General features: G+C 43.5%; 11 protein-coding genes, 5 long non-coding RNA genes, 3 other non-coding genes and 8 pseudogenes across 91 annotated transcripts in view, besides 117 other annotated features; 14 read left to right on the top strand and 13 right to left on the bottom strand.

Annotated features, from left to right (window-relative positions):
* Nucleotides 11421-12300: an enhancer, noted in NCBI's record as "H3K27ac-H3K4me1 hESC enhancer chr12:112272338-112273217 (GRCh37/hg19 assembly coordinates)". NCBI's record gives its function as "activates a minimal SCP1, AML or CMV promoter by ChIP-STARR-seq in naive H9 embryonic stem cells {active_cell/tissue: H9 hESC(naive)}" and the evidence as "EXISTENCE:reporter gene assay evidence [ECO:0000049][PMID:30033119]".
* On the bottom strand, nucleotides 16654-19892 carry MAPKAPK5-AS1 (MAPKAPK5 antisense RNA 1). Of its 5 annotated transcripts, none has more exons than NR_152607.1 (3): nucleotides 18571-18817; nucleotides 17220-17364; nucleotides 16654-16890 (listed from the first exon to the last, which is right to left on the bottom strand). It is a non-coding gene; the product is annotated as an MAPKAPK5 antisense RNA 1 (long non-coding RNA). The 5 variants fall into 5 exon arrangements; NR_152606.1 differs by having other exon boundaries at nucleotides 18214-18817; NR_015404.2 differs by having other exon boundaries at nucleotides 16654-17364; nucleotides 18214-19892.
* Nucleotides 18691-18970: an enhancer, noted in NCBI's record as "active region_7040". NCBI's record gives its function as "activates an Ori minimal core promoter by ATAC-STARR-seq in GM12878 lymphoblastoid cells {active_cell/tissue: GM12878}" and the evidence as "EXISTENCE:reporter gene assay evidence [ECO:0000049][PMID:35858748]".
* Nucleotides 19001-19180: a silencer, noted in NCBI's record as "silent region_4876". NCBI's record gives its function as "represses an Ori minimal core promoter by ATAC-STARR-seq in GM12878 lymphoblastoid cells {active_cell/tissue: GM12878}" and the evidence as "EXISTENCE:reporter gene assay evidence [ECO:0000049][PMID:35858748]".
* MAPKAPK5 (MAPK activated protein kinase 5) lies at nucleotides 19115-79109 on the top strand. Of its 11 annotated transcripts, none has more exons than NM_001371479.1 (16): nucleotides 19115-19656; nucleotides 42137-42210; nucleotides 43043-43118; nucleotides 44459-44556; nucleotides 45640-45748; nucleotides 47158-47247; nucleotides 47972-48067; nucleotides 57334-57414; nucleotides 60468-60655; nucleotides 62803-62923; nucleotides 65375-65505; nucleotides 65772-65893; nucleotides 66927-67031; nucleotides 69854-69909; nucleotides 70401-70472; nucleotides 78435-79109. In NM_001371479.1, exons 1-15 carry the CDS (start codon nucleotides 19621-19623, stop codon nucleotides 70455-70457), a joined length of 1440 nt encoding a protein of 479 aa, NP_001358408.1. In that variant the 5' UTR covers nucleotides 19115-19620; the 3' UTR covers nucleotides 70458-70472; nucleotides 78435-79109. The 11 variants fall into 11 exon arrangements, with proteins under 11 accessions (NP_001358408.1, NP_001358409.1, NP_620777.1 ...); NM_001371480.1 differs by having other exon boundaries at nucleotides 65772-65887; nucleotides 73090-79109; NM_139078.3 differs by having other exon boundaries at nucleotides 69854-79109.
* Nucleotides 19261-19610: a silencer, noted in NCBI's record as "silent region_4877". NCBI's record gives its function as "represses an Ori minimal core promoter by ATAC-STARR-seq in GM12878 lymphoblastoid cells {active_cell/tissue: GM12878}" and the evidence as "EXISTENCE:reporter gene assay evidence [ECO:0000049][PMID:35858748]".
* Nucleotides 19701-19800: an enhancer, noted in NCBI's record as "active region_7041". NCBI's record gives its function as "activates an Ori minimal core promoter by ATAC-STARR-seq in GM12878 lymphoblastoid cells {active_cell/tissue: GM12878}" and the evidence as "EXISTENCE:reporter gene assay evidence [ECO:0000049][PMID:35858748]".
* Nucleotides 21292-21460: a silencer, noted in NCBI's record as "fragment chr12:112282209-112282377 (GRCh37/hg19 assembly coordinates)". NCBI's record gives its function as "represses an EF-1alpha promoter that drives an FKBP-Casp9 reporter gene in an ReSE screen in K562 erythroleukemia cells {active_cell/tissue: K562}" and the evidence as "EXISTENCE:reporter gene assay evidence [ECO:0000049][PMID:32094911]".
* Nucleotides 31175-31332: a silencer, noted in NCBI's record as "fragment chr12:112292092-112292249 (GRCh37/hg19 assembly coordinates)". NCBI's record gives its function as "represses an EF-1alpha promoter that drives an FKBP-Casp9 reporter gene in an ReSE screen in HepG2 liver carcinoma cells {active_cell/tissue: HepG2}" and the evidence as "EXISTENCE:reporter gene assay evidence [ECO:0000049][PMID:32094911]".
* RPS2P41 (ribosomal protein S2 pseudogene 41) lies at nucleotides 56567-57140 on the bottom strand (annotated as a pseudogene).
* ADAM1A (ADAM metallopeptidase domain 1A (pseudogene)) lies at nucleotides 75950-78789 on the top strand (annotated as a pseudogene).
* ADAM1B (ADAM metallopeptidase domain 1B (pseudogene)) lies at nucleotides 104081-105821 on the top strand (annotated as a pseudogene).
* Nucleotides 108169-190106, bottom strand: TMEM116 (transmembrane protein 116). 5 transcript variants are annotated; one of them, NM_001294314.2, is made up of 13 exons: nucleotides 189889-190052; nucleotides 182144-182190; nucleotides 180687-180750; nucleotides 168645-168776; nucleotides 155623-155674; nucleotides 142482-142646; nucleotides 120152-120256; nucleotides 115048-115097; nucleotides 114047-114130; nucleotides 113579-113717; nucleotides 110773-110917; nucleotides 109473-109546; nucleotides 108185-108714 (listed from the first exon to the last, which is right to left on the bottom strand). In NM_001294314.2, exons 7-13 carry the CDS (start codon nucleotides 120188-120190, stop codon nucleotides 108508-108510), a joined length of 738 nt encoding a protein of 245 aa, NP_001281243.1. In that variant the 5' UTR covers nucleotides 120191-120256; nucleotides 142482-142646; nucleotides 155623-155674; nucleotides 168645-168776; nucleotides 180687-180750; nucleotides 182144-182190; nucleotides 189889-190052; the 3' UTR covers nucleotides 108185-108507. The 5 variants fall into 5 exon arrangements, 4 of the variants coding, with proteins under 4 accessions (NP_001281243.1, NP_001180460.1, NP_612350.1 ...); NM_001193531.2 differs by lacking the exons at nucleotides 142482-142646; nucleotides 155623-155674; NM_138341.3 differs by lacking the exons at nucleotides 142482-142646; nucleotides 155623-155674; nucleotides 180687-180750.
* Nucleotides 130419-130619: a silencer, noted in NCBI's record as "peak1957 fragment used in MPRA reporter construct". NCBI's record gives its function as "represses an SCP1 promoter by STARR-seq MPRAs in K562 erythroleukemia cells {active_cell/tissue: K562}" and the evidence as "EXISTENCE:reporter gene assay evidence [ECO:0000049][PMID:32103011]".
* Nucleotides 131879-132079: a silencer, noted in NCBI's record as "peak1958 fragment used in MPRA reporter construct". NCBI's record gives its function as "represses an SCP1 promoter by STARR-seq MPRAs in K562 erythroleukemia cells {active_cell/tissue: K562}" and the evidence as "EXISTENCE:reporter gene assay evidence [ECO:0000049][PMID:32103011]".
* Nucleotides 168852-169146: a silencer, noted in NCBI's record as "tiled region #5697; HepG2 Repressive non-DNase unmatched - State 23:Low". NCBI's record gives its function as "represses a minimal TATA promoter and a strong SV40 promoter by Sharpr-MPRA in HepG2 cells {active_cell/tissue: HepG2}" and the evidence as "EXISTENCE:reporter gene assay evidence [ECO:0000049][PMID:27701403]".
* SLC25A3P2 (solute carrier family 25 member 3 pseudogene 2) lies at nucleotides 169825-171127 on the top strand (annotated as a pseudogene).
* Nucleotides 176120-177955, bottom strand: LOC724085 (immediate early response 3 interacting protein 1 pseudogene; annotated as a pseudogene).
* Nucleotides 188010-188523: an enhancer, noted in NCBI's record as "H3K4me1 hESC enhancer chr12:112448927-112449440 (GRCh37/hg19 assembly coordinates)". NCBI's record gives its function as "activates a minimal SCP1, AML or CMV promoter by ChIP-STARR-seq in primed H9 embryonic stem cells {active_cell/tissue: H9 hESC(primed)}" and the evidence as "EXISTENCE:reporter gene assay evidence [ECO:0000049][PMID:30033119]".
* Nucleotides 189028-189916: an enhancer, noted in NCBI's record as "H3K27ac hESC enhancer chr12:112449945-112450833 (GRCh37/hg19 assembly coordinates)". NCBI's record gives its function as "activates a minimal SCP1, AML or CMV promoter by ChIP-STARR-seq in primed H9 embryonic stem cells {active_cell/tissue: H9 hESC(primed)}" and the evidence as "EXISTENCE:reporter gene assay evidence [ECO:0000049][PMID:30033119]".
* Nucleotides 189028-189976: a biological region, named in NCBI's record as "H3K27ac hESC enhancer GRCh37_chr12:112449945-112450833".
* Nucleotides 189787-189976: an enhancer, noted in NCBI's record as "active region_7042". NCBI's record gives its function as "activates an Ori minimal core promoter by ATAC-STARR-seq in GM12878 lymphoblastoid cells {active_cell/tissue: GM12878}" and the evidence as "EXISTENCE:reporter gene assay evidence [ECO:0000049][PMID:35858748]".
* Nucleotides 190137-190216: a silencer, noted in NCBI's record as "silent region_4878". NCBI's record gives its function as "represses an Ori minimal core promoter by ATAC-STARR-seq in GM12878 lymphoblastoid cells {active_cell/tissue: GM12878}" and the evidence as "EXISTENCE:reporter gene assay evidence [ECO:0000049][PMID:35858748]".
* Nucleotides 190313-200336, top strand: ERP29 (endoplasmic reticulum protein 29). 2 transcript variants are annotated; one of them, NM_006817.4, is made up of 3 exons: nucleotides 190313-190496; nucleotides 196643-196781; nucleotides 199037-200336. In NM_006817.4, the coding sequence occupies exons 1-3, from the start codon at nucleotides 190353-190355 to the stop codon at nucleotides 199537-199539; spliced, it is 786 nt and encodes a 261-aa protein (NP_006808.1). In that variant the 5' UTR covers nucleotides 190313-190352; the 3' UTR covers nucleotides 199540-200336. The 2 variants fall into 2 exon arrangements, with proteins under 2 accessions (NP_006808.1, NP_001029197.1); NM_001034025.2 differs by lacking the exon at nucleotides 196643-196781.
* Nucleotides 190557-190646: a silencer, noted in NCBI's record as "silent region_4879". NCBI's record gives its function as "represses an Ori minimal core promoter by ATAC-STARR-seq in GM12878 lymphoblastoid cells {active_cell/tissue: GM12878}" and the evidence as "EXISTENCE:reporter gene assay evidence [ECO:0000049][PMID:35858748]".
* Nucleotides 191647-191786: an enhancer, noted in NCBI's record as "active region_7043". NCBI's record gives its function as "activates an Ori minimal core promoter by ATAC-STARR-seq in GM12878 lymphoblastoid cells {active_cell/tissue: GM12878}" and the evidence as "EXISTENCE:reporter gene assay evidence [ECO:0000049][PMID:35858748]".
* Nucleotides 195686-199037, bottom strand: LOC124903021 (uncharacterized). Its single transcript, XR_007063464.1, has 2 exons — nucleotides 197463-199037; nucleotides 195686-196802 (listed from the first exon to the last, which is right to left on the bottom strand). It is a non-coding gene; the product is annotated as an uncharacterized LOC124903021 (long non-coding RNA).
* Nucleotides 203576-285670, bottom strand: NAA25 (N-alpha-acetyltransferase 25, NatB auxiliary subunit). 6 transcript variants are annotated; one of them, NM_024953.4, is made up of 24 exons: nucleotides 285603-285670; nucleotides 269938-270023; nucleotides 267613-267751; nucleotides 264570-264688; nucleotides 257947-258021; nucleotides 255521-255628; nucleotides 255075-255153; nucleotides 252565-252676; nucleotides 251562-251651; nucleotides 248782-248951; nucleotides 245767-245879; nucleotides 238068-238275; nucleotides 237157-237246; nucleotides 231275-231455; nucleotides 230445-230544; nucleotides 225179-225330; nucleotides 224552-224677; nucleotides 220512-220755; nucleotides 219975-220098; nucleotides 218926-218991; nucleotides 217368-217465; nucleotides 216116-216226; nucleotides 210120-210266; nucleotides 203576-206540 (listed from the first exon to the last, which is right to left on the bottom strand). In NM_024953.4, the coding sequence occupies exons 1-24, from the start codon at nucleotides 285658-285660 to the stop codon at nucleotides 206418-206420; spliced, it is 2919 nt and encodes a 972-aa protein (NP_079229.2). In that variant the 5' UTR covers nucleotides 285661-285670; the 3' UTR covers nucleotides 203576-206417. The 6 variants fall into 6 exon arrangements, 3 of the variants coding, with proteins under 3 accessions (NP_079229.2, XP_006719669.1, XP_047285513.1); XM_006719606.3 differs by lacking the exon at nucleotides 285603-285670 and adding an exon at nucleotides 274128-274257; XM_047429557.1 differs by lacking the exons at nucleotides 264570-264688; nucleotides 269938-270023; nucleotides 285603-285670 and having other exon boundaries at nucleotides 267613-267701.
* Nucleotides 210090-210591: an enhancer, noted in NCBI's record as "NANOG hESC enhancer chr12:112471007-112471508 (GRCh37/hg19 assembly coordinates)". NCBI's record gives its function as "activates a minimal SCP1, AML or CMV promoter by ChIP-STARR-seq in primed H9 embryonic stem cells {active_cell/tissue: H9 hESC(primed)}" and the evidence as "EXISTENCE:reporter gene assay evidence [ECO:0000049][PMID:30033119]".
* Nucleotides 214486-214602, bottom strand: MIR3657 (microRNA 3657). Its single transcript, NR_037430.1, has one exon. It is a non-coding gene; the product is annotated as a microRNA 3657 (primary transcript).
* LOC124903022 (uncharacterized) lies at nucleotides 221540-233797 on the top strand. Its single transcript, XR_007063465.1, has 2 exons — nucleotides 221540-223498; nucleotides 233557-233797. It is a non-coding gene; the product is annotated as an uncharacterized LOC124903022 (long non-coding RNA).
* Nucleotides 279519-280019: an enhancer, noted in NCBI's record as "H3K4me1 hESC enhancer chr12:112540436-112540936 (GRCh37/hg19 assembly coordinates)". NCBI's record gives its function as "activates a minimal SCP1, AML or CMV promoter by ChIP-STARR-seq in naive H9 embryonic stem cells {active_cell/tissue: H9 hESC(naive)}" and the evidence as "EXISTENCE:reporter gene assay evidence [ECO:0000049][PMID:30033119]".
* Nucleotides 283338-283839: an enhancer, noted in NCBI's record as "H3K4me1 hESC enhancer chr12:112544255-112544756 (GRCh37/hg19 assembly coordinates)". NCBI's record gives its function as "activates a minimal SCP1, AML or CMV promoter by ChIP-STARR-seq in primed H9 embryonic stem cells {active_cell/tissue: H9 hESC(primed)}" and the evidence as "EXISTENCE:reporter gene assay evidence [ECO:0000049][PMID:30033119]".
* Nucleotides 285440-285519: a silencer, noted in NCBI's record as "silent region_4880". NCBI's record gives its function as "represses an Ori minimal core promoter by ATAC-STARR-seq in GM12878 lymphoblastoid cells {active_cell/tissue: GM12878}" and the evidence as "EXISTENCE:reporter gene assay evidence [ECO:0000049][PMID:35858748]".
* Nucleotides 285540-285619: a silencer, noted in NCBI's record as "silent region_4881". NCBI's record gives its function as "represses an Ori minimal core promoter by ATAC-STARR-seq in GM12878 lymphoblastoid cells {active_cell/tissue: GM12878}" and the evidence as "EXISTENCE:reporter gene assay evidence [ECO:0000049][PMID:35858748]".
* Nucleotides 302172-302466: an enhancer, noted in NCBI's record as "tiled region #5940; HepG2 Activating DNase unmatched - State 1:Tss, and K562 Activating DNase unmatched - State 1:Tss". NCBI's record gives its function as "activates a minimal TATA promoter and a strong SV40 promoter by Sharpr-MPRA in HepG2 and K562 cells {active_cell/tissue: HepG2 | K562}" and the evidence as "EXISTENCE:reporter gene assay evidence [ECO:0000049][PMID:27701403]".
* Nucleotides 302172-302493: a biological region, named in NCBI's record as "Sharpr-MPRA regulatory region 5940".
* Nucleotides 302444-302493: an enhancer, noted in NCBI's record as "active region_7044". NCBI's record gives its function as "activates an Ori minimal core promoter by ATAC-STARR-seq in GM12878 lymphoblastoid cells {active_cell/tissue: GM12878}" and the evidence as "EXISTENCE:reporter gene assay evidence [ECO:0000049][PMID:35858748]".
* Nucleotides 302447-330491, top strand: TRAFD1 (TRAF-type zinc finger domain containing 1). Of its 2 annotated transcripts, none has more exons than NM_001143906.2 (12): nucleotides 302447-303036; nucleotides 307398-307456; nucleotides 311625-311760; nucleotides 311900-311953; nucleotides 317706-318111; nucleotides 318976-319182; nucleotides 322473-322549; nucleotides 324961-325191; nucleotides 326638-326758; nucleotides 328688-329027; nucleotides 329314-329386; nucleotides 329622-330491. In NM_001143906.2, exons 2-12 carry the CDS (start codon nucleotides 307410-307412, stop codon nucleotides 329676-329678), a joined length of 1749 nt encoding a protein of 582 aa, NP_001137378.1. In that variant the 5' UTR covers nucleotides 302447-303036; nucleotides 307398-307409; the 3' UTR covers nucleotides 329679-330491. The 2 variants fall into 2 exon arrangements, with proteins under 2 accessions (NP_001137378.1, NP_006691.1); NM_006700.3 differs by having other exon boundaries at nucleotides 302447-302505.
* Nucleotides 302904-302973: an enhancer, noted in NCBI's record as "active region_7045". NCBI's record gives its function as "activates an Ori minimal core promoter by ATAC-STARR-seq in GM12878 lymphoblastoid cells {active_cell/tissue: GM12878}" and the evidence as "EXISTENCE:reporter gene assay evidence [ECO:0000049][PMID:35858748]".
* Nucleotides 307601-307650: an enhancer, noted in NCBI's record as "active region_7046". NCBI's record gives its function as "activates an Ori minimal core promoter by ATAC-STARR-seq in GM12878 lymphoblastoid cells {active_cell/tissue: GM12878}" and the evidence as "EXISTENCE:reporter gene assay evidence [ECO:0000049][PMID:35858748]".
* Nucleotides 330492-337081: 6590 nt separating the features above from the next.
* Nucleotides 337082-559318, bottom strand: HECTD4 (HECT domain E3 ubiquitin protein ligase 4). 2 transcript variants are annotated; one of them, NM_001388303.1, is made up of 76 exons: nucleotides 558839-559318; nucleotides 496112-496629; nucleotides 491344-491433; nucleotides 489904-490034; nucleotides 486448-486556; nucleotides 485640-485778; nucleotides 482951-483121; nucleotides 459997-460189; nucleotides 456115-456273; nucleotides 451734-451847; nucleotides 450542-450682; nucleotides 447114-447346; nucleotides 446591-446736; nucleotides 443799-443869; nucleotides 442765-442870; nucleotides 442062-442182; nucleotides 440971-441099; nucleotides 438192-438316; nucleotides 435999-436152; nucleotides 435383-435483; nucleotides 433207-433405; nucleotides 430930-431049; nucleotides 429311-429415; nucleotides 427858-428021; nucleotides 427031-427264; nucleotides 425207-425399; nucleotides 424954-425058; nucleotides 424349-424437; nucleotides 423788-423963; nucleotides 420761-420896; nucleotides 420507-420648; nucleotides 420240-420406; nucleotides 416768-416914; nucleotides 415939-416123; nucleotides 413832-413985; nucleotides 412391-412671; nucleotides 411964-412153; nucleotides 409891-409972; nucleotides 408400-408602; nucleotides 407574-407709; nucleotides 406585-406767; nucleotides 405534-405698; nucleotides 404976-405145; nucleotides 403530-403645; nucleotides 396273-396376; nucleotides 393921-394082; nucleotides 393660-393808; nucleotides 393179-393258; nucleotides 389374-389537; nucleotides 386902-387139; nucleotides 385381-385517; nucleotides 384761-384887; nucleotides 381373-381510; nucleotides 380523-380659; nucleotides 377525-377685; nucleotides 371772-371953; nucleotides 370356-370561; nucleotides 369948-370078; nucleotides 369447-369652; nucleotides 367673-367852; nucleotides 361074-362380; nucleotides 359946-360153; nucleotides 356061-356284; nucleotides 355818-355969; nucleotides 353483-353589; nucleotides 352623-352746; nucleotides 349558-349748; nucleotides 348004-348150; nucleotides 347220-347339; nucleotides 346390-346545; nucleotides 344701-344804; nucleotides 344204-344425; nucleotides 340996-341162; nucleotides 340429-340624; nucleotides 339929-340151; nucleotides 337082-339410 (listed from the first exon to the last, which is right to left on the bottom strand). In NM_001388303.1, the coding sequence occupies exons 1-76, from the start codon at nucleotides 559013-559015 to the stop codon at nucleotides 339274-339276; spliced, it is 13257 nt and encodes a 4418-aa protein (NP_001375232.1). In that variant the 5' UTR covers nucleotides 559016-559318; the 3' UTR covers nucleotides 337082-339273. The 2 variants fall into 2 exon arrangements, with proteins under 2 accessions (NP_001375232.1, NP_001103132.4); NM_001109662.4 differs by having other exon boundaries at nucleotides 429311-429445.
* Nucleotides 340145-340208, bottom strand: MIR6861 (microRNA 6861). The gene has a single exon (NR_106921.1). It is a non-coding gene; the product is annotated as a microRNA 6861 (primary transcript).
* Nucleotides 342835-343441: an enhancer, noted in NCBI's record as "H3K27ac-H3K4me1 hESC enhancer chr12:112603752-112604358 (GRCh37/hg19 assembly coordinates)". NCBI's record gives its function as "activates a minimal SCP1, AML or CMV promoter by ChIP-STARR-seq in naive and primed H9 embryonic stem cells {active_cell/tissue: H9 hESC(naive and primed)}" and the evidence as "EXISTENCE:reporter gene assay evidence [ECO:0000049][PMID:30033119]".
* Nucleotides 355902-356403: an enhancer, noted in NCBI's record as "H3K4me1 hESC enhancer chr12:112616819-112617320 (GRCh37/hg19 assembly coordinates)". NCBI's record gives its function as "activates a minimal SCP1, AML or CMV promoter by ChIP-STARR-seq in naive H9 embryonic stem cells {active_cell/tissue: H9 hESC(naive)}" and the evidence as "EXISTENCE:reporter gene assay evidence [ECO:0000049][PMID:30033119]".
* Nucleotides 356404-356903: an enhancer, noted in NCBI's record as "H3K4me1 hESC enhancer chr12:112617321-112617820 (GRCh37/hg19 assembly coordinates)". NCBI's record gives its function as "activates a minimal SCP1, AML or CMV promoter by ChIP-STARR-seq in naive H9 embryonic stem cells {active_cell/tissue: H9 hESC(naive)}" and the evidence as "EXISTENCE:reporter gene assay evidence [ECO:0000049][PMID:30033119]".
* Nucleotides 360132-360426: a silencer, noted in NCBI's record as "tiled region #5198; K562 Repressive DNase matched - State 9:DNaseU". NCBI's record gives its function as "represses a minimal TATA promoter and a strong SV40 promoter by Sharpr-MPRA in K562 cells {active_cell/tissue: K562}" and the evidence as "EXISTENCE:reporter gene assay evidence [ECO:0000049][PMID:27701403]".
* Nucleotides 360881-361449: an enhancer, noted in NCBI's record as "NANOG-H3K27ac-H3K4me1 hESC enhancer chr12:112621798-112622366 (GRCh37/hg19 assembly coordinates)". NCBI's record gives its function as "activates a minimal SCP1, AML or CMV promoter by ChIP-STARR-seq in primed H9 embryonic stem cells {active_cell/tissue: H9 hESC(primed)}" and the evidence as "EXISTENCE:reporter gene assay evidence [ECO:0000049][PMID:30033119]".
* Nucleotides 361450-362019: an enhancer, noted in NCBI's record as "H3K27ac-H3K4me1 hESC enhancer chr12:112622367-112622936 (GRCh37/hg19 assembly coordinates)". NCBI's record gives its function as "activates a minimal SCP1, AML or CMV promoter by ChIP-STARR-seq in primed H9 embryonic stem cells {active_cell/tissue: H9 hESC(primed)}" and the evidence as "EXISTENCE:reporter gene assay evidence [ECO:0000049][PMID:30033119]".
* Nucleotides 369574-370073: an enhancer, noted in NCBI's record as "H3K4me1 hESC enhancer chr12:112630491-112630990 (GRCh37/hg19 assembly coordinates)". NCBI's record gives its function as "activates a minimal SCP1, AML or CMV promoter by ChIP-STARR-seq in primed H9 embryonic stem cells {active_cell/tissue: H9 hESC(primed)}" and the evidence as "EXISTENCE:reporter gene assay evidence [ECO:0000049][PMID:30033119]".
* Nucleotides 399159-399208: a silencer, noted in NCBI's record as "silent region_4882". NCBI's record gives its function as "represses an Ori minimal core promoter by ATAC-STARR-seq in GM12878 lymphoblastoid cells {active_cell/tissue: GM12878}" and the evidence as "EXISTENCE:reporter gene assay evidence [ECO:0000049][PMID:35858748]".
* RN7SKP71 (RN7SK pseudogene 71) lies at nucleotides 443964-444202 on the top strand (annotated as a pseudogene).
* RPL7AP60 (ribosomal protein L7a pseudogene 60) lies at nucleotides 478699-479572 on the bottom strand (annotated as a pseudogene).
* Nucleotides 480036-480085: an enhancer, noted in NCBI's record as "active region_7047". NCBI's record gives its function as "activates an Ori minimal core promoter by ATAC-STARR-seq in GM12878 lymphoblastoid cells {active_cell/tissue: GM12878}" and the evidence as "EXISTENCE:reporter gene assay evidence [ECO:0000049][PMID:35858748]".
* Nucleotides 480246-480505: an enhancer, noted in NCBI's record as "active region_7048". NCBI's record gives its function as "activates an Ori minimal core promoter by ATAC-STARR-seq in GM12878 lymphoblastoid cells {active_cell/tissue: GM12878}" and the evidence as "EXISTENCE:reporter gene assay evidence [ECO:0000049][PMID:35858748]".
* Nucleotides 499276-499983, top strand: LOC100421482 (DnaJ (Hsp40) homolog, subfamily C, member 2 pseudogene; annotated as a pseudogene).
* Nucleotides 557276-557776: an enhancer, noted in NCBI's record as "H3K4me1 hESC enhancer chr12:112818193-112818693 (GRCh37/hg19 assembly coordinates)". NCBI's record gives its function as "activates a minimal SCP1, AML or CMV promoter by ChIP-STARR-seq in primed H9 embryonic stem cells {active_cell/tissue: H9 hESC(primed)}" and the evidence as "EXISTENCE:reporter gene assay evidence [ECO:0000049][PMID:30033119]".
* Nucleotides 558469-558958: a silencer, noted in NCBI's record as "silent region_4883". NCBI's record gives its function as "represses an Ori minimal core promoter by ATAC-STARR-seq in GM12878 lymphoblastoid cells {active_cell/tissue: GM12878}" and the evidence as "EXISTENCE:reporter gene assay evidence [ECO:0000049][PMID:35858748]".
* Nucleotides 558962-559461: an enhancer, noted in NCBI's record as "H3K27ac hESC enhancer chr12:112819879-112820378 (GRCh37/hg19 assembly coordinates)". NCBI's record gives its function as "activates a minimal SCP1, AML or CMV promoter by ChIP-STARR-seq in naive H9 embryonic stem cells {active_cell/tissue: H9 hESC(naive)}" and the evidence as "EXISTENCE:reporter gene assay evidence [ECO:0000049][PMID:30033119]".
* Nucleotides 558962-559638: a biological region, named in NCBI's record as "H3K27ac hESC enhancer GRCh37_chr12:112819879-112820378".
* Nucleotides 558969-559238: a silencer, noted in NCBI's record as "silent region_4884". NCBI's record gives its function as "represses an Ori minimal core promoter by ATAC-STARR-seq in GM12878 lymphoblastoid cells {active_cell/tissue: GM12878}" and the evidence as "EXISTENCE:reporter gene assay evidence [ECO:0000049][PMID:35858748]".
* Nucleotides 559349-559638: a silencer, noted in NCBI's record as "silent region_4885". NCBI's record gives its function as "represses an Ori minimal core promoter by ATAC-STARR-seq in GM12878 lymphoblastoid cells {active_cell/tissue: GM12878}" and the evidence as "EXISTENCE:reporter gene assay evidence [ECO:0000049][PMID:35858748]".
* Nucleotides 582068-595722, bottom strand: RPL6 (ribosomal protein L6). Of its 11 annotated transcripts, XM_047429302.1 has the most exons (10): nucleotides 595615-595722; nucleotides 591914-592015; nucleotides 588188-588329; nucleotides 587207-587292; nucleotides 585307-585543; nucleotides 585127-585225; nucleotides 583634-583777; nucleotides 583181-583229; nucleotides 582740-582924; nucleotides 582068-582263 (listed from the first exon to the last, which is right to left on the bottom strand). In XM_047429302.1, exons 5-10 carry the CDS (start codon nucleotides 585541-585543, stop codon nucleotides 582111-582113), a joined length of 867 nt encoding a protein of 288 aa, XP_047285258.1. In that variant the 5' UTR covers nucleotides 587207-587292; nucleotides 588188-588329; nucleotides 591914-592015; nucleotides 595615-595722; the 3' UTR covers nucleotides 582068-582110. The 11 variants fall into 11 exon arrangements, with proteins under 11 accessions (XP_047285258.1, XP_047285259.1, XP_047285260.1 ...); XM_047429303.1 differs by lacking the exon at nucleotides 591914-592015 and having other exon boundaries at nucleotides 587207-587288; NM_001320141.2 differs by lacking the exon at nucleotides 591914-592015 and having other exon boundaries at nucleotides 582076-582263.
* Nucleotides 586123-586302: an enhancer, noted in NCBI's record as "active region_7049". NCBI's record gives its function as "activates an Ori minimal core promoter by ATAC-STARR-seq in GM12878 lymphoblastoid cells {active_cell/tissue: GM12878}" and the evidence as "EXISTENCE:reporter gene assay evidence [ECO:0000049][PMID:35858748]".
* Nucleotides 594391-595039: an enhancer, noted in NCBI's record as "H3K27ac-H3K4me1 hESC enhancer chr12:112855308-112855956 (GRCh37/hg19 assembly coordinates)". NCBI's record gives its function as "activates a minimal SCP1, AML or CMV promoter by ChIP-STARR-seq in primed H9 embryonic stem cells {active_cell/tissue: H9 hESC(primed)}" and the evidence as "EXISTENCE:reporter gene assay evidence [ECO:0000049][PMID:30033119]".
* Nucleotides 595040-595687: an enhancer, noted in NCBI's record as "H3K27ac-H3K4me1 hESC enhancer chr12:112855957-112856604 (GRCh37/hg19 assembly coordinates)". NCBI's record gives its function as "activates a minimal SCP1, AML or CMV promoter by ChIP-STARR-seq in naive H9 embryonic stem cells {active_cell/tissue: H9 hESC(naive)}" and the evidence as "EXISTENCE:reporter gene assay evidence [ECO:0000049][PMID:30033119]".
* Nucleotides 595040-595721: a biological region, named in NCBI's record as "H3K27ac-H3K4me1 hESC enhancer GRCh37_chr12:112855957-112856604".
* Nucleotides 595462-595721: an enhancer, noted in NCBI's record as "active region_7050". NCBI's record gives its function as "activates an Ori minimal core promoter by ATAC-STARR-seq in GM12878 lymphoblastoid cells {active_cell/tissue: GM12878}" and the evidence as "EXISTENCE:reporter gene assay evidence [ECO:0000049][PMID:35858748]".
* Nucleotides 595688-596335: an enhancer, noted in NCBI's record as "H3K27ac hESC enhancer chr12:112856605-112857252 (GRCh37/hg19 assembly coordinates)". NCBI's record gives its function as "activates a minimal SCP1, AML or CMV promoter by ChIP-STARR-seq in naive H9 embryonic stem cells {active_cell/tissue: H9 hESC(naive)}" and the evidence as "EXISTENCE:reporter gene assay evidence [ECO:0000049][PMID:30033119]".
* Nucleotides 595688-596341: a biological region, named in NCBI's record as "H3K27ac hESC enhancer GRCh37_chr12:112856605-112857252".
* Nucleotides 595709-596060: a silencer, noted in NCBI's record as "fragment chr12:112856626-112856977 (GRCh37/hg19 assembly coordinates)". NCBI's record gives its function as "represses an EF-1alpha promoter that drives an FKBP-Casp9 reporter gene in an ReSE screen in HepG2 liver carcinoma cells {active_cell/tissue: HepG2}" and the evidence as "EXISTENCE:reporter gene assay evidence [ECO:0000049][PMID:32094911]".
* Nucleotides 595772-596341: a silencer, noted in NCBI's record as "silent region_4886". NCBI's record gives its function as "represses an Ori minimal core promoter by ATAC-STARR-seq in GM12878 lymphoblastoid cells {active_cell/tissue: GM12878}" and the evidence as "EXISTENCE:reporter gene assay evidence [ECO:0000049][PMID:35858748]".
* Nucleotides 595834-686805, top strand: PTPN11 (protein tyrosine phosphatase non-receptor type 11). 5 transcript variants are annotated; one of them, NM_001330437.2, is made up of 16 exons: nucleotides 595834-596012; nucleotides 623163-623285; nucleotides 627205-627399; nucleotides 630082-630274; nucleotides 631451-631567; nucleotides 632837-632950; nucleotides 649831-649927; nucleotides 654538-654617; nucleotides 654744-654902; nucleotides 658961-659092; nucleotides 663350-663516; nucleotides 665330-665397; nucleotides 665911-666062; nucleotides 679031-679143; nucleotides 681582-681683; nucleotides 682712-686805. In NM_001330437.2, the coding sequence occupies exons 1-15, from the start codon at nucleotides 595999-596001 to the stop codon at nucleotides 681649-681651; spliced, it is 1794 nt and encodes a 597-aa protein (NP_001317366.1). In that variant the 5' UTR covers nucleotides 595834-595998; the 3' UTR covers nucleotides 681652-681683; nucleotides 682712-686805. The 5 variants fall into 5 exon arrangements, with proteins under 5 accessions (NP_001317366.1, NP_002825.3, XP_011536915.1 ...); NM_002834.5 differs by having other exon boundaries at nucleotides 663362-663516; XM_011538613.3 differs by having other exon boundaries at nucleotides 627208-627399.
* Nucleotides 615580-615783: a silencer, noted in NCBI's record as "fragment chr12:112876497-112876700 (GRCh37/hg19 assembly coordinates)". NCBI's record gives its function as "represses an EF-1alpha promoter that drives an FKBP-Casp9 reporter gene in an ReSE screen in K562 erythroleukemia cells {active_cell/tissue: K562}" and the evidence as "EXISTENCE:reporter gene assay evidence [ECO:0000049][PMID:32094911]".
* Nucleotides 634637-647132, bottom strand: LOC124903023 (uncharacterized). Its single transcript, XR_007063466.1, has 3 exons — nucleotides 647008-647132; nucleotides 645527-645623; nucleotides 634637-634791 (listed from the first exon to the last, which is right to left on the bottom strand). It is a non-coding gene; the product is annotated as an uncharacterized LOC124903023 (long non-coding RNA).
* LOC124903024 (uncharacterized) lies at nucleotides 666071-668311 on the top strand. Its single transcript, XR_007063467.1, has 2 exons — nucleotides 666071-666875; nucleotides 667905-668311. It is a non-coding gene; the product is annotated as an uncharacterized LOC124903024 (long non-coding RNA).
* Nucleotides 693767-694267: an enhancer, noted in NCBI's record as "H3K4me1 hESC enhancer chr12:112954684-112955184 (GRCh37/hg19 assembly coordinates)". NCBI's record gives its function as "activates a minimal SCP1, AML or CMV promoter by ChIP-STARR-seq in naive H9 embryonic stem cells {active_cell/tissue: H9 hESC(naive)}" and the evidence as "EXISTENCE:reporter gene assay evidence [ECO:0000049][PMID:30033119]".
* RPH3A (rabphilin 3A) lies at nucleotides 752123-1075768 on the top strand. Of its 10 annotated transcripts, none has more exons than NR_145127.2 (23): nucleotides 968635-968899; nucleotides 969030-969150; nucleotides 1005188-1005276; nucleotides 1013378-1013389; nucleotides 1024583-1024729; nucleotides 1042301-1042430; nucleotides 1043644-1043727; nucleotides 1045317-1045482; nucleotides 1046646-1046684; nucleotides 1046780-1046926; nucleotides 1051672-1051844; nucleotides 1051971-1052057; nucleotides 1052566-1052628; nucleotides 1053529-1053753; nucleotides 1056006-1056085; nucleotides 1058659-1058733; nucleotides 1060180-1060289; nucleotides 1064684-1064810; nucleotides 1066911-1066967; nucleotides 1067736-1067890; nucleotides 1071465-1071546; nucleotides 1072664-1072760; nucleotides 1073537-1075768. NR_145127.2 is itself a non-coding variant. In NM_001347952.2 (22 exons), exons 3-22 carry the CDS (start codon nucleotides 1005206-1005208, stop codon nucleotides 1073665-1073667), a joined length of 2085 nt encoding a protein of 694 aa, NP_001334881.1. In that variant the 5' UTR covers nucleotides 752123-752206; nucleotides 969030-969150; nucleotides 1005188-1005205; the 3' UTR covers nucleotides 1073668-1075768. The 10 variants fall into 10 exon arrangements, 8 of the variants coding, with proteins under 8 accessions (NP_001334881.1, NP_001334882.1, XP_047284496.1 ...); NR_145126.2 differs by lacking the exon at nucleotides 1051672-1051844 and adding an exon at nucleotides 1069166-1069272; NM_001347952.2 differs by lacking the exons at nucleotides 968635-968899; nucleotides 1051672-1051844 and adding an exon at nucleotides 752123-752206.
* Nucleotides 755032-755551: an enhancer, noted in NCBI's record as "OCT4-NANOG-H3K27ac hESC enhancer chr12:113015949-113016468 (GRCh37/hg19 assembly coordinates)". NCBI's record gives its function as "activates a minimal SCP1, AML or CMV promoter by ChIP-STARR-seq in naive and primed H9 embryonic stem cells {active_cell/tissue: H9 hESC(naive and primed)}" and the evidence as "EXISTENCE:reporter gene assay evidence [ECO:0000049][PMID:30033119]".
* Nucleotides 757449-757973: an enhancer, noted in NCBI's record as "H3K4me1 hESC enhancer chr12:113018366-113018890 (GRCh37/hg19 assembly coordinates)". NCBI's record gives its function as "activates a minimal SCP1, AML or CMV promoter by ChIP-STARR-seq in naive H9 embryonic stem cells {active_cell/tissue: H9 hESC(naive)}" and the evidence as "EXISTENCE:reporter gene assay evidence [ECO:0000049][PMID:30033119]".
* Nucleotides 779068-779796: an enhancer, noted in NCBI's record as "OCT4-NANOG-H3K27ac hESC enhancer chr12:113039985-113040713 (GRCh37/hg19 assembly coordinates)". NCBI's record gives its function as "activates a minimal SCP1, AML or CMV promoter by ChIP-STARR-seq in primed H9 embryonic stem cells {active_cell/tissue: H9 hESC(primed)}" and the evidence as "EXISTENCE:reporter gene assay evidence [ECO:0000049][PMID:30033119]".
* Nucleotides 794189-794689: an enhancer, noted in NCBI's record as "H3K27ac hESC enhancer chr12:113055106-113055606 (GRCh37/hg19 assembly coordinates)". NCBI's record gives its function as "activates a minimal SCP1, AML or CMV promoter by ChIP-STARR-seq in naive H9 embryonic stem cells {active_cell/tissue: H9 hESC(naive)}" and the evidence as "EXISTENCE:reporter gene assay evidence [ECO:0000049][PMID:30033119]".
* Nucleotides 818705-819225: an enhancer, noted in NCBI's record as "NANOG hESC enhancer chr12:113079622-113080142 (GRCh37/hg19 assembly coordinates)". NCBI's record gives its function as "activates a minimal SCP1, AML or CMV promoter by ChIP-STARR-seq in naive H9 embryonic stem cells {active_cell/tissue: H9 hESC(naive)}" and the evidence as "EXISTENCE:reporter gene assay evidence [ECO:0000049][PMID:30033119]".
* On the bottom strand, nucleotides 871921-872063 carry MIR1302-1 (microRNA 1302-1). The gene has a single exon (NR_031631.1). It is a non-coding gene; the product is annotated as a microRNA 1302-1 (primary transcript).
* Nucleotides 887051-887551: an enhancer, noted in NCBI's record as "H3K4me1 hESC enhancer chr12:113147969-113148469 (GRCh37/hg19 assembly coordinates)". NCBI's record gives its function as "activates a minimal SCP1, AML or CMV promoter by ChIP-STARR-seq in naive H9 embryonic stem cells {active_cell/tissue: H9 hESC(naive)}" and the evidence as "EXISTENCE:reporter gene assay evidence [ECO:0000049][PMID:30033119]".
* Nucleotides 924744-925244: an enhancer, noted in NCBI's record as "NANOG-H3K4me1 hESC enhancer chr12:113185662-113186162 (GRCh37/hg19 assembly coordinates)". NCBI's record gives its function as "activates a minimal SCP1, AML or CMV promoter by ChIP-STARR-seq in primed H9 embryonic stem cells {active_cell/tissue: H9 hESC(primed)}" and the evidence as "EXISTENCE:reporter gene assay evidence [ECO:0000049][PMID:30033119]".
* Nucleotides 968727-969268: an enhancer, noted in NCBI's record as "H3K4me1 hESC enhancer chr12:113229645-113230186 (GRCh37/hg19 assembly coordinates)". NCBI's record gives its function as "activates a minimal SCP1, AML or CMV promoter by ChIP-STARR-seq in primed H9 embryonic stem cells {active_cell/tissue: H9 hESC(primed)}" and the evidence as "EXISTENCE:reporter gene assay evidence [ECO:0000049][PMID:30033119]".
* Nucleotides 1045448-1045646: a silencer, noted in NCBI's record as "fragment chr12:113306366-113306564 (GRCh37/hg19 assembly coordinates)". NCBI's record gives its function as "represses an EF-1alpha promoter that drives an FKBP-Casp9 reporter gene in an ReSE screen in HepG2 liver carcinoma cells {active_cell/tissue: HepG2}" and the evidence as "EXISTENCE:reporter gene assay evidence [ECO:0000049][PMID:32094911]".
* Nucleotides 1079431-1079490: an enhancer, noted in NCBI's record as "active region_7051". NCBI's record gives its function as "activates an Ori minimal core promoter by ATAC-STARR-seq in GM12878 lymphoblastoid cells {active_cell/tissue: GM12878}" and the evidence as "EXISTENCE:reporter gene assay evidence [ECO:0000049][PMID:35858748]".
* Nucleotides 1083690-1084129: an enhancer, noted in NCBI's record as "active region_7052". NCBI's record gives its function as "activates an Ori minimal core promoter by ATAC-STARR-seq in GM12878 lymphoblastoid cells {active_cell/tissue: GM12878}" and the evidence as "EXISTENCE:reporter gene assay evidence [ECO:0000049][PMID:35858748]".
* Nucleotides 1083849-1110106, top strand: OAS1 (2'-5'-oligoadenylate synthetase 1). Of its 23 annotated transcripts, NR_175991.1 has the most exons (7): nucleotides 1083849-1084106; nucleotides 1085423-1085711; nucleotides 1087938-1088122; nucleotides 1093396-1093625; nucleotides 1094434-1094587; nucleotides 1096276-1096502; nucleotides 1108765-1110106. NR_175991.1 is itself a non-coding variant. In NM_001320151.2 (6 exons), the coding sequence occupies exons 1-6, from the start codon at nucleotides 1083927-1083929 to the stop codon at nucleotides 1108807-1108809; spliced, it is 1083 nt and encodes a 360-aa protein (NP_001307080.1). In that variant the 5' UTR covers nucleotides 1083849-1083926; the 3' UTR covers nucleotides 1108810-1110106. The 23 variants fall into 23 exon arrangements, 14 of the variants coding, with proteins under 14 accessions (NP_001307080.1, NP_001392954.1, NP_001392951.1 ...); NR_175993.1 differs by lacking the exon at nucleotides 1108765-1110106 and having other exon boundaries at nucleotides 1087938-1088145; nucleotides 1095484-1096790; NR_175992.1 differs by lacking the exon at nucleotides 1108765-1110106 and having other exon boundaries at nucleotides 1087938-1088145; nucleotides 1096276-1096790.
* Nucleotides 1089793-1089962: an enhancer, noted in NCBI's record as "experimental_24142 CRE fragment used in MPRA reporter constructs". NCBI's record gives its function as "activates a minimal promoter by MPRAs in K562 erythroleukemia cells, with activity observed for both the introgressed and non-introgressed 12:113350796 variant alleles {active_cell/tissue: K562}" and the evidence as "EXISTENCE:reporter gene assay evidence [ECO:0000049][PMID:34662402]".
* Nucleotides 1097788-1097957: an enhancer, noted in NCBI's record as "experimental_24146 CRE fragment used in MPRA reporter constructs". NCBI's record gives its function as "activates a minimal promoter by MPRAs in K562 erythroleukemia cells, with activity observed for both the introgressed and non-introgressed 12:113358791 variant alleles {active_cell/tissue: K562}" and the evidence as "EXISTENCE:reporter gene assay evidence [ECO:0000049][PMID:34662402]".
* Nucleotides 1097788-1097960: a biological region, named in NCBI's record as "Neanderthal introgressed variant-containing enhancers experimental_24146 and experimental_24152".
* Nucleotides 1097791-1097960: an enhancer, noted in NCBI's record as "experimental_24152 CRE fragment used in MPRA reporter constructs". NCBI's record gives its function as "activates a minimal promoter by MPRAs in K562 erythroleukemia cells, with activity observed for the introgressed 12:113358794 variant allele {active_cell/tissue: K562}" and the evidence as "EXISTENCE:reporter gene assay evidence [ECO:0000049][PMID:34662402]".
* Nucleotides 1098315-1098484: an enhancer, noted in NCBI's record as "experimental_24159 CRE fragment used in MPRA reporter constructs". NCBI's record gives its function as "activates a minimal promoter by MPRAs in K562 erythroleukemia cells, with activity observed for the introgressed 12:113359318 variant allele {active_cell/tissue: K562}" and the evidence as "EXISTENCE:reporter gene assay evidence [ECO:0000049][PMID:34662402]".
* Nucleotides 1098700-1098869: an enhancer, noted in NCBI's record as "experimental_24163 CRE fragment used in MPRA reporter constructs". NCBI's record gives its function as "activates a minimal promoter by MPRAs in K562 erythroleukemia cells, with activity observed for both the introgressed and non-introgressed 12:113359703 variant alleles {active_cell/tissue: K562}" and the evidence as "EXISTENCE:reporter gene assay evidence [ECO:0000049][PMID:34662402]".
* Nucleotides 1099299-1099468: an enhancer, noted in NCBI's record as "experimental_24171 CRE fragment used in MPRA reporter constructs". NCBI's record gives its function as "activates a minimal promoter by MPRAs in K562 erythroleukemia cells, with activity observed for both the introgressed and non-introgressed 12:113360302 variant alleles {active_cell/tissue: K562}" and the evidence as "EXISTENCE:reporter gene assay evidence [ECO:0000049][PMID:34662402]".
* Nucleotides 1099299-1099634: a biological region, named in NCBI's record as "Neanderthal introgressed variant-containing enhancers experimental_24171 and experimental_24176".
* Nucleotides 1099465-1099634: an enhancer, noted in NCBI's record as "experimental_24176 CRE fragment used in MPRA reporter constructs". NCBI's record gives its function as "activates a minimal promoter by MPRAs in K562 erythroleukemia cells, with activity observed for both the introgressed and non-introgressed 12:113360468 variant alleles {active_cell/tissue: K562}" and the evidence as "EXISTENCE:reporter gene assay evidence [ECO:0000049][PMID:34662402]".
* Nucleotides 1101971-1102140: an enhancer, noted in NCBI's record as "experimental_24215 CRE fragment used in MPRA reporter constructs". NCBI's record gives its function as "activates a minimal promoter by MPRAs in K562 erythroleukemia cells, with activity observed for both the introgressed and non-introgressed 12:113362974 variant alleles {active_cell/tissue: K562}" and the evidence as "EXISTENCE:reporter gene assay evidence [ECO:0000049][PMID:34662402]".
* Nucleotides 1101971-1102275: a biological region, named in NCBI's record as "Neanderthal introgressed variant-containing enhancers experimental_24215 and experimental_24231".
* Nucleotides 1102106-1102275: an enhancer, noted in NCBI's record as "experimental_24231 CRE fragment used in MPRA reporter constructs". NCBI's record gives its function as "activates a minimal promoter by MPRAs in K562 erythroleukemia cells, with activity observed for the non-introgressed 12:113363109 variant allele {active_cell/tissue: K562}" and the evidence as "EXISTENCE:reporter gene assay evidence [ECO:0000049][PMID:34662402]".
* Nucleotides 1102919-1103088: an enhancer, noted in NCBI's record as "experimental_24264 CRE fragment used in MPRA reporter constructs". NCBI's record gives its function as "activates a minimal promoter by MPRAs in K562 erythroleukemia cells, with activity observed for both the introgressed and non-introgressed 12:113363922 variant alleles {active_cell/tissue: K562}" and the evidence as "EXISTENCE:reporter gene assay evidence [ECO:0000049][PMID:34662402]".
* Nucleotides 1102919-1103138: a biological region, named in NCBI's record as "Neanderthal introgressed variant-containing enhancers experimental_24264 and experimental_24270".
* Nucleotides 1102969-1103138: an enhancer, noted in NCBI's record as "experimental_24270 CRE fragment used in MPRA reporter constructs". NCBI's record gives its function as "activates a minimal promoter by MPRAs in K562 erythroleukemia cells, with activity observed for the introgressed 12:113363972 variant allele {active_cell/tissue: K562}" and the evidence as "EXISTENCE:reporter gene assay evidence [ECO:0000049][PMID:34662402]".
* Nucleotides 1103329-1103498: an enhancer, noted in NCBI's record as "experimental_24275 CRE fragment used in MPRA reporter constructs". NCBI's record gives its function as "activates a minimal promoter by MPRAs in K562 erythroleukemia cells, with activity observed for both the introgressed and non-introgressed 12:113364332 variant alleles {active_cell/tissue: K562}" and the evidence as "EXISTENCE:reporter gene assay evidence [ECO:0000049][PMID:34662402]".
* Nucleotides 1103329-1103685: a biological region, named in NCBI's record as "Sharpr-MPRA regulatory region 3381".
* Nucleotides 1103372-1103541: an enhancer, noted in NCBI's record as "experimental_24278 CRE fragment used in MPRA reporter constructs". NCBI's record gives its function as "activates a minimal promoter by MPRAs in K562 erythroleukemia cells, with activity observed for both the introgressed and non-introgressed 12:113364375 or rs61478890 variant alleles {active_cell/tissue: K562}" and the evidence as "EXISTENCE:reporter gene assay evidence [ECO:0000049][PMID:34662402]".
* Nucleotides 1103379-1103548: an enhancer, noted in NCBI's record as "experimental_24281 CRE fragment used in MPRA reporter constructs". NCBI's record gives its function as "activates a minimal promoter by MPRAs in K562 erythroleukemia cells, with activity observed for both the introgressed and non-introgressed 12:113364382 variant alleles {active_cell/tissue: K562}" and the evidence as "EXISTENCE:reporter gene assay evidence [ECO:0000049][PMID:34662402]".
* Nucleotides 1103391-1103685: an enhancer, noted in NCBI's record as "tiled region #3381; HepG2 Activating DNase matched - State 9:DNaseU". NCBI's record gives its function as "activates a minimal TATA promoter and a strong SV40 promoter by Sharpr-MPRA in HepG2 cells {active_cell/tissue: HepG2}" and the evidence as "EXISTENCE:reporter gene assay evidence [ECO:0000049][PMID:27701403]".
* Nucleotide 1103457: a transcriptional cis regulatory region, noted in NCBI's record as "Neanderthal adaptively introgressed variant 12:113364375 (GRCh37/hg19 assembly coordinates) or rs61478890 in the experimental_24278 CRE". NCBI's record gives its function as "modulates activity of the experimental_24278 enhancer by MPRAs in K562 erythroleukemia cells {active_cell/tissue: K562}" and the evidence as "EXISTENCE:reporter gene assay evidence [ECO:0000049][PMID:34662402]".
* Nucleotides 1103501-1103670: an enhancer, noted in NCBI's record as "experimental_24287 CRE fragment used in MPRA reporter constructs". NCBI's record gives its function as "activates a minimal promoter by MPRAs in K562 erythroleukemia cells, with activity observed for both the introgressed and non-introgressed 12:113364504 variant alleles {active_cell/tissue: K562}" and the evidence as "EXISTENCE:reporter gene assay evidence [ECO:0000049][PMID:34662402]".
* Nucleotides 1103777-1103946: an enhancer, noted in NCBI's record as "experimental_24293 CRE fragment used in MPRA reporter constructs". NCBI's record gives its function as "activates a minimal promoter by MPRAs in K562 erythroleukemia cells, with activity observed for both the introgressed and non-introgressed 12:113364780 variant alleles {active_cell/tissue: K562}" and the evidence as "EXISTENCE:reporter gene assay evidence [ECO:0000049][PMID:34662402]".
* Nucleotides 1103777-1104039: a biological region, named in NCBI's record as "Neanderthal introgressed variant-containing enhancers experimental_24293 and experimental_24295".
* Nucleotides 1103870-1104039: an enhancer, noted in NCBI's record as "experimental_24295 CRE fragment used in MPRA reporter constructs". NCBI's record gives its function as "activates a minimal promoter by MPRAs in K562 erythroleukemia cells, with activity observed for the introgressed 12:113364873 variant allele {active_cell/tissue: K562}" and the evidence as "EXISTENCE:reporter gene assay evidence [ECO:0000049][PMID:34662402]".
* Nucleotides 1104145-1104314: an enhancer, noted in NCBI's record as "experimental_24298 CRE fragment used in MPRA reporter constructs". NCBI's record gives its function as "activates a minimal promoter by MPRAs in K562 erythroleukemia cells, with activity observed for the introgressed 12:113365148 variant allele {active_cell/tissue: K562}" and the evidence as "EXISTENCE:reporter gene assay evidence [ECO:0000049][PMID:34662402]".
* Nucleotides 1104145-1104367: a biological region, named in NCBI's record as "Neanderthal introgressed variant-containing enhancers experimental_24298, experimental_24301 and experimental_24306".
* Nucleotides 1104158-1104327: an enhancer, noted in NCBI's record as "experimental_24301 CRE fragment used in MPRA reporter constructs". NCBI's record gives its function as "activates a minimal promoter by MPRAs in K562 erythroleukemia cells, with activity observed for both the introgressed and non-introgressed 12:113365161 variant alleles {active_cell/tissue: K562}" and the evidence as "EXISTENCE:reporter gene assay evidence [ECO:0000049][PMID:34662402]".
* Nucleotides 1104198-1104367: an enhancer, noted in NCBI's record as "experimental_24306 CRE fragment used in MPRA reporter constructs". NCBI's record gives its function as "activates a minimal promoter by MPRAs in K562 erythroleukemia cells, with activity observed for both the introgressed and non-introgressed 12:113365201 variant alleles {active_cell/tissue: K562}" and the evidence as "EXISTENCE:reporter gene assay evidence [ECO:0000049][PMID:34662402]".
* Nucleotides 1104664-1104833: an enhancer, noted in NCBI's record as "experimental_24317/24320 CRE fragment used in MPRA reporter constructs". NCBI's record gives its function as "activates a minimal promoter by MPRAs in K562 erythroleukemia cells, with activity observed for the introgressed 12:113365667 variant allele {active_cell/tissue: K562}" and the evidence as "EXISTENCE:reporter gene assay evidence [ECO:0000049][PMID:34662402]".
* Nucleotides 1104664-1104994: a biological region, named in NCBI's record as "Neanderthal introgressed variant-containing enhancers experimental_24317/24320 and experimental_24338".
* Nucleotides 1104825-1104994: an enhancer, noted in NCBI's record as "experimental_24338 CRE fragment used in MPRA reporter constructs". NCBI's record gives its function as "activates a minimal promoter by MPRAs in K562 erythroleukemia cells, with activity observed for both the introgressed and non-introgressed 12:113365828 or rs7316586 variant alleles {active_cell/tissue: K562}" and the evidence as "EXISTENCE:reporter gene assay evidence [ECO:0000049][PMID:34662402]".
* Nucleotide 1104910: a transcriptional cis regulatory region, noted in NCBI's record as "Neanderthal adaptively introgressed variant 12:113365828 (GRCh37/hg19 assembly coordinates) or rs7316586 in the experimental_24338 CRE". NCBI's record gives its function as "modulates activity of the experimental_24338 enhancer by MPRAs in K562 erythroleukemia cells {active_cell/tissue: K562}" and the evidence as "EXISTENCE:reporter gene assay evidence [ECO:0000049][PMID:34662402]".
* Nucleotides 1106322-1106491: an enhancer, noted in NCBI's record as "experimental_24357 CRE fragment used in MPRA reporter constructs". NCBI's record gives its function as "activates a minimal promoter by MPRAs in K562 erythroleukemia cells, with activity observed for the introgressed 12:113367325 variant allele {active_cell/tissue: K562}" and the evidence as "EXISTENCE:reporter gene assay evidence [ECO:0000049][PMID:34662402]".
* Nucleotides 1106322-1106498: a biological region, named in NCBI's record as "Neanderthal introgressed variant-containing enhancers experimental_24357 and experimental_24368".
* Nucleotides 1106329-1106498: an enhancer, noted in NCBI's record as "experimental_24368 CRE fragment used in MPRA reporter constructs". NCBI's record gives its function as "activates a minimal promoter by MPRAs in K562 erythroleukemia cells, with activity observed for both the introgressed and non-introgressed 12:113367332 variant alleles {active_cell/tissue: K562}" and the evidence as "EXISTENCE:reporter gene assay evidence [ECO:0000049][PMID:34662402]".
* Nucleotides 1107246-1107415: an enhancer, noted in NCBI's record as "experimental_24404 CRE fragment used in MPRA reporter constructs". NCBI's record gives its function as "activates a minimal promoter by MPRAs in K562 erythroleukemia cells, with activity observed for the introgressed 12:113368249 variant allele {active_cell/tissue: K562}" and the evidence as "EXISTENCE:reporter gene assay evidence [ECO:0000049][PMID:34662402]".
* Nucleotides 1110111-1110280: an enhancer, noted in NCBI's record as "experimental_24448 CRE fragment used in MPRA reporter constructs". NCBI's record gives its function as "activates a minimal promoter by MPRAs in K562 erythroleukemia cells, with activity observed for both the introgressed and non-introgressed 12:113371114 variant alleles {active_cell/tissue: K562}" and the evidence as "EXISTENCE:reporter gene assay evidence [ECO:0000049][PMID:34662402]".
* Nucleotides 1110520-1110689: an enhancer, noted in NCBI's record as "experimental_24456 CRE fragment used in MPRA reporter constructs". NCBI's record gives its function as "activates a minimal promoter by MPRAs in K562 erythroleukemia cells, with activity observed for both the introgressed and non-introgressed 12:113371523 variant alleles {active_cell/tissue: K562}" and the evidence as "EXISTENCE:reporter gene assay evidence [ECO:0000049][PMID:34662402]".
* Nucleotides 1110520-1110812: a biological region, named in NCBI's record as "Neanderthal introgressed variant-containing enhancers experimental_24456 and experimental_24461".
* Nucleotides 1110643-1110812: an enhancer, noted in NCBI's record as "experimental_24461 CRE fragment used in MPRA reporter constructs". NCBI's record gives its function as "activates a minimal promoter by MPRAs in K562 erythroleukemia cells, with activity observed for the introgressed 12:113371646 variant allele {active_cell/tissue: K562}" and the evidence as "EXISTENCE:reporter gene assay evidence [ECO:0000049][PMID:34662402]".
* Nucleotides 1110970-1111139: an enhancer, noted in NCBI's record as "experimental_24463 CRE fragment used in MPRA reporter constructs". NCBI's record gives its function as "activates a minimal promoter by MPRAs in K562 erythroleukemia cells, with activity observed for the introgressed 12:113371973 variant allele {active_cell/tissue: K562}" and the evidence as "EXISTENCE:reporter gene assay evidence [ECO:0000049][PMID:34662402]".
* Nucleotides 1113014-1113183: an enhancer, noted in NCBI's record as "experimental_24487 CRE fragment used in MPRA reporter constructs". NCBI's record gives its function as "activates a minimal promoter by MPRAs in K562 erythroleukemia cells, with activity observed for the introgressed 12:113374017 variant allele {active_cell/tissue: K562}" and the evidence as "EXISTENCE:reporter gene assay evidence [ECO:0000049][PMID:34662402]".
* Nucleotides 1114980-1115149: an enhancer, noted in NCBI's record as "experimental_24497 CRE fragment used in MPRA reporter constructs". NCBI's record gives its function as "activates a minimal promoter by MPRAs in K562 erythroleukemia cells, with activity observed for both the introgressed and non-introgressed 12:113375983 variant alleles {active_cell/tissue: K562}" and the evidence as "EXISTENCE:reporter gene assay evidence [ECO:0000049][PMID:34662402]".
* Nucleotides 1114980-1115353: a biological region, named in NCBI's record as "ATAC-STARR-seq lymphoblastoid active region 7053".
* Nucleotides 1115044-1115353: an enhancer, noted in NCBI's record as "active region_7053". NCBI's record gives its function as "activates an Ori minimal core promoter by ATAC-STARR-seq in GM12878 lymphoblastoid cells {active_cell/tissue: GM12878}" and the evidence as "EXISTENCE:reporter gene assay evidence [ECO:0000049][PMID:35858748]".
* Nucleotides 1115317-1115486: an enhancer, noted in NCBI's record as "experimental_24505 CRE fragment used in MPRA reporter constructs". NCBI's record gives its function as "activates a minimal promoter by MPRAs in K562 erythroleukemia cells, with activity observed for both the introgressed and non-introgressed 12:113376320 variant alleles {active_cell/tissue: K562}" and the evidence as "EXISTENCE:reporter gene assay evidence [ECO:0000049][PMID:34662402]".
* Nucleotides 1115361-1138582, top strand: part of OAS3 (2'-5'-oligoadenylate synthetase 3) — a 34778-nt gene continuing 11556 nt past the window's right edge. For both annotated transcript variants that reach the window (NM_006187.4, NM_001410984.1), the window contains exons 1-8: nucleotides 1115361-1115594; nucleotides 1118457-1118739; nucleotides 1121363-1121538; nucleotides 1123630-1123868; nucleotides 1124833-1124986; nucleotides 1125748-1126092; nucleotides 1127580-1127862; nucleotides 1137958-1138133. In NM_006187.4, coding sequence (NP_006178.2) covers nucleotides 1115418-1115594; nucleotides 1118457-1118739; nucleotides 1121363-1121538; nucleotides 1123630-1123868; nucleotides 1124833-1124986; nucleotides 1125748-1126092; nucleotides 1127580-1127862; nucleotides 1137958-1138133 — 1833 coding nt within the window. In that variant the 5' untranslated portion in view covers nucleotides 1115361-1115417. The remainder of the gene's footprint in view (nucleotides 1115595-1118456; nucleotides 1118740-1121362; nucleotides 1121539-1123629; nucleotides 1123869-1124832; nucleotides 1124987-1125747; nucleotides 1126093-1127579; nucleotides 1127863-1137957; nucleotides 1138134-1138582) is intronic.
* Nucleotides 1115574-1115663: a silencer, noted in NCBI's record as "silent region_4887". NCBI's record gives its function as "represses an Ori minimal core promoter by ATAC-STARR-seq in GM12878 lymphoblastoid cells {active_cell/tissue: GM12878}" and the evidence as "EXISTENCE:reporter gene assay evidence [ECO:0000049][PMID:35858748]".
* Nucleotides 1115910-1116079: an enhancer, noted in NCBI's record as "experimental_24515 CRE fragment used in MPRA reporter constructs". NCBI's record gives its function as "activates a minimal promoter by MPRAs in K562 erythroleukemia cells, with activity observed for both the introgressed and non-introgressed 12:113376913 variant alleles {active_cell/tissue: K562}" and the evidence as "EXISTENCE:reporter gene assay evidence [ECO:0000049][PMID:34662402]".
* Nucleotides 1117078-1117247: an enhancer, noted in NCBI's record as "experimental_24520 CRE fragment used in MPRA reporter constructs". NCBI's record gives its function as "activates a minimal promoter by MPRAs in K562 erythroleukemia cells, with activity observed for the introgressed 12:113378081 variant allele {active_cell/tissue: K562}" and the evidence as "EXISTENCE:reporter gene assay evidence [ECO:0000049][PMID:34662402]".
* Nucleotides 1125947-1126116: an enhancer, noted in NCBI's record as "experimental_24535 CRE fragment used in MPRA reporter constructs". NCBI's record gives its function as "activates a minimal promoter by MPRAs in K562 erythroleukemia cells, with activity observed for the introgressed 12:113386950 variant allele {active_cell/tissue: K562}" and the evidence as "EXISTENCE:reporter gene assay evidence [ECO:0000049][PMID:34662402]".
* Nucleotides 1127057-1127257: a silencer, noted in NCBI's record as "peak1965 fragment used in MPRA reporter construct". NCBI's record gives its function as "represses an SCP1 promoter by STARR-seq MPRAs in K562 erythroleukemia cells {active_cell/tissue: K562}" and the evidence as "EXISTENCE:reporter gene assay evidence [ECO:0000049][PMID:32103011]".

Here is a 1138582-nt window from a genome sequence, read left to right on the forward strand (position 1 = left end):
GTGACATTAAAACTACTTGAATTTCTCCTTCATAATCAGAGTCAGCTACTCCTGGGACTACAGTAATGCCTTGCAAGTTAAGGCAGCTTTTGCCTAAAATTAGTCTATGTATCCTGCTGGTAAAGGTCCCCAAATGCCAATGGGAACTTTGATAGGTTTGTCTCCACCAATTAATGTAATTCTTTCTCTGACTGGAAGATCTAATCCTGCACTTCCTGGTGTTCCTGGGGTGAGGGAATCAATGTTCCTCCTGGGACCCACCCCTGAAGTGGGGTTGTGGTCTGAACTGGGAATGCCCTCATTGTTTGAGGGGCCCGGGTCCAGGCCCCCTTCTCGTTTCCTGACAGGTGGTTGCAGTTTTGATGAAATTTTGAGCGGCATTGAATAGCCCAGTGATTTCCTTTGTTACAGTGAGGACAGAGTCCTGGCGTTTTTTTCCGCTGGGCCAGGGGGGTGGAGGGCACCACATTATAAGGTCCTTTCTGCCCTGAGATCAGGCAGCATTCCTTTTTAAAATGTCCAGTTTTTCCACAATTATAACATTTTCCCACTTTAGGGTTTGACCGTTGGCTCCTTTTAGATTTGTCAACTACTAAATTAGCCATTGCTTGAGCTAAAATTGCAGAGCAATGAAGCTCAGTTTCTACATCCTGACAAGTTCTGAGAAAATTTCCCAAGTTTTGTACACCTCACAGGTGCCAGTGCACGTTTACAATCTGCGTTTGCATTCTCAAAAGCTAAAGTTAAGGTTAGCATTTCTGTGGCAGCGGTATGAGGAATTTGATGCTTCACTGCCTCTTGTAATCTTGCAAGAAATTGCACATAGGGTTCCTGTGACCCTTGCATGAGATGTAAAAAGGATTGTACTGGGACTCTCTCTTCTGGAATTGTGGCCCAGGCGTGTTTAGCAGCCTGTGCACACTGCTGATAAGCAGGATCTGGGAGTGCCATTTGACATTCCAGGTCTGAATAAAGGGCCATTACCTAACAGCATACCCTCTGTAATGTCTCCGTGTCCAGAAGCATGATTCTGTCTAGCCTGGTCTGCACACATTTCTTGCCAATTTAAATTCCAAGTCAGGTATGCAGTAGCAGACAAACAAGTGCAAGCCAAATGTTTTACATCAAAGGGTAGAAGGCGCATAGCACCAAATACAGATTCTAGCAATCCTAAGGTGAATGGGCTCTGTATCCCATTATTAATTACACTTAATTTTTCATTCCTTCAACAACGTAAACTCTAGTGGGGTGTGTTCATGAATAAACTGCTGTGGATTGTTTGGATCAGGCCTTATGGAAATAGGAAAAGTGCAGGCAGCAGAGCATAAAATTCTTTGTATTGAGGTCTCTATTTCGGCTACTGAAGGAGGCGGTACAGATGTTTCTGCAACTGGAGGGGGCGGTATAGGCCAATTTTTATCCTCCCTCTCCTGTTTTTTATTTTCAATTGGTGCTGTGGGTGGGACAACAGATTCTTTCAGATTTTTAGACTCAGAACATGACTCCTGCTGTCCAGCAGAATAAAAAGGATATAATGGCAGAAGGACAGTATGAACTAAACTCCTAGTGGAGAAAGCAGAAGAATCAACTTTAAGACCTTTTTGATGAGCCTGTTTTAATCCTTCTCCTGCTCTGTGCCAATTTTCTACATCAGGAGTGCCTGCCTGTGGAAACCATGGGTTATGCGTAATAACCTCCTGCAGCATCTTAGTTAATGTCTGAGAATTAACCTGAGCACCAGATTGTTTCAACAAAACTTTAAGCAACTGCACGTTTTTTTTTTCAACAGACAAATTCTGCCCCATGTTACCTGATTCAGAAAAATTCCCATTCCCAGTACTTCTTTTTTTTTTTTTTTTTTTTTGAGATGGTGTCTCGCTCTGTCACCCAGGCTGGAGTGCAGTGGTGCGATCTCGGCTCACTGCAAGCTCCACCTCCCAGGTTCACACCATTCTCCTGCCTCAGCCTCCCGAGTAGCTGGGACTACAGGCGCCCGCCACCACGCCCAGCTATTTTTTTGTATTTTTTAGTAAAGACGGGGTTTCACCGTGTTAGCCAGGATGGTCTCGATCTCCTGACCTCGTGATCTGCCCACCTCGGCCTCCCAAAGTGCTGGGACCCAGTACTTCTTTAAGAGAGCACTGACCTTATATTGCTCCCAGTACCTCGTTAGGGCACTGACCTTATATCTGCTGCCAGTGGACTCATCCCAGTGTCCCCATTCGTCTTGTCAATTTCAGCTTCTCTGCTTCAGCAGACCTTCTTCGTTCATGTCCTCAGAGTCCCTGTTCTGGGGTGCCACTTTGATGCGTGAATGGACCTTGGTGGACTGAACAAAGGGGGACGAATGCGAGAATAAAGATAAAGACAAAAAAGCATATTTGGAAGACATGGTCGGGGGCTCCTTGCTTCTAGTGAACAAGGGCCCTGAGCTTTAGAGCCCTTTGTATTTATTGGGTAAAGGAGATAGGGAGAAGGGTGGGGGGTGGTTGGTGGTCAGCAGCTTGATTTACAGCAGGCTTGCAAGACTGCATTATTTGAACAGTAGGCTCTGGATGTCCCAGTAGATAACCTCAAGGCATACAGTGCCGGGGAGTGATTGCCCTCAGCAAACCTTCTGGTGGCTGGAGCAGAAGCAAGTTTGCTCACATTCTGCATTCATGATAAACAGTTTGCTGTTTGATCATATAGCCTCAGTGGAATGCTGAGTTGGTCACGACCCACGGGCATTCAGCTCTCTATGAAAAGGAGCCTGGCATCTCTCTTGCTCCCTCCTGCCATCGGATATGCCAGCTCCCCCTTTGCCTTCTGACAGGCTTTCTAAGCTTCCTGAGGCTTCACCGGAAACAGAACAGATGCTAGTGCTGTGCTTGTACAGCCTGCAGAACCATGAGCCAAATCAATCTCGTTTCTTTATAAATTACTCTGCTTCACAGCTGGGCATGGTGGCTCACATCTGTAATCCCAGCACTTTGGGAGGCCGAGGTAGGTGGATTACTGAGGTCAAGAGTTCGAGACCAGCCTGACCAACATGGTGTAACCCCATCTCTAATAAAAATACAAAAATTAGCCAGGCATGGTAGGGCATGCCTGTAATCCCAGCTACCCAGGAGGCTGAGGCATGAGAATTGCTTGAACCCAGGAAGCAGAGGTTGCAGTGGGCCAAGATCGTGCCACTGCATTCCAGCCTAGGCAACAGAGCCAGACCCTGTCTCAAAAAAATAAAAATAAAAAATTACCCAGCTTCAGGTATTCTTTTATAGCAATGCAAAACAGACTAACACACTGTCTTTTTTTCTCAGCTGTAAAGTGAGAATAATCATTGTGAAATGAGATATTAAAATTCTTTGGAATCATGCCTCCTCAGCAGCTTTACAAGGCTACCATGTGGAGTTGTTCAGTGGGTATAGAGTTTCAGTTTTGCAACATGAAAAAGTTCTTGAGACTGGCTGCACAACAGTGTGGATATACTTAACGTTACTGAATTGTACTCTTAGAAATCGTTAGGATGAAGCTGGGCACGGTGGCTTATGCCTGTAATCCCAGTACTTTGGGAGGCAGAGGAGGGTGGATCATCTGAGGTCAGGAGTTTGAGACCAGCCTGGTCAACATGGTGAAATCCCGTCTCTACTAAAAATACAAAAAATTACTTGGGCATGGTGGTGGGTGCCTGTAATCCCAGCTACTCAGGAGGCTGAGGCAGGAGAATCGCTTGAACCCAGGAGGCGGAGGTTGCAGTGAGCCGAGATTGCACCATTGCACGCCAGCCTAGGTGACAGAGCAAGACTCCATCTCAAAGAAAAAAGAAATGGTTAGGCTGGTACATTTTATGCTATGCATTGTTTCTCAGAATAACAAAATTTTTAAGGAAATGACCACCACGTGAGATACCTAAAAAGCTGTCCCAGGAGAGGGATGATATTTATTCTGTGAGCTCTGAGAGGGGAGACAGGAGCCAGTTAGCAACCACTGAGTACTCCAGCCGGCCCACAAAGCCCCAGCATGGATGCTGCACCTGAGTGAGGCTGGCCTTGGAGACCTCTGGGCCCCTTCCAGCTCAGAGGTCTGAAGGATTTGAGCTGAGTCAGGTCAGCAGATGCTAGAACTTTCCATTCACAGACTGTCCAGTTTTGCTATATTTGAGGAACAGAAACAGGTCAGAAAGCAGGGCATGCTCTCATACTACTAGGAAAACATAATGTGATGCAACCTTTATTATTATCATTTATAGTATTATTTTTAAATTTTGTTATTTATTTATTATTTTATTTATTTTTTTTTGAGATGGATTTTCCCTCTTGTTGCCCCAGCTGGAGTGCACTTGCACAATCTCGGCTCACTGCAACCTCTGCCTCCCAGTTTCAAATGATTCTCCTGCCTCAGCCTCCTGAGTAGCTGGGACTACAGGCGTGTACCACCATGCCCAGCTAATTTTTGTATTTTTAGTAGAGACCGGGTTTCTGCATGTTGGCCAGGCTGGTCTCAAACTCCTGACCTCAGGTGATCCGCCCGCCTCAGCCTCCCAAAGTGCTGGGATTACAAGTGTGAGCCACCGTGCCCAATCTTTTTATTTATTTTATTGAGATAAGGTCTTGCTGTGTTACTCAGGCTGGTCTTGAACTCCTGGCCTTCCAGAGTGCCAAGATTACAGGTGTGAGCCAAGGTGCCCAGAAGGCACAACCTTTCTGGCAGGCATTCACAACTAAGAACTTAATCCAAGAGCACAATTGGCCAAGCGTGTGACGTTAGAGAAGAGCACTGTTGTTGTGAACTTCAACCAATGAAGATGGCCTGAGAAAAACCTGTGACAGCTTGGCAGAATTCAGAAGGATGAGACATCACTCCAACTGAGCCACGAAAATATGGTCTGGAGGCAGGGAACATAAGCCCAATTCACACTTCAGCTATGACAGAAAATATCCTCTCCATTTACATAGGGCGTACACCGAGTAAATGACTTTGTAACTTTACTTCATTCTCTTCTTTTACATAGGGTGTACACTGAGTAAATGACCTTGTAACTTTACTTCATCCTCTTTATTTACATATGGCGTACACCAAGTAAATGACTTTGTAGCTCTACTTCATCCTCTTCATTTATGTAGGACATATACCAAGGAACTGATGGAAACTTCTAGAGGGTATTTAAACCCCAAAACATTCTGTAATGGGGCCCTTGAGCCCCTATGCTCAGCCTGCTACCACACTGTGGAGTATACTTTCATTTTCAATAATTTTCTTCATTTCTTTCCTTGCTTTGTGCGTTTTGTCCAATTTTTTGTTCAAGACACCAAGAACCTGGACACCCTCCACCGGTGACACAACCATCAGGCAATAGGGGTACACCTGGGAAGGACAAGGGACAGTTAGTGCAGTGAGGAATGGGAGGCAGGGCCGAGTCTCTCTGAGCTGGGAGGCTGCTCCTTCTGGCCTCTCCAAAGCCTCACTGCTTCCATTTCCCGAGGCAGATAAGGACTGCCTCAGCCTGGGACAAAACGACCTCTCTGTGTCCACAGCCACCCACAATTGGCATAATGTTCCAGTCTCACTTCCCAGGAGCCTCTGAAGGGCCCAGCTTGGGTCAGATGGCCATTCCTGGGCCAGTCAGCTATGGCCAGGGGATGGGGTCACATGGCACCCACATGAAGCAAGGCCTATCCCTTAAGTAGGGGCTGTTGAGTGACAGGAACCGTGGAGGTGTTGACAGCCGCTCCTCAAAGTATGGTCCTAGACTGAGCAGCAGCACTTACATCACTCGGCAGCTTCTTAGCAATACAGAATCTCAGGCCCCACCCCACACCTAAGGAATCAGAATCTGCTTATTTATTTATTTATTTTGATGATAGGTGCATGCCACCACACTTGGCTAATTTTTGTATTTTTAGTGGAGTCAGGGTTTCTCCATGTTGGCCAAGCTGATCTCAAACTCCTGACCTCAAGTGATCCACCCGCCTCAGCCTGCCAAAGTGCTGGAATTACAGGCGTGAGCCACCGCACCCAGCCTGTAGCCCACATATTGATCCTGTCTGTTCTTTTTTTCTTTTTATTATTATTATTATTATTATACTTTAAGTTTTAGGGTACATGTGCACAATGTGCAGGTTAGTTACATATGTATACATGTGCCATGCTGGTGTGCTGCACCCATTAACTCATCATTTAGCATCAGGTATATCTCCTAATGCTATCCCTCCCCCCTCCCCCACCCCACAACAGTCCCCAGAGTGTGATGTTCCCCTTCCTGTGTCCATGTGTTCTCATTGTTCAATTCCCATCTATGAGTGAGAACATGCGGTGTTTGGTTTTTTGTCCTTGCGATAGTTTACTGAGAATGATGATTTCCAATTTCATCCATGTCCCTACAAAGGACATGAACTCATCATTTTTTATGGCTGCATAGTATTCCATGGTGTATATGTGCCACATTTTCTTAATCCAGTCTATCATTGTTGGACATTTGGGTTGGTTCCAAGTCTTTGCTATTGTGAATAGTGCCACAATAAACATACTTGTGCATGTGTCTTTATAGCAGCATGATTTATAGTCCTTTGCGTATATACCCAGTAATGGGATGGCTGGGTCAAATGGTATTTCTAGTTCTAGATCCCTGAGGAATCGCCACACTGACTTCCACAATGCTTGAACTAGTTTACAGTCCCATCAACAGTGTAAACATGTTCCTGTTTCTCCACATCCTCTCCAGCACCTGTTGTTTCCTGACTTTTTAATGATTGACATTTTAACTGGTGTGAGATGGTATCTCGTTGTGGTTTTGATTTGCATTTCTCTGATGGCCAGTGATGATGAGCATTTTTTCATGTGTCTGTTGGCTGCATAAATGTCTTCTTTTGAGAAGTGTCTGTTCATATCCTTTGCCCACTTTTTGATGGGATTGTTTGTTTTTTTCTTGTAAATTTGTTTGAGTTCATTGTAGATTCTGGATATTAGTCTTTTGTCAGATGAGTAGGTTGCGAAAATTTTCTCCCATTTTGTAGGTTGCCTGTTCACTCTGATGGTAGTTTCTTTTGCTGTGCAGAAGCTCTTTAGTTTAATTAGATCCCATTTGTCAATTTTGGCTTTTGTTGCCATTGCTTTTGGTGTTTTAGACATGAAGTCCTTGCCCATGCCTATGTCCTGAATGGTAATGCCTAGGTTTTCTTCTAGGGTTTTTATGGTTTTAGGTCTAATGTTTAAGTCTTTAACCCATCATGAATTAATTTTTGTATAAGGTGTAAGGAAGGGATCCAGTTTCAGCTTTCTACATATGGCTAGCCAGTTTTCCCAGCACCATTTATTAAATAGGAAATCCTTTCCCCATTGCTTGTTTTTCTCAGGTTTGTCAAAGATCAGATAGTTGTAGATCTGTGGCATTATTTCTGAGAGCTTTGTCCTGTTCCATTGATCTATATCTCTGTTTTGGTACCAGTACCATGCTGTTTTGGTTACTGTAGCCTTGTAGTATAGTTTGAAGTCAGGTAGCGTGATGCCTCCAGCTTTGTTCTTTTGGCTTAGGATTGACTTGGCAATGCGGGCTCTTTTTTGGTTCCATATGAATTTTAAAGTAGTTTTTTCCAATTCTGTGAAGAAAGTCATTGGTAGCTTGATGGGGATGGCATTGAATCTATAAATTACCTTGGGCAGTATGGCCATTTTCACAATATTGATTCTTCCTATCCATGAGCATGGAATGTTCTTCCATTTGTTTGTATCCTCTTTTATTTCATTGAGCAGTGGTTTGTAGTTCTCTTTGAAGAGGTCCTTCACATCCCTTGTAAGTTGGATTCCTAAGTATTTTATTCTCTTTGAAGCAATTGTGAATGGGAGTTCACTCATGATTTGGCTCTCTGTTTGTCTGTTACTGGTGTATAACAATGCTTGTGATTTTTGTACATTGATTTTGTATCTTGAGACTTTGCTGAACTTGCTTATCAGCTTAAGGAGATTTTGGGCTGAGACAATGGGGTTTTCTAGATATACAATCATGTCGTCTGCAAACAGGGACAATTTGACTTCCTCTTTTCCTAATTGAATACCCTTTATTTCCTTCTCCTGCCTAATTGCCTTGGCCAGAACTTCCAACACTATGTTGAATAGGAGTGGTGAGAGAGGGCATCCCTGTCTTTTGCCAGTTTTCAAGGGGAATGCTTCCAGTTTTTGCCCATTCAGTATGATATTGGCTGTGGGTTTGTCATAGATAGCTCTTATTATTTTGAGATATGTCCCATCAATACCTAATTTATTGAGAGTTTTTAGCATGAAGGGTTGTTGAATTTTGTCAAAGGCCTTTTCTGCATCTATTGAGATAATCATGTGGTTTTTGTCTTTAGTTCTGTTTATCTGCTGGATTACATTTATTGATTTGCATATATTGAACCAGCCTTGCATCCCAGGGATGAAGCCCACTTGATCATGGTGGATAAGCTTTTTGATGTGCTGCTGGATTTGGTTTGCCAGTATTTTATTGAGGATTTTTGCATCAATGTTCATCAAGGATATTGGTCTAAAATTCTCTTTTTTGGTTGTGTCTCTGCCCGGCTTTGGTATCAGGATGATGCTGGCCTCACAAAATGAGTTAGGGAGGATTCCCTCTTTTTCTATTGATTGGAATAGTTTCAGAAGGAATGGTATTAGTTCCTCCTTGTACCTCTGGTAGAATTCGGCTGTGAATCCATCTGGTCCTGGACTCTTTTTGGTTGGTAAGCTATTGATTATTGCCACAATTTCAGCTCCTGTTATTGGTCTATTCAGAGATTCAACTTCTTCCTGGTTTAGTCTTGGGAGAGTGTATGTGTCGAGGAATGTATCCATTTCTTCTAGATTTTCTAGTTTATTTGCGTAGAGGTGTTTGTAGTATTCTCTGATGGTAGTTTGTATTTCTGTGGGATCGGTGGTGATATCCCCTTTATCATTTTTTATTGCGTCTATTTGATTCTTCTCTCTTTTTTTCTTTATTAGTCTTGCTAGCGGTCTATCAATTTTGTTGATCCTTTCAAAAAACCAGCTCCTGGATTCATTAATTTTTTGAAGGGTTTTTGTGTCTCTATTTCCTTCAGTTCTGCTCTGATTTTAGTTATTTCTTGCCTTCTGCTAGCTTTTGAATGTGTTTGCTCTTGCTTTTCTAGTTCTTTTAATTGTGATGTTAGGGTGTCAATTTTGGATCTTTCTTGCTTTCTCTCGTGGGCATTTAGTGCTATAAATTTCCCTCTACACACTGCTTTGAATGTGTCCCAGAGATTCTGGTATGTTGTGTCTTTGTTCTTGTTGGTTTCAAAGAACATTTTTATTTCTGCCTTCATTTCGTTATGTACTCAGTAGTCATTCAGGAGCAGGTTGTTCAGTTTCCATGTAGTTGAGCGGTTTTGAGTGAGTTTCTTAATCCTGAATTCTAGTTTGATTGCACTGTGGTCTGAGAGACAGTTTGTTATAATTTCTGTTCTTTTACATTTGCTGAGGGGAGCTTTACTTCCAACTATATGGTCAATTTTGGAATAGGTGTGGCGTGGTGCTGAAAAAAATGTATATTCTGTTGATTTGGGGTGGAGAGTTCTGTAGATGTCTATTAGGTCCGCTTGGTGCAGAGCTGAGTTCAATTCCTGGGTATCCTTGTTAACTTTCTGTCTTGTTGATCTGTCTAATGTTGACAGTGGGTGTTAAAGTCTCCCATTATTATTGCTTGGGAGTCTAAGTCTCTTTGTAGGTCACTCAGGACTTGCTTTATGAATCTGGGTGCTCCTGTATTGGGTGCATATATATTTAGGATAGTTAGCTCTTCTTGTTGAATTGATCCCTTTACCATTATGTAATGGCCTTCTTTGTCTCTTTTGATCTTTGTTGGTTTAAAGTCTGTTTTATCAGAGACTAGGATTGCAACCCCTGCCTTTTTTTGTTTTCCATTTGTTTGGTAGATCTTTCTCCATCCTTTTATTTTGACCCTATATGTGTCTCTGCACATGAGATGGGTTTCCTGAATACAGCACACTGATGGGTCTTGACTCTTTATCAAACTTGCCAGTCTGTGTCTTTTAATTGGAGCATTTAGTCCATTTACATTTAAAGTTAATATTGTTATGTGTGAATTTGATCCTGTCATTATGATGTTAGCTGGTTATTTTGCTCGTTAGTTGATGCAGTTTCTTCCTAGTCTCGATGGTCTTTACATTTTGGCATGATTTTGCAGTGGCTGGTACAAGTTTTTCCTTTCCATGTTTAGTGCTTCCTTCGGGAGCTCTTTTAGGGCAGGCCTGGTGGTGATGAAATCTCTCAGCATTTGCTTGTCTGTAAAGGATTTTATTTCTCCTTCGCTTATGAAGCTTAGTTTGGCTGGATATGAAATTCTGGGTTGAAAATTCTTTTCTTTAAGAATGTTGAATATTGGCCCCCACTCTCTTCTGGCTTGTAGAGTTTCTGCCAAGAGATCCGCTGTTAGTCTGATGGGCTTCCCTTTGTGGGTAACCCGACCTTTCTCTCTGGCTGCCCTTAACATTTTTTCCTTCATTTCAACTTTGGTGAATCTGACAATTATGTGTCTTGGAGTTGCTCTTCTCGAGGAGTATCTTTGTGGTGTTCTCTGTATTTCCTGAATCTGAATGTTGGCCTGCCTTGCTAGATTGGGGAAGTTCTCCTGGATAATATCCTGCAGAGTGTTTTCCAACTTGGTTCCATTCTCCCTGTCAATTTCAGGTACACCAATCAGACGCAGATTTGGTCTTTTCACATAGTCCCATATTTCTTGGAGGCTTTGTTCATTTCTTTTTATTCTTTTTTCTCTAAACTTCCCTTCTCGCTTCGTTTCATTCATTTCATCTTCCATCACTGATACCCTTTCTTCCAGTTGATCACATCGGCTCCTGAGGCTTCTGCATTCTTCACGTAGTTCTCAAGCCTTGGCTTTCAGCTCCATCAGCTCCTTTAAGCACTTCTCTTTATTGGTTATTCTAGTTATACATTCGTCCAAAATTTTTTCAAAGTTTTCAACTTCTTTGCCTTTGGTTTGAATTTCCTCCTGTAGCTCGGAGTAGTTTGATCATCTGAAGCCTTCTTCTCTCAACTCGTCAAAGTCATTCTCCATCCAGCTTTGTTCTGTTGCTGGTGAGGAACTGCGTTCCTTTGGAGGAGGAGAGGTGCTCTGCTTTTTAGAGTTTCCAGTTTTTCTGCTCTGTTTTTTCCCCATCTTTGTGGTTTTATCTACTTTTGGTCTTTGATGATGGTGATGTACAGATGGGTTTTTGGTATGGATGTCCTTTCTGTTTGTTAGTTTTCCTTCTAACAGACAGGACCCTCAGCTGCAGGTCTGTTGGAGTTTGCTAGAGGTCCACTCCAGACCCTGTTTGCCTGGGTATCAGCAGCGGTGTCTGCAGAACCGTGGATTTTCGTGATCCGTGAATGCTGTTGTCTGATCGTTCCTCTGGAAGTTTTGTCTCAGAGGAGTACCCGGCCGTGTGAGGTGTCAGTCTGCCCCTACTGGGGGGTGCCTCCCAGTTAGGCTGCTTGGGGGTCAGGGGTCAGGGACCCACTTGAGGAGGCAGTCTGCCCCTTCTCAGATCTCCAGCTGCGTGCTGGGAGAACCACTGCTCTCCTCAAAGCTGTCAGACAGGGACATTTAAGTCTGCAGAGGTTACTGCTGTCTTTTTGTCTGTGCCCTGCCCCCAGAGGTGGAGCCTACCGAGGCAGGCAGGCCTCCTTGAGCTGTGGTGGGCTCCACCCAGTTCGAGCTTCCTGGCTGCTTTGTTTACCTAAGTAAGCCTGGGCAATGGCGGGCACCCCTCCCCCAGCCTCCCTGCTGCCTTGCAGTTTGATCTCGGACTGCTGTGCTAGCAATCAGCGAGACTCCTTGGGCATAGGACCCTCCGAGCCAGGTGCGGGGTACAATCTCCTGGTGCGCCGTTTCCTAAGCCCGTCGGAAAAGCGCAATATTCGGGTGGGAGTGGCCCGATTTTCCAGGCGCTGTCTGTCACCCCTTTCCTTGACCAGGAAAGGGAACTCCCTGACCCCTTGTGCTTCCTGAGTGAGGCAATGCCTCACCCTGCTTCGGCTGGCGCATGGTGCACTACACCCACTGTCCTGCGCCCACTGTCTGGCACTCCCTAGTGAGATGAACCCAGTATCTCAGATGGAAATGCAGAAATCACTCGTCTTCTGCGGTGCTCATGCTGGGAGCTGTAGACCGGAGCTGTTCCTATTCGGCCATCTTGGCTCCTCCTCCCCATCTGTTCTTTTTTTCTTGAGACAGAGTCTTGCCCTGTCACCCAGGCTGGAGTGCAATGGTGTGATCTCAGCTCACTGCAACCTCTGCCTCCCGGGTTCAAGCAATTCTCCTGCCTCAGCCTCCCGAGTAGCTGGGATTACAGGCACGCACTACTGAGAGGTGACAGTGTGCTGGCAGCCCTTGCAGCCCTCGCTCACTCTTGGCGCCTCCTCTGCCTGGGCTCTCACTTTGGTGGCACTTGAGGAGCCCTTCAGCCCACCACTGCACTGTGGGAGCCCCTTTCTGGGCTGGCCAAAGCCGGAGCTGGCTCCCTCAGCTTTCAGGGAGGTGTGGAGGGAGAGGCGCGAGCAGGAACCCGGGCTGCGCGCGGGGTTTGCGGGCCAGCTGGAGTTCCAGGTGGGCGTGGGCTTGGCAGTCCCCACACTTGGAGTGGCCGGCCAGCCCTGCCGGCCCCGGCAATGAGGGGCTTAGCACACGGGCCAGTGGCTGCAGAGGGTGTGTTGGGTCCCCCAGCAGTGCCGGCCCACCAGTGCTGTACTCGATTTCTCGCCGGGCCTTAGCTGCCTCCCGTCGGGGCAGGGCTCTGGACCTGCAGCCCCCCATGCCTGAACCTCCCCCCACTCCCTGGGCTCCTGTGTGGCCCGAGCCTCCCCGACGAGCACCACCCCCTGCTCCACGGCACCCAGTCCCATCAACCACCCAAGGGCTGAGGTGTGCGGGCGCACGGCACTGGACTGGCAAGCAGCTCCACCTGCGGCCCGGGTGCAGGATCCACTGGGTGAAGCCAGCTGGGCTCCTGACTGGTGGGGACTTGGAGAACCTTTATGTCTAGCTAGGGGATTGTAAATACACCAATTGGCACTCTGTATCTAGCTCAAGGTTTGTAAACACACCAATCAGCACCCTGTGTCTAGCTCAGGGTTTGTGAATGCACCAATCGACACTCTGTATCTAGCTGCTCTGGTGGGGACTTGGAGAACCTTTGTGTGGACACTTTGTATCTAGCTAATCTAGTGGAGAGGTGGAGAACCTTTGTGTCTAGCTCAGGGATTGTAAACGCACCAATCAACACCCTGTCAAAACAGACCACCACTCAGCTCTCTGTAAAATGGATCAATCAGCAGGATGTGGGTGGAGCCAGATAAGAGAATAAAAGCAGGCTGCCGGAGCCAGCAGTGGCAACCTGCTTGGGTCCCCTTCCACACTGTGGAAGCTTTGTTCTTTTGCTCTTTGCAATAAATCTTGTTGCTGCTCACTCTTTGGGTCCACACTGCCTTTATGAGCTGTAACACTCACCGCGAAGGTCTGCAGCTTCACTCCTGAAGCCAGAGAGACCACAAACCCACCAGAAGGAAGAAACTCGGAACACATCCGAACATCAGAAGGAACAAACTCCGGACACGCCACCTTTAAGAACTGTAACACTCACCGCGAGGGTCCACAGCTTCATTCTTGAAGTCAGTGAGACCAAGAACCCACCAATTCCGGACACACTACCATGCCTGAGTAATCGTATTTTTAGTAGAGACGGGGTTTCACCATATTGGCCAGGCCAGTCCTGACCTCGTGATCCACCCATCTTGGCCTCCCAAAGTGCTGGGATTACAGGCGTGAGCCACGGTGCCCAACCTTATTTATTTTTAATTTTTTAATTTTAAAAAATTTTTTGGAGACAGTCTTGCTCTGTCGCCCAGACTGGAGTGCAGTGGTGTGATCTTGGCTCACTGCAACCTCTGCTTCCCGGGTTCAAGCGATTCTCCTGCCTCAGCCTCCTGAGTAGCTGGGATTACAGGCAGGCGCCATCACGCCCGGCTAATTTTTGTACTTTTAGTAGAGATGGGGTTTCACCATATTGGTCAGACTAGTCTTAAACTCCTGGCCTCAAGTGATCCACCCACCTCGGCCTCCCAAAGTGCTGGGATTACAGGCGTGAACCACTGTGCCCGGCCAAATTTAGTACTTTAAAAAACATTTAAAAGTCTGTTTCTGTGGGTCGGGAGTTTGGGTATGGCTTGGCTGGGTGCGCCTGGCATAGTCTCTCACGGGGCCACGATCAAGTTGTGGGCTGGGGATGCCATCAGCTAAAGGCTCAATTTGGTGAGTATCCTTTCTAAGCTCATGTATGTGTGGGTAGTCCTTAGGTACTCACTGGCAGCTGGTAAGAGATGTTAGTTCCTCGCCATGTCTGTAATGGACTGAATAGTATATTGCCCCAAAATTCATGTTTGCACAGAAGCTCAGAATGTGACCTTATTTGGAAATAGGGTCTTTGCAGATGTAATTAAGATGAGATCGTGCTGGATGATGTTGGGCCCTAAATCCAACGACTGTTTTATTAAGAGGAGAGGACACAGAGAGACACACAGGGAAGGCCATGTGAAGACAGAGGAAGAGCCTGGAGTGATACAGCCAAAGAATGCCAAGGACTGTCTGGAGCCACCAGAAGGAAGGAGTCTTCCCTGTAGCCTTCAGAGGGAACATGGCTTTGTTGACACTTTTTTTTTTTTTTTTTTGAGACAGTCTCACACTGTCGCCCAGGCTGGAGTGCAGTGGCGTGATCTTGACTCACTGCAAGCTGTGCCTCTCGGGTTCACGCCATTCTCCTGCCTCAGCCTCCTGAGTCGCTGGGACTACAGGAGTCCGCCACCCGACCTGGCTATTTTTCTGTATTTTTAGTAGAGATGGGGGGTTTCACCGTGTTAGCTGAGACGGTCTAGATCTCCTGACCTCATGATCTGCCCAACTCGGCCTCCCAAAGTGCTGGGATTACAGGCATGAGCCACCGTGCCCCACCACTTTTTTTTTTGAGATAGAGTCTCGATCTGTTGCCCAGACTGGAGTTCACAGGTGCGGTCTCCGTTCACTGCAACCTCTCTGCCTCCCGGGTTCAGGTGATTCTCCTGGCTCAGCCTCCAGAGTAGCTGGGATTACAGGTGCCTGCCACCACCACTGGCTAATTTTTTTATTTTTATTTTTAGTAGAGACAGGGTTTCACCATGTTGGCCAGGCTGGTCTCGAACTCCTGACCTCAAGTGATCTGCCCGCTTTGGCCTCCCAAAGTGCTGGGAGTACAGGAGTGAGCCACAGTACTCGGCCTCTGCTGACACATTCATTACAGACTTCTAGCATCTGGAGCTGTGAGGATAAACTTCTGTTGTTTTAAGCCACCCAATTTGTGATACTTTGTTACAGCAGCCTTAGGAACCAAGTGAGCTGGCTTCCCTAAGAGCAGATAAGTAAAAGAGTCAGAGAGGGCCCCAATGGAAGCCAGAGTTTTTCTGCTACCTAATCTTGAACATGACATCTGTTCACTGAAAGCAAACCACTTGATCCAGACCACATGCAGGGCGAGAGGACTACATAAGATCATAAATACCAAGATGTGAGCATCACTGGAGGCTGTGAACCAGGGCTGCCACACCAGCAAAAAACAGAGGAATTTCATTGGAAGAAACCGCTTTCTTCAGGGTTCTGCCTTCTCCATTCATTGATTCCTTCGACAAATAAATTTATTAAGTACCTACAATGGACTGGGTATTAGGGACATATGACCAATAAGACAAATAAGATTCTTTCCCTTGTTGAGATTATTTAGTTACAGGATAATAGGAACATCTGATTTAGATTAGGAAAGGAGGGTATGGGCAAGGCATGCCTTTCTGAAAAAACATTATCAAGAATTGGCCAGGTGTGGTGGCTCACGCCTGTAATCCCAGCACTCTAGGAGGCTGACGTGGGCGGATCACCTAAGGTCAGGAGTTCGAGACCAGCCTGGCCAACATGGTGAAACCCTGTCTCTACTAAAAATACAAAAATTAGCCGGGCGTGGTGGCGGGTGCCTGTAATCCCAGCAACTCGGGAGGCTGAGGCAGAAGAATCACTTGAACTCAGGAGGCGGCGGTTGCAGTGAGCCGAGATCGCACCACTGCACTCCAGCCTGGGGGACACAGTGAGCCTCCGCCTCAAAGAAGAATAAAGTTGAAGAATGAGTAGAAACCAGGCTGTGTGTGTATGTGTGTGTGTTATGAGGGAAGCATGAGTTTCTAGGTAGTGGGAAAGCACGTGCAAATAAGTCGGTAAGTTGAACAGCTAGACTAAAAGCTGCTTGAGAGCAGGGACCTTGTCTCTTCATTGCTGCATCTCTATTATACGACATCATCTCTGCATCTCTATTACAAGACATAGAGCCTGGCAGAGAGAAATTCTTACTGGATGAAATGAATGAATAAATCCAAGGCATCTTCTATAGGTTAGTGCAAAAATGACTGCAGTTTTTGCCATTATTTTTAAATGGCAAAAACCACAATTACTTTTGCACGAATATTTCCTGTTACAGATGTCAACTGAAGTCATTTAAAAATTTTCTCCCAAAGTTCATCGCGGGATCATTGCTCTTATTCATATTAGGTAGCATAGGCAAAGCTGCTAGAACAAAAGACTCAAAGTAAGTAAACGGTCAACACAAGTTTATTTATTCTCACATAACAATACTGAGTGGATATTTAGGTCAGTAAGGCACAGTTCTCCTCCACTTAGGAATCTCCCATCTTCAGGCCTTGCCTTCTCCAGAGCCTGGTCACCATCTGCTTCCAGTTGGCAGAAGGAGTAACAGCACAGGGGAGCACCTGTTGGAGGTCTGTATGGGCCAGGCCTGGAAACTGCACACCTCTTCTGGTCACTTTCCGCTGGGGAGAGCATAGGCACAGAGCCACACTTAAATTTTACTTTGAGGAATGCAGTGTAGGTGTATGTCCGACAAAGAAAACAATAATTCGGTAGACAAATAAGTCTCCACTCCAATATTCAATTACTTACTTAACTTATGCTCTGGTATGTCTCAAATTAACCTAGATAGAAATGAACTCTGAATCTTCCACTTCCATCAAGTTTTTCACTCACTCAATGGCATCATTATCCATCCAGTTGCTTAAGCATACATTTGAAAGTTATCCTTGGTCTGTTTCTTATCCTTCCCTTCCACATCTAATCCTTCAGGAAGTCCTGACAATGTTACCTCCAAAATATGTCTTAAATCCATCTTCTCAGCCAGGCACGGTGGCTCACGCCTGTAATCCCAGTACTTTGGGAGGCCAAGGGAGGTGAATCACTTGAACTCAGGGGTTGGAGAGCAGCCGGGGCAATGTGGAGAGACCCAATCTCTACAAAAAAAATACGAAAAATTAGCCAGGCATGGTGGCATGCGCCTATAGTCCCAGCTACTCAGGATGCTGAGGTGGGAGGATCGCCTGAGCCCAGGAGGTCTAGGTTGCAGTGAGCTGTGATCACGCCACTGCACTCTAGACAGTGGGACCGTTTAAAAAAAAAAATCCATCTTCTCTACACCTTTACCGCCACCTCCTTAGTTCAGACAGTGTAATAATCTCTCATCTGCATTATTCTCCAATAGCCTCCTAATAGCTCTGTTTCCATTCTTGCTTTCCTATATTCTATTCTCTACAAAGCAGAGTGATCTTTTAAAACAAATTTGTTCACATCACTCTTTACTTTAAAACCTTACAATAGCTTAGAATAAAATCCAAAGTCCTGATTATGACCCCCAAAGGCCACATATGATGCAGCCCCTGCCCACATCTCCAACCTCATCCTTTTTATACTTTTTTTTTTCTTTTTTTGAAATAGAGACGGGGTTTCGCCATGTTGGCCAGGCCGGTCTCGAACTCCTGACTTCAAGTGATCCGCCCGCCTTGGCCTCCCGAAGTGCTGGGATTACAGGCGTGACCCACCGCGCCCAGCCTCCAACCTCACCCTTTATCAGTCTCCTCCTACTCGATCTACTCCAGCTACAATGACCTTCTTGCTGATTCTTGAACATATTTAGCTTATTTCCACCTTAAAATTTCTACCCATCTGCCCAGAAATCTTTCCTTGGATTTCCAATAGCCAGCCCTTTCTCATTCCTCAGGGGTCTCAGCTTAAATGTTACCTCCTGAGATTCCTTCCTTAATCATCTAATACGAAGAAGTCCCCACATCCAGTTATTCTCTTACCTCAGCATCCTGTTTATGTTCTTCTTAGCATCAGACTCGGGCTTTTTCCTGTTTATTACCTACTTCGTTTTCCTGAAAGATCCATGTGCCGGTACCATGTGTTGTTCCTACTGTTTCTCCAATGTCTAGTAGATTTGGCACATACTGATGTGCAATTAATACGTGAATGAAGAACCATTGACAGACGATTAGTCAAAAGCTCTTGCAAAGCCCTTTGATAGGTTATCGGTGGAGAGTAGGGAGCACAAACCTGGGGTCCCATTCTAGCTTGACCACTTCTCGGCTGTGCACAAACTAGTCTAGCTCTCCTGAGCCTCAGTTACCTATTTTGCAAATTAGGGATGGGAACATCCATACCTCACGACGCCAAACGGCTACCTTGTAAAGACGAAAGGAGGAAATGCAGGAAATAACTCCACGTAAGGTTAATGCTCCGTAAACAGAGCTGCTACTGCTATTATATATTCTATACAATCCTGCGCCCTTAACGGCAGGACCCTTTCAGTGCTTCAGTCCTGTCTTCTCTCTCCTGGGTTGACCTCCACAGATCCTCTCAGAAGAGCGTTTTCCAGGCGTGAATCTCCGCAGAGTGGAGATAAAGGCTGAGGCCCCAACGCACGCGCACTCACGCGAGTCCGGGCCTATGACGTCATTAGCGCAGCGCCATCGCCGCGGAAGGCCCAGGGGCCTGTCCTGTATGCGGCGTGTCTTAGGGAGGCCCAGGCGGACGCCTGCAAGTCGGGTGCGCGGTTCGGGGGCGGCTCGGAAACCCCAGCGGAAGGCAGCAAGGGGCGCGTGGGGCCGTGGAGTCACGAAGCTGGGCGGCAGGAGGGGCGGCCTGGAGCTCCCGCGGGGCACAGCGCGTGCGTGAGGGCGGCCGGCGGGGCTGCCCGGCGCGGGTGTCCCGGCGATGTGTGGCGCTGAGGCGGCGGCGGGAGCAGCGGCGCCGAGCTCTGCTTCGGCTTCGGCTTCGGCTTCGCGGCGGTGCAGGCGGCGGAGGCGGAGGCGCAGGCTCTTCTTTAGGACCTGGCGAGCCCAGGTCTAAGCGGCGGCCCCGCGAGGCCCTTGCACGGCGCCCCGGGTCGAGGCCCTCCCCGCCTCGCCCTACCCCAGGAGCCTGCCTCCCCAGCTGGGGATGAGGCTAGGAGGCGGCCGCGTGGGGCCCAGCACAAAGACCTGTCCCCAGGGGCCGCCGCCTCCGCCGCTGCTGCTGCCGCCAGCCTAGAGCCGCCCGCCGAAGCAGAGCCGGCGCCGGGGTCCTCATCCCCACCGGTCCCGAGGGGCGGCTGCTGCCCGTCGCCACGAGGCCCAGGGGCCCGAGTGCCGAGCCCTTTGCTCCCTCGGCCGCGCGGGGACAGGGCTGCTGAGCAGCCTCCGCCTCTCCCGGCTGTGGGGGCCCCACTGAGTATGTCGGAGGAGAGCGACATGGACAAAGCCATCAAGGTAAGGGGGAGGTGCCCCCTCTTCCCCCGCGTTGTCCTGTGGCGTTCTTCTCGGCTCTAGCCTCAAAAAGCAGGGAGATTTTGCAGTGAGAGGTTCCATCGACTACCGGGTTTCGGCCTCCCCCGGATTCCGTGGATCGCGCTTTACAGCCCTGGGGCCAAGGGTTATGGGTGTGGGTGTAGGTGTGTGTCCGACTCCCGCCAGCTTCCCTGGTGAGTGTGATTTGTGCTCAGCTGGAACAGAGGTGAGTGGCCTGGAGACACTATTAAGTGTCAATGAATGGGACGAAGAGAGCCCTACTACTACTACTACACGTTTCGATCACTCCCCAAGGCCGCCAGCATTTGCTTCCGGATGGTCTACAGAACTTGGAGAGTTGGAATTTATCCATCCCTCCCGATTTGTTTGAAATCAGCCTTCTGGAAATCTGCAGTTGGAAAAAGGTGGTTCGCCGTACAAAACCTGTCCTTTGGGGAATAGGTTGTCCTCACTTTTCCGTGTATTCTCCCCTTTTTCTTTTTCCTCTTCTTTCTCCTAGGAAGCATTGAGTTTACTTAGGAAAAGTTAACAGTTCCTGTGACTTAACTGCACTTAAACCAAAAGAAAAGCAAATGTGTGTTCGAAAATTACACAAATAAAATAAGTTTTCTAAAACCTGTTTTTAACTTTTTTTTTTTTTAAAGGCACATTTTGCCCACTCAGGGCCAGTTATCTGTCTTGACAGCTGTAGCTAAGAAATTAGTCTTATGAAAATTAAACATTGACGCTTAAAGTTTGATGTATTATTTACTTATTTGTAGTGTTAAGTCAGCCCAGTGCATTGAATAATTTCATTTTATCTTGAAGGACAGGCATCTATTGGCAGCTTGGGGTTATTTTCCCCTTCAAGACAGTTACTAGTAATGATTAAGAATTTACATTTCTACCAATTCTTTAGGTGGTGTATATAGTTTCTCAAAATCATCAAGTCATTCCAAAGAAACTTAACCCTTTAAAGGAGGCATCAACATATAACATATACATTAAGGAAGACCAGGTTTTTTGTCTGTTTGTTTGTTTTTGAGACGGAGTCTCACTCTGTCGCCCAGGCTGGAGTGCAGTGGCCCGATCTTGGCTCACTGCAAGTTCCGCCTCCTGGGTTCACGCCATTCTCCTGCCTCAGCCTCCCGAGTAGCTGGGATTACAGGCGCCCACCCACCACGCCCTGCTAATTTTTTCTTTTGTTTGTATTTTTAGTAGAGACGGGGTTTCACCGTAATAGCCAGGATGGGCTCGATCTCCTGACCTCGTGATCTGCCCGCCTTGGCCTCCCAAAATGGTGGGATTACAGGCGTGAGCCACCGTGCCTGGCCCAAGGAAGACGAGGTTTTAAATCATAAAGATTCTAAAAGACTGCCTTGACATATCCTTCTTTTGTTTTGGGTTTTGTTTTTTTTTTTGAGTCGGAGTCTGGCTTTGTCATCCAGGCTGGAGTGCAGTGGGATGCTCTTGGCTCACTGCAACCTCCACCTCCCAGGTTCAAGTGATTCTCCTGCCTCAGCCTCCCCAGTAGCTGGGACTACAGGCACGTGCCACCACACCCAGCTAATTTTTTTGTATTTTTAGTAGAGGTGGGGTTTCACTGTGTTAGCCAGGATGGTCTCCATCTCCTGACGTCATGATTTGCCCGCCTCGGCCTCCCAAAGTTCTGAGATAACAGGTGTGAGCCACCGCGCCCAGCCTTGGTTTGGGTTTTATTGGCACAGAGGCATGATATGCCGCCTGAAGTTATTTAATTGGGTTGTGAATCAAAGCGTATGTGGCCAGTTTTTAAACATTGTCTCCTGTGTGCCAGATGGTGTCCTAGACACAAATGGTACAAGCCAGACTCCTAGATGTCCCTACTGTCATGTAGCTTATATTCTAGAGGGTGGGGTTACTGCTAGGTGGTTTTAATTAAGTGTGGAAAGGGTGAGGAGTACTGTGTTAAATAGGGTAGTCCGAGGAGGTGACACTGTAGAGTTCTGATGGAAATGCGAGAGCAAGCCACCACTGTCTCAGGGAAGAGTATAACAGGCAGTGGGAATAGCAAGGACAGACCTTGAGGTAGAAGCAGGTGTAGTGTGATGTAGGAAGAGCAAGGTGGCTGGAATGCAGTGGGTCAGTGGAGATGATGTAGAGCAGCAATGGGAAGCAAGGCACTTAGGGCCTTGTAGGCCATCGTAAGAACTTTGGGTTTGACCCTGATTAAAAGGGGAACTATAGGAGAGTTTTGAACAGAAGAGAGACATAGTTCCAGGAGATAAGTATACAAATAGGGCAGCAATGTCACTTAGTGGTTGTTATAGCTTCTCTAGGTAGACTCAGTTGAAATCTCACCCTATGTTTTTTTTTGATACAGAGTCTCACTCTGTCACCCAGGCTGGAGTGCAGTGGTGTGATCTCGGCTCACTGCAGCCGCCTCCTCCCAGGTTCAAGCAATTCTTGTGCCTTGGCCCTCCGAGTAGCTGGGACTACAGGCGCACACCACCACGCCCGGCTATTTTTGTTGTTATTGCTATTTTGTTGTTATTGTTGTTATATTGCTAGAAAAGATGGGGTTTCACCATGTTGGCCAGGCTGGTCTCGAACTCCTGACCTCAGGTTATCTGTCCGCCTTGGCCTCCCAAAGTGTTGGGACTACAGGCATGAGCTACCACGCCCAGCCCAGCGTTTCTATTTTATTAGCCGTGTGTCTGAGTACGACATCACTTCACTTCTGTCTCGTTAGTTTCCTCATCTGTAGATGGGATAAAAGCACTCCCAGCTTATAGGGTTTTTTGTTGGTTTGTTTGTTAGTTTTTGAGGATTAAATGAGCAGATATACCCAAATGTGCTTATAATAATACCTAGGCCAGGCACGGTGGCTCACACCTGTAATCCCAGCACTTTGGGAAGCCTAGGCGGGCGGATCACCTGAGGTCAGGAGTTGGAGACCACTCTGGCCAACATGGCGAGACCCCCGTCTCTACTAAAAATACAAAAATTAGCCGAGTGTGGTGGCACACATCTGTAATCCCAGCTACTCAGAAGGCTGAGGCAGGAGAATCGCTTGAACCTGGGGGGCAGAGGTTGCAGTGAGCTGAGATCATGCCACTGCACTCCAGCCTGGGCGACAGAGTTAGACTCCTTCTCAAAAAAATAATAATACCTAACAGCAAGAGCTCAATGAATATTAGCTCATAGCAACTTAAGGGTGCTTTAGAAAGAGTTGTTTTTTTCACTTGACTCTTGCCCAGCCCAATTTTCTTAAAATTTTTTTAGCTTTTCTTCACTCAGAAGTACTCAATAGGTCATGGTGAATCTACGCTAATTTGGGCATTTCCAGCCAATACCTATTGGTGGACTTGAAAATCAGTACTGATTAGGATGTACTGCTTTGGAAGCAAGCCAGCATTACATCAAATAAAAAACATTTGGTCTGTGGCATTGTGTTGTATTCATTGTTTTGCTTTTTGGGGGGTGTTCAGCAGATGGTGAGCACTGAGACAAACCTGTAGTGTTCAGCTGGAAAGCTATTTTCCTGGCCTCCAGCCACAACACTTTAACTCTTGCTGCCAGACTACCTGAGAGTGGGTTGATTGGACTTTAAGATCTCATCCTCCCTTATCCACGGTTTTGCTTTCCACAATTTTAGTTACATATGGTCAACTGCAGTCTGAAAATATTAAGTGGAAAATTCCAGAAATCAATAATTCATAAGTTTCTTTTTCTTTTTTTTTTTTTTTGAGACGGTCTTGCTCTGATGCCCAGGCTGGAGTGCAGTGGCGTGATCTTGGCTCACTGCAGCCTCTGCCTCCTGGGTTCAAGCAATTCTTCTGCCTCAGCCTCCCGAGTAGTAGCTGGGATTACAGGTGTGCACCACCATGCCTGGCTAATTTTTGTATTTTTAGTAGAGACGGGGTTTCACCATGTTGGCCAGGCTGATCTCGAACTCCTGACCTCATGATCCACCCTCCTCGGCCTCCCAAAGTGCTAGAGTTACAGGTGTGAGTCACCATGCCTGGCTCTCATAAGTTTCAAATTAAGCACTATTCTTTGTAGTGTAATGAAATCTCTTGCCATATTGCCTGGGACATGAATCATCCCAGCATGTTCACACTGTATATGCTTCCTATCCTGTAGTTACTTAGTAGTCATCTTGGTTATCAGAACAAACAGTATGTATAGGGCTCACTACTATCCAAGATTTCAGGCATCCACTGGAGGTCTTGGAACATATCCTCCCTTATCTGTGGGGACTACTGTACTCTTAAAAACTTTAGGATAAGGGGCTGGGCGTGGTGGCTTACGCTTGTAATCCCAACACTTTGGGAGGCTGAGGTGGGTAGATCATTTGAGGTCAGGAGTTTGAGACCAGCCTGGCCAACATTGTGAAACCCCCATCTCTACTAAAAAAAACAAAAAAAAATTAGCTGGGTGTGGTGGCAGGTGTCTGTAGTCCCAGCTACTCGGGAGGCTGAGGCAGGAGAATCACTTGAACACGGGAGGTGGAAGTTGTAGTGAGCTGAGATTGCTCCACTGTACTCCAGCCTGGGCGACAGGGTGAGACTCTGCAAAAAAAAAAAAAAAAATTTAGGATAAGGTCAAATGGCTGTAAGTGGAGGCTCTATCTTCTATTCCCTGTATCTTCTATTACCTGTATCTCTAGTCCCATAGCCCCATGACTTTGCTACACCCAAGGCACTTAGCTAAATCTGGAGAGTGGGCATTTTGGGATTAGGGATTCTTACATATTGTTTTCTATTATGTATAGCGAGTCGTTAATATTTGATGGAGTTTGTGAAAATCCATTTCCTTAGTTTTTAAAATTAAAAAAAATTGTATAGTTTGTACATCATAAAAATACCCCCAATATAAATGTACAGTTCAGTACATTCAGTGTAAATGTTCAGTAATTTTTAGTAAATTTATAGAGGCATGCAGCCATCATCACACTCTGGTGTATAATATTTCCATCCCTGCTAGAAAGTTCCTTCTGCCTGGTTGCAGTCAGCCCTGTTCCCATTCCTCGCCCCTTACGGCCACTGATTTGCTTTGTCACTATAGTTTTTGCCTTCTCCAGAAATTATTTCCTTAATAGCTTACCAATTTTATGTGTTTGATTTCTTAGCAAATTTCTCAGGTTCATCCACGTTAGTGCATGCTTTAGCAGTTCATTCTTTTTATTGAGCAGTAGTCTTTATTGCTTATCCATTCTCAGTTATAGGACATTTAGATTATTTCTAGTTTTTAGCTGTTGTGAATAAAGTGATAAAACTGTACAAGTTTTGTGTGAATATATGTATTCATTTCTTCAGTGTAGATAGCTAGATGTGGAATAACTGGGCAGTATAGTAAATTTATGTTTAACTTTTTAAGAAACCACCGAACTGTTTTCCAAAGTGGTTGTACCATTATACATTCCCACTGGCAGTGTTTGAAAGTCCTGTTTTTTTCTACCATCTTCACAAATATTAGGTATTTTCAGTCTTCCTATTTTAGTCCTTCTGGTGGGTGTGTAGTGGTATTATGCTTTTAATTTGCATTTCCCTAACGACTAATGCTGTTGGACATCTTTTTGTGTGCAGATTTGACATTCATGTTTCTTTTCTGGTGAAGGGTCTGTTCCAATCTTTTGCCCCATTTTTTTTTTTTTTTTTTTGAGATGGAGTCTTGCTCAGTCGCCCAGGCTGGAGCACAGTGGCACGATCTCGGCTCACTGCAACCACCGTCTCCCGGGTTCAAGTGATTCTCCCGTCTCAGCCTCCCGAGTAGCTGGGATTACAGGCACCTGCCATCATGCCCAGCTAATTTTTGTATTTTAGTAGAGATGGGGTTTCACCATGTTGGCCAGGCTGGTCTTGAACTCCTGACCTCAGGTGATTGCCCACCTTGGCCTCCAAAATGCTAGGATTATAGGCATGAGCCACTGTGCTCGGCCTCTTTTTGCCCGTTTTAGAATTGCTTTTTTTTGTTTTGAGATGGAGTCTCGCTTTGTCACTCAGGCTGGAATGCAGTGGTACGACCTTGGCTCACTGCAACCTCTTCCTCCGGGGTTCAAGCGATTCTCCTGCCTCAGCCTCCTAAGTAGCTGGGATTACAGGCATGCGCCACCATGCCCAGCTAATTTTTTGTATTTGTATTTTTATTTTTTTATTTATTTTTTGTATTTTTAGTAGAGATGAGGTCTTCACCATGTTGACCAGGTGGTCTCGTACTTCTGACCTCAAGTGATCCGCCTGCCTTGGCCTCCCAAAGTGCTGGGATTACAGATGTGAACCACCATGCCCAGCCTAAAATTGATTTCTTTGCCTTATTGAGTTATAGGATTATTTATTTATTTTTTTATTAATTTTTTTAGAGATGGGGTCTCACAATGTTGCCCAGGCTGGTCTTGAACTCCTGGGCTCAAGCGATCTGCCTGCCTCAGCCTCCTGAAGTGCTAGGATTACTGCACCTGGCCAAGAGTTCTTTTTTTTTTCTTTCTTTTTTTTTTTTCTGAGACAAAGTCTTGCTGCTCTTGTTGCCTAGGCTGGAGTGCAATGGCACGATCTTGGCTCACTGCAACCTCCACCTCCCGGGTTCAAGTGATTCTCCTGCCTCAGCCTCCCAAGTAGCTGGGATTATGGGCATCCACCACCATGCCTAGCTAATTTTTGTATTTTTAGTAGAGACTAAAAATTTTAGTTTTGCCATGTTGGCCAGGCTTGTCTTAAACTCCTGACCTTGTGATCTGCCTGCCTCGGCCTCCCAAAGTGCTGGGATTGCAGGCGTCAGCCACCGCACCTGGCCTAGAGTTCTTTATAAACTGAATAAAAGTCATTTATCAGCTATGTGATTGGCAAATATTTTCTCCCAGTCTGTGGCTTATCTTTTCATTTTATAATGGTGTCTTTTGAAGAGCAAAAGGTTTTAAATTTTATGAAGTCCAGTTTAGCACATTTTTTTCTTTTTCTTTTATTTTGTTAGGACAGTCTCACTCCATCACCCAGGCTGGAGTGTAGTGATGCGATCACAGTTCGCTGCAGCCATGTCCTTCTAGGCTTAAGTGATTCTCCCTCCTCAGCCTCCTGAGTAGCTGGGACCACAGGTGTCTACCACCATGTTTGGCTAATTAAAATAACTTTTTTTTTTGTAGAGACACGGGTCCCACTGTGTAGCCCAGGCTGGTCTCCAGCTCTTGAGCTCAAGCAGTCGTCACACTTTGGCCTTCCAAAGTGCTAGAATTATAGGCATGAACCACCACGACTGGTTGTGAAATATCCTTTTTTTTTTCATAGATGGAGACTTGCTCTGTTGACCAGGCTGGAGTGTAGTGGCGTGATCTTGGCTCACTGCAACCTCTGCCTCCCAGGTTCAAGCAGTTCTCCTGCCTTAGCCTCCCAAGTAGCTGGGATTACAGGTGGGTGCCACCATGCCCGCCTAATTTTTGTCTTTTTAATAGAGACGGGGTTTCACCATGTTGGCCAGGCTGGTCTCGAACTCCTGACCTTGTGATCTGCCTGCATCGGCCTCCCAAAGTGCTGGGATTACAGGCATGAGCAACTGTGCCTGGCCAAAATACCTTTTTATTTCATATTGAAGATGCAGCTTTTACGTGGGTGCGAGAGTGCTATAAGAAAGGCATAACTATAGACTCTAATATTTTTCGAGAAAAAGTCATTGTGTCTTAAAAGGAAGGTAAAGGATCTAAAGTTGGAGAATTTAATGCCAGCAAAGGATGGTTTGATAACTGTAGAGAGGTTTGGCTTAAAAAAATGTCAGGGTAACAGGAGAAGCAGCTTCTGCTGACCAAGAGGCGGCAAACAAGTTCCCAGATGCCATTAAGAAAATCATTGAGGAGAAAGGATATCTGCTTGAATGGGTTTTTAATGCAGACAAAAATGCCCTGTTCTGGGGAAAACAATGCCACAAAGGACATTTATGAGTAAGGAAGAGCAGTGAGTGCCAGGATTTAAGGCAGGAAGAGCTAGGTTAACTGCCGTTTTGTGTAAACACAGTCAAGTTTATGATCAGGACTACCCTGGTCTATAAAGCTGCTAACCTCTGAGCCTTCAAGGGAGAAGATAAAACACCAGCTGCCAGTCTGTTTTTACCAAAAGAAAGCCTGGATAATGAGAACCCATTTTCTTTTTTTTTTTTTTTTTTGAGAGGAGTCTCGCTCTGTGGCCCAGGCTGGAGTGCAGTGGCACGATCGCGGCTCACTGCAAGCTCTGCCTCCTGGGTTCACACCATTCTCCTGCCTCAGCCTCCCGAGTAGCTGGGATTATAGTTGCCTGCCACCACGCCCAGCTAATTTTTGTATTTTAGTAGAGACAGGGTTTCAGCATGTTGGCCAGGCTGGTCTTGAACTCCTAACCTCAAGTGATCCGCCTGCCTCGGCCTCCCAAAGTGCTGGGATTACAGGCATGAGCCACCGTGCCCGGCCAGGACTGCCTTTTAAAGTTTTTTTGACACAATGCCCCTGGCCACTGAGAATCCCATGAGTTCAACACTAGGCTTTGAAGTGGTCTACTTGTCCACAAACAGTGTCTCTAATCCAGCCTGTAGATCAGGAGGTCTCAAGGACTTTTTGAGAAAGAGTCTGGCTCTGTTGTCCAGGTTGGAGTGCAGTGGGGTGATCTCAGCTCACTTCAACCTCTGCCTCCCAGGTTCAAGCAATTCTCATGCCTCAGCCTCTCGAGAAGCTGGAATTACAGGCATGCTCCACAATGCCTGGCTAATTTTTGTATTTTTAGGAGAGATGAGGTTTCACCATTTTGCCCAGGTTGGTCTCGAACTCCTGGCCTCAAGTGATCTGCCTGCCTCAGCCTCCCAAAGTGCTGGGATTACAGGCTTCAGCTGCCGCACCTGGTCCAGGACTTTCAAGACTCATTACATGGGATACTCTGGAAAAGATTGTTAACACCAAGGAAGAGAATCCTGATAGAATGTAGTGAAAGTCTAGAGGGATTACACCACTGAAGATGCCATTGTTATGGAAAAAGCTGTGGAAGCCATCAGGCCTGAAACAATAAATTCCTGGTGGAGAAAACTCTGTCCAGATGTGCGTGACTTCATAGGATTTATGACAGAGCTGGTTAAGGAAATCATGAAAGAGATTGTGGATATGGCAAAAAAGGTGAAGGGTGAAGAGTTTTAAGGTACAGATCTTGGAGAAATTCAAGAGCTAATAGACACCACACCTGAGGAATTAATAGAAGATGACTTGATGGAGATGAGTGCTTCTGTGCCAGACAGTAAGGAATAAGATGTACAAGAAACAGGGGCAGGAAAAAATTGACATTAGACAATTTGCCAGAAGGGTTCCAATTATTCAAGACTTCCTTTAGCTTTGTTTATGGAATATGGAATGGAACCTTCTGTGATACTGGCACTGAAGTGAAAGCAAATGGTGGAAGAAGGATTAGTATTGTATAGAAATGTTTTTAGAGAAATGGAAAAGCAAAAAAGTCAGACAGAAATGAGGATGTATTTTTGTAATGTTACACCAGATGTGCCTGCCTCTCCTGCCTTCCTTTCCATGCCCTTCACCTCTTCTACCTCTGCTGCCCCAAGACAGCAAGACCAACCAACTCCTTTTCTTTCTTTCCCTCAGTCTACTCATCCTGAAGATGGGTGAAGACCTTTATGATGATGCACCTCCACTTAATGAATAGCAAATATGTTTTCTCTTATGATTTTCTTAATAACATTTTTTCTCTATCTTACTCTATTGTAACAATATAGTATGTAATACATAAAATATGTGTTAATTGACTTTCTGTTGTCAGTATGGTTAACAGGCTATTAGTAGTTAAATTTTGGGGGAGTCAGAAGTTATGTGCAGATTTTTGACTGCCCAGGGTGTCAGTGCCCTTAACCTTCACGTTGTTCAAGGGTCAAGTATATTATCTTATCTATTAACGTAGTAGAGCTTTCCATTTCTTTAGGGCTTCTTCAGTTTCTCTAAGCAGTGTTTTCTAGTTTCCAGTGTATAAATCTATAAATCTTGCCTTTTGATAAATTTATTCTTTTTTTTTGAGACAGAGTCTCACTCTGTCTCGCAGGCTTAAGTGCAGTAGTGCAATCTCGGCTGACGGCAACCTCTGCCTCCCAGGTTCAAGCAATTCTCCTGCCTCAGCCTCCTGAGTAGCTGGGATTACAGGCTTGCTTCACCATGCCTGGCTAATTTTTGTATTTTCAATAGAGACAGGGTTTCACCATGTTGGCCAGGCTGATCTTGAACTCCTGGCCTCAGGCAATCCACCTGCCTTGGCCTCCCAAAGTGTTGGGATTACAGGCATGAGCCACTGTGTCCAGCCTGATAAATGTATTCCTGTTTTCTTCTTCACGCCTGTAATCCCAGCACTTTGGGAGGCTGAGGTGGGCGGATCACGAGGTCAGGGGATCGAGTCCATCCTGGCTAACACAGTGAAACCCCCTCTCTACTAAAAAAAAAAAATACAAAAAACTAGCCAGGCGTGGTGGCAAGCGCCTGTAGTCCCTGCTGCTTGGGAGGCTGAGGCAGAAGAATGGCGCGAACCTGGGAGGTGGAGCTTATGGTGAGCCAAGATGGCGCCACTGCACTCCAGCCTGGGTGACAGAGCGAAACTTCGTCTCAAAAAAAAAAAGAATGGAATTGTTTTCTTCATTTCATTTTTGGATTGTTTGTCACTAGTGTATGGAAATACAGTTGATTTCTGTATGTTGATTTTGTATTTTGTATCCTTAGTACATTTGCATACTAGTTCTTATAGATCCCTTAGGATTTTCTACATATAAAACAAAATTTTTTTGTTTTGAGATGGAGTCTCTCTCTGTTGCCCAGGCTGGAGTGCAGTGGTGTGATCTTAGCTTACTGCAACCTCCGCCTCCCGGGTTCAGGCAATTCTCCTATCTCAGCCTCCTGAGTAGCTGGGATGACAGGTGCCTGCCACCACACCTGGCTAATTTTTATCTGTTTAGTAGAGATGGGGTTTCATCTTGTTGGTCAGGCTGGTCTCGAACTCCTGACCTCAGGTGATCCACCCGCCTTGGCCTCCCAAAGTGCTGGGATTACAGGCTTAAGCCACTACGCCCGGCCTGGCTGACAGTTTTATCAGGAATGGGTGTTGAGTTTTTGTTAAATATTTTCCCTTCATCTATTGAGTTAATTATGTGGTTTTTGTTCTTTATTCTTAATATAGTATATGGTAATATTACGTTATTTTCAGATATTAAGCCAATCTTGCATTCCTGGTATAAACCCCACTCAGACCCACTTAGTCTGGTGTAGAATCATTCTTACATGTTGCTAGTTTCAGTTTGTTAATATTTTGTTGAGGATTGTTTAATCTATATTCATGATAGATACTTTCTTGTGATGCCTTTTTCGAGTTTTGGTATGAATGTAATGCTAGCTTTATAGAACAAGTTAGAAAGTATACCCTCCTCTATGGGATCATTACTATGAACATAGTAAAGATTTTCTTTTCTTTTTCTTTTTCTTTTTCTTTTTTTTTTTTGAGATGGAGTCTCATTCTGTTGCCAGGCTGGAGTGGAGTGCAGTGGCATGATCTCAGCTCACTGCAACCTCCGCCTCCCTGGTTCAACTGATTATTTTGTCTCAGCCTCCCAAGTAGCTGGGACTTGAGGCGTGCGCCACCACGCCCAGCTAATTTTTGTATTTTTAGTGGAGATGGGGTTTCACCATGTTGGCCAGATGGTCTTGATCTCTTGACCTCGTGATCCACCTGCCTCGGCCTCCCAAAGTGCTGGGATTACAGGCATGAGCCACCGTGCTCGGCCAGTAATGATTTTCAATATGAAATAAAAGGGTATTTTACAGCCAGGTGTGGTGGCTCACATCTGTAATCCCAGTACTTTGGGAGGCCAAAGTTTGGAATACATTATTTCGTTAAATATGTGGTTCTCAGTGGAATGGGCAGGGATTTTACCTCTTGGGAGACATTTGGTAACATCTGGAGACATTTTTGGTTATCACAGTTGGTAGCGGGTGCTTCTGGCACCTAGTGGGTAGACGGCAGGAATGCTGCTGAACATCCTAAAAGGCCAAGGCAACCCCACAACAGAGAACTATCTGGCTCAAAATGTCAGTGGTGCTGAGGTTGAGAAACCCAACAAATGTGTAGTATTTACCACTGAAACCAATGTGCCTAGACTTTGTTTCATGGGAAGATACTCAGTTATTAATTCAGTTTTTTTTACTTGTTACAGGTCTATTCAGGTTTTCTTTTTCTTCTTGAGTGAGTTTTGGTAATTTCTTTCTAGAAATTTGTCCATTTTATCTAGTGCTTTAATTTGTTGGCATAAAGTCGTTCATGGTTTTCCCTTTTAATACTTTGATTTCTGTAAAGTCAATTGTGATGTTCCCTCTTTCCTTTCTAATATTAATAATTTGTGTCCTGCCCTTTTTGTATTGGTCAATTCAGCTAAAGGTTTGTTAACTTTGTTGATCTTTTCAAATAATCAACTTTTGGTTTTCATTGATTTTCTCTATTTTTCTGTATTCTGTTTTATAGCTCTCTGCTCAAATCTTTATTATTTTCTTCTTTCTGCTTGCTTTGAGTATAGTCTGCTCTTTTTCTACATTTTAAAGGTAGAAGGTTAGGTTAGTGATTGTGATCTTTTCTAAGGTAGGCATTTACAGCTATAAATTTCTGTTTCAGCACCACTTCAACTTCATCTCATTATTTTTGGCAAATTGTGTTTGCATTTTCATTGAGATAAAATATTTTCTAATATCTCATGTTAAATCTTCTTTGACCTCCTGGTTATTTATAAGTGTGTTGTTTAGGCCAGGTGCAGTGGCTCACGCCTGTAATCCTCGCACTTTGGGAGGCCAAGGCAGGCGGATCACGAGGTCAGGAGTTCGAGACCAGCCTGGCCAATATGGTGAACCCCCATCTCTACTAAAATTACAAAAATTAGCTGGGCATGGTGGTGTGCACCTGTAGTCCCAGCTACTTGGGAAGCTGAGGCAGAAGAATCGCTTGAACCTGGGAGGCAGAGATTGCAGTGAGCCAAGATTGCGCCACTGTACTCCAGCCTGGTGACAAAGTGAGACTCCATCTCAAGAAAAAAAAATGCGTTGTTTAATTTCTTTTTTTTTTTTTTTTCTTGAGATGGAGTTTCGCTCTTGTTGCCCAGGCTGGAGTGCAATGGCGTGATCTTGGTTCACCGCAACCTCTGCCTCCCAGGTTCAAGCGATTATCCTGCCTCAGCCTCCCGAGTAGCTGGGATTACAGGCATACACCACCATGCCTGGCTAATTTTGTACTTTTAGTAGAGACTGGGTTTCTCCATGTTGATCAGGCTGGTCTCGAACTCCTGACCTCAGGCGATCTGCCCACCTTGGCCTCCCAAAGTGCTGGGATTACAGGCGTGAGCCACTGTGTCCAGTCGTGTTGTTTAATTTCTGAATATGTATGGATTTCCCAACTTTCCCTTCTGTTCATTTCTGGCTTAATTCCATGGTGGTTGGAGAACTTCATATAATTTATTTTCAATTCATTTAGTTTTTTTTATGATCTAGAATATGGCCTATCATAAGCCATTTCAGATTAAGACTAACTTTAAATTAATACTAATAGTTTCAGTAAAATATAGAAAATGCTCCAGTTTAGCTCCATTGTCTCCCTCTTCTTTTTTTTTCTTTCTTTTTTTTTTTTTTGAGACGGAGTCTCACTCTGTCTACCCAGGCTGGTGTGCAGTAGCATGATCTCGGCTCACTGCAACCTCCACCTCCTGGGTTCAAGTGATTCTCCCATCCCAGCGTCCTGAGTAGCTGGAATTACAAGTGTGCACCACCATGCCTGTCTAATTTTTGTATTTTTAGTAGAGATGGGGTTTCACCATTTTGGCCAGGCTGGTCTCAAACTCCTGACCTCAGGTGATCCACCTGCCTTGGCCTCCCAAAATGCCAGGGTTACAGGTGTGAGCCACTGTGCTCAGCCTTCTCCCTCTTCTTTTGTGTTACTGTTGTCTATGTATTATATATGTATATATTACAAACCAGAAAATACAGTGTTGTAGTTATTTGTTTATGCAGTTAAATCTTATGTGTTTTAAATAAGAGAGAAAGGAATAAAATATATTTACAGCCTTTTATGTTAACCTACAGTATATTTACCATTTTTGTTATTCTTCATTTTTTCCCTCTTGATCCAAGTTACTATCTGATGTAAATTCTCTGTTGATTTTCTGGATATGTATTTTTGAAATGCTTTTATGAGGATTATAATATGCATCTTTAATTTATCACAGTCCACTTTGGGTTAAAATTGACTAAAGTCTGGTAATATACAGCACCTTTGCTCCAAGGTAGCTCTATTTCCTCCTTTCTCCCTTGTGTTCTTATTGTCATGTATATCTTTATATGTTATAACCTATCTTATGTATATTTATGAAATTAAGAGAAGAAAATAATTTTTTCCATGTTTACCTGTTCTAGTACTTTCTGTTCCTTCTTGTGGATCCAAGTTTTCTTTTTTCTTTTTTTTTTTTTTGAGATGGAGCCTCGCTCCCGTTGCTTAGGCTAGAGTGCAGTGGTATGATCTCGGCTCACTGCAACCTCCACCTCCCGGGTTCAAGCAATTCTCCTTCCTCACCCTCCGTAGTAGCTGGGAATACAGGTGTGTGCCACCATGCCTGGCTATTTTGGGGTTTTATTTTGTATTTTTAGTAGAGACGAGGTTTCGCCATGTTGGCCAGGCTGGTCTTGAACTCCTGACCTCAGGTGATCCCTCCCATCTTGGCCTACCAAAGTGCTAGGATTACAGACGTGAGCCACCGTGCCCGGCCTGATCCAAGTTCTCATACAGTAGCATTGCCATTCTCTCCAAAGGACTTCCTTTGGTAGTTCTTGTAGGCCAAGTCTACTAGCAGTGAATTCTTTCAGTGTTTATTTATTTGATAATGCCTTTATTTCACTGTTAATTTTTGAGGGATAGTTTTGTTCAATATAGAATTTATGCTTGACAGTTGTTTTTTCAGTACTTTCATTATGTGATTCTACTGTCTTCTGGCTTGCATTGTTTCTGATGAAAAGTCAGCCATTATTTATATTGCTGTCCATGATTTGTCATTTTTTCCCTTCGTACTTACATTATTTTCTCTTTCTCTTTCAGTGTTTTTTTTTGTGTGTGTGTGTTTGTGTGTGTGTGTGAGACAGGGTCTTGCTCTGTTGCCTAGGCTGGAGTGCAGTGGCATGATCTCAGCTTACTGCAACCTCAATCTCCTGGGCTCAAGCAACCCTCCTACCTCAGCCTACCCAGTAGCTGGGACCACAGGCACAGGCATGCACCACTACACCAGGCTAAATTTTGTATTTTTTGTAGAGACGGAGTTTTGCCATGTTGCCCAGGCTGGTCTTGAACTCCTGACTTCAAGTGATCCTCACCCTGCAGCCTCCCAAAGTGCTGGGATTACAGGCGTGAGCAACTGCACCTGGTCTTGTCTTTCAGTGTTTTGACTGTGGTATGTCTAGGTGTGGTTCTTTTTGTGTTTATCTTATTTAGAGTTTGTTGAGCTTCTTGGAGGCCATAGGTTATTACTGTTCATCAAGTTGGGGAAGGTTTTGCCTATTATTTCTTCAAATATTCCCACCTCCCCCATCTTCACCCCTCTTTGGCTCTCCCATTACACATATGTTGGAACGCTTGACATTATTCTACAGGTCTCATTTTTCTTTAATCTTTTTTCTGTCTATTCTTTGGATTTGATCATTTCTTTCTATGTATTTTCATGTTCACTAATTATTCTGTCACCTGAAAATCTGTTGAGCACCTCTTTTTTTTTTTTTTTTTTTCCAAAACGGAGTCTTGCTCTGTCACCCAGGCTGGAGTGCAGTGGTGCGATCGCAGCTCACTGCAACCTCCGCCTCCTGGGTTCAAGCAATTCTCCTGCCCCAGCCTCCTGAGTAGCTGGGATTACAGCACCTGCCACTGTGCCTGGCTAATTTTTGTATTTTTAGTAGAGACGGGGTTTCACTGTGTTGGCCGGGCTGGTCTCGAGCTCCTGACCTCATGATCCGCCCGCCTTGGCCTCCTAAAGTGCTGGGATTACAGGCGTGAGCCACCGTGCTCAGCCTGTTGAGCACCTCTGATCAGTTTTTCATGCCAGTCATTATAATTTTTAACTCTAGAATTTCCATGTGGTTCCTCTTCATTTTTTCTGTTTCTCGGCTGAAAATCTCTATTTATCATTATTTTTTACTTCGTCATCAGTTTTCTTTAATTCTTTGGACGTTTAAAATAGTTGCTTTTAAGTGCAACTACTTGCTCAATCTAGTATCTGCATCCAATCAGAGATGGATGCTATTGATTTCTCTTTTTCCTGAGCTTAGGTGACACTTTCCTGGTTTTTACAAGTCTAGTAATTTTGGTTGAAAACTGGACATTTAGATAATATAGCAACTCTGGATTCTGAGTTTTCCCCCCTGTGGCTTGTTATATTTACAGTTAATTGCTTAGAATTAAACCAGAATCTATTTTTCCTTTGGTGTGCTAATGTCTCTGCTTAGTTTTAAATTATTATTAGTTTTTTCGAGACGGAGTCTCACTCTGTCACCAGGCTGGAGTGCAGTGGCATGATCTCAGCTCATTGCAACCTCCGCTTCCCAGGTTCAAGCGATTCTCCTGCCTCAGCCTCCCGAGTAGCTGGGATTACAGGCACCCGCCACCACGCCCAGCTAATTTTTGTATTCTCAGTAGAGATGGGGTTTCAAGCTGGTCTCAAACTCTTGACCTCGTGATCCTCCTGCCTTGGCCTCCCAAGTGCTGGGATTATAGGCGTGAGCCACTGTGCCCGGTCAATTTTAAAATTTTTATTTTCAGCTGGGCTCAGTGTCCTACGCCTGTTATCCCAGCACTTCTTTTTTTCTTTTCTTTTCTTTGCTTTTCTTTTTTTTTTTTTTGAGACTGAGTTTCGCTCTTGTTGCCCAGGCTAGAGTGCAATGGCATGATCTCAGCTCACTGCAGCCTCTGCCTCCCTGGTTCAAGCGATTCTCCTGGGTTAGCCTCCTGAGTAGCTGAGATTACAGGTGCCCACCACCATGCCCGGCTAATTTTGTAATTTTAGTAGAGACGGGGTTTCATCATGTTGGTCAGGCTGGTCTCGAACTCCTGACCTCAGGTGATCCACCCGCCTCAGCCTCCCAAAGTGCTGGGATTACAGGCGTGAGCCACCGTGCCCAGCGAATCCCAGCTACTTGGGAGGCTGAGGCAGGAGAATTGCTTAAACCTGGGAGGTGGAAGTTGTAGTGAGCCGAGATTGCGCCATCGCACTCCAGCCTGGGCAACAAGAGTGAAACTCCGTCTCAAAAGAAAATAAAATATTTTCATTTTTTCTTCCCAGCCTGGCTTTTGGTGGGTTGTCCCTGTATCTGTTTAACTTAGTTGTCAGCCAGTGATTTGGGCAGAGGTTCTCAAATACTTTCAGCCCCTGAGGCTTTTACCCTATCCTGATCAACTTACAGTCAAATGCTCTACTGCTGAGCTATACCCCCCTGATCAATGTGTATGTGGGTTTGGAGAAACTCTAAAAAATTGCTGCTGGCTCTAAAGTCTCCTTTGGTTTTCAGTTTTTCCTGGTTCTCTTAGGTATAATTTCCCAGTCAGTGATGGTCATGTGAAGAGCTTAACTCAGACTTTCTATGGCTCTGTTTCAGGATTTTCCCATTAAATCTCTGGATGTTCTGCCCATCTAACAAAGACAACTGCCAAAGCTGTTCATTTCCATCCACATTCACCACTTTTAGCTGGTAGATCCATGAATTTTCTTCCTCACCCCAAATTGAGTCCACCCCCTAGAGCAGCAGAACTGCTGATTTTCATAGCTGGCCCCATGTTGGGAAAACTAGCATTGTCACCAGCTGACTATGCTGTAAGCAGTGGGGATAGAGGAGTAGAAGGATGGCAGGATCCTAGGCTAGAAAGCTTACTATTTTTACCTGAACCTCTAGCAGATTTTCAAGAATCTGTACTTCTCAGTTTGTTTGATTTACACTGTATTGAAATAGTTCTTTCTGACAATTTTAATTTTTAACTTTTCCATTGTGGCGAGGAATTGCCTACCACTTCATGCTGTGAATACAAGAATTTCTATGCCTGTAATCCCAGCACAGGCATGGAAATTCTTGTATTCACAGCATGAAGTGGTAGGCAAGTGAGGCCGAGGCAGGCAGATCACTTGAGGTCAGGAGTTCGAGACCAGCCTGGCCAACACGGTGAAACCCTGTCTCCACTAAAAGTACAAAAATTAGCTGGGTGCAGTGGTGGGCACCTGTAATACCAGCTACTCAGGAGGCTGAGGCAGGAAAAGCTTGAACCCAGGAGGTGGAGGTTGGCGTGAGCCGAGATCGCGCCACTGCACACCAGCCTGGGCAACAAGAGCGAGACTCCGTCTAAAAAAAAAAATAATTTCCATTTTTTCTTAGTTTTTGAGCTTCAGAGAATGACTAGGGTCTGCCTTACTAGAGATAAAGGTAAGAATAGAGGACTAATGCCCAGGCCACTTCTCAAACAAGTAGTATTAGAATCCCCTTTGTGTCAGGTAGTTTTTTTGTTTTTTTTGTTGTTGTTGTTTTGTTTGTTTTTTGAGATGGAGTCTCACTCTGTCACAGGCTGGAGTGCAGTGGCGTGATCTCGGCTCACTGCAACCTCCGCCTCCCAGGCTCAAGCGATTCTCCTGCCTCAACCTCCCAAGTAGCTGGGATTACAGGCGCCGCCACCACACCCGGCTAATTTTTTTATTTTTAGTAGAGATGGGGTTTCACCATGTTGGTCAGGCTGGTCTCGAACTCCTGACCTCATGATCTGCCTGCTTCAGCCTCCCAAAGTGCTGGGATTATGGGCATGAGCCACCATGCCCGGCCTGCATCAGGTAGCTTTAAAAAAATCTTCTCAGGCGATTGTGATGTGCAGTTATTGTTGAGATCCAGCAGTTTAGAACAGTGTTTAGAAAAGCAAGCTTTCTCTGTAAAGGGTGATATAGGAAATATTTTAGGTTTTGCGGTCCCTGTGGTCTCTGTTCCAACCCCTCAACTCTGTTGTTGTAGTGTGAAAGCAGCCAAAGACAGTATGAAAGCGAGTAGATATGGCTATATTCCAATACACTTTATTTGCAAAAACAGGCAATGGCTGAATTTGCTGACCCCTTGTCTTGGAGAATTCTCAAAAATGATTTTATTCCAAGTGTTTGTATCCTTGTTAATTTAAGGTAGTGTGTATATTTCTTAGCACAACCCAGCCTTTGCATTTGTCATTGATGTCTTTGAAGAATTAGTCCATAATTTCCTTCAGTAGAAGTGTTTTAATTGACCATGCCTTCCTACCTTCTCCTTTGTCATTAAAATATGTGAGAAAATGTGCCAGCCGTGGGCAATCTAGTTGAAAGGTGTGTGTTAACTTTTTTGGCCCAGTTGGGCTCAGTGAAGCCTTAGCTGGCTAGTGTTTATGGCACCATCAACAAAGATGGAAGAATTAAGCCTGGGAAAAAGGACAGGAGGTATAAAAAATGGGGTCCAGAAATTCAGCTGTAGGAGAGCCTGGTAGTGGTTCTCCTACCTTCTGCAAAGTTCAGTGTCAAAACTCCAATCAGAGTCTCTACAAGTTGAACTTTCTTGGCTGTCCATCAGGTAGAGTACTAACTTAGTAAGTACAGTGGAGGGCCGGGTGCAGTGGCTCATGCTTGTAATCCCAGCACTTTGGGAGGCCAAGGTGGGCGGATCACCTGAGGTCAGGAGTTCAAGACCAGCCTGGCCAACACAGTGAAACCCCATCTCTACTAAAAATACAAAAATTAGTTGGGTGTGGTGGTGCGCAACTGTAATCCCAGCTACTTGGTAGGCTGAGGCAGGAGAATCGCTTGAACTCGGGAGGCAGTGAGGCCAGATCACGCCATTGTGCTCCAGCCTGGGCGACAGAGCAATACTCTGTCTCAAAAAATAAAAAAATAAGTACAATGGAGAATTTGGTCAGACAACTTATTTTTACATCCGAGGGGTTGGGCATATGAACTCTGATTATAATGAATAGTTCAGTAGAACAAATCTTATTTTCCATAGAGTCTACTGTGAGTGTATGATTCCATTAGTTGAGTGGAACAGTTTTTACCACGATGCTTAAATTCTGCTTCAACTCCCTCCTTCCCACTACTCTATTCCCCTGGGTCTCGTCAGATACTCCTAAGTCAAACAGGTCATGTAGCAGATAAGTGAAGGAAGTAGGCAGGTTAAGTGGGTAGGTTTGAGTTCTGTTGAGGAGGTGGTGAGTGAAGATGGAGCCTAGGACCTCTCTGATTGGGCAGTACTTGTTCCTAATCTTTATGCTGGGGCCTGGGCAGTTACCCTTAATAGATGGAAAGGTGCTTAGGGTAGGGGATGGTAGAGGACGCCAGAGCCATAGATTATAGCCTAGATAGTGCCCATAACTCACTGTGTGACCTTGACAAGCTCCATAATCCTGACGCACAGTTTTTCAGAAGGGAGTTTGTATAGCGATCTTTTGGGTCCTCCTAACTCAATATCCCTTCATCACAAGGCTTTAGTCTGCCTTTCTAGGGATTAATTCCTTTCTAGTCATTCATTCCATAGTTATTTACTGTATGCTGAGAACCTTTACCAAGAATTGGACACAGAAAGGGGTGGAGATGAAGACTTTCCAAGCCTGGCACATTCACTGGATAGAGGCCTTGTTTTCATACCTGAACTTAGCCTGGTATACTAGCTGCTCAGTGAGTGTGTATTACGTAAGCAAATATCCTATTCCTGTATACTAGCGAGCGGGATTCTTGTGCTACATAGTCTATCAGATTTTCATTGCAACAAAACAACGTGAAAGTCTTATGGATTTTGATTTTTTTTTTTTTTTTTGAGATGGAGTTTTGCTCTTGTCGCCCATGCTGGAGTGCAATGGCGTGATCTTGGCCCACAGCAACTTCTGCCTCCTGGGTTCAAGCCACTCTTCTGCCTCAGCTTCCTGAGTAGCTGGGATTACAGGCATGCGCCACCATGCCTGGCTAATTTTGTATTTTTAGTAGAGATGGGGATTCTCCATGTTGGTCAGGCTGGTCTTGAACTCCCACCTCAGGTGATCCTCCCACCTCGGCCTCCCAAAGTGCTGGGATTACAGGCATGAGCCACTGTGCCCGGCAGGATTTTGATTTCTTAAGGTCTGCAGTTGGTTTCCTATTTTACCTGTGGAAGCCTGCAAAAATGAATTTTAGACTATCACAATTTAAATATGTGACTTTCTTGCCTGTAACCCCAGCTATTTGGGAGGCTGAGGCAGGAGGATTGCTTGAAGTCAGGAGTTTGAAACCAACCTGGGCAACATAGCAAGACCCTGTCTCTAAAAAAAGAAAAAAGAAAAAAATTAGCCAGATGCTGTGGTGTGTGCCTGTTTTCCTAGTTACTTGGGAGGCTGAGGTGGTAGGATCATTTGAGCCCAAGAGTTCAAGGCTGCAGTGAGAAATGATCACACCACTGCACTCCAGCCTGGGTGACCCTCGGTCTTCTCGGCTCACTGCAGTCTCCACCTCCTGGGTTCAAGCAATTCTCCTGCCTCAGCCTCCCGAGTAGCTGGGACTATAGGCACGCGCCACCACGCCCAGCTAATTTTCGTAGTTTTTAGTAGACACGGGGTTTCACCATGTTGGCCAGGATGGTCTTGATACCTTGACCTCATGATCTGCCTGCCTTGGCCTCCTAAAGTGCTGGGATTACAGGTGTGAGCCCGGCCGAGACCCTGTCTCTTATAATAAATAAGTGAGTGAATGAATTAATTAATTAAATTCTTTTTTATCTAAAAGCATATGGCAACAGAGGCTAACATGCAATAGTTAGCCAAGAATTCCATTACAACTTTCATTAAACTGTAGAGGCTCTATCCTAAACTGTTGAAAGTTATTTATATCAGAAATATACTTACATAATGAAATTGACAGAATATATCTGTACACAAAATGGTGGTGTTGGAAATTAGATGTTTACTATGATATTGATTAGTTACTATTTTTTTTGAACTTTTAAGTCTCAGTTTATTCAGTTATTCCAATAATGTAATCAACTTGTTCAGGGATATAGGCCTCTACAGCTTGGCAGCATATATCTGACTAGTCTTTCTAGAATCTCATAAAATATACTTGACCATTGTAGCAAAGAGGCATTTAGTAATTGATGCATTTTGAAAGAGTATCTTCCTCTCAGAACCCCCCAAAAGCATTGATTGTCTATGGAAATGTACCTTATAGATGAGCTGAATAATTTCCTTTTATCGTGAAGTCTTTGCTTTCTTGTTGGAAAATTGGGAAACAATGTCTGAGTCATTGTCATTTAGACAAAATGTCATAAAGCCCTGTAGAACACAAAGTTCTGCTTATCAGATTCTCTTAGAAGATGAGCTGTTGAGTGACAGGTCTTCTGTTGTCCCATCTCTGCTTATTCAGTTTGTTAACTGAGGAATCATTCTCTGTCCTCTCCCTTTTTTTATATTAATAGGAAACTTCCATTTTAGAAGAATACAGTATCAATTGGACTCAGAAGCTGGGAGCTGGAATTAGTGGTCCAGTTAGGTAAGAGATCCATATGAGAAACTATGGCAAATTGTTGGCATGTGCAAACTCTGAGAAGGGCCATTTGAAATACATCTTGAATTAGACACATCAGGTGTGCCAGATTTGAGGAATAGGCTGAATTTAACAAGTACAGGTTTTTATGTTAGGCTTTTTCTCATGTATTTAGGAATTAGTTAAGAGTGACTGAGTCGCATGGTCTTTTTATAGAGTCATTTAAGATGTCGAGACTGGCCAGGCGCGGTGGCTCATGCCTGTTATCCCAGAACTTTGGGAGGCTGAGGCAGGCGGATCATGAGGTCAGGAGATGGAGACCATCCTGGCCAACATGGTGAAACCCCGTCTCTCCTAAAGATACAAAAATTAGCCAGGTGTGGTGGTGGGTGCCTGTAATCCCAGCTACTCGGGAGGCTGAGGCAGGAGAATCACTTGAACCAGGGAGGCAGAGATTGCAGTGAGCTGAGATCATGCCACTGCACTCCAGCCTGGCCACAGAGCGAGATTCTGTCTCAAAAAAAAAAAAAAAAAAAAAAAAGGGTGTCGAGACTGTGGGGCCACTGTGAGAGTCACCTATAGCCAGCTGAGGCCATTATTTTTTCATTGACCCACAGCCCCAAAAGCATGGCTTAGAAGCTGAGGCCTGAGCATTGGCTGCTGGGCAGAGGGGTGAGATGCTTCTTTCCCCCACCTGCTACCCTTGGGGGCAAGTTTGTTCTGGATGCACCTGGCCATATCCTTGATGAGAAGTACAAATCTCAAAGAAAAAGCTTGTTAAATTAATTTTCATTCTAACATATATGATCTCTGATTGATTTTTTTTCTCCAAATCTAGAGTCTGTGTAAAGAAATCTACTCAAGAACGGTTTGCGCTGAAAATTCTTCTTGATCGTCCAAAAGCTAGAAATGAGGTATGCTTTATTGCCTCGACTTAATTAAATAGTTGAAGTGCCTAAGAATTGTTCTTTTGCAAGTAAGGCAGCTTCCTAGAGAGAATACAGTGATGCATAAAAAGTTTTATGTCCAAACTTTACCTCTCTTCCCCATTCATGCTATCTTAGTAAAGTAGTCCTAGATCTGTCAATATCAAAGGCCATTGAGTCATTTCCTTTCAGCCACCTCTTGTTCTTTTAAAATTAATGTGATTCTTGTACCCTCATGTATTCAGATTTACCTCAGTTTTGCTTATTGAAGAAGGTACTTAAAGGTGGAGATAAAATAGCACAAGGAAGAGTCAGGTGAATGGTGTATAAAAGTGATGCTACAGGAGGACTCTGAGGATGTTTCTAGTTTGTTTCTTCTTTTTGAGACAGAGTTTCACTCTTGTTGCCCAGGCTGGAGTGCGATGGCGCAATCTCGGCTTACGGCAACCTCCGCCTCCCGGGTTCAAGTGATTCTCCTGCCTCAGCCTCCCGAATAGCTGGGATTACAGGCATGCGCCACCACGCATCTTGTATTTTTAGTAGAGACAGGGTTTCTCCATGTTGATCAGGTTGGCCTTGAACTCCTGACCTCAGGTGATCCATCCGCCTCGGCCTCTCAAAGTGCTGGGATTACAGGCGTGAGCCACTGTGCCCGGCCTTTAGTTTTTAAAAATATACATTGGGTTTGTTTTTGTTTCTGTTTGAAACCGAGTCTTGCTCTGTCACCCAGGCTGGAATGCAGTGGCACGATCATGGCTCACTGCAGCCTTGACCTCCTTAAGCTCAAGTGATCCTTCTACCTCAGCCTCCTGAGTAGCTGGGACCACAGGCATTTGCCACCATGCCTGGCTAATTTTGTTTGTATTTTTTGTAGACATGGGGTTTTGCATGTTGCCCAGGCTGGTCTCAAACTCCTGGGCTCAAGTGATCCACTTTGGCCTCCCAAAGTGTTGGGATTACAGGTGTGAGCCACTGCCCCTGGTTATACATTGGTTTTAAACTATCTGGATATGGTAATGACATTCTAATAACATGTGCAATGAAGGACTTCTTTTGCATAAAGAAATGCAAATAATTTCTAAAATGAAATGAATTGTTTGCCAGATTTTCATTTGCAAATAAATGGAACAGTAGGAAGTAAATCTGTTGGTGAGTTTTTATTCATGGAAAAAGCATTAAGGAGATAATCTTTGAAAACACTGGGTTTTTACATCATTCTAAGTGATAAAGTTTTTATTGTAATTAGCTTGTACCTAGTATGGTCAGTTTTTGGAGAGAAAATGTTGGTATCCCCTACCTATTGATACATTTCCTCTGTTCTCTTTAAGGTACGTCTGCACATGATGTGTGCCACACACCCAAACATAGTTCAGATTATTGAAGTGTTTGCTAACAGTGTCCAGTTTCCCCATGAGTCCAGCCCTAGGTAAGACTACACAGTGTCATCATCAAATGCCCACATGTAGGCCAATGTGTAGTGGAGCTGTCCTCTCTTTTATGTGCTCCCTCCCCTTCCCTCTCCTTCTTCCTCCTACCCTCGCTTCCTCTGCCCTTCCTTCTCCCCCTCCATCTCCCTTTTTGTAATTTGGAAAATGTCAAGCATTTGTAAAAGCAGACAGAATTATGTAATGAATCCTCAAGTTCTCATGATCCATCCTCAACAGTAATCCTCTTGTGGCCAGTCTAATTTCATCTATGCCCCTACCACTCTTCACATCCCCTGATGATTCTGATTACTTTCTCATTTCAAGAAAGCATTTAATGTAGAATTTAAACAGATTCTATTTCAAATCAGTGAAAGGGGCCCAAATATTATTCTAGGCAGAGTCTTAGAGGCTGATAAAACAAAAAGCCTTTATTATTGCTTAGTCTAACTTTCCTTTTAAAGAAAGAAATCAACATTATTCTTTTAGTTACCAAATGTTTGGCAAGCATATTGGGTGGCATTCTAAGTCTCTTTGTTAAAATTCAAAATTAAATAAGGTATGGTTTTTTTGGGGAAGACTGAGATGTAAACCCATCATCATAGCAGTGCAATAGGCACTAAGGACAGGCATCCCTAAAATATTCTAAGCTTACAAAGGAGAGGAGCTGCTAACTATAGTCTGGGAGGAGAGGTGTCTCACAAAGGCTGTGTGGAAGCTAGGACTTGAAGGAAGGGTAGGAATTTTCCAGATGGAAAAAGAAGATAGAATTTTAAAAACAAATGGGAAATCAAACAAATGGGAAAAAAACGCTTATTTTTCACAACTGTGCTCTGTTGGTGAAAGCATTTGGATGGAAGCTGGAAGCATATATGAAAGAATGGTAGCCAAAAATCACATTAAAATTTTTTTTTTCAGAACATGAGAATTTTTGCTCTTAGTAACTGTGTTACCCTGGACTTAGGAAGTTGTTACACACTTTGTAGATGCAGTATCTTTAGGTCAGCTTCTTAATGTTTCAGGGTTTTTTGTTTCTTTTTCTTTTTTTTTTTTTTAACTTAACAAAATCAAATGCTTTCAAACAGGGCCCGACTCTTAATTGTAATGGAGATGATGGAAGGGGGAGAGCTATTTCACAGAATCAGCCAGCACCGGCACTTTACAGAGAAGCAAGCCAGCCAAGTAACAAAGCAGGCAAGTTAACCCCAGGTACCAATCAAACTGCCACCAAAGTTGGTTAACAAGCACAATTTCATTGGGGGGAAGAAAAGAAAACTTAAAGAAAAGCTCTATTTGACTTCTCATTGCCTGCTTTGTTATGTAATCAGAAAAGATGTTTTGACAGGAGAAATGTGACCCCTTTTATACTTGGGGGTGGGGGTACTGTGTTCTTAATTGGTTGTCAACTGTTTCCTGAGGCTGCTGTGAGATTTCAATAAACTCTGGAAGGAAGGCATCTTAACTGCTTTGTAGACTGCAGTTATCTTTAGGCATGTAGCTACCAAGTACTGTTATTGGACTTTGCAATAAAATGCTGCTGATACCACCTGAAAGATTGTATGGTATAAAAATGTATTTTAAGAGAATTGTACATAAGATGCTTCCTGCATGTGAGCCACCTTTCTGTGATTTCTTCAGATTTAATAATATCCTAAGATCTTTGTAATTCTGAATTATTCCTGGTTATATTCTATGTTGACATCACATTTTATTGCTGTAGAAATGATTTATGTCACAAACAATACTAGGAATCCAGCTGATAATCACTTCTTGCAGAGGTGAAAAGCTAAACCCTCAAGGCTTATCTTCATACCAGGCAAGCAAAGCAAAGAGAATTAGGAAGCACAGCCCAATTGCTTCTTAATAAAAAGTTCTTCCAAGTTTCCCATGAACCTTAAGCAATTTTGGATGCCTCCTTTCTGGTAGGGAGGAACTGATACTTGGATTGCTGAGAAAATGCCATATGGAGAGTTAAAGAACAAGTAAAATCTGTTCTTTCTGTTTGATTTTTAAAATTATACCTTTAATTTTTTCAAATATTAGGATTAAAGGATGAGCTCTGATAATCTTCTATAAAATAAAACCCCTTCAAATCCACATAAACAGGCAACATTTTCAACAAGCATGATGAGCAAAATGAGTTTCCAGTATGAATTGGAAAAACCCAGTCAGCTGATTTCTTGACCCTCAGCTCCCTGGAGAGTGCCATTCTTGTCTGAGCCCTGCTGTGGGAACTGCGCCTGCTGACCATTGCTCAGCTTAGGTGTTTCTTCTGCAGTGTCTGTCATACCTCAGATGAATGAAAGTGGGAGCATTTCATTTTTCCCATTTCTTACAGGATTTACCCATCAGTTTATTCTGACAAAGAATTGCTGTACCATCATATTTTTCTTTCTGTCTGACAAAATACAAGTTGCAGTTAAACTAAGCTTAATCCATTCTGTTTCTTGGTATTCCAAGTTTTTCTTAATTTCTGCTTTAAAATTGAAAGTGAACGCAGTCTTAATGAAGGCTTGTTTTTTGACATCCTGAGTTCTCTACGCCAGGTGTATTAAAGAGTGGTCTTTTCTAAGAAGCGACTGTTTCATTGTGTCTTTTTTCAGATAGCTTTGGCTCTGCGGCACTGTCACTTGTTAAACATTGCGCACAGAGACCTCAAGCCTGAAAATCTGCTTTTTAAGGATAACTCTTTGGTGAGAAGACTGTTTTTCTGCATTTTAGTGCTGCAACTCTTAACATAGTTCAGGAGTGGGTGTGTTTGGAGCGCTCTGAATTCATGGTGAAAAAGCTTTAAGCCAAAGTGCTTCAAACAGCTTATTTCTTCAACTCGTTCCCTTGCTAGAGGCTCAGAGAAGCTGTACTACTGTACTCCCGGCATTGATAATTTTGGATGATACTGATATGTATTTGTGGGACTTAATGATTTTGGATATTATTTGGAGGACCTTTGGGAAGGGGCAGGAATCTGTATGCTGTTATATATTATCTCGTTTCATTTGCTGTTTTCCCTTTCAGCTCTGTCCCCTGCCCCATGTCTCACCAGATAAGTTGCTCTGTCTATCATGAAGCTTATGGCAGATATTAAAAGTGAAGTAGCATCCCAGATTGATGAGAGGTGATGGGCTTATAGAGTGAAGGGTCCCTAGGCCAAGACCTTGACGTTAGTGCTGCCCTTACAAGTTCTAAAGCAAAAATAGCTGTGTGAGTGGGTAGGAATTCCTTACTTCTGCATTACTAAGGACAGTTCCTCAGTGTGAATCATTGTCTCCAGACCTGGGGACATGTTATTTTCATAAGTTCGCATCTCAGCTGGAAAGAAACTTGTTAGATCTCAGGGTAACATGTCTTACACCTGGATTTTCCTTTAATGTTTACTGAGCACTCTGGAGCAGTGACTCCTTTTTTTTTTAATTTCAGGATGCCCCAGTGAAGTTGTGTGACTTTGGATTTGCCAAGATTGACCAAGGTGACTTGATGACACCCCAGTTCACCCCTTATTATGTAGCACCCCAGGTAAGCATGTGCGGTTTCTGTCCTAAGATCTGTCACCAAGCTGCCCATCAACTCGTGTTCCTTCTATTCTACAGCACAAGTAGGCATATATTACAGATGGGAGGGGGAGAACTTAGCTTTAGAAACCTACAGATTGCTTTATTTGGTGTAGATCTTTTATTCTTTTAAAATCAACTTTAGCCAGGTGCGGTGGCTCACGCCTTTAATCCCAGCACTTTGGGAGGCTGAGGCGGGTGGATTACAAGTTCAGGAGATGGAGACCATCCTGGATAACACGGTGAAACCCTGTCTCTACTAAAAAAAATATAAAAAATTAGCCGAGTGTGGTGGCGCACACCTGTAATTCGTGCTACTCAGGAGGCTGAGGCAGGAGAATCGCTTGAACCTGGGAAGTGGAGGTTGCAAGGAGCCGAGATGGCACCACTGCACTCTAGCTTGGGCGACAGAGCGAGACTCCGTCTCAAAAAAAAATAAATAAAATAAAATAAACTTTATTGAGGTATGATTTAGAAGTATGATTTACATACAGTAAAATACCTCCACTTCAAGGAGAGTTTGATGAGTTGTGACAAATATATACCCCATATGGCGACCACCACATTGAAGATGTGGAACACGCCCCTCACTTCACAAGCTGCCTGTGCCACTTTGCAGTCAGTCCCCTCCCAACTTAACCCCTGGCCCTAGGCAACCACTGACATGCTTTCTGTCATTATTGGTTAGTTTTGCCTGTTGAAGAATTTCAGAAAAATGTAATCGTGGACTTTGTATGCTTCATTTCTTTTGCTTAGCATGTTTTTGAGATTTGTCCATGTTCCTGCATTTATCACTCGTTAATTCCTTTTCATTGCCAAGTAGTATTTCATTATATACCTAAGCTGCATTTGTTTTTTCCATTCACTGACAGGATTTTGGGTTGTTTCTCATTTTTGGCTATTATGAAGAAAGCTGCTAGGAACACTTCTTTTACAGTTTTTGGGGGACATGTTCCCCCATGCCCATATCTTTTTTCCAAAATGGCTATACCATTTTATGCGTCTACCAGCAACGTATAGAGTTCCAGTCATTTCACATTTTTACTAACGCCTCATGCTTGTTGCTTGTCAGCATTTGTCATCTTAGTCATTCTGGTAGCGGGCAGAGTATTACTTCATTATAGTTTTAATCACGACATTGTCCTGATGGCCACTATTTTGGAGCACTTTTTGTACATGTGTATTGGCCATTCTGTTGTAAGTATGGGCATTCATCTTTTGCCATTTTGTTATTGTTGGTTTCTTGTTAAAGAATTGAGGTATAAGAATTTTAAAATATTCTGGACACAGGTTCTTTGCCATATGTATGTTGTATTCTTACTGCTGCTGTAACATATTGTCACAAACTTAGTAGATAAAAACAACAGAAATGTATTATCTTATACTTCTGGAAATGAGAAGTCTGAAATGGTACTCAGTGCTATAATCAAGGTGTCAGCAGGGCTGTGTTCCTTCTGGAGGCATTTCTTGCCTTTTCCAGCTTCTAGAGGCTGCCTACATTATTTGGCTTGTAGCCTCTTCCTTCATCATCAGAGCCAGTAGCATAGCATCTTCCAATGAGTGTCTCTCTCTATGACTTTGACCCTCTTGCCTGCCTCTTATAAGGACCCTACTGATCACATTGGCCTTACCTAGATAACTCCCCATTTTAAGATTCTTAACTTAATTGTTCTGCAATACAAGGTAAAATAATCCCAGGGATTATAACATGGACATCTTGGGGGGCCATTATTCTGCCTTCCATATATATATCATGAATATTCATCTCAGTCTGTGACTTGCCTTTTAATTTTCTTAATGGCCTTTGAATAGCAGAAGTTTTGAATTTTAATGAAGTCTGTTTCACCATTTTTTTTTTAATGCTTAGTACTTTTTGTTCCTAAGATCCACAAGCATAAATATTTTCTCTGATGTTTTCTTATAAGAGGTTATAGCTTTAGCTTTTACATTTGGGTCTGTAATTCATCTGAGTTTGTGTGTGTATGAAATGAGAGACCAGGTTCTTTTTTTCCCCCTTAAGGGTGTCAAGTTGTTGCAGCATCATTGGTAAAATGTTTTTTACAAATCATCATTTGTAAAAGGATTTGTAAAAGGATTGCATCATTGAATTGCAGTTTTTTGTTTGTTTGTTTGTTTGTTTTTGAGACGGAGTTTCATTCTTTTTGCCCAGCCTGGAGTGGTGCAATGGCGCGATCTCGACTCACTGCAACCTCTGCCTCCCGGGTTCAAGGAATTCTCCTGCCTCAGCCTCCTAAGTAGCTGGGATTACAGGAGCCCGCCACCATGTCCGGCTAATTTTTTGTATTTTTAGTAGAGACGGGGTTTCACCATGTTGGCCAGGATGGTCTTGATCTCTTGACCTCGTGATCCGCCTGCTTCGGCCTCCCAAAGTGCTGGGATTACAGGCATGAGCCACTGCGCCTGGCCTGAATTGCAGTTTTGTTGAAAACCAGCTGGCCATATATCTGTTGGTCTTTTCTGGATTCTATTCTGTTTGTTTAATATATGTATGTGTCTATAGCAAGAGCATCTGCATTATTGTAGCTTTATATTATATCTTGACTTCAGATTCATTCTTTTTCAAAATTGTTTTGGCTATTCTAGATCCTTTGCATTTCTCTACATTTTAGAATTCACTTCTGTATAACAGAAAAGCCTCCTGGGATTTGACTGGGGTGGTATTTAATCTATAGGTGAATTTGGAGAGAACTGATATCTTAACAATATAAGTCTCCCAATCGATGAACAAGGTATATATCTCTCCATTTGTTTAGGTCTTTAATTTTCCTAAAAAATGTTTATGCTTCTTAATGTTACAGGTCTTGCACATATTTTCTTAAATTTATCCTTAAATTTTGTTTTTGGATGCTGTTGGAAATGATATTGTAAAACATTTCAGCTGGGCGTGGTGGTTCACGCCTGTTATACCAGCACTTTGGGAGGCTGAGGCAGGCGGATCACCTGAGGTCGGGAGTTCGAGACCAGCCTGGCTGCCATGGTGAAACCCCATCTTTACTAAAAATACAAAAATTTGCTGGGCGTAGTAGCCGGTGCCTGTAATCTCAGCTACTTGGGAGGCTGAGGCAGGAGAATCTCTTGAACCTGGGAGGTGGAGGCTGCAGTTAGTCGAGATCATGCCATTGCACTCCAGCCTGGGTGACTAGAGTGAAACTGCGTCTCAAAAAAAAAAAAATTCATTTTCTAATTTTAACTAGTTTATAGAAATACTAGTGTTTTTTGTTTGTTTGTTTTGGGTTTTTTTTTTTTTTTTTGAGATGGAATTGCACTCTTTGTTGCCCAGGCTGGAGTGCAGTGGCGCAATCTCAGCTCACTGCAACCTCTGCCTCCTGGGTTCAAGCAATTCTCCTGTCTCAGCCTCTGGGATGACAGGCGCCCGCCACCACACCTGGCTAATTTTTATATTTTTAGTAGAGACAGGGTTTCACCATGTTGGCCAGGCTGGTCTCGAACTCCTGACCTCAGGTAATCCACCCACTTTGGCTTCCCAAAGTGTTGGGATTACAGGTGTGAGCCACTGCCCCCAGCCATACTAGTGACTTTTTTTTTTTTTTTTTTTGAGATGGAGGCTTGCTCTGTTGCCCAGGCTGGAGTGCAGTGGCGCAATCTCGGCTCACTGCAATCTCCGCCTCCCAGGTTCAAGCGATTCTCCTTCCTCAGCCTCCCGAGTAGCTGGGACTACAGGCGCCCGCCACCACGCCCGGCTAATTTTTTTTCATATTTTTAGTAGAGACGGGGTTTCACCTTGTTAGCCAGGATGGTCTCAATCTCCTGACCTCATGATCTGCCTACCTTGGCCTCCCAAAGTGCTGAGATTACAGGCGTGAGCCACTGCACCCGGCCCATACTAGTGATTTTTGTATATTGACTTTGTGTCTTGGGACCTTCCTAAATTCATTTATTAAATCTAGTAAATTTTTTGTAGATTTATTAGGATTTTCTTTTTTTTCTTTTTCTTTTTTGAGAGCCTAAAAGTGGGCATGCCTCTTCTGTTGCTCGGCCTTTAGTGTTGGGTTTGAGGGTTAAATCAGTCTACTCAAAAGTTGAGCTGAGTGTGAGTTTTGTTGTTGCTATCGTTGTCTTCAGTGCCTCAGTGGCATGGGATTCCTGTTTTGTTACCTTATGGTTAGGTGGGATCTGAAATGCCATTTTTTTTAAAATTTAAAAAAAATTTTTTTAAAATATTCCACTTCTACCCTCAGTCTTGGCCTTGCTAGTGCACCTGTACCTCAGAGGGGATCTCTCTTTACAGTCTTGGCCCCCCCTTAGCAATAGATTGCTGTCAGTTACTGCTTGGTCCCTGCAAGCCTGCAGAAAGGGAGATGGCAATGGGGGACCGAGAGGTATCTGTTTCTCTGCTGTTGGGCAGGACCTGTGTTCTTGAGTCTCATGAATATCTGGTGGAAGTCTGTGCAGAAGAGTATGGGAGCAGGCATGAGTCTTCCTTGTTTGTATGGCTCCTAGAGGGTCTGTACTCTTATCCTAGCCCACATTTTGCCTTTAGCAGTTTGTTAAAAACCTCGCTGAATTCTTTTTACCCAAATGGCATGTGATATCACTTCCTCCTGCGCTCTGCCATAGGTGAGCCAGCTTTCACTCCCCATCTCTCCTTGGAAGGGCCTGACTTAAAGATTTCCGAATAATTGGTTAACCTGAGACCTGATCTTTGATGGGTTCAAAAAAAGTGATGGGCCGGGCGCAGTGGCTTACCCCTGTAATCCCAGCAGTTTGGGAGGCTGAGGGGGGTGGATCACTTGAGGTCAGGGGTTCAAGACTAGCCTGGTGAACATGGTGAAACCCCGTCTCTACTAAAAAGACAAAATATTAGTCGGGTGTGGTGGCAGCCACCTGTAATCCCAGCTTCTCGGGAGGCTGAGGCAGGAGAATTGCTTGAACCTAGGAGGTGGAGGTTGCAGTGAACAAAGATTGAGCCATTGCACTCCAGCCTGGTGACAGAGCGAGACTCCATCTCAAAAAAAAAAAAAAAAAAAAAGGATGATTTTATAATTTATCTTTGACACTTTCCAGCTTTCTATATCCTAGCAGAAACAGAAATCCCAACAATTTGGGTGGAAGGAGGGTGAGGATCAAAAAACTACCTATGTGGTATTATGCTTATATAAAACCTGGGTGATGAAATAATCTGTATACCAAACCCCTGTGAAGACACTGCAGTTCACCTATATAATTAACATGCATAAAGCACATGTACCCCTGAACCCAAAATAAAAGTTAAAAAAAAAAAGTCCCAACAATTTGATTATGTATGCATTCTTGTTCCTTTGTTTTTCCTGCCAGGGATCTCTTGAGCTCCTGGGATCTGTTGGTTTATGGTGTTTATCAAATAAACACCATATCAAATAAAAATTAGGAAATTTTTCAGACATCATCTCTTCAACGATTTTTCTACTCCTCTACTTGTTTTCTGAGACTTCCAATCAATGACATATATATTAGACTGTACAGGGAACTGGAGTTCTGATCTTTTGTATTTTCATCCTTTTTTCCTTTTCTTTCATCCTTTTTTTTCTTTCTGCTTTCCCTTCCCTTCTTCCCTTCTGATATATACTCAATAGTGGCACTGCTGGATGATAAGGTATTTCTAGTTTTAATTTTTTTAGGAAGCTTCCCACTGTTTTCCATAGTGGTCATACTAATACACATTCTTACAGTGTACAAAGGCTCCCTTTTTTCCACATCATTGTTAACACTTGTTATCTTTTATCTTTTTTAATAGCCACTGTAAAAGGTGTGAGGTAATAATTTCATTGTGGTTTTAATTTTAATTTTAATTTTTTTTTTTGAGATGGAGTCTTGCTCCTGGCACAAGTTGGAGTGCAGTAGCACGATCTCGGCTCACTGCAACCTCCACCTCCCGGGTTCAAGCGATTCTACTTCCTCAGCCTCCCGAGTAGCTGGGATTAAAGGCATGTGCCACCACGCCCGGCTAATTTTTTGTATTTTTAGTAGAGACAGGGTTTCGCCATGTTGTTCAGGTTGGTCTTGAACTCCTAACCTCAGGTGATCCACTCGCCTTGACCTCCCAAAGTGCTGGGATTACAGGTGTGAGCCACCATGCCCAGCCTGTTTTTTTTTTCTTTAATATTTCTGGCCTACAAATGACTCCATTTGCTTATTTTTTTAATGCAGTGTATGAAAGTTTCAGGTCTTCTGCATTTTCACCTGCATTTGGTATGGTCAGTCTTTTTTATTTTGGCCATTTTAGTGTATATGTAGTGGTATTTCTTTGTAGTTTTAATTTGCATTCCCTAATGAGTAATGATGTCTGCCATCTTTTCTTTTGTGTACACATTTGTGTATGCACCTGCCTTCTGTATATTTTCTTCGGGAAGTGTCTGTTCAGACCTTTTCTGTATTTACAAAATTGGGTTGTTTATTTTCTTATTACTGAATTTGAGAGTTCTTTGTATATTTCAGATATGAATTCCTTTCTTTTTTTTGTTGGAGACAGGGTCTTGCTCTGCCACCCAGGCTGGAATGCAGTGGCACAATCATGACTCACTGTAGCCTCAACCTCCTGGGCTCAAGCGATCCTCCCACCTCAGCCTCCTTAGGAGCTGGGACCATAGGCATACGCCACCACATCTGGCTAATTAAGAAATTTTTGGTTTTTTTTTTTAAGAGATGGGGCCTCACCACATTGTCCAGGCTGGTCTCGAACTTCTGGGCTCAAGTGATCCTCCTGCCTCAGCCTCCTAACTTGCTGGGATTACAGGCATGATCTACCACGTCCAGCTGACTCTGACTCTTTTTTTTTTTTTTTTTAAACTCTCCCAGGTTGTCAAGAGATGGATACGAATCTTTTATTAGATCTGTGCTTTGCAAAGATTTTCTCCCAGTCTGTGGCTTATCTTTTCATTCTTTAACAGTGTCTTTTGAGGAGCAGAAAATTCTAATTTTCATGAATGCCAGTTTATCAGAAAACTTTTTTAAGGCCTGTGCTTTTGGTTTCCTATGTTGAAAATCTTTGTCTCACCCAAGATCAGTCTCCTATGTTTTCTTCTAGAAGTTTTATATAGTGTTAGGTTTTACATTTAGGTCTGTGATCCATGTTGAGTCAATTTTTATATAATGCATGAGGTATGGATCCAAGTTCACTTATTAGCATTTGGATGTCCAGTTGTTCTAGCACCATTTGTTGTTCTATTTATTTATTATTTATTTATTTATTTATTTATTTATTTTGAGACGGAGTCTCACTCTGTTGCCAAGTTGGAGTGCAGTGGCGGATCTCAGCTCACTGCAACCTCCGCCTCCAGGGTTCAAGCCATTCTCCTGCCTCAGCCTCCCGAGTAGCAGGGATTACAGGCACCTGCCACTACGCCCGGATAATTTTTTGTATTTTTAGTAGAGACGGGGTTTCACCATGTTAGCCAGGATAGTCTCGATCTCCTGACCTCGTGATCCTCCTGCCTCGGCCTCCCAAAGTGCTGGGATTACAGACGTGAGCCACCATGCCCCGCCTTAATTTTTATCTTTTAAGCCCCACCCTCAGAAGCAACCGTTCATGAAAAAGGCTGTCTTTTCTCTGCGGCATTGCTTTTGAGCCTTTGTCAAAAATCATGGAGCATATATGTGTGAATTTATTTTTGGACTCTTTATTCTATTCCATTGATCTCTTTATCTATCTTTACCCCAATACCACACTGTCTTGATTACTGTAGCTTTATAATAATTCTTGAAATCAGGTAGCGTTGGCCCTCCACCTTTGTTCTTCATTTTCAAAGTTGTTTTTGCTATTCTGACTTCCTTGCATTTCCATGTGAACTTTACAGTCAGCTGTTGATTTCTATAAAAAAGCCTACTGGGAGTTTTGACTGGGGTTGTTTTAGAGCTATCATTCAATGTGGAAGTGCTGAGATTTTAGTGATATTGAGTCTTCTGACCTATGAGCAAGCTGTATCACTCCATTCATGTTTGTCTCATAATTTTGCTCAGCAATATTATGTAGTCAGTTTATAGGTCTCTCACATATTTGTGAGATTTATTCTTAATGCTTGATATTTTTTCTGCTGTTGTGAATGGTGTTTTATTTTCGGGTTTAATTAACTCACTTTGTTGTTCTTGTGTAAAAGCTCTATATGGTGGTCGTGGTTAGAGCCCAGGTCCTCTGCATGGAGACTTTAGAGTAGGTTTTTTTTTTTTTTTTTTTGAGATGGGATTTTGCTCTTGTTGCCCAGGCTAGAGTGCAGTGGCTCAATCTTGGCTCACCACAACCTCCACCTCCCGGGTTCAAGTGATTCTTCTGCCTCAGCCTCCCATGTAGTTGGGATTACAGGCGCCCACCACCATGCCCGTCTAATTTTTGTATTTTTAGTAGAGATGGGGTTTCACCATGTTGGCCAGGCTGGTCTCGAACTCCTGACCTCATGATCTGCCTGCCTTGGCTTCCCAAAGTGCTGGGATTACAGGTGTGAGCCACCGCACCCAGCCTAGTGTAGTTTTTTATAAGATGGTCAGTGAATTTCTATTAGGTGAGATAGCTGCAGGTCTTAGAGGTGGCACTGAAGATGGCCTTTGCAAAGTTGCCCAAGATGGCACTGCAGCCCCTGGCTAAGTGGTAGCAGTTGTATCCCATCCGCCCCAGCTTCATGGGCACAGGGGCTGAGACAGTATCAAGTAGGTCGGGGTGTGGGATGAAGTCCCCTTGCACAGAACCTCAGCATCCTGTGACTTTTCAAGGAACAGTGTGGGGCTGCTAATGTTGTGACCCCCTCTGGAGTTCCTCCTCATGGGACATTAGAGAGGTTGGCCAGGATAATGGTCTCACGGTGGCAGTGGCTACCTCCTTGGAGCACTTAACACCTAGACTGACATGACTGTCATAGTCCCTGATGGTAACAGATGGCTTGAAGCTCATCTGCTGGACAGATCTGCTTTCGCATAGGCATAAGGGCTATCCCCAGGAAAAAGTCAGTGATCTCAGATTCCTTGATGGGCAGGAAGAAGAGAGGAATCTCCTCTAGGAACTTCATCTTCATGTCCTTGACCTGAGTATTTCCCTGGCTGATGGATAAATTACTGGTTGTAAGAAAAAAACGTTTTTGGAAGTGTAGTGTTTATGTGGAGTTTTTTTTCGATGGCTGATTGCCAGTTGTTTACCTCCTTCAGTCTCATAGTAGCCTGTCTCAAGGCAGGTTATCGGTGGTGTGATTTTCATTAAATGGTCCCCTTTGGTCTGACTCTTGACAGGTACTGGAGGCGCAAAGAAGGCATCAGAAGGAGAAATCTGGCATCATACCTACCTCACCGACGCCCTACACTTACAACAAGGTACAGGAAGAGATATTTCTCTTCATTTGACAGATGCAGCCCCTCTCCTTTAGTGAGGTGTTTGTGGCCCTCTGGGAGTGTGGCCAATTCCTTTCTCACCCCTTAATATTCCTGCCCCAAAGAAGCAGCCAGACTCGCAGAAAAGTATTTGGAATTCAAGTTTTTGTTTGATGAAATATCAGATAAGGTTCAGCCAGACTCGCAGAAAAGTATTTGGAATTCAAGTTTTTGTTTAATGAAATATCAAATAAAGTTTGTACCCAATTAGCTTTTGCAGTGGTAATTAGGGACCGTGATCATCAGTCAGGTTATTTTTTTGACTGTCCATATGGTCCACTGGCCACACTGAAAACATATGGTTGGCTTGTGTTTTTGAGGTGGAGGCCATTTCTGAGACACAGACGCTAGAGAACACTTTGTGGTCATTTATGGCACCATTCTTTGTTACCCCATAAAACACCCAGCTTAGAACAGTATCTGATACACATAGCAAGGGCTCCTAAGTGTTACTTGGTAATATTACGGTTCTTAATCTGTAGCCCACATTTTTTTTGTTGTTTTTTTGAGACAGAGTCTCGCTCTGTCGCCCAGGCTGGAGTACAGTGGTGTGATCTCAGCTCACTGCAACCTCCACCTCCTGTGCTCAAACGATTCTCCTGCCTCAGTCTCCCAGGTAGCTGAGATGATGGGTGCATGCCACCACACTCAGCTAATTTTTGTATTTTTAGTAGAGTCGGGGTTTCTCCATGTTGGCCAAGCTGATCTCAAACTCCTGACCTCAAGTGATCCGCCCGCCTCGGCCTCCCAAAGTGCTGGGATTACAGGCGTGAGCCACCGCACCCAGCCTGTAGCCCACATATTGATCCTGTCTGTTCCTTTTTTTTTTTTTTTTTTTGAGACAGAGTCTTACCCTGTCGCCCAGGCTGGAGTGCAGTGGCACAATCTCGGCTCACTGCAACCTCCGCCTCCCGGGTTCAAGCAATTCTCTTGCCTCAGCCTCCCAAGTAGCTGGGATTACAGGCGCCTGCCACCACGCCTGGCTAATGTTTTGTATTTTTAGGAGAGATGAGGATTCACCATGTTGGCCAGGTTGGTCCTGAATTCCTGACCTCAGGTGATCCACTCGCCTCGGCCTCACAAAGAGCTGGGATTACAGGCGTGAGCCACCGTGCCCAGCCGATCCTATCTGTTCTAAAGCACAAGAGGTTTAGGGCCTCTAGAAATAGGCCCTGGAGTCACTGAGTAAGTAGATCAGAAAAAAGATGCTACTTGGGGACTTGAGGCTAGATATAGATGACAGAAGGGGCTGAGAATGGTAAAAAGGCAGTAGGCTGGGACACTTGCTGTGGCTCCACTACTCTTAATCTGTGTAACATTGGTGAGGTCACTTGGTTTCACTCTTGACAGAGGACCTGAGAGATGACATGATCTCTGCAGTATTAGTTCCCTTTCTGGAAAGTGAGGGATTGAAGGTCCCTTTCCACCCCTGTAATTTTATTCTGTGATTCTGTTCTACAGCATGGGCTGTGTCATCCACAAATATCTACTAGTATAATGTGAAAACATGGGCAGGCCTGGCGCAGTGGCTCACGCCTGTAATCCCAGCACTTTGGGAGGCCGAGGTGGGCGGATCACGAGGTCAGGAGATCGAGACCATCCTGGCCACTGTGGTGAAACCCCGTCTCTACTAAAAATACAAAAAATTAGCCGGGTGTGGTGGCGGGCGCCTGTAGTCCCAGCTGCTTGGGAGACTGAGGCATGAGAATCGCTTGAACCCAGGAGGCAGTGGTTGCAGTGAGCTGAGATCGCGCCACTGCACTCCAACCTGGCGACAGAGTGAGACTCCGTCTCAAAAAAAGAAAATACAGGCGAGAGTACCTGAGACACCCCATTATTCAGCCTTTATGCAGAGCACCGCACAGCTGTGGTGTGAGGGGGAGTGTGGGGCCCCAGTGGCAGGCTCACGGGGCTGCCATCTTAGGCAGGCACCTCTTTTATCTCGCTGTTCAAGAAAGGCTTGAATTGAAGCCTCTGCAAACCCAGTTTTCAAAGCAAATGGAGCTGCATTTAACTAAAATAGGAGTCCTTTATGCAGTGATATAGGCCATGGAGTCACCTTACTACCTGCAGACATGGTAGTTGGTAGCAGTTTTCTTTTTTTCACAGTATCTTCCCCCAGAATGGTGTAAGAGCTTGCAAATGGACCTAGTGAGTCCTTCATGGTCAAAGGAATGCATTTAGACCTTCTGTTCTTCCCTCCAGTCCTCTCCATGATCTGTGTCAAACTGCTTTGGGCCTTTATGAAGTGGCCTGTGCTGTACTGTAGGTGAGCCTACCTGTCTCTTAGTTGCTTTGTTTCTACATAGAGGTTTCACAACCAGCTGGTTTATATTTATTTCTTTTCTGGCTGGGGCAAAGCATCCTATACCTGTACACAGGGATCAGATAGGTGCTTGGGCCTAAAGAGTGAGAATGAAAGTACCTGTACATTTTATCCCAGACTGGCTTTGTATGATGGGATGCATGTATGTAGTATTGGCAGCTTATTGAAAATATGGAGAGAGGCCAGGTGTGGTGAGTCACGCCTGTAATCCCAGCACTTTGGGAGGCCAAGGCGGGCAGATCACGAGGTCAGGAGTTCGAGACCAACCTGACCAACATGGTGAAAGCCTATCTCTACTAAAAAAAAAATACAAAAATTAGCCAGGCGGCATGGTGGCACATGCCTGTAATCCCAGCTACTCAGGAGGCTGAGGCAGGAGGAATTGCTTGAACCTGGGAGGCGGAGGTTGCAGTGAGCTGAGATTACGCCACTGCACTCCAGCCTGGGCAACAGAGCAAGACTCTGTCTCAAAGAAAAAAAAAGAAAGAAAGAAAATATGGAGATAAAGACTAGTTCTCCTAAGACTTCCTTCAGCTTTCCTAGTCTCTGTTAAGTGACTCTAGTTTATATCAGCCTATATATTGCAGGGGCTATTCCTGAGCCTGTCATGGGGTGTTTATTTGGGGGCTCTGCTTCTGCTGTGAGTGACCATTTTCTTTTTTGCTTTCAGAGCTGTGACTTGTGGTCCCTAGGGGTGATTATCTATGTGATGCTGTGCGGATACCCTCCTTTTTACTCCAAACACCACAGCCGGACTATCCCAAAGGATATGCGAAGAAAGATCATGACAGGCAGTTTTGAGTTCCCAGAGGAAGAGTGGAGTCAGATCTCAGAGATGGCCAAAGATGTTGTGAGGAAGTGAGTTCACGGGCTGCTGGGCATGGAGGCCAAGGAGGCCTCCAGGTGGTGGAGCACAAGGGAATGTGGGTAGAGAAAAGTCACTGGTTTCCTAGGCAGGCTCCTCCCCGTTTTAATATCACAGAAATCTCTCTGGAGCCTGAGGTGACTGTTCTCAGTGTCCACACCTTGGTGCGAATGAAGCTTTCCTCCCTCCTGTTGCATCCCTAGACTTTGTCCCCAGGGTGTGAACCCAGGTCCCTCCATAGGCAGTCTCTGCACATTAATTCAAGACCCTAAATTATAGACCTGGTGTGCTGTCCTTCTTACCTGTGAGCTGGCATGTCATTTGGGACAGATACAATGCCAGGAGGTGAACTAGGTGCCGAGATGACAAACAGCATCCTTGGATGCTGTGGTTATGTGGGTTTGTCAGGCCTGGACCCCACCCTCCACCTTCGCGCTGCCAGTTGGTTGCTTTGAGATGGAGTCTCGCTCTGTTGCCCAGGGTGGAGTGCAGTGGTACAATCTTGGCTCACTGCAACCTCCACCTCCTGGGTTCAAGTGATTCTCCTGCCTCAGCCTCGGCAGTAGCTGGGATTACAGGAGCCCGCTAACACGCCCAGCTCATTTTTGTATTTTAAGTAGAGATGGGGTTTGACCATGTTGGCCAGGCTGGTCTCAAACTACTGATCTCAAGCGATCTGCCCGCCTCGGCCTTCCCAAGTGCTGGGATTACAGGCGTGAGCCACCGCACCCAGCTGCTCTGGCATATCTTAAGATGGGAAGATTTAGTCAGAATTAGGGCTAGTGAGTGGATGAGGGAGAGTTGATATTCAGAGTCTTTTGGTAGCTGTAGGACTAGGTAAGAAGTCAGGCCTAAATTAGAATATGTTTGTTTTTTCTGCCCACCTGTGTGGGAGGCTGGGTGCCCATGGACTTAGGCACTGCCCCTGTCTTCCCACTGCTGGGTCTTCACTGAGCAGTGTCTCCCTTGTTGGTCTCAGTTTCTTCCTCTATAATGGGATGAAGGTACATGTTTAGGGGCAACACCTGGGAGCTGTCTCCCAACAGTACAGCCATTTCTCCGTGGAAATTACTCCCTTTCAAAAGTAAGCTTGTCCTGTTGATTAGAAGGTGGGGGTTGGGGGCAGGTTCTGTGTGCTATAAAGAGGGACTGTTTTCTAAAATAGACAAGTACAAGTTTTTAGGAACGTGGGTGCAATGATTAAATCACCATCTGTCTTGACATGCTATTTCCTTGCTGTATTCCCAGCTATTTGACCAAAACCTCAATGTCCTGTAAGTAGTTCTTTGCCAGTTTTCTATAGAATACATTTCCTGTCCCTAGAGCAACACTGATTATCTTTTTGGTTTTGGGATCTTCCAGATAATCCTTTCTTTAGAATCTGAAGCCATCTGTTCAGAATGATCCAGAAGAAGGTGGCAGACAAGCTGAAGGAGCAGTTAGGCATGTTGTCCTGACATTTGTAATGAGAGATGGAGTTGGAAGGAGGGAACGGGCTGAGATGAGCTAGGAACCACATCAGTGGGAATGAACAAGATGGAAAGAAGCATGATCTGAAGGCAGACAGCACAGAAGCAACACCCTGGGCTTAGAAGGAAATGCCATCCCTGTCTCAGAGACTCTAGGTTTTTAGCTTTTGAATGTCTGTGGAATAATGGGCTCATGTCCTGCCATATGGTGACATCTAGGAGTTTTATATTGGGTAGCAACCTGCTTTTCCAGAACCTCATGACCCTTCAACTAATTCTGCAGCCACTATCAGCCAAAAAGAGCACTCTGAGTTCCTTTTGGAAGTTAAAGCCCATTGTCCTAGAAACCTCAGTATGGAGATTCAAGGTCTGAGGAACTATAAGCCATATGTAGGATTACCTTATTAAACCCTAGAACTCAAAAGTATCACTGGATTAAGCCCTTTTCTACCATTTTAATCTCACTTTTTCCAGTATACAAAGGACTGCCTCAAGCCATAGTACCCCTACAAGTGGTTGGAGACTAGAATCCCATCTGTGCTCTGCAGGTGGAAAGCCCAGGCTTGCAGAAGTCAGAAGTAACCAGAACTGTTTAGAGCCAGGTCCAGGAACTTCCTATGGCCTTTTGGTAGCAACTGTGCATGGCAGCCCTGTTGGCGTTTTCTCCACAGGCTCCTGAAGGTCAAACCGGAGGAGAGACTCACCATCGAGGGAGTGCTGGACCACCCCTGGCTCAATTCCACCGAGGCCCTGGATAATGTGCTGCCTTCTGCTCAGCTGATGATGGACAAGGTTTTGAATGATGTTTACTTTGTTGGCTGAAAAGACTGTGTTGGGAAGGAATGCTGGGGCTTGGCTCAGTGAGGGGTTAGAGGCAAAACAGTGCAGAGTACACGATCCTTCCCAGAGAAACATCTCTGGTTTCCTGAGAGTCAGGATCCAAAATAAGGAATTTCTTTCGGTAAAAGACCAAATCAAGGCCTGGTGAATATAAACTAAGGGAGCACTCAAAGGAATAGCCTCCATATTTCTGCTACAGGGCTGCGGGCACAGAACAGTTTAAGATACCCTCCCTTTCCCCAAGGGGTTTAAATAAGACTGGCTGGGAAGGCAAGGCCAATAAACATGAAACAAAGAGGGAACATTTCAAATATCAGAGCTTTGCATGTTAACTTTCCTGTGAATGCTGTGGGAATTCAGAAAAAGAGCACATCTTTGAAGGGATGTAATTTTCCCAAAGAGAAGGCAGAACCCCTCACATGTATTAACTGTCTTCTGTGTTGCAGCATCTGAGTTCTTTCTCATGTTCGGACATGCGCTGTCCTTGAAGAATTTGAGTAGACAGTGTAAACGCCCATGCGTGGCGAACAGCATAAGCAAAAAAACACATGCAAATACATCATCGGGAAAAATAATTTGGCCTCACTAATGGGAAGTTAATGAGATGGGTGTGGCAGGGCCAGGCTTTGCAAGTGGACAGAGGGGTTTAAGTCTTAGTGGGATGCAGCTGAGAGGCCATAGTAGCTTTTTGAGAAGAGATTTGCCACTAGGAAGGTATTTAGAGATAGTCAGACTTGGCGACTTGCAGACTTGCCAGCCTAATACTTCTGCAGTAATCTAGAAGTCGGAGGTGGCTGTGGGAGCAGAGAAGTAGAGGTGAATGAACAGGCTAAATATTTTTGAAGAAAAATTTCTACAGTTTTTCGTGATAGACTAGATATAAGGGGACAGTTGTGGCATATCTGGTGATAACATTGACAGATTAGGAAGGAGGCTGGTTTGGGTGAGAGGGAGTCTTTTAGGTTTTAGATATTGTTTGAGATGGCAGAGGAACATTCAAATGAATGAGATTTATAGGGTGGGACCATAGTGTGGCTGTGAGCTCAAAGCGGTGACACAGACTTGAGTGTTAACAGCTTTGAAGGGGTAGGGTGGAAGTGTTAGACGTCTCTTTCTAAGTTTAGCTGGAGCATGGAAGAAAAAGGAGAACTGGAAAGTACAGTTCTCTGCCTTCTCTTTGATTTGTGGGTGGTTGTCTTCCTGTTGTCCAGAAATGGTTTGGTCATTCAAAAATCCAAAGGGATTACTTAGATCCTGGTTGTCAGCACATAGAGGTTACTCAAGATCTTAAAAATGAGGAGATAAGGCCAGGCATGGTGGCTTACGCCTGTAATCCCAGCAGTTTTGAGAGGCTGAGGCAGGCAGATCACTTGAGGTCAAGAGTTCCAGACTAGCCTGGCCAACATGAGGAAACCCCATCTCTACTGAAAATACAAAAATTAGCTGGGCGTGGTGGCATGCGCCTGTAATCCCAGCTACTCTGGAGGTTGAGGCAGGAGAATTGCTTGAACCTGGCAGCGGCAGAGGTTGCAGTGAGTCAAGACTGCACCACTGCACTCCAGCCTGGGAGACAGAGCAAGACTCTCTCAAAAAAATTCTTGTTGTGAAAATTCAGGTGGTACAGCCGTGTTAAAAAGTAAAAGTTCCCTTTCATTCCCTGCCACAGTCACACCCCTCAGAGGTGAGGTAATCTATGGCTTGATGTATACTTCCTGATCGTTTTCTGGGATACACACACACACACACACACACACACACACACACACACACATTCTGTCCTTCTTTTAAAGTACAAAAATGGAAAAAAAAATACAAAAATGGGATCATATTCCTATGAAGCCTTCTGATGATTTCGTCTGCCCGTAGTGAGATTATACACTGTTCATAAAAGCACAAACTTCCAGAGTTCCAGACTCCATGACAGCTATTTCTCACTGTAAATTACTTGACTGGTTGTGGCCTCGGTCATGTGGCCTCAGCCTTGGCCATGTGAGATGGTCAGGGCTCTGAGCTGTCAGGGCTGAGGTGAATCAATACCGTCTGTAAGGCTTCTTGGGCAGCAGCCTGCCAGCCTTTCCGCTGATGTCCATATGTGCCTCTTTACACTTCCCCTCAGTAGTGGCTTTGAGTGGGGTTCCTGCTGGTATTTCTTACTCGCATTTCTGTCCCCCCACCAGGGAAGAAGGGCTAGTTGTTGTGTGACCTTTGGTTGGCCTGGTGTTTCCTGGTTCCTGTTGATCCATGGGGAAAAGTCCTTTGCCTTATCAAAATATTTATATTCCTTCAGCATAAGAGTGAAATTACCTTCTTAGTACTTTGAGCTTTTCCTTTCCACTTTCTTAGACTGGCTTTTTAGGTGCCCAGCAATGAATATGAAAAACTGACGGCAGTGTTTGCATTCAGGCAGTGGTTGCAGGAATCCAGCAGGCTCACGCGGAACAGTTGGCCAACATGAGAATCCAGGATCTGAAAGTCAGCCTCAAACCCCTGCACTCAGTGAACAACCCCATTCTGCGGAAGAGGAAGTTACTTGGGTAACTGAGCTTATTTCTTCGATTCTTCTTCATGGCTGGAATGGCTGAGTACTGGGTTCTGAAATTTAAGAAATTTAACTTGCTCAGCTAGGGGTCTTTAGCCTCTGAAGAGGGTGGAGAGGATAAGTTCTTTAAATAGTATCAGGAGTTGGACACTATTGTTATTTTTCTGATACATCTGTTGCCTTATGTTTAGAGGTAATATCTGTCCAGAGTTGGTTTTTGGGGTCTCACGTTGTCATTACCCCTCCCTCAAACTCTTAAAGCACCAAGCCAAAGGACAGTGTCTATATCCACGACCATGAGAATGGAGCCGAGGATTCCAATGTTGCCTTGGAAAAACTCCGAGATGTGATTGCTCAGTGTATTCTCCCCCAGGCTGGTAAAGGTCACACCATTTACTAATCCTCTGTGTGTCTGTGAGTGTGTGTGTGCAGGGGTGGGTGGGTGTATGCATGCACATGGCAAAAGGAATGGTTTAATTTTGGGTTGTCTGTTTCATCTTGTGTTATAAGAAAAGTACATTATATAAGGTAGTCTATGCCCACTAAAAAGATTGGACAGTGGGAGCTTAGAAATGCAGTTAAGTTCTGCCCCTCCTTTGTTTCTGTGGAATTTCTAGTTTAGACTTAATTGGCAGTGTCAGGTGCAAGCATGCAATTTTGTGTTTTCTTAGTTTGACAACAAGGGCACAGGTTGGGGGATGGAGAATGGAAAATGTGGGTAGGGTCTGAATCTCATTGCAGGCTGTTAACCATTTCCAGAGCCTTTAGAGTGCAAGGCTGCCATTAGCTCATAAATAAGAGAATACCTCCTTAGTTCAGAAGTGGCTCCTGCTGCTACTCATGTCATGGGCAGAGTGACTTACACGTGGGTCCTTTGGAGTGAGAGCTTTCTTTCGTTATGTTCTCTCTCCACTCATCGGCGGGTGAGGGGCTATTCTCAGCAGATAAATGAGATGCTTCACGTACTAGGCCAGAAAACAGTTGGGTTGACCTATCTATCTCCCTAGATTCCTTGGGTTTTAAGAGAACTCATGTAGTGTACCTCAGATAGCTTTCTAAAGTAAGAAATGAGCTTAGGGGAGAGAAAGTAGCCCACTCTCCCACTTTTTGGTCTTTGGTTGACCAGGTGTCTTTTGTTCAGCAATAGAGTCTGCCACAGCCTATTTCCCATCCCCTGGTGCTAAGACTCTGGGGCCATCAGTGGATTTGTATAAAGATGTCAGAGTAAAAAAGAGTCCACATACCAGATGCGGTCTACATAATGTAGGGACTAGCAGTAAAGCCCTTGTCTGGTGAAGTTTTGCACATTCAGTCAACATTTTTCAACCAGTTGGACATCACGTCCCTCCATCTCTCACACTAAAACCCCATGATGCTGCAGGAAAAATGCAAATTCCTCTTCATCCTTACCAATAGGAGAGAATGAAGATGAGAAACTGAATGAAGTAATGCAGGAGGCTTGGAAGTATAACCGGGAATGCAAACTCCTAAGAGATACTCTGCAGAGCTTCAGCTGGAATGGTAGGAGCCTTCATCAACTCCCTTCCCCAGGAATGCAGACAAGTGATTATGTTTAGAACATATAGGATCTCTTTGGGGCCTGAGCTGCGGCTGTTTTGAAGTGAAGTGAGGCTGGCTGGAGAGTGAGTGGAGCATTGTGGAATGGGGGTTAGCTCTACATTAACTGCCCAGGCATACCTGGATATCTGGCCCTTTCACTTATTTTCCGGAGTTCAAGTGAATTGTGTATTGCAGATTCAACACTAGAAAGCCCCCATCACACACCACTTGGGTAAAAAAAACCCCCAAATTTCAGAACTCCTCTCAGATACCAGGACTATTCACCAGGTCATTAAGAAGCAACAGATGCTGAAGGGGAGAAAGAGGACAAAGTGCCAGCGAGTCCACCCTGCTGATCCCGCTGATCTGCTTGGCTTAGAGAAGAGCTGTTTCACGAAAGAGGAGAAAGTTTGCCAAATCTACTGCTGGTTAAGTTTTTTTCCCGAAGCAAATAAGGTAGAGATGAATTTCTTGAACTGCCTTGTTTTTCTTGAGGCGGAGTTTCACTCTGTCCCTCAGGCTGGAGTGCAGTGGCGCAATCTTTGCTCATTGCAACCTCTGCCTTCCGGGTTCAAGTGATTCTCCTGCCTCAGCCTCCCAAATAGCTGGGACTACAGGCAAGTGCCACCATGCCCAGCTAATTTTTGTATTTTTAGTAGAGATGGGGTTTCACCATGTTGGCCAGGCTGGTCTTGAACTCCTGGCCTCAAGTGATCCACCTGCCTCAGCCTCCCAAAGTGCTGGGATTACAGGCGTGAGCCTCTGTGCCTGGCTTGAAACTGATTTTAATATTGTCTTTCCAGTTGAGCAAACTGTACTAGACTTATGCTCCAGGATGCTCAGGGAAGGGAGCAAACTGAAGATTTCAATGCCTCACTTGTTTCCGCGTTTTTTTGTTGTTGTTGTTTTTTGTTTTGTTTTGTTTTTTGAGATGGAGTCTCCCTCTGTTGCCCAGGCTGGAATGGAGTGGTGCGATCTTGACTTACTGCAACCTCCCCGTCCTGGGCTCATGCGATTCTCCCACCCCAGCCTCCCAAGGAACTGGGACTACAGGCACGTACCACCATGCCCAGCTAATTTTTGTATTTTTTTTTTTTTAGTGGAGACGGGGTTTCACCATGTTGGCCAGGCTCGTCTCGAACTCCTGACCTCAAGTGATCCACCCACCTTGGCCTCCCAAAGTGCTGGGATTACAGGTGTGAGCCACTGCACCTGGCCTGCCTTCTTGTTTCTTAGACATGCCATAAGAAATCTAAAGTGCTAGCCTGGCCATTCCCATTCTTGGAGGAGATTCACTTCCCTGGGATTTTTTTAAAGAAAAATTTGAGGGCCAGGCACGATGGGTCACGCATGTAATCCCAACACTTTGGGAGGCCAAGGCGGGCGGATCATGAGGTCAGGAGATCAAGACCATCCTGGCTAACACGGTGAAACCCCACCTCTACTAAAAATACAAAAAAAAAAAAAAAAAAAATTAGCCGGGCATGGTGGCATGCGCCTGTAGTTCCAGCTACTCAGGAGGCTGAGGCAGGAGAATCGCTTGAACCTGGGAGGCGGAGGTTGCAGTGAGCTGAGATCACACCACTGCACTCCAGCCTGGGCAACAGAGAGAGACTCCGTCTTTAAAAAAAAAAAAGGGAAAAAAAAACTTGAAATATGTCATTTTAGAAAAGTGATCACATATGAAATAACAGACTTAAGTGAATTTTCACAAAGTGAACACTCCTCTGTAACCAGCACCTAGATCATGTAGTAGAACATGCATCCTCTTCCAGTCACTCCCTCCCTCCATTCAAAGGTAATCACAGTCCTGATTTCTAGCACTGTAGCCTAAGTTTGCCTGGTTTTGTATTCTTTGTGAATGGAGTCAGATAAGTCTGTGTTCTTTTATGTCTGGCTTCTTTTAGTCAATTAAATTTTAGTCATTATATTTGTGACATCCATCCATGTTGTGTGTAGCAGCAGATCATTCATTTTCACTGTATGAATGTGTGCTATATTTCTCCATTCTACTGTTGAATGGACTTTAGGATTATTTCCAGATTTGGGGAATTAAGAAAAGGGCTGTGGTGAATACTCTTGCGAATGTCTTTTGATGAGCTCATTTATCTTACGTGTATAGGATTAGAATTGCTGGTTCATGGAGGTCTTCATCTGTCTGGCTTTAGTGGGTACTGCTACCAGTTTTTCAAAGTGAATTTATGAACTCCCACTAGCAGTGTTTGGGGGTTCTGGTTACTTCACGTCCACACCAACTCTTGCTATTGTCTTTTTAAAAAATCTTCGTTATCCTGGTTAGTTTGTAGGTGGTATTGCAATGTGGTTTTAGTTTGCATTACCCTTAAATGTACCCTTAAAACGTACTGATATACATTTTAAATGTTTATGGGCCAGTTAGATTTCCTCTTTTGTGAAGTACCTATTCAAGTCTTTTGCCCATTTTTTTTCACTGAGTTGTGTTTTTCTTATAGATGTATAGGAATTCTTTATATATTCTGGATATGAGTCTTTTGTCAGCTGTATGTATTACAAAGATCTTGTCTCTCTTTGTGGTTTGCTTGTGTGTTGTGAGCTTTGGATTTTTACTGCCAGGTTAGTGGAACTGTACAATTGCTACCTGAAAAATGGGGGATCTGAACTGCTTTTGATCAGTGGTGGGGGTGGTTCCCCCACTGGTGAGGGTGAATTTGATACTGGTAAGGTGGACCTTATTGGGTCTCTGTCAAGAGTCTGCCACCTCTCAAAGAATTTGAGGACTGACCTTGTTCTTTTTTTGCTTTCAGGTCGTGGATTCACAGATAAAGTAGATCGACTAAAACTGGCAGAAATTGTGAAGCAGGTGATAGAAGAGCAAACCACGTCCCACGAATCCCAATAATGACAGCTTCAGACTTTGTTTTTTTAACAATTTGAAAAATTATTCTTTAATGTATAAAGTAATTTTATGTAAATTAATAAATCATAATTTCATTTCCACATTGATTAAAGCTGCTGTATAGATTTAGGGTGCAGGACTTAATAATAGTATAGTTATTGTTTGTTTTTAAGAAAAGCTCAGTTCTAGAGACATACTATTACTTTAGGACTGTGTAGTTGTATATTTGTAAGATGACAGATGATGCTGTCAAGCAATATTGTTTTATTTGTAATAAAATATACAAAAATCACTTGCCAGCAGTAGAAAAAGGACCGACTATACCGACCTTTCTGATTAGTAAACAGTTGAATCAAGGACTCTGGATTCTGGTTTCAATTGCCCTGTGTGTTTATTTTCCACACCATTGCTAGATTAGCTCTACTGCCAAGACATTTTTGTGGCTGTCATTGCAGACTGCTTGCTGGAACTCACAGGAGGCACACTTGAGCTTGGGGAGCCAACTTCCATGATGGAAGAAGAGGGAGGTGAGCCCTCATTTCTCCTGCCCCCTAATTCCCAAGAGAAAAGCAGGAACATTTCCTTTTTGTCATATCTGTTAAAAGGGTACTGGTGTGTTTCTTAAATCTAACAGGGTTTTCTTTTGGGTTTATTCTTTTTTTTTTTTTTTTTTTGAGACAGAGTCTTGCTGTTGTAGTGGAGGCTGGAGTACAGTGGCACTATCTCCGCTCACTGCAACCTCCGCCTCCCAGGTTCCAGTGATCCTCCCACATCAGCCTCCCAAGTAGCTGGGATTACAGGTGCCCGCCACCACGCCTGGCTAATTTTTGTATTTTTAGTAGAGACAGGGTTTCACCACGTTGGCCAGGCTGGTCTTGAACTCCTGACCTCAGGTGATACGTCTGCCTTGGCCTCCCAAAGTGCTGGGATTACAGGCGTGAGCCACTGTGCCCGGCCTTGGGTTTATTCTTTCTTTATATGTTTGTTTGTTTGTTTGTTTTGAGATGGAGTCTTGCTCTTATCACCCAGGGTGGAGTGCAGTGGCACGATCTCGGCTCACTGCAACCTCTGTCTCCCAGGTTCAAGTGATTCTCCTGCCTCAGCCTCCCAAGTAGTTGGGATTACAGGCACCCGCCACCATGCCCGGCTAATTTTTGTATTTTTAGTAGAGACAGGGTTTCACCATGTTGGCCAGGCTGGTCTCGAACTCCTGACCATCCACCTCAGCCTCTCAAAGTACTGGGATTACAGGCATGAGCCACCAAGCCTGGCCTATTCTTTATATGTTTAACCGGAGCTTCCCTTTCCCCTTCCAGGAGGTCCTGCTTTGTCCTTTCCCCTTCCCTGCAGCCTTCACCAGCTCCATTACTCCTTATTTCTGTTCCCTGTTCCTCTGGTCCTGTTTTTGGAATAACTTGTCCGAGAAATTTACATATAATTAATTGAAGTGGGACTATTGGATTATCATGTAAGATGATCCAGTTTTGGTTTTTTTTTTTATAAGGCTGCCCTGTTTCTCTGTAATATGTCTGTCTGGGTTTTGTGTTGGCATCCTCTGGGCTGCATTTATCTTGTTTATTACCCTTCATTTTCAGGAAGCATGGTTTTGGCCCCGAGAGCAGCTGTTTGAAGGAAAAATAAGGCTAGGTCCTTTTTTAGTTTTCTGTTGTGAGTATGGGTTTCCATAACAAACCAATTTTCGTGTATATGTGTGTGTGTGTGTGTGTGTGTGTGAAGCAGTTTTTGGTGGGTACTTACGTTGGTACATAGAAAAGCTGGCAGGTAGACTCCAGCTCGCAGAGCAGAGGGAGAGGATAGTCATCTGTTATTCAATTTTTTCTCATCTCATTCTCTTCGATCAAAATTGATCTCACCAGCAACTTATTTTCTAACTCCTCCACTGTGCTGAGTAATTCCTCCACCCTGAATCTTCAGGGTGACATTTGGTTAGTATGCCCTGTATGTGTGTGACTGCCTGTGGGAATAGATGATAAAAAACAAGTGTCTTAAGAATTACCTTATTACATTGCTTCCTTTTTTTTTTTTTTTTTTTTTTGAGATGGATTCTTGCTCTGTCGCCCAGGCTGGAGTGCAGTGGCGCGATCTTGGCTCACTGCAAGCTCTGCCTCCCAGGTTCACACCATTCTCCTACCTCAGCCTCCTGAGTAGCTGGGACTATACAGGTGCCCGCCACCGCGCCCGGCTAATTTCTTTTTGTATTTTTAGTAGAGACAGGGTTTCACCGTGTTAGCCAGGATGGTCTTGATCTCCTGACCTCGTGATCCGCCCACCTCAGCCTCCAAAAGTGCTGGGATTACAGGTGTGAGCCACTGCACCCAGCCTACATTGGTTCCTTTTTATCTTGGAGAATTTAATTGAAAGATATTTTTTGAGATAAAGTTCACTAATCTTAGGTGACTGATAACTGTTATAAATGGATTTCCTGTAAGGAGAATATGTCTCCCCCCCACCCCCCACCCTGCTGCCACCAAGACAGAGTCTCGCTCTGTCCCCCAGGCTGGAGTGCAGTGGCTTGCTCTTGGCTCACTGCAACCTCTGCCTCCCAGGTTCAAGCGATTCTCGTGCCTCAGACTTCCAAGTAGCTGGGACTACAGGCACACACCACCACGCCCAGCTAATTTTTGTGTTTTTAGTAGAGACGGGGTTTCATCATATTGGCCAGGCTGGTCTCAAACTCCTGACCTCGTGATCCGCCCACCTCGGCCTCCCAAAGTGCTGGGATTACAGGCGTGAGCCACCGTGCGCGACCTGAATACTTTTCATGATGGCAAAATCTCACCGGCAACAGAAGAAAAACCAATGTTTTTAAATTTACTGACCAGAAAACTTGACTGAGAGTTGAATTAAGTGCCTGTTGTTGTGTTTTTCAGTGAAATGCAAATCTTACAGATCACTTCTTACAGTTAGGAATACTGCACTTGTTTGTGTAATATTAGAACAACTGTAGTTTTCCTATCTTAGGGCAGAGGTTCAGTATTCCATGGGGAGAAAAAAACAGTAATTATCTTTGTTACTCTTCTTCTTTAGAGGAATATTCTAGCATATCCATTATATCCATAACTTCTTAAATTTGTGACTTGGGTGTCTTCTAAAAAGGCTCAGGATGATTATTTTTTCCTTCAGTGTATGCTGAATTTTAGGTGCGATGGAAAAGGTATCCAAAGTGATACTCCCTTTGACTCTGAGCATCAGTTGCCCGTGTTTCAGTCACTTCAAGCTGAATTCATGCCCTCAATGTAAGTGCTGTGTCCAGACACATCCAAATGAGCACCAAGCTGGAAGTTTGTGAACACTCTGGAGGATGCCCCAGCTGTTGTAATGCAACAGCATACCTTGAAAAAAAACAGTAGCTCCCAAGGGACTCAGCATGGCTTGGTCTTCGAAGTGGAGTTTTGTTTGTGTATTCCTAGTCCAGCAGTAAATTCTGCTTTAACATAACTGTCAGGTTTGCTACTCGAAATTTGCACATAACTGGAAGTGAAACGATATCTTTCTCATATTTTTTGGCCTAACAAACACCTATACCTGTGGAAACATAACACTGTAAATATAATTCTTATAAAGCAGCAGGTTATGCTCTCCTGTTTGCCTACATGATTTATTAACCTTCTGCTTACTAAAGCCATTACTGGTCAATCAGATACTTTTAGACTTTACCACAGTTATAAAAGTCAGCTTGATGTAGTAAAAAAACTTGTCTCTCTCTGACTAATATGTATGAATATAGGAGAATCCCAGTCTGAATTTACTGTTTGAAACATAGATGAGGCTCAGCGTGGTGGCTCATGCCTTTAGTAATCCCAGCACTTTGGGAAGCTGAGGCGGGCAGATCACCTTAGGTCAAGAGTTCAAGACCAGCTTGGCCAACATGGTGAAATGCCGTCTCTACTAAAAATACAAAAATTAGCCAGGCATGGTGGCACATGCCTGTAATCCCAGCTGCTCGGGAGGCTGAGGCAGGAGAATTGCTTGAACCTGGGAGGCAGAGGTTGCAGTGAGTGGAGATCGCACCATTGCACTCCAGCCTGGGTGACAGAGCAAAACTCCGTCTCAGAAATAAAAAAGAGACGTGATCCTGCTATGTTGCCCAAGTTAGACTCAAGCTCCTGGGCTCAAGCAATCCTCCTGCCTCAGCCTTCTAAGTAGCTGGGACTACAGGAGCAAACCACTGTGCCTGGCAGGAATTACTCTTTAAAAAGAGTTTATGTTGCTTGTATTCATTTGAGAAAAAATGAGTTGAAGAAATGGTAATTGTTGGTCAAAGAAGCCAAAAGATTTAAATAAGGTCTTGTGTGTGGGTATGTGTATGTGCATGTATTTATTGAAGAAAATAAGTTTCAATTTGAGAATTAGAAAATTGGATATTTCATTTTAATTATTTATTTAAAGAGTAGAGTGTTCTTCCATTATTGAATCTTCTTTTATCCCACCAAATGGCTTAACCTAATTTGCGCTGCCTATTTTGGTTAAGAAACAGGGAAACACCCTAAAATCTGTGATAATTTTCAAAATACAATTTTAAGAAGCTTTGCGCTTACATAAATCACAAGAAATACAGCTGGAAATCATTTCACTTTTCTTGCTGTAAATTTTTTTAGTGGGTTTGTGACAGTATAAATTTTCTTGCTAGATGCTAATGATACATTGTATTATCTGTATTAGGAATTAAATATTTAATAGGAATAGTGAATAAATTGATCTGCTCTCATGCTGTTATCTAAGATCTTATGCTACCATTACATTCCTTTCTGTAGTCGTATCTCATATTTGAAAGGTCTCATGTTGTAAATATTTGACTTGCTGTAAAATTATACAAGATAAAAAATGTAGAGTTTTATTTTTCTTCATCTAGAATGCACAGAATAACTGCGTAAGGAATGGGTGCATAGGGCTTCTTTTCCTTTTAAATTTGTACTGCTAAATACACCAAGGAAATTGACATCAAAACCAAATTCAAGGACTTCCACAGACATTTCAGGTCAATTTTAGTTCCAAACCGAAGAAATCTTTTAAAAGTTCTTATATAGCCCAGTTTTCTTTTCTTGATGAAATGTTAACTAGACACCTGGTTAGTCAGCTTTTATTTTGACCCCACAGTTTTTTTTTTGAGACGGATTCTCACTCTGTTGCCCAGGTTGGAGTGCAATGGTGTGATCTCGGCTTACTGCAACCTACGCCTCCTGGGTTCAAGCGATTCTCCTGCCTCACCTTCCTGAGTAGCTGAGATTACAGGCGCCTGCCACCACGCCCCGCTAATTTTTGCATTTTTAGTAGGGACAGGGTTTCACCATGCTGGCCAGGCTGGTCTCGAACTCCCGACCTCAGGTGATCCGCCTGCCTCGGCCTCCCAAAGTGCTGGGATTACAGGGGTGAGCCACCGTGCCCGGGCCCCACACTTTGTTTTTATGTTAGGGCAGTTGGAGGAACTGAACTTTGATCCTGATCCTTTATATACTCCCATGGTGAAACTTGAGCCCATTTTACTTAACACAATATATCCGTGCATTAGGAAAACTTGGTAGAGAAGATTATATGCAGATATAAAATATCTAAACTCATTTGTTATGAACCAACGATAATGAGGGAAAACTTGGACATCCACATACAGATTTTCTTGAATTAAAGAAAAAAACCAGACACTGACAAAGGAGAGCTGAACTGATAAATGGTACCCTGAAAACTGCAGAAATGAGGGAAAGAGGCAGTGGGCCACAAAGAACTTTGTCCTTTTCAGAGATCCCCAGAGAAGCCCTGCCCCCTTCCCCCCACCCCCTGACAGAATGTTGTGTTTCAAAGAATGAGCAGATTAATGGATATCAAGTTGTGTGGCCTGAGCTGAGGATAAAGAATAATTTGCCTGAGGAGTTACAGTACTGGCTGGATCACTACAGGCCTTCTACTTGGAATATCTTCCCATGAAAGTAAAAGGAATATAACTAAGGAAGATTAAAGTTGTTGCTGTTGGAAGGAAGACATACTAAAGAAACTGCCGAAGGCCAGGAGAGAAGCAGGAAGAGAAACACGGCTTGAAGTTCTGTAAGAATCAGAGTTGGGCAAGAACTGCCAATAAGGGAGCCAGCGTAGATCTGAGTACTAAACACCTGAGCCTCCGAGGGTTTGTGTGCGAGGGAGAGCTCTGCTGATGGACATAGGCCCAGAATCATTAACTGATTTATTTGGGCCATGTCACTGGTGGCATTATTAAAAGACTCTGCCAACATCCTGCTTTATGGAAAAACCAAGTGGCCTTGGAAGAGGCTAAGATAAAGTTTCAAACTTGGGCTCCACAGAAGTGGAACTTAAGGCTGGGGCTAGTACCAGGACCTTCATGTATCAGGTTAGAGATTTTGATGCTTTTGGTGATTTTTGTGCCAAGCATGTACTGTCACCTGGGATCAATCTATTACTCTTTCTATGAAATAATTATTCCAAAGAGGCTGACAGTCCAGGGAGGAGATAGCCCAGTGGAAGGACTGTCCTACTTGTTACTTATGCAAGGCCAGAAGCACCTGGTTCATCTGAAGGTGAAGAGAAACCATTTTGTGAATAACTTTCCAGTCTACAGTTACCACAATGGCCTCCTGGGGCAAGAATCGCCTTTCATCTCACATGACTGCCACTATGAAGGCTACATAGAAGGAGTGTCAGGTTCTTTTGTTTCTGTCAACATCTGTGCAGGTCTCAGGGGCACATCCTCCTGATTAAGGAGGAAAAATCTTACAGCATTGAGCCCATGGACTCTTCAAGACGGTTTGAACATGTGTTATACACCATGGCACATCAAGCGTGAGTCTCCTGTGGTGTCTACTAGCTGGCAACAAGGGAGCAGGAAGCCTCATGATCTACAGGCACTGTCCTACTTGTGGTCACACAAAAAGTACGTGGAGATGTTTGTCGTGGTCAACAACCAGCGGTTCCAGATGTGGGGCAGTAACGTCAATGAGACGGTCCAGACAGTAGTGGATGTCATTGCTCTGGCCAACAGCTTCACTAGGGGAATAAACACAGAGGTGGTGCTGGCTGGAATGGAGATTTGGACCGAGGGGGACCTAATAGATGTCACAGTGGACTTGCAAATCACACTCAGGAATTTCAATCACTGGAGACAAGAGATGCTCTTCCATCGTGCAAAACACGATGTTGCCCACATGATCGTTGGGCATCACCCTGGACAGAATATGGGCCAGGCCTTTCTCAGTGGTGCCTGCTCAAGCGGTTTTGCGGCAGCTGTTGAATCCTTCCATCATGAAGATGTGCTGTTGTTTGCAGCCCTGATGGCCCATGAGCTCGGGCACAACCTGGGTATTCAGCACGACCACTCGGCCTGCTTTTGTAAAGATAAGCACTTTTGCCTCATGCATGAAAATATCACAAAAGAAAGTGGCTTCAGCAGCTGCAGCTCTGACTACTTCTACCAGTTCCTTCGAGAACACAAAGGGGCCTGCCTATTTAACAAGCCACGGCCCAGGGGCCGCAAGCGTAGGGATTCTGCCTGTGGAAATGGTGTGGTGGAGGACACGGAGCAGTGTGACTGTGGTTCTCTATGTCAGCATCATGCATGCTGTGATGAAAACTGTATACTGAAGGCGAAAGCAGAGTGCAGTGATGGTCCATGTTGTCATAAGTGTAAATTTCACCGTAAGGGATATCCTTGCTGTCCTTCTAGTCGTTCCTGTGATCTCCCAGAATTTTGCAATGGTACATCTGCATTATGCCCCAACAACAGGCATAAGCAAGATGGCTCAAAATGTCATACAATTTACGAGTGCCTTAAAGTTCATTGTATGGACCCTAATAATCAGTGCTTACAATTATATGGATATGGTGCAAAATCAGCCTCACAAGAGTGTTACAATTCAATGAACAGCAAAGGGGACCAATTTGGAAACTGTGGCATTTCTACCAGTCCTGGGTCACAATATGTTCGGTGTTCAGATGGTAATATATTTTGTGGGAAACTTATATGTTCAGGTATTACAGGCTTACCAAAAATCAATCTCCAACATACAATGATTCAGGTCCCTCAGGGAGATGGCTCATGTTGGAGCATGGATGCCTATATGAGTACTGACATTCCTGATGAAGGAGATGTGCACAATGGCACTTACTGTGCACCAAACAAAGTCTGCCTGAATTCCGCCTGCACAGATAAAACCCCAGTGATTTCTGCCTGCAACCCAGAAAAAACGTGTAATGGGAAGGGAGTTTGTAATGATTTAGGGCACTGCCACTGTAATGAAGGGCATGCCCCCCCTGACTGTGTTACTGCAGGAAGTGGAGGTAGTGTGGACAGTGGCCCTCCTGGTAAGCTAGGTGGGACACCTTCAGGAGAAGGTGAAAATCACAATATGACTCATTCCAGACGTGAAGAACATGCTGTAGACATGATGATATTATCATTCATTATACTTTTTATAATATTATTATTAAGTACAATTATTTGATCTGCTTGCTTAAAAAATCACCAGAGGCTGCCCCGGCAGAAGCTCCTCCAGCAGTGGCTCCACCACCGGCCCCAGAAATAAAGCCAGAAGCAGCAGAAGTGGCCACAGAAGAAAAAGAAGAGAAGGAGGAAGAAAAAGAAGAGGAGGAGGAGGAAGAAGAGGAGGAAGAATCAGATTCCTAAGGTTAGAAATAGGGAGATGAAGCCAAGTATATCAAACTCCTCAAGTACTGAGTGGGAATGAGATGTTTGGTGAAGTAGAAATAGATAGCTTTAGTGGCTCTGACTCAGATATACTGATGTAGAAGGAAGGATTCTTTCACTTTTATTATTTATTTTGGTAATTAAATTTACATTAATTTAATATGTTAAATATTTTAGTACCTTTTGCTTTTTCACATTTCATTTGAACCATTAACATGCATCTTTGGACATCAATGTCCTTGTCTTTTTGGCCCAATTGTTTTAGTCACCAGAAACTTTTTCAGGACATGCTATCTTCTATTTGTTTGACATACAGAATCATATGTACCTGAATTTATTACTAACTCTGGGATTTTCATTTTAAGTAACAACTACCTATTATGTGAGGACAGTTGTTTATGTGATTGGTTGTTCTAACTTGCCCTATAAATGTGCATTCATCAAAGGAGAAGTTTTTAAATCCAAAAACAAATAAAACCCGATTCATATTAGACAACTCTTCAGGTTCCACATGGTATAGTTACTGAGTCCACTTTATTCTGGGGCACTGTGGGAGGGACTATATCAAAGTAGAAGACCCTGATTGCCCGTAGGTTAAGAGGTCAGCATTGAGGTCACCTGCTTTCCAAATCTGGCAGATGTTTAATATGATATATGTATATTTGATTTATTACTTCCCAATATTTCTAGATGCTTCCTATAGCCATCCTCCCTTTTTACCTAAAATACTTTTTTTCTTCGAGGCCAGTTTTGTTTTGTTTTTTTTTTTTTTTTTTGAGATGGAGTCTTGCTCTGTCACCCAGGCTGGAGTGCAGTGGTGCGATCTCAGCTCACTGCAACCTCCGCCTCCCAGGTTAAGTGATTCTCCTGCCTTAGCCGCCAGAATAGCTGGGATTACAGGTGCATGCCATCACACCCGGCTTATTTTTGTATTTTTAGTAGAGACGGGGTTTCTCCATGTTGGCCAGGCTGGTCTCAAACTCCTGATCTACCTGCCTCAGACTCCCAAATTGAGGCCAACTTTCATAGCTCTTCTGTTTTACTAATTTTCCTGGGATGAACTTCATACCCCTCAGATAACTCGTGGCTGATGAACATCACTTAGAGTTAGGAAAACTGTGTTTACATTAATTCTATAATAGTATACTGGCATCTACCACAGTGCTGAGTATATGTATGAAATTAAACTATTTTTGGCCAGGCACGGTGGCTCACACCTGTAATCCCAGCACTTTGGGAGGCTGAGGAGGGCGGATCACCTGAGGTCAGGAGTTTGAGAACAGTCTGGACAACGTAGTGAAACCCCGTCTCTACTAAAAATACAAAAATTACCCGGGAGTAGTAGCATGTGCCTGTAGTTCCAGCTACTCTGGAGGCTTGAAGCAGGTGAACTGCTTGAAACTGGGAGGTTGAGGCTACAGTGAGCCAAGATCACACCACTGTACTCCAGCCTGGGTGACAAAGCGAGACTCTGTCTCAAAAAAAAAAACAAAAACTAAAAATAAATATTTTTTCCTCTAGTTTTCATTTTTAAAAAATTTATTTATATTAATAACTTGTTGATTGAATATCAGAAGGAACTTCTCCAGTACAGGTAATAGAGTTCTGGAGGTGGCAATTACTTCTCTGAGAAGAGAGCACAAAGCAAATATAATGTTAACATTAGGCCAGGCTTGGTGGCTCATGCCTGTAATCCCCACACTTTGGGAGGCCAAGTTGAAAGGATCACTTTTGGCCAGGAATTCAAGATCAGCCTGAGCAACATAGTAAGACCCTGTCTCTCCAAAAAAAAAAAAAAAAAAAAAAATTAGCTGGGCATAGTGGTGTGCAGCTATAATCCCAGCTACTCAGGAGGCTAAGCCAGGAGGATTGCTGAGTCCAGGAGTTTGAGGTTGCAGTGAGCTATGATACCACCACAGTACTCTAGCCTGGGCGACAGAGCAAGACCCTGTCTCAGATAAATAAAAACCATTCATTCTGTTCTAGGCACTGTGTTAAAGCAATACTTTACATTCATTGCCTTAATTTAATCCTCCCAACTTCCCAATAAAACCTCCATCTTGTACATGAGGAAACAGAGACTGAAGAGTTTGCTCTAGAGCTAGCTAGTAAGTGGTGGGACCTGCATCCCTCCCCAGAAATGAGTGAATCTACTGCCTCATGAACCTTTTCCTTCCATTAAAAAAAAAAAAAAAAAACTGAAGGGAAAGACATGTCCTTAATTGCCCAGAACAGAGGTGCTTCTTCAGTGACTCTAATGAAACCAAAGCCTTACAAATGGATGCTGATATCTGTCATGAATCTACTACATTGTGTAGTTATTATGGATGAAAATGTCTTTTCCCCTACTACATCCTGACAGAATGGAGTGGCAAGTTGGCATCATTATTTAGTTTTGTAGGCCCAGCTCACTACAGATGCTCAATAAATGTTGACCAAGTGAATAATTTAATCAAATCCAACTGTCACAACTGTGGCAATATTTGTACCTTGAGCAGGATTTTTTTTTTTTTTTTTTAAAGATGGTGTCTAGGCAGGGTGGATGGTGGAATAGAAGGCTCCACCAATCATCCCACCGCAGCAAGGACACCAACTTAACAACTATCTACACACAAAAAAGCACATTCATAAGAACTAAAAATCAGAAAGGATAACTGGACCAAACACAGCTGATCCTGCCAACAGAGGGAGCATTTAAACCAGCTCTAGCCAGAGGGAAATGATAGATCCCAGCATTGGAACTTGAGTTCCTGCAAGCCTCACCACCATGGGCTAAAGTGTTCTGGGGCCCCAAAGAAACTTGAAAGGCAGTGTAGGACACAGGGACTGCAAAACCTAGGTGAGTCCTAGTGCTGAATTGGCCCTGAGACAGTGGACTGAGTGAGAGGGTGGTGGGGACATGACCTACTTTGAAACCAGCTGGGGTGGCTAAGGGCATCACCCCTCCCCCTTCACCCCAGGCTGCACAGCTCACAGCTGTGAGAGACTCCCATTCCCTCCACCTGAGGAGAGGAGAGGGAAAAGTGCAGAGGTCTTTGTCTTATATCTTAAGATACCAGCTCAGCCACAGCAAGATAAGGCACTGGTCAGAGTTCTGGGGCCCACTTTCCAGGTCCTAACTTCTGGATGATAATACTAGACACACCCTGGGCCAGAAGAGAACCTGCTGCCTTGAAGGGAAGGACTAAGTTCTGGCAGCATTCATCACCTACTAACTGAAGAGCCCTTGGGCCCTGAATAACCAGCAACAATACCCAGGCACTACAACGAGGGCTTTGGGCGAGAGTCTGAGACTTGCTGGCTTCAGGTGAGACTAAGCACATTACCAGCTGTGGTGGTTATGGGGCAAGACTCCTTCCACTTGAGAAAAGCAGAGGGAAGAGTAAATGGGACTTTCTCTTACACCTTAGGTACCAGCTCGGCCACAGGTGAGTAGAGTATCAAGTGGGCTAGAGTCCCCGATTCCAGGACTTAGCCTTGGATGGCATTTCTGGACCTGCCCTGGGCCAGAGGGGAGCCTAATTTCCTGAAGGGTGAGCCCTGGGCCAGACAGCATTCACCACAAGCTGACTGAAGAGCCCTTGGGTCTTAAGGGAACTTTGGCAGTAGTCTGGCAGTACATCCCATGGGCCCATGGTGGCGGTGGCCACAGGGTAAGGCTCCTCTGCCTTTGGAAAGGGAAAGGAAGAGTGAGAAGGTCTGCATCTAGTGGTTTGAGTGCCAGCTCAGCCACAGTACAACAGAACATCAGGTAGACTTCTAAGGTTTTTGAATCTAGTCTCTGGGTCCTCTGGACCCACCCAGGGCCCGGGGAAACTCGCCACCCTGAAGGGAAGGACACAAGCCTGGCTGGCCTTGCCACCTGCTGATTGTAGAGCCCCAAGGCCTTGAATAAATATAGGCGGTAGTCAGGGAGTGGTTACAGCAGACCTTGGGCAAGACCCAGTACTGTGCTGGCTTCAGGTCTGACCCAGTGCAGTCATAGTGGTGGTAGCCTCAGGGGTGTTTGTGTCACTGCACCCCCAGTGGTGGCTCAGAACAGAGATAGACTCTGTATGTCTGAGAGAAATTAAGGGAAGAGAACAAGAGTCTCTGGCTGGCAATCCAGATTATCCTAGATCTTGTCTAAGACCATCAAGGCAGTATCTCTATGAATCTGCAAGAACCACAGCATTACTGGGCTTGGGGTGCCCTCTAAAGCAGATACAGCTTAGATAAGTCCTTACAAATATCTGGAAAGCCTTCCCAAGAAGGATAGGTATAAACAAGCCCAGACTGCGAAGACTACAATAAATACCTAATTCTTCAATGCCCAGACACAGACAAACATCTATAAGTATCAAGACAATCCAAGAAAACATGACCTCATCAAATGAACTAAACAAGGTACCAGGGACCCATCCTGGAGAAACAGCTATCTGACCTTTCAGACAGAGAATTCAAAATAGCTGTGTTGGAGGAAATTCAAAGAAACTCAAGATAATACAGAGAAGGAATTCAGAATTCTATCAGATAAATTTAACAAAGAGATTGAAATAATTAAAAAGAATCAAGCAGAAATTCTGGAGCTAAAAATGCAATAGGCATATTGAAGAATGCATCAGAGGCTTTCAGTAACAGAATTGATCAATCAGAAGAAAGAATTAGTGAGCCTGAAGAAGGCTATTTGAAAATAAACAGCCAAAGGAGCAAAAAGAAAAAGAAAAAAGGAAGCATGCTTACAGGATCTAGCAAATAGTCTCAAAAGGGCAAATCTGATTAATTGGCCTTAAAGAGGAGGTAGAGAAAGAGATAGGGGTAGAACGTTTATTCAAAGGGATAATAACAGACAACTTCCCAAACCTAGAGAAAGGTATCAATATCCAAGTAAAGAAGGTTGTAGACCACCAAGCAGATTTAACCCAAAGAAGACTACCTCAAGGGATTTAATAATCAAACTCCCAAAAATCAAGGATAAAGGATCCTAAAAGCAGAAAGAGAAAACAAGCAAATCAGCCAGGCTTCCTCAGCCCCATGGACTGCTGGGGCTGGGGCTGGGAAAATCAATTTTTTTTTTAATAAAAAAAGAAAGAAAACAAACAAATAACGTACAGTGGAGCTCCAATATTTCTGGTCACAGACTTCTCAGTGGAAACCTTACAGGTCAGAAGAGAGTGGCATGACGTATTTAAAGTTCTGAAGGAAAAAGCTTTTACCCTAGAATAGTATATCTAGTGAAAATATCCTTCAAACATGAAGGAGAAATACTTTCCCAAACAAAAGCTGAGGGATTTCATCAACATCAGACCTGCCCTACAAGCAATGCTTTCAAGGGAGCACTTCAATCAGAAAGAAAAGAATATTAATGAGCAATAAGTAATCACCCTGAAGGTACAAAACTCACTGGTAATAGTAAATACACAGAAAAACACATAATATTATAACACTGTAACTGTGGTGTTTAAACTACTCTTATTTTAAGTAGAAAGAATAAATAATATACCAATCAAAAATAATAACAACAACTTAGCAAGACATACATAGCATAGTAAAATATAAACGGAAACAACCAAAAGTTAAAAAGCACAGGTATGAAGTTAAGGTGTAGAGTTCTTACTAGTTTTCTTTTTGCTTGTTTTTTTATACAAATAGTGTTGTTATCAGTTTAAAATAATGGGTTATAATATAGTGTTTGCAAGCCTCATGGTAACCTCAAGCCAAAAAAAACATATAATAGATACACAAAAAATAAAAAGCAAGAAACTAAATTGTTATTATTATTATTATTTGAGACAGAGTCTCACTCTGTTGCCCAGGCTGGAGTGCAGTGGTGCGATCTTGGCTCACTGCAACCTCTGCCTCCCAGGTTCAAGGAATTCACCTCCCTCAGCCTCCTAAGTAGCTGGGATTACAGGTGCCCACCACCACGTCCAGCTAATTTTTGCATTTCTAGTAGAGACAGGGTTTCTCCATGTTGGCTAGGCCAGTCTTGAACTCCTGACCTCAGGTGATCCGCCTGCCTCGGCCTCCCAAAATGCTGGGATTATGGCCATGAGCCACCACACCTGGCCACAAGAAACTATATCATCAGAGAAAAGCACCTTTACAAAAAAAAGAAGACAGGAAGGAAAGAAAGAAGGAAAAGAAGACCACAAAACAACCAGAAAATAAATAACAAAGTGGAAGGAGTAAGTGCTTATTTATCAATAATAACACTGAATGTAAATGGACTAAACTCTCTAATCAAAAGACATGGGGTGGCTCAATGGGTAAAAATGCAAGACTCACTGATTTTTTGCCTACAAGAAAAACACTTCACCTATAAAGACACAGACTGAAAACAAAGAGATGGAAAAAGGGCCAGGTGCAGTGGCTCATGCCCATAATCCCAGCACTTTGGGAGGCCGAGGTGGGCAGATCACCTGAGGTCAGGAGTTTGAGACCAGCCTGACCAACATGGAGAAACCCCTTGTCTACTAAAAATACAAAATATTAGCTGGGCGTAGTGGCGCATGCCTGTAATCCCAGCTACTTGGGAGGCTGAGGCAACAGAATCACTTGAACCCAGAAGGCGGAGGTTGCGGTGAGCCAAGATTGCATCATTGCACTCCAGCCTGGGCAACAAGAGTGAAACTCTGTCTCAAAAAAAAAAAAAAAAAAAAAAAGAATAGCCTGGGACCCAATGGCTTCACTGCTTAATTCTACCAAACATTTAAAGAAGAACCAATACCAATCCTACTCAAACTATAGAAGAGGAAGGGATATTTCCAAACTCATTCTACAAGGCCAAGGCCAATATTATCCTGATTCCAAAAACCAGACAAATACACATCACCAAAAAGAAAGAGAGAAAGAGAGAAAGGAAGGAAGGAAGGAAGGAAGGAAGGAAGGAAGGAAGGAAACTAACTACAGGCATTGGTCTCTGATGAATATCTGATAAAAATCTTCAACAAATTACTAGCAAATCTAATTCAAGAATACATTAAGAAGATTATTCATCATGACCAAGTGGGATTTATCCCTGGGATGCAAGGATGGTTCAACATATGCAAATCAATTAATGTAATACATCATATCAACAGAATGAAGGACAAAATCCATACGGTCATTTCAGTAGATGCTGAAAAAGCATTTGATAAAGTTCAGCATACCTTCGTGATAAGAACCCTTATAAAAAAACTAGGTATAGAAGGAACATACCTCAACATAATAAAAGCCATATACCACAGACCTACAGCTAGTATCATACTGAATGAGGAAAAACTGAAACCCTTTCCTCTAAGATATGGAATATGACAAAGATGCCCCCTTTCACCAATGTTATTCAATATAGTGCTGGAAGTCCTAGCTAAAGCAATCAGACAAGAGAAAGAAATAAAAGGCATCCAAACTGGAAAGGAAGAAGTCAAATTAAACTTGTTTGCAGATGATATGATCTTGTATGTGGAAAAACCTCAAGGTTCCACAAAAAAACTATTAAAACTGATAAATTCAGTAAAGTTGTAGGATAAAAAATCAACATAAAAAATCAGAAGCATTTCTGTATGCAACAGTGAACAATCTGAAAAAGAAATAAAAAAGTAATCCCATTTATAATAGCCACAAATAAAATTACATACTTAGGAATTAACGTAACCAAAGAAGTGAAAGATCTCTGTAATGAAAACTGTAAAACACTGATGAAAGAAATTGAAGAGGATACCAAAAAAGTGGAAAGATATTCCATGTTCATGGATTGGAAGAATCAACATTGTTAAAATGTCCATACTACCCAAAGCAATCTACAGATTTCATGCAATCCCTATCAAAATATCAATGACATTCTTCATAGAAATAGAAAAAACAATACTAAAATTTATATGGAACCATAAAAGACCCAGAATAGCCAAAGCTATACTAAGCAAAAGGAACAAATCTGGAGGAATCACATTACCTGACTTCAAATTATACTGCAGAGCTATAGCAACCAAACCAGCATGGTACTGGCATAAAAACAGACACATTGACCAATGGAACAGAATAGAGAACCCAGAAACAAATCCACACACTGAGTGAACTCATTTTTGACAAAGGTGCCAAGAACAGGAAAAGACAGTCTCTTCAATAGATGGTGCTGGGAAAACTGGATATCCATATGCAGAAGACTGAAATTAGACCCCTATCTCTTGCTATATACAAAAATCAAATCAAAATGGATTAACACTTAAATCTAAGACATTAAACTATGAAACAACTACAAGAAAACATGGGGAAAAATCTCCAGGACATTGCTCTGGGCAAAAACTTCTTGGGTAATACCCTACAAACACAGGCAACCAAAGTAAAAATGGACAAATGGGCTCACATCAAGTGAAAAGGCTTCTGCATAGCAAAGGAAACAATCAACAAAGTGAAGAGACAACCCACAGAATATAAGAAAACATCTGCAAACTATCCATCTAACAAAGCATTAATAACCAGAGTATATAAGAAACTCAAGCCGGGTGCAGTGGCTCACACCTGTAATCCCAGCACTTTGGGAGGCCGAGGCGGGCGGATCACGAGGTCAGGAGATCGAGACCATCCTGGCTAACACGGTGAAACCCTGTCTCTACTAAAAATACAAAAATTTAGCCAGGCGTGGTGACGGGCGCCTGTAGTCTCAGCTACTCAGGAGGCTGAGGCAGAAGAATGGCGTGAACTGGCAGGCGGAGTTTGCAGTGAGCCGAGATTGTGCCACTGCACTCCAGCCTGGGTGACAGAGCAAGACTCCATCTCAAAAAAAAGAAACTCAAACAACTCCATAGGAAAAAATCTAATCTGATCAAATAGGCAAAAGATTTGAATAGACATTTCTCAAAAAAAGACACACAAATGGCAAACATGCATATGAAAAGGTGACTGTTCACTAATCATCAGAGAAATGCAAATCAAAACTACAATGTGATATCATCTCACCCCAGTTAAAATGGCTTATATCCAAAAGACAGGTAATAACAAATGCTGGCGAGGATGTGGAGAAAAGGGAGCCCTTCTACACTTTTGGTGGGAATGTAAATTAGTACAACCACTATGGAACTAAAACTAGAGCTACCATATGACTCAGCAATCTCACTGCTGGGTAAGGAAAGAAATCAGTATATTGAAGAGATATCTGCTGCACTCCCATATTTGTAGCAACACTGTTCACAACAGCCAAGATTTGGAGGCAACCTAAGTGTCCATCAACAGACAAATAGATAAAGAAAATGTGGGCTGGGTGCGGTGGCTCATGCCTGTAATCCCAGCACTTTGGGAGACTGAGGTGGGTGAACTGCTTGAGCACATGAGTTTGAGACCAGCCTGGGAAACATGGCAAAACCGTGTCTCTATAAAAAATACAAAAAATTAGCCAGGAGTGGTGGCATATACCTATAGTCCTAGCTACTCTGGAGGCTGAGGTGGGAGAATCACCTGGGCCCCAGAAGTTGAGGCTGCAGTACATGTACACAACAGAGTATTATTCGGCCATAAAAAGGAATGAGATCCTATCATTTGCAATAACATGGATGGAACTGGAGATCATTATGTTAAGTAAAATAAGCCAGGCACAGAAGACAAACATCATATGTTCTCACTTATTTGTGGGATCTAAAAGTTAAAACAACTGAACTCATGGAGATAGAAAATAGAAGGATGGCTACCAGAGGCTGGGAAGGGTAGTTGAGGGTAGGGGGAGGTAGGGATGGTTAATGGGTACAAAAAAAAATAAAGAATGAATAAGGCCTACTATTTGATAGCACAACAGGGTGACTATAGTCAGTAATAATTTAATTGTACATTTTAAAATAACTAAACGAGTATAACTGGATTGTTTATAACACTAAGGATAAATGCTTGAGGGGACAGATACCCCGTTCTCCATAATGAGATTATTATGCATTACACGCCTGTATAAAACCATCTTATGTACCCCATAAATATATATACCTACTATGTACCCACAAAAATTAGAATTAAAAAAATTAATAAACTGCTTTGGAGAAAATTTTCTTAAAAAAGAGAGATGAGGTCTCATTCTACTGCCCAGGCTGGAGTGCAATGGCACAATCATAGCCCTGAAATTCCTGGGCTCAAGCAACCCTCCTACTTCAGCCTCTTGTGCTAAGTATTTTTATTTTTATTTTTAGAGATGGAGGTCTCTGTTACCCAGACTAGTCTTGAACTCCTGGCCTCAGGTGATTCTTCCACCTTGGCCTCCCAAAGTGCTGGGGTTACAAGCATTAGCCACTGTGCCCAGCCAGGTAGGATGCTTTTTGCCAGTCCATAGCCACTGCACAATCCAAAATCTTGTTCAGATACAATATTGTTAATTTTATAAAGCTCATTAAGTAAATTTTGAATGTTCATAAACCCCAAACTCCAGCCAAATAAGGCTGAACCCCTTTAGGATAGACTGTGGCAGGGAAGGATGAGTTTTAATGGAGGCAGGAATGAATGAGCAGGTACATGGAACTTGGGATCTTAAATGTCTGGGTTCAAGAGTCAGAGTTCCCTTAAGCATGAGTGAGAATAGTCTGTTCTGCATGGTGTGTTTGTGCCTCTAGGAAGTATAGCCTTTCTCCTGGTTCCTCTCCCCAGTGTGTTGGGGAATTATGAGGAATGTTTACGTGTTGTCATTGGTAGTCACTTGTGACCCAGCCAGGTGCTGCCCCAAGAGACTCTGGTGTTGACTGGTGACTTCTTGCCATCCTTTATCTGCCTTCTCTGGACCGCTTTTGTCTTCTCTGTGCTGCCTCAGGCCAGTGGAGAACCAGGTCCTTCTTTTACTTACCCAAAGCACCGCCAAGTTCAGGCTCTAGTTTTATCTAGACTTGAGTTAAACAAAGGGAATGACGATATGGGAAAGAAAATACATTTGGATGTTACAGATATGTGTGTTCCTGGAGCCCAGGGGCCAAGCCCCTCCCTGGGGGACTTGGATTGGTGATCTCTCTCCTTGGCCCCAACCTGACATCTTTTCTTGTCCTTTTAGGAATGTCTGATGGAAATTCCTCCTAACCTGGGGTCATACTCCATTTCATTCTCTGGGCTCAGTGAGAGGGAAAATTTTTTTTTTAAGTAATTTACTGAAAACCCAGATCACACCATCATAAATTCAGATAGGTGCAATTCTGCCCACAATGAAGGCAAAGTGTTACACTAATTTGAAAACAGTTTAGCCTCTTATTCCCCCAAACTTCATTCTTGAATTTTGTCATTTTTTGTGGGCAAGCTGTGGGAAAGGGGCACAAAAGTATCACTGAAGTATTTTTTCAAAAAAGAAAAAAGGCAGTCTTCCTCTACTAATGAGAATGCAAAATGTTGAACAACTGTAAAATGTTTTCACCCTGCTTTTAGACATAAAGCTTTAAAAAACTGTGAGGTCTTTTATCACTTCCCCATTGTATATGTAATATGGCTCCAGATAATTACTCTGCCACGGGGAGAAAATCTTCCATAACTCTCCCCTATATATATGTATACTCCACCACCTTATCTTGTTATGTCATGGTGGTGGGAGTATTTATACCACAGAAACAGGCAAATGATACAAATCTGGGCTTCAGGCTAGGCGTGGTGGCACACCCCTGTAATCCCAGTATTTTGGGAGGCTGAGGGGCAGATCGCTTGAATCCAGGAGTTCAAGCTCAGCTTCGATAACATGGTAAAATATAATATAAAAATATAAAAATATAAAAATTACCCAGGCATGGTGGCTTGCGCCTGTAGTCTCAGCTACTCGGGAAGCTGAGGTGGGAGAATCAGTGAGCCCAGGCCAAGTCAAGGCTATAGTGAGCTGTGATGGTGCCACTGCACTCCAGCCTGGGTTACAGAGTGTGACCCTGTCTCAAAAAAAAAAAAAAAAAAAAAAAAAGACCCAACAAACTAATCTGACCTCAGTTCATTTGTTTATTTTCCTATTGACTTCATTCTTTAAATTTAAACATTTACTTTTAAGAAATATTTATATGCTAGGAACTAAATGGTTAAAGATAAAAAACACAGATTCTGGATGTAGAGAAATTAGAACCCACATGCACTGCTGGTGTGAATGTAAAATGGTGCAGCCACTTTGAATCAAAGCTTGGTAGTTTCTTAAAATGCTAAATAAATGCAGAGTTATCCTATGACCTAGCACTTCCACTCATATATGCATAATATACCCAAGAAATACAAAAACATATCCATACAAAAACTTGTACATGAGTATTTATAGCATGTTACTTATACATTAAATGAAAACAATCCAAATGTCTATCATTAACTAAAATGTAGTATATCCATATAATGGACCACTATTCAGCAATAAAAAAGGAATGAGCTGAGCTGGGCACAATCGCTCACGCCTGTAATCCCAGCATTTTGATAGGTCAAGGTGGGAGAACTGCTTGAAGCCAGGAGTTCCAGACCAGCCTGGGCAACATAGTGATACTCTGTCTCTAAAAAAAAATTTAAACTTAACAGTTTGTGGTGGCATGCACCTGTGGTCCCAGCTACTCAGGAGGCTGAGGCAGGAGAATCTCCATTTTTTTTTTTTTTTTTTGAGATGGAGTCTTGCTCTGTCGCCTAGGCTGGATGGAGTGCAATGACAAGATCTCAGCTCATTGCAACCTCTGCCTCCCAGGTTCAAGGGATTCTCCTGCCTCAGCCTCCCAAATAGCTGGGATTACAGATGTGCACCACCACGCCCAGCTAATTTTTGTATTTTTAGTAGAGACGGGGTTTCACCATGTTGGCCAGGCTGGTCTGGAACTCCTGAGGTCAAGTGATCCACCTGCCTTGGCCTCCCAAAGTGCTGGGATTACAGGCATGAGCCACTGTGCCCGACCAGGAGAATCTCTTGAGCCCAGGAGTTTGAGGCTGCAGTGAGCCATGACTGCACCACTGCACTCCAGCCTGGGCGACAGAGTGAAACCCCAACAATTTTTTTTTTTTTTTTTGAGACAGTCTTGCTCTGTCACCCAGGCTGGAGTGCAGTGGTATGATCTCAGCTCACTGCAAGCTCCGCCTCCCGGGTTCACAACATTCTCCTGCCTCAGCCTCCCTGGTAGCTGGGACTACAGGTGCCCGCCACCACGTCTGGCTAATTTTGTTTTTGTATTTTTAGTAGAGATGGGGTTTCACCGTGTTAGCCAGGATGGTCTCGATCTCCTGACCTTGTGATCTGCCTGCCTTGGCCTCCCAAAGTGGTAGAATTACAGGCGTGAGCCACCACGCCCGGCCAACCCTAACTCTTAAAAAAAAAAAAAAAAAGGAATGAAATACTAACACCTGCTACAATGTGGATGAACTTTAAGAATATCATGCTAAATTGGCCAGGCACGGTGGCTCATGCCTGTAATCCCAGCACTTTGGGAGGCTGAGGTGGGCAGACCATGAGGTCAGGAGATCGAGACCATCCTGGCTAACATGACGAAACCCCGTCTCTACTAAAAATACAAAAAATTAGCTGGGTGTGGTGGCAGGCGCCTGTAGTCCCAGCTACTCCTGAGGCTGAGGCAGGAGAATGGTGTGAACTCGGGAGGCGGGGCTTGCAGTGAGCTGAGATAGCGCCACTGCACTCCAGCCTGGGTGACAGAGCGAGACTCCGTCTCAAAAAAAAAAAAAAAGATTATGCTAAATTTAAAAAGTGCAAAAACTCTATTTAAGGGTTTCCTGTGTTCCATTGATCTATGTGTGTATCTCATCAGCAATACCGCATACTATTGAAACAGAAAAGAGTGATTTCTCCAAGTTATTATTTTCCAAAATTGTTTTAGCTAGTCTTGTTCCTTTGTCTTTTAGAAAATTTATATTGTAAAATATAAATTTTAAAATTTTCTTGTCTGTATCTACAAAGAATCTTGTTCGGATTGTGATATGAATTGGGTTAAGTCTATGTATCAGTTTGAGGAGAACTGGTATCTTTATTACGTTGTGTCTTCCAATTTGTAAACATAGCAAATCTCTATTTATTTACATCTTTGATTTCTTTCATCAGTGTCTTGTGGTTTTCATTTAATAGGTCCTGTACATATTTTGTTAAATTTACATCTAAATATTTCATTTTTTGAGTGATTTTAAATTGTATTTTTATTTTGATTAAATTGTTCATTGCTAGTATACAGAAATATAATTGATTTTTATATGTTGCTACTGTATCCTGCAAGGGGGAAGATTCAGTCTTTCACCATTAAGTAAAACATTAACTATAGGCTTTTTGTAGATGTTCTTATTACATTGAGGTAGTTTTCACTCTCTACCTAGTTTTCTGGGAGTTTTTATCATGAATGGATGTAAAGCTTAGCCAAATGCTTTTTTCTGCACCAATTGATATGATCATGGGATTTTTCTTATTTAGCCTGCTAACATGGTGAATTCAATGTTTGATTTTCAAACATAAACCAATCCTGCATCCCTGGAAAAAACAAAACTTGGTCATGGTGTATAATTCTTTTTTTCACATTGCTGAATTTTATTTGCTAATATTTGGTTAAATTTTTTTTGCATCTATATTCATGAAGGATATTGGTCTGTAGTTTTCTTTTTTTGTACTGTCTTTCTCTGGTTTTGGTATCAGGGTGATGCTGGCCTCATAAAATGAATCGGATAGGGTTCCCTTTCCTTCTCTTTTATTTTTCTAGAAGAGATTGTGTAGAATTAGTGTTAATTTATTTTTAAAGGTTTGTTATAATTCTCCAGTGAAACCATCTGGGCCTGATTATTTTTCTTGGGAGATGTGAAGTTATAAATTCAATTTTCTTTTTTCTTTCTTTTTTTTTTGAGATGGAGTTTTCCCAGGCTGGAGTGCAATGGCATGATGTCGGCTCACCGCAACCTCCACCTCCTGGGTTCAAGCGATTCTCCTGCCTCAGCCTCCCAAGTAGCTGGGATTACAGGCACGTGCCACCATGCCTGGCTAATTTTGTATTTTTAGTAGAGACAGGGTTTCTCCATGTTGGTCAGGCTGGTCTCAAACTCCCAACCTCAGGTGATCCGCCCGCCTCAGCCTCCCAAAGTGCTGGGATCACAGGCATGAGCTACCGTGCCTGGCGAAATTCAATTTTCTTAATAGCTATAAAGATATTCAACTTATCTAGTTCACATTGGGTGAGATGTAGTAGTTTGTGCTTTTTGAGAAATTGGTCCATTTATCTAAGGTATCAAATGTACGTCTGTAAAGCTGTTTGTAGTGGTTCCTCATTATTCTTTTGGCATCTGTTAGGTCTGTAGTGATATATTATTTCATTCTTGATTGCCATATTGTTTTAAAACAAGAATTTAGGCTGGGCCCAGTGGCTCACGCCTGTAATCCCAGCACTTTGGGAGGCTGAGGCGGGCGGATCATGAGATCAGGAGATTGAGAACATCCTGGCTAACACAGTGAAACCCCATCTCTACTAAAAATACAAAAAATTAGCTGGGCATGGTGGCACGTGCCTGTAGTCCCAGCTACTTGGGAGGCTGAAGGAGAATCACTTGAACCAGGGAGGCAGAGGTTGCAGTGAGCCAAGATCGGGAGGCTGAAGGAGAATCACTTGAACCAGGGAGGCAGAAGTTGCAGTGAGCCAAGATCGCACCACTGCACTCCAGCCTGGGCGACAGAGCAAGACTCCACTTCAAAAAAAAAAAAAAAAAAAAAAAAAAAAAAAAAGAAGAAGAAGAAAACAAGAATTTATGACTTAAATTTTCTTTTTTGGGTGTACCTCTTAATAACTACATATCCTCTTTTCCCCTTTAATGATTTTATTTTATTTCATTTCATTTTATTTTATTATTTTTTGAGATGGAGTCTCGCTCTGTCGCCCAGGCTGGAGTGCAATGGCGCGATCTCAGCTCGCTGCAACCTCTGTCTGCCTCCTGGGTTCATGCCATTCTCCTGCCTCAGCCTCCTGAGTAGCTGGGACTCCAGGTGCCTGCCACCACGCCCAGCTAATTTTTTGTATTTTTAGTAGAGGCGGGGTTTCACCATGTTAGCCAGGATGGTCTTGATCTCCTGAACTCGTGATCCGCCCACCTCAGCCTCCCAAAGTGCTGGGATTAGAGGTGTGAGCCACTGCCTGTAAAATTAATGATTTTAATCTTGAATTTTACTTTGTTTTGAACATTGCAATCCCTGCTTTCTTCTTATTTGTTTTTGCCTGGAATATTTGTGCTCAACCTTTTAATTATATTTTCATGGTAGAAAAAGGTAAGAGGAATGGCAAATAAATTTTTTTTTTTTTTGAGATGGAGTATTGCTCTGTCACCCAGGCTGGAGTACAGTGGTGTCATCTCAGCTCACTACAACCTCCACCTTCCAGGTTAAAGTGATTCTTGTTCCTCAGCCTCCCAAGTAGCTGGGACTACAGGCGCATGCCACCAGGCCCAGCTAATTTTTGTACTTTTAGTAGAGATGGGGTTTCACCATGTTGGCCAGGCTGGTCTCGAACTCCTGATCTCAAGTGATCTGCCTGCCTGGGCCTCCCAAAGTGCTGGAATTACAGGCATGAGCCACTGTGCCTGGCCACAAGTAAATTATTTTGATGGAGCACTTAACTGCTATAACTTACTATTTATATTGACATAATGATAGAGGTTTATTCATGATTATTAGCAACAGGAAAGTAACCACTAGAGTAACTGAGTATTGACAAGCAAAGTAAAACTTTACAAAGTAACATAGGAATAAGAAAAGGAATAAAGGAAATCTATCCAAGCCAGTGAAAGACAGGGAAAAAAAGGGAAGCAATAGAAAGTATAATAAATATTATATAATTTTCAGAATAGCATTCTGAATTGGATGACAATGTATTTTCTCCTCTTATTAATAATTTTCTTCTCAGTAATTTCTTCTTACTGAAAGCTCTTCTAACTAAATAGAGACAGTGAGGCTGAAGTTTATTGTCCCAGGAAGAAAGGAATCAAATAATAAGAATAAAGAGTCAAATTTTTGGTTTTGAGTTCCAAAATGGGCTCTCAAAATCTTTGGCAGGGCTGAACATGGTGGCTCACACCTGTAATCCCAGCACTTTGAGAGGCCAAGGCAGGAGGACTGCTGGAGCCCAGGAGTTCGAGACCAGCCTAGGCTAAATACTGAGGTCCTATCTCTACCAAAACAAACAAACAAACAAACAAACAAACAAAAAACTAGCCCAGCATGTGGCTACTTGGGAAGCTGAATCCTTGGCAGAAAAAAATAGCCTTAGGATCAAAGTATTTTTTATTTATTAAGAGTGGATGGCCGGGGATGGTGGCTCACACCTGTAATCCCAGAACTTTGGGAGGCTGAGGAGGGTGGATCATTTGAGATCAGGAGTTTGAGACCAGCCTGGCCAAATGGTGAAACCCTGTCTCTACTAAAAACAGAAAAATTAGCTGGGCGTGGTGATGCATGCCTATAATCCCAGCTACTTGGGAGGCTGAGGCAGGAGAATTGCTTGAACCTGGGAGGTGGAGGTTGCAGTAAGCCAAGATCACACCACTGCAATCCAGCTTGGGTGACAGAGCAAGATTCTGTTTCCAAAAACAAAACAAAACAAAACAAAACAAAACAGGAGTTGTGCTTTTGAGCCCGAGGTGTGCCTATCAAGTGAGCCCAGGAATTCAAGACCAGCCTAGCCAGCACGATGAAAACCTGTCTGTACTAAAAATACAAAAATTAGCTGGGGGTGGTGGTGTGCACCTGTAGTCCCAACTATTTGGGCAGCTGAGGCATGAGGATTGCTTGAACCTGGGAGGCGGACGTTGCAGTGGGCTGAGATTGCGCCACGGCACTCCAGCCTAGGCAAGAGTAAGACTCTGTCAAAAAAATAAAAAATAAAATAAATAAAAAAGTCTGGGTGCAGTGGCTCACGCCTATAATCCCAGCACTTTGGGAGGCTGAGATGGGCGGATCATGAGGTCAGGAGATCAAGACCATCTTGGCTAACACGGTGAAATCCCATCTCTACTGAAAATACAAAAAAATTGGCCGGGTATGGTGGTGGGCACCTGTAGTCCCAGCTACTTGGGAGGCTGAGGCAGGGCGAATGGCGTGAACCTGGGAGGCCGAGCTTGCAGTGAGCCGAGATTGTGCCACTGCACTCCAGCCTGGGCAACAGAACGAGACTCCATCTAAAAAAAAAAAAAAAAAAAAAAAAAAAAAAAAAAAAAAAGGTGAGGGTGGGGGTGCTTTTTTGAGAAGCTAGGAGAGTCATGTTCCTAGAAGTCAAGACCTGGATTCCTTAAGAGAATAGGGCTTATACTATAAGGCACAGAGGAAAAAAGACCAGTTTATTCATTATTTAAAAAAAAAAAAGAAATAAAAATCCTCTCTGGGTAAAGGAAGGAGGAAGAACCTTGGAGAATATTCAGATAGGACAGTGAGGTAATTTTGACATTGGTGTAAAGGCTTGCTCCCTTAGAGTTAAAACCCTGTTAGAAGAGCTATAAAAATTCCAAGATAGATTTGGGAATTGGATATAGAAGTGGTTTATGTTGAAAGCAGTGGATAATTTATTAAAAAGTTATACCCAGCCAGGAGTGGTGGCTCACTCCTGTAGTCCTAGCACTTTGGGAGGCTGAGGCAGGCGGATCTCTTGAGCCCAGGAGTTTAAGCCAGCCTGGGCAACTTGGTGAAACCTCATCACCACACACAAAAAAACAAAAAATGTTATATCTACTCCTACCTCCACTAAGAAGACATGGAAGGTAGCTGAGAATTGAAGATATTTATGGAACACTTCATTCACCAAAAGCAGAATACACATTCTTCTCAAGCTCATATGATACATTCCCTAAGACCACATTCTGGGCCATAAAACATAGTTTAGCAAAATTTTAAAAATAGAAATCAAACAAAGTATGCTCCTGGACCACAATGAAATTATTTTTGAAAAAATATATAGAGTATTTATTAACTGTACACTTAAAAATAGTAAAGATGGTAAATCAGATCTATATTTTTATTTCAATTTAAAAAATAAAAAATAGATTTCTTAAAAATGTAATTATACTAGAAGTCAGTAAGAGAGATAGCTGGAAAATCCTAAAATATCTAGAGATGAAACAACACACTTCTAAGTAACACATGGGTCAGCCGGGCATGGTGGCTCATGCCTGTAATCCCAGCACTTTGGGAGGCCAAAGGGATGGATTGCTTGAGCCCAGAAGTTCAAGACAAGCCTGGGCAACACAGGGAGACCCCATCTCTTCAAAAAATTAAAAATTAGCTGATGGTGTGCACCTGTGGTCCCAGCTACTCGAGAGGCTGAGGCAGCAGGATCACTCCAGCCTGAGCAACAGCGTAAGACCATCTCAAAAATAATAAATAAATAAATAACATATGGGTCAAAGCAGTCTCAAGAGAAATTTTAAAATATTTTGAACTAAATTAAAATGAAATGCAACTTGTCAAAATTTTGTGGGATGCAGTGAAAGCAATACTTCAATGAAATTTATAGCACTTAATGAATATATTAGGAAAGAACATCTAAAATCAATAATCTTAGCTTCAATTTAGGAAACGAGAGAAAGAAAAGCAATGTAAGCCTAAAGCAAACAGAAGAAAAGAGATACAAAAATAAAAACTGAAATAAATAAAACTGAAAATAAGAAATCTATTGAGAAAAGGAATGAAACCAATGTGTTTCTTTGGGAAAAATCAATATAATTGATAAACCTCTAGGCAAAGTAACCAAGAAAAAACTAGAAAAGACATAAATTGCTAATATCAGAAATGAAAGAGGGGCCCATCACTACTGATCCCATAAACATTAAAAGAATAATAAATATTAGGAATACTTCCATGCTCACAAATTTGATAAGAGATGAAATGGACCAATTCCTAGAAGGACACAATCTGTTAAAGCCCATACGAAAAGAAACACATCATCTTAGTGTAGCCTGTATCTATTTAAAAATTGAATCAATAATTAGTAACTTTTCAAAGAGGAAAGCACCAGGCCTAGATGGGGGATCACTGGTAAATTCCACCAAACATTTAAGAAAGAAGCGATACTGGCTGGGCGCAGTGGCTCACACCTGTAATCTTAGCACTTTGGGAAGCTGAGGCAGGTGGCTCACAAGATCAGGAGTTCAAGACCAGCCTGGCCAAGATGGTGAAACCCTGTCTCTACTAAAAATACAAAAATTAGCTGGGCGCCATGGCAGGCGCCTGTAATCCCAGCTACTTGGTAGGCTGAGGCAGGAGAATTGCTTGAACCTGGGCGGCAGAGGTTGCAGTGAATCTACATCACGCCACTGCACTCCAGTCTGAGCAACAGAGTGAGACTCCATCTCAAAAAAAAAAAAAAAAAGAAAAGAAAAAAGGGAAAAAGAAAGAAGCAATACCAATTAGTTACAATCTCTTCCAGAAAACAGTAGCTGAGAGAACATTTCCTAAATCATTCTATGAAGCCAGCATTACCCTAATACTAAAACCAGATGAAGACAATCAAAGCAAAACGACAGACCGTATCTTTTATGAACACAGATGAAAAAATTGTCAACAAAATATTAGCAAATTGAACCAATGTGTATAAAGAATTATACACCACAACCAAGTGCGATTTATTGCAGGTATACAAGGCTGGTTCAGCATTCAAAAATCAATTAAAATAATCCATTATGTCAATGGACTAAAGAAGAAAAATCATATAATAATACCAGTAGATGCAGAAAAAGAATTTGACAAAATCGACACATATTCATAATAAAGCCTCTCAGCAAACTAGGAATAGAGGGGAGCTTGATTTAAAAAAAAAATCAACTTGATAAAAAAATCTACCTACAAAAAACCTATAGCTAACATTATACTTAATGGTGAGAAACTGCATGCATTCCTACTAAGATTGGGAATAAGGTAAGTAAGGATGACCCTTTCAACACTTCTATTCAACTTCGTACTGGAAGTCCTAGTTAACACCATAAAACAATAAAAAGGAAATAAAAGGCAAACAGGTTGAGATTGAAGAAACAAAACTGTCTTTGCCTACAGATGACACAATTATCTATGTAGAAAAATCCCAAAGAATAGGCAAAAACAAAAAACGAACCACCCTTCTGGAACTAAGATGTGATTACAGCAAGGTTACAGGTTACAAAGTTAATATAAAAAATCAATCACTTTCCTACATGCTAGCAATAAACAAGTGGAATTTGAAATTGTAACCATAATGCCATTTACATTAGAACCTCCAAAGGGAGAAGTACTTAGATATAAGTCTAATGAAATATGTGCAAGACCTATATGAGGAAAACTGCAAAACCCTGCTGAAAGAAATCAAAGGAGGTCTAAATACATGGAGACATATTTCCTGTTTATGGATAGGAAGACTCAATATTGTTAACATGTTAGTTCTTCCCAACTTGATCTACAGATTCAAGACAATCCCAATCTAAAGCCCAGCAAATTATTTTGCGAATACAAACTGAATCTAAAGTTTACATGGAAATCACAAACCAACACAATACTGAAGAAGCACAAAGTTGAAGGACTGACACAATCTGACTTCAAAATTTACTATAAGGTTATAGTAATTAAGACAGTGTGATCTTGGTGTAAGAGTGGACAAATGGATCAATAAAATAGAATAGAGAATCCAGGAACAGACTCACAAAAATACAGTCAATCAACTGATTGCTGACAAAGGAGCAAAGGAAATTCAATGGAGAAAATATAGCCTTTTCAACAAATGGTGCTGCAACAATTAGACATCCACATTACAAAAAAAAAAAAAAAAAGGAATCTAGACACAGAACTTACTCCTTACATAAAAATTAACTCGGAATTAATCATATACTAAAATGTAAAACGCAAAGCTGTACAACTTCCAGGCTGTAGTACAGTGGTGCCATTTTGGCTCACTACAACAACCTCTGCCTCCCAGGCTCAAGCGATCCTCCCACCTCAGCCTCCTGAGTAGCTGGGACCACAAGTGCTCACCACCACACCCAGCTAATTTTTTTGTATTTTTGGTAGAGATGGGCTTTTGCCATGTTGCCCAGGCTGGTCTTGAACTCCTGAGCGCAAGCAATACACCTGCCTCAGCTTCCCAAAGTGCAGGGATTACAGGCGTGAGCCATGGTGCCCGGCCAATGATGACTTCTTAGAGACAATACCAAAAAAGCATGATCCATGAAAGAAAAAAATGATAAGTTGGACTTCAATAACATTTTAAAAATCTGCTCTGTCAAAGACACTGTTAAGAGAATGAAAGGACAAGCAATAGACTGAGAGAAAATATTTCAAAAATACATATATGATAAAAGATTTGTACCTAAATATACAAAGAACTCTTAAAACTCAAAAAGAAAATAATCCAATTTAAAAAGGGGCAAAAGATCTGACCAGACACCTTACCAAAGATATGCAGATGGCAAATAAGCACATAAAAAGATTCTCAATATCATATGACATTAGGGAATTGCAAAACGAGGCCAGGTGCAGTGGCTCACATCTGTAATCCCAGCACTTTGGGAGGCCGAGGCGGGCAGATCAGGAGGTCATGAGATTGAGATCATCCTGGCTAACATGGCGAAACCACGTCTCTACTAAAAATACAAAAAATTAGCCAGGCATGGTAGCACATGACTGTAGTCCCAGCTACTCGGGAGGCTGAGGCAGGAGAATCACTTGAACCAGGGAGGCAGAGGTTGCAGTGAGCCAAGATTGTGCACTGCACTCCAGCCTGGGTGACAGAGCGAGACTCTGTCTCAAAAAACAAACAGACGAACAACAACAAAAAAACCCCAATAAAAACACAAAACACTGACAATACCAAAAGCTAGCTAGAATGTGGAGCATCAGGAACTGTAATCCACTGAACAATGGTATAGCCACTTTGGAAGATAGTTTGGCAGTTTCTTACAATGTTACATATGGGCTTACCATATGATCCAGCAATCATGCACCTAGGTATTTACTCAAAAACTTATGTACACACAAAACCTGTATACAAATGCTGATAGCAGCTTTATTCATAATGGCCAAACACAGGAAAATGTCCTTCAATTGGCAAGATTTGCCTTCATAAGTGAGTGAATAAACATACTGTGGTACATCCAGAGTGAAATATAATTCAGTGATGAAAAGAAATGATCTATAAGGTCACAAAAAGACATAGAGGAATCTTACATGGATATTGTAAAGTAAAAGAACAGTCTGAAAAGGTTACATACTGTATGCTAAATATATGTCACTTGGAAAACACAAAACTATAGAGAAAGCAAAAAGATCAGTGGTTGCCAGGGGTTTGGAGAGAAAGAGGGAGAGATAAATAGGTGGAACACAAGGGATTTTTAGGGCAGTGAAACTGTTCTGTACAACATGGCAATGGTGGCTACATGACATTATACATTTGTCAAAACTCATACAACTATATAACACAAAAAATGAGCCCTAATGTAAACTATGGACTTTAGTTTATAATAATGTATCAGTATTGGCTCATCAATTGTAACAAACATACCATACTAATTAAAGATGCTAATGGAGAAATCCTGTGTGGAGGTAGACGAGGTACATGGGAACACTGTAATATCAGCTGAATTTATCTTTTCTTTTTTTTTTTTCGAGACAGAGTATCACTCTGTCTCAAAGAGCAACATGGTGAAACCCCATCTGATGCCCTAGATATGAGTACATCTGAGAGATTTATTCCCTAGACCCTGGAACATTTAAAACAACTTGGCGCTCTAATCTCTTTTTCCTTTCCATGCTACTTATGTATTACAGGAAAGGTCTACTCATACTTCCTTCCAGGACTTGCTGGGTTTTTTTTTTTTTTTCCAAGCCGATCCCTGGTGTTTTATACTCAGGATCTCATAGCTGATTCCCCTTATGCTAATGGACATATATCATATCAAATAGGGAAGTGCCCATATCTCAGATACAGAGGGAATTTTAGAGCAAGGATCAAAATCAGTCTATTTAAATGAGGTAAATGTCCATGCAGAAGAGATTCTTAGGACAACAAAGTGGTAGGTCAAAGACCATGCCCACAAACTCTTTCGGAGGCAGAAAAGGTTTGGGGGTTTGAAATGGGCTGTGTGGTACAGAGTAGAGAATGGTGCAAGAGGCACTGGACAGCAGAGGCCTGTGACCTATCCAGAGACCCACAAAGGCCTGCTCTGGAACCTTTAGTTTCAATGAGCCAAAAGAATAACACATGCCAGGAGAGGTGGTAGAAGCTGTTTCATGGGCACTACAACTGACAGGAAAAGGTTATTTTTTTTTCCTTTTCTTGAGGCCTGATCCTGGGTCATGGAACTTGCTGGACCTCTGAAATCTTCCTCTCCTTGGTATATTCTTCCATGAAAACAGCAGAAGGCAGGGCATGGTGGTTCACGCCTGTAATCCCTACACTTTGGGAGGCCGAGGCGGGCAGATCATCTGAGGTCAGGAGTTCAAGACCAGCCTGGCCAACATGGCGAAACCCCGTCTCTACTAAAAATACAAAAATTAGCCGGGCGTGGTAGCGGGTGCCTGAAATACCAGCTATTCAAGAGGCTGAGGCAGGGGGAATTGCTGGAACCCAGGAGGCGGAGGTTGCAATGAGCTGAGATTGCGCCATTGCTCTCCAGCCTGGGCGACAGAGCGAGACTCCGTCTCAAAAAACAAACAAACAAAAACAACAGCAGGAGTTCAGCTAAGGAACACTAAAATGTTGAGGCAGGTTGCAAAGTAAGGACACTCATGAAGAGAGAGAGGAGTAGGAATAAACATGATCAAAAGGCAGGTGTCATCATGTAATAGTCAGGTGGGAACAGCTATCCTTCTGGCAGGCAGCATAGCTTTGAGCTTTAACCAAACAACTACATCACTGACAAAGGTCTGGGTCTAGGAAAAACAACTGAGATACAGAGGTTCAGGATTATTGGCTGTTTCACTTGGGCCATGACAATGACATCCCTAATTAATTACTTTGCCTCCCTCTTGATCCTTCTTCTGTGAAATCAAGCGGTCATAGGTAAGGTTTGGAATGATTTGCATTTTATCTTATTTTATTTATTTAGAAACAGGGTCTCACTCTGGCACCCAGGCCATGCAGGCTGGAATGCAATAGTACAATCATAGCTCACTGTAACCTCAAACTCCTATGCTCCAGTGATCCTCCTGCGTCAGCCTCCTTGAGTAGCTAGGACTACAGGTACATGCCACCACGCCTGGCTAATTTTTTAAATTTTTGTAGAGACAGGGTCTTGTTATGTTTCCCAAGCTGGTCTCAAACTCCTGGCCTCAAGTAATCTATCCACCTCAGCCTCCTGAAGTGCTGGAATTGTAGGTGTGAGTCACCACACCTAGCCTTGGAAATATTTTTCATCCAGGAATCCCTACATGGGGTTTTGAGAATGGGGGAAATATCTTTATTATAAAATAGTCATCCTAGAAACTTGATGATATTCAGAGGACTAGAAGAAAAAGGAGAAAAGGTGGCCTATGTCTTAATATGAGAAAATGGAATATTATTAAATTTGAAGCAAAATTAAGGATTGTTAATAAAAAACTTCCCTATCTGTACACATTAAAATGGGAAATAGAGCTTGGGCATGCCTTTTATACAGGATCACTGTTACTATAATGTAGAGTCAACAGTGACCTAGATTCTTTGGTGACTATCAGCACTTAAAAGGACCTTTTAAGAACTGGACTTCGGGTCGGGTGCAGTGGCTCATGCCTGTAATCCCAGCACTTTGGGAGGCCGAGGCGGGTAGATCACCTGAGGTCAGGAGTTCAAGACCAGCCTGACCAACATACCTCAAACAAATTTGAACATATGGTTTACAGCATATCTTGAAATCAGGATTCAGAGCAGAATAGAGCCCAGACCACATGCCCCATATATGGTTGTTTCCCAAATATGTAGAAATGTTTATTGTGGTTGACAATAAGTGGTTACAAATGTGGAATAATATAATGTGACCAACATTACACAGATGGTAACAGATGTTCACACGCTGGCCAAGTGATACAATAAGGAGCTAAATAATACTTACTGGTTAGATATATGGACTAGTTGGAGATACGGACAGAGAGAAGGCTAGTGCAAATGCCCCTGAATCTGCAGAAAATGTTTCAAAATTTTAACTGCGGAGAGACCAGCTGGCACCCCTTCAGAAAGGTGAAACATGTTGTTGCTCATATTTGGACCATTGGTCAAAATCCTGGAAAGTACCAGGGCTATGCATTTCTCAGTTGTATCTGTAGAGCTAAGAATACAATGAGTGTTGAATCTTTCTTTCATGAAGATATACCCCACTTTGCAGCTCTCATAGCTCATGAGCTTGGCCACAGCTTGGATATGAAACATGACTATATGGCCTACAAGTGTCATGGCCAGAACCTTTGTATTATGCATAAATTTATTACTATAGATATGGGCTTCAGCAACTGAAGCTTCCACTGATTCCATTAGTTTTTGCATAGGCACAGAGAAGACTGTTTAATAAACTTGAGCACCAAATCTCCTTTGGAAAGCCATATTGTGGGGACAAGATAGTGATGAAGGAGAAGAATGCAAGTGTGGCATTCTTTGATTGTGAAAGAATCCCTCTCATTGATTGTGAAAGGGATCACTGTTGTCTGCCCTCACAATAGCTGAAGAAGGGTTCAGATTGTGCATTTGGATTCTGTAGCAGACACTGCAAATTTCCAAGAGCAACCACACCCTGCTGCCTCAGTGGAGGTGAATATGACCTCTGAGAGTACTTTAATGGCACCTCCGAGTGGTGCCACACAGATATATACAAGGAAGATGGTATCCCTTGCAAAGAACAAGGTTATTGTTACCAGGGCCAGTGCAGAAGCCTAGAGAATCAGTGCATTAAAATCTCTGGAAAGGGCAAATGAGCTGCTTGGAAAAATTATCATTACCAAGGGGGATAGGTTTGGAAACTGGCAGTGAGTCTAAAGGATTGTTTAAAGTCTTCAGGAACTACAAGGCCAAATATGTAAGATGTGAGAGACTGCTATGTGAAAACATCTAAAGATCCCATAAACTGAAAAACATCAAACACCCATTTTCCCATGCAGGACATGTAGTGTTGGAGTATAAACAGGGCTGACGAGGGGGAGGTAAAAGATAGTCCATATGGTCCACAAAAGATCTGTATCAATCATTCCTGCTTAGATACCACTGTACTCCACTATGACTGCAACCTGGACAAGTGTCATGGGAGGGTTGTTTGCAACAATTTTAAGAACTAGCACTTGTCTACAACTATGCCCCTCCTACATGAGAATTTAAGGGTTAGGAGGTAGTCTAACAGTGGCCCAGCTCCACATATCCCCTCTGACTCTCAGTATGACAAAAAGCTGATAATCCTAATTCAAGTCTTATCTAGCCGCTTATTATTTCTCATTCCTACTATCTTTTTGTTTGCTTACATCCACGCATGATCTAAGAAATTGTCATACATCACTGGAACAGCAAGATAAACAAACCTGAAAAATATTTGATAATTACCTTCTTTCTGGTAATAAGGCCAAATATGAAGTGATACTGAAAGGACCTTTTAAGAAATGGACTTCTGGCCAGGTGTGGTGGCTTACGCCTGTAATCCCAGCACTTTGGGAGGCCGAGGTGGGTGGATCACCTGAGGTCAGGAGTTCAAGACCAGTCTGACCAACATGGTGAAACCTCGTCTCCACTAAAAATACAAAAATTAGCTGAGCATGCTGGCATGTGCCTGTAATCTCAGCTACGCGGGAGGCTGAGGCAGGAGAATCGCTTGAACCTGGGAGGTAGAGGTTGCAGTGAGCCGAGATCATGACATTACACTCCAGCCTGGGCAACAAGAGTGAAACTCTGTATCAAAAAGAAAGAAGAGGAAAGAAAGAAAGAAAGAAGGAAGGAAGGAAGGAAGGAAGGAAGGAAGGAAGGAAGGAAGGAAGGAAGGAAGGAAGGAAGGAAAGAAAGAAAAGAAAGGAAAGAAAGGAAAGAAAGAAAGGAAAGAAAGGAAAGAAAGAAAGGAAAGAAAGGAAAGAAAGAAGGAAGGAAGGAAGGAAGGAAGGAAGGAAGGAAAGAAAGAGAAAGAAAGAAATGGACTTCTGGTGGGGCGCAGTGGCTCATGCCTGTAATCCCAGCACTTTGGGAGGCCAAGGCGGGTGGATCACCTGAGGTCAGGAGTTCGAGACTAGCCTGACCAACATGATAAAACCCCGTCTCTACTGAAAAACTACACAAATTAGCCAGGTGTGGTGGTGGGCTCCTGTAATCCCAGCTACTTGGGAGGCTGAGGCAGGAGAATCGCTTGAACCCGGGACGGGGAGGTTGCAGTGAGCCGAGATCATGCCAACACACTCTTCCCTGGGCGACAGAGCAAGACTGTCTCAAAAAAAAAAAAAAAAGAACTGGACTTCTTGGTTCTGGTGTCCCTCAGGGACTATGGATATAGGAACTCTTTCTTGCTTCCATCTATTTTTCTATATGCTGACTGCTTATTAGTTTTTAAATTAAAAGAAGTTAACGCAGCTTTCTAGGTGAGGCAGTCTTTTTTTGTTCTGTGCTATCATGAAATCAGGTCTCAGGATTTTGGGGACAATGAGAAGCTTCAATATATGATCTTGACAGAATAAGGCCAGGTTACCCTCCATAACTTCCATGAAGCTCATGGTCTAAAACCGAAAGAGCTATCATTGAGCTCCCTGACATTTCTATAGAGAGCTCTTTTGGAAAAATCTCTGTAACTTACTTTTCAGAACATCCTGTCTAATCTTCCGTTATAATCCTCTCAATCAATTTCTCTAATCTTAAAGATTTTGCCTTGGACATACCAAGATAATGTATCAAGTGAGAATAAGGCTGCTTTTGTGATCATCAGATTATTAGGTCTAGATGTTTTGATTAATTATCATTCCAGTCACCTTGTCCATTTGGCTTTCCCTTTGTTTTGGCATCATAGTATATGATGCTCTGGCCTCAGATTGGCCTTGTTCATAACTTAGCTGGAGAGACCAAATATCACTGTTACATGATTCAAGAGGAATTAACAGATTAGATAGATATTCCCACCCCTGAATGAAGCTCTGCAGTCCGAGAATCTTTTCTTTCCCAAAAGATTTAAATTTTACTTATAAGTCACTAATTTGCTTGTTCACTCATTTATCCTATAAACATATATTTAACACTTACTATTAGGCTGAACTATGTGAAATTGATGACATTAGACCATTTTCACCTATAAAAATGGCAAGTTGTTCATACTGTTCAATCTAACTTTATACTTTGATAAATGAACACAATGAAACCAACCTTGTACTTCTGCTTGTAAATGCAAGTTAACAGTTATTGATTACTAGAGGTTTTTTTTAGTCTCTATTTCTCTTAAATCTTATTGTCCCTGTGACTTCAAAAGATTAGTCTTAGTATTCTAGAGTGGGGTGATCCCTATTGTTCAAGTCCTAGAACAGAACTGAACATATGAGACTAAGATGTGGTGTGTCTAAAGGTCCCACTGTCACTTTTTTGATAGTAGTTCTCCTTGTTTCCTATGAGTTTCCAAAACTCTTCATAGAATGGAAACCCAGGATTTTCTGTGTTCAACTTTAGAGACAGTAATAGCAATGGCAAGACCTGAGCAAGTTGTTGCATGCCCCCTGCCCCCACTTCCCCTGCAACCATGGAGTAGACAGCTTTGAAATGACACATATAAATAATAATCTAGAATTTATTTTTTCTAGAAGAGACTTAGACAAATCCAATATCCATCAAGGTAACACGAGTCTATCTCTGAGATGGAAAGTGTCTTCCTCTCCCTGAATAGAGACTTTAAGGATCACTAGTGAATCTGGGAATAACTGGAGAGATACTCCCAATTCATCTAGAATGACTACTAACAATGGCACTATATTTCCTTTGAGTTCTGCAGTTTAGGGCATAGTTAGAAAAGATTTAAGATGTCCTTTCCCAACATTCTTTCCAATCCATTAGCGTAGAATAACTCCAGTTCCTGGATGTTCCAGTATTGTAGTTTCAAAAAATGGTAGAAGTACTGGCAGGAAAAGTCAGGGTGGATTCCAGTGAATTTAAGCCCCTGCTATAGAATCTCTTCTGTGAGCATAATAATGGTGTCTGGGTATCTGCATCACGCCGAGCCTCCTGCTTTAGTTGGTGGAATTTGTGCTGCGTCCAGCCATATACTCCACAGTTGAGTAGACCCTGAGATGTTGCCGTTAGAGCCTGGAGGAGATGAAGGGGTGATGCAGCCCATGCTTCAGGTTTTCAGGGATCCAGGGAATAATTCTCACTCCCCTTATTCATAAAGCATTGTTATATTTTCTCTATCTCAAACATGAAGATCTGACATCAGTTTTTTATATTTTTCTAGTTCATCCTGAACTCACTGTCTACACTACACTGTTACGGATGACTGAGAGTTGGTCATACTTCTTAGTATATACATAGGGACAATGAAATAGCTTCAGTGCCCCCCCTTATTGCCTCATTTTCCAGGGTACCCTTGAGAAAACTGTCTCATCGGAATAGTCAGATAGCCCAAAAATCTTCTTAAATCCAATAAAGAAAAAAAAGAGAGATGATCATTCCATCCCCTCCTCACCATTCACCAAGAATAGCTCATTTATCCCATTCAGTTTACTCTGGATGGGAGAGAACCATGTCACTATCAATGTTTCATAAGAACATACCTGGCAGATCTTGTTTATTTTTGCTGCCCATTCCTTAAAAACACATCAGTAAAATGAAGTTGACCAGAGATATATACGCTCTGGAATGCATGGAGGTACTTTTACAACATTATCTACCTCGACTTTGAGAAAATTTTCACATTCTTCATAACTGAGTGTAAATAATACATTTTCTCTTTTGCAATGTAGAAGTACCCGGAGGGAAAAAATCATCCTTACCGAGTAAAGGTAGTATAAGAAAATAGGATAAGCGGGTGTAAGAACAGAGATACTGAATGTTGAAGGTGTTACCTGGAGAACATAAAGGGCCATGTGAAGCTTGGTGTCCTGTGGCTTAGTCAGCTTTATGATCATTAGAATGACAGCTGTGAATACACAAAGTGTAAACCTTCTTGTCAGCCCTGACTGTCTGAAGTATCAGGTTCCTCCACACACGTCTGAGCATTATCAGAATGGAAACAATAGGCATAATAAAATCCATCAGTGACGTTAACTTGTTATGCAAACCAATGAGTCTTAGGCCTCCAACTTCTAGTCTTTACTGATGAAACTTTGTAGATTATTAGTGTAGTAATGGTAGCAGGATATACTACAGGAAGGTAATAATTTATACTTCCTATCAATTCAGATTTTCCCAAGCTCTTTCATAAAAATTATCCAATCTGGGCGGGCGCAGTGGCTCATGCCTACAATCCCAGCACTTTGGGAGGCCAAGGTGGGCAGATCACCTGAGGTCAGGAGGTTGAGACCAGCCTGGCCAACATGGCGAAACCCTGTCTCTATTAAAAATACAAAAATTAGCTGGGCATGGTGGCATGCGCCTGTAATCCCAGCTACTCGGGAGGCTGAGGCAGGAGAATTGCTTGAACCTGGGAGGCAGAGGTTGTAGTGAGCTGAGATTGCACCACTGCACTCCAGCCTGGGCAACAGAGTGAGACTCTGTCTCAAAAAAAAAAAAAAAAATTATCTAACCTGATCCTCACTATAACCTTATGTAGTAGGAAGGGCAGGTGTTAATATCTCCAAGTCTGTCACAATGTTTTCTCCTCTTATATCATGGTGCATCTCATGTCTAATTATCTCAATTTCTAAAACATAAGAAGCAAAAGGAGTTAAGGAGGGTAGTAAAAACTGGAAATATGGGTAGGGCCCATACAAATTTTATAAACTGAATAGGAATTTGCAGCCATCCTTCTTTTTTTTTTTTTTTTTGAGATGGAGTCTCGCCCTGTCACCCAGGCTGGAGTGCAGTGGTGCAATCTTGGCTCACTGCAAGCTCCACCTCCCAGGTTCACACCATTCTCCTGCCTCAGCCTCCCAAGTAGCTGGGACTATAGGCGCCTACCACCACGCCCGGCTAATTTTTTTTTTTTTTGTATTTTTAGTAGAGACGGGGTTTCACTGTGTTAGCCAGGATGGTCTCGATCTCCTGACCTCGTGATCCACCTGCCTCAGCCTCCCAAAGTGCTGGGATTACAGGTGTGAGCCACTGTGCCCGACCTCAGCCATCCTTCTTAGTGAGACCACTTTGCTTGATCAGAACCTAATAACTGCCCTCTTCACTGCCCATCTCTTCTTGTTAAGTACCTACCTGGGCCCCAGCAGCAAAAGAAGGCCACTGGGTAGAAGCGCACCCGTTGGTCCACAATGTGAATCACTGCCCACTGTTCACTCCCCAGAAAGCCAGTTGACTTCACAAACTTCTTATACAATGTCTGGGCTCGGATAAGTAAGACCTAAATATGAGTACAGCAGTGAGCAGTTTGCTTAAAGCTTAGTAAAATGCCCCAGGTCTATCCTCCTATCATTTTAAAAAGATTATTCTCTTAGAATCTCACAACAGGAACGACCCCATTCTCTTGTCTTTACTTTCTGAGATCAGGCTTTTTTTTAAGAGAAAATTACCTTCAGAGTGAACTTTTACTAGGCTAGGGAAATGGACAGGTAACTAGCCAAACTTGTGTATCACGTTTAACACATGAACCTTACATCAACCTCTGGGCATTTCCCCCCACTGAGGCTAATCACAGTTTACCCAGGAAGTTAAAAGTAAGCTCTAACTAGTTCCTCTTAAAACACTTTATTAGAGATTTTGTTAGAAAGTGTTCTATGCTTAACACTTCAGCACCATGGCTGAGCTTAAATTCTCAACTCTAAGCAACAGAAGTTTTAGAAAGTCACTTTGCACCCGGTGCGGTGGCTCACGCCTATAATCCCAACACTTTGGGAGGCTGAGGCAGGCAGATCACGAGGTCAGGAGTTCAAGACAGCCTGACCAGCATGGTGAAACCTGTGTCTACTAAAAATACAAAAATTAGCCAGTCGTGGTGGCATGTGCCTTTAATTCCAGCTACTCAGGAGGCTGAGGCAGGAGAATTGCTTGAACCTGGGAGGCAGAGGTTGTAGTGAGCTGAGATGCGCCATTGCACTCCAGCCTGGGCAACAGACCGAGACACCGTCTCAAAAAAAAAAAAGAAAGAAAGAAAGTCACTTCTTGCCTTTAGATGGAAAACAAATTGCTTTTTCCCTATTGTCAGCTGTCTGAATAAGGTTTAGCTCATGAAACAAATATAAATCAGTTCAAAAGTCCAATGTGTTTTTTTGCAAAAATTAAATTAGATAACACTCTTGGTAACAAATCTGAATCTTTTCCCTAATCCAGATCTACTCTCTAAATTAATAACCTCATTACTTAATCAAGTTCAGCCATGTACATAGTCTCTTTTCCCTACATAAGCATCAAAAGGAGACTTGAGTTTGAGAAAACTTAACGTCTAAAAGAATCAGTTCACCATCTGTTGATTTATTTATTTTTTTAGAGATGGAGTCTTGCTCTGTTGCCCGGGCTGGAGTGCAGTGGCACGATCTCAGCTCACTGCAACCTCCGCCTCCCGGGTTCAAGCAATTCTCCTGCCTCAGCCTCCCAAGCAGCTGGGACTACAGGTGCATGCCGCCATGCCCGGCTAATTTTTTTTGTATTTTAGTAGAGATAGGGTTTCACTGTGTTGCCCAGGCTGGTCTCAAACTCCTGAGCTCAGGCAATCTGCCTGTCTCGGCCTCCCAAAGTGCTAGGATTACAGGCATGAGCCACCATGCCCGGCCGCCATCTGCTGATTTTTAAAGAATCTAGAATGCTAATTCTGAATATACACTGAAACCTGGGCTATTCTAAAGAAGCAATCAGGAATCCTCAGGGTGCCAGGATTTGGGACCTGTCTCTCTTGTTAGTCAGTTCCAAACGTAAACCATCAAACCCATTTTAATATGAACTAGTTATTGTGTACTCTTTACAACCTGTTGATTTGAACTGAGCCATCTCGTGTGTGTGTGTGTGTGTGTGTGTGTGTGTGTGTGTGTGTGTGTGTGTTTTGAGACAGAGTATCCTCTGTTGCCCAGGCTGGAGGGGCACGATCTCAGCTTACTGTGACCTCTGTCTCCTGGGTTCAAGCGATTCTCATGCCTCTGCCTCCTGAGTAGCTGGGACTATATGCACATGCCACCATGCCTGGCTAATTTTTGTATTTTTAGTAGAGACGGGGTTTAGCCATGTTGGCCAGACTAGTTTCGAATTCCTGGCCTCAAGTGATCTACCCGCCTTGGCCTCTCAAAGTGCTGGGATTACAGGTATGAGCCATTGTGCCCAGGCAAACCAAGCCATCTCTATAACTTATGTTTGAATTGCCAAAGGAAATTCCCCATAACTGTATCTAGTTCACAGGTGCTAGTGGGACACATTTGATCTGCAGGTAGATACCTTGTAATTCTTGAACTGAAATATAAAAAGAGGAGAAAATGATACTGAAAAATAGATATGGGAAATACAAAGGCATATTTGCTCATTTACTGCTTTTGTATGAGGCAGTTATGTAACTTACTATCCCCTGGCTAATTATTCTAATTGTATATCATCCTGATGATATCAAATGAGTATCTGAAAACTTCATGAGCCACTTAGCACTTTAGCCCCAGTTAGACATAGCATAAATGCAAATTTATGGCCAAATGTAGAATTTAAAAAAGAAAATTATTTTATTATTTGGAAAATTAAATCAAAGCATATGTTCTATGTTTCAGAGTGTCATCCTAACTATGTAAAGGATATATTTGGCACATATGAGTTTTCTGGCCATAGGGGATTGATGAAGCCTATACTAGTTGTAGAGTGAGCATAATTTTCACCTAATAAATACAAGCTCTTTTCTCTCTCTTATCATTTGATTTGGGGAAGTGCAAAAGTCTGAGGCAGTAATTATATTGTCAAGATCTCCTAGCTACTTTCTTAGTTCTAGGACCACAAGAAGTGCCTCTCTGCCCCATCTTTCCCAGGTCCTGGGAATACTGGCCCATCCCCTTCATTTCCTCATCTCTCCACAAAGGAAGGTAGGGTGGTACCATACCATAATGGTAAGGAGGCTGAGTACAAAGCTGCCCAGGAAAATGGCGATACCATAAAAATAAAGTGTGCTACAGACAGATGTGTTGGCAGAAGGTGGAAGTTCAGCCATGGCTGATGGTGGTGAGTGCATCAAGATACACCTAGGAAGAAAATCAATAAACAGGAGTACTACTACAGATGTAAGAAAAGAGCTGCTCAACAAGACTTAATAAGCATGTTATTTTACTTATCATTTTGCTAACTCTTGCTCATAAAACCTTGTCTCTCCCCCACAGACACATTATCTTGTAGTCATTTTGTGTTACACTTTTACTTATATATTTTCAGCCTTTACTACATCTTGTTCCTTAGCCCATTTCTAATATTAGCACTTTGGTCAGAATTATGTGGAAAGTCTTTTTCCAGCTCTATTTATAGAAACAAATAGGTGTAGTCTGCCATGAAAATTATACATTTAGTTCTTACTTACTTGTGGCTCTGACTGAAGTTTTGGAAACATTCACTAGTATTTCCCAGACAGAATACAGGTGTCATCAATAGCAGAGGTATCAGGCTGGGAGGGAAAAAAAGTATCACCCTAATATCCACTCTTTTTCATGCCCTTCCTCCTTTGAAGAATATTCTCCTGCTCTTCCCTCAACTCTATCATCCCACCAATCTCCACAAATAACACATTTAATTTCTTCAAGAAAAATACCTCAAATACCTTAGGTATTCCTTCTTTTCCAGTTCCTAGGGAAGTACAATGCAGTAGGGAATTAATTTTATACCTAGGCTAATGAACGCTACCATAGTTTCACAGAGAATCTCTGGTAGCTGTATGGTCAGATAAAAATGCAAGTGAGTCAGAGTGAAAGGAAAATCTACTAAGGAGTTCTGTGTGCAGTCTGTTTTACTTTCTATGGTGACCAGGGATAATCTCATTCTCATCAGCCCCTTCTTGGGAGCTTTTCCAAAGTGTAGCTTTAAATAGCCAGCTATTTATCCTGCTAAATATAGCCAGCTCCCTGTAAGAGGAAAAGATCCAGGAACAAAAGTCACAAAGTCTAAAACCAACTCTGATATGGCCACCACTTTAGGTGAGATCCAAACCCTTTCTGGACTCTGTAATCCTAAGAGTCTTACCCAATGTTATAAAGTAGATGATATCCTGAAGGCCATCTATTACAACTCTTTATGATACAGGAAAAGGAATAAGTGATCCAAAGACTCAAAGAAATTTGTTCAAGGTTAGTTACATAGAGTTGATGGTAGATTTGGAGCTAAAACCCAAATCTATAACATCAAGCTACTTCCCTATTCAATGTGGAAAAATGGAAGCAATGAACACGTATTTGTTGTTTCTAAGTTAGGCTCTGTGAGGACTTAGGACTGACAATGGAAATAAAGGGCACTGTCCTATTTGTTCCCACCTGAACACCAGAATAATGAGAGTCTACACCTCGCTAAGAAGTAAAGAAAAAATTTTACCTTGAGAAAACAAAGGCCATTTGACAAACTCGACAAGTATAATCTATCACCTGTGAAAAGAATAAATGTGAGAAATGTCTTAAGACATTGTCAATCATATAATAATAAATACCAGATCATCAGTTAACACTCAATAGAACAAAAAGATTTCCAAAAGCCAGTTTGCTTCTGTCAAGCAATATTTGCTATAAAATTCATCAAATAGATAGTTCCTTATTAGCACTGTATATAATAGAATTTTATCTCTATTACTATATTCTAAAAAGTACAACAACAACAACAACAAAGCCACAAAGAAAGCCTGCAGGAAGTAGCCTAATATGGACTTTGGGCACTCAAACAAATTCTTTTAAAAAGAAAGGCATATATGAAATCATATAGTAACCCTCTATCTTCTAATAACAGTTCAGCTCTTTTCTCTTAGACCCAGAGATGTGTGGACTTCTTCAGACTTTATGAGTGGAATGAAACCCTTCTTATAAGACGACCAGTAAAAAGTGTAATAGTCCAGGATTAGTATAATAGGGCAGGGTCAAATATGCCCTTTGGATATAAGACTGTTAGACACTACACGATAGAACATTTTCAAAATCTTGACTTGTGTTAGACACTGTAAAACAACTTACAGAATAGTTTTTCCTACCCTCTAGGACCTTATGATGTAAGACTTTGAACAGAACATCTTAAAGAAATAATAGAATTAAAAATAAGCTTTTTTCTAATTTAAGATAGAAAACATATATTTGGAATGGCATTGTTAGGGATCAATAAGCATTAAGTGAGTAATTAATCAATAATCAGATATTGGTAATTAATTTGCCCCAAACAGTTTGGAGCAGGAATAGGACAGCTAGCATTGACTTTAGGAAAATAAATAAAATTGTTTTTTGTGACCCCTCCCACTCACTTCCCTTCTTCACTTTTTATTCTTTCCTCTGTCAGGTGGTTATCCAGTGTTTAACTCCTATTTTTACCTGGGTACCAATGAATCTCTGATAAAAAGCTTATTGCTGGCTGGGTGCAGTGGCTCATGCCTGTAATCCTAGCACCATGGGAGGCCGAGACAGGTGGATCACGAGGTCAAGTGATTGAGACCATCTGGGCCAACATAGTGAAACCCTGTCTCTACTAAAAATACAAAAATTAGCTGGGTGTGGTGCCATGCACCTGTAGTCCCAGCTACTCAGGAGGCTGAGGCAAGAGAATTGCTTGAACCCGGGAGGTGGAGGTTGCAGTGACCAGAGATCATGCCACTGCACTCCAGCCTGGTGACAGAATGAGAATCCGTCTCAAAAAAAAAAAAAAAAAAAAAGTTTATGGCAGAAGTCTTGCTAGAGTATTTCAAAGAGAACTCAGGCCTAACACAGTGGCTCACATCTGTAATCCCAGCACTTTGGGAGGCCAAGGCAGAAGGATCACTTGAGCCCAGGAGTTCGAGACTAGCCTAGGCAACATAGTATGACCTCCTACTCCGCCCATCTCTACAAAACTACAATTAAAAAAAAAAAAAAGAAAAAATTAGCCAGGCATGGTGGCACACATCTGCGGTCCCAGCAACTTGGGAGGCTGAGACGGGAGGATCACTTGGGCCCAGGAGATTGAGGCAGCAGTGAACTGTGATCATATTACTGCACTCCAGCGTGAGTGACAGAGTGAAACCTTGTATCAAAAAAATAAAAAGAAAAGAAAACCCAAAGAAGAAAAAGTATCTTCAAAGCTCTGTGTGTGTGTGTGTGTGTGTGTGTGTGTGTGTGTGTGTGTGTGTGTGTGTGTGTATGGAGCTACTACAACAGCAGACTAATAGGTAGTGGAGTTAATATCTTAGGCTATGGTTGGGCATGGTGGCTTATGTCTGTAGTCCCAGCACTTTGGGAGGCTGATGTGGGTGGATCACCTGAGGTCAGGAGTTCAAGACCAGCCTGGCCAACATGGCAAAACCCTGTCTCTACTAAAAATACAAAAATTAGCCGGGTGTGGTGGCATGCACCTGTAGTCCCAGCTCCTCAGGAGGCTGAAGCAGGAGGATCGCTTGAACCTGGGAGGCGGAGGTTGCAGTGAGTCAAGATTGCACCACTGCACTCCAGCCTGGGCAACAGAGTGAGACTCTGTCTCAAAAAATATATATATATATGTATGTATATTTTCCCTTCTTCATATATATATATCTATACATATAAAATACTTTTTCCTCTTTGGGTTTTCTTTTCTTTTTATTTTTTTGAGACAGGGTTTCACTCTGTTACTCAGGCTGGAGTGCAGTGGTATGATCACAGCTCATTGTGGCCTCAATCTCCTGCCCCCCACATATATATATATACATACACACACACACACACACATATATATACACACATATATATGTGTATATATATATATATATATATACACACACACATATATATGTGTGTATATATATATATATATCTTCGGCTAAAGCTTTTCTTCTTGAAACCAGTGATAGAGTATGGGTTATAAAGAGAAGTACAGTATATGCATTTGTATGCATAGAAAGCAGTAGGATACCATATTTGAGAGCTAATCTTATGTCCTTCCCATTTTTCTTTCAAATATTTTTTTGTTCTGCTGCCAGGAGCTTAAGCCTCAGAAAATTATTGCCCCATGTTTTCTCCATTCTTGGCTTCTGGTCTAATCATGGCAACTTCTTTAGGGAATGACTTGTGGCTGAATAAGTCTCACAAGCTACAGTTAGTCTACTGGCTTTTGAGTGAATGAATGAATAAATAAAAACTTGAAATGCTATCCCTGTAAGGCTGCTGGACTTTTTAGACATTCATTTACCTAAAGGGAAAGATACTGAATAATTATTTCTTTACAGTATCTTTCAGTTACAGAATACTAAAGGATATATAGCCACGGGTCCTTACTAACTTGTAGGGAGCTAAGAAACTAAGCGAGTTTAAAATATGGAAGAGTAGGCCGGGCGCGTTGGCTCATGCCTGTAATCCCAGCACTTTGGGGGGCTGAGGAAGGCAAATCACGAGGTCAGAAGATCGAGACCATCCTGGCCAACATGGTGAAACCCCATCTCTACTATAAATACAAAAATTAGCTGGGTGTGGTGGCATGTGCCTGTAATCCTAGCTACTTGGGGGGCTGAGACAGAAGAATCGCTTGAACCAGGGAGTCGGAGGCTGCAGTGAGCCGAGCTTGTGCCACTGCACTTCAGCCTGGCGACAGAGCGAGATTCCATCTCAAAAAAAAAAAAAAAAGAGTAATTATTAGTATGGAATACCCAGAGGTAAACTAAAGAAAAGGTGCCAGAGTATAATCCTGTGTTGCACAATATAGTAGCTGCATGTGGCTAATTAAATTAAAATTAATTAAAATTAAATAAAATTTAAAATTCAATTCCTCAATCACACTAGCCACATTATAAGTTTTCGGTATCCACATATAGCTAGTAGCTACTGAACTAGACTGTGAATTAAATATTTTTATTATTGAAAAAAGTTGAACAGCTCTTATATAGACAATGATATCTTGTTCAGGATACTGCTTAAGGGCCTCTTCATGTTACTTTTTCAGTTATTTCCTCAGTGTCCTTTCTCCTTAAAGCAAGAAAGAGTAAGAGACAGAAATTTTAAAAGCATTCTCTGCCCCTACCCTTCTTCAAACATGAACGTCTAGAACAACATAAAAAAGTAAGAAGAGTACCTCCTTAAGAAGTCAATCAGATGAAGAGTTCATAGAATCATAGCATCTTGGGGGTGGAAGGGACATTAAAGATCACATAGACTAACATTTCATTTTATTTTATTTTTATTTTTATTTTTTTAGACAGAGTTTTGCTCTCGTTGCCCAGGCTGGAGTGCAATGGTGCAATCTTGGCTCACCGCAACCTCTGCCTCCTGGGTTCAAGCAATTCTCCTGCCTCAGCCTCCCAAATAGCTGGGATTACAGGCATGCGCCACCATGCCTGGCTAATTTTGTATTTTTAGTAGAGACGGGGTTTCTCCATATTAGTCAGGCTGGTCTCAAACTCCTGACCTCAGGTGATCCACCCATCTTGGCTTCCCAGAGTGCTAGGATTACAGGTGTGAGCCACCACGCCCGGCTAACACTTCATTTTGTTTGCTTGTTTTTGTTTTTGTTTTGTTTTGTTTTTTTGAGACGGAGTCTCTCTCTGTCGCCCAGGCTGGAGTGCAGTGTGGCATGATCTCGGCTCACTGCAAGCTCCGCCTCCCGGGTTCATGCCATTCTCCTGCCTCAGCCTCCTGAGTAGCTGGGACTACAGGCGCCCGCCACCACGTCTGGCTAATTTTTTGTATTTTTAGTAGAGATGGAGTTTCACCGTGTTAGCCCGAATGGTGTCAATCTCCTGACCTCGTGATCTGCCCGCCTTGGCCTCCCTAAGTGCTGAGATTATAGGCATAAGCCACTGCGCCCGGCCAACACTTCATTTTACAATGAAAAATTGGAGGTGCAAGAAAGGGAGATGATATGTCTAAGGTCACAACAGGAGATAAATAACAGAACTGGGTCTCGCAGGGTTGGCATGGAGTCAAGAAGAATTTCCCTTGCTGAGTCAAACCAGGCAGGAATGCCAGCACTGTAAATAATACTCCTATAATCAAACCTGTATGTGTATGTGTGTGTGTGTGGGTGTGTGTGTGGGTGTGTGTATGTGTGTGTGAGAGAGAGAAGGGAGAAGAGGAAGTGATGTCAAAAGAATGGAAACAGTGGGAACACGTTTTTTCTTCAATTAACCTCCATAAATGCACCTAGCTAGTGCTAAATGCTTACACCGTTTATCAGGGATATACAGGGATTGTTTTTACACACTTTTTTTTTTTTGAGACAGGGTCTGTCTCTGTCACCCAGGCTGGGGTACAGTGGCTCAAGTGATCCTCCCACTTCAGCCCCCGGAGTAGCTAGGACTCCAGGCATGTGCTACAATGCCCGGCTAATTTTTTTGGTATTTTTTGTAGAGATGGGCTTTCACCACTTGCCCAGACTGGCCTCGAATTCCTGGGCATAAGCAATCTGCCCCCCTCAGCCTCCCTAACTGCTGGGATTACAGGTAGGAGTCACCACACCCGGCCTAGCATACTATTATTAACTATCAGCCCTGAATAAAACTTACCAGTGGAGATGTGCTCTGTCCACTCTGGGTGTGTTTCATCCTCAGCTCTGTGTACAAATACCAGATGTAATTGACGGTGTAGAGAAATGAGGAAATGTAGAATATCTAGGTTAAAATCAAAACAACCCATCATAACTATCTCACTCTGACACTGTGAAGTTCTTTCAACATACTTCATTATTTTCTATTATGAGAATCCTACCTACTAGTCTATTAGTAATGTACCATCTAGTGTCCATACCAGGCAAAACCATACCAAGTCTGAAATTCTTTTTTGTGTGTGTATGTGACAGAGTTTTCGCTATTGTTGCCTAAGCTGGAGTGCAATGGCACAATCTCGGCTCACTGCAACCTCTGCCTCCCAGGTTCAAGCGATTCTCCTGCCTCAGCCTCCCGAGTAGCTGGGATTACAGACACGTGCCACTACGCCCCGCTAATTTTATTGTATTTTTGGTAGAGATCGGGTTTCACCATGTTGGCCAGGCTGGTCTCGAACTCCTGACCTCAGGTGATCCACCTGCCTTGGCCTCCCTAAGTGCTGGGATTACAGGTGTGAGCAATCGCACCTGGCCCCAAGTCTGAAACTCTAACAGGCCTACCTAAAACATGCCCTGCTTCCTTATTTTATCCTTTGGACTGTTCAAAAGAACCACAGCATTATCCACCTCTACCTGCCCCACAGTCCCACTTTTACGAAGATATCATATAATCTTTTTCTATTTTATTTTTTAATTGAAAAGGCAATAAGGATTTCTACTTCTAGTAATGACAGGCTAAGCTATTTGAATCAACTTTCCATTCAAAAGAACTAAACATGCTGAATAAGATATTTTTTAAAAAATCCTTAAAAGAACCTAAGAACTGAGATGATATCAAGGAACTAGTAGGATAAAATCTAAGAGAAGGAATTTCTACTTCCAGCTTTGATGAGATAACAGGAATAGAATTTACCCTCCAGCCTTAAACAACTAAAAATTGAATAAAATATATGAAAATATCCAGTTTTCAAACAGTAGGCAACAAGCAGAAGAGAACAGCAATCCCTGAAAAAAGAAAAGCAAGGCGAGTCCATCAAGTACCCCAGCTCACCAGCTGGTAAGAGCGAGTATAGGAGGGCTGGGCACAGTGGCTCACCCTGTAATCTCAGCACTTTGTGAGGCCGTGGTGGGCAGATCATGAGGTTGAGATCGAGATTATCCTGGCCAACATGGTGAAACCCCATCTCTACTATAAATACAAAAATTAGAGTGAGTACAGGAGGGGGAATCCAAACAGACCACTGTCTTGGTGAGCTGAGCGACAGAATTCAGTTTGGGAGGCCAAGGCAGCTAAAATTTGTGAAGTACAGTATCAGAGCAGAGGAAGCTATATGGTAAGACAATGCTCAGGAGAGCTGCAGAGGTCACCCCAAGTCTTTGGTTAAGTATTAATCAATGTATATGGAAGAGAAAACCATGAAAACCAGAGAAAGAATCCTCAGAAAAGAGTAGGTGGGACAATCCCTAAAGCTCACACAGGGCCAGGAATAGTTTGTTTGCTTTCTCATCAATCAGAGTGGAAGAATACACAGGGCATAATCATAAGAAGAGTATTGCTTCTGTAATGGGACCAAATTAGCTGTACATAAAAGGCTGCCCTCACAAGGCTTAAAAGCAAGCCTAATTAGTGGGGGTGGTGGTGTATGCCTGTAATCCCAGCTACCCTGGAGCCTGAGGCAGGCAAATCACTTGAGCCCTGGAGATGGAGGTTGCACTGAGACAAGATCGCGCCACTGCACTCCAGCCTGGACGACAGAGTGAGACTCCATCTAAAAAAAAAAAAAAAAAAAAAAGCAAGCCTTTAAAAAACAGGCAAACCTTGAAAAGGTCAGGAGTTCGAGACCAGCCTGGCCAATATGGTGAAACCCCCATCTCTACTAAAAATACAAAAATTAGCCAGGCATGGTGGTGTGTGCCTGTAGTCCCAGCTACTTGGGAGGCTGAGGCAGGAGAATCGCTTGAACCCAGGAGGTGAAGGTTGCAGTAAGCCGAGATCGAGCCATTGCACTCCAGCCTGGGCAACAGAGCTAGACTCCATCTCAAAAAAAAAAAAAAAAAAAAAAAAAAGAAGAAGAAATAGGTAATTTCATTTACGCCCAGTAGAGGGAACCAGGATGTCATTGTATCTGTTAGATTTTTTTTCAGCCCTCATAGCAGATACATAAGCATTCTAAATTTGACCCTTCTTGAAGTTTTCAGGTTTAAAATTTTGTAACACCTTAAGTGATATTGTTAAAAACCTCAAGAACTGTAATTAATGTTAACATTCTTCAATAGCAAAGATAAATGATTATTAATTTATCATCTTAACTACTTTGTATTATTTTGAGAGACTCAGGACTCATCTTTATTTTGTTAAACTCCCAGAGACACAAATATTCATTGAATGACTACCTTGCATAAAGAAGAATCTATGATAGGGAAGACAAATGAGAACCTTCTGCTTAATCTCATACAGATAGTCCCTAACTTTATAATTGTACAACTTATAATTTTTCAACTTTATTATGGTATAAAAGAGATATGCATTCAGTAGAAACTGTACTTCTTTATGTACCCATACACCCATTCTGTTTTTCACTTTCAGGACAGTATTCAATAAATTAAATGAGATATTCAACACTTTATTATAAAATAGGCTTTGTGTTTTGCCCAACTGTAGGCTAATGTAAGTGTTCTGAGCATGTTTAAGTTAGGCTAGGCAAAGCTATGATGTTTTAATTCCACAATCTGTTTCTTTAAATTTTCAACCATCTCCTAAACTGAAGCTTTATGTTTAGAACAATGTTTTCCTCTAGTATAACTTGATTCTGTACTCCTGGATTTTCTTGATTTGTCAAAATTGTTCCATGTAACCAGACAATTTCACATGCTTTTACTTTTTCTAAAATCCATACATTCCCCTTGCCAAGACCAGCTTGGTCATGGAGACCCTAACCCAGTGGTGCTAGAGGAATTAAAGACACACACACAGAAATATAGTGTGGAGCGGGATCAGGGGGCTGACAGCCTTCAGAGCTGAGAGCCCTGAACAGAGTTTGACTCACATATTTATTGACAGCAAGTCAGTAATAAGCATTAGTTCTATAGATTATAGATTAACTAAAAGTATTCCTTACAGGAAACAAACGGATGGGCCAAAACAAAGAGATGGGCTCTGGCTAGTTATCTGCAGCAGGAACATGTCCTTAAGGCGCAGATCGCTCAGGATATTGTTTGTGGTTTAGGAACACCTTTAAGTGGTTTTCCACCCTGGGTGGGCCAGGTGTTCCTTGCCCTCATTCCAGTAAACCCACAACCTTCAGCGTGGGCGTCATGGCCATCACAAACATGTCACAGTGCTGCAGAGATTTTGTTTATGGCCAGTTTGGGATTTGGGGGCCTGTTCCCAACACCCCTGCTTAAGATACTAGTTTTCTTGTTTACTTCTCCTATAAAACTGTGTACACTCTCATAATCTTGAACACATACTCTTCCAGTATCTGATTAAAACCCATTTATGCCTAGTGTTCCATTATTGGAATGCTAAGCATGTAGAAGTTACATCCTACTGCTCAAGGTCATCCCCAAGGTCTGATTTTTCACACGTCTGCAATTCAAAAAAGCTGCAACCTCCAGCATAAATGGGTTAAAGTCAAGTACCTTTTCATCAGATTTGACTCCCAGGTCATCTAAATGAACTTTCCATAAAAAGAAAAAAAAATCATATTACAGGTTTTTCTTTAAATTCTTGATAACTGGCCTAAAAAAACCAAAGATTTTACATTTAATCAAAATAATTTCCTGTGTTTCATATTGTTATATTGGGTTTTTAATTAAAGTGTTAAAAAATTTATATCCACATAAATTTCTGTACTTGCTTTTAAAGACTTTTTTTTTTTTTTTTGCTTTTAAAGACTTTTGATGGTCACTCTGGTTAAATAAATGATTATTATTTCATAGTGACATGTGATCCTGTTTTGAGCAAGTGTTTTAAACCTTTTAACATCTTTGACAGGCTTCCCCAGAATCAGACTCTAAATTAAGTCTTTTTTGACTTCAAACTAACTTTGGGTTATTCCATTTGGCCTCAGAACTTCTCAAAAGTTTATAAAAGAGAAATATTAAACAAAATCAGGCTTACTTGAGATGTCAAATTATATGGAAAACATTGTCAAAAGGTAAGTGATGTTAGATCTACTTTCAGTTACTTTTATGGGTATGTTATTGATATAAATGTTCCAAAATTGTACAAAACTCTTAAAATCTAATATGGTATCAGTCATAATTCTGATTACTATTTTATACCACAAAAATAACCACATTTAATTGTGAATGTCTGGTTATGGTAAACTTTCACCAGATTTTACATGGTTATTCAAAGGTTGTGTCATCCTCAGTTATTGTTTTCATTCTTCCCTACAGGTATCTGCAATCAGATTCATGAAAAAGACTCTAACAAGTACTCTTAAATACAAATTTCTAATAACTTCAATATTAATGGACTAAATACAAATTTTCCAAAACTCCAATGCAAAAATTAATAAATCTGCAAAACTGCTAATCAAGATAAAACCAAAAAATTAGTTACATGAGATTAAATAACATAAAAGTAATGTTTTTATGACTTTTATTTAAAAGTTTATTTGGAATTAAAGTATTTGGCTGGCTAAAACAAATACATTTTTTAAAACCTTGTTGTTTTTTGTTTCCTGTTGGGACTCAGGAAAAAGAAAAAACACTGTTGGTTCTTTACTTAAATGTTTTGTTTTCCAAATTTTAAAAACTGGTCGGGCCAAGGATCACTCATCTGGTTTGGGAGATCCAGCCTAGCAGGTACAAGGTAAAAAACATGCTTTTCTCAGAGGTTAATTTACATATAAGCACTGAGTTCAGCTAGAAGCCTTGAAACTTATATTCCTCCCTGCTCAGCCACCTTGCTGCTCCTGTTGAGGGAGGGCTACCGTGCCCATCCAGGAAAGAAATAGTTCAAGTCTTCTGAGAAACGTAGGAGTTCAGAGTAAGGTGAGATGAGAAGACAGAATCACAGATAGAATTTGAATAGGTTAGGGGGAAGAGGGTTGGGCATTCTAAACAAAGGGCTAGAATAGGAAAAGGGGCAGAGACAGGAATAAGGATGTCTAGTTTCCCACAGGAACTTAGTGCTTCATACAGTGCCAATCAATAGTAGGTCCTCAGTAAATATTTTGATCAATAGTAGGTAGTCAGTAAATATTTTGTTGGATGGCTAAAAGATATTCAGGCCACCTGCATACCTAGAGCATCTCAAACTTGGTACATAAAACAAGTGGCAGTATCTTGGGGAATAATCAAAGCACCAAAACAAAAATGGCAACAATTTTACCAGATTTACTAGTAGGTAAACTAAAACTTTTAAAAATTTAAAACAAATATACTCATGCATATATTTATTTTAATTTTATACATCATATGGGATTATATGGCAGGGGGGCTTTGTAAATTGCAAAGTTCCAATAAATTCTTTTTAAAAAATGGCTGGGCATGGTAGCTCACACCTGTGATTCCAATACTTTGGTAGTCCTAGCCAAGAGGATCACTTGAGGCTAGGAGTTTGAGACCAGCCTGGACAACATAGCAAGACCTCATCTCTACAAAAAATAAAATAAAATAAAATTAGCTGGGCATGGTGGTGCACACCTGCAGTCCCAGCTACTCAGAGCTACTCAGGAGGCTGAGGTGGTGGGGTGGCGGGGGTGGCGGGGGTTGCTTGAGCTTAGGAGTTAGAGGCTGCAGTGAACTATGATTGCGCCACTGTGCTCCAACCTGGGCAATAGGGCAAGGCCCTCTCCCCCAACCCCCACCCCCAAAAAAGAAAGAAAACAAAAACAAAAACAAAATCTTTTTCTCTTAAGCTATCTACAGTTTACACTAATTTGATAAAATATGCTTTTATAAAGAAAAGTAAAATCATTTACTTTTTCTCCCTACTTGATCCCTTCAAAACTAAAAAACTACCCATAAGTATTCTTATTCTTATAACAATATAGTTGATTCCACAAGTTCAATAAAAATATGCTATTTTTATAATGGAATACAATTTAAAACATTGCTTATATATATTAGCAAGGTTTTGACTAGAATGTCATATTTAAATTGTTTATAGATACTATGGACAAAGTCTAAAGTCTGCCTTCATTTGGCTTCCTAGACTTAAGAACTTTTTAAATCTGAAATTACAGTGTGGTCAGTTGCTATTCCTGCTGCACTTATATTAATGATCAGGTAATATTTGATAAAACTAAACTATTTTACAAACAATTTAGTCTTACTCTATTATCTTTGGTAAAAATCGCAATTATGGTAAAGAAAAAACTTATGTTTCTAAGAAAATCTGTAATACACCTGTTATTAGACTGTGGCCCTGAGGAATTGTTTTCAAGTTTTTATTATGTACCTATAGAATGGACTAGATCCTAAAATCTTCTAGGTACCTCCAATCCAACCTTCTTCCATAAAATTACTAAAACCAGGAAATGCTGTTCCTAAAACCCTGTAAACTAAAACCAAATAGGTCAGGGTGATGGCTCATGCCTGTAATCCCAGCACTTTGGAAGACCGAGGCGGGTGGATCACCTGAGGTCAGGAGTTCAAGATCAGCCTGGTCAACATGGTGAGACCCCGTCTCTACTAAAAGTATAAAAATTAGCTGGGCATGGTAGTGCACACCTGTAGTCCCTGCTACTCAAGAGGCTGAGGCAGGAGAATCACTTGAACCTGGAAGGCAGAGGTTTCAGTGAGCCAAGATCGCACCACTGCAATCCAGCCTGGGTGACAACAGTGAGACTCCCTCTCAAAAACAAAACAAAACAAAACAAAACAAAAAAAACAACCAAAAAAACCTTAAACTAAAGAAATTTTAAGAGATGGGTCTTGTGCCCGGGGTATGGGCAACACAGAAAGTTCACTGGACTGCCCAATGCCATAACCAGAGACATTAAAAACTACAAACCAAGATGAGAAATTGATGCCTTTATGCTGTGGACATCTTTCCCCAGAAACAATGGAATAAGACTCCCCATCATAATGAGACTCTTGCCTCTTAATTTTTCCTTGCTTATGCCTACCTCTTTCACTTGGCAGAACATTGGTGTAATTAAAATTTCACAATCAGTAGCCACTGCAGATAACTTGACAAGATCTGATCTTAAAAAAAAAAAAAAAAAAAATCCTTTAGAACAGGATAGAGAGCCCAGAAATAAGGCTGCACATCTACAACTATCTGATCTTCGACGAAGCTGACAAAAACAAGCAATGGGGAAAGGACTCCCTATTCAATAAATGGTGCTGGGATAACTGGCTAGCCATATGCAGAAGATTGAAACTGTACCCTTTCCTTACACCATATATAAAAATTAACTCAAGATGGATTAAAGACTTAAATGTAAAACCCAAAACTATAAAAATCCTGGAAGACAACCTAAGTAATACCATTCTGAACATGGAAACAGACAAAGATTTCATGACAAAGACATCAAAAGCAATTGCAAAAAATGCAAAAATTGCCAAATGGGATCTAATTAAACTAAAGAGCTTCTGCACAGCAAGAGAAATTACCAACAGAGTAAACAGACAACCTACAGAAAGAAAGAAAATTCTTGCAAACTATGCATCTGACAAAGGTCTAATATCTAGCATTTATAAGGAACTTAAAAATCAACTTATAAGAAAAAAGCCTCATTAAAAAGTGCACAAAGGACATGAACAGATACTTTTCAAAAGAAGACATACATGCAGCCAACAAGCATATGAAAAAAAGCTCAACATCACTGATCACTAGACAAACGCAAATCAAAATCACAATGAGATACTATCTCACACCAGTCAGAATGGTGTGGTTACACCACAGATGCTGGTGAGGTTGTAGAGAAAAGGAAATGCTTATACACTGTTGGTAGGAGTGTAAATTAGTTCAACCATTGTGGAAAACAGTGTGGTGATTCCTCAAAGACCTAAAGACAGAAATACCATTCGACTCAGCAATCCCATTACTGGGTATGTGCCCAAAGGAATATAAATCATTTTATCATAAAGACACATGCACACATACGTTTGCTGCAGCACTATTCACAATAGCAAAGACATAGAATCAACCTAAATGTCCATCAATGGTAGACTGGATAAAGTAAATGTGGTACATATATATCATGGAATACCATACAGTCATAAAAAAGGACAAGATCATGTCCTTTTCAGGAACATTGATGGAGCTAGTGGCCATGATCCTTAGCAAACTAACATAGAAACAGGAAACCAAATACCACATGTTCTCATAAGTGGGAGCTAAATGATGGGAATACATGGACACATAGAGGGAAACAACACACACTGGGGCTTATCAGAGAATGGAGGGTGGAAGGAGGGAGAGGATCAGGAAAAATAACTAATGGGTACTAGGCTTAAAACCTGGGTGATGAATGAATCTGTACAACAAACCCCCATGACACAAGTTTACCTATATAACAAACCTGCCCATGTACCCCTGAACTTAAAATAAGAGTTAAAAAAAAAGGAAAAAAAAATCATTTAGCCTACCTAGTAGGTGATGTTAGCAACATCCCAATACAACTTTTTGTTCAGCTTGCACTAAGTTTTCAAACTGACTTAGTGGCTGGGCACGGTGGCTTGGCCGGGTGCGGTGGCTCATGCCTGTAATCCCAGCACTTTTGAGAGGCTGAGGTGGGCGGACCATGAGGTCAGGAGATCGAGACCATGTTGGCCAACATGGTGAAACCCCATTTCTACTAAAAATACAAAAATTAGCTGGGTGTGGTGGCATGCGCCTGTAATCCCAGCTACTTGGGACGCTGAGGCAGGAGAATCACTTGAACCTGGAAGATGGAGATTGCAGTGAGCCAAGATTGAGCCACTGCACTCCAGCCTGGTGACAGAGCGAGATTCCATCTCAAAACAAAACAAAACAAAAAAAACACACACACAACTGACTTGCTGACTTGGCTCTCTCTGCTTCAAATCAACCCAGTCATAAAATGCTAAGTAATAAGATTGCTATCTACTAGCTGAACAACAACAATAACAAAAAGTCTAAGATATTACTAATACTACATGGTGTGGATAGATAAATTCCTCTGGAAAAGCTGAGACCCATATACACATAATTTAAAAGCAGGCCACATAAATACAAGAGGTCTGTGATGGTTAATACTGAGTGTCAACTTGATTGGATTGAATGATGCAAAGTATTGTTCCTGGGTGTGTCTGTGAGGGTGTTGCCAAAGGAGATTAACATTTGAGTCAGTGGACTGTGAAAGGCACACCCACCCTTAATCTGGGTGGGCACAATCTAATCAGCTGCCAGTGTAGCCAGAATGAAAAACAGGCAGAAGAACCTGAAAAGACTAGCCTGGCTTAGCCTCCCAGCCTACATCTTTCTCCCGTACTGGATGCTTCCTCTTCTTGAATGTCAGACTCCAAGTTCTTCAGCTTTGGGACTCAGACTGGCTTCCTTGCTCCTCAGCTTGCAGACAGCCTATTGTGGGACTTTGTGATCATGTGAGTTAATACTCCTTAATAAACTCCCCTTTATATATACATCTATCCTATTAGTTCTGTCCCTCTAGAGAACCCTAATACAAGGTCTCACCTAATTCCCCATGGTCATTTGATTTATTCAACTGGTTGCCTTTAATCCTAGGTTCATGGCTCAAAACTATTATGTGAAATGAGATTATCATATTACTATGAACTTTACTTTGTATTTTTTTAACTTTGTACCTATTACTTCCCAAATTTCTACAAAAGTACAACTCCTAACAAAATAATGCTGGCCCAACACTTTGTGATGATAACAACACTTACAAAATAGCAAAATTAAACTTAACAATAGACTCCACCTGGTAGACTTACCCTGTGAGCCACTCCCTCCAAACTTCCCTTGTTGCTCAAATGTGACTAAAAGAGTTTGACACTAACTCCTAGTCACCAATGACTCCCTTCGACATGGGACCAGACCAACAACCTGAGACAAATCCATCCTGACACCAAGAAACAATCAAACATAATTTTCAATCAAACAACCAGGATGACTGATCAGCAATGCTTTCAGAAAAAGATCTTGATCAAAGGGGAGAAATGCGAAAATTGTCAGAATCAAAATGGAGTCACTCGGGTCAAATCCCTGACAAATGGAGCCAGGGAAGGCCAAGAACGGAGGTTCTCATGCACATATGCCTGATAATAAGAACCATCACAAAAGATCCTGCAAAAATCACAACATTGCACATAGGCCACTTCAACCTTACACACACAAAAAGTACTTATGCAAGGATATCTGCCTAACAACTGCCGTCTAACCTTGGACTGATGCCACGCTTGTTAATCCTTGTATCCAAAGATAACAATTACGTAATCCTCCTTATTTTTCCTTTAAAAATCCTTGTTTTCCTTTACCTCCCTGAATATGCCCATCATATTCCCATTGCAGTGCTTACTTCTGAATAAATTCTATTTCTTTTAGAGAGTCTCTCTCTCTGTTATTTAGGCTGACAACCTCAATAGCTTACTTAGTTCACTCTTCTACAAGAACACATTTAAAACTATCACAAACATGTGGTTGTCTAATTCTCTGTAAAATGATCTTGACTAGATGGCAGCTCAAGATTATCATAGAAAATAGTTTCCAATAAAGCATAAAAATACTATCATATTTTCATTTAATTACACATCAGTATTAACCCTAGTTTAATGTTTAAAAAACCAAAAATAAAAAATAATTACACGCCAATAAAGCTGAAAAAATCTATTTTTTGCTATTGATTAGCAAAAATTTAATCTCCTTTGATATCTAAACCATTAGAAGATCCTAAAAAATCACAATAATAATGTTACATAAACCCATAGCCACTGTAAAATTTAGGCCTTAGAGTTAGGCAAACTAAGTCCAAAAGGTCACTGAGGGAGTGAGACTACATTAACAAGCAAAGATCATAAAATTTAATTCTATATGGGAGAATATGTTTTCTATTGCCAGGCAGATGCAGACCCTGTTTTCTATTGCCAGGCAGATGCAGAAAGTAATCGATCAGTAAGGATGTGCAGGAATGAAAGGATTGCAAGTGAATCCTCTGTTTGAGGAAGTAGGGAGAGATTCTATATTACCTTGAAAAATAAACAGAACAATAATAGTTTATACTAATCAAGGGCACTTTACATTTGTTATCTAATTTCTTCTTCACAACAACTCTTAAGAACCTTGTCATTATTCTTATTTTACAAGATAAAACTAAGACTTAGAGAAGTTCACTTGCTTAAAAAGTCACAGAGCTAACAGCTGTGAAAGCTGTTGGCAGCTGTTGAACCCAGGTCCGATCGACTGCAAACTACAGCTTTAATTCTAAGCCTTAAACTTCATGTCATTTGCAACCCAAACTGGTGTCTCTAACATATCTGACTAGCACATTCTTCCAGGAAATAAAACGGTTCACTAAGAAAATATAGCTGATGGCACTTCAACTTGTATCAAAGTATACAGAAGAATAGCCAAGATTAAATGGAAAGGCTGACTGGGACAGTGTCTGGCATTGTTTTTTCTGTATCTTGTTTTTCCATAGCAGTTTTCCTGGTAAACATAGATCAGTCAGGGTGGTGGGAAAAATTGTAGAAAGATGCAAACCTTCTTGGAAGGCCAGAAGTTTTCACAAAAGCTTTGGAAAAAGATTTGGCTGAAGGTAGCCAGATTCTCTTATCCAGTGCCTGAAAGTTTAGGTTAGATAACAAGGAGATGTAAAGAAACTGATCTAGATAAGTTAGTTTACATAGGCCTCGGAACCTGGCTTTTAATCATCTGCCCACAAATATGTTGACTCAAGGCCTTTGTCATTAAATCTACACTGAATAAATGCCCGCAGCACTGGCTTGTCAGGGCTGCAGCTGCTGACTCTTTACAGTACCCTCCTTGGTGTCTGTGGGTGGCCCAGTCCCGTAGCCCACTCTTTCACTAGATCCCTGTGTCTGAGTGCATTTGTTCATCCACTGTTCGGCCAGGGTCTGCGGGTTGGACCTGGCAGGTAAACAGAAATCTTAGTGCAACAACCCTCTCAGATGCTTTTGGAGAAAGCATGGAATTTGTTCCTGATCCAAAAATTCTACAGGACAATCATATATATCCAAATTAATCCTCTCAGTGCAGAGCTAGTCATCTAAGGGAATAAAAAAATCTGAGGTTTGACCATGGATCAGATTCCATCTTTCAGAGGCAGATGCTGTAGTGCAGACAAAGCCTTCTGATCCAAATGTTATCCTGGCATTGCAACATCTTTTTACTGGTTGGCTGAGTTCACAAAAGAAATAGTACTTGGAAAACAGCACATCTCAGCCTATTAATCAAAAACTGAAATTACAGTCATGCACTGCATAACAACATTTCGGTCAACAGCAGACCGCATATAAGACAGTGGCCGCATAAGATTATAATACTGTATTTTTTACCATACCTTTTCTATGTTTAGATATGCAAATGCTTACCATTGTGTTACAATGGCCTATAGTATTCAATACAGTAACATGTTGTTTAGGTTTATAGCCTAGGAGCTGTAGGCTATACCATATAGCTTAGGTGTATAGTAGGCTATATCATCTAGGTTTGTGTAAATGCACTCTATGATGTTCACACAATGATGAAATTGCCTAATGATGCATTTTCAGAATGTATTGCTGTCGTTAAACGATGCATGACTGTATTTCTGATGGCTTAGTTCAAAAATTCACTTTGCTTCTCAGGTAAGTTCCAGAATTAAAAACTAGCTATGGGCAAATGATTGATTTCTTCTGTTCCAGTTCAGTGAAGTGGCATAAGCGTGCTCCAGCTGTACTGATCCAGTTTGCTCTGATCAGCTATGGGTTTCCTATAAAACTCTTTTCATTATGTGAATCAAACAGGAACTCAATAACTGCAGCCACATAATAAGGTTATAATATAAGAAGTGAACAAATCTCATTCTAATTTGTATCCCATGTCTACCCCAGTGGAAGATGGAAAGCTCAAAACAAAAATATTCGTGTGTCCTGAAGATTTAGCATCCTAAACCTGGAAAGCACATTAAAAAGCCATTTAATGTAATAATTTCCAAATGCCAGTTCAGAAATTAATGCTGATCCCTGACATTGCTCTAAGAACCAACAAACAGAAGAATAGCATCAACATCAAAAAATAGGACCCCTCCCTCTCCCTCTCCCCTTTGCATGGTCCTCGTCTCCCCTTTGCACGGTCTCCCTCTAATGCCGAGCCGAGGCTGGACTATACTGCCGCCATCTCGGCTCACTGCAGCCTCCCTGCCTGATTCTCCTGCCTCAGCCTGCCGAGTGCCTGGGACTGCAGGTGCGCGCCGCCACACCTGACTGGTTTTCGTATTTTTTGGTGGAGACGGGGTTTCGCCGTGTTGGCTGGGCTGGTCTCCAGCTCCTGACCGCGAGTGGTCTGCCAGCCTCGGCCTCCTGAAGTGCTGGGATTGCAGACGGAGTCTCGCTCACTCAGTGCTCAATGTTGCCCAGGCTGGAGTGAGTGGCGTGATCTCGGATCGCTACAACCTCCACCTCCCAGCCACCTGCCTTGGCCTCCCAAAGTCCCAAGATTGCAGCCTCTGCCTGGCCGCCACCCCGTATAGGAAGTGAGGAGCGTCTCTGCCTGGCCGCCCATCGTCTGTGATGTGAGGAGCCCCTCTGCCTGGCCGCCCAGTCCGGGAAGTGAGGAGCGCCTCTTCCCGGCCACCACCCCGTCTAGGAAGTGAGGAGCGTCTCTGCCTGGCCACCCATCGTCTGGGATGTGAGGAGCCCCTCTGCCCGGCCGCCCAGTCTGGGAAGTGAGGAGTGCCTCTTCCTGGCCGTCATCCCGTCTAGGAAGTGAGGAGTGTCTCTGCCTGGCCGCCCATCATCTGGGATGTGGGGAGCACCTCTGCCCCGCCGCCCCATCTGAGATGTGAAGAGTGCCTCTGCCCGGCCATGATCCCGTCTGGGAACTGAGGAGTGTCTCTGCCCCGCCGCCACCCCGTCTGGGAGGTGAGGAGCATCTCTGACTGGCCGCCCTGTCTGAGAAGTGAGGAGCCCCTCCGCCCGGCAGCCGCCCCATCTGGGAAGTGGGGAGCCCCTCCGCCCGGCAGCCACCCCGTCTGGGAAGTGAGGAGCGTCTACGCCCGGCAGCCGCCCCGTCCAGGAGGTGGGGGGCAGCGCCCCCCTGGCCAGCCGCCCCGTCCGGGAGGTGGGGGGCAGCCCCCGCCCAGCCAGCCGCCCCGTCTGGGAGGTGGGGGCCAGCCCCCGCCCGGCCAGCCGCCCCGTCCGGGAGGTGGGGGGCCCCTCTGCCCGGCTGCCCCGTCTGGGAAGTGAGGAGCCCCTCTGCCTGGCCGCCGTCCCGTCTGGGAGGTGGGGGGGCCCCTCTGCCTGGCAGCCCCGTCTGGGAAGGGAGGAGCCCCTCTGCCCGGCCACCACCCCGTCTGGGAGGTGTACCCAACAGCTCATTGAGAACGGGCCATGATGACAATGGCGGTTTTGTTGAATAGAAAAGGGGGAAATGTGGGGAAAAGAAAGAGAGATCAGATTGTTATTGTGTCTGTGTAGAAAGAAGTAGACATAGGAGACTCCATTTTGTTCTGTACTAGGAAAAATTCTTCTGCCTTGGGATGCTGTTAATCTATAACCTTACCCCCAACCCCGTGCTCTCTGAAACATGTGCTGTGTCCACTAAGGGTTAAATGGATTAAGGGCGGTGCAAGATGTGCTTTGTTAAACAGATGCTTGAAGGCAGCATGCTCGTTAAGAGTCATCACCACTCCCTAATCTCAACTACCCAGGGACACAAACACTGCGGAAGGCGGCAGGGCCCTCTGCCTAGGAAAACCAGAGACCTTTGTTCACAAGTTTATCTGCTGACCTTCCCTCCACTATTGTCCTATGACCCTGCCAAATCCCCCTCTCCGAGAAACACCCACGAATGATCAATAAATACTAAAAAAAAAAAAAAAAAAAAAAAAAAAAAAATAGGAGGCCCACTCAGAGACCCCATCCGAAGGTCACCAACATCAAAGACCAAAGGTAGATAAATTCCACAAAGATGGGAAGAAACCAGCACAAAAAGGCTGAAAATTCCAAAAACCAAAACACCTCTTCTCCTCCAAAGGATCACAACTCCTTGCCAGCAAGGGAACAAAACTGGATGGAGAATGAGTTTGATGAATTGACAGAAGTAGGCTTCAGAAGGTGGGTAATAACAAACTCCTCTGAGTTAAAGGAGCACATTCTAACCCAATGCAAGGAAGCTAAGAACCTTGAAAAAAGGTTAGACAAATTGCTAACTAGAATAACCAGTTTAGAGAAGAACATAAATGACCTGATAGAGCTGAAAAACACAGCACAAGAACTTCGTGAAACATACACAAGTATCAATAGCCAAATCAATCAAGTGGAAGAAAGGATATCAGAGATTGAAGATCAACTGAATGAAATAAAGTGAGAAGACAAGATTGGAGAAAAAAGAATGAAAAAGAATGAACAAAGCCTCCAAGAAATATGGGACTACGTGAAAAGACCAAATCTACGTTTGATTGGTGTACCTGAAAGTGATGGGGAAAATGGAACCAAGATGGAAAATACTCTTCAGGATATTATCCAGGAGAACTTCCCCAACCTAGCAAGACAGGCCAACATTCAAATTCAGGAAATACAGATACCACCACAAAGATACTCCTCGAGAAGAGCAACCCCAAGACACAAAATCATCAGATTCACCAAGGTTGAAATGAAAGAAAAAATGTTAAGGGCAGCCAGAGAGAAAGGTCAGGTTACCCACAAAGGGAAGCCCATCAGACTAACAGTAGATCTCTCTGCAGAAACCCTACAAGCTAGAAGAGAGTGGAGGCCAATATTCAACATTCTTAAAGAAAAGAATTTTCAACCCAGAATTTCATATCCAGCCAAATTAAGCTTCATAAGTGAAGGATAAATAAAATCCTTTACAGACAAGCAAATTCTGAGAGATTTTGTCACCACCAGGCCTGCCTTACAAGAGCTCTTGAAGGAAGCACTAAACATGGAAAGGAACAACTGGTACCAGCCACTGCAAAAACATACCAAATTGTAGACCATCGACACTACGAAGAAACTGCTTCAACTAATGGGTAAAATAACCAGCTAGCATCATAATGACAGGATCAAATTCACACATGACAATATTAACCTTAAATGCAAATGGGCTAAATGCCCCAATTAAAAGACACAGACCGGCAAATTGGATAAAGAGTCAAGACCCATTGGTGTACTGTATTCAGGAGACCCATCTCACGTGCAGAGACACACATAGGCTCAAAATAAAGGGATGAAGGAATATTTACCAAGCAAATGCAAAGCCAAAAAAAATAAAGCAGGGGTTGCAATCCTAGTCTCTGATAAAACAGACTTTAAACCAAACCAACAAAGATCAAAAGAGATAAAGAAGGGCATTACATAATGGTAAAGGGATCAATGCAACAAGAAGAGCTAACTATCCTAAATATATATGCACCCAATACAGGAGCACCCAGACTCATAAAACAAGTTCTTAGGGACCTACAAAGAGATTTAGACTGCCACACAATAATGTGAGACTTTAATACCCCACTGTCGATATTAGATCAACGAGACAGAAAATTAACAAGGATATTCAGGACTTGAACTCAGCTCTAGACCAAGCGGACCTAATAGACATCTACAGAACTCTCTGCCCTAAATCAACAGAATATACATTCTTCTCAGCACCACATTGCATTTATTCTAAAATTGACCATATAATTGGAAATAAAACACTCCTCCACAAATGCAAAAGAACGGAAATCGTAACAAATAGTCTCTCAGACAACAGTGCAATCAAATTAGAACTCAGGATTAAGAAACTCACTCAGAATCGGCCGGGCACAGTGGCTCATGCCTGTAATCCCAACACTTTGGGAGGCTGAGGCGGGTAGATCACAAGGTCAGGAGATCGAGACCACCCTGGCTGACATGGTGAAAACTCCATCTCTACTAAAAATACAAAAAAAATTAGCTGGGGGTGGTGGCGGGCCCCTGTAGTACCAGCTACTTGGAAGGCTGAGGCAGGAGAATGACGTGAACCCGGGAGGCAGAGCTTGCAGTGAGCCGAGATTGCACCACTGTACTCCAGCCTGGGCGACAGAGCAAGACTCCGTCTCAAAAAAAAAAAAAAAAAAAAAAAAAAAGAAACTCACTCAAACCACACAACTACATGGAAACTGAACAACCTGCTCCTGAATGACTACTGGGTAAATAACGAAATTAAGGAAGCAATACGTAAGTTCTTTGAAACCAATGAGAACAAAGACACAACATACCAGAATCTTTGGGACACAGCCAAAGCAGTGTTTAGAGGGAAATTTATAGCACTAAATGCCCACAGGAGGAAGCAAGAAAAATTTAAATCAACACCCTAATATCACAATGAAAAGAACTAGAGAAGCAAGAGCAAACAAATTCAAAAGCTAGCAGAACACAAGAAATAACTAAGATCAGAGCAAAACTGACGGAGATAGAGACAGGAAAAACCCTTCAAAAAAATCAATGAATCCAGGACCTGATTTTTTGAAAAGATTAATAAAATAGATAGACCACTAGCCAGACTAACAAAGAAGAAGAGAAGAATCAAATAGACACAGTAAAAAATGATAAAGGGGATGTCACCACTGATCCCACAGAAATACAAACTACCATCAGAGAATACTATAAACACCTCTATGCAAATAAACTAGAAAACCTAGAAGAAATGGATAAATTCTTGGACACATACAACTTCCCAAGACTAAACCAGGAAGAAGGTGAATCCCTGAATAGACCAATAACAAGTTCTGAAATTTAGGCAGTAATTAATAGCCTACCAACCAGAAAAAGTCCAGGACCAGACAGATTCACAGACAAATTCTACCAGAGGTACAAAGGGGAGCTGGTACCATTTCTTCCGAAACTATTTCAAACAACAGAAAAAGAGAGAATCCTCCCTAACTCATTTTATGAGGCCAGCATCATCCTGATACCAAAAACCTGGCAGAGACACAACAAAAAAAGAAAAATTCAGGACAATATCCCTGATGAACATCGATGCGAAAATCCTCAACAAAATATGTCAAACTGAATCCAGCAGCACATTAAAAAGATTATCCACCATGATCAAGTTGGCTTCATCCCTGGGATGCAAGGCTGGATCAACAAATGCAAATCAATAAACGTAACCCATCACATAAACAGAACCAATGGCAAACACCACATGATTAATAGATGCAGAAAAGGACTTTGACAAAATTCTACATCCCTTCATGCTAAAAACTCTCAATAAACTATGTATTGATGGAACATATCTCAAAATAATAAGAGCTATTTATGACAAACCCACAGCCAATATCATACTGAATGGGCAAAAACTGGAAGCATTCCCTTTGAAAACTGGCACAAGACAAGGATGCCCTCTCTCACCACTCCTATTCAACATAGTATTGGAAGTTCTGGTCAGGGCAATCAGGCAAGAGAAAGAAATAAAGCATATTCAAATAGGAAAAGAGGAGGTCTAATTGTCTCTGTTTGCAGATGACATGATTGTATATTTAGAAAACCCCATTGTCTCAGCCCAAAATCTCCTTAAGCTGATAAGCAACTTAAGCAAAGTCTCAGGATACAAAATCAATGTGCAAAAATCACAAGCATTCCTATACACCAACAGCAGACAGAGAGCCAAAGCATGAGTGAACTCCCATTCACAATTGCTACAAAAGGAATTAAATACCTAGGAATACAACTTCCAAGGGATGTGAAGGACCTCTTCAAGAAGAACTACAAACTGCTGCTGAAGGAAATAAGAGAGGACACAAATAAATGGAAAAACATTCCATGTTCATGGATAGGAAGAATCAATATCATGAAAATGGCCATACTGCCCAAAGTAATTATAGATTCAATGCTATCCCCATCAAGCTACCACTGACTTTCTTCACAAAATTAGAAAAAACTACTTTAAATTTCATATGGAACCAAAAAAGGCCCACATAGCCAAGACAATCCTAAACAAAAAGAACAAAGCTGGAGGCATCATGCCACCTGACTTCAAACTATACTACAAAGCTACAGTAACAAAAACAGCATGGTACTGGTACCAAAACAGATATATAGATCAATGGAACAGAACAGAGGCCTCAGAAATAACACCACACATCTACAACCATCTGATCTTTGACAAACCTGACAAAAACAAGCAATGGGGAAAGGATTGCCTATTTAATAAATGGCGTTGGAAAAACTGGCTAGCCATGTGCAGAAAACTGAAACTGGACCCGTTCCTTACACCTTATACAAAAATTAACTCAAGATGGATTAAAGACTTAAACATAAGACTTAAAACCATAAAAACCCTAGAAGAAAACCTAGGCAATACCATTCAGGACATAGGCATGGGCAAAGACATCATGACTAAAACACCAAAATCAATGGCAACAAAAGCCAAAATTGACAAATGGGATCTAATTAAACTAAAGAGCTTCTGCACAGCAAAAGAAACTATCATCAAAGTGAACAGGCAGCCTATAGAATGGGAGAAAATTTTTGCAATCTATCCATCTGACAAAGGGCTAATATCCACGATCTACAAAGAACTTAAACAAATTTATAAGAACAAAACAACTCCATCAAAAAGTGGGCAAAGGATATGAACAGACACTTCTCAAAAGAAGACATTATGCAGCCAACAAACATATGAAAAAAAGCTCATCATCACTGGTCATTAGAGAAATGCAAATCAAAACCACAATGAGATACCATCTCACCCCAGTTAGAATGGGGATCATTAAAAAGTCAGGAAACAACAGATACTGGAGAGGATGTGGAGAAATAGGAACAGAAATAGAAATGCTTTTACACTGTTGGTGGGAGTGTAAATTAGTTCAACCATTGTGGAAGACGGTGTGGCAATTCCTCAAGGACCTAGAACCAGAAATACCATTTGACCCAGCAATCCCATTACTGGGTATATACCCAAAGGATTAGAAATCATTCTACTATAAAGACATATGCCCATGTATGTTTATTGTGGCACTATTCACAATAGCAAAGCCTTGGAACCAACCCAAATGCCCGTCAATGATAGACTGGATAAAGAAAATGTGGCTCATATACACTATGGAACACTATGCAGCTATAAAAAGGGATGAGTTTATGTCCTTTGCAGGGACATGGATGAAGCTGGAAACCATCATTCCCAGCAACTAACACAAGAACAGAAAACCAAACACCACATGTTCTCACTCATAAGTGGGACAATGAGAACACATGGACACAGGGAGGGGAACATCACACACCAGGGCCTGTCAGGGGGTTGGGGGCTAGGGGAGGGATAGCATTAGGAGAAATACCTAATGGAGATGATGGGTAGATGGGTGCAGCAAACCACCATGGCACATGTATACCTATGTAACAAACCTGCACGTCCTGCACACATACGCCAGAACTTAAAGTATTTTTTTTAAAAAAAGAAATGCTGAGGAAAATAGAGGCAATGAAATTAGTTTTTCATATGATTAAATTTACTAATTTAAAGAACCACCAATTCTTCTGATATTATTTTTTTGCCAAGTTTTTTGTCTCAAATGTTATTTCTTTTATGAAAGTAGATGGTAGTTATGGTAGTTGTTTTTAAATGTTCTTCAGTTAGCAAAATATAAACTCGGCAACATTAAAACAACTCCCGTTTTTTTTTTCTTTTTAGTTTTTCTCATTTCTAAAATTCTGAAGTCTGGGACCCACTGAACTACTTCTCTACTATATCACCTGAATTTCAGGTTAAAAAAAAAAAAAAAAAGTAAAGGCTGGGTGCGGTGGCTCATGCCTGTAATCCCAGCACTTTGGGAGGCTGAGGTGGGCGGATCACAAGGTCAAGAGATCAAGACCATCCTGGCCAACATGGTGAAACCCCATCTCTACTAACAATACAAAAATTAGCTGGGCTTGGTAGTGGCGCATGCCTGTAGTCCCAGCTACTTGGGAGGCTGAGGCAGGAGAATCACTTGAACCCGGGAGATGGAGGTTGCAGTGAGCTGAGATCACACCAATGCACTCCAGCCTGGCAACAGACAGAGACTCCATCTCAAAAAAAAAAAAAAAAAGTAAATCAGTTTCACACAGATGACATTATGAACATTTGTGATAAGGAAACACCAAAGTGACTCTAAGAATTTATTCTCATCAACAATCCTCAAGGTTTCTACACGAACCAAATTTTTTTTCCTGCTACTTCTTAAGCCCATTCTCTTAAGTCTGCTCCAGTGAAAATGATTAATTAATAACTGCTAACCGTATTCCAAAGTGTGGCAACAGTTTACAATAAGGACAAAGATTTATTTTCTTTTCTTTTGAGGCAGGGTCTTGCTATGTTACCCAGGCTGAAGTGTAGTAGTGTGATCGCAACTCACTGTAGCCGCGACCTCCTAGGTGCAAGTGATCCTCTCACTTCAGCCTCCTGAGTAGCTGGGACCACAGGTGCGCACCACCATGCCCAGCTAATTTAAAAAAAATTTTTTTGTAGAGACAGGGCTCTCAATATGTCACCCAGGCTGGTCTCAAACTCCTGGACTCAAGCGATCCTCCCACCTCAGCCTCTCAAAGTGCTGAGATTACAGGCATGAAGCCACCATGCCCAGGTAAAGAGCAAAGAGTTTTTCTAAAAGGTTTTTTCTGTTCAAAGACTGGAACTAGAAATCTAGATTCAGAAACCTGAATATATTGTTTGTTTAAATCAGGTGACTGGTTTTCTTTCTTTACTGTGACTCTCCAAAAGTCTAGGACCTCTTCATCGGCTTGTATAAATAAGGGAAGGCCCCAGCTCCTCCTACCCCCATTTTTTTTTCCTCAAGAGCCAGCTAGAGAGTAATTTTGAAAAGCAGAGATATTTTATCTAAACTGATCAAATTATAGAAGTAGGAGAAAGGAAAGAAAGGTGAACTTTTACTTTTCAGTTGTATATCCCTCTTTGATATTTTAACTTACATAGTGAACAACACACCAAATTTTTTAATACAGAAAAAATAAAAATCATCCATTTATAAGGAGAGTACATATTTCTGTCTTGGTCTCCAGATCTTTAAAGAGTATTAAACTAGCTACCAGAATGCTCCATTAACATGGAAAGAGAGGAAAGAGTCAGGTTTGGGTTTTTCATTGGAATAACAAAATAAGCAATTACAACATCTAATTCCCAGCTCTAAAGTGGAAGGAAATAGGAAGTATTTTTAAACAGTTCTTACCAACTGGGTGCAAAGGTGAAAATTAGGCCATAAAGATACATTTAAGGAGGCCAGGTGCAGTGGCTCACACCTGTAATCCCAGCACTTTGGGAGGCCCAAGCGGTGAATCACTTGAGGTCAGGCATTCAGGACCAGCCTGGCAAACATGGCGAAACCCCGTCTCCCCTAAAAAAAAAAATACAAAAATTAGCCTTAGCCAGGCATGGTGGCGTATGCCTGTAGTCCCAGGTACTCTGGAGGCTGAGGCAGGAAACTCACTTGAACTTGGGAGGCGGAGGTTGCAATGAGCTGAGATCATGCCACTGCACTCCAGCCTGGGTGAAGGAGTGAGACTTTGTCTCAATAAATAAATAAATAAACAACAACAAAAAATTAAGATAAAGATCCATTTAAAACATTCTCATCCTCATTTGTTTAAGAAGAAATTTGAGGCCAGGCACGGTGGCTCATGCCTGTAATCCCAGCACTTTGGGAGGCTGAGGCGGCTGATCACCTGAGGTCAGGAGTTTGAGACCAGTCTGGCCAACGTGGCAAAACCCTATCTCCACTAAAAGTACAAAAATTAGCCAGGTGTGATGGTGTGCACCTGCAATCCCAGCTACTTGGGAGGCTGAGGCAGAAGAATTGCTTGAACCTAGAAGGCAGAGGTTGCAGTGAGCAGAGATTGCACCACTGCACTCCAGCCTGGGCAACAGAGCAAGACTCCATCTCAAAAAAAAACAAAGAAGAAATTTAGCTGTGGTACCAGACTTAAGGTGATCTCGTCAACTACTTAAAAACTACTATAGGAAATTCTGATTCTGTAAAACTGATGCCTGAGTGTACTGTCAACTTAGATAGGTCAACAGTAATAGGAAAATCAGAAAATTAATACAGTCTAGACAAGAAAATGTTTTCCTAAGGTTTGTGGAAAATTATATTTAAGCCAAACTTGGAATAGTTTCAGGATTTGGAACTACTCAGTTTTTAAAAGAGAATTGCCAGTTTCTTAGCATCATAACTCGTAAAAGAGGTGTTAGACCACATAAAATGGGGCTATGGTTTGGTACTGACCCAGATCTCCTAACCTGTTGTTCAGGGCACTTCTTACTATTTCTCTTCTGATGGCTTATACAGTTGGAGTATATTTTCTCTTCTCATAGCCTCTCTTGGGCTTGCAAACTAAGAGTGCTCCAGCTGTACTGAGCCATTTCTCCTCCATGACCAGCTCTAAGTTTCCTACATCTAGTCAAAAGATCTAGGACATTTCCAAACCAATTTTGGGAGAAAGAGGCTCTAATGCCTTAACAGACCAGCTTGGTCAGCCTATCTTGTCAGACAGAAGCTTATTCCTAATCAAACAGATCTCTCCATAGGAAACTGTCTGAAGCCTTTCCAAACTATGCAATAAACTGGATCCACTTTCAAGACTAGGAAGAAACAATCACTATTGGTATAGTGCTTAGTTTAATGATCTTGATTCCCTTGCTCAGAGAAATCCATAAAAACACCATACACTCATAGAGAACCTTTAATTTTACAAAACATGTGTGCAGACATCTTATTTAACACTTTAAATCTGATGTAGATTAGAATGGCAATGATTTTCATTTTTAGAAAAAAAATTGATAAATATAAAAACAACTTCCTCGAAATCATACAGATTCTTAATAACAAAACTAAAATGAGAATCTAGGTCTCCTAAGTCTAGCTGTAGTACTTTCTTTACCATTGCTCTCCTAAAGTTGAATAAATGGACAAGTTGCACTATTTCATTTGAATTGTGGACCTCAATTTAAAGAAGGGAGCCAAGTAAAATAGTGTATTTTTTTCCTCCAACCTGGCAGGCTTATCAGAAGAAAAGACAATAAGGAATACTGAAACTTTTACTTAAGTCTGGAAGCACCTGGATTTTTTTTTCTAAAGAATAATTTAGATATATATTATAAGTTATTTAAATAATATGATCTCTGAGGCCTCCCAATTTCCCTGAATATCCAAAAGTTGAAATATTTTTAGCATATTATCTGTCCCTGAGTTTTAGTATAAAATTTGCACCTAACAACTATAATAATAAACACTTGATATCACAGTAATGACACAATGATACAAGCCCTAATGATCCCTACATAGGTGGGGAAAAAAATACACTTTAAAAAAACAAACTGGGACTTCCACTTCTGGCCAAGATGGAGTGACAGAACTGTATTTACTCTCCTAGCAAGCAAACGAAAATTAGATAAAACATCTGAAACAATGGTTTTCAAGACACCAGACATCAGACAACAAAGGGCAATAATCTCAGGGAGAAGAGAAATGAATAAAGTGAACTCTTTAACTGCCCTATCTTACCTCCTAGAAAAAGTTTTTATGCCACAGCACAGGAAATGGAAACTGAGGGAGGCCTTGTGAACTCCCTGCATTGAGGAGACAGAACTGAGAGTCCAAGGAGACCAAGGTAGCTAGAATTCATTGGAAAGGGTGCTGAAGAAAAACAAACAAACAAACAAAAGGCTTCACAGAGAACCTCATAGATTTGCAGAGGATTTGCAAGATCTACTGACTGGCGCATGTGTCTAAATAAACGTCTCAAAGCTGAAGAAAGAACCATTGAAAAGATTAGATAGAACAGTATCTAGAGTCCACATGGTGCCAACAATAGTGCCTGTTCTCACCACCAAGACTAGAAAAACTGATAATTCAACAAGGTATATGGGGTAGAGTACTCAGGAAGGTCTTGCCTCATTAGTGAGAAATAATTATCCTGAGAATGAGCATCATTCCATACCCACCTAACAAATTATAAAAGCAAGACCTGAATGATTCAAACTATTTCCAAGTAATTTAACTGCATCCAAGAATACAATTCAAGAATAGTTATGGTAATACAGAAATATCTAGCACCCAAGAAGATAAAATTTGAAATGTCTGGCATTCAGTAGAAGATTACCAGTCATACAAAGAAAAAGGAAAACATGACCTATACTAAGGAGAATACTAAATCAACTGAAACCTACCCAGGACTGAAACAGATATTAGAACTAGAAGTAAAGGACAATAAAATAGTCATCATAACTACATTCTATCTTTTCAGTAAGTTGAGACATTGGAGAAATATTTTTTAAAAACATCTATATTAGGCCAAGTGCAATGGCTCATGCCTGTAATCCCAGCTTTGGGAGGCTGAGGCAGGTGGATCACCTGAGGTCAGGAGTTCTAGACTAGCCTGACCAATATGGTGAAACCCCGTCTCTACTAAAAATTCAAAAATTAGCCGGGGGTGGTGGCGGGCACCTGTAATCGCAGCTACTCAGGAGACTGAGACAGGAGAATCGCTTCAACTCGGGAGGCGGAGGTTGCAGTGAGCCCACGTCGTGTCACTGCACTCCAACCTGGGCAACAGAGCGAGACTCTATCTCAAAAAAAAAAAAAAAAAAAAAGAAAAGAAAAGAAAAAAAAGAAAATGGCCAGGCGCGGTGGCTCACGCCTGTAATCCCAGCACTTTGGGAGGCCACGGCGGGTGGATCACCTGGGGTCGGGAGCTCAAGACCAGCCTGACCAACGTGGAGAAATCCCGTCTCTACTAAAAATATAAAATTAGCCGGGCACGGTGGTGCATGCCTGTAATCCCAGCTACTCGGGAGGCTGAGGCAGGAGAATCGTTTGAACCTGGGAGGTGGAGGTTGTGGTGAGCTAAGATTGCACCATTGCACTCCAGGCTGGGCAACAAGAGCGACGCTCCATCTCAAAAAAAAAAAAAAAAAATCTACATTAAACTGCTAGAGGCAAAAACTACAGTGCAACTATAATGGATGAGTTTTTTTGTTTATTTATTTTTTTTTTTTGAGATACACTCTGTTGCCCAGGCTGGAGCGCAGTGGAGCGATCTTGGCTCACAACCATCTCCGTCTCCTGGGTTCCAGTGATTCTCCTGCCTCAGCCTCCCGAATAGGTGGGACTACCTGGGCACACCACAGGTGTGCACCATCATACCCGGCTAATTTTTCTGTTGTTTTTTTTTTGAAATGGAGTCTCGCTCTTTCGCCCAGGCGGGACTGCAATGGTGCTATCTTGGCTCACTGCAAGCTCCGCCTCCCGGGTTCACGCCATTCTCCTGCCTCAGCCTCCCGAGTAGCTGGGACTACAAGTGCCCGCCACTGCGCCCGGCTAAATTTTTTTGTATTTTAGTAGAGACGGGGTTTCTCCATGTTGGCTAGGCTGGTCTCAAACTGCTGACCTCAAGTGATCCACCCACCTCAGCCTCTCAAAGTGCGGGGATTACAGGTGTGAGCCACTGCGCCTGGCCTGAGATTTTTTTTAAATCTCTAAATGAGATTAAGGACAGATAAGACATTGCAGAAGAAAAATTAATGAACTTCAAAGTGTAGCAATAGAAAATATCCAAATGGTAGGCTGGATGTGGTGGCTCATGCCTGTAATCCTAGCACTTTGGGAGGCCAGGGCAGGCAGATCACTTGAGGTCAGGAGTTCAAGACCAGCCTGGCCAACATGGTGAAACCCCATCTCTATAAAAATAGAAAAATTAGCTGGGCTTGTAATCCTAGATACTTGGGAGGTGCCTGTAATCCTAGATACTTGGGAGGCTGAGGCATAAGAATCACTTGAACCTGGGAGGCAGAAGTTGCAGTAAGCCAAGATCATGCCATGCCACTACCCTACACCCTGGGTGACAGAGCATGACTCCATCTCCAAAAAAAAAAAAAGAAAGAAAAGAAAATCTCCAAAATGGAAAACATGGGGGAAAAAAGCATGCAAAACTGCAAAGACTATTGGTGAACTGTGAGAAATCCTAATACCTGGGTAATAAAAGGCCTGAAAGCAGTTTAGGTGGTAGGAATGAGAAAAATATTTCTTCAAATATTTGAAGAAATAGTGGCCCCAAGCTTTCCAAATCTTATGAAGACAATAAACCAATAGATTCAAAAACCCAATGAATCAAAAGAACAAGAAATATAAAGAAAATAGCATTAAGGCACTTCATAATCAAATGGGTTTTTTTTTTTTTTTTTTGAGACGGAGTCTCGCTCTGTCACCCAGGCTGGAGTGCAATGGCGTGATCTCAGCTCACTGCAACCTCTGCCTTCTGGGTTTACACCATTCTCCTGCCTCAGCCTCCTGAGTAGCTGGGACTACAGGCACCTGCCACCATGCCCAGCTAATTTTTTTGTATTTTTTAGTGGAGATGGGGTTTCACCGTGTTAGCCAGGATGGTCTCAATCTGCTGACCTCGTGATCCGCCCGCCCACCTTGGCCTCCCAAAGTGCTGGGATTACAGGCGTGAGCCACCATGCCCAGCCCAAATGGTTCATTTTTTAAGAAAAAAACATAAAAGCAACCAGAGAGAAAAACAACATGTTACGTACAGAGGAATAACGATAAGAATAATATCAGATTTCTTGTTGAAAACAATGCAAGCAAAAAGTGCAGTAACATGTTTAAAATACTGAACTTCTGTCAACCTCGAATTCTATACCTAGCAAATATACTTTCAAAAACAAAGGTGCAGTAAAAACATTTTCAGACACATGAAACCAGACTCACCCTACAAGAAATGTTAAAGGGTGACATTTAGGCAGATGAAATATAATATTGATTGGAAATCAGGGATCTACACAAAAAAATGAAGAGCACCAGAAATGGTAAATATAAAGTATGTTTTTTTCTTACTACTTAAATACCATTAATAATAAACTATTTAGGCAAAAATAATAACAATGGATTGTGGGTTTTAAAACATGGAAAAGAAAAATGCATGACAACAATAGCATAAAGATTGGGAGAAGAGAAATGAAAGTACACTATTGTAAGATTCTTATCCTATATGTGAAGTGGCATAATATCACTTAAAGTTTAACTGCAATGTTAAAATGTACGCTGTAAACCCTGTAACACAACCAGTAACTTAAAAAAAAAAAAACTAAAAAATTTTAGTTAATAAGCCAACAAAAAAGACAATATGTAATAACAAAATGTAGTAGATTAATCCAAAAAAGGCAGAATTGAAGGAAAAGGGAACAAAAAACAGATGTAACAAATAGAAAACAAACAGCAAAATGTTAGATTCAAGTGTAATTATATAATCAAATTAAATGTAAGGTATTAAAGATTGTCAGACTGGAATAGTAAGACCTAACTAAATATTTACCACAAGAAGTGTACTTTATACATAAAACACAAACAAATTAAAATTAAAAAAATAGGTGGGCTCAGTGGCTCATGCCTGTAATCCCAGCACTTTGAAAGGCTCACTTGTGTAAGGATTGCTTGAGGCCAAGAATCTGAGACAAGCTTGGGCAACACAGTGAAACCCCATCTCTACAAAAAAAATATTTTAATTAGCCAGGTATGGTGGTTTTTGTAGTCCTACCAACTTAAGGAAGCTGAGGTTGGAGGATTGCTTGAGCCCAGGAGTTTGAGGTCATGTGAGCTATTATCATGCCACTACACTCCAGCCTAGGTGACAGAATGACACCCTATCTGTGAAAAAAAAAAAAAAAAAAAACCCACCAAAAACAAAAAAACAAAACCCAACTCTTCCTCTGAAGCAGGCTAGAGAAAAAATAAAGATATTAAAATATATACCATGGCAATAGTAATCAAAAGAAAGCTGAAATGGCTATATAAGTAACAGAAAATGTAGACTTCAAAATGAAGAAGGCCATTTCATAATAATGGTGTCACTTAATCAAGAGGTCATAAAAATACTAACTGTTTATGTACCTAATAAAAGAGATTCAAAATACATGAAGCAAAATAGAACTACAAAGAGAAATATACAAATCCACAATTATAGTCAGATATCAATACTCCTCACTCACTAATGAATAAAATAAATAGAAAATTAGCAAAGATTTAGTAAACTTAAACAATACTATCAACCAACTTGACAGAATTGATATTTATAGAATATTCCAGCCAACAACAGCAGAATGTAATTTTTCTTTCAAATGCATACAGAACATCTACCAAGATGGAACATATTCTAGACCATAAAATAAGTCTTGCCGGGTGTGGTGGCTCATGCCTATAATCCCAGCACTTTGGGAAGCCAAGACGGGCAAATCACTTGAGATCAGGAGTTCAAGACCACCCTAGCCAAAATGGTGAAACCCCGTCTCTACTAAAAATACAAAAATTAGCCAGGTGTGGTGGCGTGTGCCTATAATCCCAGCTACTCGGGAGGCTGAGGTAGAATTGCTGCAACCCAGGAGGAGGAGGTTGCAGTGAGCTGAGATCGCTCCATTGCACTGTAGCCTGGGTGACAAGAGCAAGACTCTGTCTCAAAAAGAAACAAAACAAAAAAAACACGCCAAGGCAGATGGATCACGAAGTCAGGAGATCGAGTTCATCCTGGCCAACATGGTGAAACCCCATCTCTACTAAAAATACAAAAATTAGCCAGGCGTGGTGGCACGCTCCTGTAGTCCCAGCTACTCAGGAGGCTGAGGCAGGAGAATTGCTTGAACCCAGGAGGTGGAGGCTGCAGTGAGCTGAGATTGCACCACTGCACTCCAGTCTGGCCGATAGGGTGGGACTCTGTCTCAAAAAAACAAAAAATAAATTAAAAAACAAGTCAATAATTTCAAAAGCACTCAAATCACACAATGAAATTAAATTACATTATCAATAACAGCATGATCCACAGAAAATCCCCAAATATTTGGAAACTAAATTATACACTTCTAAATAACTAAACAATTCATGGATTAAAGATCAAAAGAACAATTAGAAAGTATTTTAACTGAAGAAAAATTTTAAAACAACATATTAGAATTTACGGGATATACCAGCTACCATGGCACATGCCCATATTCCAGCTACTCAGCAGGATCACTTGAGTCCAGGAGTGTGAGTCCAGCCTAGGCAACATAAACAAGACTCCATCTCTAAAAATATACGTAAGTAAAGAGAATTTACGAGATGCTACTAAAGCAGTAATTAGGTAGCAATTTGTAGCATTAAATGCTTATATTAGAAATATCTCAAATCAATGACATCAACTTCCATTTTAAGAAAGAGCAAATTAAACCCATAGTAAAAATACAGGAAATAATGAAGATCAAAGCGGAAATCAAGGCCAGAAGTGGTGGCTCCCACCTGTAATCCCAGCACTTTGGGAGGCCGAGGCTGGAGATCACTTGAGTCCAGGAGTTTGAGACCAGCCTGGCCAACATATAAAATTAGCCAGGTGTGGTGGCACACACCTGCAATCCCAGCTACTTGGGTGGCTGAGGCAGGAGAATCACTTGAACCCAGGAGGTGGAGGTTGCAGATCGTGGCCTGCACTCCAAGCTGGGCAACAAAAGCGAGACTTTGTCAAAAAAACCCAAAAAAACAAAAAAACAAAAAATCCTACAGTATATAAAAATAATACATCACAACTAAGTGGGGTTTATCTCAGGCCTACAGAGTTGTTTCAACATTCAAAAGTAAATCAATTTAAATCATCCTATTAAAATACTAAAAAAATAAAAACCAGTGATCATCTAAATAGGTACAGAAAATAGCATTTGGAAAAATATAACATCCATTCTCAATTTTAAAAACAGAGAAAAAAAAAAACTCTCACCAAACTAGAAAAATTTCCTCAACTTGATTAAGGATATTTATGAAAAATCTATGGCTAGCATTACACTTAAGGTGAAAGATGGAATGCTTTCCTTCTAAAATCAGGAAAAAGACAGGACTGTCCACTTTCACCACTTTTATTCAACATTGTACTGGAGGTTCTAGTCACTGCAATCAGGCAGGGGAAAGAAAGAAATAGGCCAGGAGCAGTGGCTCATGCCTGTAATTCTAACACTTTGGGAGGCCGGGGTGGGCGGATCATTTGAGGTTTGAGGTCAGGAGTTCGAGACCAGCCTGGCCAACATGGTAAAACCCTGTCTCTACTAAAAATACAAAAAAACAAAAATTAGCTGGGCGTGGTGGTGCACGCCTATAATCCCACCTACTAGGGAGGCTGAGGTGGGAGAATCACTTGAACCTAGAAGAAGGCTGCAGTGAGCCGAGATCGCACCGCTGCACTCCAGCCTAGGCGACAGAGTGAGACTCTGTCGCAAAAAAAAAAAAAAGAAAAGAAAAGAAATAAAAGGCATCCAGAACTGGAAAGGAAAAAGTAACATTTTTATTTGTAGACAACATGATCATCCATGTAGAAAAGCCAATGATGTCTACAAAAGAGCTATTCAAACTAATGAATGACTTTAGCAAGGTTGCAGGATACAAGACCAATATATAAAAATGTATTTTATTTCTATATAATAATAAACAATTGGAATTTGAAATTTAAAAAATGTTATTTCAATAGCATAAAAAATATCAAATTCTTAGAGATAAATATGACAAAGGATGTGAAAGACCTATATACTTGAAAACTACAAAATATTGCAGAGAGATACTGAAGAAGACCTAAGCAATTTGCCAAACATACCTTGTTCATGGGTCAGAAGACTAAATATTGTAAAGATGTCACATCTCTCCAAATTGATATACAGATTCAATAAAATCCCAATTAAAATCTCAGCAGACATTTCTGTAGGAACTGACAAGCGATATCTGTTTTTTTGAGACAGAGTCTTGCTCTCCTACCCAGGCTGGAGTGCAGTGGCACGATCAGGGTTCACTGTAGCCTCAACCTCCTGGGCTTATGCAATCCTCCCACCTCAGTCAGCCTCTTGAGTAGCTGGGACCACAGGCATGTGCCTGCAAGCCCAGCTTATATATACAAACATTTTTTTTTGTAGAGACAGGGTCTCCCTAGGTTATTCAGTCTGATCTTGAACTCGTGGGCTCAAGCAGTCCTCCTGCCTCAGCCTCCCAAAGTACTGGGATTACAGGCATGAGCCACAGCCCCTGGCTAACAAGCATATTCTAGAATTCATATGAAAAAGGTAAAGAACATAGAAGAGCCAAATCAACTCTGATAAGAAGAACACAATTGGAGAGCTAATACTGCCTAATTTCAAGAAACGGTTTACAGCTAAAATAATCAAAATACCATGTTAGGGACTTCTGGTTTCAGTTCCAATGAGCAAAGAGCTTAGAAGTCACCACTCCTATCCTTATAGCAAGAAAAAAGCCAAATAGACTTGCCTTCCAGAGAAACTACTTCATCAGAGCCTTATCTGACATGGGGGAAGGACAATTAGTCAACTTCGGCCCCTCTAGCCTTCTTGTCTGATGTAAAGGGATACTTTAAAAAAAAAACACTGAGAAAAAGTTCTGAAGGTCACAGCCCAAGAGCTCAGGCCCACAAAAATAAATGCTTAAGATTTAATTATAAGATTATAGAATGCTTCCCCTCTCCAACACCTTACCATCACGTCAAAGGGGCTTCAGTGTAATTATAACTGAGAGAGGTTCAAACCATCAACTCCATTTAAGAAGTTTTTTTGTTTTGTTTTGTTTTTGTTTTTGTTTTTGAGATGGAGTCTTGCTCTGTCACCTAGGCTGGAGTGCTGGAGTGCAGTGGTGCGATCTTGGCTCACTGCAACCTCCGCCTCCTGGGTTCAAGGGATTCTCCTGTCTCAGCCTCCTGAGTAGCTGGGATTACAGGCGCACACCACAATGCCCAGCTAATTTTGTACTTTTAGTAGAGATAGGGTTTCACCATGTTGGTCAGGATGGTCTCGAACTCCTGACCTTGTAATCTGCCCGAGAAACCCACAGACAATGGGGTAAGGGAGGGAACCCAGTAAATTGTAGGAAACTGAGGCCTCTGGCACCAAAAGCTATAGCATACATTAAATACAGCCCAGCTCCTGGTCATATAAACATAAAACCTGAGGCAGGAGAATCGCTTGAAACCGGAAGGCGGAGGTTGCAGTGAGCCGAGATTGCGCCACTGCACTCTAGCCTGGGCAACAAGAGCAAAATTGTCTTAAACAAAACAAAGCAAAACAAAACAAAACATAAAACCTTACATTAAAAATCTAATTACCTCAGTTCCTATTACCTAATACCTCACAACTTTCAACAAAAAATTACAGGGCACGTAAAGGCAAGAAAAACAAACACAGTCTGACAAGACAAGCATTAGACCAGTTTCAGCTATGAATCAGATTTTGAAATTATTAGATAGGGAATCTAAAACAATAACAATTAATATGTTAAGGGCTCTGATGGAAAAAACAGACAACATGTAAGAACAGATAGTTAATGTAAAAATGGAAACTCTTAAAAAGAATCAAAAGGAAACATTAAACGTCAAAAATACTGTAATAGACATAAAGAAAGGGCACATCAATTAACTGAATACAGCCATGAATGTAATCATCAGTAAGCTTTATAATATGTAAATAGAAACTTCCCAAAATAAAATGCAAAGAAAAAAAGAATTAGGAACAGAATGTCAAAAGGAACAGAACAACAGTGGAACAGTTATAAAAGGTGTAACATAGGTATAATGGAATTACCAGAGGGAGAAGAAAGAGCAAAAGAAACATAAGAAATATCTGAAGTAATAATGACTCAGGATTTTTCAAAATTAATGACAGACACCAAATCACATATGCAGGAAGCTTACAGAACATCAAGCAAGATAAAAACCAAAAAATCTGCACCTAGAAATATCATATTCAAACTGCAGAAAACCAAAGACAAAGAGAAAAATCTAGAAAGAAACCAGTTTTAAAACCACTTTTTTTAGAGAAACAGGGATAAGAATTATACTGTACTTCTTGTCAAACTACATAAACAAGAAGAAAGTACAGTGAAATATTTAAACTGTTGAAAGAAAGAACCACTAACCTAGAATTCTGTTTCCAGTATCCAGTAAAATTATTCTATAAAAATGAAGGAGAGACAGTTGCACATTGTTAATGTGCTAAATGCCACTGAATTGTACACTTTAAAACGGTTAGTTTTATGTTATGTGAATTTCACCCTAATAAAATAAGTGAAGGAGAAATTCAGACAAACAAAAACTATCACCAAGTAGACCTATTTTCCTAGAAAAGTTAAAGAAGTTCTTCAGAAAGAATGAAAATTGTGTATGTCAGTAAATTCGGATCTACATAAAGAAAAAAAATCAGAGAAGGAATAAATAAAGCTCAAATAAAATATTTCATTTTTCTTAGCTGACATAATAGTAATAATAGAAAAAATGTATTGAGTGATTATATCATAAGGGTAAGTAAAATAAACAACAGCAATATTATAAGAGACAGGAAAGAACAACTAGGAATACTCTGTTACAAGGTACCTGCACTACCCATGAAACAATATAGTATTATTTGAAAGTAAACTTAGATTAGTAAATGTGTAAGACAAACTCTTGGGGAGTAACTAAAAACTATACTTAAAAATTAAGTATAATTGATATGCTAAGAAAAGAGAGAAGACAGAATAATTTTTAAAATGCTCAAAACCAGAAAAAGAAAAAAAGAGGAAGATAAAGAACAGATACAACAAATAGGAAACAGATATTAATCCAACTATATCAATAATTGCTTTCAATATGATCTAAATAAACCCATAAAAACATAGTGACTGTTAGAGTAGATTAAAAAAAAAAAAAAGGCCCAGCTAGCGCGGTGGCTCACGCCTGTAATCCCAGCACTTTGGGAGGCCGAGGTGGGCAGATCACGAGGTCAGGAGTTCGAGACCAGCCTGACCAACATGGTAAAACCCTGTCTCTACTAAAAATACAAAAAGTTAGCCAGGCATGGTGGTGCATGCCTGTAATCCCAGCTACTCAGGAGGCTGAGGCAGGAGAATCGCTTGAACCTGGGAGGCGGAGGTTGCAGTGAGCCAAGATCACAGCACTGCACTTCTGGGCGACAGAGTGAGACTTCATTTCAAAAAAAAGAAAAAAAAAGGCCCATCTATATGTTGTCTACAAAAAACTCACTTTAATATAAAGTCACAGATAAAGAGGATGTACAGAGATATACCACATGTTATGGACTGAATGTTTGTGTCCCTCAAAATTCATATGTTGAAATCCTAACCCCAAAGGTGAGGCATTTAGAAGGTGGGGCCTTTGGGAGGCAATTAGCTCCTAAGGGTGGAGGCTTCACAAATGAGATTAGTGCCCTTATAAAAAGACATGAGAGGGCTTGCTCTCTGTCTCTTGTCTCCACTATGTTTGGATACAACAAGAAAATAGCCATCTGCAAACCAGGAAGTGGGCTCTTACCAGACACCAGATCTGCTGATTATCTTAATCTTGGACCTTCCAGCCTCCAGAACTGTAAGAAATAAATGCCTGTTGTTTAAGTCACACATTGTATGGTAATTTGTTATAGCTGCCTGAACTAAGACACCATGCAGACACTAATATAGTCAACTCATCTTTGATAAAGGATCAAAAGCAATTCACTGGAAAAAGTGTAGTCTTTTCACCAAAAAGTGTTAGACTTATAGACATCCATATGCAAAAATAAGACCTTATACCTGTCACAAAACTTAACTCAAGATGGATCACAGATCTAAATGTAAAACACAAAAGTTCTATAAAATGTCTAGAAGATAACATAGGAGAAAATCTAGATGACCTTGGGTCACCTAGATCCATGATCCATGAAAGAAAAAATGGATGAGTGGAACTTCATTGGAAAATAGGTATTCAAATGAATACATGTACACATGTTCATAGAAGCACTATTTACACTAGCCAAAAGGTGAAAACAACCCTCACGTTTATGAATGGATGAATAAATTGTGTATACATATTATATATATATATACACAATAGAATATTATTTATACAAGGGAATGAAGTACTGATATATCCTACAATGTGGATGAAACTTCAAAACATTGTGCTAAGTGAAAGAAGCCAGACACAAAATGTTACACATATCGTATGATTCCATTTATAGTAAATACCTAGAATATAGAAACAGAAGGAAAACAGAAAGCAGACTGGTGGGGGATGAAGAGTAATCTCTTAATGGGTACAGGGTTTCCTTTTAGTGTATTGAAAATGTTTTGGAACTACATAAAGCTGGTGGTTGAACAACACTGTGAATATGCTAAATGCTGCTCAATTGTTCACTTAAAAAGCTGTTACATAAATTTTGCCTCATTCAAAAAAATTTTGAAATCTGTTCTGCAGAAGACTCTGTTAAAAGAATGAAGAGACAAGCCACAGACTGGAAGAAAACATTTCCAAAATACATTGACTGAGGAACTGTATCCACAATACACAAATAACTCATAAACTCAACAATAAGAAAACAAAATATTTGGATATGTCACCAAAGAAGACAGGTAGCAAATGAGCATATAAAAAAATGTTCAACATTATATGTCATTAGAGAGCTGAAAATTACAACAAGACACCAATACATACCTACTAGAATGGCAAAAATCCAAAACACTGAAACCAAGTGCTGTTGAGGATGCCAAGCAGTAGAAACTCTCATTTATTGCTGGTGGGAATGAAAGCGGGTACAGCCACTTTGGAAGACAGTCTGGCAATTTCTTACAAAGCCAAACATAGGCTTACTATATAATCCAGCAATCATCCTCCTAGTTATTTCCTCAGTTGAACTGAAAACTTATGTCCACACAAAAACCTGCATACTAATGTTTATAGAAGCATTATTTATAATTGCCCCAAACTAGAAGCAACCAAGATGTCCTATAATGATGAAAGAATTTTAAAAAACTGTGATAAACCCATACAACAAATAAAAAGAAATGAGCTATTAAGACACTAAAAGACCTGGAAGAACCTTAAATACATATTGCTAAGTGAAAAGAAGTCAATCTGACAAGATTATATACTGTATGATTCCCATTATATGACATTCTAAAAAGGCAAAACTATAGAAACCATAAAAATATCAATGAGTTGCCAAGGAAAGGAAGAGTGTGCGAAAGATGAATATATGAATAAAAAATTTTAGGACCGTGAAACTATTCTGGATGATACTATAATGGTGGACACATGACAGTATGAATTTATCAAAAGCCACGGAACTGCACAACACAAAGACTGAAACTTAGAGTAAACTACTGACTTTAGTGAATAATAATGTACCAATATGGGTTCATTAATTGTAATAAATGTACCACACTAAGGCAAAATGATTATAGGGGAAACTTTGGGAACTAGGGGAGGGTATGGTAGGTACCAGGGAACTCTGTAGTATTTGCCCGATTTTTCTGTAAATCTAAAACTGTTCTAAAAATAAAGTCTATTTTTAAAACTAGCACGATATTTACATAGAGATAAAAAATATATCAGCCTGGCGCAGTGGCTCATGCCTGTAATCTCAGCACTTTGGAAGGCTGAGGTGGGCAGATTGCATGAGCTCAGGGGTTCGAGACCAGCCTGGGCAACATGGTGAAACCTCCTCTCCACAAAAAATACAAAAATTAACTGGGCGTGGTAGTGTGTGCCTGTAGTTCCAGCTACTCTGGAGGCTGCAGTGGTAGGATCACTTGAGCCCAGCAGGTTGAGGCTGCAGTGAGCAGTCGTTGTGCCACTGCTGGGTAACAGAGCGAGACACTGTCTCAAAAAAAAAAAAAAAGAAACTTATCAAATTGTATACTTTAAATGTTTGCCATTATACCTCAATTAAGCTGTTTAAAAAATAAACAAATAGAGTAACATCACAGAAAGTGATGGAGTACAGAACTCCAAAAATCTATCCTTCCACTAACGCAACAATTAAGCTGGATAAAAACCAGTCAAAACCAACTTTTTTTGAGCTCTAGAATCTAATCAAAAATTTACAAAACCCAGGGGAATGCTTAGTGAAGGAAGGCATGGTAAATTTTGGTAAGAGAGTGTTATGGCATTTTAATTTACCTGCCTTACCACCCCCAACTCCCTAATTCGATGACAACTTTGGGGACAGCAGTCTGCATTCCTGTTGCAGGTTGTTAGTGCCACAGGGATCAATATGGACCTTATTCTCAAATAATTGCAGCTACGTGTTTTGGTGTGTCTGGTCCTTCCCTGCAGGATCAACATAGGGGCTTGCTTTTATTTCATCCACTTGGAATTTTCTCAGAGCAGGAGTGGCCTCAAAGACAGCATATGTCAAAAGTACTTAGAGGCAAATACATTAGCCACAGCCTTCTGGGGCAAGGGACAACAGAAAGGTCAAACAGCAGAGAGAACCAAAAGCCTGGGAAAGAGGCTGGGGAAGGAAATACATGGGGAAATAAGAACTCTGAAAGAAATCCTGTATTCAGTATTCATAATAGCCAAGATATGCAATCAACCTAAGTGTCCATCAATAGATGAATGGATAAAGAAAATATGTTATATATACATAATGGAATACTATTCAGCCTTTAAAAGGAAGAAAATCTTGTCATTTGTAACAACAGGATAAACTTGGAGTATATTATCCTAACTGAAATAAGCCAGGCACAGAAAGACAAATACTGCATAATTTCACTTATGTGTGAAATTATAAAAAGTTGAATTCATAAAAGTAGATAGTAGAATGGTGATTACCAAGAACTAGGAGGTGGGGAGGAAGCATACTGGGGATACATTGGTCAAAGTATATAAAATTTCAGTTAGATAGGAGAAAAAAGTTCAGGACATCTATTGTACAACATGGTGACTACAGTTAATAATATTATATACTTGAAAATTGCCAACAGAGTAGATTTTAGATGTTCTCACCACAAAAAAATGTTAAGTATGTGAGGTAATGGATATGTTGACTAGCATGATTTAGCCATTCCAAAATATATACATATATTAAAACATTATGTTTTACATCATAAATGCATACCTTTTTTTTTTTTTTGAGACCGAGTCTTGCTCTGTTGCCCAGACTGGAGTGCAGTGGTGTGATCTCGGCTCACTGAAACCTCTGCCTCCCAGGTTCAAGCAATTCTCCTGCCTCAGCCTCCTGAGTAGCTGAAACTACAGGCGCATGCCACTACGCCCAGCTAATTTTTTGTATTTTAGTAGAGATGGGGTTTTACCGTGTTGTCCAGGCTGGTTGCGGACTCCTGAGCTCAGGCAATCTGCCCTCGTTGGCCTCCCAAAGTGCTGGGATTACAGGTATGAGCCACCGTGCCTGGCCAATGCATACAATTTTTATTTGTCAATATAGAAAATCAATCAATCAATCAATCAATCAGGAAAGTACATGCAGATACTGGGGAATCTAGAAGGCCACATGCATGTCCAGAGCAGGACACATACTCAGAAAAAAATCTACATTTGCAACTCCTATGGACATTCAGGCTTCATGCAAGTAGGAAGCAAAGGCTAAGAAAGAGGTGTAAATGACATAGCTAAGCACTGAAACAATGCTCCAATACAGAACCAATCTGCAAAGACCATGAAAGGTTTTTCTTTGTTTGTTTTTGTATGAGGAATCTAAGGAAATTTCTGGCCAATCACAAGCTCACCACTAAGGTAATGGAAAGATACTTCAGTGACTACATTAGGCAAAGAATACAGTCTTTAAAAATAATAGTTTAGGCTGGGCACAGTGACTCATGCCTGTAATCCCACTTTGGGATTACACTTTGGGAGGCTGAGGTGGGAAGACCACTTGAGCACAGGAGTTCAAGACTAGCCTGGGCAACATAGCGAGACCTTGTCTATCTCTCTAAAAAAAAAAATTAGCTGGGGCCAGGCACGGTGGCTCATGCCTGTAATCCCAGCACTGAGAGGCTAAGGCAGGCAGATCACCTGGGGTCAGGAGTCTGAGACCAGCCTGACCAATATGGTGAAACCCCATCTCTACTAAAAATACAAAAATTAGCTGGGCATGGTGGCGTATGCCTGTAATCCCAGCCACTTGGGAGGCTGAGGCAGGAGAATCGCTTGAGCCTGGGAGGCGGAGGCGGAGGTTGCAGTGAGCTGAGATCATGCCACTGCACTCCAGCCTGGGCAACAGAGCAAGACTCTATCTAAAAAAAAAACACAAAAAAATTAGCTGGGCATGGTGGCATGCACTACGCGGGGGTCTGAGGTGGGAGGATTGCTTGAGCCCAGGATGTTGAAGCTGCAATGAGCTGTGACTGAACCACTGCACTCCAGCCTGGGAGACAGAGCAAGACCCTGTCTCAAACAATAATAATAGTAATAATAATAATAGTTTAGAAATAGAAAATTGGAACAGACCTATAACTAGTAAGGAGATTTAATCAGTAATCAAAAAATTTCCCCAAACACAAAGCCTAGAACCAAATGGCTTTACTGGTAAATTCTATCAAACACTTAGAGAATAACTACCACCAAAACCTGTCAAGTTATTCCAAAAAGTCGAATAGGATGCAATGCTTCCCAACTCATTCTATGAGGCCAGCAAAACCCTGATACCAAAGCCAGACAATGACACTACAAGAAAAGAACAGACCAATATCCCTGATGAATACTGTTGCAAAAATCCTCAACAAAATAGTAGCAAACAAAATTCAACCGCACATTAAAATGATTATACACCATGATGAAATAGGAGCTGTTCCTGGAATGCAACGATGGTTCAACATACAAAAATCAATTAATATATCACATTAATAGAATTAAGGAAAAAACTATCGTCTATATGACTATTTCAATTAATGCAGAAAAGCATTTGACAAAATTCAATACCTTTTCATGATTAAAAAAAAGCCCACCCAAAAAAACTCCCAAACTAGGAACAGAAGAAAACTATCTCAGCAAAATAAAGGCCAGTACATATACACACTGGAGTACTATTCAGCCATAAAAAAAATGAGATCTGTCATTTGCAACAACATAGATGGAACTGGAGATCATTATATTAAGTGAAAGAAGCCAGGCACAGAAAGGCAACCATCGTATATTTGCAGTTATTTGTGGAATCTAAAAATCAAAACAATTGAACTCATGGACATAAAGAGTAGGAGGATGGTACCAGAAGCTGGGAGGGGTAGTGGAAAAGTAGGAAGGAGGTGGAGATGGTCAATGGGTACAAAAAATATATATAGTAATGGGTACAAAAAATATATATAGTTAAAAAGAATAAATAAGACCTACTATTTGATAGCACAAGGTGACTATAGTCAACAATAACTTAATTGTACATTTTAAAAGAACTAAAACAGTATAACTATTGCTTATAACACAAAGGAAAAAGGGTGACTATAGTGAACAATAACTTAATTGTACATTTTAAAAGAATTAAAACAGTATAACTGTATTGCTTATAGCACAAAGGAAAAACGGTTGAAGGGATGGATAATCCCATTCTCCATGATGTGATTATTTTACATTGCATGCCTGTATCAAAACATTTCATGTACCCCCATAAATATATATACCTACTATGTACCCACAAAATTAAAAAAAAAATTTTAAATGTTACCAATTTATAGTCTTCCTCCACCAAAGGTATATAACAATTCCCATTTTATTATACATTTACCAATATTAAATCATTTCATAAACGAAAAAGCAAAAACAAAATAAAAAAACATAATAAAGTCCATATATGAAAAGCCCAGAATCTTTTACTCATACTCAATGATGAAAGACAAAGTCATCATACTCAATGATGAAAGACAAAGTCATCATACTCAATGATGAAAGACAAAGCTTTTCTTCTAAGTTCAGAACAAGGTGAGGATGCCTGCTTTTACCACTTCTATTCAACATAGTTTTGGAAGTCCTAGCTAGAGCAATTAAGCAAGAAGAAATAAAAGATAATGAAATCGAAAAGGAAGATATAAAATCATTTTTGTTTGCAGATAACACGATCTTATATGTAGAAAACTCTAAAGATTACACACACACACACACACACACACGCAACTGTTCAAACAAATAATAGAATTCAGCCAAGTAGCCAGATACAAAATCAACATGCAAAAATCAGCTGCACTTCTATGTATTAACAATGAACAATCCAAAAAAGAAATTATGAAAATAATTCCATTTACAATATCATTAAACACAATAAAATACTTAGGAATAAACTTAACCAAGGACGGAAAAGACTTGTATACTAAAAAGTATAAAACATTGCTAAAAGAAATTAGAGAAGACACCAATAAATGGAAAGATACCCATGTTCATGGATTGGAAGACTTACTATTATAGTTTTTTGTTTTTTTGAGACAAGGTCTCGCTCTGTCACCCAGGCTGGTGTCATGGCGGAATCATGGCCCACGGCAGCCTCAACCTCCTGGGCTCAAGCAATTCTCCCATCCCAGCCTCCAGAGCCTCCAGAGTAGCTGGAATTATAGGCGCACACCACCACACCCAGCTAATTTTTGTATTTTTTGTAGAGACGAGGTCTCGCCATGTTGCCCAGGCTGGTCTCAAACTCCTGGGCTCATGCGATCTGCCTGCCTCAGCTTCCCAAAGCGCTGGGATTGTAGGCATGAGCCACCACACCTGGCTGAAACAATTACTGTTGTTAAGATGTTCAATACTACCCTAAGTGACCTACAGATTCAATGCAATCCCTATCAAAATCCCAACAACTTTTTTTTTTTGCAGAAATAAAATATACCATACTAAAATTCATATGGAATCTCAAGGGACCCTGAATAGCTAAAACAATCTTGAAAAAGAAGAGGTAAGGCATGATGGCTCACGCCTGTATTCCCAGCACTTTGGGAGGTTGAGGTAGGAGGATCACTTGAGCCCAGAGGTTTGAGACCAGCCTGAGCAACACGGCAAGATCCTCTCTCTACAAAAAAAAATTTAAAAATTAGCCAGCTGTGGTGATGTGCACCTGTGGTCCTAGCTACTCAGAAGGCTGAGACAGGAGTATTACTTAAGCCCAGAAGGTTGAGGCTGCAGTGAGCCACGATCATGCCACTGCACTTCAGACTGGGCGACAGAGCAAGACCCTGTCTCAAAAAGAAAAAAGAATAAAAAGTTGGAAGACTCACACTTTCCAGTTTCATATAGACCGAATGGATCAGAATTAAAAGCCCAGAAATAAATCCTACATATATAATCAAATGATTTTTACAAGGGTGCCAAGATCATTTAATGGGGAAAGGACATTCTTTTCAACAAATGGGGCCAGGCATGGTGGCTCACGCCTGTAATCCCAGCACTATGGAAGTCTAAGGCGGGAGGACTGCTTGAGCCCAGGAGTTCAAGACTAGTGTGAGCAACATAGGAGACCCCATCTCTACCAAAAATACAAAAATTATCCAGGTGTGGTGGCATGCACCTGTAGTCCCAACTACTTGGGAGGCTGAGGTGGGAGGATTAATTGAGCCCAGAAGGTCGAGGCTACAGTGAGCCATGATCATATCACTGCACTCCAGCCTGGGTAACAGAGCAAGACTCTGTCTCAAATAAATAAATAAATGGTACCAGGAAAACTGAACATCCACAAGCACAAGAATGAAGTTGGACCCTTACTTTACACCACATATGAAAATCTACAAATAGATCAAAGACTTAAATGTAAGACTAAAACTATAAAACTCTTAAAAGAAAATATAGCGTAAAAGCTTCATAATGTTGGATTTGAAAATGATTTCTTGGGTAAGACATCAAAAACACAAGCAACAAAAGAAAAAATGAATTGTAACAAAATTTATAAAACTTATGTGCATCAAAGGACACAATTAACAGAATAAAAAGGCAGCCTACAGAATGGGAGACAATATTTGCACATTGTATGTCTGACAGGCGGTTAAATATAAAGAACTCTTACAGCTCAGTAACAAAAAAGCAAGCAATCTGATTAAAAAATGGGGAAGGGGCTGGGCATGGCGGCTCACACCTGTAATCCCAGCACTTTGGTAGGCTGAGGCAGGCGGATTGCTTGAAGTCAGGAGTTCAAGACCAGCCTGGCCAACATGGTGAAACCTCATCTCTACTAAAACTACAAAAATTAGCCAGGTATGGTGGCGCACACCTGTAATCCCAACTACTCAGGAGTCTGAGGCAGGAGAATCACTAGAACCCGGGAGGTGGAGGTTGCAGTGAGCCGAGATAGCGCCACTGCACTCCAGCCTGGGTGAGAAAGTGAGACTTTGTCCCCCCTCAAAAAAAAAAAAAAAGGGGGAAAGGACTTGAAGAGACATTTCTTCAGAAGATATATAAATGGCCAATAAGCACATGAAAAGCTGCCCAACATTACTAATGATTAGAGAAATGCAAATCAAAAGCACAATGAGATACCACTTTATACCCATTAGGATGGCTATTACTTAAAAAACAAAAAAACAGCAACAAATGTTGGCATGAATGTGGAAACCAGGGCACTGTGCACTGTGCACTGCTGTTATGGAAAACATGGTGTTTCCTCAAAAAATCAAACACAGAATTTCCATCTGATCCAGTAATTCTACTCCTGAGTATATGTACAAAAGAACTGAAAGTAGGGGATCAAACGTATTTGTACATCAATGTTAATAGTAGCGTTATTCACAACATCTAAAAGGTGGAAGCAACCCAAGTGGCCATTGACAGACAAATGGATAAACCAAATGTGGTCTATCCATACAATACAATGGAATATTACTCAGCCTTAAAAACGAAGGAAATTCTGACACATGCTACAACAAGATAAACCTTAAAGACATGCTAAGTGAAATAAGCCGGACACAAAAGGACAAATATTATATGATTCCACTGATACGAGGTACCTAGAGTAGTTGAATTCATAGAGACAGAAAGTAGAACAGTGGTTACCAGGAGCTGGTACTAGGGAGAAATGGGCAGTTATTGTTTAATGGTACACAGCTTGAGATGATGAAAAAGTTCTGGAGATGGACTGTGGTTATAGTTGTATAACAAGGTGAATGTTTAATATCACTGAAGTGTATACTTAAAAGAAGTAAGATTGTAAATTTTATGTTACATTTTTATCATACTTAAAAATTTTTTAATAGTAAATTTTACGTTATGTATAGTTTACCACAATCTTAAAAAACAAAACAAACAAGGCCGGGCACGGTGGCTCACACCTGAAATCCCAGCACTTTGGGAGGGTGAGGCGGGTGGATCACGAGGTCAGGAGATTGAGACTATCCTGGCTAACATGGTGAAACCCCATCTCCAGTAAAATACAAAAAAAAAAAAATTAGCCGGGCATAGTGGCGCATGCCTGTAGTCCCAGCTACTCAGGAGGCTGAGGCAGGGGAATCGCTTGAACCTGGGAGGCAGAGGTTGCAGTGAGCCGAGACTGTGCCACTGCACTCCAGCCTGGTGACAGAGTGAGACTCCATCTCAAAAAACGAACAGGCCGGGCGCGGTGGCTCACGCCTGAAATCCCAGCACTTTGGGAGGCCGAGGTGGGTGGATCACAGGGTCAGGAGTTCAAGACCAGCCTGGCCAACATAGTGAAACCCCGTCTCTACTAAAAAATACAAAAAATAAGCCAGGTGTGGTGGCGGGCGCCTGTAATCCCAGCTACTCGGGAGGCTGAGGCAGGAGAATCACTTGAACCTGGGAGGTGGAGGTTGCAGTGAGCCAAGATTATGCCATTGCACTCCAGCCTGGGCAATAGTGTGAGACTCTGTCTCAAAAACAAAAACAAAACAAAAACAAAAACAAAAACAAAAAACAAACTAGTGTTTTTAAGCCCTCTCCAGCTCATCCCTGATTACAAGAATCCTAGGAAAAATATAAAAAACAACCACTTGAAGACTCTGAAAAGTAAACAAAAACTGGTAGATTGTGGAAAGAAGTCAAACTTGGAGAAGTAAACCAAACAGAAGAAGTGAGTTTCCCAAACTTTTTCCTCTCTTTTCTCTTAGTTTTGCTCAAGCATGTACCTCAGTCATGATGCTGCTCAATGAAGGCACCTACTCTAATAGAAATCTATTTTAGGCAACAGAGATCAGAAAAGGGCCCCCTTTAGGCAGGAAAGTATGGAGGGAATTCTAGAAGAAAGGCAGCCAGGAAAAGGGACGCTTTAATTCTGTGTATTAATCCAAACAAGTCTCAGCCTAACCTGTCTACTATGCGTGTGCATGACAGTCTCAAACCAGCGTAGCCAAGGCTTATAGAACTAAATTGAGATTTGAACCATTGTCCACAGATGATGAGACCAAATTTACATTCTAAACCTAATCAGGTTGCCTGCTAGATAAAATATTAACAATCTCTAGAGAGTTACAAAAGGACCCAGAGTCTATGCAACATAGTATTCATGACATTTAAGTTGCAATCCTAAATTACCTGACATACAAAGAACAGGAAAATGTGACCCACTCTCATGGGAAAAGATAATCAACAGACACCAGCCTAGAAATGAGCCAGACATTGGAAATATCCAACAAAGATTTTTAAAAGCAGCTATTATACTACATAGCTCAAAGAGGTAAAGGAAAACGTATCTGAAATGATTTGGAGGGTGATGGAAACAGGAATGCTTGTTATCTTGATTGTAGTGATGATTTCACAGGGGAATACATATGTAAAAACTGATCAAGCTGTACACCATAAATATGTATAGTTTACTATAGATACAGCTCAATAAAGTTGTAAAAAAATAAAGTAACAGGCCGGGTGCAGTGGTTCACGCCTGTAATCCCAGCACTTTGGGAGGCCAAGACGGGCAGATCACGAGGTCAGGAGATCGAGACCATCCTGGTTAACATGGTGAAACCCCGTCTCTACTAAAAATACAAAAAATTAGCCAGGCGTGGTGGCAGGCGCCTGTAGTCCCAGCTACTTGAGAGGCTGAGGCAGGAGAATGGTGTGAACCCGGGAGGTGGAGCTTGCAGTGAGCCAAGATCATGCCACTGCACTCCAGCATCAGCGACAGAGCGAGACTCCGCCTCAAAAAAAAAAAAAAAGGTAACATTAACCACATCTGTACCAAGCACAAAGTAAATATTATTAATGAACATTTTACAGATTAGGAGATTGAAGTTCAGAAAGATTAGGTACTGGCGAAACATTACAAAGTTAATCAGGTCCAGGATTCTAATACAGACTTTTCTGATCAAAGACTATAATTACCTGAATAAACAATACAGCCTTAATTCTATTTAATTCATGAGGTTATTAGCAGGACTGAGCAAAGTATGACTCTAAAACATTTTAAACTCATATGAGATCGGTAACATTAGTGCACAGATTTTATACCACCAATTACATATTATTAATTTCTTACTAAATTGACAGAAATTTCCCCTCTAGTAACAAATTCCAAAGGAAATATCTAGCAGTGAGCATAGGCTGCATTTAAACCTTTACTTTTTTCACACTGCGTGTCTCAGAAATATAGAAGCAGTATTACATACTGATGGCACTATGTGGATTAATCCATTGGTAAAATTCATAAAAGATATACAATCCATATATGATTATCTGTAGTATTTTCAAAATCCAGTGTTTATTTTACTCCTGTAACACAAAACCATCCAATCATTTCAAATGATGTTATAGAAAAGTATTTAATTACCTGGAAATACGGTCACAATATGATAAATAATAAAAACAGGTTATAAAAAGTATTCATTGGCTGGGCACGGTGGCTCACACCTGTAATCCCAGCACTTTGGGAGGCTGAGACTGGCAGATCATGAGGTCAAGAGATCGAGACCATCCTGGCCAACATGGTGAAACCCCATCTCTACTAAAAGTACAAAAATTAGCTGGGCCTGGTGGCACGCGCCTGTAGTCCCAGCTACTCAGGAGGCTGAGGCAAGAGAATTGCTTGAACCTAGGAGGCGGAGGTTGCAGTGAGCCAAGATCGCGCCACTGCACTCCAGTCTGGCGACAGAGCGAGACTCTGTCTCAAAAAAAAAAAAAAAAAAAAAACGGCTGGGTGCGGTGGCTCATGCCTGTAATCCTAGCACTTTGAGAGGCCGAGGCGGGTGGATCATGAGGTCAGGAGATCGAGGCCATCCTGGCTAACACGGTGAAACCCCGTCTCTACTAAAAATACAAAAAAAATTAGTCGGGCGCGGTGGTGGGCGCCTGTAGTCCCAGCTACTCGGGAGGCTGAGGCAGGAGAATGGCATGAACCTGGGAGGCAGAGCTTGCAGTGAGCCGAGATCGCACCACTGTACTCCAGCCTGGTGACAGACCAAGTCTCTGTCTCAGAAAAAAAAAAAAAAAAATTAAAGAGTAAAGATAACATTATTTTTTTGCTTCTCTGAATTTTCAAAATATTCTATAATATAGTGTTTTTAATATGAAAAAAGATAAAAGCTATTGTTTCAAAATGTAACAATAAACAAATACGTCTCCACTTCCCAAGGTGAATCATCTTTGTTTCTATCTAGATCTGAGTGTGCCTTTCTTGCAAGGTGCAGTGACAGTCTTGTAGCACTCACCTGTCCAACTGCTTGTAGGTTATAGCAGATGATGTCCTTATTTGCTACTGAAGCTCCATAGAGAAGTGTCTCCGTGAGCCAGCAAAGTCCCAGGAGCAGGTCACAGAAGCTCAGATAAAAAAGTGGTCTTATCTGTCAAAGTAATAAAATCCTCATTTCATATGTGATGTAGCTAGGAGAATGTTAACAATGTAACAGTTCTTACATTTTATGTTTCTAGTAGGAAACTGACATCATTTTTCTGGGGCCTCTGCCATTGGTTGATTGTGGGCAATGCAAGGGAAGACTACAGATAGGAAGGAATCTATAACCACTATAACCACAGTTATCCCAACTGTTCTGGAATCAGAGTACTCATGGATAGATTAGTACTGAACCTTCTTACTCACAGGGACACTCCTTTCTTAGGTATAGGGTTAAAAAAAGAGTGGAAAGATGAGAAATTTTGTGGTGGAGATGTACCACAAGGAGACAATTGAGAGTGCTTTAGTGGCACAGGCAACATCTTCTACTTTTTTTTTTTTTTTTTGGAGACAGAGTTTCGCTCTGTCGCCCAGGCTAGAGTGCAGTGGCACGATCTCGGCTCATTGCAAGCTCTGCCTCCTGGGTTCACACCATTCTCCTGCCTCAGCCTCTCAAGTAGCTGGGACTACAGGCGCCCAGCACCACGCCTGGCTAATTTTTTGTATTTTTAGTAGAGATGGGGTTTCACCGTGTTAGCCAGGACGGTCTCGATCTCCTGACCTTGTGATCCACCCTCCTCGGCCTCCCAAAGTGCTGGGATCACAGGCATGAGCCAAACATCTTCTAAATATAAGAAATGAGGTATTCTGCTAAGTGTTTAGGGATGTGGCTGAGGACTTAAAGAAAATGAAAACGTTTACAGTAATAAAAAGTCAGGGTAAAAAGTCAGTAATACTGAAAAATGTCAGAATGAACTGTATGTGTTGCCTTTCGGTTTCTGACCACACTGGTGAAATTTGTCTCTTCTTATTCTTCTCCTTTTGGCATCCCCATTCCCACTTATCTAAAAATAGTTTTGGTCCTATGGAGAAAATTATAAACCATTTATTGAGGGACTCCTAAAGATTAAATGCAATCTCAATGAAATCTCAACCTATTTTCCTGTGGAACTTGACAAGCTGACTCTGAATCTGATGTGGAAGTACAAAATATCACCCTGTGAGCCACAATCCAAGGGAGTAACAGTGGGGTGTTTGCCATCTTAGGGAGAAGCTCTCATCCATGGCACACCTGGCATGGGTGAACTCCTTCAATGTGCCACACCTGCAGCTGGTGGACGATGGCCTCACGGACCTCCACAGCGGTCCCACAAGACCCGCAAGGCCCCCCCACTGCTCTCTTAACCTGGCAGCTGCTGCCTTATAAAAGTACAGTTGTGAATTTGACTCCACGAAGTATTATGCATTGTGTGGCTCTCGTGGGGTCTTAGGTTGTGGTCTGACACACACTGCGGTCATTCCCCTGGGTTTAGTGAAATGCTGTATGCAGGTGGACCCCCAAAAGTAGAAGGGCATATTTAATGGATTCTCAGTTACACTTAAGGAGGATGGTGTTCATTCTTTGGCTAAAGGACAGGCTCTGACTTTCATTGGCCACTCCATGCAGGTGTTCTGCAAGTTTGGCTTTTATGAAGTCTTTAAAGTCTTGTATAGCAACATACTCCCAGAGCATGTTATCTCTGGTGCACATCACTGTATTTGGCTGCCTCTGCCAGTGCTGAATTCTTTGCTGTAATTGCCCTATGGAAGCTGCTAAGGTTCAAATTCAAACCCAACCAGGTTAGACCAAGACTTTGAGGGATGCAGCTCCCAAGATGTATAAGGAAGAAGGCCTAAAAACATTCTACAAAGGGGTTGCTCCTCTCTGGATGAGACAGATAGCATATGCCATGATGAAGTTTGCCTGCTTTTAAGGTACTGTTGAAGCATTGTACAAGTTTGTGGTTCGGAAGCCCTGTGGTGAATGTTCAAAGACAGAGGAGCTGGTTGTAACATTTGTAGCAGGTTACATACCTGGAGTGTTTTGTGCAATTGTTTCTCACCCTGATGATTCTGTGGTATCTGTGTTGAATAAAGAAAAAGGTAGCAGTGCTTCTCAAGTCCTCCAGAGACTTGGATTTAAAGGTGTATGGAAGGGAATGTTTGTCTGTATCATTATGACTGGTACTCTGACTGCACTACAGTAGTTTATCTATGATTCTGTGAAGGTCTACTTCAGCCTCCCTTGCCCTCCCCCAAGATGCCAGAATCTCTGAAGAAGCAGCTTGGGTTAACTCAGTGACAGATCAAAGCAAATGTGGACTGAAACTGCTTGTTGATCAGTGTTGAAGAACGTACAAAAGGAACTTTCATATATTTGACAGTGTAGGAAATTGTCTATTCCTGATATAATTACTAGAGTACTTTCACTTAAGTCAAGAGTTTCAAATTTACTATTGAAATAAACCCAACTCTTCAGGAAAAAAAGAAAGAAATATAAAATATTAAGATAACCAAGACACTCTTGAAAAAAAAAGAAGAACTTGCCCCACCTCATCTTAAGACTTATCGTGGGATCTGGCCAGCAGCCCGCAATGCAACGGGGCTCTTTCTTTGTTCCCAGGTGGATCGGCAGGTCGAGAAATAAAAGACACACACAAAATAGTGAAAGCTGGGTCCAGGGCGTCACCGCCTTCTGGTCCTGTGATGCCGCCAATGCACTGGATATACTGGCATTTATTATTAAGTTTAGTGAGGGCGGGGGTAGGTTAGTGAGGGATTTAGGGGGTCATTTGATTATGAGGTGAGATGATCACATGGGGATGAAGTAATTCTTTAATGTAACATCGGTATGCATAAGTACAGTATACAGAGATAAGAATTTACAACATAGTGTGTGTGTCAGCAATTTCTAACAGAGCCTTAAAACAGAAACACAGTCTATCCATAACCTATGTTTAGTAAGATACTAATCAGCAGTAATATTTGCAGCAAAAGCTGGTTGCAAACAATCAACAGAAACAGGATGTGAAACAACCGGTTAGACCACAAATTCTCAGAAGGGAGTATGCCTTAACCCTAAAGAGACCCAGAAAAGCCGTGGCAAGATAAGGGCGTTTATAACCCTATCTTATCCATATGAACAAGCGCCCCTCATGTGTCTATTTATAGGCTCTCCACAAGGGTTGCATTGCATTCCCAGAGCTATGAACATCTGCTTTTCTGGGATAGTAATCTTGGTGATGTGAAACCTCCCTGACTGCACGTCCGTTTATAGGCTCTCTGCAGGGAGAAGCACATCACGCACTGTTGGCTCATTCTGGCAGCCAAACCTTGCATTGTCTTTACAAAATCCTGCATGCAATTTTGTATTTACAATAATCAGGAGCATTTCATCTTTTATTCCATAGCAATAGTTTCAGGAGGTCTCCCTACAAAAACTAACATAGACCTAGAGTGAAGATACTGTGGTACTAGTACAGGGATGGACAAATAGGTGAATAAAATGAAAATAGCCCAAATTAAACCCAGCAATATATATATAGATCTCTGATGTATGACATAAGTGGCTTTTTCAATCAGTGGAAAAGAGACAGTCTTTTCAAAATATGAAGCTAGAACAATTGGGTATCCATACAGGAAAAAAAAATGAAATTAGGCCCCTACTTTGTATCTCACACTACACTCAAAAAATCAGTTCTAGGACGGGCATGGTGGCTCACGTCTGTAATCTCTGCACTTTGGGAGGTGGGCAGATCACCTGAGGTCAGGAGCTCAAAACCAGCCTGGCCAACATAGTGAAACCCCATCTCTACTAAAAATACAAAAATTAGCTGGGCATGGTGGCGGGCGCCTGTAATTCCAGCTACTCAGGAGGCTGAGGCAGGAGAATCATTTGAACCCAGGAGGCGGAGGTTGCAGTGAGCCGAGATCATGCCACTGCACTCCAGCCTGAGCGACAGAGTGAGACTCCATCTAATCAGTTCTAGGTCAGGCTCAGTGACTATATGACTATAATCCTAACATTTTGGGAGGCCGAGGCAGGAGGACTGCTTGAGCCCAGGAGTTCAAGACCAGACTGGGAAACATGGTGAGACTCCATCTCTACAAATAAAATAAAAAATAAAAAAATTAGCTGGGCATGGTGACACACACTTGTGGTCTCAGCTACTTGGGAGTCTGAGGCAGGAGGATCACTTGAGCCCAGGAGGTCAAGGCTGCAGTGAGCCATGATTGCATCACTGCACTTCAGCCAGGGAAACAGAACAAGACCCTGTCTCAAAAAAAAAAAAAAAAAAAAAAATCTATTCCAAGTAGTTTAAAGACCTAAATGTGAAAGGACAAAAACTGTAAACCTTTTTTTTACATTCTATAGGAGAATGTCTTCAATTTTTGTTTAGGGAAAATTTTCCTAAACAAAACACAAAAAGTACTAAAAGAAATAATGAAAAAAATCAACCACATTAAAATGAAAAATTGAGTCTGTGTCAAGACACCATAAAGAAAGTAAAAAGACATACCACAAAATAGAAGATATTTGTAACACATATAACTGACAAAGGATCCAAACTGTGTTTTAAAAAAATTACTAAGTAGTAAGAAAAACTCAACAGAAAAACAGGCAAAAATATTTAACAAAAGAGGAAATCCAAATGGCCATAAACATATGCAAATATGCCCTACTTTATTAGTAATAAAGGAAATGAAAAATTAAAACCACAATAAGAAAATAATTACACACCCATGGCAAAAATTTTAAGTCTGATAACAGCAAGTATTAACGGGAACAAAAAGCAACAGGACACTTTATACACTGCTGGCACAACCAGTTGGAAAAGAGTTTGACATTAATTTAGGGGCAGTGGAAATCCTATGACAATTCTGATATTGGGCAAATATACTAGATAAGCTTATGCATTTGCGCACCAGAAAACATGTACAAGAATGCTTATAGCAGCATAATGTACAAGAATGCTTATACAATAATGCTTATGTACAAGAAAACATGTACAAGAATGCTTATAGCAGCATAAGCAGGTAAATAAATTTTAGTATATTCATACTACAGAATACCAGACATCAATGAAAATGAAATGAACTCATGCTCTATACAACGTGGATACATCTCACAAATAATATTGAGGGATAAAAGCAATTCATAAAACAATACGTACAAAAATACATATAGCATTATTCCAATTATATCAAGTTCAAAAACAAGCAAAACCAAATTGTTTAAACATACATACATTTCTGGTAAACCGTACATAAGAGTAAAAAAATGCTTATCACAAAAATCTGGATACTGATTATCTCTAGAGGTGAGAGGGAGAGCTGTGATTGGGAAGAACCTCAATAGGTATATGTCTGGAAGTACAGGTAATGTTCCATTTCTTGTCACTAGTGTTTGTTTATAATCATTCTTTAAATAGTACATACATGTTTCATGCATTCTAGTTCATGTCTGGTATATCTCACAATAAAAAAATACATTTACAAATTTTAAAGTCCTGGCCAAGCACTGTGGCTCAAGCCTGTAATGCCAGCACTTTGTGAGGCTGAGGCGGGAAGACTGAATGAAGCCAGGAGTTCCAGGCCAGCCTTGGCAACATAACAAGACCCCTGTCTCTACAAAATTAAAAATTAAAAAAAATAGCTGGCTATAGTGGCGTGCACCTGTAGTCCCAGCTATTCAGGAAGCTGAGGTGGCAGGATTGCTTGGGCCTAGCAGTTTGAGGCTACAGTAGGCTATGATCCTGTACTATGGCCTGAGTGGCACAGCAAAATCCTGTTATCTAAAAAAAAACAAAAACAAACAAACAAAAAAAACAAACAGAACAGATATTACCTAATATGAGAACTAATCTCCCCACATGTACAAAACAGAATTTTTCTCATCTCTTTCTCCCAAGCCCACCTATACAAGAGGATTTTTCTCATATATTTCTCCCAAACCAGAAAAAGAGGTAAGATGCTAATTAATATCTTGTTAATAGGGTTAGATGGTCAAGTTGCCTTGGCTAACAGAAACATAAAAAAGTGAAATAATATGTAATAAAACATTTAAAAGTATAAAGTATTTAATAAATATCAGCTATTATGTTAACCACATATGGCCTTTTCTCTGGGTAAGCTTGCTAAAATTCCAGTTGGATGGCACAGTCATAGATTCTACTGGCTTATGACCTATCATAAGTTTATAACTGTTAAGAGATTTAAAAATGTGAAATGGTGAAGTCAAGAAATATATAAAGAAAAATCTCTAAATTTAAAATGTTTTATTTGGGAAGCAAGAATTGCATTTCAGGGCATACACACAGACTGCGTGGTCTTGGACATGTCTGAAGAACAAAGAGATGACTGGGAGTTTTATTAGAAGGGAAATAGTACATGTTGTTTTGAAAGCAAGCTCACTGGCACCAAAGAAAGTTTTGGGAGTCGGCAAACTCTGATTAGTGAGTGACCGTGGTATGTAAAACTAGTCCTAAGAGACAGGGCAAGTCATTTTGGCAACTACAAGATCAAACTGGTCTCAGGGTTACATTGGACTATTTTAGTAGCTGGGCTTGTGAAAATATTAATTATTGGAGCAGGTGCTATGTGCTCTGAGAGCTTGTTCCCCTTGGCTTCTCGACTCCAATTTAGTTGGGTATGACAAGAATGATCCAATATGTATAATCAACTTTCACATAAATAATCCCTGGAGAAGAAAAGCAGCCATGCAGCTTTTGTGAGCAATAACATTCTGATCATTAATTCAAGAAATAGCCCTATGAGGCTGGGCGCAGTGGCTCATGCCTGTAATCCCCAGCACTTTGGGAGGCCGAGGCGAGCAGATCACCTGAGGTCAGGAGTTTGAGACCAGCCTGACCAATATGGTGAAACCCTGTCTCTACTAAAAATACAAAAAAATTAGCCAGGCATGGTGGCATATGCCTGTAGTCCCAGCTACTTGGGAGGCTGAGGCAGAAGAATCACTTGAATCCAGGAGATGGAGGTTGCAGTGAGCTGAGATCACACCACTGCACTCCAGCCTGAATGACAAAGCGAGACTCTCAGGAAAGGCAAAGGGGGAAAGGGGGAAAGGAAAGGAAAGGACCCTATGTATAGGGAGATGTTAAAACATATCAGAAGTCTTTGGCAGGGCAAAGGAGGACAAAACGAGGTGAGGTTTGCTTGCACTCAATTCTAATAACAGGAGATAAAGTTCAATCAATTATACAACAAAAATTAACTGAGTACCTATTATTGAAATCAAGAAAAATTCTACCCCTCCTATGTATAACAAGGCATTATTTTGAAGGAAATACAAAGAAATGTATAATATAGGTCATGCTCTTAAGAAAAATACAACCAGCCTAGTGCCTGGTAATAAAGAAAACCCAAAAAAGCATAAGATATGATCCTAAACATGAAAGCAAAAACTCTTAAAAAAAAACCCACATATATATACATTTGTATTTGTCCTTTTTTTTTACTTAGAAATTCAACTTTATTTACAAATGTTCTTCTATTTACAAAGAGGCCATTCTAGCTCTTTAAAAATATTGTAACTTGGCCGGGCGCGGTGACTCACGCCTGTAATCCCAGCACTTTGGGAGGCCAAGGCGGGTGGATCACGAGGTCAGGAGTTCAACACCAGCTTGACCAACATGGTGAAACCCCATTTCTACTAAAAATACAAAAATTAGCTGGGCATGCTGGCGCATGCCTGTAATCCCAGCTACTCGGGAGGCTGAGCCAGAATTGCTTGAACCGAGACCCTGGTGACAGAGGTTGCAGTGAGCTGAGACTGCACCACTGCACTCCAGCTTGGGCTACAGAGCGAGACTCCATCTCAAAAAAAAAATAAAATAAATTATATATACATATATATACACATGTATATAGTAACTAATAATTTTCACAAAAACCATTTACATTGTTTCAAACTTTCTGTTTAAAACTGTACTATGAGATGAGCAAACAATCCCACAAGATGATTTGAGACATAAAAAAATAAATAAAAGACAACCTATCCAGCATGAATGTCCTATTGACAAACACAATGAAGAATTAAGAATCACAACCCACAGTGTGCCACTTCACCAAGAAATGGAACTGTAAAGATTTTGGGGGAGGTAAATGCTTCACAACAGTCTTCTTGTGTAGTATAGTTTAATTGTGACTGTTTAGGACTGCTCTTGCAGGCTAATATTTATGCTGCTTTTTTTTGTTTAAAGTCATCACTGTAGAAAGGGTAGACTTTTGTAGATTTTTCTAACAATGAAAATATGTAGACACTGGTCTGGTCTCATCATTTAGTCCAATTAATAAAATAATAAATGCATTAAAAAAGTAAAACAAAATCATCATGTGACTAACACAATTCTCCTTGATATATCAGAGAGTATTACTCCTCAATAGTGTCTATAAATTTGAATTATTCATAGATGAAACAATATACAAACAAAATAATTAACCAAGGAGTTCAAAATAAAATCACTCAAATTACCTATTTATCATTTTATGTGTAGCAATTACTTTTTTAAAATCCTTTAAATTTTATCTAGAGATAAGCATTCACATCATGGCTAAGTCCCAAAGAACTTCAAAACTTTTTAAAAAAATTCATCCCTCAGAAATGAGAGATAGAAAAATAACTTTAAAAACAGAAACAACAGTCTTATGCACTCTTTTAACAATCTCAGCACAGAGCGAGCTACTATTAACAGTAAGCAAATATTCCAGTCCTGGAGAGTTACTGCCTCTCATGATCTGATTTTTTTTTCTTTTTTTTTTTTTTGAAATAGGGTCTCACTTTGTCACACAGGCTGGAGTGCAGTGGCCCGATCTTGGCTTACTGCAGTCTTACTTACTTACTTCCTGAGCCTCCCAGGCTCAAGTGATCCTCCCATCTCAGCCTTTATTCCAATAATGACCTAAATAATAACTTCTGCTAGCATCTCTTCTGAGTCTCCATTTCCTCTCCTGATATTCATCCAAATAATAAAAGTAACACAATTGCAATTGAGTTTACTATTATCAATGGCATTCTCATCACAGTTGTTACAGATTGAATACGGTTCATTAGCTGAGATTTAATTCCTGGCTCCTCCCCGAATCCACCAATTCTCTGGTCTATTCTCCAGCCAATGTTCTTGAGGAATTTCTCTTTGTGCAGCATGGCGATGGCACTGACACAGAGCAGGGCTGCCTGCAGCAGTCAGTACAAGGTAAAGGCCATGACCATCCAAGCTCCCGTGAGGTCCAACTGATTCCTCTCTGCTGCCACAAGGGACTTGGCGCCACCACGGCTGGTGCTTTCCTCTCTATCTGTCTTTAATTTAAACCACGGGCAGAATAACCAAGAGCTCTCCCTACTCAAGAGCATCTCTATTTTGTTTTAATTATAAATAGTAAGAAAAAAGAGTCACGTCCTAAGCCAAATTAGACCTTAACACCTTATATCTTTATAAAGTCCCAACCCACTGTTATGCCAGAAAGTCACCTTGGACAGTAGTTTTCAAACAAGAACAATTTTGCCCCAATCCCACCCTCACAGGGACATTCAGCAATTTTTTTATTTTTAAGAGATGGGGTCCTGTTCTGTCACCCAGGCTGGAGTGCAGTGATATGATCATAGCTCACTGCAGCCTTGAACTCCTGTGCTCAAGCAATCCCCACCTCAGCCTCCTGGGTAGCTAGAACTATAGGCACCTGCCACTACACCTGGACCATTTGGCATTGTTTGAAGAAATTTTTGGTTGTCACAACTAAAGAACAGAGGGTTTACTACTAGTATCCAGCTGGTAAAGGCTGCCAAACGTCCTAATGTACAGGACTACAAATAATTATCTAGCCCCAAATCTCAATAAAGCTGAGGTTGAGAAACCCTGCTTTCAGAGATAAAGCTTAGCTCTCTCTGTGTGTAAGTCATACTTTATTAACTTAATCACATCTGAACTCAAATTCCAGCAAAGGAAATAAACATTAGGAAAATCTGAATCACAAGATGTTTGACTTAAAATTACTTTGGCAGGCAATGACAATACAGTAGCAAGACTTTTACTTTCCAGTTTGACTTACACAGTCACAATCTACCACTGAAACTTCAAAATCCATTTTCATTGGACATTATATTTTGGTGGTTTAAAAGTGTATGGTGGAGAGGCTCTGGAACAAGACAAGGCTGCATTCAAATTCCAGCTCCAACACTTACTAGCTGTAAGAACTTAGGAAAGTCCCCTAACCTTACCAGGATTCAGTTTCCTTGTCTGCAATATCAGACTAATAATATCCATCTCAAAGTTTTTTAAGGATTAAATGAAAAATACACTGAAAGCACTGAGCAAATCTATCTAGAATAAATACTAAAAATTTTGTTTAGTTTGGAGAGCAATTATAATTAAGAGTATTGACTTTTAAAAATCCTTGCTCTTGGCCAGGCATGGTGGCTCACACCTATAATCCCAGCACTTTGGGAGGTCCAGGCAGGTGGATCAGGAGATCAGGAGTTCAAGATCAACCAGGCCAAGATGGTGAAACCCTGGCTGAGGCAGGAGAATTGCTTGAACCCAGGAGGCAAAGGTTGCAGTGAGCCGAGATTGCACCATCACACTCCAGCCTGGGCAACAAGAGCGAAACTCTGTCTCAAAAAAAAAAAAAAAAAAAAAATTAGCTGGATGCGGTGGCAGTTACCTGTAATCCCAGCTACTTGGGAGGCTGAGGCAGGAGAATCACTTGAACCTGGGCGGCAGACATTGTAGTGAGCCAAGATCGTGCCACTGCACTCCAGCCTCGGCGACACAGTGAGACTCCATCTCAAAAAAAAAAAAAAGAAAAAAAGAAAAAAGCAAAAAACCCCTGCTCTTCTATTTACTGTGTAACTTGAACAAATTATTTCCTGACTTTGAACCACAATTTCCTCTTTTGTGAAATGGGCCTAATACTATCCCTCTTATAGATTGATGAGGACCAATGAGATAAAGTATGTAAAGCACTCAGCATAGTTGGAAAATAGTAAGTGTTCAACATACAGAAGTTATTTTTATTATTAAAGTGGGCCCAATAAAACCCAATGGCATTTTCCACATATAAAAGCTCTCCCATACATGTCCTGACCTATGCTTTGTCTAATTTTGTGCTATTTGGTCTGGTTAAAGAATAGTTGTTATATTTCTCTTAAGATCTGTTTACTAAGCTAGAAAATACATCACTCTCCCTAGTACTCTGTTAATCAGGAAGGTTTTTAATTTGATCTTTTTGGTATGAATAGTTTAAATGTATTTTTACTCTGTTTTCACCATAAAATTGCAATTGCCTAGAAGGCCAGAGAAGCAAAATAAGTATGTTTCATATAGCAAAGTTTTTAAACTATCTCCTAGTCCCAGTAGCAATTTTACTAAAGTATCAAAATCAGAGAACTCACCTCTAGGCAAGCTCCTGCTATGCTTAGAGTGAATATTGGATTCAGACAACATTCTGTTTCCTTAGCCTTAGCAATTAATGCATACCAAAGAAATCCACATTTAATAGTTAATCTCAGGGCTGGGCGCGGTGGCTCACGCCTGTAATCCCAGCACTTTGGGAGGCCAAGGCAGGCGGATCATGAGATCAGGAGATCGAGACCATCCTGGCTAACACGGTGAAACCCTGTCTCTACCAAAAATACAAAAAATTAGCCGGACGTGGTGGCGGGTGCCTGTAGTCCCAGCTACTCGGGAGGCTGAGGCAGGAGAATGGCGTGAACTCGGGAGGTGGAGCTTGCAGTGAGCCGAGATCGCACCACTGCACTCCAGCCTGGGTGACAGAGCAAGACTCCGTCTCAAAAAAAAAAAAAAAATAGTTAATCTCTCAGAATTCAAAGTTATAGCTAAAATAATTACCTAGAAGAAAAGGGAGCCCTACTGACCATGCCAAAAATATCTCATTGTATCATCATGACAAATTTAAAAGTAATTCATAGAATTATTTCACCACTTACAGGTAACATCTGTTATTTGTTTCAGAGACTAGGTCAATAAAAAGTTCAAATCCAACACAAAGAGAAATCACTCACCTCTGGAGATTTCTGTATATTATGGAATACAGCATAGGCAATAAGTGAACTTGAACCTATAACACTGAGAAATTTAGAAGATGATTGATCATTAAAGCAGGACAATGGAGTGCCATCGTTTTTGTTATTAATTTTGGGTTTTTTTTACAGTTTTATTGGCATAATTGATATAAAATAAACTGCATTAAAAAAATTTTTAGACACAGGGTCTTGCTATGTCAGCCAGGCTGGAGTGCAGTGGTGTCATTATAGCTCAACGTAACCTTGAACTCCTGGGCCCTGGTGATCCTCCTGTCTCAGCCTCCTGAGTAGCTAGGACTATAGGTGTGAATCACCACAACTGGCTAATTATTTTATTTTTTGTAGTGATAGGGTCTTGCTATGTTGCCCAGGCTAGTCTCAAACTCCTGGCCTCATGTGATCTTCCCACTTTGGCCTTTCAAGCACTGAGATTACAGGTGTGAGCCACCATGCCCAGCCCTGCACATATTTTTTTTTTTTTAGAGGCAGGGTCTCCTTCTGTCACCCAGGCTAGAGTACAGTCGTACAATCATAGCTCACTGCAGCCTCCAACTCCTGGGCTAAAGTGATCCTCCCACCTTAGCCTCCTGAGTAGCTGGAACTACGGGCATCTGCTACCATGCCCAGCTAATGTTTTAAAATTTTTTGTAGAGACAGGGTCTCGCTATGTTGCCCAGGCTGGTCTCAAACTCCTGGGCTCAGGCCATCCTCCTGCCTTGGCCTCCCAAAATGCTGGGATTACAGGCATGGGCCACCATATCCAGCCAATATTTTTAAACAAATATAGAATGCTTCACAAATTTGCACATTCTCCTTATCCAGAGGCCATGCCAATCTTTTTTTTTTTTAATTTTTTTTGAGATAGGGTCTTGCTCTGTCAACCAGGCTGGAATGCAGTGGCACAATCACAGCTCCTCCTGAGTAGCTGGAACTACAGACACATACCACCATGTCCAGCTATTTTTATGGGGTTTTTTTGTTTGTTTTGTTTTGTTTTATTTTGCTTTTTTGTAGGGACAGGGTTTCACCATGTTGCCCAGGATGGTCTCAAACTCCTGAGCTCAAGCGATCTGCCCACCTCAGCCTCCCAAAGTGTTGGGATTACAGGTATGAGCTCAGCCCTGCCAATTTTCTCTTTGTCATTCCAATTTTTAGTATAGGTGCTGCTTAAGTAAGCACTTTGCTATTGATTTTGCAACTGATCCTGCTGACCAGGTTGTCCACTGATGTTCAGATGTTATCCTTTAATCAATTTTTTGTTGTTATTGTTGTTAATGTTGTCACTTTATTAGTAAGAAAATATCAAGATGATAAAGAATATCATTTCTCTTTAACTAAAGAGTAAAAGCAAATCCCCAAGGGGGAAATGTGGAAAACTACAGAATTGACGAACTTTGCTTATACTAGTTTAGTTATATGAGATTAAATAAACATACCTCAGAGTAGCCATGACAAATTGTATCCACTGTATTGCAGGAAGAACCTAAGCAAAACAAGGAAAACGGAATAAAATTAAACCTTTTACATTGAATATTCAACCTAAGTTCATTATTAACTATCTGTACAGCATGAATTTTTCTTCAAAGCCTAATCTCAAAACATACTATAAGCCTGAGAATGAGTTAAAAGGCTGAACAGGCCCCTGGAAAGACAAGGTGCTCCTTTTTTCCTCTCTTATTTCTATTTCACTGGGAAATAGTATGATTTTTTAAAAAATAGAGATGTGGATTGAAAAATGACTAAATGAAAAAGGGAAACTAGCCAGGCACTGAGGCTCATACCTGTAATCCCGACACTTTGAGAGGCTGAGGTAAGACGATCACTTGAGGCCAGGAGTTTAAGAAAAAAGAAACCTGGGAGAGAAAACTAATAAAAGGAAGAACAAAATGTAGAGTGGGTAGAAAAAGTTAAATGTTGAGAGAGAATACAGAGATGTGTGGAAAGAATAGGTAACAGAAGAGACAAATACTAGAGTTCACTGATAGGTAGAAAGAGGAAAGATAGACTAGTAAAACAGAGAAACTGAAGAAAAGTTAGTAGTATGAAAAGAGATTGTGAGTGAAAAATGCAGAACAGGAAAGAAGAAAGGGAAAATACAAAGGAAGACAGGGAGAGCTTCTGACCTTACCAAGTCCCAACTGTCCTCCAGAATGCTAGCGTCTAGTGGAAAGGTCATAGGGACTTCAGTCCCAGCTACCCTTGAGCAGCCGATCCTTCCTAGTCAGGTTCTGAATCCTGAAGCAGTGAACAGGTGGCTCCACCCCTATCCCAGCTGGGCTCCTCCTATACTGAATCCTGCTCTGTACCTTGAGGGCAAGGAGAGAGGTAGTGACAAGCGGAGGAGAAAGCCAAGCAGAAAGAACAAAAACAGAAAGACCAGGTAACAGGGAAACAAAGTGGTAAGTGGCATTAGGAATTAAAAGGAGCAAGAGGCAGGAGTAATAAAAAGCAGACAGATACAGAAGGGGCAGGATTGAGAAAAAAAGATGAGTCATAGTGAAAAGATAAATAGAGCTGCAATAGAGAAATGGAACTAAAAAAAGGGGTGGGCGGAGAAATAAATGGGATAGAAAGGAGGTCTCCCTAAAATTTGCCCTTGTTTAGAGACAGAAGCCTGTGATGGAAAAGAGAGATTGCATATTCACTCAGTTAATAAAGTTTTAGTAATACTAGTGAAAAGCTGAGGTGGTTATTAATGTTTGTCATAAATTACATTATTCATTAATACACTGATGCTTAAATATCAACTTTGTGCAAAGCAGTGTGTTATGGAAGATATAAAAAGAAATAAGATATAGACCCAGCCTTCTGACAGCTTATAATATAGTAGGAAAAATGGCCTGAATACCAAAAATTCAAATGATTTGCGCACAGCAAGAATATACCTACACAGAGTAGCATTCAAAGAAGATTTGGAAGAACTGATAAAATTTGGACAGACTGGAGGAAAAAAGAGAGCAGAAGGAAGACCATTCATTTATGTAATTTATCTTTCATCTAGCCATAATTTCATATAGTCTACAAATCCTTATTGATAACAAATTAAATCACTTGCGTCGCTAGAGTAATTTAAATACATGACTAATTTATTCATATCAGGTTAAAATTACAGTCCAAAACAAAACAAAACAAAAAACAGCCAGATGCAATGTCATGCACCTGTGGTCCTGGCTACTTGGGAGGTGGAGGCAGAAGGGTCTCTTGAGGCCAGGAGTTTGAGGCTGCAGTGTGCTATGACTGTTCCTGTGAATAGCCATTGCACTCCATCCTGGGCAGCATAGCAAAACACCATTTCTAAAACAAAATAAAACACGGCCAGTGTGCTGGCCCACGCCTGTAATCCCAGCACTTTGGGAGGCCAAGTCAGGTGGATCACTTGAGGTCAGGAATTTGAGACCAGCCTGGCCAACATGGCAAAACCTTTCTCTACTAAAAATACAAATATAAGCCAGGCGGGGTGGCATGCGCCTGTAATCCCAGCTACTCGGGAGGCTGATGCATGAGAATCACTTGAACCCAGGAGGCGGAGGTTGCAATGAGCTGAGATCATGACACTGCACTCCAGCCTGGATGACAGAGCGAGACTCCATCTCAAAACAAATAAATAAATAAAAATAAAACAAAACAGAAACCAAACCAACCAAACAAAAAGATTATAGTCTATAGCGGAAGACCAGACATTGTTAAATAGAGGTTAAGTTCTAATCACTTTGCTTAAATTGTTAGGTAAATAAATAAAAATACCAGGAAATTTCTAGATCAGAAATCCCCAGCATAACGTCTTAAGAAGTATTTTAAGGCCTCTACTCATACATCTTACCTAATAAAGGTGAGGAGACTACTGACAGTTTCACCAAGTAATAAGAAAATGCTTTTAGACAAAGGACTGTTGTTTCAGTCAAGAACAAATCTCATGTTGCTCAGAGAACAGCCATGCCAAATTAGTCTGCTGCTCTTGCTAGGATAATCAATGATGAATAACTTTTCTCTTTGGTGTTCTCTTCTAAAACATCTATACCATCTACCAACATTTGGGAATTTACTTTTCAGTTTTTCTATCAAAATTAATCCCCTGCTTGCTGTATATTCAGCACTTTGTCCCTTTGAAGTATCTTTGGAAACATAATCTTGCCATCTTCCTTTTCTAAAAGGGCTAGTCCAAGCTCAAATGATGAAGTAGGTGATATTTATTTTCAGTTTTCCTTTATCTCTTTTTAGCAAAAAGCTCCTTGCATGCCTGTGGTCCCAGCTACTCAGCAGGCTGCGGCAGGAGGATCTCTTGAGGCTGAGGTCCAGGCTGCAGTGAGCTGTGTTTGCATCACTGCACTCACGCTCCAGCCTGAGCGACAGAGTGAAACCCTGTGTTAAAAAGAAAAAAAAGGCTGGGCGCGGTGGCTCACACCTGTAATCCCAACACTTTCGGAGGCCGAGGCGTGTGGATCACAAGGTCAGGAGTTGGAGACCAGCCTGGCCAAGATGGTGAAACCCCGCCTCTACTAAAAATACAAAAATTAGCTGGGTATGGTGGCGGGCGCCTGTAATCCCAGCTACTCGGGAGGCTGAGACAGAGAATTGCTTGAACCCGGGAGGCGGAAGTTGTAGTGAGCCAAGATCATGCCACTGCACTCCAGCCTGGATGACAGAGCAAGACTCCACCTCAAAAAAAAAAAAACCTCCTTAGCAAGTTCAAACCTATCCCAGTTCTTAACTTATTGGGCTACTGTATATTATATATCAATTCAAGTTAACACATATTCATAAAATTGCTATCATGAGCAAGTTACTCAAAGTCAGGAAAGACACTTGCCTTTGTAAAATATTTTTATTTAACCAAAAAGTTTTCTAAAAATAACATTTAAAGATTTCTAAGGCCAGGCACGGTGGAGTACGCCTGTAATCCCAGCACTTTGGGAGGCCAAGGTGGGTGGATCACCTGAGGTCAGGAACTTGAGACTAGCCTGACCAACATGGTGAAATCCTCTCTCTACTAAATACAAATAAATACATAGCCAGGCATGGTGGTGGGTGCCTGTAATGCCAGCTATTCAGGAGGCTGAGGCAGGAGAATTGCTTGAACCCAGGAGGTGGAGGTTGCAGTGAGCCAAGATCGCACCATTGCACTCCAGCCTGGGCAACAAGAGCGAAACTCCATTTCAAAAAAAAAAAAAAAAGATTTCTAGTAATAACAGTTACCAATTATGAAGTGCTTTTGAATTGTATCTTAGTAAAATTACTGCCAATAAAATGAAGTTTGGAACAAAAGCAAGGAAGGAAATGCCCAGTGCTAGAATTCACGGTGTAATGATTAATGGATGTTTCTGTCTGACTAAAAAGGATAATACTCACAATATAAAGTATAAAACAAACATTGTAAGAAGGAACTGAAGATAAAGATTGTAAGAGAGCACCTGACTACTCTAAATAAATCCACCACTCCTGGCCTGAACAAATTACCCTCCAGAATTTTGATAAAACTTGCCAGTTAACCCAATAAACCATTTGAGAAAAATTTGAGAGTTCATGTAAAAATGGGAAACTTGCTAGAAACCTGGTAATAACTAAATTAAAGGCAAAAAGATGTGAAATCTGCAAACCAAACCATATGTCAAGGATCTTAGTATTGATCCCAAATAAGATTCTAGAATGAATTGTCCAAAAGATGTGTTTGCAAACAATTAGAAAAAAAGTAACTGCTAAATCAGCATGGGTTTACTTAAAAAAAAAAAAAAAAAAAATGCTGGGTGCAGTGGGTCACGCCTGTAATCCCAGCACTTTGGGAGGCCAAGGCAGGTGGATCATTTGAGGTCAGGAGTTCAAGATGAGCCTGGCCAACATGGTGAAACCCCATCTCTACTAAAAATACAAAAAAAAAAAAATTAGCCAGGTGTGGTGGCAGACGTCTGTAATCCCAGCTACTCAGGAGGCTGAGGTAGGAAAATCACTTGAACGCAGGAGGTGGAGGTTGCAGTGAGCTGAGATCAGGCCTCTGAACTCCAGCCTGAGTGACCAAGTGACTCTGTCTCAAAAAAAAAAAAAACAAAACAAAACCTACTTCTAAACTAACCATGACTAGAAAGTCACTGCTGATCAATTCTACTAACTAGGTATAACCGAAGTTATTTATACTGAGAAGTGAATAATTTTAGAAGTTTAAATGTTTTATAAAGAAATTTTAAAACTCTTAATAGCTCCATATAGACTACAGAACAGAAAATTCTTAGTTTGACTTCAAGACTCCCTCCTATCTGAGCTTAAAACTGTTTTACTATCTCCTGTTTGGAGAACTCCCTTCAACCAAGCCAGTCATTCTCCCAAAGCATCATGTTCATTCCCGTATCTGCTCCTTTTCCACTTGTTCTCTATCTAAAATGTTCCTCCTTCCAAGGCTTAACTCTATTTCCACCAGTTACATAAAGCCTTGTTTCACCACCTCAGTTCATAGTTTTCCCTTCTTCTAATTTCTATCACTTGTCTTGTAGCTCATAGTGTTACGGGGTCTTTGGGGTGTCCATTTTCTGGCCAGAAACCTCTGTGGCCACAGTGCCTTTACCCGAGTTCTTGTCCTGCATCCAGGAAAAGAATGAGGTACGTGGACAATGAAGGGTGAACAAGACAAAGATGAACTTTATTGAGTGTTACAACAGCTCAGAGACCTCCAGTGGGTATTTCCTCTCTGTAGGCAGGTTGTCCATCAGGTATTCAGTTCTCAGTAGAGAGGAGGCCCTGGAGAGGATGGCTCCTCTCTGCAACTGATCGTCCTAATGTCTGCAGCTCTCAGAAGAGAGGAGGCCCTGGAGAGGGTGGCTCTTCTCTGCCCACAGGTTGTCTCTGCAGCTGTCAGCAGGGAGGGTAGGTCCTTTTTGCAACTGGCTGTTCCATCATCTCCAACTATCAGCAGAGAGGGTAGCTCCTCTCTTAGGCTTGTTGACCCATAGGTCTCTGCCCTCTTGGTCCTCTGGCAGTCCTCTGCCCTACTCTGGCTGAACCCAGGGTTTTTATGGACCTCCGAGGGGAGGAAGTACATGCCGATTGGTCCATGGGCAGGCCAGAAGATGCACCACGAGTCCCTACTCCAGTCTGCAGGACTGGCAGCCTGGACCCCTGTCTTCAGGCCCTCCCTGACCTGAAGGTGGGGTCTTACTGGGGACTCACCCACTTCTACCCTGGAATCAATCTGCCTCCCATTGCCATTCTTGGCCCCAAGCCCGCTCTGAGATTGGAGCAGGCCCCGGGAGTAGAGAGAGTCCAGGCGGTGGGAACAGACACTCCTGAGCCTGCAGGGATTGCAGTAGGGTGTCTTGCTGGTCCCCCAAGGGTGCAGGCTGCAGAGATGCCCAGGTCCTGCACCTGGGAGGGCAGCCACAATGGCACCAGGGGCTCCTGCCTCAACTCAGAAGGGGCGGGGCTCCCACAGGCTCCATGGAGTGTGCAGCCCCAGTCACACCTCCCTGCTGCAGCTGGCTGCCATCAATAGGGCAAACTCAAAATTTTTCTTAACTTCCCCAGACACATTCACACATACACACACACAAACACACACACACTTTCTTTCAAAATTTATATCCAATCAAACTGGTTGTCCATGATTGGATCCTGTTATCACTGTTGACTATTTATACACATACATTTTGGAAACATACAATGGTTAATTATAGCAGTAAGTCCCTTACAATGCATTGTATATGTTCTCTTACATGCATTTGTTCATCAAATCTTGTGAATTCTACCCTTTAAAAGTTTGTCAATTCCATCCATACTTCTTCAGCCCTATTATGTCCTACTGCATGACCTTAACCTCTTCCAACTAGACTATTGCCATACCCCATTAATTGGCTTTAGTCCCGTCTTCTCAATTCCAATCCATTTCCTTCATTCCTGAGTAATGTTGTTTTTGTTTTGAGACAGTCTTCTCTGTTGCCCAGACTGGAGTGCAGTGGCAGCAATCAGGGCTGACTGCAGCCTCGACCCCTCAGGTCCAAGTGATCCTGCTGCCTCAGCCTCCCAAGTACCTGGGACCACAGGCATGCACTACCACACATGGCTAATTTTTCTACTTATTGTAGAGACGAGGTTTCATTACGTTGCCCAGGCTGACCTGGGTGCTGTTTCTACACACAAATCTAACCTCACTCTCCTAGTTAAAACTTCTGGTGACTCCAAACCCTTTAGCTTGGTGAGACCCTTTCGAATCCGCCCCATGGAAGCTCAGTAATAATCAATCAAAATAAAAAAGAGCGGCAGCAGCTGTTGCGCCAGTTCGCCTTTACATAGATTCATCTCAACCAGTTCCCCAACATGCCTGTGCATAATTTTCCCATTGTTAGAAATGCCCTGTTTCTCTTTGCCTCATGCACGCCCCCTCTTATTTCAAGGTCCAGCTCAAAAGTCACCTCCTGTCTACAACTTCCTCTGATGCTCCTGAGCAGGGATGGCTGAATCTCTGTCTCTTTACAATAAGAAAATACGGTCTTTTTTTTTCTTTTTGAGACTGAGTCTCGCTCTGTCACCTAGGCTGAAGTGCAATGGCGAAATCTCGGCTCACCCCAACTTCCGCCTCCTGGGTTCATGCAATTCTCCTGCCTCAGCCTCTTGAGTAGCTGGGATTACAGGCACGCACCACCACACTCGCCTGATTTTTAGTAGAAACGGGGTTTCACCATGTTGGCCAGGCTGGTCTCGAACTCCTGACCTCAGGTAATCCACCTGCCTCGGCCTCCCAAAGTGCTGGGATTACAGACGTGAGTCAACGCGCCCAGCCGGAATAATATTTTACAGCAATTACACTGCACTGTTTAGATCATTATTCCTATGCCGCCTCCTCCCCCAACAAAGTGCGTGCCTTCAGCACACAACGGTCTTGTTTCTGCTTATTCCGTAGCCCCGCAGGCAAAGCCAGAGTCTGGCACAAGCCAGGGACCGAGTGACTACCTGCGGAACAGAATGATTAGAATTGCGTCTGGGGTTCCTGGAGGGTGGGCCTTGGCTGGGCGGATCCCAGGAGCCTGGCGTCTCCCAGGGGAGGCGCTCACCTCAGATCGGGCCTAAGAGGGCCCTGCTTGCCACACTGACCGCCAAGCCTGGCCAAAAAGCTCAGGGAAGCCGCGGAGCCACTGCCCGCCTGGGTCAGGGTGGTGACGGAGCCTGACTGAGAATAACGGCTGAACTTGACTAATAGACTGACCGAGGGTTGGAGCGGGTCCCAACCAACTGCCTGACGGCCCAAAGGCAGGAAGAAACGATGGTAGGCCTTGTCATCTTCGAAGGAGAGGAAGGACAGCAAACGAATTGCTATAGCGTCCCCATGCGCACTTGGCGCTTCTCCTCAAGCGGAGCAGGAACGGAACTGGGCGGACCCGCCGGAAGACTCGGCGAGTGCGCGCGCGCAGGAGCCCATTTTCCCGCCCGCAACGTGGCCCCGCCCTTTTACCCAGGCCCTACGCGAGCTTCGCCGAGTACGCGTGCGCAGCAGCTTCCCCTCCCTCGCCCCGCCCCTCACGTGGCCCCACCCTCTCACCCTAGACAGATGGGAGCCTCCTGGGGTGTCCACGTGAGCGCGCGTGAGTCCGCCCCCCCAGTCACGTGACCGCTGACTCGGGGCGTTCTCCACTATCGCTTACCTACCTCCCTCTGCAGGAACCCGGCGATATGGCTGCCGCTGTGCCCCGCGCCGCATTTCTCTCCCCGCTGCTTCCCCTTCTCCTGGGCTTCCTGCTCCTCTCCGCTCCGCATGGCGGCAGCGGCCTGCACACCAAGGGCGCCCTTCCCCTGGATACGGTCACTTTCTACAAGGTAACCGGGGCGGGGGACGTCGCGCGCAGGTGCCGCCGGGGCGCCCGGAAGAGCGCGCGCCCGTGGGGAGACGCTGGATTCCGGGAGCTGACGGGAGGTGGTCTGTAGCAACGGTCCCAGAGCTTCCCGGCGTCCTACAGGCCTAGTGGACTCTGAGCGGAGAATGTTATGACCACCGGGCATGCACGCTTCAGGGCCCCGGCGCACCCTTGCTTTTGCAGCATTTATACTTGCATCCACCCTTGCAAAGATGCAGCCGAGGGAACTGGGTGCCCCTTCCCTTCACCTGTGGGGAGAGGGCGGTGCCTGGCGAGATCCAACCCTCGAGTCCCAAGTGGGAGAACCGGAGGGCGGTGCGAGGTCGACGCCACCGGGCTCCCGGCTGTGGAAGCTGGGAGGGGTTGGCGGGGGGAAATGCAGGCGCGTTAGCCTGCGTGTCCGCGCCCCTCTTCCCAGGGTTGGATTGCAGCCTGCTTTGCAGTGTGCAAACAATGATCAGATATCATACATCTTGAATAGTGCAAGCGTGAAGAATAAGCTTCAGTTCAGCCACCCTGTAAAGCAGGGGTCCCCAACCACCAGGCCCGTCGGTGGCCTGTTAGAAACCGGGCCGCACAGCAGGAGGTGAGCGGCAGGCGAGCTAGCACTACAGCCTGAGCTCCGCCTCCTGTTACATCAGCTGCGGCATTACATTCTCATAGGAGCACGACCTTTATTGTGAACTACGCATGTGAGGGATCCAGGTTGTGTGCTTCTTATCAGAATCTAATGCCTGATGATCTGAGGCGAAACAGGTTCATGTCGAAACCACCCAACCCCGTGGAAAAGTTGTCTTCCATGAAACCAGTTCTTGGTGCCAAAAAGGTTGGGGATAGCTGTTGTAGGAAACATCTTGGGGTTGGCAACAAAATCAGTAAAATTGGGTCAAGGCATGGAAGAATTTGCCACTACCTCCGCCTTTCCCCCCTTCCATTTTTGCAGAATTAGGGATCCTGGCCTGAGTAAATGGACGGTTGGAAATGGTGGCTGAATGCAACACCGCAGTCCCAGTCCCCTCCTCTTGCACCTGTCTTCACCCACGAGCAGCTTTTAACTTCCTCTAGGAGATGGGCAAGCTTAGTGTTGCGAGAGAGCCAGTCATTTCATTTTCAGGTTTTGTACTCATTGTGGGGAAGTGAAACCAAGAAGTAGTTGTCTCCAGTGGTTGAAGTCTCCTATTTTCAAGCGTTCCCTGTCGTGGATTTGGCACTTGCAGCTCATTCAAGGCAAAGTTTCAAGAATTTAAAAGTGTAGGCCGGGCTTAGTGGCTCACGCCTGTAATCCCAGCACTTTGGGAGGCTGAGGCGGGTAGATCACCTGAGGTCAGGAGTTTGAGACCAGCCTGACCAACAAGGTGAAACCCCGTCCCTACTAAAAATACAAAAATTAGCTGGGCGTGGTGGTGGACACCTGTAGTCCCAGCTCCTCGGGAGGCTTAGACAGGAGAATTGCTTGAACCCAGGAGGCGGAGGTTGCGGTGAGCCAAGATCACGCCACTGCACTCCAGCCTGGGCGACAGAGCAAATACTCCGTCTCAAAAAAAAAAAAAAAAGTGTGGGCTGGGTGCGGTGGCTCATGCTTGTAATCCCGGCACTTTGGGAGGCTGAGGCAGGTAGATCACCTGAGGTCAGGAGTTGGAGACCAGCCTGGCCAACATGGTGAAACCCTGTCTCTACTAAAAATACAAAAATTAGCTGGGCGTGGTGGCGGGTGCCTGTAATCCCAGCTACTCGGGAGGCTGAGGCAGGAGAATTGCTTGAACCTGGGAGGTGGAGGTTGCAGTAAGCCGTCATCATGCCATGACACTCCAGCCTGGGCAACAAGAGCAAAACTCTGTCTCAAAAAAAAAAAAAATGGTGTAGGTGTGGCTGATTGGTTGTCAGGCATGCTCAGACACACCCTACAGCACCCTATGCTTTGGGGGCCTTTACTGGCAAAATGACACCCCTACCCCACCCTGCTCCATGGGAATCAGATAATATCACAGAACAAGTGTGACCCAAAGGGAAACTTTGCGCCATAAAGCTAACAGTGTTTTCTACTATTACCACCCTAGTCTAGGTCAACATTACAATAGCCTCTTCTCTGGTCTCCCTGCTTCCACTCTTGAGTCTCCACACAGTAGCCTAAGTTCTATATGACCTGACTCCTGGCTTCCCTCTCATCTCCCAACCATTCTCCTACTGTCTTTTGAATATTCCTTGCTCTTTACTGCCTTAGGATATGTTGCACTAGTTGTTCCTTGTGACTGGAATATTCTCTGCCCAAACTTTGAAAGGCTAGTTAGTTACTTCTCATCATTCGGGCTTAGGTTAAGTGTTTCCTCCTTAGAGTTCTTCCTTGATTTATCTTCCCCCCAGTCTAAAGTGCCAGTCACATTAATCTGTTTTATTTCTCCATACAGCACTCATCACTGATTTTTTAAAAATCTATTTTGCCATCTTTCTCTCTCACTGGAATATTATGTGCTCATGAAGAAGCTCCTTGTCTATTTTGTTCCTGATCGTCTGCGCTGCATAACAGATTACCTGTCTCATAGAAGGTGCACAATAACTATTTTGTTGCGTGAATGAACAAACGTTTTCTCCAGTCTCTTTTCAAATCTTCTCTTCCATCACGACTGAACCAAAAGGAAATGTACTAGTGTTCTGTCTGGCAGCCTTGTTCCATGCTTTGCCTTTCAGTGATTTCCAGTATCTTTTTTGTTGTTGTTTCTTTCCCTTCACCATCACTAGAATGTTAGTTTCATGAGCTAAGAGATGCCATTTTGTTCCCTGCTGTGTTCACTTAGTATGGTGCCTGGCAGGCCTTTAGTAACTTTTTACTCAATGAACGAATGAATGAATAATGAACTTATCTATACTTTAAAGAAGTGAGTTGCCTGATTATAGGTAATGGTAGAGCTGATTCCCACTAGCCCATTGGACACCAAGGGCTGGTAGGAAGTAGATGAGGAAAATAGACTTCTAAAGCTATCATTAAGAGATAACAGACCACTTCGGGAGGCCGAGGCAGGTGGATCACAAGTTCAGGAGATCGAGGTCATCCTGGCTAACACGGTGAAACCCTGTCTCTACTAAAAATACAAAAAAATTAGCCGGACGTGGTGGCGGGCACCTGTAGTCCCAGCTACTTGGGAGGCTGAGGCAGGAGAATGGCGTGAACACGGGAGGCGGAGCTGCAGAGAGCTGAGATGGCACCACTGCACTCCAGCCCGGGCAACAGAGCGAGACCCTGCCTCAAAAAAAAAATAAAAAATAACAGACTAAGATAACAAGAGAAAATTCTTTATGCAAATGTTTGCCATTCAAAACCATTCTGCCTTACCCTTGAAACTAAGAATGGTGAAAGTAGAAGGTGGAGATCTCTGAATTCTATTTTAATGTTAGACCACTGTATAATTATTAATATTATTCCATAATACAAGTGCAGGCCCTTGAAAGTAGGTATCCCGTGTTTTGCTTTTTAAACATTCTCCCCTTCCCCAACATGTAGCATCTGCTACAAAGCCTGTCAGAGTATTGTTCATTCATCAGATATTTTCAGAACATCTGCCACATTCCAGGCACTGTTGAGCACTAGGGATACAGCAGAAAACAGGTCAGACAAGGTCCTTATTCTCATAAATGTATTCTAGTGGAAAGGATGGAAAACAAGCAAATAAGGATTTCAGAGAGTGAGTAATGCACTGAAGAAAATACAGCAGGGTAATGATAGCAGGGTATGATGAAAATGAAGCCATATTAGATGGTCTGATTGGAGGAGTCCCCAGTAGCAGGGGACATTTGAACTGAGCCTTGAACGATAAAGAGATAACCATGAAAAGAACTGGGGAAAGGACATTCCAGCCAGCAGAGAGCAAATGAAAAAGCTCTTGAGTGGGAATAAGTTTCATGTGCTGAAGTGAAATAAGGCCAGTTGGGCCAGAGGGATGTGATCTTATTTGTATTTTAAGTCTTTCCTGCTTTTAGGCCCCCAGAGCTCAGGCTTTTTGGCATTTAAAGATGACTTGTTCTGGTGTCTTCTCCTCCCTCCTTTGTGTCCCTAAACAGTGTTAAATATTTTTAAAAACCAAGAGGACATCAGTACACTGTAAAGGACAAAGACTAACAAGAACATTGTATCTTTTTTTTTCTTTTTTTTTTTTTTTTTTGAGGTGGAGTTTCATTCTTTTCGCCCAGGCTGGAGTGCAGTGGCGCGATCTCGGCTCACCGCAACCTCCGCCTCCCAGGTTCAAGCAATTCTCCTGCCTCAGCCTCCCGAGTAGATGGGATTACAGGCGCCCACCACAACGCCCAGCTAATTTTTGTATTTTTAGTAGAGATAGGGTTTCACCACGTTGGCCAGGCTGGTCTTCAACTCCTGACCTCAGGTGATCCACCCATCTCAGCCTCCCAGAGTGCTGGGATTACAGGCATGAACCACTGTGCCCAGTCCAGAACATTGTATCTTTGCCTTCAGCCAGAATTATGTCAGCTTGACATAATTTTTTTTTTCTTTTTAGAGAGAGAGAGAGAGATGGGGTCTCACTCTGTTACACAGGTTGGATTGCAGTGGTGCAATCATAGCTCACTATAACCTCTAACTCCTAGGCACAAGTGATTTTCCACCTCAGCCTCCTGAGTAGTTTAGCTGGGAATACAGGTGTGTGCCACCATGACTGGCTAATTTTTTTTTTTTAAGCCAGCTATGTTGCCCAGGCTGGTCTTGAACTTCTAGCCTCACGTGATCCTCCCACTTCAGCCCCGCAAAGTGTTGAGATTACAGGTGTGAGCCACCATGCTCAGCCTTGACATGATTATTTACAGTGATTGCCTGTGATGAAAAAACTTGATAGGGATCACTTGGATTAGGAAAACAAAAAGTTGATGGAAGTGAGGAAGGCAGTGTTACCCTAAGGTGGCTTGTTAGATAAAACTTGTGCATTGGGAGAAACCATCAAAAGAAGTCCTTGGCTTCTTCAGTAAGTTAAATGTAGACTTAGCATATGACCACCACAGTTCCACTTGTATATATACCCAAAAGAGTGGAATACAGGTGTTCAAACAAAATGTGTTATGTGAATGTTCATAGCAGCACTATTGACAGTAGCCAAAAGGTGGAAACAACCCAAACATTCAGCTGATGAGTGAATAAACAAAAATGTGGTCTATCGTACAGTGTAATATTTATTTGGCCATAAAAAGTAACAGTGTGCCAATACATGGTACAACATGGACAAACCTTGAAAACATGCTAAGTGAAAAAAGCCAGACACAAAAGGGCACATATTGTACATTTCCATCAGAATAGACAAATCTATAGAGACAGAAAATAGATGAGTGGTTGCTGGGGCTGGGAGGAGGAAGACTGGGGAGTGACTGCGTAATGAGTATAGGGTTTCCTTTTGGGATGATGAAAATGTTCTGGCACTAGATAGTAACCTCTATGGTTGCACATTCTTAATGCACTGAATCATGCAGAATGTACACTTTTAAATGGTTACAATGGCAAATATTATGTGAATTTTACTGCAATTAAAAGTCTTGGCCCTGACAGTTTAAAACCCAGAGATCTAGCCAGAGGGAAGTGTAGTCTAGGGAGAAGACATTGTCCCAAGCCTGGCCTCTCACTAGCTTATCTGCCCTGAAATTGCTGGGTTCAAACTCTGGCCTATCTAGCCAAAGCGTCCTCCATGATGCCAACTCCTTTGTAGGTAGGTTTGTTTATTTTTGTCAGATTTCTTGTTCAGGGTTTACTGCGAAAGGCCTCCTGGGATGATGAGCATGACAGGGGCTGATGTAGTATGCAGAGGGTCTCCTTCACCTAACTGAAAGGAACCCTGAAGGAGAAGGCCTTAGTATGTCTGCAGCCTTGTTTATTCTGGACAGGGTTGTGTATATCTTTGATTAGTGTGAACAGGTACTAATGGGGTGCCCTGCATGTTGCTGGCACTCACTAAATTGTTAAATGAGTCAGTGGGTGAATGAATAAATATTAGTTTGTGAGAGCTTGCCTCCCTTGTGGGCTTGTTTCCACTCTATTTCTTAAACAGGGGCCCCTTGGGAAGGGGAATTAGCCCCAAAAGTCCCTGGAACACCCACTTGCTCAGCTCTATACGCCCTCAGGTCATTCCCAAAAGCAAGTTCGTCTTGGTGAAGTTCGACACCCAGTACCCCTACGGTGAGAAGCAGGATGAGTTCAAGCGTCTTGCTGAAAACTCGGCTTCCAGCGATGATCTCTTGGTGGCAGAGGTGGGGATCTCAGGTATGGACAAGTCCAGGACGGCTGGGGGGGCAGAGAGGGAGGAAGCTAGAAATCGTTTCCCTACTTGGAACAGGAATACCCAGCATCTTTCCTTCTGAGCCACTCTCAAGGAGTGTAAGTAAACAGGTTCATGGTCTCTAAAGGAATCTGCTGCCCACAGTAGGCTTAACCTGAGCAGATTTTGGGACCATGGAATCTAAGCTCAGCTGTACAGGTGCCTGAAGGGAAGGGAACCCCTCTTCCTTCACATTCCACCCCTCTCTGACATTAAACTGTGAGAACTTTGAGCTCTCCTTGCAGGGAACACTGGGCAGAGGGGGTGCTATGTCCCCTAGGGGACAGCATAGTCAGTTCTTCTGTCTTCATTTCAGTTTATGTACCAAAACTGTTAGGTTTTGGTGTTAGCTCAAATGCACTGATGCCACCACTAATCCAAGGGCACCTCCCAACCACAGCGACAGCTTTAATAGTCACCAGCATTTAGTGGCTGACAGGGTAAAGATCTGCACCCCCATTGCATTTTAAATCTTCACTTGAACTCTGCCTGAGAAGCAAGATGTATTATCTCCATGTTATACTTCAGGAAAAAAAAAACTGAAGCTCAAAGATTAAAGGACTGTGGGTGATAGAGTGGCTCATCCAGAGCTCCACCTAAGTGTTTAGTCCCAGGCAGGGGCTTACTTATTTCACTTCCCTCCCAGCTTGGATGCCTCCATTCCGTAGTAAGCTGGGAACTTAGTAGAGCGTCTGGTCCTGGGTAGAGATAGCTGGCACACCTCTCCAGGACAGTCAGTCAGATTTGACTCAACTTCAGGTAACTCCCTTGGTGCTTTTATTAGAATAATAATAATAGTTAACATTTATCAGATGTTTACTGCGTGCCAGGCCGCTGTGCTGAGTGTTTTACATGTGTTTCATCTTTGCAAGAGCTCTGTGAAGGAAGTCCCATGTGGTACTATTACCTCCATTTTTTCAAATGAAGAAATGGATGCTTAGAGTAACTTGCTCAAGATTGTGGAATTGTTAAGTGGCAGAACTAGGTTTGGAACCCTAGGCATCCAGTACTACCACTACTAGTAGTTGGTCTTAGCCGTTTCTCGGCAAAGTGTAAGAAACCAGTTGTCACAGCATCAGTCCTTGGGGCTGCTACTGCTCGTTAGGAAGGATGTTGCAGATACTAACAGCAGCTACCACATATTAAGCATATAACCCTGCCAAGTATCACGCACATATTCCCTCATCCGGTCCTCCCAACAGCCCCCATGTGGCAGGGACTGTGTTCCTTCCCTACCACATGCTCCCCTTTCTCACCCAGCTCCAGCCAGACTGGTCTTTGTAATCCTGAAATTTCCTGAGCTTAGCCCTGCCTCAGAGCTTTTGCACTTGCAGTCCTTTCTGCCTGAGACACTCTTCCCAAATCTTCACGTAGCTTGCTCCAGGACATTCAGGTCCTTTAGCTGATGTCACCTTCACAGGGAGGCCTGCCTTGACCACCTGAAGTGGGCTTTCTTACCCACTTTGTCACATCGCGCTGTTTTGTTTTCCCTGTGGCATTCATCACCTGTGTTTATGTGTTTGTTATGTCTCTTCTCTCCCTTAGAAGAATATGAGCTTAATAGTCTTTTTTTTTTTTTTTTTTTTTTTTTTGAGACAAAGTCTCACTCTGTTGCCCAAGCTGGAGTGCGGTGGTGGGATCTCGGATCACTGCAACCTCCACCTCCTGGGTTCAAGCGATTCTTCTGCCTCAGCCTCTTGAGTAGCTGGGACTACAGGCACGCGCCACCATGCCCTGCTAATTTTTTTGTTATTTTTAGCAGAGACAGCGGTTTCACTATGTTGGCCAGGCTGGTCTTGAACTCCTGACCTCGTGATCTGTCCGCCTCGGCCTCCCAAAGTGCTGGGATTACAGGCATGAGCCACCGCACCCGTCCGAGCTTAATACTCTTAATCACAAGTAGACCCCCAGCACCTAGAACAGCATCTGACACATAGTGGGCATATAATAAATATTCAGAAGAATCTCCATTTTTTCAGATGAAGAACAGTTCAGAGAGTTTAAATGATTTGCCTAGTGCTGCATGGCTAGGAAGTGGCAGAGGAGGAATTCAAACACAGGTCTGTATGGTTGCTCCTCACTTTGAACCATTACACGGCCAAGAAAATTCTTCTTTCCCTCAGTTCAGCTAGGTCCCATAGCAATTTTCTGCCCTGAGTTCCTTATGGTCTTGCTTTTTGTGTCTGGTTTCTGCTCACAGATTATGGTGACAAGCTGAACATGGAGCTGAGTGAGAAATACAAGCTGGACAAAGAGAGCTACCCAGTCTTCTACCTCTTCCGGGATGGGGACTTTGAGAACCCAGTCCCATACACTGGGGCAGTTAAGGTTGGAGCCATCCAGCGCTGGCTGAAGGGGCAAGGGGTCTACCTAGGTATGCCTGGTTGCCTGCCTGTATACGACGCCCTGGCCGGGGAGTTCATCAGGGCCTCTGGTGTGGAGGCCCGCCAGGCCCTCTTGAAGCAGGGGCAAGATAACCTCTCAAGTGTGAAGGAGACTCAGAAGAAGTGGGCCGAGCAATACCTGAAGATCATGGGGAAGATCTTAGACCAAGGGGAGGACTTCCCAGCATCAGAGATGACACGGATCGCCAGGCTGATTGAGAAGAACAAGATGAGTGACGGGAAGAAGGAGGAGCTCCAGAAGAGCTTAAACATCCTGACTGCCTTCCAGAAGAAGGGGGCCGAGAAAGAGGAGCTGTAAAAAGGCTGTCTGTGATTTTCCAGGGTTTGGTGGGGGTAGGGAGGGGAGAGTTAACCTGCTGGCTGTGAGTCCCTTGTGGAATATAAGGGGGTAGTGGGAAAAGTGGTACTAACCCACGATTCTGAGCCCTGAGTATGCCTGGACATTGATGCTAACATGACCATGCTTGGGATGTCTCTAGCTGGTCTGGGGATAGCTGGAGCACTTACTCAGGTGGCTGGTGAAATGACACCTCAGAAGGAATGAGTGCTATAGAGAGGAGAGAGGAGTGTACTGCCCAGGTCTTTGACAGATGTAATTCTCATTCAATTAAAGTTTCAGTGTTTTGGTTAAGTGGACCTGAAGCCATTCTTTTTTCTTTTCAAATTATACTTTCGTCTATGACCTGCTTTCCTCTTTGAATCTAAGCTGGTATAGACTCCACTTTCCCAGGGTAACAAACTATCCTCATAACACTGTGGAAACTGGCATACCTTTGTTATTTTCCAGTGATATTCAGACTGACATGGATTGACTGTCAATGGTAAAGTTTGTCTATTTTCCAGTCCTTAAAACTCAATAGCAGTATTGATGAATATATTGAACCAACATTGATGGACCATGGTGTAATTATTTTCCATGCTTTGTGAGGTACACATAGCAAATTCTTAGTTTTACTGATATATTCTGTGACTTGGATTTACACAGCTAAATGATATAGTCCGATTTCAAAATTAAAAAATATTTTCCATCTAAATCACTATCACTAAATAAATACTAACTTCTAGAAAGCAGAATAAAGAGCACTTGTGCCAACATTCACATCTTTTCTTCAGACTCAGAAGCAGTTATCTGCAAAAGTGAGCTTCACGACAGCTCTACTTTCATATTTAACCATTTGAAAATGTCATGAGACCACAGCTCCTGAAATATATCTAATTGCACCCACACAAAGAATGGAGTTGGCAAATAAGACCTTGAATTATTTTCCTCCATTTTATCCAGGTTGGTATATATTTAGTTCCTGGAAACAAAAAATAGAGGAAATTCCATATGTTGAATTGGATGGGACAAAAAATTGTGGTAGCTTAGGCTAACAGTTCAAACCAAGGAGGTAAAAAGTGTTTAAACCTAAACACCCACCTGCTGACAGCTTATGTACTCTACATATAATGAAAGAATATAATAATATTTACTATAATAATTTCTACATTTTTACTTCAGTTCTCACTGAAACTTCTGGAAGATCTTTTTGGATACTTCTAACTGGTAAATTTGCTTTGGCTGTTCTAGTGTGCTCCGTGTAAACGGGATCACTTCCAAAGAGCAAAGTATTCACTGTTTTATGGAAATTAGAATGAGACAACAAATGGCAGGTAGGGAAAGGACTCTAATATTAAATGCATCCAGAGTCCCTGAATGAAGACTAATCTTGATTTTCAATTGTAAGAAGCAGGAAGGTGACAGTACCTCCATGGGCACGGCACTGGATGGGTTCTGGCTGGATATGGTTATTTACAACCCCAGGGCCTTGAGTTGAAGAAACCTGAGCTATTGGGCGGAACTACATTATCATATGTCAGAGGCCCTTTGTTACCCAATAGTTGTTTTCATTAAAGGTGAGCCCTCTTTCTAGAGTCTTAAGTGATTTGCATATGTCACATAAAATACAGTCTTCCCTGACCCAAGTCAAATGGATTCCTTTACCTCTTAGAATTTACTAATATTGTGGCTCAAGTGCTGCTATTCAGATTCTAATGAAGACTATGGACTGGATTCCCAGAATCAATCAAATACTTATAGTTATTTTTTTAAGAGATGGGCATCTTGCTTTGTTGCGCAGGCTAGACTTGAATTCCTGGGCTAAAGCGATCCTCCCGCCTCAGCCTCCTGAGTAGCTGGGGAGTACAGGTGCATGCCGCTGCACCTTGTTAAGTATTTCAATTTTAAGGGAATTTCCTGATAACCTGAAGCAAAGCAGACACTGGATCCAACATGAATTGTGTTTAAGGAACTTGCAAGTTATCTCAAATGGTGCGAAGGGTAATTTACAAATAGTTCTTGGTAATTGGCACCACAAAAAATGTTGGAGTTGGAATATATTAGCAGAGATTATACATAGGGAACTAATCTGGGAATATGAACACGGCCAACAAGACTTAAGAAGGTGAGGGAGATGGTGAGGGGGATCTGGATTTTAGCTCATTTCCTCAATGCTTAAGGGAGTTTGAATCGTTTGCAGGAGAGTTCGATAATTTCAATATTAAACAGTAGTCTTACCTGCAACAACTACTTTTCTCATTTGTAAAATAGTCCAGTATCTGGGCCGGTGCGGTGGCTCATGCCTGTGATCCCACACTTTGGGAGGCCGAGGCGGGCAGATCACTTGAGGTCAGGAGTTTGAGACCAGCCTGGCCAACATGGTGAAACCCCGTCTCTACTAAAAATACAAAAATTAGCCGGCCGTGGTGGCAGATGCCTGTAATCCCAGCTACTCAGGAGGCTGAGGCAGGAGAATCGCTGGAACTCGGGAGGCGGAGGTTGCAGTGAGCCAGGATCGCGCCATTGCACTCCAGCCTGGGGGACAAGAGAGAAACTGTCTCAAAAAAAAAAAAAAAAAAAAAAAAATAGTATCTGAGGCCTAAATTAACTGGGCTATATGGAAGCTGGAGGTTGCAGAAAAGCTCTGCACTCCTGAAGCATAAACTGCCATAGGAACCCCACAAATAATTTGTATAAGCATTTGGTTCATGGTAGCTTACCCTCCAGTCATACTGTAAAATACATGTCTGCACCAAGACAGGAACAGCATCTAAAAAAACAGGGCACATAAAAAAGCATAAACCTGAGCCCATCTCTCAAGAAAATTAAGAATGGCAGTGAGGTATACCCAAGTACCTATCTTTTGCTAAAGAAAAACCTTGGGAGGCTGAGGTGGGCAGATCACGAGGTCAGGAGTTCGAGACCATCCTGGCCAACATGGTGAAACCCCGTCTCTACTAAAAATACAAAAATTAGCTGGGTGTGGTGCCACACGCCTGTAATCCCAGCTACTCGGGAGGCTGAGGCAGGAGAATCACTTGAACCCAGGAGGCCGAGACTGGTGAACCAAGATCGTGCCACTGCACTCCAGCCTGGCGACAGAGCGAGACTCCGTCTCAAAAAAATAAAAGAAAAACCTTGGGATGGAGTTAATTCATAACTGAAGAAACAGGCAAAAACTGACTCTTTGGGGCTCATACAAGACAATATCACAGGACAGAAAGTAAAAAAGAGCTAAGTTCCTACTTTCACTGTGTTGTCAATGTACCTGAATAAGTTCCGAATCCCAGCTTGTGGGTTCGAGTACCCTTGGATAAATCATGTCATCAGCCTGCCTGAAATCCTCTGGTAACTTCCCACTAAATTTAGAATAAAATCTCATTCCTTCCCCGGACTACTAAGTCCTGATGGCTCTCATCCCTACTCAACTTTCTATCTCAATCCTACCCCTTTCATTAAGTCCCAGCCACTTGAACATTTTTTCACTTCCTGGAACCGGCTCAGCAGTTTCCTGCCTTGGGGCATTTGCATGTGTGTTACTTTTTTCCTGACAGTTCATCATTCAGATCAGAGGTCACCACTTAGGAGGTCCTCCTGTGACCCATTCTGAAGTGACCCTCTAGACACACTCAATTCACATACTGTGATTTACATTATTAAGCAGGATGTAATTACAAACTAATATTTTTATTGCCTCTTCCCCACCTCACAGCCACTAACTAGGATATATGTTACTCACTTACTAACTAGGACACAGGGTCTCACCAGAGCCTAAAGTGGAATCTGCTATATGCTAATTTAAGTGTTCAATACATATATGTTGAATTAATAACTGCAAGTACAGAAGGTACTAACTTTTGAGTCAAAAGGACTAGCTGACTTCAAATAAAAATTCTAAATTCTCAAATATTAAAAATATGTTGGGATATAGCCCTAAATTCACAACTGAGATGAATTACACCATTCAGAAGGTTGTGGCTTCTAAGAATCTGAACAAAAAGGAACCAGGCAGAAATGCCAACTTAAAATGAAAATGTTTATATAAATTAACCCATCCAGTTTAAAGTAGATTTGCTATGCTTCACTTACTTAAGGAAGAATATATACTTCCTATATTAATAAATCACATCAAATAAGTAGGAAGTTTCAATAACAAGCCTGTAGATACATTGAAACCCCTTTTTATATTAAAAGTTAAAATGAAAGACAAATCCAGATTGAACATAGTGATTGCAAAATATAATGCAATTTTCAACAATTAAAATTATGAAAATATACAAAATTGATGGGCAACACAACTAGGCATTTGTACATTTTCCATTATGTGGAGAACACTACAAGTTTCTCTACCTTTTATCTACATCAGATAAATGATTTAAACCAAATGTTTGCTTTGGAGAGTCTTAACTTAGGATCTCAGTAGTATAAAAAGCAATAATTTTTCAGTCTGTAAACAGTAGTCGTGATTTTTCTCCTTTCCTTTTTTAAATATCAGTTTACCACACAAAAACAAACAAAACAAAAAAACCCATACAAATCAAAAACAGCAGCAGCAGCAATGGGTTATTTGGGAATTCTCTTCAAATACCAATGGCATACGATTGCTGGGAGAGGGTGCTTTTTACTCATGTAAGAATATATATATATATATATTTTTTTAACTGTACACAATTTATAGTACATGAGGGTTTCCAAAAGAACAGATTGATAAGAGATATTGGCCATTTCTGCATAATTTCATTCTTTTTACAATTATCTCAAAATGTGAAAGCTGGATCTAATTGAAATGCTACATTTAGTAGGAAAATCAGCAAATAACAAAGGAAGCATAACCTCAACATAACATTATTTGTCATTAAAGCCAGTAGAGGTCCCAGATATCTTTAGGCAAGAGACTGGTTAGGAAGACCACTAGAGTCACACACTGTCCCTGAGGACCAAGGCTAGCCCACTGAACATACATATGCTAGATTGATCATGGTCAGTCGATAGACTTTTTCAAAGAGCATTTCTACAGTACAGTACTTTTTTGGATATTCAGAGAGACATCATTTCAAGAACACACGCCATACACATGTACCCCACCCTCCCCAGCAGACACACACAAAGTTCCATCTTAAACAGGCCATAGTTTTATGAAAGAATATGTTGTCATTACATGAAATTCAGAATTAACCACAATTTTCCATTCATCTTGTTCAAGACAGTTCTTCCTTTTGGGATAGGGTATATGACCAGCTGTTGCTACTCATATCAAAAATAAATTTTTGAAATTAGTTGATGGACTAGGATTTCCAACAAGCCTTATTTTGAACAGGTAATGTAGTAATTGTTTAAAATTTCCTTGGAAGTTTAAGCACTGTATCAAATTATGAATCTAAGAAAGTCAAAATGAAGGGACAAAATGCAATTACTTTGCGTACACAGATATTCCCAGCTCTCTTGGTTGCTTTTAAAAGAAAAAAGTACCACATTTCACTGGAGCAGTGCAGGTTGGAAAGCACCTTTAAGGTCTTCAAGACCAATCCTCCATTGGATGCTTAATTTCCTCATCAAATTCATTTCTTTGCTCTTACAGAATTAAACTTGAACTATATTTAGGTAACAGACCAAAAACAGAAGCAGGGATTTAAACAGAAAAATATTATCAAAGAAACTGCATAAATTGTAGGACATTTTCAAGAGCAATTTTTACCTCTTCTATCAGACCAACCACTGATAGAAGAAGCTAGAGTCTTGGGGACATCCAGGTGAACAAAGTAAACACCATCCTGTTATAATTCTCTAAGTTTGAAGAAAGTAGTCCAAACCTCAAACCCACTGAATAACATTTCTTTTGCCAGCCTAAAACTTAAAGCCTAAGGCTAAATCCATAATATTACATTCCTTCCTTCCCAAACCCCCCACACTTAAAACATTAAAGTATTAAATCTTAATTTTCAAGTCATATATATATGTGTATATATATATATGTATATATATGACTCACAAAACCAATGAAATAAGTATCATACTTGCCTGCATAAATTATGTGCACCTCTCTTCTTTGAAACAGTCATTCCTATCTTTCCCAAATGTATGAAAGACAGAAAGCTAGTCCTCAGCGGGCTTAATAAGTGGTCTGCACTGCTTTCCCCTCTAAACAGCTATAAATTAACAGAGCCTTCCTTGCCTTCTTACCTGAGATTTTTAACTCTCACAGAAGCTAGGATGGGGATGTCTTAACTATCAGACAAAAACTAGCCAAAAACTAAGTGCCTGTGGTCATCCAAGTGGTGCCCTTCTATTGCGGGTGCATATGCCAGATCTCATCTAAGGTCCTTTGTGTACCTGCCTTGGGTTCTGTGGGAGCCAAGTAGCTGAGAAAGCCTCAAAACAAACTTACTGCTGTGAAAAGGGGGTCTGTTCCCAGGCATGGTCTCCCCTCCACTTCTTGTGGCTCAAGGACCAGACCAAAAACTCTCAATGTTATTTATAATGGAAGGGCTATTCAGTTGCTATGAGGTTGATGCTTTATGCTTAATTTCTATTGCTGTTTTTATAGACCCCCCGCTCCCCTGAAAAGATGTTTCTGGTGATGGGAAGAAGAAAAGTAGGGTTCTCTTGTTGCTGCCATATGCATATGAACATGTATAAAAAGTGGTCAAACCCAGATGAGGGTCCCGCTTCTGGTTTATATACAATAATTTAATCAGTTGTATATATTTAACACCTAAAAAAATTCACGATCAAAGTCCTTCATGCATTTTATGAGGAAGTTCTGGATTAAAATCATGGTCAACCAGATGTTGCTTTTGCCTGGGAAGATGGTGTCATATTCTGTTGCAGAGTCATCAGTGCCCATGATAGATACTTCCTTAAATTTTTAGTTTCTTTGTGGTCTCAAGTCTTTTTTTCAGCAGCTCCCCCATTTCCAGAAGTGAGTGCAGATAACTGCTCTGCACCTTCCCTTGCACAGTCTTTGAAAATTTTCTCTCTTCCTATAAAGGAGGAGACAAGAATAATTAGTCTTGTTTAAAAACCATCCCCCCAGATTCTAGTTCTCAGATAAAAGTTAAAGCTGCCATTACCTTTGGTCTCATTGCAAGCTCCATCAGAACACAGTGGGTCATTTTCAATTGCATAAAATGCAAAGAAGGCAAAAGGTCATCACGAATGGGTATTTTTCGATGTGATTCTTCATGGAAACCCTATTGCTTTAGCATCATTACTCTTTCAAGTACCCTTTGTTGTAAGTTATATAAGGTAGAAAAACTGGGCCAGGCACGGTGGCTCACGCCTGTAATTCCAACACTTTGGGATGCCCAGGCAGGTGGATCACTTGAGCCCAGGAGTTTGAAACCAGCCTGGTCAACATGGTGAAACCCCATCTCTACTAAAAATACAAAACTTAGCCAGGCATGGTGTCACACACCTGTAATCCCAGCTACTTGGGAAGCTGAGGCACGAGAATTGCTTGAACTCTAGAGGTAGAGGTAGTAGTGAGCTGAGATCGTGCCACTACACACCAGCCTGGGCGACAGAGTAAAGCTGTCTCAAAAAAAAAAAAAAAAAAAAAAAAAAATTAGAAGAAAAACTGAGATTTCTGATCACTACTTTTTAATCAATAAAAACAGAAAATTATGACTAGTTTGGACATAAAATCCCTACTATTTTGTTATAACCTGTGCAAAGTGGAAATTTTGAGATTTCTGATTGTTTTCATCAGAAAAAAGTAGAAATTTATTACTAATTTGTACATCATCATAGCCACTTTTAATAATGGCCTCAACTTTACCAACTCCATCATTTCCAGTTACAATATTAACAAGTCTCCTCCATATTGACAAAGCCCCTGAGTTCAAGAGACCAACTATATATTCTTCAATATGAGTTATTATTTGCTGGCAAATGTTTGCTGTAGTAGAGATCACAAAAAACAAAAGGGAAGGGGTGAGTTCTCACAGAGAAAGGAGGTTGGCTGAAGACTGATTAGGTTTACATGAAGTTGAGTGCTGCAGAGCCTAGAACTGTAGAAGAAACCGGGAACATACTTTCTGACCCAACAATACTAGTACTTCAGACCTAATTTTCCTTAGAAATACAAATGTGCATAGAAAGGTGTGCACAAATACATTTCACTCGGTAACATATGTAAAAGCAAATATAAAGAAACAACCTAAAATGTCCAACAGCAGTGGTGCATTTATATTCTGCAGCTGTTTAATGAACAAGATTGATCCACAGGCATTAGCTTGAACAGATCTCTTGAATATAAAACTGAATTTAAAATTTTTTTTTTTTTTTAAAAGAGGCAGGACTCACTAAGTGACCCAGGCTGGTCTTGAACTCCTGAGCTCAAATAATCCTCCAGCCTTGGGCCTCCCAAAGTGCTGAGATTACAGCCATGAGCCACTACACCTGGCCGAGTTTACATTTTTTAAAGTACAAAATAATACAATAATACTGTATATTTTCTCTATGAATATAAATACACACAAAAAGGTCCTAACACACAGCCAGTTTCACTGGGATACCCCATAGGAAGGAAGAAAGGGAATCAGGACTAGAGGTCACAGTCCAGAGGCCTTATTCACAGTGTTTCAAATTTAGAAAGGGAGGAAAGAAAGCAGAGGAGCCTAATGGAAACTGAATTGAAGAGATTTTTACCTTTAAAAGACAATTAGCCAAAACTATATGCATCAGGTATTTGGTAGTGCTCAGTAACTATATGAAACATGACTTTAACAACATAAGGCCGATTATTGCTTTGTTTAATCCTTGCCATAATCCTATGAAGTAGGCATTATTATCATTTCCATTTACAGATAAAGAGATTGAAGCCTAGAGAGGTTAGGTAACTTTCCCAAGGTCAAAAGACAAGAACAGAAGCTAGGGCTTGAAAAATCCAGAGAGTATGGCCAAGTTAAGGATAACCTCTAGAACTCTGAAAACAAGAACTCTTGCTCATCATTCCAGGATGCAGACAGATCTTTTAACATAAACAACCACTTGATAGTCACAACAGGGCTATTGTGCCTATCACCTTCATATCTAACAGTACTTCCCGTATACCATAAGCTCTGGCCCTGCCAACTGTGTCACACTGCGCCACAGAATTCACTTTCCTGCCCCTGTGCTTTTATCTGTGCCTCCTTCTGCTTGGGATCCTTTTCCTACATTTCTTTCTACCTGGTGAAAACCAATTAATCTTCCTCAAATGTCCCCACTCTTCATTAAAGAAAGCAGACATGTTCATTTTGAAAGGAGGTACTTTTTCACTCACTAGGTTCAATATGAACATGTCTGCTTTTTTTTTTCTTTTTTTTGAGACGGAGTCTCATTCTGTCACCCAGGCTGGAGTGCAGTGGCGCAATCTCGGCTCACTGCAAGCTCTGCCTCTGGGGTTCACAACATTCCCCTGCCTCAGCCTCCCGAGTAGCTGGGACTAGAGGCGCCCACCACCACGCCCGGCTAATTTTTTTGTATTTTTTTAGTAGAGACAGCGTTTCACCGTGTTAGCCAGGATGGTCTCCATCTCCTGACTTCGTGATCTGCCTCCCTCCGCCTCCCAAAGTGCTGGGATTACAGGCGTGAGCCACTGTGCCCAGCCCATGTCTGCTTTTTTTAATCAATCTTTGGTAATGTGAACTGCTCTGAGCCCTTTCCCACAGTAAGCACTCTGTTCAAAGTCTAACGTTTTTAAGCTTTACAAAAGAGGGGCTTACAATCTCTTAAGGCTGGTGTGCTAAGGAAAATTCTATTCATTCCCTTCCCTATGAAGGTCTGGGGCTATGATGATGGCTGCCCTCAGGTTACTGGATAAATTCCCTCATCAGCAGTTTAGCTCAGCAGTTTAGCTCAGACAAACTCCCGGAGGGAAGCATTTTCTTAAGATCAGTTTCATCACTGGACCAACAGGCTAGAAACAGACGACTCCACCACTGTCCTTCTTGCCCCTACCAAAATCCTAAACCTACTCCAGGCCGGTGAATTAACATTTACAAAAAAGAATCGTCATTTTAAGGGCAAAGGCTTTATAAGGATTTTGCTAACTAATAGAATTTGAAAAGACCTAAAATAATATCAGAAGACATTTGATGGTGGTACCTTTGATTCCATACTTGGTTTCATTCCCTTTTTGGTTGGCTTGCTCTAGCCTAATTATTACTGACATAATTACTTCTCATGTCCAGCATTTCTCCTTTCTCAGGTGATAACTGGGTGGCAAGGAAGACAGCTAACTCAGCAGCAGGTAAATTCTATTCAAGAAGATTGTCCCTGGATTTCAAAATATGGCTGGTTCCATGTTGCTCAAAATGCTGGCATTAGTTTTCATAGTAAAAGAACAACCCCAAAAATGCATAGAAAGGAGGACGTATGGGGAGAAATGAAGAGGGGAAAAAACCTACCACCAACAACACAACAAGAAACTACTGCCAAGCACCTTCTAGTCACAAGTCTTATAAAGAGGAAATGATAAATTGAACTTTAACTTGTCCTTGTGATAAAGATGAGAGAGAGAGACAGAGTGTTTGTGTGTGTGTAGAAAACATTGCCGATTGCCTACAATCTCTTACCGGTGAGAGAGAAGTGTCTTCTAAAATAAGTTCTTCAAGTTTAAGTGCAATTAGATGTGTTTCAAGCCCTTTAATATGATCCACAACATTGGAAATTAAAGTCTGAAGCCCAGTAACATAGTCTTGGAAACTGGTAAAGACAGGTGGCTGGGAAAAAGATTAAAAAAGAGTTGAAACATTATCAAACATATTACCCATATCTACATCACAAAAGCTACTGAAAGATGTGAGGGAATTTAAATAGTGGCATTTCAAACCAGTGGTTTCAAGTGAATGAATGGTACTAAAATAACCAGCTAGACATTTGGAGATACAAAATAACACAGTAATATTAAAATAAATTTCCGATAGATTAAATACTTAAATAAAAAAAAATCCATCAAAGCACTGGAAGAAAATTAGGTAACAACTTCTGCAATCATGACACTGACAGCTGAAAAACCCTTTCTAAACATCACACAAAGCTAAAAACCATTAAAAAGATTATCCTTGTTTTTAAAAATATTACTACATTGACAAAAAAAAAATCACTCAAGTTAAAAGACAAATAACAAACTGAAAAAAAAACTGCATCACCTATGACAGGGGATTAGTAACATTATTATGTTAAGAACCCAGTAGCTCAACACATATAAATAGGAAAAATATTACTACCACAATAAGAAACTTGGACAAAGAATAGAAGACATATCAAAGAAATCCAAGAAACATGTGATACAACTAAAAAACCTAGCCAATCAATTAATAAAGCTAGCTTTTCACTCAAGAAGTATTCTTGGACAGTTCAATATCAATAAAATTTTAAAAATCAGTATTAGAAAAAGGAGATACCAATATTCACCTACCAGATGGTTAAAGATACATACTCAACACTGTTGGGGATGAGTACAAATGTATATATGCATATACATTTATTAACTGTATAAATGTATATATACAGTTAATTTCAGATCTAAGAGCTATCCTAAAGAAACTATATTATAGGCCAGGTGTGGTGGCTCATGCCTGTAATGCCAGCACTTTGGGAGGCTGAGGCGGGTGGATCACTTGAGGTCAGGAGTTCAAGACCAGACTGGCCAACATGGTAAAACCCCATCTCTACTAAAAATATGGCCAGGCGCAGTGGCTCACGCCTGTAATCCCAGCACTTTGGGAGGCTGAGGCAGGCGGATCACTTGAGGTCAGGAGTTCAAGACCAGCCTGGCCAACATGGTGAAATCCCATCTCTACTAAAAATACAAAAATTAGCCGTGCATGGTGGCAGGCGCCTGTAATCCCAGCTACTCCGGAGGCTGAGGCAGGAGAATTGTTTGAACCTGGGAGGCGTAAGTTGCAGTGAGCCGAGACCGCGCCACTGGACTCCAGCCTGGGTAACAGAGCGAGACTCCGTCTCAAAAACAACAACAACAACAACAACAACAACAACAAAATTAGCTGGGCGTGGTGGCACACGCCTGTAGTCCCAGCTACTCGGAAGCCTGAGGGAGAAGAATCGCTTGAACTCAGGAGGCGGCGGCTGCAGTGAGCTGAGATCCGCCGCCACTGCACTCCAGCCTGGGCGACAGTGAGACTCTGTCTCAAAAAAAAAAAAAAAAAGAAAAGAAAAGAAATTATATTATAAATGTATCTTTGTGAATCTGTCTGTATCAATAGCAGCATATTTATAATATTCAAAAATTAGAACCAACAATTCATCAATATAATTATAGCATATTAATATAACAGTACAATATATAACCATTAAAAGTAATGAGATATATCTATATTTACTGACATGAAAAAATGTCCAAGATACCCTGTTATATGAAAACAAAAAGGCAAGTTACAGAACCTTCTGGATAGCAGGTTTGTTTACCACGAAAATTTTCCCAGTGGTTATTACTGACTGGTAAGTATATGAATGATCTTCACTTTATTCACACCTTTATGGGTTACTCTGATATCAGAAAAACCATTCTCATTTTTAGAAACCAGAAAGACAACAAAAAACACTACAAAAGACAATTCCCAAAAAGCTATCTGACATGTTCTAGGGCTGAAAGCTTTCATTAGAAGGAGAGCAACAAAGCCAATCTGACCTATACTTTCAAACTTTGCCCTCCTTTTTTTTTTCCTTTTTGTCTTGCTATGTTGCCCAGCCTGGTCTTGAACTCCTGGGCTCAAGCTATTCTCTCACCTCTGCCTCCTTAAGTGCTGGGATTACAAGCATGAACGACCAGTGCCCAGCCTCGAACTTTGTACTCTTGATCAGTTAAATCATCTTTGTCTCTGTTCTTGTTCTTGTTTAATTCTCCTGAATAGAGTGAAGGAGAGTAGCACCCTCATTCATATCTAAATACCCTTTGTTTGTGAATGAATAGTAACACTCAGCAGAGCATCCAATCTAAAGAACTCCTGGATTTAACTGAATTGTTCAGAAAGTCAATTTACAACTGAAACATCAACTTTCTTTTTTTTTTTTTTTTGAGACAGGGTCTTGCTTTGTCATCCAGCCTTGTACAGTGGTGCGATCACAGCTCACGGCAGCCTCAATTTCCCAGGCTCTGGTGATCCTCCTGCTTCAGCCTCCTGAGTAGCTAAGACTGACTACGGGCATGTGCCACCATGCCCAACTAATTTTTAAAAATTTTTTTGTTAAGACAGGGTCTCATTATGCTGCCCAGACTGGTCTCAAAACTCCCGGGCTCAAGCAATCTCCCCACCTTGGCCTCCCCAAATGCTGGGATTATAGGTGTGAACCGCAGCACCCAGCCAACATTTTCAAATGATAATGATTATTATAATGCTATAGCAAACAAAAGACCCCCATTGATAGTAACAGCATAAACTCAAACCTTAATAAAACAGCACATCATGAGCTGTAATGAGCACTAAATTATTTTCCTGTGAAATGGAAAAAAATGTTACTGTTTTTCACATTCAAAAATTAAATCAATAAAGATGGGGAGAGCCCTAAAACTGAATACAAATGGAAATAAACTTTATATGATATTAATAAAAAGTAATCTCAGTTTTTAATTCCAGTTTACAGAGTATCTTAACTGTCTATACTCACTGGAACGTATTCTAAGGACAAAAAGAATTGCAAAACATTTGAACTTTAATGAGTTTGTTATTGGAACTAGTAGTGGAACTGACGTATGAATTCCCAAAACTATTTAGTATTTACTGTGAAACAACAAATAAATATATTGATGATATTTGGATGCAGGGTTCTCACTCTGAGAAAAGGAAGCTACAAAAAGGGAATGAGGGAAAGAGTGGAAAGAACTCTTGAAACTGAGAGTATCACTAAAATGCTGGCTTGAAAGTATCACTAAAAATTCTTTATGTAGGCCAGGCATGGTGACTCATGCCTGTAATCCCAGCACTTTGAGAGGCCGAGGCAGGTGGATCACCTGAGGTCAGGAGTTAGAGACCAGCCTGGGCAACATGGCAAAACCTCATCTCTACTAAAAATACAAAAACTAACTGGGAGAGCGGCATCTGCCTGTAATCCCACCTACTCAGGAGGCCGAGGGAGGAGAATCGCTTGAAACTGGAAAGTGGAGGTTGTAGTGATTGCGCCATTGCACTCCAGCCTGGGCAACAGAGCAAGACTCCATCTCAAAAAAAAAAAAAAAAGTACGTAAAACTGTGTGTGCGTGTGTGTGTGTGTGTGCACGCGCGTGTGCATAAAAACGCTGTCTAGTTCTCGTCATAGAAATAAACTAGAAGCAGTGAACCCCAATAGCAATGAGCACACTAACACCTAGATCTTGGTTTTGAAATTCATTCCCCAGAAAGGAACCAGTGCTCTTGAAAAAATGTCTGATTTCAGTTCACTGAAAAAATACCAAGTATGTGGAGCATTTATGCTGTTCCAGAAAGCGCCCTAAAACTGATGAGGACATGTTAAAGGACAGAAACCAGCTTAAAGGAGCTAGCCAAATTTGGCATAATTTGAGCATCCAAATGAAAATTATGATAATGGCTTATAATAAAGTGAACTTTTTAAAAAAGAGTCCATGGTGATACTCAGATAGCGATATTTTAAAAAATACATATATATATATATATATATATATATATATATATATATATATATATTCAAATTGGAATATATTCAAATATGTATGAATGGGTTGGGACATCTCTTATTTTACAAAATAATAGCAGCTGATAAATGATAAAAGACAGAATTTTTAAAAATCATCATTTGGGACACGTCAATGTAATAACTAATTCAGGCGCTGAACTAACAATGAATGCTAAAACCAGTGGGTGAAGGGCCATTGGGAAATAGGATATTCATAGACTCAAGCATTATCCTATAGCTTACTTATTACAGAGGGAAAAAGGCACCTTTATAAAGAAATCTGGTAGATATGTCCTTAATCATATATGAAATCTGAAATCACCAATAATGGGACACAACAACATTAATCACATTAGTGTCCCATTATTGGTGATTTCAGATTTCATTATTTAATTATGGGACACAACAACATTAGTGACTCCTGATTTAACTCACTAAAAAGGACAACATGTCTATATTTAACTTCAATATAAGCAATCAGCTTACATTTAGCAATCAGCTAAATCCAGATTGTGGGACATTCTACCAAAAAGCAAGCTAGTGTCTTCAACAATAAAAACAAAGTAAAAGGTTAAGGAAGCGTTCTAGATTAAAGAAGGGTAAACACACATGACAACTAAAGGTCATGTCAGATCCCTGACGGCATTCTAGTATTTTGAAAAAGGTATAAAAGACATAATTGAGATAAGTGGAAAACTTTGAATACTGATTTTTTTTTCCTGAGACGGAGTCTCGCTCTGTCATCCAGACTGGAGTGCAGTGGTGCTATCTTGGCTCACTGCAACCTCTGCCTCTCGGGTTCAAGCAATTCTCATACCTCAGTCTCCCAGGTAGCTGGGATTACAGATGCTCACCACCATGCCCGACTAATTTTTGTATTTTTAGTAGAGATGGGGTTTCACCATGTTGGTCAGGCTGATCTTGAACTCCTGACCTCAAGTGATCTGCCCGTCTCGGCCTCCCAAAGTGCTGGGATTACAGGTGTGAGCCACCACATCCGGCCTGAATATGGACTTTATTAGATAATATCATTGTATCAATGCTAAATTTCTTGAGTTTGAAATTTTCTTGAGTATTATGGTTTTGCAGAGACCTGTCCTTGTTCTATCCTGATGTGTTACATGTCACAAGTCTGTACTTTCCTTTTACATGGTTCAACAAATGAGAGATAAAACAAATGAGATAAATGGTTAAAAATTGATAATCCAGGTAAAGATCTTTATGGGTGTCATATTAATCTTTCAATTTTTCTGTAGGTGTATAATTTAATTTTTTTTAAGTTAGGGGAGAAAAACAACGCATATGCAGGGATGTCCAATCTTCTGGCTTCCCTGGGCCACACTGGAAGAAGAATTGTCTTGGGCCACACATAAAATACACTAATGTTGGCCAGGTGCAGTGGCTCACGCCTGTAATCTCAGCACTTTGGGAGGCCGAGGTGGGCAGATCACTTAAGGTCAGGAGTTTGAGACCAGCCTGGCCAACAGGGAGAAATCCCGTCTGTACTAAAATACAAAAATTAGCCGGGTGTGGTGGCAGGCGCCTGTAATCCCAGCTACTCGGGAAGCTGAGGCAGGAGAATCACTCGAACCCAGGGGGCAGAGGTTGCAGTGAGCCAAGATAGTGCCACTGAACTCCAGCCTGGGCTATAGAGTGAGATTCCATCTCAAACAAAAACAAAACAAAACAAAAAAAACACTAACAATAGCTGATGAGCTTTAAAAAAAAACTCAAAAAATCTCATAACGTTTTAAGAAAGTTTACGGGTTTGCGACGCATTCAAAGTCATCGTGGGCCATGGGTTGGAGAAGCTTGGCATATAGGATCCTAAGGACTCAACATGGAGGAAAACAGTGAAAAGAAAAAGTAGCATGTGGTCAGATTGTTCCTTGTATATCACTTGTGTTACTGTTATTACCATGATGATGCTGGTTTCTTTTTTCTTCTTTTTCTTTTTCTGTAAATTTAGTTTGTATGGTCGTAGGACACTCTCACAGTAACTGGATACCCAAAGGATAACAGAAATAGTCTGAAAGGAAAAATTGCAAATTCACCAATAAGGATTACACTAAAAATATCTATCAGGAAATTAGAGGCAATGGATTCAACAAATTCTAACGCAGTTCTTCTATGTAAATCCCTTCAATTTCTCATGTGAATCTCCACTCTACTTTCTGCAATCACTCTACTGATCCAGGCCTTCATCATCTCCTGCTCAGAATACTACAATGGCCTAACTCTTCAGCATTTCTTCTGGCTCTCCTAGCTCAAAATCCATCCTCCACTTCACTCCAATTTTCTGTCACTTCCCTGAAGAAGTGGGGACTGATTTAACATCCTTTTCACTCAGAGAAGAGTCCAAATTCCTAGGCATGGAATCCAAAGGTTCTTTACAATATGCCTCTCCCGTCACATCTCTCCAAGCAGGTAAGATACCACCTTACCTGCAAATCTTAACTTACATATGTATGGCAAAATCTACCCAGTTGATCAGTACATATCCTGCACTGTATCAAATTAGCTGTTTATATGTCTTCTCCTATACTACAGTGTGTGCATGTACATATATGTCCGCTTATTACTCATTCACTTAATAAAAATCTCTTAGGCACTTACAGTTTGCCAATCACCAGAACAGTGTACACTCCCCACACAGAGTAGTAAGGGGAGAACAGTCAACAAATATGTGACAGAAATAAAAGAAAAGATAATAGATTATGAGTGTTTGCAATCTTCCTTCTCTTCCCTCTGGCAAAAAAAGAGGAGGGAGTTTTGCTGTATCAGTTGCTGGACACTATCACAATGCATAATATCTTAGCAATTAATAAATGACAACAAATAAAAGAAGCTGGAGGAATTAAACTACATAATAAAGAGTGAGTCAGAAAGGAGAATGAAAACAGCTAGATTTGAGGTGAATCTGGGGAAGTTTAGAGATGAGTACAGCAAATTTCAAGAAGTTTTACCTAAGTATTATGAATGAAATCATCTTAGAATTCTTGGAAGAAATTGGTTTAGAAAATGATTTAAATTGCTTTTCAATTAACAAAAACAGGGATGGAGGGTTAAGTTACAGGTATAAGGTGCCTATTACCTGTTCACTGTTGAAAAATGAATCCTGTAGACCATTAAGAACAACAATGTCTTTTAGGAAGAGAACAAAAACTTACCTCAACAAAGAAAACTAGATTTTCTAAAAGAGTAGGATGTGTTTTCAAGTTACCATCTTTAACTTCTAAGAGGTCACCTTTACATTTACTGAAGACATCTGAAAACAAAAAACATTTTAGTTTTATTCAGCTTTTGTTTCAATGCTATTTTAAGGAACACAACACACAAATAAAGAATAAGCAAATAAAAATTTAATTTAGAAAGCTATTTGTTTTTCATTTTCCATAATGAACCAAACTCCAAAGGATAGACTATCCATTGTAAGTTCTTTAAAAAGCCATGCTGTTGCTCTATAGTCTTCAAAATATAAAAGGTAGCCTTAAAAATTATACATTCTAGTGTCTAAACACCAGCGAAGCCTTTTCAGATAGGCCATCAGCACAATAAGACTAAGACTCTAAGTGAATGATTCAGAGGACTTATGCCATTATGGACTGAAAGACCAAAAAAGTACATTGTAGAAATGCATCTTCATAACAGATAATAAATTTTATTATCATAATCTTAATCATTTTCAGACATTCTTCACCTGGACAATAAAATATAAGACCGAGCCACGCTTGGTGGTGCACGCCAGTAGTCCCAGCTACTCAGGAGGCTGAGGTAGAAGGATTGCTTCAGCCAAGGAGTTAGAGTCCATCCTGAGCAACACAACAAGACCTCATTTCTTGGGGGGAAAAAAAAAATCATTTAGGGTCCTAAAAAGACACTTTTTTTTTTTTTTGAGATGGAGTCTCGCTCTGTCGCCCAGGCTGAAGTGTAGTGGCGCTATCTCAGCTCACTGCAAGCTCCAACTCCCAGGTTCATGCCATTCTCCTGCCTCAGCCTCCCGAGTAGCTGGGACTACAGGAGCCCGCCACCACACCCGGCTAATTTTTTTGTATTTTTAGTAGAGACGGGGTTTCACCGTGTTAGCCAGGATGGTCTCAATCTCCTGACCTCGTGATCTGCCTGCCTCAGCCTCCCAAAGTGCTGGGATTACAGGCCGTGAGTCACCATGCCCGGCCAGAAAGACTCTTATAGATACAAGATGCATATATGTGCCCTTTAACAATTCTATTAAATTATTGGGAATTTAACAATTTAATAATTCTATTAAATTCTTGGGAATTTAATCCCAAGGAAGGACTCAAATAATACCCTAACAATTTGTCCCAAGATATTCATTTCAGCATCAGTAGAAGAAATAACTCATATACATAATATGTCACCAATTGCGATAACATAAAAAATGTTAATACAATACTATAGAATATTACGCAGTCTTGAAAATAAATGGGGTATATATAACTGACATGGAAAGGTATCCAAAATAACAAAAAAATTAAAGTCAAAAAAGCATGGATTACACCATTTCCTATGTTTAAAGATTACTTTTTATCTGTATTTTCATTCACACACATATGTGTTTAGGTGGCATCTAGGAGTATTGACTCCAAAGTGTTAAAACTACTTACTTATCTCTGGGTGATTGGGCTTGGGAATAGGGGAAAGAACTTCGAAGCTATTGCCATACAACCAGATACAAATACAGGAATCTACAGTAGGAAAACTTACCTTTTAACTGGTCTAGTAAAGACTTAAAACTATTTTCTATTCGTTCCTGAATCTCCATTGTATCCTCTAAAATTGAAAAACAAAAAATGAAAAACTTTCAATTCTATTTTTAGTAAGATAAAGAAGCAAGATAAATACCTGCAAGAAGTTCATGGGCAAGGACATTTTCTTCTCTCTACAGACCCTTATGCATTTTTCATTATTTTGAGACAAAAAGAAAATGATAATGAAAGGAAAAGGAAGAATAAAAAGAAAGGCACTAATTACCTTTTTGCCAGAGGTACTACCTAAAATTCCTTAAGAGAGCTTAAAATCTATGTGCTTCAAACACTCTGAATGGTAGGATCTACTAACCTTATGATTTAAAAAATAAATAAATAAAAGGAAAAGGTCTATGGAGTATTTGTGATTTTCACTAGGAGCTTACAAAAGAAATCTCTTCTCTACAAAGTTTAGTGCTTCTTATTTTTATTTTTTTTTTTTTTTGAGACAAAGTCTCGCTCTATCATCCAGGCTGGAGTGCAGTGGTGCCATCTCGGCTCACTGCAACCTCTGCTTCCCTGGTTCAAGCGATTCTCCTGCCTCAACCTCTGGAGTAGATAAGACTACAGGCGCCCGCCACCTTGCCTCGCTAATTTCTGTATTTTTAGTAGACACGGGCTTTTGCCATGTTGGCCAGGCTGGTCTCGAACTCCTGACCTCAGGTGATCCGCCTGCCTTGGCCACCCAAAGTGCTGGGATTACAGGCGTGAGCCACTGCGCCCAGCCTACTGCTTCATTTTTAAAATCCAACAGCCTTTCAACAAATGAAGAATTTCTTCAACTTTTGGACCTAACAAGTGATTTTAAATATGGAATGGACTTAAGCTTCTAAAACATTACTTTGTAACCTACGACTGTACCCTCTCATACACTACACCACACATTTGCAGAACAGCTTCCAGCTTCCATGTACTCTAAAATTTTCCAGATGTGAGGTTATAGACATTTTATTACGTGTACTACATTTTCTATGACAAAGACCCTATAAACACACAGTGTACACTTACCTAAACCACTGGTATCCAGCTCATAAATATCATTGACAAGATAAAAAGAGCTTATCTGGCACTGAGAACAGCCAGAATTAAAGAATCCACCCATTCTGGTAGGTACAGGACCAAGGAAAGGATACTGGAAAAAAGGGAGAAAAATAATGCTCTTTTAAATCCATCTAAATGCATACAAAATAAGAAAATCAGGTAACTAGTAGATAAAAACCTGTCTCAGCGGTTCAGCTAAAAGCCACTAATCAGCAAACTAATAACTGAATCATTACAGTAAAAACAGAACATTTATATTAATTTGTTGCTAGCTATTAAAAACTTAACACCACAAAAAGTTATTTTGCTTTCTCCCTCACTAGTCTGGATATTGAGGAAGCCTCTGCAATTCCCTCTGAGTCTAAAATATTCCTCTTTCTCCTGCAGAAGCCATAAACTGGGACAAAACAATTCCTTACTACTCACCCACCCCAAACTCCTGTTTATAAAACAGTCATAAATATAATTATTGCAACTTTGATGGTAAATATGTATTGATGGTACCTGAATATCCTTCTCAATAAATCGCTTTCCTGTCTCCAGGGTTGCCTCCAGCTGTTGAAGGAGCAAACGAAGAATATCAATCCGGGAGGATACCCCATTCTCGGCAGTCTTCTCCGAGTTCTTTGGCTCCACAGGGTGGTTGAGACTTGGAAGTCCACTTATCAGCCTCAATGTTAAGGATCGGATTCTTAACCACAAGGTCTCCTCCTCTAAGGAAAGTTTCTTATGTTCTTCAGAAACGTCCCTTAAACAGAAACATCCCCAAATTATCTAACTTATTCAATATTCAATCCATTGCTTTCAATTTTTTTTTTTTTTTTTGAGACAGAGTCTTGATCTGTCGCCCAGGCTGGAGTGCAGTGGCACTATCTCTGCTCACTGCAAGCTCTGCCTCCCAGGTTCATGCCATTCTCCTGCCTCAGCCTCCCAAGTAGCTGGGCCTACAGGCGCCTGCCACCACGCCCGGCTAATTTTTTTTTTGTATTTTTAGTAGAGACGGGTTTTCACCGTGTTAGCCAGGATGGTCTTGATCTCCTGACCTCGTGATCTGCCTGCCTTGGCCTCCCAAAATGCTGGGATTACAGGCGTCAGCTACCGCGCCTGGCCTCAAATCATTTAAAGTTAACTTTCACCAGTTAAGATGCCTTTGAAGGGTTCCAGCTTTCATTTACTAGCTGAATGACCTAAGACAAGCCAAAATGTTCTCAAACCCCATTTCACTATCAATAAAATGGGAATGATAACCTATTTAACAGGTCATTTTTGGCTGGGCACGGTGCCTCACACCTGTTATCCCAGCACTTTGGAAGGCCGAGGTGGGCAGATCACGAGGTCAGGAGATCGAGATCATCCTGACTAATACGGTGAAACCCCGTCTCTACTAAAAATACAAAAAATTAGCCGGGCGTGGTGGTGGGCGCCTGTAGTCCCAGCTACTCAGGAGGCTGAGACAGGAGAATGGCATGAACCAGGGAGGCGGAGCTTGCAGTGAGCCAAGATTGCACCACTGCACTCCAGCCTGGGCGACAGAGCAAGACTCCATCTCAAAACAAAACAAAACAAAACAAAACAAAAAAAACAGGTCATTTTCCTTATAAGTGACACTTTGTTCTCTGATTATAAAAATAATACATGAGGACAGGTGTGGTGGCTCACACCTGTAATCCCAGCACTTTGGGAAGCTGAGGTGAGAGACTGCTTGAGGCCAGGAGTTGGAGAACAGCCTGGTAAACATAGCAAGACCCAGTCTCTAAAAAAAAAAAAAAAAAAATACAAAAAATTGGCTGGACGTGGTGGCACACACCTGTAGTCCCAGCTACTAGGGAGGCTGAGATTGGAGGATTGCTTGAGCCCAGGAGTTCAAGGCTGCAGTGAGATATGGTCACGCCACTGTACTCCAGCCTGGGTAAGATCCTGTCTCTAATAAAAATAATACACAACATAAAAAATGCAAATGATAGAAAAATGTAAAACGTAGAAAAGGTGCCCTGATAACCAATACTCACAGTATTATCAAGTTTGGTATAGATCTTTTTAGACTTTTGTAATGTGGATGTATAAAAGTCTAACTAAAAATAGCGGGTGTGGCCCGGTGCAGTGGCTAACGCCTGTAATCCCAGCACTTCGGGAGGCCGAGGCAGGCAGATCATGAGGTCAGGAGATCGAGACCATCCTGGCTAACACAGTAAAATCCCATCTCTATTAAAAATACAAAAAAAATTAGCCGGCCGTGGTGGCACACGCCTGTAGTCCCAGCTGAGGCTAAGGCAGGAGAATTGCTTGAACCCGGGAGGCGGAGGTTGCAGTGAGCCGAGATTGCGCCACCGCACTCCAGCCTGGACGACAGAGTGAGACTCCATCACAAAAAAAAAAAAAAAAAAAAAATAGGGGCTGGTTGCGATAGCTCACACCTATAATCACAGCACTTTGAGTGGCCCAGATGGGGGGATCAACAGAGGTCATGAGTTTGAGATCAGCCTGGCCAACATGGCAAAACCCCATCTCTACTAAAAATACAAAAATTAGCCGGGCGTGGTGGCAGGGACCTGTAATCCCAGCTACTTGGGAGGCTGAGGCAGGAGAATCCCTTGAACCCAGGAGGTGGGGGTTGCAGTGAGCCGAGATCATGCGACTGCACTCTAGCCTGGGCGACAGAGACAGACTAGGTCTCAAAAATAAAAAGTAACTAAAAATAATACTTACACAACTTAACAATTTTAAACAAATTGGTTACAGTATGCAACAGAGGCTCCATCTAAAAAAAAAAGTAACTAAAAATAGTATGTATGCAACTTAAGTTTAAACAAATTGGTTACAGTAATTACATTATTTTGCAAACTTCATCTTTTTATGACAGTATGTGTAGAAAAGAGTTAACATAGCAGGCCTGCAGCTATTATCGTTAGAAAGGCCTACTTGCAAGGTTGGCCCTTGGCTGATGTCTGGGAACTTTGCACTCCAACTGTTCCCTAAAATGGTAAGAGTGACTCGCTGTGCCTAGATTGTTTATATAAACCATGTTGTTTATGGTGAATACCTGCTTTCTTTCCACTCAGGATAGACAGAGTGTACCCACATAACAATGAAACCTTAAGCACCAAGTCTCTACTGGGTTTCCCTGAGCAGGAACATTCCACCTGTGTTACTGCATTTTTCCCTGCTGGAGAAAGGAGCATACTCAGTGTTTCCCCTCAGAGGAGGGAGAAAGCACTGGAAGTCTGAGTTCTCCCGACTGTGCCTGTTCCTTTTTCCCTTCCGGATTCTGTCATGTGTCCTTTCACTGTAATAAACCTTAGCCGTTGAGTGCAACTATATGCTCAGCCCTGTGAATCCTTCTGGGACTCAACAATCCTAAATCACTGAATGTGGCCTTGGCAACCCACAAATCACAGAATTTTCAGAACTACCTCATATACACTTCTTAGCATGTTTCTGCATTTATTTCCTTAGGTTCTACTTTCCTAGAAGCAGATCTGCCAAATTAAATGGTATGTGGCATTTTAAATCTTGATACATATCACTACAACTCCCTATAGGAAGACTGTATAAAATTTATCCCTGTGTAAATGCATAATAAGTATTTACCACACAGCCTTGCTGACCACAAGTATTCATCTTTTTTGCTAGAAACAAAATCTTTATTGCTGTAAGATGTGTTTCTTTGCCCAATTTCTTATTTTCTTATTGACTTATTAAGAGTTCTCTCTATATATGAAGGATACTTGTATGAAGAAATTTACTACAAACCTTTAGAACTTAACAAATTTATTATTTCTATTTACAGAAGTTAAATCCTTTATGTTTCCAGATTTGGTATAATACTAGGAAAGGCTTTCCTCACCTATTTAAAAATATTTTCTATATTTTCTTCTAGAATTTCTAAGGAATCTAGAATTTAGCATACAGTCTTTAATCGATCTGGAATTCTCATATATGCTGTGAAGTAGATCTAACTTTTAGATTAACCAGCAGTCCCAGCATAGGGGTGAGCTATACTTTCTTCATTTGGCTTACCTATATTTTCTGATCCCTACAACAAACACATGTTATTTTATATTTGTGTAAAGTGAAGTTTGTTTTTTTTAATTTTAGATTCATCCTAATTCTTTTTTTTTTTTTTTTTTGGAGATGGAGTTTTGCTCTTGTTGCCCAGGCTGGAGTGTAATGGTGCGATCTCAGCTCACTGCAACCTCCGCTCCCTGGGTTCAAACAATTCTCCTGCCTCAGCTTCCCGAATAGCTGGGATTACAGGCACACGCCACCACGCCCAGGTAATTTTTGTATTTTTAGTAGAGATAGGGTTTCACCATGTTGGCCAGGATGGTCTCGAACTCCAGACCTCAAGTGATCCACCGGCCTCGGCCTCCCAAAGTGCTGCAATTACAGGCCTGAGCCACCGTGCCCAGCCCAACCTAATTCTTTAAAAATAAACTGCTTCACCCAGGAGTTCGAAGCTGCAGTGAGCTATGATCTTGGTCTCTTTAAAAAAACAAAAAACAAACAAAAACTTTAAAAATTGCTTGGGGTTAAATTCCAGTTACCTGTCTTTTGGATCCCAGCTGAAAAAAACATTTAAGTCTCTGTTGTCTCGCAAATCTTCCCATGGAATGTCATCTTCTTCTGGCCTAAGGTTCATTGACTTTATACTTTCTGCTAAACTGGTTGATCTGTGATAGAGAAAAATCCACATATTATTTTAATAGTAAAATAGCCAGAAAATATTATTAATCAGGACTTCCTGTTTTACTAGACAGGAAGGGAAAGAGGAAGGAAGGGCTCATAATAAGGTGAAATAGAACCAAGCGCAGATCAAACTGGCTTGCTACATGGCAAGAAAAAGGCTTCTGGAAGCCCACACAAAACAAAGGGGATCAGCATTAATTCCTGAAATCTCTTGATTTGTAGGGGAGGCGGAACCTTCGTAAGCACAATATGGACCAGGCATTGATGACCATGACCTAAATGGCTTCTGTAATGGTCTCAAGATGTTGCTGGCAGTACTCTACCATTCCCCATGACATGTGCCAAGTTCTGTTTCCCCACTGTCTCTCTCCCTTTTTTCCCCCTATTTTACCTTAAGCCTGCCAATAACACCCATGAGCCCATTAATGGCTCTTAACAACTGATCTAATCCCTTAGTTCCTTTATAGCTCTCATGCAATACTTACATATTTGCTTCAAGTAGAAGGTCTAACAGCATCCGTTCAGTACGGACTTGTGCAAAATGAAGAGAATTATTCAGCCTGTTCCTAAAAGCGATAAACTCTGGGATCTTCTCAAATGCACCATATTTGTAAGCTTGAATAATATATTCTGAGGTCTGAGAAGGAAAGACATCACCTTGGTATAAATAGTTCACAAGTCAGGCAATGTAAGCAAACCTTGCCAGCCAAAACAAAACACTCAAACTAAAATTAAGTTTTAAATCTAATCTTTAAAGGTCTTGGTCACCAAGTAGAATATTAGCTTTTTAAAATGTTTTTCTTCCTTCTTATACTTTAGACAAATGTCTCCTTTACTAATATTACTAATTGTAATAACCAGCTTCTGCCACCATCACATAAGCCTTCTCTTGGCAGTCATGTCTTTCAATTCAATAGGAACTGAGGTTTTGTTTTGCCACATCAGTCAAAAATTTGGTTAGTGCCATTCTGGAAGGGATGTTACTCCATGTTTTTCTGCATCTAAGATAAACTGTGTTTCATACAAAGGTTCCAAAAGCACCAGAATAATAGAACCACCTGCCCCCCGCCCCCCCAAATAAAAACCACTCTCCTTCAGAAAAAGACAGGCTGCTCCTTGGTTTTGCTTATTTCTGAATACTGTATTAGAAACACAGGGCATATGAGCATTACGTCAGGATAGAAGTAAGACACCAAACAAAAGACCTATCAAAATTCATGTCATAATCTATTCTGAGGACAAAGACTTCAAGAACCAAGTTTCTTGTCCATCTACATTACGTAAGACCTCTGCTGGAAATTTCCTTAAACAAGTATGTGAAGGGAACATTCACCACATGTGCTTTAATTGTAGCTTAATACATATACAGAGATCAAACATTACAGAACAGAGGCAAGATAAAGAATTCTAAGCAGAAATTCTGGCACAATAGAAGAAAATCTCAGGGAAGAACATTTCATGGGTGTGGGTCTATGCCATCAGGATCAGAAGACAGGAGATTACCCCTTTGGGCCAAGGAAACTATTATGCTCAAAGCTGATGTCTGCCCCCAAAAAAGATCCTTTCTAGAAAAAACAGTCTTTTTACACAGCCTCAGTTAATCAGCTCTGCCCCCATCTCCATTACGTCTGAATAATTTGCCCAGTAGGAAAATAGGCCAATAGTCAACAACATACCCTCTGATATACAGCCTTGCAGGGTTCATTTCAGGCCGCGGGATTGCGCCACGGGCGCTAATTCAACTGCATTCGATGCGGCTTTTAAACCCCCATGGGACACCTCGGCGAGCTGTTTGCCTGCAGTATCTGGAGAAATTAAAGACGGACGGACACAAGAAAATTAAAAAGATTACTTGTGATCCTGCAGGTTTCAAGAAGGACTACCTGAAAAAGCTCGAGTATACCTTCTAGCTTGATTAAAGGACAGTGATACACCCTATCAAGAGGAGGCCAGGATACTCTAAACACATATGCCTATCCTATGGCCCCTTGGCTTAGAAAACACAGCAAGGTTTACTACTATTAGCCCTTGTAATAGGAACTTACAGCTGGGGAAAAAAAAACAGCTGGTTAGGAACACATGATTCAGTAATTAATCAAAAAGAAAATATGACTTTAGTAATTCCAATCAAAGTTATAATTACAGTTCCAAAGTATGCTATGATTTAAGGAGGGAACCCAGCCTTACCAAGTGTAGAGGCAGTTTTAATTTCTAAGTGGTCCGTGGAACACCACTTTATTTAAAAAAAAAAAAAAAAAAGGCAATAGCTTTTCAAAGAGAAAAATAAGGGGCAACAAAGAGAGTATAGTCTTTAACAAACTAAGAAGGTAGTCACAGTTCTCTGGCTTATCTTTTTTAGATAGTCCTTCTGTAACACTGCAGTAAAGTACCACTGCAGAGCTAGACAAGGGCCTGGGATGCAACCACTAGGACCAAGGCTGTGGAAGTAGTACTACGTGAAGAAACAACCCCCTACTGGAACTGCAGGCAAAACTGAAAGCCACAGGCACTTTAAAGACTTTTGAATATCAAAGTATGTTGTCCGTACCTATTTTCTACTCATTTATGCACCAATGAGGCTATTTAGATCCCGAATGGATTCCTGAAATGAACCCTGGTCACTGTAAAAATTAGTGAAATATATGGACATAAAACCCCTGAATAATGACCTTTGTGAATACCTAGAGATTATATTTTCTTTTATTTACTTTTTTTTTTTTTTGAGACAGAGTCTCACTCTGTCATCCAAGAGTGACAGCTGGAGTGCAGTGGTATGATCTCAGCTCACTGCAACCTCCACCTCCCAGATTCAAGCAAGTCTCCTGACTCAGCCTCCCAAGTAGCTGGAATTACAGGCGCTCGCCAACACACCCAGATAATTTTTGTATAAAATAGAGATTTTAAAGGGAAATTTTTAAGAAGTAAAAACACGTAAGTGACTTTTAAAGATATGAAAATCTAGTGCTTATTTTCATATTTTTAAAAATCTATTCCAAAGTAAGATGACAACAGAAAATAACCTTTCTAGAAAGAAAATCCCTATGCAGACCTTCCAAATACAACTTTCAATCCCATAGCACAAAACATTACTAAGCAAAACACTAGATTTTCCATTTAAGTAAAAGTGTCCTGTCAAAGAGCTAGGTGGGAATTGAAATGCATCAGTCACCCAAGGAAAAAGCATCCGGGGATCCCAAAAACTACCAAGAATAAAAGATGCATAGTATAGAGCTCTGGATTTGAAGAGAGATATTTCTGATACTCTAAGCACAAGGTTGAACACACACAGTAAGACACTACAATCATAATCTTTCTTAGCCTTAGATTTCTTTAGGAAACAGTTCACACCACAGTCTCTATCTGGCACTCAACATTAAGGTCAAGCTACATGTTCCTAGCTGTACCATATTTTTCTTTTTTGGTGGGGGGACAGAGTCTCTCTCGTCACCCAGGCTGGAGTATAATGGTACAATCAGCTCACTGCAACCTCCACCTCCCGGGTCAAGCAATTCTCCTGCCTCAGCCTGCCGAGTAGCTGGGATTACAGGCACCTACCACCATGCCTGGCTAATTTTTGTATTTTTAGTAGAGATGGGGTTTCACCACGTTGGCCAGGCTGGTCTTGAACTCCTGACCTCAGGTGATCCACCCACCTCGGCCTCCCAGTGCTTGGATTACAAGCGTGAGCCACTGTGCCCAGCCTGTACTGTATTTTTCTTTTGCCTCTAGGACTCTTCAAGATTATCTCCTGTCAGCAGATTTAATAAGCTCTATCTTCTTAGCGGTAATCAAAATATATTTCAAGTGTCCTAGTCTCTGATCAATAAAATGCTATAATTTTATCAGGTTCAACATCACATACATTCAGATGAATTAGTCACTTTTGCCACACACAACCATCAGCAAAACATAAAACAAAGATACAAAAAAAACTCTGAGGATGACACATCCCCTCAAATTGCTCCTAGGGGTCTCCTTTGCCTATATTGCAACACTTTTGTAATTTTATTTTTAGATTTTCTTTCAAAACAACTCTTCAGACACAATATTTGTGGGAAAAAATTAAAGCCTAATTCTGATGTATATAAAGTAATGTGTCTTTATTGACCACATCTTCATGAGTAATACAGTTCTTCTAGAATGCTGCATGATTGAAAGCTAGAGGAAAACCAGCCACCGGGCTGGAATTAATCCCTGATTTACTCCCACTACCTCAAAGCTATTTGAGAAACAAACCTTTGAAAAGGAATCTTCAGTAAATCAAATGTTTCTTTCATCTCTCTTATAAATACAGAAATGAGGCCATAAATAATGAGATGAGGAAACCAATCCTTTTGATTTTTTTTTTGAGTTAGTGAAACCTCTTGAAAACAGGAGGGCAAGTACAGATACTTGAACACACAATGAAAATTCATAGGTTTATAGCTCATCCATGCTAGGTTTTAGAAACCCAACATCCTAGAGATGACCTTCTGACCTCTAAGCCAGGCCAGCACACCTTCTGAGTAACATGCTCAGATGCTGATACTCATTTTCCTCTCTCCCTGATCAGATGCTGTGCCACAAAATGAGGTCTGAACGGAGATACCAATCACTGCAGAGGTTAAGGGGGCCACTTTGGGGAGGGGATACAGGACTAAGAACCAACTAATGGTACACAGCTCATTATCTAAGCACAAGAGGCTGCTTTCCACCTGCTTAGAGCTGTCCTTTGCTACTCCAGCCCTCTAGGCCATTCCCTAAAACTTGTCAGAATGTAATTATCATAAACTGAGAACAAACCTATATCCCATGTTCAGAAATGCTTCTATTTAATACAATACACCCTTAAAGAATTAGATGGAAGATAGATTAGTCATCCTGTTACAGTAAAACAAAAGGGTTTAAAAAAAATCCTCACGAGTGTTTGCCAAGAAGAACCCCAGAAACTAGCTTCCTTGCTAGTTCCTTAATTGCTGGTAGACCATGAGAATGGAAAGCTATGGGCAGATAGCTGGCACAGCCAACTTCAGGCGATGAGGCTTAGAAGTCTGTGAAAACCAAGTAGGCAGTGACCACCCTGGAGACATTCCTTTTCTTCACATTCATTGTTGGGCAGTTTTTTATAATTGGTCAACTGAGTACAGACCGTATGGTTTTCCTACAAAAACCTCGGCTTAACCAACAAGTAGAGCCCAAGTCTGCTTGCAGTGAAAAATATGGTGCAAATCCCATCCTTTCATTATGGCACAGAGAAGCTCTATTTATTGCTACTTTAAAAAACATATTATTCACCTAGGTTTCTCGGAATGCCTTTTAATTTTCTAAGAAAATACAAGTACATTCACCTTTGGCAAAGAGCACAATGGACATACATTTCAGAGTTAAATAAAAGTAACAGAGAGCAGCTGCTATTGCAGGATGTTACACGGCATCCCAGGCTATGAACGCTTATGGACTGTTTCTTATACCCTTGGAAAAGTCTCTTAGAGATTAAAAGCCAGGTCTAAGAGGACTAACACTTCCTAGTCAGTAAATACCAGTTTTTAAATGCAACTTTCCAAGGATTCTATTAAACACGCCCATTCTAACAAACACAAATAACTCTCTACCTCTCCCTACCAGCCTTGGACAGTAAGCTTTGGTCTAAGGGCACTTGCTAGTTCAGCATGGTGCACCTTAACATGTGTACTTGTGACATGTGGTGACGTGCTCCTCAATAGTGTGCAGTCAGCAGACAAGATCACAGTTAAAAAATAGTTTTTCACTTACATCTTTCTGGTTGGAGTGAAAAAACCTGAGTGCGAAGTTACAGGATTGGGACGCAGCAGCATACTGACCTAGAGATTCAGCATATCGGGTCAAAAGATAACTAGATCAGAAGGAAAGAAGGAAAAAAAAAGACATGTTATACTTACTTACCTAGCTCAAGTAACAAATATTACGCTTCAAATTACTTGGCAAAAAAATAGCTAGGCATAAGAAAACACTAAAACATACTCCCACAGAAATGATCTAATTCACCAGTTAAAATTTAAAAAAAAAAAAAAAAAAAAGCCAAAAGTTAACTCAGTTTTGTGGGAGACCTAAAGTTCTGTAACTAGGCTTTCTTACACTCTGATGATTAATGACACATAAAAGTTCTAACAGAACATAATGCTGTCTTCCTAAAACAGCACCACAAACAGAGAAAATGCCATTAAGTGATACTAGCATAATAATAAAGAGTAGTCTAAATACAAGTTCAAAATACAAATTCAAACTTTGTTGAGGTCAATAAATAAATTACATGTGTCAACTTCAACTGCAAAGCGGAAATGAACACTTCAAAATAATGTGTGCTAAGAATAAGGGTTCAAAGTATATAGGTGTTTGCTATCTCTGGGGAAAACTCTCTTACATTTCTAAATTGTGCAAATTTTCAAATTACCACAAAATGCTGGGAGATATAAAAATCTTTCTGGTTTGCAATGGATCATAACAGGTTATTATTTAATCAGAAAGGCTTAATGTCACAATCAACTTTAAAATCTAAGTTAGAGTCCTGTGTACCCCACACTGGTATAGCTGGCTGCTCATTATTCAGAGTATATACTACCAACCCAATGGTATCATGCTGGATATGCTTAGCATCGAGGCTGGAGTAAAGATCCACCACTGGTTCAAATGCACCCAGCATACAGTAGATTCGAACAAGCAGCAATTTGAACTGAGCATTGGAAGGGCTATGGGTTAATCCCTCTTCCAGCAAAGTCAGGGCCTGCCACACAGTGGTCTCATCACCTAGAACCAAAATACAGCATTATCCACTGATCTTGACAGCAAATGAAAGCTTCCCAAAAACAAAAAACAAAACCTTATTGACATCATCACCCCCCCCAATAAATGAAGTTAAATGACAGAGAACAAATTTTAGATATACACCTGTAACCAAAATAGAGAATTTCGCCTCAACAGAGAGTCCTTCAATAGTTAAGTCTATTCTTAAACATGCCCACAGCAAAAACGATGCAGATTTTAAGTGGCCAGGTCTTGTGGGGGGATGTTATAGAATCTCACAGAATCTCAGATTCTGGGAAGAGATGGACTTTGAAGGAAAACTGGAGCTCAGCACCTTGCCCCTGCAGGATTTCCTCTATAAAACCCCAGACAGATGTTATCTATAGACATCATTTTTCTTCCATATGTAACTCTACTAACAGAATGGCAAATAGGATGTTTGAAAATATTTACTCAATAATCAAACTAAAATGATACTTTTTTTGGGTCTATGAAATTTCAAAAGGTACATGTATCTCTAGTCTTCAAGATTAAGTTACTTATTCTTTAGGATCCATCTAAAGAAAATACTATGAAATACAGATAAAGCTTTATATACAAAAATAGTTATCGTACTATCTAGTGATGTAATGATGGGAGGATGAGTAGGTAAATTATGGTAACTTCGACACATGGAAATGTCATATAACTACTTGACGTTAATGAAGAGTTTTTAATTACAAAGGAAAATGTGCAATAATGTTCAGTAAAACACACACACAGAAAATTCAAGTTAGTACAAAGAGTTGATCTCAACTCTTAAAATATGCACAAAGAGAGAGAGAAGAAGAAAACAAACAAAAATGTTAGCTGGACATGGTGGCTCATGCCTATACTCCCAGCACTTTGGGAAGCTGAGGTGGGAGGATCACTTGAGCCCACAAGTTTGAGACCAGCCTGAACAACATAGCTAGACCTCGTCTCTACTAAAAACATTTTTGAAAAAATTAACCAGATGTGGTGGTGCACACTGCCTATGGTTCCAGCTACTCAGGAGGGCTGAGGTTGGGAGGATTGCTTCAGCCTAGGAGGTTGAGGCTGCAGTGAGCTGTGATCATGCCACTGCACTCCAACCTTGGCAGCAGAGTGCAACTTTGTCTCAAGAATAGAAAAGGAAAAAAAAAAAGAAAAAAAAATGCAAAAGTGATAAGAGTGCTTTTGAGGTCCAAAAAAGTGAGATTTTAAGTAAACTACTTTCCAAAATTTATACAAGCTACTTTTACAGTCAGTAACAACAGCAAAAATGAAAGCACCATGCAGTAAGATTTTAAGGTAATATTCTATATGCTGTTTTCCAGAAGAAAAGAAAGATAGGCCGGGCATAGTAGCTCATGCCTGTAATCCCAGCAGTTTGGGAGGACAAGGCAGGGAGATGGCTTGAGCCCAGGACTTTGAGACCAGCCTGGGAAACATGGCAAAACCCCAACTATACAAAAAATACAAAAACTGGCTGGGCACAGTGGCTCACACCTGTAATCCCAGCACTCTGGGAGGCCAGGGAAGCGGATCACCTCAGGTCAGGAATTCGAGACCAGCCTGGCCAACATGGTAAAACCTCTTCTCTACTAAAAATACAAAAATTAGCCGGGCGTGGTGGCGGGTGCCTATAATTCCAGCTACTCAGGAGGCTGAGGCAGAAGAATTGCTTGAACCCAGGAGACAGAGGTTGCAGTAAGCCGAGATTGCACCACTGCACTCCAGCCTGGGACGGAGTTAAGATTCCATCTCAAAATAAAAATAAAATTTAATAATAAATAAAAAATTTAAAAAAATTTAAAATTAACTAAATAAATAATACAAAAACTAGCCAGGCATGGTGGCATGTGCCTATACTCCCAGTTACCCAGGAGGCTGAAGTGGGAGGATCCCTTGAGCCCAGGAGGTTGAGGCTACAGAGAGCTACTATGGTGCCACTGCACTCTAGCCTGGATGACAGTGTCTCAAAATAAAAAAATAGCCTTTCAGAAAAAATATTTGAGAGCACCAACTTCCTAAAACACTCAATCCTTTTGAATTTAAATCAATCTCTTTAAATGCCCTCATCAACTTTCTATTGATTTCTAAGTTCTGCCAGGTGCACCTTGAACAATGATTATGACTGTGACTGGAGTACTTCAACATCCCTATCACTGACTTCAAGAAGCCCTGCATCTTCACAAGATCTACAATTTCATTTTGCAAATGATTCCCATGTATTTGTCTGCACTGCAGGATTTTGGACAATTTACCTTTTTTCTCTCTGCCCTCCATTTCTCTCACCTATAAAACTGTGACAATAACTGTATTATTAAAATGTTTAAATCGGCTGGGTGTGGTGGCTCACGCCTGAAATCCCAGCACTTTGGGAGGCTGAGGCGGGCGGATCACGAGGTCAGGAGTTCAAGACCAACCTGACCAACATGGTAAAACCCCGTCTCTACTAAAAATACAAAAATTAGCCAGGCGTGGTGGTGCGCGCCTGTAATCCCAGCTAGTCAGGAGGCTGAGGCAGGAGAATCGCTTGAACTTGGGACGCAGAGGTTGCAGTGAGCCAAGATCGCACCAATGCACTCCAGCCCTGGCAACAGAGCGAGACTCCATCTCAAAAAAGTAAAATAAGATAAAATAAAATAACATAAAATAAAATAAAATAAAATAGTTTAATTTGTGTAAAGTACTTTCACATGCCTAATAATCAACTGTCAGTTGTTACTATTATCATATGGCCACATATATTGCTCAAAATATTAATATAAGAGACTAGCAAAGCCATAGTCACTATTGGTGAGAACGGATGTTAGGCATCAGTAAGAAAGCCTATCTGTGTGGGGATCAAATTACTACATGATCAGTTCATTAATGTTTTCATGTTAAAATGACTTTTGCTACCCTATGCAGCCTCATGAATCTAGGGGCTCAAATAACAAGTTCTCTGATGACAAGGATTTCACTCTCATCCCTGGTACAATATAGTGTCAGAAGTATTACTGGCCAGGTGCAGTAGCTCATGCCTGTAATCCCAGCATTTTGGGAGGCCAAGGCAGACAGATCACCTGAGGTCAGGAGTTTGAGACCAGCCTGACTAACATGGTGAAACCCCATCCCTACTAAAAATACAAAAATTAGGCCGGGCGCAGTGGCTCACGCCTATAATCCCAGCACTTTGGGAGGCCGAGGTGGGTGGATCACGAGGTCAAGAGATCCTGGCCAACATGGTGAAACCCTGTCTCTCCTAAAAATACAAAAAATTAGCCAGGTGTGGTGGTGGGCGCCTGTAGTCCCAGCTACCTGGGAGGCTGAGGCAGGAGAATCACTTGAACCTGGGAGGCAGAGGTTGCAGTGAGCCAAGATTGTGCCATTGCACTCCAGTCTGGCGACAGAGCGAGACTTTGTCTCAAAAAAAACCCACAAAAGTTAGCTAGGCATAGTGGCACGTGCCTGTAATCACAGCTACTCGGGCAGCTGAGACAGGAGAATCGCTTGAACCTGGAAGGAGGATGTTGCAGTGAGCCACGATTGTGCCATTACACTCCAGCCTGGGCAATAGAGCGAGACTCCATCCCAAAACAAACTAAAAAAAAAAAAACACTACCATATGGTTACATACAATGTCCTACAGAAGTTCAGAGGAGCATAAAATCCCCAGTGGGGAAGGAGTTAAAATCAAGACAGGCTTTGTTAAAGGCACCATTTGAGTAAAACTTAGATGAGGGAGGTAAGAAAGTTATTTCAAAGAGAGGCAACATGATGTTAAGTGATAGTAGCAAAAAAATTTTAAAGTAGATTCAAGACCATAAATACCTAAGAATCTGGAGATGTGGGCACAGGCCAGATTATAAACAGCATTATAAACTATCCCAAAACACTTGACTTTTATCCTCAGGAAAACAGGGTACCTCTGAAGGATTTTTTTTCTTTTTAAATTTTTTAGAGACAGGGTCCTGCTCTGTCACCCAGGCTGGAGTGTAATGGTGTGATCATAGCTCACTGCAGCCTTGAACTACTGGGCTCAAGCCTTGGCTTCCTGAGGTCTGAAGGATTTTAAGAATGGCATGATAAGGCTGGGTGCAGTGGCTCACGCCTGAATCCCAGCACTTTGGGAGGCCGCGGCGGGTGGATCACCTGAGGTCAGGAGTTCGAGACCAGCCTGGCCAACAAGGCAAAACCTTGTCTCTACTAAAAACACAAAAACTGGTCAGGCGCAGTGGCTCACACCTGTAATCCTAGCACTTTGGGAGGCCGAGGCGGGCAGATAACGAGGTCAGGTAATCGAGACCATCCTGGCTAACACAGTGAAACCCCATCTCTACTAAAAATACAAAAAATTAGCCAGGCATGGTGGCGGGCACCTGTAGTCCCAGCTACTCGTAGTCCCAGCTACTCGGGAGGCTGAGGCAGGAGAATGGCGTGAACCTGGGAGGAGGATATTGCAGTGAGCTGAGATTGCACCACTGTACTCCAGTCTGGGCGACAGAGCGAGACTCCATCTCACAAAAAAAAAAAAAAAAAAAAAAAAAAAAAAAAAAAAAAAAAAAAAAAACTAGCTGGGCTTGGTGGCATGTGCCTGTAAACCCATCTACTCTGAGGCTAAGGCATGAGAATCGCTTGAACCCAGGAGGCGGAGGTTGCAGTGAGCTGAGATCACGCCACTGCACTCGAGCCTGGGCAACAAGAACAAGACTCCATCTCAAAAAAAACAAAACTGAGTGCTCTGTGAAATGATCCATGAGGGCAGGGGTTGTGTTTATCTTGCTTACCACTGTCTCTTCAGCCCTTTGTTTCTTCTATAGTTCAATTCTCATGAATAATATGCCATAAGCACCTAAAGTTATTTATTCTCCAAAACTGCTAATAAGAGAAAATGTCAGGGGGTGGGACCTAAAGAAAAGGCAATCCCAGTACCATTTGCTGAATCATCCTTCTCTTCCTCAATCACTCATGATGCTTCCTTTACCATGTCTTATATTTTTATCTTAAATGAGACAAACTATATTCCAGAAAGAATGCATTTTTCTGTATATAAAATTTTTTGAAGTGAATAAAAGATATTCTGTTCCATAGGCCTGTGCATGTATTTTTTAGTCAGTTTCATTGTATTTTAATTTTTGTAGCTTTGTCATAGTATTTTTTTATAGTCATTACTTATTATTCACAAACACTTAAAAACAGAACAGATATCCATTCATTTAACATTATCCTGGTTACAAGGGGATAAACTGGAGACAGGTTTTTTTTTTTTTTTGAGACGGAGTCTTGCTCTGTTGCCCAGGCTGAAGTGCAGTGGCATGATCACAGCTCACTGCAACCTCCGCCTCCCAAGCTCAAGCAATTCTCCTGCCTCAGCCTCCCAAGTAGCTGGGACTACAGGCATGCGCCCAAATGCCCAGCTAATTTTTATATTTTTAGTAGAGACGAAGTTTTTTGCATTTTGGCCAGGCTAATCTCGAACTCCTGACCTCAGGTGATCCACCCGCCTCAGCCTCCCAAAGTGCTAGGATTACAGGCATGAGCCATCGCACCTGGCCAAGACAGGTTTTTCTGGAAGCACCCTAGAAATATCAAGAAAAGCAGAACCTAAAAGCATAAATAAAATTTGTGGATTGTAAAATTAGTCTAATGAAAGAATGCAGTACTTATAATCAATAAAAGCAAAAAGTAAAGTTGAACTGAAATCACTGCTACTTACCTGTTTCCCTCCATACATCAATAAGCGCATGGACAGCAAGGAGACAGTAATAGTCAGAAAATTGCAATTCTGTTTTCAAACAGGTTTTCCCTATGGGGGAAAAAAATCATATCTATTTTAACATTTGTTCAACTATTACTGACCCCAAAGGAGTTTTTAAAAGCAGGAAAGTGACAGGAGGGAGAGGAGGAAAAGTAAAAGAAAATTAAGAATAAGATAAGTACCAGGAGAAAAATATAAGCCACGATTCAAAGGGTTCAAAAGAAGGTGAGACCACACTCAGCTGGAACAGAAGGTAGGGTTCCAGAGCAGAGGTGGTATCCATGATGGTCCCAAAGGGAGAGAAGGAAGATTTGAAGGAGGTTGAGGTGAAGAAAAGAACATAAGCCAAGTGCCATGTATAACTAAATTCACAATATGCTCCTGACTTCATCTAATTCTTTAGACTACAGATAAATACTGACATCTTATAGTCAGACAATTATATGTCTATCACATATATCTAGCAAAGGCCACACCTATCTGAAGATCATCTATTTCTAAACTAAATATTTATCTTACAATTTACAATATTCTTTTTGTTCACTTACAGTCTATATATTAAGAATATTTAGGCCTACAAGCAGAAAATGTGATAATTATCATAAACTATGCAATCTATATGAGCCCCAATCTAATAAAAAGTTAGCTCATCAGATCAAGAAGAATACAGACAACTGAAAGCCAATCAGAATTATTTAAAACTCCAGGCTTAAGAAAGGCTTTACATCATATTACTTAGATGGTCTTCCCAGACAAAATAGTCTCCTTACAAAACTCATTAAAACAGGGTGCTACAGGTGCTTAAAAAACTGCCTTCTAAGTCTTAGTGTAGATCAGGGAACTACTGCACATTTTGAATGGTTGCTCACCAAATTCCAGTCCATGCTGGTACCTTAACATCAATTCTCTGACCACACTCAATTTCTGATTTTTATCCATGGTGTGGTACAAGCCAAGTAACCTCGTCAGCTGCACCACACACAAATGTTGCTGCAGAGCTCTGATGTCAGCAGGCAGTGCCAGCTTATCCTCTGTTGGTGTCGACAAAGGAACAACTCCAAGTAACTGATTAATAAACTGCAAAGTGGGGAAAAAAGGAGCAAAGGTCTCAAAACACAACTAGTCTTCAGTAGGCCATAATTAACAGAAATTGAATGGTCTAGAAAAAGACATCAAGAAAAAAAAAACTAAAATTCCTTTCATAAACCATTTTCTATCTACCAAAATAGCTAAAACAAAAAAAATTTGTGACAGCACACAACACTGGTGAAGCTCCAATGAAACTGGCACACTCATTCATTACTGGCCAAAAGTATTTGTCAATACCACGTACTACAGGCAGTGAAAGATTTTTATACTTCTGAAAATGTTCCATAACTTACAGCATATTAACATAATATATATTACAGCAATGAAAACATTAGGAAGACTATAGAAAAGAGCAGATTACCAAAAAATTAAAAAAAAATTAATCTGTAATTATGCTGATAAATTCTGAAAGGAAAGGTTATACATGGAAAGATACTGTTTACCTTATGTCAGTGACCCTACATTTTTCTTAATTGAACTTATAATTATAGATTCATACTCAGCTATGAGAAATGAGATCCCATGTACCATTCATCCAGTTTTCTCCGAATGGTTACATCTTGCCTTAAAATGTTTTTCATCCTTTAAATTTGGATAAAAATTTAAAAATAAAACCCACATACCAGTTCTAGTTATGTATTTATTAAATACACGCTTATTTCCTCTCACTTCTAAAATCCTATTAAGATGCCAGTAAGGAATAAAAAAAGAAGAGGCTGGGTGCAGTGGCTCAGGCCTGTAATCCTAGCACTTTGGAAGTCCAAGGTGGGCACATCACTTCAGGCCAGGAGTTCAAGACCAGCTGGGCCAACATGCTGAAACCCCATCTCTACTAAAAATACACAAAAAAATTAGCCAGGCATGGTGGCGCGCACCTGTAATCCCCGCTACTCAGGATGCTGAGGCAGGAGAATCGCTTGAACCTGGGAGGCAGAGGTTGCTGTGAGCCAAGATTGTTCTACTGCACTCCAGCCTGGGCAACAGAGCGAGACTCCATCTCAAAAAAAAAAAAAAAAAGTTATAAAAGAAAAAATAGGCCGGGTGTGGTGCGCGGTGGCTCACGCCTATAATCCCAGCACTTTGGGAGGCCAAGGCGGGTGGATTGCCTGAGGTCAGGGGTTCGAGACCTCCCTGGCCAACACAGTGAAACCCTGTCTCTACTAAAAATACAAAAAATTAGCTGGGTGTGGTGGTGGGTGCCTGTAATCCCAACTACTCAGGAGGGTGAGGCAGGAGAATCGCTTGAACCCAGGAGGCGGTGGTTGCAGTGAGCCGAGATCGCACCACTGTACTCCAGCCTGGGCAACAAGAGTGAAACTCCGTATTAAAAAAAAAAAAGAATAAATCCACACAGATCAAGAATATGTGAAGAGGCCGGGAGCAGTGACTCACACCTATATTCCCAACAGAGATGGGAGAATCACTTGTGCTCAAGAGTTCAAGATCAGCCTCGGCACATAGTGAGACCTCATCTCTACTAAAAAAACAAACAAACAAACAAACAAAACACATAGCCAGGCATGGTAGTGCACGCCTGTAGTCCCAGCTACTCAAGAGGCTGAGGCGGGAGGATGACTTGAGCCCAGGAGTTTGAGCCTGCAGTGAGCCATCATTGCGCCATTACACTCCAGCCTGGGTGACACAGCCAGACCCTGTCTCAAAAAAAAAGAAGAAAAGAATAATACATGAAGAAATGAGAGATGACAGCAAATAAAAATCATGAAGATTTCAAAAGATACAAGAACAGGTGGTTAAGTAGTAACTTACGTTGCCAAGAACACTGAAATCTAACAGTATGCAATGAGGCAGACCCCAATAAGCAGGAAGCGCACTCTAGTCACAGAATCTTGGAAGACTCAGAGACTAAGGGCACCAGGTGTCCCTAAAGGCTAAAGTGCTGATGGGACTAAAATAGAATATATTAATTTCTAAGAAGTTAGGCCCCTCCAAAAGTTCACAGATGGAATTTCTAAGTGTGAGTAGAACAGCCTGGGTTTTACAGCCATAAGGCACTGAACCAGAGACAGAGTCAGAGACAGCAGTCATAGCTGAAAACAGGGGAATAAAGTAAAATTTGCTTATTCAGTGATAATTTCAGGCTCCCACCCTATACTCCCAACCATATCGGAGAATGCTATCCGACAAATATGTAAGTTCCTAAACAGATAGTAGCAAACAGGCATTTTGGAATGGAAAGCATTTCTTACATTGGTGAAGAGAAGGGTAGAGAGAACAAAATCTCATGTTTTATCCTAAGTGTATTGGGGGAAATTGATTTGTTATAAACAACTAATCACCTTACACAGAAGGGCACCAATAGGATAAGACTATAACTATAAAAATAAATTATTAAATAAGAAAATAATTTAGAAATATGGAGGAAAATAACAAAAAATTTAGTTGAAAGTGATTTGCATCTGTTGAGCTGGAACAAAAGGAGTGACTACTGCCTCTCAATATAAGCCTTGCGATACTATTTGACTTTTTCAATTTTATACAGTACATGTATTTCTTCTTCCTTTTTTGGGAGGGGGACTCACTATGTTGTCCAGGCTGGACTCTAATTCCTGGGCTCAAGCAATCCTCCTGCTTCAGCCTCCTGAGTAGCTGTGACTATAGGTGTGTGCCACTGCACCCAGCTTCAGTATATGTAATTTTTTGATACAAATAAAAAAAAATTAAAACAAAATCCTACTCATCCTGCAGTTTAACATCTGTAATGAATTTGCTTCAATTTACCTATAATTCTATTAATTTTAATCATTATGATCAGATATATATATTTCATAATTTTAACAAACTGCAGCACTGATTTTCATGTTTTTGTTGTTGTTGTTGTTTTTGAGACGGAGTCTCACTCTGTTGCCCAGGCTGGAGTGCTGTAGTACAACCTCGGCTCACTGCAACCTCTGCCTCCCGGGTTCAAGCGATTCTCTTGCTTCAGCCATTCGAGTAGCTGGGACTACAGTACAGGCATGCACCACCACACCTGGCTAATTTTTGTATTTTTAGTAGACACGGGGTTTTGCCATGTTGGCCAGGCTGGTCTCGAACTCCTGAACTCAAGTTGCCCGTCTCATCCTCCCCAAAGTGCTGGGATTGCAGACATAAGCCACCATGCCCAGCCATTATTTTCATGTTTTTGATTAAATGCTTCTATAGTTTCTACTGCCAGTTCTTCTATTCTTGCAAGCCATTTTATATATTAGTTAGGTTTACTGTGGCCTTCTTTAATGAATTCTAAAGAAACATCTTCCTGACAAGGTTTTGTTACAAAATAATCTGCTCATTATTTTAGTCTGTACAGTTTTACTGCTGTGCAAAAAATTTCTTTAAAAACTAGAATCGTTGAGGCTGGGTGCAGTGGCTCACGCCTGTAATACCAGCACTTTGGGAGGCCGAGGCTGGTGGATCACTTGAGGTCGGGAGTTCGAGACCAGCCTCACGAACATGGAGAAACCCGGTCTCTACTAAAAATACAGAATTAGCTGGGCATGGTGGTGCATGCCTGTAATCCCAGCTACTTGGGCAGCTTAGGCAGGAGAATTGCTTGAACCCAGGAGGTGGAGGTTGCAGTGAGCCGAAATCGCGCCATTGCACTCTAGCCTGGGCAAGAAGAGCGAAACTTGTCTCAAAAAATAAAATAAAATAAAAAAATAAAAACTAGAATCAGCCAGGCATGGTGGCTCACGGCTCACGCCTGTAATCCCAGCACTTTGGGAGGCCAAGGCAGGTGGATCACCTGAGGCCAAGAGTTCAAGACCAGCCTGGCCAACATGGTGAAACCCCATCACTACTAAAAATACAAAAATTAGGCTGGGCACAGTGGCTCAGGCCTGTAATCCCAGCACTTTGGGAGGCCAAGGCGGGCATATCACTTGAGGCCAGGAGTTCAAGGCCAGCCTGGCCAAAATGGTGAAACCCCATCTCTACTAAAAATACAAAAAAAATTAGCTAGGCATGGTGGCGGGCACCTGTAATCCCAGTTAGTCAGGAGGCTGAGGCAGGTTCTCTCTTGAACCCGAGAGGCAGAGGTTACAGTGAGTGGAGATTGCACCACTGCACTCCAGCCTGGGCAACAAGAACGAAACTGTCTCAAAAAAAAAAAAAAAATTAGCCAGGGGTGGTGATGGACGTCTGTAATCCCAGCTACTGGGGAGGCTGAGGCAGGAGAATCACTTGAGCCCGGGAGGTGGAGGTTGCAGTGAGCCAAGATTGTGCCATTGCATTCCAGCCAGGGCGACAGAGCAAGACTCTATCTCAAAAAAATAAATAAATAAATAAAAAACTAGAATCATTTTATTGTTTAGCTAAAACCCCAAAGCAAATGAAACAAAAGATTAGAACATCACCCAGGGCGAGCCACTTCAGGATAACTGAACTCACTGGCTCACTCTTAGGGGCTAGTCAGACTTTAGAAAGATTTGGTTCATAATTCATTAGGACAATTCTCAGATTGACTTGGACAGTTCGTAATCCTCTGACAAACATACTTGCTGACTGGCAGGATATTTAGCTACTGAAGTTATCCTACAGTCAAAAAGTGGCAGCAAAATTACCTCTCTCAAGTAAAATTTACATAGACTAGGACTATAAACTCAATGTAACAGCTTTAAATCCTTATTCTCACAGAGCAGTGACTAGAGCTTATCACTGCTAGCATTCCAGTAAGGGTCATCTGAATAGACGATTCTTACTATGTGGGATCACATGAGATGACCTAAGATTCTCAAACACACCAATGAAGTAGAGCTGTACAGAAAAGGTTACTGGTACTAGATTCATGGTAGCAAACCTTCATAAATCTCATCTAAAAGTAGCAAAGTGTTCCTCTAATGCACCCCCACCATTTGATGCTTCAACTAGCAAGACAATAAGCACTGTAAGACAAGATCAGTTATTCCTTATCTTAGGGCTTAGCACACAATATGCTCGACACTTACTGAATGAATCCCTCCCACCTGGTTTATCTACATTCTACTTCAATCCCTCCAGTAACGTGAAGCTCACACACAGTATTTGAGAGAATTCTCACTACTAAGAAAGATATTTTTCTCAGTGAGCCAAATTCTGAGCTCCCTGTAGAACTTCCTGCTGGTCCCTGTTTTCCTCCCTCTTCTAAAGACAGCTTTTCAAATAAGTGAACGGCAATATCACTCTGACCTTGACAGACCAAACCTCTCCTCCACTCAACCATTTTTCCCTCTTATATGCTTTTAAATCCTCCTATAACCCATAACTCTCCTTTCTGGATGTGTTACAATTTATCCAGAAACTTCTAGGCTTGGCCTGAGCCCTATAACCACAGCAACTCAAACAGAGCTTTACTAAACCAACGTGAATGGCAGCAGTCATTTCAGAACCCCAGAGACCACTGGTTACTTATCAGTTGGGGAATGCACTGCTCTATCTGCCCAAATGTGTAACCCCAAGTCTGCCAAAGTACTGAACCTTCATGGACTACAAATGTGGTCACTAAAAAAATACTCTAATTATATCCACTGTGCTCCCAGTGCACTTCATTCATTCCACATGGGGACAATAGAAGGCTTTCTGGGAGAACGGATGATGGCAGCCCTGTTATAGAAAGACTTCCAATCTTCCCAGCCTGACCAACATGGTAAAACCCCATCTCTACTAAAAATACAAAAATCATCCAGGCATAGTAGCACACCAGTAATCCCAGCTACTTGGGAGGCTGAGGCAGGAGAATCCCTTGAACCAGGAGGCAGAGGTTGCAGAGAGCAGAGATCGCGCCAACACACTCCAGCCTGGGCGACAGAGCGAGAGCAAGACTCCGTCTCAAAAAAAAAGAAACAAAGAAACAAGACATTAAAAGGAGAGCCCACTAGACTTTAAAATGTAAACTTTGTGCTGCAGAATTTCATGAAAAAGATGAAAGAGCAAACTACAGACTGGGAGAATACATTTGAAACCACATATCTGACAAAGAACTTGTATCTAAGATATATAAAAATCTCTGCAAACTCAACAGTAGGGAACACTTGTTCTATTTTATAGAATAAAGCCACGCACAGTGGCTCACACCTGTACTACCAGCAATTTGAAAGGCTGAGGCGGGTGGATCACTTGAGGTCGGGAGTTCGAGACCAGCCTGGCAAACATGGCAAAACCCTGTCTCTAACTAAAAATACAAAAATTAGCCAGGCCTGGTGGCATGTGCCTGTAGTCCCATCTACTCAGGAGGCTGAGGCACGAGGATCACTGGAACCCAGGAGGTAGAGGTTGCAATGAGCCTGGGCCACAGAGCGAGACCCTGTCTCAAAAAAAAGAAAAAGAAAAAAATTAAATAAACGGAATCATACTATGTGTAACTTCTGAGATTGGCTTATTTCACTCCGCATAAATTCCTGGAGAGTCAATCATGTGGTTGCTGTGATCTCAGATCACTGCAACCTCCGCCTTCTGGGATCAAGCAATTCTCCTGCCTCAGCCTCCCAAGTAGCTGGGTCTACACGTGCTCACCACCACACCCAGCTAATTTTTTGTATTTTTAGTAGAGACAAGGTTTCACCATTATTGGCCAGGCTGGTCTTGAACTCCTGACCTCAGGTGATCCACCCACCTCAGCCTCCCAAAGTGCTGGGATTACAGGCGTAAGCCACCACACCCAGCCTCTTTTTTTCTTTTTTTAAGAGACAGAGTCTCACTCTGTCGCTCAGGCTGGAGTGCAGCAGCATGATTACAGCTCACTGCAGCCTCGAACTCCTGGGCTCAAGCGATCCTGCCGCCTCAGTCTCCCAAGTAGCTGGGGACTACAGGCACGTGCCACCGTACCTGGCTGTACTTCACATTCAAAAAATGACAAAATTATAAAGATGGAAAACATAATAGCTGCCCATAGATAGAGATGGGAGAGGGGGAGGTGGCTATTGTTATTAAAGGGTAGCATGTGGGATTCTGGTGGTGGTGGGACTGTTCTGTATCTTGACTACGGTAATAGTCACACACACACCCATATGTGCCACATACTGCACTAAATCCATACACAACACCCAAACACACAAAAATCAGTGCATGCAAAACTGGCAAAAACTGAGTAAGTTCAACAGATGAGAGCAATGTCAATTTCCTAATTATATTACACTATAATTGGGCAAGATGTTGCCATTGGGACAAACAGATAAAGGATATATGAGATGTGTTATTTCTTCCAATTACATGTAAATCGAGATGTGTTATTTCTTCCAATTACATGTAAATCCATAATTATCTCAAAATAAGACAGTCAAAAAAAGGAGAATCCACCATCTGTTAGGGCTTTACTCCCGTTGTGACTTAACCAGAAATTATGCCTTCAGTGTTGTAACACATAGAGTACTTAGCTTGACAGGGCAGTTATCATTGTATCTCATGATTATCAATTCCGCACATTTTAGAAAAGAAACCCAAACATTTAACCTCTGTGTTTCAACAAATAGAGGCACCCAACAAACTTCTAAACTGTATAGTACTTACTTTTGTACACTGTGTAGCAGGTAAGAGGTCAACAAACACCTTAAGGTCTGTAAAACAACAAGGTTTATCGCCAAACTTTTTAAAATACTGGAACATTAATTCTTCTGGATCACCTGGGGGACGGGGAACAAAATCACTTTATTACTCATGAACAGAAGCAATTTCTATTTAAGTGAGAATTAATTTGAAAACATTCATTTCAATTAAAACAAAATTTTGCTTGCAACTGGTCCCAAGATAGCGGGTTATCTCAACTACTTGTTCAGTTACAGACTGAACTCATTGTTCTACTCTTTCCCCCTTTTCACCACTGCACCTGACTAGTCTTTAAAAGATAAAAAAATAGGCTGGATGCAGTAGCTCACACCTGTAATCCCACACTTTGGAAGACTAAGGCGGGCAATCCCTTGAAGTCAGGAGTTCAAGACCAGCCTGGCAACATGGTGAAACCCCATCTCTACTAAAAGTACAAAAATTAGCTGGGCGTGGCAGCACATGCTTGTAATCCCAACTGCTTGAGAGGATAAGGCAAAGGATCGCTTGAACCGAGAAGGTGGATGTTGCAGTGAGCCAAGATCATGCCACTGCACTCCATCCTGAGCAACAGAGCAAGACTCCATTCAAAAATTAAATTAAATTAAGTTAAAGATTATAAAATAGGCTGGGTGCAGTGGCTCATGCCTGTAATCCCAGCACTTTGGGAGGCCAAGGCAGGAGGATCACCTGAGGTCAAGAGTTCGAGACCAGCCTGGCCAACATGGAGAAACTCGTCTTGACTCAAAAATACAAAATTAGCTGGACGGGGTGGTGTGCACCTGTAATCCCAGCTACTAGGGAGGCTGAGGCAGGAGAACTGTTTGAACCTGGGAGGCGGAAGTTGCAGTGAGCCGAGACTGCGCCACTGCACTCCAGCCTGGGCGACAGAGAGAGACTCCATCTCAAAAAAAAAAACAAAACTGTAAGCTAGGCCGGGTGCAGTGGCTCATGTCTGTAATCCCAGCACTTCGGGAGGCCAAGGTAGGGAGATCACTTGAGTCCAGGAGTTTGAGACCAGCCTGGGCAACATGGCAAAACCCCATCTCTACTGAAAATACAAAAATTAGCCAGGTGTGGTGGCGATCGCCTGTAATCCCAGCTACTTGGGAGGCTGAGGCAGGAGAATCACTTGAACCCAGGAGGCAGAGGTTGCAGTGAGTGGAGACTACACCACTATACTCCAGCATGGGCAACAGAGGGAGACACTGTCTCAAAAATAATAATAATAAAATAAAAACCTGTAAGCAAATTCTTAGTATGAGCAAAGAATTACTGCTTTCTTTTAGGGAGGTGGTAGTTTTTCCAGCAAAATTGTGAACTAGTACAATGACGATATCCTTTACTTATTGAGCAATAAGATCATAAAGAATCATTTTATAAAAAGATCTAAGGGCTTCATCAAATTTCCTGAAGGATTCTCTCAATGCTTTACTATCCACATCATTCTTTTCTGCTATCTTGTCATTATCCTAGTAAATTTTCTCTTCAGTTATAAATTGCTAATTCCACCAAATATTCTTTTGTCAATAGTTTTGTGAGTGCTTCAAGCAGATTTTCAAGAAACCTTTCATCCACTTCATGAAACTTTTCCCAAACTGGCAATTTTACTTTGAAGTTGATTTTGACTTTATTGTTTTTGACTGTTTTTATTTTTTTTTAATTTTTTGTTGTTTTGCGACAGAGTCTCGCTGTGTCACCCAGGCTGAAGCTGGAGTGCGGTGGCGCGATCTTGGCTAACTGCAACCTCCATCTCTTGGTTCAAGCGATTCTTGTGTCTCAGCCTCCCGAGTAGCTGAGACACAGGTGCACGACACCACGCTCAGATAATTTTTTGTTTTTGTTTGTTTTTGAGACAGAGTCTCACTCTGTCACCCAGGCTAGAGTGCAGCGGCAAGATCTCAGCTCATCACAACCTGTACCTCCCAGGTTCAAGCAATTCTCCTGCCTCAGCCTCCCAAGTAGCTGTAACTACAGGCGTGTGCCACCATGCCTGGCTAATTTTTGTATTTTTAGTAGAGACGGTGTTTCACCATGTTGGCCAGGCTGGTCTTGAACACCTGACCTCAGGTGATCCGCCCGCCTTGGCCTCCCAAAGTGCTGGGATTATAGGCATGAGCCACCACATCCACCCAATTTTTTGTATTTTTAGGAGAAACGGGGTTACGGCCATGTTGGCCAGGCTGGTCTTGAACACCTGACCTCAGGTGATCCGCCCACCTCGGCCTCCCAAAGTGCTGGGATTATAGGCATGAGCCACCACATCCACCCAATTTTTTGTATTTTTAGCAGAAACGGGGTTACGGCCATGTTGGCCAGGCTGGTCTTGAACTCCTGAGCTCAGGTGTTCCGCCCACCTCGGCCTCCCAAAGTGCTAGGATTACAGGTGTGAGCCAATGCACCCAGCCAGGTTTTTTTATTTTTTTAAATTAAATTTTTGAGACAGGTTCTGGCTGTGTCGCTCAGGCTGGAGTGAAGGCACGATCTCAGATCACTATAACCTCTGCCTCCTGGACTCAAGAGACTCTCCTGCCTCAGCCTCCTGAGTAGCTGGGACTACAGATGTGCGTCATTATGCCCAGCTAATTTTTTTGTATTTTTTGTAGATGGGGTTTCACCATGTTGCCCCAGCTGATCTCCAACTCCTGAGCTCAAGCAATCCACCCACAACAGCCTCCCAAAGTGCTGGGATTACAGGCGTGAGACACCGCAACCAGCTGATTTTGACTTTATTGTTGGGTCAGCAACAGAATGCCTGACAAAGACTCTGACGGAACAGGGAGATAAGTTAATGTTAAGCCAAGGTGAATATATGATAAAGGACTAATTTTATAAGTGATCCATTCATTAGCAAATATTTTCAGGCTATGAAGACATCTGCTTCCCAAACATGACTCTGTCCAGTGTAGATCTCAACTAATGAATATAGCACTTGGGTATTAAGGGCATTCTCCAGGCTTACCAGATATCATGGTTTCTTACCCAGTTTGTACTCATCGTTACAACCTTGACTTCGTAAACGCCTAATCAGCTCCAATTTAGCTAGATGTGGTCCTCGGAGATGGCGAGAACTTTTAGATTCTTCCGTTATCCGATCTTCTATAAACTTCACAGCTTTTTCTGCAGAATAATGTACTTCTCCTTCTAAAGAGCTGAGGAAAAGCACATGAAAAAGGAATTTTATTGCCTCTATTGTCCTTCCCGAAGCTTAAAGTCAAGCCAAACTCATTTAAAAAGAGAAAAACGACTTTGATAATATAAAATAATAGAAAAAGGAATAAAAGAGAACTATGAACATATTCTAACAGATAACATGTTATAAGATTACTCTCAATTTTGGCATTTGATTACTGCAGCATAACTTACCTTTTTAAAAAAAGAATGCATAATTTTGTATATATGAAATACTGCCTGGCTGGGCGTGGTGGCTCACGCCTGTAATCCCAGCACTTTGGAAGCCTGAGGTGGGCGGATCACTTGAGGTCAGGAGTTCGAGACCAGCCTGGCCAAGATGGTGAAACCCCATCTCTACTAAAAGTATAAAAAACTAGTCGGGCGTGGTGGCATGCACCTGTAGTCCCAGCTACTCAGGAGGCTGAGGCAGGAGAATCGCTTGAACCCAGGAGGGAGAGGTTGCAGTGAGCTGAGATCACGCCACTGCACTCCAGCCTAGGTGACAGAGAGAGATTCCATCTCAAAAAAAAAAAAAAGAAAAGAAAAAAAAATTGCCTAATAAAAATATAAGGCTGGGTGTGGTGGCTCACACCTAAAATCCCAGCACTTTGGGATGCTGAGGTGGGAGGACTGCTTGGGCCCATGAGTTTGAGACCAGCCTAGGCAATGCATGGAGACCCCATCTCTACAAAAAATTTAAAGCAGCCAATTGTGGTGGCACACACCTGTAGTCTCAGCTACTTGGGAGGCTGATGTGGGATGATCACTTGAGCCTGAGAGGCAGAGATTACAGTGGGAGGCAAGATTACACCACTGCACTCCAGACTGGGTGACAGAGCAAGACCCCATCTCAAAAAGAAAAAAAGGCCAGGCACGGTGGCTCACACCTGTAATCCTAGCATTTTGGGAGGCCAAGGCAGGTGGATCACTTGAGCTCACGAGTTCAAGATCAGCCTGGGCAACATGGTAAAACCCCATCTCTACAAAAAATACAAAAATTAGCCAGGCGTGGTGGCTCATGCCTGTAGTCCCAAGCTGCTTTTGGGGCTGAGGCAAAAGGATCACTTGAGCCCAGGAGGCAGAGGTTGCAGTGAGCCAAGATCACACAACTGCACTCCAGCCTAGGTGACAGAGTGAGACCCTGTCTCAAAAAAAACAAAAATTAAAAATTAAATACACACACACACACACACACACACATATATTTTTGAGATGGGGTCTTGTACATTTTATTGCTTTAAGAATGAAAACTGAGAAAAATTAGGTAACCTAGTTAATATTACGAAGCAAGCATCAGCTCATAACTGTCATCTTGAATTTTACTTCTGTATTAATTTTTTAAAAGATCCCATTTATTCACTTTTTTTTGAGAGGGAGTCTTGCTCTGTCGCCCAGGCTGGAGTGCAGTGGCACGATCTCGGCTCACTGCAAGCTCCGCCTCCCGGGTTCACGCCATTCTCCCTCCTCAGCCTCCAGAGTAGCTGGGACTACAGGCGCCCGCCACCACGCCCAGCTAATTTTTTGTATTTTTAGTAGAGATGGGGTTTCACCATTCACAGGATGGTCTTGATCTCCTGACCTTGTGATCCGCCCGCCTCCACCTCCCGAAGTGCTGGGATAACAGGCGTGAGCCACTGTGCCCGGCCCCATTTATTCATTTAACTCTAGATGCCTATAAAAAGGAAAAAAAATTTATTGTAGTACTGCCTACAATAGCCAATAACAAAAGGACAAAGGAAAAAAAAAGAGATCTTCAAAAATCCAAGTATCATCAATAGGGAAAATGCTAAATGAATTATGGTACATCTGGAGTACTCTTAAGCCACTGGGGGGAAAAAAAATGAAAGAGATCTACATGTACCAGAAATGAAAGATGTTCAAGATATATTTCAAGGCTGAAAAATAACAGGTTGCAAATCGTGTCTAATACAATCCCATTTTTATATTAAATATAAGAATAATTAAGCCGGGCGCAATGGCTCACACCTGTAATCCCAGCACTTTGGGAGGCTGAGATGCTGAGATGGGTGGATCACCTGAGGTCAGGAGTTTGAGACCAGCCTGGCCAACACGGTGAAACCCCGTCTCTACCAAAAATACAAAAAGTAGCTGAGCACGGCGGTGGGCACCTATAGTCCCAGCTATTCGGGAAGCTGAGGCAGGAGAATCGCTTGCTTCTGGGAGGCAGAGGTTGCAGTGAGCCAAGATCGTGCCATTGCACTCCAGCCTGGGTGACAAGAGCCAAACTCCATCTCAAAAAAAAAAAAAAAAAAAAAAAGGAGAAAAAGAAAAATTATCTTAGCATAAAGATGGAAATAAATCTCACGGAAAGGCACCAAACTATTAACAAGAGTTATTTTTGGAATGGTAGGATAAGTGGAAATTAGCACACCACATATTTTGGCACTAACATGATTTTTAGAATGAACTTGTGTATTTTATACTTTAAAAAATATGAAAAAATGTCTTACTTTGAAAGGAATACTTTATTGAGACAGAAAAAGAGAATTCAATTGGCTTATAATGAAATCCTTTCACTACACTATATTAAAAAGTGCTGTTATAATTCAGGAAAGAAGACAACTTACTGTTCACCTTCAGCAGGAGGACTCCAGGCCTCTTCAATCAGTCGAAAGACAGAATCGAAATAAGTCAGATAGAACTGCCAGTCATCTGAGCTAAAATCAGATTGAATGATGCACACAGGATTAAACCCAAGTTGTGACAGATCTTCCTTAGGAACCATGATATTCAATTTATTTTGTAAGTTATATTTTAGTATGTAGTAGGTTGGCTTACCCCCACCCACTCCATGTTTCCTTTGCAAATCTAAAAGGGCATTTTCAAAGTAATACTACTTTGTATTTGTAAAGAGTAGTAAACTACTCTTTCCTTCAATAAAATGACCAGGTCTAGAAAACTAATATTCATAACAGAAAAGTCCCCACATAAGCACTTCCAAAATAGAGGGAAGGGGAGAGAAGTGTTGTAGCAAAGAATGAAGCCTCTCTCTTTTAGGGGAATACTGAATTTGAGAAATTAATGATTTTCAGTGTTCATTCTTAAGCCCTAACTAGAATTCAGCACCATGGTGGCACAAGTATCTTTTTTTTTTTTTTGAGATGGAGTCTCATTGTTGTCACCCAGGCTGGAGTGCAGTGGCATGATCTCAGCTCACTGCAACCTCTGCCTCCCAGGTTCAAGCGATTCTTGTGCCTCAGCTTCCCGAGGGGCTGGGACTACAGGCACGCACCACCACAACTAGCTAATTTTTGTATTTTCAGTAAAGACAGGGTTTCGCCATGTTGGCCAGGCTGGTCTCAAACTCCTGACCTCAAGTGATCTGCCCACCTTGGCCTCTCAAAGTGCTGGGATCATAGGCATGAGCCACCATGCCCAGCCTACAAGTACCATTATAATACTCTACTGAAAGATGAAGGCTCCTTAAAAACTTTTAGAAACATGCAGGACACAACTACTATAAGAAGACTTTATGCCCAGAAACTTCAAAACACAGACACCAAGAAAATCAATAGTGAGGTCTTAAAGCCTCACTACAGTCAAATGGTACAAAAGAAAGCTTTTACTCACTTTTTTAGTAAGAGGCGCCGGGAAAGGGCATTGCACTCTGGCCACCTGCTCAGCTTCTTGTACATAGCCATGCATTTATTTTCCCGACTCTGAATCTCACTTGTCAACTTCTCTAAAATCAAAAGTTATAAAAGTTGGTAAGCTGGTTTCATTTCTGCTCAATAACCAGAATAGAGTCCAACCACAAGAAGGAAAATGTCACATTTTCTTTTCTTTTTTTTTGAGATGGAGTTTCACTCTTGTCACCCAGGCTGGAGTGCAATGGCACGATCTTGGCTCACTGCAACCTCCACCTCCTGGATTCAAGCGATTCTCCTGTCTCAGCCTCCCAAGTAGCTGGGATTACAGGCATCTGCCACCACGCCTGGCTAATTTTTGTATTTTTAGTAGAGACAGGATTTCACCATGTTGGCCAGGCTGGTCTTAAACTCCTGACCTCAGGTGATCCACCCATCCCAGCCTCCCAGAGTGCTGGGATTACAGCTGTGAGCTACCGGGCCCGGCCTAAATGTCACATTTTCTTATTCACTCTCTTAGAAAATGGGACCACTATTACATACAAACTACTACTATCTTATTAAAGATTATTTTACTTCAAAGAAAAAAGTACATTACTGACAGTAAATTTTTATAATCATTTTCTTTGTAAAAGGATAGGTTTCACAATGTATTGGGTTGAACATCTATTAATAGTACATGGGATATACTTATAAAATCCCAACAGCATCTAGGGACTAGTAAATTTAGTCCATAGACAAGCTGCCCATCCATACAGTTCCAAAACATCAAAGAGGACTGAGCTGACATGAGCTAAGAAAGATGAGATGTTGGAAGAAGACAAAAAAGAGTGGAGAGGAATCAAATCTTTCCAAACAACTGAAAACAAAAAAACTAGGATGATAGTTCTGACCAAATTAGATTTGCCCAACTGTTTAGCAGATTAAGGATACCAAAAATTACATTATGAATTTCCTGTTGAGAATCTAACTTTTTACTATCCATAGAGCTATAATGTAGTTTAAAAAAAAAAAAGGGCCAGGCCTGACAGGTCACACCTGTAGTAATCCCAGCACTTTGGGAGGCTGAAGCAGGCAGATCGCTTGAGACCAGGAGTTCGAGACCAGCCTGGGCAACATATTGAGACCCCACCTCTACAAAAAATATAAAAATTAGCCAGGTTTGATGGCATACGCCTGGAGTCCTAACTATTTAGGAGGCTGTGGTGAGAGGATAACTTAAACCCAGGAGATCAAGGCTGCAGTGAGCTGTGATGATGCCACTGCATTCTAGCCTGGCTAACAGAGCAAGGCCCTGTCTCAAAAACAACAACAACAACAAAAAAAAACAAGAAGTTTCTTGTGAGTAGCCTAAATATCCATCAAAAACTGGTTAAGTAAATTTCTACATTCACACTGTGGAACACTGGACAGTTATTAAAGGAGTGAGGTAGTGAACTTTATCTCTAGGAAATACTATTTAGTTAAAATAATAATAATAATAATAAAATAATGGAGGCCAGGCGTGGTGGCTCACACCTGTAATCCCAGCACTTTGGGAGGCAGAGGCAGGCAGATCACTTGAGGTTAGGAGTTTGAAACCAGCCTGGCCAACATGTTGAAACCCCGTCTCTACTAAAAATACAAAAATTAGCTGGGCGTGGTGGTGTGTGCCTGTAGTCCCAGCTACTCACGAGGCTGAGGCAGGAGAATCACTTGAACCCAGGAGGCAGAGGTTGCAGTGAGCCGAGATCGCACCACTGCACTCTAGCCTGGCCACAGAGTGAGACTCTGTCTCCAAAAAAAAAAAGAAAGAAAGAAATAATGGAGCCCAGTGTGGTGGTGTGTGCCCGTCGTCCTAGCTACTTGGGAGGCTGAGATGGGAGAATCACTTGAGCCCAGGAGTTCAAGTCCAGCCTGGGCAAAACAGTGAGACCTCATCTCTTTAAAATAAATAAATAAATAATAAAAATAAAGTATGGGTATAAGAGTATGCACAGCAGAGGTCACAAACTCAAATGCCTTCATAAGACAGACATACAAATAAAGAAGGAATGTTTGCGGTATCTACAGAGTACAAATCCTGACTAGAGGGGCATTAATTAATTTAAAATTTTTAAAGAAAAATTTTTTTTAAATAAAAACATTGTGCTAACTGAATAAGATTATTCTATGAGCCAGGTATATTATGTTTTCATTCGTGTTTAAAAAAAAAAGTGGGGAAGATGAATCTTTACAAGAATATAAAGTGTAACTGGAGGAAAACCTAGGGGAAGACGGCTAGAGATCTGGAGTATAACCTTTCACACTCCTTGAAGTTTCTGAATCTGTTATTTTCAAGTAAAAACATTTTTAAAAATAAATTTACAACATACAGAAAAGTCTGGAAGAATATAACAAAATGATCAAAAGTGTTTATGTCTTTATATCCTTATGTGGAAATTTTCTACAATAAACATTTTTCATGTTTAAATAGGAAAAAAAAAAAGCTTTAAGAAAATGTTTAAAAATTACCTCCTAATTTCCCTCTGATGACATCCAAGGCCTCCTGGTACTTTCCCAAACGTTCCAGGATCATATAATAAAGTTCAACCTTACAGAAAAAAAACAAGAAGTGCAACCTCTGAAACTTTTCAATAATAAAAAGACAGTCATTTATAGGTTTTTAAAAAGTTATTTAATAGAGCATGTCTTCAAATGAGATGAAACTGACAGTACGAAGCAGGTAACAGGATCTTCTCCATCTATATCTCTCCCGTCTATACACATCTCAGCCTAGAGTACTTGCTGGAAACAGGTCAGTGATTAGACCTACGCTGAGGGCTTCAGATTTACCCAAAGGCCAAAAGTGAGGACCCAGCTATCAAACTGGAACAAAACAACAGTTCATAGTATTATAACATAATATTGTAGCACTAGCAAAAAAATGAAAACACAAAAGTAAGGCTTAAAATACTCACTTCAGCCTCAGCTTCTATCTTGTCCTCTTTCACCATTTTTTCGACCATTCTCTCAGCAAGGGGCAGAAACATTGTTTTTGAGAGGTTTTCATCCTGTGCCGATATAGACTGAAAGAAGAAAAATAATGTTTCATTCTAATTCTCCCCTGCTTGCACTATTGATATTAACATTACTGTTAATTGGGCACATAATTATCAATCCACCATGTCAAATATCAGACCTAATATGAATTCCCTGCCAAGGAGGTACATTACGGAGCAGTTTGTTTTACAAAAGATTTCTTTGCTAAAGATTCATTATCCTATGTGTTCTTGAAATACTGAGCTTCCACAATACAACCTAGCATTTAAGTCGGTTATTTATACATTTTTCTAGAAGAATGTAAAGAGGGAGCATGCCTATGCTGTTTATTATTTATGAGTATTATCAGGTATTTGAAGAGGAAAGCCTTCCAGGTATCTTTGAGATGTTCACATACTAGAAGAGAAATGCCAATTCCTTTCATTACACAGTTTACTAGTAGCTAGTTACCTTAAATTGGTAACAACAATTAACACATGAAATTAATAAAGTTAATAACACCAGATTCTGCTCACAGCTCACTTAACCCTTGTAAACAACCTTTCAAGGTAGATATTATGCTTATTTTACAAAGAAACTAAGGTTAGGCCAGGCGTGGTGGCTCATGACTGTAAACTTAACACTCCAGGAGGCTGGGGCAGGTGGATCCCTTGAGGCCAGAAATTTTGAGACCAGCCTGGCCAACATGGCAAAACCCCCGTCTCTACTGAAAAATAATTTAAAAAATTAGCTAGGTGTGTGTGGTGGTGCATGCTTATAATCCTAGCTACTTGGGAGGCTGAGACATGAGAATCGCTTGAACCTAGGAGGTGCAGTAAGCTGAGGTCATGCCACTGCACTCCAGCTTGGACAACAGAAAAAAAAAAAAACTAAGGTTAAGAAATTCCCCAGACAGCTTTACCAGACATGCGGTAAAGCTAATGTATGAAGGCAGACCTGTCTGACCCCATAACATCTGTTCTTAAACACTACTTTTAAATCCTTCCTCCCCATCCTCTCCTATACAGAATCTCACTTTGGTCCCTGGGAGAAAAGTGTCTCCTTTCTGCAAAAGAGCAAACTGAGGCTCAGAAAGGAGAAGTGATAAAAGAAGGCCACCCAGTTCAATGAGCCATTAACTAATCAGCAATATTGTCTTAAAAGCAAACCTCAAGTTGTAATATCAAACATTTCAAGGCTCATGCTTGATCAAGCAACCCAGCAATAGATTAGAGATTCAGGGGAAATACAGTCCATGCTACCCACAAATAAACTGATATACCAACTCATAAAGAATACTCAAGGGCCAGGCGCGGTGGCTCATGCCTGTAATCCCAGCACATTGGGAGGCCGAGGCGGGCGGATCACGAGGTCAGGAGATCGAGACCATCCTGGCTAACATGGTGAAACCCCATCTCTACTAAAAATACAAAAAAATTAGCCGGGCATGGTAGCAGATGCTTGTAGTCCCAGCTACTCAGGAGGCTGAGGCAGGAGAATGGCGTAAACCTGGGAGGTGGGGCTTGCAGTGAGCTGAGATCGCGTCACTGCACTCCAGCCTGGGTTAGAGCGAGACTCTGTCTCAAAAAAAAAAAAAAAAAAAAAACCCAAAAAACTCAAAACCCCTAACTTAAGTCAATTGACAACACAAAGTCCCTGTTTGACATGCTGCAACACATTACACAAAATGTTCACAGTCAGATACAGAGGCTCATGCCTGTAATCCCAGCACTTTGGGAGGCTGAGGCAGAAGGATTGCTTGAGGCCAGGAGTTCAAGACCAGCCTGGTCAAAAGAGTGAGACCCTGTCTCTACAACATTTTTTTGAGACAGAGTCTCGCTCTATCGCCAGGCTAGAGTGCAGTGACATGATCTCGGCTCACTGAAACCTCCGCCTCCTGGGTTCAAGCGACCCTCCTGCCTCAGCCTCCAGAGTAGCTGGGATTACAGGCACATGCCACCATGCCCAGCTAATTTTTATATTTTTAGTAGAGATGGGGTTTCACTATGTTGGTCAGGATGGTCTCGATTTCCTGACCTCGTGATCCACCCACCTTGGCCTCCCAAAGTGCTGGGATTACAGGCGTGAGCCACCACACCTGACCAAAAAATAAATTTTTTTTAATTAGCCAGGCAAGGTGGTGTGCACCTGTAGTCCCAGCTACTTGGGAGGTTGAGGTAGAGGGATTGCTTGAGCCTAGGAGGTCAAGGCAGCAGTGAGCTATGATTGCACCACTGCACTCCTGCCTGGGTGACAGCGTGACCCTGTCTCAAACAAAAAAAACCAGTTCAGAAGACACACTGAGGACAATAACTATATAAAAAATAAAACCAAACCTCAATCCCATTCTGAATGCCATACTCACTTGCATAATTAAGCTCATCACAGACCAAAAGTAGTAGGGATTTTTGGGGACAATCTTATATAGAGCCATGCCAGCCTAAAAGAGAACCATAAATATTTTATTTAGAAAACACCATACAGAAGGGGATTAATGATCTAGATACACGACAAAAAGTTTCTTGGGAGAACAGCAATATATTTACATATCCCAGTTAGTGTAAATTCCTAGTGACTTGATGGCTTTAGCAACAGCAGTAATCACAAAGGTGAATTTTCATGTTATGAGTGATACTTTACTTTTTGAACCAGAATTTACTAAAATTAAAGTCCAACATTTCCAGAATATGCTGCAATCCAATATAGTTCTAGGAGACTACAAAGCAAACACAAAATTTGGCTTGTAAGTGTACATCAATAAACTTTACTTAAGATACCATACTAACCAGTTATTAGCAAAAACAAATAAACATGCCCAGAGAATATACTTAAACTTCAATATCAGAAAAGATTACCATGCCATAATTCAAAAATTCTTCTTAGCTTAGGAAAATAATATGGTTCCTTCAAGATTCCAATAATTAGAACTGAAATCTTTCATTATGAAATGTATAATATGCAAATACTTAAAAGCAAGAACATGCTTTTAAAAAAGAATAGACCTATTCAAGCATAATTGAGACTCTATCCATAATTAGCCAACTAGTAATTGATGCTAAAAACTCCATCAGGTAATTTTCATATGTTTTTTAATCTTTTGCCTACTGCCAATCTAATTCAAAAATTACATGGAGGTCCTATGAAGTAGAAGAAACTATCTATTCCTGACAAAGATTCAAAGATCGCGTCCCTGTCCCAAAGGCATTTAAAAGCGGGGGAGAAAACAAATACATAAATGACTGAAATGTATTTAGCAATAAAAATAAATGTCCTGGGCCAGGCGCAATGGCTCATGCCTGTAATCCCATCACTTTGGGAGGCCGAGGCTGGCAGATCATCTGAGGTCAGGAGTTCGAGACTAGCTGAGCCAACATGGAGAAACCCCATCTCTACTAAAAATACAAAAATTAGCTGGGCGTGGCAGCAGGGACCTGTAATCCAAGCTACTTGGGAGGCTAAGACAGAATCGCTTGAACCCGGGAGGCAGAGGTTGCAGTGAGCAGAGATCGTGCCACTGCACTCTAGCCTGGGCAACAGAGTAAGACTTTGTCTCCAAAAAATAAATAAATAAAAATAAAAAATAAATGTCCTAGGCCAGCCATGATGATTCATGACTGTAATCCCAACACTTTGGGAGGTTGAGACAGGAGGATCATTTGAGCCCAAGGAGATTGAGACCAGCCTGGGCAACATTGTAAAACCTTACACACACACATATATATGTATGTTAACCAGGGTGGTGGCAAGCACCTGTGGTCCCAGCTACTGGCAAGAGGCTGAGGTGGGAAGATCACCTAAGCCCAGGGAGGTCAAGGCTACAGTGAGCTATGATCACACTACTGCACTCCAGCCTGGGCAACAAATTAAAATCAAATCTGTCTCAAAATCAAAATAATAAAACTAAATATAAAAATAAATGTCCTATATAAAACACCATCCTAGGGTATTTCCAAGGAAGGCAAAATTGTTCATTTTCTTACCTCTTCTTTCTTTAAGGGAAAGTAGAGAGGAGAACATTATCATTAAAGCCCCTCCAAAGTAGCCATCTTTCAGATGACTTTGAAGGTCAAACATAACATGGTGGCAGGGGGCGGGGGGTGGGGGGTGCGGGGTGTGGTAACGATACATATAAAACTACAAATATTTGAGGTGAATGGGTAAATGTATCAACGCGAAGTAGGAGAAAAATGAGTCTGAACAAAAAACATTCAAGAAAGTAAAGGGATGTATGCTGATAAAACAAGTAGGATGTCTGGCTAAAACAATTAAGAGTAGCAGGAAAAGTGTTGAAAGGTAGACCAAGGTACTTTTGTTGTAAGGTATTAAAAAAGGAGCCTATACAGAATAGAGAAGTGATATTTATAAATCTATACTCTTCTAGGAACAGTATCTCAGCAGTACTGTGAAGAGACAAAATAGGAAGAAAGAAAAGGTGAGGTGATGAGGCACAAAACCAGGATGGGGTAGATCAAATAGAAAAGAAACCTGGAAAGATACAGCAGAGGCTGGGCACCGTGGCTCACGCCTGTAATCCCAACACTTTGAGAGGCCAAGGCAGGAAGATCACCTGAGGTCAGGAGTTCGAGACCAACTTGGCCAATAAAGTTAAGGTAAAAGATAAAAGTAATGGTGAAACCCCAACTCTACTAAAAATATGAAAATTAACTGGGCGTGGTGGTGGGTGCCTGTAATCTCAGCTGCTCAGGGAGCTGAGGCAGGAGAATCGCTTGAACCCAGGAGGTGGAGGTTGCAGTGGGCCGGAATTGCACCACTGCAATTCAGCTGGTGCTGAATTGCACTCCAGCCTGGGCGACAAGAGTGAAACCCCATCTCAAAGAAAAAAAAAAGATACAGCAGCGGCAGAATAAACATGATCTAGAGACGACAAGGACATACAGGATAGGAGAGTCTAAGATGGCTTGAGGCACCTGCTTCTAACACTGGGGTACGTATACTCCACAGGTATAAAATGAAAAATGTTAGGAAATTCCATTGATCCCTGGGAAGATTTTACAATCAAAAGAAAAAATAATAATTTTGTCTTTGAGTTAGAAAACCGGCTGGGTACAGTGGCTCATGCCTGTAATCCCTGCACTTTGGGAAGCCAAGGCAGGAGGACTGCTTGAGCCCAGCAATTCAAGACCAGCCTGGGAAACATAGCGAAATCCCAACTCTACAAAAAATGAATAAATGCTTAAAAATAAATAAAAGTTAGGAAATTCATTTTACTTGAGAATATGGGAAAACATTTTTACAATGACATACAGAGATAAAAATATATAACATTAGAATATGAATTAATATAAAATGCAAGGCAAAAATTTCATGTCCATACCCTATGATCTTGCAGGCTCTGATAATCTGCTGAAACAAAATTTTTGATGACAGACAAGTTTAAAAACATGGATCTAAGTTGGTGACTCAGAATGAGAATGTCATTTACAGGAAAAGAAAAGCCTTATCACCATATGAATAACTAGCTACTCTTCATTTATGGTGGTTTCAAAATCACCAGCCAGAGATGTTATTTGGGGCAGCAGAAGCTCTTAAGTTTCCCTCCCTCCTACCTCCACGAGTTTATACAAATCATTTATTTGCTTAACAAATTATTGTGCAGATGCTATTCTAGGCAATGGAAAATCAACAATGAACAAATCAAACAAAAACCTTCATCCATATGAAACATGACATTAAATGTGTGAAATACCTATTACCTCAGACTGACATTCCACACTCAAAATAAACATACTTAAGCTAAGAAATTGTAACTTCCTTAAGCAGCAATAATGACAGTATAAAAATTAGCCAGGCGTGGGCGGGGCACAGTGGCTCACGCCTGTAATCCCAGCACTTTGGGAGGCCAAGGTGGGCGGACCATGAGGTCAAGAGATCGAGACCAGCCTGGCCAGCATGGTGAAACCCCATCTCTACTATAAATACAAAAAATTAGCTGGGCTTAGTGGCGCGTGCCTGTAGTCCCAGCTACTCGGGAGGCTGAGACAGGAGGATCTCCTCTTGAACCTGGGAGGTGGAGGTTGCAGTGAGCCAAGATCACACCACTGCACTCCAGCCTGGAGACAGAGCGAGACTCCATATCAAATAAATAAATAAATAAAAATTAGCCAGGTGCAGTGGCTCACGCCTGTAATCCCAATATTTTGGGAGGCTGAGGCAGGTAGATCACTCGAGGTCAGGAGTTCGAGACCAGCCCGGCCAACATGGTGAAACCCCATCTCTATTAAAAATACAAAAATTAGGTGGGTGCAGTGGCTCACGCCTGTAATCCCAGCACTTTGGGAGGCTGAGGCAGGTGGGTCAAGAGGTGAGGAGTTCGAGACCAGCCTGACCAACATGGTGAAACCCCATCTCTACTAAAAATATAAAAATTAGCTAGGCATGGTGGTGTGCACCTGTAATCCCAGCTATTCAGGAGGCTGAGGCAGGAGAATCGCTTGAACCCAGGAGGCGGAGGTTGCAGTGAGCCAAGATCACACCACTGCACTCCAGCCTGGGCGACAGAGCAAGACTATATCACACACACAAAAAAATTAGCCAAGTGTGGTGGCAGGCACCTGCAATCCCAGCTACTCGGGAGGCAGAGGCAGGAGAATCTCTTGAACCTGGGAGGCAGAGTTTGCAGTAAGCTGAGATCACGCCACAGCACTCCAGCCTGGGTGACAGAGAGAGTCTGTCTATCTCAAAAAAAGAAAAAGAAAAAAGAAAGAAAAGAAGTATATCTTTTTTGAGGACAACATGAGAAGAATGGGAAGAGAAGGTCATTTTACAACCTGCTTGTCTCAATTAACATATACTAGGAACATCTTTATATGTCAACCATATAAAGACACCCAGTATTATTTGGAGAGATGTGGGAATGTATTTTATGTACCATAGGGATGAACTATAACTTCTTTTACTCTATCCTTATGAATGAATATTTAATATACTTTGCTTAAAACATAATCTTACAAATAAAAATGATATTAAGGATTTATATGTATATATGTTAGCATTGCCAATTTTAAAAAATATACCCATTTTATGGCTGGGCACAGTGGCTCACGCCTGTAATCCCAGCATTTTGGGAGGCAGAGGCGAGCGGATCATGAGGTCAGGAGTTCGAGACCAGCCTGGCCAACATGGTGAAACCCCGTCTCTACTAAAAATACAAAAATTAGCCGGGTGTGGTGACATGTGCCTGTAGTCCCAGTACTTGAGAGGCTGAGGCAGAAGAATCGCTTGAACCCGGGAGGTGGAGGTTGCAGTGAGACGAGATCATACCACTGGATTCCACCCTGGGTGACAGAGTGAGACTGTCTCAAAAAAAAAAAAAAAAAAAAAAAAAAAAAAAAAAAAAATATATATATATATATATATATACACACACACACACACACACACACACACACCCATAACCATTTTACATTTTTAAAAATTATAATGTCTAAATACCTTTCAGTAAATAAATTAACAAAATGTTATTAAATAATTACATTGGGACCCCTCAAAAAATTTCTCCAGCTGGGCGCACTGGCTCACATCTGTAATCCCAGCATTTTGGGAGCCCAAGGTGGGTGGATCACTTGAGGTGAGGAATTTGAGACCAGCCTGGCCAACATGGTAAAACCTCGCCTCTACTAAAAACACAAAAATTAGCCAGGTATGGTGGTGTGTACCTGTAATCCCAGCTACTCGGGAGGCTGAGGCAGGAGAATCGCTTCAACCTGGGAGGCCAGGTTGCAGTGAGCCGAGATCGTGCCACTGCACTCCAGCCTGGGCAACAGAGCAAGACTCCATCACAAAAAAGAAAAAAGAAGAAAAAAACTTCTCCTATGTTAAAACTTGCATAAACTTAAAATATAGAGACTGATTTTAAGAAAGAGTTTATATTAATATAGTATCTGCCACCCTGCCCAAATTATCTATTGTTATAACTTGATATTTAATGTAAAGAATAAGATAAAAATCCAAAAAATTTTGCCTTCAGAAGATATTATACCCACAAAGAAAGCATTTCTAAAAAAGTACTAGCTTGGGCTGGGTGTGGTGGCTCATGCCTGTAATCCCACCACTTTGAGAGGCCGAGGCGGGCAGATCACCTGAGGTCGGGAGTTTGAGACCAGCCTGACCAACATGGAGAAACCCTGTCTCTATTAAAAATACAAAATTAGCCAGGAGTGGTGGCGCAAGCATGTAATCCCAACTACTCAGGAGGCTGAGGCAGAATAGCTTGAACCCAGGAGGCAGAGGTTGCAGTGAGCCAAGATCGCACCATTGCACTCCAGCCTGGGCAACAACAGCAAAACTCCATCTCCAAAAAAAAAAAAAAAAAAAAATACTAGCTTAACATCAGAGCCATTTATGGAATTAATAATGCTGATTATATTTCTCTGAGATGTTAGCTTTACCCGCAACCTAATTCAAATGTGTTCAAATGAGGCTCCTTCAGATGTATGTAAAGAATATCTACAATATGGTAGCTGCCAAATAAGCTGCCTCAAACCAAAAAACAAAAAACAAAAAATAAATTTAAAAAGAAACATCCCAGGCAACAAGGATTTTCCCCCTGGTGGACTTAAAAATCTTAGCAGGCTATCAACAGTTTAAATTTACAAATTAGATGTAAACTTTAAAGTTACTCTTTCCATAGTTGTTCATTTTTTGCTCTGGTATATCTGCTCATTTTCTGAAAATTTAACAGCAATCTGATGCAGTAGGACAATCTGAAGCTGAATTACCAAAACCAAACAAAACATAACATCAGGCCACAAAAGAACAATCAACTTATTTCCAAATAAAACATTTAAAGATCTTGAATAATAGTTCAACTTTAAACACATAAGGAAAACAACTGACTGACCTCCACACAGAAAAATCCATAAATTCAATTCTACACACACACATACCCAGTGCAGTTAAATCACAAGAAAGAGACTTTTGCCTCTAATAGTAAATCCCATAGCCCAGTAGGTTTGGGGATCAAATTACCTGTTGCATTTTCTTGTATTCACCCACTCTGGCATAGGCCATGAAGAGGTGAGAGTGATACTCCTCACTATTGGGAACTTTCTTCACAGCTGCCTCATAAAGTTTTGTAACTAACTCCGCTAAGATAAAGAGAAATAAGATTTAAGTTATACTTCAAGAACATTCTAATGGCATTTAATGTTCTTCCTATTTGGCAGAAATAGATGTCTCCTATCATTATAGAAGAAGTATCTGCTTTGCCTCATCCAATCATCATTCATCTCTTGGTTAGGTGGTGTTTAAATGAAGCATGGAATAGGTCAAGCCTTCTCATAGCATTTACAACATATAAGACCTTATAGGATCTGGCCTCTGTCTCCTCTTTCCCTCAGCACTTTATCATGTAGCCACAAACTATTTGTAGTTCCACCAGATTCTCTGGGATGTATCATACATAACTCTATGCCTCTAAACTCTTCGCTCTGCCTGAATTCTCCTTTTCTCTCTTTTATCTTAGTGAACATCAGCCAAGACCCAATTCAAATGTAAGCTGAACTGTAAGACTTTCTCTGAACACCATCTCTGCTTCTCCACTGCAATTTGACCACTGCCTCCCTCTGCCATCTTGGAATCTTATATAAGTAAGTATATTGTAGTTTTTTTTTTTTTTTTTTTTTTTTTTGGAGATAGGTTCTCACTCTGTCGCCCAGGCTGGAGTGCAATGGCACAATCACGGCTCACTGCAGCCTCGACCTTTCAAGCTCAGGTAATTCTCCGACCTCAGCCTCCCAAGTAGCTGTTCTGCAGGCACATACCACCACAACTGGCTTATTTTTTATATAGACAGTGTTTCGCCATGTTGCCCAGGCTGTACTATAGCATTTATTAACACATAATGTAGTATACTGTCTAGTGATCTATTTCCCCTTATAGACAATGAGTGCCATGACAACAGAAAGTGCTTTTTTTTTTTTTTTGGAGACAGAGTTTTGCTCGTTACCCAGGCTGGATTGCAATGGTGCGATCTCGGCTCACTGAAACCTCTGCCTCCTGGGTTCGAGTGATTCTCCTGCCTCAGCCTCCCAAGTAACTGGGATTACAGGCATGCATCACCACACCCGGCTAATTTTGCATTTTTAGTAGAGATGGGGTTTCTCCATGTTGGTCAGGCTAGTCTCGAACTCCCGACCTCAGGTAATCCACCCACCTCAGCCTCCCAAAGTGCTGGGATTACAGGCGTGAGCCACTGCGCCCGGCTGAAAGTGCATTTTTTATCTTTGACTCTGATAGAATACCAGTCATAGAGAAACATGCCACCAATATTTGTGGAGTAAATGATTTTTTTTAAAACACTGGAGAAGAATCCATATCCCTAAATCAACACAATCTGTAAATACTCAGATATAATACCTCAACTCTTAGGTTTTATCTTTTGTAAAAATTAAAAACAAAATTGAAGCTGAGCACAGTGCCTCGTGCCTATAATCCCAGCACTTTGGGAGGCTGAGGCAGGCGGATTGCTTGAGCCTAAGAGTCCAAACTAGCCTGGACAACACAGCAAAATCCTGTCTCAAAAGAAATTGGCAAAAATGATTAAGGTTACAAATACCAAATGTTACAATCTGAGCTATTTGAATGAATGAAGAGAGAAAGAATACCAAGTGTTGACAAGCATGTAAGCAATCAGAACTCAAAAACTGCTATTCTATTTATAAAAGAAGTTGACATTATCTTGCTTTAAGCTAAACATACACTTACCCCATGACTTGAAAATTCTACTCCTAGATATTGTAATGTAACCCAGTGAAATATTTTGTGGTAGTGAAAATGGATTAACTATAGCCACTTGGCTATTAGATGAAAAATGCAAGTCATAGAATATACATAGTACAGATGCACTAACAAAAGTTTAAAATTAAGCAAAACTAATAATGTATTACTAAGAGAAATAAATGTAATAAACATTTAAAGGGAAGCAAGAGAATAAAAAATATTCAGGATAGCGAGTAACTCTTGGTAGGTAAAAGGAGAATTAAGATTGATTGAGGAGGCCAGGTGCACTTGGCTCACGGCTGTAATCCCAGCTCTTTGGGAGGCCAAGGCAAGTGGATCACTTGAGGTAAGGAGTTTGAGACCAGCCCGGCCAACATGGTGAAACCCGTCTCTACTAAAAATACAAAAATTAGCTGGGGATGGTGGTGCATGCCTGTAATCCCAGCTACCTGGGAAGCCGAGGCAGGAGAGGATGCATGAACTCAGAAGGTGGAAGTTTCGATTCTCCTGCCTCAGCTTCCCAAGTAGCTGGGATTACAGGCGTGCACCACCACACCCAGTTAATTTTTGTATTTTTAGTAGAGACAAGGTTTCCCTATGTTGGCCGGGCTGTCTCTAACTCCTGACCTCAAATGATCTGCCAGCCTCGGCCATCCAAAGTGCTGGGATTACAAGTTTTAGCCACTACGCCTGGCAACGCTCCATTTCTTAAATTAGGTGGTAGGTTCATGAGTTTTCATTATTACACATCAAATGTACTTATATGTTACATAAACAAGATTATTGTATAATATGTACTATGAAAAATATGTATGATTTCACAATAAAATATTTAAGAAATTAACAATAAAAACCTTTATTTCAGAAGAAACAATGGACTACTTAGGATATGCTCTGAAGTAATCTGCCAGGGGAAAGGGTAAAAACAAAATAAAATGGGCCATGTGTTAATTGCTGAAGGTGGATAATGAGAACAATGGGGTTTATTATTCTATTCTATTTTTGTCTGCTTGAAATTTTCCATATTAAAAAGTGAAAATAAGGGTGAAGCCTCCATTTAGCAGATCAAAATATCACAAATGAAGTCACTTTAATTCTCATTCCAATTCAAGGATCCTAATGCATGTAAACTATCCTTTCTATCTACAGTTCTCGCAAACCCTGGCTAATGCGTTATTCTACCTACTGTATCCATTCAAATCATGAGTGAGAAATCAGACAAGGGCAAACAGTCAGAAATATCCAAAATTTTCAGCTCAAGTTTAAAAACAATGAAAAGAAAGAAACATACGTCGGTGCATCTCCCGGTAAAGGATAGTCAGTGCCTGCAGTGAGTTGTCATCTGTGGGTTCAAGGGCTGCCACCTCCTGTGCAAGAGTAAAGGCTTCCTCTTGCTTTCCAGTTCTCTGTAAACCAATTGCCTTTAAAACCTGATAGCAACAAAAGAAAAATCAGTTTTTAAAAAGACAGAAAAGGAAATATGAACCAAAGAAAGCCGATCTGAAAGAACAAGTATTAAGTTATGCCTAGGTTGCTGATATACTAGTTTCAGGCTGGGTGCGGCGGCTCACATCTGTAATCCCGGCACTTTGGGAGGCCAAGACAGGCACATCACTTGAGCCCAGGAGTTCAAGACCAGCCTGGGCAACGTGGTGAGACTCCATCTCTACAAAAAATAATAAAAAATTAGCTGGGTATGGTGGTGTGCACCCAGCTACTTGACAGGTTGAGATGGGAGGACTCCTCGAGCCCGGGAGGTTGATCACGTCACAGCACTCCAGCGTGGGTGACAGAAGGAGATCCTGTCTCGAAAAAAAAAAAAAAAGTGAACAATAGGACTGGCATGGTGCACTCATGCGTATAACACTTTGGGAGACTAAGGCAGGAGGATCACTTGAGCCCAGAACTTTGAGACCAGCCTAGGCAACACAGTGAGACCTCATCTCTAGAAAAAATTTGAAGGAAAAAAATAGGCCAGGTGCAATGGCTCACGAATGTAACCCCAGCACTTTGGAAGGCCGAGGCGGGAGGATTGCTTGAGCCCACAAATTCAAGACTAGCCTAGGTAGGCAACGTGGTGAGATCCCATTTTTACAAAAAGTTTAAATATTAGCCAGGTGTGGTGGTGCACATCTGTGGTCCCAGCTACTCGAGAGGCTGAGGTAGGAGGATCGCTTGAGTCCGGGGGGTCAAAGCTGCAGTGAGCTGTGATCATGCCTAGGCAACTGCAGTCCAGCCTAGGCAACAGGGTGAGAGAGACCTTATCTCCAAAAAAAAAAAAAGCCAGGCATGGTGGTACACCCTGTAGTCCCAGCTATGCAGGAGGCTGAGATGAGAGGATCATTTGAGCCTAGAAGGCCAAGGCTGTAGTGAGTCATGATTGTGCTATTGCACTCCAGGCTGGGTGATAGAGACCTTGTCTCAAAAAAAGAAGTGCACAATATTGCTTAAAAGGATTCTGTGAAAATAAATTAGGTAAGTAATATGCAAAGAAATAAACAGCTAGCTTTTACTGAAATATCACAGCCAGGCACAGTGGCTCACGCCTATAATCCCAGCACTTTGGGAGGCCAAGGCAGGCGGATCAGGAGGTCAGGAGATTGAGACCATCCTGGCTAACACGGTGAAACCCCGTCTCTACTAAAAATACAAAAAAATTAGCCGGGCGTGGTAGGACGCGCCTGTAGTCCCAGCTACTCAGGAGGCTGAGGCAGGAGAATTGCTTGAACCCAGGAGGCAGAGGTTGCAGTGAGCCAATATCGTGCCACTGCACTCTAGCCTGGGCAACACAGCAAGACTCCATCTCAAAAAAGAAAAAAAAAACGAAAAAAGAAATACCACTTGTGGCATGTAAGTGACTATGGAAATAACTGACCTATAAAGTACCGAGAAAAAAACACAAATAGTCAGTTGGGCGCAGTAGCTCATGCCTGTAACCCCAGCACTCTGGGAGGCTGAGGCAGGAGGATCACCTGAGGTCGGGAGTTTGAGACCAGCCCGACCAACATGGGGAAACCCCATCTCTACTAAAAAATATACAAAATTAGCTGGGTGTGGTGGCGCATGCCTGTAATCTCAACTACGCAGGAGGCTAAAGCAGGAGAATCACTTGAATCTGGGAGGCAGAGGTTGCAGTACCTGAGATCAAGCCACTGCACTCCAGCCTGGGCAACAAGAGTGAAACTCCATCTCAAAAACAAAAGACACTAATAGTCACTAAAGAGATTTAACATCCTTTCTCCCCCCCCTTTTTTTTTTTTTGAGACGGAGTCTCACTCTGTCACCTGGGCTAGAGTGCAATGGTGCGATCTCCGCTCACTGCAACCTCCACCTCCTGGGTTCAAGTGATTCTGCTGCCTCAGCCTACTGAGTAGCTGGGATTACAGGCGCACGCCACCATGCCAGGCTAATTTTTGTATTTTTAGTAGAGACAGGGTTTCACCATGTTGGTCAGGCTGGTCTCAAACTCCTGACATCGTGATCCGCTTGCCTCGGCCTCCCAAAGTACTGGGATTACAGGCTTGAGCCACCATGCCCGGCCCTCCTTTCTCTTTAAGGTAAGGAATTACAAATATAACCCGCCACAGGTAAGTAACTGAAGGGCAAATGAAGTTACCTTAGCACAATGAAGATCCTTATGTTTCTTCAACAGTTTATCTGCTTGCTGAATTGCCATTTTATTATTACCATTGTCAAGATAATCTATGAAAAAACAAATTATGTGACAGTTATTATATTCCTTCAATAACAAATATAAAAAATGCACCAACTGGTATGAGATATTTTGGAAAATATCTTAATTTGCTATATAAAACATCATGGAGGCCGGGCGTGGTGGCTTACACCTGTAATCCCAGCACTCTGGGAGCCCGAGGCAGATGGATCACTTGAGGCCAGGAGTTCGAGACCAGCCTGGGCAACATGGATAAACCCCAACTCTACTAAAACTACAAAAATTAGCCAGGCAGTGGTGATGCACACCTGTAGCCCCAGGTACTCGGGAGGCTGAGGCACGAGAATCGCTTGAACCTGGGAGGCAGAGGTTGCAGTGACCTGAGATCATGCCACTGCACTCCAGCCTGGGCAAAACAGTGACACCCTGCCTCAGAAAAAAGTAATAACACAAAATAATAATAATAAAACAAAATAATAAAAACATCATGGGCACAGTCCAGTGGCTCACACCTGTAATCCCAGTACTTTGGGAGGCCAAGGTGGGTGAATCACTTGAGCCCAGGAATTCGAGACCAGCTCTGACAACTTAGTGAGACCCTGTCTCTAGAAGAAATATAAAAATTAGCCAGGCATGTTGCCATGCACCTGTAATCCCAGCTACTCAGGAGGCTGAGGTGGGGTGATCATTTGAGCCTGGGAAGTTGAGGCTACAGTGTGAGCCACGGTCGTGCCACTGCACTCCAGTTTGGGCAACTGAGTGAGACCCTGATTCAAAAAAACTTTTTTTTTTAATTTAAAAATTTTTTTCAACAAATAAAAACATTATGGATCTAATTTTAACTATAAATGGCTAGGACGGTCAAGAATACAAACTTATCCCAGCACTTTGGGAGGCTGAGGTGGGTGGATCACGAAGTCAGGAGATCGAGACCATCCTGGCTAACATGGTGGAAAACCTGTCTCTACTAAAAAATACAAAAAATTAGCCAGGCGTGGTGGTGGGCTCCTGCAGTCCCAGCTACTGGGGAGGCTGAGACAGGAGAATGGCGTGAACCCAGGAGGCGGAGCTTACAGTGAGCCAAGATGGCGCCACTGCACTCCAGCCTAGGCGACAGAGGGAGACTCTGTCTCAAAAAAAAAAAAAAAAAAAAAAGAATACAAACTTACGTCCCTATAGTCATCTCTCATCTACAAGTAATATAATCACACTATGTAGTCCTTAGTGAAGATTCAAGACTATACATATTTAGATGAGATGACATTAATATTTTTATCCATGGATAAGTAATGAGTTTAGTCACCAAAATCTTAAAATCTTTTAAAAATTAAAATAAAAACCAAAAAAGAAACCTTTCTAGTATTCAGGCCTCAAATCTACCAAGTGGACTATGTTCCTTCAATGAAATATATTTAATGAGTACTGACTTTGCCACAGAGTTAAGTCTAATTTGCTGAAGAAAAAAATAAGAGAAAGTTTTACCCATAAGATTGGGAGGTAGGGAATGAATTTCAATAATAGCAGGAGTAGGCAAGGATGTAGGGAAAATAGTACTTTTTTGTGTGTGTGTGAGACAGGGTCTTGCTCAGTCGCCCAAGTTGGAGTGCAATGGCACAATCTTGACTCACTGCAACCTCTGCCTCCTGAGTTCAAGCAATTCTCCTGCCTCAGCCTCCCGAGTAGCTGGGATTACAGGTGTGCACCACCATGCCCAGCTAAATTTGGTATTTTTACTAGAGATGAGGTTTCACTATGTTGGCCAGGCTAGTCTCGAACTCCTGACCTCAAGTGATCTGCCCGCCTCAGCCTCCCAAAGTGAAGGGAGTACATGTGTGAAAGGAGTGTGCCACCATGCCCAGCTGATACATTTCAAGTTTTAAGGAATATGGAGACCCACCATAAAATTGTGTTAGGCTGAGTGTGGTGGCTCATGCCTGCAATCCCAGCACTTAGGAAGGCTGAAGCGGGAGGATAACTTGAGGCCAGAAGTACAAGACCAGCCCAGGCAACACAGCAAGACACCATCTCTAGAAAAAATTTAAAAATTTGGCCAGGCGCGGTGGTTCACACCTGTAATCCCAGCACTTTGGGAGGCCGAGGCGGGCGGATCACGAGGTCAGGAGATTGAGACCATCCTGGCTAACACGGTGAAACCCCATCTCTACTAAAAATACAAAAAATTAGCCGGGCATGGTGGCGGGTGCCTGTAGTCCCAGCTACTCGTGAGGCTGAGGCAGGAGAATGGCGTGAACCCAGGAGGTGGGGCTTGCAGTGAGCTGAGATCGCGCCACTGCACTCCAGCCTGAGTGACAGAGTGAGACTCCGTCTAAAAAAAAAAAGAATTAAAAAAATTTGTCAGGTACGGTGGCGCATGCCTATAGTCCCAGCTACTTGGGAGGTCTGCTTGAGCTTGGGAGGTAGAGGCTGCAGTGAGCTATGATTGCACTACTGCACTCCAGCCTGGGTGGCAGAGCAAGACCTTGTCTCAAAAAAAAAACAAAAACAAACAAACAAAAAAAAAAAAACAAGAAATGAACTATCAAGCACAAAAGACAGAGAGAAAGAAAAAAAAAGACATGGAGGAAGCCTTATATTCATATTGCTAAGGGAAAAAAACCCAATCTGAAAAGGCTATATACTATATAACTCCTACATGGCATTCTGGAAAAGGTGAAAAACTATACAGATAGTAAAATCATCAGTGGTTGACAGAGGATGGAGGTTGGGATGGATAGGTGGAGCACAGGGGATTTTTAGGGCACTGAAACATTCTATATAATACTGTAATGGTGGATATAGGTCTTCATACATTTGTCAAACCCAGAGAATACACAACACAAAGAATGAAGCCTAAACTATTTACGGATTTTAATTAACAATTATGTATCATGTTGGCTCAGCAATGGTAACAAACGTATATGAATCCAAGTTGTTAATAATAAGGGAAACCATGGGGATGGGGAGAGGGAGTATTTGGGAACTCTGTACTTTCTACTCATTTTTCTGTAAACCATAAAGCAGTTTTATGCTCTAAAAACAGTCTATTAATTCTTTTAAAAAGTCTAACAAAAGCAAAGATTCATTTCTAGAGAAGAAAAATGAGAAGTGTTATAAATGGGAAAACAGTACAGTAGCTGTCAATTCTAAATATACAATGATGACTGAACACAGGCCAGTTCACAATCCTCTACCACTACCAGGTTCCTCTTTGCTCATCAAAGTTCCCTATCAGCAAAGGCACAGACAACTTAAAATAATCTATGACCCTGGTGGCTCAGAGTGTCCCACAGAACAGAAATAAACTTTCATTTTACTATACTAAATTTTTCTGCAATTAACACTTAACTAAAACTTAGTCTCATGAATGCATGAGTTCAATGCACTTAATGCACTTAATATTGATGAGCACCAATAATGCTAGGTAAAAAGATAAGAAGCCTTACTCTGTAGGAAATCACAATTTAGAGAGGAAGGCCAAAGACCTAATATTCTGGAGAGGCATTGGAGAATCACAGATATCTAAAAGCACATAATCTTGGCCTAAATACCTAAACATCTAATACCAGTTTTCTTAAATCCTTAGCTGAACTGACAGGCCATCATTTGTCCTTATAAACTATCTGACAAAGATAAACCAGCTCAATAAACGACACCCTCTCTTCCTCATAACTTGATGCTGATCTCATTCTGAGTCAGTTCTAAGTCATTGCTGACTCAGTGGTCCTGCAAGGTTCCAGGTTCATAGAACCTATCTTGAAGCCTTCTCAAAGGGTAAACATCTTTGATGAGACCCATCTCTGAAGGTCTGCCCATAAATGGATCAGACCAGAGGTTAGGACTATAAGGGTATTTTTCCCTTCCCCTCTGTAGTTGACGAGGTTCTGATATAATGTACCTACTTGCCCATGCCCTCTTGTCTGGAAATGGTTTCCAGTGCCCCTGCTGAAGGGGTAGGACTAGATGACCATGTCTAGACCATGTAACTGCAGCCCACCCCAGGTTGGACATTTGATCCAAGCTGGGTAAATCAGGTTTCTTCCTGGTACTCTCTAACTATAAAACTGAAAGCCAGAGTCAGTAAGTTACAAGGAACCTCAGGTGGAAAATCTTAAAAATTTTAAGTCTGAGTTTACCAGTGGCAGCTCCAGAATTTCTATTTTGAAGGCACTTTCGGGGATGCAAGTTGATTGATGTGCAGCAAAGAAAAAGAGTTGTCTCGGCCAGGCGTGGTGGCTCACGGCTGTAATCCCAGCACTTTGGGAAGCTGAGGCGGGTGGATCATGAGGTCAGGAGATCGAGACCATCCTGGCTAACACGGTGAAAGCCCATCTCTACTAAAAATACAAAAAATTAGCCGGGCGTGGTGGCGGGCGCCTGTAGTCCCAGCTACTCGGGAGGCTGAGGTAGGAGAATGGCGTGAACCCTGGAGGCGGAGGTTTCAGTAAGCCAAGATTGCGCCACTGCACTCCAGCCTGGGAGACAGAGCGAGACTCCGTCTCAAAAAAAAAAAAAAAAAAAGAGTTGTCTCTTGACTCTTTATTCACACAGCATTTATATAAAAATGAAAAATGTCAATTACCTTTATTGGAAAATCTAGAGAAATTAAGCTTACGGGTGAGGCTAATGAACCCTCCCTTCTCCAGCCACAGCTTGGTGTGGCTACAAAAGTCAACATGTTGGGTTCTGGGTAAGTTGATGAGTAAGCAGGAAAAAACATTATGAAGAACCGAGCAGACCCGGCGGCTCATGCCTGTAATTCCAGCACTTTGGGAGGCAGAGGCAGACAGATCCCTTGAGGTCAGGAGTTCAAGACCAGCCTGGCCAACACGGTGAAACCCCGTCTCTACCAAAAAAAGTACAAAAATTAGCTGGGCTTGGTGGCGCACGCCTGTAATCCCAGCTACTTGGGAGGCTGAGGCCTAAGAATCACTTGAACCCGGGAGGCGGAGGTTGCAATGAGCTGAGATTGTGCCACTGCACTCCAGCCTGGCAACAGAGCAAGACTCCATCTCAAAAAAAAAAAAAAAAAAAAAACCAAGCAGAGAAATGAATAGACACAGAGAAAAGCAGAGATGAGCAACTGAAAAAGAAGCTTCAGGTCCTGACAACTTTCTCATTTCCATCAGGTCCTGGGGCACTACACTCTTGCCTTGGCTCCCACAAGGATTTACAGTAACCGTCTTTACTTGCGCTGGTATCAAAGAGATTGTTTCTTCACCTGAAAGAGTTTAAAACACTTTACCACATTCAGCCAGGTATCAGGCTCCCATTTCCTGGACCTAGGAGAGTGTGATTAATTAGCTGCTAAGTCTCTTGGGAAAGTTTATTTTCATTTTACATTACTAAATCTGTAATATAAGTTAAGTAGTCCTTGGAGAAAACAAGCCAATAAAAACGATATCCTAAATCTGTCTTCTTAGTAAGTCTTTTTAAAAAGCTACTCAAGGGGAATTGTAGTTTGGCCATGAGGAATGGTGCTGTTCCCTTAATAACAGGAGTCAGCCAAAATCAGCCATCCACAGATCAGGCAATGGAAACAATAAGATGTATTGGTTAAAGCAGTATTTTCCAAAGCACGGGTGAGTGCCATTCCAAATGAAATGTTTTTAGTCCTTGCAGACAGCCCTAGATAATACTCACAGTGAAAAAGTCAATCTCTTTCTTTCTTTTTTTTGAGACTCGCTCTGTTGCCCAGGCTAGAGTGCAGTTGCGCGATCCCAGCTCACTGCAACCTCCGCCTCCAAGGTTCAACTGGGATTGTGCTAAGATTACAGGCGTGAGCCACCACGCCTGGCCCTAATCTCTTTTCTAATACTTCCTTTACATTAAGGAGAAAGTGTCAGTTTGGTGCTAGCCTACTATTTCTCTAAAAATTGCTAGTATCTTTTTTTTTTTTTGGAGACAGAGTCTCACTCTGTCGCCAGGCTGGAGTGCAGTGGCATGATCTCGATTCACTGCAACCTCCACCTCCTAGATTAAAGCAATTCTCCTGCCTCAGCCTCCTGAGTAGCTGGGACTACAGGTGCGCACCACCACACCCAGCTAATTTTTTTTGTACTTTTAGTAGAGACGGGGTTTCACCATGTTGGCCAGGATGGTCTCAATCTCTTGACCTCGTGATCCGTCTGCCTCGGTCTCCCAAAGTGCTGGGATTATAGGCATGAGCTGTCGCACTCGGCCTTTTTTTTTTTCCAGAAGGAAGGAATAGGTCCTGAAGTTTCACAAGTATCAGAATCTGGTTAATAACATTGTTTAGTTTTCATTGTACTTTACTTTTACAGTTTTATTTTCCTACAGCAAGTGATACAAGTTTTCCACTCATAGCAATAATATAATTATAAAATAAATTTAATTTTAAAAGTCACCTTGGAGAAAAATATTAACTGATAGCACAGATAATACTATAATGCAGCTAAAATAATGAGATTAGGTAAAAGAACGATAGAAATTTGGGAAGAACTGGGATAAATCATTGGCAAGACACTATCAAAATTTGTTGAATGAACGCACAAGCTGCACTCCTGAGGTAACACTTCCCAAAGAAGCTACTAGTCCTTGGAGATGCAGGCAGCAGCAGGCCTGGACACATGCAGGCCTGCTGTCCACATGCCCTGGAGAAGAGGTCCTGGGATTTGTTCATCCAATCTTACTGAGGGATGGATACTGACAGTAGGAAAAGTATCAATTTTGCAAATAAAAAGGAAAGTTTTTCATCTGCATGTTCTTGCAGCTGCCATGAATGGTCTCCTTAGCAGCTGAAATAGTATGCTCAGTTTCCACTTCCTACAAGAATTTCAGAGACTATTAAAGATATTGCCACAACTTATAAAAACGCTAAATAGAAGAGAGCTCCATCTTTAAACACAATATCCTTTACTTAAAAATTCTAAAAGTTGGAGAATAGGAGCCTTGCTTTTACCATGAATACAAATTACAGAAGACACATTCCTTCACTCAGCAAGCCTTTGTTAAATACCTACCATGTGCAAGATTGCAAGGGACAAGGATGAACCTAAAAATGAATAATGCCTCCTAACTGACCGACCCATTCTACATTTGCCTCCTATTTATTTATGACAGAGTCTTGCTCTGTCACCAGGCTGGAGTGCAGTGGCACGATCTCGGCTCACTGCAACCTCTGCCTCCCAGGTTCAAGTGATTCTCCTGCCTCAGCCTCCTGAGCAGCTGGGACTACAGGCTCGTACCACCAGGCCTGGCTAATTTTTTTGTATTTTAGTAGAGACAGGGTTTCACCATGTTGGCCAGGATGGTCTCGATCTCCTGACCTCGTGATCCTCCTGCCTCAGCCTCCCAAAGTGCTGGGATTACAGGCGTGAGCCACCACACCTGGCCTTGCTTCCCTTTTAGTTTAAAGGTTTATTTCCCACACAGTATTCAGAGCTATCTTTTTTACATGCACACCTTATCACTCTACTCCTCTGGTTAAATCCTTTTAATGTCATCCACTGTCCTTTTCTTTCTTTTCACAGGTATTGATTCCATTGTCTTTTTTTTTTTTTTTTTTTTTTTGAGATGGAGTCTTGCTCTGTTGCCCAGGCTGGAGTGCAGTGGCTCGATCTTGGCTCGCTGCATGCTCCGCCTCCCGGGCTCACGCCATTCTCCTACCTCAGCCTCCGGAGTAGCTGGGACTACAGGCGCCCGCCATCACGCCCGGAGAATTTTTTGTATTTTTAGTGGAGACGGGGTTTCACCGTGTTACCAGGATAGTCTCGATCTCCTGACCTCGTCATCCACCTGCCTTGGCCTCCCAAAGTGCTGGGATTACAGGCGTGAGCCACCACACCCGGCCTGATTCCACTGTCTTTAAAACAAATTTCAATATCCTTAAAATGGATTACAAAGCTGAGTCGCTGCCCACCCCAGCCTCATCTCACTTCCTCACTCATTTCTTCATTCCAACTGCACAAGCCTTTGCTTACATCCTCAAGTGGACCAAGCTCCTTTTCTCAGGGTCTTCACCACCCTCTCCCCATCTCTTTGCCTAACCCTGGTTCTCTTTTCATGTCCAAAGTAAAACATCATTTCCACAGGAAACCTTTTCTTGACCTGACCCCAACAGTCCAAATGCCCCTATTGTATGCTCTCATGGCAAACTGTCCTATTCCTTCAAATCCCTTAACATAACTGTAATGGTGATGTGTACTGTCATTTCAAGGAGATAAGCTCCTTGAAAGCAGAAACTATGTCTGTGCTGTTTAGTACTCATTTCCTGCATCTATATTGTGCCTAACACATATCAGGCCCTCAATAAATGTTGAATGAAGGAATGCATAAATGAACAAATTGTATGGGGGAAAAAAGGGCAGTCTGCTAGAAAAATGAAAGATATATATATAAGATAATACAGGCCGGGTGCGGTGGCTCATGCCTGTAATCCCAACAGTTTGGGAGGCCGAGGAAGGTGGATTGCTTGAGGTCAGGAGTTCAAGACCTGCCTGACCAACATGGTGAAATCCCATCTCTACTAACAATACAAAAATTAGCCAGGTGTGGTGGCAGGTGCTTGTAATCCCAGCTACTTGGGAGGCTGAGGCAGGAGAATCACTTGAATCCAGGAGGCGGAGGTTGCAGCGAGTGGAGATCACGCCATTGCACTCCAGCCCAGGTGACAGAGTGAGACTGCATCTTAAAAAATCTATCAAAAAAAAAAGATAATACAAAGTGATCACAACAGGAAGTTCAAAGAACCAGTGATTAGTGATGGCTACCAGCTATTAAATTTTTTCCAAATCTTTTCAACTTTTTTTTTTTTTTTTGAGACAGAGTCTAGCTTTGTCACCCAGGCTGCAGTACAGTGGTGCAATCCCGGCTCACTGCATCCTCCACCTCCTGGGTTCAAGCTATTCTCCTGCCTCAGCCTCCCGAGTAGCTAGGATTACAGGCGTGCATCACCATGCCCAGCTAATTTTTTTGTATTTTTAGTAGAGATGGGTTTTCACCACGTTGGCCAGGCTGGTCTGAAACTCCTGGACTCAAGTGATCCACCCAGGAGGCGGAGGTTGCAGCAAGCTGAGATCGCACCATTGCACTCCAGCCTGGGCGACAAGAGTGAAACTCCATCTCAAAAAAATAAAATAAAATAAAAATTTAAAAAACTAGCCAGGCATGGTGGCATGTGCCTGCAGTGCCAGCTACTCCAGAGGCTGAGGCGGGAGGATCACTTGAGCTCAGGAGGTCGAAGCTGCAGTGAGCCATGTTCACATCACTGCACTGCAGCCTGGACAACACAGCAAGACCTTGTCTCCAAAAACAGAAAAAAAAAAAGAAATGTACTAATCTCTTCATCTTGCCCTATGTTTCAACAACTACCCTCTAATCTATGTATTCATCTAAGAATATTTTTGTGCACTAAAACCTTCATTTTCAGTTTAAAAGTCTAGGTCAGGGTTTTTTGTTGTTGTTGTTTGTTTGAATTATTCAGCTAAGACAGCAGAATAGTTTTTTGTTTATTTGTTTTGACATAGAATCTTGCTCTGTTGCCCAGGCTGGAGTACAGTGGCACAATCTCAGCTCACTGCAGCTTGAAGTTCCTGGGTTCAAGCATGCACCATCACACTAGCTGCCCCCCCGCCCCCCGCAATGGAGTCTCGCACTGGAGCCCAGGCTGGAGTGCAATAGCGCGATCTCGGCTCACTGCAACCTCCGCCTCCTGGGTTCACGCGATTCTCTTGCCTCAGCCTTCTGAATAGCTGGGATTACAGATGCACACTACCACACCCGGCTAATTTTTCGTATATTTTTAGTAGAGACGGAGTTTCACTATGTCGGTGAGACTCGTCTCAAACTCTTGACCTCATGATCCGCCGGCCTCGGCTTCCCAAAGTGTTAGGATTACAGGCGTGAGCCACTGCACTCAGCCCTATTTTTTATTTTTTTGAGATGAAGTCTCGCTCTGTCCCCCAGGCTGGAGTACAGTAGCACAATCTCAGCTCACTGCAGCCTCCGCCTCCCGGGTTCAAGTGATTCTTCTGCCTCAGCCTCCTGAGTAGCTGGGGTTACAGGCGCCTGCCACCACACCTGGCTAATTTTTGTATTTTTAGTAGAGATGGGGTTTTGCCATTTTGGCCAGGCTAGTCTCGAACTCCTGGCCTCAAGCAACCCACCCACCTCGGCCTCCCAAAGTGCTGGGATTACAAGCATGAGCCACCTCACCCAGCCAAACCACTGTGCCCAGCTTTGTATGCTTGTTAACACTTGGCCAAAACTGAACACAAAAATAGTCCAGAATGTCACAGGTCCAGGGCAAAAGACCAACAGGGACTGTTTTGGTTATGAGCAAGGTTTTGGTATGGCAGAGGTGGTCTCAGCCATCCAATGGTGATGGAAGTTCTAGATTCATTGAGAGAAGTTCTAGTAAGTCAGGGCTTTTTAAATGGTCATATTTTCAGAATGGAAAAAAATAGGTTGTGCCAAGTGACTTTTCTACAGAAACGCAAGATAGTCTTCACTCACCAAGGTACCCTGTCACTTCTGAGGCAAAATAGGACCAGACTCACAAAGCTACCACACTGTCCAAGAGGAGGTCAGAATAAATACCACTTTTGATTGAGGACCTGCAAGTTTTCATTTATGAACTAGAGCAGTGGTCCCCAACCTTTTTGGCACTAGGGACCGATTTCATGAAAGACAATTTTTCCACAGATGGCAGGGAGGGATGGTTTCGGGATAAAACTATTCCACCTCAGATATCAGGCATTAGTTAGAGTCTCATAAGGAGCGCCAACCTCGATTCCTCACATGCATAGTTCACAACAGGGTTTGTGTTCCTACTCCTAAGAGCTGATCTGACAGGAGGCGGGGCTCAGGCAGTAATGCTCTCCCCCACAACACCCTGCTGCTCACCTCCTACTGTGCGGCCCATTTCCTAACAGGCCACAGACCAGTATCACACACCATCCTGGGGTCAGGAACTCCTAAACTATGAACTATAGTGGAATAATTACCTGAGCCAGGCACCCAAGAGAAATGTCCTAACTCAGCAAAGAAGTGACTGTCACCCGGGAGACACACTGGAAAATATCTTACACCTGATCCAGGCTAATCCAAGACTGCAGGTCAGTACGACATATTAAAACAAGGGATCTCATGCCTGTGTATGTGTGTATATTCTAAAGACTATGCACACATTTTTTCTACTTTGAACTTTCTCTATTTCTATTATGCAATTTGCTGACCTAGCAATTCCCATATTCTATACAAATTTATTAAGTGCCATACCTGACCATCAATTCCACTTCCAATTATCTAAAAATATGAGCGTGAAATTAAAAACAAAAAAGAAAAAAAAGAAAGAAAAATAAATAAATAAAAGTATGGGGTAGAGGAGGCTGCATAACAAAACAGAGTCAAATATTTATTATCTCCCTCCATCCCTTCCCTTCCCTAATCCATAACCACTGAAAATGTTTTAAAATTAAGAATAATGGGGCCAGGTGCAGTGGCTCACGCCTGTAATCCCAGCACTTTGGGAGGCTGAGGCAAGTGGACCACATGATCAGAAGTTCAAGACCAACCTGGCCAATGTGGTGAAATCCTGTCTCTACTAAAAATACAAAAAATTAACCTGGCGTGGTGGCGGGCGCCTGTATTCCCAGCTGCTCTGGAGGCTGAGGCAGGAGAATGGCGTGAACCCGGAAGGTGGAGCTTGCAGTGAGCGGAGATCACGCCACTGCACCCCAGCCTGCAGGACAGAGTGAGACTCCATCTCAAAAAAAAAAACAAAACAAAAACAAAAACAAAAATTAGCCGGGCATGGTGGTGCATGCCTGTAACCCAGCTACTCAGGAGGCTGAGGCAGAGAACTGTTTGAACCCAGGAGGCAGAGGTTGCAGTGAGCCAAGATCGCGCCACTGCATTCCAGCCTGGGTGACAGAGCAAGACTCCTTCTTAAAAAAATAATAATAATAATGGGCAGGGCGCAGTGGCTCACGCCTGTAACCCCAGCACTTTGGGAGGCCAAGGCAGGCAGATTGCTTGAGCTCAGGAGTTCGAGACCAGCCTGAACAACATGGTGAAATGCTGTCTCTACAAAAAATACAAAAATTAGCCAGGCGTGGTGGTGCCCGCCTGCAGTCCCAGTACTCAGGAGGCTGAGGTGGATGGATGACTTGAGCCTGGGAAGTGGAGGTTACAGTGAGCCAAGACACTCCAGCCTGGGTGACAGAGCCAGATCCTGTCTCAAAAAAATAACGAAAGAAGGCACTGGGGCTTACCAAGTCACACAAGAGTACAAAATCTGCTGGGAACTACGTAGCAAAAGAGAATAATTTTAGCAAAAGGAGACCAAATAATCAAGTATGGGTTCCAGTAAGGTCATGGGTGGAGGTTTTCAAAAACGAAAAATGCAATACCCAAACTTATTAGTAATGTGAGATGCACTGGGAAGATGTTTCAAATCTATGCACACAGAAAAGCTATTCCAACCCTAGACACCACCAGTAAAATTTCAACCCACCACAATTTATCACCACATAGCCCTGTCCACATATACCCTCAATGAATTCCAGCAAGAGCTGAGGCCCCAAGCAAGGTTTCCAACACAATTGTAAAATAAATCCTGAAACCTTGGCAGTACAAATACTGTTGTACAAAGACAGTGATGCTACTGAATCTGAACTTGGTGAAGAGCTGAGCTCTCAGTGAGAATGTCTATGTTCAAATCCCAGCTCTACAACTTGGTAGCTACAACCTTGAGCAAGTTAATCTCTAGGCTTCAGTTTGATCACAATAATCTTACCTACCTAATAGGGCAGTCAGCCCACCAGTAAACACTAATTAATGCTGATAGTTGTTGAATTTTTGGCTGGTGGGCAAGTACCACCATAGATGAGTTTGTTCATTTGTCAGAATGTCTGAATTCAAGGAACCATGGTTGTTTGGGGGTAGTAATGTATTTAAACAACAAAAGTGTGGAGTTCAAAAGTCAAATGTGCTTAAGTGCTGAATTCACGGACAGTCTGTACCGTTCTTTTCCTAGTCCTGCCAGTTTATACTAATCGCCTTAGAATTACTGAAGAAAGCCTCTTCTAATCCTCTTCCCATGTACATGTTACAAAAGCTACATAATTCTGACTTCAGTTTTGAGAATATAACTTGTTAATATATCCTGATGTTTAGTGATGTGAAATGGACATGGTGTTTCCCATTAGACAGTCAAAACACTATTAATTCTAAATAACTATGGGACCAAAGAAATTCTCTTTGGTCCTCAAGAACAATTTTAAAAATCAAATTATTCTTGAAAGTATTGAGTGTTTTTAGTTTAAAAAAAAAAAAGTCTGCAGGCAGCTGCTGCACAAAGCTGTAATGAGTCACAAACTATGAACCCTGGATTCAGTTCTCACCTTCCATCACCCACCTTGTATATATATCTCTGCCCTCTGAAAATATACACTGGAGGGCAAGGGCATGAGAATATGCAGCCCCGGGGAAATAGGAAATCAGAGTCCTTTCTCTGCCACTTACCATCTGTGTGACCTCAGGCAAATCAGTGTCTTCAGCTCAAAGTGAGGTAGTTTCTAGCACAGTGGTTAAGAAGGTGAGCCTGGGCCAGGCACAGTGGCTCACACCTGTAATCCCAGCACTCTGGGAGGCTGAGGCAGGACTGCTTGAGCTCAGGAGTTTTAGACTAGACTGGGCAACATGACGAAACCCATTCTCTACAATATATACAAAAATTAGCCGGCATGGTGGCGGGCACCTGTAATCCCAGCTACTCAGGAGACTGAGGCAGGAGAATCACTTGAACCCAGGAGGCGGAGGCTGGTTGCAGTGCACTGTGATTGTGCAACTGCACTCTAGCCTGGATGACAGAATGAGACTGTCTCCAAAAAAAAAAAAAAAAAAAAAAAAAAGGTGAGCCTGGAGCCAGGCATGGTGGCTCACACCTATAATCCCAGCACTTTGGGAGGCTGAGTAGGTCAAGAGTTCAAGTCCAGCCTGGCTAACATGGTAAACTCCTGTCTCTACTAAAAACATGGAAGTTCGCTGGGCCTGGTGGCGTGCAACTGTAATCTCAGCTACTCAGGAGGCTGAGGCAGGAGAATCGCTTGAACCTGGGAGGCAGAGGGTGCAGTGAACTGAGATTGTGCCACTGTACTCCAACCTGGACGACAGAGTGAGACTCATCTCAAAAGAAAAAAAAGGTGAGCCTGAAACAGTCCACAGGGGTTCAAATTCTAGCTCCAAGAAATACTAACTGAGTGGCCTTAGACAAATTACACAACAACAATAAAGCCTCAGTTTCCTCATCTGTTTTTTTTTTTGTTGTTGTTGTTGTTAAAGGGTTCAGGGGCAGGAAAAAACAGTAGCCACCTCTTGAGAATGGGTGAAGATTATATTAGATAACCCATATAAAAGGCCAAGGCCAGTGACTGTCATAATGAGTCATCTATAAACCTTAGCTATAGGATTGTTGCTAAAATCAAATGAGATGTGAGAGTAAAAAAAAAAATCACACAAATTATGAAATAAAAGCCGGACTAACTGTGGCCAGAAACAAAGTTAACCACCGCCCCCCGCTCCCAAAACGATTCCCACCTTGGAGAGAAGCCTCCAATTTAGTAACATCCACATGAGGTCTATAAATACGATGTCTACTTTTGTAAAAACCACTGACCTTGAAGCTTCCTCACCATTAAGTGAGATAGACCAAGACCATAAAACCATCTAAGAGGAAAGGAAATGCAAAAAGGACCAATCCAATTACACATTTCGGTTATTGGAAAAGGGTTTCTCCCAAACTCAAAATCTGTGATTTTTCACTACCAGGGTAAATGGATGAGATGACATCAAGGTCTTCAAGTCTGCGGGTTGAGGTAAGAGTTGTGGAGAGGGATCTGCTTAGCACAGGGAAGGAAAGCTGCAGAGAAAACCACAGAGAAGCTGCAGAAAGGAGAAGCCCTCCAGTAGCTCTGCATGCCCCTCTGACACGAGCTATCACAATCTCTTCACCGCTATTTTAGGCCCAAGACCCCCTCCCCCCGCCTCCCACGTGTGACCAGAGTAGCTGCTTCTCCACCCAACAGCTCTGGATTGGGAGCCTGGAATCTCGGGCCTGCTCCTGACTCGATCTGGGTGACCTTGCGTCAGCCCCTTCCCCACTCCGGACCTCAGTTTCTCCTATGCACCGAAGCCCACCTAGTCAGACAACCCTCTAGGCCCAATTCCCGTAAATAAAAAAAAATCTCTGGTAGGGAATCTTCCCTCAGGCAGGGCGTCCCACCCTCGTGCCGGAGCCGGCTTCCACCTTCGGGGAGATCTCCGGTCTCCCTAGGAGCGGCGGTAACGATGCAGCCTGCGGGTAGCGCAGGTGTCTGCAGAACCACGCGTCCCACGGGGCCTGCCAAGCAGGCCAGCTCTGCCGACCAGCTGCTGCCCAGACCGCGCCACTACCACCCCAAGGCTGAGGAAGGTTGGGCCGGCGCCTACGCGAGGCCCGCGGCTGCGGCCTAGTGGCCCGCGCGGCCCGCCCCCCTGCGCCTGCCCGGCCCGCGCGCCGGCCCTCAGCACCCCTCCTGGGCTTTCGCCCCAGCCTCGGCAGCCCTCGGCGCGTCGGGCTGGCGAGCGGGCTGGTCCAAGACACTCACCGTAAATGGGCCGGAGGCGCCTGTCGTTAGGGTCCTGCACATGGCCCCGCGTCGCCATGATGACAAGCGCAGAACCACAGTGCGCACGCGCGGGGCAGGACCCCGGGAAAGGGCTATTAAAGGGCCAGCGTCGATCTCGCTTGTCTATCACGATAGTCGCGGTGCTGCGACTGAACGCGCCTGCGCGGAAAGGGAAGCATCCACCCTTGCCGATTGCCACCTCTTTAAACGCTGTTCCTTCACTTAGCAGGTGGGATCAAGCTGGCAAGAGGAGGCAGCTGTTGCTGTTAAAGTCTTCCGAGTCACTGACTGGGAAGTTAGGAGAGGAGGGGAGAAAGCTCTCAAAGTTAGGGTTCGGCTGCTCCTGTTTATCCTATTTATTCTCCGTCCTGAAGAACCAGCTAGACTTGGCTGTGATTAATCGCAGAGGAACCAGAAACTCCCGGGGGAGAGAGACCCAGGGGAAAGTTGGGGAAGCGGGGCTGATCAACAGCAAAAATCTGCCAAAAAAGTTCGAGAGAGCCGGGCGCTGTGGCTCAGCCTGTAATCCCAGCACTTTGGGAGGCCGAGGCGGGCGGATCACAAGGTCAGGAGATCGAGACCATCCTGGCTAACACGGTGAAACCCCATCTCTACTAAAAATACAAAAAAAGTTAGCGGGGCGTAGTGGCGGGCGCCTGTAGTCCCAGCTACTCATGAGGCTGAGGCAGGAGAATGGCGTGAACCCAGGAGGCGGAGCTTGCAGTAAGCCGAGATCGCGCCACTGCACCCCAGCCTGGGCGACAGAGCGAGACTCCATCTCAAAAAAAAAAAAAAAAAAAGAAAAAAGTTCGAGAGCCCTCCACCACCTGTTCCTGGACCAAACTGAGCGTCAGGCTGCTGTTTCTCCTGGTTCAGTAAGGAGATGCAGATGAACTGGAGAGGAAGCGAGTTTTTATTTCTGCAACCAGTTACAGGGAGAAGGCCTGGAAATTATCACCAGACCAACTTAAAATTACAAAGCTTTCCAGAGCTTATATACCTTCTAAGCTATATGTCTACGTGTAAATGTGCATTCATCTAAAGACATAAGTGATTAACTCGCCGGGCGCGGTGGCTCATGCCTGTAATCCCAGCACTTTGGGAGGCCAAGGCGGGCGGATCACGAGGTCAGGAGATCGAGACCACGGTGAAACCCCATCTCTACTAAAAATACAAAAAATTAGCTGGGCGCAGTGACAGGCGCCTGTAGTCCCAGCTACTAGGGAGGCTGAGGCAGGAGAATGGCGTGAACCCGGAAGGCGGAGCTTGCAGTGAGCCGAGATCCCGGCACTGCACTCCAGCCTGGGCGAGGGAGGCTCCGTCTCAAAAAAAAAAAAATAATAATAATAATAATTGATTAACTCACTTTAGTCTATAACTAAGGTTTGAGTCCTGAAGACTTTCCTTTGAAGCCTCAGTAAATTTACTTAATCTAAATGGCAATAGGTGCTGGGGTGATTATCCTTATCTTGCCTCCTACTAAATCACGGAGGTTTGGGGAGTTACTTCAGACCCCCAATAAAATTTGTTTAATCCTAAATGGGTCCTGTTAGGAATTCTTTCGTTATTTTGTCATGCTTTAAGGCCAAGGAAAGGCCTAGGCAAAACTCTTGGTGGGCTTTTGTTACATTCCATCCTTTGTATAAGGGCACTGGCTTTTTTTTTTTAGCTTTTAATATGTAACTTAACCACTCAGTTAGTACTGAAACAGTTGTTATGGAGGCCTGTGTTAGTGAGACCTGGCCTGCCACACACCCTTCTCCCAGGACTCAGCCAACAAAGAAGCATCCTAGATGAATACTTACTCGGTATCTGCCTAGAGTATTTAAATGCAAGGTCTTTACATTTATTCTCTCATTTAATTTTCATAACTGTCATCGTATTTCCCTGGGAGGTAGATCTTATTATTACCTCTCTTTTTACAGATAGATTTATTCGTACAACACTGAGTTATTGAGTGCCTATTATTTGACACACTCTTGTTTTAGGCACAGAGGATACATCAATAAATAAAATAGACAGAGACTTAATGGAGTTTTTATTTGTAGTGAGGGAGACAGACAATAAATAAGTAGATAGCCTATTACATGGTGATAAATGCTACTGAGAAAAATAAAGCAGGAAAGGGGGGCAGTGAGAGAGGGAGGTAATTTTAAATAGTGTGGTAAGGCTGGCTTGGTGGCTCACCCCTGTAATCCCACCACTTTGGCAGGCCAAAGTGGGTGGATCACATGAGGTCAGGGGTTCAAGACAAGCCTGGCCAACATGATAAAACCCCTTCTCTGCTAAAAATACAAATATTAGCTGGGTGTGGTAGTGTGAGCCTGTAACCCCGGCTACTCAGGAGGCTGAGGCAGGAGAATCGCTTGAACCCGGTAGGCAAAGGTTGCAGTGAGCCAAGATCGTGCCATTGCACTCCAGCATGGGCAACAGAGCAAGACTCTTGCATAAATAAATAAATAGGCCGGGTGCAGTGGGTCGTGCCTGTAATCTCAGCACTTTGTGAGGCCGAGGCGGGTGGATCACCTGAGGTCAGGAGTTTGAGACCAGCCTGGGCAACGTGGCGAAACCCCATCTCTACTAAAAATACAAAAAATTAGTCAGGCGTGGTGGCACGTGCCTGTAATCCCAGCTACTCCCGAGGCTGAGGCTTGAACCCGGGAGGTGGAGGTTGCAGTGAGCCAAGATCATGTTGTTGCACTCTAGCCTGGGCAACAGAGCAAGACTCCATCTCAAAAAAAAAAAAAAAAAAGGAAGGCATTTAAATACTCCAGAGGTCGGGAATGGTGACTCACGCCTGTAATCCTAGCACTTAGGAGGTCTAGGCGAGCGGATCACTTGAGGACATGAGTTCGAGACCAGCCTGGGCAACATGGCAAAACCCCATCTCTACTAAAAATAAAAAATTAGCTGAGCGGCTGGGCACAGTGGCTCACGCCTGTAATCCCAGCACTTTGGGAGGCTAAGGTGGGTGGATCACGAGGTCAGGAGATCGAGACCATCCTGGCTAACACGGTGAAACCCTGTCTTTACTAAAAATACAAAAAAATTAGCCAGACGTGGTGGCGGGCACTTGTAGTCCCAGCTACTCGGGAGGCTGAGGCAGGAGAATGGCGTGAACCCAGGAGACGGAGCTTGCAGTGAGCCGAGATTGTGCCACTGCACTCCAGCCTGCAACAGAGTGAGACTCCATCTCCAAAAAAAAAAAAAAAAAAAAAAAAATTAGCTGAGCAGGGTGGTGCGCACCTGTAATCCCAGCTACTCAGGGGGCTGAGGCACAAGAATCACTTGAGCCCAGGAGGTGGAAGTTGCAGAGCCGAGATTGCAACACTGCACTCCAGCCTGGGCAACAGAGGGAGACTCTGTCTCAAAAATATATATAAATAAATAAATACTCCCTGGATAAGGATCATTTGAGCCCAGGAGTTTGAGGCTGTAGTGAGCTATGATTGCACTACTGCACTCCGGCCTGGGTGACAGAGCGAGACCCTGACTCTCCAAAAACAAACAAACAAAGACTCCCGGGATGAAGTTATCAGGCAAAGTACAACAAAATATTTGAGACATACATACATACATTCACTGTTTATCTTAAATTCAAATTTAACTGGGTGTCCTGTATTTTTATTTGCTAAATCGGGCAACCCTGCGCTAGGGGAAACTCCATGCCCCCCAAATCATGCTAAGCAGCAACAATGAAGGGCAGATGCCTCAGGCAAGCTGACCCTAGGATCACTCAGAGATGGTGTGTGACCCTGCTGAGGTTGGGCTAGGACAGGGAAAAGGAGGGAGGAGAGCTGGGGTTCACCTTTGGTGCAAGTGAAAGAGATGATGAGTCACCTGAGATTTAAGAATTTCCCAGGAATGGAAAAATACAGCACCTTTAAGGGGAGCACATATGAGGCTCCTAACCAAGGCTCGGGTTACTCAGCCATGTTCTTACGCTACCTTTGTTGGCCTGGCCCCAGAGGAATGCTGATAGACTTGGCACCCAGCTCCCTGAACTTGGCAAGACCAGGGCATCATATGGATCTACCTAGCAGAGGCTTCTAGAGTCTTAGGTCACCATCCTTAGTGGGATATATTTCCCTCCACTCTGAAAGACTGCTTAGCATCCAACTAGGATTAATTGGTTGTTCTCTTTTCCCATTCCTACTGCTTGTCCTCAGAACCTAAGAATGAAGCAGTGACTCGCTAGGCTCTGGGCCTGTCCTTACCTGCCGCTGGGAGGCAGCTTGCACACCCTTTGGCAGGCCTGAATCTTTTCGGGTAACAAGATGACCTCTGAGGAAGCCAAAAGCCCATCCTTGCTGTACAATTCAGAACTTGGAGCTCTTAGCGATGACATTATGGAAAAGTGCTTGGTATACAGCAGGTGCTCATTAAGTAGTGTTTTCCATTTTCTCAACTTAGAGGAGGGGCATACAGTCTTCATTTGGTAACATTTTCTCTAGTGAGAAACATTCTCCCTGGCCGGGTGTGGTGGCTCATACCTGTAATCTCAGCGCTTTGGGAGGCTGAGGCAGGTGGATCACTTGACGTCTGGAGTTTGAGACCAGCCTGGCCAACATGGCAAAAACCCATCTCTACTAAAAAATACAAAAATTGGCCAGGTGTGGTGGCCCACACCTCTAATCCCAGCTACTTGGGAGGCTGAGGCAGGAGAATCGCTTGAACCCAGGAGGCAAAGGTTGCAGTGAGCCGAGATCACGCCACTGCACTCCAGCCTGGGCCACAGAGCAAGACTCTGTCCCCCTACCGCCAAAAAAAAAGAAGAAGAAGAAGAAGCAGAAGGAGAAGGAGAAGGAGGAGAAGGAAAAGGAGAAGAGAAGGAGGAGGAGGAGGAGGAGAGGAAGAGGAAGAGGAAGAGGAAGAAGAAATGTTTTCCCTAAAGGGCAGTGAGACACCTGGGTGCTTTGTGCCTGAATAGCTAAGGATACCAGGGAGGGGGACTGCATTACTTGAATATGGTGATGTGGGTGTCTCCATCCAATGATTCTTCTAGTTTTTCTTTTTTTTTTGCGGGGGGGACGGAGTCTCGCTCTTTCGCCTGGGGCCGGACTGCAGTGGCGCTATCTCGGCTCACTGCAAGCTCCGCCTCCCAGGTTCTCGAGTAGTTGAGACTACAGGCGCCCGCCACCACGCCCGGCTAATTTTTTGTATTTTTAGTAGGGACGGGGTTTCACAGTGTTAGCCAGGATGGTCTGGATCCTCCCGACCTCATGATCCGCCTGCCTCGGCCTCCCAAAGTGCTGGGATTACAGGCGTGAGCCACCGCGCCCAGCCTATGGTTTTATTTTTAACACGTAAATATTTGATCCATTTGGTATTTATTTCCATATGAATAATAAGGTAGTCTTTCGGCCAAGCGTGGTAGTTCACACTAATCCCAATACTTTGGGAGGCCAAGATGGGCAGATCACTTGAGGTCAGGAGTTCGAGACCAGCCTGGCCAACATGGTGAAACCCAGTCTGTACTGAAGATACAAAAATTAGCCGAGCGAGGTGGTACGTGCCTGTATTCCCAGCTACTCAGGAGGCTGAGGCAGGAGAATCACTTGAATCTAGGAGGAGGAAGTTGCAGTGAGCTGAGATCTCACCATTGCACTCCAGCCTGGGCGACAGAGCAAGACTCCCTCTCAAAATAAACAAATTAAATAAATAAATAAATAAATAAATAAATAAATGTCAGGTGCGGTAGCTCATGCCTGTAATCCCAGCACTTTGGGAGGCCGAGGTGGGCAGATTGCCTGAGCTCAGGAGATGACAACTAGCCTGGGCAACCTGGTGAAACCCCATCTCTACTAAAAATACAAAAAATTAGCTGGGCGTGGTGGCGTGCGCCTGTAGTCCCAGCTACTTGGGAGGCTGAGGCAGGAGAATTGCTTGAACCCAGGAGGCGGAGATTGCAGTGAGCTGAGATCTCGCCACTGCACTCCAGCCTGGGCAACAGAGCAATACTCTGTCTCAAAACGAATAAATAAATAAGGTGAGATTTCAATTTTATCTTTTTCAGTTGTATCTATCTATCTATAGTGGTCATATAAATATATATAGTAGCTGTATAAATATATAAAGGGAATATATATATACATATATATACACATGTATATATTTTTGTTTTGTTTTGTTTTGTTTTTGCCGGGTGCGGTGGCTCGCAGGCTGGGCGCAGTGGGTCACACCTGTAATCCCAACAATTTGGGAGGCCAGGGTGGGCGGATCACTTGAGGTCAGGAGTTCAAGACCAGTCTGGCTAACATGCTGAAACTCCATCTGTACTAAAACCACAAAAATTAGCCGGGCGTGGTGGCAGGCGCCTGTAATCCCAGATTACAAGAGAGGCAGGAGAATCACTTGAACCTTGGAAATGGAGGTTGCAGTGAGCTGAGATCGCGCCACTGACTCCAGCCTGCGTGACAGAGTGAGACTCCATCTCAAAAAAAAAAAAAATATATATATATATATAAAATGTATTTTATATATATATATATTTTTTTTTGGTAGAGACAGGTTCTTGAACACCTGGCTTCAAGCAATCCTCCCACCTCGGCCTCTCAAAGCCAAGGGAGCCACCATGCCTGACCTCAACCCCTATTTATTGAATAGTCCATCTTTTTCACAAAGCACCCAATGCCATCATTATCATATATTAAATTTCCATATGCATTTCTGGCTAGTCATGGAACAGTCTCTAGTCTCTATTCAAGGGCAGGTCAACACCGGAGTCTGCAGAGTTGGCTGGATTATCTGATCTGAGTCTGGGCTTGCTCTATACAGCCTCTGAACTACTCAACTCTTGGGAGAACATTGTCAGCTGCATTTGGGCTACTGGATGCTAAGAATGAGGCCCTTGATTTGGAATGAAGTCACCTTGAGGGGGTAGTGCTGCTTTGTGGCCAGTTCCCTGAGAAAGCGTATGAGATAAGGAATTAAAACCACCCAGGAAATTTTTTAAATAATTCTAAAATTTATATGAAAATAGTAATGACCTAGAATAGCCAAAATGGCAAGGCCAGTTGCAATGGCTCACATCTGTAATCCCAGTACTTTGGGAGGCCAAGGTAGGACGATTGCTTGAGTTCAAGACCAGCCTGGGCAACATAGCAAGACCCCCATCTCTACAAAACTAAAAAAATTAGCTGGAAGTGGTGGTGCACCCTTGTGGTCCCAGCTACTCTGGAGTGTGAGGCGGGAGGATTGCTTGATCCAGCCAGGAGTTTGAGGCTGCAGTGGGCTATGACCCTTTCTCAAAATAAATAAATAAATAAAGCCACATTCGTTAAGACTGTGGAGAAATAGCATAAGGATAAACAGGTAGATGTGTAGAACAGAGAGCCCAGAAATAGATTCTATACATATGGTCACTTGATTTATGACAAAGGCCCAAGTGAAATTCAGTGGAGAAAAGATTTTTTCTCCCAGTAAATGGAACCATAGGTTATGTTTTTATTTATTTATTTGGTCTGTTTGTGAGGCAAGGTCTCACTTTGTCACCCAGGAGGGAGTGCAGTCACACAATCACAGCTCACTGCAGCCTTGAACTCCTGGGCTCAAGCGATCCTCCTCCCTCAGTCTCCCGAGTAGCTGGGACTACAAACACACATCAGAATGCCCAGCTAATTTTTTCACTTTTTTGTAGAGGCAGGGGTCTTGCTATGTTACTCAGGCTAGTCTTAAACTCCTGGGCTCAAGCAATCCTCCCACCTTTGCCTTCCAAAGTGCTGGGATTATATATATGTGTGAGCCACTGTGCCCGGCCTCACACCTTAGGCAGTGTTGGGGGAGAGAACTGAGTGAGGGCTTTTCCTGGGAAATCAGACTAAAACAAAGTGATCCTAACTCTCCTCCTCTAGACACTAGGAGGGTCTCTGCAGGTGTCTGTGGGTTGAAGCTGCCCGGGGAAGGCAGCGGTGGCCCCTGGGAACTCTGCCTGGCAAACAGGCAGCCTGGAAAATGTCCCAGCATGCTCTGAGGCCTCTGGTCCAATCCCAGTCCTCCTCATGAATATGTATGAGTCCCCAGTTATCAGCTGCGGCTCTGAGCCTCTTCCTCCCTGCTCAACCCCCCACCGCTCTCTTCCCCACACAAACATCCCTCACCCTTCCTCTTCTCCTTGATAACTGTCAACATCTCTTGCTCCTTGCTTCAGAACTGATGAAATAATGTGAACATTTCAGGGCCTGAGGACATATCTAGAGTGTTTCAGGGCCTGGCACCTTGATTAGGAAACTGGCTTTTAGCAGTAGTTTCACAAATAATTCTCCAGTTAGAGATGAATATACTTGTGACTATGTGCCAATAATAATAATAATAATAAAATCAGATGAATGTCTAAAGCCCGCCTTGGAAGACCTAACTCCATCTAGAAAATAAAAGTGCGTGATGTCCTTCTGTGGCAGACACTGTCCTTTGCTCTTGCTTCCCTAATAGCTCCCTCCCTGGTTACTCCCCTGTTATTCCCTGGTTACTTCCCCTCCCAGTGTGTCAATTATCTAAGCCTCTTTGAGTAATCAGATGGCCAGCTAATGAGTGAGTGCCTGAGTCACCCTGGGGCCACTGAAAAATAAAAAAAGATGGAATTCCAAAACTTGTAGGTAGAAATTAAAAGACTGCATTGTTTTGGTTTTTAAGCCAGAGCCAGTACAGTGGCTTACACCTGTAATCCCAGCACTTTAAGAGGCTGAGGTGTGAGGATCATTTGAGACCAGGAGGTCAAGGCTGCCGTGAGCTGTGATTGTATCACTGTATTCCAGCCTGGGTGAGACCTTGCCTCAAAAAAATTTTTTTTTAATTAAAAAAAAAAAAAGCCAGGGGCCAGGTGCGGTGGCTCATGCCTGTAATCCCAGCACTTTGGGAGGCCGAGGTGGGCAGACCACGAGGTCAAGAGATCAAGACCATCCTGGCCAACATGGTGAAACCCCGTCTCTACTAAAAATAAAAAAATTAGCTGGGCGTGGTGGCGTGCGCCTGTAGTCCTAGCTATTCGGGAGGCTGAGGCAGGAGAATCACTTGAACCTGGGAGGAGGAGGTTGCCGTGAGCCAAGATCACACCACTGCATTCCAGCCTGGTGACAGAGCAAGACTCCGTCTCAAAAAAAAAAGAAGCCAGGGCTAAATAAATATTAATAAATCATGAGAGCTAGAGATATTTATGTACACACGGATGACTGGAACTTTTAATAACCAAAAGCCAAATAAAGGCAAACTCTATAGCCCATTCCGGTAATTCTACTCCTGGGTGTATACCTAACAGAAATTAACATCATATCTAACCAAGAACAAGAATATTCATACCTGGCTGAAACTAGAAACAAGCCAAATGTTCATTAACTGTAGAATGGGCTAATAAATTGTGAAGTTGTGAAGATATTCACAATTTATTAAGAATACTACATGACAATGAAAAGGAATGAACTAAGGTTATATGCAATGACATGGGTGAATATAACATTCAAGATATTGCCTGAAAAAAGTCTGACACAAAATAGTATATATTTCATCATTCTATCTGTTCCTACGGAATAGAACAGGCAAAACTATTCTTTTTTTTTTTTTTTTGAGATGGAGTCTCGCTCTGTTGCCCAAACGGGGGTGCAGTGGTACAATCTCGGCTCACTGCAACCTCTGCCTTGCGGGTTCAAGCGATTCTTTGGCCTCAAAGTCACAAGTAGCTGAGACTACAGGCATGAGCCACCATGCCCGGCCAATTTTTGTATTTTCAGTACAGACGGGGTTTCAGCATGTTGGCTAGGCTGGTTTCGAACTCCTGACCTCGTGAGCTGCTGGCCTTGGCCTCCCAGAGTGCTGGGTTAATAGGCATGAGCCACCGTGCCTGGCCGGGCATTTTCTATTTCTTGATCTGAGTGATGGTAACAGGGGTATATACAAATACAAAACTCCACTCCTAGGTGAAATTTCTCCTAGAGAAATGAAAACATACATCCATGCAGGGCTGGGTGCGGTGGCTCACGCCTGTAATCCCAGCACTTTGGGAGGCCGAGATGGGCGGATCACGAGGTCAGGAGATCGAGACCATCCTGACTAACACAGTAAAACCCTGTCTCTACTAAAAATACAAAAAAATTAGCCAGGCGTGGCGGCAGGCGCCTGTAGTCGCAGCTACTCAGGAGACTGAGGCTGGAGAATGGTGTGAACCTGGAGGCGGAGGTTGCAGTGAGCTGAGATTGCGCCACTGCACTCCAGCCTGGGTGACAGAGTGAGACTCTGTCTCAAGAAAAAAAAAAGAAAACATACATCCATGCAAAATTTGTATACGGTTGTGTAGAACAGCATTCTTGGCTGGGCAAGGTGGCTGAAGCCTGTAATCCCAGCATTTTGGGAGGCCAAGGCAGGCAGATTGCTTGAGTCCAAGAGTTCGAGACCAGCCTGCGCAGCATGAGGAAACCCCATCTCTACAAAAGATACAAAAAATTAGCTGGGTGTGCTGGCATGCACCTGTAGTTCCAGCTACTCAGGTGGCTGAGGTGGGAGAATTCCTTGATCCCGGGAAGCAGAGGTTTCAGTGAGCCGAGATTGTGCCGCCACTGCACTCCAGGCTGGGTGATCAAGGCAGACTCTGTCTCAGAAAAAAAAAAAAAAATTGAAAGAAAAGGAAAGAAATGAAGTACTGATGAATGCTATAGTATGGATGAACCTTGAAAACATCATGCTAAGTGAAATAAACCATCACAAAAGTCTCCATATTGTATGATTCCATTCATATGGAATGTCCCAAATAGGCAAATCTATGAAGAAAGAAAACTGATGGGTGATTGTCAGTCCGGGCATGGAGATGAGGGAAGTAACTGTTAATGGGCACAGTTTCTTTTGGGGATGATAAAAATGTCCAGGATCACCGGGCACAGTGGCTCACATAATCCTGGTACTTTGGGAGACCAAGGTGGGCGGATCACTTGAGGTCAGGAGTTTGAGACCAGCCTAGCCAATATGATGAAACCCCGTCTCTACTAAAAATACAAAAATTAGCTGGGCGTGGTGGCAGGTGCCTGTAGTCCCAGCTACTCGGGAGGCTAAGGCAGAAGAATCGCTTGAACCCGGGAGGCGGAGGTTGCAGTGAGCCGAGATTGCGCCACTGCACTCCAGCCTGGGCGACAGAATGAGACTCCATCTCAAAAAAAAAAAAAAATTGTCCAGGAACTAGATTGCAGTGATAGTTGCACAAATCTGTGACTATACTAAAAAATCATTGTGAAGTCTACTTTTTTTCTTTTCTTTCTTTTTTTTTTGTTTTTTGAGACAGAGTCTCAAACTCTGGGAGGCAAACTCTGCCTCCCAGGTTCAAGCGATTCTCCTGCCTCTGCCTCCCAAATAGCTGAGATTACAGGTGCCTGCCACCACACCTGGCTAATTTTTCTTTTGAGACGGAGTCTCGCTCTGTCACCCAGGCTGGAGTACAGTGGCGCAATCTCTGCTCACTGCAACCTCCACCTCCCAGGCTCAAGCGTTTCTGCTAATTCAGCCTCCCAAATCCCTGTATCTGGGATTACAGGCATACGCCACAATGCCCAGCTAATTTTTGTATTTCTAGTAGAGGCGGGGTTTCACCACGTTGGCCAGGCTGGTCTCGAACTCCTGACCTCAAGTGATTCACCTGCCTTGGCCTCCCAAAGTGCTGGGATTACAGGCATGAGCCATCGCGCCTGGCCAAAAACAATTTTTTTTTTTTGGAGGTAAAAGTTTCTCTCTCTTATCCAGGCTGGAGTGCAGTGGTGTGACCATAGCTCACTGCAGCCTTAAACTCCTGGGCTCCATTAATCTTCTCACCTCAGCCTTCCAAGCACCTGGGACTACAGGTGCGCACACTAACGCCCAGCTAATTTTTATTACTTTTAGTAGAGACGAGGTCTCCCTGTGTTGCCCAAGCTGATCTTGAACTCCTGGGCTCAAGGGATCCTCCTGCCTCAGCCTCCCAAAGTGCTGGGATTACAGGTGTGAGCTACCATGCCAGGTCCACTTTAAATGGATGAATTGTCTGATATGTGAATTATACCTTTGATAAAACTGTTACTGTTATTTAAAAAGTCCTTACACAATATACTTAAGATGTATGCACTTTATGGCGTGTACTTCTACCCCAGTCAAATTGAAAACAAAACAAAACAAAATAATAGTAGTTTCCTACCAGAGGTGTCTGAGAAGATGGGCAGAGAGGGAGAAGATATTTGGGATCGGGTGCTTGTTGGGATGCCAGGGAGCAAGGGACTTACTGCCAGAGTCGCCTCTTGGTGCACCCAAAAAAGTACCAGGAAGATGAACAGGAAGGGGCCTCAAAAGACAGAGGGAGCTGGCGAAGGGCTGAGAGAAGTGCAAAGGATGGAATGCTACAGGGTAGAAAGGAACCCAGTTTCATGAAAACCCAGTTTGATGAAAACAGATTTGGTTTTGGCCAAAAACAAAAAAATAATCCACCTTTAAATGTTTACTGTAGGCTGGGCAAGATGGCTCACACCTGTAATCCCAGCACTTTGGGAGGCTGAGGTGGAACACCTGAGATCAGGAGTTCGAGACCAGCCTGACCAACATAGTGAAACCCCATCTGTACTAAAAATACAAAAATTAGCCGGGCATGGTGGTACATGCCTGTAATCCCAGCTACTTGGGAGGCTGAGGCGGGAAAATTGCTTGAACCCAGGAGGTGGAGGTTGCAGTGAGCCGAGATCATACCACTGCACTCCAGGTTGGGTGACAGAGCGAGATTCTGTTTCTTTTTTTCCTTCTTTTTTTTTTTGAGATGGAGTTTCACTCTTGTTGCCTAGGCTGGAGTACAATGGCTTGATCTCGGCTCACCGCAACCACCGCCTCCCGGGTTTAAGTGATTCTCCCTCCTCAGCATCCCAAGTAGCTGGGATTACAGGCATGCACCACCACACCCGGCTTATTTTGTATTTTTAGTAGAGCTGGGGTTTCTCCATGTTGGTCAGGCTGGTCTCGAACTCCCGACCTCAGGTGATCCACCAGCCTCAGCTTCCCAAAGTGCTGGGATTACAGGCATGAGCCACCACGCCCAGCCAAGATTCTGTTTCAAAAAAAAAAAAAAAAAAGAGTTTATTGTAAAGCAGCACCTTGAGGTAATTCTGCAAGTAGAAATTGAGTGCCTTCCATGTGTCCGGGCTAGGCATGGGGCCAGGAATCTGTGACTCTAAGCAGCTGCTTGCTGGGATGTAAAAGTGGGAGGAAGGGAACACGTTGGCAACTAGAACCACAAGGAAAAGCTGCATTCTGTCAGGGAAGATCCCTAGCCCTTGAGCGGGGCTGAGGCTGCGGGAGGTAGAAGACAGTTCAGAACAGGGATGGGGGCGTGTTGGGGAATGGAGGAGTCATGTTGGCTTCTCAGACTGGGTAGTGACAGCTTTGGCTAGAGGAGAGGAATTTCCCTCCCCCAGCCTGGCAGGGCTCTGAGTAGGGCTGAGCTGGGAAGGGTAGGGCAACACCTCTCCCTTTGGGCTTTATCAAAATTCCACTGCAGTGAATGCTAAATCTGCCAGAGCCCAGAAGTGCCATTTAGGCCATGACACCAGAAATCCAGATTCAGTTAATTTAGTGAGTTTTTAGGGATGAGGTTGAGGTACTAGGGAATTGGGATAGTGAGGAGGTTGACCTTGAGCAGACATTCAAATTTCTAACAAGCCGGCTGGGCGCAGCGGCTCACGCCTGTAATCCTAACACTTTGGGAGGCCAAGGTGGGAGGATCATTTGAGGTCAGGAGTTCAAGACCAGCCTTACCAACATGGCGAAACCCTGTCTCTACTAAAAATACAAAAAAATAGCCAGGCATGGTGGTGGGCACCTACAGTCCCAGCTACTCGGGAGCCTGAGGCAGGAGAATCGCTTGAACCCGGCAGGCGGAGGTTGCAGTGAGCCGAGATCGCGCCACTGCACTCCAGCCTGGGCGAGAGAGTGAGACTTTGTCTCAGAAAAATAAAAAATAAGTAAATAAATAAATAAAAATAAGTTTCTAACAAACCCTTTAAAGATTCTGGTACAAGGAGGTTGGGGGGAACTCCATCTAATCCTCTCATACAGGTGACTCCTGGTAAACCAAGAAGCAGCTCTTCCTCTAACCTAATCTAAATCCTTTCTGCTGCCACTGTAATCACCCCGCCTTGCCTGCCTTTTTTGGTCAGGAATAAAATATCCCTAAACTTTTTTTATTTCTGCTGTTGGATTTAGGCCAGTGAAAATAAGGCACCCCAGGGGTTAAGTGAAATTTGAGCTTATCATTATTTCAGTTCATTCCTTGCTACCCTGGACCTTGTTGTCTCCTCCCACTGTGAACTATGAATTTAGAGGAGCTTCTGGGTCACTCAGGCAACGGAAGACAGGACTGCCATTCTCCTGTTTATTTATTCAAAATGTGTTTATACCAAGTGGATGACTATACGGAGCAACTGAAACTCTCCTACACTACTGTTGGGAACGTTTAGTTGTGCAATCACTTCGGAAAACAGTTTGGTAGTTTCTTGTAAAGTTAAAACATAGACTTACCGTATGATCCAGCAATCCCACTTCCAAGTGTTTATCTGAGAGAAATAAAAACATATATCCCCAAAGACTTGCACAAGAATGGTTACTACTGCTTAAACTAGAATCAATTTTTTTTTTTGAGATGGAGTCTTGCTCTGTCACCCAGGCTGGAGTGCAGTGGTGCCATATCAGCTCGCTGAAACCTCTGCCTCCCAGGCTCAAGCAATCTTCTCACCTTAGCCTCCCAAGTAGCTGGGACTACACGCATGAGCCACCACGCCTGGCTACATTTTTGTATTTTTTGTAGAGACAGGGTTTTGTTATGTTGCCCAGGCTGGTCTGGAACTCCTGAGCTCAGGCGATCCACCCACCTTGACCTGCCGAAGTGCTGGGATTGTGGGCGTGAGCCACCATGCCTGGCCAAAAACTAGAACCAGCTCTAATGTTTGTCAGTATAAATTGTGGCATATCCATGTGCTATGCTACTTGGCACTGAAAAGGAATAGACTTGATATTATCAACAGCATGGATAAACCTCAAAAACATTATGCTGAGTTAAAACACCTTATTCATAAAAGAACACACTATATGGTTATCTTTTTTCTTTATATATACTTAATACATTAATATACTTAATTCATATTAATACACATTTTTTCTGATTGCTTTTTAACTGTTAATGATTGTGCTTTCTTTTGAACTCCAGTAAGTTTTGTTATTAAAATGTAACATACAATGTAAAGTGCTTAAGATATAGGTGTGTAGCTTAATAACTATTTACTAATTAATCCATCTGTGTTAATCACTTTGCTGATCAAGATATAAACATTTCTAGAAAATCTTTCTCATATCTCCTTACAGGCTATATACCCTCTGAATGGAACCAGTTACTTACTTCTCTCACTTTAGGTTAATTTTCCCTGGTTTTAAACTTTATATGTTTGGAATCACACAAGTTATATTGCATATTTAAGCTAAATATTTTATCTTGTTATAAATATTGCTTTGAGACGGAGTTTTGATTTTGTTGCCCAGGCTGGAGTGCAGTGGCTCAATCTCGGCTCACTGCAACCTTCACCTCCTGGGTTCAAGCGATTCTCCTGTCTCAGCCTCCCAAGTAGCTGGGATCATAGGCGCCTGCCACCACGGCCAGCTAATTTTTGTATTTTTAGTAGAAACGGTGTTTCACCATGTTGGCCAGGCTGGTCTTGAACTCCTGACCTCAGGTGATCCACCAGCCTCTGCCTCCCAAAGTGTTGGCATTACAGGCGTGAGCCACCGCGCCCAGCCTGTTAGATGCTTTTCTTGCTTAGTACTATCTCATTAACATTTTGCAATTATATTATATTATATTATATTATATTATATTATATTATATTATATTATTTTTGAGACGGGGTCTTTCTCTGTCCCCCAGGCTGGAGTGCGGTAGCATGATCAGGGCTCACTCCAGCCCTGCCTCCTGGGCTCGAGGGATCCTTCCACCTCAGCCTCCCAAGGAGGTGGAACTACAGGTGCGTGCCACCACGCCTGGCTAATTTTTGTATTTTTTTTGTAGAGATATGGTTTCATTATATTGCCCAGGCTGGTCTCTAATTCCTGAGCTCAAGAGATCCACCCGCCTTGGCCTCCATATTTTGCAATTATAATCTGCAATGGAATCATAATTTTAAATTGCTGTATTGTTTGTAATATGTGCTTGGTTATACTTATATAATTATAAGTTGGTTTGTAATATGTGCTTGGTTATACTTATATAATTATTCTCTCCTTTATTATACATGAGGTAAGAGAAGCTCAGGGAATCCATTCAGGCAGCAAGTGGAGAAACTAGCTCTCAAACCTGCATCTCAGGCTCTCATTCTTCCACTGCAAAAAAGCAAAGTGCTCAAAAAATATGGTCACAGATCTGCAGAAGTCTTGCACAAGGGCATTATCATAGCAATAAGAATGACTAATAAGTATTAACGGCCCATGAGAAAAGAACAAATACCATTAATTATCTCAATATATTAAGCATATTAGTAATGTTTGTACAGAATTATTCATGCAAATATTATTAGCCTGTGTCGGGGACAGTTGCTAAACTCAGCAACAGGCTCACAGCTCAGCTTCGTGCCTCTGGTTCCAGATGTGCAGGGGCCAGGGCTTCCAGGGACACGCCCCCGTGGGCCTCCAGGGAGCCAATCGACGCGCAGAAGGCGGGGCCCTGGGAGCGACAACGGTGTTATCCAATGGGCCGACAGCTGGAGCCGCCCCTGGCCAATGGGCGCGCTCCTCCGCGATGGGCGGAAGTGGTGAGGCAGCTCTGAGGGCCGTTGTTCAGTGCGGGGTCTGACAGAGGAGGCTCCGTGTCTGCAGCTAGTGTGTCAACTCAGCGTTTCTCCTCTCGTCCCTGGTGAGGTGTAGCGGCGGCACGCGGCTGGAGATCCCCTGTGGCCTCCAGTTTAGGAAGGGTCCAGCATCCCAAGGGAGGGGTGTGTGGGCGAGGGGTCTCTGGGCCCGGGGTCGCGGCTGTGAGGAGAGGATGCCCGCGCGGCGGCATCTCAGGCACCTGGAGGAGGCCGCGCTTTCTCCTCAGGGAACCGGCGCCTTGGCAGCCCCCGGCGACGCCGCCCCCTTCGCGGCCTAGGTTGGTCTGGTGAGCCGGGAAGCGGGCGTCGTTCGCAGCGCCGCTGTGACCACCGCGTCCCGGGCGGAGCTGGGCTCAGTGCCGGCCTGGGCCTAGAGTCCGAGCCTCGAGCTGCCGGCGTGGGGGGTCGCGAGTGGCCTAATGCGGCCTCGAAGCCGAAGGACCCGAGTCCGAGCTCGCACTCCGACCCGCTGGTGCTGTGGAAAACTCAGGTGGCCTTCCGCTTTCGTAGCCTCTAAAGTGGGGACCAAGACTTTCACCTCTTAGGATTGTAGTCGGGATTAAAAGATTTTCCCGGTAAGCGTTTGGCAACTGCTATTATTTGAGAAGCCGCTTACTTCTTCACTCCCCATCACCGACCTTCCTGGGGACGGGGGCGATTGGAAACTGCCTTGGGGTATCTGGACCCGGCAGGGGAAGCTCCGCCGCCTCGGGCAGAGGGACGGTCCCCTCTGCGGACTAGAGAGATCTAGCTGACCCCCAACAGGCTCCTTATAAGCTTGAAGACTTTTCTGTGCCTCAACTCTTCCGTGCATTCGCCCGTTTCCTTGACCCTTTGAAGTATTGTCAGTCCTCTGCCTGAAGAATCTGAGGCCCAGAGAGGTTAAATCTGGCAGAACCAGCCAGACCTTGACCCCCAGAGGGGGACCCTGCAGGCTACCCCCAGTCTCCTTGCATCTAGAAAAGCAAGCACCTGCTACATCTGAGCTCTGGCCTTAGAGTTGGCCAGAGTGGGCTGGAATAGAGCACACCTGAAATCAGTCGGACAGCCTTCCTTAGTTGCCATTTCATATCAGAGTGAATATCTTTTTTTTTTTTTGAGATGGAGTCACCTTCTGTTGTTCAGGTTGGAGTGCAGTGGCGAGATCTCAGCTCACTGCAGCCTCCGCCTCCTGGGTTTAAGTGATTCTCTTGCCTCAGCCTCCTGAGTAGCTGGGATACAAGCGCCCGTCACCACGCCCAACTAATTTTTGTATTTTTAGTAGAGACTTGGTTTTGCCATGTTGGCCAGGCTGGTCTCGAACCCCAGACCTCCAGTGATCTGCCCACCTCGCCCTCCCAAAGTGCTGGGATTACAGGCGTGAGCTGCTGCGCCCAGCCCAGAATGGGTGTCTTGAATTATGTCATTCCCTAGTTTAAAGCCCTTCAGTGGTTTACCATTGAGCTTGGAATCGAATCCAATATTCTTTCTGTCTGATATGACAAGACCTTCTTGAGTCATTCCCCTTTTTTATTATGCTCTTCCAGATCTGCCTTTACTTTCTCTTTCATTGCTTTTAGGCCTTTTGCCCTTCCCACTGCCTGGATGGATTTCCCCGCATTCCCATCCTCTATCTTTGTCTTTTCGTGGTTGGCTCTTGTACTTCAGTTCTTAATTTAAATGTCGTCTCCCCAGAAAGTTCTTCCCTGACCACTCTTATCTACCTAAAGTAGATTTGCCTCTATTCCGCCCCCATTTATTTGTCAGTATACTTTTCCATCACAATACTCAAGTTATATGTATTTTTTTGCTTATTGTTTTTCTCTACCACTAAATCGCTTTATCAGAGACTATATTTCCTTATTTTGTAAAGTATTTTTAGTGCCAGGGCACAGTGGCACACAGTATGGTCTTCTTTTTCTTTGAGACAGGGTCTCACTCTGTCACCCCGGCTGGAGTGCAGTGGTGTGATCACAACTCACTCACTGTAGCCTCGACCTCCTGGGCTCAAGCCTCCCAAGTAGCTGGGACTACCTCAGCCTCCCACCCCAGCCTCCCAAGTAGCTGAGATTACAGGCATGTGCCACCATACCCACCTAATTTTTTGCTTTTTTGTTTTTTGTTTTTTTTGAGAGGGAGTCTCGCTCTGTCGCCCAGGCTGGAGTGCAGTGGCGTGATCTCGGCTCACTGCAAGCTCTTTTTAGTAGAGACTGGGTTTCACCATGTTAGGCAGGATGGTCTCGATCTCCTGACCTTGTGATCCACCTGTCTCGGCCTCCCAAAGTGCTGGGATTACAGGCATGAACCACCGCACCCGGCTGCTTATTTTTTATAAAGGCAGGGTCTTACTATGTTTCCTGGCTGGCCTTGAACTCCTGAGCTCAAGTGATCCACCCACCCCAGCCTTCCAGAGTGCTGGGATTACAGGTGTGAGACACTGCACCTGGCCCACAGTATTGTCCTTTTTTTTTTTATTTTTATTTTTTGAGACAGAGGCTCACTCTGTTGCCCAGGCTGGGGTGCAGTGGTGTGATCCTGGCTTACTGCAACCTCCACCTCCCGGGTTCAAGCAATTCTGCTTCAGCCTCCCTAGTAGCTGGGACTACAGGCACCCGGCTAATTTTTTTATTTTTAGTAGAGAGGTGTTTCGCCATGCTGGCCAGGCTGGTCTTGAACTCCTGACCTCAAGTGATCCGCCCACCTCAGCCTCCCAAAGTGCTGGGATTACAGGCATGAGCCACTGGACCCAGCCTCAAAGTATTGTCTTAATTAAGCATGTTGAACAAATGACTAAATACATGTTTTGAAAAGTGGCAACTCGCTTGATAATGCCAAAACCTTTAAAGAACCCTACTGGGGGCAGGATTTAAGACCATTTTTGTATCATGGAAAGGAATAATCTAAACTAAACAATGGTAGTAAAGTTGCCAGTGCTTTGCTTTCTGCATTGACATCTTGTTTAAAAAGCAGGAGAAACTTTATAGTGAAGAAATTTGGCAGACACCATATCAACTATGTGATCATGGTTTACATCAATAGTAAAATAAGACTGTTGACATCATGTACCTTCTGATATAAGGCACTGAGATGAGCACAACATGATTTCTATGGTGTTCTTGCCAAAAATATATAACCTGAATTTAATCATGAGAAAATATCAGACAAACCCAAATTGAAGGATATTATATAAAATAACTAGCTGGCTGGGCACGGTGACTCATGCCTGTAATCCCAGCACTTTGGGAGGCTGAGGCTGGCTGGTGGATCATATGAGGTCAGGAGTTTGAGACCAGCCTGGTCAACATGGTGAAACTCCATCTCTACTGAAAATACAAAAATTAGCTGGGCATGGTGGTGCACACCTGTGGTCCCAGCTACTCAGGAGGCTGAGGTCGAGGTTGCAGTGAGCCGAGATCGCAGTGAGCCGAGATCGCACCACTGCACTCCAGCCTAGACAGCAGAGTGAGACTCTGTTTAAAAAAAAAAAAAAAAAAAAAGCCAGTATGCTTAACAAGGTCATGAAAGAGAAGGAAAGACTGAAGAACTCTCCCAAATCAAAGGAGATTAACTACAAGTAATAGCCAAATGCAGTGTGTGATCCTAGATTGAATGCTGAACCAGAAAAAGGGTGGGATGGTGATTTTTTTTTTTTTTTTTTTTTTTTTTGAGACAGGATCTCACTCTGTCACCCAGGCTAGGGTGCAGTGGTACAATCACTGCTCACTGCAGCTTTGACCTCCTGGGCTTAAGTGATCTTCCCATCTCAGCCTTCTGAGTAGTTGGGACCACAGGTGTGTGCCACCACGTCTGGCTAATTTTTAAATTGTTTGTAGAGAAGGGTTTCACCATGTTGCCCAGGCTGATCTTAAACTCCTGGGTTCAAGCGATCCTCTTCAGCTCAGCCTCCCAAAGTTCTGGGAGTACAGGCATGAGCCCCTGTGCCTGACTTGTTGGTGAAATTTGAATGAATTCTATAGATTAGTTACTAGTATTGTATTAGTGTTAATTTCCTCTATTTGATAATTTTACTATTGTTATGATGCTTTTAGGGTAATTGGATGAAGTCTGTAAGGGATGTTATTTTATTTTTATTTATTTATTTATTTTTGAGACGGAGTCTTACTCTGTCGCTAGGGTGGAGTGCAGTGGCACGATCTTGGCTCACTGCAACTTCTGACTCCCTGGTTGAAGCGATTCTCCTGCCTCAGCCTCGCGAGTAGCTGGGATTACAGGCATGCGCCACCACACCCAGCTAATTTTTGTATTTTTAGTAGAGATGGGGGTTTCACCATGTTGGCTAGGATGGTCTCGATCTCCTGACCTTGTGATCTGCCTGCCTCGGCCTCCCTAAGTCCTGGGATTACAGGTGTGAGCCACTGCGCCTGGCCAGGATGTTATTATTATTATTATTTTTGAGACAGGGTCTCACTCTGTCACCCAGGCTGGAGTGCAGTGGCATGATCATGGCTCTCTGCAGCCTTAAACTCCTAGGCTTAAGCATTCCTCTTGCACATTCCTCCTGCCTCGGCCTCTCGAGTAGCTGGGACTACAGGCACACATCACCATGCCTGGGTAATTTTTTTTTTTTGTATTTTTTGTAGACATGACGTTACCCCATGTTGTGGCCAGGTTGGTCTTAAACTCCTGGGCTCAAGTGATCCGCCTGCCTCGGCCTCCCAAAGTACTGAGATTACAGGCATGAGCCACTGTACCCAGCCTAGTAAAAGTATTTTATTTTATTATTTTTATTTTTTAAAACTCCCTTATCCAATAAAATTATTTTAAATTGAAAATTTTAAAATAAGAAAATCCCAAGGGACTGGATATTGAATAAAATGCTTTAACATGCAGGTTTGGGTGACAGTTTCTGTATACTAGTTTTTTATTTGTTTTTTTGCATGTCATCTTTAAAGCAGAAATGAAAGAGAAAGTTCATGTCTTCCTTTGTGGTTTTCAGGAAGAGCTAAAGATGGCTGAATTTCTAGATGACCAGGAAACTCGACTGTGTGACAACTGGTAAGACATTAAATCTAAGAAATGTTAGTGGAATGAGGACAGTCAAGCTTAATCACTATCATTTCCTGATTTAAAAACTGTTAGTGAAGACTGGCACAGTCTTGAGTTAAGCTTTCTATTTTGGTGTTTATAACCCACATGAATTACAAGAAAGAGCATCTCTTTCCTGATGAAATGAAACCGGTTGTAAAGTTAATAATCAGCTGGTTCCTGTTGGGGTTTTCCTAAGAACTTATCTTGGTATCTTGGTGCTATACAAGTGCTGTTACTGTAAGCTGACAAAAAAAGCAAAGCAGAACTGTCTGCTATGTTTATTACTTTATTTTCCTTCACTGGGTACTTCTTTCACAATGTGCTATGTTTACCTTAGCAAACTGTGGTAGAAAGAGATGTGGAATAAGGAAAATAGTTTAACTCATTGGTGGAATATTTGAGCCAAATAACATTTTTGTCATCATCGTTGTCTTTTTCTTTCTTCTCAGCCTAACTTTGGCAGAATTAGAATATAATTAGAGCAACAGCTGGTTACAATATTCTTTACCTGCTTGGAATTAAGATTTCATCTCATTGTAGGTGTCTTGCCATATTGTAGAGTATTTCTGCTATGCCACTATCACTTTCTACCATTTCATAAACTATTTTAGTTTTGTTTGGGTTTTATATGTATAGCTACTGAAACAGAGTAATCAGAAACAAATAATCAAAAGAAAACATGATTTTGTAAGAAAAGAGACACATTGGTTTTTAGCATTAGTTAAGATACACCTATTTTATCAGTCCACTCCAATTAGGAGGAATCTCAAGCCTAGGACAAAATATAAATAACTATGCTAAGAGAGTTAAAGGGTGAGTTAATGGAAAGCTAGTGAAAAACAATGCTATTCAAAGCCAAAGAAATTAAAGAAAAAAGCAGATTAGCATAGAAGGCTGACTAAACCTGTAAAGAATTAATTTCTGGCTGTTTGTGTTTAGTGTTTGGAAAGTTCTTGGGAATTTTTCTGGAAGCTTTGGTTTGCCTTTCAGCTATTTCTATCTAAATGAAATTTCACCTCTAATTTGCTAGCCCTTCCTTGAGACTTTTAGCAGTTTTATCTGGATACGGAATTGTGTGCTCATTTATCTCACTTAAAACATCTTCATTTTCTCCGAAGGTAGGAAGTAAGCATATTAGTATTTGGTCTGGTTGGAATGTTTGGTAGGAATATGTTGGCAGTTAAATTTTAAAAGAAAAAAACCCAGCAGGCAACTGTTTTATATAATTGTTGCAAATATCTTTTTTATTTCAGCATTTCCTAAGAGGTGAATATGTGCAATAGTAAATGCTTTGTGGTCTTACTTGACAGCTGCTTTTGATTCTTGTTGCTTCATATTATGATGGTGTGGTCCTTAATATTTTTTGTTTTAATTCTAAAGTTTTAGGGGCCTTGTGTATGTAGTATGTCAACAAGTTATCCTGAACAGCCTTGTAAAGTAAATGCTAGACATTTAGTGTCTCCATATTTACCATTAAAATAAAAATTATTGCCAATATTATGAAAAAGGAACCCAGGTTTTCTACACCCTAAGCAGTAATTACTGGCTTTAATTTTCATGGCATTTGTACATACATGATTTACAATCACAATATAACATTTCTTCTTTCACTTTGTTGGTATACTATATGTAACTTAGCTATTCCTTTCTTGCTTAGGTATTTTTAATGACTTTCATTTTTTACCATTCTATGATACTGTAATGAAAATATTCATACATAATCCCAAGAGTAGGATTATTGTGTTACAGAGTATATAATTTTATGGTCCTAGAAATGAATTTTCAGACTGTTTTTAGGCAGTTTATACTACCACCAGTAATGTATTAAAGTATTCATTTCACAACATCTTTAAAAAGTTGGGATGTATTATTTTAACTAAATTAATTCAAAATGAGTAGTTTCCTTAGAAAGCTAAAAATTTGAGAGAAATATGGGAAGTTAAATCTGTCAGTAATTTTCCTCTTTATCCATTTGAGTTTTCTTCCCATCTCTCACAGTTGATTGTTCTGTCACCTTCCAGTGCTGCTTTGAGAGCTGCCTTGGGGTCCCTAGCTTGATAATTCCACCACTGGATGAAAATGAATTTGCACTTCCTTGGTGTCTTGGTCTTTCAGTTTGGAAGAATGACTATAGCTGGAGGCACATCATTTATCCTACTTCAAAATGTTTCTTAGACAATGTCTGAATATTAAAGGTTATTAAAAGAGAAATAAGCTATTTATAATTTAGTATGGGAGACAGTTCTTCTAGTATTCAGCTTCAGAGGCAAAATATGGTATTAAATAATGTGTTTTATGACTATCTGTATTGATCCTGTTCAGTATTTTATTTTTCTGAATTATTGTTATACGTACCTTCTTTAATGTAGTTTTTAGCTGGTGAAATTGGAATTTTACAATGGTCCTATCCAAATAAGTAAAAGTAAGGCCTTTGAATAGAATGTACCTTTAGTTCGAGTACATGTATAATCTTTTCATGTTTAAATGGTCTTACTCTTTCATGTAACATTATCACTTTACCTCCTTAATTTGTATAGCTTAGATATGATCTTTGAACCACTAAACTAAGTGAGAAAGGCAAAAATGAAGTGGAGAGACCAGACTGGTGGAGGAAAGGGTTCAGGATTTCATTTTTGTACAGCTTTACAGTGAAGTTTCTACCAACCCAGCCAGAGAGCATGTTCCTGTAGTCAGGAAGCATCCAGCCTGCTTCGAAAGGCATGTGAGGCATACAGGAGACAATTTCCCCTTCCCCTTTGACTGTCCAAAAGCTGGAGTCTTCTCTTTTTGGTTTGACTTTTCATGGAATAAAATCCAATGAAATTAAACTACTTAAAAGTGAGAGAAAATCAGTGGTAGGGTGTTTTTTCACTTGTTTTTGTTGTTGTTTTGGTTTGTTTTCTGTTTTAAAATAATCCTGGAGCGTATCACTCTGCTTTGGGACATGGATGGTTTTGGAATAGCCTAGCTCCACTCTTTTTGGCATCTGACTTCATGTTGTGATCAGCTCTGACTTTGAGAAAGTAAGGCTGAGCTTTTAGATGTAGTAGTGCATAGCACCGGTAACTCAGAATGTTGCACAGAAGAGCCTTCAGGATTTAGTTCTTTTTTTTTTTTTTTTTGATACGGAATCTTGCTATCCCCGAGGCTGGAGTGCAGTGGCATGATCTCAGCTTTCTGCAACCTCTGCCTCCCGGGTTCAAGTGATTCTCCTGCCTCAGCCTCCCGAGTAATTGGGATTACAGGTACCCGCCACCACACCTGGTTAATTTTTTATATTTTTGGTAGAAGCGGGGTTTCACCATGTTGGCTAGGCTGGTCTTGAACTCCTAACTTCAAGTGATCTGCTTGCCTCAGCCTCCCAATGTGCTGGCGTTACTGCACCTGGAAAGGATTTAATTTTTTTTTTTTTTTTTTTTTTTTTTGAGACAGAGTTTTGCTCTTGTTGCCCAGGCTGGAGTGCAATGGCACGATCTAGGCTCACTGCATCTTCCGCCTCCCGGGTTCAAGCGATTCTCCTGCCTCAGCCTCCTGAGTAGCTGAGATTACAGGCATGTGCCGCCACACCTGGCTAATTTTGTATTTTTAGTAGAGACGGGGTTTCACCATGTTGGCCAGGCTGATCTCGAACTCCTGACCTCAGGTGATCTGCCCGCCTCAGCCTCTCAAAGTGCTGGGATTACAGGCGTGAGCCACGGCGCCCGGCCAGTTTTTTTTTTTTTTTTTTATAGCAACCTCTGCCTCCTGGGTTCAAGCGATTCTCCTGCCTCAGCCTCCCGAGTAGCTGGGATTACAGGTGCCCGCCATCACGCCTGGCTAATTTTTATATTTTTAGTAGAGATGGGGTTTCACCATGTTGGCCAGGTTGGTCTCGAACGCCTGACCTCAGGTGATCCGCCTGCCTCGGCTTCCCAAAGTGCTGAGATTACAGGCATGAGCCACCGCGCCTGGCCAGGATTTAGTTCTTGAAAAGCAGGAATGGTAATAGTCATGAGTTTGTAGGCTAGGTATTCACTAAAGATAAATAATGGAGACTAAAGATTGGACAGGACAGATTTCCATGTGATGCCACTGTGCAAGAAAAGGCATAGATTAGTCAGTAATGCTTGCCTTTTTCTTTGGTCTATTTCCGTAGCAAAAAAGAAATTCCTGTGTTTAACTTTACCATCCATGAGATCCACTGTCAAAGGAACATTGGTATGTGTCCTACCTGTAAGGAACCATTTCCCAAATCTGACATGGAGACTCACATGGCTGCAGAACACTGTCAGGTGAGCCACCAAGTACTCAAATGTTTATACATGTGTTATACTTGCTGTTGTTCGTAAATGTATTCTGTTTGCTATTGTGCAATAGCAAATGAGCATATTGTCCCAAAGCCAATTTACTGATTCTCACTTCTTACTCTAGGTGACCTGCAAATGTAACAAGAAGTTGGAGAAGAGGCTGTTAAAGAAGCATGAGGTTAGTCCATGGAGTGAGTTACCGTGGGCCCAGTCCTGCTGAGATTACAGACCCACATGCAGAGCAGGAAGCCAGTCTGGTTGAGTGTTAGTTCTCCGTGAGCTCACATGCATACTGTTTCTCAAAGCCTGTTTGAGGCCTTGACTATGTAACTGCTGCCAGATTCGGCTACCTGGCTGTTGGAACTCACTTGTGTATGTTGAGACTCGCGAAGTATCTCCCTTTGGAACTGAGTCTATTATTTCTGTTGGGGTTTGGTTATTGGCAGCCTCACTGAATATGAAGCCAGCCCTAGAGTTGCCAGTATGGGATAACCTCTTTAGCACACAGCCTGCCTTACAAGCTGTCATTTCATTTAAAATTCTTTTTTGTTTGTTTGTTTTTTGAGACGGAGTCTTGTTCTGTTGCCCAGGCTGGAGTGCAGTGGTGTGATCTCGGCTTACTGCAACCTCTGCCTCCCAGGTTCAAGCAATTCTCCTGCCTCGGCCTCCTGAGTAGCTGGGATTATAGGCGCCCACCACCACTCCCAGCTAATTATTAGTAGAGACGGGATTTCACCATGTTGGCCTGACCTTGTGATCTGCCTGTCTTCAGCCTCCCAAAGTGCTGGGATTACAGGCGTGAGCCACCACATCTGGCTTCATTTTAAAATCTTGAACACCTGGATAACATGCTATTTAACCTAAGAAATTCCTCAGCATTTGGTGAGAGAGAATAGAGTATCATTTGCTCGCTAGTTGAGATAAAACTGGCCAAAGGTTTTTTTTTTTTTTTTTTTAAATACAGACAGGGTCGGCTGGGCATGGTGGCTCATGCCTGTAATCCCAGCACTTTGAGAGGCAGAGGTGGGCAGATCACTTGAGGTCAGAGTTTGAGACCAGCCTGGCCAACATGGTGAAACCCTGTCTCTGTTAAAAATACAACAATTAGCTGGGCGTGGAGGTGTGTGCTACTTGGGAGGCTGAGGCACGAGAATCGCTTGAATCCGGAAGGCAGAGGTTGCAGTGAGCCGAGATCGCGCCACTGCACTCCAGCCTGGATGACAGGGTGAGACTACATCTCAAAAAAAAAAAACCCAAAAAATAGAGACAGGTGTTGTCTCTATTGCTGTGTTGCACAGGTTGGTCTTGAACTCCTGGGCTCAAGTGGTCCTCCTGCCTCAGCCTCCCAAAGTGCTAGGATTACAGGCATGAGCCACTGTACTCAGCCCAAAGTTTTTTTTTTTTTTTTGAGATGGAATCTTGTTCCCGTCTTGCAGGCTGGAGTGCGGTGGTGCAGTCTTGGCTCACTGTAACCTCCACCTCCCAGGTTCAAGCGATTCTCCTTCCTCAGCCTCCTGAGTAGCTGGGGTTATAGGCGTGCTCTACCATGCCTGGCTAATTTTTTTTGTATTTTTAGTAGAGACAGGATTTTGCCATGTTGGCCAGGGTGATCTTGAACTCCTGACCTCAGGTGATCCACCCACCTTGGCCCCTCAAGGTGCTAGGATTAAAGGCGTGAGCCACCATGCCCGGTCATTTTTCTTTTTTTTAATTAAAAACCTTTTTTAAGAGACACAGTCTCACTCTGTCACCCAGGCTAGCATGCAATGGCATGATCATAACTCACTGCAGCCTCGAATTCTTGGGCTCAAATGATCTACCTGCATAGGTGGTACTACAGGTATAGGCCTCTATGCCTGACTAATTTTATTTATTTTTGTTTTTCATAGAGTTGGGGTCTTGTTATGTTGCCCAGGCTAGTCTCGAACTCTTGGCCTCAAGTGATCCTCCCTTCTTGGCTTTCCCAAATGTCGAGATTACAGGCGTGAGCTATGGCATCTGGCCAAAACTGGCCAACGTTGAATGAGTATGTTAATTCACCAATTTAAAAATCCAGCCGGGCGTGATGGCTGATGCCTGTAATCCCAGCACTTTGGGAGGCTGAGGTGGGTGGATCACAGGGTCAGGAGTTCGAGACCAGCCTGGCCAATATGGTGAAACCCCGTCTCTACTAAAAATACAAAAATTAGCTGGGCGTGGATACGCACGTCTGAAATCCCAGCTACTCAGAAGGCTGAGGCAGGAGAATTGCTTGAACCTGGGAGGTGGAGGTTGCAGTGAGCCGAGATCGTGCCATTGCACTCCAGCCTGGGTGACAGGGTGAGACTCCATCTAAAACAAACAAAAAAAAACTGGCTCACCTTGTTTTCAAGTGTTGACATAAACAGTCAAAAGCACCACTCAGTCTTTTATAATGCAAGTGAAATCAGTGCTGTGCCCCTTCAAGGAACCACGTGACAGTTTGTTCAGTTGAGCACAAGTTCCTTGCAGGAACAGTTGCTGGCAGAAGGGCTGTGTCTACAGCCCATGTGGAACCAAGGACAGTTTTCCCATTCAGTAGGGAGCATCCCTCAGCCTTGATCTTCATTTCTTGGCTGGGCGCAGTGGCTCACGCCTGTAATCCCAGCACTTTGGGAGGCTGAGGCGGGCGGATCACGAGGTCAGAAGATTGAGACCATCCTGGCTAATACGGTGAAACCCCGTCTCTACTAAAAATACATAAAATTAGCTGGGCGTGGTGGCGGGCGCCTATAGTCCCAGCTACTTGGGAGGCTGAGGCAGGAGAATGGCGTGAACCCGGGAGGCGGAGCTTGCAGTAAGCCGAGGTTGCGCTACTGCACTTCAGTCAGGGCGACAGAGCGAGACTCCGTCTAAAAAAATAAATAAATAAAAATAAATAAATAAAAATCCAAACAGCTGTTTATATGGTAGTTATAGAAGAGTGGATATACATATGTAAAAATTCACCAAGGTATATACTTAAAGATTTGTGCATTTCATTCTGTGTGCCTCAAACTGTAACAACTTGATTTTATTAATTTATAATTAAATTACCCTTAAAGGTAATTCACAGCGGGCTACAGTGACTCATGCCTGTATCCTAGCACTTTGGGAGGCCAAGGCGAGAGCATTGCTTAAACCAAAGAGTTCAAGACCAGTCTAGGCAATATCGTGAGACCCCTATCTCTACAAAAAACTAAAAAATTAGCTGGGAATGGTGGTCCGTTCCTGTAGTCCCAATTGCTCGAGGGGCTGAGGTACGATATTGTTTGAGCCTGGAGGTTGAGGCTGCAGTGAGCCCTGTTTGTGCCACTGCATTCCAGCCTAGGCGACAAAGTAAGACCCTGTTTCAAAAAAATAAAAATAAAAATAAAAAGGTAGGCCAGGCGCAATGACTCAGCCTGTAATCCCAGCACTTTTGGAGGCAGAGGAGGGCGGGTCACTTGAGGTCAGAAGTTCAAGACCAGCCTGGTCAACATGGTGAAACCCCATCTCTACTAAAAATACAGAAATTAGCCAGGCATGGTGCCGCATGCCTGTAATTCCAGCTACTCGGGAGGCTGAGGCAGGATAATTGCTTGAACCTGTGAGGCAGAGGTTGCAGTGAGCCAAGATCACACCACTGCACTCCAGCCTGGGCAACAGAGTGAGACTGTCTCAAAAAAAAACAAAAACAAAAACAAAAAATGCTGGGCGTGGTGGCTCACGCCTGTAATCCCAGCACTTCGGGAGGCTGAGGCAGGCAGATCACATGAGGTCAAGAGTTCAAGACCAGACTGGCCAAAGTGGTGAAACCCCATCTCTACTAAAAATACAAAAATTAGCCAGGTGTGGTGGTAGGCTCCTGTAATCCCAGCTACTTGGGAGGCTGAGGCAGGAGAATTGCTTGAACCCAGGAGGCAGAGGTTGCACTGAGTCGAAATCATGCCATTGTACTCCAGCCTGGGCAACAGAAGCGAACTCCGTCTCAAAAAAAAAAAAAAAAAAATTAAACTAAAGTTCTATTCTAAATGCTACTCCAACATTTTCAGCACTGTTTGTATATACATGAACTACCTCTTGCAGGAAACACAATAAATTGATAAAAAGGCCTTAGGTAGCAGAGGAACAGGGGAGAAGAGACATGATTTTTACATATATCCTTTTTGGGCTTTAAAATTGTATACCAGCTGTGCACAGTGGCTCACGCCTGTAATCCCAGCACTTTGGAAGGCCAAGGTAGGAGGACTGCTTGAGCCTAGGAGTTTTGAGATCAACCTGGGCAACATAAGGAGACCCTTGTCTCTACAAAATAAAAAATAAAACAAAAAACCTAGCTAGGCATGATGGCATATACCTGTGGTCCCAGCTACTTGGGAGGCTGAGGTGGGAGGATTGCTTGAGCCCAGGAGGTCAAGGCTGCGGTAAGCCATGATCGTACCACTGCACTCCAGCCTGGGTGACACTGAGATCCTGTCTCAAAAAAAAGAAAAGAAAAATTAAAATTAAAAAATAAAATTTGATACCATGTAGATATAATGCCAATTCAGAAAGTTTTTTTTCAAAAGCTTTTTTTTTTTGTTTTCCACTCTGTCACCTAGGCTGGAGTGCAGTGGTGTTATCCCAGCTCACTGCAACCTCCACCTCCCGGGTTCAAGCAATTCTCCTGCCTCAGCCTCCCGAGTAGCTGGGAGTACAGGTGAATGCCACCACACCCTGCTAATTTTTGTATTTTTGGTAGAGTGGGGTTTCACCATGTTGGTCAGGCTGGTCTTGAACTCCTAACTTCAGGTGATCTGCCTGCCTTGGCCTCCCAAAGTGCTGGGATTACAGGCGTGGGCCATTGCCCAGGTCCCAAAGTTCTTTTATTAGATAAATAACACGGATTTGCTAGGAGTAGTGGCTCATACCATTTGAGGATGGGAGTTTGAGACCAACTTGGCTAACGTGGTGAAACCCCTTCGGTGCTAAAAATACAAAAAAATTAGCTGGGTGTGGTGGCACGCACCTGTGGTCCCAAGCAACTCAGGAAGCTGAGGCACAAGGATTGCTTGAACCCGAGAGGTGAAGGTTGTAGTGAGCTGAGATTGCACCATGCACTCCATGCACACCACTCTGTCGCTGGGCGACAGCAAGACTTTCTCAAAAAATAATAATAATAAATGAAAAATAAAGCCTGTGCTAAATACAAATATGAAGGTTAGAGAAACCTGTGTCTTTCTAAAGTGCAGTTTCTTTTCCTCATTATTAGGTACTTAAGACTGAATTGGAGGCCGGGCGTGGTGGCTCAAGCCTGTAATCCCAGCACTTTGGGAGGCTGAGGCGGGCGGATCACAAGGTCAGAAGTTCAAGACCAGCCTGGCCAACATAGTGAAACCCCGTCTCTACTAAAAATACAAAAAATTAAGTGGGTGTGGTGGTGTGTGCCTGAAATCCCAGCTACTCAGGAGGCTGAGGCAGGAGAATCGTGTGAACCTGGGAGGCAGAGGTCGCAATGAGCCAAGATTGCGCCATTGCACTCCAGCCTGGGCGACAGTGCGAGACACTGTCTCAAAAAAAAAAAAAAAAAAAGACTGAATTGGAATAGTTGGTAGGGGACAGGGACATTGGAGCTTTGACAAACATCTGACTTGCTATGATTCTTGTTATTTGCTCCTGGGCTTCTCTGGCTGGTTTTAGATTACTAAGTAATGTGTGCACAAAACAATATGATAGTTAGGGTGGCTGAGTAGTGGGCTCCCTCTAATATTTTATTTTCCTTTATAGAACATTGTGGCAGGAACAAAAGGGGAAGCTGTGACTCTTAAATAATTAAATACATTAAAAAAGGGTAGGAGAATCAAGGGTTGGAAGAGAAGATTGCAGTAGATACTCTTGGCTTTCCTTGCCCTATACTAAAACACACCTCTCCTAGATATGCATATTAACTGCCTCATTCCTCTGTTTTGTAGGAGACTGAGTGCCCTTTGCGGCTTGCTGTCTGCCAGCACTGTGATTTAGAACTTTCCATTCTCAAACTGAAGGAACATGAAGATTATTGTGGTGCCCGGACGGAACTATGTGGCAACTGTGGTCGCAATGTCCTTGTGAAAGATCTGAAGACTCACCCTGAAGTTTGTGGGAGAGAGGGGGAGGAAAAGAGAAATGAGGTTGCCATACCTCCTAATGCATATGATGAATCTTGGGGTCAGGATGGAATCTGGATTGCATCCCAACTCCTCAGACAAATTGAGGCTCTGGACCCACCCATGAGGCTGCCGCGAAGGCCCCTGAGAGCCTTTGAATCAGATGTTTTCCACAATAGAACTACCAACCAAAGGAACATTACAGCCCAGGTTTCAATTCAGAATAATCTGTGTGAGTTGTGCTTGGGATTAGGGAACTAGAATGGTATCAAAATCCCAAGGCAAATGGGAACAGGGCTTTGGGGCCAGATAGATCTTGATTATAGAAACCCGACTGTAGCTGAGTAACACTGGGAAGAATACCTCTCTTTCCTATAAAATGGAAATAACCTCCATTGGATTATAGTTAGGGTTCATAATGGTGAGTATGATGACAGTGTTGTAAATAGCCAACACTTATACAGATTGAGTATCCCTTATCCAAAATACTTGGGGCCAGAAGTGGTTTGGCTTTTGAAGTATTTGCATTATATATACTGGATGAGCATCTCAAATCTGAGAATCTGAAATCCAAAATGTTCCAGTGAGCATTTTCTTTGAGAGCCATATTGATGCCCAAAAAGTTTCAAATTTTGGATTTTTGGATTGGTATGCTCAACCTGTATCTTATTTCCCTTAGGCATTTGCAAAGTGCTTTATACGTATTAACTCATTTAATTCTCTCATTATTTGAAGGTAGGTAAATTTGAAGGTAGAACTGAGATTTGAATTCAGATAATCTGACCTCGTGCTTTAAACCATTCTACTGTAATTCAGAAAATAAGTATAAAATGTTTAGCACAGTGCCTGTCTCATAATTATGGCTCAGTAATATTGCTTAATAATACAGTTAGAATAATAATGGAGCCTTTTCACAGGGCAGACTTTAATGTTCAAAGCTAGGAGACCCAGAGGGTGAAGAGAGCTAGTTGAACATGGTCATTTTTATTCCTTCCCGGATGCCTGTAAACCTTGACTATTTGCTAGGCATGGACTTGAGTTGAGGGTGGTAACATTTCTAATGTATCCTGAATGTTGGTTGGTTTTTTTTTTTCAGTTGAAGAACAAGAGAGGCAGGAAAGGAATAGAGGCCAACAGCCCCCCAAAGAGGGTGGTGAAGAGAGTGCAAACTTGGACTTCATGTTGGCCCTAAGTCTGCAAAATGAAGGCCAAGCCTCCAGTGTGGCAGAGCAGGACTTCTGGAGGGCCGTATGTGAGGCCGACCAGTCTCATGGCGGTCCCAGGTCTCTCAGTGACATAAAGGGTAGGCTTGCTTATTCTGCACTAGCCTCTTTCTCTACAGTTTTTGTAAGTCTTAGGTTATACAATTCTTATACAATTGAAAGATTTTAATGAAATAGAATTTGCCTTACTCTTTTTTGTTTCTTTTTTCTTTTCTTTTTTGGGACAGTCTCGCCCTGTCACCCAGGCTGGAGTGCAATGTAATGATCTCGGCTCACTGCAACCTCTGCCTTCTGGGTTCAAGTGATTCTCGTGCCTCTGCCTCCCAAGTAGCTGGGATTACAGGTGAATGCTTGAACCCAGGAGGCAGAGGTTGCAGTCAGCTGAGATTGTGCCACTGCACTCCAGCCTGGTGACAGAGTGACACCTTGTCTCAAAAAAAAAAGGCTCTAAAGGACATTATTGTACAAGTAGAGAACTTACATTAAAGTTGCTGAGAGTGACATCCGTATTGTTTACATAGGAGAAAGCAGTGCCCTTGTTCTTCAAAGGCACATGATGAAGTACTTAGGAATAAAATGTTATGTGTTCAAACTTATTCTCAAATAGTTCAGGGGAAAAATACATAAAAGTAATGTGAGGAAATATTAAGCTTTGTGAATATAGATGAGGAGTATATGGGTATTTGCTATACTATTCTGAACATTTTTTTTTTTTTTTGGAGATGGAGTTTTGCTCTTGTTGCCCAGGTTGGAGTGCAATGGCACGATCTCGGCTCACTGCAACCTCTGCCTCCTGGGCTCAAGTGATTCTCCTGCCTCAACCTCCTGAGTAGCTGGGATTACAGGCATGTGCCATCACGCCTGGCTAATTTTTTTTTTTTTGAGACAGAGTCTTCCTCTGTTGCCCAGGCTGGAGTGCAGTGGCACGATCTCGGCTCACTGCAACCTCCGCCTCCCGGGTTCACGCCATTCACCTGCCTCAGTCTCCCGAGTAGCTGGGACTACAGGCGCCCACCACTACACCCGGCCAATTTTTTGTATTTTTAGTAAAGACGGGGTTTCACTGTATTAGCCAGGATTGTCTCGATCTCCTGACCTCGTGATCCGCCTGCCTCGGCCTCCCAAAGTGCTGGGATTACAGGCGTGAGCTACTGCGCCCAGCCATGCCCGGCTAATTTTTTGTATTATTAGTAGAGACGGGGTTTCGCCATGTTGGCCAGGCTGGTCTCAAACTCTTGATGTCAGGTGATCCACCTGCCTCAGCCTCCCAAAGTGCTGGGATTATAGGTGTGAGCCACTGCGCCCAGCCATTCTGGGTAATTTCTTATCGGTCTTCTAGTTCACTGATTTTTCTCCGTAGTTATTTCTAATCTGTTGTTTAATGTGTCCCTTAAGATTTTCACTTAGTGATTATATATTTCATTTTGAGTTCTGTTTGATCCTTTTCCTCATTGTACCTCCTAATTTTTAAAATAATCTTTTGTTCCATAGTCATATTACAGTTCCCGCTTTGGTTTTTTTTTTTTTTTTTTTTTGAGGCAGGATCTTGCTCTGTCACCGAGGCTGGAGTGCAGTGGTGTGATCGCGGCTCACTGCAGCCTCCGCCCCCAGGCCTCAAGTGATCCTCCCACTTCAGTCTCCGATGTAGCTGGGACCACAGGCATGCACCACTACCTTTTTTTTTGTATTTTTAGTAGAGATGGTTCCTTACCATGTTGCCCAGGCTAGTCTCGAACTCCTGAACTCAAGCAATCTGCCCCACCTCGGCCTCCCAAAGGATTGGGATTACAGGCATTAGCCACTGCGCCCAGCATAGTTCCCTCTTTAACATGTCTTTAAACATGTTAAATATACTTATTTTTCTTTTGTGTCCAAAAATAGCAAAAACTGTTTCTTTGCTATGTTGTTTCTGCGTCTCCTGTTCATGGAGGCTTGCTACGTGTGTGTGTGAACACCAAGTTTTCTAGCATGTTCCTCTGAGAATTTATAAATGCTTCTGGCAGGCACATAGAGATACTACCATTAGGGGTAACTTTAAGCTTTTGGCCTGGACTTTTTTTTTTTTTTTTCTTGAGACAGAGTCTCCCTCTGTTGCCCAGGCTGGAGTGCCATGGCGCGATCTTGGCTCATTGCAACCTCCGCCTCTGGGGTTCAAGTGATTTCTCCTGCCTCAGCCTCCAGGGTAGCTGGGATTACAGGCTTGTACCACCATGCCCGCCTAATTTTTGTATTTTTAGTAGAGACAGGGTTTTACCGTGTCGCTCAGGTTGGTCTGGAACTCCTGACCTCAGGTAATCCACCCACCTTGGCCTCCCAAAGTGCTGGGATTATAGGTGTGAGACACCATGCCCGGCTGGCTTGGACTTTTAAAAAGCATAAACGTAGCTGAGCATCATGTCTCATTCCTGTAATCCCAACACTTTGGGAGGCTGAGACGGGAGGTTCATTTGAGCCAAGGAGTTCAAGACCATCCTGGGCAACAGAGTCAGACTTCATTTCTACACAATATAAACAAAAACTAGCTAGGCATGGTGGCACACACCTGTAGTCTCAGCTACTGGGTAGGCTGAGGTGGGAGGATCTCTTGAGCCTGGGAGATCAAGGCTGCAGTGAACCAAGATTGCACAACTGCACTCCAATCTAGGCAACAGAAAAAAAATCACAAATGCGAATTTATGTAAAAATAGAAACATAAAAAACAGAAGCACAGACTGTGACCCCAAACCTATGTAAGGGGCCAAGCTCTAGTTACTCTACTTGGTAGAGACTTTTCTTTTACCCAGAACTAAAATCTAGATGGGTAGAAGGGTAAATTTCCCTACATCCCGCCATTGTTCACCCTCCCATTTGTTTAGCAGTTTTCCTGAGGATGTTGTGTCTGGGAATCTTGGGTTTAAAATGTATCGATTTGTTCACTTCAGTTACTTTTAGGCAGCATTTTTTGGTACTGGGAGGAGTATTCAGGATATTGTTTGCCAGTTTATCCGTAAAATAAGGATAATGTAGGATCTACTTCGTAAGTTTTTTCTGAGGATTGAAATAGTGTGTGGAAAACACTTAAGATTATTGCCTATGGTTATTACACATTTAAATCGCTTCCTTAGAGTAGTGAGTAGCAGGTAAACTACTGCTATACTGCTACTCAGGAAATTGGGGTCAAGTACATTTCTTGTTTTGTCATGGAAGTTTTGGCCTAGAGTTTATCTCTTGGATGGGTTCCCTCTGAGAATATACAGCCCCACAAATTGCTATCTATAAGAAACATTAAAGAAAGCCAAACTTCTATATAAGACCCCATAAAGAGGATAAAAAGTTAAATTCAAGTTTGTTTTTGTTCATCCTGAGTCTCATTGTGTGGCCTAATACCTAGGTGCAGCTGACGAGATCATGTTGCCTTGTGAATTTTGTGAGGAGCTCTACCCAGAGGAACTGCTGATTGACCATCAGGTGTGTTATGAATTACTTGAGGACTTTTAGTAGGATTGTATGCAGGCCATAATTGGTGTTGCAGGCCACATGAGGCCTTGAACAAATCATTTTAATACAATGCCCATAGTAGGAATAGCAAGTGTTCTTTTCCATGATGTGAGTGGCATACAGATATGAAAACTTAGCCTTGTTCCTTCTTAGAAAAAGTGATGGCATCCTTTGTAGGGACATGGATGAAATTGGAAATCATCATTCTCAGTAAACTATCGCAAGGACAAAAAACCAAACACCACATGTTCTCACTCATAGATGGCAACTGAACAATGAGAACACATGGACACAGGAAGGGGAACATCACACTCTGGGGACTGTTGTGGGGTTGGGGGAGGGGGGAGGGATAGCATTAGGAGATATACCTAATGCTAAATGACGAGTTAATGGGTGCAGCACACCAGCATGGCACATGTATACATATGTAACTAACCTGCACATTGTGCACATGTACCCTAAAACTTAAAGTATAATAATAATAAAAAAAAGAAGAAGAAGAAGAAAAAAAAAAACAATAGTGAAATAACAGCAAAAAAAAAAAAAAAAAAAAAGTGATGGCAGTGATGTATGCCTGTAGTCCCAGCTACTCAGGAGGCTGAGGTGGGAGGATTGCTTGAGCCCATGAGTTTAAGGCCAGCCTGGGCAACATAGTGAGACCCCAGCTCTACCAAAAAAAAAGGGGGGGGCAGGGAATGATGCTCATTTCAGCAGACCTGGAAATCTCATGCTAGCAGCCCTTTCATGTGGTAGTGACTGGTGCACATATATCTCCACTATCCGTTTTGTGATCTGGTCTCATCTCATGCCACATTTTGATTTATTGGAGCTGTATTGAAGTCCTTGCATTTTTCTAGAAAGGTCAAGGGTGTTTTCTGCACATTACTTTATCTACCTGAAAGGTGTCTGGCCTTCTGCCCCTGTCTCCTTAACACATCCAACAACACAGACCCCTTACTTGTAGAGTTGGTTCAGATGTGACTTTATGGAAGCCATCCTGATAGGTACTATGAAGGCTAGGTCAGGAACCACACCTGTGTGCTTCTAAAAGTCTGTGCCCACCTCTCTTATAGTTTGTCACTTTATGATGTGGTCTTCTGATCTCCTGTTGGTCTGCACCACTAGGCTGATTTCCCTGAGGGCAGGTTCTGGGTTTTCCCAGTTTCGGAATCTCTAAATACTTGGTATCTGAAAAGGTGTCAGTTATTTGAATGATTGACTATTCTTGAGCCATTTAGGAATGATGAGCAAATAGCTTTATGTGTTTGAGGATTACCTGATGGAGGGAACTTCTGTTTTTTTTTTTTTTTTTTTTTTTTTTTTTTGAGATGGAGTCTCACTCTGTCGCCTAGGCTGGAGCGCAGTGACGCGATCGGGGCTCACTGCAACCTCTGCCTCCGGGGTTCCGGCTGTTCTCCTGCCTTAGCCTCCAGGGTAGCTGGGACTACAGGCACACACCACCATGCCTGGCTAATTTTGTATTTTTCGTAGAGACAGGGTTTCACCATGTTGGCTAGGCTGGTCTCAAACTCCTAACCTCGTGACCTGCCCACTTCAGCCTCCCAAAGTGCTGAGATTACAGGCGTGAGCCTCCACGTCTGGCCAGGAGGGAACTTCTTGTTCCCTCAATACTCTGATTTGGTTTGGCCTAGTCTGGCATTTCCACAACTACCAAATAGTGCCTGTGCTCTGGATGGTGGAACATACTTTCCCCCATAAATGAAATAATATATTATTTGAATACATGTAGTTTTTGTTTTGGGAGTACCATAGAAAATCCATTAACAAAGATAATAAAGAATATTTGTGCCTCTCTTTTACTGTATGGATGTGGTGGGAAGAACCTTGAATCTTTTCAAATTAATTTAAAAAGAATGAACACACTTAAAAAAAACCATAAAAATATTTAAAAGTAAAATGAGTGTTCTATGTGTATTCCTCTTTTTTGTTCCTCTTTCCAATATTAAGCATTTAAAAAAATTTTTTTTTTTTTTTTTGAGACGGAGTCTCGCTCTGTGACCCAGGCTGGAGTGCAGTGGTGCGATCTCGGCTCACTGCAACCTCTGCCTCTCAGGTTCAAGCAATTCTCTGCCTCAGCCTCCCAGGTAGCTGGGATTATAGCCAAGTGCCACCACGCCCGGCTAATTTTTGTATTTTTAGTAGAGATGGGGTTTCACTGTCTTGGCCAGGCTGGTCTTGAACTGCTGACCTCGTGATCCACCTGCCTCGGCCTCCCAAAGTGCTGGGATTACAGGCGTGAGCCACCGCGCCCGGCCAAGCATTGTTAAAATTATATGACTTCTTCTAGAAAATATTTTAGGAATGTAGTTTTTTTCTTAACCTCTGATTCTTGTTTTTAACCTATATTTTTTGAATGACAGACAAGCTGTAACCCTTCACGTGCCTTACCTTCACTCAATACTGGCAGCTCTTCCCCCAGAGGGGTGGAGGAACCTGATGTCATCTTCCAGAACTTCTTGCAACAGGCTGCAAGTAACCAGTTAGACTCTTTGATGGGCCTGAGCAATTCACACCCTGTGGAGGAGAGCATCATTATCCCATGTGAATTCTGTGGGGTACAGCTGGAAGAGGAGGTGCTGTTCCATCACCAGGTAAGGGTCCCTGGAGTCCCTGTCCATGTGGCTCTGTGCGTGAACCTGAGGCTTCCAGAGCTGAGAACACTTCCTTAGCCTTTAAGTTGCATTCCATCCTGACAAGGAATGCACACACTTGGCTTCTGGCCAAGTCATCTTTGTGAGCTGTCTGTGGTAACCAATACCGCAGGCTTTCAGACTTTCCCTCCCTTTGGGCAACTGAAGCCATCTTGTTACTAGCTGAGGACCAAAGAGCCAGGACTCTATTTGAGCAGGTGTGGAAGGAAGCCTTGTCAGAGAGTTTAGATGACAGTCTCCCTGCTTTTCACCAGGTGGGTTTTTCCCATTGTGGTGGCATTTGAGACTTGCATTCTAGGAGACCTGAGGGTCTACTTCTGGTTTTGTCCTGTGGATGACCCTTACTGGGGCCATCTGTGAGGGAGTTGGACTAGACAATATGAAGTCATTTTTCAGCATTTACAGTATAGGATTCCAATCTATTAGTGGAAAATATGTTTTCTGCCCAATCGTATATGTTACAGGGAGTGAGAGTCAACACTGCAGCTACCATTTCTGTAGTTGATGCCATGTAGCTGTTACTAGAACATTGTACATTTCATTTCTGTAATAAAGACTCCTGCTTTTCAGAGGCCAGGCATGGTGGCTTATGCCTGTGATCCCAGCACTTTGGGAGGCTGAGGCGGGCAGATCACTTGAGGTCAAAAGTTTGAGACTAGCCTGGCCAACATGGTGAAACCCCATCTCTACCAAAAATACAAAAATTAGCTGGATGTGGTGGCGGGCACCTGTAATCCCAGCTACTCGGGAGGCTGAGGCATGAGAATCACTTGAACCTGGGAGGCAGAGGTTGCAGTGAGCCGAGATCACACCACTGCACTCCAGCCTGGGTGACAGAGCGAGACTCTGTCTCAAAAAAAAAAGAGAAAGAAAGAAAAAAAAAGACTTTTGCTTTGGGATCAAACAGTAGATAAGTGACTGCTTACCCTCTAGGGCAGACTGAAATAAGCAACGACACAAATAAATACTCTGGTGAGAGTATAGAAATGCTTTTCAGCTGCTCTGAAGGTAGTGAGTTATCTCAGTTGATTGTTCACAGTCAGTTACAGATTGAACTCCTTGTTCTACTCTTTTCCCCGTTCTCACTATTGCACTTGAATAGTCTTAAAAAACAGAAAAAAAAAAGAAATAAATGTTTTTCTGGGCTCCAAGATCAGCCCTTCCCGCATCCCTGCACAAATCAGAAAGTGTTTCTGTCAGTGCCTCATGTGCCGATGGGATTGAATGCAACCATTCCAGATGTGTGGTTTCTGAAAGTTCCCAGAACTTTCAGAGGTTGTCAAAGTCCCCCTCCAGATGAGGAATACACTGCTGTTCCTCCCATCGCATGCTCTTTTCTGGGAATGACTCAATTCAGAGGTACTAATTCTGGTTTTTCTTGTTTAGGACCAGTGTGACCAACGCCCAGCCACTGCAACCAACCATGTGACAGAGGGGATTCCTAGACTGGATTCCCAGCCTCAAGAGACCTCACCAGAGCTGCCCAGGAGGCGTGTCAGACACCAGGGTATTTATTAGCCAGGACTCAGCCAAGGCCGCAGGTCTACTGCTGGCTCCGGCCTGTTTACCACTTCCCATCCACTGCTCTAATGTGGGGATTACCTGCATCTCAAATTTCCAAACACACTAGGGTCTCATAGGGGACTCCTCTGCAGGTAGTTGTGGTCCCACATTAGACTGAGCTCTCTCAAGTGTGTGATTTTTAGGGTAATGGCTTTGCGGACATCCATGAGATACATGTAGTAGTAAGTGCTTGTAATAAGTTTCTGGTTTCCTATCTGTGCACTTAGTGGATTATTTGTAGATAATTTGCAGACCTTATGGTAGCTACCCTGGGCCCCCATTTCAAGTTGAAATACACTTAGGGTACTCAAACCTATTATTATTATTTAATTTTTTTGTAGAGACAGAGTCTTGCTCTGTCACCCAGGCTGGAGTACAGTGGCACAATCATAGCTTACCACAGCCTCAAACTCCTGGGCTCAAGTGATCCTCTCTCCTCAGCCTCCCAAGTAGCTGGAACTACAGGCACACTCTACTACACCCAACTAATTTTTTTGTTTTTGTAGAGATAGGGTCTTGCTATGTTGCCCAGGGTGATTTCGAACTCTTGGCCTCAAGTAGTCCTCCTGCCTTGGACTCCCAAAGCATTGGGGTTACATGCGTAGGCCACTGTGACCGACCTCAAACTTATTTATTTAATTTATTTTTTTTAGACAGGGTCTCTTTGTCATCCAGGCTGGAGTGCAGTGGCGTGATCACTGCAGTCTCAACCTCTTGAGCTCAAGTGATTCTCCCACTCTTAGCCTCCTGAGTAGCTGGGACTATAGGTAGGCTAGGTGCCCACCAACACACCCAGCTAATTTTTAATTTTTTTTTGTAGAGTTGGGGTTTCGCCACATTGTCCAGGCTGATCTTGAACTCCTGGGCTCAAGTGTTCCTCCCAGCTCGGCCTCCCAAAGTGTTGGGATTACAGGTGTGAGCCATCACACCCAGCCTCAAACTTATTATTATTACTTAAGACCATCATGTTTAGGCAAGTAAACTGTTTTTGAAACCTCACCACTACAAAGCCAATTAGAAATTATTTTTTGGCTGGGCATGGTGACTCACACCTGTAATCCCAGCACTTTGGGAGGCTGAGGTGGGCGGATCACAAGGTTGGGAGTTCAAGACCAGCCTGGCTGACATCATGAAACCCCGTCTCTACTAAAAATACAAAAATTAGCCGGGCGTGGTGGCGGGCGCCAGTAGTCCCAGCTACTTGGGAGGCTGAGGCAGGAGAATCACTTGAATCCAGGAGGCAGAGGCTGCAGTGAGCCAAAATCATGCCATTGCACTCCAGTCTGGGCGACAGAGCAAGACTCCATCTCAAAAAAAAAATTATTTTTCAAGGTTTGCTTGCACACTATTGTTGAATAGTTAGGAGGCTGTCTTTGAGGACTCAGATAATATGTGCAGAATTGATAAAATATCCCCATCTCTGCCCTGGAGATGTGGGTTCCAGCAGCCTTTTGGGGTGAGCAGTTGTCTTTTTTTTTTTTGAGACACAGTCTTGCTCTGTCTTGTCCAGGCTGGAGTGCAGTGGCATGATCTTGGCTCACTGCAGTCTTCACCTCCTGGGTTTAAGTGATTCTCCTGGTCTCAGCCTCCTGAGTAGCTGAGACTATAGCTGTGTGCCACCTCACCTGGCTAATTTTGTATTTTTTTTTTAGTAGAGATGGAATTTCACCATGTTGGCCAGGCTGGTCTCTAACTCTTGACCTCAGGTGATCCCCGCACCTCGGCCTCCCAAAGTGCTGGGTTTACAGGCATGAGCCACCACGCCTGGCTGAGCAGTTGTCTTCTATCTGGAATCTTTTTGTTCCTGCCCTAAACCTGGCACTATAGCCAGAGCAGGCTTTTTCCTAAAGCTGTTACCATTTTCTCTTCTCAGGAGACCTGTCTTCTGGTTACCTGGATGATACTAAGCAGGAAACAGCTAATGGGCCCACCTCCTGTCTGCCTCCCAGCCGACCCATTAACAATATGACAGCTACCTATAACCAGCTATCGAGATCAACATCAGGCCCCAGACCTGGGTGCCAGCCCAGCTCTCCTTGTGTGCCGAAGCTCAGCAACTCAGACAGCCAGGACATCCAGGGGCGGAATCGAGACAGCCAGAATGGGGCCATAGCCCCTGGGCACGTTTCAGTGATTCGCCCTCCTCAAAATCTCTACCCAGAAAACATTGTGCCCTCTTTCTCCCCTGGGCCTTCAGGGAGATACGGAGCTAGGTAAGAATCAGTAGCCCAGGAATGGGGCTTGGGAGTAGCTGAAGCGAACATGGGCAAAGGCCTGGTTACCCTTGCCAGGCCTGGGGTAAGACTGAGGTACTTGCATGGTAAGGGGAGGAGTATGGATTTTCCCTGTATTGTCACCTGACTCCAAAAAAATTATTTTGTGGCCTATGGGTTTTTTGGGGTTTGTCTGCTAGCATAGGACTGCTTCCTGTTCCCTCTGAGTTTGTTGACCTTTGCTCAGGGACACTTCAGGAGCTAGTTTCTAATTGTTTTCTTTCAGTGGTAGGAGTGAAGGTGGCAGGAATTCCCGGGTCACCCCTGCAGCTGCCAACTACCGCAGCAGAACTGCAAAGGTAAGGTGGGCTCCAGCCCATGATGCTCAGTGGGGGACTCAGACATGGTGGGGCTTGTGTGGCTCCTGAAGTTGTAGAAGTTGTTGGGACCAGGCTGGTTGTGGTTCAAAGATTGTTCCTTTGGCTTTTGAGAAGGAGGTTTCTAAGGAAGCGGGACATTTTCGGGGATCCAGGGGAGGAGTAATGCTTTTTCACTTTTTATGTAAAGCTTCGTTTGTGTTGTGTTGTTCACCAGGCAAAGCCTTCCAAGCAACAGGGAGCTGGGGATGCAGAAGAGGAAGAGGAGGAGTAATGGTGTCTCCAGAGACTTTACATCGGTTCCTGTCTTCTGTGCACAGCAGCACTTGCCGCTGTGCAGGCCCACCTCTTTGGCTCTTTGGGTGGGAGAGTTTTTCCAGATTTTAGATTTTTCTAGGTTATGGCCATTTTGTGTCTTTTGAGGTTGTGCTGTGGGGGTTTGGGTTTGAGGGAAGGGAGCAGGGTGGCGGTTGAGGAACGCTTCAGCCTTAGCTGCTACCTTTCGGCAGCAGTGAAATACAAGCTGCAGCCTCGGCTGCCAGGGCTCCCTTTTGACTTATTGTCGCCACTGCCCCTTGGTGCTGTGTGGTCCCAGTGGAAGGAGGGGAAGATTTTGGAAACCTGGTAGCCACCAGTAAGGTGATTCTCTGCCCTGTTGGGGCCTAAATTTGGGGGCTTTTGGGCAACCTCTCCGTGTACTGCGTCTGTCCACACTCGATTGGGCCCCAGGTGTGTATGAGGCGCTCTGGTAAGGTGCTCAGGCCAGTTGCAATGTCTGTCAGTAACGAGGCTTTTGATGTGTTGAGCTGGAGGTGAGTGGACCGGGGGCTGTGTTTTAAGCTGCTTCCTTGGCATTTGGCATCACTGCCTTCTGTTCCCGGGGGAGCATGGATCTTTTGTCCTCACTGCTTTCTAATGGGGAGGGCTGAGGGCTCCCTGTCCCCACAGCAGGTATGTTGGGCTCTGCCCCAGCCCCACACTTGCTCTGAAAACCAAGTGTCAGAGCCCCTTCCCCTTGTTTTTATTTTACTGTTATAATAATTATTAACTTCCTTGTAATAGAAATAAAGTTTGTACTTGGAGTTCAGCTCAGTCTTGTGGTTCCTTCTCCTGTGTGCTTTAGAGACTGCAGGGAGGGCAGGGTAGGCTGGAGTCAGCCCTGGGGTTGGAGGAGGTGAGCAGGGCTGGGCTTTCTCCGGCACTCCAGTAACCCTCGCAGCTCCACCATGAGTCCCTTCTTGGAGTACACAGACATTGAACGTGTAGTGTTTTAAATTGGACTTCTGAGAAAACTGACAGGCTTGCTGCAGCTCCGGTGATGACTGGGGCTAGAAGGGGTGCCTCTGACTGAATAGAGAAAAGCAGATTCTTCAAAAGCCTTCATCCTGAGAGGAGTTGAGCCCTAGCAGGATTAGCTGTTACCCCTCAGTGCCTCCGTCTGCATAGGACCACTGAGCACCGTAGGTCATTTTGAGTTCCTTTGTTCTTCCAACAACCTGTTGGGGTGGGAAAGGTGGGAGGAACTGCCCTATTTCATAGATGGAACACTAGACACGGGAACCATGCGGCCAGTTCTTTGCAGAGGCAGGTCTCTGAAAAGAATTATCCTGAGAGAAAAAAGCTTCGTCTGCATGCACTCGCGCACACACACAAACGATACATAGTAGGGTTAGATCTTTTAGTGTATGTCAGTTATATCTCAGTAAAACAAAATCACCTTAGCTCAGTGAGACTTTCATGTGTTGTTGCGTGAAAGAAACTGGAGGGACTCGGACTTGCATGGCTTCTGCTGTCATTGAAATCTCCCTGGAACTTCAAAAAGTTGGGAGGAAGGATCCAGGGCAGCTCTAAGTCCTCTCCCCAGCTGGGCCAGGGAACAGTCATGTTGCCCTTAACTGTCTGTTGGAGTGTGGGGATAGACCTGCCAGAAAGTCAAACTCTCCCCACTCTGCCTTTGGTTGGATTAGACATTGAGTAAAATAGTAGGAGGTTGGTTGGTTTTACACTGTTTTTTTGAGACAAAGTCTTGCTCTGTTGCCCGGGCGGGAGTGCAGCGGTGCGATCTTGGCTCACTGCAACCTCCACCTCCCAGGTTCAAGTGATTCTTCTGCCTCAGCCTCCTGCGTAGCTGGGATTACAGGTGTGCGTCACCATGCCCAGCTAATTTTTGTATTTTTAGTAGAGACCGGGATTCACCATGTTGGTCGGCTGGTCTCAAACTGCTGACCTCGTGATCTGCCCACCTCGGCCTCCCACAGTGCTGGGATTACAGGCGTGAGCCACTGTGACCCGCCAACAATGGGGTTTTCTAAATATACAGTTATGTCATCTGCAAACAGAGACAATATGATTTCCTCTCTTCCTACTTGAATACCCTTTATTTATCTTGCCTGACTGCCCTGACCAGAACTTCCAACACTATGTTGAATAGGAGTGGTGAGAGAGGGCATCCTTGTCTTGTGCCGGTTTTCAAAGGGAATGCTTCCAGTTTTTGCCCATTCAGTATGATATTGGCTGTGGGTTTGTCATAAATAACTCTTATTATTTTGAGATGAGTTCCATCAATACCTAATCTATTGAGAGTTTTTAGCATGAAGGGGTGCTGAATTTTATCAAAGGCCTTTTCTGCATCTATTGAGATAATCATGTGTTTTTTGTCATTGGTCTATTTATATGATGGATTACATTTATTGATTTGAGTATGTTGAACCAGCTTTGCATCCCTGGGATGAAGCCGACTGGTGGATAAGCTTTTTGATGTGCTGCTGGATTCAGTTTGCCAGTATTTTTTTTTTTTTTTTTTTTTTTGAGACAGAGTCTCGCTCTGTTGCCCAGGCTGGAGTGCAGTGGCATGATCTCAGCTCACTGCAAGCTCTGCCTCCCGGGTTCATGCCATTCTCCTGCCTCAGCCTCCCGAGTAGTTGGGACTACAGGCGCACGCCCGGCTAATTTTTTTGTATTTTTAATAGAGCCAGGGTTTCACTGTGTTAGCCAGTATGGTCTCGATCTCCTGACCTTGTGATCCACCCACCTTGGCCTCCCAAAGTGCTGGGATTACAGGCGTGAGCCACCGTGCCCGGCCAGTTTACCAGTATTTTATTGAGGATTTTCACATCGATGTTCATCAGGGGTATTGGCCTGAAATGTTCTTTTTTTGTTGTGTCTCTGTCAGGTTTTGGTATTAGAATGATGCTGGCCTCATAAAATGAGTTAGGGAGGAGTCCCTCTTTTTCTATTATTTGGAATAGTTTCAGAAGGAATGGTACCAGCTCCTCTTTCTACCTTTAGTAGAATTTGACTCTGAATCCATCTGGTCTTGGGTTTTTTTCGGTTGGTAGGCTATTAATTACTGCCTCAATTTCAGAACTTGTTATTGGTCTATTCAAGGATTCGACTTCTTCCTGGTTTAGTCTTGGAAGGGTGTTATGTGTCCAGGAATTTATCAATTTCTTCTAGATTTTCTAGTTTATTTGCATAGAGATGTTTATAGTATTCTCTGATGGTAGTTTGTATTTCTGTGGGATCAGTGGTAATATCCCCTTTATCATTTTTTATTGTGTCTATTTGATTTTTCTCTCTTCTCTATTAGTCTGGCTAGTGGTGTATTTTGTTAATCTTTTCACAAAATGAGGTCCTGGATTCATTGATTTTTTGAAGGGGTTTTCCTGTCTCTATCTCCTTCAGTTTTGCCTGATCTTAGTTCTTTCTTGTCTTCTGCTAGCTTTTGAATTTGTTTGCTTTTGCTTCTCTAGTTCTTTTCGTGATGTTAGGGTGTTGATTTTAGATCTTTCCTGCTTTCTCCTGTGGGCATGTAGTGTTATAAATTTCCCTCTCAACACTGCTTTAGCTGTGTCCCAGAGATTCTAGTACGTTGTGTCTTTGTTCTCATTGGTTTCAAAGAACTTATGTATTTCTGCCTTAATTTCATTATTTACCCAGTAGTCATTCAAGAGCAGGTTGTTCAGTTTCCATGTAGTTGTGCAGTTTTTGAGTGAGTTTCTTAAACCTGAGTTCTAATTTGATTGCACTGTGGTCTGAGAGACTACTTGTTATAATTTCCATTCTTTTGCATTTGCAGAGGAGTGTTTTACTTCCAATTATGTGGTCAATTTTAGAATAAATGTGATGTGGTGCTGAGAAGAATGTATATTCTGTTGATTTGGGGTGGAGAGTTCTGTAGATGTCTATTAGGTCCACATGGTCCAGAGCTGAGTTCAAGTCCTGAATATCCTTGCTAATTTTCTGTCTCATTGATCTAACATGGACAGTGGGATGTTAAAGTCTCCCACTATTATTGTGTGGGAGTCTAAGCCTCTTTGTAGGCCTCTAAGAACTTACTTTATGAGTCTGGGTGCTCCTGTATTGGGTGCATATATATTTAGGATAGTGAGCTCTTCTTGTTGCATTGATCCCTTTACTATTATGTAATGCCCTTGTCTTTTTTGATCTTTGCTGGTTTAAAGTCTGTTGTATCAGAGACTAGGATTGCAACCCCTGCTTTTTTTTGCATTCCATTTGCTTCATAAACATTCTTCTATCTCTTTATTTTGAGCCTATGTGTGTCTTTGCACGTGAGGTGTGTCTTTGCATGTGAGATGGGTCTCCTGAATACAGCACACTGATAGGTCTTGACTCTATCCAATTTGCCAGTCTGTGTCTTTTAATTTGGGCATTTAGCCCATTTACTTTTAAGGTTAATATTGTTATGTGTGAATTTGATCCTGTCATTATGATGCTAGCTGGTTGTTTTGCCTGTTAGTTGATGCAGTTTTTTCCTAGTGTCGATGGTCTTTACAATTTGGTATGTTTTTGCAGTGGTTGGTCCTGGTTTTTCCTTTCCATATTTAGTGCCTCCTTTAGGAGATCTTGTAAGGCAGGCCTGGTGGTGACAACATCTCTCAGCATTTGCTTGTGTGTAAAGGATTTTATTTCTCCTTTGCTTATGAAGCTTAGTTTGGCTGGATATGGAATTCTGGGTTGAAAATTCTTTTCTTTAAGAATGTTGAATATTGGCCTCCACTGTCTTCTGGCTTGTAGGGTTTCTGCAGAGAGATCTGCTGTTAGTCTGATGGGCTTCCCTTTGTGGGTAACCCGCCCTTTCTGTCTGGCTGCCCTTAACATTTTTTCCTTCATTTCAACCTTGGTGAATGTGATGATTATGTGTCTTGGCGTTCCTCTTCTTGAGGAGTATCTTTGTGGTGGTCTCTGTATTTCCTGAATTTGAATGTTGGCCTGTCTTGCTAGGTTGGGGAAGTTCTCCTGGATAATATCCTGAAGAGTGTTTTCCAACTTGGTTCCATTCTCCCTGTCACTTTCAGGTACACCAATCAAATGTAGGTTTGGTCTTTTCACATAGTCCCATATTTCTTGGAGGCTTTGTTCATTCCTTTTCATTCTTTTTTCTCTAATCTTGTCTTCTCACTTTATTTCATTAAGTTGATCTTCAATCTCTGATATCCTTTCTTCCGCTTGATCGATTCAGCTGTTGATAGTTGTGTATGGTTCACGAAGTTCTCATGCTGTGTTTTTCATCTCCATCAGGTCATTTATGTTCTTCTCTAAACTGGTTATTCTAGTTAGCAATTCCTGTAACCTTCTTTCAAGGTTCTTAGCGTCTTTGCCCTGGGTTAGAACATGCTCCTTTAGCTTGGAGGGGTTTGTTATTACCCACCTTCTGAAGCCTACTTCTGTCAATTCATCAAACTCATTCTCCATCCAGTTTTGTTCTCTTGCTGGGGAGGAGCTGTGATCCTTTGGAGGAGAAGTGTTTTGGTTTTTGGAATTTTCAGCCTTTTGGCGCTGGTTTTTCCTTATCTTCGGTGATTTATCTACCTTTGGTCCTTGATGTTGGTGACCTTTGGATGGGGTTTCTGTGTGGATGTTGTTTTTGTTGATGTTGATGCTATTCCTTTCTGTTTGTTAAGTTTTTCTTCTAACAGGCCCCTCTGCTGCAGGTCTGCTGGGGTTTGCTGGAGGTCCGCTCCAGACCAGTATTACCAGCAGAGGCTGCAGAATAGCAAAGATTGCTGCCTGTTCCTTCCTCTGGAAGTTTTGTCCCAGAGGGGCACCCACGCGATGCCAGCCAGAGTTATCCTGTATAAGGTGTCTGTCGGTCCCTGCTGGGAGGTGTTTCCCAGTCAGGAGGCGTGGGGCTCAGGGACCCACTTGAGGAGGCAGTCTGTCCGTTAGCAGAGCTCAAGTGCTGTGCTGGGAGATCTGCTGCTCTCTTCAGAGCTGGCAGGCAGGGAGTTTAAGTCTGCTGAAGCTGTGCCCACAGCTGCCCCTTCCCCCAGGTGCTCTGTCCCAGGGAGATAGGAATTTTATCTATCAGCCCTTGACAGGGCTGGTGCCTTTCTTTCAGAGATGCCCTGCCCAGAGAGGAGTCTAAATAGGCAGTCTGGCTACAGCGACTTTGCCGAGCTGTGGTGGGCTCCACCCAGTTCGAACTTCCTGGCAGCTTTGTTTACACTGTGAGGGGAAAACCCACCTACTGAAGCCTCAGTAATGGCAGGCGCCTCTCCCCACACCAAGCTCGAACATCCCAGGTTGACTTCAGACTGCTGTGCTGGCAGTGAGAATTTCAAGCCAGTGGATCTTAGCTTGCTGGGCTCCATGGGGGTGGGATCTGCTGAACTAGACCACTTGGCTCCCTGGCTTCAGCCCACTTTCCTGGGGAGTGAACTGTTCTGTCTTGCTGGCATTCCAGGTGCCACTGGGGTATGAAAAAACTCCTGCAGCTAGGTCGGTGTCTGCCCATACGGCCACCCAGTTTTGTGCTTGAAACTCAGAGCCCTGGTGGCGTAGGCACTGGAGGAAATCTCTTGGTCTGCAGGTTGTGAAGACTGTGGGAAAAGCATAGTATCTGGGCCGGAGTGCACCGTTCTTCCCGGCACAGTCCCTCATGGCTTCCCTTGGCTAGGGGAGGGAGTTTGCTGACCCCTTGTGCTTCCTGGGTGAGGCCATGCCCCACCCTGCTTCAGATCACCCTCTGTAGGCTACACCCACTGTCTAACCAGTCCCATTGAGATGAGCCAGATACCTCAGTTAGAAATGCAGAAATCACCTGCCTTCTGTGTTGGTCTCGCTGGGAGCTGCAGACCAGAGCTGTTCCTATTCGGCCATCTTGCCACCCTTCCAAAGTTAGTGTTTATGAAGTACAAGAAAGGTGGAGTTGAGAGCATGAGAATAAAGCGGCTCTGGGTGAGGACTACCATGGAACAGTAGGAGGGGACAAGCAGGTCACAGAGAACTGAGATTATCCGGAGTATAGCCAACCTGGGCTCCCTGGCCAGGGAGGCAGCTGTGCAAGGACCTGAGTGTTGATCATGGACAGCAAGACTCAGCAAGTCCTCACCTCTTTCCTGTATGTGCCTTCTGCACAAGGTAGGTCTACATCCACTGCCTGCTCCTGAAGGAGGAGCTGTGTCTAAGAGGGGCCCAGACTCTGCCACGATAACAATCCGCTTGAGGAAAATGCCCACACCAGGCCCAAGCGCATAGACTAGCTGCCAGGACAAAAAGTGGGCAGGGGATGTAGGGTTAGGTTTAACTTTGATTTTGGATTCCCCTGCCTTCGTAATTTCTACATGGAATGCACAGACTGAAGAGTCAGGTTTGGGGAAGGGTAGTTTAAAAACCTCATGGAGTAAGAATCACGTCAAATGCCAAGAGACCATAATAATTAGAAACACTTTAATTCCTAGCCACTTGGCAGCACTTAAATATCAGAGCCATCCAAGCATGCCAGCCTTTGAACTTGCTCAGCAAGAGTAGATGATCACACAACTCTTAAGGTAAATCAAAATTAGATGAAGGTTATTTATTGGTGTGACTTTTTTCCTTTAGTGAGCTTCCTTTACACAGCATGGTGTAAATAGCATCAGATTGAATGAAAAGTTTGTTAAATGCAACCATAAATAATTATAATAAATATACATCAAGTAACTTTACAGCACACATTTTTTAGGGCCAAGGTTTGGATCTGTCTGGACCTCAATGTGCTCTCGGAGAAGCAGCCACGTTAGCAGCAGATACCTTACAGCTTGTCATCTACTCAAGTGATGGCCAACAGAAGCTTCTGAACTCCTCCTGGGGAGGTAGCTGACAAGTCCATTCAAGGGATGAGGACTAAAGAGAACCAAGAATTTAAAGATGTAGGGAGGAAAAACCACTTCTAATAAATCGAAAGGCTCTTTCATTATGCAGAAATGAAAATAAAAGGATCCTTATTGTCAGGAATACATCCTGGCTGTGACCCCCCACACTCAAAGGAGCTGTGGCCGCTGGGGAGGCAGCGGGCTGACCATCTTCTTTCAAAGCAGGGGAACTGCTTGCGGGCACTCACCTCCAGAGTTGACTTGCATCCAATACAACTGATGCAGCTGTCATGATTAACCCTAGGTCGATTTCATCCTTAGGTCAGGGGATCCTTTCTATAATGGTCCTTGATGCATTTCCTAAGAGTTACAGGGAGGAGATGGATGCTAACGGCTCTATCTCTAGAATTCACAATCTTTCCAGCAGGCCAGGGCACATCTTCTTTCTTGGACCAGCATCCACACTCCAAAACCTTCTAGACAGCACTCACTCAAAACTTCCAATATTCACAATATTATACAATAAATACAGCGATGTGATTCTGTGAGACCTGGCAAGGCCCAAAGTGACAGTGTCCAACAAGATGGCCTGTGCTGCTCATGAACAAAGTACCACTGGACAAAGACCTATTTGGGGCAAAGATGCAGTGGGTGAGCCTGGAGGCAGCTCAGCCCTGGCATACACACTTACATGGGGTGATGGGGAGTGCTGGGTGGGGCTGGCCAGAGGGGCAGAAGGACCCCCCTGGAGTCTCCATCTGGACTTGAGTGTCTGGGTCACTAAAGCAGACCCCAAATTGAGCAGAGCACCTCAGTCCACTCTTTTGAAAATGGGTGTGGCCCTTTCCCTTGTCCTACGTCACTGCAGGGAGGAAGGGCCATTTCTGAGCATTTTGTGCTCCTTTTTTGTGGGGTAGGCTTGAATCATGTGCTTTCCTCTCAACCAGAGTCTCGGAGGAGGCCCCCACCTGAGCATTGTCCCCCATCTCTGGGTGTCTTCTCACCCCCTGCGGCTGGGATGCACCCAGCTAGGCTCTGTGAACTAAGGTCGGGATGAACCCTTAAGTCTCCTGCTCCCGAGGAGGCCTCAGATGAAAACTGTCAGACCAGGGCCCAAAGAGACAGACGGCAGATAGGGAGGTATGGGAGGGGCAGGGGAACCACTGTGGGCTTTTCCTCAGAAAAACCAAGACCGGGAGCAAGTTCTAAAGCAGGAAGATGAACACATAAAGCTCCCTGTGTGTCTCACGTGTTTGGGCAATTGGCCCAGCCACCTCTATGTGGAGGGAGGCCTGCTGGGGCTGCCTCTGGAGCAACTCCAGCTCGAGGCTGGAGGGCAGGGCTGGCCACAGGCTTGTCTGTGGAGGCGCTCTGCTGAAAGCACGAGCGCTCTGTGTGGCCGAGGTCATTGTACCCCCGGCTTCCTGCTGGGTGGTTCTGTGATGGGGAACCAGCTGGGGCCTTATGGCATTAGAATCTGGTGGCCATGAGGGACAATGTCCAAGAAGATCAAATTAGACACAAACTGTCTGGGAACTAAACTATCCTACAAATAGACCACAAACAGGCAGCAAAAGAACCAACCCATCACGAAACGTACAAAGACAAAAGGTTAAGTCTTCCAGGAGGCCCTGGAATGTGGACGAAAGTTTGGAAAAGCAAAATGTTGCCAACTCCTCACGCAGGGCCCTGGAGGGACGGGCCGCAGTGGTGGCTTCCCAAGCCAGCAGAGTGGGTGCCTCAGTGACAGCCTAATTCTGGGGCTCCCTCCCATCAGCCACTGAGGGGGTCTTCACGGTAGTGAATGGCACAACGAAGTTTCTCCAGCATGATTTCCAGAGAGGAGTACTGGGGAAGCTTGATCATGAACATGCAGGTCTCCACGCGGATGTAGCGAGAGTCTGGGGAACCTACAAGAAACCGAGCCAGCATCAGAGGGTTGGGCCCACATCTGTGAGGCTCCCAGGGAAGCTGGGCTGGCCTCTGCTTCCAGGTTTGCCTCCTTGGGTAGCCCCAAGCCAATCCTGGGGCCCAGCAGGAGGGGGATGAGGGCCTGGGAACCTGCGAGATGTTCTTGGAGGGAAAAGGGGAGAGAGCTGCTGGACAGCGCATGTGCCAAACTGCTGATGGGTTTGTCTGCCCAGCAAATTGTTTCTTTTTTTTTTTTTTTAACCATTTTTCTGCATTTAAAAGTTAGAAGATTTGAAGCATTCTGGATTTTCAGCTTCTTTTAAGATATGAGAAAGTATCTAACAGCAGGCCTGTATGGCTGGTTCCTGCCGGGCCCTAATCCTCAATGATGTCTGAGTTTTGGCACGTGGGGCTCCTGTTCATTGTTCTCCCTTCACATGGGGCCTGGCAGCCCCAGTTCCAAACAGAGAAAGGCTAGTGTGTCCCTACTTGGGACATGGCCAGGGGAGGGCGGTACCTGCTGTGCCATCTGGGGGGGCGATCTTCATGGGGTACGGGGGCACATGGGCAGTGTCGGGACCCCCATCTTTGCAGGGGCAGGTGAACGGGATGCGCTCCTGGTTGCAGGCAAACTTGATGAACTTGCACAGCTCCTCCTGGGTGAACATCTCCAGGGCCCCCCAGAAGAACTCGATGTGCTGGTCCGTCTCCATCAGCCCCACTTGGTACATGGTGTGGGCCTGGGGAGGAGAGGTCCAGGTGTCAGGAGCCCTGGAGCCCCACCTACCCAGTGCCTCCCCAGCCCTGGGGTCTGCAGGCCAGGCCCAATCCTGGGGCAGGGTGCAACGTGTGGGCTGTGAGCACAGGGAGATGACAATGATGACAATGATACAGGTCTGTGGCAAGGACAGAGCTGAGACAGGCCACTGCCGATGCCTGCTGCTGGAGTTGAGGGTGACAGGGAGGCACGCCTGGGGCTCACCACCTCCCCGCCCAGCCTGGCCCTGGGATGTCTACCTTGAGGAACTCGAGGTTGATGTAGGGGAGGCCGCAGGTGCGCAGCTCCATCTCCAGTGGGCTGAGCATGGTCAGCAGCTGCAGGGGGATGATGGAGCCCAGGCCGGCCCGCACGGCCGTCACGCACTCCACATTCTGCAGCTCCCGCAGCCGCAGGCTCCGGATGGCTGCCGCGTAGATGTCCTTGTTCTCCCACCTGCCCGGGTGAGGAGCACAGGTGAGGGAGAACACCGCCGAAGAGGCTGGGTCTGGGGGCCACACCCACTCAGCTGGAGGTCCCGGATCCTCTCTTGGGAGAGGCCTGGGGCCCAGCCGCCCTGGTCATCCCAGTCCTTTCCTGCCTCTGGTGCCGCCGCCTCAGAGCTGCTGTTTTCTTAGTAAACCCCTTCTGCTGAGGACCCTCTTTCTTGGCACCCACCATCCTGCCTCATCTCCCTCTCCTGGTGAAATCCACCTGTCACCTGACCTAGGTCCTCGTGTCATTGCCCAGGAACAGATGCTGCTGTCATACCCTGGCTGGCTGGCCGGGCCAGCCCCTGCCAGCCCCTGACACGCGCACACACTCACGCCACAAGGATGTGCCGGCCCCGGCTGCACAGCTCCACCTCCTCGCCCGTCATGGTCAGGTAGGTGAACCTGCAGCAGGGCTTGTTGGGGCTGTCAGGGCTCTCCGTGGCCAGGTGCTGGGAGGCGATCTCAGCGCACAGGGCCTCCAGCTCGGTCTCATCATTGATCTGGAGGGTGGAGGCAGAGCGAGGCTCATTATGAGGCCATGGGAGGTGGAACCCTGATCCCCAGGTGGCTGGGTAAACCCCAAGCGCAGCTGGTGGGGTCTACCCTCGGCCGTGTAGATGAGCATGTGACACAGCTTTCGCCAATCAGAACCTGCCATCAGTTCAGGGCCGGGCGTGTGACCCAGGCCAGGCTAAAGAGACCCACATTCCAGGCCTCTTCCCACGTCTGTTTGGAGGCAGCGATCCTCTCTCACTGGCATGGACCGACTATGATGGGAAACCCTTTACCACTGGAGGCCACCTCTGCCCGTGCGCTGGGAGAGACTGCTTGAGGCTAATTATGCTTGCTTTTTTTTTTTTTTGAGACGGAGTTTTGCTCTTGTTGCCCAGGCTGGAGTGCAATGGCGCAATCTTGGCTCGCTGCAACCCCTCGCCTCCTGGGTGCAAGCAATTATCCTGCCTCAGCCTCCCGAGTAGCTGGGATTACAGGCGCCCACCACCATGCCTGGTCAATTTTTGTATTTTTAGTAGAGACTGGGTTTCACTATGTTGGCCAGGCTGGTCTCTAACTCCTGACCTCAGGTGATCTACCTGCCTCAGCCTTCCAAAGCGCTGGGATTACAGGTGTGAGCCACTGCACCCAGACCGCTTTTTCTTTTTTTTTTTTTTGAGACAGATTCTCGCTCTGTCAGCTGGAGTGCAGTGGCGCAATCTCAGCTCACTGCAACCTCTGCCTCCTGGGTTCAAGCAATTCTCTGCCTCAGGCTCCCGAGTAGCTGGGATTACAGGCACCCGCCACCATGCCTGGCTAATTTTTGTATTTTTAGTAGAGACGGGGTTTCACCACCTTGGCCAGGCTGGTCTTGAACTCCTGACCTCGTGATCTACCCGCCTCAGCCTCCCAAAGTGCTGGGATTACAGCTGAGCCACCGCGCCTGTCCTCTTTCTTTTTTTTTTTTTAAAGCAATCTGGATCAGAGGCCTGAGACCAATACCAGATGATACTGTTTGAACACCTGGATTTGGCCCTGCCTGAAGTCAAACCCATCATGCTTTTTGTTTTAAGAGCAACTAATTTTTTTTTTTTTTTTTTTTGAGATGAAGTCTTGCTCTGTCGCCCAGGCTGGAGTGCAGTGGCGCGATATCAGCTCACTGCAAGCTCCGCCTCTCGAGTTCACACCATTCTCCTGCCTCAGCCTCCCAAGTAGCTGGGACTACAGGCGCCCGCCACCATGCCTGGCTAATTTTTTGTATTTTTAGTAGAGACGGGGTTTCACTGTGTTAGCCAGGATGGTCTCAATCTCCTGACCTCGTGATCTGCCCACCTTGGCCTCCCGAAGTGCTGGGATTACAGGCGTGAGCCACCGCGCCCGGCCTAAGAGCAACTCATTTTAAACAATTTTTTTCTAAAGCTTGTTGGAGTTGGGATTTCTGTCCCTTGCCACCAGACAGCCCTGACTTAGTCCTGTCTGTGGAGGTGTACAGGCTGTCGCCTCCCCACATATGGCGACCAGGATCAGCGTCCAGGGGAAACTGATTCGCACTGTGCTTGCTGGGCTACCAGGGAGACGACAGGGTCGGACCCAAAGGAGACTGACTGCAGCTTGGGGACAGTGACAGGTGGATGGACATTCGGGTCTAAGCCTGGAGTCTCCTTAGTAGCAACCTCCCTACCCCTTCACCGCAGACACTCCACTGATACAAGTCGAGAGCACTTCTTCCTAGTATGCACCCCACAACACCATGTGGTTCTGCATCCCATACCCTCTGGGGCCTTGGCCATCCCTGTAGCCAGAAGCCTCAGCTGGCCTGTCTACCGGGACCCCGCCTCACATCCCCTGCTGCCCCAGCCTGTGCTGCACCCAGAGCCCCAGGAGGACTCCTCGGAGGAGTGCAGGAGACGCATAAACCCCCAGCCCACTGTGGGTGTTCTTCCACCCTTTAGACAATGCCTTGTCATCCCTGTTTCTACCGAGAAGCCACTGGCATCCGGGACTCTGGCTCTGCTATTGTCTTGCAATGGCTGCCCTGAGTGACCCAGGGGGACAATGGCAGAGACCAGAGACCTGGCCAGGCAGTGCCTCAGTCGGCCATGGAGTATTCTGCCGGCATAGGCAGAAGCCGCTGGCACCTCCTTCACCTGAGGCCCAGGAGAGAGCAGCTTCTGCCGGGCCTCAGGCACGACGTCCACTCTCGTGGCCTTGAGGGGCGCTGGGTGGGACGTTGCCCTCCACACTCAGCCAGGATGGCTCTCTCAGCTGTAGGGCACGTGGTGCTGGAGAGCCCGGAAGTCAGAGCAGGCAGCCCTGGGCTCCTGGTGGCTCTGCTCCCTGCCAGCTGTGAGGGCCCAGGCAAGTCACCTCCCTTTGGTGAGCCTCACTTTCCTCCTGGCCTTGTGATGATGGAATAAAGCCCTCCGCCCTCCAACATGAAGGAGACGAGCCTGGACACTCCCTGAGGACAGGGCGAGTGCCCAGAGCCTGGCTGGCCCGTGACTGGGCCTCAGTGACGGCCACTGAGTGAACGGAAGGACTGTGGACTCCATCTCCCTCCAGGGGGGCACTGGGCAACAGCACCATGCTGTCAACATCTGTGCGTGGCGTACGCATGCCCTGGACAGGCAGGAAGGGCTCCATCCTGATGCCTCCCCCTTGGTGGACCTCAGGTGGTCCCAGGGCTGACTCCTGTGCTCTGAGTCCCTGAAAAAACTCTTAACCTTCACCCCTACAGCTGTTCTCCCAGTGCCTGTTCACTCAGCTCCAGGAGCCCTTGCCCATGGCCAGGCAATGAGCACCAATGTGGGAGGGGAGGGCCAGCAGGGCTGGTCATGTCACCTCCAATCTCTGCTGCCAGCAGGGAGGGAGGCCAGAGGCCTCTGTCCCCATGAAATAAGCCTTCCTGGCACATGGCTCACACCCCTAAGGTCCTCTGTGGGATCCCAACCCAGCCTCAGCGGGGAGCTCGGGTCTGCATGGAGGCCTAAGCAAGGTGGCGGGGAGGCCCCGGGTTCTGCAGCCCCCCAGAACTGTGCCTTGCACTCACGCTCTCAAACTTCTTGACGTAATTGTAGGTGAGGATATCCGCTTCCTGCAGGTCTTGCTCAGGGTCCAAGGGCTCGCCCACCAGCGTCTTCCAGAAGGAGGGCAGGAGGTCCAGGGGCAGCGGGACGTCTGCCCGAATTGCAATCCCCAGCAGCTGCCCCAGGAAGTGCAGCAGCTGCTCCTCCCCGTAGGTGATGGGGCTCGGGGTCAGGATATACTTGCCCTGGAAGTGGAGGTGGGCATGAGGTGACCTGGGCGTGGGCCTCTGTGCCCGCCAGGGAACATGTGTTTCAAGCCACCATACCCTGTGGCAGGCAGGAGAGAAGTCACTGCAAGCTCCCAGAGCTTGCCCATCCAGTGAGGCAAGGACCTGTCCCCACAGATTGGGAGGGTTTCTGAAACGGTTTGGCTTTGATGAGACACACACTGCCCGCCACCCCAGCCACTGCGCAGGACATGAGCTCGGGGGCGTGGAGCCTCCTCCCGGCCTCTGCCTACCTTGTTCTTATTGACAGCTGAGCTGGGGCACAGCAGCAGCAGCGACAGCGAGGAACTCTGCAGCTCCTTACACACCTGCCACAGGAAGTGGCGGAAAGAGCCGCCTGTAGGACAGACGAGACACATGGGCACCTGGGGTGTCCCGGCGGGAGGCGACACCGTTCCCTCCCTCTCACCTGCTGGCTGGAGCGGCTACTCCTTCCACGGCCTACCTGCCGCTGTGGCGGGGTAGAAAGAAGCCACCCCAGGCCTGGGAGGCCTCAGGTCCAATCCTGCTCTCCACTCACTAGTGGGGCCACCCAGGGATACCACGGAGGGCAAGATGTCCCTGAGGCTCAGTCACCTGTCTGTCAAATGGGAGAGTGACCGTACCTACCCCGAAGGCCATTCGAAGATTCAGTGAGGTCACCGCAGGTCCCCACACAGGCAACCTCTCACAGCTGCAAGCCTGCCTGAGTTGTGGACTTGTTTGGTCCATGTCTGTCCCTCTGGGCCAGGCTGAGGGCAGGACCACCTGTTTCACTCAGCACTGCCTCCCCCAGTGCCCGGGCTCGCGTATGTCCGATGAATGCGTGAGTGAATGGACAAATGTGTGAATGTGCAAAGGGCAACGGTAACTGCTCATCCTCTCCCGCCGCCATTCAAGATGGGCCTTTGGTTTTGTTGTAAATCTCCTCTGGCCTTCCCTGTGTTCCCTATCGGTACCCTGAGGTCAGGGAGCTCTGAGCACAGCTGTGCCCACACCCTGCTTGGTAAGAGCCATGTGGAAACCCAGTGTGGGGGCCCAGTGCAGGGGCAGATGGTGGGCCTGGCCCTCACCTCTGCTTCAAGGAGAAGCAGGAGCGTCCTGACTGCTGACGCCTGGAAGGCCAGGGGCCTGGACCCTGGAACCCCAGCTGGCTGCATGACCTTGGGAAGTGACTTGGCTTTGTAGAGTCCCAGTTTCCCTATGTGTAGGATGGGCCAGGGCTGGCACTCTGGGCAGGTTCGCTGCTGTGGGAAGGATAAGGTGTCGAGCGTGAGTCTGGGCTGTCAGTGAACCAGAGTTGCTCTCAGAGAGGCCTAGGAGGCCTGCCCATAGGATGCCAGGGTCCCCCGTCTGGGAGGCAGCTGCGTTCCCGTGGGGGCAGATCAGAGGAAAGGGGAGAAGGAGCTGGGTGGGGGCTCCCTCCTGCCCGGACAGCCTTTCCTTCCAGTGTGCCCGGCTGTGGAGAAACTAGCTTTCTTCTCCATCTGCAGTGGACACGTTTCCTGAATGTCTGGGGCTAAGCATAAGAGGTCACAAGGGAGCACTTGCTCAGCTGCCAGTCCTCATCCCTGAAGAGTGCTATGGTGCCATCTTAACCAAGGACTCCCCAACACCCTGCCTCTCATGGGGCACACACAAGCCTTTAGGCCCACCAACTCCTCAGCCAGGGCCCTTCCCGGGGAGGGGGCCAATCAGCACCGAGGAGGGCCCTGAGCAGAGGTGCCGTCCCCAAGCCCAGCAGGGACTGGCCGAGGCTTCCACAGGGGGCTGGTCTGGAGGACACGGGCGTGAGGCCACTCTGGGTGCAGACCTGGCTTCTGCAGCACAAGTGCTGAGGATGTGGCTTTTACTCTTGGAAATGGAGGTCTTGGGCAGCTGGGGCTAAGGCTGGACACTAAACACAGCTCCTCCAGCGTGGAGCCTGGCGGGCCACCACTTACTGGTGCCATGGACCTCCTCGCCAGTGAAGCGGATGTTGAAGGCATATGTGGGGTCACCGCCACTGGCCAGCTTGACGCAGAGCTGAGACGACGGCACTGAGGCCAGCTGCCTGGCAGCCTGACAGAAGTAGGAGTTTTCAGAAGCTCTGATTTCCCCTGGAAAGTGAGATGAGCTGATCAAAGCACCCCGCCGTGGCCGCCCTCTCCCCTCCCCTTGAGGACAGACCCTGGGCCTAGCAGGCCTGTGCCTGTCCCTGGACCCCTGCTCCCTCGCTCGGCCCCCTGTGCCTTCTCTGCCCTCAGAACACCTTAGAGCCTTCTGTGCCTTAGCACTCATGGCTCCCACTTTTGGAACCTGCCCTCCTGGGCCCCCAGTGCTTGGCCCCTTCTCATCTTCTAGAGGCTTCCCTCTGCCTCTTGGGGAGGTCCTCGCCCCCCAACTCCTCTCTCGTTTCCTCTGCGCATATCCCCCTTCTGTCTATACGCTGTGGCAGAGACTCTGGGGAGCCTCCCCAGTGACCTTCTCTCCCTTTCCTTTGATGCTGGAATCCCCATTTTTGGCAGGCACATGGCTGATCAGAGCAAAGCCTGCCCCACCTGACCCCATGCAGCTGGGTGGGCCCCCGGGAGCCAAGCTCCTTCTGCTATGCCCCTTCCCTGAGCTCCTGAGGGGACCTTCCAGCAGGAAGCCACACACCAGGGCGCTCCAGCAGAACGACAGGAGGAACCGCTGCACCAGCCCTGGACCCCCTTCTTTTATGTTCCAGAAATCCGCTAGTGTGTTTAGGCACTGCCATTTTGCATTTTTTGCTCTCCGCAGCCAACCCCACCTCCCACAATTTCCAGTGGGTCCAAGGTGATCTCAGGGGCCGCGTGGTCCGCTGTCCTCTGCACAGTGGCATTCAGCACTCGATTCATCACGGTCACCTTCGTGTCATAGAAGATCAGCCCTAAGGAGAGGAACGTGGGAGAGGCTTGGGTGGGGCTTTGTCCCTTCCTTCCCAGTCCCCCCAAGACTCTCTTCCGGTCCCTGGGTGTGGCACTCTCAGGCCCCCTGGTGGCAGTAGAGCCGGGCCCTGACTGTGGAGGGTGGTGTGTCAGCATCCGCCCAGCATATACCCTTTGTCATTCCCAGGAGACATCCAATTTCTAGAAACAATGCAAACAAACTAGAGTTGCAAAATGGAATGTAGAAAATGATACCTATTTTTAATTTAAAAAAAGACAAAAAGCTGTGTGTGTGCACACATGTGTCTGTTTATATGTCAAGAGAAAAGTCTGGAAGGAGAGAGACTCATCTGTTAACAATGTCACTTCTGGGATGTAGGGATGTGGAGGCCAGATAGTAAACAGACCTTCATATATGATTTCTAATTAATTTGAAAACCTTAAAAATAATTTTATTTTTCAGAGCATGTTACTTTTATAATTAAAGTAACTTCCCTTGGGTGGGCCTGTTGCTCCAGAGGAGCCCTGCCTGCTACATGAAAGGTTGAGGTGGGGTGGCATCTTCCTGGCGGGGCTGCCCAAGGACGCTGCCCGTGGATTCTGGCCCTGGTGTCTTGCAGGTCACCTCTCTCTTCCTGCAGGGCCAGGGCAGGTGCAGGCACTGACCTTTGGCCTCCTTCAGCAGGGCGGCGATGCTGTGGGTATACATGGGTGTCTGGCGCAGCTCCACCAGGGGCAGGAAGAAGGTCTCCAGTGTGGTGTTGAGGGACTGCAGCAAGGCGAAGCGCAGGCGCAGGCTCTCGATGGGCACGTCTGAGGGCGCAGGAGCAGTCAGGCTGAGATCTCGGCCAGGTGGCTGAGATGCCTGACTCACAGGCAACACAGGCAACCCTATCACTGCGAACAGGATTGGTGGATTTTTTACCTGGGACCCTGGAGATGCTGTCAGTGAGTGAGCGGCCCCCAATGTGCCTGTGCCTATGCCAAGCAGACACAAAGGGCGAGGGCCTGGCTGGCCAGATGGAGGTGCTGGCTCTTAAGGAGTCCAAGGCCCCTCATCTACCTTCAGGGCCATGCCAGGGCTGTGCACTACGTTAGTTTTTGACTTACAATTTTGAAATAATAATATAGGAGGTTGCAAAAATGGCACAAAGAGTCCCGTGTACATTTCTCCCAGTGTCCCCCAATGGTGATGTCATATCAAAACCAGGAAACTGTGCCACTGGCACACTGCCCTTCAGTCCTTCACCCTTCTCACTGTGACAGAAGGAAGTCAGGACAACCTCTTGTCCACCTTTACCTCCTTGGCACCCAGGAAAGAGCCAGGGCTCTGTGTCTGTTGCTGATGAGGCAAGCGGCTGAGCACAGCCCCTGGGACGAGTGTAATGAACTGCTCGCCAATACCTTGTAAACGGGGGGCGTCTGGGAATTAACAATTTATTTTTTGTGTGCAATCCTAGTTTTTTTTTGGAGACGGAGTTTTGCTCTTGTTGCCCAGGCTGGAGTGCAATGGCGTGACCTTGGTTCACCACAACCTCCACCTCCCGGGTTCAAGCGATTCTCCTGCCTCAGCCTCCCAAGTAGCTGGGATTACAGGCATGCGCCACCACGCCCGGCTAATTTTGTACTTTTAGTAGAGATGGGGTTTCTCCATGTTGGTCAGGCTAGTCTCAAACTCCCGACCTCAAGTGATCCGCCCGCCTTGGCCTCTCAAAGTGCTGGGATTACAGGCATGAGCTAGCGCGCCTGGCCCAGAGAACGGCTTTCTCTCTTTGGAAACACAGGGGCACCTGAATGGGCCTTCCTGCAATCCTAGCTTTTAACAAAAACATGGTGTTCCCCATTATGAAGGCTAATGCCTCTACTGCAAGTTATCAGACTATAAATGCTTCTCACTCCCCATGGCAGCCTGGCCTCAGCGGGGCCTCCAGGCAGCGGCCTGGGCATTCCCCGCAGCCGTGCATTTCTGTATCTGCTCCCTGGCTTTGTTGTCACTGGCATTAAAAAAGGCCCCAGACTAATTAGGCCACAGTCCTGGCTCCCTGCCTTGCCCTCCCTGTTTCGTCAGCCCACTCTTCCTTGCACACCTGGCGCATAGCAGGTGTTCATAAGTGTTCGTTCGATGGACGTCTAAATGAATCTAGCCCTTGTAAATGCCCCTTGTCATGGGGCATGCCCGCATCAGGCAGCAGGGGAGGGGATAGGCCCAGGGCCACATACTCAGGAGACAGGCCACTCTGGGGTCAGCAGCATCCGCGGGGTCCAGGTACACCTCATGGGGATGGAGCCGTGCGGGTGTGATGGCGAGGTGGCGGCATAGCTGGTTGATGTACTGCACAAGTGCCACGTCCATCTCCAGGGTCCACTTTCTTGAGGCCTTCTGTGCATGTCGGACATCGATGCATGCGCACCTTGGGGTGGGGACAGGGGGAGAGGGGCAAAGTGAGGCAGGGCACACCGGGATGACTGTTGCATTTCTCTTACAGAGCCCTGTCCTCAGCTCCTGGAGCACATTCAGAAGACGGCCTCGCCTTCCAGGTTGTTTCTTGGTGCCTGGACAGCTCCTCATGGGGAAAGCTCTTTCAAAAGAAGCAAGCCAAGCATGCCGGTGGGAGTGGGAATGCTGCATCCTTCTGGGAGGTGGCACCATGCACCCACCCATGCCTCACTCCTGTGTGTCGGCAGCAGCACGTGAGGGTGAAGGAGGAGCTCCTAATAGCATCAGCCTGCAGTGTGTCACACAACTTTTTTCTCCTTAGAGACAAAATCTTGCTCTGTTGCCTGGGCTGGAGTGCAGTGGGGCAATCATAGCTCACTGCAGCCTTGAACTCCTGGACTCAAGCGATCCTCCCACCTCAGCCTCCCCAGTAGCTGGGACCACAAGTGCGAGCCACTTTGCTTGCCTAATTTTAAAATTTTAATTTTTTAATTTTTTTATTTTTATTTATTTATTTTTTGAGATGGAGTCTCGCTCTATCGCCCAGGCTGGAGTGCAGTGGTGCGATCTCAGCTCACTGCAAGCTCTGCCTCCTGGGTTCACGCCATTCTTCTGCCTCAGCCTCCTGACTAGCTAGGACTACAGGCGCCTGCCACCACACCTGGCTAATTTTTTTTTTTGTATTTTTAGTAGAGACGAGGTTTCACCGTGTTAGCCAGGATGGTCTCAATCTCCTGACCTTGTGATCCGCCCGCCTCAGCCTCCCAAAGTGCTGCGATTACAGGCGTGAGCCAATGCGCCCGGCCAATTTTTAATTTTTTTTTGTAGAGATGGGGTCTCGTTGTGTTGCCCAGGCTGTTCTTGAAATCCTGGGCTCAAGCCATCCTCCCACCTCAGCTCCCAAAGTGCTAGGGTTTCTAAAACAAGTTCAGAAAACTTGTCCCTGCCACCATAATGCAAGATCCATTCAGGGACTGACTCTGAGCCTTCAACAATGGTACAAAAGGCTGGCACCAAGCAGTAAAGCATTTCTCAATTCTGAAAATGGATTTTTAAAAAAAGCATGTTTTGGTAGCCATTTTCTTTCCTTTTCTTTTTTTTTTTTTTGAGTTGGAGTTTCACTCTTGTTGCCCAGGCTAGAGTGCAATGGCGCAATCTCAGCTCACCACAACCCCCGCCTCCCAGGTTCAAGTGATTCTCCTGCCTCAGCCTCCCAAGTAGCTGGGATTACAGGCGTGCGCCACCACGCTCGGCTAATTTTTGTAGAGACGGGGTTTCACCATGTTGGTCAGGTTGGTCTTCAACTCCTGACCTCAGTTGATCTGCCCGCCTTGGCCTCCCAAAGTGCTGGGATTACAGGTGTGAGCCACCTCGTCTGACTTTTTTTTTTTTTTAAGACAGAGTGTGGCTCTTGTTGGCCGGGCTGGAGTGCCATGGTGCAGTCTTGGCTCACTGCAACCCATTGCCTCCTGGGTTCAAGCGATTCTCCTGCCTCAGCCTCCTGAGTAGCTGGGATTACAAGCACCTACCACCACACCTGGCTGGTAGTAGAGACAGGGTTTCACCACGTTGATCAGGTTGGTCTCGAACTCCTGACCTCAGGTGATCCACCCGCCTCAGCCTCCCAAAGTGCTGGGATTACAGGCGTGAGCCACCATGCTCAGCCTTGGTAGCCATTTTCTTTTTCTTTTTTTTGAGATGGAGTCTCACTCTGTCGCCCAGGCTGGAGTGCAGTGACACAATCTCGGCTCACTGCAACCTCTGCCTCCTGGGTTCAAGCGATTGTCCTGCCTCAGCCTCCTGAGTAGCTGGGATTATAGGCATGTGCCCCATGCCCGGCTAATTTTTGTATTTTTAGTAGAGACGGGGTTTCACCATATTGGCCAGGCTGGTCTCAAGCTCCTGACCTCATGCCTCCCAAAGTGCTGGGATTACAGGTGTGAGGCACCGCGCCTGGCCTGGTAGCCATTTTCATTGATTGATGCCAGGTGCACTTGCTGTGGACAAGGCTGAGTAGGGGCGTGTGTGTGTGTATGTGCACACGTGCGTGAGCCAGAGGGAGGGCAGGGCAGGGTGATTTCTGAAGTGCCTGGGATTCACTTATAGCTAGAAAGGGGAAACCATATTTAGCCCTGAAGCCCTGGCAAGCTGTGGCCTAGCTGTGCCCCTGCCTGGGAAGGAGCGAGGGCAATGTGGACTCGAGGCAAAGTGTGACTCTGAGGATAAGGTTCTTTGGGGTAAGAAACTGTTATGGGACTGAACTGTGTCCTCCCAGTCCCCGAACAGATACGTATGTTGAAGCCCTAATCCCCAGTGTGACTACATTTGGAGACAGGGCCTTTAAAGAGGTGATTCAGGTTAAAAGAGGTCATCAGCGTGGGCTCCTAATCCAACAGGACTGGTATCCTTGTAAGAACAGGAGATTAGGACACAGGTAGGTACTGAGGGAAGACCCCATGTGAGGACCTTGAGAAGGTGGCAGTCTGGGAGCCAAGGAGAGCAGCCCCAGGAGAAACCAGCACTGCTGACACCTTGATCTGGGCCTTCCAGCCTCCAGAACTGAGAGAGAATACGTTTCTGTTGTTTAAGCTCAGTGTGTGGTGTCCTGTCACGGCAGCCCAAGCTGACCAGCACAGTCTCCAAGTCAGGAGTGTGGAGAAAAAGAACAGGTTTGTTTACAAATGGGTTAGAAAACCCATTTAGCACTTAGGAAAAAACTCAGAAATTACGAAATAACTCAGAAAGCATTATCAACAGGGGAGACGGATCAGCTCCTCAGAAATTATGCTCTTGGCTGAAAACAATTTCTATGCAAGGTGCCAACTGAGTCGAGGGGTAACCCTCTTACCTCTCAAAGTGAAGATCGTAACCACAGGACAAGATCGCCCTCCAGACGCTACGGATATCTTGCCTGGCTCGGTCAATAACAAATTTGTGAAATCCTTCCAGCGTCAGGTATTTTTCCTCAGGGACTGGTGGAAAGGGTTCAGTGTGAGGAATCTGGTGAGACCTGCGCACATCGCGCGCCTCCAACGTGCTCTGCTCTCACCACAGCCTCTCCCCTACGGCCCAACCCATCTAATTCCCCTCTCCCTCCCGTAACTCTGGGAATTGTCATTTGCCATTGTGACCCACTGCGCACAGGATACTCATAAGCCCTCATGTGCCCAGGCCCCTGAGGGCTCTGTCTCCCTCAACAGGCTGCAGTTTCCCACATCCCCTCTTTCTATGAATCTCTAAAACATCCCCGACTGACAAAGCAATTTTCCAGACAACAAGAATAGCTTTCTCCAATGCTGCCTGGGCCTTTCTGGAGGCTTGCATTCTATTGCCCCAGCACAGGCCGCTAGCTTAGGCCAGTGCCTTCTAGAACAAAGCGTCCATGCAGATTTCCCAAGCTTCACTTTTCGGTCACAATCATCTGTTCTTTATCCTGGGCATGCGGTGTTTCTGGAACTGCTATTTTACTTCCTCAAGTTCATGGTCATCAAAGATGGCATCGAGGGGCGATCCCTGGCCAGGAATATTTCCCAGAATCTCTGGAAATGCTGTCCTGCCTGATACCCCAGGGAACCCAGAGCCCAGAGCAGAGGCCATCCCAGTAGGAGTGGCCAGTCAGGAAAAGCAGAGGCCTGCTCCTCGGGGGGTGCCTAGTCTCCAGGATGGAAGTAGGTCCCAGCCCACTCCAGGCCCCGTCTGCTCATTCACCTTCTTGTTTTTTGGTAGGTGACTTTTCTGGGTCCTTTTCATCTGGTTTGCTCTTTTCTGGTGATTTTGGCTTCACAGTTGGCTTCTTCTCACTTAAGGCAGTCCTGCTGTAGACCAAAGCACTGGAATTAGACTAATGCACGTTCACACCTCCTCCCGATAGGAAATACACAGCCTCATAGTCATTCATTCCTGCTCCCTCCTCCAACTTAGGGCTTAGGGCTCAGATAGGGCGGGGGCGTTCAAGACCGCCTTTGTTCTGAGTGAGAAAAGTTCACTGAGCAAATTACAAGGACATATCCGTGCCTTAAAACATGAAAAATCTTGTAGAGACTCTTTTCAAACACTCTTTCTACATATTTTAGAGCTACACTGTTCAATAAGGTAGCTGCTAGCCAGATGTAGCTACCTAAGGTTAATTAAAATGAAATATAATCACAAATTCAGTTCCTGTTCACCCTTGCCACACTGCAAATGCCCCATAGCCAGTTGTGGTTAGGGGCTGCTGTACCCACCAGCACGGATATAGATACAGCACTGATTTCCACCAGCACAGAAAAGTACTATGGGACAGTGCTGATTGAGAAACACCATTTCTACATAATGAATTAACTTTTAAAAACCTTTATTTTTCTGGTTAAACAATTCCTCTAGAGATTCTTGCTGGGTAATATTTTGCTATCAAGGTTTCATCTCTGTGTACTCGAGAGTCACAGACCCGTATCTAAAGAATATTCTATTAAATTTATATGCATATCCATACATGGAATGTTATGAGGCTATTTTTTTTTTTTTTTTTTTTGAGACAGAGTCTTGCTCTGTTGCCAAGGCTGGAGTGCAGTGGCGTGACCTCGGCTCACTGCAAGCTCCGCCTCCCGGGCTCACGCCATTCTCCTGTCTCAGCCTCCCAAGTAGCTGGGACTACAGGCACTCGCCACCACGCCCGGCTAATTTTTTTGTATTTTTGGTAGAGACGAGGTTTCACCGTGTTAGCCAGGATGGTCTCGATCTCCTGACCTTGTGAACCGCCCATCTCGGCCTCCCAAAGTGCTGGGATTATAGGCGTGAGCCACCGCGCCCGGCCTATGAGGCTATTTTTTAAAAAAGGAATGGGGAATTCTTTTTGTACTGGTCTGAAATGATTTCCAAAATTAGTATTAAATAAAAATGGCAAGGTATGGACATTGTGTATGGTACCCAACACTGGGCATATGTATAGAATTGCTTCTGTATTTATAGAAAGGGTTCTTCCCAAAAGCTACAGAAGTAACCTTGCAGGCTCAGGGAGGGGAGCTTCAAGGCTTAAGAATGGTCCGGAGGAAGAGTGGCTTTTCACTGCATCTGCTTTTGAATCTTGTACTATTTTGGTCATTCAAAACTTATGAAAATAATATATAGGCATAAATCAAAGGTCATGTACTTAAAAGTAGTTGCTATGCAAGGGGCAATTCAATTTTTTCCAATAGGCACTATGCATTTTCTTTTTCTTTTTTTTGAGATAGGGTCTCGTTCTGTCACCAGTGCAGTGGTGTGATCATGGCTCACTGCAGCCTCGACCTCTGGGGCTCAAGCCATCCTCCTGCCTCAGCTTCTTGAGTAGCTTCTTGAGTAGCTGGGACCACAGGTGCATGCCACCACAGTCAGCTAATTTTTATATTGTTTTGTAGAGATGGTGTTTTGCCATGTTGCCCAGGCTGGTCTTGAACTCCCGGGCTTAAGGCGTTATGCATTTTCTAATCTTTCTACAATAACTATGCATTATTTGTGTGACTAAAAGAAGTAGGATTAAAGAAAATATAGAACATTTTAAATGTTGTCTTCATTTAGATGGGTCGGCTTTCCAGCCTTCATGGTCAGAATCTGACCACACTTGTGGATAAAATGAAACTCTGATGTTCACCTGATGGAGCTGAGGACTGAGAAAGGAGCTCAGCAGAAAGGGCCCAGACACCCACCGGGCACAGTGGCTCCCGCCTGTAACCTCGGCACTGTGGGAGGCCAGTGCAGGCTGATCGCTTGAGCCTAGGAGTTGAAGACCAGCCTGGCCAACATGGTGAAACCCCATCTCTACAGAAAATTTTAAAAAATTAGTCAGGTGAGGTGTCATGTGCCTGTAGTCCCAGATACTCAGGAGGCTGAGGTGGGAGGATCGCTTGAGCCCGGCTGCAGTGAGCTGTGATCGGGCCGCTGCACTCCAGCCTGGGCGACAAAGCATGACAAAAAAGGCCTGACACCAGGCTCCTCCAGAGGAGCTGCCGCCCCTCAGGCTCCTGCTCGGAGGCCTCCCCCACATCTGCCCACAGGCTGGGCTGCCCAGGCTCCTTGGGGCACGCACCTGACGCTGTTGAGCACAGCCTTGTCCTTGGCGGGCGGCTTGGTGATAGGCCGCTTGGTGCTCACCACCTTCACGGGGTGCTGCTCCTTCCCGGCCTTGCTGTACTTGCTCTTGTCAAACTTGGGCTTTGGCACGCCATACTTCCTCAGGATCTGTGGAGCACAGAGGCAGCGGGGAGGCTCTCAGGTTCGCCCTGCAGGGCACCCAAGGCCCGGCCTGGGTATGGTGGGGACGGGCAGCTACCTGGGTGAGCTGATCCTCCAGCACCTTTTTTGGCGGCCGGACATTGGTGAAGAAGAGGTGGAGGAGGTTGCCTGGGGTCTGGGAGTTGATCTGCTCTTTGCTAAGATAAATGTCAGAGACTCTGATGGGCTTCGCTGGTGTCAGGCTCAGCGTCTGCTCTGAATGGGCACAACTCTTAAATATCTCCGTCAGAACCTCTCTGGCTCCGGGCACCAGCTTCTCCCCTGTTGGATGGAGAGGGGGCAAAACAATTCTGCCGTGAACATGCATCGGGACAAGCCCTGCGAGCATTCTGTTTCCAAACACTGTTTGAAAGGGGCAGTGGATGGACATTAGTGGAAGGAAGAGCTGCCCACCAAAGCCTGGCTCCCTCCCTGGGCACAGCCCAGCACATGCCCAGCCTTCCTTGCCGTAAGGTGCGGCCCTGCAACCGTGGTCACTGTGGGATGTGAGCCACATGGGGACCAGGCTGCTGTCCTCTGCACTTGGCCCCTACCTGGTTGCTCGGGGACGACAGGCCCCTCCCCGAGGGTGGGCACACCTCAGTGCTCACCCTCACTCTTATATCTGCAGGGAATTAACTTCCACTGGACTTGAGCCATTGTCCTCCTGGGGCTATTTATCATAGCAGTTTAGTCTAGAATAATCCCAGAGGATAGATAGCCAGCAAGTATTTTTAGTGGGAAGTACAACTTGTTAAACAGGTGATCTCATTCATAGGAAATATTCTTCAAAACTGGCGCAATGAGCAGGTGAAAAAGAGTTTTCTGAGATACAAAAAAACTGTCTATAAGCACCAGAAAAAATATTTTTTTGTCCCCAAACAAGCACTCCAGAAGGTGCTCTCACCTTTCCTAAGGGCCAGTCATGAACCCATCTGCATGCTCTTAGGAATCACTCCGTTCTCCCAGCAGCCCAGGCCCCTCATTCCCTCTGGACTGCTCCCTCTCCTGGGGAGTCTGGCCTAGGCCAGGCCCAGCTGTGGCAACTCCAGCATATCTGGGCTGAGGGTGGGAGAGGCAGGTGTGTGGAAGAGAGAGGCTGAGACCTCAGCTGACTCAGCAGAGTCACAAGTTAAAAACCTTCACATGAGGCCAGGTGCGGTAGCTCACACCTGTAATCCCAGCACTTTGGAAGGCTGAGGCAGGTGGGTCACATGAGGTAAGGAGTTCAAGACCAGCCTGGGCAATATGGTGAAGCAAAATACAAAAATTAGCCAGGTGTGGTGGCGTGTGCCTGTCTTCTCAGCTACTCAGGAGGCTAAGGCATGAGAATCACTTGAAACCAGGAGGTGGAGGTTGCAGTGAGCCGATATGGTACCACTGCATTCCAGCCTGGGTGACAGAGTGAGACTGTTTAAAAAAAAAAAAACAACAACAACAAAAAAAAGGAAACAACCCTCACATGAGGAGTGTACCTAGCACCATGAGGCAGATCCATGCAGTACCAAAAGACCAGGTACCATATGTGGAAAGTTTGACTGTAAAAGAAACAGGAACTAGAACTAAAATTCAGTATCTAAGTATGAGAAGACTGGGAAAGATAATCATGGCAGAAAGACCTCAGGCTTCCTGTTAAGCAGACCTGACATCGACTTTGGGGGCAGCTGAGAGCTGAGGGGGCAAAACGCACGCCAATGTGGGACAAGGCTGGGACCAGGGTGAGCCCACCGAGGTCTTTGCTCAATGCCAGGCAAGATTTAAGAAAACGCCAAAAACCTCAGTCATCAAGATAAACAATACTTTACTGCAGTATTTTAATCAGTCAAAATTATTTAGTAGCACTTGTCAGCTAAAAAAAAAAAAAAATTGGGCACGGTGGCTCACGCTTGTAGTCCCAGCACTTTGGGAGGCCGAGGCAGGCCTCCGCAGGATTACCTGAGGTCAGGAGTTCGAGTCCAGCCTCCACTGCTTGAACCCGGGAGGTGGAGGTTGCAGTGAGCTGAGATCGCACCACTGCACTCCAGCCTGGGTGACAGAGTGAGACTCCATCTCAAAAAAAAAAAAATTAACGTAAAAAAACCTCCATGATGAACAAAATATTTACAGTGCTGTGCTGACCCATATCAGAGCCTGAGGAAGAGAAAAAGATCAGTAATGCTAATCCTATCTTTATTTAAAATTTTAACACTTTGCTGATCATGGATACTTTAATTTTGACTTTAAAAAAACTATACTACAATATTATTTCTCTTACTGACTGAGTTTTTTGGAGCCCCATTAAATTGTGTACCCAAGATCTCACTTACCTCACCCTGATCCTACCTCTGAGGGAACATTTCCAGATTTCATGATTGGGGTAACCATGTTTTTTTTTAAAGATGGGGTCACCCAGGTTGGAGTGCAGTGGCGTGATCTCAGCTCACTGCAGCCTTCGACTCCTGGGCTCAAGTGATCTTCCCACCTTAGCCTCCTGAGTAGCTGGGACTACAGGCATACGCCACCACGCCCAGCTTATTTCATTTTTTGTAGAGACGAGGTCTCACTATGCTGACCAGGCTGGTCTCAAACTCCTGGGCTCAAGCAATCCATCTGCCTTGGCTTTCCAAAGTGCTGGGATTACAGGCATGAGCCACCGTGCCCGGCCTGGGGTAATAATTTAAAACAACAAAACCTCTACTCAATATTACATGTTTTGGCTGGGCGCAGTGGTTCACACCTGTAATCCCAGCACTTTGGGAGGCCAAGGCGGGCAAATCACCTGAGGTCAGGAGTTCGAGACCAGCCTGGCCAACATGGTGAAACCCCGTCTCTACTAAAAATACAAAAATTAGCTGGGTATGGCGGCGTGCACCTGTAATCCCAGCTACTGGGGAGGCTGAGGCAGGGAGAATTGCTTGAACCCAGGAGGTGGAAGTTGCAGTGAGCTGAGATTGTACCACTGCACTCCAGCCCGGGTGACAGAGCGAGACTCTGTCTTAAAAAAAAAAAGATTACAATTTTATACTTCAAAAACATAGAACAACATAGCAACTCTAAGATGAAATTTCAAACATTAAAGAATTACATTAAGGCCAGTGTGATGACTCACGCCTATAGTCCTAACACTTTGGGAGGCCGAGGCTGGAGGACTGCTTGAGCCTAGGAGTTTGAGACCAGCCCGGGCAACATAGGAAGACCCTCTCTGTACAAATAATAAATAAAATAATTTTTTTTAAAGAAAAGAATTTTAAAAAGAAAAAATGAATTAAAAAAGGAAAAAAAGAGGAATTAAAAAAAAAAAAAAGAAATTAGTGGGGAAGCAGAATTTGCTCCACAAAAGAGCCACCAGAATGGCAAAAGGGCTGGAAAATGGGACTTCGGAGAAAAAAGGGACGGAACTGTTTCTTTCCCAGGAGTCAGTTTACAAGGGGGACGCATGAGCTGTCCTCAAGCATATGATGAAATAATTACCAGCAATGTTCTAGCTGCACAGGACAGAACAAAATAAATACACTGCACTTGAACCAGGGGAAGGCTGGCTAGACAAAAAGGAAAAAATGACTTGAATACAAGCCCACATTCAAGCCTGTTGCAGGCGGCGCAAAGCCACCCCTGGTAGCCTCTCCAGCTGGAACGCGGCAGGCCTGTGGCAGGGGCTGCCCCCACGGCCTTCAGCGCCCTGACAGCTGGGAGAAGGGGGAACATTTCTTTTCACATCATACAAAGATGCACATAACCAGCCCCCACTGACAAACAATGGAGCCTCTTGTGCCATCTCACCAACACTCTCTGAATTGTTTTCAAAATCTGCAACCCAGGAGTAGCTGCCAAATTTCTCTTTAATGCAAGATGTTAAAAATAGGGGATACTGGGGAGGGGAGGAGATTTTAATGCAGATTTTTTTCTGTGAGCCTAAAATTGCTCCACAAAAAGTCTACAGATTAAAAACAAATCCAGAACCCACCTTTAATTGACTTATCATTGAAATAATCTTCTAACCCTGGGCTCCCTTGAGTATCAAAGAGACTCTGATTTACTACAGACACGGTTAGAATCTCTTCTGTTGACATTTCCATCAATTCATCTTCACCATCCAAACTTGACAAACCAATCAAGTCATTATTGTTAAATAAACTTGCTCGAATTTTCTCAATTTTGGCTCGGGATCTTATCTGTGTGAACAGAGAACAGGGTCAGGATTTGAGTAGCTTGACCAGTCATTCAGTGTGAGTGAACTTCTCCCTCCCACCTTTTCCTGGAAACCCTCTATTCATCTGCAGAGATGTGAAAGCTGCCCTACTCTGGTGAGCTGGACCTCCTGGGAAACTTTCTCCCACAGGCCAACAACAGTGACTTTTAGCAAATGACTCAACCTGAAATCTCTGTCACTAAACCCCAGCCAGGTCTGTGGCTTTACTCTGATTCCCAGGGAGGAAAAATTCATGCCTAACTCTGAGGAAGTCCCCATGAAGGAGGATGATGGATTCAAAGAAGTGATTCTAGGAAAGAAACCAGCTGCTTGATCCTTCAACCCTCCTTGCAGAGCCTGCTGGGAGAGTAATGCATGTCAGTTCCCTACCTTACTGTTATGCAAAAGCACAGAAAGGCTCTGATGCAGGATTTCTAAACGGCGAGGCCTAAGGAATACATGGGATCCTGAAGTGGAACTATGACTCACTAGCATGCAGGTCATCTGAAACTCAGAATCACCTGGGACAGAATGGCAGGAGTCTATTCTCATGCTGCTCAGTGACCATCCCTCCTGCCAATGGCAACACCAAAAAGAACAAAAAGAACCCAAGGCCATTCAAGATGCGATGGGGCTGAGTCAGAATGCACTGATGGCGCCCACCCACCGCGGAAGGCCAGGCCCTGAGCCCTCTGGCTCCCCTTTACTTCGTGATATGGGACTTGGTGTCACTCAGAGACGTTACCCCAAGCAGCCTCACTGTGCTCATTCCAAGGGCTGCCCCAGGGAGCCCCCAACCGCTCCACCATTACCTACTAGGAAATAACTTTGGAAGATTTAAAGAGGCTTGGGGGATTGAAATGGGTCATGATTTAGTGGTTGCAGAGGCTTGAAAGCTGTTACCTCCACGACTGCGAAGCCTTTGATGGGGCGGGCGGCGAGGGGCTGGTTGTCCAGGGAAGTGACTGTGTACATGGAGCCCATGTCCGACACCGAGGCCGTCTCTGCATTGTCCAGGGGCTCCCCCAGGCTGCCCAGGCTGCCCAGGCTGCCGGTGCTGCACAGGGAAATGTCCAGGCTTTCCTGGCTGGACACCGCGTGGGGCTCCAACAGGCCCGGAGGGATGGGCAGCTCGAGGCCGGCAGGCAGCGGATCCACAGAGAGGTCGCTGACGGTTTGGGAGATGCCCTGCGAGCTGCAGATGGAGGCCTGGCTGGTGGAGGCGGAGGCGCTGATGCTCATGGCGGGGGTCAGGCTGCTGGACGTGCTGACCTCCATGCTGTCTGTGCCGGGGAAGGCCAGTGTCTTCTCGGGCTCAACTTTCCCGTCCCCGCCCTCGGCCTTGTCTTTTGGCTTCTTGGTGTCTTCTTCCTGCAGCGGGATGTAGATCTCGTCTTTGAAGACCCCGCCGTGGGCGTTGCAGGCCTTGCGGATGGCGCCTCTGACTACGCCCTCGTCCAGGTGGGTGGGGATCCCGGAGATCACCAGCAAGCGGCTGTGGGCGGTGGGGCCCACCAGGGCCTGGCAGGCATCGGCGATGGCGTCACTCGTCACGCCCAGCCCCTGTGGGTCCTTCCTGGTGAGGTGGCGGAGGATGATGAGCAGGGTGAGTGCGCGGTGGAACCACAGCATGTCCTCGGGCTTGCTGCCTCCGATGCTGAGCACGGTGGGGTCCGAGTCCACGGTGCGGGAAGACTGGCGCTTGCCCGACGAGGAGGCCTTTTCCCGCTTCATCTTGACTTTTTTCCTCTTGGAGAGGAGGCTGGGACTCTGTGGGGTCTGTCCTGGGGAGGACGAGGAGGAGGAGGACGAGTCACTGAGATTTGGGGCGGTCGCTGAGGTCACCCCACTGGCTGTGACACTCATGTTAGTAGGCAGGGTCACTTCGGCCACAGCCAGGCACCCTTCCATGAGTGCATGAAAATACGTAGAGAACCTGCCCTGGTCACCGGCCGCCGCCCCCCCGGAGCCCCCGCAGGCGCCGCCTGAGACCCAGTTCTGCGTCTCCTCGTCGTACAGCTTGTGGAGCTCCGACTGCAAGGCCATCAGCATGGCCAGGCAGGGGTTCAGCTGGAGGGCGATTGAGGAGGACAGGCCAGCGGGGTGCCGCCTCTGCTCCAGGGTGTGCACCGTGCGCAGGAGCTCTGCCAGGAGATGGAAAACAAGCTCCTTCACGCAGGCTGCCATGTCCGTGGTCCACAAGAAGTTTCCTGAGGCAAATGAAAATAGTAACAGTAATTACTATGCAGCACTGGCTATGTTCCAGGCGCAGTTCTGAGCCTGGAATCAACCCTCATAACAACCCTGTGAACACTGACTGCGCAATTCAGTCCCTTCTTACAGATGGAGAAACAGAGGTTGGGAGGTGGAGGCCTGGCTGGAAGGCACAACAGCTACCAGACAAGAGAGCTAAGATTCAGAGCTGACAGGTCAGCTCCAGAGGTGACGGCTTTGACCCTTGTGCCCAATGGCAGGGTGCCAGCAAAACACCATCATATTTTGTCTCAAAAGGTTATGCAGCATGTTGGTGATAAGTCCCTAGAATAATGTTTCCCAAAGTACTGGATGCTTACTATGGGGCACACAAGCCAATTTTACCAAACAGCACTGAAACACACACTGAAACACTGTTCCTTTTAAACTCCTCTTTTAGTCCTGATTTTTGCCAACAAGAAAGCCTTACTTTGAGGGTGGCATTATTTATTTTATTTTTCTTTTTTGAGACAGGGTCTTGCTCTGTCACCCAGGCTGAAGTGCAGTGGCACAATCATAGCTCACTGTTGCTCCTAGGCTCAAGTGATACCTCAGCCTCCTGAGTAGCTGGGATTACAGGAGTGTGAGACCATGCCCAGCTAATTTTTGTATTATTATTTTTCTTTTGCAGAGACAGTTTTCATGGTTTTGCCATGTTGCCCAGGCTGGTCTAGAACTCCTGGGCTCAAGCAATCCTCCCACCTCAGCCTCCCAAAGTGCTGGGTTTACAGGTGTGTGCCATTGTGCCTGGCCATGAGGCTGGCATATTCTTTTTTTTTTTTTTTTTTAATTATTTTTTTAATAATTTTTTTTTTTTTTGAGAGTGAGTCTTACTCTGGTACCCAGGCTGGAGTGCAGTGGCGTGATCTCAGCTCACTGCAACCTCTGACTCCTGGGTTCAAGCAATTCTCTGCCTCAGCCTCCCGCATAGCTGGGATTACAGGCTCCTACCAGCATGCCCAGTTAATTTTTGTATTTTTAGTAGAGATGGGGTTTCACCATCTTGGCCAGGCTGGTCTTGAACTCCTGACCTACCTCGTGATCCACCCGCCTCAGTCTCCCAAAGTACTGGGATTACAGGCATGAGCCACTGTGCCCGACCTTCTTTAGTAATTTTTTAAGCTGCTTTTTTTTTTTTTTTTTAAATTGAGACAGAGTCTGTCTCTTATCACCCAGGCTGGAGTGCAGTGGCGCGATCTCAGCTCACTGCAACCTCCGCCTCCCAGGTTCAAGCAATTCTCATGCTTCAGTGTCCAGAATAACTTGAATTACAGGCATGTGCCACCACACCCAGCTAATTTTTATATTTTTAGCAGAGATGGGGTATCGTCATGTTGGCCAGGCCGGTCTTGAACTTCTGGCCTCAAGTGGTCCGTGTGCCTCAGCCTCCCAAAGTGCTGGGATTACAGATGTGAGCCACTGTACCTGGCCAAGGCTGGCATATTCTTTTTTGTTTTTTTGAGATGGAGTTTCGCTCTTGTTGCCCAGGCTGGAGTGCAATGGCGTGATCTTGGCTCACCGCAACCTCCGCCTCCCAGGTTCAAGCAATTCTCCTGCCTCAGCCTCCCGAGTAGCTTGGATTACAGGCATGCACCACCACACCCGGCTAATTTTGTATTTTTTGTAGAGACAGGGTTCCTCCGTGTTGGTCAGGCTGGTCTCGAACTCCCGACCTCAGGTGATCTGCCCACAGCCTCCCAAAGTGCTGGGATTATAGGTGTGAGCCACTGCGCCTGGCCGGCTGGCATAGCCTTAAGAGAAAGTGGGCCAGAGTCCCAGAGCCTTTGACAGGGAACAGCATTCAGCTAGATTTTTGTGACGGCAACTATTTTCTTTGAATGTATGTATGTATGAATGGATGGATAGATGGACTGATTGATTGATTGAGACAGGGTCTCATTGTGTTGTCCTGGCTGGTCTTGAACTCCTGGGCTCAAGCCATCCTTTTGCCTCAGCCTCCCAAAGTGCTGGGATTACAGGCGTGAGACACCAGGCCCGGCCTGTATTTATTTTTATGGGTACCTGTTAGTTATGCCAATGGATACTAATTTTGTATTTAAAGAAGTGATGTAAAGGTTTCCTTTCCTTTTTTTTTTTTTTTTTTTTTTGAGACGGAGTCCCACTCTGTCGCCCAGGCTGGAGTGCCGTGGTGCCATCTCGGCTCACTGTAAGCTCCGCCTCCTGGGTTCACACCATTCTCTTGCCTCAGCCTCCCAAGTAGCTGGGACCACAGGCGCCCGCTATCACACCCGGCTAATTTTTTGTATTTTTAGTAGAGACACGGTTTCACTGTGTTAGCCAGGATGGTCTTGATCTCCTGACCTCGTGATCCGCCCGCCTTGGCCTCCCAAAGTGCTGGGATTACAGGCATGAGCCACTGTGCCCAGCCAAGGTTTCCTTAAAACTAAATTTAAGTTTTAAAAAAGGAGGAGTTGATTGCAATAAAAACTGTTAAATATATGCATGCTGGCTGGGCTCAGTGGTTCATGCCTGTAATCCCAGTACTATGGGAGGCCAAGGCAGGTGGGTCACCTGAGGTCAGGAGACTGAGACCAGCCTGGCTAACATGGTGAAATCCTGTTTCTACTAAAAATACAAAAAAATTAGCTGGGCATGGTAGCGGGCGCCTGTATTCCCAACTACTCAGGAGGCTGGGGCAGGAGAATCACTTGAACCCAGGAGGTGGAAGTTGCAGTGAGCTGAGATCGCACCACTGCGCTCCAGCCTGGGTGACAGAGTGAGACTACATTTCAAAAAAATAAAATAAGTAAGTAAATAAATGCTGACAGGCACAATTTGTGGACATGGAAACAATCATATAATGGTGGCATGATAATGACTGAAGTTTGGGAAACACTGTCTAGAACCACAAGATGGACCACACGTTTGTGCCAAGGTCTCCTTCATACCAGAGGCATATCTTACATTCACATAGTCATGTACCCTGGATCTGAGTGGAAAGAGAGAAAGCTCATGTACGTGAGACACGATTAGGGATCATGAACATCTAAAGCCTGTGTCCCACTGAGCCAGCTGAGCCCTTACCCTGCAAAAGAGTGAACTGCAGTTTGCTACATCCAGATGGCTCTTGTACAGGATAAAAGATTACTGGCCGGGGGAATCCCAAGGGCCTGCTGAAGCTGACTTACTAAGTCCAGCACCTACCAAAGAGGGGATCAAGCTTCCTGCTCTCTCAGGACTGACACTGCTTGCGAATTCTGGTTGGAAACAAGTTTGTGACTGTCCTGGAACATGGGCTCTCATAGAACCTCCACAGAGGACAGGTGTCCTTGCTCCCCTCTCTGCTGGGGCACAGGGCTAGGCCCTCAGATGCCAGAACTATTCATGTCACCTCCGTTGTCCTTGCTCTACCATTTAGCATTCATGTAAGACGACCTTGGAGAGAATTCTTCACCAAAATTGCACATGACGGCCTATGCGCTGAAACTTATTCTCAGACAGTGTTCTCTGCTTACGTCCCCCCTATCCACTCCCTGGGTGTTTTTTATTTTTTGCAGAGAAAGGGTCTGGCTATGTTGCTCCATATCCTGAACTCAAGTGATCCTCTTGCCTCAGCCTCTCAAAGTGCTGGATCATAGGTGTGAACCACACTGCGCTTGGCCCTCCTAGGGTGTATGAAAGCATTTGACTTGGTTGCCAACATTTAAAAATTGAGAAATTCACATCAACATTTGGATTCCTGGATTTTCTTGAAATAAGAAATTACGGTTCCAGGCCGGGCGCAGTGGCTGATGTCTGTAATCCCAGCACTTTGGGAGGCCGAGGCGGGTGGATCACGAGGTCAGGAGATCGAGACTATCCTGGCTAACATGGTGAAACCCTGTCTCTACTAAAAATACAAAAAATTGGCCAGGCGTGGTGGTGGGCGCCTGTGGTCCTAGCTACTCTGGAGGCTGAGGCAGGAGAATGGCATGAACCCGGGAGGCGGACTTGCAGTGAGCTAAGATGGCGCTACTGCACTCCAGACTGGGCGACAGAGCGAGACTCCGTCTCAAAAAAAAAAAAAAAAAAAAAAAAAGAAAGAAATTACGGTTCTGGCAGAAGCAGGGCCATGTTCTCCTGCAGCAGTGGATGACAGGGCACGTGTCCTCTGTGCCTCCAGCTCACCAAAGTCCCCCTGCCAACTTTCCTCTTTATTTCCCTCATTTAGCTGATCTGTTTGAACCCTGAAGGCACTGAAGGCATCCGAGTGTGCAGTGTTTTCTGTTTTTTTGAGATGGAGTTTCGCTCTTGTTGCCCAGGCTGGAGTGCAATGGCGCAATCTTGGCTCACTGCAACCTCCGCCTCCTGGGTTCAAGCGATCCTCCTGCCTCAGCCTCCTGAGTAGCTGGGACTACAGGCATGCACCACCATGCCCGGCCAATTTTTTGTATTTAGTAGAGACAGGGTTTCATCATGTTGGTCAGGCTGGTCTCCATACTCCTGACCTCAGGTGATCAACCCGCCTTGGCCTCCCAAAGTGCTGGGATTACAGGCGTGAGCCACTGCGTCTGGCCCGAGTGTGCAATGTTTTCTTCCCTGCAACATTATGGAAAAATTCAAAAATATAGAAAGCCTGAAGAAATTATACAGTAAACACCTGTGCACTTACCAGCTAGATTCCACCATAAACATGTTGCTGTATTTCCTCTACTACATATCTGTCTACTCCTCTATTCATCCACAAACCCATCTTAGTTTTTGATTATTTCAAAATAAGTTGTAGACATCAGTATGCTTCATCCCTAAACACTTAAGGAGGCATATCATTAAAGTTTAATATTTATTTAGAATTTGTTTAGGTAAATTTGCATATGGTAAAATGCACAACTTTTACATTTATCATTCCATGAGTTTTGCAACCTTTTTGACCCTTTGAGGAACTATGCAGTTATAACCTTTGATTTTGCAACATTGTTCATTTCCACACCACCCTTCACCCCTAAAGTTACAATAATGGCATATACTTCTGTTTTAAAGTAAAGTGGATAAAGTTAATCTTATTTTCCTGGTTAGTTTCCAATCCTCAAAATAATGAAAATACCCAGCAAATCATGGATTTGGGAGTCTAGGTTGTACCTTAAGATCTATTCCCCAAGCCCACTTCAAATGACAGCAATCTGAAGGAGGCTGCAGCTGCCTGGGCTACCTGTGGCCACTCCCTACACCACCTGGCAAGCTCCTTCCTCAGGCACCATGCCAGCTCCACCCCCACCCTAGATTCCGATCCCCAGGGAAGGCAGCCTCACCTAGCAGCTCCACCACCTGCAGGAGGACGGATGTCGGAATGGTGTCAGGCTCATCTTCGGACTTCCCTTCACTGTCCTCTGATTTCCAGGACAGCAGCTGCTCTGCGAAGGCCATAGCCAGTGGGAACTCCAGGGGCAGGGAATGTAACACCAGGACTGCTCCAGGAGGTGGAGACACCCCTGCAAGAAGCACCCAGGAAGAAAGCAGATGATTGGCAGCACCTGACCCAAATAAGCCTCACAAAAGGTCCTGCCAGGTGTGCATGTAGAAACAGGGCTGGAGAGCCCACCCACTCATCTGCTCCAGCAGGAGGACACATAACTCCTGACACTCTGGACAGTGGGCTGCAGGGACACGAGGAGATGGAGGCCATCCCTCCAGGGAGTCCGCTTACTGGGGTGGATTTGGCAAATGGGACAAAGAACGGAGATGAGAACAGAGGACACACACTTGTCATTCAGTTAGATACCAACCAGAATGGGGAAAGTAAGTAACACTTTAAAAGATGCCTCACTGGGATATTCCCAGCTTGGTAAAGAAATAATCAGTCCTTTGGTATGGCTGCAATCCCACTAAGACCATTATGCTTATTACAGTGGACCAGCAAGGGGTCCCCAAGACTTAAGACTACTGGCACCTTGGGTTTTGATTATCTTATCACCTTTTGTCACTGCCATGGCCTACGTGTGACCAAAGCTGTCTACAGTGAGAGGAAGAAGGTCCAAGGCTTGATCCCCCTCACATCCTGCACTGCCCCTGAAGCCCCTCTATAAACACCAGTCAGACAGAAGCCAGGGCATCAGAGGGCTTTGGACAAGTCAGAAGCAAACCATATTGGCTTGTATACTCTGGGGTGAATGTTTACATAGTGATAATTGTGGAATGACAGAGATCCTCTGTTTTAAATGTAAAGTTTAAAAAACAGCTAGTATAGGAAAAATACTATGAAAAACAGACTCTAATAAAAAAGACCATAAAGTTGTTTAGCAATGACCAAATCACTGAAGAAATGTTCTTTCATTTCATTCCCTAAGATGCATTGTCTCAAGGACTGGGGTGTGGAGAAGCCCAGGCCTGTTATTTTGGCTAAAAGTTCACATGTTTTCTGTCTCTGGCAAACACGCGTCAGTCTTTTCCTGTCAAGCATGCCAAGGAGGAGCAGTGGAGGCCTGTGATGAGGATTTCCTTTCTTTTCTGTGCATACTCAGACACAGAGCCAGCAGGCCCTGGTGCATACAGAGGACAGGCAGTGACAGTTTCAGGGCATGTGGAGGCAGAGCCCTCATCTAACTCTAAAACGATGGAGGCTTCAAAAAAATGCCCAGGAGATGAGAGCAATCGAGCTTCCAGTTAGTTGAGGAGCAGACTCTCACAGTGGCCAGTGCCCTGGGGAGCCATGTTGAGAATTTGGTTAATGAGAATTCAAGGAATGGCAACTGGGATTATCATAGCCTGAGCCAGCTGTAAGGATGTGATTGCTCTGGTTGTATCATTCTAAACAGACACATCTCAGCACATACTTGTGAAAAGAAAGGAAATCTCCACTGTAGTCTGGACAGCATCTGTCAGGCCTTCCCTAGGTAGGAAAGATAAGTCTTTTAATTTACTGCCTCTAAAAGAAGCAGCAGTTTCTTCCAGAAGTCCCCAGAAGTCCTATTCTTTATCAATAGGAACTGGAACATGCAAGGTACAAAATTCATTATAGCTTCAAAAAGAAGGCAAGAGGAGAATGACTCCAGCTGTTCTCATCATGACAAGCTGCTGGAGACTCACCCAGTTTGATGTGGACCCTGTCTGTGGAGAGGACCACAGAGGGGTACTGGTCAGCGGTGGGGGGAGGTGCAAGCCCAGTGTTGGCTGGGGACGCGTCCCGCGGGTAACAGGCGGCCTCGATGAGGTTCAGCTGGCCATTTCGCTTCACTTTGTGGCCGAGGCCATATACGAGCACCCGTGCCCACGGTGCCTTGTACAGAGAGGAGCTGAGAAGGAGGGATGGGTGGGTGTTAATACAGGGTCTAGCCATGCACATGGGGACAGGCAGCTTTGCCTTCTCACCAGGGGACGTTAGATGAGAACTGGGCCCAAGTCATTTCCACCACACTTTGGAAGGTCATTCTTTATAGACTAATTCCCCAAACATAGAAATATGGAGAGAATTGTAAGTCATTTGCATTAAAGAATCAGTGATTTGAATTTTTTTCCTTGGCCAGTTTCACCAGAATTCATTTAGCTTTCCTCTCCCCATCACCATCTTCTTGAGAACAGGCAACTTACTCTTTGCGGAATCCAGATTGACTTTCTTTACAAGACACAACAACAAAAGCTGCCCCGGGGAAATTCACGTCCATGTTGACTTTGGATTCGGAAATTGGGAACTCTTCGGAGGGGAACTGCTCTGGTGCTGTCTGCAAAGAGACACTGAATAAGGAAAGCCACGGGCTAAACACAGGGACAGCATTTCATCTTCTCATCTCACATGGCCCAGGAAATCAGCCAAACGACTAAATAGCCCTCTGGAAGGAAGCAAGCTACAGATGAGATAAAGCAGAAAAGCTTCTAGGAAAAGGAAATCGAGAGGAATAGGGACTTGGAAGGGAAAGGGGAGTCATTTTCAGCAAGCCAGTGAGACTCCCAGTTAAAAATGGTAACCACACTGCAGGAACATGAGCTTTAGACTTCTACCTGCAGGAAAGAGCAGATCTGTTTCGTCAGCTCTAAAAGGCTCTCCTCGCCCTGGTGCAGGGTCCGGGTGATGGCCACGTTGAGCCACTCTCTCACTGTCTGGGAGTTGCCCTGGTAAAAGAGGTCCGTGGCGGAGCAGTTCTGGGAATGGATGCAATGCTGTAAAGACTGCGCCAGGAGGATCGAGCTGGAGCTGATGGTGCCGTCTGGGGACGGAAAGGAAACAGAAGTTGACAAGAATCAAAGCAGCCAGTAGCTGTGAGAGTCTAAGTAACAGAAAATGAATAACCCATCCAGAAACCCCAGATGGGAGGGTTATCCTGGATATGATGTCCTGGATAACAGATGCCGGCAATCAGATCCTCTGCACCAGGATGGTGGAGGGGGACCCAGGAGATCAATGGGCTTCATACTTTTGCTTTCTTTTCAGCTGTGAAACTGTTGCCTAAAATAAAATCTACACAGAGGCCCAGGTCTACGAAATATATCAAATGGGGCTGCTTGGATCCAGGGGTTCCCAGAGCCTGACCTGTCTGACTACTCTGGCCCACCCCCGCAGGGTACCTTAGGGCACAGCCTGTAGAGAAACTTGTTAGATCATCAGGGCAAAGCTTCTGCCACCACATTTGATGCTTTCCAGGTATATTTCAGGGCATCTAAGTTCTTGGGATGGGCTGTGGACCCCAGGCGCTCATATGGACCAGTAGCGATGTAGTGCACACATACCCTGGCTGGGTGGGACCCCACAGTTGTGAGCTGGAGGGCAGCTACCCAGGATGCTGACTGAGCCTAGATTGCTATCTGCAAGTGAGCTTTGAGGGGTGTCCCCTGCCTGCCTCACTTCTTGTTCCCATCTTAGTTGCTGGGAGATCGAGGCGGCAGGCTGGAGGCTGAGATGCCAGGGGAAGACAGAAAGGGCCCCTGAGTCCTGGATAGTGCTGAGGGCAGACTCATCACCTGGCATTCACTGGGGATCAGACACAGCCCTCATGCCAAGGGCACACAGGCTGGCCTTTGGAACAGCCTCAGCAGAACTTATGATGAACCAAATAGGTCTGCTTTGGAGGACGCTGATGACAGGAACATCTCCTTTCTTTCTAATGTCAAATAGAATGTCTGTGGCAACAATACAGTGACTTGGTTTCATAAGTAATACTTAATTTTCCTTGATCCACAATTACGTTGGGAAACTTGATGAATGCTTAACAGAGTAATGACTCAAGTGAGTAATCCATTACATTTTTCGAAGAGTGAGAAAGCCCTGCCAGGAGAATCCCAGTTCCTGCGTGCAATTTCTCACGTGAGCCTATGCGCACCATGAGGCATTTCTCGCCCTCATGCAGGGAATGACTACACTGTGCACAGCGCCCGCCTGGTGCTAAGTTCCAGAGTGACAGCAGCAAAGCCAAGTTTTACCTGGGAGAGGAGGTGCGAGGAGCTGATTGGACAGCAGTTGCAGGTGCTCCAGGGTAATGTCCCGGATGGCAGGGATGTGGAAGAGGCGAGTGAACAAGTGAGGCAACTTCGGGGCGAAGATATTGAGCAGGGCCATGCGGCAGTACAGCCTGGCCAGCGCAGCCTCGCAGCGCAGCAGCTCCCTGCAAGGGAAAAGGTGGGTGAGATACTCAAAGCCCTGATGCTCCGGCCCCCATACCGGGACCAGGCCGCAGGTTCTGAAGGAAAAGGATCCTGCCTCAGGCTTCTCTTCCAGCCTGATGTTCCAAACCCTAAAGGAGTCACTTGAGTTTTAAACAAAAGTCACATTAAGTTATATTGTTACGTTTGATTTTTCCCAGCTCAAAAAAGCACTGTAGGGAAAAAAATAAAAATACATGTCCGCACAAAAATTTGTACATGTATGTTCATAGTAGCATTATTCCTAATAGCCAAATAGTGATAAGAACTCAAGTGTCCATTAACTCAATGGTAAGTCTATACAATGGGGTATTTTTCAGCCATCAAACAGATCAAAGACTGACATACGCCACAATGGGAATAAACCTTGAAACATCATGTTCTCAGTGAAAGACACCAGATACAAAGGGCCACATATTGGATTCCATTTCTGTAAATTGTCCAGAGGAAAATGCATAGAAACAGAAAATAGATTGGTGGTTGTCAGGAGTTGGTGGGAAAGGAGGATGGGAAGTAACTGCTATGGATATGGGGTTTCTTTTGGGGTGATGAAAATGTTCTAAAATTGATTGTGGTAATGGTTGGACAACTTTGTGAATATAATAAAAACCACTGACTTGTGTACTTTAAATGGGTGAATTGCATGGTATGTAAATTATATCTCAATACAGCTATTATAAAAATACCATCGTGGGCATTTTTTTATGTGATGAATTAGTAAAGTGATCGGCATTCAACTTGAATAATAGCTCATTAGTGCCTAAGCACGTCTTATGGGCCAGGCGCAATGGCTTACACCTGTAATTCTAGCACTTTGGGAGGCCAAAGCAGGAGGATTACTTGAGGTCAGGAGTTTGAGACCAGCCTGGGGAACATAGTGAGAATCCCTCTCTACAAAAAATAGAAATCGCCCTGTAGTCTCAGCTACTTGGGAGGCTGAGGTGGGAGGACTGCTGAGCCCAGTAGTTGGAGGCCACAGTGGGCTATGACTGTGCCACTGCACTCCAGCCTGGGTGACAGAGCAAGACTCTGTTTCTAAAACACAAAAACCTAGGCCCCAAACTCACTCTGAACCCACGGGGGTCATTTGATATTCCTACTGACCCTAATTAAATTTAATGCTGGTGTATCATAATTCAAATTTAGGTGTAATGGCAATTAAAGAAACAACCCCATATGGAACACTTGATGAGTGTATGTGTGAAGTGAAGATAAACAAAAAGAAGACAGCTAAGAAACTACATCGTAGGTGGTTTCTTCCTTATCAACACCAGTCTGTGTGGTTCTCATGCCAGGATGAACAATAAACACACTTCTCCTGTCTCCTCCCTCCTTGGAAGCCCATGTGTTCACTGCATTAACAAAGCACATGAGGACCACGGCAACAAAATTGGTAAGGACTGAATGGGCAAGCTGAGAACCCCACGGTTCTCCCCTTGGCTTTCACCTCAGACTTTATAGGCAAAGTTACCAGGGACGGAACTGTTTGTTTTGTTTTCTTGGGCTTTTTTGAGACAGGCCCTGTTGCCCAAACTGAAGTGCAGTGGCGTGATCATAGCTCACTGCAGCCTTGACCTCCCGGGCTCAAGCAATCTTCCAGCTTTAGCCTCTTGAGTAGCTGGGACTACAGACATGCGCCACTGCTCCTAGCTAATTTTTTCTTATTTTTGTAGAGACACGGTCTCTCTCTCTCTCTTTTTTTTGTTTTTTGAGATGGAGTCTTGCTTTGTCACTCAGGCTGGAGTGCAGTGGTGTGATCTCGGCTCACTGCAAACTCCGCCTCCCAGGTTCAAGCGATTCTCCTGCCTTGGCCTCCCAAGTAGCGGGGATTACAGGCGTGTGCCACCATGCCTGGCTGATTTTTGTATTTTTAGTAGAGACGGGGCCTTACCATGTCGGCTAGGCTGGTCTCGAACTCCTCACCTCAAGTGATCTGCCCACCTCGGCCTCCCAAAGTGCTGGGATTATAGGCGTGACCCACTGTGCCCAGCCAAGACAGGGTCTCTCTATGTTGCCCAGACTAGTCTTGAACTCCTGGGCTCAAATGATCTTCCTTCCTTGGCCTCCCAAAGTGCTAAGATTACAGGCGTGAGCCACTGCGCCTGGCTATGAGCTTGTTTTGGGTCTGACCTGCAGCCCTGGTTTGGACACTGTACACTGCTAATGCCTCTGAAGCCACTGCTGCTCTAGCCTCTGTTTTCCAAAATCCTCTTTATTTATTAAAAAAAAAATTTGAGACAAGGTCTTGCTCTGTTGCCCAGGTTGGAGGACACTGGTAATCATGGCTCACTGCAGCCTTGAACTCCCAGGCTCAAGCAATGCTCTTACCTCAGCCTCCCACTTAAATAGCCAGGACTACAGGTATGCACCACCAAGCCCAGCTAACCAAAGTCTTCTTTAAAACCACTGTGAGTGCTTTAGCACAGAATACAATCTTGATGAAAATCTGTGCCAGGACCAGAAATCCAACCACCGAATGATCACACAGATCTGCATGGCATGTTTCCTATGTCTTCCAATACCAGGACCACCGCATTAACACTGATTAAACATCCTACACTTGTAAGTTGATTGTAACTCTATAAGGACTTTCTTGCCTTCTCTCTCAGTTGCTAGTCAGCAGTCAACAGGTTTCATCTATCAAAGTTGTTTGCTAAAAAAAATGACCAAAAGACTTATTAAATAAAGCTTTAAAAGCTTTTAATAATACCATGTTGATATTCAAGCATGTATGTTTGGGGACCCTTTTCAGCATCTATTTTGAGTCTACAATGTGTGTCAGGGCCTAGCTTAGGCACTGGGGACTCTAGCAACCTCTGCCTCCTGGGATCAAGTGATTCTCATGCTTCAGCCTCCCGAGTAGCTGGGACCATAGGCACATGCCACCAGACCCGGCTAATTTTTGTATTTTTAGTAGAGATGGGGTTTCACCTGTTGGCCAGGCTGGTTTTGAACTCCTGGCCTCAAGTGAACCGCCCACCTCGGCCTCCCAAAGTGCTGGGATTACAGGTGCAAGCCGCCGCACCCGGCCCACAAGAACAAATTTTAACAAACAAGCAAAATAACAGCAGTAAAAACATCAGGTCCTGGGAGAGCATTAAAATACTGTAGTTTCCTGACAAAGAGCGCATGGACAGTCACCTTAGATGGTGAGGGCAGAGCTTTTTGAAGAGGTGAGTATTCACTGAGATCTGAATTACAGAACGAGACAGCCAGGGGGAGCTCTGGGCCATCCCTAAGGAAGCAACACACTAGCTGTGTGAGCACCACAGAGGAGGGGCTGCCAAGCTCAGAGGCTCCTGTGGGGTTCTGTGAAGCAGGTTAGGTTTGAATGTACTCCATGGGAAGGTCTGCATTAGAGGAGGGAGAGCTGATTTCTGTGTCTAAAAGATCGCTCCAGCTGTTGTGGAGAGGAGAGTTGAGGCCTGGGCTGTCGTGGTGGAGGTAGGAATGGAGACGTGTGCAGATGGGGACATATTTTGGAACAGTCAATGGCACTTGCTGATAGCTCTCTTGAGGAAAAAGGATGGTTTGTGGTGCCCCTTCCAGATATGGGGAGGCCAGAGGCAGAGGAGATTTCAGGGAAAAATTCAGATTCCACCTCACACGAGAAACTTTAGGGGCTTATGAGATTATTTGTGAGTTAAAGGTCAACAAAACCCTATCCTTGTCTACCTCAGAACTGCCCTTGGTTAAGGTGTTTTAAAGTCAGTTCTTCTGAAAACCTGACAAAGAATGTCGGCAACATCACAAGGCACTGCTTATGATACTAGTGACCCCTCACAGGCAAGCTGTGTCTAAATGGGGAGGACTGTGAAGAAGAACATTCTTGGTGGGAAGCCACAGCTTCAAGGCTTCTGGAGCATGGTGATGCTTGTAACTGGGCATGCCTCTTGCTGGAATCCCTGGAAGCCATGCCTGTGGAGTATTCACAAGAGATGTCAGCTTGGATTAGGACACGGGGCTGTTGAGCCGCCGGCCGCAGGAGCCCTGCTGTGGGACATTTCTCCTTCACACCTGAGTTGACACTTGGGTAGGTATGTAGGTGGGGTCAGTAGGTAGGGTCAGGGAATAGCCCCTGAACTTCTATGTGGACGACTGTGAGGACCCCTGTTGAAGAAACATTTGTGATATTGCCCTGTGGTATGCCTACTTCCTGTCCTGTATCTCGCTAAGTAAAGCTAAGAAAGTCATATGTGACCTATTTTGGTCTTGTGAATTTGACTGACTCATTGAACTTAAGATCACCCAAACGCTGCAATGCAATCTCAAGTGGAGATGGTCTATCTCAAGAGGTCTTGCCGTCTAGATAGATAAGCATATCTGGAGTTCCAGTGAGAGATGAGAGCTGGAGATACACTCAACTTGATTCAAAATTGTCAACATCATGAGAAATTGTGATGGCTAATGGATGAACAGCATGAAAAATAGTTTCTGGAAATTTTTATTAGAGAACTCCATTTATTATTATATTTTCCTCTGAATTATTACAAGACATTTTAAGATGGAAAGGAATAATTCTCAGGGGAATTGGCAATGGTGAACATGAGGGAGCTTTGCCAGATCTTTAGGTTTCAGCCCACTGAGGGCAGGCACATGCCTTGAACACCTTCTCTTCTGGAAGCCTGCACAGTGCTAGGCACATAGAAAGCACTCAAGCAATACCTGATTGGCTTCACAGCGAAAGGAGCTTACACTGTACCTGGACATCTTCTTACCTTTTCTTGACTTGCTTTACTCTCCGTAACTTTCTCCACGCTCTTCCAATCCGTGGAATGTGATGGCTATTCATCCATTAGCTATCACGATTTCTTGTGATGTTGACAATTTTGAATCAAGTTGAGTGTATCTCCAGCTCTCATCTCTCACTAGAACTCCAGATACGCTTATCTGTCTAGACGGCAAGACCTCTTGCTGTCTCCGGTTGAGATTGCATTGCAGCGTTTGGGTGGTCTTAAGTTCAATGAGTCAGTCAATCTCTAGCTACCCATCAGTCCTCCCAAATCACAGCAGGGTGCATGTTGCATAAGTCAGATGATTCTAGATCCCCCATTTTTTTTTTTTTTTTGAGACGGAGTCTCCCTTTGTCACCCGGGTTGGAGTGCAGTGGCACAATCTTGGCTCACCGCAACCTCCGTCTCTCGGGTTCAATAGATTCTCCTGCCTTAGCCTCCAGAATAGCTGGTATTACAGGTGCCCATCACCAAGATCGGCTAATTTTTGTATTTTTAGTAGAGATGCGATTTCACCAGGTTGGCCGGGCTGGTCTCGAACTTGTGACCTCAAGTGATCTGCCCACCTGGGCCTCCCAAAGTGCTGGGATTACAGGCGTGAGCTACCATGCCTGGCCCCTAGATCCCCCGACTTTTCTTCACACCTCCTGCAATTTTGCTGTTATCTTTATTAGCTGCCTTCTCTAAGTGTTAGCTTTGAAGGAAAAACTTTCTTGCTGAGGATAAATGGTACATGGTACATGTGGTAGAGCGAAGTTGGTGGATTTCTGTGACCCAGTAGAAAGAAGGGCCCAATTGTACCTGTGAATTTGAAGGTTGGTATTGTCCAGTGTGACCAGCCCATTGGTGGCAGTCCTTCGGTAGCCTGCTGGGGGCCTTTCCAACATGTCAATAGGATACCAGTATCGCACCAGCACACCTTCACTGCGGAGGTACGTTTCTACCTGCACCAGTTCATTCACCTACAATAGGAAAAGAAAATGTCTGTTTGTGCTGTTTGCTTTTGTTTTCCATGTGTGCGTGCGTGCGTGTGTGTGTGCGTGCGTGCGTGTGTGTGTGTGTGTGTGTGTGTGTGTATTTTCAGTCCAGGCTTTTAGGTATTATAATTTGTAACTAATTGCTATTTCATAGACAAACGAAAGAGAATTCACAATACATTTTTGAAACACATATTATAAGTAATCTTATTACTATATAAACTTGCTATGTGCTTTTCTAAGAAAATAACAAAATAACAAACATCAGAAATGGGAGAGATCTTATTTTATTTTTTTTGAGATGGAGTCTCACCGTGTCATCCAAGCTGGAGTGCAGTGGTGTCATCTCGGCACACTGCAGTCTCTGCCTCCCAGGTTCAAGAGATTCTCCTGTCTCAGCCTCCCAAGTAGCTGGGACTAGGCACCCACCACTGTGCCCAGCTAATTTTTGTATTTTTAGTGGAGGTGGGGTTTCACCATGTTGGCCAGGCTGGTCTTAAACTCCTCACCTCAAGTGATCCGCCTGCCTTGGCCTCCCAAAGTGTTGGGATTACAGGCGTGAGCCGCCATGCCCAGCCAGGAATCAGAGAGATTTTAAATGAATTCTTAAATATAAATGTGAATTAATGACATACTAGAAAGGCCAAAAGCCAATTACTGAAAAAAAAAAATTTCAATCAAAATAAAAAAAGAACAGGATAATATATACATAAACACACAAACAACCAGACTAATATATATATATTTATACATATATAACCAGATTATAGCAATAAATGCTAGTTTCATGCCATTGATTTAGTCTAAGTTCAAAGACATCTGCTTAGTACTGAGTGTTTTAGTTTTTCCATACCAGATGGAAAATTTTTATTGATACAATAAAGATTTTCAATGTAATCATAAGTTAGCAATTTAAAGAGAATAGTGCTATATTTCCAGCGCAAACTGTTGCTAGGTAAAATTTATGTTCATTGTTTTTATGTTAATAATATCTTAAAAGCAGGGAATCTGTCTGATAGCTGTATTTTATTTCTAGGAAAATAAAAAGTAAGCTCATACATATGTATTTTGGATGCAAATACCAATGCAATTTTCATTTAGGGATTATTAAACTGGAGAGAAATTACCTTAGAAATAACAGAATGATTATAATAAGGACAATTCTATTTTTCTAATTTTTATTTTCACACATTTCTATTGCTCAAAAATATCATCCTAATGTATTTTCTTACAATCAGAGTCAGAAGTTTGCATCAGAAGGCAGTGGGAGATTAACAGTATTATTGATGGAATTTTCCATTTGAAAGTTCACCTCAGTGACCACCAGTCAATAGCCCCTCTAAAAAAATCTAATGAGTTAAATTACATTCTGACAAAATAGAGTCAGATGATGTAATTTTTTTTTTTTTTGAGACAGTGTCTTGCTCTGTTGCCCAGGTTGGAGTGCCATGGCATGATCTCGGCTCACCGCAACCTCTGTCTCTGGGGTTCAAGCAATTCTCCTGCCTCGGCCTCCCAAGTAGCTAGGACTACAGGTTCGTGCCACCATGCCCAGCTAATTTTTGCATTTTTAGTAGAGATGGGGTTTCATTATGTTGGCTAGGCTAGTCTCAAGCTCCTGACCTCAAGTGATCCACCTGCCTCGGCCTCCCAAAGTGCTGGGATTACAGGCATGAGCCACCACATCTGGCCTAAAGATGTAAATTTTTCAAGGTAAATTTCAAAGCATTAATGGAACCTAATATCATCTGTATCTCTCTCTAGACAGATACCAAAGTTTATATCTATACAGTGATTGATGATATTAATATTTTATCAGAGACTCTCAGGCTTGATCTGTATATTATTTCACCAGTTTTTCCTGCATAGGAAGCTTCTCAAATACAAGGATGGGCATGCAACCTCAGAATCACATAGTCATGGCTTTCAAACAGGAGTCTCTTTTCAAAAGAAAGCTTTGGCCTTGTCCTCTCTCACTCTGCCCCCTTCCCGAAAAGTCCTAGCTGTGTCCTAGGAGAGAGCTTTGCAAAATGGAGGAGGAAACCACTGATCCAGTTTAATACACTCATTTTACAGATAGGGAAATTGAGGCTGAGAGAATCAGTGAGATGATGTGATCAAAATGACAAAACTTTTTTCTTTTTTTTTTCCTTTGGAGACAGGGACTCACTCTGTTGCCCAGGCTGGAGAACACTGACGCCATCACAGCTCACTGCAGCCTTGACCTCCCAGGCTGAAACGATCCTCCCACCTTAGCCTCCCACATAGCTGGGACTACAGATATGCCCACCATGACTAGCTAATTTTTTGTAGAGACAGGGTCTCGCCATGTTGCCCAGGCTGGTCTCGAACTCCTGGGCTCAGGTAATCCTCCTTCCTCGGCCTCCCAAAGTGCTGGGATTACAGGTGTGAGCCCCACGCCCAGCCTATTTCTTTGATTTGTGTCTGTATGACCATCATGGCAATGACAGATCATCCATTCATCAAGGACAATGGGGACTTTTCCCTGGGAACTTGGGTAGATATAATGCAGGAACAGTTTGAACATGTCGGACAGAAAATAATGGTAGAGGTGGTGTGGTCTGAAGGCGGCCACAGCTTTGAGACTGGAGAGCCTACCATCTACTGCCAGCCCTGATCTGAGTCCCTGAGGAAAGCTCAGGCAAGTCAATTGGCATTAGAGCATTTTTGCTTTGTGTCTTCGTCCCTGATTTGAAGAGAAACTCATCTGTATAATCACTTTTTAAGGTACCTGGGAATCTGGGTATGACAGCCTCAGTATATATAAAATAGCTTATTAATCAGAATGGCTGTTCACTCACTGAATCAACATCTAAGACGACTCCATGAAGCCCAAAGGTTTTCAGCATCCCTCGGATGGCAAATTTTGGCAGAGCAGTTCCAACAGCACTGCTGGCTACATTATTGCTGTCTGGAGAGCGGGTTACTACTGTGAGACCTGAGGAGTGTAGAGGGAGAAGTTTTTCAGGAAAAAGTACCACTGCATCTGGGTTCTTACATTTAGCATCTAAAATAGCTCTCCAGATAAACATAAAATAATAAAATAAAATAAAATAAAATAGCTCTACGGGCTTTAACAGAACCCTCAGTTTTGTTATAACCAAGCAAGAACACAACTCAGTCTGGAAGGTAATATAATAGAACGTTGTAAAAGCTCTTACAATTGAAGAATAAAAAGACAAATAAGCCAGTTTAAAATGGGCAAAGAATTTTTTGTTTGTTTTTTGAGACAGAGCCTTGCTCTGTGGCCCAGGCTGGAGTGCAGTGGTGTGATCTCGGCTCACTGCAACCTCCGCCTCCCAGGTTCAAGTGATTCTCCTGCCTCAGCCTCTAGAGTAGCTGGGATTACAGGCGTGCGCCACCAGGCCCAGCTATTTTCTATGTTTTTAGTAGAGATGGAGCCCAGGCCCTACCTCTTTTCTTGTGCAGCTGCCTGCCCCACTCAGCTCATGCTACTGAGTTCTGGGAAGTGGGAAGGGCCCCACCAGGGTTGCCCTAGGGCTTCACATGGGGCGGTGTGGAAGAGGTTAGCCCAGTCGGAGTAAGGAGAGTCACCCTAGGAGAACCACCAGCTGCTTGTGCACATTAAGGAAAATTCAACCTCTCATTTCATAGGAAATTTCATAGGTCGAGTAAGGAGGAAAGCAAAACCTTTTCGAACTTTATCAATTGTGAACTTGTTTGCTTCGTCTTTAATGTCTTCAATGGTGGGAAGATAAAGGTCTCTTGGGATGCCACCATTCTCTTCGTAGAGAAATTCAACCGTCTGTCGGGCAATATCCACCATACCTAAAAAATATAACAGCACAGGGTAACTCCCCAAAGAGTACACACAGATCAACCATGACACTGACTTACATGTAGAGTGAAATGATAAGGGAATCTTTCAAACATTGTTTATGAAAGTACATAACCCTTTGGCGAAGGAAATTGTGCAGTATCTACCATGTTTGGAATACTAAATGTACTACTTTTAGGAATGTCTCAAATCTCTTCCACAGAAATATAAGCACTAAGGCCAGGCACAGTGGCTCACACCTGTAATCCCAGCACGTTGGGAGGCTGAGGCAGGTAGATTACTTGAGGCCAGGAGTTCAAGACCAGCCTGACCAACATGGTGAAACCCCGTCTCTACTAAAAATACAAAAATTAGCCAGGCATGGTGGCAGGCGCCTGTAAACCCAGCTACTCGGGAGGTTGAGGCAGGAGAATTGCTTGAACCCAGGAGACAGAGGTTGCAGTGAGCCAAGCTGGCGCCACTGCACTCCAGCCTCAATGACAGGGAAAGACTCCATCTCAAAAAAAAAAAAAAAAAAAATGGCCAGGCGTAGTGGCTCACGCCTATAATCCCAACACTTTGGGAGGCCGAGGTGGGTGGATCACCTGAGGTCAGGAGTTTGAGACCAGCCTGGCCAACATGGCAAAACCCCGTCTCTATTAAAAATACAAATTAGCTGGGCATGGTAGCAGGTGCCTGTAATCCCAGCCACTCGGGAGGCTGAGGCAGGAGAACTGTTTGAACCCGGGAGGTGGAGGTTGCAGTGAGCTGAGATTGCACCATTGCACTCTAGCCTGGGAGACAGAGCAAGTAGCACTGTTGGTAGATAGCAAAAAAGTAGAAAAAACCGAAGTGTTCATCAGTACAAAATGACTAAAAATGGTCCATTATTTTGCAGTTATTTCATTTTCGTTAACTCAAAATAACAAATTACAGGACAAATGGAGAGGAAGAAGAAAGTGAGGGTAACGTTTCTTTTTCTTTTTCTTTTTTTTTTGAGACAGAGTCTTGCTCTGCCGCCCAGGCTGGAGTGCAGTGGTGCAATCTCGGCTCACTGCAACTTCCATCTCCCAGCTCAAGTGATTCTCATGCTTCAGCCTCTCAAGTAGTTGGGATTACAGGCGCGCACTACCACACTCGGCTAATATTTTTGTATTTTTAGTAGAGATGGGGGTTCACCATGTTGCCTAGGCTGGTCTCAAAACTCCTGACCTCAAGTGATCCGCCTGCCTTGGCCTTCCAAAGTGCTGAGATTACAGGTGTGAGCCACCGTGCCTGGCCAGGTTTATTTCTCTCTATATTTTTGTACTGTTTGATTTTTACTGCAATAAACACATGTTGCTTGTTTAAGAAAGAGAGAAGGCTATATGAGCTTCTTCTATCCACTTATTGAGATTGCTCTTTCTTCCCAGAGAAAGAACATACGATTATGTTTGATAGCAACAGCTACTATTAATTAATAAACCAAGTAATTAAATGTCCAAAGACCTGGGAGGAAAAGCATTATGGGAGGAAAGCAAAATGGGCACAATTCCTCCATATCCTGTTGTTGCCTTAGGCCCCACAGTGCCCAGGACGTTGTGGGTGAAAGGGCAGGTGTTGGTCAGGGGCAGTGGCTCACACCTGTAATCCCAGCACTTTGGAGGCCCGGGTGGGAAGACTGTTTGAAGCCAGGAGTTCAAGACCACCCTGAGGGATATAGCAACACCCTGTCACTACAAAAAATAAAAAAATTAGCCAGGCTTGGTAGTGAGTGCCTGTAGTCCCAGGTACTCGGGAAGCTGAAGCAGGAGGATCTCTTGAGCCCAAGAGTTTGAGGCTGCAATGAGCTATGATTGCACCACTGTACTCCAGCCCAGTTAATATAGAGCGAGACTCTCTCAAAAAAATAATAAAAAAAGTGGGTGTTGATAGAATCTGCTTTTTTTTTTTTTTTTTTTTTGAGACGGAGTCTGGCTCTGTTGCCCAGGCTGGAGTGCAGTGGCGTGATCTCTGATCACTGCAAGCTCTGCCTCCCGGGTTCCTGCCATTCTCCTGCCTCAGCCTTCCGAGTAACTGGGACTACAGGTGCCTGCCACCATGCCTGGCTAATTTTTTGTATTTTTAGTAGAGACGGGGTTTCACCGTGTTAGCCAGGATGGTCTCAATCTCCTGACCTCATGATCCGCCTGCCTTGGCTTCCCAAAGTCCTGGGATTACAGGCGTGAGCCACTATGCCTGGCCTAGAATCTGCTTTTTTTACACAAGGCCTAACTCCATCCCACCTATCTACCATTCTTTTATTCACTGGTCTTACTGTAAGGAAAAAGCATGGCAATTTTCTGAGCAGAGTTTAAAAGGGTGCTGTGATTAGAGACAGACGCTTTTGGAATTAAGTGTTAGAATAAACAAGAAATTGTGGCCTAAGATTAGAAGATTAGGGAACAATAATCTTTGCAATGTTTTCAAAAGGAACAGTGGGTATGAGAAAAAAAATACTGTTTGTTTATGTATATGTGTGTGTGTGTATGTATGTATGTATGTATGTATGTATGTATGTATGTATTTGAGACAGACTCTTGTTCTATCTTGCCCAGGCTGGAGTGCAGTGGCACAATCTCGGCTCACTGCCGCTTCTGCCTCCTGGGTTCAAGCGATTCTCCTGTCTCAGCCACCGGAGTAGCTTGGACTACAGGCGTGTGCCACCACACCCAGCTAATTTTGCATTTTTAGTAGAGATGGGGTTTCGCCATGTTGGCCAGGCTGCTCTCGAACTCCTGACCTCAGGTGATCCACCCACCTCAGCCTCCTAAAGTGCTGGGATTACAGGCGTGAGCACCATGGCCGGCCAAAAATACTGTTTAATAAGCAGGAATCAGGGAACAGTGAGAGACTGCCAAATCAACCTTGCAGAGCACATATTCCATTTTAAAGATGGGGAAAGCCCAGAGATGTTAAGTAATTTTCTCAAGTCCACACAGCTGGTAAACAGTATGACTTCAGATGTGAACTGTTAACCACCAGACCACAGAGTTTCCCAGTATAACCACTCCAGCTTCACTGCAGCAGCCCATCAACCCAAAATATTCAGCTAAATTGACAAGCAAATCAAAGTCCAGCAATGAAAACAAAAGATCAGAGTTCACTAAAGGTAAGGTCAAAGACACTGTTAAGTATGGTGCAACATTAGATGAGTCTCTCCTGATTTACATTCTGATTTTCATCCAGCTCCTCACTTCAAGTCATGAAGTAACCTCCTTAGCAGAACAAAAAGTACCAGACCTAGTTGTAAGGCCCCCTTTATCTGGTCCAGGCCCGATTTCCGCTCTGCTTCATTGCGGAAGCGTCTTCGGATGGTAGGAAAAACCTTGGTCTCCCATGCTTTCACCAGCAGGGCGTAGTGGTCCTCCTGGAAGCAGAAGGAACCTCATGAACAGAGAAGGAATATCTGGTGCAGGCATCACTGTTTCCCTAACTTACAGCCCTCACCCTGAGGTCTTCACCCCACTTAAATGCCAGTAATAGAAAGATCAGACATAGACCCCTGTACTAGATACACCCCCAGATGCCAGGGCAGGGAACAGCAACACTAGGGCAAGCTCTTCGTTTCCCTCTAAAGAAGCCATAGAAGCACTTTCACAGGATTCTGAACTATTGCAAAGCACTTCACTTCTCCAGTTTCTGGATCTTCACCGGGCAAAATGGCCCAACGGATATCGCTATTGATAGGGGTTTAGAAAAATTAACACTCTAAGGTCACTGTTCAAGCACAATGATGTCACTGAGAGTAACAAAACCAGCTTTGCACTCTCACATCAAAATCACTCCTCCAGGCTTGTCCTAGTCACTAGGGAGCTAAGCAAATGCTGCTGAGTCCTGATCTAAGCCTGTGGGTCTCTTACCTGAGGGATGTCATCATCGTCATCATCATCGCTTTCATCATCTGCAATGGGAGGCGGGTGAGGGTCTGGGCCAGAGGTGATGAAATTCTCATAGCTGAGCTCGACTTTATAATGACAGGAGGTGTCACTATCATATTCTGTAACAGAGCACAAGGACAGCGAATTCTAAACAAGAGCAGGCTAGAAAAATCCTTAACTTCTCACCCTTAGACAAACCAGATTATCTTAATTTGCATGATAGGAAGACTCCTAGTACACTGAGGAATGTTAAATCACAGAGTCTAGGAATAACTAATTATCTATAATTACCCTGAATCCTAAAATAGTTTTTATGAGTATAATTCATTCAATTCAGAGAAGACTTTAGAAAGTCCTTCACTATAGATAGAACTAAACAGGCTTTTTTTTTTTTTTTTTTTTTTTTTTGAGACAGAAGCTCACTCTGTTGCCTAGGCTGGCAAGCAGTGGTGCAAAGATAGGTCACTGCAGCTAAACCTCCTGGGCTCCAGCGATCCTCCCACCTCAACCTCCTGAGTGGCTGGGACTACAGGTGTGTGCCACCACACCTGGCTATTTTTTAAATTTTTTTGTAGAGACAGGGTCTCACTGTGTTGCCTAGGTTGGTCTCAAACTCCTGGGCTCAAGCTATCCTCCTTCCTTGACTTCCCAGTGTTGGGATTATAGATGTGAGCCACAGTGTCTGGCCCTAAACAGAATCTTAAAACAGTTTGCAAACTAGTATCCAATGGGCCAAATATGGCCTGCAGACATCCTTACTTTGGTGAGCTGTTTTATTTAATTTTATGAAAAAATTGTTACAAGTAATCATAAAAGTTTTTTTTTTTTTTTTGAGATGGAGTTTCGCTCTTATTGCCCAGGCTGGAGTGCAATGGCACGATCTCAACTCACTGCAACCTCCACCTCCCGGTTCAAGCAATTCTTCTGCCTCAGCCTCCTGAGTAGTTGGGGATTACAGGCACACGCCACCACCCCCAGCTAATTTTGTATTTTTAGTAGAGACGGGGTTTCTCCATGCTGGTCAGGCTGGTCTCGAACTCCCAACCTTAGGTGATCTGCCCACCTCGGCCTCCCAAAGTGCTGGCATTACAGGCATGAGCCACCTCACCTGACCATCATAAAAGTTTTTAGTGCACGCCTATATATCCATTGCCTAGCATTTTATTATTCTGTGATTACCTTGGTTTTAGGACAATTTTTGAAAATGAGTAACACTGTGACATGAGGAGACTTCATACAAAGTCCTGGGGCTCTAGTGGTCTTGCACTGGCTGCCCTAAGGCATAGCAGGCTTCCTGGAAATGGGGATGAACTTTCTGGTCTGCTGTGCTTCATCCTGCTCCCCACCTTCTTTCACCAGGCCTGTGACCCCATTACCAATGGGCACGTGAGTTTGCAACTCCTGATTGTAATGAGGATGCTCAAGTGCAATGGGTTTATGGAATTCATAACATTCATGGTCTCAGGAAGCCATGGAGGCAGTAAGTTCCAGGAGGTGACTTACGTTGCTGAGCGGTGGCCACGGCAGCAATCCGGCATGGTGGCCCATGAGTGCCTGGGTCTGATGCAATACTGGTGCCAGCATCATTGTCACTGTCAGATGCCATGGCGAAAGGCAGGGCCTCAAAGTTAGCGCTGATCTCTTCTGCTAGGTCAGTGCACAGGTCAGCAGCATTGCGGTGGGCCTGCCCTTCCGCGTAGGCAAACGGCCGGGAGCCAAAGTTAGCTCGGGTTTTGGTGTTCTGGAAAGGAGACCAAATGAAGGATTTGGAAAGACTTACGTTTATTTTTATTTCTGCAAGAGCCCAAGGCGCAGCTCACTAAACGTCACCTTGGAAGAATAGCCCGAGGTGTGTGCTGGCATGAGAAACCAGGTGGGGGCTGGAGGGACTGAGCACACCTGTGCTCAGAGCCCTGTACAGCCAGCCCTGCCTCCCTGTCCCTCACCTCACACTCTCATGTACTTTGCTGCTCAAACACATTGACCTCTCTTGTTTCCAACACTGCTCCTCTCTACCTGACACTGCTCCTCTCTACCTGACACCAGCACCCATGCTGTTCCTTCCACCTGGAATATTCTTTTGTCCAACTTTGCCTAGTTAAGACCAGCTAATATTCCAGACCTGGCTCAAGCAGCACTTCTTCAGATTAAGAGATACAAGATCAGATGTGCCTGCCACTTGCTTCTAGGAAGTCTGTGATTCTCATTCACAGCATTTACTAGTCTGTGATTACATACATACACATGCATATTTATGTGATTATTTGACTACTGTCTGATTGATTCCTCCAACTGATCATAACCCAATGAAGACAGAGATCATATCTGTTTTGTTCACTGCTATATATCCAGAGCTCAGCATAGTGCTTGACATAGAGTAAGTATTCAATAAATATTTGTTGAATGCATGAATGGAACAGGCTGAGAAATGCTGCTTTAAATTATTGGCATCATTAATTCACTCAACAAATACAGAGATAAAAGATGGTATCAGACACATGGTACAGGGCCAGATCCTATAGGACCTTATAGGTTATTTTTTTAAAAGACGGAGTCTTGGCCGGATGCAGTAGCTCTTGCCTGTAATCCCAGCACTTTGGGAGGCCGAGGTGGGCGGATCATGAGGTCAGGAGTTCAAGACCAGCCTAGCCAACATGGTGAAACCTCATTTCTACTAAAAATACAAAAATTAGCCCAGTGTGGTGGTACACATCTGGAGTCTCACTATGTTGCCTAGGCTGGAGTACAACTGACTATTCATAGGTGCAATCATAACGCATTGCAGCCTGGAACTCCTGGGCTCAAGTGATACTCCCAACTCAGCCTCCAGAGCAGCGGGGACTACTCTGGCACCACCACACCTGGCATCTTGTAAGTCATTATAAAGACTTGGGCCTTTAAAATGCATGACACGAGAAGCCACTAACTGGATAGTGACATTCCAACTAACATCTTGAAAAGATCACTGTGGTTGCTGGGTTGAAAAGACATGTATTACCTTAGAGATGTCCTGAAGGGGGAAAAAAAAAAAAAAGATAAGACGTGAACGGGCAAGAATGGGGACTGGGAGAGGAGTCAGAACACTGTAATGAGCTACCCAAGGGAAGATGGTGGCAGGGCCGGGTTGTTGATGGAAGAATGGGAGAAGGGGTCAGATTCTAGATACATTTTGAAGGTTAGAACCAAGATCTGCTGACAGGTTGGATGTGGAGCAGAAGAAAAAAGAGGAGTCAAGGAGAATATCAAGGTTTTTGGCCTTAGCAACTACAAGCATGGAGCTGCCATTTCCTGAGATGAAGAAGACTGGGGAAGTGGCAGCTTTGGGTTTGGGGGAGAGTTAGGCTAAGTCTTGGTCACGTTAACCTTGACATGCCAATAAGGCATCTCTTTAGAGATGCTGCCCAGGCTGCTGGGTATGTGAGCATGGAGTTTAGGGAAAGGTCTGGGATAGAGATATGGATGTGGGAGCTACCAGCATGTAGTAAGTAATAATGTTCCAGAACATTGGATATTAATAGATGCCCCTTAAGAAACAAGAGTTCCATCATTAAATATGTATGAGGATGCTGGTTAACTAAGTTGAACTTACAAATCTTTACCGAAGGTTCTCTCCAAGTTTCTGACATACTGAGCAACCAAAGAGAATCACTTTCAAAATTTACTTAATCACATAATCATTTTACTGACATTTGAAAGAACTCTAGTGTTCCTTGCATTGTTGTCTGGGAAAGGTTGCTAAAAAAATGTCAAGGCAATGAAGCACTAAGTTCCTGATATAGCATTGTTCAAGCTAAGACTGTGGGGTCAACACAAAGGAAGACACACACTTGCTCAAGCTGGCTCTGCCCTTCCTCTGCCATTGTGTACCAATATTATGTACAATGAGGGCCCGTTTGCTCCCTTTCATTTTTCCATGTCTAACAGGAACAGGTGATGAAGGAGAATTTGTTTTCCTTTCCCAACAAGGTAACCTGCCTTTTTCTGAATGTGAACCACTGGCCACATGCCACCAGAGACGTCTTCAAGATATGGTGAGAGGCGCTGCCCGCAGTATGTGAAGTACACCCGGCCCTTGGCTGGCTGTCCCGGAGGAGGTGGAGTCCCCTCAGTTCTCTCCCAGCCAATTCCTGCCACGTCACCTATAGCAGAGAACGGGAAGGAAAACATATTTTCTCCCTTTTATTAAGTAAATTTTAAATTTGCAACCGGAGTGTCACCCTACACATCACAGACTATTTATGCTCTCATTTACTTCTGAAATGGACATGAAGTTATTGTTATTTATTTATTTATTTATTTATTGAGACGGAGTCTCACTCTGTTGCCCAGGCTGGAGTACAGTGGTGCCATCTCGGCTCACTGCAACCTCTGCCTCCCAGGTTCAAGCAATTTTCCTGCCTCAGCCTCCAGAGTAGCTGGGATTACAGGCGCCTACAAGCACGCCCAGTTAATTTTTGTATTTTTAGTAGAGACAGGGTTTTGCCATGTTGGCCAGACTGGTCTCGAACTGTTGACCTCAGGCAATCCACCTGCCTCGGCCTCTCAAAGTGCTGGAATTACAGTCGTGAGCCACCACGCCCAGCCTAAGTTTTTGTATTTAGATATAAAGTAACATAACAGAAACAACCCATTTAAAGAAGCTGTCAGAATTTTTAGAAGGAAAATGCCTAGTGTCTGTGTTAAATTAGTTACCGCAATTACATATTAAATTTAGCCTTTATTTTCCTGGCAGGCAAGAAAAAAATGAAAAACACTAGGTACTATTTTTAAAATAGAAAAATGAAGTTTTTCTCTTTTGACACATGGAGGATTACTTATGACGAATAAGTAAAAAGGTATTAGTAATATCATCTCCGGTGAATATTCAGAAATGGCCTAAAAATATATAATTTAGGCCGGGCACAGTGGCTCAAGCCTGTAATCCCAGCACTTTGGGAGGCCGAGGTGGGTGGATCACAAGGTCAGGAGATCGAGTCCATCCTGGCTAACACGGTGAAACCCTGTCTCTACTAAAAATACAAAAATTTCGCCGGGCTAGGTGGCAGGCACCTGTAGTCCCAGCTACTTGGGAGGCTGAGGCAGAAGAATGGCGTGAACCCGGGAGGCGGAGGTTGCAGTGAGCCAAGATTGTGCCACTGCACTTCAGCCTGGGCGACAGAGCAAGACTCCGTCTCAAAAAAATATATACATATATATATATATATATATAATATATATATAAAATTTAAGGCCAGACATGATGGTTCATGCCTGTAATCCCAGCATTTTGGGAGGCCAAGGTGGGAAGATTGCTTGAGCCCAGGAGTTCAAGACCAGCCTAGGCAACACAGTGAGACCTCGTCTCTACAAAAAATACAGAAATTAGTCAGGCATGGTAGTGTGTGCCTATGGTCCCAGTTACTCAGGAGGCTGAGATGGGAGGGTCACTTGAGCTCAGGGGGTCAAGCCTGCAGTGAGCTGTGATTGCACCACTGCACTCTAGCCTGGGTGACAGAGTGAGACCCAGTCTCAAAAAAAATAAAAAAGAAAAAAAATACATATATAATTTTAAACTTCACCTACAATGTAAGCTAAAGATAGACCACTAAATTCCATTATGTTTCCTACTTATAAGCATTTAAGGCATTTTGCAAAAAGTGAAGATAACCAACAGAATCCAGGCTGTTATCTGATAAGATGACTGGACACTGTGGTAGGACTTACAGAACCAAGAGAAGCCTGTCAATTGCATCGGCACTCTTACATCAGCTGCCTCAAGCAAGCTGCTAGCACGTGTGGCCTTATAATTTATCTTTTGTAAACTCTCCAGTAAGTGCATGAAGTTCTAAGGTTCTGTTTTGATCACAGAGTCTCCTATGGCTTAGGTACCACAGGAATGGGAGCTTCCCAGTGGCTGGGGACTTGTCATTGTTCGCCACGGCATCCCCAGGGGCCAGAAGAGGGTCTAGCAGGTAGGAGATGCTCAGCAAGTATCTGTTGATGAATGGAAGCCCATGTATTGGTAGAGGGGTTGAGATTCTGTTAGACAGATTGGGTTCTAATTCCTATTCCTTTGCAGACACATTTCTCTAGAAAGAGGGTAGTCTGTGTGCCCGTAGTCCAGTCCTAAATGTTCTCAAAAACCACAACTGATAAAACAACAAATACAGCAACAAGGAAATAAAAACACTGAAAACGCTCCCCCAGCCTACCACCCACCCCCTGACATACACCCTTTTGTGCTGAAAGCACTTAGGTAAGTACTCTGCTGAGATGTCTGAGTTATGCTTTGTGAAGTAAGAGAAAAATTTTTACTTTGCCCTGAAATGATTTCCAAGTCATAGTATGACTTGGCTTGAGTAAAAACACTATGCTGCCAGGGGCCGGGTGTGGTGGCTCACACCTGAGAGCCCAGCACTTTGGGAGGCTTAGGCAGGGAGATTACTTGAGATCAGAAGTTTGAGACCAGCCTGGCCAGCATGGTGAAACCCCGTCTCTACTAAAATACAAAAATTAGCTGGGCATGGTGGCAGGCACCTGTAATCCCAGCTATTTGGGAGGCTACGGCAGGAGAATTGCTTGAGCCCAGGAGGCGGAGGTTGCAGTGAGTTGAGATTGCACCACTGCACTCCAGCCTGAGTGACAGAGCAAGACTCCACTTCAAAAGAACAAACAAACAAACAAAAAACACAAAAAAACCGCACTGTGCTCCCAGGAAAAGTGTAATTTAACAAGCAGCCCCCTTAAGGACAAGTGATGGCAAAAGTAACCTCCAGGCAGCTACAAGAGGCTACCTATTGGAGTGACTTCATATTCCCCATCTCATCATCCCAGATTGTTTACTATGTATCTCAATTTAAGTTCTATTATAGATGAAGCCTAAGATGCATTGTCTAAAAATAAGTAACCAACATATTCGGCTGCTTCGAATGTCAGCAGGACAGTTCTGTTTTTTTGCTATAGCTGGAGTACGTAGGGCCAATCCTAATTCAACTACTATACAGATCTAGTTATTTACATGGAGACTAAAAAGAAGGAGGAAAGGGTTCTTTATTGAGTTGACTGTCTATGTGACTGAAACATAGAGGCAGAACATTTGTCAAAGCTTGACCAGATGTTTATAGGCTGTATCTACCAATAAGGCATTTCTCTCTCTCTCTGTTTTTTGAGATAGGGTCTCACTCTGTCACCCAGGCTGGAGTGTAGTGGTATGATCACAACTCACTGCAGCCTCAACCTTCTGGGTTCAAGTGATTTTCTTGCCTCAGCCTCTCGAGTAGCTGGGACCACAGGCATGCGCCACCACTAATTTTTGTATTTTTTGTAGTGATGGGGTTTCGCCATGTTGCCCAGGGTGGTCTTGAACTCCTGGGCTCAAGTGATCCTCTTGCCTCAGCCTCCCCAAATGCTGGAATTATAGGCGTGAGCCACTGTGCCTGGCCCAATAAGGCACTTCTCCAGTGCCTCACAGCTAGAGGTGGAGTTCTCTTTTTTTGAAGCTATTTATCTGCTCATTAATGAAAGACTAAACTTCAGATAGAAGCAAAATCTCTGAATTATCTAATGACTAAGGCACAAAAGTACACGTAACTCTGGAGTTACCAAATGGAGGCTCTAATGGCGAGGGCTCATAAAGTGAGGGGTTTGGTGTAAACTAGGGGGCAGCAAGGACGTGTTTGGTTTTTGCTAAATGACAAACTGCCCATTTCCAATTGCTAAATTTATTCAACTTTAACCTGTTTAGACCCAAACCTGAGACCAACAGAATCACACAGGGTGGAAAAGCTCCCACTGCACTCACCGGGGGAGAGAGTCACGTCTAAGCGAACGCTCTTCCACTGTAACAAACTGGAGCCATTATAGTGCACGGCTCGGCCGTTGCTATGAAAAATACAAAGAAGGGAGGTCAAAGACAAGAAAGATAAGCCTCACTGGCCAACACACAAACAGGGAAGTGGTGAAGTGGAGGGGGGGTGGTCAGCATTGTGAGATTATTATAGTATCACTTTAGTATTAAAATACCCACACCAATATTTCCCAAACTGTATTCCTAGAATAAAGGGTTATAGAATTTGCAAAATAAACAGATTTTTAAAAAATTACAGGTCAACTAGGAAGGAATCTTACTAATGTGCACTGGAAATCTCCAGAAAGGAAAAATAATGCTCTCCTTTCCCCAAACTCACTTGAAGACAGAACTCTATTTTGACTTCCTGAACACCTATACACACCTTGTGGGAGGCTACTGCTCTCTGTCACACTGAGCTACTTCTTTTACTTACTTATGGAAAAGACAAGTGCCCACTGGATTAGTCCAAGCCCCATCTCGCTTCTCTGCTTCTGTAGTGAAGCCAAAGGAAACTATGGGTCCGGTGTCATCATCGGTGTCTCCATAGGAAACGATTTCAATTTCCCAGTAAAAAGACGGGGCCTGAAGAGATGCCAGAAGAGAGCAGCAATCAGAGGGCTAATCCTGGGCCTGAGACCTGCTTTTTCTTTCAAATCTGAAGATGCAAAAGACAGTGTGTCATGTGATGTCTCACCTGAACTGGCAGTGGTGAAGTGGCATAGATAAAAGTGCCCCGGGGCAGGCCTCCCCCAGCGCTGGGGTCAGCCAGGAAGGTGACTGAGGTAAGGTGAGATGAGAACATGCAGGCTCGAACAGGCGGAAACACTCGCGAGGGGCTCCAAGTAATCTCTTTGGGCTGCATCAGGGAGAAAAACCCATATTCAGTAGAACTGCAAACACAATCCCTTTACTCTCTCAAAGAAGAAAAAAATTTTATCTGATGGTATTAAAATATAGGCATACACACACACACACACATACACACACACACACACATACACACACACACACACACACAATTTATTTATTTAGAGACAGAGTCTCACTCCTATCACCCAGACTGGAGTGCAGTGGTGCAATCATAGCTCGCTGCAGCCTCAAGCTCCTGGGCTCAAGTGGTCCTCTTGCTTCAGCCTCCCCAGTAGCTGGGACTACAGGTGTGCATCACCACACCCAGCTAATTTTTGTATTTTTTGTAAAGATGAGATCTTGCTATATTGCCCAGGCTGATCTCAAACTCCTGGGCTCAAGCTATCTGTCTGTCTTGGCCTTCCAAAGTGCTAGGATTATAGGCGTGAGCCGCCATGCCCAGCCAGGCACATATATTTTTTAAAAAGTGTATCTTTTTTCCAAATAAAATTTTTACTATCCCTTTAAGACACTATTTATCTTCCATTATCATCAATTCCAAGGTCTGGTCCCCATCCTCTTATAGCCCCCATGTAGTTACTGAACAAATTTTAGTACAATTTATAAATGCATGACTTAATATTCAGCTCAAGGCTAAGCAGGGGAACCATGGTGACACTTCCTTTTTCTTTTTTTAAAGGTTAGTTGTCTTGCTTTCTCAGTTTTATTTTTAATCATTCTAATCATAAAAATCTCAAGCTTCTCTATCAGATAAAAGCAACTTTTAAAAAATTTATTATTATTTTTTTATTTTTTGAGACAGTCTCATTCTGTCATCCAGGCTGCAGAATCCCAGCTACTCAGGAGGCTGAGGTAGGAGAATCAGTTGAACCCGGGAGGTGGAGGTTGCAGTGAGCTAAGATCAGGCCACTGCACTCCAGCCTGGGTGACAGAGTGAGACTCCATTTCAAAAAAAAAAAAAAAATTCATATAACACACAATTCACCCATTTGAAGTGTATAAGTCAATGTTTTGTTTTGATTTTTAATATTTATGGGTACATGGTAGGTGTATATATTTATGGGGTAAGTCAATGGTTTTTAATATATTCACAGAGTTGTGCAACCATTATCGTGATCTAATTTTAGAACATTTTTGTCCCTACTGAAGGAAATTCCATACCCTTTAGTAGTCAATCGCCGTTCCTCTCTTCCCTTAACTCTCCTTTGCCCCCACAGCTCCTGGCAATCACTAATCTATTTTCTATGTCTATGGATTTACCTGCACTAGACATTTCATATAAATGGAATTTATATAAGATGTGGTCTTTTGTGTCTGGCTTCTTTCACTTACTGTAATTTCAAGTTCATTCATGTTGTAGCATATATCAATACCTCATTCCTTTTTATGAACAAATGATATTCCATTACATGGCTATTGCATATTTTATTTATTCATCAGTTGATGTATATTTGCAGTTTCCACTTTTTGGCTGTTGTGAATAATGCTGCTAAGAACATTAATAGATGTACCAATTTTTAACATTTTGCCCCTCTTTTTTTTTTGGACAGAGTCTTGCTCTGTCACCCAGGCTGGAGTGCAGTGGCACAATCTCAGCTTACTGCAACCTCTACCTCCCAGGTTGAAGCGATTCTCCTGCCTCAGCCTCCCAAGTAGCTGGGATTACTGATGTGCACCACCATGCCCAGCTAATTTTAGTATTTTTAGTAGAGATGGGTTTCAACATGTTGGCCAGGCTGGTCTCAAACTTCCGGCCTCATGTGATCTGCCCAGCATGGCCTCTCAAAATGTTGGGATTACAGGCGTGAGCCACCATGCCCAGCCCACTTTTGTTTTTTAATTACTCACTTATGTTCTCTGTTATGAAACTGACTGTATCTCTAAACTTAAAAAAAAAAAGCTTTCTTTTTGTTATTGACAGCACAAAGAAGCTATTTATAAATTATGAAGTTTCGCTCCCCTGCTATAATTTTCCAATATTCAGAATGTCAGCTCAATTTGCTCTGACATTCAAAGATGAGAGCATGGCACCGCAAAGAGGGCATGTCACTGCAAAAGAATGCACCTCCAAACGGCTTTGCAAACACTTATTCTAAATGTCCTTAACTTGCTGCTGGCCTTACTCAGTGATGTGTGTGGAGGCTGCAGGAGGCGCGAAGCACCGCAGAGGGCTCACCTGTCTTCGGTCAGCCTGCAAAGGAGGTGGTGGGGGCCGAGCACAGTCCCGGTAGAGCATCCTCAGCCGTTCACACTGTACCTCCACAACTGCAAGTCGCTCTCCTGTAGAGGGCACATGTTGAATCTGTGAAAACAACTCCCGCAACTCCCAAGTGGGTGCTGACTCTTTTGGAGCAGCATCAAAACAATAAAATGCACTTATAGAGCTCATTGAATTTTTTTTTTTTTTTGAGACAGAGTTTCGTTCTATTGCCCAGGCTGGAGTGCAGTGGCGCGGTCCTGGCTTACTGCAACCTCTGCCTCCTGGGTTCAAGAGATTCTCCTGCCTTAGCCTCCCAAGTAGCTGGGATTACAGGCACATGCCACCGCGCCCGGTTAATTTTTGTATTTTTAGTAGAGACAGGGTTTCACCATGTTGGCCAGGCTGGTCTCGAACTCCTGACCTCAGGTGATCCGCCTGCCTCAGCCTCCCAAAGTGCTGGGATTACAGGCTTGAGCCACCGCGCCCAGCCTGAAATTCTTATAAAACAACAAATACCCCGAGACATCTTTGTCTTCCATAACGTAGCCCAGCATCACAACAATGAGGGCAAGTGCTTAGCCTCTGGTGCAGTCCAACTCCTGGATTCAGAACCTGGCCCCAGTACTCAGTATTTATCATCTCACTTGCAATACTGGGTAACAACAGCACCTGTGTCTCACAGGGCTGTTGTGAAGATGTGATGAAATAACTTAAGTAAAGCCCTTGGCTAAGTCCCTAGCACAGGCATTCAATAAATGTGTTGTTATTCTCATCATCTAATAAATGAAGACTATTATTCTTATCACCTAAATTAATTTTTAAAAATCTAATATCTATGGAGCACCTGCTATGAGCAAGGCACACTGCGAAGTGTTGGAGAACACAAAGATATATGAGCCAAAGCCCCTACTATGGAGGGAAAATAAGATGCGCACACACGCAGACCACACACAGGCACACACACACAGTAAAGAGCACAGTGCTGGGCTGCAGTATGTGATTATGTAATATAAGGTACAAGCAGAGGCACAGGTGAATGAGCAGTGACTTCATTCGAGCATCCAGAAAGGCTTAATGAAAACATCATTAAGTTAGATCTTAAGAAAGCCAGGTGCGGTGGCTCATGCCTGTAATCCCAGCACTTTGGGAGGCTGAGGCAGACGGATCACTTGAGGCCAGAAGTTCAAAACCAGCCTGGCCAACACAGCAAACCACCATGTCTACAAAAAATACAAAAATTAGCCAGGCATGGTGGCACATGCTTGTAATCCCAGCTACTCGGGAGGGTGAGGCATGATAATCGCTTGAACCCAGGAGGCAGAGGTTGCAGTGAGCTGACATCATGCCACTGCATTCCAGCCTGGGTGACAGAGTGAGACTCTGTCTCTAAATAAATAAACAAGAGATAAGAAGCACCTGCCCTGGCCCTGCATGGTGGTGCATGCCTGTAATTCCAGCACTTCGGGAGGCTGAGGCAGGAGGACTGCTTAAGCCCAGGAGTTTGAGACCAGCCTGGGAGACATAGTGAGACCCCGTCTCTACAAATTTTTATTTTTTTGAGACAAGGTCTCTCGCTCTGTTGCCCAGGCTGGAGTGCAATGGCGCAATCTCGGCTCACTGCAACCTCTGCTTCCCAGGCTCAAGTGATCCTCCCACCTCAGCCTCCCAAGCAGGTGGGACCACAGGCGTGAGCCACCACACTTGGCTAATTTTTTGTATTTTTTGTAGAGACAGGGTCTTGCTATGTTGCCCAGCATATAAAAATTACAATTAAAAAAAAGCACCTGTTTTAAAGTGTTGGTAGTGAAAACGGGCAGGAAAGGGATAAATTTCAGGAGCATTTTATTTTATTTTATTGAGACAGGGTCTCACTCTGTCTCTCAGGCTGGAGGGCAGTGGTGCAATCACAGCTCACTGCAGCCCTGACTTCCTGGACTCAGGTGATCTTCCCACCTCAGCCTCCCGAGTAGCTGGGACTACAAGTATCTACCACCATGCCTGGCTTTTTTGTAGATAGGGAGTTTCCTCCATTTTGCCCAGGCTGGTCTCAAACTTTTGGGCTCAAGCATTCCGCCTGCCTTGGCCTCTCAAAGTGCTGGGATTACAGATGTGAGCCACTGTGCCCAGCCTCAGGAGCATTTTAAAGGAAGAACTGGATATGGCAAGTGATTGGATGTGAAGGGACAAAGAAGAGGCATTATACTTGACTCAGTATCTGGGCATCAAAACTAACCTGGTGCGGTTTCTCATGCCTGTAATCCTAGCACTTTGGGAGGCTAAGGAGGGAAGATCACTTGAGCCCAGAGGCAACATAGGGAGACGCTGTCTCTTGTTTTTCTTTTTCTTTTCTTTTTTTTTTTTTTGAGATGGAGTCTCGCTCTGTCAACCAGGCTGGAGTGCAACGGCATGATCTCGGCTCACTACAACCTCTGCCTCCTGGGTTCAAGCGATTCTCCTGCCTCAGCCTCCTGAGTAGCTGGGATTACAGGCACTCGCCCCCATGCTCGGCTGATTTTTCTTTTTTTTTTTTTTGAGACGGAGTCTCACTGTGTCACCCAGGCTGGAGTGCAGTGGTGTGATCTCGGCTCACTGCAACCTCTGCCTCCTGGGTTCAAGTGATTCTTCTGCCTCAGCCACCTGAGTAGCTGGGACTACAGGTGCGTGCCACCACACCCGGCTAATTTTTGTATTTTTAGTAGAGACGGGGTTTCACTATCTTGGCCAGGCAGTCTTGAACTCCTGACCTCATGATCCGCCTGCCTTGGCCTCCCAAAGTGCTGAGATTACAGGCGTGAGCCATTGCACCTGGCCTAATTTTTGTATTTTAAGTAGAGATGGGGTTTCACCAAGTTGGACAGGCTGGTCTGGAACCCCTGACCTCAGGTAATCCACCTACCTCGGCCTCTCAAAGTGCTGAAATTACAGGCGTGAGCCACAGCACCTGGCCCTCATTTTTCTAATAATTAAAAAAATTACACTGGGTGTGGTGGCTCATACCTGTAATCCCAGCACTTTGGGAGGTTGAAGTGGGCGGATCACTTGAGGTCAGGAGTTTGAGAACAGCCTGTCCAACATGGTAAAACCCTGTCTCTACTAAAAATGCAAAAATTATCCACGTGTGGTGGCAGGCACCTGTATTCCTAGCTACTCGGTAGGCTGAGGCAGGAGAATCACCTGAACCTGGGAGGCAGAGATTGTAGTGAGCTAAGATCGTGCCACCGCACTCCAGCCTGGGCAACAGAGTGAGACTCTGTCTTTTAAAAACAAACAAAAAATTAGCCGGGCATGGTGGTGTGCACCTGTGGTCCCAGCTACTCAGGAGGCTGAAGCAAGAGGATTGCCTGAGCCCAGAAGGTTGTGGCTGCAGTGAGCCTTGATCGCAACACTGCACTCCAGCCTGGGTGACAGAGCGAAACCCTGTCTCAAAAAACAAAAACAAAAGCAAAAACAAAATTAGTCTGAATATTAAGTAAAACAGGGAACTCGGGAAGGAGAGCTGATTCCAGAGTAAGGAATGACTTTGGTTATCAATTTGGTGCATTCATGAGGCTGGGGAGGGGGATATTTTTAAAGAAGTAGCTGCTAAGCCTGGATCTCAGCTGAGGGATTGCTCAGTGTAGAAGCCAGGAAAGCTCAGGAGAAGGGTAGGTAAAAGTAAGGAGGGTCAGGGTGAATCTTGGAGCCCTGTTTCTTCCAGTGAGGTCTGATGGTTCCGGTAGCCTGCTGTCTGGGACCACCCTCTACTTACAATTCTGACTTTGTAATCATGCTTCCCAGGAGTTCTGAGGAACTTCCAAAGTTGGAGAATATCTGGCTCAGGGAGTAAGTACATTAGGAAGCTGGGAGAAGAGAAAACAGCTGAAACTGGGAGATTCTAGCTTCTGCAAGGGGGTAAAATAATGTTGAGAACTTTTTTGGTTTCTATGTGCCTTTTCTTCAGGTTCAAAAATCTGCTTCCTCTGCTGTTTCAACCAAGGGATCCAGTTAATGTCTCAGGAATATTTCTTTTTTTCTTTCTTTCTTCTTTTTAGACAGAGTCTTGCTCTGTCTCCCAGGCTGGAGTGCAGTGGCACGATCTCAGCTCATGGCAACCTCCACCTCCTGGGATCAACTGATTCTTATGCCTCAGCCTCCCAAGTAGCTGGGATTACAGGCACACCCCACCATATCTGGCTAATTTTTGTATTCTGAGTAGAGACAGGGCTTCACCATATTGGCCAGGCTGTTCTCAAACTGCTAACCTCAAGTGATCTGCCCACCTTGGCCTCCCAAAGTGCTGGGATTACAGGCGTGAGCCACCACGTCCGGCCTTCAGGAATATTTTTTCAAGGAAAAAAGTTTTGTAGTGCTATCTCCCTAGATCAAATGGAATCTGGTACTGTCTTCTTTAGATAGAGACGCTATAAAATTTGGCTATCAGTGAGTAAATATTAGAATGGCCAAGTTTGCCACTTAATTCATCCCAGAAGAGGAAAAATAATAGAAGTTGATTAAATATTTTAAAATTTAAAAATTTTTAAAAATTTGAGTATCAATACATTATTGCTTATAAATTTCATGACATTTTCATATATAAAGTAAAAAATTTTAATACCTTAAAAAATGAAAATCAAATAACTCTGTCTTTTCTACCTACTCCTCACCTTGAATCTTATTTATTAAACAGCTTTTCTCCTGAGTATAGTCTATGCCTCCCTTGTAGGCCTAAGAATCTACCACTGTTCTGCAAAGTAACCCGGAATGTAGGTTTTTCCCTTTGGTTTTTATCACTAACTGACATAGGAGTCAGTAAACTTTGCCATTTACTTCAAATGTCAGAACCATTTCTGGTAACCTAATAAGTGAGTTATTAAGGATTCTTTTTTTTTTTTTTTGAGATGGAGTCTCGCTCTGTTGCCCAGGCTGGAGTGCAGTGGCATGATCTCGGCTCACTGCAAGCTCCACCTCCCGGGGTTCACGCCATTCTCCTGCCTCAGCCTCCCGAGTAGCTGGGACTACAGGTGCCCGCCACCACGCCTGGCTAATTTTTTGTATTTTTAGTGGAGACGGGGTTTCACCGTGTTAGCCAGGATGGTCTCCATCTCCTGACCTCATGATCTGCCTGCCTCGGCCTCCCAAAGTGCTAGGATTACAGGCATGAGCCACCGCGCCCGGCCCAAGGATTCTTCAACTTTACATAGGATACTATTTAGAATACAAATCAATACGCATAAGCTCATAGTCTTCTCTTTTGTAGTAATTAACAAGCACTTCCCATACATTTCTTTGCAACTCTTTGTTACCACAAAGTGGTTTTCCACTAGGAAAAATAGGTTAGGTGGACTATGATCAAAATCATGTGAGACCACTGCTCTAAATTATTACAAATCCTACCTTATGCATTAAGTATCAATGTAAATTTCACAATTAAGACCTCTTTATTCTATAAAATATATAAGAGGATACCCAGAAACAGTCCCATAGAAAAGCAAGTGATTAATTCAGCATGTTATATGCTGCTATAATCAGTCAAAATATGTCTTCGAATGCAATCTAAGCCAACAATATAAAAAAAGTCAGAGGCAGTGAACTAAGGACCTACTAAGAGTACAAAACGAAGTCACAAGTAATTTCACCCTTGACGCCTAGCACACCCCTTGCTTCTGTTCTTGTTCTCTATTCTTAGCATCTCTCTGAGGTTTATTAATGGTTCCTGGATCTCCCAGCTGGAGCTTCTGCTGAATCCAAGGCACTACCCTTATCAAAAGAAAGAGATGTGAGAAGTAAAACGGATACAGACAAATTTAAAAATAAAAAGAAAACAACAGAAATGACCACAATGTGAAAGAGTAACAAAAACTACAAACAGAAAAGGTATTAGAGAGTTACTGACAAAATAAACGGCATGAGAAAAAGTAATACAGACTTTTTAAAAGACCAAAAAAAAAAAAAAAAAAGAGGATGAACCTACAAGCACTAAGGGATTTAAAGCCGTCCATTTCTAACATGTAGTTTGTGAAAATGTTAGCATTGGAGGAATGTTAATTGAATTGTGAACAATTTCACTTAGGGTCCAGTTATATCCTTGGGGACAAAAGATAAATTTTCATTTAACCAGGCCAACTACCAATTTACAGGAAACAAAACGGCAAATGAACATGGTAAATGACACCACAGGGATACAGTCATCAAAATCCAGACTGGGAAACCTTCCACAAACAAATTGTAAGGCAAAAAAAAAAAAAAAAAGACTAAGAGGAATCTATATTTTAAAATAGATTAAAAAGACACAGCAACAAAGTAACAATTTGTAAACTTTATTTGGATCCTCATTCAAATAAATAAATATAAAAACAAGGATGATCTTTATGGGAAAATTAGGAAGTTAAACACTGACTAGATATGTATATACACATATTTTTAGAGACAGGGTCTCACTATGTTGCCCAGGCTGCATTCAAACGCCTGGGCTCAAGCGATCCTCCTGCCTCAGCTTCCCAAGTAGCTGGGATTACAGGCACATGCTGCCATGCCCAGCTTAGATACTTAATAATATTTAAAAATTACTGTTAATAATTTAGATAGGTGATAATGGTGTTGTAGTTATTTAAGATTCTTTATTTTTCAGAGACGTAAACTAAAATACTTATGAATAAAATAATATCTAGGATTAAAAATAATTCCAGGGGTTGCAGCACAGATAAAACAGGATCAGTTATGAGTAGACAACTGTTGAAACTGGATAATGGAATCCTGAAGGTTCATTATACTAGTCTCTCAATTTTGGTATTTGGACTTTTCCATACACACACACACACACTCACACACACACTCACACACACACTCACACACACACATGCAAGGATGGATGTTAGTGCAAACTCTTGACTGGGAATTCAAATGTAGCCAATGACAACAGTCAAAATGTACATGCCAGCCCTAAGGACAGCTCCTAAATATTATAGTTCTAATAGGTAAATAAAGGCAACAAATCAATAGGAATGAAGAAAAGAAAACACTCTGACATGGTCCTAAAGTTAATTGAAAAATGCTGATTTCCTAACTGGTGTAGATTAAAAGCTTTTTATTTACATTTCTAGGTCTGTGATGCACGTGAGTTGTGACAGGTGTTGTCCTTACAGCTCGGCTGTTTTGATGTGTGTGTATGAAGACACTTAACATACCATTATCAAATTGCAAATGTGCTGAGAAAATTCAATAAAACAGGGTGGTAAGGCAAGTTCAGGTACTCACCAGCACTACATTCCTGGGCTACTAGGTTAAGAACTTCAACAGCTGCTGGACATTGTTGTATGAATTCTTCACAAAATAAGCTGTCTTCTAAAAGCTGGGCCATGACCAGGCATGCTCTTAATGTTAAAAGATTTACAATATTTCAAAGTCATCAGTGTTCATTGTCTAAAAAAGTCAACTGTGAAAAACATTTCAATCAATTTTGCCCCCCAGTTTACAACAAGGTTCAAACACCCCACTCATCTTGCTTTTTTTTTCTGAGCTGGACTGTCTTGGAAATATATAAATAACTTCTCTTTTGCCACACAGTAACTGCTGACACTGCATGAAGAATTGGAAAAGAGAAAAATGGTTGCCATCACCACTAAATGGAGATACAAAGTGCCAGGTGAGAAATCAGCACTGTCTCTTAAAAGCTTTTCCTAACTTTGCCCTAGGGAAGCAAGAGGGATTCAAAAAGTGGGAAAATCTGTATGGCGATCGCTCTCACCTGATTCAAAATACACACTAGACGTTTCTAAGAAGTGTCATTGTTGGCCGGGCATGGTGGCTCACGCCTGTAATCCCAGCAATTTGGGAGACCAACGCAGGTGGATCACCAGAGGTCAGGAGTTTCAGACCAGCCTGGCCAACATGGCGAGACCCCATCTCTACTAAAAATATAAAAATTAGCCAGGAGTGGTGGTATGCGCCTGTAATCCCAGCTACTCAGGAGGCTGAGGCAGGAGAATCGCTTGAACTAGGGAGGCAGAGGTTGCAGTGAGCTGAGATCATGCCACTGCACTCCAGCCTGGGTGACACAGCAAGACTCTGTGTCCAAAAAAAAAGAAGTTTCATTGTCAAAAAGAGACACCTGTTACTGCTGTTTAACGCTAAATAAATGTATTTGCAGGAAAAGACCAACACCAACCCCTGTGTGCATGTCCTAGTTTTCCCATCATCAGTTTGGAAAGTGATAGGCCAGATATGTATCAATGTGGCCTGAACCATTTTATTTATTTAATTATTTATTTGAGATGGAGTTTCGCTCTTGTTGCCCAGGCTGGAGTGTAGTGGCACCATCTCGGCTCACTGCAACCTCTGCCTCCCGAGTTCAAGCGATTCTCCTGCCTCAAGGTAGTAGAGTTATTCCTGTGATGGAACAGAGTTCTTTTAACAAAGCAAATCAGTGGAGCCTTATGTATGTGTTTCATACATCACATTTCATTTGTATGCTAAACTTTATTTTGAAGTGTAGACATTGGGGAACGCAACAAAAATTGAAGAAATTAAGGAATGCAACGAACTATGGTAAAAACTGTAAAAGAATGGTTACTGTTGCTCAGTTTAGTGTGAGCTTCAAGCTGTGGATTCACTAAGTTGGGAGTGGAGGGGCCCACCAAGGATCCCTTCTTCTGTCAGCTTGCACCATGTCAGCACATAAGGCAATGTGGGGAGGGTACTCACCTTGTCCTTATTTCAGCAAGGAGCCGAACGACTGCCATCACAGGAGCTGACCCATCTCCTGTTGCAGGAAGTGAGGTGTGAATAGAGAGACTTCCCTCCTGAGGAAGCAACATGGACTGGACTGCCTGTACTACCTTCTCAGTAATGGACAGTTTATGAAGAGGCAATGCCTGATGGCGGTGGGGGGGCATGGCAAAAAGTTAAATTCAAGTAGTTAGTTTATAAGAAATGAGGGTGTTATTATTATCTGGAGTTAATTCTTAAATTTTCAGTTAAAAAAATAAAATCACCATACAGAAAACTACAAACCACATCAAAACAATTAAAAATACATTGTAGAAGAGCCCTAACCAACAAAGAAATGAATTTGGTCATCTAGATGAAAATTTTCACATAAGCATTACTATTAAATAACTATAACCAATACATAAATATACATCACAAGTACAATTTAAGATAATCAAGCATTTGTGCTTCTGCACTGAGCATGTGCATAGACTCATTACAGTACAGTTACCATTGGCAGACATTTTACAAAGCATTTAAAAATCACCTTACCTCTGATCTTGGAACACAAAGTCTAGACAATGGAATAGTCAATGTGTCTGACGCTTGCGAAGTCTTTCTACAGTCTATGGGTGGGAATCTGACTGTAGCTATACCTTCCTGTTCATTGATAGAAGCCACTACTCCAATGCTTCCTGAAATTCCTCTACCTAAAACCTGGAGACAGACATAGATTAGCACTACCAACCAGCTCTGACGTGTGGGCAGCTGTCTTACGAGACAAGAGGAAAAAGTAAATTTATAGTTGTCATTGTTGGCGTTACAGTAATAGTTTATACTACTAGGGTAGCAGATACCAAGCCCTAGACATGACTTATAATAGGCCCTAAAACCTAACTGCAAGGTGATCACAACATGCTGTCATCTCAAATAGAAACTCGTTACTGCTAGGCCAGGTGTGGTGGCTCATGCCTGTAATCACAGCATTTTGGGAGGTTGAGGCAGGTGGATCACTTGAGGTCAGGAGTTCGAGACCAGCCTGGCCAGCCTGATGAAATCCCATCTCTATTAAAAATACAAAAACTAGCCAGGCAAGGTGGTGGGCACCTGTAATCCCAGCTACTTGGGAGGCTGAGGCAGGAGAATCATTTGAACCCGGGAGACAGAGGTTGCAGTGAGCTGAGATTGCACCATTGCACTTCAGCCTGGGGAACAGAGCAAGACTCTGTCTCAAAACAAACAAACAAACAAACAAACAAACAAACAAACTTGTTACTGCTGTTTAATGGTAAATAAATATTTGCAGGAAAACACTGTTTTCCTTCCATTCTAATTCCATCATCAATTCTAAGACTGATACTGATCACACTACAGGACACAAGTATTGTAGTTAACCTAAGACAGTATTGCATTAATATCTGAATAATGTGTGGCACAGTGTGGATTTGAATTCAAGAATTTCTCAGATTCCTTATTTAGCTTGAAGAAACAGGTTTTTTTGTACAGCTGGTTGGATAATACTTGTCTTACAGATGATCAATTAATTAATGGATGCTTATATATATGGGGGAAGCAATGATTTGGGGAACATGGTGGTTGGTACCTGAACCTCGGATCCTATCTTGATTGTCTCTTTGAAGCCTCCAAGTGCACACAGTGCGGCAACGGCCTGGCGTGCAATTCTCTGAAGTTTGGCAAGTTTCCTGCCACTGCTGCTGCCATTTTCCAGAATGCTTTCTGCGTATTTCCCCAATTGTGGAATGTACATCAGTGCTCTAGACAGAACCTAAATATAGAAGCAGCCCGTGCACTAGGAGTTAAAGCTTTGGTTGTTTTGATGCCAAGGGTGATAAAGTGTCTACAACAGTGCCTGGGTCCCATGTATTGAAGGAACTCTGGACATGTGAGGGACCAAAAAACTATCAGGTATGGCCAATGACATCTGCCCATATTTGTCTATGTAACTGGACAAAATTGGAAATACACAACTGGGAGAATCAAACATCATGTCACTAAAACCTCTAAAATGAAACAATCATTTATCTGAAGGAAAACCATCCCAGCATACTGTCCACTTGGCAACACTCAGTTACCTTCAGGACATGTCATAAGGGGTTCATTTGAAGAGTGGCTGTGGAAAGGGGGAATTGCTTACAGATCCGTAGTTTCAGGCAACTGGACTACTGTTTGTAATGATGAATCACTTACTGACAGGGCACTCAGGCAGTGTAAATCACGCAGAGGCCTCCTTGGACTTAGTGAGTACACTTAAATCCAATAAACCAACACTGCATGATCTCCTAATGTCAGTACCAATCTAACATAAGCAAGAAGAAGAGAAACAAGGCCTGTCACTCTTTCCCTGAGAATACTGTCCTATCGTCTGCAAAATGAGAACCGGGAGTGACAGGTGATATAGGTTAACAGAGTTGAAAGTACTACAGTAAAGCAACTTCCAGGGGAAAGTCAGTTAACAGGTATCTGATGAATTTGGAAAATTTCTCTTTACTGAAATGCCCCTTGCTGGGTATGATTCTAATTCTAATTAGCTTACTTCTTATTTTCTCAGTTGAGTAGCAACACTGCGCTAACCTTCTCTGCTGTTGTGGTCCATATTTGAGCAGCATTTGATTCAGGTGCCATGAGCAAGCTATGTAGCAAGGCGATCACTTCTGCAGCCATGCTGTTTGCCACATGCCCACTGATGAAGGGACGCACAGGATCAGTCCTGCAAGTGTCAACAGGAAAAAGTGTCAGTGCCCAGTGATGGTTAAGACTGCAGGGAAGTGGCTTTCAGGGTTAGCATCAGAGGAAAACCTTTTCTTTTTATACAAGAAAAAGTGGATTCCATTGACCGAGAAAACAAGAAGCTACATTATCATTAGGAAGAAATCACTGTGTCATATTCTTTGTGGTATCTGAAGAACTGCCTCAAACAATGGACCTCAAACTTTATTTATAAGCCATGAGGATCAGGGAAAGACACTGCATTGCAACTATTCCTGGCTTTCAAGCACAAAACACCTCGAACCAACTTCACAGAGGCAACACTTAACTGCTGCTTCTGCTCCTAGAAAGAAGTTTGTGTTCAGTTGGGGCAGTGGAGATGTACCATTTGCAAGAAATAAAGGTAGCAAGACCAGAGTTTATTAATACTACTCAAAAGAATCCTCTGGCTATAAATGTCCCCTCAGCCAGGAGCATCCCTCTATTCTTTCATGACAACCTCAGATCTACCTGGATGGTCATTACTCCCCGACGTACTCCAGGCTGTACCTTGAGTGCAACTACTACAGCAGATGGCGGCCTCATTTCCAAGAGGTCAAGGGGATGGTAGAAAATTAAAAAGCTAAAAACAAACCCATTATAAAGTAAACCTGAGATGAGTGTGGACAGCTCCTACCTGTGGAAGGTTTACCTTGCAAGCTCCGAGTTCCTCTCTCGGCAAATGGAAGTTTGGGCAGTTTTCTTTTTGTCGCCTGTGGATAGTCCACTCACAGTCTCTGGGTTGATAGACTCTACAGGTGGCCCAATGCTGACGATGAGGCCTGACTGTGCCCACTTGGTGGCTTTCCGCAGGGCGGCTGCAGCCTCTTCTGTAATCACTTCGCAACAGCCACCCTGGGGTGAGGTTGAAGACGCTGAGAAGATTCATTTCAGTCTTCCCAGCACTATATTTTTCAAGTCTATTTCCCCTCAATTACCAAAGCAATCCACACTCATTTTTTTTTAATTCAAACATAAAATATTATATGTAGAGTAAAATTTCCATAGACATCCCAGGCCTCATCCAGGCTGAGATAATGGTTAGTCATCTAGATAACTTCTGTGCAAATTCTGGCATACGTATCACAGGGCCCCGACACAGACTGCATTTCATTTTGCTTTTATCAGTTATCAGTGTATCGCGGAGACTCTTCCACATCAATACACAGAGATCTACCTCATTGTTTTTCATAGTTGCACAGCATTTCATTATATGACTGTAATAATTTCTTTAACCAATCCCCTCTTTATGAGTATGTGGATCCTATTTTCTGTTTTTGTTTTGTTCGAGATTGAGTCTTGCTCTGTTGCCCAGACTAGAGTGCAGTGGTGCGATCTCGGCTCACTGCAACCTCCACCTCCCAGGTTCAAGCGATTCTCCTGCCTCAGCCTCCCAAGTAGCTGGGATTACAGGAGCCTGCCACCACGTCTGGCTAATTTTTGTATTTTTTAGTAGACAGGATTTTGCCATGTTGGCCAGGCTAGTCTCAAACTCCTGACCTCAGGTGATCCACCTGCCTTGGTGTCTCAAAGTGCTGGGATTACAGGCGTGAGCCACAGTGCCTGGCCTATTTTGTTTGTTTTTTCAAACAAAACTGTGAAGAACACCCTGTGTGTCTCTCCCTGGACACTTGAGACTTTATTTACCCTCACCTTGACAATAAAGGGTATTACTAATCTTTCTTGACTTGTCTGACAGATGAAAAATGATATATTACTATTGTTTTTATTCCTTTCCTTTAATTATTTGTGAGCCTGGGTATATTTTTATATTTTTAATAAGGTATTTGTAATTCTTATTATCTGTTATTTTCTTAGCAACCTTTCACCTATTTTCAACTATCTCACCTATCTCAAACTATTTTTAGGCTATTAAACTATTTTCAACTTCAAATTATTAAACTTTCTTAAAAGAGCTAAGAAAAAATTTCTAGGTCAAAACTAAAAGTTTTGATTTTGACAAACTGACTTTAACTAGTTCTCTTTAAAATGGCCTCAGTTAAGGCACTGACTTCAATTTCTCACCTTGCCTCTTCGTTGGAACTTGAACTAATTTTTTGTTTTCTTAATTTGTTCTGAAAATCTAAAGCATGACAAATACTCTACAATTTCGGGTTTCATCGTTTTAACCTCATGAGGTTACCTTGGTCATGTCTCGATCCATCTTCACAACTTTCTCCATGTTGGCGCCAGTACCAAGTCGGAAGGGCCGTCCTTCTGAACTACTGAAAAAAGGCAGGCAGAGAACACAGCACACCTTACAGGCACTGCCAAAAGTGGGCTGCATGCCATGGGGTCACCCAGTCATGGTGAGGCCCTATTATACACTAACATTAGCTTACACTAACATTAGCTTTTTTTTTTTTTTTTTTTTTTTTTGAGACAGGGTGTTGCTCTTTCACCCAGGCTGGAGTGCAGTGGCGTGATCACAGCTCACTGCAGCCTCGATCTCCCTAGGTTCAGGTGATTCTCCCACCTCAGCCTCCCAAACAGCTGGGACCACAGGTTCATGCCACTATGCTTGCCTAATTTTTGTATTTTTTGAAGAGATGGGATCTCACTATGTTGCCCAGGCTGGTCTCGAACTCCTGGGCTCAAGCCATCCTCCTGCCTTGGACTCCTAAAGCACTGGGATTACAGGCATGAGCCACCATGCCTGGACCTCTAACACTAGCTTTTAAAATCCACAATTTAAGACTCAATTTTTCAAAAAGGAAATAATTTATTACTGCTTAATTATAGCACTTTAGGGCCCAAAACAACAGCGTTTTTAGAGTTGTAAGGGTATCTAGAAATCCAGATGAAAATAATGCACAAAATGAAAAACTGACATGAACCCAGAACAAAAGCAGGGCCTGAGGACATCATCTAAACCCCAAGGAGAGGGAACTTTAACGACACCATAGATGTGATCCCTTGGCGAATGACATCTATTAGAAAGGAAGATTACAGGCGTGAGCCACAGCGCCTGGCCTATTTTGTTTGTTTTTTTCAAACAAAACTGTGAAGAACACCCTGTGTGTTTCTCCCTGGACACTTGAGACTTTATTTACCCTCACCTTGACAATAAAGGGTATTACTAATCTTTCTTGATTTTACTTGTCTGACAGATGAAAAATGATATATTACTATTGTTTTTATTCCTTTCCTTTAATTATTTGTGAGCCTGGGTATATTTTTATATTTTTAATAAGGTATTTGTAATTCTTATTATCTGTTATTTTCTTAGCAACCTTTCACCTATTTTCAACTATCTCACCTATCTCAAACTATTTTTAGGCTATTAAACTATTTTCAACTTCAAACTATTAAACTTTCTTAAAAGAGCTAAGAAAAAATTTATTAGTGTTCCTTTCTAATAGTTCTTCTTCCCCTGCCTCCTGAACTTGGTTCTCCAAAAAAAATCTTTCATCAAATTTGTACAATGATGCATTGCAATGTCCAGGAATGTTTCTTGGAGATTTCCTCATATAAGCCCTGACCTGCCATAATCCCGCTTAGTTTACACCATGGTCCCATTAGTGTTTTCAGTTGCCATAATGGCAGACAGGGGATTCAATTATGAGGATGACAACATCGTCAGATCATTTAAGTAAAGAGAGGCCTCTTCAATCTGAGACATAAATACCTGCTCTGAATTCCCCTGTGCTATGTGGCAAGCCTTCCTGTTGCCCTGGATCCCACTAACAAAGCCCTGCAGGTTTGTAATATTTGGGCAATGACTATATTTTTACTTTCTTCTTGAGTAATCACACCATTTCATACTTCAACTAATTAAAGATTTAAAAAAGTGTCTCTTGTTTCTCCAACTCACAGTCAATGAGTTGGAGTTTACCTAAATTTACCAACAGCTGAAGGATGCCAACAACTAAAAATCAAATGGCATTATTCCTTCTCAAAGCCCAAGTCACACTGGAGGCTTCCCATAGACAATAATACATCGTCCACATGGCTTTAGCTCTCAGTTGCACTTAGAGAGACAGTACCAAGTTGTGGTTCAGAGCTTGGGTTCTATGGTCAGAGAAGACTACATCTGCATTTCAGCTCTGCCTCAGTTTCTTTCTGTGTCACCACAGGAATCACAGTGACAGTGTCTACCTGAAAGGGGTGTAAAGAGGGCCGAGGCAGTCGATACATGTACAGGGCTTACTTAGCACAGTGCCTGTGACATGGGTGGTGCTTGAGGATGTGTAGCTATCACAATCATTATGGTCACCTTAGCAATGGCTGGAGGACTTCATGGGATGACTGGTCTTCCCGCTTGTGGATAAATATCGAGAGCTTGCCATCCACAGCCTCACTCTCTTCTCCAGGATCTTTATCTCCTTTCAAGGAATTCTTGGGACTGGTTTTTGTCAATGTGGTGTCAGGTTCAGAAGCGGTTGGAGAAAGAACTGTCTGACATCCTTTAAGCAAAAAACAAAGCTCATTCAGGAAAACTGCAGTGTTGTTTTGGCGGCTCTGCTAAAATGAAAAATAATGGTTTGGGATTTGGAATCTTTCTTCCCCCTTCTCTATTCCTGTCCCCGCTCCCTTCTCTGTCACTCACTCTTTCATCATAGGAAGCACAGATGCAAGGGGGACCTGACTGGGCACAGGAATGCTGCACTGCCATGCTACTCTCCTGTTGAGGAGCTTCTCACCTGGAACCACATAATCTGCCAGCTTTGCTAAGAGCAGGGAGGCGATCTTGGAAGCTGGGTCGCTGGGATCCTCCTGCTCACTGTTTAAGGAGGGGACAGAGTAGCTCCAGGGTGGGAGCTCCACGTTTCCACAGTCTTCTACGCTCATCAGGGGCAGCGCCGCCCGGCACAGCTGGAGAATAATAAGGACTAGCTTTGGAGACGGGCGTTGGTCAAGCAGCAGGGAGAGGAGTTTGGACACACAAGCTGGCTGGCTCAGGATGGCTTTACCTATGTGGCTCCTGGGAAAAAAGGAAGAAAAGGTACACAGTGCTAGAAATGTTGATCTATAGACATTCAGAAGCAAGAGTTCTCTGAATGAAACAAACCAATGAAATCTGATTTCACGAGGAATCATGAATGTGGCACTATGCTTCTGTGAAGAATTAAGAATTTTGGAAACATTTGATGAAACCAAACAACACTAATACTTAAAAAGAAAGATTTTTGAATATTTTCTGATCTCTGATGTTTACTTGAGATCCTAAATTCAGAGTGATTCATGGAGCACTGAGACTTAGAAACTCAAACTAAGAGCTTTTCAGTTTGTCATTTATTCTTTCATTTTTTTAACGGGAAAAAAGACATACAAATTTATTTAACATGTATACACAGGAGCCTTCAGAGTGAAGACTCAATTTCCCATGAGTTACAGAAGCTTATCTACCATCTTGAGGTTACAGAAAGAATGGGGGCTTGGATCCTGGTAAACCAGGTTAAGGGAGAGGGGAGAAGCATTCTATAATAAATGATTGCTAGGGAGAATGACTGGATCTGGGAACAGAGATTAACTTGTAAATAGTTCTCTTTGGAATTTACGTTATTTATTCTTTCTTAATGAGTACCTCAAGACCAAAGCTATCATACAGTGTTTCATAGGCTTCAATGTTCTAGGATCTGCCACAGCTAAAACTGTTATATTCCAAGAAAGCTAAATAACATGCAGTCAGTCATATGTGGATATTTTATGGGCCTCGTGGCTCACACAGGGAGTATATAACCAGCACAGAGTATCTTCTTTTAAAGACACAGCATGAGAAAGTGAGTTAATTACAGGCCCTGACTCATTCCTCTTTAATCTTGCTACAATGAGGGTAAGATTTTTGGTTAATGAATACAACTGCATCTATGGGAAAGGTTAGCAGCTGCTGTCAGTAAGGTATTAAAGCAAATGATGATATATTATTTTATGATTTAGCTATTCACCTAAATAATCCTTATATTTTGGAACTAAATACTATGTTTCAATGACTTTATCCTCCATTATTTTTTTGAGGCAAGAGTGTGTCAAAATGGCCTAGTAATTTAGCTATTTTGAAAAGACAACCACCACCAAAAGAAACCCCAATCGTTCAAGAGGAAAGCCAGCTTCTCCCAGAGCTCCAGGCTGGACCTTGCATACCTTGAGAGATCATTGAGAAGACTAAGGACATCCTGGAGCGCGTCATTCCCAGCAGCCTGGTTGCCACAGCACTCTGTGGCTCGGGCAAGATGGTTAGTGAGAAGGCTGGACACCTGCCGGGCCAGACCTGAGTGCACAGCCTCTGTGGAGCCACCTTCACAGTTAAAGAAAGAAAAAAAGAGATTGGTGAAAACTTAAGGGTGCCATGGTGAGCCTGAGGGGGCGGCGAGCCCTGTCCATTTATCTTGCTTAATGTTTCATGAACCATCTAATAGTGTCTCCTCATTAGATAATGTCTACACATAAAAAGGATAATAGTTATTTTAAAAATAACTCAATGTGGGGGGTAGACATTACTATTAATGAAAATTGAATATGATTAATTCATACATAACCAAAGAACATACTTTGATTGATAGGGAAGAATCATTACTTCACCGGTGATGAAAACATCTTGATTTCTTAACTCATACTTTCCCAAACACAATAAAAGACCTTTCTGGATTCTTCCATGTTTACCATAGTTCCAGAACCTCCCAAGCATGTAAAAGTTATGAAAAAGTATTTGTTGTTTCCTGAACTTTCCATGCTCTTTTAGATCGCTGAGTCTACACACGCTGTTTGTTCTGCTCGAAAGTATTCTCCTTCCTTCAAGAGTAACTCCCGTGTCACCTTCTCTGGGAAGCTTTGCTGGATCCCTAGCACAGCTGGTCTCTGGGACCTCTACACTCCCACTGCACATCCTATCTACCTCAGTTGTGGCACTGATTACACTATAAGTATTTGCTTATTGGTCTATTTCCCTGTCAGACCTTTTTTTTTTTTTTGAGATGGAGTTTTGCTCTTGTTGCCCAGGCTGGAGTGCAATGGCATGATCTTGGTTCACTGCAACCTCCGCCTCCCAGGTTCAAGTGATTCTCCTGCCTCACCCTCCCTAGTAGCTGGGATTACAGGTATGTGCCACCATGCCCGGCTAATTTTGTATTTTTAGTAGAGATGGGGTTTCTCCATGTTGGTCAGGCTGGTCTCGAACTCCTGACCTCTGGTGATCCGCCCTCCTCAGCCTCCCAAAGTGCTGGGATTACAGGCGTGAGCCACTGCACCCAGCCTATGCCAGACCATATTTTTAAAGGGAGGAATAATGCCTTATTTATCTTTTGCCTGGCATATAATAGACTCTCAAGACATTAAAATGCATCGTGAACAAATAAACAGATAAATAAACAAGTTATACACACAGGCCTGGAATCTTATTGGGAAATTTATCCTTCAAGTTTACTTTTTTTTTTGAAACAGGGTCTCGCTCTGTTGCCCAGGGAGTGTAGTGGCACGATCACAGCTCACTGCAGCCTCGACCTCCCTGGCTCAAGCAATCTTCCCACTTCAGCCTTCTGAGTGGCTGGGACTATAGGCACGTGTCACTGCACCCAGCCCAGGTTTACTTTTTATTTGGATTGGTCACTAAAAATAAAATTTGGAAACATCACCTTGAAAATGCAACTGAAAAGCCACTTCAAAAAATATTTGTTTTTTTGAACGCCAAGGCGCGAGGACTGCTTGAGGCCAGGAGTTTGAGACCAACCTGGGCAACATAGTAAGATCCTGTCTCTAAAAACAAACAACAACAACAAAAAACCTTAGCTAGGCATGGTGAGTGCGCCTATAGTCCTACTTGGGAGGCTGTGGTCGGGGGATCTCTTATCATTTGAGCCAGGGAGGTTGAGGTTACAGTGAGCTATGATTGCACCACTGTACCCTAGCCTGGGTGACAGACCTTGTGTCTAATAAATTTTTTTTAATTAAAAAAATATATTTGGAAACTACTAGCAGTATTGACAAGGAGAGAATAAAAAATATCTTCTCAATTTCCTGGGATTACTGTACTCCTTCAGGGTACAGGGATATCATTCAGTCTCATCGTAATGCTGTAAGTTTTTATAAAACCACACTGAGGAAAAGTCTCTCATGAAATCATCCACTGATTTAACCCATCTGATCATGTCATTTAATAGAGGCTTTCTCTCTTTCATTTAGCATAAAAAAACCAATAAACTAACACACCAATAGAAGAAATCAGTGAGCTCTAGAAAGGAGTCTGGCATCTCACCTTCCTCTTTTTCCCACTCAACACAGCGGTTGGCAAGCACCTGGAAGGCAGCCCAGGCCATGGTGGCCACCTTCTGCTTCTTGGTCTGTTTCTCACTGGAGCTGGACTCGGTCTGATTGCTCAAGCTACACAGTCGATCCATGAGCTGCACAAGGCCACTGCGTACCAGGCACTTCTCTTCGCTCCTGACAAAGGGTCATGGATTACACTAGATAAACGTAACTGACCGACACTCAGGAAACTCTCATGTGAGGTTCAAAGGGGCATAAAACATGCTGGTGCAGCTCTTTCCCTACAACTTAGGATACTGCCATGTGCAATCAAACACAAAATGATTTTCTGATAATGATGATTCCCTTCATTAACAAGGAACTTCAAATTCTGGTTTGTTTATATACAGCAAAAATCGATGGAATCAACTCAATGTTGCCATGATGGAAAAAAATCATGTATTTTGTCCTAAGGGGATTCAATGAATGCTTGACATCTTCAAATTAGTAACTAAGTGACCCAAGAGAGGAAATAAATGTATATATGCAAAATATTTCTGCCAAATATGTAAGTAATTTCCTAGGGACCTTTTATTTTTCTTTGAACCTCTGTATCTTCACAATGTAATATAACCCTAATGGCTGCATTTAGTCATGTTGGAACTCAATAATAAGAAATTTACATAGGAACCTTAAGTGTCTTTCAGGAGAAAAGTTTTGTATAGCTAGCTCTGGATAATGAAAGCAAAAAATCCAATTTTTAAAATTAAAAATACTTTCACTTAATCGACTATACTGCAGGGTAACTTACATACAACAAAAGGCCTTTCCGTACTTACCTGGTGTAAGGTATGGTACATAAGAGTCCAATGCTATTTGCGCAAGCGATAGGGTAACGAGCACACAGAGACACAACAGAGGTCATGGTCTCGCCAAAGGCTTCCTGGACCTGCTCGACCATCCCACCACATGTGAGTTCTTCAATTCTGTGAAAGAGAAACCAAAGCTCAGGCTTCCTGAACCATGTCAAGAACAGTGGCTGAGCAGGAGAGGCCTCTTGAGAAACTCTAGAGTATCTGGATGAATCCAGAACTGAAGGGATCTTGGAGAACATCCAGCTCAGTGTTTCCTAGACTATGCAAGACTGCTGGACAGAAGTTTTAGGTGTGCCTCCAAAACAGCGGTCCACACTCCAGAAAAGTCTAGGAAATCCTGGGTTAGGGAAATTAAAACAGACTACTGTAGGACTTTTCAGAGCCTTCAGTAAGGGTAAAGCGAATGGCCTCTCCACAAGCAGGGGACATTCAACATTTTCCAAACTTATTTGATCATGAAACCAGTTATTTCAGACATGTCTACAATAATCTAAGTAGCACTGAATACTGTAAGTGCTTTTTCTTTTCTTTTCTTTTCTTTTTTTTTTTTAGAGACAGGGTCTTGGTCTGTTACCCAGGCTGGAGTGCAGTGGTACGATCACAGCTCACTGCAGCCTTGATCTCTTGGGCTCAGGTGATCCTCCCACCTCTGCCTCCCAAGTAGCTGGGACCACAGATGCACACCACCACATCCAGCTAATTTTTTTGACTTTTAGTAGAGATGATGTTTCGCTATGTTGCCCAGGCTGGTTTCAATCTCCTGAGCTCAAGTAATCCTCCCACCTCGGCCTCCCAAAGTGCTGGGATTACAGGCCTGAGCCACTGTGCCTAGCCAAGGCAGTTTTATTAATGAGACAACTAAGGCTCAAATGGATTAGCTAAGTGTCTGTTTTTGAGTTCACACTTCAGTTATTAGCAGAAGATGAAAGCCTAGTTGATATAAAATAAAACTTTCCCAATGCAAAACACAACATAGGGCCGATTCTATACCAATTAATATTAGTTTAGAACTGAAACTATCAGGATTTATCTACAAAGACATGCAACATAGTATTGTTTATAAAAGCAAAAACAAGAAAAACTAACCTAATGTTCAAAAATAGGGAATTTGTTAAAGTTTCAAGCATATAGCTACAGAACCACTAAGAACACTACGGGAGACATCTACAGTTAGAACACAGACACTAAAGTGTTAACAGAATGTTATTTTAAGAGGGTGTACTTGTAGGTGATTTTCATTGTATTTTTTGGCATTTTCTACATTTTTTTTTCAAGTTTCTGACAAATGACAATAATCGAGGGAAAAGGAATAGTGCTGCCAGTTTTATGGAGAAATTAAATTCTGGAAATAGGCTGTGGTAATCATTAGGGCTTTTCCCTATTTCTTTCTGGGCACCCTGTGGTTGGCTGGGCAGTGACAAGTCTGGTCAATGAGCCAGAGTTCTGACAAGGAGCCTGGCAGCTCTTGAGGTGATGGTTTCCTCTTCTGTGATTACCATGAGCCAGCATGAACCCATCATGAACAGAAGCAAGACCTAAAATTTTGTCTTCTTCATTTTTTGTGACAAGGTTTTGCTCTGTTGCCCAGGCTGAAGTGCAGGGTGGTGCGATCACAGCTTACTGCAGCCTCAAGCTCCTGGCCTCAAGCGATCTTCCTGCCTCAGCTTCTCCAGTAGCTGGGACCACAGGCATGCCCCACCACTACGGCTAATTTTTTCCTTTTTGTAGAGACAGGGTCTCACTATATTGCCCAGGCTGGTCTTGAACTCCTAGCCTCAAGTGATCCTCCTGCTTTGGCCTCCTTAAGTGCTGGGATTATAGGTGTGAGACACTGGGCCCAACAAAATTTTGTCTTTTAAGCCACTTAAATTTTGGACTTGTTTCCAAATAATAGTCTGACCTCTCCTGTACTCCCAGCTACTTGGAAGGCTGAGGTGGGAAGATCTCAAGATTTCTCAAGATACTCACTTCAGCTCTTAATTAACCCATTTTCCTCCAGCCACTGAACCCTCTCTGCCTGTTGGCCAGAATTCCTCAAAGAACTGTCAGGAAGCACAGCAGCCTCCAGCAGCTCCAGTCCAGGGCTTGCAGAGAAATGCATTTTCTATTTCTATTTGAAGATTTTTGAAGCCCAATAGGAAACTCATATAGAACAACTCACAAATGAGTTATAAAATCATCTTCAGAGTTAGTATCTATGATTACATTTTTAGAAATTGGTTCAGTAATAACAGTTATGGAAATGTATAAAAATATAGGCAGAAGGAGGTTGTTAATGCAAAAACAAAACAAAGCAAAAACAAAAGCAATAAAGACAAATGAACCTATGTGTCCGTCAGCAGAGGATGTGTTAATTTTTTTAGAAAAGGTCATCTATATAATGTATATCTATGAGCTCTTAAAAATCTTAAAGCAGCCAGGTGTGGTGGCTCATGCCTTTAATCCCAGCAGTCTGGGAGACTGAGACAGGAGGATCCCTTGAGCCCAGAAATTTGAGACCAGCCTGGGCAACATGGCAAGACCCCATCTCTACAAAAAATAAATACATTAGCTGGGCATGGTGGTATGCGCCTATAGTCCCAGCTACTTGGGAGGCTGAGGTGGGAAGATCGCTTGAGCCTGGGGAGGTCAAGGCTGCAGTGAGCCATGATCACGTCATTGCATGCCAGCCTGGGTGACAGAACGAGAATCTGCTTAAAAAAAAAAAAAAAGGCTGGGCACGGTGGCTCATGCCTGTAATCACAGCACTTTGGGGGGGCCGAGGCAGGCAGATCACCTGAGGTCGGGAGTTTGAGACCAGCCTGGCCAACATGGTGAAACCCCATCTCTACTAAAAATATAAAAATTAGCCAGGTGTGGTGGCATGTGCCTGTAATCCCAGCTACTTGGGAGGTTGAGACACGAGAATCACTTGAACCCGGGAGGCAGAGGCTGCCATGAGCCAAGATCGTGCTGCTGCACTCCAGCCTTGGTGACAGAGTGAGACTCTGTGTCAAATAAAAAAAAGATAAAGCAGACCAGACCTATATGTGCTGATATGAAAACACAGATATCTGAGATATCTAAGACATACTGAGCAAAACAACCATGGTTATAGAAAGGCATGGATAATATAATCTGAATTAAGTTGAAAAAAATTTACACACAAACACAGTTATGTGTACAAAAAGAATTATACAGCTGCTTATGCATGTATGGTTGCTGTAATGAGCTCTTAATGGACAGAGTGGAATTCAGGAGAAGAAGGTGAATACTGAGAGTTTTACGTTCTATTAATATGTTGAGTTTTTTGCAAGATCATGTACCACTTTTATATAAATATTTTAGAGGAAAACATTAGCAAATACTACCGCCTATGTTTGGGTCCCAAGAATAATCTTTTGAATGGCTCTGACCATTCTAGAAAGGACAGTATAAACTAACAGAAACAACTAACCTGGGTCCTCCCTGAAGGACCATCGTCACTGGACCCACAAGATGCGTCACTCCCCCGACTCGTACGGCAGCTGTCAGCAATTCCCGCATGTGCACCAGTGCCTGCTTGCGAGTGTTTCCCCGCCGCCACCTTGTCTGTGCAGCCAAAAGGAAACTGCTGCTGGACACCTGAAACACACAAGGAGGGACACCTGACTCCTGCTAACTGCCGCAAGACCCCGCATGCTGTTAGGTGCTATTCATCTGGAGCCCGCAAAATGTGACGTACAGCTTGGTCAGGGTTGGTGCCGATGAAAGCAAACAGCTGCCCTAGCAGGACACTGTAGGTGGGCTTGTCCCTGCTGTCCTCAATGGCCAGCGACTGCAGGAGTGTAAAGGAGCTGCTGCGGTGGCTGGTCACGTGGCGACGCCTACGGGGAACACAGAACAGACTGGCAAGACGAGAAACACACTCAGGGAGCTTGTTTTGATGAATGCATTCAGCTGCATGTGGGAACCCAACCCCGGCCATTAGCCATTTACCTCTGATTTGCTCTAGTAAATTCCAAATCTTCATTACCAATCATTTCCAGGTCAGAAGGAGCTGACATGCTGCGAAGAAAAACAGGCTGCCTGACAGCGTGAGATATCACTTTTGTTTCAGAAGCTGATTTACAAGCTAGAAAAAAAAGGAATAAAAAGGCTGACATTTCTGCTATCTGTACAACAGCCAAATGCAACACAGAACTACCCAACAGTCTAAGTGTATCTTTGCTTTCTATCACAGTTCAGCCACCAATCTAGCTAGCACAGCATACTGATGGTTTTTACATCAATTTTTTAACCTAAGTATTAGGTTAAAAATTATTTTAACTTAAAAAAATTAAAATCTTTTTATTAAATTGGTTTTCCAAAGAAAAGCTGAAAAATTCATTGAATTTCATAGCTATCCATGTTCACTTTAATGTAAGCATTCTAAAAAGCAATGGAGGACATAGAAAGTATTGCCGAAAATCACAAATTTCTTTTTTTTAATTTTTCAATTTCTTATTTTTTTAAGATGGGTCTCGCTCTGTCACCCAGGATGCAGTGCAGTGGTGTGATCTCAGCTTTCTGCAACCTTCATCTCCCAGGTTCAAGCAATTCTCCTACCTCAGCCTCCCAAGTAGCTGCGATTACAGGCGTGCACCACCACGCCCAGGTAACCTCTGTATTTTTTTAGTAGAGACGGGGTTTCGCCATGTTGGCCAGGCTGGTCTTGAACTCCTGACTTCAAGTGATCTGCCCACCTTGGCCTCCCAAAGTGCCAGGATTACAGGTGTGAGCTACCACACCTGGCCCAAATTTCTTAATTCAAATACATCCAAATCCATTTTTTTCAGAGATGGCCTTTTTCCCTGCTTTAACCCCAGATATATTTAACTGATTTATTGTCATTTAATGATACCTCTGCTTTGATCATAGTTGGTAGGAATAAATATTACACTTGAGTTGGAATCTGAACTGGTCTTTCTATAAGATATACTCCTTAACCCTATCCAGGGAAATAGATGTTTTATAAAACAATCCTTAAATGGAAGAAGATAAAACTATATGTCATGAGTAGCTAAGAAAAAAAGATGTTGAGAAAGTGCAGGAAAAAAAACATTTTGTTTTATTTTTCTAAAATTTTCACTTATTTATTTATTTAGAGACAGGGTCTTGCTCTGTTGCCCAGGCTGAAGAGCAGTGCTGCAATCATGGCTTACTGCAGCCTTGAACTCCTGGACTCAAGCAATCCTCCCAACTCAGCCTCCCAAGTAGCTGGGATTACAGGTGCATGCCACCATGCCTGGCTAATTTTTATATTTTTTTGTAGAGACCAGGTCCTGCTATGTGGCAAAGCCTGGTCTTGAACTCCTGGTGTAAGCGATCCTCCTGCCTTGGCCTCCCAAAGTTCTGGAATTACAGGCATGAGCCACTGTGCCCAGCTGAGAAAACCATTTTGTATCTGTCTTAAGAGTGGTTAGACAGCTTAAATATAAAAAAATTATAATTTTTGAAGATACTGTTATCTCTGAGGTCAAGAGCCTCTGGGACAGTACTAACAGCCTTACCAAGTGGTCAGGTCTATATACAGGACCTTTAACAAGGGCTTATGTGTATAGCAGACCATCCTGGCATGTGATTGTACCACACACTCTCTCCCAAACCTGTGTCTTCCCCTGAAGTTCTCAGGGAGAACCTGTATTAGAGAGCGAGACCCTGGGAGTCCTCCTAGACTTCAAATCCCAAGTAAGAAGAGCCTTAGATGACCAGCTGGGATGAAAACAAGTTTGCCTGCTCTCTACTGCCCACTGGGCAATGGGGCTACGTAACATGGACTCTTTCATTTAAGAACTTGTTTATTTAACTTTATCTCTCAGGTTAAGAATGAATGCTTGTGGGCTGTGCCATGTTACAGATCCTGTCTTAAGTAAGAAGACTCAATGATTTTCCTGAGAGATGCATTTTTAGGCTAACAATTAAAATGTGACCTAGGCCGGGCGTGGTGGCTCACGCCTGTAATCCCAGCACTTTGGGAGGCTGAGGTGGGCAGATCACCTGAGGTCAGGGGTTCAAGACCAGCCTGGCCAACATAGCAAAACCCTGTCTCTACTAAAAATACAAAAATTAGCTGGGCATGGTGGTGAGCGCCTGTAATCCCACCTACCTGGGAAGCTGAGGCAGGAGAATCGCTTGAACCCAGGAGACAGAGACTGCAGTGAGCAGAGATTGTGCCACCGCACTCCAGCCTGGACAACAGAATGAGACTCCGTCTCAAAAAAATAAAAAATAAAATAAAATAAAATAAAATAAAATAAAATGTGACCTAGAAAAAGTTAATTTCCAGGAAGTCATACCACAAGGTTCCACATAATTATTAAAGATGAAATGCAAACTCAGCTTCAAGTAAAGAGGAAAAAAGTTACAAGATTTATGATGTTGACTAATTGTATATGTTACTATGAAATATAATTATATATGTTAGTATGAAAACAAAAACGGGCGCAGTGGCTCACACCTGTAATCCTGGCATGTTAGGACGCCAAGGTGGGCGGATCACCAGAGGTCAGGAGTTCGAGACCAACCTAGCCAACATAGTGAAACCCCGTCTCTACCAAAAATACAAAAATTAGACAGGCATGGTGGCATGCGCCTGTAATCCCACCTTACTCAGGAGGCTGAAGCAGAAGAATTGCTTGAACCTGGGAGGCGGAGGTTTCGGTGAGCCAAGATTGCGCCACTGCACTCTAGTCTGGGCGACAGAGTGAGACTCAGTCTCAAAAAATAAAATAAAATAAAGAAAACAAGAAGTTGACCGCAGGAATTTAATGACATACAAGTATTTCTTTGTTTTTCTTTTGTCACTCAAGTGCTTTGTACAGAAAGTATAAGGCAAAATTAAATATGTTAAAATTTCCTTTTGTTTTCCTTTCTCAGAGTACCCAAGAGTGAATTTTTCAAAATATAGCTGTGTGTCTTATATGAACAGAGTATATTCTCTGTTCATATAACAGAAGCCGATTAGGGGCTATCTTTGAGCAGTACCTGGTGTTTCAGCAGGGGTCCCAGAGATGCTTCTCGTGAGGCCCGACTGGGCTGCGATGGTGACATGCAGCAACAGCTCGGCTCGGTTCATTAAACTCTTCACTAACGTCTTTGTTTTAGCCAGTGGGTGTGAGGGTTTCTGAATAAGAGAATTCACTTCTTGTAGGAACTTCTCCCTATAAAGAAAGACTGATGTGCATTGAGTTGTTCTCTAGCTTATCAAAAACAACTATTAAAAAAAAATGTTTACAAAGAATAAGAGAAGACACAGGGGAAACTAAGCAAAAGTAACCTAATCAACATTGCTTACTTCCCTGTTTCCTCATCCAAGTAACACTGTTAGAAACTCTGGCCACTTCTGGCTCCTTTTTCTGTTTCAAATGCCTATGCTAACTTTGGAAGGCTAAAACCAAAATTTCCAATTTACCAAATGAGTTCCAACTCTAAAATATTTAGTAAATTCACAACATTTAAAAATATATCTATTAAGAGACTAGACCTTTACAGTGTGTTTTGAGCATCAAGGTGATAATAGCCTTAATAGTTATTAATACGACTAACCTCAGTGATAGGACCATGTTTTCAAGATCATTCCCATCAAAGGAGACTTCCTTCATTGAACATAAAAGTTCTAGTTCTTTCATTTTGTTCTAAAGAAAAAAAAGATGGTATGCAGAATCTGCAAGAACCAAGTTTTACTATACATATATTAAAATGAACAGAAAATTTCAGAGAAAAACCACCACCTTTGGTCCACATTTCTATGCTTGAAACTCATTTGTAAGTTATTATTTGATATTTTAATGATTAAAAATGGCATTGACTACTTTCTGGGAATTCTTTCAGGGCTTATAATTTTGCCTATTTTTTGTTTTTTAAGGCTTGAAAGCAAAATTTGACCATGATGACAACTTCTTTATATATCTTTATAAAACTATTAATCAGTTAAAAAAACAACCTAATGAGTAATTATTTGTATACTGCATGTTGATCTAATCAATTTTCATTTAACCTCTTTTAAAGAATGGGTACATTTTTGGAGTGTGCAACATTTTAGGAAATGACATTATTTTACCTACACACACACACACACACACACACACACAGTATATACCTTTGCTCTCTAAATGGCAATACCCCAGTGACAAATCATACAATTTGCTCACCTCATTAAAATGGTAATCATAAAAGAAAGGCATGTTGTTCTCCAGTTTCCCCTGCATGGCATCATCAACTTCACTTTGCCATTTTTGTTCCAGTTCTGCAACACTCTAATAAATACATTAAAATAGATGCAAAATAAAAACAAGTATGATTCAAAATTTTAGTCACAATAGTAATTTTAAAAATTAGATCACATTCTAAATTTCTTTAAATTTCCATAAAAGAAATTGTTTCCAACAGTTATCAGACATTTACCTGCAGCTGTCTCTCCATGGCATTGAGTTTCTTAAAGGTCTCTCCCATAATTTTACATAATAAATCATATTCTTCAGCATGTTCTTCTTGATATTGGAAATTTATTAGAGACTGCAGTGCATCAACCAAGTTCAAGTGCTTAATAACACAAGATACCACCATTTCCTCCATCACGTCTGGCTGAATCACTTCTCTGTGATCACAATGGAAATCAGTCAGATATATGCCATGCTCTCAGCTTCTCAATACTGTATTTTATTTTTATTTTTTATTTCTTTAGAGACAAGGTCTCCCTCTGTCACCTAGGCTGCAGTTCAGTGGAGCAATCATGGCTCACTGCAGCCTCAAACTCCTGGGCTCAAGGGATCCTCCTGCCTCAGCCTCCCAGGTAGCTGAGACTACAGGTGCATGCTGCCATGCTCAGCTAATTTAAGAAAAAAAATTTTAGGGTGGCGGTTTCTCACTATGTTGCTCAGGCTGGTCTTGAACTCCTGGGCTCAAGCGATTCTCCTGACTTGGCCTCCCAAAGTATTGGGATTACAGGCATGAGCCACCATGCCCCAGGCCCAAGAGAGTATTTTACAGGTTGGAGAACTTAGGCTTTGATCTAAAGATATTAAATATTCACCACACCTCCTTTATTACAATAGAGTAAGAGGTATGAATAGTATAATGGCATTGTCGGAGTCTTACGTTGGCAAATAATTTAGTATATTGACTGATAAAACTGACATTGGCTGATAAAGCTGAAAATCAAGAGTAAAGAGACTTCAGCCTGTAATCCTAGCACTTTGGGAGGCTGAGGCTGGCGAATCACTTGAGGTCAGGAGTTTGAGACCAGACTGGCCAACGTGGAGAAACCCCGTCTCTACTAAAAACACAAAATTAGCCGGGTGTGGTGGCATGTGCCTGTAATCCCAGTTACTAGGGAGGCTGAGGCAGGAGAATCTCTTGAAACTAGGAGACAGAGGTTGTAGTGAGCCAAGATCACATCACTGCACTCCAGCCTGTGTGACAGAGCGAGACTCCCTCTCAAAAAAAAAAAAAAAAGAGACTTCATTTTCTATGATTGCTACATTTTGAGTTAGAGACATATTAGAGCTGGAAGAGGGCTAAGGCTAAGAAAAGATCTTCAGCAGCATCTATCCACTAATTAATTTTATGCGGTATTATGGCCTGCAGTGTTCAGTACATATGGATGTTGGGCTAAAAACGATAGTGTTTTCTGTATTTTTTTCATTTTAAATTTCATATATTCTCTAAAGTTTTCTCTCTGAAAACCTGCCTCAGGAGGCAGAGCAGAGGCCTGCAAAACAGACTTGACTTTAAGCAAGAATACCACAGACATTTGTAACTGTATGTACATTCTACATTAGAGAACTCCTCACCATTTCTCTAGGCATCAAAAATAAACACATGTCTCTAGACTCTGGAAAGTAAAGTAGAGGCTGACTGCTAGTAGAAGGTCAAAATACTAGAGATAAACCTAGCACTTGTCACACTTTAGCATGCATCAGTCAAATGGGAAACTTGTTAAGCTGCGCCCCATCCTCAGACCTTCTGATTCAATAGGTGCAAAATGGGGTCCAAGAACCAACAAGTTCCCAAGTGATGCCAATGCTGCTGACTGGTGGGCCAAATTTTGAGAGCCCCTAGTCTGGAATACTGCCTGGTGGGCCCTCTAGACTCAGTTAATTTTAACATTCATGGAGTAAACATAAAATTAAAGTTTCATTTACTAGACCACAGAAGAAATATACCCATTTCAATTGTTTAAACTTTTTTTTCCCATTGGGAAAAGTAAAACACTACACAGCAACATACTTTATACTTGGTCTAAATTGAGGTCTAGCACGCCCAGAAATTTCCCTGAGCTTTATCATGATTCCTGGAGGCAGTCTGATCCGAGGCAGATCAAAGTAGTTTCCAACAGGAGGCACGAGGACATCAGAGGGGTAGGTGAATTCTCTGTCTTCCTCTATGGTCAGAGGCAGTGGAGAGGGGCTCGGAGTAAGGGCAGGGGAGATCACGCCATTGGCCTCCACCTGCCACTGGCACCTGAGCAGACAGAAAAGAGGCTCTTCACTTCCTCTCTCAACAAGAGTATTGGAAAGCTATTGGATGTTTGCAGATACATCAAACATATGAAGGATCACATTCTGTGTTAAGTAATTACTCATCAAACCTTCTCCAGAAGCTAAAGACAAGTGAGCATTGTATGAAAGCCCATCTTTGGGGATCTAGCTCCCCCCCAATATTTAATCATTAAAACTTTTAAATGTACAGAAAAGCTGAAAGAATGACATGGTTAATATCCACAGACACACTTGTCTAGATTGTACAATAAACATTTGCTGTGTTTGCTTTATCACACATCCACCCATCCTCTTGGGATCATTCAATTTAATTAGACAATAATTGTGTTGGAGAAAAGCTTATGCAGTTCAAAGATGTAATTTTAAATTTAGTAAAGTAAGGGCCAGAAAGCACTATGGTGTAATTTTCATCTTATTTTTCTTAGACACAATGACACCCATGAGATTGCCAGGCAGTAGGCACAATCACCTGGGAAATGTACCAAAAGGATTTTTCCACATAAAGTCCTTTTTCCTTTGCAGGCAACACTAGCTCAATTTCAACCTTTTTGTTACCTTTGTAAAAGTTTGGACCGCAATAGCTCCTGACAGGCTTCTTCTTCTTTGGTAATTTCTGGTCCATTGTACAGGATTCTTAACATGGAACAAGCTAACACAGACAGACCTAAAGCCAGGTCTACCAGAAAGGGCAAGCCTCCTGAGACATCCTCCGAAGACTCCTACAATGCAGACAGGGGTAAACCACACTGGTCAGTGTACACTGGCAGAGGCTGCTACCTGTGCTGCCCCACACTGCACTGTCCCCAACCACAGGGTTCTACAGAGCAGCATCGAGTATCACTGCTAGGGGACACAGGTACAGCACCCAAATCATGACTAGATGGTGGCACTGGAATGACCAGAGTGAAGTCTCAACACATTTCTGGAGAGAAAATAGTTGATCAGACCCCATATACAATAGTACAAATCAAATAAATAGTACAAATGAAATAAAGAAGCCTGATTCTTTGATAGCTTCCTCTCTGTTGTGCCCACCTAAGTATAAATCACTATTTTGTTTTTTCACTTCCACCCTGTGCTCAAACTGTGATGTTGTCAATGACTGCAGTGAATTCATTCAAGAAATATTTACTGGGTGTCCTCTGTGTGCCAGCCATTGTTCTAGGTGCCTGAGATACATCAGAGAATGAAATGAAGATCCCTGCTCTCACGGAGCTTACATTCTAGCAGTTAATGCCACTCTGGAGAGTCTTAGCTTGGTTAAGCTTAAGAAACCTCAAAGTCTAAAATACGTTTTCGGAATCAGGCAACTGGAGGGGTAAGTAGGATGCTTAAGTACTCTGTTTTTTGTTTGTTTGTTTGTTTTTTAATTTTTGAGACGGAGTCTCACTCTATCACCCAGGCTGGAGTACAGTGGCATGATCTCAGCTCACTGCAATCTCTGCCTCCTGGTTCAAGCGATTCTCCTCCCTCAGCCTCTCGAATAGCTAGGACTACAGGTGCCCACCACCACATCTGGCTAATTTTTGTATTTTTAGTAGAGACGGGGTTTCACCAAGTTGGCCAGGCTGATCTCGAACTCCTGACCTCAGCTGATTCACCTGCCTCAGCCTCCCAAAGTGCTGGGATTACAGGTGTGAGCCACCACGCCCAGCCGGATGCTTAACTACTCTTAAAACCCAGGATCTAAGTGCTTATTTCTATTAAGTTCTATTGAGTCCTCTTTGCCCTGTGGAAAGATGCTGGGGTCAGGTCACCTCCCCAAACTTTGAAGAGGGAGCTCCAATCAATAGATTTATTTCTGTGCTGCTGAGTTGATTTTAGGTCATGGCTAGTTTTATTCTGTAAAAGTACTACTAACTGCTAGTAGTTGACTAGTGCCAACTAGAAGAGAAAGATGAAAGAGTGACTCATATTCTGCCCTGTTTCCAAGGCAAATATGCTGTATGTAATCAAGGCACATAGCAGATAGTACATTTTGTCCACGGCAGTGGTTAGATTCAAGTACCTGAGCGCGAACTGTGCAAGCAAAGCCCCACATGGCTTTATCAGGAGTGTTGTGTTCACGGCCACTTCTCATTTCAAAGGAGAAGGTGACTGTATCTCCTTCCACCTTAAAATTTAAGGAAGGGGGGGAAATGCACTTTAAAAACAAGATACACAATTTCAAAAGAGCAATGAATTTCAGAGGTTTACTTTCAAAAAGGACCACAGCAATATTTCACTCCTTTTCTCATTTGCTTTTTGATTCAAATTCTATTCCCTCTCATTTAGACAACCAGTCCTTTAAGTGTCTCTCCTGATGAGGTCGCCTTTGGGATGAGGCATCTGTGAAATGGGCCACAGTTGCCCATTAGCAAGATCAAGGTAAAGGTTAATCAAATCTTGAAAATAATTTTTTTTTTTTTTTTTGAGACAAGGTCTTACTCTGTCACCCGGGCTGGAGTGCAGTGGCACAATCATGGCTCACTGCAGTCTCAATCTCCCAGGCTCAAGCAATCCTCCCACTTCAGCCTCCTGAATAGCTGGAACTACAAGTGTGCAGAACCATGCCCAGCTAATTTTTTTATTTTTTTTTTGTAGAGACAAGGTCTCACCATGTTGCCCACGCTGGTCTCAAATTCTTGGGCTCAAGCAGTCTGTCCACCTCAGCCTCCCAAAGTGCTGGGATTACAGGCGTGAGCCACCTTGCTCGGCCTTGAGCATAATTTCTCTCTTTTTTTTTTTGTAATGGAGTTTCGTTCTGTCACCCAGACTGCAGTGCAATGGCGCAATCTTGACTCACTGCAACCTCCACCTCCTGGGTTTAAGCGATTCTCCTGTCTCAGCCTCCTGAGTAGCTGGCATGACAGACACACACCACCACGCCCGGCTAATTTTTGTATTTTTAGTAGAGACAGGGTTTCATCATGTTGGCCAGGCTGGTCTCAAACTCCCGACCTCAGGTGATCTGCCCGCCACAGCCTCCCAAAGTGCTGGGACTATAGGCGTGAGCAGCTGCACCTGGCCATAATTTCTAACAAATGGCTTGCCATCTATGGCTGAATTAAAGAGAGTCCATAACATATATGAAATAAAGGCCCCGGGAACAGACTTTGGAGACATTTTTGGGTTTTAACAGACATTTCAGTCTTATATTCATATTCCAGGCAGATACACAGTTAAGTAGTTTGAGGGCCAAATTACAAAGCATGGCACTAATTTCATCAGTTTGAGAATGGATAATTGTTTTTGCTCCAAAGGCCCAAATTCATCTGAACACATTAACTCAATACTTTTACACTGCAATGGCCTTGTGGTTCTAGGGTACTTGTCAACAGGGAGTGTAGAGGAGAACTAAGCTGGAAGATCTAGCAACCCTTTTAATCAACAAGGAAGAAAATGCTGTGACAACTTCTATGCATGGAGTAACTTGTGAAAGGGAGTGAACAGGGGTCTGATGTCCTACAAGTGAAAGGAGGGTCATTCTGAATAGAAGGAGTGAGCTGACAGGCCTGGTAAGGTGGCTCCACCTCAACAAAAGCCCCCAGGGCAAATGTTTTTCTGGGATTACAGTTAGTACTTGGACCTGTGAGGACTGCAAGTTCATTTTCTTTTCTAGGAAGCGATTATGACTGAATACCATACCTTCACCAAGTCTTTCGGCCAACCAGTTCCTAAGACACTACGGCTGCCATATCCCAGTGTGTTGCCTCCATATTCAGCAACCTTCCTACTGTTTGTGTTAGGCCCCGCATATATCACCAACTTCAAAACAGAAAATATACTGTTAGACTGTAAAAGAAAAACAAAAACAACATCTACAAATAAAAAGGCTGCAAAAACATTTGTTTAAAATACAATTATAACCAGGCATTGGTGTCATTATAGTATAACTAATATTTCCCGATTTTTTTAGGTATAACTGATACTAGTTTGGATGCAATCAGTCATTGGTATTTACAGGGAAGCCACAGAGTAATAACAATTCTTAATAAAAAGAAGTATACTTTTTATATTACCACACTTTAATTGGCTTGGGGACCTCACATTAAATAGTTATACTCAGTTATTGTACATCAATATTTTTGAAATAGCTATTTTAATGCTAATTAATAACAAATAACTCATTAATAACAGTTTGGCCCCTTAAGTCCTCCCCAAAATTAATAAAGTGAGCAAATACAGATGGAAATATGGTTATATCTAACACAACAACAAAATAAAAGCACCAAAAAAAATCAATGAATAAATAAGAATTTTTAAAAATGCAACAAATTGAAAATAAGCCATATATTCTTAGGATGTTGCTTAATGGTATAAAAAGAAAATGATACAAATTTGGGCCAGAAAGGGGGCTGCTGCTTCTTGGGTCAGTTTTCATGTATCAATATTTCTCTAATTCATTTATAACCAGCTGGCTGACTTTCTAATCGGCAGAAGAAACATTTATAGCTCATTTGGCATTCAAAGACTTCCATAGGAAAAATAAAGCTCTGGCTTCTGTAAATACCAAACCCTGTCTTCTAATGTGCGCTCTGACTGCTTCTCACTGCATCTAAGTTCAGATTTAGTAGCTCTATCTTCAGCCCTGAATGCTTATTATTTCGTGATTTCTTACCCTTTGGGGCCTTTTGCTGACACCAGCCAGGGACCACTGGAAAAGTAAATGTACTTTTATCCATGTAGTAAGCCTCTTTGTGCTTCACCATTTAACACTAATGTCTACTGCAGGCATAAGTTAGCGCATATTGGAAATGCAAAATACAGTTTTTAAAGGAGAAACAAAACGACACCAACTAAAATGGCAGCCTCTCCCATTTCTATATTAAAAGTCACTTCACCTGAACCTGGGAAATGGGGGTAGCCAATGCCAGGAGCTATGAATTACGGTGGACTGATGCTAGGAGAGATATGTTTCTGAAAGGCCTACTAAAGATCATCTCATATATTTTCTTGCTTCCAGCTAAGGTGAGTTTTGAAGACAAGGCTTTGGGGACACCTGGGAATCTTCACTATCCTAAAAGATAATGGGGAAGAGGATTCTATAACTTGCCCAGAAATGTGTTTCACCATCTCATAGTATATACAGTTAAGAAGTCCTTTATTTTTAACCTAAAAACCTCCCCGGATAGAATTTTTTTAAAAGTCAGCCTCAGAAGTCAGAATCCCCTGCTAGGATTTAAGCCCATTTGCCCTCACACAGTTCACAGGGGAGAGAGAAAACAGATCACTAAGAAGCTACATAAAAATAGTATGCACGAAGCTATTAGATAATCCTCCAACTGTTCTTTCATATGTTACATATTTCATTAGCCTTTCCCCCTAAGACCACATGACAGGTTACAATTCAACAATTCTAAGTAGAAGAAAATGCTTCAACCCCTAAGATGCTTCCTTTCGTTCATAACTGTTAAGCCACCAGGTTGGAAACTACTCTTCCTCAAAAAAAGAACAAATGTTTAAATAAATATAAACCAGATCCTAGCACCTCTGAAACCCTTCTAAAAAGCCACCTTTTCCCAAAAGATACATGAGAAGCCCCAAGAATTGGGCAGTGAGACCTTTCTAGATGAATGGACATCACACATCTGGGGTAACTTCAAGCACGGAGGGAGGGCAGGGGGTAAGCAGAATGAAAAGGAACATTTCCTTCCTCTCATATATCTAAGCACCTGAAAGCTTACAAAGTACACTTTCAACATATCATTAAAACATTGTTCTTAGACTGCAGAGGTGGTGTTTCTTTAACTCCCTCAATCACTACCCTTCAAAGATAAGAACTTTATCTTAGGAAAGTTCTCCTTAGAGATATCTGCAGACAGAAATCAGTCAAGAATGGTGACCAGCAGCAAAGAAAAATAAGAAGCATCTAAGAATCAGCTTACTCGAGGTGGAACCAATAGTAACCCAGTTCTTACTTACTTTGTCATAGTCATATTGCGAAGAGCATCTGCTATCAAATCTAAGGTACAGGCAGCGAGCTCCTGGGATATGGACCGTTTCTTTAAATTTATAGTTGTCTCTGACGGGGTGGACTGTTTCCACAGTCTTTCCAGCAGCCCATGGGGCAGGAATCTTTAAACCAGTGAGAAATCCTGGCTCTTCCTTCTCTTCTAACATTCTAAACAGAAAAAGAGAAAGTGATTTAGCTTAGCAGCCAAGGAAAGGAAAAACAATGTAAACATTAAATTGCTCTTTAATTTTCCACAGCATGCAGTATGATAACACTGAGGCTTTTAAATGCTTGATATCAGTGGCAATCAGAAACATTTTAAAAATTCCTACATTTAAGGGTTTTTTCTTTCCTTGTTGTCAGATATTATACTTGCTTTTTTTTTTCTTTTTTGCCTTTTTCCAGGACAAGAAGCAGAGATATATTTTCATTTTTCCCTCTTTTTTTCAAGGGCGAAGCCCAGTTGATATCCAAGAGAAGACCTGATCAATTCTCATTTAAAGGTACTCAGAAAAAAAAAAAAGATACTGTAAAGGATCTTTAAGATTGGCCACTTTGCAAATCCCACAGGGTTAGCATCCTGTAAACATTTCCTTTTGTTGATATCTACATGACAATTGTTGAAAACTCCAGGAGTCTACATAGCTACTTTTCACCATAATTTTTACTAAAGAAAGGTGCCTTCAAAGGTTCTCTTACCTACTGTAATTGAACTCTCAAGGACGACATGGAGCCTGAGGTTGTGGAATACAAACTCCTAAGACTTAAACTTAGTTACCATGGAATTCTCTTATTCTTTCAACTCCGAAGCTTGAGCTGCAAAGCCTTACTGTCCAATATGGTAGCTACTAGTCACATGTGGCCATTTCAATTAAATTGAATTTAAATGAAATAAAATTTAAAATTCAGCTCCTCAGTCACATTAGCTATATTGCAGGTGCTAAATAACTACCTGTGGCTATGGAACTAGACAGCACAGATAGAAGTTTTCATCACTGCGAAAAGCTCAATTCCATAGCCTGCTGCTCTAGAGAAACCCAGGAAATCTTTTTTAAAGACAGCTTTAATGCAACATAACTGACATAATAAATTGCACATATTTAAAACATACAACTTGATAAGTTTGGACATTTGTTATACCATTAAGTTTCCTTCTTCCTCTTTGTAACCACTCCATTTCTCTGCCAGGTGATCACTTATTTGCTGTCTGTCACTAGAGATTAGTTTGCATTTTCTAGAGTTTTATAGTATGTGGCTTCTTTCACTCAGGGTTAAGTATTTTGAGATTATATAAACATTGTTGTATATAACAAAAGTTCATTCCTTTTTATTGCTGATTAGAGTCCATTGTATGACTATATCACAATTTGCTTATCCATTCACTTACTGATGGACGTTTATGTTGTTTCCAGTTTTGGGCTCTTCTAACCAAAACTGTTACGAACCTTAATGTCAAAGCTTTGTAAGAACCTATGCTTTCTTTTCTTGTGTGAATACCTAAAAGTGAAATAGTTGGGTCATACAATAGGTGTATGTTTAACTTTTTAAGAAACAGCCGGCAGGGTGTGGTGGCTCACGCCTGTAATCCCAGCACTTTGGGAGGCTGAGGTGGGCGGATCATGAGGTCAGGAGTTCAAAACCAGCCTGGCCAACACAGTGAGACCTCGTCTCTACTAAAAAATACAAAAATTAGCTGGGTGTGGTGGCGTACGCCTGTAATCCTAGCTACTCATGAGGCTGAGACAGGAGAATTGCTTGAACCCAGGAGGTGGAGGTTGCAGTGAGCTGAGATTGCGCCACTGCACTCCAGCCTGGGTGACAGAACAAGGCTCCATCTCAGAAAAAAAAAAAAAAGAAACAGCCAAACTGCCTGCCAAAGTCATAATATTTTACATCCCCACTATTAGCATATGAGAATTTCAGATCAATTTTGAACTAATCTCTTGATCCATGGGGAAATTTATGCTAACCAGTTGCTATAAATCTACAAAGCAATGCTACAGTTATCTAAAATTTTCATTCTGAAGTCTTTTTCTTTTCACAGCTAGATAATCCTTGCTAAAAATCATTTTCATAAAAGGAGTACTACGCTTTCACCCAAAGAAAACAAGAAAAGGGTTCCTGCAAGGAAGCAGCATTCATTACCTCTCATCAGGGAACAGCCTGCACTTCTGGTCTGGTGCACCACACGGGGAACAGCCCACCTCAGCAAAAACCGGACACTGGGTTTTAAGCAGCAACGCCGTCTGAAACACAAAACCATCATTATGTCTTCCAGGGCTACTGTCAGTTATCTGAATGGTATGACAGCCAAACTTAGAGGTCTCTCTTAAATCATCTTTTTACAATCCTAGTCTGCTCTCCTTCATTAAGAAATGCTGTGCTACTTAGACCACTTAACATTATTTTACTTAATGCTGTAATGGAATGCATCATTTATATTAGCTACTATTAGCTGGCAAGGACTCAGGAGACAAACTATAATGGTAGGTTTTTGGTAGCATTGTATATTAGCATTTTTATAGCTGATCAGCCATGAACACTTGCTAAAAGGTTGCAGTTAGTAATTTAGTCAAACAAATAAAATGTTTTCCCTTATTATTTATTTTTATGACATGATATTTTTCTTCATTCCATCATTATTTCCCTTGGTTTCTGAAAGGCAGGATTATGTTTATTCTGTCTTCAGTGAAAGCAAACAGCCATCCTGTGAAGCAGGTTGGCCAAAAAGCAGTTCACTTTGGCACACCAAGGATCATACCTGGCTGGTATAGAGTACCAGCTGCACTAGCTGAGGCATCAGGGCATCCGCCATGATCAGAGTCTGTAAATTTGGATGCATCAAGGAGGTCAGTAACACTGGAAGAAGGTGACCAAGCATAGTAGCCTTAGTAACTTGTTCCAAGCCTTTTAACCTACAAAAAGTTCAAGAAAAACACACAGCCTAAGCAATGCCCAAACATGTGAAGAAGCACTAATGTCATCTTTATCTGACAATTTCTCCTAAACTGCACCTCCTTAAACTACTTAAGCACTTTCAGCGATAGCAATTCAGTCCACAAATTTTCCACCTTCTGCCACTGAGGGAGAGGGGAAGAACAGAAATAAAGCTATTAATAGATTTCACCTTCAGTCTCTGATTTTTGCCAAAAAATTTATAAGCTGCCTTTTTTTTTTTTTTTTTTTTTGACAGGCTCTCACTCTTGTTACCCAGGCTGGAGTGCAGTGGTACGATCACAGCTCACTGCAGCCTTGATCTCCTGGGTACAAGTGATCCTCCCACCTCGGTCTCCCAAATTGTTGGGATTACAGGTATGAACTACTTAGGTTCTAGGTTCTAGGTTGCTACATGGTGCATTTCATAGCACCTTTGAAGCACTTTACAAATGGATTCTAAAATGCCAATGGCTACTACCTGTAAAGTTCTCTTGCCTCTGGGGCTGCTGGTCACTATGCTACACAGTGACTCTAAACAGGAGGAAGTGAATGGCTACAACATTGATTCACCTGCCCAGAGCTGTGACATCCATTACTGGTCTAGAGAAACTGAGGCTTGTCTGGGGCATGCAGAAGCAGGCAGATTTCTTCCCCCAATTTTTTTTTTTATTATGGTAAAATAAACATAGCACAAAATTTACCATCTTAACCATTTTAAGTGTACATTTCAGTGTTATTAAATAATGTTGTGCAACCATCACCACCATCCATCTCCACAACTCTTTTTGTGTTATAAAACCCAAACTCTATGCGCATTAAACAATAACTCCTCATTTTCCCCTTGCCCCCAGCCCCCGGCAACCACCATTCTACTTTCTGTCTCTATGATTTTGACTCATCTAAGTAGGCAAATTTTTAATTTATCTTTAAAATCACATTCTTAATATCCCTGTCCTCTGCTAGAAGAGTTAAGGAATGTAGAAAGAAATGGATTATGTAAATTCCTTAAGGCTACTTAGGATATTGGTAGTGGAACCAGAAACCCAGGCTCTCCCATTAGACAGAACTACGTATTACTAAGCCTCAATGCAATGCCTATCTGGGTTATACTGTTCCCAATCCCAACCTCCTATCTACTCTCTGGGAGTGGGTAAGAACCAAGTCCATAGGAACAGACAGGGTTACGGAAGCAAAAATTACACTGTAGGATTCTTTTAGATCTACAGCTCCAACATGCAAATTGTCAAAAAACACAGTATTCAATGCATCTCTAAAAACAAACCAGAGCAGAATTTTTTTTTTTTTTTGAGACAGAGTCTCGCTCTGTCACCCAGGCTGGAGTGCAGTGGGATGATCTCGGCTCACTGCAAGCTCCGCCTCCCAGGTTCAGGCCATTCTCCTGCCTTAGCCTCCTGAGTAGCTGGGACTACAGGTGCCTGCCACCATGCCTGGCTAATTTTTTTTTTTTTTTTTGTATTTTTAGTAGAGATGGGGTTACAGCAGAAATTTTAATGTGAAAGGCTGAGAAAGGGCTTTATTACTGTGAAAGAGAAGTCTGCCCTCTATATAGGTCAGCCATGTATTTGGAGAAGTAAAATTACAGTAAAATCTTGAGGTACCACATCAGTGTCATCCTTTGTGTAGCAGTTGGTAAGTCACTTCTTCCTCCCAAAAGTCTTTATCATGAGGAAACTAAGTGTGCATGGTGCTGACCTTGATAATTAAAGGAAAGGCCATTTTGGGAGTGATGGCAGTAGAAGTCTCAAGTGGCAGAGATTAGGCTGTGCCCTCCACAACCTCGCTACCCTTAGATCATGGCTGTTGGCCCAATCTCACCTGAAAGCACATGAAAGAGTGTGACTGCACTTGGCTTTCAAACACTTGCCCTTTTAGCCTATTCTCACAAAAATCTCTCTATATAAAATTGATCCTTCTATATTCTAAAAAGATTTAATTTCAATAAACAAACTTTTCTTCCCACAGGGCAGCTGGTCACAGCCCACAATCCATTCCTCACCTCTGCTCACGGTCTGCTATGTCACTATTTATGAGGGCAGTTGTGACCTGCTGTAGCATTTCCAACACTTCATCACATCCAGTCAGGATTTGGGTGGCAAGAGCCAAAATACTGACTTTTAGCTCCTAGGCAGAAAATATCATCATATTATTTTTAAGCTTTGTGATGAACATACGTTCACAATGACAACATGAAATGATGTATTTAATGATGTATTTCCAAATGAAATAATGAGGTGGACAGAATAAGCCCAAAGCAGTAAATTCTGCTAGAAATAATGAGGTGGCCAGAATAAGCCCAAAGCAGTAAATGGCAAGTAGCAATTTGGGAGGCCAAGGTCTGGAGAGCTGACAGAAATACGCAGTATTTCAGAGGGATCACACTGAGTCCCTAGGAGAAAAGGCTCCCATCCCAGCCAGCACAAGAAATATTTCCCATCCCATCCAGCACAAGAGAGCTCCTGGTGGCCAGCCCAGAAACTGTCCAGGTGGAAGACTGCCTTGGGTGGTATGAGGATAGCTAAAGAGAAAAACAGAACAGTAAAAGGCGCATGTAGAGGCGGTGAATAAAATGAGACAAAAACACAACATTCTAAAACAGTACAAGTGACCTTTTACTCAATGTCCTAAACAAATCACAGTTAAAAACAGGCAGTTAAAAAAATTCAATTAAAGTAGCAAGCAGTTACAGGCTATTAAACATTAAAATAACTATTAGAGAGTTCGTGGGAGTACAAATACTAAATAATGTGTTAAGAAAGACTAGCTAACATCATAGAAATGTTTAGTTTACAATTATTTTCAGTTAAAAAAATACAAACTCTTTGGGGGACATGTTTCCCCAGAAACCTAGACAACTGAGCCTATTCAGCCTTTCCTAAGAGTCTTTACATTTCTATGTTTAATTAAGAATTTACTAAGGCTAGGCCGGGCACGGTGGCTCATGCCTGTAATCCCAGCACTTTGGGAGGCCAAGGCAGGTGGATCACTTGAGGTCAGGAGTTCAAGACCAGTCTGGACAACACGGTGAAACCCCGTCTCTACTAAAATTTCAAAAATTAGCTGGGCATTACAGATGGGCGCACATCTGTAATCCCAGCTACTCGGGAGGCTGAGGCAGGAGAATCGTTTGAACTCAGAAGATGGAGGTTGCAGTGAGCCGAGATTGCACCACGGCTCTCCAGCCTGGGCGACAAAGAGAGACTCCATCTCAAAAAAAAAAAAAAAAAAAAAAAAAAAGAATCTACTAAGGCTAAAATTTAGCCTTCAAATAGAAAAAACTTTCTCATTGTTGGAATTTTCTGGGGTCTTTATTATTATTATATTTTTTGAAACACAGTCTCACTCTGTCACCCAGGCTGGAGTGCAGTGGCATGATCAGGGCTCCCTGCAACCTCCACCTCCTGGGTTCAAGCAATTCTCACGCCTCAGCCTCACCAGCAGCTGGAATTACAGGGGAGTGCCATCACGCCCGGCTAATTTTTGTATTTTTCAGTAGAGATGGGGTTTCACCATGTTGGCCAGGCTGGTCTCTAACTCTTGGCCTCAAGTGATCCACCTGCCTCAGCCTCCCAAAGTGCTGGGATTACAGGTGTCAGCCACCACACCCAGCTGTTTTTAGTATTATTGAGATTTTTTTTAATCTTTAAGAGAGTAGGAACTCTGAACTAATGATGAGCCAAATCATGTTTTAAGTCACACTAATGACATTCATGATCATCTACTGACTCCATACCACATGGCAGCAAAGTGCCAGGTATTTACAGGGCTTGTTGTTAATACAGCAACTTTACAAAGAAGATGTTATTGTCCCTTTTTACTGATGAGAAAACTAAGGCAAGAGAAGTTAAATAAATATTATCAACAACTTAAATTAAAAGTGCATGTATGTCTGCCTATTTAAAAATGGATTATACAATGAGGTAAACTCATAAGTACAAACTATCAGATGTATTATTTAAATAGTATATATGCATAAAGGAGTAAGAAAGGGGCAAACTGCATTGGCTTTTATCTTTAACTGTGGCTTCCTTGGTTGATTTTTCAGTGTGTTTAACATTTTAAGAAAGAATAAAGTTCTTGTAGATTTCTCTGATTCTCCCACAAAGATGAAATTCTGAAGAACAATGCAAACAACAGCCTTGAGCATCTGTCAAAATTATAACAACCATGGCTATAAAAAAATCTTTGGACTGCTATAAATTGTCATGTGGGAACAAGTTAGTGAGTTTACACAGAAGCTAATTTAAAAATAATCACAGAAAATGAAATTGACTATAGGTTTAGAAATTAGATTATTCCATACAAAGATTGAAAAAATTATCACCTTTTAAAAGTTATTTTAATCAAGAGAATATAATAAACCATCTAAAATTTTGAAATTATTTAATGCTCCCAAGATTTTTATATATATATATATATACACACACACACACACACACACACACATACACATATATATGTCTATGTAGCTATAACTTTCAGGTACACATGAGATCACTTGTAAGTGCCATATTTTATAGTTCTTAAAAGAAGATGGAAGTAAACAAAGGCACAAAAAGGTTGACAGGAGCACACGGATGACACATTATGAGTGTCACAAGTAGGTGACTACTGTGTAATGACATAAAAAATCTATGGAATGAGTGGCCTAATGTTACCTCTCACAAGAATATAAGCCACAAGGTGAATTCTGACATCATAAAACACAGAAATTTAGCCAATTAAGCTGCTTTTCACACTGGGTAGAACGCATCGTTAAAATAAAGCTTGGTGTTTACCTGTACCTTCAATGTCTCTCCCTGCAAGGAGCTGTCACTGTCATCATTCTCATCAGGTTTAATCAAAATAGTGTTACTGAGAAGGTGATTCTGAACTGCCATCAGATAGCGCAGGCAGGAGGATGCAGCCTTTAATACAAATAAGGGCATTTAAATGATCTAAATCCTACTGAAAGAGCGATCATGTAATCCTCATGTTTTTAAAAGATTTTGACAAAGAAAACAAAAAGAGAAATAAAAAAAACAGACCAAGTTAGTTTTTCAGGTGCCTTATTTCCACATGGCTTTCCATACATACTTTGACACACTTACTATAACTTTCTGCCTTTTGGTACACAATCCTCACTAATTAGAATACTTACTTGAATTTTTGCCTCTTAATAATTATTCTTCCCCCTCCCTCTCACACACATCTCCATTATAGAAGAATACTCAAACCCTTAAAAGAATCTTTTGATTCCTATTGGTCTCTATAAAACACTCATGGTTTAGAAAACAATGTAAAATTAAAAATTAATAGGGAAAAAACACTCTCACTAGATAAAACAAAAACTCCCAAATCTGATCAATTTATTGCATCAAGCAATTTAAGCAGGGGGAATAGTCTTTGGAAAGTTTTTCAAGTGGATTTGTCTAGTTCTACATTTCTAGGGTAAGTAGTAATCCACGGACTTTCATAAATTATTATTATTATTATTTGAGACGGAGTCTTGCTCTGTCACCCAGGCTGGAGTGCGGTGGCGCGATCTCAGCTCACTGCAAACTCCACCTCCTGGGTTCACGTGATTCTCCTGCCTCAGCCTCCTGAGTAGCTGGGATTACCGATGTGTACCACCACACCCTGCTAATTTTTGTATTTTTAATAGAGACGGGGTTTCACCATGTTGGTCAGACTGGTCTTGAACTCCTGACCTCAGGTGATCCACCCACCTTGGCCTCCCAAAGTGCTGGGATTACAGGCGTGAGCCACTGCGCCCGGCCTTTCATAAATTATTGTAAGTCTGTATGTATACACACACCTGTCAATATAATAAAATGAAAACAGGGATGCTTGATATAATTTTGCTTTCATTAAACACATTTTTACTTACAGGCACAGTTGAAAGGAGCTTTTGAAAATCATCTTTAGAGACAGTTTGGCACTTGGTGATTAAGATACAGGATTCTCGTACAACAATCTTCAGAATGTAGTGTAAAAGTTCATCATTTAGTCTTTAAAATGCAGGAAAAATGTAACAATAAAATATTGATGGTTTATTCATAAAAGGATAAATTTTATATAATTAGTATAAGATGACAAATAAAAGATACATAATTGATTCTTAAGCAAATCACCTTAGTAATAATGCTAACAACTAGGTATATTATTTAAATCAAACTTATAGAAATCAAATGGCACCCAACTACAAAGTCAAAGTATTTTATAAATAACATATAAAAACAACACCTTCGTCCCCTTCACCAGCTCTAACACACATACTCAGCCTTTCTCATAAACCAGCAATTTGGATGGTACTCTGAACCAAGATCTCCTAAGTAAGTTCCATCTGTTATTTTTGCTAAAGACCCTTTCCCCAGGCCCAACTTACTTTACTGATAAAACTGAAATGTGCAATTATCAGTTCTGAGGGGAACTGTGGAATCTATTATCTTTCAACTGGTCCATGCTTTAGGTTTAACATGCTAACGATCGTATTAGTTATAACAGGAGACTAAAGTTGATCAAACACATTTAAATGTAAACTAACGACTGAGAACACAAAGGCTAGAAGTGAATAATATAACTGGTGTCACCTGTAATGATCATCCTCATCACTGCCAAATCGGTTGTTTTGGAGCTGTTCAGCCAGGTTGGTTAGGATCACATCCCGTAGCTGGGAGAGTCCACTGTTTCTCTCTCCTAACACAGAAGAAAGCTCCATCAACTACCCTGGTAATGACTCCTAGAATACTGATGCTATTTTTAAAAAGTTTTTAAACAAATAGATTGTCGGCAAGCTAGGGGCACCAGACATACGGACTTATACAAATAAGAGTGGCAAAAACGACATCACAACGAATCCGACTTTTTAACCAGCATCCTGATTAAAGTGTAATTACCCTCTTGATAGATCATGAAGTGTGATTTTTTATTCCTTAATGTTGCTTTTAAATGCCAACTGTCTTTAACATAGTACCTTTTGTTGTGTTGTTTAGTCTAACTTAAAATGTTAGGCTCTAATGTGTGAAGATAACTGGCTTAGAAATCACCAATAAGTGATTATTTTATTTATTAAACATCTATAGTCAGATACATTATGCTAAGCAGTGGAGACAGAAAGTTTATAAAGCTTGCAGATATATAAAACATGGTTTTTGCTTTCAATCTGGTTGAAGTGTAAGCATATATGCAGATACATTCTTTCTTTTTTCTTTGAGACAGGGTCTCATTCTGTTGCCCAGGCTAGAGTGCAGTTGTGTCATAACAGCTCACTGCATCCTCAACCTCTTGGGCTGAAGCAATCCTCCTGCCTCAGACTCCTGAGTAGCTTGGATGACAAGGCATGGGCCACCATGCCCAGCTAATTGTTTTTATTTTTTGTAGAGTCAGGGTCTTGCTATGCTGGCCAGGCTGGTCTCGAGCTCCTGGGTCAAGTCATCCTCCTGCCTTGGCCTACCAAAGTGCTGGGATTACAGGTGTGAGCCACCGTGCCTGGCCTGCAGATACATTTCTTAAATATGCTGACTAACATACATGAAGAAGTGTAAATATTATCTGAATATGCAGTTGTTTCCTTGGGGACAAAAAAAGGACGGCTGTTCAAAGATAATTAAAGGATAATTCTTACCTTCTGTTAAGACCAGTTTAAGTAAGTTATTGATTTCAGTTTCACCTGGGTACAAGATATTTAAACCAGAGCTGAAATGACAAAAAAGTCAAAAACATTTAAGCAAATGTTCTAGAAAATCAACTCTAAATATTTAAATTCATATTTTTATTAAAGATGTCAATTGGATGTGAGGGCAATCTGGCTGCGACATCTGTCACCCCATTGATCGCTGGGGTTGATTCGGCTGATCTGGCTGGCTAGGCAGGTGTGCCCTTCCTCCCTCACCGCTCCATGTGCGTCCCTCCCGAAGCTGCGCGCTCGGTCGAAGAGGACGACCATCCCCGATAGAGGAGGACCGGTCTTCGGTCAAGGGTATACGAGTAGCTGCGCTCCCCTGCTAGAACCTCCAAACAAGATGTCAATTGATTACATAAAACTGTGAAATAACTTTTATCACTAAAAAGGCATTAAAAAAAAATTGAGACAGGGTCTCAATATGTTGCCCAGGTTAGTCTTAAACTCCTGAGCTCAAGCGATTCACCTGCCTTGGCCTCCCAAAGTGCTGGGATTGCAGGTGTGAGCTACTGCACCTGGCCTAAAAAGGCATTTGAACCTAAATTCACTGTCACGATCCAGTCCAATCACTTCCCTGATAAGTGGCATCCCTCTCCTCCTCTTCCTGTGAATTACCCAAATGATAAGTACTTGGGGCTAGATGCAGAACTGGTTAGAGAGAATTGGTAAGCTATGAAAAGTCAATGTAGTCAAGCCTACATATAACTATTGTGCCTCCCCAAAAAAACACTTGAGAAAGTAAATTTCTAATTCTCAGCTTTTCCGAAGAGAAGGGAAGAACAATATTGCAAATGGCATCAGAATCTTTTTTCTTTTCATTAATTTATTTGTGTGTGTGCTTATATGTGTGCATGTGTGTGTTTTAGACAGGATCTCACTGTCACCCAGGCTGGAGTGCATGGAGTGCAGTGGTGTGATCTCAGCTCATTGCAGCCTTGACCTCCCAGGCTCAAGTGATCCTCCCACCTCAGTCTCCCAAATAGCTGGGACTACAGGTTCTTGCCAGGGCATCGGGCTAATTTTGTTTTTACTTTTTTTGTAGAGACAAGGTCTTACTATGTTGCCCAGACTGGTCTCAAACTTGGCCTCGGCGATCCACCTGCCATGGCCCCTCAAAGTGCTGGGGATTACAGGCATGAGCTAACACACTCAGCCTCTTTTCTTTTTTAATTGAGGTTTAACATTTAATCAAGTGCACATATTTACAGTGTACAATCTGATAAGTCTGACATATGTATACACCAATGAAACCATCACCACAATCAAGATAGTGAATATACCCATCCCCTCCAAAAGTTTCCTCAGAGCATCAGATTTCAATCATTGCCTTAATGCTCCACAGAAAGAGATTCGAAGCATAATGTGCTGTGGAAGGAAAACAACTTCCTGTCATCTATGCTCACCCCTGTCATACAGATCTTTCAGACCAACCATTCAGCTCTCTCTTGGACACTAAATTATACTTAATCACTTTAAGGCTGTATTCCTGTATAAAAGTTTGCTGAGGCCAGGCGTGGTGGCTCACACCTGTAATCCCAGTACTTTGGGAGGCCAAGGTGGGTGGATCACCTGAGGTCAGGAGTTCGAGACCAGCCTGGCCAACGTGGTGAAACCCCATCTCTACTAAAAATACAAAAATTAGCCAGGCATGGTGGCACATGCCTGTAATCCCATCTACTTGAGAGGCTGAGGCAGGAGAATCACTTGAAGCCAGGAGGCGGAGATTGCGGTGAGCTGAGATCACACCACTGCACTCGAGCCTGGGCAACAAGAGTGAAACTCCGTCTCAAACAAGCAAAAAGAAAAAAAGTTCACTGAACTAAAAAAACAAACCAAAAAAAAAAAAGACTTACAATAAATAGAAAATGGCCTATAAATTCTGCTCTCTTGTCTGAAAAGGTTTTTTTTTTTTTTTTTTTTTTTTGAGGCGGAGTTTCGCTCTGTCGCCCAGGCTGGAGTGCAGTGGCGCGATCTCGACTCACTGCAAGCTCCGCCTCCCGGGTTCACGCCATTCTCCTGCCTCAGCCTCCCGTGTAGCTGGGACTACAGGAGCGCGCCACCATGCCCGGCTAATTTTTGTATTTTTAGTAGAGACGGGGTTTCACCGTGTTAGCCAGGATGGTCTCGATCTCCTGACCTCGTGATCCGCCCGTCTCGGCCTCCCAAAGTGCTGGGATTACAGGCGTGAGCCACCGCGCCCGGCCCTGAAAAGGTTTTAAACAGGTTGATAAAGGCTTGCATTGTTGAGCACTTACTTTGCATCAGGCCTTACCTTAGGAAAACCTCACAAACCCATAAAACAGGTGCTATTTTTATGCCCATCTTACAGCTAAGGAAATGCGAACCTTAAACCAAGGTCACACTAGTGAGTGGCAAAGTCTAGAACCCAGGTCTGCCTGTTGCCAAAGCCTGCTTCTTAACCACCCTGCCACACTCTGCAAAATGAGATCAGCTTGCAAACAATCAAAATATCCACTTAAAGGGTTGGTTTTGTTTGTTTGTTTGTTTGTTTTAGATCCAAACAGTGAGATAAGGAAATGCAGGTACACAGTTGGCTTTGGTCCTCTGAAGGTGGGGCCACAAACCCCTCTCCAGTGAAATTATCCCCAATCCATGAGGTCCCAATTGTGGGATGGGGTAAGAGGCATTTATACTACCAGCTTTCAGGGAAGATTACAATGCCTTGCAGAAGAATCATTTTGCAGAGAGCACTACAAAAATCATTAGCTGTTTACCTGATGGCAAGGCAGACTTCCTTCTGAATTTCAGGGCAAATTTGATCTTTTGGAGCCATCAACAACTGCCAAAGAAGCAATCCCGACCGTCGAATGATGTCTCGATTCCTTTCAGTTTGTGGGCTGAAGAAAAATTTAAATACCACCTACAGAAACAGAAGGAGTCTATCTAAAAATGCTAATTCTACTGGGGATAAAATTATCTCTACAAAGAAAGTACATGGTAGATATCCTATGAACAAATAACCAGGTGGATTTTGTTTAACCACAATCTCTTCTACTGTGTAACGGTATAATTATAGTAAATATTTTGCATATATTAATTGTAATACGCTATGTATAGCAATACTCCATTAAGCACAGTGCAATGAATATGATAATTCTAACTCCAGGATCAGAAGGTGGTAAGATGCAGAACAGGAAAATCATTAAATTTTTCTTCTGGTAAAAATGAACTGGCTGAAGCCAAGGTTTGCGTTTCCTTTTCTCTATCATCTTATTTATTTCAAAACAGTGTATTTACCTGAAAGACAACGAGAATGCAGCGTATAATACAGGTATCTCCATTAACCATGGCCTTCTCCATAATGTCACAAATACTGCTAAGATGATGTGCTTCAATTGGATGCTGCTTGCCCAAGACACTTGTGATTGGAAGATTGGGGTTGGTGGCAAGAAGATTGAGTTGGTGTATGCACATCGCACCAACGTGGTGCAATAATTGGTTTATAACCTCATTCGTGGTTATAGCCTCTTCTAGAAGATGAAAAGGAAACTGAGTGAGGAAAGACATCTCTATGGGTGGTCCCCAAAGAATAGACCTTTGACTTACAAAAGGTGTGTGCGCACTAGAAAAGGATATTTTGGCTATAATCTCTTTCACTGCTGCCAGAGAACGCTTCTCCCTGCCACAGGTGCTGGGGTGAAAACACTTGGGGAGTTCATTTGTTTGGAACATAAGTAGCTACCACTTCCTGAGCCCTTTTTATATGCTGAAGAATGGGCTGAATGCTTTACATGGTTCTCAACTTAGACTATTTTAGCCCTGTTTTGTAGAGCAATAAACCAAGAGTCAGAGAAGTTAAGGTACTTGCCCTAGGTCACACAGCTAAGAAGTGGTAGAACTGGGATTTGGATTCAGGCCACCTCATTCCACAGCCCCTACTGGTAACCATTCTAGTAAAACCTCTCCATATCCTATGTCTGCTCCATATTAGAACTCCTGTCTATAAATAGCTCCTCATGTTTTGACATGTTAAGCTGAAAATGCCCGTTAGATAACCAAGTGGAAGTGAATCCACAGTCTGGAGTTCAGGCAAGAGGCTTGGTAGTCAGTAATATAAAGTGGACTTTCTTTTCTACTTTTTGCTTTTTCAAAAAAAAAGCTTTATCAAGATATAATTTACATTCCATAAAACTCGCCCACTCTAAATGCACAACTCACCAAGTTTTAGTAAATTTACACAAATACCAAAATCAAGAATGAAAGCTGAGAAAAAACACTGACCCTACAGATACTAATTACTGTGGTGATTAACATTTGTCTACATGAACTGGCTTTGGTCCTCTGAAGGACCAAGTCTACAAGTTCTCTGATATGCTTCTTCTAGGAGGTGGAGCTTAATTCCCCTTCCCTTCAGTGTGGTCGAGACTAACAGAGTGTGGAAAGGGAGAAGTGGAATCTTAATAGTGGAGAAATCTGGCAGACATCATTTAAACAAAGTGATCAGTTTTTAATATCACTAGTAATAAGTCATGTCAATATCATGTACCTTGGAATAGAAGTAATGTGAAGGGGATACCTCTTCTGTGGTATTCTTCCCCCAATCCGTAACTTCAGTCTAACCATGAGAAAGCATCAGATGAACCCACAGGGAAGGAAATTCTATTCTGCAAATGTGTGACCAGTACTCCCCAAGTGTCCTGTTCTGCTCTTCAGACAGAACAACTCTACTAATCTATGGCCCAGGTTTGCTGCTTTCTTCTCCCAGCAGCTCAGATCTGCTGTTGAGCCACTCTACTGAATTTTTCTTTTCAAATCTGGAATTTCCATTTTTTTTTGTTGTTGTTGTTTTGTTTTGTTTTTTAAAATAATCTCTTTACTGAAATTCTCAATTTGCTTAATCATAGTCATCATACTTGCCTTTAATTTTTTTAAACTTGGATTCCTTCAGTTCTTTAAATGTATTTATAATGGCTGCTTTAAGTCTTCATCTGACTTTAAAGTCATCAGTCCAACATCTGCATTTCTCCTGCATTGCATGGTTACTGATTTCTCTGCTCAGTTTATTTTTTCAAATACTTGTTTCTTTCTTGCATTTATTTTTTTTAATTTTATCTTATTTTATTTTTTTGAGACAGAGTTTCAAAAAAGTTAAGTTGTTGCCCAGGCTGGGGTGCAATGGCATGATCTCAGCTCACTGCAACCTCAGCCTCCCAGTTCAAGTGATTCTCCTGCCCTAGCCTCCCAAGTAGCTGAGACTACAGGCGCCTGCCACCACACCCAGCTAACTTTTTTGTATTTTTAGTAGAGATGGGGTTTCCCCGTGTTGGCCAGGCTGGTCTCGAACTCCTGACCTCAGGTGATCTGCCTGCCTCAGCCTCCCAAAGTGCTGGGATTACAGGTGTGGGCCACAGCGCCTAGCCTCATTTATTTTTAATTATTCTTGTTTTTCTTTTTCAGCCTGGCTTCCTAGGGTTCACCCCTATCTGTATTCCTTAGTGGTTGTCAACCAATGATTGTGGTCAAACACCTTGAGCCAGTAATACTTTCACCCTGGATGGATCTGTGTATTTCGGGAGAAGTGCAGCAAAGTTCACGCGGTTTTAAACTCTGCTCTGGTTTTTACTTTCTGTTGGGCCCTCTCACATCTTTGCATGTGTATGCAGACTCATGTTTAGCCAGAATTGTGTGAGTAGCTTAGGCTGTCTTAGGCCTCTTCTGTGTAGATGTGTGGTCCCCCACAGCTTTCTCACTATCCAGATCTCACTAGTAAACTTCTAGCTAGTCAGCTGGGCCACTGCTTGCCCTAACTGGGATCAAGATCTAAGACCTGCTGAGCCACTGGTCTCTGTTTGTTTGCCACCAAGATGACTACTGTTACTGACAATGCTACTGGACATGAGGTTTTTCCACGCTCTGCTCCCTATCAAGTCAGCCCCCTCTGGCAGCAAAGCTGCTGCTTTTCACTATCTTCTCCACCCTGAGAGAAATTACTGTGCTGACCAAGCTTGAGGTGGTCAGCATAGTAATTCTCTCAATGCAGACTGAGGTGGAGGATAGGAGCAGTTCTAGCTAAGAACACCATGGACTTCCACTGTTCTTACCCAAAGTTCAAGGTTTTTTAAAATGAATAACAACTCTCAATTTAGTGTATGCCTTGGCAATTTCCAGGGCCTGGAAATGGTTGTTTTTGATAATTGCCTGTTTTAGTGTTGCTTTACGGGTAGGGGACTTGCTGAGTGATTAATTCCTCCATATTAGCATAGTTGACTTTAAAGCCAAAAGATTTTAATATTAACTTAGTATTAAGAATGTTCATATTAATATTGAAAAATACAAAGGTCCTTCACTGGTAATTCTATCTAAGTTTGTGTATAATTAAGTCATTACCAATGCAAAACATTACAACAGCAAATAATCCCATGCCAAATACAAATAATCAATTTTTGCAACAAAGTTCCAACAATTTCAGGAAGGACATAACAATTTTCCTTTAAAAAAGTCTATGGACCACCTCAAAAGCTCTATTTATTTACATACTTATTTACTTAATCATAACTCATCTTTCATGGTTACAGATAACAAAGGACTTTAGGTTTCAAAAGTTCAAAGAGGGAAAACTGGTGACACATTCTGGGGTTGGGCTATGTTTTCACCTACTAATGCTGTGGTATTCTCTCATATTTCAGAGGAAAATCTTTTCCTGCAAGACCCTGAGTGCACCTCACCTTTGGGCTCAGTGATAATGTGACTGACTCCAAGTCTCTGGCAGACATAATGGAAGGCTTGATTCCCAGGGTTACACCACTGATCGATATAGTCATTTGAGCATGTCCATAGCATGTTGTTCACTGTGTCATAACACGCTCCTGCAAAAAGAGCATACTGTATTCAGTCACCATGCCACCAGCTACCTGTATACATATTTCTCACAAGCACTGCTACAAAGTGGAAGGGCAAGGATGCTCTCTAATGTTGACAACCCACAACCCTAGTCCCACAGATTTATTTGGTAAGGCACTAGGTTGGGACTCGGCAAAGGCCAGCATTTAATTTTTAATTTTGCTTAACTCCTGTGTGAGGAGTAAATCTCACAAAATAGATAGCTCTTAGTAACTGATTTATCTGTGACCTACTTCCAAAGAGGATTTAAGTGGCTTACATTAAAAACACAGGTATAATAGGACCAATTAACATTAATGCAAAATAAAAAGCCCTAATAACTGAGCCCAAAACTTAGAAATAAGCTTCCTACCACCCACGGCAAAGAGAAAGTCCAGTATATTACTTAATGTTCATTTTCTAACAATAACAGGTATACCAATTCCTCACAGGAAATAAACTTTTTGTGGCATAAACCTGAGAATTTCTTATAGGCATCATCACACAACCTAATCAATAGTATCTTCAATTGCAGTTTATTCAGAGGAATTTTACATATGGCAATGTCTTATACTCATTCCCAAAATTAAAATTTAATATAAAAAAATTCTTTCTGGCTGGACACAATGGCTCATGCCTGTAATCCCAGCACTTTGGGAGGCCAAGGCAGGAAGATTGCTTGAGCCTAGGAGTTTGAGACCAGCCTGGGTGACATAGTGAGACCTTGGCTCTACAAAAAATAAACAAAATTAGCTGGGCATGGTGGTGTGCTCCTGTAGTCCCAGTTACTCAGGAGGCTGAGATGGGAGGACTGCTTGAGCCCAGGAGGTAGAGGCTGCAGTGAGCCAAGATCGTAACACTTCACTCCAGCCTAGGTGACAGAAGAGACCCTGTCTCAAACAAAACAAAACAAAACAAAACAAAAAACGTCTTTCTTTTCAAGAAAACTAGAATGCCACAGGGAACTGGCAAGACAGTTCAAGAGAAATTTGCTAAAACTTGAAATTTTCCAAAGATATGTGCAAGTTTATTTCTTACCCAATCCTGGTACGAGAGCACCACGCCCCAGTGAGCTTCCAGCAGCATCTATGAGATCTGCACGACTTGTAAACTGACCATCCGAAATATTATACACCAAGCTGGAGGCTAGGACTTTGGAAACAAACATTAAGCTGTTTAATGAGCCTGAAGATTATTTTTAAAGTTTAAATTTTAGGCTTTTAACAAGACTTTTATAAAAATCACACCCTTTTCTTGTTGTTGTGTATTGGTGGTAATTGGTGGTAAAGAGATGGAGAATACATGCATAAGACCACAGAAAGAAAACTGTCACCACCAGAAATTTTCCTAAATTTAATACCGAACCATAGTTTTCAAAGTGTTTTTAAAATGGCAACTTTTGCATGACGGTTCTTTCCGATATACATTATCAAAAGGGTAACTGCAAGAGGGGTTATGATCACTAATATCACAAGATGCAAATGTTTACAAGAAACACTTGGCAGTTAGTCAGTGTTCAATAAAGCTTGGTGTATACTCAAACACAGCTCAGCTGCAATCTTTCCTAATACTGGCTCTACAACTTGGACACACCCTGGCTTTTTCCCTTAACACAGGATAGTGCAGTATTAAAGAGCATGGACTTTGGGCTTCAGAGTTTGAATTCCAGCTCTAAAACTTTTGGGTGGCCCTGGGAAAGTCATTGAACATTTCAGTTTCCTCATTTCTAGAGTGGAAATAATAAAAGTCCTACCTTATATAGTTATTTTAAAGAATAAATGAGTTAAAATATGTCAAGGATCCACACCAGCATATATATATATATATATGTATTAATTGCTATCATTGATTTTATTTTCTTCCCCATTTTCAAACAAAACTTTAGCACTGTGTCTCTTGAGTTTTCTTCTTTTTCATATTTTAATCACCCTAGTAGCCCAGATCCGCATCGTGCCTAACTTAAGTTATAACATAAATGATACTCTTTTTTCTATTTTCTACTGTTTCATTAAACAAAATGGGACAGTGGAAAATAGACCTCCAAATCTCTTTTTTCATGGTACTTAACCATACATATGCTTTCTCCCCACTTGGCCACTTATATGAATAATATCCGTTCTTTATGGCTTAAACTCAAAACCTCATGAAGTCTCTCCTTTCTACCCCACTCCACAATGAGCCTTTCTTTCTCAGATTGTGCAGCTCACAAATCTGCTCCACATGGATCCTTCCAGCAGGGATGCAGCATTGTCTATCATTTTCTCATTGTCTCACATATCTACGTCATCTCTCCTAACTAGACTAAGAGCTGTTAAAGGCAAGCACCAATTCTTCCACTTTCTGAGCAGCCCCCACAGTAGCCGAAGAGGAACAGGACACAGAAGGAATTTAAGCATTTACTGATTTGTTGCACTAAAGCAGAATCACTGTGTAAGCTATATCCTCATGAAAGAATGGTACCATGAAGACCCACTTTAATTAAATGGGGTCAATTTCAACTGAGCAAAAAAGCCATGCCAAGGAGACTAAACACAATTTAATAAGACTAATGGTCATAATATGTGGTAATAGGAGGAAAAAAGAGGGGGAAAAAAAGAAAAGACTGATGGTCAATAACATAAAAACCCAATTTTTATTTTTGTTTTATTTATTTATTTAGAGACAGAATCTCGCTCTGTCGCCAGGCTGGAGTGCAGTGGCGCGATCTAGGCTCACTGCAACCTCCAGCTCCCAGGTTCAAGCAATTCTCCTGCCTCAGCCTCCTGTGTAGCTGGGACTACAGGCACGCGCCACCACGCCCAGCTAATTTTTGTATTTTAGTAGAGATGGGGTTTCACCACGTTGGCCACGATGGTCTCGATCTCTTGACCTCATGATCTGCCCGCCACAGCCTCCCAAGTGCTGGGATTACAGGCGTGAGCCACTGCGCCTGGCCAAAAAACCCAATCTTTAAATGGATAAAAGACTTTGGAGGAATAGATATTCCTCCAAAGAAGGTATACAAATGGCCAATAAGCACATGAAAAGATGCTAAGCATCATTAGTCATTAAGGAAATGCATAAAATCACAATGAGGTACAACTTCATATCCACAAAGATGGCTATAATCAGAAAAATGGAAAATAACAAATGTTGGTGAGGATGTAGAGAAAATAGAACCATTATACTTTGGAGATGAGAACGTAAAATGGTATGGCCACTTTGGGAAACAGTTTAGCAGTCCCTCCAAGGGTAAACATACAGTTACCATATGACCCAGCGATTCCACTCCTACGTATGTGCCCAAGAGTATGAAAAACATCCACACAAAACTTACATACTAATGTTCATAACAGCATTATTCAAAATAGCCAAAAAGTAGAAACAACTCAAATGTCCATCAACTTATGAATGGATAAACAAAATGGGATATTATCCACACTATGAAATATAATTCAACCATAAAAAGTAATGAAGTACTGATTCATGCTGTAATATGGATGAACCTCGAAAACATTATGTTAAGTTTAAAAAGCAGTCACAGACTCACTCCATCCTGCCACCCTGTGAAGACGCCTGCTTCTCCTTTGCCTTCCGCCATGATTGTAAGTTTCCTAAGGCCTCTCCAGCAATGCGCAACTGATGGATAAAACAACTTGGAACCAATAAAAAAGAGCTGGGTCTGGTGTCAAGAGACTTGGACCACATCACTTCACCTGTCTGAGCCTCAGTGACCACGTAGTGATCCCATGGCTAAAGACTGAGAAAGATCTAGGATCACTGGTGTCCAATAATAAATGCACATTTGCAAGCACTAAGGAGAAAACCTCACTCCATGTACTTTCTTCCTGGAGACCAAGCCCACTACAGCAAGGAGTATCTTCAAGCGAGGGTGGAATTGTGCATGAATAGAGAATACTCTCCATCTCTTCTCACATCACACAGCTCTCCAGTTGATACAATATTCAACTATATTTACATCGAGGGAAAAATGATTCTATATTTATATATAACTCTCCATAATGTGTCAAGTGTCCTCACACTATCCTATGTGGTAGGTATAATCATCTGCACATTTTTTTTAATGGGAAAGTTGAGGCTTTGAATGATTAATTTCCCCAAGATAATAGTTACTAAAAGAAACAAGATTTTTACATGTCTGTCTGCATCTACTTTTATAGCTCCTGATTTTATTCGTAGCTCAGCCACCATAATATGCACAGAATGAGACAAAATAATAAGTGGTATTTTGCTACTATCGAGTAAAACCAAAAATTAAAAATCAAGCAAATAAACAAACAAACGAAAAAGCAGTCATAAAAGGCCATATGTTGTATAATTCCATTTACATGAAAAGTAGAGTATAGGTAACTCCACAGAGACAGAAAGTAGATTGGTAGATGCCAGGGGTCAGGGAGTAGGAGAGCAACTGTTGATGAGTATGAGGTTTCTTTTTGGGGTGACGGATAGATTAGTGGTAATGACTGCACAACTCTGTGAACATATTAAAAACCACTGAATTGTATATTTTAAAGGGGTGAAATTTACGGTGTGTGAGTTATATTTCAATAAAGCCACCGCCCCCAGCCTGAGGAACATTTAATTCTATACTTTATCCCATTTAACTATGTGTGCACTCTGAAGCCAAAATTACACTGCTTTCATTACTACAGTGTGCCTCCTTATAATAATATATGGATATTTTAAAATACTAACACATTTTTACACATTTGCTTTTCTATGTCTTATGCTTAGTATTTTGTATATGTGTCCTAAAATGGAGGTGTTTTACATATGTATTTTAATAGCTTTGAAATTCTATTGGCAGGGCGTGGTGGCTCATGCCTGTAATCCCAGCACTTTGGGAGGCCAAGGTGGGTGGATCACCTGAGGCCAGGAATTCCAGAACAGACTGGCCAACATGGCGAAACGCCATCTCTACTAAAAATAAAAAAATTAGCCGGGCATGGTGGCATGTGCCTGTAATCTCAGCTACTAGGGAGGCTGAGGCAGGAGAATCACTTCAACCCGGGAGGCAGAAGTTGCAGTAGGCTGAGATCATGCCACTGCACTCCAGCCTGGGTGACAGAGCAAGACTCCGTCTAAAAAAAAAGAAATTCTATCATAGTGAGTAGAGCTCTTGCTGTATCATCAGTAAATAATGTGACAAAATATTATTTTATTTCCTAAAACTTTGTTGAACTGATTATTTCTATTAATTTTATAGGACAATAGTTTTCAAAACTATACTAATATGCCATCCACAAAAAATTATATTGTTAAATCTTCCTAGCCTATTTGATAATTGGTATTTTTTGTTATCAGAGAGCTATTGCAAACAACTATTTAACAAAGTAAGTTTTAAATAATTAATAGGAAAGCTTTAAATTTCAGAGTTTGAGATAAATCGAGGAAAGTGCCACAAGTAAAATTCACTTACTTTTTAAAGATGACAAACCACTTGTTCCACCAAAAAGAGATCGGGTGGCAGAGCTGCCTGATCCCCCTGGAGGAGGCACCAGCATCACCAAGTAGGTGCCACAGGTATATATGGGTGTCTTCCGCAGCATTTTTAGAGGCAGCCCACAGCTAGTATTTGCTGGAGAAAGGAATGAAAATGCTAAATCAAAATATTTGACACAAAAGTTAATTTGATTACCAACACAGATTAGGATATAATGAGGGAGACCCAAACTCAAACAAAGATTTGGAAAACAGATTTCCAGATTAGGAAAACAGAATAAGAAGTAATAGCTAAGGAAAAAAATAATTATCTTCTGGCTCCACAGCCTGACCCTGAGCCTCCTATTTATATGGTCTGAACATTTCTTGACAGTGCTCCCAATCCTCAATATGCCATCATGCCTCTACAAATTATTCCAAAAAAATAAATCCTCACATGGACTAAATCTCAAAATAAGAGAAGAATCCTAGTATTTGTTTGTGTTTCCCCTAGAAAACTGATATAGGTTGAGTACATTTATCTGAAATGCCTGGGACCAGAAGTGTTTTGGATTTCAGATTTTTTCAGAATTTGAAATATTTGGATTATACTTAAGAGTTGAGCATTCCTAATTGAAAAATCCAAAATCCAAAATATTCCAGTGAACATTTCCTTTGTTTTCATTTATTTTTACTCATTACATCTGAGATTAGTGAGAACATTTCCTTTGAGCATCATGTAGGCACTCAAAAAGTTTCAGATTTGGGAGCATTTTAGATTTTTAGATTTGGGATGAACAACCTATATTCCAATCAAGATCTTGGTTTTTTTTTCCCATTTTATATAGAACAAATTCTTGACAGGCTTGTGATATTAAACTCATAATAAACAGCTTTCAACATGAAATCGGCCAAAATTTCAACCTAATGAAAGCTTTCACAATATCTATCACAAAACAATTTTATAGCTGTGTAATTTATTATAACCCCTTATATACATTTTTCTTTTTTTTAAGGGTCAATGACATAAACTGTCATTAGGAAAATAATTATTGTTTCTAATCAAGAGGTGTAAAATGTACTTTAATCTCCCTTACTGGCATATCTAGAAAGTGGAGTGAATTTACGGATTTTCTATATACAAGCCTAGCGAGGATTGATTATGTCAACAGAGAATCAACTGGAGTGCTTTACTTAGAAAGCTGTCAGGCTATAAAATATAACTTATTATCTATAGCCTGGATAGATGAAAATCATTTTTAGATGGTTTAGATTAGAAGAGTGAGTAAAGTGAAACCTAATCTATCTGATATTTGTTTTGAATGCTTGTGCTTCTAAAAAGCTTTTTTTTTTTTAAGCTGCAAGCCCCCACCAAGTATATTCTTCATTAAGGACATAAATTCAAGAAGATAAATTTCCACTGGTAAGAAACCTAAAGACAGCAATAATTGGAAAATTAGCAACTTTGTGAGTATACCATTTTCACCAAGATGTTTTCAATAGACATATGCTTATTAAGATGGCAATAGGTATTAGTTTTTAATGGAATAAAAACTTTTTTTTTTTTTTTTTTTTGAGACTGAGTCTCACTGTTGTCTGCCTGGGCTGCAGTACAATGGAGCCATCTCGGCTCACTGCAACTTCCACTTCCTGTGTTCCAGCAATTCTCCTGCCTCAGCCCCTCCCGAGTAGCTGAGACTACAGGAGCCCACCATCACACCCGGCTAATTTTTGTATTTTCAGTAGAGATGGGGTTTCACCATGTTGGCCAGGCTGGTCTTGAACTCCTGACCTCAGGTGATCCACCCACCTCAGCCTCCCAAAATGCTGGGATTATAGGCATAAGCCACTGCCCCTGGCCAAAACCTTACAGACACCTTGAATGTTCGCTTACTTTTGAAAAGTTTCTTAGTTTATAACTGGTGAATTTTTAATTTAATGTAGCAACATCACGTTAAAGAATCCACATAAAAGTACGATGATTGCTTAAGCCCAGGAGTTTGAGACCAGCCTGGACAACATAACAAGACCTCATGTTTTTTTTAAAAAAAAAAAGTACAATGAGACCACATGTTTAGAATACAGATACCCGTTTCTACCAAATTCTAGTATATGTGCTGCCAAAGCGTGCACATTTCTACCAAATTCTAAATATGTCCTTGCCTTCTGAGGTCTTTCTTTGATATTATACATATTTTCAACAAGCATTCTTTTAGTATTTCCATTGTTTAGGGTAAGATTTCATTTTCTCCCAAGGGACAAACCCAGATCAGGCCTTCAGCTTGTCATGAAAATGTTTATTTAGGTAACAACAAAAACAAAAACAAAAAAAACTGTCCTCTAGAAAGTATCTTCTACAGTTGGAATTATCCACTTACCCAAATCATAAAAACTATTAACAATTTTGCCACTTACCTTTGATACAAAAGAAGCCTGTGAAAATAAAATACTGTCCTTAAATTCTAATATGGACTAATAAGTATTTAATTTGGTAGTCTCATAATAAATTAACTATAAATATTTTCTCTTCCTAGCATTTCCAACTATAAAAATAAAGCATAAGATTACACTGAATTCATTAAATGCATATTAATTCAGATGCAGTTTTCTACATATGGCATCTTTTTCTAGCTTTATCTTTTACTGCAGTTCATAGTTTGCTATAAATCCAAATATTTGGTATGTAATCTGTAAACTCTATGGAATAATGGTTCTTAATGTTTTTGGGGGTCATAGATGACTCTGAAAATCTAATGAAAGTTATGACAGATACATATAAAATGATATCTAAAACTTTGAGGGAGTATGTTTAATAACATACTCCCTTAAAGGTGTATCCTGGTTAAGAACTCCTACTTTAAAAGTGCAGAACAGCCAGGCGCGGTGGCTCACGCCTGTAATCCCAGCACTTTGGGAGGCCAAGGTGGGCGGATCACGAGGTCAGGAGATCGAGACCATCCTGGCTAACACGGTGAAACCCCGTCTCTACTAAAAATACAAAAAATTAGCCAGGCGTGGTAGCGGGCGCCTGTAGTCCCAGCTACTCGGGAGGCTGAGGCAGGAGAATGGCGTGAACCTGGGAGGCGGAGCTTGCAGTGAGCTGAGATCGCGCCACTGCACTCCAGCCTGGAAGACAGAGCAAGACTCCATCTCAAAAAACAAAAACAAAAACAAAAAACAACAACAACGAAAAAAAAAGTGCAGAACAATGTATATAGTATACTACCTTCTATTAAGAAAAGGCAGAAATTATGAACATATAAATTTATCTTTAATTATATTTGCATAAACAAACACTGGAAGGATAAATGAAAACTAATAAATATAGTTACCTGTGGTGGGGTAGGGTGGGGTCACAATATAAAATTTACCAACATGGTAAGAATAAGACTTCTCTGCATATACCTTTTTACATTGTTTTGACTTTCAAATTCTGTACGTGTATTATCTATTTTAAAACATTAAATTAAAAAACTAAATGATAAATTCTAAAAAACAAAATATCTACTGTAGAAGGCTTTTCTGTTATTTGCTTGGTCAAGACTGTATTTAGGGAAGATGATGCTAAGTATCAGGTTTTCTCATTCACAAAGCATACGCAAAATATGAAATCAACTAATTTATATGAATGGTGATGATGATAAGGTGTTTACAGTTTAACATGGGGCTATTTTGCATTCTTACAGGTTCATATGAATTTGTGTCCATAGCCTACAACATGTATTGGCTTGGAATAAAAAGCTGGACAATGACTGGAAGACCAAATAAAGTCAACTATGCAAAGGAAAGGGCTTTGTACAGCACGGACGAAGTGCTCAATAAGACGTAGCTGAACAGAGCTATACAAGGAAACAGATCTGGGAAGCACAGAGTAACATACCTGCTTGATCCTCTTTCAGTGTGTTGGAGATGGTGGAACCAGTCAGGGCAGCAAGCGTTGCTGACGGGGAGGCTCTATACCGAGAAAGTCTACTTAGAAGCATCTCATTAATGCTTTTGGCAGATTCGCCCTCTTTTCTCATTAGAATTGTACGTTCCTGAAGTGGGTTGGCTACAAATACACCATTTTCAACCTAACATAGAAAAAAAGGAGGTCCTAAAATGATATCTGTTTCCATTTAGTTAGCAAATTTCTACTGAGGATATTATTGTGAGTAAATAAAAAATATTTCAAAAACTGCTCCTGAGTAGATGTATACCTTAAAACTTAAATGTGCTATAGAAACTACTACAAACAAAAGAGACTATGCTAAGTTTGAGATCTTTCACTTTTCATAATAGCTATAATGTTTAATAGGTCTATGAAAAGTTGTTGATTAAAATTCCTTACACTGGATTCCACAGGCAGCGCTTACTAATTACATGCCTCTGACAGGTTGAAGTCAAATGAGAGGAAAACAAATCAATCAGTCTTTGATTTACTGTTAAGGACAACTATGAGGATAATGTCTTCTCGAAATATCTTCAGTGGCTAAAATCCAAACTCTTTATTAACAGCAGTTAACATTAGCACCAGCTGCTCAGGCCCTGGCAGAGCAAGCCTGGACAAAGCCAGACTTTGCTAAAAATACACATCAACTTCAACTGGATCTTTGCTGGTGCTTTGCAGTTCTTTCATTCATCACTTGGTTATTCCCCAGAAAAATCTTTGGAGTGGTGACTCCAAAATTCCTTCACCAATTTTGAGCTTGACTTTCAGCAGACCACCTGGTTTTCTTCTTTCTTCTTTTTTTTTTTTTTTTTCTTTTTCCACCTGGCTTTCTGTATTGCTAAAAAGATCCAGACCACTTACTATAAGCTTCTCCTACTCACGTCTCTTCCAACTTAAGAATCTTGGGACCCAGCCTCATTTACTATTTCCTTTGTCTTAATTCAGAGGAAGAAGGATTTCACCTCATATTATTGAAGATGAACCCTTCCACTTCTGCCTCAAGTCCTGTGCTCCCCTCTGCCTCTTCATCATTAGTGTCTCCCTCTCTATTGAGTTCCTTCTCTTTGTTTTCAAATATTCACAGGTCTTAAACAAAACCTTGGTGGCCCATTAAAATATCACCCCTTTTGTCAAATCTCTCATGGCCCCTTTCTAGATCCAAGAACTGGGTCCCCACCAGCAAAGACAGGCAGGACTGGCCTGCAGCTGTGGGGTGTGGAGATAAGAGGGAATGGGAGTGCAAAGTGGCAAATCTTCAGAAGCAAAGGGAAAGCAAAAGAGGAGTCCACAGGGAAAGGTTGGTAACACAGAAGGGGCAAGAGAAAGTGAGTAAACTCAGGAGCACAGCCAGGAAAGATTCCCAAAGGTGGGTGTACGTAGTGGGGGAGTCTTTTATGACATATTCACAAATGATAAAGAAAAAGATTTGTTACAGAGTCCAAAAATGCTGTTTCTATTTCCCCATCCCCTGCTTTTTAACCCTTTGCAGTTGGTAGTCTCTGAATTCAGCACACTCTAATGAGTCGGCAATCTCAATGGTCCACCAGTGACCTAAAACCAAAACCACTGACCTTTTCCTTGACTTCCTTGCAGGTCGCGCCATCACTGCCATCCTTCTTGGGATTCTGATTCCTTAGTGTTGGTGGCAGAACACAAGCCTGGTTTGTTTCTTTTTGTTTCTTTTTTTTGAGACAGGGTCTTGCTCTGTCACTCAGGCTACAGTGTAGTGGTGTGATCACAGCTCACTGAACCCTCAATCTCCCCAGGCTCAGATGATCCTCCCACCCCAGCCTCTCGAGTAGCTGGGACCACAGGAATGCGCCACCACATCTGGCTAATTTTTGTATTAATATTTTTTGTAGAGACAGGGTTTTGCCATGTTGCCCAGGCTGGTCCTGAACTCCTAGGCTCAAGCAATCTGCCTGCCTCAGCCTCTCAAAGTGCTGGAATTACAGGCGTGAGCCACCATGCCCAGCCTGGTTTGTTTCTTTTTAACATGAACACTTACCTCTGTGTAAAGTGCTCACTGTGCTGGCGAGTGAAGCCAGCACAGTCCCTGCCCTCCTTCCTGTCTCTCTCTTTGCTGGTCAACATCTTCATTTGCTTAAATGGGACCTTTCCCAAGATTAGACCTACCCCTGGTGTCCAAGACCTCCACCTGGAATGCTCTATCCCTAGACCTTCCAGAGACTGGCTCTTTCCTATCATTCAGGTCTTAGTTAAACGTTACCCACTCAAAGAGGTCTGCCCTGGTTGCCAATCTAAAAAAGAATCCTCCCCAGCACCCCAACCCAGAGCACATCATGCTGTTTCATTATCTACACAGCACGTACTACTCTCTGAAATTATTTTACTCATGAAGTCATTTATTCTTTGCCCTTCTACCTTAACACGTCCCAATGAATGCCAACTCCCTGAGAACAGGGATCCACCTGCCTTGTTTGCCATAACATCCCCAGCACTTAGGAGGCATTCAATGAATACTCGATTGCTTGCTGAATAAACAGATCAGGGCCCTCCCCCAAATCCAACTCCGCTTCTCTATGGCAACTCCCACATTTCTATTTACAGACCCATCCTTGCTACTACGATCTAGTTCCACTTTTCTAACTGCCCCTCACCCTCCCCACCGACATTTCTACTTGAACAGCCTCCTGTCACCTAAAATTCAACACATCCACCTCTTACTTCATTGTCTTACCCCAACTCTCCTACTAGATTAACTTTTAGCAAGCATAGCTCTATTTACATTGCACAATTCTAAATATACTCCTTCAAAAGCATCCAAGATAAAAATCAATCACTTTAAGCTTGGCATTCAAAAGCATTACCCAATCTGGCCCTATGAGAAAATCAATAGATACCTTAAAAACAAACAAAACACTATATTATTGTATTTGAGTACTTTGAAAATACTGCAAAGAAAAACTGATAAAACACCTGTGTGATACAAGTAGGGCTGAAGTTTGCTGCAAAATGGTAAATCTGCTGGAAATCCCTACTTTAGCAAAGGCGCTCTTCAGGGTAAGAAGCTGCTGATTTAGGAAGACAGGAAGAGCTGGGAGGAGTGAGAAGCAGCCCAGGCTTCCTTCCTGGCAACCACTCTGGTCCAAGTCCACATCATCTCAAGAGAGATTATTAGACCAGCCTCCCAACCTGTCTTCCCACTTCCACAGGCACCCCAATGGTTTACTCTCTGCATAGCCAGTGATCATTTAAAAATGTAAATAAAGCCAGGCACAGTGGTTCACACCTGTAATCCCAGCACTTTGGGAGGCCAAGAAGGGAAGATCACTTGAGCCCAGGAGTTCGAGACCAGCCTGGGCAACATAGTTTGAGACCAACCTGTCTCAAACACACACACACACATACACACACAAAATTATCCAAGGGCAGTGGCACACGCCTGTAGTCCCTGCTACAAGGGAGACTGAGGCGGGAGGATTGAAAGAGCCCAGGAAGGGAAGGCTGCAGTGAACCATGATTGCACCACTGCACTCCAGCCTGGGCAACAGAGGGAGATCCTGTCCCACCCCGCCCCACCAAAAAAAAAGGTAAAACCATGTCTTCCCTCATTTAAAACCCTGCAGTGGTTTTCCAACACACTTATGATAAAATCCAAATTACTGACAGGGCCTCACAAGGGCCAATGTCTGCTGACCTCCTCAGCATCATCTGCCTCAACTCAACCCTCTCTCACTACATTTTTAGCTACACTCGCCTTCTGTCACACCTCCAAAATACCATGCTTCCTCCTAATGCTGGGCCTTGGTACTTGCTATTCCCTCTTGTGCTACCCATCCGTTGCAGTTTGCCTGGAACTGCAGGTTTTAGCACCGAAAGTTCCATGTCATGAGCAATCAATCCCTCAGTCTCAAGCAAACTGGGATAGTTGGTCACCCTGTCTGTCAGGATGGATGGCTTCTTATCATTCAGGTCTCAGCTCAAATGTCTTTCCTTAGAAAGGCCTTATGTGCCCCGCAAGCTAAAGGAGCTCCCCATCTCCACCCCATGCACTCCCTCTCACATTATCCTGTTTAATTTTCTCCCCAGCATTTATCACTAGCTGAAATTATTTTGTTCTTATTGTTTGCTTCCGTATTGTCCCACTTCCCATACTCTAATATAAGCTCCACGAAAACAAAAGCTTATTTACTGGGCTACCCAGATACGGCAATATAGTATAGGCTCTCAATTAATACAGAATGAAGGAAGGGTAGCTTAGTCATCTGGATCATAACTGGAAGGAAACAACAAACCCTTAGGGAGAAGAGGGGAAGACTCTTAGTGTGTCCATTACTACATTGACAATACCTTTAGGAAGTAACATAAGGAGAGAAAAATAGCAATAAAATTGTCACTAATAAAATTTTAAAACTGCAGTTTATATAGAGCACATGGGGGCAGAAGACCTCTCAGAACAAAACAGAAGTGAGGATATTTTTTCAAAAGAGGCTTGAAAAGGTAAAAAAGAGTTATAGGCTGGGTGCAGTGGCTCCCAGCTGGATTACGCCTGTAATCCCAGTAGGTAGAGGCAGAGGCAGGAGAACAGCTTGAGCCCAGGAGTTAGAGACCACAGTGAGACCCCACTCTCTAAAAAAAAGAAAAAAAGAGTTATAGAAGATTCTCAAGCAGGAATGTGTCCAGAGTAGAAGTAGCCAAATCAGGCAGAAAGATTACATGCTTCAGCTATTTTGTAGTCTTAAAGACCAGAATTGTGTTCTAGAGTTTCAGAAGGCCTGTTGCTCCATGTGGGTAGACTGTCACATTGGTGGCCCCTAATGAATGATGCATCCTTGTATTCATGCCCTTGTATAGTCCCCGTCCAAGTCTGGACCTGGTCAGATGACTTTTTTTTTTTTTTCTACATTAGAAAGCAAGTTGCTGGCCAGGCACGGTGGCTCATGCCTGTAATCCCAGCACTTTGGGAGGCTGAAGCAGGTGGATCACTTGAGGCCAGGAGTTCGAGACCAGCCTGGCCAACGTGGTTAAACCCCATCTCTACTAAAAATACAAAATTAGCTAGGTGTGGTGGTATGCACCTGTAATTCCAGTTACTGAGGCAGGAGAACCGCTTGAACCCAGGAGGCAGAGGTTGCAGTGAGCGGAGATCACACCTCTGCACTCCAGCCTAGGTGACAGAGCAAGACTCTGTCTCAAAAAAAAAAAAAAAAAGATGCAGCAAGGGGCAGTGGCTCATGCCTGTAATCCCAGCACTTTGGGAGGTTGAGGCTAGCGATTGCTTGAGCCTAAGAGTTCAAGATCAGCCTGGGCAACATGGCAAAACTCAGTCTATAAAAAAAATATAAAAATTAGCCAGGCATGGTGGCATGAGCCTGTAGTCCCAGCTACTCAGGAGGCTGAGGTGGGAGGAATGCTTGAGCCCAGAGTGGGGAGTTTGCAGTGAGTGAGCAGAGATAGTAGCACCACTACACTCCAGCCTGGGCCATAGAGCAACACAATGTCTCAAAAAAAGAAAGCATGATGCAAGCAGAGACTTGATATCCACTTGTCCTCTTGAAAAGCTCCTTCCTGAAAACCAGCTTCCATGATGTCGAGCTTCAGCATACATTACTGAATAATGGATGCCAAGTGGAGAGAGGCCCTAGAGGATGACAGGCCATCTTCAGTGGCACAGCCCAAGCTAAGCTCCCAGTTGAATGAAGCTGCAGATGTGACTTCAGCTTCACCATGCAGAGCAGAAGAACCACCCAGCTGAGCCCCATCAACCTATACATCATTGTTACCTGAAGTTACTTAGCTTGGGGATTGTTCACTGAGTAAAAGTAAATAACTGAAATACCTTAAAAGTCAGAGAAATTCTATGATCCAAATGTTAGAGGTCATTTTATATTAATAATAGTTTGTTAGTTAAGCAGGATAATCTCGACATTCCATTTTGTTACATCATATTCCTAAATATATCTCTTCTCCTCTCTTCTTTTTCTTTTCTTTTTGAGACAGGGTCTTGGTGTATCACCCAAGCTGGAGTGCAGTGGCACGATCATGGCTCACTGCAGCCTTGACCTTCAGGGCTCAAGCGATCCTCCCACCTCATGCTACTTACTAGCTGAGACTACAGGTGTGAACCACCACACCCAGCTAATTAAAAAAAATTTTTTTGTAGAAATGGGGTCTCACTATGTTGCCCAGGCTGGCCTAAATATATTTCTATAGTCTGCCTTTTATAACAACTAGTTATCTAATTCCATGCTTAGTTAACAAGGTATCATTTTGAGAGGTAAGCATGGCTAGTTAGATTCTGCTCTCTGATCTTAGTCGTTTCAATCCATTAGTTTTCCCTGAGTCTTAGGTACCAAGAGATCTATTTGGTATAATCAAGCTGAGCTGACTGTTTTATGAAAAATGACATAATGGAGGAATACAGATGGTGTTCCAAGAATTTTTTTAATGTTTAGGTTTTTTTTTCTAATGATAAAACTAATATATGGTTACTCTTGGAAATCTGGGGGGAAGAAAGAAAACTATAAATAAGAAAAGCTACCATTATTCTTTGTTTGTTTGTTTGTTTTTTTGAGACAGTCTCACTCTGTCAGCCAGGCTGGAGTGCAGTGGCATGATCTCAGCTCACTGCAACCTCTATCTCCCGGGCTCAAGCAATTCTCCTCCCTCAACCTCCCGAGTATCTGGGATTACAGGTGTGTACCACCACGCCCAGCTAATTTTTGTATTTTTAGTAGAGACAGGGTTTCACCATGTTGGCCAGGCTGGTCTCCAACTCCTGACCTCAGGTAATCCTCCCGCTTCGGCCTCCCAAAGTGCTGGGATTACAGGCATGAGCCACCGCACTCGGCCTATTCTTTCTTTTTAAAGGGATAATCAGTTAATGTTTTAAGTTCTAGCATTTAAAGAAGTCAGGCCAGGCACAGTGGCTCATGTCTTTAATCCCAGCACTTTGAGAGGCCGAGGCTGGTAGATTGCTTGAGCTCAGGAGTTTGAGACCAACCTGGGCAACATGGTGAAACCCCATCTATACAAAACATACCAAAATTAGCCCAGCAAGGTGGTGTGTGCCTGTGGTCCCAGCTACTTGGGAGGCTAGGTGAGAGGATCACTTGAGCCCGGGAGGTTGAGGCTACAGTAAGCCGTGATCATACCACTGCACTCCAGCCTGAGTGATAAAGTGAGAGCTAGTCTCAAAAAAAATAATCAATCAATCAATCAATCATAGGCTCTAGAAAATAATTTTTTAAATTAGCTGGGCATGGTGGCGGGCGCCTGTGGTCCCAGCTGTGAGGGAGGCAGACGTGAGAAGATCGCTTGAGCCTGCAAGGTTCTAGGCTGCAGTGAACTGTGATCACACCATTCCACTCCAGCGTGGGCAAAAGAGCAACACCCTGTCTCAAAAAATAATAATAATAAATAAAATATAATGAAGAAATCAGGCCGGATGTGGTGGCTCACGCCTGTAATCACAACACTTTGGGAGGCCGAGGAAGGCAGATCACCTGAGGTCGGAAGTTTGAGACCAGCCTGACCAAAATGGAGAAACCCTGTCTCTACTAAAAATACAAAAATTAGCTGGGCATGGTGGTGTATGCCTGTAGTCCCAGCTACTCGGGAGGCTGAGGCAGGGGAATCACTTGAACCTGGGAGGAGGAGGTTGCGGTGAGCTGAGATCACACCATTGCACTCCAGCCTGAGCAACAAGAGCGAAACTCCGTCTCAAAAAAAAACAAAACAAAAAAAAAAAACAAATCACAGATAGTTTTGGATGCTGCATGATACCACTGGGATCAATAAAAGGATTTGTCACCAATTTTTAAAAGAATATATCCCGATTCTGCTCACTTTTTTACCACCTCCATCATTACTTCACCCTCAGTCCAACACATTAATTATCTTTCACCTGGTCTGTGGCAACAACTTCCTACTAATCCCATTCCTGCCCCCTTCTCACAAGGTGCATTCTTTTAAAAAATGTTTCTTTACAAAATTTTTCTTAATACTAAAATATACACAAAAAGAAACATGTAAAAAATGTTTCTTTACAAAATTTTTCTTAATACTAAAATATACACAAAAAGAACTAGTAATATCCGCTTACTATCACTCTAGATACAAGTTATCAAGATTTTGACATATTTGCTTCATCTCTCCCAGTCATTATGTCATTTCACCCCCACATATTTCAGTGTATATCACTATAAAATATAGATATTCTTTAATAACTACAATGTAATCACACTTATTATTAGCAATAATTCTTGACATCATCTAATATTGAGTCCATAATTCAATTTCCCCAATTTTCTCAAAAATACTTTTTACAGGCCAGGTGCAGTGGCTCAAGTCTATAATCCTAGCACTTTGGGAGGCTGAGGTGGGAGGGTCACTTGAGCCCAGGAGTTCAAGGCCAACCTGGGCAACATAGTGAGACCCCCCCATCTTTAAAAAAAAAGAAAAAAGAGCCAGGCGCAGTGGCTCACATTTGTAATCCCAGCACTTTGGGAGGCCGAGGCGGGCGGATCATGAGGTCAGGAGATTGAGACCATCCTGGCTAACATGGTGAAACCCCGTCTCTACTAAAAATACAAAAAATCAGCCAGGCGTGGTGGTGGGCCCCTCTAGTCCCAGCTACTCGGGAGGCTGAGGCAGGAGAATGGCGTGAACCGGGGAGGCGGAGCTTGCAGTGAGCCAAGATTGCGCCACTGCACTCCAGCCTGGGTGACAGAGTGAGTCTCCATCTCAGAAAAAGAAAAAAAATACTTTTTACAGTTGGCAATTGGTTTGTTTGATTCAGGAACCAAACAAGATGCAACCTACACATTATATACATTTGGTTTGTCTCTTTAAGTCTCTTCTGGCTTTATTCTTTACCCCAAACCTACAATGAACCTTTAAAACACGATCCCATCACTTTCCTGCTCAACAATTTCCAGGAGTCTCCCATCTCACTTAGAATAAAATCCCAATACCTTGCAAGGCCCTATAAGATATGGCCCTGGCTACGTCTCCAACTTCATCTCCCATTACTCACTCTCATCACTCCACTTGAGACACACAGACTTCTTGTTGTTCTTCCTCAACAAGCCAACCTCATGCCTATCTCAGGGGCATCTGCATATGCCATTTCCTGTCTGTAATGCTCTTCTGCCAGATCTTTACATGTCTCATTCCTTTATTTTATTCAGGTGTCAATGTAAATACCACCTCCTCAGAGAGGCTCCCCTGATCATTACCTAGAATAGTCCCACACCAAACACACACTAAATCATTTCTCTATTGCTTTACTTCATCTTCCTTTATAATATTTACCAATGCTTGAAACTGTGCTTCTGTCTCCTCCACAAGAATGTAAGCTCCATGAGGACAGAGATCTCACTGTCTTTTCTATACTGTATCACCAGCTCCTAGGATACTACCTGGCATGTAGAAGGCCCTTTGTAATGTAGGAGATGAATGAATATGTGAAGACATAGCTATCTAAACTTGAGGCTACTGCATGAAGTGCCCAGCACTTACATCAGTAAGGCTGGATGAGAAGCTTCCATTTGTATACAGTGGATTAGGATCACAAGCATGCCACAAAATAAAAATACCGGGAAAAAAATCTTTCGGCCAGGTGCGGTGGCTCATGCCTGTAATCCCAGCACTTTGGGAGACCGAGGTGGACAGATCACAAGGTCAGGAGTTTGAGACCATCCTGGGCAACATAGTGAAACCCCGTCCCTACTAAAAATACAAAAATTTAGCCAGGGGTGGTGGCGGGCACCTGTAATCTCAGCTACTAGGGAGGCTGAGGCAGGAGAATTGCTTGAACCCAGGAGGCGGAGGTTGCAGTGAGCTGAGATCACACCATTGCACTCCAGCCTGGGCAGCAATGAGAGACTCCATGTAAAAAATAAGTAAAAAAATATTTCATGAGGGATGTTATTGAGGGGATTCAAATATCGAATGAGGGCCAGATGCAGTGGCTCACGCCTATAATCTCAGCAGTTTGGGAGGCCGAGGCGGGTGGATCACTTGAGGTCAGGAGTTCGAGACCAGCCTGACCAACATGGTGAAACCCCGTCTCTACTAAAAATACAAAAATTAGCTGGGTGTGGTGGTGGTGCCTGTAATCCCAGCTACTCAGGAGGCTGAGGCAGGAGAATCGCTTGAACATGGGAGGCGGAGGTTGCGGTGAGCCGAGATCGCACCATTGCACTCCAGCCTGGGCAACAGAGCAAGACTCTGTCTCAAAAAAAAAAAAAAAAAAAAAATTAGCTGGGCATGGTGGTGGTGGCTTGCGCCTGTAATCTCAGCCACTCGGGAGGCTGAGGCAGGAGGATTTATTGAACCTGGGAGACAGAGGTTGCAGTGAGCCGAGATCGTGCCACTGTACTCCAGCCTGGGCGACAGAAAAAGATTCCATCTCAAAATCAATCAATCAATCAATCAATCTTGCTTTAAAGTAGAATTTTACTTCAATAATAGAGCAAGGTACAGAAGAATGTGTATAATAAATCACCATTTGTGTACAAAACAGAAAAGGAAAAACAACACAAACACATGCACTTGTTTGTATGTGCTCCGTCCGTGGAAGGATGTAGAAGAAAATGCTAACCTCACTTGCCTCTGAGGAGGGAAACTGGGCTAGGAAGCAGGGTAGGTGAGAGACTTCTGTACCTTCTGAGTTGTATAACTATGTGAATATCATGTTAAAAATATTTTTAATTAAAACAACATAGCTATTACTAAGCTTGAAGAGAAAGTTATCAATACTTAGTTTTCTTTCTTTTTTTGTGGGCGGGGAGGCAAGGTCTCACTCTGTCACCCAGGCTGGAGTGCAGTGGCACAATCATAGCTCACTACAGCCTTGACCTTCTGGGCTCAAGCAATCCCCCTGCCTGAGCCCCCTAAGTAGCTGGGACTACAGTCATGCACCACCACACCTGGCTAATTTTTTTTTATTTTTTGGAGAGATGAGGTCTCACTTTATTGCTCAGACTGGTCTTCTTTTTTCTTTTCTTACAGGCCATGCTAATTTTTTCTGTATCATTCCAATTTTGATGTCTGTGCTGCTGAAGTGAGCACTTATCAATACTCCTAAGTATTGGAGTGAAATCATAATTACCAGCAAATCTAATTCCTTCCAGTAATTATTATTGGCCACATCTATGTGACAAGTATCTACATTATTTAGAAAGCAAGATTAATCATAACTCAGTAGAGAATTTCAGGGCTAGAACTCTATGAATCATTTCATCTAAAGCATTATTTCATAAAGTTTTTTGCCTGGTTTGGCCCAGCAAATCATAGGAGGTCTATGGCTAAGCCCTATCATTTGTGAATTTAGAAACAGGTACTTTTTAAAATCTATTCAATAACTTAAATTTTAAAAAATGAAATTAAAATATTTCCATGTCCCCACAGTCCATTCCATCATCCCCCTCCGATTTCTCTCCTGTTTTCACATCAAACCCCTGGAGAGAAAGATCTATTCTTTTCCATCTTATCCTCCCTACCTTACCCTCAACCAACTCCATCTGGCTGCCACTCCTATTATTCCTCAAAACAGCTCTTGTTAGCGCTGCAACGGCCTCCATATTATACATTCAAAAGGCCTCTTTCAGTCTGACCTTGACTTCTCCAGCAGAATTCAATGCTATTAAACAAGTTCTCCTTTTTATAAAAAAATTCCTTTTTTAAAAGTTAATTTTTCTAAAAAGCCCATTGTTAAACTTTAAAAACATATGAAAAGATCAATGGTGGAAAGTAAGTCTTGCCCCAACCAGTTGCCTTCCCCGGGGAAACCAATACTTCCAGTCTCTTGTGATGTTTAATTAATTAATTAATTCATTCATTTAGCAAATATTTAATAAGCTTCTACTGTGTGCCGGGTACTATTCTAGCACCGGAGGGCGCAGTGGCTCATATCTACAACCACAGCACTTTGGGAAGACAAGGCAGGCCGGACTACTTGAGTCCAGGAGTTCGAGGCTAGCCGAGGCAACATAGCGAAATCCCGTCTGAAAAAAAAAAAGAGAGAGAAACAAAAATCCCTTCCCTGCTGGAGCTGACATTCTAAGCAGGGGAGACGGTCAATAAATAAGCAAATAAATGAGCAGTAAGAAGAAAACTAAAGCAGGGCAAAGAGGATAGGGAGGAACAGGATTTTATTTTATACAAAATATTTCATATAGAATGGTCTTTTGTTTTATATAAAATATTTCATATAGAAAAGTCTTTCTGGTAAGGTGATTTTTTTTTTTTTTAAGAGACAGGGTCTTACTCTGTCACCCAGGCTGGAATGCAGTGGTGCAATCCTAGCTCACTACAGCCTTGGACTCCTGGACTGAAGTGATCCTTCTACCTCAGCAACTGGCTAATATTAATTTTTTTTTTTTTTTTTTAGTAGAGACAGGGCCTCACTTTGTTGCCCAGGCTCATCTTGAACTCCTGGCTTCAAGTGATCCTCCTGCTTCAGCCTCCCAAAGTGCTGGGATTACAGGCATGAGCCACTGTACCTGGCCCTTTTTTTCTTTTTTTGAGACAGGGTCTGTCTCACTCCGCTGCCCAGGCTGCAGTGCAGTGGTGTGATTGTACTTCTCTGCAGCCTTAAACTCCTGGGCTCAAGCAATCCTCCCACCTTAGCCCTCCAAATAGCTGGGACTACGGACATGCACCATTAAATTAAAAAAAAAATATATATATATATACACACACACACACACACATAGTGATGTGGTCTCACTCTGTTGCCCAGGCTGGTCTCAAATCCTTGGCCTTAAGCTATCCTCCCACCTTGGCCTCCCAAAGTGCTGGGATTACAGGTGTGAGCCACTGTGCCTGGCCTGATAAGGTGATATTTGAGCAGAGACATTTAAAAAGTGAGAGAAGCAGCCATGTGGTTATCTACAGTCCAATATTCCAGCACAAGGGACAGAGGGGGAACATACTTGGTGTGTGTGAGTAACATGGAGGAAGCATGGCTAAGTGGCATGAACAAGAAGGTATGGTAGGTGCAGAGGGTGTAGGTGCAGCAGGTGGTAGGTGCACAGGGTGTAGGTGCAGTGGATGTAGGTTCAGTGGATGTAGGTGCAGACAGTGGTAGGTGCAGACAGTGGTAGGTGCAGAGCGTGTAGATGCAGTGGATGTAGGTACAGAGGGTGTAGGTGCAGTGGATGTAGGTGCAGTGGATGTGGGTGCAGAGGGTGTAGGTGCAGTGGATGTGGGTGCAGAGGGTATAGGCGCAGCAAGTGGTAAGTACAGAAGGTGTAGGTGGAGTGGATGTGGGTGCAGAGGATGTAGGTGCAGAGGGTGTAGGTGCAGTGGATGTAGATGCAGATGGTGTAGGTGCAGAGGATGTAGGCACACAAGGTGTAGGTGCAGTAGATATAGGTGCAGAGGGTGTAGGTGCAGTGGATGTAGGTGCATTGGACGTAGGTGCAAAGGGTGTAAGTACAGTGGATGTAGGTGCAGATGGTGTAGGTGCAGAGGAAGTAGGTGCATTGGATGTAGGTGCAAAGGGTGTGAGTACAGTGGATGTAGGTGCAGAGGGTGTAGGTGCAGCAAGTGGTAACTACAGAGGGTGTAGGTGCAGTGGATCTAGGTGCAGATGGTGTAGGTGCAGAGGGTATAGATGCAGTGGATGTAGGTGCAGATGGTGTAGGTGCAGATGGTGTAGGTGCAGAGGGTGTAGGTGCAGTGGATGTAGGTGCAGAAGGTGGAGGTGCAGTGGATGTAGGTGCAGATGGTGTAGGTGCAGAAGGTGGAGGTGCAGTGGATGTAGGTGCAGATGGTGTAGGTGCAGAGGGTGTAGGTGCAGTGGATCTAGGTGCAGATTGTGTAGGTGCAGAGGGTATAGGTGCAGTGGATGTAGGTGCAGATGGTGTAGGTGCAGAGGATGCAGGTGCAGAAGGTGTAGGTGCAGTGGATATAGGTGCAGATGGTGTAGGTGTAGATGGTGTAGGTGTATGGATGTAGGTGCAGAGGGTGTAGGTGCTGTGGATGTAGGTGCAGAGGGTGTAGGTACAGTGGATGTAGATGCAGAAGGTGTAGGTGCAGAGGGTGTAGGTGCAGTGAATGTAGGTGCAGAGGGTGTAGATGCAGTGGATGTAGGTGCAGAGGATGTAAGTGCAGCAAGTGGTAAGTGCAGAAGGTGTAGGTGCAGTGAATGTAGGTGCAGAGGGTGTAGGTGCAGTGGATGTAGGTGCAGAGGGTGTAAATGCAGCAAGTGGTAAGTGCAGAAGGTGTAAGTTCAGTGGATGTAGGTGCAGAAGGTATAGGTGCAACAGGTTGTAGGTGCAGTGGATGGCAGTACAGAGGGTGTAGGTGCAGTGGGGACCCAATCATTCAGCACCTCTATAGAAGTAATGGGATGGGATACATTTTGAAGATAGAGCAGACAGTATTTGCTGACTAGATATGGAATTTGGCAGGGGTAGGGGGAGAAGGCAGAGTCCAGAGTGACACCAAAGGTCTCTGGCCAGCACTGGAAAGACACAGATGCCATTATCTGAAATGGTAAAGATTTTGGAAGGAGCAAATCTGAGCTAACCTCAGGAGTTTAGCTGGGGGCATATTTAGCTTGAGGTGACCATCAGATTTCCAACTGGAGAAGTCTAATATTCTGTGCACATACAAGCAAACAGCCACATCAATATGCACCTAGAGTTTTGGTAACAGGTTTTGGCTGAGAAGAAAATTTGAGCATCATCAACATATACAGGTGTTTGAGGCCACAAAACAAGAGGAGATCAACTAAGAAGTTAAGACAGTTGACAGAAGCAGACACAGCAGAGAGAAGAGGTCCTACAGATAAGACTCAGCAGGAACAATCAGCAAGTAGAAGTATCATGGGGTGTCCACAGCCAAAGTGATCAACCATGTCAAATAATAGTGGACCACTGAATTCAGCAATGTGGGAGCCACTGGTGAACTTCGGAAGAACTGTTTAGTGGCATGATGAGGATACATCAAGAGCAATGGGTTCAAGAGAAAATGGAAGGAGAGGAGGCAAAGACAATGAAAATAAATGCCGTCAAGAGTTTCACTATAATAGGGAGCCAAAAAAATAGAGTGCCTTGAGGTGGGCACGAATCAGGAGAGTTGGTTTTGTTTTTTCAAGATGGGATATACTCTAACGTATCTGTATGCTGTGGTGGACAATGAACTGAGAGAGGAAAAGTTGTTAACACAGAAGAAAGACAATTGCAGAAAAATTCTGTCCCCTAGCCCCTTTTATTACACAGCAGGTAGTGAATACACACAGTGTTCTGAGCTTAGCTTTCTGTACTAAACATGGAAATTAATCTACTTCATTCTAGGTAGATCTGCCTCGTACTTTTTTAATTTTTAAAAAATTATATTAATTTTTTTTTTTTTTTTTTGGTAGAGATAGGGTCTCACTATGTTGCATGTTGCCCAGGCTGGTCTGAAAATTCCAGACTCAAGCGAACCTCCTGCCTCAAGCCTCCCAAAGTGCTTGGATTGGCCAGGCATGGTGGGTTACTCCTGTAATCCCAGCACTTTGGGAGGTCAAGCCCGGTGGATCACCTGAGGTCAGGAGATCAAGACCAGCCTGGCCAACACGGTGAAACTCTGTCTCTACTAAAAATACAAAAATTAGCCAGTGTGGTGGCGGGCGCCTGTAATCCCAGCTACTCAGGAGGCTGAGGCGGGAGAATCACTTGAACCTGGGAGGTATAGGTTGCAGTCAGCCGAGATCACACCACTGCACTCCAGCCTGGGTGACAGAGTGAGACTCCATCTCAAAAAAAAAAAAAAAACACAAAGTGCTGGGGTTACAGGCATGAGCTACCATGCCCAGCTGCCGTATATATTTCACAGTGTTCCATTCTGTGAAAGTACCATAGGCAGTAAGCCAGATATCTATGTTTAGCTTCCCAAGTTAGCGTTTAAGGAAAGTTGCTAAATTAGTGGCTGAGTGACACTTAAAAAGTTTTTCAATGATGAAAAATTTCAAACATATGCAAAAAAGAGAATAGTACAATGAGCCTCCATGTACCCATGATTCAGATTCAACTATTGCCACACCTGTTTAACCTAGCCTCCTATTTTTTCTTTTTTGCTCAACTATTTTAAGGTGAATCCCAGACATCACGCAATTCCATTTCTGAATATTCTGAATACTTCACTAAGCATCTTTAAAAATACGGACATTTTCTTATGTATTTCACCACCATACTTAAAAATTAGACTGAGTTCAGATGTGGGGACCTCACATCTGTAATCCCAACACTTTGGGAGACTGAGGCAGGAGGATCCAATGAGCCCAGAGTTCAAGACCAGCCTGGACAACATGGAGAAACCTCCCACCCCCGTCTCTACAAAAGATACCAAAATTAGCCAGGCATGGTGGCACGTGCCTGTAGTCCCAGCTACTTGGGAGGCTGAGGTGGGAGGTTCACTTGAGCCCAGGAGTCTGAGGCTGCAGTGAGCCGAGATCTAGCCACTGCACTCCAGGCTGGGTGACAGACAGACTCTGTCTCAAAAAACAAACAAACAAACAAACAAACAAACAAACAAAGTAAACTAAGACTAAGCCCCTTGGTTTCATCTAATATTCCTAATACTTTCATATTCAAATTATCTCCAAAAAGATTTTTTTAATTGGTTTGTTTTATTCAGACTCTGAATATTATTCAGAAGTTGTTCTTTTAATGTAGAGCAGGTTCCTTCCTCCTCAACTTTTTATTTCATGCCGCAGGCAGGGACTGTTTTTTAATTGTTCTATTTCCTCCAAGGCAGGTATCAGCTTTTGATTACATAACTATACGTCTAAATATATCTTTATGTTGTCTTCACAGTTGATTGACACTTTGGTTGAATATGTACTTCTAGGTTGAAAAACAATTTCTGGCAGGAGGCAGGGGACACTGAACTATTAAAAAGGAAGACCCAAGGCCAGGCACAGTGGCTCACGCCTACAAGTCCAGCACTTTGGGAGGCCAAGGGGGTGGATCACTTGAGGTCAGGAGTTTGAGACGAGGCTGGCCAACATGGTGAAACCCCGTCTCTGCTAAAAATACAAAAATTAGCTGGGCATGATGGCCTGTAGTCCCAGCTACTAGGGAAGCTGAAGCAGGAGAATCGCTTCAGCCTGGGAGGTGGAGGTTGCAGTGAGCGAGATCATGCCACTCCACTCCAGCCTGAGTGACAGAGGAAGATTCCATCTCAAAAAAAAAAAAAAAAGAAAGAAAGAAAAAGAAAGAAACAAAAACAATTTCCCTCAGAATTCTGAAAGTACTGCTCCATTTTCGCATCCAGGAATGCTATTGGATAGCCTGGTGCTTTTCGAATTGCTCAACATTTGTATATTATTTTTTTACATTTCTGGAAGCTTTAGAATCCTCTTTTATCCTTGGTAATCTGAAATTTCATGATGGTGTGGGCATTTTGCATTAACTATGTCAGACACCTTTTAATCCAGATACCAACGTCCTTCAGTCTGAAGTCTTTCCTGTATTGTTTCTTTTTTCTTTCCGAGACAGGTTCTCACTCTGTCACTCATGCTGGAATGCAGTGGTGCAATCACAGCTCACTGCAGTCTTGACCTCCAGGGCTCAAGCAATCCTCCTGCCTCAGCCTCCCGAGTAGCTAAGACTACAGGAGTGTGCCATCATGCCTGCATAATCTAAAAAAAATTTTTGTAGAGGTGGCATCCCACTATGTTGCTCAGGCTGGTCTTGAACTTCTTGGCCCTACTAGCATTATAGGCATGAACTACTGCACCCAGCCTGTATTACTTCTTTTTCTTTTTCTTTTTTTTTTGAGATGGAGCCTCGCTGTGTCGCCCAGGCTAGAGTGCAGTGGCACAATCTCGGCTCACTGCAACCTCCACCTCCCAGGTTCAAGGAATTCTCCTGCCTCAGCCTCCCGAGTAGCTGGGACTACAGGTGCCTGCCACCATGCCCGGCTAATTTTTTTTTTATTTTTAGTAGAGACGGGGTTTCACCATCTTGGCCAGGCTGGTCTCGAACTCCTGACCTTGTGATCCACCCACCTCGGCCTCCCAAAGTGCTGGGATTACAGGCATGAGCCACCACGCCCGGTCGTACTTTTTTTTTTTGAGATGGAGTCTTGCCCTGTTGCCCAGGCTGGAGTGCAATAGCGCGATCTCAGCTCCGCCTTGGTGGAGCCTACCAGGTTCAAATGATTCTCCTGCCTCAGCCTCCCTAGTAGCTGGGCTTTACAGGTGCCCACCACCATGCCCAGCTAATTTTTGTATTTTTAGTAGGGACAAGGTTTCACCACGTTGGCCAGGCTGGTCTCGAACTGCTGACCTCATGATCTGCCCACCTCAGCCTCCCAAAGTGTTGGGATTACAGGTGTGAGCCACTGCACCCAGACCTCCGCCTGTATTATTTCTTGATCATGTCATCCTCTTTATTTTCTGTTCTCTTTTTGGAACTCCTATTAGCAAGATTTTAGATGGATGGCTCCACCACATCTTTTATCTTTTCTCTCATATTTACTGTTCTTTATCTACTTGTCCTTTCTGAAATATTTCTTAACTCTTTCGATAATCATAGTTTTAATTTTCTCTTTCCCTGATAATTCCTTTTTGAGGCATCCTGTCCTGTTTTATAATATGAATGCAATATCTTCACATATCTCACAGAGCAGTTGGTGCTTATGTGAAGTTTTACTCTATTTCTTCAGCTAGCTGTTTTTTTTTTTAAGGAAAATTTGTATTATTTTCATTATTTTTATGTACAGAAAACTCAACAGTATACATTTAACCCAGTTTAGTGGCAAGTTCTTTAGCCTTTGCCTTTTCGAGCTTGGCAATGCAAGCCACAGACTTGGGACCCAAGATATTGCCTCCCCAGTGACAGCAGATCTCATCGTATCTGTCATTGTCATTGGTCCTGATACCTTCCACCAGCTTAGCCAAAGCGCCTTTGTCTTCCAAGTTCACCTGTGTGAAGGCGACAGTGGTGCAGGTCTTCCTGTGGACTAGACGGCCCAGTCTTGCCTTCCCCTTGATAATGCAGTAAGGGACTCCCATTTTACAACACAGGGCAGGCAAGAAGACAACCAGCTCGATGGAATCCACATCGTGTGCAATCACCACCAGCTGAGCTTTCTTGTTCTCCACCAAGGTGGTGATGGTGTTAACTCCTGCTCGAAGGGCAGGTGGTCTCTTAGTGGGGACGCCCCCTTTGCCAGCAGCTTTCTTCTCAGCCTGGGCCAACAGCCTCTGCTTCTTCTCTTGCTTTGTCTCTGGTCTGTATTTGTGGGCCAGCTTAAGCAGTTGAGTAACTGTTTGGCAGTTCAGGGCCTGGGTGAACTGGTTAATAGCAGGAGGCACTTTCAGCTGCTTATAGAGGATGGCTCTCTGCTGCTGCAACCTGACATAGCGGGCCATTTCACAAAGTAGGTGAGTTCTCTTTTGGGCTGGATGTCCTGTCCAATACCAAAATTCTTACGCCTTTTCTCAAACAGGGAATTCACCACTTTCTTGGCCTCCTGCTTCTTCACAACAGCAGGGGCCGGGGCCACCTTCTTCCCCTTGGCCTTCTTTCCTTTCAGCGTCTTGGGCAGTGGGAGGCCAGTTAGCTGTTTTTTAACTTTTTCTCATTTTTAATCTTCATATTAGAAGCTTTCCTCACTTTTCTAATGATCCTTGGTAGTCTGCTCTTTTTGTTTAATTTTAAAACTTTTTATTAGGGAAAATTTTCAACACACACAAAAGAAAAAAGAATAGAACAATGAGCTTCCTATGTGCTGAACCCCTGGCTTCAATCATTAGCACTATTTTTTTAACCCATTTGCCTCCCCTCCATACACATACCTCTCCAAAGTTTGGAATTTTGTTTGTTTGGGTTTTTATTTTGTCTGCTCTTTTTTTTTTTTTTTTTTTTTAACAGTTCAGCACTAATCAGGAATTCTGTGGACAGGGTTGAGTCTTGCTTGCTGGAAGACATCACTTGTGGGTGATTCACCAGGGAGGCAAGTCTTTTTCCTAGATGACCCCAACATCAGTATGAGAGGTCTTTTTTCCAGGGTCATTCAGTTTCTTCAGAAAATAACTAAGTCTTGGGCCTGGACAGCCAGCATCTGAATGCAAATGTGTGAACAGGAAGGGGGCCTGCAGGCCCTTATGTAAACTCACGGTCTACCACCTTGTCTCACAATGGCTGTGTACCACATCTGATGTCCCAGTTGCTAACATGCTCTAAGGCTGGTGGGGTGAGTCATCTCTCTTCCTCTGGGTATTCCCCTAAACGTATACTTGGCTTTCTCCACACGGAAGTATGAGAAAGGATACTACACTCTCCATCTTATCTTCTAAAAGTAGGGGGATAAGAGATACTGCCTAGAGTTCATAAAGAAGAAATAAAGGTTTAACTGTAAATTACAAAGATAACTAAAAGAAAAACTAAAACAAAGGAAATCAATATGCTAGGCGGAATCAGAAAAGAAAGAGGGAGGCCAGGTGTGGTGGCTCAGGCCTGTTATCCTAGCACTTTGGGAGGCTGAGGCATGCTGATCACTTGAGCTCAGGAGTTCGAAGCCAGCCCAAGCAACATGGTGAAACCCTGTCTCTACAAAAAAACACAAAAATTAGCTGGGTGTGGTCATGCACGCCTAAGTCCCAGCTACTTGGGAGGCTGAGGTGGGAGGATCACCTGAGCCCAGGAGGTTGAGGCCACAATGAGCCATGACTGTGCCACTGCATTCCAGCCTGGGTAACAGAGCAAGACCCTCTCTTTCTCTCTCAAAATAAAAAAAAAAAAGAAAAAAAAAAGGAAGGAAAAAAAGAAAAGAGGGAGAATTGAGACAAACTCTCATCTATCACAGCAAAAAAGAAAGAAAAATCAACTTTGTTTATATCTGGCGTTCATAAATCAAGAAATAGCAATATAAGCGTTTTACTTAGGGATATGAAGGTCACCACCAGAAGAATGTGATTGCCTGAGGAGCATGCTGGGATTGGAGGAGTGGGGCAAGGGTCTCCTGTTTTTCATTATGAGCCTGTATCCAAAAAGAAAAAAGTGTGTGGATTTTTTTGATACAATTTTTTCTTTTAATTAAAAAAAAGCATATCAGAGAATCAGGGAATTCTTCAATGTTCCCATTATTCTTAGGCTAAAGACCTAATTTTTTTTTTTTTTTTTTTTTTTTGAGACAGGGTCTGTCTCTGTCACTCAGGCTGGAGCACACTGGTACAATCAGGGCTCACTGTCACCCCAATCAACCTTCTGGTCGACCTTCCAGGCTGAAGTGATCCTACTGCTCAGCCTCCTTAGTTGCTGGGACTACAGGCACATGCCACAACACCCAGCTAATTTTTGTATTTTTTTGCAGAGACGGGGTCTCGCTATGTTGCCCAGGCTAGTCTCTGACAGAGCAGGAGCACCGTCATCTCAGACAAACACTGCCACTTTAAGTTCCAGCTCCCTTTTTAAAACTCCTGGGCTCAAGAGATCCTCCCATCTCAGCCTTCCAAGCACTGGGATTACAGGCATGAGCCACTGTGCTCAGCCAAGACCTAAATGAAAATTCCTTAAACAGCTGGTAAGTCTCTTTAAAAACCAATTAAAAAAAAAAAAAAGCTTTTCTGACAATTATGAACACATGTTCAATCTGTAGCAGACCAATTCAAAGATTCACTCTGGCAGGGACATTTTGTAAGATAATGGTTAGAGGACACTGTGAGATTCAATAGAAAAATAACCTGCACAGTTAAAGGTTACGAGACTCCTGATGGATAGTCTGCTGCTGGGTTGGATGACTGGCTTCCCAGAACATGTTTTAATCCTGTTAAAATTTATTAGAAAATTGCTTCGGTGTTTTTGTTTTTGTTTTTTTACAGGAATGCTAATTTCTTCCCAGAAGGAGACTGTAAATTACCTCATGAAAAAAGGTTTTGTCACAGACCTGGCTTGGGGCAATTTGTTCTTTTATAAGTCTCTACAAATCCTACCTAGACCGGCTCTGTCCAATAGAACATTCTTCATGATGGAAATGTTCTATATCTTTGCTGTTCAACGAAGAAGCCACTAGCCATATGGCTACTGAGCACTTGAACTGTGGCTAATCAAGCTATGCAACTCCAGTTTTAATTTTATTAAATTTCAAGTGAAATTTAAATAGCAACGTATGGCTAGCAGCCACTGTGCAAGACGGTGTGGATCTAAAGCGCCGTGGCTCCCAGCTGCTTCTTGCCCCAAGCCCTCCTCCTCTCTCTGCATTCCAGCCACTCTGGCCCACTTTTTCTCCCTAAAACATGCTGCCTCCTGCCACAGACACTTTGCACGTGTGGTATCCTCTTTCTGGAATGTTCTTCCCTCACCTACTCCCCAGCCTCTTCATCTGGTACATGACTACTTTTCCTTCACTAATTACGATTATCTCGTGCGCTTATTTGCTCACTTGTTTATGGTTAATCTTTATGCCTCTCCACCATCATCAACCCACCCAACTCTGGAGCCTGAATACACATCACATTTGGGCAAGAACCCTGCCCACCCTGCCCATCTCTGTACTCCCACCACCTAGACAGAACACACTTGGCTCTCAGTGAGCATTTGGCTAATATCTAAAAGGTAAGTGACATGTCACAATGTTGTTATCTCTCTCAGAGACTCCCAATTTCTATCTGTAGACCCATTCTTGCTACTGTAATGTTGCCCCACATTTCCAACAGACTGTGAGCATTTCTACTTAAATACCCTTCTGTCTACACATTAAATAATGTTATCTCCAGTCATCAGATTAACATTCAGAAAGCTTGGCTCTACTTATTGTCATACAACTCCAAACAAAGAAACCTTCAAAGACATCTAAGAGAAAAATCAATTTTAAGGAAACACTGAACACACTATACACGCTGCAAGGTTCTTAGGCCCTTTGCACACCAATATAAAAAGAAAGCAAACAGAAATGTTTCTGCAAAGATACAAGCGAGAAAGTTCAAACTTACCACAAGTTCAAAAATGTCCATGAAGACAGAATGTCCCTTCGGTGTTTTCTCATTCAGGCTGGCAGGAGACCAGATCCAATAGAAGTAAGTGCCATCTGAAGACAGGTGCACAGTGCTCATGGTGCTGCCAATGGGGAGGTGATTGGCTGGCATTGGCACCACCTGGCACACCTGGGCATGAAAGGGAGGAAATCTCCATTAGAGCCACATATAAATTCTGATTAATCCTATCAGCTCATCATTAATGCCATTATGCCCAAGATGAGAATTCACTAGGCTTTCTGGTCAAAATAAAATGGATATTTATCTCTAATAATAACATACACAAATTACATGGCAAAAATATAAAAGTTCATACAATGGGCAATAGAATAAATATGAACAGCCATGCAACAGATGAAAAGGTTCTTGGGATCAATTCAAATTACTTTTTAATAGGAAAAAGTATTTACTAAACACTTTGAATCTGTTATGCATATGTGTTGTATCTAACACTTATTAAAAACAAAGTTTTAGAGAAGCAACACTTTCTGAAATTTCTTTAGTAAATGAATTTATGATAATTTTATTTAAAGGACAAGAACTGTGTCTTATTCACCTCTATATCTCCAGTACCTAACGGAAAGCCTAACTCAAAGTTATTTAATGAATATGAAAAGAAGGAAAAAAGAGACAGCAAAAGAAAGCCAAGAGGAAAAGCTGAGAAGAGGGAGAAGGAGAAACAAAGTAAAAAATATAAAGGCCCATGACAGATCCTAACTTAGCATATGAGGGCTTACTGAAATTCACCAAGTCCATCAGGAGGAAAAGACAAACACCAATTCTGTATATTAAACATGAAGGCATGTGTTTCTAATACTAAACATCCTTCTGTTTCAGCATAATGAATAAGCTTTGCATCATTTCACATTAAATGTGTAGCTACATACTAATTTTTACTGCCAAAGACAGGCACTTAAAATGACTGAACATTAGAACCACAAAAACCTGCTGGCTAGGTTTAAAAAAAAAATCCAGAAATAGAAGAGCTGAGAAACTCAAAATAAAAATAATTAGAGAAAGTCAGATGCCTTCAGAGAACAGTGAGAACAATGTTCAATTTCCCATTACTTTGGGAGGGGGCACTAGTTTTCCCAAGGCGATCTCTGACCCCTCAATTGATTTCACATGAACTTTTTTCCAGACCTGTTTTGTCTAGCTCAAAAGTAAAAACTCATTTAGTTGATGTAACCATACTTTGAACCTACAGTGCCAGGAAGACTAGAAAGTTGACAGCTACTAATTGGCCTGTGCTATCCCCAAAGTGCTCCATTGCAATGCACATATCTAGTTTGTGACCTACAGCCCTGCTTTCTTGGACAGTGTCAAAGTTTCTGCAACAACACTGAGGAACCTGGCACTACTTCAAATGTAAATCATGTTTTGAGATTTAACATCTGTTTAACTACCAGTCTTATAACTTCTATTTCAAATGAGTATGAGACATTCTCATCTGTCTGCACTTGTGACAAGAAATTAGGTTAATTGGGCATCTATTTGTTAATTTGTTCATTTTATTCATCCAACAATTATTGAGCACCTACTATGTGCTCTGGAGATGACAGTGGTGAACAAGACTCAGTCCCTGTTCTCTAGGACAGGCAGTTGAGTGACAAACAAGAAGAAATGTAACATTACACTTAATTTCTAGATGTGACTACTCTTAGAGCACTCACTCCACAGACGCCAACTCTAATCATTTAATCCAACTTTGTTTGAAAGGCAGAAAGTTGCAGTGTAAAGAGTTCAAAGTACTGGGCAGAGAACCAAAGGTTCAAGTTCTGGTGCCGCTACTATTGGCTGTATGGCCTTAGGCAAGTTACTTAACCTCTCTGAGCTGTATTCTTACACTCAACAATAAACACTTGCTGAATGCTTACTAGGTGCCTAGCCTCAGTTTCCTTATCTGTAAGATAAACCTACATAGTAATGCCTCACAGGTAGGAAGAGGAAGTGTATGTTAATTGCCTAGGCCAAGGCCTAGCACATAGGAGATGCTGAGGAATGGTAGTTACCATCATTGTTATTATTATCAGTCAAATGTCTGGCAGTGTGTTATGTTCTAAGGATACACAGATGAGTAGGACAGGGTCCATACCTAAAGGTGTGCATGGTCAGTGAAGTCAGACAGAAAAGCAGGTAACTGCAGTATAATACAGCAAGTGCCATGGCAGAGTGCTTACGAGAGCACTAAAGCCAAGCTCTCAATCCCTAGCACACAATGATTTTACTCTACACTCATTTCAAAGCTCCCTTTCCCACAGAGAGGCTGTTTAGAACAAATTGAATAAGGAAATGATGCCTTCCCAAAATAGATCTGGTTCAAAAAAAGCAAAAAAAAAAACAAAAACAAAACAAAAAAAAAAAACCAGCTAGTATTTATACCATCTTTGACTGTCTAGAATTTTTTCTTAATTATAAAAAAAAGTTTGTTGTAGGCTGCAGAAACTTAGAGAACACATTCACTCAGTTCATATGGGAAAAGTCTAAGACATTAAATAAAAAACAGAATGCCCAAACTATAACAATTAAAAGGATGCCACTCTGGGAGGAAAATATATCAACTGTATTATTATTACTTCTGATGATATAGGAACTTTCTTTATTGCCTCTAAAATATGTTTTAAAAATGCCTTGGTTTTCTGTTTACCTGAAGGGTGTTCTGGTCAATGACCTGGAAAAGGGAGTGAGGTTTATTATCGAAAGAGACAGGCCGGTGGAGAAGACTGCCGCTGCCAAAAGCCACCCATCCTGGTTCCAACTCCTCGTTCCGGCAGTACACAAAACCTCTGTGGAATGAAATGGAGCACAGGCTGAATCACCTGGCTATGTCAGAAACCCCACACAAGCTACAACAGACACAAACAACATTTTCGACCTAATTTTAAAAAATGAGTAAGTATGTAAAACATCTGAAGGAAAGTGAATGTATTACATTAACTTCAGGACTGCCAAACTATAGCAAATATTGACTTTCCACAATAACTTAGAGGGGAGAAAAATTTGGGGGAAAAGATCTAAATGTATACAAGGCTTTCAAACTGTAGTTTCTTTTGGCAGCAGTTTATAGATCTTATATCCCAACTGAAAATCACTTGCTAATCCAATGTCAAACCCAAGTTCAAAGAGACTTAAGTAGAAAAATGTCCACTTATTAACATGGAGAAGTCACTGATATTGTTACAAAAATACTGATCATGGAGGACTTTCTGGCTGGAAACAATGATCTTGGGGCTACCAAACTCTTCTGGGCCAAAACAAGGCTAAAATGCATTAACAGAACAAGATGGGGAAAGGTGGCAATAAGAGAAGATTGGAATTATTTGAATTAGTTCAGACTTGTTATTTAGTTACTAGTCTATGGGGAGCTGGAATCTACCCACAGTGTCTTCTTCAGAGATTTATGTAAGGAGGATAATGTTCTAGCCCAATCATTCAGGAAGTTCCATGCAACTGACCTGAGAGTACCATGTAATCCAGATCCCAATTTGCTTACTCCTCTTCCAACTGAGTTAGTAGTATACAGGTAAAGACCATCTGCCGTGAGACAGCGTCCCAAGTCAGCATCTGAAATCGTTTTTTCACAGGTAAATTATATATATGTTTTTTCTATTGAAATTATAAACATGCTTTTTCTAATGAAAAAGCCATTAGGAGGTTGAGTGAAAGATTACTTCTCACTTCTAAAATAAGAGCTTCAATGTGACTTTCAGGGAAGATGGCTTGAGCCCCCAAATCAAACATCCAAAATGCATGTGGACCAGAGACCAAGATATGGTCAGACAGTTACCAGCAGGGGAATGTGGTTTAGCCCGCCAAATGTTTTTCTTTCTTTTTTTTTGAAAAGCTTGTACTTAGTCAAGTCATTCCTAATTCTAATTTGAAATGACTAATCATAATTCTAATTTGAAATGACTAAGAATACAGTACAACACTTTTATTAGTAATTGCATAGTAAGAGAGGCATGAGCTCTTATGAGCTCAGTAAGTGACCCTGAACCTCTTTGAACGTCAGTTTCTTCATCTGTAAGATGAGGATAATAATATGTACCTCAAGGGTTACAGTGATGGCCAGATGAGATAATAGAGGTAAATACATCTATACTGCTCTCTGATGCAAAGCTAGTATTCCATAAATGGCAAATGAAATTGTGTTAATATACTAATGATATACATTAAACTAAAATCTGCCTCTGTAGATTTTCCATTCAGAGATCCTAATTTTAGTCTCTGGAGGGACAAAGCACAAAAGTTTCATATCTTTTCTATTTTAAAACAGCAATATGTTTCCCCTTAGCTCTGTCTTCCTCAATCTAAAACAGTATCTCTCTATATGATGGTAATTGGTTTAGTAACTCAAATTCCAAAGAATTTGCCTTAAAATAGAGCTTATGGATAAAACTTTCATTGTTTATTTTCATAATCATTCTGCTCACTATGTTTAAGTGGAGTCTTTCCACCTGAAGCATGCCATATTAGCTGGAGGAAATGCAATGTCACACCGTCAAATTAGTACTAAAAATGCTGTTAGCTTAAAAATTCAGTCTACTAATCTGAGACAACTGGGACCTGTACCTATTGGTTCCTCAATGAAAAAATTTGTTAAAGTGGGTAACCATTTTTAAAACATTAATTTCACACCTTAAACATTTTAATTTAAAACTTATAGATTACATTTATTCATCAATTTTTAGATTAAGGCCCAAGGCCTTCTGGGTATGGCTCTGTCGAGGGGCAGAAGTGAAAAGGACAAACAAAACAAGATTGGCCAGGAATGGATACTTGTTGAAGCTGAGTGATGAGTACACAGGGCTTATTATAGTATTCTCTCAACATCAGTCAAATGTGGAATGTTTCAATATTAAAAGTTACACTGTGGCCAGGCACAGTGGCTCATGCCTGTAATCCCAACACTTTGGGAGGCCGAGGCGGGCAGATCACCTGAGGTCAGGAGTTCAAGACCAGCCTGGCCAACATGGTGAAACCCCATCTCTACTAAAAATACAAAAATTAGCCGGGCATGGTGGTGGGCACTTGTAATCCCAGCTACTAGGGAGGCTGAGGCAGGAGAATTGCTTGAACCTGGGAGGCAGAGGTTGCAGTGAGCCAAGATCGCGCCACTGCACTGTAGCCTAGGCGACAAGAGCGAAGCTCTGTCTCAAAAAAAAAAAAAGATTACATAAATTAGTCTAAAAACTATATAAGAAAAACAGGCCAGGCGCCGTGGCTCGCACCTACAATCCTGGCACTTTGGGAGGCTGAGGTGGTGGGAGGATGGCTTGAGCTTAGGAGTTAAAGACCAGCTTGGGCAACAAAGCGAGATCCCCGTCTCTACATAAATAAATAAATAAATAAATAAATAAATAAAGTAATTATCCAGGCATGTTAGTGCATGCCTGTGGTCCCAGCTACTCAGGTGGCTACGGTGGAAGGACTGCTTGAGCCTGGGAGGTCGAGGCTGCAGTTGTGATTGCACCACTGCACTCCAACTTGGGCAACAGAGCGAGACCCCATCTCAAAAAAAAAAAAAAAAGAAAAGAAAAAGAAAAAAGAGAGAGAGAAAAAAAGAAAACCATTTCTCCCTAGATGCAAAACCAAAGGTTCAGGAAAATGAAAGCAAACAGATCAGCTTAATGCCATCCTCCTCAGTGAGAAACTACCCCAAGGGAGATACCAAATGGAGTTTTTTAAAAGGAGAGAATCAAGAAAGAAGTTTTAGTTCTATATTAAGAAGTAAGTTGGAGCCGATAATGTCTGAGAACTTCTTGGGTACTGCAGGCATTCTCCCTCTCCTGTTGACTCTAGTTGAATTAGTGAAGGAAATAAATCACATTTAAAAGCCTTGCCGCTTCTTCTCCACACACTCTCATGCCTGTTTAGAAGAAATGGTAGACCATGGAAAGGTACAAGCCCTGGGCTGAGAGATGCGAGGGGGCCTGCCGCTTAGATTCTCCTCCGTGCTGGTGGGGTTGCCCAGGAAGGCTGCCCCATGGAAAGTGGGAAATGAAAGGGAGGGAGGAACAGACTCTCTGTCCCACACCTGATGAACACCAGTTTCTTAGAGACTCACTTCGTGGAGTTTTTCTAAAACATTCAACTTCTTAATGGCAACTATTTCCTGGGTTTTTTTAAAATTCCTATTTCATCAGTTATGTAAGATTTAATGATAAAATCACAATAATAAGTACCAGTTACAATTAACAAACTGGTTTGGGAGCAAGCCTACCTCTTGGCAAGCCTGCAATTCCGCTGGTGGGAGCAGAGCTGACCAGCCCTGTGGGTTCAGTGGGCCACGGCAGGGCAGCAGCCTAGACATTTTACTGAGTGAATGGAGAGGTCTATCCCATCTGCCAAGTCAGTTAAGAGAGCTTCTGCCATTTTTGTTGAGATAATGTAAGAAACTGACATGTAATACTGTAAAGCTCTGTAAAAACATTTTAACCTAGCTTATTTGTTTAAAGTAGATGTTAACAATTCATGCTCCCTTGAACCTCTTCATTTTTTGCTTTTAGGACAGGAGGGCTCATTAACACACACACAATAAATTACTAAAGGAAATATTATCAAGCAGTAAGACCTGATATTCTATTAGCAGACAAAAAAATTCAACTTAAGGCTATCATACCCAAACTCAAATATCCAGCAGCCAATTTAAGTAATTCATGGCTCCTTGGCAAGAGTGTATGGATGATATCTTTTCCTTGTGATAATAAAACCTATCCATTTTCTTACCTCACCAGTATCAGCTTTTATACGTTTACTGATAAAGCAGACAATGAACATACTGAATAGAAATCTGGAGCTCTTAATTAAAAGGAACATACAGAGTTATAGCCATATCATTTGCTACAGTGATCTAAAACCTCTTTATTTACATCTTACTATTAATCACAGGACAAAAACTTTTACATTACCTTTATTTTCAGAACTGGAGCCAGTGTTGCTATCCGGCGCAGGCAACATGTCTTCATAACCCCATGATACTATGTGTTTGCCCCCAAGCAAACAGGAGGGAGATCCAGGCCCCCCTTCCAAAAGCAACAGCCTATATGGGGGAGAAAGAAAATCACAAAGACACTGAGACAATCCATTTCAGCAAGAAGTATACCTGCTACCCCAAAGAGTAGAAACCAAAATTTTAAAACTAAGATGTATAATATTTTATACAAATATTATTCAAAAAAGACATTTATAGTATTTTTATTTTTTATTTATGTTTCTTTTTTTTTTGAGACAGAGTCTCGCTCTGTCACCCAGGCTGGAGTGCAGTGGTGCGATCTCAGCTGACTGAAACCTCCACCTCCTGGGTTCAAGCGATTCTCCTGCCTCAGCCTCCAGAGTAGATGGGACCACAGTCACCTGCCACAATGCCCGGCTAATTTTTTTTTTTTTTTTTTTTTTTTGAGACAGAGTCTCGCTCTGTCACTCAGGCTGGAGTGCAGTGGCGTGATCTCGGTTCACTGCAAGCTCCACCTCCCAGGTTCATGCCATTCTCCTGCCTCGGCCTCCCAAACAGCTGGGACTACAGGGGCTCACCATCACGCCCGGCTAATTTTTTGGTATTTTTAGTAGAGATGGGGTTTTGCCATGTTGGCAGGCTGGTTTTGAACTCCTGACCTCAAGTGATCCTCCCGCCTTGGCCTCCCAAAGTGCTGTGATCACACGCATGAGCCATCACGCCCTGCTACAATATTTTTAAATTAAAAAATTACGAAGCTATGTTTATAAAAATTATATCTGTGTGTAAAATATACTATTTTATGTGTATTTTTGTGTGTGACAGAGAGACAGAGTGGGTTATGAATTAGGAAGCATATGTACCAAAATGTTAGGAGTAGTTATCTTTGGGTAATGAGATTATGAATGATTTTCACTTTCTTCATTATACCTTAATATATTATCATCTCAAAATTTGCATCAGAATTCATTATAAGCTATTGCATCTTTATTTTTTGAAACAGAGTCTCGCCCTGTCACCTAGGCTGGAGTGCAGTGGTGTGATCTCGACTTACTGTAACCTCTGCTTCCTAGCCTCAAGCAATCCTCCTGCTTCAGCCTCCCTAGTAGCTGGGACCACAGGCACGCACCACCACACTCATGAGTTATTATGCCCCACCAGCTATTGCATTTTTAAAGACATAGAACTAAAAAATAATGAAAAATAACATGCTCTAAAAACTTTCCAAAAAGGAAAGATAAAAAATAAAATTCTTAAGAAGGTAAATATGAGTCTATACTTATTTTAAAATGAATCACTAATTGATAAGAGTTTAGCAATCTACTTAATAAAGGAAGCATTTGGCACAAATCTGCCTAGTTTGGAAGGAGGGTAAGGATACAAAGTGACAACTTACCTATATAGCACATCAGCTACAGGCAGGGACCCTAGATCCGTCTGTTTCTGTAATAGATGGACTGTGTGGACGAAAGTTTTCAATGATCCCCTAAAAATAAAAGGAAGGAACAGTAAATCATCAAAATTTAAAATCAAATAATTTAGGTCATTAATGCTAATTTAATTAACCACATGGAAAAGTTCCAAAATGTGTCTCTCTGCTTCTGCTGGTCAGATGATGTGTTGTAAAAAAAATACTTGATTATTAACTATCACCATTGGCTCATACACAAAGATACAATGAAAACAACACCATGCCAATTATGAAGAAGTTCTCCTTGCATTTGGAAAAGTAAACAATTTTCCCCTGGCATAAAAGTTCAAAACATAAGGCTCGAGCACAAAGAACTTGTGGCTATTATGCTTGGTTACTATATCACCAAGTCACCCTCTGGAGGATCATAAAGTCTAACAGTATTTCCAGGCTTGATTTTAAAATCTTTGCTAAGTTCATTCATTTGGAAAAACAGCTAACTAAACTCCATCACATTAAATATGACCAAAAAGAATATATTCAAATAAATAATGCTCTGTGCTGAGAGATGCTCCTTCTGTATCCCTCTGACTGCACATAGTTGTAATACTTGCAACAGGGCTCACCGCTACCTGAATTCCTTGTGGTTTCCAAGACTCAAGGCTCTGGGAAGTCTGTCATATGGTCAGCAAGATCTAAAAGAAGGTGCTTTTAAGATGCACAAGACTTACCTGGCCGCATCCCAAGTACAAATCACCACAAGAACACTTCCTGAACTAAATGATCGCCTGTATCTGACGGGCTGACTTCGACTTGCTGCCTTAGTCTCTTAGCCAAGGCTTTAATTGCTGGGTATCATATGCCTAAACGCCAATAGAAATGGAATACCTAACGCAGAACCAAGTAGGCCTAGAGTCTTCCTGTTAATTGCCCCTTTCACTATCTCTAGTTTCAGAGAATAAAAACAAAAGAATAGCATTAATAGAAGGCAAGGAGGCAGCAGATAGAGTATAAAAACAAGTTGGAATCGGGACACATGGGTTCTGAAACCTGGCTCTGCCACTCATCAGCTGCACAATCTCAGTCCTGTCACCTAACTCCTATGGATTTTTGCTTCTTCATCTGCCCAACAGGGACACTTTCCTGGGGAACAGTGAGGTTTAAAATAAAGAAGCAAAACCTTTAACATTTAGAAAGTTTAGAACTATTAACCAACTCTAAGGAATTATTACCTGCCAGATTCAATCAGATTTGTTTTTTTAAAAGAGACAGGGTCTGGCTGGGTGCAGTGGCTCACACCTGTAATCCCAGCACTTTGGGAGGCTGAGGCAGGAGGATTGCTTGAACACAGGAGTTCAAGGTTGCAGTGAGCTATGATCACACCACTGCACTCCAGCCTAGGCAACGGAATGAGACCATGTCTTAAAAAAAAAAAAAAAAAAAAAAAGAGAGACAGGGTCTCATTATGTTGCCTAGACTGGTCTCGAACTCCTGGCCTCAAGAGATGCTCCTGCTTTAGCCTCCCAAAGTGCTGAAATTATAGATGTGAGCCACCATATCCAGCCTTCAATCAGATTTTAAGAGTAAAATGTAAAGTCCTTCCATGGCTCACAAACCCCTATGTGATCTGGGCCCTGCCAACTTCATCTCCTGCCCCTCTCCTTCTACTATCACGTTCCAGAAACCCTGCCCACTGTGCTGTCCCCTCAGATACCCCAAGCACAAGAATAATGTCAGTTTTGTCACTCGCCACTCCATTTACGTGGAACTCTCTGCCACTGGCTGCTTCTCATCATCCAGGGCCCAGTTCAAGTGTCATCTCTTCAGTAAGGCCTTCCCTGGCATCTCCAGCTAATGCTGCTCTCCACCTCCACAGTCATTCTCTATCAAAATATCTCTCTGTCTTTTCCTATAGTGAATATTCCTCTCTACAATGATCTGTTACCTATATTTGTTGCTCACTGTCTGCCTCCCTCACTCCTATGTAAGCTCTGCAATTTTAGGCACGGTCTACCTGCTCTCCACTGTATCCCTACCACCAAGAGAATGCCTTCCGTGCAGTAAGTGAGCAATAAGGTTTTGCAGAATGACTTACCCTGAGTCCATTCAACCGTAAGCTCTGTGAGGTAAGAAACCTAGAATCACTATATCCCTAAGACCGGGCAAGATTCCTGTACATCAGAAATGTTCAATAAATGTTAGTTGGTTGAATGAATAATCTTCATAATAATTTTGGGGAAGGGTTACTTTGTCTTTGAGAGCATCAACCCAAAAATTCAATAATATGCCACTAATAACTTTAGTAAGATGATCTAACACTGAAAAGCACATGACTTCTGAAGTCCAGAACATGATATTGGCAATAAAATGTAGGAACCATGTTAAAAAAAAAAAAACCCAAGAAGAATAAATAAATAAATACATCCATTTCAACATTTCTGCTGAATGAAATTTAGAATGTCCAGCACAGGAAGTAAGTTCAATAACTATTTTTGGTATAGGCTGAATTTGGGTACACAATAAAAATGTGAGTTTTATGAACCAACAATTAATAACTTAAACTGTTTGAAACTAAAGAGTTGATAATTATTCCTAACATCCTAAATCTGTCTAAAGATAGTACTGTCTAAAAGCACATTTTCTCAAATGGAATTTGCACAGTGATAACAGATCTTGGACTTGAAATTGTCTCTGCATATGCAGAAAATAAATCAATCCAATATAAAGCCTTTACAAGGAAACTTGTTTCAGTACCACACAATGACTCTAGAATTAAGCACATGTCAGGATTCACAAACCACAGTTTTAGGGGATCTAAAACTAGGCTATGACAGCTTGCTCAGAGCAAAGAAACTTACAATAAACACTGGTGCCATTTTGCCTTAAAAAAACCCTTGAGATTCAATCATTTGAAGGTCAACTTTGAAACTATACAGAGAAAAACAGGGCAAGAAGACTTATAACTAAGAACTTCATAATTATCCAAGAAGAATTCTCCCACAGATGTTTGGCTAAAAGAAAGAAGATCCCAACCAAGGAAAAAATTCTACGGAAGACAGACAGAATACTGACACTAATCTGTCAGGCTGTGGTCCTAACTGTTCTCTAGGCAATTAGTCTACTGGAAAACAAAGGTAGTGAAACTTCTTTCTCACAAACAGATGCCAGTGATCATACGGGTCAATGGGTAGAAGAATGTATAAAATTCCTAGAAAAGCAACTCCAGGCCGGGCAGGGTGGCTCATGCCTGTAATCCCAGCACTCTGGGAGGCCAAGGCCGGCAGATTGCTTCAGCTCAGGAGTTTGAGACCAGCCTGGGCAACAAGGGGAAACCCCGTCTCTACCAAAGATACAAAAAATTAGCCAGCCATGGTGGCAGGTGCCTGTAGTCCCAGCTACTCGGGAGGCTGAGGTGGGAGGATCACAGTGAGCTGAGATCATGTCACTGCACTTCAGCCTGGTCTTTGAGAGCAAGACCCCATCTCAAAAAAAAAAAAAAAAAAAAAAAAAAAGAGAGGAATAGGCCAGGCACAGTGGCTCATGCCTGTATTCCAGTACTCTTGGAGGCTGAGGTGGGCGGATCACTTGAGGTCAGGAATTTGAGACCAGTCTGGCCAACATGGTGAAACCCCATCTCTACTAAAAATACAAAAAAATTAGTTGGGCACCTGTAATCCCAGCTACTTGGGAGGCTGAGGCAGGAGAATCACTTGAATCCGGGAGGTGGAAGTTGTGGTGAGCCAAGATCATGCCACTGCACTCCAGCCTGGGTGACAGAGTGAGACTCTGTCTCAAAAAAAAGAGAAAAGAAAAGAGAAAAGAGAGAAAAGCAAAAAGAAAAGCAACTCCAAGCATATTTCCTATTGATAGTGGGTTGATGACTTGCACATGAAGAACAGCATACAATTTTTTTTTTTTTTAAAGACAAAGTCTTGGTCTGTTGCCCAGGTTAGGGTGCAGTGGCGCCAACTTGGCTCACTGCAACCACTGCTTCCTGGGTTTAAATGATTGTCCTGCCTAAGCCTCCAGGTAGCTGGGATTACAGGCACCCACCACAACGCCCGGCTAATTTTTGTATTTTTAGTAGAGACAGGGTTTCACCATGTTGGCCAGGGCAGTCTAGAACTCCTGACCTCAAGTGATCTGCCCACCTCAGCCTCCCAAAGTGCTAGGATTACAAGCGTGAGCCACCACGTCCAGCCATGTGTACTACTATTAAATCTAGATATATACTGAGAAATCTTCCAATTAAATTGATCAAAACAAGTATTAGGTCCAAAAATATAATTTGTGACCAATTTTGTGACTGAGTCCAGGTGAATAATAGCCCACTAGCTTGCTGATGTACTTCTTATAGACAGGTATGAAAAATTAATAGCTCTATAAAGTTTTGACCATCCTCCTAGGAGAAGTAGACATAACATCCTCTGCTAACTACTTGATGTAAAACACTAACCATCTAAGGGACAATTAGATATGTCAAGGGTTGATTCTCCATTTTCTGCTGGTTAAGATGTTATCATGGTATACCAGAAACAGAAAACATGAACTTTGGTTCCAACTCAGGCACCTGGTGCCAAGTTTGGTGAAAGCATCTCATGCACTGTCAAGGCTGTGAAATTCAATACTGAAAGCAAAGAAGGACTTCTGAATGTTAAGACTTCTATCAAATATACTTGGCCTCTTCTTCATTCACCCAACCCAGGTGGCAGTAGTCACAAGGTCACCAAATGATACATTCGATTTTCCTTACCTGGCACAAGCCAAAGCCACCAGGGCAGCAGCAGCATTTTCTTTTTGCTTATGTGGGATGTGTCGGCCTGTGTCAGAAGTCTCCTCTAGCCAAGAGCACAGCAAAGTTTCAATTCCATTGAGACAGTCAGCAGGCTCCTTGGTCAAGCTCAAAGGCTGGCAGTCACGAAGGCAGTTCAATAGCACCTCAGCAGTTATGTTACAGAGAGAGGGGTCTGTTCTACTCTGGGACTGAATAAGGGGGAAGACCAGCAGGAGCCCCATCCTCGATGTGAAGGGCGCTTGCTCAGGTTGCTGCAACAAGCCCTGGCGTTTGAGCAGGGCCAAAGTTTCCTCATCACCTGAACTTTCCCTTTCATGCTGTTCTTCTAAGGCCAGCTGGCGCTGGGCATTCCACAGTCCTCGCAAGGCATTCAGGCGGTATTCCAGCAGCCGGGCATAGGCATTGCTCTGATTCCCACAAACAGAGCGCAAACGTTCTGCTAATTCCGACGGGTTCTTGGTCTCAAAGGTTAAAATCTAAGGAAAAAGACGATGGAGAAGTGGGTAAATATTACTTTCACCAAAGTCATCTAAGGAAGAAAATATGTTTAATGATATCCCAAAATAGTCAACGCCAAAAATTATTTTAATTACAATCAAATGGAAAACGTATACTGTAAAGCCAGCTCTTTGCTGATGGAATTGTTCCCCTTTTGGCTTTTCTGTTAATGCTTCCATGAAAATTGGGATTAGACCTAATTGAAAGAGCCCAAATCATAAAAGAATATAGTTAAGTGTGAAAGTCAGAAATTAACTCCATAATTTATTTTAGAAAATTGAAGTATAAAGCCAGGCGTGGTGGCTCACGCCTGTAATCCCAACACTTTGGGAGGCTGAGGTGGGTGGATAGCTTGAGCCCAGCAGTTGGAAACCAGCCTGGGCAACATGGTGAAACCCTCTCTCTACCAAAAATACAAAAAATAGCCAGGCTTGGTGGTGTGCACCTGTCGTTGCGGCTACTTGGGAGACTGAGGTGGGAGGATTGCTAAAGCCCGGGAAGTAGAGGCTGCAGTAAGCCATGATGGTGCCCTGCACTACAGCCTGAGTGACAGAGCGAGACCCTGTCTCAAAAAATAATACTACAAAAAAAAAGGAAAAAAATTGAAGCATAAACCTTTAGTAAATGATCTTGAGTTATAAATGTTGTTTCTAGGACAGGCGCGGTGGCTCACGCCTGTAATCCCAGCACTTTGGAAGGCAGAGGCGGGCAGATCATGAAGTCAGGAGTTCGAGGCCAGCCTGGCCAACATGGTGAAACACCATCTCTACTAAAAATACAAAAAAAATTAGCCAGGCGTGGTGGCCCACGCCTGTAGTCCCAGCTACTCAGGACCCTGAGGCAGAAGAATTGCTCGAACCCGGGAGGTAGAGGTTGCAGTGAGCCGAGATCGCACCACTGAACTCCAGCCTGGGTGACAGAGTGAGACTCTGTCTTAAAAAAAAAAAGTTAAAGTTTCTAACTCCTATTACCAGATAGAGTACTAGTAAAAATGGAACCAAGTTTTATCTCTGTTCTTCAAAACCTAATATATATATGTTTAATAAATGATGGATTATTCACGGTTCTTTGGTTGTGAAGCATACCCCATTCTTTTTTTTTGAGATGGAGTCTTGCTCTCTTGCCCAGGCTGGAGTGCAATGGCCGATCTCAGCTCACTGCAACCTCCACCTCCCAGGTTCAAGCAATTCTGCCTCAGCCTCCCTAATAGCTGGGATTACAAGGGTGTGCCACCATGCCCGGCTAATTTTTGTATTTTTAGTAGAGACGAGGTTTCGCCACATTGGCCAGGCTGGTCTTGAACTCCTGACCTCAGGTGATCTGCCCACCTCGGCCTCCCAAAGTGCTGGGATTACAGGCCTGAGCCACTATGCCTGGCAGCATACCCCATTCTTAATAGTGTTAACCCATTATTTTAATTTGTGACATGGTAGAGATTTATCCAATTCATATTAGATTGTTTTCTTGCCAAAACATTCAATTATCAGGAGGCCTCCATTTTCAGCAGCTGGGGATAATAAAACCATTATATCTTCTATCAGCTAAGAAAGGAACCAGCTCTCAAGATCAAACTAAATCTCAAGAATCAAACTAAATTTACAATGCAAAGAGTTTATGCACATAAATTTGACTAGATCAAAACCAACAGACTACTGTAATCAACAAAGGAGGGCACTCTAGGAGCAAGCACACTGAAACAGATTATCAGACAATAGAGGTGCCTGGTTCACAGTAGACCAGAAAGTCAGGGTGGGAAGAGGCCTGGGACAAAAGTAAAGAAAATTCTGCCAGGTCTTTGGCACTGACATTAAGAAAGGTCATAGTGCAGTTTATTTCCCTTACAAACTGGAAAAATACTCTTTTATCTCAAATTTTGCCTTTAGAAACTTGTTATTAATATTTTAGCCCAATAAAATAACAAGAATTTCCAAAACAATGCAAACGCTGTAATTGCCTTGCTTAGCTACATATGCAAATCACTGAATTGAACTAAAAAAAAAGTTCACAATTTAAAAACAACAACACAAAACCAAAACAAAAGAAGCAAGAAGCTAAAGAAAAACAAAGATAAGCTGAATTAGAAGCTACTCAATTAGCAAAGGAGAAAGAACTTATAATTAGACAACAAGTATTACTGGCAAAGAAAGAAAAAGACATCCAAAAAAAAAAACATTACAAAGAAATGGTAAGCTAGGTGGGTGACATACGCCTATACTTCCAGCTGCTTGGGAGGCTGAGGCAGGACTGCTTGAACCCAGGAGTTCGAGGCTGTAGTGGCTATGATCGTGCCTGTGAATAGCCACTGCACTCCAGCCTAAGCAACATAGTAAGACCTTGTCTGCTAAAAAAAAAAAAAAAGAAGAAAGAAAAAGAAAGAAAGGCAAAAACTTCGAAACTCATCTAAGATCTGGAATCACTTTTCCAACAATGAGGCAGGGTGGGTTAAAATGATGGAAGAAGGCCAGGTGTGGTGGCTCATGCCTGTAATCCTATAACTTTGGGAGGCCAAGGTGGAAGGACTGCCTGAGGCCAGGAGTTCAAGGCTGCAGTGAGTTATGATGGCACCAGTGCACTCCAGCCTGGGTGACAGGGGGAGACCCTGTCTCAAAAAAGAAAAAAAAAAGAAATGATGCAAGTAGAAAAACTTTGTAATCAGCTTGAACTAGAAAGCTTACAGTAGTTGAATGAAACACATCATCTACAAAAGAAGTAGGAATGGCTGCTCTGGAAAAACAGAAGAAATAAATGAACAAATTACGAAGGAGAAACAGGAAGGTGGGGCTCGTATGTAATAAGCATCTAAGAATGCAGAGAAATAAACTGGCAGAGGTGGAAATGGCAGCAACAACTGGTAAGAAGATGATCTGCAGCTACAAGTTAAAGCTATGAATCTCTTCCCTGCTGGTATGAATTCAAGATGGGAAGTTGGTAAGTTATTGCTAATTACATCAACATACATTCTTCTACTGATGTCAAGACAACCACCAAAGGTGTTACTGGCAAAGCAAAGAGCCTCCAAAAATTGGACCCTCATCAAAAAGATGACAAACAAAAAAGGCTTTTGATAAACTTTAAAAAGAACATTGCCTCAAGCAGACAATGAAACACCTTCAGAATGATTTTACAGTCCATGCACCCACTTCACCCCTTGGAGAACGAACAGAAGCTTTTTGAACAAGCTTTGAAAACACACCCAGTCAACACACCTGAAAGATGAGAGAAAACAGCACAAACTGCCAGTACCTGGCAGGACAAAGAAAGGCTGCATGAAAAGATGCAAGGAACTTGCCAAGATGGTAAAAGCAAAGAAAGCTGCTCAAGAGCAAGTGTTGGCTGGGCGCGGTGGCTCATGCCTGTTATCCCAGCACTTAGGGAGGAGGAGGTGGGAGGATCACTTGAGGCCAGGAGTTCAAGACCAGCCTAGTAGTGAGACCTTGTCTCTAAAAATAAATAAATAAAATAAAATAAATAAAAAGAGCAAGGGTCGAATGCAGATAGAGTTAAGAAATGACTTAATCTTTATTGGGTGTGTACTTTTATAATAAAACTGAAAATACTGTGAAAACAAAACAACAAATTCCAATTCAAAAAATTAACTATAAGTATCTCAGTTAACTAATATGAAAAATATTCATAGTTTTAAAAAAATTCAGTGCCAGCTTATCAGATCTGATGTAATATCAGGATGCCATAAAATTTCAACCCACAACTTAGCAAAGAAAGAAACTATTGATAAACACAACTACTTTAAGGAATCTAATGGCATTTTGTTGAGAGAAGCCAATTTCCAAGGGTTATGTTCTGTATGATTTCATTTCTGTGACATTCTGGGAAAAAAAAAAAACTATGGTAATGGAGAATAGATCAATGGTTACCGGGGTTTAGGGGTAAGGGGAGGTAGGGTCTGACTACACAGGGATAGTATGAGGGAGTTTTTTTGGGGGGGTTGAAGGAATTGTTCCCAGTTGTGGTGGTGGTTACATGAATTAATAACATGTTAAAATTCATAGAACTACACACCTCCCAAAAAAGGCCAGTTTGACTGTATAACTTTAAAGATTAAATAAAAGGAAAAAAATTCCAACCAGACTATAGTTGTATTCAACTAGATATCACTGGGTAAAGATATATTGAAAATAATATCATTAAAAATAAAAATTAGAGGTATTTTTTACTGAGGTGCTTCTTTCTTTCTTTCTTTCTTCCTTCCTTCCTTCCTTCCTTCCTTCCTTCCTTCCTTCCTTCCTTCCTTCCTTCCTTCCTTCCTTCCTTCCTTCCTTCCTTTCTTTCTTTCTTTCTTTCTTTCTTTCTTTCTTTCTTTCTTTCTTTCTTTCTTTCCTCTCTCTCTTTCTTTCTTTTTTTTATTTTTTTTTTGACGGGGTCTCACTCACCCAGGCTGGAGTACAGTGGTGCAATCTTAGCTCACTGGAGCCTCAAGCTTCCCAGGCTCAGGTGGTCAATCATCCCACCTCAGCCTCCTGAGTAGCTGGGACTAGAGGCATGTGCCACTATGCAGCTAATTTTTTGTATTTTTTGTAGAGATGGGGGTCTCCCTACATTGCCCAGGCTAGTCTTGAACTCCAGAGCTCAAGCGATCTGCTTGCCTCAGCCTCCCAAAGTGCTAAGAGTATAGGCATGATCCACTGCGCTCAGCTACTTACTTAGTTTTTAATACAACCACATCAAACAAATAATGATTGATTAAATGTCCTTCACCATCAAGTAATATAAAACTGTATTTCCCTACCCTTTTATTTAGATTCACCAAACACACATTACCTTTTTATTTTTCAGATGGCAGCAGATAAAATAACTCAAGTTCCTTAAAAAATGATCACATTTCAAGGGCAACCACCTGCCTTGAAGCTGTTATCAAACTCAAGAAAGTCATACTGCCTATTTTCATTTGTTTTTTAGTGCTATTACCCCCAAAAATCAGTAACCAGCCTCCACTATTACAATCAATAAAGATTACTGAAATATTTTTCAATGATATGAAAAACTGCAAAATTTTAACTTTGATCATCTTCCCAGTCATAAACATCTAAACAAATAATAAAGTTTTTGGCACTTTAAAAAAGCTTTTCAGTATTGTTATTTCTTCCACCCAAAACAACTCTTTTATATAAAATACCTACCTATGTACTCAACATACATTTTTATTTATGGTACACCAATCATCTACTTATGTTATATGAAGCAACTACTAAAAAAATTCAATATAGTCTTTTATTGAACTCAAATGATGAACAACTCAGTAACATAAAACAGGGCTATTTATTTTTATTATTAAACATGAGTACTTCTGAAATATGACATTTCATGGTACATAAAATGATGTGTATGACAAAATCTGTTGCTAACTCCAAATATTAACTTAATATAGCTTAGAAAAATGACATAATATACTCTGCATTTTTCTGACCATTCTATTTTTACAAGTACTCCAGTTATATTTAGCATTCAATTTAAAAGACAAGTGCACTGAAAGAATTTGAGTTATAATATAATTAACCAAATATTATATAACATACACACTTAAATGACTGTTGTGTTTATTGATTTAGCAGTATCTAAAGCACACTATGCTTTCAGAAATCCATTAGGCTACTCAGCGTTATCCATTTCAGGGGCCCCTTATGAAAACTCAGAACTGTTTGCTATGCCACTGTTTTTTCAGAATTCTAAAGTTTGAAGGTCATGGCCTAAAATCATTTTATAAAAAGACATCATACCTTTGGGTTTTTGTAAGTCAGCTATGGCATATCTATTCTGGTACTTATGAATATTAAATGATTTGTCTCAGATCCTCACATAAAACCACTGCTCTTGACCAAAATGTCATTAGAAATTAATATTTTTCTCTTTAAAAAAGTGGAAAGCTATTTAAGGAAAAGGGAATATCCCTGTCATCCTTAATCAGAAGTGTTACTAACTGTACTTTGGTGATAATGCTAACGTTACCCTAATTAAGGGAGTGACTGCCAAAGTAACTCACAGCCTTCATGTATTTTTTTTAATCACACATAACATATGTGTTTTGTTGCCGTTTTTTTTTTTTTCTTTTGAGACAGGTTGACTCCAGCAGCCTTGCTCTGTCACCCAGGCTGCTGGAGTGCAGTGGAACGATCATGGCTCACTGCAGCCTGAGCCTCTCAAGTAGCTGGAACCACAGGCCTGCACCACCACACTCGGCTAATTTTTTGTATAGACAGGGTCTCGCTATGTTGCCCAGGCTAGTCTCAAATTCCTGGGCTCAAGCAATCCTCCTGCCTCGGCCTCCCAAAGTGATGGGATTGCAGGCATGAGCCACCGCACCTGGCCAACATAAGTGTTTTTAAACTAAGGAAACAGTCATTCTGGAAAGTCTAATTGAATGTGGGTAAAATATTCTTTGCTGGCCAAATCTGGCTTTGAACAAGACTACAATATCTGATAGAAGAACAGAGTGGTCAGGCCAGCTGTGATGGCTCACGCCTGTAATCCCAACACTTTGGGAGGTTCAGGTGATCTTGAGGCCAGGAGTTTGAGACCAGCCTGAGCAACATGGCAAGACAGTCTCTACAAAATAAAAAATAATTAGCTGGGTGTGGTGGCATGCACCTATAGTCCCAGCTACCTAAAAGGCTGAGGCAGGAGGATTGCTTAAGCCCAGGAGTTCAAGGCTGCAGTGAGCTATGATTGCACCACTGCATTCCAACCTGAGTGACAGAGTGAGACCCTGTCTCAAAAACAAAAACAAAAACAAAAAAAACAGATGATCAATCAGATCATTTTAGCCAATTTACTAATTTATTTCCATTTTTTTCTGGGAAAATACTGGACAACAGATACCAGCCAGCCATGATGTGAAATGTGAAATGCCAACCTGCATTTCAAGTAAGTGTAGGAGTGAGGATAGGCATATAGACGCTTTTGAAGTTGTAGAGAATATTATATATACATATAAGGACATTAACTAGACTAATCATTAGCATAAACTACTATAATCCTGTAAGGATAAACATCGATTTCCATCTACTTTGCTGTTCAGAATAGCAGAGAGATAATTATTGAAAAGGGTCAAGTAAGAAGCTAAAATCATCTTCTCTCTTGTCTATACAAATATATATACAAATATATATTTGAGCATATTTCTGAAAGAAATAGAAATTATATTTCTAGGAATTTGTCCTAAAGCAATATTCTAGAAGTAAGAAATACACAGAGATATTCATTGCAGTATTGTTTATTATAGTGGGAAAGGTAGAAGCAATCTCAATGTATAAAAGGGAAGTGTTGGGCCAGGCGCGGTGGCTCACGCCTGTAATCCCAGCACTTTGGGAGGCCAAGGTGGGCAGATCATGAGGTCAAGAGTTCGAGACCAGCCTGGTGAAACCCCGTCTCTACTAAGAATACAAAAATTAGCCGGGTGTGGTGGCGCATGCCTGTAATCCCAGCTACTCAGAAGGCTGAGGCAGGAGAACTGCTTGAACCCGGGAGGTGGAGGTTGCAGTAAGCCAAGATCGTGCTACTGCATTCCAGCCTGGGCGACAGAGCAAAACTCCATCTCGGGGAGGAGAAAAAAAGGAAGTGTTTAATTAAATTATAACATCTCAAAATGAAATATTAATGATTTTTTATTTATATTAAATAAAACATTAAATTAAATTAAATCATTAAATAAAAAATTATTAAAACCACAATAGAAAGCAGTATAAAAATTGCATATGCCCTCTAATTAGGAGTCTGTAAAACACACTTGTTCAATTTTGAAATTAGTGTTTGTGAAAATAGAAACATGGATGTTATTTTTTCTCTGTTTCAAAAACAACAGACTAATGACAAGTTACATTGTTCATACAGAAGAAATGCTTAGAACATCTGAGTTTCCAAAGACAAAAAAAAGAAAAGCAGTCATAACTAGCACTGATAATTTTTCACACGCAAACGCTATCTTTCAATAACTGGTAGTCAAACAAATGGTGACACAAGTACCACAGGAAATGCTTTCCTTACATCAGTTCACTAGTCCCATCTGTTGTACTTTGGCAGCAGTTAATTTCAAATAATGTAGAGCTGATTATGTTCCTGGTTAGGACGGAAGACAGGATGGTAAATGGGAAAGACCCTGCAGATATTGGGAACTATCAATGAACAATAAAACCTTTCAATTTCCAAAAGGAAATGATGTTTAAAACTCAGGGTCACTTGGGCTCTAAGCAGATGAATTATATTACTATACTCCCCGGTATGGGACATTAACCAATTCAATTCATTATATGAACCTGTCAGCATAAAAGGAATTTATACTTGGATTATTTCAAAGGAGATCGACTGGCTAGACTTGCAACCTCAATGTAAAACTATTTATTTATTTATTTATTTATTTATTTATTTATTTATTTATTTTGAGACAGGGTCTTGCCCTGTCATCCAGGCTGGAGTGCAGTGGTGCAATCTCAGCTTACTGCAACCTCCACCACCTGGGCTCAAGTGATCCTCCCACCTCAGCCTCCTGGGTAGCTGGGACTACAGGCATTCACCACTATGCCTAGCTAATTTAAACATTTTTTAGAGGTGGGGTTTCACCATGTTGTCTAGGCTGATCTCAAACTCCTGGGGTTCAAGTGATCCTCCTGCCTCAGCCTCCCAAAGTGCTGGGATTACAGGCATGAGCCAGTATGCCCTGCCAATACAAAACTTTTAAGTAAAGGCAGAATACTGAAACCCTCTCAAATGTTAGAATAGATGCTTAAACCTTTCTACAGATTTTTTTTCTACCATTTTTCACATAATGAAGACAGCAATCATAGCCAAATTGAATTGCATGTTGCAATCAACAAAGACTTGAAAAGCTCTCATGCGAGCCAAGTAAGTACATCATGATGGGAGGGTGGAATTCTCTCTTACTAAAGCCCAAATCCAGGGTGGATCACTTATCAATTAAATTAGACCCTGAAGCTGCACGACCTTATCCAACTTGGAAATATGTGTTTATTCAAACTCACTTTTCAACATCTCTTATTTGTAAAAAGGGTCTTAAACCTAACTGAGAACGAGGATATTAAATTTCCACACTTTAATTCATGAGTTTTAGCCTCTAACTGGATGCCAAAACTGGAATGGACTCTGACTTCTTGCTAGATTTTTTAGTTTTGGCTAAGCCCTGCAAAACTTTCTCCAGCATATGGTGACTTTCCCAGATCTTCATATAACTGCTGGTGACAGCAGGATTGTCAGAATTGTGAGGACTCCAATACATAAGAAATTACTGTTCAAATTCTTTTACCATGAAAGTTCCATCTTGTTGTGGCCCCTGCCCAGTTTTCATCTTTTGTGCTGTCCCTTTGACCAGGGTTCTATTTTTCCATCTCCCTGCTCTTGTTGCCTGAATGCCTACCCGACTCAGTGTAAATCCTACCTTTCAAAATTCAGCCCTGCTCCATCAAGACCTACTTTGAGAAACTCTGATTTCCTCTCTTTCTCTTCCCCTTTCCAAAACAGTTTCTCTGAGTTTTCACAGTACTGTATACATACTTCTTATCAGAAAGTCAGCTACAAACTATAAGGAAAAGTGTTTTAGCTGTTTTAATAAGAATGTATTGATTTGTTTTGGGTTTTTTGTTTTTTTTTTTTTTTTTAACAGAGTCTCGCTCTGTTGCCCAGGCTGGAGTGCAGTGGTGCAATCTCAGCTTATTGCAACCTCCGTCTCCTGGGTTCAAATGATTCTCGTGCCTCAGCCTCCCGAGTAGCTGGGATTACAGATGTCCACCACAACATTGGGTTAATTTCTGTATTTTTGGTAGAGACAGGGTTTCGCCATGATGGCCAGGCTGGTCTCGAATTCCTGGCCTGAAGAGATCCGCCCACCTCGGCGTCCCAAAGTGCTGGAATTACAGGCATGAGCCACCACACTTGGCCTATTGATTTGTTTTTAATAAATGGTATCTCAGAGGCATCAAATCCATATCTAAAATTTTCTCCATGTTACAAAATCATTTTTTCATCAACATCAAATCTTGACAAAATAAATACAGATCATATACCTATGCTTAGTAATTAACAGAATAGAATTTGGAGGTTGGGTACAGTGGCTCACGTCTGTAATCTCAATACTTGGGAAGGCCTAAGAGGTAGGATCGATTGCTTGAGCCCAGGAGTTTGAGACAAATCTGGGCAACATAGTGAGACCCCATCTCTACTTTTTTTAATAAAAATATTTTTTAAAAATCAAAAATTTGGAGGACTAGCCGGGCGCAGTGGCTCACGCCTATAATACCAGCACTTTGGGAGGCCAAGGTGGGCAGATCACCTGAGGTCAGGAGATCGAGACCAGCCTGACAAACACAGTGAAACCCCATCTCTATTAAAAATACAAAAATTAGCCGGGCGTGGTGATGGGCGCCTGTAATCCCAGCTACTTGGGACGCTGAGGCAGGAGAATCCCTTGAACCTGGGAGGCGGAGGTTGCAGTGAGCTGAGATCGCACCACTGCACTCCAGCCTGGGCAACAGAGTGATACTTTGTCTCAAAAAAAAAAAAAAAGGAAGACATAGGACTAAACTCTTCAAAATGGTTTGAATACTATTGTACATTTTATTATTAGGAGTATTTAGAGAAAGAAGATATTTCCACAAAATTTCTGCAGACTAACTTTATCTGTTGCTTGAATTACATACTTAAAGACTAATATAGTGCAACATATTCACCAAATGCTTGGCATAAATATATTATGGTAAGAAAATCACTATTGACAATTTTTAATACAAAACTATAACAAATTTAAAAAGGAAACTGAACAGCTCTGATACGTGTAACAGTTACCACACTCCACTATGATGTTATTTATTTACAGTTTGTCTTCCCTTTCAACTGTGAGCCCCAAAAGGGGGAGACCATGTCATACTCATGTTTGTGTCCCCAGAGCTGAGCACAGTGTCTGGCACATAAATGTTTGATAAATTAATGAATGAGAAGATAAATAAATTCCAAGAATAATCCTCTTAGGGCTTACACCTGGTTTCCACTGTACATCTGAGTAATCCTCTCCCACTTGGACTAATTTTACTTTTGCCTTCTGGAATGATGGAAAATAATCCTCTCTCTTCCACATAAGAACCTTTTAATTAGATGAAGAAAATACATGTGGTGAGGGGGAGGGGACATCAGAATATGATTTAGGGCAGCTGTTCTCAATCCTGAATATTAGAATTGTTTTGACAGCTTTTAAACAAGAGTAGTGAGTTGGTCCCGCCCCGGTCTGGTTACCTCAGAATATGTGAGGATGGGGCCTAGGCATCGGTTTTTTTGTTCTGGTGTGTTTTGGTTTGTTTTGTTTTTTTTGAGATGGAGTCTCGCTGTATCACCCAGGCTGGAGTGCACTGGCATGATCTCGACTCATGCAACTGCCGCCTCCCGGATTCAAGTGATTCTCATGCCTCAATCTCCCTAGTAGCTGGGACTACAGGCACGTGCCACCACGCCCAGCTATTTTTTGCATTTTTAGTAAAGACAGGGTTTCACCATGTTGGCCAGGATGGTCTTGAACTCCTGACCTCAGGTGATCCTCCTGCCTCGGCCTCCCAAAGTGCTGGGATTACAGGCATGAGCCACCACACCTTGTCCAGCATCAGTTTTTAAAGCCCACAGGTGAATCCAATGTGCAGCCAAGATTTCAAACCACTGAGTTGGGGGAACTAGGTTCTATGCCAGCCTCTGCAAATAACTCTCCCTCCCCTTAGGCATTTTACTTCAGGTCTCTCAGTCTGTATTTCCGCATCTATAAAACGAGGGTAGCACCTCCCTTCATTTTACACAGTTGTTAAAATCTAAGGAGATCATGTACAGTCAATGCTCTGAAAAAGTTGAAATTGCTAAATAATTGTTATGACATTAAAGATACTCTTTCCATGTATAGACCAGATCACCAACAAGAAAGGGAATTTTTCCTGATGGTCATACAACAAAGACCTGACTAGATAAAAGCTGGGAGAGTCAGGGGTGGCATAAGCGAGGTTTGAGTTAAACACAAGCTTCACTTGAGCCAACACTGTTTTCAAAAGCTAATGCAATCTTAGAATGCATCAGTAGAATTCCAGTGTCAGGGACAAGGGAGGTAATAATCCCATTTATATTCTGCAATGGTCAAACTATAACTGGAATATCCTGTTCAGTTCCAAGTACCTCATTTTAAGAAGCCATTAAGAGACTAGAGTGTGTCCAGAAGAAGATGATTTGACTAATCTGGAAATCATGTCACATGAAAAATGGTTAAGGAACTGGGGATGCGTGGCCTACAGAAGAGACGGGTGGGAAGGGGGAGCTGTCTTCCTAAGACTGAAGGGCTGTCATGTGGAAGAGGAAGACCTATTCTCTATTATACCACAAGCAGAAATAGGAAGTTACTGGTATGCACAAAGCATAATAAAGAACTTTGATAATATGTCACTCAAACAGTGTGCATCAAAATCCCTGGATGTGCTCACTTTATATAAAGATTCCTGGGGCAGGGCGCGGTGGCTCACACCTATAATCCCAGCACTTTCAGGGGCTGAGGCAGGTGGATCACCTAAGGTCGGGAGTTTGAGACCAGCCTGGCCAACCAACATGGTGAAACCCCATCTCTACTAAAAATACAAAAATTAGCCGGTCCTGGTGGTATGAGCCTGTAATCCCAGCTACTGGGGAGGGTGAGGCAGGATAATTGATCGCTTGAACCCAGGAGGTGGAGGTTGCAGTGAGCCAAGATTGTGCCACTGCACTCCAGCCTGGGTGACAGATTAAGACTCTGTCTCAAAAAAAAAAAAAAAAAAAAAGATTCCTGGAATCCATTTCTAAAGATTTTTCCAGAGGTCTAGGATATTGCCCTGGAATCTGCATTTAAGCAAGCTCCTTGGGTGACTTTACGGACTCCTTTTATAAAAAATAATATAATCTTTATTAAAGATTTGTTGTAACATAATTCACGTACCATAAAATTCATCCACCTAAAATATAATTCAATGGCCTTTAGTATAATACATTCACATTTCAGAACATTTTCATCACACACCCCCACCCTACTGCAAAAAAAAAAAACAAAAATCCTGAACCCATTAGCAGTCACTCTCCATTTTCCCCAAATCTCCCAGCCCTTGGCAACCACTATTCTATTTTCTATATTTATAGATTTGCCTATTCTTTACATTTCATATAAATGGAATCATATTATGTGAGGTCTTTTGTAATTGGTCTCTTTCTCTCAGTATACTGTTTTCAAGGGTCATCCATATTTTAACATGTGTCAATATTTCATTCCTTTTATTGCTGAATAAAATTCCTTTGTATAGCTAGACCACATTTTATTTATCTATTCATCAGTTGATGGACATTTTAATTGTTTTCATTTTCGGCTATTACGAATAATGCTGCTATGAACATTCATGCACAGGTTATACAGACATGTTTCCATCCCCCTTGTGTAAATATCTAAAAATGGAACAGCCGAGTCACATGTTAACTCTATGTTTACCATCTAGAGGAAATGCTAGACTGTTTTCCTAGATGGCTGCACCATTTTACATTCCCACTAGCAACACATGAGGATTTTAATTTCTCCACATCTTTGGTGCCACTTGTTATTATGTATTTCTGATTATAGTCATCCTAGTGGGTGTGAAGTGGTATGTTCATGTAGTTTTAACTTGCATTTCTCTAATGGGTAATGACGTTGAGCATCACATCTTTTAATGGGCTTATTGGCCATTTGTATATCTTCTTTAGAAAAAAAATTATCCATTTTGAGAAACAATGATATTGCCAGATTAGTATGGACAATAGAGGCCAGACATGGTGGCTCATGCCTGTAATTCCAGCACTTTGGGAGGCCAAGGAGGGAGGACTGCTTGAGCCCACGAGTTCAAGACCGGGGCAACAGAGCAAAATCCCTGTATCTATTAAACAAACAAACAAAAAAAGCACAATAATGCAAGGGATAGAAAAACATCAAATGTTTAAGTCCACAAGTTCATACTCTTACAAAAAGGAAAATTATCACTAGAGGATGTTGGCAAACCAATTCATTATTTTGAAAATTGCTTAATATAAGGAGAAATGCAAACATTTATCCTGATTTCTCATATGTATTCTACACCTAGGTAAGCAAATGGCTGATGAGAGAAAACTTCACTTTAAGTAAGTGGGGCCAGGTGCGGTGGCTCATGTCTGTAATCCCAGCAGTTTGGGACCCCAAGGTGGGTGGATCACCTGAGGTCAAGAGTTCAATACCAGCCTGGCCAATATGGTGAAACCCCATCTCTACTAAAAAACACAAAAATTAGCTGGGTGTGGTGGTGCGTGCTGTAGTCCCAGCCACTTGGGAGGCTGAGGCAGGAGAATCGCTTGAATCCTGGAGGTGGAGGTTGCAGTGGGCCGAGATCATGCCACTGCACTCCAGCCTGGGCGACAGAGCCAGACTCCCTCTTAAATAAATAAATAAATAAATAAATAAATAAATAAATAAATAAAGTGGGAGAAAATCTTCACAATCTATACATCTGACAAAGGACTAATATCCATAATCTACAGTGAACTCAAACAAATTAGCAAGAAAAAAAAAACAATCCCATCAAAAAGTGGCCTAAGGACATGAATAGACAATTCTCAAAAGAAGATATACAAATGGCCAACAAACATATGAAAAAATGCTCAACATCACTAATGATCAGGGAAATGCAAATCAAAACCACAATGTCATACCACCTTACTCCTGCAAGAATGGCCATAATCGGCCAGGCACGGTGGCTCACGCCTGTAATCCCAGCACTTTGGGAGGCCGAGGCGGGCAGATCACGAGGTCAGGAGTTCGAGACCAGCCTGGTCAACACAGTAACCCCTGTCTCTACTAAAAATACAAAAAAAAAAAAAAAAAAAAAAATAGCCGGCATGGTGTGGTGAGTGCCTGTAATTCCAGCTACTCGAGAGGCTGAGGCAGGAGAATTGCTTGAACCTGGGAGGGAGAGGTTGCAGTGAGGAGAGATCCTGCCATTGCAGTCCAGCCTGGGTGACAAGAGTGAAACTCTATCTCAAAAAAAAAAAAAAAAGCCATAATCAAAAAAATTAAAAAATAATACACGTTGGCATGGATGTGGTGAACAAGGAACACTTCTGCATTGCTGGTGGGAATGTAAACTAGTACAACCACTATGGAAAACAGTGTGGAGATTCCTTAAAGAACTAAAAGTAGAATTACCATTTGATCCACCAATCCCACTACTGCATATCTACCCAGAAGAAAAGAAGTCATTATACAAAAAAGATACTTGCACATGCATGTTTACAGCAGCACAATTTGCAATTGCAAAAATGTGCCACCCACCCAAATGCCCATCAACCAACAAGTGGATAAAGAAACTGTGATACACACACACACACACACACACAGACACACACACACAATGGAATACTACTCAGCCATAAAAAGGAATGAATTAATGGCATTTGCAGCAACCTGGATGGGACTGGAGACTATTACTCTAAGTGAAGTAACTCAGGAATGGAAAACCAAACATCGTATGTTCTCACTTGTAAGTGGGAGCTAAGTTATGAGGATGCAAAGGCCTAAGAATGACACAATGGGGTTTGGGGACTCAGGGGGAAAAGGGTGGGAAGTGGGTGAAGGATAAAAGACTATAAATTGCGGCTCATGCCTGTAATCCCAGCACTTTGGGAGGCCGAGGTGGGCAGATCACGAGGTCAGGAGTTCGAGACCAGCCTGGCCAACATGGTGAAACCCTGTCTCTAAAAATATAAAAATTAGCTGGGCACAGTGGTGCGCGCCTGTAGTCCCAGCTACTCGAGAGGCTGAGGCAGGAGAATCGCTTGAACCCAGGAAGCGGAGGTTGCAGTGAGCCAAGATCACACCGCTGCTCTCCAGTCTGGGTGACAGAGTGAGACTCTGTCTCAAAAACAAAAGACTATAAATTGGGTGCAGCGTATACTGCTCAGATGATGGGTGCACCAAAACCTCACAAATCACCACTAATGAACTTACTCATGGAACCAAGCACAACCTGTTCCCCAATAACCTATGGAAATAAAAAATAAAAATAAATAAATAAGTGTTCTAGTTAATAAGTGAAAGACAAACAATCATTGTTTTGCAATCTCTACCGATTTAATAGATTTAGGCAGTGAGCTTTAGCAGCTGCAAACATCACAAAAAGAGACAAGCAGACATTATGTGTGCACTGATGAAGTTATATACCATCACCCATGAAGAAGTCTTGGGAAAAAAAAAAATCAAACCTGAGTGGTACCAAATCACGGTCTAGAGATCCAAATATGAATTTACAGAAAATAGTGAACAAAGAAAAAATATATTAAACTATATCATGAGGATGAAATAAGCAAAATCTAGACTGCAGAAAACAAGACAAATAACCAATTTTCTTCGACAAATAAACTGCAAGGCAGAAAGTTTGTGTGTGGCGGGAAAGAATTATAGTTTAAAAAACATGGCCGGGCGCGGTGGCTCATGCCTGTAATCTCAGCACTTTGGGAGGCCGAGGCAGGTGGATCATGAGGTCGGGAGATCAAGACCATTCTGGCTAACACGGTGAAACCCTGTCTCTACTAAAAATACAAAAAATTAGCTGGGCATGGTGGCAGGCACCTGTAGTCCCAGCTACTCAGGAGGCTGAGGCAGGAGAATGGCGTGAACCTGGGAGGCGGAGCTTGCAGTGAGCCGAGATCGCTCCACTGCACTCCAACCTGGGCAACAGAGCAAGACTCCGTCTCAAAAAAAAAAAAATTCGCACAATTATAAAAATTGGAAATTTGAATACTGCCAATATATTTAATTATATTAAATAATTATTGTTAATTTTAAAAGATATGATTGATTGTGGTTATGTTTTAAAAGGAGTACTCATCTTTTGATATATACTTAAATATTTATAGATAAGATAACATGTAATGGATTTACTTCAAAGTAATATGGGAATAACATGGGAAAGAGAAAAGAAGGTAGAAGTACAAATGAAATAAGATTAGCCACGAGCTGATAATTGTCGAACTTGCTGATGGGTACATAAGGGTTTATTATGTGATTCACCTACTCTTACGTATTTTTACAATTTTCCAAATTTGTTATAATAAGTTTTTTAACAAAAGCTTGTCAAAAATGAAATAGGGTATATTGAATGATTATGATCACTGGCTGTGATCAAGAAGAAACTGATAGCCTTTCATGATAGTTCTTGTAATGTAAATGACACACAAGAATTTTTTCTTCCAATGCTAGGAAGCTATTAAAATCAGCAGCGTTTTAAAACAGGCCTAGCTAAATCACCTCAATTCACCACTTAGTTTTGCAGATAGAAACTTTGAGACTCAAAACTGTTTATAAACAACTAATATTAATTCAGTTTCCTCAGAAGTAAATATATTTGTTTAAAAGACTTACCTCTAAGGCACACAAATTAATCAAATGAGAAAATGCATTTAAAACTTTTAAGTGTCAAATGCAATTCACCTCTAAGGTCCACTTACTGTTAGTATGAGCAATATTTTTATCATCAAATGATATACTTGATGAGACAAGGGGGTAATACATTTTCTGGGATTAACAACTAATATCTGTTCCCTCAAAATATATGCACAAATATACTATCTAATTGAGCAGAAAGGTTAGCGTTATCAGAAAGAGAGAAACAGAAAAAAACTCTTACCAATCTATGTTTAGCCAAAAAAGATTTTGTATGATGGCATAGAGTAAAACTACAAGTAAACAAAACAGAAACAAAAGAGTATGACAATTCACGTAATGAGTACCAACAAATCACTGGATTATTTTCTAGAGAGAAGAAAGAATATGTGCAGAAAATATTAACTGGTTGATGGATGAGGCAAGTGAAATAATAGTTATAATGCATTATCTACAACACATGCATAAACTTAACCAAATCCCTCAACTTCATTACTATAGTATTCAACACTACAGTATTAACGGTTTTACTTTCTTATTAATGTACTCCATTATTTCTTGTTTTTGCATTCCAAACTAAATTTTTTAAAATTTGCACTAGTTTTACAGAATTGCTTAGTAAAAATCTCCTGCTGGAAAAATGTTGAAAGAATGTGGAGCAATTCTTTGACACTCCTGGTAGAAATAGAAATTGGTTCAAAAACCTTGGAAATCAATGTGGCATTATCCGATTATGCTGAAAATGCATTATATTAGTTTCCTGTGCCTACTGTAACAAATCACCAGGAATTTTGTGGCTTAAAACAACAGATATTTACTCTCTCACAGTTCTGGAGGCTAGAAGTCTGAAATCGGTATCACTGGGCTGAAATCGAAGTGTCGGCAGGGCTGCACTCCCTCCAGGGGCTCTAGTAAAGAATCGGTTTCTTGCTTCTTCCAGCTTCTGTTGGCCAACAGCATTCCCTGGCTTGTGGCCACATAACTTTAATCTCTTCTTTGTGTAATCTCTCTCTGCCTCTGTCTTATGTAGACACTTATGATTCCATTTAAATACTGATGATTCCACATCTACAAAGACCCTTTCTCCATATGTGTTAGGCCATTCTTGCATTGGTATAAAGAAATACCTGAGGCCGGGCACAGTGGCTCACGCCTGTAGTTCTACTTTGCGAGGCTCAAGTGGGCAGATCACTGGAGGCCAGGAATTTGAGACCAGCCTGGCCAACATGGTGAAACCCCATCTCTACTAAAAATACAAAAATTAGCTAGACATGGTGGTGCGTGCCTGTAGTCACAGTTACTCAGGAGGCTGAGGCAGAGAATCGCTTGAACCCAGGAGGCGCAGGTTGGAGTGAGCCAAGATCACACCACTACACTCCAGCCTGGGTGACAGAGTGAGACTCTATCTCAAAAAAAGAAAGAAAGAAAGAAAGAAAAAAGACATACCTGAGACTCGGTAATTTATACAGAAAAGAAGTTTAACTGGCTCACAGTTCTGCAGGCTGTACAGAAAGCATGGTGCCAGCATCTGCTTGGCTTCTGGGGAGGCCTTACGGAGCTTTTACTTGTGGAGGAAGGTGAAGCAGGAGCAGGCATCTCTCACATGGCAGAGTGGGAGCAAGAGAGAGTTAGGAGGAGGTGCCACATACTTTTAAAGAAACAGATCTTCTGAGAACTCACTCACCAGTGAGGACAGCACCAAGAATACGCCCCTATGACCCAAACACCTCCCATCAGGCCCAACCCCCAACACTGGGGATTATAATTCAACGTGAGATTTGGTAGGGACATATATTCAAACTACATCACCATATAGGATAACATTTACAGGTTGCAGGGACTAGCCTACAATCCATCAATCCACTCCTAGGTAATTCCCTATAGAAATTCTTGCACATGAACACCACATGACACGAACAAGAATATTCGTAGCAACACTGTTTATAATATCAAAAAGTGGAAACAACCCAAATATCCACCAACAGGAGAATGGGTACACTGTGTCATAGTTATATAATCCAAAATTATGCAGCAGTGAAAATAAATGAAGTATAGTGACACATATCAACACACAAGAATCATGTAACACATGCAGGGTCCAAGAAAATGCAAGTCACAAAAAAATACACATGACATACTACATTTATATAATAAAGTCTTAAAACACACAAAACTAAAATAAGCCCTATATTGTTTAGGGCTATATGCATAATATGATAAAATAATAAAAGCAAAAGAAAAACAAAATTCAGAAGGGCAGTTTCCTATGTGGAAGAGAGGGAGTGTTGGTCTTGTACAGCTGACCAGGAGCTTTAAAGGTACTAGTAAGGGTCTATATCTTAACTGGATGGTAGGATCACAGGAAAATAAGGGGTGTGTGTGTGTGTGTATGTTTGTGTGTGTATTTAAAATGGCTACTCAAAAGATAGAGATACACAAACATGCACATACACATCCACTCAGACCTTTTAAATACAGACAGTCCCTGACTTACGATGTGCTTACATCTAGATAAACCTACCATAAGTGGAAAATGTAAACTGAAAACACACTTTCAGCCAGGCACAGTGGCTCATGCCTGTAATCCCAGCACTCTGGGAGGCTGAGGCAGGTGGATTACCTAAGGTCAGGAGTTCGAGACCAGCCTGGCCAACATGGTGAAACCCCGCCTCTACAAAATATACAAAAATTAGCCAGTCATGGTGGTACACACCTGTAATCCCAGCTACTTGGGAAGCTGAGGCAGGAGAATCGTTTGAACCCGGGAGGCAATGGTTGCAGTGAGCCAAGATTGCACCACTGCACTCCAGCCTGGGTGACAGAGTGAGACTCAAAAAAAAAAAAAGAAAAGAAAACTCACTTTCAACTTACAGTATTTTCAATTTATGATGGGTTTTTCAGGATGTAATTCATCATAAGTCAAAGAACATCTGTATATGATATAATTAATAATAAAAAATTGTAATTCCTATTGGTTGTTATTCCAGTACTGGAAAGCAGACTAAGATCACCATCCCCACTGCTGATAAGCACGAAATGGTTTCTCTAGAGATGTGGCTCTATCACTGTATAATGAAAGTATTCCCAATGCAAGGTGTGATGAGCCCAAGTGCTTCACATTTTTAGAAACAGTGTGAGCTGATGCACAAGCTACACTTGGGATGATGCTGCAATCAGCTCTGCCTCTGGAAGGAGCTATTGCTTGTCTGGGAGACTAAAGCCTAGACCAGGAGCTCTCCCATTGAGGTAGGAGGGAGAAACTGTCTTCCAGGTGGCATCTGGCAAGGTCTAGAGATATTTTTGGTTGTCGCAAGTATAGACGAGCTACTGGCATCTAGTGGGTAGAGACCAGGGATGCTGCTTACATCCTACAATGCACAGGACAGCCCCACAGCAAAGAATGATCTGGCTCAAAATGTCAATAGTACTGAGGATGAGAACGCCTGGTCTATAGTGACCCCTTGATAGAGTGTGTGCAGTAAGGCTAACTATTGCCATATGACATTAAGTACAACAATACCATCTCTCATAAAAGATATAGAAAGCCCCTGTTTGCAAAATTTATCAATCCTCAGAATTGTGCATAGGAACGATTCTATTCATGTGCCGAATTTGACAAATTTTATATATAATTATTAGGTACCAGAAGGATGCTGATAGACTGCATGCTCAAGGGTGGGGATTTACATTAATTCATCTTTATACCTTCTGCATTCAAACCTCAATGTGTCTTGAATAGTTTCTCCTGAAATGAGGCACAAAACACAATACCTGGCACAAGGTAAGCACTCAATAACATTTACTAATATTATTTTTAAAAATCTTTTTCGAATTAACTCTAAACTCTTGTCAGTATAGCTTATAGCTTTGTCTGTTTTGCTCACCAATGTATCACAAGTGCCAGAGAACTTGGCACATAATAGATGCTAGACAAATATTTACTGAATGAGCAGCAGATTAAAAATGCTACCTGTCAGTGCACATACATTAAAAATGCCACCTGCTAGGGAACATACATGCTCCCCCAAACAAGACAAACAAGCTACAGAAGGAGCAACAGACACAATAAGGCACCACTTCCAAATGCACTCCCAGGTCAGCACTTCTGTTTGAGACTTCTGACCCTTCACCTTTTTTAAGATCAGAGGCATTAACCTGTGCCTCTAAACCTGTGGTTTGTAACTGTTTGGCTGAATGTGAATATGCACCCAGTGACTACTCAATAAAAATTCCCAATAACTATGGCTGACCACTAAGTCCCTCTAAGAAACATAAGAAAGGTTACCTATTTTATGCCACTGAATCTTGCCCTTCCTGTCAATTCCTGCTCACAGCTGTGCCTGACTAATTAAAACTCCCTGGAAACCTCGTCTATCGCTTTACGGGTTATTTCTTCTGCTACATCAAAAGACTCCACTTTAGAATTCAAATCCATCTGTCTCCCTCAGTCTGCAAAGAACAAATGTTCAGAAAAACTAACCGACTAGCTAAAATTAAATGTACCTTTCCCAGCTAAGACTTAATATGTGTTGGGGGCAGGGAGCAAGCAATCTAAGGATAAACCACTAAAAAGAAGATAAAACAAAGCTTAACCATATGAGATAGTACTTAGATAGTCATTCAACTCCCATCTTAGCAGACCAGGGACAAATCCAGAAATTCTTGGTTGAAATGGATTTATATCCAAAGGCAAAATTTTCTGGTGAAGCTAATATATGACAAACATTGCTCACCCAAAATAATATGACTCTAGACCCCAAAGGTTTGCTCATCCATTTTCCTCTCATTTGGACCTCAGAGAGCCTAAATTGGCTCATAACCTATAGCTTCACTTTTTGATATATGAAATGATTTATTGTTGAAGGCTAACTATTGCCATCTGACATTAAGTACAATAAAATCTCTCACAAAAGGATTTATTGTTGAACTATTGGTCCTATCCCATGATCAGAAAAACACTAAAGGCCGGGCATGGTGGCTCACACCTGTAATCCTAACACCTTGGGAGGCCAAGGCAAGAGGATTGCTTGAGCCTGGGAGTTCAAAACCAGCCCGATCAACACAGGAAGACCCTGTTTTCAACAAAAAAATTAAAAATTAGCCAGTTGTGATAGTGCATGCCTGTAGTCCTACAGGCTCAGGAGGCTGAGGTGGGAGGATCGCTTGAGCCTAAGAGTTTGAGGCTGCAGTGAGCAATGACCGTACCACTGCACTCCAGCCTGGGTGACAGAGTAAGACCCTGTCTATTTAAAAACAAACAAACAAACAAAAAACAATAAGAAATGTAATCTAGTTTTTATGACCTTTCTTTGGAACCTATAACTTCAAACTTCTAAGAATTGTTTCAATTATTGAAGTAAAATATATAAAATTGCCTGATCTTAATGCTGCTTTTACTATCGCATCTGAGTTACAGTTTTGCCTAGAAGTAATTACAGGATGAATACACGAAAATATTCTAGAACACTGAAAAAAACTCTAGTGCAAAATGGATTTTAAGCAAGAAGTTGCCTCTGTGAGATCTGATTAAATTTTTGCTGCCAAAACCACGTATGCCAAATTATGCCATGTCATACCTATCTTCTGTGATGTCACAAGACATCTAAAGTTCAACTTCTCTTTCCAATATGCTTTTTCACCAAAGAAATCCTTTCCCTAGTAAGCAATGTAACAGTTAAAATGAAGCATAAATCACAACCAAAAAATTTTACTTCTTAGAAAGTTCCTTCAAAAACACTGTAATTTATTACACTGATGCACATGTAATTTACAACACTCTGTAACACTCAGAGGTTACTAGTAAAATGAAACAAGTTTCCTTCTTTTATGTTCAAAATCATATAACTGTACAATTTTAGAATTTCACAAAAACTCCTAAAGCTACAGCAAAATCACCTCCAAAGACATGTCAAATCTTTTTTTATTACACTGGAAATCTGCTGTACCAAATATAACAGAAAATAAATGTACAACCACTTAGGCTTAAACATATTTTTGTTACATAAATATGTTGTAAAAGGTTTAACCTGCATCCTTGATGTCCCACAGCACATAGGTAGCATTCTTTCAAAACTATCCTTCAAATTATTTGACATTCTATTTCTTTGAACACTATTTCTAAATAAATTAATTAAACAGCAGGTTCCAAATGCAATTCAACAAGCTTTATGTATGACATGGCTTCTGATGTACAAAGCAGTAATATGCACTGCAAGGATTAAAAAACATTTGAAGGTACAAAAATATTGAACACTGTTTGTATTAGAGAAAAAACTGAGGCTGTGCATGGTGGCTCAGGTCTGTAATCCCAGCACTTGGGGAGACCAGGGAGGGAGGATCACTTGAGGTGAGGAATTTGAGACTAGCCTGGGCAACACGGCAAGACCTCACCTCTACAAAAAAAAATTAAAATTAGCTGGGCATGATGGTACAAGCCTGTAGTCTTAGCTACATGAAAGGCTGAAGTGGGAGGATTTCTTGAGGCCAGGAGTTCAAGGCTCCAGTGAGCTATGATCACGCCACTATACTGCAGCCTGGGCAACAGACAGAGAGACCCCATCTCTTGGGAAAAAAAAAAGTGAAATCAACCTAAAATATTTACCAACAGGAGAAGGGCTAAATCACCTGTGAGGAAGTTAAAAAATAAAGAGGCTGAGTGATATACATGTGAATAAAGCTGAGGCCAGATATTGAGTGAAAAAAACAAGTTGCAAAAATATGCATATAACAACATTGATGTTTTTAAAAAGACAATACTGTATGAATAGCTCCGATGGGTAGCATCTTCAGGTTTTGTGACTGAACAAGCTAAGAGTTGAGATGAACTTGCCTGGAGGACGCCAACTATGGCAGGGAGGAAAATGGAATGGGTTTTGAATAGGGCTTAATGTGAATCCTAAATCTCTCTCCACAAGGCTTCCTAAGGCAAGTCTGTAGATCATTTAACAACTTTTAGTAATAAATTTTGATTTCCACTCATTTAAAACTGTAAGGGACAACTTTTAGAATTTTAACTCCAAGTATTTCCAACCCTTAATGGCTTTAAGGAGAAAAATCAACAACAACTACAGAAATATCCTAGAATGTCCTGTTTTAGCAAAACACTAAAACTGAAAACCAAAAACTGCAGGGGGGTTATAACTGGTCCTCTGGTTTCTGTAACAATTCAGATGAGTGTTATGCATAAAGAACATGACCTGGTAAACCGCCACACTATAAGAAACTAAACAAGCCATCCAACACTTCTGTTCAAAATACAAACTCCAAAACTAGCTTAACTCAGAGCTCACAAAAAGGTCAACAGGGCAGAGGCACATAAGTATGAATACAGAAGAGGATAGACTGGGGGGAAGATGGCAGTAGGTCTCTGGACTGTCTTGAGTTTTTCCTATCACATATAAAATGTTTGGATTAAGAAAAAAATCAGGGCCAGATGTGGTAGCTCACACCTGTAATCCCAGCACTTTGGGAGCCTGAGGCAGGTGGATCACATGAGGTCAGGAGTTCAAGACCAGCCTGACCAACATGGTGAAACCCCGTCTCTATTAAAAATATAAAATAAGCCAGGCGTGGTGGCGCATGCCTGTAATCCCAGCTATTTGGGAGGCTGAGGCAGGAGGACTGCTTGAACCTGGGAGATACAGGTTGCAGTGAGCTGAGATCACGCCATTGCACTCCAGCCTGGGCAATGAGAATGAAACTCCGTCTCAAAAAAAGAAAAGAGAAGAGAAGAGAAGAGAGAAGAGAAGATAAAAGATAAGATCAGGCTGGGTACAGAGGTGCATGCCTGTCCCAGCACTTTGGGAGGCCAAGGCAAGAGGATCACATGAGCCCAGGAGTTCAAGACCAGCCTGACTAGTATAGTAAGACTCCATCTTTTAAAAATTGCCAAAAATAGTAGGGTGTGATGGCATGTACCTGTGGTCCCAGCTACTCAGGAGGCTGAGGCAAGAGGATTACTTGAGCCTAGGAGGTTGAGGCTGCAGTAAGCCATGATGGCCCTGCTGCACACTCCAACCTGGGTGACAGAGCAAGACCCTATCCCCTACCAAAAAAAGAAAAAAAAAAAGTGTGATGGAAGAACAAGGTCAGAAGAAGAAAAAAGAAGAAAAAAACCAGGACAATGAAACGATATGAAAACAATAAACAAGACTCTAACTCCTGTCTACAAAAACAAACAAAACCAACCAACCAAACAAGCAAACCTTAATAGTATAAGAAACACAAAAGTAAATACCAGAATAAGCAATTAGAGGAAAATTAGTTTACAAGAGAAAATTAACTATATATTAATTATATTATGGCATTTGTTACAGAGCCTGGAAGTAAATTCATGAAATAATGAGGTTCGAGTAATTTATCTTTTCTTCCTTTTGCTTTTTCAAATTTTGTCAGGTGAGTATGTATGGCTTTTGTAAGATGCTATTTTAGAAAGAACAGGAAGTAGCTGGCCAGGCCGGTGGCTCACGAGGTCAGGAGATCAAGACCATCCTGGCTAACACAGTGAAACCCCGTCTCTACTAAAAATACAAAAAATTAGCCGGGCATGGTGGCGGGCACCTGTAGTCCCAGCTACTCGGGAGGCTGAGGCAGGAGAATGGCGTGAACCCGGGAGGCAGAGCTTGCAGTGAGCAGAGATCGTGCCACTGCACTCCAGCCTGGGCGATAGAGCGAGACTCCGTCTCAAAAACAAAATAAAGAAAGAAAGAAGAGAAAGCAAACATGGATCTTTCCTGAATGTTCTGGAGCTATGGCTCAAGAACTCACAGGAAGTCTGGTAGTTAGGAGAAACATTTACCAAATGTTTATGATGTGCTGGAATAAGAAGCTTCCATTCGCTATAGTCCTTAACCTGGAAAACCACAGCATGAGGTAGCTAAGGAGTGCGACTGCCCCATTTCACAGGTGAGAAAACTGCGGGTTTAGAAGGTTAACCCATTGGCCAAGGTTACCTCACTTGTAATTGGTGTACTAGAATTAAAAGGCAGTCTCTAAACTCAGAGCCCACTTTGTGAACCACATTACCTGTGTTTCTCACACACACCTGATAAGAATCACCTTGAGCACTGGTGAAAAAATCATATTCCCCCTATGCCTTCTGCCAGAGATCCTGGGAATCTGCATGTTTAACAGGCATCCCAGAAATTCTTTTCTCTCTCTCCTTTTGTTTCCTTTTCTTTCCCTCCCCTCAGATCACTTTGGTACATACCAGCAATTCTTACCAGGTGCAGCTTGAGAAACTCTGCCCACCCTCGACTGCCACTCAAACTTTTTATTTAGGATGAAGCCTATTACTACATATAAACTGGCTCTCATTGCAAGATGAGCTATTTAAATGCCAGATACTGCACTCCAAGACAAGCACAAACAAAACCTAGACCATCTATAGTTGAAGCTACTCTTGGCTTTCCAGAGAGAGAGAGAAATTGTCACTTTATAACATAAATCAGGAAAGATTTTTGTGTTGAGGCTGCCATAGTTCTTGAATTTCTCCAGCCCCGACAGTTGCTCTGAGAGTCATATTTTCCCCAGCCAGAACTCAGTGGTGGGGAAAGGAGCAGGGCAATATGTTGAGTGACCACTCTATTTGATTGCTCTCCTTTTTTAAAATACGAGAAAAGGAGACAGAATTTCACATTCCTAAATCAGAGCTTTCCTAGCTCTTAATTATCAATTATTATCAATTATTTGGATTAGTATTTCATATATCCATATATACTGGAAATGTTGGTGCCCAAGGCAAATTGGAGAATTCATGTCCCTCCTAAAGGTATTCAAAGTATTTTTGAAAACCTCTGCACATCAAACAAAATCTGTGGGTTGAATCTGGCCTTCTAACTACAGTTTGCAATTCCTCTGGCCTCGACTTTTCATGTTTCTTTTTTCATAAATATATACATTTATCATATAAAATATATATTTATATATTTCAGGAAGGAGGAGCAAATGTTGAATAAAAAATATCTGATGATAAATGAGTTGGTGTCTGTCAAGCAGGCTCTTTGAAAAAGGAGACTCAGCCAGGCATGGTGGCTCATGTCTGTAATCCCAGGACTTTCGGAGGCCGAGGTGGGTGGATCACTTGAGGCCGGGAGTTCAAGACCAGCCTGGCCAACACGGCAAAAACCCATCTCTACAAAAATACAAAAATTAGCCGGGTGTGATGGAGCACGCTTGTAATCCCAGCTACTTGGGAAGCTGAGGCATAAGAATCGCTTGCAACCCGGGAGGCAGTGGTTGCAGTGAGCCAAGATTGCACCACTGCACTCCAGCCTGGGAGTCAGAGAGAGACCCTGTCTCAAAAACACAAAAAAGAAAGAAAAGAAAACAGAGACTCCCGGATTGGGAAGAACCTAGCAATTGAAATACAAAGCCAGGGAAACTTAAGGAATTTACTTGCACTTCAGTTACCTAATATTAACCATCAATATGCAAATATCATACGTCAGAACCCTAGTGGAGCTATGATTCACAACCTTTCTTCTATTCCAACATAGCTGAGAAAGACATCACACTCTGTGGTTTCCTAAAGCCAAGATGCTCAGGGCAGAAGGAGATGGGGGCCCCATGGCAGGTGGTAAGAACTGCTGATTTAGAACATAAGGACAGTATGTTAGCCCAAGCTGTGTTTGCTCTCATGCCAATTGCTTGCCAGATGAACTGTACACACATTCCATTTATATGGATGACGTGTAACAGGACAATATACAGAATTCCATGCTTGAGCTTTTTCAGGCTGTCACCTCATGGGCTCTGCCTCTATCTTTGCCCCAGTCTTGAGCAGAAATAGTTCGCTTCTGAGTCTGGATAGGCCATAGAGATCTACCATAAAATAGCAGAACACCATGAACTTTTATAATCTGAACATTTTAAAGACCAAGCATTCTAATTGCAGGTGGAAAAACTTAAAAAATTTTTAAATTTAATCAAATCGCTGCAGCACAGAGAAAAGTTATGGTTGATATTAAGAAATAAACTAGATTAACACAAGAGTAGTTCTACAAGGGAATGCATTAGGAGGAGCATATACTTTATCTGGGTAACCCTAGCATCTTTCTATTTTTATAAGCGACCTCTAAAGCAAGAGGTGAGAAACCTATCAATTTTATAGTTGAGAGAAATAAGCCTCACCAAACAGACTCTACTATGCCCTTGAAATAGGTTTTAGAATGCTCCTGAATGTTGTATCAAACAGAACTATAGATGGAAAACTTAAAACTTATATTCACTAAAATATTATGTGGAGCATAATCCTATTTTTATAAAAAATGTGGGCCGGGAGATCATGCCTGTAATCCCAGCACTTTAGAGGTCGAGGCAGATGAATCGCTTGAGGCCAAGAATTTGAGACCAGCCTAGCAACATAGCTAGACCCTGTCTCTATAAAAAAAAATTAAAAGATGAGCTGGACACAGTGGTGTGTGCGTATAGTCCCACCTCCTTGGGATTGCTTGAGCACAGGTATTCGAAGTTGCAGTGAGCTATGATCACACCACCGCAGTCTAGCTAGCTTGAGCAACAAAGTGAAACCCCCTATCTTTTGGGGAAAAAAAAGTGTATATTAGCAAGAAATGAAAAAATATATAAATAAATAAAAGTGCATGCATAGGTTTTATATATAAACCTATGTATGTATATATACTAAGCATTTATATATCTAGAGAGAGGAAGAGGAGGAGCAGGTTCAAAATCTTAACAGAGGAATTATGGTTGATTTTCATCTTCTTTTTTTGTTATCTTTATTTTCCAAGTTGTTTACAATAAACACAAATTGCCTTTGAATGAGGAGGAGGGATATGATATCCTGGTAAAATACTTAAAATATAACATTAGGTGAATAAACAGGCTACAAAACAAAAATAAAATATTTTTACTACTTTTAGAAATATTATGCATAAAGAGGCCAGGTGCGGTGGCTCACGCCTGTAATCCCAGTTTGGGAGGCCAAGGCGGGTGGATCATGAGGTCAGGAGTTCGAGACCAGCCTAGCCAATATGGTGAAACCCCATCTGTACTAAAAATACAAAAACTTAGCCGGGTGTGGTAACACATGCCTATAGTCCCAGCTACTGGGGAGGCTGAGGCAGAAGAATCGCTTGAACCCAGGAGGCAGAGGTTGAGTGAGCCGAGATCGCACCACTGCACTCCAGCCTGGGCGACAGAGCAAGACTCTTGCTCCAAAAAAAAAAAAAAAAAAAAAAAGAAAGAAAAAGAAAAGAAACATTATGCATAAAGAAACCTAGAAGAAAATACGGCCAAATCAACATTTAAAAATTTTGTTGCATGTTATTTCCTTATCAAGTTACTTTCCAGTGAAGAGTCTAATTGGCAAAGATAAGGCATGCTCCTGGGGAAGAAGTCAGATGAAAACATCTAGTTTTGCTTCCCTCTTGTTATATGAATCTCAATCTCATGCTGAGAACAGATGGCAAAAAAAAAAATTGGCACAGAATGCAACTACGGCAGTACAAATATGGTGGTCAGCAGGAAATACATTATTCTTAATTTCAACCTTTTCCTGGAAACAGTGCCTGGAGTGTTATGGAGTAAAAATGGGTGAACAGGTGTAGGAGGATTTTATTTTTGGCAAGGGCTGAAAGCAAAGGAGAAAAATTAGTTTGATTTAAGGAGCCTACTTAATTCTAGAAAAGAAATAAAACAGACTGGGAACACATTGAATAATTTTATATTTCTGTAAATGTTCATATTTTTTGGAAAGGCTATCAATAATATGATATTTTTCTTTTTCTTTTTCTTTTTTTTGAGACAGGGCCTCATTCTGTTGCCCAGGTTGGAGTGCAGTGGCACAAACACAGCTCACTGCAGCCCCAAACTCCTGGACTCAAGTGATTTTCCTGCCTCAGCCTCCCATGTAGCTGGTCCCACAGGCGCGCACCACCATGCCTGGCTAATTAATTTATTTTATTGTTGAGACAGGTTCTTGCCATGTTGCCTAGGCTGAACTCCTGGGCTCAAGTCATCTCGTGCCTTGGCCTCCCAAAGTGCTGGAATTACAGGCATGAGCCACCACACCCAGCCATACGATACTTTTTATTTGGATACCAAATGTCTTCTTAGAACTCTAAACTCAAAATAAACGTGCCATTCTCATGATATGCTAAAAGGAGGTAATAATCATTTCTGGGGAAACAGTATGTGTTATCAGAAATAATATTATTTTGTATAACTTCTCTTGCTTTGGCTTCATTGATTTTAGAGCAGCATCGTCATGTTCTCATAAGCTTTTAAGTATTCTACCCAAGAATCTGCTTCTGAGAGGTTTAAAGTACCCATGTTGTTTTTCTTTATTAAGGATATGTACTAACGCTACACATGAAGCCAATGAAGTCAAACAGGCCCTCCCCAATCTGTCAGTATATTTTTATCTAACAAGTTTTAGTGTTCTTGGATGAATTCATTTTTCTAATCTTCAAAGAATCAAATATCTTTATAGTGTCCCTCAAGTGAGTAAGACTTTATTTCATCATAAGAAAAAATAATACAATTTTAAAAGCTTAAGGTTGCCAGCAAGACACACCCTCAATGTTCATTCTCCACATACAGCTTGCTCTGATTTATGGTGCCAGTACTTTTGGCCACACAATTCACTACACTTTGTTCTCCTGGTTACTGGTGTCAGTGACAGGGCTAGGTCAACTCTTTGGCTAATGTGGCTAGCTCAGTAGATTAGAACCAAATGCAAGTATGGCTCAATTTAAATTAAGGGCCCATTAGTCTCCCTAAAAAAGAGCTTAATTCCATGTCAGAAATCTACTGGAGTGTGAATGGCAGCATACATCATCACTTTCATTCAAAATGTGTGGTCAGCTTGGTCACTGGCCACCTCGTTTCATATTCTACAGAGGAAGACATGTTTGGTTTGGGTAAGGGTTTATTTCCCATGTCTTGCAGATCTGAAGATCTGTACCTAGCTTTCTGTGTAGGTATATCAAATAGCCAGTCCCTGCACTCCCCTCCTGACTTGCTTTATCAATGTTTTCAAAGAATTCAAATCTCTTGCTTCCAAATAGAAGCTTACTGTAAGATGAGCAGTCCCTGTGCACAAAGGAGACAAGGAGACCAGCCTCATGATCGCGTCAGAAGTGGTGGTTTGGCACTATCATCTCTAACCAAATGTGCAGGGCAGGGCAGGTTTGCATCTGCCAGGACACAGATAAGGGAGTATGGCTGGGCTTCCTTCTCCTATCTCAAAATATGGCTCATAACAGCATGGAGATCTTCTCTAGGTAACCAATTTAAATAATCTTTTAATAGTAGAAAACCAGGCCAGTGGTTTAGGAAACAAGTCTGTTTAAGCAAGTATTCCAACAAAGACAAATCTATAAATTTCCAGGTCTGTCTATAAACTATTCATAGTGGCTAAATAAATATCATGCTTTAATAAATACAAATTTCTAGGCAAGGGGTAAAAGTGAAAGGTGTTAATTTAGTGTGTTTAGTTGTCTTCTTGCATTAAAGCTACAGATAAATCATGGAAGATCATAAATGACTATTTTTACTTTTTTTATGCTACACTGACTGACATAAAGATTTTACTACCAAGGATGGCATAAGTACCTACGTAGTAACATAGCCTAATAGATAAAATTACTGTCGGCATGTTTAAAAGGCAAAAATTCTAACCCAAAGTATCTCAGTCATCTCAGTCACTAATCTTTCTGTTATTCAGTTTCTTAATCTTTAAAACAAAGACAGAATGAATATGGCCTACCATTTCCCTTCACTTTCCTATTTTGGTGTTTTCATTCAATTTAACAGATATTCAGCAAAACTACCACACTATGGGTAGTGAGAAGGCTGAGGAGCTCTCATATAAATGCATATGCAGTTATAGGGAAACTAATAACTTTTCCTATTAAGAAGCTTTTGCTTTTTAATTTTTTAAATTTTTTTGAGACAGGGTATGCTCTTGCACATAAGAACGTTTCAATTAGATGAAGAAAATACCTATGGTGGCGAGGAGGGGACATCAGAAGAATATGAGTTAGGGTAGCTGTTCTCAACCCTGGCTGAATATTAGAATTGCTTTGAGAGCTTTTAAACGAGACTAATGAGTTGGTCTCATCCCAGTCTGGTTACCTTAGAATATCTGTGGATGGAGCATCTTTTTTTTTTTTTTTTTGAGACAGAGTCTTGCTCTTGTTGCCCAGGCTGGAGTGCTGCAGCACAATCTCGGCTCATTGCAACCTCCGCCTCCTGGGCTCAAGCGATTCTCCTGCCTCAGCCTCCCGGGTAGCTGGGATTACAGGTGCCTGCCACTACGCCCAGCTAATTTTTATATTTTTAGTAGAGACAGGGTTTTACCATGTTGGCCAGGCTGGTCTCGAACTCCTGACCTCAGGTGATCTGCCCACCTCAGCCTCCCAAAGACATCATTTTTTTCCCTTCTTTTTTGAGACAAGGTCTTGCTGTGTTGCCCAGGCTGAAGTACGGTGGTGCCATCACAGCTCACTGCAGCCTCAACCTCCTGGGCTCAAGCAATCCTCCCACCTCAGCCTCCCAAGTAGCTAAGACCACATGTATATGCCAAAATGCCCAGCTAGTTTTTTGATTTTTTGTAGAGACAGAGTCTCGCTATGTTGCCAGGGCTGGTCTCGAACTCCAGGGCTCAAGTTATGCTCTTGCCTCAGCCTCCCAAAGTGCTGGGGTTGCAGGCATGAGACACCACAACCAGCCCAACATAAGTGTTTTAAAATAAGACAACCATCATTCTGGCTTGTGATGAGACCTTGTCTGTAATGAAGAAAACTTCAGAATTCCTATAAGTCAGTTGCCAAAAGGCTAGAAGCATCATTGATTTCCTGTTAGCAAACATCCATAACAAAGACTAAGTCCTTGCTTTACCCCAGACCAAAACAGAACATCAACTCTATGGAAACCAGCAGAAGAATTTCATAAGAACCAAGGAGCTGACTGACAGCCACCTGACTGGCAGCCACCATTACCAGGTTAAAACTATGTCTGATGATGTTTCTTGACAGCTCTGCGTTCCAAGAATGAGCACATGGCTTCATTACAATCAAGGGGCAACTTAAAGAACAGGTGAGGGATTCTTTCTAAGTATCTTTCTAGGCTAATGGATATTTTATCAAACCTGTCTTATTTCCCTAAATTCTAAACATGCTACTGAGAGAAAAGGCTCTAAAATTATTAACCCATGTACAGACTATTTTGTTTTTGTCATTTCTCTTATAGAAGAACATATATTACTAAAAAAAGTCAGCTTCGTATTGTCTTTTATATTTTGTAAAATGTGGCTCTTTCCTGAGTTTCAACAATGACTGGTTGAATAGAGATGAGTCATTTTAAGAAACTACAGGCGGGGTGTGGTGGCTCATGCCTGTAATCCCAGACTTTGGGAGAACAAGGAGGGTGGATCACAAGGTCAGGAGTTCGATACCAGTCTGGCCAATATGGTAAAACCCCATCTCTACTAAAAATACAAAATTAGCTGGGTGTGGTGGGAAACTACAACCAGATCCTTTCATGCATCAAAGAAAAACCCAAAATAAGTTCTAAACTTCAGCTTTAAAAAGTTAGGCTAGAAGAATCATTTCCTGTCCTCATAGAATCCACTTGCTTGCTGAAAATATTATAGAAATAGAACTTTATTAATGTGAAGGGTAATTTTAATCTCATCAGTTAACATTTGCCAAAATGGAATATGTGCTCGACAGGATTAATAATAGTGGTTTTTAGCCAGCACAGTGGTGCATGCCTGTTGCCCAGCTACTCAGGAGGCAGATGTAGGACAGTCACTTGAGCCCAGGAGTTCAAAGCCAGTCTGGGTAACACAGCAAGAACCTACCTCTAAGAATAATAATAATAATAGATTTTTATTTTTTATTTTGATTTTTTTTGAGATAGGGTCTCGCTCTGTTGTCTAGGCTGGAGTGCAGTGGCGTGAACACAGCTCACCGCAGCCACGACCTACCAGGCTCAAGCAATCCTCCCACCTCAGCCTCTTGAGTAGGCACGTACTACCGTGACCAGCTAATTTTTTAATTTTTTGTAAAAGCAGGATCTCGCCATGTTGCCAAGACTGGTCTTGACCTCCTAGGCTCAAGCATCCTCCTGCCTAGGGCTCCCAAAGTGCTGGGATTACAGGTGTGACCTATCACCCAATAGTGTCTTTTTTTAATCCATTGGTTTGAAATTCTTCACCCTGCCTCCTAAAAGAGACAGAAAGAGGGAAAAACCTGGGTATGTTATTCATAATGCTTCTATTAAAACCAAGGAGCAGCCAGTAGTTTGAGACTAGTCTGAGCAAACATGGTGAAACCTCGTCTCTACAGAAGATATAAAATTAGCTGGGTGTGGTTGTACACACCTGTAGTCCCAGCTGCTTGAGAGGCTGAGGGAGGAGGATTGCATGAGCCCAGGAGGCAGACATTGCAGTGGGCCAAGATTGCGCCATTGCACACCAGCTTGGGCAACAGAGCAGACTGTCTCAACAAAACAAAACAACAACACACACACACACACGCACGCACAAACACACATACACACAGCAACACTTCAAATCTCAAATTATTTTGGGTCACCACCAAAAAATTATATTCTCAACCATGGTCTATGCTGGTTATTCCAATCCTAGTTCAATTTCAAATCATCATAAATATTAAGAATTTGAGCCTTTGTACAAATAAAAACTAGACTCAAAACAAAGATGAGCGCTGCCCTACAGGTCAAATATTTATTCTATGCTATATTTAAATAAGCATAAGGTTAAGGGTTTGCCAAATGGGATTTTAATTTTTTTTTTTTTGAGATGGAGTCTTGCTGGGTCACCCAGGCTGGAGTGCAGTGGCGCTATCTCGGCTCACTGCAACCTCCGCCTCCCGGGTTCAAGCCATTCTCCTGCCTCAGCCTCCAGAGTAGCTGGAATTCAGGTGCGTGCCACCAGGCCCAGCTAATTTTTGTGTTTTTTAGTAGAGACAGGGTTTCGCCATGTTGGCCAGGCTGGTCTCAGAACTCCTGACTTCAGGCCCGCCTTGGCCTCTCAGAGTGCTGGGATAACAGGTGTGAGCCACCGCGCCGGGCGCCAAATGGGATTCAAAAAAAAAAAAAAAAAAAAATTGTGGGCCAGGCACGGTGGCCGACACCTGTAATCCCAGCTACTCGGGAGGCTGAGGCAGGAGAATGGCTTGAACCCGGAAGGCGGAGGTTGCAGTAGGCTGATACCGCGCCACTGCACTCCAGCCTGGGCGACCGAGCAAGAGACTCCGTCTCAAAAATAAAAATAAAGGCCAGGCACGGTGGCTCACACCAGTAATCCCAGCACTTTGGGAGGCCGAAGTGGACAGATCACCTGAGGTCGGGAGTTCGAGACCAGCCTGACCAACATGGAGAAACCCCATGTCTACTAAAAATACAAAAATTAGCTGGGCGTGGTGGCACATGCATGCCTGTGATCCCAGCTGCTTGGGAGGCTGAGGCAGGAGAATCGCTTGAGCCCGGGAGGCGGAGGTTGCAGTGAGCGGAGGTCGCACCACTGCACTCCAGCCTGGGAGACAGCGAGACTCTGTCTCAAAAAAACAATAAAAATAAAAATAAAAATAAAATAAAATGTGCCATTCTATTTCATTATATAAAGATTTATTCAATCACATTGTGTGGATGATATCACAGATGCGAACAGTATTAGGAAGCAAAAAGCAATCCCTTCACCTTTCTTAATACTCAAATAATTTTTTTTTAATTTGCCAAAATGAAATCTAGTAAGTCAAAGGGATCTTATTTCTAAGGACTCTTGGATTATAAACAGAATTTCTAGCGGGGTGATAACTGGGGAGAGTCACTTGGCTCAGTCACTGACCTTCCTTTATCCTTAAATTGAGAGTGGCAATTTCATGACCCTGAATAGTATAAAAAATATGTCCCTCAAACGTATAAGCACCATATGAAGCTAATAGCCTTTGAAGGTCTATATTTACTGTGTCATAGATAAGCTCAACTACAATTCGATTTGATTAAAAAATCAGTACAGTGATACTCTAATCCAAAAAATATCAAATGATTGCTAAAAATAAAGGGGATATTGTAAATGGCATAAATTGCATCAAAATGGGAATGAACACTAAATAATTACAGCTATATATGTTCTAAAAACTAATGACAAAAGAAAGCTGAAAAATCCCCAGTAACTTCTCATTAGATCTTTTCCGTCTCACTCTCTTTCTGGTGTGTGTTTTTTGTTTGTTTGTTTTTTTGTTTTTTGTTTTTAGAAAGACAGGGTTGGGCTGTCACCCAGGGTGGAGTGCAGTGGCATGATCTTGGCTCACTGCAACCTCCATTTCCCAGGCTCAAACCATCCATCCACCTCAGCCTCCCAAGTAGCTGGGACTACAGGCGTGCACCACCATGCCCAGCTAATTTTTGTATTTTGGTAGAGACAGGGTTTTGCCATGTTGCCTAGGCTGGTCTCAAACTCCTGGGCTCAAGTGATCCTCCCACCTCGGCCTCCCAAAGTGCTGGGAGGCATGAGCCACCAGGTCAGGCCCCTTTCCTTTTCTTAACCAAGAAGGTAACATACAAAAACTGCCATGATATATTCAAACACTTATGGATAGGGCTAGCTACCAAAAAGTTTAAGGTTCTTCTGAACTTTTAGGCTTCCTGATTAAAAAGAATTATAAAAAGTTCCTTCAACCTTTCTGAGCTAGGGGTTTAGGCACTATAAGTCTCTAAATGTTTACTCTCTGTTTTTGTACTTATCTTGTCATTACATTAACAGACAGTTCGTGGTATGTGGACCATACTTTGAGAGGCATTGTTCTGTACGGAACATACTTTATTTTCCAGAGTAATTTAAAAAGCCTCCAAGTTCACAGTAATGACCAAAATAGACCAAAGGAACTCAGTGTTTTCTGAAAAAAAGCAGGACTAAATGATTTCAAGATCCTTTTCAGCCCCACAAGTTCTATGATCCTAAAGCTAAAGATGTGATTTGACTGGTAAGTAAAACGCTCATTGCCTAATGATAGGCATTTCTGTCACACCAACAGAGTAGCTAAAAGAGGAAAAGTCATAATAAAAAAAAAGTGGGGGTTGGGGGGAATAAGCTCAGAGAAGAGAAAGAATTTAACTGTGAAGTAGACACGGACAGTGAGGAGATGTAGCTCAGTAAGACAGATAAAACGCCAATAGGCTGAACAACATGGTGAAACCCCATCTGCCCAGCTACTGGGTGGGGGGCTAAGGTGGGAAGATAGCTTGAGTCTGGGAGGTTGAGGTTGCAGTGAGCTGTGATGATAAGGAGGGTGGGAGGAAGGATAGAGAAAACAAACAAACAAACTACTAAAGCAGTTACTTCCACTCAGGGTAGGAGATGCAGTTCTCACAAATTAGCCTCTGAAAATTGGCCATTTTAATAATTAAGCCTAAGTCATGAAAGAAAGGTTAAATTATCTTTAAGAACCTTGTTTACCAAAGCAAAGAAGTATGTAATACATAAAAGACTTATATCACAAAGATTACATAGCATTCAAAAAAGACTCCTAGATTCATTATTTCAGAATCTTTATTATACAGTATTAGTTTTATGTTACTTACAAAATGCTAATGTATGGTATGAATGGCATTAATCCAATTCTAGGCTTCTAGTAGGAGCTCAATAAACTGCTACTACCATGTATTTTATTCTTTAACTGCAGAAGCCTCCATGTTCTCATATCTAAAAGATAATTCTGGCCAGGCCCAGTGGCTCATGCCTGTCATCCCAGCACTTTGGGAAGCCGAGGCAGGCGGATCACTTGAGGTGAGGAGTTTGAGACCAGCCTGGCCAACATGGTGAAACCCTGTCTCTACTAAAAATACAAAAATTAGCTGGACATGGTGGCAGGCACCTGTAATCCCAGCTATTCCAGAGGTTGAGGCACAAGAAATTGCTTGAACCTGGGAGGCGTAGGTTGCAATGAGCCAACATCACGCCACTGCACTTCAGCCTGGTGATAGAGCAAGATTCTGTCTCAAAAAAAATAAAAAATAATTCCTATTGTATCTATCCCACAAGTTTATTTTTAGAGGAATAAAATAATGTGGTCAGTTAAAATATGATTCATCCATAAAATAAAATATTATAACCTACTAAAAAGTATTAAGAGCTGGGTACAGTGGCACACACCTGAAATCCCAGCTATTCAGGAGCCCGAAGCAGGGGGATCACTTCAGCCCAGGAGTTCAAGACCAGCTTGAACAACATAGCAAAACCTCATTTCAAAAAGAAAAAAAATCAAAAAAAGCATTATGTAAATTTTATGTTATGAATATGAAAAATATCCTTACACATATTGTTTAGTATAAGGTACAAATAGCATATATAGTATGATCTCAATGACAGAATATTATTCAGGGGTAGTAATAAATGTGCCTATCTGTCTATGACCATAGACAGATTATGATCAAAGAAAGGAGGATTAAACTAACATTTCGAATCATAATTGACGACACCAAAAAGATTCATTCAAAACATGTATCAAGAAAATTTAGAGGAGATACTGTTTCTCAGTTGTAAATAATGCCAGAAAAACTCATAAGGCTACAAGAGACAGAGATCCAAAGCTACATTTGCTAAAAAGAAATTTGTGTCACTGTCAACATAGTAAGAAAGACGCTTACTCTCAACAAACACACATTCTAGATCCTGTAGTATAAGAACGGCCGGCCGGGCGCGGTGGCTCATGCCTATAATCCCAGCACTTTGGGAGGCCGAGGCAGGTAGATCACGAGGTCAGGAGATCAAGACCATCCTGGCTAACACAGTGAAACCTCGTCTCTACTAAAAATACAAAAAAATTAGCCAGGTGTGGTGGCGGATGCCTGTAGTCCCAGCTACTAGGGAGGCTGAGGCAGGAGAATGGCGTGAATGCGGGAGGCAGAGGCTGCAATGAGTCGAGATGGGCCACTGCACTCCTGCACTCCAGCCTGGGCAACAGAGCAAGACTCCGTCTCAAAAAAAAAAAAAGAACTGCCACTCAGGTGTGGACCTGGGCCCTCAGCATCATCAGCATTACCTGGGACCTAGTTAGAAATGGAGAATCTTCTCTACCATGTGAATCATGCTTTTTTTTTTTTAAAGGAATAATATAAACGAACAAAAAAGAAATGCCAAAAAAAAATTGCAAACTCTCAGGACCACCCCCCTCCCCAGCAACCACTACATCAGACTCTATGTCTACATATTACTTTATTATGTATTTTATTTTTGAGACGGAGTCTCACTCTGTCGCCCACACTGGAGTGCAGGGGAGTGATCTCAGCTCATTGCAACCTCTGCCTCCCGGATTCAAATGATTCTTGTGCTTCAGCTTCTGAGTAGCTGGGATTACAGGTGCCTGCCACCATGTCCAGCTACTTTTTATATTTTTAGTAGAGATGGGGTTTCACCATTTTGGCCAGGCTGGTCTTCAACTTCTGGCCTCCAGTAATCCACTCACCTTGGCCTCCCAAAGTGCTGGGATTACAGGCGTGAGCCACCGCGCCTGGCCTACATTTTTTTTTTTTAATAGACAAGATCTCTGTCGTCAGGCTGAGTGCAGCAGCATGATGATAGCTCACTGCAAACTTGAACTTCTGGGCTCAACTGATCCTCCTGCCTCAGCTTCCCAAAGTGCTGAGACTACAGGCATAAGCTACCACGCCCAGCCTTACTCTACATTTTAACAAAACCTCCAGGTGGTACGCACATTAAAGTTTAAGAAGAGCTGCTACAAAGCCCAAAGAGAATTAAGAGGGAGGAATACGCACAGGTGCAACAATGGACTTTTCCCAATTGATGCAACAGAGATATCTTCTGGTTTGGATGACAATCACATGGACAAGAAGTTACAATGATCTTTCCACCACTGTCTAGAAAGTATTTTTCTTGGTAACTAGAAGAAAGCTAGAGTATTTCTAGAAAGTATCTAGGTATAGGTTTAAACACATAAAAGTAGCAAAAGAGTCAGGGGCAGTAGCATGCACCTATAGTCCCAGCTACTTGGGAGGCTGGGGCAGGAGGATCGCTTGAGGCCAGGAGTCTGGGGCTGCAGTGTGCAATGATTGTACCTGTGAATAGCCACTGCACTCTAGCCTGGGCAACAGAGTGAGACCCTGTCTCTAAGTAAATAAATGAATAAAATGTATAAAGTAGCAAAATACTATTCTTACCATTCACAAATTTTTCCATCATCAAAGAAGTTATATATCAAAAGGGTTTCCATTGGAAGCATCCATCATCCCAAGAATAAAGTTTTCCTTGAGGGGCAGTTCTCAAGAACTAAGTACCTTGATCTTATATCTCTAACAAAGTGAAAAAATAAAACAGAAATATAGAGAAAGGAAAGTATTAAAATATATACCAGAAAATGTATCATTAAGATGCACTTTTGCAAAAATGTTTTAAATTCAATCTAGGGAAATAAATTATACCTGATCCCATATATCTCTAGCAAAAATAACCAACAACATTATTTCTGTTAAAGGTAAGATTGGCCGGGGGCGGTGGCTCACGCCTGTAATTCCAGCACTTTGGGAGGCTGAGGCAGGTGGATCACCTGAGGTCAGGAGTTCGAGACCAGCCTGGCCAACATGGTGAAACCCCATCTCTACTAAAAATATAAAAATTAGCCAGGCATGGTGGCGCATGCCTATAATCCCAGTTACTTGGGAGGCTGAGGCAGGAGAATCGCTTGAACCCAGGAGGCACAGGTTGCAGTGAGCTGAGATCGCGCCATTGCACTCCAGCCTGGTGAACAAGAGAGAAACTCCGTCTCAAAAAAAAAAAAAAAAGGTAAGATCAAAACAGTATTATTAGTCAACTACATTAATAAAGACAAGGATCTAATTTTTTCCAGCTTTTAAAAACCTGAAAGATAATGTCTGTTCATCCGCGACAATACACGATTTTAGAATGGAACACACCAACAAAAACTTGAGGGACCCAATACTTGAATTATAACAGGTATTTTAACCACAAAGCTCTTCTCCCATCCATATTTTCTTCATTATTATATGTCATATGTCAGTTGCTATTCTGGGTGTGTTACCCCATTTATCTCATTTAGTCTTCTTATTTACCCTTTTTTTTCAGACAGAGTCTCACTCTGTCGCCCAGGCTTGAGTGCAGTGGTGCAATCACAGCCTCAACCTCTAGGCTCAAGCGATCCTCCCACCTCAGCCTCCCAAGTAGCTGGGACTACAGGTGCATGACACCACACCTGGCTAATTTTCTAATTTTATTTTTGTAGAGATAGGGTCTCACTACATTGCCCAGGCTTGCTTTGCATTCCTGGGGTCAAGCAATCCTCCCACCTCAGCCTCCCAAATGCTAAGATTACAGGTGTGAGTCAACATACCCGGCCCTTATTTACCCTTGAAGGGGGGCATTTTATAACCAAGAAATTGAAATTCTGATAGGTGGTAGAACTGAACTAACAGCTGGCGAGATGTGTCAATGCCAAAGCCTACAGTCTTAACCACTAGGCTCACTCTGTGTTCATAAGGATCCCCTGAAGGACCCTGCATTTTAAAGTCCCAGGTTATTTGTCACTGACTCCATATACCATCCTCCTTTAAATCCCACAGGGCACAATATTCTGTATGGCCCTGAATGTTAACGTGTATTCCAAAAACAACAAAAAACTCTACAATATAGTACTTTACATACATTTAAAAACCAGTCATGTGCAAGATATATACTTATTTTTTGTGTAAGTACCTGCTTAACTCCAGAAGCAGGAAGAAGGACATTGAAGCACCAAATAGAACTACTTGGAGAAAGATGAAATAAACCGGTAGGATCAGAATTTGGGAGCACTCTTCTAGTTAACACTATAGGTTCCCAATTACAATGTATGTAGGAATTGTCAAACAGACTTGCAACCAGAGGGCCTTTGAATTCATTACAAGTCCTCTGTCTCTATTGCTGTGATACTTAAGTATCTATCTGTACTCAATGGGACTGTGCTTATGTACACAACTGTATATATCTGTTTGAAAAGATTTCCGTTTCAGTTGTTTCAAAGCTGTCCCCATTGATCTGCTAACAGAGCTGAAGCTGCCCTGGGTGATATCCTTGCTTTTTGTTTTCTTTTGTTTTTCTAACATGTTAAGTTTCTAAGTACTTCATACTTTAATATTCTCAAAAATACCACCTTCATCACCTGGTGGACTATTGCCTTATGGAAGTCAATATTCTCCAGAGTGAACAGTAAGGGCTCTGTGGAAGCCAACCTGCAGGCCTCCTCTATGGGAACACAAGGAAGCTATGGAGACTGCAGTGGAGTGATGGGAGGGAGGGGAGCACATCAGGAGACCAGGTCAGAGAGGAATCTGCCTACGCATCACTCATACGTGCACTCACTACCTCTGGGGAGCATCTAAGTAACTACTAATACTGGCTGCTGCTGGGAAGTTGGTGGTGGTGGAGGCAGGTGGGGAGCGTTATGTTAGCAAGGAGACATTTCCCTGTATTCTCTCTTGAACTAATTCTAAAATTTTTTTTTTTTTTTGAGATGGGGTCTCATTCTGTCAACCAGGCTGGAGTGCACTGGCAAAATCAGCTCACTGCAGCCTCAAACTTCCAGGCTCAATCAGTCCTCCTGCCTGAGCCTCTAGAGTAGCAGGGACTACAGGCACACATCACCATGCCCGGCTAATTTTTGTATATTTAGTAGAGACGGGGTTCCACCATGTTTGCCAGGCTGGTCTCGAATTCCCGACCTCATGTGGTCCAACTGTCTGGGCCTCCCCAAGTACTGGGATTACAGGCATGAGCCACTGCGCCCAGCCTCCCTTATGCTTTTCTACATCTTCTAAATTTTCAAAAATTCCTCTAACATTTTAATTTTTTTAAATTTTAAGCATTTTGTAATGTTTTAAATAAATTATAATCAATAGTTTTATTACGCTAATCAGTAATTAGATTATATTAAATCTTAAAACTTCTGTAACAGTTCCATTCTTTTTTAATTTTTTAAAATTTATATATAACATGTAATATGTATTCATGTGTATATAAAATTTATATATGTGTGTATACACACAAGCATACACACACTCTCTCTCTCTCTCTTATATATAAAGATGAGGTCTTGTTGTGTTGCCCAGGCTGGTCTCCTGAGCTCAAGCAATCCTCCCATCTCGGCCTCCCAGAGTGCTGGGATTACAGGCATGAGCCACCTTGTCCGGCCCAGTTTTCAAGGTACTGCTACTCAATAAAAGTGGCTTAATGGACATAGAATAGGTTTACTAAAAACCTAAAAATGTGCAAAATAAATAGAATAGTGCTCAAGTTCACTACTTGATCATAGAACAACTAAGTTAAGCAAAAAATTCATTCAAAGTCATTAATATTTTTAGAACGATGATCAAAGCAACATATTTTCAATTAACTCCATCTAACTAGCTATTTTCAGAAATCTCTCTGGAATTCATTATTCTCTACATAAAATGCACTATGCTCTATACAAAAATCAAAGGTCAGGCCAGGTACAGTGGCTCAGGCCTGTAATCCCAGCACTTTGGGAGGCCGAGGCAGGTGGATCACGAGGTCAGGAGTTCAAGACCAGCCTGGGCAACATGGTGAAACCCCATCTCTACTAAAAATAAAAAAATTAACCAGGCAGTGGTGGCGTGCGCCTGCAATCCTAGCTACTCAGGAGGCTGAGGCAGGAGAATTGCTTGAACCTGGGAGGTAGAGGTTGCAGTGAGCAGAGGTTGCAGTAAGCCGAGATCGTACCCCTGCACTCCAGCCTGGATGACAGAGCAAGACTCAATCTCCAAAAAAAAAAAAAAAAAAAAAAAAATCAAAGGTCGTGACCCCACATTACTTATCTAGGTTCCAATATTAAAAATATTAATAATATTACAACTGTTGAGAAGTGTTTCCTTCTTATCTAAAATGCAAAATGGGCTGGGCACGGTGGCTCACGCCTGTAATCCCAGCAGTTTGGGAGGCTAAGACAGGTGAATCACCTGAGGTCAGGAGTTCGAGACCAGCCTGGCCAACATATAGTAAAACCCCATCTCTACAAAAAATACAAAAATTAGCTGGACATAGTGCCACACATCTGTAGTCCCAGATACTTGGGAAGCTGAGGCAGGAGAATCACTTGAACCTGGGAGGCGGAGCTTGCAGTGAGCCGAGATTACGCCACTGCACTCCAGCCTGGGTGACAGAGCAAGACTCTCTCTCTCAAAAAAAAAAAAAAATAAATAAATAAAAGGCAAAATGTATGCCAGGAGCAGCAGCTCAGGCTTGTAATGCCAGCACCCTGGAAGGCCAAGGCAGATAGATAGCTTCAGCCCAGGAGTTTGAGACCAGCCTGAACAACATGATGAAACCCCATCTCTACAAAAACACAAAAATTAGCCAGCCGTGGTGGCATGGGCCTGTAGCCCCAGCTACTCTAGAGGCTGAGGCACTTGAATCAATTGAGCCCGGGAGGTCCAGACTGCAGTGAGCCGTGACTGCGCGCCACTGCCCTCCAGCCATGGACAACAAAGCGAGACCCTGTCTCAATAAAAAAATAAAAATTTTAAAAATAAAAAGTGTAACTGCAATTAAAATTCCTAGAGTCTCATGTGAACTACTTTAGTTCATCAAAAATAACTACCTATTCTTATTTTATTCTCCATTAGTGAATTTTTCCTGACCTGTGTCCTCAACTTATGATCTTATTTGATCACAGAGCCCTAGAAGGCTTGTGGGGCATAAGATCTTGTCACAACTACTCAATTCTGCTTTGTAGCATGAAGGCAGACAATATGTAAACAAATAGGCTGATTATGTTCCAATAAAACTTTATTTATGAAAACAGCTAGTTGGCTGGATATGACCCTGAAAGCCAGTTTACTGACCTCTATCTAAAAAGCGTTATCTAACAGAAATACATAAAACACATATGTAATTTAATATTTTCCAGAAGCCATGTTAAAAAAGGTAAAAATAAACAGATAAAATTAATTCTAGTATTTTTAATTTAAATATATTTTACTTAACCCATTATATATACAAATCATCATTTCAACATTTAATCAATATGGATTATTACTAGCCGGGTGTGGTGGCATATGCCTATAGTCCTAGCTGCTGGGGAGGCTGAGCCCAGGAGTTCAAGGTTACAGTGAGCTACGATAGTGCCACTGCACTCTGGCCTAGGTGACAGAGTGAGACCCTGTCTCTAAAAATGTAAATTAAAATTAAAAATAAAATATTACCACTGAGTTCTTTTAAAATTTTTTTTGCATGAAGCCTTCACAAATCTGATGTGTATTATACTTTCAGCACATTTCACTTCTGACCAGCCACATTCAACTGCTCAATAGCCACATGTGGGTGGTGGCTACCAACTGGACAGTGCAGTTCTGGAGGCTATTTAAGTAAAACTCCTGAACCTTGACAATACTAATGTAAAACAACAATCTGAACAACAAAAGAAACTGCAGGCATATAATTGTACTCTATAAGTGGACAGAAGCAAAAATGCATTTAGATTTTAAAAACAATGTTTCTCTTGGGATAGCAACTGTTACTGCTGCTTCTTTGTGTTTTTTTTTTGTTTTTTTTTTTTTTTTTGAGACAGGGTCTCCCTGTGTTGCCCAGGCTGGAGTGCAGTGGAGCGATCTCGGCTGATTCACTGCAACCTCTGCCTTCTGGGCTCAAGTGATCCTCCCACCTCAGCCTCCCGAGTACCTGGGACTTGGGTGTATACCACCACGCCCAGCTAATTTTTTGTATTTTTAGTAGAGACCGGGTTTCACCATGTTGCCCGGGCTGGTCTCAAACCCCTGGGCTCAGGCGATCCACCCGCCTCAGCCTCCCAAAGTGCTGGGATTATAGGCAACAGTTACCGTTTGAGGTTACCTGTTTAAAATGATTAGCAGTATAAGATACCAATACTAACAAAATTTTATTAAATTTTATTCGCATACTTTCAGCTGACCAACATTCTCCCTCAGACAAGAGGGGAAAAACCCAAAATACCTGGTGAACAAAAAAAAATTGTTCCATTTTGGCAGAGCACAGTGGCTCACATCTAATCCCAGCACTTTGGGAGGCCAAGGTGGGTAGACAACTTGAGCTCAGGAGTTCAAGACAAGCCTGGGCAACGTAGTGAGACCCCCATGTCTACAAAAAAATTTTTTTTAAATAAAAAATTAGTAAGGCATGGTGGTGTGAGCCTATAGTCCCAGCTACTTGGGAAGCTGAGATGGCGGGATTGCTTGAGCTCAGGAAATTGAGGTGGCAGTGAGCTATGATTATGCTGCTGTACTCAGCCTGGACAACAAAGTGAGACCGTGTCTCTTAAAAAAGACATTGTTCTTTTTTGAAAAAATTGCCTGTTGCTGGGCGCAACATTCTTAATTATTTCAACATTAAAAAAAAGAAGAAGAAAAAAAAGAGCGCCTGTAATTCCAGCACTTTGGGAACCCAAGGTGGGCAGATCACCTGAGGTCAGGAGTTAGAGACCAGCCTGGCCAACATGGTGAAACCCCATCTCTACTAAAAATACAAAAATTAGCCAGACATGGTGATGGGCACCTGTAATACCAGCTACTTGGAGGCTAAGGCAGGAGAATCGCTTGAACCCAGGAGGCGGAGGTTGCAGTGAGCTGAGATCGCGCCATTGCACTTCAGCCTGGGCAACAAGAGTGAAACTCTGTCTCAAAAAAAAAAAAAAAAGAAAGAAAAAGAAAAAGAAAAAATTGCTTGTTACTATTTTTTTTTTGTATCGTACATGTGGGTACACTGCCAATACTACTTGGGTTTGTTGACTGCCTTCAGAGGGAGAAAATGCTAAATTTTGGCTGGGTGTAGTGGCTCACGCATGTAATCCCAGCACTTTGGGAAGCCGAGGCAAGCAGATTACTTGAGGTCAGGAGTACGAGACCCGTCTGGCCAACATGGTGAAACCCCATCTCCACCAAAAATACAAAAATTAGCCAGGTGTGGTGGCGCACACCTGTAATCCCAGTTTCTTGGGAGGCTGAGGCAGAATCACTTGAACCGGGGAGGTAGAGGTTGCAGTGAGCCGAGATTGTGCCACTGCACTCCAGCCTGGGTGACAGAGTAAGACTTGGTCTCAAAAAAAAAAAGAAAGAAAGAAAGAAAGAAAGAAAGAAAGAAAGAAAGAAAACAAAACAAAAGGCTGAATTTCAGCTAAAGGTATGTGAAAATAAAGATACATATTTTCTTTCCCATCCAAGGTCACAGATGCCATGAATTCTATTCATGGATCCCATGCATCTCTGAATCCTATTTAGGTTCAGAACCCCTGAGGGAAAGGAAAGTTTATTTATAAACTCAACTGAAAAAATGCTTCCGGCAGGGCCCAGTGGCTCACGCCTGTAATTCCAGCACTTTGGGAGGTGGAGGTGGGTGGATCATCTGAGGTCAGGAGTTCAAGACCAGCCTGGCCAACATGGTGAAACCCCATCTCTAATAAAAATACAAAAATTTAGCTGGGTGTGGTGGCATGCACCTGTAATCCCAGTTACTTGGGAGGCTGAGGCAGGAGAATCGCTTGAACCCGGGAGGCAGAGGTTGCAGTGAGCCAAGATCTTGCCATTGCACTCCAGCCTGGGCAACAGAGGGAGACTCCATCTCAAAAAAAAAAAAAAAAAAAAAAAAAAAACGCTAACACGTCATAGAGATAGAAGGTCCAGATTTTCTACTCTGCCCCATAAATAGCTACATCTATTGTATTAGACTTTACACAGTAGAAATCATAACACAAACTACAGAGCACAAAGCAAATATAGTAAACATTGAAAAGATCCATTACAAATACAAACTGAATGTTAATATTTTGTTAGTATAAAACCACTACTTGAATGCCGAATCTGTAGTTATTAGCATTACTAAACCTACAATTTGCATAAAATACTTTGCAAATTATGCATCTTATTGTTAATCTAAAATTGCTACACACTGTGCTCTGACCTAGTAATTCAGCCAACTGCAGGTTTTAGTAAAAGCGCTAGGGATCCAAATGTGTCCACTCCAAAGTGTCCCATCATGGAACATTAATTATTCACCAAATGTGCTTAATAGCACTTTCTAAACTACAAGCTCCATGCAAATATTCAACATTATTGGGAGAGGATTCATACAGCACTATTAAAATCCCTCGAAATTATAAAGTAGTAACAGTAATAAGTCACAGAAACACTTTAAAAATCACTACAAATTTATAATTTACCAAACTATCAAACAGATAACACTTTAAATACTGAAAATTATTTCGCTTCCTATAAATTGATATTATCTTTAAATAGTAGATTATCTTTAAAATAGCAGATTTAAAGAAACAGCAGAAGACAATTATAGTATATCCACAAATTACTATGCAGACATTAAAAATTATATCTTTAAATCTTATTCAAAATGTTCCCAGTAAGTAATCACAGGATCCAAAACTGCAAATAGCATATAATCCCAATTTTATCTATATAAAAATATGAGCTGAAGAAGCAAATAATAAAAAATTAATTTCGTTCTGGTGGAATGGTGTAATCCCAGGGTATTTATTGTCTCTCTTATACTTTTAGATGTTTTCTCTATTTTCAACAACATCCCTGTATTATTTACTTATAATCAAAAAGGTTTTACATAGCATAAAAATACAATCCACTTAATATAGGTATTTTTCACATAGGTAAAAAAAATGTGGAATCACTCATGTTATTAGCATGTAAGAGAGAAAATTTTCAGGGGCTCTAAGTCCAAATAATCTCCCTCACAACTGCTGTGCATTCTGAGCACACTTCGGGAGCCAATGCTTCTCTTCCCGGTATGTGCAGCTCCCTCGCTCTCCTGGTCTCTGGCACTATCCACAAACCATCACGGAGTAAGGAGTCATTGTTTCCCTCCTGCCTATATATAGACATGGTCTCTGTATTAACCGGATTACTGACCAAAATGAGCCTATGCCGGGACAAGAAGGCTATCAAGCCACAAGAGAGGTGCTCTGAAGTGAACTCATAAGAGCTGGATGGCACTGACAGAAAACTCTGGCTTCTTTGGCTGACCAGGGTTCAGCGTGCATTTCTAGGTACCCAATTACATCCATTGGATGCATCTTTTGGAGCGAAAGTTATTGCCTTATTAAGCAAACCTAGGATTTCTTTTTTTTTTTTTTTTTTTGAGACAGAGTCTCGCTCTGTCATCCAGACTGAAGTGCAGTGGTGTGATCTTGGCTCACTACAACCTCCGCCTCTGAGGTGCAAACAATTCTCCTGCCTCAGCCTCCCAAGTAGCTGGGATTACAGGCACCCACCACCACGCCCAGCTAATTTTTAAAACATTTTTTGTAGAGATGGGGTTTTCCCATGTTGGCCAGGCTGGACTCGAACTCCTGACCTCAAGTGATCCACCTGCCTCAGCCTTCCAAAATGCTGGGATTACAGTGTGAGCCACCTCACCCAGCCAAATTAAGCAAACCTATGAGTTCTAAAATGGCCTCTGAGAGGGTGTGCGGAAAAGAGGTCCTATCAAACACTAATACCGGGACTATAATTGGTAATCACACAGGAGGGCAATTTGGTAGTATCTATTAAAATTAATTTGTCACCAATGACCCAGCAATTCCACTTACCCTAGCGAAATAATCTCAGGTGTGCATGAGCAGGCATGCAAGAATCTGTACTGAAGGACTGTTTTTAAGAGTGAAAAACTGAAAACAACCAAAATACCCATCGTGCTCAACTGAATAATGGCGTCCACCAAAATGTCCACCTACTAATCCTTGGAACCTGTAAATGTGACCTTAGATGGCAAAAGGGACTTTGCAGATGTGATTAAGTTAAAGATCTTGAGATGGAGGGATTATCCTGTATTATCTGGGTGGGCCCTAAATGTACTCACAAGGGTGCTTATAAAAGGGATGTGGGAAGAGTGGGTCAGAGGAGAAGGCGATGTGATGACAGATGAGAGACTGCAGTAACATACTCTGAAGATGGAGGAAACAGCAACAAGCCAAGAAATACAAGTGGCCACAAGAAGCTGTGGAAAAGGCATGGGAACAGATTCTCCCCTAGAGCCTGCAGAAGGAACCAGACCTACCAATGCTTGACTTTTAGCCCAGTGAGACTCATTTCAAACTTTTGACTTCCAAAAATGTGAGAATAAATCCATGTTGCCTTAAGCCACGAAATTTGTGATAATCTGTTAACATGGCAACAGGAAACTAAGATACTCATCAATAGGGAATGTCTAAATAAAACTGTGGCATTTCTAGAGTCTTGTGCAGCACTTAAAAATAATGTGGTAGATATATATATGGAGACACAGAATGATCAAAACATATCCTTGAGTTTAAAAAGAAAGCAAGTTACAGAAAGATATGTCTAGTATGACATCTTTATGTAAAAAAGAAAAAAATAGAATGTGTTATATACACACCAAAATTTTAAAATGGTCTTGAAGAATATACACGAAAAAATTTTCACTAATTTAGCCAGGGCAAGAAGGACACAGAGATCCAAATTAGAGATGGTGCTTAAAAGGGACTTCAGTTTTACCTGTTATTTCCGTTTTGTCAAGAATGTATTCATGTACTACTCATAGTTTTTTTTTTAATTAATAGATACATAAGCTGTGCTTAAAATACAGGATCAAAATAAAAGTTACACAATTTCTGCAATTTCTCTCCTATGCATTTGTCCCATAGTTGATCACCTGCTGTTATTTACATTTGTCTACAACTATTGACTAAACATCTTGTAAAGCAGACTACACTCCTTGTGTTCACCCCACAACCACTGTTGTAAAACAAGAGGGAAAGGTGGGGAGGGGAAAGCATGGGGCACTTTCGGCAATTGACAGTACTTTCATAATTAACACCACAGTTACCTTCAGACCTAGGAAAGAAGAGATGTATGACCACCCACCCAGCAGCTCGAGCCAACAGGTAGTATTTTATGACAGTAAAGATGGAAGCCAAGAAGACAGATAATAATCAAAGCTGATTTATTTAGCAAGACCTTAGGTATACAATTGGAGAAAAACTGAAACAGAGACTATCTATTATCTCATCTGCCTAGCCACACTGCAAACAAATTGAGAAGGAAGAAAATTCCAGCCAGGCGCGGTGGTTCACACCTGTAATCCCAGCACTCTGGAAGGCCGAGGTGGGTGGAGCACCTGAGGTCAGGAGTTCAAGAGCAGCCTGACCAACGTAGTGAAACCCCATCTCTTCTAAAAATACAAAGCTAGCTGGGCATGGTGGCACATGCCTGTAATCTCAGCTACTTGGGAGGCCGAGGCAGAAGAATAGCTTGAACCCAAGAGGCGGAGGTTTTAGTGAGCCGAGATCACGCCATTGCACTCCAGCCTGGGCAACAAAAGAGAAACTCCATCTCAAAAAGAAAAAAAAAGGAAAGAAAATTCCAGCCAGGTACAGTGGCTTGTACCTGTAATCCCAGCACTTTGGGAGGCCAAGGCAAGCGAGTCATCTGAGGTCAGGAGTTCGAGACCAGCCTGACCAACATGGAGAAACCCCGTCTCTACTAAAACTACAAAATGAGCTGGGCGTGGAGGCGGGCGCCTGTAATCCCAGCTACTTGGAAGGCTGAGGCAGGAGAATCGCTTAAACCCGGGAGGCGGAGGTTGCGGTAAGCCGAGATTGTGCCGTTGCACTCCAGACTGGGCAACAAGAGTGAAACTCTGTCTCAAAAAAAAAAAAAAAAAAAAAGAAAAAAGAAAATTCCGCAGGGATCACCAACCAAACAAACAAACAAAAAACGATTCCACTACTATAGAAAAAATTATGTTGATGGGATAGTTTTGCTTTCAAATACAATAGGCAGCTGGCTGAATATGCATAAAATAACCTCCAAGCAACATAGCACCTTATAAAGAGAGTCAATACACTTTAAACATAATCACATCTTTTTTTTTTTTTTTTTAATATTTTGGTGTCAGGGAATCACTCTGTCATGCAGGCTGGAGTACAGTGGCACAATCATAGCTTACTGCCTCTTCCAGCTCCTGGACTCAAGTGATCCTCCCACCTCAGCCTCCCAAGTAGCCAACCACGCCCCGCTAATTTTTTTTATTTTTTTAAGATGGAGTCTCGCTTTGTCGCCCAGTCTGGAGTGCAGTGGCGCAATCTCGGCTCACTGCAAGCTCCGCCTCCTGGGTTCACGCCGTTCTCCTGCCTCAGCCTCCCGAGTAGCTGGGACTACAGGTGCCCGCCACCATGCCCGGCTAATTTTTTGTATTTTTTTAGTAGAGACGGGGTTTCACCGTGTTAGCGAAGATGGTCTCGATCTCCTGACCTCGTGATCCGCCCACCTGACCTCGTGTGATCCGCCCACCTCTGCCTCCCAAAGTGCTGGGATTACAGGCATGAGCCACTGCACCTGGCCCATGTCTAGCTAATTTTAAAATGTTTTGTAGAGATGGGATCTTGCTATGTTGCCCAGGCTGGTCTTGAACTCCTGGCCTCAAGCAATTCTCCTGCTTTGGCCTCTCAAGTGCTGGAATTACAGGCATGAGCCACCACACTCAGCCCACATCCATCTTATTATTATTATTGTTATTTTTGTTTGGTTTTTTTGAGACAGGGTCTGGCTCTGTCACCCAGGCTGGAGTACAGTGACAGTCTTCGCCTACTACAACCTTTGCCTCCTAGGCTCAAGTAATTTTTCAGCCTCAGCCTCCTGAGTAGCTGGGACTACAAGTGCATGCCACCACGCCCAGCTAATTTTATTGTATTTGTTTGTAGGGAGAGAGTTTTGCCATGTTGTCCAGGCTGGTCTTGAACTCCAGTCCACTCCTTGCCCTCCCATAGTGCTGAGATTACAGGCATGAGACACCATATCTGGCCACCTCCATCTTTTTAATTCTGACATTAGCCCTATCATTATCCCACTCTTTTAGATGATGATAGTATAACATAATAGTTCAAGAATATGGACTCAGGGCTGGAATCAGACAGACCTATTTCAGTCTTAGCTTTGCCACTAACTATCTTACCTTTGTCAAGTTACTTAACTTTTGTCTGTGCCAGTTTCCTCATTTATAAAATAAAGATAATCCTTGGCCAGGCACGGTGGCTGACGCCTGAAATTCCAACACTTGGGAGGCCAAGGAGGGTGGATCACTTGAGGTCAGGAGTTAGCCTGGCCAACATGGTGAAACCCCGTCTCTACTAAAAATACAAAAAATAGCCAGGTGTGGTGGCACGGGAGTTACTCGGGAGGCTGAGGCAGAAGAATCACTTGAACCCAGGAGGCGGAGGTTGCAGTGAGCCGAGATCACGCCACTGCACTCCAGCCTGGGCGACAAAGTAAGACTCCATTTCAAAACAAACAAAACAAAACAAAAATAATAAAAGTAAAGATAATCCAGTACCAACCTCATGTTTTTTGTGAGGATCAAATAAAATAATGGATGTGAAGTACTTAGCACAGAACATACCACTCAATATGCTGGCGCTGTTGTCGTGGGAGTGGTAGAGATAGTGACAATGATGACTAAGAAGATGCACCAGAAGATAACTAGGGGCTGAGCGCAGTGGCTCACACATATAATCCCAGCACTTTGGGAGGCTGAGGTGGGCAGATCACCAGAGGTCAGGAGTTCCAGACCAGCCTGGCCAACATTGTGAAACCCTGTGTCTGCTAAAAATATAAAATTAGCCAGGCATGGTGATGCATGCCTGTAATCCCAACTACTCGGGAGGCTGAGGCAGGAGAACCACTTGAACCCGGGAGGCGAAGGTTGCAGTGAGCTGCGATCGTGCTATTGCGCTCCAGCCTAGGTGACAGAACGAGACTCTGTCTCAAAAAAAAAAAAAAAAAAAAGTAACTAGTGATTTCTGAAGGTATGGAATTTGGCCAGGTGCAGTGGCTCACACCTGTATTCCCAGCACTTTGGGAGACTGAGACAGGAGGATTGCTTGAGGCCAGGAGTTCACAACCAGCCTGAGCAACACAGCATGACTCCATCTCTATAAAACATTAAAAAATTAGTAGCACACCGGTAGTCCCAGCTACTCAGGAGGCTAAGGTGGGAAGACCACTTAAAGCACAGGAGTGTGAGGCTGCAGTGAACTATGATCACACCACTGCTCTCCAGCCAGTGACAGAGTGAGAACCTGTCTCTAGAAAAATATGTTTAAAAAAAGGTATGGAATTTGCCCAAGGTCATACAGCAAGCAAGGAGCAGAGCTAGAATTTCAATCCCAGTTTGACTCTTTAAACCTGACTTTAACTTCAAGGCAATACTGTCTCCCACAGCCCTCAAATACTTCATTCTCATTTTACAGCTCGAGCCAGACAAGCCTGAAAGCCTGTTGGGCCTTTTGCCCAAGCTCACAGAATACTGCACCAAGATTCAGTGACTCCTATTACAGTGCTCATTAATTGCATGGTAATCAACACTACTGGTGAACAAGGGTAGTTTATTCGCTTATTCATTAACTCATCCAAATCTAGAATTCTATAAAAGTACATAAACACTTTCCAAAGGATTTTGCCCAAAGGATATATAGGCTAGCAGTGTCCTCCTAGGAGAATAGACCAACATAAATCTAAATATCATCTCAAAGATTTCACTTGAGTGTATGATAAGTATTTAAAGCCTTGATGATTTCAGCTGATCAACTTCAAACCCAAATGCCCCTTTTCTTATCTGGCAAAACAAAATAATAAACAAAAACCCTTTGCATCTATTAGGTTCCATTTGTTAATTAACATATAATTGGCGTACAGTAAACTGCACATATTTAAAGTGTGTGATTTAATGAGTTTTGACATACATATACAAATGTGAAACCATCACCACAATCAAAATAGGGAAAGAGCCATCGCCCCAAAAGTTTCTTCATGCTCCTTTATACTCCGTCCCTCTCATCCTTTCCTGCCTGCCTGCCTCTATCCCCAGGTAACCACTACAGATTAGTCTGCATTTCTAGAATTTCATAGAAATGGAGTCTTACAGTATATACTCCTGTTTGTCTGGTTTCTTCCACTCTGCATAAATCCATGTTGTGAGTACCAACGGTTCATTCGTTTTTGTTGCTGAGTAATACTCCATTGTATGGATGTACCACATTTGTTTATCCATTCACCTGCTGACGGACATTTGGATTGTTTCCAGCTTTGGGCAATCACAAATAAAGCTGACTTGAACATTCACGTTCAAGTCTTTGTGTGGTGTGGGGCGGGGTGGAGAGGGAGTACTTAAAAGCAAACACAATGAAATATGAGAAGCACTAACCAAAATGCTTAAATTTAAAATGAACTTCAACTGTGGAGTAAGAAATATCTTAGCCACCTTGGGTAAGTCAATCAGCTTCTCTGTCAATACTCTTATATACGATGCCTGCTTGTTCCCAACCGCAGTTTGTAAAGAAAAATGGAATAGGAAGCAGAATGCTTTTGGAATTCTCACAAGTAAGCTATTCCTTCTTTTCCCCCTCTTAAATTCCCTTTATCTTAAAAAGAATAATGTTCTATGAAATGCAATGCAAAATGCAATAACATTTGAGATGTTATTTTTGAGTTATTGCTTTTTTATTTCTCTTAAATGTATATTTATTTCAACATTTTAAAAAAATTTCCTAAGCCGGTCGTGGTGGCTCACGTCTGTAATCCCAAAACTTTGAGAGGTAGAGGCGGCTGGATCACTTGAGGTCAGCAGTTCAAGTCCACCCTGGCCAATATGGCGAAACCGCATCTCTACTAAAAATACAAAAAAAAAAAAAAAATTAGCTGGGGTGAGGGTCGCTTGTAATCCCAGCTACTTGGCAGGCTGAGGCAGGAGAATCCCTTGAACCTGAGAGGCAGAGGTTGCAGTGAACCGAGATACAGCCATTGCACCCTAGGTTGGGCAACAGAGCAGGACTCCTGTCTAAAAAAAAATAATAATAAAAATTCCTATATGCCTTTTGCTTTCCACCAGCAACATAAAATTAAAATAAATACAAACGGCTATTTTTTCTTTTTTTTTCTCTTTGCCTTTTTCCACATGTTCTAACAAATGGCTATTTTAAAGAATAAGCAAAAGCCTCACTCTGCATTCTTTTTTTTTGTTTTGTTTTGGAGATGGAGTCTCACTCTGTGGCCCAGGCTGGAGCGCAGTGGCCTGATCTCGGCTCACTGCAAGCTCCGCCTCCTGGGTTCACGCCATTCTCCTGCCTCAGCCTCCCGAGTAGCTGGGACTACAGGCGCCCGCCACCACGCCCGGCTAATTTTTTGTATTTTTAGTAGAGACGGGGTTTCACCGTGTTAGCCAGGATGGTCTCGATCTCCTGACCTCGTGATCTGCCCGCCGTGGCCTCCCAAAGTGCTGGGATTACAGGCATGAGCCACCACGCCCGGCCACACTCTGCATTCTTAATTCACTCATAGTAAGATCCAAAGCCCTCACCTACAAGGATCTACTTGATTTGTATCCCCTGCTCCCCATCTCTCCTCTCCCCTTTAGCTTACTGGGCTCAGACCTCCAAATATGCTGAGGACGCTTCCCTCTCAAGGACTTGGCTCTTGCTGTCGTCTCTGTATGGGATGTTCTTTCCCATATGGTATACTCCCTCCCTCCCTTCAGGTCTCTGCTCAAAAGCCATCCTGGGCTTTCCTTTTGTGTCCACCCTATATAAAACAGGACAGGCTGGGTGCAGTGGCTGACGCCTGTAATCCCAACTCTTTGGGAGGCGGAGGTGGGCAGATCACCTGAGGTCCGGAGTTCAAGACCAGCCTGACCAACATGGTGAAACTCATCTCTACTAAAAATACAAAAATTAGCCAGGCGTGGTGGTGCGTGCCTGTAATCTCAGCTCCTCAGGGGGCTGAGGCTGGAGAATCGCCTCAACCCGGGAGGTGGAGGCTGCAGTGAGCAGAGATGGCACTACTGCATTCCAGCCTGGGAAACAGAGCAAGAATCTCTGTCTCGAACATAAATAATTAAAAATAAGATAAAATAAAACAGGACAGTTGGCTGAGTGCAGTGACTCATGCTGAGCACTCTGGGAGTCTCAGGTGGGAAGATCACTTGAGGCCAAGAGGAATTCAAGACCAGCCTGGACAATATAGCAAGGCCCCAACTCTAATAAAAAAAAAAAATAAAACAAAAAAACGGAGCCCTCTTTCCAATGCTCTCCATCTCTTTACTGAGCTATACTTTTCTCTTTAGCACTTATCATTTGCCTCTATGTCATGTTACATATTTGTCATTGTCTATATCATCCCACTAAATTATAAGCTTTTTGAGGACAAGGATTTTATTTTATCCACTGCTATATCCCCAACATCCAGGACGGTTGGCCCAGCTCACTCTAAATTCCACCAATACTTGTTGAATGAATTAGTTGATTAAACATTATTTATTGCTTTAAAAAAAAATCTGTTTAGAAATTTACTGGGAAGAGGCCGGGTGCGGTGGCTCACGCCTGTAATCTCGGCACTTTGGGAGGCTAAGGAAAGCAGATTATTTGAGGTTAGGAGTTCGAGACCAGCCTGGCCAACATGGTGAAACCCAGTGTCTACTAAAAATACAAAATTAGCTGGGCATGGTGGCACATGCCTGTAATCCCAGCTAACTGGAAGGCTGAGGTAGAAGAATTGCTTGAACCCGTGAGGTGGAGGTTGCAGTGAGCCGAGATCGCATCACTGCACTCCAGCCTGGGTAACAAGAATAAAACTCGGTCTCAAAAAAGAAAGAAAGAAAGAAAGAAAAAGAATTTACTGGGAAGAAAAATTTTAATTCAAATACTCTGGATCTGCTTAAATTAAAATACTAAATTCATGTTGATCTACTTCTTAGGAGGGATTCTTTCTTTAGATTGACTTTGAGCAGCGCTTACAGGGTGAACAGAACACTGGAATCCAAAGGTAGAAAAGCTAGGGTCTAGTCATTGCCCTGCCACAACTAGCTATGCTATAGTGACTAAGTCATAACCTCATCTTCTGATCACTGAGATCTCCTGATCTCAGAGAACTTCTTTCTAAAATGAGGGACATTATTATCTCTAAAGTCTCTTCTGCTCTAAAATTCTAAGACTCTTTTTTTCTTTTTTTGACGGAGTCTCGCTATGTTGCCCAGGCTGGAGTGCAGTGACGCGATCTCAGCTCACTGCAAGCTCCGCCTCCCGGGTTCACACCATTCTCCTGCCTCAGCCTCCCGAGTAGCTGGGACTACAAGCGCCCGCCACCACGCCCGGCTAATTTTTTGTATTTTTTTTTTTAGTAGAGACGGGGTTTCACTGTGTTAGCCAGGATGGTCTCAATCTCCTGACCTTGTGATTCGCCCGTCTTGGTCTCCCAAATTGCTGGGATTACAGGCATGAGCCACTGCGACCGGCGTAAAATTCTAAGACGTCTATTGCACTCTTCTGCAGTAAGGTTGCCAGTCATAATTAGTCAACTTGAGTCCCGTTCCTCATAATCCGAAAGTGTTAACTGAAGGATTCTATATATTATAAAACTCTGTGGAAAATGGCCATTATTCACCCAGATGTCCACTGGAAGGAGAGGCTTGAAACACTGTATTTCATAGGTGTGGTGGTATTTCAAAAGATAGCTTTTAAAAAATTAATAAACCGGCCAGACGCTGTGGCTCACGCCTGTAATCCCAGAACTTTGGGAGGCCGAGGCGGGAGGATCACAAGGTCAGGAGATTGAGACCATCCTGGCTAACATGGTGAAACCCCGTCTCTACTAAAAATACAAAAATTAGCTGGGTGTGGCGGCATGCGCCTGTAGTCCCAGCTGCTGGGGAGGCTGAGGCAGGAGAATGGTGTGAACCCAGGAGGCGGAGCTTGCAGTGAGCTGAGATTGTGCCACTGCACTCCAGCCTGGGCGACAGAGCAAGACTCCGTCTCAAAAAAAAAAACCAAAAATTAATAGACCACGAATCTTCCTCAAATATGAAAAAGAAACAGTTACTAAAAGAAAATAGAGATTCTTCCTTCTGTAGCCAGTTATGAAATTTAAAATAATTGCAAATAAAAATACTATACATGCATGGAGGCAATAAAATATTATGATGAGGAGCAGATGTGCAGTGAACAGAACTAGGTTAACGTGCAAGCTCTTCATGTGCTCTTGAACAAGTCGAATACCTACTCTGCACTTCCTTCATCTGTACAATGAGTGCAATATTTCCAATTGTTAGGCTCTTTTGAGAATTTAATAAAATAATGCCTGACATGTAGGATACATTTAATCAATATTATTAAGTAATTAAATATGTGCTGGGCATGGTGGCTCATGCCTGTAATCCCAGCACTTTGGGAGGCCAAGGCAGGCGGATCACCTGAGGTCAGGAGTTCGAGACTTGCCTGGCCAACATGGCAAAACCTTGTCTCTACTAAAAATACAAAAATTAGCCCGGCATGGTGGTGTATGCCTGTAATCCCAGCTACTTGGGAGGCTGAGGCAGGAAAATTGCCTCAACCCGGGAGGTGGAGGTTGCAGTGAGCTGAGATGGAGCCACTGCACTCTAGCCTGGGCAACAGAGAGAGACCCTGTCTCAAAATAAAAAATAAAAAGATTTTTTATATATATATATATATATGTGAATACACCCACACAAACACAAATCTAATAGCCACAAAAACATTCTTAGCTATCTATTTCTCCTGATACCATGGAGCCTGTATAACATGGAAAGAATGAAACAAGTTATTCACTACTACCAGTCATAAATGTTTATCACCCATACACATACTAGTTGCTGAGAAATCAGACCATAAATTTAAAAAGCAATTAAAAAAAAAAATCTAGCAGGCCAGAGAGGTTCTTTCCTTTGAAAACCATTCTTCTGTGGAAATAGCTGACAAATTCACGCAATACATTTATAAACATTTTAGGAAAACCAACATCACAGATATTTTAACTAATCCTACTCTTTCTAATCCTAAAAATAAACTACATAAATGACATATATGTATAAATTTTGGTTCTGTGAACTTGGATTAGTCTTTAAGAAACAAAGAGCATAGGCACGGCATAGTGGCTCACGCCTGTAATCTCAGCACTTTGGGAAGCCAAGGCAGGCAGATCACTTGAGGTCAGGAGTTCGAGACCAGCCTGGCCAACATGGTGAAACCCTGTCTCTACTAAAAATACAAAAATTAGCCAGGCATGGTGGCGCGTGCCTGTAATCCCAGCAACTCGGGAGGCAGAGGCAGGAGAATCGTTTGAATCCGGGAGGCAGAGGCTGCAGTGGGCTGAGATCGCGCCACTGCACTCCAGCCTGGGCGACAGAGCAAGACTCGGTCTCGGGGGAAAAAAAAGAAAAGAAAGAAACAAAGAGCATCCACTTTCCACCTTTCACACACAACACAGCCAATTAAATCAAAAGATTCCACTATCATAGCATAATACCCCTTGAGTTTTCAGGCAGATAAGACACTCAGACACACCTTGCTTGTTATAGAACAGGCCCAAATGAGACACAATAAAACGATGATTCCATGTTAGGAATTCCCTACCAACCATATCCTCCTCTTTTTGGTGACTAGATTGTAAAATAAGTCAATTAAGAGTTCATAACGGAAGTGCTGAAGCAACCGCAAATCCAGACACAAAAATACAGTGGAACGTATTCGCATCTCAAGCACGTCCAAATGTCTCGGCCAATGTGATCCGATCACTGCCGTTTCCAGAAACACACAGTAATGGCTTTTAATTCATTTCTATAAATGTTCGTTGTGCGTAAAGCCAAACTGCACGCAAAACCGCAAAACACAAAAGATCCCTCGCATGCCGTTTATAGCCAGAAGATAGGCCATCCTCTCTGCGCCCTACCCCAGAAAGCTCTCCTTACGGCAGTAAAAATTTGATGACACCCCATGCTACCTACACATCAAAATGTCATCCCACAAAGTGGAAGGGGAGCAGTGTCAGCATCCGTTGGCCTCCATGAAACGACACTGCCAGTATTCCCACCTCTAGGCAAACACGAACCCAAGTGAAGTCGATGGAAAGTTCCCACCAACCAGGCATATTTGGTTCCCTTCTGCCCCCAAGGCCAAGCAGCTCAACTGATGAGATCTGCTGTTGCACCTGCCACGGCTCTGAACCCGGGATGCTTGGCGACCCCCGGGGCACACAAAAAGGCCCTGCGGCCTAACGCGCCAGTGACCCTTCCCCGAGAGTGCATGGAGGGCCGCTGGAGCATCCCTCTCGCTGTCCACAGCGCCCGCTTCCCTGACAAAGGCCCCGTGTCAATCCATCCGAGACACAACACAGAGAAGTTGCTGGATTGCCCATCGCGGACCCGCAGCTGCCACTACCCTCTCCCGGAAAAAAACCAAACCAAACCAAACAAAAAAAACAGAACTAGGGAAGAAAAGGATGGGAGGGTACACAGCGTGAAAATCAAAATGTTCCCAAAGCTAAGCAACCTGGGTGTGCCCTGGAAGTGGGTCCTGGGGGCCCGTGGGGGAGGGGAGGGAGGGCCCGGGTGGTGGCGGTGGCTCCTCTGGGGCATGAAGGCCGAGCCAGGCGCTAGCCTAATAAAATGCCGGGTGTCGGAACGCTCAAAAGAAAACCACAAATGAAATCCCCTGCGGGCGCCAGGCCCCGAGGAGGGAGGGAGGGAGAGCGGGGCGGGCGGTCCGCAGACCTGCGGCCGCGGCCCCACCTGCCCGCCCCGCGCCCACACACACCTGCCCCGGCAGCCGCCGGGAGGCGAGGCCGCGGCTGAGGCGAGGAGGGGGCCCGACCCGGGGGTGCCGGGCGAGTGGGTCAGTCCGATGGCGGGGGCCGGGGGCCGCCTCGCTCACCTCCAGGTCGGTGTCCGCGGCCTCTGGGGCCCCGAGGATCTCGCTGGGCAGCTCGGCCAGGTCGGTGACCCGGATCAGCCCGTCGTGCAGGAAGATGGTCTCTTCCTTCACCGAGAGCCACTGCGCCGAGTCAGCGGCCGCCGCCGCCGCCGCCGCCGCGGCCGCCGACGAGCCCATGGCCCCGGCTGAAGGCTTGGCGCTGAGGAGCAGACGCCCGGCCGGGGGAAACGGAGCAGGAGCCGCCGCGATCACCAGTCCATGGCAGCGGCCGCCGCGCCCGCCAGCGGCGCCCCACTTGCTGCCTCGCCCGTGCAACTCCGCCCTAGGCGGTCCGAGTCGCCATACCCCCGACCCCGGCCCGGGAGACCCCGGCCCTGCCGCCGCCGCCGCCGCCGCCGCCGCCGCCGCCCTCAGGAGCAGGATCCGCCTCTGCCGCTCGGCAACCAACTGTCAGTGAGACGCCATGTTGGGGGCGGGGCTCCCGGCATGCCTCGCGGAGCGGACAATACAGGCCCCGCCCGCCGCTCCGCCCACCGCTCCGCGGACGAGGCCACCCGGGTGGCCTGGACGTCCGCCTAGCCCTTCGCTGCCGCCTGCCCTCGGCCTGACCTCCGCCGGCCCCTTCTCCCCCTGGCCATTCAGGGTAGCCCTGGCTTTGCAGCGCGCCAGGGAAGAGGACGCCGCTTCCCCCGTCCTGTCCCTACTCAGGTGTGCACCCCTTGCTCGGGCCCGCGCCCCCACCCTGGGCAGAGCATAGAGATCACTCCTTGTTTTCACGTTTAAATGAGATGCAAGCAAAAGGCTGGCGCAGAATAGGCGCTGCACACTTGTTCATAAGCACTTGGTAGAATCACATAGTAGATGATTAATATTGACTGAAAAGTCTAGTACCCAGTAAGCACTCAAAACCTGGTGAAAATAAAGCGTCTGTCCACAATGCTTGGTGCTCAATGCCCGACACTTAATATGTGCTCCATGAGTGGCAATTCTAATTATTGCTATGTTCGTTCCATCAGTGTTCCACACTAATTGACATACACCTTAAAAATATGCTCACTAGGCCGGGTGCGGTGGCTCACACCTGTAATCCCAGCACGGAGGTCAAGGCAGAAGGACTGCTTGAGCCCAGAAGTTTGAGGCCAGCCTGGGCAACATAGGGAGACCCCATCTCTACAAAAAATAAAAATTAGCGGGGCAGGGTGGCAAGCGTCTGTAGTCCTGCTACTCGGGAGGCTGAGGCAAGAGGATCTCTTGAACTCAGGAGGTGGAGGCTGCAGTGAGCTATTATCTTGCCACTGCACTCCAGCCCGGGCGACAGAGGGAGACCCCATCCCTCCCTCCCCACCAAAAATATATATATGCCCACCAGTGCCATTTTATAAAAACAAGAAAGGAAAACTATATGTATAAAGAACAATGCATGAACAAATACACACCAGATGTTTAAGGTGAGTTGCCATGGGAGTGTGGGGCTGGTCTGGAACTACTGAGATGAGATTGTTCTCTATTACTTGTATATTTTTATCACTTAAAAAATAATAAAACAGGCCGGGCACAGTGGCTTACACCTGTAATCCCAGCACTTTGGGAGGCCAAGGTGGGCAGATCACCTGAGGTCAGGAGTTCGAGACCAGCCTGGTCAACATGATGAAACCCTGTCTCTGCTAAAAAAAATACACAAATTAGCCAGGAATGGTTGCACATGCCTGTAGTCCCAGATACTCAGGAGGCTGAGGCAGGAGAATAGCTGGAACCCAGGAGGCGGAGGTTGCAGTGAGCCGAGATCATGCCACTGCACTCCAGCCTGGGCAACAGAGCAAGACTCCATCTCAATAATAATAATAATAATAATAATAACAATAACAATAACAGGAGAACATTAAGGTGCATACCCTTTGATCCAGCAATTCAACTTTGAGGAAGTTGTCTGAAGGAAATAATCAGACTCGTAGTCAAGGATGGATATACAGGGTTGTGTAGCTCAATATTGTTTACAAAAGGAAAAACTTATCAATCTAGATGTCCAACAATATGGGGCTGGTTAACTAAAATATGATATATCCATAAGATGGAATATTATGGCCGGGCACAGTGGCTCACGTGGGTAATCCCAACACTTTGGGAGGCCAAGGCTGGCAGATCTCTTGAGCCCAGAAGCTCGAGACCCCCTTGGGCAACATGACAAAACCCCGTCACTACAAAAAATACAAAAATTAGCCAGGCGTGGTGGTGCACACCCATAGTCCCAGCTACTCAGGAGGCTGAAGCAGGAAGATCGTTTGAGCCCAGAAGGCAGAAGTTGCAGTGATTCAGCTAAGATTATGCCACTGCACTCCAGCCTGGGCAACAGAGTAAGACCCTGTCTCAAAAAAGAAGAAAAGAAGAGGAAGAGGAGGAAGAAGAGAACAATAAATCCAGCAGTTCAGAGTTGATCAGAACCATGGAAACAATAAAACAGGCAAGTGTAATGGAATGGCCATTTCATCAAATCCTCCCAAATGTCTGAGAGGGGGAGTATTATTATTCCTACTTTCAGCTGGGAAGTCAAGACTCAGTTAGATACTTTGCTCAATGTCACAAAGCCAGTAAACATCAAAGCTCAGATGTAAACCCAGGTCTGTCCGATTTTACAACTTCAGCTTCCTTATTTTGACTGTAAGAAAACTCCTTCATTCCTTTTTTTTTTTTTTTTGAGACGGAGTCTTGCTCTGTTGCCCAGGCTGGAGTGCAATGGCATGATCTCGGCTCACTGCAACCTCTTGACTCACTGCAACCTCTGCCTCCTGGTTTCAAGTGATTCTCCTGCCTCAGCCTCCCGAGTAGCTGGGATTACAGGCGTGCACCACCATGCCTGGCTAATTTTTGTATTTTTAGTAGAGACGGGGTTTTACCATGTCGGTCAGGCTGGTCTCGAACTCCTGACCTCGTGATCTACCCGCCTCGGCCTCCCAAAGTGCTGGGATTACAGGTGTGAGCCACCGCGCCCGGCCCTTCATTCCCTTTTCCAAACCTAATAACAACTATCTATCACAATTAAAAATATATATATAGGCTGGATGTGGTGGCTTGCACCTGTAATCCCAGCATTTTGGGAGGCTGAGGCAGGCAGATCACCTGCGGTCAGGAGTTCGAGAGCAGCGTGGCCAACATGGCAAAACCCTTTCTCTACTAAAAAATATATAAAAATTAGCCAGGTGTCGTGGCGTGCACCTGTAGTCCCAGCTACTCAGGAGGCTGAGGCAGGAGAATCACTTGAACCCAGGAGGCGGAGGTTGCGGTGAGCCGAGATAGCGCCATTGCACTCCAGCCTGGGCAACAAGAGTGCAACGCTGTCTCTAAATAAATAAATAAATAAATAAACAAGCAAAATTAGGTGAGCATCGTGATGTGCAGCTGTAGTCCTAGCTACTTAGAAGGCTGAGGTGGGAGGATTGCTTGAGCCCAGGAGGTTGAAGCTGCAATGAGCCATGGTTGTGTCACTGCACTCTAGCCTGGGTGACAGAGAGAGACCCTGTCTCTATTATTTATTTTATTTTATTTTTTTTGAGACAGAGTCTTGCTCTGTCACCCAGGCTGGAGTGCAGTAGTGCAATCTTGGCTCACTGCAACCTCCATCTCCTGGGTTCAAGTGATTCTCCTGCCTCAGCCTCCCGAGTAGCTGGGATTACAGGCATGTACCACCACGCTCGGCCAATTTTGTATTTTTAGTAGAGGCGGGGTTTCACCATGTTGGTCAGGCTGGTCTCAAAGTCCTGACCTCAGGTGATCCACCCACCTCGGCCTCCCAAAGTGCTGGGATTACAGGCATGAGCCACTGCGCCTGGCCCATTTTATTTTATTTATTTATTTCGAGATGGAGTTTCACTCTGTCACCCAGGCTGGAGTGCAATGGCTAGATCTTGGCTCACTGCAACCTCCGCCTCCCGGGTTCAAGTGATTCTCCTGGTTCAGCCTCCCGAGTAGTTGGGATTACAGGCACCCACCACCACACCCGGCTAACTTTTGTACGTTTAGTAGAGATGGGGTTTCACCATGTTGGCCAGGCTGGTATTTTTTCATTTTTAAAAAAATTTTTTTAGAGATGGGCTCTGCCTGTGTTGCCTAGGCTGATCTCCAACTCCTAGCCTCACGTGATATTCACACCTTGGCCTCCCCAAAGCACTGGGATTACAGGCATGAGCCACTATGACCGGCCCATCACAATTTTTAAATGCTTAGATTCAGGACTCTAACCATCTTAAATAGTTCAGATAAAATTTCTTCTATACTTAGTCTTATTTCTTCTACTCTTAATGATGTTTTAAGATCAGGAGTCAAGGTGCCCAGGAACTCTTGTCCTTCAGCCTAAGTGATGAAAACAGCACAGATCTAGGGCTTAAAGTCTTTAGACTGCATAATGAATAGTTATTTAATATTTTAGCAACAGTAATTAATTAGTCATAGGACTGCATGGCTGCCACTGCACCATGATGAGGCAGCTGATGAATTAATATTTATAGAACCCCCTCCGGAAAGGAGACCATTTAGTAGGGATTTCTAGAACAGATCAGCAAGACAAAGAAAATGCCTGGTCAAAAGAACTTTAGGTTGGAAGCTACGAGGAAGAGAATCTGTATCTAGTCTAGACAACACACACATACACACACAAGACATTCATTTATAGGAAGGAAAGATTTATGGCTTATGACTTCTTTTCTTTGGAATCGTCATTTCTACTCTTCTATTCAAGAATGGGGGATCAGGATGGGAAAAGGAGCAAGAGAAAGTGTTGGCTGGGCAACCCTAAGTTAGAAGCAGAGAAGAAATATGAGGAAAATAGGAAGAATAGCTATGACTAGGTTGGACCTCAGTTACTCCTGGGAGGCATCTCCCCAAGAGGGAGCAGCAGGCTTGTTGATGGAGATCATCTCCCTCCTGCCCCAGCTGCTGACGTGATACTCGCTAGCCCTGGCTCAAGCTGGGGCCCCTCTGGGATTTTGCAATATCTCTCCCTTCTGCTGGTTTTCTATACCAGCTGACTGTCTAAAATGACTTCGTAATCCTTCCTGGGTCCAAAAATATGTGAGTGTGGTGTGAAGATAAGTGGTCCTTGATAAACTTTATTAGAGCTTAAAGGTGGTTTTAGATGAGGCAGCCATGTTAATTTTTAAGGCCTTTCAAAACACCAAGGAAAAAATACACACACACACACACACACACACACACAGAACCTATGGGGGAGATTGATTATTTCCGTCTTACTAATTACAGTCTCAAAGAGGAAACACACACACCTACTCAAAATCTTTTTTCCAAGTGTTCTGGTAGGCCCTGTTCATATTTTTATTTCAAAGAAGATTATTTTGGCTCATGGGTGGATCTATGTGGTAACAGGGAAAAGAAATCAGATGAAAGAGATATTTGAAAACGAGGAGGGGGAAATTCTCCTTGGAGCACCACTGAATTGCTAAAACTAAAGGACGGGTCTCCACATTGATGAAAAGCCAGAAGATGAAGCAGCATTAAATGCCTTTCTCATTTGAAAAGATCATCAGCAGCAGGGAGCTCTGAAAGATGCTATGTCCTCCATCGCCACCTTGTGTGCATCACAGGCCTTGCTGCACTGGGATTTGTAGTTCAGACTTGGAAATTTGCTAACATTCGTCTCCTGCAAAAAAATTAGATTAAGAAAAAGTTGTGGCCGGGCGCGGTGGCTCACGCCTGTAATCCCAGCACTTTGGAAGGCCGAGGCGGGTGGATCACGAGGTCAGGAGATAGAGACCATCCTGGCTAACACGGTGAAACCCCGTCTCTACTAAAAATACTAGCCGTGCGCGGTGGCAGGCGCCTGTAGTCCCAGCTACTCGGGAGGCTGAGGCGGGAGAATGGCGTGAACCCAGGAGGCGGAGCTTGCGGTGAGCCGAGATCGCGCCACTGCACTCCAGTCTGGGCAACAGAGCGAGACTCCGTCTCACAAAAACACAAAAAAACAAAAACAAAAAGTTATGGCTCATGCCTGTAATCCCAGCACTTTGGGAAGCCGAGGTGGGCGGATCACCTGAAGTCAGGAGTTCGAGACCAGCCTGGCCAACAGGGCAAAACCCCATCTCTACTAAAATTACAAAATTAGCCAGGTGTGGTGGTGCGCGCCTGTAATCCCAGTTACCCAGTTACCAGGAGGCTGAGGCATGAGAATCACTTGAACCCGGGAGATGAATGTTGCAGCGAGCCGAGATTACGCCACTGCACTCCAGCCTGGGCAACCTAACGAGTCCATCTCAAAAAATAAAAATAAAAATAAAAATAAAAAAGTTGTTAGCACAAAGGAAAAGTGGACAAAAGATATTATTGAAGAGTTTTCACTCAAGGAAAAGCAAACACTGTACGTTTTTGTTCCTTCAGTATTCATTAAATGCCTACTCTGTGCCAGGCAGAGTTAGGTTTGAGGATCGAGTTCCCAAGGAGACTGGCAGCTTCCCTTTCTCATGAAAGACAGGGAGGCTGCTTGAAGGAATCATTCCAACGGGGATGAGAAGTCCGGGCACCTAGTCTGGGGGTGAGGTTCCCGGAAGATGTTGAGTTTAAAGCTGGTAACTGCTACGTATGAGTTAATGAATGTGAGGATGGTGGGGGAAACTTCAATACTATTATTCACCAAAAAAAGCACATGCAATGCAGTGTGGTGTTTGAATCATGGACTGCTTGGATTTGGTCCCAGATCTTTTGCATGTTACCATGAAGAAGTAATTCCACCTACCTGTTTCCCAGTTTTCTGGGATGATGGTGGTGGTATCTACCTTCATAAGTAAGCAAGGTTGGTTCCTTCTGAGGATTTTTTGTTTGTTTCTTTGTTTGTTTGTTTGAGACAGGGTCTCAGTCTGTTTCCCAGGCTGGAGTGCAGTGGTGCGATCTCAACTCACTGCAACTTCTGCCTCCCAGGCTCAAGTGATCCTCCCGCCTCAGCCTTCTGAGTAGCTGGGACCATGGGCATGCACCACCATGCCTGGCTAATTTTTGTATTTTTTTGTAGAGACAGGGTTTCGCCATGTTGCTCAGGCTAGTCTCGAACTCCTGAGCTCAAGCAACTGCCCACCTCTGCCTCCCAAAGTGATAGGATTAGAGGTGTGAGCCACCACACCTGGCCCTTCTGAGAGTTTTGAAAGAAGAATCTATTCCAGACCTCTCTCCATGGCTTGTAGATGACCATAGTCTTCCTATGTCTCTGTATATTGTCTTCCCTTGGTGTGTGTCTGTGTCCAAATTTGTTCGTCTCTCTCTTTTTTTTTTTTTTTTTTTGAGACAAGGTCTCACTTTGTTGCTGGAGTGCAGTGGCACGATCACGGCTCACTGCAGTCTCAGCCTGCTAGGCTCAAGTGAACCTCCCTCTTCAGCCTCCCTAGTAGCCGGGACTACAGGCATGTGCCACCACACCTGGCTAATTTTTTTTTTTTAAAGATGGGGTCTTGCTGTGTTGCCCAGGCTTGCCTACAACTGCTGGACTCAAGAAGTCCTCCCGCCTTGACCTCCCAAAGTGCTGGGATTACAAGCATGAGTCACCACACCTGGCCCAAATTTTCTCTTTTTACAAGAACATTAGTCATATTGGATTGGGCCCCCATCTTAAGGACTTCATTTTAACTTGATTCTCTCTCTCTCTGAAGACCCTGTCTCCAAATAACATTACATCCTGAGGTACTGAGGGTTAGGACTTCATCATGTAAATTTTCAAAGGGACACAGTTCAGCCCATAACAGAAATGGAGCTATGATTCCCTGAGATAGGAAGTATTAGGGAAGAAACATGTGGGGAAGGAGGGCAGAGAACCAAGAATTGGAAAGAAAAACAGTTAAAGTCATGAGACTATTCATTTATAATGATTTACATTTTATGGGATCTAATTACACTAAAGAGCTTCTGCACAGCAAAAGAAACTACCATCAGAGTGAACAGGCAACCTACAGAATGGGAGAAAATTTTTGCAATCTACTCATCTGACAAAGGGCTAATATCCAGAGTCTACAAAGAACTCAAACAAATTTACAAGAAAAAAACAACCCCATCAACAAGTGGGCGAAGGATATGAACAGACAGTTCTCAAAAGAAGACATTTATGCAGCCAACAGACACATGAAAAAAGGCTCATCATCACTGGCCATCAGAGAAACGCAAATTAAAACCACAATGAGATACCATCTCACACCAGTTAGAATGGCGATCATTAAAAAGTCAGGAAACAACAGGTGCTGGAGAGGATGTGGAGAAATAGGAACACTTTTACACTGTTGGTGGGACTGTAAACTAGTTTGACCATTGTGGAAGACAGTGTAGTGATTCCTCAGGGATCTAGAACTAGAAATACCATTTGACCCAGCCATCCCATTACTGGGTATATACCCAAAGGATTATAAGTCATGCTGCTATAAAGACACATGCACACGTATGTTTGTTGTGGCACTATTCACAATAGCAAAGACTTGGAACCAACCCAAATGCCCATCAATGATAGACTGGATTAAGAAAATGTGGCACATATACACCATGGAATACTATGCAGCCATAAAAAATGATGAGTTCATGTCCTTTGTAGGGATATGGATGAAGCTGGAAACCATCATTCTCAGCAAACTATCACAAGGACAAAAAACCAAACACCACATGTTCTCACTCATAGGTGGGAATTGAACAATGAGAACACTTGGACACAGGAAGGGGAACATCACACACCGGGGCCTGTTGTGGGGTGGGGGGAGGGGGGAGGGGGGAGGGATAGCATTAGGAGACATACCCAATGTAAATGGTGAGTTAATGGGTGCAGCACACCAACATGGCAAATGTATACATATGTAACAAACCTGCACGTTGTGCACATGTACCCTAGAACTTAAAGTATAATTAAAAAAAAAAAAAAAATATATATATATATAAAGATTTACATTTTAAAATAAAATAGGCTGGCTGTGGTGGCTCAAGCCTGTAATCCCAGCACTTTGGGAGGCTGAGGTGGGCGGATCACTTAGGCCAGGAGTTTGAGACCAGCCTGGCCAACATGATGAAACCCCGCCTATACTAAAAAAAAATACAAAAATTAGCCGGGCATGGTGGCGGACCCCTGTAATCCCAGCTGCTTAGGAGGCTGAGGCACTAGAATCACTCCAACCCAGGAGGTGGAGGTTGCAGTGAGCGGAGATCGTGCCACTGCACTCCAGCCTGGTCGACAGAATGAGGCTCGGTCTCAGAAAAATAAATAAATCAAACAAAAACAAAACAAAAAATAATTTGCATTGTATACTCTCACTTGTCACCTGCTTCAGGTCATCTCAGGCCAGTGCCCATCTTTATATGCATATAAAAACATAGATATATAAAGACATATATATATATATATATATATATATAAAGACATATATATATAAAGACATATATATATAAAGACATATATATATATAAAGACATATATATATGTCTTTTTTCGTATACTTGTTGGACATTTATATATATATATATGGGGTAGAAATGCAATTACATTACATGAGAAGTGGTCAAGTCAGGGCTTTTAGGGTATCTGTCATCCAAATAGTATACATTGTACCCATTATGTAATTTCTCATCATCTACCCCCTAACACCCCCTCATCCTTCTGATCTCCAGTATCTATCATTCTACTCTCTATGTCCATGTGTACACCTTTTTTAGCACTGACTTAGGAATGAGAACATGCAATGTCTATTTTTCTTTTTTTTTTTTTTTGAGACAAAGTCTCACTCTGTGACCCAGACCGGAGAGCAGTGGCGCGATCTCGGCTCACCGCAATCTCAGTTCAAGCCATTCTTGTGCCTTAGCCTCCCAAGTAGCTGGAACCACAGGGACATGCCACCACGCCTGGCTAAATATTTTGAATTTTTAGTAGAGACAGGGTTTCACCATGTTGGCCAGGCTAGTCTCGAACTTTTTTTTTGAGACAGAGTTTCGCTCTGTCGACCAGGCTGGAGTGCAGTGGTGCAATCTTGGCTCACTGAAACATCCATCTCCGGGGTTCAAGCAACTCTCCTGCCTCAGCCTCCCAAGTAGCTGGGATTACAGGTACATGCCACCACACCCAGCTAATTTTTACATTTTTAGTAGAGATGGGGTTTTACCATGTTGGCCAGGCTGGTCTCAAGCTCCTGACCTCAGGTGATCTGCCCACCTTGGCCTCCCAAAATGCTGGGATTACAAGTGTGAGCTACTGTGCCTGGCCCACAGATATTTTCTTTCATTGTGTGTGTTGTTGGTTCATTATCTTGATTATTTCTTTTGCTGTACAGAAGCTTTTTGGTTTAAGTCCTGTTTGTCTGTTTTTGTTGTCTGTGCTTCTGAGATCTTAGGCATACAATGCCCATCTTCATCTCAGCAAGCCACCCTGACTGCTTGCAGTTTCTTTAACAATTGTACCATTTTCCTACCTCTAGGCCTTTGCACTTGCTGTTCCCCCTGCCAGAATGCCCTTCGCCACCTGCTTCACTTGGCAAACTCCTACCTATTCTCCAGTTATCAGCTTCCTCGTAGAGGACATCTGATTCCCCCAAACACAATAGGTCCTCCTGTTTCTCAGTCATTTTTGCACACTATTTCTTTTCATAGTAGTACTTATCTTAACTGCAATCAAATGTATATGGTTTGGATGTTTATTCCTTTTATGTCTCATGTTGAAATATGATTCCCGGGGTCGGGCACAGTGGCTCACACCTGTAATCCCAGCACTTTGGGAGGCTGAGGCGGACAGATCACTTAAGGTCAAGAATTCAAGACCAGCCTTGCTAACATGGTGAAACCCTGTCTGTACTAAAAATACAAAAATTAGCTGGTCTTGGTGGCAGGCGCCTGTAATCCCAGCTACTTGGGAGGCTGAGGCACGAGAATCACTTGAACCTGGGAGACAGAGGTTGCAGTGAGCTGAGATTGCGCCACTGCACTCCAGCTTGGGCAACAGAGAGACACTCTATCTCAAAAAAACGATCAAAAAACCTCTGGGTGTGGTGGCTCATGCCTGTAATCTCAGCACTTTGGGAGGCTGAGGCGGGTGGATCACCTGAGGTCAGGAATTCAAGAACAGCCTGAGCAATATGGTGAAACCCTGTCTCTACTAAAAATACAAAAATTAGCCTGACGTGGTGGCATGTGTCTGTAGTTCCAGCTACTCGAGAGGCTGAGACAGGAGAATTGCTTGAACCCAGAAGGTGGAGGTTGCAGTGAGCCAAGATCGCGCCACTGCAATTCAGCCTGGGTGACAGAGCAAGACTCCGTCTCAAACAAAACAAAAACAACAACAAAAAGAGATATGAAAAATATGATTTCCAGTGTTGGAGGTGGGGCCTGGTGGGAGGTGATTGGATCATGGGGAAGATGCCTCGTGAATGCTTTAGCACCCTTGATGATAATTAAGTTCTCACTCAGTTTATACTAGATCTGGTTGTTAAAAATTCTAGGACCTCTCCCCACCTCTTACTCTCTCTCTTGCCATTTGATACACTGCTCCCCTTCACCTTCCACCATGATTGTAACCTTCCTGAAGCTTTCACCAGAAGCTGATGTTAATTCCACGCTTCCTGTACAGCCTGCAGAACTGTGAGCCAAAATAAACACTCTCTCTTTATAAATTACTTAGCCTTGGCCAGGTGTGGTGGCTCACACCTATAGCCCCAGCACTTTTGGGAAGCTGAGGTGGGCAGATCACTTGAGCCAAGGAGTTCAAGACCAGCCCAGGCAACATGGTGAAACCTATCTCTACAAAAAGAAAAAAAAAATAGAAATTAGCTGGACTTTGTGGTGCATGCCTATAGTCCCAGCTACTCAGGAGGCTGAAAAGCAGGAGGATCGCTTGAGCCCAGAAAGCTGAGGCTGCAGGGAGCTGTGATGGACCCACTGCACTCCAGCTTGGGTGACAGAGTGAGACGTTATCTCAAAAAAAATATCAAATAAACAAAATTACCCAGCCTCAGGTACTTCTTTCCCATTCATAAATGCCTCCAACTGTGGTAGTATAAAGTGAGTTAAAAGTATATACTTTAGGCTGGGTGTAGTGGCTCATGCCTGTAATCCCAGCACTTTGGGAGGCCAAGACAGGTGGATCACTTGAGGTCAGGAGTTACAGACCAGCCTGGCCAGCATGGTGAAACCCCATCTCTACTAAAAATACAAAAACATTAGCTGGGCGGATGAGCACGGTGGCTCACGCCTGTAATCCTAGCACTTTGGAAGGCTGAGGCAGGTGGATCACCGAACATCAGGAGTTTGAGACCAGCCTGGCCAACATGGTGAAACCCCATCTCTACTAAAAATACAAAACTTAGCCAGACATGGTGGCAGGGCGCCTATGATCCCAGCTACTTGGGAGGCTGAGGCAGAAGAATCACTTGAACCTGGGAGGCAGAAGTTACAGTAAGCCAAGATTGAGTCACTTCACTCCTGCCTGGGCGAAAGAGCAAACTCTGTCTCAAAAGAAAGAAAGAAAGAAAAAAAAATTAGCTGGGCATGGTTGGTGTGCACCTGTAATCCCAGCTAGCTACTCAGGAGGCTGAGACACAAGTATCGCTTGAACCTGGGAGGCAGAGGTTGCAGTGAGCTGAGATCACCCTACTGCAGTCCAGCCTGGGTGACAGAGTGAGACTCTGTCTCAGGAAAAAAAAAAAAAAAAAAAAAAAGTATTTACTTTAATGTTGAAAGCAGTATGGCAGTTCCTTTAAAAATTAAACATAGAGGCTGGGTGCAGTGGCTCACGCCTGTAATCCCAGCACTTTGGGAGGCCGAGGCGGGCGGATCACCTGAGGTCAGGAGTTCGAGACCAGCCTGGCCAACATGGGGAAATACTATCTCTACTAAAAATACAAAATTAGCAGGGCATGGTGGCACATGCCTGTAATCCTAGCTACTCGGGAGGCTGAGGCAGGAGAATCGCTTGAACCTGGGAGGTGGTGTTTGCGGTGAGCCGAGATTGCACCATTGCACTCCAGCCTGCGCAACAAGAATGAAACTCTGTCTCAAAAAAAGAAAGAAAGAAAGAAAAGATCAACTTAATAAAATAAAGCGGGAAGACAAGATTAGAGAAAAAATAATAAAAAGGAATGAACAAAGCCTCCAAGAAATATACGACTATGTGAAAAGACCAAACCTGCAATTGATTGGTGTACCTGAAAGTGATGGGGAGAATGGAACCAAGTTAGAAAACACACTTCAGGATATTATCCAGGAGAACTTCCCCAACCTAACAAGACAGGCCAACATTCAAATTCAGGAAATACAGAGAACACTACTAAGATACTCCTTGATAAGAACAACCCAAAGACACGTAATCATCAGATTCACCAAGGTTGAACTGAAGGAAAAAATGTTAAGTGCAGCCAGAGAGAAAGGTCAGGTTCCCTACAAAGGGAAGCCCATCAGACTAATAGCGGATCTCTCTGCAGAAACCCTATGAGCCAGAAGAGAGTGGGGGCCAATATTCAACATTCTTAATGAAAAGAATTTTCAACCCAGAATTTCATATCCAGCTAAACTAAGCTTCATCGTGGAGGAGAAATAAAATCCTTTACAGACAAGCAAATGCTGAAGGATTTTGTCCCCACCAGGCCTGCCTTAAAAGAGCTCCTGAAGGAAGCACTAAATATGGAAAGGAACAACTGGTACCAGCCACAGCAAAAACATACCAAAATATAAAGAACAATGACACTATGAAGAAACTGTATCAACTAATGTGCAAAATAACCAGCTAGCATCATGACAATAGGATCAAATTCACACATAACAATATTAACCTTAAATGTAAATGGGCTAAATGCTCCAATTAAAAGACACTGACTGGGCTAGGCGCCATGGCTCATGCCTGTAATCTCAGCACTTTGGGAGGCCGAGGCAGGCAGATCACGAGGTCGGGAGATCGAGACCATCCTGGCTAACACGGTGAAACCCCGTCTCTACTAGAAACACAAAAAATTAGCCAGGCATGGTGGCAGGCGCCTGTAGTCCCAGCTACTCAGGAGGCTAAGGCAGCAGAATGGCGTGAACATGGGAGGCGGAGCTTGCAGTGAGCCAAGATTGTGCCACTGCACTACAGCCTGAGTGACAGAGTGAGACTCCATCTCAAAAAAAAAAGAAAAGACACAGACTGGGCTGGGCATGGTGGCTTACACCTGTAATCTCAGCACTTTGGGAGGCCGAAGCGGGTGGTTCACAAGGTCAGGAGTTTGAGACAACCCTGGCTGACATGGTGAAACTCCATCTCTACTAAAAATACAAAAAAAATAGCCGGGTGTGGTGGCTCACACCTGTAATCCCAGCTACTCAGGAGGCCGAGGCAGGAGAATTGCTTGAACCTGGGAGGCGGAGGTTGTAGTGAGCCAAGATTGTGCCACTGCACTCCAGTCTGGGGAACAGAGCAAGACTCCATCTCGGGAAAAGAAAAAAAAGACATAGACTGGCAAATTGGATAAAGAGTCAAGACCCATCAGTGTGCTGTATTCAGGAGACCCATCTCACATGCAAAGACACACATAGGCTCAAAATAAAGGGATGGGGGAATATTTACTAAGCAAATGGAAAGCAAAAAAAAAGCAGAGGCTGCAATCCTAGTCTCCAATAGAAATGACTTTAAACCAACCAAGATCAAAAAAGAAAAAGAAGGGCATTACATAATGGTAAAGGGATCAATGCATCAAGAAGAGCTAACTCTCCTAAATATATATGCACCCAGTACAGGAGCACACAGATTCATAATGCAAATTCTTAGAGATCTACAAAGATACTTAGACTCTCACACAATAATAGTGGGAGACTTTAACACCCCATTGTCAATATTAGACAGATCAATGAGAAAGAAAATTAACAAGGATATTCAGGACTTGAACTCAGCTCTGAACCAAGTGGACCTAATAGACATCTACAGAACTTTCCACCCAAAATCAACAGAATATACATTCTTCTCAGCACCACATAGCACTTATTCTAAAATTGACCACATAATTAGAAGTAAAACACTCCTCAGCAAATGAAAAAGAATGGAAATCATAACAGTCTCTCAGAACACAGTGCAATCAAATTAGAACTCAGGATTAAGAAACTCACTCAAAACCACACAACTACATGGAAACTGAACAACCTGCTCCTGTATGATTACTGGGTAAATAACAAAATTAAGGCAGAAATAAATAAGTTCTTTGAAACCAATGAGAACAAAAACACAATGTACCAGAATCTCTGGGACACAGCTAAAGAAGTGTTTGGAGGGAAATTTTTTTTTTTTTTTTTTTGAGACAGAATCTCGCTCTGTTGCCCAGGCTGGAGTGCAGTGGTGCGATCTCAGCTCACTGCAACCTCCGCCTCCCGGGTTCACGCCATTCTCAAGCCAAAATTGACAAATGGGATCTAATTAAACTAAAGAGCTTCTGCACAGCAAAAGAAACTATCATCAGAGTGAATAGGCAACCTACAGAATGGGAGAAAATTTTTGCAATCTGTACATCTGACAAAGCTTTTTTTTTTTGAGACGGAGTCTCGCTCTGTCACCCAGGCTAGAGTGCAGTGGCGCGATCTCTGCTCATTGCAAGCTCCACCCGCCGGGTTCACGCTATTCTCCTGCCTCAGCCTCCCGAGTAGCTGGGACTACAGGCCCCCGCCACCACGCCCGGCTAATTTTTTGTACTTTTAGTAGAGATGGGGTTTCACCGTGTTAGCCAGGATGGTCTCGATCTCCTGACCTCGTGATCCGCCCACATCAGCCTCCCAAACTGCTGGGATTACAGGCGTGAGCCACCGTGCCCGGCTGACAAAGCTTTAATGTCCAGAATCTACAAGGAACTTAAACAAATTTACAAGAAAAAAATAAACAATCCCATCAAAAAGTGAGTGAAGGATATGAACAGACAGTTCTCAAAAGAAGACATTTATGCAGCCAACAAACTTATGAAAAAAAGCTCATCATCACTGGTCATTAGAGAAATGCGAATCAAAACTACAATGAGGTAATCATCCCATGCCAGTTAGAATGATGATCATTAAAAAATCAGGAAACAACAGATGCTGAAGAGGATGTGGAGAAATAGGAATGCTTTTACACTGTTGGTGGGAGTGTAAATTAGTTGAACCATTGTGGAAGACAGTGTGGCGATTCCTCAAGATTCTAGAACCAGAAATACCATTTGACCCAGCAATCCCATTACTGGGTATATACCCAGAGGATTATATATCATTCTACTATAAAGACACATGCACACGTATGTTTATTGCAGCACTATTCACAATAGCAAGGACTTGGCACCAACCCAGATGCCCTTCAATGATAGACTGGATAAAGAAAATGTGGCACATATACACCATGGAATACTATGCAGCCATAAAAAAGAATGAGTTCATGTCCTTTGTAGGGACATGGATGAAGCTGGAAACCATCATTCTCAGCAAACTAACACAGGAACAGAAAACCAAACACCACATGTTCTCACTCATAAGTGGGAGCTGAACAATGAGAACACATGGACAGGGCCAGGCGCAGTGGCTCACGCCTGTAATCCCAGCACTTTGGAAGGCTGAGGCGGGCAGATCACGAGGTCAGGAGATTGAGACCATCCTGGCTAACACGGTGAAACCCCATCTCTACCACAAATACAAAAAATTAGCCGGGCGTGGTAGCGGGCGCCTATAGTCCCAGCTACTCGGGAGGCTGAGGCAGGAGAATGTCGTGAACCCAGGAGGCGGAGGTTGCAGTGAGCCGAGATTGCGCCACTGCACTCCAGCCTGGGCGACAGAGGGAGACTCGGTCTCAACAAAAAAAAAAAAAAAAAGAACACATGGACACAGGAGGGAGGGGAACATCAAACACTGGGGCCTGTCAGGGAGTTGAGGGCAAGGGGAGGGATAGCATTAGGACAAATAACTAATGCATGTGGGGCTTAAAACCTAGAAGATGGGTTGATGTGTGCAGCAAACCACTATGGCACATGTGTACCTATGTAAGAAACCTGCAAGTTCTGCACATGTATCTCAGAACTTAAAGTATAATAAAAAACAAAAATATAGGCCAGGCTCAGTGGCTCACGCCTGTAATCCCAGCACTTTGGGAGGCCGAGACGGGCGGATCAAAAGGTCAGATCGAGACCATCCTGGCTAACATGGTGAAACGCCGTCTCTACTAAAAATACAAAAAATTAGCCGGGCGTGGTGGCGGGCGCCTGTAGTCCCAGCTACTAGGGAGGCTGAGGCAGGAGAATGGCGTGAACCCAGGAGGCGGAGCTTGCAGTGAGCCGAGATCGCATCACCGCACTCCAGCCTGGGCAACAGAGCAAGACTCCGTCTCAAATAATAATAATAATAATAATAATAATAGTAATAATAATAATAAAAATATATAAAAAATAAAAATAAAAAAAGAATACCAAATTGGGTGGGAGATATTGTTGCCATCTTTTGAATAATATGATCTACCTCAAGCCCTAAGAATACCGAATGTAGGCCGGGTGCGGTGGCGCACGCCTGTAATCCCAGTACTTGGGAAGGCCAAGGCAGGCAGGTCACTTGAGGCCAAGAGTTCGAGACCAGCCTGGCCAACATGGAGAAACCCCATCTCTACTAAAAATACAAAAATTAGCCAGGCTTATCACGAGGTCAGGAGTTCAAGACCAGCCTGGCCAACATAGTAAAACCCTGTCTCTACTAAAAATACAAAAATTAGCCAGGCATGGTGGTGCATGCCTGTAGTCCCAGCTACTTGGGAGGCTGAGGCAGGAGAATTGCTTGAACCCAGGAGGCAGAGGTTGTGGTGAGCTGAGATTGCACCACTGCACTCCAGCCTGGGTAACAGAGCGAGACTCTGTCTCAAAAAAAAAAAAAAAAAAATTAGCCAGGCTTGGTGGCTGGTGCCTGTGATCCCAGCTACTCGGGAGGCTAAGGCACAAGAATCATTTGAACCCGGAAGGGGGAGGTTGCTGTGAGCTGAGATGGTGCCACTACACTCCAGCCTGGGTAACAGAGTGAGACTGTCTCCAAAAGACAAAAAAAAATTAAGAATACCTAAAGTTTAATCTACAGGGTTTTAAAAGTCAGAAGCAAGTCGACTTCTAAAAACTGGGGCAGGCACAGTGGTTCATGCCTATAATTCCAGCACTTTGGGAAGCCGACATGGGAGGATTGCTTGAGCCCAGGAGTTCAAGACCAGCCTGGGTAACATGGTGAGACCCTGTCTCTGCAAAAACAAATAAAAACCCAGAAAGACAAACAAACAGCAACAACAAAAACGAGCTGGGCATGGTGGCAAGCACCTGTAGTCCCAGCTACTCAGGAGGCTAAAGCTGAAGGATCACTTGAGCCAGGGCAGTCCAGGATGCAGTGAGCAGTGGTGATGATGCCACTGCACTCCAGCCTGGGTGACAGAGTGACATCCTGTCCCAAAATAAAAAATAAATAAAAACTGAAAAATTCATTATTTCTGGCACGTCTTGAGTTTAACAGGCTGAAACTCATAGTTGCTACTACTCTTCATCTTTTTTTTTTTTTTGAGACAGGGTCTTGCTCTGTTGCCCAGGCTGGAGTGCAGTGGCATGATCATGGCTCACTGCAAACTCTGCCTCCTGGGCTCAAGCGATTCTCCAACCTCAGCCTCCCGAGTAGCTGGGACCACAGGCGCCCAGCTAATTTCTTTCTTTTTTTTTTTTTTTTTTTTGTATAGACAGGATCTCATCATGTTGCCTGGGCTGGTCTTGAACTCCTGGGTTCAAGTGATCTTCCCATCTTGGCCTCCCAAAGGTCTGGGATTACAGGCGTAAGCCACTGCACCCAGTCAGTATTAGCTAATATTATTTGATCCTTTAAGACATCATAACAGGCTGGGCACGGTGGCTCACGCCCGTAATCCTAGCACTTTGGGAGGCCAAGACGGGTGGATCACTTGAGGTCAGGAGTTTGAGACCAGCCTGACCAACATGGTGAAACCCCATCTCTACTAAAAATACAAAAAATTAGCTGGGCATGGTTGCTCATGCCTGTAATCCCATCTACTTGGGAGGCTGCGGCAGGGGAATCGCTTGAACCCAGGAGATGGAGTTGCAGTGAGCTGAGATGGTGCCATGGCACTCCAGCCTGGATGACAGAGCAAGACTCCGTCTCAAAAAAAATAAATGAATAAAGACACCATAACACAAAATGTCACCTGACATTTAAAGGATAGGTAAAGTGGTTGGCGTCTAAGGCCAGACTGCCTGTAACTGCAGCCTGACATGGCGATTCTTGGGCAACTGATTTACCTGGGGAGGTGCTCTTAGAAACTACCTGTAAGAGCTGGTCACAGTGGCTCACGCCTGTAATCCCAGCAATTTGGGGGGCCAAGGCGGGTGGATCACTTGAGGTCAGGAGTTTGAGACCAGCCTGGCCAACATGTTGAAAACCCCTGTCTACTAAATATACAAAAATTAGCCGGGTGTGGTGGTGGTGGTGTGTGCCTGTAGTCTCAGCTACTTGGGATGTAAGGCAGGAGAATCTCTTGAACCTGGGAGGCAGAGGTTGCAGTGAGCTGGGAACACGCCACTGCACTTCAGCCTGGGCAACAGAGTGAGACTTCATCTCAAAAAAAAAAAAAAAAAACAAACAAAAAAACAAGAAACAAAAAAAAATCCAGGCCCAGTAGCTCACTCCTGTAATCTCAGCACTTTGGGAGGCTGAGGCAGGCGGATCACGAGGTCAAGAGATCGAGACCATCCTGGCTAACATGGTGAAACTCTGTCCCTACTAAAAATACAAAAAATTAGCCGGGTATGGTGGCGGGCGCCTGTATTCCCAGCTACTCGGGAGGCTGAGGCAGGAGAATGGCATGAACCTGGGAGGCGGAGCTTGCAGTGAGCCGAGATCACACCACTGCACTCCAGCCTGGGTGACAGAGCGAGACTCCATCTAAAAAAAAAAAAAAAAAAAAAAAAAAAAAAAACTTGCATGAGTGTGGTATATTTGTTATAACTGATGAACCAATATTGATATATTATTAACCAAAGTCTATAGTTTGCATTTGGGTTCACTTTTTGTTGTTTTTGTCATGAGCCACCACACCTGGCCAGGGTTCGCTCTTTGTGTTGCACATTCTATGGGTTTTGACAAATGGATAATGACATATATCCACCATTCTAGCACCATACAGAATAGATTCCTGGTCCTAGAAATCCTGTGGTCCACCCGTCCATCTCTCCCTCTCCACCCACCACCCACGTGCAACCTTTGATCTCTTTGCTGTCTCCTTAGTTTTGCCTTTTCCACAATGTCAAATACCTGGAATCATAGAGTATATAATATGATACAGTATATGAAAGAAGCCCTTTCCACATGGGCTTCTTTCCCTTAGCAATATGTATTTAAAGTTCCTCCACGTATGTTGTTGCTTGATAGCTCATTTCTTTTTATCACTAAATGATGTCCCATTGTATGGATGTACCACAAGGTTATCCATTCACTCGTTGAAGGACATCTTTATTGCTCCCAAGTTTTGGTAATTATGAATAATGCTGCTATACACAATTATGTACAGGTTTTGTGTAGACATGTTTTCAGTTCATGTGTAAATCGTATTCCTTTTTAACTTTTGTATTTATGCACACATTTATATAGTTGTAAAACTAAGCTTATATATTTTTTTCTTTTCTTTATTCTCCCTGGGAGCATAGATTCAAGTTGCCATGAATATACACTCCCACGTATACTTTTTTAAAAGTGATATTTTACATAATTTTCTGCAATTTGCTTTTTAAGATAACAATAATCTTTTGTTATAAAAGCAGTATATGTGCTTTTAGAAAGTTAGCTCATGTGGGTAAGTAAAAGAAAATAAAGACACATGCCAGGCATGGTGGCTCACGTCTGTAATCCCAGCACTTTGGGAGGCTGAGGCAGGAGGATCACTTGAGGTCAGGAGTTCCAGACCAGCCTGGCCAACATGGTGAAACCCTCTCTCTACTAAAAATACAAAAATACAAAAAAAAAAAAATTAGTTGGGCAGAGTGGCAGGCGCCTGTAATCCCAGCTATGCAGGAGGCTGAGGCAGAAGAATCACTTGAACTTGGGAGGCAGAGGTTGCAGTGAGCCGAGATGGCACCACTGCACTCCAGCCTGGGCGACAGAGCAAGACTCCACATCACTTATGCCACATTCTATTGGTCAAAAGGGGCAGAATCTGTTTGATCCCAAATCTTTGAAACAATGCAGAGGCTAGTGCAATGATTCTCAAAGTAGGATCTAGGGATCTTTTTTTTTTTTTTTTTTTTTTTTTTTGAGACGGAGTCTCGCTCTGTCGCCCAGGCTGGAGTGCAGTGGTGGGATCTCGGCTCACTGCAAGCTCCGCCTCCCGGGTTCACGCCATTCTCCTGCCTCAGCCTCCCAAGTAGCTGGGACTACAGGCGCCCGCCACTACGCCCGGCTAATTTTTTGTATCTTTAGTAGAGACGGGGTTTCACCGTTTTAGCCGGGATGGTCTCGATCTCCTGACCTCGTGATCCGCCCGCCTCGTCCTCCCAAAGTGCTGGGATTACAGGCGTGAGCCACCGCGCCCGGCCGGATCTAGGGATCTTTAGATGTTCCTGAGATCCTTAAAAAGGGACCTGTGAAGTTAAAACAATTTGTCATACTACTGTTAAGACATTGTCCTTTTAACTCGAGTGTAGAATGGAGTTCTCCTGAGGTGTAATACATAATGTGATACTGCAATAGATTGAATAAAGCAGATATAAGAATCTGTCTCCTACGAAGCCAGACATGAAATACATTTGCAGAAATGTAAAACCATTGTCCTCATAATTTTTTGTTTTGGAAAAATTATTTTTTTAGAGACAGGGTCTTGCTCTGTTGCCCAGGCTGGAGTGCAGTGGTGCAATCACAGCTCACTGAAGACTCGAACTCCCAGGCTCAAGCCATCCTCCCATCTCAGCCTCTCAAGTAGCTGGAACCACAGGTACACGCAGGCTGGGCTTATTTATTTTTTGAGACAGAGTTTTGCTCTTGTTGCCCAGGCTGGAGTGCACACATTACAGGTGTGAGCCACTGTGCCTGGCTCAAGTTTTTTTTTTTAATAAAAATGTTACTTATATAAACATGACATGTCATTTTAAAATATTCTAGCAACTTTTTTTTTTTGAGACAGTCTTGCTCTGTCGCCCAGGCTGGAGTGCAGTGGTGTGATGTCACTTACTGCAACCTCTGCCTCCCGTCCAAATTCTCCTGCCTCAGCCTCCCGAGTAGCTGGGATTATAGATACCTGCCACCATGTCCAGCTAATTTTTTTTTGTATTTTTAGTGGAGATGGGGTTTCACCATGTTCGCCAGGCTGGTTTCAAAATCCTGACCTCAGCTGATCAGCCCACTTCGGCCTCCCAAAGGGCTGGGATTACAGGTTGAGCCATGGCACCCAGCCTTTTTTCACCTTTTTTGGACACAGGGTCTGTCATCCAGGATGGTGTGCAGTGGTGAAATCACAGGTCACCACAGCCTGGACCTCCTAGGCTCAAGTGAGCCTCCTGGCCCCACCTCCCAAAATGTGGGGGTTTCAGGTGGAAGCCAGCACACACAGCCCATTTTTCATTTTCCATTGGCAAAAATCCAAGTTTGATAACCTACCTATAAGAAGATGGGTACTCTGTACATTTCCAGAACAAATAAAGTGGTCTAACACTTGGGAGTGTTTGGAAGAATCTGCCAAAATTAAAATGCACAAATCTGGCAGGGTGTGGTGGCTTATGCCTATAATCCCAATACCTTGAGGTCTAGGCAGGAGGATAGCTAGAGCCCAGGAGTTGAACCAGCCCAGGCAATAGGAACTGGGGCCATATGTGATAAACGTGCCCATGAACAGCCACTGCACTGGCCTGGGAAACAAGAGCACGGCCTCATAATTATTGGGGAGGAGTTGAGAATTGAGCACAGCGGGGAGAAATGGGAGTTTGTTGTCTGAGTAGTCAGCAGTTATTCTCTTCTCTCATCCATGTACAGTTTAGCACTGACTTCTTCAGGGACGAGTGAGAAAATGCCACCACTTCACAATGGTAGAGGGTGGGTGAAAAAGTTATTAGCCAGGCACCAAGAACCAATCTGAAGCCAAGAACAGCAATGCAAAGCCAACAAACTAGCTCTCTTGTAGACACCACTCCCTTCCAATCCCATTCTCTACTAAGGAAAACCCCCAGGTGAGCTGGCATGGTCAAACTACACCTTCAGGTAGGTAAGAATTTTTTTTAAAAACCAAAAATTAAAAAAAGAGACACAAAATGTAGTCAGCTATTTAATTAGGTTCTTAAGACATTTAGAACACCAATTTGTGAGGATAAATTCCATTCGTCAGAGCAAACACAGATCGCAGGTAGCCCTGGAGCTGAGGAATAGCTTTGATTTTTGGTAAAATTTGTGAGTCCACAGCTTTCTGATCAATCTTGCGCTGCTCCGTAATCTCATATTTCTAAATAAAGAGAAAATCAAACATTTTAAAACAGGCACATACCAAATTACTTGTAGGTCAACTAAGGAGTCCTGTCTCACAAGTACTAATCCCCAAGAATATTTAGAAAACATTAAAGACAATTTTGACAATCCTTTCCTTGGAATGCTGTGAAACACAACCCATTTTTTAATGTAATAAAAGTAGCTCTTAAGCTTTTGTATACTTTAGGACACATCAAGGATAAGTAAGGGCACATTCCCAATACGATGGTAGCAGTTAATTCCCACACAATTCCACCAAACTTTAGGATTCTAAGTTGAGCTCCCAGACTGCCAAAAGAACTACTCAATTTAGAAGAATCTGGAATACTAAGTATCTCCCAGCATTCCTCATTATTTAACCTTTCATTTTTCTTCTTTTTGTGCAACCTGTTTCTTTTCACTCCCAGGTAGAAGGGCCAGTGCTAACACAGGAGATGACAAGTAGAAACTTACCTCTTTTTCTGTGTCGAAGATCTCACCTTCCTGGTGTCTGGGCTTCCGCAGCTTCTTCTTCTTGAAGTAAGCATCAGTAAGATGTTTTGGGATTTTTACATTGCTGATATCGATTTTGGTTGAAGTGGCAATGACAAATTTCTGGTGTGTTCTTCGTAGAGGAACTCGATTGAGGACCAGAGGTCCTAAGGGGGAAAAATTAATTTAGCAAGGAAAAGGGGGAAGAATCATCATCCTGCAATTTAGGTGACCATTACTTGTTATGTTGCTACACAAAGAAGACCACTTGTCTAACCCACTTGCACACAAGGCAATGAAATGGGCCTCAGACACTTGTGGCAATAAGTGTCTACCATGTAGGCAGTAGCAAACAAACGTGTATACTGCAAGCATTTAAAAATGGAAGTTTCACAGAACATCACAATCCAAGGATTTTCTTACCAGTCACAAGTAATAAGCCACTAGCCAGCTGCTTCAGGAAAACCACCCTCTGTAAGTTAAAAAGAAAATAATTAGTTTTCTGCAATTAAAAACTGACTTCTGAATTCATAAAATCACAGGCATCTAAATTTGGGTAAAGGAAATTTCTACATGTATATGTATACAGCTCGGCAGTTCTGGAAGCAACCACAGCAAGCTACTAAGGTAGTACTCCAGACATAAACACGTTTTTGAGTAAATGAACATGTGTAACATAATCAACAGCAGGAAATGGCTAATAAATCACCATGGATTACACTTCTTATTTGCAACAACTAAGTTGTATCTTGCAGATCATTTCCCCTTGCCCCAAACATAGGTAAATAAAGGAAAAGTACACCTAGCGTGCAAACGCATTGCCACCAGGCACCCCAGGCAGCTGCAGTGAAGCGCCCCAAGCACAGGTACTCTCACCTTGCCCCTGTGGCGTCCAGTGAGGATGATCAGAATGGTCCCGGGGGTAATGCTGGCTCGCAGTTTTCTCACGTGCTGACTGAAGGGTTTTTTGCCGTGGCTCAACAGCTTTCGAGGCACATCTTCAGTAGGATAATATCTAGGCTGTGGAGAGTCCATAGATCCAACTTATTTAAATAAGCCATTCAGATTACTAGAAGCAAGCTATGTCAGCCAAACTTTTGCTACAGCCTTTTTATTTTAAAGTATAATACTGTATTTATATGATTCCATTTTCATTTCTGCTAAGTAGACTTGGAAAAGGTCAATTATGCTTCTGCATCCTGTGTGCAAAAAAGGAGACACCATTTAATGAATGAGATGTGTGCTCAAGCAAAGAAAGCATCAAGCAAGTCACCTTTGCAATCTTGAGCAAAAACTAAACCTCAGAGATTACACGTGTGACATGCCACATTTTGCAGATTAGGGATACATGGCTTGTTTTCCAATTCAAGTAAAGTGTGTCCATATCCTAGCCACTTCATCTGATCCTCACAGCAACAAGTCTTACTCCCACTTCATCCACAAAGGAAAACAAATTGCATAAAGCCAGACACTAGGACTGGCAGATCATTTATTGCAGAAGTTAGACACCATGCAAGGGCCATTAAAGACATGACTACAAATAACTCACAATAACCTATTTCCAACTATACCATATCATTAGTGCAGTCTCACTTTCACCACAAACATGATCACCTAATGGGAAAACGAGTTCACAAAACAACTGTCATCTTCCCTCTCATGCAGTAATCTTCAACTGTGAAACTGTATGGTGTTAACTTATTTGGGAATGTTCCCATAATGAAAATTACAGAGCAAATCCTGAGATTACATTGGGTCTTGTGTGTGGTAAAGGGGGCCAAGAAACACTGCTCTAGTGGGAAATGTTCTATAGAACAGGCTATGTATTATTTCATTTAATCTCCATAAAAACTCTTTGAGGTAAACCCTCATTCCCATCTTATCTTTTTTTGAGATGAAGCCTCCCTCTGTCGCCCAGGCTGGAGTGCAGTAGTGCAATCTCTGCCTCCCGGGTTCAAGCGATTCTTCTGCCTCAGCCTCCAGAGCAGCTGGGACTACAGGCACGCAACCAGCTAATTTGTATATTTTTACTAGAGATGTGGTTTCACCATGTTGGCCAGGCTGGTCTTGAACTCCTGACCTCAGGTGATCTGCTCGCCTCAGCCTCCCAAAGTGCTGGGATTACAGGCATTAGCCACCACACTCAGCCTCATTCCCATATTATATGCAAAGGAACAAAGCACAGACGAGTAATTTAAATTACTTAAGATTAACAGTAAATGTTGAAGCCAAGTTACAAACCCAGAGCCCTTTATTTTCTATCAGAAATTCTCCGGTATGCAGAAACTTACAGTATCTAAGTATTCAAAAACATCTTCACAGTATTCAAGCATAAACAGAAAATCCAATTTACAGTCCCCACATCTTACCATTTTGCGAAGTTTAACCACCCGGGTACCGCCGTTCTTGTCACCACCAACTGGTTTTGTAACAGTTGCGAGAACCTTCTCCTTCTTTTTCTTTTCAACCTACAAGGACACAAATGCATCAACAGTAAGAGAATGCCAATTAAGGTTAAGACATAATGGTCCGTGGTCCTCTTCCCTTACCTTGGATTTAGCGGCTGAGTACTTCCTCTTGTACATGGCCTTTCTGGAATACATGGCAGATCGGGAATACCTGCCAATTCCTCTGACAAGGACAGGGTTGCGGCTGCAATGGGGCTTCCCCTTCTTGGGCTTTTTAGCTTTGAGGTTACCCTTTTTCACCTTGCCACCAGCATCAACCTTCTTGGCTTCGGGTTTCTTCTCTTTAGTATCTGGCTTCTCAACTTTTTCACCCGCCATCTAAAAATATTTTTTTGTAGATAAAAAAAGGCATTTCACCAGTCATCTCTCTAACAAGACAATAATGAACCTGTACATGAATGGGCTGGGCTCCCCAGACTACAATCCCTCCCCCGGTAAGATACAGGCCTTCCTCTCAAACTCTACCCATTCTACTCCAACCTTCACTATGACTCATTTGGGGTTTGTCTCCCCAATACACTATAAACTTTTTTTTTGAGAATTTGAAACTACCTCACACCTATTAGGTTTTTTGCCAAATACTGAGCGGTCAGAAGTCCGTACAACCATTATTTTTTATTACTGTTTTGCGAATTAGAAAACTTAGATGCAGAATGTGTCCACAGGTTAGAAGCACCAAGACCAGAACTTGAAATCCCTTACTTTCAGTACCTTTCGTCTTAACCCTTAAGACCAGTGTCTCTTTTCAAGAAACTCGATTTAGGAATTGCGGACACAAACGGAATCAGCCCAAATTGAGCCAGAGAAAAAGATCGCAAAGACCAAGAGGCGACTTCCGGTCGGGGACGCTGGGAGACGCGAAACCTTTTGGCTTCAGTGCGGAACCCCAACGTGGCTGCGACAGGCTCAGTGTCATCCTCTGGAACCCAGGACCAGGAACACAGTGCACGCGCCGTCTCCCCGCTTCCTCTAACACCCACCAGTCTGCTACGGGTCCCCGAAAGGGCCTCGTTCCCCCAGCCCAAGAGAGTGGCGAAGAACCGGAGGGAGCCACTACGGCATTCTACCTCACCCTCTTTGTGCCCTGCCGCAAACCCAAACAACAAAAATGAAGCGTCTGGAAGGCCTCTCAGTTAGCCTTGGACATGTCCGACCCCTGTAGGTGTCGACTGGATGCCCTCCAGGTTCGGATGGCGAAGGATTGGGAGTCCTGAACTCAAGTCTTGCAGACAGGCCCGCGATTCTTACCTTGCAAGATGGGAAAGAGAATTAAGGTCCCGGCTTCCGGTCTATAAGCAATCATGGGAAGTGCGAGTCTCACTTCCTTCCGGATCTGGGGCATCATGGGGAATGTAGTATTTCCCCGTTAAGAAAAAAGTAGTAAATCCTAGGCCGGGTGCGGTGGCTCACGCCTGTAATCCCAGCCCTTTGGGAGGCCGAGGCAGGAGGATCCTCTGAGGTTGGCAGTTCGAGACCAGCCTGGCCAACATGGTGAAATCCCGTCTCTACTAAAAATACAAAAGGTAGCCGGGCGTGGGTGGTGCGTGTCTGTAATGACAGCCAGTCGAGGCGCGGAGGCAGGAGAATCACTTGAATCTGGAGGTGGAGATTGCAGTGAGCCAAGATCGCGACACTGCGCTCTAGGCAACAGAGCAAGATTCTCAAAAAAGAAAAAAAAAAAAAAAAGGGCCGGACACGGTGGCTCACGCCTGTAATCCCAGCACTCCAAAGATCGTGCCACTGCGTGCCACCGCACTCCAGCCTGGGAAATAGAGCCAGACTCAGTCTCAAAACAATAACAACAACAAAAAAAAGAAAAAAAGAAAAAAAATTAGCCGAGTGTGGTTGTTAGTGCCTGTAGTCCCAGCTATTCGGGAGGCTAAGGCGGGAGGATCACTTGAGTCTTGGAGGTCTGGGCTGCAGTGCAGTGAACTCTAATCTTGTCACTTGAGATTAGGTCAGTGGTCCCCTCTTCCCTTACCTTGGATTTAGCGGCTGACTACTTCCTCTTGTACATGGCCTTTCTCATTCCCGTCCTCCGGCCTGGCCTACAGAATGAGACTCTGTCTTAAAAAAAGTAAAAAAAAATTAAAGTGAGGATAACAATAGTAACTTACTTCATAAGGATGTTGGGAACATTAAATAATATATACAACAGTACTGAGAAGCATATTTGATTATTTGATGGATGGTAAATGCTACATAAGTGTTAGCTCTTTTTTTTTTTTTTTTTTTTTTTTTTTTTTTTTTTTTGAGATGGAGTCTCGCTCTGTCACCCAGGCTGGAGTGTGGTGGCACGATCTTGGCTCACGGCAACCTCTGCCTCCTGGGTTCAAGTGATTCTCCTGCCTCAGCCTCCCAAGTAGCAGGGATTACAGGCGCACACCACCATGCCCAGCTAATTTTTTGTATTTTTAGTAGAGACAGAGTTTCACCATGATGGCCAAGCTGGTTTTGAACTCCTGACCTCAAGTAATCCACCCGCCTCAGCCTCCCAAAGTGCTAGGATTACAGGCGTGAGCCACCGCACCTGGCGAACTGTTAGCTCTTGTTATTGTCACCATCACCACTACAATCATCTGATCATCAACATCCTAGTTGTTGTCAAGTATTCTGCTAAAGTTTATGCATGGGAGATAATAGGCAATATTGCATACAATGTGCCTTGCTTTATTTCATTTAATTCTCCCAACAACCTGTGAATGATACTATTATGAGGAAACTGAGTCTCAAGGACATTAAGTAACTTGCTCACAGCATAGATCTGATTCCAAAGATTGCACTCTTAACCATTAGGCTGCAAGATTAAAGAGATGATTAATGAAGATGCATGAGAGTTTTGCTCATGTTAGAATTAAAAATAAGAATATTTATTATCTTTTACAAAATACACAACACAGTATATGTGATAGTTCTTTACTGCTTCAAAGCCCTTAAGCCAACATGTACACATTTGTAATACCTTCTAGCTTGCGTTTTCCATTTTCCTCCATTCGTTTCTTTCTGGTTGCTAGAGCTTTTCACCTTGATTTTTTCAGATCGAAACCACCTGCTTCATGGCTGTGTCTCTGGGAATCATTTAGCCTTTTTCTGGTTCTGATTCACTGAGGATACAAATACAATGATCAGATGAACACTGCCCTTTTTTTTGAGAATGGGAATGTCAGCAGCTTTATTTGTTTAGCTTCCTCAGCAAAGCACCTCTTAGAAACTTCAACTGCAGAAAATGTACCACAATGAATGAATGAGATGCACAGTTGCTTACGTGGGCCCCTCAAAATTGCTGGCAATCTCAGATAATTTCACCTAGTGAACGCCCCAAAATATGTGTTGAATGACCTGTCATTAAAATAAAAACGTAGATGAACCCCCTCTTGTGTTTTGTTGCGGTATTGCAAAATTTACAATTCATTAGTTGGGCAAAATACCATGTTAGTTATAAAGTAAATGTTTTTATTAAGTTTAGTTTTGCCATATATAAAATTCTCTGAAATTTGTGCAGCACTTTAATCACAAAGCAGACATTTTTGCAGACACTTAATCTTTTTTTTTTTTTTCTGAGATGGAGTCTTGCTCTGTCGCCCAGGCTGGAGTGCAGTGCCGTGATCTTGGCTCACTGCAACCTCTGCCTCCTGGGTTCAAGCCATTCTCCTGCCTCAGCCTCTTGAGTAGCTGGGATTACAGGTGCCCGCTACCACACCTGGCTAATTTTTTTTTTTGAAACAGAGTCTTGCTCTTTTGCCCAGGCTGGAGCGCGGTGGCATGATCTCGGCTCACTGCAACCTTCGCCTCCCGGGTTCACGCCATTCTCCTGCCTCAGCCTCCCGAGTAGCTGGGACTACAGGCGCCCGCCACCATGCCTGACTAATTTTTTGTATTTTTAGTAGAGGTGGGGTTTCACTGTGTTAGCCAGGATGGTCTCGATCTCCTGACCTCGTGATCTGCCCGCCTCGACCTCCCAAAGTGCTGGGATTACAGGCCTGAGCCACCTTGCCCGGCCAATTTTTTGTGTTTTTATTGGAGACAGGATTTCACCATGTTGGCCAGGCTGGTTTTGAACTCCTGACCTCAGGTGATCTGCTCACCTCGGCCTCCCAAAGTGCTGGGATTACAGGCGTGAGCCACCTCGCCCAGCCTAATTTTTTTTTTTTTTTGGAGACAGAGTCTCGCTCTGTCGCCCAGGCTGGAATGCAAGGTGAGATCATGGCTCACTGCAGCCTTGACCTCCTGGGTTCAAGCAATCCTCCCACCTCAGCCCCCTGAGTAGCTGGGAGTACAGTGCACACCACCATACCTGGCTAATTTTTTTACATTTTTTGTAGAGACAGGGTCTCACAATGTTGCCTCAGCTGTATTTTTTGTTTGTTTGTTAGGCAGTAAATCTTTTAAAGCCTGGCCAACATGGTGAAACCCCATCTCTGCTAAAAATACAAAAATTAGCCAGGCATGGTGGTGCATGCCTGTAATTCCAGCTACTTGGGAGGCTGAGGCACGAGAATCACTTGAACCCGGGAGGCAGAGGTTGCAGTGAGCCGAGATTGTGCCACTGCACTCCAGCCTGGGCCACACAGTGAGACTCTGTCTCAAATAAATAAATAAATAAATAAATAAATAAATAAATAGAAAAATATCTTTATATGTGTTATGTATGTGTGTGAGCCTGTGTATGGGATGAGTTTGTGTGTTTGTATATGTATAAAGTGTGGAAAGACATACACCAAACCATTAACACTGCTGGGGATTGGGATATGGAGTACGTATGCATCAAGGAACAGAGAAAATTACTGTTTGTTATTTAGTTTGTTGCAAGGAACTTGTATTGCTTTTGTAATTGAGAAAGAAATTCAAATAAAGTAATGGCTATTATCTGAATTAATCTCTAAATGAATATATCTTTTTAAAATTAAGATGGAGTTGGCCGGGTGCGGTGGCTCACGCCTGTAATCCCAGCACTTTGGGAAGCCAAGGCAGGTGGATCACGAAGTCAGGAGATCGAGACCATCCTGGCTAACACGGCGAAACCCCGTCTCTACTAAAAAATACAAAAAAATTAGCCGGGCATGGTGGCGGGTGCCTGTAGTCCCAGCTACTCGGGAGGCTGAGGCAGGAGAATGGTGTGAACCCGGAAGGCAGAGTTTGCAGTGAGCCGAGATTGTGCCACTGCACTCCAGCCTGGGCGACAGAGTGAAGACTCCATCTTAAAAAGTAAATAAATAATAATAATAAAATAATTCAGATTGAGGTTTTTTTGTTTTGTTTTGTTTTGTTTTGTTTTTGCTATGTTGCCCAGGCTGCCAGTCTGGTCTCAAACTCCTGTCTCAAGAGATCCTCCTGTTAGCTACCATGCCCGGCCATATAAATGAATATGCCAGGCACTACTCCAGGCATATAAAGATGGGAAGACCGGCCGGACATGGTAGCTCATGCCTGTAATCCTAGCACTTTGGGAGGCGGAGGCAGGATGATTGTTTGAGCCCAGGGGTTTTAGACCAATCTGGGTAACATGGCAAAACCCTGTCTGTATTAAAAAAAAAAAAAAAGGAAGACAATGACTTTGTCTTAAAAGGAGATCATAATCTAAAGAAAGACACAGAACAACAATGACAGAACCCACAATGATGTTGAAATGTGTTAGGTGCTGATAGAAGCATGAAGAGGCAGCCCCAGGAGCATAGGAAAGGAGTCTCTCTTTTATTCTCAAAAAGTGAAAGAATGTTTTCTGGAGGAGCTGCTTAAGTTGGAGTTTAACCTTGCATGACTGTTTTCCAGGTGGAGAAGGGTTTGAAGAGTATTCCAGGCAGTAGGAACTAAATTTTGGAAGACAGGGATGCAAGAAACAGCTAGAAGCCTTTAGAAACTGCTAGATTATGTGAGGGTGTTGGCACAGGCCATATCTAGAACGGACTGATGTGCTAAGGGAAGGAGTTCAACTTAATGCTAGAGGGTTTGAACCTCCTTCATACAACAGGGGAGGGGAGTGACGTGATTAGATTTGTATTTTTAAAAGATTATTCATTCTAGCTGCAGAGTGTGCAGAATATAGGAAACACTAGGAAGGTAGTAGTTCCTGCACTCAAAGAGCTAATAGTTTACTTTGGAAAAGAGACAAATGATAGCCAGCTTTTATCAAGTGCTGACTTTGCCAGACACTGTTCTGAGTATTTCACAAACCTATCCTATGGTAGGATTTTGATTCCTACTTTGCAGAGAAGGAAACAGACACAGAGGAGTCAAATGACTTGCTTATAGACACCCAGGCAGCTAGATCAAGAACTTAATTGGCAGCCAGGCGCCGTGGCTCACGCCTGTAATTCCAGCACTTTGGGAGGCCGAGTCGGGTGGATCACGAGGTCAGGAGATCAAGACCATCCTGGCTAATGCGGTGAAACCCTGTCTCTACTAAAAAAATACAAAAAATTAGCCGGGCGTGGTGGCAGGTACCTGTAGTCCCAGCTACTTGGGAGGCTGAGGCAAGAGAATGGCGTGAACCCAGGAGGCGGTGCTTGCAGTGAGTCGAGATCACGCCACTGCACTCCAGCCTGGGAGACAGAGTGAGACTGTCTAAAAAAAAAAACAAAACAAAAAAAACCCACAAAACTTAATTGGATGCTTCCTATATGATACGGCTCTTAGATTTATAGTGTAGCATGTTAGGTTCTAAGGATAGGTGTCTTGGTGACCATCTGACCTGCACTAGAGAATCGGGTGAGGCTTGTATTCCAGAGGAAGTGGCTCCTAGCCTGAGATCAGAGGCATAGAGTTGATGTGGAGGACAGTCAGGAAGAACCCTCTGGGGAAAGAAAGCAGATTGTTAAAAGGCTCTACGCTGGGAAAGAATATGGCATATTGAGGGGAGCTGAAAGTCATTCAGCATGGCTGGGTCATAGAGAATGAAGCGAGTAGTGGGGAGACGGGGTGGTGAAGTGATTGGGGACCAGAGTTAAAAAAACTCTGGTGCATTGGCTCACGCCTGTAAATCCAAGGCCTTGGGAGGTCAAAGTGGGAGGACTGCTTGAGGCCAGGAGTTCAAGGCCAGCCTGGGCAACATAGCAAGACCTTGGGTCTAAAAAAATTTTTTTAAACTTTTTTTTGGGCCGGGCATGGTGGCTCACGCCTGTAATCCCAGCACTTTGGGAGGCTGAGGTGGGTGGATCACTTGAGGTCAGGAGTTGGAGACCAGCCTGGCCAACATGGCGAAACCCTGTCTCTACTAAAGATACAAAAAAAATTAGCTGGGCATGGTTGTGCGTGCCTGTAATCCCAGCTACTTGGGAGGCTCAGGCAGGAGAATTGCTTGAATCTGGGAGGTGGAGTTTGCAGTGAGCCGGGATTGCGCCACTGCACTCCAGCCTGGGTAACAGAATGAGACTCCAACTCAAACAAAACAAAAAACTTTTTTTTTTTTGTAGGGACAGGGGTCTTACTCTGTTGCCCAGGCTGTTCTTGAACTCTTTGGGCTCAAGAAATCCTCCCACCTAGGAGTCCCAAAACACTGGGATTACAGAGGTGAGCCACCACATCCAGGGGGATAAACCTTTTTTTTTTTTTTTTGGACTTCATTCTAAAATCAAGGAGAAGCCATTGGTGAATTCAATGTAGGGAGTGACTAGTTTTGCAGTTTTTTTTTTTTTTTTTTTTGAGATGGAGTCTCGCTCCGACGCCCAGGTGGGAGTGCAGTGGCGCAATCTTGGCTCACTGCAAGCACCACTTCCTGGGTTCAAGCAATTCTCTTGCCTCAGCCTCCTGAGTAGCTGGGACTACAGGTGCCTGCCACTGCACCCAGCTAAATTTTGTATTTTTTTTTTTTTTTTTTTTTTTTGAGACAGAGTCTCGCTCTGTTGCCCAGGCTGGAGTGCAGTGGTGTGATCTTGGCTCACTGCAAGCTCCACCTCCTGGGTTCACGCCATTCTCCTGCCTCAGCCTCCCGAGCAGCTGGGACTACAGGTGCCCACCACCACGCCCAGCTAATCTTTTGTATTTTTAGTAGAGATGGGGTTTCACTGTGTTAGCCAGGATGGTCTCGATCTCCTGACCTCGTGATCCGCCCGCCTCAGCCTCCCAAAGTGCTGGGATTACAGGCGTGAGCCACCGCGCCCAGCCCTAAATTTTGTATTTTTAGTAGAGATTGTGTTTGACCATGTTGGCCAGGCTGGTCTCAAACTCCTGACCTCAGGTGATCCACCCACCTTGGCCTCCCAAAGTGCTGGGATTACAGGTGTAAGCCACCGCACTTGGCCACAGTTAATTGTATTTTTAGTAGAGACGAGGGTTCACCATGTTGGCCAGACTGGCCTCAAACTCCTGACCTCAGGTGATCCACCTGCCTTGGCCTCCCAAAGTGCTGGGATTACAGGCATGAGCTACCGCGCCCCGAGTGACCCGCCTAGTTTTGTAGTTTAGATTACTCTGGCTACTATGTGGAGATTGGATTAGGAAGTTTAGGCCTGCAGGCCTGAGATCAGTTAAAATGTAGCTTGTCATCTAGCTGGCCAGGATTTAGGGAGAGGGACAACTGCTTGTTAAATGGCTCTTATGTGAATTAAATTGGCATATATTAAAGGTGATCTTTGTAAGGAGCACATGATGCTGAAGCAGTTAGCACACAGTATGAGACTCACTTGTATATGAATGAAATGGGCAAGCATTAAAAAAATGAGGATTTTGGAGCTATACAGATATGGGTTAAACTTATGGCTCTGCCATTCACTAGATCTGTAGCCTTTATTTATTTATTTTTGAGAAAGAGTCTCACCCTGTCACCCAGGCTGGAGCGCAGTGGTGCAGTCTGGGCTCACTGCAACCTCTGCCTGTCCGGTTCAAGCAATTCTCCCACCTCAGCCTCCGGAGTAGCTGGGACTACAGGTGTGCGCCACCAAGCCCGACTAATCTTTGTATTTTTAGTTGAGACGGGGTCTCACCATGTTGGCCAGGCTGGTCTTGAACTCCTGACCTCAAGTGATCTGCTCTCCTTGGCCTCCCAAAGTGCTGGGATTACAGGCGTGAGCCACCACGCTCAGCTAGATCTGTAGCCTTCAATGAGTCATATGCGCATCAATCAAGTAAAAGCTCTACTCTTCTCAATCTGGTCTGAGCTACCATTATTCCCAGACCAGAATACTATAGTATTCCGTATTTTGACTGGCTTCTCTGTTTCTGGCCTTGCTCTCTTGCTCGAGCTTCACAGAGTGTCCAAAGTAATACTTCCGTACCACCCGGCCCGGCTTTTTTTTTTTTTTTTTTTTTTTTTTTTAAGAGACATGGTCGCACCATGTTGCCCAGGCTGGTCTTGAACTCCTAGGCTCAAGCAATCCTCCTGCCTCAGCCTCCCAAAGTTCTGGGATGAAGGCGTGAGCCACCATACCTGGCCTGAGTGCAGTGGCGCGATCTCGGCTTTCAGCAGCCTCGACCTTCCAGGCTCAAGCAATCCTCTCACCTCAGCCTCCCGAGTAGCTGGGACTACAGGCGCGCGCCACCACGCCCGGCTAATTTTTGTATTTTTTGTAGAGATGGGATTTCACTATTTTGCCCGGGCTGGTTCCCAACTCCTGGACTCAAGCGATTCGCCCGCCTCAGCCTCCCAAAGGGAAGTGCTGGGATTTCAGGCGTGTGCCACCGCTCCCACCCCAAAGTAGTATTTATTGTAATTATTATTATTATTTTGAGACGGAGTCTCGCTCTATTGCCAGGCTGGAGTGCAGTGGCGCGATCTCGGCTCAATGCAACCTCTGCCTCCCGGGTTCAAGCGATTCTCCTGCTTCAGACTCCCAAGCAGCTGGGACTACAGGCGCCCCCCACCACGCCAGGCTAATTCTTGAATTTTTAGTGGAGACGGGGTTTCACCATGTTGGCCAGGATGGTCTCGATCTCTTGACCTCGTGATCCGCCCACCTCGGCCTCCCAAAGTGCTGGGATTACAGGCGTGAGCCACCGCGCCCAGCCTATTATTATTTTTTTAGGCAGTGTCTTGCCCTGTCGCTCAGGGTGTAGTGCAGTGGCGTGATCACGACTCACTGCAGCCCCGACTTCTCGGGCTTAAGTTATCTTCCCGCCGCAGCCTCCACGCCCGGTTAGTTTTTTGCATTTTTTGTAGAGATGAGGTCTTGCTTTTTTGCCCAGGCTGGCCTCGAACTCCTTGGCTTAAGCGAACCTCTTGCCGCAGCCTCCCAAAGTGTTGGGATTACGGGCGTGAACCACCGCGCCCAGCCTACTATCTTTATCTTACAGAAAGAAAAGAATGGAGGAAACCGAGGCTCGGAGACAGTAGGTAATTTCCCCAAGGTTCCACAGCTAATGAGTGGAGCGGCGATTTGTGGAACGAAATGAATGAAATCGATGTGGCAGCGGGCCCGGACGGGTCGGTGGCGTAGACGCGGAGCGCGCAGCTCACACCTGGCGGCCGCGGTTTCCAGGAGGAAGCAAGGATGCTTTGGACACTGTGCGTGGCGCCTCCGCGGAGCCCCCGCGCTGCCATTCCCGGCCGTCGCTCGGTCCTCCGCTGACGGGAAGCAGGAAGTGGCGGCGGGCGTCGCGAGCGGTGACATCACGGGGGCGACGGCGGCGAAGGGCGGGGGCGGAGGAGGAGCGAGCCGGGCCGGGGGGCAGCTGCACAGTCTCCGGGATCCCCAGGCCTGGAGGGGGGTCTGTGCGCGGCCGGCTGGCTCTGCCCCGCGTCCGGTCCCGAGCGGGCCTCCCTCGGGCCAGCCCGATGTGACCGAGCCCAGCGGAGCCTGAGCAAGGAGCGGGTCCGTCGCGGAGCCGGAGGGCGGGAGGAACATGACATCGCGGAGGTGAGGAGCCCCGAGGGGCCCGGCGCGGGCCTCGGCCCGGCCACCGCCGCGTTCGGTTAGCCCCGTCCGGAAGGGGGCGCCCCGGCCGGGCTTCGGGCTCCCGCCCCGGGTCGGGGTTGGGGGCCGGTTCCCTCCTCGTCCCCTCGCCCTCCAGGGGCCGGGGGCCGGCCCCACCGCGCCCCCACCCCTCGGGTCCCCATTCATTTCCTGCCTCCCCGAGTTCCGGCTGCGGCAGCCCCGGGGATGCCCGTCAGGCCCGGGGCAGGTAGAGCCGCCGAGGGAACCACGGGTGCCAGCGGCCAGGCTCAGCGCCGCATTCCTGACCCATTGCCTCATGAGAATTGCCTCATGGTGATTCCGAAATAACCCTGCTCACTTGGGGAGGCTCCTTGGGACACGAGAGGGGAGTTGCGCGGGGCCGGGCCCCCAGTGGTCTAGTCGTTCTGGCTCACTGTGCCACTTTCGTGCATTTGGGGACTTCACGCAGGACCCCTGACCCTTTTATATGCCTCTTTGTGTCTTCTTTTCCTCCTACCCCTCACGTGCCAGAAATGGAAAAACTGACTGTATCTGCAGCCACTAGAAGTATTTCCTTCCTCTGCGATCTTCGCTTTGGGAGATGGAAAGGAAGGGAGCCGCATCTCGTTATTTAATCCTTCACTGCAACCTTAACAGTCAGGTCACTTTACTGGTACCCGTTTTATGGATGAGGAAACCGAGGCCCAGAAGCAACATGCTAGTAAATGACAAGATTTGAAACTTAGGAGGATTAGTGAGTTAATGAGATCCTTTGAAAGGTCAGGGTAATACTACTACTAATAGCTAACATTTGCTTAGTTCTGACCACAGCCCTATCAGATGGCTACTATTATCCCCATTGTAAAGATGAGTAAACCGAGTTTCAGAGGTTAAGTAAATTGCCTAACCTCACAGCTAGTAGGTGGTGGAGACAGAATCCCTACTTTTAATCACTATGTTGCTTCTATTATTTTGTAACTATTGCTAACCATTTGTAAGCCTTAATTTTGTTGTCAAACAGTAGTGTGACCTGTTGTTTTCAGATAGTGATCCTGCTATTTTGTATAGTCACTCTATATACCACTCACACTTAAGACCCATTGTCTATTCTTTTCCATGATTGTTCAATTATGGTCACTGTCTCAGACATTTAAAAAACGATTCAAGCTATTGAGGCTATTTGAATGAGATTTTCTTTTCTTTTTTTCTTTTTTTTTTTGGAGACGGAGGCTCACTCTGTTGCCCAGGCTGGAGTGCAGTGGCGCAATCTCGGCTCACCACAATCTCCGCCTCCTAGGTTCAAGCGATTCTCCTGCCTCAGCCTCCCAAGTAACTAGGACTACAGGCGCACCACTATGCCCGGCTAATTTTTGTATTTTTAGTAGAGACAGGGTTTCACTATGTTGGCCAGGCTGGTCTCAAACTCCTGACCTCGTGATCCGCCCGCCTTGGCCTCCCAAAGTGCTGGAATTACAGGCGTGAGCCACCGTACCCAGCCTGAATGAGATTTTTCAAAATATTAGGAATGTCTCCTCCAAACACACCTGGCATGTTATTCATACATGGATCTGGAATTTAAAAAGGGGAGAAAAAGAAAACTGAGAACTCGTAGGAAGTGAGTGACTTGGACAGGTCGGTTGGCAAGTGCTTACAGATCTGGGTAATATATAACTGCATTTCAACAGAACAGTGTATAGCCTCAAATGTTCTAATTCTTTAGGGAGCTTTTAAATAAACAGTTGTCTATTCTTTAATCTGTCAAATAGTCATTGAGCCTTTTGTTCCTGGTGTCTGCTCTTCCAGACAAGTAAGGATCTGCTGCTTTAGGAGACATCAGACGGGGCTGGGGGTTGGGAAAAGGTCTGGGTAGTAATAGACCCTACATTGTCCAGTTTGTTCATTTAGAAGCATAGAAGTGTGGGCATAGTCAAAGTAGCAAGTGGTAAAGATGACAGTTTGAAATGGAGTAATTCCTTCTCCCCTCCAGCCCTGGTATTATGCACCACCCAAAAAGCCGGGTTATGAACATAATACACATAATTTTGAATGATTCATTATTTTTTGGATTATAAGCCTGTTTTATTTGTTAACCAGCCTTAATGAGGTATAAATGACATGCAATTAATTGCATATATTTAAATGTACAATTTGATCAGTTTTGACATACATATACACTTGGGAAACCACCACCATAGTCAAGATAATGAACACATCTATCACCCCTGGTAATTTTGCCTTATGTTCTTTATAATCCTTCCTTTGTTCTTAGGCAGCCACTATTCTGCTTTCTGTCACTATGTATTAGTTTGCATTTCCTAGAATTTTATTTTTAAAAATTTTAAAATTGTTTGAATAGAGATGGGGTCTCACTGTGTTGCCCAGGGCAGTCTCAAACTCCTGGGTTCAAGTGATCCTCTCACCTTGGCCTCCTGAAGTGTTGGGATTATAGGCATGAGACACCCTGCCCAGCCCTAGAATTTTATTATTATTGTTATTATTGTGTTTTTTTGAGATAGGGTCTCACTTTGTTGCCCAGGCTGGAGTGCAGTGGTGCAATCACTGCAGCCTTGTTTTCCTAGGCTCAATCCATCCCCCCTCCTCAGCTTTCCGGTTACTGGGGCTACAGGTGTGCACCACCACACCCGGCTAATTTTTGTATTTTTTTATAGAGACAGGGTTTTGCCATGTTGGCCAGGCTGGTCTCAAACTCCCGGGCTCAAGCGATCTTCCTGCCTCGGCCTCCCAAAGTGCTGGGATTACAGGCATGAGCTATTGCGTCCCGCCTTCAAATTACTTTAACCTAGTATTAATTCATTCAACAGGAAGTTAATGAGCCAGGCAGGATAAAGCAGTAAGATAGGAAAATATTGCTATTTTCATGGCTGAGAGAGAGCAGACAAACACATGACTAAATAGGGCAATTTCAGGTAGTAATAAATTCTAGGAGGGAAAAAATCCCACAGAAATGTGAGGATGGGAGAATGCAGTTAGTTTTGATAGGTGGTTTAGAGAAGGTGATCGTGTGAGCTGACACCTGAATGACAATTAGTAGTCTGAATTTTGTTTTGCTTAATTATCAAAATAACTCCTCTTGGGTTCGGCTTTTATATGCATCCAGTAATTAAAATGTAAGTATATTCAATGTACTGATATCTCTCAGCATCATAGGTAGGAAAACTAAGGCATTCAGCAATTAAGTGACTCCTCCCTTGATCATGTAGCAGTGATAGTACTGGATTTAGATTTTGAGGTTGCTTCTCTGCCCTTTTCTGCCTTTGTGAAACCAACAAAGCTGCCTGTATTTTCCAACTCTTCCTTCAGCATGTGGTACCTCCTTTACATCTGTTTTTGTTGCTCTGAAATCCATACGCGACGATGAGCTGAGAGGGGCAGAAAATTGAGCTTGTTCTGAGACTGGAGGCTTTTGGTTTATCTCTTGCAGGTCAAGTACATTTTGTCCTGGGCTCTCCCTGGTGGCCACGTTTGTTTATCTCCTGCGGGAGTAAATAAACTTGCCTTGCTGAAAAATAACAGTTCTGTGTCTTTGCAGTGGAAACTGGGATGTCTTTATTAACGTTAGGTCCTGATGTAAGGCCAAGTTTTTGGTTAGAGTTGCTCAAGTGCAGAGGCCACTGCTAAGATGACTTACCCCTCGTGTCCATGGTCAATGTGGAGACTGTTATGAGTGGCACATGATGCTGGAAAAGCAGAGCCAACTCATGTTTGTAATTGTCCTAGCAGGCCGTGGTGTACTTTGTTAGGCAGCCACAGAACAATAGAGAAACTCAGCTTATTCCCCTTCCCTCTGGGAAACACAGACAGTACTTGCCATCCAACGCCAATGTTTTTAAGGAAGAAAGAGGCAAAAAGTGATGTTGGCAAGGTCTCTGGGAGTTGTGGACCCCAACCAAGGATTGGAGACCCTGAAATGGATTCAGATGCCCTAAAATGCAGCCCAGTTCATTACTATGAATTTTGGAGGACTTTGTGCCTTGAGCAAATGTGTATATGTGACGCTCTTTGACAACACTGAAATAGGAAAAATACTATCCATGTTCGCGAGGAGCACTGAATTTAGAGAGGGAGACAGACTTTTATGCCAGCATCAAATGAATTTGATAAAGCTAGTACCAAAATGAAATTTGAAATTTTTTTTTTTTGAAATAGAGTCTTACTCAGTCACCCAGGCTGGAGTGCAGTGATACAATATTGGCTCACTGCAACCTCCACCTCTTGGGTTCAAACAATTCTTGTGCCTCAGTCTCCTGAGTAGCTGGGATTACAGGTGCGTGCCACCATGTCTGGCTAATTTTTATATTTTTAGTAGGGATGGGGTTTCACCATGTTGGCCAGGCCGGTCTTGAACTCCTGGCCTCAAGTGATCTGCCCACCTTGGCCTTCCAAAGTGCTGGGATTATAGGCATGAGCTACCACACAAGCCTGAAATTTGAAATGTATTGGTATAGAATATACTGTTTAGAATGTATGTGTATATATGTATATTTGTATACTCATATAAACACAAATACACATTGTATGTGTTTCTGTAATATGTATATCTGTCTACACATACATGTATATACACACATACAATGTCTTTTTTTTTTTTTTTTTTTTTTGAGACAGGGTCTTACCCTGTTGCCCAGGCTGGAGACTGCAGTGGCATAATCTTGGCTCACTGCAGCCTCGACCTCCTGGGCTCAAGTGATCCTCCCATCTCAGCCTCCTGAGTAGCTGGGACTGACTACAGGCACGTGGCATCAAACTTGTCCAATTTTTCTATTTTTTTGTAGAGTTAGGGTCTTGCTCTGTTGCCCAGGCTGGTCTCAAATTCCTGGGCTCAAGCTGTCTGCCTGCCTCGGCCTTCCAAAGTACTAGGATTACAGATGTGAACCACTGTACCTGGCCTTTACAATGTCTATTTTAAAGATAATGGTTCAAGTTTTTATCATCCCACTGGCCTACTCTAATGAAACATCTATCCATTCATTGAAGAATTATTTATGGTGGGATAACTCTGTGCCAGGTACCGTGCTAGGCATTGAGTATTCCAGGTTTTAGGAAACAGCACATGCAAAAGTGCTGAAGTGGGAGAAGATCTCGGAGTGATTGAAGGCTAGGAGAGAGCAAGTGTGGGAGCTGTGAGGCTGGGAAGGTGGGAGGTAGGTGGGAGCAGACCACATAGGGATTCTTAATGTCTTTAGTGTCATGTGGACCATGGAGAGGAGTGTAGATTGTATTTTTAGAGCAATGCAAAATCATAGAAGGATGTGATCGGGGGAGTGGCATGAGCTGATCTATTTAAAAATATTTCTCTGGCTGCTGTGAAGGAAGGATTGTAGGAGGCAGGAGTAGATTCAGGGAGATGAGACAAGTGATGAGAGAGGCTTTGAACTTGGGTAAAAGTAGTTTGTGGAAAGTCTTTTTTGGAGGTAGTTTTTGTTTATTGCCTTGTCATCAAAGCAGAGATGCTGACCAATGAAACTCCATGAGAAAATAGTGATTTATAAAGACATATCTATGCACTGCCATTAAAAAGCTGCTTGGAAAAAAAGGATAAAAAGCTGCTTTAACAACTTTTTTTTTTGAGATGGGGTCTTACTCTGTCACCCAGGCTCACGACCTCAGCTCACTGCAACCTCTGCCTCCCAGGCTCAAGCATTCTCCCACCTCAGCCTCCCGAGTGGCTGGGACTGCAGGCACACGCCACCATGTCAGGCTAATTGTGTGTGTGTGTGTGTGTGTGTATGTGTGTGTGTGTGTGTGTGTGTGTGTGCTGGGACTGCAGGCACACACCACCATGTCAGGCTAATTGTGTGTGTGTGTGTGTGTGTGTGTGTGTGTGTGTGTGTGTGTGTGTGTGTGTATGTAGAGATGGGGTTTTGCCATGTTGCCCAGGCTGGTCTCAAAATGTTGCCCAGGCTGGTCTCAAACTCCTGAGCTCAGGTGATCCACCCGCCTCGGCCTCCAAAGTGCTGGAGATTACAGACGTGAGCCACTGTGCCCACCTAACAACTTTAAAAAAATTTTGACATTTAGTAGGATATTTATTGCATTATTGTTGAGATGGCAAAATATTGGAGACAACTGAAATGTTCATCAGTGGGGGGGGCTAGTTAAATGAAATACAGTGTAGCATGCATTAGAACACTTTTCAAGAATTTAACTTTTTTTGTAGCCTTTTACTTATAATGCTTGTCCCTATTGATGCCTTTTTTTTCAGCATGACTTACTCTTTTACTATAGGATATTAAAATTTAATTAGATTAGAAATGAGGAATATTCTTGTAATCTGTAGAAAGTAACAAACTATAAACTTATTCCCCAAGAACAAATATAATAATTTTTCTGGAGTAGCAGGTAAGAAAGATATAAATTTATATGTATACAAGAAACTGAAATTAGACTTTATACATTTAAAGGTTACAAGTGCAGTTTTATTACATGAATGTATTATCCAGCATTGAAGTCTGGGCTTTTAGTGTAACCAGCACCTGAATAACATACATTGTACCCATTAAGTAATTTCTCATCCCTCAAACCCCTCCCACCCTGAAATTAGACTTTGGATCCCTAGTTTAAATTCCACCCCTCTCTTTTTTTGAGACAAGGTCTCACTCTGTCACCCAGGCTGGAGGGCAATGTTGCAATGATAGCTTACTGTAGCCTCAACCTCCTGGGCTCAAGGGATACACCCTCCTCAGCCTCCTGAGTAGCTGGAACTGCAGGCGTGCACCACCACATTCAGCTAATTTTTTGATTTTTTTATAGAGATGAGGTCGGAACTCCTGGGCTCAAGCGATTCTCCCCAAGTGCTGGGGTTACACACATGGGCCACTGCCCCCAGCCTAAACCTCCTTTCTCAGTATAGCAGCCTTGAGATGAAGTTCCTGAAATTACTGGCCAGCTTGACTGTTTCCCCACATCACTGGAGGAGGGGGATGCATAGATAAAACAAAATATTCAGCATCATTGTATTTTCTTTTTGTTTCATCAGCATCTTTTTTTAAAACTCACTTGACATAAGTCCCTAGCCTCAAAGAGTAAAGCCTTTGCAGAATCTGCATTCAGATTTCGGGTGTGATTTCCTGACAGATAGTTCAGGTTTGTAAACTCTTTTTTTTTTCTTTGAGACAGAGTTTCACTCTTGTAGCGCAGGCTGGAGTGCAGTGGCACCATCTTGCCTCACTGCAACTTCTGCCCCCTTGATTCACGCGATTCTCCTGCCTCAGCCTCCTGAGTAGCTGGGATTACAGGCATGCGCCACCACACCTGGGTAATTTTTGTATTTTTAGTAGAGATGGGGTTTCACCATGTTGGCCAGGCTGGTTTTGAACTCCTGACTTCAGGTGATCTACCTGCCTCAGCCTCCCAAAGTGATGGGATTACAGGTGTGAGCCACCGCAGCCGGCCAAAACTTTGTTTTTTTTCCTCTTTTTGTTGCTGAGAAATGTAAACTCTTACAGACACAAATTATGTCTCCCATTTTTTAAAACCCACTCAACACAGGGGTCATGTGTAATAGGCCCTGGAGCTTATTTTAGACATTGATTTGAGGCTCTTTTCCCCAAGTGCTGGTTTGTGTGTGTGTGTATGTGTGTGTAAGTCTTTCTATGAGATGAGTGGTACCTACCTGGGCTGTGTGATCTTTTTTATTTTATTTATTTTATTTTTGTAGATACGAGGTCTCACTATGTTGCTCAGGCTGGTCTTGAACTCTGGGGCTCAACCTATCCTCCCTCCTTGGCCTCCTAGAGTGCTGAGATTACAGGTGTGAGCCACTGCACCTGGCCAGCGATCCTTAATAAATATAGATAATGGCCGGGCGTGGTGGCTCACACCTATAATACCAGTACTTTGAGGGGCCGAGGCTGGCAGGTCACCTGAGCTGAGGAGTTTGAGACCAGCCTGGGTAACGTGGGTGAAACCCTGTCTCTACAGAAAATAGAAAAATTAGCCAGGTGTGGTGGTGCATGCCTGTAGTCACAGCTACTTGGGAGGTTGAGACAGGAGAATTGCTTGAACCTGGAAGGTGGAGGTTGCAGTGAGCCGAGATCGTGTCTTTGAACTCCAGCCTGGGTGACAGAGTGAGACCTTGTCTCAAAAAAAAATATAGATATAGGCTGGGCGTGGTGGCTCACACCTGTAATCCCAGCACTTTGGGAGGCCGAGGCGGGTGGATCAGGAGGTCAGGAGATCGAGACCATCCTAGCTAACATGGTGAAACCCTGTCTCTACTAAAAATACAAACAATTAGCCAGGCCTGGTGGTGGGTGCCTGTAGTCCCAGCTACTCGGGAGGCTGAGGCAGGAGAATGGCGTGAACCCGGGAGGTGGAGGTTGCAGTGAGCCGAGACTGTGCCACTGCCCTCCAGCCTGGGCGACAGAGCGAGACTCTGTCTCAAAAAAAAAAAATCTATATATCTATATATCTATATCTATATAGATATAGATATAGATAATGCCAGATGATGGCTGGTTAGAAGGGATTGTCAGGGGCTGGCAGGTTTTGCAGGTGTTAGAATGAGCAAGATGAGGAGAAGGATGCTTACTTCCCTCTCCTTGTAACTCTCTACCCCCTCCCCTCAGTGTTTTTTTATTTTTATTTTTATTTATTTATTTTTTTTGAGACAAGGTCTTGCTCTGTCACCCACACTGGATTGCAGTGATGCAATCATAGCTCATTGAAGCCCAAACTCCTGGGCTCAAGTGATCCTCTTGCCTCAGCCTCCCAAGTAACTGGGACCACAGGTGCGTACAACTATGCCCAGTTAAGTTTTTCATTTTTTATACAGACGGGGTCTTGCTATGCTGTCCAGGCTGGACTTGCACTTCTGGCTTCAAGTGATTCTCTTGCCTCAGTTTCCCAAAGTGCTGGCATTATGGGCATAAGCCACTGTGCCTAGCCCATCAGTGTCTTTTTATCCTTTACTCCTATCAAAATTCATTCACTCAGCAGCCATTGATCAAGTGCCTACTATATACATGTTGAGGACTGGAAATTTATTTGTCTCTTCTCATCTTATCTGGACCCTCTGTGTTAATTGTAATTAACTGTAATCATTCTGTATTAATTGTAATAAACTTGTTGATAAACTCAAATGAGGCCATACCGTTTTGCCACTTCCCCTCCTTCCAGGTTATATGGATGTACTTACATTGCAGGTTTCATTTGTTGGTTCAGTTTTTAAACTAAGCCCTATTGTGTCAAATTATGCTAGGTGTGAGATGGGGAGTTCAAGCTGTGTGTTGTCTTTTTTTTTTTTTTTTTTTTTGCCTCACTTACTAATATACAAGCGCTTATAACCTTTGAGGCTGGCCCTATACATTAAGATTTTTATTAATTCCACTGTTCTTTATCTTCTCTTACTAAGTTCTCAGGGTCGAATGAACTCTAACTGCTCCTTGCTAGTGATAAGCAAGTTGCAAATTACAGAATTGTCAGTGATTGAATACACGTATTAAACCTGTAACTGGGAAGCATTTTTGGTAATTATGAATACTTTTGGAAAAAAAAAAGCTATGGAAGGAAAGTTTAAAATCTACGAAAGCTCAAGTAGATGGTCATGGAATAGCTATTTCAATTTCTAACTATATATTACTTATTTATTTATTTATTTTTGAGACGGAGTTTAGCTCTTGTTGCCCAGGCTGGAGTGTAATGGCGTGATCTCAGCTCACTGCAACCTCCACCTCCCGGGTTCAAGCTATTCTCCTGCCTCAGCCTCCCGAGTAGCTGGGATTATAGACATGTGCCACCACGCCAGGCTAATTTTGTATTTTTAGTAGAGACGGGGTTTCTCCACATTGGTCAGGCTGGTCTCGAACTCCCAACCTCAGCTGATCCGCCTGCCTCGGCCTCCCAAAGTGCTGGGATTACAGGCGTGAGCCACCGCGTCCGGCCTCTTAACTATTGTTTGAAATAATGTAGAGACAGCTCCAGAGCCATGAAGAAGTGTATGAAGAAGCAGTGTTAGCTTAAATGACATACATGTCACAATTGCCTATGTGAAACTATCATAATTATGCATGAGAAGTATCTATCCTGCATAACCTCCACCAATAATAATAATGTTAATAATAGTGAAAACTAATGTTTATTAAGTCCTTACTGTCTCCAGCCTCTGTGCTAAATACTGGTTACTAAGTTTCCCTGAAAATACTATTCTCATCTGTTTGTTCTTAATAACAGGATAGCATAATTGTAAGTTGTAAATGAAATAATACAGTTTATGTAATAAAAGGGTAAAAGAGAAGACCACCTACCTTATCTTCTGTTGCTGATCTGGATGGATGTAGGTGGTGTTTACCTAGTTTCACCTTTGGCAGTTGAAACTACTTTTTTTTTTTTTTTTTTTTTTTTTAAGAGACAGGGTGGGCCAGGCGCAGTGGCTCACGCCTGTAATCCCCGCACTTTGGGAGGCTGAGGCGGACAGATCACTTGAGGTCAGAAGTTCGAGACCAGCCTGGCCAACATGGTGAAACCCTGTCTCTACTAAAAATACAGAAAAATTAACTGGGTGTGGTGGTACACACCTGTAATTCCAGCTACGTGGGAGGCTGAAGCAGGAGAATCGCTTGAACCCGGGAGTGGAGGTTGCAGTGAGCTGAGATTGTGCCACTGCACTCCAGCCTGGGTGACAGAGCAGGACTCCGTCTCAAAAAAAAAAACAACAACAAAAAAAGAAATTTTTAGAAATATGAGATGACAGCAAGAATGAGGGTATTAAAAAGAAATTTTTAGAACTAAATAGCAGAATGTAATGGTGAAAAGTTTGATTTCTCAAGTCTGCTTTGCACACAGGCATGTGGCAAACATTCAGTAAGTATAGCTGTAATTTTAACCAGCTGTAATGTATAATAGCCAACATATCACATTTTTCTTTTTTCTTTTTTGAGACAGAGTCTTGCTCTGTTGCCCAGGCTGGAGTGCAGTGGCACCATCTCGGCTCACTGCAACCTCTGCCTCCTGAGTTCAAGTGATTCTTGTGCCTCAGCCTCTCAAGTAGCTGGGATTACAGGTGTGTGCCACCACACTCGGCTATTTTTTGCATTTTTAGTAGAGATGGGGCTGGTCTTGAACTCCCAGCCTCAGGTGATCTGCCTGCCTCAGCCTCCCAAAGTGCTGAGATTACAGGTGTGAGCCACAGCGCCTGGCCATATATTGCTTTTTTCTTATTATCAGAGCCAGTTCATAATTGTGGAAAAATAGTGTTTGTAACAATGTAAGTATGGATAAATCATCTTTTTAATTTTGTGATTCATATAGGTTTGTTGTTGTTGTTGTTGTTTTGTTTTTATCTTGAGACAGAGTCTTGGTCTGTCACCCAGGCTGGAGTGTAATGGCACAACCATGGCTCACTGCAGCCTCAGATGCCTGGGTTCAAGCAATCCTCCCGTCTCAGCCTCTAGAGTAGATGGGACCACAGGTGTGGGCCACCATGCCTGGGTAATTACAAAACTTTTTTTTTTTTTTCTAGAGATGAGGTCTCACTATGTTGCCCAGGCTGGTCTCAAACCTTTGACCTCGCTTCAGCCTTTAGAGTAGCTATGACTATAGGCATGTGCCATCACCCAGCTAATTAAAATTTTTTTTCTTTTTTTTTTTGGTGGAGATGCGGTCTTACTTTGTTACCCAGACTGCAAGTTAGTTTCAGATATCAACATTTGGTGTTTCCAAATGCACGGGGAGGCTTTGGAGCAAGTTTTTGGCTCATATGCATAGGTGTCCTAGACATTCACTTTGCAAATTCTTATTAAAATGACTACAGTAGCATACAGATAGGGAAAAATATCCTTGTCAGTACCACCGATTGGGTGAGAAGAGACTGTATATTAAAAACAATGACCATCTTTTTGCCACATAAATTGCTGGTGGGGCCAGTTTGAAGAGGGCTTTGTCAGCTGCCTTCTGCCTCTTCCTCTTGAGTACGTGGAGTTGGAGTCATCCTTGACAGCCTCCTGTTGACACCACCCGGGTCACAGATGTGAAACTGTGTGGATGTAGGAGAGAGCAGTGATGGGGCTTACCCCAAGGTTGCTCTTCCTTCCCTCTGGCCACAAATGTTTAGTAAGGAACTGCTCTGTATTAACCATTTGCTAGGGGCTGCAGATACGGTGGTGAAGAAATAGACATGTTCCTACTCGGGATGCTGAGGTGGGAGGATTGCTTGAGCCCAGGAGTTGGAGCTGCAGTGAGCCATGATCACACCACTGCACTCCAGCCTGGGGGACAGAGCGAGACCCTATCTCTAAAAAACAATAAAAGAAATAGATGTGTCCTTCACCCTCATGGAACTGCCAGTCTAGCCTTCAACCTGGTGACTGTAGAAATGTGTGATTAGATGCTATATTGCCATGTTGAGTGTCACCCCTGAGAAGCAGGGTTTTTTTTGAGAAGGTAGGATGGGGGATCTGACTGTGGGACCACCAGAGGGAAAAGCACATGTAAAAGCTGCGTGTACCAACTGGAGGAAATCGGAGACGTGATCAGAGAACCAGAGTCAACCAGGGGCCATGCCGTACAGGGTCCTGTTAAGATCTGTGACTTTTTTCTAAACGTTTTCTTCTGGATAACATCTAAATTTCTAGTTCCAAATGTGAAACTCCAAGGGCGTTCTGTGCTAAACATTTTGCATGTATTAATTAATTTCCACCACACAACATTGCTGTGAATTAAGACAGTTTCTAAGCATGGCAAGAAACCCAGAAATCATAATGGAAAAATCTGATAAATTTAACAATGCCAACATGAACCTCTGTAGGAAAAAAAATACCACAGACTAAAAAGGGGGGAAAAAAACCAGAGACAAATATTTGCAACACATACAGTAAAGGGTAATTTTCTGGTTATATCAAGAGCTCCTACAAATCAGTAAGAAAAAAAATCTAATAGGAAATGAGCAACGACAAACTGACAACTCATAGAAAAGGAAACACAAGTGGTCTGAAAACATGAAAAAGTGCTCAGTCTCACAAAGAAATGCAAACTAACATGGTACCATTTTCCATTAATCAGATAGACAAAGATGAAAGAGTTTGGTAATGTATGTAGTATTGGCACAAGTGAGGGAAAACAGGGGATTTCACACTCTATGCCCGTCCAAACCAGTACCTTATTTTGAGGGTGGTTTGACAATATTTGTCAAAATAAAAAAATTATATATAGTCATTTGCCACATAATGATGGTTCAGTTGATGATGGACGGCATACATAATGGTGGTCCCATAAGAATATAATGGGCTGGGTGCAGTGGCTCTCACCTGCAATCCCAGCACTTTGGGAGGCCGAGGTGGGTGGATTGCCTGAGGTCAGGAGTTTGAGACCAGCCTGGCCAACATGGTGAAACCCTGTCTCTGCTAAAAACATACAAACAATTAGCCAGGCATGGTGGCGGGTGCCTGTAATCCCAGCTACTCAGGAGGCAGAGGCAGGAGAATCGCTTGAACCCGGAAGGCGGAGGTTGCAGTGAGGTGAGATTGGGCCACTGCACTCCCATCTAGATGACAAGGCAAAACTCCATCTCAAAAAAAAAAAAAAAAAAGAATATTATGGGCCCAGCCACAGTGGCTCACACCTGTAATCCCAGTACTTTGGTAGGCCAAGGCAGGAGAATCATTTGAACTCAGGAGTTTGAGACTAGTGGGGACAACATAGCAAGACCCCATCTCAAAAAAAAAAGATTATGGTGGAGCTGTCCTGTATAGACATACCATTTTTAACTTTTTTTTTTTTTGAGATGGAGTCTTGCTGTGTCACCCAGGCTGATGTGTAGTGGCGTGATCTGGGCTTACTGAAACCTCCACCTCCTGGGTTCAAGCGATTCTCCTGCCTCAGCTTCCTGAGTAGCTGGGACTGCAGGCGCAGGACACCATATCTGGCTAATTTTTATATATTTAGTAGAGATGGGGTTTCACCATGTTGGCCAGGCTGGTCTTGAACTCCTGACCTCAAGTGATCCGCCTGCCTCAGCCTCCCAAAGTGCTGGGATTACAGGCATTAGCCACCATTTACAGGCACCTGGCCACCATTTTTAATCTTTTATATTGTATTTAAACTGTACCTTTTCTATGTATGGATGTGTTTAGATACACAAATACCATTGTGTTACAGTTACTTACAGTATTCAGTACAGTAGCATGCTGTACAGGTGTGTAGCCTAGGAGCAATAGGTTATACCATATAGCCCAGGTGTGTAGTAGGCTCTGCCATCTAGGTTTGTGTAAGTACGCTCCATGATGTTACCACAGTGACGAAATCGCCTAATGATGCATTTCTCAGAACATATTCCTGTTGTTAAGCAATGCATGACCGTATCTTGACAAAGCCATTTTATTTCTAAAACTTTAATTTTACAGATTTATTTGTAAAAGTATGTAAAAATGATTGTAAAGGATATGTTCTGCTGCATTATTTGTAATAACAAAAAACCAGAGGATAACATAAATGTCCTATAAGAAGGGTTAGATTATGGATGGCACATTCATACAATGGGGTATTATGTAGCCATTGAATAAAAGGGTACTGGCTGGGCGCAGTGGCTCATGCCTATAATCTCAACACTTTGGGTGGCCAAAGAAGGAGGATTGCTTGAAGCCAGGAGCTTGGGGCCAGCCTGGGCAACATAGCAAGACCCTATCTCTACAAAGGAAAAATAAAACAATTAGCCAGGTTTGGTATTGGACACCTTCATGGTCCCAGCTACTGAGGAGGCTGAGATTGGAGGGATCGCTTGTGCCTGGCAGGTTGAGGCTGTAGTGAGCCATGATTGTGCCACTGCACTCCAGGCTGGGAGATAGAGTGGGACCCTATCTCAAAAAAACAAAAACAAAAACAAAACCTCCTGTAAAATGTCAAGAAGTCCTAGATGTGGGCCAGGTGTGGTGGCTCACACTTGTAATCCCTGCACTTTGGGAGGCTGAGGCCAGGAGTTTGAGACCAGGCAGAGCAAGATAGCAAGACTCCATTTCTACAAAAAATAAAAAAAATTAGTTGGGCATAGTGGTGCATTCCTGTAGTCCCAGCTACTCAGGAGGCTGAGGTGGGAGGATTGCTTGAGCCTGGGAGGTTGAGGCTGCAGTGAGCCATGATCACACCTCTGCACTCCAACCTGCGCAACAGAGTGAGACCCTGTCTCTAAAAACAACAACCAAAAAAACCCAGCAAAGTACTGATAAAGATCTTTGGCTGGGCGCAGTGGCTCACACCTGTAATCCCAACACTTCAGGAGGCTGAGGCGGGCAGGTCACAAGATCAAGAGATCAAGACCATCCTGGCCAACATGGTGAAACCCGGTCTCTACTAAAAATACAAAAATTAGCTGGGCATGGTGGCGTGCACCTGTAGTCTCTGCTACTCGGGAGGCTGAGGCAGGAGAATCACTTGAACCCAGGTGGCAGAGGTTGCAGTGAGCCGAGATCACGCCACTGCATTCCAGCCTGGCGACAGAGCAAGACTCCGTCTCAAAAAAAAAAAAAAGAGAGAAAGATCTTCAAGTTGTAGTATGTGAAAAAATCAGGGTGTAAAACAAGAGAATCCCATTTGTGTGTGTGTCGAGTGTGTTTCACACAGGCTCAGAGGGAGTAGTGTGTATATGCACATGAACATACGTGTCAGTGTATATATGTATATATACAAGGTTGTGGGTTTGTTTGTTTTTTTTGAGACAGAGTCTTACTCTGTTGCCCAGGCTGGGGTGCAGTGGTGCAATCTTGACCCACTGCAACCTTCACCTCCCAGGTTCAAGTGATTCTTGTGCCTCAGCCTCCCAAGTAGCTGAGACTACAGGCACGCACCACCATGCCCAGTTAATTTTTGTATTTTTAGTAGAGATGGGGTTTCATCATGTTGCCCAGGCTGGTCTGGAACTCCTGGCCTCAAGTGCTCTGCCCGCCTTGGCCTCCGAAAGTGCTGTTGCCCAGGCTGGAGCTCAGTGGCACAATCGCAGCTCACTGCAACCCCGACGTCCCAGGCTCAGGCAATCTTTCCGTCTTAGCTTCCCAAGTAACTGGGACTACAGGTGTGTGCCATCAATGCCCCACCAATTTTTTAATTTTTTGTAGAGATGGGGTTTCCCTACGTTGCCCAGGCTGATCTTGAACTCCTGGTCTCAAGCAATCCTCCCACCTCAGCCTCCCAAAGTGCTGCGATTACAGGTGTGAGCCACCTTGCCCTGCCCTGTACAAAGATCTGCATAAAAGCAGTTAATAATACTATGTTTGAGGCTGCCATCACAGGGGTGAGGTCAAGGACAAGTGTGAGAAATTCTTTTAGAATCTATTTTAAAAAAAGAAGAGATGACAGTGGTGACAGTCAGGGAACAGATAAGCAGGTAGATTGTGGGGGTCTAGGCTGTCTAACTGGTGTTTAAAATGAAGCAACCGCTGAGCCTGCTGTATTTCATTTAATGGAGACTAGTAAAACAACAGCCAGAAATTCTTCACTTTCCATCTAAGAGAGGCAAAAGTTATTTTCCCTTCAATAACCTGGGACTGTAGGATTAAGGTTTTTTTTTTTTTTTTTTTAAATACTACAATATGACTACCAGTATAATTTAAAAATGATTAGAATTCTATTTGAGTAAGAAATAGGTGTCTGCCTGAAGTAGACAGTCACTGAAGTCACTAAGTGGCAAAAGACAGAAAAAAAATTGAAAGTAGGAAACAATCAGCAGATATGATACCAAACATGAGCTGTCAGTGATAATGGATTAAGTCCTTCAATAATGGCTGAGCCAGATGGAATTAAAAGAAAAAATCCAGGCCGGGCATGGTGGCTCACACCTGTAATCCCAGCACTTTGGGAGGCTGAGGTGGGAGGATCACTTGAGTCCAGGAGTTTGAGACCAGCCTGAACAACATAGTGGGACCCCATCTCTATTTTATAAAAATATTTTGAAAAAAGAAAAAAAAATTCAGTTGTGTTCTGCTTTAAAAAGACAAATTGGCACAGAATGTCAAAGAATAAATAAAACAAACATGGGCAAAAGAGATTCAGGTGGTACCAATATCGGGCTAAGTAGCATTCAAGATAAAGATTATTAAATAATAAGTTAGTTAATACTAGAGTAATTGCATATTAATGAAACATAATCTATGGTAGAGATATTATAGTCAATAATTGTTTTATGTATTCATTAAGGTAACAACAAGCAAACAAGCTTTAATAGTTTTAAATGCTTTATATGCTTTATAGTTCTTTTATGTGCATTAATTCATTAATTCTCATTTCCTATGAGGTAAACACTATTATTATCCACATTTTACAGATGTAAAAACCGAAGCAGAGAGATTAATTAGCTTGCCCAGGAGATGTGGCATTCTGGGATTTGAGACAGTGGTTTGGCTCTGTAGGTTGCTTCAATAACCAAGAGATGCTTCAAATCAGATTTTTAAAATATGTTTTTCAGAAGCATTTTCCTGATACTTCTCCCCTTACATGGGTGTTAGTCTTTTGGGTTGAAAAACATGAGTAAGTGCTAGAAGAGCAAAATATGCATCCAGATTTAATAGTATGTCTGTTTTTCTGAGCCTTGGCATTTCATTGCTTTTATAATAGAAATGAAGGCTTTTTTTTTTTTTTGGCTGAGAATAGCACTGAACTCAGTGGGAGGGACTGTGGGTTGTAAGTTGTCCGCCTCTGAATGGAGTTGAATTTAAGTTTCTTGGTTTCCAAAGAATGATTGATTTAAAGACCCTCAAATTGCAAGTTAGAACTGACTTCAGTCCTTGAGGTTTTTTACCATTTAATGAATAATTAAATTTATGGTAATAAATGGTAATAAATGGTAAAAATGGTAATAAATTTTACCATTTAATGAATTTTTCTTAAAAAGCAATTGAATTGTTGATGAAAGGTGATGTTAAAATTATCCCAGATTTATCAATCTTTTTTTTATTGCCCCTGGATTTTGAGTCATAGAAAGCCTTTCCTTATTCTAAGGTTAACAAGACATTCACCCATGTTTTCCTCTAGTATTGCATTGTTTCATCTTTTACGTTTATTATTTATTTTATTTTATTTTTTTGAGACAGGGTCTCACTGTGTCACTCAGGCTGGAGTGCAGTGGAATGATCTTGGCTCACTGCAGCCTCTGCCTCCCGCCTCCCGGGTTCAAGCGATTCTGCTGCCTCGGCCTCCCAAGTAGCTGGGATTACAGGCACCTGCCACCGCGCCTGGCTAATTTTTGTATTTTTTTTTTAGTACAGATGGGGTTTTGCTGTTGGCCAGGCTGGTCTCGAACTCCTGACCTTAAGTGATCCACCCGCCTTGGCCTCCCAAAGTGCTGGGATTACAGGCATGAGCCACCGTGCCCGGCCTAAAATTTATTCTGATATGTGATATGATGTATGGTTCTAACTACTTTGTTACGGTGCATTATTTTCTAAATGTGGTATTGGATTCTTTTATATTTTGTTTAGAAGTTCTGCATCAATATTCATGAGTACCATTGGTCTCTGTTGTTTTTCTTGTGCCATCTTTATTGGTATAGGTATCAGTGTTATATTTAGTTTGTAAAAGGAAGTTGGAAGTTTTCCTTTCTTTTTAGTACTCAGGAATGATTTTAAGAATTGAGACTATTTGGTCTTTGAAGGTTTGGTAGAAGTCCATTGGGAATCCATCTGGGCCTGGTGATTTTCTGTGCGGTAGTTCCTTAATTGTTTTCCCTATTTTTTCTTATTTTTAATCAGGTAGCCTCTGAACCAGAATAGGTTCAGAGAGGCTCCCTCTATTTTTTTTAATACAAGTTGGTCTGCCTAAGTTTTCTTACTCTAATGGGTTAATTTTTGTAGACTGCATTTCCCTGAAAAATTACACGTTTGTTCTAGGTTTTCTGACTTATTTCCACAACTTTTTAGTCTTTCCCCCTGGAATCATGCCCCTTTCCATAAACAGGACTCTGATGTACCTGAAGTATTTTCACACTTCGGGTGGACTTTCTGTTTCTGGGGGTGGTTTTAGAGCAATTTTAGGCCTGCCACTAGCTACCCTGTTCTCTACACCATGCTGTTTTTCTCAGAATGCTCTTCTTTTGCACAAAGGCTTGGAGTAGGAGGTTGAGCAGTCACTCACTGACGTTTGGTATATTTTCTTTTTTTTGCTTACAGGTAATCTGGAAGTTTGGGCATTCTCTTTAAGTTGAGGGTGTGGTTTTCATGTCATTTTATTTGTTTATTGTTTTCTTGTGTGTGTTTCTTAGAGACAGGGTCCCACTCTTGCCCTGGCTGGAGTGCAGTGGCGTCTTGATCATAGCTTACTGCATCCTCAAGCTGCTGGGCTTAGATGAACCTCCCACCTCAGCCTCCTGAGTAGCTGGGACTACAGGAGCACACCACCATACCTAATTTTTTTTTTTTTGAGACGAAGTCTTGCTCTGTCCCCCAGATTGGAGTGTAGTGGTGCAATCTCGGCTCACTGCAACCTCTGCCTCCCGGGTTCAAGCGATTCTCTCACCTCAGCCTCCCGAGTAGCTGAGACTGCAGGTGCATGCCACCATACCCGGCTAATTTTTGTATTTTTTAGTAGAAACAGGGTTTCACCATGTTGGCTAGGCTGGTCTCAAACTCTTGACCTCAAGTGATCCACCCACCTTGGCCTCCCAAAGTGCTGGGATTACAGGCTTGAGCCACTGTGCCTGGTCCCTGGCTAATTTTTAATTTTTTTGTAGAGATGGGATCTTGCTATGTTGCCCAGGCTGGTCTTGAACACCTGGCCTTAAGCAATCCTCCCACCCTAGCCTGCCAAAACACTGGGATTTACAGGCATGAACCATTGTGCCTGGCTTGTTTTGTTTTTAATTCTATGTTGTTTTTGAAGGATGTATGGGGAGAGATGGATTTAGGCAATCATCGTTGTCCTTGGCTACCTGAAAGTCCAGGCACTCTTCTAGATACTTTATAAATATTAACTCATTTTATCCTCTCAACAACACTATGACATGGGTACTGTTACACCTTCCATTTTATAGGACTTAACAGAGAGGTTAAATATGTAGCCCAGGGTCACAGAGAGCTGGGCTTCAGACCAAGACAATCTGGCACCAGAGTCTATGTGGCTACCCCTAAGGCTTTGCCACCATGTGTTAGTGATTCTCAGCCTGTCATTTGGGGAGGGGATTGCCCTTTTTTTTAAACTTTTTAAAAAATTTATTCTTATTTTATTATATTTTTGAGACAGAGTCTCCCTCTTTTGCCGAGGCTGGAGTGGAGTGGTGTGATTTCAGCTCACTGTAACCTCTGCCTCTGGGGTTCAAGTGATTCTCATGCCTCAGCCTCCCAAGTAGCTGGGATTACAGTTGCCAGCCACCATGCCCAGCTAATTTTTGTATTATTATTATTATTATTTGAGACGGAGTCTCGCTCTTTTGTTCAGGCTGGAGTGCAGTGCTGTGATCTCGGCTCTCTGTAACCTTCGTCTCCTGGGTTCAGGTGATTCTCCTGCCTCAGCCTCCGGAGTAGCTGGGACTATAGGCGCGCACCACCATACTTGGCTAATTTTTTGTATTTTTAGTAGAGACGGGGTTTCACTATGTTGGCCAGGCTGGTCTCGAACTCCTGACCTCAGGTGATCTACCTGCCTTGGCCTTCCAAAGTGCTGGGATTACAGGTGTGAGCCACCATGCATGGCTGGATTGTCCTTTTTTAAAAAAAAAAACAAAAACAAAAAAAAAAACCCAAACCATAAACCCAATATTCTGAAAGATTTGGTCTCCACACCTGTGTTATATAATAATTAGTTTTTCCATTTTTTTCCTCTTGGTAGAAGGCACATATGCCACTCAGTTTCCAGTTGCCACACCCAATTAACATAATTGTTTTGCAGCCAAAAGCAAAAGAGAGTTGACATTTTAATTAGCTTATGTAGGTAGACAAATTGAGGCCTAATGTAAGAGTTTCATTATACCTTTTTGAAAAACTATAAATAGCTAGAAGCCAGTTGTCATTACTTTTTGATTCCTTAGAATTCTGGGCATCTTTCATCTGGAACCACAGATGAAAGAAGCTGCAAGGAAGGATTTTTTTTCTTAACGGAATAGTTTAACCATTCTGAATGCAAAAGTATTGGATGCTAGAATAATAGGTATCACATAAATTGAGGTTGACGTTTTCCCGGGTGAAATTCTATTCTGTCTCAATTTTCCTTTTTTTTTGAGACGGAATCTTGCTCTGTCGCCCAGGCTGGAGTGCAGTGGCATGATCTCGGCTCACTGCAAGCTCCACCTCCTGGGTTCATGCCATTTTCCTGCCTCAGCCTCCCGAGTAGCTGGGATTACAGGGGCCTGCCACAACACCCAGCTAATTTTTTTGTATTTTTAGTAGAGACGGGGTTTCCCAGGATGGTCTCAATCTCCTGACCTCGTGATCCGCCTGCCTCGGCCTCCCAAAGTGCCGGGATTACAGGCGTGAGCCACTGTGCCTGGCCTTTTTTTTTTTTTTTTTTTTTTTTTTTTAAGACAGAGTCTCGCTTTGTTGCCTAGGCTGGAGCGCAGTGGCATGATCTCAGCTTATTGCAACCTCCGCCTCCCGGGTTCAAGTGATTCTCCTGCCTCAGCCTCCCGAGTATCTGAGATTACAGATGTGTGCCACCATGCCTGGCTAATTTTTGTATTTTTAGTACAGATGAGGTTTTGCCATGTTGCCCAGGCTGGCCTCAAACTCCTGACCTCAGGTAATCCTCCTGCCTCAGCTCTTCCCAAAGTGCTGGGATTATAGGCATGAGTCACCGGGCCCAGACTCAATCTTCTGACAAGCTCTCAGAGAGAGTAAAAAGCAAATGAATATTTCATTATTTTGATCTGAGCTTTACGATTTTTCTTTTCTTTTCTTTTTTTTTTTTTTTTGAGATGGAGTTTTGCGTTGTTGCCCAGGCTAGAGTGCAGTGGTGGCGATCTTGGCTCACCGCACCCTCCGCTTCCCGGGTTCAAGCGATTCTTCTGCCTCAGCCTCCTGAGTAACTGGGATTACAGGCATGCGCCACCATGCCCGGCTGATTTTGTATTTTTAGTAGGGACAGGGTTTCTCCATGTTGGTCAGGCTGGTCTTAAGCTCCCGACCTCAGGTGATCCACCTGCCTCGGCCTCCCAAAGTGCTGGGATTACAAGCATGAGCCACCTTGCCCAGCCTTTTTTTTTTAAATCTGAGAAGAGGTCTTGCTCGATTGCCTAGGCTGGAGTGCAGTGGTGCGATCTCTGCTCACTGCATTCTCTGCCTCCCAGACTCAAGCAATCCTCCCACCTTAGCCTCCTGAGTAGCTGGGACTACAGGCATATGCCACCACACCTGGCTAATGTTCGTATTTTTTTGTAGAGACAGGGTTTTGCCATTTTGCCCAGGCTGGTCTTGAACTCCTGACCTCAGGTGATCCTCCCACCTTGGCCTCCCAAAGTGCTGGGATTACAGGTGTGAGCCACTGTGCCTGGTCTCCTTCACTGTTGTAAGATACTTGAATTGGGTCAATATTTGTGGAGAAGTCTCTTAAAAGTTCACTTGATTGTCAGTACTAGAACTCTACATTTAATATTGACATATTCCTGGGAGCATTTCAGAGCATTCTATTAGCTTAGAAAGGTCCAGGATAATTTGACTTTAGAAGTTACTGTTACCATGAATCTCAATGACTTTTGAAATCCATGAAGAATATCTTTTTTTTTTTTTTGAGACGGAGTCTCACTCTGTCGCCCAGGCTGGAGTGCAGTGGTGATCTGGGCTCACTGCAAGCTCCGCCTACTGGGTTCACGCCATTCTCCTGCCTCAGCCTCCCGAGTAGCTGGGATTACAGGCACATGCCACCACGCCTGGCTAATTTTTTTGCATTTTTAGTAGAGAGGGGGTTTCACTGTGTTAGCCAGGATGGTCTCGATCTCCTGACCTTGTGATCCGCCCGCCTCGGCCTCCCAAAGTGCTGGGATTACAGGCGTGAGCCACCGCGCCTGCCCAAGAATATCTTTTTGCTGGTAACTAGAGAGGACTCCTCTGAAGCAGATGCCATTCATGATGGATTTCATCATTTATGGGTTTTAAAAAACATTTTATTTTGAAATAATTTCAAATTTAAATAAGAGTTGCAAAATAGTACAAATAATTCGTGTTAACTTTTCATCCAGATTTACAAGTCAACCTTATACAGGTTGAGTATCCCTTATCCAAAATGCTTGGGACCAGAAGTGTTTTGGATTTCAGATTTTTTCGAATTTTGGAATATTTTTATTATATACTTAAGCATCTCTAATCCCCAAATCTCAAATCTGAAATATCTGAAATGCTATGATGAGCATTTCCTTTGAGTGTTATGTGGGCACTTTTTAAATTTATTTAATTAATTTATTTTTTGAGATGGAGTATTGCTCCATCACCCAGGCTGGAGTGCAGTGAGCGATCTTGGCTTATTGCAAACTTCACCTTCTGGGTTCAAGTGATTCTCCTGCCTCAGCCCCCTGAGTAGTTGGGACTATAGGCGCTTGCCACCACGGCCGGCTAATTTTTGTATTTTTAGTAGAGACAGGGTTTCACCGTGTTGGCCAGGCTGGTCTCGAACTCCTGACCTCAGGTGGTCCACCTGCCTCCGCCTCCCAAAGTGCTGGGATTACAGGAGTGAACCACCGCGCCTGGCCATGGATTTTGCAGCATTTTAGATTTGGGATACTCAACCTGTACCATGTTTACTCTCTCTCCTCTCTCTCTCTCTCTTTTTATATATATATATATATATATATATATATATATATATATATATATATAAATTATATATACACTACACATATATGTATGTATATGTATGTATTTTATATATAAAATACATATCTACATATAAAATACACATGTATATATACATGTGTACATATATGTGTCTCTATATTTAAGTTTTGTTGGAACCACTTGAGGGTAAGTTGCAGACATGGCGTCTCATTGCTCCAAAATACTTCAGTGTGTATTTCTTAAATACAAGGACACTTGGTTACATAACCACAGTATATCACCAAATGTATATTATAACAAGACTACCATCAAATCCTTATATCTCTTTCAAATTGTTTTAGTAATATCCTTATAGCAAAAGACAAAACAACAACAAAAACTGTTCCCTTTTATTTTGTTTGTTTTGGTCCATTATATGTCCAGGTTATGCATTAATGCATTGTGTTACTTGCTAAGTCTTGTTACTGGCCTTTAATTAGGATATTTCTTTGCATCCCGCCAAACTCCTCTTCATGGTTGTATCTTTTTTTTTTTTTTTGGAGATGGAATTTTGCTTATGTTGCCCAGGCTGGAGTATAATGATGCGATCTTGGCTCACTGCAACCTCCGTCTCCCGGGTTCAAGCGATTCTCCTGCCTCAGCCTCCCGAGTAACTGGGATTGCAGGCCTGCGCCACCTTGCCCAGCTAATTTTGGAATTTTGTGAGACGGGGTTTTGCCATGTTGGTCAGACTAGTCTCGAACTCCTGACCTCATGATCCGCCCGCCTTGGCCTCCCAAACTGTTGGGATTACAGGTGTGAGCCACTGTGCCCGGTCTTTTTTTTTTTTTTTTTGAGACAGGGTCTTATTCTGTTGCCTGGCCTGGAGTGCAGTGGTATGATCTTGGCTCACTGCAACCTGGACCTCCTGGGCTCAGGCGATCCTCCCACCTCAGCCTCCTTAGTAGCTGGGACTATAGGCACACACCACCATGCATGGCTAATTTTTATATTTTTTTGTAGAGACTGGGTTTCGCCATGTTGCCCAAGCTGGTCTTGAACTCCTGGGCTCAAGTGATCCACCTGCCTTGGCCTCCCAAAATGCTAGGATTACAGGTGTAAGCCACTGCGCCTGGCCCTAATTTTTGCATTTTTTGTAGAGATGGGGTTTCACTATATTGCCCAGGCTGGTCTTGAACTCCTGGGCTCAAGTGATCTTCCCATCACAGCCCCCTAAAGTGCTGGGATTATAGGCGTGAACCACTGTGCCTGGCTGAGGATTAAGTTTCAACCTCAGGGGAGCGGCATTCAAACTATAGCATTGTCCTTTAGTGACTGGCTTAGTTCACTTAGAATGTTTGTCTATTCATCCATCTATAGACACTGTTTTCTTTCACCTTTTGGCTTTGCAAATAATGCTGCTGTGAATATGAGTTATAGAAAAATACCAATTTGAATCCGTGTTTTCAATTACTTTGAGTATATACCTGGAAGTGGAATTTCTGGATCATATGGTACTTCCAAGTTTTTTTTTTTTCTTTTTTGAGACAAGGTCTCACTCTGTCACCCAGGCTGGAGTGTAGTGGCACGATCTTGGCTCACTGCAACCTCCGCCTCCCGGGTTCAAGCGATTCTCCTGCCTCAGCCTCTCAAGTAGCTGGGATTACAGGCACGCGCCACCACGCCCAACTAATTTTGTATTTTTAGTAGAGATGGGTTTCTCCATGTTGGTCAGGCTGCTCCCGAACTCCCGACCTCAGGTGATCTGCCTGCCTCAGCCTCCCAAAATTCTGGGATTACAGGTGTGAGCCACCGCACCTGGCCTCCATGTTTCAATTTTTAAACAAACAATTAGTTAAAAAAATAGGAAACTAAGAGAATGAACTATTTCCTGTTTTATTCAGTGGGTTATAATCTGTTACTATCATTGTTTATTTTGAGGTACAAATTGTCCCTACTTTGGCCAGCAGAGGATCCTGCAGTTTGTCTCCTGTGTCCTTTTCATAGCTCCTTGTTGGAACTCTTACTGGCCCACAATAGGATGTTCCAAGTTCATCTTCTTACTTTTACTGCCCCAACGCTGGGATCAGCCATTTCTTCAAGGAGGCCAGTTCCTTTCATTGGAGAATGGAAAACCCAATATGTAGAAACCAAGATAGAGGTGTTAGGTGTGATTGCTACTGGAGTGTCATTGCTTCCAAACCCTTTCAGAAGAGACCTAGGAAATGTGTGTGTGTGTGTATATATATATGTGTGTGTGTGTGTGTATTCATAAAAGCACATACACATACACATACCCCGAAGCATGTATTTCTGTATTATTATTATTTTTTTGAGATGGAGTCTTGCTCTGTCGCCCAGGCTGGAGTACAGTGGCACGATCATGGCTCACTGCAACCTCTGCCTCCTGGATTCAAGCAATTCTCCTGTCTCAGCCTCCTGAGTAGCTGGGATTACAGGTGTCCACCACCACGCCCACCTAATTTTTGTATTTTTAGTAGAGATGGGGTTTCACCACATTGGCCAGGATGGTCTTGAACTCCTGACGTCAAGTGATCTGCCCGCCTCGGCCTCCCAAAGTGCTGGGATTATAGGCGTGAGCCACTGTTCCCATCCAGAAGCATACATATCTATTTCTATATCTACATTTCTGTCTTTACATGTATATATTAAAAATTACAGTTTGCACTAATACCTCCAATTACAATCTAACATCATGGGATTTATTCTGGCTTTCTCCCTTCTCATATTTGTGTCTCCCCAACAGTGAGAAACCTGGCTTGCTATCCTCAACATGGTAACTTATTTATTAAGAAACTTATTCTTTTTTTTTTTTTTTTTCTGAGATTGAGTTTCGCTCTTGTTGCCCAAGCTGGAGTGCAGTGGTGTGATCTTGGCTCACCGCAACCTCTGCCTCCTGGGTTCAAGCGATTCTCCTGCCTCAGCTTCTCAAGTAGCTGGGATTACAGGCATGCACCACCATGCCCAGCTAATTTCGTATTTTTAGTAGAGATGGGTTTCTCCATGTTGGTCAGGCTGCTCTGGAACTCCCGACCCCAGCTGATCTGCCTGCCTCGGCCTCCCAAAGTCCTGGGATTACAGGCGTGAGCCACCGTGCCCTGCCTCTAGTTTATTTATTTTTATTCCATGTGCTCAGTCTTGCGAGCACGTGGTCTGTTTTCTTGGGCCTGGCCCCCTCAGTGCACTGTCTTAATACCCTAGCCCCCAGTCCCTCTGATCATATCCCCAGACACCCCTACTGAATCCCAGGTCTCTACCAAGGGAAAGGCAGGGAGGAGGCATTGACCAAGGAGAAGAGGGGGAAGGGACAGGGAAGGTCTTGATTTGTATTTTCTAAAATTTTCTACTCTGCTCATAATGCGTCTTAGCTGTGTTGTTGTGGAAAGTAGTGCTGACAGTGTCTTGTTTTTTTATTACTTACTTTGTCTTTCTTTTTAAGATGGTTTCACCCAAATATCACTGGTGTGGAGGCAGAAAACCTACTGTTGACAAGAGGAGTTGATGGCAGTTTTTTGGCAAGGCCTAGTAAAAGTAACCCTGGAGACTTCACACTTTCCGTTAGGTAAGTTGGAATGAAAAGAGAGGATCCTGAGAGTGTTTTCTAGGTAGGAAGTGGTAAAACCATGCTTGGATAGCTTGCTGCCTGCATTTCGAGTTTGAAGGCCTTATCTGAGCCCTGGGCTGCCTTCAGGGTTTGGGGAGTGGCCTCCTGGACATTTAGCAGAAGAGGAGTAAGGAGGGCCCTTCTTCTCCCTCTGAGACCTCATGGAAGGTGAGTTGGAGCAGGTCATAGAAGTTCTTAAGCCCTCCAGTGCTTGAGACTTGTTCCACACATCTTGAACCTGGTTTCTGCATTTTTCTTTTCCTTCCTGTTGATTTATTTAAAAATTTTATTTCTTTTCAATTTTTTTTTTTTTTTAAATAGAGGTGGGATCTTCCAATGTTGGCCAGGTTGGCCTTGAACTTCTGGCCTCAAGCAATCCTGCCTCGGCCTCCCAAAGTGTTAGGATTACAGGCGTGAGCCACTATGCCTGGCCTTCTTTTTTTGAGACAAGCTGTTGCTCTGTTGCCCAGGCTGGAGTGCAGTGGTACGATCACAGCTTACAGCAGCCTTGAACTCCTGGGCTTAAGTGATCCTCCCGCCTCAGCCTCCCGGGTAGCTGGGACTCCAGGCTTGTGCCACCATGCTCAGCATTTTTAAAAAATATTTTTTGTAGAGATGAGGTCTCACTGTATTACCAAGGCTGATCTTTAACTCTTAGCCTCAAGTGATCCTCCTGCCTCAGCCTCCCAAAGTGTTGGGATTACAGGCATGAGCCACCACACTCAGACTTTGTTGACTTCTTAATAAGAAAAATACTTGTTAAGAGTTTCTTCAGATCACTTTCCTTTATCAACAAGTAAAACATGACTGAGGAAGTTGTGGTCCCCTTTGCTTCCCTGCCCAGGCCCGTTTCCCTCCCTCTTTCCCCAGAGGAAACCACCAAGAGGTTGGCATATATTCTTCCTGAACGTGTTTTTATAGTTGTACTGCACTTGTACTGTGTATGAACAATATAAAGTTGGTTTGTGTGTTTAAAAAATTCACATACATGGATTTATAATGTATGTATCATTTTGCAACTTAAAAATTTTTTTTTGAGCTCCATGCTGATTGATAACGATCTATTTTTTTTTTTTGAGATGGAGTTTCAGTCTTATTGCCCAGGCTGAAGTGCAATGGCGTGATCTCAGCTCACTGCAACCTCAGCCTCCTGGGTTCAAGCTATTCTCCTGTCTCAGCCTCCGGAGTGGCTGGGATTACAGGTGCATGCCACCATGCCCAGCTAATTTTTGTATTTTTAGTAGAGATGGGGTTTCACCATGTCGACCAGGCTGGTCTCAAACTCCTGACCTCAGGTGATCTGCCTGCCTTGGCCTCCCAAAGTGCTGGAATTACAGGCATGAGCTACCATGCCTGGCCTTTTTTTTTTTTTTTTTTTGAGACAAAGTCTTGCTCTTTTTCCCAGGCTGGAGTGCAGTGGCCACAATCTTGGCTCACTGCAACCTCTGCCTCCTGAGTTCAAGCAGTTCTCCTGCCTCAGCCTCCTGAGTAGCTGGGATTACAGACATGTACCACCATGCCAAGTTAATTTTTGTATTTTTTGTAGAGACTAGGTTTTACCATGTTGGCCAGGCTGGTCCTGAACTCCTGACTTAAAGTGATCCATCTGCCTTGGCTTCCCAAAGTGCTGGGGTTACAGGCATGAGCTATCGCGCCTGGCCTGAGAAATCTCATTCTTACTCCTACTCCCTTGCACACTATCTCCATTCTGTAGGTAGCCATTTCTATTAATTTCTTGTTTACCCTTCTGTGTTTCTTTCATTCTTTTTCTTTTTTTCTTTTTTTTTTTTGAGACAATCTTGCTCTGTTGCCCAGACTGGAGTGCAGTGGTGTGATCTTGGCTCACCGCAACCTCCACCTCCTGGGTTCAAGTGATTTTCATGACTCAGCCACCTAAGTAGTTGGGATTACAGCGCCTGGTGTACACTACCACACCCAGCTAATTTGTGTATTTTTAGTAGAGATGGGGTTTCACCATGTTGTCCAGGCTAATCTCCAACTCTTGGCCTCAAGGGATCTGCCTGTCTCAGCCTCCCAAAGTGCTGGGATTATAGGCATGAGCCACCATGCCTGGCCCTATGTTTCTTTTTATAAAAATAAGCAAATTAATATTTTTATTACTATTTTCCTTTTATTTTTACACATCAAGTAGAACATTAAATATATTTCTCTGTAATTTTTTTCAGTTACCTAAATCTTTTAGTGATCTCTCTCATCTTTTTAATCAGCTGGATCGCATTCTATCATGTGAATATTTTATAACTTCTATATACTGTCACCAGCAGGTAGCGATTTAGTTGTGTCTAATATTTTAAAATGATATATAATGCCTCAATGAATATAGTAACCTTTTGCATATATTGTTTTGTGCTTTGGGATAACACTACCTCGTATTGGAAACTGTGTCATTACATGTGTCTTTAAAATTACATGTGTCTTTTTATTTTTATTTTTATTTTTTTTGAGTGGGAGTTTCACTCTTGTTGCCCAGGCTGGAGTGCAGTGGTGAGATCTCGGCCGACTGCAACTTCCGCCTCCCGGGTTCAAGCGATTCTCCTGCCTCAGCCTCCCCAGTAGGTGAGATTACAGGTGCCTGCCACCACGCCCAGCTAATTTTTGTATTTTTAGTAGGGACGGGGTTTCACCATGTTGGCCAGGCTGGTATCGGTCTGCTGACCTCAGGTGATCCTCCCACCTCAGCCTCCCAAAGTGCTGGGATTACAGACGTGAGCCACCATGCCTGGCCATCACTTTTTTTTTTTTCTTAATTGCTGCATAGTGGCCGGGCACAGTGGCTCACGCCTGTAATCCCAGCACTTTGGGAGGCCAAGGCAGGCGGCGGATCATGAGGTCAGGAGACCAATACCATCCTGGCTAACATGGTGAAACCCCGTCTCTACTAAAAATACAAAAAAATTTAGCTGGGCGTCGTGGCGGGCGCCTGTAGTCCCAGCTACTTGGGAGGTTGAGGCAGGAGAATGGTGTGAACCCGGGACGTGGAGCTTGCAGTGAGCCAAGATTGCACCACTGCACTCCAGCCTGGGTGATGGAGTGAGACTCTGTCTCAAAAACAAACAAACAAACAAAAAAATTGCTGCATAGTATTCCATTGTATGAGTAGTAACACAACAATTTTTATAATGCATAGTATTCCATTGTATGAATAGTAATGTAGCACTATTTGTTTATACATTTTTATGATTAAAAAACAAAATGTTTTTCTATTATGAATAAAGTGGCAATGAATATTTTTGTACAAGTGTTTTGGTAGCTATACAGTTATTGTCACTTAATATATGCAATTCGATAGGCCAGTCATTCAAAATAGAAGATATACAAGGTAGGCCGGGCGTGGTGGCTCACGCCTGTAATCTCAGCACTTTGGGAGGCCGAGGTGGGTGGATCACCTGTGGTTAGGAGTTTCAGACCAGCCTGACCAACATGGAGAAACCTCATCTCTACTAAAAATACAAAAGTAGCTGAGCGTGGTGGCGCATTCCTGTAATCCCAGCTTCTTGGGAGGCTGAGGTAGGAGAATCACTTGAACCTGGATTTATAATGTATGTAAATCCACCGCGAAGGTTGCGGTGAACCGAGATCACGTCATTGCACTCCAGCCTGGGCAATAAGAGCGAAACTCCATCTCAAAAAAAAAAAAAAAAGATATGCAAGGTAAAGATACTAATAAAGACCTTTGTGTTGAGTTGGTTGACATGTGGTTATTTCACCCATCGTATTTCTTATAGGGAATAGGTAAATTCGTTCCTTGGGTTTCTTTCAACACTTAGGTAAAATCCGACGTGGAAGATGAGATCTGATTTTACTGGTGTAACTCTTTATTTGTCCCCTTGCCTCCCTTTCCAATGGACTATTTTAGAAGAAATGGAGCTGTCACCCACATCAAGATTCAGAACACTGGTGATTACTATGACCTGTATGGAGGGGAGAAATTTGCCACTTTGGCTGAGTTGGTCCAGTATTACATGGAACATCACGGGCAATTAAAAGAGAAGAATGGAGATGTCATTGAGCTTAAATATCCTCTGAACTGTGCAGATCCTACCTCTGAAAGGTCAGTAACATTTTAGTGACCACAAAGTCTGCTGCTCCCTTGTGCCCTGAGTGTCAGAAATGCATGACGGTCTGTGTATGACTCTCTGACTCCAAAGGCTTGTGACTGTTTTTTGAGCTGTAATCTTTAAAGAATTACTAAAGTGAGACTAATAGCATCAAATTATTTTCAGAGTACCTTTTTCCTGCAAAAGTTTTAATCAGTGTTACTTACACTCATCCTATAGGGGTTGCATACCATTCCTGCATATACTTGGTACGTGTATTAGTTTTAAGACTTATTGAACTTCAGCAGATAATCTTTGAGAGTTATTAGAGGAAAACAAATGATAATGGAGACACCAAAATAGCAGCAGTTTTCTATGGTGGCTCTCGACCAGTTATTCAGCAATGTCACCAACAGATGTCAGTTTAAGCTCAGAAGTGGAAAAGCAGAGAGCTCAGAGGGTCAGCTTTTTCATCAGTTCTTTTAATGTTATCACCACAATTATGTGAGAATGACCTTGCTTAGAGAAAATTATGTTATTTTCGAGATCTTTCCCCCTGTGTTGGAACTAGGCTGATGAAAGCATGGGCTTGACTTATTTATTGATTGTATTCGTTTTGTACATTCCCAATCTCCTCTCTGACTTGGTGCAAATTCAGGATCTCTTAGTTAGTTTGTATATTTTGTGTCTTCAGGTATGATTTTTTCAGCTTATACCTTTATGTCAGTGCTATTATGTGCTGATAATTTGTTTCTCTAGCTACCACCGTAGCTTCAGGCAAAAGGCTGTCAGCCAACTCTGTACAGTTTATTTCTAAATTTTACTGTTTTCAGTTGAGTATGGATGAAGAATAACTCAAAGTTTATTCTTTTGATGATGAGCCCTTAACACCACCTGCCATGATAGTACTTGCTTTCTGACCAAGATCCTGAGGGAAAAAGCCACTTTATTATTAGAACTATGTTAAGATGCTTCCCAAAAAACATGGAGCAGTATTGTCTCAAAGTCTGTCCTTGGATGGCTTTGGATGCCTACATCAGGACTGTCTGATGTGCTGGTTAAAATGCAGATTCCTGGGCCTCATTCAGACTTACATGTATTGATATTGCTGGTTGTGGAGCCTGGGAATTCATATTTTTAGCAAAATCCCTCATTTTTACTCCAAGTCTTATGTGCATTATACAGTTTGAGATGATCACCCAGGATATAGTCCAAAGACACTGGAGGCTGTTGAAGTATAGGTTGTATATATGGAAAAGGTTGGAATGTTTGAATTAATTTATAATGAAGATCCTTTTTAATTGAGTGTTCACATGCCAAGGCAAGGACAAACATTCAAAATGATTTTCTGTCTCTGTTACAACTTTTTCTTTCTTTTTTTTAATTTATTTATTTGAGATGGAGTCTCACTCTGTCACCCAGGCTGGAGTCAAGTGACGCGATCTCGGCTCACTACAACCTCCGCCTCCCAGATTCAAGTAATTCTCTTGCCTCAGCCTCCCGAGTAGCTGGGACTACAGGCATGTGCCACCATGCCCAGTTAATTTTTGTATTTTTAGTAGAGACAGGGTTTTGTCATGTTTGCCAGGCTGGTCTCAAACTCCTGAACTCAGGTGATCCGCCCACCTTGACCTCTCAAAGTGCTGGGATTATAGGCGTGAGCCACCGTGCCTGTCTCTATTACAACTTTTTATTACAACTTCTTTATTTTGACTTTATTTTTACAAATTATTTATTTATTTTTTTTGAGATGGAGTTTCGCTCGTCACCCAGGCTGGAGTGCAATGGTGCGATCTCAGCTCACTGCAACCTCCGCCTCCCAGGTTCAAGTGATTCTCCTGCCTCAGCCTCCTGAGTAGCTGGGATTACAGGCACTTGCCACCACACCCGGCCAATTTTGTATTTTTAGCAGAGACAGGGTTTCACCATGTTGGTCAGGCTGGTCTCGAATTCTTGACCTCAGGTGATCCACCTGCCTCGGCCTCCCAAAGTGTTGGGATTACAGGCATGAGCCACCACGTCCGGCCGACTTTTATTTTTTTTTCTTGAGACAGGGTCTTGCTCTGTCACCCAAGCTGGAGTGCGGTGGCATGATCATAGCGCACTGCAGCCTCGACCTCCTGGACTCAAGTGATCCTCCTGCCTCGGCCTTGTGTATAGCTGGGATTACAGGCAGTTGCCACCATGCCAGGCTAATTTTTAATTGTTTTGTGAAGATGGGGATTTCACTGTGTTGCCCAGACTGGTCTTGAACTCCTGGCCTCAAGTGATCTTCCTGCCTTGGCCTTCCAAAGTGTTGGGATTACAGGCATAAGCCACTATGCATGGCCTGTAACTTCTTTAAATGGCTATAATTAAACAGTTGGTCCTTTTAAGATTGGGCAATGGACGAATGGCAAATTGCATTTTTAAAAGAGGAGGGATTTAAAAAAAAACAGGAAAGATTGGGGCATTTGTCTCTAAAGGACTGTGGACTCATTTAAGAAGTTTAGTGGTCATTCTTACCATCTTTGTGGTTTTTCCTGCCTGCATGGGATGCAGATTTTCTGTCTCAGGTGGGATTGATCAATCCCTTGGAGGAATGTGTCTACTTTTTAATTGTGTTTAGGAGAGCTGACTGTATACAGTAGTTTTGTGAAAGAACAACATGAACCCATAGTAGAGCTAAATTCTTTTTTATTTTTTAAAAACTTTAGGTGGTTTCATGGACATCTCTCTGGGAAAGAAGCAGAGAAATTATTAACTGAAAAAGGAAAACATGGTAGTTTTCTTGTACGAGAGAGCCAGAGCCACCCTGGAGATTTTGTTCTTTCTGTGCGCACTGGTGATGACAAAGGGGAGAGCAATGACGGCAAGTCTAAAGTGACCCATGTTATGATTCGCTGTCAGGTAAATCTCCAGTTGAAAAATGGGTCTGGCAAGATGTTACCTTTGGGTGATTTTTCTGCTGACAGAAGACAGACACCATTACATTCAAAGTCAGATTGTCTTTTATTTATTTATTTATTTATTTATTTATTTGAGACAGGGTCTTGCTCTATCACCTACAGATGGGGTTTCACCACGTTGGGTCTGGTGACCCAAATCTTTGGGTGATTTTTCTGCTGGAAGAGGACAAACACCATTACATTCAAAGTCAGATTTTCTGTTTTTTTTTTTTTTTTGTTTTTGTTTTTTTAATATTCATTTGTTTATTCATTTGAGACTGGGTCTTGCTCTGTCACGCAGGCTGGAGTGCAACCTCCCTGGGCTCAGTTGATCTTCCCTCAGCCTCTTGAGTAGCTGGGACTACAGGTGTGTGCCACCATGCCCAGCTAGTGTTTGTATTTTTTGTGGAGATGGTGTTTTGCCGCATTGCCCAGTGTGGTCTTGAACTAGTGCTCAAGAGGCCTGCCTCCTTCAACCTCTCAAAGTGTTAGGATTACAGATGTGAACTACTGTGCCTGATCCAAAGTCAGATTTTCTTTGCTTACTTAGTCAAGTTCGTCTATGCTTTTATTATACTTAATATATTAGTATAGTTACTGTATTAGTATATTAGCATATTTAATATATTATTATACTTATCATACTTGAGTATATTGAGTATATTTACACTTTTAGTATATTTGTATACACACACCACATTTTTATTATTTATCTTTTTTTTGAGACAGAGTCTCCCTCTGTCTCCCAGGCTGAAGCACAGTTGGCTCACTGCAACCTCTGCCTCTTGGGCTCAAGTGATTCTCGTGCCTCACCCTCCTGAGTAGCAGGGATTACAGGTGTCCACCACCAAGCCTGGCTAATTTTTGTATTTTTAGTGGATATGGGGTTTTACCATGTTGGCCAGGCTGGTCTCGAACTCCTGACCTCAAATGATCTGCCCGCCTTGGCCTCCCAAAGTGCTGGAATTACTGGCGTGAGCCACTGCACCCAGCCTATTATCTGTCTTTTGATGGACATTTAAGTTGTCTCTATATACTAGCTATTGTGAATAATGCTGCAGTGAACATGAGAGTGCTTGAAAACACTAATGTAACATAAAGGTAACAAATAATAAATGTCATGTGTTTATCTTGAAAGGAACTGAAATACGACGTTGGTGGAGGAGAACGGTTTGATTCTTTGACAGATCTTGTGGAACATTATAAGAAGAATCCTATGGTGGAAACATTGGGTACAGTACTACAACTCAAGCAGGTGAGCAGATTGGAAAGCTCAAGCTTTCTCCTTAAAAACTTAAAACAAATCCTAATAGAGAATTTTGCAAACATACAGAGGTAGACAGAATAGTATCATCAGCCTCCATGTACCCATTGCAGCTTCAACTATCAAATCTTTTTTTTTTTTTTTTTTTTTGAGACAGTCTTACTCTGTCACCCAGTCTGGAGTACAGTGTTGCAATCTTGGCTCACTACAACCTCTGCTTCCTGGGTTCAAGCGATTCTCCTGCCTCAGCCTCCTGAGTAGCTGGGACTACAGGTGCCCACCACCATGCCCGGCTAGTTTTTGTGTTTTTAATAGAGATGGGGTTTCACCATGTTGGCCTGGCTGGTCTTGAATTCCCGACCTCAGGTTTTCTGCCCGCCTTGGCCTCCCGAAGTTTTGGGATTACAGGCGTGAGCTACCACGCCCGGCCCTAAATCTTTTCTTATTATGATTCCACTCACTGACTGCCGCTATAGTACTTGGAAACATATTCCAGATTTATATTATTCCCATATTTATCTGTAAAAGGCATTACAGAGGTTCTTTTTTTTTTTTTTTTTTTTTGAGATGGAGTTTTGCTCTGTCGCCCAGGCTGGAGTGCAGTGGCGTGTTCTTGGCTCACTGCAACCTCTGCGTCCCGGGTTCAAGAGCTTCTCCTGCCTCAGCCTCCTGAGTAGCTGGGATTATAGGTGGTGCCACTACACCCAGCTAATTTTTGTATTTTTAGTAGAGATGGGGTTTCACCATGTTAGCCAGGCTGGTCTTGAACTCCTGACCTCAAGTGATCTGCCTGCCTCAGCCTCTCAAAGTGCTGGGATTATAGGCATGAGCCACTGCATCTGGCCTAAGGCTGTACAGAGTTTTAAAGCAAGTTTTCATTATAGATCCACTTCTGGTTACCTTTAGGTAACCTCACTTATTCACTTTGGCATTGTTGCTATTTCAAATTTCACCTTTATGATAGTGGAAAATGATATAATCTCTCTAAATAATGTGGTCTATTCATAAAGAAAAATAGGCTTGAATTTATATCAGCAGAGTAAAGTGTATGTGAAGACTGAAGAAAGATACATTTTCTGGCTGAACAGAAAACACGGTGAAACGATTTGAAAACTTTTATTGTGAATTACAGGGTCCTATGAACCCTCTGTCCGTGCCTTTATGAATATCAACATAGACATGTTTTTTTTTTTTTTTTTGCATTAACACCGTTTTCTGTAATATTTTCTTTATTTTACATCAACTGCTGTACTCGATCAGCCCCTTAACACGACTCGTATAAATGCTGCTGAAATAGAAAGCAGAGTTCGAGAACTAAGCAAATTAGCTGAGACCACAGATAAAGTCAAACAAGGCTTTTGGGAAGAATTTGAGGTAAGTTATTAAAAAACTGTTTTTACGTGAGTTGTTATATCCTATTTTTAGTGGAGGAGAAGTTGCTCTTGTGTTTGGAATTGGACCTGAGAGACTTGAAACTGACGTCCTTTTTTAATTCGGCCATTGATTGACACGGAGCAAGTTGCTGAGAGGGCTTCTTCGAAACAGAAGAGCATTGTGTTCTGAGGGAAGGGAGTTGGCAGTGAGTAGTCAATGGATGTGCTAGCCGCTCCATTTGGCTCTTTTGGTTTGGACTGGTGGCAAAATCTCAGAGAAACAAAAGGATCTAATTTCTTCGAAAGATTTCCAGCATGCACTGGGGTCTTTAGAAACAATCTATAGCCTTAGTGCAGCAAATGAGTATGAGTAAAAGAGAAACACCTTGTGGTGGCTTTTTTTTTTTTTTTTTTGAGACAGGGTCTCGCTCTGTCGCCGAAGCTGGAGTGTAGTGGCGTGATCTCGGTTTACTGCAGCCCCGTCCTCCCTGGGCTCAAGTGATCTTCCCATCTCAGCCTACTGAGTAGCTGGGACTACAGGCACATGCCCCTATGCCTGGCTAATTTTTGTATTTTTGGTAGAGATGAGGTTTTGCAGTGTTGCCCAGGCTGGTCTTGAACTCTTGGGCTCAAGTGATCCTCCTACTTAAGCTTCCCGAGTAGCTGGGACTACAGGCACACGATACCATGCCCATCTAATTTTTGTATTTTTTTGTAGAGATGGGGTTTTGCAGTGTTGCCCAGGCTGGTCTTGAACTCTTGGGCTCAAGTGATCCTCCAGCTTTGACGTGCCAAATGTGGTGGCTTTAATTTCAGAGTTCAAATTGATAACTCTGGTAAGTTAAGTGAACTGATTTCTTTTTTTTTTAAATTATTTTTGTTGATTATACTTTAAGTTCTGGGATATATGTGCAGAACGTGCAGGTTTGTACATAGGTATACATGTGCCATCATGGTTTGCTGCACACATTAACCCATCATTTAGGTTTTAAGTCCTGCATGCATTAGGTGTTTGTCCTAATGCTCTCCCTCCCCTTTAATGCATCAGTGAAAAAGTGATGATAGGCTGGGCGTGGTGGCTCACTCCTGTAATCTCAGCACTTTGAGAGGGTGAGGCAGGTGGACCACTTGAATCCAGGAGTTTGCCCCCATCCCCAGACAGTGTGTGTGATGTTCCCCTCCCTGTGTCCATGTGTTCTCATTGTTTGGTTTTCTGTTCCTGTGTTAGTTTGCTGAGAATGATGGTTTCCAGCTTCATCCATGACCCTGCAAAGGACATGAACTCATTCTTTTTTTATGGCTGCATAGTATTCCATGGTGTGTATGTGCCACATTTTCTTTATCCGGTCTATCATTGATGGGCATTTGGGTTGGTTCCAAGTCTTTGCTATTGTAAATAGTGCTGCAATAAACATATGTGTGCATATGTCTTTATAGTAGAATGTTTTATAATCCTTTGGGTATATACCCAGTAATGGGATTGCTGGGTCAAATGGTATTTCTGGTTCTAGATCCTTGAGGAGTCACCACACTGTCTTCCACAATGGTTCAACTAATTTACACTCCCACCAACAGTGTAAAAGCATTCCTATTTCTCCACATCTTCTCCAGCATCTGTTGTTTCCTGACTTTAAGTGAACTGATCTCTTTCCTGAAACTAACTTGGGTTGGAGAATGTCCCTGATGGGAATGTGCTGTGTTCCCATTGCACTCTTCTATATCACTTACCCATTGACAATGTGATCTCTTTCATTTTCTCCTCATCCATTTGACAGAAAACTTCAAAAACAAGGATTCTGGCATATTTACCTTTGCAGTTGTCCCCAGCATGTAGCACGGTGCCTAGTACACAGAAGAAACTCCATAAATGTTTGTTGAATGAGATTTACATTTAACTCATGTTTACATCATTTTATTTTCCTGTTCTGTTTTATGGGAATGATTATTCTATGCTTTTTGAGGACTACAATTTATAAATATTTGTGGATTGAATGAATAAGTGAATACTGGGCAAATAAAGTCCTTTTAGCCAGAGTATGTCTGAACAACTTGCTGAGATAGATATGATTTCCCATTTTCCAGCTGAGGGGCCTAAGGGAGGTTAAGTAAATTATTCAATCTTCATACCACAGTTTTTGTTTTGTTTTGTTTTGTTTTTTTTCCTCCTGAGACAGAGTCTCACTTTGCTGCCATACTGGAGTACAGTGGTGCAATCATAGCTCACTGCAGCGTCCAACTTCTGGGCTCACGCCATCCTCCCACCTCAGCCTCCTGAGTAGCTGGTACTACAGGTGTGCACCACCATAGCCGGCTAATTTTTCATTTTTTGTAGATATGGGGTCTCACTGTGTTACTCAGGTTGGTCTTGAACTTCTGAGCTCAAACAATTCTCCTGTCTTGGCCTCTCAAAGTGTTGGGATTACAGGTGTGAGCCACTGTGCCCGGCCCATACCACAGATATTGATTGAATTCCAGCAGTGGGGAGGAGTGTGGAATAGAACATTCTCAGTCCTTGCTCAACATTACTGAACAGAGACTTGAATTTGAGTTTATTCTCTCATCCCAGGCTTCGCGTTAGGCTCTGAAGACACTAGTGAACAAGACAGACAGGGTTACTGCCTTTAAAGGGAGCTTTTAGTTGAGAGAAGGAAAACAGTGATGAAAAGCATCAGTGAAAAAGTGATGATAGGCTGGGGCGTAGTGGCTACTCCTGTAATCTCAGCACTTTTAGAGGGTGAGGCAGGCAGCTCACTTGATTCCAGGAGTTTGAGACCAGGCTGGGCAACATGGTAAAACCCCGTCTCTACAAAAAATACAAAAAGTAGCTGGGTGTGGGGGTGCGCACCCACAGTCCCAGCTACTCTGGGGGTTGAGGTGGGAGGATTGCTCGAGCCTGGGAGATTGAGGCTGCAGTGAGCTGAGATCACGTCACTGCTCTCCAGCCTGAGCAACAGAGCCAGAACCTGTCCCAAAAAAAAAAAAAATTGATGATAAACATAGTGAGACAGAATTTTGAAATCTCAGCCTCACTGTTGCCTTCCTTGTCCCCTGCCTGCCTAAATAATAAAAGGCAGCATTTCAGCAGTCATTCATTTCATTACTTTCACTTCATTTCACCTTCATAAAGCCTCATGAGGTAAGATGGGAAGATACAGAAGTTTTAGAAACCGCTCATCAAAATTGAATGGAAAGCCGATTGTTCCAAAACTTTTTAGTGTGGAAAATTTCTATTATATGCAAAAGTAGAGAGAATGGGATAGTTATAGCAGTATACCTGACACCCAGCATTAACAACTGTTGATAATATGGCCAATCTTTTTCGACTCTGCCCCACTCACTTCCCCAGCCCTGACTTGTCTTGAAGCAAATACTTTTTTTTTTTTTTTGAGATAGAGTTTTGTTTTGTTTTGTTTTTTGTTTTTGAGATGGAGTCTCACTCTGTCCCCCAAGCTGGAGTGCTGTGGCTTGATCTTGGCTCACTACAACCTCCGCCTCCTGGGTTCAAGTGATTCTTGTGCCTCAGCCTCCTGAGTAACTGGGATTACAGGTGTGTACCACCATGCCCAGCTAATTTTTGTATTTTTAGTAGGGACAGGGTTTTCACTATGTTGGCCACGCTGGTCTCAAACTCCTGACCTCAGGTGATCCGCCTGACTTGGCCTCCGAAAGTGCTGGGATTGTAGGTGTGAGCCACTGCTCCCGGCCTTGAAGCAAATCTTAACACATCATTTCGTCTGTAACTATTTTATTTCAAAAAATTATAACCTGAATAGCATTATCATATCTAAAACTATTAACAGTATTTCCTTAATATTAACACATATCAGTCACATTTTCCTGATTGCTACACACACACACACACACACACACACACACACACTTGCAATTTGTGTTTTTTTCTTTTTAGATGGATCTCACTCTGTTGCCCAGGCTGGAGTGCAATGGTGCATTCTCAGCTCACTGCAACCTCCACCTCCTGGGCTCAACTGATTCTCTTGCCTCAGCCTCCTGAGTAGCTGGGACTACAGGTGCCCACCACCTCACCTGGCTAGTTTTTGTATTTTTAGTAGAGGTGGGGTTTCACCATGTTGGCCAGGTTGGTCTCAAACTTCCGACCTCAGGTGATCCACCCACCTTGGCCTCCCAAAGTGCTGGGATTACAGGCATGAGCCACTGTGCCCAGCAGCAATTTGTTTGAATTGGGAGTGCTTTCTTCCACCTTGATTATGAAAAAATTTCAAATGTGTATAAAACAGATTCATATAAAGGATCCTGATATGCCATTATCAGCTTTATCAATTATCCCTGTCATCATATTTTTTATTTATAAATATTTCAATATTTGTGGAATCCTTAAAAATGCATCACATAACCCAACATTGTTCATATTATACCAATTGTCTTATAATTTAAAAATATTTTGTTCAATCATTTTTCAGATAAGCTTCACACACTGTGGTTGGCTAAGTCTCATAATATTTCTGTTGTAAAAATCTTAAGTCTGGGCGTGGTGGCACACGGCTGTCATTCCAGCACTTTGGGAGGCTGAGGTGGGCGGATCACGAGGTCAAGAGATCGAGACCATCCTGGCCAACATGGTGAAACCCGGTCTCTACTAAAAATACAAAAATTAGCTGGGCGTGGTAGTGCGTGCCTGTAGTCCCAGCTACTCGGGAGGCTGAGGCAGGAGAATCGCTTGAACCCAGAAGGTGGCAGTTGCAGTGAGCCGAGATCGCGCCACTGCACTCCAGCCTAGAGACAGAGTGCGGCTTCATCTCAAAACGAAACAAAACAAAACAATCTTAAGTCTCTTAGAATACTTTGATGCCCCTTCCATCTCTCTTTTTCTGTCTTCCTTCCCCCTCTCCCTGTCTTTTCTGCTGTTGAAGAAAGCAGATCATTTGTCCTGAGAGTTACTTATAGTCTGAATTTTGCTGAGTGCCTCTCTGTGGTGGACTTAAGCATGTATCCATCCCTTATATTTCTTGTAAGTTGATATATCTAGAGACTTCATTGGATACAAGTTTTCTTTGGCAAGATAGCATGTATGGTGGTGTATCAGGAGGTGTTTATGTCCTGTTGTTTCTTCTCTGATTTTCTTAGCAGCTCCTGATCATTATTACTTAGATCCATTAATTCATAAGGGACTATATGGTAGTGATATTGTAATTTTATCATTCTTCTTCATTTGTTAGGTTGGCATATTTCTATAAAAAGCTTTTCATCGCCGAGGGTTGATTTTTTCCTTCTTACTAAGCAGTTTTCTTTTCTTTTTCTTTTTTTTTTTTTTGAGGTAGGTCTCACTGTGTTGCTCAGGCTGGTGTGCAGTGGCGCAAACACACAGTTGCGAACTCTTGGGCTGAGGTGATCCTCCTGCCTCAGTTTCCTGTGTAGTTGGGACCACAGGTGCATGCCACCATGCCTGGCTAATTTTTTGATTCTTTTGTAGAGATGAGGTCTCACTTTATTTCCCAGGCTGGTCTTGAATGTCTGGGCTCAAGCAATCTTTCTACCTCAGCCTCCTGAGTAGCTGGGACTACAGGCACATACCACCATGCCCAGCTAATTTTTTAATTTTTATTTTTAGTAGAGATGTGGTCGTATTATGTTGCTCAGGATGGTCTCGAACTGCAGAGCTCAAGTGATCCTCCTGCCTCAGCCTCCCAGTGTGCTGGGATTATAGGTGTACTACAGGCAAGAGCCAATGAGCCTGGTCAGATTTTTTTTTCCTGATTTGAAATCTGTTATGGGTTCAATTGATACTTCCAAATCAAACTCAGGGTTTCAGGATTTTTACTAACCTCATTGATCTTACCCATGTATCTCCTTTCTCTAATGCCAAAAATCCTACTTCTTGAAGCCATAATAAGATTATTCATTTGTTTTATCCCACATTACACACAACAATCTTAGAATAATGACTTCCCAATAATATGATTACTGAAAACAGTTTAATTTTTTTTGCGCTTTTCAAAAAAATCCTTCAGAGATGTGTAGTCAAGTTACTGTATTCTGCTGGGCACAGTGGCTCACGCCTATAATCCCAGTACTTTGGGAGGACAAGAAGGGAGGATCGCTGGACCTCAGGAGTTTGAGACCAGCCGGGGCAATATAGTGAGACCCTGTCTCTACAAAAGAAAATTAAAAATTAACCAGACATGGTGGCATGTCCCTATAGTCCCAGCTATTGAGAGGCTGTGGCGAGAGTAGGCTTAAGCCCAGGAGTTTGAAGCTGCAGTGAGATACGATTGTGACACTGTACTCTAGGGTGACAGAGCAGGGACCCTGTTTTTAAAAAAAAAAAATGAAAAAACTTCCTGTGCCTTAGACTCATTTGTAATCGTCCTTCTCTCTGTGTGGCTATATGCTAACTGGGTATATGGTTAGTTTATTTGTTTCATTTAAAAAATCTCTTTCTGTTAAGTTTTATTTATAATTACACAAATACTGGCTTTGATAGTCAAATTGAAAAAACAAAGTGTATTCAAAGAAGTCTACCTTCTATCCTTGTCCTTTCCTATGTTTTAGCCATAGTATAAAAAGTTATGGTTTATCATTATATTTCAAAAATATAAGAAGATATTCCCATATCCCACTTTTTCTTAAACAGTAGCATAACTTTACATACTTTTTTCTAACCTTGCTTTTTTAAATATCCTGGACATCCTGGATATCCATAATAGTGTCTAGAGATAGTCTTCATTCTTTTTTTACTGTATAGTAATCCACTGTGTACTTGTACCATAGTTTATTCAACCTATTGATGGGCATTTGGGTAGTTTCCAAATGTATCACAGAGAGGATTACAGTGAATAGCCTTGTGTATGCATCCTGCTTTACTTTTGCTGACTACTGGTAATATTAACATTTTTTATGTTCTGTATTTAAAAAATGGTGGTTATTATTCATCTATAACTTTTATTATACATGACTTTGGTTAGCATGCTTTAACCTTTTAGCATAACATTTGCAAGCTACTTGTTTTAATTAAAATTTTGGTTAAATGTAAAAAATAGTGAGCTATTTTGTAATCTAGATTCAATAGAATCTTATACTTCCTTTACAAATGATAGCTGAGTTGATCATTTGTGTAAATGACTGTGAACTTAAAAATTACAGCATTTTTTAAAATAAATTTTTTTAACATTTTAAAATTATTTAAAATAATAGACACACAAAGTAAAAAGAGAAGAAAAAAAAAAGAGACAGGGTCTTGCTATGTTGCCCAGGCTGGTCTCAAACTCCCAGGCTCAAATGATCCTCCTGCCTTGGCCTCCTAAAGTGTAAGCCACCACACTTGGCAAAAATTAGTTTCTTTAAAACAAAAACATTACAGGTTATCTGGTACCATGGTAGCTTCTTTAACACTAGGTTCACTTAGAACAAAGCTTAGGAACAAAGTCAGACTTTCACAAAGAGCTTGTGTGGCAATGGGGTATTTTTTGCAAATTCCATTGGTGGGGTCAAGATGTGAGTTTAGAAGGAACTCTTAGCCTGACTCTTCTGGCCATGGAAAAAGATGGTTGCTTCTAAATGCTGACCTGGTGATTTTACACTGTCACATCTCAAATTGTGGTCATCTTTTATACATTATTAACAACAAAAGGGAAAAATTGAGTTGACTTTAAGAGGAAGTGGAAAATAACGAGATCACATCTGTACTCTACAGGCTCTCCACAGAGGTCAGACTGAGGTGGTAAAATTGTTGTGCACTAAATTAGGGCATTAACGTTTCATGGAAACTGAAGCTATATCTAAATAGCTGATGGCCTGCTTTCTAGATCTCCTATATACCTGCTTCTCAAATTCAGTCTGTTTTAAAAAATTGCCCTTTGAGGTTGGAACCAGCGAAATAAGGCTGAAAACAGAATAAGCCATTATTGAAAAAATTAGGAACTTGGAAGCAGATACTCATAATCTAAATCCTCTGAAGCTAAAGTTTGATCCACAATAGCAAAGCATTATCATTTTAGTGATTGTACCTTAGTTGTTTCCTGGCAGGTGATAAATTTGGGATCACTTTCTTCTTACAGTGTGCTCTGATAGTCTTTAAAACAAACCAGAGCTCTAAATTGTAATGCCATTGGTAATTTAACTCTGATTTGTCTCTATGCCTGTCTCCTGGTGTTCTGTAAAATTCTACACGTCATTTCAGGTATCACTATCCAGAAGACGTTACTTTTGCCTTTGATGCACTTTAAAATGTGAAGTCTCTTGTGAAGCTCTTTGGTTATTTTCTCCTTTGCTGCTGAAATAAATTCAGGTTGATGATTTTCTTGTAGGATATGTTGTGTGATCTAGACATTGCAAACCCAAGTCTTTGATTTTTTTTTCCCTACAGATTGCCTGTTTCTTTTTTATTTTAATTTTTATTAGTTATTATTATTTTTGAGATGGAGTCTCACTCTGTCACCCAGGCTGGAGTGCAGAGGTGTGATAGCTCACTGCAACCTCCACCTCCCGGGTTCTTGTGCCTCAGCCACCCAGGTAGCTGGGATTACAGGCACGTACCACCACTCTCAGCTAATTTTTTTGTATTTTTAGTAGGGATGGGATTTCTCCATGTTGGCCAGGCTGATCTCAAACTCCTGACCTTAAGTGATCTTCCTGCCTTGGTCTCTGAAAGTGTTGGGATTACAGGTGTGAGCCACTGTGCCTGGCCAGTTATTAATTTTTTTAAAGAGATGGGGTCTCACTATCTTGCCCAGGCTGGAGTGCAGTGGCTCTTTACAGGCACTGTTGTAGTGCACTGCAGCCTTGAACTCCTGGGCTCAAGTGATCCTCCTGAGAGGCTGGAATTACAGGCACACACCACTGTGTCCAACAGATTGCCCATTTGTGATCTGTGTAAATATCTCTCACTTCCTGCAGTATCTCTGCTCAAGAATGTAAAGAGATGGATAATATTTTTAGATTTGTTGAAACAAAGTAAAGTTCTGCTCAAATGAGAATGACACTAACTAAATGAAAAGGCCGGTTATAATTCTGTAATTTTGTGCCTGCAATGTGTGTGTTATTGTACACTTGAATCGGCCCTGTGCATTGTGGCGAGGTGCATATTGCATGGTTGTATTGAAAAGGTGCTTGGGCCGGGCGTGGTGGCTCACACCTGTAATCCCAGCAATTTGGGAGGCTGAGGCAGCTGGATTACCTGAGGTTAGGAGTTCAAGACCAGCCTGGCCAACATGGTGAAACCCTGTTTCTAGTAAAAAATACAAAAAATTAGCTGGGTGTGGTGGTGGGTGCCTGTAATACCAGCTACTAGGGAGGCTAAGGCAGGGAGAATTGCTTAAACCTGGGAGGCAGAGGTTGCAGTGAGCTGAGATTGTGCCACTGCACTCCAGCCTGAGTGTATCACAAAAAAAAAAAAAAAAGGTTTTTGCCCTCTCTCTGTGCCTGCTGCTCCCTGTTGAGTCCTATAGGCCTGAGCTGCCAGGGGGTACTGTGGGCTGAGACTGGACATTGCAACCGACTGCAAGGCACCGTGGGACCCAGGTTGTGGATGGACTGTCTCTCGGGCTTTCTTCTTTCCATTCATCTTCCTCCTCTAACTCCCCTCTGTATCCAGTATCCTTGCTCTCCATACACCTGCTTCATTCTTTTTCCTTCAGTAGATTTTTCTGCTTCTTGACTTACAAACCCTACTTCTAGCCCCTTTCAGATATTGAAACTAGCAACTTTCAGGCTTTGTACCAAAGTCTCAGAGATTCTCATTGACTCGGATGCCATCCATCTCTAGTCCAAAGAACAATGTCAAGGACATGAACATGTGGAACAAAAGTGTCTGCTGTGGACACCTTTGGGGAGAAATAGTTTTCAGTGATGAGGGTTGTAGTGAGTTGGGCAGATATCCCAAAAATATCTGCCAAAAACTATAGACACTTCTGGTTGCAGTGACTTATTCCTTCCTTCATTCAGCAAATACTGATTGAACACCGACTGTATGTCTGGATCTATTCTAGGTTTTGGGGGTGGAGCAGTGAACAAATCAGTCTTTATCTTTATAGAGTGTACAGTCAAGTGGGAGAGACAGGCAGTAAACAAAGAAACAGTTCAATATTCAATCTGTGAGATGGTGATAAGTGCTACAGAGAAAACAAACTAGTGTAAGATAAAAAGGGTGTTTTGATAGGCCTTTACTATTTAGGTCTCTTTGATAAGGTGGCATTTGAACAAAGCTCTGAAGGAAATAATGGAGCCAACCATGCATATAACCTCAGGGAGAACATTCTAGGTAGAGGGAACAGCAAGTGCAAAGGCCCTGAAGTGGGGGTTTGTTTACCTTGTTGCACAATCTGCACACAGGCCAGTACAATTGGAATGGATGGGAAATGTAAAAGAGAGAAGTTGAAAAGGCCAGGTGCAGTGGCTCATGCCTACAATCCCAGCATTTTGGGAGGCTGAAGTGGGAGGAATTTGAGATCAGCCTGGGCAACAGAACCAGACCTCGGGCTAATTTTTGTATTTTTAGTAGAGACAGGGTTTCACCATATTGGCCAGGCTGATCTCAAACTCCTGACCTCAGGTGATCCTCCTGCCTCAGCCTCCCAAAGTGCTAGGATTACAGGTGTGAGCCATGGCCCCCAGCCGTATCTTTGTCTTAAAAAGTAATCTCTGTGCTTGGTAGGCCAAGAATTTAAAATATAAAAAATTTAAGAAAGAAAAAAAATAAGTAAAGTAACTATACAGGTTGGTCTGGCCGTAATGGTGAGTGTCATTATTTTTCTTCCCTAGGTATTTTGGCTCTGTTGCTCAGAGCAGTGCAGGCGAAATGGTCATTAGGGCATCGTCATGGTGCCTGGGGATGCCTGGCTCAGCCAGTTTATTTTCTGTCTGCCTCTCTCCTTGGTCCTTTTCCTCCACTTTCATTCATGAAATTCTAGTCAAGAGCTGGGTCCAGTGGTTTTCAATCCAAGGGCTTTGGAAGCCTCTGGGGTCTATTTTGGTCATTGCAGTCACTGGGCTGCTGCTCCTGGCATTTAGGTTGGCAGGGGTCTGGGCTGGGAAGCAGGAATGTTCAGTGGCCATAAATGTAAGGGTTGGTCTTACATTTACATAAGGGAGACAATGAAAACTTAACTCCTCCACAGTAGTGGAGTAGTGCCGTTGGGTACTCACAGTCAGTAGTGCCGTTGGGTACTCACATGTACAACATGGATCAGGACATTGACTTTCTGTGGATACCTTTTAATAGTTTATTAGATGTGTTAGGCTGTTTTGCACTGCTCTAAAGGAATATCTGAGTCTAGGTAATTTATAAAGACAAGAGGTTTAATTGGCTCATGGTTCTGAAGGCTGTACAAGCATGGCTCCAGCATCTGCTTCTGGTGAGGGCCTCAGGAAGCTTCCGGTCATAGTGGAAGGCAAAAGGAGGGCAGACGATCACATGGCCGGAGTGGTGGCAAGGGTGGGGTGGGAGCCACGCTCTTTTTTTAATTTTATTTTAATTTGAGACAGTGTCTCACTCTTTTGCCCAGCCTGGAGTGCAGTGGCGTGATCTCAGCTCACTGCAGCCTCTGCCTCCCAGGTTCAAGCAATTCTCCTGCCTCAGCCTCCTGAGTAGTTGGGACTACAGGCGCGCATCACAATGCCCAGCTGATTTTTGTATTTTTAGCAGAGACAGGGTTTCACCATGTTGGCCAGGCTGGTCTCGGACTCCTGATCTCAAGTAATCCGCCTGCCTCGGCCTCCCAAAGTGCTGGGATTACAGGCATGAGCCACTGCGCACGGCCACCACACTGTTTTAAACAACCAGATTGCACGTGAACTTAGAGTGAGAACTCACTGTGAGGATGGCACCAAAACATTCATGAAGGATCCACCACCTTCCTTTAGGCCCCACCTCCAACACTGGAGGTCATATTTCAACTTGAGATTTGGAGGGGACAGACATCCAAACCGTATCATTAAATTTAATAGTTTTATGCAGTTTTTTTGGCTCTAGATCTGTTTAGACTCCTGCAGTCAGGTGTCTGTAACTAGCCTCTGGTCCTTTTTGAGAGTTCACAGTTTGGTGCAAACCCTTTGGATGTATTATTTGGGAAAATGGGATATCTGGCAGCCTGTGTCCCTGCTTTACATTATCCTTTTTGCTGCCTGCCCCAAGCCTCCTCATTAGCATCCCTGCCAAGGCCAGTGGAGAAGGATGGAGATGCGGTGACATTCAGCTTGACAGGTCATTAGCAGCTTTTGTGCCCTAGGGACTGCTGGTGGGAGGGAGGTTGTGGAAGATAAACCCTGACAGGAATGTATTCTCCTCGAGGGCAGGGTTTATTTGATATTTTTCTGGAGCTTAGAACCATAAGCCTGGTGCTGGGGAGGAAGCGCCCTTAGCATTTGGTAGCCTCTGTGGGCAGAGCATGGAAAGTCACAACTTCTGAATTGTTTGTATTTTCAGTCTCACTCTAGATGGATGGCATCTTCTGCTATGGGAAATGAAATATGTTTAGGCAACTTGAGTCCCAGGTGCAGATGAGGCTGGGCTAATTGGTGCACTAGGGAAGGAGCCGGGGGAGAGATGTGCTGTTAGCTATTATCAATCTGTGACAACTGTCAGCTGCTGGCAGTTAGCACCCACCTGAGCCTGGGATGCAGGGGTGCCTCTCCTGTCCTCTGTGGAAGCCTCTGGACCCAGCAGCCATCTTGACTGTGCACTGTTCAAGCCCCAAGTCCGCCTGGAAGAGGTGATTGAGAACTTACTGCAGGATAAGGAAAGCGCAGGACAGGTGCAGTGGCTCACGCCTGTAATCTCAGTGCTTTGGGAGGCTGAGGCCGGAGGAGGGCTGGAGTCCTTGAGTGCGAGACCAGCCTGGGCAACATAGTGAGACCCTGTCTTTACAAAAAGGAAAAGAATTAGCCAGATGTGGTGGTGCGTGCCTGTAGTCCCAGCCACTCAAGAGGCTGAGGTGCGAGGATCACTTGAGCCCAGGAGTTTGAGGTTACAGTGAGCTATGATCATACCACTGCATTCCAGCCTGGGTGAGAGAGCATGACTCTGTCCCAACAACAAAAAAAAAGATTAAGGGAAGCCTCTGGCAGACCTGATGATGGGTGGCCCAGCCAAAATGAGTATTGATGAGGATTTCCCTGGTCTGGAACTCTGAATTTAGTCTGGCAAAGTATTCCCTTTGTGTTGTGAGATGATTCTTGGTGTTACCCCATCACGGTAGGTAAGATGAATTAGCAAATGAGAAAGGCTTTCTCTTTTTCATCCTTATCTAGTCCGTAGATGAAGCCTGAAGAAGGTCTCCATATGGTAGTAGTAAGTGTTTAACATCTACCTCTAACACTTGCCTGTGTCTTTTTTTTTTTGCAAAGCCTCAGGAATGCCCCAGTATCTAGGTAGAATTTGATAATATTTCATTTTTGTTATATTCCCTTTTCTGTTTACCTTCTATATACAGCAAAATGAAAAAATTTTTAAAATTTGTGCAAGTAAGGGCAATTTCTTTTTTCTTTTTCTTTTTTTTTGAGACAGGGTCTTGCTCTGGCACCCAGGCTGGAGTGCAGTGACACAATCTCGGCTCACTGCAACCTCTGCTTCCTGGGTTTAAGCGATTCTCCTGCCTCAGGCTTCCAAGTAGCTGGGATTACAGGTGCCTGCCACCACTCCCAGCTAATTTTCATATTTTTAGTAGAGACCAGGTTTTGCCATGTTGACTGGGCTGGTCTTGAACTCCTGACCTCAGGTGATCCATCCACCTTGGCCTCCCAAAGTGCTGGGATTATAGGCTTGAGCCACTGGGCCTGGCTGAGGCAGTTTCTTTTTGAAATATATTTTGTGAAGGAGAAAAAGAGGAGTTCAGTTTAAAGAAACAAATGACATAAGAGGTGGTATGCAGAGATGCCAAAGCATCTTGAAGGTGCTTTTTTTTTTGGAAACAGAGTCTTGCTTCATTGCCCAGTCTGGTCTGCAGTGGTGCAATCATGGTTCCCTGCAGCCTTGACCTTCTGGGCTCAAGTAATCCTCCCACCTCAGCCTCTCAAGTAGCTGGGACTACAGATGCATGCCACTATGTCTGGCTAATCTTTAAATTTTTTGTAGAAGCCAGCTCTCACCATATTGCCCAGGCTGGTCTTGACCTCCTGTCCTCGAGCAAAAATACCGATTTTGATTAAGTCTGGGGTAGGACCTGGGGCTGGGATTCTAACCAGCTCCCAGGTGGTGCTAATGCTGCTGGTCTACAGACCACACGTGGAGTAGCCAGTGTAGAGTTCATGTAGCAATAGTGATGTCATAGAAATAGCCAGTATCTGTATACTTGCTTTGTTGTATGTCACGCACTGTATAGTGATGTACATGCATCTCATTTGACCCTCACCCCGCCCCTTTGGGGGTAGAAAGGATTGTGCTCATTTCACACTCAAGGAAACTGAGGCACAGACAGGCAAAGTAGCTTGGCGAAACAGAAAGGAACTTAGAGGCAGGCCCTGATTAGCTCAGAGACTAGAAGGCCTTGTGCGTCATCCTGAACAGCTTGGACTTGATCTTGAAGGTGGAGGGAGAAATTGAAGGGTAATTAAACAGGAACTGTAGGAAATTCACCTTGCATAGTGATTGCTTTGGCCACGTGTGCCCTGCCACCGCCCCCCCACCTCAGTGAAGTGTCATGCGAAGTTGGGTTCGTAAATGAAGGCCCGAATGCTTTCCTGACAAGTTTGTTTTAAATCAAGCTGCTAATTAGTCCCAGTCCCCCTCCCCCGGTATGTATTTTTTTGTTGATGTCGTTTCACTTCATTTAGTTGAAGTGATTGATTCAGTTCAGTGTTTGAACTTCTTTTTGAACCTCACCTTAATAACCTGTCTAAACATCAAGGTTAAACCTTCTTGCTAACACAGCAGTATTGCTTGGTAAGACTGGCTCACAGTCCAAGGAAATGCTTGCCCAGAGAGGGCAAACTGCCTTAACTCCTTAACCTGAGCTCATTAAAAAAAATTCAAATGACTGATTCCTTGTCACAGTTCTACCTACATTGTTTTTATTTTTGTCCAGGTTTCAGCTAGTTAAATGCTTTTGTGATGAGCTTATGTCCAGGCTGAAGGTTGCATTTTGAAACTGAGCGTCAAATACCAATTTAAAGTCCAGACCTTTACACTTGTGAAATTCAGATAAATGAAATGGAAATAAAACAGGGCTGCTGTGTTGTGAAATATGACTGTGTTTTTCCTTGTAGGACTCTTTGAGGGTAGCCATTTTGGCATTTTATATATAAATTTTCTTTTCTTAGCCTACCTTTTACTTTCTTGATTTGCCTATTTGTGATTTCCCATTAAACACTAGGCTTTTTGTAAACCAATTATCCCTTGAAATTGACTTTTTTTTTTTTTGAGACAGGATCTTGTTTTGCCACACAGGCTGGAGTGCCGTGGCTCCATCATATGATAAACAGAAAGAGAGAGAGAGAGAGAGAGAGAGAGAGAGAGAGAGACCCTGTCTTATTTAAAACAAAAAAAGAAGAAGAAAAAAAGAATATAGATCACAGCTGTTATTTGTATATGCTACGCCAATCCTTGTTGGGTTTCATTCTTTATAATTGTTATTTTTAAAGATTTTTCTTATGAATATTCTATTGTTTCATTGTAGAAAATTTAAGGGAGAACACAGTGGGAAAAAAAAAACAAGAAAAGGACTTCATAATCCTGCTACCCTGGGAGAAAAAAAAAATCACCATTACCTATTTGGTTCTTCTCCCACTTTTTTTTTTTTCGAGATGGAGTCTCCCTTTGTTACCCAGGCTGGAGGGCAGGGACGTGATCTTGGCTCTCTGCAACCTCTGCCTCCTGGGTTCAAGCGATTCTCGTGCCTCAGCCTCCCGAGTATCTGGGATTACAGGGGTGTGCCATCACACCTGGCTAATTTTTGTATTTTTAGTAGAGACGGGGTTTTGTCATGTTGGCCAGGCTGGTTTGTTGGCCATGTCTGGTTTTTTGTCATATTGGCCAGTCTGTTTGTCATGTCAGGCTGACATGTTTTGTCATGTTGGCCAGGCTGGTCTTTAACTCCTGACTTCAGGTAATCCTGAAGTGCTAGGATTATAGGCGTGAGCCATTGCACCTGGCCTTCTGCCTTTTTTTTAAAGAAAAAAAATTAAAACATTTTTTTCTTTTTAAGATAGCGTCTCATTTTGTTGCCCAGGCTGGTCTTGAACTCCTGGGCTCAAGTGATCCTCCAGCCTCAGCCTCTGGAGTAGCTGGGACTACAGATGCACATCATGGTGTCCTTATGCCATTTCTTTTGTACGTAGGTGAATGCAAGTGTATGATTACATCATATGCTATTTTGGAGGTTTGACTTTCTTTTCACTTTCATCATCTTTCCAAGGTGTTATTTTCCTAGTACATCTTTTTAAATGGACATAGAACATTCTTTTGTATGAACAAACAATAGTTTTATTTAGGCGGTCCTTTCCTGTTGGACATTTATATTATTTTCAGCATTTCTCCACAGTTGTTGCAGCATTCAGATGAACCTTCTTTTTTTTTTTTTTTGAGACGGAGTCTCGCTCTTTCGCCCAGGCTGGAGTGCAGTGGCACAATCTCTCCTCAAGTGATTCCTGTGTCACCCTCCCACGTAGCTGGGATTACAGGTGCCCATGTCTGGCTAATTTTTGTGTTTTTGGTAGAGCTGTGGTTTTACCATGTTGGCCAGGCTGGTTTCGAACTCCTGCCCTGAAGTGATCTGCCCACCTCAGCCTCCCAAAGTGTGGGGATTACAGGTGTAAGCCATCACGCCTGACCCAGATGAACATTCTTGTAGCTATCGCACACAATTCTGAACATTTCCTAGGATGAATTCCTTAAAGAAGTAATGCTGATCCAGGCTTTTTTCTTTTTCTGTGACTCTTTGACACGTAATAATATTGACTTTTCTTTCTTTCCAGACACTACAACAACAGGAGTGCAAACTTCTCTACAGCCGAAAAGAGGGTCAAAGGCAAGAAAACAAAAACAAAAATAGATATAAAAACATCCTGCCCTGTAAGTATCAATATTCCGCTCAGTAATAGTCACTCTTGGAGATTTTGATTCCTAGCACCTCTGTACCTTTCCTCAGGGTCGTGTGCTCTTGTTAGCACATCGGAGGCCTTAGCTTCTTTAATTGCAAGCAGTTTCCAAAATAATCAACCATGGTGGGTGTTGATGACTTCATTCACTGAGCTCCCGTGATGCTGATTACTGAGTAAAGTTGCCACTAGGTGGCTTTGTCTGTGGTTGGTTCCTTCTGTTAATTAATTTTCTGTCTGCCCAAGATAGATCATCTCAAGGCTTGGGATCTCTCAGTGTCAGGGACCTTAGGGTGCCAGATTTGTGTCTTGACTCCTCCTCACTGGGCCTGTGAGTCCTGGGTAAGGCCTGCCTCCTTTCTGGGACTCAGTTCCCTTAAGTGGGAAACAGACAAACACCTCCTGAGGGCTCCTAGAACTGTTCTGCTTGCTGATCCCCTGAGCTCAAGTTACTGGAGAAAGGGTATATACCTAAACTGCTCAGAAGAAGACTTTGTGGGCCGGGCGCAGTGGCTCACACCTGTAATCCCAGCACTTTCGGAGGCCGAGGCAAGCGGATCACCTCTGATCAGGAGTTCAAGACCAGCCTGGCCAACATGGTGAAACCCCATCTCTACTAAAAATACAAAAATTAGCCATATGTGGTGGTGTGCGCCTGTAATCCCAGCTACTCGGGAGGCTGAGGCGGGAAATTGGTTGAACCCAGGAGATGGAGGTTGCAGTGAGCCGAGATGTGCCATTGCACTCCAGCCTGGGTGACAAGAGCAAAACTCCGTCTCAAAAAAAAAAAAGGAAGACTTTGTGAATATTCGCAAAGCTGTAAAGCTGTACCTTTCAATTTTTTTTTGAGACATAGTCTCACTCTGTTGCTCAGGGTGCAGTCACAGCTCACTGTAGCCTCAACCTCCTGGGCTCAAGCGATTCTCCCACCTCAGCCTCCTGATTAGCTGGGACAATAGGCAGGCACCAGTACACCTGGTTGATTTTACAGTTTTTCTGTAGGCCGGCGCAGTGGCTTACGCCTGTAATCCCAGCACCCTGGGAGGCCGAGGTGGGCGGATCACCTGAGGTTAGGAGTTCGAGAGTAGCCTGGCCAACATGGTGAAACCCCATCTCTATTAAAAATTACAAAAATTAGCTGGGCGTGGTGGTGGATGCCTGTAATCCCAGCTACTTGGGAGGCTGAGGCTGAGGCAGGAGAATCGCTTGAACCTGGGAGGCGGAGGTTGCAATGAGCCGGAGGTGCTATGTGCACCACTGCACTCCAGGCTGGGCGACAGAGTGAGACTCTGTCTCAAAACAAAAAACGATTTAAAAAATAATAAAATTTTTTCTAGGGCGGGGTCTCCCTATGTTGCCCAGGCTGGTCTTGAACTCCTGGGCTCAAGTAGTCCTCCTGCCTCAGCCTCCCAAACTGTTGGGATTACCAGTGCAAGCCATTGTGCCTGGCTGTACCTTCTGTAACACCCAAATGCCACCTGGCAAAGCCCAAGTTGAATCATGAGGAAAAAAGGCCTGGAAGGATGTAGACCTTCCTTTTTTCTACTTATTTATTTATTTATTTTTGAGATAGGGTCTTACTCTGTTGCCCAGGCTGGAGTGCAGTGGCATGATCATGGGTCACTGCAGCCTCAACCTCCCGGGCTCAAGTGGTCCTTCCCACCCCAGCCTGCAATGTAGCTGGGACTACAGGCATGTGCTACCATGCCCAGCTAATTTTTGTATTTTTTGTAATTATTTTTTTTGTAGAGACAGGGTTTCGTCATGTTGCCTAGGCTGGTCTCGAATTCCTGGGCTCAAACGATCTGCCTGCATCGGCCTCCCAAAGTGTTGGGATTACAGGTGTGAACCACTGTGTCTGGCTATATCTTCTGTAACACCCAAATGCCACCAGGCAAAGCCCAAGTTGAACCAGGAGGGAAAAAGGCCTGGCAGGATGTAGGCCTTGCATGAGGATCTCAGAAACTGCACTAAACCAGTCACAGTTCCTCTCTCCCGAGGTCTAACTCTATGCTGAACTCTTTGCATTTTTATCTCACTTAATCCATATCACATGCACAGGAAGGAAGCATTCGTAGTATCCTGGTTTCCTAGACCATTTTAGCAAGGTTATAAGTGAAGGGGAGTGGGTGGGAGAACTGGCACTAGAGCCCCCAAAGTCACTGTTCTTAGCACCACTCTAATGCATGGGGTTCTCCATTGATGTGCTATGCAAGGCAGTGCACTGAGGAGAAAGGAAGGAACATTTACAACTTCTCTTTATTTATATCCTGTCCCTAAAAAAAAAAGAAAAAGAAAAATTTGTCTGAGGCCTAGATTGATTGCAGGGAGTGCATAATGTTTTATTGATTGATTGATTGATTGTATATAGAGATGGGGGGTCTCACTATATTGCCCAGGCTGATCTCGAACTCCTAGGCTCAAGCAATCCTCCTGCTTTGGCTTCCCAAAGTGCTGGGATTACAGGCATGAGCGACTGCACCTGGCTATGCATACTATATTTATCCAACTTACAAATAAGGCTTGCTTGCCTGTAGTGCATATGTGTATACATTTCAGCATAGAAAAACTGTGTGATTGGGGGTTGTGATCAAATTTGGAGAGCATTGCTCTCATGTCTTATCAGGTCAGAGTCATTTTGTCAAATCTTGTAAACCATTCTTTGTGTGTGTCTATGCATGAAACATAGTCTTTCTCTTTCTGCATGCATATGTACATATACATGGTATATATGTATATCATATCTACATGGATATTGTAATGTATATGTATGAGGATGGGGGAAAGTGGAGACATTTGTAATACTGAGAAAAGGCAGTGAGGAATTTGCAGAGAAGCAGTTTGAGCTGTAGCATGGTACTAGTGACCTTGAGGAAGCCTTATCCTTTTTTTTTGGAATTTATTTTTTCAATTTTTAGAAATAGACAAGAGTTTCTCTATGTTGCCCAGGCTGGTCTTGACCTCCTGGGCCCAAACTATCCTCCTGCCTTGGCTTCCCAAAGTGCCAGGATTACAGGTGTGGACCACCATGCCTGGCCACCTTGTCCTTTCTATGTCTAAGTTGTGACATCTGCTCAGGGGTCAGGTGGTATTAAATGGTATAAAATGTATGGGAAAGTGAAGGGATCAATGGTATGCAGTATCTAAATAGAATATCGCTTTTTCCTCCCTTAAAGGTCTCATTCAGATGTTTCCTCTGATGAACATCTCATTTCCTTAAAGATGAGGAGTCTGAAGCAAAAAAGACATTATTCTTTTAAGACACATGGCTGTCTTACTAATTCCCATTGCAAAATATGTTGTTTAGGTAGAGCACTCAGATTTTTATACGAATAATAGACTTTTGTACAGAATTTGGACAGTTGATACTATCAGAGCCTTGTGATATTCCACTGCATTATGCTTCACTAAAAAATACCTGGCTGGGTGCGGTGGCTCACAACTGTAATCCCAGCACTTTGGGAGGCTGAGGTGGGCAGATCACCTGAGGTCAGGAGTTCAAGATCAGCCTGGCTAACATGGCAAAACCCCATCTCTACTAAAAATACAAAAATTAGCCAGATGTGGTGGCACGCTCCTGTAATCCCAGTTACTCAGGAGGCTGAGGTATGAGAATTGCTTGAGCCCAGGAGGCAGAGGTTGCAGAGAGCCGAGATAGTGCTATTGCACTCCAACCTGGGTGACAGAGGAAAACCCTGTCTCAAAAAATAAATTTAAAACAACAACAACAACAACAACAAAAACCCCTCTTTATTATGGAAATTTTCAAATATATTCAAGAGCATAAAGAACCCACATGTACCCATCACCCAGCTTCAACAATTATCAACTCATGCCCAGTCTTGGTTTCATCTATACTCTGATCCACATCTCCTCTCTCCTTGAATTATTTTGAAGCCCATCTCAGACATCATGTCATATATGTATACTTCAATCTTCTTTTTTTTTAAAACTCCCCCTCCCCTTTTCTTTTTTCTTGAGACTGTGTCTCACTCTGTCATCCAGGCTGGAGTGATCTTGGCTCACTGCAATGTCCGCCTCTCGGGTTCAAGCGATTTTTGTACCTCAGCCTCCCTAGTAGCTAGGATTACAGATGTGGACCAACATGCCTGGCTAATTTTTGTATTTTTAATAGAGACAGGGTTTTGTCATGTTGGCCAGGCTGGTCTTGACCTCCTGACCTCATATGATCCACCTGCCTTGGCCTCCCAAAGTGCTGAAATTATAGGCCACTGCGCCCAGCCCAAAATTTCTTGGTTTGAAATAATTTTGGAACTCATAAGAAGTTACACATATAGTAGAGAGAATTTTCTTGTACCTTCTCTGAGCTTCCTATATACCCAATGATAACATCCTATATACCCATAGTATATGATCAAAACTAGGAAATTGTGAAGATGGCATTTTGAGACATCAGGCAGTGTTCACGTTACTGTTTTGCTTACCTGGGCTTTAATTTTTATGTGTTTTTTTTTCAATCATTGAATGAACAAAACTTGGACTAGGCTGGGGAGTAACTGATTTGAACTGTTTTTTCCTGAAGCAGTCCAGGACTTATGTGACCGTGGTCTCTTTTTCTTCTAGTTGATCATACCAGGGTTGTCCTACACGATGGTGATCCCAATGAGCCTGTTTCAGATTACATCAATGCAAATATCATCATGGTAAGCTTTGCTTTTCACAGTGTTTTCTGACCATACATTTCTAGCCTATTTTTGTATTTTAAATCCTTCCTCATGTCCTGAAAGTAACTTTAAGGTGTTTGAAGGATTTTCTTCCTAAATTTCTAGCCTGAATTTGAAACCAAGTGCAACAATTCAAAGCCCAAAAAGAGTTACATTGCCACACAAGGCTGCCTGCAAAACACGGTGAATGACTTTTGGCGGATGGTGTTCCAAGAAAACTCCCGAGTGATTGTCATGACAACGAAAGAAGTGGAGAGAGGAAAGGTAAATCACAGAAACTTCTTTTCTGCTAAACTGTTTTTAAAGTATCAGACATGTCAGATTGGCCATGTTTAGGAATTGAATAAATGAATTAAGCTTACTGTAACTGATTCTCTGGAAAAAAGGGACTAGGAGAAATTTGATTATGTTATTCCTTGGTGTAGTTTTCTTTATGTTTCTTCTGCTTGGGATTTGTTGAGCTTCTTGGCTCCATGGATTTGTAGTTTTCCTTAAATTTGGATAATGTTCAGTCTTAGTTTCTTCAGATACATATCCTGGGCTGGGCATGGTGGCTCATGCCTGTAGTCCCAGCACTGTGGGGTGTTGAGGTGGGCGGATCACTTGAGGTCAGGAGTTTGAGACCAGCCTGGGCAATGTAGTAAGACCCCATCTCTTAAAAAAAAAAAATGTACCCTGCACAACCTTGTCCTAGGACAGCAGTCATACGTGTATTAGACTACTTGAAGTTGTCTCATAGCCCACTGATACTTGGTTTATTTTATTCAGTTTTTTCTCCCCGTGTTTCATTTCGAATAGCTTCTTTTGCTATGTCTCCAAGTTAATCTTCTGCAATATGTCATCCGCTCTTAATCCTATCCAGAGTATTTTTCATCACAGACATTGTATTTTTCATCTCTAGAAGTGTTAATGTCATCTATAGCTTTCCTTTTAACATGTGTAGCATTTTCCTTACCTTTTGAATGTATGGAGTATTTCTGTTGTTGTTTTTTGTTTTGTAGAGACAGGGTCTCGGTCTGTTGCCCAGGCCGGAGTGCAGTGGCATGATCTCAGCTCACTGCAGCCTCTGCCTCCCGGTTCAAATGATTCTCATGCCTCAGCCTCCCAAGTAGCTGGGACTACAGGTGCGTGCCACCACGCCTGGCTAATTTTTGTATTTTTAGTAGAGATGGGGTTTTGCCATGTTGGCCAGGCTGGTTTTGGAACCCCTGAGCTTAGGTGATCCACCTTCCTTGACCTCCCAAAGTGTTGGGATTATAGGTGTGAGCCACCATGCCTGGCCATGTTGTCTGTTTTAATTAACTCTGCCTAACTGTCCTCCCAAATGGTTGCTGCAGTGCTCACTCCCACCAGCAGCACCTGCCTAGGACTCATTACTCCATACTCTTCAAGACACTTCAGATTAAAAAAATAAATTGTAACACCCCACACCTACAGAAGAGCGGACAGATCTTATTGAGTGACAGCCCTCTGTGTTATCTCAAAGTGAGCCCACCATGGTGGTTTTTTTTTTAAATATGGAAAAGTTCTGTGTTTTTGTTTGTGTTCTAGTGAAAGTTCTTTTTTAGATATCCTTTAATTGGTTTATATAAGATTTTATGTGGAATGTAGCAGTCATACCTATAAATTAAACCTAAGGCAGATGGAGAACTTTGGAGTTGAGCCTTCCTACTGTAATTTTCATATTGGATGTGAAGGGCAGTGTGATTTTCATAAGACTTTCATTGTTGTACTCCTAGTTGGTATACTTCTGAATACCTTTGAGGCCAGTTCTGGTCATCGTGAAACAAAGGTTTCCTTCAGCAAATGCCTGTGGTAACATTAGGTGTTCTTGAATTAATGGACCAATGAAAACATCTTTGTAGTTTCTGCTTCAGGCAAGGGTTTTTTGCCCTAAATGTGGATAGGAAGAATGAAGCCCTTCATCCTCCTTTTTGCCTGATTATAGCTATAGGAGGTTCACCTGTTCTCAGAAGACATGAGGATTGTGAAGAGAGGGGTCTTGTGTTGCTTCAGAGGAATCAGTATCAGTCCCTTTCAGAAGCTCTCCTGGATAGACAGGCATTAGGGCCAAATCACTCTGCCCCACCCCTCACCACCATGTCCTACTCTCTGCTCCCTGTCTCATTCTTCCTCTTTACTTTGGTGGTGCCGAGAGGATGACATGATGGGTATTGATTCTCTCCACAGACCTTTCTGACATCCTACTTTCAGTATCCCCCCAGTGCACAGAAGACAAGCCAGACTGTGGACTGTGTTTGATTCCTGGGCTCTATTTTAAAAGACAGTGTATTAGTTCTCACATTTTAGAATTTGTTTGCCAAGGTTTCCACGGGAGTTTAGAAACTAGGGGGAGGGCTGATGTTTAAAGTTAGCTAAAATGTTCTTTTCAGGGTCATGATTTAATTTTATATTCTCTGGTGAGTTCCCTATAGTGACTGGGAGCAGTCCTCAGTCTTGATTGGCCAGTGACAGCATAGAGTACAATTAATATTAGGAGTGCTCATTTGGGGAAACTAAAATTTGCATCAAATCTGTCAGAGGTGTTTGGATCTACAAAATACCGGAGGGAAAGCTGAATTGAGAATCATAATAAATAAAAGACCACATCGTTCTTTTTTTTTTTTTTTTTTGGGACTGTATCTTGCTCTGTCACTCAGGCTGCAGTGCAGTGGCACTATCTTGGATCACTGCAGGCTCCGCCTCCCGGATTCAAGCGATTTTCCTGCCTCAGTGCCTGAGTAGCTGGGATTACAGGCGTGTGCCACTACACCTGGCTAATTTTTGTAATTTTAGTAGAGACAGGTTTCACCATGTTGGCCAGGCTGGTCTCAAACTCCTGGCCTCAAGTGATCCACCCGGCTTCCCAAAGTGCTGGGATTACAGGCGTGAGCCACTGCGCCCAACCAAGACCACATCCTTTTATTGAACGTTCCTCCTACCATGTTTTCTTTTTTCTTTCAATTAATCATTGACTCATTGACTCTCACTGTTGATGTCTGTAGCTGCTCTCTTATTTCCAGTTTTATAGCTGTAAATTTCTCTGTCTTCCTAAGATACAAGGTAAATTTCTCTTGCTGATATTGGTGGTTTTGGAAAGTGAGTGGTGTGGATGACTGCCCAGAAAACAACAGAACACAAAAGCATTCTCTGCCCAGAACACATCACCAAATAGATACAAACTCATCTCTTACTGAGTGAAATAGCTTCCTTTTTGGCAGCAAGAATGATTTTCTTGGTGCCATATTTTTCAATCCGCCTGCTCTTGAAGCCAGCAGCTATTGCAGACTTGGCATTCCCAGGCACCCAGTTAAGGGAAAGTGACGTGTAGAGGAGGTATCAGATGGGTCTGGATATAGAAAAAGCAGCTGGTTCAAAACCCCATGGGCTGCCTTTCTGTGATAGAGTTATTCACACTTGGGTTAGATAAGGCACAGAGTCCTCCTACACTGGTGCGGAAATGAAACAGACAGTCTGGCTCGTTGGGCAGCCTAGCCTCCTCCAGAATCTGTGCTTGCCTTCCCTATGGAGTGACTGGTAGATCTTAGAATTCAGACCTCAGTGGTTGCTAGCCAGCACTCTCACATTGGTTGGTCCTTCTCTCTGCATCTTTGATTCTTTAGAGATAGATAAACCAAGCACCGACTCTCCTTTGACATGTGCTTGGAACAGACACCTGCACGAGCTGCCTTTCTCCTCCCACTTCTGCCTGGTCTTCCAAACACCTGCTTTTCTTGTTTGAACTCTTCCTTTTTTTTTGAGACAGAACCTCTCTCTGTCACCCAGGCTGGAGTGCAGTGGCATGATCTCAGCTCACTGCAACCTCTGCCTCCCAGGTTCAAATAATTCTCCTGCCTCAGCCTCCCAAGTAGCTGGGATTACAGGTGCCTGCTATCACGCCTGGCTAATTTTTGTATTTTTAGTAGAGACACGGTTTCACCATTTGGCCAGGTTGGTCTCAAACCTCTGGTCTCAAGTGATCTGCCCGCCTCGGCCACCCGAACTGCTGGGATTACAGGCATGAGCCACTGCGCCCCAGCTGATTCTTTACAGATAAACAAACATTGACTCTGCTTTGACATGTGCTTGGATCAGGTAACTGCACCAGCTGCCTTTCTCCTCCCACTTCTGCCTGGTCCTCCGAATGCCTGCTTTTCTTATTTGAACTCTTCTGTCCTTTTCTGAAAACCTAACAGATGCGAAACAGGCCATTTTCCATGTTGGTGGTTATTAAGCAAGACTTGAACATTTGTTTGTTGCTTGTTTAGGCTTTTATTTCAGAGTTCACAGAATTAACTTTCTTTTTTTCTGATCTCTTCCAGAGTAAATGTGTCAAATACTGGCCTGATGAGTATGCTCTAAAAGAATATGGCGTCATGCGTGTTAGGAACGTCAAAGAAAGCGCCGCTCATGACTATACGCTAAGAGAACTTAAACTTTCAAAGGTTGGACAAGTAAGTATATTGTCGTATTCTAGAGACTTTGGGAACTGTTGATGGTGTGTAGGAATTCAGGGTCTTGCCGTTACTCATGTTTGCATACATGCATGCATTCGCTCACTCATTGATTCAGTAGCCATTTATTAGCTTCCTTCTATGTGCCAGGTACAGTTTAAGCAGTACTGGTACATTGTGAACAAGGCAGGTAGTGTTCCTGCCCTCATCGAGCCTAGGGAGATAGACAATTTAAAAACAAATAACTGGCCAGGCGCCGTGGCTCAGGCCTGTAATCCCAGCACTTTGGGAGGCTGAGGTGGGTGGATCGCTTGAGCCGGGGAGTTCGAGACCAGCCCTGGGTGGGAGACTGGGATAGGGTGACCTGAGTGGCTACAAGGTCTGTTAGGAGGCCTCCGCAGGGGCCTATGTTGATGGCCTCCTCTCCAAGTATCCACAGACTTCAGCAGTTGTTCTTTTTTGTTCCTTCCTTTGGAATGGAATATTATATAAAATGGCAGAATAAACTGGAAGAGAAGCAGTAGATGTGAGAGGTGCCGGGGGGTGAAGTCTGCAGGATGTGGGGATTGTTTGGCTTTTGGAGGAGGAAGGAGGGATTCAAGACACATTGTAGAGGTTTGAGTCTGAGCGGACAGTGGTGCTGTGGCAGACACCACAAAAGCTGGAAGGAGAACTGATGTGGGCAGTGATTTGTTTTCTTCTGGATGTGTTCAGCTGGGCATCTGAACAGTCATGTGGACATTCATCTATTCATTCAGAGATATTTGTTCAATGACCTCTTGGTTCCTGGCACCATGCTGCTTGCTGGAGATAGAGCTGGGGAACAAAACAGATGGAATCCCTGCACTCCCAAGTGTACACTATACTGGCCAGTAATCTACCAGCCCAGTAATTGCACATATAAATATATCATTATAAACTGTAATCAGGGCTAGAAAGAAAAAATGCAGGAGTTTAGGGTTCATTTGGAGGGGGAAGGGACTTTTTTTTTTTTTTTTTTGAAACAGAATCTTGTTCTGTCACCCAGACTGGAGTGCACTGGTGCATTCACGGCTCACTGCAGCCACAACCTCCTAAGCTCAAGTGATCCTCTCACCTCAGCCTCCCATGTAGCTGGGGGCTACAGGTGTGTGCCACCATGCCCACCCAATTGTTAAATTTTTTATAGAGACGGTTGTCTCATTATGTTGCCCAGGCTGGTCTTGAACTCCTGGGCTTAAGCGATCCTGCTGCCACATGCAGCCTCCCAAGGTGCTGGAATTACAGGCGTGAGCCAGCGCACCCGGCCAAGGGAGGGGAGGTTCTTAAGGCATAGGGAACAATGTGTTTGAGTCAGCAAAGGAGGTTGTGGGGGTTTGTCCTAAGTGTGGTAAGCAGCCAGAGTTGGATTTAAGTTTTTAAGAGATTCCCCTCCACCCTGTAGAGACTGGAGGGGGCAGGAGTTGTTCTAGGGATTAGGACCAATTTGGAGGTAGTGCAGCCGTCAGAGTAAAAAATAATAGGGATTGAACTAGGCCAGTGCCCAGGGTGCCTGAAAGAAGAGGACCCAGTAGAGCTGACTGGAGGCAGACATGCAGGGATTCAGTGAAGGAGTGTACCAAGGGCGAGGGTGGTGTGCAGGGTGACTGGCAATTTTCTAGCTTGAGAAAGGTCCGGGGGGATGGCAGTGGAGTTGAGGAAGCTGGGAGGATCAAGGACCTTTTTGTGAACACACAAAGTTTGAGATGCCTTGGACACATTGAAGTGGAGCGGTCAGGGAGGCAAGGGTGGAGGTGGGATGCGGAGGGGAGGTGGGATGCAGAGCGTCGTGGATGGATCAGTTTTGCTCGATAGAGGGACATGTTTTTCTGTGGCAACAGGAGGGCAAAAGGAGAAGGTGGCCACAGATGCCGGTAGATGAGCTGAGAGTGATTGTATTCCCTATCCTCTCGGAAGCTTGAGGCAAGGCCATCAACAGACAATCAGAGGGAATAAGAAGAGATAGAATATATGAAGAAAGGGAGAAAAGATGAAATCGTAATTGTGTAGCAGGGCAAGAAGTCCAGAAATTTCTGTGCTGTGCCAAGTTCCCAGTTGAGGCGGTGAACATGAAAATATACTGATACCCATTGCCTGGTTTTTCTCCAAGGACACTTGGCTCCTAGGGCACAAAACAGAAAGTACGTGGTTTGTCCAGGCCGAGGGCTTTGCATAGTTGCAGTGGATGGAGAGGAGGTCAAGGAATGGAGGCACATGGTAGAGAGAGACTGTCCCCAGAGCACGGGGACTCCTGGCCGGATGAGGGGGACAGGGGCAGGAGGAGGCAGGTGGAAAGTAGAGGGAGGGCTCAGTGGTCTGGAGGCTACAGGAAGTGACGGGGGGACCAGAAGGAGCTGGAAACCAGTGTGGTTGTGGCCCAGGGTGGGATGTTTGGATTTCTGATGTCAGAGAGGGTCCAGTCCTTCTGATGATGGGGAGGGGTGGAGGCTGAATCTATGGTAGAGATAGTGAGAGGAACTGGAACAATGTAGCTGTCAAGTGGAAATGGGAGAAAGGGCTGGGCGTGGTGGCTCACGCCTGTAATCCCAGCATATTGGGAGGCTGAGGCAAGAGGATCGTGTTAGCTCAGGAGTTCTGGGCTGCATTGAGCTGTGATTGTGCCACTGCACTCCAGCCTTGGCAACAGAGTGCCCAGTTAAAAATAAAAATAAAATAAAATAAAAAAATTAAAAAAAAAAGAAGAAGAAAAAAGAGAAAAGTGTCCTTTTACATCCCTTTTAAAAATGTCACTTAAGGCTGGGCAAAGTGGCTCATGCCTGTAATCCCTGCACTTTGGGAGGCTGAAGTGGGTGGATTACTTGAGGTCAGGAGTACAAGACCAGCCTGGCCAACATGGCGAAACTCCTTCTCTACTAAAATTAGCTGGATGTGGTACATGCCTGTAGTCCCAGCTACTCGGGAGTCGAGTCTGAGGCCCAAGAATTGCTTGAATCGGGGAGGCGTAGGTTGCAGTGAGCTGTGATCAGGTCACTGTGCACCAGCCTGGATGACAGAGTGAGACTCTGTCTCAAAAAAAAAAGTCACTTAGCTTAGATTGTCTCTACATATATAGGAAGAAGATGTAGGAATGAATGGTGCTGCTACAATTACGTCATCTGGATAGACCCAGAAACATGATACTTTTTGGTTTTCTGTAGCCTTGGTGCCATTGTTGATCTTTATTAATTATCATTATCCTCAAAATAGCCATAATGTGCTGAGTCTCTTCCTATTTGCTGGGCAGAGGCTGAGTATTTCAGCGAGCTCACTGAGTCCTTAAAATTGCATTATGATAGAGAGAAAGAGATTATTATTTGCATTTTGCAAAATGAAGAAATTGAGGTTTAGAGATACCCAAGGGCCACGTGAGTGTGAGTGCCTGGAATTGGAGCCTAAATCTAGTCATCTGATAGCAAAGCCTGTTTTCTTATCTGCTTTGCATTAAATATAAGTTTAAAATAGAACAATACTGGCCAGGCTGGGTGGCTCACGCCTGTAATCCCAGCACTTTGGGAGGTCGAGGCAGGCAGATCACCTGAGGTCAGGAGTTTGCAACCAGCCTGGCCAATATGGCGAAAGAAACCCCATCGCTACTAAAAATACAAAAATTAGCCAGGCATGGTGATGTGTGCCTGTAATCCCAGCTACTTGGGAGGCTGAGGCAGGAGAATGGCTTGAACCCGGGAGGCAGAGGTTGCAGTGAGCCAAGATCACGCCACTGCACTCCAGCCTGGGCAACAGAGTAAGACTCTGTCTTGGAAAAAAAAAAAAAAAAGAATGATACTATAGTCTGTGTTTATATGGTGGGGAAGGTTGAGTATCAAAAAAATAACAAAGAGGAATGAATGTCTTAAGTGAATGCCTGTTTCCCCATCTGCTTCCTCTTCTGCTGGGAGGAGAGACCTGGATCCCTAGAGGTTTCAGTTGCCTCCAGAGCTGAGTGCCACAGGGATGCAGGGGAATAGGGATGTTACCTGTCGCTGGTAATTCAGAGAGATGATTCAGGGTATAGTTACCTGAAAGAACAAATTGCCATGCCAGACGTCTTGGTTCTTATGACAGAGGCAAAGAGTTGCCTCCAGGATTGCCCAAAAGGAGACGAGTTCTGGGAACCTCACGAAGAGGACCTTTCAGTGGAACCTGGGGAGATTCTCTTCCTCTCCATTGGATTTAGGAAAGCTTAGAACCGGGTGATTCCTCAACCTCTTGATTTATTTAATTCTTTTCTGGTTTTTCTTGGCTCTACTCCAGGGGAATACGGAGAGAACGGTCTGGCAATACCACTTTCGGACCTGGCCGGACCACGGCGTGCCCAGCGACCCTGGGGGCGTGCTGGACTTCCTGGAGGAGGTGCACCATAAGCAGGAGAGCATCATGGATGCAGGGCCGGTCGTGGTGCACTGCAGGTGACAGCTCCTGCTGCCCCTCTAGGCCACAGCCTGTCCCTGTCTCCTAGCGCCCAGGGCTTGCTTTTACCTACCCACTCCTAGCTCTTTAACTGTAGGAAGAATTTAATATCTGTTTGAGGCATAGAGCAACTGCATTGAGGGACATTTTGATCCCAAGGCATATTTCTCCTAGACCCTACAGCACTGCCATTGGCCATGGCCATGGCAACATGCTCAGTTAAAACAGCAAAGACTAAGTCAGCATTATCTCTGAGTCCACCAGAAGTTGTGCATTAAACAACTTCATCCTGGCTCTGCAGTTTCTCCTTATTCTTCATGATGTTTGCTTTGTAGCTGTTGACTGCTTTGTAGGTATTGAGGTGGTGGGGGTGTGGTGGAAATAGGCCTGACTCTTGAGGATCCCTTAAGTCATTTTTGCTTGGTTCTCTTTTTCCTTCTTTTCTTCTACTCTTCTATGATTCATCTCTTTGATTGTGATTCTGTTCTCTCTCTCTCTCTCTCTTTTTTTTTTTTCGTTTTTGAGACAGAGTCTTGTTTTGTTGCCCAGGCTAGAGTGCAGTGGTGCCATCTTGGCTCACTGCAACCTCCGCCTCCCGGGTTCAGGCCATTCTCCTGCCTCAGCCTCCCAAGTAGCTGGGATTACAGGCATCTGACACTACGCCCGGCTAATTTTTGTATTTTAATAGAGACAAGGTTTTGTCATGTTGGCCAGGCTGGTCTCGAACCCTTGACCTCAGGTGATCCACCTGCCTTGTCCTTCCAAAGTGCTGGGATTACAGGTATGAGCTACCATGCCCGGCCCATTCTGTTCTCTTCTACCATAAATATATTTCTCCCCTAACACTATATTTGTTTGCTTCACAAGATTCCAGCTGCTTTTCCACCAAGGCCTTTGATGGAAGCTGTGCTGTGACCTCTGTAATGAGTCTGTGGGCTGCTGATTCTCCAGTTTGGGCTTCATGATTATACTGGGGAATATTGGGTTTCCTAAATCTCATTCATTTCTTGGGCAAGTAGATATATGTGAAAGTGTTTATTTGTCCAGTTGTTAAAGAAGCTACCATTTATTGAGCCAGCCTCTGAGCACAATGTTTTTTGTTTTGTTTTGTTTTTAATTTTTAAAATTATTTACTTCTTCTATTTCAATAACTTTATTATTATTATTTTTTGAGACAGAGTCTCACTCTGTCACCCAGGCTAGAGTGCAATTGAGCGATCTTAGCTCACTGCAACCTCTGCTTTCTGGGTTCAAGCAATTCTCATGTCTCAGCCTCCCGAGTAGCTGGGATTACTGGTACGTGACAACATGCCTGGCTAATTTTTGTGTTTTTAGTAGAGACGAGGTTTTGCTATGTTGGCCAGGCTGGTCTGGAACTCCTGGCCCCAAGTGATCCTCCTGCCTCGGCCTCCCAAAGTGCTGGTATTATAGGTGAGAGCCACTGCGCCCGGCCCTCTTTCAGTAATTTTGATGTATTTTTTTGTATATGATTCCTGTTTCATTCTGTCCAACCAGCACTCTGTATGGTATGTGCTGTTGTCCCCATTTCACAGATGCAGAAATTAAGGGTCAGAGAGGTTAAGGGACTTACCTCAGGCACGTTGTACTGGAGAAGCTGAACTCCAAGAGCAGGTTTGGGCTGACTCCAAAGCCCTATGCTTTTTGCCAACATATTTTCAAACATAAATAGACAATTTTATAAATAGCTCCAAAGAGTAGACATTGTTTCTGTTGATATTAATGGCTTGGTTTTGAGTCTGAAACCCCCATGAATGATTCTGTTGTCCCTGCTTTTTGTCCTTCTGCCCGCAGTGCTGGAATTGGCCGGACAGGGACGTTCATTGTGATTGATATTCTTATTGACATCATCAGAGAGAAAGGTGGGTCATCTGGTGGGCAAGAAGCGACAGTTTCTGTTTTTAGTTTATGGAAGGAAAGTGCTCACGAAAACAGTCTGGGGAAGAGAGGTTGAATGGGAAAATTCTTTCACAAAAATCTGGGCTGAAGACTTCAGTGTGTCTGCCTGAGAACAGAAGTGACACTATTTGAGCTTTTGGCATAAAATGAAGTCTAGGAGCTGCAGAACCCACTGCCATGGCCTTTTGTTGCATACACAGTGGTGGTCTCTATCCAGCCACCTGACCTTGTTTACAGTATGGGGTGATTTGTTGGCAAGTGAGGGAATCCTGACTTCTGCCACTTCGTTATTTATGTAGTCTTCTGGGATCATTGGTATTGGTCAGAAGTTCAACACTGTAGCCATTGCAACATGCTCAGTTAAAACAGCAAAGACTAAATTAGCATTGTCTCTGAGTCCACTAAAAGTTGTGCATTAAACAACTTCATCCTGGCTCTGCAGTTTCTCTTTATTCTTCATGATGTTTCCTTCGTAGGTGTTGACTGCGATATTGACGTTCCCAAAACCATCCAGATGGTGCGGTCTCAGAGGTCAGGGATGGTCCAGACAGAAGCACAGTACCGATTTATCTATATGGCGGTCCAGCATTATATTGAAACACTACAGCGCAGGATTGAAGAAGAGCAGGTACCAGCCTGAGGGCTGGCATGCGGATTCTCATTCTCTTGCTAGGCCTCTTGGATACGCTCTCCTTTTGAGCAGGAGGACAGGCTCTGATAGACAACTGTTTGATTTCGGAATGGGAAACAAACTCCCAACTAAAAGGGCCTCTGGAAACTGTCAATTATTCTCCACTTCTCAGCTCTGATTTTTCACTGCAGAGGAGCTTAGGGAAGGGCACCATCCTATCAGCCTGGCCTGCCAGATTGAAGAACTGCCATGCAGAAAGGTTCTGATGTTCTCAGGCTCATGTGGCAAGCGTAAAACTCAAAGCCTTGAAGTTTCTAGCCTGTTCCAGCCTTGATCCAGGCCATGTTTATCCTGATTCCATCCTTTAAAACGAATGCCTCACTCTTAATAGCGCACGGCAGTTTGAACCACTAATTTGGTCGAGTTGGAAACAGTGAAATTTCAATTTTAATAAGCTGTGCATAATGAAGAGGAATGTGGAATTGGAGCCTTTCCATCTGAAGCTATTCATAACAGGCACAAAGCTGAGTTAATTAGGAATATGCTGAGATGAAGGAAATGAGGAGAGCTGCTCTTTTGGGGGCTGTGCTTCTCTCCCCAACCCCTCAACCCCATTGCCATGCTGCAGATGGGGTGGTGTCTAAACATCAGTGGCGAGTGCCTGCATTACTCTGCTCGTTGCCTTCCAGAGAACTCAGCTTCTCCAAATGCTGAGCTCTTTTCAGAATGGGACCTGCCACCAGTATTTGAAAGATTTCTAGCCTAGCAGAACAGCAGCCACGTTATCAAAGTTTGGTTGGCCAAAGGAAGGTACTTGCTAATTAGTTTAGTAGGTTTTCAGTCCGCACAGACATACGGGATTGTTTTATTGTACATAGACATCTTCAGAAACAGTGTATGTATAGAAATGTAAGGTCAAAATTTGAACCTCAGTGCTTTAAATCTGAATTTGTATTAACTGATATGAAATATTTAGACGGTTACTTTATTTTATATCTGTCTTCCATTATACTTAATTTGGCTCAAGAATAGTTAGGCAAAAAGTTGCCCAAAGAGAAGGATCTCCTAGTAAATACAAAGAGAATGTAACATAGTTGCTACAAGTTGGAGCATGTTCAGGGATGTCTTTTTTTTTTTTTTTTTTTGAGAGAGAGGTCTCTCTCTGTTGCCCAGGCTGGAGTGCAGTGGTGTAATCATGGCTCACTGCAGCCTCAATCTCCCAGGCTTAAGCGATCCTCCCACCTCAGCCTCCCAAGTAGCTGGGACTATAGGCATGCGCCACCACACCTAGCTAATTTTCGCATTTTTTGTAGTGTCACAGTTTCGCCATGTTGCCCAGGCTAGTCTCGAATTCCTAGGCTCAAGCAGTGCTTCTGCCTCAGCCTCTCTGAGTAGTTAGGACTACAAATTTGTGGCTCCATGCCCGGCTAATTTTTTTATCTTTATTTTGTAGAGACAAGGTCTCACTGTGTTGCCCAGGCTAGTCTTGAACTCCTGGGCTCAAACAACCCTCCCACTTTGGGTTTCCAAAGTGCTGGGATTACAAGTGTGAGCCACTGAGCCCAGTGACCTCTGGGTTTTAAAAATGTGTAGGCTTCAATTATTTATTTTAAAAAATGAAATCCTGCAATATATAGTTTTCTGCGTTGTGTGGTTTGAATCAATCTGGGAACTGGCTTGCTGGCTGATTGTGGTAAAGTAAGAAGTACTTAATTTAGTAGAAAGTTTAAATGGCAGACATAACATTAAACCCAGCTGATTTATAAATGAAGCAAAAGAACAAAACTCATTCAGGATAATTGGTTATTCTAAAATACAGTCATTTCTAAAATTATGAAGTGTTCAGGACCTTTGGGAGTGAAAGAATTTGCTAAAGAAGGATCAGTGAAAAAAAGGAATGATGGGTGAAGAGCTGTGGAGAAGGAAGAGAAGAAACAGCACAAGGAAGGAAGAATATAAAATCAGATGTGGGAATCCAGGGGAAAGTGCAAACGAAGCAAGATTGAGAAAATTCTCAAGTTTTTATAAACAGTTCTCACACTCTGCCAGTTCCTTGGAGGTAGACTTTTTTGTTAACTTCCAACTACAGTAGTGAAAAAAAAAAAAAAACCCTCAAATTTGCAAAAGCAGTCTGTGGAATTTTCTTTACCCAGCTTTCCTGACTGTTAACTTTTTAGCACACTTAACTTTATCATTCGTTTATTCTCTCTGTTTAAAATTAAAAATGTAAATTTTAAAAAGTAAAATGTTTGTTGGTTACAAACATTTATACCCCTTTGTCTCTAAATATCATTTCATTTTAAAAAATGAATAATCTAAGCCTACACATTCTAAAATGTGTATATTTTCTAAAAATAAGGGCATTCTCTTACATAACCAATGTCACAATTATTTGATACAGTGATCAAAATCAGGAAACTAACATTGATATAACACTATTATCTAACCTACAGACCATCTTCAAATTTTGTCCTGCTAGTATCTTTTATGGGTCCAGGGTCACACAGTGCATTTGGCTATAATGTATCTTTTTTCTCTTTTTTTGAGACAGGGTCTCACTTTGTTGCCCAGGTTGGAGTGCAGTGGTGCAATTATGGCTCACGGCAGCCTTGACCTCCTTGGGCTCAGGTGATCCTCCCACCTCAGCCTCTCGAGTAGCTGGAGACCACAGGTGTGCACCACCATGCCTGGCTAAGTTTTGTATTTTTTGTAGAGATGGAGCTTCGCCGTGTTGCCCCGGCTGGCCTTGAACTCCTGGGCTCAAGTGACCCTCCCGCCTTGGCCTCCCAAAGTGCTGGGATTACAGGCGTGAGTCACCACACCTGGCCAGTTATTAGTATGTTTAGTCTCTTTAATCTGGAACAGTTTCTCAGTCATTCTTTATTTTTCATGACCTGGATGTTTTTGAAGAGTTTAGGCCAGCTATTTAGCAGAATGCCTTTCAGTTTGGATTTGTCCAGTGTTTTCTCTTGACTATATTCTAGTCATGCATTTTTGGCAGGACTGTCACAGAAATGTTGTTGTAGTCTTCTTAGTACATCACATCAGGTACACACTGTTGATCTGATTCATTACTAGTGGTGTTAACTTTGATCACTTGAATAAGGTGGTGTCTGTCAAATTTGTCCACCGTAAAGTTACTTGAGCAAAACGTAGCTGGGACTACAGGCGTAGCAAAAAATGTAGCAAAAAGTAGTATTTTTGCTACATTTTTTTTTTAGGAACAAAGTATTTTTCCCTTTTAAGTTAATCTCTTGTCCATAAAGTTATTATTTTTCCCTTTTAAGTTAATATCTTGTGGGTAGATACTGGAGACTGCGTAAATTACCTATTTCTCATAATACTTTTTTTTTTTTTGAGATGGAGTCTCGCACCGTCTCCCAGGCTGGAGTGCAGTGGTGCAATCTCGGGTCACTGCAAGCTCCACCTCCCGGGTTGACGCCATTCTCCTGCCTCAGCCTCCCAAGTAGTTGGGACTACAGGCGCCCGCCATCACACCTGGCTAATTTTTTGTATTTTTAGTAGAGACGGGGTCTCACCGTGTTAGCCAGGATGGTCTTGATCTCCTGACCTTGTGATCTGCCCGCCTTGGCCTCCCAAAGTGCTGGGATTACAGATGTGAGTCACTGCGCCCGGCTCTCATAATACTTTTTGCCTACTAATTTTATATTCATTGATTAAATTCTTGCCTGAAAAAATTATTACTGTGGTATTTGCCAAATGGCAATTTTCTGTTTCCATCATTGCCTTTCCCCCGCTTTTAAAAGTATAAGTGACAAAGAAAAACTGTATATAAAGTGTACACCATGATATTTTGATATATGTATACTTTGTGAAATGATTATCAAAATTGAGTTAAATAATGCATCCAACATCTCAGTTACTTTTTTTTTTTTTTGAGACAGAGTCTTGGTTTGTCACTAAGGCTGGAGTGCAGTGCCACAATCTCGGCTCATTACAACCTCCACCTCCCAGGTTCAAGTGATTCTCCTGCCTTGGCCTCCCCAGTAGCTGGGATTACAGGTGCCCACCATCACACCCGGCTAATTTTTGTATTTTTAGTAGAGGTGGGGTTTCACTACGTTGGCCAGGCTGGTCTCGAACTCCTGACCTCAAATGATCCTCCCGTCTCAGCTTTCCAAAGTGGTGGGATTACAGGCGTGAGCCACTGTGCCCGGCCACTCTTAGTAAATTTTAAGTGTACATTTTTTTTTTTTTTTTTTTGAGATGGAGTCTCACTTTGTCACCCTGGCTGGAGTGCAGTGGCATGATCTTGCCACACTGGAACCTCTGCCTCCTGGGTTCATTCAGGTGCTTCTCCCACCTCAGCCTCCCAAGTAGCTGAGACTACAGGTACCCGCCACCATGCCTGGCTAATTATTGTATTTTTAGTAGAGATGGGGGTTCACCATGTTAGCCAGGCTGGCCTCAAACTCCTGACCTCAGGTGATCTACCCACCTCGGCCTCCCAAAGTACTGAGATTACAGGCATGAGCCACCACACCCAGCCACATTACGTTAGTATTAACTATAATCACCATGCTGTACATTAGATCTCCAAAATGTATTCATCTTATGTAACTTCAAGTTTGTACCCTTTGACCAAAGTCTCCTTGTTTTCCCTACCCCCAACCCCTGGTAATCACTGCTTTAATCTCAGTTTTTATGAGTTTGACTGGTTTAGATTCCACATACAAATGAGATCAGGCAGTGATGGTTTATTTCACTTAGCATAATGTCATCCATGTTCTTGCAAATGACAGGATTTTCTTCTTTTTAAAACTAATATCCATGCTGGACACGGTGGCTCATGCCTGTAATCCCAGCACTTTGGAAGGCTGAGGAGGGTGGATCACTTGAGGTCAGGAGTTCGAGACCAGCCTGGCCAACATGGTGAAACCCCATCTCTACCAAAAATATAAAAAATTAGCTGGATGTGGTGGCGCACACCTGTGATCCCAGCTACTTGGGACACTGAGGCAGGAGGATCGCTTGAACCCGGGAGGCGGAGGTTGCAGTGAGCCAAGATGGTGCCACTGCACTTTAGCCTGGATGTTGATGTTGTTCCACTTGTTTATTTTTATTTTGTTCCCTGTGCTTTTGGTATCAAATCCTAAAAACCATTGCCATGACCATTGTCATGTTACTTTCCCCATATGCTTTCTTCTAGAACTTTTAAGGTTCATCATTCCCTTTTCTGTTTTTAGTTGCAAGCCTACTATAAGGAAGGGCTTTTCTTTCTTCCTTATTTATTTATTCATGTCTATCAGAATGGGCACCTTACTACTATTTTTGTTGTTATTGCTTGAATTGACTTGAATTTGGCTAGTGGAAACCTTTTCAGATCGGGTACTCTGTCCTTTTGATCTCTTTCCATTTTCAAGCACTTCTTTAGACTTAAGATGGTCTAGGCTCATCTTCTCCTTTCCCAGCCATTTTTCAAAGGAACCTGATTCCTTTTAGTGAAGAGCAGTATTTTGAAACCAAGATCTGGGCACTGGGTCTACTTGTTTGTACTGGTACAGTGTTCTTTGAATTGCTAATTAGCTGATCAATTACTGCTCTATTTGAGTTCCCTCTTTCTAAAACCTCACATATGTGTACAGACGGTCCCTGACTTATGATGGTTCGACTTATGATTTTTGATTTTATGATGGTTTGAGAGCAATACATCCATTCTGTTTTTCACTTTTCATTCAACACTTTATTTTAAAATAGGGATTGTGAGATGATATTGCCCACGTGTAGGCTAATGTAAGTGTTCTGAGCACGTTTAAAGTAGGCTAGGCTAAGCTGTGGTGTTTGGTAGGTTAGATATGTTAAATGCATTTTCGACTAGTGATATTTTCAACTTATGATGAGTTTATTGGGATGTATCCCCATAAAGTCGAGGAGCATTATACATATCTCTGTATAACAGAGTGAGTTCCTTATACCTTTCATCCACTTTCCCCTGAAGTTAACATTTTACCTAACCATGATACATTTATCAAAACTAAAACATTAACATCAATACATTGCTATTAACTAAACTAGAGTTTAATTGGATTTTGCCAGTTTTCCAATGAATATCCTTTTTCTGTTCCTTGATCCAATTCATGGTCACACACTGAGTTTGGTCACTTGTCACTGTAGTCTTCTCCAATCTGCGACAGCTTCTTAGGCTTTCCTTGTTTTTCATGTACTCTTGACGATTTTTAAGAGTACTGGTCAGATATCTTGTAGGATATCCCACAACTTGTGTTTAATCTTATGTTTTCTCATGATTAGACTTGAGTAATGGATTTTTGGGAAGAATACCACAGAGGTATATTGTTAAGTGTTCTCATCACTTGGAGGTAAATGTTATCAACATGGCCTGGTGATGTTAAACTTGTCAGTTTGTTTAGTTAGTATCTGCCAGATTTTTCTCACTGCATAATTACAAATCCTCCTTAACTTATGATGGGGTTACAGCCTGATAAGCCCATCATAAATTGAAAATATCATAAGTCAAAAATGCATTTAATGCATCTAAACTACTAAACATCACAGCTTAGCCTAGCCTGCCTTGAACGTATTCAGGACACTTACATTAGCCTACAGTTGGGCAAAATCATCTCATGGGAAGCCTGTTTTATAATGTGTTGCATATCTTATGTAATGTGTTGAGTACTGTACTCAGAATGAAAAACAGAAGGGTTGTATTGCTTTTGCACCATCATAAAATCAAAAAAACCATAAGGCAAACCATCATGAAGTTGGGGACTGCCTGTACTTTTTTCCTCTTTCCCTGTTCAATTCCTTGGAAGAAAGTCATTTAGTTCAGACCATACTCAAGAAAAGGGAAATAAAGCTCCATCTCTTGGAGCTTAATTGAAACTGGAATGACTAGTTTCTATATACATTATTTAGAATCCTTTTGTAAGAAAGATTTGTTCCTTCTCTCCATTTATTTATTCCATTATTTATATTGATAGAGACGCATGTACATTTATTTTATACTTTGGGTTATAATCTATTTTTCTTGCTCAAATTGTTACAGCTTTGGTCACTGGGAGGTTCTTCAGATTGGCTCCTGTGTCATTTGACATGTCCCCACCCTCTCGTTTCTGAGTACTTCTCTACTTTGGCATTACAAAAGATGTTCCAGGCTCCTCTTATATTTTTCCCTGCCGCAGCCCTAGAATCATCCATTTTTCTATGGTGCCCTGGTTCCTTTTACTTTAGATGGGGGTTTAGAAACCAATCTGGGTGTTGGGTGTGCTCATTGCTACTGGAATCACTGCTTCTAGGCCCTCTCAGCAGATAGAGCTAGAAAACATATGGCTGTATATGAATCCATGGATTCATATATATCTATAATTGTTTTCTGTATCTGGCCATCTATATATATATTAAGCTAAACATGAATTCATACTGATGTCTCAGACTCGAATCCATTGCCGCAGGGCTCATTCTTGCCTTCCTCTTGCTTATTTGTGACTTCTTTCTCTAACAGGGAGAAACCCCAGTCTCATTATCACCAACCTATCTACTCATTTGTTCAACCCTGGTATAGGTGTAAAGTAGTTTCAGAATTACTAACCTATACCCATGTGAGAATTGTATTTGCACTTCTTGTTTGAAGGAAATACATACAACACAGGTAGCGTCTCTACACTTCAGTATACAGAGATCTGAACAGTGTTCTCTCTGAGTGAATCATATTGCAGGACAGAAATTACTTTTAAAAATTCTGTAATGGGTCAGGCCTATAATCCTAGCACTTTGGGAGGCTGAGGTGGGCAGATCACCTGAGGTCAGGAGTTCGAGACCAGCCTGGCCAAAATGGTAAAACCCCATCTCTACAAAAAATACAAAAATTAGCCAGGCGTAGTGGTGTGTGCCTGTAATCCCAGCTACTCAGGAGGCTGAGGCACGAGAATCACTTGAACCTGGGAGGCAGAGCTTGCAGTGAGCTGAGATTGAGCCACTGCACTCCAGTCTGGGCGACAGAGCGAGACTCTGTCTCAAAAAAAAAAAAAAAAAAAAATTCCATAATGATAGCAGAGCTGGAATAGAAATGGGATTGCACAGGCTGAATCTGAGTTGTTGCAACAGTAAACGAGCAAGATTTAAACTGGCCTTGTGTAGCACTTGCTATTTGGCTCCTCATATTTTATTAGACGCTTATTCTTTTTTGTTTGGTGTCATTCCTTTGAGAAATATTTGAGTGCCTTTTCTGTTGCAGACATTGATTAGATGCTGAGGTTGTAACAATGAAGAAGATAGCCATCGCTGTTGCCTCATGGAACTGAAGTTTTACTAGATGTAAAATTTGAGTTAACATGAGGCCGTGCCCCTATGTGCCCTATTGTTTCTTCACACAGCTCCCTTCATCTCCTTGGTCCAATGAAAAGGTTTTTTCATACTTGTTCATTCATTCCTGCATTAATTAAAGTAGGTTGTACTGTGCCAGGCACTGGGAATATTTAAGTAGTTGTGTTCCTGAATTGGAAATGAATCCAGCATGGTTGGAGTAGAAGGAGCTGGGGGGCAATGTGGAGTGTGATGGGGAGATTGGAAAAGTAAGCTGAGACCAGATTTTTCAGTTTGGAGGGAGAGGTGGGCCTTGTAGGCCATATTACAGATTGTAGACTTTATTTGGAGGGACATGGAAGTCATTGAGGAGTCTGAAGCAGGGGAATGACATAAAAAGATCCTCATTTTAGGCCGGATGTGGTGGCTCACGCCTGTAATCCCAGCACTTTGGGAGGTTGAAGTGGGTGGATTGCTTGAGGCCAAGAGTTTGAGACTAGCCTGGGCAACATGGTGAAACCCTGTCTCTATCAAAAATACAAAAATTAGCTGGGCATGGTGGCTCACACCTGTAGTCCCAGCTACTTGGGAGGCTGAGGCATGAGAATCGCTTGAACCCGGGAGGCAGAGATTGCAGTGAGCCGAGATTGTGCCACTGCATTCCAGCCTGGGTGACAGAGTGAGACTTCGTGTCAAAAAAAAAACAAAAAACCCCTCATTTTGAAAGGGAACCCTGGCTTGAGGGTGAAGAATGGGTGGGCACTAGGCTAGAGCAGCTGCAGGGTCAGTGAGGAGCTGCCGCAGTGCTGCACGTGAGAACCCGTCATGGTTTGGTCAGGGTGGGCAGGACTGACAGTGAGCACAGAGCGAAGTAAAACCAGCAAAATTTCATGATTGGATAGTGGAAGGAATCATGGTGTTTGTAGTCTTCAAATGTGAACCCAGAGTGCACTGGACAAGTAGTCTAGGCTGCTCTGTAACCAAGGCAAGTGTTTTCATTTTACCCTCTCTTCCTGCTCTTGGCCTTTGGATTTTTTGTAATTTAAGGTTTATGAATGTAATCAGTTACTTAACATGGAAAGATACTTAATACCAGATGATTTTGGAGTCTTGTGATCAATACCTTCTCTCAATCTTGGGTGTGTGTCAGTTGGCAAGGCCATAAAATTTGTTATAAACATTGCAGAAGGCTTGGTTACTGTGCTGTGACGTTGAATTTGGGTGGAGATAGATCAATTTCAGTTGATTTTCTAGGCTTCAGAAACACATTACCCTCTACTCCACAAACACAAATCAAAACAAAACAATCCCTATTCCCTGAGCATTTCTCTTGATCTATAACACAGCCTGGGCTGTCACAGTACTAAGACAAGCCCATCTGATTTGTGAGTCAGTTTTATTTCTTGGTCTTCTACATAAGCTAAAAAGTTTCAACATTTTAATGCTTTTCCTTGGATTCCTTTGAGTCATTGAAGTAATTCCTGTTTCATTTGTACTAATTATTCCACACTAGAAAATTCTGTTGTAATCACTTTATGTATTAATAGAAATACTGATTTTTATTTTCAAGGAAGTATTGAGTAGGGAGGGGGAAATAGGGATTTGCTGTTCAATGGGTATAGAGTTTCAGTAATACAAGACAAAAAACTTCAGAGATCTTCTATACAGCAGTGGGTATATAGTTAACAATACTGCACATCTAACAGTTTGTTAAGAGGGTAGATCTCATGTCATGTGTTTTTAAAAATTGCTTTTAAAAAAAGTATCGAGTAAAAAAGCAGTTTTACTCCTCAGTTTCTATTTATATTTAAAATTTTTATTTAAAAAGTGAGTTGAGATTTTTAAACCTCAGGATAAGTTTTATTTTTTAAAAAATTTATTTTTTATTATTTTTTGAGATGGAGTCTCACTCCATCTCAAGTCACCCAGGCTGGAGTGCAGTGGTGTCTTGGCTCACTGCGACCTCTATCTCCCAGGTTCAAGTGTTTCTGCTGCTTCAGCCTCCTGAGTAGCTGGGATTACAGGTCTGCACCACCACGCCTGGCTAATTTTTGTATTTTTAGTAGAGATGGGGTGTCACCATGTTGGCCAGGTTTGTCTTGAACTCCTAACCTCAAGTGACCACCTGCCTTGGCCTCTCAAAGTGCTGGGATTACAGGTATGAGCCACAGTGCCCGGCGGGATAAGTTTTAAAATAATATTCTCTGCTGGCTGGGCATGGTGGCTCATGCCTGTAAACCCAGCACTTTGGGAGGCTGAGGCAGGAGCATCACTCGAGGCCAAGAGTTTGAGACCAGTCTGGGCAACATAATGAGACCCCCTCTCTACAAAAAATAAAAAAAATTTGGCTGAGTGTGGCATGTTCCTGTAGCTATCGGGAGGCTGAGATGGGAGGATTGCTTGAGCCCAGGAGTTTGAGGCTGCAGTGAGCTATGATTGCACCACTGCGCTCTAGTCTGGGTGACAGTGTGAGACCCTGTCTCTTAAAAAAAAAAAAAAAAAAGGCCAGGCACAGTGGCTCAGGCCTGTAACCCCAGCACTTTGGGAGGCCGAGGCGGGTGGATCACTTGAGGCCAGGAATTTGAGACCAGGCTGGCCAACATGATGAAACCCCGTCTCTACTAAAAATACAAAAATAAGCTGGGTGTTGTGGTGCACACCTGTAATCCCAGCTACTTGGGAGGCTGAGGGAGAGAATTGCTTGAACCTGGGAGGCAGAGGCTACAGTGAGCCGAGATCACACCACTGCACTCCAGCCTGGGTGACAGAGCAAGACTCCATCTCAAAAACAACAACAACAAAAAAACCAAATGTTCTTGCCAATTCTTCCATTTAATATTTAATTTTGAATTATATTGTATCTTTCTAAGGATTGTTTCTTATATAAGCAAAGATTTTTCAGTGCTAAACATTTACGACTGCTATTCAGAAATGGTTATTTACAAGTCTTTTTGTTTTAAGAAAATGGCTGTTCAAAAAATTAAAATAGTATATAAACCAAACAAAATATTTTTGCTTTGGATGTCTGTTTTGCAGCTTCTTCCCTACACTATAAGTTCTTACTGACTGCTTTATCACTTAATAAATTGGTTTGGCTACTTTAACAGAGGCAAATAGTATCAGGCAAAAAATTATTTTTTATTTTTATTTTTTGAGACAGTCTCACTCCATCACCCAGGCTGCAGTGCAGTGGCCTGATCTTGGCTCACTGCAACCTCCACCTCCCAGGTTCAAGCGATTCTCATGCCTCAGCCTCCTGAGTAGCTGGAATTATAGGCATGCACCACCACACTCAGCTAATTTTTGTATTTTTAGTAGAGACAGGGTTTTGCCATGTTGACCAGGCTAGTCTTGAACTCCTGACCTCAAGTGATCCATCTGCTTTGGCCTCCCAAAGTGCTGGGATAACAGGCATGAGCCACCATGCCCAGCCCTATTTTTTATTTTTTAGAGATGGGTCTCGCTTTTTAGAGATGGGTCTTGTTGCCCAGGCCAGAGTGCAGTGGTGCGATCATAGCTTACTGCAGCCTTGAATTCCTGGGCTCAAGCAATTCTCCTGCCTCAGCCTCCCGAGTAGCTGGGACTACAGGCCTGTGCCACCAGGCCTGGCTTGTACATTAGTATTTGATATGGCTACCCTAAGGGCAATCCTATAGTGAAGTCAACATTAGATAATGATGCTCATCTGATGGATTAGATTTTCAGAGTTGGCTGTTTCCAGGTGCCTATAGGAGTAGAAAAGGGTGACAAACCTCCTAACTAGATGTCCTACCAAATATAGTTCACTCCACATCTGAGATGAGACTGCATGACTGCTGGTTTTCTTTGCCTTTTCCCCCCCAGGGTATCATCAGAACCAAAAATAAAGTTTTAAAGGTGGGTCAGGTGTGTGTTGGCTCATGCCTGTAATCCTAGCACTTTGGGAGGCTGAGGCAGGTGGATCATCTGAGCTCAGGAGTTCAAGACCAGCCTGGCTAATAACATGGTTAAGCCCCATCTCTACTAAAATACAAAAAGTTAGCTGGGCATGGTGGTGGGCACCTGTAATCCCAGCTACTCAGGAGGCTGAGGCATGAAAATCGCTTGAACCCCAGAGGCGGGGGTTGCAGTGAGCCGAGATCATGCCACTGCACACTAGCCTGAACAACAGAGCAAGGCTCTGTCTCCAAACAAACAAAAATGGTGCCAGAGTCTTTTCCAGGGCTGAGGGGAGATACAATGAAGTGTGTTATTTTTTCTGATAAGAGTGCTACCATCTTTCATTCTTGTGTGCCATTTCTAGTTGGGGTGAATTTGTTTTCGGAGTTCCTTTCCCAGCTGTTTGCCTGAAAAACCATGAAATGTGTTCCACATGAACTATGAAATGATTAGATGCTAATGTGGCAAAGAAAGTGTGAATTCTCTTGTAGAAACAGGGACATTTGGTTCGGTACAGTAAGTTGTTAATGCGTGACTCTGTGCTTTCAAATTCTGTGGTTCAAAAGTACTTTTCACTCCTACTGTGTATTTACCTTGAGAAGGTGAATCCCCTAACAATTTGGTCAATGTATCAGTATTCTCAACCCGTCTATCAATTTTTTTTTCTTTCTCCCTCTTTTTTCTTTTTTTGGGCAAAATACCTTTTTTGCTTTTTATCCCCTTAAAATAACCATTGTCCCTCACATGTGCACTCTTCCAAATTTCAGAAAAGCAAGAGGAAAGGGCACGAATATACAAATATTAAGTATTCTCTAGCGGACCAGACGAGTGGAGATCAGAGCCCTCTCCCGCCTTGTACTCCAACGCCACCCTGTGCAGAGTAAGTAGTGCTGAAGGAAATTCTTTTTACCTGGTCATGGTGGTTTAAAAAGGTTTAAAAAACAAAAACAAAAACAAAACACAAGTTTGTAGCACATGCCTTTCACTGGTGCACGTTCCTGTTGCCCTACTGTTAGTGTATCTGTGACTGGTGATATCTATTGATTGTGTTAATGCTATCTCAACCACGTTTTAATTTTCCTAAGCTGGCCAGGCACGGTGGCTAACGCCTGTAATCCCAGTGCTTTGGGAGGCCGAGGTTCATGGATTACTTTGAAGTCAGGAGTTCGAGACCAGCCTGGCCAACATGGTGAAACCCTGTCTCTACTAAAAATACAAAAATTAGCCGGGCATGGTGGCGCATGCCTGTAATCCCAGCTACTCAGGAGGCTGAGGCAGGAGAATCGCTTGAACCCAGGAAACGGATGTTGCAGTGAGCCGAGATCATGCCACTGCACTCCAGCCTGGGCGATAGAGTGAGCCTCTGTCTAAAAATAAAATAAAATAAAATAAATTCCTAAACTGAAGGCTGACTGCTATGCTAGCTAGGATTATATGGGATTTTAAGTATATCAAGTGGTGGTTCTCCAAGAAGAATCTAATTTTTCTTTTGATGGGCTGGGGATTGTAACAAAGGAAGGTCATATGTCTTAATGATGTGTTAAGGCTCTTTGCAAAATCAAAGTAAATAAATTGACCACTAATGTGTCAGCCCAGCCATGTTCTGCTCATTTGCCACCAGTCAACAGAAATCTACTTTGGGTGTTTAAACCAGGAGTCAGCAAACTACAGCTCACAAGGCCAGATGTGGGCCATGGCCTGTTACTGTATGGCCTGTTAATGGTTTTAAAGGGTTGTAAAACAAAAGAACACAAAACAAAGACCCAATAACAAAACAAAGCCCGAAGAATAATATGCGACAGAGACCATGTATGGCATATAGAGCCTAAAATACTGACTCTCAAGCCCTTCCCAGAAATCCTTCCCGACTCCTTGTTGAAAACACGGTAGGAAAGCATTTGTCAAATTGAGGATATGAATAGCAATTGTAAGTTATTATTTTTCTATATATTCGAAAGTCACTTGCTAGTATAACATTTACCTTTTATTTTTCCCTAAGAATCTTCTCTCTGTTTGCTTTCGACATGGATTTTTAAACCCCTGCAGATTTTAATATTCTATATAAATGTTTTAGGTGGCATATATGAGGTTTGTATTAACATTTGCTTTCTATTTAACATTGAAATGAAATTATACAGCAGAGGTATTTTCTCGTCCAAGTTGCCACTTCTTTCTATCTTTTTTCTTTTCTTTCCCAGTGGACTGCCTGGGAAAATTGATATTTTAAATTGCTCTCTGCAATAATTTGCAATGGAACTGGAATGCCAGGGTTCTGAGTCCTTGCCAGACAGCTCGTCCCTCCTGTTGGCATGACTGAGTCAGCTGTCATGATTCCCTCAGTACCAGTGGCATGCCTGTGACAGACAGCCTGTCTGCCTTTCATTCCCGTCGTCTCCCTTGTAGGGTTCAGATCCAGGATACACTGGTCCTGGAGCCCCTCTCAGCCTGGCACCCACAGCTGCTGGGTTCCTTACTCTCCTGGACTGCTCTGATGTCATCTCCCTGCTCAGCAGAAAGAAGTCTGGGATCTTGATGCTTTGGCCCTCTGTCCTAGGCCCTAAACCACCCATTGCCCTTCACATAACCTGAGCTGGGGCTAAATAGATCTCTCATCACTGCCTGCCTGCTCCTGTATTTTCCCTTCTTGGAGCTTTTGCCTGTTCAGATCCCTCTACTGGAAATTAATAGGATTTCATTCTATGTGTGCATTTCCAACCTTTCTTCACAGTGCGATCCAAATGCCTCATCCTACAGGCCTCCTTAAAACAACCTGCTTTCTGCCAGACCCCAGGGAGCACCAGGACTTGAGGCTTTTATTGCACTTCTGTTGTTTTTTTGAGATGGAGTCTCGCTCTGTCGCCCAGGCTGGAGTGCAGTGGCACGATCTCTGCTCACTGCAACCTCCATCTCCCGAGTTCAAGAGATTCTTCTGCCTCAGCCTCTCAAGCAGCTGGGACTACAGGCATGTGCCATGACACCCGGATAATTTTTGTATTTTTAGTAGAGACGGGGTTCACCATATTGGCCAGGCTGGTCTCAAACTCCTGACCTCGTGATCCACCCACCTGGGCCTCCCAAAGTTCTGGGATTACAGGCGTGAGCCACCATGCCCAGCGTTATTTCACTTCTGCCTCTGTAATTATATTGCTGTATGGCTATCTCTTCTCTCCCTGGGAATGTCAGGTCCTAGGCACAGGAACTGTGTCTGTACCATATCTGGTGCCCAAAGAATGTAGTATGTGTTTTATAGATATCATGTAAGCTTAAACAGCGTGGTCTACATTTTTGTAAATGTCTTTCTTTTTCTTTTCTCTCCAGAATGAGAGAAGACAGTGCTAGAGTCTATGAAAACGTGGGCCTGATGCAACAGCAGAAAAGTTTCAGATGAGAAAACCTGCCAAAACTTCAGCACAGAAATAGGTATTTAAATGCAAGTGCTCTATTGGTTAATTGTTTATATAATTGGCAGTATTTTTAAGCAGGCAAGCAATTTGGGAATGTTTTAGCAAAGTGTACCATAATTGAGTTTTACAAACCAGGCTCCTTTTTCCTCTCCCTGTACTTCTTTTTCCAAGATGGTTTTAGTTTAGAGTTCATTAAACATTAAAATCAAACACAGAATTAATTCTGCATGAGGCAAGGCTAGCACTTATTCCAGAGAAATGGCTGATACTGGTGGTAGAGTGCAGGTATCACTGTTCCTGCAATTTTTATTAGAGTTGGTTAGCCCAGGCTGTGCTGGGGGATGATCTGTAGGGATCTGGGAAGCATCGGGACTCAGCACTGGGTGGTTGGGAGTCAGGAAGCCTGAGTTCTCATTTCAGTCAGTCTCTGACCAACTGTGTGGCATGGGGTGCTAGACCACTTGGCTGCCGACTGGGTCACCGACATCCCTTCCAGCTCTGCTGCTGGAAATTCATCTCTCCCATATGTTGCCTCCCCATCAATTACGTTTTTTAAGTGTGACCCAAGTATATGATGTATGTTTTCATGATAAATTAGAAACTTATCTGGGCATGGTGGCTCATACCTGTAATCCCAGCACTTTGGGAGGCTGAGGTGGGCGGATCACCTGAGGTCAGGAGTTCGAGACCAGCCTGACCAACTAAAATAGTAGAGACCAACCCGTCTCTACTAAAAATAGAAAATTAGCTGAGCATGGTGGTGCATGCCTATAATCCCAGCTACTCAGGAGGCTGAGGCAGGAGAGGCAGCGGTTGCAGTGTGCCAAGATCGCGCCATTGCACTCCACCTGGGCCACAAGAGTGAAACTCCATCTCAAAAAAAAAAAAAAAAAAAAAAAAACTCAGTGTCAGTATTTCATGTCGAAATTCCACTTCAATGGGTAGTGTAGTTAAAAGCTCTAAGTCTACCTTAAAATCACCTAATGCTTTGTTAAGCTTTTAGATATATGTTCCTTAAAAACTCTTAACTTATTTCTTCCCCAGATGTGGACTTTCACCCTCTCCCTAAAAAGATCAAGAACAGACGCAAGAAAGTTTATGTGAAGACAGAATTTGGATTTGGAAGGCTTGCAATGTGGTTGACTACCTTTTGATAAGCAAAATTTGAAACCATTTAAAGACCACTGTATTTTAACTCAACAATACCTGCTTCCCAATTACTCATTTCCTCAGATAAGAAGAAATCATCTCTACAATGTAGACAACATTATATTTTATAGAATTTGTTTGAAATTGAGGAAGCAGTTAAATTGTGCGCTGTATTTTGCAGATTATGGGGATTCAAATTCTAGTAATAGGCTTTTTTATTTTTATTTTTATACCCTTAACCAGTTTAATTTTTTTTTTCCTCATTGTTGGGGATGATGAGAAGAAATGATTTGGGAAAATTAAGTAACAACGACCTAGAAAAGTGAGAACAATCTCATTTACCATCATGTATCCAGTAGTGGATAATTCATTTTGATGGCTTCTATTTTTGGCCAAATGAGAATTAAGCCAGTGCCTGAGACTGTCAGAAGTTGACCTTTGCACTGGCATTAAAGAGTCATAGAAAAAGAATCATGGATATTTATGAATTAAGGTAAGAGGTGTGGCTTTTTTTTTTTTCTTTTTTCCAGCCGTTGACCAATTATAGTTCGGCTGTTGACTGAGAAGTTTGTGGTGGGAAAACGTTTGCCATATTTTCTTTGCATTTGAATAATTGTCTTGTACTTAGAAAAAAGGCGTCTATGAATGACCAGTGTTTTTGGTCGCCAAATGTTGCTGACAAACTTATCCCAAAACTTTAGTGGCTTAAAAAAACCTGCCCCCAACTGTTAGTCAATCTGAGCTGGGCTCAGCTGGGCTGTTCTTCTGCCAGCCTGCAGGTGGCCACTCATGTGGTCAGCAGGTCGGCGGAGAGACTGGGATGGCTGGGCTTCTCTCTCTGCCTGCAGTCCTGAGTCTCTCCTTCTTCGTGTAGTCTCTTTCAGTGGCCTGGCTGGCAGGGTAGCTAGACCTCTCACATGCAGCTCAGAGCTCCCAAGAGCTCAAAAGCAGAAATGGCCAGGCCTTCTGAAAACTTAAGTCCAGAATTGTCACAGTGTCCCTTCTACTTCCCTCTATTGATGATGATGATGATGATGATGATGATGATGATGATGATGATGATGGTTTTTTCTAATCAGAAGAAAGCTGGGGTATGCCCTCTACTTACTAAACAAGTCACAAGCCCAGCTCAGATTCAAGAAAAGGGTGTGAAGTAGAGGTGCAGTTAAGTGGGGGGCCACTAGTCTAACAGACGGTCACAACCAGTGCCATGGAAAACCAAGGATATTAGCAAAAGCAGAAGTTGCTAGTGACCTTGGGAAGCCGAAGCTGCTTACAGTAGCTGGGACAAGCTGAAAGTCAGACTAAGAAATAAAGAGAGGGCCTTCAAGAAGCTTCCTGAATGATTTCTGCTAGCCCTGAGCCTATTTTTGGAACCAGCACTTGGGGAAACTGATCTTGTGAGGATGGATGTGTTTAGGGACACAGGGCTTTTGAGAGCAGCACCACCCCACTGGGGCATCCCCAGACTTGGGAAACGTGACTCTTTCTTAATGCCACTGGGTTTTAGTCAGGCCACAGTGAGAAGGAACAGCCCTAACAGGCCTCCAGCCAGGTTGAATGAGCTCATTTTTGTTGTAGCCAACCAGTAAGATTTGCTAATGTTCTACATTAAGTGCCTTCTCCAAAGACATCCCTCTTTGCCTCATATGTTGAATCATCCAGTGCGGATATTTCAATGAAAATATCATTGGTTGACTTTTGTGATGGTAATAATGCTATGGCATCTTTGCCATGAAGTTGTGGCCTCCTTGGATTCTTCTGACTTTGGCTTCTGAAAGGAAGGCCTAGATCCAGCCCTGGTGGTAGTTCCTTTCTGAGGTCTCTCAGTCCCTTGAGACTTTGGGGTAGTTTGGCTGCCATTCTCACTGACAAAATGTATATCAGCCCCCACCTCCACCCCCCAATATTCCTTGAACTTTGAATTGCTTCAGAACACAGGTGTGGCCTGAAGGTATTCCCTTATTAGGGAAGTGTCACTGCTGTCTTCTAGTCAAACTTGTAAAGAAAAAGATTCCAGTTCAGTATTTGCAGCAAGAAGCTTGAATGCTGTTCTTTTTATCGCATTGTTACATCGACTCATTCTCCATTTTGCTTTGGTTTTGTCTTGACTTGACTTGACTTTGGGGGTAAAGTCTTTCACCAGCACACAAGAGTTTGATTGTACAAATATATCTTCTGCATTAACATCTCTGCCTGTTGCTTAAGATCAGTTGCTTTTATACTCAGAATGGAAATACCTGATCTTGGCTAGTTTTGTTATAAGATATTGATTTCATTTAGATTTCCCTCCACGAGGTCAGCAAACTATCATGTTCTTATGTAAACTTAGGCCAAGGCCAGAGTTATCATAGTCCCTAGGTTGCTACGGCTTATCATGTGCTTGGTAAAAGGTGATCGCAGGTTCTCAGACGAGTTTACTTTACATGAGATGGAATCAGGCAGAGAGGCTGGGATGATGGAGAAAGCTCGAGGTGAAGTTTTAAAAAAAAAGTTGTGGAAAGGAAAGTTCCAAAGAGGTGGTTTCTGAGGAAGTCAGAGCGCCCAGGGCCAGAGCAGTCAGTAATGGGTGAATGAGGTTGTTTGGAAAGTCGGTGTGACAGACACATGGATGCCATCTACTTCTAGGTTGCTGGTGGGTATTAAATATGCACAATATTCCATAGCTCACTGAGGATTTTAAAATTATAAGCATAGGATTTTATATTTTGGGGTGAAAGAATTATCTGGCACATTAGGTATTGGAGTTTAAAAAAAAAGCCAAATTTCACAGTCTTAATAACTTTTTTTAAAAAAAACTAAAAGGCGCTTCATGTCCAGTGTGTGGCCCTTCTGAAACTTATGGTCATCTCTCCCACTGAAACCAAGGTCTTTTCAAATGTGGCTAAATGGGGATGAGGAGACACGGGTAGGACTTTCTTGGTGTGTGTGCATTCTTTAAAGAGCCAAGTTGCTTCGGGGAAACAGCCAGGAAAATGGTCAAGATTATTTTTAGAGGTTATTTTATTGGGGATTTTAAGAACTAATAACATCTTGAGTTATTTTTAATTCAGGGGGATGTGGAAAGGTTTGCAATTGTCAAGTGTTTTGTTGTAGCTTAGTATCCATAAGGGAAACTTAGACTATAGACATAACTACAAAGCCAGTGCAGCTTTTGTTTTCTGTATGTTGTTGGGGGATCAACTTTCACACATAGCAAGCACATGGCCTCCCTGATGTCAGGATGCCTTTGTTAGGATCTGTATTTGCCCTTAATTTTGTTGAAATCTTTTTTCCTTCTTCCTCTTGAAAAGTTCCAAAATATAGTTTATTGTATCTTTCATCACTAAAAATTTGTTCCTTTTTCACTATGGGCAGTTCACACAAGGCAAAAACTATTGAACAGTTGGTTTTAGTGTGTTGTATAACTTTGCTGTATATCAAACTAATTTTGACAAGTTTTCATCCTAAGCCTCAAATCATGTAATTAATAATTTGCCTGTTTATTTATGACCTAATTGTGATTCTTTTATTAATAAAAGCTAATGGGAAAAGGATCCCTGATTAAGCTGATGACTAGACCTACAATTAATTTTCCTGCAGTATATGAAGTATTGTACCAGAGTATTAAAAGATATGTAATATTTTATTGATAAATCTATCCTTTAAAAGGAATACGTTTTAGGATGTCATCATTTTGATGTGAATCATGTAAATGTTGATAATATGCTGTTTATTATACATTTAGTGTTTCAAGAGATTCACTTAATTGCCTTTTTGCCCACGTATATTATGTAGTCTATTTGCAACTGTTCTTAAAAAAATGACATTAAAAGAATAGTTTATGTAGAGAAACATTAGTGGATGTTAATTGTCTCCCCACCTATATTTATGGGTGTTAGCGCAACTGCTTTGCTAGTTGCAAAGCTGTATTATCAGAGTAAAAGTGTATTTGTAAACTGTATGGGAACTAAAAATTAGGAATAAAACCATTTTCTTATATGATGGCATTTGTCGTTTGCTTCATCAGAAATGTCCAGGAAAAAAATGGGATTATTGGTCACTCCACCTCTCACACTGGCAAAATACTGACATTTAGCAGCTCTTATCTAGAAGTGACTTGGAACATAGAATAAAGGCATGAGTTCCTGAAGAATTCATTGAGTGTTTCCTGTAGAAATAGCTTTAGGAGATAGGGAGTTCTATCTGGGAGAACATATGAGTAACTCAAGAGTAAAAAGTATAGTCTGTGTAAACTATAGAAGAAATGCTGGGCATGGTGGCGCGCCCCTGTAATCTCAGCTACTTGGAGGCTGAGACGGGAGGATTCCTTGAACCCAGGAGCCCAGGAGTTTTAGACCAGTCTGGGTAACATAGTGAGACCCTTTCTCACCTACTCTCACTGCATGCCCCCCAAAAATATATATGTGCGCGCACGCGCGCGCACACACACATACACACACACACACACACACACACACACAGAGGAAATTGTTAGAAAACACACAGAACTGAATGTAAATAGTATTAGGTGGGAATAAGAAGTAAAGGGATGGTAAGGAGGCTTGGAGGAGGAGTAAATTATCTGCTATGGGACATCAGCTCTTCCTTTAGAGTAGGTTTAGGTCACATACCAACAGGGCCACTTTGTTCTGACAACAGTGTGCACTGACATGGGCAGAAAGAAACCATTTTATAGATAGCAAAACAGGTGGTTATTCTTTATTAGAAATATAAGGAATGATTTGGATTACTTATTTACACTGTAAAATACTATGACCCCCCTCTCAGTCTCATTTGAATTGTTTAATGCATCTAATCAAATCTAGCTGGTTTAGTTTGTTAGTCCTGTCACCTGTCCATTCAGAAATACAGAGCATGGGCCAGGCACAGTGACTCATGCCTGTAATCCCAGCACTTTGGGAAGCCAAGACGGGCGGATCACTTGAGGCCAGGGGTTCGATACCAGCCTGGCCGACATGGCGAAACCCCGCCTCTATTAAAGATACTAAAATTAGTTGGCCATGGTGGCGCATGCTTGTAATCCCAGCTACTCGGGAGGCTGAGGCATGAGACTTGCTTGAGCCCAGGAGGTGGAGGTTGCAGTGAGCCAAAATTGCGCCACTGCACTCTAGCCCTCTAGCCTAGGCGACAGAGTGAGACTCTCTCTCAAAAGAATAAATAAATAAAAATAACAGAGCACCTTCAAAATACTAGGCACTACACCTGTGCCCTGGGGAGGAACGCTGCCCGAAACAACCTGATAGGGTGCCTGTCTACCAGGGAGCTAGGCCTTGCACCGTCAGAAGGCAGTTCCTGAAGCTGCCCAGAGCCAAGACAAAAGACAGAAGTGAGACGACTAGTTCCAAACAAGATAAGAGCCATGAAGAGGGGCTAAGAGTGTGTATCGCACCGGAGGATTACTACGGGGTTTTCAAACCATGGTACTGTTTGGTGATTACCCTTGGGTTTCAGAAGAGGTGCTGTACACAATATTGCTTGGAGACACCTCATTCCACATAATCCTTCTTGAGGTCCTGGATTGCATGTTAGAGGGCAGTGACAATATCTTGTCCTTGGCCATGCCATGAAATGACCTTCTGTTTGTGTAGTTCCTACTCACAAGAAGAGTTCCCAAGAAAATGAGTACATTAAAGGCAGAGCCGGAATCCCTGCAATAAATCCTGCGGACAGAGATGAGGAATTATTCAACGTGGTCACCTTGTGAATGAAAAAGCTTCTGGTGTGAGGGTCTACTGTTGGCTCATATGACATGTATGCTTTCATCCACCTCTTCTCTTCGCCTCTACGAGGGGGTAGCAAAAAGGGGACTGTGATCTCAAGTGAATGGTTTGATTTTGCAGGTGCTGTTATTTTTCCCCTAGGAACTAGCTAAGTTTCCAAACACTGAATTTGCAAATGGGATGAGCCAGAAATAGAGATTTGCTATTTTGTCAGTGGTGACAGTTACCAGTGAGCTGGTAATATTCAAGTCACTGGAGGTCAGATCATTTAAATCCTCAAATACCATCATGATAGAAAATATAGCTACTGAAATAAGGGTTACAAGAAAGCAATACCATACTGCCAAGATCTGTGAGCAGTTTACGGACAAAGGAATTGTATGTGATGCGCAGACATGATGTCATTTCTACCTGTTACACTGAACTAAACAGAGTTTGTTTGGGATCCAAATTTTCCATTTGGCAAAGATTAAATCCCCAATAACAGTTAGGCATCGGGAAGCAGATGAATAAAATAGTTCATGCATCTGAGGAGCTATGCATGGAGTCATAGTCAGGGAGACATATATATTCAAATATTTGTCATTTGACTAGAATAGACAATGATAAGATTATTAACTTAAATTGATGGTTGCATAGAGGAGTGAATTATAGTGAGGTTAGAATTCAGAGAAGGGGTCACCTGAGCTTACTCTGTCCCCCAGGCTGGAATGCAGTGGTGAGATCTCAGCTCACTGCAACCTCTGCCTCCCAGGTTCAAGTGATTCTCCTGCCTCAGCCTCCTGAGTAGCTGGAATTACAGGCATGTACCACCACATCAGGCTAATTTTTGTATTTTTATTAGAGATTGGGTTTCACCATGTTGGCCAGGCTGGTCTCGAACTCCTGACCTCAGGTGATCCACCCACCTCAGCCACCCAAAGTGCTGGGATTACAGGCGCGAACCAGTGAGCCACTGCGCCCAGCTCCCTGTCTCTTTTTTTTTTTTTTTTTTTTGACACAAGGTCTCACTGTGTTGCCCAGGCTGGAGTGTAGTGGCACAATCTTGGCTCTGCAACCTCTCCCTCCCAGGTTCAAGCAATTTTCATGCCTCAGCCTCCCGAGTAGCTGAGATTGCAGGCGCAAACCACCACGTCTGGCTATTTTTTGTATATTTTGTAGAGGGGAGGGTTTTGCCATGCTGGACAGGCTGGTCTCGAACTTCTGAGCTCAAGTGATCTGCCCACCTTGGCCTCCCAAAGTGTTGGGATTATAGACGTGAGTCACTGCACCCAGCAGCATTTCTCTTTAAAGTGAGGCTGAGCGTCTTTCCATGTGGTTTTCATGTGATTTTCTGGGAATTCTTCATGTCTCTTGGCATTTTTGCCTATTGAATTCTGGTTCTGTCTTGCTTTGAGTTTAGGAATAAAGATATTTTATTATTATTATTATTATTTCAGACAGGGTCTCACTCCGTTGCTTAGGCTGGAATGCAGTGGTGTGATCTTGGCTCACTGCAACCTCTATTTGCCAGGCTCAAGTGATCCTCCCACTTCAGCCTCCTGAGTAGCTGGGACTATAGGCATGCGCGACCAAACCCAGCTAATTTTTTTAAATTTTTTGTGTAGATGGTGTCCCACTATATTCTCCAGGCTGGTTTTGCACTCCTGGGCTCAAACAAACCTCCTGTCTTGGTTCATCAAAGTGCTGGGATTACAAGTGTGAGTCACTGTGCCCAGCCAAGATATTTAATTCTTTACAACGGACTGCCATGACTGGAGTTATTGAATCAGTAGGATCAATTTCAATCAAATGCCTTTTTATAGGTGCATGTGGGATAGCTACCCCTATGTGTGAGTTGCAGTTTTGGCCTTGCTGTGATTATAATTCTCAGTGCGGATGGGGAGAACAGCCTGGGAAATGCATTCTCAGCACTCCCAAGATGGTGAAACCTTGTCTCAGCTGCCATGTGAGACCAGTCTTAATTATCCTGGTGAGTGAGTTGAGAATTATTTCAGATTTTCTTTCATATTCAAAACCACCAAGCAGTATGCATGCATGCACCCATTCAAGCACTTTTTAATGAGTACAATGAACCAGGCATTGGGCTAGGTGCTTTGGGGAATACAAAATAAATACTTGTCTTAATCCCTGTCTGAACGGACTTTATGGCAATGGCCCATTTAGGGAGAGGAGACACACACAGGCTGAATACAAGATGGAAAACAAAACAGCTATGGAGGGAGCCTGGATCAAGACCTTAAGATGAAGGATTGAAGGAAATGATAATTCCTTTAATTTACTGACAATTAGGTGCCAAACACTGTCAGCGGGTTTATATAATGATATGGTTTGGCTCTGTGTCCCCACCCAAATCTCATCTTGACTTGTAATCCCCACACGCTGAGAGAATGACCTGGTGGGAGGTGATTGGATCAAGGGGGCAGTTTCCTTCATGCTGTTTTCATGATAGTGAGTAAGTTCTCCTGAGATCAGATGGTTTAAAAGTGTGGCACTGGCCAGGCGCAGTGGCTCACGCCTGCAATCCCAGCACTTTGGGAGGCCAAGGTGGTTGGATCACCTGAGGTCAGGAGTTCGAGACCAGCCTGACCAATATGGCGAAACCCCGTCTCTACTAAAAATATGAAAATTAGCTGGGCGTGGTGGCAGGCACCTGTAATCCCAGCTACTTGGGAGGCTGAGGCAGGAGGATTGCTTGAACCAGGGAGATGGAGGTTGCAGTGAGCCAAGATTGCGCCACTGCACTCCAACCTGGGTGACAGAGCGAGACTCTGTCTCAAAACAAAAACAAAAACAAAAACAAAAAACACAGAGGTTGGCCTTGACTCCTTCCTTCCCGCTCCCATTCCAGACCCTGCTTGTTCAGCCCCCAGCCACTTCTGCTCATGGTCCTTCCAAAATATATATCCACGGTTTGTCGCCTCTCCCTAGCTCTGCTACCACCACAATGGGGAGCCTCTGTTATCTCTGAAAGACAAGAAGGTAGGGCACCAGTCTTCCTGGAACCTGGTTAGATTTTTTTCTCCCCCACTGGAGACATGGTCTTGCTCTGTCACCCAGGCTGGAGTGCAGTGGCCCCATCATAACTCACTGCAGCCTCCTACCCCTGGATTCAAGGGATCCCCCCAACCTCAGCCTCTTTAATAGCTGGGACTACAGGCGCAGGCCACCATACCGGCTAAGTTTTTTAATTTTTTAATTTATTATTATTATTTTTTGAGACAGAGTCTCACTCTGTCACCCAGGCTGCAGTGCAGTGGCATGATCTCCACTCACTGCAGCCTCCGCCCCCCCAGGTTTAAGCAATTTTCATGCCTCAGCCTCTTGAATAGCTGAGATTACAGCTGTGCGCCACCATGACCGGCTAATTTTTTAATATTTTTAGCAGAGACGGGGTTTTACAATGTTGGCCAGGCTGGTCTCAAACTCCTGGCCTCAAGTGACCTTCCTGCCTTGGCCTCCTGCATCGCTGGGATTACAGGTGTGAGCCACTGCACCCAGCTCCGATCTGCTAAGATCTTATGTGGCCTCCCCATCTCCACTCAGACCCCACTTCTGCCATTCTCCCCACAGAGCCATCTGTTAAACATGCACATGGGATTCTGCTGCCCTCCTGTTCCCCAGTGGCCTCCCATCACATTCAGAATAAAAGCCAAATTCTTTACTGGCCTTTTGGAGTGGGCAGAACTTTACTGCATCAGACTCTCTGGTATATTTTAGGATTTTTTGCTTCCTGGGCCTCCACCCAGTAAATGTCAATAGTGTTCATAGTTACTGTGACAACCACACACGTCCCACACATTACCAAATTCCCCCGGAGGCCCTTAGTGTTTCCCCTGATGGAGAAGCATTGCGTGATTCTGTGGCCTCTTCCATGCCTCCTACCTCACCATGCCATCATTCACCCAACAATATATATCAAACACTTTTTTTTTTTGTGAGATAGAGTCTCACTCTGTAGCCCAGGCTGGAGTGCAGTGGCAGGATCTCAGCTCACTGCAGCCTGCCTCCTGGGTTCAAGTGATTCTCATGCCTCAGCCTCCTGAGTAGCTGAGACCAGAGGCACACGCCACCACGCCCGGCTAATTTTTGTATTTTTAGTAGAGATGGGCAGGGCTGGTCTCGAACTCCTGACCTCAAGAGATCCACCCGCCTCAGCCTCCCCATGTGCCGGGATTACAGGCATGAGCCACCACGCACGGCCTATTCTGCTCTTTTTATTTGTTGATGGGTTGTCTGTCTTCTCCATGAGAATGCCAGCTCCAAGAGGACAGGGAGTTGGCCTTGTTTATTGCAGTATCCCCAGTGCCTACAACAGTGCCTGGCCCAGGGTAGGTATGAATGGGTGATTGAACAAACGAGTGAATGACATCATTCTAGAGAAGTCAGCCACGTGAGGATCTGGAGGGAGAGCATTTCAGGAAAGAGGATGTGTACGTGCAAATGTCCTGCTGCAGGAATCAGCTTGGGCACGTTTGAGGACTAGACAGCTAAAAGGAAGAGCAGATTTGGGGAAAAGGTGCTGGGTTCAGTCTTGAACATTTTACAGTTGTATCTGAGGTGCCATATATCTGCCAGGATCTGGGAAGAAAACGAAGTTCACTCACAAGGGTTGAACTGAAGAGAATTTTAAGAAGGGACTGTTTGTGTAAGTAAGCAGGGTTCAGGGTTGCAACGTGGGAGGGTGAAACACCAGGGACCTACATCAGGAGGGAGCTCCTTACACCTACATTAGCAGGGATGCTTTCCTTCTGGGGGCTCTAGGGGAGAATCTGCTCTCTTGCCTTTTCCAGCTTTTCGAGGCTGCCCACATTCCTTAGCTTGTGACGCCTCTGTCCATCTTCAAAGCCGGCGATGGCCGGTCAAGCCTTTCTCACATTACATTTCTCATTTTGGACATTCCTGCCTCTTCTCCCACTTATTAACACCCTGATGATGAAATCCGATCCACCAGATAATCCAGAATAATCTTCCCACCTCAAGATCCTTGACCTAATACTATCTGCAAAGTCCCTTTTGCCATGTAAAGTAACATATTCACAGGTTCCAGGGATGAGGATGAGGACATCTTTGGGGGCCCATTCTGCTTATCACAGTACCCTTGGGTCTTAAGGATATAAGGATGGTAGGCCAGGCATGGTGGCTCATGCCTGTAATCCCAGCACTTTGGGAGGCCGAGGCGGGCAGATCACCTTGACCAACATGGTGTAACCCCACCTCTACTAAAAATACAGAAATTAGCCAGGCGTGGTGGCACGTGCCTGTAATCCTAGCTACTTGGGAGGCTGAGGCAGGAGAATAGCTTGAACCCAGGAGGTGGAGGTTGTAGTGAGCTGAGATAGCGCTACTGCACTCCAACCTGGACGATAGAGCGAGACTACATTTCACACACACACACACACACACACACACACACACACACACACGCTACTGCACTCCAACCTGGACGATAGAGCGAGACTACATTTCACACACACACACACACACACACACACACACACACACACACACACACAAAAGGATACAGGGATGGAAGAACAGGAACAGTATTCCTGGAATCTGGAAAGACCTGGAGCCATGGAGAAGGACTCCCCTGCTGGAGCTGCAGCCCCAGAAGGGCTGAGTGAGGAAGGGCCAAATGCACTGAACTCTCTCTCCTGCCTCCCTTTGATCTCCAGGGCTGCCTCTCATTGTTCCAGCCTATCTGCAGGCCAGGTGGCCAAGCTGTGCAGGTGCTGCAGCCTGCAGGGCTTAGCGTCCCCGGCCCAGAGCAGGGCAAATAATGGATCTGGGGTGGAGATGGGGGGCAAATGGAGAGTAACACTTAAGGTGTGGCCTGTGCATCAGCAGCCTCAGCCTGGTCTGTAACTGTTGGAAATGCAGAGTCTCGGATCCCACCCAAGCCCCACTGGATCAGAATCTGCATTTTATCCACGAGATCTCTAGGGGATTCATAGGTGCATTTGCAGTTTGAGACAAGCTGCACTGGAGGACTATTGATTTATTCTTAGAGACGGGACCTTGCTCTGTCTCCCAGACTGGAGTGCAGCAGTGTAATCATAGCTCACTACAGCCTCGAACTCCTGGCTCAGGCTATCCCCCTGCCTCAGCCTCCCAAGTAGCTGGGACCACAGGTGCACATCACCACATCCAGCTAATTAAAAAAAAAAATTTTTTTTTAAATAGAGACATGATTTCACTATGTTGCCCACATTGGTCTTGAACTCATGGACTCAAGCGATCCTCCCACTTTGGTCTCCCAAAGTGCTGGGATTACAGATATGAGCCACCATGCGCCGCTGCACTGGAGGATTTCCACGTGGAGATAAAGGCTGTTGGAAATTATGCCCATGCTTGGGTCAGCTCATCTCTTGAGAATCATTTGATATCACAAGAGAAGCCACGAAGTCTAGGCTATGGAGTAAGAAGAAATCCAAAGACTAGATTTCAAAGAACAAGACAAGCATTATCACAAAATGTCTTGAAAATAGCTTCAGATATTCTTAGACATTACACCTACCAAAACTGAATTTGTGAAATCCTAAGCATATGTTACATCCATCTAACCATAGGAAGAGAAGAGAAAAAAAAAATGTAAAGGAAGCAAACTCTAAAATTAAAATCTGTTCAGGAGGTGACGGATGTCTGGGTCTTGACGGATTTCTAGACTTGTAAAAAGTAGTTGTTTTTTTCATCTTCATTCATCCATGTTTGATTGTTGCTTTCTCAGGACCATTATTTTTTTTTTCTCATAGGAAAATTAATTTCTTTCTTTCTAAAGTGTTGATTCTCCCGTGTTGCTTTGTATGAAGGCTTTAGAAAATGTCTAACAATGGTTTGAGTGATAGACGGAAAAAACTCCAGTGCCTCAGCTACACAAAAGACTCTCTAGCGAGGTCCTATTGTGCATTGATTTACTGTGTTGAATAACTTTTCCACATTCGAAAATGCATTAAAGCTCTTATTTAGGACCATCTAATTCCTGTCTTTAGAGTTAACAATCAACCATCAGGTTTCTGCTTAGGGTAAGTTAAAACAGGCGTTTTGGTTGAGGACGATAAATACCTCTGCGTTTTAGGCTGCAGGTGCAGATGGAGCATTCTGTTCTAGGCATGTTGATTTAGGAGGAAAATCGGAGTTTTGGAACTTTACAGGCTTGGGTTACTTTCCTGGTTTTGCCATTTACTAGCTGTGCGACCTTGGGCTTGTCAGTAAAGGCCTTCGGTCTGCCCATCCTCTTTAGAAAAATGGAGCTACTTTTCCTACTTTGTTGGGAAGGGTTGTTGAGAAGTTTAATATTAATGGATGGCCTGGCACATAGTGGGTGCTCAGTAAACAGCTGTGTTTTTCCTATGGGGCTAGGGAATGTCTTTCAGGCTTTTGACATAGCCTGTTGCTGGGGTCGTATTGTGTCCGGAATTGGTGGGTTCTTGTTCTCACTGACTTCAAGAATGAAGCTGCGGACCCTCGCGATGAGTGTTACAGTTCTTAAAGGCGGCGTGTCCGGAGTTTGTTCCTTCTGACGTTCGGATGTGTTCAGTTTCTTCCTTCTGGTGGGTTCGTGGTCTCACTGGCTCAGGAGTGAAGCTGCAGACTTTCACGGTGAATGTTACAGCTCTTAAGGCCGCGCGTCTGGAGTTGTTCCTTCCTCCCGGTGGGCTGGTGGGCTCGTGGTCTCGCTGGCTTCAGAAGTGAAGCTGCAGACCTTCGCGGTGAGTGTTTCAGCTCATAAAGGCAGTGTGGACCCAAAGAGTGAGCAGTAGCAAGATTTATTGCAAAGAGCAAAAGAACAAAGCTTCCACAGTGTGGAAGAGGACCCCAGTGGGTTGCCACTGCTGGCTCGGGCAGCCTGCTTTTATTCTCTTATCTGGCCCCACCCACATCCTGCTGATTGGTAGAGCGGAGTGGTCTGTTTTGCCAGGGCACTGATTGGTGCGTTTACAATCCCTGAGCTAGACACAAAGGTTCTCCAAGTCCCCCCCAGATTAGCTAGATACAGAGTGTGGACACAAAGGTTCTCCAAGTCCCCACCAGAGTAGCTAGATACAGAGTGTCGATTGGTGCATTCACAAACCCAGAGCTAGACACAGGGTGCTGATTGGTGTGTTTACAAACCTTGAGCTAGATACAGAGTGCCAGTTGGTGTATTTATAATCCCTGAGTTAGACACAAAGGTTCTCCACGTCCCCACCAGACTCAGGAGCCCAGCTGGCTTCACCCAGTAGATCCTGCACCAGGGCTGCAGGTGGAGCTGCCTGCCAGTCCCATGCAGTGCGACTGCACTCCTCAGCCCTTGGGTGGTCGATGGGACTGGGCACCCTGGAGCAGAGGGCGGTGCTCGTAGGCGAGGCTCTGGCCGCACAGGAGCCTATGGAGGTGGGGGGAGGCTCAGGCATGGCGGGCTGCAGGTCCCAAGCCCTGCTCCACGGGAAGGCAGCTAAGGCCCTGCGAGAAATTGAGCACAGCAGCTGCTGGCCCAGGTGCTAAGCCCCTCACTGCCCGGGGCCGGTGGGGCCGGCCTGCCGCTCCAAGTGTGGGGTCCGCTGAGCCCACGCCCACCAGGAACTCGCGCTGGCCCGCAAGCACCGCGCACAGCCCCGGTTCCTGCCCGCGCCTCTCCCTCCACACCTCCCCGCAAGCTGAGGGAGCCGGCTCCGGCCTTGGCCAGCCCAGAAAGGGGCTCCCACAGTGCAGTGGCGGGCTGAAGGGCTCCTCAAGTGCCGCCAAAATGGGAGCCCAGGCAGAGGAGGCGCCTAGAGCGAGCGAGGGCTGTTAAGGGCTGCCAGCATGCTGTCACCTCTCAGTATGAATTTACCAGTTGGTAACGCATAGCAGGGAGAATCAGTGCACAATATTCACAGATTGCATTAGGGTTTAGATAGCTCTTCCAAGAGGTAATTGTTAAGCAAAAACCTTTTACTTTTATTGCAGTCTATTATTAGTATTGGAAGTCCTCAGTTAGATTTTCTCCCTGGTATGGAATGAAAACTTAATTCAAACACACACAGGAGAGGCAAACATGTTATTATTTGCTAATGGCTTTTAATCTTGGGAAGAGAGATAGATTGATTATCACCTCTGCCTTGGATAATTGGGGGAAGTGCTTCCATTTTGGAGAGGGTGATTTTTAAAGAGTTGAGAGTGGGGGAAGGCTGAGAGTCAAGAGCTGGTTAGGAGTCGTGCCTGTGTGATTTTGGTAACTTAAGCTTCTAGAGCCTCAGTTTCCTCACTGAAGAATGTGGCTGACAATTGTACCGTACTGCCCATGCCACTGTGAGGATTAAATGAGCTAATAGACATCATGGGAACAATTGTTGGTTTTTTTTTTTTTTTTTTTTGAGACTGAGATTAGCTCTGTCGCCTAGGCTGGACTGCAGTGGCACGATCTCAGCTCACTGCAACCTCTGCCTCCCGGGTTCAAGTGATTCTCGTGCCTCAGCCTCCCAAGTAGCTGGGATTACAGGCACCTGCCACCACGTTTGGCTAATTTTTGTATTTTTAGTAGAGACAGGGTTTCACCATGTTGTCCAGGCTGGTCTCAAACTCCTGACCTCAGGTGATCTGCCCTTCTTGGCCTCCCAAAGTATTGAGATTATAGGCATGAGCCACCACGCATGGCCTGTTTTTGAGGCAGGGTCTCGCTCTGTTGCTTAGGCTGGAGTACAGTGGTGGGATCTTAGCTTACTGCAATCTCCGCCTCCTGGGCTCAAGCCATCCTCCTGTCTCAGCCTCCTGAGTAGCTGGAACTACAGGCACACACCACCACGCTCGGCTAATTTTTGAATTTTTTGTAGAGATGAGGGTCTTGCTATGTTGCCCAGGCTTGTTTTGAACTCCTGAGCTCAAGCGATCCACCTGCCTTGGCCTCCCAGAGTGCTGGGATTACAGGCGTCAGCCACCGCACTGGCGAGAATGATTGTTTATTTGTAGTATCCCACAACAGAAGTACCACCCCCTGCAAATGTTCCTTTAAAGAAAAATGGTTATGGTGTCAGTTGTGCTATTTTCCATACACTGAAGTCTGATGCATCAGTGGAAAGGAGTGGATCACATCAACACAGATAAATCATACGAAGGGTTGAGGGAGACAAGCCAATCATAGAATCATATGAACAGAACGAGACCATTTATTTTGCATGTTCAGCAACATGCAAAAGCAAATAATACAATGTTTGCAGAAGAAAAATTACAACTGGGCATGGTGGCTCACGCCTGTAATCCCAGCACTTTGGGTGGCTGAGGCAGGTGGATCACTTGAAATCAGGAGATCGAGACCAGCCTGGCCAACATGGTGAAACCACATCTCTACTAAAAATACAAAAATTAGCCAGGCGTGGTAGCGGGCGCCTGTAGTCCCAGCTACTCGGGAGGCTGAGGCACAAGAATCACTTGAACCCAGGAGGTGGAGGTTGCAGTGAGCCCAGATGGTGCCATTGTACTCCAGCCTCAGCAACAGAGCAAGACTCCGTCTCAAACAATCAAACAAACAAACAACTGTGTATGGATCTCAAAGTTTTTTTGCACCAAAATAAACTCATACTAACTTGTTACAACACGTCTGAACAGGATCTAGTTTGAGGCACTAAGAAGGATAAGACATCTGTTTGAAAAGAACCCCTGTCAGAGCAACATGAATTCTCCTAAAACTGAAGTAAGAACAAACATCAAGTTTATGGTGAAGCTCGGGTGGAAGGATGGTGAAATCACTAATGCCTTATGAAAAGTTTGTGGGGAAAATGTGGTAGATAAATCAGCAGTTTACAAATGGATATCTCATTTTAAGAAGGGACAAGACAATATTGACTTGCCAGGCATGGTGGCACACGCCCGACATTCCAGCTACTGTGGAGGCTGAGGTGGGAGAATTGCTTGAGCCCAGGAGGTGGAGGCTGCACTGAGTCAAGATTGCACCACTGCACTCCAGCCTGGGTGACAGAGTGAGACTCCATCTCAAAAAAGAAAAAAAAGACAATGTCGAAAATGAGGTGCACAGTGGCAGATCATCCACATCAATTTTCGAGGAGAAAATTATCTTATTTGTGCCCTAACTGAAGAGGACTGATGATTAACAGCAGAAACAATAGCCAGCACCATAGACATCTCCATTGGTTCTGCTTACACCATTCTGAGTGAAAAATTAAAGTTGAGCAATGCCACTCATGAGTGTAAAATTATTACACCCAGATCAGCTGCAGACAAAAGCAGAGTTTTCAATGGAAATTTAAACAAATGAGATCAAGATCCTGAACATTTATTTGAAGAATTGTAACAGGAGATGAAACATTTACCATTATGATCCTGAAAACTAAGCCCAAGCGAAGCCATGGATACTAAGAGGTAGAAGTAGTCCAGTCAAAGCAAAAGCAGACCGGTCAAGAGCAAGGTCATGGCAACAGTTTTCGGGGATGCTCCAGGCATTTTGCTTGTTGACTTTCTGGAGGGCCAAAGAATGATAACATCTGCTGATTATGAGAGTGTTTTGAGAGAGCTAGCTAAAGCTTTAACCAGAAAAACACCTGGGAAACCTTCACCAGAAAGTCCTCCTCCACTATGACAACACTACTGCTCATTCCTCTCATCAAACAAGGACGATTTTGTAAGAGTTTTTATGGGAAATTATTAGGCATCCACTTTACAGTTCTGATTCTGCACCTTCTGACTTCTTTTTGTTTCTTAATCTTAAAAAAATCTTCAAAGGGCCCATTTTTCTACTGTTAATAATGTAAAAAAGACTGCATTGACAGGGTTCAATTCCCAGGACCCTCAGTTCTTCAGGGTTGGACTAAATGGCTGGTATCATGACTTACAAAAGTGTCATGATCTTTGCTGGGCACAGTGGTTCATGCCTATAAGTGAGAGGATTGCTTGAACCTAGGAGATTGAGGCTGCAGTGAGCCATGATCATGGCACTGCACTCCAGCCTGGGTGACAGAGCAACACCCTGTGTCAAAAAAAAAAAAAAAAAAAAAAGTCATGATCTTGATGGAGCTTATGTTGAGAAATAAAATTTATATTTTATATTTTTATCTTTTACTTCAATATCTATGAACTTTTTGAAGTCCCCTTGTATATACAGGCACTGTGCTAAGGTGCCTGACATGGATTCTCTTATTAAATCCACAAAACAACCATACTGGGTAGGTGCTATGGTTATCTTCATTTTACAGATGTGTAAACTGAGGCCTGATATCATTTGGCTCTGTGTCCCACCCAAATCTCATAATCTAAAACTGTAATCCCCATGTGTCAGAGGAGGGGCCTGGCAGGAGCTGATTGGATCATCGGGGTGGATTTCCCCCTTGCTGTTCTTGTGATAGTGAGTTCTCATGAGATCTTACGGTTTAAAAGTGTGGCAGTCCCCCTTCACTGTCTCGCCTGCCGCCATTTAAGATGTGCCTTGCTTCTCCTTCACTTTGTGCCATAATTGTAAGTTTCCTGAGGCCTCCCCACCCATGTGAGTCAATTAAACTTCTATCACCCACTCTAAGCTATGTCTTTATAGCAGTGTGAGAACGGACTAACCCAAGGCTGTTAGCTGCCATCTGTTAATTGAGCATTTATTAAGTGCTATGTACCATCTTACTGAAGTAAGATGCATGATCTTACTTCACTTCCAGAAACCTTAGGAACTATACTGAAAACACAACTTTAGACCAGGGTTGGCAAACTTTTCCTATAAAGGTCCAGATAGTAAATATTTGATGCTTTTGTGAGCCGTACGATGATCTCTGTCGAGACTGTTCAACTCTGTTGCTGTGGTGCAAAAGCAGCCAGAGATGATTCATAAATGGATGAGCATGACTGTGTTCCAATAAAACTTTATTGAGGAACATTGATGTTTAAATTTTATTTCATTTTCACTTGAAAACGATCACAAAATATCATTTTTCCTTCCTTTTTTGTTTTTTTTTTTGAGACAGAGTTTCACTCTGTCACCCAGGCTGGAGTGCAGTGGGAGGATCACAGCCCACTCAAAGGGATCCTCCCACCCTAACTTCCTAAGTAGCTGGGACTACAGGCATGCACCACCATGCCCAGCTAATTTTTCTTTTAATTTTTTCCAACTATTTAAAAATGTAAAATTGTTCCTAATTCACAAGTCATATGAAAACAAGCAGTGGGGCTGGAACTGGCTTGTGGGCCGGGCTGTGGTTTGCCAAGCCTGGCTTTAGGCCATCAGTTCCCTGAGGGCTGGAAACTTGCTGACCCTGCTCAGTGTGGTATGCCCAGTTTCCGACTCACCACCAGGTGGTCAGAACAAGTTTGCTGAATGAATGAGTAAATGTACGTTGATATCTCAGAAGGTGAAAGTGATGTTTCTACTTTGGGCAACAACTCTGACATACCTAGCATTTTTTAGGGTGCAATATTAATAATCATGTCAGATTACAGGTGTACACTGGGGCTGTCTCAGGCAAACCAGGATGCATGGCTATGCCAATGTTCTTCACCAGGAAGATGATTCTTTGCCATAATGACAGTAGGACACCAACCCCTGTGTGTGTGTGTGTGTGTGTGTGTTTGCACACATGCCTGAGAGTGCTGAACAAAATTATGAATTTTTCTTTTTTTGTTTTGTTTTGTTTTTTTAAGTCAAGGTCTTGCAATGTTGCCCAGGTTGGAGTGCAGTGGCTATTTATGAGTGTGATCATAGCATACTGCAGTCTCTAATTCGTAGTCTCAAGCAATGCTCTTGCTTCAGCTTCCTGAATAGCTGGAACTATAGGTGTGTGCCATCACGCCCAGCCTCCCACAAGCCTGCAGAAGAGCTGCAAAAATAATATACTGATTCGATGAACACCCATGCCCGTCACCCTAATGTGGCCATCTTTAACATTGTGCCACATGTGCGCTATCCACCACCTATCATCGTTAGCTATCAATCCAACTATCTGTTCTATCTATCTATCTATCTATCTATCTATCTATCTATCTATCTATCTATCTATCTGATCTACCTGTATTCATCTATCTGTATCTATCATCTATCTTGTATCTATATCTCTGTATCTATCTATCTATCTATCCTATCTATCTCTATCTTATTATTTTTTCCTGGGTACGAAGTGCAGACATCACGGCATTTCACCCCTTCCATACTGCAATGTGCATCTCTTAAGAACACAGACATCCTTTTTCATAACCACAATATATTGTTCATATTTAGAAAATTTAACATTGATACAATACTATCATATGAGATACAGTCAGTATTTGAATTTTCCCAGTAATGTATTTTACAGGACCCAATTAAGGATCATGCATGGCATTTATTAGTCATTTTTATTCAGTCTCTTGGAATCCAGAACAGTCCCTTCCTTCTTTTTGTCTTTCATGGCGTGGGTACTTGAAGAGCATAGATCAGGTGTTTCGTACAGAGTCTCTCAATGTGGATTTGTTTGATTGCTTCCTGGTGATTGCATTGGAGTTAAATATTTCTGGTAAAAATATGATATTGGTGATGTTGTGTTCTTAGTGCATTCCATCACCAGGCACGTAATGTCATTTGTCCCATTATCAATGACGTTAACCTTGATTACCTGGTTAAGGTGATATTGTCAGATTTCTCCCCTGTAAAGGAAACTTTTCCATTCATAATTAACAACTGCCATTTTGTAACTCAGGAGAAATATCATTCAGGTGAAGAAATCATTGAAGAGTGTAAGCAGGAAAAGACAAAACAGGTGTAAGAGGCTCTGTCTGGCAGACACTGTTGGCCCAGCTTCCAGGTTCTTACAAGCTTAAGGGTGACTGCATGCAACCAGTGAAATAGCTGATGGCTTTTTGCTCCGTGGCTGTATGTATGCAAAACAGCGCTCTTGCCCAGCAACTGTAGATTTATTGATTGTGTTAACTCTCCATGATTCAGTAATTCGGGCTGACTGCCGGGGTGCAGCAAATCTTTCTTGAGAAGTTGCATTAGTTTTCACATCATGTAGCTGCCAAAGTAGAGGACGTGGCCAGCTTCCCCTCCTCTCTACCGTCTTTCCAAGGGCAGCAGCTCAGACACATGCTGTTCCAGACCACTATATCTCTCACCTGATGATGATAATAGTCCCCCACAACATCCACTCTGCTCGCCTCCTCACCCTGGTGCATTCTCCTTGAAGCAGCCTCAGTGAACTTTGCAAAAACTTAAATCAGGCTGGGCATGGTGGCTCACGCCTGTAATCCCAACACTTTGGGAGGCTGAGGCGGGTGGATCACCTGAGGTGAGGAGTTCGAGACCAGCTGGCCAACGTGGTGAAACCCCGTCTCTACTAAAAATACAAAAATTAGCTGGGTGTGGTGGTGAGCGCCTGTAGTCCCGCCTATTTGGGAGGCTGAGGCAGGAGAATGGCTTGAACCCGGTAGGTGGAGGTTGCAGTGAGCCAAGATTGTGCCACTGCACTCCAGCTTGGGTGACAGAGTAAGACTGTGTCTTAAAAAAAAAAAACCCAAAAAACAAACACCCCCCACCCTCAAATCAGATGATTAACCCTCTCCTTGAAACTTCTCCCATTGCCCTTAGAATAAAGATCTAAATCCTTACTGTGACCTACCCTGGATGGCCTGGCCCTTGCCTTTCTCTCAGATCTCATTTTCTTCCTCTCTTGCCTGTTGCTGCTTTCTGAACTCAGCCACAATGCCTTTCTTTCTGTTTTACAAAAATGCTTCTACCTCAGGGCCTTTGCATATGCTTACAATTCTTCTGCCAGAGACACTCCTCTTTCATTCTCCCACTAAGATAACAGTTTGTGTTGTGTGCTCACTAGGGAGGGCTCCAGTTTCAGGTATGACTGGATCCCAAGGCTCCAATAAAGTTGGAGGGAATTTATCTCTTGACTCAGTGTTGGCTTTGTGGAGGCCATTTCTCTTCTCATGGTGGCAAGACGGCTGCCAATATCTCCAGGCTTACATCCTACCTTCTCTGTAGCTCCTATGAAAAGAGAGCCCCTTTTTCCTGATAGTTCTTAAACGGATTATGGGATTGGCTTGAATTGGATCACCACAGGTCCCATGTCTACTCCTGAGCCAATTCCTATGGGCAGGAGGATGGAATGCACTCATTGGTCAGGCCTGGGTCCTGTGACCACCCCTAGGAAGAGGGCGTGGATTGGCCTTTCCTACACCTCATGGACTAAAAATGGGGGGAGGCGAATTCCCCTAAAGAAAACAGGGGTGCTGTTACCAGATGAGGGGGAGTGCATACTGGGGGGCAGCAAAATAAAACATGCCCATTATGGGATGTAGTATGGATTCAAGGAGGCAAAGCTTGAAGCACCTTTATCTGGAAGATGCTAACTTCTTTTTTTTTAAACGGAGTCTCGCTGTGTCGCCCAGGCTGGAGTGCAGTGGCACTATCGCGGCTCACTGCAAGCTCCGCCTCCCGGGTTCGCGCCATTCTCCTGCCTCAGCCTCCCGAGTAGCTGGGACTACAGGCGCCCACCACCATGCCCAGCTAATTTTTTTGTATTTTTAGTAGAGACGGGGTTTCACCTTGTTAGCCAGCATGGTCTCGATCTCCTGACCTCGTGATCCACCGGCCTTGGCCTCCCAAAGTGCTGGGATTACAGGCGTGAGCCACCGTGCTCGGCCCTATTTATTTATTTATTGAGACAGAGTCTCGCTCTGTCACCCAGGCTGGAGTGCAGTAGTGCAATCTCAGCTCACTGTAGTCTCCGCCTCCTGGGTTCAAGCGATTCTTCTGCCTCAGCCTCCTGAGCAGCTGGGATTACAGGCCACCATGGCCGGGTAATTTTTGTATTTTTATTAGAGACTGGGTTTCACCATGTTGGCCAGGCTTGTCTGAAACTACTGGCCTCAGGTGATCTGCCCAACTCATCCTCCCAAAGTGTTGGGATTATAGGTGTGAGCCACCGTGCCCGGCCCAGGCTGTCTTTTAAATTGTGCCTGGCTTTTATTTACCCTTACTGTTTTCTCAACAGGTCAAGGACAGAACTGACACCCCCTTACAACAAATCTCCACACCTTGGCCACTTTAAGTAATTGGTATTTTATTTTAATTTTTTAAGAGACAGGGTCTCACTCTGTCATCCTGGCTGAGGGCAGTGGAAAGATCATGGCTCACTGCAGCCTCAAACTCCTGGGCTCAATTGATCTTCCTGCATCTGCCTCTTGAGTAGTGGGGACTGTAGGCATGCACCACCATGCGCTGCCAACCAAAGATACTAACATTGTAACTACAGGTGTGCACCACCATGCTCAGCTTATTTTTTTGTTTTTGTTTTTGTTTTTGAGACAGAGTCTCATTCTGTCACTGAGGCTGGAGTGCAGTGACTCAATCTCGGCTCACTGCAACCTCTGCCTCCCAGGTTCAAATGATTCTCTTGCCTGAGCCACCCGAGTAGCTGGGATGACAGGTGCCTGCCACCATGCCTGGCTAAGTTTTGTATTTTTAGTAGAGATTGGGTTTCTCCATGTTGGCCAGGCTGGTCTCGAACTCCTGACCTCAGGTGATCCACCTGCCTTGGCCTCCCAAAGTGTTAGGATTACAGGCGTGAGCCACTGCGCCCGGCCAGCTAATTTTTTATTGTTTTATTTTTTGTAGAGACAGGGTTTTATCATGTTGCCCGGGCTGGTCTTGAACTCCTAGACTCATGCAATCCATCTGCCTTGGCCTCTCAAAGTGCTGGAATTACAGGCGTCAGCCACCATGCCCAGCCATGTGTTTTTATTTAAAAATTTTTTATATTAGGCCGGGTGTGATGGTTTGTGCCTGTGATCCCAGCACTTCACGAGGTCAAGGTGGGCGGATCACCTGAGGTCAGGAGTTCAAGACCAGCCTGGCCAACATGGTGAAACCCAATCTCTACTAAAAATACAAAAATTAGCTGGGCATGGTGGCACGTGCCTATAATCCCAGCTAGTCCGGAGGCTGAGGCAGGAGAATTGCTTGAACCCAAGAGGCAGAGGCTGCACTCCAGCCTGGGCAACACAGTGAGACTCTCTCTCTTGAAAAAAGTATTTATTTTAGGTCAGGTGAAGTGTCCATGCCTGTAATCCTAGCACTTTGGGAGGCCAAGGTGGGAGGATTGCTTAAAGCCAGGACTTCAAGTCCAGCCTGGGAAACACAGCAAGACCTTGTCTCTACAAACAATTAAAAAAAATTATCCTGTGTTTTTATTTCCTTTTTCTCCAGGAATGCAAACTTGAATTAATTTCACAAACCAAAGGAGAACATTGCAGGAATTTTTATTTATTTATTTATTTTTAATTTTTTGTATTTACATACATTGTTTCATTTATTTTTCTAATTACCAGTCCTCAAAGTAGATGTTATTCCCATTTTACAAGGAAAAGTTGAGGCTTAATGAGTTTAACTTTCCCAAGGACACTTAATTAATGATAGAAGAATGAGGAATCCCAATATAGGACTGATGGTAAACCTATCCTTTTGGTTATGTTGCTGTTCTCTCTCTCTCTGTCTCTGTCTCTCTGTGTGTGTATTGTCCATATAAAGAACCCAGTTGATTATGAAATGCAATTAGAAGCTGTTATTTTTGGGACTCTTGCCATGGCTGGAGTAGGCTTAAATTTAAGAGACACAGCTCTTGCCACTGATTAGTTTCTCACAGCACTCTCATGCCTGGGAAGGGCGTCATCAACCAGTTGATCACGTCAGCTGGAGTAACTAGCAGTCGCTAATGAGGACCTTTCCCCAAGCATCTATATCTGAGAATTTCAGAGATTCACAAATGCAATTTAGAAATGTCATTATGTAGTTACATAAATGTTTAATTTTTCCACCCATATGTTTACACTTTGAATATTTTTGAATATTTGAATATTTTCTATAAGCCATGTATTGTTTTATTATTATTATTATTATTATTATTATTATTATTATTATACTTTAAGTTTTAGGGTACATGTGCACAATGTGCAGGTTAGTTACATATGTATACATGTGCCATGCTGGTGCGCTGCACCCACTAACTCGTCACCTTGCATTAGGTATATCTCCCAATGCTATCCCTCCGCCCTCCCCCCACCCCACAACAGTCCATTGCAGGAATTTTTAATGGCAAAAAGAAAAAAAAAAATCAAGTTCCCTGAGGCTAACTACAACATGGATTGCAATATACCAGCATTCACCACCCCTGGGAGGGTTGCTAAAGCTTTCACTTTTATGGCCGTTTTGTTTTTGTTTTGTTTTCTTCATAAAGGCAGTTTGGAGAAGATGAAGATATTTTAGTCTTTGGCAAATCATTTTGTTTAATGGCCACTGACTGCTTCTCAAGTTTTTATAAAATTTTATAAAAGCCTTCATTTTTGGGAGGCTTTTCATGTTGGATACCTAAGGAGATGAACCCATTTAACAGAGATCTAGACTGAAGTGTCCAGTCTTTCCTCCTAGGATAGGCTCTGGGAGTCCTGATGTGCAGAGAATCTCCAGGCAGACTGAGAATGACATCTGTGTAAATAGTGCCTTTGGTCAAGCTTTCTCTATCTTCTGGACCTCGGTTTGCCTCTGTAATTGGAGGGGGAAACCACAGAGAAATGCAGTGTATGGTACTAAGGATGACTGTAGATCATGCAAGGATAGAACTTTAAATACCCTTGAATCAGCTGGTTAGAAAGTTCTCCCTTTTCTCAGTTCTCTTTTGGTCTTTCTGAAAACTTCAGCTTTGTGCTAATAGGGTTCGTTACCACAGACTGAATGTTTGTGCACCCCACACCCCCCAAAATTCATAGCTTTCAGCTTTAACCCTCCAGTGGCATAGTATTAGGAGGTGAGGCCTTTGGGAGGTGATTAGGTTTAATGGGGTTATGAGGGTAGGGGGCCTTATGATGGAATTAGTGCCCTTATAAGACCACCAGAGCTTCATTTCTTGCCACTGAGGAGACAGCAAGAAGGCTGCTGTCTACAAGCCAGGAAGGGAGTCCTCACCAGAACTCAATCATGATCTTGGACTTCCCAGCCTCCAAAACTGTGAGAAGAAAACACCTGTTGTTTAAGCCACTCAGTCTATGGTAGTTTGCTAGAGCAGTTGAAGTTGACTACGACAATGGCTTTCACGCCAGATGTTTGCTGATCTCTCTTTATAACAAAGAAAATGTAATAACATCACTTTTAATTTTGTATTTATGTTTTTCCCTTAACTTCTAATTTTTTTGTTTTGTTTTTGGAGATGGAATCTCACTCTGTTGCCCAGGCTGCAGTGCAGTGGCACGATCTCGGCTCACTGCAACCTCTGCCTCCTGAGTTCAAGCGATTCTCCTACCTCAGGCTCTTGAGTAGCTGGGACTACAGGTGCACGGCACCACACCCGGCTAATTTTTGTATTTTTTAGTAGAGATGGGGTTTCATCATATTGGCCAGGCTGGTCTTGAACTCCTGACCTCAGGTCATCCACCGTTCTCGGCCTCCCAAAGTGTTGGGATTACAGGCGTGAGCCACTGCACCCAGCCTCCCCTTAACTTCTATGTAGCCAGTGCTAAGTGGTTTTTCAATTAAAACAACAACAACCACTACCATCACTTATGCTACTAATTCCAGGTACTTTTCTAAAGGTTTTTACATGTATAGCTCATTTAATCCTCTTAAGGGGTAAGATACTGTCATTATTACCGTTTTATAGATGAGAAAACCAAATCAGAGAGGTGAAAGCACTTGCCTAAGGTCACACAGCTAGTAAGTACCAGAGCTGGGGTCTGGACTCAGGAAATCTGCTTCCAGAGCCTGTGCTGTAAACCATTCTACTTTGCTAATGCATGACATAATGTTTCCTTTTAAAATGTATTTGCACACACACACACAGAGGATGGGGGAGAGGCCATTAAAAAATTAATAGAAAATAAAGTATCTGTAATAGGGAAATGGGAAAATGGTGACTGTAGTTCTGAACAACTGAAACATGGGAAACACTGGACACTCTTGGTATCTAGAATTCTATTTTTTAAATTAATTAATTGATTAATTTGACACAGAGTCTCACTCTGTTTTCCAGGCTGGAGTGCAATGGTGCAATCTCGGCTCACTGCAACTTCTGCCTCCCAGATTCAAGCGATTCTCCTGCCTCAGTCTCCTGAGTAGCTGGGATTACAGGCCACCACACCTGGCTAATTTTTTTGTATTTTATGTATTTTTTTTTTTTTGTATGTGGTGGCTAAAAAATTAGCCACCACACCTGGCTAATTTTTTTGTATTTTAAGTAGAGACAGGATTTCACCATGTTGGCCAGGCTAGTCTTGAACTCCTGACCTCAGGTGATCTGCCCGCCTCGGCCTCGTAAAGTGCTAGGATTACAGGCGTGAGCCACCGTGCCTGGCCTATTTTTTATTTTTTTGAGATGGAGTCTCTCTCTGTCACCCAGACTGGAGTGCAGTGGCATGATCTTGGCTCACTGCAACCTCAGCCTCTGGGGTTCAAGTGATTCTCCTGCCTCAGCCTCCTGTGTAGCTGGGATTACAGGCATGCGCCACCACACCTGGCTAATTTTTGTATTTTTAGTAGAGACGGGGTTTTGCCATGTTGGCCAGGCTGGTCTTGAACTCCTGACTTCAAGTGGTCCACCTGCCTCAGCCTCCCAAAGTGCTGGGATTACAGACGTGAGCCACTGTGCCTGCCCAAGGTATCTAGAATTCTATACATTACAAACATGCCTGCACTGGACACAGGAGGAAGCCAGATGGAAGCACCTGAGTATATGCTAAACAACAGTACTGGGTAGTTTAAAAAAAACTGCTTATTTGGCTGGGTGTGGTGGTTCACACCTGTGGTGGGAGGATCACTTGAGACCAGAAGTTTGAGGCTGCAGTGAGCTATGATCGTGCCACTGCACTCCAGCCTGGGTGACAAAGCAAGACCTTGTCTCTAAGATAGAATAAAATGAGATAAAATCGCTTATCTAAAGGGAGAAATGTCTTCCTTTCATAGCCACAGAGCCCGGTGCCTTCCTTTAAGGGGATGGGGAGAGCTGGACTTCTTGCATCTGACCTTGCTCGAGGCTGGGGTCTGATGTCCTTTAGTCGTGATGCCCGCACCTCATCATTGGGTGGGTGGTTAAAATGTACTGTCTGTGGAGTGAGTGTGGGTGTGGGAGCTGACCTCCAGCCAGCGTAATTAATGGGCTTTTTGCATCGGACAGGCACCTCCCATTCTACAGGCAGCAGAGACGGATGGAGGAGTCTTAATGCTGCATCAGGGACAGCTGTGGGCAGCTCACCTGGATTTTTTTTTCTTCCTGTTTTTCAAGAGACAGGCTCTTGCTCTGTCACCCAGGCTGGAGTGCAGGGGTGTAATCTTGGCTCACTGTGCCCTGGGACTCCTGGGTTCAAGTCATCCTCCTGCCTCAGCCTCCTGTGTAGCTGGGACTACAGGCGTGCACCACCACATCTGGCTCATTTTTTATTTATTTATTTATTTATTTATTTATTTTTTGAGATGGAGTCTCACTCTGTCGTCCAGGCTGTGGTGCAGTGGTGCGATCTCGGCTCACTGCAAGCTCCGCCTCCCGGGTTCACGCCATTCTCCTGCCTCAGCCTCCCAAGTAGCTGGGACTACAGGTGCCCGCCACCACGCCTGGCTAATTTTTTGTATTTTTAGTAGAGATGGGGTCTCACCATGTTCACCAGGATGGTCTCGATCTCCTGACCTCGAGATCCGCCTGCCTCGGCCTCCCAAAGTGCTGGGATTACAGGTGTGAGTCACTGCGCCCGGCCATCTGGCTCATTTTTAAAAACTTGTTTGTAGAGATGGGGGGTGGGGGTATCTCACTATGTTGCCCAGCTGGTCTCGAACTCCTGGCCTCAAGCAATCCTCCTACCTTGGCTTCCCAAAGTGTTGAGATTACAGGTGTGAGCCACTGTGTCCATCCTTCACCTGGACTTCTGTGTCATCCTGTCTCCCTCTGCTTTGTAAACAGATCCAAATTCTAGTTTTTACCTTAATCCTACCCTAACCCTAACCCCATGTCAACACCTACCCTAACTTTAACCTTTATCCTAACCCTTATCTATATCCTAATCCTAATCTTACCTGTCCCCTCGTCCTAAGCTTTGCCATAAACTTAACCCTTATCCCTAACCTTTTTCTTAACTGTAACCCTTATCTGTCCCTAACACTTAACCCTAATCCTTCCCTAATCCTCCATTTCTCCTCTGTAGCCACACATTTATTTGTTTACTTATTCATTTATTTTTCACCCATATTTATTGAGCATCTGCTCTGTCAGTGAGGGTTCCACCAGGAGAGAGAAGGCACAATTTAACTACGTAATTGAGGCGAATTTGATAAAAGGACGGTTTACCATGAGGTGGGTGAGGTCAAAGGAACTGAAGAGTATACTGAGGCACTGAGCTGGGGGCTAGCCTGGTGAGGAGCAGTTACCACCCGTGGGGTGAAGGGAGTGTTGGGGGAACCCAGTGACAGGCAGTGCTCTAGAGGAGGGGCTGCTGGCAGGCACTGTTGTCAGGGAGGTGTATTGTCGCAGTTTTTGCCATAAAACAGCCCAGATCGGGAAGGGGGCGAGAAGGGAGTACCTGGACCTCCTCCTCCTCTTGCCTTCCTGGCCTCTGTGAGTACTAGTTGCTGGACCTGCCCCCTATAGGCTGGACCTGCCTGGAACCAGAGTGCAGAAGTCCGTGGGGGTCAGCTCCTGGCCCAGGACATAGGCAGGGTGGAGGATGGCTCCGAGTGGGGAGCGGACAGGAATGAGGGTAACCAGCATGTATACTGTGTGTCAGGCACTGTTCTGGGCCCAGAGTAACAGCAAGTGAACAAGGCACACAAAAATTCCCACCCTCTAGCTGGGCATGGAGTCTCACACCTATAATCCCAGCACTTGGGTGGCCGAGGCGGGTGAATCACCTGAGGTCAGGAGTTCGTGACCAGCCTGGCCAACATGGCGAAACCCCGTCTCTACTAAAAATACAAAAATTAGCCAGGTGTGGAGGCAGGTGCCTGTAACCCAGCTACTCGGGAGGCTGAGGCTGGAAAATCACTTGAACCCGGCAGGCAGAGGTTGCAGTGAGCTGAGATTATGCCATTGCGTTCCAGCCTGGGTGACAGAGCGAGACTCGGTCTCAAAAAACAAAACAAAACAAAACAAAAAACCCACCCTCATGAAATTTGCCTTGTAGTGGGAGAAGAGAGCCCAAGTAGCAAGTTAACAAATGACAATTTCAAACAGTGAGAAATGCTGTGAAAATAAAGAAGGATAACAGACCGAGCAGAGTCAGCATATTTTTTTTCTGTAAAGGGTTGGATGTTAGATATTTTGGTTTTATGAGCCCTAGGATCTTTGTCACAACTGTTCAACTCTGTCATTGTAGCACAAAAGCAGCCACAAATGATCTGCAAATGGATGGGCACGGCTGTGTTCAAATAAAACTTTATTTACAGACTGGTACAGTGTAATCTCAGCACTTTGGGAAGCTAAGGCAGGAGGAATTACTTGAGCCCAGTGATCTTGAGTTTGAGACCAACTTGGGCCACATAGCAAGACCCCATCTCTCCAAGAAAAAAAAAAATTAGCTGACATGGTGGTGTGTGCCTATAATCCTGGCTACTTGGGAGGCTGAGGTGGGAGGATTGCTTGAGCCCAAGAGTCCGAGGCTGCAGTGAGCTATGATGGTGCCACTGAACTGCAGCCTGGGCAACAGAGCAAGACCCTGTCTCAAAAAACAAAAACAAAAACAAAAACAAAACAAAAAAGCAGGCAGTGGGCTGGATTTGGCTTGCTGATCTCCAGGCTAGAGAATGACTTGGTGGTAGAGGTGGAGGGGCTGCGGTAGGCAGTGGTTAGATAGGGTGGTCAAGGAAGGCCTCTCTGAGGAGGTGACGTTGACCTGAGGCCTGAAAGACAAGAGGGCTTGTCATGAACCAGGCCGGCAAAGACCTGGATCTGAGTCTTAGAGAGGGAACAGCATTCATGCAGCAGCAGATATTCACCAAGCCAGGTAAATATCTCTCTGTGCTAGGTATTATTGTAGGCCCGGGGGTGCTCAGCAGCAAACAAAGCAGACAAAACGCCTGTCCTGGTAGAAGTGACAGTCCAGACAAAGGCCATGAGGGTGCAGTGGTGGGTTGGGGCATGGTGCGGCAAGAGTTGAGCATCTTCCAGGATTTGAGGATCTTAAAGGATTTAATAGAACCTAAGAGACCAGAAGACATGGGGTGGGAGGGAGGAATGGGCAAGGATACAGGACTTGTGGAGAGCAGTTTGCAGGAAAAAGCTTATGTTTAGAGATGATCTTTTTCACCCTGCTCTGCAGTGCGGGTGCATCCAGGCGCAAGAAATGCCAAGTGCTGGAGGCAGAGGCTGGGTGAGGCCAAGCCACCAGCGCTGGTTGGAATTGGCAGGACAACTCGGGGAGGGTGGCCCTGGCTATCTCTGGCATGGCTTTCAGGGGAATGAAACACACTTCATATCCCCACTTTTAGGGAACACAAATGGCATTGTTTATGTACCTGTCTCCCATGGGATGCTGTACTGGAGTGCCCAGGCTGTCTTCCATTCATGGAACCAGAGCTGGGAGGCTTGGTCCAGGGATCCCATTCAACAACCCTCAGGTGGCCTCTGGCCCATAGATCCATAGCTGCATCTTTTTTTTTTTTTTTTTTTTGAGACAGAGTCTTACACTGTCGCCGAGGCTGGACTGTAGTGGCATGATAATAGCTCACTGCAGCCTCCATTCCCCAGGCTCAAGCAATTCTCCCACCTCAGCCTCTGGAGTTGCTGGGACCACACATACGCACCACCATGCCTGGCTAATTTTTTAAATTTTTTTGTAGAGATGCGGTCTCCTTATGTTGCCCAGGCTGGTCTCAAACTTCTGGGCTCCAGCAATCCTCCTACCTCGGCCTCCCAAGGTGCTGGAATTACAGGTGTGAGCCACCACATCTGCCTAGATGCATCTTATTTGATCCCAGACAGGATTTTTTTTGTTTTTGTTTCTTTTAAATTGAGGTGAAATTCACATAACATAAAATGAAGAGTTTTAGCGAGTACCATTCAAGGCATTTCGTACATTGTGGTGCAACCATAACCCCTATTTAGTTCCAAAACATTTTCGTCACCCCAAAAGAAAATCCTGTTTATCATACAGTGACTTCCCATTTTCTCCTCCCAGACGGGATTTTAAAAATATGCAAATTAGTTAACATGAAGAGGAAAAGGAGATTTTTTCATTTAAATTAGATTTCAGCTTTCTTTTTCTCCTTCCTTCTTTCCCTCCTTCCTTCCTTCCTTCATTCCTTTCTTCCCTTCCTCTCTCCTTCCTTCCTTCCTTCCTTCCTTCCTTCCTTCCTTCCTTCCTTCCTTCCTTCCTTCCTTCCTTCCTTCTCTCCTTCCCTCCTTCTGAGACAGGGTCTCACTTTGTTGTATAGGCTGAAGTGCAATGGCATGATCATAGCTCACTTCAGCCTCGACCTCTAGGGCTCAAGCAATTCTCCTGTCTCAGCCTCCCAAGTACCTGGGACTGCAGGCAGATGTCACCACACCCAGCCCAGATTTCAGCTTTCTCTTGAAAAACAGGACTGCCTGGCAATAACAGGTCTGCATTCTTCCCTGGCAACAAATGGCAGCCACCCCCTTTCCAGGGGGCCCAAGCATTCCTTTCGCCAGAGTCCTTACCACTTCCTGTGTCTGTGACATGGTGGTTGAGTGCCACTTGTTGTCATGTATCAGCACATTCCTGTTGTTACAGTAGAGTTAGGAGAAAAGTGAAGTATTTCTTTTAACCAGTGCCACTTTGAAAGGGGAAGAACAAAAGGTGGATTGAGAGGGCTGTGTGATCAAAGTCGATGAGAAATGAGCATTTTTCTTTTTTCTTTTTTTTTTTTTTTTTGAGATGGAGTCTTGCTCTGTCGCCCAGGCTGAAGTGCAGTGGCACAATCTCGGCTCACTGCAACCTCTGCCTTCTGGTTTCAAGTGATTCTCCTGCCTCAGCCTCCCGAGTAGCTGGGATTACAGGCACCCGTCACCAGGCCCAGCTAATTTTTGTATTTTTTTTTAGTAGAGACGGGGTTTCACCATGTTGGCCAGGCTGGTCTCGAACTCCTGACCTCGTGATCCGCCCACCTTGGCCTCCCAAAGTGCTGGGACAAGACATGAGCATTTTTCTTTGTAGAAATAATGCTCTTCTTACAGGCTTAATGTGCAAAGTGTGTCTGTGACAAAAAAAAAAAATACAATCTCAGAAATTACTGGAGACAAACCTTTTTGATTTCACTCCCTATTATACCTGGCTTCTGTAAAGCAGACCTCACTCACTCTATTCACTGTAACTCATTCTCACTGAGGCTCAGAGAGGGCAAGTGGCTTGCTCAAGGACACACAGCATCTTTGTCAATGCAGAGCTGGGGCTGGAGCTCAGACTGCTTGCTTCCTCATCGTGTGCTTGTTTTACTTTGTCATCATCTGTGAAACTGTCTGCAATTGCCACCTCTCTCTGGGGACACACCTGAGTCCTCACAGTCTCTGGAAGAAAGTGCAGTGGGATTCTTTAATCTCTCCGGCTGCATTTCATCTTTCCCAAGTGTTAATGGAAAAAAAAAAAACAAAAAAAAAAACACCTGGGTTATCTCCCTGGCATTTTGCCATCTCAGAGAGATGTTTTTAAAAATGATGATTTCTTTATCTTTCCCCGAATACAAATTTTCATTCTAGCAACCTCTGCTAAAGGCAGCTTGGCCAGACCTGACCCAGCCATCTCTCCTTGCTCTGGCCCCACAGCCCAGCCTTCCTATTTATCAGGGGTGACATCATATATCCAGGCTCCCAGGCTGTCCAACCTTGGATTGACACATTTTTGAATTTTTTCTTTTTTATTCCCGCTATCCAAGTAGTTATGAACTCCTTTGGTGAATGCACTGATTTTTGCCATCTAGTGGTTAAAAAAAAAAAAAAAGAAAAAAGGGAGTCGGGAGACATGGGCATCAGACAGTCCTGGGTTCTGCTCCTGACTCTGCCAGTTTTTGTGTATGAGCTCTGGGCAAGTTTGGTAATGTCATCAAAACCTCAGTTCCAAGACCCCTTTCAATGGAGCACTTGCTGCCCCAACTGCTGGGGGTGCTGACAGCAGATGGCTCTCAGCTGTTAACCCCTTTAGCAATCCCTTCAGCTGCAGAGCCACCTCGTTCAAGGTTATTCCACTTCCTGGGACAGTTCACAGCCCAAGATAGATCAAGATGGGGCATAAAGGCTTGTCCATCTGGACCCAACTGGAGACATCACCAATTTAGCTCCAGGACTCTCGGTAGGGTAGGCTAGGATGTGGTCGGCCCTGCATCACAGCTCAACTTCCCCCTATGCCCATTCCTGCTTCCTTCCTCAATCTTCCCCAGGGATTGATTCCAAGGGACCTCCTTAATATGTCAACTGGATGCTAAACTTGATCTCAAAGACAGCTTGCTGGGGAATGTCACTTGGGATAGTGGGTGGTAACCACACCTACACCACTGCCTTGTTTCGGGGATCAATGAGGCAGTCGTGGTAGCTGGCACATAGTAAGTGTTCAGATAGTGTCATTAATTATTAGCATATTTATTCACTAAGTGCCAGGCATTGTTCAGGGCACATGAGACACAAGTGGGCATTATCAGCTCCGGTTCACAGTTGAGAAGCCAAGACTTGCCAAAGGTCACACGGTTCATTCATGGTCCAGCTGAATCTCAGCTTGGGGGCAATCAGCTCCTAAAGAGACTGGGCTTTTCAGAGGAGCCTACCTGGCTGGCACCAGTCCCAACCCTGGACTGCTTGTCTGTGTGGTCTCTGGCACATCAGGACTCTCTCTGAGCGCCAAGTTCCACAACTGTAAAATGGGATGAAACAGAGCCCGACTTTGAGAATTGTTGTGGGGATTTGATGAGTGAATCCTTGTAAATAAAGTGCTTAGTGTGGTGCCTGCCATACAGTATATGCTCAATGAATGACAGTTATCACTATCACCATTTATGATAATTACTCATTATTATTATTCGGCATACTCTCTGAGCCCCAGGAGCTTGTATGATAGCTAGAGGGCTAAACCATACATAGTAAATTTTTTTTTTTCGAGTCTGGGTCTCACTCTGTCACCGCTGGAGTGCAGTGGTGAGGTCTTGGCTTACTGCAACTTCCGCCTCTTGGGCTCAAGCAATGCTCCCACCTCAGCCTCCCGAGTAGCTGGGACTATAGGCATGCACCACTAAACCCAGCTAATTTTTGCATTTTTTGTACAGAAAGAGTTTTGCCACATTTGCCAGGCTGGTCTTGAACTCCTGGGCTCAAGAGATCTTCCCGCCTTGGCCTTCTGAAGTGCTGTGATTACAGGCATGCGCCACTGTGTCTGTTCCATACATAGTTTTTTTTTTTTTTTTTTTTTTTTTTGAGACAGTCTCACTCTGTTGCCCACGCTGGAGTGCAGTGGTGTGATCTCGGGTCACTGCAACCTCTGCCTCCTGGGTTCAAGCAATTCTCATGCCACAGCCTCCCGAGTACTTAGGATTATAGGCACGTGCCACCATGCCTGGCTAAGTTTTGTGTGTGTGTGTGTATATATATATATATATGTATATAAATATATGTATATATGTATATATAAATATATGTATATATACATATAATTATATACATATACATATAAATAAATATATATATATATATTTATTTTAGTAGAGATGGGGTGTCACCATGTTGGCCAGGCTAGTCTCGAACTCCTGACCTGAAGTGATCCACCAGCCTGGGCCTCCCAAAGTGCTGGGATTACAGGCGTGAACTGCCATGCCCAACCCCGTTAATTCCTTGTGAATTGCCTGCTCACCATGTGCCAGGCACTGTGCTAGGTGCTGCAACTTCGGCTGTGAACAAGATGGACACGATCTCTACCTTGTTGAAGTTTATAACCTGGTGGGGAAACAGATGAAAAAATAAATAAAGACACAAATAAGTATATAATTGCATCTTGTGAAGGAAAAATGGCAGCATGGGTGGATGGTGGGAAAGGTGGTTGGAGGCATCCATTTTAGGAGGTCAGGCAGGGTCTCTCTGAAGAGGGGACACTTAAAAAGAAACCTGAAGCATGAGAAGGAAGCAGCCAACTAAGGAATGGGGAGAAGAGCTTTCCTGGCAGAGAAAACAGCACAGGCAACAGTCCTGGATAGGAAGGAGTCATGCCTATTCTAGGAGTTAAAGGTATGACTGCAGGAGGTGAGGGAGGAGGCTAGCCGCCTGGGAAAAGGCTGTGTCAGAGGCGTTGGAACCAGAGAGACTCCATCTTGAATAGGGGCTGGGTAAAATGAGGCTGAGACCTGCTGGGCTGCATTCCCTGGAGGTTAGGCATTCTTAGTGACAGGATGAGATAGGTGGTTGGCACAAGATGCAGGTCACAAAGACCTTGTTGATAGAACAGTTTTCCATAAAGAAGTCAGCTAAAACCCACCAAAACCAAGAAGGCGATGAAAGTGACCTCGGATTGTCCTCGCTGCTCATTACACGCTAATTAGAATACATTAGCATGCGAAGAGACACTCCCACGAGCGTCATGACAGTTCACAAATGCCATGGCAACGTCAGGAAGTTACCCTATATGGTCTAAAAGGGGAAGGAACCCACCGATCCAGGAATTGCCCACCCTGTTCCCAGAAAACTCATGAATAATACACCTCTTGTTTAGCATGTAATCACGAAATAACTATAAGTATACCCAGCTGAGCAGTCCATGCTGCTGCTCTGCCCATGGAATAGCCATTCTTTATTCCTTCACTTCCTTTTTTTTTTGAGACAGAGTCTCTCTCTGTCGCCCAGGCTGGGGTGCAGTGGCGCCATCTCAGCTCACTGCAAGCTCCGCCTCCTGGGTTCACGCCATTCTCCTGCCTCAGCCTCCTGAGTAGCTGGGACTAACGCCCGCCACCGTGCCCAGCAAGTTTTTTGTATTTTTAGTAGAGACGGGGTTTCACTGTGGTCTTGATCTCCTGACCTCGTGATCCTCCCACCTCGGCCTCCCAAAGTGCTGGGATTACAGGCGTGAGCCACCGCGCCCGGCCTATTCCTTCACTTTCTTAATAAACTTACTTTCACTTTACTCTATGGACTCACCCCGAATTCTTTCTTGCGTGAGATCCAAGAACCCTCTCTTGGGGCCTGGATTGGGACCGCTTTCTGATAACAGCTGGAGAAGTAGAAAGAAGCCCCATCATGCGAGGGGTACAGGGGTGGCGGCTCTTAGGCCTCAGCATGAGGGCTTTGATTGTACTTTAGGTAGAACGGGAAGCCGCTAAAAGCCTTTAAACAGGTAAAAGTCACAATACAATTTTCTTAAAAAAAAAAAAAAAAGAAAGGAAAAAACTCTGGCAAATGAATGAGGTTATTATTAGCAGTATTAACATCCACACTGAAAATAACAGACGCTGGTCTCTGTTGTGCAAAACGTCTGTCATTTCTCTCATTTACCCTGAAAACTGAACTTTTTTTCCAGGTTGTCTCACATCTATAAGACCTTCTGCTCGGAAGGAATCCCATTCTTCCCAATCTTTTTGGAATATTTGGAGCTGCTGTTACAAGTATTCTTGATCTACAGCCACAACATCTGAAGGATTTAATTACTGTAATTTAAGGGGAATGACTAAGATTTTTGCATATTTTCTTTCTCTTTCTTTCTTTCTTTCTTTTTTCTTCCTTCCTTCCTTTCCTTCTTTCTTTCCTTCCTTCCCTTCCCTTCCCCTCCCCCTCCCTCCCTCCCTCCCCCCTCCCTCCCTCCCTTCCTTCCTTTCTTCCTTCCTTCCTTCTCTCTCTCTCTCTCTCTCTCTCTCTCTCTCTCTTTCTTTATGAGACAGAGTCTCTCTCTGTTGCCCAGGCTGGAGTGCAATGGCGCAATCTCAGTTCACTGCAACCTCTGCTTCCCGGATTCAAGCAATTCTCCTGCCTCAGCCTCCTGAGTAGTTGGGACTACAGGCACCCACCACCATGCTTGGCTAATTTTTGCATTTTTAGTAGAGATGGAGTTTCACCATGTTGGCCAGGCTGGCCTCGAACTCCTGACCTCAAGTGATCTGCCCACCTCAGCCTCCCAAAGTGCTGGATTATAGGCATGAGCCACCAAGCCCGACTGAAATTTTTGCATATTTCAAGTGAGAAATTGACGCAGGAGCAAACTTACTGCACAAAGACCGACCTCTTCCGTGGGCCGTTCCCAGCCTCCAGTATCCTCCACCCACTCTAGTGTCTCATAATCTCTCTTCCTCCCTCCCAATCTCTCTTCCTCCCTCCCAATCTCTCTTCCTCCCTCCTGCTGCCCCGCAGAGAATGGTCGGCTCCCAGCTGGAGCAAGTTCATCCAGTTGAGAGGATGATGTTTGCATAATTTGAATAATAATTTTGCATAATAGAGGCTCTCTTTGAAATGATGTAAATCAGCCCTCAGTTCTCTCTTCAGATTATTATTCATTCATTCAGTGAGATCACTTTTAGGGGATGAGATAGAAATATTTACAGAAGACAGAGGATCAAGTGTGGAGGCTTTGATGATTTCTAGTGAAAAAAATGTTTTTGTCTTGTCTGGTTTGATGCATTTGAGGGTGGAGACTGGAGCTGAATGTGCAACATTTTTATGCAACGCAGTGGATCTTTTTTTTGAGACATGGTCTCACTCTGTTGCTCAGGGTGGAGTGCAATGGTGCCATCTTGGCTCACTGCAACCTCAACCTCCTGGGCTTAAGAGATTCTCCTGGCTTGGCCTCCCAAGTAGCTGGGACTACAGGTGCGTGCCACCATGCCTGGCTGATTTTTAAATTCTTTTGTAGAGACAGGGCCTCCCACAGTGTTGGGATTATGAGCATGAGCTCCCACCATGCCTGGCCTCATGACTCAGTGGATCTTAATGCGAAATTTGCCCTGGGTCAGTGGGGGTAGGGGAAAGAGGGGTAGAGGATGGGGATAAGAAGTAGGTCTAAGGGTAGGGAGGAAGGAGTGGGACCAACTCAGTCTCTGGACACCTCCTCCTGAGATATACCTGAGGATGCCTTCCCATCCTCTCTTTCTCCCTCTCTGTATCCTCTATCTTTAATGGATACAGACCTAGTATGTATTTACCCCCGCTTTAAAAAAAATTTTTTTTTTTGAGACGGAGTTTCACTCTTGTTGCCCAGGCTGGAGAGCAATGGCACGATCTCGGCTCATCGCAAACTCTGCCTCCTGGGTTCAAGCGGTTCTCCTGCCTCAGCCTCCTGAGTAGCTGGGATTACAGGCATGCACCACCACGCTCGGCTAATTTTGTATTTTTAGTACAGACGGGGTTTCACCATGTTGGTCAGGCTGGTCTCGAACTCCCGACCTTAGGTGATCAGCCCACTTCAGCCTCCCAAAGTGCTGGGATTACAGGCGTGAGCCACCACGTCCAGCCCCTCCTTTTCTAATGGAAAGAAAAATGGGCTTTGGGGCTGAGCAGACCTGTTAGTGTTCTTTGGTTGCAAGCAACGGAAACCTGTTCACTTTTGGTTAAGCCAAAGGTTTAGGAAGTAGATTGTAGGCAGGGGGCATCCAATTGGCCAAGCTTGGGTTCCATGCCTGCTTCTTGCCCTGGGGTGGTGGAGGTACCTTGCAGCCGCACCCCCCTCATTTGTGGCACTCAGAGCAAGAGTACAAAAGGAAGCCTTTACACCACTTGTCTACAAGTGATAAAGCAACCAGATAAACTATTAGATGAAGTATGATCTGTCATCCTACCTTGGCACATATACGTGAATAAGGACCTGGAAGGCCAGGTTTGAATTAGAATCTTGGAGTCCTCAGAGTTATCGACCAGCATGTGGTGACTTGGGAGGGGCCAGCCTTGGTTTATGGTCCACTCTGCTTCTCTTCTAACCCTTGGCTCTGTCCTACACTCTGAGAGGCTGGGGTGTGGACCCCCAGCCCCTGTGTTCAAGCTCTGTTTTCTAACTCCCCAAATGGCTGTCCCTTGGCCACTTCTCAGGTCTTAAGATGCCCACAGTGGTGGCATGGTTCACTCTTTGGAGGACGACCTGGGAAAGGGGCCCAGGCTGGCCCTGAAGCAGGAGCCCTGGGTACCTGGATGAGCTCTAGAAGGAGGGGCATGGACTCAGGGTGGGCGCATCCCTGGGACCCCACAAACGCTTTACCCACATGGCCAGAGGCCAAGCAGGACCCTTTAAAGAGCAGTCCCCAGGGCAGGGTGGGCCTGGCACCAAAATTGACAGCCTGCTCGTCTGTAGCAAAAGGGGCAGGGCAATTCCTCAAATCAAAAAGGAAATGGAAGCTGCGTAGAGAGGAGACAAATATCAACCCCACCTGAGGTCTTATCTAGGCTTTTCTGCAGCTAGGGGTCTTTTGGTAGCAAGAAAGAAAAACCCAGCCGGGCACGGTGGCTCACTCCTGTAATCCCAGCACTTTGGGAGGCTAAGCCGGGCAGATCACCTGAGGTCAGGAGTTCAAGACCAGCCTGGCCAACATGGTGAAACCCCATCTCTACTAAAAATATAAAAATTAGCTGGGCATGTTGATGGGCACCTGCAATCTCAGCTACTCGAGAGGCTGAGGCAGGGAGAATTGCTTGAACTGAGGAGGCGGAGGTTGCAGTGAGCCAAGATTGCTCACTGCACTCTAGCCTGGGTGACAGAGCAAGACTCCGTCTCAAAAAAAAAAAAAAGAGAAACTCACTCTGACACTGGCTTGAGCCCAAGGAGTCTCTGTGGTGGTGGTGGTGGTATCCATAGGGGTGGCTCACGGACCCAGGAAGGTGGAAGTATGGCCAGTCCTCTTGAGGAACAGGAGTCAGGACTGAGAAGCTGCTGAGGATCAGGGCGTCTCTCCTCTCTATCTCTACTCTTCTATGCATCTAACAGCAGAGTGGCTTCACGGGCTTTCCTCAAGGACTCGAAAGAGATACAACATGGGGATCTCAAACTTAGAACCTTTGTCAGGCAGGTGATGTCAATGGGAACAACAGTGGAGGGAAACTCACAGGGCCTTCTCAGTTCCCTTTTCTTTTCTTTTAAGAGACAAGATCTCGCTCTGTTATCCAGTCTGGAATGCAGTGGCACGATCATAGCTCACTGCAGCCTTGACCTCCTGGGCTTAAGCGATCTTCCCACCTCAGCCTCCTGAGTAGCTGGAACTACAGATGTGCACCACCATGCCCAGCTAATTTTTAAGATTTTTTGTAGAGACAGGGTCCCACCATGTTGCCCAGGCTGGTCTTGAACTCCTGGGCTCAAAAGATCCTCCTGCCTTGGCCTCCCAAAGTGAGGGGATTAGAGGCATGAGCCACTGTGGCTGACCCGTCTCCCTTTCTTGATAGGAACATGGCATATCAGTCAGGAAACAGATGACAAATCCTCATTAGGATGCCCCGAGGAGGCAGGGTTAACACAGGGACTGTTTACTAAGGTATGGATCAGCTGTGGGAAGCCACAGGGCCAGTACCCCAGGGCTAGTTCTGAAAGAGCTGTCACCATTCCTATGCCCAAAAGGATAGGGATGGGAGTGGTTCTGGAATCCAGAAGCCGTGGGTGGTTGGAGAGGGCTGCCTGGACAGCAGATGTGGCCTTCCTTGGAGAGTTGCAGTCAGTCCTCAGCAACCCCACTGGGAGCCAGTCAAATAAATAACCTGACAGCACACTCTTCATGCCCTGGATCTCCTGCTGGCATTGCCCATTGGCCAAACCCAACTGAAATCCTGAGAGCCCATTCATGCAGTCCTTGGGCAGGATGGGGAAGCCAGAGAGGGGTGTGGAGGGGCAAAGGGAAGACAGCTGCCACGTGTGGGTATAAGAGACATTTCCCTGCTGAAAGGCATACCATAGCTTAAACCTGAGGGACGATGTTCATGGATACTGGGTCTTGGGAAGCGAATGAGATGTTGTGGTTCATGGGACCAAGAGGAAAGTACAAACCCCCTTTTAACCACTCAGCTCTGGCCAATTATTGCCATGCAGGAGTGTGGGCTCCTAGTGGCAGGGGCTCTGAACTTGGAAGAGAAGTAGGCAATCCAGAATCTGAAATTATGAAATTTCAAGATTAAATCATATTGGCAACTAGTTAAAACAAACAAAAATAGTTTTAAAATGCTGTATGAGTCCAGTAAATCCCATTCACAAGCCAGATTTGGCCCGAGGATGCTCTAAACAGAAACTCATTTGGGGCTTTTGTCTCAATTCCAAATTCCCCAGGAAGGAGAGATGCTGTTTGATGTTTTTTTTTTTGTTTTTGTTTTTTTTTGAGATGGAGTCTTGTTCTGTCACCCAGGCTGGAGTGTAGTGGTGTGATTTTGGCTCACTGCAATCTCTGCCTTTTGGGTTCAAGTGATTCTCCTGCCTCAGCCTCCCTAGTAGCTGCGACTACAGGTGCATGCCACCACGCCTGGCTATTTTTTTATTTTTAGAGACGAGGTTTTCCTGTGTTGGCCAGGTTGGTTTTGAACTCCTGACCTCAAGTGATCAGCCTGCCTCAGCCTCCCAAAGTGCTGGGATTACAGGCGTGAGCTACTGAGCCTGGCCTATTTGACCTATTTTGGTTTGGCTGTCCCTCCCAGGTGCAATCAGTCGTGGCCAGGAGGGGTCATGTCCCTGCTGCTCACTCAGCTCGGGACAGGATAGTCCCTCTGAGAGCTGAGCATGTGCCCTTGGAAAGCAGTCAATGATCTGTGGGTCTAATCGCAATCACTTACTCCTCTGTGATGGGGAAGTGTGTGCTTGTCTTCCATGGCTGCTGTAATGAATGACCACAAACTCGGGCTTAAAAACCACAGATTCATTATCTGACAGTTCTGAAAGTCAGAACTGCAATGGGCTAAAGGCAATAGGCAAAAATCAAGGTGTCAAAAAGCTGCATTGCTTTTTGGAGTCTTTTTTTTTTTTTTTTTTTTTTTTTGAGACAGAGTCTCGCTCTGTTGCCTAGGCTGGAGTACAGTGGTGTGATCTCAGTTCACTGCAACCTCTGCCTCCCAGGTTCAAGGGATTCTCCTGCCTCAGCTGTAATCCCAGGTAGCTGGGATTACAGGTGTGTGCCACCATGCCTGGCTAATTTTGTATTTTTTAGTAGAGACAGGGTTTCACCATGTTGGTCAGGCTGGTCTCAAACCTGACCTCAGGTGATCCACCCACCTTGTCCTCCCAAAGTGCTAGGATTACAGGCACGAGCCACTGCGCCCGGCCCACTTTTTGGAGGCTTTAGGGGGAGAATCTGTTTCCTTGCCTTCTTCAGCTTCTTAGAGCAGTGGTCCCCAACCTTTTTGGCACCAGGGACTGGTTTCATGGAAGACAGTTTTTCCGCGGGATGGTGATGGTGTAGGGGATGGTTTCAGGATGATTCAAGTATATCACATTTATTGTGCACTTTATTTCTATTATTATTACATTGTAATGTATAATGAAATAATTATACAACTCACCATAATGTAGAATCAGTGGGAGCCCTGAGCTTGTTTTTCTGCAAGTAGATGGTCCCATCTGGGAGTGATGGGAGACAGTGACAGATCATCAGGCATTTGATTTTCATAAGGAGTGCACAAGCTAGATCCCTTGCATGAGCAGTTCACGATAGGGTTCGTGCTCCTATGAGAATCTAATGCCGCAGCTGATCTGACAGGAGGCGGAGCTCAGGTGGTAATGTGAGAGATGGGGAGTGGCTATAAATACAGATGAAGCTTTGCTCACTTGCCTGCTGCTTGCCTCCTGCTGTGTGGCCTGGTTCCTAAGAGGCCACAGACAGTACCAACCGGTGGCCTGGGGGTTGGGGACCCCTGTCTTAGAGGATGCCTGCATTCTTTGGCTCATGGCCCCTTCAACCTTCAAAGCCAGTAACAGCTGGTTTAGTCTTTCTCATGTTGCATTCCTTTGACTCTGCCTCCCTCATATATATATATATATATATATGTGTGTGTGTGTGTGTGTGTGTGTGTGTGTGTGTGTGTGTGTATTTTGAGACACAGTCTCACTCTGTTGCCCAGGCTGGAGTGCAGTGGCATGATCATGGTTCACTGCAGCCTCGACCTCCTGGGCTCAAGTGATCTTCCCATCTCAGCCTCCCAAGTGCTCTTCAATCTTTAAAGGACCCTTGTGATTACATTGAGTCCACCCAGATAATCCAGGATAATTTCTTTATTTTAAGGTTAGCAAACTTAATTCTGTTTAATTTTTAAAAAGTTCTTTTGTTTCACTCTGTCGCCCAGGCTGGAGTGCAGTGGTACAATCATGGCTCACGGCAGCCTCCATTTCCTTTGCTCAAGCGATGCTCTTGCCTCAGCCGCCCAAGTAGCTGGGACTACAGGTGTGCAAAATCAAGCCTGGCTAATTTTTTTGTTTGTTTGTTGTTGTTGTTCTTGTTGTTGTTTTGTAGAGACGGGGTTTCTCTGTGTTGCCCAGGCTGGTCTCAAACTCCTGGGCTCAAGTGATCCTCCCACCTTGGCCTCCCAAAGTGCTGAGATTACAGGTATAAGTCACTGCATCCAGCCAACAAACTTAATTCTATCTGCAACCATAATTACCCTTTGCACCATGTAAAGTAACATATTCACAGGTTCCAAGGATTAGGATGTGGATATCTTGTGGGGGGTGGGGGGGGTGTTATTCTGTCTACCACAAGGCAGTTTCTGAACTTTGCTAGTCATCCATAATATATGGGTAACCCTGACTTCTTCATGGGTTGTTAACGGGTTCAGATGAGAGAACCTATGCAATACACCTGGCGCAGTCCGTGGCACACAGCAGGCATTCCTGTTAGTCCCTTTCCCTTCTCCTCCTTGGGCTATTGGCTTCAGTGTGGCTGAGCGTGTTTCTTCAGCTGTTAAATGACGTAGATATATCAGTCCCGCCTACCTCAAAGTGCTGTTCCTTTCTTCCTTCATTCACTTTCTCATTCACTCATGCAACAAATATGTATTGAGGGCCTACGATGCGTGAGACGCTTGTGCTAGGTGCCGGAGCAGAGCCGCAGATAAGGGAGACATGAGGTTTATTTTCAGGTGAGGAAGGAAATAGTGAGAAAACAGATAAACAATCCTAATTTGGTATAGTAATAAGTACAAGAAGACAAAGTAGGGTAAGAGAACACAGAAGGGTGGAGATGGTGGAGGGTGGGCAGTGGGATGCTATTTTAAATAGAGAGGTCAGAAAGAGCATGTCTAGGCTGGGTGCGGTGGCTCACCCCTATAATCCCAGCACTTTGGGAGGCTGAGGTGGGCGGATCACTTGAGTCCAGGAGTTTGAGACCAGCCTGGCCAACAAGGTGAAACCCCATCTCTACTAAAAATACAAAAATTTGCCGGGTGTATTGGCACATGCCTGTAATCTCAGCTACTCGGGAGGTTGAGGCAAGATAATCGCTTGAACCTGGGAGGCAGAAGTTGCAGTGAGCTACACTCCATCCTGGGTGACAGAGTGAGACTCTATCTCAAAAAAAAAAAAAAAAGAAAAGAAAGAAAGAAAGAAAGAGCATGTCTGAGTGACATGAGAAATGACAGTGAGTGTTTGTTGATCGCCTGAATGACATGATGCTGATTTCCAGCTTGATTGTGGCAGAAGTGGATAAGCTGATTGCTGGTAATCAGTTTAATTATGTAAGATTCCTTTCACAACATTTTAAGATTTTCTGGCTTCTCTTTTCTGTGTTGCATTTTACTAGCATTGAAAGAAGTGACCCAAAGCATAGATTCATTTTTCCTTTTGGAACTGGACAGATATTTCTCAGATTTAGCTGCTATTCCTCCTGGAGGCCTCTCAAAGGCAGCAGGAAGAGAGACCCTGACAGCTCTGTCCCCAGCTCTGTTTGTGACCTGCTCCACTTGCTTGGCAGCTGGGAACCTCAGCAGCCTCATTAACGTTGGAAAGCACTTTGGGTCTCTTGCTGAAAGACGCTAGGAAAGGCAGGTCATAATTATTTTGTTTTTCCTACATCTTCAAGGCCGTCAGATGCAGCTTGAACCTTCTCCATCAAGAACAAGAGGCTGGCCGGGCGCAGTGGCTCATGCCTGTAATCCCAGGACTTTGGGAGGCCGAGGCAGGAGAATTGCTTGAATCTGGGAGCTGGAGGTTGCAGTGAGCCAAGATCGCGCCACTGCACTCCAGCCTGGGCAACAGAGCTAGGCTCTGTCTATTAAAAAAAAAAAAGAACAAGAGGCTGCAGTTAGTGCAGGGAGGAGAGGAGATGGGCAAGGAAGAGAGAGGCTGAGGCTGGAAAGTGGGAAGGAAGACAGGCAGTGACTGCTCCTGGCCTCTGGCTGAGGATGGGTCATAGGCAGGCCAGTCCCCTCCCATGCCTGTGATGCGTGTTTGCATGTTGCTGGTGACATCAGCATCTTAGAGTCCATCTCCAATCAGACCCATTTCCCTTTCCACACTAGAACATAGCTCCATGACCCCTGGTGGCCTCTGAAAGTCGTTGTGGGGTGGTTTGCAGAGCCACTGGGAGAGGGACATTGGCTGAGGCAGACGATAAAAATGATAATAGCAGCCAGTCGAGTTAGCTGACGCCTGTAATCCCAGCAATTTGGGAGGCCAAGGTGGGAGAATCACTTGAGGTCAGGAGTTCAAGACAAGCCTGGACAAAATGGTGAAACCCCATCTCTACTAAAAATACAAAAATTAGCTGGGTGTGGTGGTGTGCGCCTATAGTCCCAGCTACTGGGGAGGCTGAGGTGGGAGGATCACCTGAGCCCAGGAGGTGGAGATTGCAGTGAGCTATGATCGCGCCACTGCACTCCAGCTTAGGCAACAGAGCGAGACCCTGTCTTAAAATAAATAAATAAATAACTACTACTACTGCCACTAATAGCAGCTTTGATTCACTGTGCACCAGCTCACTTGCCTTCTCATCCATAGCCCTGTTGGGAATGATTATCCCCATTTTACAGGTGAGGAAACTGAGGCTCACCAAAGGTAGGTGATATGCCTATGAGCTGGGATTCGAACTCAGTTTTATTTGGAGTCAGTATAGTCTATTGATTCTACTTTTATTTAGTTAATTAATTAATTAATTAATTTTATTATACTTTAAGTTCTGGGGTACATGTGTAGAACGTGCAGTTTTGTTACATAGGTATACACAAGCCATGGTGGTTTGCTGCACACATCAATCCGTCATCTACATTAGGTTTTTCTCCTAATGGTATCCCTCCCCTAGACCCCACCCCCGACAGGCCCCAGTGTATGATGTTCCCCTCCCTGTGTCCGTGTGTTCTCATTGTTCAGCTCCCACTTATGAGTGAGAACATGCGATGTTTGGTTTTCTGTTCTTGTGTTAGTTTCCTGAGAATGATGATTTCCAGCTTCATCCATGTCTCTGCAAAGGACATGAACTCATGCTTTTTAATGGCCGCATAGTATTCCATGGTGTCTACGTGTCACTGATTCTACTTTTAAAATATACTTAGTACCTCCCTTCTCTTCCCCATGCCTGCTGGGGAGCCCGCTGCTCCCACCTGGTCCATGCACCATCACCTTTTACCTGGACTATTGCAATAGCCTCTTCCTGGGTCTCCCTGATTATGTCCTCCCCACTCCCTTCCACCTTATAGTCTGTTCTCAAACCAGCAGCCTGAGGAATGCTACTCAAAGTTCTCCTGTGACTCCCCTACGGTAAAAGCCAAAAGTCTTACTCTGGTTATAAGCCCCAGATGTTCTCTCTCTGTCCTGCAATTCATCTCCTTGCTCACTGTAGTTGAGTTATACAGGCCCCCTGACTCTTCCTTAAGCAGACCAGACACGCTCTTACCACAGGGTCTTTGCACTGGCTGTTGTTCCCCCTGCCTGGAATACTCTTCCTCAAATATCCACATAGGCTTGTTTCCTTTTAAAGTCTCTACCCAGGAGCCATCTCATTGACCCTTCTCTGACAGCCCTGTTGACACTTGCAATTATTTCCTAGTACCCTAATTGCTCCTTCTTTCCTTCTTTTTCTCTCTAGCACCTCTCATTATCTAACATACTCTTTGACTTACTTATTTTGTGTGTGGTTCACGCTTATCCATGAGAACATCAGCTCCATGGCAAGGCATTTTGTCTGTCTTACTCTCTGCTGCATTCCCAGCACCAAGAATAGCGCCTGGCACCTAGTAGGCGCTCAATAAATATTTGTTGAATGAATGACTCTGAAGCCATCATTCTGTCCACCACACAAACTGCCACCTTCCTACACCGACTTCTTGTCTATAAGAATTCCACATCCTTGCCAACACTTGCTATGGTCATGTTTCCATTTTCTCTAACTTATGGCTGTAAAATGGTATCTGATTGTGGTTTTAACATGCATTTCTTGAGATGCCTGGGCACTCAGGTACTGACATGTCTGAGGGACAGAGAGTGGGTCTTTGTCTCCCTCTGGCTGGAAGTCCAGAGCTCCAAAATAGACCATCTCCCAGCATTTTTTGAGAAAATGGGAAATGAGTCTTTGTTTTGGGTTATAATAAGATAAGCAACTCATGTACAACAAAAGTTAGCATCTGCTCTGCACACAAGGTTTAATATTTAGAGATAATTTAAAACCAAGGAAAAGGCAGAGTTATTAATAAACACTTGGGGGGAGGTGTGAAGAGAGAGTATGAAAATCTCCATTTGAAAAAGCTACTGTAGTTAGCATCCAAAATAAGACCTTACTTAGCATTCGGTTCTGCTCATTTGCAAATTAAGAGATGTATTGTTTTAAAAATAATTAAGTCTAATTTTGCATGTTTGGGAGATGGCTCTCCACTGGCTTTAAAAATCTTTATTTATCAGTAATGTTCTGAATACAGATTTTTTTTCTTTTTCGAGACAGAATCTTGCTCTGTCGTCCAGGCTAGAGTGCAGTGGCACAATCTCAGCTCACTGCAACCTCTGCCTCCCAGGCTCAAGCAATCTTCCCACCTCAGCCTCCCAAGTAGCTGGGACTACAGGCATGTGCCACCACACCTGGCTAATTTTTGTGTTTTTTTTTTGGTAGAGATGGTGGGGTTCTGTCATGTTTCCCAGGCTGGTCTTGAACTCCTGGGCTGAAGCGATCCTCCTGCCTTGGCCTCCCAAAGTGGTGTGATTATAGGCATGAACCACTGCGCCTGACTCTGAATACAGATTAATCTCCATCGCTAAGCTAAGTGTTTGCTGTTCTAGGTAGTCACAAATGTTCACTAAGGCAAGCCACAGTTGAAGCTGAAGTCGCTACAGGAGTGATGTCTGGGGTCCCCAGGAATTACTTTGGGGTTCTATAGATCCCCAGAATTCCTGTCATTTACAGCAGGGATCTTAGCAACCACTGAGCCCAGTTTTCTTCATTTTTACAGGTAAAGACATAGAAGCTCAGAGAGATGAAGAGGCTTTTCTGAGGTCACACAGTAGGGCAGTGGAAGAACTCAGATTAGAATACAGGCCTTTTCTAGCCTTATAAATGGTATTTTCAGCTGGGTATGGTGGCTCACACCTGTAATACCAACACTTTAGGAGGCCAAGACGGGAGGATTGCTTGAAACTAGGAGTTTGAGACCAGCCTGGGAAGCAAAGTGAGACCCCACCTCTACAAAAATAAAAATAAAAATAAATTAGCTGGGTGTGGTGGCATGCACCTGTAGTCCCAGCTACTCAGGTGGCTGAGGCAGGAAGATAGCTTGAGCTCAGGAGTTCAAGGCGACAGTGAGCTACGATGGCACCACTGCACTCCAGCCTGGGTGACAGAGCAAGACCTTGTCTCTAAAGATATAAAAACAGACAAAAATAAATAAATAAATTGTATTTTCCATCAAACCTGTGTATCTCATATTTCAGTTACGCTTTTAACATATCCCTGTACCACCCATACTATTGTTTAGTGAACTCTTTTTTCCCCTTAAATCAATTCACTTTTAAAAATGTAAAGACATTTATTTAAAAGGAAAAATGTCACAAATATAAATGGAAAATCCTATTGCTTGCCAAATAGAAAGTAAATGACAATAAATATGAGGCAAACAAAACAACGTTATTAAGCTCTAGTAAGGCAACTTGCTTGATAAAACGTCAACTCTTGTGAAACAAAAGTTAGCATCTGCTCCGACACCAGGTTTAATACCGAGGGATATCTAGGGATGCTTAAAGCCCTGGGCCGAGACCTGCTCCCTCTTTGTTAAAAGGAGACATTAGCAAAGGCAGGAGAGGTTTCAGAACCCTGTAGCACCAACCTGAGACTTTCTCCTCCTCATAAGCAGAAGGATTGGAAGGGAATGGAAAAGGGAATGAATTTCTCCCAAGGTGATTGCGTGCAATCTCAACAACCACCACAAGTCCTCGCTCTAGATGAATCTGGACAGCGAGAACTTCTTTTGAAACCATGCTCCAAAGAGTTAAAGAGACAAAAGACTAACAGAAAATCTTGAGTTTGCAGGATGGCAGATTAGAAAAGGAACAACTTGCTGACACACGGAAACTCCCTCCACTTAGGAGATAAAGGAACTGGCTGAACTTGGTTGGACCCAGTAGGGCCAACTGGAGTCTGCGCAGAACGGGCTTGCTGACGTCACAGCCTGAATTTCCACCATGTGTTTCATACTAACTCCCTTCATATTTGCACATGAGACCCATGAGATAGCAGGAAGAGATGACTGTGCGTGCCCCAAAACTTTCCAGCCTTCCTCTTTCCTTCCACCAATCACCTGCTAATCCCAATATCCACCTCCTAAACCTTTTCTAATAACATTACTGCTTAAAGCCAGCCCTGGAGACAAGATTTGAGGTTGATTCCTGTCTCATCTGGAGCTGACTTTCAATATAAAGCTTTTCTTTTCTCAAAATCCCAGTGTCATGGTATTGGTTTTCTAGCCCATCAGGCAACAAGTCTATTTTGCTTGATAGCATTTTCTCCTTCTTTTCTTCCCTCCCTCCCCATGCTTATAAGACTCTCACAGGACACTGTCCCTACAGTTTTGGGGCTCACAGCCTGATGAGAATGAATGTCTACTCTAGACTTGTCATTGAAAAGAACTTGACCTTCCATGGGTGGACAACTCTAAAGACTCACTCAAGAGGGCAGCTTGAGGGCACGGTATTGTTTGAGTCATTGTCATTGCATGGGGATAAAGCGAGCCACCTTCTCAGTGGATGTTTGTGTGGTGCCCTACAGGTTGGAGATTGTGGAGTGCGCAAGAAGGAAGAGGAGGAAGTGGGGAAGAGAGGAGGAGAGGATGAAGGGAGGGAGGCTAGGTTGGTTCTCGTCTTCACTTAAGAGGATATGGCTGAGACTGCTGACTGCCCCCAGTACTGGTTCTCCCATCGCTCAATAGTCGTAGGACAGCCACCTAGAAGAAAGAATATATTTCCCAGCTTCCAGTGTGGCTAGGTAAGGCCCTGTAGTAGATGATATATAAGGGGAAGTGTCAGATAGCAGCTTCCAGGATTTTTTTTTTTTTTTTTTTTGAGACAGGGTCTGGCTCTGTCACCCAGGCTGAAGTGCAGTGGCATGACCTCAGCTTACTGCAACGTCTGCCTCCCAGGTTCAAGCCCTCCTCCCACCTCTGCTTCCCAATTAGCTGGGACTACAGGTGTGCACCACTATGATTGGCTAATTTTTTGTATTTTTTGTAGAGACAAGGTCTCACTTTTTTGCTTAGGCTGGTCTTGAACTCCTGAGCTAAAGTGATCTGCCCACCTCGGCCTCCCAAAATGCTGGGATTACAGGTGTAAGCCACCATGCCTGGCCCAGAAGGAATCTTCTTTAAAAGATAGCTGTTTGGGGGCTGGACACGGTGGCTCATGCCTGTAATCTCAGCACTTTGGGAGGCCAAGGCAGGAGGATTGCTTGAGGCCAGGAGTTCAAGACCAGCCTGGGCAAAACAGTGAGACCCTCTGTCTCTACAATAATAATAATAAAAAAATAGCCCGCCACGCTGGTGCACACCCTGTAGTCCTAGCTACTCAGGAAGCTGAGGTGGGAGGATCACCTGAGCCCAGGAGTTGAGGTTGAGCCCACCATGAGCTATGATCACACCACTGTACTTCAGCCTGGGCAACAAGAATGAGACCTTGTCTCTTAAAAAAAAAAAAAAAGATGGCTGTTTGGGCCCTTTGCTTTTATCTCTTCATCTCTTCCTCTTTCCAGTATCCTGGAATTTGGATGTGATGGTTGGAATCAGGCAGCCATATTCAGTTATGAAGTGATCCTGAGAATGGAGTCTTCATATAGCGGAACAACAAGACAGAAGGAGTCTGGTCCCTGAGCCTCTGCTTTTTTTTTTTTTTTTTTTGTAAAAGAGAAACTTCCATCTTGTTAAAGTTCCTGTTATGTTGGGTCTCTACTGTTCATCGCCAAACTTTATTCTAAAATAAAAGGACAACAAGTGAACCCTGGATTAGGAATTAGAAGACCTGGGCCTAGCCCCATTTCTCCAACTCATATTCCATGTGAATTTGGGGATGGAAAAGGATAAATAGCCCCTGTGTTGCAGTCCCTGGCATCCCTGGTTATTTTAAGCATCCAATGAGGTTTGCCCCTTGGGAGCTCTCAGTTCTGCTCAGAGCCCCATGTGCTTCTATTCCAAGGCAATGGTGGGGGCAGGGTGCCCTGGGAAGGAGCAGAGTGGGGGCTGGTTTCTGCCCGAGTTTATCTTAGGTCTTACCCTGTTGAGTAGGCGATCGAGGCACAAGTGGTACCCAGAGGTGTGAGAGCATTCTGTGTTAGAGGGATAGCAGTCTTTGCTAACTGCTAAATAGCATCACAAAGGGATTATGTCTGTCCTTAAACCACCTTATCTTTCATCCTTCAAACCATGCCAAGCACGTATCCATAAAAGAGCAAATAGCCCCTTTCTCTCTTCCCCTCATAACATCCTCAGCAGCTGCACGATTGTTATGTATTTTAAATAAAGCATTTAAAGCCACTCAGAATGTAGCAACAATCACCATGGATACTCATCACTGAAATCCTTTGTTGCCGTGGCAACAGTCCACCCTTCCCCGCCTTCCCCCACCACCCATCTTGCCTGTTTACCCTGAAACTGACATGTTGGTTATGGTGAATGATAGGAAAAAATTTCAGAGGAACTTCCAAGGGCACAGAAGCATGAAATATCTTGCCAGAAAATAGGTATTTTTCCATTATTGTAATAACTATGTTTCACTCTCCTATTTTATCAAGGATAGATGACTATTATTATGGGGGGACAAGAGGAAGATCAATGATGAATTAGAGCTAAAACAATCCCTTTTGTCATATCCTTTAGGTGATTTTTAATAGCCATTCTTGCTGCATTGAAAATGTGGTTGGTAGCAACCCAGGAGTATTAAACTGTTGGTACATTTGACCCACTTCCTGCAATTTTTGAAAACACTTCAAGAAAACTCTTTAGGAGGGAAAACCAATCTGTACAAAGGTATTCATAGCAGGCTTTATGGGATGGTAAGAAACAAGAAACAGACATATGCCTGGTGTTAGGGTTATGTGAAGTGATCAGAGTGGGACATGGCGTGATTCTTCGAAGCTTTGACAAATGACAGGTAGGACATGGCTGTACATTTGCTAGTTCAGAGGAATAATGTGAAAAGAATCAAGCAAGGTGTAATTGATCCCAACAACTACAGGTATGAGCTCTGAAAACATGTATGTGCTTTAAGCAAGATTGGGAGAATCTGGAGATTCTGAGCTCCTCCTGGGTCGGTGATCTTTTTGAGAATCTGAGAATGCCTTAGACTATCTCCCCAGGAAAATTCCTAGACATGCAACATTTTGCATATAATTGTAGGAGATTCATGGCTCCCCTGATGCCCATTCAAGGACTACTTAGTCCTCCCCACAAAGGTCCATCAACTCCAGGTTTATCATTTATTTATTTTTATAGAGACAGGGCCTCACTATGGTGCCCAAGCCGGTCTCGAACTCCTGGGCTCAAGTGATCCACCCGCCTTGGCCTCCTAAAGTGCTGGGATTACAGGCATGAACCACTGTGCTTGGCCAACTGCATACCTTAAAGACACACTCACAGGCCCCCATGAGGCACATACAAGGATAATCATTGACTGTGGAGGTAGAAGTTGGAGTAATCTATTTGCCCACATTGGAAAGGAAGATGTGAGGTAGGAAATCAGCAAGACCTGTTTTCTAAGCACTGGCCATGACCCTGGTCACAACCCCGCTGATCAAAACAGAATCTGGTCAAAATAGGATGCAGTAAAGGGACTGGTTGAAACCAGCTAAAATCAAGATAGCAACGAAAATGGCTTCTAGTTGTCCTCATTGCTCATTATACACTAATTATAATGCATTTTGCATGCTAAAAGACATTTCCACCAGTGCCATGACAGTTTGCAAATGCCATGGCAATGTCCAAAAGTTACTTTACATGGTTTAAAAGGGGAGGAACCCTGGGTTCTGGGAACTCTCCACCCCTTTTCTAGCAAATCTGTGAATAACCCACCCCTTATTTAGCATATAGTTAAGGAGTAGCTATAAATGTAGCTAGCCAGCAATCCAGGACTGCTACTCTGCCTATGCAGCGGCCATTTTCTTCTACTCTGTTTTGCTTTCACTTTACTGTGTTGGCTTGCTCTTAAATTCTTTCCTACGTGAAGCCAAGAACCCTCCTGGGGTGAGCCCCAATTTTGGGGTTTGTCTGCCTCAGATGGGTGAAATAAAGGGGCTTTGCACCCAGTAGGTGCTCAGGTAAATTTTTCCTCCAATTTTAACTCATTATTATTTTTTTCTCCAATTAAAAAAATATTTATTTATTTATGAGACAGGGTCTTACTCTGTCACCCAGGCTGGAGTGCAGTGGCATGATGATGGCTCATTGCAATCTCCATCTCCTGGGCTCAAGCGATCCACCCGCCTCAGTCTCTTGAGTAGCTGGAACTACAGGCACATGCCACTACGCCTGGCTAACTTTTGTATTTTTTGTAGAGAGGGGGTTTCACCATGTTGCCCAGGCTGGTCTCAAACTCCAGGGCTCAAGAGATCCGCTCACCTTGGCCTCCCAAAGTGCTGGGATTACAGGTGTGAGCCACTGCATTTGGCCTCATCATTATTATTATTTTAAGACAGGGTCTTCCTCTGTTGCCCAGGCTGGAGTGCAGTGGTGTGATCATAGCTCACTGCAGCCTCCAATTCCTGGGTTTCTAGTGATCCCCCCAACTCAGCCTCCCAAAATGCTTGGATTACAGGTGTGAGCTACTGTGCTTGCCTTTAACTCATATTGAAGTAAAACATTCATACAAAGAAACACATAGATCACTAAGTGTGTAGTTTGATGAATTATCACAAACTGAACATACCAATGTAACCAGCATTCAGGTCAAGAGACAGAATGTTACAGTCCCCAGCCCCCAAGTCCCCATGTGTCCTCTTCTAGTCACTGTCCTTCAACAAGAGGAACCACTATTTTGACTTCTATTAACATATATTGATTTTGCCTATTTTTGCACTCTATGTAAATGGAATCATACAGTATGTACTCTTTTGTGTCTGACTTCTTTTGCTCAACACTGTATTTGTGGGATTCATCCATGTTGCTGTATGTAGTTGTAAAACATTTATTTGCATTGCTGTATAGTATTCTATTTTGTAAATATGCCACAATTTTTCATCCTGTTTACTGTTGAACATTTTGGTTGTTTCTAGTTTTTGTTTTGTTTGCTATTATGAATACTACCTGGAACCTTTTAGCACATGTCTTCTAGTGAGCAAATGGAAGCATTTTTCTTTAGAATATACCTAGGAATGGAATTGCTGGGTTGGAGTGTGCATGCATGTTCAGTTTTAGTAGACAGAACAATTTTCTGAAGTCATTGTGCTGATCTGCACTCCCTTTTCAGGGAATTCTGCGTGTGTCTCCACCTTTATGTCAGTCACACCATTTCAGGGCTCACCATTCCCAGTAAAGCCACTTGTGGAAATAACCACCTCTTGTCTGACCCCTCATGTCAATTTCTTTCTTGTTTGTGAACCAGCTCATCTCTGTCCATATGAATTAGCTCCTTGAAAAGGCTTCTGTCTTTCCACCAGTTGCTTTGAAAACATGGTGATATGGTTTGGCTCTGTGTCTCCACCCAAATCTCATGTTGAATCCCTAGTGTTGGTGGAGTGACCTGGTGGGAGGTGACTGCATCAAGGGGGGTGGACTTCCCCCTTGCTGTTTTTATGATGGGGAGCAAGTTCTCACAAGATGTGGTTGTTTAAAAGCGTGTAGCATTTCCCCCTTCGCTCTCTCTCTCCTCCTCTGCCATGGTAAGGCGTGCTTGCTTCCCCTTTGCCTTCTGCCTTGACTGTAACTTTCCTGAGGCCTCCCAGCCATGCTTCCGGTACAGCCTGCAGAACTGTGAGTCAATTAAACATCTTTTCCTCATAAATTACCCAGACTCAGATAGTTCTTTATACCAGTGTGAGAACGGACTAATACACATTGGATGCTAATGTTTGTTGAATACATGAGTGACTGATTCAGTTCTTCTGGAACAAATCCTAAATATTTGCCCTCTTGTTTTTATTTTGGAGCCATGCTTTAAGAGGAAAATTCTGAACGGTTTTAAAATACTAAGTTAAAAGCACACCAACAGTGGAAAATGACCACATTACCCTAAGACTCAGTTTATGCCACAATCACTGCAAGGCAGGAAAAAGCTTTGGCCCTAGTGTAGCTAGAATAAAGGTAATTTCTGGAATTTGCCTCCAGGATTGGGTTGTAACCTGCCAATTTGAGCTGTGAGGTTTGCTTCTGTTGTGGGTTATTTCCCAGAGATTAAATGTTTCAAACTCATCATTTGTCATGGGCCCTGGCAGGCCTTGGTCTTGTCATCAGAGTATGGGAATGGAAGGAAAAGCACAGAACTGGCTGGGCATGGTGGCTCACACCTATAATCCCAACCAAGGGATTTGGGAGGCTGAGGCGGGTGGATCACCTGAGGTCAAGAGTTCGAGACCAGCCTGGCCAACATGGTGAAACCCCATCTCTAATAAAAATACAAAAATTAGCCTGGTGTGGTGGCGGGTGCCTGTAATCCCAGCTACTCGGGAGGCTGAGGCAGGAGAATCGCTTGAACCTGGGAAGCGGAGGTTGCAGTGAGCCGAGATTGCGCCATTGCACTGCAACCTAGGCAACAGAGTGAGACTCTATCTCAAAAAAAAAAAAAAAAATGTAAAAGTGCAGACTCGCACTGAGTACCTAGCACAGGATGGGCCCTGGGCTAGGTGCTATCTCCTGCAATAGCTCATTTAATTTAATTGAGTTTCACAATAATACCAGCATCCTCTTCTCTAATCTTTCCACTCTCAGAGAATAGCATTTTCATTCACCTAGTCACTAAAACCAGAAATTTAAGAGTTATCCTTGACAGCTTTCTCTCCCTCATCCCTACATCTGATCCATCACCAGGCCCTGCTGTACCTTCCCACTTCTCCCTATCCCTACTGCCACCATCCTGGGTGAAGCGACCACCATCTCCTGCCTGAACCACTGCAGCAGGCTCCGAGCTAGATTTCTGCTCCCATTTCTGTTGCCTACAGTCTGTTCTCCAGAAAAATCACTCTACGTGGCCAGGCGTGGTGGCTCATGCCTGTAATCCCAGCACTTTGGGAGGCTGAGGCAGGAAGATTGCTTGAGGTCAGGAATTCAAGACCAGCCAGGGCAACATGGCAAAACCCTGTCTCTACAAAAAATACAAAAGTTAGTCAGGTGTGGTGGTGCATGCCTATAGTCCCAACTACTCAGGAGGCTGAGGTGGGAGAATCATCTGAGGCTGAAGTGAGCCGAGGTTGAACCACTGCAGTTCAGCCTGGGTGTCAGAGCTAGATCCTGTGTCAAAAAGAAATAGAAAATCACTCTGCTTAAAATCCTTTAGCGGCTCCCAGTTGCAGATGTTGTGGATGCCTTGCTCACAGGTCCTGGGCACACATTATTTCTGGGCATGCAGACCCCATGGCTTCCAACAGCAGCCCCTTTGACTCTTAGTCTGGGGGCTTTATCTGGCTATTTAAAGGGCAGGTTAGAAGTGCCAGGAGTAAACACTACTCTACCCCCAGTCCCCCCCAGTATTCCTCAACCAATGACTGATGGGAGTTGATGGATAAATATCCCAGATCTCTCATCCCTTGGTTGGAATTCCATTGAGTAGTGCTCTACAGGTCCCCCAAGACTCCTTGCTGGATTTGAGTCCCAGTTGTCCCAGTGGTAAGCTGCTAAATAACGCATCCTGCATCTGCTTCCTTCCTTTCCCTTCCTCTCTAGTGCCTCCTGAAATCACCTCCCAAATAAACTACTTGCAGTAACATCTTTGACTCGGGGTCAGTGTCTGGGGGAACCCAAATGAGGACACTCACCATTGCATTCGAGATGATATCCAACCTTCTTATCATGGTCTACGAGTCGGGTATGACCTGGTTCCTGGCTGCTGCCTCCTTCAACACTCCAGTTGCACTGGGCTTTCACCTCCTCAGATACGTTGAGATTCTGTGGCCTCAGGGCCTTTCTCTGGATTCGTCTGTCTTTCTGGAAGGCTCTCTTTGTTGCTCTTTTCTGGTTTCATTGCATGGGCCATTTCCCCCAAAGGGCCTCCCTGCCTTCCTCAGCCCAAACTCAGTACCCTATGTGATCCCCTCTACCAGCTCCCTGTTCCTTTTCTCCCTAGCGTGTATCATCATTCGTAATGATATATTTATTTGTCTATGTATTCGTTCAATGCTTCCATTCCTCCCCAGATTGTAAACCTCTTTGAGGATGACAATATCTGTCTTGTTCACTACTATATTCCCAGAGCCCGCCTCACAGAGGTGCCTGGTTTGGGGCTGTCACTTTGTCCAGTTCCAGGGCTCATTCACATAGCATTCTTCATGAGTGGCGCCCCCTAGAGTTGTGTGATATGACAGCTCTGCTGCCATGGTCAGAAACCAATCTGGCTTGCTGTCATGTCAGTGCCTCCCCACGCATGTGGATTTTTTCCCTCCCAAAAGGCTCAGGAACCACAGAACGTAACCCTGATGAACCTGACTCCAATTAGGAGCTTGCACTTGGCTGGTGAGAATCCCCAGACAGCCCCGAGGGTGACTCCTCCCGCTCCTTGCAGAATCTGTAGCCTGGTGTTCATTGTGCTGGCTCAAGGGTCAGATCAGAGTGAGGAGTGCTTGGTAATTGCACTGAGCCAAAGACACTCACTTCGCAATTATTGGGCATTTGAAGTTAGTTATTTGATGTGGGAAAAACCTCCACGCTGCCGAACTGCCTCTGAGCTGAAGCGAGAACATCTGTGAGAGCACAGGCTCAGAGCTCACAAAACAGACTGTCCCTTTTGCTATTAGCAATTTTCCCTGGCCTGGGCACAGCTGGGCCAAAATGAACACTTAAAAATACCCTTATCAAAGTGTAATTTATATGCAATAACTCTATAAACAATAAACTTTATGGAGCTGTGACTTACATGCAACAATGCACCCAATTTAGGTTGACAGTTTGATGAATTTTGACAGATGTATACACCTGTGTAACTACCACCCCAATGAAGATACAGAACATTTCTGTCACCCCAGAAACTTTCCTCATTGCCATCAATCACTATGTCCTCAACCGCAGACAACCACTGAACTGCCTTCTATCACTATAGATTTCTAGAGTTTCAGGCTGGGCGCGGTGGCTCACGCCTATAATACCAGCACTTTGGGAAGTTGAGGCCGGTGGATCACTTGAGGTCAGGAGTTCAAGACCAGCCTGGCCAACATGGCAAAACCCTGTCTCTACTAAAAATACAAAAATTCGCCGGGTATGCTGGCAGGCACCTATAATCCCAGCTATTCCAGAGGCTGAGGCAGGAGAATCGCTTGAACCTGGGAGGTGGAGGTTGCAGTTAGCCGAGACTGTGCCACTGAACTCCAGCCTGGGTGACAGACAGAGACTGTCTCAAAAAAAAAAAAAAAGAAATTCCTAGAGTTTCATATATGTGGATTCAAACAATATGTAATCTTTTGTGTCTGGCTTCTTTTGCTCAGCATAGTGTTTTTGAGATTCATTTGTGTTATTTTTGTGTTTTAGTTCATTCCTTTTTAATTGCAAAATAGTATTCCAGTGTATGGATCAACCATAATTTGTTTATCTATGCACATATTGGTGGACATTTGGGTCACTTACAGTTTTTGGCTATTATGAATGAAGCTGCTGTGTGCAAGTCTTTGTATGGGTATATGTTTTCCTGTCTCTTGGGTAAATGTCTAGAAGTGAAATTTCTAGGTCACATGTTTAGTGTATGCTGAGCACTATAAGAAATTGTCAAACTCTTTTCCAAAGCTGGTCCATTTTGCATTCTCACCAGCAATGGATGAAAATTCCATTGCTCCATATCACAAACACCCGATATTGTCAGTCTTATTAATTTTAGCTATTCTGGTATGTGCGTAGTGGTATCTCATTGAGGTATTGAGGTTTTGTTTTGTTTGGTTTTGTTTTGTTTGGTTTTGTTTTGTTTTCTGTTTTTGCAATGGAGTCTCACTCTGTCTCCCAGGCTGGAGTGCAGTGGCGTGATCTTGGCTCACTGCAACCTCCGCCTCCTGGGTTCAAGTAATTCTTCTGCTCAGCCTCCCAAGCAGCTGAGATTACAGGCGCGCTCCACCAGGCCTGGCTAATTTTTGTATTTTCAGCAGAGACAGCCCGGTCTCATTGAGGTTTTAATTTGCATCTCTGTACTGATTAAGGATGTTGCATACAACCGGGTGCAGTGGCTCACGCCTATAATCCCAGCACTTTGGGAGACTGAGGCGGGCAGATTGCTTGAGCTCAGCAGTTGGAGACCAGCCTGGGAAACATGGCAAAATCCTGTCTCTACAAAAAATTAAAAAGAAATTCAGCTGGGTGTGGTGGTGCACACCTGTGGTTCCAGTTACTTGGGAGGCGGGCAGGAGGATTGCTTGAGCCTGGGAAGTCAAGGCTGCAGTGAGTTGTATCATACCACTGCATTCCAGCCTGGGTGACAAGGTGAGACGCTGTCTAAAAAAAAAAGAAAAAATGTTGCACACTTTTTCATGTGCTCATTGGGCACTTATATATCTTCTCTTGTGAACTGTCTGTTTGAATATTTTGCCCACATTTTAATTGGGCTATTTGCTCATTATGGAATTATAAGATTATATATCCCAAAGGCAGTGGGTAGAGCTATTCAAGGTTCTCAGTGTGATGCCAGGGGTTCTTAGCCTCCTCTTGTTTCTGGGGTCTGGCCAGGATAACAGACTGGGACAAATGTAACTGAAGGCGGGGAAAGAGACATAAATTATTTTAGCATAAAACACTCAGGAGTCATCTAACCTCAAACTTCAGTACTGAAGTTTTTGAATCTGAATCACCTGGAGGACTTGTTAAAATGCAGATTCCCTGAGGGCCCCACTCCCAGAGTTTCTGCATTAGTGGGTGATATGGTTTGGCTTTGTATCACCACCCAAATCTCATGTGGAATTGCAATCCCCATGTGTCAGGGGAGGGACCTCGTGGGAGGTGACTGGATCTTGGGGGCGGTTTCCCCATGCTGTTCTTGTCATAGTGAGTGAGTTCTCATGAGATCTGATGGTTTAAAACTGTGTGGCAGTTCCCTCCTCGCTCTTTCTCTCCTGCTGCCATGTAAGATGTGCCTTGCTTCCCCTTTGCCTTCTGCAATGATTGTAAGTTTCCTGAGGCCTCCTCAGCCATGTGGAACTGTGAATCCATTAAATCCTTATAAATTACCCAGTCTCAGGGAGTTCTTTATAGCAGTGTGAAAATGGACTAATACAGTAAGTATGGAGTGGGTTGTGAGAATCTGAATTTCTAGCCAGCTCCCAGGTGATGCCAATGCTACCAGTCTATAGACCATGCTTTGTCCAGGCATGGTGGCTCATGCCTGTAATCCCAGGGTTCTGGGAGGCCAGGGTGGGAGGATTGTTTGATGCCTGGAATTTGAGACCAGCCTGGGCAACACATTGAGACCTACCCTGAGCTCCACAAAAATTAGCCAGGCATGGTGGTACTTGCCTGTAGTCCCAGTTACTTGAGAGGCTGAGGTGGGAGAATCGCTTGAGCCCAGGAAGTCAGGATTGTAGTGAGCAATCATGGCTCCACTGCACTCCAGCCTGGACAATAGAGTAAGACCCTGTCTCCAAAATTAATTAAAAAAAATATAGAGAACACACTTTGAGTAACACCTTATAGATGCTCAAGCTTGAAGTCAGACCCTAGTGAGGACCTCTTACTCCCCACTTGTCCATTTTATAATTTCCAAAGCGCCCCCTTCCTCCTCTGCCCACCCATCCATTCACTCTGTAGAGCAACTGGACAGATTTGAATGACTGACAACCCACATTGTCTCCCTGGAGAGGACCAAAGGAATCCAAGGGACTCAGGAAGAAAGAGAAAAGCAATCAAGCAAGAGAAGTAAATACATCTACCAACCGCAAAAGGAGTGGACGCACAGGGTGCCCTAAAAGTCTAGAGCAGAGGCCATAAACTGTCTGCATCTGTCTGGATATGTGTTTCATTTTGGAGGGTGCCTCCACCGTGTTTAAAATTCTTTGGAATCAATTGTTAACATGTATAAACTTGGAGATTTTATCTAAAAAAACCTGGCCGGGTATGGTGGCTCATGCCTGTAATCTCAGCACTTTGGGAGGCTGAGGCAGGAGGATCATTTGAGCCCAGGAGTTTGAGACCAGCCTGAGCAACACAGTGAGACAACCCCCTTCTCAAAAAAAAAAAAAAAAAAATATATATATATAATATATATAGCCAGGTGTAATGGTGCATGCCTATAGTCCCGTCTACTTGGGAGGCTGTTGTGGGAGGATCACTTGAGCCTGGGAGGTCAAGGCTGCAGTGAGCTATGATTGCATGGCTATACTCCAGCCTGGGCGACACTCCAGCCTGGGCAACAGAGTGAGACCCTGCCTCATAAATAAATAGATACATAAATAAATTGGATTTACACTTGAAAAAATTAGGAAATCCTGCCATACTGGTCCCCATTCATACTCTTCTCCCATAGTGACAGCTCGGTCTGGGTCTGGACTCTGAGTCTTTTTCCGTCTGCCTAGGGGTGATCACGGCTCTCACGGTAGCTAGGCCCTGTGTACCTTGTCACCTTTGTTGGTTCCATTAATTCTGCCAACTGTGTAAATAGATAATTCATCCTCTCTCTTCAGTTTACCCTGTGCTATCTGCTTCCTTCCTTGGCTACTTATAGATCTTCAAGCATTCAGGGTATGATACTGATGTATGTTAGCACTGCTGTCACAAAGATAATGCTACAATCCTCCATCTCCACCTCATCTTTCAGTCTCAGTTTTCTCATCCAAAAAAGTGAGAATGAAAATATCCACTGCTTGGAAGTCGGATTAAATATGTTGCTACCTGGCACGTACAAATGTGAGTTTCTTTCCAACATTACATTTTGATGAATAAAAATAGCCCTGGCAGAAATGTCTCAACAGGTTGTCCTAAGCCTAGTTTCTATTTTTTGCTTTCAAAGCCAGAATCATGTTAAGTTTTTCACTGTTTAGCATCATCATTGCCATAATGATCTGTTATGGCCCTGTTTCTGGTAATAGTCATAAACAACAATATCTGCCACTTACTGAGGGTTACTATACACCAGGGACTTCCCACTTACTGTCTTTTTAAAAATTTTATTCCAGCCAGGTGTGGTGGCTCATGACTGTAATCCCAGCACTTTGGGAGGCCGAGGCGGGTGGATGACCTGAGTTCAGGAGTTCAAGACTAGCCTGGCCAACATGTTGAAACCCCATCTCTACTAAAAATACAGAAATTAGCTGGGCATGGTGGCAGGCATCCGTAATCCCAGCTACTCAGGAGGCTGAGGCAGGAGAACGGCTTGGACCCAGGAGGCGAAGGTTGCAGTGAGCCAAGATTGCACCATTGCACTCCAGGCTGGGCAACAAGAGTGAAACTCTGTCTCAAAAAAAAAAAAAATTATTCCTTATTTTTAGAGATGGGGGTCTTGCTATGTTGCCCAGGCTGGTCTCAAACTCCTGGGCTCAAGCAATTCTCCTGTCTCTGCCTCCTGAGTTGTTGGGATTATAGGTATGAACCACTTCGCCTGGCATCATGTATTACCTTATTGAAACCTCACAGTAACTGTAGGAGGTGAGTGCCATTATTTGTTTGTTTTTTTGTTTTTTGAGCTGGAGTCTCACTCTGTCACCTAGGCTGGAGTGCCATGGTGCGATCCCCACTCACTGCAACCTCCACCTCCCAGGTTCAAGTGATTCTTGTGCCTCAGCCTCCTGAGTAGCTGGGATTACAGGCATGCGCCACCATGCCTGGCTAATTTTTGTATCTTTAGTAGTGATGGGGTTTCGCCATGTTGGCCAGGCTGGCCTTGAACCCCTGACCTCAGGTGATCCACCCGTCTCAGCCTCCCAAAGTGCTGGGATTACAGGCATGAGCCACCACACCCGGTCGTGAGTGCCATTATTAACCCCCTTTCCCAGATGAGGAAACAGGTGCTGGTATTAAACTGAGGCTCCAAGAGAGCTGTTTTCCCAGGGTCAAGTGGTAGAGCTAGGATTTGAATCCAGGCTGGTCTGACTTCAGAGCTTGATCTGAATTCCCCACACCATAGATGCCTAGTGAATTATTGCATATATATCTAATGTATCCTGTTATATTTCAGACACCCATAATTCACCTCGTAGTGGGACTTTCTGAAAAACCCTATGTCAGGTGCAGGCTGTATTAGTTTTCGCTTGCTGGCAACGCAGGTGTCCTCAGCAAAGAAACAGACACATCATCAGTTCCCCTTCTCCACGTGTCCCAGGCTAAGCCAATCCAGTGCTTCCCATTCCACTAGCCACACTAATTGGCTCAGGAACGGACATTAGATTAAAACAGGCCAATCAGAGTGAATTTCAGGAATATTGGGAGAAGTCACCAGAAAAGAGGACTGCTCCCTTCTGAAGCTGGACTTGAACCTGAGAAAATGTGACCTGGGGCTGCTGGCGGCCAGCTTGTCCCCGTTAGGTGACAATAAGCAGACAGAAGAGCCAAGCAGCTATGGAGGAAAATCAGGTACCTAAATTTAGCTCAACTCCTGCCTCATTCAGTTATACAATTCAATAAGTTCTTTTCTTCTTCCCAGTTTAAAGTTTACTGTGTTGTGTTCACTCTCAGTTGAAAGGATCTTAACTGATACAGCAAGTCAAAGCCTTTTTAGGTAAAGCATTTGCCATTTGATCCTTGTGGTATGATTCTGGCCACATTATTGTCAAATCTCAGATGTAACAGCAATTCATCTGTAAATATGTCATATCTTTTTTTTTTTTTTTTGAGATGAAGCCTCGCTCTGTCACCCAGGCTGGAGTGCAGTGGCACGATCTCACCTCCACCTCCTGAGTTCAGGCAATTCTCCTGCCTTAGCCTCCTGAATAGCTGGGACTACAGGCATGTGCCACCATGCCTGGCTAATTTTTGTATTTTCAGTAGAGATGGGGTTTTGCCATGTTGGCCAGGCTGGTCTTGAACTCCTGACCTCAAGTGATCTGCCTGCCTTTGCCTCCCAAAGTGCTGGGATTATAGGCGTGAGCCACTGTGCCTGGCCATATATCATATCTTTAAAAGGCAGAAATTATTTAAGAAAATATAACCAGAATAGCATTAAAAATTAAAAATTTGCTGGGCATAGTGACTCACACCTGTAATCCCATTGATTCGAGAGGGCAATGTGGGAGAAACATTTGAGGCCAAGAGTCTGGGCAGCATATCCAGACTCCACCTCTACAAAAAAAAAAAAAAAAAAAAAAAGGAAAGAAGAAAAAAATGAAACAAACAAAAAAATAGCTCGGTGTGGTGGCACATACCTATAGTCCCAATTACTCAGGAGGCTGAGGTAGGAGGATCACTTGAGCCCAGGAGGTCAAGGCTGCAGTGAGCTATGATCTTGCCACTGCATTCCAGCCTGGGCAACAGAGTGAGATCTTGTCTCTAAATATAAATAAGTAAAAATAAAATAAAAATCAACTATAATGTAGAATTATATTTATGACTAACTGTTGCAACCAAACTTTTCCAAAAATTTCCCATGAAAGGTGTAATTATGCTCAGTAAAAATTGCTCCTTAAAAACGGTTAGTGACTTTGTTGTTTGAATTTAAGATCTTTAAATACATTTTGGGAAATGAGACTCAGACATCGAGAACCTATTAGCAGGAGCCGAGAGCAGCCTGTGAAACATGGCAAAACCCTGTCTCTACAAATAATACAAAAATTAGCCAGGCATGGTGGCTGCAAGTCTGTGGTCCCAGTTACTTGGGAGACTGAGACGGGAGGATGGCTTGAGCCTGGGAGGCCGAGGTTGCAGTGAGCCCAGATTGCACTACTGTACTCCAGCCTGGGCAACAGAGTAAAATCTATTTCCCAAAACAAAACGAAACAAAACAAAAAAACAAACCTATTAGGAGTGGGAGTGTGAGCATATAGATGTGTGTGTACACATGCACACATTTCTTCTTATGTGTGTGTTTATGGAGCCAAAAGACTGCATAACCCTAATTGGAAATCTAACAATAAAGCCATTTTGATGTTGTAAGCAGCTGGCAAGAGGGAATTTACAAACTACAAAGAGTAAAATATAAATAAAGAAGCTGAAGAAAAAAAAAAAGAAAAAGAGAAAGAACACCTACGGTTGCCAGTAACTAGGGATGGATGAAATAAGAAGCATTTTCAGTTTTAGTCAAACCTTTAGAATTTTTCAAAATGCTTAAATGAGAAAAATAAGGAGGTGGAGTGCATGTGGGAGTGGGCACTGCCAATTTAGATGAAGATAAAATTTTAAATCTTGTTAAACAATCCCAACAAATTGGCATTCAAAGTGTGCTATTAATAAAAGTGTTCCTTTAAAAAAATGGTTTGGTGTAAACCACTTTTTTTCCCTTTATGCTTTATTTTCCTTCCTTCCTTCTTTCTTTCTTTCTTTCTTTCTTTCTTTCTTTCTTTCTTTCTTTCTTTCTCTCTTTCTTTCTTTTTTCTTTTTTCTTTCTTTTTTCTTTCTTCTTTCTTTCTTTCTTCCTTTCTTTCTTTCTTTTCTTTCTCTCTCTCTCTCTCCTTCCTTCCTTCCTTCCTTCCTCTCTCTCTCCTCTCTCTCTCTTTTTTCTTTCTTTCTCTCTCTCTCTCTCTCTCTCTCTCTTTTTGACAGGGTCTCACTCTGTTGGCCAGGCTGGAGTGCAGTAGAGCGATTTTGACTCACTGCAACATCTGTCTCCCAGGCTCAAGCAATCCTCCCACCTCAGCCTCCTGAGTAGCCAGGACCACAGGTGCATGCCAACCCCCGGATAACTTTTGTAATGTTTGTAGAAGTGGGATTTTGCTATGTTGCCCAGGCCAGTCTTGAGCTCCCAGACTCAGGTAATCCTCCCACCTTGGCCTCCCAAAGTGCTGGGATTACAAGTGTGAACCACCACCCCTGGCCTCCCCTTTATACTTTCCCTTAACATGCTAAGGTACTTGAGTTACAAAGACTGTTCAACTTTTAGTTCCTTTGTTTATTAGCTGTGTGACCACGGGGAGTTAACTAGACCTTTCTGAGCCTCAGCTTCCAGGCTAAATTTTAAAATTTTTTTGTAGACATAGGGTCTCACTATGTTGCCCAGGCTGGTTTTGAACTTCTGGCCTCAAGCAATCTTCCTGCCTTGGCCTCCCAAAGAGCTGTGATTAAAGGCGTGATCCACCATGCCTGGCCTGATCTCTGTTTTTAAGTATTGGCAATTAAGTCACATTTTTCTAGAACACCAATGAAACCAAACAGAATATATTCTGCAGGCCACATTTGGCCACAATCCTCTGGGTTACATCAGTTGCTTTAAAGTGGCAGAGAATGAGATGATTTCAGCCCTGGAAAGATGTTCTGCTCCATTTCATCCTTGGAATGGCTGTCATGCCGAATGCAGGTAGAAGATAATAACTAACATTATGGAGTGTCCACTGTGTGCCAGACACTGTCCCTAGCACTTTACATGAGCTAATTTGTTAATACCTCCAATAACTACTCATTTTAATTTGGGTCACAAATGAAAGTTTCATAAATGAGCTGAAAGTCCAGGTTAGGCACTGAGCTACTCATTGAAAACCCTGCACCTTGGGGTCAGCAGTTCCTTCAGAGACTAGATAAGGAGGCACTTCGGTTGGCTGACTCCCTGAGGCCCCCCTCCCCTCGAATTTCCTTTGAGGATCCTTAGAAGAGGGGACAAATGTTCCCAGTATAGGAACAGCAAGTGCAAATGCCCCAGGGGGCAATGGCCTCTGTGATTTGGGGAACAGCAAAATGAAAGAATGATTGAGGGGGAGGGAGGGGCATGTGAAGGGGTTCTGCCTGCACCCTTAGAAAAACCCAACTGTAGAAGGGGTGGTGGAGGGAGAGGGGTGGTGGAGGAGGGAGAGGTGTGGTGGGTAGGGAGACGGGTGATGGAGGAGGGAGGGGGTGCTGGGGAGAGGTGTGGTGGGGGAGGGAGAGGTGTGGTGGGGCAGGGAGAGGGGTAATGGGGGAGGGAGAGGGGTGGTGGAAGAGGGAAAGGGGAGGAGGAGGAAGAGGGGTGGTGGAGGTAGAAGACAGATGGGTTGGTGGAGGAGGGAGGGGGTGTGGAGGAGGGAGAGGGTAGTGAAAGTGAAGGAGGGAGGGGGTGGGGGTAGTGGAGAAGAAAAAGGGGGTGATGGAAGAGAGAGAAGAGGTGGTGGAGGAGGCAGGGGGTGGTGGAGGAGTGAGGGGGCATGGAGGAGGGGGAGGGAGGAAGAGGAAGAGGAGAGTGGGAGGTGGAGGAGGGAGAGGAGGTGGTGGAGGAGTAAGAGGGAGTAATGAAGGTGGAGCACGGAGAGGGGGTGGTGGAGGAGGGAGAGGGGTTGATGAAGGTGGAGGAGGGAGAGGGGATGGTGAAGGAGGGAGAGGGGGTAATGGAGGAGGGAGAGGGGGTGATGAAGGTGGAGGAGGTAGAGGGGGTAGGAAAGGAAGTGATGAAGGTGGAGGAGGGAGAGGGGTTGATGAAGGTGGAGGAGGGAGAGGGGATGGTGGAGGAGGGAGAGGGGGTGATGGAGGAGGGAGGGGGGTGATGAACGTAGAGGAGTGAGACGGGGTAGGAAAGGGAGTGATGAAGGTAGAGGAGGGAGAAGGGGTGGTGGAGGAGGGAGAAGGGGTGGTGGAGGTGGAGGAGAGAGAGGGGGTGGTGGAGGAGGGAGGGGGTGATGAAGGTGGAGGAGGGAGAAGGTGTGGTGGAGGAGGGAGAGGGTGTGGTGGAGGAGAGAGAAGGGTGTGGTGGAGGAGGGAGGGGGTGATGAAGGTGGAGGAGGGAGAGGGGGTGGTGGAGGAGGGAGAGGGGGTGGTGGAGGAGGGAGAAGGGATAATGAAGGTGGAGGAAGGAGGGGGTGGTGAAGGTGGAGGAGGGAGAGGGGGTGGTGGAGGAGGGAGAGAGGGTGGGAGAAGGAGTGATGAAGATGGAGGAGGGAGGAGGGTGGTGGAGGAGGGAGGGAGGTGGGTGGAGGAGGGAGGGGGTGGTGGAGGTGGAGGAGGGAGAGGGAGGAAGAGGAGGGAGAGGGGCGATGGAGAAGGTAGGGGGGTGGTGGAGGAAGGCGGCAGTGGTGTTCCTAACCCTTGATCTTGGCTTGTTAACCCTTTCTGAGCTTCCCTTTAGCGGGGGGATGAGGATGGTCGGCTGTTTCCACATTTAAGGGCAGAGCTGGGTGAAGGGTGGTGTTAGTGCTCGAGGGTCACGCGCGGGTGGCTTTGCCGCGGTGGTGGCAGCGGTGGCAGAGGCGACACCGCTGGAGGCGGCGGAGGGACGGGCCCACCAACGCTGCAGGCCGGTAAGGCGGGCGGGGGCTGCGGGCCACCAGGTCCTGCCCTCCCAAGCTGCAGCACGCGCTGGCTGGGGGGTCGTGGGGGCTCCCGTGGGGGCGCGGCCGGACGCGGGACGCTGCCTCCGGGAATGGGGCTGCTGGAGCGGGAGGATGCGCTAGAACCGGGGGTGGGGCGACGAGGGACTTGGGGGCGGGGAGACCCGCGCAGGACCCGTGCTATCCTTTGGGATTTTGAGGGGCGGGTCCGGCAAGGCCCCCCAAAGTGGCTGCTCCTGCGAGTCTCCGAGAGGGGAACAGGTGGTCGCGGGGTGGCTGCGGCGAAGGTAGCTCCTCTCCGGTAGCCACGGGGTGTCGGATGTGCGCTTTTACCCAGGCTCGATATGTGCCTCTCCTGGAGCCGGCTGGGACCCCGCATCAGGCTTTGGTCAAGGGTCTTTCGAAGGGATAGGAAGACGGGAAACTCAGAAAGTGCTGAAATCTGGGCACTAGAGAGACAGTGTGTCTGATTTTTACCCGCATCCTCACTCCCACTCTAGGTCATAGCACGTTCCCTGGATCAAGGTTTCCATAGTTAATCAGAGGGCGTCTCCGCCCCTCACCCCAACCCCATCCTGACAATATATCCTTTTGATTTCACCTCCTAAACCAGGTGTTGCAAACTCAGATGCACACAGGGCCAGAGGGATGCACAATGGGCCCAACTCTTACCTAGTTTCAACTACGCACCAGGCGCTGTCTGGAGTTATTCATTCATTGAATCCTCACCACGCTCCCTGAACTTGCTACTTGTGATGACCCTGATTTTACAGACAGGGAAACAGGTAGGCAAGGTGAAAGTCACTTACCCAAGATCACATGAGTAGCAAGTGTCAAGTCAGGATGGGACTCCAGGCAGGCGGCTCCAGAGTCCTGACTCTTAACCACGCTGCTGTGCTGAGCAGTTCAGCTGTGGGGGTCGCCAGGAGCGCTGCCAGGCAGGATTGCAGACCCTGTGTGGCCAGGCTGTCCAATTTCTTGTCTCAGCCTCCTGAGTAGCTGGGACTACAGGCATGCACCACCACGCCTGGCTAATTTTTGTATATTTTGGTAGAGATGGGGTTTCACCATGTTGGCCAGGCTGGTCTCAAACTCCTGACCTCAGGTGATCCACCCGTCTCGGCCTCCCAAAGTGCTGGTATTACAAGCTTCAGCCACCTCACCCGGCCTTAATTTTTGTATTTTTAGTAGAGACGGGGTTTTGCCATGATGGCCAGGCTGGTCTCAAACTCCTGACCTCGGGTTATCCGCCTGCCTTGGCCTCCCAAAGTGCTGGGACTACAGCATGAGGCCCTGCACCCAGCCCTGAGTTCTTATTTTCACGCCCCTGAAGCTCAGATCTGGCCCCACATAATTTGGTGGAGAGAAGAATTTTGGTGGAGGGAAGAATTTTCTTTTGGAAGGTGTGGCTATACAATAAAAATGACAGTGTTCACACTGGTCTTACTCTTGTCAGGGCCCTGGGGCCCTGAGCTATTCCCTCTTATAAAACTTTTTTTTTTTTTAAATTATTGTATTTTTTTCAATAGAAATGTTCTTTTCTTTTTTTTCTTTTCTTCCTTTTTTTTTTTTTTGAGATAGAGTCTCTCTCTGTCACCCAGGCTGGAGTGCAGTGGCATGAAAATGGCTCATTGCAGCCTTGACCTCCCGGGCTCAAGCTATCCTTCTGCCTCAGCCTCCTGGGAAGCTAGTAACACAGGCATGTGCCACTGTTACCGGAAAGGGATTCTGATCCAGATCCCAAGAGAGGGTCCTTGGATCTCATGCAAAAAAAATTCGGGGCGAGTACATAGAGTAAAGTGAAAGCAAGTTTTTTAAGAAAATAAAGGAATAAAGAATGGCTACTCCATAGGCAGAGCAGCAGCATGGGCTGCGCAGCTGCTTATACTTATTGTTACTTCTTGGTTATATGGTAAACAAGGGGCAGATTATTCATGAATTTTCTATGAAAGGGGTAGGCAGTTTCCAGAACTGAGGGTTCCTCCCCTTTTTAGACCAAGTAGGGTAACTTCCTGATGTTGCCATGGTATTTGTAACTGTCATGCTGCCGGTGAGTGTGTCTCTTAGCATGGTAATGCATTGTAATTAGCGTATAATGAGCAGTGAGGATGATCAGAGGTCACTTTGGTTGCCATCTTGGTTTTGGTGGGTTTTGGCTGGCTTCTTTACCATATGCTGTTTCATCAGCAAAGTCTTTGTGACCTGTATCTTGTGCCGACCTCCTATCTCATCCTGTGACTTAGAATGCCTTAACCTTCTGGGAATGCAGCTCAGTAGGTCTCAGCCTTATTTTACCCAGCCCCTATTCAAGATGGAGTTGCTCTGGTTCAAATGCCTCTGACACCATCATGCCCACCTATTTTTTTTTTTTTTTGTAGAGATGGGGCCTCACTTTGTTGGGCAGGCTGGTCTTGAACTCCTGGGCTTAAGCAATCCTCTTGCCTTGACCTCCCAAAGTGCTAAAATTACAGGTGTGAGCCACTGTGCCTGGCCTAGGCTTCAAGTTTTTTGGGAGCCGTGGCTCTGTCTTCCTCATTCTTGTATTCCCACATGTCACACATACTGCATTTCACATAATGATATTCAGGAAGTACTGAATCAAATGTAATTAACTCAAGTAAAGTAGAGATTCAGTCTCTTAGACACCTGCCTCAGGCAAGAAATCTCTCTTCCCCTCTGAGTTATAATGGAAGTCACTGTTCTCAAGCTTGCAGGATAAAGAGCAGCACAGACTCTGACATAGGACACCTTTGTTTTCCTCACTGCCACCCCTGAATTCAAAGTCATTTTGTCCCTATGTGGGTGTCAAGCGGCTAAGAAAATGGGCCCAGCATGAGACAGTTTCAAACAGTGCAGCTTTTTATTATGCAAAGGTAACAGGGTTTCTCGCAGCATGACCCCAGCAATAGTGGCTGTCTGTGACTGTTACCTCACAGCCAGGGAAGAAAAAAAGCTTTCAAGAGTATGAGTCAATCAAAGGGTGCTACTGACTTCACCTTTTGCTAGGGGGCCAGAATCTTTTGAGGGGCAAAACTATAATTCCAGCAACTAATAATGAGTCTTCAAAAAGCAACAAAACAAAACAAAAAACTTCCTAAGAAACCAACCCAAAACAAAACAACAAAAACAGAATGGAGAGAAATCTGGGAAGATCTACAGAGGATTGTAAATCTTTGGGAGGTAGAACAGCCAGAACTAGATTTCTGTCATTTTGGTTCTGCCTGAACCAAAACATGGCCCGAGAAGGACTGCATGATATGCCCTATGAACTTCATTAGGGATTGATGGGTTCAATAAGCTCCTATTGCAAAAATGCGAACATAGCAACCACTTACATTTTAGTCTGAACTAGCCACTTTCTGACAGCTGGGAGTTGCAAAGTCAACTGCTTACAGGGTCCGAGCATGAAATGTCAACAACTGAAGCAGGCAGAGCCAGAAAATACAAGAGTGGTGGGAATATAGTGAGTTGGGAACACATGCTCCATCTATAGGAGCAGCAGCAACTCAGCTCTGGGCAATCATTACCATGAAAAATTACAGGTTCTATGTTACTGTATGTTTTGGGAAGTTGGAAATCAGATTTTTTACATGAAATCTTCCAATTAAAAAATGTAAAAAAAATTTATTATTTTACTAGTTCTTCCTCTTTCTTCATCATAGGTTCCTCCGAAAATCTGATTAAAGCTATCGTGCCTGGGAAACTACAGCACATACTTTTTTTGTATACAATTTCAAGAGATTCATAGACAGCCTCCCCCAATCCCATGGTGTCTCAAGGGCAGAAGGAATGCCTGCCCTGGTATTTATACTTTCCAAGAAAGGATCTGATTGGTTGGATTTACCACTGTCAAATAGGTCGCACTTCCATTGGGCAGAGTTTCATTTGTGGTCTCCCCCTCATGTACTGATTGGCTGCTTTTGGCTTGAGCACCGATTCTGAGTCCCATAGTGATCACAGCTGCAGAGCTGGCTTCACCCAAAGCACGGCTCAAACAGACCTTTCAGAACAAAGTTATCCCAGGGATTACTTTTCTCAGAATTAATCTGTGGGCACCCGTATCATTTGAACTTCATGAACTGCCCTCCAGAATGCCTCCTCCCTCACCTTCTCTTCTCAAATTCCCACCATTTGGAAAACTCCTCTTGCTCCTTTTCATCTTTCCTCTTGTATTAAAAAAAAATTCTGGTAAAGCCATTACATTTAATTTTTATGATCTTGTTTAAAAGATTAGCTGTATTGCATCAAAGTCATACAAGTATATAGTTTAAAAGTCAGATTATAACATATTTATAATAAAATATTAGTTTCTGTTCCTCTGTTTCTGGTCCATCCCTAGAGACAACTACTGCCAACTGCCTTAGCTGTTTCTTTTCTATCTTCTTTTTAATTTTTTTGGAGACAGGGTTTCACTCTGTCACCCAGGCTCTAGTGCAGTGGTGTGATCATGGCTCACTGCAGCCTTGACCTCTTGGGCTCAAGCCATCCTCCTGCCTCAGCCTCCTGAGTAGCTGGGACCACAGGTGTGCACCACCATAGCTGGCCAAGTTGTTTCTTATGTCATTCCCCCATCTTCATATTTCTAATCTCGATTTTGACATATTTCCAGTTATTTCATTCACTCTCTCACTGACTCATTAATTAGCTGATTAAGTAAACACATATACAAGAAGTCTCTACTATAGGCTAAGGGCTGTCTAGGGTGCTATGGATAGAGAGAGGAACAAAAACAGATACCGTGTCTATTTCTATCTCTGTCTTTCTCTCTCTGTCAGTTTGTCTTCCTGTCTCTCATTCACTATTTTTATCTCTTTGCCTCTTTGTCTCTGTCTCAATCATTTTGTCCCTGTTCTCCGCCTCTCTCTCCACGTCTCTCTGGATTTAACATAAAATGTTCTCTTTCTCTTTATCTCTGTCTTTCTATATCTCCCCACCCCCTGTCTTTCCATCTCCCACGCCCTTCTTAAAAGGGCATGACTATAAAAGGGTGCTCTCCAGGTGAGGCCATTTTTAACCGAGGACTTAGCAGACACTTTTGTCTTGTCTTTTTTTTTTTTTTTTTTTTTTTTTCTGAGATGGAGTCTCGCTCTGTCGCCCAGGCTGGAGTGCAGTGGCGCGATCTCGGCTCACTGCAAGCTCCGCCTCCCGAGTTCGCGCCATTCTCCTGCCTCAGCCTCCCGAGTAGCTGGGACCACCGGCGCCCGCCACCACGCCCGGCTAATTTTTTTTTGTATTTTTAGTAGAGATGGGGTTTCACCGTGTAAGCCAGGATGGTCTCGATCTCCTGACCTCGTGATCCGCCCGCCTCGGCCTCCCAAAGTGCTGGGATTATAGACGTGAGCCACCGCGCCTGGCCTGTCTTGTCTTTTGTATACAGTATTTGAGGGCGGGGGCGAGGTGGGGAAGTTAGCTAGTTTGCACTTTAATGTAGTTTAGTCAAGATAGTCTTTTTATGAACCAATTTGTGCAGATTGGATGTGACTAAAATATCAAATCCCTACATTGTCAAAGCACTAATGGATTGGGAAGGTAAATTATAGAAGAGTGTTTTCCTGTAAGAATTACACTGACATTCAAAATTAACTTTTCTTGATACCGAGTCCACTGCATTCCACACTGGCTTTGCGGGGAACATTTAAATCCAAGTTCTTCGTGAGTGCTCTAATAGACAAGAACTGTGGTAATTAAATTAGAAGGCAAAAATTGTTCCTTGGTTACTTCCTGCAAGTTTTCTTACCTTGGGGGACTATTAGTGAGGAAGAATGTTTAGCAGATTTGTATTAGTCTGTTCTCATGCTGCTAATAGAGACATACCTGAGACTGGGTAATTTATAGAGGAAAGAGATTTAATTGACTCACAGTTCCACATGACTGGGGAGGCCTCACAATCACGGTGGAAGAGCAAGGGACGTCTCACATGGTGGCAGGCCATAGAGAGAGCATGTGCGAGGGAACTCCCCTTTATAAAACCATCAGACCTCGTGAGGCTTATTCACTATCATGAGAAAAACATGGGAAAGACCTGCCCCCATGATTCAATTACCTCCCACTGGGTCCCTCCCATGACATGGGAATTATGGGAGCCATAATTTAAGATTTGGGTGGGGACACAGCCAAACCATATTAAGAGTCTCGACAAAATTAAGATTATTCTGCCTTTATGGAAATGAGCAGGTCCACAAATGACTCAAAATATTTGGGGGGAAAAGAAGTAGGTAGCTTGGGAGGTAGCTAGAGATGGGGTTTCACTATGTTTCCCAAGCTGGTCTTGAACTCTTGGGCTGAAGTGATCCACCTGCCTTGGCTTCCCAAAGTGCTGGGATTACAGGTGTCAGCCTGGCCACGAACAACATTTTTAATGTGTATGTAATATTTCTGTTTAGTTTTCCTTCCCTCTATACCATGCCTTGGTTAGTAATCTGTTGTGCTTGAACCAAAGCTGAACTGACACTGAAGACACACGGGTTCAGTCCCACTTTTGCTGCTCACCAGCTACGTGACCTTGTGAAAGTTATTCAGCTTCTCTGGGCTTAGTTTCTTTTTCCGTTGAGTAAGACGTTTTGGACCAGATGACCTCTAATGTTTTTCCCAGATCTAAGATTCCTTGACACACCTACCAACAAATGTTTCAATTTTAATATGTAGTTTTTTCTTGTTATGAAGAGGGAAAACTCATTAAACAATTTGGAAAAAATCAAAAAAGGATAAGTGAAAACTATCCACAATTCCATCATCCGAAGAACCAATGTAAACACTTTGGGGCAATTTTCTTTGTCTTTTTTTGATATATAATTTCACAAATCATGATTGTTTATATTGTGCATGACAGTTTTGTATCCTTTTTTTATTTCTTCCTAAGCATGTCTCTGTGTCTTGCCTGTCTTCATGAACATTATGATTATTATTATTTTTTAGAGATACGTTCTCATTCTGTTACCCAGGTTGGAGTGCAGTGGTGCAATTGTAGCTCACTGCAGCCTCCAGCTCCTGGGCTTGAGCAATTCTCCCACATCCGCCTGCCAAAGTGATAGGATTATAGGCATGAGCCACCATGCCTGGCCATGAAAAACAGGCATGAGCCACCATGCCTGGCCTTGAAAAATATATATTTTTTTGAGACAGGGTCTCCCTCTGTTGCCCAGGCTGAAGTGCAGTGTCGTGATCATAGCTCACTGTAGCCTTGACCTCCTGGACTTAAGCAATCCTTCTACCTCAGCCTCCCAAGTAGTTGGGACTACAGGCGTGTACCACCATGTCCAGCTAGCTTTTTTTTTTTTTTTTTTGGTATTTTTTGTAGAGATGGGGTTTCACTATGTTGCCCAAGCTGGTCTTGAACTCTTGGGCTGAAGTGATCCACCTGCCTTGGCTTCCCAAAGTGCTGGGATTACAGGTGTCAGCCTGGCCACGAACAACATTTTTAATGTGTATGTCATATTTCATTGAGCGGTCATGTCTGGATTTACATAACCACTCTCTGGTTGGCAGACATTTTGGTTGATGCCAGCTTTTCTCTTATGGCTATTTGTGATGCATATCTTTGTTCATGAATATTTCTCCATCTTTTTATTTTCCTTGAGTTTATGGCTCTTTCAATGGTTCTATTTGTGTTTCCTGGCAAACATGGATAAATGCCCCAGAAACTTGCTGGGTGGGTGGCTTCGTGAATTTTCCCTGGAATTAAAACTTACTTTGCCTCCCATAACTGAATTGACTGTATGTCAGAGGGAGGACAGTGGCTGGGAGGTAACTCTGACTTTCATGCTTTATTAAGTCCTCACTTGCCTGCAGCCTCACTTCTTTTAGGTATGACCTAATTTTCATTGAGTTCTTTTGTCTGCACGGCTAATAACGACATTATCCTCAACGACAATAATAACAGCTACTGTTTTAAGAGTTTGTTCAATAGTGCCAGGTATTGTCCACTGTCTCATTCCATCCTTACAACAGCCCCTCTGAAGTCACTATTTTCAACATTTTGCAGACGAGGAAACTGAGGCACAGAAAAGTTGAGTTCTTTTCTCAAGGTCAGATAGGGAATAGGATTTGCACCAAGTTTCTCTTTATCCAAGAGTTTGACCTCTGAAGCACTGTATTCCTCTCCTTGCCCCCATATTTGCTCTCCTAGAAACATCTGTAATTAAAAAAAAATAGAAGAAAAGGAGGAGATTGATAAAGGGATGGAAGGAAGAAGGAACCATCCTTTGCATTTCCCTAATGTCTAGCGGCAGCTCTGCATTAAAAGCCAGGAGACTTGCGTTCCTCTTCTAGCCTTACTATTCATTTGCTGTGTGGCCTTGAGCAAACTACATCCTATATCCATGCCTCAGTTTATAATCTACAAAATTAAAGGGCTGGCCATGCGCGGTGGCTCATGCCTGTAACCCCAGCACTTTGGGAGGCTGAGGTGGGTGGATCACTTGAGGTCAGGAGTTCGAGATCAGCCTGACCAACATGGTGAAACCCCATCTTTACTAAAAATACAAAAATTAGCCAGGTGGTTGTGGCAGATGCCTGTAGTCCCAACTACTCGTGAGGCCAAGTCAGGAGAATCGCTTGAGCCTAGGAGGTGGAGGTTGCAGTGAGCCGATATTGTGCCATTGCACTCCAGCCTGAATGACAGAGCGAGACCCTGTCTCAAAAAAATAAATAAATACATAAATTAAAGGGCTAAATTATAGAGTCTTTATGGACTCTGAGACTCTTAAGATTCTCTGATTGACCCTAGGTTGGTGGGAGGGGACTCAGAAGTGATTATCGCTGCAGAAAACGGGGAATCCAAGGCTCAAGGAAGTCTGCAGTATCACAAAAACTATCAGGCCCTGTTGGGTCTTTCACGTGTAAATATCTGAGACTTTGTATTTTGGGGTCTCTTTGGGAATGGATTTAATGAAGGTTAAACACAAAAGAATAGAGTTAAGAATATCTGGACACCACAGGGAACCCAAGAGCAGGAGCAAGGGAACCAGATGTTTCTGTTCATATCTACACTCCTGGCAACATCATGCCTCTCACTCTGACACCGTTCTCTACGCTCCAGGGCCCCGGAAGTTGCTGAGTTTTCAGATATTTGAGCCTGAACTAACACCTCCCTACGCAATCTAGGAGAAAGAATCTGATTGGTCCAGCCAGGGTCACATGGTCTACTTCTGATCCAATTAACTGTGTCAGGCTGGGGGTGTGGTCCAAACACAGGGGCCACCTCTGGAGGGGTGGGGCACCTCAGGCGTCATTCCTGGGCGTGATGGCTCAGAAGTCCAGGGACAGAATTGCTCCATGGGGCACACCCTTGATGGTCTCACAGTGCGGCAAGAGCTCCTGCAGTTGTTATTAAGGATGGAGCTTTAAATTACTTACTTCCACTTTATGTGAAGTGGCTTTCCCCGGAAGGAATGAACAAAACTGAGGACGCCTAGGGGAGCCAATTATTGTTTGAGGCTTTGAAGTGTGCACGTGTGCAGAGGGACGGTGTATTAGGGTTCTCTAGAGGGACAGGATTAATAGGATAGATGTATATATAAAGGGAGTTTATTGAAGAGTATTGACTCACACTATCACAAGGTGAAGTCCCACGATAGGCTGTCTGCAAGCTGAGAAGCAAGAAAGCCAGTCTGAGTCCCAAAACCTCAAAAGTAGGAAAGCCCACAGTGCAGCCTTCAGTCAGCGGTCAAAGGCTCGAGAGCCCCTGGCAAACCGCTAGTGTAGGTCCAAAAGTCCAAAAGCTGAAGAACTTGGAGTCCGATGTTCGAAGGCAGGAAGCATCCAGCAGGGGAGAAAGATGCAGGCTGGAAGACTCAGCCAGTGTAGTCCTTCCACGTTCCTCTGCCTGCTTTTATCCTAGCCGTGGGCAGCTGATTAGATGGTGCTCACCCAGACTGAGGGTGGGTAGGCCTCTCCTAGTTCAGTGACACAAATGTTATATCCATTGGCAACACCCTCACAGACACACCCAGGAACAATACTTTGCATCCTTCAATCCAAGTCAGTTTCAGTCAAGTTTTCTTTGATGATTTCCCACATAGTGATATTCACTAAGGGAGACTTCCCAGTTGAAAACCTGGATGGCCTCATGACTGCACATTGAATCCCGTTTCTTGAAAAGGTTACGCTGGGCGCGGTGGCTCGCACCTGTAATCCCAGCACTTCGGGAGTTCGAGACAGGTGGATCACTTGAGGTCAGGAGTTCGAGACCAGCCTGGCCAACATGGTGAAACCCCGTCTCTACTAAAAATACAAAAATTTGCCAGGCGTGGTGGTGCATGCCTGTAGTTCCAGCTACTTGGGAGGTTGAGGCAGGAGAATCGCTTGGACTCGGGAGGCAGAGTTTGCAGTGAGCCAAGATCCTGCGCCACTGCACTCCAGCCTGGGCAATAGAGTGAAACTCTGTCTCAAAGAAAAAAAAAAGTTGGTTAAAATGGCCAGGCAGTGCACTTGTGTGCCAAAAGGAATGTTCTAGAGAATCAACACACCTCTAATCCTGATGTTGAGATTCAATAAGGACCAAGAGCCCTCTAGATAAGTAGAACTCAAACTTTAGATTGTTTAGGAACTACCCAGGGTGCTTGTTGATATGCAGATTCCTGGATCCCCCAGAAATTCTGTGGGACCAAGGAGGTGGAGGTGTGGACTGGGGATTTTTAGCAGGTGCCTCAAGGTAAGTCTGATGCTGGTAGTCTGATCCATATGATTACTTTTCATATGTAAAAAGAAGAAAAAAATCCATGAAATTCTTACCCAATGAAATCTGATGTGTCATATAAAGGTTGAGCTGCTTCAGGTGATGTAGCAGGTGAGGAGCTCAGAGTTCTCCCCATTCTACCCTGTGCTGTGCCCTCCACGCTTGTATTAATAAAGCCACTATTTATTTATTAGCTGCTGGAGGTATTGCGGACAAAGTAATGAATAAAATAAACCAAATTCCAGTTCTCATGGGACTCTTCTACCTGCAGGGAAGGCAGGCAATACACAAATTAGCTAATGAGTAACTTGCAGGTTGTGCTAAGTGCTGTGAAGGCAAATATAGCCGTGGGGAGGGGACAGAAATACTGGAAGGGGGATGTCAGGCCATCTGAAAAGGCATTTGAGTAAGGACCTGGATGCAGTGAGGGAGTAAGGCATGAGAAGATTTGTGAGGAAAATGTTCCAGGAAGAAGGCATGGCAAGGGTGAAGGCTATGAGGCTGGAATAAGCTAAGAGTATTACAAGAAGACCAAGCAGGGGAATGAAGCTAGAGGGAGTGTGCAGACAGGTGGGTAGGGGCCAGGTCACTTGCAGCCTTGCCTGTGACTTTGCACAGGCCCTGTGCATAGTAAGGTGTTTGTATTTCATTTTAGGAATGATGGAAACCATGTCCTCATGTAATCTTCCCAACGATCTTATGAAGAAGGTCCTACTATTTATGGCCATTTTACAGTTAGGGAAACTGAGGCATAGAGCGATGAAGACATTCACAACTTCTAAGTGGGAATATGAGGATTTGGACCTCAGGGTGACTTCAGAGGCTACTGTTCACTACCACACAATACCATCTCCTATATATCTCAGGAGTTTAGCATCAAATTCTACATGATAGATCCCTTATGGAGCTGCAGTAGGGTATAGTGTGAAATTATTTTGGCCACTTGCTAGTTGTCTCTTCTTGGATTAGGAATTTACATTTCTGAGCTACGTAAAATAAGAAGGCTATTTTCCCATCTAATTCATTTTATTGGGTTTTGATGAAGAAGAATACATGTGCTTTATAAACTATAAAATGCAACATAAGTATTGTGAATCATCTCCACTGAGTTTGATTTAACCCTTGTTTCCTTTGAGAAAGTCAAAAATCCCTTCTGATTTGTGGAAATTTGAAACCTCATTGAGTCAACTCTTGGGTCAAAGGGAAATCACACTGAAATTATGAAATATTTAGAGAAAGAGGTAATAAAAATACATATCAGTTTCTTTAGGATATAGCTAGTGCAGTGTGCAAAGGCAAGTTCATAGTCTTAATACGGTTCTTCTGAGAGTGAAAGTATCACATAGTGATGACAATCATGAGCTCTGGAATCAGACTTGGATTGAAATCTGAATTTTGCCACTTCTGAGCTATGTGATCTTGGATAATTGCTTAACCTCTCTAAGCCTTAGAGTTAGTCCAGTTTCATTATCTGGGAAGTGGCAATGGTAGTAACCTACCTGATAGGGTTTTGTGCTGGCTGTTCCCTCTGCTTGAAATGTTTGTCTTGTGTGGTTGGCTCTCTTATTTCATTCAGGTTTTTGTACAACATCACAGCCCCTTATGCTTTATTTTTCTTTATCTCATTTATGACTTCCTGACCTTATATTGTGTATTTATTTTTTGTTTGTTTCCTTCTATAGAGGTCATCTATGTGAGAGTAGAGACTTTGTCTTGGTCATTGCTGAACCTGTAGGAACTAGAGCTGTGTTTAGTGCACGGAAAATTTACGGCACATCTGTTGAATGAATGAGTGGGTGCATGGTGGGGCTGAGCAGAAGGATAAGACAATGGATATAATCACTTAGCAGAGCACCTCACTCACTGTGAGCCCTCGGTGAATGTTGGAGGTTTGTTCTTGGCTTCCACTCCTTCTTACAAGGTGATCTCTTCAAAAATCTAGATTATAATCTTCTTGAAGGAAAGAAAGGTGCCTTTCACAGTTCTGTGTTTCCTGCTCATGCTAGGCACATTGAGGTGGCTGAGTGAATGCTTTCATTGAGAGAACTGAGGTATAGGGAAGTGAGATTAGCACCTCTATGATGTCTATCATTCCTTTTATTGCTGGGCACAATGAAGTTGCTCAATAAATATTTGTTGAGCAAATGAATGAACAAAAACAATCTTTTTATGCACAGCATTAAATGGAGTGGACTGTGGAAATGTAGATGTATTAGTCTGTTCTCATGCTGCTAATAAAGACACACCTGAGACTGAGTTATTTATAAATGAAAGGAGGTTTAATGAACTCACAGTTCCATATGGCTGGAGAGGCCTCACAATCATGGCGGAAGGTGAAAGAGGAGCAAAGGCATGTCTTACATGAAAGAAAGTGCGTGCAGGGGAACAACTGCCATATATGAAACCATCAGATCTTGTGAGACTTATTCACTATCATGAAAATAGCATGGGAAAAAACCTGCTCCCATGATTCAATTATCTCCCACGGGGTCCCTCCCACGACATGTGGGGATTATGGGAGCTACAATTCAAGACGACATTTGGGTGGAGACACAGCCAAATCATATCAATATATAAAGTCAAATTCAAAGAGATGCTCAATGCCTGGGTGCATTATTTAGATCCTGCGAGCCCTCCTGCCTCGCTCTTTCTCTCTCTCCACTGCATTCTCAGCAGCTGCACTTTGCCTTCTCCAAGGCCAGTTAAGCCCGTTTTCTGGGGGTGTGGGGCCTGTGGGTGTAGAACTGAACCCAGATCCCACTCTGCCCTTACCAAGAAGCCAGTGGACATAGGAGGCAGATGGTAACCTGGCAATTAGACCACAGTGTGACATGTGGAGCAGCACAGGGGTACCAGGAACATTCTAAAGGGGCTGTAATTCAGCTGGGGGAATCTGGAAGGCTACTTGGAGGTACAGACACCTAAAGTGAAATCTGAAGGATGGACAGAGATTAAATTAGGGGAGGAGAAAGGAGTGGGATTCTTGGGGGAAGGGGGGAGAGTGTTCCAGGCAGAGGAACAGCATATGCAAAGGCCTTGAGGCAGGAGAAACACAGGGTTTCTGGTATGGATGGAGGAAGAAGACCAGGCTGGTAGAGGGGGCGATTAGTAGAATTATGGAGAGATGAGGCTGGAGGGGGAAGTGGGGGCCAACCCAGGAGGGTTGGTACACCCAAAACTCCTGCCCAGGCCTCACTACTCACTGGCCCACCTTATTCCTGCCTCTTAACTTTGTTCTCAGGCTTCCTCTTACAAACTGTGCTTTCTCTCCTCCTTAGGGCTAATCAAATTCCTGGTGACTTCAGCCCATTTAACTCCCCATCCCTAGTATCTGTCCTCAACTCTGCTCCTGCAACAAATAAAAACAACCCTTACTCTCTCAGTTCCAACCACCATGGCCTCCTTGCTGTTCCTTGAACATCTCTAAGAACATGTCCTGCCTCAGGACCTTTGCACTGGCTGTTCCCTCAGCCTGGAATGCTCTTCCCTGGGAGATTTGCCTGGCTCTCCCATTTCCTTCAATTCTCAACATACATGACCCCTCCCCTGACCAACCTGTTTAACATTACACCTCCTCTCACTTTCTAGCCATCTCTGGCTTGCGTTATTTCTTTTTAATCACAACAATGAACACTTTATAAATCCATTTGTTCATTCGTCTCTTGTCTGTCTCCCCTGCCCCTGCACCATTTGCTCCATGAGGGCAGGGACCCTGTCTGTATCCCTGGTAAGTGGAACACAGAAGATGCATAATAAACATTTGTGGAATGAAAAATAGTAAATTGTGGTGGCTCACGCCTGTAATCCCAGCACTTTGAGAAGCTGAGGTGGGCGGATCACTTGAGGTCAGGAGTTCAAGACCAGCTTGGCCAACGTAGTGAAATTCTATCTCTACTAAAAATATAAAAATTATCTGGGCGTGATAGTGCACACCTGTAATCCCAGCTACTTGGGAGGCTGAGGCAGGAGGATCGCTTGAACCCAGGATGGGGAGGTTGCAGTGAGCTGAGATCATGCCACTGTACTCCAGCCTGGGTGACAGAGCAAGACTCCATCTCAAAAAAAAAAAAAAAGTAAAGGAAAAATAATAATAGGGCCAGGCTCTGGACTGCTTGCATCATAGACTTTAACTGATTTCATTTACATGACACTGATTTCTTCTTCTATGATTTTTACCCATTAGTGCTGAGAAAAGAGGCTCAGAGAGGACAACGGATTCGCCTAGGGTCACAGAGCCAGTGAGTGGCACAGCTGGAGTGGCATTTCAGTGTGGCTGTTTCCACTGAGCTCTTGCAGCCACCAGCCTCGGAGACCACCCTGCTGAATGAGGGTTCCAGTCTCGACTCAATCACCTTTCACCCAGTGACCTTGAGCAGGTCCTTTCTCTCTGGTGTTAGAATCCCATAAGCCATAGAATACCAGAAAGCCTGTGTTGTTTCTGTAACCCACAAAGATAGCACAGCCCCTCCTCATTCCATGAGTCCCCCAGTGGGGTGGACATCAGGGCTCAGTGTCATGGAAATGGCTCATGGGGTGACTCAGATTTGGCTCAGGCTCAGGGCTGCATTGTTTTAGAGATGAAACAGAGCACCTTAGGACCGCTGGATGAATTTGAATGGCAGTTATATTTTGTTCAACCTAAAGTGTGTTTGAAATAATTTTATTTAATTTCTATGTTTAAAAATTGAGAAGTCTCATGTAAAATTCCAGATTTCCACTTCTCTTAAAATCTAAAACTAATCCCAGGTAGCAACACTTAGGTGATACTGAGGAGCACCTTTAAAAAAAATTAGTTAATTAAGAGATGCGGTCTCACTCTGTTGCCCAGGCTGGACTGCAATCATAGCTCAACCTCGAAACCTTAGGTTCAAGTGATCTTCCTGCCTCAGCCTCCCGAGTAGTTGGAAATACAGGCACGTGCCACCACACCCAGCTAATTTTAAAAAAGTGTTTTTTAGCTTTTGGGTTTTTTTGGTAGAGATGGAGTCTCACTATATTGCCTAGACTGGTCTTGCACTCCTGGCCTCAAGGGATCCTCCCACCTCAGCCTCCTAAGTAGCTGGTACCACAGGTGTATGCCACCACACCCAGATAATTAATTTTTGAAAATAGAGATGGGGTCTTGCTGTGTTGCCCAGGCTGGCGTCAAACTCCTGGGCTCAATGATCCTCCCACCTCAGCCTCCTGAGTAGCTGGGACCACAGGTGTGTGCCACCACACCCAGATAATTAAAAAAAATTTTTAGGAGATAGGATTTTACTATGTTACCCAGGCTGGTCTTGATCTCCTGGCCTCAAGCGATCCTCCCACCTCAGCCTCTCAAAGTGCTGGGATTGCAAGTGTGTGTGAGCCACTGCACTGGCCCTGCAGAGCGCCATTCTATGGGCATGTGCCTCCTTGTTTGCTCCCTGTCCCATGAGGTCACTTCTCTCATTTAGTGGTCCCTGTAGCCATTTGAGTTGGAGACCTCTGGTGAGTTTTATTTTATTTGAACTGAACTTCAGTACCAGTTAAGCACAGGCTGTGACGTGCTGAACTTTTCACTTTCAGAATGGCGTCCAGTAAATCAATCCTGGGTATGATGCCATGCCGGGCTGTTCTTACAGATGCTATGGGAATTGTGTGGCTCCATTTCTGCACTCTGCATTGTTTTGGTGATTTGTGCTCGGAAATGAAATCACTGCTTGGATACTGCTAGACTGCAGGGACAGATAACTCAGTAGAACTCCTCACCTGCCTTTGAGGCAGTCTGTGATGTATTGTCATTTATTTCTTTTCATCTGTGGTTTTATGTTTGTGTCTGCTACATTCTGAAGTCTTAATTCAGAAGCTCGAGCCAGGTCATCCAGTTAAAAACTTCCTGGCAATCGTCCCTCAGTATCCCCGGGGTTGGTTCTAGGACCCCCTTGGATACCAAAACCTGTGGGTTCTCAAGTCGCTGACATAGAATGGTGTAGTATTCGCATGTAACCTATGCATGTCCTCTTTGCATACTTTAAATCACTTCGAGATTATTTAAATACCTAATACAATGTAAATGCTATGTAAATAGTTGTTATACTGTATTGTTGGTTGGGCATAGTGGCTCACACCTGTAATCCTAGCACTTTGGGAGGCTGAGGTGGGTGCATCCCTTGAGGCCAGGAGTTCAAGACCAGCCTGGGTAACATGGCAAAACCCTGCCTCTACCAAAAATACAAAAATTAGCCAGTCTCATAACCTGGTCTCAGAATAAATAAACAAATAGATTAAAATTAAAATAAAATAGTTGTTATACTGTATTGTTTTAAAATAGTTATTATTATTATTATTTTTTGAGATGGAGTGTCTGTCACCCAGGCTGGAGTGCAGTGGTGTGATCTTGTTTCACTGCAACTTCTGCCTCCCGGGTTCAAGCGGCTCTTCTGCCTCAGCTTCCCAAGTAGCTGGGATTACGGGCACACGCCACCATGCCTGGTTAATTTTTGTATTTTTAGTAGAGATGGGGTTTCACCATGTCAGCCAGGCTGTTCTCGAACTCCTGACCTCACGTGATCTGCCCGCCTTGGCCTTCCAAAGTGCTGGGATTATAGGCATGAGCCACTGTCCCTGGCTGCTGTATTAATTTTTATTTTGGAAAATTTTCGATCTGTGGTTGGTTGAATCCGTGGATGCAGAACCTGCAGATACTGATGGCCGACTGTATATCCTGTTTGTGTGCTGACTTGAGTGTGTGTCTCCTCTGTGGCAGAGACAATAATGTTCCTCAGGTGGTCCCGGCACTTCTCCATTCCCAGACCCTTGTAGTTAAGCGGGGCCACACGACTTATTCCTGTCAATGGGCTATGAGCAGAAGGGGCATACATCACCCCCAGGCCTAAGCCTGGGAAAGCCTGTGTGAGTTTTCTGTGTTCTTTTTTCTGCTGTATGGAGTCTGAAGGCCTCATGGTGAAAATGTGGAATCAGGGTATCATTTGAACTTGGTGTTATGGTCTGAACATTATGTCTCCCTAACTTTATATGTTGAAACTCCAGCCCCAACATTATGTGAGGGGATGGGGCTTTGGGAGATGATTAGGACCTGAGAGTGGTGCCCTTATGAATGGGATTAGTGCCCTAATAAGAAGAGACACCAGAGAGCTTGCTGCCTCTCTCTCTCTGCTCATGTGAGGATACAACGAGAAGACAGTCATCTGTAAACCAGAAAGGGGATGCTCACCGGAACCCAATCTGCTGGTACCTTGATTGTGAACTTCTCAGCCTCCAGAATTGTGAGAAACAAATGTTTGCTGTTTGAGCTGCCCAAATTTATGCTAATTTATTATAGCTGCCAGAGCTGATTAAAACACCCGGATTTCTGAGTTACTAGACCTGCAGCAGACTCTATGAGGGAGGAGTAAACTTTTGTTGTGTTAAGCTGGTGGGATTTTGGTGTGTTTGTTACACAGCAGAACCTAGTCCATCCTGACCGATACATTCTCTATTAGAATTGATGAGTAGGAACTGCACATCCATGTCTAGAAAAGCTCTTGACAGCCAGTGCTCAAGAAATATTACAGAATGAATAAAAGAACAATTATGGTTTGTGTTATTAGACTCTACATATACCTACTCTTTTTCTCATAGATGGTGCGTTAGATTGGAAGGCCACCTTCCTGTGAAGGAAGGGAGAACCAACTCTTATTGAGTGCTGTCTATTGTGCTAATTATTATCCACATCTAAAGATAAAATGAGTTCCAGGGAGATTAGGCAGTTATCCTGGGGTTATAGAGCTATCTAAGAGTGGTTCTGCTAGAATGACTCCTACCCATCTTTTCAGTTGTCTATAGGTCTTGACTTTAATGCCACCTCCTCAGGGAAGCCTTCCTTGATCACTAGACTGGATTAGTTGTCACTGTTATATGCTCCCCTAACTCCTGGTACTTCCCCCATATAACACTTACTTCCCTTCAGATTTTGAGTGCTCTGAGAGTAGATCCTGTGTCTGTTTTGCTCAATGTGGTATATTCAGCACCTAGTATAGTACCTGGTACATAGTAAATGCTCAATATATGTTTGTTGGTTGAATAAAGACAGTCAGGAAACTTAGACTTTTGTTTCGGTACTGCCTCTAATCAGTTGTGTTATTCTGGACCAATAGTTTTATCTCTCTGACTTCTAGTATTCTCATTTGTACAAAAAGGGTGCTTGATTAAATTTGTTCTTTTTGGCTCTAGCATTCCACAATTATTTCATTCACAAACTACCCTCTCATTCCTTCTCTGGGCCTACTTTTGGGTCACCTTCTGGCCTCTTATTCCGTCTATATTCCTGGAATAATTGACAGAATTGGGAATTGAAGCCAGGCAGTCTAACTACAGAGTCCATAATTTTAACTGCTCATTCCACCCACATACCCACCCACCCATCTCTGTTTATGCAGTCATCTTTCTTCCATCCATTCACACAATCATCCATCCATCCTTCCATCTATCCATCTCATCATCTATCTAATAATCCCTCCCTCCATTTATTCATTCGAGTATCTTCTGTCCAAATATCCATCCATTTTTCAGCAAATACTTTTGAAGTGAGTATTCCATGCTAGGACCTGTGCTGGGGTCCTTGGGTTCCAGCAAAAACAAAACAGATTCTGTTCCTGCCCTCGTGGAGCTCTCAGTCTAATTAGTTCTGGGGAATTTCTCTTTAGTTGCTATTGATGTGGGAGGTTGAAATAATGTCCAATGTGTGAGCTGGAGCTCTTTGGTTGATTTTATTGTATTGGTTTTTGTATCCTCATGGATAATATAATGCTACTTTGTTATTATTGTTATGCATAAAGGTATTGATTAATTAATTCACCAATGTTCATTGAGCACTCGCTATATTCCAGGCATTGTGTTCGATGCATGCAAGTCCCAACTTTTCCACAACTCTAGAGAGCATTACTCACATGGTATTCTATTTGATTCTGGAGTTGCACAGCATAGTGGAAACAGGCATTTGTCACTCTTATGAAGGAGTCCACAGCCTAGCATAGTAATTAAGAGCTTGGGCTCTGGGTCTGGACAGCCTGGTCTTGAGTCCCATTTCCACACTTACTGGCTATGTAATTTTGTCAAATCACTTCACCTCTCTGTGCTTCCATTTTTCTCACCTGTAAAATAAGGATAATAACTGCTAAATTCAGTGAGTTTTTACATGGCTATGAGTTAATTCATGAAAAAGCTCTCAGAATAGTACTTAGCACCTAGTAAATGCTCAATAAAAAGATCGATGAGCAGCTTAGATATATCTCTTACTTGGTGGCTTTCTTTAATGGTTTTTCAGATGGGGAAACTGAGTCAAGAGCATAACCTAGCCTAACCTGACATGATAAGCTAAAGCCAGAGCCTATGATAATCAATTAGTGACTATTTACTGATCCAGAGGGTATGTAATCATGCAGCAAAATATTTCCCTTAGCTGAGATACTCCATTTTTGAATGTTTGACTACTGACAACTTCCAAGCCCTCTCCCTCCTCCTTCCCCTTTTGCCTCATATCTGGATAAGCCAATAAGAAATCCTGTGCACTACCTTTTTTGGCATTGGTGGAGAAGTTCACCCACCCACGCAGGACCGTCATTCAACCCCACCCCCCTAACCACAATAAAAACCAAAGCCATTGCCACTCCCTTTGCTCAAGCCATTCCAGACCAGCTTGGGTGTTTTCCCTGCTCTTCTCAGAAAGAAACATTATGTGAGTTAATGATTATTTCCATACTCTTAGTGCATATGTGGCATCATCATTCTTGACATCCAAGCCAATTTTGGGTAGAGTATTGATTTCCGTCCTCCCTGGGGGCAACCACACGATACCAATGCTAACTGAGAATGAAATTTGGAAGAAAAATGGAAGTTCTACTTGGCCTGAAAAAAATGACCCAGCTCCTATGCTGCAGCAATTCCATTTCTCTGACACTACTGGAGAGACTACATAGACATGTGTGAAGGGAACAGCTCCATAGACCATGACACATCTGGTATGGGCTACTCAGCCACCATTAAAACAGTTATGTAGGTTGGTATGTGTGGACGAAGGGTGGGTTCTCAAAACATCATTGAGTGAGAAAAGCAAGATAGATAATTTGTTAAATATGTTCATGGTCTCTTCATTTTTTTGTTTCTTATTTTTGAGACAAGACCTCACTCTCTTGCCCAGGCTGGAGTGCAGTGGTATGATCATGGCTCACTGCAGCCTTGAATTCCTGGACTCAAGTGACCCTCCTACCTTAGCCTCCTGAGTAGCTGGGACCACAGGCATGTGCCACAATGACTGGCTAACTTTTAAAGTTTTTGTCGAGATTGGGTCTCATGATGTTGCCTAGGTCATATGGTCTCTTTACAATTAACTTTTGTGTATGGTGTAAGGTAGGGAGTCAAAGTTTTGGTTTGTATTAGTATCCACATGGATATCCAATTGATCCAGCACCATTTATTCAAACAACCATTATTTTCCCCTTCCTGTGCTCTCAAACTGCAGTAATGCCTTCATTGTAAATCGGGTGACTGGATGTGTGTGGCTCCACTTCAGGACTTAGTATTGTTCTATCAGTCTTTTGTCTATTATTTTGTTAATAGCGCCATATTTTTAATAACTATAGCTTTGAGTAAGACTTGAAATCTGATAGTTTAAGTTTTCCACCCTTCTTCTATATTGCTTGATTTTTGTTAGGTTGTTTGCATATCTATATAAATTTTAGAATCAGCTAATAAATTTCAATAAAAGTAGACCCTAGATTTTTATTTGGATTCTAGTGAATCCGTAAACCATTTGGGGGACAATTAAAATCATAATATTAAATCTTCCAATCCATGGTCACGGGACATTTCTCCATTTATGTAAGTTTTCTTTAACTCCTTTTTGTAATGTTTGTTTTTGTCAGTGTAGAGGTCTTGCTCGTCTTTTGTTAAATTTATTCATAGGTTAAAAACATTTTTGGATTCTGTGGTAAATGGCATTGCATTTTACATTTCCTTTTTTCTACTGTTTGTTGCTAGTGCAGTATACCAACAGAAGGAAGACACATTAACCTTCTCCCACCCAAACTTTTTCCATGACTTAATATATCTGCATAAAATCATAGGAAAAAGCTTGGAACTGTACACACCAAACTGACACAGTGGTTATTTTTGGGGAGGAGGAGAGGGAACTGTGATTGTTGAGAAAAGACGGTGTTCAAGAGGGAATTGATCTTTATCTGTCCCGTTTTAATTCTTATAAAAAAGGGAATGTTTCAATGTATTATTTGTGTAGTTAAAAATCTATTAAAAGAGGCCAGTTGCATTGGCTGATGCTTATAATCCCAGCATTTTGGGGGGCTGAGGCAGGCAGCTCACTTGAGCCCAGGAGTTTAAGACCAGCCCGGGCAACATGGTAAAACCCCACCTCTACTAAAAATGCAAAAAAATTAGCCAGGCATAGTGGTGTGTGCCTGTAGCCCCAAGGCTGGGAGTACAGCCTTGGGAGGCTGAGGTGGGATGATCACCTGCGTCTGGGAGGTTGTGGCTAAAGTGAGATGTGGTTGTGCCTTGGCGATGGGAGTGAGACCCTGTTTCAAAAAAACAAACAAAAATTCTGTTAAAAGAAAAAAGTAAATGACCTATCCCCAATCCTGGCTGGGAGTATGTATGTGATTGATGACTTTGGGGAGCCCAGAAACTTCCACTTGTGTCAGGAAGGTGCATGAAACAAGTTTGTAATTAAAAGCATGAACATCTGGTTGCCCTCTGAAGAGAGACTGTTAACTGAGACTCTATAGAAGTCTCATAGTCTCTATAGAAGTCTCATATAGAAGGAGCATAGACTGGTCAGCTTATGTGTCCAGAACTGTCCAGAAAAGAGGATTCCTAGACCTATAGGCAAGAGAAGCTGACTCATGCATCAGGCAAATCCCTAGAATGGAGCGACCCAACATTATGATTGTCCAATTGACTGTGATTCCAGGACTACAAACAACTTCTGTAGGTCGTTTAGGCTGGGTTCTCCTAGAAGCAGACCCCAAGACAAGGATTTTGAGTGCAAGAGTTTATTTGGTGGGTAATTCCATGAAGCACTAGTAGGGCACCACAGTTGCTGAGGGCAACCGTGCTCAATCCTGCAGACGCCTTCTGGGAGGCTGGGTTGAACATACTGCCATGTCATGCATGGTGTGCAAAGTTGTGTGCATGAGGAAGTATTCTTCATTCACATCAGTCATCCATCAGTTGAGGAAAGCTACAAGGAGTGTTCTCTCATTGACACTTCTGACCTTCTCTATCCACTGACTTAGCATGCTTGGGAAGCCAGAGAACAGACGTTGTCAATTCAGTGTGCAAAGAAAGGTGTTAGGGACATCAGTAGTGTGGGCTATAGCTTCCTGAATATATTCGGAATAGGAAGTAATGTGCTTAGTGAAGAAGGTGAGTTTTTGTCCCCCTGAATGATACTGGTTTTCAATGGAATCAATAAATCAGCCATCTGATTTATACATCATACTCTTATGAGTTTGGCTGGTCTGAGTCTAGACAGACCACCGCCTTTTGAGAGTACTTGGTAAAATTGAATTCCTTAGACTGTAAAACCCAAGAAATCAAGTGTGGAGACTGAAAAGTGAAAAATTGCAGCAGGCAGGGGTCATGAATAAGTGAAGTGGGAGGATGAGGGAGATAATGCACACAAAGTACTCAGCACAGCACCTGGCATGTCGTAAGTGCTTAATAAAAGTTACCAATAGCAGCAGCAGCAGCAGCAACTACTATTTCTGGGGACAGCTTTAAGAAGGGTGTGGAATCTAAGCATAACTCATTGAAAGGGTGCCAAAAAATTTAGGGAACTAGCCAGGAAGAGGTTTAAAACAAAAGTCTCCTTGCCTAATACTGGCCTCTTGTATAGACCTTGTAATTAGGATGACAGTCATTTTCTATTAATTGCAGACTATGATTTTTTTAGGTGTGAGGTTAATTGGTAATATGGGTGTGTAACATGTTCCCCTCAGATATCTTAGACACCAGTAATTAACCTCTTTGTTCCGCAGTGCAGCCATTAATCATTTGTCTGCTAGGCATTCTGCTGTCAGCATCTTGCCACACTGCCTGCTGCATAGGCTTTGACATATTATCAGGACCAACATGGAAGAATAGAAAAATGAGTTGTAGTGTGTGTGTAGCAAGACCAAGTTAACTTTCGATTCATGTGGCCAAGATGGCAGCTGGTTTATCCATGCAGCACCACGAGGCTCAGTGCTGGGTGCTTATAAGGCTTATGAGGGCCTGTGGGGATGTTTGCATCCTAGAAAGAAGTTGTAGCCTCTGAAATAGAAGAAGAAAACCATAAAACTGAATTTAAATTAATACATGTTTCATCTCATGCCTATACAATGCAACATTGCATCAACTACTCAATGGTGACTCAACCCCCAGTTCTCTCTATATTTTATGTGGTTACATTTTAATATTTTTATAAATTGAGGTGAGAACCTCTACTGTCAAGTGTCCAGGGTTTGTATTGACCCTGCCCTGGGCACAGGCTACTGATTGCAATTTGATTTGTAGGAATTTGGTTTATTCAGAAGGCCCCGAATAAATGGGTTAGTTATAGCTTGGAATATTTTTCAACTTGCTCACCTGATTTTTTGGATGTTCTTTGGGACTTAAAAATTTTAACTGTAAAAGAAAATGTATGCTTGTTGAAATAGAATAAATACAACCATGTAGAAGGCAAAGTGTTAGTGGTATCCCACCACCCTTCCCATCTCTAACTGATATTAAAAAAAAGTTAAATGCAGTGTTTCTTAAACTTTCTTAGGGGTTGGAGAGACCTGGCACATAGCTGTCCCGATTTTGCCCCCTGCATAGTGGTTAATAGGCACATCATTTCTGCCACTAACTATCCCAGTGACTTCAGATAAGTGGCTTCACCCTCTCTCAGCCTCAGCCTTCTGGAGTGCATCACGGGATGATAACAGTGTCTGCCTCCGGAGTTGCTGTGAGGACTGAGTGAGTAACTATGCATAGAGAATTCAGCTTTGTACCCGGTACAATTTCTATGCTCAATAAGGGCATTATTTCCTAACCCTGAACCCTGAGCCTGGTGAAAAGAGATTGCATAACATATATTCCTGAGTCACAGTGGTGCAATTTTCCAGTGTTTGCAGATTTAGGGCACTCCCTTGGGGTATAATTAGAGTCAGATTTTGGAAAAGGTTGATCCACTCAGTCATCTGTTTTCTTCTTCTTAATTTAAATACAGGGCATACTGCAAGGTGCTCTCCCCAGGTTGTGCTGAATAATTAATGCCAGCTCTGATAATCCTGCCTGACTTAAAAATGGTTCATTATTACCGATAACAACCATGACAATTTACTGAGAGCTCACTGCCTGCCCTAAGTCCTTTTTCTGTCATAAGGTGTGAGGTTAAGCAGTTGGGATTGTGAGACAGAGATCTGAGTTCCATCCTACTCTGGTCTCCTCCAAGCAGTATGTCTTCAGTCAAATAACTTCCTCTCTCTCTGAGCCACTGTTTCCTCAACCGTAAAATGGGACACTATTAGCTACTCACTGCTCTGTCTGAGACCACCTTGGCCTGGACTTCATTGTCCATATCACTATCAGCATTTTGGTCAAAACCATTCAACAAGTCTCTAGGAAGTTCCAAACTTTCCCACGTCTTCCTTCTTTTTTTGAACCCTCTGAACTGTTCCAACCTCTGCCTGTTGCCCAGTTCCAAAGTCATTTCCACATTTTGGGCTATATTTACAGCAGTGTCCCACTACCTCAGTACCAATTTACTATATTAGTCCGTCCTCATGCTGCTAATAAAGACATACCCAAGACTTGATAATTTATAAAGAAAAGAGGTTTAATTGACTCACAGTTCCACATGGCTGGGGAGGCCTCAGGAAACTTACAATCATGGTGGAAGTCACCTCTTCACAGGACGGCAGGAGAGAGAATGCATGCAAGCAGGGGAAATGCCAGATGCTTATAAAACCATTAGATCTCATGAGAGGCACTCATTATCACGAGAACAACATGGGGGGAACCGCCCCCATGATTCAATTACCTCCACCTGGTCCTGCCCTTGACACGTGGGGATTACCAGGATTATAATTCAAGGTGAGATTTGGGTGGGGACACAGAGCCAAATCGTATCAGTAGCTGTGTTGAGGATTAAATGCACAATTAATGCAAAACTCCTAGCCTGAAGTTGGCAGGCTGCAAGCACTTGATAAATGTTAACTTTTATTATTATCTTCATGTTCTTTAACCCTTACAGCAGTCCTTTGGGGTAAATAGGAAAAATGTTTGGCTCATTTCCTAGGACATACCTCTGAAAAAACAGGAGCCTTCAACAGTTAATTCTATTTCCTTTTATAATCTTTTGCACAGTGTGTTTGGGAATGGGGATGTAAATTTGCCCTATCAACAGGAAAGTGGATTTGTACATTATATTCATGCCACTGAAAGTGAGTGAGCCAGGGCTCTGTGAATCAGCGTGGGTGAATCCCCCAAAAAACGTGCCAAGAAAATAAAATCAAATTGCACAAAAAAGTACATATAGACTATTTTTTAACATAAAGTTTAAAAATATGCACAGCAACTACATAAAGTTAGGGATAAACATTATACAAGTAGATTATAAATAGACTGGGCATAGTGGCTCATGCCTGTAATCCCAGCACTTTGGGAGGCCGAGGTGGGCGGATCACTTGAGCACAGGAGTTCACTACCAGCCTGGGCAACATGGCAAAACCACGTCTCTATAAAAAACAAAAAAATTAGCCAGGTGTAGTGGCACACACCTGTGTAGACTGTGGTCCCAGCTTCTTGGGAGGCTGAGGTAGGAGGATTGCTTGAGCCTGGGAGGTCCAGGCTGCAGTGAGCTGTGATCATGCCACTGCACTTCAGCCTGGGTGACAGAGCGAGACTTTGTCTCCAAAAAATAAACAAACCAGCCAAATAGGTAATAAAAGTATAAAAACAGCATGAGGCTGGAGTAACACCTACTTCAGAATAGAGGCTCCCTCTGCAGAGGCAGAGGTGGGTATTGCTGAGGCGGGGCACACAAGAGCCTTCAGATAGACTGGGGATGTTTACTTCTTAATCTGCTCCTGGGGCCATTTATTCTTCTTCACGCCTTTCAAAATATGTCTCAAGTAGGTAATAGTAATTTAAAAACTTGCAACTCAGCCATTGGGAGGGTTTTGTTGGCCTCTTTAACCAAGTCCTTTAACCTTCTTTAATCCCCATTCCTTCCACTCCTTCATGGTGCCTTTCTAACAAAGCCCTCTGCCTTTCTAACAAAGCCCCCTCTAAGAAAGCCTGCCGCCCAGGCTCAAAATGGAGCTTGCTGGCCGCCAGGATCTCAATTTGCATGTTAAAGGAGTACCTGCTTTATCCATCTGCGTTTTAATTACAGTTCACCTCCCTGGCTTACCATCCAAACATTCCCAGACACTTGATGACTGTTTTTGGGGGAGGAAGCTAGAGGAAGGAGTGTTCTCATCACTGCAGAAAGGAGGCCAAACTTAGTAGGGGCAGGGCTAAGACAAGTCATGGTATGTGTCAAGGCTCCCCTACCCCAATCCAAACATATTTATAAATGTGAAGTTTTATTAAAATGAATAGTGTAAAATTAACCAGGCGTGGTGGTGCATGCCTGTAATCCCAGCTACTCAGGAGGCTGAAGCGGGAGGATTGCTTGAGCCCAGAAATTTCGAGGCTGCAGTGAGTTGTGATCACACCACTGCACTCCAGCCTGGGCGTCACACAATGGGACGCTATTAAAAGAGAGAAAAAAAAAGAGTAGGAGAAAGAGAGTAGCAGAAAGGAAATATCTTTTCTTTCCATCTTAGGTTCATGGCTGGGGCTCCTACAGCAAAAGACAGATTAACAAGAGAAAAAAATATAAATGTATTTAAGTTTTAAGTGATATGGGAGCTATTGGAAAGATAAAGACCCAAAGAAACAGGGAAATCTGTGTATTTTTCCTGTGATGAGGGTGTGATGGGAAAGTAGATAGTCATGGAGAAGTATGATTGGACAAAAGGGGTATGATCTAATGGTAATAAACTGGGGGAACTTAACAAGGCCTGTTTGTTCAGACTCCTGTGTCTTCAGAGATTAGGATGCTCCTTTCCCCCAGGTGTAGGGAGAGCATCTGTTGAATGACTGTCTTATGATTGCTTCAAGGGAGAAGGTGAGAGAGACCTTCCTGCTTCAGCTGTTTTCTCAAATATCAAGGTGCTATATTTTGGAGTAGTGTGTCCTGAGTCCCATTAGTAGCAAAAGCACTCTTGAAGATTTACTGGAAAGGGATCTCATTCCAGACCCCAAGAGCGAGTTCTTGAATCTAGCACAAGAAAGAATTCTGGGTGAGTCCACAGTGCAAAGCAAAAGCAAGTTTATTAAGAAAGGAAAGCAGTTGAAAGGACAGCTACTCCATAGACAGAGTAGGGCGTTCCTGAAAGTAAGAGGAGGAACACACCCACCCTAGGTATAATGCTTGTATATACATAGGATAACAACAAAAACAAAAAAATCATGGGAAGATGTACAAGGGTTTGTGATAAAGATTCAATTTTCTTAATTACTATATTTTGTAAGAATCAATATTATTATCTTTAAAGCAAAATTAGGAATGCTTTTGTTCTCAAGATATCGGGTTAACAGGACATTCCTCGGCTTGGGACTTTTTAGTAACATTATGAATCTGTTCTCTTAACCATAAACATCTACATGCTAGAAATACCCAACACCCTGGGAAAACAGCCCAGCAAGTCCCAGTCTCATTTTTCTTCGCCCTCACTCAAGATGGAGTCACTCTGGTTTGAATGCCTCTGACAAAGGGAAAGGGATGTAATATAACCCAGCCCCCCAGCATACTGCCTAGTTGAATGTGTGCTTGTGTGTGTGTTGGTTGGTTTGTTGGTTGTGGAAGGCAGGAGGGGACACATTAACCAGGCAACTGGTTCTGGTCTTCTCTTGGCAATTGCTGGCCATTTTATCTGGAACCCCAAGGTAGGCAAAGTTCTAAATAAGTACATTTTGCAGGTGACTGAATCATAAGCCATTGAGGTAATCAATCTTTATGTGCAGAATATGAGGTTCAGAGAGGTTAAGTGATTTTCTCAAGAGCACACAGCTGGTAAAGTGGCAGAGCTGATACCTGAAGCCTAGATCTGTCTGAACTCAAGGGATTGTGTGCTTATCAATTTGCTAGTGTGTTGCTATAACTTTTCAATTTTACTGAGGGTGACTTTACTGGCAACCATTTCAAGAATCACCCCCTACCCACCTTTAAAAATTGTGTTGCTTTCTAAAAGAGGATACAGAACAATTTAACTTTTTTCCATGTTATAAAAGTCAGTCATCTGTGCTGAGAGTTACACTCTCAGGTGTGTTTGAGGGGAAGGTAGGGAGGGAAACTAGCATATATTCAGCAACTACAACATGCCAGGCATTTGCTAGACATTTTATGTATTCCTACTTATGTTCCCTATCCTCACTTTTTATTCCCATTTTACAGATAGAGAAATGGTGTCTCACTGTATTAGTTTTCTATTACTAGGTAACAAATTAACCCAACATGTAGCAGCTTACATGTTGGGTTAATTATATAAGTGACATTTACGATCTCATGTACTTTCTGAGGATCAGCATTTCAGTATAGCTTAGCTGAGTGATTCTGGCTGAAGGCCTCTCATGAGGTTGTAGTCAGAATGTAGCAGGGGCTGCCACCCTCTGAAGGCTTGACTGGGCTGAAAAATCCACTTCCAGGATGGCACACTCACATGATTGTTGGCTGGAGGTCTCTCAGTTCCTTGTCTCGTGGATCTTTCCATAGCTCTGCTTAAGTGACCTCCCAACATGGCAGCTGGCCACCCCCAGAGTGAGCAATCTGAGAGAGGCAGAGACCAAGATGGAAACCTTCCGTGACCTAGCGTCTGAAGTTGTGTATTGTTAATTCTGCTTTATTCTGTTTGGTAGAAGGGGAGGAGAATTCAAGGGGCTCTACCTTCAAGGGCTTTACCTCTTGAAGTGGGGAGTATCAAATAATCTGTAGACATTTTAAAACCACCACACTCAGGACAGGTGCAGTGGCTCATGCCTGTAATCCCAACACTTTGGGAGACCAAGGTGGGCAGATCACCTGAGGTCAGGAATTCAAGGCCAGCCTGGCCAATATGATGAAACCCCATCTCTACCAAAAATACAAACATTAGCCAGGCATGGTGGCACACACCTATAACCCCAGCTACGTGGGAGGCTGAGGCAGGAGAATGGCTTGAATCCGGGAGGCAGAGGTTGCAGTGAGCTGAGATTGCACCACTGCATTCCATCCTGGTTGGCAGAGCAAGACTCCATCTCAAACAAACAAACAAACAAACAAAAAACAAAAACAAAAAAATCCAAACGAAACCGAACAAAACAAAAAACAAAACCAACAACAACAAACCACTAGACTCAGAAGTGCAGTAACCTGCCAAAGCTTATACAACTTATGGGTGGTGGAGGTTGGACATGCCCATAGTTCTAGCTGGCTCCATACTCTTCACTGAACTGTCATTTCTCCTGAGGAATGGAGCACTCTTTGCCCTTGTATTAAATAGCCCTAGCCTGCAAGCCTTTTTATTTAGAGTTCCTCTCAGCTCTTTCTATATCTGCCCAGCTTTCATCCATTATATCCAAGCAAGTCTTTCTCCCCTAAGCCTTTTGTGACCTAAGTCAGAGTTTTCCATCTCCTGTGGAACTGGGAAACCTAGTAACTACTAGCGTGCATCGTGTGTCAACCAAGAGGCAGTGGGCTCTGAGTGAATATCTGGGGTTCCCCCTTTAGCCAGTGGGTTTTATAACATTTTGGAGTGCTCAGAAAGATTTCTTCCTCTCTTCCTGAAATAATTATATGGGTCTGTTCAATTTATCCTTTGTATAACTCTTCCTAACTCTCCAAGGTCATTCATATGGAGTGTATCACTCGATTCTCACAAAAATTCTGTTAAAAAAGTGGGGGCGAGTGATATAATCTTCTAGATAGCTGAGGTGTTGAGCAGCCACTTATCTATGTATCTTTCTTCTCTTAGTACCTGCTTGGCCCTGGCTCCTTCCCTTCCACAAGCTGTGACTCTATGTACTGTGCTACATGAGCTCACGGTCTCGGAGATAATATTTTAATTTGCATATGCTCTTGTGAAACGAGAACAGGTTTGTGTTAAGATTTGAGTTCAACTTCTAGCATTTACTAGAATTTACCACTTACCAACTTTACTATTTACTCGCTGTGGGTTAGGGTTAGGGCAAGTATATTAGTCTAGTTCTCATATGCTATAAAGAACTACCAGAGACTGGGCAATTTATAAAGAAAATAGGGTTTTTGTTTGTTTGTTTGTTTTTGTTTTTTTTGAGATGGAGTCTGTCACCAGGCTGGAGTGCAGTGGCGCCATCTCGGCTCACTGTAATCTCTGCCTCCCAGTCTCAAGCAATTCTTGTGCCTCAACCTCCTGAGTAGCTGGGATTACAGTGCCCGCCACTATGGCTGGCTAATTTTTGGATTTTTAGTGGAGATGGGATTTCACCATGTTGACCAGGCTGATCTTGAACTCCTGACCTCAAGTGGAGCAAATAGGCTTAATTGGCTAGAATTCTGCAGGCTGAACAGGAAGCGTAGATGCGGAGGGCTCAGGAAACTTACAATCATGGTGGAAGGTGAAGGGGAAGCAGCATGTCTTCAACAAGGCAACAGGAGAGAGTGAGAGAAGGGGGAGGTGCTAAACACTTTTGAACAACCAGGTCTCGTGAGAACTCACTCAGTATCATGAGAACAGCAAGGGGGAGCTCCACCCCCATGATCCAGTCACCTCCCACCAGGCCCCTCCTCCAATGTTGAGGATTACAATTCAACATGAGATTTGGGTGGGGACACAGATCCAAACCACATCAGCAAGCAACTTCACTTCTTTGGATCTTGCTTTTCGTATCTGTAAAATGGGGATAAAACAGTACCTACTTCATAGGACCTTTAAGGGGGGGATCAGATAATACATAAAAAGTGATTAGCTCAATGGGTGGCAGAGAGTCAACACTTAAAGGCACCACACACTGCTACTTATAGATGCCACTTCCCTATGCACCAAGATCCCAGCTTGCTGTGTGACTTAGGGAAGTTGCTTGGCCTCTTGGGGCTACTTTCATTTGTAAAATGCATGGGTTCAATTGCATAATATCAGAGGTTCCTTCTGGCTTGAACAATTCACCATCCTCAGATTGTTTATATAGCACACCCATACTATTTATTTTCAAAAGTCTATTCATAGTATCCTACTTGTAATAATTTTAGATAATAGTTGCACAGATTTAATAGAAGCCAGGTGAATTGTTCAGCATTTTTTAAATGCAGGAATTGAACAATATATTTATGTACATAATTACCCGTTTTTTTCCTTTGCAATCTAAAAGGGCATATTAAAAATTGAGCAATGATTTCTTTCTCCTCCTGTTGGGTCAAGGAACTGGCTAATGCAGTTTTATGTTAATTGGAAGACACACTAAATGGCATAGCTAAAAGAAAGAGAAGTACTCAGTTGTAGAAGTGCTTTTTAATCACCTACCTGAATTTGAGCATCTGAAGGGTTTCCAGCAAGTTATGCGGCCCTTGAGGGAATACTTGTTCTGTCCTCACTACAGAGTTGATAAATAAACGATTTCTTGAGTGTGGCTCTTGGTGAAATTCTCAAACATCAATGAACCAGATTTGTCTTAGCTTCTCTCTGCAATTTCTCTTCCTCCTAAATGCCTTGCTGTGATTTTAGCCTGGCCTCTTGTCCATTAAATGCACTGTTCTTTGCTCGACATGTAGTTCATTTTATGGCGAACCAGAAGGCAGTTTGCTTTGAAGTCACTTTCCCGCTCTAAAACCTTTAGTGGCTCTCTGTTCCCTCTGGCATCGAATACAGACTCCTTAGCCTAGTACCTGGTCTTAACTTTCCTGGAAAGCCAAAGGGGATGATTTGCTGTTCCCAACACATGCCCAGGGACTTTAAAATTTTCCTCTATGCATTCATTTATTCTCTTACCCTCATCTTTTATATCTTTCCCTCCTCCTCCTCTTTCTTTTTCTTTTTTTTTTTTTTGACGGGGAGTTGCGCTCTGTTTCCCAGGCTGGAGTGCAGTGGGGCGATCTTGGCTTACTGCAATCTCTGCCTGCCGGGTTCAAGTGATTTTCCAGCCTCAGCCTCCCGAGTAGCTGGGATTACAGGCACCCGTCACCACATCTGGCTATTTTTTGTATTTTTAGTAGAGATGGGGTTTCACCATGTTGGCCAGGCTGGTCTTGAACTCCTGACCCCAGGTGATCCACCCGCTTTGGTCTCCCAAAGTGCTGGGATTACAGGCATGAGCTATCCCGCCTGGCTGACATTCTCAAGTAGTGTCCTGCCCATGGTAGATTCTTAGTAAATATTTATTGAATTAAATTAGCAAATTCATATATTGTGCTTTGGGGGAACACTTCCATTCTCAAGGTTAATTATTTGTTTCATTAATTAAGGACTTCTGCTTTTAATCGAGATGTTGTCTTGAGATATTTGGGGAAACTGGCTTTTCAGATGCCACGACTTAAGACCTGAGAAATGCAAACCTTCTTGTAAGACGCAAGCAGCTGATCATTCCCAAGGGCTTGAGCTTCTGTGTTAAATGCACAGTAAGCTGTGATAAAAGGGGAGGCAGACACACTATTCTTTTTGTGTTTTGGACCAAGCCTTCAAAATCTGCTTTACACTTACAGCACATTTCACATTGGATGCTAACTTTTCATCAGAAATATTTGATCTGGATTTCTATTTGGTTATATTTACAACTGGCAAAGTAGATTGACATCAGTAAGTCCTAATCATTCTTTAAAATGCTCCAGGAACTGAATCAGATTTGAGTTAAAAACTAAGATTAAAGTAGATGAAAATTAAATAAAATAAAAAATTCACTTTTTTAGTCATACTAGCCACGTTTCAAGTATACAATAAATAGCCATGTGTGGTTTGTAGTGATCTCATTGGACGATGCCAGATCTGGATGTTTCGTGAGCACCATCTTCCCCAAATCCTCACAGACTGTTTCTTACATAATGCCACCACCAGACAATTGACCTAGAAGGTAGAAGTTCAAGGGTTATCCTTGACTTATACCTCTCCCCATCTCAAGTAGCTGGGATTACAAGTGCACGCCACCATGTCTGAGTATTTTATTTTATGTAGAGATGGGGTTTAGCTATGTTGCCAAGGCTGGTCTCAAATGCCTGGCCTCAAGTGATCCTCCCATCTTAGCCTCCTCAGTAGCTGGAATTAGACTGTTCTTCCTAACATGCAGATCTGACCATTCACTCACATTCTCTGCTCCAGTTGAGTCTTACTGCTGTCCCTTGAGTTTCCTGTGAAATCTCTAGGTCTTTGCACATGATATTCTGTCTCTCTAGAATCCTATTTCTTCTCTCCTTCCACCTCCTGCCTATTGTTTGGTTTGCCTTCACCAAGAAGCCGTCCTGGATTCCTTCCAGTCTGCACTAGGTGCTCCTTCTTGGTGCTCTCACATCTCTGTGCTTCCCCTCCTCTGCTACCTTCTAGCATTGATGACAGAGCTTGTTGTGAGACTGGATTTGGTCTGTTTGTTCATTGCTGCATCCCCAGTGCCTAGAGTCAGCACCTGTCAACATGCATGAATAAATTACAGACCTGCCCCCCAAACCAACCTGTCATCTTGATGCCTATTGTTCAAAAGCATCTCAGTGATGGGAAACATAACCAGCCCCACTTTCTGGAAAATCAACCCCAGCACAAGTCTGACACGCAGTGGGCCAATGGTCCTGGTGTCCATGGTGACAGAGCAGCTAACGTAGCTCCCAAAGCATGCCTTGAACCACTGGAATAGTTGTTCCACTTTTGCAGCCTCGCTTGAAATCTATCAATGGCTTCCTATTGCTTTGAGGGTAAAACTCAGACTCTTCCTACAGCCCACAAGGGACGGAGTGATCTGACCGTGCCCTGCTCTCCCATCTCATCTTTTCCTGCTTCCTTTCTTCATCTCTACTCTCCCCCGGCTCTCTTGGCTCCAGCCACACCACACTGATCGCTCTGTTTCCACCTCTGCATTTGCTGTTCCTTCTGGCTGGTGCCTCTCCTCCTTCTGGTTTCAGCTTAAATGGCTTTTCCTTTAAGAAACCTTCCTTGGGTCGGTGAGGTGGCTCATGCCTATAATCCCAGCACTTTGGGAGGCCAAGCGAGGCAGATCACCTGAGGTTGGGAGTTCGAAACCAGCCTGGCTAACATGGTGAAACCCCGTCTCTACTAAAAATACAAAAATTAGCTTGGCGTGGTGGTAGGCGCCTGTAATTCCAGCTACTTAGGAGGCTGGGGCAGGAGAATCGCTTGAACCCAGGAGGTGGAGGTTGCAGGGAGCAGAGGTTGCACTACTGCACTCCAGCCTGGGCAACAGAGTGAGACTCTGTCTCAATTAAAAAAAAAAAAAAAAAAAGCCTTCCTTGATCTATCTAAAGGAGCAGCTCACTTAGTCCCTCTGCAGTCCATTATCTTATTTGATTATCTTCAAAGCACTTAAACATGTCTAAAATTATTATTTTATTTATTTATTTATTTTTGAGATGGAGTGTCACTCTGTTGCCCAGGCTGGAGTGCAGTGGCATGATCTTGGCTCACTGCAAGCTCCGTCTCCTGGGTTCATGCCATTCCCCTGCCTCAGCCTCCCGAGTAGCTAGGACTACAGGCGCCTGCCGCCACGCCCAGCTAATGTTCTGTATCTTATCTTTAGTAGAGACAGGGTTTCACCGTGTTAGCCAGGATGGTCTCGATCTCCTGACCTTGTGATCCACCCACCTTGGCCTCCCAAACTGCTGGGATTATAGGTGTGAGCCCCCGCACCCACCTGTCTAAAGTTATTTTATGCATTTACTTTCTTAGTTACAGTTATTTCTCCCCATTTGAATGTAAATTCTTTGAGGACAAAGATTTCGTCATCTTGTTCATGGCTGTTTTCCCAAAGCCCAGAACAGTGCTTTAAACATAGTAGGTGCTCAATAAAACCCTTGTTCAATGAATGAACCATTAGATAATTCAGCTTTTTAGTAAGCAGAACACTTCCAAGAACCAGTTATAGGTAGATGTCAAGCATTCTTTCTTTCTTACCTTTTAGCTTGTTAATCAGTTTCACTGATCAAATGCAATGGTATCTTTTCATTTTCACAGGAGAGAGCTGGTTCACAGCTCCCTGGTTTTATGAGTTTAGACAAATGAATGCAGTCATGTAACCACCACCACGACTGATGGTGCAGACACCTGAGCATTCTTTTTACTTCCCTAGGAAAGGTGCAAGAATTTTGCCATGGGAAAGTCATTCCTGCCACTCTTCTGGCAATGTGTTAGTTCCATCCAGATCCCTACTCATCCTACCCAGAGCATCTTGGATTGTTTTTTTTTCGGGAGTACAATGGCACAATCTCGGCCCACTGCAACCTCCGCCTCCCGGGTTCAAGGGATTCTCCTGCTTCAGCCTCCTGAGTAGCTGAGATTACAGGTGCGCACCACCACGCCCAGCTAATTTTTGTATTTTTGGTAGAGATTGGGAGGGGGGGTTCACCATGTTGGTCAGGCTGGTCTTGAACTCCTGACTTCAGGTTATCCACCTACCTCAGCCTCCCGAAGTGCTGGGATTACAGGTATGAGCCACTGTGCCCAGCCAGGGCTGTTGTTATTTTTTACTTCAATATTTAATTCTAGCAATAGAAATACTCTTATGTAACTAGCATTGTCCTAGCCAGCAAGAAAAAAAAAAAGGGAAAAATAATTAGAGTCCCTTCAATGAAATTAGCAGCCTGCAGTAGGGTAACTGTCCCTCCTACTCCTTAATTTAAATGGATGTGCTTATGGCTAGCGGCTAAAGCATTTGTCAAATATAGGCACATCCGCCAGAATTTCAGTTGTCACTACCACATTTCCTCTGATCTTGTGTGGCATTCTTGGAACCGTAATGAAATCCGGGCTATAAAGACTCCAGTGAAGAAATAAAGTGGAAACAAAACAGCCTTTTGCCAACCCACGCTCTGCTTTAAATAAGGAGCAATGTCTATTGAATAACTCAGCCCCGCCTGTCAAAATATTTTTTGGGGGGGTGGGCTATTCATTTGGAATTACTCCAGGAGGCCTTTAATTAGAGCCTTTACTGCATTTGCAGTGCTGAAATGAGTCCATGTGCTTCTTGCTTGATCTTCCACATCACGACTCTGGCTTTTGAAAGGCCCTGTTGGTGTAATTGAGGTTAAGTGTAGTTACTCTGCTTCTGAGAACACACACCCCTTTAACGGGCCCGAGAAACAGGGTAGAAAACTTGCAATGGTTTTTCCTCTTGGGAAGTTGTTAGCACCTCACATTTGCTCCGTTAAACTTTTCACCTGTGATTGGGGTTCTCTTTTCTGTCCCTGGGGTTCCCTGAGGAGTGTCTGGGCCCTAGAGGATCCTAGGAAGAGTGTCTGGGCCCTAAAGAGGGAGTTTTGCCTTTTTTTTTTTTTTTTTTTTTTTGAGACAGGGTCTCACTCTGTCACCCAGGCTGGAGTGCAATGACGTGATCTCGGCTCCCTGCAACCTCAACTTCCTGGGCTCAAGTGATCCCCCTGCCCCAGCCTCCTGAGCAGCTGGGACTACAGGTGTGCACTGCCATGCCCAGCTAATTTTTGTATTTTTCTTTTTTTTTTGTAGAGACTGGAGTTTCATCAGATTGCCCAAGCTGGTTTTGAACTCCTGGGCTCAAGCGATCTGCCTGCCTCAGCTTCCCAAAGTGTTGGGATTACAGGTGTGAGCCACAGCATCCAGCCTGAGTTTTACTTTTTAAACTCTAGGATATCCAAGGTGAAGTCCAAAGAGAGCACCCAGGTATAAACAAGATTATTCTGGAAGGGCTGGCTTGTGGCCAGTTTCTACCTTTCCGATAATAATGATAATGATGATGATGATGATAATTCCTGTCTAATGAGCTCTAGTTCTACACTGGGTCTGTGTTAAGCCCTTTCTCTACATAACCTCATTTAACCTGCACAACAGCCCTGTGAGGTGGATCTAATTATTCCCACTTCACAGATGAGGAAACTGAGACTCATAAAGGGCCAAGTGCATGGCCAAGGACACAAATCTGGTATGGGTCATTGTTGAGATTGAAGCCCGGGACTTTCTAACTCTAAAGCCTGCTGAGTTTGTTGCGGAGTGGGCTTTTGGTGAATCCCCCTGTGTAATGGTTGGAGAGACCAGGTCGTTGCCTTCCTGGAAAGGAGGTGTCAGGGATATTCTTGGTGGCCTCGCGGTTCTAAGAATGGACTCTGCAGTTAGACCTGGAGATTTGGATCCTGGCTCTGCCTCTGACCAGCTATGGTTGATGGAGTAATGGCTCCCAAAGATGTCCATGTCCTAATTCTGGAGCCCATGGATATGTTACCTTCCAGCAAAAGGGACTTTGCAGATGTGATTAAGGATCTTGAGATGTAGAGATGATCCTGGATTATCCAGGTGAGCCCAATCCATCACCCAGATCCTTATAAAAGGGAAGCAGAACCTGGGCAACATAGTGAGACCCTGTCTTTACTAAAAACAAACAAAATTAGCCAGGTGTGATGGTGCATGCCTGTAGACCCAGCTACTTGGTGGTGAGGGTGGGGGTCTGATGGGGGAGGATCTTTTGGGCCTATGAGTTCAAGACCAGGCTGGACAACATAGCAAGACCCTGCCTCTGCAAAAAATTAACTAGCTGGATGTGGTGGTACACGCCTGTAATCCCAGCTACTCAGGAGACTGAGGCGAGAGGATTGCTTGAGCCCAGGAGGTGGAGGCTGTAGTGAGTTATGATTGCACCACTGCACTCTAGGATGGGTGACAGAGTGAGATCCTGTCTCTAAAGAAAAGCAAGAAGTAGGGTCAGAGATAAGAGGAGACATGATGATAGCAGAGATTGGGCTGATACGCTTTGAAGTTAGAGGAAGGGACCACGAGCCAAGGAATGCTTGTAAACCACTACAAGCTGAAAAAGGCAAAGAAATGGATTCTCCCTTCAGAGCTTCTAGAAGGAACCAGCTCCCCTGGCACCTTGACTTGAGCCCAGTGAAACTGATTTTGGACTTCTGACTTCCAGAACTGTAAGAGAATAAATTTGCATTGTTGAAATCTCCTAAATTTGTGGCAATTTGTCACAGCAGCAATGGGAAATAGAACACCAGATGTTTGTCCTTGGGGTAGTGAATAAATCTCCCTGAGCCTCAATTCCATCATCTGTGAAATGGGAATAATAATATCAATGCCCACATCATAGCGTGATAGTGGAGATAAAAGTTGATGCATATAAGATCCTTTGTGGGGCTGGGCATGGTGGCTCACTCCTGTAATCCCAGCACCTTGGGAGGCTGAGGCGGGTAGATCACTTGAGCCCAGAAGTTTGAGACCAGCCTGGACATCACGGTGTAACCCTGTCTCTATTAAAAAAAAAAAAAAGCAAAATACGGGCATGGTGATGCACACCTGTAGTCCCAGTTACTTGGGAGGCTGAGGTGAGAGAATCTCCTGAGCCCGGGAAGTCCAGGCTGCAGTGAGCAGAGATCACATCACTGTACTCTAGCCTGAGGGACAGGAGTGAGACCCTGCCTCAAAAAAAAAAAAAAAAAAAAAAAAAAAAAGGAAGAAAAAGATCCAAGATCCATTTTGTATTATGTGCTGATTGAATGTTAGATATCACTACTACTAGTACTATTATTATCTTTAGAGTTGGAGTCTTGCTTTGTCTCCCAGGCTGGAGTGTGGTGGTGCGATCATGGCTCACTGCAGTCTTGAACTCTTGGGCTCAAGTGAGCCTCCTCTCTCAGCCTCCTGAGTTGCTGGGATTACAGGGAGCTTCTGTGGCTGGCTGTATTATTATTAATGCTAATATGAAAATAAGCATGACCATGAAAGAACCCCAAAACAAAAACCAACAGAGGAACAATTTACTGTTGAACTCATCCACATCCTCTATGTGGGGTTCTTATACTACTTTATACTGGGGGCTTATATATTGATCTGTGTATTCCCTATAATATTCCAGCACCTTGATGGGATCTGGCACATAGTAGGTGCTGCAAAAATACCTAAGGCATGACATGATTAAAGACAGAAAATATGTGTTTCTGTGCTATTTTTTTTTCTGTTAGAAGCTTTGTTGTTTTGAGGGGAGTCTTGCAGACCCTCGCAAAACTACAGACCTGTTGTGTGAAGATGGGCTGGCTTCCTGCCCCCAGCCATCTGGTGAACCCTGGCACCACCTCCTTGGGGCCTCCAGTGATTGTTCCCCACACGCACTGCCAGCCCTTTCTCTCAGCCTCCTGGCACTTGGCTCCAGCTCCTGGCTCTGGCCACTAGAGAGGTGGTCTCCATGGTAACAGTTTTGGGGGGCATTGAGAGGGAGCAAAGAAGGAAAAGGTATCATGCCAGCCAGCCAGCCCTTGTTAGGGACCCACTCATACCAGGGTGCTTGTTCCTGTACCTCCGCTAGAGATCTCGGCTGCAGAAAGGCAGGTCCAGGAGCAGGTGGAGAGGTGCTGGTGCTTGTCTTTTGGCGACTTCTTTTTGTACCTTGCCTTCTCTTTTTGCCCTCTTCTGCACTTGACGACCGTGTCCAAGGATCTCAGTGCTTTCAAAGAACCATAGTTATCCACTGCTGCCAACTGAAGGCTCTGGAAATTCAAGTTGGCTGTCCCATTTACTGGTGGGGTGAGCTGTGGAGTAAGTTACTTCACCTCCCTGACCTCAGTTTTATCATCTATAAAATGGGGTTTTCATAAACATGAAGAGAATCTGTGAAGCCCTTAGAATGACGCCTGGCAGCTAGTAAGTGCTCAATAAGGTTTTATCTATATTGTCTGTTGTTTGAGATGGGGGCACTGAGGTCTGGATCTTGTCCCTAGGACCCTCTGTGGCATCAACCCTCATCAACTCTATTCTCCTTGCCAATGGGAGCAGCTTCTTCTCTGGGCTTCTTTTCTCCAGTCAAAACATATCTGTCTGTTGTCTTCCATCCTCAGAGCCCTGCCGAGCAACTGGTTTATCTCTGATAAATGGATCCATTCTTTTTTTGTTTTTGTTATTTTTGAGACAGAATCTTGCTCTGTCACTCAAGCTGGAGTGCAGTGGCATGGTCTCGGCTCACTGCAACCTCCGCCTCCCGGGTTCAAGCGATTCTCCTGCCTCAGCCTCCCGAACAGCTGGGATTACAGGCACCTGCCACCATGCCTGGCTAATTTTTGTATTTTTAGTAGAGACGGGGTTTTGCCATGTTGGCCAGGCTGGTCTCGAACTCCTGACCTCAAGTGATCCTCCTGCCTCGGCCTCCCAAAGTGCTGGGATTGCAGGTGTGAGCCACCGCGCGCAGTCTGGATCCATTCTTGAATGTTCATGGCTGAGTTGGAGACTTTTCAAAATGTTTTTGCATCTTAGAAGAGAATTCCCAGAGACAATAATACCTTAATTCCAAGACAAAATCTTGGGAGAGAAAAAGTTTCCAGGCACCAGGCAGTGGGAGGATTAAAAAATAACAGAGGTGTCACTGAAGCTCAGAGAAGTTAAGCAATGTGCTCAGGGCCACACAGCAGGTTAAGTTGTGAAGCTGACATTTGAACCTAAGTCTGCTTTTCAATGGACCTCAAGGAACATTCTCCTTTCCTTTCTCACCTGATCTCTTAAGTATCCACCCAGAGTGATGGACAGGAGTGATCAGCTGTCAGATGCCTTAAAACCAGTGGCCAAATGCTGATCCAACAGCTGAAATTTGGGAGCCTGCAGCTTCCTGGCAGAGACAAAGGAGACTACAGTCTTTCTCAGCTCAGCTGGGAGAACAGACTTTATCGAGAGCATCCCTTCCTCCCTGGGAAGGTTTGAGAGGCATTTGTAATGCAGATTTTGACTCTGGGCAAGGACCCAGCTCCCCATCCTCACCTCTGGCTGAGCCATTTAAAAAAATACAAGAAGACAGTTTTTTCCCTCCTGAGCCCTGAGGTCTGAGGCTGAAGTAGATGAGCTTCCTGCAGCCTAAGCTCTTTCTCTCTCCCTGTTTGAAGCACATCTCTGCTCCCGGTTTGTCCCCTGCTTTCCTTAGGGAGCTGGAGGTGTCAGGAAGAGAAAGGGGTGTAAAGAATAACACCGGAGACTCTGGGGTCAGAGATGGCGAGTGAGCATTCCTGCTGGTCCCTGCATGTAATTAAGACTTGCAAATCCACGCTGCTGAGGTGTTGGTGGCAGTATAATTAATCCCAGGCTCCTTGGGGTGGCTCAGCATCCCCAAATGGCCACCCTTGTCATTTAGCCAGCCTCAGTAGGATGAGCTTGGACAAAGGCTGGTTGGATTCAGGTTGCTGTGGGCATAGCTGAGCTCATTCACTTACTCACTCACCCATTCACTCACTCACCTGTTCATTTATTCCCCAGATACTTACAAAGTACCTTTTATAGGCTCAATATCAGAGAGAAAAAGTGAACAGCTGCTGTCCTCCATGGCTCCCAGAACAGTGAATTCTCCTCAAGTGGCAAGTGCTGAAATAACGGAAGGAACAAAGTTTAATTGCAATGCAGAGGAGGAGTTTTTATTTCTGCCTCGGAGACTTCCTGGAGGAAGTGGCACTTGAGTTGTCTTTTTTCTTTCTTCTTTTGAGACAGGTTCTTGCTCTGTTGCCCAGGCTGGACTGCAGTGGCACCAGCATGGCTCACTGCAGCCTCGACCCCCTAGGCTCAAGTGATCCTCCTGCTTCAGCCTCCTGAGTAGCTGGGACCACAGGTGCGTGCTACCACACCCAGCCTGAGTTGTCTTTTTTACCTTTAAGAATGACAAAATCGTTCATGCTTATTGTGATAAATCTAAATAAGGCAGAAGAGTGTAAAGGAAACACAAATCTTCTCCTTCCTTGATGTCAGTTCTACCTCTGGCATTTATCCTTTTGGAGTACTTTCTACATTTATGTATACACATATCCCAGATGTCAGCTTCCAAGTCTTAGTGTGATTTGTGATTTTCCCTATGCCAACCCCCCATGAGAATCTAGCATGTCTCCGAATTCTTGCAGAAGAATTCATCCCATGCACACAGCACTGGGGAGCAATGCAGAGCTTATAGAAGCCTTCTTAGAGGAGGCAGAGGAAGAGATTATACTGTGAGGCACCCCTAAGTCACCCCCTGCCCTTGGCCTTGTCACTGCAGGGGCTTCTTCTCCCTCAGTCTCACCTGCTTCTCCTCCTGTCCCAGGTCTCTTCCCTAAATTTCCTGTTGCTATTCTGCAGAGCAATTCCACAGTGCACCAGATCCTGCTTCAATCGCAAGCCCAGTTCATCACAGGCTGCAACTAACAAAGGACCCTCCAGTAAAGATGACCCTCCCCCTTAGAAGGCAGTTTTGGGATCATATCTTGCTAGTTGGGCAGGTCTGAGGCTCCCACCCTCTCTAAGTTGCTTACTGAAATGTTTCTTCCTCACAAGTACATTGCCCATTTCAAGAGGAACCCTGGGGAATTAAATAGTCTCCATCTTGTAACGTAGAGACTCATACATGTAATTGTTTTTTTAATCATATTTATTTATTACCAAAGTAGGATCATACTACACATATTATTTTATAATTTGCCTTTGAAAATAGCTTTATTGAGATATAATTCTTATACCATACAATTTGTCCATGTAAAGCGAGCCACTCAATTATTTTAGTATGTTCACAGGGTTGTATGACTATCTCCACACGTAATTTTAGAACATTTTGGTCTCTCCTAAAAGAAACCCATTAGCAGTAACTACACGTTTTCCTTGCCCTTCCCTTGGTCCCTGGCAACCTCTACTTTACTTTCTGTTTCTTTAGATTTGCCTATTCTGGACATTTCATATAAATGGAATAATATAATATTTGTCCTTTTGCGACTGGCGTCTTTCACTTAGCATCGTGTTTTCAAGGTTCATCTGTGTTAAAGCATGAATCGGTGCTTCCTTCCCTTTTCAGTTTGAATAACGTTTCATTAGATGGGTATATCACATTTTATTTATCTGTTCCTCAGTTGATAGACATTTGTGTTGTTTCTACTTTTTGGCTATTATAAATAATGCTGCTGATAACATTGGTGTTCAAGTTTTTGTGTAGACATATGTTTTCAGTTCTCTTGGGTATATACCCAGGAATGGAATTGCCTTATGGTAATTCTGTGTGTGTGTGTGTGTGTGTGTGTGTGTGTGTGTGTGTGTGTGTGTGTGTGTTTTGAGATGGAGTTTTGCTCTTGTTGCCCAGGCTGAAGTGCAATGGCACAACCTCAGCCCATTGCAACCTCTGCCTCCCAGGTTCAAGTGATTCTCGTGCCTCAGCCTCCTGAGTAGCTGGGATTACAGGCATGCTATCATGCCCAGCTAATTTTGTATTTTTAGTAGAGATGGGGTTTCACCGTGTTGGCCAGGCTGGTCTCGAACTCCTGACCTCAAGTGATCTGCCCACCTTGGCCTCCCAAAGTGCTAGGATTACAGGCGTGAGCTACCGTGCCTGGCCTAATTCTATGTTAAATATTTTGAGAAACTGTGAAATTATTTTTCAAAGCAACTGCACCATTTGATGTTTCCACCAGCAGTGTATGAGGGTTCCACTTTCTTCACATCTTTGCCAACCTTTGTTATTGTCTTTTTTTTTGATTATAGACATCCTAGTGAGTATGAAGTCTGATTTGCTTTTTTTGCTTATTAATAAACATGGACATATTTCCAGATCAACAGGTAGTGACCTACCTAATTCTTTTTAGTGGCATAATAATATTCTATTGGATAAATATACCCTACTGATTTTATCAATTCCCTTTCTGAATTAGTCAGACTTATTTTTTCCGAGTTACCAAAACAGTCCAACCCAAACTGGCACAAGCTAAATAGTTCACATAACTAAAATGTCTAGGACACCTCAAGCTTCAGGTGTGGCTTGATCCAAGTAGCAAGTGAAGTCACCAAAATCCTTTCTTCACCTCCAGACTTTGCTTTGTTTGTGTGGGCTTCATTTACAGAATAAGCTGCCCCTGTGATGGTGTGATGATTGCCAGCAACTTCTGTTCAAATCCTTCTGAAAATAATGTTTCCCAGTAGTTCCTGCAGTGGTTCTGAGATTCACTCTGATTGGCTTGGCTGAAGTCATCTGTTTATCCCTAAGCCAACATGTTTTCATGGTGCTCTATGCTTGGAGCTGAGCATACAGGCCCATGCAGATCACATGGTCCAAGTAGGGATGGGGTAGATATCCAAGTGAAAATCAGGGGCAGTTGCTGGAGGAAGAGGTGTGGATACTGAGCAGATTAATTACAAATGCTCATTATACTCACTGAGTTTTCACTGGGCTTCCAGGACACCACATTCTCCTGGTCGTTTCCTTCCATCTCTAAACAGCATCATGTCCTAGGACTGAGTCCTTCCATCCTTCTCCACCTACATTTGACTTAAAGTGCCCTCTCAGTGTATATGATTTCAAAATTTGTTGTTTCCAGCCTGGCGGGTCCCCTAAGCTCTAGACCTGCACAGCTAACTGCTTAGTCAGTACCGCCACTAGGATGAACTTCTCGTAGGAACTTCATATGGAACTTCTCATAGGAAGTTCAAAGTTAGCATGTTCACATCCAAACTCCTGATATTCACTCTCTCGACACAGACCCTGCTCCTTCCGTGGTCTTGCCACTGCCATTAACTGGCCACTCCATCCTTCCCATTGCTCAGACCCCAAACCTGGAGTCATCCTTGATTCCTCTCCTTCTTTCCTACTCCACATCCAATTCATCAACCAATCCTGTCTGCTCCACATTTAAGCCATATATAGAATCTGAGCACTTCTTACCACCTCCATTGCCATCACCCGGGGCCAACTCACTGCCAGTAGTCTCTGGCCCTCCTCAGCCTGTTCTGTTTTAGTTCCCACATATCTTCCTATTTTTTAACATTATTATTTTTTTTTTTTTGTAGAGATAGGGTCTTGCTATGTTACCTAGGCTGGTCTTGAACTCCTAGGCTCAAGCAATCCTTGTGCCTTGGCCTCCAAAAGCCTTGGGACTATAGACATGAGCCACCGTGCCTGGCCAATTAATTCCTTCAGTGACTGTTTACTGAGCAGCTACTTAAAAAATATTTGGGTTGGAGGAGCCAAGATGGCCGAATAGGAACAGCTCCGGTCTACAGCTCCCAGCGTGAGCGACGCAGAAGACGGGTGATTTCTGCATTTCCATCTGAGGTACCGGGTTCATCTCACTAGGGAGTGCCAGACAGTGGGCGCAGGCCAGTGGGTGCGCGCACCGTGCGCGAGCCGAAGCAGGGCGAGGCATTGCCTCACCTGGGAAGCGCAAGGGGTCAGGGAGTTCCCTTTCCGAGTCAAAGAAAGGGGTGACGGACGCACCTGGAAAATCGGGTCACTCCCACCCGAATATTGCGCTTTTCAGACCGGCTTAAAAAACGGCGCACCACGAGACTATATCCCACACCTGGCTCGGAGGGTCCTACGCCCACGGAGTCTCTCTGATTGCTAGCACAGCATTCTGAGATCAAACTGCAAGGCGGCAGCGAGGCTGGGGGAGGGGCGCCCGCCATTGCCCAGGCTTGCTTAGGTAAACAAAGCAGCCAGGAAGCTCGAACTGGGTGGAGCCCACCACAGTTCAAGGAGGCCTGCCTGCCACTGTAGGCTTCACCTCTGGGGGCAGGGCACAGACAAACAAAAAGACAGCAGTAACCTCTGCAGACTTAAATGTCCCTGTCTGACAGCTTTGAAGAGAGCAGTGGTTCTCCCAGCATGCAGCTGGAGATCTGAGAACGGGCAGACTGCCTCCTCAAGTGGGTCCCTGACCCCTGACCCCTGAGCAGCCTAACTGGGAGGCACCCCCCAGCAGGGGCACACTGACACCTCACACGGCAGGGTATTCCAACAGACCTGCAGCTGAGGGTCCTGTCTGTTAGAAGGAAAAATAACAAACAGAAAGGACATCCACACCGAAAACCCATCTGTACATCACCATCATCAAAGACGAAAAGTAGATAAAACCACAAAGATGGGGAAAAAACAGAACAGAAAAACTGGAAACTCTAAAACGCAGAGCGCCTCTCCTCCTCCAAAGGAACGCAGTTCCTCACCAGCAACGGAACAAAGCTGGATGGAGAATGATTTTGACGAGCTGAGAGAAGAAGGCTTCAGACGATCAAATGACTCTGAGCTACGGGAGGACATTCAAACCAAAGGCAAAGAAGTTGAAAACTTTGAAAAAAATTTAGAAGAATGTATAACTAGAATAACCAATACAGAGAAGTGCTTAAAGGAGCTGATGGAGCTGAAAACCAAGGCTCGAGAACTACGTGAAGAATGCAGAAGCCTCAGGAGCCGATGCGATCAACTGGAAGAAAGGGTATCAGCAATGGAAGATGAAATGAATGAAATGAAGCGAGAAGGGAAGTTTAGAGAAAAAAGAATAAAAAGAAATGAGCAAAGCCTCCAAGAAATATGGGACTATGTGAAAAGACCAAATGTACGTCTGATTGGTGTACCTGAAAGTGATGTGGAGAATGGAACCAAGTTGGAAAACACTCTGCAGGATATTATCCAGGAGAACTTCCCCAACCTAGCAAGGCAGGCCAACATTCAGATTCAGGAAATACAGAGAATGCCACAAAGATACTCCTCGAGAAGAGCAACTCCAAGACACATAATTGTCAGATTCACCAAAGTTGAAATGAAGGAAAAAATGTTAAGGGCAGCCAGAGAGAAAGGTCGGGTTACCCTCAAAGGGAAGCCCATCAGACTAACAGCAGATCTCTCGGCAGAAACCCTACAAGCCAGAAGAGAGTGGGGGCCAATATTCAACATTCTTAAAGAAAAGAATTTTCAACCCAGAATTTCATATCCAGCCAAACTAAGCTTCATAAGTGAAGGAGAAATAAAATACTTTACAGACAAGCAAATGCTGAGAGATTTTGTCACCACCAGGCCTGCCCTAAAAGAGCTCCTGAAGGAAGCGCTAAACATGGAAAGGAACAACCGGTACCAGCCACTGCAAAATCATGCCAAAATGTAAAGACAATCGAGACTAGGAAGAAACTGCATCAACTAACGAGCAAAATAACCAGCTAACATCATAATGACAGGATCAAATTCACACATAACAATATTAACTTTAAATGTAAATGGACTAAATTCTCCAATTAAAAGACACAGACTGGCAAGTTGGATAAAGAGTCAAGACCCATCAGTGTGCTGTATTCAGGAAACCCATCTCACGTGCAGAGACATACATAGGCTCAAAATAAAAGGATGGAGGAAGATCTACCAAGCAAATGGAAAACAAAAAAAGGCAGGGGTTGCAATCCTAGTCTCTGATAAAACAGACTTTAAACCAACAAAGATCAAAAGAGACAAAGAAGGCCATTACATAATGGTAAAGGGATCAATTCAACAAGAGGAGCTAACTATCCTAAATATATATGCACCCAATACAGGAGCACCCAGATTCATAAAGCAAGTCCTGAGCGACCTACAAAGAGACTTAGACTCCCACACATTAATAATGGGAGACTTTAACACCCCACTGTCAACATTAGACAGATCAACGAGACAGAAAGTCAACAAGGATACCCAGGAATTGAACTCAGCTCTGCACCAAGCGGACCTAATAGACATCTACAGAACTCTCCACCCCAAATCAACAGAATATACATTTTTTTCAGCACCACACCACACCTATTCCAAAATTGTCCACATAGTTGGAAGTAAAGCTCTCCTCAGCAAATGTAAAAGAACAGAAATTATAACAAACTATCTCTCAGACCACAGTGCAATCAAACTAGAACTCAGGATTAAGAATCTCACTCAAAGCCGCTCAACTACATGGAAACTGAACAACCTGCTCCTGAATGACTACTGGGTACATAACGAAATGAAGGCAGAAATAAAGATGTTCTTTGAAACCAACGAGAACAAAGACACAACATACCAGAATCTCTGGGACATATTCAAAGCAGTGTGTAGAGGGAAATTTATAGCACTAAATGCCCACAAGAGAAAGCAGGAAAGATCCAAAATTGACACCCTAACATCACAATTAAAAGAACTAGAAAAGCAAGAGCAAACACATTCAAAAGCTAGCAGAAGGCAAGAAATAACTAAAATCAGAGCAGAACTGAAGGAAATAGAGACACAAAAAACCCTTCAAAAAATCAATGAATCCAGGAGCTAGTTTTTTGAAAGGATCAACAAAATTGATAGACCGCTAGCAAGACTAATAAAGAAAAAAAGAAGAATCAAATAGACACAATAAAAAATGATAAAGGGGATATCACCACCGATCCCACAGAAATACAAACTACCATCAGAGAATACTACAAACACCTCTACGCAAATAAACTAGAAAATCTAGAAGAAATGGATACATTCCTCAACACATACACTCTCCCAAGACTAAACCAGGAAGAAGTTGAATCTCTGAATAGACCAATAACAGGAGCTGAAATTGTGGCAATAATCAATAGTTTACCAACCAAAAAGAGTCCAGGACCAGATGGATTCACAGCCGTATTCTACCAGAGGTACAAGGAGGAACTGGTACCATTCCTTCTGAAACTATTTCAATCAATAGAAAAAGAGGGAATCCTCCCTAACTCATTTTATGAGGCCAGCATCATTCTGATACCAAAGCCGGGCAGAGACACAACCAAAAAAGAGAATTTTAGACCAATATCCTTGATGAACATTGATGCAAAAATCCTCAATAAAATACTGGCAAACCGAATCCAGCAGCACATCAAAAAGCTTATCCACCATGATCAAGTGGGCTTCATCCCTGGGATGCAAGGCTGGTTCAATATACGCAAATCAATAAATGTAATCCAGCATATAAACAGAGCCAAAGACAAAAACCACATGATTATCTCAATAGATGCAGAAAAAGCCTTTGACAAAATTCAACAACACTTCATGCTAAAAACTCTCAATAAATTAGGTATTGATGGGACGTATTTCAAAATAATAAGAGCTATCTATGACAAACCCACAGCCAATATCATACTGAATGGGCAAAAACCGGAAGCATTCCCTTTGAAAACTGGCACAAGACAGGGATGCCCTCTCTCACCGCTCCTATTCAACATAGTGTTGGAAGTTCTGGCCAGGGCAATCAGGCAGGAGAAGGAAATAAAGGGTATTCAATTAGGAAAAGAGGAAGTCAAATTGTCCCTGTTTGCAGACGACATGATTGTTTATCTAGAAAACCCCATCGTCTCAGCCCAAAATCTCCTTAAGCTGATAAGCAACTTCAGCAAAGTCTCAGGATACAAAATCAATGTACAAAAATCACAAGCATTCTTATACACCAACAACAGACAAACAGAGAGCCAAATCATGAGTGAACTCCCATTCACAATTGCTTCAAAGAGAATAAAATACCTAGGAATCCAACTTACAAGGGATATGAAGGACCTCTTCAAGGAGAACTACAAACCACTGCTCAAGGAAATAAAAGAGGATACAAACAAATGGAAGAACATTCCATGCTCATGGGTAGGAAGAATCAATATCGTGAAAATGGCCATACTGCCCAAGGTAATTTATAGATTCAATGCCATCCCCATCAAGCTACCAATGACTTTCTTCACAGAATTGGAAAAAACTACTTTAAAGTTCATATGGAACCAAAAAAGAGCCTGCATCGCCAAGTCAATCCTAAGCCAAAAGAACAAAGCTGGAGGCATCACACTACCTGACTTCAAACTATACTACAAGGCTACATTAACCAAAACAGCATGGTACTGGTACCAAAACAGAGATATAGATCAATGGAACAGAACAGAGCCCTCAGAAATAACGCCGCATACCTACAACTATCTGATCTTTGACAAACCTGAGAAAAACAAGCAATGGGGAAAGGATTCCCTATTTAATAAATGGTGCTGGGAAAACTGGCTAGCCATATGTAGAAAGCTGAAACTGGATCCCTTCCTTACACCTTATACAAAAATCAATTCAAGATGGATTAAAGATTTAAACGTTAGACCTAAAACCATAAAAACCCTAGAAGAAAACCTAGGCATTACCATTCAGGACATAGGCGTGGGCAAGGACTTCATGTCCAAAACACCAAAAGCAATGGCAACAAAAGCCAAAATTGACAAATGGGATCTAATTAAACTAAAGAGCTTCTGCACAGCAAAAGAAACTACCATCAGAGTGAACAGGCAACCTACAACATGGGAGAAAATTTTCGCAACCTACTCATCTGACAAAGGGCTAATATCCAGAATCTACAATGAACTCAAACAAATTTACAAGAAAAAAACAAACAACCCCATCAAAAAGTGGGCGAAGGACATGAACAGACACTTCTCAAAAGAAGACATTTATGCAGCCAAAAAACACATGAAAAAATGCTCATCATCACTGGCCATCAGAGAAATGCAAATCAAAACCACTATGAGATATCATCTCACACCAGTTAGAATGGCAATCATTAAAAAGTCAGGAAACAACAGGTGCTGGAGAGGATATGGAGAAATAGGAACACTTTTACACTGTGGGTGGGACTGTAAACTAGTTCAACCATTGTGGAAGTCAGTGTGGCGATTCCTCAGGGATCTAGAACTAGAAATACCATTTGACCCAGCCATCCCATTACTGGGTATATACCCAAATGACTATAAATCATGCTGCTATAAAGACACATGCACACGTATGTTTATTGCAGCATTATTCACAATAGCAAAGACTTGGAACCAACCCAAATGTCCAACAATGATAGACTGGATTAAGAAAATGTGGCACATATACACCATGGAATACTATGCAGCCATAAAAAATGATGAGTTCATGTCCTTTGTAGGGACATGGATGAAATTGGAAACCATCATTCTCAGTAAACTATCGCAAGAACAAAAAACCAAACACCGCATATTCTCACTCATAGGTGGGAATTGAACAATGAGATCACATGGACACAGGAAGGGGAATATCACACTCTGGGGACTGTGGTGGGGTGGGGGGAGGGGGGAGGGATAGCATTGGGAGATATACCTAATGCTAGATGACGAGTTAGTGGGTGCAGCGCACCAGCATGGCACATGTATACATATGTAACTAACCTGCACAATGTGCACATGTACCCTAAAACTTAAAGTATAATAAAAATAATTTAAAAAAAATATTTGTATTATGCACTATACATTTATATTATATTATGATCACATGCAATACAGAATTGTAATACAACATATACTATAGTTTTATGTAATATATAGTATTTATTACCTGTCATTATGTACTATATATTATATGTAACATAATATAAATTATTATATATAAATATTTAATAATATTTCATTATGATGTAATTGTATGTAACAATTGCAATATCATATGATTACATATCATATAATATGTAGGTATAATATACATTATATAATACATAGTGTTATATATTGTGTCAATACTCTTTATGTTTATATTATATAGCATATTTAGTATAGCATTTATTTATTGTGCCAGACACTCTTCTAGGTGGCAAGAACAGACTAGAGAAAGATCCCTGCTCTTCCAGTGCTGACATTCTAGTGGGAGAGATGAACATATTATATGGGATGCTGGCAGTGGTAGGTGCTATGGAGAAAGATAAAACTGAGAAAAGAAAAGTAGACTGTGGATGAGGTTTGGGTATGTCTGCTATTTTAGGGAGGGAGGTCAGGGAAGCCTTCCCTAACAAGGCATATTAGTCCATTCTCACATTACTATAAAGAACTACCTGAGACTGGGTAATTTGTAAAGAAAAGAGGTTTACTTGGCTCGTGGTCCCACAGCCTGCACAGGAAGCATGGCTGGGGAAGCCTCAGGAAACTGACAATCAGGGCGGAAGGCAAAGGGGAAGAAGGAATGTCTTATGTGGCTGGAGCAGGAGCAAGAGATCAAAGGGCCGGGGGCGGGGGTTGCTACACATTTTTAAACAACCAGATCTTGCAAGAACTCACTCACTGTCACAAGAACGGCAAGAGGGAAATTCACCCCCATGATCCAATCACCCACCAGGCCCCCCCTCCAACAATGAGGATTGCAATTTGACATGAGATTTGGGCAGGGACACAAATCCAAACCATATCACAAGGTGACGTTTGAGCAGAGATCAGGAGAAAGTTCGAGAGTGAGGCATGTTAATAATGAGGGAAGAGTGTTCTGCACAGAGGAACAGCAAGTGCAAAGGCCCTGAGGTTGGAGTCTGCCTGGAATGTTTAGGTAAAAGCAAGGAAGCTAATTTGCTTGGTGGTGGAGCAAGTAAGGAGAGGGGAGAGTAATGAGAGACAAAGTCAGTGAAACGGGGCAGATTGGGAAGAGCCTTGGAGCCACTCTGGGACTTTGGTTGTCCCTCTGATTAAGAAGGGGACCCATGGCATGCCTATAATCACAGCACTTTGGGAAGCTGAAGTGGGAGGCTTGCTTGAGGCCAGGAGTTGGAGACTAGTCTGGGAAACATTGCAAGGCCTGTCTTTACCACAAAAAAAAAAAAAAAAAAAAAAAAAAAAAAAAAAAAAAAAAATCAGCAGGGTGGGGTGGTGCATATCTGTAGTCCCAGCTACTCAAGGCAGGAGGATCCTTGAGTCCAGGAGTTTGAGGCTGCAGTGAGCTGTGATCATGCAAAGGTGACAGAGTGAGACCCCATCTCTGAAAAAATGAAAAATTACAAAAAACAAACAGAAGCCATGGGGAGGTTTTAGAGAAGAGGAGCGATATGATCTGAGTTACATTTGAATGGGATTCTCGTGTCTGCTGTGAGGGGAACTTGCAGCAGTGGGTGAGGGAAAAAGCAGGGAGACCAGGGAAGAGGCTCCCAATAGTGCCTTGGACCAGGTGGCAGCGTGGGTGTGAGTCAAAGGAGAAGCAGTGGATCGTGTGTATCTTTGCTTGACCCAGTGGGAGAGAACCATTTGCCCCAATGTCTCACACTTTCAGAGCTCTCTATGCTGTTAATTCCTGGTGTTTAGGATAATTTAAAAACTGTGCCACACAGACCCATCTGCATCTAGCAAACCAGAAATAATGAAAACAACTAATCACAAACCAGAAAGGGACCTGGAGACACTTATTGATTGGCTCTAGATAAAAAAGGTTGTGAAAATACTCATTGGTAAATGCTTCTCGGGAGGCCCCAGGCTCACAGAGCTCAGATAGGGTATCGCCCTGTGATGAGATAGTTACTTTTTTCTTTCCTCCAAGAAATTAACCTGCTTTTTTGTGTTGGGTTTAATTTTACCAAAACAAGAAAAAGCTTGCTTTCTTGAACTTAATCTCTCCTCTTTGAACAATTAGCTGCTGATGTTTGCTTTTTTTTTTTTTTTAACTACCTTTTGCTTGTTTAACTATATTATGACACAATAGGGGAATGCACTTTGCATTTTTTTTTTTTTTTTTTTTTGAGATGTGGTCTTGCTCTGTCACCCAGGCTGGAGTGCGGTGGCACAATCACAGGATTATAACTCACTGCAGCCTCGACCTCCTGGGCTCAAGCAATCCTCCTGCCTCAGCCTCCCTAGTACCTGGCACTGCAGGTCCACACTCTTACACCTGGATAATTTAAAAATTTTTTGTAGGGACAAAGTCTCACTATGCTGCCCGGGCTGGTCTGAAACCCCTAGCCTCAAGAGATCCTCCCACCTGGGCCTTTCAATGTATTTCACTTTTAATTGGGTCAATAATAATAATAATAAAATTGATAGTAATAATAATAGTAGATGCTATTTATCAAGCCCTTATGCACTAGGCACAGTGCTAACATCTTTACATAAACATTAAATCATTGCATTATTATAACAATCTGTGAAGTAGATGTCATGAGTATCCCCCATATTACAGATGAGTAAATTTAGGCTCAGAGGTGTTTGTAATTGCCCAATATCACACAGCTAGGAAGATATAGAGAAAGATTCAGACTCGGGTCCATTTGATGATCTATTACCACTCCCTTCAATGTGAAGTCCATATGTTTTGTTTTTGCCTTCATAGGGTAATAGATCCTCCTGTCCATCTATCTGCCTAACCACTCATCTACCCATCCATCCATCTACCCATCCACCCACCCACCCATCCATCCATCCATCCATCATCCATCCACCCATCCAATTATTTCATAAATATTTATTGAGCCTCAGTATGTATTAGGTAGTATTGAGATGCTTTTCCCATATCTTATCAACTCCTTGAAACTCACAATGATTTATTCCCATTTTAGGGTTCTCTGAGATAGGAATTCTTGTTCAAGTGATTTATTGAGGGAGAGTTCTCAGAAGAACTGGAATGAGAAAAGCAGGAGAGGGCAGAAAAAATGCTAAGCACAGGTGTGGTCTTTAGGTGGAGAAAACTTCAGCCTGATGCCGTGGGGGAACTCTAGAGCATAAATTCCACCATGGAGTTGGTGTCATCTTGAGACAAGGGGGCCAGGCTTCTGCACCACAGTGTCTATCAATTACTGGCTGCCCTAGGGGTAGGTTAGGGCAGAGCCTCCTGGGGAAAGTGGGTTCCATCTGGCTAAGGCCAATTCTTTGGAGAAGGGTGTAGCTGTGAGCCCTTTACAGCAGCTGGGGATAAAGAGATTCTGGGCGGGGAACCAGTAGCTATCCACTCCCTTTCCTCTCTTTATCTCCTGTAATTCAGGTCAATCTAGCACTCATCTGCTCAATACATAATCGTTAATGGCTCCCTCTGGGCTGGGCACTGTTCTAGGCACTGAGGACTTTGTGGTGGAATAAGACAGGTACAATCCTTGCTGTCATTCACTGTCTGTGGGATGGGTTGGTGGGAACAACATTAAACAGGTGAATATAATATAGTGGGTTAAGTCCCTGGGGTGGGAGATGATGGCTAACCCTGACACTCAGCTAGCTTAATTAAGGGTTAGATGGGCAGGTGTGAGGATCAGATGGGCAGGTTGGGGATGAGGAGAAAATATTCCAGGTAGGGGAAACAGGGTGATATGGGGCTGCATGACTCCCAGCTTGCATCTATCTGTAGAGTTTTTACAGGTGCACAGTGGGTAACTCAGATGGCAGCTGTACCCTTGTCCTGTGGCTTCTGCCTGTGCTCATGTGGTCTCTGCTTTAATCTTGCAGCAAACTTGGACACAAAACTTTACACCTCTACAGGGTCCCTAAGAGAATCTTGTCACACAAAAGCACTATTGAGCAAGGTAGACTTTGCTGAAGATTTCACAGTGAAATGGAGGCAGGGCTCGTCTTGCACAAAAGTGTCTTGACAATTAAAAAAAATCCTCATCGGCAATTTCTGTTGTCCTCCTTGGAGAAGAAGGAATGGATGCCCTCTTTGGAACTAGCTGCAACGGAGTTTCTGTTTTTCAATGGGGTAAGGGGTTCAGCCTTTTAATTCCTCCAACTTTTTCTCAGAAGTTCAAACCCACTTTTAACAAAAAAGTGTATAAATTTATTTTCTTATTAAAAATTTTTTTTTTGAGACAGGGTCTCTGTCTGTCACTGAGACTGGAGTGCAGTGGTGTGAGCATGGCATCATGGCTCACTGCAGCCCTGACCTCCCAGGTTCAAGTGATCCTCCTGCCTCAGCCTCTTGAGTAGGTGGGACCACAGCTATATGCCACCGCACCTGCTAATTTGTAATTTTTTTTTGTAGAGATGGGCTCTCCTCATGTTGCCCAGGCTGGTCTCGAACTTCTGAGCTCAAGCAATCCTCCTGCCTCAGCCTTACAAATTGCTGAGATTATAGGCATGAGCCACTACCCCTGGCCTGAAAGCGTGTAAATGTAAGGGGATACTAATGTAATTTAGCTACATGGATATATTGCATATGGTGAAGTCTTGGCTTTTTAGTGTATCTGTTGCTTGAATAATATGCATTGTGCCTGATATAGTTTGGTTGTGTCCCCACTCAAATCTCATCTTGAATTGTAACTCCCACAATTTCCACATGTCATGGGAGGAACCTGGTGGGAGATGATTGAATTATGGGGGTAGGTCTTTCCTGCACTGTTCTTATGATAGTGAATAAGTCTCATGAGATCTGATGGTTTTTAAAAAGAGGAGTTCCCCTGCACAAGCTCTCTCTCTGCCTGCTGCCATCCATGTAAGACGTGACTTGCTCCTCCTTGCCTTCTGCCATGATTGTGAGGCCTCCCCAGCCATATGGAACTACAAGTCCATTAAACCTCTCTTTCTTTTGTTAATTGCCCAGTCTCAGGTATGTCTTTATCAGCAGTGTGAAAACGGACTCATACAGTGCCCATTAAGTAATTTCTCATCACCCACCCTCCTTCTGTGCTCCTCCATCTTTCTGAGTCTCCAATGTCTATCATTCCACATTCTCTGTCCATTGCATGCGTTATTCAGCTCCCTTTTATAAGAGCAATTTCTCACCCTTTCTGATACCAAGCAGTTCCACTCTGTTCCAGCCTGGGTTCAAGTTTGCACACTCCAAGCCCATCTTAGTGAATAAACCACAAGGGTTCCTCCAAGTGACAAACCCACTGTCCTTGGAGGAGAGTGCATATTTAGAATGCTTTCCAAAGGGTGGCTTTATCAACTTACATATTCTTCACTGGGTTACAGAGAAGATACCACAAAGGCGTTTTTGTGTCCCCTCTCCTTCAGGGGACATGTGGCCATGCCTGGAGACAATTTTGATTATCACAACTGAGGGGGTGGTACTACTGGCATCTAGTGCAGTGGACAGCCCCCTCTAAGTGTCATCCTGTGTGACTGGAGCATAGCGGACAAGGGAGAGAAGTGAGAGGTGAAGTCTGAGAGGTGGGCAGGCCTAGCCTTATGGAACCTTTCAGTCTATAGTAAGGAGCTTATGTACAAAAACTGGATCTAGGGGGTTGGGTGTGGTGGCTCATGCCTGTAATCCCAGTACTGTAGGAGGCCAAGGCAGGAGGATGACTTGAGTCCAGGAGTTCAAGGCTAGCCTGGGAAACATAGTGAGACCCTGTCTCTCTAAAAAAAAAAAAGTTAGCTGGGTGTGGTGGCACATGTCTGTAGTCCCAGCTACTGTAGTCCCAGCTACTCAGGAGGCTGAGGCAGGAGAATCACTTGAGCCCAGGAGTTCACTTGAGCTATGATCATGCTGCTGCACTCTAGCCTGGGCAACAGAGCAAAACCCTGTCTCTAAAAACAACAACAAGAAACAAAAAAGATAACAATCTATATGAGTCATCCTTCAAAATAGTGATTGTTAGTTGTGTTTAATTTTGTTTTTGTAAATGATTATTGCTGTGGTCTTAATGTTTGTCTCCTCCAAAACTCATGTTGAAACTTAATCCCCAGTGTGGCAGTATCAAGAGGTGGGGCCTTTAAGAGGTGATTGAGTCATGAGGGCTCATGAATGGATTAATCTGTTCATGGATTAATGGATTAATGGACTAATGGACTATCAAGGGACTGGGACTGGTGGCCTTATAAGAAGAGGAAGAGAGAACTGAGCTGGCATCCAGCCCCCTCGTTGTGTGATGCCCTGGGCTACCTTGGAACTGATGGGACTCTGCAGAGAGTCCCCACCAGCAAGAAGGTCCTCACCAGATGCTGCCCCTCAACGTTGAACTTCTCACTTTCATAAATTTAAGAAATAAAATTTCTTTATACATCACCTAGTTTCAAGTATTCTGTTATAAGCAACAGAAAATGGAATAAGACAGTCAGGTTTTTGTTAAATGATGGTAAATCTTTACTTATTTTGAATTTGGAGACATGTTTCTTGAAGGTCAGAATTTATGAATATTTCAAAACCTGGAATGAGACTGAGGTCTGGATCTTGGTTTAGCCAGGTGACCCTGGGCAAGTTATTTAAAATCTCCATTGTCTTCCCCTGCTAGACTTGCAGCACTGCTTGAGGTTATGTCTCTAATTTTCTGATCATGAGATGGCTTTCAAGTTCTAAGTCAAGATGGGAAGCAAACACTATTCTTCCCTAAGAACATGATTCTCAGGGGTGACAGTGATGCTCATGTTTAATGCCAATTTAAAAAATAAATGGGTCGGCTGGGCGCAGTGGCTCACGCCTGTAAACCCAGCACTTTGGGAGGCCAAGGTAGGTGGATCACAAGGTAAGGAGTTCGAGACCAGCCTGGCCAATATGGTGAAACCCCATCTCTACTAAAAATACAAAAAATTAGCCGGGCGTAGTGGCGGGCGCCTGTAGTCCCAGCTACTTGGGAGGCTGAGGCAGGAGAATGGCGTGAACCCGGGAGGCGGAGCTTGCAGTGAGCCGAGATTGCGCCACTGCACTCCAGCCTGGGCGACAGAGCGAGACTCCGTCTCAAAAACAAAAAAAAAACAAAACAAAAAAACAAACAAACAAACAAACAAAATACAAAAAGTTAGCCAGGCGTGGTGGCGGGCACCTGTGGTCCCAGCTACTCAGGAGGCTGAGGCGGGAGAATTGCTTGAACCTGGGAGGCAGAGGTTTCAGTGAGCTGAAATTGCACCACTGCACTCAAGCCCAGGCAACAGAGCAAGACTCAAAAAAAAAAAAAAAAAGGGTCACTATTTTGAATGGATGACAGGTATGTCCATCACTGCTGTTTTGGTGATTTATGTGATAAGTATCTCCTTAAATGCAGGATGTTGTCCCATCTGTAGTACACCAGATGATTTCTGATGGTACCTGCAACAATTTGGGGGCACAGCATTACATAATCTCATGAGTCACATAGAGAAATGTGGATCCTCTTTTCCATCTTTTTCAATCCTCCAGATGAGATCACGAAGAAAGTCTCAGTTGGGTGCTCGTGGAACTCTAACACTTGCTCCAATCCCTGTCTTTAGCAAACAGACAGCATCTTAGACTCAGAGCCTGGGAGGAGGTGAAAATATTTAACTAGAATTTTACATCATTTTGTTTCCATTGTTTTTACATTTTTTTCCTCTTCCTTTCTGCAAGTATTGGTTTTCCATTTATGGTAGTGATATGAAATTTTCCTTTACGAGAATTTTATTTGAGTACAGTAAATTAATCTAAGAAAACTAATAAATAATACAGTAGGTCAGGGCTCAGCCAACCTTTTCTGTAAAGGACTAGATAGTAAATATTTTAGGGTTTGAGAGCCATATGGTTTCCGTTTCAACTATGCCACTATAATATGAAAGTAGCCATAGACAATATGTAACCAAGTGGGTGTGGCTGTGTTACAATAAAACTTTATTTACAGAAACAGGGTTTGGATTGGCCTATGGGCTGTTGTTTGGTATTCCATGTACTAGGTAATATCCTGGCAATGTAGTTGGTAGTTAAGTGCTAGGCTCTGGAGTCAGCATGCCTGGGTTTGAATCTCAGCTTTGCCACTTACAGGGTGTGTATTCTTTACTCTCTTTGCCTCAGTTTCTTTATTTGTAAAATGAAGATGATAATTCTAACTCATAGGATCTTCATTAGGATTATATACATTTGCTTAGAATAGTGCCTGATGTACAGTTAAATGCCATGTAAATGTAGGTGGTCATTAATGTTATTTTTATATGCAGACATGACAAAAAATGCCAAAGAGGCTTATGATTGCCTGAATATTAGGAAACACTGAATTTAGTAGAAAATATAATGATGTTTGTTATTGCTCCTAACTATCTCCTACCCCTTTTAGTGATTCCCTGGGGTACTGTCATCTTTGGCGAGTTGGGGAGGGAGGGGAGTAAATGTAAGGAGGACAGAGCTCCATCTACTTGCTGAACACTGGAAAAGTAAGGCCCATGAGGGAATGGATTTTATAGACCTGGCTCTGAGTGCATAAGTTGACTTCTTCTTCTTCTTCCTGTATGACTTGACTTTCTTTGGCAGTAACAAGGGAAAATATCAGGTGCAGCAGGTGCCACTAATGTTAGTAACCCATGTCAACTTACAAAATCTGCCAGAAGAATGAGCTCTGCCATCCTAGGTTGTTATGTCCCAGGTAGAACACTGTAGGTAATATGGATTCACAAACATTTAATAAAAAAAAATCAGTGTCTTAAACATGATATAAGCTTATTTCTCTCTAATATAGCAATCTGGGTAAATAGTTAAGGGCCAGTAGAGTGACTCTACAATGGCCAAGCTCTTTCTATCTTGTTGCTTAGCACTTGAAACATTTGACTTTCACCTGATGGTCCAAGATGGCTGTTTTAGCTCCTGCCATCACATGTGCATTCCAGCCAATGGGAAGGAGGAAGACTAAATGGAGACCACCCACTTTCCTTTAAAAACAGGACCCAGAAATCACACATATCACTTCTACTCACATTTTATTGGCCAGAATTCAGTCACATGGCCACATCTAGCTACATGGAGGGCTAACAATGCAATGTCTGGCTAGGTGAACTTGTGCCCACCCAAACATTTTATATAGAACAGTGTTTCTCAACTTGAGGCAAAATTACCCTCCTAGTAAACATTTAAAAATATGCAGGGGCATTTTTGGTCTTCATGATGGCTAGGGAACATTCTTGGAATTTGATGGGTGGGGCCAGGTGTGCTAAACTTCCTAAACTATGTGAGATACTCCCTTGTAATGAAGAATTGTGCCATCCAGGATACCAACAGTGCCTCTGTTGAGAAAGATGGCTATGGAAAAAGTAGAAAACAGAGGTTGGGAGATAATTTGCCATCTGCCACACTTAGTTTATCTACAGTGATCACAACTGTCCCAGAGGGCAACGCCTGGGACATTCTTGAGTGTAGGCTTGAGATAGACCTCAATTTGCCATATGATCACATTCTCTGAGGTATACTCAGCCCTTTCACACACTCTACTCTAGACTTTCTCCCATAAAGACCCCCAAAATACCCACTAGCTCAGGCACCCTACCCCAGTTACTATATTTTAAAAATCTGTATAGAGCTTACTGCCATTGACATGTGGAGGAGGGGCCCCCATCTGCAGGGCAACTGGAAGTAATGCCTATGGGGCTCAGCCTCCATCAGACTGTCCACCCCACTTTGTTGAACCCTGAATGTAAATCCCTTCTAGCCCCCTCCTCCTCCTATTCCCATCCTGTATCTCCTCAACTCACTCCTTCATTACATTTTATTCCTATTAGCATAATATGCAGAGTATTTCCAAACATATATAACCGTTCATAATAACATCTTTATAATCCTCCAAACCAATATACTGTATATGTTTACTGCTTATGTGAACATATTTCTCCTTTCTGATACAACAGATTTCCCTTCAGCATAATCCTCCCCAATGTGCTTCTCATTTAAATATATACTTTATGCTTTTCCTATGGGCAATGCCAAACATGTGCAAAAGTAGACAAAATAGTATGAGTCTGTGAGTACCTATCACCCAGCTTCAACAGTGATGAACTCATGACCATTGTTTTTTAATTTTTTCTCCTTCCTACCTCCTCCCAGACATGAATAGGTATTTTGTGAGGAGGACTGGGGAGGATCATGCTGAAGGGAAATGTGTTGTATTAGAAGGGAGAAATACGTTCAGATAAGCAATAAACATACACAATGTATTGGCTTGGAGGATTATAAAGATGTAATGATGGATGGTTATATATGTTTGAAAATACTCTGCATATTATGCTAATAGGAATAAAATGCAATGAAGGAGTGAATTGAGGAGACACAGGATTGAATGCTGAATAAATCAACTTTTCCTGTAGTTCCCATAGCCAGGCCCCTTTCCATATTATGTTACCTTTTCCATTTTCCTCTCTGCTCCACCATGTCTTGCATTGTATCACACAACCCATCATCAACAGCAAGAGCAGTGATAAAGAGAGCCCGAAGGCAGAAGCTTCTGGGGACCCCTTTCCAGCAGCCCCACCTGGTTCTTTTACATCCTTTGAATTCTTGTTATCTCATGATAAGGATGGTGTCTGCCAGTTGGTACCATAATATTTCCTGGGCAGATCTAGTTGGTGTTGGCTTCTGCTACAGTTTGGATGTGTGTCCCCTACAAATCTTATGTTGGAATCTGATCCCCAACATTGGAGGCGGGGCCTAATAGGAAGTGTTTGGGTCACGGGTCTGGACCTCTCATGAATAGATTAATACCCTCCCTGGGGCAGGGGAGTAAGTGAGTTCCCTCTTAGTTCCCATGAAAGCTGATTTTTGAAAAAGATCCTGGCATCTCCCCTCTCACCCTTTCTTGCTTCCTCTCTCACCACCTGATTTCTGCACACGCCAGCTCCCCTTTGCCTTCTACCATGAGTGGAAACAACCTGAGGCTTTCACCAGATGCCCATTCTTCCAGCCAACAGAATCATGAGCCAAATAGCCCTTTTTCTTTATAAATTACCCAGCCTCAGGTATTCCTGTCTAGCAACACAAATGGACTAAGAAGATAGCTACTTGGCACCAGGTGTGTTACTTACGCATATCTTATCCCAATGGCCATATCCACACCTTAATTAGATAACCACCCGAGTTAATGAAATCCTATGTAGTAAATGAGATGAATACTCCTATCTCTAATCAACCCTTAATCTAGTTATTTGCCAAAATGTGTTCTATGGAACACTGGTTTCTACAGGGATCTTGAAAATTAATTCGAAAAGTGTTTTATGGTCAACAGGGTGGTTTTCTGCAGGACTTCTCAGAGCCTTTAATATGTTAATGATGTTGTGAGGCTCCCAGAAGGGGTTAACAAATGCAGAATTGCCCCCACTTTATTTCAGCCCTTTATTTTTTATACCATCTCTCACAGGACCACTGTTTTGGAGAAAGGTCTCTAGAAATGCTCCCTCAATCATCTCTTCAAGTATCCTGAGATAGAGAAGGCAGAATGCCCTATATGAGATGAGGAAACCCGAGATGATAGAGAAACTGCAATCTATCATCAGTGGAATAGGAGGATACTATGGCCGAGGTCTGCAGGTTTTTCCCTTTCCTGGGTGCCCAGGACAGCTCCCATTGATTGGCACTTTCTTCCTAAGCATTAACAGGTCATTGGTTTTAGGGAGATCAGATGGTAAGTGATCATAGCCTATGTGACAGATCTTGTTCAACCCCTCCCCTCCTTTATTTCATAGTTGTGTGTATTTGGGCAATTGCCTCAATCCCTCTGAGCCTCTGTCTTCTTTTGGGGTCTCCTGAGAAACTGACTCCAAGGCCAGTGGTTTACGGGTGTATCATTATGCTGGCCTCAAGAGCAGGCAAGGGACTGGTAAGTAGAAGGTGACCTCCTAAGCGGGACTGGGGGCTGTGTTTACACTCTGGTACTTCCTGTTCTGTTTGCACAGCCAGAGAGGCTTTTATGATTCTATAAAAAGCCCCACAAAGGAATCCTATGCAGCCATAAAAAGGAACGAGATCATGTCCTTTGCAGGCTATGGATGGAGCTGGACGCTGTTATCCTTAGCAACTAACACAGGAACGGAAAACCAAACACTGCATATTTTCACTTATAAGTGGGAGCTGAACAATGAGAGCACATGGATACATGAAGGGATGGGGGTAACACTGGGGCCTGTCGGGGGAGAGGTGACGGGAGGAAGAGCATCAGGAAGAATAGCTAATGGATCCTGGGTTTAATACCCAGGTGATGGGATGATCTGTGCAGCAAACCACCATGGCACATTTACCTATGTAACAAACCTGCACATGTACCCTGGAACTTGAAATGAAAGTTGAAGGGAGCCCCCCTCCCCCCACAAAGATGCAGATATTGGTAGCTGGAAATGGCTGAAAGACACCAAAGGGCTGAGTCCTGATCATCTGCTCCAGCTCCCAAACCTGATCTGTACACATCAGACTGACACCTTTATCACAGGGGTAGGTGAGGATGAGACCCCAAAGTGTTCCGCATGACGTCTGGTAACAAAGGTGACATCTACCTGTTGGTGGGTGCTAAGTCATGTGCCAGGCACACAGTTGAATCCTCACAACAGCTCAAGCAGCTCTGGGCAGTTATCTCCATGTACAAATGAGAATATGGAAGCTCAGAGAGGGTAGGTAACTCATCAAGGGTCATACAGCTGGGAAATAGTGGAGCCGGGGTTCAAAGCAGGGCTCTGGCTGGCCAGGCATGGCAGCTCACGCCTGTAATCTCATCACTTTGGGAGGCTGAGGCAGGTGAATCACTTGAGGTCAGAAGTTCCAGAACAGCCTGACCAACATGGTGAAACCACGTCTCTACTAAAAAAAAATACAAAAATCAGCCGGGCGTGGTGGCACGTGCCTGTAATCCCAGCTACTCTGGAGGCTGAGGCAGGAGGATTGCTTGAACCCAGGAGGTGGAGGTTGCAGTGAACCGAGATAGCACCATTGCACTCCAGCCTGGTCAACAAGAGCAAAACTCCATCTCAAAAAAAAAAAAAAAAAAAAAAAAAAAAAAAAAAAAAAAAAGCAGCAGGGCTCTGGCTGAAGGCTATGACCTTAACCACTGTACTACACAGTCTCTAATAACTAGGGGCTTATTAATGATCCCTCCTTTCACCCTCTCTTTTCCCCATCTTTTCATCTCTCCTTTCCCTGTCTTCTCCTCTACACTCTCTTCTCTTTTTTCTTTCTTCTCAGGATAGTTACCCTGGGCCATTCGATGTCCAGTAAATATTTTTTGAATTGAATAGCATCTCAGTTTGGAGCAATAGATGCTTAGTTCACAAAATTTGATTGAATCAACTGTCAGAAAAATCTGAGTGCATGGAAGTTCTGCAGAGGTAGGGGATTGTGGCCACGGAATTTAATACCCTTTGCAAATCTCAATAACTTCCTGAAATTCTCTAGGGGGCATGGAGTGGAGGAGTGTGAAGAATGATGAACATGACAAGTGAGAATCCTTTAGTCTCTGACGTCTCTTCCTCAACGCTCTAGATTTTTCTCTCCTTTCTTTGCCAGCTCCCTTCTCCTTCAGCATTTTCCCTCCTCCCCACTCCGCAGCATAGAAGGTGGGAAAAATAACTGCAGTGGAAATGCAGTCATTCTTAATAGGACATTTGTGTGTCTGGGGCATGGAAAATGGTTGGGTCACATTGAACAGCCAAATATTAAGAAGCTTGGTTAAGAAACTGGACATAGCTGAATTAGGGTGTGTTTCTGTTTTCTGTGCTTTTAGAATTATGTGGCCATAAATCTCCTAATCAGACATGATAAACATCTGATTGCAGCCATACGCTAGCATTTGCATCGCAGAAAGCAAATTTTGAAAAGGTCATCATTTAACTTCTGCTGCTTGCAGTCAGCCTGCTCCTTGGCTCTATTAAATTCAAAGCTATACAGTAAAATATTGCTTGTTTGCTAATTTTGCTCCATTGAGCCTATCTCAGGATCCTAGCTATTGCTTGGTATGGCATGCTTTAAGTGACCTGGATCAGAGACAGTGTTAAATGTGGTCAGATGTGAAGATTGGAATCTTTCTAAAATTGCATTTATTTATTTACTTATTCAAGACAGAGTTTTGATCTGTCACCAGCTCTGTCAGGCTGGAGTGCAGTGGTGCATTCTTGGCTCACTGCAACCTCCGCCTCCCAGGTTCAAGTGATTCTTGTGCCTCAGCCTCTTGAGTAGCTGGGATCACAGATGCACGCCACCACACCTGGCTAATTTTTGTATTTTTAGTAGAGACAGGGTTTCATCATGTTGGTCAGGTTGGTCTCAAACTCCTGACCTCCAAGTGATCCGTCCACCTCGGCCTCCCAAAGTGCTGGGATTACAGGCATGAGCCACCGTGCCCAGCTGAAGGTTGGAATCTTAATCTCAGAGAAGTGCTAGAAATTGTAGAGATTTGTAACTATCTTGTTAGGAAAGAGGTAGGTGGACCTTCTATAGATTGAGATGTGGTAGAAGTGTAGCTTCTTTCCTTCCTTCATTCAATCAGGATTTAGTGAGCACATAACAGGATCAAGGCTCTTCTAAGCATTCTATATTAATTATTGACTCAGTTAATCTTTGCAATGACCCTACACTGTGGGTTATATTATTTCTATTTTTCAGGTGAGGCACAGAGAGGTTAAGTGACTTACCCAGAGTTACACAGCTAGTTAAGTGATGGAGCTGGGATCTTAAGCTCAGGGTGTTTGACTCCTGAGTGCAGGCTATTCCTGCAGCTTGCTAAATGCTGGAGATGTAGCAAAGAACAAGACAGCATTGTTCTCAAGGATCTCACCTTCTTTGTAAAAAACAAACATAGCATTTAAAATCCCTGCATATGTAATTCCGGCAACTACCATTTATTTCATGCCTACTGTGTGCCTGAGGCTAAACTGCATGTTTACTATTTTTTCCAATTTTTTCAAGAACTCTCTGAGGTAGGAAGTTTTATCCCCATTCAGCAGGTGAGGAAACTAAAGTGTAGAGAGGTTAATTTAAATTGTGCAAAGTCATACATTAATAGGGGTGCCAGATTTAGCAAATAAAAATTCAGGATACCCAGCTAGATTTGAGTTTTCTATAACAAATACATTTTTAGTTTAAGTATATCCCATGAAATCTTTGGAGACACACTTACACTAAAAAATTATTTGTTGTCTAACTGAAATTAAATTTAACTGGACATCCTGTATTTTATCTGGCAATTCTATACAATCAGTATGTGGCAGTGTTGGGATTCAACCTTGGGTCTTCCTAATTCTAAATTTTTCAGTTGGCCAGTTGCAATCAGAGTCAAAATGGGTGCCTCAGAGTCACTTCTGACCTTGAGTTACACTAGCTGCTTTTGCCCACAATTTGTCTGTAAATGTTGTTAAGGCAGATGATAGTAAATAATAATAATAATAATCCACTCAACCAGTATTCATTAAGTACCAGGCACTCTTCTAAGACTTTCGATTGTTTAATTTAATCCTCACATCAATTCCATAAGGTGTGTTCTATTATCATTCCCATTTTCTAGCAGTGTTTTTCAAATGGGAGTGGTTTCTCCCCCAGGGTAAGGCAAGGTCTGGAGATACTTTTTGGTTGTCTCAAATATGGGTGCTACTGGCGTCTAGTGAGTAGAGGTCAGGGGTGCTGCTCAATGTACTACAATGCACGGGACAGCACCCCTCCCCTCCAAGAATTATCTGGCCCAAAATGTCAATAGCTCTAAAGGTTGAGAAACCCTGTGCTAGAGTAACTAAAGGCAAGAGAGGTTTGGTAACTTGCCCGAACTCACACTGGTAGTCAGTGGCCAAGGTGAGATTTGAATCTAGGCAGCCTGGCTCCCGAATCTGTGCATTTAACCACCATCACGCTGTACCCAGTTTGCCTATGAGGATGAAGAGGTCTGGAAGCTTGGATTACCCACCTGTGATCCCACAGCCAGTGGGTAGCGAGGATAGAACCATGACTCATGTGTCTTGTTTCCTAATTCATTACTTCCATCCCTCCCTGCATCCTATTATCCTAATTTCCTAACCAGTAACTCCCAGCTGCTGATGCAGAAGTCAAATCAAGATTAGGTAAATGCTAAGCTAGAGTTAAGCATGTGTGTGTTCGTGTTGCATTTCAATAGAATTTAAAGTATTTTGTTCATCCATTCATTCAGCCAACATTTCTGTGTGCCCACCCCTGCTCTGGAAGTGGAGAAATAAAGAGAAGACATAGTTTCTGCTACATGGGGCTTAAAATCCAGCCTCACTTTCATCTCAGTGTAAAATTCTATGATTCTAGGCTGTTTGCCTTCATGTTCGTGTCAGCCTGGGTTTCCCCAGAAGCACACTCTGTGATAAGAATTTGGGTACAAATGGTTTATTTGGCAGGTGATCTCAGAAAACAGGTCAGGGAGTTGGGAGGTGAGACAGGGAGGGGAAGAAAGTCAACAGATAATGTTTTGCAAAAATAGAACTAATATTTGATCCAGCAATCCCACTAATGGGTTTCAACCCAAAGGAAAAGAAATCATTAAAGAAAAAAGATACCTACACTTGTATGTTTATCACAGCACTATTCACAAAAGCTAAGTGTCCATCAACAGATGAATGGATAAAGAAAATGTAGTATATATACCATGGAATACTACTCAGCCATAAAAAGAATGAAAGCATGTCTTCTGCAGCAATGTGGATGGAACTGGAGGCCATTATCTTAAGTGAAATCACTCAGAAACAGAAAGTCAAATACTGCATGTTCTCACTTTTAAGTGGGAGCTAAATAATGTGCACACATGGGCGTAGAGAGTGGAATAATAAACACTGGAGACTTGGAAGGGTGGGAGTGTGGAAGGGAGCTGAAGTATAAGAGATTACCTAATGGTACAATGTACACTATTTGGATGATGGTTACACTAGAAGCCCAGACTTCATTAGGAAATATATCCATGTAACAAAACTGCATGTGTACCTTCTAAATCTATAAATAAAATGAAAGATATTGTTCAGATTGAGCCTGTTTGCACTGTGGGTGATTGGAGTTCAGTCCTGCTGGGGAACACTGGGAGAGGGTGCAGAACACAAGCTACAGAGTTAACCTACCTGAGGGGAGTTTGTCCTTCAGCACTCATCTCTTGTGGACTGGGTTGCTCCTGATGGCATGAATGCCCTGTCACTTCTGATCTGCCCTGCAAATGAGCCAAAAGAAACACCTCGGACAGGCAGTCACAGGTGCATGCCATCTGATAAGTACCTAGAAGATATGGTACAACACCATCCATCTCTGCTACAGTGGCTGAGAAACATTTATTGAGCACGTACTATATGCCAGGTACTTTCATATGTTAGCTCATTCTTTTGATCTCTTGAACTCCACCAAAGATCCTCAAATAACCATCTTTAACAGCTTTGCTCAGTCCTTACTCATCCTCATCTTTAGCTGCCATGTAGATGAGGTCAATATCCACAAGAAACTCACCTGAGTGGGGAAGAAACTCGCTTTCCAGTACAATAGATAGCTATATAATAAAAGCACAATGTTACCCTGAATAGCTGCAGCTCATTACATGGAAAGAAACTGAAAATAAAATCAACACGGAGAAAAGCAGAATCATGCCCTGGGGAGAGACCAAGCTTTGATCACATCATTTGAGTGCCTGGATGCAGCTGTACCTGAAGCAAAAGACTCCCAGGCATTTTATATGCCAGAGACGATAAATTTTCATTTGATTTTTAAAATTTTTAAAAGTTGAGTATTGTTCAGATATAAGCTGGTGAGTTCTGACTGATAGTCAAACAGAGAGATACCGTGAGAGTTGTTCAAAAAAATGAAGCTTATGAATGAGGTCCTGAGTTTGAAATGATAGTTACTAGACCAAACCACAAGGCAACATTGATTTTAATATCACACCACATGCCACCCTGGATTTTTTCCCCCTACAACAAAGGGTCATGTTGTCCAACATCATTATGTATGAGTTTTTGCTTTGTTTGAAGTTAGTACACTTGGTCTCGTTAAATGTCTGCCGGTTTCTTTGGTTCTGTTGAATGATGTCCTTATCTATGTGGCTTTTTCTAGATTTTCTGGGGTATAAATCACCCAGGCACATTATGGATCTTCTCAGTTTATTGCCAGGAAAATTTGTTGTTCTCTGAAATGTGTGCTTGAACCACTGGAGCAGAGCACTTACGACTGTGTTTTAAGATTATCACAAGAAAAAAATTCTGCAAGCAGTGCTTGAACTAAATTAGGATCTTGCTTTTAGAGAGGCAGGTGTAGGGTGTTTCAAAGCAAAGTGAGCTCTCCTCTGCAAATTTCGTCTTTCTACTCCATCTGGAGCTTGAATTTCCATCCTTGGGGGTAAATCACATCTGCTTTGGATTTCATAGGATGTCTCTTAAGTATCTTCACAGAATTGTTCAAAGATTGCAATCGCTTCTAGTAGATCTGATTCATAAGTTCGTGGGTGCAGCAGCTGCTCTCTGAATCAATTTGTCAATGTGAGTGGCGTTTTGAATGGGGGCAGAGATGAGAGCAGACAGCCGGTAGACAGCCATAGGAGGTGGTTTTATAGAAGAGTGGTAAGCCATAAGGATACCATCCCACGATCAAATCTCAGCTCTGACACTAGCTATGGCACTCTGGTCGATTTTCATATTGTTTTGAGCTTCAGTTTCCTCATCTGTAAAATGAGGTTAATAACAGTACCTGCCTCATGGGTTGCACTGGATTAAATCTGAGAAGAAATGTATACCATTTAGTCTGGTGGGAGAGTTGCAGGTGCCATGTGCTATGGGCATATAGTAAATGTTCATTAAATGGTAGCTATTTGTGTGCACCAGGATGCTTTTGATCCAAAAGAAAAATATCTTGATTCGACTGGCTTAAACAATAAAGAAAAATTTATTATCATAGGTAACAGTGACTCCAGGATTAATTCAGTGCCTTGACAACTTCACCAAGACCAACGTTCTTCTTATAATTCTCCTTTGTCATCTTAATGTCAGTAAGTAGCCCTAAAGGTGATAAGATGGCTCTCTCAGTTCTAGATGTTATTTTCAGATGTAATATAATGTCCCCCCATGGAAGAGGCTCCATTTTCGTTTGTGTGCCTCTTTTTAAGAGCAAAAATACCTTTCTCTAAAAACCCTGGCAGACGTCCACTCACATCTCACAGGTTGTGGGTCTTCAGGGACCCTGGAAGGTGTGGCAGTTGGAGGCTCTCAGCCGGTCACACTCCTCCCAGCCACCTCTCATGGCCAGTACATCACCAAAGAGGCTTGGGGAGCCTCCCTTTTCTCAGCCTCAAAATGATTATGTGCACAGTGAGGTTGGACAGTTTCCTGTCTACTAGCTGTGTGACTTTGGAAAAGTGGTGTCCCCTCTCTGAGCCTCCATTTTTCCATCCCTAATGTTAATTCCACTTTTCAATACTCACTGTTGGCTGATTGTTTGCCAGATGACACTTGAGGGGCCTGGGACTCAACAGTGAACAAGACACACAGTCCCTGTCCTCATATTGCTGATGCCTGGTGAGAGTCCCCAACTCACAGAGTTGGTTTGATGACCGATGTGGAGATGACCTTGTAAATGGGCTGGTCCTAACTGCATGGTCTCTTTTGCTAACACTGGAGGGTATGCATCCCATAGTTTGGGACTGCATTAATCTTAAAAGCTATGGGGGTACTCTAAAGTGTGAATTTAGCCACACATTAGCTTAGGTTTTTTCCAGAGCGCAGAACAGCTAAGAATCAAAGGAGCCTAGCTGTATTACACTTGCACAAACCAGTTTTTCTTTTCTGGATTGAAGACCCACATTTTATGTTTAATGGACAAAAGTGATGTTTCCCTTGGCCTGTTTTTTTTGAAGATATCCTTAACAAAATCTGTCTCATCTTTACCAATACCATGACAATTACAACCCCACCTCAAGCCATTTGTTGGCTAAGAATTTGGGTTCTGGAGCCAGACTGTATATTTGAACCATTGCTCTGGCCATGTGACCCTGAGCGAGTCTCTCTATGCCTCAGTTTCATAATCTGTACAATGGAAGAATAAAGGTAACTACTTCCTAAGATGGTTATATTTTGGGGTATATTTAGTTATCTTTTATTGAATATCTACTGCGTGATAGGTGTGTTATTCTTGATGCTGGAGACAGTAGTGAATAAAACAGAGAGATGTTCTAATGGGGGCAATAGGCAATAAATGAGTAAATTTCATGCTGCAATCAACAGAATAAGCCATGAAGAAAAATCAACCAGGGTAATGGGGCTAGAGAGGGTGTGTGTGTGTGTATGTGTGTGTGTGTGTGTGTGTTGCTTTAGGTTGGATGGTCAGGAATGGCCTCTCTAGGGTGGTTACCTTTGAGCAAAGATGTGGAGAAAGTGAGCCATGTGGATATACATAGGGGGAAGAGCAGGGAACAGCTTTTCCAGGCAGAGGGAACTGCAGGTGCAAAGGCCCTGAGGCAGTGAACGGTTTGAGGAATAGCAAGGAGGGTGGTGGGTGCAGCTGCCACAGAGTAAGTGGGAAAAAGCTTAAGCAAGTGAATGAAAGTCAAATGCTTTGAACAGTGCCTGACATATAGTAAATGCTTGATACATGTTAACTGTTATTGTTATTATTCTTGCTACTAGTCTTAGAATATAAGACTCATTTTGAGGAGACAATTCAGGCTATGTTTTCTCCTGACACTATAAAATATATTAAAAAATCAATTTGGTTTTCTTCTATGTTGAAAGGAATATGTCTATAATCATTGCAGATCATTTGGAAAATACAGTTGAGGAGACAGATGGAGACAACCACTGTTAATGTTTTAGTGTATTTCCCACTTGTATTTTTATATGCTTAGTTTTTAATTTATCACAACTGTGATCATTACATATACTATATACAATTCCATATTTCTATTTTTTTACTTGACCTAATAACATAAATATGTCACATAAAGGTATCATACATAATTTGTTATGGCTGAATAATGTTCCACTGAGTGGAATGTACTTATTTCCCAGTTAATGGACATTTAGGTTGCTTTTCATTTTTCTTAATATACACACTGTGCAAAATGTTTTTGTTTGCTTTCGACTTAGGGTTGTTTCTGTAGGTGACATTCTCAGAGATAAAATTACTGGTTAGGCCAGGTGTGGTAGCTCACTCTCCGGGAATCCCAGCACTTTGGGAGGCTGAGGTGGGACGATCGCTGAGCCCAGGAGTTTGAGACCAGCCTAGGCAACAGAGTGAAACCCCATCTCTACAAAAAAAAAAAAAAAAAAAAAAAAAAAAGCTAGGTGTTGTGGCACATGTCTGTAGTCCCAGCTACTCAAAAGGCTGAGGTGGGAGGATCGTCTGAGCCTGGGAGTTTCAGGCTGCAGTGAGCCATGATTGTGCCACTGTACTCTAGCCTGGGTGACAGAGCAAGACACGGTCTCAAAAAAAAAAAAAAAAAAAAAATGGAAATTACTGATTTAAAATTCATGGTGGTTGGTTTTTCCTTTACACAAATTTATTTATTTATTTATTTTGAGACAGAGTCTCACTCTGTCACCCAGGCTGGAATGCAGTGGTGCAGTCTCGGCTCACTGCACCTCCATCTCCCGGGTTCAAACAATCCTCATGCCTCAGCCTTCCAAGTAACTGGGATTACAGGCATATGCCACCGCACCTGGCTAATTTTTGTGTTTTTAGTAGAGATGGGGTTTCATTATGCTGACCAGATTGGTCTCAAACTCCTGGCCTCAAGGCCCACCTCGGCCTTGCAAAGTGCTGAGATTACAGGCATGGGCCAGCACGCCAGGCCCCTTTACACAAATTTAAAACCAATAGTATTTATTTGTGTGGTTCTTTGATGTAGAATAGACCAGATCTCTTGGTAGACTTCAGATAGTGCTACATTCCATTTTATTACCTTTCGGAGTTGGAAAAGTTCGTGTCCATTCATCTTGGAGAGTAATGAGATTTTCTATTTTGTGCCCTGGCACATTTTTATTTTGAATTATTTAAGAAAACGCTCTATGCAATGCTTTAGTGAGAATTTATGACTCTTGGTACTACTGGAACTAAGGTGATGGAGGCAGTAAGAATGAAATTTTTTTCCATAGGTCATCAGTTGGGTCAAAGATGGAGCTACTAGCCAGGCCTGAGACCTGAGGTAAGTCCCACCGTCTCTTTGGGCCTCAGTTTCCCCATCTGTATTAAAGATTGCAGGACTTGTGTATTCTTATCATTTGTTATATATCAGGCCCAGTCCTAAGCAATATCTGCATTCACAGATGTAAGTTCTTATAGTAATTGGGTGCTCATATTTTGAGGAATACTGCATTTGACTATAAGCTCCAGGAAGGCAGACACCTCATTTTGTTTTATTCACCATTTGTATTAGCCTGTTACGGCTGCCATAACAAAATGCCACAGGCTGGGTGGCTTAAACAATGGCAATTTATTTCTCACAGTTCTGGAGGCTGAAAGTCCAAGATCAAGGTGTCAGCAGGGTTGGTTTCTCCTGAGGCTTCCCTCCCTGGCTTGCAGACGGCTGCCTTCTCACCATGCTCTCACACAGCTTTGCTACGTGTGCACACATCCCTAGCGTCTCTTCCTCTTCTTATAAGGGTTCCACCCTACTGGCCTCATTTTGACTTAACCATTTAAAGACCTTATCTCCAAACATAGTTGCATTCTGAGGTCCTAGGGTTGGGACTTCAACATGTGAATTTTGGGAGGTACAGTCAGTCAATGTAGATCCAGCTTTTAGCACCACCATTATCATCATATATTAGGCAGCAAATGCAGATCCACATCCCCTCAGTTCCTGGTTGTAGAACAAATGAATGAATGAAGTCTGGGAAAGCTGACATTTCCAGTTCAGTCCCAGCAGCCAAGGCAATTGCATTCTACATTACCTCATCTCTAATTTTATCCCCGTTCTGTAGGTGTGGACATTGAGGTGTAGATGTGTGAAATGATTCAATGAAGGTCACATAGCCACTTATGGAGGAGGTGGGACTTGAGTCCAGGCCTCCCTGATGTCAGGGCCAGAATTTCTAACCTCTCTGCTGCACTGAGAAGACAGGCTTGATCATTGCCAAGCTCCCTTAATCCAATTTTAGAATTTTCTACAAATCTTCCTCTTTTCATTGAACTAAGGCTTCCTTATCAGATTGGGTAGGAAGAAGCCAAGAAGAAATTCTTGCACAATGAGGGATGATTCAGGGTCCAAAAGTTGAATTTTTCTCATCCCCTTTTATATATCCTTTTTTATTTTATTTATTTATTTTTTACAAAATGTAACTTATGCCAGCTCTGTGAAGCAGAAAGTTTTGACTTTTTTTCCCCAGTGCTGCATTCTAGTTTCTAGAATAGTGTCTGACACATGAAGACAATAAATATTTATTGAATGAAGTAATAGATACTTGTTTACACATTTTTTTTTTTTTTTGAAATAGGGTCTCGCTCTGTCACCCAGGCTGGAGTGCAGGAGCAGATCATAGTTCACCGCAACCTCCGCCTCCTGGGCTCCAGTGATCCTTCCATCTTAGCCTCCTGAGTAGCTGGGACCACAGGCGAGTGACATTACACCTGGCTAATTTTTTAATGTTTTTGTAGAGACAGGGGTCTCACTGTGTGGTCTAGGCTGGTCTGGAACTCCTGACCTCAAGTGATCCTCCCACCTTGGCTTCCCAAAGTGCTGGGATTACAGACATGAGCCATAGCTCCTGGCAACATTTAATTTTTAATACAACTGTGTTCATATTATTAATACCATTCAAGGCTGGTGTGGTGACTCATGTCTGTAATCCCAGCACTTTGGGAGGCTGAGACGGGTGGATCGCTTGAGCTCAGGAGTTCCAGACCAGCCTGGGCAACATGGCGAAACCCCGTTCCTAAAAAAAACAAAACAAAAATTATCCAGGCATGGTGGTGCATGCTTGTAGTCCCAGCTACTTGGGAGGCTGATGCAGGAGGATGGCTTGAACCCTGGTGGAGGTGGAGGCTGTAGTGAGCAGAGATTGCACCATTGCACCACCCCAGCCTGGGCAACACAGTAAGACCTCGTTACCAAAAAAACCCCCAAAAAACAAACAAACAAACAAACAAAATCCCAACAAAAACCAACTCCCGCCCCCAGCTAAACCAAAACCATTCAACATTTTAAAAACTTCATTATATTATCTTGGTACGTTTGCTTGTGAGTTCTATAGATCTGTCTCACTCTTGCTACAGGAGACTTCAAATGCCGTGGAATACATGAACTTTCATTTTCTAATTGTGCTAAATATAAAGAACACAAAACTTACCATTCTCACCATTTTAAAATATACAATTGAGTAGCATTAAGGACATTCACAACATTGTTCAACCATTACTACTGTCCATTTCCAGAACCTTTTCATCATTCCAAACAGAAACTCTGTACCTGTTAAACAATAATTCCCATCTCCATTCTCTTCTCCCTAGCCCCTGGACACCATGTTTCTATTTTCTGCTTCTGTGAAATTGCCTCTTCTACATACCTCATGTAAGTGGAATCATACAATATTTGTCCTTTTGTGTGAGGCTTGTTTTACATAGCATAATGTTTTACGGGTTCCATGTTTTGTAGCATGTATCAGTATTTCATTCCTTTTTAAAGGCTGAATAATATTTCATTGTATGGCTAGGCCACATTTTGTTTTCCACCCATTCATCTGGTGGAAGAATTGGGGTTGTTTCCACATTTTGGCTATTGTGAATAGTACTGCTATGAACATTTATGTACAAATGTCCATTTGAGTCTCTGCTTTCAAGTCTTTTGAGTACATACCTAGGAGTGGAATTACTAGATCATGTGGGAATTGTTTTTGAGAAACTGCCAAGTGGAGACCTTCATTTAAAAAAATCTAGAGCCAGGGTGTGGTGGCTCACACCTATAATCCCAGCACTTTGAGAGGCTGAGGTGGGAGGATCACTTGAAGCCAGGAGTTCGAGACCAGCCTGGGCAACATAGTGAGACTCTGTCTGTACAAAAACATGAAAATATTAGCTGGGTGTGGTAGCGCTTACCTGTAGTCCCAGCTGTTTGGGAGGCTGAGGTGGGAGGATTGCTTGTGCCCAGGAACTTGAGGCTGTCATGATCGTGCCACTATATTCCAGCCTGGGTGACAGAAAAAGACCCTGTTTCTCAAAAACAACAAAACTCCAAACCTGTTGCTCCCTCCATTTGTGCTAATAACCATGGGGCCAGTGTGGATGAGGACTGGACTGGTGGCTGTTGAGTGACCCAGGAGAGAACAGAGGCTCTGATCTTGGAGAGTCTCACCACCTGGTGTGGTTCCTGCACAGTTTATTCTCCTCCTCCTTTCTTTCCTCTGCCCCATGCAAAAACTCATTCATTCATTTAATTACTCATTCATTCATTAATTCATTTTCAACAATATTCCCTGATTGCTTTTGTCATGTTTCAGGCACAGTTTAGGTGCTGGAAAGTTTTGGTGAAAATAAGCAGCCAAGACCTCTGCCCTCAAAGAGCAAAACAGTCATGCATGGCTTAATGATGGAGATGTGCTCTGAGAAATGCACCTTTAGGTGATTTCGTTGTCATTTGACTGTCATAGAGTATACTTACATCAACCTAGATGGTATAGCCTATTGTACCACTAGGCTGTATGGTGTAGCCTATTGCTTCTCGGCTGCAAATCCGTACAGCATGTTACTGTACTGAATACTGTAGGCAGCTATAACACAGTTGTAAGTATTTGTGTATCTAAACATATCTAAATAGAAAAGGTACAATAAAAATACAGTATAAAAGATAAATACAGGCCGAGGGAGGTGGCTCACACCTGTAATCCCAGCACTTTGGGAGGCCGAGGTGGATGGATCACTTGAGGTCAGGAGTTCGAGACCAGCCTGGTCAACGGTGAAACCCCATCGCTACTAAAAACACAAAAATTAGCCTGTATTCCCAGCTACTCAAGAGGCTGAGGCATGAGAATTGCTTGAACCCGGGAGGCAGAGATTGCAGTGAGCTGAGATCATGCCACTGCACTCCAGCCTGGGTGACACAGCGAGACTCCATCTAAAAAAAAAAAAAAAAAAAAGATAAATTTAATTGTACACCTGTATAGAGAGCTTACCAGGAATGGAGCTTGCAGGACTGGAGGGTGCTGTGGGTGAGGGGTGAGTCAGTGAGTGAGTGGTGAGTGAATGCGAAGGCCTAGGACATTACTGTGCACTGCTGTGGACTTTATAAACACTGTCCACTTAGGCTACACTTAATTTATTTAAAAATTTCTTTCTTCAATAATAAATTAGCTTATTATAACCTTTTTACTTTATATACTTAAAAAAACCCTTTTATTTTAGGTTCGGAGGTACATGTGAAAGTTTGTTATATAGGCAAACTCGTGTCATGGGGGTTTGTTGTATTAGGTATTAAGCCTAGTGCCCAATAGTTATCTTTAATCTTTTAAAATTTTGACTCTTGTGAAAACACAAAGACATTGTTAAATCACAAACACATTGTACAGCTGTACAAAATATTTTCTTTCCTTATATCCTTATTCTATAAGCTTTTTTAATTTTAAGAACTTTTTATTTTATTTTTACTTTTTAAACTTTTTTTTGTTAAAAACGAAAACACAAGCACACACATTAGCCTAGGCCTACACACACAGACATTGTTAAAGACACATACACTGTATTAGCTGTATTAGTCAAGATCGTTACCTTCCACTTCACAACTTTTCCACTGGAAGATCTTCAGGGGCAAGAACTTGCACGGAGCTGTCCTCTCCTATGATAACAATCCCTTCTTCTGGAATCCCTCCTGAAGGACCTGGCTGAGGCTCTTGAGGAGATGTCACTCTTTTCAGAAACACGTCCTGGGGGGTTTGCTTGGTTTGTTTCCTTTTGTCATCATAGATGTGCTTGTAAGCAGATAATACACCATGAACATTCCCCTCTATTAATGAAAGCCTTTCAGTGTTGGGGTCCTTATTGCTTTCAAACTCTTTAAGGAGCTTTTTGAGGTCTGCAGAAGCATCTACTAAACCTGTCCCTGTGAATTTTCTTGGGGATTCTTTTCCTTCTTCTGCAGTTTTCTTTTCTCTTGCCTTTTTTTTTCACTATGCATTCCTGCTCCAGTTCCAACTTCTCATTAGTTAATTCCTCAGGAACCACCTCTAGGAGCTCCTCAGTGTCATCTTCATCCACACCCGGGTTAAAGTTGTTTGCCGTCTCAACCAGAGCTTTGTCGATTTTTGCAACCTCCCCATTCTTGGCAAATCCTTTGAAATCACAGAGAAATCCCTTGAGTATCTTCTTGCAGATTTCATTTATATATTCCTTGGTGACATCACCCCAAGCCTCAGCAAGGTTCTTGGTGCAGTTATAGATGTTGCAATTCTTTCAGAATTCATCAGTGTCTTCCTCAGTTGCAGCGGTAGGCTGGGCAAAGGTTATCCTCAGATGGTAGGTCTTACAAGCTGCTGTAACTCCTTGATCCATTGGTTAGTTCAAGGAGGTGGTGTTCAAAGGTAGAAACACCACTTTGATATTGGGATGAAGATCACCAATAAAAGGAGTATGTGTGGGAGCATTATCAACACTAAGCAAAATCGTGAAAGGCTTGTTCTTCTCCTCTATCAGTGTTTCCCCATTTTGCTGGCAGAGCAATTCAGGACGGCATCATCCATCCATGACTTCTTATTCATGTGTCATCCATCCATGACTTCTTATTCCTCCTCCACTCCTCTGGTGGTGTGTGCTGATTGATATGCTTGAAGGCCATGGCTTGAAGGCCAGACCACAAAGGGTTTCATTTTGTAGCCTGCAACATTGTCTCAGAGCAAGACGGTTATCCTGTCCTTAAAAGCCTTGAAACCTGGCATTGACTTGGCCTCCTTATGGATGAAAGTCCTTTCAGGCATCTGTTTCCAGAATAGGGAAGATTTGCTCTGGCAAGTAATTTTCCTCTACAATCAGCTTATCTAGAGTTTCCAAAAATTCTTCACATCAGCACTTGCAGACGCACCACTCACATTTTCATTATGTAATGAATAATGATTCATGAATTGTTTAAACCACCCAGTGCTAGCAGTAAACTCAACATCATAGTCGGGTCCAGCCTTTTCTTTCAGCATTGTAAAACCAACTTTTTGCTTAAACTGTGATCATCCTGGTGCTGAGAGGGACCTTGTGTGTCCGGTCTTCAATCTAGGTCAATAGAAGTTTCTTCATGTCTGATTTGGGCCCATCTCGAATTTTTGTTGGTCTTTTTTTTTTTTTTTTTTTTTTTTTTTGAGACAGTCTTGCTCTGTCACCCAGGCTGGAGTGCAGTGGCACGATCTCAGCTCACTGCAACCTCTGCCTCCCAGGTCCCAGCGATTCTGGTGCCTCAGCCTCCCGATTAGCTGGGATTACAGGTGCATACCACCATGCTTGGCAAATTTTTTTGTATTTTTAGTAGAGACGGGGTTTTGCCATTTTGACCAGGCTGTTCTTGAACTCCTGACCTCAGGTGATCCGCCAGCCTCAGCCTTCCAAAATGCTGGGATTACAGGCATGAGCTACCACGCCCAGTCCCATTTTTGTTAGTCTTGTTACCTTCAATGAAGCAGTTCCTTAAACAACTCCAGTCACTTTGTTCTTGTTCAAGATCATAGCTGCAGGAATGGGACATGCTTGCCTAGTGAGCAACAACCATCACTTTCAATTTCATTTTTTCATTTCCTGGTCAGTCACTCTACGTGGCCTCTTACTGGTAACATTAGCTGTCGATTTTGTGCACTTAGGGGCCATGATGGACAGAACAAGAGCACAAGAGAAAATGATGCAGCCACAAGTCTTGGTAAACACAGATGTATGAGGCTGCTTCTGGGCTAACATGGCATCCTGCTTTACAGCAAACTTTTCTTTCATTATTATAGATTCAGGGGGCACATGTGCAAAGTTGTTTGCCATCTCAACCACAGCTGTGTTGATTTTTGCAACCTCCTCAACCTTGGCAAATCCTTTGACGTCATAGATAAATCTCTCGAGTGTCTTCTTGCAGATGCCATTTATATACTCCTTGGTGACATCACCCCAAGCCTAAGCAAGGTTCTTAGTGTACTTATAGATGTTGTAATTCTTCCAGAACTTATCAGTATCTTCTCAGTGTCTTCCTCAGTTGCACTGATGGGTATATTGTGTAATGGTGAGGTTTGGGCCTCCATTGTATCCGTAACCCAAATAGTGAACATTGTACCCAACAGGTAATTTTTCAATACTCAATCCCTTCCCACTCTTCCCCCTTTTGGAGTCCCCAGTGTCTATTATTCCCCTCTATATGTCCATTTGTACTCATCGTTTAGCTCCCACTTATTGGTGAGAATATGCGATATTTGATTTTCTGTTTCTGAGTTATTTCCCATAGGATAATGGCTTCCAGTTCCACCCATGTTGCTGCGAAAGACATGATTTCATACTTTTTAATGGCCATATAGTATTCCACGGTGTGTGTGTGTATATATATATACATATATATATATATCTCCACATTTTCTTTATCCAATTATCCATTGATGGACACTTAGGTTGATTCCATGACTTTGCTATTGTGAATAGTGATGTGATAAACATATGAGTGAATGTGTCTTTTTTATATAATAATTTATTTTTTGGGGGTAGATATCCAGTAGTGGAATTTCTGGGTTGAATGGGAGCTTATTTTTGGTTCTTTGATAAATCTCCATACTGTTTTCCATAAAGGTTGTTCTAATTTACATTCCTACCAGTAGTGTTCCCTTTCCTCCACATCCTTGCCAACACATACTGTTTTTTGACTTTATAATAATAGCCATTCTGACTGGTGTAAGATGGGATCTCATTGTAGTTTTAATTTGCATTTCTCTGATGATTAGTGATGTTGAGCATTTTTTCATATGTTTGTTGGCCACTTGTATGTCTTCTTTTGAGAAATGTCTGTTTATATTCTTTGCCTACTTTTTAATGGCGTTATTTTTTTTTTCTTGTTGAGTTGTTTGAGTTTCTTGTAGATTCTGGATATTAGTCCTTTGTCAGATGCACAAACTTTTTATAAGCAGAAGGAATACACTCTAAAATAATGATAAAGCATAGTAAATATATAAATCAGTGACATAGACATTTATTATTATTATCAAGTATTATGTACTGTACAGAATTGCATGTGCTATACTTTCATACAACTGATGGCATAATAAATTTGATTAGACCAACATCACCGCAAGCAAATGAGTAATGCGTTATGCTATGATCTTATGATGGTTATGATGTCATTAGGTGATAGGAATTTTCCAGCTCCATTATAACCTTATGGGATCACTATTGTAGGTTTTTGTGGTCCATCATTGACCTAAACATTATGTGGTATGTGATTGTATTATGATAATTATGAACAGTCCAAAAAACAAAATGAATAAATAAATAATACAGAGGCTTTAGAAAGTGAAGATTGCCATGAAAAAATGAAATAGGGGAAGTGGGTAGGGAGTGCTGAGATGATGGGTGTTGTGATTTTAAATAGGAGGTCAGAGGAAGCCTCACTGGGAAAGTGACATTTGAGCAAGGACCTGAAGAAGGGAGGGAGTTGACTGTGTGGATAAGGGGAAGAGCATTCCAGGCAGAGGGAACAGCCAGTGCAAAGGTGGGTGCCTCCCTGCTGTGCTCATGGAACAGTGTAACTGAGGCAGTGTGAGCAAGAGGGAATGTGGGAGGAGATGAGGTTGGTGAGATCATGGGGCAGATTGCACAGAGCCTTGTAGACCACTGTCAAGTCTGTGAAGTAGGGCATCTCTGGAAGACTTTGATGGAGGAATAGTGGGATCTGATTTTAAAATCTTATTTTATATATGTATTTTTTATTTTATTTATTTATTTATTTTGAGATGGAATCTTGCTCTGTCGTCCTGGCTGAAGTGTAGTGGTGCCACCTGGGACCACTGCAACCTCCACCTCCCCAGTTCAAATGATACTTGTGCCTCAGCCTCCCAAGTAGTTGGGGCTACAGGTGTGTGCCACCATGCCTGGCTAATTTTTGTATTTTTAGTAGAGACGGGGTTTTGTCATGTTGGCCAGGCTGGTCTTGAACTCCTGACCTCAAGTGATCTGCCCACCTCGGCCTCCCGAAGTGTTGGGATTGCAGGTGTGAGCTATAGTGCCTGGCCATCTTATTTTATTTTTAGCAGGACCATTCTGTCTGCTGTGTTGACAGTAGCCTGCAGGGCATTAAGGACAAAGGCAGGGAGACCCATTAGAAAACAGTTACAATGATCTGGGTGAGAGAAGACGATGCCTCCTTCCAGGGTGTCAGCTGTGCAGGTGATAAGAGGTGTTTGGATGCTGGACATATTTTGCAGGCTGAGCCAACAGGATTGCTGATGGATCGTATGGCTTGTTTGTCTGTAAAATGCTCTAATGAAAACAAATGTTTTGCTGTATCTGTAGGAATGGCTGCTAAGTGTTTGATCTATTGGGGCAAGATCAATTTGTTGATAGGTAATGGTTCCTGTTGGACTGGTGCCCAGATTGCCAGATTAATTGACCTTCCAGGCCAACGGCGCCTCATGGTCCATCTACTTGGGCTTGGAGGAAGGGGGAAAAGATGCTGATATTAACAGTTAACATTGAGAACTCACTTTATACCAGGCACTGTGCTTAACACTCATATCTCATGTAGTAGATAGATTATCTTTGTTATGTACTTAGCCATTTTTTGAAACAATCACAAATTTACAGAAAAGTTGTGAGTACAGCACCAGAATTTTTTTCCCACTGAATCACTTGAGAGTAAATTGCTACCTCCTACTGCCCCATCACCTAGAAATACTTTAGTGTTTATGTCCCACAAACAAAGATATTCTCCTGCTTAGCCACATTACAACCATCCTAACCAAGAAATGAACGTGAATGCATCACGACCATCTAGCCCACAGGAAAGTCCTTTGGAGTGAAAGGATCTCACCTAGAATCAGGCATCACATTTACTTGTCATATATCCTTAATCTCCTTCAGTTTGGAATGCTTTCTCAGACTTTCTTTGACTTTCCTAACCTTGACACTTTTGAAGATTATGGGCCAGTTTTCTGTTGAATGTCCCTCAGATTTGATTTATCTGATGTTTTCTGATGATTAAATTCAGGTTGTGCATCTTTAGCAAGAGTATTACAGAAGGGATGCTGGTTTCTCCTTGCATCTTGTGGGGTGGCACATGATTTTGATCTGTCTCATTACTGATGGTATTCAATTTGATCACTTGATTAAGGTAGTATCTGCCAGGCTTCTACAAGTAAAGTTATCCTTTTCCTTTTTATAATTGGTATCTATTTTGTGGGAGATACTTTGAGGCTATGTAAAAATCCCATTCCTCATCTAACTTTATCTTTCTGTCAATCAATCTATCTATCCATCAGTTGATCACTGTATGGACTCATTGTTGTGGATTTCATTTAATGGGGTTCTAACTATCATTGTCCCTGGTTTGGCCAGTAGGAGCTCTTTCACGCTGACTCCTAGGTCTGTTTGATCTGTCTGCATCATTCTTCGGGTGCCCCTTTGCTTTCTGGTACAGGATACTCCAGTTTCATCTTGCACTTTTCTTGCTCCAGCCCTGCTATCAGTCATTTCTCCAAAAAGCCCTGTCTCTTTTTAGTGGTGAATGGTTTTTAGAAGCTAGGATCTGGGTATGAGGTGTGCTCATCAATATTGGGGTATTGCTTTTTCCAGGTCCTCTAAGAGACAGAAGTAGGGAAGATATGGATATGAATATATAAGCACACATACATATGTAAATATATACATATTATATGCATTGATAAACAAATATATGCATATTATGTATCTATGCATTGATAAATATATACATAAATAAATATACAGACATGCATAATCAATCTATATATATCAATGTACATCAGTCTATATATTGAAAACCATAGAACTCTAATTCTAATTCAATGCCACAGAGTTTATTCTAGTTTTCTCCCTTTCTATATTTGTAACTCCCTTATCTAATATTGACTAAAGTGACACACATTATTCTTACTCTAGTTGCTTATTTGATTAATCTTCCTATATGTGAACAGTCTGCTTTCTTGGCCACACCCCCTGCCCCATACCAATTCCCTTCTCATCCTACTCCTGACCTCTCCCCATCTCCTGTCTTGCTCTGTACCACCTGATGGCTGCCAAAAGGAAGCAAAAAGGAAAAGCTATAAAAACTATTTTTTGGTTGGGTGTGGTGGTTCACCTCTGTAATCCCAACACTTTGGGAGGCTGAGGCAGGAGTGTCACTTGAGGCCAGCAGTTTGAGGCTATACTGAGCTATGATTTCACAATTGCACTCCAGCCTGGGTGACAAAGTGAGACCCTGTCTCCAAAACAAACAAACAAAAATCCCAAAACTATTTTTTAAATCCTATTTTATAGATGGAAAAACTGAGGTCCAGGAAAGATTAAGCAACACGCCCACAGCTAGTGTGCAGTGGAGGAGGGGTTCAAATCTATGAAGTCTAGTTCCAGCTCTTGCTCTTAATTAACCCTTAGGTCACACTGATCTATGCACAGGGTGGTGAATAGATTCTCATGGGATCTGACAGCTGGGCAGTAGAGCCTCAGGAGAATAGACAAGCTCTGGTCATCTACCAGTTGGCTTGGTACCATCTTTAGAACAGGGAAAGGAGTCTGCCTTCATTCCATCACGGGCTCACTTCTGGCCTCATAGAGGCTTAGTTTCCTTAACTGAAAAATAGAGATAATTATAGTGCCTACCTCAGAGGGTTCGTGTGAAGAGGCAACGTGATTATGTATGGAATGCGTCATCTAGATACACTCTCGGGTCCCTGAGCCTCAGACCCATGCTGTACCCACTCTTATGGAATACAGAATGGTGGCTGGGAGCAGGATGAGATCTTGGGTGCCTCACTTAGCTTTTTGGTGCCTCAGTTTCCTCAAGTGCAAAATAGAAGTGTGGGATTTAAAGTCAGACAGACCTAAGTTCAAATCTTGGATCTACTACTCACTTGATAGATGGCCTTGAGCAAGCCAGAGCTACTCCCTAAGCCTTAGTTTTTCCATCTGACAAGGGGGATAACTACAGCCCCTGCTTTCTTAGGCAGGTGTGTGGATTCTGTGGAGGAAATTTGTGTAGAGGACCTAGCAGATAACTGGCCCATAGAAAGTGGTTGGTAAATGTGCACCTGGGATTCTTGTTTAGGTTTTAGGAAATAGCGTGTTTTATTTAAAAGGCAAAAATAGCAAGTAGAAACACTATTTGGTCTATACATATGGAAGGGATCTTCCTGGAAGGAAACAGTTGTCCTCTCATTCTACAGATAGGCAACTGAACCTCAGAAATGAGTGAGAGGCTCTTGATAGGAAGCAGCTGTGGGCTGCAGAGTTTTGTCTCCTGTTCAGTCTTCAGAATATTCCCTTAAGAGTGGATGTGCTACCTTCTGTGAGCAATTAAGGAAGTGATTTTGGAAGCACTTCCGCTGATTAAAATGAAAACACTTTGTTTCTGTGGCAGCATTGAACAAACTCCCCCCAGCCACCACCCACCCCCCAAATAAAAGGACCCAGTGCATTTTGGGTTGGTGGCCATCGCAGCTGCACCTGAGGTGCAGCTGTACACCTGAGGTGTTTGAACATCAAAGCAGGGATCATCCCCTCCTCTCTATACAATGGGGACAAAATTGCTTTCTTCTGACTGAGACATAATTGCGTCAGAATCTCAGTAGGGACAAGGGAGGACAAAATGCTGAAAGTCATTCTGTACCTCTGCAAAGTTATTTACTCTAAAAGCATTGAGCAGAGCAGCTTTGCTTTCTTTGGGTTTTGATTAACTTTTCTTTTTTGGTCTACCACGTATTGAGTGCTTACTGCGTGAGTGACTCTGTATGAAGCTCTTTATCTATTGTAAGGGAGTGTTTCCCTGGCGTGTCTCCCATTTGACTCACTCCAGATTAATCACTTCTCCAATTAAGTCTAACTCCAAAGAAACACAATGCTGGACAAAGAAGTTTTAGCATGAGATACATTTATATATCCATCCATCCATCAGTCCATCCATTCATCCATCCATCCATCCATCCTGTGAGAAAAGTATTGTTATTTCCATTTATAGATCAGGAACCCAAAGCTCAGAGAGGTTGTGATGTGTCTAAGATCAAACAATGAGAAGCAGTGCTGGCTTTTGCTATATGCAAAATGGGAGCTCATTCCTCTCCCACGGTCTATGGCAGAGGTCAGCAGGCATTTCTTGGAAGGGGCCAGTTAGCAATTATTTTAGGTTTTGCAAACTATATGGTTTCTCTCTCAATTGCTGAATGCTATATGGTTTCTCTCTCAACTGCTGAACTCTGAGTGAGTTCAGTACCAAAGCATTGTGGCAGGGAAGCAGCCATAGACAATATATAACTGAATGGGTGTGGCTGTATTCCAATAAAACTTTGCTTACAAAAAAAAAAAAAACAGGTAGCAGGCCAGATTTGACCCATGGGTCATAGTTGGCCAACTCCTGCTTTACAGTCCTGTTAATCATGGTGGCCCATTCTTCCCAAACCCCTAGTTATAGGGGTGGGTGCATGACCAGGCTGGGGCAATCAGAGGAGACTTCTCTGGGATTGAAAAATTTGTGGTGAAGAAGTATCCTTTCCACTGGGTTTCTAAGCTAGAAGAATATGAACATGGAGCTGGAGGTGGCTATCATGTAGAGTGAAGCCAAGCAGAGATGAGGATGGCTAAGTGATTGGTGTGTGTGTGTGTGTGTGTGTGTGTGTGAAAGAGAGAGAGAGAGAGCGAGAGAGAGAGAGAGAAAGATTAATTAAGCTTCTGGATTAAACCAAGCCTGATCTGAGTGAAACATATACCCTTAGATTCTCCAATAATGTGAGCCCATAAATTCTTTGTTTTAGTGGTGGGGACAGGATCTCACTTTGTTGCCCAGGTTGGAGTACAGTGGAGCAATCTTGGCTCACTGCAGCCTTGAACTTCTGGGCTTAAGCGATCCTCCCACCTCAGTCTCCTGAGTAGCTGGCACTACAGGTGTGTGTTACCATGCCTGACTAATTTATATATATGTATTTTGTAAAGATGGGTTTTTGCCATGTTGCCCAGGATGGTCTTGAACTCCTGGACTCAAGCAATCCTCCCACCATGGCCTCCCCTTAGCTGTGACCATAGACATGCACCACCATGCCCAGCTAATTTACTTATTATTATTATTTTTTATAGAGACAGCGTCTCACTATGTTGTTCTGGCTGATCTTGAACTCCTGGGCTCAAGTGATTTTCCTGCCTTGGCCTACCAAAGTGCTGGGATTACAGGCATGAGCCACTGTGCCTGGCCCCATAAATTCTTATTTATTCATTTATTTGCTAAAATGGGTTTGAATTGGGTTTCTGTCATTCAAAATCAGGAGTCCAGACCAATACACCCCCAGCATGTTGGCCTCATTGTCTCCTGCTACTGTCTCACTTTTTCCATGTGATGAAAAATGCTCACCCCAAAGCTACAGAATCACATCTTTCCAGCATATAAACCAAGAGAAAGAGGTAGTCTTCCTCACTAGTTTTACTAGAACATCCCAAAGAAGACCACTGTCCATTCCTAAAAGCTCACTTTGTTCAGAAGGATGGCAGACTCTGATTGACTAATTGGCTGGGTCTGGGTCAAAGGCCTACTCCATGGTTGGGAGTGGGATGGGGAAAGAAGTGTGGGGGGCATGTTCTGAGAAGCTCAAGCCAGCAGTTGCCAAGGGGAATAGTTTTTGAGCTGAGTCTTGAAGAATATGTAGGTAAAAGGTCAAAATATTTCAGGACAAGGGAAGAACGTGTGCAAAACCTTAGAGAGGGGTACAAGCGAAATGCTGGGAGTTCATATGGCTTAAGCATGGAGTACATGTGGAGTGGTTGGAGGCAAGAAAGGGTGAAGGTCAGACCAGGAAGGAAGAAGGCAGAGGACTTTATGAGCCATGATGAGGAGTTAGGATTATGTCATGAAGGCAATGGGGATATATTTGGGGGATTTAAGCAGGAGGTAAACAATCAGGTTCTCTCTCCAGAAAGTAGTTTTTGGTCGAAGGTTGGAGAATGGGCAGAACTGGATGGCAGGGAGACCAGTAAGGAATATTTGTAGTTATCCAGGCAGGTGGAAGTAAATGTGGGGTGTGAAACATATCTTCTGGATGTAATAGTTGAAAACAAATCTCCTATATATAGTTTACTAGAAGCCTGGAAGAGGTAAATGGGAAGTGCTGCTGGATTGGCCCCCTGGGGGTTTTGGTTCCAGTGAATTGTCCTTGTCTTCATTATAAGGGAAAGAGAGAGAGGGGCTGAAACCTAGGGTTGTGGAGGGCAACTTCAAGTTTTGAATGGAAGGTAGCAAGAGAGGTCATCCGCTGGTAACTGTAGATGATTTTTGTGCTTTGTGTCACATCCCCTCTGCGCAACCTGATTTCAGCACTGAGAGGATGGACAGCACCACGACCCCGTGTCTTCTATGGACAGCGCACCCACTGCACGGCCTCTATGTTTTTCTGTTTCAGAGATCTCTTCTATATCACAGAAGGCTCCTCAGTCTGTGGCTGGAAGAGCTGGGGACTTAACACTCTCAGAAGTCTCTCTCGTTCCATGGCGGGGGTGGGGGGGATAAGAATTTGTGGATAAATACCCCAGGTTGTCCTTCAGAGGGACATTGTGAGGCACATTACACATGGTCCATTTGAGGCTCCCCAGCAAGGTTAAGTCATAGTTGCCCACAGAGGTAACCAGCTCACTAACACATCTTTAACGGATTTTCTTCCCTTTTCATCTCACTTTCCTACTGCCTCATCCCTGTACCGAGGATCACCTCCCAAATAAACGATCTGTACCCCAGTCCATATCACAGGCTTTGCTTTTGAGGGAGTCCAGACCAAGATGGCCTCCAACTTGGACTCCAGGAACAAATGCCTCTGCTCATGTGAAACAGAGCTATGACTTTGTAGGACCTGTAAACACAGGGAATGTCAGCAACAAAAGGGGACTTAGAAACAATCCAACCCTATCTCATTATTGAACTTAGTGTGTCAGAAGGGCCATATTGTCCTACTGACTTTCAGGACTCAGACTATCCAAGCTTGAATCCTGGCTGTTCTATTTACTAGAAATCGACTAATCACTTAACCTTCTTATGCCTCAGTTTCCTCATCTGTAAAGTAGGGATAATAATTGTCCTTATCTTAGAGGTTAAATTTTGTGAAGATTAAATAAGTAAACCTAGGTAAAGGGCTGAGAACAGTGCCTGGCACAAGGTCAGGTATTCTATATGTTTTAATTGTTGTTATTATTTAATTTCTGTTGTTTGTTTGAATTTGAATGTTTGCTTGATTTGGGCTATTATCAGGCTTTCCTCAAATTTCTTTTATCCTTTCTTCCCCAATCTCAGGCTCTCCTGTCAGAGTTTTGGTCTATCTCCTTCATTGCATAAGGAGATTAGACTTATTTTAGGAATATCAGTTGTGAATTCATTTGATAAAAAGGAAGGATTGTCTTGTGATGTGAGTGACCTCCCATAACTGTTTCATAAACTCAGATTTTAGAAACATCAGATTTCCTGAAAGTTACTTTGCCACTGCAAAGCCTTCCTGAGCCATGTACAGCCTTTGAGGCAGGCACAGTTATTTCAAAGGCACAAAGCCACTGGTTGGTCAGGTGAATCTAAGTGAACTTAGGGTGAAAAGCATGAAGTTCAAGACTAGCAGGCCAGCTCCCTTGCTACTTACTCGACACATGCATTGATGTATCAGACAACTCCAACTGCTTGCCTTTACCTGAGTTGGGAGTCAGGTTCTGCAGATTCAGCTGTGGCTGCAGCCACAATGTAGGTCACTGACAGGAAATTATCTTGCTGCTGTTTCAGACAGAAATGGAACTTAATAGCTTATGTCTTTTTTCCTCTGCTGTGTGGTGCCAGGGGCATTTTAGTCGTTCAGGGAAGGTAGGGGATATGTCTAAAAGCCTTGCCTTTTAGGGTCCTATTTCATCCATCAGATGTGACTACATTCTGGATTTTCTTCCCTGGCCAGTCTTTGGTCCTCATTGCCATCAATTCTCCTTGCTTTGGAACCAGCCTGTGCCTCCCAGCTCTGACACTTACAGCTGCTGTGGGCTTCACCTGAAACTTCTCATGTTTAACTGCTACAATCCAGCTGAGCAGTTGATGATGTGAAAATAGGACTGCTTTAGTTCCCCCCTTCACACTTGGAACCTGGGGAAATAAGCGGCAGGAAGACTTTTTTTGTCAGCTGCAAGTTTTTTTCTGGTCAAAGCAAACTGAATTAAAAAGCAGTGGTTGAAGTGGCAAAGATGCATGAATCAGAGAGCTTGGTGGGGAAGAGATGTCTGCACTTGTGAAGTAGGTTCTTAGAGGTAAAATGGGGAAAGGGAAGGGTCTCTCAGTGCTACTCCCAGCACATCTACTTTGCTCCAAAGCAAAAGTCCTGAGAAACTGGGTAAACCACATTTCTGGAGCCCAACTCTTAATGTCATTGTTACCATATGTTCAAATGGGTTTTATTTTCATCATGACTGATTTCCAGTCAGCAAGGACTTAGCTTTAATTCATTCTCCATCACCATTTAGAATCACTGATCTGATCCTGTGTACCTACAACATCTCAATGGCTTCCAAGGCTCTTAAAATAAAGACCTGAATCCTCACCATGGGGACCTTACTTCACCTCTGCAGCCTCATCTCAAGCCACTCTCTGGTTCTCTGCTCCAGCCACAAAGGCTTTTTCCAAGTTCCTTAAAAGCAGAGTGCCTCACCTCTTCTGCTGCAGGACCTGTGTGCATGTTATTTTTCTCTGCTTTATCTCTCTTCCTTTCTAGGTAATCTCATTCAGTCTTAAGGTTTTAAATGCTATGGATGTGCAGGCAACTCCCAGATACATATCTCTAGCCCCAACTTCTACCCTGTGGTGCCAAATGGTATATATACCTAGGAATTATATATATACTCACATCTTCACTTAAATGTTCATTAGGAAGCTCAAATAATATGTCAAAAGTTGCCTTTAATTCTTCCTCCCACCCTGGACCCTTTTTTCTCCAAGTGTTCATCTTGGCAAATGGTATGACTCTCCACCTAATTGCTCAGGCAGAAAATGCAGGAGTAATTTGTGATTTTTTTTTCTATATAAGTCAGGGTCCCAATGGGAAATATGGCACACTGAAATCAGGATAATTTAAGGACAAGTTATATATAAAGGGACTGATTAAAAAGATGTGAATGAAGAGAACACCTAGGGACAGTGCAGGGACCCAGGGCTAGAAGCAAAAGAGCTATCACCATTCATGGGCAGAGATGAATAAAGAGAGAGAGAGAGAGAGAGAGAGAGAGAGAGAGAGAGAGAGAGAGAGAGAGAGAGAGAAATTACTGGAACACAGAAGGAGAGAATTGTTTAGAGCAGGCCACCTTGGAGGATCACTGAAGTCAGGAGACACAGCCATCCTGAGGCAACTTTGCAAAGAAAGAGTTGGGGACAAATATCTTGACCTCATTCTCCTGCTTCATCTGATCTCTTGCTCCCCATTGGAACAGTGGATGGCCTGAGAAGGAACTAATAAAATGTTGAATGAATGGATGGCAAGTTCTCCCCTTCTGTTTTGACCTAGTTAAGCCCACTATGTTCTTCAGACTTCAGATCAAATGTCTCTTCCTCCAGGAAGTCTTCTCTGACTTCCCTAGACAAGATCACCCCCATGTTATACACTTCCATGGCTTCATTCATAGCCCCACTGCATATTGTAATTATACATTCGTGTGATTATTTAATTGATCTATCTCTTCATGGCCAAGCTGTAAGATCCATGGTGGCAGGGATCATATTTATCTTACTCACCATTCATCCCCTGCACCCAGCACAATGCCTGTCCTACAGGTGGCCCCCCAAAATGTTTATGAAATAAATAAATCAAATTTCTTTAAGATTGTTCATCTTGAACAGGTAGATAATGATCTATAAAGAGCTCTTAGAGCGACCAGTGATGCTTTGGGAAAAGTCAGCAACCTTCCAATTTTTCTCTGTAAACTGAGTTTCCCTCTGGTTCATTTTAAAAAGTAAATGGCATCAATGATAAACTGGGTAAATAAAATGTGGCACATATACACCATGGAATAGCATGCAGCCTTAAAAAAATGAGTTCATGTCCTTTGCAGGGACATGGATGAAGCTGGAAGCCATCATTCTCAGCAAACTAACACAGGAACAGAAAACCAAACACCACATGTTCTCACTCATAAGAGGGAGTTGAACAATGAGAACACATGGACACAGGGAGGGGAACATCAAACACCAGGCCTGTCGGGTGGTGGGGGCAAGGGGAGGGAGAGAATTAGGACAAATACCTAATGCACATGGGGCTTAAAACCTAGATGATGGGTTAATAGGTGCAACAAACCACCATGGCACATGTATACCTATGTAACAAACCTACATGTTCAGCATATGTATTCCAGACTTAAAGTTAAAAAAAAAAAGTAAGTGGACAGAGAATGAATTAGCAGTGCAGCATCCTCAATGCTGCCCTGATTCGACATCCTCAGAACTCCTCATGGCTTTTATTTTTTGGGTTCAGAATAGAATACCAACATGGATTTACATGCAGACATTTGTCTCCCCTACAGCTTCATGAGCAATGAAAATGAATAAGACTCCTTCTCTTTCTTCTATTTCAATTCCCATCTAAATCCACCAGACAGCAATACATCAATGATAACCAGAGTTGCTGGGTAAGGTTGTGTAGGTTGCTCACTGCTCAAGAGTAAGAGGTCATTGGGAATGAAGTCCAGCCCAAACTCCGTTTACCACAGGAGGCAGGGCTGGAGGAAGAGCTCCTTTTCTTAATTTGCACAAAGGGCCGTATGAACTAGCAGTGGTCCTGAAAATGACAATTAGGAGTAAAGGTGGCTTGTGATAGATACCTCAATTATCCTAATTTGATCATTCCATGTTGTAAACTTGTATCAAAACATCACATATACTCCATAAATATATACAATGATCATGTGCCCATAATAATTAGTTTAAAAATAATAAAGCTGACTTGAGTTCAAAGAAATGTTGGCCAAAAAGCCTGATCAATACACTGTCATCTGCTCATTGTGGCCATGAATGCTTAAAAGTTTCCCCATGATTGTTTTATTTAATTACAAAGATAATACACATTTTCATAAATTAACCCACATCGCAAGGAAATAGAGTAAAAAGTGAAAGAATTCTCTCACCCTCTCACAATCCACAAAGCCAATCACTATTAGGAGTTTTCTTGGCCTACTTTCAGATTTTTAAAATGTTTTTATAAACATATTTTCTAGAGCATACACACATGTGATCAACATTCATGATTTACATAAATGAGATCATACTGTGTAGATTGTTCAGCTACTTGTTTTCTTTGCTAATATATCTTGTACGTTTTTCTTGTAGCACTTAAGGGTCTACTCATTCTTTCTTTTTTGTGGCCATAATATTCTATTGTATGGCTATAGCATAATTTTTTTCAAATGTGTTAATGAAAATGACTACAACAGCAATTGATACTTCCTCTTTGCTGGATATTATAGCATAATTTATTTAATCAGTCTCCAATTGATGGATATGTGGATTTTTCCCAATGTTTTGTTACTATAAACAATGTTATAGTGTCCATGTTTGATATATATTTTTCAGTACATGCACAACTATTTCTGTAGAATTTATTTTCAGAAATAGTATTGATGGATTAAAGAATGTGTGTATTTAAAATGTTAGACATTGCCAAAAACCTTCTTAAGAGGCGATATCCATTTACTCATCCACTTATAGGAAGCCAAAAGCTTTCAGCTCTTTGCTTCTTTGTTTTTTCTCTGAGATGGAGTCTCGCCTTGTCGCCCAGGCTGGAGTGCAGTGGTGCAATCTCGGCTCACTGCAACCTCTGTTTCCTGGGTTCAAGTGATTCTTGTGCCTCCACCTCCCAAGTTGCTGGGATTACAGGTGTGCACCACCATGCTCAGCTAATTTCTGTATTTTTATTAGAGATGGGATTTCAACATTTTGGCCAGGCTGGTCTCGAACTCCTGACCTCAGGAGTTCTGCCTTGGAGCTCTTTTCTACTGATCTCTTGAATAGCACACAAAATAAGAGGGTATATATATTAGTTAACTATTACTAGTTAGCTATTACTATGTAGCAGACCACCCAAAGTCTTAAGACAACAACCATTTATTTAGTTCATGATTTTGTGAGTTACAGATTTAAGCTGGATTGAACAATGGGTTGTCCTTTAGGTCTGGGCTGGGCTTACCTGGTCTTGGCTGGGTCTCATCTGTCTTAGTCAGCTGGGGGCTAGGTGATATAGGATGATTTTGGCTGGGATGAGTTATATCTGCTTCACGCAGTGTTTACCATCTATTTCAAGCTTGTTCTCAGTGACAGTTCTCAAGAGAGAACAAAAGCACACAAAGTCTCTTGAGGCACAGGTTTGGGGTTGCACACCATCACTTTCATGACACTTCAGTGGCCAAAACAAGACACGAGGCCAGCCCAGATTTAAGGGGTGGGAAAACAAACCTCACCTGTTGATGTGAGGATCTGCAAAATCGTGTTGCAAAGGGCGTGCATATAGGGAGAACATTAACTAGGACCATGAATGCAATTAATCAACCACAGGGGGGAGATGCCCAAGTTTAGTTGTTAAAAAAAAAAATCTTGACATTAAGATATTGTTCAGATTTCTGAGCCACCAGCCATGAGCCATTTACTTTAATGATTAGATTTAAAAGGTAGTGGGTGATTGTGTCTGACTTTGAAAAATGAACATGAAAGCACTTGGCAGGGGCCAGTTCCTACTCTGGCCTCTTCATATTAATTAGATACAGATTTGGCTGTTATCAGGAGACCCAAAATGAGATAAAAGATTATTTCTTTCTCAGTGAGAGTCTTGGAAAGCAGTCCAGGATTAGCGTGGTAATTTCCCAATCACCAGGATTCCAGGCACCTTCTACTTGGTTGCTTTGCCATCCTCAGCTCGTGGCTATCATTTCATGGTCTAAAATGGCTATTCCAGTTCCTGCCATCACATCTACATTCCAGTAAGAAAGAAGGAAGGGGAAATGGAGGCATACCTCTTCCCTTTAAAATAACTGCCCCAGAAATTGCACACATTACTTCTGTTCACATCTCATCAGTCAGAAATTCTCATGGCTACAGCTAGCTACAGCTAGTTCGGGTGGCTTTGTGCCCAGGTAAAATTCAAGGAATTTATTACTAAAGGAAGAAGGGAAGAATGGATATTGAGGGACAAGGCCTATGTTCCCTATTGTAATTTCCCCAGGCAGACCAGAGCTTTATGAATAATTGCCAGTCAATGAGCTAAAGACCAGACCTGCAGCATGGGAATTAGAGGCACTATTCAGCTTACAAATTACAGAGTAGCAGAGAGTACATGAGTAGCCTCTGGAGGCCAACAGACTGGGGCTTTGTATTAGTCAGCGTTCTCCAGAAAAACAGAACCAATAGGATCTATCTATCTATCTATCTACACACACACACACACACACACCCCAATAGGATATATATACACACACATACATACATATATATGTATGTATGTATGTCCAAAATGTAGTGGCTTAAGACAACAACTATTTATTTAGCTAATGATTTTTTGACTTGCCTAAAATTTAGTGACTTAAATATATATATATTTATATATATATATATGAGAGAGATTGAGATTGAGATTTTAATGAACTGGCTCATACAACTGTAGGGGTTGGCAAGTGTCAAATCTGCAGGGCAGGCAGACAGGCAGGTTGGAGATTCAGGCAAGAGTTGATGTGGCAGTCTTGAGTCTGAAAGCTGGAAACTCAGGCCACATTTCTACCTTGCAATCTGGAGGAAGAATTTCTTCTTCTTTGGGGGACCTCCATCTTCGCTCTTAAGGCCTTCAGCTGATTAGATGGGGCTCACCCACATTACAGAGGGTAATCAGCTTTACCCTAAGTCTTCTGATTTAATTGTTGATCACATCTAAAACAAATGGTTCCACAGCAACATCTAGACTGGTATTTGACCAAACAACTGGGCACCATGGCCTAGCCATCACAGGCTTTGATACCAGTTTTGCTGGTGACTCACTGTGCAGTTCTCTGAGCTATGTCATTTCACAGGGTTATGGTGAGATGACGTGACACACCATGGAAAGGACTCAGCATAGCACTTGGCTCATGGCACACAGCTGCAGGTGCCTTGGTGCTCTCCCTATGGCCTCCTAGCACTCACCTCTGCACGCTGAAGGCTGTCCTCCCTGTGGGCTTCAGTCTGGTCCTGGGGGCATGCTCACTTGTCCTTAGGGTAAGGTGAAAGTGCCACATAGTTAATGTCCCTGGAAGTAGCCGTCAGACAGATTACATCTCGGGCGACCAGCCCTCCTGTTGTGCCCAGGACTGTCCCATTTTAGGGCTGAAAGTCTCGCTTCCGAAGAGACCTTGCAGTCCTAGGCCTCCCAGCGCAGGTGCATGGTCTACTTTGGCTCCCAGAGTCCCTACGGTTGCCTGTGCATCAGGTCAGCCAGAAGTGTCAAGGCATCCAGACCCCAAGTCAGCCCTCAATACTGATGGGGAGTTAATAACCAACTTACCTTCCCCCTGCTTGTGATTTCTTTGAGGTATGTCCTACACCAGGTCCTTGAGTTTCCCAGCAGGAGTTCACTGAAGGCACCCACAGCTCATTATGTCCACCATTTCCTGGCTTTCTTCCCTCTCTGTCTCATTTCCCATCCTCTCCAGGTGCTTCCTGGAAACCCCTTCCAAATAAACACCTTGTATTCTTCTGGAAGAACCAATCTCGGGCGATAAAATTAAAGAATTATTATCACCAAACACTTTGTTGTTCTCTCCTTTGAGCCTCAACTCACAGTAATGCTGTGAGGGAGGTGGGCCATGGATTATCATTCTTGTTAGGAGTATCATCATTTCCCTTTTTACTTTACATTTATCTATTTATTTTATTTTTTAGAGGTAGGGTCTTGCTCTGTTGCCTCGGCTGGTATACAGTGGCATGAACATGGTTCACTGTAACCTCAAACTCCTCAGCTCAAGTGATCCTCCTGCCTCAGCCTCTGGAGTAGCTGGGACTACAGGTGCATGCCACCATCCCTGGCTAATTTTTAAAATTTTTGTAGAGATGGGTTCTTTTTTAAAAACTAAAAAAAAAAAATCCGTGGGTACATAGTAGGTGTGTATATTTATGGGGTACATGAGATGTTTTGATACAGGCATGCAATGTGAAATAAACATATCATGGAGAATGGGATATTCATCCCTTCAAGCATTTATCCTTTGAGTTACAAACAATCCAATCACACTCTTTGTTTTAAAATGTACAGTTAAGTTATTATTGACTATAGTCACCCTCTTGTGCTATCAAATCGTAGGTCTTACTCATTCTTTCTATTTTTTTTTGTACCCATTAACCATCCCTACTTCCCTCCCCACACAGCCCCCCACTACCCTTCCCAGCCTCTGGTAACAATCTGTCTATTCTCTATCTCCATGAGTTTAATTGTTTTGATTGTTAGTTCCCACAAATAAGTGAGAACATGCAATATTGAGATGGATTCTTGTTATGTTGTCCAGACTGGTCTTAAACTCCTGGTTTCAAGCGATCCTCCCACCTCAGCCTTCCAAAGTGCTGGAATTACAGGTGTGAGGCACAGCACTCAGCCTATTTTTTAATTTTTTTGAGACAGGGTCTCTGTTTGTCACCCAGGCTGGAGTGCAGTGGCACGATCATAGCTCACTGTAGCCTCAAACTCCTGGTCACAAGCAATGCTCCTGCCTCAGCCTCCTGAGTAGCTGGGATTACAAGTGTGTGCCACCGCACTTGGCTAATTTTTCAATTTTTTGTAGAGATGGGGTCTTGCTGTGTTGCTCAGGCTGGCATTTTTATATAGCAACTGAGAAAATGAAGGCTCAGAGACTCAGAGCGGCAAGAGGCTGCCTAACGACTGAGGAGGGACAAAGAGGAGCCTCTGAGATGCATGCCAAGCCTTCTGGCTTCGTGTGCCACCCTCACCCCCAAGTCACTACGACCTCTTGTACAATTAGTGGATTTTGCTGCAGTGGGCATCACATGGCACACATAGGTATCTGATAATGCTGGACCTCTTTTGTTGGATTTGCAACAGCTCTGAGTGGAGGCGGTTTGGGCTCTGCCACCTTATGACTTTATTTTTACCTAAAGGGACCCCTGACACAGAGGAGAGAGGGATTGTTTTGAGGTAGCCTCCCAGGCTACCTCCTCCCCAGCATCCAGAGGTAGACAGTGCATAGATTTGTTATCTGTGACCCTGCTCCAGGGATCCATCAAGATATCAGGATAAGAGTGTTTTCATCCCACATGCCTGTAGATCAGATATCCGAGTTTTTATTTCAGAAGCCCGTGCAACAGAGGCACAAAAGCAGCAGGATAATCCCTTATCTGATGGGCAATAGAAAGTTATAAGCAGGGGTTTATTTGGGGGAAAAAAATCCACATTCTCTCTCAGGGGCTTTACTCCCTTGGTTTATTTTAAACATCACAAGAGAAAGTCAGGACTGGCTTTTCAGTTTGTCACAGTAGCTGTAGACTAAAGGATTCTGACGATAAGGTCCCTGGGGCAGCTTCCAAACCTGTAAAACAGTAGCAATCTCTCCCCGCTCCAAACAGGCAGCCTTTGCAGAAGCATTTTAACCAAATCCCTCTTTCTTTCATCTCTGTCAAAGCTAAAACCAGGCAGGTTTCATGTGTCTAAAGTTTTATTATTTGATACAAGAACTTGCTGCTTCCCTGCTAAAGGAAAGAGTTTTTTTTGTTGTTGTTGTTTTGTATTTCTCTGATGACTTATCCCTAGCATTTTCTCAGGAGGCATCATGGTTTTTCTGATACTGAGAACACTCTTTCACATCTCTTGGAGGTTCACAAAGGACCAAAAATGCTAGAACAAGTGCTAGAGGCTGACTTGCCACTCTCGGAAGGTATTTGCGGTGACTGTAGACTTTACTCAGGTCCAGGAATCCAACATTAATGGAACCATTAACTGGGTACCAGCAACGGTGCTCTATTTGGCCAGACAACCATATAAATATAGAGATGATTCTCCTCATCTTGCAGGTGAGAAAACTGAGACATAAGAGGCTTAAATGACCTGCTCAAGGTCCTCCTTCTCGTAGAAGGCAAAGCCTGGGTTTAACACAAGTTGGTTTGATTCAAAAGCGCATTCTTTTATTTTTGCTTTGCTTTATTACTCCAAAGAGGGCAAAAGTTTGTTTGGGAAGGTTTTTTGAGGGATCCTTGACCCCTGGGAGGCCTTGCTTTATGACTCTGGTTGTATCTGAAGGGCTGAAATTTTGGTGCAGGTATATGTTGCTGTCTGTGCAAAATTGCATTCTTAAAAATTGGATATTTTCAGGGTCATATGAGCCAGTTCTGGTGGTTCTATCAGTGAGGGTCCTATCAGGAAAATAGAAATGACACTGAGTTTTTAAGACAGAGAGATGTAAATGCAGGAACTGTTTAAATAGGGGGTGATGATGAAATCAGAGATCCAGCCATGGCAGAAAGCTGTCACTCCCTGAGGCTTGTGGGACAGAGAAAGGAAGGTAGAGTTCAGGAGCTGAGATCTCCTGGTGGAAGCTGGAGCCTGGGCAGTCCTGCCTGGCAGGAGCTGGAGCCACAGAGGAGATGCAACTCCTGTGAGGAAATCTGTCTGCGGCCCAGACTGGGGAGAAATATCCTGGCTTCTCCCTTCCTTGTGCCCTCTGATCTCTACGTGGGCCTCCCGTTGGCAGAATGGACCTGAAGCCAGTTAGCAAAGGAGCCCAGGCAACACCGAGAGGAGGGAGGCAGGATGTCCTCTGAGGGTAGACAGGGGTCCCAGGCTGGGACAGATGTTAACAGGATGCATACCATGCATCAGATTTACTTTCCCACTGTCTTGCCTTACAATGTCACCCAGGCTGTGTGCTCATTTCTGAGGTTCCCTACCAGCCACCAACACTTGGGTGCAAGGGCTCTTGGCCGAATCTGCTCATCAAAGCTGCCTTGGGCTTTCTCACCAAGTCTCTTCTCTGCTTTTCTCCCCAGCAGGGTTAAACTCACAAAGAAAACTGCAATCTTGGTGTGACTTTACTTGATTTCAAAATTGGATTCTGGCCCCAGATAATAACTTTAGATGCCAATAAGAGAGCGACTAGGCCTTCCTTTAAAATGCCACTTCATTCCCTTTTGTCGGCTCCCAGGAGCTCTCTGGAGGAAACCTGAAGAGGTGGGAGGAAATTGTGCAGGGAAAGGGCCCTTTTGCTGAGAGTAGTAAATTATTCAGGTACTCTAATGGCTTGGAGAATGCCAGGCCCGTCTCCCTCTTAGAGCACACCGTAGGCAGTGCTAATGACAGCTGGAAAAATGCCTTGCTCTGTGCATATGCAGAGAGACATCCTGGCATTCCTGTGAGCTCTTCTTGGAGGCTGGGCTGGACAGAAAGAGAAGCAGCTGGAGATTAAATGACAATATTAGGGAGGAAGGTTGAGGAAGAATGAGGGGCAAGGTAGCTTTTCTGCCTTGCTAACGATAAACACACTCTGGCTAGCCTGTATTTTTTGGATTTCTCCTGTGTGAGGTTCTCCGGTTCAGGAATTACCGCTGGCTGCAGAGTGATGTTTTCTGTGTTGATTTTTGATAGAGCTTCTTTATGGATCTGTAAAAAGATAGTTCCTCTCTGGTGAAGAGCCCAAGAAGTTGAGCAACTGGAAAAAAAATTACACCCAGCAAAGGAACCCCATGGTTTTTGGAGGCTGACACATCAAAGCCCTCTTGTGGAACAGGCCTTGCTTACAAGTGCGGCAAACAGGACCCAGCTCTCATCAAGGGTAATGGTGAAAACAAAAATAAAACAAGTACCATGGGACCCAGTGTCAAGAGCTTGAGCTTTCGCAGCACATAGGTGTGGAGCCTGTCATTTTCCCTCCCTCCTTCCCTTCCTCCCTCCCTCCCTCCCTCCTTCCCTTCCTCCCTCCCTCCCTCCCTCCCTCCCTCCCTCCTTCCCTCCTTCCTTCCTTCCTTCCTTCCTTCCTTCCTTCCTTCCTTCCTTCCTTCCTTCCTTCCTTCCTTCCTTCCCTCTTTCTCTTTTTTAGAGTTAGGGTCTTGCTCTGTCTCCTGGCATCAAATGATCCACCCGCCTCAGCCTCCTAAAGTGCTGGGATTACAGTTGTGAGCCACCCCACCCTGCGAGCCTGTAATGTTCTACCTGGATGACCTCGAATAGGTTGTTTGACAACCTAAGCCTCAGTTTCCTCTTCTGTAAAATGGAAACAAAATGAATCCCCACCTCACAGAATCCTGGCTTAAAAAGTATATGATGCTTGCAAGGCACACAGCCCAGAGCTTGGCACACGGCAAAGCAGCTAGCCTCGGCAGCCATTATCCTTGTGATTAATTCAGCAAACTCTAGAATGAGTTTTTCTCTCCAGGTGACAAAGTCTGTACTTGAGTTTTTCTTAATCCAGAACCTAGAACCAGAGATTAGAAATACAAGGGCAGGCCAGGCGTGGTGGTGCATGCCTGTAATCCCAGCACTTTGGGAGGCCAAGGTGGGTGGATCACTTGAGGCCAGGAGTTCGAGACTAGCCTGGCCAACATGGTGAAACCCTGTCTCTACTATTAGTAAAAATACAAACATTAGCCAGGCATGGTGGTGCATGCCTGTAGTCCCAGCTACTCAGGAGGCTGAGGCAGGAGAATCACTTGAACCTGGAAGGCGGAGGTTGCAGTGAGCTGAGATTGCACCACTGCACTCCAGCCTGGGCAACAGAGCAAGACCCTGTCGAAAGAAAGCAGCCTGGGCAACAGAGCAAGACCCTGTCGAAAGAAAGAAAGAAAGAAAGAAAGAAAGAAAGAAAGAAAGAAAGAAAGAAAGAAAGAAAGAAAGAAAGAAAGAGAGAGAGAGAGAAAGAAAGAAAGAAGGAAGGAAGGAAGGAAGGAAGGAAAGGAAGGAAGGAAGGGAAAGAAAGAAAGAAGAAACAAACAAACACAAGGGCAGTTATGAGGACAAGAGGAAAGGATATCTGAAACTTGATCGGCCTTGAATATCTAGGGTCTTTGTTCAGTCTGTGTTTAAAAGCAGAGGTAACGAAACAAATGCAGTCATATTGACAACACCAAGAAAATCAATGCCACGGAGGGTTTTCTATCAGGAAAAACATTTATTTATTCCTGCTTGGACTCATCTCCTGTTAAAATCTATAATGGTCTGGAAGTAGCCAGTTGTTTTCACCTGTTTTGCAGAACAGGCTGGAAGTAGGGAAGAAACCTGACGCAGGATTTAACAGCCTTTCAACAAATAATATTGGGTGCTGACTCCATGTCAGGTGTGGCGCTCAGAGGAGATGGGGACGGGACACAGCATCGTCATAGCATTGTCATATGTCTTCCTATATAACTCACAGTCTACTGGGGAAGCAGACCAGAAAACTAAGAATTGCAATTCTGCGTGACAGATTAGATAGAGCCCTGGAGCCTGTGAGAAGGGGTCTGTGTTCCGGGTGCTCTAATATTTTTCTTCTGTTTTTCTTTGTCCTTTCTGTCTCTATCCTTGGGCTACAAGCCACTCCACTTCCATTTTTCTCTTTTTGCAAACATCAGAATGCCAACTTCATTTCCATGGACCAACCTGCCCCCCACTGCAGGCTGGAACACACTCGCCCTGTGTGTCTGTTCTCTCCTGGAAGACAGAGTTTGTGGGAAGCCATGTGAAGGTGAGAGGATCTCTGGAGTTCCTTTACTTACCACACTTTTTTTTTTTTGAGACGGAGTCTCATTCTGTTGCCCAGGCTGGAGTGCAGTGGCGCAGTCTCGGCTCACTGCAACCTCTGCCTCCTGGGTTCAAGTGATTCTTCTGCCTCAGCCTCCCGAGTAGCTGAGACTACAGGCGCATGCCACGAGGCCCAGCTAATTTTTTGTATTTTTAGTAGAGATGGGGTTTCACCATGTTAGTCAGGATGGTCTCAATCTCCTGACTTCATGATCCTCCTGCCTCAGCCTCCCAAAATGCTGGGATTACAGGCTTGAGCCACCGTAGACTCTCACTCACTCTGTCCCCCGGTCTGGAGTGCCGTGGCGCAATCTTGGCTCACTGCAACCTCCACCTCCCGGATTTAAGCAGTTCTCCTGCCTCAACCTCCTGAGTAGTTGGGATTACAGGCGTGCACCACCACGCCCGGCTAATTTTCATATTTTTAGTATAAATGGGGTTTCACCATTTTGTCTAGGCTGGTCTTGAGCTCCTAACCTCAAGTGATCCTCCCGTCCTGGCCTCCCAAAGTGCTAGGATTACAGGCATGAGCCACCACACCCGGCCTACTTACCAGACTTTTAATGAGGCTGTGCCAGGGGTTTGTCATACAAGGGTGAGGGCAAAACTCATGGTCTGCTCTCAGGAAGCTCACAGGCTAGTGGGGGTGGAGAGGTGGGCAAAACCCATGGGAACAAACAAGTAAGCAATGATGAATGTGCTGAGTGTCTTGAAGGAAAGAGGAAGAGGGTTTGACACAGACTGACAGTGAGTGGCCGGCTTTGGACAGGGCTGTCAGGGAAACCTGAGATGGGGCATTTTAGCCGAGATGTGCAGGACAATGGGTAACCAGGCTTGGGAAGAGCAGAGGGAAGTATGTTCCAGGCAGGGGCACAGCATGTGCAAAGACCTAGGTGGGGAATCAAGGAATGGGGGCAGAAAAGGCTATGGGGATGCAGTGATGTGAATGAGGGGCGAGTGGTATATGCTGAGCCTGGAGCGGTGAGCAGGGCTGGATTGTGCAAGACCTCAAGGCTGCAGGAAGAAGTTGGGATTTAATTTTTAATTGGAGAGTTTTATGTGGTTGAATAATATAACTGGCTTTGGGTCCCAAAAGATCACTGCGATTACAGGGTGGAAAATTTCCTCCTACGACATTTAGGTGATTGTAAAAAGTGCTCCTTTGCTATAAATAGCAGTGGCAGCTGCAGTTTATTCATTTGCTCTGTGGACATTCACTGAGCACTTGCCATGTGCCAGACACTTAGCATGTTCCAACCACCCTGGGAATGAGGTATATCGTTACCACTCCCATTTAATAGATGAGGAAACTGAGGCCCGGAGAAGTCAAGTTACCTGCCCAAGGTCACACAGCTTGAAAGCAGTAGAGCTGGCATTTGAACCCAGGCAGTCTGGCCCCAGCATCTCTGTACCTACCATTCCCATCCCACCACCTCTCTAGTTACTCCACTGGCCCTGCCCATTCCTATCTCCTCCCTCCTCTACCCCACAGGACTTCTGGTTACCCAAAGAAGACATAAACCTTGTTAAGACCTAAACATCAGACTCAGGACATGCATAGCCCTCCTTTTTCTCTTGATCAATTTTGCCTGTCTCCCACAACATTCATCTCTTTCCCTGGTTCAGTTAGCATCCTGCACCATCATTTTTAATGCTGATAGCTTCCAATTTTGCTTCCTTCTCCTCCTCCTTCTCTTCTTTCTCCTTTTCTTTCTCTTCCCTTCCTCTTCTTCTCCTCTGTCTTCCTCCCCCTCTTTCTTCTTCTCCAATCCCCTCTTCCTTGCTTCTTCTTCTCGCATTGCTCCCAAACCGTTATTTGGTTCTAAGGTTTGAAGTGCCTGTCCCTATGAAGGAGAGGAGAAAGAGGCTCTGCTGGATTCCTCTCTGCCTACTCTGGCCCACTGCGTCCCTAACTGAGCATCTTCCTTCACAAAACCCTTCCTGCTCTGGGGCTCTGCATCTTGGTAAACAACACCTCCACCTCCCCAATGGCCAAGCCAGAATCCCCTGTATGATCCTTGCTGCCACCTCTCTGCTGCCCGCTTCTCACTTCCAATCATCCGCCTTCTGAAGAGTTCCTCCCTCTCCAGGCCTGACTGCCCTTTGTGGCCTTCCCCCTGCATCTCTGCTTCAGATGTGCCCCTGCAGGTCTGCAACCCATTCTCACCCAGCAGCCAAGAAGCTGAAACACACACATCGGATTGCTTTAATATTACTCTCCTGCCTAAACCTCTTAGTGGCTTCTAATGGATTCTTCTGTCCACTCTTCTGGACATAAGCCTGGGACTCTACACTGAGAGGTTTAGGCAGGAGAGTAATATGAGACTGGCTGTGTTTCTACTGTAAGCCACCACCATCTCTTCCCGAATGCTTCAATAACCTCCTAACTGCCTTTTCCATCTCACTGTCTACATTACGGATAGTAGTGTCCACATTACAGGAATTATGTTAATTTTCATTTTAGTGAATAATGACTTTTTTGAGGGGGGGCTTAAAGTGAAATATATTAATCATGAGATATTTAAGCAGTTCAGAAAGATCCAAAGAATGAGATAAAAATGAAATCCTCTGACATTCCACCAATCCAGCAACAATCAAAGCTGACTTGGGCAAGCAGATAAAAGTGACATTTTAAAAACACAAATCTGTTGGTGCTTCTCTCTCAATTAGAACTTTTAAAGAACAGCTTCCCTTTGCTGCCAGGATAAATATCGACATTTTTTAGCATGGCTTGCAAAGCTTTAGAAACTCTAGACCTTGACATCTTGCTACACTTTCTCTCTCATTCTTTTTGCCCCTTGGTTCCACAAATGGTGTTTGGATTAGTCGGGACAAGACCAGCTGCTGCAACAAATAAGCCTGTAAGTTTCAGTGTCTTAACACATTAGTTTCTTTTTCTTGTTCAGGTGAATGTAGGTTGTATTAATCAAGATTCTTCAGAGAAACAGAACTGATAGTGTATATATAGATATATAAGAGGGGATTTATTATGGGAACTGGTTTATGTGATTCTGGAGGCCAAGAAGTTCCATGATATGCTGTCTGTGACATGGAGAACCAGGGAAGCCGGGTTGAAGACTGAAGAGCTGAGAACCTGGAGTTCTGATGTTTAAGGGCAGGAGAAGATAAATGTCCCAGCTCCAGAAGAGAGCGAATTTGTCTTTTTTCTTTCTTTCTTTTTTTTTTTTTTTTCTGTTCTTGGATGATGCCTACCTACATTGGTGAGGCTGACCTTCTTTACTCAGTCTACTGATTCAAATGCTAATCTCTTCTGAAAATATTCTCACCACATGCCCAGAAATAATGTTTTTACTAGCTATCTGGGTATCCTTTAACCCAGTCAAGTTAACACATAAAATTAATTATCCTATAAATGCACCTGGTCCATGGGTATCTTTCTTTCTTGGGGGGGATTCAGGATCCCAGGCTCCCCCTCTCTTATGGCTCTGCCATCCCTTAGAACTTTGGAGAGCGTCATCCAGCCAGCAGCAGAGAGATGGGGGAGCCACACTTTGACCCAGAAGTGACACCATCACTTCCACACACATGCGTTGGCAGTAATTGGTCCCAGGGACATACATTCCCAGGAACAATGGAATGCTTTAGAAGGAGGAGCATAGATTTTGATGGGCAGTTAACTGCCTCTGCTATGTGCTCTTTCTGCCCAAGGATTCTCATACAAGCTGTATCACCTGCTTGAAATGCTGGTCTCCCACTCCTTATCTGGCTAGCTCCTATTTATCATTCAGGTCTTATCTTAAAACTTATTTTTTCTAGGTAGGTTTAGACCCCATAGAAACTTGCAAATCTCTTTGGTAGCTTTGCATGTGTGCAATTAATTTTTTGGCAGGATTATTTATTTCTGTCTTTCTTGCTAGTCTGTAATCACCACGAAGTGTATCTTATCTGTCTTATTTAGTTCTGTATCTTCAGAGCATGCTCAGGATATAGTAGGTGCTCAATAAATATTTGTTGACTTGGTGGTGGTGTAGGGGGTGGTTACGGGCCGAACTGGGATCTGACATTTGGGAGAGTATTTAATGACCTTGATCATTAAGAAACGTTTTGTAGCAGGTTGAAGATTTTAAAAAGACCATGAGTGTTCTTGACTGTGATCTTGTTAATGGAAACATCTATCCTTCTACTCTGTTTCTTGTCACAAACCCCACAGCCACATAATACACTGAGTGAGTGAGTCACAGGCTAGGTAGGGGTCCTACCAAACAGATGGCTCATGGTTTAGGAAAGAAGTTGATATTGCCTTAGTTTGGGTCCCTCTAAAGATGACCCTGAGACAAGGACTAAGGTGCAGGGAGTTTATCTGGCAGATGATTCCAAGGAGGAGGAGTGAGGGACAGGAAGAGTGAACTGAGGATACCAGAAAACCAGCAAGTGTGTTCAATAGAGGGTTACTGCTGTGTGCAACTGGAGCTCCATCCTCTTGGGTACCCTCTGAGTGACTGTGTAGGATATGTTTCAGAATTGTCTCACTGCTGAGTGGGAAAGATGGGGCAATTATTTCACTGATTCCCACACCTCTTTTGTTGATGACGGCCCTGGGGATGTTAAATCTTCAACTCTTCAGGATTGGGCCTGATCTTGCCATACTGGAGAAAGCTCCCAGGCAGAGAGAGTGGGCACTTAAGGAGAGAACTGGTCAACCTGCATGGTGGGCCTAGGAGAGAGGGGCAGGACATTGACAGTGTCTTCTATAATTTCTTTATTAATAATGGTTCTAAGCTTGTTACATATCAGAGCTGTTTAAAAGGCTATTTCTTTTCTGATTATAAAATTATTATTCTCATCGATTTTCTGATGATAAAATACATATGTGATTATATATGTATCTATCTCTACATATAGATATATAGGCATCTATCTGTATCCATATATATAGATATCGATATGATCATAGTTGATTAGATATTTCCATTAGACTGATTCCTAAGAGTAGAGTTGTGTCAAAGGTGTACATGTTAACATATTGACAGACATTCCAAATTGCGCTCCTAAAACATTGTACCAGTTTAGAATCCTGCCAAAAACATATGAGAATATCTATTTTTATTGTTTTTTTGTTTTGCTTTTGTTTTTTTTGAGACAGGGTCTCACTCTGTCACCCACACTGGAGTGCAGTGGTACAATCTCGGCTCACTGAAACCTCTGCCTCCTGGGTTCAGGCGATTCTCCTGCCTCAGCCTCCTGAGTAGCTGGGATTACAGGTACCTGCTACCATGCACAGCCAATTTTTGTTTTCTTTTTTTTTTTAGTAGAGACAGGGTTATGCCATGTTGGCCAGGCTGGTCTCACATTCCTGACCTCAAGTGATCCACCTGTCTCAGCCTCCCAAGGTACTGGAGTTACAGGCATGAGCAACCACACCTGGCCGAGAATATCTATTTTTAATTATCTTCATTAATTCTGCAAAAGATCAATCTCCTGTTAATCTGATGAAACATTAATTTAAATACAAATTTATATGGCTATTAGGGAGGCTGAGTATCTATCTTAAATTGGTTAGTTATTTTTCTACTTTCTATTGCTGTGTTCATTTTTTATTTTTCCTACTGGTGTCTCAGTCCATTCAGGCTGCTACAACAAAAATGTCTTAGACTGGGTAATTTACAAATAGTAGAAATTTATTGCTCACAGGTCTGTAGGCTGGAAAATCCAAGATCAAGGTGCCAGCAGATTCAATGTCTGGTAAGGGCTTGCTTCTTCATAGATGGTTTCTTCTCTACGTCCCCACCTGGTGGAAGGGACAAACAGGCTCCCTCAAACCCTTTTCTTTCTTTTTGCTCTGTCACCTAGGCTGTAGTGAAGTGGCATGATCATGGCCCAGGCTCATGCAATCTTCTAGCCTCAGCCTCGCTCACCACCTTCAGTAGCTGGGACTACAGGTGCATGCCACCATGCCTGGTTAATTCTTTAATTTTTTGTAGAGATGGGTTCTCACTATGTTGCCCAGGCTGGTCTCAAACTCCTGGGCTCAGGGGATCTTCCTACCTCAGCCTCCCCAAGTGGTGGGATTACAGGCATAAGCCATTGCACCTGGCTCAAACAAACCTCTTTTATAAGGGCACTAATCATATTCATGAGACTCTGCCCTCATCACCTCATTATCCCTGAAGACCCCATTTTTTAATACTAATACATTCCAACATGTGAATTTGGGGAGACACCTATATTCAACCATAGCAGTGGGAGGGATAATTGTACTTAGTAAGTCTCAGCCACTGTGGCTGCTGTTGCTGTTGTCCTATTTTCTCACTGCTGGGAAGAAAGGAAGGTGACAGATGGGAGATCCTGCCTCCAGCCTCACAGACCTGCAATGATGATGAAATCATACTTTTTCTGCACATGTTATTATTCAAGGAGTCACTACCTGGTTCGCTGCCAGAAATCAGTGACCTTTTAAGGGTCGTCTAGTCCTGGGTGTTTCCCAGGACACATCTAGGACATGTCCATCAGTTTTTCCCAGCCTTTGGGCCAGCTGGAGACCCTCAAGGCATGGTTGTTCTCTGGGACACAGTTGTCTATGCCAGCAGCCACAGTGGCTTATCACTTGCCAGCAGCCACAGTGACTTATCTTGCACCTCTCTTTCTTTCATGCTGGAGGATTTCTTCAAATGTCTGATGATTTCTGGTTACCTCTCCATACTTAGAATAAGAGTTTGGAATCTGAGCTGTGATCAACTGGCAGATTTTGTGTTGGGTATTTGAATGGGGAGACAGCTGCCTCCAAATGCAGAGCATGGAGGAGTGTCTCAAAGGCCGTTATTTTCTCCAGGGAAGAAACCACCAATCTCCTGTTCATGTTCTGAGAGCCGAGGTGGAAGAGTGTGTGGGTAGGGAAATCAGACTTCCAATGACTCCCTCGTTCTCCAGGACTATGTCTTATTCCTTAATATCTCTGCTGTCATGGATCTGAGTCTTTCTGGGGTTTTATGGGAACACCTAGCTCTTATATTTCCTAATTCATTCCCTCTGTGATGACTGTAAACTGCCTTCTCCTGATTGCTGTATCAATTTCTTCCTTGTACTTTCATCTTCCAGAACTTGGTTGAAATCTGCTCAGATAATGGAGTTTTCCCCCTTCTCTATCACATGTGTGGTAGATTGTAAAAAATGATCCAAATGATCCCCTGCCCCTGAACCCATGCCCTTGCAATGCCTTATACCCCAACCAGTAGACTGAAGTCTATTTATTCATTTATTTATTCAGTCAGGGTCATCCATGTGGCTTGCTTTGGCCAATGAGACATTACCAAATAAGATGCATGCGGGGGCTTGAAAAGTGCTCGTGCATCAGGGCTTTACCTCTCTTGTTGCTCTTGGAAAGGTGCCACCATATGAATCAGCCTGGGCTAGCCTGCTGGAGGATGAGAGGCACATGGCACAGTCTTCCCTGCCAGCTGACATTCAGTCAACTTCCAGATATGCAAGTGAGGCCATCCAGGACCAGCCAGCCACCAGCCAATTCCCCAGCCTACTGCAGATGTATGAGAGAGCCCAGCTGAGATCATTCAGTAGCTTCTACAGAATCAAGGGCTAAATTAATGGTGGTTGTTTTAAGTCACTGAGTTTTGGGGATGTACTATGCAGCAATAGATCACTGGTATGCCATGGCTCTATACATTTTCAGTTTTTTAACTGAATTATAAAGGGATGGCTGGGTGCAGTGGCTCACGCCTGTAATCCTAGTGCTTTGGGAGGCTGACGTGGGAGGATTGCTTGAGCCCAGAAGTTTGCGACACCGTCTCTGCCAAAATAAAAAGTATAAAATTTAACTAGGCATGGTGGCACACACATGTAGTCCCAGCTACTAGGGAGGCTGAAGTGGGAGGATGGCTTGAGCCCAGGAGTTCGGGGGTGCAGTGAACTACGATTGCACCACTGCACCACTCCAGCCTGAGTGACAGAGTGAGACCCCATTTTTTTTAAGCATTTGGCTGCAAGTAAGAGAAAAACCTAACAGTGGTTGAAACAAATAGGGTTTACTATTTAAGAAATCTGCAGTTGCTTTTTAAGAAGTCTAGACAGGCAGTTGCTGGTATTGGTTCAGCTTTTCAATGGGGGATATCAAGGACCCAGGCTCTTTTTATCTCTTCTCTAGCCTCTTCAGCATGCCTATATTTACCTTCGTGCTTGTCCCTTAGTGTTGCCAAGATGATCTCCACACTCTGGGATGCATGTCCACTTCAAAGGAGGAAGGAGGAAAGGGGCTGTAGTGGCCAGTCTGGAAGTCAAAGATTTTCCCAAAGGCCCTATTGGCCAGATCTGAATCACATGGTTATCCCTGCTGCAAAGGAGGCTGGGGACATGAGACTCTGATTTAGTTGGTCAGGGAGAAGGAGATTTGGAATGACTATCAGACCAGCCAGTGAGTACTGTCTACCACGTGTGCTATCATTGAAGGGGGGAAAGGAATAAGCATGTGTAATTAATTTTCCATCCTCCACCCAAACCTGATGACCCATGTCCATTCCCTGCTCCTGCTGCCAGATTGTGGATGCCATTGCTTCTGAAACAAACATGTGGGGGTGTTCTTTGCTTGAAGCCAACCTCTTCACCTCTGAGTGACACTAGGTGACCTCAGACTCTTTCATCCATTGGTATATGGGCCAATGTCCCTTAGACCAGAGTTAGCAAGAAGTTCCTCCCTTCCCTGGTCCAAAGGCCCACCCCATTTCTTTGCTCATCCAAAACTTTTTTAGGATAATTCAGAGTAGGAATATCTACTCCCTTTATATAAACATTCCAGCTTCAACAATCATGCTGTGGTCTACCCCCAAGGCCCAAAAGGACAGCTCACAAAATAGTTTAACATTCCCTAAAGTCTTATTCAGTGTCATTTCTGATCACCTTGATATAAAATATTTAGCAGGATGTAAATGTATAGTTATACCCTGAAATCATTTACATTGAAAATATTGTGACCTTAACGTGTTGTTGAAAGAACACAAAATCCTTTCTAGAACTGAAGGACAGACACTTCCACTTACAGATAGGAAATTTTTGAATTGAGGTCTATGCACCATTAGTCCATGGGATTTTAGAGGAATATTATTTCCAAATATTGTATACCCCAGGATTATGTCAAAATGTTGTGTATAAAGGCAGGTATGCATTCTTTTGGGGAGAAGGTTTTCATTAGAGATGCTGTATTCTAGGAGAGAGACCTAGCAATCACTGATTTAGAGGAACTCCCAGAGGCTGGGAGGATCAGAAGTGGTTTGGAATCAAAATCATAGCCGTGAACCTCAAGGATTGTGACTTTTAATGATCATCCATTTTTCAAAGAATATTCCATCATGTTCTTGTTCTTTAGTGTCCATATCTGTATAGTAAGTCTGGTGAACACACATACCTGTTAAAGCCCATAGGTCTATAAGGATATTCCCTGCTTAAAAATATGAATCCTGAAAAAAACCAATGGGAACAAGCTTTTACTTAGTACCTACTAAGTGCTTGGTGCTGTGTACAGGGTTTTATCTGTATGGACTTATTTGATCAGTCCTTCATTGAGTTAGGTTTTATAATTCCCATTTGATTAATGAAGAAACTCTACCTTTCATTAGGAGGTATGTCAAAGAATTTCCAGCCATTCTTTAAAATCAGCACAACTCTTATCTCTCCATCTTTTCTTAGTGGAATGCCTTGAATACAAGAACTGCTCAATACATGTTTGTTAAATAAAAATTTATAAGTGGAGGAGCTGAGTCCCAGAGAGGGGATGTATCTTATTCAAGTCCTCCCTGCTAGTAAGTGGTTGCACACTTACTAAGAAAGACTAAAATTTAGATCTTTTAACACTGTGACTGACTTGCTATCATCAACTCCATATACTTTTCTTTTTCTCATGCAATTTTAATAATAGAAATAATTTTGTAAGAGCAAATAAACAATGTGTCTGAATTTGCTTTATTTGACTCAGATGAGAAGTTGCAAACTCAGATGTCTATAGTGGCCTGACAGGTAACCTGAATGACTAAAGTGATCCATGTGTAAGAAGGTAAATGGCCATCAAAACTTGACCATGGAATTGGGAGACAATAGGGAGTGGTGGGGACTGTGGTGAACAGGAGAGCCCATGCCCTATTACTTAGCCACAAGTTGAGGTTGCCAAGTGGCTCCATGTGCCCAGAGAACTGCCATATCTTCAGATTTTTCAAGAGAAACTGAGAATCCAAATTGTGGAGTAAAATCTCCCTATTTATAAGTACTGTATGGGTAACAAATTCCAATTTAAAGCACTATGAAGACCGTATATATTCAAAGCTAAATAAAACATTTGTGGGCCAAATTCCCCAACCCAGGCTGCTGATTTGTAACCTCTGATTTGGAGTTTGGGCTTTTCATAGGGACATTTGATATTGGATAATTTCTAATTGTAAGCTGGAAACTTGTGTTAATTTGGGTCAGACAATTCTTCAACAATTTTCTGCAATTTGAAATAAGTCAGGACACAGATAAGAAAACAAATGACGCTTGAACACAGGTGCAGACAATACAACAGGGAAGCCTGTCTACCTCTGCTGAAGGCTGATTTTTCCCCTGGGCCATTCAAAGGCACTGCAGGACAGGGAGAGGACAGGAGTAGGGAGAAGATGGAGAGAATGGATCACTTGCATTGCTGAAAATATCTCTACAACAGATCTGTAAAAGCAAATAAGGTAATGAAACCTTAAGCTCAAAAATCTGTTTTTTGGGTGACAAGGTTATGTTCTGTGAATATTACACTATGGAGAAGCCCAGATCTTAAATCGTGGGTTCCATACACTTTTTAAAAGAGGAGACTGATGCTTTTCTGAAAAGTGAGGAGGGGATATTTTCCTTTAGAATATTTTAGTTTTCTTCCAAAAATGTAAGAAGTACTAACAACACAGGGATTGTCCCATTTAATGTTATAAACGATCATCCTTCTTACTGTTTTTCCTTCCATTTAAGTAACAAATACCATTTGTAGAAAAGTTGGAAAATTGGTTAAGCATAAAAATAAAACATAAAACATCATAATCTTACTTCCAAGAAGAAATCATTTAAAAAATTGGTTTGAAATATATCCTTCCAATTTTCTTTGTGCATGTTAGTGGCCATTGTGAGCTTTGGGAAGCTTTAGGTGGTATCTGGTTAAGTTGGTAAGCCAAGGGGCTCAGCCACCCCTTTTGTCCCAAGGTTTTCCATGCAAAGGAGTGCACACGAAACAATGGGGAAGAAAGTGCCATGCTACAGTTAGCTGGGCTTGTGCTGAAACCCCAGTGAGGCTCTTTTTGGTAAGCTGGGGCACATGGCTTATTACCAAGATGTATTAAGGGATCTTTGTCCTTCCCCAAGTCCAGTCTGAATCTTGGAGTCTTATATCCCTCTGACCACATGGGACAGGTGACTGAAGAGATGAGAATCCATCGATGAAAGAGTATGATGTAAGAAGAACACACCTATTAGAACATAGCTTCCCCACCCACTGGTAAATATGGACCAATCAATGTCCGTTGGAATTGGACCCAACGAGATCAGGGTTCCTGCCTCTTGGGGAGGAGTGGGGTTAAGGAAGGGAAGAGGGAAGAGCAAATGGATTTCCACTTGCCGTATGTATACAAATATTTCTTTTTACAAGATGGGATCACATTATGTTTATTGCATGCACAATCATTTGTCTTTTTCACTCAACAATGCCTCATGACTCTCTTCATTCCAAAAGCATGGGGGGGATACTTGAAGGGGCAGGAAAGGAGAGGGTAATTGTACTTATCCTATATAAATCTACACATTCTGACAAAATGGGCTCATGTAGTTCACATTGTATCCTTTGATCCCCCCCGCCCCCGCACTGAAATATCATGACCATCTTTTTTTTTTTGAGACGGAGTCTCGCTCTGTCGCCCAGGCTGGAGTGCAGTGGCGTGATCTCAGCTCACAGCAAGCTCCGCCTCCCGGGTTCAGCCACTTTCCTGCGTCAGCCTCTCCAAGTAGCTGGGACTACAGGCGCCCGCCACCACGCCCGGCTAATTTTTTATATTTTTAGTAGAGACGGGGTTTCACCGTGGTCTCGATCTCCTGACCTCGTGATCCGCCCGCCTCGGCCTCCCAAAGTGCTGGGATTACAGGCGTGAGCCACCGCGCCCAGCCTTGACCATCTTTCAGTGTAAAAAAAAGCCCAGAAATCTCTAGGGGGAGGACTGAAAGGAGAAGTGGGGGAGGAATAAGGCCATTTACCACATTTACATGTGCACACCTATAAAATGAGATCCTGCTGAGCATATGGTGCAATAACTTGCTTTTATTTTTACTTAAAAACATTATGAACATCTTTCTGTGTCCAGAAGTACAGTACCCTTTTGGTGAACACTGCATCCCTTAGTGCCATTAATTTTTACAGCTCTGTTATTTTTTAACATCTGTAATTTCCTATGAATCCTAGCTCAACTGGACACTATGTACCTTTGGCCAAATTATTTACCTTCCCTTAGCCTTAGCGTCTTCACCTGCAAAATGAGAATAACTCTACTTGCCTTAAACAGCTATTTTGAGAATATCTCATTAAATGAGATAAGGCCTGGGAGCTAAAAGTAGTGATAGGATAGATTTCATTTTTGTCTGCCTCCTGAGTTCCAGACATCCCACTTTAAGTGCAATATGTCATTGAGTTCTCAAAATGATTTTAATTGCTGGACACCATCATTCCATTTTACAGATGAGAAATTGAGGTTCAGTGGGGGCAAGGTACACTGTCCAATAGAAATAGAATGTGACAGATGATTGGATTTTTAAAAAATGTGTTATATATACACCGTGGAATACTACTCAGCCATAAAAAGGAATGAAATTCTGTCATTTGAAGTGAAATGGATGGAACCGGAGGGTACTATGTTAAGTGAAATAAGCCAGGAACAGAAAGTTAAACATCACACATTCTCACTCATATGTGGAAGCTTAAAGTTGGCCTCAAAGAAGTAAAAGTACAACAGTGGATATTAGAGGCTGGGAAGCGTAGGGGAAAGATGGAGATGGGGAGAGATTTGTTAAAGAATACAAAATTACAGCCAGATAGGAGGAATAATTTTTAGTGTTCTATAACACTACAAGGATGACTATAGTTAATAATGATACATAGTTTCAAATAGCTAAAAGGAGGATATTGAATGTTCCCAACATAAATGATAAATCTTTGAAATAATGAATATGCTAATGACTTTGAGCTGATCACTATATATGTATCAAATCAGCATTATATATCCCGTAAATATGTACAGTTATTCTGTGTCAATTAAAATAAAAGAAATTGAATGTGAGTCAATTCTGACCAGCCAAATTTCAAGTGCTCAACAGCCACTTGTGGCCAGTGGCTACCATATTGGACAGTTCAAGATTAAGAGACTTGCTTAAGATCATGCACCGAGAAAGTGACAGAGCCTGGGGGTGAACACCAATTTGTCTGATTTCAAAGCCACTTTCTATACCACACTAATGTCCACTGAATGGGTAGAGAAAATGCTGGATGAATCTGCATTGGGAGGGAATGGGAAGGTCAGTGATGTTCCCAGGTTACCCTTGAATTTGTCCTTTTAGCTACATCCTCTTTGCCACAGTTTTTCTTTTGCCCCATTTCTTCAGTCTGGGCCACTGTGCTATCATTAGTCATAGCCTTTAGTGATTGAGTGCCTCTTGTGGAGCATGAAGACAAGTTGATATCCTGAGCATGAACACCATGCAGGTCTTGTCATGCCTGCTCCTGCCCCCGATGCTGATGGGAATCATTTGGGTTGACTAGCAGAGAGCACATAGGAAAACACAAATGAATACAAAGAGTTTGGAAATGACAAGACCCGGGAAGGACTGGGTGCCATTCAGCTAGGTTTCTATTCATGAGTCTAATGCAAGACTTCCCTTGGCTCATTCAGAAAAAATAGAGCAGCTTGGTTTTTGACTCTTGCTCAGAGTTTTAAAATAAATGTTGACACCATACTGTCCAGGGATCAGCATTTGAATCTGGCATTGACATTTCCTTCAGCAATTTCTTGGTTTGTACTGTCTACAGATGTATTGTGACCCATTGGATGGTATTTACTTTGGCTTATATTGGTTTTGACATCAGAAGCAGAGAGTTTGTGCATGACACAGCTGTCACTCTGGCTGGTGACATGGGGTCACCTTTGACTCAGACTTCTCTTGGATCCTGCTCATCCCACCTGTCATAAAGCTCATCTTCTCCATTTTTGGAGTGATCTTTGGAACCTTTCTGATGCCATTACTTACATTTTCATCCAACATCTCATCCTTGCACTTGGGATAAGTCTGCCTTTCTTACCTTGGTCTACAAGGCCTACATGATTTGTTTTTTCCCACCTCTCTGATTTCAACTGCTTGCCTTCTCCTCTTCACTGCCTTTGCTCCTGCCACGTGGCCCATCTGTTCCCTCTTCAAGGTCCTTTTGTTTATTGCGTCTTCTGCTTTGAATGCTCTCCCTCTGGATCTTTGTATGGCTGGCTCCTTCTGAGCTTCTGGATCTTGACCCAAGCCAAACTTTCCTTCCCTGATCACTTTTTCTAGTGATGCCCCCTGCTCCTCACCATCCCATTATCTAGGTTTATATTTTTCAAAATGCTTACTGCCACCTAAAATCATTGTGCCTATTTATTGACTTGTTTATTTGCCATTTATCTGTCTCTTGTTGGAACATAAGCTTCAGGAGAGCAAAGCCTATTCCCTTCTTGTTCTCCATTGTGCCTTGCACTGATGTTCAGCAGTTAGGATTTGCCCAATAAATATTTGCTGATTGAAGGCCAGGAGCCTTGCAATGGCTTTCTAACTGGTATCTAATTCGCTCTGCACACTCTTACAGGAAAACTCCTCTTGAAGCTGAAAGTGTTTCATCAGCCTGTCAATAAGATTTTGTCAGAAGCTCAGCCCTCTCAGCGCTGCCGCTGCCTGGTTCATACTCCCTGAGTGGCCCTCCTTTGCCTGCGGTGCTCTTCCATGGCTCTCTGTCATCTTCCTTCGCAACACCGCCCCAACTCTTATCTCCAACCTGACCCGTTATTGCTGGACATTGTTTTGAGAATTTGGTGGAATTTGGTGGGAGGATGCAGGGAGTGTCTGAGTCTCACGTGGCCCAGCTGCTCCACCTCTTAGCTGAGGTTTTATGCACACGAGGGGCAGTGACAAATGGGAAAGCAGAGGTCTTCTTAGTGATTATCCGGCAAGTGCCCCACACCTGTACAGGTCTCTGGGGCAAGTGACTTAGTCTCAAGGCCCAAGTGGGACCTCTTATTTCTTCCAAGTGACACTCTTACCACTGGCTGGCCACCAAGCTGAGATTGTCATGCAGCAGCAGCAGCATAAGAAAGGACCAGATGAGGGCGGGGAAAAAGAGAGAGAGAGAGAGACAGAGAGAGAGAGAAAGGCAGAGAGAGAGAGAGAGACAGACAGAGAGAGACAAAGACACACGCACGCGCGCGCGCGCACACGCACACACACACACACACACACACACACACACACAGAGAGAGAGAGAGAGAGATTCTGTTTACTTGAAATGGCCTCTTCTTCCATGAAGCTCTCTTAGATAATTACTTTAGATTTAAGACAAGCTACTTGATCTTTCTCATCATCAATTGCCTCATTGGTAAAACAGGAGATAATGCCAACCCATAGGGCTCTAGTTAAATGTGTGAGTGACGATTAAGTGAGGAAAAGTCTCTAAAATACCTGGCACCATTGTGAAAATCTGAAGTCACTTCATCTATGCTGTTCCCTTCTGCTGTCTGAGTTCTCATCCCTTCTAGCAGTTTGCTGTAAGTTTTATATACAACATTTAGGGAAGGAAATCTATACAGAGTTTTCAGATAAAATACAGGAATCCTAGTTACATTTGAATTTCAGATAAGCAAGGAATAATTTTTAGCATAAGTATGTCCCAAATATTGTATGGGATATTCTTACATACACAATTATTCATTGTTTACTTGAAATTCAAATTTAACTGGGCTTTCTGTGTTTTTGTTTGCTAAATTTTGGCAACCCTAATCCATAGACAAGGATCAGAGATGTATAGACTTAAGATAACTGGTATTGCTTCTGGTGTATATCCTAACCAAAATTCACAGGATGGGATGGCTCACCAAACACGCTTTCATTTTGGAACTTCATTTGGAAAGGTTAACAGTTTTGAAGGAGGAAAAAAAGAAATTTGTTTATTCCAGAGTAAGCACATTTAAAAAAATCTTTTTTAAAAGATTGAGGGTATTGCCTATCTAAAATAATATAGGCCAGTTTCAGAGGTTGATCAATAAAGGAGGAAGTGCTATAGCTCACTGGGAAATCGATTTTGAGTGAAAGGAACAAATGGATCTTAAGCCAAGTCTGATTCCTACCTCTGGGTACCAGCCTGACTTTGTTGCTTGGCTGTGTCTTTGATATTTATGCTATCATTTTATTTCCACATAATCTTGGGAGGCAGGTAGGGGTATCCCCATTATATGGAGTCCTAGAGGTTAAGAGATTGGCCCAAAGATGGCCAGTGGTTGCCCACATTCATGGAAGATTTGCTATGCACAGGGAAAGTGCTAACATATTGCATCCAGGTAGTACTTCTCACGTGTTACATCTCTATCCCAGGAGACCTGGAGTAGTTTTTTTTGCTACTAGTTATCATTTATTATTATTTTTATTTCAGTAGTTTTGAGGGTACAGGTGGTTTTTGGTTACATGGATAAGTTCTTTAGTGGTGATTTCTAAGATTTTGGCACACCTATCATCTGAGCAGTGTACACTGTACCCAATATGTAGTCTTTTATCCCTCACCCCCTCCCAAACTTTTCCCCTGAGTCCCCAAAATTCATGATATTCTTATGACTTTGCATCCTCATAGCTTAGCTCCCACTTATAAGCAAGAGCATACTATATTTGGTTTTCCATTCCTGAGTTATTTCACTTAGAATAGTGGCCTCCAGCTCCATCCAAGTTGCAGCACAAGACATTGTTTTGTTCCTTTTTATGGCTGAGTAATATTCCATGGTGTATATAGACCACATTTTCTTTATCCACTCGTTGGTTGATGGACACTTAGATTGGTTCCATATCTTTGCAATTGCAAATTGTGCTGCTGTAAATGTGTGTGTATGTGTGTTTTCCACATAATGACTTCTTTTCCTTTGGGTAGATACTCAGTAGTGAGATTGCTGGATAGAATGATAGATCTGCTTTTAGTTCTTTAAGAAATCTCTATACTGTTTCCCAGGAGACCTGAACTATTATCATTCCTTTTAACAGATGTACAAGTGGAGGCTCAGGGAGGCCATACATAAGTAAGAATTATGGTGAAGGTGGGACCTCTGGTGGGCCTGACTCTGAAGCTCAGACTCTTCATTGCTAGGTTGTGTGCCTTCTCATCCCAACTCTTCTGACTCCAAGAACAGTTTTCCTTTTGATGTGAATACAGAGAAGAGAGCCAACTCAGAATGAAGGGCTCAGATAGGACTCCAGGAGAAGAGGAGAATTCCCCCATCAAAAAGATGTGCAGCTCTAGATAACTCAGGTTATTTTTCATTTTAAATGGTGAGGTAATTCTTTCCTTCAAAACAAAATCTGTTCTCTTTTTGGTCTCCATCATATCTCTCTCCTACTCTACCTCTTTCAGTATCCAAATAATTTGCCTAGGAGATTGGTAGGACTGGATCAGAAGGCTTCAGCATTTTATGTCATATGCTTTGGTCTTGTTTTCTTTTTTCTTTCTTTTTTTTTTACAGTAAACATGCTTATTCTTTATAATATTAATAGTAACAATGATACTATTTAAGATTTTTAAAAAGCATACATGAGGGCACCTAAGAAAAATCTACAAGTAATATCATACTTAATAACTGACTACTGAAAGCTTTTCCTCTAATATGGGAGCAAGCAAGATTATTCCCCTTTGCCACTTCTGGTCAGGATTTGAGGTCCTACCCATGGCAATAAGGCAAAGAAAAAGGCATACAGTTCAGAAAGGAAGAAATAAAACTGTATTTTCAGGCAACATGATCATGTATGTAGAAATTCCTAAGGAATCTATTAGAAAAATGACTAGAACTCATAAGAGAATTTAGCAAGGTTGCAGGATACAATGGCAATATAAAAAATTTAATTTTACTACTATATACTAGGAATAAGTATTGCAAAATGAGATTTTAAAACAACACTATTTATGATAGTACCAAGAACATGAAAAGCTTAGAAACAGACATAAAATGCTGTAAAGATCTTTACACTGAAAACTATAAACCATTGCTGAGAGAAATGAAGGAAAATCTAAATAAATGCAGAGATATTCCATACTATGGGTCGGAAGACTCAATATTGTTAAGATGTCTAGTCTTCCCAAATTGATTTACAGGCTTAATCTTCACTCAAAATCCAAACAGGGCCAGGCATGGTGACTCACGCCTGAATCCCATCACTTTGGGAGGCTGAGGCGGGTGGATCACTCGAGGTCAGGGGTTGGCAACCAGCCTGGCCAACATGGTGAAATGCTGTCTCTACTAAAAATACAAAAATTAGCCAGGCATGGTGGCATATGCCTGTAGTCCTGGCTACTCGGGAGGCTGAGGCATAAGAATCGCTTGAATCCAGGAGGCGGAGGTTGCAGTGAGCTGAGATCATGGCACTGCACTGCAGCCTGGGTGAGAAGAGTGAAACTCCATCTCAAAAAAAAAAATCCAAACAGACTTTTTTTTTCTTTAAAGAAATTGACAAATGAATTCTAAAAGTTATATGGAAGTGAGAAGGACCCAGAATAGCCAAAATAGTTTTGAAAAAATAAGTTGGAGGATTCATACCACTTGATTTCAAGACTTATTAAAGAGCTACAGTAGTCAATATAAAATGTCATTGGCAAAAGGAGAGAAAAGTAGTTAAATGAAATAAGATAATTGAGAAATAGACCCGCACATATTTAGTCAATTTTTAACAAAGGTGCCAAGACAGTCCAATGAAGAAATAATAGTCTTTTCAACAAATTGTGCTAGGACAATTGGATATCCACGTGGAAATAAATGAACTTCAACCCATATATTACATCATATACAAACATTAGCTCAAAATGGATCAGAAACCTAAATGTAAAACCTAAAGCTCTACAACTACTAATAAAAAAAGGAGAAAAATCTTTGTGACCTTGAGTTAGACAAAGATTTCTTAGCTAAGACAAAAAAGCATAAACCATAAAATAATGATAAATTTGACCTCATAAAAATGTAGAACTTCTATACTTTGAAAGACACTGTTAAGAAAATGATGACAAGCCACAGACTTAAAGACTATATTTGTAAAACACATAGCTGATAAGTGACATATATTCCCACTGAGATGGCTTTTTAAACCATAAAATAATGATAAATTTGACTTTATAAAAATGTAGAACTTCTATACTTTGAAAGACACTGTTAAGAAAATGATGACAAGCCACAGACTTAAAGACTATATTTGTAAAACACATAGCTGATAAGTGACATATATTCCCACTGAGATGGCTTTTGAAAACAGATAATTAATATCCAATGCTGGTGAGGATATGAAGCCACTGGAACTCTCATACGTTACTGTTGGGAATGGTGTAGCCACTGCAGAAAACGGTAGGATAGTTTTCCCCTCCTTCTCCTTCTCCTACTTCTCCTTCCCCTTTTCCTTCTCCTTCTCCTTCCCCTTCCCCTTCCCCTTCCCCTTCCGCTTCCCTTTCCCCTTCCTCCTCCCCCTCCTCCCCCCGCCCTTCTCCTCCTCCTCCTTCTTCCAGGGTCTTGCTCTGTTGCCCAGGATGCAGTGCTGTGATTATGGCTCACTTCAGCCTTGACCTCCTGGACTCAAGTGATCCTCCTACCTCAGCCTACCAGGTAGCTGGGACGACAGGCATGTGTCACCACACCTGGCTAATTTTTGTATTTTTTCTAGAGATGGGGTTTCACCATGTTGCCCAGGCTTGTGTCAAACTCCTAGGCTCCAGCAATCCTCCTGCCTTGGCCTCCCAAAGTGCTGGGCTTACAGGCAAGAGCCACTGTGCCCAGCCTGAATAGTTTCTTTTAAGGTAAAAAGTATAGTTACTATATGACCCAGCAGTCACACAATTAAATTATTTATCTAAGACAAATGAAAACATATGACCAGATCTGTTTGGGAATGTCTAGAGAAGCTTTATTCATAATTCCTTAAATCTGGAGACAACACAGATGTCTGTCAACAGGTGAATGGATACATAAATTCGGATATATTCATCCATGGGAATGCTACTGAGTAATAAAAAGAAATAAACCACTGATGCACGTGACCACATGGGCAAATCTCAAAAACATTATGTTGAGCAAAAGCAGCCAGACAGAAAAGGGTACAATTCCATTTATATGAAACTGTAGAAAAAGCAAAACCAACCTATAGTGACAGAAAGCAGACAAGTGGTTGCCTGGGGGTGGGTTTGATGAGAAAGAAACAGTAAAGAACTTGTGGGGATGATAGAAACACGTTCTCTTTCTTGATTTGGGTGGTGGTTTCACTTGTCAAAACTCATCAAACTGCACGCTTAAAATCTGTTCGTTTTATTGTATGCAAATTATACCTCAATAAGGTTGATATAAAAGTGAAAAATAAAAAGTCAAACATGCATGAAAGAAAGTCTACATACACTTCTAGGAGCTGGTGGGTTTTCTGGCTTTTTTCTTAAGAATGCCAGAAATTAATTTAACAATTATTTTTACTTTCATATCTTATCCATTTCATGATCTCTAATGCCTAGCAATATGCCTGGCACAGAAGAAGAGTTCAATAAATGTTTGTTAAATAACTGTTAGCCATGCTGAGTTTTTTTTACATTTCCAAGGAGAACAAGCCACTGACTTAAAGGAATAAATCCTTAATGAATTCTTTTTTTTTTTTTCTTTTGAGACAGACTTTCACTCTTGTTGCCTAGGCTGGAGTGCAATGGCGCGATCTTGGCTCTCTGCAACCTCCGCCTCTCGGGTTCAAGCGATTCTCCTGCCTCAGCCTCCCAAGTAGCTGGGATTACAGGCATGCACAACCACTCCCAGCTAATTTTGTATTTTTAGGAGAGACAGGGTTTCATCATGTTGGTCAGTCTGTTCTCGAACTCCTGACCTCAAGTGATCCACCCACCTCTGCTTCCCCAAGTGAATTCTTAATATAATGATTTTTAAGATATTATAGATTGGTGAGAGAGAAGAATTTTTGTCAGACCATCTTTACTAGCCATACAGCCACCCACTATATCTTCACTCCTAAGTCGGAAACTCCTCCTATTCTCATGTAAGCTTCTCAGAAATGGGGAAATCTATTTTTGCAACCTTCACTTCCACTTCCTTCAGCCTTCTCTCATCCACCTGTTGGTTTCTGCCCCTATCCCTCTATGGGAATTACACTCTCCGAGTCTGCACCTGGTCTGCTAATTGCCAAGTTTGTTGGACATTTTCCACATGCTCTTTTGCCAGACTTTACTTTTGCATTTGACATGATTGATCACCCCTTTTCTCTACACTTACACCTTTGGATTTCATTTCAGCAGATTCTCTTGGCTTTCCTTGGCATTTCAAACCTCTGTCTCATCCTTCGCCTACCTCTTAAAAGTTGAGGTTCTCCAAAATACCATTCCAAAGATATCTCTGACATTGTCACTCTTTATACCTCTTTAGGCAATCTTATCCATTCTCATGTCCCAACCACCTTCTCTGGGCTGATGATCCCTTCATCTCCATCCCCAGCACAGCCCTCTCTCCCATACCTCAGGATTTTATGTCTATCTGCCTGCTAGACTTCTTCCCTTCGGTGTCCCCAGACACCTCAAACTCAGCATGGCCCCACTCTGAACTCATGACCTTCCTCCCAGACCTACTCCTCCTTCTCCCTCCATCTTGTAGTCGATGACTTCATCATTCATTCAGTCTCTCAAGCTATGCACTGGGATACAAACTTTTCTTTATCTCTTTTAAAAATTGATTCCCAAGTTTATTTCAACCATCAAAGCCACAGAGAGGGCAGGAGGAGATGGAGTCGAGAGTATAGGTAGAAAGGTGAGTTTTGAACAGAAAAAGAGGTCACCTTACTCTTTAGATGTAAGGAAAAGGTGTAATGATAGATGGGGGTGTGAATCTGGTACAATGCGGGAAGTTGAAAAAGTTCAAGCCTGGTGGCTAAAATTTCTCAGAGAGAAGATGTAATGCTTATTATCTTTTATCCACAGGACAACCATAGGAGAGAGGGAATAAGGTTTCTGGGGCCTCAGTGAGCAGAATCAGGGCTAAGGTAGCTATGAGAAGGTGGGTGGTAGTTTCACCTAAGGTCAGGTCTGAAGCTATCCTATGACAGAAGGCACTGCCTTGAGATTTAGTGAGTTCTGTGTCCCTGGAGGTATTTCAGCTGAGTGTGGGAGGATGTTTGCCAAAAATGGAGTGGGTTATTTCAATCTTATATTGGGGAGTGATAGAGATGGTAAGATGTTATGGTTTAGCTCAATGAGTTCTAATGTCTATTCCAATTCCAAGCACTGACTGGTCTGTGGTTCAAGGCCTTGAGACAAAGAGACAGTAATGAAACATAACAAAGAAGAGATGTGGTTCGTCAGAAGCAAGGAAAACCAAGATGCAGGCACCAATCTTCACATTTTCTATGTTGACAGTGTCCAACCAGAAACTTACAGCAGGGCCCACATTCCTGAAATTATGATTTGAAATAATTTGAGCTATGAGTTCTTTAACTGCAAAATGTACTGTATGCTATTAATCAGAAGTAAGCTTTCCTTCCCCATCACCTCCATTTTTGCGATTAAGAGCAGAGCAGAAGGAGTTAGGGGATTCCACTTGGGATAAGTACTAGGTGGTTTTAGCAAGCACAGCCACCTCCTGAATACCAACTAAGCTGCCTGTATGTCTGGAAAAGTTTGGAGGACAAAAGTTGCCATCAGATGCAGATAAGCTGGCTCAGTTTCAGTGTTATTTTGTATTTGTTTCCCTTTCCACTTTATAGACATAAACTACATGAAGACTCTCTTAGGTTTTAAAATATTCCAGGAAACTAACATCATCGCCTCTTCCCACTCCCCACTTCTTTGCCCATACTTCCCCTTCTGGTCCTATGTCAAGGCTGAAGAAAATAGCCAGATGTTGAGACTTGCAACAAATTCTCTTTGAGTTAATTATGGTCAGAGCCCAGTATTAGGAGCTGGGATGAGAGATTTGCCCAGGAGATCAGGAGTTATTCACAAAGCACTTTTGCCTGGATGGTCTGGTTTGATTATCACTAGGGAAACTGAGGCAGGTACAATGGCCTGCCTCATAGATGAAGACATTGATGCTCAGGGAGATTAAGTGGCTTGCCCAAGCCCACATGGGTGCTAGGGAACAGGTCTCCAGCCTTCATGCTCTTTGCCCTGTGCTGTGCAGCCATAGACTAGAGTGAAGGAATGGCTGTAACTGAGGAGTAAAGAAGAGTGACTGAAGAGAAGAGGGAAGAGCTGGACCAAGGGTCTGGGCCCCACTTGTAGGAGCCTTTGCTAAACTCTCTGCAAGGAGCCCCCCAAAAATGTTCTGCTGGTCAAGTGAGACACATGCCATTAGTGGAGATTCGGAGTTCTTCTTAGCATATTAAAGGACCTGACACGTCAAACTGATAAAGAAACTGGTCAAATTTTTGTATTAGGTTAATTCAACAGTGATGGCTTAGCACGGTGTGGTGGATTGAAGATCACTGCCTTAATTCTACCCCCTTCCCTGTAACATTCCCTTTCCCATCTAGTTTTGAGGGACTTGTCCACTCTGATGCTAGGCTGGGCCACATGACTTGCTCTAGCCAACAGAATGACTAGGAAGCAAGGATGTGCCAGTTCTGAGCCTGTATCTCAAGAGGATGAGGAAGCAGGGATGTGCCAGTTCTGAGACTGTTTTTCAAGAGGACTTGTGTGTTTCCACATGTTCTTTTGCACCTTTGCCATTGCCTTGAGGACATGCTTGGGGTAGTTGTTGGTCCAAGAAAGATGAGAGACAGGTGGAGTTGAGTCCAACCTGGATCAACCAACTCCCAGTGGAGTCAGATGTGTGAATAATAAACTTTTATTATTTGTGGGTTTGTTACACAGCATATTGTGGCTATAAATGATACAGAGGATGAAATAATGAAAAGGTTTTATTTATTCTCCACCATTCTTCCAGCTGAGCATTGTAAAATAGACTTTCCCATCCTTAGTCAGATTCCCCAACTTTTAGGCTAATTTAAGTCATTAAAAGTCCATTCTAGTATAGAACTGCAGTACTGAAGCCATCCTCATGAAGTTAACAAAAATTTTGGACAGAAATATAGTCATAATTCAGCATTAATCAGGCTGCACTTTGACCCACTTCCTTGTAACAGAAAGTAACATAGCACTAGATAAGGCTTTTATTTAAGAATTGCTTAAGCAGATCCTGAATTCCAGTGGAAATGCTGACACAAATCAGCTTACAAACCTCCACAGAGGAGCTGAATCAGCAATGGGAATACAGTTTCTTTATCTCCCTGTCTCACGACTTCACCCTGCATTCTTTGACCAATCCATGATCTCCACATCTGCCCACCCCAAAACCTTTAAAAACCCTAGCCCCAAACTCCTTAGGGAGACAGATTTGAGGTTTCCTCCTGTGTCTTCATTCAGCCGCCCTACTATTAAACCTCATTCTCTGCTGCAACCTGGTTTCTTGGCATATTGACTTGCCATGTGCCTTGGGCAATGAACCTATTACAATTATAACCTCAAATTGAATTTAAATCTCATCTTCTTCTCCTCCCAGATCAGACTTGAGCTACAGCTTCAACTGTTTGGAGTTGAAGGGAAAGGCATACAGTTTGCAGTGAGACACCCCTCTTTTCACTCCATTTCCTCCTATCTTTTCTCTTCTTCTTCTTCTTTTTTTTTTTTTTGAGACCGAGTTTCACTCTGTTGCCCAGGCTGGAGTGCAGTGGCATGATCTCAACTCACTGCAACCTCCACCTCCCAGGTTCAAGCAATTCTCATGCCTCAGCCTCCTGAGTACCTGGGACTACAGGCGTAAGCCGTCACACCTGGATAATTTTTGTATTTTTTAGTAGAGATGGGGTTTCACCATGTTGGGCAGGCTGGTCTCGAACTCCTGACCTCAGGTGATCCGCCCACCTCAGCCTCCCAAAATGCTGGGATTACAGGCATCAGCCACTGCGCTCAGCACCTCCATCTTTTCAAGGTGCAGATCTATGGTGCTGGGTGATGGAGAGACAGAGGGAAGGTGGCCCTTTGCTCAAAGGTTCAGTTGTGTGCTGATGGCCACAGCTGGTAGTGTGGTCTCTGAGTAGGTGGTGTGAGTGGTTTCCTTGAGGGTGGGGTTCCACTTCTCCCTGGACCCATATATCTAAGAAACTGGGAAAGCAATGCGGCTACCATCATCTCTTTCTTCCCAGAGATCCTACCCCAAGGTGCCTTCCAGTCCTGCTGATGGGGGATGCTCACCTCCTGCGATCCTGGGCCAACAGGAAGAGACCCAGTGCACATCCTGTTATTATGCTTTGTTTTGACCAACATTTCAAAAATTTATTTGGCTAAGAATCTCTTTAATATTCTGACTTTGGGAGAGTACACTGCTAATGGATTCCTGGGGAGCTTGGGCATAGTGGAGATTTAATAACCTACTCATTATATGCAGTAGATTGTTACACAAATTTTGCAATAATTATATCTTTTAAATGGGTCGTGCTAACAATCTGGAGATTAAGAACCATAAAAATGAGACTGGCTGAATTGAATGCAGTAGAGACCCAAAGTAATCGCGCTTTAAATTAGGTAGTTTGCTTCTGTCTCAAATAAAAGTTCAATCTGGTATGGAGGCTCTATGTGGTGAAACTATCTTTTCATTTCTGTTATCTTACCATGGGAGTTCTTCTTGATCTCAGGGTACAACATGGCTCACCACCATGTCCATATGCCAGCCAGTTAAAAGGGAGAAAAAGGAAAAGGTAGGGATCTGCTCCTTCTCTTTAAGGGCATGGCTCAGAGATTGCATGTGTCCTTTGTGCTAGCATCCTGTTGACTGGAATCAGTCACCTAGTCATACTTGGCTGCAAGGGAGTCTGGGAAATGTAGTCTTTATCCCAGATTGCCTTGTGTCCAGCTATAAATTCTATTTTTATGGAACAAAGAGGAGAAGATATTGGGAAACAGACAACTAGAAATTCTTGCCACCTACTCAGAGTAACTCTACTCCTTAAAAGGTATTCTAAGGAAATTCAGAAGAAGGAAAAATAATTTGTGCAAGGAGGTTTATAGTTCAATGGTACAATAAACACTATTCTTAATAAAGTTTTGTTTGTGTCCACTGCAGTGATAATTATGAAGGTAATTTAGACCCATGGAAAATTGTGTGGAAAAAAGTAGAATACAATTTCATGCACAAGGAAATTAAGATCCTTTAAAAATTAATTTTTTTAATCGAAATTTTTAAATTTTAAATGTTTTGGCATATTGACTTGTTTAATATGTTTAAATGTTTAAATTTTAAATGTTTTAAATTTAAACTTTTTTTAATTGAAATTGAGATTGGGTCTTACATCTCAGGCTTATATTTTGAGAGGTAATATTTCTTCCTTAACTGCTGTTTTAAAATCTAAGTGTATCAACAGCATGTTAAAATTTAAAGAGGTGACTGTGTCCATCCATTCATCCACCACTCCATTCATCCACCCATCTGTTTTCTAGTTCAATTATTCAATGGCTATGACTTGAGACTCTATTAGGTGCTGGGAATATGATGGATGTGGTTCCTGATTTCATGGAGCTTCTAGTTTGTTGGGAGAAACAGACCCAAACAAATAAATGTATGCATTTCCTGACAGTTGCATAGTGCTATGAAAGACAAGTATAGGATAAAATGACAAAAGATACCATGGAGACTAGAGCAGACACTTTTGGTGCCTCTCCCATATCCCCTTGGCACTAACCATTTTATTATGTGCCGACAGCATGCAACTAATTGTAAAGAACTTTATCTTGATTGTCACATATGATTCAGGCAGAAGTTCTTTGGAGTCAATGTCCCCAGGAAAGGCCCTCAACCAATGACAGATGAGAATTAGAGTATAAATACCCCAGCTTCTCAACTCTTCAGGTGGGATAACTCTGAGACATGTTTTCTCCCTGCCCCAGAACTCCTCAGTGCAATGAAGCCCCAGTCGCCCACACAGAACAGGTTCAAGGATGCACTCTTCAATGTCTTCCTTCTATTCTCTTCTCCTTTTCTCTCCCTACTGATGCTTGCTGGGATCACTTTCCAAACAAACTGCTTGAACTTACATTTCATTCTCCTGCCCTGCTTCTGGAGAAACCCTGCCCCAAATCAGGCACTTCAACAAATGAGAATGGCTTTAGGAAGTGGTTTTTACACAGAGCCTTGAATAACGCATAGAGGTTTAGCTAGGTGAAGATGGTGGATGGGTGGTCCTGACCGAGTGTCTCACTCAAGATTCTTGTTTGCAAGTAACAGAAAAGAAATCTGTTTTTCTTAAGCCAGGGATGGGAGAACTGAATGGCCCCAAATAATAACTTTGAAATGCTCAATTTTATATAGAGAGATAGGGTTTGGAGTCTGGAAGATGTCCTCTCATACTGACATTTGAGCAGAAACAGACTTAAGCTTACTCCTGCACAGGTGTAGAGGCCTTCTAGTGAGCACACAACTTACAGAGGACAAGCTTGTAGTCTGACGAGTCCCTTGATTTGGGGAAGCTGCAACACCTGGTTTCTCCGGGGAAGCCAGAGGATCCCAACAAGCCGTGACCTACATTGTTGATTCTCTGCAAGGGCTTTGTACCCCAAGAGGCAGTGGAGTGGGCAGGGGTTTTTAAACAGTGCTTCTTGCCACACTGAGGGTTTCTTTCAGCTTTCTCAGAATGGGGCCATGTAAGAGGTAAGCTGCAAATGCTCAGAGTTTCATTGTGAGATGCTTGAAGAGAGTCTTTTGATGCTAAAAAAATCATTTGAAAATGAGCTTACCTGGCTGGAATCCTATATTTGTCACTCATTAGCTGTGTGGCCCTAGGTAAGTTAATTAGCCTCTCCAAACTGCTTTATCTTCCTCCTGTCCCTTCTCCTCCTCGACCATCACCATCCACATCATTACCTAAACATTGACTATGATAATTGGTTTAGATACATTCTGCCATTGACTTCTCACACCAACCCCTTTAGTTAGGTAGTTTTACCCTAACTTTACAGGTGAGGAAACTGGGGCCTAGGAAGATTGCCTCACTTCTCCAAGATCACCCAATAGGTGGCAGGGCTGGGATTTAAACCCAGATCAGTCTGACTTCAAAGCCTGTAGTCCTAACCACAAATAGGGTGATTGTCAGGATAAATGAGAATATATAGATACAAGCATATTGCCTATCTCTGTGCCTGCCATGTAATTGGCTTTTAACAAGTTATAGCAATTGTGATATTCACCTTGTTTACATCATTGGGTATTTGCCATCCCAGAATGTGACTAGGCCTTTGGGGACATTTGCAGAGCAGGGAGAGATTTTATATTTATCAAGAAGTATAGCTAATCCTAACTTCATTTACTTTTCTCTTTAGGGACAGTCAAGGTGTAATGGTGCCAGGCCCATTGCCTGATGTGCAGCAAGGCAACATGCCTAGATGCTGGGTTGCAGCAGAGAAAGTCTTAGTTGTAAGGCTGCCAAGTGAGGAGATAGGAGGAAAGCTCCAATCCACCTCCATGAAGAATTTGGATCTAGAATTTTAAGGAGTTTGGATGGGTAGTGGGCCAAGGTGTTGATTGGTCAAAGAGTACGGGCTGAAGTCGTGGGACGGGAAGCTGAAGAAACCGCATTCTCATGCTGACTTAGCTCCTTGGTGGAATCTTCAGACTAGTTGGCTTCAACTGTTCTGAAAACATCTCAAACAGAAAGTCTTGGGCTCCTAACATCTATAGGAACAATGAGGAAGTTCATGGTTTATGTCACAGCCTATGTGGTCCATAAGTAGCTACAGGGAAGTAGGTCAAATGGCAACCTGATCAATGCCCTCTCTGTACCTTTATCTAAAGTCTGGCATGTAATTCTCGTTAACCCTGTGGAGATGGTGTTAACAGTGCAGTCTTCCAGGACCAGGAGGGGAAAAGGGGCACATAACCTCTTTGGGCTGTCCAGGCGGATGGCGGCATTTGCAAGGCTGCTGGGAAGAGAGATGGGGCCAGCGCTGGAATTGGCTTCAGAGGTAGTGGCTGGTCATTAATGAGATGCCAAAATGGGGGCGTACAAGGGATCAAGCAGCAAGTGTTCGTGGAGAGTCCACTGTGTGCTCAGCAAAGCGTTAGGACCAGCGTGTGGGAGGAGCTGGTGGGGAGCAAAGCAGTGGGGTTGTGGGTCCATTTGCTCCTCCAGAGGGACACCGAGTGACATCAGTGCCTCTGTAGTGATGAGCAGAGTTGCTACCTCTGTACTCTGGGAGGCAGCTTGGTTTGTGTCTGAAAGCCTTTGTTGGTGGATGAGTGTCCATGTATCTGATCTCCATGACCTCAGAGAATTATCAAGCGCCCAGGGGATCGGAGCCTCCTGCGAAAATAGAAGGACCTAAAGGTACCAGGTGAAAGGGATGGCTGGGAAGTCCCACGGGCAAGTTTTCTTTTCCTTTGTCCTTTGTTTTCTTTCTCTCCCAGATCTGGATCCTATAAAGAATGCTATAGATAGGAAAATAAATAAAAACTCTATCACAGATTTGATTTTTACTCTCATTTATTGGAGTTCAGGCATACAGGACACAGAGAAGGGAAATAAACAGCAATTATATAAGGTTTCTGTCAAAAAATTTTCTCTATTTTTATGGCAATACAACCACCAAAACCCTAAAACTCTTACTCTCTTAAAATGCAGCTCCCTTTGATGGGTGTGTATGGCAAAGGTGACAAGTGATTTTATTTTGATTTTTAAAAACAGACCTGCTAGAACATCTGCCACACTAGGTGTTGAAAAAGTGAGCTGTTTAGGTACCTGACCACTCTTAGTTCCAGTAAATACTTTTAATAATAAAAGTAGCTATTTAAAAATATTTACTCTTGGCTGGGAGAAGTGGCTCATGCCTGTAATCCCAGCACTTTGAGAGGCCAAGGTGGGAGGATTGCTTGAGGCCAGGAGTTTGAGACCAGCCTGGGTAACAAAGTGAGACCCTGTCTCTATAAAAAAATAAAAAATTACCCAGGGTTAGTGATGTGTGTCTGTAGTTCCAGCTACTCAGGAGGCTGAGGCAGGAGGATCACTTGAGCCTGGGAGTTCAAGGTTGAAGTGAGCCATGCTCACGCCACTGCACTCCAGCCTGGGTGACAGAGCGAAACCCTGTCTCAAAAAAAAAAAAAAAAATTACTCTCGTGTCAGGTGCTGTGCATGCTATGCATTGTTTATTTATTCCCCAAATGTTTATTAAGCACCTACTATGTGCCAGGCACTGTGCTATATACCAGTGATTTGAATGTGGGGTCTGGGACATCTGAAAAAATGCTGTTTAAACCAAGCTTGTAGGTTGCAGGTGGGTCATTCCAACCAAGAAACCAGGGTAGTAGAGGATCTTCCCGGCGGACAACACAGCAAGCATGAAGGTTCATTTAATCCTCACAATAACACAGTGGGGCGCTGATTATCCCCCCACTTTACAGAGGAGGAAAGTGAGGCTCAGACATGTTTAATTGTTTGCCCAAGGCCACAAAGCAGCCCAAAGCCGGAGCATCCTCCTTTTGTAGCTTCCCCAGGCCCTGTGTTCATGGCTGGTTGCCTTTTTTCTTTTTTTTTGAGACGGAGTCTTACTCTGTCGCCCAGGCTAGAGTGCAGTGGCATGATCTCGGCTCACTGCAAGCTCCGCCGCCCGGGTTCACACCATTCTCCTGCCTCAGCCTCCCGAGTAGCTGGGACTACAGGCGCCCGCCACTACGCCCGGCTAATTTTATTTGTATGTTTAGTAGAGACGGGGTTTCACCCTGTTAGCCAGGATGGTCTCGATCTCCTGACCTCGTGATCCGCCTGTCTCGGCCTCCCAAAGTGCTGGGATTACAGGCTTGAGCCACCGCGCCCGGCCTGGTTGCCTTTCTTGACCGTAGTTTCAGCGCTGAAAGTCCCACATCCCAGAACCCCGTTCTTCCTGGGCAAACTGGGACTGTTGATTTTCTTAGGTTGGAATGTTTGGCTGAGATCAAGCCAAGGAGGGTAGGAGGGGCGGTTTGAAGCTTTCAGGAGGAGAGAAGTCAGGAGGCTGCTCCTTGTACCCTGTAAAGTCCCCAGGCGGCCATTCCATGATCCCAGGCCACAGCACTCTGGCCTCTGCCAGTTCCCTTTCAGGCCCAATCATATTTGTAGTGTTGTGACACGTCCTTAAGGTCCCAGAGGCTAAAAGCAAGAGCTTCCCTAGTGTGCATAGACTCCACTTGTACATAACAAATGAGGCAGTTTTGCCTGGAGCTTAACATACAGAAGAGAAAACAAAGTGAATCCAGGTACAGTCAGCAGGAAGATATGTAAAGAAGTCATTATAAATTACATATTATGTTTCCACAGTGGGCTGCCTGATGATTCAAAAACATTACTTAAAAATCTTTCCCTTCCCTTTCTTTTCCGTTTCTGTGTATTTTTTATTACCCTTTCTTTTTGCCTTTCTCCCTTCCTTTTATCTTGAACATGAGTCTCTTATGTAACACAGCACCTAGCACATAGTAGGTGCTTAATAAATATTTGTTGAATGAATAAGTGAATGAAACAATTCAGTAGGCACTTCAGAGATGCAATAAATTAGCTTAGAATGTTATCTCCAGTTCAGAAGAACTCCAAGCAGGCAGCAACAACTATTCTTTCTTTGATCAAGAACAGCGTTTGGGAGAATTCAGATCAATTTTAGGGTAGCCGGATCCTCCTATCACAACATTTCTTTCTTGATGAGGTCTGTACACACCCTGCATCTGAATCACTCAAGGTGCTTATTAAATACTTACAGTTCTTAGGCTCATTCCTGGACCTATTGAGTCAGAACAGTGGCAGGGGCAGGGATTTGCATTTCTAATAAGCTCCCGGAGTGTTTCTTGTGCATACCCAAACTGCCCTATATAAGCATAGTTTGTTCACTTTGATCATTTGTGCTGCAATCCTGGGCCTCCCTCCTCCTTTCTGCTAAAAGTTTATTTGTTTCTTCCTTAAAGCCTTGAGAAGAAAAAAAAAAGAGCACATCTCTTTGGGGACGACTTTCAGTTGAAAAGAACTGACAAAAAGTTGAAATGATAGCAATGCAATATAATTTTCTCATTCTCCCTCTGTTCTTGCAGTGTGTTGCATTACTTGGCATAGATGTTTTCTGGGGGGTATAAGCTAATGGAATTTACTCAAGCACTTCAGAAACGAGTGGTGTGTTTTATATTTCTAATAAAGCTTTCCTTTCCTTGTGGTTGCAATGGCCACGAATTTGCTTCACTGGACTTCAGGTTGTTAACCAATGACAAATGACTGCTCTTCTGGGCATCTCATTGGGCGGGCTCTGTTATCCAGTGCAGGTAGGAGGAGTGATAACCCATACTGCTTGCTGGGGAGAATGCTGCATCTGTCCACTTTTTGCTGCAATCTCTCTTTCCTCGTTCCTTGTTCTCTGTACAATTTTTTTCTTTTTTTGAGACAGAGTTTTGTTCTTGTTGCCCAGGCTGGAGTGCAATGGTGCGATCTCAGCTCACTACAACCTCTGCCTCCCGGGTTCAAGCAATTCTCCTGCCTCAGCCTCCAGAGTAGCTGGGATTACAGGCATGCACCTCCATACCTGGCTAATTTTGTATTTTTAGTAGAGATGGGGTTTCTCCATGTTGGTCAGGTTGGTCTCAAACTCCTGACCTCAGGTGATCTGCCCTCCTCAGCCTCCCAAAGTACTGGGATTTCAGGGGTGAGCCACCATGCCCGGCCTCTGTACATTTTAGTTCTTAGGTTAATTTTGGTTCTGTCATCTGAATGCTGTATTTAATTGGAGTTAAAGAAAACACACACACGCATGCACGCACGCAGGCACGCACGTAATCCACCCAGACCAACATTTTCTATTCTTCATTATTCATAAGTAAGATTTATTAGAAAGGTTGATTTGGATGAATTGATGTGTTATAGATCTAGATTCTGTTATGAACATAGGAAACTGTCCCTTTGTAGGTCAAAAAATGGTCCAACGTTGGCAATTTCTTATGTTTCAATCTAATAGAAACCGCATAAATTATCCAGATGTCTATTTTTAAATTGTTATTTTAAATATACAAAATATTAAGACATACAAAAAGGTGTAAAGAATAACATAATGAACACCCATGTACTCACCATCCAGTTTAAGAACTAAGATGCTACTGAAGCAATCACAGCCCTGTCCCCAATCACATGTCCCTCATGCCCCGACCAGAGGTAGCCTGCATTATGAATTTGGTGCTCATTTGTCCCCTACTTGTGTGTGTGTGTGTGTATGTGTGTGTGTGTGTATGTGTATATATATTTTGTTTGTTTGTTTTGTTTTGTTTTTGAGACAGGGTCTCACTCTGTTGCCCAGACTGGAGTGCAGTGGTGTGATCATGGCTCATGGCAGCCTCAAACTCCTGGGCTCATGTGATCCTCCCATCTCAGCCTCCTGAGTAGCTGGGACTGTGTGCCACCACACCCAGCTCACTTTTTTTTCTTCTTCTTCTTCTTCTTCTTCCTCTTCTTCTTCTTCTTCTTCCTCTTCTTCTTCTTCTTCTTCTTCTTCTTCTTCTTCTTCTTTCTTCTTCTTTCTTCTTCGTCGTCTTTGTCTTCCTCTTCCTCTTCCTCTTCCTCTTCCTCTTCTTCTTCTTCTTCTTCTTCTTCTCCTTCTTCTTCTTCTTCTTCTTCTTCTTCTTCTTCTTCTTCTTCTTCTTCTTTTATTTTTTTGTAGAGAAAGGGTCTCACCATGTTGCCCAGGCTGGTCTCGAACTCCTGGGTTCAAGGGATCCTCATGCCTTGGCCTCTCAAAGTGCTGGGATTATAGGCATAAGCCACCATGCCTGACATGTATTTGTATATATATAACCTACTGCATATAGCCTATTGTATTGTCTTGCACATTTCTTTATTTAAATAATAAAGTATACTTATCCTTCTGCAACTAGCTTTTTTCACTCAACATCAAGGTCGAGACTCATTCATGTTGATCTGTGTCCCTCTAGTTCAATGTTATTTTCAAAAACCAAGTAGCTGAAAGGATTTGTAGTAAAATCAACAGTGTGTAGAAAAGAGAGCATATTTCTTTTTTACAATCTTTTTCCCGACCATCAAGCCAAGCTTGGTTCAGTCCATATTTTTGGAAAATATTTGTATTGAGAGAGATTACACAAGATTTGCAGGAAAAAAAAAAGCAGCCTAACAATAAACAATGGAGCTGTGTGGCTGTTTTGAGACTCATGCTTTTGCCAGAGTAAGATAATTTCTTGGTACAAAGTCAGAAAAGAGTCCCACCAGCTGGCAGTGTCTGGCATATGGTGGATGTTCAATAAATATTTGTTCCTTGAATAAATTAAAGGGGAGAGGCACCCAATTTGAAAGGACTCAAGGGATGGTGTAAGTGAGGTCTGAGCTAAAATCAGTTTTGTTCTTTGTTTCGAATTAGTTATTGTTACAGGAGGGGAAGGAGGCTTGGATGAGAAATGAGAGAATTGAATTCATGAGACCAGGCAGCTGGCTTCAGTGGCTGAGACGTGGGTTCAGATTCTGACATTTATTAGGCGACCATGGCCAAGTTGCCTAATCTCACGGTGTGCCTCAGTTTCCCCACCTGTAAAATGGGTGTAATAGGAGGGTACCCCCTCATGGGATAACATGAGGCCTATAGGTGGTTGGTACATGAAGTGTGTGGCACATGTTCTGGTCTCTAATAAGTGCTCAGAAAATGTCGTTAAGATTCTGTCCCAATGTGTCTATCCCGTGGGTTCAGAAGGCTGGAGAGGGCACGAGCAGCCTCCTAGATATTGCAGACCCCTGGGAACAGCCATCCTTTAGGAGGGTGCCTGTATCTGGAAGGTGGATCATCTAGTCACAGCAGTGCATCTTGAGGCAGGGCTTTAAATGTCAAAGAAAATGGTTTAGGATGTGATTCATGAGGCGAGGAGCTGATGCACACAGGAAGATGTCAGAAGACATACAGGTTACTGTGAAGGACTCAGGGTGCGTGCAGGAGCCAGGCCTCGCTCTAATCAAGCAGAACCAGCTTGCACAGTCATCAGCGTTAGTGTGCCTATGGGAGAACAGAAGAGGCAAAGCCTTGTTTGCGTTTTGGGTCTACGTCTCTGGGTTGTGCAGGGCTGAAGGGGGATAGCTATATTATTTGCATATTGCTGAATAAGAGGCATTTGATTGAGTTGCTTGTGAGAAAGTATAAAAGCCCAATTATGTTATTTTCAAGTATAGGATTTTCTCTTTCCGTCTTTCCTGGGCAGTAAAGAGAGCCTTTAAATTAATTCAGGGCAGACTCATAGGTTTTGTCTCATAGGGCACTTGGATTGATTGGAATCGATGGAGTGACGGTTGAGGATTTAAGGCCACACTCAGGCTCTGCAGGAAAAGTACTATGGTTGATTAGCAATGTCTGCCACAAGGAAAGGCTAGTAATGGAATGCATGCTGCATATCAACCATCCACATATTCATTTAAAGTATAGCCGGTCTATTTTTGCTTCTATACTTTGCTCATGTTTCTTTCTCTTTTTCTAAAATTACTTCCCTTTTCTTCTCTGCTGATCCAAATCCTTTTCCTGCATCTCCATCCAATTTAAGTTCCACCTCCTCCAGGAAGCCTTCTCTGATATATCTAATCTACACCGATTTCTCCTTACAATTCTTAGCGTTTGTACTATTTAATGAATATTTATATTAACATCATTTTTCCATCTCTCCATATGCTTTTACCACATGAATCTTCTTTCTGAATTTCAAGCATATGAGGTTTGCTCCTGCCTTAGTACCTTTGAACCAGCTCTTCCCTCTACCTAGAGCACCCTTTCTCCAGGTATTCACTTGCCTAGCTCCTTCTCATCATTAGCTCTCTACTGAAATGCCACTTCCTTGAGAAGCCCTCCCTGAAACCACTCCATATAACCCCCAGACCTTCTCTCTGTCCTATCACATTGTTATATTTTCCTCAAGGTACTTACTGCTGCTTGATAACTTCTTATTGATTTGTTTGCTTATTTATGTATTGCCTTTTCCTCTACCCCTCTCCACTCAAATGTAAGCACCATAAGAGCCGGGACTCTCACTGTTTTCTTCTTTATAATATTCCTAGCATCTACAATGGTGCCTAGCATTAGAAGGTAACCAAATAATAGTTGAATCAATGAAGGTCTTAGGATATTATTTGCATTATGTGAAGACTTTAATTTGTATGTAATGATTAAACTTTTCTTGGCTGTAGATTTTTCTCTTCCCAACTACATGGTGAGCTCACAGTGGGCAGGGACCAGTCATATACCCCTTGGCATTCCAGAGCAGCTGTCATGATGTTACCGGAAAGGGGTCCCAATCCGGACCCCAAGAGAGGGTTCTTGGATCTTTCCCAAGAAAGAATTCAGAGTAAGCCCATACAGTAAAGTGAAAGCAAGTTTACTAAGAAAGTAATGGAATAAAAGAATAGTCCTGAGGGCTGCTGGTTACCCATTTTTGTGGTTATTTCTTAATTATATGCTAAACAAGGGGTGGATTATTCATGCGTTTTCCAGGAAAGGGGTGGGCAATTCTCAGAACTGAGGGTTCCTCCCATTTTTAGACTGTATAGGATAATTTCCTGATATTGCCATGGCATTTGTAAACTGTTATGGCACTGGTGGGAGTGTTTCTTAGCATGCTAATACATTATAATTAGTGTATAATGAGCAGTGAGGATGACCGGAGGTTACTTTTGTTGCCATCTTGGTTTTGGTAGGTTTTGGCCGCCTCCCTTACCGCGTGCAGTTTTATCAGCAAGGTCTTTATGACCTGTATCTTGTGTTGACCTCCTATCTCATCTTGTGACTTAGAATGCCTAACCTCCTGGGAATGCAGCCCAGTAGGTCTCAGCCTTATGTTACCCAGCCTCTACACAAGATGGAGTCACTCTGGTTTGAATGCCTCTGACGATGGGGTACTCACTAAATATTACTGAATGACTGAATGAAGGAGCAGAACAGTATGTTCAGTGAGCATCCATTTGTATGAGTTAGAGTCCTGGTTTGCCTGCTTTAACAGTGGCATTCAGAAAGATACAAATTCATTTCTTTCTCATGTAATAGTCTCTAGATACAGGAGGATGGATGCCTCTGCTATCTTCACGTATCGCTTCTGTCTCTGGGTTCAAGGCATTGGCTCTAGTTCTGGCTCTCTAGCCAACAACACAAACGTTCTGTTAAAGGCACAAGTTGGAAGGGCACATCTCACTTTCACCCGTGTCTCATTGGCCACACCAAGTCACATGCCCACACCTAAGTGGAGGCTGGGAAATGTAGTCTCTGGCTAGGCAGCCATGTTTCCAGCTAAAACTTTGGATTATTATTGAATAGGGGAGGAAAGATGTTGGGGGACAATTAGTGGTCTTTTCCCATAACAGTTCAATTTGATGAAAATTTATTATTTTTTCCTGTGCTAAGCATGGCACTGGACACTCTGGTGAGCACAGGTACACATTGGGCATATTCCCTGTCCTGTAGAAGTCTATGGCCTAGTGGACAAGACAAGCAAGTAACTCTAATTCTTGGAGCTTTGCCTGGAGTAAGAGTTGATTAAATGAATAATAGCAAACATCAATCGCTGTGGACTTACTATGTTGGAAGGCACTTTGTGTTCTTCGTCCCATTTAATTCTTATAACGGCCTATAACATAGCCCCATTTTCCAGATGAGGCTCACAGAAGTATTTTAAGATATTTTGGATTTGTGGATGGTATAATCAATTGAAGGGCTAATCTCAATTTGTTTAGTTTTTATTTATTTCTAAATTTATAGATAGTAAAATTCACTCTTTACAGTACACAGTTCTATGAGTTTTGACGAATGCATAGTGACGTAACCACTACCTCAATCAAGATACAGAACCACCACCCCCATCCCAAATTCTCTCATGCTGCCTATTCTCCTACCCTCAACCTCTGGCAACCGTTGATCTGTTCTTCATTCCTATAGTTTTGCCTTTTCCAGAATGTCATACACATGAAATATTGTAATATACATTAGGTTGGTGCAAAAGTAATTACGGTTTTTGCCATTACTTTTAATTATATATACTTTCTGTGTTATATATAATATATATGTAATATATCCCTTTGAATCTGGCTTCTTTCATTTTGCATAATGCATTTGAGATACATCAATGTTTTTGTGTATATTAGTAGCTCATTCCTTTTTATTGATCAGTAGTATTCCATTGTGGTTTGTTTATTCATTCTCTGGTGGAGGAACATTTTGGTTGTTTCCAGTTTGGGGTAACTGTAAATAAAGCAGTTACAAACATTTGTGTACTGGTTTTGTGTGAATATAGGTTTTCATTTTTTTTTTTTTTTGGGTAATACCAATGAATAGGATTGCAGGTTTGCATGGTAAACATATGTTTAACTTTATCACAAATTGCCAAACTGTTTTCCATGGTGGGTGTACCATTTGTATTTCCCCCAGCAATAGATGAGGGTTCTAGATGCTTCATGTCCTCGCTAAGTCTTGTCATTGTGTTGTTGTTGATAGTCACTTTAATAGACATGTAGTACTGCTACCCATTTAGAAAGCATTTTGACCCTGCTTTGAAGCATGGCTGTTTTTCTCTTCTCCAGGCAACGTTCGTTCTACATAATTCAGCACCAGCTTAGATTCTCACTATCAAATTGAACCCTTTCCCCTTTGCTATCCACACAGGTAAGGGTAAGGGGGAATTTATTTTTCCTACTAACTGTGCTGGCTAGTGCAGTTCTTAGCTTTCCCAAGGAAGGAATGACTTGAGAAATAAATTTATTCTAGCCCAGGGCTTGAGAAAGATCTGCCTTCAATTAGCCAGCAGTATATGTTGACCTATTCAAACCAAACCATTATGACTCAGGTTGCATTAAGTTAAAAACATATTTAAATCCATATTTGGATTATGAAAGCAAATGGAATACATCAAGGGCTCCATGAATAAGTAACATTTTCATATTTTCTTAAAGGACAAATGTAGAGAGGGAAAGAAAAATTTTCTTCCCAGGGAATTATGTCTAAAGTCTATAACAATGATTCCCAAATGGGGGATGGGGGTGGGTGTGGGGTGCAAATCAGAGCTGTCAAAATTACTTGTGATGAGGAGTGTTTCATTACACATGCATACACACTCTTTCTCCCCAGGAGGATTCTGACCCTTCCATGGGGGAGTGTGGGCCCTTTCCTTCAGTTGAGAACTATTGCCACTGCGCGTTGCTGAGGGGAGTAGATCGTCTACTGGCCATGTTGGGGCAGAAAGAAGGTGGAGACTCTTCTCTAACATTGTAATTCAATGCAGGGGTGGCAAAGAAAGCAACATGTGATTCTCTCATTCCAACTTCAATCCATTGGTAATGGCTGCCTGTAGCCCTGCATAGAGGAAGATGGCAGCCTCTTCAGGCTTAGAAGGAAGGAGAGCAGGAATTGATTGGTGATGTTTGCCATGGGCACAAGCCAGCTGATATTCAGATCTGTGCCATGTGTTTGCTGTCCTTGAAATAAGAATCTTCTAAAGATCTTTGGTTTCTTTCTTCTCACAGAATTTATGATTCCACCTTAATGTTGGTAAGGCTTCATCTTGGAGATGGTAATAAATTTGTAATGCTCTGTCAAGTGGTTTTCACCTCCCAGAGGTCATTTGGCAATGCCATTTTTTGTTGTCACAAATGGAGGGGTGCTACTGGCATATGGTGGGTAGAAGAAAGCTGCTAAATATCCTACAATACACAGGGCATTCCCCTAAAACAAAAAATTATCATCTTCATATGCCAATAGTGCTGAGGTTAAGAAACCTTGCTCTATATCCTCCAGTGTTTCTTAGGATTATCTCCTAAATATATATCTTGAGATCTGACACTGGTAGAGAAATGGGGAAGTCAGACAGGAATGAGAAGGCATTCAATAAAGGACCCATTATCAAACCATCCACCAGAGATTAATCCTGCAAGGAAACTCTGAGTCAATGTAGAACGCATACCTCAGTTATCCCATCTGAGAGGTGAGGGAGCTGGGATATTTATGCACCAATTCCCCATGGTCATTACTTGAAGGCTGTTCCCAAATGACATTTTGAGAGCACCATTTATTCCCCAATAATAGCGTGCATTGTGCTGTATGTAAGAGCTTGTCTAATGGTCTTCCCCAGTAGATTGAACACTCCATGAGGGCAGGGACCATATCTATCTTGCTTATCATCATAGCTCCAGCATGTAGTAGACATTCAATAAAGGTTTGTGGAATGACTAAATGACTAACAGCCTCTTTGGGATAGGCATACAAGAATGGCATGCAATAAATTAGGGCAGTTGACTAATACATTTTGACTATGGGGTAAGAGGTTATAACAGAGAAGATGGGAGAAGTTGACCAATCTGTGTTCTTACGTTTGATTAAGGGATTGCCCATCTTGTCATACTGATAGAAGCCATATTAGATACTGCTGCAGAACTTTGTATATGCTGCATCTCACCACCACCTTGTTTTTCTATCTTTATTCATTAGTCTTCCTCCTCACATATCACTTGCTTTCTTTTCTGAGTCAGTTTAACTTCGAGCCTATAGTTTTTTTCTTTTCTTCCTTCTCCCCATTGCACCAAAATAATGTGAAGAAAAAGACAAGTCAGAATTTCTGTCCCCACAACATATTTCAGGCTCATTCTGCACTCAGGTTGTTTTCTGAATCTCTTTGTTATGGCAGAGAAGCAGATTGAAGTTTGAGATTGACAACTGTCTCCTCCCCATGATTGGCAGTGAGACCCTTGTGTGTGTGTGGTATGTGCACATGCACGTGTGCTCATGCATCCATGCATGTGTATGTGTGTCTTTGGAGATTTCAGGAGGAACTGATTAAATCCTGCAAAGTTCAATGTCAGACTGAATATTTTCATGTGAGGTAATCAAGCTAGGCATCTGAACATAATGATAGATGACATGGGGGCCAACCAATACATCTTAGGCTATCAGATTGTGGCAGGCAGATGATGTTTTCCACATGTTGGTGGCCATATTGTTTCTTTGTTCTGTAAATATTGGTAGCTCTTGCTAAATTAAAAGAACAAGATTTTCCTTCCAGTTTTAATGAAGATTTATGATAACCAGGAGACAGTAAATTATGGTGTTTGTGTCAGTTAGCTATTGCTGTGTAACAAACCACCTCTAAATCTCAGTGACGTGCAACAAATGTTTGGTTCTTGCTCATAAGTTTGCAGGTTGGCTGGAGTGATTCTCTTTCATTTGTCTCTTATCCTTTTCCTGGGACTAGTAGGCCATACAAGGCATGTTCTTTTCTTGGTACTGGCAAAATTTAAAGAAGGCAAGCCCAACTGTGCAAGCATATTCCAATCCTATGCTTGTGTCACATATGCAGGTATCATATTGAGCAAGTCAGAGCACATGGTTGAGCCTGAAGTCAAGAGGTAGGGAAGTACACTTGGTCTTTTGTGGGAGGAACTCAAAGTTACATGGCAAAGGGCATGGTTACAGGAAAGGATGAAGAATTGGAGCAATGTTTCAGTCTATCACAGTGTGTAGAGCTTGGGTTATGGAGTCAGAAAGACCTGGATTTAAACCTTTGCTCCTCCATTTACTAATTATGACTTGACCAAATGACTTAGCCTCTTTAAACTTTGGTTTCTCATCCATCTGACAAATAGTTATAATAATGGTATCCACACTTCAGTATTGTTGAGAGGGTTAAATGAAATGATGCATGTAAGCTACCTAGCATAGTTTCTGGCACACGGCAAGTGTTCAATAAATTTCAGCTAAAAACAAAGCTCTAAATAGTAGGATAAGCTCTTCCAGGGGTGTGGATATGAACTAGACATCTACTCTTGACATTAGCCGCCATGAAAATTACTCCTCCATTGCCCTTCCTGGAATTTCAGGGACCTGAAGGAGTTGGTGAATCTCCAAATATGCCTAGCTTAGGTCACAAGAAATGATCTGAAAGGATCTGAGCCTTGGAAAAGGAAGAATGTTAAACTTTAAATTGATCAGCAGAAAAATATACAACAGCATTTACTCAGGATAGCAATATTTCAGGGAAGCAAACAGATGGAGGGCCAGATTGTGAATATATCAGACTCCAAGGAATCTATTAGAAAACATTAATGTACTTGTTATAGTTAAATATTTTAAATTTGTTGGGCTGACAATTATAAGCAAAATAATATCCCTTTATTAAAAAATTAAAGTAGCCTACAGTATTATAGAGCAGTAAGATTAGAAAATGGATTTTTTTTTTTTTTTGGTGGTGATCTACCTTCCTTAGATATTTCAACTCAATGGCAAGAGCTGCTAATCTCAGTAGTGCATACTTATTGGAACCTACTGTAGCAATGGTAATTGCATTTGAGATATGGCCACATTAGATGTTGTAATCCCAAGTTACATATGACCCAATGAAAAGAAAATGATAAGGCAGCTGGCAAGTGGAGCTTTTAATACTTCTTATCCAGAAGTTTATGTCTCCAATTTTCATGCATTTCCAAGTTCCATTAACAAAAGAAAAAAACCTCTTATTAAGTAGAATAGAAATGGATTTTAAAAGTAGGAGTGAATCTCCCTTTCCCCAAACTCTTTTGAGATAAATCTGTCTGCACCTATGGTAATTTGATGAATGGACTTTATAAAGGTGAATAGAATGTCAGGGCTGAAAGAGGCAGAGAAATTTTCCATCCCCACTCCTCCTCATTTACAGAGGAGAAGACTCTTCGCCCTGGAAATGGATTGAAGGTTGATTGGGAGAGCTTTTGCTCATTAGGCTTGGATTTTTATGGCTAGCTCTCCTACCTCCCATCATGCCTCAGAGATCACATGAGAATTGGTTATTGGAATTGTTTCCTTTGGGAAAGAATGCATAGCTCTTCAGAGATGGTGTCCTGATCAGGTTCTGTAGGTAGGCATGAGACTAAATGGGCATGGGCCAAATACAAATTCTTATTCAGGAGTAAAGAATTCTGGTTGTCAAAAGGCTTTATAAGTAGGTGGTTTAATAATGTAAAAGATATGATTTCATCTGTACATTCTAAGGAATGTTGTAGAATACTCTACTAGTTGCCTAAACTCCATATTCAGTCTACTTCTTCATCAGTAATGGACTCCTATGTTGTTGGTGGGCATCAATATACTCAGCTGAAAATTGTATTTTCCAACTTCACTTGTGGACATGAGTGGCCAGTGAAATGTAAGTAGAAGTATTGTTGGTGCTTCCAGGAAATTTCTTTAAGGGAGGCTGGGCCAAATGGGAGATAGGAACCCTTTGGCCATTTCCTTTTCTTCAGTTCTTCCTTCCTGAAATGTAGATGTTGTGGTTGGGGCTGCAGCAGCTATGTTGTCACCATGAAGCAATCTTGAAGATGAAAGCCACATGTTAAAGTTGGCAGAGAAGAAGGCTAGAAACAGCCTGGGTTGCTGGTGACTTTGTGGGGCTGCCATAGCAGCCTGGTACTCTCCACCTCTGGACTCATTTTATACAAGAAGTAAAATAAGCTCTATTTTGTTTGAGTATTATTTTGGTCCTGTTAATATGCTGCTAAATTGAACCTTAACTGATATCAGTGTCAAGGAGACACACTTATTAGACACTAAGAGAAGAACTATGAGGATCAGTAGGGAAAAGGGGGAGACAGAGGAAAAATAATAACTTTACAATTTGCCGAAATTGTTCATCTATCTCATTTCTCTGATCTTGTCTGATGATGTTGGTATGTATATACAGTTGGCCCTTGAGCAGTGTAGGGATTAGGGGAACTGACAACTCCCTCCCCCTGTACAGTCAAAAATGTGTATATAACTTTTGGTTCCCCCAAAACTTAACTACTAATAGCCTACTGTTGACTGGAAGCCTTACCGATAACATAAATAGTCAGCTGACACATATTTTGTATATGATATGTATTGTATACTGTAGTCTTACAATAAAGTAAGCTAGAGAAAAGAAAATGTAATTAAGAAAACCATAAGGAAGAGAAAATACATTTCTAGTACTATACTGTATTGATCTATACTGTAAGTTTACATAGTCTGTTTACAAGATGAATCATCTGTCTGAAACGGTGGGCAACTGCAGCTGCAGACCTCAATCCAAGATACATATCCTGCAACTCGACTTTTTCTTGTAATGCCATGACCTTTCTCTGCTTCTTGGGAGCACTTCCAACATCACTAATGGCATTTTGTATGGGTCCCATGGAGTTATTCAAGGTTTATGGTATTGCACCAAACATGATGAAAAATCCACGAGAACCGCTAGAGATCACTTTTTACTATGATACACAATTTACTGGAGAGATATACTGTTCACTTGGAGATGATTATTGTCACATGGCGTTTTAGGTGGATACTCTCAACACTTGAGCTCACTGAAATAGCAATAGAAGGTGGCTACAAAATTATTACAGTAGTACAGTATGGACGACAGTTAATGTTATGCAGTTATGGTTTAATATTGCATATTTACATATCTCTCAACTGCCAGTTGTGCCATGTATGCATTGTAAGTATTTGTGTGCAGAAGTTTTAGTAAGTTCTAAATTTGTGTAATGGATTTGTGTATATTTTATGGTAACAAATGATAAAATACTCAAGTATCTATGTATATTTTATGCAATTATGACATACTTAACTTTTTCTTAAATTTTTTTGATTTTTTTTTTTTTTTTTTTTGGAGACAGGATCTATCTAGCTCTGTCATCCAGGCTGTGCAGTGGTGCAATCGTGGCTCACTGAAGCCTCATCCTCGCCGGCTCAAGTGATCCTCCTGCCTCAGCCTCCTGAGGAGCTGGGACCACAGGCACATGACACCATGCCTGGCTAATTAAAAATAATTTTTTTGTTTGGTAAAGACAGGGTCTCACTATGTTGCCCAGGCTGCTTTTGAACTTCTGAACTCAAGCAATCTTCCTGCCCCAACCTCTGAAAGTGCTGGACTTACAGGCATGAGCCACTGTGGCTGGCCAATATTTTTTTAATATTTTTTGGCAGTTTATCTTCAAGTTTATTCAAATGGTTGCAGATCTCCAAAAAATTTTTCCAATATATTTATTGAAAAAAAGTCATGCATAAATGAACCTGCACAGTTCAAACCCATGTTGTTCAAGAGTCAACTGTATATATACTGCTATTTCTGCTTTACAGATGAGGAAACAGGCTCAGCGATATCAAATGCTTATTTATAGGTTTATAGTCACCAACCAGGTTATTGTTGTTCATCACTGTGTTCTCAGTGCCTAGCACAGTGCCTGGCACATAGCAAGTAAGCAGTACATATGTTTTGATGAGGCTGAGCACGGTGGCTCACGCCTGTAATCCTAGCACTTTGGGAGGCTGAGCTGGGTGGATCACTTGAGCTCAGGAGTTCAAGACCAGCCTGGACAATATGGTGAAACCCTGTCTCTACTAAAAATACAAAAATTAGCCAGGCGTGGTGACACACGCCTGTAGTCCCAGCTACTAGGGAGGCTGAGGCAGGAGAATCGTCTGAACCTGGGAGGTGGAGGTTGCAGTGAGCCAAGATTGTGCCACCGCACTCCAGCCTGGTGACAGAGCGAGACTCTGCCTAAAAAAAAAAATTGGCTCATGCCTGTAATCCCGGCACTTTGGGAGGCCAATGTGGGAAGATCACCTGAGGTCAGGAGTTTGAGACCAGCCTGGCCAACATGGTGAAACCCCGTCTCTACTAAAAATACAAAAATTAGCCGGGCATGGTGGCATACGCCTGTAATCCCAGCTACTTGGGAGGCTGAGGCGGGAGAATTGCTTGAACCTGAGAGGCGGAGGTTGCAGTGAGCTGAGATCGTGCCACTGCACTCCAGCCTAGGTGACAGAGCAAGACTTTGTCTCAGAAAAAAAAAAAAAAAAAAAAAAAAAAAAACACGTTTTAATGAATAAATGCATCTTCTGCTTTTGAGGGGGCACTTTCCCCACGACCTCATTGTACCACTTCCCTGACTTCTTGAGAAAGTGGTGGAGAAGAGGGGAAGAGGGGAGAAAGGAAAGGAGCGTTTGTGATGCCAAGTGGGAAAAAGGCCCCCATCAGCTTTCTTGGAGCCTGAGCCATTGTTGGTTGAGACAGTGTGAATCGTGGTAGACACCAGTTGTTTTGCTCCTTGCATCTTTTCATCTTTGCTCTAGTAACATCTCCTCGATTAGCCGCTTGGGGGTGCTTCAGGTGACATCTGCTCTGTCCTCTACTCAGGAGTGGGAAACAAATTTAGTGTGACCAATCAGAGGTTGGTGTTCTTCTGGCCACGGTGATTGGTTCAGGGAGAGACCCGTGATCAGATCGGAGCTACCTGCCATGTGATGACTTTAAAATTATTTTAAAATTTTTATATATTTAGGGAAGATGAGTGTAGTTTTTGTTGTTGTTGTTGTTGTTGTTGTTGTTGTTGTTGTTGTTGTTTTTGAGACGGAGTCTTGCTCTGTTGCCCAGGCTGGAGTGCGGTGATGCGATCTCGGCTCACTGCAACCTCTGCCTCCCGGGTTCACGCCATTCTCCTGCCTCAGCCTCACGAGTAGCTGGGACTACAGGCACCCGCCACCACGCCCGGCTAATTTGTTGTGTATTTAGTACAGGCAGGGTTTCACCGTGTAAGCCAGGATGGTCTCGATCTCCTGACCTCGTGATCCACCCGCCTTGGCCTCCCAAAGTGCTGGGATTGCAGGCGTGAGCCACCGCACCCAGCCTTTTTTTTCGGGGGGGTGGGGGGTGTACTGGGGAGTGGGGGATGGAGTCTTACTCTGTTTCCCAGGCTGAAATGCAGTGGCACAGTCTTGACTCACTGCAACCTCCACCTCCCTGGTTCAAGTGGTTCTCCTGCCTCGGGCTCCTGAGTAGCTGGGATTACAGGTGTGTGCCACCACACCTAGCTAATTTTTGTGTTTTTAGTAGAGACAGGGTTTTGCCATGTTGGCCAGGCTGGTCTTGAACTCCTGACCTCAGGTGATCTGTCCGCCTCAGCCTCCCAAAGTGCTGGGATTATAGGCATGAAGGTGCGATTTCTTACATGCATATATTATCTGGTGGTGAAGTCTGGGCTTTGAGTGTACCCAGCACCCAAATAGTGAACACTGTATTCACCCCTCTCTAATGATTCTTGAAATATACCTTTATTATGAAAATTTGTAAACCAACAAAAAGCAGAAATAATACTACAGGGAACCCCCAAATACCCATCACCCAGATTCAATAATTATAAAAGTTTGGCCATACTTACTTCATTTTTCCCCCTTGTTTCTCTTATTCCTAAGATTTTTAAAGCAAACCCAGATATTTGCCATTTTATCTCAAAGTATTTTAGTTTGCATCTCTAAAATATAAAGGCATTTTTCTGGCTGGGTGCAGTGGCTCACGCCTGTAATCCTAGCACTTTGGGAGGCTGAGGCAGGCGGATCACCTGAGGTCAGGAGTTCGAGACCAGACTGGCCAACATGGTGAAACCCTGTCTCTACTAAAAATACAAAAATTAGATGGGCGTGGTGGTGCATGCCTGTAATCCCAGCTACTTGGGAGGCTGAGGCAGGAGAATCACTTGCACCCGGGAGGCAGAGGTTGCAGTGAGCCGAGACTGCGCCACTGCACTGAAGCTGGGGCGACAGAGCCAGACTCCATCTCCAATAAATAAACAAATAAATAAATAAATAAATAAAATAAAAAAGAAATGGGAACTAAGGCTTTCTCAGGTAAGGTGACAAATCTAGAAAGAAATCAGCGTTCACCTATTATCTTCACTCTTGGCTCCCTGAGCAGAATTTTAGACCCTAGTATCAAATTAGACAATTTTAATATCAAAGAGACATATCGAAGAGGTGTTGTGTTTTATCAATCCCACGTGCTGGGATTACAGGTGGCACATGCCTGTAATCTCAGCGACCTGGGAGGCTGAGGCAGGAGAATTGCTGGAACCTGAGAGGTGGAAGCTGCAGTGAGCTGAGATTGCATCACTGCCCTCCGGCCTGGGCGACAGAGCAAGACTCTGCCTCAAAAAAAAAAAAAAAAATATATATATATATACATACACACACACACATACATACACACACAGACACAGACACACACACACACACACACACACACACACACAGACCCCCCCCCCCCACACACATATATATATATAGGCATTTTCTAACATGACCACTACCATGAGACTTTTGCTGAAACTACTGAGAAAATGATAGGTGTTTCTTTCCCATGGAAAGAAACTTAAACTTAAGTTAAAACTTAAACTTGGAGGGATAGAACCCTGAAAATACTGGGAGCATTGCATGGAGTCAAAGAATAAAATCAAGTAGTGAAGTCAGTCTAGGGATTAGAAAGAAAAGAATCTTGATTATATAGTTTGTGTTCCTAGGTTAAACCTTGCCTGAAGACCACATTAGTAACTTAAATGAAACCACACAGTGTCTATTTCACTTAAGCCAGTTTGAGCAGGGTTCTTTTGTTCACAACCAAAGAATGTCTTCACTGATTTAGAAACCACTATCTTTTCTCCTGGGATGACGATTTCTTCCCCTACAATAGCTTGTCTTGAAGCCAGACCTCAGCCCAATAGTCCAGTATATAAAAACCCATGAATATGTAAAGTAGACCTACTGAAGAAGAGGAAAACCAAATTACTCCAGAAAGGCACCAGTTTTCTCCTTCATACTCATGTTCAAGGGGGAAAGCTTGATGTGGGTTTTCCTTCAAATGCAAGTAAGATCCTTTCAAGGGTGGGTGCTGTGTGTGGATTTTTAGTCTATTCTAGGTACACAATTTTCCTTCTATGCTGGGAACAAAAGGTGGGAAAGTGGCAAATCATGGAAGCATGGCAATTTATCACCAGTTTCCTTTTGTGTTCTCAAGCCACTAGACTGGGGGAGGACCCTGCCCCAATTTTGTGGGGCAAAGTTGGCAGATCCCAGCTTTAATTTCTCTTTCATGTTTTCATAGCATCTTGAAATGGCTTTTAAGCTTCTATTTTTTTTTCCAATTCATCCTTTGGCAGGAGGACCATAACCCTTATAATCATGGACAGGCATCAAATGAACGCCCTCAACTTGCATGCAAAAATGTTTTGTGTGTGTTTATATAAGCATTTTTCTGGCTGTCATAGCTTTCAATAGGAAACCAAAATGTTCTCAGAACTATAAAGACTTAAGAATCAATGCCTTCTAGGTGGTTATTAAGTATTAGACTGTTCCCGGTATTTAACCTTAAAAGAATTTACCACCCACCTTGGAGGTGGCAGAGTGTTACTGACAAAGCCAGTCCCCCAAAAGATGGGGTCTTTCCTTGTTTGGTGTCATACACCAAACAAAACAAATACACAAAACTGAAAGAGCATGTCAAGCAGTGGTGACTTTATTGGATGGCTATGGAATTGAGAAGCAGGAGCATGGCTCACAAACCAACTTCTTAACAGGGGAGGGGTGAGGGGGTTAAAATATACCATTTCTCTAATGAAAGTTTGGGATACTAGAAGCAAGGGGAGAAATATTCATGTCTTTTCTGGGAATGGGCAGGGAACTTCCCAGAACCAGAGCGCTGCCTTCCTTTTTGTCTTTTTATGGCTTCTTCTGGTCATTGTCATAGTGATTGTCAACTGTCATGGTGCTAGCGGGAGTGGCTTGGGAACACAAAAGTGTCACTTAGCATGGAAATGAGATGATAATGGAGCCTGAGATCTTTTTGAAGTCATTTGGTCAGCAATTTTGGTTCTAACCAGTCTTAGTTGGTCTGATTACAAAGGGAACTTTTTTTTTTTTTTGAGATAGGGTTTTGCTCTGTCACCCAGGCTGGAGTGTGGTGACACAATCATGGCTCACTGCAGCCTTGACCTCCCAGGTTCGGTTTCCCTCCTATTTGGTGGCACACACCTGTTGACCCAGCTAGGAGACTGAAATCCTCCTATCTCAGTCCCCTCGCTGAGTCTACAGGTAAGTGTGTCATCAAGCCTGGCTAATTTTTGCATTTTTTTGTAGAGACAGGGTTTCACCATGTTGCACAGGCTGGTCTTGAACTCCTGGGCTCAAGCAATCCACCTGCCTTGGCCTCCCAAAGTGCTAGGATTACAGGCATGAGCCGCTGCACTCGGCATACAAAGGGAATTTTTTTTTTTATCGCAGGTGTCTTGTTTCTTAAAGATAAGCAGAGTTAGGACAGGGTAGAAATTCAACTATGTCACATAGCCATTACACTGGGTAACAAGAGGAATCCACTAAAGTCCTAAATATTGACTAGTTGCTTTAATAGAGTGGAGGAAGGTGAACTGCTAAGCTTGATACATAACTCGTAATCCAGTTAGCTGCAGTTTTACCCATACCACTGGCTAAAAAGCCAAAGGGCCTTGCTTTCCATTGTGATTCTGCTACTCACATCCTGCATGGACATGGACATGTTATTTAGCCTTTCTGTGTGTTATATGTTGAATTATTCCCCCAACCCTGCCAAATTCATAGGCTCAAGTCCTAACCCCTAATACCTCAGAGTGTGACCTTATTTGGAAATAGCGTTGCAGATATAATTCATTCCAGTAAGGTTATAGCTGGAGTATGATGGGCCCCTAATCCAATATGACTGCTGTCCTTATAAAAAGGGGGAAAACTGGACACGTACACACACACACACACATACACACACACACAGAACACCATGTGAACATGAAGGCAGAGATTGGGGTGATACAGCAGAAACCAAGGAATGCCAGTGATTTCTGGCAACCACCAGATGGAACAGATCCTTCCCTTACAGCTCTCAGAAGGAAGCAACCTGGCCGACACCTTGGTCTTGGACTTCTAGCTTCCGACTGTGAGACAGTGCATTTCTGTTGCGTAAGCCACCCAGTCTGTGGTAGGGTGATCCTGCAGCCTGAGCAGACCAATGCACTGGTTGAGGTCAACACGGAGATGCACCATTAGACTTGCTGTCCAGCTGCAGGGAGTGCAGCCAACTGATGGTCTCCAGCTGTTAGCCCCATCAGGGGTAGCCTCAGCTGCAGAAAGCCAGCTTGCCCAAGGTCATGCCTTTCTCTGGGAAGTCAGTGTCTGCATTTGAACCAGGTAGGGGTATGATATAAAGGCTTGGCCATGTCAGCCCAATGCTGGAAAACCTCCAGGGACTGTATTTGCTGCAGAGCTTCTCATGGGGTTGGCTGAGGCTGTGCAAGGCCAGCGCATCCAGCATCTCTCTCCGCCCAATCCTGCTTCCTCCTTGGTTCTTTTATAAGTGTTGATCCCTAGGAAACATTTTGCACCCCAAACTCCATTCAGTGCTTGCTTTTGGAGACCCCCAAGTGGTGACATGGGGTTTTAACTTTCTCATCTACAACCCGTGAAAATACCTGGCCGAGACGGTCAGTTAACCAACGTCATTGGAAGCAGGCTCTGGCCATTTCCATCCCCATGCCACTGAAGAAGGAAACAAGAGCCATTGAAAGGGCTTCTGATGCCACAGAGCAAAGAACATCCCAGGAAATGAGGCCAGCCCTGGCCATTGTTCCAGGGCTGGCTTATAGGGCACACTGGGGCTCAGATCTCTGTAATTTACCAGCTCTTGTAGGCTGCTACAGCCTCCCTGGTGACTGGCTGAACAGAAAGGGGGACATTGCATTGCTATGAAATTCTCTGCAATTTCCTATAAGAAAAGAGCTGAGCCGTGTTCCAGAGGGATCCTCTCTAGGAGCTCTGTGTTAGAGTTGGCTGTGTTTTGAGATGCTAAATATTGTGGATAGGAGGAGAATGAAGTGTTTTACAGTATGACAGGTGGGACGTTCTAAGTTCTATAGTTCATTTCATTTGATGGTGTGTGTGTGTGTGTGTGGATCAGAGAAAGAGAGAGAGTGGGAGAAAGAGAGAGAGGAGAGAGAAAGAGAAAGAGGGAGAGAAGAATAAGTCAATGAATACACGTATAAGTTTCCATTCTCTGTTTTTGTGAAGATTCAATATGTGGTATGTTAGGCAGTCCAGAAGTGACAATCATTTTATACATCCTTCAATGCATGCTAATAAATGCCAGTCCACAAAATATATGACCTATTATGCAGCTTTTGAGCCTCAATAAATGTCCAGCTCTCTATTTCTATTAAATTTAGAGGAAATGCCTGTCTTCTAAAAGCTTAATCACCTGTGAATGCCTTTGGGAGACTTTGTAACAAATGGCAAATCAGAAGAAGCTTTCTTAATTTCCTTTATTCCAATCTGCTCTGTTAAAGAGGCCCTCAACAGCCTCCTGGGTTTTTTCCTGGCCTGTGCAGTTTGTGCCATCTCGTCCTTCCTCTCACTTCTAATTTAGCAGTTTCAGATACTAGTATTATGTCAAACCCATTTGGGGGATTTTTCCCTTGATGACTTTCTAATTAAATCGTCTACAAAAATGACATTTAATTATGGAGACAGGTGTTTTGTTTTTCTTTTTTGGTCCCAAAGACAGCAAATATTTCAATCAAATTGGTTCAGTCCTTGTACATTTTTCTCTCCCTTTCTCTTGCCCAGTGAGATGCCCCACCTCCCCAAAAAATCCATAAAGAAGCTACATAATTTGTGTGTTTTCTTGATTCTTTTGACAGGCTTTCAGTGGGCTGGGAAGCCTCGGGCTCATTTCTCAAGTTCCAGCTTCGATCAGATAACTATGTTTGATTAAACATCCTTTTAAACTCATTATCAGCTCAGCAATGACTTCTTTCAAAATGACCTTTCTGATGATCTAATCGCAAACAAGCGTTTCTGGAGGCATGAACTTCAGTGTTCTCTGACTGGTGTCCTTGGTTCGTGGTGGGTCCTGTGGAGGCTTCTCAGAATGATGCCCAAGGGAAAAGCTGGGTTCTGGGGTGTCAGGCCACTCTCTATTACCTTGGCTACTTCTGAGAGCTGGACTCACTTTAGAGACTCAGTTTGGAGGTGGAGGATGAACACGCTCATTTCCAAAGATTTAGAATCTCAGGCTTTGAAGTCCAACACACTTGGGCTGGCATCCCCGCTCTCCATTTGCTAGCCATGTGATCTTTTGGGCCTTGTATTTCTTACCCGTAACATGGGATTAATAATTCCTACTTTCTGGGGTTGTAGTGAGAATTTGATGAGTCCATACATGTGAATGCTCTGGGCACCCTCATTAACGCACGCTAGGTTCCCCAAGAAATGGCTTTGTGGGGAGATGAACGTGCAGGATGTTTAATAAAGAGAGCTCTTGGGATCCACCCTAGTGGGAAGGAGAGGAAGGGAGCAGAATAAGGTAGTGGGAAACATTGAGCTGCAGTGAGGGTCCAGTCATTGCTTCAGCTGACCCCACAGAGCCCTGGAGCTAGAATGGCCCTCGAGAGGTGTCCTGAGTTGGTTCAATATGGTCAGGCCTGTATACTCAGCATTTGTTGAGTATGGGCCACCCTGGGAGGTGTGTGGCTTTGGGTAAGGTGGCTCTGCAGTTGACATAGTTTGCTCTTCCTTGAAGGTGGATCTAGAGTGTGTAACTGTAACCATCAAAACCCTCAGTAGATGTTGGCTATTGCTGTCATTAAGAGGATTAAAAGGTAATTGGACTTTGGGAATGTTTTTCTCTTCTGTAAGATGCAGACCACTGTCTGATTTGAATATTGCATTACAGTTATCAATTTAGTCATTCATTTCACAAATATGCATCAAGCTGCTCCTGTAATGAGCTGGGCACTGTGCTAGGCTCTGGGTCACCTCCCCTGGCACTCATGTGTCTCATGTTTGAGATAAGAACCTCATGCTCTGCAAGTTTCAAGCATGAGCCTGTGCTACAGACAAGGAAACAAGCTCCAAACACACCTGCACAGATTTGCACACACACCCGTACACACACACCTGCACACATACCTGCATATACACACATCTGAACAAATACTTTCACACAAATACCCACACACATTCCTGTGCATATACACCCATACTGGCACGCACATATCTGCACACACATACACCAGCATCACACACACATACAGCATTAAGAGTTGGTTGTGAGGTGTGTTAGGCCTTCTTGGAAGCAGACACATAGTTAGGGGTGCAAGAGGCTTACTGGGGGTTAATGCCTGTGAAAGATAAAGGGGTTGAAGCAGGAGTGTGCAGGGGAAGCCTTCAGCTTGTGATGCAGGCTTGAAGTGTTGGCCCACCCAACAGGGAGCTCCCATCAAAAGACAGCCCAATGAAGAAGCCTCGAATTGGTCAGAAGTGACGAGGCCTTAGTACCCCTGCCATGCCCAGTCATTGACTGGGGCTACCTGAAGAGAAGGTGTCTTGGTTCAAATGCTGCAGCAGATCCCGAAGGTTCTCCTTGCAATGGAAGGAAATTCTTTCTTAAAGGAAGATAGAAGCAGCACTTCTCTGAGGCTGCCAAGTGAGGATTAAAGACAAGCGGATGTGCAAACAAGAACCCAGCACAGAGTGGGCATGGCAGATGCAGAGAAGGATCTGGATGACTTTTCCTTTCCTTCTACCTTTTCCTCATGTGGTTTCATAATTTCTAGCAAAGAATAGGAGAGTGTAAAAGGTCATGCAGCTTTAGGTGGCTCTGGTAACAATAGTATTATTACTATGTTAATCTATTGAATGTTTATTAAGTGCCAACCACTGTACTAAGGAATTTACATCTGTGGCCTCTACACAGCTCTTTGAATTAGATATCTTATTATTCTCATTATACAGATGAAAAAAACGAGGTCCAAAGGGGGAAGTCACTTGCCCAAGTACAGTCATGAGCTGCATAATGATGTTTTGGTCAAAGATGGACCTCATATATGATGGTGGTCCCATAAGATTGTACTACCATATTTTTAGTGTACCTTTGCTATGCTTAGATATGTTTAGATACACAAATGCTTACCATTGTGTTACAATTGCCTACAGTGTTCAGGACAATAACATGCTGTGCAGGTTTATAGCCTAAAAGCAATAGGCTCTACCCTATAACCTAAGTGTGTAGTCAGCTATACCTCTAGGTTTGTGTGAATACACTCTATGATGTTCACACAATGACCAAATTGCCTGAGAGCACATTTCTCAGAACATATTCCCATCATTACGTGACGTGTGACTGTACATGGCGAATATCAGTCCAAGTGTTACCAGAAAGGGGTCCTAATCCAGACCCCAAGAGAGGGTTCTTGGATCTTGCTTAAGAAAGAATTAAGGGTGAGTCCATAAAGCGAAAGCAAGTTTATTAAGAAAGTAAAGGAGTAAAGAATGGCTACTCCATAGGCAGAGCAGCAGCTTGGGCTGCTGGACTCAGGATATTTATTTCTTGATCATATGCTAAACAAGGGGTGGATTATTCGTGAGTTTTCTGGGAAAAGGGTGAGGAATTCCCAGAACTGAGGGTTCCTCTCCTTTTTAGACCATATAGGGTATCTTTCTGACTTTGCCATGGCATCTGTAAACTGTCATGACACTGGTGGGAGTGTCTCTTAGTATGCTAATCCATTATAATTAGTGTATAATGAACAGTGAGGACAACCAGAAGTCCCTTTCGTCACCATCTTGGTTTTGGTGGTTTTAGCTGGCTTCTTTACTGTATGCTGTTTTATCAGCAAGGACTTCGTGACCTGTATCTTGTGTTGACCTCCTATCTCATCCTGTGACTCAGAATGCCTAACCTCCTGGGAGTGCAGCTTAGTAGGTCTCAACCTTATTTTACCCAGCCCCTATTCAAGATGGAGTCACTCTGGTTCGAACACCTCTGACACAAGCTCCCAAACCGAAACTCTTCTCTGACTGCCATTTGCAGTCCTGGGTGTCACAGAGCAGAGATAACAGCCTCGGGAAAATCGCCCAAGGAAGAAACACAATTTAAGAGCTTAGTATCGATTATCCTGGCTGACAGCAAAAATGGCCAATGGCCGGATTCACTGGGAGGTTAAACTCTGGGAAGCTGTAAGGCTTGTAAATTCCACTGGGACCCTAAAGCACTTTGCAGGGAAGTCAATAGAAACAAAAGGAAAAGGCATGGAGAGATGTTGGGGAGAGAAGCTTAGAAACTTAATTTTGAGTGTGTGAGCCTCTAAGAACTCAAATTAGGTAGTCTTCTTACCTCCCTCATTAAACCTAGCAGAAAAAAGCCTCTTCCAGATAAAAATGTCTAGAAATGCCCCAGGGCAGAGGTTTGGAAACCTGCTGTGCTCTTGCCTGCTGGAGTTAAGATTTCGGAGGGAGGACATGCCTTCGTTACTGCCATGTCAGCGGAGGCTAATTGTTTTTTGAATCTGTGCCTGGCAGAGCCTGGGATGGAGAATGACACTTTGCACTTGAGCCTGCCAGAGTTAGGCACCCAGAATTTAGGGTTCACTAGACGCTGGGACAGAGATGGTGTGGAGCAGCCTGGCTTCATGGTGTCCTGACCTTGGTCTTCCCCACCTCCCCCCAAGCCTTTCTTCAGTTCTGACCTGCTCATTGTCCACTCTGCTCAAATACCTTAAGTGGCTCCTCATTGCTTAGAGGATGAAATTTAGGCTGCTCCATGGACCCACTGGGATCTATTCCTACCCTACTTTATTACTCATGCTACACGATTCCCATTTGAGAGAACATTGTTCCCATTGTTCCCTGGGAGGACATCCTGAGACATGTTCTCTAAACGTGCCTTGCCCTTTACTTTCTTCTTGACTTTGCATAGGCTGTTCCCTCTGCCTGGAATGCTTTTCCCCCTCTTCTAAACCCCTACACATCCTTAAAAGCCCAGCTCAAATTTGTCTTGACTTTGACTCATTTACAGTGGGGTTTCTCAACCTTACCACGTTTTGGACACTTCTTGGTTGTGGGAGCTTTCCTGGGCATTGTAAGATGTTGTGTACTACCCCTGACCTCTATGCACGAGATTCTAGTGGCACTACCCCCACCAGTTGTGACAACTGAAACTGCCTCCAGACATTGCCCAATGTCCCTGAGGGACAAAACCACCTCTGTTTGAGAACCATTGCTTAGCCAGTGTTTAGCAGCTTCTTCATTGTTTACCTGACACCTTGTCCAGGGGATCTTGTCTCACTGTGTTGTACTTATTTGCCTTCTGACTGTCCCCTCACTGGACCAAAAGCTCCTTCAGGCTGGGACTTTGTCTTCTTCAGCATCTTGCATTGGCCTGGCACATAGTAAGTGCTGCATAAATATTTGGTGAACACATGGAGAAATGAGACACGGAGTGTGAGCACTGCAGCTGTCTAGAAATGTGCTATTTCATAAAGCCAAGGGCAATTAACGACCCTTGGGATAAGAACAGTGACCACCTCATGGGACTGTGCATATTAAATGCCTTAAAGATTTAAAGCTGTCAGAATAGGGCTGACGCATACTAGGTGCTTAATATATGTCAGCTACTGTTGTTGTTGTTATTTTTCTCACTCTGGGGCTCTCTCTTTCAGAAAGGCTTGCAATTTGAGGGTAACCAATGGCAGGCAGACATGGATAGGTGGACATAGTGGGGGAATCTCTCTTGAGGCTCAACATATGTAAATTTAGGCTACTTAAAGAAAAGTACTTCTGGCCGGGCACAGTGGCTCATGCCTGTAATCCCAGCACTTTGGGAGGCCAAGATGGGAGGATCACTTGAGCCCAGGAGTTCAAGACCAGCCTGGGCAATATAGTGAGACCGAGTCTCTACAAAAAATACAAAAATTATCTGGGCATGGTGGTGCACACTTGAGATCCTAGCTACTCAGGAGGCTGAGGTGGAAGGATGGCTTGAGCCTGGGAGGTGGAGGTTGCAGTGAGCCGAGATTGTGCTACTGCACTCCTACCTGGGTGACAGAATGAGACCCTGTCTCAAAAAAAAAAAAAACAAAATAAAAAAAAAACAAACAAAAGCTACTTCTTTATAAAGTGAGTTGTTAATAGATATTATGCTAAGGGATGAATATACAGACATAGTGGATGAGATTGAGGACTGTGGACCAGACTGTTTGAGTTGGAATCTTGAGTCCATGGCTCACTTAGCCTCAGTTTCCCCACTTGTAAAATGGGGATAATAATATGTACCTTATAGGGTTATTATCAAGGTGGAATGAATTCATGTATATAAAACAACACATAGTAAGACTCTATGAGTCTATCACCATCATTATTATTATTATTTTTAGATGTATTCTTGAATGATAGCTCCCAAATGGATCTTCCCCAAAGGGAATCTGGAATATTCGAGGACTGTTTGGATAGCATAGACATGCCATGACTTCCCATTTCAATCCCAGACAGACATGGCTAGTTGATCCTGCAGTTTTTTTCCCCTCTGAGCCATAGACTCCTCCTCCAGGCAGCCACCACTAATCAATTACGGTATGAACACTGTTTGCATCATTATCCTTAGGGATCACCATTAAGTACTGGGGGAAGGTGCATAGACCCAGGGTTAAGGACGTGAAGAAGAGTTTCCCTGGACCGAGTCCAATAACTGGAAAAAGACTGGGCCTAAATCCACACAGAGAGCTACTAAAAGTGTTGTCCATGACCGGTGCTGGTCCGTAAACTGTTGCTGGTCTGTGAGGAGCTAAGTACCAAAATTGTTATTAGTGTCTTACTTTCCTGAGGCTGCTTTAATAAGTTACCACAAACTGGGTGGCTTAAAACAGCAGAAATGTATTCTTACAGTTCTGAAGTCTGAAATGGAGCAGCAGTGAGGGCTGTGCTCCCTCTGAGACTTTGGAGAAGTCCTTCCTGGTTTCTTTCAGCTTCTTTTGGTTCCCAGCAATCCTTGGCATTGCTAGTCTCGTAGCTTTGCCTCAAATCTCTGCCTTTATCATCACGTATCCTTCTTCCTTGTGTATATCTCTGTGTGTTCATTCCTCTTCTTTTATAGTTAGTTAATTAATTAATTTTTTTTTTTAGAGACAGGGTCTCACTCTGTCACCCAGGCTGGAGTACAGCTGTGTGATCTCAGCTCACTGCAGCCTCAACCTCCTAGGCCCAAGAGATCCTCCCACCTCAGCCTCCCGAGTAGCTGGGACTACAGGCGTGCATCACTCTTTCCTTTTCTTATAAGGACACACATTTTTGGGTTTATGGCCCACCCTGATCCAGTATGTCCTCATCTTAACTAATGACATCTGCAGATACCTTATTTCCAAATAAGGTCACATTCTGAAATTCCTGGTGGACATGCATTTTGCAGGGGGTACTACTTAACCCACTAAGGGAGTAAGCACTTTCTAGACCACATTTTGAGCAGAATTTAGATGGTTCTATTCTCTGCCATCACCACTGCATGGGTGTAGAAGGGGGCGGGAAGGGTCCCCTGGAAGGTGAGTGGTGGTGTTTTTTGTTTGGGGAGCTGCACTACCTCCAGCTCAATCAAAAAGAGCAGATGACTCACCGGATGGTTTTGTGCTGAACAAATTAAACCCGTCCCATCACAGCAGAGCAGTTCAGCCAACTCCATGCTGAACTTGTGCCCATATCATACATTTCATAATCCTAATTGTGGCTTGCATTTCCCTTTTGCCTTCCAAACCAAAGGCTCATCATAACAGATCTGCAAGCCCTGGGAGTTGGGTTTGTTTGCCTAGGTATTTGGTTTTCTCTCTTTTTTCCCCTAATGAATAATTTTCTAATGAAAGCAAAGTAGGGTCGCAGTATGAGGTAGATGCATGCACGAAGGAGAAGAGGCCAGAATAAACAGACTTTGCAGGATCTCCAGGTATTCCTTCCCAGGGAGCAGCTTGTAACTGTTAATGAACTTGGATAGGTTTGCTTGAAAGCCAAGAGGTCTCTGAGAGAATGCCCAGGATAGCTTTGAAGATGTGATTGAGGAATTCACATTTCTTCTCTGCCAACCCTGCCTCCTCAAGAGGACACCCAGCTTGTAAGTGAAGTGATAGTTCTGTGAGTTAAATGAGAAATCTGTAGGTTACATAATGTTGTTGATGGCAATGGTAGGAATTAGGTCTATTTTTTTTGAACACCTGCATGAACTCAACTGCTCTCTAAATTTTAGATCAACTTTGTGAAGTGTATAATTCTATCCTCCATTTTCCAGTGGAGGAAACTGAGGCTTAGGGAGGTGAAGTCATTTGCTTAAAATCACACGAGGAGCCGTCACCTGAGCTGGGGTTGGAACTCGTGCCTGTGGAAACTCATGCCCTTATGCCTGCCCTTAACAGGGAACAATGCCCAGAATTTGAGAAGGTCATCTGGCCTCCCCCATTTCCATATGGAATGACAGGTGTCACCTTGAAGAAATTTAGAGTTGGCTGTTACATTCTTCCATGAAAGGAGCTGTGGTTTATTTGCTTTTGGATTAGACCTGGGTTCAAATTCTGGCTAAGGCACTTACCAGCCGTCCTGGTCTTGGCCTTATTTATCTGTCCTCTGTTCTTTTCTGATTACAGGGGCCACATCCCTACAGCCCACATCTTCCACACTTCTTTGTCACTTGGCTTCCTGCTGGGTTTGTCCAGTGGGAGGCAATGGCATTACAGGAGAAGGCAGAAGGAAGGAAAGACCAAGGAATTTCTTCCCCTCCCTCTCTGCCTCTGGAAGGTTTGTTGACTCTTCCAAGTTTCCAGCTTCTACTGGGTGACACTGGCCCCAAGGCTCTAGGAATCCTACCTTCTCCCTTCATCCCCCCCCAGCCTTGGGTAGTAACCACTTTCTGCTGTTGCTAGTCTCTGGCTGGCCTCACCCTCCCTTATAGCCTCAGCTCCCTCCTTACCCATGTAACCAATCCCCTGCATTAAATTCTCTCTGTCGTAAATACTTGAAACAGTTTCGGATTTCTTGATTTGATTTTGACCGAGACACCAGCTAAGTTGACTGCTTCTTTTAGCCTTGATTTCCCTATCCGTAAAATGGAGATAATAATAGTACCTTCTACCTAAGGTATTTGTGAGGATCAAATGAGTTAATTTTAGTTAAACCCTTGGCTCAGTTTCTGGCATATAATAAAAAGTTTTCCCAGCTTGGAGACCTTAGGCATGCATTTCCCGCAACAATTTAAGCAGCATAATGAATTCTATAGTTAGCCAGAGAGCTTTATTTTGTTTCACTTTTTTGAAAAGTGTTGGTTCTGGGTATGCATATTAATGAATATCACCAGAAAAATACACTCCAGTGACTAAGCCTGGGAACTTAGTCTAACAGCTTTTGCCCTTCTCTCTTCCTCCTCTCTTTCACCTCAAGGAGTGGGCAAGCCAGCACCTTTTCTCAGCACCATGCATAGCCAAGTGGATGCAGAGAAAATGCTGAACTTTCAGAATTTCTTGAGGTTCCTGAAAGCCTCTGTGTCATCATGAAACAGAAGCTCATCTTACAAATCTGTCTTTCATAGAAGCTTCAGTTACTGATGCCAAATGTCAACATATCAAATTGTTGGCTAATTTTAGCCTTATCAATGTCTTGCAGACATGTAATTAACACCACAGTTCAGCAGCAATTCAGGCGCGGAGTTCCATTTTGCATCATGATTTTCGAGACCTTGACCATTAGTGCTAAGGTTCAAAGTCTGAAAGTGCCATCTCCATATGGGATGTCTCCTGTTCCTCCACACCTCCACTTGTCCTTTTAAAATCAGAATCAAAATGGTCCAAGCTCCCATTTCATGTATTGTAGGATGTCCAGTGCCTTCTTGGATATACCTGGGAATCTCAGAGGGCTTTTGCACTCCCAGTCACTTCTCGTGTGGAATTCTAGATGGGTCCATGTGGTGGATGGTGTCTTGCCTCCTGAAGCTGTTGTTTCCTCTTCATCTTACTTTAAACATTGCCCACCCCCTGCCTCAGAACATCCCCAGATGTTCTGGCAACTTCTGTGTAGTAGGCTTTTACTGAAGGCTTGAAAATGGCTGAGCTGGACAATGGCTCAAAACAAAACAGAAAACAAGTTAAAATGGAATAGTCAACACTGTACATTTCCTTAGCCTCTCCCACCGTAGGAATTTTCTCATCAATTGCCTTTCCTGTTGGGCTCCCCTGTGCTGCCATATGGCTGGGGCTTTTCACTTCCTCCAGCTCTCTTATCTCAGCTTCTCTCATTTTGGATTGCTCCTTAATCTTGTCTAGTGACCCATCAATCTCCAGACTCCAAATTCACACTACTTTTGTATAGAGGGTAAAAACATTTTTGTTCTTTCCCTCCCACTAGAATTCCTTGTAGACATAGAGCTGTCTTTGTTTAGAAGACCGCTTTAATGAGAGTTTGGGGAGAGAGTGAGCTTTCGACCCCCATGTCACCGGTCTCACTCCAAAGCATCAAAGACAGTGGAAGGGGATAGAGATGGGAGGAGAAGAGAGGCCTCAGAAAGTTGGAGAGAGAGAGCTGTGTGAGATAAAGTAGCAAATGTAAGAAGCCATGTCTGCTCATTTCTGCTTGCCAGCCTAATGTCAGAAGCCTCTGACTCTGTGATGACACCCATCTCTCTGGAAACATGTGTTGAAGACAAAAGAGGATACAGCACACAGGCCCCCCATGTCTTTTGCCTGAGTCACTACATTCCTTAAAAGATAAGTGACCCTAGTCCTTGCCTTTTCCTACACATAAGATATCATCTGATGGGGTTAGCGATTGTGCCTCTATAATCTATAACCAGATGTACTCTTACATCCAACTTGGATGTGATTTTGCACGTACTAAACCTCTACCACCTGTATATAAGCAGTGCGCTAAAATACTGCACCAGAGCAGTCTGATAGAGCTCTCTAAAGGACTGTTCCCAGGCTATAGGCTTCCTTCAGTCCACAGTCCTCAGTAAGACTTCTGAATAAAGCTAACTTTAATTCTTTAAGAGCTTGATTTTTTTCTCTAGTTGACACCTGGGAGAGTTGAAAGTCCAAGCGAGATCCCAGGAGAAATTTTGGGATTGGTGATGTTTACAGTGTCCATCAGCCATTGTTCATGTTGCCATGATAGATGTCTCTTCTTTGGGCCCCCTGTGGAATATTCAGTTAAAGAGAACATTATTAAGGCATTCTTGCTGTGGGTAGACTCTTCCGGGAAATTGGAGAGGAAATGTTGTATACGAAGTTCATGTATCTGAAGAAGCATCCACAGCAGCAGGAGCCACGGCACCGAGACGGCCATGAGGAAATCAGCTTTTGAGACATGAGGAAATGTAGGGACAAGACTGTTCTGGAATGTGCAGATATTTAGGAGTTGAGCTTTGGGACTTCATTAGGCAGTGAGATTGATGAGAGCTGAGGTTCCAGCAGGAAACAGTTGGCATTCTCAGACTGGGTTATTTGAGGAGAATTTAACTCAGGGCTGTTTTCGAAACAATGAATACAGTCCAGGGAAACCAACAAGAAATAGTGGAGGATCCTGGGGCTGCTGTCAGGGCTGGGGGAGAAAGTCAGGTTTATTGCTGGGTAAATGCTGCACCTGACATCCCAGCATGGTGAGGACCAAAGGAGCTTGGGGTGGCACATGGCTTGTGTATTAGCTTCTTATGGCTGCTGTAATAAATTACTACAAACTTAGTTGCTTGAACTAATACATATGCATTATCATCTTATGACTGTGAAGATCAGCAGTCCAGAATGGGCCTCAAAGGGCTAAAATCAAGGTGTTGGCAGGGCTGTGTTCCTCCTGGAAGCTCTAGGGGAGGAGAATTTGCTTTCCTGCCTTTTCCAGCTTCTAGCGGCTGCACATATTCCTCAGCTCCTTGTCCCCATGCAATCCTATCCCTCCAACCTCTTGCTTCTGCCATCCCGTGTCCTACTTCCTCTTCTGTAGTCAAATCTCCCTCTGCCTCTGTCTTATTCAGACACTTGTGATTACACTTAAAGTTCCCTCCAGATAATAGAGAATCATCTCTGCATCTTGACATCTGACAAATCCCATCTTGCAAGTTCTCTTTGGCTGGGTAAGGTAACATAGTCACAGGTTCTGGGGATTAGGACGTAGACCTCTTGGGGGTGGGTGGGGAGGAGCAGCAGTATTCTGCCTACCGCAGCGTGGAACACTCCAGGCTCCGCATTTGTTCACTGTGGTTCCCACAGGCAGACCAAACCACATCACCTTTGCTGCAGGAGCAACTCTAGATGTGCCACTGGGTATCAAGCATCCCACCTGCAATATTTGTTTCCCATCAGAGAGATGCAGGGGTTTTTCCATAGAGACTACACTTGGAGAAACCCAGCTCCACACCGTCTGGTGTTGCTCACTCTGCAAGCATGTCTGCTCCCTGGCTACTGTGTACGCTGCTAAAAACAAAGCCAACAAACTCTTCTCTGTATCCTCCCAGCAGCCTCATGGGGAATCGCACAGGGTAGGCGCTCGGTAAATGTTGTGGCTCATCAGTCTTCTTACAGGACTGTTTTGAGTAGTTGGGCTGGATGAAGTACATCTTGAATAGGAGTTTAGGGTTTTTTTTTCCCCCCAAGGGCAATAGGGAGTCACTGAAGGTGTCAAGTAAGAGCATGACAAGATTTGTGGCAAGAAATGGAAAAAGATTTGATGTTCCAGTAAGAGGAGGCTTTGGGCAAATATGTGGAGATAGGATTTTTGAAAATACAGGTTTGGGGACTGCTAAGATTTCATGGGGTGATGTGGGCAAGATTTTCTTCTGATTTGCCTCCATCAACACTTTATAATTGTGTACACACACGCTTTCACCCTCAGGCTCTGAGCCTGATTATCTTTGTAACCCCCACAGTGTAGCACTGGCCTGGCACATAGTAGGCGTTAATTAAAATTTTGGTGAGTCATACTGAACTTGGCAAGCCACTTGACCTTGACTGTTCCAGGCTTCAGTTTTCTTTCTTTCTTTCTTTTTTTCCAAGACAGAGTCTTGCTCTGTAGCCCAGGCTGGATTGCAGTGGTGCGATCTCGGCTCACTGAAACCTCTGTCTCCCAGGTTCAAGCAATTCTCATGCCCCAGCCTCCCGAGTAGCTGGGATTACAGGCACCTGCTACCATGCCTGGCTAATTTTTGTACTTTTAGTAGAGACAAGGTTTCACCATGTTGGCCTGGCTGGTCTCAAACTCCTGACCTCAAGTGATCCACCTGCCTTGGCCTCCCAAAGTGCCAGGATTACATGCGTGAGCCACCATACCCGGCCAGGCTTCAGTTTTCTATTTGTAAAACAAAAGAGTGAGACTAGAGCCCTCACAACTCTGACTCCGTGGTATTTAAAATCCTGCTTCTTTTCATGGGCAGCATTTATCTGGAGACCCATGTTTCGGAGGGGAGTTGGGCTGGAAAACTCTGAGGATTTCCGCAGCTCTGGGACTTTTAGATTTATAGCTGCTTGTAACATTTATCAAGAATTTGTGTGTGCCAGAGACTATTCTCAGGCCTTGCAGGGGGTCATCTCATCAACTCTTTGCAGGAGTCCTATAAAGAAAGGCACTATTAGCCCCATTCTACAGATGAGGGAACTGAGGCTCAGAGAGTCAAGGGGGTTGACAAGGTCGCACAGTCAGGGGAGACAGGGCTGGGATTTGAACACAGTTCCCCTGACTCCAGAAACCAGCCTTTACTCTGTGCTCTGATGTTTGGATTCTTCTTTCAGTTTTGTTTCGTTTTGTTTTAACCTCTAAACATCTCAAGCATGTGTATCCCAGGAAAAAAGATATTCTCTTACATTGCCACAGTTCAGTTTTCAAAAGCAGGGAATTTACCATCTCTCCAACATTATCATCTAATCCACAGCTTATTTTCAAAGTGTTTCAACTGTCCCAGTAATCTTCTCTTTATTCTCTGTCCAAGATCTAATCCAGGATTGTGCATTGTATTGAGTTGTCATGTCTTCTTAACATTTCCTCTGGAGCAGTTCTTGGCCTTTCTTTGTTTCTTGACTTTGACATCTTTGACGCTTCCAGGCCTTCAGTGTGAGCTTTCCTGATGCTTCTGTGTGTTTAGATTCAGGTTGTGCATTTTTGGCAGGGATGATGCAGAAATGATCTGAATTCTCCCCAGTGCATTTTATCTGGAGGCACCTGCTATTGGTTTGTCTTATTCCTGGTGAAGTTGATCACTTATGGTTAATACATTTTTCCACTGTAAAGATACAGTTTCCCCCTTTGTAATGAATAAGAGATTTGTGGGGAGATACTTTGAAACTACTAAATATATTGCTATTTATCACACTTTCACTCATTGGTTTTAGCATCCTTTGAGGGTTTTCTAACTCCATCATTCCTTTTGCAGTTCTTAGTTGGCTTAGAGCTTCTCTTCTTCCCACCCTCCATTTATTCATTTTATTCACATTTATGTATATTGACATGGACTCATGGAGCCATTAAAATCCATGTAAGCTGATTTCCCTCTGGTTGTTTTTGCCAGGTGAGCTATTGCTTCCTCATTTGTTCCCAGTGTGAATTCAGCTCATCTTACCATTTGAAAATCCAAAGACTTCAACTGCTTGGAAATCTTCAGTTTTAGCTAGAAAGGAGCAAAATCACAGACTTCTGCCCTAAGGAGGAGGGAGAGGAGTGAGTGGGGAGTCTGACTGCTCACTCCATTCCCATAGCTCATCTTCCAGCAATGGCCATCCTCCAGCAGTGGGGTGCACCACAGGGTCAGGGGAGGTGGCTTCCAATTCTGTGGTTTCCTGGTGGTGGTCATTTCTGTATGTCAGTCTCTCTCCTTCCTCTGTTTGTGATTGTGGAACTGTAGATGCCTCTTTAAGAGGCAGGAGTGTTTATGAGCTTCCCCGAGGAAATCCAGGAAGGTCATTTCAGACTCATCTTGCAGTTTTCTCTTCTTAAAGAGTGAATCCAGATGAGGTTAAGTCCCCTTGCAACCTGTTCTTCCTTGTCAGAGTACTACGTGTGTTTCACATCTTTTTTCTTTCCTCCTTTTCCTCCCTTTTTCCTTCTTACCTTCTTTCATCCCTCCCTCTTTTCCTTTAGCAAATGAATGCTCTTGAACACCTACTATGCGTTCATCCACCAACAAGACAAACACAACCTGCTCTCAAGCTCTCCTGTGGCAAACATACATTAAACAATGTCACAATTAAATGCATGATCACACACTTTGATAAGTGCTGCAACAGAATGTCAGAGGAGGGACGTACATGCTCATGTGACAAATGAAGAAGCAGAGGTACAGACTCCACAGCCACCACCCAGAGTCAGGGAAGGTGTAGAAGCCAGACCTCCAAATACCCACCCTGCCCTCCATCACTCAACCCAAGCCTTAGGTGTTGAGGGAACAAACCTCACCGAGATCTCAGGTGGGCCAAGCATAAGGCTGCTCTCAGGCTAATTAACGATGCCCTTCTTTTATAGGAAAAATTGCTGGAAGTTGTAGGAGAGCAAATATTTACCTTCTCCACCAACCAAAGAGTCAGCTTAAGTAAAATGCGAACATCTGTCTCTTGTGTAAAAAAAGACCTGTGCAGGTGTAGCATCAGAGGAAGGTGGCTCTGCAAGACCTGTCTCCTTCTCTGCCAGGTCTTTCGGCCCTGCTCTCTGTCTCTGTCTGTCTTGGGTCTGTCTCCGGCAGTTTCTCTGCCTCGTGCTCTCTGTGTCTCTGTTTCTGCCAGTCAGCTGCCTCTGTCTCAGTCTCTCTCTGTCTCACCTCTCTCCCCATCTCTTTCCCCAGCCTCCCGTTCTGTGTCCCAGCCAGGATCAATTCTTTGAAGTGTCCCTGGGATGCCACCTTCTTCCACCCTCCCAGCCATTGCAGGTGTTCTTCCACTTTCTGGGAGTGGTTGTGTCTGTGCCCCCTTCCCAAATTTCTGCCTATGTTATTCATCCTTTAGGTCTGAGTTTAAATGTCACCTTATATTTTGAGAATCCTAAACTCCACAAGAGCAAGGATTTTTGTCTTGTTTCCACTGCTTGCTATGGTCTGCAGGTTTGTGTCCTCTCCTTCCTCCCACCTACCATACCACTCCCCACCCCAAATTCCTATGTTGAAATTCTAACCTTCAAGGTTATGGTGTTAGGGTAGTGGGACTTTTGGGAGGTGGTTAGGTCATGGACTGGAGCCCTCATGAGTGGGATTAGTGCTCTTATGAAAGAGGCCCAAGAGAGACCCCTTGCCCTTCCACCATGTGAGGACACAGTGAAAAGACGGCCATTTATGAACCAGGAAGTGGGTCCTCATCAGACATCAAATCTGCTGGTGCTTTGATCTTGGACTTTCCAGCCTCCAGAACTATAAGAAATAAATTTCTGTTATTTTTAAAGCTCTTATGGCATCCTAAACAGACTAAGACAGTGCTGTATCTCTAGTGCCTTTTAATGACATTTCTATGACTATAACTTATTTGCTGATTGAATTAATTGCATCTAGAACAGTGCCTGGCACATAGCAAGTGCTCGGTCAATATTTGTTGAATGAATGAGTAAATGAATCAATAGTAGGTCTGTTCTGATCTCCCTCGATCTGGGTCTGTGCCCCCATAGCACCCTGCCCTACCACTGTCATAGTTCTTATCTCTATTGTAATCTCTTAGTTGTGGCTTAGGCTGCTGTAACAAGACCTCAACAATGATCCGAAGGCATCAGGAATATAGAAGTTTATTTCTTTTATGTGAAACAGTCCAGGGTGACTGCTCCAAGTGAACAAGTGGTCCTTACAGTTATTCATGGACCCATTAGCGTGGACTGACAGCAGCTCTTCCATCCTCAACGCCTGGCAGCCAGGAGCCCCTTCTTGCAGCAGAGGTTAAAGAGCATAGAGAAGCAGCTGGATTTCGGGGGCCAACCTGGAAGAGACACACATGCCTTCAACTCACATTCTGATGGAGACAGGTGGCTCCATCTAACTGCAAGGAAGGCTGGGAAATGCAGTCCAGCGTGTGCCCTGGAAGATGGGGAGAAAAGACTTGCGGGGCAGCTGGCAGCCTCTGCCACATCTGGGTGCCTGCATGAATTGCTCACTGGGCTGTAAGTCCTATGAGGGCAGAGAACATGTCTGTGCAGTCATCCTTGTGTCTCTAGTGCCTGATGCACAGCCTGACTCATTATAGATCCGTAGTTCCCAGACGTGTATGGCTATACATTGGAATCATGCGGAATGTTTAAAACATCCTAATGTTTGGCTTCCACCACCACCCCACTCCCCCACTGTTTTTTTTTGAGACAGCACCTTACTCTCTTGCCCAGGTGGAAGTGCAATGTTGCAATCATAGCTCACAGCAGCCTTAAACTCATGGACTCAAGGGATCCTCCTGCTTCAGCCTCCTGAGTAGCTAGGACTACTGGCACATGCCACCATGCTTAGCTAATTTTTAAATTTTTTGTAGAGATGGGGGCCTTACTATATTGCTCGGGCTGGTCTTGAACTCCTGGCCTCAAGTGATCCTCCCACCTTGGCATCTCAAAGTGTTGGGATGACAGGTATGAGCCACCATGCCTGGCCTGCTCCCACTCTTGAACATTCTTATATAATTGCTATGGTGTGGGACTTTGGCATTGGGATTTTTAAGCTTCCTAGATGGTCCTAATGTGTAGAAAGATTTAGGGACCACTGCCATTGACCCTGAATAAATGAATACATGCATGCCTGAATGACCAGATGTGCCACCAGATGTTGACACACTGTGCCAGAGGCTACGAACTGATATTTTGGGAGATGACATGTTTTGTTTGCCTTGTATGGGGCTTAATTTTTTTTTTTTAATTATGCCAATTCCCAAGATTTAAAAGCTGGAACATGCCATATCATACTTTGGACTTTTGGTCTCTCTTGAAAAATCAGATGATCTGGCAACACTGGGATCCTTGAGGATGCTCTCATGTTCTTCTTTATGTTCACTCTCCATCCCTTCACCCATTTGTTGCCTACCTGGAAGCTGAAAGGCATTTGCATATGATTCTCTCATCTGAGTAACCTTCTGTGCATTATCTCAAGAATTTCAGCTTTTTCTAGAGTCAGGAGAGAGAGAGTGATGTGTTGTCAAGGCCATTCTAGGCTGGGCACTTTTCCTGCCTCTGCCTTCAATCCATTTGATCCAACAGCCCCCAGCCCAGCCCACTGGAAACAGAAATAGATTTTGTTGATTTCGTCAGTGTTCTGGGATGTGGGCAGACAATGTAGTGGGATGAGCTCTGAACCAGGAGTCAGGGTGTGGGGTGCTTCCCTGGGCTTGCATTAACTGAGTAATCTTAGAGACAGGACATTTTTCCTTCCCAGCTCTCATCTGTAAAAGGAGGCAATTGAACTCAATCATCTTTCAGTTCCCTTTCTACTCTCCGACTCTCAGAATTACATCCCATTTTAAAGATTCAGCGTTTTCTCCTTTGAGAAGGGTCATTTCTGAGGTAGAAATCTGCCTGGTTTATGACTCGTCCCTGAAATAAAGATACTGACACATCTTTTCCTGATAGAAATCAGCCATTTGCCAGTGCTGTATCCAACCATGCAAAGCTATATGGCAATTAATTAAATCAGTAAATAAATTATTGTCATACAAATCCCATTAACAGGTGAGAAAGGAGAGATTACATCTTTTAGAAGAGAGCTTAAACATTAATGTCTGCCTTCTTTAAAGAAGAGCTTATTTTTTATCTCTCAACCAGACTAATAGTTTGTTTATAGCAAATGCTCCCAGAAAGAGATATATTAAAAACCCTGATTCACCATGGGCTGAATTAGAGTTCTCTCTTTTTGTTTTTGTTTTTTTTGTTTTTGAAGGAACCTCACCAAGGAGTCCAGATGTCTGTATCTGCAGGAAAGCATCTCTATGGGATGCTTAATAATGCATTCCTGTCTGGTCACTGTTGAGGTAGTTGTGCATGCAAAGTGGTTTCCAAACGAAGGGGGCCTCCTTTCTCCTTCACACTGAAGGTGAAGGAGATAGCTTGGAGGTAGATATGGTTCTCTCATCAGCAGGGAGAGCCACTGCATGAACATCTATTATAAGCCTTACAGCACTGCAATTTTATCTTTGTAGAATGTGCCTAAACTAGACAAAGGCCACGAGTAATAATGCAGTGGACTTTGTAGTTGTCTCACTGTCTTAGTTTGGGTTCCTACGAAATAGACCCCCAAGTCAGAGATCCAAGTGTAAGTGGTTTATTGGGAATGTGGTCCCAGGAAACACTAGGAGGGGAGTGGGGACATGAGAAAGTAAGAGAAGGGAGACAAATAGGGTGAGTCACCAACCCAGTTACTACTGAGGACAACTGGAGCTTAATCCCACTGGGCAAACCTGAGAGCCACTGTAGAACATGCACCTCAGTTGTTCCATCTAAGGAGTGAGGGAGCTGGGGTATTTATGCACCTACTCTATCATCATTGGTTGAAGGTTGCTCCTTAGGTATATTAATTCCCTGATACTTCTCCTTGACATGAGTGAGAGTAGAGAGGCCAATAGGGTGCACTGCAATGGTAAGGCCCAAGAGATGGGTGGTATGTAAGAGAGGATGCTGCTATGTCCAATATCCAACTCCCCTCTTGAAACATGCCTTAACTTTCGTTCCATGTCTTTCCTATTTAGCTTTTGGAGGATGCTGAATCTACTTTCACTCCAGGATCTAGGTCTAAACTAATTGTTATAATTCTACCCCTGGCCACAGTTATGGGTTCAGGGGGAGCACATGGACAAGTTAGGCCAATGAGGAGCTAGGGGTTCTGAGAAAACTTTCTCATTCTTCTGAGAGGGCATCTAAAGTCAGCCTTCTCTCCCCTTGTATGGACCTGGGGAATTAAAGCACATAGCCTTGGGAGTTGTCGGGGACCATCTTGAAACCATGGAGAGACAGATGGAAGAGGAAGCCAGCACCACAGAAGCCAGGGAAAAGGAAAAAAACCTGAACGTTGGTCTCACCAGTGAGCTGCTGAATCAAGTCATCCTTGACACTTGGCCTTCCTTAGGACTTTTGGTTATTTGAGCCAATGAATCACTTTATTATTTAACCTCATTGTTGAGTTTTCTGTTCCTTGTAACTGCATACTCACTACATGATTCACACACACATGCTCAGCTTGGGCGAGGGAGGTGAAGTGAGGATGTGGGCTTCATCATGCGATGTTGGTGGGATAATGAAATGATGGAACTATCCTGGAAGTCATATGCATAGCAGGCAGTACAGTGCTATGATTGTGAGTTTGCCCTTTGGAAGCAGACAGATCCGTCTTTTGTTCTTGGTTCTGCTGGTTTGTAGTTGTGTGACGTTGAAAGGTTACACACCTCTTTTAGCCTCAGTTTACCTGTCTATAAAATGAAGGATAATAAAAATACCAGCCTTATAGTATTGTTCAGAGGTAAAGGAGTGTGAGGCCTGGCATGAAGTCCATGCTCAACATATGCTAATACTAATTATTATTCCCTTTATGGAGAGAAAATGTGGTCACAAGGATCAGAAGCCTTAAGACTGTGCATAAGAGTCAGATAAATGCCTAAAAATATATGTATGAGGCTGGGCATGGTAGCTCATGCCTGTAATCCCAGCACTTTGGGAGGCTGATGCAGGAGGATTGCTTGAGCCCAGGAGTTTGAACCAGCCTAGGCAACATAGGAAGACCCTGTTCCTATTTTTTAGAAAAGGTTTTTAAATAAAAATATATGTATGAGAATTTTGTTTGTACCACTCTTTAAATTGGCAAAAAATTGGAAGCAGCATAAATTTTTAACCAATTATAGTATGGCTATAGTTTAATAACAGGGGTTATTAAAATGATGATGTGTATGATAATATTGTCATGCAAAGATGCTCTTTACATATTGTAGGACAAAATCAGTAAATTTAAATTTAAAGCAGTAAATAAACATTAGTGCTGCTTTTGTAAGATAGGGTGTGTACCCCAGTGTTAAGATTTGCTCTCTTTGGGGACAGGATGTGGTATTAGGGGTAAGTTTCAAGCCTTTCTTTTCATGTTATTTAGGTATTTAATTATACAATAAGCACATATGACCTTTGTAATCAGAAAATCCCAATCTTTTATATTTTCAAAACACAAACGAGGTCCAATTCTCCTGACTTGCTAAATTATTAAATGCCCCTCAGTTTTCTAAATGTAAGATTCGTTTTCACTATTTCCCACAAATGGTATGGCTCATAGAAAGGATTTTTTCATAACCTTTGTTTGTTTCTCATTACTAGTAATATGTGTCTGTAACAAAAAATTCAATTATAGAAACTTATTACTTAGTTTCTGCATCTTCCACCCTCACCTTGTTACTCACTCCTAAATTCAAAATGTGTGTATTTTTATCTTTTCAATGCATAAACTTATCTCCTGTGTTTATTTTCTATGTATATGCTAATACGTATCTCTTGTATGTCTTCTGTTCAAAACCACAATCATTGGTAAACCACTTCTTTGACTTAACCTTTCAACAAAACAGAAATATTACGTTATATGAGCAGGCAAGTCTTTTTTTTTTTTTTTTTGAGAAGGCAAGTCTCAATTTCAAAAAATAATTTTAAAAAATTTGCTTCTTCAAATCAATAACTAGAATGTATACATATATTTTTCTATTAACATATAATTCATATAAGTAAAAAATACACAGGTCACCAAGTGCAGAATTTGATGAGTTTTGATAAATATGTATTTTTAAAGAAAATAGGGCCATGCTTTATAGACTTCCTTGCGACTTGCTTTTTTCATTTTGCAATATATCTTGAACCTCTTTCCTCATCTCTCCCATTCTCTTAATAGCTGTACAGGTTCCCATCATTGAGACTGTATGATCATTTATTTCCCCAACCCCTTCTAGATGTACATTTGGGTGGTGTCCAGTTTTCTTTTTTTTTTTTTTTTTTTTGCTGTTGTAAACAGTGCAGTGAATATCCTTGTACATCTATCTTTGTGCCCTTGTGGGATAATTTTTCATAGGTGGATTGTTATTGATGTCTAAGCACGATCGATTCAGACTGTTTCTCGTGGAATGTTCAAGAGATGTAATCTCTGTCCTCAGAAAGGCCCCAGCTAGACAAACAAACACGATTCCACTCCTGCTTTTCCATTATGGCCCTGACCTCAGCTTTCATGTCAACCCCTCCCAAAGGTGAGGGATTCTGGGCAGAGCCCACTTCATTAATCCCCAAGTTTCAAATTTTGTACCCACGTCAAATCCTATCCATTCAATCAGGGCAATTTTGGAGTTTGCATTCATCAAAGGAATGCCAGTTCTGTGCTGGGCTCTTCTGGGCTATGAGATACTGTGGTACACACAGGGGAGGCAACAAATAAGGAAACAAGTAATGCAGAAAACTCAGGTGAGCCACTTCCTGAAGCCCCACCTGGTTAACTGCAGAGGGTGATGGGTGCTGATCCTCAGATGCCCTACTTTGCAGTTAGCCCTACCAGCTCTAACTGGAAATGGGGAAAATTTCTCTCTGGTGAAAAATAAAGTATTATTCCTGTTTCTTGCCTGATCTGCAGAGAAGTATGCTCCTTTCTCTTGTTAGACCCAGGAAGGCCCTAAGATTGACGATTTCACAGAAATAAGTCCCAGATTTTTCAGAGGCAACAAAGAATAGTGAAAAGAGCAAGGTCTGGGGGTTAGAAAGATGTAAGTTTGAATCCTAGTTATGATTGGCTGAACAATGGTCCTCCAAAGATGTCTATGCCCTAATTTCTGGAACCTGTGAATATATTATCTTATGTGGCAGAAGGGACTTTGAAGATGCGATAAAGTTAAAGGTTTTGAGGTGGGAAGATTATCATGGATTACAATGATCTTTATACAGGAGAGGCAGGAGGGTCAGAGTTCATAGCAGGAGAAGTGACAATGGCAAGAGAGGCCAGAGTTATGTGCCACCATGAGTCAAGGTGTGTAGGTGTCCTCTAGAAGCTGGAAAAGACGTGGCAATGATTCTCCCCTAGAGCCCACAGAAGGAGTGCAGCGCTGACAATCCATTTGGCTTCTGACTGTCAGAACTGTAAGATAATACATCTGTGTTGTCTTAAGTCACCAAGTTTGTGGTAATTTGTTATAGCAGAAGTAGGAAATTAATTCAGCAGCCTGTCCACTTACTGCTGTGTGATTCTAGACACACTCTTAAACTCTTTGAGCCTCAGTTTATCATCTGTAAAATGAACACCCTCTTCTGTGTGTGTGTGTTTTTAAACAACTGGAAATAAAACATCTAAAGCATCTGCCTTAGTGCCTGTAGTATAATAGGTGCCAAGCAAATAAACAGAAGGCATTCTTATTATGTATTATTGATAATTTAATTCCTCTACACCATAAAAGATTGAAGACATAAGAACACAAACCATGAACCATGAACCAATGACAAAATAGAACTGGAGATTTATATTCAATGAAAAAAATAAGTAAGGGTAGAAATTCGGTTCAAGGAAAAGACCACATGTGTAGGCAATATGGATTTTAGGAATTGTTCCACGTGAGCTTCAAATTTGGCACTGAGTTTCCTGGCTGCCAAAGTGAAAAGGGAGATATGTCAAGTTTTATACTTTTCAATAACAAAGAGAGGGAAGAATCTAATTACCCAAGGAAAGCAAAACTTTTCTTAGTACCATAAGAAATATCTCCCTATATTTTTCCTTTGGCTTGCTTAGTACAAGTACAGTCAGCTAGTTGTGTGATTATCTATTTAAATCTGTCTCCTCTTACTAAACTAATTATTCTCAACCTTGGCTTCACACTAAAACCACCCAGGACCTTTTAAAAATAACAATGCCCGGTTCTGCTTCAAACTAATTACATCTGAATCTCTGGGAGTGGAGCTGACATCAGTATTTTTTAAAAGCTTCCCAGGTGGTTCTGGTGGCAGCCAGGGTTGAAAAAGCACTTTGCTTTATTGTTTTCTCCCTCAAGGTAGTAACTGGATCTGCTTATTGACAACTTTATCCCCAACACCTAGCCTAGTGCCTGGCACTTAGTAGGTCCTCAGTGGGTCTTTTTAATTAATTCTTTTGGCACAGGTAGACTATTCACCTGATTTTTAAAATATCAAAAGGTATACAGTGGAATGTCTTCCTCCTTACCTTTTATTCATCTAGTTCTCACTTCTCCCCAGTCACCTAGTCCAGGGGGTCATTGTTATAGTTTATTCCAGGATAACTTTATGCAAAGATAAGTAAAATTGAATATATATATGTATATACACACACACACACACACACACACACACACACACACACACATACATATGCATACCTTGTTAAATACACACATATGTGTCCGTTTAAGTACTGTTGAGTTATTGGCCCTAATCCTTTACTCTCTGATGGTGTTATACAGGCACACCCTTAACAGAGCTCATGCTAGGTAGAGTGTTCTTTGCACCTTGACTTTGGGCTTGGTCATGTGACTTGCTTTGGCCAATTGGATGTTAGCTGATAACGTTGAGAGTCTTGAAATGTTTTTGTGTGATTGATCTTGCCCTCTTGAGCTCCATGATCCCTCGTGAGAAGAGCATGCCCTGGTTAACTATTATCCCTTCAGCCTGGCCCTTGAATGAAAAGGGAGGAACAGACTAAACAGCACCTGTAGCTTGCAGCTGAGAGAAGAGCCGCCCTGCTGAGCCCTGCCTTTTCATGAGCTCTTATGAAAAATTCCTATCTAGTTGCTATCAGCAGAGCCCCAACTAGCTCTCAGATCTATGAGCATGAGAATAAACAATTACTTTTTAAAAAACTTTTGCAGTGATTTATTAGGCAGCATTACTGGGGGAATGCCATATCCTTTATGCCTTGTTATTTGCTAATATGTCATGTAAATCTTTCTAAATCAGTAAATCTCATCCTATCTTTTAAAAAAGTGGTACATGGGGTAGAGAGTCAAAGGCTGGTTAACTGACACAAAAGTACTGCCAGATAGGAGAAATAAGTGCGAAGAAATATGGGGTGACTATAATTAATAACAATTTATTGTATAGTCTCAAATAACTAAAAGAGAGGATTTTGAATGTTCCCAACACAAAGAAATGATAAATGTTTGAGGTGAGGAATATGCTGATTACCCCTATTTGGTCATTACACATTGTATACATGTGTAATGTATTATTGACATCACACATCACGCTTTTTTTTTTTGAGATGGAGTTTCACTCTTGTTGCCCAGGCTGGAGTACAATGGTGTAATCTCACTCACCACAACCTCCGCCTCCCTGGTTCAAACAATTCTCCTGCCTCAGCCTCCAAAGTAGCTGGGATTACAGGTATGCACCACCACGCCCAGCTAATTTTGTATTTTTGGTAGAGACAGGGTTTCACTTTGTTGGTCAGGCTGGTCTCAAACTCCTGACCTGAGGTGATCCACCTGCCTTGGCCTCCCAAAGTGCTGGGATTACAGGCATGAGCCCACACTTTTTAAAATTAAAATTTTTTTACCCTACTTGCAAGCTAAAATATCACACTCTACACCATAAATATGTACAATTATGATATCTAAATTAAACATAATAAAAGCAAAAAACTCTATAGAATACTATTGTTTGGATACACTAATCACCTATTCAAAGACATCTAGGTTGTTCCCAGTATCTAGCTCTTACACTTCTTCAGTGAATAACCCTGCATCTACATCATTTTGTGCAAGTCCAAACATTTCTTTAGGATAAATTCCCAGAAGAGGAATTGCTGTGTCAAAAAATATATGCATTCATAATTTTGATAGATATTGTCAAATTACACTGCATAGGAACACTCCTACCAGTAATGTCTGAGAATACACAGTTCCCCACAGCCTTGCCAGCAAAAAGTATTATTAACCTTTCCAATTTTTGCCCACCTGATGGGGAAAATACTATTTCAGTGTAGTTTTACTTTGCATTTCTCTTATTTGAGTGAGACTGAGCATCTTTTCAAATGCGTACGAGCCATGTGTGTTTTCTTTTCTATGAACTCTCTATTCATTACCCTTCAGCCATCTTTCTCTTAGATTGTCTTTTTCTTATTGATTCCCTCAATACATATTTGCTGAATAGACAAATGAATGAAATAAAATGAATTTAAATAGAGGACACTGAATACTATGGTTCAACGTCCCAAATAAAACTGGAAAGATGCAAGAACAGATTTGACATGGCTGTGGCTTTTCATCGCGTTCTTTGATAAAAAGCCAAAGATCTCACATTTAAATGCCTTTCCTGATGGACAGCTCTGCAAGAGGCTGAGGTAACAAGGTCCAAGTTAGTAGCCTTCTGCGGCAAAGAGCTGAGAATTTCCAGGGGCTGTCATAGACCTCAGTAGGACATTCAATGGGAGTGGAGGACTACTATAATTAACAATTTATTATATATTCTCAAATAACTAAAAGAGAGAATCTTGAATGTTGCCCAACACAAAGAAATGATAAAAGTTTGAGGTGATGAATATGCTGATTACCCCGATTTGGTCATTACACGTTGTATACATGTATTGAGATATCACACTTTTCAAAATTAAAAAAAATTTTACTCAACTTGCAAGCTAAAATATCACACTGTACCCCATAAATATGTGCAATTATGATATATCAATTAAACATAATAAAGGCATAAAACTGTACAGAACTGATACAGAGCCCTCTCCCAGGGCTAAGAAGACCTCCTTTGTTCTCTGAGATGGGTGGTAGAGAGTGGGTCTATAGGCTTTAGGTACCAGATGAGCAGGTGGCAGGTTAACATCCTACTGGGAACATTAAGAGGTGAATCTGGGCTCTCACCTGGATGGAAGGTGTCACACTCAGCTTGTGTACTTTTCAGAAGCCAGGCACGTGCCTCACTTTCTGGCCAGAGTGAGCTAGTAACAGCTTGTGTTCTCATTGTCTTAAAGACAATGTTGCCACCATCCTGCTGTGGCAGCTGCTCTAGTCCCTTGTATCACTCATAGAAATGGCCCAGAATTACCCACCCTCATGCTGGTGCTGTATACCTCTCCCCTCTGCCCTGGAGTTTTCCTGTTCCACCAAGGCATGAAGTACTGTAGAATCCAGTTGCTCCCCACTCATATGAAATCCAGAAGTGTAGGGGAGCTGGAGGAGAGCTCAATGGAAGATGAGAGCTCGTGGATATTCCTGCCTCTAAATGGGTGGTTCAAAGATGCAGCTTCTCTGAAGACATCTGCAATACCAGGCAACTGACCAGCTCCATCATCCACTTCCTTTTGTCTCTTTTTTTCCTCACTCTTACTTCCCTGGGATTGCATTCCCCAATACAGTGTCAGTCCAGAATGCTTTTGCCTGGGCTCTATTTTCTAGAGAACCTCTGTTAAGACAGAAAGTAAACTCATTTTCCTCCAGAGGTGGGGGTTTCTAAACATTCCATATGTGACATCCAGGTCCTAAAAGCAAAATGGCTTGTGGGATGACCGTGAGGAAGGTTTAAAAGAAAAGCCCACTATTTATTGAGCACCTACTATGTGAGAACTTTATGCTAAATGTTCCAATTGCTATTTCATTTAATTCTCACAATATCCCTATGGATTTTTACTACCATAATTTTACCAATAAATGAGAGTTTGGATTTTAAGTCACTTATTCAAGCTAGTCAGTGATTGAGCTGGGCTTTCAACCTAGTTCTGCTGAGCTCCAAACCAGTACTCATGTGATTCAAAAGTCACACAAAATGCTATAATGCACTTGAAAAAATGCCTTAACAGAGGAAGTCACCTAAGTGTATCTAGTTGTAGGCTCTCTCTTCTGTTTTATAGGTGTAACACAGTATTAATATGTGCCTTACAGATGGGTGTCCCATTGTGCTTTCCAAGTTTTCCAAGTTTTCTACCAACCCAGGAGGACAGAAATATGGCGCTTCCTGGTCATGAATAAATCCTCTTAATAAAAAGCAGAAACTAAAGCTCAGAGATCCTAGAGGGTTTTCCAAAACCCACACAACTTGTGGTCACTGGAAATAGACCTGGACTTTTTGTGCCCCAGTTTAGTGATGTTTCTATAGCCCCATCCTGTTTTCAATTGAACACATGTGTGATTGCGGTCACTGCCTTAGAAATTGTTTTGAAAGCATGCAACAGTGAGAATTCAAACAAAACAAAACACCATAGTGTAAAAAATAAGTCTTGAATCCTCCATTCGTGTGTGTTTGTGTGTGTTTGTGTGTGTGTGTGTATCCTTTTGGAGTTATTCTATGAACATACTGGCATATATGTTAAATAGGACACCACTGAAAACACACAGAAGGCAGGTCATTGTCCCACACCTTGCTTGGAGATGGTTCTATTTCATTGCATGACAATTGCCTCTCTGGTCTGAGGAGCCTTCGTTTCCTGGTTTGGATGAACCATAAGTCATTGGACTGATCCGCCACTCAGAACAATCAGGTTGTCTTCTGCCTCCTGTTGTGCATTTGTAATTAGAGAGTGCTGCTTGATGAATGAGAGGACAGGAGAGTGAAGGACTTGCCCAAGGTTGCACAGCTTAAGGTGGTAAAGCTGGGATTTGAACACAGATCTCCTGACCCTGGTCCACCTTGTTTTCTGCTCACTTCACAAAACTGCAGGAGTATGGTCCCTAACTCCAAAAGGTGAGATTAAAGGATAGGTGTGGACAAATGAGGAACCTTGGGCCCTCAGTATCAGGGGCTATGAAGGGGTTGTCTAGCCCCTGCTTCTGGTGTCTTCCTCAGCCATTCTAACTCTGGCAGGGTCACAGCCACCACTACATCTCTTCTGGTGCGTATGTCCTTCTGCTCTGCTCCAGCACAGCAGCTCAGCACACCCCAGGACACCCCTCTAGATTCCTTCCAATGACAGGTAAGTCATTGATCAGCCCTGAGAACCAGCTGAGAGCAGGATCTATTTAAAGCAGCATATGTTTCCAGGTGCTGAGTCACGTCGGCTGGACCAGCCGGCCCGACCAGCCGGCCTGTCTGGGCAGTGCGGATATTCACGGTACAGCAGCCACTGCAGCCTGGCTTAGACTTTGACAAACCTGAGGAAGCTCTGAGCTGAAACACCACATTTAATAAGATAAAACACACATTGAGCCCCACATCAGTTTCTAGATTTTAAGCGTGGGTATTCTCATTACCTCCCCACTGACCACCATTTTTTGTTGTAATGATGATCAATTAGCCAAAATTGCGTTCATGGAGACCCAGATTTAAATCCTAGCTCTGCTGCTTACTAGCTGTGTGACCTTGGGCAAGTCAGATAACCTCCCTGGGCCTCATTGTCTTCTTTTGTACAACCTTGTAGGGCATAGGGAGGGACGAATATAGTGATATATAGGAAGTCCATGTCATAGCCTGTAGTATGTAGTAAACATTTAGCAACTGATAGCAAATTAAATTAAGTATGTGTTCAGCACTATGCTAGGCATGGTAGGAGAATATCAAATACAGTGCAGCATGATGCTGGCTCTCATGAAAAGTTGCAATCTAGTTGTTAAAGAAGATATACACTTGTGAAGTTATAATGAACATATATGAACAGTGCAACATTCAGATAGTCTTTGAGGACCTGCTTTGGTTCAGGCAAGGCACTGACTGAGGCTCTGGGCAAGTATAAATGGCTCCTGAGAGGACATGTTTACTCAGTGGCATGGGAATCCAGGTCAATGAGCAGCTAATTCTGCCAGGGACATTTGGGAGAAACTTCTGAAAGGAAGAAAAGATGGCAAATCCATGGCATGGGGGACATCAGTCTCCATTCTCTGCGCATGGCAGCCATCGATAATCAGTCACGGCTCTCTGCATCCTTCTCAACACAGTGATGACCCTCTGCATCCTTCTCAACACAATGATGACCCCCGCCCCCAACCCACTGCATTCCTTTCAACACAATGTTCCAGACAGCCACAACCAATCAATCAACACTGATATGATGAACACTGTTTGCCATCCTTGAGGTTAAAGTTATTTCAAGGTGTTGAAAGGTGTCCACTGGGTCATACAAATAATTAGAGCTATGGGTCTCATGGAAGACAAATAGTCTGGAGGAAGGTATGAGGAACCTTGGAATCTAGTTGCAGCATTGACACTTATATGCCCTGTGAACTCAGGTCATGTAATCTCTTTTATCCTGCTTTCTCTAAGTGATTCTGATTCACAGAGTTCTAAGACAAAGGGATTCCAGTTTGGGTGCTCAAGAAGGCTTATCACAAGAGGTAAGATTTCAGGAGGCTTTGAAGTATGGGCATAATTTACATCAACAGAGAGCAATGTGTGCATGCGTCTGTGTGTGTATTCACATGCACGTGCATTCTAAGAGTATGAGGGAATGTAGTGGGTAGGCAATGGATAGGTTTCAGAATCTACTCTCCTCTACCATCTCCAAAAATGTAAAGCAATCCCCCTCTTTCTGCCAGCAGGCAACACTATGGTGTGAGCCCTGTTCATTGGGAACTGGAGTGGGCTGTCAAGATCACAGTACCAGTCAGGAGACAGAATCATGGAAAAAGTGATGCCGTCCAGGAAAGACTGGGAGTGGGGAGAAGTGTTGCAAGAGGCGGGGCTCCTGGCAGCTGCCTGCTTCTCCTTCCTCTTGCATTCAATTTCCCATTCCCCTGGACAGGCAGCCCATTTGTCTGACTTCTCAGCAGGGTCAGGTCACCCCTGAGCCCACAAGGACACCCGCTGATGGACAAAAGTGCTGTTTGCCATGTAGACCTGTGACCCACAGCTGTGCCTCTGAGGGGCTGTCTTGCATGATGAAACCAGGGGCAAAACCACAGACAGTCTGGCTATAGAGTAAATGCTTGACATTTGGACTCCCTTTTCTGTTTACTTTTCTCATTCCACCTATAAGTCAACGGACCACTTGGCAGAATGGTTTGGACTCCACAAACTGCTTGGGTTCAAATTCTGGCTCTGGCATTTCCAAAATGCAATCATAGGCAAGTAATGCAAACTCTCTGAGCCATAGTTTCCTCATCAATAAAATAGGGGCGATGATAATAGCACTTACTTCATAGAGAGATGTGTGGAATCAGTGGAAAGTATCTATGCAAACACAATGCAGCGTCTGTCATAAATGTTCAATAAGTATTCACTATATTACATTATCTGTTATAGTTTTCCCACTTTTACCTTGTATTTCCCCAACTAGATTATAAGCTACCTGAGGGATGGAACCATCTCTTTTGTACTCCCCAAAGTCTGGGCACAATACTGAGTGTGGAGGTACCCAGAACTTTTGCCAATCATTTAATGTAAAAATAGTAAGTTGTAGAACTTTCTATTGCTTGGAGGAAGTTTAGCCTCCTCCATTTAAGGCTCAGGGATCTTTAGGTTCACATTGACCTTCCCAGACTAATTTCCTATTTCTTTTTACAGAAACCTACCCTTCAGGCACATCAAACTATTTGTGGTTCCCTGAATACACCACCCTCTTTCCTGCTTCTCCTTGCAAACCCCATTTTCTCTGCCTTCCCCCAATCTTATCATTCAAGTCTTTTTAAAATTAGAAATGACATAAATCAAACATAAAGTGGCTGAAGCAGAAAAAAATGTCTATTTGTTCAAATAACTGAAGAATCTAGTGTTACTGGCCTCAGATATGGCTGGATCCAGGGACTCATATTATACCATCAGGACTTTTTGTTTTTGTTAGATCAATTTCCCTTTGTGTTGGCTTCATTCTTAAGTATAGTCATTCTTGCTAGGGGCAAGGTGATCAACTGTTCTGATATACCTCCATCCATTGTAGCAACACCAGGAGAAAGAGAACTCCTTTTTATTTAAGGTTCCAGAGAGAGTCTGAGATGTCCTCTCACTGGACCAGTTTTAGTCATGTGCTCATCCTCCATCCAATCACTGTGGCCAGGAAGAAGGAATATGCTGATCGGACAGATTTGGGTCATGTGACCATCCTCTAGGCAATCAGAGGGACTGAGAGTGGGTCAAAGGTCATTCCCCAAGGAATGTTGGGTACTGAGCAGATAAAAACAACAGGTGCTCCACACAGATGGCAAACGCTTTTCATCCTCTAAGATGAAACTCTGATGTCATCTCAGTGAGGACTGTAAACCATATACTGTCGTGCTATTAGCCCACAATTCATAGAATTTTAAGTAACTCTCCCTCTAGGAAGGAGCTGTGTATTATTAGTGTTGGGCTCTGGGCATCTAGCACAGTGCCTAGGACATGGTGTGCATTCAATAAATGCTCACCGAATGAATGTGTCCATGACAAGAGTCAAACTCTGTAAAATACTTGAAGAGATTTATTCTGAGCCAAATATGAGTGACCAATGTCCCATGACACAGCCCTCAGGAGATCCTGAGAACATGTGCCCAAGGTGTTTGGGCTACAACTTGGCTTTATACATTTTAGGGAGACATAAGATATCAATCGATACATGTGAGATGTACATTGGTTAGGTCAAGAAAGGTGGGACAATTTGAAGTGAGGGCTTCCAGGTCATAGGTGGATTCAAAGATTTTCCAACAATTGGTTGAGAAAGTTATTATCTAAAGACCTGGAATCAATAGAAAGAAATGTCTGGGTTAAGATATAGGATTGTGGAGACCCAAGTTTTATTATGCAGATGAAGCTTCCAGGTAGTAGGCTTCAGAGAGAATAGATTGTAAATGTTTCTTATCAGCTTTTCTGTTAGTCTTAATGTCTGTGTTGGTCAGCTGTGCCTGAATTTCAAGAGGGAGGAGGGTATAATGAAGCATGTCAAACCTGCCCTTCCCACCATGGCCTGAACTAGTTTTTCAGGTTAACTTTGGAATGCCCTTAGCTGCGAGAAGGGTTCACTCAGGTGGTTGAGGGGCTTCGGATTTTATTTTTGGTTTATGAATGAATGAAGCAAGTGTGTGGTGGTCTGGGGCTGTGTTCCCTCAGGTCCACTGCTGTCCGTCCCCTGTCCTGTTATCATGGGGGAGGACAACCCTTTAGGCAGCATTTCCAGGCTCTCCATCTTCTGCCTAAGGGCAGCCAGTAGAAGACCTTGGCAGGATATTTGAGGGCAAAAGGAAGAGAGAACCTGGGACATTTCCAGGTTCCTTACCTCTCACTACTTTCCCCATGTAGAACCTGGAAGGTTTGCTAAAAATCACTGGCATGAGGCAGATTAACAGGAGAAAAGGCATACAAATTTATTTAATTCAGGAGCCTTCAGAATGAAGACCCAGCCCCTCAATGAGGTACAGGAGCTTATGTACCAACTTGAGATTAAGAAAGAATGCAGGCTCAGAGAATGGCCAAAAACGAGTTAAGGTAGTAAGTCAGGTTTTAGTGGAAAGACAGGTTATAGGAGTGAGAGAAGAGGAGGCTTGACTAGCAAAGGTGGTCTTGTTATGTAGCTAAAACCTCACAGGTGTCAAACCTCAGAGGGAATAGGTGGTAAATGTTTCTTTCAGACCTTTGAAGGTATAAGACTCAGTTAATCTTTCCTAGATCCTGACTAGGGAAGATCTGGATTAATGTAGATTCTTTACAGATTTCCCCAACAAAAGACAGCTTTGCAGGTCCTTTCTAGTCTGCTGGCCCTGTGGCAGCCATTTCAAAATATGTCAAAGCAATATATTTTAGGGTAAAATATTTTTATTTATTTCATCTACCCCTCTCCACCTTCCCTGCCTCTCTCTACCTGAGGTATTATTATTATTATTATTATTTTTTTGCAATGGCTATATCTCGACAGTTTCAGCTTTTACCTTATGGCTCTGGCCCCTGGGCTCTGGCATTACCTCCTTCTCCCTCTGTCTACCCAGACAATTATGGCCTCTTGCTGTAGCTAATCTCTGGGTGACCTCACCATCCCCTCTTAGCTTCTGAGCTTTTTCATCCCCCCATAACCAATTTCCTGCATTAAATTTCATCTGTTTGAAATACTTAACGTGATGTCTATTTTCCTGGTTGGTGTCTGACTGATATTAACTTGTTCCTCAAACTATTAGGAGCAAGCTGCTTCTGTATAATTGTCTGAGCCATAAAGGGACTTTGTTTTGCTTGTAAAGAAATTTTTCAGCTGCTGGTGTGAGAGAGGAATGCCACCTCTTCCTGAAGACTCTGTATTCACTAAAAGTTCTCCATTCATCAAACACTCCTGCTGCGTGTCTGCATGGTCCCAGCTGGTCGTGGGGAGCATATATGTGGGGAGTCAAGAGATATTGATCATGGGAGTGGTGGGGAGGAAGGTGCAATGTTTCAGTCATGGTGATTGTGTGTGTGTGTGTGTGTGTGTGTGTGTGTGTGTGTGTAAGATTGCTATTTTATGCCCAAATTCCAGTTTTCCAGAAGAAAGGCAGGCTGCCTAAATTTTGGCTCTGACAAGTTACAAGAGACTTGTGAGTTATTTTTGCCCACAACAAGGGTAGATTTGGTTAAGTAAAGACCCCACAGTTCCCCACTATACCTCACAGAACACAGCATGAACAAGCAATGAAGGAAAGCCCAAACTGTGGTCCTTAGTGCCTATCAGACCTGAGCTGAAGTCCTGGATTTGTTCCATATTACATTGTGGTCTTGCATAAGGGCCTTAGCATTTCTGAGCCTTGATTTCCTTATCTGTAAAATGGAGTGAATTATAGCATCCACTCCATGGAATGAAATGACTCAATGCATGTAAAATGTTCAATGTACTGCTTCATGCAATTTTCCATATAAACCTTCCATAAATACTGGCTTAAAAATAACTGAAATCTTCACACTGAGGCTGGACCATAGGCCTTTGCAGGACTGGAACCACACCTCGCTCATCTTAGTACCCATTGATTGGGCAATTATGGAAATTGATTTAGCTCCAAGGAGCAGCGGCCCATTCATATTAGCTGAGATAAAAATAGAGGTTGTTGCAGGAAACCAGGAAAACCTTTTAGAACTCAATGGCAGGAACTATGGCTGGGCTTCATTGCAACTCAGAAGTCATACTGTCACCATGGACCCTTCCCCATACACATGCTCTCAGTGCTTCTCTGCTTCATTTTATTCTCTTTAGATAGATGCCATCTCTCCATGAATCTGCTTGTATTTGATCCTTCATGGCACCCCCAAATGCCAGCTCTTGCTCCCCAAGCCTACACAAGAGGCAGATCATCTAGAAGATGAGAGCCCAAAGTTGGACTCAGATTGCCTGGGTTCACATTTCGGCACTGCCACTTCCTAGCTGTGTGAAGTTGAACTCGTTCCATACTCATGTTGTATGGATGGCAACACCAAATACCTCATTTTCCTTATCTGTGAACTTAGAACAGTAATAGCACCTGCCTCATAGGGATATTGTGAGATAAATGAGTAAATATGTGTGAAGTGCTTATAACTGCCTGGTACATAGGAAGTACTCAAGAAAGGCTAGTGATTATTACATGACTCTCCAGCTCACCTCAACCCCTGGTCTTAGGCTGGTTCCCAGGTGTAGACCCTGAAACGTGAAAATTATTGATTAAGGAGTGTTCCCATGGGAGACTGGCAGGGGGAATAGAGAAAAGGGATCACAAGGGAAGGAAAGGAGGCCAAGCAGGAGGTGTTACCAAGCCATCCTAAGGAAGGCAAGCTTGGCTTAAACCTGCAGAAGCCACTCTAGATACTACAGTCATGCCTGGGTGTTGTCCTCATTAGGAGGTGAGGGAGCTGGAGTATTTATTCCTACGCCTGTCAGTCATGGTTTAAGGGAACTCCCAGACATGTTAGGCTCTCTGTGTCATCCTGAGAGGCAGCCAGTGTCACAACGATGATAAAGGGATCCAAGGGGATGAGTCTGCATGGAGCTCTGAGAGCATTTGTTGCTCCTCCCTATGGAGCAGCATAGCTCAGTCTTTATATCCAAAATTCAAACCCCCAGCAGCAGAAATATGACTGGACCCAGGTGAGTGGGGTGACCACCTCTTTCCCAAACATGTGTGGCTGGGGCCCCAGAGCACACACAAAGGCGCGTTTCAAGGAGGGCTATAGGTGAAACAGGGTTAATGAGAAATTGCTGAGGAGGATGGTTGACGTCCCAAGGATGTAGATGCTCCACAGAAATGTCTGTTGGCAGAATGCTGTGTACCCAGTGCCGTGCCAGGCTCCTCACTCATGCAAAGATGGCAAAGACAGGGGCCCCACAGCTTCCTCTTTGATATAATATCAAGATAGTGGTTTTCCCAGTGGCCCAGAGAACTTTTTAAGGGCAGGGACCATGTCTTATTGACCACCATATCTAGTCCACAGTAGAGGCATAATATTTGTTGAGCTGAGCTGATGTTTTTGAGGTCAGCTGTGGGGAGGGCAATGCTATTGGCATCCTCTCCTACCCCTTATTGTCCTCCTCCTCAATCTCACCCTCTGGCAGATCCACTCTCACCCGTCTTATCTGGCATCACCCAGGATGAGAAGGGCCCGCCAGGGAAGCAAGTGGATGCTGGCGTGGAACCTACACTGAACTGCATGGCGTGGCATTCGGGTCTCAGACACAGCTCTGCCTGACTCTGTATGAAATCAGGGCCTCCGTTTCCCCAGTCCAGTGAGGGTCTGGCTAGGAGCTTTAGTGATGCCACTATTCAATAAGGCAGTTAACAAAACAGTCCAGTGGGCTAGCACTGCTGTCAGACTTCTACATTCAAATCCCAGCCCTTCCCCTCTCTGGTTTGTCCTTGGGCAAGTGACTTGACCTCTCTGTGTGACAGTTCCCTTATATGAAAACTGGGTATGACAATAATAGTATCATCCTCACAGGACTTTGGTGGGAATTTAAGAAGATGGGGCATATTATTCAGCCATCAAAAGAACTGAAGCACGAATATGTGCTACATCACGATGAACCTTAAAAAAAATCATGCTAAGTGAAAGAAACCTGCTGCAAAAGGCCACATGTTACATGATTTTATTTGTATAAAATTTCCAGAAGAGGCAAATCCATAGAGACAGAAAGTAGATTAGTGGTTGCCAGGGGCTGTGAGGAGAATGGGGAGTCACTGCTAATGGATATGGGGTCTCTTTTGGGGATGATACAATGCTCTGGAATTAGACAGTGGTAACGGTTGTACAATCTTGTAAATATACTGAAAACAATTGAATTGTACACTCTAAAATGATGAATGTTATGGTTTGTGAATTATGTGTCAATTTAAAAAATAGAAATAAAAGATATGGTATGCAAAGCCCCTGACTCACGGTAACCGCATGATAAACCATCTTTCCCTTGGATTATTGCAGTGACCTCAATGGTTCCCCCTCCTCTCCCCTTGCTCCCCATCAGAACATTCAGTGGTGTGTGAGTTCATGTCACTCCTGCTCTCTAAACTCTTCCATGGCTTCCATCTTGGAGTAAAAGCCCAAGTCATTACAGTGGCCTATTGCACTCTACACCACCTGGCTCTTGGCTTCCTCTCTCATCTTCTGGGATTCTCCCCTTGTCCTCTCTGCTCCAGCCATGTTGGCCTCTTGCTGCTCCTCACACCTATGCCAGGCACGTCTCTGCCTCAGGGCCTTTGCACTTGCATTCCCTCCACCTTAAACACACTTCCCTTAGAGCTATGCTGGCCTTGTTCTTTTGCCTCCTTCAGGTGTTTGCTCAAACATCATCTCATTGAGACTTTCCCTGACCACTCACTATATTTAAAATAGAGGGCTGGATACAGTGGCTAATGCCTATAATCTCAGCCATCTGGGAGGCTGAAGTGGGAGGACTGCTTGAAGCCAGGAGTTGGAGTCCAGCCTGGGAAACTTAGCAAGGCCCCATCTCTACAAAAATACAAAAGTTAGCTGGGCATGGTGACACACTTCTGTAATTCTAGCTACTCAAGAGGCTAAGGAGGGAAGGTCATTTGAGCCCAGGGATTTGCGGCTGCAGTGAGCCATGATTGCTCCACTGCACTCCAGCCTGGGTAACAAAGCAAGACCCCGTCTCAAAAAAATGAAATAGCATATATGAAAAACAAAAAAACCTTCCTACTCTAGTACACCCTATTCACCTTCCCAGATTATTGTTTCCTGTTATTCTTATGTTTAATGCCAGCTTCGTGTTCGTGTTAGCCCCATGACCACAGGATTTCTGTATCTTGTTCATGACTGTATTCCTAGTACCTAGCACAGTGCCTGGCACAGTCAGTATTCAATATTTTTTGACTGAATAAATAAATGTTAGCTGTTATGATAACCTATAATAAACTTTCTGAGACTTTCAATCTTTTCATTTCCCTCTCATGGGTTTCTCTTGCAGATTTTAACTTGACGCCTCTTTGAGGCTTCTTTCTTCCTTCCAGTTTATCTCCATTGGGTGCTGGTTTTAGAGGCAAACGTTTTTCTTGTGGTGTAATTATGAAGTTGCTCTAGAAAATAGTTTCATCTCACGTTGAAGTAAACTCTCTTTTTTAAAATAACAAGACCAGAACCCGCTACTGAATTCTTCACTGTTATGAAATTAGTTTTCTAAAGCTGACGTGGAAGTTAATTTGTGTATTGCTGTCAGTTGGAAGGCTTTGAAGTTAATTGTCTTAGCTAACCTTGTAGAGATCTAACCATGTTACGTTTAGCGCATAAAAACATTTATCTCCTCATTGGTGTCTGGTGGGACTGAAAGTCCCGCCTTATTCTCTCTTGAGTAGGAGAATATAATTTTTGTTGATTTCAAAATTAAGATGAGGAACTAATTGGTAGTGGAAAGAACTCTTAGATTGGGAGGCAGATTCTAGACTTTAGATTCTAAAAATAGCTGTTAAGTTCACTGACCATATGGACTGGGGTCAGGCTATTCTTTCTGAACCCTTTAATGAAGGGTACATTCTGATATAATTTGTGATCACACAAGTAATACAGAAATACATTCTTATAAAAAATGAGATTTACAAATAAGGCTAACATCATCTTTGACCACAACTCCCTGGTGTCCCTGAAGTATCCTGTCATATGATAGATTTATATATTTCCAGATGATTTGTATGCATTTGTATATTAACTTACAGTATTGTTTTGTGAATGCATTTCTTCAAAGACTGTACAGATACTATCAGATTGTATCACAACTTGCCTTCTTCACCCAACATTGTGTCTTGGAGTTCTTTCCACATTAATACATATGTATTTCTGATATTGTTAAATAGCTTCATGGCATCCCATAATACAGATGTATCATGACTTATTTAGTCATTTTGTTGTTATTGAATGTTTAGGCTATTTTCAGTTTTTCCCTATTACAGACCAGGTTGTAATGAACATCTTTGTTCCAGCCTCCCCTCAGGCAGACACTGAGAAATGGAGTGGCTGTCTCAGAATTCTGTCATTCTTTTATTTATTTATTTATTTATTTTAGAATTTCTTTTTGTTTCTTTCTTTCTTTTTTGTTTGTTTTGTTTTGTTTTTTGAGACAGGTTTTGGCTCTGTCACTCATGCTGGAGTGCAGTGGCGAGATCTTGGCTCACTACAACTTCTGCCTCCCTGGCTCAAGTGATCTTCCCATCTCAGCCTCCTGAGTAGCTGGGACTACAGGCGTGCACCACCATGCCTGGCTAATTTTTGTTTTTGGTAGAAATGAGGTTTTGCCTTGTTGCCCAGGTTAGACTCGAACTCCCGAGCTCATGTGATCCACCTGCCTTGGCCTCCTAAAGTGTTGCAGTTGCTAGGCTCATGCCTGGCAATTCTGTCATTCTTAAAGTAGAGGACTTAAACAAGTTAAACTTTAAATCATTTCCAGTAATTACCCTGCTATAACTGGGGTCCCATGTGGCCCAGTCTTTGTTCCATCTTCATTCAAAGAAACAACAGTTTGGCAGAAAATATAATTGAACACAATTGCATGTTTCACTTGAATGCTTGGGATACCCCCAACGGTAGTGTGGTGGTATGGCTTGGGGCAGGGGTCAGAGTTAGAAGTACATTATTTTCAGTGAATGTGTTTGTTTGTTGCTTTCAGGTATTATTTTGATTATTTTGATTTCAAATAAAATTGTGTTTCTCCTTGTTGAGATTGGCAGGCCAGTTTTGTGTCTATGTTATTTTAAATTATGCATATACACACAGACAGGAAAGGTACAAGTGGTTGCAAATTAAAGGAGTAGAAAGAATACAAGGTTAAACCCTTCCCCCACATCTGTTCCCTAATTTTCTTGCTAGAGACACTGTCTACTTCCAGTCTCGTATGTGTCCTGTTGCCTATTTAAGTGAATCTGCTTAAATACAAATGGTAGCATACTGAACATATATTTTGGACACTTGTCTTTTAAATTTTTTAATTATGGAAAAATTCAAACATGCACAGGAGTAGAGAGGATAGTATGATAAATCCCTCTGTACTTCCCATTTGGTCTCAAGAATTATCAGTATATGGCTTTTGCTTTTTCAACTATATGAAACACTTTGGATCTTGTTCCAATTCAGTTCATTTAAACTTGCCTCATTTATTTTCACAGTTGCTTAGTATTCTATAATAAAGATGTTCCATAATTCATTTACCCAGTCCCCTTTAGATGGACATTTATATTGCTTCCCTTCTTATGTCACTACAAACAATGCTGCAATAAATATACTTTTATATCCATCTTTGGGCATATGTTTGAATAAATCTGTGAGAAATTCCTGGAAATAGAATTGCTGAGTCAAAGAGATGTGTATTTAAAATATTGATATAAGTACTGCCAAATAGCCTATTGATGGAATTTTATTAATTTTCACTCTCACTAAGAGTATCCAAGATGGCTCACTTCTTCATATGCTTACCAACACAATGTGTTATCGCATTTCTAATCTTTAAAATACACTCTCCTAGTTTTGTTTCTAAATAGACATGAAATCTATTTAGTAAGTTGTAAAATCCTACCTATCTAGGGGATAGAAGTCAGCATAGAATAGAAAATATCAAAGAACATCACTTTATAAGAAAATACAAAGAACATGACTTACTTGAGGGCAAGTGTAGTTTTGTGAAACTTTGGCTTCAGTCATACATTTGTTTAAGTGTATGTATAAACTGGATTATTACATAGAAATAAATTTTTACTGTGAGTCTTGGTCTAAAGAGTTTGAAAACATTGCCCTACAATGATGACAGCTACTTTCTAGAATATTCTTCTCTCATTTTCACTTCTCATTCTAAAATAAAAAAGAAAATTCCTTAAGCCCTCTCTTACTTGCCCTTCCCTCTTTCCCTTATGCCCCGGGTTTTATCCTGTGAGAAAAATGTTCTGATGCAAATCCATGTCAGTCCCTCTTCCGGCAAGTCACCCAATTCCTCCTCACTTCCTGCTGGAATCAGAGCTGGCACAGAGGGCCTCAGGGATGAGTTGCTGATGACATTATTTTACAAAGGGGGCACTATTTACATTTAGGGCAGCACTGGTCTCCAAGGCGAGGGGTTGTCCTGTACATAACAGAGCATTTAGAATCCTTGGTCCCAGACACAAAATGCCGGGAGCAACCTCTAAGTCGCTGCAATAATGGAAATGCCCACTCCTTACCTTTCTAAGTGCCCCCAAGGGGGCTGTATCATCCCCAGTAGAAAGCCTGGCTGCTGGTGCCTGGGGGTGGTAGAAACAATAGCTAAGGTTGTACTCTAAATGACTTTTGTACCAATCACCTTTCTTTAAGTCTTATATCACATGTCAAGTACTTAGAGAAGTGGTTGGTGCGTGGTAAGCGCTCAATAATTATTAGTGATTATTATTTATTAGTAGTAGTATTGTCATTTGGGGCATCATTCTCTTAGGCTTGCACAGAAATTAATTAATTAATTATTTAATTTATATATATATTTTCCATAAGTTATTGGGGTACAGGTGGTATTTGATTACATAAGTACGTTCTTTAGTGGTGATTTGTGAGATTTTGGTTCACTCATCTCCCGAGCAGTATACACTGCACCATATTTGTAGTCTTTTATCCCTCACCCCCTCCCACTCTTCCCCTCAAGTATCCAAAGTCCATTGTATCATTCTTATGCCTTTGTGTCCTCAGAGCTTAGCTCCCACATATCAGTGAGAACATATGATGTTTGGTTTTCCATTGCTGAGTTCCTTCACTGAGAATAATAGTCTCCAATCTCATCCAGGTCACTGCAAATGCTGTTAATTCATTCCTTTTTATGGCTGCATAGTATTCCATCATATATATATTATATATATATGGTCTATATATGTAGTGTGTGTATATAAATATATATATACCACAGTTTCTTTAGCCACTTGTTGATTGATGGGCATTTGGGTTGGTTCCATGATTTTGCTATTGTGAATTGGGCTTACACAGAAATTTAAATGGGAGGAGAAAATGGATAACCCCATCCCTTTTGTTGAAGGATGGGGTTTTGCCAAAGAGAAAGAGAAGTAAAACTTAATGACAGTGGATTTGGTTCCTTGGTGCAGAAAAGATCCCCCCTCCTTTTCCATTACAGGGCCTGACCCCAGCTTTGAAATGTGAAGTTTTGATTGCTAATACAAATTGAATTTATTTGTTTTTTTTTCTCACTTTCAGCAATGTCATCTTTTTTTAAAAAAATAAGTATAGGCTGATGAAACATATTTAAATAGAGAGATTAAATTAGTTTTCATTTGCTACTTTGAAATGTTTTAATCCCCTGAAGAGAATGATTAAAGCTCTTTGCAGAGGGTAGGGGTGTATTTTTTTTAAGTTGATGTTTATATGCAACATTCCATTTTTGCACTTCCTGGTGTTGGCGGATAGAATGATTTCATTGCCTACCTCACCAATGGGCCACAATGAGAGGTGGGGGTGGGAGCAGGACTGAAGCTGCTGCTGGGAAGGAAAAATCAAGTAACAAGAATGCTTTGTAAAGAAAGGCAGTAGGGGCCAGGCATGGTGGCTCACACCTGTAATCCCAGCACTTTGGGAGGCCGAGGCAGGCGGATCACCTGAGCTCAGGAGTTCGAGACCAGCCTGGCCAACATGGTGGCACCCCTGTCTCTACTAAAAGTATAAAAATTAACTGGGCATAGAGGCTCATGCCTGTAATCCCAGCTACTACTTGGGAGGCTGAGGCAGGACAATCGCTTGAGCCCGGGAGGCGGAGGTTGCAGTGAGCCGAGATCACGCCACTGCACTCCAGCCTGGGCAAAAAAAAAAAAAAGAAAAAGAGAAAGGTAGAAGTAAAGGATGCCAAGAAACAAGAAGATGGACATAGCATATCCTGACAAAGGAACAAGCCATGCTGTGCAATAATAATAAATATACACACACAGATATATAGAGAGGTATATCTATGTATGTATATGTACAGAGATAGATATTTTGGATTAAAATTTTACAAATAAAAGCAAAGAGGTTGGAACGAATGGGGAATTCTCTCAGGCATCAAAGTTAAGTTTCCAGATTGTCACTGACACATAATGTATTATGCTGATTAAATGTAACTAAAATATTTATGGAAAGAGAACATTAAACCTTATCCAGCTGCCAGTGTCCTGGATATAGATGAGAGCACTAGATTGAGAGTCTGGAGAACTGGGTTCACCCGCTGGAGCTTCCTTTCCCTGGTTTGTGACTCTCTCAAGACACCAAGTTTCTTAGCCTCACATCCTCATTATAATAGGTCCACTTCTTACTTTGAAAGGTTTGGGTTGGTGAGAATGAAAATCCTTTGTTGGCAGCCTTAAAAAGGAACGAGATCATGTCCTTTGCACATGGATGAAGCTGGAAGCCATTATCCTCAGCAAACTAATGCAGGAACAGAAAACCAAACACCACATGTTCTCACTTAACAAGTGGGAGCTGAACAACGAGAACACATGGACACAGGGAGGGGAACAACACACACTGGAGCAGGTCGGGGGGTGAGGTAGGGGGCGGAGAGCAGTAGGAAAAATAGCAGTAGGAAAAATAGTAGGAAAAATAGGAAAAATTGCATGCTGGGCTTAATATCTAGGTGATGGGATGATCTGTGCAGCAAACCAGCATGGCACATGTTTACCTATGTAACAAACCTGCCCAGCCTACACATGTACCCCAGAACTTAAAATAAAAATGAAAAAAAGAAAATCCTTCAAAGAATATAAAATTGTCTATAAGAACATGGCATATGGGAACAACACACACTGGGGCCTGTTGAGGGGTGGGGTTAAGGGGAGGCAGAGTATTAGGAAGGATGGTTAATGCATGCTGGGCTTAATACCTAGGTGATGGGTTGATAGGTGCAGTAAACCATTATGGCCCATGTTTACCTATGTAACAAAGCTGTACATCCTGCACATGTACCCCAGAACTAAAAACAAAAACAAAAAATCAAAAAAAAGTTTGGAAAAAACCACAGGCTATTGAATAAAACAAATATGAATACCAAAAAAAGGGAACATAACATATGTTTAAGTGTAATAATAAGCAAATGCTAAGGATCCATTCATCCACCAAGAATTTGCTGTGCATGTACCATGTGCCAGGCACTGTGTTAGGTCCTGGGAATCCAGGGATGACTACTTTGAGGGATATAGAAAGACAGTGCTAGATGTGTATGTCAGTAGAGAGAGATTAGAATTCAACTACTCTAAGACCTTTATATTGTCTTGGATGAGGGTACAGAAATTGATTCATTTTAGATTAAGTCACATAAGCATATTAAAAATAGAAGGTAAGTTCTGAAAGAATAGGAAAAGAATATAACTTCTAAACTAGCAGTGGGAGAAATAGAAGACAGGAAAGGCAGGGGAGGGAACCATGGACAAGGCAGAGTAAACAGAAAATACAAAATCAGATGACAGAATGAACTTCAAATATAGCAGTAATCATAGATGCAAATGGTCTAAACTCACCAGCTAAAAGATAAAGATAAAAAATGGGGCAGTGGTGGTAGGGGGAAATCCAGCTATAGCTAACACATAAAATACAGAGAAAGGTTGCAAAGAAACATGGTCCTTTTCCAGGGGTAGATTATAATTGTGTCAAACACATCTTTTATCTCTACTTACATTTCCCCCTTTCTCTGGGGACTTTATACTAAAGCAGGGATTATGTTAAATTGACTGAGTAGAAGTCAGGGGTGAGGGAGAAATGAAAGGAAAGAGGATTTATTGAGTCAGGTACTGTGCTGGGTGGTTTTTAAAAGGGAAGAAACTGGCATAGGTTAGAAATGTACATTCTGGTATAGCTTATTGGTCAAATGCCCAGACCGTGGTGTCAGACAGACCTGGACTTGGTTTCCAAATCATTTAATCATTCATTTACTCATTTAACTAATATTTATTGAATATCTACTATGAGTGAAGAAGTCTGCTAAGAAGTCACTTTAATTTCTCTATGACTTAGTTTCCTCATTGTATCAGTTATCTATTGCTACAATAGTGCTGTGTAAGAAACCACTACAAAAAACCCCCCCATAGCTTATAACAATAAACACGCTCTTATTGCTCACTAGTCTATAGGTTGGCTGGGCAGTCATGCTGATCTGGGAGGAACTTGGCTATCTTGCTCAGCTTGATGATAGGTTGGTGAGTCTCTGGGAACTGGCTGGTCTAAGATGGCCCTGGTTAGGAAGCCTTGGTTCTATCTTATGTGGCTTCTCATCTTCCAGCAGGCTAGCTTGGATTTATTGTTATGGTAGAGGCAGGGATGAGAGAGAGAGAGAAAGAGAAAGAAAGAGAAAGTGCAAAGCCGGCTGGGCACAATGGCTCACGCCTGTAATCCCAGCACTTTGGGAGGCTGAGGTGGGAGGATCACAAGGTTAGGAGGTCAAGACCATCCTGGCTAACATGGTGAAACCCCGTCTCTACTGAAAATACAAAAAATTAGCTGGGCGTGGTGGTGGGCGCCTGTAGTCTCAGCTACTCGGGAGGCTGAGGCAGGAGAATGGTGTGAACCTGGGAGATGGAGCTTGCAGTGAGCCGAGATCATGCCACTGTACTCCAGCCTGGGCGACAGAGTGAGACTCCATCTCAAAAAAAAAAAAAAAAAAAAAAAAAAAAAAAAAAAAAAGAAAGTGCAAGGCCTCTTAAAGTCTAGGCTCATAGCACTCTATTGGCCAAAGGAAGCACAGGTCAAATTCAGTTCAAAGGGTGGAGAAGTTAACTCCATCTCTTGATGGGCAGAGCTACAAAATTACATTGCAATGTGAAGTCACGTTGCAAGGGGCATGGGTACAGGGAAAGGAAGAATTAAGGCCATTTTTGCAACCAATCTACCACACTCATCTATTTATGCAGAGATAATATTAGCACCTACTTCTTAGAGTTATTGTGAGAATTCAGTTGGATCATGCATATAAAGCAGTGATTTCGAGTCAGGTTTACAGGAGGCACTCAGCAAATATTAGCCCTTGCTGCTGCTGCTGTTGTGATCATCAGTGTTAATATTATTATTAATTTGGGTCCTCCTCATCCCTGTGCATCTGCTCAATGCAGTTCAGAGGTTCAAATCCCCTAGTAGCTTCTGCTTCTGCATGCCTTATTGTTTTTCCTCTTAATAAAAGAGCAAGTCTGTTGATAGAAAACTTCCTTGATTTTGTGAATGCAGACGCCACTGTGTGTTAGCCTCCTTTGGCCATTAGCTGTCAAGGCAGCAAGGCAGCGATCTATTTAAAGAACACGTAGGTGCCTCTGCTTTTTGCCATCAAAACTGTGCCAGAGATGGAGATACCTCTGAAGTAGGGGCTGAAGGGTCCTGACATGAGACAGGACCTCTGTTTGCCATCTGCATTTACTCAAGAAAGGGTAGTTAATTGCCTAGTGAAGTTGGTTTCCTTATGTTAATTAATGATGCTAGCAGCTGAACATGAATAGGATATTGTTTATTTTTACTTCCAAAGGAGAGAGATTGAGGCTTGAGTCAGAAATGCAGCACAGGCTGCAATTTTGCTAAATTCTATAGTCTTGCTCACAATACCGCAGCAGGATGGCTGCTTTTTTGGCTGAGCTAGGATAAAAGGTAGTGCTGGGCCTTGGCTTTGTTGGAGCTTCTGTTTATTGACAAGGAAAGAATCTCCAAAATGCTTTTTGTCATGTAGGATAAACCTCAACAGTGGTGAATGCATAGGCCTGACATCAGCTTCTCTTCCATATGGGAGGCACCAGCATTTACAGAAAGAATTCACATTTGGGGAGAAGAGCGTAACAAATTTATTGACAGAAATTCCCACCAATCTTAATTTTTTTAAAAGAAGGGAAACACCTTCTTCTGAGTTCCATCCCCAAACACAAGAAGAGCCAGAGATGAAATGTGTTAGTGATTCATCAAAAAACAGATTTTAGTTTCCCTTATTTTTAGAAGTAGCTATCTAGGTATTGGGTTCTGTCAAATGAGAGAGAGATTATATTTGGAAATCCTAATTATGGAGAGGCTTTCTTTAAAAAGCAGCCTAAAGCCAAACTGGCTCCCACTGATGCTTCTTTAGTTGTTTCTTTTTTCTCTTTAATCCTTCTGACACCCTGAAAGTAGTTCACACATAGAATTAAAAGAATCCATTTTGCCCATCCTCGATGTTTACTTGACTTTGTAGTTCCAGAAGCCATAATCTCATTCTCTGGCCATCACTTTGAAGAATAATGTCAGGAAATGTATGAATTTAATTTTTTTTAGTTGGAACACAATTTGAATAGGCTAAAGCAAAGCAAAACAACAACAACAAAAGGCAGGGGAACGTTTTGTTTTACATTATGGAAAAGTGTGGGGGCTTCAGGCATGGCTGGATTCAGGTGCTCATATAATGGCGTCAGGAATCAGTTTCTTACATTGCTCTCTCTCTTTTGCATAGGCGTCAACTTCAGGCTGGAGGATACAAAGAAGCCTCTTGGCAGCCCCAGGCTTACATTGTAGCAACTTAGCAACCCTGATGAAAATGATATGCCTCTTTCCTAAGAATGCCTGCAAAAGTTTCAGATAGGAATCTCATTGGCTTGCATTGAGCCACATGCACTTCTTTGCACTAATCATTGTGGCCAGGGGATGAGATAGATGAATTAATTAGGCATGGACATGTGCTAACTCCTGGAGTATAGGGAGGCATCAGCTCCACCCAAACCTCCACCTGAAAGGACTGACTGTGGGGAAGAGGTGGTTTACCAGAAGGACAATCAGGAACAGGGAATGCATGCTTACCTGGCAAAGGTAGCAGAAAGTCTTTGGGAGAATGTGCTAGTCTGGGTCCTCCAGGAAACAGACACCAAGACAGGAATAGATGTGCTAGGATTTGATTAGGAGAAAGGCTGATGGGAGAAAATAGGGAGGTGGCCAGAGAAGGCATAAGGAGCCACTGGACCCCCAAGTGAAGGGGAGAGGGAAAGAAGGCTGGGAGCGAGTGTCCTAGACTCTCATGCAGCCTAAAGGCGCTTCAGCAAGGTGTCGAGGAGTCCTCCAGCCAAAGTCTCTGTCGGAGGAGTCCCATGTCTCCCAGGGACAGGCCAGTTTTAGTATCCCTGCAGCATTCCATTATTGGCTGGGAGCTGCCCATGGGAAGCATGGCCTCATTTGCACTGATGGATTTGAGAGTGCAGCAGCTGGGGCCTTCAGTCAATTAAGCTTCCTGTAGCTGCGGGTCTGCAAAGTACTTTCTCATGGCCACTATATAATAACTCATATTCATACAGTATCATATAGATTAAAAAGTGTTTTTGTAGCTGTCAGCTTAGTTTAATAATATGATCATCACCCCCTTCCATTGTACAGATGGAGAAGGTGAGGTAGGGCTGATTATGATTTATCCAAGGCGGCTTTGCTAGTTAGTGAAGAAGTAGACTCACACTCTGACCACCATCTCCATACCCATCACACCTCCACTGTATGGAGGGTTGAATAATGTCCCCCTAAAATCCATGTCTACCCAGAACCTCAGAATGTGACCTTATTTAGAAATAGAGTCCTTGCAGATATAAACACTCAGGTTAAGGTGAGGTCATCCTGGATTAGGATGAGCCCTAAATCCAATATGATTGGTGTCATCATACGAAGAGAGAAATGGACACAGACATAAAAGAGACAGAGGGAAGAAGGCCATGGGGTGATGGAGGCAGTGATTGGAGTGAAGCAGCCACAAGCCAAGAAACTGCAAGGACTGTCGGCCACTGCCAGAAGCTGGGAGATTGGCCTGGAACAGATTCGTCCCCAGAGTCTTCAGAGCGAACACGGCCCTGCTGAGGTCTTCAGTGAAAATGGCAAAATTTTCCTTCAGTATCTCTTTCTATATTCCTTGTCTGTTCTTCCTTTTCTCCCCTTTATGTAACCAGCACTCTCATAATGCCTCTCTTTTGGGGGCTCATGTTGGCCTCATCTTTAAAAAATTTTATTGATTGAGGGGGTACATGGGCAGGTTTGTTACATGGATGTATTGCATTATGGTTAGGTTTGGGCTTCTAGTGTAGCCATCACCCAAATAGTAAAAACTGTACCCCATGGGTAATTTTTCAATCCTCGCCCCTCCCACCCTCCCTGCTTTTGGAGGCCCCAGTGCCTGTTCTTTCCCTCTGGAGGCCTCATTTTTGTGAAAACATCTCATGTCCCCTAGGTTTTCTCTTCTTCCTTCAAAACTTACCTGTCCTGTATCCATTCTCTCAAATCTCTTTCACCTGTTAGGGATAAGCCGATAAACGTAATCTTGCAAACTAGAAAGGAGTATTTCTTCCAGATAACATTGGCATTTTCATGACGATTTTTATTACCTTCAGATTCAACAGGCATTTGTTGAACACATGCTATTTGCTGAGCTCCATATGGGCCGTTTCATGTGTTTTAATCCTGTTTTATCCTTACAAACATCTAGACAGGTAGACACTCTTCTTCCATTTTACCAATGAAGATGGAGTGTCTCAGAACCTCTGCTTCCTTTCCCTGCAGCTCCCTATGCGGGTATCAGAATGGCCAACAAGGAGACGCGATTTTGTGTTTTGATACCCTGAAAGACTGACTTAAGAATGACATGAAACTTCCTATGAAATTATCCTCTGGTAGCCGGGCATGGTGGCTCAAGCTGAAATCCCAGCACTTTGGGAGGCTGAGGCGGGTGGATCACCTGAGGTCAAGAGTTTGAGACCAGCCTGGCCAACATGGTGAAACCCTGTCTCTACTATTAAAATAAATCAATAAATAAGCCAGGCCTGGTGGCACATGCCTGTAGTCCCAGCTACTGGGGAGGCTGAGGCAGGAGAATCGTTTGAACCCAGGAGAAGGAGGTTGTAGTGAGCCCAGATCATGCCATTGCACTCCAGCCTGGGCTACAGAGTGAGACTCCATCTCAAAAAAACAAAACAAAACAAACAAAAAAACCAAAACAACAACAACAACAACAACAAAACAAAAAAAAATATCCTCTGGAACTTACCTGGTTCCCTTGGAAAACCAACAGGCATTTCCAAGTGCAGCCAGACTTGTGTCCCTTGGGATTTTCTCTCTGTTCATTTACTTTGCTGGAAAGGGCTCGCAAGAGGTTCTTGGGTTTGTCGTCTGATTGAACACGACTGTTCCACGTGGCTGCGACTTTAGAACCATCAGCTCTGGGGCAGAAGACTTGCAGCTGATCTCCTCCCTGCAACCATCACTTCCCATTTTTTTGCCCAAGCCTCCTCTTCTGTGTGGTTCGGGACCATGAGAGAGCCCCTGGGTGAATGGGGGGCCTGAATTTCTCTCTATTCAGTTTCTTTGTAGTTTCCTGGGTGTGGTGGTATTGGTGGAGGATCAGTGAGCTATTGGCGTTGGCCCAGAGTAAGAACCTCTCACCCAGGAAATAAATGGCTCATAAAATGGTGCCCTTTTCATCCATTCATTCATTCATTCACTCAATCATTCGTTCATTCATCAACTATTTATTTGGTATTTATTCTGTGCCAGGCTATCATGTTAGATACACAAGAAAGACATGGCTTCTGTCCTCAAGGAATCGCTATAGCCAGCAATTCTGGCATTGATCTTCTAGGATGATGATCTAGTCCAGGTCTTCCTGTTCAAAGAGAGAAGCATCTAGAAAACATGGAGTTTCTTGCAGAATCCCTTAGTTACTGACATATTCCATTGCTGATAACTAAACATGCAATTCAGGGTGGTCAGTTGTCTCTCCCACTTTCCCACGCTGGGGATCATGATGGAAGGATACAGGCTATTATGGAAGCTGAATTATGTGCAATGGGGGCAGAGAAGAGGAGGATCCAACCATATTGGGAGCAGTTCGGGATGGGTCCTGGGGAGAGTGGACAGATACTCTGTTCCTGTCCCATGCAGGCCCTTCAGCATTTATTCAATACAACGCAATGCTTAAGAGCATGGGCTCTGACATCAGACAAATGTGAGCTAAGCCCCTGCTTGATTACCTGCTAATGCATGAGGCTCAGTCTTCTCATCTGAGAAATGGGGATTAATTTTAGGATCTATTTTCCAGGGTAACTCTGAGTATTAAACAATATCCTGAATGTAAAGAACTTAGCTGAAGTCTTGGGAATTTGTTGTTATCATCCTTCACAAACTCTGGGGAGACTACCAGGAATCAGAAAAGAGGAGCTTCAATCTGGACTGGTGTAATCAGGGAGGTCTCCTTGGAGGAAGTGACCTTTTGGTCTCTAAGCTTGGCAAGAACAGGGATGGTATCCCTTTTCCGTCTTTCTGTATTCTTAGCACCTGGCATAAATCAGTCCTCAGCATATGCTTGTTGAGTGAATAGATGAGTGACTGACCAGGATCTTGAAGAAAGAATAGGAAATGCACGTGGAAGGGACTTTTCAGTATTTCTCTCTTCCCAGGGACTGTATTTATGAATGGAGTCATCTTTTCTATTTCTCCTTATTTTCCTTTTAATAAAGAGATTACAGCTTTTCATGGATATACCAAGACTATTCTGGTGTGGAGCTGCTTCACTTCCCCTGGTATGGGATGTGCCACTATTTATTTAAATGACCCCCTGTTGTCAGACACTTAGCTTGTTTCCAATTTGTCATTGTTGTAAGTGATTCTGTGATGATCATCTCTGCACGTACATCTAATTATTTCCTTAGGTTAAATTCCTGGACAGAGTCTCATGGGTCACACAGTAGGTATGTGTAATGTCTTAAGATTTTGGACACACAGTGTTAGATCACCTTCTAGAGAGGCTGTGCCAGTTTCCCTTGCCACCTGCCTGTCAGCTCATCTGCTTGCTAATCTGCTGCCTGAGAGATGGGCTCTCACCATTTCTGTAGCACTTGTCACTGCCTTCCCTGCTTGGCCAAGTGGGAATCGTGGGGTGAGCTCGTCTCTCCATTCTTCAAGCCTGCTGGATATCTGTCGTGTCACGTTAGGATTACGTAAGTGTGAGGCTGAGAAATCTCCTTGGAGGAGAGAAACTCCCCAGATGTTGGAGTCAGTGCTGGAGTAGGGAAGAAGAGGTGCCCAGGGCATTGAGAGACTGGTTACATGGCATTGCCCCACCCCCTACCCCACTTCCCTGGTCTCCCGTGGAGGTAACTGATCCAATCTCTTCCTTCCCACCTCACATGCATAATAGAAATAAACATTCTCTATGCTCTGCCTCCCACATCCCTTTTATAACTCTTGCCACACTTGTCACACTCCTGTCACGTTTTTCTATATCTCCACTGGCCGGTAGCTTGGAAGGGTGGAGTCTTAGTCATTTTGGTATCTCCAGCATCTGACATAGGATAACAATAAAAAATGAACAAAGTGAAGGTAATAATATAGTAGTAGCTAATGTGTTGGGCACCTACTATGTGCCAAGCCCTTTATATATTTTATCTCATTGAATAATTCCAAGAAACACATGTTGTACATATTATTATTAGTATCCTCATTTTACAGACAATGAGGCTAAGGCACAGCGAGGTAAAGTGACTCACCCAAGCTCACACAACCAGTGAGTGGAAAACGTGGGACTCAAAGCCAGCTCCCTCTCAATTATTCTGCTAGGTGCTTGGTGAGTGTCTTAGCCACTAAATGGGAAGCCAGCATTTCCTCTGCTCCCTCCTTTATACTAGCTTATTTCTAGGAGGTTTTGACAGTTATATGTCCACAGCAGAGATGAGGAATCTGATTTATTCATTTCCAGGGAAAAGCAAACTAGGGGCTTGAGAGGATCTTCTTGGAGGAGTGCTTTGAAAGACCTATCTGGAAATAGATCTCTCTCTCTTGACTTCCCCATCTCCAATCACACTGCCTGGGGTCACTCCTTTATGAATTCATTCATTTTCCATCAGAGCTTAAAGCTCCTTTTGAAAATGTAGATTCAATAAAGCTGGGGTGGCGGTGGGTAGAAAATGTAGAATCTTCCAGCAAATATCAGCCCCCTTCATCCTTAATACCTTACTGGTCATAAAGACATCTGAACTTTCTCCTCAAGCTGCTGTTCCTTACTCTTCTTTTCACTTGTTCAAATTCAGTCCAGCTCAGGTCCAACCTCACCCCCAGGCAGGTTTTCCAGCCTCTCCCCTCTTATTCAGCCCTCTCCCTGCAGCAGCCACTCCAGTATTGCTCTTCTGAGGTGATGATCTATCCCAGGTTCCCCTAAAATTGTTCAAAGACAGCAGCATCTTGAAGATACAGGGTTCCTTGCAGAACCCCGTGAACTATGGTCGTATCTCATTTATGGTAACTAAACATGCAATTTGGGATGGTGAGATGCCAGTAAGTTTTATGAGATTCCAGGAAGACAAAAGATACAAGCATCAAAAGTTCTAAGAATAATTTATTTATTCGACATTGACCAGGCATCAGATTTGTTCTGGGCCGTGAGAACTCAGAAATACACAAGACTGAGCTGTGTTCTTGGAATGTCCAGTCTGATGGGGGAGCCAGTTATAATGTAGGGTGGACACAGGGAGAAGGTGAGGTTCTGTTGTAGGAGTTCAGATGAGGAAAATGCAGTCAGCCTTCAATAAGTGTCAGCTGTTTATTTGTTACAGGCTAGAAACAGATTCAGATTCTGGAGAGGACTTGGGAGACGAAAGGTTCTACATGCTTACTTTATTCTTTTGGCCTAAGATTGTGTTTTGGTACTCACTGGCTTAACTGGGAAGCTGGCCTTAAGAGATACAGCTGTGGCTGGGTGTGGTGGCTCACGCCTATAATCCCAGCACTTTGGGAGGCAGAGGCGGGTGGATCACCTGAGGTCGGGAGTTCGAGACCAACCTGACCAACATGGAGAAACCCCGTCTCTACTAAAAATACAAAATTAGTCAGGCATGGTGGTGCATGCCTCTAATCCCAGCTACTTGGGAGGCTGAGGCAGGAGAATCACTTGAACCCAGGAGGCGGAGTTTGCAGTGAGCCGAGATTGCGCCATTGAACTCCAGCCTGGACAACAAAAGCGAAACTCCCATCTCAAAAAAGAAAAAAAAAAAAAAGATACAGCTGCATGGTGGTTGGCAGAGCATAGTTAGGCAAACCTAGCATACCCAGAGGAATGATTTCAGGACTGACTGATTTTCAGATTTCAGGGCAGATAATGCTATGGAGGTGATGGAAATGACATTAAGTCACTGCTGTAAGTGGGAATATAATAATTTTCTAATGTGCTTTAAAGTAAAAATGTAACATCTAAACACTGAAAAAATAAACATCCTTAGAATACCTAACTTCATCTTTTGGATCTCAGCACAATGTGTATCACTCATTGGAAGATACCTCTCTTCCATGATAAATAATAATCACAATGGCCATGATAATGAATAAAGATGACAGACATGGGGCTGCCTATGTGCCGGGCTCTGCTCTAAGTGCTTTAACGTATGTTAGCTAATGTGATCCTAACAACAACCATATAAGGAAGTGCTATCATTTGCTTTGCAGACAGAGAACCTGAGGCAAAGGGAGGTTTAGTAACTTCCTCAAGGTCACACAGTTTGCATGTGGTAGAGTCAGATTTGAACACTGGCAGCCTAGCTCTAGAACCTGGCCTCTTAACAATTTCATTATGCCGTCTCTGCTGTTGCTGTCCTTTTCCTCTTACTTATGGTCACTTTGGGCTGGACGTTTTCACTGCATTCCTTGAGGATAGGAGTCTGGATAAGCACACAGTAGAAACTTAGTAAATGGTAGCTGTTATTCATCATTTAGAGTATACGAAACTCATTGCTATTCATTAGCTCAGTGAAACATCCTGGCTGCTTCAGGAGATGAGCGGGGAAGGTATGGTGGTCCCATTTTATAGCTGAGGAGACTGAGGTTCGGAGCATGCCAGTGACATGCCAAGGTCCCAAACTGGGAAGTAGGGAGCTGAAATCAAACTCCAAGTATCAGAGAAGGCAAGTCCAAGTTCCCTTCCCCTGGCAGAGCCTTGCCTGGTAACGTGGAATTGACTGATTAATAAATAAAACTTGTTGACTTGTCTTGAAAGCTTGCTTCGCCAAGTCCTACTGTGTCTTTTCCTAAGGAGGTTAGTGGGCTTCCCCACGACTGCCCTTTTCCTTGTGGGAAGGGATTTGTCAGTGCACATAGGCCGATCTCAGGGACCCAGCAATCCTTTCTCTCTCTGTCTCGTGTTCTTTCTCTTTCTCTTGCACGCCAATCTCTCTGTTTCGTTTACTTGTTCTATCTTTGACCGATTCCCTGTGATGAGTTGTGCTCCTGGAAAGCTGCCCTGTGACATTTCTTCCCTTTTGTGTCCCTGACAGTAGCATTTCCCTGGAGGCTCTTAAAGGAGAAGGAGGAGGGAGTGAGGAAGGCATGGACGCCCTAGCAGTGTCATCCAGCGACAAAGCCCAGTGTTCAGGCTAAAGCTTTGAGCATGTTTCCTTTCTCTTGTAGGGCACACACATGGTATTGTTCAGAACAGGTTGTAGTATGATTGAAGCACTGGGTTCTTTGTCTAAGAGGGAGCTCAGTCATGATTCCTAAAGCCGATTTGCTATGGGCTTCTTAATGTAGGGTCCCCTGGCAGACTTGCTATATTGGTTTCCTATGCTGCTGTAACAAATAACCACAAACTCTGTGGCTGAAGACAACATAGATTAATTATCTTACAGTCCTGGAGGTCAGAATTCCTTTAACCAAGGTGTCAGCAGTGGGGTTGTGTTCCTTCTGGAGGCTCTCAGGGAGACTCTTTTCCTCACCTTTTCCATTTTCTAGAGCCTGCCCACATTCCTTACCTGGTAGCTTCTTCCACCATCTTCAAGACCAGTAACAAAGCATCTTCATACCTCTCCCTACCTCTCTTTCTCTCTCTCCCCCTATACTTCCATCCACACCTTTCCTCTCTGACTCTGGCCCTCCAGCCTCCCTCCTATAAGGACCCTTGTGATTACATTGGATTCACCCAAATAGCCCAGGATAATCTCCCCACCTCAAGATCCTCAACTTCATCACACTTGCAAAGTCCCACTTGCCACTTAAGGTAATCTATTAACCCCTTTTGGGGATGAAAATGTGGACATCTTTTGGGGCCATTATTTTGCCTACCACACTTGCTAAGTGAAATGGGCTATCTCAGTGCCCATTTCCTTGGGAGACAGAAAAGCACAGAGGACCTTGAGATAAACTGTTCAGATTCACACCCCATTCTCCCCCTCTTCCTGGCTGTGTTATCTTGGGCAAGTCACTTGAGCTCTCCATGTCTGATTTCCTCATCTTGAAAATGGGTAAATAGCACAACACAACCTCCTTTCACTGTTGTCAGTCATGAATAGTGCTGGGGAGATAAAGCATGGCACCTGGTAAATAGTAAGCACCTGCCCCCTGCAAAAGGAGAGATGATTAGGAATTAGGAATGCCAGATAGCATAATGATCATAAATTCACAGGGTCTTGGTTCAAATTCCAGTCTCACCACTTATGAACTCAATGGCCTCAGGCTAGTTGCTTTAGGAGTCTCAGTTTCATAGAACAGAAATGAAACCATTATCATCCTGAAATGGGATTGTTGGGAGGATGAGATGATGCCGCTGCACATATACAAATTGTGCAGGAGGTAGTGGGTAGCATTTGTTGCTGTAGCTATTACTACCTTCATCATTTCCCATCCTCTTTGGGGTGATGGAAAGTCTTACTGGGCTGCCTCTGCTCCATAAAACAAGGGTAGAGCAAGGCAGCTTGCTGAATTGCGGCCTGAGGAATCTTCGCAATGTTCTATCATTGAATGAAGCCTCGAGAGAGTCAGACCCTGGCCGGGCTCAGCCTTGAGAAGTCTGGGTTTTGAGGTGTCTCCCTGCTGCAGTGCCACAGGCTGGTGGAGTTTACAGCAGCAGCTGGTTCTTTGAACAAAGGGTTCTCCAGAAGCACCCGGGACAGAAGAGGGGTTTGGCAGTGGTGACCAGGGAGGTGGGCAGGATGGGGCAAGGTCCCCTGACAAGACAAGGCTAGTTCCTAGATGGCATGGTGACCAGAGAGGGTGGAGAGCTCAGGTTTCAACCATATTATTATTTTTTAATTTTGGTGCAAAATCCTTGTTTCAATGAAGGCTTGGGCAGATGCCCAGTATGCAAAACAGTTAAAAGCACCACTAACTGTTCTAGTTGAAACCAGAGTGGAGGGTCAGTTGAGGCCTCTTTTCATTTCCACAGGGGCCTCTAGGGGGCCTGGTTTAGGAAAAACTGACAGGGTCATGAAAACACAGGCTTTGGAGTCAGACAGACCTGAGATTTGCATCCCTGCCTCTGCTGCTCCCTGGTTGTGTGAGTTTGGGGGCTTCACATCATCTGTCTGCTTCTTGTCTGCAAATGGGGCAGTAATAGCACCCACTTCAGGTAGCTGTGAAGTGTGGGGATAATCACTGTAAAGTGCTTAGTACAATGCGTGACACATGGCAAGTGTCTAGGTATGCAGCAGGTGGTAGCTATTGTCATTCCCTAAGGGAGAGCTGAATTCATGAGAGGCCCTCCCAGAATACATGCCTAATGGCTGGGGAAGCTGTGAGAAATTCTTTGGGATTGGAAGCCAAGAGGCCTGGGAACTACTTGGGTTCTGATTCCACCACCAGCATCCTAAATGACTTTCATTTCTCCCTGGGCTTCTTGAATCACTCTTCAAATGTTTATTGAGGCAGCCAGGTGTGGTGGCTCACACCTGTAATCCCAGCACTTTGGGAGGTCGACGTGGGCAGGTCGCTTGAGGTCAGGAGTTCGAGACCAGCCTGACCAACATGGCGAAACCCCGTCTCTACTAAAAATACAAAAATTAGCCAGGCGTGGGGCGCATACCTGTAGTCCCAGCTATTTGCATGGTTGAGGCATGAGAACGTCTTGAATCCAGGAGGTGGAGGTTGCGGTTAGGCGAGATCTCACCACTGCACTCCAGCCTGTGTGACAGAGCAAGACTCTGTCTCAAATAAAACAAACGATATTGTTTATTGAGGGTTTCCTATGTGCCTGGGACTGCCCTAGGCAATAGACCACAGGTCCTGGCATCTGAAAGGCTTGCATTCTATACTCAACTCTGCTACTTCCTAGCTCTTTGATTATGGACAAGTCAATTCTCGTCTCTGGTCCCGAGTTTCTCCATCTGTAAATTGAGGACACTGAATTTATGTCACAGGATCATCCCAGAAAATATTCGATGAAAATTTTCCCCTCAAACTTGTAGAATGCATTTGAAATGAACTCTGAGAGACATCCTGGAGCATGTTCTTTGGAATCATACGACACTGAGTTTGAATGCTGTGTCTGTAACTTACTGTGAAGCCTTGAGCAAGGAATTTTATTTCTTGAGTCTAAGTTTTCTCATTTGCAAGATGGGAATAATACTAGTGTCCTGAAAGGGTCATGGTGAGGACTTCAGAAGATGATACATGTAAAGTTCCTAGCAGAAGAGCTGGCACATAGTAGGTTTTCAATAGCAGCCATCATTGCCACCACCACCACCACCACCATAATCATCACCATCAACATCATCAGCATAATCATTGTCAATCAACACCATCACTATAATCATCACTATGATTACCATCATGATGACAATTACTACCACCACCACCACCACCACCACTGAGGCAGGTGGTTCATTTGAGGCGAGGAGTTCAAGACCAGCTGGGGCAATATAGTGAGACCCATCTCTGCAAAAAAAAAAAAAAAAAAAAAATTAGCAGGGTATATTCGTGTGCACCTTGAGTCCTAGCTACTGGACAGGCTGGGGTGGGAGGATCACTTAAGCCCAGGAGTTCAAGGTTTCAGTGAGCTATGATTGCACCACTGCGCTCCAGCTTGGGTGACAGAGTGAGACACTGTCTTTTTCTTTTTTTTTTTGAGATGGAGTTTCACTCTCGTTGCCCAGGTTGGAGTGTAATGGTGCAACCTCGGCTCACTGCAGCCTCTGCCTTCCAGGTTCATGTGATTCTCCTGCCTCCACCTCCCGAGTAGCTGGGATTACAGGTGCACACCACCATGCCCAGCTATTTTTTTGTATTTTTAGTAGAGATGGGGTTTCACCATGTTGGCCAGGCTGATCTCGAACTCCTGACCTTAGGTAATCCACCTGCCTCGGCCTCCCAAAGTGCTGGGATTACAGGCATGAGCCACCGCGCCTGGCAGAGACACTGTCTTTAAAAAATTGTTTTTTAAATGAGCTCTAAATGTTCTCATTTTAACTCCTGGGTCTCATGGGGAGAAGTAAGTGACAAATGTAGTAGTTAACCCTGGGCCATCTGGATGGGAAGCTTTAGATATGAGTCTCCAATAGAGAGAGTTCTCCTTCACTTTGCAGAGAAGTTCTAAGCAGATCTTGGTCTGTTTGAGATTTCCTGGCCTTTTTCCAATTTGAGCCCTTTCCCAAAGTTAGGAGGAATAGGACTCTTGAGATATGGAGCACTGGGAGCCATGGGAATCCATTCATCTTTATATATTTCCCCTTTTGATACTTTTATTTCATTGTCCATATAGTGAATTCACTTCAGAAAGCCAGTCTGGATCTTTCGGGGAAGGCTCTTTGGCCAAGGCTCAATGGTCTGATTTAGACCTAAAATTTCCCTTCATTCTACTCAAACCACCTGCTGAAGGGTGAGGTTGGCACATGCCATCCTAGCTGGGCTGTCAATTCCTTTATCACTCTGTCCAAACATTTGTGTTTTAGGACAGGTTATGGACCATGAAATCATGGCAGTTCACAGCTTGGGTATTCTTATTGTTGCATTTTAACCTCTTGCTTCCTATCTTTAGGAAAAATAAGGTCATTATGTTATCATTTTCACAGATGGGACTTGGAAACATTAAATGACTTTTCCAGAGTTGTAAGGGGGCTGGATCTGACTTCCAGAAAACCATCAAGTGCTTATTCAACTAAGCCACCCTGCCCCTTAGAAATTTCCATTTCTTAAGCCTCAGCTTTTCTGCTCTGAATTCTGAGAAACTCCAGGTACAGGTCAAAAATCTGCAGCAATGGGGGTGAGGACAGGTCATCTGGGCGAAACTTTGAGGGGCAAAACCACTTAGGGAGCCCCCCACACCGGTGCCAAGCTCTTGTCTGAGCAGAGAGGAGCAATGCAGGACTGGGGGCGTGTGGGAGACAGGGGCTGTGAAGTTATAGTTCCTTTGCTCTGAGAGTGAGCGACAGTATTAGAAAAAGTGTGTGGTAGGTAAGCTGTCACTGACTAGACTGTGTGATGTCGAGAAGTCCCGTCCCCCACCCCTCCGGACTCCCCCCTTCTCTGCTTTAACCATCCAATTACTTAACTTCTCTGCCTAGGGGTTCGCTTCCCACCCATCCCCTCCTCCAAGGCATCTTAGCGCTGTCCGTGGTGCTGACCGCCAATCCCCTGGTTGCCGTTTCGACCAGCTGGGATCTCTGGTGCGCCCAACCTCCCCTCCCGGCCTCCCACCTTTCTTTCTCCAGGCACCGCACACATAAATCACGGGTGGGAGGCAGGCTTGGTTCCCGCTTGGTTCCCCCTGCACTGGGAAGCTGCCGCCCCGCTTCCCTTGCTCACACAGGGCTTTGCAGTAGTGGTGGCAGCCGCGGCAGAAACTGGCTCTGGGGAAGCAATTGATTCGTCTACTGCCAGCAGCCCGGAGTTGCCTACGCGGACTGGAAAGGAAGGGAGAAGGGAGAGAGAGAGAGAGAGAGAGAGAGAGAGAGAGAGAGACTCACAGAGCTAAAACCTTCATCCATGTGGAGGACAGTCTGAGGGAGCCACTGTCCCTTGTCCACTGACTCACTGGCTGGTCCGAGTTTTCTCCGCTTCTGGCAGTGGTATTTCTTTTTGTCTTGGTCCTGCATGATTTAGGGGTAGTTGATGTGTCTGTGTGTCTACGTGTGTGCACTGGTGCTTTGATTTTATTTTGGGAAGAGTAGGAGAGTCAAATGAACAATTTTCTTTCAGGCACCTCCGCTGAGCTTTTAAACCAAGTCATTGGGACTTAGCGTCTTTCTACCCGGCAGGGAAGGGAGGAGTTGGCAAGAATTTGGCTCACCCATTCCCCCTGCAAGCCTCCAGCGTCGCGGTAAGTGATATTCTCCCGGGTTGTGCAGATGGGCTAGGGGTGTTGGAATCCCAATTGTGATGTGTGTTCATGAGCTGGTGGGGTAAAGGGTAGTTGGGAGGAGAAGGGTATCGAGGAACGACTATGCTTATTTGCCTACATCCTGCAGTGTTTTATCACCTAAGCGGCATCCCAAAGCCAAATGAGATTTTGGCTTAGTGCCCAGGGAGGGGGTAAAATGTGCTCATGTTGTAGGCAATGCGATCAAGATTGTGGCTTCTGCCCAATTTGCCCTCTCCTTTGCAGCAGAAGCTGGTGAAAGTAGCCGGCAGTTCTCTGAGAGAGTTAACCCTTCGTGGGGCTGGCTAGTCTAGCATGGAGGGACTCTGGGTACTCTGACTTAGCAAGTGAGTGCTTATCCCTGGAGGGGAGGGGGTCACCTGAGACTGGAAGGGTAACTTTTGCCTGGGCACACTGGGTAAGATTTGCACAGGACAGAGCTTAGATTGTACCCTCTTCTAGGAACAGCTGAGTAATTTAATTGTGGTGATTTTTGCGAGGTTGGCTGTTCACGCTTTCCTGAGATGGAAGACCTGGGAGCCAGGAAAGGGCCACACTATGCCTGGGATGAGTGGTCAGGCTGGCCAGAAGGGAGCAGCCACTGCCTGCAGAGGAGATGATGTTTTATTTTCACAGGTGGCGTAACCTGTAAGTGATTGTATGGGGGAGCGTCCTGGCACTAGCTTGGGAGATTCTATCCTTGAGTTCATCTCAGAAGGAAGGAGGGGAACAAAGCTTGTTCAAATTCTGGGGAAAGATTCCAGGCTTCAGCTTCAGTTTTGTTCCAGGGTAGACCGTCCCCCTGCACTAGTTTCTTTTTCCAAGATCCTGATGGGGAAAGGCTGCACCAACCTGTTAGTGAGTGGGAAGTGGAAGTACCTTGAAATTGAATCCAAAAGCTCACATTTAATTTTGAAATGCTTTTGATGCTAATCTGCTACCCATCAAAAGGGGATTTCACTTTGCTTTCTGCTTTGATTACATCTACTTTTCTGGAAATGAATGCCCTTGTTTTTAGCATTTTTGCTATTATCTCAGGGGCCACCTCAGTGTTCTGCACCCCCAAGGATTTCCTTTTTAGATTCTTGCTCTTGGAGGTGGGAGGAATAAAACAACAGTCAGAGATTGGCAAGCCTGAAATATAAGCAGGGTTCACTCATTCTTTTTTTCTCTAGCCCCATAGCTAAGAAGAGATGCTGAAATCCCACAGCATGTGCCTGCTCAGGCAGGACATATGAGGCAGAAGAGGAGGGTTGTCTGGTGGTTAGTGTCAAAGATTTGGTTCTCAAAATCCCTAACTTCTCTTCCTAGCTTCTCTTGCTGGGTGACCTTGAGGAGGAAGTTGCCTTAGATTCCTCACTGGGAAGACTTGAGTGTGAATAATGAATGTGTGGAAATTTTGTTCAAAAAAAGAACCACATATCTGGCTATGGGTGATATTTAAAGTATTGAAATTTGGTACTAATCGATCAGAATGGCTAGGGTCCTGGAATAGGGCATCTTAGGGGGCCCCTGCTGTACTGAGTGTTAATCTTTTAATTGCTGGATTATGGAGAGGTTTGGGGGGATCTTAGGGGGCTATCAAGAGAGCCACGAGGCCTCAGGGCAGCATCCCCATTTAATTTTAATATTTATATTTTATTTTAATATTTTTAACAACTGGTTTAGCCATGCAGTACAGGCCAGCCCAGCTGGGATAGCTAATACTTGGGTGTCCAGATGTGGACACTTCCCAAATATCTCTCCACTGGGTCACTTCCTTAGGGATGGCCAAGATCCAAGAGGCCGCCCTCCCTCCTCCCCCATCACATTTGAAGTGGTGCATTGTGGTGCACCAGGGAAAGGGAAAGAGAAGCTTCTGGAAAGAGCCTTGGACTTGGGTCAGGAGACCTGGGTTCCAGTCCCAGCTGTCTCCCCTTTCTGGGCCTCAGCTTCCCCATCTATGCAATGGGGCAGTCTGTCTGGGTGGCCCTAAGTCCCCTTCAAGTTCTGGGGTTCTCTGACTATGAGATAGGTATGTGTGTGAGTGTGAGTGACTGCACATGCCCACATTTCTAGGAAGGGTTAGCACTGTGCTTGAGAATTTATCCTGTGTCGGGGAGAGGCCCTGTTTGGGGTGATTGGGGATAGGGGAGTCTCTTGTGAGAACTTTGCTAGGTTTCTAGAATCCTGAGCTCAGCTGGAAAGGGGTCTGCTTTATTTATGGCCTCAGATGCACAGAGATGTAGATTTTGCAGCACTTGAAGGCTCCAAAGAGACTCTTCTCAGGAGTAGCAGCAAGGACTCCTTGGAGAGGCTCTGCTCTGAAAAGATGCATATACACACAAACACACAACATCAGGGGGTTAGTGGATCCTCAATAATGCCCATGTGAGCACCCCCCCAAGTTCAGGACCTCTGATTTAGTCTAACCCTTTCCAGGGGGGCCCAGAGAGGAAAAACAATTTGCCCAAGACCACACAGTAAGTTATGGCAGCAACATATAAACCCACCATTATGAAGACCAAGGCATCATCCCCTCACTCCTGGCTCCAGCAGCCCCTACTCCCCCAGTCCAGCCTGAGGTACAGAGGAAGGATGTTCAGCAGTGTCTCTCCAGCCCGTGCTGGTAATCAGGAAGCTTAGCCATGGAGACAAATGTGGACATTTCCTTTCTTGTTGGCAGGAGAGAGGCAGCAGACAGAGATTCTGTGATTCCACAGGGGTAGCCTGGAAAGTCAGTGCCCCCAGCCTACTCTGCCTTTCTCCTTCTTATTGCTCCGTACACAGACTGGCTGCTTTGTCTGAAGATGTGCATTTGGTTGGGGTGGCTGCTCTTGGGCTTTCTTTGTAGGCTGTGACATTATGCTTTAACTCTTTCCCTCTCTGTGAATGGGTCCTACAGAGTTTATGGCTTTCCAATAAAAACCACCATGACACATGGACCTGTCTTCTGCCCTTCACCCTCATTCAGTGGGGAGCTGATTGTAATTGCAGATAAGCCAGGAATTGATGTGAAGCCAATGAGAAGAAAACAGTGTGGTTTATTTCTGTTAAGAGCTGTGGCCATAATCTGGGATAAAAATAATTCTGGGACCCAGTCATGGTGGGCTGAAGCTGATGATTTTAAATAATTCAGCTGCCACCCAGGATGGAGAGCCTTGATGTGCTGAAAGAGTGAAGGAGGTACTGCAGAAATAGCCCCCTTCTTTCTGTGCCTCACACCTATCTACCTTCTTAACCAGCCAGGGGCTGCAGTGTGGGCTCTGGGGGCGGTCAGATCTTAGTTCTAATTTTGACTCTGGCATTTCCTTGCTGTGTGACTTCAGACAAGGCCCTTAATCTCTCTGAGCCTCAGTTTCTTCAATTAGGTGTATTAGGGTAGCATGATATAGGGATTAAGAGGATGGGCTCTGGAAATAAATTTCTTAGGGTTAGATCTTGATCCTAGCACTTTCTGATTGTGTCACTTCACCTCTCTGGACCTCAATTTTCCCATCTACAAAATGGGAATAAGAATGCAGTTGTGAGAATTTTAAGAGTTAATGATCACTTTATACTGAGTCTGGCAAGGAGTAAATATCCAACAAATGTTCGCAATCGGGGCGATGTTGGTGATGGTAACAGTGAAATCACCCCTGACCAAAACAAAAGTAGGGTGAGGTAGAGGAAGGTGAGTTCTTTGGGCTAGTTGTGTAGCTGTATGACTCACAAGAGGGAGGACAAAGCTTGGAGACAGGAGCTGCCAGCCCCTCTTGTTCCCCACTGCAGTTCCCCAGTTGCTGCAGGTCCCCATAACTCAGTTTCTTCATCTGTGAAATGGGCAAAATGACTCCCTCTCTGTTTGGCTTGTGAGGCTCTAAGCAACTAGCAGGGGAGTCATGAGCCTGGGGGGTAGGCCCCAGAGAAGAATTCTAGGAGGAGAAGCACTGGTGACCACTCAGTCTTTTGTTCCTTCAAGTCCCTGGGAGGTTTTTGCTGAATCATCCCAGGCTATAAGCTCTGAGCCGTGTATTTTCTCTAGGAAACCTGAGCCTTCCTTCCCTTCCCTGGGAAATGCCTATGGCACTTCTTTGTAGGAGTCCTCAGGTGCTACAGGGTGAGATCCTTAAGGGCCAAGGCTGTGATATCTTCATTTCTGGTGTCCGGGTCAGCACCCAGCAGGTGCTCAGCAATGACTTACTGAGTGAATGAATGAATGAAGCTCAACTGATTTACTAGCGAACATGTCAGTTTGGGGCCTGTGGTCCAGCCAGAGGCCTGCATACAGTAGGTGCTCAGTTAGTATTGATTATGATGAGTCAGTCGTTGGTGAAAGGTTTGAAAGGACTTGGCTCCTGCCTCAGATTTGCTACAGGCAAAGGACAGGCCTCTCTCTCTTCCTGCCATTGCTATTTATCATGCATTGCACATTTATTGACTACCTACAGTATGCCTGGCACCATGATGGGCATTGGGAATAAAATGGCAATAAAGACACAGTCCTGGCCCGGTGGGGTGGTTCATGCCTGTAATCCCAGCCCTTTGGGAGGCCAAGGTGGGTGGATTACTTGAGGTCAGGAGTTCAAGACCAGCCTGGTCAACATGGTAAATCCCAGTCTCTACTAAAAATACAAAAATTAGCTTGGTGTGGTGGTGTGTGCCTGCAACCCCAGCTATTTGGGTGGCTAAGGCAGGAGAATTACTTGAACCCGGGAGATAGAGGTTACAGTGAGTCGAGATCACACCACTGCACTCCAGCCTAGGGTAAGACTCTGTCTCAAAAAAAAAGACACGATCCTTTTTGGGACTTAGATAAAGTAAGTGGCTACCTACATAATGTGATCTTTGGTGGGGGGCTGTGGTACAAAGAGGGCTCCCCGAGTCACCCAAAGATATTCAGTTCACTGATACCTGAAATTTCCATCATTCAAGTTTCATTCTTTTTCTTAAGGCTCTGCTCTTGGTTAAAGAGCAGATGCTTTGGAGCGAGTTAATGCATCCAGCCTTATTAGTCATTCACACTTTAATGAGAAGCTATAAGAGCCTTTCCTAAAAGTGAAGCAGGCTTGGTTTCTTGGAGCAGGGGGAGGGGGCTGCATTACTAGGCTTGTAGGCAAAAGAGGGGCAAAGAACAGAGAAAGGTGGATGTTGCTGGATTTACATTCTGTTGGGGGGTAAAAAGCTCTTGATGCCCGGAGTCATCTGATTTCCTTTCTGCTACTGAATCCCACAGGAGTGTGACCTGGATTTAGCATGTCGCTCCCATTCCCTGCTAACCTCAGACAATTCCAAGGAGTCACTTTTTGCTAGGCAGGACCCCAGGACTCAGTTTCTCAGGTAGATTTGTGGCAAGGCCTTAATAATCAGCTGTCCAGCCAGGCTAGGTCTTTGGGATTTGCAGGCGGTGGCTTTGAGAGTGAATGAAAAAAAAAATTTTTTTTTTTTTGATAGGATCTTGCTCTGTCACCCAGGCTGGAGTGCAGTGGCGTGATGATCATAGCTCACTGCAGCCTTGAACTCCTGGGCTCAAGCGATCCTCTTGTCTCAGCCTGCCAAGTAGCTGGAAGTACAGACACGACCATGCTGGGCTAATTGTTTAATTTTTTGTGAAATGGAGATCTCTCTATGTTGCTCAGGCTGGTCTCAAACTCCTGGGCTCAAGCTATCCTCCTGCCTCGGCCTACCGAAGTGCTGGGATTCCAGCCGTGAGCCACTGCACCCAGCCAAAAGTGATTCTTCTTAGCCCAACTCTGCTCCCCATTTGGGCCAGGAAAAGAGGGAAGGCAGCAGTGCTGAGGGCCCAGGCTGCTGTATGCAATGTCACTGTGGTTTCCTCGAAGTAATTGTCTTGCTGTCATTGGTTTTAATGATATAACACACGCTTAAATCTCTTTGTAATGGAGCTCTGTCAGACTCTGGTTTAGTAATCCATCCAGTGAGCAAGATAACATGCCTCAGGAAGCTGGGTTTTTTACCACCCCCTGCAATTAATCAACAAGAGGAAACTCATCTGACAGCATCATAATGATGTTTGGTTCATGAAGGATTTATTTAGAGAGCGAGGGGGGGAAATATCTTCTCATCTCTCAATATAATCTGAGTGAGTTCATTCAGCTGCATTTTTCTTTCTTTTTCCTCTCTTTCTTTTCCTTTTCTTCCTTTTTAATGCACCTACACAATGACGAGTGGTGACTTGTGAATGGAAGCAGCTTTCAGCAGAGAACATATTATGTAAGCAGGTTTTGGTGCCAGCCATTGATGGCGGGGCGGCATTCTGGGGCTGCAGAGAAGAGAGATGGTTTCTCGAAGTTCGTTGGGAGGCTTTTCATGCAAGGTGCTGCCAAATGGCATCTGTGTGGTCCGCTCCATTGCACATCTTCCTCCCTGCCCCCTTTCCCCTTTCCGTCTCTGCCTTCCTGTGTTTTTCCTCTGTCACTGTGGTGCTAAGCCCCTAAGTCTCTGTCTTTATCTCTCCCCCTCTCTCTCCTTTTTCCCTGCCCCTGTCTCCTTACTTTTCCCACCCCTTAAATAATTCCCTGCTTTCTCCTTGCAGTCTCTCTTTTCTCCCCATCTTTCCCTCTCTCCCTTTCTCTCTCCTCTGCCCCTGGCCTCTCTTCCTTTCCTTTTCTCTCTCTCTCTCCGTCTTCCTCCTCTCCTAACTCCTCTGCCTTCCTCATCTCATCTTTAAGACACACAGAAATTACTTGTAAAGGGAATGCATTTGTGAATTCATGAGACTCCAGGTGATGAGGGCTCCAAGTAGGGTCACCAACCATTCAGCTTTGCTTGGAGCTGAAGGGGGTCCTGGGATATAGGACTTTGTGTTAAAACTGAGAGGCAGACCAGGGATGATGGCTCGCACTTGTAAATCCCTGCACTTTGGGAAGCCAGGGCAGGAAGATCGCTTGGAGCCAGGAGTTTGAGACCAGCCTGGGCAACATGTGAGACTCCTGTCTCTATAAAAAAGTTAAACAATTAGCTGGGCATGGTGGCACACACCTGTAGTCCCAGCTACTTGGGAGGCTGAGGCAGGAGGATCACTTGAGCCCAGGAGGCTGAGGCTACTGTGAGCTGTGGTTGTGCCACTGTACTACAGCCTCGGTGACAGGGTGAGACCCTGTGTCTAAAACAAAACAAAACAACAACAAAAAAGAATGGAAAGAGTACTGGGCAAACTGTGATGAGTTGGTCATCTTACCTCCAAGCCAAATGCTTGGAATTTTGTAGAATTTTCAAAAAGCCAAAGATTCAGCTTTCTGGGTGAGTTGCCTGCCTTTCTGCTCTGGTGGCACACAGTGGTTCTGAAGCCCTCCCAGGCTTGGCATTCTCTGCATGGCTCCGGCATGGACTATCTAGACACACAAAGGCCTTTCCCTCAGAGCTCAGAGGTCAGTCATGGGCAGGAGACTTACTCCCTTCACCTTCCCTAACCCCTGTCCCTGACAAGACTGATCACCCAGCTAGTTATTCGCTCATTGGTCACCCGGGGGATATAGGGTAGAGATTGCAGATGGTTCAATGCCCAAGCTTCTCAAACTTGAGCCTGCATCAGAACCCCTTGCAGGAGTTGTTAAAACACGGAGTTTGTGATTCAGTGGGACTAGGATGGAGCCTAAGAATTTGCACATCAAACGAGTTCCCAGGCAGTGTTGATGCTGCTGGCCCAGGGACCACACTGTGAGAACCCCTGCTCTAGACTCATTCCCCCATTCCCTCCTTTCCAGACAAGTCTTGTACACTGTTCTAGGCACTGCAGACTCAGCAGTGAGGGAGCCGGAGTTCCCTGCCCCCTGAAGCCGACAGCCCAGTGGGTGGCAAAACCAATAAACAAGTAAACACATAAACAAGAAAACTCCAGACCGCGTGAAGTGCCATGAAGGAAGGAGATAGGAAGACTCGATGGAGAATGACAAGTGATGGGTTGGGGGAGGGAGGGGCGAGACTAACTTATAAAAACAGCAGCCAGTGGAGGCTGAGTTTCTAGGAGGAAATAGCCATGAGTAGATGGTGAAGGGAGGGATGAGCCACACCTGGGAAGTGGGGGCAGTAAGTGCAAAAGCAGAGACAACTGTGGTGGCCCCAAGGGACAGACAGTCGGCTGGTGTGAGTGGGGTGAGGGTCACGTGATGGGGACAAAGGGAGACAGGAACAACAGGTTCAGATCAGGACCTCCAGATCTGGTTAGACAGGACCTCCCAGGGTAGCCAAGGAGTCTGGGTTCGATTTTATTTTGCAGGGAGCGTTTTATGCTAGAGTGATGTGACCTAATTTACAATGTTAGTAATGATTGTTTTGGTCTCTGAGTGGAGAGGGGAGTGCAGGAGGTGGGATGGAAGCCAGGGGACCAGTGAGGGGAGCTGTGATGGGGCAGGGACCAGGTGGTAGCAGAGAAGAAGGTGGTGACATTTGGGGTGAATTCTGCGGGAGTGCAGACGGGCTTTACTGATGGATCAGACATAAGGGGAGAAGGCCAGAGCAATCAGGGTCCACTCCAGTGGGACTGGAACTATTCCTGGCAATGGTGCAGCAGTTGTGATCCTGGGGACATGGAGAGGGGCCTTGGCTGTAACCAAGGGCCAATGGGTTAAGAGACAAGAACCCAGCAGTGTGTGCAGAGTCAAGGCCGTTCAGGGAGCTCTGCAAATGCCCGTTCCACGCTAGCTAAAATGCACGGTTCCCCTCTCCCCGGAAGAAAAGGCAGCAGCGTGGGTTTTTTGTTTTTTTTTCTTTTCTCTCCCATGAATAGTGGCTGGATTAATCTATCAGCATGAAGCAGGATATCGTAACTTGGCAAAGGGGATGACACCCTGTGAAGTGGCAAGCTGGGGTGTCTGGCCAAGCCTTTCTCCAGGGGCTGCGGGAAAGGCTGCTGGATGTGATGGAAGACGTGAGCTTCTGGTGTCTGCAGCTTCCTCTCTGATCTGATCTGAACCTGTTGTTCCTGGAGCTAGCTAGGCCCATTCAAAAAAGAACCAGCCGGACTGGGCTTGCACCTAAGGATGAAAGCAGGAGAAGCCAGCATTTGGAGCAGGAGCTGGGCCCTTGGCGGGGAAGGAGACTCATCACACAGAGCATGCAGCAGGCTTGCCTTTCAGATAGAACCTGCCGCTGTTTCTGTAGATGTTCTTTCTTCCTTTTTCTTTTCCTTGGAAGGGTTTATCTGACTGGGCAGGCCTATGTAGCCAGCCTTGGCCAACTTCCGCAGAGGGGTCCAGGCATGTCTTCTCATCTGAACGATGGATAAGTGCTTCGAGGAAAGCTCCCGAGGGAGAAATAAATGGTGCACACTCGTGTTGGTGACCCGGAGGGGGACTGTGGTTTTAATTATAATGAGAGGGGAACTGGCCTCATTTGTAGCCTGTCTGTTATTCACGGAGGACTCTTGGGCTTTGTAGATTAGAAGAATCTTTGTTAGGGTGCGAGATGATGAGAGTTGAGTTATTTTTCCCTTCCTGGTACACAGCCATCATTGATCCTTGCCCGCCTCTTCCTCCATTTTTCATTATTTATCCTCTTTTTTCCTCATACCCCATTCCCCTCCATTCATAGACAACCCTATTCTACTCTGTTTATGCGTATTTCTATTGCTTGTATATGTCCCTTCAAAACAGTATTTTTATAGATCTCATAGGTTCTCACTTCTTTTCCACTCAGCAGTATGTTTTTAAGATCCATCCACGTTGCAAGGTGGCATCTAATCTTTTGCTTCTAATTGTTGCTTTTCTCCAAGGCATCAGTCCCCTATTTTTTTCTCCATTTTTCTTATGTGAGTTTCCCTCCAGCAACCCAGAGTATTTCTGAAAATTTTTTTCTCTGCGCTGGCCAGCTGGGATTCTTTCAGGACAGGAAGACTCATTTTAACAGAGATTTAATGATTGTTTGGGCAACACAGGTAGATGCTTTGCTCTTTCACTTTTGATTCTTTGCCTAACAAATGCTGAGTGTCCTCATGACATCAGACACCATGCATGCATAGAGGGAGGCAGAAGAGAGCAGCTGGTTCTGGAGCTGGGTGGACATGGGTTCGAATCCTGCCTCTGCTACCTACTGCCTGTGTGACCTTTGCCAAAGTGACTTAGTCTCTCTGAGCCTCAGTTTCTTCTGTAAGATGGGGATAATGCTAGTATTCATTTTATAAGCCTGCTTGAGAGTGAAATAAGATGATGCCTAGTGTGCTTTGTGTGATTAAAGTTTTTTTAAACAGTCCCCTGGGTGGTTAGGTAAATAGATGTTTTTATCCCATCCAAGTTGTGCTGGGTCTGCCTGCTGTGCTGTGTGTGTATGTGCGTGAGTGTGTGTATGTGGTGCTGTGAGTATAGGGGGTATGGTGCGAGCATGTGTGTGTGAGTGGTGTGTGTGGGAATGTGTGAGTGCACATGTGTGTGTTCAGGAGTGGTCCCCTGGCTCAGGCTGAGACGTTGCCCCCCTCTTAAATGGCTACTTCCCACTCTGTGTGGAGAGACCCTGCTCCCATCTGGAGTAGCCATGCTGGCTCCTCATCACCTCTGTCCATTCCCCAGGGCCTCTGTCCACTCCCCAGGGCCTCTGTCCACTCCCCAGGGCCTCTGTCCTCTCCCCAGGGCCTCTGTCCTCTCCCCAGAGCCTGGGTTTCCTCCTGTAACACCGACGTTGCCTCTGAGAATAGATTGGTGAAAGCAGAAAGGCTCATTTTGTCCTGAACATGCTCAGAGGGTAAAAGCTCCAGCGGCTGGAAGTGGGAGTCCTTGAGTGGCCAGAGAGGCCCCCAGAAGCTGTCCAAAGCCTGGGATTGAGAAGACTCTAGATCTGAAAAATTCTTCCTCTGGTTGTCATGGCAGCGGGTCTGGATGGGAGCCTTTGTCCCAATTGGTTACTATGGGGTGGTCATTTCTGGTTAACACCAAGTGTGAGGGCAGCCCCAGGTCTCCACAGCAGGGTGGTCTCTGATGCCCTGAGGGGCTCCTCACCTGCTTCCAGTGTTACATCACCCTATTGCTAGAAAGGACACTGAGTTAAGAGTCTGTCCATTTGGGTACAAGTTCCAGATGTGCCTGATAATTCATCCTCTCCCTTTCTCCCAGATGGAGAGAGGGAGAGGATGAATTATCAGGGAGAGGATGAATTAAGGCCCATGGATGTCCATGTGCTTCTTCATGGAGTCACAGAGCACGCTGTGTAGGCTGCCCTGCCCTTTGGGTTACATGACTGACCTCCTTCAAACCTCATGAAGCCTTGGGAAGGAGATATTATTATTATTATTATTATTATTACAATTTTGCAGATGAGGACACAGGCTACAGAAGATAAGGAGGCCTCAGTTCCCCCAGTTTACACTGTCTACTTACTAATTGCAATTGTGAAGATAAAGCAACTTAAAAGTGCTTTTTAAAAAATAAATAATTAATATAATTAATCATAAAAATAAATAATAAGGCTCTACAGAAATTGATTCTTTAGTCTTCAGCTCCTTCCAGCTTGGATGCAATGCATGGACATCATTCCAATAAAGGATTGGACACACTGGCCAGGAGGAGGCAGTATGCGCAGTCCTTAGAAGCACGGCTGCTGTCCCCAGACCACCTGGATTGGAATTCCAGCTGCAATACTTGCCAGCCTGTGACCCTGGGCAAGTTACTTGGCCTCTCTGGCCTCAGTTTACTCACCTGTAAGATGGGAATAATAATAGTACCTCCCTCATAGAGTGGCTGCGAGAATTCCATGAGTTAATACAATATGAGGCACCCAGACACTGCTGGATACATGCAAGTTGTTTGTTATTGCATAGGACTTGAATTTTTTTAAAAAAATTACTTTTAGATTCAGTTTTGTTTCGCAATAACTTTTTGAAGAGGAGAGTTGGAATTACTTCCTCCATTACAGATGAAGGAACTGTGCCCCATAGAGGCAAACCAATTTCCCAAGATTGCAAGATTAGTTAGGAACGAAAACCAGGTTCAGTCATCAGGGATGACAGTGGCCAAACCATAAAGCTCCAAAGCATAGTGGGTCCACCGGGCCAACCACAGTCACAGACAGGCTGGAAAAAAGCAGATGGTGAATTTGGTGGTCTCAGGATCCTTCCCGGTGGATCCCATCAGGTGGGGCTGTGAGCACTTCCAGGTGGATGCAAGTGGTCACTGCACCTGCTCCAACCCACAGACCACCAGACCACCCAACAGTGCTTGCTTCCCAGAGGGTGGAAAGTTGAAACCACACCCCTGTGTGTGCCATCAGCAAACTGTTGGGCTCTCTGTTCTTTAGCCCCATCCATTGGTTGGTTGAAGCCTGGGATGTATGTGTGCACCAGGCAGGTGTGGCCCTCGTGACAGCTGGCTGGCTGGTGATAGAGCACAACAGTTAGGACTTCAGCACAGAAAGCCAGGCTCCCTGGGCTCACGTCTCCACTTCGCCCCTTCCTAGCTGTGCAGACTTGATTGATTACCACAGCCCCCCGTACTTCAGTTTCTTCCAGCTGCAGAGTGGGGATGCCGCTAATAACAGCAGATATCTCCTAGGGTTCTTGTAAAGATCAAATGGGTTCCTACCTCTTAGGAATGAACCTCTTAGGATGCTATCATTGTCATCATTATTTCATAGCAGCCAATACGAACTCTTTCTTTCGTCTTTGGATTTTCCTAATTCAGGAAGGCTCCTGAAGTTTCTTTACTTACGCTGGTGGTTTCCAAACTCAGATCTCGCCTGTGACAAAGTTTCCACTGGCCCTGGTGAAAGGAGAAGAACTAGGCATTTATAGGTGGGCAAAATGTTGCCGACCGAGTTTTCCTAGAAAAAACAAACAAACAAACAAACCTCTATCCTGACCATATCTCTTTTCTGCTTATTTAACGTTAAAATATATTTTTTAAAAATAAAACATTGCAATGTATGGTAGCATTTTTTTAAACAAAAGATTGGTGCCCCTTTTTTGTAAATAAAAACAACAACAATGCAAGTGGACAGCCCTAAATTTGGAAGAAAATTTTACTTATCTGAGAAATTCAAATGTCTGGGTGCTAATTTTGTCCAGTCATGAACCTTAGTGGTTATAACATTTAGTGTGTGTACGAATCTTCTGGGATTTTTTTTTTAATGCAGATGCTCAAGGCCTATCCCCAGAAATTCTGATTCAGAAGGGTTAGGGTCGCACCAGGAATCTGCAGTGTAAAGAGTTTCCTGAGTGATTCGGGAATGATTCATGGGTCATTCTGGGAGGAGGATGAATCCTCTTTTTCACTGCCTGGGAAATGGGCTTGAGTTTCTCCAGTGAGGGGACTCTGCACCCGCAGAGGTGCCCTGTGCATTGTCAGAAAGGGCCAGTTAGCTAGGTCATCCTTCCTGATTTGACTTAAGCCTGAGTCCCATCACTCTTGATTGTTTTGCCTTCTGGAGCCCAACTGAAGAAATAATATTCCTAAGACAGAGTTTGCTCGTTGACAGCCAAATGCACGTTAGGGGGCAGTTGTGTGAGGTTAAAAGCACATGTTCATTTTTTTAAAAAGGGGATAATTCAGAAGTGAATGTCTAGTCTCTGAATTGCTAGGTGGGACCTCCCTCAATCAACATATAATTATTCGTCTATTCATTTGATAAATATTTATTGACCATCTACTAACATGTAAATCACAGCCCCAAATATAACCTACAATGTTCATATTTTCCCAATAAAATGATGAATCTGTCTCTCCCTCCAAAAAATGTTTTGCCCAACTTGAATAAATAACCCATTAGGGATGTAAATGGACTTGTCAAATGTCTATTAGTATTTGATTCATTAATTGTATTGTACTCACATACTTAAAACCACATGGTTATATAAAATAAACCATTCACCCACACAACTGTTCTTTCAGCACCCATACATATTGAGGAAATAATTAAACCAGGAAAGTAAGGAAGGTTTTATAACTTTAGTAAAAGTCACTTACTGCAAATACCTTTTGTTGACAAATAGGAAAGGAAGAGATACCACTTGGAGTTGCATGATGGTTGAAAAAATTGAGAAAGAATTTGCTTAAACTATTTTGTTTTTAAAAAGAAAGCACATTGGGAGAAAAGAGAATGCTTAACAGTGTGAAAAACGTTTTAAGAACCTGGACAGAAAGTGATTTTCAGCTTGGTACACTGGCTCACGCCTGTAATCCCAGCACTTTGGGAGGCTGAGGTGGGCGGATCACTTGAGGCCAGGAATTTGAGACCAGTTTGGCCAACACGGTGAAACTCTGTCTCTACTAAAAATGCAAAAATTAGCCAGGCATAGTGGCAGGTGCCTGTAATCCCAGCTACTCAGGAGGCTGAGGCATTGCTTAAACCTGGGAGGTGGAGGTTGTAATGAGTCGAGATCACGCCACTGCACTCCAGCCTGGGTGACAGAGAGAGACTCCATCTCAAAAATTAAAAAAAAAACAAAAAAGAAGGAACTGATTTTTTGTTTTCTGAGGAATATTTGATTGGGAGAAATCCTCATCTTCTAGTTGGTCGTTTATAGTATGTGATATGCACTGTGCTCAGTGCTGGGATGTAGTAGAAAACAATTTAGATGTAGCATCTTCCTGTGAGCAGGTAGAAAATTATTCAAATGGCTGTATAATGATAAATGAAGGCAAAGATTCTAAAGAGAGGGGCACAATTCACAAAGAAATTTGACCTAATCTTGGAGGGCTTCCCAGAGGAAGTGATGTTCGACCTGAGATCTGAAGGATGAATAGGAGTTAACTGAGTAAAGAGAGGAGAAAAAAACAGTTTTCTTGGCAGTGGGAGCAATATGTACAAAGGCCCTGAGGTAGCAGTGCAGGATCTGAAAGAAGGCCAGCATGGTTAGAGTGTGAGATGTGAGGGTGAGATGAGGCGGGTGGTGCCTGCAGGACCATGCAATCAAGACAAATCAAGCAATTTGTCTTGATTCTGAGAGCAATGGGGTCTCACAAGCAGAAGGGTGACCTGATGTGATCCATATTTTGAAAAGCCCATCCTGCCTGCAGTGCAGGGTTCACATGAAGGCAAGAACTTGGAGAGGCTTGATGAAAACTTCAAACTGGCCCAGAAAGGGCTGCATTTACAGGCTGAGCCCTCCACCCTCCACTCCTCTTCACAGCACCAACTACCTGGAAATGAAGAGGACAGTAGGACCCCTCTCTACCCAGAGGGAGATTTTGTTGTGCAATCTACCACAGATGTGGGGCCCCTTCCTGAGAAGCAAGGGGCTCAGAGTAGAGGAAGGGGGTAGAAATAATTGCTCATCTATCTGTGTTCAGGTTCCAGCTCTGCTGCTCTGTGGTCTTGAACGAGTTACCAAATCTCTCTGCATCTCAGTTTCTTCATGTGGGAAATGAAGATAACAATAACAACTACCTTATTGGGTTGTTTTGGGAATTTACCAAGTCAATATATTATGTTTGCTTGGACCAAAGCTTGGCACTTTGTAGGTGCTCAGTAAACATTAGTCACTCTTATTTTGATGATGATGATGAAATCTCTGAGCTTGATGTTCTGGAAAAGGTCCTGTTAGTCCTTTGCACCTTCTGTCCACTACCCACCTCTTCCAGATCTTTCTTCAAATGTCATCTTATTTAAAATTTTACCTCCCTCCCCAGAACTCTGCCTCCTCCTTCTCCATTTTCCTCCCTGGCACTTGGCACCGTGTACCTGCTATCTACTTTAATTATTTACTTTGTCCATCATCTATTTCCCCCCACTAGAATGTCAGCGCCACCAGAACAGGATAATTTGACTGTTCTATTTACCACTATATCTCCAGTACACTATCCCCTAGTGTCTGGCATGGAGTAGGTGCTCAGTAAGTATCTGTTGGATAAATAAACACTAACAGTCAACCTAATGATCTTTGCTCTTATTCAAAACCTTACCCTCTCCCCAGATGACTCTAACTAACCTAATGGGTCATTAAACAGCAACACCAGCAAAGAGGGGAAAAATCCCCAAGCCTTAGAAGGGATGCAGGATGGGGCAGGGAAGGTGTGGAGGCTCTGGGGATTTTAGTGATGGAGAAGAACGTGAAGGTCTTTTATGAAACCAGCTCTGCAGCCTGATCTTTCTAACCTGATTAATCACATTAAGCCTTTGTCAATATCAACATTACCTCAGCCCCAGCCGCGGCAGCTGGTGGAGCGGCAGGCTTATTCAATATTTAAGAAGACCTGCATTGCAGGCAAGGGTTTGGGCCGCTGGTGGAAGAGCAAGCAGTAAGTGCTCAGGGGCAGTCTCTTAAGTGGTGGATTATTTTTTAAAAGGAAAGAAACAAGAAAAGGGAAAGGCAACAAGCCCTCAGCCTCCCCTGGCTTTCCCCAGTTTCTGGTAGAGGTTGAGCAGCATGCCTGAATTACTAGCTGTGATTCAGGACAAGACAGTGTTGCTAGAAGGGAAACCATGAACCAGAACATTTGGTCTCCTGGGTTTGATTTTCTAGCATTGCATAAAGTGGCGGTTCTCAGAATGCAATCCACAGACCAGCAGTACCGGTATTGCCTGGAACTTACTAGAAATGCAAATTCTTGGGCTCTGTTCCAGACCTCCTGGATCAGAAGCTCTGGGTCTGAGGAGCGGGTATGAATTTGTGCCTTAAGTATCCCTCCAGGTGATTCTGATGTGCTTTCAAATTTGAGGTGCACTGGCTTGAAGGAAGGGCGGGATTGCAAGCAGGTGGCTCTCGGCCCTGGCTGTGCATTATAAACACCTGGGGAACTTTAGCAATATAGCCATACCAGGACTCAGCCCTAGAGTTTCTTCTTTAGTTGGTTTGGATGGGGTCCTTGCATTGACGTTTTAACCCTGCCTCCAAGGTGATCCTAGCGCAGAACTAGGATGTGACTGTTCACCACCTGCCTGACTTCGGTGAGTTATCTTAGCTCACAGATCCTCAATGTTGGCATCTGTATAATGGACCCTAAACCTCCCAAACTAAGGATGGGACTTGCAACAAAATCATGAGGCTTAAGACAAATGCTCTTGTCTTGTGAAATATTTGAGGGCTGTTGTTTGGTATGTCAGTGGGGAGTTCATGAGGGTTTCCTGGGGTATGCCAGTATCTTTTGACCATTCTTGACCATTTCCTTCTGGTGGCCTGTTCTGCCTCTTCTCATCGTGGGAATCTGGGGCCACAAGAACCCTCACTATACAAGCATTTTAAAAGAACATTGCAGGCTCCTCTGTGTGGAGATGACTGTCCCTGGGAGAGGAGAGGTTGACATGAAGCACTAAGGGCAGAAAAAAACAAGGGGAAATAGGTATAAATTCAAACCTTATGGGCTGTCGTTGGCAATGAGGACTTCACGCTAGCATATTATTATTCCACAATAGGAGTTACCAGTTTTTGAGCATTTGCTATGGGCCAGCACCATGCCAGGAGCTCTGCATGCCTCATTTCATCCCCTTCTCCCACTAGCCCTGGGAAGAGAGTACAATTATAACCAGCATTTTCCAGACAAGGAAAGGGAGGCACAGAGGTTAAGGAACTTGCTGAGTTCCAGGTTAGCAAGGGACAGAGCCAGGACTAGCCCCTGTGACATGTCTGGAGTTAACCACTTTATGTCAAACAGGTCCCTAGGCTCTCTAGGAAAGGTAATTACTGAGGAGAGGCACTAAAAGTGTCTCCAGAAACATGGAGTGAAGTGCCTCAGGGCGGAGTTGAACATCACCTTTCCCCGCCTCCTCTTACCTGTAAATTCTGACCCTAACCACAATGCCTCCTCCTGCTGGCTTCAGTTCTATATGATAAGAGCTTGGCATTCAGTTTTCTATGGCTTCGGTATCCCCAGATCCCTCAATGAACAAGAACTATGTGAAAAAGTAAACAGGCCTGCTGGGGACATTTCAGCTTCCTTTCTCGATTCCTCAGACTCCAAACTAAGAAATAAATCTGCAAAATCTCAATGCTTCTTTAAGAAGGAAATGACCTTGGAGTTTTCCTTTCTTTCCTCAAGAAAGAGCTGGAAATCAGGGCTGAATGAATTCAGTACTCACTTGTCCTCAGCTTTGAAAGATGGGAACCCTCCTAAACCCTCAAATGCAGCCCCTATCAGTGACTGATTTTATTGTAGAAACTAAACTGGCAGCCTGGCTGGGGATGAACCACTTGCAACTACCCCTCACTCACCCTTAGCTCGCTGCAGACCTTCCACTTCTGAGCATGCTCTGCGGATGCCGGAGATTGACAATACACTTATAAACCCATTTGCTGCTCGGCCCTGGTTCGTTATCTGATCAGACTTCAGAAAGGCTGTGTGCTAGATGATCCCTGTAAGTTTTCTGTCCCTGATAAATCCCCAATCCAATGTGTTCACTCTTGGCAGGTTTCTTTTCTTCCACTTTACCTCCTTCTGCCTCCACAAAAGTGATGGCAGAGGAACCAGGTCGAAATGTACCGTTAGTTTCTTGTGGGAGAAGCTGGCCCAAAAACAACCCCTAAGTATGGTATGTTGTATGTTCCTGGCACTTTTCCTCCCAAATTGGCTATTTGCATCAACTATCCCATTATCTGCCCCTTGAATCCACCATATTCTGAAAAATAAAATAGATAACAGCCTAAATTACTAACATCTGTCCCACTTAATATTCTTCATTGTAAGAGGAAAAGTGAAACTGTAAAAATGCCTTTTGATTAATCTAGTACTGCATACATTTGTATATTGTATAATATTTATTATGTATATAATACATTATACTATGTTATTTGTTTTATATATAATACATATTTTTTGTGTGTACATATATGTGTGTGTGTGTGTGTGTATAGATAAAGAGAGAGCGAGAGGGAGTCAATTCCCATTACTCATGATAGTTATGTTCTGCAAAGTTGCCACAAACACTGAACTAGTAAATACTGAACCACATTGCTCCTAGGAGAAATACAGGGTTAGGTTCCTACGAATTTTGGTTCCAGTATCTTCAACTGATCGAATAGCCTTGTTTTATGTGTGTTTCTGTTTAAAGATACCTCATTTAATACATTACTGATTCCATTAACAGGCTCCCAATATCTTCAACTGATCAATACCTAATCTTGTTTTATGTGTATTTCTGTGTAAAGACACCTCATTTAATATACTGTTGATTCCATTAACACTGAACTTGTGGCCAATAGCATGAGGCCTTTATTCAGTTCAAAAGCACTGAACAAATTGTATCATATGCATTATTTTCTCTGTAAGGCAAATCACAGCCTTCCTGCTCCTAGGAACACTCAATAGCACTATGCTTGAGGGCCATTTTTAAACAGCAAAATTACCAACAAAAAGTGCAAAAATGCAAAAAAAGTGTGGCACTAAATAGAACCCCCCCCCCAAAAAAAAGAGACCTGATTACAGCATAACAGCTGAAACAAGAAGAAAGAGACCTGCTTTGTTTACCTTCAGCTAGGAGCATGCATGTGAGGTGACTCAAACATTTTGGTCACTCTGTGCATGTCTGTGAATGACCATGAAAGGGTCACGGGTATTGATTTTGGGGATTCCAAATTTTAGCAAGTAGGCAAATTTGCAAATGTGGAATTCACAAATAATGAGTATTGGCTATGTGTGTGTATGTATCTGCATTCATCATGACTATATTGATTGCAAACCTTACTCAAACTAGTTCAAGTGATACCAAAGGACACTTATTTGCTAATGTAATTGAAGGGTCCCGCACATGGTGGAGGCATGACTGGATCCAGAGGCTCAACAATAGGCTAGAACTGAGTTCTCATCATCTCATCGTTCTGCTTTCTTCTGGGTTGGCCTCCCTTTCAGGCAGACTTCTCCGCCTGGTAGAACCCACCAAGTCCAAGTTTGTCTCATCCAGCTTCAGTTTAGCAGAAAAAAAAAAAAAAGAGCATCTCCTTTCTAGGATTGCAACAAAAGTCTGAGCATTGAGTCTAATTGGCTTGGATTGGGGAACTTAACCAACTTTGAGTCAATTATATGTAGTTACAAGGGGGAATATGCTGACTGGTGAGGCCAGAGTCATGTGAGAACCCCTGGAGCTAAGAATTGAGGCCAGCCCCATCAGAACACCACGGTCTGAGGGAAAGGATGGCTCCTTTAAAAACAAAACCAAACCAGGGTGTTAGTACCAGGAGAATGAGGAACTGGTGTCCACTCCCCATACCTCCATGGAACTTTCAGTCCTGTGGAGGATTATTTCTTGAACCAGTGAAGGCTAAGCCATGAGCTTCTGAATCCCAAATACATTAAAAATTCAGAGAAGAAAGAATGGATTGAAGAAGGCATTACAGGACAGATGAGAGTTGAGCTAGGATTTTAGGGCTTACAGGGAGAAACCAGCATTTCAGGGTGTGAAAAAAGTTTTACATCATTCTATGCCATCTTGATAGCTGCATGAATCTCACGGAGAAGAGTAAGTCAAGTCATACATGGTACATGGTTGGTGGATCCCAGCTTGTAGAAAGTGTGTCAATTTCTGATTCTATCCCCTTCTCTCTCTCTCTCTCTCTTCCCCTCTCTCCCTCTCTCCCTCACATACACACAAAACCCCTTTGTATATTTATTCATTCACTAAAACTGGGGAGAGGAGGAGAGGAGTAATGTGTATGTGCTACTGTCTATGGTGCTGAACTACAGCTCTGGCCTTCTGATTTCTATCTCTTTGCAAACCTTCTTTGAGCCAATGTATACAAATTACTTAGTGCAATCCCTGGCACACAGTAGGTGATAACTACATTATAGCTCTATTTGGCAGACTTGATATCTGGAGATGACCACAAGGGTGACTTCATCCTCTTTATTTAACCATGTGCCAGGCATTGTTCTAAGCACTTTACAAGTACTAACTCATTTAATCCTTTAACATCCCTGTAAGATAGGTGCTGTTATCATCCTTGTTTTTCTTAGAAGGAAAGAAAGGCATAGAGAGGTTAAGTAACCATCTTAACATCACACAACTAGAAAGAGGCAGAGTGGGGACTTGAATCTTGACAGCTCAGCACCTCTCAGCCTCTGCACTCTTTTGCCTCCAGTGATTTGAGTCATAACACCCGCCTGCCTGGGTGATTGGGGAGACCAAGGGCTTTGTAAATTGCAGAGTTCTCCATCTACAGTACTTGATGTTTTGAGGGTTGTGTTCACAGGGGCAAGAAGAGGAGAAGAGGAAGATTGTGGTCCATTCATGTTCTCCAGCCAATACTGGCCAAGGTTTTATTTTCTGTTTCTTTACCCCACCTGGTGCCTGGAAAGGAGGGGGGAATAGATAGAGGCAGGCCTTGAAGATTTATTGTTCATGAGAACTAAGAGAAGCTTTTCACTGTTTCTGAAGTGGCCTTGGATTTCTTAAAATCCACACCCCAGGGAAGTGAACACAGCTGGACTGTGTGAGGCAGAAAGCGTACTTCCTGTGACTAGAGACTGTGCTAAAATGTGATTCGGGAGAGGTGCGGTTCTGGAAGAACACCTGGACAATGCCTAGTGAGGGTTTTGCCTGAGCTGGTACAGGACTAGATGCTCTCTGTGTTACTTTTTGCTGCAACCTCAAAAAAACCCACAAAAGTGGGTGCTGCTACATCCCCCACGTAACAGTTGAGGGAACGGAGGCTCTGAAAAGTTAAGTAATTTGCCCAGGCTCAGACAGCTTAGCTGGGGGTTGAACACAGGTCTGTGTAACTCTAAAGCCTGGGCTGTTGCTCACTGCCCTTGATGGGAGATAGTATGTTGAAATGTGTACTGTGGGTGGAAATGAGGGTGTTGTGTTTGTATGATTGTGTGTGTGTGTGTGTGTGTATAGTGGAGTTGAGAGTGGTTGGAGAGTGGGTATGGTGGGTATGGAGTAAACTAGGATGTGGGAGTGGGGTGTGTGTGTGTGTGTGTATGTATGGGGTATATTTATGTGGGAGTGTGCACGAGTGTGTAGGGGAGGATGTGGAGTGTGGGTGGGGATGTGAGTGTGTGTATGTGCGTGTGTTTGCAGCAAGGTGAGAAGATAAGAAGAGCCCTTTCCTGGCCCATCTTAGGCCAGGATACTTCAGCTTTCTGTTATGTAACAGAAACTAGTTCTTCCTGCTTGATCACAGGGTCAGGCCAAGTCAAATGCCCCCTATATGTGGGGCATTTTAACCACATATAAGAGAGAAGAGTCTGTGAACTTGAGCCATTCCTTTTCAAATACAGAAAGGGGTAGTTTCAGGAAAGCTCATCACCCTCTTTATGACAGCCCCAACAAGTGGTTTTGCTGTTTGTGCTTGATTACCTCCAATGATGGGGAGCCTATTATCTATCAAAGTAGCATGTTTTCATTTTGATGGGGCTGATGGTTAGAAAGCTGTTTCTTATCTCACGCCAGATTCTCTCTTACTGGACCTTCTACTCAGTGGTTCCAGGTCTGGCTGGGTGGCCAGGTTGTAAGAGTGGTTATCTAGACTAGTGATTAAGACTGCAGGTATTAAAGGGAGAACATCTGGGTTTATAACTCACTGACTCCACCATTCCTTCCTGGTGATCTTGGGCAAGTTAATTCACCCCTCTGAGTGTGAGAAAGGGGAATAACTTCAGAGCCCACCTCACAGGATAGTGGTGAAGATCAAATGAGGTTGTATATGAAAATTGCCCACCTGAAGACTGGTGCTGTTCATTTCTACACTACATCCCACCTCTGCAGACCTGTGAAATGCTGACACTCAGGGCAGGATAGTGAGCTGGCCAAGAACACATGTTCTAGAGCCACACTGCTGGGACTCCAAGTGTGGCGCCATCATTTATTAGCTGTGTTATCTGGGCAAGTCCTTAACGTCTCTAGGCTTGGAGGGGCTGGGAGGCAATGTAAGTGGATGCGGGAGAGAAAGGGCCGGATGGAGAGGTCCTCCTGACAAAAGCTATGACCTTCAGAAGAATATACCCCAGCCTGTCTCTCCTCCCTCCCTCCAGTCTCCTGCTGGTGCCTCCCATTGGACAAACCCAACCAGAAGCCAGAGGGCCAGGAGCCTGCTGGTGCTCACACACGGGTCAGCCTCCCAGGGCACAGAGCAGGATGGAGGATGAATGGGTCTGGAGGCGCAAATAGAAATTATCAAGCAAAGCTACTTTATTATTAAGTTGAACCACATGACGCTGCCATTATGCAACCATTTTTGTACTATAAAAATAGCAAATTAATATGTTTAACCCAACAAATAATAGAGCAGGAGAGTCAGGAGCCTCATTTATATGAGACCCATATTTGAGTCACTGGACCAGCATGACCTTGACAAACCTTGGCCTCAATTTCCTGGCCTATAAAATGGGAATGCTATGTCTCCCATCTAAAATTTGTGAAATGCCCCTCAGATGTGAGGACCAGGACTGCTGCCATTTTTTAAAGGAGAAAAATGCCCCTCTCTGCTGTGAGCATTTTGTCTCTGAGGCAGAGGAGGGAGCAGGACGCCATTTGTGGTCTTCCGTGGCTTGATGAGATTTAGAGCTGCAGATAAGTCAACTCCAGCTGAGTTTTAATCAGAATGAATTTCACTGCAGCCTGGGCCTGAGTGGCAGCCAGGGGCCATTAAGCTAAATGACTTGTTTTAATATGGAGACCTGTCTAATCACATTTTCTGTGTGGGGCCAGTGTGTCTGTGTGTGCATGTGTTGAGTGCTGAAATCAATTCTGAGCCTTTGCCTTTTCCCTGCTTACCACAATGTAGCTGGGGCAGAGATAAGCCAGGTTAACAGCATGACAAAAGCAAGTTTCCGCTTTATCAAGGAATTGGGTAATTGGCTGGACCATGCAGGGAGCCCTGAAGAGTGTTCTGTTGAACGATGTCTGGTGTTAAGGTTTTGTAGACACAGGGCTCACAGAGACTCCCATAACCCAGGGGAGGAAGGAAAAGTTTTGGGTTCCCCTATCCAGCAGGAGACATTCGCCTCAGGAAGGTCAATCCTGGATGCTCTGCCCTGCCTCCAGTGGAGTCATGTACTATATTTATTTCTGTGGGCTCATTTCAAATGCACGCTCTGTTGTGACCTCCTGGCTGCACGTCTTCCAGCAAATGACTTTACCCCTCCAGGCTTCAGTTTCCCCATCTGTAAAAGTGGGTCATGTAAGATCCTGTTTTCTACGATCATTACCAAGATCAAATAAGACGTTGCATGTGAAACATTTGGTGCAGCTTCTGGCCCATAGAAAACACAGGCAGGCTGGGTTAGGTTGTGCTGTGCTGACCATTTCCAAAGTTTCAGATTTGTTTCTCACTCATACTACTTGGATATGGTGAGATAACAGGGGATGTCTTCAGAGCTGGGACCCAGGCTGAGGAAGGCTCTATCTTCATATGTACATGATTGTCCAGATAGGAAAAGGGTAATGTGGTGAGTATGCACTGGCTTTGAAGCTTCCACTTGGAAACGTTCTTTGGTCGAAACAGGTCATGTGGCCACTCCCAGCTTCCCCAGGGAAAGGGAGGGCCAATCTCACCACACAAGTCATTAACACTAAAGACAACGACGGTACTCAACAAATGACCCACGCTTGAGAATTATATTATTATTATTATTATTAGTGTATTACTATTGTAGTTATTTCCATAATCCATCATTGTTTTCCTCCATGTACTTACTCTGGTTTCAGAAAGGCTGAGATATTTCATTCCAGTGCAGAAACTGGACTCCCATCTCTTAGGAAAACATAACTGAGATTATTATTCATAATAAATTAAGGATAGCTTCTACTTGACAACGGCATGTTTTGTGCCAGGCTCTGGACTAAGGACTTCAGATAAGTGATTTCATTTAATCCTCACAGTTCCATTTTGAGGTGGGTTCTGTTTTTGTCCCTGCTCTACAGATGAGGAAACTGAGGTGTTGGAAGGTAAGTAAACTTGCCCAAGGTGACCTGGCTCATAAATGGAAGAATGGACTTGAACCCCAAACCCATACCCTTAGTCACCTTGCTGAGCTGTCTGCTAAGAGCAGGGGATCTTAGTCTCTGGATCTTCAAATGGAAGTTGGGGTTGGCTGAGTGGAGATGCTATGCACTATCATTGTTGATCCACAGAAATAGGGATTCAGCCCTGGCCCCACTTTCTCTTTTTAGCCCTGTTTCCCCTTCCTCCCTGTCTTCCATCTACCCAGGATCCATCCCCATGGGTCTTTCTATTCCCAAAATGTTTCATGTCCATTGCAGCCTCTGAACCCTGTTTACTCACTTCCCCATCCGTTCCTCCATCCTTTATCCTCACACACCCCAGCTCAGCCTTCAAGGTCCAGCCCAAATGTTCCCTTCTCTGGGAAGACACCCCCACCCCCACCCCAGGCAGAACCAATCCCACAGTCTGTCAGCTCCCAGGGAATTTTATACATTTACAAAATATAAATCTTTTCTAGAAATGCACACGTGTGTGTGTGTGTGCACCCCCCACCCCCCGCACACGCAGCCTTTTTAGAGGAGGGAAGAAATTGGTCTTTGCTTTTAATTAATGCCAGCTCTCTCATCCTGACTTTTAATACTGCCACCTCATTTGTCTTATTAAGTAGTTAGTTTTGCTTTTAATTAGTGTTGTTTATTGTCACTGAATTTTAATTGTCGTTGTAAGGTCTCAGCGGGCCTTAGTGGGGATGTATTAGAAACACTTTCTGTCCTCCAAGGAGCTTGGATGGCAGTGCCTCTGAGGTAGAGGAGGGAAGGATTCAAGGGGGTTGCTGAAGGCTGGTGTATTTTTCTCCAGGCTTCAGTCAATTCTGGTTGTCTTTGGAATCCCTGTTTGCTGCAAGGTAGCTTGGTCTCACCCAGAAGATACACAGAGAAAACTCAGGAAAATGGCAGGAATTTGATTCAAATTGGACTTGAATTTGACTTCTCAACTTAAGAAGAACAAAAGGCCGGGCATGGTGGCTCACGCCTGTAATCCCAGCACTCTGGGAGGCTGAGGCGGGCAGATCACGAGGTCAGGAGATCGAGACCATGGTGAAACCCCGTCTCTACTAAAAATACAAAAAATTAGCCGGGCACAGTGGTGAGCGCCTGTAGTCCCAGCTACTCGGGGGGCTGAGGCAGGAGAATGGCGAGAATCCGGGAGGCAGAGCTTCAGTGAGCCGAGATCGCGCCACTGCACTCCAGCCTGGGCGACAGAGTGAGATTCTGTCTCAAGAAGAATAAAAAAAAAAAAAAAAAAAAAAAAGAAGGGTGGAGAGGGGACATATTGGTCCATAGTAGCCCAAAAGGCTATGATAGATTGATAGATTCAGGCATGGCTGGATCCAGCATTCCAACAGCATCATCAGGAATCAGTCTCTATCTCCCAGCTTTTATCCTTTACCAGGCTTTTCTTGTGTGTTGGCAAAAGTGATCAATAGCAGCTATAGAATTCTGTTCTATCAGTTTAGCAGCCCAATGGAAAGAGAATGCTTCTTTCCACATAGTTCCAGCAAAAGACCAACTCAGGTCATGTACCTATCCTTGAACCAATCACAGCAGCCTAAGGGGTGTAATACACTGATGGGCCAGGCACAGGTCATTGGCCCACCTCTAAGGACTAGGGTTGGATGAGCCCCACCTGGACCACACAGATTGATACTGAGAGAGGATGTTTTCCCAAAAGAAAATTGGGGTGACTTTACCAACAAAAGGCTATCCAGATAAATGCTGGGTAGGCAAATGCAATAGATGTCTACCCTAGAGATCCACTGCAGTATCTCACTCAGGCTTAAGCAAACACCTAGGATTTAGACCTTTGTTTCTCTCCCCAGCTCTGCCCTCAAATAACACTAACAGTGTCCTCCCTGACTGATACTTGGAAAACACTTTAAATTACAAGGCCCCTTCACATGAATTAACTCATTGGTTCCTCTCAACAACCCTGCAAGACAGGCATAAGAAGAATATATATATATATATTTGAGATATGTATATATGTGTGTATATATATATATTTGAGATATATATATGTGTGTGTGTGTATATATATATATTTGAGATGGACTCTCACTCTGTCACCCAGGCTGGAGTGCAGTGGCATGATCTCAGCTCACTGCAACCTCCACCTCCTGGGTTCAAGCGATTCTTGTGCCTCAGCCTCTTGAGTAGCTGGGATTACAGGCATGCACCACCATGCCCAACTAATTTTTTTGTATTCTTAGTAGAGAGAGGGTTTCATCACGTTGGCAAGGCTGGTCTCGAACTCCTGGCTTCAAGTGAGCCACCCACCTCAGCCTCCCCAAGGCTGGGATTACAGGTGTGAGCCACCGTGCCTGATTAAGAATAGGAATTTTTACATCCTCATTTTACAGATGCAAAACTTGCTTAGAGTCATGCAGAGACTAAAAAGGGGAGGTAGGATTGGATCCCAGTGCTCTGGGTCTGAAGCCAGCAATTGTCTCACTGCAAGAGGCTGCTTCACCAGCCAGTTTTTGCTGTGTAACAAACCACCCCACAAAATAGTGGCTTAGAACAACAACCATTTATTTACCTTATGATTCTCTGGGTTGGCAATTGGGTTGAGTTCAGCTGGGTTCAGCTAGGCCAAACTTGGATGATCTTGGCTGGGCTTGTTCGTGTGTCTGTGGTCATCCTGTATTTTGGCTGGGACTGGCTGGTGTGTGACAGGACAGCCTTAGCAGCTTGGACAGCTGTGGCCTCTTGCCTTATGATTGCTCATTCTCCAGCAGGCTAGCCTGGTTTCTCAAATGGTGATTGCAGGGTTGCTAAAAAAATAGCAAAAGAGACCAGGCTCTGAAGGGCTAGTATTTCCAAGCCTCTGAATGCATCACATCTTCTACTGTCCCGTTGGCCACAGAAAGTCTTAGAGCCAATTCAGATTCCGTGGGTGGGGAAATAGATTTCACCTCTGGATGGTAGGAGCTGAAAAGGACAAGGATACAGAAAGGGAAGACATGGGGCTATTTTTTGTGATCAATTCACCCCATCTGCAGTGAGCTTACCTCTCTATTTCCTGAGCTGGGGGAGAAAGAGGGTACCAAATACACCTTTAGGGAGCAATGCTGGTGGAGGAAATTTGGAGCACCGTGAAATCTATGGAAGCATTTAGTGCTTTTCCAATCACATCATATAAGTTATGCTCCACTTTAGCTGCTGGAGAGAACGAACACTGATGGACGATGATGGAGATATTGATAATAGTGACAATAATTAATGTTTACTGAGCACATACTATGTTCCAAGTACCACGTTTTCTTTCTTGCCTTCATTTTCAAACCCCATTCTTCACAACAATCCTGGAGGCAGCATAGTAGAGTGATTAAACATGCAACATTGCATCAGATCCTGTAGGTACAAATCCCAGATCTGCCGGTCGCTGGCTGGGTGGGTAAGTCACTTAGTCTTCTAAGCCTCGGTATCTCCATCTGCAAAATGGAGATAATACTTGTACCTTCCTTAATGGGTGTTTGGGAGAGTTCAATGAAGCCATCCACTGCAAGCATTTAGTCCAGACCCAGGTACAACCTAAGCAGCCATTATGATGAAGTAGGTAGTGCTGGGATGACCATACTCATTTTATCAATGAGGAAACAGGCCCACAGACATTATGTATCTGCCCAAGGCCATGCAGCTTGTAAGTGGCAGAGCAGTGGAGGATGAACTCTGTGCCTACTTTAAAATCTGTGAAATGGGGACTGTCCTGTGGGGTTATTTAGAGGCTCATGGCAGGCACCATCTGTTATTGCTATGTGGCAATGGGAGAACCATATGGAGGGGACAGTGAGTTTGCTTTGTTGTTTCAAGGCCAGGAACACAAAGTCACCTTTGTCTCTAGGACCTCCCAGGCCTGTCTCTGTCATTGTCTCTGGCACCAACCAGATTGGCATGGAAGGAGCCAAGCTCTTGTCGTTTCAGCCTTAGTCGGCTTCAGGGAAGGCTGAGAATGTCCCAGCTGGCTCTAGGAACAAGGAAAAGCCAACAGCAGCCTGTACCGTCTGGACGGGACTGGATGTGTAAGGGCTGCTGGAGTCCCATGAGAGAAGGCAGGAATGACCAGGCGGGCAGGCAAGTGAAGGGGCACTCGGCTCCATCAAGCACAGTAGACAAAGCAGGAGGTCGCCGTCTTTCTCTTTGGTGTCCCAAGTGTCCTTGTCATAGTAAGGGTTTGTAGAAATCCCAACAGCCTGGAAAATAGTCAACTCTGGATGCATATTTGAGATGGAATAGAATATACTCAGCTTGCATCACTGTTCAGAGGCTTTCTGGGTCTCCTGCATCTCTCAGGCCAGAAGTTTACATGGTCTTCATGATCTGACACCCACCCCCACCACCACCACTCTGATCTCAGCTCCCTCTTGCTCTCTTTACTCCAACCACTCTGTCTTCCTTACCATTTCTCCAACTTACCAAGCACATGCCTGCCCCAGGGCCTTTGCATTTACTTTTTCCTCTGCCTGAAATGCTCTCCCCCAGATGGCCATGTGGCTCAGTTTATTACCCACTTTGGGTCTTTGCTCAAATAGCATCTCTCAGTGAGGCTCCCTCTGACCACCTATTTAAAATCACACTTCCCCCCAAGTTCCCAATCATCCTTCCCTCTTTTATTTTTCTCTAAAGCACTCATCACCTGTGGACACATTTAATATTCTACTTGTTTGCTTATTGTCAGTCTTCCCTACTAGAAGGTATGTTCCATGAGGACAATAATTTTTGTCTTTGTTTGTTTTAATGTTATATCCCCTGTGCCTAGAACAGTGTCTGGCACATAGTAATGGTAAATGTTCCATAAATATTTTTTAATTCTTCTAATTTCCCAAGAGAAGCTGGCAATCTGTGTTTTTAATTAAATCCTGCGCTTTTAAGATATTGATTGAATTTTACCCTTAAAAAAAAAAAAACCCCTTCATGGGCCAAACAAAACATTTTCAGCCTGGATTCTGTTCATGGACACTCGTGCTTCCCCCAATGTGAGGCCCTTTTGTTAAAGTACATTTTCCACCCCATCAAATAGTCAGAGTGATTTTTTCCAGATACCTAGTTGAGCAGTGATATACTGCACTCAGGGGAAGAGACAAGGGGCAAGGAAAGAGATCAAGAGATGGAACTGTCTGGGCATTGTCCAAACTTGTGGCTGCAGGTTCTGCTGCAAAGCGTCTGGTTTAATTCCAAGACTGTTGGGATAGGGAGGCCAACTGTGGCATTGAACTCCACGCAGACAGCTGCAGCTCCTGCCGGTTCCCTGCAGTGCCCTGAAGTGCTGCATAAAATCCCTGCCAGCCCAGCCCCGCTGGGTCACGTTCAGACACCTGCCACAGCAACTCAGAAACTAAATAGGCTTTGCGTTGTTTTTTCCATTCAACTACAACTAGCAGAAAACCCTGGAGATTTTGGGGGATGGAACCACTGTTCCTTAGCAAGCGATGCTAAGGAGAGCCAGGGGAGAAGCAGGCAGAACCAATGGCAAAGGAGGAGAAGGGAGGACCCTGGAATCTGGGTTACCTGGGGTTAGGACAGAGTCTTTGTAGCAGTCTGAGATTCCAGGTCTGAGATTCAGTCTAAGATTCAGATTCATCCAGCTATCCAGTGCTTATTATTAGACGTTTAGATTGTTTGAAGGAATTTAAGCAGAACCTTGGAAAGTTCACTTAAACTTTCCTCAACTCAGTTATCCCATCTGTAAAATGGGACAAGAAGAGCACATACCTCATAAGGCTGTTGTGAGGATTGAGGAGATAAAACTTGAAAGGTGCTTAGCATGGAGTAAGCCCTTGATATTTGAACTTTCAGTTGTTGTTGTTGCTTCTTTTGTTACTGAAAGTAGATGATTCTTTAGAGTTTGTACAAGGACTGTAGGGGAATTTCTGTCCAGCTAAGAAAGAAGAGCTGGAGTCTCTGGTTTCAGGAGAAGAAGTCATTTTATGCTTTTGAAGTTGCAGCTGCAGGGCTGGATTTAAGCCACTGCCTTGGCCTTACCCAAGCCAAAGTATGTGATCTCTCAGTGTAGCCTGGGAGAGGGCTGGGTGGGTAGGTATCTCTTTGTCTCTGAGGCTGAGAGGTGAAAATGCACCCAGGGGCCAGAGGGCCAGGAATGGACAATCACCAATCCTCTAGACACTTATCAGAACCCAACAATCCAAAGCCCAGGGGCAATGAACGGGTGTGAACAGAGTAGTGAGTAAGCACATGGGCTTTGGAGTCAGGGTCCAAACCCCAGTTCTGCTACTTGGTAGCTGTATGATTTTGAGCAAGTAGCTTAGCCACCCTGAGCCTGAATTTTCTTACCTGTAAAATGAGGATAATACCATCTACCTTGGAGTAGGATTGTAAGGAGTAAAGCAAATAATGTAGGTATGGAATTTGGTGCATAGCAGGTGCTCAGAAAATTGTAAGTCATCATCCTATACCCGATAAGTATAGGAGAAGCAGGAAAAGAGAATTACCACTTTACAAGTCTTTGCTGTGTGCTAGGGAGTGTAGCTGATGCTTACTTAAACTTATCAGCTCAGTGATGCCAAGTTTCTGCAGTGGTCCTAGGGCTGGAATTTGGTACTATTTATGTGACACTTACATTTATACTTTTGCTTCTTGTATCCATGGTTGGTTTCCTTCTTCTGGTGCTCCCTGGGCCTCAGGCCTCCAGTCTATTATGACGATGGTTTCTCTGTAGTGAGTGATGGGAAAGTGGGGAGTGGTTTGAGAATGTCTGAGGTTCACCACTAGACTTTCTCCATTTCTGTTGACTCACCCTCAACTCCTCATGAAGAGTTGGCTTTCATGAAGTATCATCTGCAGGCCAGTAGGAAAACATCTTAGGAGAACATTTTAGGATCACGCTGTGTTGGATTAGAAAACAGCTAAGTGACCACTAGGGGTGATGTAATGAGCTCGTGGAGCAGAACCATGCTTCCCTGAGATTCTCCTGTCTCCTCCCACACAAGGTCAAGTTCCCTAGAAGCAGAACCTGAGATGTGCATTCTTGTACTAGTGATGGACTCAGGGAGTGCTCCAAGGAGGAACCTGCTAGGGAATGAGGGAAGCAGGAAAGGGCAGCAGAGGAAGCTAGGCGAGGGCGTGGCTTCACCTGAAGTCTGGCCTCAGCCCAATCCTCAGGGAGCTCTGGAGTGTGATGGCAGCACACAGCCGTCTTGCCCTAGAAGAAGGGGGCTGTACTTTTCTACCCTCCTCTTATTCATTAGCCATTGGCTTTGTGCTGCTCCCTGGTATCTCTGGGCAAAGCAGCTCCTGTTGGATGAGGGCGATTCTCTGGAAAATGGTGCTGCTATGAGCCCTTAGTGTAGCCCTTCATGGCTAACACTCCTAGAGGCTGGGATTGGGAGGATGCACCAGCTGTAGGGGGGATCCAGATGAGGAATCAACAGTGACTATTAGGGTGCCTCCCCCCAACTGCATCTCCACCTCCATCCCAGATCTGCCGGTGGACACATGCCTTCCTGTCCCTGGGCCTGTTTCTCTAGTTGTTCAAATATCCTTGATTGCTTGAACATTTTCCTCTTCTGGTCCAGGCCTGGTAGACTGGGGTAAGCACCAGATAAAGAGTCCAATCCTGGGATGTTAAGTGCATTGAGAGTCCCAAGTGGCCAAGCTGAAATAACCAGGGCTGTCCAGGGTGGCTTCTGGCCTGGAGGGATGGAGCTGGGTGGTTTCCACTGGGTGGTCAGCCAGGGAGTTTAGACTTTGCAGGTGGAATTTTAGTGGGAAACATACCCCTGGTGTGCGTGACTGAACAAAGGAGAGTGCGAGCAGGCCAGATTCTGCCCTGAGGATGATGGAATTTGGAGATCAGAGTTCCTGGGAGGTGATCATGTGTCTCCTTTATCCCAGACCTACCTTCCTCCCAGGATCTCCAAGGCCAGTGTCTTCTCTCTGCTGCAAAGCAGAAGATGAAACCTTCAGTTACAGTTTCAGCTTTCTAGACCAACTGCAGCCGAGGAAGCTCATTCTCGGGGACTGAGCCTCTTTGCACTCAGCAGGGGCCAGAGGTCCTCCAGGTGGGGGGCTCCAGGGAAGCCTGCTCAGCTCTCACCACAGGCAATAATGAGACATTAAAGTTCTTTTTCAGCAAATTTCTTTCACAACAGGAGCTGTCTCTCCTTTCTGTTTTTGAAGTAGAAACAATGAAATGCCCATATTAATCTGGGAAGATGATGTTAACCACATGGGAGCAGATGAAATAGCTTTACTGTAAGGGATCTTCTCTGCTACGGGTCCAACCAGCATTCCCCTCCGGTTTCTCACACACAAAGATTGAATAATTACAAAGGATACAGGACAGGAGAGGGAGGTCACTGTGTGTTCACCTCCCAAGTTATCTATTCAGCGTCACAGGAAACAAGACCTACAGGGAAATCAGGACCCCCTAGACACGCCAATCTACTTTCTATTTGTTTTTAAAATAATTACTGCAATCTCCACGTGGTCTCTCCCCCCCTTACTCTTGGTGGGACCTTCAGAGGGGTGGGGTCGGGGGCAGGTTCAGAAAGAACGGAAGCCTGGCTGAGTTGAGCCGCACTGACAGTGTTGATGGAGACTCTTTCACACATTCAGCAAATTTTCATTACGTACCTTCTAGGCGCCAGACTCTATGCTAGTGTTGGAGATTAAGCAGTGAACAAAACGGAAAAAGTTCCGCACGGCTTACATGTTAGCAGGGGGATTCAAGCTCTAAGCAAAGACACAAACATAAAAATAAACAACTTATATTAAATTGGGGTAGTGATAAGAGCTAGGAGGAAAACTAAATCAGAGTAAAGGAGGCCAGAATGGAGAAGCGGGAGGAGGAACTATTTTATTTATTTATTTATTTAGGTCATTTTCTTTTTCTAAAAAATACATATTTTATTTTAACTTCTAGGGTACATGTGCAGGATGTGCAGGTCTGTCACTCAGGTAAACGTGTGCCATATGGTAGTGTGTTGCACCCATCAGCTCATCACCTAGGTATTAAGCCCTGCATGCATTAGCTATTTATCCTGAAGCTCTCCCTACACCGACCCCGCTGTGGGAGCTGTTTTAAACTGAGCGGTCAGGGAGGCCCTCTTGGACGAGGTGCATTTAGGAATAAACCTACACGAAGGGATAGAGAGAGCCAGACAGGCATCTGCAAGAAGGCTTCCGGGCTGAGGGAAGAGCAAGTGGGAATGTGCTGGGGATGTTGAGGGAGCAGCAGGAAGGCCTTTGGGGCTGGGAAAGAGGGCGTGAGAAGAGTGGAAGGAAAAGAGAAGGAGGCTGCAGGGAGCCAGCGTGTGCTAAGGGGTTTAGATTTTAGTCTAGGAGCAACAGGGAGCCATTGAAGACTCTTGAGCAAAAGAGTGACATAACTGACTTGCTTTTTCGGGATGAAGGGAAGGCCATAAAGTACACACATCTCAAGAGTTTAGCTTGATGGCCTTTGCAGATGTATATACCTGGTTAGTGGCCACCCAGATCAAGATATGGAATATCTTCACCCCATGGAGGCCCCCTTCTGCCCCTTCTGAATCAATAGCCTCCCCAAAGTAAGCAATTTATTTGCCCCAATTTCTGTCACTACCAAATAGCTTTGTCTTTTCTTAACTCTTGTGTCAATATAATCAAACAGTGTGTTCTCTTTTGTTCCTGGCATCTTTCACTAAACATAACATCTATGGGTTCATCCATGGTGTTACATGCGCTGTATCAGAAGCTTGTCTGTCATTGCTCACCAGCATTCCACTGTACAAATAAACCACAATGGCTTTATCTGCTCTCTGTTGATAGGCATTTGGATTGTTCCTGTGTTAAGCTATTATGAATAAAGCTGCTATAAACATTCTTGTACATGTCTTAGAACATAAGCACTTTTTTCTTGGGTGTATACCTGAGCATATTTCTCAGGTATATACCTGAGTAGAATTCCTGAGCCACAGAGTAGATGGACTTTTAGCTAACAGATACTGCCAAACAGTGTTCCAAAGTGGTGACACCATTTTTTTCAGCTTTATTGAGATATAACTCACAGATAATATAATTCACCCATTTAAAGTGGACAATTCCGTGGCTTTTAGTATTCTCACAGAGTTGTGGATCCATCACCATCATCAACTTTAGAATATTTTCACTGTCCTTACAAAGAAACGCTGCACCCCAGCACCTCCCCCAGCCTGGGCAACCACTAATCTCATTTTTATCTTTTATAGATTTTCCTATTCTGTATACTTTATATAGGTGGAATCTCAAAATATATGGTGTTTTGTGTCTGGCTTCTTTCAGTTAGCATCATGTTTTCGAGGTTCACCTATGTCATAGCGTATGTCAATACTTCATCTGTTTTTATGGCAGAATAATGCTACATGGATATACCACATTTTGTTGATCTTCTCATCAGTTGGTGAATACTGGGCTGTTTCTACTTTGTGGTTATTATGAATAATGAATGAAATAGGACAAGGGTAGATGGAGAAAGACCAAGGAGGAGTCAATTGCATTAAGTCAGGCAGGGATAGTGGCAGTTTGGATCAGCATAGTAGCAATGCAGGCTGAAAGGAGTAGGCAGATCCTAAATCTATTTTAAAGATCAAGACAATACCATTTTCTGATAGCTTGGATGTAGAGTATTTTTTTTTAAAAAAGGCAGGGACACATGGACACAGGAAAGGGAACATCACACACCGGGGCCTATCCTGGGGTGGGGGGCCAGGGGAGGGAGAGCATTAGAAGGAATACCTAATGTAGATGATGGGTTGATGGGTGCAGCAAACCACTATGGCACATGTATACCTATGTAACAAACCTGCACGTTCTGCATATGTATCCCGGAACTTAAGTATAATAAAAAAAAAAGGGAAAAAAAAAAGGCAGGGATGACTCCACAACAACTAAGTCAGATGACTTGCTCAGTAGAAAGACCCTGGATTCGAGTTAAGAACTCTGGCCCACACACTGCTGGGGGTGCAGTAGGCTTCCCTCAACATTCCCTCAACAGTGAATGGGAAGAGCTTGGATTTAGGTGAGGGGGTTCTTCCCTCTGGTGCATTTCTTGCCACGGGGTAGCTGTGACTTCCAGCAAGACACTTTCCCTCTTAGGGTCTCAGACTCCCCATCTGGAAAATGAAGAAACTGGATTTAGTTCTCTGTCTTCTCTATCCCACTGGGTGTGTGGCATAAAGCAGGGATTTGGGAACTAAGGAGTGGCTGAATGATGGGGTGATGTCCTCTCTGGATTGATGTTTTCCAGGAGCACTAGACATCTACTATGACTGACACCGTGTTCAGCAACAGTTCTAACCGTTGGATGTACCCCAGTGACCGGCCCCTTCAATCAAAGTAAGTTGCTGCATCTTCCTGGGAGTGGCTTGTTTTGAGTCGATGAGGTTTTGACAATTCTACACTTGAAAAAAAGAAGGAATAGCTTCCTTCCCTGAGGAAGGGGGAGAGGAACCTAATGGGAGTTTAGTCATGAAAACATCTCCCCTAGTTTGACTATTTTGCGAGGTTGGAGGAACAAGATTAAATCCTGAGTTTCATGCTCCATAGAATAGGTGACCTGGTAGACTGGAGAGATAACTGACCTGGTGGTCAGAACCAGACTTGGGTTCTAGTTCTGGATATGAGCTAATTTACTGTGTGATGATAGGCAAATATCTTCCCCTCTCGGGGCCCTAGTTACCTCATCGGTCAAATAAGGAAGTTGCACTAGATCAGAGATTACAAACTGGCAGACTCTGACTTGCAGAAGTGTATGTGTAGGTTTTTTTCTTTTTTTATATTTTGGGACTGATCATGTAAAAATTGGGAGATTTCACACGAAAGTCCAGATTTCTGACATGTCTTCAAAATATCAGAAGACCTGACAACACTGGACTACAATTTTGCCAACAGTTCAACAGAAGACAAGTAGCAGCTCATATATTTAGACTGGCAAGAGCTCTCCAGTTTTCCACTGTCCCCATCATTCCTTGTTGGTCTCTAATACCTGGCCTACTTTGGGCATTTCTGTTACCCACCCATCCCAGTTGGTTTTCCTGGAACAGATGACCTCTAAGTTTCCTTAACTGTGAACTTCTGTCGATCTTATATTAGACGGTATTTTAGGATCAGTTTAAGAGTTTAAATTCTGGGTAGGACAGTTGAGGATACGGTTATTTTTGTAAAAAGAATAAATGTCAGGATGTAGTTGTTGTGGCTTGCCCAAAGAGAAAGGCTTTTTTTTTTTCTTTTTTTTTCTTGAGACAGGGTCTTGCTCCTTTGCCCAGGCTGAAGCGTACTGGTGCAATCATAACTCATTGCCTTGACCTCCTGGGCTCAAGCAATCCTCTTGTCTCAGCCTCCTGAGTAGCTTGGACTACAGGCATGCACCACCACGCCTGGCTAACTTTAATTTCTTTTTGTAGAGATAGGGTCTTGCTATGTTGACCAGGCTAATCTCAAACTCCTGGGCTCAAGTGATCCTCCTGCCTTGGCCTCCCAAAGTGCTGGGATTACAGGTGTAAGCCACCACCCCCAGCCTACAAAGGCTTTTTAGCAAAAATTTTTCCTTATTGGAGAGCAGTGTTTCCCTAAACTTGGTCATTTGAGCACCACTTTTACTATTTTTACCTTATCTATGAAATAACATTATTGTTATTTTCTCTTAATTGGCTACTTATAAAATGTAAACACTCATTTAACAAGAACTTTTTAAATCACAAATGGATGTAAGTGGATAATTAGTTCATGCTTTCTATGAACAAAGGTAGCCATGAAGACAAATAATTAAAAAAAAGTTACTACATTCTAGCTATAAACTGTAGCCTCATAGAGGCTCTGAGCCTGAGACTTGCTTCCCACTTAAAAAGGCAACTAGCAAGTGAAAGACAAGTGTTAAAGTCATATGAGCACTTTCTCCTTGAAGTACATAAGGTTGGAAAGGAGATTGAAATGGGAATGCCTTTCTTATTATTTAATATCACCCTGTCATTTACTGTCTGATTAATTTTTGTTATAATTTCTATTAAATAATCCTTTCTCATTTTCTTAAGTGTATTCTATAACTTTCTAAATACTTGGGTTGTATATTTACCTCTTTAATATAAAACTTCCCTCTTTTCTAATATTAGTAATTATAAATGTGATACCCAAAGTACCACATTCAAATGATCCCACAAGCTTCAACATATAGTATTTTCATTGTTTCTCATTTCTATGTATTTTAAAATTTCTCTTATGATTTCTACTTTACCCCAAGAGTGATTTGGAGGTATATTTAAAAATTTCTAGATGTTTGAGGATTCTTAATTTATTACTTTTTTTGTTATTAATCTCAAATTTAATGGCATTTTGGTTGGAGAATATGACCTATATGATACTTAGTCTTTGAAATGTGTTAAGATTTGGCTTATAACCAGATCTTAGGATATGCTCAATGAGTACATAAGAAAAATGTGCATTCTATAATTATTGTTTGTAAGGTCACTCACATATCAAAATGAGATTATTAATTGTGTTTATAACTTTTTTTACATTTACTGCTTTTTATTCTGCTTGTATTATGTTGAAATCTCCTTCAATCACCATGGATCTGTCAATTTCCCCTTGTGGTTCTGTGAGATGGCTACAGGTTTGGAGTTGATCTATGTTACTGAAAAATTGAACCTTTTATCATTATGTAATGTCTCTCTTTATCTCTAATAATGATTTTTTGTCCTAAACTCCCTTTTGTGATATTAAAAAACAACATCAGCTTTCTTTAGTTTTTTTTTTATCATTTTATTTTTAATCTTTTAGTCCTCTTACGTTTCAGGTAAGCGAGTATAAAGGGTATTTTTAGCCAGATTTTGTTTCTTTTGTTGTTGTTTAATTCAGTGTGGTAATCTTTGTCTTTTAGGTGATGATTTTACCATTTACAGATACTGTAATTATCAGCAAACTCTTTCTGTAAAGGACCAAATAGTAAATATTTCAGGCTTTTCTGGCCATAAAGTCTCCATTGCAACTACTCCACTTTCACTGTTCTAGAGCAAAATCAGCCATAGGCAATATGCACATAAGTGGGCATGGCATTTTTTTTTTTTTTTACATAAAAACAGGCGGCTGACTGTATTTGGCCTGTAGGCTATAGTTTGCCGATCCATTACATAGTTTAACTTTTCTACTCTCTTGTTTTTGTCTCTCTTTTTCTATGGTTCTTTTGTTTCTCTCCTTGTCTTTTATTTTTATTAATTGGTTAATTGGGCTTGGGGGTTTACAAATTCCATTTTTCTCCTTATTGGTTTCAGTCATATGGTTCATTCCTATGATATCCATGGCTATCCTTAAAGTGTTACTATTCATAACTAATCATGTCTGGAGTTACTCACTGTCTCAACATCTTCCTCTAGACAACACAAGGTGATTAAAACACTCTTAACGACATCTTAATTCCGACCCTCCTTACCTACATACGACTCTTCTCTAGTATCTTAGTTTAATCCTTTATTTAACTCCATATATTAGACATTATTATTTTATACTGGCTTTTTTTTTTTAATTTGCCTGTCTTCTAGTTTTTTGGTTCAATGTTCAAATCTTCCTGAATCTTGGTGCTTCTTGGGGCCACTTTACTTCTTCCTGAAGTACAGCTTTTCATTTGGTAAAATTCTGTTGGTAAGCTCTCTCAGACTGTGTGTATCTTAAAACATTGATTTATCCCTTGTTCTTGAAGGTTGCAGCATTCTAGGTGGACTTTGAAGGATTGGTTGTGCTTTCAAGTGTCTGTTAAGAGTCTTAAGCCAACAAATTGCCCTTCCTCTGTAGATGGTTTTTCCTTCCACGTAAGCCCTTCTTTTTGATGTTCTGTAGTATGATGTGCTTAAGTGTGTATTTCTTATTGCTTTTTTCTACTTGGTGCATGTTGTACTTCCTGAAACAGTGGATTCATGTTTTTCAGCATGAAAATTCTAGAAATTTTCTAGTTCTAGAAAATTCTCAGCATTATCTCTTGAAATATTTTTCTTTCTTCGATTCTCCCTATTTTCCCTATCTGGAATCTGATTAGATAAATATTAGACCTCCATGTTGCTTATTCTCTCTCTCACTTTTTTCTTTGAGTTGGGGTCTTGCTCTGTCTGTTCTCTCCTTCGTATTTTATATCTCTTTACCTCTGTGCTGTATTTTGGGTAATTTCTTCACGTCTTTCATCCTGGCTATACTCTGTCTTAGAGCATATTAATTTGCCATTAAACCACCCATTGCATTTTAGAATTTAGTAGTTACATATTTTATTTCTAAAAATTATTCATTCATTTTAATATCTTCTTCACCATTTTTAATCTCTTGCCTCTTGCTTGTTTTCAATCCAAATTTTATTTCTTAAATATTTCACATATAGTAACTTCACATTCTGTATCCAATAATTATACCTGAATCAGTGGCATGCTGGATATGTACCATAAAATCTCATTAGAATGGATGTTAAATTTTCAGGATTTGTGAGCCAGTTAATAAACATGGCCATTATTAAAAATTAAGATATATATTAGCCAGGAACTGTGGCTCACACCTATAATCACAGCAATTTGGGAGGCCAAGGCAGGAGTATCACTTAAGGCCAGGAGTTCGAGACCAGCCTGGCCAACACAGTGAGACTCCATCTCTGCAACAAATTAAAAAAATTAGCTGGATGTTGTGGTGCATGCCTGTGTTCTCAGCTACTCAGGACGCTGAAGCAGGAGAATTGCTTGAACCCAGGAGTTCAAGGTTGCAGTGAGCTATGATTATGCCACCACACTCCAGCTTGGGTAACAGAGAGAGACCCTTTCTCTGAAATGAATAAATAAAGTTATATTTATAGTTAAATGATATTACACACAATGGTGATAAATACTCAAAGTTAAACACATTTCAATTATTTCACTCTTTTTTTTTTTTTTTTTGAGACCGAGTCTTGCTCTTTTGCCTAGGCTGGAGTGCAGTGGCACAATCTTGGCTCGCTGCAACCTTCGCCTCCCAGGTTCAAGCGATTCTTTTGCCTCAGCCTCCAAATGGGGTTTCACCATGTTGGCCAGGCTGGTCTTGAACTCCTGACCTCAGGTGATCTGCCCACCTCGGCCTCCCAAAGTGCTGGGATTACAGGTGTGAGCCACTGCACCTGACCTGTTTTACTACATTTTGATATTCTCTGTTATTTATGTCTATTATGCCTGTAAGGTGGAAATACTATATAAAGGTATGCTGCTGTACATTTCTTCCCAGCTCTTCGTTTAGTCCCATCATGTTGGCATTTGAAATCAGCCTCCATGGGGCTCTTTCCCCAGAGAGTCAGTTGTTAAACATTTACCAGCACAGCACTGCCTGAAGCCTCTGACCATGTAGGTCTTTTATTTGTCTTTCTTGCAGATTTTCATTCATAATTACTTGCGCTTTGAATGCTCAGTCTGTGAGAATCCTAGGGACCTACCTTGGGAACATTTTTCTTCAGAGATATTTACACTTGCTTCTGCCAGGAGTGAGATGTTCTGGTCATCCAGAAACACTTTAGCCCCCTGGAATGTAATGTTGGTATTTGCAGTGGTTTATTGCTCACAGCTCCCTGTTCTGGATTCAGTTTGCTGGATTCCCTTTTTTAAAAATTGCTTTACAGAGGTAGAATTAATATACCTTCAACAGTACACAATTAGGGTAATTTAAAGCACAGTTTGATAATTTCATGTTTTTTTTTTTTTTTTAAAGACAGTGTCTCACTGTGTCACATAGGCCGGAGTGCAATAGCACAACCATAGCTCACTTTAGCTTTGACCGCCCAGGCTCAAACAATCCTCCCATCTTGGCTTCCTGAGAACCTGGGACTGTGGGTGCACATTACTGCACCTGGATAAGTTTTTTTTTAAATAGAGATGAGGTCTTGCTATGTTGCCCAGGCTGGTTCCAAACTCCTGGCCTCCAGTGATCCTCCAGCCCTGGCCTCCCAAAATGCTGGAATTAATGGCATGAGCCACCATCAGCCATAAAAACATGTGTATACCCATGAAATCATCACAGTAATCAAGATAATGGACATATCCATCCATTGCCAAAACTTCTTTGTTACCCTTTATAGTTCCTCCTTCTTACCCCTCCCTCTCCCCACCCATCCCTAAGTCATCACTATTTAGCAATAAATTTGTTTGCATTTTCTGGAATTTCATATAAATGGAATCATCCAGTGTGTACCCTTTTTACAAGGGAGCTGTCTGTCTTTCACTCAGTGTAATTATTTTGAGATCCAATCATATTGTTTTGTATATCAATAGTTTGTTTCTTTTAATTTCTGAATATTATTCCATTATGTGAATATGCCACAGTTCATTTACTCATTTATCCGTTGATGGACCATGGGTTTGGGCTAGTACAAATAAAACTTTGTATAGACACATACTTTCATTTCTTTGGGGTAATTACCTAAGAGTGGAGTGTTTCAGTCACATGGTGGATGCCGGTTTAACTTTTAAGAAACTGTCAAACTGTTTTTCAAGTTTACTGTATCATTTAAAATTTCCACCAGAAGTAGATGAGAGTTCCAGCTTCCCTACCACCTCAGCAGCACTTGGTATGATCAGTCTTCTTAATTTTAACCTTCTTGATGTGTGTATAGTGGTATTTCATTGTGGTTTTAATTTGCATTTCCCTAATAATTAATGATGTTAGACATACTAATATAAAATTTTTTCATTCGTGTAACTTTTTGTTGAAGTATCTTTTCAAATCTTTTGTCCATTTTTAAAATCAGGTAATTCATCTTCTTGTTATTAAGTTTTACAAGTTTTCTTATGTTATAGATAAAATCCCTTGTGGATATACATGTTACAAATACTCTCTCCAAGTCTGTTACTTTCCTTTTCCATAACAGAGTCTTTTGAAGAGAAAAAGTTTTTATTTTAATTCAATCTATTTGGTTTATTTGTTTAGAAAGGGAGAGGGATCTTGGAGAATTTCCTTACTTTCTAGAAATCCCAGAGCTGCATTTTTTTTAAAGTTTGCTTTAATTTTTCTAGGATCTAATTTTATATTGGTGAAGGGTCTTTCTGAATATTTAGTCCACCCATATACTCCACAGCAAATGTCTCATGTCTGTTTACTACTTCTTCTATCTAATACCTCCTCCAGTTCTACAAGTTTTACAGTTTTGAAGACACTATTGAACTCTGTTCGTTTCCTTTTTTCATAGGAAATTGCTAGTTTCCAAAGCCCTTTTCATGATGTCTTCTTGCAGCCAAACTTATTTTACAGAGAATATTTCCTCAGCCAAAAAGTGTGTCTCTGTAAGATAAACAGTTGCCTGAAGGGTGGATGGGGTAAAATATTTATTTTATTTAAGAAATGTCAGTTAATTAAAATTCCATCCATCAGAGTTTACTTTAGTCGATATGAAGCCAAACAATTTGCCTTACAATTAAATTAAAATTATCCAAACAGTCTGGACGCCATTTCATTAAAGTGTTCCTCGGCTCCCATGAAACATCTTGGCATTCTGAATGCATCTGGCTGCTTGATTGCTGCTGCCTCTTCTTCAGATATTAAAATTATTTTCCAATAAATGCTAATGGGTGAATTACAGTCATCACACATGCTATCTAGTCTGCTGCAGTGGTGGTGAACTAATGCAGACACTTATAATGTCTTTCTCCAGTAAATTAACAAATCTAGTCATAATTAACTGCTGGCTAGCTAGATACGCTTCCTGCTTTTGTTATTTTCAAATGTCTTTCTCTCTCACCCTCCTTAAATTTAATGATCATGTTTGAAACCAACAACAGGGGAATTTGAGAGAAATGAATGCGTTTTCTTCTTGCTTGGTTAGGGCAATGGTTCAGTTTTCATGTTAAGAATACATGGGGAGAAATGCTGGTCTTTGACAGTTGATACTTCTATCTAGCATTTAAGTCTGCAAGCCAGAGAGTGCCAGACATGGAAGGAGGAAACTGAGGCACAAAGAGATGATATGACCTGCTTTTGGTTGCTTGCCTCATAATCGGAGATGCTGGTCTCCGGTCTAGAGTGGAAGAACTTGCCTCCCCAAACTGGGGAACTACAAGGTCTACTGTTCAGGGCCGATTGCTCTACCTAGTATGGTCCTTGTCCCCCAGTGTTTGAAATAACAGAAAGCAAGAATGATGATGGCCATGAGATCATTCAGTGATTCCTTTTTAGTGCCCTTAAACCATTATTCAAATACATACACAATCAGCTCAGTTAATTAATAAGCCAAACTGGCTGGTCAATTTAATCAAAGATGTGAATTTCATAATGCTATGTTGAAGCAGCCTTGTGTTAGATATGCTGAAATAAGGTAATAATGGCTGAAACAAAATGGAAGTAGGTCATCATAATTCAAGCTACGTGAGTGTTGCATCCAGACAGTGTAGATATTGTTATGATTTCTTACCTAACTTTATTCATTTTTTCTTTCTCTCCTTTCTCTGCCTTCCTTCAGTGATAAAGAACAGTGAGTATTTTATAACACTTATTTATTTATTTTTTACAAACTGTATTTTATCTCTTTCTCTGATCAAGGTGGCTTTCCCCTAAAGAGAGATGGTTAAAAAAGGAACTAGCAAATTTTAAACATTTTTTTAAAAAGCTAAGTTAAAAAAAACACCCACACCCATCTTAGGAAAAAATATTTATAAAATTAAAAAAAAAACTCATACCAAACTTGATAAAAGGATGGAAGATATTTCTTAGCCCTCAATTCTTGTTAGTGATTTGTAGGATTTCAGCAAGTTTATTGGCCACTCAGTGCCCTTGTTTCTGCAGCATTTTGCTGGAGAACACTGTTCTGCGATAAGGAAAATGTTAACTCTAATAACTGCTACCATGAATAAAAGATGACGATGAACAGGGCAGGGCTCTGGATTGTTATGTGCTGTACATTTGGTCTTTGTTGCCTCATCAGAGGTCATCCTGATTTCCCAGCAAAACACCTTTGAAGCAGAGGCCCTATCTTTTCTCACAACTTTTGTGTTTTTAATTGGATTCATTTCCTAAATATGCATGACAGATTGGATGACGGGTCCAATAAATGAGCAACCAGACTGCAAAGCAGCCCCATCTTCAGTTGCGTGCACACATTCAGAAACTATGGAAAGTCATTTTTACCTCTCTCCCCGCAATCATGGGACTCTGGGACTCACGGTCCCTGTGGCCTGGGACACAGCCCTTCAACTCCTTGAGCCTTGGTTATCTTGTTTGTAAAATAGGCACAATAACCCTGCCCCTCCCTCCTCACTGGCTGGTGGTGGGATCGAATGAGATGTTTGCAGGAAAGCTTTATCAACTGTAAAGCTTAACCAAACAAAGTTAGATGAAGGTGTGAATTACAGCCTTGCCTTACCCTTATGTTTATATAGGACTCTTGCACAACTTTTTCAGCTTTTTTTTTGGAGAAAAATAACATTATCAGGCCCAGAATGCTCTAAAGATTTAGTTAACACAGCTAATACTTAGCCAGGAGACCCAGGAAAATTCTTCTCCCTGCCCTGTGCCTCAGTTTCTCCATCTGTCAGGTGAGAGCTTTGAACAAGCTGCCTTGTAAAGACTATTTGAATGCTCTACAAGCTCTGTTTTTGGCTGGCAAGACCCTGGACAGGCAAGATCTGCTTTCTATGAAATCATGAATATATTATTCAGACATGCTGGAGAGAGATGCTGAGTCATTGTCAGATGACAAATATGAACATCACCAGAGAGAAGTTCATGACTCCAAAAGGTCTCAGGGTTCTTAGAGGCTTCATGAATGCTGCAGGTTGAAAGGTAGCATGTTCATCCTCTTCCCCTCTGTCCTTCATCCCCAGGCTCCTCCCCTCCTTCCCTCCCTCCTTCCCCCCTCCCTCCCTCCTTTCCTCCCTCCCTTCCTCCCTCCCTTCCTCTATTAATAAACACTTACCCCAAGTACCTACTAAATACCAAGCACCATGCTAAGCACCAGGGACACAGTTAGCCAAGTATAAAGATATGTCTAGTGGAGTCTACAAACAAATAAAGGGCCAGTCACCAACAAATACACTCTAGTATGTGCAGAGCTATAATCATAGAATCAGAGTGAACTGTGGAGCACAAAGACAGTCACCTAGCTCAGACCTGAGGGTGATGATGGAGAGCTTCCTGGAAGAAGTGATGTGTAAGCTGAGACCAGGAGAGGGAGGAGCACTACGTGGAGGAGACAGAGGAGTTCCCAGTGGGGGACACGGCATCTGCCAAGCCCAACTGTGAGAGAGAACATGGGATTTTATAAGAACAGAATGGAATTCAGTCTGGCTAAAAAGATTAACAGGACCCCCAGGTCCCGTTGGCATTCTGAGGATGTGGGGGACCCACAGCATCCCTTCTGCACTCCCATTAGTCTGGTTGGGGTAAATTTCATCCAAAGGGGCCTTTATACCAGCTGGGCATGGGCAAAAGGTTCTGTGGTGTGGCTGCCCCTCCTTTTCTTCAGGATTCATTAAAATCCCATTCACTGTGCTATAAAGAGACTTCCTGCAGACACCTGCCCATGTTGGCATCCAAGGGGAAGGGAGGGGGAGAAGAAGAAAGAAAAGAAAAAGGATTAATTTTCTGCACACCTCTGCTGTTGAATGCTTCAGAGCCTTCATGCCCCGACAGCATTTCCATCATCCCACTCCTTTAGGGAGTTATAATTTATTAATAGAGACATCTGGCGAGTATTTATTATGTGACTGTTGTGTGCATGCAATGAAGAATCAAGGTGGGAGGCAGGAAAGATATGGAAGGCTGTCCTTTGCCTTCCATTTTGCCCTGTTTGTATTTCAGGGGGAAACATCTATGAGGGCTTCTACCTGGAGTCTGGGCTAATTTCCTTTTGTCTCGGGGTCCACCAATGCTGGCCTTGGTGGGTGGCTTCATTCTGACCCCTCATGGTGCACCAGAGCAGGTGCCTTCAGGTAGCAGATGAAGCACATTGAGAAGGCCGGGGCCGGTTTCTCAAGTCCTGGACCATCCTCTCTCCAGTCATGATTCTTGGCAATTCCCTTTCTCCTTGTGAGTCTCAGGCATCTGGGAAAATGAGCAGGTTACCACAGTGGTCTTTAGACTTTTTCTTACCAGTGAAAGTCTTTCTTTGAATAATACTTTATTCAGAAGCTAAATCTTTGAGGCAGATAAGAGTGGAGCTGGATAAAGACCTTTAGTGGCTGAAAGCATTAAAAATATCATGGTAAACATTATACAACTGGAATTTAACATAATGCTAAACTGTAAAATAAGGGTAGGAAGTCTAACAAGTTTCACTCTTTTTTTTCTTTTTTTTTGCCATGGTGAATAATGTATCAACTTTCGCTGTGTAACAAACCATCTTAAAACTCAGTGACTTAGAACAGTTACTTGTTCTCAGGGATCTGGGCTTGGTGAGTGGCTCTGTGGACTTTGGCTAGGCTCATTTATGCATCAAAGGGTTGGCTGATCTAAGATGCCAGTGGCTGGAATGATACATTCTTTTCCACATGCCTCACCTTCCAACAGGATATCCTGGGTTTTCTCATGGTGATGACAGGGTATAAGAGTAAACAGAAACACACAAGGCCTTTGGAGGCATTGCCTCTGGACTAGTGCAACATCACTCCCCTGCATTTTATTTCCCACAGCAAGTCCTAAGTCTTGGCTAGATTTAAGGAGTAGGAAAATAGACTCTAGAGCCAGACGTGGTGGCTCATGCCCAGAATCCCAGCACTTTGGGAGGCCGAGATAGGCAGAGAGCCTGAGGTCAGGAATTCGAGACCAGCCTGGCCAACATGGTGAAATCCTGTCTCTACTGAAAATACAAAACACTATCTGGGTGTGGTGGTGCATGCCTGTAGTCCCAGCTACTCAGGAGGCTGACACAGGAGAATTGCTTGAACCCAGGAGGTGGAGGTTGCGGTGAGCCAAGACTGTGCCACTGCACTCCAGCCTGGGCAACCGAGTGAGACACCATCTCAAAAAAAAAGAAAAGAAAAGAAGATAGACCCTGACTCTTTGGTGATCAATTTCAAATTCACATGGCATAGGGCATGGATACAGAGAAGAGTGAAATATTAGGGACATCCTTATAATAAACCATATTTCATGCTTTTACTAAAATATTAAATATTAATTTTTTCCCCAATGTTTGTCGCTTTTTTTCTTTCTAAATTTTTAAATTTTTTTGACATAAAATAGTTTACATATTTTTGGGGTACATGTGATATTTTGGTACCTATATACAATGTGGAATAATCAAATCAGGGTAATAGAAATACGCATCACCTCAAACATTTATCATTTATTTGTGTTGAGAACATTTTAATTCTAATCTTCTAGTTATTTTGAAATATACAATAAAATATTGTTAATTGTAGTCATCCTATTCATTGTGCTACCAAATATTAGATCTTATTCCTTCTATCTATGAGTATTTTTGTACCCATTAACCATCCTGACTTTATTCCTTCCTTCCCTGGAAATGCAAATTCTCAAGCCCCACCGCAGACCTTCTGAACCCAAATTTCCGCAAAAGGCCCAGAAATCCGCATTCTGGCTGGCTCACCAAGTGGATCTTGGGCATGCTAAAGTTTGAGAAGTGATGAACTCTATCACAGGCTGCCCCTCTGCACTGCCCAGAGGCTTGCATAGGTTCAGACCAGTACCCAGATGGGGTTTACATTATCTTTTCCCAGTAAAGGCGTGTAGGTTCTACAGTGGGCAGTAAAATACCTTCTAAAATAATAATAGGTGTATTTCGGGTAGGGGCATACAACCAATTCCCCGCTTCCACCTCAAAGGCAGCTCTGAGCATTTCTTCCTGCAGCCAGGACATGGCACGTTGTTCTTTGCAGATTAGCCAGCGGTAGACAGGCCCTAGAGAGCCCCCAAGTTCTTCATCATCTGGTGGAAATGTGCTTGTTTCCATTCCCATTCACATCACACACACCATCAGCATTTTAAGCCAGTGATGGGCTGTTGGTGTCTCCATACTTTACATTCCCCTAATTAGACCAATCTACTGTGATCCTCAGAATGAAGCCCTGTTAAGCTTGGTGTGGTGATGCACACCTCTAGTCCCAGCTACTTGGAAGGCTGAGGTGGGAGGATTGCTTAAGCCCAGAAGCTTAAGCATGGGCAACATAACAAGACCTTGTTTCTTAAAAAAAAAAAAAAAAAAAAAGCCTCGTTGGAAAAAATATACAAACAAAAAAGATATTTGGAACCAACAGTCAAAGTTCCTGAGATTCATGCTTCCTCTAAACTCAAGAGCCACGGATAGTTAAGATGAGGGGGGCAGGGGGTCTGGAAGAGTTGACTATGGCCTGGGAGATAGAACGTGAGATTGGACCATCTGGCTGCCTTTTAGAAGGGCAGGATAGCATGGTGATTTGGAACGCAAGACATCCCTCCTGGAGTCGGCTTTGCTACTTCAAGCTGTGTGGCCTTAGGCAAGTGATTAACCTCTCTGAACCTTGGTACACTCGAGAGGAGAATAATGTTTACATCATAAGATATTGCAAAAATTCAACAAGAGAGTAAATGTAAACCCTATGATACAAATATTATTAACTCCATTTGACAGATGGATATTACAGTCCAGAGAGATAGAATACTTTCCCCAAAGTCACAGAGTGCCAGGGTTTGAATGCAGATTGATCTGAATCTAAAGCTTGAGTTTTTTTTGTTTTTTTGGTTTTTTTTTTTTTTCCATTGCATCCTAATATCTCAGTAGATTCTGGTCTGGGGTTAGTGTATCCAGATTGAGAAAGGAAATCTGGGAGCTGCAGGAAGGATTTGTCCAGGTTTCTGAAAGTTCATCTTCTCCAGCATTCATTCCTGCCACTTAAAGTCAGCTAGGTTAGTTGGTCTCTCTCTCCTTCTCTCTCTCTCTGTCCGTCTGTCTCTCTGTCTCTCTCTCCTGAATAGCTAAATCAACTAGGTTCATGTTTGTGCAGATAGGCAAGGAATTGATTTGGACACTGCTACTACCATGGCTTTGAGGTGTCAAAGAGTTTCCTGATTTCAAATGCCAGTCAGTGATCCAGGCTGTGCGTTTTGTTTCATTCCATTGGGTTCTTCCCACCCCTGGGTCAGTGACTCATTGTCTTCCCTACTCTTCCCTATCAAAACATTCTATTCATTCATTCTTTCTTCCATTCAGATTCAGTGCCCACTATATGTGCAGTGCTATTAGGTAATTTTTCACTGAATTGCCACTGTGGCAAGGATTTGACACACAGTTTCATACCAAAAATATTTAATAATAAGAAAAAGAAAACACAAGTTCAGCTTTTTGGAGCATTTACCAAGTCCTAGAATCTACACTAAACACTTTATATACATGGTCTAGTTGACCCTCATATGAGCTTGATGAGCTCACTAATAAGTATTCCCTTTAACAGATGAGGAAACTAAGGCTCAGAGATGCTATGTAACCTGTTCCTAAGGTTGCACATCCAGGCAGGGCAGTGCCAGAAAAGGAATCAGAGCTATATGACCCCAAAGCCTACTCCTGCGTCCCCTCTCTTAGGTTACTGTATCTTCATAGCAGCCAGGGCTGTCATTGTAGGCAGCCACCAGGTCTGCTTAGGTTGAAGGGCTACTCTGCCAGCAGCTAGCTAATGAGTTACTGTGAAAATGCCGGTACTCGCCTGGAGAGGCCGTCTCACGAAATGTGGAGTACGTATCAGTTTGCTTGCAAAGTTCCTGGTGCAATTCATCCCTCACTAAAAAGTTAGGGCATCCTGGTAGATTAAGAGGATGGTCACAATAGCAAGGGCTGCTGTGTCCTGGGCATTTGGCATGCACTTTCACATTTAATCTTCCCAAGGGCCCTGTGATGCATGCCCTATTAACATTCTCAATTAACAGACCAGGAAACTGAGGTGCAGAGTAGAGCAGAGGCCCAGCACATACTGCCAAGAAGTGTCAGACCCAGGATTCCACTCATTAACTCTGCCAAGTCAACAAGGGCTCAAATTGGCACATAGTAGGCCCTCTGGGTATTTTCTGGATTGGATACAATTCTCTAACTTGTCCAAGGGGAGCAATACTTTGGTCTCCGGCTTCGGTCTTTAACAAGATCCCAAAACTGGACACAGAGCTGCCATCCTGTATCCAGAAGCCCTTGGCAAGGGTCTTATCCCAAGGACCGATTCTTGAGGCCCTCGTGCCCACATCGCTCCTCGACTCAGGAAGACCTAAACAAGCCATTCTGTCCCCTGAGAGCAAAAGCTTTGGTCTGAAAAACTGATCTTGTTTCTGTCTGTTTGCTTCTGGAATTAAAACATGAAAATCCACAGGAGGCTTGCAGGTTCCCACTGAGACCAATCGGCGACATTTTCAAACACGATGAGCTGTTTGTCAACTATGTGTTCTGGAGCAGAGGATGGGGGAAGGGTTTGGAAAGGTGCCAGCAGCCTCCAGCAGGGCTGCTCATCTGCAGTCTGCAGATGGAGGCAATTATCCTAGGCGGGGCCTCTCGGAGACCCCCAGCTATGCTTATGTCTCTGGAGCCATGTGCGTTCAGATGCTTGCATTTCCTGTGCACAGTAACACCGGCAATGGTGTGGTGGTGGGGTGTGAGCCATTGACTTTAGGTCAGGCTGGCTCCTGACAAGATTGTAAGCTGCAGGAATGTGTCCTTGGAGGGTCTTCACTGGGAACTAAGCCTAGAATCTCACATGTGTTCAGTTTTGGTCACTGAGCTGCTTTGTAATGGCAGGAAATAAATAAAGGGGGATCAGCAGAGAAATCCAGGAAGAGACGTGGCGGCAAATAAGGGAGAATTAGGGGCAGGTGAAGTGTCCATTTCCATGAAAACTGGTGAGACTCGGGAGTGGCTGAATTCCATTATGACTGGGGCTCTTCGGGAAGGGTAGGTGATCTTCATTACACAGGAGTCCACTGTATCCTTTAAAAGTAATGGGAAGAAACAGCAGGCTGAGGGATATTGGCACACCAAATGGAAGATCTTCCCAACAGCATGGCACAGGCTCTGCATAAAGAGAGTGAGGCCTCCATCACAGGAGGCATTCAAGCAAGGATGGAAGGATATCTGTCAGGAATGCCACAGCAGGCAGATTTTAAAGTGATCCCCACCTCTTGGTGTTCATGCCTTTGTGTAATGCCCTGACCCTGGGTGTGGGCAGGACCTGAGCCTTGCTTCTAGCCTACAGAATACAGCAAAGGGGATGAGCTGTCACTCTTGGGATCACATTATGTTATATAAGACTCTGTCTCGGGTGACAAGAGCTAGAGATGCTCCTTGTGGACTTGATGAAGGAAGTGGCCCACAGGATGGGATCAGAGAGGTCCACACGATTAGGAAATGTAGGCAGCCTCTGGTAGCTGGGGTAGGGACTCTCTCAACAGCCAACAAAAGGCCATGGCCCTCAGTCATACAGCTGCAAGCAAATTAATTCTGCCAATGACACAAATTTGCTTAGAAGCTAATTCTTCCCCTATCAGGCCTCCAGATGAGAACATGGCCCAGCCCATACCTTGATTGCAGCCTTGTGAAATCCTGAGCAGAAGACCCAGTTAAGCCAAGCCCAGCCTCCTGACCCCTAGAAACTGTGAGAAAACAAATGTGTGTTAGTTTAAGCCCCCACATTTGTAAGAATGTGTCATGCAGCAATAGAACATGAATCCAGACACTGTGGGGAGGGTGCTACCAGTCTGTCTCTATCATCCTGCTGGACTGGGTTTCCTAGTTATCTGATAACAAATCATCTCAAAAAAGTGGCTTAAAATTATAGAAACCATTGATTATTCCTCACAATTTCTGTGAGTAGGAATAGGAGGGTGGCTTGGCTGGGCAGCCCTGACACAAGGTCACTCATGCAGCTGCAGACATGTCACCTGGGGCAGCAGTTATCTGAAGGCTTCATAGGGGATCGAGGAGCCACTCATGTAGCTGGCAGTTTGGTGCTAGCTGTTGGCTGGGGGCCTCAGTTCCCCTCCACGTGGGCCTCTCCATGGGGCTGTTTGAGTGTCCTCACAACATGGCGGCTGGCCAAGAGACCAAGGTGGATGCTTCAGTGTCTTTTATGACTTGGAAGCCACACAGCGTCACTTCCACTGTATTTAGTTGGTCACACCGGATCAGCCTTGATTCAGTATGGGAGGGGACTACACACAGGAGGGTATGAATAACAGGAGGCAGGGACCTCTGGGGACCATCCTAGAGGCTGGCCACCATACTGGTCTTCTTTCCCTCTAGCATGCTGCCTGCTTGCTCTACTCCAGCCTTTTTGCAGAGACCATTCCCTTTGCCAGACTCAATCTCTCCCCTCCCTTCCATCACGCCTTCAGCTTATCTTTGAGGTCTCAGCAGGAATCAGCCATGACTTTGTGGGGCCCAAAGCTTATATACTTAAGGGGCCCTCTTCAAGATCAAAAAGACAAAACCAGCTTGCTTCTGCAAACTTTCCTGATAACATGACCATTGCTAGGGCCCATCCTAGGGCCTCGGGAGGTACCTGTGCGAACAGGGGGCCCTGAAGCTTCATCTTCACCAGGATCACAATGAATTCTCCTCACTTGCTCAAGAAGCTCTGCCCAATCTCTAGGCTGAGTAACCTCCATTGCTTCTGTCTCCCTGCATGTCACCTGTATAATTAGGCATTTAACATCTCCTTTGGCCACTAGGGACCAGGTCTTATTCAAAAACTCTTTTTATGTACTTGCTGTCAGAGAATGATCTAAATGCATGGACACAATAGAGAACCAGGGCCAGATAAGGTCCGTGCCATCCTGTAATCTATGTTCTGGTGGGAGATAAAGGGGCAATAAATATATAACAAGAAAAAATTTAAAAGATAACTTCAGCTAGAGATGGGTGCAATGGAGAAAGTGAACCAGGGCAATGAGAGATCAAAGACAGCCTCTCTGAGACCAGGATGATGAGAGGGAAGATCCAGGGAGATAAGTGTTCCTGGCAGGGGGAACAGCAAGTGCAAAGGCCCTGAGGCAAAAAGAAGACTTGGGCATTTAAGATTGAGCAGAGAGGCCAGTGCAGCTGGAGCCTAGTGACCAGGGGGAGCAAGGGGCAATGAGGACAGAGGGGCAGGTAAAGGACGGACCAGGTAAGACTTTGCAGAATAAGCAAGAAGTCTGGATTTTATTTTTATTAAGGTAAAATTCACATACCCTAAAAGTAATCATTGTAAAGCATAAAATTCAGTGGCATTTAGTATCTTCGCAATGTTGTGCAACCATCCCTTCTGCCTAATTCTGAGTTTTATTCTAAGTCAATGAGACACCACTGGAGAGTTCTGAGCAAGGGGTTTGAGCAGTGTTATCATGTGCTCATCCCAGAGGCATCCCATCCAAGGGCACGCGTGGGAAGGCAAGGTGTGTTTCCACCAGAATTTCCCCAGGCAGCGTCCTCCTTCCCTTTCTGGAAACAAGACTTGCCCCAAGACATCTGCTTCCCTTTTCCTTCAAACTCTTCCTTCTCTGCTCTTCAGAGCAAGCTAGCTAAGGTGGGGGGATGGCAGAAGATGGGGAGGAGGGAGGAAGATGGGTTTTTAATTTCCAGCTTCCAATGTCAAAAGGCAATTTCATGCCTACTGCTGTGATTAGGCCAGCAGAAGGGACCAAGCCTGGCGGCTAATGGGGGGCAGGCTCCTGAGGATTCAGAGTTCCTGATTTTTCTCCCTCATAGGGACAAGAATTTCTAGTGGTGTTTACCCCTGCCTTCCACTCCAGTGATGCATCTCAGAGCCTTGGGTCATGGACCATGGTGTTAGTGGAGAGGATACTAATTTGTCATAGACCACAGCCTTAACTCTGTTCCCAGCAGCCTCTGATTCTCTGAACCATTGCCGGGGCCACAGATCCCATTCTTTCCGTCTCATGGAGGGTAACTGTGCAGGCTCCCTGGGTCTGAATCCTGCCCCTGCCACTTGCCAGCCATGCATCCTTGAGCAAGTGCTCTAATTTCTCCATGCCTCAGCCTCCTCACCAGGAAATAGGGACACAAACAGCCCCTGCCTTGTAGGGGTGATGTGAGGATTGAATGAGGTAATGCAGGCACACAGGGGACTTACATGAGAGATAATAAGCTGAGGCGGGCACACAGTGGGCATGTGTGAGAGATAATTAGGTAATGTGGGCACCAATAGATGTTATGTCAGTGTTCGCTTAAAAAGAAAAGGCAAAAAGAACACAAGATAGAACCCAAAATGTTACCAGAGACTTCGAGGCTGGAATTCTAGACATTTATGTGAATTCAAGAGATTTTTGGAGACCTAGTTGGCAACCAGTTTAAACTTATTTTAAAAAGCTATGTGGCCCCCAAAAGCCATCTCTCTGCCAGGCAGATGCTGTGGTCAACCTGGGACCCAGGACTTCAGACTTCCTGTCCTGAATCATTTCCACTCCAGTTGTAGAAGTCTACTGTTCTGGAATCTTTTTTGAAATATCTTTACCCTCCAGGTTTCCATGAGCTTGCTGAAAATGTCATGGAGTGTCTACTGTGTACTAAGCACATAGCAAAATAAACTCATTAGAAGCCTAAGAGGGAAGTATGTGTGTCCCATTGCAGAGAGGAGCAGATTGAAGCTCTGAGAGAGATGATCCTTTTGTCCACAGTTTCCCAGACAGTGAGTTTCCCGGCAGGAATTTGAACTACTATTTTCTGCCCACCCTCACACCTTCCCAAATTTCCTTTCAGGCTCCAGGCAGGCTGGTCCGTCCACCCCGGTGGTCAGCCTGACAGGCAGAGGAAGCAGGAAGAGCTGACTGATGAGGAGAAAGAAATCATCAACAGGGTGATTGCTCGAGCTGAGAAAATGGAAGAGATGGAGCAGGAGCGAATCGGGTGAGGCTTAACGCTTCCCATTCACCCCAGAGCTGCTGTGGCAGGAGGGTGTGCTGGGCTGGAGCAGGGCTTTGGCCTCAAACGGGGTGTGCTGGGCTGCCTCTGGGCTTTGCCATTTGTGACTTACGGGGCCACCTCCCCGCCCCACCCCCTTCCCCACTGGCAGACGTGGGATCTTTGTTGCATGAGTTGGGAGAGCTAGGAGAAGAGAAAAGGGACTAGAGGAGAGATTGGGCTGCGAGTGAGGAGGTTCTTGGCTGGGGGTGCATTGAAGAAGGGGCAGGGGGAGGGGTCTTGTGATAGGGAAAGAGGAGATGTCATTGGAGGCTGCAAGAAGCGGGGTGGGTGTGAGCATCAGGTGTCTCAGCTAATCACAGCTGCATAGGGATGTGTTCTGGAGATGAGAGCCATGTAGGTGTCAGAAGGTACAGCTGAGGGCAAGGTTAGGAGGACAGAGAGTAGGTAAAAAAGAGTGTGTAAAAGAGAGAGCATGTTTGAAATTAGTTACTTAAGACAATCGGAGAAACCAGTCCTATAACAGTCAGGCAGCATGTGAGTGAGGAAGCAGAGGTTAACCTGATGGGTCCAGACTCCAAGAACCCGGGGTCCCATGCCAGCTCCCCACTTGCCTGCTGTGGATCTTGGGCATGTTGCTTGACCTCTCTGAGCCCCAGTTTGCTTACTGGCAGAATGGGGGAAATAACAGTAATTATCCTATAAGACTCTTGTAAGTGTTGGGATGACACATGCACAGTTCCTGACCCAGGCTCTGGTGACACTATGTGTTTAATAAATGGTAGGAAGGAGGGGAAAGTGGGGCTCAGAGGGTGGGGATAATGAAAACATGTTTGGGAGAGAAGCAAGGCTTATAAGAAGGATGTGTGAAGAGTGGAAGAGAGTGACAAAATCAATGAGCAGGGACAGTACTGGAGAGCAAGGAGTGGCATGGGTGTGGGCTGGAGCTGGGGGACTGGGGAAAATGTGGGGCATCATCAGGGTGGGAGGAGTGACTGAGAGAAGGGAGTGAGGGTATGTGTTTGGAGGACTCTTGGTATAAATGGAGACTGGCTGCCGGGATACAGAGAGGCCACTGGAGTGGTCTTCCTAGACCCGAATATCAAACAGGAAATGGGAAGGCAGGTTGCTGGGATACCACCTCCACCCTATGCCCCTACCCAAGCCCTTCTGCCAGGGGAAGCCATTGCCAACTGCTTACAGCGGATTTGGGCACTGAGATGCCCACTGATTCCCTACCCAGACACTCAGCTGGGGGTTAACGAGGTTCTTGGATGGAAAATGATGCTCTGGGGATGCAGGAAGTGGATGCCTTTGATTTGAGCCTCTGCAGATAATTGCACTCAGGGCAGGCTAGGGAAATAGGGGGTGTTGTTGACAAGTGACAAACATCTGCCACAGGATGTGTCAGCTTCACACTTGGCCCTCTGTCAGCCTCCTCGGGTGGTCACGGAGGGGATAGGTCTGAGAGGCTTGCTTATGGAGTTAGGTTTTTATTTTGCTTTGCTTTTTAAAAGATATTTCAGGAGTGGGAAGTTCTCCAGACTGGCAGTGTGTGTGTGTGTGTGTGTGTGTGTGCATGTGTGTGTATGTGTGTGTATCTTTATACAACGATGGGCCTCAGTCATGAGGGAAGGAAAGATATGTATGTTAAAGGTAAACGGTGAAAGCAAGAACTCTGTTCAACCTTTTTCTTGCATGGCACTTACCACCAGCTATCACATTTTATATTTTACATATTTTCTTTAAGTATTGTACGTCTCTCCCCATTAGATTAAGATTCCTAAGGGTAGGTATTTTTGCCGGTTTTGTTCACTGCCATATTCCCAAAGCCTGGTACATAATAGGTGCACAGCAAAATATTTGTTGAGTGAATGAATGAACATGGAAGATGAGGCTATCTCCCAACTTCTTTCTACATTGCCTGTGGCCAAGAGGCTTGGGAGTTTATAGTCTTATCCAGGGTCCAAATTCCCAGGGAAAGTACTCTGACTGGCTTATGTCAGATACTATTCCTTGTCCAGTCAACTGCAGCCAGGCGTGCCAAGCCCAGTTGTATCAACATGGCCACTGGGCTGCCTCTGGGGGTCAGGGGAGGTCCTTGTGGACTGAGCAGATCCCAGCTTAAATGATCTAGAACAGGGTAAATGAGGTCCCTGTTTTACCTTCAATGCCCTGCTGTATTCTCCCTACCAACCTGGTGACATGGTGGCAGAGCATTGTGGTTAAGAGCTGGGGTTGCACAGTCAGGGAGATCTGGGTCCAAATTCCAGTTCTGCCACTTACCCACTGCATGCCCTTAGATAAGCCACTTTACCTCCCTGTGCCTCAGTTTCCTCATCTGCAAAATGGGGATAACATTATCACATACATCTGAGTGAGTATTTAATTAGCATGCAAAGGATTATCGTGGTGAGTTGTACAAAGTACATGCTTAATAAATAATGGCAATTATTTAATGGTGAGGTGTTTTTTTTTTAATGAGAAAGCTGATTTTTGACACTAGCTGAAGCCTTTGTTCTAGAAGTCTGCCCTGAGACTCCTGTTTGGCAAGTCCTGAAATTCTAGCAGCCCCTGGCTTCCCCTGAAGGAGATTTGAGAGGCTTCCAGGGGAGCTTGGGCCAAGTCTTTGGTGACAGAATGTCCCTTTGCTGAGACAATGTGTTTTCTGCCTGGCTTCCCAGAGTGGGGAGGACAGTCCCGGAAGATTCTGGCTGTGGTTGTTCCACAGCGCCCTTCCTGCAGCCAGCCCTTGCTGGTAGCATCGCCAGAGGCAAACCCAATGCTATTTGTGTCTTATAAACTCAAACCTGCCCTGATTCCTGTTCCACCCACACTTCCCTGGGAGGGGATCAGAGAAGAGTCAGATGAAAGCCAAGTGAAACATCAGACATGGAGCCAAACTGAAAATGGGGGTGCTAACTGGGGCTCCCACTGCAGAACATGAGGATCTCAGTTAGTGAGCTCTTGGGACCTCAGTTCCCCACCCATCAAATGACTCAGTCTCTTTCTCAAGATTCTTCCTGCTCAGAATCTACAGTATTTTGGGGGTGTCTGGTGAGGGGCCTCACACCCTATTGCTGGCTGTACCTCTCAGAGTAAATGAGCTCCTTCTATGTTGAAATCGCCAATGTAGCTGTGTCCCTTACTGGGTCCAGACATCAGCCCCATGATGCTGAATGTTCTTTTCTGTTATCTGAGTGAAAGCTATCTGGGAGAGTTATGAAATCACTGTTGATAAACATGATAAATAATCATCATGATGGATGCAATTTATTAAGCACTTACTAGGTATGTGCTTAACTCATTAACTGCTCCTCTCAACCTTGTCAAGTAAGCTATTATTATCCCCATTTTGCAGGTGAGGAAACCGAAGCTTAGAGAGTTTAGGTCATTTGCCCAAGGTCGTATGCAGGCAAGGTACACATCCCTATTGGCTGACTCTCGGAACTATGCTCTTAAATGTCTGAGATGTTTTTCCTGAAGATGTGTTGCAAATTCCTAGGCTCTGTAGAACATGGAAATTTTAATTACTCAGGTTTGGAGGGGACATTTTGAGAGCTGGAAGTTGAAACCCTTTCTGTGCTGGCCCAATTATTATTTTCAGCTCTTATTAACCTGTCTTTACCTTCCAAAGCTGCCAGAGCTAGTCTGCATGCTGCTGTGGTTCTGAGAGTTCCAGGAGAGAAATGCCCTCAGGCTTACCAGGAAGCATTGCCTCCCTGGGGCAGTTTTGCAAGGGTTAGCTGTCCCAGGGAGCCCCAGGCCATGCGCAGCAACCCAGAGCAGCTTCATTCCATGGAGCTCATGGGCTTCTGCCAGGAGGAATCTAAATCTTCACTCACCACTCAGTTCACAACCCAGCTCTGTTCTCTTCAGCTTCCCAGGAGGGAGAGAGGATGGCCAGAAGAGAAACTCATTAACCAACCTCATTTTGCCCCCACATTTCTTATATAAGTGCCAAGTGGGATTTCAGAATTTATTTTGCATGCCCGACTGCTACAGATTTTCTATATTAGTTAGGACACTTTGCTCACAAGAAAGGAAACTAATTCCAGCTAGGTTGTTTCGGTCATCTATTGCAATATAACAAACCACCCAAAACTTCGTGGCTTAGAGCAAAACAGTGTATTATTTTCATGATTTTATGGGTTAAGGATTCAGACAGAGCTCTGCTGGGCAGGTTTTCTGCTTCAGGGGACGTGGGCTAGGTTTGCTCACTCAGCTGCATTCAGTCAGTGGTTGGGCTGGGCTGGAAGGTGCAAGAAAGCTTTACTCCCCCGTCTGTACCTTGGTGCTCTTCAGGTAGCCCCTCTCTTTGCATTTCATCCTTCCTTATTCATTAGTCTGGCCTGAGCTCCTTTACATGGCAGTTGGATCCCAAGGGAGCAAAGATAGGTGTTGCCTGGTCTCTTAACAGCTGGGTCTGGAACTGGCAGGGTATCATTTCCATCACTTTCTATTGAGGACAGGAAATAGATCCTATCTCCTTATGTGATAAATGGCATGTGCATGCAGAGGAGGAAGGCATTATTGGTGGCTATCTTTATCCCATTATGTAGAAAGAGAAATTTGATATAAGGGTTCAGAGATATCTCCAGGGATCTGAGGACAAGAACACAGCCTAGCCTCATAAAAGGCCTACTTCTCATCCCATATATTAGAAAATATAGCCACGCTAGCTAGAGTCTCCCAGTTTTTATAGCTCTTCTTAGTCTAAATTCCAAATTCCTACGGAAGGAACTCTGATTGACCTAGCTTGCCCTAGATGCCTGCCCCTCATCCTATCAGCAGTGGCCAGAGGTGCCAGGCTAGACACACGTGGCTGCTGAGCACTTCTCCTGAGCATAAAAGGGCCCCTTTGTGAGTTGCAAAGCCACACCTAGGTTACTCACAGGACTTTTAGAATGTATTAAGTTTGGAATTAGACATTTGCCTCCAAAATTGGTTTGCATTTCCACCTCTCTCCCTGGCATTGGTAAGGCCCTCTTTATCCTTATTATATTTCTCTCTGTCCAGAGCCTCTCAAAGGCATTTGCTCACATATCTTGCCTGTGAAGGGACTGGCAGTTGGGTGGCTTCCATTCGAGGTCAGCTTCCCTAAACAGATGGGCCCAAAAAAGTAATTAGGATTTGTCATTAACCTTGGCATCCAGACGCCGTGATGGAGGAGGAAGTCAGAGAGACTTGTTGTTGACAGGATCTGTCACACCCCTATCACCTTCCCATCTTGATTCCACCTTCCCCTGTGTTTTTGGCATATATTTTTTCCAAAATATGGACAGAGGGAGAAGTGAGTAATAATGCCTGGAACTTGCTATGTCTAATTATCTAATTAGGCAGACATCTGTCCTATGGCTTGACAAGCCAACCATAAGCCAGGTCATACTCTCCTCTTTCTAAAGGAGGACTCTTCTCCCGCATTTAAACCTAAAGTCTTCAACATTCTATGGATGGGAGTCAGGGACTTGGGGGCATTCTGATATTATCAACATATTTATGCATGTGTCTATGTGCATTTTTTTCTCAAGAAACATAGATTTTATCAAGTTTGGGGGGACTCTGAACCCTCCAGTGTTGGGGATTATTGAGTAGTACCTCAGTTTTCTCAGGGATTGGACCAGTGCTTTTTCCAATGTCCAGCTAGCCCTAATATGTTATAGAATCTGTTTGTATAAGGTGAAAATATGGTTGGGCATAGTGGCTCATGCCTGTAATCCCAGCACTTTGGGAGGCCGAGGCGGGTGGATCACTTGAGGCAAGGAGTTTGAGACCAGCCTGGCCAACATGGTGAAATCCTATCTCTACTAAAAATACAAAAATTAGCTGAGTGTGGTGGTGCATGCCTGTAATTCCAGCTACTCAGGAGGCTGAGGTACATGAATCATTTAACTCAGGAAGCAGAGGTGACAGTGAGCCAAGATCGTGACACTGCACTCCAGCCTGGGTGACAGAGCAAGACTGTCTAGAAAAAAAAAAAAGATCAAAATAGAAGTTTTCTGGATTCCTTAATTAGCTCGATGCCTGCCATAAAAGAAAGAACAAATACATGTTGAATGAATAATGCATACTAAGTGAACCATAAACCCAACTAAGATGCTTATCAAATCACTTTACCCTTACGGCGTCCCTCATGGCCTCCCTGACCTCATCTGTAAAATGGGAAGTTGGATGGGATAGTCTTCAAATCCCTCTAGCTCAGGGCTTCTCAAGTTCAGCACTATTTATGTTTTGGGACAGATAATTCTTTGTGTGGGGGCTGTTTTGTACATTGTCAACTGTTCAGCAGCATCTCTGGTCTCTACCCTCTAAGATGCCTGGTTTAATTCCCTACCCAGTTGCAACAACTAAAAATGTCTCCAGACACTGCTCAGTGTCCCCGAGGGGCAAAGTCACCTCCTGTTGAGAACCACTGCTCTAGCCCTTTTGTTGGTGGAGAAGGAATGGGAGATGAAATGGACTGCGATTTTTCTTGCAATAGTAACTCAACTTCTAGCAAAATAATCACAACGGACAACTCTTATTGGCATCATGTGCCAGCACTGTGCTCAGAGCTTTATGTAGATTCATTTATGTAAACTTCACAGGAATCCTATGCAATAGCACATATTACAATCATTCCCATTTCACAGATGAGGAAACTGAAGAACAGAGAGGTTTAGCAGCTTGCCCAGAGTCACACAGTTAATAAGTGGTGGGGACTGGGATTATGAATCCGGGCTGGCTGGCTCCAGAATTAGGCTCCTATTCTGCTATTCCATAGAGAAACAAATATTTATCTCCAAGCCCTGTGCTAGGAACTTTTAAATATCATATATTTCGTTTAATCCTCATAATGTCCTCACTGAGAGACAGACAAGCATCTCTGCTTTACAGCTGAGTAAACTGAAGCTCAGGGAAGTTAAGCCACTTGCCCAGAGGCACACAGCCTTTATGTGGCCAAACCAGACTTTGAACTTGAATCTGTCTTTCCACTTTATCCTATTGCTTTTGGAGAGTACAGGTGGGAAAGGCAATTGATGGATGATTTCGGGGATTCAGAGAAGTCAATAATGACAGGGTATCTCAAACATTTATTGAAGTTAATTGATCGTTTCATATGTTTCTTCATTCAGTTGAACAGTTCATTCCTCTTTACCACAGTGATCCTTGTCCCCTTCAGGCCTCAGCACCACATTCTCCCAACTCTATTTTCCATGACAGGAAAGGGCAGGGAGAAGGGTCAGAAAGAACCCCAACCATAAGCACTGACATGAAACAAAGATTTCATTCTTCTAGCCTCTGGGCAGCTGGACCTAACTTCCAAATCCAGCTCTTCCACCCTTGAGCCCTGTACACTTGGGCAAGTGAGTTCCCATCTGTGTGCCTTGGTTTCCCCATCTGTAAAATGGGAGTGAATAATAGAGCTTCTCTCCCAGATTGTTGATGGCTTAAGGAAAACAATGCATATAGAGTACTTAGCATAGCACCTGGCACAGTGAGCACTCAGAAACAACAATCACAACTATTGCTGTTCCTGGGTTTGTCATGACACAGCACCTTGCCCAGCATGGACTGCACTAGCCCAGCTGAGCCCTCCAGTGGTCTTTCTCTCTTGGCTCCCTCGTCTCCGACTCTGAACCAAGGTGACCTCCTTCCCCAAAGTGCTGAGGCCCAGGCAGGAATCCCATTCACCAGTCCCTCAAGGAGACAGATTGAGATCTAGGGCTCCCCAGGTGGTGACAGTAACAAACAACAGGGAGAATTAATGAGTCTGAAATGCACATGCCCTGCATGCCAGCGTGTGTCTTCCTGATGGAGCAGCTCAGTCATTTAAGGACAGGTTCCTGAGAGACCCTGGCATTAGAGCCTCAGGCCAGCCCCCATCAGAGCAGCCATTTCCCCATTCCCAGCAGATGGCCCAATTTTGACTTCAGAAAGTGCCAACTTTAATAAACTCAACAGTAATATCCCCCTACTTGGCAATTAGGGTGAGGTGAAGAGCGAGCAGGGATTCTGGAATTGATGGTGTGGTGTGTGGTGTGTGTGTGTGAGAGACAGAGAGAGAGAGAGAAAGACAGAAAGACAGAGAAAGAGGCAAAAATCAGAGAGAGACAGAGAGGGGCAACATGACATTGTACCCACTCTCCCACTTTGCTGCGTTTTTCTGAATGGTGAAATCGTGGTCAGCCACTGCTTCTAAAGGCAGCTGCTCTGGCTGCATCCCATCGGTTGGTGGAACCCCAGCTTTTGGCCATTTCCTCTGCTGATTCAGAGACTGGCACATAAACCCATCACACTGGGGCAAGCAGGGTGCAGGGTGTCTCTCCCAGGCTCTGCTGCACACCACATGAAGCCTACTTTCTGGGACAATTGTACATCCATTAACCTTTTCCTCGACACGCATCAAGATGTTGCAGCAGTACGGGAAAGGTCAAAAGTAGTTACTTGAATGTTTCTGAGGTCAGTTTGGGCTTTTTGTGGGAGGCTGAGCATCAGAAATAAGCAGAGGTCGGTCCTCCACTGAGCTTATGACCTTACTCGAAGAAGGCAACTGATTGGATCTGATCTCTCTGTAAGAGCCCAGTGTGTACAGACATGCATGTAAAAGTGTATTCTTGCATGTAGGTTCTGATCACACATGTGCATGTGTGTGTGTGTGTGTGTGTGTGTGTGTATTCATAGCCGTAAGTACACATGCCTCTACAGGCGTGCCTGTGGATATATATGTGTGGATGCATGTGTCATCTGTGTGTGTGTGTGTTTAGAGATAGATAGGCACTTGAGTCCTATAAATTTCTCATCAATGTGGCCCCTTTAAAAGCTTTAGAAAGACAGACTTCGCAGGCAGATGATAGCATCCTGGTTACCCAGAAAAAATATGAGTACAGGGATATATAAAAGCTACAGATTTTTAGAATAAATAACTAGCAGCAACCATTACTGAATAGTTACCATGTTCCGGGCATTTTACAAACACTATCTCATTTTATCTTTGCAACAATCCTAGGAGGTAAGGGCTTTATTTCCCTAATTTACAGATAAAGAAATTGAAGCTCGGAAAGGTTAAGGAGATTTCCTGGGGTCACAGAGCTGGGAAGCGGCAAAGTCCAGATATAGGGCCAGGCAAGCTCACTCCAGAATTGGCACCCCAACCCCTGCGTCATAACTGCTTCCTACTAAATCCTGAAAGTGAGCACATCTGCAGGGGTGTGTGTGTGTGTGTCTGTGTCTGTGTTGGCATGCCTGTGTATCGGGAGTCTACGCTTTCTTGGGGCTGCATGTAAACACCTGAAGAAAGTGACCGGAACCTCACAGGGTCAAAAGCTTGGCTTGCCTGACATCCACAGCCAGTCAGGGAGGAATTGTTCTGCAGAGGAGAGCTAAAGTTGGATTCAGACCCAAATCAGGCTCTGGTGACTGATGGGGCAAAAATGTGGGCGTGGCAGGCAAAACAATGGCCTCCCCCAAAATGTTCACATCCCAATCCCTGGAGCTTGTGCATATGTTACCTCCAGTGGCAAAAGGGTCTTTGCAGCTGTGATAGTTATGAATCTTGAGATGGGGAGATTATCCTGGATTATCCAGATGGACCCCATAGGAAACAAGGGTTTCCTATGAGAGGGAACAGGAAGGTCAGAGTCACGGAGAGATTAAAAGATGCCCTACTGCTGGTTTTGAAAAGGGAGGAAGGGGCCATGAGCCAAAGAATGCAGCTGACTTCTAGAAACTGGAAAAGGCCCGGGAACAGATTCTCTCCTAGAGCCTTCAGAAGGATTGAAGCCCTGTCAATGCCTCCACTTTAGCCTTGACCTCTAGAGCTGTTAAGATACATGTATATGGTTTAAGCCCCGAAGTTGTGATAATTTGTTCCAGCAGCCACAGAAAGCTAATAGAGAGTGATTCCTTGAAACCTGCTGGCGTGCAATGGCATTTTGTGGCCCTCCTGATATGCTCTTTCACCACCACTGAGTTAGACCCATTTGGACCAACCTTGTAGTTTCAAAAGACTTGCTCAGCTCCATGTGTACAGAAAGACCAGAAACCTGCCTGCTTCATTCTACCTGGAACAGCCGCAGCATCTGAAACTCTCACTGCACTGAGCCTCCCAAGGGCTCCATTCATCTGTCCAAGTGTTGTCTCTAAATGGGACTGGGTGTAGTGTCTCATACCTGTAATCCCAGCACTTTGGGAGGCTTTGGTGGGAGGATTGCTTGATTGAGCCCGGGAATTCAAGACGAGCCTGAGCAATATAGTGAGACCTCATATCTATAAAAAATAATAGCTGGACGTAGTGGCACGCACCTGGAGTCACAACTACTTGAAAGGCTGAGGTGGGAAGTTTGCTTGAGCCCAGGAGTTTGAGGCTGCAGCGAGCTATGATCAAGCCACTGCACTCCGGCCTGGGTGACAGAGTCAGACCCTGTCTCAAAAAAAAAAAAAAAAAAAAAAAAAAAAGAAAAGAAAAGAAAAAGAAAAAAAAAGGCGGGCGGGGGTGAAGTTGGGTCTCCTCCACTGAAAGCCCTTGCATGCAGTCCCATCAGTCTTCAATACAAGACCCTGCATGGAGTGGTCCCTGCCATCTCTCCAGCCTCATCTCCCACCATTCAGCCTCCCAGCCATGCTGAGCACCTCTCACTTCCTTCGCACATGCTATTCCCCGGTTTCTCTGAGGACCTGTCCTGACTGTTCCTGTCTCTCTCTTGTGAGTTCTCATAGCTGCTCATACTTGTCCTTCAGGGGACTTATGATGATTATGGCAATTTGCATGATTTTTTAAACAATGTCCGATCTCTCACTTGAACGCCAGCTCCATGAGGGCAGTGATCTTGTTGTTTTGCTACCGTTGGATCCTCACTGTCTACTTGGCACATAGTAGGTACTCTATACATGTTTGTCAAGTGAGTGAATAGCCCATCTGCCTCCACTGGGATGGCAAGGCCAGACCACGTTGGGAACCTGCTTCTCACCACCTCCAGAGGCCATCCATTGGTGCCCAGAGGAAGGGACATACTCCTGGTGCCTCTGGGAGTATCCTGGGAATTGGGATGTGCCCACCTGACTTCACTGAGTAACCAACAACTCACCTTAAGCACCCAGCCTGGTGATGGATGTTCCCAGGATGTCAGGTGTGAGTCGTCATCATAAAGTTAATCAGGCATGTAAAGACATAGTAGTGAGTGTCAGCCACTTACAGGGTTCAGCTAATTGGGCACTTAATGTGAGAGAAAGGGATGGAGACATTAGATAGGTAAACAAAACCAGGCAGGCAAATAACACCAGGCAGCCAATGCAGACAGGGTCTACTCTTAGTCATCAAGGGTCCTTCCATTTCAAAAAAAAGAGGAGAAATCTCAATGTTTCTGTCTCAGGATCTGAGAATCCGGAATGCTGCACATGAGAGGAAACTTGAGCTGCAGCTCATCTAACCCCTCTTATTAGAAGAGGTTTTTTCAAGGTCATTGACTGGAAAAGAGGTAGGATTCAAACCCGTGGCTTTTAACCATCGGCCACATGATCTTCAAAAATGCACTTTCTTCTCTGATGTAAAAATAATACATGTTCATTTTAAGAAAGTCAAGAAAGTATAGAGGAGTCCAGCTAGTTGGGTGCATTAAAGAGGGAAGTAAAAATTACCCATAACCCCTCACTGCCTGGTGATTATCGCTGTGAATATCTTGGTGTGTTTCCTTCCTGATGTATATATACATATTTGAGTGCACACAATGGAGATATTCAGGTGAGCATGTTTCAAACCCAAACTCACACCCTGTTCACAATCCTGCACTCTGGGTTTTTGCTTTTTCCCCAGTTAACACAGCAAGAAGAGTGTGTTTCCATGGGATGTGTCTCACCACCTCCTTTCCTGTTTCTTAAAGTGTAGCCAGGAATTCACCAGCAGATTCAAACAGGGAGCCGCTTTAAAATGCAGGTTCCTAGGCCTCCCCCAACCCCATAGAATTATTCTCTGAATATTGAACATTCTCCCCAGCTGATCTAAATAGACCATACATTTTGGGAACATTCCCCCCACACAGTGGCTCTCAACAGGACTTCATGCTTAAATTCTGATATCCAGGCAGAATTAGATCCATAGCTGAGAAGGTTTAGAGTCAGGGCCGGGCACTGGCGTTTTTCTTAACACTGGCTGATTGACATGCAGTGAGGGTAGAGAGCGTCTCCCATACACATCTAGGGCTTCCCTGCCAAGACTGGTAAAAACACATCTTTCTTCTGGGGTGAAGATGCTGAAACCCACTTGTGACACATGGTCCACCATGACCCAATTTTGACTTGGCTTTTTGCAAAGTTTTATTTCCTAGTTTAAAGTCTTAAGCTGTTGGGGTCTTCCATGTTGTGGCTCCAGCATTTGAGCTGCAGGCAGGCTGCAGGAAGCTCCCTGCTCATTCTCAGTCTTCTCAGGGAGAAGGAAGATCTGCGTGTCCCCACCTCACACGCATCCTCTTTATTGGTCTGTGTTAAATTCATGGATAATGAGGGTCCCTGAGCTGAGACATCTGAGTAATGATCTTAATTCTGTTGCATTTCTGTGCCATTTGCTGCTGCTGATAGGAGCTAATGAGACACTCCCTGAATAACGTGTGTTCATGAGGCCTTTTGGCGTCCAGGAGTTAATGGTGAAAGGAGCAGGCAATAGGTGGGGAGGCTGCAGTGTGGGTTTGCAAGTGACGGGCAAGTCCACAGCCTTCATTTTCCAGGAAGAGGCAGAAAACCCTTTTAAGTTTCCTTAAAGCACACTGCGGTTTAGAATTGGATTTGTCCCACGCCCTCTTCCTGAGCTGCTTTGGCAAAGCTCAACATGAGGCAGGAGGCTGTGGGGATTCGTGGAAAGCAAAGATGATTGACTGAAGCAGAGAACTAGATTCTAGCTGTGGCTGAGTGACCCAGGCAAGCGGCCCACTCTCTCTGTGTTCTGAGACCCCCAATGGTAGAGTGAGAAGAACACAATCTATTTTCTGACTAAGGCAGTTGATGAAGGTGAAAATAGTTGGGAGCAACTGTGTATAAGAAAAATGTCCCCATGCAACTGCCATCCCCCGCCTCCATGAGCCCACTTCGTTGTCTCATAAAATTTTATAATTCTATGGCATTGAAAGGCATCCTGATGTTTAACAGCTCTAGTCAACTTCAAACTGTTTTTTTAAAACCCTGGAACCAACTTTCCAAAGGAAATCTAATTCAACAGTCCAAACAAACAAAAGAGATCAATGCAGACATGCTCTGTATGGAATGAGGTGTGGTAACCCCTCAAATTCTCTCCCACCATGCTGCCACAGAGGTTGGCCCCTGAACTGGCTCTATGAAACCCTCGGGGTACCATGAAGCACAGTTTGACAACCACCAATGCAACCCAATGCCTCCTATTTTCCAGATGAGCAAATTGAAGTCCAGAGAGGCAAAAGTCCAGGCTAAAATCAAGATTTGTCAACCGCATGTTGAGGGTTCTTTGGGGAAACACAGTGATGGAGCATTGGTTGGGTATCTTGTCCCAACCTCGGGCAGTGAGAGGTAGATGGGCTAGAACCAGCCAGGGTAACTGCATATGTGCAGCTTGGTGCTTGCTAATGATTCAAGGGCCCTTGGTGAGGGAAAGGCAGGGAAATCGAGCAGGGTGGAGGTTGGCCTGTTCAAGGCGATCCCCGTGGCTGTACATGGCACGTGGCTGTGTGCACAGCAGCATGGTGTAGCAGCTGAGAACAGGGACTTGGGAGCCGACTGCCTGGGTCTGAGTCCCAGCTTTCACCACTTCTTAGCTGTGTAACTGGCATAAACCACTTAATCTTTCTGTGTCTCAGTTTTCTCATGTAGTAAATGGAAACAAAAGTAATCCTTAGCTTCTAGTGTAACTGGGAGGAGTCATTAAGAATATCCCCGGCTGGGTGCAGTGGCTCACGCCTGTAATCCCAGCACTTTGGGAGGCCAAGTTGGGCAGATCATGAGGTCAGGAGATCGAGACCATCCTGGGTAGCACAGTGAAACCCCGTCTCTACTAAAAATACAAAAAATTAGCCAGGCGCGATGGTGGGCGCCTGTAGTCCCAGCTACTTGGGAGGCTGAGGCAGGAGAATGACGTGAACCTGGGAGGCGGAGTTTGCAGTTAGCCGAGATCGCACCACTGCACTCCAGCCTGGGTGACAGAGCAAGACTCCGTCTCAAAAAAAAAAAAAAAAAAAAAAGGATATCCCTGTGGAGGGCTCACATCTGTAATCCCAATGCTTTGGGAAGCTAAGGCAAGAGGATCATTTGAGACCATGAGTTTGAGACCAGCCTAAGCAACATAGTGAGACCCCATCTTTCCAAAAGAAATGTTTTTAAATTAGCCAGGCATGTAAGATCGTACCATTGCACTTCAGTCTGGGCCACAGAGTGAGACTCAGTCCCCCCCCCAAAAAAAAAGTTAGCCGGGCATGGTTGTGCATGCCTGTAGTCCCAGCTACTTGGGAGGCTCAGGCAGGAGAACTACTTGAAGTCAGGAGGTTAGTGCTGCAATAAGCTGTGATCACACCATTGCACTCTGGCCTGGATGGCAGAGCAAGGCCCTATCTCTAAAAATAATAGTAACACTACATAAATAAAATGAGAAAATAAAATTTAAATAAAAAGCTGTGCCTGGTACATAGTAAGTGCTCAGTAAACACCAGCTACTATTACAGGAGTTCTGAGACTATGGACTGGGAGCTTGTTCCTGCTTCCTGCCCCCTCCAATCATCCTATAGAAATAACTTCTAGGGAAGATGGGGTGGGTGGGGGGAAAATGAGGAAGAATTGAGAAGAGCGTGCTGCCTTCAGCTCTGTGCATGGTGCCTCCTCAAGCGGTTCTGTGCAATCTGGGTCACAGCGGAGGCTCCAGAGCCTGCAGGCTGCCTTTGGCTCTTCCCTGGGCAGGGCAGCACCTCTCTCGAATGGAACACAAAGGGATAAGCTGCTATTTATGGCATTGTAACTCAGAGCACTCTGAGGGTGTGGCAGGAGCAACGAGGGCCGTGGGGAGAGTCAGCATTAAGTGCCTGCCAGGCAGGGCTACCAGGGGCCCTCTGGGCGCTGTGACGCCCAAGTCCCTCCCATCGGCTCTCCCCTGCCATGTATGTACACAGCTGGGACCCAGTCCATGGAGGGGTGGGTGGGGTCCAGCTCTATCTGGGTTCACTGGCTGTGTGTCTGGAGGGAGTCCTCATTTGAGGGATGGGCAAGGAGATGACTTCAAGCTGGTGGGAAGTGACCCCCCCAAAAAAAAACCCGAAGTGGAAACAGGATACCACAGTTGTCATTCAGTGTGTGGTCTGAAACCAGTGGCATCATGTGCCACCACCTGGGAGCTTTCTAGAAATGTAGCACCTCAGGCCCCACCTCAGACCTGGTGTTTCAGAATCTGCATTTTAACAGATCCCCGTGTCATCTGCGTGCATATTAAACTTAAGAAGTGCTAGGGTCATGCGTATGAAGCATGGGTTCTAGGGGGTTTTGTTGTTGTTTTTTTGAGACAGAGTCTCGTTCTGTCACCCAGGCTGGAGTGCAGTGGCACAATCTCAACTCACTGCAACCTCCGCCTCCTGGGTCCAAGCGGTTCTCCTGCCTCAGCCTCTCAAGTAACTTGGACTACAGATGCACACCACCAGGCCCAGCTAATTTTTTTGTATTTTTAGTAGAGACGGGGTTTCACCATGTTGGTCAGCCTGGTCTTGAACTCCTGGCCTCAGGTAATCCAACAACTTGGCCTCCCAAAGTGTTGGGATTACAGGCGTGAGCCACCATGCCCAGTTATGGGTTCTAGTTTTGGCTCTGCCACTTCCTAGCTGTGTGACCTTGGGTAAGTCATTTAACTTCCCTGTGCCACTTTCTTCACCTGTAAAATGGCATAAATAGTAGTGCCTCCCTCCTGGAAGTGGGTGGCAATGCACTTCATGCCATGCTAAGCATATAGTGAGTATCACTGAAGTGTAAGCTGTTATTATGCATGACTTGACACTCAATGTGCTTACTTTTGCTAGATATATGTGTGGGGAGTGAGCTGCTCTCGTTCATTCATTGATTTAACTAGCATATACAAATCCTCACTACAGCCTAGGCACTGATCCAGCACTGGGCACACAGCAGGGAACAGAACAGACAAGGTGCCTGGCCCCGGGGAACTCATAGCCCAGCAACAAACCAGAGATTGTTTCACAATCAGCTAATTATTTAATGCAGATAATCCCTATAGTTAATTCCAAAGGTGCTATGAGGAAGTACCAGGTTGCTAGTAGAGTGAATAAAATTGGTAGTCAGAGGAGGCTCTCAAGAGGGAGTGCTATTCTAAAGAATGAGGACACTCAGGCCAGGCGCAGGGGCTCACGCCTGTGATCCCAGCATTTTGGGAGGCCAAGGCAGGTGGATCACAAGGTCAGGAGATCAAGATAATCCTGGCCAACATGGTGAAACCCAGTCTCTACTAAAAATACAAAAATTAGCCCAGCATGGCAGTGTGTGCCTGTAGTCCCAGCTACTCAGGAGGCTGAGGCAGGAGAATTGCTTGAACCCGGGAGGCAGAGGTTGCAGTGAGCCCAGATCGCGCCACTGCACTCCAGCCTGGGTGACAGAGCAAGACTCTGTCAAAAAAAAAAAAAAAAAAAATGGATACTATAGGCAGGGAAAATATAAAAGTGTGTGTGTATGCAACAGAGAGAGACAGAGAGATCACAAGTGTGTGTGTTTGTTACACAAGGAACTGAATGTGCTCTGATGCTGAGGCAGACAGAACTGAAACTGAAAGATCAGTGTAACTAGAGCAATGATTCTCAAAACCATTCTTGAGCATGCATCAGGATACCTTGGAGGACTTATAAAATACAGATTGCTGGATCTCTATCCAGCCAAATTAGAATCATTTAGCTTCCAGGACATTCATTTTCAAAGGGGAGTCTTCCTGCGTTCTGTTCACCCTCTACCCTTTCCTTAAACTGTCTGTACTTGACAATTTCAGGGCAGAATTTCTAATTCAGTTGGGCTGGGGTGGAGCCAAAGAATTCGGTTGGGTCATTGAATGTCAGGAGAGGAGGGGGTCAAGGAAGACCCCCCTGCCACGGGGTTTCTGGTTTGAGCAAGTATGTAGATGGTGGTGACATTTCCCAAGACTGGGAAGCAGGTTTGCTAGAGCTGGAGATGGAGAGTAGCCAAGATGAAAAGTTGAGTTTGAAAGGGTAAGTTTGAGATGCCTATGAAGACATCCAAGTAAAGGCATGATGGAGACAGATAAATAGACCTAAATAAATTTAACGCTCAGAAGGCAGTTTCTGGGAGGAGGTGACAGAAGATAGAAAGGACTAGATAAGGTTCTTAATCCAAAGTCAGTAGAATAGATGGGACTTTGAGGGGTGTGGGAGGGAGGTCTTTGGTATTCTGAAAATGCGTCAGAATTTTATGTGCATGTGCCTTTTCTTGGGGAAGAGTTCACAACTGTCATCAGACGCACAACAGCGTATGACTCAAAGAAGGTGAAGACTATCAACCTGACACTGTGGGGTATGCTGGTGGTCCCCAGTCCTACAAGGTCCTTATTTACCTTGTCTCTGCTTCCAGACGCCTGGTGGACCGCCTAGAAAACATGAGGAAGAACGTGGCTGGAGATGGGGTGAACCGCTGCATACTGTGTGGAGAACAGCTGGGGATGCTGGGCTCTGCCTGTGTAGTATGTGAGGACTGTAAGAAGGTATCATCATCCTCTTCTCCCTTCTTCCCTGTGCAGCACCTGCAGAGGGGAAAGTCCTAGGCTCCAGCTGTAGGGGTCACTGGGTCTTGGGGGTGGAGCTTGGATCCTGAAGATCACTTGCCAGGATATGGTTTTTTTCTGGGATGCTTCCATGCCCTACTGTCTTCCAACGTAACCCTGATCCTGGTTCCTCCCTGGAAGCCACTCTGAGCCTTCTGTCTCTTAGAGCTGAGCTCCATCCAGGGTGAACTAGGGAGCCTGTGGCAGAACATGAGCAATGATTGAGCCTGCAGATATCCTGGTTGTACCTTAGCAAGTTATGTGTCAGTTTAAAGAGCATGCTAAGCACATGTTTATACTTGTGTGTATGTGGAATGCTTTCAGTTTTCTCGTATCCTGGGTTCTGATACAAGAAACTTAGAAAGCCAAGTTAGAATTATTTGGCTTCCAAAGCATTTGTTCTCAAAGGCGAGTAATCCTGAACTCTGTTCACCCTCTAACCTTTCCTTAAACTGTCTGCACTTGACAGTTTGGGAGCAAAGATACAACTGTCCTGGGGTCTGCCGGACTCCAAGAGTTCAGTTGAACAACCCAGCTGGAGACATCTACAATGTCATCATCTCCAGCTTGATGTCACATTTGACATGTAGAATGAAATCTTGCGAAAAGTTTATTCTGAAAAACTTGCCAGTCAACTCGATAGCGAGAATTTTGTGACCCATTAAGTTTTCCTAATTGTCTTAACTTCCAGGAAATTCAATAAAAAATACAGTATTTCATCACACAGCCATGGCATTTTCTCAGATAACTTTCTTCTCCTTGGGGAGTTAAACTTCTAGTCATAGTCTAGGTTGTCTCAGGTCCGTTTTGGAAATAAAGAGGAAATAAATTAAGATAAAAAATGGATATATGGTCATTCCTCTTTAGAAAAAAGTATGTCAGTGATCTCCCCAGTGTGGATGATGAAAATTCAGATCCCACAGGGACTCTTAAAGAATTCCTTCATCCAGTGCTTGGGAATGACTCAAGTTCTTATTGGAAACAAGACTCAAATTGGAGTTTTATTCTAACTGGCCTTGCTCATAGAAGGAAGTGGGAGAAATGGAAGCAAGTTCTTCCTCTTTACATCCACCAAGAGAAAGTGGGGGGCTACGTTGCCATGCCTCCCATGAGCATGGCTCATCTGAGTGTGTTGGCTGTGTTTCATCCACAGAACGTCTGCACCAAGTGCGGAGTGGAGACCAACAACCGCCTGCATTCTGTGTGGCTCTGCAAAATCTGCATTGAGCAGAGGGAGGTGAGTGCCCTGGTCCCACCTGGTGCCTAGATCACCCTCCTTTCTTGGCCAGCTTAAGAGGTGCCTTAAGAGGTTTGTATGAAAGGACCCAGCTCAGCAGTGAACATTGACAGAACAACCTCAGAGTATTTGGATGAATTATTTCTCCTCCTCTGCTTCTGTGACTTTTTTTCTTCCTTCCCATCCTCTCTTCTTCCCTCTCTGTTCATCGCCCTCTGGCCTCTGTTCTTTCTTTGACCCCATTTCTCACCTTATGGGTCTTCCTCTCCCAACATCTTTCCTTTCTCTCTCTCTATTCCATTTCTTATTTCCATTTTTTTATTTCCTCACACTCTCCTCTTGTTTGAGCCCTTTTCTTCCTCTAATCCTTACTGCTTTTTTCTCCCCTTTCCTCATTTTGTTATTTCTCACATCTTCACACCCTTTTCTCGGCGATTTCTCTTTACTTTGTCCTCTTTCTTTCTCCCAGGCATCCTTCTCTTCCCCAGTCCTGCTTCTTACTCATCTTACCCCAATTAAGTCCTTTTTCCTTCTCCCAATTTTTTCATCCCCCATCCACTGCTGCAGAGTCCTGCCTTTGAAACCGTGTTTCAATAACCATGTTCTCCTCAGTTTCTGTCAGGGGCCTGGCAGGAAAGCATTGGCACACTTCAGTAGGATAATCAAGGGCTTGATGAAGGTGTTATTGACAAAGGTCCGGGCAGAACTAAGAGGAATCAGCAAGGGTTGGCGAGTCACCCTAGCACCAGCAAAAACAGGTTTGCTGTTTCCCCTTCTAAGGCTGAAGAGATAGAGGAGGGAATGGTTACCAGAAAGGAAGATAGGTGTAGCCTAACAGGAATGCAGTCACTGTCCAACTAGCAGTGGGTTGGGGGGAGCCAAGGAAATAAATACCGTAGTCCCACCCTCCTCTTTGCTACAAACTCTTTATTTGCCCAGAGAACTCTTCAGCAATCCAAGCTTTCAAGAGGCTTTGTTGTAATCCCTGGTGCTCTCCTTGACCAACTAAACCTGAAGACAGAGGTCAAGGTTTATTTGGTGGAGTCCAGTTAGTGCAGCCCATACTGGTCAGCCTCCTGGGGCACAGAGCAGGGTGGAGAATGAATCTGACGGGGCAATGGAAGATGTTTCACACACCGTCCTAGGTGTGCTGCTCTGTTCTGACCCACAGGGCCAGGAGAAAGGCCAGAGGTCTTGGGGAAGTTGTAGGTAGATCACCCTCTTCACAACAACCAGTGTAGTGGAGAGCATGCCACATTTAAGAGATGGAAGACTTGGAGTTGAGCCCTTGTTTTTCCATTCTCTAGCTGTGTACTATTGGACCAGTCCTTAAGATTTTGGATATTCCCCTTTCTCCATCCAAACTCCACTTTCTTCATGGGTAAACTGAAGCCCTTTCTACTGAGTTTTCAGGGTGGATGGGCTGAATAAATATGAATTGTGCAGGGCTCTGTAGTAATAATAAAAGTGTGCTGGCTATTGTGTCAGTGTGCTTTGGATGAGGAGGAAAGATAAAAATGGGCACTCATGAAGGTAAGAGCAACAGCGCTTGGCTGCCACATCTTCAATCCCTGTCTCTCCTCCCCAAGGTGTGGAAGCGTTCTGGAGCGTGGTTCTTCAAAGGCTTCCCCAAACAGGTCCTCCCACAGCCTATGCCTATAAAGAAGACCAAGCCCCAGCAGCCTGTCAGTGAGCCTGCTGCCCCTGAACAGCCTGCTCCTGAGCCCAAGCACCCTGCCCGGGCTCCAGCTCGAGGTAGGACAAAACAGGTGCTTCTTTCAGGACCAAGGACAGATCTTAGCCAACTGGTCTACCTGAGGGATGGCCTGACATCATGTCTGTGTTTCCACCCAGTTGTTGCATGGTCAGCTTCTGCACTTGGGTCTAGGACTCCTATATCTCCTTCAGAGTTCACCATAAATCGTTACCAAGAGGGTAGCACAGGGAACTCTCCAGCAATGCCAAGCCGCCCAGAGGCTTCATTGTCATCCCTGGTGGCATATCTAGTGTACAAGAGGTGGAAATTAAAATTAGGAACTGAGAGAGACTTTCACCACCAAGATCACACTGGAGCCTGGGAGAATACTCGGCTTGCTGAGAAGGCCTTCCTGGACCCTGTTATTTCTCCTACTATCCATAAGCAAGTCTGATTTGGACTAATTAAAAGTGAAAGATGAATAGAAGGAAATCAGTAAAAGAAAATTACTGCTACTAAATTGCTACTATTGACATTATCACTATTATCCAAGTATTATGATTAATTATTAAAATGATTAAGAGGGAGAAGCAAAACAGTAAAAATTTTAAAAAGCAACCATAGTAAAAATACATTTTAGTTGGACTAGACCACTAGGACTGACCAGATAAAGCCCTTGCAATAATTTCAATTGATGCTAAGTGATAAAATCTGGACTAAATGACAATTCCAGATTGAGTGCAGGCGGTACTTCTGAAAGGAAGGGTACAGCGTTTTTCATAAGATAACTTATCAAGGCACTTAGCACAATGCCTGCCACCTAAGAGGCATTCAACAAATGTTTTCTTCCTGACAAGGCAAGAGCAATTTCTACTCCTTGCAGAGAATCACCAAATTGCCAACATATATTGCATCCCTGAGGAGTCCCCAGTTTTCACCACTAAAATACTCCTTCTTCCTAGTTCTTCTAGGCTGAGAAGGCTGTATAGCATAATTGTTCTTTATAAAGCCTGTGTATGCTCATATGTGTTTGTGCATGCAAAAAAAAATGTGAAATTGTAAACAGGAGCTAGATCAAAGAGGAGGTTGGGAGAAAGACTTTTAATTTTTAAAACATATTCTTAGGCAATAGTCAATGAACCCCTTTGTAGGCTTCTTAAGTACCGGTTTTCCAGACACCAGAAAACCAGTACTCCTCATAATTTGTGTTTTCTTTCTCCAGGTGACAGTGAAGATAGGAGGGGCCCGGGTCAGAAGACAGGTGGGTTCTGCTGACTCTGTTTTGTCATTTGAGACACGAATTCACCTAATTCCCTCGATGCCCTTTCTCTACTCAATTCATGCTCTTCTTTCCAGGCCCTGACCCAGCCTCTGCTCCCGGGCGAGGAAACTATGGGCCTCCCGTGCGCAGGGCCTCCGAGGCACGAATGAGCTCATCTAGCCGAGATTCAGAGAGCTGGGACCACAGTGGGGGTGCTGGAGACTCCAGCCGGAGCCCAGCAGGTGAGCAAGATGGGCAAATCCAGAGACAGTTCTCTGGATAGGGAGACTCAAAAAGAATGAGGGGAACTGTGTTTTTATTCATTTACTTAGGCAGCATTTATTGAGTCCTACTGTGTGCCGTGTTCTATTCCAGATACTGGTTTTAGTCTATGGTAGAGGAAAGACAGGATTCAGAAACAATTCTGGCTCTAGACATCCATAATTTTGGTTAGATCCTTTTCTTGCTGTAATACCATATGTCAGAAAGCATGATTTTTTTTCTCCCCGCCTCAAAAAAAAAAAAAAAAAAACCCTGGGGGAAAAATGCCCCTAGGCTTCGAACAAAGTAAGGATGCTTCACTCTCAAAGATCTCTCCAAGTCTCCCCTTGGCAATGGCCTCTGCTGTCTGGGCATATGGCATAGGTCAGCATGGCCAGGATGTCACTGACATGTGCTCGTATTGGGTACCTCACATTTCTGGCCTCACTCTTGGTGGGTTTATTTGGTAAGAGTGCCCATTGGTAGGGGTCATGGAGCACAGGACTTTGAAGGAAATGTCTACCATATTGGAACATCTTTGTTCCATGGCCCCTTGTCTGAGACCTCAAAGCGGCTTCATTTCTTTTGCAGGAAGGGGCTGTGTCTGGGTCTAAGTCAGATTGGCTGAATATTTATGTCCCACATACATCTGGCCTTCTCTTCCTGAATTGTGTGTTTGTAGCTTAGCACTTCACTTCCTCTTATTGGCAACAGAGCTGGGCACGTACCTTGTGCTTCATAATCTGCCCAGACCTCCCCCCGACAATGAACCTATGGTTCAGATGAACAGAGAAAGAGGAACTTCCAGATCCTCAACATCAGGAAGTATTTATAGAGTGTTTACTATGTGCCAAATGCCGTCTCAAGTTCTTTTACATACATTATCTCATTTAATGTTTGCCACAACTCCAAAATCCACGTATGAGACTTCTGTTATTCGCATTTTACAGAATGGAGAAACTGAGCCTCAGAGAGGCGATGCTACTTGCCTTAGGTCACACAACTGATAATTGGTTAGAATGAGAATTAATTCCCTGTGTGTCCAATCTCAAAGCCTGTACTTTTTCTTTTCTCTTCCAGAGGTAAAGTTTCTTTTGACAATGCCTTTTAAAATTATTTTTTAATTGTTGTAAAATATATATAACATAAAATCTACCATTTTAACCATTTTCATGTGTACAATTCAGTGGTGTAAAGTACATTCACACGGTTACACAACCATGCCACTATCCATCTGCAGAACTTTTTTGTCATTACAAACTGAAACTTTGTATCCATTAAATAATTCCACACTCCTCTCTGCCCAGCCCCTGGTAACCACTCTTTTTGATTCTGTATCTGTGGTTTTGACTACTCTAGGTACTGCGTATCAGTAGAATAATACAGAATTTGTCCTTTCATGACTGGCTTATTCCACCTAGCATAATGTCTTCAAGGTTCACCCGTGTTGTAGCATGTGTCAGAATTTCTTTCCTTTTTAACCCATTATGCTGGAGGTTGCAATATTTTTGTGTGAAAAACCAGACCTTGACGGTGACTTTGAGCAGTAGGATATAAATAACTCCTACAAGCTTAGCATTCCAATAATGGAACACTGGGCATAAATTAAGAATACACAATATTCTATTGTGTATTTATATAGTGTATATATATATACACACACATAATATAGTGTACATATATATACAATAGAATATATAGAAACAGTATATATAATATAAAATATACAATATACAGTATACGTTATATATTATATACATATAGTGTATATACACACAGTGCATATACTATATATAGTGGTGTATATGTATATACATGTATATATACATATATATAGTGGTGTGTGTGTATATATATATTATATATACTACATTCTGTTTATCCATTCACCCATCAGTGGGAGTTTGGTTTATTTCAACCTTTTAGCTGTTGTAAATGATGTCATTGTGCGCCTGACATACAAATATCTGTTGCACTCTGTTCTTTTGAGTATATACCTATAAGTGAAGTTGCTGGATCATATGGTAATTCTGTGTTTAATTTTTTGAGGAACCACCATTCCGTTTTCCATGGTGGCTGAGACATTTTTAGATTCCCACCAACAATGCAAAAGGGTTCTCATTTCTCCATGTCCTCACCAATATTTGTTATTCTCTGGGTTTTGTTTTTGTTTTTAATAAGTCATCCCAGTGGTGTGAAGTGGCATCTCCTTGTGGTTTTGACTTGCATTTCCCTATGATTAGTGATACTGAGCATCTTTTCTTGTGCTTTTGGCCATTTGGATATTTTCCCTGGAGACACAGCTATTCAAGTCCTTTGAACACATTTTAAACTGGATAGTTTGTCTTTTGTTGTTGAGTCATAGAAGTTCTTTATATATTCTGGATATTAATGTCTTATCAGATATATAATTTACACATTTTTCTCTTATTTCATGGGTTGTTTTTTCACTCTTTTATAGTGTCATTTGATGCAAAGAAGGCTTTTATTTTGATGAAGCCCAGTTTCTTTTCTTTTTCTTTTCTTGCCTATGTTTTTAGTGTCATATCTAAGAAATCATTGCCTAATCTAAGATCATGAAGAAGTTCCTTTATGTTTTCTTCTAAGAGTTTTATAGTTTTAGCCCTTATATTTGGGTCTTTGATTCATTTTGAGTTAATTTCCACATATCAAATCCTGCTTTTAACGTCTATATTATTTTGTCTTCTGAGGACAAAGACAGTCATAGGACATTTCTGAACTGGATTTGAATCCCCTGTCCCTCAGGAGTCAATGTAAATATTCGTCTTGTCTAGCTTCTAGCATCCACCTGCTCCACCTTGAGTTGGGTTAGCTGCTACCTTCTCTGAGCTCCCAGGGTGGTGAGACGCAGCCCTAATGCAGGACTTATCACTGTCTAAAGCATTATAGCCTGAATCTCTCTCCCTTGTAATACCAGGGACATGTCTCTCTCCATTAATTTATTATGTTTCCAAATATTTGGAGCATCTACCATAATTTTATCTCTTGCTCATCATTTTCCAGCCTATACTAAGATTCTTAGTTGATTATAGGCTCTCAAATACTTACAGATTTGAATTAATAATCATAATAACAACTTAAACTTATTGAGCATCTACTCTCTGCCGGGTATGTGATTAAACCCTTTGCATGGGTCATACTGATCCAATCCACAGCTCTTTTTGGATAGGTACTATTGTAGTCATCTTCACATAATAGATGCAGCAAAGAGAGGCTAAAACAATCTCAAGGTCACATAAAAGTAATAGCAGGGCTAGTGTTTAACCCAGGCAGTTCACGTGCAGAGCCAATGCTCCTAGCTGGTCTGTTACAAGTTCCACTTGAGGGACTGAGAGCAGCTCAGTAAAACAAATTCCCAGTAAAACTCCCTTGTTCCAGGGCTTAATCCTGGAATCTCAGAGTCCTCCCTCACACACAGTGTGGAAATCCCTTCAGAGGTCTCTGAAAGGCTTTTGATCACCCACATACTCTCTGTCTCCCTACCTCTTGGAGCGGCTTATTCTATTGTTGATGGGCTTCAGGTGTGATTTACACATTCAACAAGATCTGAGATAGATTTGGACAGAAGTCCTACCTTCGGGGCTTCCTGGTTATGTGACCTTGGGCATATTTAACCCCCACTACCTCAACTGCAAAATGGGGAGCACAATACCATGCATGGCATTGAGTTGTGAAGCTTCCATGAGGCGATGTTCAAGGCCTGGTGCATTTGAAGAACTCAATGACTGTTGGGTATTGTTGCATCATAAACTCATCATTTCAGTGTCTGTCTCCTTCCTGTGACTGGGCTGTGCACTCCTGGAGGATATAAGATGGTGTTTTGTTCATCTTAGCACAGGGATTGGCACTTGGTAGACACCCACTGGATGCTTGTTGAATGAACAAATGAATGAATGGACAAATGAACAGGGCCTCAAGTGAACAAACAAATGGCAGTGCTAATGTGGGAACCTGGGACAAGACTTGGTGATTTGTAAGCCCCCAGGCAGAGGTGGTAAAGCACCTTTTGTTATGTGTATTCAAGCATCCATCCAGCCAAAAGTGCTGGATTCAGGAAAGATGGCATCTAGCCCAGTGAGGTAAGAAAAAGCAGGGCTTTCTTCCCAGAACATCACACCTTCTGGGTACCAGAAACTGCTGCACACATCATTCCATTCAGTCCCTCTCTGGGAAACAACAGCATGTAAGGGTCTCTGGCACAGATTCCAGAGGCCAACTGCCAGCGTTCAAACCCTGGCTCTGCAGTAACCAGCCAAGAGACATTAGATGAGCTCAGTAACTTCTCTGTGCCTCAGTTTCCCCATCTATAAAATGGAGATCATAAGGCCCCACCCCATAAGGTTATTAGTAGAAATTAAAGAAGTTCTTATATGTAAAGTCCAGGGCACATGGTAAGCACTAAATAAGTATGAATTCATTATCATTATGAGTTAAGTGGAACTGTTGCCTCCATGGGGCATCTAAGGTTCAGAGAGGATGAGTATCCAGCCCAGGGTCACACAGGCCATATGGGAAACAGCAGGAAGGCAAAGCCAAGTCCATATGAAGATAGAGACACATTCTTTCAATAATAATAAAATAATCTCACCACCTGTCATGTGTCGAGTCTTTAGTACATGCCAAGCACTGTTCTGAGCATTGCCTGTTTGTGTCATTGTATCTTCCCCACAACTCTATCAGCTAAGTGATTATCTCCATATACCAGGTGAGGAAACTGAGGCCCAGAGAGGACAGGTCACTTGAGCAACGTCACACAGGTGGAAGGAGGATTGTAGAACCTGTGCTTTTTAACAACTGCTGCTGCTGTGACTCACCAGAGTCTGAGTATTGAGAAGAAAGAACACACTGAAGGCAGAAGAGTCAGAAAGAGCTGAGCGAGTGAGGAGCTGCCTCCAGTGAAAGTCCAAGGGGCTCACCCCACACCAGCTGAGTGGTCCCAAGCTCCTTCCTGCTGTGTGTGTGTGTGTGACACATAATGGCTGTTTTCTTTTCTTTCCTCTGCAGGTTTGAGACGGGCCAACTCAGTCCAGGCCTCCAGACCTGCCCCAGGCTCGGTGCAGAGCCCAGCGCCACCTCAGCCTGGGCAGCCAGGTACCTGCCACTCACCTGCTAGCACCTGCCCAGGCTGTCACTCGGCTGTGACCCTCATACCTCCCATCCCTGCTTGCAGAGCATGCTGGGCTTTCTGCAAAGCTGCAGCCACAACTAAATCTTAACCTCTTCTAAGACCCTTACAACCAGTAATTCCCTGGGCCAAGAAGCTGGGCAGGGAGTGGGAGGAGGAGGCAGGGAGCATCTTACCCACCCAGTGCAGAAAGTGATGGCACCTCATTCGCCAGTGTTTCCCACCTCAAGGACCAACACCCCCATTTCACAGAGGAGCAAGTCAAGGCTCAGGAAGTTCCCACAGCACTAGGGCTTGGATCCAAGTCTTTCTAAATCCAAAAGCTCCTCTCCCAGTGGGACTGTTTCTGCAGCCTCGGGTACCTTTCTGCCTTCGGGCCTGTGTCCACACCTGTGAAATGAAAAGGAAAAGGTGAACCCCCAAATGATGCCACCCTCTCTGCTGCATCTCTGTTTGTCTCCTCTCCCTGCTCAGGGACCCCAGGAGGAAGCAGACCGGGTCCTGGGCCAGCAGGACGCTTTCCAGATCAGAAGCCAGGCAAGTATCTGCTTCCTCCCATGCCTGCCCAAGTGGCCACCTCTCCCCTACCTCCCTGAGAGAGAGCAGGCAGCTGCCAGAACGTGACTCAGCCTGCACCCTGAGACCTGTCTGATGAGATCTAAACAGCTCCCCCGAGTCTAAAACTTTAGATAGTCCGTACTAAGATTAGCTAGATAGAAATGCCAACACATATAGTTTAGAGCATAGACTACCTGGGTTCAAATCCCTGCCCCTTCACTTCCTGGCTGTGTGACTTTGGACAAGTTACTTAGCTTCCCTGAGCCTCAGTTTCCTAATTTATAAAATGGGAATAATACTAGGACCTACCTCACAGAATTGTTGGGAGGATTAAACAAACTAACACATAGAAAACCTTGGTGGGTGGCCTGGAATATAATAAGCCCACACTGAGCGACAGTGGTTGCTATTAATATATATGATCAATATGCATCACCATCATATGTACCAGTCACAGCTACAAGACACTTTTTGCTTTCTCAGGCATCAGGCACTGTTTTAAGTGCTACACCTGTATTTGTTCATTAAAAAATACTATTATTTGAGGAGCTTCAGATATTATAATTTCCATTTTACAGATAAAGAAACTGAGGCTCAGAGACATTAAGTAATTTGCCGCAGGTCACATGGCCAAGATTCAAACCCAGGCTGTCTGGGCTCCAGAGTCCACACCACTGATTTGTACCCCCACAAGGTCTGTTTTGCTTACATCTGAATCAGCTCGAGGGGCTTATTGTCAAACACAGATCCCAAGGTCCCACTGCATATCCACTGATTCCGGGTGAAGCCAGGAATCCGCATCTTTTGAAAATGTCCCTAGGTGCTGCTGTTATGAAACAGGGATGCAGCTGCATGTTTCCTGTCCTTATCTCCCTGCAGAGGTGGCTCCGAGCGACCCTGGGACCACTGCCCCACCCCGAGAGGAGAGAACAGGGGGAGTCGGGGGCTACCCAGCAGTTGGAGCCAGAGAGGACCGAATGAGCCACCCCTCCGGACCCTATTCCCAAGCATCTGCAGCTGCCCCCCAGCCTGCTGCAGCCCGCCAGCCACCACCCCCAGAGGAGGAGGAAGAGGAAGCCAACAGCTACGATTCGGATGAAGCAAGTAGGTGGTGCCTAAGGGAGAGGTATCTTGGAAAAATCACTTCAGGAGCCAAGCCCAGGAAAACAGGAACGGCTCAGGAACAGCCCTGTCTATCCCCAGACCCCTAATATACCAGACCTAATAAACATATTAACCAAGTGATAGAAGTACAGATTTGTGTTTCTAAATTCACAAAATATCAGCTTCCTAAAGAGTAAGTGCTACATATATTTTTTATTGTGGTAAAATACAAATAACATCAATGGTACCATGTAAATCATTTTAAAGATTGCAATTCGGTGGCATTGACTACATTCTTGATGTTCAGTCTACTAGCTCCTCAAGAGGTTAAACATAGAATTATTATATGACTCAGCAATTTCGCTCCTAGGTGTGAATTTTAACAATTTTTAAAACTCTTTAATGTATATCTTCTAAAAGTAATTTATTAATCATGATTTAAAATTTACTGGGCATTTTCTCTTGCATCCTTATTGAATGCCTACAATGTACCTATCCCACCCAGGCCCCAAGTCCCAGGGATACGCACACACGTATACACACACACACGTATACACACACACACACACACACACACACACACACACACACACCAGTGGCATTTCCCCCCGCTAACCCTGGTGTGCCTGGGGCAGACTTTGTGAGCTGGAGAGAGGTAGAATTGGCAAGTGTCTGCATCCAATATGTGTTGGTGGGTGGGGACATTACCAGTTGTTTCTGATCAAGTTGGAAAACTGGATCCACACAGAAGGAAAAGATCAAGGGCTGTGACCAGCAACACGGCCTTGACCTGCCATGTCATCTCTCCTCACTGTAAAATGAAAAGCACAGCACCACCTCCCCCACAGGCTAAGGGGCAGATAAACTGAGATACCTTCTGGGAAGGTGCTTCATAAAATGGAAATCATTATTACATAGTGCTAAACACCCACGAGGAATTGTTGTTATGCGTATGGACATCAGAGGTAATAAAAGTCCACACGTGTTGGGCACTCATTTTGTGCTGGGCACTATTCTGAGTGTATTCTGTGCATTTGCCTATTTAATCTTCCCTACGAACCTGGGCATAGTTGCTTTTATAACTCTCATTTTACAGATTGAGAGATGAGGCTCCAAGAGGTTGAGGGACTTGTCCAAGCTCATCCAGTCAGTTCAAGGAGGGGCTGGTGGTCAATCACACAGCTGTAGCAGATCAGAGGCCAGGACTGCATGGAAGATCAGCTGTCCCCCTTCGTGCCCTGTGCACTCCCATGGATCATGGGTCTGCGGTCTCAGGAGAAAGGAGAGGAGTCCACCCATCTTGTCAGCCACAGGCTGGTTCTGCTCTGAAAATGCCCTGTCTATGCACCCTTCTGCCTTCCCTCATCCTGGTCCTTCCCTGGAACACTGGCTACTGCTCCTTCCATCGGCCTTAAATGTCCCCAACCCACCAAGCATAGATGAGTCCTCCCAGCCTCATGTCTGTCCCTGTTATTAACTTATCCCGGCTGTTTATTACAAACCTGTCTCCATACTCTATACTCTTCACACACTCACTCATCTCTATATTTGACAATGGTTTATTGAGCATGTACAAAGTGCCTCAAACTGTTCTAGATGCTGGGGATATCATGGAAAAAAAAAGATAGACATGCCAGCTATTCTCCTGGAGCTAACACTCCAGTGAAGAGAGGCAGTTAACATACCAACGAATTCATTTCGAGTGGAGACAGAGCACCATAAAAGAAATAAAATACATTGAGTGACTATGATGGTAGCTACTTTAGAGAGTGATCAAGGAGGGCTTCTCTGAGGAGGTGACATTTAAGCTGAGATATGGATAACGAGAAGGTGCCAACCATGTAAGGATCTAGAGGGAGAGCATTCCAGGCAGAGGGAACAGCAAATGCTGAGACTCATTTATTCCTTCAGCAACTAAGTGAGCACCTATGATTATGTGCCATGTGTTGTGACTGGGGACACAGCAGTCAACAAGATAATCCCAGCTATTGCCCTCATGGGGTTCTCAATCTATCAGGACAGAAAGGCATTACCTAGGCAAGTGCACAGATGATGAACTGATCACAGATGTCCTGAGTGCTCTAAGGTAGTGCAGGGTCTACCAAGATGAGGAACTCACAGCAAAAACCGAGTTTTCTTCTCTTCTGTGGTCTCAATTCACAGCCCAGCCTGGGCATATAGTAAGTGTTCAGGAAATGTTTGCTGAGTGACTGAATATTCGTTATCTTGGTTCCTGTCTCTGCCCCCTTCAGCCACCCTGGGTGCCCTGGAATTCAGCCTTCTCTACGACCAGGACAACAGCTCCCTGCAGTGCACCATCATTAAGGCCAAGGTGGGTGATGGGGACCATGCAGGGAACCTCTCAGGATGCTCTGGCATGGCTAGGAGACTCAGATGGGGATGGATGACCAGGCCTGTCTCCTGTTGTTGCTTGTCTATCGATGATAGTGACGGTGATGAGAAGAGTCACAGTAATTAGGCAAATTCCTTTCTGGGAGGCCTTCCTCCTCCAGGGATCGTCCCAGAGGGGTTTCACTTATCTGCAACCACCTCCTGGGAGTACATGCAGCTGGGCTTCAAGAGCAGAGTTGGCCCCTATCTGCCTGGGCCAGCAGTGTCTCTGGAGGGGATGGTGGAGGTTCTGCCCAGGAGGAGATGACAGCCTGGCTCGACAGCTGACATGGCCATGGAATGGTCCCATCCCTGTGTCTGCCTGAGGCCCCTTCTGCTGAAGCGGCTGTCACTCTGAAGCAGCAGCCGAGACACAGGGACACTAATATGGGCTTCCAAGGGGGCGGGACAGCCTCGCTGCAGGCCCTGGGGGAGTGAGCTGACTTGATTCCAGACCCCAGGGGAAAAAGCTGGGTGAAGCCAGTGCAAACCCCAGAAAGTAATTGACTAGGATTGAACCCCTACCCTGCAAAGCCCCAAGCCTGGTCCACACAGAAAAACAAGCAGGGGCTCAGGAACCAGGTTTCTTGGGTTCAGATACCAGCCCTGACCATTCCTAGCTGTGTGACTTGGGAGAAGTGACTTAAACCCTCTGTGTCTCAGTGTGCCTATTTGTAAATTGGGGATAATAGTAGTGTATCTCCCATAAGGATAGTTGTGCGCACATGTTCCAGTGTTCCCAGGACAGTCCCCTTCTATGCCTGTTGCCTCGCTATAATAATTAATTGCTTCCTTTTTCACTCTTAAAATGTCTCAATTTGAATGATAAATGAGGTATGAAATGCTTAACACAACTCTTAGACCAACACATTCCTTTGCCCAAGTCACTTTTTTATTGAGCACCAATTATGTATCAGCATTTATTGGACATCTATTATGTATCAGCATTTATTGGACATCTATTATGTATCAGCATTTATTGGGCACCTAGAATATATCATCATTTATTGGGCACCAAGTATGTATCAGGATTTATTGGACACCTATTTATTATCACTGTGGCAAGCACTTAGAAGCACTTAACACTGCCCCTCCACCCCCGCCAATAACACAGTGAAGTAAGTGCATATACATTATTTTGTTTCCTTTTTATAGAAACTTCTGAGGTAGGGATTCTTATTAGCCCCATTGTACAGATGGGGAAACAGGCTTAGAAAGTTAAAGTCTGAGCTCACACAGCTGGTAAGGGATGGAGCCCATCTTTACAGGCAAGATCTCATTTAATCCTCTAAGAGCCCCATGAAGCAGGAGTTGCTGCCAGCCCCATTGAACAAGTGGGGAAACAAGATCCAAGGAGATCAATGGACACAATACACTTGACCCTTGAACAATGTGGGAGTTAAGTTAACCCCCTGAGCAGCTGAAAATCTATGGTATAACTTTTGATTCCCTAAAAACTTAACTACTATTAGCCTACTGTTGCCTGGAAGCCTTCCTGACAACATAAACAATCAATGAACACATCTTTTGTATACTTTAGGTATTATGTACTGTATTCTTACAATAAAGTAAGCTAGCTGAAAGAAAATTCAACATTTATTGAGAAAATCATAAGGAAGATAATATATATTTACTATTCATTAAGTGGAAGTGGATCATCATGAAGGTCTTCATCCTCATGGTCTTCATGTTGAGTAGGCTGAGGAGGATGAGGAAGAGGAGCGGTTGGTCTTGCTGTCTCAGGGGTGGCAGAGGTGGAAGAAAATCCTCATATAAGTGGACCCACACAGTTCACACCCGTGTTGTTCACGGCCAATTGTGCATGGTATAAGTGCTGTGCAGAGGGATGACGGGAGCCCAGAGGTGGGACATCTGCCTGGTCTGAATGTAGGGGATGGACAGAGTATGTCTAAGCCCCAGGAATTTGGGGATTGCTCATTTTAACAAATCAACTTAATTCCTACCTACCCTAAGCTTCCTTCCTCTATAGTATCTTATCTGAGCCTCATCCCAGCCCTGATGGATGGAGACACTGAAGTCTTAGAAGAGAATGCAGGGGTCAGGGCCAGAATGCAGGAGCATCCTCCTTCCCCCGACCTTGCCTTTATTCTTCTGGGACATGTCCTCCCATCCTAGCAATAACAATCCAGCCTTGATCCAGTGTGTACCATATGCCAGCACTTTATAGGTGGAATTGCATTTAAATCTCACCACCTCATGAAGCGGGTACTGTTCTTATCCCCATTTGACAGGTGGGGAAACTGAGGCTCAGATAGGTTAAGAAACTTGCCTAAGGTCACATAGCCAGGAAGTGACATGGCCAGGTTTAAAACCCTGTCTCCCATCCCAGTACTCTTTCCATGATACTGCATTTCCCTTCTCTCTCTTTGGAGGAGGAAGCACACAGCGTGGACCAACAGGCAGGACAGATGCCAGGGGCTATGCCCATTGCCGATGACAGCTGAGCACTGGGCCCTCCTGAGGCCCTCACACCATTGCCTCCTTCTCTTGCAGGGCCTGAAGCCCATGGATTCAAACGGCTTGGCTGATCCCTACGTTAAGCTGCACCTCCTGCCGGGAGCCAGCAAGGTACCATATGGCCTGGGCTTCTCTGCAAACCGGGTGCATGGGCCCTGGCAGATACCCAGGGTTCTCAGCTCAGAGCCCAAAATAGCCTTATCTGCCCCAAATCCCCAACCCCACCTCATCCTGTGAGTAGCAAAGCCATTGCAGAGCAAGTAAAGTATGTTCCAGGGGTCATTCTCCCTTGGGTAGGGGCTCTGCCCATTTCTCCAACTCAGAAACCTGGGATCTGGGCAGCTGCCAATGCCAGAAGAGAAGCAGATGCCCTGATGATGCCCTTCATCTGCTCGAACACCTTCAGCGGCTCTCCCACTGCTGACTCTGGCTCACCTCCCCTACACATTTTATGCCCCAACCACACACTCCTCATCTCTCAATAGAAATGAGTGGCTCTCTCCAAATTTTAGGACTAAGCACTTTGGAGAATATTCTCTGAAGCCCTGGCCCTCCCACCCTTCTCTCCCCTCAAGCTCACCGGCTGAGCATTGCTTTACTCTGGGGTTAATTCTCCTCTCTGGGGATTGGCCTACCCAGAGTATATGGCTGGAAATGGAAGTGTGCCTGCCTGGTTTTTGTTTTGTGCTTTGTATTAATTTGACATAGATGTCCTAAAGGCAAAGGTGGCAGTACATCTGTCAAATGATCTTCAGAAAATGCCTGTTAAATACCCCTGCAAGTACCAAATGCGCCATGAGACAAAAGAGGACACATGTACGCACCTGTACACACCGCCCTCCACCCTCAACACACACGCGTATACTTTGTCTCACTCTTTTCTTTGGATCAAGGAAAGACAGTTCCTCACCTGGCCATGGCCAAATTATGAAGTGTTTGGCCCCTGCTCCTCCTCACTCCCCAGTGATGTTTGCTTCTCCTCTAGATGCCCTCCTTTACCCACTCCTAATAGCCAAAGCTGCTTTGCTGAAGAATCTAATGTGAATCATTTGCATGTTAGCATGAATGAGATTTGTCACCAGGCCACCTCTTCTGGGCATAGTTGCATTTCTAGCTTTCTCTTAGAGTAAAATGAAAAATGTTGGCCCCTCTAAGGAATTTTAGGCATGAAGGGTACTATCTGGGGGGAACAGAGAGAACCATCCCAATATCCCCTGCCTAAATGGGAATGGGTGACTCTCATTTCTGTCTCCCTGACCTATAAATGATTTCTTCTCAAAGGAAGATGTCTCTGCTTTCTTAAGGGAAAGTTCAAGGAGGAGGCTTAGTGCATGGAGGGAGAGGGGACCCAGTGTCAAGCATTGATCCATTTTTCTGTGGCCATGATCCTAGAGGACATCCCCCACTCCCTGAGAACATGCATTTGGGAATAACTAAGCCCCTGGACACTCCTATGGGGAAAGCCACCCACCCACCCCACGTCAGCCCAAACGATGGGGTTCCAGGACTGGCTCCCCACTGAGGTAGGTGTCTCTGTCCATCTCTCTCGGGCTCTAGTCCAACAAGCTTCGTACAAAAACTCTGCGGAATACCCGGAACCCCATCTGGAATGAGACCCTCGTGTATCACGGCATCACCGATGAGGACATGCAAAGGAAGACCCTCAGGTACCTGGCAGGCAGAGGGCAGAGAGGGAGGCAAAGGGGAGACTCGGGGTGGGTGGAACTGAGACTTGGGGTGAGGCCCCCAGGGCTTCACTCTAAAAAGATCTCTACATAGTTTATTTTTTTCCTTCTTGTTTACTTTTACCAAAAAATGATATATATATTTGGTAGAACTTTTGGAAAATACAGATAAGTTGAAACTGTTTACTGTTAACATCTTGGTATCTGTTCGTTCAGGGGGTGTGTGTTGGGGGATGGTGCGTGTGTGGGTGTGTATGTAAAAGTTTTTTCCTAATAAAATTGAGTGCTTATAAAAATGTTTATTACAATAGATCATCTCATTAGTACATCTGTATCACTTAAGAATACACTGATGCCATTTCACATTCTTCTACAGTGTTGAATTATTAGGCTGGTGTGAAAGTAATTGCAGTTTTTGCCATTAGAAGTAATGGATATATATATATATCCACTTTTATTTATCCAGTTTTATTTATCCAGTTTACTGTTGATGTATTTGGGTGGTTTCTAGTTTGGGGCTATTACAAATAGTGCTGCTAGGAACATTCTAGTAGCTGTTTCTAGGTGCACAGGTGCACTTATTTCCATATATATATATATGTATGGAACTTGCCTTTTTTTCTTAACAATATATCTCAGTATTACAGCCATGAAAAGACATTTAAATCTACCTAATTTTTAACTGCCTCAGAATATTCCACAGAATGGATTTATCACAGATTTTTTTAAATGTTCTTATCCTTAAATATTACAAATGAATAGAAAAGTGTAGAATATACTAAAACAAACATCCATGAACCCACCCGATACTTGATCTGTTAAAAATCTTGCTATTTTGCTGTGTTTGCGTCAGCTCTTTTTTAAGAAATAAAGCACCCCCGATGCAAGTTGAAGCTCCTTTTGTATATTCTATCTCCCACCCTGTCCTGTCCTCTTCCTTCTCTCCCAAGAGCTAGACACCATCCTGAATTCTTTGGGTATCATTCTCAAGTATGTCTTATACTTCATAATTATGTATCTATAAACAATGTACAGCATTGTTTGGCATGTTTTAAATTTTTGTGTAAATGTTTACCAGTTTATTTAGCCAATTCCCTTTGGGTGGACATTTAAATTGTTTTCAGCTTTTTTCTATTACAAACAAAGTTGCAATGAGCAACTTTATTCTTCCTTGTGTACATATGAGTGTTTCCTTAGGACAGAAACCAAAGAGAATTATTACTGGATCATGGGATATGTGATGTTTTCCAAAACAATTTTACAAGACATGCAAACTGCTTTCCCAATTGGCTGCAACATTATTCTAAGTAAATATTTTTATTGCGGCATAACATTCATTTAGCAAAATGCACATATAAATGCACAGATTGATGAATTTTCACAATAGTGAACATACTGGGCTTAAGGAATGGAACATTCCTAGACTGCAGAAGACCCCCACTGTGGCCCCTTCTTATTGAATGCTCCCCTGGGGTATTCAATATCCTAACATCTTACAGGACAAGTTAATTTTGTCTGTTTTTGTACTTTATATAAATGAAATTTTATTGTGTGGCTCTTTTGTATCTATATTCTTTCATTTAACATTTTACATGTGTATTCATCTAAGTTGTGTGTAGTTGTAGATCATTCTTGTTGCTATTTAGTATTTTATTGCAGGAATATAATGCAGTTTTATTTATCCAGTTTACTGTTGATGTATTTGGGTGGTTTCTAGTTTGGGGCTATTACAAATAGTGCTGCTAGGAACATTCTAGTAGCTGTTTCTAGGTGCACAGGTGCACTTATTTCTGTTGCATATATACCTAGAAGTGTAATGATTGAGCCATAAGATATGGGTACGTCCAGCTTTAATAGAAACTGCCAGTTTTCCATAGTGGCTGTGCCAGTGTGCACTCCTATCAGCCATGCATGGGAGTTCCAGTTGCTTCACAGCCTCATCAACACTTTTTCATTTTGGCCATTCTGGTAGGTGTGCACTGGTGTTGCGTTGTGGTTCCAAATTTCCCTGATGACTAAGTACAACACTTTCTCTAATGTACACTATTACATTTTGTGGTTATTTCATAATTTTCTTAAGCAGTTCCTCCATTGTACAGTATTTGTTATTTCTGCTTTTTTCATAGTTATAAACAATATTGTGACAAACATCTTTGTAGTTAAATATATTTCTAATTTTTTGAGGGTACATAGTAGGTGTATATATTAATATTCATGAGGTATATAGGATAATTTGATACAGGTATACAGTGTGTAATAATCGCATCATGAGTTTTTTAAATGGGTTAAAATAAATGTCTTTTTTAATCACCTCAAGCATTTATCCCTGTGTTATAAACAATCAAATTATACTCTTTTCACTATTTTTAAATGTACAATTAAATTATTATGGACTATAGTCACCCTGTTGTGCTATCAAATATTAGATCTCATTTATTCCTTCTAACTATTTTTTGGACCCATTGTAGTTAAATATTTTTGTACTTGCCTTATGATATATTTGAGGTAAATTCCTATAAGTGGTGCTACAGGGTCAAAAACAGTGATTATTCTCTTATGTCTTTGGAGATGCGTTGCCCTGAAGAAGGATGATATTGTTCACACCCCAACCAGCTCAGTAGAGACAAGTTTTTTCTCCAGTGTTAGACAGTGCAGGACTCAGCTATGAGGGTGTTTGGGCCCTCCAGGACTTTGAACATTTGTTCAACTAATGTTGGTGGCCAAGGAGTGCGGTACTTTTACAGTCCCTTCCTGTCCCCCAAGAATGCCTCCCATGCCTTGCAGGACAATAAGCCCTTTCCTCTCTTAGTGTTTGTCAGGATGAATTATCATGCCGTGACTGGTCCTTTTGGTCTCCTATGGCAGCAGTTCCCAATCTTTCTGGCACCAGGGAACAGTTTTGTGGAAGACAGTTTTTCCATGAACTGGGGTAGGGAGAAGGATGGTTACAGGATGAAACTGTTCCACCTTGGATCATCAGGCATTAGATTTTCATAAGGAGCGTGCAAACTAGATCCCTCACATGTGCAGTTCACAATAGGGTTTATGCTTCTGTAAGAATCTAATGCTGCCACTGATCTGACAGGAGGCGGAGCTGAAGTGGTAATGCTTGCTCACCTGCTGCTCACCTCCTCCTGTGCAGCCAGGTTCCTAACAGGCCACAGACTGGTACTGGTCCATGGCCTGAGGGTTGGAGACTCTTGTCCTAAGGGACATTTCTTATGACCTGCCTTTTTTGTGCCACTGTTACTCAATGCTGTGTAAGGTAGATAACAAAAGGCAATATATTACTATAGGATTCAGGGAGACCTGGATTCAAACCCTGGTTCTACCTCTTATTAGGGAAAAATTATTTAATCTTTCTGGGCCCCAGTATCTTCTCTAAATGGTAAATGCAGTTGTTTTGAAATAGGAAAAATTAAATGAGAAAAGTTCCTAGCCTGACTTTGCAAAAGAGGATGCTCAAATGGCCATAAAGTATATGAGAAGGGGCTCAACTGTTTTAATCATCAGGGAAATGTAAATTAAAACTAGTGACATACTATGACCCATCCAGAAAGGCTAAAATTAGAGACTGACATAATTGAAGTCAAAGAGAATAAAGAGTGACCAGAACCTTTATAAACTGCTGGTAGGGACATAATTGGTGGAACTGCCTTGGAAAACTGTTTTGAAGTTTCTACTGAAGCTAAACTTATGCCTAGTCCATGGCCAGCAACCCTACTCCTAGGAAAATACTCAATAGAAATATGTACATGTATATCCGAAAGACATGAACATAAATATTCCATAGCAGCGTTATTCATAATAACTCAAAACTAGAAACAACCTGTATCAACAGCAGAATTATTATGGTACATTTACACAGTGGAATACTATGCAGCAATAAAAAGGATAAGTTATACTGTGCATGGATGCATCTCACAGACATAATCTTGAGCAAGAGAAGCCAACATAAAAGAGTCTATATTATATGATTCCATTTATATGAAGGTCAAAAACCAGACAAATGACTTCATGTGGCCAGAGGCAAAAGAGTGGCTATCTTTGAGACAGGCAGTGACTAGAAAGGATCCTGAGGATCTTTCAGTCTCTGGAATGTTTTATATCTTGACCTGGGTGGGAATTACATGGGTATATACAAATGCAAGGGTTCATCAAGCTATAAACTAAATTTATGTGCTTTACTGCATGTCAGTTATACTGCAATAAAGAAGAAGTTAAAGGTACTTGGTCCAGTGATAAATAAACAGGAAATCATATTATTTCCACATACATTACACATTCCTTACCAGTATCAGCTGCAACTCTTGGCACACAGTGGTGTCTTAATATTTGTTCCTGTTTCTCTCTCTACCCCCTTGTGTTGGTGGCAGGATCTCCGTCTGTGATGAGGACAAATTTGGCCACAATGAATTTATTGGTGAGACCAGATTCTCCCTCAAGAAACTGAAGCCCAACCAGAGGAAGAATTTCAACATCTGCCTGGAGCGAGTGATTCCTGTGAGTGACTTTACCCTGAGGATCTGATGGGAGGAGGGGAGATTGGGGGAGCTGCCTTCCTCTGGGTCTGAATTGGGGGAAATAGATCCACGGGGTATTGGGTAGCAGAGGCACTGCAGCAGGTCTGCAGAGGAGAGTCAAGATTCCAGCTCACAACCTCAGGCTGCATTCTCTCTCTGCCTTTCACAAACCCTGTGTCAGCATCACTTCGAACATGAGTTCTTCTTGGCCAAACTGGATGGACAGCATGGCAGGGGCAGCATGGGCTTCCTGGGTTCAGAGCCAGCTCTGCCACTTGCTGCTCCATGGCCTTGGCCAAGGGGCTGAACCACTCCGAGCCTCGGTGTTCTTGTCTGTAATGTGGGTGTTATAACAGTACCTGCCTCTTGGGAGGGTTGTGTTTTAAAAAATAACATAATCAAAATAGAACTTAATGCATAGTAAGCACTCATAAATTAACAGTTGTTAGTGTAGGAAATATTGCTGCCTTACCCACCTGTCAGTCATGAAGTCAGAAAGCACCATGTAGATAAACAGCAGACAGCATAGCCTAGAGTTTAAGAGTATGGGCTCTGCAGCCAGACTCTCGGGTGTGAATCCTGGCTCTGCCACTTAGGGTATAACCTGAGGCAAATTATTTAATTTCTCTGGGCCTCAGATGTCTCATCTGTAAAATGGGATACTGTAGTACTAACCTCATAGGATCTTTTAAGGATTGAATGTGATAATACATATGAAGTATTAGAACTGTCATTGTTGTTGTCAGATGTGATTCTTGCTCTTTGAGAAAATAGCAAGGATCAAAGTGAGGTTCTGCAATGGGGTTGCACCTCAGAATTAACCGGGGGATTCTAAAACCAGAGCTTTACAAGCTAAGATTTGTGGGGGTCTCCCCTGGAGATTCTGTTTTAGTGGGGTAGGGTAGGACTCAACAATCTATATTTTTAGAGATAATTCAGGCTGCCTTGCCTTACGTATGGGCCAACTTGGGCCCAGAAAGGGTAGCAAGTCTCCAAGGTCTCTGGGCACTGGCCAGAGTCCAGCTCTCCTACAACACCAGCACCCCTGGTCTCTCTGGGCAGCCTGCCTGCTCTCCACAGGGAAGCTATGGGGTGCAGGAGCATCTTCCCACCAGATGGCCAGCCTGAGGATGGAATGTCTGCATGCCATGCCATAGTTTTATAGTTCAGGCAAAGGAACAAGACCAAACAAGGAAAATTTCAAGGAAGGATTTCCACTGAATTCCAGGCTCAGAATAAATCCTTAAAGACATCCCTAGGAATGAGGCCCTTCTTCTGGGCTTTTGCCTGGTGACAGCTGGGTCTTCAGGCTTCTCTTCCTTCTCCAACTCCGTGAGTCCAGTTGGCCAGGACAATGGCCAGGCCCTTGCCTGTGTCATCAGCCTTTGGGTCTTCCCATCTTGCTATGGTGAATGCAGCCAGCCCCAGAGACATGGAGGTGCAGGACACCCAGAGGGCTGCAGCAGCCGCAGAACACTACTGATCATCTTCTTTTGCTCTTTGCCATTAAACCTTAACCCTTGCACCACGAACTTCCCCCATTATGTCCCACTGAGGGCCCCTCCCCTCTGGACCTCAGGTTTCCTCCTCTCCAAAGTGGGGAGGTTGGATTTAACCAATGGTTTTCTAACTCTGTTTCCCAGAGCCTAGAGTTCAGCAAAAGGGCCCCAGGGGCCATGAAGGCAAAAGCACCTGGTGGGTCAGACCCCAAGACCCCTGAGCCACTTCAACCAGAGAAAATGAAATCTTGTCTGTTTGTGTGTGGAATGCTCTGACACTTATTGGCTGTGTGACCTTGGGTAAGGGGCTTAACTACTCGGACCCTCAGCATCCTCATTTGTAAAATTGGAATTGTAACAGAACCTATATCATAGGTTGTTACACATTCACATAGCTTGCCATATGGCTAAGTTTTATAAATTTTAGCTAAAAGGGAGAATGCAGGAGAGCCACAGTAGCTTAAGAACCCACTTTCATGGCTCTGGATGGTAATGGAAGTATGAGGGGTTTCTGGTCCTTCTTGCGCAGGAAGATGAGCTCCATAGACAATGTTATCTTTTATTTGTTTTCTTCTTTTAAGATGAAACGTGCTGGGACCACCGGGTCAGCCCGAGGCATGGCCCTTTATGAGGAAGAGGTGAGCACTGAGCAGGAATTGAAGCCACAGTCAGGGTCTGTACTGGGCTAGGCTAGCATCTTCCTCTTCTCTCCCTCCCTGGCCCCTTCCTCATCCATTCTCTTCCAACCACCCCCCTGTTGATTTGCCTTGAGAACAACCCTTTGCCCACAAGTGATGTCCTCTCCACACCTAAGCCTCTGAGGAGGGGGAAGCCCCTTTCTCTCATACCCAGGATGCCCACCAGGTTTTTGGCCTTGTTGTCAGAAGCTTTGTTGACAATTCTACTGACTAGGGCAATGGCACACTCCTTTCTTGGAGTAGATGCATTCTTTGAGCTGTGTGCATGGCAGAAACTGAACTAAGCCTTCATGCTGTCTGCCTGGGTCCCTCATATGACCCCAAGGACTGCCCTTTAAGAATACTGGTTGTGTTAAGGGAGTCTGAGATCAGAGGCAAGAATCTGTCTGGGGCCAGGGTCAAGGCTCAGTCCTGGGTTAGAGCCAAAGCCAATCAGTGACCCGGAGCAAGTTTAGTCTGTGCTCACAGTCAGAGTCTGTTTATGTCTAAGTCAAAGGGAAGCCATTGGTCCCCATGTGCCTGAGACTGGTCCTCAACTTTCACCTTTGGCTCCTCTTTGGAGGCTAAGCCATCTGCTGTCCCTGGTACTGGCTCCCTAGAGCTGGCCAAGCTTCGCCTGCCCTTCATAGGTTCTTCCCTAATGCTCGCCATTCACATTTCCTGGCCCCCTCCCCTCCAAGGCCCACACTGCCTTTTCCCCCAATGCAGCAGGTGGAGCGTGTTGGTGACATCGAGGAGCGTGGCAAGATCCTGGTCTCCCTCATGTACAGCACACAGCAGGGAGGCCTCATTGTGGGCATCATACGCTGCGTGCACCTGGCTGCCATGGACGCTAATGGCTACTCAGACCCATTCGTCAAGCTGTAAGTCAATGCCTTGGGGCTACAGGTGGGCCCTGAAGGAGTCCTGGAGCCTTGGAAAAGGAGAACCAGACAGTTTCACCAAGATCGTTGTACACTGAGACCCAGAGAGGGCAAGGAACCTGCCCAAGGTCACAGTGAAACAAATGCCTACAACTGGCAAGAATGTGGGTCTGGAGTCTCAGGCAGTCAAACTGGTGTGTCACTTGCCCACAGGCAAAGCTCTGTGGCTCTGTCCTCTTGAGGGCCTGCTGATGGCTCTGCAACTAAGCTAATTAGTTATAGTAGCCCCATTTGTACTCCCAGGAGTTGGCCGCACACCCCTCGGACCGCTCAGACCTCCACCACCAAAGAGGCCATCTGGCATTTTCCAGATTCATTCTGGAAATGCTCAGAAAAAAAACATGCCTTCAGTCTGGGGTCTGTTCCAGCAATCTCATCATGGAGAATAAAAGGGACTCTGTTATCTGTGTTAGTCCAGATCCTCTGAGAAGAAGATGCCAAAATAGGATTAAGCAGACAAGGGGTTTATCAGGGGAAATGCCCATTCCAGGAAGTCTGCAGGGAGTCAGGGGAGAAAGGGAGAGATGTTAGACTACAATGCAAGTCTGACCTGAGTGAGGGGACTAGATAGAGAAGTTGGAGGGAAGCATTCCAGATACAAGTTCAGTAAGGCCACCAGGGAGTCCTCAAGCCAAAACTGGCCATCAGACATGTCCTGTATCTCATAGGAGTGGGCCGACCTTAGCATCCCTGCCAGGCCCAGTCATTGGCTGGGAGCATGGCCTTGGCACAAATATGTCATGGACTTCCAAGCACTGCATCCAGGGCCTTGGTCAGTTACGCTTCCTGTAGCTGGAGGTCTGCCAGGTGCAATCTCATAGCCACCGCTGTGTCAGACATCAGGCCCTATTCTCATCTCTGCCAGCTGCTGGCTGTGGACTCTAAGCAAGTTATTTAGCTTCTCATTCAGTTTCTTCATTGGTAAAATGGAGACAAGAGTTCCACTTATCTCCAAGGTGGGCTTAAGGCTCAAATGAGATAGCACAAAGAAAGCAAACAGAATCGAGCCTGGTACAGAAATGTTTAGCACCTCAGTAGAATTCTGCTGGCCTTGGGGCAGCAACATGTATGTTTCTGTGGATGTGGATCTCCATGGAGCATGGAGTCTCCAGTATGCTCTAGCTATGTGACCTGGGGCTCATAGCTTAACATCTCTAGGCCTCAGTGTGCTCATCTGCAAAATGGACAGAGTAATACTGTAATACTGTATATTAGTTCAGGTCCTCCAAGAAGGAAACACCAAGAGAAGATACAGGTGTGCCTGTAGAGGAGATAAGGAGGAATCCAGAGGGGACCCATAGAGACCACAGACCTTGCTACAGGTATGACCCCTGTGGAGCAGAGAAGGAAGGAAGTTTGGGTAGAAACAATCTTAGGCTACAGTGCAGCTCCAAGGAAGCTGCACTATTTCATCCAAGGTGATGGAGAATCCTTGAGCACAGTCACCCATCAGAGGAGTCCTGCATTTCCCAGAAATGGGGCTGCCTAGTGTCCCTGCTAGCGTCAGTTATTGGCTAAGAACACTTGTGGGAAGCGTGGCTTCAGCAAGAACATCATGAATACAGAGCCCAGTAGCTTGTTCATCAGTTTTACCCCCTGCAACTGGAGAATGCAGGCTGAGAGGTACATTTTCAAGGGGTCTGGTACACAGTAAATGCTAATAAATACCTGCCATTATGGTTATAAATAACCACCATCACTGTCCTTACTCATGGCAGAGAGTATTTACTAATATCCCCTCCAGTTGGGAGACACTCCCCCCACCTCCACTGCCTCTGATAACAGAAAGCAATACTTCCCTTTAGTCCATGGCCAAAGAACAGATCCATGTGGGCTGTCTTTCACATTTCCTTTGAATGAAGATTTAGTTAACAAAGAACACACAGGTCAGGGACAAGTTTGGTTTCTAAGAGTAATTTGATTTTATTTCCTCGTATGACCCAAGAGAGGAAATGAGCTCAAGGGGTGCTGTCCAGCACTCCATTAGAGGTCAGCCATGTGCAGATTGGTTTTCTTAAATAATTCTCTCTACCACCCCCTCCCCCACCTACCCAATCCTTCCAGAAGAAGTAGAATTGCCGTGGTCACTACTGAAGCAGCTGACCTGCTGGGTGCAGTTATGGGAGAAAAAATGGGAGACCACTAAGCAGTTTCTGATCAAATAAAGATTTTTTAAAAGCCAGAACTTCCCATTATTTTTGCTTAGCTCTTTGGTAACTTCTAATTCCTCATTTTTGTCTCTTCTTAAAAATTATCCTCAAAACCACTTCTGTAGATGAGAATGAAATGTTCGCCCTCTTTACAGGTCAAGAAACAGAGGCACGGTAAAGTTACGCTCATGTTTAAAGTTGCTCCGCTGGTGACAACCTGAATCAGAATCCAAATGTCCCAGCCCTTAGGAGTGTTTAGCCCATTGTGTTTACTCACCCAGGAAATATTTTGTTTTGTTTGGTTTGTGTTTTGTTCTCTCTCTCTTTTTTAAGAGACAGGGTCTCGCTCTATTGCCCAGGCTGTAGTGCAGTGGTGTGATCATAGCTCACTGCAGCCTCGAACTCTGGGGCTCAAGAGATCCTTCCACCTCAGCTTCCTGAGTACCTGGGACTGAAGGCATACATCACTGTGCCCAGATAATTTTTGTTATTTTTTATAGAGACAGGCTCTCGCTATGTTGCCCAGGCCGGTCTGGAACTCCTGGGCTCAAGTGATCCTCCCGCTTTGGCCTCCTAAAGTGCAGAGATTACAGGCACGAGCCACCATACGCAGCCTCACCCAGAAAATATTGATTGAGTACCTACTATGTGCCAGACACTGGGCCTCACTGGAAAAGAGCCCTGTAGGCAGAAGAAACAGTTTGCTCAAAGGCCCTTGGGTGGAAAGGAGAAGTAAGGAGTGGGGTGAGGAGGATGGCATAAGGTTAGGTTGGGATGGAGCAGAAACCCAACACACACGGTCTTAAGGCCACATGAAGGATTTTGAACTCTCCCCTGAGTTTAAAAGGAACCCAGTACACAGTTTTGAGAAGTGGAGTGACAATAATCAGATTTGCATCTTCCCCTTTCTGTGCATACACCCAGCCTCTCTCTAGGGATTGGGGGCAGCCTAAGGTGGGATAGATGGTAAAATGCCAGGCACCACCAGCCATGGCCATCAATTTGACTTATGGGGAGAAAGTGAGCATGCTAAGAACACAGACTCTAGATGCAACATCTGGATTCAATCCCAGCTGTGTGAGCTAGGGCACACTTCTGCCTCTCTGGATCTCAGTTTCTGTTTCTGTAAACTGAGTGGTTGTGGTTCTACTGCCTAGGGTCATGTGGGGATTAAATATGCCTAAGTTGCTCAGTCAAGTGCCTGGTACCAAGCAGATGCTCTAATGCATATTGGTCATTATCAATGTTGATCCCTTTCTGATTTATTCATCAATTCACCCTGATAAAGAAGGGGCCTTTGGGGTCAAGAGGCTGTTCTTATTCATTAAACGTCATCCATAATAGCATGTTGTGTCGCCTCCCAGCTGGCTGAAACCGGACATGGGAAAGAAGGCCAAACACAAGACTCAAATTAAAAAGAAAACCTTGAATCCCGAATTCAATGAGGTAAGGCTGCCCTATTCTTTTTCATGCTCTGGGATATTTGCTGTGTGTTAGAGAGGCACAAATAGCCACATAGCCATTAAATATGTGGCCACATAGCCATTAAATGCAGCCATTTGAAATGATGATGTAGAAAAATATTTGAAAAATATTTGAGAACATGCTAAGTTGGTTTTTGCCCAAAGTTGTAAATGAAAAAGGAAGTGACAATACTGTATGTTCAGCATTACTTAGTTAACAAAAAATTTATACATCACTGTGAACACATGTGGGGGAATGTTGACATGGTTATTCTTGGGTAGTTGGATTACCGGGAATTGGGGGTGGGGGTTCTTCTTTGTTTTAGCAATGAACATAAAATGAATTTTGTAATTAGGCAGAGAAGCTATTTTTTAAAAATCAGATTGTCTGGGAACATATGTACTCAGTCCACTTCAACTGTATTTATTTATTTATTTATTTTTGAGACAGAGTCTCACTCTGTGGCCTAGGCTGGAGTGCAGTGGCGTGATCTTGGCTCACTGCAACCTCCACCTCCCTGGTTCAAGCAATTCTCCTGCCTCAGCTTCCCGAATAGCTGCAATTACAGGTGCCCACCACCATGCCTGGCTAATTTTTGTATTTTTAGTAGAGATGGGGTTTCACCATGTTGGTCAGGCTGGTCTCGAACTCCTGAGCTCAAATGAGCCACCATCTCAGCCTCCCAAAGTGCTGGAATTACAGGTGTGAGCCACCGGGCCCGGCCACTTCAACTACTTTTATTCCTAAGCAATAAAAAAGGGGATGCCCCTTCATAAACTACCAGAGGGGAAGGACTATGTTCATGGCCATTTACCTACAAGGAAACTTGAGCTCTATTAGAAAAACCTCACCAGCCTTCCCAATTTCAAGCAGAGAATTCACTGAAAAGAGGATGACAGTGCTTTGTTACACAGAGTGTTTGTTGGAAGGGGATCACGGGACCTGGGGCAGAGGATCGGCACGGGAAGACCTCCTTGCTCCCAGAATGCCAGCTCAAGGACCTCTCCTTGGCCCATAACCCCTAGGACTCGGCCTCTTACCTCCCAATGCTGTGGGTTCAGAGGGCTCTTACCCACATGTCTTCCTCTGTTGTATTCAGGAGTTTTTCTATGACATCAAACACAGTGACCTGGCAAAGAAGTCACTGGACATTTCAGTCTGGGACTATGACATCGGCAAGTCCAATGATTACATCGGTGAGTGTTCCTAACTCCAGAGAAAACGCCCTCTTCTGTCCTCCCCAGAACAGGAGAGCCTTATCCAGGGCTACAGAGAGTTGAGGTCATTGCTATTCTTTTGGCAACCTCATTGTTCAAATGCTAAATTGAGACCCATGATCTTGACCTTGGTCCAATTTGGGGATGTCTTTACATGAAAAGCCTTACAAAACTTGATTATTTGTTGAACAAATCACCTCCAGTGGGGTAATTAAATCACAGGAGAGATTTGCGTTCTCTGCAGAAAGCAGGGTGCAAAAGAATTCTTAATTTATTTGCATGTCCAGGATAAAATTTTTAATTTTTTAGTTCCTGTTTGAATCATGAGGAAGAAAATCAATTAAAGATGAAGCAGGGGGGTGGGGACTCCAGGCAAGGGACAGAGCCTGAGCTAAGGGGTAAAGACAGGATTGAGCAGGATGATGAACCTTTTTGGAAATAGACAATGAGTTCCCAGAAGTAGTGGGAGATAAGTTTCAGTGAGTAGAATGGTGATTTGTAGAAAGCCTTTAAAAATAGACAGTGAAATTATGACTCAGTGGAACAGTAGGGAGCCATTGCAGGTTCTTGAGGCAGAGAAGGACCGTAATAATAATAACAACAACAGCAGCAACGTTATAACAACTCTCTATAGAGTATGGATCCCAGGTTGCTGGGGGTCACTGCTTGGTGCAGTTTTTTCCCCAACTACACATTTGGGTCTAGAACGACCTCTATTCTGACCACCTGCTCCTATCTTCCCATTTATCCTCCAGGAGGCTGCCAGCTGGGGATCTCTGCCAAGGGAGAGCGCTTAAAACACTGGTACGAGTGTCTGAAAAATAAAGACAAGAAGATAGAGCGCTGGCACCAGCTACAGAATGAGAACCACGTGTCAAGTGATTAGGCTAGTGCCCAGGTCCCCATCTCCATGTCCCGGGTCCCCCCCAGCCTGCTCTAGCTGCCCACCGCACCCTGATCTCTCTTCTCTATGCCTACCTCCCCCCATACCCTGCTGATCTCCCTGAGCCTGCCTTTGAGCCCCCGTCACGTTGGGCACTGCTGCCAAAGACTCCCTCCTCCCTGATGCTGGGATGTGGGCTCTGAATACAGCCCCTCTCTCATCCCTGGGATGGAGCAATGGGGATGGGGTTGGGGAGACGTTTACAAAGAGGTTGATCATTTAATAACCTCTCAGTTTGGGTAAATTACAAAGGTTCTTCATCATTTAGGACTGTTTTTAGACCCTCCTAGCCTTGAACACACACATGTACACACACACACACACACACACACACACACCCTTTCATTCCCTGTGTTGTGTCTCTGTATATCCCCAGTTGTCAGCAGACCCGGACAATGCTGTGAGAGAAGCATTGGGGCACAAATAGAGCCTCCGGGCTCCCACTGCCCCCTGAGATGTACACCCTGATTGCCAGGAAAACAGACTGCTGTGTTCAGTAACACACCCTCCCTGCTCCAAGTGCACCAGGATGCAAATGCACAGAATTCACCAGGGGCTTGGACGCTCTCCTCTTTCCGAATGTCACCTGTGTGCTTCCTAGCAAAACAAAAACAAACGACAACAACAAAAAACCCTTCCTCTGTCACCTTTTCTCCTCCTCCCTCTTCTTTCCCTTCCATGATAGTAGATTCTCTCTTTCTCAGCCTCTCCCCTCTCCTTTCTCTCCCTGCCTTTCTTCCCTTTGCCTTTCTCTCTCTCTAAAGCAGTAACACCGCAAAAACAACAGCAAAAAAAGTGTATGTTAACCTAGCCTCACCCCCTTGCTCTCACCAGCCTGACCAGGAAACTGAGAAACTGGCCCAAACCTGAGATTCCACTTGGGCCCACGCTTCTTAACTGACCCACTCCTCCCGTTGGCAGAACCAGACATTCCCAGGGCTTGGGCCAATGGCTGGCACTGCCCTGAGTGCATGGCAGCATCCCTCAAGCTGTGTAGATGCCCCATAGAGGACTCTCTCATCCGTGGGCTCCCCGGGTGGGCACGGAGGCATTTAGAAGACCAGGGCCATGGGTCTGAGGAAGCCTCAGCCAAAGCCTCCAGCCTTTCTCCTTTCTCCGCTCTTAGGTAAATGAACAAGCTACCCTCCTCCCCAATGCCCTTGACTCTGTTTCATTGACTCTTTTGCATCCCATCTCTCACTCAGAACCCCCTCCAGTCTCTCTGTCTCTCTTTGTCTGTCTCTCTGTCTCCTGCACTCTCGTTACTAAGCTTCCTGGGAGAATCAAATAATATCATGGCTATGGAACAGTAGAGAGAGACAGGCCTGATGCCAAAGGCTTTGGGCTCATCATCAATCTTTCACTTTCTTCCTATAAAAAAAATTATTTTATAAAGGAGGAAAAGGCAATGTGGGCAAACATTACAAATTTGAGGTTGAAGTCAGGCAATCTTCAATGCCCTGTGAGAAAGGTTCGATTTTCCCAATTTTGATGAAGTCTTCCCTCATGAAAATCACTCCCAGTCATCCCAAACCCCTGACATTCTCTACAGAAGCATCAGACAGATACTCAAACTCTCACTTTCCCCAAATCACATCTCTTAACTTTTCAACGCCCTCCACCCTCAGCTCCCTGCACAATTCATGGGAGGACTCATTTCTTGCCTTGAATAACCATTTTCTAAACATCGAGCTCTTCACCTTCCCCAAGGTGGCCAACAGCTTCCTGGCTGCCATCTTTCCTTTTGACCTTATCTTTCCCCATTAGTCCCTGGTGGCACCTACTCTCAGCCCACCTCCCTCACCACAGTTTCCCCTTAGGAGACAGCATGCTGGCTGTGTCGCCCAAGCCTGATGCTGGTGTAGGCGCTGGAATCAGCATGCAGCAAGCTCACAGTGCCCCTAGTCTGGGTGCCCGCTGTCCCCGACAAATGTAACCACCTCCCTGCCTAGAATACACACACGTCCTCCGGTGCATGCACAACCACCCAGCATCTTTCTTTGTGATGATGTAGCCAAAAATAAAGTAGGAGCATCCAAGAAAACGAGTGGTCTGCAGTTTTCCTTTCTGGTTTCTGCGAAGTCCTCCTCCCCACCAGGACATATGCTATTCTGATAGTCAGTACTTAATGAGCATCTACTATGTTCCAGGCACTGGCGACAGATGTGTTCTCTGCCCACGAGGAGTTTGCTTTATGGTGGATTTTATCTTGGGCAGGTGGGCCTAAGGTAACTTGGCTGACTCCAAACCCTTCTAGAAGAATACTTTTTGCTGGTGCCTACCAAACAGGAGGGCAACATCCTCATCCTCCTCCTGCTGCTACAAGACCTGGGAAACGTCCCAGGTGGTTGCAGAATCAGAAATTGCCAAAGCTAAAAGAGAACATACAATTGAGCCACAACCTAGTTCAATCAACTCACTTTTTAGACAGATGAAGAAACCAAGGTCCAGAGAAGAAAATGCCATGTCCAGTGTTAAACAAAGGCAATACCAGGAAAGGAGTTCGATCGTTGGACTCCCAGAATCCAGTGTTCTTCACACACTGATCGATGAGCATGGACCATCAAATGCCTCCCTTGCATTGTAGCACCTTCCAACCTACAATGATTCTCTCATTGGAGATTCTCGATAGTCCTGAAGGTGAACTGAGTCAGCAACTGACTCTCCAGAAAAAAAAAATCTTTTTTTTTTTTTTTTTTATTATGGAGTCTCCCTCTGTCCCTCAGGCTGGAGTACAGTGGCACAATCTCTGCTCACTGCAACCTCCACCTCCCGGGTTCAAGTGATTCTCCTGCCTCAGCCTCCCGAGTAGCTGGGACTACAGGTGCTTGCCGCCACACCCGGCTAATTTTTATATTTTTAGTAGAGGCAGGGTTTCGCCATGTTGGTCAGGCTGGTCTCAAACTCCTGACCTCAGGTGATCCACTTGCCTTGGCTACTCAAAGTTTTGGGATTACAGGTGTGAGCCACTACACCCGGCCTCTAGAATTCTTAATCACACTATAATCCATCCCCAAAGTGCTTAAGCAATTTATCAGTAATGGTTACTTCAAGAAGGAGCCATCAATTCTGTCCCACAGATAATTCTCTTTTCTTTGAGACCATTTCCTGTTTGTGCCCTCAAAAGCAAAAGCTGGCATGTTAGTCTCACTTGGGAGATTTCTTTCCCCACAGATTCTGCTAAACCCTGAGGATAAGGTGTATAGTTGAAAATATTTTCTGGCCGGGCACAGCAGCTCATGCTTATAATCCCAGCACTTTGGGAGGCCGAGGTGGGTGAATCACCTGAGGTCAAGAGTTCGAGACCAGTCTGGCCAACAGGGTGAAACCCTGTCTCTACTAAAAATACAAAAATTAGCCAGGTGTGGTGGCGTGCACCTGTAGTGCCAGCTACTCGGGAGGCTGAAACAGGAGAATAGCTTGAACCTGGGAGGTGGAGGTTGCAGTGAGCTGAGATCATACCACTGTACTCCAACCTGGGTGACAGAGTAAGACGCCGCCTCAAAAAAAAAAAAAAAAAGAAAAAGAAAATATTTCCTGGTTGATGCCTTGTGATTTCCACCTTCATGATGACTTTGAAAACCACTACCCAAAAAGTTGATCAGTTTTTCCTGGTGGCAATTTAGCTAGCTGCCACTAGGTGGAGAGAGGTGCTAATTATGTCCTTAGAAGCCTCACAGGAACAGCTGGAGACACTTGCCATTCTCCCTGTGCTCCTGGCAGACATCACTAATCAATACGGCATCTTTCCTACAGAACCTACAAGCAGCCTCTGAGTCCCTCTCAACCCAGGGTTCCAGGGAGCCACCACCAGTCAGTCATGGGTGGCGGTTAAAAAGAAGCCTAATTTCCATCCTTAAACTGGTTGATCTTCATTTATATGCAGACAAGCCTAACAGACTGAGATGAACATACAGGAGGAAAGTTTTCATAAATATTAGTACACCTGATCTAGCTAATTGTGCTGCCCCACCCCTGACCCCTGGCTGACCCCATTGAAATAAAACACTCTGTAAGTGGCTATATGGTGTGTTGGAAAGCATCTGCCCTGAAAAGAACGCGAGCCAAAATTTCAATTAAGTCCAGCATTCAAATTCTGACTGACACTTTCTAGCTATGGGAACTTGGCCAAGTCATTTAGCCTCACTGAGTATCAGTTTCCTCAGCTGGAGTAATAAATATTTCAAAGAGTTGCTGAGAGATGTTAACGGTACAGTCCATCGAGAGTACCTGGCACGTAGTAGAGACTTGACAAGTGCCACCTCCGCTTGCCAGCCCCTAAACTTGGGCTCCCTCACGCAGCTTGCATCGGGGAAAATGCTCTTGAACTGGCATTGGTTGAAAACAGGACGTTGGAGCTGAAAGTGGGTGAAGTTCAGGTGAGGCAGAAATCAGATCTCCAAGGTCTCTGCACAGATGGGAGCAGACTCTCCTGCTGGTGCCCACAGAAATTCAGCCAACATCTAGAGATGTTTGTTCTGAGTAGGAGTCAGAGGCAAGATCAAGTTGCTGAGGTCTGGTTTCCCATCAGGGATGACAAAAGGGAGGCCAGGAAAAGGGGCAGGTCACAGGGCTGGTGGTTCCTGGTGAAAGCAGTGCAGGCCCAATTGCGGCTGGGCTTACCGCCAAGTGGATTAAACACTCAATGCTCTGAAACCTGCCAGGCTGACCCTTGCTCAGCTCAATCAGATCTGCCAGGGACATTGGCTTGATGAGGTTAAGCAAGCCATTCAAGGTGATGGACACCCCAATTACCCTGATGTGATTGTGACACATCATACACCTGTGTCCAAAATATTGCATGCACCCCATAAATATGTACAACTCTTATGTATTCATAATAATTAAAAATAATTTTTGACCAGGCATGGTGGCTGATGCCTGCAATCCCAGCACTGTGGGAGGCCAGGCAGGTGGATCACCTGAGGTCAGGAGTTCAAGACCAGCCTGGCCAATATGGTGAAATCCTGTCTCTACTGAAAATACAAAAAATTAGCCAGGCGTGGTGGCGGGCACCTGTAATCCTTGCTATTTGGGAGGCTGAGGCAGGAGAATCACTTGAACCTGGGAGGTGGAGGTTGTGGTAAGCTGAGATCATGCCATTGCACTCCAGCTTAGGCAACAAGAGTGAAACTCCGTCTCAAAAAAAAATAAATAAAAATAATAATTTTTAAAAAGAGTACCATGAAAGCAAAAGTATGTACATAAGAGGTATCTTTTGGCCGGGTGCGGTGGCTCACGCCTGTAATCCCAGCACTTTGGGAGGCCAAGGCAGGTGGATCACAAGAGTTTGAGACCAGCCTGGCCAACATGGTGAAACCCCGTCTCTACTAAAAATACAAAAAATTAGCTGGGTGTGGTGGCAGACACCTGTAATCCCAGCTACTCGGGAGGCTGAGGGAGGAGAATTGCTTGATCCCAGGAGGTGGAGGTTGCAGTGAGCCAAGATTATGGCACTGCACTCCAGCATGGGCAACAGAGTGAGACTCTGTCTCAAAAAAAAAAAAAAAAAAAAAAAAAAAAAAAAAAGAGGTATCTTTTGCTTGGCTCTTGTCCATATCTGCTGTGTGATCTTGAATAAGTCACTTCCCCTTTTTGTTCTCTGACTACACAGGTAGACATCAGAGCATCATGATTCTCTATGTTAATTGTTACACCCCATAAATGTGCCGTTGTTTCCTAATCATTCGTTGAAGACCGAGACCTTTTTGCTGAGGACAGGCCCCCTGACTGGAGTCCCACACTATCTTTCTCTCAAAGCGCAAGAATGAGTGGTGTGTAATTTCCTGTTTCTGTTTCTTTAAAGGAAACAATAATTTAAAGCCACCTGCAAAGGCATGAAGGCATAATCCTGGGCAAAAGTGGATTTGTTTCAACTTATTTTCTCAATCTTCTATGGGATCATCTCACTCTTAGCTAATTCTACGCAATGCTTGCCTTTATTGCATCTTTCCAAAGAATTGGATGTTGGTTTCCTAAGGACAGCTCTCTTTTGCACTCATCTGTTTACAGATATATATATTTAATCAAAAATATTTAACAACTGCAATTGCCATGAGGACATTTGGGAGCAAACAAAATTTTATTTATTTATTTAGAGACAGGGTCTCACTATGGGAGCAAACAAAGTCTTCTTTATTTATTTAGAGACAGCATCTAGCTATGTTGTCCAGGCTGGTCTCAAACTCCGGAGCTCAAGTGAGCCTCCTGCCTCCACCTCCGAAAGTGCTGGGATTACAAGCCTGAATCACTGCTCCTGGCCAGAATCTTTTTTTTTTTTTTCAGTTAATTTAGAAAGTTTATTTTGCCAAGGTTGAGGATGCCAACCCGTGACACAGCCTCAGGAGGACCTGAGGACATGTGCCCAAGGCAGTCAGAGACAGTTTGGTTTTATACATTTTAGGGGACATGAGACATCAATCAACGTATGTAAGATGGACATTGGTTTGGTCTGGAAAGGCGGGACAACTCGAAGTGGGGAGGGGGCTTCCAAGTGGTAGGTATATAAGACACAAATGGTTGCATTATTTTGAATTTCTGATTAGCCTCTCTGAAGGGGGCAATCAGAAATGCATTTATCTCAGTGAGCAGAGGGGTGATTTTGAATAGAACGGGAGGCAGGTTTGCCCTGAGCAATTCCCCAGCTTGACTTTTCCCTTTAGCTGAGTGATTTTGGGGCCCCAAGATATTTTCCTTTCACATTTCCTCCCTTTTCTTTTTAAAAATATTTTAGACAAAGCATTTTAGAAGAAAATGAGTCTCTAGTCTCAGGTTTCATCTGATTTCTCTTGGCTAGGATGGTTTATTACTATAGGGGTAAGTCCGGAGTTATTAGGAAAGCTCATTTTTAGAAGGTTGTAAAGTCTCATGTCCTGTGAAGAGAAAATAGGGGGAGGAAGGGAGAACACAACAAACAAAAGAACAATCCTGGAAAATCAAGATACAGGCCAGAGTATTCCGAAGTTCACACATCAGCAGATAGGTATGAAAGTGGCTTACGTCTGTAAATATGTAATTATTTTTTTCTGAGGTTTAAGTTGTCTAGCTCCAGTTTGCAGGGCTTTATAAAAGCACAACTTAGTTTTCAGTGATTCCAAATTAGGGAAAATGGGGGGAAAAGAAGGAAAAAATTTAAAATATTATTTTGGAGACTTGTAGCCAAGAAAAATTAGAATTCAGTCCAAACTATAGAAAATAATAAAAATTGAAAAACATTAGGCAAGACTAGAATGCAACAACAGGTGTACTATAGTTTTTGAAGCATAATCTTTCTCCAGTTTCCCATTTTTACTAAAGATGAATCATGGTAAGGGAGGAGACCACCCCTCATATTGTCTTATGCCTAATTTCTGCCTCCAAAGAAAGAAGATGTAAAAACTAAAAGGCAGAAATGAAATCCACAAGCAGGTAGCCTGGTGCCACACCCTGGGCCTGGTAGTTAAAGATCGACTCCTGACCTAATAGGTTATTTGCATAAAAAAGGCACTGTGAAGATCCCTGTCCTATTCTGTTCTGTTCTAATTACTGGTGTATGCAACCCCCAGTCATGTACCCCCTGCTTGCTCAATCCATCACGACCCTCTCACATGGACCCCCTTAGAGTTGTGAGCCCTTAAAAGGGACAAGAATCGCTCACTCGGGGAGCTCAGCTCTTGAGACAGGGGTCTTGCCCATGCTCCCGGCCGAATAAACCCCTTCCTTCTTTAACTCGGTGTCTGAGGGGTTTTTGTCTGCAGCTCTTCCTGCTACAATGGTATGACTGGTTTGCTTTATCATACTTGGCCTAATTTTTTGCATACAGTGCAGCAAGAATCTTCAACTAGTAAATGAAGTGAGTATTGCAAAGACAGCACCCCACCCTCATGGTGACATTTAGTCTTAGGCCAAAGTCAACATCTTATACAGTAGGAGTGGAGAGTGTCAACTCATGAATAATCTGGTTAAGAGGTTAAGGGTTTGTAAGAAAGATAGTTGGCATTTACAAAATATTTCATCCAACAAAAACAGGAAACACATTCTTCTCAAACTCACACAGAACATTCACCAAGACATATTATGTTCTGGGCTAGAAAACACACTTTAACAAATTTCAACAGAGATATGTTATGCAAAGCATGCCCTTTACTACAATGGAATTAAAAAAGAAACCCACAAAAGAAAGATAGCTGGAAAATTCCAAAATATATGGAGATTAAAGAACACACCTCTAAATAACACATGGGGCAAGGAAGAAGTCTCAAGAGAAATTTTAAAATATTTTGGGCCAGGCTCAGTGGCTTACGCCTATAATCCTAGCACTTTGGGAGGCTGAGGCAGATGGATCGCTTGAGCCCAGGAGTTCGAGACCAGACTGGGCCACATGCAGAAACCCCATCTCTACAAAAAATACAAAAATTAGCCAGGCATGGTGGCATGTACCTGTAGTCCCAGCTACTTGGGAGGCTGAGGTGGGAGGATCACCTGAGCCCAGGAGGTCAAGGCTGCAGTGAGCTAAGATTGTGCCACTGCACCCCAGCCTGGGCAACAGAGTGAGACCCTGTCTCAACAAAATAAATAAATATATTTTGAATTAAATTAAAATGAAAAAACAGCCTATCAAAAAGTGTGGGATGTAGTGAAAGTAGTGTTTAGAGGGAAAGTTATAGCATTGAATGCATATATTAGGAGAAGAAAGATCTAACTCAGAGAGGGATGAACAGGTGAGGCATAGGGGATTTTAAGGTAGTGAAACTCTTGCAGGGCAGGGGAGCCCCAAAACTGGGACACCGTCCGGGAAGGCTCTTGGCTTCGTCCAGGAAGGAATTCAAGGGTGAGCTAGAGGAGGAAGAAAAAGGTTTATTGAGGCAGCAGGGTTACAGTTCTGTGACTGTCCCTGCAGAGCAGGGCCACCCCATAGGCAGTGCCTGGAGAGCAGCAGCTCAGGGCACTTCTATAGTCACATTCATACCCACTTTTAAATACGTGCAAATTAAGGGCAGGTTATTCAGAAATTTCTAGAAGAAGGGTGGTAACTGGGTCATTGCCAGGGAATGAGTAAACTGTTCATGGTGCTGGTGCTCATGCCAGCCAGTCTTCAATCTGGCCCTGAGTCAAGCCCCACCTCCTATCTCAAAACTATTCTGCATGGTGCTGTAATGGTGGATACATGACATGTTATGTTTGGCAAAATCCATAGAACTGTAGGACACAAGAGTGAACCTTAATGTAAACCTTAATGTAAATGGACTTTTGTTAATTATGATGTATTAATATCAATTCATCAATTGTAACAAATGTATCACAGTACTGTTAATAATAGAGGAACTTATTGGCAGGAGAGAGAGCTTATGGAACTCTCTGCACATTCAGCTCAATATTTCTGTAAGCCTAAAACTGCTGTGAGAAATAAAATCCAACCTGGGCAACATAGCAAGACCTTGTCTCTACAAAAAATAAAAAATGAGCTGGGTGCAGTAACGCATGCCTGTAGTCCCAGGTATTCAGGAGGCTGGGGCAGGAGGATCCCTTGAACCCAGGAAGTTGAGGTTGCACGAGTCATGATCATGCCCCTGCACTCCAGCCTGGATAACAAAGCAAGATCCTGTCTCCAAAAAATAATAAAATAAAATAAAAATCTACTAATTGAAAGGGAAAAAAGCATAGTATAATACCATTCTTAACAAAAAGAAAAGAGACCTGTGTTTGTGTGTGTGTTAACATTTGAAAAAAATCTGGAAAGCTCTATATCAAAACGTTTATAGAGGCAATTTTGTAGTGTTAGAATCATAGATGATCTTTCCACTTCCTGGTTTTTCTGACTTTTTTTCTTTTTGCAGTGGGCATGTATTGCTGGAAAATACCACAGACAACTGTGAAAGGATTTCATCAACAACAAAAAAAAGATAAAGAAGGAAACACAAAATCTGTTAAATAAGATTTATGTTGGCTGGAGGTTAAAATGCATTTCCAGAGCAGAGTTCAGAGAAAGGCTGGGCTGCTTGTTGCTGGCTAAAGGACAAAGGGTAAGTTTCAGGAAGCAGAAGAGTGAGCAGATGAAATTCAGCACTGGGATCAGGGGAGTGTCTGATTTGCAAAAGGAAAGTGCAAAGACAGCTCCTCCCTTCTGAGGAAACGAAACCAACAGCAGTCCAAGCTCAGTCAGCAGAAGAGATAAAAGCAAACAGGTCTGGGAGGCAGTTCTGTTGCCACTCTCTCTCCTGTCAATGATGGATCTCAGAAATACCCCAGCCAAATCTCTGGACAAGTTCATTGAAGACTATCTCTTGCCAGACACGTGTTTCCGCATGCAAATCAACCATGCCATTGACATCATCTGTGGGTTCCTGAAGGAAAGGTGCTTCCGAGGTAGCTCCTACCCTGTGTGTGTGTCCAAGGTGGTAAAGGTGAGTCCAGGCCTGCCTGGCCAGGGGAGGGGTGGCTGAATGTGCAAGAGTTGAGATTGAGAATGAGAGAGAGAGAGAGAGAGAAGCAAAAACCTAGAACCCAGGGTGCAAATGTGAGTACAGAGAGCTGAGATCTTCTGGGATGGTGGTTTCTTATTTATCCACACAGCATGTTAAAATAGATTCTGGGGTGAAATCCTACATCCCTATTATTAACAAGTGACCCTCCCCCCTACTTCCCGCTGAAGTTTATGAACCACTGTCCTGGGCGATGCCCATTTCAGAAATAGGGAACTGAATCCCAGCTCTGGTAAACAGTTTGCTAATTCGTGGCCAGGCTAGGGGCTCACCATTTCTGCAGTGAAGAATCATATGTTTTGAAAGCAAATAGCACCTGCTGGCTGCAAGACCTTGAGCAAGTCACTTAACTACTCTGTGTTCCAATTTCCTCAGCCATAATCCCCAATACTGTTGCAGTCTTGCCAGTGCACCTTAATGTAGCAGCTTCTCACTGAATTAGTACCCAAGGTTCTTTGTCCTGCATCCAAGAAAATTAAGGAACATGGACACAAACGTGAGCTTGGAGCAAAAGTTCAGTAAGCAAAAGAAGAAAGCTGTCTCCACTGTGGAGAGGGAAGTCTGAGTGGATTGCCAGATTGCAGCTGAATGCAAAAAACTTTTATAAGAAACCACTCTCCTCCCTGTAACTGTTTGAGAAACTTTTTATCAGTAAAGCTGTGCAACTTCCCTTACCTTATGCAGCTGTGGGTATATCTCTAGGCAAGCATAAAGCGCTGCTTCTCTTGTATGTATAACTGTGGATTTGTTTTAGGTAAGTCCCACTCCCTGCGCCAGTTTCAGGCAGGCCGCTCCTCCAGGGCCCAGCCTTGACCATTTACCTAACTGATTTTTCCTCTACTTTCCCTCAATACCTCATAGGGCCGTGTAGATTAAGTAAAATAGTAAGTGTGAACCACCCAGCATAAGCTAGTCCTGGGCATCGTAAAGGACAATGGGAAAAGAACACAGATCCTGGAAGAAGGCCCCCAGGTTTGAATTGTATTTGCCACCTACTAGCTGGGTGATGGGGCTGATATATTATCTCACTGAGCATCCATTTTCCCATCTGTAAAATGGGAACTAATGATAATGGCATCCAAATCATAGCATCATTGTGAGCATTATAGGAGTTTAAGACATGCAATGCCTTCAGAACAGTGGCTAGTGCTCCATAATGTTAGTGATTGCTCCTGTCATTTTATTTAGGGAGGTTTGCCTCACTAAGCATCAATTATTATTTTTGTCGTCTTTTTCAGGGTGGCTCCTCAGGCAAGGGCACCACCCTCAGAGGCCGATCTGACGCTGACCTGGTTGTCTTCCTCAGTCCTCTCACCACTTTTCAGGATCAGTTAAATCGCCGGGGAGAGTTCATCCAGGAAATTAGGAGACAGCTGGAAGCCTGTCAAAGAGAGAGAGCATTTTCCGTGAAGTTTGAGGTCCAGGCTCCACGCTGGGGCAACCCCCGTGCGCTCAGCTTCGTACTGAGTTCGCTCCAGCTCGGGGAGGGGGTGGAGTTCGATGTGCTGCCTGCCTTTGATGCCCTGGGTGAGAGCTCCCAGCTTCTTTTTCTCCCTCTTCCCATTTCTGAGCAGAAATCTCCCACAGTTTGAGAGCTTTTTGCCCCAACAGGGCATCTCTCTAAAGCAGGGTGGGAGGAGATCTTAGGATCTGTCCCGGGGCAAGAATGAATACGGTCATGATCTATCACAGGAGAGACATTAAACAGCAAATTGGCATAATGTGGGGACAAAGACATTTCTTACAGAACATCTGCAAGGCTTACTGGTTCTGTTTAAGGCAAAATGTGTGAATTTTATCTTTCTAAAATCAGGCAGCAAAGATGTGGCTTAAAGTTCATGTTACTCTCATCTTTGTCCCAACATGAGATCTCATCAAACGTATGCAGCACGTTGGGAGATAGATATTTATAATTTGCAGGAACATTTGGACAGGAAGTGTAACCTCTCAGAGGCTCCCTTGCCACATCAGGAGAATTGGTAAAACCACACTACCTGTATCATATCATTATTTTAAGTGATAAATGATCATCTACATTCAGCTCTGATGAGTAATAGGTGTTCAAAAATAGGAACTTCCAGCCAAGTGTGGTGGCTCATGCTTGTAATTCCAACACTTTTGGAGGCTGAGGCAGGAGGGTCGCTTGAGCCCAGGAGTTCAAGACCAGCCTGGGCAGCAAAGTGAAACCTCATCTCTACTAAAAATTTTAAAACATTAGCCAAGTGTGGTGGTACATGCCTGTGGTCGCAGTTATTCAGGACGCTGAGACTGAACGATCACATGAGGCCAGCCAAGGATTCGAGGTGTCAGTGAGCCACGAATGTACCACTGCACTCCATCCTAGGCACAGAGCAAGAGCAAGACCCTGTCTCAATCAATCAGTCAATCAGTCAAAACTATGAATTTCCCAGCTGTATATGAAGGCACCTCAAAACACCACAGTGAACTCACAGAGGGACACGGAATAGTTTAGATTTTAATTTTTTGAGGGAAATGCGATGACATCTGTCACACACCGCACAAACGGCTACTATTAAACTGAACTTACTGATTAGTGGCTACTAATTAATAGTTGGTCATTAAGCAGTAATTAGTGATTAATTATCAAGTAATTAGGACTTAATTAAAGGAACTGTCACAGTTTCCTTTAGTCCTAGGGCAGCCATGAAAAAAAAAATGCTGACTCTCCAAAGACACCAGGGTATGAGAAAGTTTTGGATTCTCTCCTTTGTGCCATCTCCTGTGTTGGGGGCTGAAGTACAATGGTTGTAAAAGACAAGAGGGAGAAGGCTGGTCACAGTGGCTCACGCCTGTAATCTCAGCACTTTGGGAGGCCAAAGTGGGGGGATCACTTGAAGTCAGGAATTCAAGACCAGCCTGGCCAACATGGTGAAATCTCACATCTACTAAAAATACAAAAATTAGCTGGGCGTGGTGGTGTGTGCCTGTAATCACAGCTACTCGGGAGGCTGAGGCAGGAGAATTGCTTGAACCCAGGAGATGGAGGTTGCAATGAGCCAAGATCATGCCATTGCACTCCAGCCTGGGCAACAGAGTGAGACTCCATCTCGAAAAAAAGAAAAAAGAAAAGAATATAAGGAGTGATTAAAAAAGAAAAGAAAAGAAAACTAAGTAGGGTGAAACAATAGATAGCCATGGGGGTTAGGGAGCTTTTTTAGACAGGGTCGTGAGGGAGGGTCCCTGAGCCTGAGTGGCGAGAAGGAGTGAGCCTTGGGGAGATCTGGAGGTTCTGGGAAGAGGAATGGCAAGTGCAGAGGCCCTGAAGCAGCAATGACCATGGCACATTTGAGGAAGAGAGAAAAAGTCAGAGAAGTAGAAAGTGGGCAAAGGAAGCAAGACAGGAGGTGAGGTGGGAGAGGTTCCAGAGACCAGATCACACCAGACATCATTGGCCACCATAAGATCTTTGGGTTTTAAAATTCCAGATGTTATGGGATGCAGGAAGCAGCATGATCAGCAGCATTCTCTAGGTGCCAGGTTGAGAACAGGCTGTGGGGGAACCTGTAAAGAGGTTGCTGCCATAGTTCCGGCGAGTGACGGTGGTGGCTTGGATGGGGTGATGGCAGTGGAGAGGGCAGGAGGGAGGATCAGGAATGGACCTCAAGACTTCCCAGCCCTGGGTCTGCTGCACTTTTCAATCAAACCCCATGGCCAGGGAGATTGTCCCCTCAGAGTGACTGAAGGAAATTCAGAGAAGAGCTGACACCTAAGTTGTAGATTTTGCCCGAACAGGTCAGTTGACTGGCGGCTATAAACCTAACCCCCAAATCTATGTCAAGCTCATCGAGGAGTGCACCGACCTGCAGAAAGAGGGCGAGTTCTCCACCTGCTTCACAGAACTACAGAGAGACTTCCTGAAGCAGCGCCCCACCAAGCTCAAGAGCCTCATCCGCCTAGTCAAGCACTGGTACCAAAATGTATGGCCCTCCCACCAGGCCTGGTGGGTCCTGTCTCGACTGGGAGCAGAGGAGGGGTGGGGGGAGGAGAGAAAGAAGGGAGTGAAGGGAAGAGGAGGGGGAGTGGTGGAGGGAAATAGAGGGATGGAAAAAGGAGAGAAAGGAAAAAGAGGTGGAGAGAGGAGCCTGCAACAGAAGGGAGAATGAAAGGGAAGGAAGAGAGAAAGGAAGGGATTTTGGTGTTCTGTTCACTGCTGTATCCCCAGAACTTAAAACAGAGCCTGGTGCATAATAGGTGTAAATAACTGTTGAATAAATGAATCAATGCTACATACACACACGCACGCACACACACACAGAGAGAGAGTCAACCACACTCTTCAGAAGGTGGATAAGTTAAAACAAGAGTTTCAAACAAATATATGTTCAGATGCCCTTTCCTCCCACTTACTGGCTGGCTGGCCTTAAGTAAGCAACTTAACCTTTCTGTTCTTTCTGCTTTCTTATCTGCAACGAGTAGCATGCCATAGCTAGAGTAACACGGCATATAGTTGGTCCTGATAAATGTAGCATATTTTAGCCACCATAGGAGTACACATAATAAAAGCTAACATGTAGTATGTGCTTAGCTTATCTATGTTTTGTGGATGTGATACAATTTTCTGTTCACTTTTAAATGCCCTGCATCTTAGTCAATTTTAACAGTGATTCTGTAAGTTAGATAAGGTTAGGCATTATTATTAAATCCATTTTACACCAAGAGAAACTTGGGTCAAAAAGAGAAACTCCTGGGTCACATGGCTCATTCGGCCAATAAGTAGCAGAAGTAAAATTTGAATTTGGCTGGGCGCGGTAGCTCACACCAGTAATCCCAGCACTTTGGGAAGCCAAGGCAGGTAGATTGCTTGAGCCCAGGAGTTCAAGACTAGCCTGAGCAACATGGCAAAACCTCGTCTCTACAAAATAAACTAAAAATTTAGCCAGGTGTGATGGTGAGCACCTGTAGCCCCAGCTACTGGGTAGGCTGAGGTGGGAGGATCGCTTGAGCCTGGGAGGAGGAGGTTGCAGTAAGTCAGGATTGCACTACTGCCCTCCAGCCTGTGAGACAGAGCAAGATCTTCTCTCAAACAAACAAACAAACAAACAAACAAAAACTCGAATTTGGGTCTATTGACTTAAGAGTTTGCCTGATAATAATAGGCATTCAATGTATATTTCTTGAATGAACGAATGAATGAAAATAATCAGGAATAAACTTTCCAATTTAAAAGTAACACCTCTAGGTAAAAAAAAGACAATCATTTAGTTGCCAGACTTCTAAGTGTTTGCTGTTCTATGAATTGTAATCATGGAGCCTGAGCATTGTAGAATTTACAAAAGCAGTTCCTGACAAAAGCAGCACTGCCCCCAGGGACATATTGAAAATTAATGAGGGTGTTTTTGGTAACCATGGTGATGGGAGGACATGGGTGCTACTTATATTTAGTGGAAAGAAGACAAGAATGCTAGTTATTGTACAATGATCAAGAGAGTCCTGCACAGCCAAGAATTGTCTTTTTCTTTCTTTCTTGATGCTGTTCTCCTTTAAAACAAGACAAGATTAACAATAATTTAACTCCACTAACCACCATCATCACCACCTCCAACTTATATGCTACATTTCTTGTATATTTCAAGTCTGTTTATATTTTCAAGTGCCTCGAAGTATTATTGTTTTATAGCCAAATGTTTAGTTAATCTGCTCACAGATTTACCACTTTCTTCACTATTCATTCTGTCTTACACCTCTAACATTCCATCTGGGGTAATTTTCCTAAATGATCATGCATCCTTTGGGATTTCTTTTGATGATGGTCTATTGGTAGTAAACTCTCTCAGTTATTGTTTGTCTGAAAATGTCATGCTTTTGCCTTCATTGTTGAAGGGTGCTTTTGCTGGGTGGTCATTTCAGTATATTGAATATATCATTCCATCTTCCAGTGTCATCATTAAAAAGTCAGTTGCCAGTCTAACTGCAGCTCTTTTATAAGTAACCTGTCTTATTCTTCTGGCTGCATGTAAAAGTTTTCTCTTTGTCTTTGATTTTGTTTAGCTTCAATCTGCTGTGTCTTAATGATGGGTTCCTATTGTTTGTCCTGATTGGGATTCCGTTAAGATTCCTGAATCTGTGGGTAGATATCTTTAATCAGTTTTGAAACTTCTCAGCCATTCTTCTAAAATATTGATTCTCCTTCATTCTCTCCTCACCTTCTAGAATTCCAATTAAATGTATGTTAGACCCTGCTCTATCTTTCATATCTCTATACTCTCTTCTGTGTTTTTCATCCTTTTGTCTATTTTTCCATGCTTTATTCTGAATAGTTCCTTCTAATCTACCTTCCAATTAACTAATTTTCTCTTTAGCTATATCTAATTTGCTGTAATTAATTACAGTTGCCATTTTTATCCTAAAATTTCTATTTCATATTTTTGTATCTGCCATGGTACTTCTTATGGCTTTTAATTCCCTGCTAACTATTTAAAGTTCTTATTTTATCCTGTGAATATGATATTCCTAGTTATTTTATTTTTAATTTTTATTATTTGTTAATCTTATGTTTTATTTACACTTCTTTTCTGTGACATGAGCACACACAGATTCATGTGTATACATATATGGCTCTGATACCTCTCCTTTCCTGTCCTCATTCAAACCACTGATCACAGAGAGAGGACTATTTTTTTTTATTTTTAATTTTTCTATTTCAATAGGTTTTTGGGGGAACAGGTGGTGTTTGGTTACATGAATAAGTTCTTTAGTGGTGATTTTGGTGCACCCATCACCCAAACAGTGTACATTGTACCCAATGTGTAATCTTTTAACCCTTGCCACACCCCACCCTTTCCCCGCAGTCCGCAAAGTCCCATGTATCATTCTTATGCCTTTGCTTCCTCATAGCTTAGCTCCCACATATGAGTGAGAACATACAATGTTTGGTTTTCCATTCCTGAGTTATTTAATTAAAATAATAGTATCCAATTCCATCCAGGTTGCTGTGAATGCCATTATTTTGTTCCTTTTTATGGTTGAGTAGTATTCCATGGTGTGTTTGTGTGTGTATAACATTTTTCTTTATCCACTCATTGATTGATGGGCATTTGGGCTGGTTCCATATTTTTGCAATTGCAAATTGTGCTGTTATAAACATGTGTGTGCAAGTATCTTTTTTGTATAATGACTTCTTTTCCTCTGGGTAGATACCTAGTAGTGGGATTGCTGGATCAAATGGTAGATCTACTTTTAGTTCTATAAGGAATCTCCACACTGTTTTCCATAGTGGTTGTATGAGTTTACATTCCCACCAATGGTGTAAAAGTGTTCCCTTTTCACCACATCCACACCAACATCTATTATTGTTTGATTTTTTATTATGACCATTCTTGCAGGAGTGAGGTGGTATCACATTGTGGTTTTGATTTGCATTTCCCTGATAATTAGGGATGTTGAGCATTTTTCCATATGCTTGTTGGTATTTGTTTTTTTTTTTTTTTTTTCATTATTATACTTTAAGTTTTAGGGTACATGTGCACAATGTGCAGGTTAGTTACATATGTATACATGTGCCATGCTGGTGTGCTGCACCCATTAACCCGTCATTTAGCATTAGGTATATCTCCTAATGCTATCCCTCCCCAATTCCCCCCACCCCGCTTGTTGGTATTTGTATATCTTCATTTGAGAATTCTCTGTTCATGTCCTTAGCCCACTTTTTGATGAGATTTTTTTTTTCTTGCTGATTCGTTTGAGTTCTTTGTAGATTCTGGATATTAGTTGGATGTATAGATTGTGAAGATTTTCTCCCATTCTGTGGGTTGTCTGTTAACTCTGCTAATTATTTCTTTTGCTTTGCAGAAGCTTTTTAGTTTAATTAAGTCCCATCTATTTATCTTTGTTTTTGTTGCATTTGCTTTTGGGTTCTTGGTCATGAAGTCTTTGCCTAAGCCAATGTGTAGGAGGGTTTTTCCAATATTATCTTCTAGAATCTTTATGGTTTCAGGTCTTAGATTTAAGTATTTGATCGATTTTGAGTTGAATTTTGTATAAGGGGAGAGAGAAGGATTCAGTTTCATTCTTCTACATGCAACTTGCCAATTATCCTAGGACCATTTGTTGAATAGGGTGTCCTTTCCCCATTTTATGTTTTTGTTTGGTTTGTCAAAGATCAGTTGGCTGTAAGTGTTTGGCTTTATTTCTGGGTTATCTATTCTGTTCCATTTGTCTACGTGACTATTTTTATACCAGTACCATGTTGTTTTGGTGACTATGGCCTTACAGTATAGTTTGAAGTCTGATAATGTAATGCCTCCAGATTTGTTCTTTTTACTTAGTCTTGCTTTGGCTATGTGAGCTCTTTTTTGGTGCCATATGAATTTTAGGATTGTTTTTTCTAGTTCTGTGAAGAATGATGGTGGTATTTTGATGGGAATTGCATTGAATTTGTAGATTGTTTTTGGGAGTATGGTCATTTTCACAATATTGATTCTACCCATTCATGAGCATGGGATGTGTTTCCATTTGTTTGTGTCATCTATGATTTTCTTTCAGCAATGTTTTGTAGTTTTCCTTGTAGAGTTCCTAGTTATTTTAAAGTCTGTGTTCGGTCTTTCAGCATTTAAAGTTTGTAGGTTTATTACTATTTCTCTTCTTTCTGTTGGTCATAACTCTTAGTGTTTTGTTTCCTTGTGTGCCTGGTTACATATGTGCTGGTCATTGTATTTGAAAATTATGTGTGAAATAATTTGAGGTTTTGGATTATGTATATTCCTCCAGAAAGAATTTCATTTGCTTCTGTGCATTTCTTAGGAACATTACAAGTCCTTCTTCTCAGTTAATTTTCGTAGTATCTTTATCAGATAGGTGCTATTACAACCACTCACTTAGCAGATGAAAATCATGAGGCTCTGAGAGTCTAAGTCATCTACTTAGAATTGGACAATGGTGAAGCCAGGATTCAAACCCACATCAATAAGAATCCAGCGCTCTTAACAAGGGGCCAGTACACTTTTTTAAAAAATAAAAGGCTAGATAGTAAATATTTTAGACTTTGTGGACTGCACAGCCTCTGTTGCAACTACTCAACCCTGCCTTTGTAGCATGAATGCAGTCATAAACTATACATAAATGAATGAGCCTGGATTCGTTCCAAGGAAACTTTATAAAAACAGGTGGCAGGCTGGATTTGGCCCATGAGAAGTGTAGTTTACACAAAAGTTGAGCAAACCAATTTTTTTCTGATTGTTTTTCCTCTTCTCAGTGTAAGAAGAAGCTTGGGAAGCTGCCACCTCAGTATGCCCTGGAGCTCCTGACGGTCTATGCTTGGGAGCGAGGGAGCATGAAAACACATTTCAACACAGCCCAGGGATTTCGGACGGTCTTGGAATTAGTCATAAACTACCAGCAACTCTGCATCTACTGGACAAAGTATTATGACTTTAAAAACCCCATTATTGAAAAGTACCTGAGAAGGCAGCTCACGAAACCCAGGTATGCTATCCCCACATGGCTTAGCTCCCCTATGTAAATGAACACCTGGATACAGGTACAGTGCCTTGGAAATGGAGGAGGTGGGAGGGCTCCCCACTTAGTGAGAATCTCCTGTTGCCCATCATTGTACTGGGCATTTTACTACTGCCATCTGTTTTAAACACCTACCTCCAACCCTGTGAGGCAGGCACTATGCCAATTATTTTACAGGTGAGTAAACTGAGGTTCTGAGAGGTAAGGAGCTTGTCCAACCCTTAACAGAAAATGAGTAAAATAGCTGCAGTTTGAACTGAAATAAGAACAGCAGCAACAACAATGATAGTAATTGCTCCCAGGTATTGAAAGCTTGTTGTAAGACTAACACATGCTAATATAATAGTAAAAATTATTAGCAATATTACTGATATGTATGTTATGTTCTAGTCGCTGTGCTGAGCATTTCATATAACTGGGCTTTTTCTATCCTCACAGCATAGCCTTTGAGATAGGTATGTGGAACTATTCCCATTTTACAGATAAGAATCCTGAGGCTTAGAGAGTTCAAGTGACCTACCCAAGGGCACATCACTGATAAAGGGCAGAGGTGGGATTCAAACCCACATCTGTCAGGTGCAAGTGCAAGGCTCCTTCTCCTCATGCTCACTGCCTGCTGGGGAATAGGGCACTGGGGACATACCCCAGGGAGCCCTTCCTCATGTTCTGAGTCCCAGTTCATCCCATGCTGCTATTTTGCTCTCCCAGGAGCATCTGGACTCCCTAGACAGAGCCCCAGCTTCTCACCTGTCCCTCTCTAAATGCTGCTCTGCAGGCCTGTGATCCTGGACCCGGCGGACCCTACAGGAAACTTGGGTGGTGGAGACCCAAAGGGTTGGAGGCAGCTGGCACAAGAGGCTGAGGCCTGGCTGAATTACCCATGCTTTAAGAATTGGGATGGGTCCCCAGTGAGCTCCTGGATTCTGCTGGTGAGACCTCCTGCTTCCTCCCTGCCATTCATCCCTGCCCCTCTCCATGAAGCTTGAGACATATAGCTGGAGACCATTCTTTCCAAAGAACTTACCTCTTGCCAAAGGCCATTTATATTCATATAGTGACAGGCTGTGCTCCATATTTTACAGTCATTTTGGTCACAATCGAGGGTTTCTGGAATTTTCACATCCCTTGTCCAGAATTCATTCCCCTAAGAGTAATAATAAATAATCTCTAACACCATTTATTGACTGTCTGCTTCGGGCTCAGGTTCTGTCCTAAGCCCTTTAATATGCACTCTCTCATTAAATAGTCACAACAATCCCATGAGGCATTTTTAAAAATTTTTTATTATTTTAGATTCAGAGGGCACATGTGCCATTTGTTACACAGCTATATTGTGTAATGGTGGGGTTTGGGCCTCTATTGATCCTGTCGCCCAAATAGTGAACAGAGTACCCAAAAAGAATTTTTTCAACCTTTGCCTTTCTCCCTTCCTCCTCCCTGTTGGAGTCCCTAGTGTCTATTGTTCCCATCTTTAGCAGATGTTAAGTATTTGATTTTCTGTTTCTGGGTTAATTCACTTCGGATAATGGCCTCCAGCTGCAACCATGATTTCATTCTTTCTTATGGCTGCATAATACTCCATGGTGTAGATATACCACACTTTCTTTATCCAGTTCACACTGATGGGCACTTAAGTTGATTCCATGACTTTGCTATTGTGAATCGTACTGCGATAAACATACGAGTGCCGGTGTCTTTTGATAGAATGATTTCTTTACCTTTGGGTAGATACCGAGTAGTGGGATTGCTGGGTTGAATGGACATTCTACTTTTAGTTATTTGAAAAGTCCCATGAGGCATGTTTTCTATCATTCCCATCTTACAGATGAGACAAAGGCTCAGAGAGGTGAGGTCACTTGCTCAAGGACATCAGCTAACAAGTGGTGGAAATGGAATTCAAGCTCAGTGGACTCTAAAGCCAGTGCTCATGTCACTGTGCTAAACAGCCTGCCTTGTCACATCCCCACCTCTCATCTGACCAATGGGAGACTCTGAGCAGCTGAGTGACTTGGGTTGTCACACAGCTAAACAGGGGCAAAGGACCCAGTCTTGGATCTTTCCACCTCCAAGCAGGAATCTGTCTGATTCCAGGGGATTGATGATGTTGCAGATGGCTAGGAAGCAGACTCCAGGATGGAATTTAGTATGCAGGATGTTCTGGGGGAGAGCCACTGGAACCAGCACTCAGGGAAAGGGGGGAAGAAAGGATAGGAAGGAAGCATGAAAGAGAATAGGGAGAAGTGAACAGGGATGCAGAGCGAATGCCAGTTTCAGCCAACTCCAAGGACAGCCCTGGAGCTGGAATGGCCTTTAGAGCTGCCCCATGGTGACAGAGGTGGCCAGGCTTCTATACCCCTACGTGGATCACTCACTGTGCTTGGGCACCTTGGGAAAGGGCATGGCTTTGAGCAAAAGGCTCTCTGCAGCTGAGGCAACCCCTAAAAGGGCTGACGGCTGAAGTCTGTCTGCTGACCACTGTCCCAGCAGCTGGGGCTTGTTAGTCCTTCCTCAAAGGGGGATCCAGATGGCATGTCACAGTGTCTACCGTAAATGCTCACTGAATCCAGCTGCAATGCAGGAAGACTCCCTGATGTGATCATGTGTCTCACCCTTTCAGGCTGAAAGCAACAGTGCAGACGATGAGACCGACGATCCCAGGAGGTATCAGAAATATGGTTACATTGGAACACATGAGTACCCTCATTTCTCTCATAGACCCAGCACACTCCAGGCAGCATCCACCCCACAGGCAGAAGAGGACTGGACCTGCACCATCCTCTGAATGCCAGTGCATCTTGGGGGAAAGGGCTCCAGTGTTATCTGGACCAGTTCCTTCATTTTCAGGTGGGACTCTTGATCCAGAGAGGACAAAGCTCCTCAGTGAGCTGGTGTATAATCCAGGACAGAACCCAGGTCTCCTGACTCCTGGCCTTCTATGCCCTCTATCCTATCATAGATAACATTCTCCACAGCCTCACTTCATTCCACCTATTCTCTGAAAATATTCCCTGAGAGAGAACAGAGAGATTTAGATAAGAGAATGAAATTCCAGCCTTGACTTTCTTCTGTGCACCTGATGGGAGGGTAATGTCTAATGTATTATCAATAACAATAAAAATAAAGCAAATACCATTTATTGGGTGTTTATTAACTTCAAGGCACAGAGCCAAGAAGTACAGATGCATATCTAGGGGTATTGTGTGTGTATATACATTGATTCAACAAGAAATATTTATTGAGCACTTACTATGTGCCAAGCATAGCTCTGGGCACTGGGAATATAGCAATGCACAAAAGCAGACAGAAATCCCTGTCCTCATGACCCTGCAGAGCCAAGACTTCCAGAATTTTTTAAATAAAAAAATCCCTGTCCTCATGGAGTTGACATTTGTGCAAAACATCTTAATGTTAGATGGTTTTCCTATTACTAATAATTCTGAAATAAGCATCCTTGATTTATCCTTTCTCCATATCTCTGAGAAAAATTATAGAACCTCCCTGTGTGACACAGCAGCCACTAGCCACATGTATCAAATGCTTAAAATGTAGCTAGTCTAAATCTACATGTGCTGTGAGTGCAAGGTATATACTTGGTTTCAAAGACTTAGTACAAATGAAAAGAATGCCAAGTTCTTGCCAACTGATAATTTTTTTAATTGTGTGCTGAAATGACAATTTTTAAATATATTTGAGTTAAATCAAATGAACTTCATCTCTTTCTTTTCCCTTTTTAATTGTGGCTACTAGAAAATGTGAAATCATACATGTGGCTTGTGTTATATTATGTATTTCTATTGGACAGCTCTGTCCTCCAAGGTAAATCACTGGATTAAAGATTCGACTATACTGACTTACATTGCCACATTGTCACACTGTCCTTGGGACCAAGAATCAACATATCATTCATAAGACTCTAAAATATAAAACTCTCATAAATACTCACAAAAGAACCTAGCATGCTCTGATCACCTGAGTTGCTGGTCACTTTTGGTGGCTGGTAAGCAGCCTTTGGTCCGTCCAGATTATATTCTTCCATTTAGTCCCCCCACATCCCTGTGAGATGGGTTTTGTTGTTATTCTCATAATATTAAGTGGAATAACTTGAGGTTCTAAGAGGTTACAGTGCTTGCCCAGGGTCACCCAGCTGGTCAGGGGCAGAGTCTGAACTTGAACCCTAATCCTTCTCTCTCTAAAGCTCATGTTCTTAATCACTGTAGCATGGTCTTAATGTGTCCTCATTCATTGAAAGCTTATGTTTTCCTACTCTGGCGCCATGAGAACCAGAAGCATCAATGTCCAGGGGCAGGGAAAGATGAATGTCCCAGCTCAACCTGAGCACAGATTCACCCTTCCTCGGTCTTTTTGTCCTATTTGTAGACTGGATTAGATGATGCCAGTCTACTGATTCAAATGTGAATCTCTTTCAGAAAAACCCTCACAGATACACCTAGAAATGATGTTTCACCAGCTATCTTGGCACCCTTAGCCCAGTCAACTTGTCACATAAAATCAATCATCACACACTCCATGCTGATAGGCAAGTGTGGACATCCCAATGTAATGGCTTCATTGTATTTTACTGTGTGGAAAATGCACTTGTGTTGCCTTTTGAGAGTGTTTCATTTTATAGCAATGCCACAACCAACAGTAGATTAATGGAATCAGTAATTAGTTGCTTGATCGAAGAGCCACATGGCCACGTGATCAGCCTTCCATCTACAACAGGACCCAGGAGTATACCGGGATTGTTTTTCAAAGGGCATAGACATTTTTGCTGCAAATGACATGGGCTTACTCCAGAGTCCTGGAGGGGTCTGTGTTATAATTCTCTAAATAGATATTGCCATAATCTCTGAATGACACCTTTTCCCATGACTAACACTTTGAACACCATGGGGTCTGCCAGGCTGGTGTGGGCCAAGTAGAGGGGCGACTTGCACCACAGCCTATACCAGCTGCAGAGCCCTTTAGGACTTAATAAAAGGGTGCTAATTTCTGTACTTCCCTGGCTCTGAGATGTAATAGTGGTTTTAATTTACTATCCTGGCCAGGGAGGTGGCAGTTTCAAAGGTATCCCCATGACCTTCCTCACTGTGATAGCCCTCACTTAACCCTCAGGCCAATGTCGGGTAGTGTCTTTTACCAAGCATGTCCTTTTTGAATATACATTCAGGGGACAGGGAAATGATCACCAGGTCGGTCCATAGACACAGTGGGCAAATGACAAGCCTGACTTGGCCAGGGCTCCATTTTTCACTCTTGGCTCCTATATGCCCCTACTCTGATGGGGACAGAATCTGATGACGCTTTTCGTTATCAGTGTTGATCCTCTGCCCAACAGTCTTAGAAATGTTGAGTGACTCCCCTTTTCCAGTGTATCATCCTCTGAATAAATGGCCATAGGTCCTTTGGGGGAAACCATTACTATATATGCTATGGTGTCACAGCATCCTTTCCCAAGGGGACTCTGCCTCCTCTTTGTTAATGGGGTCTAGTCTGAAAACTGGGTTGGTCAGTTCCAAAAATCAGGAAGGGATGATGACTTTTTATTGGAATGGCTCCCCTTAACCCCCTGGTCGTCCGGCCTTGATTTCTTCTAATGGTATAAATTGAGTAGTGCCCTTTCAAGATACTCATCCACTAAGTCACTAAGAGGCCACATTGTGTTAACCAGGTCCCTAACCCTGTATCAGTCACGACCCCTGGCTGCCCCTCCAACCTCACCATTCATTATAGTCATTGCACCCACCTGGCTTCTATTGCTCTGGGAGTCCTGCCTGCCCTATTGCCCTTATCAATCCAAGCTCTGTAACAGCCCCTCTTCCCAGGAGGCCACCACCAGAACACCTCATGATGCAGGTGTCCCTCTCTCCACACATTCCTTATGGCCTCGGGGAATGTTTTGTCCCCTGGGACTCTATTTCCAGACTTACATAGTAAACATATCCACTCCTCTTCACTGTGCCCATTTCCCTTGGCCTCTTAATACCTTCTTCCATCAGCTCCACAGCAATTCTGGAATTTCATACTTTTCTGCATTTCTAGGAGCCATCCTAGGAGTCAGGGAAAACCTCGGCTTCACAAGTAAATGGGACTTCAGTTGTGTGCCAACATGCCTGGCTAATTTTTAAATTTTTTTGTAGAGATGGGGTCTTGCTGTGTTGTCCAGGCTGGTCTTGAACTCCTGGCCTCAAACAATCTTTCCTCCTTGGCCACTCAAAGTGCTGGGATCACAGCTACCATTCCCACACACATTTTCTTATTTTTAAAGGCTGTATGTGCACTGTATACATTAAATGTGTGCACTGTATACATTAACTGTGTGCACTGTATACATTAATTTTCTTTAACGAATTTATCCATTTATAGTTGCTTTGGTTGTTTCCACTTGATTATTGTGAATAGTGCTGCAGTAAACATGGGAATGCAGTTATCTCTTTGATATCCTGATTTCAATTCTTTTGGATACTCAGAAGTGGGATTGCTGGAACATATCGTAGTTCCATTTTTAATTTTTTGAGGAACCTCCATACTGTTTTTCACAGTGGCTCACCAACAGTGTGCAAGAGTTCCCATCCCTCCACATCCTCACACTTGTTATCTTTTGTTCATTCTTTAAAAAATGATAGCCATCCTACCAGGAGTAAGGTGATATTGCATCGTGATTTTGATTTGCACTTCTCTGATAATTAGTGATATTGAGTATATTTTCATAGACCTGTTATCCATTTGTGTGTCTTCTTTGGAGAAAGATCTATTCCTATCCTTAGCCCATTTTTAAATCAAGTTATTAATTTTTTTGCTAGTGAGTGGTAGGAGTTCCTTACATATTGTGGAGATTAACCCTTATTAGATGTATGGTTTGTGAATGTTTTCTTCATTCCATAGATTGTCTTTTCAGCCCGTTGATTGTTTCCTTTGCTATGCAGAAGCTTTTTAGTCTGATGTAGTCCAAGTTGCCTATTTTTGCTTTTGTTGCCTGTGCTTTGCATACGTGGCCACCTGATCTTTGACAAGATTGCCAAGAATACACAATGGGGAAAGGACAGTGTCTTCAACAAATGGTGTTTGGAAAGCTGAATGTCCACATGCAAAAGAATAAAATTGGACCCTTACCTTACAGCATACACAAAAATCAACTCAAAATGGATTAAAGACTTAAACGTAAGACCTGAAACTGAAACTACTAGAAGAAAACTTAGGGGAAAACTTCATGACATTGGTCTTTCCAGTGATTTCAGGGATGTGACACCAAAAGCACAGACAACAAAAGGCATTTATTTTTATATGGCATGTGAGGAAGGGGTTCAGTTCCAGTTCTTCCAATGTGGATGCTCAATTATCCCAGCAGCATTTATTGAACGGATCATGTTCTCTCCACTTCTTTGCAAAGCCACCTCTTAAATATTCCCAGAGCCCATCTATGTGGGAGTCTGTTTCTGGACTCTGCTCTTTTCCATTGGTCTATTTTTTGTGTCCTTGAGTTAACACAACCTTGTCTTAATTACTATAACCTTATAATTCTTAGTATCTTTGGGAGAACTCTGTTCTCTTTTTATCAAGTCATTGGTTCCTCTTGGCCCTTTTTATTTCTACATTAATTTTATACTCAATTTGTGAAGCTCCTCCCAAAATATGGGGAGGCATTTGATTAGAATTACACATATTAGCTTGGGAAGAATAACATCTATATTTTATATATATATCTATATAGAATTTGATGATTCTGATCCATGAACTTGGAGTTTCTTTTCATTAATTTTTGTCCTCTTTAGTGACAGTGACAATGTTTTATCATTTTCCCTGCAGAGGTCTTTCATGGTTTTTGTCATATGTATTCCCAAGTATTTGTTTCAGTACTATCGTACTTGGCATGCTTTCTTTAATTTCATTTTGCAATGGTTGCTTCATGGGAGACTTAAACATTTTCAGTGGTGATATTTGGCTATAGCATTATAGGTGATCTTTATACTTTTCTAAATTTTCTGTGGCCACGGGAAATAATAAAGACACTTTTCTTGCACAGAAAAAAAAAACTTTTGGGAAGTATTTCTCACAGCTAAGATCTGATAGTTTACGCAAAGTTGGCAGGCACAGGCTACAGAAAGCTCTGGGGTGCTGTTGTTTGGAGCTGCTGGTTCAAGGACAAATTCACAAGATTTGGAAACAGAGGACCAAGTGTGTAAGGACGAGGGAAACTATGGTATAACATTGAAGCACCTGAGCTGGAAATTTCTGAGCCCTCAGAGATAAATTTCCTCAGCTCCTCCCTGCCGAGAAAACAAAACTAAAAAGAGTTAATGTTTAGCCAACAGAAATGAGAGTGAAGTTCACAGAAGAAATTAGGGCACAGCTGGAAGTGTTCAAAATGAGGAAACGTTCAATGTCAAGTTTGAGATCCAGGGTTGATGGGTGAACTCTGCACGCTCAGCTTCATGTTAGGTCTCCCAGCTCAACGAGGGGGTGAATTTTGGTGTACTGCTGTCTTTGAGGCCCTGCGTGAACTCTCCCACACCCTCCCCCTTTTCCTCATACAAATCCCCTCCTTGCACACCCCTCACGCCTGTCTGTGAGGTGCCAGGGCCCCTCTCCCAGCCAACCGCAGGCCAGTATTGCCCCTCCCCAAACTTCCCTTCAGGCAGATCAAACCCAGGGCTCTGGAGTCACACTGCCTGGGCTCAAATCCTGCTTCTGAATCTTATGAGACATCAAGTCACTTACCTAACTCCTTGGTGAAACAGGCTCTCCTCTGTCAAATAGGTGTGCATGCTTTGGGAGGCCAAGGCAGGAGGATTGCTTGAGCCCAGGAGTTCAAGACCAGCCTGGGTAACATAGTGAGACCCTGTCTCTATAAAAATAAAAAAATTAGCCAGGTGTGGTGGCTCATGCCTGTAGTCCCAGCTACTCAGGAGGCTGAGGAGGAAGAATTCCTTGAGCCCACGAAGTCAAGGCTGCAGTGAGCCATGATCAAGCCGCTGCACTCCAGCCTGGGCAACAGAATGCGACCCTGTCTCAGAAATAAGTAAATAAATAAATACATAAATAAATTTGGGTGCAATTGTGGCTCTTAGTGTTACAGAGAGGACTGAAGGAGCTAATGGATGATGGATTTATGGCAGTACCTCACATATAGCTTATCCTAAAGGAAGTTAGAGCTTATTATGATGATTATTCAAAAATATTTATCAAAGGTCTGCCCTGGGCCATGTTCTGAGCTAAGTGCTGGGGATGCAAAGATGAGCAAGAGACTCCTCAGGGACAATTGTCTGATGAGATAACAGGCACTATTTATGAGAGGTCCAATCAATACAGTTCTATTTATCTTATAATTATCCAATAAATGATATAATAATTTATTAGAGGGCCAATAAATCTGATGGCAGGAGCCTGTGGGGGGTAATGGCCAGGTCTCACTATTGTGCCCAGGCTGGTCTTGAACTCCTGGCCTCAAGCATTCCTTCTGCCTCCACCTCCCAGCATGCTGCAATTACAGAGGCATGAACAACTGCACCTGGCCTAAAATTTTATGTTAATAAAAAAATGCATGTATTTGAGGAGTACGACATGATGCTTGAATATCATACTGTATCGGGGGAAACCAGCCCCCGATATTTCAATGTAGGTTCTTTTCTATTTTCCCCAAGTGTCGGCTGGTCTGAGAAATAAAGGGAAAGAGTACAAAAGAGATAAATTTTAAAGCTGGGTGTCCAGGGCAGACATCACATGTCGGCAGGTTCTGTGGTGCCCCCTGAGCCATAAAACCAGCAAGTTTTTATTAGCAATCTTCAAAGGGAGGAAATGTACATATAGGGTGTGGGTCACAGAGAACACATGATTCAAGGGCGACAAAAGATCACAAGGCAGAAGGTCAGGGTGAGATCACAAGGTCAGGGCAAAACTAGAATTACTAAGGAAGTTTCATGTTCCACTGTGCATGCATTGTCATTGATAAACATCTTAACAGTGTTCAAGAGCAGAGAACCAGTCTGACTAGAATTCGCCAGGCTGGAATTTCCTAATCCTAGCAAGCCTGGGGGTGCTGCAGGAGACCAGGGCGTGTTTCATCCCTTATCTGCAACTGGATAAGGCAGACACCCCCAGAGCGGCCATTTTAGAGGCCCCCCGGGAATGCATTCTTTTCCCAGGGCTGTTAATTATTAATATTCCTTACTGGGGAAAGAATTCAGGGATATTTCTCTTACCTGTTTTTGGTAATAAGAGAAATATGGCTCTGTCTTGCCTGGCTCCCAGGCAGTCAGACCTAATGGTTATCTCCCTTGTTCCCTGAACATCGCTATTATCCTGTTCTTCTTTCAAGGTGCCCAGATTTCATATTGTTCAAACACACATGCTTTACGAACAATTTGTGCAGTTAACGCAATCATCACAGGGTCCTGAGGCAACATACATCCTCAGCTTATGAAGATGACAGGATTAAGAGATTAAAGACAGACATAGGAAATTATGAGAGTATTGATTGAGGAAGTGATAAATGTCCATGAAATCTTCACAATTTATGTTCTTCTGTCATGGCTTCAGTAGGTCCCTCCGTTCGGGGTCCCTGACTTCCCACAACATCACTGTATACCTGAAATTAGCATTGATTCTAATTCTCTGGTCACACGTCATTCAGAGCATAGGATCTTCGGTGGATTTAAGAAGTGCCTCCCTCCCTATTCTCAGCCATGTGACTCCCAGAATCCTATGAAATTAAAGATCTTGTGTTTGGCCATAGGAGACTTCTATTCACCATCTTTGTTCTCTCCCACAAATGGCGAGGCCTCCAGTCTCCCACATGACAGCTTTGTACTAAAATCAACCTTACTCTATAGAACATGCATGATTGCAGCAGGACTACTATGATCTTGGTTTGATGAATTAGTTAGGATAACATTAGCTGCTGTAACAAACAGACCCCCAAGCTGCAGCATGACTCAGATGCAATATAAGTGTCTTTTTCACTTATATCAAGCAAGAATGACCAGATTTTCTGATTTTTTTTTCCGCTGTGCTAATGTAGGGAGAAGTTGTTGGAGGTCACGTCACAGTTCACAGCAACCATCTATGTTTGGGAGCAAGGATGCTGGAAATAGAATCCAGCATACTTGTAGCTTGTCCATAATTACAGACACCTTTGCATTTACTGAACTGAATCCTATGACTTGAAGACCAAAGACTGTAGCATGCCTGAAGGGACAGCCTCAGAACTGTGGATGCCTGTCCCTCTCCTGGTTTGGGTTTGTGCTGACCACAGGCAAACCCACTGAACTCAGGATCACTGCATAAAGTGACGTATTAAGCCTAGTGCCAGGATCTTTAGTGTTTGCAGGAAGGTCTCATGATTTTTCTGCTAACTCAGCTAATAGGTAGTCCTCTGTCCCTTCAAGTTACAAACACATCCTTCATTCAGGAATTTGAATGTTCAGTCCTTGATATTTTATCAACCCTTCATTCTGTGGTCAAAGGGCAGACGTCTCTCCCAGTTAAGACTGGAAGTTAGCAGCCTGCCTCCAGGGATGGGGTTGTGGTTGCCTTCTGCTCTCTCTGTTCCTCTGGGAAGCAGCAGAATCATTCCATGGGAGGACTAGAGCAGTTCTTTCTTGAGAGAAGAGATTTACTCCTTCCAAGTGTATTGGTTAGTGATTGCTACATAACAAACTACCCCAAAACTCTCAGTAGCTTAAAACAACTGTGAAGTGATTGATGCTCATGTGAGCATGGGTTGGTTGATCCAGGCTGGGCTCAGCTGGGCACCTCTGTATATGCTGTGGGTTCTCCTGAGCTCAACTCCTTCCTGCCAGTTGCATTTAAGGCTGTTCTGTGCGTGTCTTCTGGAGCCCAGGCTGAATGGGCTTTGGAGATGGCAGAAGCACAAGCGAGTAAACAGAGACACATGAAGCCATTTAAGGCCTCAGCCCAGCACTGACGTGCCGTCACTTCTCACATTCCACTGGCCATGCAAGTCACATGGCTGAGCAAACTCAAGGACTTGGGAAGTAACCATCGTCTTTAGTGGGAGGAACTACAACATCCCATGGCAAAGCATGGATCCAGGAAGCAGTGAAATGGGGGCCAGTGACTCAGTTTACCACACTGAGGTCTGGCAGATGGCTAGAAGTGGCGCTTTCTCTTGAGGATTGGGGGAGAGGGTGTGTTTATGGATTCTACAGCAATCCCAGGCCTGGGAACCTCTGTAAGTCCCTTTCCCAGGGCCTCTACATCTCTCCTCTACATGGTCCCGTCTAACTCCTGCCTCATCTAGATTTCTGTACCACACCCAGCTTCTTGTGAGCATCTCTTTGCTGCCAGAGGGCCCTGTGAGACAAGCCCCCAAGATGACCCCATGCCAGAATTGTCACCCATGTGATTCACATCTGGACCAGAGGAAATGCCTCCCAAATGAAGCCCATCCTGCCCCCATCAGGCAACTACAGGCCACTTCAGCTTTCTTGGGTGTAAGGCAGACCTCAGAATCTCTGTGTCTCCCAGCTAGATGGAAAGCTTTCCAAGGGGTCCTTGGGAAGCCAGCTGGATTGAGGCAAGGAATATCACACCCCCATCCATCTCCCAAAGGGAAGCAACACATCACCTGACAACAGTTCTCTCCAGGGCAATCTCTTTGCCAAACATTGCTCCTCTCCACACTCCAACCCCTTTATGTATTCTTAACATGACTGAGGAGCCCCTTTATAAATTCTGCATTTGGGAGTTTGTTGCATATTCTGTTTGGTTCCTGGAGTTACCTACACAAGAGCCTCAGGCAATGAGATTTTATTTATCAAACCATTACCAGATGTCAGGTGCTGTCCCAAACACTTTGTAAATGTTAACCCATTTAATCCTCATATAAATCCTATGAGGTAGGTGCTATTAACATCTTTATTTTAGAGATAGGGAAGCTGAGGCACAGAGAGGTTAAGTAATTAGCCCAAAGTCACACAGAAGGCAACTGTCTTCTCACCCAGGCAAGAAGAGTCCTTTTTTATGATAATAAGGTGGAAGAAGGCAAGGGGGAGATAAGCAAGAAGATGATAATGATGATGGTGGCCTTCCCTGAGTTACTGTGCTTAGCACTTAGTGTGCGTGGCCTTGCCTTGCCTGTCCTTTGAGACAGGTATGTCAGACTCTCCCCATTTCGCAGATGAATAAACTGAGGCTGATATAGTTTGAATGTATGTCTCCACCCAAATCTCATGTTGAAATGTAATCCCCAGTGTTGGAGGTGGGGCCTGTTGGGAGGTGATTGGATCATGGGGGTGGATTTCTCATGGGTAGTTTAACACCATCGCCTTGGTGCTATCCTTATGATAGTGAGTACATTCTCATGAGACCTGGTTGTTTAAAACTGGGTGGCACCTCCTCCCCACTTTCTCTCACTCCTGCTTTCGCCACATGATATGCCTGCTCCCCCTTTGCCTTCTGCTATGATTGTAAGCCTCCTGAGGCCTCCCCAGAAGCCAAGCAGACGTCAGTACCATGCTTCCTGTAAAGCCTGCAGAACCATGAGCCGATTAAACCTCTTTTTCTTTATAAATTACCCAGTCTCAGATATCCCTTAATAGCAATGCAAGAATGGCCTGATACAGAGGCTTTGAGAGGTCAAGTGACCTGCCCAAGGGCACACCACTGATAAAGGACAGATGTGGGATTTGAACCCACCTTTGTTAGGCCCCAGTGCAAGGCCCCTTCTCCTCATGCTCACTGCCCACTGCGGAGCTGGGCACTTGGGACACACCCTAGGGAGCTGTGCTCTGCTGGGGCCTTCCTCATGCCCCAAGTCCCTGCCTGCCCAAGGCCGGTGCTCTGAGTCTCCTACAGCCCCCTCCTCAGCCTCACTGGCCTCAGTCATCTTGGTTCAGGGAAGGACTAAGGTCCCCTTTGGTCCCTGCCAATCTGCACCCCACCCCAGTGTGACCCTCAAGAGCCTGACTCTGGCCTTTTACAGAATAAATCTGAACAAAATCAGGGTTCATTTTAATAGCAACAGGCTGCTGATGCAGACCTTATCAACTCCATCAAACTGTGTTCTTTCAAATGTTACGCTCCCCTGGGGGTGTCCCACACCCTGACGTCACACATTCACTCAGTGAAGCCCATATTCATTCGGGGAGCTCTTTCTTTCTCTCTTCTCTAACACACACTCTCCTTGGTTAGCTGGCTGCTGATCAACATTTCTGGATATACTGGTTTTCAGGAAAATATGATGGTTGGCTTCCAATCCCAGATTTTTCACTGATGGGTTCCATATTTACACCATCTTGGCCACAGTCTCTGGGTCACCATTTCCACACATACCCACACACCATAAAGAGAGGCTTTTTCTGAGTCTTCTGTTCATGCAGTCTGGAATTGTATTTGCTTTTGTTTTGGGGCATCCTGGGCAGCTCATTCCACTAATAGGCATAACCATAACCATTGCAGTCTCCACTTACTGACATTTACAACTTTCCAGGCACATGCTAGGGACCTTACATTCATTATTTCATTTTATTCTCACATCACAACCTTGTGAGGTGGAGGAGCATGATGGAAGGAGGAAGGAGCTAAAAGCAAAGAATCTGGAGTCCGACTGCCTGGGTTCAAATCCTAGCTCTACCAATTTCCAGCTCTGTAACATCGAGCTAATTTCCTAACCTCTCTATGCCATTTCCCTATCTCTAAAAGGAAGCTGACAATAGCATCTATCTCATAGGATTTGTACGAAGATTAAATGAGTCAATATTTATAAAGTGTTCGGAATGATACCTGACATCTGGTAATGGTTTGATAAATAAAATCCATTTTAATGATGAGGAAACAGGCTCAGAAGAGGGCGCTCATTTGCTCATGTGGTACAGATAGGTTCCAGACTCAAACTCAAGACCATCTGACTCTAAAACATCTAAAACTGTTGCCCCGCATTCTCTTCATTTGACAGATAATAAAACTGAGGCTCAGAGAAGCTAAGTGACTCGCCTGGGACTGCACAGCAAATCAAGACAAATAAGACCTAGGGTCTCCTGACTGCCAGAGTGGAGATGCTTCTATAGGCTTTTCTCACTGATGCTCTCTGGGCAGACAGGCTCCTCAATATGAGAGTGACACACACTCCTTTCTTCATTTTCAGGTAAACCTCACACTGGTTGGCAGAAGGAACTATACCAATAATTAGTGAACATGCGGTGAATTTGCAACAGACAAGAGGAGCCTCATTATCCTATAGTTTCCAGGTTGCTTAGGGAGGCAGAAATCACAGCAAGGAAAACCTTCAATAATAAACAGACGTCTCATAAAATTAATTGCAACCCAACCTCTCTCTCTACTTAAAATTAGCATCTATTTCCAGCTCTGCTTTCAATGCCCCATATGAATACATGTGAACTCCCTCCCTCTCTTCCTCCCTGTCTCCTTCTCTCTCTCTCTGTCCCTCATTAAAAAATAAAATTTAAGAAAAAAATACAAGGTAGATTTACACAAATAGTGGGATCTCAGTCTTGAGTTAGCTGTGTATGACTGAAAAGGATGCTGTGGTTAATAATTATCATAAAAACAATGACATGGCCGGGCACAGTGGCTCACGCCTGTAATCCCAGAACTTTGGGAGGCCGAGGCAGGCAGATCACTTGAGGCCAGGAGTTTGAGACCAGCCTGGCCAACATGGTGAAACTGCATCTCTACTAAAAATACAAAAATTAGCCGGGCATCAATGGCCAGCCCCTGTAATCCCAGCTAATCAGGAGTCTGAGGCAGGCGAATCACTTGAACCTGGGGGCTGGTGGTTGCAGTGAGCCGAGCTCACACCACTGCACTCCAGCCTGGGCGACAGAGTGAGACTACATCTCAAAAAAACAAAAACAAACAAGCAAAAAAAACCCCACAGTAACACAAAAGTAATAAAACTGCTGCTATTTACTCAGTGCTTATCTGATGCCAGCCACTTTGCTAAGCCTATGAATGCATTATTTCCCCGTTGCTACAGATGAGAGAATTGAGGTTCAGACAGGTTGAAATCATTGCTCCCAAAGTCACACAACTGGTGAGTGGCAGAGCTGGGATGCAAACCCTAAACTGCCAGCCCTCAAAGCCTGTGCTCTTAATCTCCACCCTGCTGTGCTTCCTTGTCCATTTAATTAAGCTCCACAGGCACACATTCCACGCCCTCCTTTGCTGTACAATCCCAGGCAAGTCGCTCAGCTTCTCTGAGCCTCAGTTTCATAATCTGTCAAATGGAGGTAACACAAATAATTCCTAGTTGTGACCAAGAATCATCATAGAAATCTGCCATTTCCAGCCTATTGTGCAATTCCTCAAGCACTGTGACTCCAAGTGGCATCAGCTCCTGGAAGAACACACTGTCTTACTGTTGTTTCCTCCTTTGTCAACTGATCCCCCCTTGAACCTCACTCTACCTCTGCTCTCAATGCCCCATCTACTGCCACCTGATTAAATAAAATCTTTTTTGAAAATCATAAGTGTCATGAGTAAGGTTTCTTGGTGTTGATGTAGAAGAACAAAACAGAATTGTGAAATGAGAATCACTGCAGCTATCATGAAGTCCTGCCTACGTGCCCAGCAGTTGCTAGATTGGCCAAGTTTTCCCGTGAAGGGCAATATAGTAAATATTTTAGGCCTTATGGATCATCCAACCTCAGCTGGACTCTTCATCTCTGCTGTTGCCATATGCAAGCAGCCATAGACAACATATAAATAAATGGGTGTAATGGCATTTCAATTAAACTTTATTTATGGACACTGAATTTCACAATTTTCACGTCACAAAATATTCTTTTATTTTTAATATTCTTCTGTTGATTTTTTTTCTTAACCATTAAACATGTTAAAAAGTACAAAAACAGCTGGGTGCAGTGGCTCACACCTGTAATCTCAACACTTTGGGAGGCTGAGGCAAGCAGATCACTTGAGGTCAGGAGTTCGAGATCAGCCTGGCCAAGATGGTGAAACCCTGTGTCTATGAGAAATACAAAAATTAGCCAGGTGTGGTGGTGGGCGCCTGTAATCCCAGCTACTTGGGAGGCTGAGGCAGGAGAATCGCTTGAACTAGGGAGGCAGAGGTTGCAGTGAGCCACGATAATGCCACTGCACTCCATCCTGGGCTACAGAGCGAAACTGTCAAAAAAAAAAAAAAAAAAAGGCACAAAAACAAGCAGAGGCTGGACCAGATGTGGCCCATGGGCCATAGTTTGCCAGTTTCTTCCAACATTTCATTAAGAAAAATTTCCAAGCAAACAGCCACATTGAAAGAATTTTGCAGTGAACACTCATATACTCACCACATAGATTTTACAATTAACGTTTTATTGCACTTGCTTGATTGCATATCTACAATTTCTTCATCCTTCTATCCATCCATGAATCCATCTTATTCTTTTGATGCATCAGAAGATTCTTTTTCTGCCAGGCATGGTGGCTCACACCTGTAATCCCAGCACTTCGGGAAGCCAAGGCCGTTGGATCACCTGAGGTCAGGAGTTCGAGACCACCCTGGCCAACATAGTGAAACCCCGTCTCTACTAAAAATACAAAAATTAGCCAGACATGGTGGCACACACCTGTAATCCCAGCTACTCGGGAGGCTGAGGCAGGAGAATTGCTTAAACCTGGGAGGCAGAAGTTGCAGTGAGCCGAGACCACACTGCTGCACTCCAGCCTGGGCTGTCTCAAAAAAAAAAAAAAAAAAAAAAAAAAAAAGGAAGGAAGGAAGGAAGAGAGAGAGAGAAAGAGAGGAAAGAAAGAAAGAAAGAAAGAAAGAAAGAAAGAAAGAAAGAAAGAGAGAAAGAAAAGAAAAGAAAAGAAAAGAAAGAAAAAGAGAGAAAAAGAGAAAAAGAAAGAAAGAATATTCTTTTTCAAAAAGAAACCAGCAGCAATTTCTTCCCGGGCCAGTACAAGGTGGTGAGTGAGTTGACTAAGCAGACAGGCAAAAAGAGAGAGAGTATCTGTAGGAGGATACTGTCACCTTTTATATATAGGCAATAAGCAATAGTTTTCCAAGGAGAACAGCAGATGATTTGCTACTGTATCAACCAAGAATATATTTGACCGTAGTAAGTAACAGAATGTGTAACAGACATTCTGAGTCATTTTGTTACACCCACAACTGTGGGTGACCTGTCCAGATATGCCTTCTAATTCCAAGCACCCCAAGAAAACCCCTGTGCTTAAGATTTTATCTAGCCATGAATCCAACATTTTCTATTTGCTTATTAATTTTTTGTCCATCTTCTCTCGTTAGAATATAAATTCCATGAGAGCAGAGGCCTTTTCACTTATTCACCACACATGTTCTGTGCTAGACCAGTGGCTACCATAAAGAAAACACTGAATAAATATTTATTTATTTATTTATTTATTTTATTTTTGAGCCAGAGTTTCACTCTTGTCATCCAGCCTAGAGTGCAATGGTGTGATCTTGGCTCACTGCAACCATTGCCTCCTGGGTTCAAGTGATTCTCCTGACTCAGACTCCTGAGTACCTGGGATTACAGGTGCCTGCCACCATACTCAGCTAATTTTTGTATGTTTAGTAGAGACGGGGTTTCACCATGTTGGCCAGGCCAGTCTCGAACTCCTGACCTCAGGTCATCCACCTGCTTTGGCCTCCCAAAGTGCTGGGATTACAGGCGTGAGCCACCGCACCTGGCCTTAATAAATATTTATAAGAATAAGGAAAGGATCTGTTTTCCACATCTCATAAGTTGTCTTTTATACCTTTCTTTTCTATGTTCTGCTTTCCTGTAATCTCGAGTAATTTCCTCCATTCCATCTTCCAGTTTACTGATTTTATCTTCAGGTATATTTATTCAGCCTATCTATGGAGAAGGTTCGGTTTTTCTGTTCATCTTTGGTTTTATTTTGCATTATGTTTTCACTTCCAATGTGATAGTGGTGATTGTTGACTTTCATCACTGTTCTTATTTCATGGATATGATGAATAATCATGAATACAATGAATAATTATAATGGATATAATATCTAATCCCTCTGAGGATATTAATTATATATTTCTAAGACCGTATTAGTCCAATTTGTACTTCTAAAACAGAAAGCCACAGACTGGGAAATTAGTAAAGAACAGAAATTTACTTATCACAGTTCTGGAGGCTGAGAAGTGCAAGACCAAGGCTTCAGCAGGTTAGGACCTGGTCTCTATGCTTCCAAGATGGCGCCTTGAAGAATGTTGTGTCTTTTGGAGGGGAGGAACACTATGTCCTCACATGGCAGAAAAGCAGAAGACAATGAGCCCATTCCTCCAAGCTCTTTTCACAGTGGCCATAATCCACTCACGTGGGCAGAGCCCTCATGACACAAACACCTCCTGTTAGACCCCACTTCCCAACTGCTGCATTGGGGAGTAAGTTTCCAACACATGAATTCTGGGGGACAAATTTAGACCACAGAAGACTCTTTCTCCTTTATTGATTATTTCAGTGTCCTTACATGTGAGTTTTTATGTTCATAGCATTGGATCTCCCAAAATAATTTGGCACCTTTGGATGTGTGCTTTTTGCTCACTGGGGATGTTCTGCTTGTCTCCCTGTGAAGTTGGTACCTTCTTACTGCAGCTGGAGGCAGAGATGAGGAAAGGGGATGTGCCAGGAATGAGTCTTCTGCATACAGGACTTCCTGTTCTTTCCAGATGTGGCCAGGTATGCTGTGTACTTCCCTGCCTCTCTGCCCCACCCTCACTGCTCCCTCCTTAGGCAGGCACCTCTGCTGCCTGTTACTCAACACAGAAAGGTTGGGGCGGGAGACCACATGTCTTTAGAGGCTGCCATTACTATGCCAGCACAACTGACAACCATGAGAGTTAACCTAGGGTCCCTTCTTTTCCTTCAATCCACTGCCTGGAGCCTGCAGCTCCTCAGAGCCTTTCCACTCTGCATAGGTACCCCCTCCTTTATGTGTTTTGGCTGCAATTTCCTCCTTCATCCAGTCTCATATCTCTGACAGGGATCTCAGATTCCAGTTTACCTGGGACACCTCTGGTTAGGACCCAGCAACATTATTAAAGTTTTTCTATCGCTTTCCTGCCACCTCTAGAGGCCTGGGATGGACGTTGAAGGCTTATGCATATGTTCAGTCCACCATCATGACCCAATATTGACCCTTCTGCGTTCCATCTTCTAAAAATGCCTCAAATGTCCCGCCCCCTTGACTCCACTTTTTCTCAGTTTCCAACCCTGTTGATTTCCATTATGCTTTTAATATATCTTTGCTGCTATTTTAATAGAATTTTGAGCATGTGTTCAATCCACTATCTTGAATGGAAAGTTTCTAAAGTGGCCTGTGACTCAGGAAGAAGACTGTGATTAATGGGCGAGAATGAAAATCATTGCTCAATCCCTTGACTTAAATCCCCACCACAACACCTGACCTACAAAACCTGCCCATACTTGAATATTCCAAGTGATGCAGCATTCACTACTCAAAATATTAGCTGGTGTACATATTACAGACCCAGCATCTCTCCCTCTAGTTGACCATGACCTCTGAAATTCACACTCTGATCCTATCTATTTCCTTTCAGTTACCGTGCAGATGTCAGGAAGCACTTGTTAAGACTATTACCTGAAGTGTACTCAGAGGCAGAGTAAATGCTGGGTCCCGGAGCAGACAGGAGAGAGGACCTGGGAGTTTTTTAGTAAGATGGGGAGGAGGAGATAGGCTATGGCTTGGACCAGGCCTGGAAGAGAGCTCAGGTGTGCAGTCTCTAGGAACCCGGGTGGAGAAGCAGCAGGAAATAAGCAGAAAAAGGAGACAGGCCATGAAGATAGAAGCGCAATGGTCCTGGATTCAAATCTCCACTCTGCAGCTTATAGCTTACAGTCCGCTTAGCTTTGTGCCCATTCCAAGAGGATTTCCCTATTGTAGCTTTACAATGTTTTAATATGTAGTATTGTTGTGCAAGGTACCATCCTAAACTGACTGACTTTCCTTCCTCCTTCTCCTCCAAAATAATTTTTAATTCTTGCAGACAGACTTTAGATCGTGTGTTTGAAGTTTTTAAAGATGGAATTTTTATTGGAACTGCATTACACGTATAAATTATTTAGGAAGAGTTGGCTTCTGAAGAGGGCAGCTCTGTGGGCTTGGGCTGGGTTTGAATCCAGCCAGACAACTTTCCAGCTGTGTTACCTTGGACAGTTACCTAGTTCCTCTGTACCTTGACTTCCTCATCTGTCAAATGGGTGATGATAATAGCACCTACACCATGGTCGTTGGGAGGAGTCAGTGAGAGTCTCCAAGTGTGCTTTATTATCGTTGGTGGTGGTAGTGGTGTTTAGAACGCATCCCTCAGTCAGACAGCGAGGTAGGACTTCTCCGTTTATTAAATCCTGACCTTTTTTTTCCATGTAAAACCTGCACGTTTCTGAAATGCTCAGAGTACGTTACTCAGTATGTACCCATATGTTCTGTGGGTATACTTTGTTAGGTTGTGATTAGTTCGTTGGAGCTGGTGGTTGCAGGGACGGCTGGAAGCAAGGAGATGAAGGAGAGGAAGTCGTAGCTGGGAAGGGGACCAGGAAGTGGGTGTCAGGTCCAAGAGCTGCTAGAAAGAAACGAAACTGAAAGCAGGGAATTTCCCAAGTTTGGGGAAGACAGGAACTGCAGCGCCCCTCCCCGTTTCACGCCACGCGCGGGACCGAGGACCTAGGACCTGGCCAGCTGGGCGTGGTTCGGAGAGCCGGGCGGGAAAACGAAACCAGAAATCCGAAGGCCGCGCCAGAGCCCTGCTTCCCCTTGCACCTGCGCCGGGCGGCCATGGACTTGTACAGCACCCCGGCCGCTGCGCTGGACAGGTTCGTGGCCAGAAGGCTGCAGCCGCGGAAGGAGTTCGTAGAGAAGGCGCGGCGCGCTCTGGGCGCCCTGGCCGCTGCCCTGAGGGAGCGCGGGGGCCGCCTCGGTGCTGCTGCCCCGCGGGTGCTGAAAACTGTCAAGGTGAGGTCCCACCTCGGGGTCTTTATGTGTCCAAAGGGGAGTCCTGGGAGGACGCTTAAGCCTCACATAGGCTTACGGTGGGGGTGGCTTTATCCGCTTGTGCACCTCATTCATTTCTTTAACAAATACTTCCAATGTGCCAGCCCCGTGCTAACTCCCCCGAACATACGAGCCAGGTAGGTACTCTTAAGCCCGCTTGACAGATAGAGAAAATGAGGCACAGAGAGGTACAGTGACGTGTCCGATCCTGTAAGAGGCCCAGCCAGGATTCAAATCCAAGTAGCCTGATTCCTGCATCTCTACTCTCAGAGGCTGCTTCTTATCCATTCATTCACTCATTCACTCATTCTCCCAGTCATTCAAACAGACTGTGGGCCTCACACTATGCCAGACCTTAAGGTTACAGAAGTAATAACACTCCGCGTAACAGCCAGAGTAGCCCAATTTATTGAGACATTATCAAATAACAATGAAAATTATCTCATTAAATGAGTATTACCTCATTTCATCCCCACGTTCAGTGAGGCAGGTATTATTGTACCTGTTTTATGGATAGGGAAACTGAGGCTAGACGCTAAATTACTACTCTGAGTCACATCTTTTTTTTTTTTTTTTTTTTTTTTTTTTTTTGAGACAGGGTCTCGCTCTGTCACCCAGGCTGGAGTGCAGTAGCATGATCTTGGCTCACAGCAACCTCCGCCTCCTGGGCTCAAGTTATTCTCACACCTCAGCCTCCCAAGTAGCTGGCACTACAGGTGCACACTACCATGCCTGGCTAATTATTTGCATTTTTTGTAGAGATAGAGTTTTGCCGTGTTGCCCAGGCTGGCCTGGAACTCCTGGGCTCAAGTGATCCACTTGCCTTGGCCTTTCAAAGTGCTGGGATTACAGGTGTGAGCCACCATGCCCAGGTAATTTTTGCATTTTTTGTAGAGACGGGATTTCACCATGTTGCCCAGGCTCCGGGTCACTTTTTGTCACTTAAATACAGCCACACTGCCACTGTGATCCCAGGACACTCGCAGATTCAGGGAGGAGACAAGTCATGAGCTACCTTATCCTCAGGGTAGATTTGGGGGTGCCAGGAGTGGATTGATGGAGGGAACCTGGGTGTGCTAGAGGAGGTTGTCAGGAGAGGGAGTGAAAACGCAGAGTAGAAATGGCCTCAGAGCACCTAGTGGTTTCCTGGGGCTGACTCTCAGCTTGGGAGGTGGGGAAGGAGGAGACACTTGTCGCCTAGGAGGTGTGAAGTCCCGTTTCTACCTTGGAGATGGACAGGAGGGATTTCTGTGCAGCAAGGGAAAGCCCTGGCATCCTTAGCTTCCCTGGAAAGGGGTGGGAGGGGGTTCTGGAGCACAATCTCCCTGTGCTTTCATTGTCTCCTTTGTAAAGTGAGCACGGTGCAATCTCCCTGTGCTTTCGTTTCCTCTTTTGTAAAGTGGTACCTTCCTTCTGGGGCTGTGAGGAAGGTTCAATGAGATGAGAGTGTGCAAAACGTGCAGGAAGTGCCCAGCCTGTAATATTCCCTGTTCCCACTTTGTCAGCAGCCCCCAGATGGTGGGAGCTGGTAGTAAAAGGACTGGCATAATCATCGGGATAAGTAGGGGGTCCCAGTTTGAGGCAAGCCTTGCTCCTGGAGGGCTCCATCCTGGTTCTTGCTGTTTACTGGCTGTGTAACTCATTTCACCATCTGAGCCTCACTCCCCATATCTGCAGCCACATGTAACTACATCACAGTTGTTTTGTGTTGGAAGTGAGATTAGAGACGTCAGATCCCAGACACAGAACAGTGGCTCTGACAATGTTTAGGAGTTTCTTTTCCAAATCCTCAGGTTGGAAGCTTTGCCGAAAGAAACACTAATCACACAGGTCTCAGAAATTGAGTCATACCACAGTTCTGTACCCATTCTGAGCAAAGATTGCAAATGTGTGTTCTGCAAAGCAGAATTTGTTTTACCTGCGGTCTTGAGTTTTTAAAAAGTTAGTTGCCAACATTTAAAAATCATGGATATAGGCCTGGCATGGTGGTTCATGCCTGTAATCCCAGCACTTTGGGAGGCCAACGAGGGCAGATCACTTGAGGTCAGGAATTCGAGACCAGTCTGGCCAACATGGTGAAACCCCATCTCTACTAAAAATACAAAAATTAGCCAGGCATGGTGGCGCACACCTGTAGTCCCAGCTACTCAGGAGGCTCAGGTGGGAAAATCACTTGAACTCATGAGATGGAGGTTGCAGTGAGCTGAGATGGTGCCACTGCACTCCAGCCTAGGCAACAGAGTAAGTCTCTGTCTCAAAACTAAAAATAAAAATAAAATTACAAGTATGGATTTAGCCCAGCACGGTGGTGCATGCCTATAGTCTCAGACACTTGGGAGGCTGAGGCAAGAAGATCACTCGAGCCCAGGAATTCCAAGCTGCAGTGAGCTACAATCGTGTCTGTGAATAGCCACTGCACTCCAGCCTGGGCAACATAGCAAGACCCCATCTCTTTAAAAAAATGTAAAAACTAGCCAGGCATGGTAGCGTGTGCCTGTAGTCTCAACTACTTGAGAGGCTGAGGCAGGAGGATCACTCGAGCCCAGGAGTTCAAGGCCGCAGTGAGCTATGTGTTCCAGCCTGGGTGACAGAACAAGACCCTGTTTCTATGGAAAAAAAATCATGAGTTTACATGTTAAAATTGCTTCTCTTGAAATCTCGAGCCTGGCTACCCTGGGCCCACATTCCCGCGTGGCTTCAATGCCTACAGCCATGTGGCCACAGTCTCTCCCCAGCACACTTGCCTCACTCAAGTTGCCTGCCAGGTTGCAAGGCCACTAGAATTGGACAGTATGAAATTCTGAGTTATTTTTCTTTGCCCAGGGAGGCTCCTCGGGCCGGGGCACAGCTCTCAAGGGTGGCTGTGATTCTGAACTTGTCATCTTCCTCGACTGCTTCAAGAGCTATGTGGACCAGAGGGCCCGCCGTGCAGAGATCCTCAGTGAGATGCGGGCATCGCTGGAATCCTGGTGGCAGAACCCAGTCCCTGGTCTGAGACTCACGTTTCCTGAGCAGAGCGTGCCTGGGGCCCTGCAGTTCCGCCTGACATCCGTAGATCTTGAGGACTGGATGGATGTTAGCCTGGTGCCTGCCTTCAATGTCCTGGGTGAGGGGTTCCTAGACCATTCCAGGGTTGGGGGCAAAAGATCATTGGGAACAACACAGGACTTCCAATTCTAGCCCAGCCACCAACTTGCTGTTTGACCTGGGCCAGCCTCTACCCCTCTCTCAGCCTCAGTCTGGGGACTAAACATATTGGACTTGTGCCAGACAAAGGCAGAGAAACCCCAGTTCCTCCTGGATCTGTGGTCCTGCTGTCAAGATGCTTGGCCCTCCCACAGGCATCTGGGAGTTTCCCTCAGCCACTGCCTGGAGCGGTTACTGCTCAGCCCTTCCACAAATACTCCCGAAAGCTAAGCCAAGTGGACATGTGGCTAGCAGTAGGGGCCTGGGGACGAAACCAGAATTCTGCAAAATCTTGTATTTTATGTTGAAAACATCAATGTGATTTTTGTGTTCTCCTTCGTAATACACGTATGCTTGAGTTAAGATAAAAATAGGCCTCTGTGTCCTCATCTGTAAAATGAGGATAATACTAATGGGGATAATAGTAATCTTATAGAGTTGTCAGAAGAATTAAATGCATTAATATATGTAATCAAGCTTAGAAGTGTGTCTAGTGGGCCAGGCGCAGTGGCTCATGCCTGTAATCCCAGCTTCGGGAGGCCAAGTTAGAGACTGCTTGAGCCCAGGAGTTCAAGATCAGCCTTGGCAAAATAGCAAGATCTAGTCTCTACAAATAATAATAATTTTAAAAAATAGCCAGGTGTAGTAGTACATGCCTCCCTCTGATCCCAGCTACTGGAGAGGCTGAGGTGGGAGGATTGTTTGAGCCCAGGCAGTGGAGGCTGCAGTGAATTGTGATTTTGCCACTACAATCTGTCTGAGTAAGACTCTTCTTAAAAAAAAAAAAGAAATAAGAATGTCTAGCATGTGATAAGGGTTGTAAGAGTGTTTACTATTATTATTATTTCTATTATTGTTGTTGTTTCTATTATTATTGTTATTATTATTATTATTATTATTTACCTTGATGATCTGGGGGATAGCTTTATCCTTTGGGCAGATAGCCACATCCCCTATGCCTGGTACCCTAAGCCTAGTGTACCCACATACTGGGTACACACACACACACGCACACACATTTTTAAGACAGGGTCTCACTCTGTCACCCAGGTTGGAGTGTGGTGGCATGATCTTGGCTCACTGCAACCTCCGTCCTGGGTTCAAGCAATCCTCCCACCTCAGCCTCCCGAGTAGCTGGGCTACAGGCATGCACCACCATGCCTGGCTAATTTTTGTATTTTTTATAGAGATAGGGTTTCACCATGTTGTCTAGGCTGGTCTTGAACTTCTGAGATCAAATGATCCACCTGCCTCAGCCTCCCAAAGTGCTAGGATTACAGGCACAAGCCACCCCACCCAGCCTGGGTACACATATATTAATCATAATAGTTACTACTTATTAAATGCTTAACTATTCCAAGAACTTGACATGTTTTATCTCATCAATTCTTCACAACAAACTTATGAGGTCTGTACTGTTTCAGCTTCAATTTTACCATTGGGGAAACTGAGGCTCAGAGACATACAGTGACCCACCCAAAGCCACACAGCAGGCAAGCGGTAGCAGCAACCTCAGGGAATTATGGAAAGTGTTTACTTCTCCCAAGCCATGCCCATGGGAGTGGTGGCGGAAAAGGCGCACCCTGCAAAGTCCACTGGCTCTGAGCTCAAATCCTGCCTCCATCGCATGCTGGCTGTGTAACCTTGGGCAAATCATGGAATTTCTCTGTGCCTCAGCTTCCTCAGCTATCAAGTGGGATGAAGAACTGTACTTGCCTCATAGGGTTGTGGTGGGGATACATGTAAAGACCTTCTGTCCAGTGCCCAGTATGCAGTAAAAAAAATATATATTTTTTTCTAAGACAGAGTTTCGCTCTGTCCCCCAGGCTGGAGTGCAGTGGTACGATCTCAGCTCACTGCAACCTCTGCCTCCTGAGTTCAAGCAATTCTCGTGCTTCGGCCTCTGGAGTAGCTGGGATTACAGGCGAGTGCCAACATGACTGGCTAATTTTTGTATATTTTGTTGGCCAGGCTGGTCTCGAACTCCTGACCTCAGGTGAACCTCCCACCTTGGCCTCCCAAAGTGCTGGGATTACAGGTGTGAGCCACAGCGCCAGGCCTGTAGTAAAAAATATCAACAACCACTGCTAAAGGATCAGGGCTTTTTGCCTTTTATTTCTTGGGCATCGTTTTCCTCTCCGTGACACCTCTTAATTAAGGATATGTAGAGTGGTGTTTTGAGGAAGGCTCAGGGAGGAGAGAGTTGCCAGGCTGCAGGCACTGCTGACTCAGCTGGAAGCAACTTTCCTGTTTAACCATCTTGGAATGCAGCTGCTCCTCTTTGAGCTGTTGCTCTAGGGACTGCCTGGCCATTTGGGATGGAGGGACTCTCCCACTGCATTCTGGAGTGCCGCTCTTCTTCCCTGCCTCCTGAAAAGCTCCAGGCTCTCTTCCCAGTCCCCCGACTCCCATGTTACCAGATTTCTTCCCCTCTGAATTCTTCCCACTCTCTCTCAGCGCCCCAGGCTGAGCTCGGCACCAACACCGCCCTCCATCCTGTGTCCTCAGTGCCCTCCCTAACTCACAGCGCTTCACACCAACAGGTCAGGCCGGCTCCGGCGTCAAACCCAAGCCACAAGTCTACTCTACCCTCCTCAACAGTGGCTGCCAAGGGGGCGAGCATGCGGCCTGCTTCACAGAGCTGCGGAGGAACTTTGTGAACATTCGCCCAGCCAAGTTGAAGAACCTAATCTTGCTGGTGAAGCACTGGTACCACCAGGTGAAGCCACTTGGAAGGGTTTCTCCAGACATGTGACTGTTTGCTTTGTGCTTTCATAGTCGTGAAACTGTTGTCTTACATTTAGTGGCCATTCATGTTCTCTCTCTGGGAATTGTCTGTTTATGTCCCTTGTGCATTATTTTCTCTTGGGTTAGCTGTCTTGTTACTGATTTGTTGAAGCTCTTTATATATTGTGGATACTGATCCTTATTTAGTTAATATAATGCATTCTTCCAATAGTCTTCCAGTCTGTGTCTTGGGCTTTTGCTTTGTTTAAAGGTTATTTGTAGGACAAAATATCTACAGTTTAATGTACTCAGATATATCCTTTGAAAAATGAGTTATTCTTTGTGTGTCTTAAGAAGTCTTTCCCTATCCTGCCAGGTGCAGTGGCTCATGGCTGGAATCCCAGCACTTTGAGTGGCCGAGGCAGGTGGATCACTTGAGGTCAGGAGTTCAAGACCAGCCTGGCCAACATGGTGAAACCCTGTCTCTACTAAAAATACAAAATGTAGCCGGGCGTGGTGGTACACACCTGTAATTCCAGTTACTCGGGAGGCTGAGGCAGGAGAATCTCTTGAACCCAGGAGGCAGAGGTTGCAGTAAGCCAAGATTGCACCACTGCACTCCAGCCTGGGTGACAGAGCCAGACTCCATCTCAAGGAAAAAAAAAAAAAAAAAAAAAAGAGGTCTTTCCCTGTCCTGACTTTGTAAAATGACTCTTTCATATTTCCTGCCATCATATTGTTTCCTATTGTATTTCTGTTCATATTCAGGGCTTTGGCCTGTCTGGTATGGTATGAGGTATATGCGGAGTTGGTACACTTCCCTCCCTAGCCTCAGGGATGCTCCCTTGCTCTGTTCATGTTTGTTGCCAGACTCTTATGCACTGGGGAAAGTGTGCCCAGCCTATGCCTGGAGATGGGGGAACAGGCTCCCCCAAAATCTTGCAGCACATGGACCAGTCATCATAAGCAGGTCTCTCAAGGAAGAGATTCTGGATTCCAGTTCTGGCTCAGCCATCTTCTTGCTGTGTGACCCTGGACAAGTTCCTAGCCTTCTCTGGGCCTCTGTTTCCTCCACTTGCACATAAAGAAATATATGCATCGGCAAATCTTACTCAGGTTCTTTCCATGTAAGATTCTCCAGGGGCAGAAAATGCTAATAGCCTGGTACTTCCTAAAAGGGCAAACTGCTGGGTATGGTGGCTCACGCCTGTGGTCCTCTCCACGCAGGAGGCTGAGGCGTGAAGATCACTTGAGCCCAGGAGTTCAAGGCTGCAGTGACCTAAGATTGAGCCACTGCACTTCAGCCTGGGCAACAGAGTAAGACTCTGTCTATAAATTAATTAATTAATTAATACAACTATGGAGCCAGCCTGGTTGGGCGTTAGAAATTCTATCTTGATCTGGGTGGTGGGTACACATGTGCACCCACGCATGTTTGTCACCCCAGAGAGAGGGGGTGAGCGGAGGGAGTGTGGAGATGCTGGGTGCTTCTAGCCAGGGGGGTCACTTTCTGGCATGCTGAAGCATCCCCTCTGGAGTTACCCAGAGGCCTGGGATTCTTGCCTTGGCATGGAGTAATCCCTCCCTGGTACGTGGAGATCCCAAGTATATGGTGCACAAATAGAAATCATGCATTTTGGGATGGGGGATAGACGGCTGGAGTGAGGAGGGAAGGACAGAGTTCTGGCCCGCTGCCCCACCCCACTCCAGGGGTGAAAGGGCGACAACTTGGTGTCCTTCTCCAATCAGCCACGCAACTGGGACCCCAGATCTGCTTCACCTTTATTTGAGGATAGATAGCAATTTCAGACTACCCTTGGCTTCTCTCTGACTGCTCCCTGCCTCCTTGGGACTTGAAACTTACACCCCTCCCTCCCACCACTCCCCCATCATATGAGCCAACCACTTGGCTGAAGCTACCAGTGAGGGCTGGTGAGAAATGCCACTTGTTCTTGGAACAGGCTTGGAACACAGCATCTTGCCTCAGGCTCGGCCTGGAAGGTCCCCAGTCTGGTTATGCAGAGAGCTGGCTCTCTTTCCTCCCCTTCTTCCTTCTGAGTCCCCTGCCGATGCCCTCTCACAGGTGTGCCTACAGGGGTTGTGGAAGGAGACGCTGCCCCCGGTCTATGCCCTGGAATTGCTGACCATCTTCGCCTGGGAGCAGGGCTGTAAGAAGGATGCTTTCAGCCTAGCCGAAGGCCTCCGAACTGTCCTGGGCCTGATCCAACAGCATCAGCACCTGTGTGTTTTCTGGACTGTCAACTATGGCTTCGAGGACCCTGCAGTTGGGCAGTTCTTGCAGCGGCAGCTTAAGAGACCCAGGTACTTCCTAATAGCCCACCATCTGCTCTCCTGTCCCGGGGCCAGGGGGAGATAATTGACAAGGACAAAACCGGTTACATCTACTGAGTGCTTGGGTATAGAGGCCAAAGCAAAATGCTACATGTACATGTTTTAATTCACTGGACTCAGCCCAGATGCACATTAGAATTACCTGGGGGAGTTTTAAAAAATATACCAGTGCCTGGCCCCACAAGTTTTATGCGTGAATGTTTTGCTGATGTATAGCAGAAAGTGCATGTTCTGATGACTGTGTGAAGACCGCATACTTTGAAACCACCACCCAGATCATGGTAGAATATTTCCAGCACCCCACTGGTCCCCTCTCAGTCAGTAACCTTCCAAAATAACCCCACTTACACTTTTATAATTACAGTTGTGCCTTTTCTTAAATCTTATTTAAATGGAATCATGCCACATGTACTTTTGTGTCTGGCTTCTCGTTCTGTTCTCAAGATTAAGTCTTTGAGATTTAGCTATATAGTTGTGGATCATTCTTTTTTGTTGCTGTATAGTATTCCATTGTGTGAATTTATCAAAATATGTTGTCTATTCTACTGATGATGGACATTTGAGTTCTTTCAACTTGGAACTATTACAAATAGGGCCATCATAAACATTCTTGGACATGTTTTTTTGGTGCATATGCATATCTGTTGGAAATATACCTAGGAATGAAATTGCTGAATTGTAGGGTGTAACTCAAGAGCCCTTGAGAGTGGATCCTGGTATCTTGTGATTCCAACGTGCAGCCAGGGTTGACAATGATAAGCAGGCAATGTTGTTTTCCTCATTTTGCGGATAAGGAAATCGAGGCTCAGAGAGGGTAAATCATTTGCCCCAGGTCACACAGCTGGAAAGTAGCAGAGATGCGATTGGAACCAGGTCCGTTTCACTCCAGAGCCCTCTTGCTAACCAGAACCTTCTTGTCTCTCTGAAATTGCAGGCCTGTGATCCTGGACCCAGCTGACCCCACATGGGACCTGGGGAATGGGGCAGCCTGGCACTGGGATTTGCTAGCCCAGGAGGCAGCATCCTGCTATGACCACCCATGCTTTCTGAGGGGGATGGGGGACCCAGTGCAGTCTTGGAAGGGGCCGGTAAGTGAGGGGGCCCCAGGACCCTTGGGTTTTGCACTTTGTTTATGTGTCCAGTGTTTCCTGAGCATCTACTATGTGCCATATGGTGTGGAACAGGCTTTAAAAAGCAGGGGTGGCCAGGTGTGGTGGCTCACGCCTGTAATCTCAACACATTGGGAGGCCGAGGTGGGCAGATTACCTGAGGTCAGAGGTCAGGAGTTCGAGACCAGTCTGGACAATATGGTGAAACCTTGTCTCTACTAAAAATACGAAAATTAGCCAGGCATGGTGGTGGGTGCGTGTAATCTCAGCTACTCGAGAGGCTGAGGCAGGAGAATTGCTTGAACTAGGGAGGCGGAGGTTGCAATGAGCTGAGATCACTCCATTGCACTCCAGCCTGGGTGACAGAGTAAGACTCCGTCCCAAAAAAAAAAAAAAAAAAAATGCACAGGGCATCAGGCATGTAAAACAGTCTTATCACCAAGCTCAAGCTGAAACTGCCCGGGGGAAGGAGTCCTTTGTTTTTCTGCAGCTATGGTCTGGTTACCAGACCTTTCTGCCCATCACAAGGGCACCCATTTTGCAGTTTATCCCTCCAGAAAGGCACCTTTTTCAACTCTGCCCAAAGATGGCCATGTGCGTTAGCCATGGCCCTCCCACTTCCCCTCTCTGAGCCTCAGTCACCCTGACTGTACAAAGGGCGGGAGCTGGGGAGAGAAGGCATTGGGTTGATGCAGAAACCACTGCGCCTGGCTGAGGCAGCTCCTTCAATGACCTTCCAGGGCCTTCCACGTGCTGGATGCTCAGGTTTGGGCCACCCCATCCAGCTAGACCCTAACCAGAAGACCCCTGAAAACAGCAAGAGCCTCAATGCTGTGTACCCAAGAGCAGGGAGCAAACCTCCCTCATGCCCAGCTCCTGGCCCCACTGGGGCAGCCAGCATCGTCCCCTCTGTGCCGGGAATGGCCTTGGACCTGTCTCAGATCCCCACCAAGGAGCTGGACCGCTTCATCCAGGACCACCTGAAGCCGAGCCCCCAGTTCCAGGAGCAGGTGAAAAAGGCCATTGACATCATCTTGCGCTGCCTCCATGAGAACTGTGTTCACAAGGCCTCAAGAGTCAGTAAAGTGAGTTGGGCCAGTGGAGACACAGGGGGGACCCTATCGAGGGATCAGCGTGGGGAAGGGAAGGAGTTACAGCAATGGAGCTGAGGTTGGGCTGGGGAACTGGACGGCCCAGGAAGGATGATTTGCTGGCTTAAATAAAATATATTTAAGTGCCAGCTTAGATTTTCTTTTTTTTAATGATACAGTTTTTAAAACACTATTACAAGAATCAGATCACTTCCCTCCTCAGCTCAAAATTCTCCATGGTTTCACAGGGCGCAGAGGCCTCAAGTCCTACAGGATGGGCCCTGGTCTCCCTCTGGCCTTGACTTACTCCACACTGGCCTCCTGGCTGCTCTGAGCTTACCAGGTCCACAGAACAATTCAAGGCCTCTGTAGTGGCTGTTTTCTCTTCCTAGAAGAAAATGAGAATTCTCTTCCCCAACCATTTGGCTCTCTCTCTCTCGCTCTCTCTGTCTCTCCTCTTCAAGTTTCTTGATCTGATGTCCTCGTCCACTGAGGCCTGACCACACGATTTAAAATTGCAGTCTTGCCCGGGCACGGTGGCTCACGCCTGTAATCCTGGAACTTTGGGAGGCCAAGGTGGGCAGATCACCTGAGGTCAGGAGTTCAAGACCACCCTGGCCAACATGGTGAAACCCTGTCTCTACTGAAAATACAAAAATTAGCTGGGCATGGTGACGGGCCCCTGTAATCCCAGCTATGCAGGAGGCTGAGGCAGGAAAATCGCTTGAACCCGGGAGGCGGAGGTTGCAGTGAGCTGAGACCATGCCACTGCACTCCAGCCTGGGCGACAAGAGTGAAACTCCGTCTCAAAAATAAAAATAAATAAAAATAAAATTGCAGTCTTGCACTACCAGCCCCCTTTCTGTTCTGCACAGCACTTAGCATTTTCTCAGGACCTATTGTTTATTGATGGTCCCTTCCTTCCCTCCCCCAGCCAGCATGTAAGTTCCAGAAGAACAGAAATTTTGTATCCTCTCTTCTTCTTTCTTTCCTGCAACAAACATTTAGTGAGCACTTACATGTATCGGATATGTGTGATATCCCGTGTGAAGGAGGGAGGGAGGGAGGGAATTGATGGAAACAGGGCAACAGAGGACAATTGCAGGCCCTATTAGGGCTTGGGACCTCAATTTGCAACTGCTGGCCCAGATGTGCAGTCAGTAGATGCTGCAGATAGTAGGCTAAAATGTTTGGTCGCTGCCCCTACTTAATCCCACCTCCATTATCTGTTGCTGCAGTTTGGTCTGACTTAGCTCAGTCTTCATGGATCAGAGGGCAGGTGCAGGCAGATACAACTTGACTCTCTGTCACAATTCTAAGAGGTCACAGGACCCATGCAGTCGACCTTTGTCATAGTCCCCAGACCTGACATCAGCAAGAGGGCAGGTTCCAGGCTGTAGATGGGGCGCAGGTGATGGGATCGTAGTCCGACTCCCAGGCTCCTAGAGGGTCCCTGATCTGAGCTGTTCTTCCCTCCACAGGGGGGCTCATTTGGCCGGGGCACAGACCTAAGGGATGGCTGTGATGTTGAACTCATCATCTTCCTCAACTGCTTCACGGACTACAAGGACCAGGGGCCCCGCCGCGCAGAGATCCTTGATGAGATGCGAGCGCAGCTAGAATCCTGGTGGCAGGACCAGGTGCCCAGCCTGAGCCTTCAGTTTCCTGAGCAGAATGTGCCTGAGGCTCTGCAGTTCCAGCTGGTGTCCACAGCCCTGAAGAGCTGGACGGATGTTAGCCTGCTGCCTGCCTTCGATGCTGTGGGTGAGGGCGCCCAGCCTGTCCCTTGGAGAGTGATAGGGACCTCAGGCGCCCATCTAACAGGGGCACCTGCCATCCTCTTTGTGATCCTAATTCTCCTACTTGACCAAGCATTGAAAACTACTTTGAGATACTGAAAGTAATCATCACCATCAAATCTTACAACTATTTAGTGCTTTAACTTTACAAATATTTTAATTATGAAATGTTTCAAGCATACAGAAAACTACAGACGTCACACACCCATGTAGCCCAATTCAGATTTAACAAATGTTAACAGTAGGCATATCTGCTTGGTATTTTTTTAAAGAAATTTCTCATGTTATAATTTTCTTCCTTATTTTAAAGGGTTTACTTTATGGTTCATTTTTTTTTAACTTTCGGAGGTGAATCTTAGCTTAGTAATTATCAGTTTTAGTCAATGCAATTAAAGCTACCCATTTCCCTTTCAGTATCACATTAGCTACAGGGCAAATCTTTTGTTTGACATGCATAATTTTTATTATCATTCCGGTCTAAATATTTAGTACTTTTAATTATGACATTATTGTTTGTTCTTTCATCCATGAATATTTGGAAGTAGCTTTCCAAATGAATGTTTTGGAGATTTGTTTGCTTTCGGCATTTACTTATTATGTTTTTTAAAACTGTAGTCAGAAAACATACTTTATGTGATATCAATTCTTTGGAATTTGTTGGCATTTCTTAGATTGCCCATGGTTGAAAAGAATGCATGCTTTCCATCCAGGCATGGTGGATCACACCTGTAATCCCAGCATTTTGGAAGGCCAATGCGGGCAGGTCACTTGAGGTCAGGAGTTCGAGACCAGCCTGGCCACAGTGAAACCCCATCTCCACTAAAAATACAAAAAAAAAAAAAAAAAAAAAAAATAGCCTGGCATGGTGGCACGCACCTGTAATCCCAGCTACTCGGGAGACTGAGGCAGGAAAATCTCTTGAACCTGGGAGGCAGAGGTTGCAGTGAGCTGAGATTGCACCACTGCACTCCAGCCTGAGAGACAGAGTGAGACTCTATCTCATGCTTTCCATTGCTGAATGCAGACTTCTATATAGGTCCTTTAGATCTAGCTTATGACTTCTTGCTCGGATAATTTTTTGTTTGGTCTCTCAATTTCTGAGTAAAATATCTTAAAATCTCCTGCTCTGAATGGATATTTATCCCTTGTTCCTTGCAATTCTGTAAATTTTGTTTTTAATATTTTGAGGCTATGTTATTGGGAACATATAAGTGCATAATATTATATTTTATTGGATTGTTCTTTTATTATTAAGTAATAATCTTCATTTCTGAAAGTTATCTTTGTCTTAAAGCCTTTTGTCTGACATTAATAGGGCTTTAGTCCTCCTTTGTCAGCATTTTCCTGACGTACCCTCTCTACTCTTTATTTACTAGCATGTGTTATTAAATTGTACCCATTACAGGCAGCACAAAGCTAAAAGACAAAAATGAAAGAAGCAACAATGATATAATGATCTTCAAGGGTTTGATAATATCTTGGAACTAAACTTCCAGACACTAATAATAGGGGAGATTATTTCTTTTGTTTTTGTTTTTACAATCTATGCAAATTAAACCCTATTAATATAATTAACAAATTTTTTCACCATTGCTACTTGATTTCCTGTTCTTCCTTCTGGATTCATTTTCCTTCTTACAGAAATACATCTTTTAGTACTTTTTCAGAAAGGGTTTATGAGTGACAAATTTTTCTCAGACTTTGTCTAAAACCATTTCTGTTTCACCTCCATGCTTGAATGGGATGCTTGACACTTGTTTTCCTTAGTTCTGCTGTCTTCTTACCTGTTGTTGCTGATGAGAAGTCTCTGTCAGTTATTGATTTTTTGTTGTTAATGATCTGTTTTCTGTTTGCATGCATGAATTTTGTTTGTTCATTTTCTTTTGATTTCCCTTTCAGTGGCTTTTAAGACTTTCTCTTGGTTCATAGTATCCTTCAGTTTCTCTTTGATGTATCTGTGTATAGAATTCTTTTTTTCTATGATTTTTTTATTATACTTTAAGTTCTAGGGTACATGTGCACAACATGCAGGTTTGTTACATATGTATACATGTGCCATGTTGGTGTGCTGCACCCATTAACTCGTCATTTACATTAGGTATATCTTCTAATGCTATCCCTCCCCACTCCCCCCACCCCACGACAGGCCCTGGTGTGTGATGTTCCCCACCCCGTGTCCAAGTGTTCTCATTGTTCAGTTCCCACCTATGAGTGAGAACATGTGGTGTTTGGTTTTCTGCTCCTGTGTTCGTTTGCTCAGAATGATGGTTTCCAACTTCATCCATGTCCCTACAAAGGACATGAACTCATCCTTTTTTATGGCTGCATAGTATTCCATAGTGTATATGTGCCACATTTTCTTAATCCAGTCTGTCATTGATGGACATTTGGGTTGGTTCCAAGTCTTTGCTCTTGTGAATAGTGCCACAATAAACATATGTGTGCATGTGTCTTTCTAGCAGCATGATTTATAATCCTTTGGGTATATACCCGGTAATGGGATGGCTGGGTCAAATGGTATTTCTAGTTCTAGATCCTTGAGGAATCACCACACTGTCTTCCACAATGGCTGAACTAGTTTACAGTCCCACCAACAGTGTAAAAGTGTTCCTATTTCTCCACATCCTCTCCAGCACCTGTTGTTTCCTGACTTTTTAATGATCGCCATTCTAACTGGTGTGAGATGGTATCTCATTGTGGTTTTGATTTGCATTTCTCTGATGGCCAGTGATGATGAGCATTTTTTCATGTGTCTGTTGGCTGCATAAATGTCTTCTTTTGAGAAGTGTCTGTTCATATCCTTTACCCACTTTTTGATGGGGTTGTTTGATTTTTTTCTTATAAATTTGTTTAAGTTCTTTGTAGATTCTGGATATTAGCCCTTTGTCAGATGAGTAGATTGTAAAAATTTTCTCCCATTCTGTAGGTTGCTTGTTCACTCTGATGGTAGTTTCTTTTGCTGTGCAGAAACTCTTTAGTTTAATTAGATCCCATTTGTCAGTTTTGGCTTCTGTTGCCATTGCTTTTGGTGTTTTAGTCATGAAGTCCTTGCCCATGCCTATGTCCTGAATGGTATTGCCTAGGTTTTCTTCTAGGGTTTTTATGGTTTTAGGTCTAAGATGTAAGTCTTTAATCCATCTTGAATTAATTTTGTATAAGGTGTAAGGAAAGGATACAGTTTCAGCTTTCTAGATATGGCTAGCCAGTTTTCCCAGCACTATTTATTAAATAGGGAATCCTTTCCCCATTTCTTGTTTGTCTGTTTGTTTGTTTGTTGTTGTTGTTGTTGTTGTTGTTTGAGATGGAGTCTCGCTCTGTTGCCTAGGCTGGAGTGCAGTGACGCGATCTCGGCTCACTGCAAGCTCCACCTCCCAGGTTCACACCATTCTCCTGCCTCAGCTTCCCTAGTAGCTGGGACTACAGGTGCCCGCCACCACATCTGGCTAATTTTTTTGTATTTTTTAGTAGAGACAGACAGGGTTTCACCATGTTAGCCAGGATGGTCTTGATCTCCCGACCTCGTGATCCACCCACCTCGGCCTCCCAAAGTGCTGGGATTACAGGCGTGAGCCACTGCGCCTGGCCCCATTTCTTGTTTTTGTCAGGTTTGTCAAAGATCAGATGGTTGTAGACATGTGGTGTTATTTCTGAGGGCTCTGTTCTATTCCATTGGTCTATATCTCTGTTTTGGTACAGTACCATGCTGTTTTGGTTACTGTAGTATAGTTTGAAGTCAGGTAGCGTGATGCCTCCAGCTTTGTTCTTTTGGCTTAGGATTGTCTTGGCAATGCAGGCTCTTTTTTGGTTTCATATGAACTTTAAAGTAGTTTTTTCCAATTCTGTGAAGAAAGTCATTGGTAGCTTGTTGGGGATGGCATTGAATCTATAAATTACCTTGGGCAATATGGCCATTTTCACAATATTGATTCTTCCTATCCATGAGCATGGAATGTTCTTCCATTTGTTTGTGTCCTGTTTTATTTCACTGAGCAGTGGTTTGTAGTTCTCCTTGAAGAAGTCCTTCACATCCATTGTAAGTTGGATTCCTGGGTATTTCATTCTCTTTGAAGCAATTGTGAATGGGAGTTCACTCATGATTTGGCTCTCTGTTTGTTTGTTATTGGTGTGTAGGAATGCTTGTGATTTTTGCACAGTGATTTTGTATCCTGAGACTTTGCTGAAGTTGCTTATCAGCTTAAGAACATTTTGGGCTGAGACGATGGGGTTTTCTAAATATACAATCATGTCATTTGCAAACAGGGACAATTTGACTTCCTCGTTTCCTAATTGAATACCCTTTATTTCTTTCTCCTGCCTTATTGCCCTGGCCAGAACTTCCAACACTATGTTGAATAGGAGTGGTGAGAGAGGGCATCCCTGTCTTGTGCCAGTTTCCAAAGGGAATGCTTCCAGTTTTTGCCCATTCAGTACGATATTGGCTGTGGGTTTGTCATAAATAACTCATTATTTTGAGATGCCTCCCATCAATACCTAGTTTATTGAGAGTTTTTAGCATGAAGGGCTGTTGAATTTTCTCAAAGGCCTTTTTGGCATCTATTGAAATAATCATGTGGTTTTTGTCTTTGGTTCTGCTTTTATGATGGATTACGTTTATTGATTTGTGTATGTTGAACCAGCCTTGCATCCCAAGGATGAAGCCAACTTGATCAGGGTGGATAAGCTTTTTGATGTGCTGCTGGATTCAGTTTGCCAGTATTTTATTGAGGATTTTTGCATAGATGTTTTATTGAGGATTTTCGCATAGATGTTCATCAGGGATATTGGTCTTTTTTTGTTGTGTCTCTGCCAGGCTTTGGTATCAGGATGATGCTGGCCTCATAAAATGAGTTATGGAGGATTCCCTCTTTTTCTATTGATTGGAAAAGTTTCAGAAGGAATGGTAACAGCTCCTCTTTGTACCTCTGGTAGAATTCGGCTGTGAATCCATCTGGTCCTGGACTTTTTTTGGTTGGTAGGCTATTAATTATTGCCTCAATTTCAGAGTCTGTTATTGGTCTATTCAGGGATTCAACTTCTTCCTGGTTTAGTCTTGGGAGCGTGTCTGTGTCCGGGAATTTATCCATTTTATCTAGATTTTCTAGTTTATTTGTGTAGAGGTGTTTATAGTATTCTCTGATGGTAGTTTGTATTTCTGTGTAATCGGTGGTGATATCCCCTTTATCATTTTTTATTGTGTCTATTCTATCCTTCTCTCTTTTCTTCTTTACTAGTCTTGCTAGCAGTCTATCAATTTTGTTCATCTTTTCAAAAAACCAGCTCTCGGATTCATTGATTTTTTGAAGGGTTTTTTGTGTCTCTGTCTCCTTCAATTCTGCTCTGATCTTAGTTATTTCCTGCCTTCTGCTAGCTTTTGAATGTGTTTGCTCTTGCTTCTCTAGTTCTTTTCATTGTGATGTTAGGGTGTCAATTTTAGATCTTTCTTGCTTTCTCCTGTGGTCATTTAATGCTATAAATTTCCCTCTACACACTGCTTTAAATGTGTCCCAGAGATTCTGGTATGTTGTGTCTTTGTTCTCATTGGTTTCAAAGAACATCTTTATTTCTGCCTTCATTTAGTTATGTACCAAGTAGTCATTCAGGAGCAGGTTGTTCAGTTTCCATGTAGTTGAGTGGTTTTGAGTGAGTTTCTTAATCCTGAGTTCTAGTTTGATTGCACTGTGGTCTGAGAGACAGCTTGTTATAATTTCTGTTCTTTTACATTTGCTGAGGAGTGCTTTTCTTCCAACCATGTGGTCAATTTTGGAATAAGTGTAATGTGGTGCTGAGAAGAATGTATATTCTGTTGATTTGGGGTGGACAGTTCTGTAGATGTCTATTAGGTCCGCTTGGTGCAGAGCTGAGTTCAATTCTTGGATATCCTTGTTAACTTTCTGTCTCATTGATCTGTTTAATGTTGACAGTGGGGTGTTACAGTCTCCCATTATTATTGTGTGGGAGTCTAAGTATCTTTGTAGGTCTCTAAGGACTTGCTTTATGAATCTGGGTGTTCCTGTATTGGGCGCATATATATTTAGGACAGTTAGCTCTTCTTGTTGAATTGATCCCTTTACCATTATGTAATGGCCTTCTTTGTCTCTTTTGATCTTTGTTGGTTTAAAGTCCCTTTTATCAGAGACTAGGATTGCAACCCTTGCTTTTTTTTGTTTTCCATTTGCTTGGTAGATCTTCCTCCATCCCTTTATTTTCAGTCTATGTGTGTCTCTGCATGTGAGCTGGGTCTCCTGAATACAGCACACTGATGGGTCTTGACTCTATCCAATTTGCCAGTCTGTGTCTTTTAATTGGAGCATTTAGTCCATTTACATTTAACGTTAATATTGTTATGTGTAAATTTGATCATGTCATTATGATGTTGGCTGGTTATTTTGCTCGTTAGTTGATGCAGTTTCTTCCTAGCATCGATGGTCTTTACAATTAGGCATGTTTTTGCAGTGGCTGGTACCGATTGTTCCTTTCCATGTTTAGTGCTTCCTTCAGGAGCTCTTGTAAGGCAGGCCTGGTGGTGACAAAATCTCTCAGCATTTGCTTGTCTGTAAAGGATTGTATTTCTCCTTCACTTATGAAGCTTAGGTTGACTGGATATGAAATTCTGGGTTGAAAATTCTTTTCTTTAAGAACGTCGAATATTGGCCCCCACTCTCTTCTGGCTTGTAGAGTTTCTGCCGAGAGATCTGCTGTTAGTCTGATGGGCTTCCCTTTGTGGGTAACTCGAGCTTTCTCTCTGGCTGCCCTTAACATTTTTTCCTTCATTTCAACTTTGGTGAATCTGACAATTATGTGTCTTGGAGTTGGTCTTCTCGAGGAGTATCTTTGTGGTGTTCTCTGTATTTCCTGAATTTTAATGTTGGCCTGCCTTGCTAGGTTGGGGAAGTTCTCCTGGATAATATCCTGCAGAGTGTTTTCCAACTTGGTTCCATTCTCCCTGTCACTTTCCGGTACACCAATCAGACATAGATTTGATCTTTTCATATAGTCCCATCTTTCTTGGAGGCTTTGTTCATTTCTTTTTACTCTTTTTTCTCTAAACTTCTCTTCTCACTTCATTTCATTCATTTGATCTTCAATCACTGATACCCTTTCTTCCACTTGATAGAATCGGCCACTGAAGCTTGTGCATGCATCACGTAGTTCTTGTGCCATGATTTTCAGCTCCATCAGGTCATTTAAGGTCTTTTCTATGCTGTTCATTCTAGTTAGCCATTCGTTTAATCTTTTCTCAAGGTTTTTAGCTTCTTTGTGATAGGTTTGAACATCCTCCTTTAGCTCGGAGAAGTTTGTTATTACCAATTGTCTGAAGCCTTCTTCTCTCAACTCATCAAAGTCATTCTCCATCCAGCTTTGTTCCATTGCTTGCGAGGAGCTGCGTTCCTTTGGAGGAGAAGAGGCGCTCTGATTTTTAGAATTTTCAGCTTTTCTGCTCTGGTTGCCCCCCATCTTTGTGGCTTTATCTACCTTTGGTCTTTGATGATGGTGACGTACAGATGGGATTTTGGTGTGGATGTCCTTTCTGTTTGTTAGTTTTCCTTCTAACAGTCAGGACCCTCAGCTGCAGGTCTGTTGGAGTTTGCTGGAGGTCCACTCCAGACCCTGTTTGCCTGGATATCACCAGTGGAGGCTGCAGAACAGCAAATATTGCAGAACTGCAAATATTGCTGCCTGATCCTTCCTTTGGAAGCTTCGTCTCAGAGGGGCACCCAGCCATATGAGGTGTCAGTCGGCCCCTACGGGGAAGTGCCTCCCAGTTAGGCTACTCGGGGGTCAGGGACCCACTTGAGGAGGCAGTCTGTCCGTTCTCAGATCTCAAACTCCATGCTGGGAGAACCACTACTCTCTTCAAAGCTGTCAGACAGGGACGTTTAAGTCTGCAGAAGTTTCTGCTGCCTTTTGTTCAGCTATGCCCTGCCTCCAGAGATGGAGTCTACAGAGGCAGGCAGGCCTCCTTGAGCTGCAGTGGGCTCCACCCAGTTCGAGCTTCCCAGCCACTTTGTTTACCTACTCAAGCCTCAGCAATGGTGGATGCCCCTCCCCTAGCCTCGCTTCTGCCTTGCAGTTCAATCTCAGACTGCTGTGCTAACAGTGAATGAGGCTCCGTGGGCGTGTGACCCTCCGTGCCAGGTGCAGGATATAATCTCCTGGTGTGCCGTTTGCTAAGACCATTGGAAAAGCACAGTATTAGGGTGGGAGTGTCTCGATTTTCCAGGTACCATCTGTCATGGCTTCCTTTGGATAGGAAAGGGAATTCCCCGACCCCTTGCACTTCCCAGGTGAGGCGACGCCCTGCCCTGCTTCGGCTCATGGTCCGTGGGTTGTACCCACTGTCCAACAAGCCACAGTGAGAGGAGTGAGAGGAACCCAGTACCTCAGTTGGAAATGCAGAAATCACCCATCTTCTGTGTCACTCACGCTGGGAGCTGTAGACTGGAGCTGTTCCTATTCAGCCATCTTGGAACCTCCTCTCTGGATTTCTTTTTAATTTGTCCTCTTTGAAATGTGCTGTCCCTCCTGAATCTGAGAGCTCAATTCTTCCTTTAGTTTTAGGGAGAGGTCTTCCAATAGCTCTTCAAATACTGCCTCTCCCCTATTTTGTCTATTCTCTACTTCTGGAACTCCTGTTAGATGGTTTCTTATCTCATCCTCCATGGCTTTTCATCTCTCTCATTGTTCCCATCTCTTTGTCTATCAGGGCTGTCTGTTTTTCAGTTTCTTGGACCTGTCTTCTGGTTTATAAACTCTATTCAAATAATGTCTACTCTGCTGCTTATCCTTAATTTTTTAAAATTTCAGTGACTTTTTCACCTCTAAAAGTTATGTTTCTCTCTTTCTTAAATCAATCAGTTATTTGTTCATAGGCTTCGATTCTTTCACTGTGGTTTCAGTTTCTTTGATGTCTTCAATAATTTCCAACATGCTTATTTTAGTGTCTCAGATTGTCCTATTAACTCAAATTCTTGAGGTGCTAATTTTCCTATTTGTTGTGTCACCTGACTCTCCCTCATGGTCAATCATTTCCTCATATAGTTTGTAATTTTTTATTGTGAACTCATCTTTGGGGTTTGTGGAGATTTTGTTGTCTTTGCTTTTCCTGTGGAAGTTCCTTGTGCCCTGGGTTGGAGAAATATTACCCTTGGGACCAAGTTTTCACTTCATTTCTACCTGGACTCCAAGAGTTTCACTAATTCCCAGGCTAGATTATGCATTAATTTAACAGTCTGGGATTTCCTCACCATGCAGATACTGTAAATTTGGACTTCACATCCACATCTAGCACAGGATCGGGGTCCCAGTTTCTCACAGGGGATTTTCTTTTTTCCCCCACCCAGAGCCCTAGCAGCAAGCTTCCTTGAAGCCCCTCTCTGCCAGTGGACAACCTTTTGCAGTCACTTTTCATGAAGAAGGCATTTATTTTAGAGGCCAGCCTTATGAAAGTGAAGGACAAGACTCAATTGTAGCTTCCTCTCTGTGTCTTGTTTTTCTTTTTCTGGAAGATAACGTTAATAATAGCAATAATTACTGCTTATTGAGCATATGATGTATTCTACATACTGTTCTAAGCACTTCACATGTAGATTTCAATTGATTCTTACAATAGCCTTAGAAGGATAGGTGCTATTTATGATCTCCCTTTTACAGATGAGGAAACTAGACCCGAAGAGGTAAAAATCACACAGCTTGGATTTGAACCCAGGCTTATCTGTCTCCAAAGCTCACTCCTTTAACCACTATGTGACACAGCTTTTCTGGCTCAAGATTATCCATCTTTCAGCTTTCAGGGAAAATTTAAAAAACAAAAAATAAATAGAAGATTATCCACTGTGCAGTTACTGGATGGATTAGCAAAAAATATTGAAAAGCATCCAGTACAGAATTGATACTGAAAAAATGATAGCTCTGATTGTTATTCAATGTTATAGTGTATTATTGATTGCAATGTTAGGTGATTAATGTTAGAATATTCATAAAGGCTGGTGAATGGATGGGTTGGTAAATGCTGCTGTCTTCAATTGGAGTTGCACACTCAGGGTGTTTCAAACTTCTACAGGGCAGCTCAGTTCTGGCACCAAACCAAATCCCCAGGTCTACTCGAGGCTCCTCACCAGTGGCTGCCAGGAGGGCGAGCATAAGGCCTGCTTCGCAGAGCTGCGGAGGAACTTCATGAACATTCGCCCTGTCAAGCTGAAGAACCTGATTCTGCTGGTGAAGCACTGGTACCGCCAGGTGAGTTGCCCCTGGCTCCTCCCAGGAAGCCACCACTGTCATGGCAACCACCCCAGCCAATCAGTTCCTCCTCTACACCCACATCTCCCCTCCTTTGCTTCTTATTGGTCATCCAGAGCAGAAGGACCGGCCTCCTCCATCCTCCATTTCCTGCCCAGATCTGGAAGCCACTGTTAGAAAAAAATCTCTTCTCCATCAAGTCTAAAGTCTTCATTTCTTGTACCTGGGGTTCACTTTAGCCCATCCACTTCTCTCTTTTGACACTGCAAATGTTTTCTCTGTTTTTCCCCCACCTCCAAGCCGTTGCTTATGATATTACCCCCACCACATGTCTATTTTTAGAAAAGAAAACTCCCCTTTCTGGAAGCCTAGAGCTGGCAATGACCACCATATGGTAAGGGCCTGTCCAAGACAGAAAAACCAGAGCACTTGAACAGAAAAGATCTGAA

The sequence above is a fragment of the Homo sapiens genome, chromosome 12, assembly GCF_000001405.40.
Source record: "Homo sapiens chromosome 12, GRCh38.p14 Primary Assembly".
Lineage (NCBI taxonomy): Eukaryota > Metazoa > Chordata > Mammalia > Primates > Hominidae > Homo > Homo sapiens.

Bases quoted from the DNA above. Each gene is read 5' to 3' on its own strand.
- MAPKAPK5 (NM_001371479.1), top strand. From the start codon at position 19,621: ATGTCGGAGGAGAGCGACATGGACAAAGCCATCAAG. The intron at 43,119-44,458 runs GTATGCTTTATT...GTTCTCTTTAAG, and splicing joins GTCCAAAAGCTAGAAATGAG to GTACGTCTGCACATGATGTG. The intron at 60,656-62,802 runs GTGAGTTCACGG...TTTTCTCCACAG, and splicing joins GCCAAAGATGTTGTGAGGAA to GCTCCTGAAGGTCAAACCGG.
- TMEM116 (NM_001193531.2), bottom strand. The intron at 114,131-115,047 runs GTAAAATTTTTT...TTTCCCTCCCAG, and splicing joins ATGGCCTTTGTTTTCTCAAG to CCTGATACCTCTGCTATTGA. The intron at 113,718-114,046 runs GTAAGTAAGAAC...TTTTCTTCCTAG, and splicing joins AACTTCAGTCAGAGCCACAA to GTGTATCTTGATGCACTCAC.
- ERP29 (NM_006817.4), top strand. From the start codon at position 190,353: ATGGCTGCCGCTGTGCCCCGCGCCGCATTTCTCTCCCCGCTGCTTCCC. The intron at 190,497-196,642 runs GTAACCGGGGCG...ATACGCCCTCAG, and splicing joins ATACGGTCACTTTCTACAAG to GTCATTCCCAAAAGCAAGTT. The intron at 196,782-199,036 runs GTATGGACAAGT...TTCTGCTCACAG, and splicing joins GGCAGAGGTGGGGATCTCAG to ATTATGGTGACAAGCTGAAC.
- NAA25 (NM_024953.4), bottom strand. From the start codon at position 285,660: ATGGCGACGCGGGGCCATGTGCAGGACCCTAACGACAGGCGCCTCCGG. The intron at 248,952-251,561 runs GTAAGTTGTCTT...GCTTTTCCTCAG, and splicing joins CCTCCTGCTGAAGGTGAACA to CTCTTTAGAAGGAGAAGTAC. The intron at 218,992-219,974 runs GTAAGTGTACAC...TTTCAATTTTAG, and splicing joins GCTGGATACCAGTGGTTTAG to AGGATACAATGGAGATTCAG.
- TRAFD1 (NM_001143906.2), top strand. From the start codon at position 307,410: ATGGCTGAATTTCTAGATGACCAGGAAACTCGACTGTGTGACAACTG. The intron at 307,457-311,624 runs GTAAGACATTAA...CTATTTCCGTAG, and splicing joins ACTCGACTGTGTGACAACTG to CAAAAAAGAAATTCCTGTGT. The intron at 311,954-317,705 runs GTTAGTCCATGG...TCTGTTTTGTAG, and splicing joins GGCTGTTAAAGAAGCATGAG to GAGACTGAGTGCCCTTTGCG.
- HECTD4 (NM_001109662.4), bottom strand. From the start codon at position 559,015: ATGGGCTCGTCGGCGGCCGCGGCGGCGGCGGCGGCGGCGGCCGCTGAC. The intron at 428,022-429,310 runs GTACTTGAATCT...TCTGCATTGTAG, and splicing joins CTTGCACAGTTCGCGCTCAG to GAGTCTTCGGAGGATGTCTC. The intron at 393,809-393,920 runs GTGAGACATCAC...GCATCTCTTCAG, and splicing joins CTTCACCACTGCCAGTTCAG to GCCCCGTCTTTTTACTGGGA.
- RPL6 (XM_047429303.1), bottom strand. From the start codon at position 585,543: ATGGCGGGTGAAAAAGTTGAGAAGCCAGATACTAAAGAGAAGAAACCC. The intron at 583,230-583,633 runs GTGAGAGTACCT...TTTAACTTACAG, and splicing joins CTGGACGCCACAGGGGCAAG to AGGGTGGTTTTCCTGAAGCA. The intron at 582,264-582,739 runs GTAAGTTTCTAC...CTCTTTATTTAG, and splicing joins TCTTCGACACAGAAAAAGAG to AAATATGAGATTACGGAGCA.
- PTPN11 (NM_001330437.2), top strand. The intron at 663,517-665,329 runs GTGACAGCTCCT...TTCTGCCCGCAG, and splicing joins CCGGTCGTGGTGCACTGCAG to TGCTGGAATTGGCCGGACAG. The intron at 679,144-681,581 runs GTAAGTAGTGCT...TTTTCTCTCCAG, and splicing joins CCAACGCCACCCTGTGCAGA to AATGAGAGAAGACAGTGCTA.
- RPH3A (NM_001347952.2), top strand. From the start codon at position 1,005,206: ATGACTGACACCGTGTTCAGCAACAGTTCTAACCGTTGGATGTACCCC. The intron at 1,042,431-1,043,643 runs GTATCATCATCC...TTTCATCCACAG, and splicing joins TATGTGAGGACTGTAAGAAG to AACGTCTGCACCAAGTGCGG. The intron at 1,072,761-1,073,536 runs GTGAGTGTTCCT...TTTATCCTCCAG, and splicing joins CAAGTCCAATGATTACATCG to GAGGCTGCCAGCTGGGGATC.
- OAS1 (NM_001032409.3), top strand. From the start codon at position 1,083,927: ATGATGGATCTCAGAAATACCCCAGCCAAATCTCTGGACAAGTTCATT. The intron at 1,085,712-1,087,937 runs GTGAGAGCTCCC...TTGCCCGAACAG, and splicing joins GCCTGCCTTTGATGCCCTGG to GTCAGTTGACTGGCGGCTAT. The intron at 1,094,588-1,096,373 runs GTGAGACCTCCT...TTTCTCTCATAG, and splicing joins TGAGCTCCTGGATTCTGCTG to ACCCAGCACACTCCAGGCAG.